Genomic DNA, 959,600 nt, shown 5'->3' with positions numbered 1-959,600 from the left:
CCGGCATGAAAGAGAATCTTGAGCACTGTCCAGGACCTGTTCTGTCCTGCCTTTCCTTGCAGCTGAACCTATTGATGAAGGCGATCCAGCTTCCCAAACCATGTCCAGGACTCAGCCCTTGGGAGATGGTGAGGGTAGGTCAAGGCCTTTCCCCATGGGAAAGCTGCCAGCTCAGAACCTTAAAGCTTGTCCAGCTGGCAGCGATGAGAGAAGCTTCTGTGGCTGTTGAGTTACAGGTGTGTCTGCAGGGAGGACTCTCCCAGCTCCTTTGCTGATTACTGCCCGCAAGCCCAGCTCCCATCACAGGGGTGAGTGGTGTGTCCCTGCTGATTCCACAGGCTGAGCACTGCTTTTCTGGGATCCATTCCTGGGAAATGGATCTACTTCCTGTCATGGTCCTCTGAGGAGGAGGAACAAAGCTACAGGAGTTATGAAACCCCATGAGCCATCCAAACCCATGAGGCAAATGCTGAAGGAAATGCTGCAGGGAGCGCAAAGTGGGTCCATGTCCCTCAGCCTTCTCCTGAGACTCAGCAGCCGGGAGCTTTCTCTGCACATCTGGACATGCAGTGCCCAACACAGCAGGAAGGGATCCATGGCAGCCTCGCTGCCCTGCTGCTGCTTTCACACACTGCAGGGCTGTTTCCCAGCCTGGCCTGGCTGCAGCTTCTCCCCAGCCTCTGCAGGAAGGCATTTGGCATCAGCTGACAGGGTTCCCAAACTCCACCACTGGCCATGCCCATCCTGAGATCTTCTGCACTTTCCCAGTCTCAGGGTGGACCAGAAATGGTGTTTGTTTGGAGAAAGGAGGGCCCTGGCCAATCCCAAAAGTTTATATGATTTCCTTTGATAAGCATTGCCTCCTGAAGATGCCACCTCCCCAATGGGGAACATTTCCATCTGATTCAGGTGTACAATTTATTTTTTTTCAGAGAAGGACCAAAGGGCTGTGCTGAAGGTGGCGTTTCCCAGAGGAAGCAGTGGCTCATGGGCAGCCTCTGCTGCAGGAAGGGAGGCCATGCCAGGCACAGTCCCAGGAGGTAATTGCTGTGCCTCTGGGCCTGAGCCCTGCTGAGGCTTGAGCTGCCATCTCTGCTGCTTGGCAGTGCAGGCACAGCCCGGACAAGACCAGCACAGCCCAGTGGAATTATCCCCAGCATGCTCAGGGCACTCGGCTACTGAACAGTCCTGCTGGGGTCCCTCCATGGGAGACAGGTCCCAAAACCTGGCAGCAGCTGCACAGGGGTGCCCATGCTGGAGAATAGGCAGAGTGGGAGGGCAAGGCTCCACTGTATCCTGAAAGAGCCTGGCTCTGTCCCTATGGGATGGGAGAGCTGTCCCAGCAGAACGTGGGCAGGAGGGAGGGAGGGCCTGAGGGACAGTTGTGGCACTGCCTGCTGTAGCTCTTCCCCATTGCTTTTACAATTATTTCAGCTGTGGCAGAGAGAGGGCCCCAGTGAGGCCTGGGCTGCTCCAGCCACCTCTCCCAGGGATGCTGCACAGGGCCTGCAAAGAGGGTGGAGAGTGACCAGGAGCCAGCCCAGAGCCCCCAGGCCCCTCTGCAGCTGTGGCCATGTCCACTGACATCTGGCACCCACAGCCTTAGCGCGACTCCCTTGCACTGCCCCGTTCCCTAAGGTAGAAGGGGATCTCGGAACACCATGGAAACAGTTCTGATCTGTGCTCCCTTCTAGATTTGGAACACAACCTCAATTATTTGGAAGTGCTACTGAATGATACTTTGAATATCTTGGAGAATGCTGGAGGCAAGTTCTTCTATTCCCTTTACTGACAGAACAGGCAACGACAAGGCGGCAAGAGCTCACTCATGTGCCATATCTCTTAACATAATCTCAGGCTTGATGGGTTCTGGAAACCTCACCCTGCTCCCTTCTAGAGCCCTGAGAGATCCCACAGGTCACTGCCAGTGGGAGGAAAAAGAATTTAGCTGTCAGTCTTCTTCCCGTGTGCAATGCCAGTGTCTCCTTCCCTGTGTGCTCTGTGCAGCCATAGAGAAGAGCAGAGAGGGAAGGGGCCAGGCCCAGGGCTGTGTCCCGGGGCTGTGCCTTGTGTGGCTCCTTTGCTGGCCCCAGGGAGCCTGAGGATCTCCTACAGATCCACAGGAGCTCTTCTGCCCTGCCTTTCTTTGCAGCCAAACCTCTTGGTGAAGGTGATCTGGCTTCCCAACCCACACCCAGGACTGAGGCTCTGGAAGATGGTGAGGGTAGGTCAAGGCCTTTCCCCCTGGGAGAGCTGCCAGCTCAGAGCCCAAGGCTCGGCCAGGGCGGCATCGCTGCAGGTGCCAGGACAGAGCTGTGCACGTGTGTGACCTCATCCTACACAATCCCCTCACCGCTCCTGCAGCTCAGTGCTGCCTGTGCAGATCAGCAGAGATGAGAGAAGCTTCTGTGGCTGTTGAGTTACAGGTGTGTCTGCAGCAAGGACTTTCCCAGCTCCTGGGTTGGTTACTGCACACAAGCTCGACTCCCATCGCAGGGGTGAGTGGTGTGTCCCTCCTGACCCCACAGGCTGAGCATTGCTTTTCTGGGATCCATTCCTGGGAAATGGATCTATTTTCCTCTAAGGTCCTCCAAGAGGAAATACCAAAGCTACAGGAGTTACGAAACCCCATGAGCCATCCAAACCCATGAGGCAAATGCTGAAGAAAATTCTGCAGGGAGGACAAGGTGGGTCCATGTCCCTCAGCCTTCTCCTGAGACTCAGCAGCCCGGGGCTTTCTCTGCACATCTGGACATGCAATGCCCAACACAGCAGGGCTGTTTCCCAGCCTGGCCTGGCTGCAGCTTCTCCCCAGCCTCTGCAGGAAGGCATTTGGCATCAGCTGACAGGGTTCCCAAACTGCACCATGGGCTGTGCCCACAATGAGATCTTGTAGGATTCCCTGGTTTCTGGGTAGATCAGAAATGGCAGCTGTTTGGAGAAGGAGGATTCTGGCCAATCCCAAAAGTTTATATGATATCCTGGTCCTTAACCAAGTCTTTGACAAGCATTGCCTCCTGAAGATGCCACCTCGCCCAGTGGGGAATGCTGCCATCTGATCCAGCTGTCCCTTTCTGCAGAAGTGGATGGAGAGGCTGTGCTGAAGGCAGCGTTTCCTGGAGGAAGCAGTGGCTCATGGGCAGCCTCTGCTGCAGGAAGGGAGGCCATGCCAGGCACAGTCCCAGGAGGTAATTGCTGTGCCTCTGGGCCTGAGCCCTGCTGAGGCTTGAGCTGCCATCTCTGCTGCTGGGGAGTGCCCACCCTTCAGGGATGTTGCACAGGGCATGGAAAGAGTGTTGAGAGTGACCAGGAGCCAGCCCAGAGCATTGCAGGCCCCTCTACAGCTTTCTCCATGTCCACTGACATCTGGCTCCCATGGCCTTACCCAACCCCCTTGCAGTGCCCAGTTCCCTAAGGCAGAAGGCGATCCCAGCACACCCTGAAAAAGGTTCTCATCTGTGCTCCCTTCCAGATGAGGTTCCTGGGATGGCTTCTCCATTAGATTGGCTGCATAAAGTTTTGAAGCCCTTGGAGCCTCCTGCAGGTATGTTCTCAGTGTCCCAACAAAAAATAATCATTGACAACCTGGTGGGAACCAGGTGACAGAAGCTTCTGTGGCTGTTGAGTTACAGGTGTGTCTGCAGGGAGGACTTTCCCAGCTCCTTTGCTGATTACTGCCCGCAAGCCCAGCTCCCATCACAGGGGTGAGTGGTGTGTCCCTGCCGTACCCACAGGCTGAGCATTGCTTTTGTGGGATCCATTCCTGGGAAATGGAACTATTTTTTGTTAAGGTCCTCCAAGAGGGAAGAACAGAGCCACAGGACAGAAAGAATCACTTGAGTCACACCATATCCTGAAAGAAATAGAGAAGGAACTGCTCAAAGGGCATGGTGGGTGCATTTCCCTCAGCCTTTCCTGAGACTCAGCAGCCGGGGGCTTTCTCTGGACATGCCATGCCCTGCACCATGGGAAGGGATCCATGGCAGCCTTGCTGCCCTGCTGCTGCTTTCAAGCCCTGCAGGGCTGTTTCCCAGCCTGGCCTGGATGCAATTTCTCCCCAGCCTCTGCAGGAAGGCATTTGGCATCAGCTGACAGGCTGCCCAAACTGCACCATGGGCCATGCACACCTTGAGATCCTCTGTAACTTCCTGGTCTCTGAGCAGATCAGGAGAGGTGGTGGTTTGGATAAGAGAGAGCCTGGGCCTTTTCCTGGTCCTCTTCCATGTCTTTGACAAGCACTGCCTCCTGAAGAGGCCACTTCCCTGCTATGTAATGGTTCCATCTGATCCAGCTGTGCCTCTTCCTTTCTCAAGGGGTGGACAGAGAGGCTCTATGGAAGGGGGCATTTCCTGAAGGAAGGGAGGCAATTGCAGGCACGGGCCCAGGCACAGGAGGTAATTGCTGTCCTGGGCTCAGCCCTCGGTGGGGCTGTGTGCCAGCAGCTCTTCCCACAGGGCCTCTCCTTGCATGGCCCAGCAGCGTCCAAAGCTGGAGGCGCCTCAGCTTCCAGGCCTCTGGAGCTCATTCCCAGCCCCTGGGAAATGGGACTCGTGCACCAATGTCCATCCCACTGCAGCTGCTCCCAGAGCTGGCTCTGAGCATCCAGAGGCCCAAGACTCAGGAGCAGCCCCGAGCAGGAGCCCTGCCACGATCCCAGGGCCACAGCCAGCCCTGGCTCCCAACTGGGCAGGGGCTGCACTGGCCCCTGACAGGGCCTGGCTCTGTCCCCTTGGGCTGGGGGAGCTGTCACGGAGCAGGGAGAGTCAGGGGTGGCAGTGGCTGCTCAGGGATGGGTTTGGCCCATGTCCCTGGAAGGAGCCACTGCCCAAGCAGCTGCGCTGATTCCGGGTTCTCCTCTCAGCTTTCTGGGTGGCACAGCCTGTGCCAAGGGCTGGCAAAGTGCCTGCAGGCCCCAGCTCTGAGGGAAACAGGGAATATCCTGGAGGTACCCACCATGCTGCCAGCTCAGCAGCAGAGTGCAGTACGTGCTCACGCTGCCCATTGCTCCTGCAGATGCAGCCGGCACCACACACGGTCCCGATTCCCAGAACGGCATTGGAAGAGGTTTCTGTCAAGGAATAACACACTGTTGGCAAGAATTAATGGCAGGCCTTCTTTTTTCGGTGCTTTATTTCATTTTATGCTGTGTTGGAATCTGGTATGTCTGGAAGACAAAACGGTGAGTATTTCATTCATCTTTCCCTCAAACATCTTCTTTTGAAAGTCTATTGTAGAATAGAAACATTCCCAGTGAGGCTGCTGTGGACTTGTGGGTTGTCCTTGGTTGTCCAAATAACTCTGCCGAGAGTTCTGCTGCTGCCCAGGCCTTTCATTGGCCTCTTAATTGCTGGGCCTTGTCCTGGGGAGCCCGCTGGGGCTGCAGCCAGTGCTGGCTGCCACTGAGGCTGCCTGGCCAAGAGCAGCCCCAGGAGCAGCGGGCAGAGGCAAAGCAAGGTGGGCAGGAGAAAGAGCGGGGACGAGATTGTCCTTGACAGGCAGAGGTGCTCTGGAACCCACTCCTGGCCAGGGACCCTGCCCAGAGCCATCCCCTGCTCTCCAGGGCCTTGAGGGGCAGCTGTCCAGCTGGGCCAAGCTGTGCCAGCAGCTCCAGCCGTGCTGGGGAGCCTTGGCAGCTCTGGGCCCTGCTGTGCTGGAGGGTCCCTGTGTGCCAGCGGCAGCTGGGGGCCTCAGCCACCTCCTCTCTCAACAGGAGTGCCTCTGCAGCTTCAGAAGACTGGCCAAAGGCTTCAATCAGGGAGAACTACACCTGTCTTCCTCCATCTCCAAGCCAGTGTCCGTTGTCCCCACCACAGCTGTATTATCAGCTTATTGCTGTGCCTCCACCACCCAGAACAGAACCCTCTGTCCCTGAAGGTGCTGGCCCTGGTGCCTGGCCAGGCCTGAATGTGGGCCCCTCCTGCCAGGGAAGGGCTTGAACAAAACCTTTGGGCTTCTGCTCTGGGGTCTGGCTGGTACCACCAGCACTGGCACAGCTGCTTGGCTGGCCACAGCCTTGGATGGGCAGGCAGCAGCCAGGCATGGGGCACCAAGTTTTCTTATTTTTTCATTTTTAGAAATTAGAAATTATTAGAAATATGTTTTTTGGGGCTTTTTTGGTAGAAAGAAGTCCCCAAATGTTTCTTCTCTTTTTTTAAAGACTATGTTTAGAGATTATGTTTTTCAAAGTAGTTTTAGAATTCTGAAACATTTTTTCCATTTCTTCAATAAAATATGAAATTTCGTTTAATTGGTAATGTTTACGCAAGGAAGAACTAAGACACCCCAAGACACCCAGCATACTGGGGAGGCTCTTTTCCCACTGGAGATTTGGACCTAATCAAAGAAAAATTACATAAAATATTTTTCCAGATTTTTTCTGGGATTTCCGACAAGCTCACTGCTTAGTCTTCAGAGAAAAACATTGAGCACCCTGGAAATCTCTTCAATTCACCCTCTTGGCTTCTGGAAGAACTCCCTCAGTTCTAGAGCAGGGGCTTCTTCCTACTGCCCTCAGGCTCTCCTCTCGGCCTTCTGGGCTTTGTTGGGTGGCACAGCCTGTGCCAAGGGGCAGCAAGGTACCTGCAGGCTCCAGACCTGGGGGAAACAGGGAATATCCTGGCCATATCCACCGTGCTGCCAGCTCAGCAGTGGAGCACAGCACAGACTCACACTGCCCATGGCTCCCACAGATGCAGCTGGCACCACAACACGTGTTCCCAATTCCCAGAAAGGCATTGGAGAGGTTTCTGCCATGGAACACGCTGCTGGCTAGAGTTAATGGCACACCTGGCTTTTCTATGGCATGCAGGTGATGGGGGACCCCTGTAAGGCTGCCAGATGATTGGGGTCCATCGTGAGGCACGGACAGGGTGTTGTGTTTTCCAGTAAGACAGGCACGGGTTTGGGTCTTCTGTAAGTGGTGCATGTGGCTGAGGTTTCCTCTTGAAATTCTTAGGGGAATTGGGGTCACTTCTATGGCTACAGGTGACTGGAGAAGCCTGTAAGACTGGCAGGGGGCTTGAGTTCTCATGATTTACGTGACCATTTAGTGGTTGCCATCAAGGCCTGTAGAGGAGCCGAGTCCTTCCTAAAGTGGGCCAGGGGCCGGATTCTTTTGTGAGGCACATGAGGTTATTCTGGGGTCTCTGAAAAGGTGTGCACAGATTCCCTGTGAGGAACAAGGGATATTTTGGGGTCCCTGCCAAGGTTTGCAGAGATCCTTCATGAGGCACAAATGAATATGGTCTCTCCTAAGATTTGCAGAGATCCCTCATGAGGTGTGCAGTGGGGTTAAACTAGAGGGGTTTGTTTGTCTTCTCAGCACAGCAAAGGGACACTCTCGGTGGAGGTTGTGCAAAGCTGGCAGGAAGCTTCCTGCAGAGCCTCGGGCCTCGCCTGTGGGCTGTGCAGGCAGACAGAGCCCATCCCTTGGGGACCGGGGCCAGGCCGGGCCTCTGGACCCACCGCGCCCTTGTCGGGCCCTGCTCCATGGCTGGGCCGGGCCAGGTCAGTCCCCAACAGGGAAGGGCTGAGGGCCCGGGTCCGATGGGGCTGCCGAGCAGTGCCCGAGGCACAACAAGGGCCTCGCTAAGCCCTGGCTCTGTGCTGCAGACAAACACACATTTACAGGCACAGCCGCTCCCTGAGCCACAGGAGGCACCCGGGGTTACATCTCAGGCAGTGGCTTCTCTGCCACTGAGGACCTCCTTGCACTGCCTCGTTCCCTAAACAGGATGGGGAGCCCAGCACACCATGAAAACGCTTCTGATCTGTGCTCCTGTCCAGACTGGCATTGAGATATGGATTGACGTGCAGTCCTGGTCAATCACATTGTGAAGATCATGGTGCATGCTGGTGACAACTTCTCAATGTCCCTTTGCTGACAGAATAAGCAGTGATTATTAATCATGGCCAAGAGCAGTCCCAGGAGCTCCAGGCAGAGGCAAAGCAAGGTGGGCAGGAGAAAGAGTGGTGATAAGATTGCCCTTGAAAGACAGACAGCAGGGACCCTGCCCAGAACCATCCCCTGCTCTCCAGGGCCTTGAGGGGCAGCTGTCCAGCTGGGCCAAGCTGTGCCAGCAGCTCCAGCCGTGCTGGGGAGCCTTGGCAGCTCTGGGCCCTGCTGTGCAGGAGGGTCCCTGAGTGCCAGCGGCAGCTGGGGACCTCTTCTCTCCAGAGGAGTGGCTCTGCAGCTTCACAGGACAGGCCAAAGGCTTCAATCAGGGAGAACTACACCTGTCTTCCTGAATCTCCCAGTCAGTGTCTGTTGTCCCCACCAAAGCTGCATTATCAGCTTCTTGCTCTGCCAGCAGCAGCCAGGCATGGAGCACCATGTTATCTTTGTTTTTCATTTTTAGAAATAAGAAGTTTTTAGAAATATTTAGAATTTTTTTTTTTTGTAGAAAGTAGTCCACAAATGTTTCTTCTCAATTTCCATAGTAGTTCAGGATTTTTCAAAGGTGTTTTTGAATTTCTCACCTGTCACTTGAGACGGACACATGACACACACTTGTGCAGAGACTACAATGGCTTCTTCTTCATTACGAAGTGTGGTCAACTTTTATTCCCTAAACAAAGCATGATCTTAAGTCATGAGTTACATCAAAACAGCTCATTATATTCATTGGGCAAAGCAATGGCTTAATGTATTTTATTGGTACAAAGCAATTAACATCAACAATAAATTGGCAAGAGTTTACAAAAGATTATTAAGGCACATATGCTGCCTCCAAGGCATGTATTACATAACTGCAAATACCCCTTATGTCCCTTTTTATTGGTTTCCATGCTTACGGCCTTGCTTTCTTCCTTGCTATGGATAAACTTGTATTTTCTCAATTTCTTCTTTTGCTAACTCAATTCTTTGGCTAGCAGATCAGCTGCTAAACCCATCCACATTCACCTCTTAATCTTCAGAGGGAAACTTTGAGCACAGTGAGAATCTCCCAGTGTGCAAGAGGGTCCCTGTGTGCCAGCTGCAGCTGGGGCCTCAGTCATCTCCTCTCTCAACAGGTTCCCCTCTGCAGCTTCACAGGAAAGGCCAAACACCTCCCTCAGGGACACCTGCACCACACATTTCACATCTCCATGCCCATACGTGATGTCCCTGTCACAGCTGCATTCCCAGCTTGCTGCTGTGCAGATGCTGCCACCACCCAAAGCAAGGCCCTGTGTCCCTGAAGGGACCCGCCCTGCTCTGTGGCCTGGACTGAAGGTGGGTCCCTCCTGCCAGGGCAGGGCCCAGCACAGCTCTTCTGTTCCAATAAAGAGATGGAGCTCTCACCCCAGTGTCTGGCTGGTACCACCAGCAAAGCCCACACAGCACCAGCCCTGGCTGAGCTCCATGTCCAGGAGCAGGCAGGGCTGACCATGGTGTGGGCAGGCAGGAGCCAGGCAGGGGCTGCTGTGACCAGCGGCAGGGCACTGAGGGGCTGGGGGAGTCTGTGTTGAGCATCCCTGGGATGAGGGCACATTTCCTTCAGTGGCATCACCTGGGCCTGGACCTCCTCCAGTGCCATGCCCAGGAAAAGAGGCAACCATCAAGAGCATCTCCTGGGACACTGCCTGACCAGCAATGTCAGCAGGCAAAACCAAGGTTTTGTTTAGCAATGACCCTTTGATGAAGTCAAAGATTTACATTAAGGCCAGACCAGTAGGACAGATGGGAGTACTTCCCTCTGGGAAGGGGCTCCTGTCACTTCACAGTCTCCATCCCCCACCAGGAACTGCAGAACTCCAGTCAGCCCCACTCTCCCTGTGGCCTTGTCCGACCTGGGGAGGAGGAGGATGAACCAGAGCCCTGTTACCTCTTCAAAAGCCAGAAACCAAAGAGAAAGAGAAATTCCCGGGCTTAAGTTTTAAAGGGTGATGTTCACAGGTTGATATCACTTTTCAATGGTCAAAACTACTGCCAGTTCTCGGAAATGACCAGTTATCGGCCAGGAGAAAAAACTTCCATCAGCCTCCAGCAACCTTAACTTCTTTAGCTTTTTATCTTTTTCACTTAAATGTCAATCTATCACACACCGCAGCAGTGACACCCCCAGTGTTCCCCACTCTGTGACACCACATCAGTGAAAGCCTTGTTATTATGGGGTTAAATGTTTCTGAAAATGTTTCTTAAAACCATGAAGAAGTAGGCCGCAAGAATGTCTGGTATTAGGGATGGTGTAGCAAGCTGAAATGTTCACGGTAACGGGAACTGGTGCTTGGGAATTCCAGGATACCCATCCAGAGATAGGATTCGTACATGTTCATACAAGGATGAGCTAACTCTCATGAAGCAATATTGATAAAGCTAATCAAGCAATATTAATGAAGCAATATTGATAAGGTTGTTACAGTGATTACTGCTACAGCTGAAATTGTAGAAATATGTGCACTTTGGACAAAGACGATGGAGCTAGATTTGGGTTGCTGATACCCCTAATTCCCGCGCGCTTCAATCAAGCACCTGCATATAATCAATCTGTGATTATGTGTGTTCCTGAACACTGACATCAGCATCTCCCTGCACCCAAGGCAGCTCCCACCAGAGACCCTCCCCTGATTTAATTCCCAGTCCAGGAGCTACAACAAGCATGGGTGAAGTTCTGGGGGCTGGCAGGGAAATGTCACTGTAAGATCTTGCTGCACTTGGCTCTCGGCCCCTTCTCAAGAGCTTTGCCTTCAAGGGCAGGAACATCTTTTCCTTGCTGGGAACTGGAATTCCAGACTCTTGGAGTGTGTGCCATGCAGGTCCACACAGACTGGGATCCATGGGCTGGGATTGCACAGACTGGGATTGCACAGACTGGGACCGTATGGATCAGCACCAGAGATTGGGATCACATGGACCGGGACCACATGGACCGGGATGGCTGTACTGGAATGATGCAAACTGAGGCAGTCCCGCCCCACCGAAGGCTCTCTCCCAGTTCCCTCCCAGTTTCCTCCCAGTTCCCTCCCAGTTCTCTCCCAGTCCCTCCCAGCCCTTCCCAGTCTCACCCGTAAGCATGGCCAAAACTGCCCAGAGTGAACGCGGTGGTCCCGGAGCGATCCCAGAGCTGATTCCGGTCCCGGTGTTGATCTCTGTCCCGGAGCTGTGGTGCTCCCAGTGTCGGTCCCAGAGCGCTCCCAGTCCCAGTCTTTGTCTCCATCTCACTCTCAGTCCCGGTCTCGGTCCCGGAGTGGTGCCAGTCTCAGTGCCGGTGCCAGTGCTGGTTTCAGTCCTGGTCTCAGTCTTGGCCTCGGAGCAGTTCCTGTCCCAGTGTCAGTGCTGGTCCTGGAGCGATCCCAGTGCTGACCCCAGTGCTGCTCCAGGAGTGATCCCAGTGCTGATCCCAGTGCTGGTCCTGGAGTGATCCCAGTGCTGATCCCAGTGCTGGTCCTGGAGTGATCCTGGTGCTGATCCCGGTTCTGGTCTCAGTCTCGGTCTCAGAGCGCTCCTGGTGTTGATCCCAGTCCCTGTGCTGGCCTCGGTCTCAGTCTCAGAGCAGTCCCGGGGCACTCCTGGAGCCGATTCCGGTCCCGGTGTCGATCTCAATCCCAGAGCGGTGCCGGTCCCGGTCTCAGTCCCAGTCCCGGTCTCAGTCCCGGTCCCGGAGCGGTGCCGGTCTCGGTGCCGGTGCCGGATTCAGTCCCAGTCTCAGGCCCGCTCTCGGTCTCAGTCTCAGTCTCAGTCTCGATCTCGGTCTCGCTCCCAGTCCCGGTGCCGCTCGAACCGAGCCCTTTTCGGGTGATTTCAGGTCCCTTTTGGCCGTTTCAGGCCACGTTGGGGGATGTTGGGGCCCTTTGGGTGATTTGAGGCAAAACCAGCGACTTTCAGGGTGGATCTTGCACCCATTTGGGAGATTCAAGGGTGATTTTAGGCCATTTGGAGTGGATTTGACACCAGTTTGGGCATTTTTATGCCCTTTTGGTTGCACTTTGGACCCCTTGGGATGATTTTAACCCCATTTGGCTGATGTTAGGCCAAATCACGTAGATTTAGTGTGGAGTTCAGGACACTTTGGAAGGTTTTGTTTTTCACTTTTGTTTACCAAAATTTTAGCAGATTTTCCCCTTTTATTTTGCTGTCTTTTTCATCAAAATCTTCGTAAAAATTGCCCCAAATGCTCTCAAAATCCTACAAAATTCCAGAAAAAATCCACAAAATTCGACAAAAAATCTCACAAAACTCCTTAAATCTTCTTAAAACCCGAACAAATTCCAGAAACATCCCACAAAATCCTCCACAAAATTCCACAAAATCTAAGAAAAATCCCCAAAAATTCTTCAAGTCTCCACAAATCCCACGAAATGCAAGAAAAATCCCACAAAATTGCAGAAATCTTTTCAAAACCCCACCAAATTCCAGAAACATCCCATAAAATCTCCACAAATTTCCACAAAATCTAAGAAAAATCCGACAGAATTCAAGTCTCCTCAATATCACAAAAAAATAAAAAAAATGCCACAAAATTTTTCAAATCTTATCAAATCGACTTTACCAAATTCCAGAAACATCACACATGATCTACTCAAATTTCCACAACATTAAAAAAAAATCCCACAAAATTCCAGAAACATACCTCAAAATTCCAGAAAAATCCTACAAAATTAAAAAAAAATCCTACGAAATTGGAGGAAAATCCCATAATATCCTCAAAAAAAACCCCAAAAATCCAGAAAAATCCCATATAATTCCAGAAAAATACCAGAAAATAAAAAAAAATCCCACAAAATCCCAGGAACATCACAAAAATTCCTTTAAATTGTCTGAAAATCTAACAAAATTCCAGAAAACTCCCATGAAATTGCAGAAAAATCCCCAAATATACCCTAAACCTTTTCATATCCCCATAAATTTCCACAAAATTTAAGAAAAATCCCACAAAATTATCATGTCTACTCAAAACCTCTCAAAATTCCACAAAACCCCACAAAATTCCAGAAACATTGCACAAAACTCCAGAAAAATTCCACAAAATTTCCTAAATGGTCTAAAAACCCCACCAAATTCCAGAGACATCCCAAAAATCTCTATAAAATCCCACAAAATCTAAGAAAAATTACTCAAAATTCTTCAAGTCTTTTCAAAATTCCCTCAAGATTCCAAAAAAAAATCCCAGAAAATTATTTAAACTTTTGCAAAATCCCACACAATTGCAAAAAAATCCCACGAAATTGCAAAAAATTTTAAAAAATCCATAAATCTTCCCAAAACCCTACCAAATTCCAAAAACATCTCACAAAATCTCCAAAAAATACCACAAAATCTAAGAAAATACCTCCAAATTCTTTATGTCTCCTCAAATCCCTCAAAATTCCACAAATCTCTAACAAAATCTCCTCAATATCATACAAAATTCAAGAAAAAACCCCACAAATTTGCAGAAAAATCTGACACAATTCCCTAAATGTTCTTAAAACCCCACCAAATTACAGGAACATCCCACCAAATCGCCACAAATTTCCACAAAATCTACGAAAAATCCCACAAAATTTTCCATGTCTCCTCAAAATCCCAAAAAAACCCAGAAAATTCCACACCATTACAAAAAAAAAAAATCCCACTAAATTCCAGAAACATCACACAAAATCTCCTGAATATCCCACAAAAATCAAGAAAAATGCCACAAAATTCAAGAAAAATCCCACATAAGTGCAAAAAATTTTAAAAAATCCCACAAAACCTTCTCAAAATCCTACCAAATTCCAGAAACATCCCAGAACATGTTCACAAAATTCCAAAAAAATCTAAGAAAATACCCCCTAATTCTTCATGTTTCCTGAAAATCCCTCAAAATTCCAGAAAACTCCCACAAAATCTCCTCAATATCCTACAAAATTCACGACAAATCCCACAAAATTGCAGAAATCTTCTCAAAACCCTACCAAATTCCAGAAACATCTCACAAAATCTCCTCAATATCCCACAAAAATCAAGAAAAATCCCACAAAATTATTTCAATTTTCTGAAAATTCCAGAAAATTCCAGCGAAATCACACAAAACCTTCACAGAATTCCACAAAATCTAAGAAAAATCCCTCACCAAATTCTTCTTGTCTCCTCCAAAGCCCTCAAAATTCCAGAAAGATTTCACATCATCTCCTCAATATCCCACAAATATCAAGATCCCACAAAATTCCAGAAAAAAATACCACAAAATTGCCTAAATCTTTTCAAAACCCCATCTAATTCCAGAAACGTCTCAAAATCTCCACCAATTTCCACAAAATCTAAGAAAAATCCAGGAAAATCTAAGAAAAATCTTACAAAATTGCAGAAAAATCCCACACAATTCCCTAAATGTTCTGAAAACCCCACCAAATTCCAGAGACATCCCACAAAATCTCTACAAAATCACACAAAATCGAAGAAAAATCCCTCAAAACTTTTCATGTCTCCTCAAAATCCCACCAAGTACCAGAAAATTCCACAACAGTACAAAAAGATCCCACAAAATTCCAGAAACATCCCACCAAATCGCCACAAATTTTCACAAAAATTTCAGAAAAATCCCACAAAATTCTTCAAGTTTCCACAAAATCTTTGAAGATTCCAGAAAAAACTCCAACAAAATTGCAGAAAACTTCTCAAAACCCAACCAAATTTCAAAAACATCCCACCAAATCTCCACAAAATTCCAAAGAAGCTCTGAAAAATCCTTCACAATTCTTCAACTCTCCACAAGATCCCACAAAATTGCAGAAATCTTCTCAAAAGCCCAACAAATTCCAGAAACATCCCAGAATATCTAAACAAATTTCCACAAAATCTAAGAACATCCCTCAAAATACTTCATGTCTCCTCAAAATCCCTCAAAATTCCACAAAACTTCCACAAAATCTCCCCAATATCCTGAAAAATTCAAGAAAAATCCCACAAAATTGCAGAAAAATCCCACACAATTCATCAAATGTTCTGAAAACCCCAGCAAATTCCAGAAACATCCCACCAAATCTCCACTAATTTCCACAAAATCTGAGAAAATACCTCAAAATTCTTCATGTCTTCTCAAATTCCCTCAAAATTCCATAAAACTACCACAAAATCTCCTCAATATCCTAAAAAATTCAAGAAAAATCCCACCAAATTGCAGAAAAATCCCACACAATTGATTAAATGTTCTCAAAACCCCAGCAAATTCCAGAAACATACCACTAAATCCCCACAAATTTCTACAAAATCAAAGAAAATAACTAAAAATTTTTCATGTCTCCTCAAAATCCCTCAAAATTCCACAAAACTTCCACAAAATCTCCTCAATATTTTACAAAATAGCTGAAATCCCACAAAATTGCAGAAAAATCCCAAATAGTTCCGTAAATATTCTGAAAACACTACCAAATTCCAGAAACATCCCACAAAACCTCCACAAATTTCCACAAAATCTAAGAAAAATCACTTATAATTCTTCAAGTCTCCTCAAAATCACAAAAAAATTCCAAAAAAAATCCTACAAAATTGCAGAAAACTTCTCAAAACCCTACCATATCCCAGAAACACCTCACAAAATTTTCTCAATATCCTACAAAATTCAAGAAAAAACCAAGAAAATTGCAGAGAAATCCCACACAATTCCATAAATGTTCTGAAAACACAGACAAATTCCAGAAACATCCGACAAAATCTCCACAAATTTCCACAAAATCTAAGAAAAATCCCACAAAATCCTTCATGTCTCCTCAAAATCCATCAAAATTCCACAAAACTCCCACAAAATCTCCCCTATATCCAACAAAATTCAAGAAAAATCCCACAAAATTGCAGAAAAATCCCACACAATTCCATAAATGTTCTGAAAACACAAACAAATTCCAGAAACATCCCACAAAATCGCCACAGATTTCCAAAAAATCTAAAAAAAAATCCCTCAAAATTTTTGAAGTCTCCACAAAATCCCACAAAATTCAAGAAAAATCCCACAAAATTACAGAAATGTTCTCAAAACCCCACCAAATTCCAGTAACATCCCACAAAATCCCCACTCATTTCCACAAAATCTAAGAAAATAACTCAAAATTCCTCATGTCTTCTCAAATTCCCTCAAAATTCCACAGAACTCCCACAAAATCTCCCCAATATCCTACAAAATGCAGGAAAAATCCCACCAAATTCTAGGAAAATCCCACACAATTCATTAAATGTTCTGAAAACCCCAGCAAATTCCAGAAACATCCCACAAAAACTCCACAAAATTCTAAAGAATCTAAGAAAAATCCGTCACAATTCTTCAAGTCTCAACAAGATCCCACAAAATTCAAGAAAACTCCCACAAAATTGCAGAAATCTTCTCAAAACCCCAACAATTTCCAGAAACATCCCAGAAAATCTAAACAAATTTCCACAAAATCTTAGAAAATACCTGAAAATTCTTCAAGTCTCCACAAAATCCCACCAAATTCAAGGAAAATCCTACAAAATCTCTTTAATATCCTACAAAATCCAAGAAAAATCCCACTAAATTGTAGAAAAATCCCACACAATTCATTAAATGTTCTCAAAACTTTACCAAATTCCAGAAACATCCAACCAAATCGCCAAAAAATTCCACAAAATCTAAGAAAATTCCCTCACAATTTGACAAGTTTCATCAAAATCCCACAAAATACCAGAAAATTCCACAACAGAACAAAAAAATCCCACAAAATTCCAGAAACATCCCACAAAATCCCCATTAATTTCCACAAAATCTGAGAAAATACCTCAAAATTCCGCATGTTTCCTCAAAATCCCTCAAAATTCTACAAAACTCCCACCAACTCTTCCCAATATCCTACAAAATTCAAGAAAAATCCCACTAAATTGCAGAAAAAATCCCACACAATTAATTAAATGTTCTGACAACCCTACCAAATTCCAGAAACATCCCACCAAATCGCCACAAAATTCCACAATATATAAGAAAAATCCAACAAAATTCTTCAAGTCTTCTCAAAATCCCACAAAATACCAGAAAATTCCACAACAGTACAAAAATATCCCACAAAATTCCAGAAACATCCCACAAAATCCCCACTAATTTCCACAAAATCTAAGAAAAATCCCACAAAATTCTTCAAGTCTCCATCAAATCCCACAAAATTGCAGAAATCTTCTCAAAACCCTACCAAATTCCATGAACATCCCAGAAAATCTAAACAAATTCCTAAAAAATCTAAAAAATACCTCAAAATTCCTCATGTCTCCTCAAAATCCCTCAAAATTCCACAAAACTCCCACAAAATCTCCTCAATATCCTACAAAGTCCAAGAAAAATCCTACCAAATTGCAGAAAAATCCCACACAATTCCCTAAATGGTCTGAAAAACCCCACCAAATTCCAGAAACATCCCAGCAAATCTCCACAAAATACCACAAAATCTAAGAAAAATCCCTCACAATTCTTCAAGTCTTCTCAAAATCCTTCTAGATTCCTGAAAATCCAACAAAATTATTTAAACTTTTGCAAGATCCCATAAAACTCAAAAAACATCCCAAAAAATTGAAAAAACAAAACCAAAAATCTCTAAATCTTCCCAAAACCCTAACAAATTCCAGTAACATCTTACAAAATCTCTTGAATATCCCACAAGAATCAATAAAAATCCCACAAAATTCAAGAAAAATCCCACAAAATTGCAGAAATCTTCTCAAAACCCCAGCAAATTCCAGGAACATCCCACCAAATCCCCACAAATTTTCACAAAATTTAAGAAAATACCGCAAAATTCTTCATGTCTCCACAAAATCCCAGAAAGTTGCAGAAAAATCACACACAACTCCCTAAATGTTCTGAAAACCCTAGCAAATTCCAGAATCATCCCACCAAATCTCCACAAAATTCCACAAAATCAAGAAAAATCCCTCTAAATTCCTCCTGTCTCCTCAAAATAGTTTACAATTTCATAAAAATAACACAAAATTATGTAAACTTTTGCAAAATCCCACCAAATTGGGATAAATTACTACAAAATTGCAAAAAATTAAAAAAAAAAATCCGTAAATATTCCCAAACCCTACCAAATTCCAGAAACATTCCACCAAATCTCTAGAATATCCCACAAAAATCAAGAAAAATCCCACAAAATAAGAAAAAATGACCCTTCTTACACACTAAGTTCACCAAGTCATTCCCTGCATTTCTCCTTTTCACTGTCTTTCTCTCATCCACTGAGAGCTCCAGCTTATCATGTTCTGGTGCTTATCATCAACTGATTGTGCTCTTGATTTCTACCACTGCAAGACATGTAGAATCATCTAAACTGAACACAGAAACAAACTCCCTCTGTCAGCCCATCTTCACGTACCAGATCACTTTCAAGATGTCCATGGGGCATTTGGAATGATGAGCTCTCCACTGCTGGCTGCAGGCTCTGGAGATTCTTTCTCCACATTCAGCCAGGCTTGTATTCCCCAACAATTCCTGGCAGCCCATCATGTTTTCTTCGGGTAGAAGAGGAACAATGAAAATCTTACCAATGGCACAACTCCCCAGTGCACAAGGAAAAGAAAGAACAAGTTGTCAAGTTCTTCAAATATTTGTCCTGCTTTGCTGCAAGAGTTGTGCTGCATTCACAGTGTGGGAAGCCAAGAGAAGCTGCAGCTGGGGGCACATCTTGTGACAGGAGCTGCGCCTTGTTCTCCAGGACAGGTTTTTGGAAAGGACAGGCCTGGGGAGGAGATTCTGGGAAAATTGAAACAACTTTTTTAAGAAATGAAAATAAAATCCAAAGAAACAACCAATATGTTTTTTTCTATTTTTCTCTATTTATTTTTATGTTTCCCTTTTCCATCTTGCACTGTTTCTCCATCCCATTCATTCCAAATGGATCTCACCTCTAAGATCTGAGACTTGGCAAGTTTTAGACACTGTAAAATACCATGAGCTACACCCAGTTTGCCTTCCCCTGTTTTACTTGGAAAGCAATGCTGGAGACACAAGTGCAGTGCTTGGCTCAGGTACAAATTCTGCGTTCAGGGAATGTGCTCAGACAGTGTCTGACCCTCAGCAGGGACAAGGCACAGCAGCAGCCAAGGGCATTGCTGTGCCCCTGTGCAGGAGTCAAGACTCTGGCTCTTGGCTCACCAGGGCAAAGTTCCCGTGTTTGGCCAGGCTCAGGGGCTGCCCGGGGAGCGCGGGGCTCGGGGCGGGGCCGAGCGGGCAACGGACAAACGGACACGGGGACAAACGGTCCCGGTGCTTCAGTTGCAGCGGCAGCAGCGGCAGCAGCAGCAGCAGCGGCAGCAGCGGCAGCAGCGGCAGCAGCAGTGGAAGCAGCAGCTTTAGAAACTTCTTTGATTCTTCTCCTCCTCTCCCTCTCCCTCTCTCGGTCTCCCTTCCCCTGCGTCCCCTCATCTCCTAGTCGAATTCTTCGACTCCCTTGAGTCCCTTGTCCCTCTCCCGTGGTCCCGCACCCTATCCCTGTCTCCCTTTCCCGGTGTCCCCCTCCTCTTCCAGTTTCCCTCTCCCCGTGCCCACCCGGGCCATGCCCCCGGTCCGCCCCCGGCACCGAGCAGGGCTGTCCCGTCCCCGTCCCCGTCCCCGGCACCGAGCATCCCTCCGCGGTCTCGCCTCCGCCCAGCTCTGGCTGTGCTGGCGCTGGCGCTGCTGGGCGGGCATCATTGCCTGGGGCTGGGGCAGCATCACTGCCCTTTGGCTCCGCCTGGCCCGGCCCCGGCCCCGGCCCCGGCCCCGGCTCCGGCTCCGGCTCCGGCTCCGACCCCGGCCCCGGCCCCGGCCCCGGCCCCGGCCCCGGCCCCGGCCCCGGCTCCTCCCGGGGCCCGCGGAGGACACAGGCGGCGCGGCCGCTGCCGCCGCCTCCGCTGCGGCTTCCCCGGCCCGAGCTCCGCCGCTCAGCAGCGCGGCCGCCGGCCCCGAGCCGCCGCTGTCGCGTTCCAAAGAGCGAACGCCTGCGGATGCCCGGCCCGGGGAGGTCGGGGAGCGCTCGGGGGCCGTTCCTGGCCCCGGGCCGAGCACTGACGGCCGCGTCTCTTCCCCAGGGAAGGCGCAGGAGGCCCTGCAGCAGCGCTACCGAGTGGGTTCACTGCTGGGACGCGGCGGCTTTGGCAGAGTTTTCGCAGCCACTCGGCTCTCGGACGGACTCCCGGTGAGCGGTGGGGCCAGCGGCGGGCGGAGGAGGAGGAGAGGGCGGAGGGGCGGATGATGAGGAGGGGGCGGAGGAGTAGGATGGGGCTGGACACGGCAGGCGCTGAGCTGAATCCGCTGTTCCCTTTGGCTTACAGGTGGCCATCAAAAAGGTGCCACGGAACCGCGTCCGGCACTGGGGCGAGCTGGTGAGTGAGCGGGGCCAGCGGCAGAAGCCGGGGCGTGCCGGGCGGGGATGAGCCGGGACCCGGCAGGGTGGGAGCTGCCAGGACACCTGGAGGGAGAGCGGGCATGGGGCCAGCGGAGGGCACAGAGCATCCCGGGCTGGCTGAGGGCTTCCCGAGCCCTGGCACGGCCTCAGCCCCACTGACGGCACCGTGCTCCTCCCGCAGCCCGACGGCACCAGCGCACCACTGGAGATAGTGCTGCTGGACAAGGTGTCCACAGGCTTCCCCGGCGTGGTGCAGCTGCTGGAGTGGCTTGAGCTCCCCAGCTACATTGTTATGGTGCTGGAGCGCCCAGAGCGGTGTCAGGACCTGCGGCACTTCATTCGGGCACGGAGGTTCCTGTCCGAGGAAGAGGCGCGGGAGTTGTTCCGGCAGGTCCTGGCAGCCGTGCGGCACTGCACCAGCTGCGGGGTCCTGCACCGAGATATAAAACCAGAGAACATCTTGGTAGACCTGGACACCGGCGAGGCAAAACTGATAGACTTCGGCTGTGGCACCTACCTTCAGGAGACAGCCTACACGAAATTTGCAGGTGAGCCCACACAGGGGTAGGCTTCTGGTCCCGGCATCTCCTGGCCCAACATCTCCTGGCGCAACAAGGGTGTGGCAGGAGGGATTCTCCCAGGACTGGGGCTGGGGCAGCCAGCCTGACAAAATCCTCCATGGGTAGGGGTGGCAGAGAGGGGGAGGCAGAACCTGTGCACCAGCTGGTTTCGTGTGCAGTTGAGAATGGGCTTGGACTGCTGTGCTTCCCTGGTTTACTTTGGTTCAAAATATGTTTTGGGCAATGCCAGCAGGGAGGATGTGGGTATGGTTTTTCCCCAGCACTGAGTGGGTATTTCCCTTTGTGTGTCATGGTCGGGCCTTGCCAGGGTTTCTACTGCCCTCTTCCAGCACCAGTGACTTCGTTTCCAGCCACAGATTTGTACCCAAGTCCCAGGTGCTGGCGAGAGGGCAGCAGGTCACCCCATGGGCCACTGGGGAAGCCCCCACATGCCCAGGGATGCTGGGGTCAGGCTCTGGGAGCAGCAGCATCCCCCTGATGAGCTCCATCCATATTCCATAGGAACACCATCATACAGCCCCCCGGAATGGAACGACTTTGGGTGGTACCATGGCGAGGCAGCGACCGTCTGGACCCTGGGCATCCTGCTGCACGAGATGGTCTGCGGGGAGCACCCTTTCAGGAGGGGCAGGAACATCAGATGGGGCCAGCTCCCGCTGCCACAACGGCTCTCCCAAGGTGAATCCTCATCTCTGGGCACAGGGGGAGCACCAGTGTTAGGAGACAGCAGCGGGCTTGTGAGCATCCCGCTCTGGCAGCTGCTGAGGAGGTGGCACATGTCCTGCTCTACTGCTCTCCTCCAAAACAAAAAAATTAATGGGAAACTTTAGGCCCAGCTCTGAGCACATCCAGCATGGCCTGGGCACGGGAATAGTGGGACAAAGCAGACAGGAGCCTTCTCCAACTGACCAGTGGTTTGTGGTTTCTCTCCCCAGATTGCCAGCTTCTGATCAGGTGGTGTTTATCCCTGAACTCCTTGGACAGGCCCTCATTAGAAGACCTGTTCCATGATCCCTGGATGCAGGATATTCATCAGCCCTAGAAGAAGGGAGAGAGCCACAGGCACAGTGATGCAGGGACCTGGTAAGTTACAGCTCCACACATGCCCTGGCAATCAGCAGCAAAGAAACCCAGACTTTTTTGTCCTGCCTGTGTCACTGCACTGGGCTCATCAAATGGGAACACACAGCCCTTGTGCTGGAGCTGAGCTGCTCTGCCCAGCACTGGTGGGCACCATCTGAGCTGGTTTTGCTTGTCCTGGTTCACTGACAGCCGGGCCCTGGGCAGAACCCTGACAGCCTGGTGTCACCCCAGGGAAGAAGGAGCCCCTGGAGAAGCTGGACCAGGTGGGGCTGCTGCTGCTGCTGGAGACATGGAGGACAACAGCAAGGATGACATCCTCTTCCTCCACCTGGCCAGCGGCAGCTGGCGATGATGGACTTTGATTCTGGCACCTTCTTCAAAGCCAGGCTCCACAGTGAATTTTCAGGTCAGTCCAGACCCAGGGGGATGCTCCCAGATTTGAGCATTGGCCGGGAACCAAAGGTTTCCCCTTCACTGGGGCAGATGCAACTGATTCCTCAGTGGCTGCCCAGCTGGTTTTTGGCAGGGCTGGGGACATGGGCTGGGGTGGTTACGAAATGGGAGTGGGATCCTGGCCCTGCCAACAGCCCCCACCACCCACCGTGCCCCGGGCTGGGGCTGGGGCAGCCAGCCCGACACAAACAAACCCCCATGGCAGGAGCACAGGTGGGACTCCAGAACCTGAGCACGGCTGCTTTGCTGTGCAGGCAAGGAAGGGCTTGGGCTGCTCCACTCCCCTGCTTTGCTTTGGGATCACCGTGATTTTGGGGGACAGTGCAGGGGGAAAGGGAGCAAGCATGGGCTTCCCTCACCCATGGGTGGGTTTTTCCCCACAATGTAGGGGTTGGGCCTTGCTCAAGTTTCTGACAGAGATAAGATTTTTTACCATTTTTCTTGTTTCCCCTTTTTGTCTGTAACCTATTTTCATTAATTTGTTGTTTGTTTTTCTAAAGGAAGCGTTCTAGGTGGGGTCCAGTCTGGATCAGGAAGTGCTTGGGACCAGCTGTGGCGTGGATGGGCCGTGCCCTTGGAGAAGACTGAGGACATCATTTGGGACCAGCTTTTCTTCTGGCAGCGGATGGTGTGAGGTGGGTCCTCATCTCCTTGGCATGGGTGGGACAAGAGCTTTTGGGAGATGGCAGCGGGCACAGGAGCATCCCGCTCTGGGCAGCTGCTGAGGGGCTGGATCTGCCGTGGCTGGCTGCAGGCTGGGCACATGTCCTGCCCTCCTGCTCTGCTCCCAAAGGCAGCAGTGATGGGCAGCTTTGGGCCCAGCTCTGAGCACGGCCAGCATGGCCTGGGCACCGCGGCTGGCTGGGACAAGGGGACAGGAGCCTTCAGCTGACGGGCGCTTTCTGCTTTCTCTCCTTGCAGCCGGGCTCTGCGGATGCTGAGGCTGCTCTGGGCTCTGCCAGGGCTCTGCTGGGCTCAGCACCAGGCCGGGATCAGCCAAAGAAGAAACGGTGTGACCTGCAGCAGAGACTGGAGCATTTTGGCAATGCAGCTCAAGTCTGCAGAGTGTCCACCTCCAAGGGAAAACATGACACCCCCCAAAAATTAATCTTGTTCAATAACTTCTGGAATGAAATCCATCTGGGATGACCCCAAATGACATTTTTCATCTTGCTCAAGCTGTAGCTCAGAACAGTTCTATTCTCTGAAGGAGTTCTGTCCCCCACCTGCCTTTTACTTCACAACTGCTCCCTCCTTTCCCCCAGTGAGTTCCCAGCCCATCACAGTCTCCATCACACTGTAGCCTTCCTTGATTCCCCTCACCACACGGAAGGCCAAGCCCCAGTCTCAGGGACTCATCCTGTCACTGGCTGAAGAACAGCAATGTTTCAGAAGTCTGGTGGGATTTTGCTATCATTCAGAGCTACTCTCCAGCCCTCAGCTCTCCTCACTGCTGAGTTCCCACTCCCTTTTCCTCGTCCATCAGGATGAGCTCCCTGAATCCCCTTGTGATAAATGGAAATGATTCATGTTAACTAAATTGTAACTGTTTGTAAATTATTATTTGAAATTAGTTATTATTAGAAGCAATCAAGGGAATTAGTGTTACAAAGCAGATGTATGTTACATGTTAAAATTAAGGTACAGGATATAGTTCTGAGTTAAGTAATGTCCCAAGAGAAAACTGACCATGAGATGGATAAAGTTGGAACGGCTTTAGGCATAGGGCCTGAAAATTATCAAGTGTAATGCTAATTAGTGGAGCACAATGCTCACTTACATAACACAACACTTAGTACACACGCAGAGCCTGTAAGGTTATCCAGAGAACAACGAGGATGAGTGTAAGCCTTCATCCAAAATAGCACTGAAAGAAGACTGAAGACCCCCTAGCAACAAGTGAAACATGCGCCATGAAGAACAGTGATGTAAAATTAAAGAATCATAAATTGGAGGAGACTTACTGGAAACATGAACAAATATGTATAAGCATATAAGTTTAGTTTGAATTGCTTTGTTTTGTACGTGAGGCAGGGTGAGAAGCCCTCCCCATACCCTGGTCAGTCTTGCTTATGCTTTAATCATACTTAATTACTGGCAAGCTACATTCATATATATGTATATATGTATATATATTTTTTCATATATATATGTATATACATATATTAATATATTCACTAAATTGTACTTTTTACTAAATTGTATTCCTTCTATATCAAATTGCTATTAAATCCACTAAATTGTATTCTTTTATTAAATTGTTTTCTTGTATTCAATTCACTAAATTGTATCATTTTTTTTCTTGTTATTAAACTGCTGTTTACTCAATATCCCTAGTCATCCAAATTTCAATTTCATTTATGACACTGCCCTTGGGTGAGTCACAGCCACAGCAAGAGGGAGGAGGAGATGATGCCACCCATGGCTGCTGCTGGGTCCAGACATTTGCTGAGATAAAGCTGAGCCAGAGCTTCAGCATCTCTCCCAAAATCACAGAATCACAGAATGCCTTGGCATGGAAGAGACTTTAAACCTTAAGTGAACCTTATCATTCCATCAACTGCCATGGGCAGGGACACCTTCCACTATCCCAGGCTGTTCCAATCTCTGTCCAGCCTGGCCTTGGACACTTCCAGGGATCCAGGGGCAGCCACAGCTTCTCTGGGCAAGCTCTGATCTCTGCCCAGGTGAGCAGGGACAGGAGCCGAGGGAACGGCTGGAGCTGGGCCAGGGCAGGGCTGGGCTGGAGATCAGCAAAAGCTTCTTCCCCCACAGGGGGCTGGGGCACTGCCCAGGCTCCCCAGGGAATGGGCACGGCCCCGAGGCTGCCGCAGCTCCAGGAGCCTTTGGCCAGCGCTGCCAGGGATGCACAGGCTGCGATTGTTGGGGTGTCTGTGCAGGGCCGGGGGCTGGACTCCATGATCCCAATGGGTCCCAGATCCCAGCTGAGCCCCTTGTGCAACTCTCACCCTTTGGCTCAGCCTTTGTGTCCCCTGGAGGCGCTGGCAGAGCTGATGGGGTGGGGCAGGAGCGGGGCAGCCCCAGCGTTCCCCTGGCAGTGACACCACAGCCGGGGCAGCAGCCCCAGCGTTCCCCTGGCAGTGACACCACAGCCGGGGCAGCCCCAGCGTTCCCCTGGCAGTGACACCACAGCCGGGGCAGCCCCAGCGTTCCCCTGGCAGTGACACCACAGCTGGGGCAGCCCCAGCGTTCCCTCCCTGGAGATGCTCCAAGGGAAGCGTCCAGAGCCGCGTCCAGTCAGCGGAACTGAGCGGCCACTGAGCACCCCAGGCCTGGGCTGCTGTGGATTCCTCTGCAGACAGCTCGGGGAAGGTCCCCTTGGCCACCCCCACAGTGCCACAGACAAGTGTCACACACAGTTACAGAGCTCTGCCCAGAGCTGACAGGGGGATAATTATAAAAAAAAAACAACAAAAAAATCACCACGAAAAAGAGAGCTCCTACCTGGCAGAGCTGTTCTACCCTTCAGTTGAGAAACCTGCATGCACACAAGACCTGGGGATGCAAAAAATGAGGCTTCATAGGCACATTTGCAGGAAAAACGGGTTTAGGACAGGCTATCAGCAGAACTGTTTTCAGCTGGGTGAAAAAGGCCCCTTTGGTAGCTGCAGGGCCATTGAAAATGCAGACCCTCAGGCCATGGAGGAGAAAAGGGCTCTGAATTCCCCTCCCCTGACACACAAACCCTGCTCCCAGGCTGCTCCCCAAACAGGATTCTACTGGAGGACTGTGCAAAGCTGAGAGTTGGCTCTGGCTTCTCTATGTTCCATGTCCTAAAGCTGCCTGGGAGAAGAAATTTAGGGTCAACTCCACTGGCACAATCCCTCCTGGCGCAGGGCACAGCCCCAGGAAGGTCTTTGCTCCTCCCTCAGCCCTCCCTGAGGAGGCTGGCAGGGCTTGCAGGTTTCTGGCATTTGTCCTTGCTGCCCCTCACATCCCACTGCCCCACAAAGAGCCCCGAGCCACCCGTGAGGGACAGGCCCTGCTGTGCCAGGCCTGGGCTCAGGGATTGGCCTTTCTGCTTCCTCCAACCCAGCCAGGGCTGGCTCAGCATTGCAGTTCCCTGTGCTGTGCCCCAAGCTCGCTCGGGCCCTGCTGGAAAGGGACCTGAGGTACCTCGATCCCCTCGGGCAGTGCATGGGAGAAAACAACAAACTTCTCAGGAGGATGGGAAACAAACTTTTACTTGCAAACTTTAGAGAATGAGGCACTTAAGAAATCTTAAAGAAAGATGGAATTACAGTGAATCACTTCACAAAACACTGACTGAACAAACACTAACCCATCAAAATTGTCCAGATTTGGAGAAGAGGAAGTCAGGAGAAGAGAGAGAGGGACAGAGATCCACAGTCAGCCTTGGATCCAGTGCCATCTCAGCTGCTGTGAGCTCCAGGGCCGTGGCACATGTCAGTGTCACACCCGTGTCACAGCCTCACCTGCTCTGCTCCCTCTCCCAGCTGGGGTTTTTGGGGTGCCAGGGGCTTGGCAGCCACTTTGGGGCTGGAGCAGAGGCTGCAGTGGCTGGGCTGGGGCAGTGACTGCCCCACCTAGGCAGAACTTGCTCTGCCCCCCAAACACACCCTGGAGATGTCTGGGGCTGTTCATCATTTCTCTGCTCTCCAGCACCGAGGCAACGCACTCTGGCTACAGCTCTGAGCTCGTGCCCATGGCAACCAGCCCTGGCAATGGGGCTCCATGGAGCTGCTCTCAGGAACACCCCAAGAGCTGGGGAGTGCCCCAAAACCACCTCAGAAATGTGAGATACCCAAAATCTCTTCAGGAATGTGGAATATCCAAAACCTCACTCAGTAATGGACACACCCTCCCTTCATCATCCCCAAAATTTGGCTGTCTCATTGCACACCCAACCCCATATCCCCAGTCTCAACCCATCCCATCACTGCTGGACATCAGGACCCCCTTCCCAAGCCCTATTTCCCCCATTTCACACCTCCCAAACTCCATCCCAACCATCCTGCCCCACCCAATGCCCATCTCACCCCTCCTGATTTACATCCCACTTCACCCAGTCCCCTTCCAACCCCATTCCACCTGATGCCTTCAGAAGGCTGACCTAGAACAGAGCCCAGACAGAGTTAAGAATAAAGTTTATTAAAAGGCCTTCAAGGACAGACCTTGGGCAGTACAAGAGCCTGGAAAGGGCTACACCCAAAATGGAGCAAAAAATAGTCAAAAAAACCACCAAAACCAACTCATCACGAGGTCTCACATTTTTAGAAGTTCAGGTCCATCTGCATATTTGGGTTCATTGTCCAGTTACAGCTTCAGATGATGAAGTCCCATCCTTCTTGTTTTCTCTCTTCAGTCCAACCCTTGTTTAAACTTTTGGGCCTGAAACTTGTGATAATTGTCCTTGGTATCAAGCTAGAAAAGGAATTGTTTTGTCTACCTACTCTGTGAAGAGAGCTCACAAACACTTAACAGGAAGTTCAAAAATAAAAACCTAGGCAGCACAGAATATGAAAGATATGAAAGCTAAAACTTGAGGCATCACACTCTGAGGGGCTGTGGACTCCAATAGTTTTGAGTGTGACTGTGCAGTTTTCAGTGGCATTGAGTGGTTTTGAGATCACAGTTCAAACTCTCGTTGCTTTGAGTGCCAAAAAATGGAGAAAACTCCACCAAATAGCTCCACAACACCCAAGCATTTCCATGAATACCAGATAACCTTGAAGCACTAGTAAAATGTGAGGCTCTAGATGCCTTTGATGAATTTGTAGACTTTTACCTAAATTTTCTCTGTTTTAAAGGGATGAAGATGAATCAAAAGATAATCAGAACAAAATAAAATGACCACCAGCTCAGTGTGTTCCCAATGCAGATCACTGGGAACGTGGGTCATCAGGGCTCCGCGCAGGACCGCGTGGGTCCTCTGATGGGGGATGGAGCTGGAGCAGTGCACAAAGCTCTTCCTGCACTTGGGGCACTCGCAGGGCTTCCCTTACCGGTGCCTCCGTTGGTGTCGGGTCAAGGTAGAGCTCTGGGTGAAGCTCTTCCCACACTGGGGACACTCGTAGGGCCTCTCCCCAGTGTGGATGCGCCGGTGCCTGATGAGGTTGGAGTTTTGCTTGAAGCCCTTCCTGCAGTCAGGGCAGCGGAAGGGCCTCTCATCCGTGTGAAACCGCTGGTGCTGGAGGAGATGGGAGCTGGTCTGAAACCTCTTTCCACACTTGGGACACTCATAGGGCCTCTCCCCAGTGTGAATCATCTGGTGGATGGTCAGTTTTGATCTCTGGTTGAAGGTCATCCCACATTCCCCACATTCATAGGGCCGTTGCCCAGTGTGAGTCCTCTGGTGGAAGATCAGGCTGGAGCTCCAGGTGAAGCTCTTCCCACATTCCCCACACTCGTAGGGCCTCTCCCCAGTGTGGATGCGCCGGTGGGTGATGAGGGTGGAGTTGTACTTGAAGCCCTCTCCACAGTCAGGGCAGCGGAAGGGCCTCTCATCCGTGTGAATCCGCTGGTGCACGAGGAGATGGGAGCTGATCCGAAACCTCTTCCCACACTCAGGACACTCGTAGGGCCTCTCCCCAGTGTGGATGCGCCGGTGGACGATTAGTTCAGAGCTGAAGCTGAAGCCCTTCCCACATTCCCCACACTCGTAGGGCCATTCCCCAGTGTGGATCATCTGGTGGCAGATCAGTTTGGTGCTCTGGCTGAAGCTCTTCCCACACTCCAAGCACTTGTAGGGCTTCTCCCCATCCTGAAGCTGCTCATGGACCACCAGCTCAGAGCCCTGGCTGGATCTCTGGCCGCCTTCCCAGCACAGGGTGGGTCTTTCCTCCTCAGAGCACCCTGGGATGGGTGAGGAACTGCTCCTCCTGTGGGATCTCTGAAGCTTTTCCTTACTGTTGGATTCCTGCACTGTAGAGCCGCTCAAAACGGCCTCTTCCACGAGGTTCTGATGTGGGGATTTGTCCTCCCTGGTCTCCATCCTCAGCTCCTTGTCTGGGGGAGGAAGGACAAGGAGAGGATGGGATTTGCCTCCGTGCCAGAGGGAAGGGGAAGGAGATCCCCCCAGTGCGTCCCCGTCAGGACGGCGTCGGCAGCGGGGTTGTCCTGCAGCCGGGGGCCAGGCTGGGCTGGGAGATGGAGCAGGAGAGAGGGGGAAAGGGACACTGACTTCCTCCTCACCTGCCTGGGTGTCCTGGGGTATCTTCCTCTTCCTCACAGCCTTCCTCTCCATCTGGACAAGGTTTGGGAATGGGAAATCCTGGTTTGGGGAAAAATACAATTCATGAGCACATTGGATTAGGGGGTTCCTCCTGCCCACGTCCATCTCTAGAAATTCCAAGCTATCCATAAAAACCTCCCAAACACCAAGATTCAGCCGTGAAAATTCCTCCCAGGAGTTCCCCATCTCTGGTCTCTCCCCTTTGGTGTTCAGGGGTTCCCCCCTGTCCCAGCTGCTGGGGGTCACGCTTGTATTGGTGTTCCTCTGTCTACTCAATCCCTGTCCTCCCCAGGCTGCTGGGAGTGCCAGGAATCTGAAAAGTTCCCCTCATTTCCATCTCCCCACTTAGGAATGCTGGGACCCCCCAGTGTCGCCCCAAGGGGCATTTTCTGCTCAGCTTTGCAGTCCTTAATTCTTAAATATCCCCCCCAAAAAAATCCAACCCAGGGACCCCCCAGGAGATCTGGGCTGAGCTCCCCCTCTCGGGGCACCTGTGGGATGGGGGGTGATGATCCCACAGGTGGGGGACTGTGAATTCAGGGAGTTCTTGACCTCTTGGTTCCTTCTCCTTTCCCTGATCCTCCTTTGTCCCTCCTCTTCCTGTTGAAGTGCATTTAAAAAATTATGGTATGTCCCAGGGGAAGAACTCACCCTTGGTGTTGTATAAGGTCAGTCCCTACCTAACCTCCCTTTTCTTTTCCCTATCCCATTGGCTGTAACCCCCCCTGTATCCCCTGGCCACCCCCTCCCCCAAGTTAAAGAGAGCACCCGAGGAATCTCAGCCTCTTTCTTGTCCCAGGCGATCCACATACAATGAACCCAGGACCACGTCTTGTAAGTCTGAGCCTTCTTTGTCTAAAATACCTTAGGTCCATGTTGGATATATTTTGAGACCCCTTCCCGCCCGTGTTCTGTGAAGGGCGAACACATCCCCATGGGGGACAAGAATGAAGGGGTTTGTGGAGTATTTACAACATCTTCCTCCCTCTCCTCCCCTTCCACCCCTCCTCCTCCTCCTCCCTAACGCCAGCGCCTTCTACTACTTCCATCCCTTCACTCTCCTTCATCCCTCCTCTTCCATCCCTCCTCCTCCTCCCCCAGGAGCAGTGACACCCTCGGTGCCCCGTTCCCAAACCCCTCACAGCCCACGGCAGGAGCGGGGATGGAGCCGGGACAGGTCGGGATGGGCAGCGCGGGGCTCTCCGCTGCTCCCACCCGCTGGGGACGGGGGGAACCCGGCCCGGGGAAAAGGAGAGGGAAACTGGGAAAATTGGGGGCTGCAGATCCAACCTGGGGCTGGCTGGGGACCCTGGCTGGGGACTGCCAGCCCTTGGGGCTCCTCTGGGGAGATGCGGGAGGGGGGAACACAGAGAGGGCTGGGGGATCCCAGGAGTGGCAGCACTGGCAGGGACTGGTTTGTACTGGGATCATACTGGCAGTGGCTGAGATTCTACTGAGGGTGTACTGACATCATACTGGGATCATACTGGGATGATACTGGCAGTGAGTAGGAGCCTGCAGGGGGCAACTGAGACCACGTTGTGAGGAACTGGGAATATGCCCTGCGCTCCCCAGAACCCCGGGATCGCCCCCCATAGGTCCCATAAGTCTCCTCCAAACCCTCCAGGATCCCCGAGTGCCCCCTCAGCGCCCGTTCGGGACCCCCCAAAGTGTCCCTGGATCCCTGAATGCTCCCGACCCCACAGATTCCCCTTCCAGCCACTGCTGGGAATTCATCTCCCATCATCCCTCAACACAGTTCCGCGCCCAAACCTCCTGCCGTGCCCCGCGCCCTAAAGATCCCGGTTACAGCTCCCCAGGTTCCCCCCAAGTGCTCCCGAGCCGTATACATTCGCCCCCAGCACCTGCAGCACGGCTCGGACACAAAAGTGTTCTCCAAGCACTTCCCCGCACCGCCAAACGCGCCTTCCGAGCCACTTCCGGGACTACAGCTCCCATCATGCTCCGCGGCGCCCATAGAGCGCTATTCCAGCCGGGACTCCATCTCCCGTCATGCCCCGCGCCTCACCGGAATCCATTGAGCTGCGCCTACAACTCCCGTGATGCTCCGCGGCCCCGTTAAACCGTATTATACCGGCGCCTACAACTCCCATCATCCCCCACGGCCCATAGATTCCCTGTTACAGCCCCCCAAGTGCCCGCCCGGACCCCGAAGGGCCCCCAGATTCCCCTCCCTGACCTCCAAGCACCCCCCTGGACCCCCAAGTGCTCCCCTGGGCCCCGAATTGTCCCACAGAATCTCTAAGTGCCCCTCCAAGTGCGCACCCGACTCCCCAAGTGTCCTCCAGTCCCCCAAGTTCTTTCTAAATTCCCGCCCAGACCCAAAACTGCCCCAAATGTTCCCCAGAAAAGTCTCCATGGACCCCAAAGTGGTCCCTTTTACCCTGTCTGAGAAAATGATAAAAATGATGATCAAAGGACTAAAAATGTGTGTAATTATCATAAAGAGGGAGAAATAGTGACCAATTAATTAATGAAGGGAATTGTGGTACTTTGAACCGAGGACCAATAATGTTTTTAGTTGCTAAAAATGTATCAATTCTTTCATATAAATATAAAAAATTAGGTTATAAAAATACAGAATAATATTATTATTATTAAAAATATTTTTATTAATTAATTAGATTTTAATTATAAAGAAAAATTATAAAGAGAAATGTTTTCATTGTTTTGGGATGTCAGTCCCAGGTGGGCGATGTCAGACATGCTGAGGCTCGGGGTGAGGAGCAGGTTGTCCAAACAGGGGCAGCCCACAAGGGGCTCATTCTTCTCTGTGACCAGACCTCCTCAGGAGACATTCAGCATCAGGATTGTAAAGAGTAAATCGTGACCTCCTGATCAGTACACAAAGATGTTTTACAGTTTGAACAGTAGAATGTTGTCACCGTAAGGGGCCTTCTTTGTTAATATACCTCATGTTGTGTCATGTTTGTTAAATACCAATGTTGTTGTACCAGCCTTCCTTGTTAAAATATTGGTATAAATGAAATTAGAATTTTGACAACTAGGTCCCTTGGCTTAATGGCAGTTTAATTAAAAATGAATACAATTTACTAAATTGAATACTAATGTAGTATAAAAGAATACAGTTTAGTAAAATAATACAGTTTAATAAAAAATGAAATTTATATCTATAATCTGCTAGAAATTAAGTATGATTAAAGCATAAGCAAAACCAACCAGGGTACAGAGGTTTTCCACCCTGCCTCACGTTCAAAACAAAGCACTTCAAGCTAAACTCATATACTGTATGCTTATACATATTCATTAATGTTTCCTGTAAGTTTCCTCCTATTTCCGATTTTTCTGACTTTACGTCACTTTTCTTCACGGCGCACGCCTCACTTGTTGTTAGGAGGTCTTCAGTCTTCTTCTGGTGGTCTTTTGGCAAAGGCTTCTCCTCTTCCTCATCGTCCTTTGGATAACCTTACAGGTTTGCGTGTGTGTACTAATCCTTGTGTTATGTTAGTCTACTAATTAGCCTTATGTTTACTAATCCTTAGGCCCAATGCCTAAATTTGTTCTAATTTTGGCCATTTTGGTCTTGAGACGCCATTTATCTTCTAAACTACATCCTGTACATTAATTTTGACATGTAACATCTGCAAAGGGGTACATCTGCTTTGTAACACTGATTCTTCATTGTTTCTAATTATAACAACTTTAATAACAGTTACAATTTAGTTAGCAAGAACCAATTCCATTTATTACAAATGCAAATACCCCTCATGTCCCTTTTTATTGGTTTCCATGCTAACAGCCTTGCTTTCTTCATTGCTATGGATAAACTTGTATTTTCTCAATTTCTTCTTTTGCTAACTCAATTGTTTGGCCTGCAGCCCAGTTGCTAAACCCATCCACATTCACCACTTAGTCTTCAGAGGGAAACTTGGAGCACAGTGAGAATCTCCCAGTGTGCCAGAGGGTCCCTGTGTGCCAGCTGCAGCTGGGGCCTCAGCCATCTCCTCTCTCAACAGGTTCCCCTCTGCAGCTTCACAGGAAAGGCCAAACACCTCCCTCAGGGACACGTGTATCACACATTTCACATCTCCATGCCCATACGTGATGTCCCTGTCACAGCTGCATTACCAGCTTGCTGCTGTGCAGATGCTGCCACCAGCCAAAGCAAGGCCCTGTGTCCCTGAAGGGACCCGCCCTGCTCTGTGGCCTGGACTGAAGGTGGGTCCCTCCTGCCAGGGCAGGGCCCAGCACAGCTCTTCTGTTCCAATAAAGAGATGGAGCTCTCACCCCAGTGTCTGGCTGGTACCACCAGCAAAGCCCACACAGCACCAGCCCTGGCTGAGCTCCATGTCCAGGAGCAGGCAGGGCTGACCATGGTGTGGGCAGGCAGGAGCCAGGCAGGGGCTGCTGTGACCAGCGGCAGGGCACTGAGGGGCTGGGGGAGTCTGTGTTGAGCATCCCTGGGATGAGGGCACATTTCCTTCAGTGGCATCACCTGGGCCTGAACCTCCTCCAGTGCCATGCCCAGGAAAAGAGGCAACCATCAAGAGCATCTCCTGGGACACCGCCTGACCAGCAATGTCAGCAGGCAAAACCAAGGTTTTGTTTAGCAATGACCCTTTGATGAAGTCAAAGATTTACATTAAGGCCAGACCAGTAGGACAGATGGGAGTACTTCCCTCTGGGAAGGGGCTCCTGTCACTTCACAGTCTCCATCCCCCACCAGGAACTGCAGAACTCCGGCCAGCCCCACTCTCCCTGTGGCCTTGTCCGACCTGGCGGGGAGGAGGATGAACCAGAGCCCTGTTACCTCTTCAAAAGCCAGAAGCCAAAGAAAAAGAGAAATTCCCGGGCTTAAGATTCAAAGGGTGATGTTCACAGGTTGATATCACTTTTCGATGATCAAAACTACTGTCAGTTCTCAGAAATGACCAGTTATAGGCCAGGAGAAAAAACTTCCATCAGCCTCCAGCAACCTTAACTTCTTTAGCTGTTTATCTTTTTTACTTAAATGTCAATCTATCACACACAACAGCAGTGACAGCCCCAGTGCTCCCCTCTCTGTGACACACCAGCACTGACAGCCTTGTTACTATAACGTTAAATGTTTCTGAAAATGTTTCTTAAAACCATGAAGAATGTCTGGTATTGGGGATGGTCTAGCAAGCTGAAATGTTCATGGTAACGGGAACTGGTGCTTGGGAATTCCAGAATACCCACCCAGAGATAAGATTTGTACATGTTCGTACGAGGATGAGCTAACTCTCATGAAGCAATATTGATAAAGCTAATCAAGCAATATTAATGAAGCAATATTGATAAGGTTGTTATAGTGATTACTGCTACAGCTGAAATTGTATAAATATGTGCACTTTGGACAAAGACGATGGAGCTAGATTTGGGTTGCTGATACCCCTAGTTCCCATGTGCTTCAATCAAGCACCTGCATATAATCAATCTGTGATTATGTGTGTTCCTGAACACTGACATCAGCGTCTCCCTGCACCCAGGGCAGCTCCCACCAGAGACCCTCCCCTCATTTAATTCCCAGTCCAGGAGCTACAACAGGCATGGGTGAAGTTCTGGGGGCTGGCAGGGAAATGTCACTGTAAGATCTTGCTGCACTTGGCTCTCGGCCCCTTCTCAAGAGCTTTGCCTTCAAGGGCAGGAACAGCTTTTCCTTGCTGGCAACTGGAATTCCAGACTCTTGGAGTGTGTGCCATGCAGGTCCACACAGACTGGGATCCATGGGCTGGGATTGCACAGACTGGGATTGCACAGACCGGGACCGTATGGATCAGCACCAGAGATTGGGATCACATGGACCGGGACCACATGGACTGGGATGGCTGCACCGGAACGATGCGAACCGAGGTGGTCCCATCCCGCCCAGGGCTCCCTCCCAGTTCCCTCCCAGTTCCCTCCCAGTTCTTTCCTAGTCCCTCCCTGCCTTTCCCAGTCTCGCCTGGGGGCATGGCCAAAACTGCCCGGAGTGAACGCGGTGGTCCCGGAGCGATCCCAGAGCTGATTCCGGTCCCGGTGTCGATCTCTGTCCCGGAGCTGTGGTGGTCCCAGTGTCAGTCCCAGAGCGCTCCCAGTCCCAGTCTTTGTCTCCATCTCACTCTCAGTCCCGGTCTCGGTCTCGGTCCCGGAGCGGTGCCAGTCTCAGTGCCGGTGCCAGGGCTGGTTTCAGTCCTGGTCTCAGTCTTGGCCTTGGAGCAGTTCCTGTCCCAGTGTCAGTGCTGGTCCTGGAGTGATCCTGGTGCTGACCCCAGTGCTGGCCCAGGAGTGATCCCGGTGCTGATCCCAGTGCTGGTCCTGGAGTGATCCCAGTGCTGATCCCAGTGCTGGTCCTGGAGTGATCCCGGTGCTGATCCCAGTGCTGGTCCTGGAGTGATCCCGGTGCTGATCCCAGTGCTGGTCCTGGAGTGATCCCGGTGCTGATCCCAGTGCTGCTCCAGGAGTGATCCCGGTGCTGATCCTGGTTCTGGTCTCAGTCTCGGTCTCGGAGCGCTCCTGGTGTTGATCCCAGTCCCTGTGCTGGCCTCGGTCTCAGTCTCAGAGCAGTCCCGGGGCGCTCCCGGAGCCGATTCCGGTCCCGGTGTCGATCTCAATCCCAGAGCGGTGCCGGTCCCGGTCTCAGTCCCAGTCCCGGTCTCAGTCCCGGTCCCGGAGCGGTGCCGGTCTCGGTGCCGGTGCCGGATTCAGTCCCAGTCTCAGGCCCGCTCTCGGTCTCAGTCTCAGTCTCAGTCTCGATCTCGGTCTCGCTCCCAGTCCCGGTGCCGCTCGAACCGAGCCCTTTTTGGGTGATTTTAGGTCCCTTTTGGGCGTTTCAGGCCAGGTTGGGGGATGTTGGGGCCCTTTGGGTGATTTGAGGCAAAACCAGCGTCTTTCAGGGTGGATCTTGCACCATTTGGGAGATTCAAGGGTGATTTTAGGCCATTTGGAGTGGGTTTTACACCAGTTTGGGCATTTTTATGCCCTTCTGGTTGCACTTTGGACAGCTTGGGATGATTTTAACCCCATTTGGCTGATATTGGGCCAAACCATGCGGATTTATCGCGGAGTTCAGGTAACTTTGGATGGTTTTGCTTTTCAACTTTGTTTACCGAAATTTCAGCAGATTCACTCCTTTTATTTTCCTGTTTTTTTCAACAAACTCTTCATAAAAAATGCCCCAAATGCTCTCAAAATCCTACAAAGTTCCAGAAAAAATCCACAAAATTCAACAAAAAACCCACAAAACTCCCTAAATCTTCTCAAAACCATACCAAATTCCAGAAACATCCCAGAAAATCCCCACAAATTTACACAAAATCTAAGAAAATACCTCAAAATTCTACATGTCTACTCAAAATCCCTCAGAATTCTACAAAAATTCCAACAAAATCTCCTCAATATTTTAAATAATTCAAAAAAATCCCACAAAATAGCAAAAGAATCCCACACAATTCCCTACATGTTCTGAAACCCCTGCCAAATTCCAGAGACATCCCACAAAATCTCCACAAATTTCCACAAAATTTAAGAAAAGTCCCTCATAATTCTTTGTCTCCTCAAAATCCCACAAAATTCAAAAAAATCCCACAAAATTGCAGAACTATTCTCAAAAGACCAACAAATTCCAGAAACATCCCACCAAATCTCCAGAACGTCCCACAAAATTCCAGAAAAATCCAACAAAATCCAGAAAAATCCAACGAAATTGCAGAAATCTTCTCAAAACCCTTACAACTTCAATAAACATCTCACAGAACCCTCACAAATTTCCACAAAATCAAAGAAAATACCTCAAAATCCTTCATGTCTCCTCAAAATGCCTCAAAATTCCACAAAACTCACACAAAATCTCCCCAATATCCTACAAAATTCAAAAAAAATCACACACAGTTCAGTAAATGTTCTGAATACCCCAGCAAATTCCAGAAAAATCCCACAAAATCTCCACAAATTTCCACAATATGTAAGAAAAATCCCACAAAATTCTTCAACTCTCCTCAAAATCCCACAAAATACCAGAAAATTCCACAACAGTATTAAAAAATCCCACAAAATTCCAGAAACATCCCACCAAATTGACACAAATTTCCACAAAATCTAAAAAAAATCCCTCATAATTCTTCAAGTCTCCACAAAATCCCACAAAATTCCAGAAAGATCCCACAAAATTACAGAAATCTTCACAAAAGGACACAAAATTCCAGAAACATCCCTGAAAATCTAAATAAATTTCCACAAAATCTAAGAAAAATCCCTCAAAATTCTTCATTTCTCATCAAAATCCCTCAAAATTCCACAAAACTCCCACAAAACCTCCTCAATATCCTACAAAATTCAAGAAAAATCCCACCAATTTGCAGAAAAATCCCACACAATTCATTAAATGTTCTGAAAACCCCAGCAAATTCCAGAAACATCCCATCAAATCTCCACAAAATTCCACAAAATCTAAGAAAAATCCCTCACAATTCTTCACGTCTCCACAAAAAAATCACAAAATTCATGAAAAATTCCACAAAATTGCAAAAATCTTCTCAAAAGCCCAACAAATTCCGGAAACATCCCAGAAAATCCCACCAAATTACCACAAAATTTTAAAGATACCTCAAAATTCTACTTGTCTTGTCAAAAATCCCTCAAAATTCCACAAAACTCCCACAAAATCTCCCCAATATCCTGCAAAATTCAAGAAAAAACCCACAAAATTGCAGAAAAATTCCACACGATTCATTAAATGTTCTGAACAGTCCAGCAAATTCCAGAAACATCTCACAAAATCTCCACAAAATACCACAAAAACTAAGAAAAATCCCTCAAACTTCTTCAACTCTCCTCAATAACCAACAAAATTCAAGAAAAATATCACCGACTTGCAGAAAAATCCCATGCTATTCCCTAAATCTTCTCAAAACACCACTAAATTCAAGGAAAAGCCCACCAAAACACCACAAAATCTAAGAAAAATCCCACAAAATTCTTCAAGTCTCCACAAAATCCCACAAAATTCAAGAAACATCCCACAAAATTGCAGAAATCTTCTCAAAAGCGCAACAAATTCCAGAAACATCCCAGAAAATACCCACAAATCTCCACAAAATCTAAGAAAATACCTCAAAATTCCTCATGTCTCCTCAAATTCCCTCAAAATTCCACAAAACACCCACAAAATCTCCCCAATATCCTATAAAATCCAAGAAAAATCCCACACAATTCATTAAATGTTCTGAAAACCCCAGGAAATTCCAGGAACATCCTACCAAATCTCCACAAAATTCCACAAAATCTAAGAAAATACCCTCATAATTCTTGAAGTCTCCACAAAATCCCACCAAATTCAAGGAAAATCCCAAAAAATTGCAGAAAAATCTCATACAATTCCCTTAAAGTTCTCAAAACCCTCCCAATTTCCAGAAGCATCCCACCAAATCTGAAAAAAAATTTCTACAAAATTCCAGAAAAATCCCTCATAATTCTTCAAGTCTCCACAAAATTCAAGAAAAATCCCACAAAATTGCAGAAATCTTCTCAAAAGTGCAACCAATTCCAGAAACATCCCAGAAAATCCCCACAAATTTCCACAAAATCTAAGGAAATACCTCAAAATTCCTCATGTCTCCTCAAATTCCCACAAAATTCCACAAAACACCCACAAAATCTCCACAATATCCTACAAAATCCAAGAAAAATCCCACAAACTTGCAGAAAAATCCCATACAATTACATTAATGTTCTGAAAAATCCCACAAAATACCAGAAACATCCCACAAAATCTCAGAAAAAACCCCCAAAAAATCTAAGAAAAATCCCTCAAAATTCTTCATGTCTCCACAAAATTTTACAAGATTCCATAAAAAACTCCAACAAAATTGCAGAAAGCTTCTCAAAACCCTTCCCAATTCCAGAAACATCACAGAAAATCTAAACAAATTTCCACAGAATTTGAGAAAATAGGTCAAAATCCTTCATGTCTCCTAAAAATCCCTCAAAATTCCAGAAAACTACCACAAAATCCCATCAATGTCCTTCAAAATTCAAGAAAAATCCCAAAAATTGCAGAAAAATCCCATACAATTCCATAAATGTTCTCAAAACCCCAGAAAAATCCAGAAACATCCTACCAAATCACCACAAATATACCACAAAATCTAAGAAAAATCCCTCATAATTCTTCAAGTCTCCACAAAATCCCACAAAATTGCAGAAAAAGTCCAACAAAATTGCAGAAAGCTTCTCAAAACCTCACCAAATTCCAATCACATCCCACCAAATCCCCAGAAATTTCCACAAAACCTAAGAAAATATCGCAAAATCCTTTTTGTCTGCTCAAAATCCCTCAAAATTCTACAAAACTCCCTCAAAATCTCCCCAGTATCCGGCAATATTCAAGAAAAATCCCACACATTTCATTAAATGTTCTGAAAACCCCAGCAAATTCCAGAAACATCCCACAAAATCCCCACAAATTTCCACAAAATCTAAGAGAAATCCCTCACAATTCTTCATGTCTCCTCAAAATCCCACAAAATACCAGAAAATTCCAACAACAGTACAAAAAAATCCCACCAAATTCCAGAAATATCCCAACAAATGGCCACAAATTTCCACAAAATATCAGAAAAATCCCTCACAATTCTTCAAGTCTCCTCAAAATCCCTCAACATTCCAGGAAAAAATCTCACAAAATTCACTAAATCTTCCCAAAACCCTACCAAATTCCAGAAACATCCCACCAAAGCTCCACAAAATTCCAAAGAAGCTAAGAAAAATCCCTCCCAATTTTTCAAGTCTCCACAAAATCCCGCAGAATTGCAGAAAAATCCCACAAAATTGCAGAAATCCTCTCAAAACCCCAAGAAATTCCAGTCACATCGCACAAAACCCCCACAAATTTCCACAAAACCCAAGAAACTACCTCAAAATGCTTCAATTCTCCTCAAAATCCCTCAAAATTCCCACAAAATCTCCTCAATATCCTGCAAAATTCAAGAAAAATCCCCAAAAATTGCAGAAAAATCCCACACGTTTCCCTAAATGTTTTGAAATCACTACCAAATTCCAGAAACATCCCACAAATTCTCCACAAATTTCCAAAACAGCTAAGAAAAATCCTTCTCAATTTTTCAAGTCTCCACAAAATCCCGGAGAATTGCAGAAAAATCCCACAAAATTGCAGAAATCTTCCCAAAACCCTACCAAATTCCAGAAACATCCCACCAAATCGCCACGAATTTCCAAAAAATCTAAGATAAATCCCACAAAATTCTTCAAGTGTCCTCAAAATCCCACAACATTCCAGAAAAAAATCCCACACAATTGCCTAAATTTTCTGAAAACCCTACCAAATTCCAGAAACATCTCCAAAAATCCCCTGAATATCCTACAAAAATCAAGAAAAATCACACAACATTCCACAAAATCCAACAAAATTGCAGAAAGCTTCTCAAAACCCCAACAAATTCCAGTAACATCCCACCAAATCCCCGCTAATTTCCACAAAATCTAAGAAAATACCTCAAAATTCTTCATGCTGCCTCAAAATCCTACAAAATTCCACAAAACTCCCACAAAATCTTCTCAATATCATACAAAATTCAAGAAAAATCCCAACAAATTGCAGAAAAATCCCACACAGTTCATTAAATGTTTTGAAAACCCCAGCAAATTCCAGAAGCATCCAACCTAATCTCCACAAAATACCACAAAATCTAAGAAAAATCTCTCAAAATTCTTCAAGTCCCCACAAAATCCCACATAATTCAAGAAAAATCCCACGAAATTGCAGAAAAATCCCATACACTTCCCTAAATGTTCTCAAAACCCTTCCAAATTCCAAAAACATCCCACAAAACCCCACTAATTTGCACAAAATCTAAGAAAATACCTCAAAATCCTTCATGTCCCCTCAAAATCCCTCAAAATTCCACGAAACTCCCACAAAATCTCCCTAATATCCTGCAAAATTCAAGAAAAATCCAACGCAATTCATTAAATGTTTTCAAAACCCTATCAAATTCCAGAAACATCCCACAATATCTCCACAAAATACCACAAAATCTAAGAATAATCCCTCATAATTCTTCAAGTCTCCACAAAAACCCTCAAAATTTCAGAAGAAACTACAACAAAATTGCAGAAAGCTTCTCAAAACCCCACCAAATTCCAGTCACATCCCACAAAACCCCCACAAATTTCCACAAAACCTAAGAAACTACCTCAAAATGCTTCATGTCTCCTCAAAATCCCTCAAAACTCCCACAAAATCTCCTCAATATCCTCCAAAATTCAAGAAAAATCCCCAAAAATTGCAGAAAAATCCCACACGATCCCCTAAATGTCTTGAAATCACTACCAAATTCCAGAAACATCCCACCAAATCGCCACAAATTTCCAAAACAGCTAAGAAAAATCCTTCTCAATTTTTCAAGTCTCCACAAAATCCCGCAGAATTGCAGAAAAGTCCCATAAAATTGCAGAAATCTTCTCAAAACCTCACCAAATTCCAGTAACATCCCACCAAATCGCCACAAATTTCCAAAAAATCTAAGATAAATCCCACAAAATTCTTCAAGTGTCCTCAAAATCCCACAACATTCCAGAAAAAAATCCCACACAATTGCCTAAATTTTCTGAAAACCCTACCAAATTCCAGAAACATCTCCAAAAATCCCCTGAATATCCTACAAAAATCAAGAAAAATCACACAACATTCCACAAAATCCAACAAAATTGCAGAAAGCTTCTCAAAACCCCAACAAATTCCAGTAACATCCCACCAAATTCCTGCTAATTTCCACAAAATCTAAGAAAATACCTCTAAATCCTTCATGTCCCCTCAAAATCCCACAAAATTCGACAAAACTCCCACAAAATCTTCTCAATATCCTACAAAATTCAAGAAAAATCCCAACAAATTGCAGAAAAATCCCACACAGTTCATTAAATGTTTTGAAAACCCCAGCAAATTCCAGAAGCATCCAACCTAATCTCCACAAAATACCACAAAATCTAAGAAAAATCTCTCAAAATTCTTCAAGTCCCCACAAAATCCCACATAATTCAAGAAAAATCCCACGAAATTGCAGAAAAATCCCATACACTTCCCTAAACGTTCTCAAAACCCTACCAAATTCCAGAAACATCCCACAAAACCCCCACTAATTTGCACAAAATCTAAGAAAATACCTCAAAATCTTTCAAGTCCCCTCAAAATTCCACAAAACTCCCACAAAATCTCCCCAATATCCTGCAAAATTCAAGAAAAATCCAACACAATTCATTAAATGTTTTCAAAACCCTATCAAATTCCAGAAACATCCCACCAAATCTCCAGAAAATTACACAAAATGTGAGAAAAATCCCACAAAGTTCTTCAAGTCTCCTCAAAATTCCTCAAGATTCCAGGAAAAAAATCTCACAAAATTCTCTAAACCTTCTCAAAACCCGACCAAATTCCAGAAACATCCCACCAAATCTCCAAAAAATTCCACAAAATCAAGAAAAATCCCTCAAAATTGCAGAAAAATGCCACAAAATTGCAGAAATCTTCCCCAAACCGTACCATATTCCAGAAACATCCCAAAAAATCCCCACTAATTTCCACAAGATCTAAGCAAATCCCCCACAATTCTTCATGTCTGCTCAAAATCCTTCAGATTTCCACAAAACACCCATAAAATCTCCTCAATATCCTACAAAATTCAAGAAAAATCCCCAAAAATTGCAGAAAAATCCCACACGATTCCCTAAATGTTCTGAAATCACTACCAAATTCCAGAAACATCCCACCAAATTGCCACAAATTTCCACAAAATATCAGAAAAATCCCTCACAATTCTTCAAGTCTCCTCAAAATCCCTAAACATTCCAGGAAAAAATCTCACAAAATTCCCTAAATCTTCCCAAAACCCTAACAAATTCCAGAAACATCCCATCAAATCGCCACAAAATTCCAAAGAAGCTAAGAAAAATCCCTCACAATTCTTGAAGTCTCTTCAAAATCCCACAAAATATGAGAACATTCCACACCTGTACAATAAAATGCCACAAAATTCCAGAAACATCCCACCAAATCTCCACAAAATACCACAAAATCTAAGAAAAATCCCTCATAATTCTTCAAGTCTCCACAAAATCCCTCAAAATTTCAGAAAAATACCATATAATTCATTAAATGCTTGGAAAACTCCAGCAAATTCCAGAAACATCCCACCAAATCTCCACAAAATACCACAAAATCTAAGAAAAATCCCTCAACATGCTTCAAGTCTCCACAAAATCCCACCAAATTCCAGAAAAAACTCCAACAAAATTGCAGAAAGCTTCTCAAAACCCCACCAAATTCCAGTCACATTCCACAAAACCCCCACAAATTTCCACAAAACCCAAGAAACTACCTCAAAATGCTTCATGTCTCCCCAAAATCCCTCAAAATTCCCACAAAATCTCCTCAATATCCCACAAAATTCAAGAAAAATCCCACAAAATTGCAGAAAAATCCCATACAATTCCCTAAATGTCCTCAAAACCCCACAAAATTCCAGTCACATCCCACAAAACCCCCACAAATTTCCACAAAACCTAAGAAAATACCTCAAAATGCTTCATGTCTGCTCAAAATCCCTCAAAATTCCACAAAACTCCCACAAAATCTCCCCAATATCCTGCAAAATTCAAGAAAAATCCAACACAATTCATTAAATGTTTTCAAAACCCTATCAAATTCCAGAAACATCCCACCAAATCTCCAGAAAATTACACAAAATGTGAGAAAAATCCCACAAAGTTCTTCAAGTCTCCTCAAAATTCCTCAAGATTCCAGGAAAAAAATCTCACAAAATTCTCTAAACCTTCTCAAAACCCGACCAAATTCCAGAAACATCCCACCAAATCTCCAAAAAATTCCACAAAATCAAGAAAAATCCCTCAAAATTGCAGAAAAATGCCACAAAATTGCAGAAATCTTCCCCAAACCGTACCATATTCCAGAAACATCCCAAAAAATCCCCACTAATTTCCACAAGATCTAAGCAAATCCCCCACAATTCTTCATGTCTGCTCAAAATCCTTCAGATTTCCACAAAACACCCATAAAATCTCCTCAATATCCTACAAAATTCAAGAAAAATCCCCAAAAATTGCAGAAAAATCCCACACGATTCCCTAAATGTTCTGAAATCACTACCAAATTCCAGAAACATCCCACCAAATTGCCACAAATTTCCACAAAATATCAGAAAAATCCCTCACAATTCTTCAAGTCTCCTCAAAATCCCTAAACATTCCAGGAAAAAATCTCACAAAATTCCCTAAATCTTCCCAAAACCCTAACAAATTCCAGAAACATCCCATCAAATCGCCACAAAATTCCAAAGAAGCTAAGAAAAATCCCTCACAATTCTTGAAGTCTCTTCAAAATCCCACAAAATATGAGAACATTCCACACCTGTACAATAAAATGCCACAAAATTCCAGAAACATCCCACCAAATCTCCACAAAATACCACAAAATCTAAGAAAAATCCCTCATAATTCTTCAAGTCTCCACAAAATCCCTCAAAATTTCAGAAAAATACCATATAATTCATTAAATGCTTGGAAAACTCCAGCAAATTCCAGAAACATCCCACCAAATCTCCACAAAATACCACAAAATCTAAGAAAAATCCCTCAACATGCTTCAAGTCTCCACAAAATCCCACCAAATTCCAGAAAAAACTCCAACAAAATTGCAGAAAGCTTCTCAAAACCCCACCAAATTCCAGTCACATTCCACAAAACCCCCACAAATTTCCACAAAACCCAAGAAACTACCTCAAAATGCTTCATGTCTCCCCAAAATCCCTCAAAATTCCCACAAAATCTCCTCAATATCCCACAAAATTCAAGAAAAATCCCACAAAATTGCAGAAAAATCCCATACAATTCCCTAAATGTCCTCAAAACCCCACAAAATTCCAGTCACATCCCACAAAACCCCCACAAATTTCCACAAAACCTAAGAAAATACCTCAAAATGCTTCATGTCTGCTCAAAATCCCTCAAAATTCCACAAAACTCCCACAAAATCTCCTCAATATCCTCCAAAATTCAAGAAAATGACACAAAATGTAAGAAAAATCCCACAAAGTTCTTCAAGTCTCCTCAAAATTCCTCAAGATTCCAGGAAAAAAATCTCACAAAATTCTCTAAACCTTCCCCAAACCCGACCAAATTCCAGAAACATCCCACCAAATCTCCAAAAAATTCCACAAAATCAAGAAAAATCCCTCAAAATTGCAGAAAAATGCCACAAAATTGCAGAAATCTTCCCCAAACCGTACCATATTCCAGAAACATCCCAAAAAATCCCCACTAATTTCCACAAGATCTACGCAAATCCCTCACAATTCTTCATCTCTCCTCAAAATCATTCAGAATTCCACAAAACACCCATAAAATCTCCTCAATATCCTACAAAATTCAAGAAAAATCCCACAAAATTGCAGAAAAATCCCACACGATTCCCTAAATGTTCTGAAATCACTACCAAATTCCAGAAACATCCCACCAAATTGCCACAAATTTCCACAAAATAGCAGAAAAATTCCTCACAATTCTTCCAGTCTCCTCAAAATCCCTAAACATTCCAGGAAAAAATCTCACAAAATTCCCTAAATCTTCCCAAAACCCTACCAAATTCCAGAAACATCCCATCAAATCTCCACAAAATACCACAAAATCTAAGAAAAATCCCTCAACATGCTTCAAGTCTCCACAAAATCCCACCAAATTCCAGAAAAAACTCCAACAAAATTGCAGAAAGCTTCTCAAAACCCCACCAAATTCCAGTCACATTCCACAAAACCCCCACAAATTTCCACAAAACCCAAGAAACTACCTCAAAATGCTTCATGTCTCCCCAAAATCCCACAAAATTCCCACAAAATCTCCTCAATATCCCACAAAATTCAAGAAAAATCCCACAAAATTGCAGAAAAATCCCATACAATTCCCTAAATGTTCTCAAAAGCCCACCAAATTCCAGTCACATCCCACAAAACCCCCACAAATTTCCACAAAACCCAAGAAAATACCTCCAAATCCTTCATGTCTGCTCAAAATCCTTCAAAACTCCCACAAAATCTCCTCAATAGCCTCCAAAATTCAAGAAAAATCCCGCAGAATTGCAGAAAAATCCCACACGATTCCCTAAATGTTTTGAAATCTCTACCAAATTCCAGAAACATCCCACAAAATCTCCACAAATTTCCAAAACAGCTAAGAAAAATCCCTCTCAATTTTTCCAGTCTCCACAAAATCCCGCAGAATTGCAGAAAAGTCCCACAAAATCGCAGAAATCTTCTCAAAACCTCACCAAATTCCAGTAACACCCCACCAAATCCCTACAAATTTCCACGAAATCTAAGAAAATATCTCAAAATTCTTCAAGTCTCCACAAAATCCCTGAAAATTGCAAAACAATCCCACACAGTTCCCTAAATGTTCTGAAAACCCTACCAAATTCCAGAATCACCCAACCAAATCTCCACAAAATACCCCAAAATCAAGAAAAATTCCTCAAAATCCTTCAGCTCTACTCAAAATCCTTCAAGATTTCATGAAAATCACACAAAATATTTAAACTTTTGCAAAATCCCACAAAATTGAAAAAACATCCAATGAAATTTCAAAAAATTTAAAAAAAATCCATAAAAATTCTCCAAACTGTATCAAATTCCAGAAACATTCCATCAAATCTCCTGAATATCCCACAAAAATAAAGAAAAATCCCACAAAATAAGAAAAAATTACCCTTCTTACACACAAAGTTCACCAAGTCATTCCCTGCATTTCTCCTTTTCACATTCTTTCTCTCATCCACTGAGAGCTCCAGCTTATCATGTTCTGGTGCTTATCATCAACTGATTGTGCTCTTGATTTCTACCACTGCAAGACATGTAGAATCATCTAAACTGAACACAGAAACAAACTCCCTCTGTCAGCCCATCTTCACATTCCAGATCACTTTCAAGATGTCCATGGGGCTATTGGAATGATGAGCTCTCCACTGCTGGCTGCAGGCTCTGGAGATTCTTTCTCCACATTCAGCCAGGCTTGTATTCCCCAACAATTCCTGGTAGCCCATCATGTTTTCTTTGGCTAGAAGAGGAACAATGAAAACCTTACCAATGGCACAACTCCCCAGTGCACAAGGAAAAGAAAGAACAAGTTGTCAAGTTCTTCAAATATTTGTCCTGCTTTGCTGCAAGAGTTGTGCTGCATTCACAGTGTGGGAAGCCAAGAGAAGCTGCAGCTGGGGGCACATCTTGTGACAGGAGCTGTGCCTTGTTCTCCAGGACAGGTTGTTGGAAAGGACAGGACTGGGGAGGAGATTCTGGGAAAATTGAAACAACTTTTTTAAGAAATGAAAATAAAATCCAAAGAAACAACCAATATGTTTTTTTCTATTTTTCTCTATTGATTTTTATGTTTCCCTTTTCCATCTTGCACTGTTTCTCCATCCCATTCATTCCAAATGGATCTCACCTCTAAGATCTGAGACTTGGCAAGTTTTAGACACTGTAAAATACCATGAGCTACACCCAGTTTGACTCCCCCTGTTTTACTTGGAAAGCAATGCTGGAGACACAAGTGCAGTGCTTGGCTCAGGTACAAATTCTGCATTCAGGGAATGTGCCCAGACAGTGTCTGACCCTCAGCAGGGACAAGGCACAGCAGCAGCCAAGGGCATTGCTGTGCCCCTGTGCAGGAGTCAAGACTCTGGCTCTTGGCTCACCAGGGCAAAGTTCCCGTGTTTGGCCAGGCTCAGGGGCTGCCCGGGGAGCGCGGGGCTCGGGGCGGGGCCGAGCGGGCAACGGACAAACAGACACGGGGACAAACGGTCCCGGTGCTTCAGTTGCAGCGGCAGCAGCGGCAGCAGTGGCAGCAGCAGCAGCAGCAGTGGAAGCAGCAGCTTTAGAGACTTCTTCGATTCTCCTCCTCCTCTCCCTCTCCCTCTCTGGGTCTCCCTTCCCCTGCGTCCCCTCATCTCCTAGTCGAATTCTTCGACTCCCTTGAGTCCCTTGTCCCTTTCCCGTGGTCCCGCACCCCATCCCTGTCTCCCTTTCCCGGTGTCCCCCTCCTCTCCAAGTTTCCCTCTCCCCGTGCCCACCCGGGCCATGCCCCCGGTCCGCCCCCGGCCCCGGGCGGGGCTGCCCCGTCCCCGTCCCCGGCCCCGAGCATCCCTCCGCGGTCTCGCCTCCGCCCAGCTCTGGCTGTGCTGGCGCTGGCGCTGCTGGGCGGGCATCATTGCCTGGGGCTGGGGCGGCATCGCCGCCCTTTGGCTCCGCCTGGCCCGGCCCCGGCCCCGGCCCCGGCCCCAGCCCCGGCCCCGGCCCCGGCCCCTCCCATGGCCCGCGGAGGACACAGGCGGCGCGGCCGCTGCCGCCGCCTCCGCTGCGGCTTCCCCGGCCCGAGCTCCGCCGCTCAGCAGCGCGGCCGCCGGCCCCGAGCCGCCGCTGTCGCGTTCCAAAGAGCGAACGCCTGCGGATGCCCGGCCCGGGGAGGTCGGGGAGCGCTCGGGGGCCGTTCCTGGCCCCGGGCCGAGCACTGACGGCCGCGTCTCTTCCCCAGGGAAGGCGCAGGAGGCCCTGCAGCAGCGCTACCGAGTGGGTTCACTGCTGGGACGCGGCGGCTTTGGCAGAGTTTTCGCAGCCACTCGGCTCTCGGACGGACTCCCGGTGAGCGGTGGGGCCAGCGGCGGGCGGAGGAGGAGGAGCGGGCGGAGGGGGCGGAGGAGGAGAAGGGGGCGGAGGAGTAGGATGGGGCTGGACACGGCAGGCACTGAGCTGAATCCGCTGTTCCCTTTGGCTTACAGGTGGCCATCAAAAAGGTGCCACGGAACCGCGTCCGGCACTGGGGCGAGCTGGTGAGTGAGCGGGGCCAGCGGCAGAAGCCGGGGCGTGCCGGGCGGGGATGAGCCGGGACCCGGCAGGGTGGGAGCTGCCAGGACACCTGGAGGGAGAGCGGGCATGGGGCCAGCGGAGGGCACAGAGCATCCCGAGCTGGCTGAGGGCTTCCCGAGCCCTGGCACGGCCTCAGCCCCACTGACAGCACCGTGCTCCTCCCGCAGCCCGACGGCACCAGCGCACCACTGGAGATAGTGCTGCTGGACAAGGTGTCCACAGGCTTCCCCGGCGTGGTGCAGCTGCTGGAGTGGCTTGAGCTCCCCAGCTACATTGTTATGGTGCTGGAGCGCCCGGAGCGGTGTCAGGACCTGCGGCACTTCATTCGGGCACGGAAGTTCCTGTCCGAGGAAGAGGCGCGGGAGCTGTTCCGGCAGGTCCTGGCAGCCGTGCGGCACTGCACCAGCTGCGGGGTCCTGCACCGAGATATAAAACCAGAGAATATCCTGGTAGACCTGGACACCGGCGAGGCAAAACTGATAGACTTCGGCTGTGGCACGTACCTTCAGGAGACAGCCTACACTCAATTTGCAGGTGAGCCCACACAGGGGTAGGCTTCTGGTCCCAGCATCTCCTGGCCCAACCAGGGTGTTGCAGCAGGGATTCTCCCAGGACTGGGGCTGGGGCAGGCAGTCTGACAAAATCCTCCATGGGTAGGGGTGGCAGAGAGGGGGAGGCAGAACCTGTGCACCAGCTGGTTTCGTGTGCAGTTGAGAATGGGCTTGGACTGCTCTGCTCACCTGGTTTGCTTTGGTTCAAAATATGTTTTGGGCAATGCCAGCAGGGAGGATGTGGGTATGGTTTTTCCCCAGCACTGAGTGGGTATTTCCCTTTGTGTGTCATGGTCGGGCCTTGCCAGGGTTTCTGCTGCCCTCTTCCAGCACCAGTGACTTCGTTTCCAGCCACGGATTTGTACCCAAGTCCCAGGTGCTGGCGAGAGGGCAGCAGGTCACCCCATGGGCCACTGGGGAAGCCCCCACATGCCCAGGGATGCTGGGGTCAGGCTCTGGGAGCAGCAGCATCCCCCTGATGAGCTCCATCCATATTCCATAGGAACACCATCATACAGCCCCCCAGAATGGAACGACTTTGGGTGGTACCATGGCGAGGCAGCGACCGTCTGGACCCTGGGCATCCTGCTGCACGAGATGGTCTGCGGGGAGCACCCTTTCAGGAGGGGCAGGAACATCAGATGGGGCCAGCTCCCGCTGCCACAACGGCTCTCCCAAGGTGAATCCTCATCTCTGGGCTCAGGGGGAACACCAGTGTTGGGAGACAGCAGCGGGCTCGTGAGCATCCCACTCTGGCAGCTGCTGAGGAGGTGGCACATGTCCTGCTCTGCTGCTCTCCTCCAAAACAAAAAAATTAATGGGAAACTTTAGGCCCAGCTCTGAGCACATCCAGCATGGCCTGGGCACGGGAATAGTGGGACAAAGCAGACAGGAGCCTTCTCCAACTGACCAGTGGTTTGTGGTTTCTCTCCCCAGATTGCCAGCTTCTGATCAGGTGGTGTTTATCCCTGAACTCCTTGGACAGGCCCTCATTAGAAGACCTGTTCCATGATCCCTGGATGCAGGATATTCATCAGCCCTAGAAGAAGGGAGAGAGCCACAGGCACAGTGATGCAGGGACCTGGTAAGTTACAGCTCCACACATGCCCTGGCAATCAGCAGCAAAGAAACCCAGACTTTTTTGTCCTGCCTGTGTCACTGCACTGGGCTCATCAAATGGGAACACACAGCCCTTGTGCTGGAGCTGAGCTGCTCTGCCCAGCACTGGTGGGCACCATCTGAGCTGGTTTTGCTTGTCCTGGTTCACTGACAGCCGGGCCCTGGGCAGAACCCTGACAGCCTGGTGTCACCCCAGGGAAGAAGGAGCCCCTGGAGAAGCTGGACCAGGTGGGGCTGCTGCTGCTGCTGGAGACATGGAGGACAACAGCAAGGATGACAACCTCTTCCTCCACCTGGCAGCGGCAGCTGGCGATGATGGACTTTGATTCTGGCACCTTCTTCAAAGCCAGGCTCCACAGTGAATTTTCAGGTCAGTCCAGACCCAGGGGGATGCTCCCAGATTTGAGCATTGGCCGGGAACCAAAGGTTTCCCCTTCACTGGGGCAGATGCAACTGATTCCTCAGTGGCTGCCCAGCTGGTTTTTGGCAGGGCTGGGGACATGGGCTGGGGTGGTTACGAAATGGGAGTGGGATCCTGGCCCTGCCAACAGCCCCCACCACCCACCGTGCCCCGGGCTGGGGCTGGGGCAGCCAGCCCGACACAAACAAACCCCCATGGCAGGAGCACAGGTGGGACTCCAGAACCTGAGCACGGCTGCTTTGCTGGGCAGGCAAGGAAGGGCTTGGGCTGCTCCACTCCCCTGCTTTGCTTTGGGATCACCATGGTTTTGGGGGACAGTGCAGAGGAAAAGGAGAAAGCATGGGCTTCCCTCACCCATGGGTGGGTTTTTCCCCAGAATGTAGGGGTTGGGCCTTGCTCAAGTTTCTGACAGAGATAAGATTTTTTACCATTTTTGTTGTTTCCCCTTTTTGTCTGTAATCTATTTTCATTAATTTGTTGTTTGTTTTTCTAAAGGAAGCGTTCTAGGTGGGATCCAGTCTGGATCGGGAAGTGCTTGGGACCAGCTGTGGCGTGGATGGGCCGTGCCCTTGGAGAAGACTGAGGACATCGTTTGGGACCAGCTTTTCTTCTGGCAGCAGATGGTGTGAGGTGGGTCCTCATCTCCCTGGCATGGGTGGGACAAGAGCTTTTGGGAGATGGCAGCGGGCACAGGAGCATCCCGCTCTGGGCAGCTGCTGAGGGGCTGGATCTGCCGTGGCTGGCTGCAGGCTGGGCACATGTCCTGCCCTCCTGCTCTGCTCCCAAAGGCAGCAGTGATGGGCAGCTTTGGGCCCAGCTCTGAGCACGGCCAGCATGGCCTGGGCACCGCGGCTGGCTGGGACAAGGGGACAGGAGCCTTCAGCTGACGGGCGGTTTCTGCTTTCTCTCCTTGCAGCCGGGCTCTGCGGATGCTGAGGCTGCTCTGGGCTCTGCCAGGGCTCTGCTGGGCTCAGCACCGCGCCGGGATCAGCCAAAGAAGAAACGGTGTGACCTGCAGCAGAGACTTGAGCATTTTGGCAATGCAGCTCAAGTCTGCAGAGTGTCCACCTCCAAGGGAAAATATGACACCTCCCAAAAATTAAACTTGTTCCATAACTTCTGAAATGAAATCAATCTGGGATGACCCCAAATGACATTTTTCAGCTTGCTCAAGCTGTAGCTCAGCCCTTCTCTGAACAGTTCTCTCCCTACACCTGCCTTTTACTTCACAACTGCTCTCTCCTTTCCCCCAGTGAGTTCCCAGCCCATCACAGTCTCCATCACACTGCAGCCTTCCTTGATGCCCCTCAAAATGAAGAAGGCCAAGCCCCAGTCTTAGGGACTCATCCTGTCACTGGCTGAAGAGCAGCAATGTCTGTCTGTGCCTGGGGCTCTTGGATGTCTCTGTATCCATGGACAGAAGGGTCTGTCTGTGCCAGGGGCTCTTGGATGTCTCTGTATCCATGGACAGAAGGGTCTGTCTGTGCCAGGGGCTCTTGGATGTCTCTGTATCCATGGACAGAAGGGTCTGTCTGTGCCAGGGGCTCTTGGATGTCTCTATCCATGGACAGAAGGTCTGTCCTTGCAAATGTTTCCATAATATCTTTGTACCCATGAGTATGGAATGAACACAGAGAGTGAAAGTGTCAGTCACGTTGTTTGCACACTCCTTCCTTTCCATACAAGACACATCCATGCACACCCCCACGTACAGATATATTAAAAGGATAAGGACAGATAGAGATTTCCCACAGAGCTCTAACTTTGGCATAACTCACCTTGTAAGCCATGGCCAGGGCATTTTTTTTCCAGCTCTATGTCAGTAGGTGTCCAAGAGCTGAAGGGAACAGCATTTAGAAGCAGTTTCAGGATTTCTAGGCAGGAAAGAGAGCTGACAACCATCCACGTAACTCACCATATTTGTCGGGATGGGCTGCTGGTTCTTTAGGAATATGGCACAATGGAGACATGAGACTTGGGATAATCCCAGCTCTCTGTGGATCTGTGCAAAGGTGGAGCAGCAGAAACACCTTGTGTCTTCTTTGGGGACACAAGGTCCAAGGAGCTGGGGTGGCAGAGCGTGACCTGGGCTGGTGGCAGGTGAAGTCCCATTTCATGACATCCCGGAGTGACACAGGACAAAGCTCCAAGCACCCACAGCCCCACTGAGGAAGTCCTTGGAATGCTGCACATCCCATAGGAAAAGCTGCATTCACTCAGTCCATTGGGATTTATCACTTCCATTTGCAACACTTTAGGTCCAAGTTTCAAACTGCAAAATTTTTACACTCAAGACACAGTCATGAAGAACATGTATTTCAATTTCCTATTCCTTTAACTGCAGTGTAAAATATCTTAATATTGGAAAACATCCATAAAATCTGTTAAGGAAGGCAGCTAATGGATCCTTTCCACTAGCACGTGTACAAACTAAGTAACTAAAATCAAAGCTGAGTTCTCTTTTTCAAAAGATCAGTCATCTCTTTCTTACTCCAGAGTTATAGAAGATTTTTCACTACACATTTGGGGGTAATTTTTATCTTTCATATTTTTTCATGTTTTCTTTTTTGTTTTGTTTTTTTGGTTTTTTTTTTACAGAAAACATGTCCTAGAAAAGGCATGTCCTTTGCTCCTGGTTCCCGGGTGGAGCAGCTCCCTTCCCGCTGGCTGAGCTGCTCAGGCAGAGCCCGGCAGCTCCTGGCCCTGCAGGGCTGAGGCTTTTCCCCGTTGCTGGGCACAGACTGATGGAGCAGCACTGCTGAACACGGGCACACGCAGAGGGAGCAGAGCAGCTGCCTTTGCCCACCTGAAGCTCCAAGGCCAAACTCTGAGCAGGCACGGCTGGAAGAGACTCGCAGGCTCCCTGTTGGCTCTGCTGCCCCACTTGTGCCCGGCCCAGCTCTGCGTGAGGCAGAGGGAGAACAAGGGGCAGCTCCCTCCCAGCCCCAGCCCAGGGACCCCTCCAGCCCCGGGCCTTGGGGCACTGTCAGCACCCGCTGCTCCAGCCACCGCTTCTGCTGGCACTGACAGCAACAACCAAACTGGGGCTGGTCCCCAGGGAGCAGCAGCAGTGCCTGGATATGATCCCTCAGCCTGGGGCAGCCCCTGGGGGAACAGAGGGCACAGCAAGAGGGACAAAACCAGTCAGGGTCAGAGACTGGGAAAAGCCAGAGCTGGGAGCAGGAACAGCTGCTTCATTGCACTCCTGGAGAAAGCTCTGGGCTGGGTCAAAGCACTGAAAGGTGTGAAAGGCACAGAGGAGGCCACACCAAAGAATGCTCCTGTTTTCACACCCTCCTGTAATAAATGGAAATGATTTGTGCTAACTAAATTGTAACTATTTGGAAAGTTATTATTAGAAGCAATCAAGGGAATTGGTGTTACAAGACAGATGTAGCCCCCCTACAGATGTTACATGTTAAAATTAAGGTACAGGATGTAGTTTTGAGATAAGAAATGTCCTAAGACAAAATCGACCTTGAGATGGATAAAGTTGGAATGAATTTAGGCATAGGGCCTGAAAATTATAAAACATAAGACTAATTAGTGGAGCACAATGCTTACTTACATAACACAAAGCTTAGGACGCATGCACAGCCTGTAAGGTTATCCAGAGAACAATGAGGATGAGTGTAAGCCTTCATCCAAAATACCACCAAAAGATGACAGAAGACCCCCTAGCAACAAGTGAAGCATGCACCATGAAGAATAGTGATGAAAAATTAAGGAATCAGAAATTGGAGGAGACTTACTGGAAACATGAATGAATATGTGTAAGTATACAGTATATAAGTTTAGTTTGAATTGCTTCGTTTTGTACATGAGGCTGGGTGAGAAGCCCTCTACATACCCCAAGCAGTTTTGCTTATGCTTTAATCATACTTAATTACTGGCAAGCTATATTCATATATATATATATATATATATGTGTGTGTGTGTATGTATGTATATGTATATATATGTATATGTGTATACATACATATGTATATATATATATGAATATATTCACTAAATTGTACTATTTTATTAAATTGTATTCCTTCTATATCAAAATGCTATTCAATCCACTAAATTATATTCTTTTATTAAATTGGATTCTTTTATTCAATTCACTAAATTGTATCATTTTTTTTTTTGTTATTAAACTGCTGTTAACTCAATAGTCCTAGTTGTCCAAATTTCAATTTCATTTATGACACTGCCCTTGGGTGAGTTACAACCACAGCGAGAGGGAGGAGGAGATGATCCCACCCATGGCTGCTGCTGGGTCCAGACATTCGCTGAGATAAAGGTGAGCCAGAGCTTCAGCATCTCCCCCAAAATCACGGAATCACAGAATGCCTTGGGGTGGAAGAGACCTTAAACCTTAAGTGAACCTTATCATTCCATCAACTGCCATGGCAGGGACACCTTCCACTATCCCAGGCTGTTCCAAGCCCCTTCCAACCTGGCCTTGGACACTTCCAGGGATCCAGGGGCAGCCACAGCTTCTCTGGGCAAGCTCTGATCTCTGCCCAGGTGAGCAGGGACAGGAGCCGAGGGAACGGCTGGAGCTGGGCCAGGGCAGGGCTGGGCTGGGCTGGAGATCAGCAAAAGCTTCTTCCCCCACAGGGGGCTGGGGCACTGCCCAGGCTCCCCAGGGAATGGGCACGGCCCCGAGGCTGCCGCAGCTCCAGGAGCCTTTGGCCAGCGCTGCCAGGGATGCACAGGCTGCGATTGTTGGGGTGTCTGTGCAGGGCCGGGGGCTGGACTCCATGATCCCAATGGGTCCCAGATCCCAGCTCAGCCCCTTGTGCAACTCTCACCCTTTGGCTCAGCCTTTGTGTCCCCTCGAGGCGCTGGCAGAGCTGATGGGGTGGGGCAGGAGCGGGGCAGCCCCAGCGTTCCCCTGGCAGTGACACCACAGCCGGGCCAGCAGCCCCAGCGTTCCCCTGGCAGTGACACCACAGCCGGGGCAGCCCCAGCGTTCCCCTGGCAGTGACACCACAGCCAGGGCAGCCCCAGCGTTCCCCTGGCAGTGACACCACAGCTGGGGCAGCCCCAGCGTTCCCCTGGCAGTGACACCACAGCTGGGGCAGCCCCAGCGTTCCCTCCCTGGAGATGCTCCAAGGGAAGCGTCCAGAGCCGCGTCCAGTCAGCGGAACTGAGCGGCCACTGAGCACCCCCGGCCTGGGCTGCTGTGGATTCCTCTGCAGACAGCTCGGGGAAGGTCCCCTTGGCCACCCCCACAGTGCCACAGACGAGTGTCACACACAGTTACAGAGCTCTGCCCAGAGCTGACGGGGAGTTAATTTAAAAAAACAAACAAGCACAGCACTGGGAAGGTCTTTGTGCACCGAGGCTTTGCTGCAGCCAAGGAAAGCTCCTGGTTCAGGGTCGCCTTTCCTGCTCAGCAGAGCCCCGAGTGCCCAGCAAGCAGCAGCAGAGAATGGCAGCATTGCCACGGGCTGGCTCAGGAAGGGGAGATTTCCCCCTCGAGAGAGGCTCCTCTGCCAGGTTTTGCATTCAGGCAGCTGCAGATCCCTCAGCTCTGGTTGCACAGCAGCTGGAAATGCAAGTGCAGGAGCTCTGTTCATGGCCAGCCACAGCGGGTGACAGCAAGGACAGGGCCCTGGCAGTGTGACATTTGCAGGGAGCGGCTGCAGCAAGCGCTGGGGGCTGGAAGTGTGTGCAGAAAACAGCCCGGGGGTCTCCGGCCCGAGGCAAAAGGAACAAAGTTTCAGTTCTGGCCTCCCCATGGAGCACCAAAATCGTTCCTTGGCACTGCGAGGTTCCACTGGCGGGTGTTGTAGGGCCCCCAGAGGAGAGCCCAGGGTGTTCAAAGTGCCTCGGCTGGAGCAGCTTTCTGTCCTGCTCCAGGGGCATTCCCGCGGGCTTGGGATCCCTGGGAAGGCGCAGGAGGAGAGGCTGGAAGCGGTCGGTTTGTGGGTTTGGGGTTTGGATTTTTTTTTTGTGGGGGGGTGATGGCCGGTTGTGATTTTGGTGTTTTTGTGGGGCTGGGGGAATGTTTTTTTGTGAGCTGTGCCCAGCGGTTTGCAGCCCCGCGGGTGCGGGGAGCGCTGGCGCAGCCCCGGCCCGGGCGGGGCGGCCCCGGGCGGGCTGTGGGAGCCGGGAGCGGCCGGGCGGGCCCGGAGCCGCCGCCTCGGGCCGGGAGCCCCCCGGGCAGAGCTCTGTGCTCGGGGCCGAGGCCCGGGCAGCGCTGGGCGGCCCGTGGGCCCCCAGCACAGGCGGGTCCGTGTGGCCGGGCCGGCTCCGTGTCCGCAGCGGGCTCCGAGGGGAACGGCCCGGGCCGGCCGTGGCCGTGCGGGGCCTGGCGGGGCTCGGGGGGCCGGGCCGGGCGGGGCAGAGGCTGAGGGAGAGCGGGGCAAGCGCTGGCACAGCGGCCCCGGGCTCGCCGTGCCCCCCTGGCCACGCAGCCGGGCTCGGGGGCCGCCTGGCTCAGAGGCAGCCCCGGCTGCGGGGGTCCCCGGGGGTCTCTGGGGAGGGGGCGGCAATGGGGGCTGCCGGAGCTCTGTGCCCGGGGCTGGGCGCGGCTGCCGAGGGAGCGGAGCATGCAGGCTCCCCCCGTGCTGGGGCTTGCTCTGCCCGCCTCAGGGGCTGCATTGTCAGCCCGGAGCCACATGGGGATCGCCCGGACCAGCAGGGCTGGCAGGGAAAGCGGCAATGGGGGCAGCAGAAACGGGCAATGCCAGAGCTGGGGGTGCTCCCGAAGCCTGCAGATGTTGGGAGCATGAACAAGGGGGCCCATGGATACCCCAGGAGCCTGAAACAGGGAGCCCAGACAGTGCTGACCACCAAAGTGGTGAGGCCAGAGAAGGGGAACCTCCTGGCTTGCCAGGAGCCCCAGCAGACGGAGAGGGGGAACACCAATACAAACTTGACCCACAACAATCCAGACAGGGGCGGCTTCCAGGACCCCACAGTGAAGAGACCAGAGTGGGGAAATTCATGCTTGGGTGTTTTTGCTGAATCTTGGCCATTTGTATATTTTTGGAGACTGAGTCATGCTGTTTTGGTGGTTTATATGGGCACCAGATGCCCAGTGACTTCTTGAGATAGCTTTTGAGAGAAAGAAACATCTAACCTAATGTCCTCATCCCTTGTATTTCCCCAAAGCAGGATTTCCCATTCCCAAACCTTGGCCAGATGGAGAGGAAGGCTGTGAGGAAGAGGAAGATGCCCCGGGACACCCAGGCAGGTGAGGAGGAAGTCAGTGCCCCTTTCCCCCTCTCTCCTGCTCCATCTCCCAGCCCAGCCTGGCCCCCGGCTGCAGGACAACCCCGCTGCCGACGCCGTCCTGCCGGGGACGCACTGGGGGGATCTCCTTCCCCTTCCCTCTGGCACGGAGACAAATCCCATCCTCTCCTTGTCCTTCCTCCCCCAGACAAGGAGCTGAGGATGGAGACCAGGGAGGACAAATCCGCACGGCAGAACCTCGTGGAAGAGGCCGTTTTGAGCAGCTCCACAGTGCAGGAATCCAATGGGGAGAAAAATCCCCGGAGATCCCGCAGGAGGAGGGGCTCCAAACCCATCCCAGGGTGCTCTGAGGAGGAAAGACCCACCCTGTGCCGGGAAGGCGGCCGGAGATCCAGCCAGGGCTCTGAGCTGGTGGTCCATGAGCAGCTTCAGGATGGGGAGAAGCCCTACAAGTGCTTGGAGTGTGGGAAGAGCTTCAGCCAGAGCACCAAACTGATCTGCCACCAGATGATCCACACTGGGGAATGGGCCTACAAGTGTGGGCAATGTGGGAAGGGCTTCAGCTGCAGCTCCCACCTCATCACGCATCAGCGCATCCACACTGGGGAGAGGCCCTACGAGTGTGGTGAGTGTGGGAAGAGGTTTCAGACCAGCTCCCATCTCCTCGTGCACCAGCGGATTCACACGGATGAGAGGCCCTTCCGCTGCCCTGACTGTGGGGAGGGATTCAAGCGAAACTCCAACCTCATCACCCACCGGCGCATCCACACTGGGGAGAGGCCCTACGAGTGTGGGGAATGTGGGAAGAGCTTCTACCACAGGTCCAACTTCAATACTCACAAACGTATCCACACTGGGGAGAGGCCCTACGAGTGTCCCCAGTGTGGGAAGAGCTTCTCAGTCAGCTCTAACTTGACCAGACACCAACGGAGCCACTGGTAAGGGAAGCCCTGTTAGCGCCCCAAGTGCAGGAAGAGCTTTGTGCACTGCTCCAGCTTCATCCCCCCCTTGGAGAATCCACATTGGGAAGAGACCTGGTGATCCATGTTCCCTGTGATCCATGCTGGGAACACACCTGTACCTTTTCCTGCCCGTGGCAATGTCATGATGTGGGATTAAAGAACATGAGAGTCTGGCCATGGCCCTGTCATTATATTCAATCCCATATCAGGTTCTTGCCAGGGGCAGAAAAAGGACTCACTGTCTCTCACCAGAGAAGGGTGTCCCTTCTTGGCCGGAGGAGATACGTGGCCTGGAAGAGCCAGTCTGTGGTGGTTTATTTTTCCCTGTAATGGTTTTTCTTATCTATTCTGTTATCAAAATTATTTCTGTGTCTGTTTGTTCCTTATCTCATTGCTGTTCTCAATAAATTGTTCTTATCCCAGCCTGGGATCTTTGCCTTTTCTGCTTTCCATGGGAGGTGGGAGGGAAGAGAGCAGCGATACAGTTTTAGCAGGAGCAGGAAATTGGGGAATGCCATTCCTGAAGCCCAGCCCATGGAAACCGAGCATCCCAGCTGGTGCCAGGCCTGGTTGCCACGGCAGCAGCCTTGGGAGCGGGTCCCTGGCTGGGGACTGTGGGAACCTCTTCCCTCTGGTGCCCAGGGACAGGAGTGGAGGGAGCGGCTGGAGCTGAGGCGGGCAGGTTTAGGCTGGATGTGAGGAAAAGGTTTTTCCTGTGAGGCTGCTGGGGCACTGAACAGGCTCCCCAGGGAAGGCTCCCAGCTCCAGGGCTGGCTGAGCTCCAGCAGCGTTTGGCCAGCGCTGCCAGGCCCAGGCTGGGATTGTTGGGGTGTCCTGTGCAGGGCCAGCAGTTGGACTGGAAGATCCCCATGGCTCCCTCCCAACTCAGCCAATTCTGTGGCTCTGTGATCCCATGAGCCTGGGGATGGGACTGCAAATGGTTGCCATGGCAACGGGCTCTGGCTCCAGGCCTGAGCTGGTGACCATGGCAACCACCCCTGGCATGGGGTCTCCATGGAGCTGCCAAGGGACTGACCATAGCAACAGGGGGCTGGTGATGGTTGCCATGGAAACAGATCATAGCAACAGGTCCTGGTGATGGTTGCCTGCCAAGAATCAGATTTGTTACAGGCTCTCCGAGGGGCTCTATGGGGACATTTCAAGAATCTCCAGGCTGTTCAAGAGCCAGAATGTCACAGGCATTGACAGGGGTTCCATGGAGACCTCCCAGGGGTTTCTGGGGATGCTGAAGAGCCGTGTGGTCAGACGCAGTCCCAGCAATTCCATGGTGACATCCCAGGGGACCTTGGGCTGCAAAGGCACCGCTCTGTCACAGGCACTCCCGGGGAATCCACGGTGACATCCCAGGAGTCCTCAGGCTGCCAAAGAGCCGGGATGTCACAGACACTCCCAGGGCTTCCTATCGTGGGCAGAGTGGGAGCTTCAGGCTAAAGCTTTATTTCTTTATTGGAGAAACACCTGCTGAGTCATGAGGTGGAGAAATGACACCCAACAGCCACCATGGATCCTCAAACCCTTCCAGGTCACCTAGACTTTTAAATTCTTTCTAAGAGAGAAGACTGAAAGCAGCTGGATTCAATCCCAGCCCCAGACTTTGTCAAAGGTTTATGTGTAAAGATTGGACAGCTGGATCTGAACCGTAATGCAATTTGTCTCACAGGATTAACAGCGGAATACCAGATATATTTATACTAATACAACTGTGACTGATTCTGAAGATGATTAGACAGATTTATTTACACCACAGAGTAAATAAAGAAAAAGAGTTATTTACTCAACAGTAAAGGAGCTATAACAATTATTAGACTATAGTGCTCTAGGAAGCAATTTTGAAGTAAACAGGGCCTTGCTGGAGTTGTTTGAGCCCATTCCAGGCACGGCCTCCTGCTCCAGCAGGAACTGCCTTTCCTGTGCCATGGCCAGGGCAGATCCCGCTGCAGGAAAAGCCCCAGGCCAGCCCCAAGCCAGGGAAGGGCTCGGGCACAAGTGCAGAGTGCCGTGCTGGGAGCTGTGCCAGGGACAGCCTGAGGCACCAAAGGCACCTTGGCAGCAGCAGCTGCTTCCAGGCCATGGCCAGAAGGCTCCCTTGGCACCCCGGCCTGGTGGCCAGCACTGCAGAGCTGCTGCTTCAGGGCTCATTTCTGGCTGGGCTCTGAAAAGCCACTGCTGCTCCAGGAGCCTGACTGGGAAGCAACTGGCCCCAGCACCCTGGGGACAAAATAATAATGAAACAACTCTTCATGGCAGCAGAGACAAGGCAGGGGCAGAGGAAAGAGGAGAGTCAGGCCCTGGGGACATGGCTTCAATGGTGATGGCTGTGAGGTCAGTGCCACTGCAGCAGCCTGGCTGGCCCTCAGCAGACATTCTGGCCTGGAGCGCTGTGAGGTCACCCAGCACATCAGAGAACCCACACAACAGGAATTCCATCCTTGGGGAGGGGAGGGGCTTTCACTGTGTCAGGTTGCACAGAGATGCTGCTCTTGGAGCAATCCTGGTATGAGGCATACATTTGTCTGCAAAAGCAGTTGCAGTTTTGTGCCACTCTGATTGTACAATATTTCCTCCTTCTAAAAACAACCAAATCCACTCTAGTTCACTTTAAAGATATTGATCCTTGTTCTGTCACTGCAAGATTTGGGAGAAAATAACTTTGACCAGTGTTTCCATTTTCACAGACCATGGAGAGGACCCAAAAATCTCTCAGGATCAGGTTTGGAGGCCTCATCACATAAGCAGTAGGTAGAGGCTGAGGGCTCAGGGCTGTGCAGCTGAAAGGCCCTGCCAGAGGCAACTTGTGCAGCCCTTGGGCCATGGCTGCTGGCCCTGGGCCTGAGGCCAGCAGGGGACAAGTGACCCTGGCAGCCCTGGGGCCTCATTGCCTCCTTGTCCCTGCTCAGCAGCCTGGCAGGGGCCGCCCCATGGTGCTGCCCTTGGCATTGCACATCCCCACATGCCAGTGGCCCGGGAAGAGCCCTGAGCAATGAGGGAGGGACAGCATCTGCCTTGCCAGGGGCTGGGGCTCAGCCCTTGGCCCTTGGCATTCCTGAAACACATCCAGCTTTGCTCAGCACCACAGACACCTTTCCCTTGCTTGTCCCCAGCTGGCATCAGGGCCTCCAGTCTTCTGCTCTACCTGGAACCTGGGCACGCTTTCTCACTCGTGTCTCTCATTTCAACTACAAGAAATTTCAGTGTTTCCATCTGACTTGGAGTTCTTGAGAAGTTTCTGGAGCACACTCTGAGGGACTGAGTGTGATGCCAAGAGCCCCAAAGGCCCGAGAGGGTGATGAAAGTGCTGGTGCTGTGTCTGTGCTGCTGAGCTGGGCCGGGCTCTTGGCCCAGAGGCAGCTCCTGGCAAGGGCAGCGCTGCAGAGAGACAGCTCTGGCCAGGAGCAGCTCCTGAGCACAGCCCAGCAGGGCTGGGGCCCTGCCAGGGCAGCTCAGGGACACCAGCAGGCCCAGACAGAGCTCCCAGGGGCTCAGCACTGGCAGGGGCTGTGGGATGTGCCAGAGGGGGCTGTGTCACAGCAGCACCTCTGTGGCTGTGTCCTGGAGCCCCAGAGCAGCTGTGATGTCAGAAAGGGGCTGTGTGACAGCTCAGAGTGGGTTGTGTGAGGTCACAGATGGGGCTGTGACATCACAGAGTTTGTTGTGTGAGGTCACTGAGCAGCTATGGCATCATAGAGGGGACTGTGTGACATCAGACAGCAGGGTGTGGCATCACAGTGTGGGATGGCTGATATCACTTCGTGGGCTGTGACATCACAGAGAGGACTATGACATCAGAGGTTGAATGCATGACATCACAGAGTGGGTTGTGACATCACAGAGTTTCTGTATGACATCACAGAGCCACCACAGGGTGGGCTGTGACATTACTGAGTGGGCTGTGAGGTCACAGAGCAGACACCACAATCCCAGAGGGCAGCTCTGTGACATCAGACAGCAGATTGACATCACAGAGCAGCTGTGTGACAGCAGAGAGAAGAGTGTGTGATGTCAGAGAGAAGGCTGTGACATCAGAGAGTGGGTTCTGCCATCTCAGAGGGGCTGGGACATCACAGTCCAGACTGGGACATCACAGAATGGCTGTGGGACATCCCAAGTTCTGTGGGGCATGGGACAGGGGGACAGGGAACCCCCGGCAGCATCCCCATATCCCCCAGGGCCAGAGCCTGGGCCAGGGCTCCTTCACCCTGTCACCAACGAGGGCTTGAGAGCGCTTAAAAAATCCCCAGCAAGGGAGCAGAAAAAAACAGATTTAATATTAAGCACCAGCAGCACAAAGTTCCTTGGCAAGAGTCACTCTGCTCCTGACTGGACACTTCAGGCACAGCAAGGAAACAAAGCAACAACAAAAACAAACAAAATCCAGGCAATCCAGATCCAACCAGAAATGAACCCAGAGCCGTCCATGTGTGTGTGTGTGTGTGTGTTTGAGCTTAACAGAGCTCAGACTTACCAGGACTTCACTTATATCTTCATTTATACCTCAAACATCACAATTTAGCAAAAGCACTTAGGAGTATTTAAGCTAACTTATAACTAATGACTTCAGGATTTAAGAGTGGAATAACACTTAACAATATTCAACTTAGCTTATTGTTGGAGTCAGAGGCACTGAGAGTGTGCCCTTATCTCTGATACCTGGCTCTGACATCCAAGAAAACACTGAATTTCATATAACACCGTGAAAACAACTGTTAAATAGAAAAACCAGGAGTGTAAGTGTGTAGATTAAAGAGATTTCTTATGTCACTGCGTGAAAAAGTTAAAGTTTGGAGTTTAAACTCATTTAGAAAATAGAGGACAAGATGGAGGATTCAGGGTGTTGTCTCTTGTCCTTCTTTCTTCTTCATCTTCTTCTTCTAGAGGTTTTTGGGTAGTAGTAGGTGATTGGATAGAGAATGCTGCAGTGCAGCACACAAGTGTTGGGTCATTGGGTCACTAAGAAAAAATATCTCCTTGGCATTTGTTAATTGGGTAAATGAACATATAAAAAACCTTGAAGAAGATCTTTGTTAGTAATTTTGCACCTTTCTATCTTAGTGCACATAGCTGCTTGTGGCTCCTTGTACCCTGTATACATGTAATGGAGATAAAAGAAGAATAAACAACCAAGTCCAAACAAGAGAAAACTGCCTCTCTCTCGTCAATCTTCAGTCCAAGGGGGAAAAAGAACCCAACCACAAGTGTCCCATCAGGACACCAGGGCCACACTGCACCACTGCAGACGGGAGCAAACCCTTGTGGACTGCGTGCCTTACAAATCTGCTAAACCCATGTCACACACATCCCTGAATTTAGACATTTAAAATATGTACATTTATCCATAGATACCTTTTCATCAGCAATATGTGCTATAAAACACACAAGAGAAAAGGGTCGGGATGCCATTGCACACTGGCAGTCAGCCTTTGCTGTTTTGAGCATCCCTCATAGCATCAAAACAACACACATCTCACAGAAAACAAAACATTTCCTGCAGCCCTGGAGTGTAACACACCACACTGGCGTTCCTCAAATAACAATAAAACAGGCCATTGTGGGAAGAGCACATGGCACTTTAACAGGAATTACTGAAAAACAAAAGGGAGGAATGTGTGGTGGGACCCCAGAAAGCAAAGTAGCTAAGGCTGTTCATTCAATAAATCATTCAGCAGTATCAGAAGATCCCCAAACCCAGGCTCGCTTGAACTCTGCAATTCTAACACAAGTGAAAGACTTAGCAATGTGAGCTCTAACAAAAATTACCAACTTGTCAGTGCCAACCCAAAGCTATTCAAGTAGAAGACAAAACCCCCATGAGCTATATATGCAGTGAAGCAAGGGGTCAATTAATGCTACAACTGGCACGAGATAATGCAAACCAAGACTGTAGAAAAATTATAGCTGCATTACCTCAAGGGAATCCATCCCTGGAGGAGATGATTACAGCATGTGCTAAGGTTGGGAGTGGATCTCATCACATGGATATGCTAGCCAATTCTATTACAGCTGCTGTTAAACTCACACCCCATTGCTACAAGTGTGGACAACAAGGCCACGGGAAAATAAACTGTCCACACCAGCCCATTCCACAGGGGACAGCTCAGGGACAAAGAAGTGATAATGCAAGCTGCAACCGATGTGAAAGAGTTGAACATACAGCCAAAGGACACAAACAACACCCTCCTGACAGTACCTCTACGGATGTGATGGAGGAGATTGAAGAAGAGTAACCAGAACAACTTATTCACCATGAAAATCAGACTCTTGAAAAGACAGTTCATTTAAAAACTGTTTGTTTACAAATTGTTTTTCTGCTAAGTTGGGTTTTTCTCACGGTTCTAAACATTGAATGTTTTTTGTTTCTTGTTTAAAGAGTTCAGGATAATCTCAGTTCTAAATACTTTCTTGTTTTTTAATGTTAAGTTGTAACTTTTAACTATAAGTAGTTAACCTGTGGTTTGTTAGCTTGAAGGATTGTGATCCTGTCTGCCAGCTCCTGGAAGGGAGTGTTGCAAACTCAATTTAGTACACAAAGCATATTGCTTGCTGAAGAGAATTAAGTGTGTCAAGTTAACTAGAAACTTCTTTCAAATTAAACCCATGCTGTCCCTGTTATCATGTCTGCAAAGGGCCCTTGCATATAGGATAACAGAGAGCATTTTCTATTTTTTAATTTAACCAAAAAGGGTAAATAGTCACAGTATGGTCATAGTACAGTTGGTCAGGACTGGACAAAGTAAATCTAGACATAACACAAATCTAATTTAGCAGTAAATCTACTTTAGCCATAACACAAATCTAATTTAGCCAGCCTAATTCATGTCTGAACCACTGCACACCACTGGCCAGGATGCAGGGCACGGAGGGAAGTATCAGCCAATGGCTGTCTAGCCTGGGAAATTTGAATTTGGTATTCAAGTGAGTTCTGAATAATAAATGAGGCTGTTTTGTCTGATGAGCACCTGGAGCACGAGTCGTGGATTTTGTCTCTCCACTCACGACCAGCACGTTACAGATACACCTTGGGCAGTACAAGAGCCTGTCCAGGGCTACACCCAAGATGGAGCAAAAGTGGTCACAAAAATGGACAACTCATCACAAAGTCCCACATTTTTAGAAGTTTAGGTTAATCTGCATATTGGGGTTCATTGTCCAATTACAGCTTCAGATGATGAAGTCCCATCCTTCTTGTTTTCTCTCTTCAGTCCACCCTTGTTTATGCTTTCGGGCCTGGAACTTGTAACAACTGTCCTTGGTATCAAGCTAGAAAAGGAATTGTTTTGTCTACCTACTCTGTGAAGAGAGCTCACTAATACTTAATATGGAGTTCAAAACTACAAAGGTAGGCAGCACAGAATATGAAAAATATGAAAGCTAAAACTTAAGGCAACACACCCTGAAGGGCTGTGAAACTAAATAATTTTGGAGAGGGACTGAGTAGGATTCAGTGGCATAGAGTGGTTTTGAGGAGACAGATAGAAGCCTCTCGTCTCTTTGAGTGCCAAGAAATGGAGACAATTACACCAAATAACCCCACAACCCCCAAATCCTCCCAAGTATCTCCCAGATTCCCTTGAAGCACTAGTAAAATGTGAGGCTCTAGATGCCTTTGATGAATTTGTTGATTTTTACCACTCTGTTATTTCTCTGTTTTAAATAGATGAAGATGAAGCAAAAGATAATTGAAACCAAAATAAAATGATCTCCAGCCCAGTGTGTTCCCAACACAGATCACTGGGAACGTGGGTCATCAGGGCTCTGCCCAACGTGGGTCCTCTGATGGGGGATCGAGCTGGGGCAGCACACGAAGCTCTTCCTGCACTTGGGGCACTCACAGGGCTTCCCTTACCGGTGCCTCTGTTGGTGTTGGGTCAAGTGAGAGCTCACAGAGAAGCTCTTCCCACACTGGGGACACTCGTAGGGCCTCTCCCCAGTGTGGATGCGCCGGTGCCTCATGAGGTGGGAGTTTCGCTTGAAGCCCTTCCTGCAGTCAGGGCAGCGGAAGGGCCTCTCATCCGTGTGAATCCGCTCGTGTCTGAGGAGATTGGAGCTCCTGTGAAACCTCTTCCCACACTCGGGACACTCGTAGGGCCTCTCCCCAGCGTGGATGCGCTGGTGACGGATGAGTTCGGAGTTGCAGCTGAAGCCCTTCCCACATTCCCCACACTGATAGGCCCATTCCCCAGTGTGGATCATCTGGTGGCAGATCAGGCTGTTGCTCTGGCTGAAGCTCTTCCCACACTCCAAGCACTTGTAGGGCTTCTCCCCATCCTGAAGCTGCTCATGGACCACCAGCTCAGAGCCCCGGCTGGATCTCCGGCCGCCTTCCCGGCACAGGGTGGGTCTTTCCTCCTCAGAGCACCCTGGGATGGGTTTGGAGCCCCTCCTCCGGCGGGATCTCTGGGACTTTTCCTCCCCATTGTATTCCTGCACTGTGGTACCACTGAAAACGGCCTCTTCCATGAGGTTCTGCTGTGGGGATTTGTCCTCCCTGGTCTCCATCCTCAGCTCCTTGTCTGGGGGAGGAAGGACAAGGAGAGGATGGGATTTGCCTCCGTGCCAGAGGGAAGGGGAAGGAGATCCCCCCAGTGTGTCCCCGGCAGGACGGCGTCGGCAGCGGGGTTGTCCTGCAGCCGGGGGCCATGCTGGGCTGGGAGATGGAGCAGGAGAGAGGGGGAAAGGGGCACTGACTTCCTCCTCACCTGCCTGGGTGTCCTGGGGCATCTTCCTCTTCCTCACAGCCTCCTTCTCCATCTGGCCAAGGTCTGGGATTGGGAAATCCTGGTTTGGAGAGAAATACAATTCATGAGCACATTGGATTAGGGGGTTCCTCCTGCCCAAGTCCATCTCTAGAAATCCCAAGCTATCCATAAAAACCTCCCAAACACCAAGATTCAGCCCTGAAAATGCCTCCCAGGAGTTCCCCATCTCTGGTCTCTCCCCTTTTGGTGTTCAGGGGTTCCCCCCTGTCCCAGCTGCTGGGGGTCACACGTGTACTGGGGGTCCTTTGTCTGCTCGGTCCCTGTCCTCCCCAGGCTGCTGGGAGTGCCAGGAATCTGAAAAGTTCCCCTCATTTCCATCTCCCCACTTAGGAATGCTGGAACCCCCAATGTCTTCACAAGGGGTAGTTTCTGCTCAGCTTCGCAGTCCTTAATTCTTAAATATCGCCCCTCCCCCCAAAAACCCAACCCAGGGACCCCCCAGAAGATCTGGGCTGAGCTCCCCCTCTCGGGGCACCTGTGAGATGGGGGGTGATGATCCCACAGGTGGGGGACTGTGAATTCAGGGAGTTCTTGACCTCTTGGTTCCTTCTCCTTTCCCTGATCCTCCTTTGTCCCTCCTCTTCCTGTTGAAGTTCATTTAAAAAATAATGGTCTGTCCCAAGGGAAGAACTCACCCTTGGTGTTCTATAAGGTTAGTCCCTACCTAACCTCCCTTTTCTTTTCCCTATCCCATTGGCTGTAACCCCCCTGTATCCCCTGGCCACCCCCTCCCCCAAGTTTAAGAGAGCACCCGAGGAATCTCAGCCTCTTTCTTACCCTGGGAGATCCACATACAATGAACCCAGGACCACGTCTCAGAAATCTGAGCCTTCTCTGTCTAAAATACCTTAGGTCCATGTTGGATATATTTTGAGACCCCTTCCCGCCCGTGTTCTGAGAAGGGCGGACACATCCCCATGGGGAACAAGACTGAAGGGGTTTGTGGAGTATTTACAACATCTTCCTCCCTCTCCTCCCCTTCCATCCCTCCTCCTTCTCCTCCCTAACGCCAGCGCCTTCTCCTACTTCCATCCCTTCTCTCTCTCCTTCTTCATCCCTCCTCTTCCATCCCTCCTCCTCCTCCCCCAGGAGCAGTGACACCCTCGGTGCCCCGTTCCCAAACCCCTCACAGCCCATGGCAGGAGCGGGGATGGAGCCGGGACAGGTCGGGATGGGCAGCGCGGGGCTCTCCGCTGCTCCCACCCGCTGGGGACGGGGGGAACCCGGCCCGGGGAAAAGGAGAGGGAAACTGGGAAAATTGGGGGCTGCAGATCCAACCTGGGGCTGGCTGGGGACCCTGGCTGGGGACTGCCAGCCCTTGGGGCTGCTCTGGGGAGATGCGGGAGGGGGAAACACAGAGAGGGCTGGGGGATCCCAGGAGTGGCAGCACTGGCAGGGACTGGTTTGTACTGGGATCATCCTGGCAGTGGCTGAGATGGCGCTGGCTGTGTACTGACATCATACTGGGATCATACTGGGATCATACTGGCAGTGAGTAGGAGCCTGCAGGGGGCAACTGAGACCAGGTTGTGAGGAACTGGGAATATGCCCTGCGCTCCCCAGAACCCCGGGATCGCCCCCCATAGGTCCCATAAGTCTCCCCCAAACCCTTCAGGATCCCTGAGTGCCCCCTCAGCGCCCGTTCGAAGCCCCCCAAAGCGTCCCTGGATCCCTGAATGCTCCTGACCCCACAGATTCCCCTTCCAGCCACTCCTGGGAATTCCTCTCCCATCATCCCACAACACAGTTCCGCGCCCAAACCTCCTGCCGTGCCCCGCGCCCTAAAGATCCCGGTTACAGCTCCCCAGGTTCCCCCCAAGTGCTCCCGAGCCGTATACATTCGCCCCGAGCACCTGCAGCACGGCTCGGACGCAAAAGTTTTCTCCAAGCGCTTCCCCACACCGCCGAACACTCCTTCCGAGTCACTTCCGGGACTACAGCTCCCATCATGCTCCGCGGCGCCCATAGAGCGCTATTCCAGCCGGGACTGCATCTCCCGTCATGCCCCGCGCCTCACCGGAACCCATTGGAGCTGCGCCTACAACTCCCGTGATGCTCTGCGGCCCCATTAAACCGTATTATACCGGCGCCTACAACTCCCATCATCCCCCGCGGCCCAGAGATTCCCTGTTACAGCTTCCCGAGTGCCCGCCCGGACCCCGAAGGGCCCCCAGATTCCCCTCCCTGACCTCCAAGTGCCCCCCTGGACCCCCAAGTGCTCCCCTGGACCCCGAATTGTCCCACAGAATCCCTAAGTGCCCCTCCAAGTGCCCACCCGGCTCCCCCAAGTGTCCTCCAGACCCCCAGGTTCTCTCTAAAGTCCCTCCCCAGACCCAAAACTGCCCCAAATGTTCCCCAGAAAAGTCTTCATGGAACCCAAAGTGGTTCCTTTTACCCTGTCTGAGAAAAATTTAAAAATTATGACCAAAGGACTAAAAATAATAATTAGCATAAAGAGGGAGAAATAGTGGTCAATTAATTAATGAAGGAAATTGTGATACTTTGAACCAAGGATCGATAATATTTTTAGTCGCTAAAAATTTATCAGTTCTGTTATAGAGATATAAAAATTAGGTTATAAAAATACAGAATTATTATAAAAAGTAAAATTTTATTTTTATTAATTGATTAGATTTTAATGATAAAGAAAAATTGATAAATGTTCTCAATATTTTGGGATGTCAGTCCCAGGTGGGCGATGTCAGACATGCTGAGGCTCGGGGTGAGGAGCAGGTTGTCCAAACAGGGGCAGCCCACAAGGGGCTCATTCTTCTCCGTGACCAGACCTCCTAAGGAGACATTCAGCATCAGGATCACTTGGGGAATGCTTCTGTCACCTCTTCTCTCAACTAAAAAATAAAAAAAAATATCTCCTTGATTGTAAAAAAAAAAAAAAAAGTGGTGGATTTTCAAATCTTCCTCCTTAACAGAACTCCAAACTGACTCCAAGCAGCTGCACAAGCCTTGGACTTGAAGACAGTGGAAGGAAGAGAAAGAGCCCCCGAGGCTTTCTGTATTTTAATGAACCCCAGGCTGGATTTGGGGCTGAGTCCAGGACCCTCAGGCACTGAGAGAAGGTTGAAGGAGCTGCTCAAGGAGTCAGAAGCAAAACTCCAAGTCCCTTGGAGCATCCCTGGGCCCCACTGACTGCCGGCTCCTGGCACACTCAGCCATGGCATGGTCCAGTCTCACGCTGGGACACCTCCTGCACCAAAATTCTACCCTGGCAGGGACTTTTCTTTCTCCTCCCCTCCAGGCTGAACCTGCCAAGCTGCACTTTGGGGAGGTTTCCTTCTCTTGCCACTGCCCAGGAAAGCTGTGTCTCCTGCTGCTCACAAACAGATAAGGGCTGCTGGGGGATGTGGGGGTTGGAGGCTGCCTGGGGTACAGTGACCATGAAATCATCGAGTTTTGAAATATTCTGTGAAAGAAGGAGGGGCATCAACAAAACTCCTACACTGGACTTAGGAAGAGCAGACTTCAGCCGATTAAGGATGCAGATTTGGGGAGTACCAAATCAGATACTGAGTTTTTTAAGGGAAACAGCTTTTTAAAACAAAAGATTCCAGGAAGGATGGACACACTTCAAGAAAGAAATCTTGAAGGAGCAGGAGCAGCCTGTCCCTCTGTGACAAAAAATGAGCTGGTGAGGAAAATGACCAACCTGGGTGGGCAGGGAGCTTTTGGAGGAACTCAGTGAAAAGATGAGGGTGCATCACCTTTGGACAGAGGGGCAGGCAACTCAGGAAATGTTTAAGGATGTCATTAGGTCATGCAGAATGAAAAGTAGAGAGGTGAAAGCTCAGTTAGACCTTAATCTGGCTGCTTCTGTGAAGGATAATAAAAATGCTTTTATAAGCATTTAAAAATAATAAATAAATAATAAATAATAAATAAATAATAAATCATAATAAAAATGCTTTTATTGCATGAATGGCAAAAGGAAGGCTATGGACAACCTCCATTCCTTACTGGGGGGGATATGGTTACCAAAGATGAGGAAAAGGCTGAGGTACTCAACACCTCCTTTGCCTCAATTTTCAGCATTAAGACAGGTCTGCTGGAGGGCAGGACAAGGAGACACAGCCTTAAGCTGCACCAGGGCAGGTTTAGGCTGGACAATAGGAAGGAGTTCTTCCCCGAAAGGCTGATTGGGAATTGGAATGGGCTGGCCAGGGGGGAGGTGGCAGTGTCACTGTCCCTCTCCAGTGACACTTAGTGGCATGGTCTGGGTGACAGGGTGGTATGAGGGCATTGCTTGGGCTTGATGATCTCAAAGGTCTTTTCCAACCAATTGGATTTTGCCATTCCGTGATGATTGGGACACTCTGGGGAAGCAAAGGACCCTTGTGACACTGCAGGGCCTCACGGAACTGAGAGGCCCACAGTGACCCTGTGCAGAACCAGGGGTCCATTGTGGTGCTGTGGGGCCAAATGGAACCAAGGGGCCTTTGTGATACCGGGGCCTCATGGAACCAAGGGCCCATTGTGACACTGCAGGACCTGGTGTGACCAGGGGTCCATAGTGACACTGCACAACCAAGGAGAACATTGTGGCACTCTGCACCACACAGTGGCCTCATGCAGCCAAGGGGCCACGGTGACACTACAGGGCCTCAAGGAATCCAGAAGAGGCTGTGACACTGTGTGAGCTGGCTCTCAGCCAGAAACCAGTGGGTGGGACAGACCTTGCTGCTGAAGGGCTTCACATTGCCAAAGCCGAAGTGTGGAGTATCAAGGAACTACCTGAGGTTAAGGAAGTTCCAATGCCCACGTTCCATCCCCTCATTTCAAGCTGAATGCGGAGCTCCACTTGTGACTCTGCTTTTTAATAATGAATGTAAATATTCAACAAAATTCCCTTAGAAAGACCCCACGAAGCTTCACATTGTGAGAGCTCATTCAAGGCAGCCTCAACTCCTGTCCTGGTTCAGTCCCTGTCAAGCCCACTGTGCTTTCCAGCTGCTTTGCTCCAGCTCCCCCCAAATCACCATGAATTCCACTGAACTGAAACAAATCCAAGTCCTCTTGGGTCACGACAAGGGCAGGGAGAAGTCCCTCAGGGATCACCATCACAGGCACAACAGCCCACCATGGGAAAATGAATTGAAGTTAGGACTGAGCAAATCAGAACGGGAGAATGAGAATTAAAATCAATCTTGAGAAACACCTCCTTCTGCTCCTGAACTTTTCTGTCCGGGCCGCTGCTCGCGGGACACAGAGAGGGGCCCGGCCGTGTCCCTCGAAACCTCCCTGGGAATCACCCCAGAGCCCTCAGCCTTCCTTGTGCCCATGCCTGGGGCCTCTTGTCCCTCCCAGGGGCTCCCGTGGCTCTCCCAGTTCGTCCCAATCTCTCCCAGTCCATCCCAGTCACTCCCAGCACCCCTGCCTGTCCAGCTCGACCCCTGCGTGGATTTGACGCCCACCAGCCAATCAGATCGCGGCTCACGGATGACTCATCAGTTGCCAGGCAGATCCACAGAGCTGAGTGCCCGCGCTGGACTCGGCCTCCCAGTGCCGCGCGCTTCATTCCCAGTCCCTCCCAGTGCCACCACAGCCCCTCCCAATGCCACCAGAGTCCCTCCCAGTGCCACCAGAGTCCCTCCCAGTGCCACCACAGCCCCTCCCAGTGCCACCAAAGTCCCTCCCAGTGCCACCACAGCCCCTCCCAGTGTCACCACAGCCCCTCCCAGTGCCACCAGAGTCCCGCCCAGTGCCACCGCAGTCCCGCCCAGAGGCCCCAGAGTCCCTCCCACTCCTTCTTAGCCCATTCCCTTTCCACTTCCAGTCTACTCCCAGGTCATTTTCACTTCAGTCCCAGACCTCCACCCTCTTATCCAGTGGCCCCCCATCCACTCCCATCTCTCTCAGCGCCACCCCAGTCCCTGCCAGTCCATTCCCACTCCCCGCCAGTCCATTCCCAGTCCCTCTCAATACCAAACCACTCCTCTCCTCTCTCTCCCAGTTCTCCCCCAGCTGATCCCAGTGTGTCCCCGCTCTCTCCCAGTGCCCCCAGCGTTTCCATCTCCCTGGTGCCCTTTAACTCCCAGCCCGGCCCCGGCCGCCTCCTCTGCTCCCTGATGGATTTCTACCCCGCACAGATCCAGCTGAGCTGGTCCCAGGGCCAGCAGGAGCTCTCGGGCCACGTGCTGGCCACTGCCGTGCTCCCCAGCGGGGACTGGAGCCAGCAGCTCCTGGTGCTGCTGGAAACCGCCCCCGGCAATGCGGGCTCAGCTCCAGCTGCCAGGTGGAGCACGTCAGCCTGGAGCACCCCCTGAGCCGGCACTGGGGCACGGCCCGGCCCCCACAGCGCCGGGGGCAGCGGGGGAGGCACCGGGGGGACTGGGAGGGGGATTTGGCAGTGCTGGGATTAACTGTGAATTTGAGAGAGACTGGTTTAAACTGGGAGAGGGAGTCAGGTGCCTGGGATGGCTGAGAAGGGGTTTGAAGGATGTTGGGGAGGGTGGGATGGAGTTCCAGGGATCCTGGTGGAAACTGGGAGGGATTTTGGGGCTGCTGGATGTAACTGGGAGGGATCTGAGTGAGCCTGGAGGGGCTGGAAGGAGACTAGGGCTGGAAAAGCAAGGGTTCAGATGAGGTTCTTTGTGCTTGGAAGAGTCTGGGAGGGGTCTTGGTGAGTCCCGGTGGGACTGGGAAGCGACTGGGAGAGGGTTTGGGGGTCCTGGGGCAGTGGGGGGCAACTGGGAGGGGGCTGTGGGATCCTGAGAGGAACAGGAGGGATTTTTGGTGGATCCTGAGGAGGCTGGGAAAGGATTGAGAGGAGGTTACAGGGATCCTGGGTGGGTTGGGGCAACTGGGAGGGTGCTTGAAGTGTCTCTGAGGGGTTTGGGGGGGTTCCTGACCCCTGCAGACCCCCCTAGAGCCCTCTAAACCCGCCAAAGCCGCCCCCCGAGCCCCATTGTGTTGTGGAAGTCCCCAGTGGTGAACTTGGTGAAGCCCTGCGCCACCAGCTCCTCCTTGCTCCGTGCTGACACCTCCTTAAATTTGGGGGGGCATCGGGGGGCTCGGGGGGCATCCCAAGGGCTCTGGGGAGGGGGTTTGAAGGCACCAGGAGGGAACCAGAGGATGGTGGGGACAGCGCAGGGGGGCTCGGGGGCAACTTCTGGGTGGATTGGCGGGGGGACTCAGGGGGGTTTGGGGGGGGGGGGTTCTCAAGGTGTTTTGGAGGCTGGGGCTTTTGGGGGAGGTCTCCGGGTAGTTTGGGAGGGGGGGATCTCTAGGGATTTTAGGGAGTCTCTGGGAGTTTTGGGTCTCTCAGAGTGTTTTTGGGTCCCTGGGGTTATTTTTGGGGTCCCTAGGGTTTTTCTGCAAGTCTCTGGAAGTATTTTGGGGGGTCTCTGGGAGTTTTTGGGGGGGTCTCCAGGGCTGTTTTTGGGACATCTCTAGGGGTGTTTCTTCGGGGTCCCTGGGGCTGTTTCTGGGGGTCCCTGGGGGTCCGTACCGCTGCAGCTCTTGCCTGTCCCCCAGCAGTGCCTCCAGGTGCGGTAGAAGCAGTTCCCATCCAGCCGCTTCTTGCGGATGTAGAATATTTCTGCAGCAGATCCTGGGGGTGGCAGGGTCCGTGGGGACACCGGGGGGGCACGGGGACAGCCCCAGGACAACCCCAGTACAGCCCCAGGACAGCCCAGCTACAGCCAACCCTGGCCTGGTGTCCCAGTGCCTCCCAGTCCGATACTGGTGCTGTTCCCAGCATCTCCCAGTATCCCTGGGCTGTGTCCATCCCCGTCCCAGGTTCCAAAGCAGCTCCCAGTCCCAGCCCGGTGCTGTTCCCAGTATGTCCCAGTGCCACCACCAGTTCCATACTGTGTGTCCCAGCTCCTCCCAGGCCCATCCCAGTGTCCCAGAGCAGTTCCGAATCTGACCCCAGCACTGTTCCCAGTATGTCCCAGTGCTTCCCAGTATCTCCCAGTGTGTCCCAGTGCCAAGCCCAGCCCCATCCCAGTGTCCCAGAGCAGCTCTCAGTCCCCTACTGCTATCCCAGTGTCCCCCCAGTATGTTCCGGTGCCCCCCAGTGCCGCACCTTGATCTTCTCCTGGTACACGTGGTCATCCTCGGCGTACTCCCTGTAGAGCTCGGACAGCTCCAGGCGCTCCGAGACCAGCGGGTTCTGCACCGCGATCTGGGGTGGAGGGGGAAACCAGGGGGGGGTCACGGCCTCGGGGGGCTCCGGGACCCCCGCGGGGCGCGGCCGGAGGGGCTCCAGGGGAGGATTTGGGGCGGGGGTTTCCCACCTCCGGCTGGATCCAATCCTGCTGCACCATGATGGCTCGTCGTAGGCCAGGCAGTTCACTCCTGGGGGGACACCGGGGGGTTCGCGGGGGCGTCCCGAGCGGCTCCCCGGCCCACCGGGGTCCCCCTGAGAGGGTCCTGAGAGGGGAGGGCTGGGAAGGCGCGGAGGGATCGGGCGGTTTTGGGGGATTTCGGCGGTGGGTCCGGGGATCTGGGGTCGGTCCAGGGGCTGCCGGGATGATCGAGGCCCTCCCGGGAGGAGCGAGGCCGCGGCGCGTGGGAGAAGCGGGGGATCGCATCCCGAGGGTGGCGGGATGGGGATGTGTGAGGGGGCTCTGTCGGTACCTTCCAGCCGAGCAGCTCCGGCTGCGGCTGCTGAGGCTCCTCCGCCGCCATCCCCGCGCCGCTGCCGGGAGCGGGACCTGGCCCGCCCACAATGGGCGTGGTTACCGACACTGGCCCCGCCCTCCCCTCATGGCGGCGCCTCCCTCAGGGAGCGATGGCGACCCCAGTGAGGGCGGCGGGCACGGCCCGGGAGCTCCGCGATCCCCGGCGGGGTCCCTGCCAGGGCCGGTGCCTCTATCAGCCCTCCCGGCCCCACGCCTTTGTGTTCTCTGACGCGGAAATTAAGGGAAATGGTGTTTTCCCGTTAATCGGAGAAGTAATGAAAAAGGCGTGATTGAAGCTCTGAGAATCGCCCGTGAAGGGGGTTCCTCCTCCATTTAAAAAGGCACTTATGGAAGGAAGGTTTCTGCCTGGGTTCAAACTCTTTCTCCTCTCACTGCCCGCTCTTTTTGCCGGCGTCACAAGGATATATCGGGGAGGCACTTGGGAAGAACCGGGATGGAACTGAGGGTACCGGGCACATGAAATTGGGTAGAAAAGGATCGCATCCACTCTGCTTCAGCACAAGGCTTTGCTCCCTCAGCGCCTCCTTCAGCAGCGCCGCGTGCCCAGGAGCCTCCGGGAGCCTCCAGGTGCCTCCAGGTGCTCCCCCAGCTCCCACCCAGCCCCTCCTCTCCTCCAGGAGACATCCGCGCAGGTGTGCCGAGGTAACACCTCCCAAAGCGACCCCCGGCAGGACCCGCCGCCTCCTCATCCTCGCTGGTCGCACCAGGGGTAGCCGAGACTCCCAAAATCCCGAATTTTCCCCAATTCTCCCAGGCTTCCGCTGTCCCGTTTGAAACTTCCCGCGCTGCCGGGGTGAGGGGCGGGGTTATGCAGATTTATCGAGTCACAGTGCGCGAAAGGCACGCTGGGAGAATGTTTTCTGGGGGGTTTCGGGGTTCAGTGGGGTCGGATCGGGCGGGACGCGAGCGGGAAATGCGGGAGGGGGCGCGGAAAGAGGCCGGGAACGGCCCGGAGCAGCTGCGGGGGCGGCGCGGGGGTGGCCGTGAGGTGCTAAAAGGCAGATCCGGGTGGGATCGGTGCGGGGTGGGAACTCCCGCATCGCTTTTCGGCCTTTTGGCTAAGATCAAGTGTAGTATCTGTTCTTATCAGTTTAATATCTGATACGTCCTCGATGAGAGGATTTTTGTATTAAACGAATTTTTGGATTCGGGAGTTGGACCCGGAGCTTGCTTCTTCCACTCCGCGCATCGTCGCGGTATTACAGTGCTTCCGGGAGCTGGTGCACCCCGATCGGGGTCACCTTATGGGTTAAAGATAGACTGGGCTTTTCTTTGAGCCGCGCCGCCTGGCCGCTATCGCGATATCCGCTGCCGCCAGCGCTGCCCCCCTATCGGCCCCGTCGCGCTCACAAAGGGGCTCTGCCTTCGCCACTCAGCCTCGCTCCTGCATTCTCCTGCCGAACAAGAACTTTGCTCTCTTACTTAACTTCTCTTTACTTCTTAACCTCTTAGGCTCTCTTACCCCCTCTTGCCCCTCTCTCTCTACCCCTTTAATTACCTTCTGCCCTCATGCTCTCAGCCTCCCCTTTCCGCTCTCTCCGTCCCTCTTTGAATGCATTTATGCTGTGGCTGGCAGCGTAAATGGATCTCTTCCACCCTCTACCTAAATAATAAACTGCTTATCCCAAGCGCAGCCTGGCTCACCGCAAGCCCGTTTTCACTCCTACACCTGGGGCTGCATTTCTGGGCACACCTGAGCTCGTGGACATCTGGATACCCATTTTGGGGTACACCTGAGCTGCTGGCTATCTGTGTCCCTACTGTTTGGGCTGTATTGGGTTTGCACAGCCTGCTTTTGATAGCTGGGCTTTCTACAGGGCTGGGTTCTGAGAGAAGGTTCTGGAAGTTTCCTCTGTGTTCAGCAGATCCAATCCCTGGATGGATCCAAAGATGGAGGTACCAGATGCAGAGGTCCACGAGGATGCAGAGATCCACCCGTGGCCCCTGGAGAAGCCCATGCCGGAGCAGGGCAATGCCTGAGATGAGGCTGTGGCCCCGGGGGACACCTGTGGACAGAGGGGCCCTTGCTGGAGCCGCCTGTCCTGGAAGGACTGACCCCGTGGCAGAGTGACCCACGCTGCAGCACTGTGAGGGGGCTGTTCCCCATGGGATGGACCCAGCTTGGAGAAGTTCCTGGAGAAGTCTCCGGTGGGAGAGAGCCCAGGGTCCAGCAGGGGAACGACTCCTGTCCCTGAGCAGGGGGAAAAGCCCCGGGGGATGGAGTGACCATGGCCCCATTCCCTGTGTCCCTGCACTGCCGGGGGAGGAGGCACAGCTGGGAGGAGGGAGGGGTGGGGGGAGCTGGTTTTAAGGGTCTTCCTTTACTTCTCATGATCCTGCTCTGAGTTTTTGGAGTTTTCTGCCAGAAATCTCTCTCCTCCCCCACTCATCCACAGGGATTTGGGGCAGTTTTCCCTTTTAGGGGGAAATCCGAGCGATGCCCTGATGCCTCCTAATTAGCGCTGCTGAGAAGTGAGGCTCCAGGTCTTCTCGCTGAGCTGGAGCCACCGAACACCCAGGGCTGGGAAAGGCGGGCCGGGAGCTGCGGAGAACTTTGTTTGTGTTGGGAGCTCAATGGCGGCTCGGGCCGGGCCCGTTCCAGGGCTGTTCCTCATCTCCGCCCTTCCCCTCACACAGCCCGGGGGGCCCTGAGGGCGCGGGGCGGGGCTGTGCCGTGTGCAGAGCCCGCCGCTGGCTGCGATTGGCTGCTTCTGCCGTCACTCGTGGTTCTGGCGTGCTCTGATTGGGCAGAGCGGGGACAAGCCCGGCCCCGCTGGCGCCCCCAGGGCGGCCGTGGGGCAGGAGAGCCGCCATTGCTGGAGCGTCTGTGCGGGCCCGGCAGCGGCGGCAGCGGCCGGAGCCCGGTGAGGCGGCGGCGGAGCTCGGAGGCGGCCCCGGCCATCGCAGGTGGGAGCCGCGCTCGGTTCTGCGGGGCTCGGGGCTCGCTGCGGGCCCGGGAGGGGGTGGCAGGGGGCTGTGGCGGGTGGGTTGTGCCGTGGCCGGCCCGTGTTGGCCCTGGCGTGAGGGCGCTGCGGGAGCGGCTGCCCGCGGTCTCCTTCCCGCTGCGGCCTCGGCAGGAGCCGGTGCCGGAGCAGCGCTGGCTCGTCCCGGTTCGTGTCGGTAGCCCGGAGGTGGCTGCGCTGTGCCCGGGGCTGGGCGGGAAAATTCCCGGCGCCAGAGGTTTGTGTGGCCAAAGGAGCCAGAGGAGTGGTGTGCAAGTGACTTTATTGCTGCCCAAAGGGAGAGGCCATGGGGCATTTGCCGTGCGTTCTCTCCAGTTGCTGGAGGACGCGGCCTCGTTTTTGTCCTGATTTTCCCGGCCGCGTGTCCCTGTCCCTTTCCCCACTGGCGGAGGTGCTTGGAAGGTTCAGACTTCCCGATCTGCCTCCTGCATGTCCCGGTTAATATGTACCCACCACTTTTGTAGAACATCCGATATTGATGGCTCTGTTAAGTCTTTGTTGTTCTGGAAGTTCAGGAATTTAGCAGGACTTTGTCTGAGCAGTGGTCCTTGTCAATTAGTAACATTTTCTGAAACTGATGCTTTCTCCCATTGCTTCCTTATGTGCAAGTCCCTGGCCCTATCTCCAAGCAGATTCACTCACTGACTCTGTTTTTTCTTCCTGGCTGTTCTTTGTTTTTGGGATTGCTCTCAGTGCCCTCATTCTCTGTCCTTTTGTAGCCGTTTGTGGCTCAGGAGGCCTGGCTGCCCCCTGCATCCCCTTGCTCAGCTGCTGAATGAGCTGCACTCAGCAAGGTGTCCTGCATGGTGAAAAGATGAGAGTTGCTGTAGAACATAAGAGGAGAAAGTACATTCGTTTAACCCATGGTCTGCCAGGGAACCACAAAAAAAGTTGCCCATTTCCATGTTTGGACCAGTATATGAGCTGCTTTCTTATATCTTTTGTTATCTGTTTCTCCACTTTTCCTTTGTGTTCTGTTTGCCAACAGCAGTTTGAGTCATTTAACTTTCCACAAACTCTGCCTCTTTTTTCTGCTAAAAGACAATCTGATCCCATCCCATGGTGAAATGTTGTGTTCCTCATCTGGGTGGATTGGTTGGGAAGAAAGTCAGGAACTGGAGCTGTCTGGTTGGGTATTATTTTGAGGACATCCTGTAATCTAATTATGCCATGGAAATGATAAATGGTTTCTCTGGCTCCTGATATGAATTTGTCAGGGTTCCCAGGGCCTGGTCCATGGTGTTGCAGGATTTGTTCTGGTGGCCGTTCATCTTTTCCCCATTTTTGGGTGCTCCCTCCAGCCAGGGCTCCATCAATTTTTGGCTTTTCTCTAATTAAATCAGCACATACTTGGATTCCCAACTGATTTCCCTTAACTTGTGGTACCAAAAAAACCCCAATGCTCTAATTCACCCTAGATAACATAGAAAGTGAGAGCACAAGTTGAGGTGGGGAGTGGGATAATACCCCCATTTTTTATAGTGAAGTTTTCACAACAATCTCCATTTGCTGTTTTCCTTTTCAGCTTAACCAATTTCTGCTGCAGAGTCAGATATCTTCACCATGGGCTCTGCCTTTAGCTGTGCAAATTCCATCTGTGCCCCCAGGCAGAGCTTGGGGTGAGGGGCAGAGGAATTCAGCCCAATTCCTCCCCCAGGCAGGAAGACCCTGGTACATTGTCCAGGCTTTGGCCCAGGGGTGTTAATTTGCATTTCTGAAGCTCCTCTGCTGGCTGCCTGGAATGAATCTTCTCTTCCTGGGCAGCCAGGGGATGGCTCACATGGAGCATCCCTCACCCCCCCATTTTGTTTTCAAAATGCAGCTTAAAGGTGAACATGGAAAAACCCATACCATAATTTTGCCATCGCTAAGAACCACGCACAAACATAAAAACGAAAATTAGAAAGCAATCAAGTATTTTCTTCTCTGACTAAAAACTGATTCTCACACCACTGGCCCAAAGAGAACTGACAATAGTAAAGTAGAATTATTACAAAAAATTCTTCTAATGGTGTAATCCTTTCACTGCAACTGTTAAAAGCAAAAACTCTCCAACAGTGTCTTTAGAGAAATAAAGCATTACTTGATTCTGAACAGAATCATTTCAGCCACACATAGTCTGCATGTGCAGAGAAAATCATTCCATGACATGTGAGTTTTACTAGATGTTTCCTAAACTTTATACAGTCTGAACCCATAGAAATCCATGGGTTTAGTGTTCATTGTTTCCATGTTGTGGAGTTCTTAGTGTTTGGTTTCCTGTTGCACCCGGATTTCTGTGTCTCTGATGTGAATTAGGTCTGCACTCCTGCATTTCCTGCTCAGCCTTTTCCAGACCAGGTGTCTCCAGCTGTGCCAGGGCAGTGTCTGGGGTAGGTGTTGGTTGATGTTTGCTGCTGGGCCTTGATGTTTTGTTGATGGTCGTTTTCTTTGTGGGAATCTTTTGGGCTACTCCCAGTCTATTGAGATGTTAAGCTCATCTCTGCTGAGTGGTGGAACATCCCTTAAAAGAAAAACCTTTTAAAATTCCTTTCCCCAAGGCAAATGCAAACCAAGCCTGACTGGAGAAATCAAATAAAAAATAATTTTACACTTGGTCTATTTTCTAATACTCTAATCCCAGCCAGCCCAGAGTGTAATTGAGAGCCAGAGTGGAATTCTCCCGGTGCCTTCCCCAGCAGCTGTGGCGAGGGCAGGCACAGAAAGCCCTGAAGCTCCAGCAGTGCCAGCCAGGATTGTCCCGCAGGGGCTGGAGATGCGAAAGGAGGGTGCCCAGGCCGAGGATTTCAGCAGAGGATCTGTGGGCAGGCCCAGGGGCTTCCCCCACTGGGGAGCCCTGGCTGCTGCTGCCTTGCCTTCAGTGCAGGCTCAGGGGCGGCCTCCCATCCTCCTGCTGCAGCCGGGAAATCCAAATCTCCGGGGCTTCAGAGCCCTTGAGCCGAGGCTGAGGGGTCCCCCCGTGTTCAGCTGTGCTGGGGCTGTTTCTGTGCTCAGGGACACTTGGAATGGGCCGTGCCACTTGGCCACCAGAGCTGCTTCTTTCCTCTGCTTCGGCAGGACCCGATGTCCTGGTTGGGTGTGTCGTAGTAGAGATGGACAATGACACCTGTTTCTTCTTCCATCACAGCCAAAGCTTTATTGCACACAGCTTATATTTACATGGTTATCAGAAGGCACCGTGCTTAATTCCAGTTGGTTGGGAACTCAGTTCACTGGTTGGTAATGGTGAGTGTTCACGTCAATTCAAACTTTTCTCTCTAACAATGTTTACATACTTTTTCTACTGATTCCCATGGGACAGATCCCTTGTTACTACAGGTGCACTTGTTTTTCTCCCAAAGATTAGTTTTTTATGCTAAAAAACTTTTCATTCTCAAGATGTTTTTGCATGGGAACTTATCAGGCCAGCTGCTAGCTACACTAAGCCCAAGTAACAAATCCTAAACCATGATTTTCCAAGTCCTTTCTTTTGTAAGGTTTTACCTTTATGTGACAGGGTGTTGTGAACAGCAAAGTCCAAAGGTGGGTGTGTCTCAAATCTCTCCCAGCCCGGGTCTGGATCTCTCTCAATTCAATGCAGGCATGGGTTTCTTCCCAGCCCCCTCTCCAGGCTGTTCAAACAGGAGGCTGGGTTAAACCCTTCCCCTGTCCTCAATTCTAAATCCTCCTGTGCTGGTGAACAAGTTTCATACTGCAGTCACCGAGCTCTGCTCATCCATTTAGAGGCTCTGTTGGGGTACGTGGGAGAAGGTGAGGAGGGGTCCCCGGGGGTCGTGTCTCCCCCTGGGAGCACCTGTGACTCCCCCATGTCCCCCCCATGCCGGGCTCACCCCCTTTTGTCTCTGCCAGAGCTCCTGACCCAGCTCCTGCTGTGCCCTAAGAGGGGCTTTGGGGAGCCCCCCTGGGACCCCCTTGGATCCCCATTCCTGGGCCCTGGGACCCCCCCGCATCTCCTTCCCCAGCTCCGGGACCCCCTGCACCCCCTTCTCCTGCACCAACAGCGCCCTGCACCCCCTTTCCCGGGGATCCTCCCCTGCCAGCCCCTGGATCCCCCGGTTCCGTCAGCCCGGGGACCCCCGGAGCCCCATTCCCGGCCATCCCGGGGCACCGCACCCCCAGGCCTCCCTTTCCAGGGAAAGCCGAGCTGGGCACGGGGCTCTCCAGCCGCTCTGGGATTTCTGATCACCCAAAGGAGAGGGAGAGAGCAGCAGAGAGAGCAAGAAGGAGATTGGGAATCGGGGCTCGGGCTCCCAGCGCCCGCTCCTGCTCCGCCGGGGCTGGGGAGCCGCAGCCGCAGGAAAAATGGGATCCGCGGATCCCGGGGCTTCCCCCGCTTTGGGCCGAAGCCGGCGGGTTCCAGGCAGAGTTTGAGCGCAGGGCCCGGGAGTTCAGCCCAGTTTGTCCCGGGGGTCCCGCAGTGCGCGGCCGAGGAGGGTCCCGGGGGATCCCGGGAGGGGATCCCGGGGAATTCCCTGGAATTGCCCCGTCCCCTCCCCCCGCGCTCCCTCGGGCACTTTCGCTTCCGCCTTGGCCGCCCTGCGCCGCCGGGATCTGCCCGGCGACCGGTGACGTCACTGCAGCCTCGGGCTGCCACTGGCGGGCAGCAAAGAGCGGCGCCAATGGCGGGGCCGGAGGCGGCTCTGGGGGCGGGGCCGGGGCTGTGGGCGGGGCCGCAGCGGAGCAGCGCGATGGCTCCAGCGCTGGGGCCGGGGGCGCTCCCGGGGGGCGGCGAGAGGTGAGGGGGACCCCCGGCACCGGGACTCTTTGATCGCCCATTCTGGAGCGCCGAGGGGCCCCTAAACCCCCATTCCTGGGCGCCGCCATCCCACCGAACCCCCATTCCCGGCCGTGGGTCCCACCCTGCACCCCCTTATCCGGCACCAGGAACGCCTGCACCCCTTTCCCGGCCATCCCGCCTCCCGCAGCCCCCAGAGCCCCCCAGAGCCCTCTTCTGCTTGACCCTTTTACCCCCTGGACCCCTATTCCTGCCTCTCCCAGCAGCCAGCCCCTCCTTTCCTCAGCACTGAGGACACCCGGGACCCCTATTCCCAGCCATCCCGGCTTTCCCTGCCCTCTCCTGGCAATGGGGACACCGGGGACCTTTGGAGCTCCCTTTCCTGGGTACAGGAACGCCCTGAACTCCAGCCATGCCACATCTAGCCAGCCCCAGCCTCCCCTCTTGTCAGTCCTGGCATCCCCAAATGCCCTTCCTGGCTCTTCCCGTTCCCCCTTTCCTTCAGCCGTGACCCCCCCGATCCCAAATCTCCAAATGTCCCCCCAGTTCTCCTCTCCCTGCGTTCCCTGCACGCGGCGCTGTCGGAGCCCGGCCCGGGCTTCCCGCAGTCCATGTCCATGGGGTCCCTGGCTGGGATCCCCTTCCAGCGCCGCCGCAGCGAGCGGGGCCGGGCGGAGCCGCAGCCGCCGGGGATGGCGGCCGGAGCTGAGCCGGGATCTTGGGATAGCCAGAGCTGGGATATTGGGATAGCCAGGGCTGGGATATTGGGATAGCCAGAGCTGGGATATTGGGATAACCAGAGCTGGGATATTGGGATAGCCAGGGCTGGGATATTGGGATAGCCAGGGCTGGGATATTGGGATAGCCAGGGCTGGGATATTGGGATAGCCAGGGCTGGCACAAGGAGCGGCACCGGCACGGGGCCAGCGGGGAGCTGCAGATGCTGCAGCAGCGGCACAGCCAGAGCGGGGCTGAGCGGGGGGAGCCGGGGCTGGGGGATCTGTGGGGCTGCGATGGCAACTGTGGCACCGCCACGGGGATCCCTGAGATCCAGGCTGAGGGATTAACAAATTCCCTGGCTCACAGCTGCAGGGAATGTCTCCAGAAATATGTCAGATATGGGCGGGAGGTGCTGGAGTGTAAAGGTGGGGAGGGCAGAATTCCCATGGGAATATGGGAATGGGAATGTGGGATTTGGGAGGGCAAATCCATGGGTGGGAAATCCATGGAAATTCCATGGATGGATCTCAGACATCCCATTCCCACGGGACGTCCAAGGATGGATCCCACTGCTGTCCCACTCCCATGGGAATTCTGTAGATGGATCTCACTGCCATGCCATTCCCATGGAATTCCATGGGCAGATCTCCCCATCCCGCAGGCATGGGAGCTCCAATCCGGTTCTCCCCCAAACCCATCCTGGGGGTCGTCCTGTTCTTTGCCCGCCCCACCCCCCACAAAACTCCTGGGGGTCCCCCCATGACACAACCAGCCCCCCCAAACTCTTCCTGGTTCCCTCTCATCCCCCACAACGGGAATTCTTGAAAGTCCTCCCGTGTCCCCGCACCCAGGACTTTGGGGGTCCCACCCGACCTGTCCAGGCACCCCCAGATTTCTTCCACAGCCTCCCTGTGATGGTGGAGGGTGGGGGCCGAGTGCTGGTGCCCCCCTGCCTGCAGCAGATCCAGCGGTGAGGGCAGTTCAGGGGGTCCCTCAGCATTTGGGGTCCCTGGGATTTGGGGTGACCCCCCTGGGCCCCCCAGGATCTCCCTGAACACGCTGACGCTGCCCGTGCACAGTGAGAAGGTTCAAACCCGGCACGGGGTCCCCAGCACTGCCACCCGCATTGCCCAGGTACCCCCAAACCTGCCGAGAACCCCCAAACCCCCCGGGACATCCCAGCCTCACCGGGATCCCAAACACATCCCTGGATGCTCCAAAAACTCCCCAAGACTGCAAAACCCCATACAGACATTGAGAAGGTTCATACCTGGCATGGGGTCCCCATCTCCATCACCAGCAGGTTCCCCAAAACCACCCACCCCTAAAAATGTCACTTAAAGCCGTCATGATCCCCCCTAAGAAGGGGTTTGTGGAGCTGTGGCCGCACAAACAGCCTAAAATGGGGAGGAAAAAACCCCTCTAGTGGTGGGATCCCCCCAAAAAACCTGAAAAAGAGAAAAACTCCTCTTGAGAGGGGCCTGAAGACCCTGAAAGGCCCTGGAAGAGGGACAAGATCCCCTCCTCTGCTGGGGCCTCCCCGAGCCGGGAACTCTCCCGTTCCTGCACTCGGGGGAGCCCCGAACGACGGCGGCTCCTGGGCTGAGCCCCCCTCAGCCGGGGCTGCGGGGGGAACTGGGGGGGCTGGGACGGGGCTTGGGGGTCCTGGGGTGAACTGGGGGACCCTCAGTGCTCCCACCTGCCCCTGTTCCCCTGTCCCGCCCCGTTCCCATTGTTCCCCCAAACCTCCGCTGCCCCCAGCTCGGTTTGGGGGGGACCCAGCCCTTTCCCATCGTGTCCCGGCCCGGCCCCGCTCACCCGAGGGCTCCGAACCACGCACAGGGACAGAGGAGGGACAGAGGAGGAGGAAGAGGAGGAGCAGGAGGAGGAAGAGCTGGAGCAGGCAGAGGAGGCTCCACGTGCGCTCCCCGCTCTCTGGATCTGCAGCTCCTTCGGGACCATCGCCCCCCATCCCGCAGGTGCCCGGGGAGGGGGAGCTCGCCCCAAATACCCCGGGGGTCCCTGGGTTTGGGGTTTTTGGGGGGGATGTTTGGGGATGGCAGGGCTCCAGAGCCGAGCCGCAGATGCTCCTCGGGGGGACCCCGGGGGTCCCCGGGAGGTGTTTTTGGGGGGGTCCCGGTGGCGGCAGAGCCCCGGTAAAGGGGCCGGGGGGATGCGGGTCCCCCCGCGGTGGGGTTTGGGCTTCCCGGGCCGGGCCCCCCGAGCTCTGCCGGGGCCGCGGGGGCGGGGGGACCCCGGTTTTGGGGAGCCCCGGGAGAGCCGCGGCTTCCCTGAGCGGGGACCCCGAGAGGGGGGGACCCCTGGGATTGCCGGGACCCCGGCGGGGGGTGCTGAGGCTGGAGGGGCGGCACGGCCGGGAAAGGGGTTCGGGGCTCCCGGTGCCGGCGGTGGGAGCCCAGTTGCTCCCCCCGTGTGGTTCCAGTGTCCTCGGCACCGCAGGACGAGCCAAATCACTCCCAGTCATTCACTATTAGGGTACAATTTGTCTCCATTTTCCCCAAATGTTGTCTCAATTATTTCCCCCACTTTTGTTTAATTTTCCCCCAATGTATTCCCATTTTTGCACAGTTTTATTTAATTTTTCCCCAATTTCCCCCCATTTTTATTTCATTTTTTCCTTATTTTTTCTCTATTTTTCCTCATTTTTATCCCATTCTCATATAATTTTTCCCCATTTTTATCCTATTTTTTTTTATTTTTCCCTGTTTTTCCCCATTTTTCTCCTTTTTTCCTCCATTTCCCCCTTTTTTAATCTCATTTTTTCCTCTATTTTTCCCTATTTTTTTCCCCATTTTTCCTCCACTTTCCCTTAACTTTTTCCTCATGTTTTCTCATTTTTTCACAGTTTTTTTCCCCATATTTAATCTACTTTTTCTCAATTTCCCCATTTTACACCACTTTTGCTCCGTTTTCCCCCAATTTTTTCCTTATGTTCTCTCCTATTTTCTCCATTTTCTGCCACTTTTCTCCCATTTTTCCTTCACTTTTACCATTTTTATTCCCATTTTCCTCCATTTCTCTCCCAGTTTCCCCCTTTTTTTTCCCATTTTTATCCCAGTTTATTCTCATTTTTCCCCATTTTTCCCAATTTTTTTCCATTGTTTTCTCCATTATTTTCCCAATTTTTCCTCCATTTCTCTCCCATTTCCAGCATTTTTTTCCTATTTTTATAGCATTTTCCCCATTTTTCTCTCATTTTTGCTCCATTTTTCCTCCATTTTTCTCTCTTTTTTCCCATTTTTTCCAGCTTTTTCAAGATTATATTTTCCTTTCTTTTCCTCACTTAATCCCTGATTTTTTTCCATTTTTTCCAATATTTTCCCCATTTTTTTTCCTCCCTTTTTTCCCATTTTTCCTGATTTTTCCCTATTTTTTTCCCAAATTTTTCCTGGTTTTTTCCATTTTTTTTTTCCTGTTCCTTTTCCTGATTTTTCCCTCATTTTTCTCAATTTTTTTCAAATTTTTTCCCATTTTTTTCCTGATTTTTGCCTCTGATTTGTCCCAAATTTTCCCCATTTTTTCCTGATTTTTGCCTGTTCTTTACCTAAATATTTCCTGGCTTTTTCCCATTTCTTTTCCACTTTCCCAGGGTTTTTTTCCCCGCCATCTTTTCCTCATTTTTTCCCTGATTTCTTCCTGGATTTTTTCCCAAATTTTTCCTGGTCTTCTTCCTCTTTCATTTCCTGATTTTCCCCTCTTTTTTCCCAATTTTTTCCCCCATTTTTTTCCAGATTTTCCCCCATGTTTTTCTGATTTTTCCCTGTTCTTTTCCCAGTTTTTTCCAGGTTATTCCCTAATTTTTTTCTAAATTTTCCCCTGATTTTTCCCTGTATTTCCTAATTTTTTTTCCTGATTTTTCCTGATTTTTTTCCAAGTCTCTTTCCTCTCTATTTTCTTGATTTTTCCCATTTTTTCCCAATTTTTTTCCTGATTTTCCCCATTTTTTCCTGATTTTTCTTGATTTCTTTTCCTGATTTTTCCTCTTTCTTTTTCTGATTTTTTTCCCAATTTTTTCTTAAATTTTCCTTGATTTTTTGCGGTTTTGTTCCCATTTTTTTGCCTAGATTTTTCCATTTTCCTTTCCCAAATTTTTCTGGTTTTCCCCAATTTTTTCCTGATTTTTCTTCATTATTTTTTTCTGATTTTTCCAGGTTTTTTATCCTTTTCCTGATTTTTTTCCCTGATTTTCCTTTTTCTTTACAATTTTTTTCTGATTTTTTTCCCAATTCTTTTTCTGATTTTTATGCAGTTTTTCCCCAAATATTTCTGGCTTTCCCTTGATTTTTTCAATTTTTTTCCAAATTTTTCCCTGATTTTTTTCCCAGGGTCTTTTTGTCTTTCTTTTCCTGATATTGTCCCTGATTTTTCCCAAATTTTTTCATGCTTTTCCCATTTTTTCTCTTCTTCTCCCAAATTTTTCTAGTTTTTTTTCAGTTTCTTCTCAAATTTTCCTGGTTTTTCTCATTTTTTTTCCCATTTTACCAGATTTTATTCCTCTTTCTTTTCCTGATTTTCCTCGATTTTTCCCAGTTCTTTCCCATTTTTTTTCCTGATTTTCCCATTTTCCCCAAATTTTTCCTGTTTTTTCTTGATTTTTTCCTTCTTTTCTTTTTCTTTCCTGATTTTTCCTCATGTTTTCTGATTTTTCCTGATTTTCCCATTTTTTTTCTGCTTTCTTTCCTGATTTTTTTCCCTGAGTTTTCCTTGAGATTTCTCCTTTTTTTTTTTTTCCCCAAATTTTTCCTGGTTTTGCCAATTTTTTGTCAAATTTTTCCCTGTTTTTCCTAAATTTTTCCCATTTTTTCCCTGCTTTTTCCCCGATTTTTTTTTCATTTCTCCCTGAGGTTTTTTTTCTGTTTTTGCCCTGATATTTCCTCTTTATTTTCCTTGAATTTACCCTGGTTTTTTTCCCATTATTTCCCCATTTTTCTAGTTTCCTTTGCACTCCCAGTCTAATCCCAGTCACTCCCAGTATGAGGCCAGTGGCCCCCAGTTGCTACCTGTCAGTTCCAGTATGACCCCAGTAGCCTCCAGTGTGATCCCTGGGACTCCCTGTCTCTCCCAGTATATCCCAGTCAGCTCCAGCACGCTCCCAGTCATTCCCAGCTCCTCCCAGTTCCTCTCAGCATGATTCCAGTTGCTCCCAGCCACTCCCAGTCAATCCCAGTATGATTCCACTCACCCTCAGTGGGATCCCAGTCTCAGCCAGCATGGACCCAGCTGCTCCCACTGTGATCCCAGTATGATCCCAGTTGAGTATGATCCCAGAATAGTTGCAATTCTTCCCAGTTCCTACCAGTATGATCCCAGTTGTCCCTGGAATAGTCCCAGTCCATCTCAGCATGGTCCCACTCACTCCCAGTTTCTCCCACTGTGGTTCCAACTGTTCCCAGTATGGTCACTGTCACTCCCAGTATATCCCAGCTGCCCTCAGCATGCTTGTCCTCATTCCCAGTCATTCCCAGTTACCCCAGTAAGGTTCCAGTTACCCCAGTACAAACCAGTCCCTGCCAGTGCTGCCACTCCTGGGATCCCCCAGCTCTCTCTGTGTTCCCCCCTCCCGCATCTCCCCAGAGCAGCCCCAGGGGCTGGCAGTCCCCAGCCAGGGTCCCCAGCCAGCCCCAGGTTGGATCTGCAGCCCCCAGTTTTCCCAGTTTCCCTCTCCTTTTCCCCGGGCCGGGTTCCCCCCGTCCCCAGCGGGTGGGAGCAGCGGAGAGCCCCGCGCTGCCCATCCCGACCTGTCCCGGCTCCATCCCCGCTCCTGCCGTGGGCTGTGAGGGGTTTGGGAACGGGGCACCGAGGGTGTCACTGCTCCTGGGGGAGGAGGAGGAGGGATGGAAGAGGAGGGATGAAGAAGGAGAGAGAGAAGGGATGGAAGTAGGAGAAGGAGGTGGGGTTAGGGAGGAAGAGGAGGAGGAAGGATGGAAGGGTGGGAGGAGAGGGAGGAAGAGGAGGGACAAATGAGGATCAGGGAAAGGAGAAGGAACCACGAGGTCAAGCACTCCCCGAATTCATAGCCCCTCACCCCCCCATCCCACAGGTGACCGAGGAGGGGTATCCTGGGTGGTCCCTGGGTTGGATTTTTTCAGGGGGGATATTTAAGAATTAAGGACTCCAAGGCTGAGCGGAAAATCCTACTTGGGGGGACATTGGGGGGTCCCAGCATCCCTAAGTGGGGAGATGGAAACAGGGGGAACTTTTCAGATTCCTGGCACTCCCAGCAGCCTGGGGAGGGCAGGGACTGGGTAGGTGGGGAACCCTCAGTACAAGCAGGACCCTCAGCAGCTGGGACAGGGGGGAAGCCCAGAACACCAAAGGGGAGACACCAAAGATGGGGAACTCCTGGGAGGCATTTTCAGGGCTGAATCTTGGTGTTTGGGAGGTTTTTATGGGCCAGTTCTCCGGGTGAAGCTGGTGACTTCTAGAGATGGACTTGGGTTGAGGAACCTTCAAACTGAAGATACTCTTCCCCTGTTTTACCCAAACCAGGATTTTGCATTCCCAAATCTTGGCCCGATGGAAAAAGAGGCTGCGAGGAAGAGGAAGATGCCCCAGGAAACCCAGGCAGGTGAGGAGGAAGTCAGTGCCCCTTTCCCCCTCTCTCCTGCTCCATCTCCCAGCCCAGCATGGCCCCCGGCTGCAGGACAACCCCGCTGCCGACGCCGTCCTGCCGGGGACGCACTGGGGGGATCTCCTTCCCCTTCCCTCTGGCACGGAGGCAAATCCCATCCTCTCCTTGTCCTTCCTCCCCCAGACAAGGAGCTGAGGATGGAGACCAGGGAGGACAAATCCCCACAGCAGAACCTCATGGAAGAGGCCGTTTTGAGCAGCTCCACAGTGCAGGAAACCAATGGGGAGGAAAAGCCCCAGAGATCCCGCAGGAGGAGGGGCTTCAAACCCATTCTGGGGTGCTCTGAGGAGGAAAGACCCACCCTGTGCCGGGAAGGCGGCCGGAGATCCAGCCAGGGCTCTGAGCTGGTGGTCCATGAGCAGCTTCAGGATGGGGAGAAGCCCTACAAGTGCTTGGAGTGTGGGAAGAGCTTCAGCCAGAGCACCAAACTGATCTGCCACCAGATGATCCACACTGGGGAATGGGCCTACGAGTGTGGGGAATGTGGGAAGGGCTTCAGCTTCAGCTCCCAGCTCATCATCCACCAGCGCATCCACACTGGGGAGAGGCCCTACGAGTGTCCTGAGTGTGGGAAGAGGTTTCAGAGGAGCTCCCATCTGCTCGTGCACCAGCGGATTCACACGGATGAGAGGCCCTTCCGCTGCCCTGACTGTGGGGAGGGCTTCAAGCAAAACTCTCACCTCATCACCCACCGGCGCATCCACACTGGGGCGAGGCCCTACGAGTGTCCCCAGTGTGGGAAGAGCTTCAGAAACAGCTCTAATTTGACCATTCACCAGAGGACCCACACTGGGGAACATCCCTATGAGTGTGGGGAATGTGGGATGACCTTCAGATGGAGGTCCCTGCTGACCATCCACCACATGATCCACACTGGGGAGAGGCCCTACGAGTGTCCTGAGTGTGGGAAGAGGTTTCAGAGCAGCTCCACTCTCCTCAGGCACCAGCGGATTCACACGGATGAGAGGCCCTTCCGCTGCCCTGAGTGCAGGAAGGGCTTCAAGCGAAACTCCCACCTCATCACCCACCAGCACATCCACACTGGGGAGAGGCCCTACAAGTGTGGGAAATGTGGGAAGAGGTTTCAGACCAGGTCCAGTCTCCTCCAGCACCAGCGGATTCACACGGATGAGAGGCCCTTCCACTGCCCTGAGTGCAGGAAGGGCTTCAAGGACAACTCCACCCTCATCAGGCACCGGCGCATCCACACTGGGGAGAGGCCCTACGAGTGTCCCCAGTGTGGGAAGAGCTTCATCCAGAAATCTCACTTGACCCAACACCAACAGAGGCACCAGTAAGGGAAGCCCTGTGAATGCCCAAAGTGCAGGAAGAGTTTCGTGCGCTGCCCCAGCTCCATCCCCCATCAGAGGACCTTTGTTGGGCAGGACCTGATGACCCACGTTCCCAGTGATCTGTGGTGGGCAGACACTGAGCTGGTGGTCTTTATATTTTGGTTTCAATTATCTTTTGATTAATCTTCATCCCTTTAAAACCAACAAATAGTGGTAAAAATCAAGAAATTCATCAAAGGCATCTAAAACCTCACATGTTACTAGTGCTACAATGGAATCTGGGAGATACATGGGAGTATTTGGGGGTATTTGGTGTAGTTGTTTCCATTTCTGGGCACTCAAAGAGACGAGAGGGTTTGATCTGTCACCTCAAAACCACTCAATGCCACTGAATCCTACTCAGTCCCTCTCCAAAATTATTCAACTCAACAGCCCCTCTGGGTGTGATGCCTTAAGTTTTATATTTTTCGTATTCTGCGCTGCCTAGGTTTGTAGCTTTGAACTTCATATTAATTGTTAGTGAGCTCTCTTCAGAGAGTAGGTAGACAAAACAATTCCTTTTCTAGCTTGATAGCAAGGACAATTGTTAGAAGTTTCAGGTCCAAAAGTATAAACAAGGGTGGACTGAAGAGAGAAAACAAGAAGTACAGGACTTCATCATCTGAAGCTGTAATTGGACAGTGAACAGATTGCAATATCCAGATGGACCTAAACTTCTAAAAATGTGAGACCTTGTGATCAGTTGTCCATTTTTGTGACCATTTCTTGTTCATCCTGGGTGTAGCCCTGGCCAGGTTCTTGTACTGCCCAAGGTCTGTCCTTTAAGGCCTTTTAATAAACTTTATTCTTAACTCTGTCCAGCCTCTGTTCTAGGTCAGCCTTCTGAAGGCATCAGGTGGAATGGGGTTGGAAGGGGACTGGGTGAAGTGGGATGCAAATCAGGGGAGGGGTGAAATGAGAATTGGGTGGGGCAGGATGGGTGTGATAGAGTTTGGGAGGTGTGAAATGGGGGAAATAGGGCTTGGGAAGGGGGTCTTGATGTCCAGCAGGGATGGGATGGGTTGAGGTTGGGACTGGGGAGGTGGGGTGGGGTCTGCAATGAGACAGCCAAAGTTTGGGGATGATGAAGGGAGGGGGAGCCCATTACCGAGTGAGTTTTTGTGTGAGGTGCCCCTGCCCAGGGAGGCAAAGATTTAGTTTCAAATGAACATTGTTAAAGTGAGAGGTGTGGGCAAGAGGGAATTCCATCCCTCTGCCTCGGAGGATGGGCCCTGAGAGCCCAGGAAGGAACTCCACCCTGGACCCCTCGTGGGGAGGCAGCCCAGGGATTTCTGATTGGGTTTGGGCCCCTGGGGTTTCTCCCTTGCTGTGTTCCCAGTGGTCCCTGACCTTGAACTCCACCCTGGTTCTCAAACCCCATCTCCCTGCCTCTGTTTGGGGCTGTCTCTGGATCTGAGTTTGTTCCTGAGCTGAATAAATGGGTTCCTGAGCAGAATCCCATCTTGTTGGTGTCCCATGCCTGTTCCTGGTAACTGTGGCCTCCCTGGACATGATCCTGTGGCCCCGGAATGCAAGACCCCACAAAATTGAGACCTGCCCCCAGACCCGCCCAAAAATCCCAGAATTCCCTAAAATTCACCCAAATCCCTCAAAATTCCCTTAATTTCCCTAAAATGCCCTTTTTGTCTCCCTCTAGGACCAGGTGCCTCCACTGGATCTCAGGGACACCCCCCAGGAATTTGGAGGGGATATTTCCTCCCCTGCCGCCCACAAATACCCATTACTTTTGGGAAAAAAATTTTCCCAAAAATTCCTTGGATTCAAGGGGGAGGTCCCCCATTTTTGACACATTTTTGGGGGATTCTCCCCCAAATCTTTCATGGTTTTTTTGCCTTTTTTTGCTATTTTTGATGGTTTTGGCATGTGAGGTTTTTTTGGAGGGGGTTCCCCCAATTTTTTGAAGGGTCCCTCATTTTTTTTGGGGGGGGCGGGATCACCCTCTCCCTCAATTTTTCCTCCATCCCCCTTCCCCAAAATTTGGTTGGGGGGGGGTGGTTCTTTTTTTTTATTTTTACCTTTTTTCCTCCCTATTTTTTTTCCCTCTTTTTATTTATGTGCACTTAATTTGGGGGGCTGAGGCACAGGAATTTTGGGGAGGGGTCGCGTGGGGAGTGTTGGAAAAGTTGGGGACAACCCCCTCCCCAAAAAATGGGAAAAATCCCCGGAATTCTGGGGTTCCCCCCCCCCCAAAGTGTGAATAATGTGAAATAAAAAATTCACGTTCTCAGCTTTTTTGGTGATTTTTGGGGAGGGAGTTGCAATCTTGGGGGGCTTCTTGGGAGGGGTCACTGGTTTTTTGGGTGGGATCTCCTGAGTTTTGGGGTGGAATTTGGGAATTTGTGGGAAATTTGGGGGTTTGGGGGAAATTTGGGGTTTTGGGGAGAACTCCGGGGTTTTAAGGGGGAGGATTCAGGGTTTTGGGGAAAAAAAACTGGGTTTGGGGGGGAAAATTTGGGGGTTTTGGGGGGGAATTTGGAGTCCAGAGGGGAATTTTGGCGAGAGGGGATTTGGTTGTTTAGAAGCACCCCTTGTATTTTTGGGGAGAAATTTGGTAGTCTTGGGGGGGAGAATTTTGGCAATTTGGGGTGTAATTTGAGGGTCTTGAGGGGGATTTGGGATTTTGAGAGGATTTGGTGGTTTTGGGGGGAAATTTGTGGAGTGGGGAGAATTTTGGGGGTTTTGGGGAAAAATTTGGGATTTTTGGGGGGAAATTTGGAGTTTTGTGGGGGGATTTTGAGTCTTGGGAGGATTTGGGACTTTTCGGGGGTATGGAGGTTTTGGGGTTTTTAGGGGGATTAGGGAGAAATTTTGGGATTTTGAGAAAGAAATTTGGTGGTTTTGGGGGGAAATTCTGGGGTCTCAGGGGTGTTCTGATTGTAAGAAGGGGATTTGGGGAGGATTTTTTGGGTTTTGGGGGAATTTCCATTGATGGGGAGGGGCATTTTGGGGAGGCATCCTGAATTTGGGGAGGGGTCTCAGGGGGGATTCCCGATTTTAGGGCGGGGTTTGGGGTGGATTTGGGGGGATTTTCCAGCGATGGGGAGACATCTCAGGGGTGGGATTTGAGGAGAGGTCTCATCAGAGCCCCATCCTGAGGTGGAAGTGGGGGGGATGTTGGGAGTGGAATCTGGGGAGGATCTGGGGGGAGATTTTCCAGCCATGGGGAAGGGTCCCGATCCTGGGGCAGTTCCTGAATTTTGGGAGCAGTCTGGAATTTGGGGGGTCTCATTGGGGCAGCAGGAGGGGCTGGAAGCGGGGCACGATGTTGGCGAAGCCGCTCTCCAGGGGGGCCGTGGGCAGCTCCTCGGGGGGTGCCGGGGGTCGCGGCCGCAGGCGCTGCAGCAGCGAGGTCAGGAACAGGAACAGCTCTGCCCGCGCCAGCGCCTCCCCCAGGCACAGCCACTGCCCTGTGGGGAGGGGGCGTCAGCACCGCCCCACCCCAAAGGGTCGGGGGTCCCAAAGGGGCTGGGGGTCTCTAAACGGTCAGGGGTCCCAAAAGAGATGGGAGTCTCTAGAGGGGGTGGGGTCCCAAAAGGGGCTGGGGGTTTCAGGGGTCGGGGATTCCAAAAGGGCCGAGGGGATTCCAAAGGGTCTGGGGACTTTGGGGGCTACCAAAAGGGTCTGGGGTCCCAAAAGGGTCTGGGGTGTCCCTAAAGGGTTTGGGGGGTCCCTAAAGGGTCTGGGAGCTTTGGGATTGGGGTCTAAAAATGGTCTGGGGGTTTCAGGGGTGGGGGTCCCAAATGGGTCTGGGGTCCCCACCCCGAGGAATTTTGGGATTCCAAAAAAATGTAGGGCCCCACCGAAAAGGAATTTGGGGATTTTGGGGATTCCAGAAGGATTTAGGACCCCACCACAAGGATTTATGGGATTTTTGGGGTGCCCACTGGCCGAGAAGGGCACAAAGGCCTCGTTGCACTGGAACTGACCCTGCTCGTCCATGAAGTTCCCAGGGTCAAATTTTGGGGGTTTTTGAAGGATTTGGGGTTGTTTAGGACGAGCTCAACAGGGGGTAAATGTCTGTGCCCTGTCGGGTCAGGTGTGGGGTCATTGGGGTCATTTGGGGTCAGGTGAGGGGTCAGAGGGGTCCTTTAGAGTAATTTGGGGTTATTTGTCGTAATTTGGGGTCATTGGTGTCATTTGGGGTTACTAGGGTGTAAGAGACAGTCCAAAGTTTCCCTCATCTGCCTCACAATCATTGCAAGAACAGAGACCGAGACCCTGAAGACTCCAAGGGACTTTGTGCAGGGGTTCTGGCCTGGTTGAGGTGGAAGCTTGCCAGGTGATGGTTTGCAGGTGTGCTTGTTGTGCTCTCAAGGTACACTGCCTTCATTCCTGCTGCTGAGCAGGGACTTGTAAGGAGCGGCCTGTTCTGTACCTTACACCTGCTTCCCAGAGCAAGGGGGCTCATCACAACAGCCGAGGAATTTCCCCATCTCTTGGCCAGCTGCCCCTTGCTTTGAAACAGACTGTAAAAATGACTTTTCCAAGTTACTTTCTTCAAGAGAGATCTCCCCATGGAAGAACACACTGGCGACCCTGTCTCATCCGTTGGTAGCTATAACCCCCCTTATTTTCTTTTTGCATTTTGCCTCTTTATCCCTCTCTCCCTCTCTCTCTCCCTCTCCTCTATCACATAACCCTTGTTGCTGGCAATAAAATAAAGATGCATTAGTGCTGTTGTGATTTAAACTGAAATCCCCTGGTGTCCTTTTTGCATTCTGAGATCAAACGAACCTCTCACAACTCCCACTTGTGTTAGGGGATTGTGACACTCGGGAGCGGGGTGACCCAAGGTGTGGCTTAGAGCAAATGCTCCACGGCACAAGGATATTGGTAGGCGCACGGTGGAGACAAGGATGAGGAGGAGATCTCCAGTATGGGTTCCAAAGGCTTTTACTCGGCAAAAATATATACTCTGCTCAGTTTTGGGTGCTTGTCTTACAGCAGCTAGAGAAACTTGCTTTAAGCAAAAAGGTGAGGAAAGAACTAGAATGGACTCCTTTCAAAACCCAGTTGAAATTTTGCAAAAACAATTAGATGAAGAAAGGAATGAGATCCATCTGTAGCCAGTGGCCTGAAGAGAGGAATGGGTTAAAAATTCAAAGAATGCTTATTCACCAAAGAAACAGTGGAGAGAGAAACCCTTCTCATTAATCAAATTTACCCTCAAAAAGAACTAACTGATGAAAAATTGTGGGGAGCACTGCTGTTCTAGCTTGAAACCTTTAATTAAGACAGACTATAATCATATCAATGATGAAGATCTTGATTTGCATACAACCACTAAAGAAATCCCGTACACTTCTGCTGAATTGGCTGAGCTGAAAAAGGAGTACGGGTGTCTCCCTCACGAGTCAGAGACAGAACACATACTGCATCTCTCACCGGAGGAGATCAGATTTGACTGACAGAACAAGAAGCCAGTGGGTACTGGGGACATGGGGTCTTCTCAACAGCAGGAGACAGATGTAACCCGTGGTCCCTAACTCAGCACGCAGCTCATTGGGCAGCAGGGCTTAATCCATTGGAAAGGGGAGACCCTGTAGCTATAGTTGGTACTCCTGACCAACTACTGCAAGACATGCACAAAGCTGCCTGCTTGCAAATGATACATGACAGAAAATTAACTACTGGCTATGAATCACCAATGCAATTACCTGTGAAATGATGATCCCTTTAATTCGAGCCCTTCCAGAATCACATAAACCTACAGCAATTTTCCTTCAAAAAACCATAGCAGCTAGAACTCCTGTTGTTGGCACTAAAATAAAAGTGCACTATTGCTGTGATTTAAGCTGAAATCCCTTTGTGTCCTTTTGCACTGGGAGATCAAACGAATATCTCATGATTTCCGCCGGTGTTAGCGGATCATGACAGAGCCCTCAGCAATCCAGGCAGCAACACAGGCAGCAGGACACAGAGGGCACTTCCTGGCTGGGACAGGGCTTGTGGCTTCAGCAGAACCACCAAAGGCCAAGGGGCTTCTGGCCATTTTCCCTGCACCACTGCATGCCTGGGCAGCTTGCAGAGCACAAGCCCCCTTTTCCCACTCTTCCCCTATGCCCCACACACCCTGGGCAGCAAAAGAAAGCTCCTGGGAGTCTGTCTATTATAACATATCCTATATTATTTACATACTAAAGCAAAACAAAAAAGAAAAGAACAATCTTTGAAGGAAACAAAGTCCCTGCTGGCTGCTCAGGTGGCCCCAGCAGACACAGCCTTCCAGATCAGCTCTCTGCAGAGCTCCAGCAGCGCAGCCAGCTGGGGCCCGACAGACGAGGCCGTGACCTCCATGCCCTGCGGAGCTGATCTCGCAGCCTCTGGAAGGTGGAGATAGGAGCGTGGTCTCCTGCCCTGAGAAGGCACAATGTCTGAAGTGCCAGGCTTCCAACCTCCAGGCTGCTGTCACATGCTGTGTCTTCAAGGGCTGGAAGAGAGACGAACAGAGCCACGGTCAGATCCCAGACCTGCGGGGGCCCACGGAGAGCCCCCTGCCAGGGCCATCCCAGCCGGCTCTTGCCATGGCCAGCAGGGAGCAGGGACCGAGGGGATCAGCCCGAAGCTGCGGCCACGAATGCCCCACGTGCCCCTGAAATCTCGGTGTGCTCTGCCCACACTGCCCCTCATGCACACAGGGAGCAGAGCCCTCCACAGCCAGGCCAGGGCTTGCAGCTCCCCCCGACAGCCCCGCTGACAGCCCGCTGCCCTCACTCACCCTCACAAATGAGCAGCATCTCTTTCTTCTTCTCCCTCAGGTGCTGCCCGGCCATCCCTGGGAACACAGAGCCTGTCAGGGCCCCGGCGGCACAGCTCCTTGCCAGCGGCGCTGCCAGCCCTGTGGCCACACGCCCTCCCGCCCCGGCAGGGCTCAGCCCGGGCCCTTGCCGCATCCTGACTCAGCCCAAGGGCACGGCTGCCAGAGGCCGGCAGCAGCCCCGAGGGCAGCCGGGGCTCCAGGGCGCCGGGCCCGGGTGCCGCTGCCGGGGCAGCAGCCGGGGCCGGGGCCGAGCTGCGGCGGGGCGGGGAGGGAGCCCGGGTTCGTGGCTCACCGATGAACCTGATGGCCGCCTCTCGCAGGGGCTCCTGTGGGCTCTGCAGGTACGGCAGGGCCCGGCGCAGCTGCTCGGCCGCTCGGTTCCTGTCCTGTGCCAGCTGGAGAGAGCGGCAGGAGGGAAGGGTTGGTGCGGGCTCTGCCCCTCGGCCGGGCACTGCCTGCGGCCAGCCCCGGCCTCCCGTGCCCGCTCAGCCCTGAGGCCCGGCCAGCAGCCGCTGGCGCCGGGCTCTGGAGGGGGCAGAGGGCCGGCTGCTGCCCGGGGAGCCGCGGTGCCGCCCTGCCCGACAGGCCAGCTGGGCCGGGGCTCCATGGGCACACGGCTCGGGGCCACAGGGGGCTGGAGTAGAGCCCGCGGGGCCCAGGGAAGGGAGCAGCGTGTGGGGCACAGGCTGGCGCCTCTGGGTGCGGCACTGGGCAGGGCACAGCTGCCAGCCACACACACTGAGCTTCTCCAGCCTGGGGCTGGGGCTTCCAGCCCGCCCTTACCAGGCCCTCGCTGAACCTCCAGCTCTGATCCACCCGCAGCATCTGCTGGAGATCCTTCCTCTTCAGGAATCGGGCGGAACAGAGCAGCGTTTCCCGGGAGGCCTGGAGAGCAGCAGAGACCCAGAGATGGCACCACAGCCCAGGGCGCAGGACCCACGTCCCTGGACCAAGACCAGGAGGGAGCTGCAGCCTGCGAGGCAGCAGAGCAGGAGGCACTGAGCACCCTGCCAGGGAGCCACAGCAGCTGCCGAGTCCTCACATCAACCACGTGCTGGTTCTCGTCATGGCAGTGCAAGGAGAGTGGGAGCAGACTCTGCTGCACGTGGGACTTCAGGGCCTTTTTTCCCTCCTTTGGCAATAAATCCATCATCTCTCGGAAGATGAACATGGAGCACAGCTGCACCTGGCTATCATCCTGTAGGAAAGGAAGAAATAAAGACCTCAGCATCAGCTGCTTCAGGCCCACCTGGGCACAGCCTGAAAATGCACAGGGCACAGTGCCTAGGCAGCAGCCAGCGGCCATGGCTGGAGACACAGAGCCTTACATTGTCGAAGAGCGGCAGGAGCGCCTCAGCCAGCTGCAGGCCGAGGGGGATGGTTATCGGGCCAGCGTTGTACAGGAACAAACGGCTGAGGAGAGCGATGCTCATCCCAAGCACATCGCTGTCATTTTCCCACAGGAGCTCCACGAGCCTTTCATGCAGGCTCCACATTCTTTTAGCCTGTGTGGAACACAAGTGTGTGAAATGCCACCCTGCTGCCACAGGGCCCAGAGGCCAAAGGCCTGTGCCAAAGCCCTGGGGCAGGAGGCAAGAGGCAGGAGGCAGGAGAGCTGGCAGCAGCTGCCTCAGTGCCCAAAGGCCAGCCAAGCGCAAGCCACTGCCTTCCCCAGCCCCACGCCGGCAGCCGCTGCCCCCTTCTCACCATGGAGGAATTCTTGCCGAGCACCACAAGGCCTCTGAGTGCCAAGCGACGCCTCTCCCTGCACTCGCTCTGCAGTTTGTTTGATGTGATCTCCAGGACGCTGTCACGGTATTCACTCGAGTCCAGGCACTCCAACATCTGAAGAGCACAGGCCGGTGATGGGGCAGCACCGCACAGGGCTGGGCCCAGGCAGCAGCACAGGGCGTGGGCACCGTCCCGGGCGGCTGCGGCACCGAGAGGGCAGAGAGCTGGGAGACAGCTCAGCGAGGCAGCGCTGGCCTTCAGGCTCACCTCCACAAGGAATGCCATGGCGGCCAAATCCCCGTGTGCCATGTCTTTGCTGAGCAGCCCGAGCAGGTAGAATGCAATCGCAGAACACAAGGGTAGGGACACGTGACGCATTCCTCTGACGGGAGGAAAAAGGAACCAAGACCCTGAGCCAGCGGGACAAACCTCTCCATGGACTGACTCACAGGAGGAGCTTGGCCCTTCTCCACCACCCTGCAAGGGGACCCAGGCCCTTTGGGAGGCAGCTGCTCTTGGGCACCCTCCTCTCCCAGGCTTTTGCAGAGTCCTTGGCCATCCCTTGGTGACAAGGCCCTCTGGCCCATGACCACGGGGACTGTGTGGGGCACCCCAGGCACAGGGCACAAACGCTGTTTGGGGGCAGCTCACCTGGCCAGCACACCCACGGCACAGTGGTGTGTGCCAGCACAGAGCAGCGTGTCCCAGCCACACTCGTCTTCCACTGCCGCCACCACATCCTCATAGTGCAGTCGGCAGAGCAGGGCCTTCAGGGTCTGCACTGCAAACCTGTGTGCACAGCAAAGCCCAGGTGATGCTGGGAGCACGGGCTCCTGCCCTGGGGACATGGCAGGGACAGGAGGACTGGCATGGAGCACCTGTTGGGGCTGATGGCAAGGCCGTGTTGCTCCTGGCATCTCTTCCAGAAGGTATCGACCTCCTCTGGCATATCCAGTGTGCTGAAGAGCACTTGCAAGAGCAGATGCACCAAGAGGCGGGGGAAATACACTGCCACTGCATGTGGGACACAGGGCAGCTGCAGCATCTTCCACATCACCACAGTTGCCTGCGAAGGACAGAGCAGCCCGAGTCAGCGCTCAGTGCCCAGGTGTCCATGTGGCAGGGCCTGAGCGTGGGAGGGAGAGGCCAGTGGAGATGTAGGGACAGCAGCCAGCCTGGTGGCCCTGGAGCTGCTCCTAGGCCAGGTTTGAGCCCAGTGCCTGATGCAGGGAGATGCCATGGGAGGAGGGAGGATGGAGACCTGAGGGAGAGGTGACCTTGGGGTGAGCAAAGGTCAGTTGCAGAAACTCACAGCCAGGGCAGGGACAGCCGTGTGGTCCCCATCGGAGGTGCACATGCTGTGCTCTGGCCAGTTGCCCAGCACATCCAGGAGTATCAGCATGGCCGGCTCTGCAGCCCTGCACGAGCACATGATGCTCTTCCACATGGTGGTAGCAGCTCTGTGGGGTCAGAGTTCTGTGTCAGGGGGGTCTGGGACACATCACCGTGGCGTGGGCAGCAGCAGGGAGCTGAACTGGCTGCCAGCCCTGCCTCTGCCCCCTGCCCCTCAGTGGCAGCCCAGCCCTGTAGGGACTGGCCCCTGAGGGCAGCAGGCTCGGGGGCTGCTGTGCCAGGGCTGACAAAGGGAGGAGCCACAGGGCCCTGGAATCCTCTGTTTGTCAGACACCTGGGCCAGGCTGTGCAGGGTGATGCCCTGAGCCCTCTGGGCACGTGGGCCCTGTACCTGTCACACGATGGGGCCACACACAGGAGAGCCATCACCACGTCAGCAGGCTGTGCCTCTGTCAGATCCAGAAGGGGCCTGCACAGATTGTACTCAGGAAACTCATTAGCCTCGAGCCACTGGTGGATGTACCTCACCATGCTGGGCACCTGGAGAAGGCACAGGGAAACTTGGAAAGCTGCCAGCGGGAGTAATGTGCCCAGCTTCCCAGAGAAGTGCTTCCCTTCCCACCACACTGCCACGGCCTCAAAGGCTCACAGTGAGCAGCTGGCGTGGCCAAGCAATTCCTGGGAGGATGGAAGCCAGGCCACAGGCTGCTTACTTGCTTTGGACTGGAAGGACCCTCCTCCACAAGCATGTCCAGCAGGGCAGCACAGGTCTTGGTTTTGAAGATGGGAGAGTATGCTCTGACCACAGTGCCCATGGCACTGGTCTCTTCCTCCCGAATTCTCTTCATGAATTTGCAAATCATCTGCAGCAGAAGGGCAAGAAATGAGGGACATTGCATGGAGTGCTCCAAGCGTGGTGCTGGGCTGAGCAGGGACAGCAGGCCCAGCCCAGCTGGGGATGGCTGCAGGTACCTGCGCTGTTGTGCGGAACAGGCCACGGCTGCGTCCCTGCTCTCGAGTGCGCTCCATGGCTGCTCCTGGCAAAGAGCGAGCGCAGCCAGAGCTGAGGGGCTGCGGGAGAGGCCGGAGAACACAGCCCAGCCCTGCACTCCCCAGGCAGGGACAGCCCCGGGATGCCCCAGGGCACAGAGTACAGCTCCAGGGTGTCTGCCCCAGCCCCACTTCTGTCCTGTCCATGGGCGTGTCCCCAGGGGATGGGATGGGATGGGATGGGATGGGATGGGATGGGATGGGATGGGATGGGATGGGATGGGATGGGGCGAGGCCAAGCTGGCTGCAGGCACCAGCCCTGTGGCCCAGGTCTGCCGCTCACCCTCCTGCGGTGGCTGGAATTGCTCCAGCTCTCCAGGCTGCTGTGCTGGGGCAGTCCCAGGGCCTTCTTTCTCCTCCTTCACCCCGGTCACCTTGGGGACACTTGGAGGTCTCTGCTCAACAGCACTGCCTGGATTCATGGCTACTTGCAGCAGAGGTGGCTCGGAAAAGGTCGGAGTTGGCAAGTCCTGCAGCCGTGCCTGGAAGGCACCTGCAGGAGTGAAGCCTTGGCAAGGCTGCAGGACAGCAAGTCCTGCACTCAGGTCTCAGGGGCTCGTGCCACAAGGACAGGAGACTCCTCGTCAAGGACCGCGGTGAGGAAATGCCACGGTCTGGCCGCGAGCACACCTGAGAAGTGTGGTGCTTCACCTCACCAGAAGTGAAGCCTCGGGAAGGCTGCAGGTCACCGAGTGCTGTGGTCTGGCCTCGAGGTGACCTGCAGGAGTAACGCCTCGGAAAGGCTGTGGGTCAGCAAGGAATGAGTGCGCCGTGCGGGGGCTCCTCACAGCACCACTCTGTCCCGTCCTGCCCTGTCACGTGCACCAAGCACTGTGGCGTGGCTGTGTCACTGCCAACACTAATGTCACCCCATGTCACAAAGGGCCCTTGGACACCCTGTCCCGTTCCATTCCACGGTTACCATGCTGCACCGTGTCACCAAGGGCCGTTGCACACGCTGCCCCCTGCCCTGGGGCTCCACCCAGCCCAGCCAAAGTGGCCCAGCTTGGAAGCAATGCCTTGGCCCAAGTGTCTCAGACAGCCCAACAGGATCTTTAGGAACAGCTCAAACCATCAGCAAAGGCTGCCCTGCTCCGTGGGCTCAGGGCAGCAGAAGGAGCCCCTGGGCTGCCGATGCTAAATTTGCTGATTTCCAAAAAATTCTTCATTCACATACCCTTTTCCAAAGTAACTAATTCTTTCTGCATCCAGCTTTTTGCATAGCTGAAGCATTATCTCACTGCCTCGGCACCAGCGTGCCTGGTGTCCAGCCTAGTGTCAAACTAGGACACTCCAATAAAATGGAACAAGCCAGTGTTGGTACCTCCAACACTAGAGTGGCAGTAGAAAACAGGGCTGTTGTTATCCCAAGCCAACCATTTGTGTGTATCCACTGGAGTGACAGAAGCACCTGAGCATTTCTGCAGCTCATTTAGGATACAACTGGGAGGCTCCAACCAAAGTAGCAGGGCTGCAGTTGATTTGTGCCCTGCTCTAGGAACATCTGAAGCCACGGATGGCTGCTGAGGAGATGGGGCTGTGATGCTCGCGTGCAGCCAGGAGAGCAAGAGCAGCACCTTTGCAGGGTGTGAAAGGGCTACAGAGAAGTGGGAGAGTGACTCTTTGTCAGGAACTGTAGTGACAGGACAAGGGGAAATGGGTTCCAATGGAGAACAGGAGTGGATTTGATGTTAGGAAAATATTCTTTGGTGTGAGGGGGGTGAGGCCCTGGCCAGGCTGTGCAGAGAGGCATTAAAGGACAGGCTGAACAGGGCCCTGAGCAACCTGCTGAGGTGGGAGGTTGCTCAGGGCTGAACAAGAGGACCTTTAGGGTCCCGCCCAAGCCAAACCATTCCAGGATTCCATCATTCCAGGCCCTAATGGAAGTGGTCCCAGGACTCCTGTAACATCACTGCCCCCAGAGTTGTGATGTCTCAGCCCGTGTTCCAGCAGCAGAAACGCAAGCAGGGCAGGATCCCCTTGCTTGGCTTTTGTCCCTTGAACAATCTGAGCACGGGGCAATGCAAAGCAGAGGAGGGCCAGAGCTTTTGGGAGCTCCAAGCCCTTGATATCAGCCCCTGCAGCTGCAAAAGCTGCTCCCCAGATGCTGGCTCCAGCAATTCCCAAGGCCATAAAGGCCTTCAGAGCCTGAATGTGGATTTTGCATCCCTGCAGCTTGATGCCAGCTCTCAGCCCAGGAGTCCCTGTGGCTGCAGCAGGAAGGGTGGCAGAAGGTTTCCTGCCTGCTTTGCATTGCTGCAGGGGCTGCTCCTGTCAGAGCCCCCTCTCTGCTGGTGACAGCTTTGCTCTTGGGGACAGCGCTCTGCAGCAGCCCAGGAACACGAGCGGTGCCCAGTGCTGGGAGCGCCGCCAGTGGTTCCCTCCTGTGCTCGGGGACCCAGCCCCAGGGTGGCTGTGCCAGCACCCCCAGGGACCTCCAGCCTCAGGAACCCAGGGCAAGGGGAAACCACAACTGTGCAAATGCTGCCTGTGCCCAAAGCAAATGCAAAGACAGACAGCCTGTGACAAACAAAGACGATTTATTTACACAACAGCACCACCACCACCACCACCAACAAACTACAGAATGTATTTACTTTATAAGAACCTTCATAGCAACAATCTATAAAATGTATTTACAAATTAAAGGACCTCTATAACAGTTGCAATCTAAGAAATGTATTTACAGAAGAATCTAACTATGGCCTATAGAACATACATACTGAAGGGACTGTGTCCATCATCTCTGTTATTCCTGCAAGAGAAGGAGGCATCCTGGCCACTCCAGCCCAGCCCTGAGGGCTGTTCCTGTGCACGCTCTGCTGCTGTTTCTGCGCTGTCCAGAGCCGCTTCAGCAGCAGCGACTCAGCAGCGCTGCTCGAGGAGACATCACCACCCTCCCCATGGAGGCAGAAGCTGTGCAGACACAGAGCTCTGTGCCAGGGGAGCCTCGGTCTCAGCACCGTGGCCTGGGCAGGCGCGGGGGCCTGGGCTGGCCGCCAGCCCTGCCTCTGCCCACTGCCCCTTATCGCAGGCACCCAGTGGCCGTGACCTGGCAGGGCCTCCTTGCCCTCCTTGTCCCCAGCCAGCCCAGCCTGGGCACCTCGGGGCTGCTGAGGCCCAGCCTCGAGGGCTTCTGCCGCAGGCATGGCAGTCTCTCAGGGGAAGCACCAGAGCAGCGGGTGGCAGGAACAAGGCGACTGCCTGGGGGCTGCTTGTGGCCTCTGACACCCAATTCCTCAGGGCTTTGTCTTGGTTCTAGAAGACAGGTGTCTGCTAGGGAGAGCAGGAGCCTCCCTTGGGATGAAAGAATGTAGACCCCCTCCCTCCAAATTATTATAAATTTGAAATCAAGGGGCTTTCAGGCAGAGATCTGGGGATAGGAATAACAGTTCTTTACTAGTATAACCAGGCAAACAAACAAACAATAACTACAGCAAAAACAAGAACACAGAACCAGGGACCCCGTGACAGCTTTCTCGGCTGAGATGGGATGGAGGAGAGGTTTTGTTTTCACAAACCCCCTCGAGCAGTCAGTCCCGGTGCTCCTGCAGGGCTCTGAGGAACACTCAGCTGGAACAGCAGGGACGAGCTGAGATCCTGGGCTGGTGGATGAGGTGGATCAGCAGCTCCACGGCGATGCCTGGCAGGACAGGGGGTGCGAGGCCACCAACAAAGAGGGGAGAAGGAGAAGAAGCAGCTCCGCGACCCAGTGCACGAACGTGCTTCCCCAAAGCCGAGGAAAAAAAGCCAGCTAAAAACTGTCCCCACCCTCCTTTTTCTGCCCCCTCCCCCCCCACCCTGGGCCCGGCCACTCTTTGTCCTTTGTGAGCACCCCTAAGTACCGGTAGTTAGGTTGTCCCAGCACATAATGGGTAAAAATTCCCTGGGCAGGCCAGAACACAAAATAAAACAAAAAAAAGAACACCTAACCCTCAACACTATCCACCCCAAATTTTTTCCCATACCAAAATGTTACATCAAATATTAAACCTTTAAATTATACACGAACACATACTACTTTAACTATATACATATGTACATACAGATACAGATACAAGCACAGTGTCATGGGTAGTTCACCCTAAAACCAGGTCCCCTTGGGGTATGCATCGGGTCTCTCCATCTTTTTGCATCACCCACCAAGTGCAACCCGGTCCCTGAGCAAAAACAACCCCATGGATTGGATTGTCTTTGCTGGAGGCAGAATTAACCCAAACAGTTTTTCCCAGCATACCTCTCATATGTACCACTGGAACCTTATCTCCATCTGTCGTTCTAAAGGGCTCAGATTGGGCAGGGCCTGCTCGGTTAGTGGAACCTCGGGTGTTCACCAACCATGTGGCTTTTGCTAAATTAATCCCCCAGTTCTTGAAAGTTCCCCCACCCAGTGCCTTCAAGCTGGTTTTCAGCAGGCCATTGCACTGTTCAACTTTTCCAGCAGCGGGTGCATGGTAGGGGATATGGTACACCCACTCAATGCCATGTTCCCTAGCCCAGCTGTTTATAAGGCTGTTCTTGAAATGAGTCCCATTGTCTGACTCAATCCTCTCAGGGGTGCCGTGCCTCCAAAGGACCTGCTTTTCAAGTCCCAGGATGGTGTTACGGGCTGTAGCATGAGGCACAGGGTAGGTTTCCAGCCATCCAGTGGTGGCTTCTACCATGGTGAGCACGTAGCGCTTGCCTTGGCGGGTTTGGGGCAGTGTGATGTAGTCAATCTGCCAGGCCTCCCCATACTTGTATCTGGACCAGCGCCCACCGTACCAGAGGGGCTTCAACCGCTTGGCCTGCTTGATCGTGGCACACGTCTCACAGTCATGGATAACTTGGGAAATACTGTCCATGGTTAGATCCACCCCTCGGTCTCGTGCCCACTTATAGGTGGCATCTCTACCCTGATGACCTGAGGCGTCATGGGCCCATCGAGCTAGGAACAACTCTCCCTTGTGTTGCCAATCTAAGTCTGTCTTTGACACTTCTATCTTTGCAGCCTGATCCACCTGCTCATTGTTTCGGTGCTCTTCATTAGCCCTACTCTTGGGGACATGGGCATCTACATGACGGACCCTCACAGACAGTTTCTCTACCCTGGTGGCGATGTCTTTCCACTCATCAGCAGCCCAGATTGGCTTTCCTCTGTGTTGCCAGTTGGCCCTTTTCCACCTTTCCAGCCATCCCCACAGAGCATTGGCTACCATCCATGAATCCGTGTAGAGGTAGAGCTTTGGCCACTTCTCTCTTTCAGCAATGTCCAGGGCCAGTTGAACAGCTTTGAGTTCAGCAAGTTGGCTTGATCCACCTTCTCCTTCAGTGGCCTCTGCGACCTGTCGTGTGGGGCTCCATACGGCTGCTTTCCACTTCCGGTTCATCCCTACGATGCGACAGGAACCATCAGTGAACAGAGCGTAGCGTGTTTCTTCTGCTGGCAGTTGGTTATACGGTGGAGCTTCTTCAGCCCGTGTCACTTGTTCCTGCTCCTCTTCATCCGTGAGACCAAAGTTTTCACCTTTCCAGCCAGTTTGTAATTATCTCCAAAATCCCAGGGCGATTTGGGTTTCCAATACGGGCGCGCTGCGTGATGAGGGCGATCCACTTGCTCCATGTAGCGTTGGTGGCGTGGTGGGTAGAGGGAACCTTTCCTTTAAACATCCACCCCAGCACTCTCAGTCGGGGTGCCAGGAGGAGTTGTGCTTCTGTGCCAATCACTTCTGAGGCGGCTTGGACTCCTTCATAGGCAGCTAAGATTTCCTTCTCTGTGGGAGTGTAGTTGGCTTCGGACCCTCTGTAGCTTCGGCTCCAGAATCCCAGTGGTCGGCCTCGAGTCTCCCCAGGCACTTTCTGCCAAAGGCTCCAGGACAAACCATTGTTCCCAGCTGCAGAGTAGAGCACGTTCTTCACGTCTGGTCCTGTCCTGACTGGGCCAAGGGCTACTGCATGAGCAATCTCCTGTTTGATCTGAGCAAAAGCTTGCTGCTGTTCAGGGCCCCAGTGGAAATCATTCTTTTTTTGGGTAACCAGGTAGAGAGGGCTCACGATCTGGCTGTACTCAGGAATGTGCATCCTCCAGAAACCTATGGCACCTAGGAAAGCTTGTGTTTCCTTTTTGTTGGCTGGTGGAGACATTGCTGTGATCTTATTGACGACCTCAGTGGGAATCTGACGCCGTCCATCTTGCCACTTTACTCCCAGGAACTGGATCTCTCGAGCAGGTCCTTTGACTTTGTTCTTCTTGATGGCAAAGCCGGCTTCTAGCAGAATCTGGATGATCTTTTCTCCTTTCTCAAATACTTCTACTGCTGTGTTCCCCCACACAATGATGTCATCAATGTACTGCAGATGTTCTGGAGCCTCACCCTTTTCCAGGGCAGCCTGGATCAGTCCATGGCAGATGGTGGGGCTGTGCTTCCACCCCTGGGGCAGTCGGTTCCAGGTGTACTGCACTCCCCTCCACGTGAAGGCAAACTGAGGCCTGCATTCTGCTGCCAGGGGAATGGAGAAAAATGCATTAGCAATGTCGATAGTGGCGTACCACTTCACTGCCTTGGACTCCAGCTCGTACTGGAGCTCCAGCATGTCTGGCACGGCAGCGCTCAGCGGTGGAGTCACTTCATTCAATGCACGATAGTCCACAGTCAATCTCCATTCTCTGTCAGATTTACGCACAGGCCAGATGGGGCTGTTGAAGGGTGAGTGGGTTTTGCTGAGCACCCCTTGGCTCTCCAGTTCTCGGATCATCTTGTGGATGGGGATCACAGCATCTCGATTTGTTCTATATTGTCGGCGGTGCACCGTCAAGGTGGCAATTGGTACTCGCTGTTCTTCCGCTTTTAGGAGTCCTACTGCAGATGGGTTCTCTGACAGTCCAGGCAAGGTGTTCAATTGCTTGATGCCCCCTGTCTCTACAGCTGCTATCCCAAATGCCCACCTAAGCCCCTTTGGGTCCTTAAAATACCCACTTCGGAGGTAGTCTATGCCTAAAATGCATGGGGCCTCTGGGCCAGTCACAATGGGGTGTTTCTTCCACTCATTTCCAGTCAGGCTCACATCTGCTTCCACTAAAGTAAAGTCCTGTGATCCCCCTGTCACACCAGCAATAGAAACAGATTCTGCCCCTACAGTATCTAGCAGCGTGCGATAAGCATACGCTAGGGCCCAGCTTATTGCACTGAGATTTTTCTTCTTAAAATCATCACAGCAATTCTCTTCCAGATATTTCCCTACTTCATCTGGGTTCTGAATTTGTTCATGTGAAAATTCCCAGGCTGGGGGATCACAGGACTTTTCTGGGGGATCAGAAAATTCCTTCAGAGTTCGGCCAATTCTCTCCCATTCTCTACACCACTCAGGATTTCTCACACCTGAGTCTACTTCTGGGGCAGGGGTTTCATTGGCTCTTCTGGATATCTCAGCCCTCATTCTAGAGAAGTTGCAGACTATATAGAGGAAGCTTAACAGCTGAACTACCAGGAAAGTGACCAGGAATGTGGTATCCTTAACACTCAGGGGAAACTGGATATTCTCAAAGAGGGACATAACAGATTCAAAGGAGAAGAAGGAAAGAAAAGGCTGAAAAGCCTCATCCCCTGCTCTTCCTCTAACAAACTGGGTACAATTACCAATAAACTCCTAAAATGTGCTACTGGGACTGGGAGGCAGGGTCGGGCGAAGAAACCATAAGCCAAACATACCTGACAGAAACTTCAGTCGTTCTATGAACTTCCTATAAATAATTATCACCAAGCCCAGCACAATAACCATTCTAATCTGTGCCCCTCTACTGTGAAAGAGGGAAAAGACAGGTATTAAAACGTCAAAAAATTCTAGGGACCAGACCGACATGAAGGCCTCCACCCTGAGAGATATTATGTATCTAAACAACATGGCTACTGACTGCTTTATCCCAATACAGAATAAATACAACCAACAATCAGTACAGGTTTTTCCACTTTCTCTTGCCCCGCACTGGGCGCCAAAAATGTATTTGTCCTAGTTTAGGGCAGATTAGGAAGGAAAACTCCAAATGGGGATTTCCCCAGGGAAATGACCCTCCTCACTTTCTAGTCCGGGAAAAGAAAAAAAAAATTCTTTGGAGAGAAGTGGAAAAAGCTGTTTATTTAACAGCAATTGAGTAATATTAAATAATAAAACCTCTCGGTGTTCGATGGGATGGCAAGTCTAGGAAGAAAAGTCCTTTTCATGTGGTGTAGCTCGGCTTGCTCAGTTTCTTATCAGTCCCTCCGGCGCTGGAAAGTGCCGAGGCCCAGGCCCCGGTGGGCCACAGGCGTGAGCTCCCGGGGTTTGGCTGGGTGTTCAGTCCAGAGCAGGCTTGCACAGATCCAGGAAAAAAGGGAAAAAACAAAGGTCCAGGGAACTCCTCTGCCTCAGCTAGCTAAAACTAACTAAAAGCCAGAGAGAAGCTCTGTCCCGCTGTCTGTCCGTGCTGCAGACACCACAGTCTAGGAGCGAGATGTGTGGGAGTGATGTTTTTCTTTAACACAAACTGCGGCTTCTTCTTCCCCCTCTCTTGCTCTCAGATCCAGTCTTAAAGGTGCAGAACTTAATATATAACATAAACCAGACGATTGGGGATACCAGTATCATAAAGTCACCCCAGGACACAGAGAAACTACTAAAATAGATACATAAGGAATATTTGCAGTTCAGGGATACGTGATCAGCATACGTGCCTTAATAATCTCTTGTAAACTCTTGCCAATTAATTATTGACATTAATTGCTTTGTACCAATAAAATACAATGAGCCATTGCTTTGTCCAATGAATATAATGAGCTCTTTTGATATAACTAATGACTTAAATCATGCTTTCTTAAGGGAATAAAAGTTGAGAACACCTTGTAATACAGAAGAAGCCATTGTAGTCTCTGCACAAGTCAGTGTGTGTGTGTGTAGCGTGTCCATCTCAACAGTGACAGGTCAGAAATCCTGGAATATATCTGGGTAAAGCTTTTATATTGGTTGTTGAGACTAGGTACAAATCTCCAGTGGGAAAAAATCCTCTTTAGTAGGCTGGGTGCCTTGGGTTGTCTTAGCTCTTCCCAGAGTAAAGATTTCCAATTGAATGCAGTTTCAGTTTTGATTCTAAAAGTATAAAGTATTCCAAGTTTTTCGGAAGTCTAAAACTACATTGATAACTCTGAAAGTACCATGGAAATGAGGAAGAAGTGTTTGTGGATTTCTTTCTATAAAAAATATTTCTAAATATTTCTAGAAACTTTTAATTCCTAAAAATAAGAAAAAAAAAAATGGGGTCACCTTTGCCGAATTCTAAAATTCCTTTGAGAAATCCTAAACTAATATGGAAATTGGGAAGAAACATCTGGGGATTACTCTCTACCGAAAATTATTCTAAATAGCACTAAAAATTTCTAAAAATGAAAAACAAAGATAACATGTTGCCCCATGCCCAGATGCCAGTGGCAGAGCAATAAGCTGATAATGCAACTTTGGCAGGGACAACAGAAACTGGCTTGGAGATGCAGAAAGACAGGTGTAGTTCTCCCAGATTGAAGCCAGTCTTGTGAAGTTACAGAGGCGTTCCTGTGGAGAGAGGAGGTGGCTGAGGCCCCCAGCTGCCGCTGGCACTCAGGGACCCTCCTGCACAGCAGGGCCCAGAGCTGCCAAGGCTCCCCAGCACGGCTGGAGCTGCTGGCACAGCTTGGCCCAGCTGGACAGCTGCCCCTCAAGGCCCTGGAGAGCAGGGGATGGCTCTGGGCAGGGTCCCTGCTGTCTGCTTTTCAAGGGCAATCTTATCACCACTCTTTCTCCTGCCCACCTTGCTTTGCCTCTGCCTGGAGCTCCTGGGACTGCTCCTGGCCATGATTAATAATCACTGCTTATTCTGTCAGCAAAGGGACATTGAGAAGTTGTCTCCAGCATGCACCATGATCTTCACAATGTGATTGACCGGGACTGCACGTCAATCCATATCTCAATGCCAGTCTGTACAGGAGCACAGATCAGAAGCGTTTTCATGGTGTGCTGGGCTCCCCATCCTGTTTAGGGAACGAGGCCCTGCAAGGAGGTCTTCAGTGGCAGAGAAGCCACTGCCTGAGATGTAACCCCGGGTGCCTCCTGTGGCTCAGGGAGCGGCTGTGCCTGTAAATGTGTATTTGTCTGCAGCACAGAGCCAGGGCTTAGCGAGGCCATTGTTGTGCCTCGGGCACTGCTCGGCAGCCCCATCGGACCCGGGCCCTCAGCCCTTCCCTGTTGGGGACTGACCTGGCCCAGCCCAGCCATGGAGCAGGGCCCGACAAGGGCGCGGTGGGTCCAGAGGCCCGGCCTGGCCCCGGTCCCCAAGGGATGGGCTCTGTCTGCCTGCACAGCCCACAGGCGAGGCCCGAGGCTCTGCAGGAAGCTTCCTGCCAGCTTTGCACAACCTCCACCGAGAGTGTCCCTTTGCTGTGCTGAGAAGACTAACAAACCCCTCTAGTTTAACCCTACTGCACACCTCATGAGGGATCTCTGCAAATCTCAGGAGAGACCATATTCATTTGTGCCTCATGAGGGATCTCTGCAAACCTTGGCAGGGACCCCAAAATATCCCTTGTTCCTCACAGGAAATCTGTGCACACCTTTTGAGAGACCCCAAAATAATCTCATGTGCCTCACAAAAGAATCCGGCCCCCGGCCCACTTTAGGAAGGACTCGGCTCCTCTCCAGGCCTTGATGGCAACCACTAAACCACCACGTAAATCACGAGGAACTCAAGCCCCCTGCCAGTCTTACAGGGTTCTCCAGTCACCTGTTGCCATAGAAGTGATCCCAATTCCCCTAAGAATTTCAAGAGGAAACCTCAGCCACATGCACCACTTACAAAAGACCCAAACGCGTGCCTGTCTTACTGGAAAACACAACACCCTGCCCGTGCCTCACGATGGACCCCAATCATCTGGCAGCCTTACAGGGGTCCCCCATCACCTGCATGCCATAGAAAAGCCAGGTGTGCCATTAACTCTAGCCAGCAGTGTTCCATGACAGAAACCTCTCCAATGCCTTTCTGGGAATTGGGAACACGTGCTGTGGTGCCAGCTGCATCTGTGGGAGCCATGGGCAGCGTGAGTCCGTGCTGTGCTCCACTGCTGAGCTGGCAGAACGGTGGATACTGACAGGATATTCCCTGTTTCCCCCAGATCTGGGGCCTGCAGGCACCTTGCCACCCCTTGGCACAGGCTGTGCCACCCAACAAAGCCCAGAAGGCCGGGAGCAGAGCCCAGGGTCAGCACAGCTGCTTGGGCAGTGGCTCCTTCCAGGGACATGGGCCAAAGCCATCCCTGAGCAGCCACTGCCACCCCTGACCCTCCCTGCTCTGTGACAGCTCCCCCAGCCCAAGGGGACAGAGCCAGGCCCTGTCAGGACACACTGGAGCTTTGGCCTCCCCCTCTGCCCATTCCCCACCATGGGCACCCCTTTGCAGCTGCTGCCAGGTTTCAGGAAGTGTCTCCCATGGAGGGACCCCAGCAGGATTGCTCAGTAGCCGAGTGCCCTGAGCCTGCTGGGGATAATTCCTCTGCGCTGGGCCGGCTTTGTCCTGGTGGTGCAACAGTAAGCATTAAGAATTAAATGCAATTTTATTTTTTATTGCAGAAATGTAAAAATATTCTACTCTTATCAGATTTATAAAACTACAATGAAAATTCCTAAACTGACATGGAAATAGGGAAGAAATATTTGTGGATTTATTCTACAAAAAAAAAAAAAATCTAAATATTTCTAAAAATTTCTAATTTTGCGAAACAAAAAAGAAAGGTAGTATGGTGTTTCAGGAGCCATGTGCCCGGCTGCTGCCTGCCCAGTCTGGGCTGTGCCCAACCAAGCAGCTCTGCCACTGCTGGTAGTACCAGCCAGATACCAGACCTGAAGCCCAAAGGTGCTGCTGGACTCAAGCCCTGCCTTGGCAGGAGACCCTTGCCTTCTGTCCTGTCTGGAGACCAAGGCCAAACCCTTTGTGGACAGAGACTTCTGTTCTGTGTGTTGGTGGCAGCATGGGCATAGCAATGAGTTGATAATGCAGCTGTGGCAGGGACAACGGACACTGGCTTGAAGATGCAGGATGACAGGTGCAGGTCTCCCAAACTGAGGTGTTTGACAGGACTTGTGAAGCTGCAGAGGTGCTCCTGTGGAGAGAGGAGGTGGCTGAGGCCCCCAGCTGCCGCTGGCACTCAGGGACCCTCCTGCACAGCAGGGCCCAGAGCTGCCAAGGCTCCCCAGCACAGCTGGAGCTGCAGGCACAGCTTGGCCCAGCTGGACAGCTGCCCCTCAAGGCCCTGGAGAGCAGGGGATGGCTCTGGGCAGGGTCCCTGGCCAGGAGCAGGCCCCAGAGCACCTCTGCCTTTCAAGGGCAATCTCGTCCCCGCTCTTTCTCCTGCCCACCTTGCTTTGCCTCTGCCCGCTGCTCCTGGGGCTGCTCTTGGCCAGGCAGCCTCAGTGGCAGCCAGCACTGGCTGCAGCCCCAGCGGGCTCCCCAGGACAAGGCCCAGCAATTAAGAGGCCAATGAAAGGCCTGGGCAGCAGCAGAACTCTCAGCAGAGTTATTTGGGCAACCAAGAACTTAAGCCACAAGTCCACAGCAGCCTCACTGGGAATGTTTCCTGACTATGAGCAGCCTTTCAAGAAACTGATTGAGGCAGAGATCAGCAAAACACTCACCGTTTTCTCTTCCAGCAATACCAGATTCCAGCACAGCACATCATCAGGAAAACTGCTCCACCAGCCACAATGGCCATTAACTTAATCAAACCATGTGTTCCCTGGTAGAAAACTCTTCTCATGCTTTCCCAGATATTCTGAGCATGTGTTGTGGTGCCAGCTGCATCTGTGGGAGCAATGGGCAGCGTGAGCCGTGCTGTGCTCCACTGCTGAGCTGGCAGCACGCTGGATACAGCCAGGACGTTCTCTGTTTCCCCCAGAGCTGGGGCCTGCAGGCACCTTGCCACCCCTTGGCACAAGACTGCTCAACCCCCTGAGCTTGAATGGCACAATTTCTCTGTGCTGTGCTGGTCTTCTCCAGGCAATACTTGTCAAAGACATGGATAAGGATCAGGAAAATGCCCAGGGTTTTGGAAATGCTCCTGGGCCACCCCTCTTCCAAACAGACCCTAAATGTGAACTAGCCCGAGACCGGAAATTTTCAGGTGTGCATGGCCTGTGCTGTAGTTTGGGCTCCCTGTCAGCTGATGCCAAATGCCTTCCTGCAGAGGCTGGGGAGAAGCTGCAGCCAGGCCAGGCTGGGAAACAGCCCTGCAGGGCATGAAAGCAGCAGCGGGGCAGCGAGGCTGCCATGGATCTGCTTCCTGCTGTGCCACGCACGGTGTGTCCAGATGTGCAGAGAAAGCCCCCGGCTGCTGAGTCTCAGGAGAAGGCTGAGGGACATGGACCCACCACGGCGTCCCTCCAGATCATTCAGGATTATGTCCAGATATTTGAGTTCCCCCATTGCTACATTACTATCTCCTATAGGTTTGTTCTTCTTTCTCCGGGGACCATAATATAAAGTATTTCCACTTCCCAGGAATGGATCCCACACAACCAGTGCTCAGCCTGTGGGGTCAGCAGGGATGCACCACACACCCCAGTGAAGGGAGCTGGGTTTGCTTGCAGAATTTAGCTCAGGAGCTGGGAAAGTCCTTGCTGCAGACACACCTGTAACTCAACAGCCACAGAAGCTTCTCTCATCTCTGCTGCACAGGCAGCACTGAGCCACAGGAGCAGTGAGGGGATCACACAGAGTGAGGGCACACACGTGCACGGCTCTGTCCTGGCACCTGCAGCGATGCCGCCCTGGCCGAGCTTTGGGCTCTGAGCTGGCAGCTCTCCCAGGGGGAAAGGCCTTCACCTACCCTCAGAATATTCCTCATCATCAGGCTCAGTAATTGATATGGATCGGGAATCCAGATCATCCTCATAATCAAGTTCATCTGCAACGAAAGGCAGGACAGAACAGCTCCTGTGACACTGCTGAAGATTCTTCTTCAGGCTGGAGTGGCAGTGAGTGCACCTGGGGGACTGCTGCCCTCCAAGGCACTCCCTCATCTCTGCCTTCCACTCAGGAGCAGGGGCAGGGGGACCACATGCCTGCAGTGGCCCCACAATGGGATGGAAGGAGCCCCTTGCATGGCAGTCAGGAGAGAAAGGACTCCCTGGAGCTGCCAGCAGCTCTGAACTGAGCCCCAGGCAGGGCCAGGGCTTGGCAGTGGCAGCCAGAACAGCTCAGGCTCCGTGCGGCCGGCAAATGAGCCACACAAGGCACAGCCCCGGGGCACAGCCCAGGGCCCGGCCCCTTCCTCTCTGCTCTTCTCCGTGGCTGCACAGAGCACATTGAACTTCTTCATGAACAATGAACATTGGCATTGCACACGGGAAGAAGACTGACAGCTAAATGCTCCTTCCTCCCACTGACAGCGATGCTGTGGGATCACTCAGGGCTCCAGAAGGGAGCAGGGCGAGGTTTCCAGAATCCATCAACCTTCAGACTCTCAAGGGAAATGGCACATGAGTGAGCTCTTGCCACCTTGACACTGATTATTCTGTGTAGAAAGGGACATTGAAAACTTGCCTCCAGCATCTGGCAAGGTCTTCAAACCACCATCTACCAGCACTTGCAGATGCTCCATGTCACGATCCCAGTCTAGAAGGGAGCACAGATCAGAACCATTCCATGGTGTGCTGGGATCCCTTTCTGCCTTAGGGAACTGGGCACTGCAAGGGGGTCAGGTAAGGCCATGGGAGCCAGATGTCAATGGACATGGCCAAAGCTGCAGAGGGGCCTGAGGAAAGCTCTGGACTGGCTCTGGTCACTCTCAACACCTTTTCCATGCTCTGTGCAAAATCCCTGAAAGGCAGGCACTGCCATGCAGCAGAGATATACAGCTCAAGCCTCAGCAGGGCTCAGGCCCAGAGGCACAGCAATTACCTCCAGGGACTGTGCCTGGCATGGCCTCCCTTCCTGCAGCAGAGGCTGCCCATGAGCCACTGCTTCCTCCAGGAAACGCTGCCTTCAACACAGCCTTTGGGTTCATCTCTGGAGAAAGGAAGAGCCACAGCTGGATCAGATGGAACCATTCCCCATTGAGGAGGTGGCATGTTCAAGAGGCAATATTTGTCAAAGTCATGGATACGGATCAGGAGAAAAGCCAGGTTATTTGGGCTAGCCAGGGCCCTCCCTCCTCCAAACAGCCCCTACACCTCATCTAGCCCAAGACTGAGAAATTGCAGGGGATCTCTGGGTGTGCATGTTTGGGCTCCCTGACAGCTGATGCCAAATGCCTTCCTGCAGAGGCTGGGGAGAAGCTGCAGCCAGGCCAGGCTGGGAAACAGCCCTGCAGGCCATGAAAGCAGCAGTGGGGCAGCGAGGCTGACATGTATCCCTTCCTGCTGTGCTGGGCACGGTGTGTCCAGATGTGCAGAGAAAGCCCCCGGCTGCTGAGTCTCAGGAGAAGGCTGAGGGATATGGACCCACCATGGCGTCTATCCAGTTCACTCAGCATCTTGTCTCCCGTAGGTTTGTTCCTCCCTCTAGGAGAAACTTAACAGAAAGTATTTCCATTTCAGATGAATGGATCCCACAGAACCAGGGCTCAGCCTGTGGGATCAGCAGGGACACACAACTCACCCCTGTGATGGGAGCTGGGCTTGCGTGCAGCAACCAGCAAAGGAGCTTGAAATGTCCTTGCTGCAGACACACCTGTAACTCAACAGCCACAGCAGCTTCTGTCACCTGGTTCGTGACAGGTTGTCAATGATTATTCCTTGTTGGGACAGTGAGAACATACCTGCATGGGGCTCCAGAGGCAGAAAATCTTCATGAAGCCAAGCTGCTGGAGAAGCCTTCCTACCACGCTTGTCTAGAAAGGAGCACAGATCAGAACCATTCCATGGTGTGCTGGGATCCCCTTCTGCCTCAGGGAACTGGGCACTGCAAGGGGGTCAGGTAAGGCTGTGGGAGCCAATGGTCAATAAAAATGGCCAAAACTGCAGAGGGGCTTGGGGAACTCTGGGTTGGCTCCTGGTCACTCTCCACCCTCTTTGCAGGCCCTGTGCAAAACCCTGGTGGGGCATTGGGACTCTCATTGGGCTCTCCCTGCCACAGAGGAAACCTTTAAGCCCTGGGCCAAGCCGCAGCATTCAGTGCCACCGATATCCCAACCTCCCTCCTGCCCTCTCTCCTGCCCTCCGTCCTTCAGCTGGGACAGCTCCCCCAGCCCAAGGGGACAGAGCCAGGCCCTCTCAGAGCACACTGGAGCTTTACCCTCCCCCTCAACCCTTTCCCCACCATGGGCACTCCTTGCAGCAGCTGCCAGGTTTTTGGACGTGTCTCCCATGGAGGGATCCCAGCAGGACTGCTCAGTAGCCAAGTGCCCTGAGCCTGCTCAGGATAATTCCTCTGCACTGTGCTCACACAGCCAAGCAGCAGCGATGGCAGCTCAGGCCCCAGCAGGGCTCAGGCCCAGAGGCACAGCAATTACCTCCAGGGACTGTGACTGTGCCTGGCATGGCCTCCCTTCCTGCAGCAGAGGCTGCCCATGAGCCACTGCTTCCTCCGGGAAACACCGCCTTCAGCACAGCCTTTGGGTTCAACTCTGGAGAAAGGAAGAGCCACAGCTGGATCAGGTGGGGCTGTTCCCCAACAGGAAGGTGGCATCTTCAAAAGGCAATCCTTGTCAAAGTCATGGATAAGGTTGAGGAAGCCATCAAAACTTTGGAGCCAGGCCAGGGCCCTCCCTCCTCCAAAGAGCTGCCATTCCACATCTGCCCCAAGACTGGAAAATTGCAGGGGATCTCTGGGTGTGCATGGACCATGGTGCAGTTTGGGCTCCCTGTCAGCTGATGCCAAATGCCTTCCTGCAGAGGCTGGGGAGAAGCTGCAGCCAGGCCAGGCTGGGAAACAGCCCTGCAGTGTGTGAAAGCAGCAGTGGGGCAGCGAGGCTGACATGGATCCCTTCCTGCTGTGCTAGGCACAGATCAGAACCATTACATGATGTGCTGGGACCCCCTTCTGCTTCAGGGAACTGGGCACTGCAAGGGGTTTGGGTAAGGCTGTGGGAGCCAGATGTCAATGGACATGGCCAAAGCTGCAGAGAGGCCTGGGGAGCTCTGGGCTGGCTCTGGTCACTCTCCACCCTCTTTTCAGCCCCTGTGCAACATCTCTGGAGGGGCAGTGGGACCAGCCCAGGGCCCCTGAAGCCTCTGTCCCTCCCACAGAGGAAACCCCCCCTAAAGCCCTGAGGAAAACCATCCCCAAAGCATCACAGGGAGAAGGGAGTGCTGTCCCAGGAAAGGGAAGCCAGGCCGCCGGCTCACCTGCTCGCCCTGCTCGCCACGGAGCAGCCTGGGCAGCCCTGTCAGGCAGGGCCACTGCCAGGAGGAGCAGGAGGAGGAGGCGCAGAGCAAAGGCCATGGTGCCTTGCCCACTGCCAGTCCTGCAGCTCTTGCTGCCACCACTGTCCTGACACCGCTGTCCCAATGTCAGCACCGCTGCTGCCGCCGCCGCTGCTGCCACAACAGTCGTGGTCAAGGACTGACTGCTCGGTCCTTGTGGTGCTGTGCAACCACGGGGCTCTGGGACCTCTGTGACCTCAGAGCCTGCTGTCACCTCAGCCTGCTGTCACCCCAGAGACTGCTGTGACCTCATGGCCTTGGCTGTACCCCCCAGGTGTACTCCCATCTGCACTCCAATCTGTACTGGACTGATTGTAAATTTTTGACTTCATCAAAGGGTCATTGATAAACAAAACCTTGGTTTTGCCTGCTGACATTGCTGGTTAGGCGGTGTCCCAGGAGATGCTCTTGATGGTTCTTGATGCCTCTTTTCCTGGGCATGGCACTGGAGGAGGTCCAGGCCCAGGTGATGCCACTGAAGGAAATGTGCCCTCATCCCAGGGATGCTCAACACAGACTCCCCCAGCCCCTCAGTGCCCTGCCGCTGGTCACAGTAGCCCCTGCCTGGCTCCTGCCTGCCCACACCATGGTCAGCCCTGCCTGCTCCTGGACATGGAGCTCAGCCAGGGCTGGTGCTGTGTGGGCTTTGCTGGTGGTACCAGGCAGACACTGGGGTGAGAGCTCCATCTCTTTATTGGAACAGAAGAGCTGTGCTGGGCCCTGCCCTGGCAGGAGGGACCCACCTTCAGTCCAGGCCACAGAGCAGGGCGGGTCCCTTCAGGGACACAGGGCCTTGCTTTGGCTGGTGGCAGCATCTGCACAGCAGCAAGCTGGTAATGCAGCTGTGACAGGGACATCACGTATGGGCATGGAGATGTGAAATGTGTGGTGCAGGTGTCCCTGAGGGAGGTGTTTGGCTGGACTTGTGAAGCTGCAGAGGGGAACCTGTTGAGAGAGGAGATGGCTGAGGCCCCAGCTGCAGCTGGCACACAGGGACCCTCTTGCACACTGGGAGATTCTCACTGTGCTCAAAGTTTCCCTCTGAAGACTAAGAGGTGAATGTGGATGGGCTTAGCAGCTGATCTGCAGGCCAAACAATTGAGTTAGCAAAAGGAGAAATTGAGAAAATACAAGTTTATCCATAGCAAGGAAGAAAGCAAGGCCGTTAGCATGGAAACCAATAAAAAGGGACATAAGGGGTATTTGCAGTTATGTAATACGTGCTTTAGAGGCAGCACACGTGCCTTAATAATCTTTTGTAAACTCTTGCCAATTTATTATTGATGTTAATTTCTTTGTACCAATAAAATACATTAAGCCATTGGTTTGCCCAATGAATATAATGAGCTGTTTTGATGTAACTCATGACTTAAGATCATGCTTTGTTAAGGGAATAAATGTTGACAATACTTTGTAATGAAGAAGAAGAAGCCATTGTAGTCTCTGCACAAGAGTGTGTCGTGTGTCCGTCTCAAGTGACAGGTGAGAAATTCAAAAACGCCTTTGAAAAATCCTAAACTAATATGGAAATTGAGAAGAAACATTTGTGGACTACTTTCTAAAAAAAAATTCTAAATATTTCTAAAAACTTCTTACTTCTAAAAATAAAAAACAAAGATAACATGGTGCTCCATGCCTGGCTGCTGCTGGCAGAGCAAGAAGCTGATAATGCAGCTTTGGTGGGGACAACAGACACTGACTGGGAGATGCAGGAAGACAGGTGTAGTTCTCCCTGATTGAAGCCTTTGGCCTGTCTTGTGAAGCTGCAGAGCCACTCCTCTGGAGAGAAGAGGTCCCCAGCTGCCTGTGGCTCAGGGAGCAGCTATGGCTGTAAATGTGTGTTTGTCTGCAGCACAGAGCCAGGGCTTAGCGAGGCCCTTGTTGTGCCTCGGGCACTGCTCTACAGCCCCATCGGACCCGGGCCCTCAGCCCTTCCCTGTTGGGGACTGACCTGGCCCGGCCCAGCCATGGGGCAGGGCCCGACAAGGGCGCGGTGGGTCCAGAGGCCCGGCCTGGCCCCGGTCCCCAAGGGATGGGCTCTGTCTGCCTGCACAGCCCACAGGCGAGACCCGAGGCTCTGCAGGAAGCTTCCTGCCAGCTTTGCACAACCTCCACCGAGAGTGTCCCTTTGCTGTGCTGAGAAGACTAACAAACCCCTCTAGTTTAACCCCACTGCACACCTCATGAGGGATCTCTGCAAATCTTAGGAGAGACCATATTCATTTGTGCCTCATGAAGGATCTCTGCAAACCTTGGCAGGGACCCCAAAATATCCCTTGTTCCTCACAGGAAATCTGTGCACACCTTTTGAGAGACCCAAAATAACCTCATGTGCCTCACAAAAGAATCCGGCCCCCGGCCCACTTTAGGAAGGACTCGGCTCCTCTCCAGGCCTTGATGGCAACCACTAAATGGTCACGTAAATCATGAGGAACTCAAGCCCCCTGCCAGTCTTACAGGGTTCTCCAGTCACCTGTAGCCATAGAAGTGATCCCAATTCCCCTAAGAATTTCAAGAGGAAACCTCAGCCACATGCACCACTTACAAAAGACCCAAACACGTGCCTGTCTTACTGGAAAACACAACACCCTGTCCGTGCCTCACGATGGACCCCAATCATCTGGCAGCCTTACAGGGGTCCCCCATCACCTGCATGCCATAGAAAAGCCAGGTGTGCCATTAACTCTAGCCAGCAGTGTGTTCCATGACAGAAACCTCTCCAATGCCTTTCTGGGAATTGGGAACACGTGTTGTGGTGCCAGCTGCATCTGTGGGAGCCATGGGCAGCGTGAGTCCGTGCTGTGCTCCACTGCTGAGCTGGCAGAACGGTGGATACAGCCAGGATATTCTGTTTCCCACAGGTCTGGAGCCTGCAGGCACCTTGCTGTCCCCAGGCACGGGCTGTGCTGCCCAACAAAGCCCAGAAAGCCGGGAGCAGAGCCCAGGGTCAGCACAGCTGCTTGGGCAGTGGCTCCTTCCAGGGACAGGGGCCAAACCCATCCCTGAGCAGCCACTGCCACCCCTGACCCTCCCTGCTCTGTGACAGCTCCCCCAGCCCAAGGGGACAGAGCCAGGCCCTGTCAGGACACACTGGAGCTTTGGCCTCCCCCTCTGCCCATTCCCCACCATGGGCACCCCTTTGCAGTTGCTGCCAGGTTTCAGGAAGTGTCTCCCACGGAGGGACCCCAGCAGGATTGCTCAGTAGTCGAATGGCTGAGCCTGCTGGGGATAATTCCTCTGCGCTGGGCCGGCTTTGTCCTGGTGGCGTAACAGTAAGCATTAAGAATTAAATGCAATTTTATTTTTTATTGCAGAAATGTAAAAATATTCTACTCTTATCAGATTTATAAAACTACAATGAAAATTCCTAAACTGACATGGAAATAGGGAAGAAATATTTGTGGATTTATTCTACAAAAAAAAAAAATCTAAATATTTCTAAAAATTTCTAATTTTGCGAAACAAAAAAGAAAGGTAGTATGGTGTTTCAGGAGCCATGTGCCTGGCTGCTGCCTGCCCAGTCTGGGCTGTGCCCAACCAAGCAGCTCTGCCACTGCTGGTAGTACCAGCCAGATACCAGACCTGAAGCCCAAAGGTGCTGCTGGACTCAAGCCCTGCCTTGGCAGGAGACCCTTGCCTTCTGTCCTGTCTGGAGACCAAGGCCAAACCCTTTGTGGACAGAGACTTCTGTTCTGTGTGTTGGTGGCAGCATGGGCATAGCAATGAGTTGATAATGCAGCTGTGGCAGGGACAACGGACACTGGCTTGAAGATGCAGGATGACAGGTGCAGGTCTCCCAAACTGAGGTGTTTGGCAGGACTTGTGAAGCTGCAGAGGCGCTCCTGTGGAGAGAAGAGGTGGCTGAGGCCCCCAGCTGCCGCTGGCACACAGGGACCCTCCTGTACAGCAGGGCCCAGAGCTGCCAAGGCTCCCCAGCACGGCTGGAGCTGCTGGCACAGCTTGGCCCAGCTGGACAGCTGCCCCTCAAGGCCCTGGAGAGCAGGGGATGGCTCTGGGCAGGGTCCCTGGCCAGGAGCACCTCTGCCTGTCAAGGACAGTCTCGTCCCCGCTCTTTCTCCTGCCCACCTTGCTTTGTCTCTGCCCGCTGCTCCTGGGGCTGCTCTTGGCCAGGCAGCCTCAGTGGCAGCCAGCACTGGCTGCAGCCCCAGCGGGCTCCCCAGGACAAGGCCCAGCAATTAAGAGGCCAATGAAAGGCCTGGGCAGCAGCAGAACTCTCGGCAGAGTTATTTGGGCAACCAAGAACTTAAGCCACAAGTCCACAGCAGCCTCACTGGGAATGTTTCCTGACTATGAGCAGCCTTTCAAGAAACTGATTGAGGCAGAGATCAGCAAAACACTCACCGTTTTCTCTTCCAGCAATACCAGATTCCAGCACAGCACATCATCAGGAAAAGTGCTCCACCAGCCACAATGGCCATTAACTTAATCAAACCATGTGTTCCCTGGTAGAAAACTCTTCTCATGCTTTCCCAGATATTCTGAGCATGTGTTGTGGTGCCAGCTGCATCTGTGGGAGCAATGGGCAGCGTGAGCCTGTGCTGTGCTCCACTGCTGAGCTGGCAGCACGCTGGATACAGCCAGGACGTTCTCTGTTTCCCCCAGAGCTGGGGCCTGCAGGCGCCTTGCCACCCCTTGGCACAAGACTGCTCAACCCCCTGAGCTTGAATGGCACAATTTCTCTGTGCTGTGCTGGTCTTCTCCAGGCAATACTTGTCAAAGACATGGATAAGGATGAGGGAAATGCCCAGGGTTTTGGAGCTGCTCCAGGGCCCTCCCTCTTCTAAACAGCCCCTACACCTGATCTACCCTGAGACCAGGAAATTTTCAGGGGATCTCAGAGACCCGTGCTGCAGTTTGGGCTCCCTGACAGCTGATGCCAGATGCCTTCCTGTAGAGGCTGGGGAGAATCTGCAGCCAGGCCAGGCTGGGAAACAGCCCTGCAGGGCATGAAAGCAGCAGTGGGGCAGTGAGGCTGACATGGATCCCTTCCTGCCATGCTGGGCACAGTGTGTCCAGATGTGCAGAGAAAGCCCCCGGCTGCTGAGTCTCAGGAGAAGGCTGAGGGACATGGACCCACCACGGCATCCCTCCAGATCATTCAGGATTATGTCCAGATATTTGAGTTCCCCCATTACTACATTGCTATCTCCTATAGGTTTGGTCTTCTTTCTCCGGGGACCATAATATAAAGTATTTCCATTTTCCAGGAATGGATCCCACAGAACCAGTGCTCAGCCTGTGGGGTCAGCAGGGATGCACCACACACCCCTGTGATGGGAGCTGGGTTTGCTTGCAGAATTTAGCTCAGCAGCTGGGAAAGTCCTTGCTGCAGACACACCTGTAACTCAACAGCCACAGAAGCTTCTCTCATCTCTGCTGCACAGGCAGCACTGAGCCACAGGAGCAGTGAGAGGATCACGCAGAGCGAGGGCACACACGTGCACGGCTCTGTCCTGGCACCTGCAGTGATGCCGCCCTGGCCGAGCCTTGGGCTCTGAGCTGGCAGCTCTCCCAGGGGGAAAGGCCTTCACCTACCCTCAGAATATTCCTCATCATCAGGCTCAGTAATTGATATGGATCGGGAATCCAGATCATCCTCATAATCAGGTTCATCTGCAACGAAAGGCAGGACAGAACAGCTCCTGTGACACTGCTGAAGGTTCTTCTACAGGCCAGAGTGGCAGTGAGTGCACCTGGGTGACTGCTGCCCTCCAAGGCACTCCCTCATCTCTGCCTTCCACTCAGGAGCAGGAGCAGCGGGACCACGTGCCTGCAGTGGCCCCACAATGGGATGGAAGGAGCCCCTTGCATGGCAGTCAGGGGAGAAAGGACTCCCTGGATCTGCCAGCAGCTCTGAACTGAGCCCCAGGCAGGGCCAGGGCTTGGCAGTGGCAGCCAGAACAGCTCAGGCTCTGTGCAGCTGGCAAAAGAGGCATGCAAGGCACAGCCCCAGGGCACAGCCCTGGGCCCGGCCCCTTCCTCTCTGCTCTTCTCCGTGGCTTCACAGAGCACATTGAACTTCTTCATGAACAATGAACATTGGCATTGCACATGGGAAGAAGATTGACAGCTAAATGCTCCTTCCTCCCACTGACAGCCATGCTATGGAATCACTCAGGGCTCCAGAAGAGAGCAGGGCGAGGTTTCCAGAATCCATCAACCTTCAGACTCTCAAGGGAAATGGCACGTGAGTGAGCTCTTGCCACCTTGACACTGATTATTCTGTGCAGAAAGGGACATTGAGAACTTGCCTCCAGCATCTGGCAAGGTCTTCAAACCGCCATCTACCAGCACTTGCAGATGCTCCATGTCACGATCCCAGTCTAGAAGAGAGCACAGATCAGAACCATTCCATGGTGTGCTGGGATCCCCTTCTGCCTTAGGGAACTGGGCACTGCAAGGGGGTCAGGTAAGGCCATGGGAGCCAGATGTCAATGGACATGGCCAAAGCTGCAGAGGGGCCTGAGGAGAGCTCTGGACTGGCTCTGGACATTCTCAACACCTTTTCCATGCTCTGTGCAAAATCCCTGAAAGGCAGGCACTGCCATGCAGCAGAGATGTACAGCTCAAGCCTCAGCAGGGCTCAGGCCCAGAGGCACAGCAATTACCTCCTGGGACTGTGCCTGGCATGGCCTCCCTTCCTGCAGCAGAGGCTGCCCATGAGCCACTGCTTCCTCTGGGAAACGCTGCCTTCAGCACAGCCTTTGGGTTCATCTCTGGAGAAAGGAAGAGCCACAGCTGGATCAGATAGAACCATTCCCCATTGGGGAGGTGGCATGTTCAAGAGGCAATATTTGTCAAAGTCATGGATATGGATCAGGAGAAAAGCCAGGTTATTGGGGCTGGCCAGGGCCCTCCCTCCTCCAAACAAATTTCCAGAGACTGGGAAATTGCAATGGAGCTCTGGGTGTGCATGGCCTGAGCTGCAGTTTGGGCTCCCTGTCAGCTGATGCCAAATGTCTTCCTGCAGAGGCTGGGAGACAGCCCTGCAGGCCATGAAAGCAGCAGCGGGGCAGCGAGGCTGCCATGGATCCCTTCCTGCTCTGCCAGCCATGGCGTGTCCAGATGTGCAGAGAAAGCCCCCGGCTGCTGAGTCTCAGGAGAAGGCTGAGGGACATGGACCCACCACGGCGTCTCTCCAGTTCACTCAACATCTTGTCTCCTGTAGGTTTGTTCCTCCCTCTAGGAGAACCTTAACAGAAAGTATTTCCATTTCAGATGAATGGATCCCACAGAACCAGGGCTCAGCCTGTGGGATCAGCAGGGACACATCACTCACCCCTGTGATGGGAGCTGGGCTTGCGTGCAGGAACCAGAAAAGGAGCTTGAAATGTCCTTGCTGCAGACACACCTGTAACTCAACAGCCACAGAATCTTCTGTCACCTGGTTTGTGACAGGTTGTCAATGATTATTCCTTGTTGGGACAGTGAGAACATACCTGCATGGGGCTCCAGAGGCAGAAAATCATCATGAAGCCAAGCTGCTGAAGAAGCCTTCCTACCGTCCTTGTCTATAAAGGAGCACAGATCAGAATCATTCCATAGTGTTCTGGGACCCCCTTCTGCTTTAGGGAATTGGGCACTGCAAGGGGGTCAGGTAAGGCCATGGCCAAAGCTGCAGAGTGGCCTGGGGAGCTCTAGGCTGGCTCTGGTCACTCTCCATCTTATTTGCAGGCCCTGTGAAACATCTCTGGAGGGGCAGCAGGACCAGCCCAGGGTCCCTGAGGCCTCTGTCCCTCCCACAAAGGAAACCCTCCCTAAAGCCCTGGGGAAAACCATCCCCAATGCTTCCCAGGGAGAAGGGAGCGCTGTCCCTGGAAAGGGGACCGAGGCCGCCGGCTCACCTGCTCGCCCTGCTCGCCACGGAGCAGCCTGGGCAGCCCTGTCAGGCAGGGCCACTGCCAGGAGGAGCAGGAGGAGGAGGCGCAGAACAAAGGCCATGGTGCCTTGCCCACTGCCAGTCCTGCAGCTCTTGCTGCCACCACTGTCCTGACACCGCTGTCCCAATGTCAGCACCGCTGCTGCCGCCGCCGCTGCTGCCACAACAGTCGTGGTCAAGGACTGACTGCTCGGTCCTTGTGGTGCTGTGCAACCATGGGGCTCTGGGACCTCTGTGACCTCAGAGCCTGCTGTCACCTCAGCCTGCTGTCACCCCACAGGCTGCTGTGACCTCATGGCCTTAGGTGTCTGCCCCAAGTGTACGCCCATCTGTACTAGAGGACTGCCCCGATGTAAATCTTTGAGTTCATCAAAGGGTCATTGCTAAACAAAACCTTGGTTTTGCCTGCTGACATTGCTGGACAGGCGGTGTCCCAGGAGATGCTCTTGATGGTTGCCTCTTTTCCTGGGCATGGCACTGGAGGAGGTCCAGGTCCAGGTGATGCCACTGAAGGAAATGTGCCCTCATCCCAGGGATGCTCAACACAGACTCCCCCAGCCCCTCAGTGCCCCACCGCTGGTCACAGCAGCCCCTGCCTGGCTCCTGCCTGCCCACACCATGGTCAGCCCTGCCTGCTCCTGGACATGGAGCTCAGCCAGGGCTGGTGCTGTGTGGGCTTTGCTGGTGGTACCAGCCAGACACTGGGGTGAGAGCTCCATCTCTTTATTGGAACAGAAGAGCTGTGCTGGGCCCTGCCCTGGCAGGAGGGACCCACCTTCAGTCCAGGCCACAGAGCAGGGCGGGTCCCTTCAGGGACACAGGGCCTTGCTTTGGCTGGTGGCAGCATCTGCACAGCAGCAAGCTGGTAATGCAGCTGTGACAGGGACATCACGTATGGGAATGGAGATGTGAAATGTGTGGTGCAGGTGTCCCTGAGGGAGGTGTTTGGCTGGACTTGTGAAGCTGCAGAGGGGAACCTGTTGAGAGAGGAGATGGCTGAGGCCCCAGCTGCAGCTGGCACACAGGGACCCTCTTGCACACTGGGAGATTCTCACTGTGCTCAAAGTTTCCCTCTGAAGACTAAGAGGTGAATGTGGATGGGCTCAGCAGCTGATCTGCAGGCCAAACATTTGAGTTAGCAAAAGAAGAAATTGAGAAAATACAAGTTTATCCATAGCAAGGAGGAAAGCAAGGCCATTAGCATGGAAACCAATAAAAAGGTGCATAAGGGGTATTTGCAGTTGTAATAAATGGAATTGGTTCGTGCTAACTAAATTGTAATTGTTATTAAAGTTATTATTAGAAACAATCAAGAACCAGTGTTACAAAGCAGATGTACCCCTTTGCAGATGTTACATGTCAAAATTAAGGTACAGGATGTAGTTTAGAAGATAAATGGTGTCTCAAGGCCAAAATGGCCTTGAGATGGACCAAAATTAGAACAAATTTAGGCATTGGACCTAAAGATTAGTAAACATAAGGCTAATTAGTAGACTTACAGAACACAAGGATTAGTACACACACGCAAACCTGTAAGGTTATCCAAAGGATAATGAGGAAGAGGAGAAGCCTTCGCCAAAAGACAACCAGAAGAAGACTGAAGACCCCCTAACAATAAGTGAGGCATGCGCTGTGAAGAAAAGTGATGTAAAGTCAGAAAAATTGGAAATAGGAGGAAACTTACAGGAAACATTAATGAATATGTATAAGCATACAGTATATAAGTTTAGCTTGAAGTGCTTTGTTTTGGACGTGAGGCAGGGTGGGAAGCCTCCATACCCTGGTCGGTTTTGCTTATGCTTTAATAATACTTAATTTCTAGCAGATTATATGAATAAATTTTATTTTTTTATTAAACTGTATTATTTCACTAAACTATATTCTTTTATACTACATTAGTATTCAATTTCGTAAATTGTATTCATTTTTAATTAAACTGCCATTAAGCCAAGGGACCTAGTTGTCAAAATTCTAATTTCATTTTTAACAATATTTTAACAAGGAAGGCGGTACAACAACATTGGTATTTACCAAACATGACAAAACATGAGGTATTTTAACAAAGAAGGCCCCTTATGGTGACAACATTCCACTGTTCAAACTGTAAAACATCTTTGTGTACTGATCAGGAGGTCACGATTTCCTCTTTACAATCCTGATGCTGAATGTCTCCTGAGGAGGTCTGGTCACAGAGAAGAATGAGCCCCTTGTGGGCTGCCCCTGTTTGGACAACCTGCTCCTCACCCCGAGCCTCAGCATGTCTGACATCGCCCACCTGGGACTGACATCCCAAAGAATTGAGAACATTTATAAATTTTTCTTTATCATTAAAATCTAATTAATTAATAAAAATAAATTTTTAATTTTTACAATAATATTATTCTGTAATTTTATAACCTAATTTTTCTATTTATATAAAAGAATTGATACACTTTTAGCAACTAAAACGTTATCAGTCCTTGGTTCAAAGTACTACAATTCCCTTCATTAATTGGTCACTATTTCTCCCTCTTTATCTTAATTACACCTATTTTTAGTCTTTTGATCATATTTTTTAATAATTTTCTCAGGCAGGGTAAAAGGGGCCACATTGGGGTCCATGGAGACTTTTCTGGGGAACATTTGGGGCAGTTTTGGGTCTGGGGAGGGAATTTAGAGAGAACTTGGGGGTCTGGAGGACACTTGGGGAGACGGGTGGGCACTTGGAGGGGCACTTAGGGATTCTGTGGGACAATTTGGGGTCCGGGGGAGCACTTGGGGGTCCAGGGGGGCACTTGGAGGTCAGGGAGGGGAATCTGGGGGCCCCTCGGGGTCCGGGCGGGCACTTGGGGAGCTGTAACATGAATCTATGGGGCGCGGGGGATGATGGGAGTTGTAGGCGCCGGTATAATACGGTTTAATGGGGCCGGGGAGCATCACGGGAGTTGTAGACGCAGCTCCAATGGATTCCGGTGAGGCGCGGGGCATGACGGGAGATGCAGTCCCGGCTGGAATAGCGCTCTATGGGCGCCGCGGAGCATGATGGGAGCTGTAGTTCCGGAAGTGGCTCGGAAGGCGCGTTTGGCGGTGTGGGGAAGCGCTTGGAGAAAACTTTTGCGTCCGAGCCGTGGCTGCAGGTGCTGGGGGCGAATGTATACAGCTCGGGAGCACTTGGGGGGAACCTGGGGAGCTGTAACCGGGCTCTTTAGGGCGCGGGGCACGGCAGGAGGTTTGGGCGTGGAACTGTGTTGAGGGATGATGGGAGATGAATTCCCAGCAGTGGCTGGAAGGGGAATCTGTGGGGTCGGGAGCATTCAGGGATCCAGGGACGCTTTGGGGGGCCTCGAACGGGCGCTGAGGGGGCACTCGGGGATCCTGGAAAGTTTGGGGGAGACTTATGGGACATATGGGGGGCGATCCCGGGGTTCTGGGGAGCGCAGGGCATATTCCCAGTTCCTCACAACGTGGTCTCAGTTGCCCCCTGCAGGCTCCTGCTCACTGCCAGTATCATCCCAGTATGATCCCAGTATGATGTCAGTACACAGCCAGTGCAATCCCAGCCACTGCCAGGATGATCCCAGTCCAAACCAGTCCCTGCCAGTGCTGCCACTCCTGGGATCCCCCAGCCCTCTCTGTGTTCCCCCCTCCCGCATCTCCCCAGAGGAGCCCCAAGGGCTGGCAGTCCCCAGCCAGGGTCCCCAGCCAGCCCCAGGTTGGATCTGCAGCCCCCAGTTTTCCCAGTTTCCCTCTCCTTTTCCCCGGGCCGGGTTCCCCCCGTCCCCAGCGGGTGGGAGCAGCGGAGAGCCCCGCGCTGCCCATCCCGACCTGTCCCGGCTCCATCCCCGCTCCTGCCGTGGGCTGTGAGGGGTTTGGGAACGGGGCACCGAGGGTGTCACTGCTCCTGGGGGAGGAGGAGGAGGGGTGGAAGAGGAGGGATGAAGAAGGAGAGAGAGAAGGGATGGAAGTAGGAGAACAAGCTGATGTTAGGGAGGAGGAAGAGGAGAAGCCAGAGGAAGAAGAAGAGGAGGGACAAAGGAGGATCATGGAAAGGAGGAGGAAACACGAGGTCGAGCACTCCTGAATTCACAGCCCCTCACCCATGGGATCCCACCCGTGGGATCATCACCCCCCATCCCAGCAATGACCAGGGAGGGGGAGCTTGACCCAGATATCCTGGGGGGTACTTGGGTTGGGTTTTTCTGGGGGAATGTTTGGAGAATGAAGAACTCCAAAGCTGACTGGAAAATGCCCCTTGGGGGGACATTGGGGGGTCCTGGTGGTGGCTGCTGTCAGAGGCTGCCTGGAGGAGCAGAGCCCTGTGTCCCCCAGGACCCCAAAGTGGGGAGCCCAGAGAGGGGGAGCGCCACAATTCACGGGACCCTCAACAGCCTGGAGAGGGGCAGGGGGGACTCCTTGGACCCCCTGCAACCCAAAGCAGAGAGTAAGGGGAGAAGGGACCATAGGAATCCAAAAAGCCCCATCATCCCTAAATGAGGAGATGGAAATGGGGGGGACTTTTTGGATTTCTGGCACTCCCAGCAACCTGGGGTGGGCAGGGACTGAGTAGACAGAGGAGCCCCAGTGCAAGCATGACCCCCAGCAGCTGGGACAGGGGGGAACCCCTGAACAGCAAAAGGGAGAGACCAGAGATGGGAAACTCCTGGGAGGCATTTTCAGGGGTGAATCTTGGCGTTTGGGAGGTTTTTATGGACCCCAGATACCCGGTAACTTCTAGAGATGGATTTGGGCTAGAGGAGCACCCTAACCCAATGTGCTCATGCATTATATTTTTCCCCAAACCAGGATCTCTCATTCCCAAACCTTGGCCGGATGGAGAAGCAGGCTGTGAGGAAGAGGAAGATGCCCCAGAACACCCAGGCAGGTGAGGAGGAAGTCAGTGCCCCTTTCCCCCTCTCTCCTGCTCCATCTCCCAGCCCAGCCTGGCCCCCGGCTGCAGGACAACCCCGCTGCCGACGCCGTCCTGCCGGGGACGCACTGGGGGGATCTCCTTCCCCTTCCCTCTGGCACGGAGGCAAATCCCATCCTCTCCTTGTCCTTCCTCCCCCAGACAAGGAGCTGAGGATGGAGACCAGGGAGGACAAAACTCTGCAGCAGAACCTCATGGAAGAGGCCGTTTTGAGCAGCTCCACAGTGCAGGAATCCAACAGGGAGGAAAGTCCCCAGAGATCCCGCAGGAGGAGGGGCTCCAAACGCAGCCCAGGGTGCTCTGAGGAAGAAATACCCACCCTGTGCCGGGAAGGCGGCCGGAGATCCAGCCGGGGCTCTGAGCTGGTGGTCCATGAGCAGCTTCAGGATGGGGAGAAGCCCTACAAGTGCTTGGAGTGTGGGAAGAGCTTCAGGTGGAGCAACAGCCTGATCTGCCACCAGATGATCCACACTGGGGAATGGGCCTATGAGTGTGGGGAATGCGGGAAGGGCTTCAGCTGCAGCTCCAACCTCATCCGTCACCGGCGCATCCACACTGGGGAGAGGCCCTACAAGTGTGGGGAATGTGGGAAGAGCTTCAGCCACAACTCCAGCCTCATCTGCCACCAGAGGATCCACACTGGGGAACGTCCCTATGAGTGTGGGGAGTGTGGGATGACCTTCAGCCGGAGGTCCCAGCTGACCATCCACCAGCGCATCCACACTGGAGAGAGGCCCTACGAGTGTCCTGAGTGTGGGAAGAGGTTTCAGACCAGCTCCACTCTCCTCGTGCACCAGCGGATTCACACGGATGAGAGGCCCTTCTGCTGCCCGGACTGTGGGAAGGGCTTCAAGCACAACTCCCACCTCATCACCCACCGGTGCATCCACACTGGGGAGAGGCCCAACGAGTGTCCCCAGTGTGGGAAGAGCTTCTCCAGGAGCTCTCACTTGACCAGACACCAACAGAGGCACCGGTAAGGGAAGCCCTGCGAGTGCCCCAAGTGCAGGAAGAGCTTCATGTTCTGCTCCAGCTCCATCCTCCATCAGAGGACCCACGTTGGGCAGAGCCCTGATGACCCACGTTCCCAGTGATCTGTGTTGGGAACACACTGGGCTGGAGGCCATTTTATTTTGGTTCTATCTTTTGATTAATCTTCATCCCTTTAAAACAGACAAAATTAGGGTAAAAGTCTACAAATTCGTCAAAGGCATCTAAAGCCTCACTTTTCACTAGTGCTTTAAGGGAATCTGGGATTCAAGGAGATACTTGGGAGGACTTGGGGATTGTGGGGGTATCTGTTGTAGTTTTCTCCATCTCTTGGCACTCAAAAAGATGAGAGGGTTCAATCTGTCTTCTCAAAACCACTCAATGCCACTGAAAAGTACTCATTCCCACCCAGAATTCCTGGATTCCACAGCCCCTCAGGGTGTGATGCCTTAAGTTTTAGCTTTCACATCTTTCATATACTGCACTGCCTTGGTTTGTAGCTTTGAACTTCCTATTAAGTGTTAGTGAGCTCTCTTCACAGAGTAGGTAGACAAAACAATTCCTTTTCTAGCTTGATACCAAGGACAGTTGTTAGAAGTTTCAGGCCCAAAAGCGTAAACAAGGGTGGACTGACGAGAGAAAACAAGAAGGGTGGGACTTCATCATCTGAAGCTGTAATTGGACAATGAACCCAAATATGCAGATGGACCTAAACTTCTAAAAATGTGGGACTTTGTGATCAGTTGTCCATTTTTATGACCATTTTTGGTCCATCTTGGGTGTAGCCCTGGCCTGGCTCTTGTACTGCCCATGGTGTATTTAAATTCTTCTAATAAACTTTATTCTTAACTCTGTCCGGCCTCTGTTCTAGGTCAGCCTTCTGAAGGCATCAGGTGGAATGGGGTTGGAAGGGGACTGGGTGAAGTGGGATGCAAATCAGGAGGGGTGAGATGGGCATTGGGTGGGGCAGGATGGGTGGGATGGAGTTTGGGAGGTGTGAAATGGGGGAAATAGGGCTTGGGAAGGGGGTCTTGATGTCCAGCAGGGATGGGATGGGATGGGTTGGGATTTGGGATGTGGGGTGGGGTCTGCAATGAGACAGCCAAAGTTTGGGGATGATGAATGGAGCGGGAGGCCATTACTGAGTTTTTGTGTGAGATTCTCCCACCCAGGGAGGCAAGGATTGAGTTTCAAATGAACATTGTTAAAGTGAGAGGTGTGGGCAAGAGGGAATTCCATCCCTCTGCCTCAGAGGTTGGGCCCTGCGAGCCCAGGGAGAAACTCCACCCTGGACCCCTCGTGGGGAGGCAGCCCAGGGATTTCTGATTGGGTTTGGGCCCCTGGGGTTTCTCCCTTGCTGTGTTCCCAGTGGTCCCTGACCTTGAACTCCACCCTGGTTCTCAAACCCCATCTCCCTGCCTCTGTTTGGGGCTGTCTCTGGATCTGAGTTTGTTCCTGAGCTGAATAAATGTTTTCCTGAGCAGAATCCCATCTCGTTGGTGTCCCATGCCTGTTCCTGGTAACTGTGGCCTCCCTGGACATGATCCTGCAGCCCCGAAATGCAAGACCCTGCAAAATCAAGCCCCCCAGACCCCCCAAATATCAAAAAATTCCCATAAATTTGCCCAAATTCCCCAAAATTCCCTTAATTTTTCCTAAATTATTCTTTTTGTCCCACTCCAAGACCAGGTGCCTCCACTGGATCTCGGGGACACCCCCAGGAATTTGGAGGGGGTCTCTCCTCCCCTGCCACCTCCAAAAGCCCACTGCTTTTGGGAAAAAAAAACCCAAACAAAATCACTTGGATTCAAGGGGGAGTTCCCCAATTTTTAATGTATTTTTTGGGTGTTCCCCCCAAATTTTTCAGGTTTTTTCTTCATTTTTTTGCCATTTTTTTTTGGTTTTGGCATTTTTCAAAATGAACTTTTTTGGGGGGGGTTCCCCCAATTTTTGGGGGGGGGGGTCCCTCAATTTTTTTCTGGGAATTCAACCCCTCCCTTGATATATCCTTTGTCCCCCTCCCCCCAAATTGGGTTGAGGGGATTTTTTTTTTTTCTGTTATTCTTTATTTTTACCATTCCCCCCCCCCCTTTTTTTTTCTTTTTTCCTCTTTTAAATTATTTGTACTTAATTTGGGGGGCTGAGGGGCAGGAATTTTGGGGAGGGGTTGCCTGGGGGGGCTAGAAAATTTGGGGAGACGCCCATCCCCCCAAAAACAGGAAAAATCACAGGAATTCTGGGGTTTTCCCCCCATCCCAAGGTGTGAAAAATATGAAATAAAAAATTTACGTTCTCAACTTTTCTGGTGATTTTTGGGGAGGGAGTTGCGATTTTGGGGGGTTGGGTTGGGGAGGAGTTGCTGGTTTTTTGTAGGGGAGTCTCCTAGGTTTTGGGGTGGAATTTGGGGGGAATTTGGAGGTTTGGGGGGAAATTTGGGGTGTTGGGGAGAAACTTTGAGGGTCCTGGGGGAATTTCAAGGTTTTAGGGCAGAAATTTTAAGATTTTTTTTGCAACATTTGGGTGTAGGTGGAGGAAATTTGGGGTTTTAGGGAGAACTTTGGGTTTCTTAGGGGGAGGATTTGGGGTTTTGGGAAAGAAATTGGGGTTTGGGGGGGAAATTTGGTGGTTTTGGGGGAAATTTGCGGGGGTGGGGAAATTTTGGAGGTTTTGATAAATTCTGGGGCTTTGAGGGGAAATTTGGGGTTGGGAGGAAATTTGGAGTTTTGGGGTGGGATTTTGAGTCTTGGGTGGATTTGGGACTTTGGGGGGAGTATGGGGATTTTGGGGTTTTTGGGGTGATTTGTGAAGAATTTTGGTATTTTTGGGGAAGCATTTGGTGGTTTTGGGGGGAAATTCAGGGGTCTTGGGGGGGTTCTGATTTTTGGGAAAGGGATTTGGGGACAATTTTTTGGGTTTTGGGGGAATTTCCATTGATGGAGAGGGGTCCTGATCCCATTGAGAAGGGGCATTTTGGGGAGGCCTGAATTTGGGGGGGGTCTCAAGGAGGATTCCCCATTTTGGGGCAGGGTTTGGGGTGGATTTAAGGAGATTTTCCAGCGATGGGGAGGCATCTTGGGGGTGGGATTTGGGGAGGGGTCTCAACAGAGCCCAGTCCTGAGCTGGAAGCGAGGGGGATGTTGGGAGTGGAATCTGGGGAGGATCTGGGGGGAGATTTTCCATCCATGGGGAAGGGTCCCGATCCTGGGGCAGTTCCTGAATTTGGGGAGCAGTCTGGAATTTGGGGGGTCTCATTGGGGCAGCAGGAGGGGCTGGAAGCGGGGCACGATGTTGGCGAAGCCGCTCTCCAGGGGGGCCGTGGGCAGCTCCTCGGGGGGTGCCGGGGGTCGCGGCCGCAGGCGCTGCAGCAGCGAGGTCAGGAACAGGAACAGCTCTGCCCGCGCCAGCGCCTCCCCCAGGCACAGCCACTGCCCTGTGGGGAGGGGGCGTCAGCACCGCCCCACCCCAAAGGGTCGGGGGTCCCAAAAGGGTCTGGGGGTCTCAAGAGGGGCTGGGAGTCCCAAAAGGGGCTGGGGGTCCCAAAAGGGGCTGGGGGTTTCAGGGGTTGGGGATCCCAAAAGGGCCGAGGGGATTCCAAAGGGTCTGGGGACTCTGGGGGCTACGGGATCCCAAAAGGGTCTGAGGTCCCAAAAGGGTCTGGGCTACCCCAGAAAGGGTCTGGGGGGTCCCTAAAGGGTCTGGGAGCTTTGGGATTGGGGTCCAAAAATGGTCTGGAGGTTTCAGGGGTGGGGGTCCCAAATGGGTCTGGGGTCCTCACCCCGAGGAATTTTGGGATTCCAAAAGAATGTAGGGCCCCACCCCAAAGGAATTTGGGGATTTTTTGGGATTCCAGAAGGATTTAGGACCCCACCCCAAGGATTTATGGGATTTTTGGGGTGCCCACTGGCCGAGAAGGGCACAAAGGCCTCGTTGCGCTGGAACTGACCCTGCTCATCCAGGAAGTTCCAAGGGTCAAATTTTGGGGATTTTTGAAGGATTTGGGGTTGTTTAGGACCGAGCTCAGCAGGGGGTAAATGTCTGTGCCCTGTGGGGTCAGGTGTGGGGTCATTGGGGTCATTTGGAGTCAGGTGTGGGGTCAGAGGGGTCCTTTAGAGTAATTTGGGGTTATTTGTGGTAATTTGGGGTCATTGGTGTCATTTGGGGTTACTAGGGTGTAAGAGACAGTCTGAAGATTCCCTCATTTGCCTCACAAACATTGCAAAAACAGAGACCGAGACCCTGAAGACCCTGAGGGAATTTGTGCAGGGGCTCTGGCCTGGTTGAGGTGGAAGCTTGCCAGGTGATGGTTTGCAGGTGTGCTTGTTGTGCTGTCAAGGTACACTGCCTTCATTCCTGCTGCTGAGCAGGGACTTGTAAGGAGCGGCCTGTTCTGTACCTTACACCTGCTTCCCAGAGCAAGGGGTCTCATCACAACAGCCGAGGAATTTCCCCACCTCTTGGCCAGCTGCCCCTTGCTTTGAAACAGACTATAAAAATGACTTTTCCAAGTTACTTTCTTCAAGAGAGACCTCCCCATGGAAGAAGACACCAGCGACCCTGCCTTGTCCATTGGTAGCTATAACCCCCCCCTTTTTTTTCTCTTTGCATTTTGCCTCTTTAGCCCTGTCTCCATCTCTCCCTCCCTCTCCCTCTCTCTCTCCCCCTCTCATCTATCACATAACCCTTGTTGCTGGCACTAAAATAAAGGTGCATTAGTGCTGTTGTGATTTAAACTGAAATCCCTTGGTGTCCTTTTTGCACTCTGAGATCAAACGAACCTCTCACAACTTCCACTTGTGTTAGGGGATTGTGACACTCGGGAGCGGGGTGACCCAAGGTGTGGCTTAGAGCAAATGCTCCACGGCACAAGGATATTGGTAGGCACATGGTGGAGACAAGGATGAGGAGGAGACCTCCAGTATGGGTTCCAAAGGCTTTTACTCGGCAAAAATGTATACTCTGCTCAGTTTTGGGAGCTTGTCTTACAGCAGCTAGAGAAACTTGCTTTAAGCAAAAAGGTGAGGAAAGAACTAGAATGGACTCCTTTCAAAACCTAGTTGAAATTTTGCAAAAACAATCAGATGAAGAAAGGAATGAGATCCATCTGTTGCCAGTGGCCCAAAGAGAGGAATGGGTTAAAGAATGCTTATTCACCAAAGAAACAGTGGAGAGGGAAACCCTTCTCATTAATCAAATTTACCCTCAGAAAGAACTAACTGATGAAAAATTGTGGGGAGCACTGCTGTCCTAGCTTGAAACCTTTAATTAAAACAGAATATAATCAAATCAATGATGAAGATCTTGATTCGCATACAACCACTAAAGAAATCCCGTACACTGCTGCTGAATTGGCTGAGCTGAAAAAGGAGCACGGGCGTCTCCCTCACGAGTCAGAGACAGAACACATACTGCATCTCTCACCGGAGGAGATCAGATTTGACTGACAGAACAAGAAGCCAGTGGGTACTGGGGACATGGGGTCTTCTCAACAGCAGGAGACAGATGTAACCCGTGGTCCCTAACTCAGCACGCAGCTCATTGGGCAGCAGGGCTTAATCCATTGGAAAGGGGAGACCCTGTAGCTATAGTTGGTACTCCTGACCAACTACTGCAAGACATGCACAAAGCTGCCTGCTTGCAAATGATACATGACAGAAAATTAACTACTGGCTATGAATCACCAATGCAATTACCTGTGAAATGATGACCCCTTTAATTCGAGCCCTTCCAGAATCACATAAAGCTACACCAATTTTCCTTCAAAAAACCATAGCAGCTAGAACTCCTGTTGTTGGCACTAAAATAAAAGTGCACTATTGCTGTGATTTAAACTGAAATCCCTTTGTGTCCTTTTGCACTGGGAGATCAAACGAATCTCTCATGATTCCCACCGGTGTTAGCGGATCATGACAGAGCCCTCAGCAATCCAGGCAGCAACACAGGCAGCAGGACACAGAGGGCACTTCCTGGCTGGGACAGGGCTTGTGGCTTCAGCAGAACCACCAAAGGCCAAGGGGCTTCTGGCCATTTTCCCTGCACCACTGCATGCCTGGGCAGCTTGCAGAGCACAAGCCCCCTTTTTCCCTCTCTTCCCCTATGCCCCACACACCCTGAGCAGCAAAAGAAAGGTCTTGGGAGTCTGACTATTATAACATATCCTATATTATTTACATACTAAAGAAAAACAAAAAAGAAAAGAACAATCTTTGAAGGAAAAAACGTCCCTGCTGGCTGCTCAGGTGGCCCCAGCAGACACAGCCTTCCAGATCAGCTCTCTGCAGAGCTCCAGCAGCGCAGCCAGCTGAGGCCCGACAGACGAGGCCGTGACCTCCATGCCCTGCGGAGCTGATCTCGCAGCCTCTGGAAGGTGGAGATAGGAGCGTGGTCTCCTGCCCTGAGAAGGCACAAAGTCTGAAGTGCCAGGCTTCCAACCTCCAGGCTGCTGTCACATGCTGTGTCTTCAAGGGCTGGAAGAGAGACGAACAGAGCCACGGTCAGATCCCAGACCTGCGGGGGCCCACGGAGAGCCCCCTGCCAGGGCCATCCCAGCCGGCTCTTGCCATGGCCAGCAGGGAGCAGGGACCGAGGGGATCAGCCCGAAGCTGCGGCCACGAATGCCCCACGTGCCCCTGAAATCTCGGTGTGCTCTGCCCACACCGCCCCTCATCCACACAGGGAGCAGAGCCCTCCACAGCCAGGCCAGGGCTTGCAGCTCCCCCCAACAGCCCCGCTGACAGCCCGCTGCCCTCACTCACCCTCACAAATGAGCAGCATCTCTTTCTTCTGCCCCCTCAGGTGCTGCCCGGCCATCCCTGGGAACACAGAGCCTGTCAGGGCCCCGGCGGCACAGCTCCCTGCCAGCGGCGCTGCCAGCCCTGTGGCCACACGCCCTCCCGCCCCGGCAGGGCTCAGCCCGGGCCCTTGCCGCATCCTGACTCAGCCCAAGGGCACGGCTGCCAGAGGCCGGCAGCAGCCCCGAGGGCAGCCGGGGCTCCAGGGCGCCGGGCCCGGGTGCCGCTGCCGGGGCAGCAGCCGGGGCCGGGGCCGAGCTGCGGCGGGGCGGGGAGGGAGCCCGGGTTCGTGGCTCACCGATGAACCTGATGGCCGCCTCTCGCAGGGGCTCCTGTGGGCTCTGCAGGTACGGCAGGGCCCGGCGCAGCTGCTCGGCCGCTCGGCTCCTGTCCTGTGCCAGCTGGAGAGAGCGGCAGGAGGGAAGGGTTGGTGCGGGCTCTGCCCCTCGGCCGGGCACTGCCTGCGGCCAGCCCCGGCCTCCCGTGCCCGCCCAGCCCTGAGGCCCGGGCAGCAGCCGCTGGCGCCGGGCTCTGGAGGGGGCAGAGGGCCGGCTGCTGCCCGGGGAGCCGCGGTGCCGCCCCGGCCCGCAGCCCCAGTGGGCCAGGGCTCCATCGGCACCCGGCTCGGGGCCACAGGAGCCTGGAGAAGAAGCCGTGCTGCTCCCGGGTGCAGCACCGGGCAGGGGCGCAGCTGCCAGCCCCACACACTGGGCACCGGGGACAGGGAGCTTCTCCAGGCTGAGGCTGGGCCGTCCAGGCCGTCCTTACCAGGCCTTCGCTGAACTTCCAGAGTTTCTTATCCAGCTGCAGCATCTGTTCAATATCTCTCCTCTTCAGGAATCTGGCTGAAGAATGCAGCGTTTCCTGGGACACCTGGAGAGCAGCAGAGACTGGAGATGGCCCCACAAGCCCAGGCACAGGACCCACATTCGAGTGCCAAGGCCTGGAGGTGCCAGGGCAGGAGGCAGCCGAGCCCTCTCCCAGGGTGCCACCGGCAGCTCAGGTGTCCTCACCTCTGCCACATGCTGGTTCTGCTCATGGCAGTGGAAGAAGAGTGGGAGCAGGCTCTGGCACACGTATGACTTCAGGGCCTTTCTTCCCTCTTCCTTTAATAAATCTATCATCTTTTTAAATACAGACATGGAGCACAGCTGCACCTGGCTATCATCCTGTATGAAAGGAAGGAAAAAAGACTTCAGCACTGGGTGCTTCGGGCCCCCTTTGGTCTGGCCTGTGAATACACAGGGCACAAAGTGTCTGGGCAGCACCCAGTGGCCGTGGCTGAGGGCACAGAACCTTACATTGTCAAACAGTGGCAGGAGCACCTCAGCCAGCTGCCGGGCTATGGGGATGGCTATCGGGGCACTATTATACAGGAACAAATATTTGAGAAGAACCATGGTCATCCTGACCACATCACGATCATTTTCCTGCAGGAGCTCCAGCAGGTTTTCAGTCAGGCTCCACATTTTCTTGGCCTGTGGGGAAGAGAAGTCTGTGAAACCCCACCCTGCTGCTGCAGGGCCCAGAGGCCAAAGGCTGGTCCTAAAGCACTCGGGCAGCTGAGCCGGGAGGCAGGAGAGCTGGGAGCAGCTGCCTCAGTGTCTGAAGCTCAGCTAAGCCCAGGGACTGCGTTCCCCGTCCCTACGCTGCCCGCATGGCTTCAGCCATTGTCCCCTTCTCACCATCAGGGGATTCTTGCCAAGCACTAGGAGGCCTCTGAGTGCCAAGCGTTGCCTCTCCCTGCACTCGCTCTGCAGATGGTTTGACAGGATGTCCAGGATGCTGTCACTGCATTCAGTCAAGTCCAGGCACTCCAGGACCTGAAAGGCACAGGGCAGTGACAGGGGAGCTGGCTGGCAGGAGGCTGGAACCACACAGAGCTGGGCCCTGGCAGCAGCACAGAGCACGGGCAGTGAAATCCCAGGCAGCTGCAGCTGTGAGAGGGCAGAGAGCTGGAAAGCAGCTGGTCTTCAGGCTCACCTCTACAAGGAATGCCAGGGCAGCAAAATCCCAGAATGGCATCTCTTTGCTGAGCAGGCTGAGCAGGTAGAATGCTACCCCGGAACACAAGTGTTCGGATGAAGAGCACATTTCTCTGAATGGAGGAAAAAGGAAGCAAAACTCTGAGCCAGCAGCAGTAAAGCTGTCCCAGGAATGACTCACAGAGGGCTGATCTTTCTCCACCAGCCTGCAAGGGGACGTGGGCCCTTGGGGAGGTGGCAGCTCCTGGGCACCCTCCTCTCCCAGCCTTTTGAAGTCTCCTTGGTTGTTCCTTGGTGCCCACAACCACTGGGATAGTGTGGGTCACCTGGACACACAGGGCACAAATGCCAGAGGCAGTGGGGAGAAGGGGGTCTCACCTGGCCAGCAGACCCACGGCATAGTGGTGGGTGTCAGCACAGAGCAGCGTGTCCCAGCCACACTTGCGTTCCACTTCCAGAACCACGTGCTCACACCGGAGAAGGCAGAGCAGGGCCTTCAGGGTCTGCACTGCAAACCTGTGTGCACAGCAAGGCCCACGTCACGCTGGGAGCACGGGCTCCTGCCATGGGGACATGGCAGGGACAGGAGGACTGGGATGGAGCACCTGCTGGGGCTGGTGGCAAGGCCGTGTTGCTCCTGGCATCTCTTCCAGAAGGTATCAACTTCCTCTGGCATATCCAGTGTGCTGAAGAACACTTGGAAGAGCAGATGCACCAAGAGGTGGGGGAAATACACATTCACTACACGTGGGACACAGGGCACCTGAAGGAACTTCCACATCACCACAGTTGCCTGCAGAGGACAAAGCACCCTGAGACAGCGCTCAGTGCCGAGGTGTCTCTGTGGCAGGGCCTGAGCGTGGCAGGGAGAGGCTGGGGGAGACACAGGGGGAGCATCGGGCCTGGTGCCCCTGAAGCTGCCCCTAGTCCAGGTTTGAGCCCAGTGCCTGAGGCAGGGAGTTGCAGTGGGGGAAGGAGGAAACAGAGCTGCTGAAGACACGGCTGGCCATGGGGTGAGCAAAGGTCAGTTGCAGAAACTCACAGCCAGGGCAAAGACACCCGTGTTGTCCCCATCGGAGGTGCACGTGCTGTGCTCTGGCCAGTTCCCCAGCACATCCAGGAGTATCTGCACCACTGGCTCCACAGTCCTGCTCGAGCACATGACCGTCTTCCACATCATCATAGCAGCTCTGTGGGGTGACAGCTCTGTCTCACGGGGGTCTCAGACACATCCCCGTGGCCTGGGCAGCAGTGGGGGGGGGAGCTGGCTGCCAGCTCTGCCTCTGCCCGCTGCCCCTCACCAGCAGCAGCACCCAGGCAGCCCAGCCCTGTGGGGACAGGGCCCTGAGGGGGCATGGCATGGCAGCAGGCTCAGGGGCCGATGTAGCAGGGCTGGGAAAGGGAGCAGCCAGAGGGCCCTGGAACTCTCTGTTGGTCAGACACCTGGGCCAGGCTGTGCAGGCTGATGGGCTGGGGAGCCCTGAGCCCTCTGGGCACGTGGGCCCCGTACCTGTCACACGATGAGGCCACACGGAGGAGAGCAATGACCACATCAGCGGGCTGTGCCTCAGTCAGATCCAGCAGTGTCCTGCCCAGCCTGTGCTCAGCAGACTCATTGGCCATGAGCCACTGGTGGATGTACCTCACCATGGCAGGCACCTGGAGAAGACACAGGGAGACTTGGAAAGCTGCCACAGGGAGTCAGGAATGTCCCCAGCTTCCCCAGAGAAGTGCTTCCCTTGTCACCACTCTGCAATGGCCTCAAAGGCTTACAGTGATGAGCAGGCATGGCTTGGGAGGCCAAGCGATCCCTGGAGGATCAAAGCCTGGCCACAGGCTGCTTACTTGCTCTGGAATGGAAACACCCTCCTCCAAAATCAATTCCAGCATGGCAGCACTGGTGTCGGTGGTGTAGACATCACCGTTTTCCATGGACCCAGTGCCCATGGCACTGGTCTCTTCCTGCCAAATGCACTTGATGAATTTGCAAGTCAGGCAGAAGAAGGAAGGGTGGGAAGAGAGGGATATTGCATGGAGAGCTCCAAGCATGGTGCTGGGCTGAGCAGTGCCAGCAGGCCCAGCCCAGGTAGGGATGGCTGCAGGTACCTGCGCTGTTCTGCGGAAGAGGCCACCGGCAAGGTCCTGCTCTTGTGTCTGGTCCATGGCTGCATCTGTCAAAGAGCAGCCAGAGCTGAGGGGCTGCGGGAGAGGCCGGAGAACGCAGCCCAGCCCTGAACTCCCCAGGCAGGGACAGCCCTGGGATGCCCCAGGGGATGGAGTGTGGCCACTGCTGGGGGGGTAGCCCCAGGCTTTCTTCCATCCTTTCTGTGGGCACATCCCCAGGGGATGGGAAGGGGTGGGAGGGGACGGAAAGGGACAAGACATGATGGGATGGGATGTGGCCAAGCTGGCCACAGGCTGAGCCCTGATGCCCAGTTCTGCCACTCACCCTCCTGCAGTGGCTGGAACTCCTGCACCTCTTCAGTCTCCTGTGCTGGGGCAGCTCCAGGGCCTTCTTCTTCTTCCTCCTCCACCCAGGCCAACTTGGGCACTCTTGGGGGTCGCTGCTCCATGGCAGGGACTGGATTTATGGTACTTGCAGGAGAGATGGCTCGGAAAAGCTCCAAGTCACCAAGTCCTGCAGTCGTGCCTGGAAGGCGCCTGCAAGACTGAAGTCCTGGCAAGACTGCAGGACAGCAAGTCCTGCACTCGGGTCTTGAGGGCTCCGTCCACAAGGACAGGAGGCTCCTCGTCAAGGATGGTGCTCTGGTCTCAAGGGCAGCGACTGCAGGGATGGGCGATGCCTCGGAAAAGCTCCGGGTCACCAAGTCCCATAGTCTGCCCTCGAGGGCACCTGCAGAAGAGAAACCTCAGCAAGGCCACGGGTCAGCAAGTCCTGTGGTCTGGCCTCGAGGTCACCTGCAGGAATGATGGCTCAGAAAAGCTCCGGGTCAGACACAAACGAGTGCGCTGTGTGGGGGCTCCTCACAGCACCGCTCTGGCACGTCCTGTCCCGTCGCGTGCACCGAGCACTGTGGTGTGGTCCTGTCACCGCCAGCTCCTATGTCACCACATGTCACAAAGGGCCCTTTGACACCCTGTCCATTTCCATCCCATGGTGACCATATGTCACAAAGGGCCCTTGCACACACTGCCACCCGCCCTGGTTCCACCCCCATCCCCCCCTGAGTGGCCCAGGTTGGAAGGAATCCCTTGCCCAAAGTGTCTAAGACAGCCTGACAGGATCTTTAGGAACAGCTCAAACCATCAGCAAACGCTGCCCTGCTCTGCAGGCTCAGGGCAGCAGAAGGAGCCCCCAGGGCTGCCGACGCAGCCGCAGCAGGAAGGGAACGGGGCCTTGCACAGAAGCTGGCACGGCCTCCTTGGGACACATCCCGGCTGGTGGCCATTCTAAACCCACACAGGGTGTGACACAGACAAGGAACATCTGGGCCAAGGCACGAACAGTCCACTAGAATGTATTTTAGCACATTAGAAAGACTTGGGAGGAATCCCAGAGGGTCATTTTTTGAAGCAAAGTGATCTGATTAAATACTGTAACCAACGGTAGGCTTGGTAAAAATTAGAAGGTGGTGAAAATGGACTGCCTAATGGAACTTTAAATGATCATCCACTGTTACAGTTGATGTTATTTTTAAGAAAAGAAGACAAATGAGACCAAGTGATATGTGCAGACACTTTTTTTTACCCTGAAGAATAAACCTGAGTGGCACCAAGAATATGGCTTTGATTTGGACCCCCAGGAGACTTTGGTCCTTCCTTTGGAAAGAGGTAACAAGTGGAAAATAAAGAGATGTTGTTCAGCGTGTAGTTTAGGGCAGAGATGTTTGAAATTGGCAAAAAAGCGCGAGGAAGACGCTGTTATAGATGTCCAAGACTCACAGCCGAGTTATTCCAGGCCAGCTCTACCTTCCCCCTCAAGCAACCACTCCTCTCCCTCAATTAAATGAAAGTGAGAATGAGATGAATAATCCTGGTGAGGGGACAAGTTTGGGGATGCCAGTGACAACATGTACAAGGAATAAAACCAAGAAAGCTTTGCCTTTAGTCACCCCCTTAAGGCAAGAAGTGGGTCCCACAGGAGAAGCTGTGTGGGTGAAGATCCCCTTTTCTACTGGTGACCTGAATAACTGGCAGGAAGAAGTTCATAATTATAGAGAAAACCCTAGCAAAGTGGCAAAAAGATTGGAGTTAATAGTCAAGAACTGAGACCCAGACTGAGATGATTTCATTATGACAGTGCTAAGGAAAACAGATAAAGAGTTGGTGATGAAGATGGTCAGAGCACATGTGCAGGGAGAAATTGCTAGTGGAGCCTTACAAGGTACAGTGGACCAGTTGTTTCCTATTGTAAACCCTTTGTTGGACCCAAATGATGCAAAGAACTATGAGATGTTAACTAGATACTGGGAACTGTGGGGGCTGAGGAAGCAGCCAATACTGTAGCCACTCTCCCCTGGAGGAAGAGCCCATAGGAGGCTTTCACTTACCACTCTCCCCCAGAGGCTAAAGGCCTCAATGGGGAGCTTTTATTTTTACAGCCACATGTTAAGTGGTTCCCAACATGTTTTCCCCCTGTATGCATATTATTTTTACCCTGTTGGCCCTTTCCCCTTGTTCCACCCCTGAATCCTCTGACCATTGTCCCTGTTGCTCCACCCCACCCCCTGCTTTTCCTATATAATCCCTGCTCTCACTGAGCCCAGGCCAGTTGTTGTCTCTGGGACCCTTCGGGAGAGAAGAATAAAGACCTCCTTGGAACCCCACACGGTGCCTCCCGTCTCTTTTCTTCGGCAGCACCCGAGGAACAGCGGCCATTCCAAAAGCCCTTTGAAGGGCTCGCAGCTGAATCACGGGGGCAAGGCAAGCGTGCCTGTGTGCCCAGGGGAAGTGCCACAGGAGACGCTTCCCTGGGAAGGTCACGGCACCCTGACCACCTCCGCTCACTGCGACAAGTGGTGCCCCAACAGGGAGCTCTGCCAGCGGTTCCCTGGTTCCCTGGTTCCCGGGAGAAGCGTCTCCTGCAGCACCAGCTGCAGAAAGCAAGTCACTCTCGGGTCTGTCACTTCCCTGAGGAAACCCCCTCGCGTTTTAGCAAGGGCTATCCAAGGGGACACCGGGACCCTCCTAGGACCATCCAGGGAGCGAGGAGATTTCCTCAAGGACCAGACGGTGGGTGACATCGTGCCCAGCAGTCTGTTCACCCAGTGGAGGTGGAAAAAGCTGCTAAAATTGGGATTTGGCCTTTGTGGGTGGGTTTTGGAACCAGTTTTGTTCCCATGGGGAACAAAATCCTTCCTGGTTTTAACCAATCCCTTTGGAATGCTGCACATGGCTCACCTGGGCTGGGAAAAAATGGGAAAAAAATCTGGGAAAATCATAGATTTCCCACTTAACAGCTCAATCCCTTTGGAATGCTGCACATGGCTCACCTGGGCTGGGAAAAAATGGGAAGAAATCTGGGAAAATCATAGATTTCCCACTTAACAGCTCCATCCCTTTGGAATGCTGCACATGGCTCACCTGGGCTGGGAAAACCTAGAAAAATCCTGGAACACACACTTGAGGGAGGTGTTTGTTAATCCTGGCTCATCCCAGGAACTTCCATTCCTCAATCCGGAAAGGATGCGTTAGGGAGTCCTCCAGTCTGGGAGTGCCTATGACACCTCCTAAAAAAACATTTCCTTGCTTTTCCAATTCCAGGAATGAAATTCCTGGATTATTTTCCATCAGAAAATGGGGTTAATTAAAGTGCAGCTTTTTCCACCAGCATTTCAGTCCTTGTCATTCTGGCAGTTCCACTAATCCTTATCCCAGGTGTGATTCAGAGAGTTGGGATTTCCTGGCTCTGAGCAACATCTGCAGTTTTACAGGAAACTCACAGCTCATGAGAACAAACTTTCTGTGTGACTTCAGAGGCCACGACAACCCTGAGTGGTTTCCCTCCCATTCCCCAGCCCTTCCTGGCCCCAGGGGCTGATGGCATTTGTGTTCCCTCAGGTTCATCTCCCCACAGCAGCACCATGGGGGTGCTGACGCCTGCTCTGGGCAGTGCAAACAGGGGCTCCTGAGCCAGTGCTGCCGTGTCTGTGCCTGCAAGGATGCGGCACCTCTCTGAGCTGGGGGAGAGGCCAGGGCTGCACAGGGGGGATGTTGTTGGCAGCTCCATGAGGACGCTCTGGGACACTGCCCTGGGGTGTCCAGCACAGTGGGGATGAATCAGCCCCTGCTCTGCTGCTCCTTCCCATCTCCCCCAGGGACCTTGCAGAGCCCCAGCCATGCTGTTTGCCCCCAGCCTGCCCACAGCCACCTTGGGGCTGCTCACGGGGGTTTTCTGTGCTGAGCTTTGGCCTGGGCGTGTTCTTGAGAGAGCCTGGGCAAGGAGCCTGGAGCCCCCAGGCCCTGCCCTGAGGTGTCAGCGCTGCCCCAGCAGTGCCCATGGCCTGTCCCTGCTGCAGCCCCGGCACTGCCACCCCCAGGGCTGTGCCCGGCCCCGAGAGCACTCAGGCCCTGCAGCAACACCAGGGCCAGGAGGGCAGCGGGGCAGTGGCACGGGAGCAGCACTGGCAACACCAAGTGCTGCTGCTCCTGGGCACAGCTGCTGTGCCAGCACTGATCTGCTCCAGCTCTGCACACAGACACTGCTGCTGCAGCTCCAGAGAAGGGAACAAAAGGGGGATCTCTGGAGAAAACTTTGCTGGGAGATCCTTTAGTTCCTTTAAAGCCACCAAGACCTCAGCTCCATATTGACACAGTCTGTGGCCACAGGGAGGGTGAAGAGAAACAAAATGAGAAATGGCACCAACAATGACATTTCTTTCTAGACAATATTGAAAAGTAAAACAAAGAAAAAGAACCTCCAAAATGAAACTAAAAATAAGTAGCAAAGATTACTTTTATTACAAGTAGTTTGCAGAAATGTGCCAGGAGTTTAATGTTTCTGAAATGATCCAGTCATCAGTGTCCACACTGCAGCCTTGAGCTCCTGGTTCCTCAGGCTGTAGATGAAGGGGTTCAGGGCTGGAGGCACCACTGAGTACAGAACTGACACCGCCAGATCCAGGGATGGGGAGGAGATAGAGAGAGGTTTCAGGTGGGCACACATGATAGTGCTGATGAACAGAGAGACCACAGCCATGTGAGGGAGGCAGGTGGAAAAGGCTTTGTGCCGTCCCTGCTCAGAGGGGATCCTCAGCACAGCCCTGAAGATCTGCACATAGGAGAAAACAATGAACACAAAACAGCCAAGTAGCAAACAGGCACTGACTGCAATGAGCCCAAATTCTCTAGTGTAGGAATTTGAGCAGGAGAGCTTGAGGATCTGTGGGATTTCACAGAAGAAATGGCCCAGGGCATTGCCCTGGCACAGGGGCAGGGAAAATGTATTGGCTGTGTGCAGCAGTGAATAGAGAAAGCCACTGGCCCAGGCAGCTGCTGCCATGTGGGCACAAGCTCTGCTGCCCAGGAGGGTCTCATAGTGCAGGGGTTTGCAGATGGACACGTAGCGGTCGTAGCACATGATGGTCAGGAGGAAATACTCTGTTGCAGCACAGAAAACAAAAAAAAATATTTGTGCAGCACATCCTGTGTAGGAGATGTCTCTGGTGCCCCAGAGGGAATTGTGCATGGCTTTGGGCACAGTGGTGCAGATGGAGCCCAGGTCAGTGAGGGCCAGGTTGAGCAGGAAGAAGAACATGGGGCTGTGCAGGTGGTGGCTGCAGGCTACGGCGCTGATGATGAGGCCGTTGCCCAGGAGGGCAGCCAGAGAGATGCCCAGGAAGAGGCAGAAGTGCAGGAGCTGCAGCTGCTGCGTGTCTGCCAATGCCAGCAGGAGGAAGTGGCTGATGGAGCTGCTGTTGGACATTTCTTCACTCTGGCCATGGAGTTCTGTTGAAGGAGGAGACAGTGACAAGTCAGGGGAGACTTTACTGAGCAATGACCAAGTCCCTTCTCCCAGCCCTCCTCCTGCTGCTCTGTGCCACCCAATTTTCCTTTTCTCAGAGCCCTTCCTTCAGCCCTGTGCCTGGAGCTCTGCTGGGATCTGGTCCCGTTGCCGTGATGAGAAGGGGCTCTGCCCATGGACATTGAGGAGTCAGCTCCGCTCTGCAGCAGTGGAGTCATGGGAATGGGGTTAGGGGCCAGTCCTGGGGTTGGACTGCATCATCCCAAACTGCTCCTGAGGCAGAGGAGCCTAGCAGCATCTCCTGTCCCAGGGCTCAGGAATGGTGATGGCCAAAGACAGTTTGAGAGGGTTTCCTGCTGTGCCCAGAGAGATCAGAGAGAACTGTGCAGTGCAGGAGCATTGTCTGTAACTCAGTGGAGGGTGAGGGGAGCTGCTCTGTTGCTCCATCTGTCCCCAGCTGCCCTGAGATCGAGGGCAGGCACTGTGTTTCCCTGGAAATCAGCCTGACACAGCTGAGAGCAGAGGAACCCACAGCAGAGCAAACTGGTTCAGCATTTCTCAGAGTCTCAGCCCCACTCCTGGCCAAGGACACTCCTGTCCCCAGTGTCCCCTGGAGACAGCTCACAGCTTGGGTGGCATCCCAAGGACACACCAAGGGTCCTGTCCATGGCACTGCTGGAGGAGAGTTGGGTCATTCCCAGCCTCCCAGCCTGCCCTGCCCAGAGCTCCCCAGGGCAGAGGGAGCTGGGACATCCCATTGTTGTGCCCAGCCTGCACAGGAGGAGCCCAAGGGCTGGGCCTGACCCTGCACCTGGGGCTGCCATTCCCAGAGAGCTGTCAGCAATGCCAGGAGCACCTGGGCAAGGCAAGGAGAAAGAGCCAGACCCTGAGGAAAAGCCTTTCCTTGCCCAGCCCTGCCCAGCCCCTGCCAGGCAGCACCAGTGCAGGACAATCACCCTCAGGCATTTGCATTGAGACATTTGCTGTGTCTTGGCATGGGGATCTGTATAAAAGTAATCATGGAATAGTTAGGTTGGGAAAAGACTTTAAACATCCCAGCACAGCTTTATGGCACTTTCCCCCCACTGCCTGCCCAGGGCTCTGCTGCCTGGAGCTGTCCCTGCCAGCAGCTGCTGCCCTGTGCCCAGGGCTGGTCCCTGCCAGCACTGCCCCAGCCCAGCCCTGGGGGCTCAGCTCTGCCCTGCAGAGCCCTCCCAGCTCAGGGCACTGCCCAGGGGCAGCTCTGGCTCTGCAGGCTCTGATGGGAATGTCAGAGCAACCTTGAGGAGGCTGGAAAAGAGACACCGATGCTGCCTGGAAGGGGCCCTGTGCTGATTTCTGTCACTGCCTGGTTAAGATCTGAGAATTTACTTTTTTTAATTTATCACAACCTGTCATCAGAGGTTGAATAGAGAAATGAAATGAGAGATGAATATCTATGTGCAATTTCCCATCCAGGAAACCGAAAGCACTAGATTAAAAAAGCACAAACTTTCCTTTTATGCAGCCCGACTTGCTGTGCTCCCTGTATAATTTACTTGGTGCAGTCCATTGGCAGAGTGGCTGAAAACACATTAGGAATCTCCTGTAAACCTACTGATCACTGAAAATAACAGTTCAGATACCTCAGGCATTGATAAAATTCACAATACCTTTAATATTAATCCCTTCTCCCTACCAATCTCCAATAGCAGGAAACTGAATACAAAGTCTTAAGAAATGTCCTCATTTTTATCAAAATCCTTGTCTTGGAAATATTCCGTGACTGATCAGAAACCCTCAGCATGTCAGAGCTTCATGAGCATTCACCTCCCCTCCACCAGAAATACTCAGAGCTGTACTCACAGAGTCTGTAGGCACTGGGATGTTCCAGCTTGAGGAGATGCCTCCAGGAGCTGCAGCTGCATTGTCCTGCAGCCAGAGGCTTCCTGTGTCAAGGGCTGGCAGTGATTCTGCCCCAGCCACTTCTCAGCACCTTCCCAGCCCTGACTGATTGAAGCTCTCTGTGCCTCTGGGCTGTGCCCAGGGTGGCTGCAGGCAGTGCCCCAGCCCTGCTGGGCTGGCAGAAGAGCTGCTCAGCAAGAGAAATGTGCTTTTGAAGCTCTTCTTGGTTTCCAGGAGCTGCCTCTGTGCCAGGAGCCCGGCCCAGCTCAGCAGCACAGACACAGCAGCAGGACTTTAATGAGCCTCTTGGGGCTTTGTGCTGAGGCCCTGAACATCAGTCCCTGAGAGGGAGGGGAAGAAACCTCTCAAGAACTCCAAGTCAGAATCCAACTCCAAAGTTTCTTTTCCTTTTAATGGGTCCCAATGAGGGACGTGACTGAGAAAGTGTCCCCAGTCCCCAGGCAGAGCAGAGAACTGGAGGCACTGATGACAGCTGGGGACAAAGAGAAGCCAAGTCTTGGTGCCCTGGGCCACAGCAGCCAATGCTGTGCCAGCAAGGGCTGTGAGGAGACACCTTGTCCTGAGGCCCTGGGGCCTCCTGGCACAGCCCCAGCAAGGCTGGCCACTGTCACCCCCTTGGCCTGCCCTCAGCATCCCCCCTAGCCCACATGCCAGTGGCCTCAGGGATCTGCTGGAAGGAGTCCCTGGGGAGCCTTGCTCAGGAATGGCCCTGGGGGGCTCCTTCATGCTCCCAGGGACTGCAGCTTTTTCAAAGGACTTTGGCTTTTGCCTTGGAGTCTCTGAGAGCTTTGTGCAATCCTGGCCTCCAATTATCTGCTGTAATTAGTCCCTTGAGAGGCTCTGTCAGTAACAACACTCAGTGGGGCTCATTAATGCTTCAAGGTACTTCAGGTTCTTAAGGTACTTTCCTTTTTCCTTCCCACACTGAGTCTCTGAGAAGTTTGTGCAATCATGGCCCCAATTATCTGCTTTAACGAGTCCCTTGGGAGCTTTGCATTGACACTCAGTGGGGCTCATCAATACTTTGAGATACTCAGGGTTTTTTCAGCTACTTTGGATTTTCCATCCCACACTGAGTCTCTGAGAGGTTTTTGTGCAATCCTGGCCTCCAGTTCTCTCCTCCAAGGAGTCCATGAGGAGCCTGTGTTGGGGATGGACCTCAGTGGGAACCATTAATGCGTCAAGAAACTTTGGGTTTTTCCTCTGACTTTGACTCCAGGAAAAGTTTCTGCAATCTCCTCTCAGGCCCTGAGGTTCAAGGGCTCAGCTCCAAATGCACCACGGGGCTCATTAAGATCAAAGAAATCCTAACAATCCATGTCTGTGCCTTGATTTCCCTCTGGTCTGGTGCAGTTCTTAGGAAAGTTTCTTACAATAGTTCTGTATAAATAGTTCAAAGAACTTCTAAGAAATATGTGTTCCTATTTTAAAGGTGTCTTTTATTCCTGTTCTCTTTAGAGCAGAGATGATTGCAGCATTCATTGGATATTGATCCAGGGTCTCTCCTAAGGAGGTCTGGCCAGGTCAGAGAAGCTGTGCCTTGAGGTCTGACCCAGTGGGGACAACCTTGCTCCACATTCCCCAGCCCCATCCTGTCTCTCCTCACTCCCCTGGGACCTGCTTTGATCACAGAACTGGCTGCACTCAGGCAAAGAGGGGTTTTCCTTCTTTGATTTCAGCAATCTAAAACTGCTGAGTTTCCCCATGGAAAACAGACACCCTCCTCAAGTGTGTGCCAAGCCCAAGGTGCCACCAAGGAGGTTCCCCTTCCCCAAGGCAGAACCACACAAGGAATGTTTCAGACACACAGGAGTTCTACAATAAACACAACCCCAGAGTTGGCTGAAGGCAGAATTAGAGCAGCTGCTGAAGGACAGAGAAGCTTTGAACTCCTTGCAGCTGAAAGCACCCAAGTGGGTTGTTGGGAGGTGTGTGAGTGAGGCAAGAGTGAGGGAAGGGAAATGCAGAGAGCCCTGGAAGTGTTTCTGTGCAGACAGGCTGCTGCACAAGCAGCGTTGGACTTCTCTGGGGGGAAACTGTGAGGGGGGTTTGGTGGAGAGTGACTTCCCCAGTGACCTCGAGATGTCACACAGCCACCTGTGATGTCACAGCCCACTCAGTGTTGTCACACAACCTGCCCCGGGATATCACACCACCTTTCTGTGATGTCACATCTCTTCCTATATGCCACAAAACTATCTCGTGATGTCACATAGCCTCCTGTGATGTCACACAGCAATATTTGATGTCATTGTTCACTCTATGATGTCACAGTCAGCACTGTGATGTCATACAACCTGTCCTGAGATGTCACATGGCTCTTCTATGATGTCATTGCCCACTCTAGGATTTCATATCACAACCATGTGGTGTCACGGTCTGCTCAGCGATGTCACAACCCTCTCTGTGATGCTGCACAACTAACCTCTAATGTCACAGTGCTCTCTGACATCACAACCCACAAAGTGATATCACCCAGCCCACACTGTGATGTCATAAAGCCACACTGTGATGCCACACCCTGCTTTCTGATGTCACAGAATCCCCTTTATGATGCTGTATCTGCTCAGTGACCTCACACAACAAACTCTGTCATGTCACAGCCCCATCTGTGACCTCACACAACCCACTCGGAGCTGTCGCACAGCCCCTTTCTGACATCCCAGCTGCTCTGGGGCTCCAGGACACAGCCACAGAGGTGCTGCTGTGACACAGCCCCCTCTGGGACATCCCACAGCCCCTGCCAGTGCTGAGCCCCTGGGAGCTCTGTCTGGGCCTGCTCGTGTCCCTGAGCTGCCCTGGCAGGGCCCCAGCCCTGCTGGGCTGTGCTCAGGAGCTGCTCCTGGCCAGAGCTGTCTCTCTGCAGCGCTGCCCTTGCCAGGAGCTGCCTCTGGGCCAGAAGCCCGGCCCAGCTCAGCAGCACAGACACAGCACCAGCACTTTCATCACCCTCTCGGGCCTCTGGGGCTCTTTGCATCACACTCAGTCCCTCAGAGTGTGCTCCACAAACTTCTCAAGAGCTCCAAGTCAGATGGAAACACTGAAGTTTCTTGTAGTTGAAATGAGAGACACGAGTGAGAAAGCGTCCCCAGGTTCCAGGTAGAGCAGAAGACTGGAGGCCCTGATGGCAGCTGGGGACAAGCAAGGGAAAGGTGTCTGTGGTGCTGAGCAAAGCTGGATGTGTTTCAGGAATGCCAAGGGCCAAGGGCTGAGCCCCAGCCCCTGGCAAGGCAGATGCTGTCCCTCCCTCATTGCTCAGGGCTCTTCTGGGGCACTGGCATGTGGGGATGTGCAATGCCAAGGGCAGCACCATGGGGCAGCCCCTGCCAGGCTGCTGAGCAGGGACAAGGAGGCAATGAGGCCCCAGGGCTGCCAGGGTCACTTGTCCCCTGCTGGCCTCAGGCCCAGGGCCAGCAGCCATGGCCAAAGGGCTGCACAAGTTGCCTCTGGCAGGGCCTTGCAGCTGCACAGCCCAGGGCACTCAGCCTCCACCTGCTGCTTATGTGATGAGGCCTCCAAACCCCATCCTGGGTGATTTTTGGGTCCTCTCCATGGTTTGTAAAAATAGAAATGCTGATCAAAGTTATTTTCTCACAAATCTTGCAGTGACAGAACAAGGATCAATAGCTTTAAACTGAAGAAGAGTGGATTTAGATTTGTTAGAAGGAGAAAATATTTTACAATGAGAGTGGCACAAAACTGCAACTGCTTTTCCAGACAAGTTGATGCCCCATCCCAGGACTGCTCCCAGAGCAGAAGCTCTGTGCAACCTGACACAGTGAAAGCCCCTCCCATCCCCAAGGATGGAATTCCTGTTGTGTGGGTTCTCTGATGTCCTGGGTGCCCTCACAACGCTCCTGGCCAGAATGTCTGCTGAGGGCCAGCCAGGCTGCTGCAGTGGCACTGACCTCACAGCCATCACCACTGCAGCCATGTCCCCTGGGCCTGGCTCTCCTCTTTCCTCTGCCCCTGCCTTGTCTCTGCTGCCATGAAGAGCTGTTTCATTATTATCTTGTCCCCAGGGTGCTGGGGCCAATTGCTTCCCAGTCAGGCTCCTGGAGCAGCAGTGGCTTTTCAGAGCCCAGCCAGAAATGAGCCCTGAAGCAGCAGCTCTGCAGTGCTGGCCACCAGGCCGGGGTGCCAAGGGAGCCTTCTGGCCATGGCCTGGAAGCAGCTGCTGCTGCCAAGGTGCCTTTGGTGCCTCAGGCTGTCCCTGGCACAGCTCCCAGCACGGCACTCTGCACTTGTGCCCGAGCCCTTCCCTGGGTTGGGGCTGGCCTGGGGCTTTTCCTGCAGCAGGATCTGCCCTGGCCATGGCACAGGAAAGGCAGTTCCTGCTGGAGCAGGAGGCCGTGCCTGGAATGGGCTCAAACAACTCCAGCAAGGCCCTGTTTACTTCAAAATTGCTTCCTAGAGCACTATAGTCTAATAATTGTTATAGCTCCTCTACTCTGGAGTAAATAACTCTATTTTATGTTTGCTCTGTAGAGTAAATAAATCCTCCTGTCTAATCATGATCAGAATTAATCACAGCTGTATTTATAGAAATACATCTGGTGTTCTATCGTTAATCCTGTTGGACAAACTGCATTATGGTTCTATTCCACCTGCCCAATGATTTATACATAAACATTTGACAACATCTGGGGCTGGGATTGGATCCTCCGGCTCCCAGTCTCCTGCCTAAGAAGGAATTTAAAAACCTAGGCATCCCGGGGAGGTTGGACAATCCATGGTGGTTGTTGAGTGTCATTTCTCCACCTCAAGTCATAGCAGGAGTTTCTCGAATAAAGCAATAAAGCTTTTGCCTGAAGCTCCCACTCTGCCCATGACAGGAAGCCCTGGGAGTGTCTGTGACATCCCAGCTCTTTGGCAGCCTGGGGACTCCTGGGATGTCACCGTGGAATTGCTGTGACTGCATCTGACCACACGGCTCTTCAGCATCCCCAGAAAACCCTGTGAGGTCTCTCTGGAGCCCCTGTCTCTTCCTGTGACATTCCAGCTCTTGAACAGCCTGGAGACTCTTGGAATGTCCCCATGGAGCTCCTCTGAGGGCCTGTAACAAATCTGATCCTTGATAGGCAACCATCACGATGACCTTTTGCTATGGTCTGTTTCCATGACAACCATCACTAGCCCCCTGTTGCTATGGTCAGTCCCTTGGCAGCTCCATGGAGACCCCATGCCAGGGGTGGTTGCCATGGATACCAGCTCAGGCCTGGAGCCAGAGCCCGTTGCCATGGCAACCATTTGCAGTCCCATCCCCAGGCTCCTGGGATCACAGAGCCACAGAATTGGCTGAGTTGGGAGGGACCCATGGGGATCCTCCAGTCCAACTGCTGGCCCTGCACAGGACACCCCAACAATCCCAGCCTGGGCCTGGCAGCGCTGGCCAAACGCTGCTGGAGCTCAGCCAGCCCTGGAGCTGGGAGCCTTCCCTGGGGAGCCTGTTCAGTGCCCCAGCAGCCTCACGGGAAAAACCTTTTCCTCACATCCAGCCTAAACCTGCCCGGCTCAGCTCCAGCCGCTCCCTCCACTCCTGTCCCTGGGCACCAGAGGGAAGAGGTTCCTGCTGCCCCCAGCCAGGGACCCGCTCCCAAGGCTGCTGCCATGGCAACCAGGCCTGGCACCAGGTGGGATGCTCGGTTTCCACAGGCTGGGCTTCAGGAATGGCATTCCCCGATTTCCTGCTCCTGCTAAAACCGCTCTGCCGCTCACTTCCCTCCCACCTCCCATGGAAAGCAGAAAAGGCAAAGATCCCAGGCTGGGATAAGAACAATTTATTGAGAACAGCAATGAGATAAGGAACAAACAGGTACAGAAACAATTTAGATAACAGAAGGGATAAGACAAACTATTCACAGGGAAAACTAAAATGCCACCGACTGGCTCTTCCTGGCCACATAGTTCCACCTGCCAGGAAAGGACTGGTGAGACAGAGGGAGTCCTTTTCCTGCCCCTGCCAATGACCTGAGATGGGATTGAGTATAATGACAGGGACATGGTCAGACTCTCATGTTCTTTGATCTCACGTCATGTCATTTCCATGGGCAGGAAAAGCTACAGGTGTATTCCCAGCATGGATCTCAGGGAACATGGATCACCAGGTCTCCTCCTAACCTTGGTCCTCCAAGCGCAGATGAAACTGGAGCAGTGCACAAAGCTCTTCCTGCACTTGGGACACTCGCAGGGCTTCCCTTACTGGTGCCTCCATTGGTGTCTGGTCAAGTTAGATTTGACTGAGAAGCTCTTCCCACACTGGGGACACTCGTAGGGCCTCTCCCCAGTGTGGATGCGTCGGTGGTTGATGAGGGTGGAGTTGAGCTTGAAGCCCTCCCCACAGTCAGGGCAGCGAAAGGGCCTCTCATCTGTGTGAATCCGCTGGTGCAGGAGGAGAGTGGAGCTGCTGTGAAACCTCTTCCCACACTCACCACACTCGTAGGGCCTCTCCCCAGTGTGGCTACGCTGGTGGATGATGAGTTGAGAGCTCCAGCTGAAGCCCTTCCCACATTCCCCACACTCGTAGGGCTTCTCCCCAGTGTGGATCATCCGGTGGCAGATCAGGCTGTTGCTCTGGCTGAAGCTCTTCCCACACTCCAAGCACTTGTAGGGCTTCTCCCCATCCTGAAGCTGCTCATGGACCACCAGCTCAGAGCCCTGGCTGGATCTCCGGCCACCTTCCCGGCACAGGGTGGGTCTTTCCTCCTCAGAGCACCCGAGGATGGGAGAGGAACCGCTCCTACTGTGGGATCTCTGAAGATTTTTTTTCCTCCTTGACTCCTGTGCTGTGGAGCTGCTCAAGGCGTCCACTTCCATGAGGTTCTGCTGTGGGGATTTGTCCTCCCTGGTCTCCATCCTCAGCTCCTTGTCTGGGGGAGGAAGGACAAGGAGAGGATGGGATTTGCCTCCGTGCCAGAGGGAAGGGGAAGAAGATCCCCCCAGTGTGTCCCCGGCAGGACGGCGTCGGCAGCGGGGTTGTCCTGCAGCCGGGGGCCAGGCTGGGCTGGGAGATGGAGCAGGAGAGAGGGGGAAAGGGGCACTGACTTCCTCCTCACCTGCCTGGGTGTCCTGGGGCATCTTCCTCTTCCTCACAGCCTCCTTCTCTATCCAGCCAAGGTTTGGGAATGGGAAATCCTGGTTTGGGAAAAAACAAGGAATGAGCACGTTGTATTTGAAGGTCTCTCTGTCCAAGTCTTTCTCTAGAAGTCACTGAGGATCTGGGGTGTCTTAGTTTGATAGGAAAGGTATTTGCTAAGGAAAGCAGAAACCTCCATTGAATTTGATAAAAATGTAACTAACAACCCCCTCTGAATAATTACAATCTTGATTATCAAATTGCTCTCAGACAGAGATATAGGAACAGGAATAATATTTCTTTACTAAAGAAAGAAAAATGAAAATGCAGCAGTCAAGAAAAAAAAAAAAAAAGACAGCAAAAAAAAACCCCACCAACAGAATCAGAATACAACTTTATACCCTGTTGGTCAGGGTGTTGGTAGCTGTCTGATTAAATGGTGGCTGCAGTCCTCCTGGGGTGACTGATGTGGTTCTGTTGAAGCAATGATCCCACAGAATTGTATATATTACCTCTCAAGTTCCGGTGCTGTAGATGGGTCTGGTCTCTCCTCTGGGAATCCAGTGGAGAAAGGCTGCCTGTGGTGTTCTGATGCTCAGATTATATCCATGTAGGAATGCTTGGCTCCTCCCCCTGGGTGGAGCAGCTCACAATGGAATGATGTCATTTTATCAGTCCTGCAGTGAGACTCAATGGACCATTAACAGAAGATATCCCCCTGGAGGGAGGATGGGTGATGGAAGAGATAAAGAACACTGCCCCACCTGGTTTTAACAGCTGGCCCATTAACAGAAGACATCCCCCAGTTATGAGGGATGGGTCATGAAAGAGATAAAGAAAACTGCTTTACCAGGTTTTAACAGATGGTGATAGAATACACACTTTTGGTTACATTTTGCATTGCAACCCAAGACATGGGGTCCATAAAAACCTCCCAAACACCAAGATTCAGCCCTGAAAATGCCTCCCAGGACTTCCCCATGTCTGGTCTCTCCCCTTTGGTGTTCAGGGGTTCCTCTTTGTCCCAGATGCTGGGGGTCACGCATGTACTGTGGGTCCCCTGTCTATTCAGTCCCTGACCTCTTCTGGCTGCTGGGAGTGCCAGGAATCCAAAAATTTTCCCCTTTTTCCATCACCCCACTTAGGGATGCTGGGACCCACAGTGTCCCCCCAAAGGGCATTTTCCACTCAGCTTTGGAGTTCTTCATTTTTCAGACATCCCCACCAAAAAACCCAACCCAGGGACCCCCCGGAATATCTGGGCTGAGCTCCTTCTGTCCGGTCACTTGTGGGATTGGGGGTGATGATCCCAATGACGGGAGGCTGTGAATTCAGGGGGTGCTCGACCTGGTGGTTGTTTCTTTCTTTCCCTGATCCTCCTTTGTCCCTCCTTCAGGCTGAAGAAGCTGCTCAAGGAGTCAGAAACAAAACTTCAAGTCCCTTGGAGCTTCAATCGTTCCCTCTGAGGGCAGGGACTGCCAAAGGCTCCCCAGGGAATGGTGAGAGCAGATCCTGGAGGCCAGAACTGCCGGGAGCCAAAGGCTCTGAGCAGGGAACTGCAATGCTGAGCAAGCCCTGGCTGGGTTGGAGGAAGCAGAAAGGCCAAGCCCTGAGCCCAGGCCTGGCACAGCAGGGCCTGTCCCTCACGGGTGGCTCGGGGCTCTTTGTGGGGCAGTGGGATGTGAGGGGCAGCAAGGACAAATGCCATAAACCTGTGTGACACTCCAGATCCTTATGGAACCAAGGGGCCAGAGTGACACCATGGGAAGTTGTGGAACCACAGGGATCATTGTGGCACTCTTGGGCCCATGGAACCAAGGGGACAGTGGGAAACTGTTAGGCCTCATGGAAACAAGAGGTCACTGTGAGCCTGCAGGGCTGTAACACCTCAGAACACTTCAATGCTGGCGTTAGCCAAAGGTTCCTGTACTTGAATTTGGTTCACAGGAGAAACACCCACCAGATCTTCTCAACATGGACAGATGCAAAGAATATTCTTGGTAGGAAGGGACCCACAAGGACCATCAAGTCCAACTCTTAAGTGAATGGCCACACAAGGATTGAACCCACAGCCTTGGTCATACTGGCACCATGATCTGACCAACTGAGCTAAGAGGTCAAAATGACACAAAATTTAACTGGCAAAATATAGACAATCAAGGAACTATGGCAAAGGGTTTAATACAACATCCAACTGAACATAAAATACTTACCATAGCATTAACTTTGCAAGCTTAGCTCCTTTAACCGAAAAGTGTTAACCTTAAGATTTTGGGAAACATTAAGATATCCAAAAATGTTCCAGGAACGTAAGATAAGAAGGAGAATAAAAGGAGACCAGAAAGACAGAAGATCTACAGAAAAATACTTCCCAGATGATCCCAGTCACTCTCACTGCAATTGCAGTCATTCCCATGAATGAGCTGTTGCACCCAGTCACCCCCAGTATGGTTCCAGTCACTCCCAGATTCTCCCAGCATGATTCCAGTCATGGCCAGAGTGACTCTCTGTCACTCCCAGGATGGGCCCAGTTGCTCCCAGTCACCTGCAGTATGGTTCCAGTCACAGCCAGCACCTTTCCATTCACTCCCAGTATGATCCCAGCTAATTCCACTAGGATCCTTGTATGTCCCCAGCATGGGCACAGCTGTTCCCAGGATTATCCAGTGTGGTTCCAGTTGCTCCCATTTACCTGCACTGTTGTTTCAGTCTCTCCCAGTCTATCCCAGTTGCTCCTAGTCACTCCTCAGGTGCTTCCAGGCTGATCCCAGTTGCTCCCAGCCACTCCCAGTCACCCTGAGTGCAGTACCAGTTGCTGCCAGTATGGTCTCAGTCCTTCCACACATGGCCCACCTGCTCCCACTGTGCTCCCAGTAGGATGCCAGTTGCCCTCAGCGTGGTTCCAGTCACTCCCTGTTCCTCTCAGTGTGATTCCAGTTGCACCCAGTTGCCCCCAGTATAGTCCCAGTCCCTCCACAGATTATCCCAGCTGCTCCCAGCACAGTCCCAGTCATGCCCAGTTGCTCCCAGTGCAGACCCAGTCACTCCCAGTTGTTCCCAGTTGTCCCCAGCATGGTTCCCATTGTTCCCAGTGTGTTCCCAGTCATCCCCAGTATGGTCACAGACACTCCCAATATGTCCCAGTTGCCCTCAGCATGTCCATAGCCATTCCCAGACACTCCCAGTAATCCCAGTCAGGTGCTTGTTATCCCAGTATGATCTCACGCCCAGTATATCCCAGGGGAGCTGGGATTCACTGCCTGAATTTACAGCCCCCCATCCGTGGGATCATTACCCCCCATCCCACAGGTGACCAGGGAGGAGGATCTTGGCCCAGATATCCTGGGGGGGGTCTCTGGGTTGGGTTTTTGAGCGTGATGATTGGAGAATGAAGAACTTCCAAAGCTGAGTGGAAAATGCCCTTTGGGGGACATTTGAGGTTCCCAGTGGCAGCTCCTGGCAGAGGCAGCCTGGAGGAGCAGAGCCCTGTGTCCCCCAGGACACCAAAATTGGGAGCCCAGAGAGGGGGAGCACCACAATTCGCGGGAGCCTCAATTGCCTGGAGAGAGGCAGGGGGCCCTCAATGGACCCCCTGCAACCCCAAGAAGGGAATAAGGGGAGCAGGGACCCTGGGACCCCAATATCTTTCAGCATCCCTAAGTGGGGAGATGGAAATGGGGGAACTGTTTAGATTCCTGGCACTCCCAGCAGCCTGGGCAGGGCAGGGACCGAGTAGATGGGGGACCCCCAGTACAAGCGTGACTCCCAGGAGCTGGGACAGGGGGGAAACCCTGAACACCAAAAGGGAGAGAACAGAGATAGGGAAATCCTGCGTGGCCTTTTTAGGGCTGAATTTTGGTGGTGTAAAAGTTTTATGGACCCCATGTCTTAGGTTGCAATGCAAGGTGTAACCAAAAGTATGTATTGTATCACCATCTGTTAAAACCTGGTAGAGCAGTTTTCTTTATCTATTTCATGACCCATCCCTGGGGGATATCTTCTGTTAATGGGCCAGCTGTTAAAACCAAGTGGGGCAGTGTTCTTTATCTCTTCCACCACCCATCCTCCCTCCAGGGGGATATCTTCTGTTAATGGGCCATTGAGTCTCACTGCAGGACTGATAAAATGACATCATCCCATTGTGAGATGCTCCACCCAGGGGGTGGTGCCAAGCATTCCTGCATGGATATAATCTGAGCATCAGAGCACCACAGGCAGTCTTTCTCTGCTGGATTCCCAGAGTAGAGACTGGACCCATCTACAGCACCGTAACTTCAGAGGTAAACTACAATCTTCTATGGGATCATTGCTTCATCAGAACCACATCTGTCACTCCAGGAGAACTGCAGCCACTTTTTAATCAGACTACTTCCAAAACCCTGACTAACAGGGTGTTAGGTTGTATTCTGACTCTGTCAGCAAGTTGTTTTTTTGTTGTTTTTTTTCTTTTGTACCACTGCATTTTCATTTTCCTTCCTTTATTAAAAAACTATTATTCCCAGTCTTGTATCTTTATCTGAGAGAACTTTGATTTCAAGATTATAATAATTTGGAGGGGGTTGTTGCTTACATTTTTATCAATTTCAATGGAGGCTTCTGCCGTCCTTAGCAAACATCTTTCCTTTCAAACCAAGACACACCAGAGGCACTGGTGACTTATAGAGAGGGACTTGGACAGAGAGACCTACAAACTCAATGTGCTCATTCCTTGTTTTCTCCTAAACCAGGATTTCTGAATCCCAGACCTTGGCTGGATGGAGAAGGGGGCTGTGAGGAAGAGGAAGATGCACCAGGACACCCAGGCAGGTGAGGAGGAAGTCAGTGCCCCTTTCCCCCTCTCTCCTGCTCCATCTCCCAGCCCAGCATGGCCCCGGCTGCAGGACAACCCCGCTGCCGATGCCGTCCTGCCGGGGACGCACTGGGGGGATCTCCTTCCCCTTCCCTCTGGCACGGAGGCAAATCCCATCCTCTCCTTGTCCTTCCTCCCCCAGACAAGGAGCTGAGGGTGGAGACGAGGGAGGACAAATCCTCACTGCAGAACCTCATGGAAGAGGCCATTTTGAGCAGCTCCACAGTGCAGAAATCCAATGGGGAGGAAAAGCTTCAGCGATCCCGCAGGAGGAGGGGCTCCAAACCCATTCCGGGGTGCTCTGAGGAGGAAAGACCCACCCTGTGCCGGGAAGGCGGCTGGAGATCCAGCCAGGGCTCTGAGCTGGTGGTCCATGAGCAGCTTCAGGATGGGGAGAAGCCCTACAAGTGCTTGGAGTGTGGGAAGAGCTTCAGCCAGAGCAACAGCCTGATCTGCCACCGGATGATCCACACTGGGGAATGGGCCTATCAGTGTGGGGAATGTGGGAAGGGCTTCAGCTGCAGCTCCGAACTCATCCGTCACCAGCGCATCCACGCTGGGGTGCGGCCCTACGAGTGTTCTGAGTGTGGGAAGAGGTTTCACAGCAGCTCCTCTCTCCTCCTGCACCAGCGGATTCACACGGATGAGAGGCCCTTCCGCTGCCCTGACTGTGGGGAGGGCTTCAAGCGAAACTCCAACCTTATCAGGCACCGGCGCATCCACACTGGGGAGAGGCCCTACGAGTGTCCCCAGTGTGGGAAGAGCTTCTCAGTCAGCTCTAACTTGACCAGACACCAACGGAGCCACTGGTAAGGGAAGCCCTGTTTGCGCCCCAAGTGCAGGAAGAGCTTTCTACACAGCTCCAGCTTCATCCCCCCTTGGAGAATCCACATTGGGAAGAGACCTGGTGATCCATGTTCCCTGTGATCCATGCTGGGAAGACACCTGTACCTTTTCCTGCCCGTGGCAATGTCATGATGTGGGATTAAAGAACATGAGAGTCTGGCCATGGCCCTGTCATTATATTCAATCCCATCTCAGGTCATTGCCAGGGGCAGTAAAAGGACTCACTGTCTCTCACCAGAGGAGAAGGGTGTCCTTTCTTGGCAGGAGGAGATACGTGGCCTGGAAGAGCCAGTCTGTGGTGGTTTATTTTTCCCTGTAATGGTTTTTCTTATCTATTCTGTTATCAAAATTATTTCTATGTCTGTTTGTTCCTTATCCTGTTGCTGTTCTCAATAAATTGTTCTTATCCCAGCCTGGGATCTTTGCCTTTTCTGCTTTCCATGGGAGGTGGGAGGGAAGAGAGCAGCGATGCAGTTTTAGCTGAAGCAGGAAATTGGGGAATGCCATTCCTGAAGCCCAGCCCATGGAAACCAAGCATCCCAGCTGGTGCCAGGCCTGGTTGCCATGGCAGCAGCCTTGGGAGCGGGTCCCTGGCTGGGGGCTGTGGGAACCTCTTCCCTCTGGTGCCCAGGGACAGGAGTGGAGGGAGCGGCTGGAGCTGAGGCGGGCAGGTTTAGGCTGGATGTGAGGAAAAGGTTTTTCCCGCGCGGCTGCTGGGGCACTGAACAGGCTCCCCAGGGAAGGCTCCCAGCTCCAGGGCTGGCTGAGCTCCAGCAGCGTTTGGCCAGCGCTGCCAGGCCCAGGCTGGGATTGTTGGGGTGTCCTGTGCAGGGCCAGCAGTTGGACTGGAGGATCCCCATGGGTCCCTCCCAACTCAGCCAATTCTGTGGCTCTGTGATCCCATGAGCCTGGGGATGGGACTGCAAATGGTTGCCATGGCAATGGGCTCTGGCTCCAGGCCTGAGACAGGCACAGACAGGGGCTCCATGGAGACCTCCCAGGGGTTTCTGGGGATGCTGAAGAGCCGTGTGCTCAGACACTGTCCCAGCAATTCCATGGTGACATCCCAGGGGACCCTGGGCTGCAAAGGCACCGCTCTGTCACAGGCACTCCCGGGGAATCCACGGTGACATCCCAGGAGTCCTCAGGCTGCCAAAGAGCCGGGATGTCACAGACACTCCCAGGGCTTCCTATCATGGGCAGAGTGGGAGCTTCAGGCTAAAGCTTTATTTCTTTATTGGAGAAACACCTGCTGAGTCATGAGGTGGAGAAATGACACCCAACAGCCACCATGGATCCTCAAACCCTTCCAGGTCACCTAGACTTTTAAATTCTTTCTAAGAGAGAAGACTGAAAGCAGCTGGATTCAATCCCAGCCCCAGACTTTGTCAAATGTTTATGTGTAAAGATTGGACAGCTGGATCTGAACCGTAATGCAATTTGTCTCACAGGATTAACAGCGGAATACCAGATATATTTATACTAATACAACTGTGACTGATTCTGAAGATGATTAGACAGATTTATTTACAGCACAGAGTAAATAAAGAAAAAGAGTTATTTACTCAACAGTAAAGGAGCTATAACAATTATTAGACTATAGTGCTCTAGGAAGCAATTTTGAAGTAAACAGGGCCTTGCTGGAGTTGTTTGAGCCCATTCCAGGCACGGCCTCCTGCTCCAGCAGGAACTGCCTTTCCTGTGCCATGGCCAGGGCAGATCCTGCTGCAGGAAAAGCCCCAGGCCAGCCCCAACCCAGGGAAGGGCTCGGGCACAAGTGCAGAGTGCCGTGCTGGGAGCTGTGCCAGGGACAGCCTGAGGCACCAAAGGCACCTTGGCAGCAGCAGCTGCTTCCAGGCCATGGCCAGAAGGCTCCCTTGGCAACCCGGCCTGGTGGCCAGCACTGCAGAGCTGCTGCTTCAGGGCTCATTTCTGGCTGGGCTCTGAAAAGCCACTGCTGCTCCAGGAGCCTGACTGGGAAGCAATTGGCCCCAGCACCCTGGGGATAAGATAATAATGAAACAACTCTTCATGCCAGCAGAGACAAGGCAGGGGCAGAGGAAAGGGGAGAGCCAGGCCCAGGGGACATGGCTGCAGTGGTGATGGCTGTGAGGTCAGTGCCACTGCAGCAGCCTGGCTGGCCCTCAGCAGACATTCTGGCCAGGAGTGTTGTGAGGGCACCCAGGACATCAGAGAACCCACACAACAGGAATTCCATCCTTGGGGAGGGGAGGGGCTTTCACTGTGTCAGGTTGCACAGAGATCCTGCTCTTGGAGCAATCCTGGTATGACGCATACATTTGTCTGCAAAAGCAGTTGCAGTTTTGTGCTACTGATTGTACAATATTTCCTCCTTCTAAAAACAACCAAATCCACTCTAGTTCACTTTAAAGATAACCATCCTTGTTCTGTCACTGCAAGATTTGGGAGAAAATAACTTTGACCAGTGTTTCCATTTTCACAGACCATGGAGAGGACCCAAAAATCTCTCAGGATCAGGTTTGGAGGCCTCATTACATAAGCAGCAGGTAGAGGCTGAGGGGCCTGGGCTGTGCAGCTGAAAGGCCCTGCCAGAGGCAACTTGTGCAGCCCTTTGGCCATGGCTGCTGGCCCTGGGCCTGAGGCCAGCAGGGGACAAGTGACCCTGGCAGCCCTGGGGCCTCATTGCCTCCTTGTCCCTGCTCAGCAGCCTGGCAGGGCCGCCCCATGGTGCTGCCCTTGGCATTGCACATCCCCACATGCCAGTGCCCCGGGAAGAGCCCTGAGCAATGAGGGAGGGACAGCATCTGCCTTGCCAGGGGCTGGGGCTCAGCCCTTGGCCCTTGGCATTCCTGAAACACATCCAGCTTTGCTCAGCACCACAGACACCTTTCCCTTGCTTGTCCCCAGCTGCCATCAGGGCCTCCAGTCTTCTGCTCTACCTGGAACCTGGGGACGCTTTCTCACTCGTGTCTCTCATTTCAACTACAAGAAATTTCAGTGTTTCCATCTGACTTGGAGTTCTTGAGAAGTTTCTGGAGCACACTCTGAGGGACTGAGTGTGATGCCAAGAGCCCCAAAGGCCCGAGAGGGTGATGAAAGTGCTGGTGCTGTGTCTGTGCTGCTGAGCTGGGCCAGGCTCCTGGCCCAAAGGCAGCTCCTGGCAAGGGCAGCGCTGCAGAGAGACAGCTCTGGCCAGGAGCAGCTCCTGAGCACAGCCCAGCAGGGCTGGGGCCCTGCCAGGGCAGCTCAGGGACACCAGCAGGCCCAGACAGAGCTCCCAGGGGCTCAGCACTGGCAGGGGCTGTGGGATGTGCCAGAGGGGGCTGTGTCACAGCAGCACCTCTGTGGCTGTGTCCTGGAGCCCCAGAGCAGCTGTGATGTCAGAAAGGGGCTGTGTGACAGCTCCGAGTGGGTTGTGTGAGGTCACAGATGGGGCTGTGACATCACAGAGTTTGTTGTGTGAGGTCACTGAGCAGCTATGGCATCATAGAGGGGACTGTGTGACATCAGACAGCAGGGTGTGGCATCACAGTGTGGGATGGCTGATATCACTTCGTGGGCTGTGACATCACAGAGAGGACTATGACATCAGAGGTTGAATGCATGACATCACAGAGTGGGTTGTGACATCACAGAGTTTCTGTATGACATCACAGAGCCACCACAGGGTGGGCTGTGACATTACTGAGTGGGCTGTGAGGTCACAGAGCAGACACCACAATCCCAGAGGGCGGCTCTGTGACATCAGACAGCAGATTGTGACATCACAGAGCAGCTGTGTGACATCAGAGAGAAGAGTGTGTGATGTCAGAGAGAAGGCTGTGACATCAGAGAGTAGGTTCTGTTATCTCAGAGGGGCTGGGACATCACAGTCCAGACTGGGACATCACAGAATGGCTGTGGGACATCCCAAGGTCTGTGGGGCATGGGACAGGGGGACAGGGAACCCCTGGCAGCATCCCCATATCCCCCAGGGCCAGAGCCTGGGCCAGGGCTCCTTCACCCTGTCACCAACGAGGGCTTGAGAGCGCTTAAAAAATCCCCAGCAAGGGAGCAGCAAAAACCAGATTTAATATTAAGCACCAGCAGGACAAAGTTCCTTGGCAAGAGTCACTCTGCTCCTGACTGGACACTTCAGGCATAGCAAGGAAACAAAGCAACAACAAAACCAAACAAAATCCAGGCAATCCAAATCCAACCAGAAATGAACCCAGAACTGTCCGTATGTGTGTGTGTCTGTGACAAAAGGACAGTGAGGTCAAGGATAAAAGGAATATGGCCTAAGAACTTAACAGAGGTCAAACTTAACAGGACTTCACTTATACCTTAACCATTAATTGATACCTTCAACTTCACAGTTTAGCAAAAGAACAGCAGTTATACAGTATTTAATCTAATTTTTAACCTATGACTTTTTGATTTAACAGAGGAATTACACTTAGAAATATTCAAATTAGCTTCTAATTTATATTAAAAGTGACAGTTTATGTTGGGGAAGATGAAGCAGGGAAACCTTGCGAATATGATTGTTTAACAAAAGATTCTGAAGGCATGAAGCCTAGAATTGAAATAGAAATGAAAGCTTGCTTTGAGTCATAAGATACTGGGTACTAGTTACTATATGACCAAAGAACAATAGCCTAGCCAGCTAAAGGAGAATCCCTGATTGGTAAAACAATGTCCTTCTGCTGATAGAAAGTCCAAAGGTCAAGAAGCAAGGAAAGAACTTGTAAAGCTTTTTAGAGTTTAAAATGCAACACTCTATGTTAATATGGGGAAGTGTGGGTACGGAGGAGCCCGCTGGGCCCGAGATACTGGCTCTCCCCTGGAGAGGAGATACTTCTCTGTAAGAGCGACACAATGTCGCTCCCAGGGGTCTTTGAGTTAGTTATGTTAAACTGTTGTGTTTCATTGGTGTTCCCCCCTGCTGTCCCACCCCGATACAGGTATCTCGGGCTTCCCCCCGCCCCTCTCCTTCCCCATAAATATCCCGGGTTTTCCTCTGTTCGGGAGATTCGCTGTTACCGGCACCCTTTGCCGAAGCTTTGCCTGAATAAAGGCTTGTGCCTCGGTGGAACGCTGGACCAGCTGTCTCGTCCCTGCTTCCTGTGTTGCCTGCCGCCGCCGCTGCCGAGCTGAGCTGAGCTGAGCTGGAATCACTATACTATTACTGAGCTGAGCTGAAATCACTATACTATTACTGAGCTGAGCTGGAATCACTATACTATTACTGAGCTGAGCTGGAATCACTATACTATTACTGAGCTGAGCTGGAATCACTATACTATTACTGAGCTGAGCTGGAATCACTATACTATTACTGAGCTGAGCTGGAATCACTCGACTGCTCGAAGCTGCTCACACGCGCTTCGGGCCAGCCTTTCTCAAGGCTGCTTCTGGAGAAGTCGCGGTGCTCCAGGCTTTCCGCCACCACGGCAGGGAAGCTCATAGGCTGTATGTAAATTCTTTAGTCAGTGTATCTCGTAGTGATTGGTTACTAAGAATTAGAATGTTCACTATAGGAAAGCATATAATGGATTGTAACAAGACCCTCGCTCTCTTATTCCCTCCCTCCCCTTTTCCAGCCTCTCCTCTCCTGCTCTCCCCGCTCTCTCTCTCCTCCCCTGGGACCACATGAATGCCGAGGCTGGTGGCGGACACAGGTCTCTCCCTCTCTTTACCCTTATAATAAATTGCTTATACCTGAACAGCTTGACCCTGGAGAAGTCTCTCACCGCGAGCGAGCATTTTAGACACCAATAAGTTTAGAAAAAGAACACTTAGCACCATTTAACTTAGCCTGTACCTCATGGTTCATTGTGACATTGAGGGGTCTCCTGTAATCAGTGGTCCATTGTGACACTGTGGAGCCAAAGGAGACCTTTGTGACACTGCAAACCACCAAGGTCCATTGTGACATTTCAGGCCTCATGGAACAGAGGAGTCACATGACATTGAGGGGTCTGTAGGACCACAGAGGCCATTGTGACACTGCAAGGCCACACGGAATCGCTGGGACCATTGTGACACTGCAGGGCCTGATGGATCCTGAAGCCATTGTGACACTGTGATACTCCATGGAATCAAGAGTCCACTGTGACACTGCAGGTCTTCTTATAATCAGTGCTCCATTATGACACTGCAGGGCCCCATGGAAGTAAGGGTCCATTGTGACTCTATGGGGCCCCATAAAATCAAGGGAACACAGAACAGGTCTGGCTGGTTTGGCCTCCCAGGGGCCTCCTGACTGGTCCAACCGACCTTGACATGTTGAGGGTCTCTTCTCATCTGCTACTGAAACACTGGGGAAGGCACTGTGAGTTCCTTCCTACGGGAAAGAACTGTCCTGCTTCTCCAGGCATCCATGGCCAAAATTTGGATTCCACCTCCAACATTCCCTTGATCCAAAGACTGCTCCCAGACAAAATCTGCCATTACTGACAAGTCAGGCTGGCCTTGGCCTCCTGATGTCCAGCTCTGACCTGCTTTCCAAACCCTGGGGCTCTGTGCTTTGCTTCCTATGGAAAAGAATTGTCCATCTCAGCCAGGTGCCCATGACCAAAATTGGAATTCCTCCTCCAGCTTTGCCTGTTGTGAGACACTGGAGGAGATTGTTGGCTGGAAACATTTTGTGTTTCAAAGGGGAGGAAGGGTCAGGTCCAGCCTTGTCCTGGCCTGTAACCCCAGCACTGCACTGCCCTGGAACCCAAATCCCCCCAGAGCCTCTATCCCAGCCCAGCAGTGTCTGCCAGTCCCTGGCACACCAAAGGCAATGCTCCACACCCACCTCTGGAACCCTCAGCCCAGCTCCTGAGTGACCAAATGATCGGAAATTCCACCTGGAGAAAGTGCCCAGGGAGAAAAAGGGGTATTTAAGGCTGACCACAAGGCAAACACATGTCTTGACCCGACCTCCTCTTGAATTTTTATCTGAATGCTGCTGGAATCCAGGATTTGGTAGCTCTGTGTGTGCTTCTCTGTATCTCCTTTGTCTCTCTTTCTATGCCTTCTTCTTCTATTTCTGTCCTCTCGCAAATTTTGATTCACTTAAAATTGAACAGGTTTATAGTTTGTGAAGTTGAATGGGCCAAGTTAATGTTTTGAGATTTTTTTTTGTTGATTGAATGTCGTATTAAACCATTTGTCAAACTTTCTCTGATTTACCAGTAAAGACTGTTTTCTGGTTTTGACCTCTTTAACATCTCTTATCAGTATTTCTCCGGTGCATCCAACACAGAGGACACAAACAGTTGTAATTCCTTTTAAATGTCTCCTTGTGAAAGTTGTTTGGGGGATGGAGGTCAGGGCTTGTCTGTCCTGCTTGGCACAGCCCAGGCAGGGCTTTCACAGCCCCATTCCACACTCCATTTCCCACCTGGAGCCGCTGGTGCCTCTGAGTTCTGCTTCCCCAGCCCCAGGGATGCTCTCCTTGTCTGCCCATTCCCCCAGGGTCTCGGGGCAGGGATGGCCTCAGTGGGGGCTGCTGACATCCTCAGCAACTTGGAGGCTGCTGCTGCTGCTGCTGAGTTTTACTTCTCCAGAGGCTTGTTCAGCCTTCAGCTCTTCAGGTCAGGAATTCAGTGCCCCAGGGCTCACTCACATTCAGAGCACCTTAACAAGCCAAACCTCTGGGAATAATTTGATTTAAGTTTTCAGATCTGATGACGGCTGCCATGGCACCCAAACCCAGCAGTGGGGTCAGTGCAGTGTCCACGACAACAGCCCCTTGCAATGGCCCAGTGCAGGTTGGGATGATAATCCACCCTCACAGCTGGCCCAGGGCAGCTCTGCAGTGCCCTTCCCCACAGCCTGTCTGCACAGAAACACTTCCAGGGCTCTCTGCATTTCCCTTCCCTCACTCTTGCCTCACTCACACACCTCCCAACAACCCACTTGGTGCTTTCAGCTGCAAGGAGTTCAAAGCTTCTCTGTCCTTCAGCAGCTGCTCTAATTCTGCCTTCAGCCAACTCTGGGGTTGTGTTTATTGTAGAACTCCCTGTGTGTCTGAAACATTCCTTGTGTGGTTCTGCCTTGGGGAAGGGGAACCTCCTTGGTGGCACCTTGGGCTTGGCACACACTTGAGGAGGGTGTCTGTTTTCCATGGGGAAACTCAGCAGTTTTAGATTGCTAAAATCAAAGAAGGAAAACCCCTCTTTGCCTGAGTGCAACCAGTTCTGTGAGCAAAGCAGGTCCCAGGTGAGTGAGGAGAGACAGGATGGGGCTGGGGAATGTGGAGCAAGGTTGTCCCCACTGGGTCAGACCTCAAGGCACAGCTTCTCTGACCTGGCCGCACCTCCTTAGGAGAGACCCTGGATCAATATCCATCATTGAATGCTGCAATCATCTCTGCTCTAAAGAGAACAGGAATAAAAGACACCTTTAAAATAGGAACAGATATTTCTTAGAAGTTCTTTGAACTATTTCTCCAAAACTATTGTAGGAAACTTTCCTAAGAACTGCACCAGACCAGAGGGAAATCAAGGCACAGCCATGATTTGTTAGGATTTGTTTGATCTTAATGAGCCCCGTGGTGCATTTGGAGCTGAGCCCTGGAACCTCAGGGCCTGAAAGGAGATTGCACAAATCTTTCCATGAGTCAAAGTCAGAGGAAACACCCAAAGTGTCTCCAGGCATTAATGGGTGCCACTGAGGTCCATCCCCAACACAGGCTCCTCATGGACTCCTTGGAGGACAGAACTGGAGGCCAGAATTGCACAAAAACCTCCCAGAGACTCAGTGTGGGATGGAAAATCCAAAGTAGCTGAAAAACCCTGAATATCTCAAAGTATTGATGAGCCCCACTAAGTGTCAATGCAAAGCTCCCAAGGGACTCGTTAAAGCAGATAATTGGGACCATGATTGCACAAACTTCTCTTAGAGTCTGTATCAAAAGGAGATAGCAAGTATCTTAAAATCATTGAAGTACCTTGAAGAATTAATGAGCCCCACTGAGTGTTGTTACTGACAAAGCCTCTCAAGGGACTAATTACAGCAGATAATTGGAGGCCAGGATTGCACAAAGCTCTCAAAGGCTCCAAGGCAAAAGCCAAAGTCCTTTGAAAAAGCTGCAGTCCCTGGGAGCATGAAGGAGCCCCCCAGGGCCATTCCTGAGCAAGGCTCCCCAGGGACTCCTTCCAGCAGATCCCTGAGGCCACTGGCATGTGGGCTAGGGGGGATGCTGAGGGCAGGCCAAGGGGGTGACAGTGGCCAGCCTTGCTGGGGCTGTGCCAGGAGGCCCCAGGGCCTCAGGACAAGGTGTCTCCTCACAGCCCTTGCTGGCACAGCATTGGCTGCTGTGGCCCAGGGCACCAAGACTTGGCTTCTCTTTGTCCCCAGCTGTCATCAGTGCCTCCAGTTCTCTGCTCTGCCTGGGGCCTGGGGACACTTTCTCAGTCACGTCCCTCAGTGGGACCCATTAAAAGTGAAAGAAACTTTGAAATTGGATTCTGACTTGAAGTTCTTGAGTAGTTTCTTCCCCTCCCTCTCAGGGACTGATGTTCAGGGCCTCAGCACAAAGCCCCAAGAGGCTCATTAAAGTCCTGCTGCTGTGTCTGTGCTGCTGAGCTGGGCCAGGCTCCTGGCACAGAGGCAGCTCCTGGAAACCAAGAAGAGCTTCAAAAGCACATTTCTCTTGCTGAGCAGCTCTTCTGCCAGCCCAGCAGGGCTGGGGCACTGCCTGCAGCCACCCTGGGCACAGCCCAGAGGCACAGAGAGCTTCAATCAGTCAGGGCTGGGAAGGTGCTGAGAAGTGCCTGGGGCAGAATCACTGCCAGCCCTTGACACAGGAAGCCTCTGGCTGCAGGACAATGCAGCTGCAGCTCCTGGAGGCATCTCCTCAAGCTGGAACATGCCAGTGCCTACAGACTCTGTGAGTACATTCTCTGCCTGTCCCTTGTGTAGAGCAGCCAGGGGTGCCCAGGGCTGTCCTGCAGAGCAGGGTCCTGCAGCCCAGGGCGCTGTGCTGGGGCAGGGACTCTGCTGCCTGCCAGGGACAGCTCTCAGCCGGCCCGGGGAGCTGCTCCCAGCGCTGGGAGAAGCTGTGGGGGGAAGGAGCCACCCTGAGCAGGGCAGGTGCTGCTGCTGAGAGGGGCTGTGTGGGGCAGGGCTGCTCCCAGCTCCAGACCTGCCTGGACACAGCTCCAGAGGACACTGCCCAAAAGAAGATGAGCCAGGGATTGCTGTCAAGATCAGGAGCTTTCCTGAGACTGTTTTCAATTTCTTGCTTTAAGCAGGGTGGGAAAGTTGAGAAGATGACAAAAAGATTTTTGCTTTTTATATATGTTTAATGTATTTTTAGATCTGTAAACTATTGTAAAATAGTTATAAAATTATAATCCTTAATTAACTCTATTAAACTACTATTATATACTTATATAACTATTATCCTTAATTAACTCTAGTATGTTTCCTAACCTTTCTCTTAGATTTTAGAACAATAAACTGCCCTTCTAAATACATTTCTGAAATACTGCATAGTTTTATCATCAGAAAGAGCAGCTACAAGAAGAATATATTCTTCTTTTACCCGAATGTGAGCAGTCATAATAAAGAGTGGGGAAAAGAAACCCTTGGACCTATTTCAATGGGTTGACTCAGAGGTGTGTAACTGGGGCAGCTGAATCTCTAATTGAATGTTTCTGTTAAATATCCTAATTAATCAACATTAATAAATTGTTGAAGTAAGGGGCCGGGTGTGCCATATCCCCACTGTGACACCTGGAAGTTTCCAATAAAGGTCTGGTTTTTACTTTACTGTTCTAACACTGTTGCAAAAAGGTTTGTTTTGTTTTTTTTTTTCTCTCTTTTGATTATAGACAGAAAGGGGATGAGAGAAGCAGAAGAGGAATTGTAATCCCAGAATCACAGAACATTCTGAGTTGAAAGAGGCACACCAGGATCAGCAAAGTAATGTTGGAACATTTACAAAGATGCCAGAATTGTAAGTTTGGGTGCTCAGTCTCTCTGCTGGGAGCCTCCTAAACAGCCTAAATGCACTGCTCTGATACTGTCATTGGTATCTGGGGCTCTCAGGGAGCCTCTGGCATCTGCAGCAGCTGAGTCAGGCCCTGCCCTTGGGATTGCTGCCAGGCAGGTGTGTCCATGGGAATGGGGTGTCCCAGCTTCCCTGAGACCTGTGGGGCTGTGGGCAAAGCAGTCCATGGGAAAGGGGAATGAGCTGAGCCCCCTCCCTGAGATCCCATTATGGGCACACTGGGGATCTCCTTGCTGTGTCCTTCCAAGCTCTGAGCTGCCCTCCTGGCTGCAAATCTGTGCCAGAGCCTCTCAGAGTTCCCTGAATGTCCCACGGGGAAGGGCAGAGATGCCACAGGTGAGGAAATGCTGTTGGCTCTGCCAAGGGAGCCGTGAGTGTCCTTGGCAGAGGGGGGTGCTGAGCCCTTGCCCAGAGACCTTTAGAGAGGGTGAGACATTCAGGGATCCCTCTGCTCTGGGCAGGCTCTGGTTTATGCCAGGGTGACACAGGAGTGTGATTGTGCTCTGATTCCAGCCAAAGGTGCAAACCCAGGGCAGTTGGGAACAAGCCCATCCAGCCCCTCACCTTCCCTAAGGCACAGGGAATCCTTTGCCTCTCACATCTCTCGGTGGCAAACTCTGAGTGCAGCAGAAATGCTGGGGATTTCTGACCTCAGAGAACCAGGAATGATTTGTGGGTAAGAAGACAATTCCTAAAACCAACTCCTGCCATATTTTAGAAGTGTGTGTGCGGATGGCAACAAACCTTTCTGCATTAGGAGTGAATCCTCTGACAAATCCTGAATTTACAGCCTTGTCCCTCTCCTGCGTGGCCACAAACCCAGGGCAGCAGGGCAGGGATGGCTCCTGGAGAGCCCCCAGGCACAGGCCTGGCTGCTCCTGGCACACTCAGACAGCAGAGCTGGAGCTCAGTCAGGGACCTGGGTGAAGATTTTCCCAGCACAGGAACAAAAGTGGGTGAGTCCCAGTCTCTCCTGATTTGTCACTGCTCTTTTTCTTCATGAGCAGGTCCCCATGTTCAACCACAGCAAATGTCCAACAGCAGCTCCATCAGCCACTTCCTCCTGCTGGCATTGGCAGACACGCGGCAGCTGCAGCTCCTGCACTTCTGCCTCTTCCTGGGCATCTCCCTGGCTGCCCTCCTGGGCAACGGCCTCATCATCAGCGCCGTAGCCTGCAGCCACCACCTGCACAGCCCCATGTTCTTCTTTCTGCTCAACCTGGCCCTCACTGACCTGGGCTCCATCTGCACCACTGTGCCCAAAGCCATGCACAATTCCCTCTGGGACACCAGAGACATCTCCTACACAGGATGTGCTGTACAGGTTTTTCTGCTTATCTTCTTCCTTGGAGCAGAGCTTGCCCTGCTGACCATCATGTGCTACGACCGCTACGTGTCCATCTGCAAACCCCTGCACTACGGGACCCTCCTGGGCAGCAGAGCTTGTGCCCACATGGCAGCAGCTGCCTGGGCCAGTGCCTTTCTCTATTCACTGCTGCACACAGCCAATACATTTTCCCTGCCCCTGTGCCAGGGCAATGCCCTGGGCCAGTTCTTCTGTGAAATCCCACAGATCCTCAAGCTCTCCTGCTCACACTCAAACCTCAGGGAACTTGGGCTTCTTGCTGTTAGTGCCTTTTTAGCACTTGGCTGTTTTGTGTTCATTGTTTTCTCCTATGTGCAGATCTTCAGGGCTGTGCTGAGGATCCCCTCTGAGCAGGGACGGCACAAAGCCTTTTCCACCTGCCTCCCTCACCTGGCTGTGGTTTCCCTGTTTATCAGCACTGGCACATTTGCCTACTTGAAGCCCCCCTCCATCTCCTCCCCATCCCTGGATCTGGCAGTTTCAGTTCTGTACTCGGTGGTGCCTCCAGCCCTGAACCCCCTCATCTACAGCCTGAGGAACCAGGAGCTCAAGGCTGCAGTGTGGAGAATGATCACTGGATGGTTTCAGAAACATTAAACTGCTGGCCAGTTTCTGCAAGTCACTTGTAATAAAATTAATGTTTGATACTTCTTGTTGGTCTCATTTTGGATGTTTTGTTTGTTTTAATTTATAGATCTTGTCCAAAATAAAATATCATTGTTTGTGCCATTTCTCATTTTGTTTCTCTCCACCTTCCCTGTGGCCACAGACTGTGTTCATGAGGGGCTGTGCTCTTAGTGCTTTTAAATGAAGTAAAGGATCTCCCAGCAAAGTTTTCTCCAGAGATCCCCCTTTTGTTCCCTTCTCTGGAGCTGCAGCAGCAGTGTCTGTGTGCAGAGCTGGGGGCAGATCAGTGCTGGCACAGCAGCTGTGCCCAGGAGCAGCAGCACTTGGTGTTGCCAGTGCTGCTCCCGTGCCACTGCCCCGCTGCCCTCCTGGCCCTGGTGTTGCTGCAGGGCCTGAGTGCTCTCGGGGCCGGGCACAGCCCTGGGGGTGGCAGTGCCGGGGCTGCAGCAGGGACAGGCCATGGGCACTGCTGGGGCAGCGCTGACGCCTCAGGGCACGGCCTGGGGGCTCCAGGCTCCTTGCCCAGGCTCTCTCAAGAACACGCCCAGGCCAAAGCTCAGCACAGAAAACCCCCGTGAGCAGCCCCAGGGTGGCCGTGGGCAGGCTGGGGGCAAACAGCATGGCTGGGGCTCTGCAAGGTCCCTGGGGGAGATGGGAAGGAGCAGCAGAGCAGGGGCTGATCCATCCCCACTGTGCTGGACACCCCAGGGCAGCGTCCCAGAGCATCCTCATGGAGCTGCCAACAACATCCCCCCTGTGCAGCCCTGGCCTCTCCCCCAGCTCAGAGAGGTGCCGCATCCTTGCAGGCACAGACACGGCAGCACTGGCTCAGGCGCCCCTGTTTGCACTGCCCAGAGCAGGCGTCAGCACCCCCATGGTGCTGCTGTGGGGAGATGAACCTGAGGGAGCACAAATGCCATCAGCCCCTGGGGCCAGGAAGGGCTGGGGGATGGGAGGGAAACCACTCAGGGTTGTTGTGGCCTCTGAAGTCACACAGAAAGTTTGTTCTCATGAGCTGTGAGTTTCCTGTGCCACTGCAGATGTTGGTGCTCAGGACCAGGAAATCCCAACCCTCTGAATCGCACCTGGGATAGGGATTGGTGGAACTGCCAGAATGACGAGGACTGAAATGCTGGTGGAAAAATCTGCACTTTAATTAACCCCATTTTCTGATGGAAAATAATCCAGGAATTTCATTCCTGGAATTGGAAAAGCAAGGAAATAGATTTTTAGGATGTGTCATAGGCACTCCCAGACTGGGGGACTCCCTAACCCATCCCTTCTGGATTGAGGAATGGAAGTTCCTGGGATGAGCCAGGATTAACAAACACCTCCCTCAGGTGTGTGTTCCAGGATTTTTCTAGGTTTTCCCAGCCCAGGTGAGCCATGTGCAGCATTCCAAAGGGATTGAGCTGTTAAGTGGGAAATCTATGATTTTCCCAGATTTTTTTCCCATTTTTTCCCAACCCAGGTGAGCCATGTGCAGCATTCCAAAGGGATTGGTTAAAACCAGGAAGGATTTTGTTCCCCATGGGAACAAAACTGGTTCCAAAACCCACCCACAAAGGCCAAATCCCAATTTTAGCAGCTTTTTCCACCTCCACTGGGTGAACAGACTGCTGGGCACGATGTCACCCACCGTCTGGTCCTTGAGGAAATCTCCTCGCTCCCCGGATGGTCCTAGGAGGGTCCTGGTGTCCCCTTGGATAGCCCTTGCTATAACGCGAGGGGGTTTCCTCAGGGAAGTGACAGACCCAAGAGTGACTTGCTTTCTGCAGCTGGTGCTGCAGGAGACACTTCTCCCGGGATCCAGGGAACCAGGGAACCGCTGGCAGAGCTCCCTGTTGGGGCACCACTTGTCGCAGTGAGCGGAGGTGGTCAGGGTGCCGCGACCTTCCCAGGGAAGCGTCTCCTGTGGCACTTCCCCTGGGCGCACAGGCACGCTTGCCTTGCCCCCGTGATTCAGCTGCGAGCCCTTCAAAGGGCTTTTGGAATGGCCGCTGTTCCTCGGGTGCTGCCAAAGAAAAGAGACGGGAGGCACCGTGTGGGGTTCCAAGGAGGTCTTTATTCTTCTCTCCAGAAGGGTCCCAGAGACAACAACTGGCCTGGGCTCAGTGAGAGCAGGGATTATATAGGAAAAGCAGGGGGTGGGGTGGAGCAACAGGGACAATGGTCAGAGGATTCAGGGGTGGAACAAGGGGGAAGGGCCAACAGGGTAAAAATAATATGCATACAGGGGGAAAGACATGTTGGGAACCACTTAACACGTGGCTGTAAAAATAAAAGCTCCCCATCGAGGCCTTTAGCCTCTGGGGGAGAGTGGTAAGTGAAAGCCTCCTATGGGCTCTTCCTCCAGGGGAGAGTGGCTACAGTATTGGCTGCTTCCTCAGCCCCCACAGTTCCCAGTATCCAGTTAACATCTCATAGTTCTTTGCATCATTTGGGTCCAACAAAGGGTTTACAATAGGAAACAACTGGTCCACTGTATCTTGTAAGGCTCCACTAGCAATTTCTCCCTGCACATGTGCTCTGACCATCTTCATCACCAACTCTTTATCTGTTTTCCTTAGCACTGTCATAATGAAATCATCTCAGTCTGGGTCTCAGTTCTTGACTATTAACTCCAATCTTTTTGCCACTTTGCTAGGGTTTTCTCTATAATTATGAACTTCTTCCTGCCAGTTATTCAGGTCACCAGTAGAAAAGGGGATCTTCACCCACACAGCTTCTCCTGTGGGACCCACTTCTTGCCTTAAGGGGGTGACTAAAGGCAAAGCTTTCTTGGTTTTATTCCTTGTACATGTTGTCACTGGCATCCCCAAACTTGTCCCCTCACCAGGATTATTCATCTCATTCTCACTTTCATTTAATTGAGGGAGAGGAGTGGTTGCTTGAGGGGGAAGGTAGAGCTGGCCTGGAATAACTCGGCTGTGAGTCTTGGACATCTATAACAGCGTCTTCCTCGCGCTTTTTTGCCAATTTCAAACATCTCTGCCCTAAACTACACGCTGAACAACATCTCTTTATTTTCCACCTGTTATCTCTTTCCAAAGGAAGGACCAAAGTCTCCTGGGGGTCCAAATCAAAGCCATATTCTTGGTGCCACTCAGGTTTATTCTTCAGGGTAAAAAAAAGTGTCTGCACATATCACTTCGTCTCATTTGTCTTCTTTTTTTAAAAAATAACATCAACTGTAACAGTGGATGATCATTTAAAGTTCCATTAGGCAGTCCATTTTCACCACTTTCTAATTTTTACCAAGCCTACCGTTGGTTACAGTATTTAATCAGATCACTTTGCTTCAAAAAATGACCCTCTGGGATTCCTCCCAAGTCTTTTTAATGTGCTAAAATACATTCTAGTGGACTCTTCGTGCCTTGGACCAGATGTTCCTTGTCTGTGTCACACCTGTGGGTTTAGAATGGCCACCAGCCAGGCCGTGTCCTAAGGAGGCCGTGCCAGCTTCTGTGCAAGGCCCCGTTCCCTTCCTGCTGCGGCTGCGTTGGCAGCCCTGGGGGCTCCTTCTGCTGCCCTGAGCCTGCAGAGCAGGGCAGCGTTTGCTGATGGTTTGAGCTGTTCCTAAAGATCCTGTCAGGCTTTCTTAGACACTTTGGGCAAGGGATTCCTTCCAACCTGGGCCACTCAGGGGGGGATGGGGGTGGAACCAGGGCGGGTGGCAGTGTGTGCAAGGGCCCTTTGTGACACATGGTCACCATGGGATGGAAATGGACAGGGTGTCAAAGGGCCCTTTGTGACACATGGTGACATAGGAGCTGGCGGTGACAGGGCCACACCACAGTGCTCGGTGCACGCGACGGGACAGGACGCGCCAGAGCGGTGCTGTGAGGAGCCCCCGCACAGCGCACTCGTTTGTGTCTGACCCGGAGCTTTTCTGAGCCATCATTCCTGCAGGTGACCTCGAGGCCAGACCACAGGAATTGCTGACCTGTGGCCTTGCTGAGGTTTCTCTTCTGCAGGTGCTCTTGAGGGCAGACCGTGGGACTTGGTGACCCGGAGCTTTTCCGAGGCATCGCCCATCCCTGCAGTCACTGCCCTTGAGACCAGAGCACCATCCTTGACGAGGAGCCTCCTGTCCTTGTGGCAGGAGCCCTCTAGACCCGAGTGCAGGACTTGCTGTCCTGCAGTCTTGCCAGGACTTCAGTCTTGCAGGCGCCTTCCAGGCACGACTGCAGGACTTGGTGACTTGGAGCTTTTCCGAGCCATCCCTCCTGCAAGTACCATAAATCCAGTCCCTGCAATGGAGCAGCGACCCCCAAGAGTGCCCAAGTTGGCCTGGGTGGAGGAGGAGGAAGAAGAAGGCCCTGGAGATGCCCCAGCACAGGAGACTGAAGAGGTGCAGGAGTTCCAGCCACTGCAGGAGGGTGAGTGGCAGAGCTGGGCCAGCTTGGCCACATCCCATCCCATCATGTCCTGTCCCTTTCCGTTCCCTCCCGCCCCTTCCTGTCCTCTGGGGACGTGCCCACAGAAAGGATGGAAGAAAGCCTGGGGCTACCCCCCCAGCAGTGGCCACACTCCATCCCCTGGGGCATCCCAGGGCTGTCCCTGCCTGGGGAGTGCAGGGCTGGGCTGTGTTCTCCGGCCTCTCCCGCAGCCCCTCAGCTCTGGCTGCTCTTTGACAGATGCAGCCATGGACCAGACACAAGAGCAGGACCTTGCCGGTGGCCTCTTCCGCAGAACAGCGCAGGTACCTGCAGCCATCCCCACCTGGGCTGGGCCTGCTGGCACTGCTCAGCCTCCCAGCACCATGCTTGGAGCTCTCCATGCAATATCCCTCTCTTCCCACACTTCCTTCTCCTGCCTGACTTTCAAATTCATCAAGTGCATTTGGCAGGAAGAGACCAGTGCCATGGGCACGGGGTCCATGGAAAACGGTGATGTCTACACCACCGACACCAGTGCTGCCATGCTGGAATTGATTTTGGAGGAGGGTGTTTCCATTCCAGAGCAAGTAAGCAGCCTGTGGCCAGGCTTTGATCCTCCAGGGATGGCTTGGCCTCCCAAGCCATGCCTGCTGATCACTGTAAGCCTTTGAGGTCATTGCAGCGTGGTGAGAAGGGAAGCACTTCTCTGGGGAAGCTGGGGACATTCCTGACTCCCTGTGGCAGCTTTCCAAGTTTCCCTGTGTCTTCTCCAGGTGCCTGCCATGGTGAGGTACATCCACCAGTGGCTCATGGCCAATGAGTCTGCTGAGCACAGGCTGGGCAGGACACTGCTGGATCTGACTGAGGCACAGCCTGCTGATGTGGTCATTGCTCTCCTGCGTGTGGCCCCAACGTGTGACAGGTACGGGGCCCACATGCCAAGAGGGCTCAGGGCTCCCCAGCCCATCAGCCTGCACAGCCTGGCCCAGGTGTCTGACCAACAGAGACTTCCAGGGCCCTCTGGCTGCTCCCTTTCCCAGCCCTGCTACATCGGCCCCTGAGCCTGCTGCCATGCCATGCCCCCTCAGGGCCCTGTCCCCGCAGGGCTGGGCTGCCTGGGTGCTGCTGCTGGTGAGGGGCAGTGGGCAGAGGCAGAGCTGGCAGCCAGCTCAGCTCCCCACTGCTGCCCAGGCCACGGGGATGTGTCTGAGACCCCCGTGAGACAGAGCTGTCACCCCACAGAGCTGCCATGACCATGTGGAAGACGGTCATGTGCTCGAGCAGGACTGTGGAGCCAGTGGTGCAGATACTCCTGGATGTGCTGGGGAACTGGCCAGAGCACAGCACGTGCACCTCCGATGGGGACAACACGGGTGTCTTTGCCCTGGCTGTGAGTTTCTGCAACTGACCTTTGCTCACCCCATGGCCAGCCGTGTCTTCAGCAGCTCTGTTTCCTCCTTCCCCCACTGCATCTCCCTGCCTCAGGCACTGGGCTCAAACCTGGCCTAGGGGCAGCTTCAGGGGCACCAGGCCCGATGCTCCCCCTGTGTCTCCCCCAGCCTCTCCCTGCCACGCTCAGGCCCTGCCACAGAGACACCTCGGCACTGAGCTCTGTCTCAGGGTGCTTTGTCCTCTGCAGGCAACTGTGGTGATGTGGAAGTTCCTTCAGGTGCCCTGTGTCCCACGTGTAGTGAATGGGTATTTCCCCCACCTCTTTGTGCATCTGCTCTTCCAAGTGTTCTTCAGCACTTTGGATATGCCAGAGGAAGTTGATACCTTCTGGAAGAGATGCCAGAAGCAACACGGCCTTGCCACCAGCCCCAGCAGGTGCTCCATCCCAGTCCTCCTGTCTCTGCCATGTCCCCATGGCAGGAGCCAGTGCTCCCAGTGTGATGTGGGCCTTGCTGTGCACACAGGTTTGCAGTGCAGACCCTGAAGTCCCTGCTCTGCCTTCTCCGGTGTGACCATGTGGTTCTGGAAGTGGAACGCAAGTGTGGCTGGGACACGCTGCTCTGTGCTGACACCCACCACTATGCCGTGGGTCTGCTGGCCAGGTGAGACCCCCTTCTCCCCACTGCCTCTGGCATTTGTGCCCTGTGTGTCCAGGTGACCCACACCATCCCAGTGGTTGTGGGCACCAAGGAACAACCAAGGAGACTTCAAAAGGCTGGGAGAGGAGGGTGCCCAGGAGCAGCCACCTCCCCAAGGGCCCATGTCCCCTTGGAAGCTGGTGGGGAAAGATCAGCCCTCTGTGAGTCATTCCTGGGAGAGCTTTACTGCTGCTGGCTCAGAGTTTTGCTTCCTTTTTCCTCCATTCAGAGAAATGTGCTCTTCATCCGTACACTTGTGTTCTGGGGTAGCATTCTACCTGCTCAGCCTGCTCAGCAAAGAGATGCCATTCTGGGATTTTGCTGCCCTGGCATTCCTTGTAGAGGTGAGCCTGAAGACCAGCTGCTTTCCAGCTCTCTGCCTTCTCACAGCTGCAGCTGCCTGGGATTTGGCTGCCCGTGCTCTGTGCTGCTGCCAGGGCCCACCTCTGTGTGGTTCCAGCCTCCTGCCAGCCAGCTCCCCTGTCACTGCCCTGTGCCTTTCAGGTCCTGGAGTGCCTGGACTTGACTGAATGCAGTGACAGCATCCTGGACATCCTGTCAAACCATCTGCAGAGCGAGTGCAGGGAGAGGCAACGCTTGGCACTCAGAGGCCTCCTAGTGCTTGGCAAGAATCCCCTGATGGTGAGAAGGGGGCAGTGGCTGAAGCCATGCGGGCAGTGTAGGGATGGGGAACGCAGTCCCTGGGCTTAGCTGAGCTTCAGACACTGATGCAGCTGCTCCCAGCTCTCCTGCCTCCCGGCTCAGCTGCCCGAGTGCTTTAGGACCAGCCTTTGGCCTCTGGGCCCTGCAGCAGCAGGGTGGGGTTTCACAGACTTCTCCTCCCCACAGGCCAAGAAAATGTGGAGCCTGACTGAAAACCTGCTGGAGCTCCTGCAGGAAAATGATAGTGACATGGTCAGGATGACCATGGTTCTTCTCAAATATTTATTCCTGTATAATAGTGCCCCGATAGCCATCCCCATCGCTCGGCAGCTGGCTGAGGTGCTCCTGCCACTGTTTGACAATGTAAGGTTTTGTGCCCTCAGCCACGGCCACTGGGTGCTGCCCAGACACTTTGTGCCCTGTGTATTCACAGGCCAGACAAAAGGGGGCCCGAAGCACCCAGTGCTGAAGTCTTTTTTCCTTCCTTTCATACAGGATGATAGCCAGGTGCAGCTGTGCTCCATGTTTGTATTTAACAAGATGATAGATTTATTAATGGAAGAGGGAAGAAAGGCCCTGAAGTCATACGTGTGCCAGAGCCTGCTCCCACTCTTCTTCCACTGCCATGAGCAGAACCAGCATGTGGCAGAGGTGAGGACACCTGGGCTGCCGGTGGCACCCTGGGAGAGGGCTCGGCTGCCTCCTGCCCTGGCACCTCCAGGCCTTGGCACACGAATGCGGGTCCTGTGCCTGGGTTTGTGGGGCCATCTCCAGTCTCTGCTGCCCTCCAGGTGTCCCAGGAAACGCTGCATTCTTCAGCCAGATTCCTGAAGAGGAGAGATATTGAACAGATGCTGCAGCTAGATAAGAAACTCTGGAAGTTCAGCGAAGGCCTGGTAAGGACGGCCTGGACGGCCCAGCCTCAGCCTGGAGAAGCTCCCTGTCCCCGGTGCCCAGTGTGTGGGGCTGGCAGCTGCGCCCCTGCCCGGTGCTGCACCCAGGGGCACCAACCTGCGCCCCACACGCCGCTCCCTTCCCTGGGCCACATGGCTTCTTCTCCAGGCTCCTCTGGCCCCGAGTGGGGATGCGGGGAGGGGTGACACCGCGGCTCCCCGGGCAGCAGCCGGCCCTCTGCCCCCTCCAGAGCCCGGCGCCAGCGGCTGCTGGCCGGGCCTCAGGGCTGGGCGGGCACGGGAGGCCGGGGCTGGCCGCAGGCAGCGCCCGGCCGAGGGGCAGAGCCCGCACCAACCCTTCCCTCCTGCCGCTCTCTCCAGCTGGCACAGGACAGGAAGCGAGCGGCCGAGCAGCTGCGCCGGGCCCTGCCGTACCTGCAGAGCCCACAGGAGCCCCTGCGAGAGGCGGCCATCAGGTTCATCGGTGAGCCACGAACCCGGGCTCCCTCCCCGCCCCGCCGCAGCTCGGCCCCGGCCCCGGCTGCTGCCCCGGCAGCGGCACCCGGGCCCGGCGCCCTGGAGCCCCGGCTGCCCTCGGGGCTGCTGCCGGCCTCTGGCAGCCGTGCCCTTGGGCTGAGTCAGGATGCGGCAAGGGCCCGGGCTGAGCCCTGCCGGGGCGGGAGGCCGTGTGGCCACAGGGCTGGCAGCGCCGCTGGCAGGGAGCTGTGCCGCCGGGGCCCTGACAGGCTCTGTGTTCCCAGGGATGGCCGGGCAGCACCTGAGGGAGAAGAAGAAAGAGCTGCTGCTCATTTGTGAGGGTGAGTGAGGGCAGCGGGCTGTCAGCGGGGCTGTCGGGGGGAGCTGCAAGCCCTGGCCTGGCTGTGGAGGGCTCTGCTCCCTGTGTGGATGAGGGGCGGCGTGGGCAGAGCACACCGAGATTTCAGGGGCACGTGGGGCATTCGTGGCCGCAGCTTCGGGCTGATCCCCTCGGTCCCTGCTCCCTGCTGGCCATGGCAAGAGCCGGCTGGGATGGCCCTGGCAGGGGGCTCTCCGTGGGCCCCCGCAGGTCTGGGATCTGACCGTGGCTCTGTCCGTCTCTCTTCCAGCCCTTGAAGACACAGCATGTGACAGCAGCCTGGAGGTTGGAAGCCTGGCACTTCAGACATTGTGCCTTCTCAGGGCAGGAGACCACGCTCCGATCTCCACCTTCCAGAGGCTGCGAGATCAGCTCCGCAGGGCATGGAGGTCACGGCCTCGTCTGTCGGGCCTCAGCTGGCTGCGCTGCTGGAGCTCTGCAGAGAGCTGATCTGGGAGGCTGTGTCTGCTGGGGCCACATGAGCAGCCAGCAGGGACTTTGTTTCCTTCAAAGATTGTTCTTTTCTTTTTTGTTTTTCTTTAGTATGTAAATAATATAGGATATGTTATAATAGTCAGACTCCCAGGAGCTTTCTTTTGCTGCCCAGGGTGTGTGGGGCATAGGGGAAGAGGGGGAAAAGGGGGCTTGTGCTCTGCCAGCTGCCCAGGTGTGCAGTGGTGCAGAGAAAATGGCCAGAAGCCCCTTGGCCTTTGGTGGTTCTGCTGAAGCCACAAGCCCTGTCCCAGCCAGGAAGTGCCCTCTGTGTCCTGCTGCCTGTGTTGCTGCCTGGATTGCTGAGGGCTCTGTCATGATCTGCTAACACAGGCAGGAGTCATGAGAGATTCGTTTGATCTCCCAGTGCAAAAGGACACAAAGGGATTTCAGCTTAAATCACAGCAATAGTGCACTTTTATTTTAGTGCCAACAACAGGAGTTCTAGCTGCTATGGTTTTTTGAAGGAGAATTTCTGTAGGTTTATGTGATTCTGGAAGGGCTCGAATTAAAGGGGTCATCATTTCACAGGTAATTGCATTGGTGATTCATAGCCTGTAGTTAATTTTCTGTCATGTATCATTTGCAAGCAGGCAGCTTTGTGCATGTCTTCCAGTAGTTGGTCAGGAGTACCAACTATAGCTACAGGGTCTCCCCTTTCCAATGGATTAAGCCCTGCTGCCCAATGAGCTGCGTGCTGAGTTAGGGACCACGGGTTACATCTGTCTCCTGCTGTTGAGAAGACCCCATGTCCCCAGTACCCACTGGCTTCTTGTTCTGTCAGTCAAATCTGATCTCCTCCGGTGAGAGATGCAGTATGTGTTCTGTCTCTGACTCGTGAGGGAGACGCCCGTACTCCTTTTCCAGCTCAGCCAATTCAGCAGCAGTGTACGGGATTTTTTTAGTGGTTGTATGCGAATCAAGATCTTCATCATTGATTTGATTATATTCTGTTTTAATTAAAGGTTTCAAGCTAGGACAGCAGTGCTCCCCGCAATTTTTCATCAGTTAGTTCTTTTTGAGGGTAAATTTGATTAATGAGAAGGGTTTCCCTCTCCACTGTTTCTTTGGTGAATAAGCATTCTTTGAATTTTTAACCCATTCGTCTCTTTGGGCCACTGGCAACAGATGGATCTCATTCCTTTCTTCATCTAATTGTTTTTGCAAAATTTCAACTAGGTTTTGAAAGGAGTCCATTCTAGTTCTTTCCTCACCTTTTTGCTTAAAGCAAGTTTCTCTAGCTGCTGTAAGACAAGCGCCCAAAACTGAGCAGAGTATACATTTTTGCCGAGTAAAAGCCTTTGGAACCCATACTGGAGGTCTCCTCCTCATCCTTGTCTCCATCATGTGCCTACCAATATCCTTGTGCCGTGGAGCATTTGCTCTAAGCCACACCTTGGGTCACCCCGCTGCCGAGTGTCACAATCCCCTAACACAAGTGGGAGTTGTGAGAGGTTTGTTTGATCTCAGAGTGCAAAAAGGACACCAAGGGATTTCAGTTTAAATCACAACAGCACTAATGCACCTTTATTTTAGTGCCAGCAACAAGGGTTATGCGATAGAGTAGAGAGAGAGAGAGATGGAGAGAGGGATAAAGAGGCAAAATGCAAAAAGAAAAAAAGGGGGGTTATAGCTACCAATGGATGAGACAGGGTCGCTGGTGTCTTCTTCCATGGGGAGATCTCTCTTGAAGAAAGAAACTTGGAAAAGTCATTTTTATAGTCTGTTTCAAAGCAAGGGGCAGCTGGCCAAGAGGTGGGGAAATTCCTCGGCTGTTGTGATGAGACCCCTTGCTCTGGGAAGCAGGTGTAAGGCACAGAACAGGCCACTCCTTACAAGTCCCTGCTCAGCAGCAGGAATGAAGGCAGTGTACCTTGAGAGCACAACAAGCACACCTGCAAACCATCACCTGGCAAGCTTCCACCTCAACCAGGCCAGAACCCCTGCACAAATTCCCTTGGGGTCTTCAGGGTCTCGGTCTCTGTTCTTGCAATGGTTGTGAGGCAGATGAGGGAAACTTCAGACTGTCTCTTACACCCTAGTAACCTCAAATGACACCAATGACCCCAAATCACCACAAATAACCCCAAATTACTCTAAAGGACCCCTCTGACCCCACACCTGACTCCAAATGACCCTTCTGGCCCCACACCTGACCCCACAGGGCACAGACATTTACCCCCTGCTGAGCTCGGTCCTATACAACCCCAAATCCTTCAAAAATCCCCAAAATTTGACCCTGGGAACTTCCTGGATGAGCAGGGTCAGTTCCAGTGCAACGAGGCCTGTGTGCCCTTCTTGGCCAGTGGGCACCCCAAAAATCCCATAAATCCTTGGGGTGGGGTCCTAAATCCTTCTGGAATCCCAAAAATCCCCAAATTCCATTGGGGTGGGGCCCTACATTCTTTTGGGATCCCCTAAATCCCATAAATCCTCGGGGTGGGGACCCCAGACCCATTTGGGACCCCCACCCCTGAAACCCCCAGACCATTTTTGGACCCCAATCCCAAAGCTCCCAGACCCTTTCGGGACCCCCCAGACTTTTTTTGGGGTAGCCCAGACCCTTTTGGGACCCCAGACCCTTTTGGGATCCCGTAGCCCCCAGAGTCCCCAGACCCTTTGGAATCCCCTTGGCCCTTTTGGAATCCCCAACCCCTGAAACCCCCAGCCCCTTTTGGGACCCCTGACCCTTTAGAGATTCCCACCTCCTTTGGGACCCCAGCCCCTCTAGAGACCCCCAGACCCTTTTGGGACCCCCGACCCTTTGGGGTGGGGCGGTGCTGACGCCCCCTCCCCACAGGGCAGTGGCTGTGCCTGGGGGAGGCGCTGGCGCGGGCAGAGCTGTTCCTGTTCCTGACCTCGCTGCTGCAGCGCCTGCGGCCGCGACCCCCGGCACCCCCCGAGGAGCTGCCCACGGCCCCCCTGGAGAGCGGCTTCGCCAACATCGTGCCCCGCTTCCAGCCCCTCCTGCTGCCCCAATGAGACCCCCCCAAATTCCAGACTGCTCCCCAAATTCAGGAACTGCCCCAGGATCAGGAACCTTCCCCATGGATGGAAAATCTCCCCCCAGATCCTCCCCAGATTCCACTCCCAACATCCCCCCCGCTTCCAGCTCAGGATGGGGCTCTGATGAGACCCCTCCCCAAATCCCACCCCCAAGATGCCTCCCCATCGCTGGAAAATCCCCTTAAATCCACCCCAAACCCTGCCCCAAAATGGGGAATCCCCCCTGAGACCCCGACCCCCCCCAAATTCAGGCCTCCCCAAAATGCCCCTTCTCAATGGGATCAGAACCCCTCTCCATCAATGGAAATTCCCCCAAAACCCAAAAAATTCTCCCCAAATCCCTTTTCCAAAAATCAGAACCCCCCCAAAACTCCTGAATTTCCCTCCAAAACCACCAAATGCCTCCCCAAAAATACCAAAATTATTCACAAATCACCCCAAAAACCCCAAAACCCCCATACTCCCCCCAAAGTCCCAAATCCACCCAAGACTCAAAATCCCACCCCAAAACTCCAAATTTCCTACCAACCCAAACTTCCCCTCAAAACCCCAGAATTCATCAAAACCCCCAAAATTTCCCACCCCCCCAAATTTCCCCCAAAAGCACCAAATTTTCCCCCCAAACCCTAATTTCTTTCCCAAAACCCCAAATCCTCCCCCTAAGAAACCCAAAGTTCTCCCTAAAACCCCAAATTTCCTCCACCTACACCCAAATGTTGCAAAAAAATCCTAAAATTTCTGCCCTAAAACCTTGAAATTCCCCCAGGACCCTCAAAGTTTCTCCCCAACACCCTAAATTTCTCCCCAAACCTCCAAATTCCCCCCAAATTCCCAAATTCCACCCCAAAACCTAGGAGACTTCCCTACAAAAAACCAGCAACTCCTCCCCAACCCAACCACCCAAAATCACAACTCCCTCCCCAAAAATCACCAGAAAAGTTGAGAGCGTAAATTTTTTATTTCATATTTTTCACACCTTGGGATGGGGGGAAAACACCAGAATTCCTGTGATTTTTCCTGTTTTTTGGGGGGATGGGCGTCTCCCCAAATTTTCTAGCCCCCCCCAGGCGACCCCTCCCCAAAATTCCTGCCCCTCAGCCCCCCAAATTAAGTACAAATAAATTAAAAGAGGAAAAAAGAAAAAAAAGGGGGGGGGGGAAGGTAAAAATAAAGAAAAACAGAAAAAAAAAATACCCTCAACCCATTTTGGGGGGAGGGAGACAAAGGATATATCGAGGGAGGGGTTGAATTCCCAGAAAAAAATTGAGGGACCCCCCCAAAAAAAATTGGGGGAACCCCCCCCCAAAAAGTTCATTTTGAAAAATGCCAAAACCAAAAAAAACTGGCAAAAAAATGAAAAAAAACCTGAAAAATTTGGGGGGAACACCCAAAAAATACATTAAAAATTGGGGAACTCCCCCTTGAATCCAAGGGATTTTGTTTGGGTTTTTTTTCCCAAAAGCGGTGGGCTTTTGGAGGTGGCAGGGGAGGAGAGACCCCCTCCAAATTCCTGGGGGTGTCCCCAAGATCCAGTGGAGGCACCTGGTCTTGGAGTGGGACAAAAAGAATAATTTAGGAAAAATTAAGGGAATTTTGGGGAATTTGGGCAAATTTATGGGAATTTTTTGATATTTGGGGGGTCTGGGGGGTGGGGGGCTTGATTTTGCGGGTTCTTGCATTTCGGGGCTGCAGGATCATGTCCAAGGAGGCCACAGTTACCAGGAACAGGCATGGGACACCAACGAGATGGGATTCTGCTCAGGAAAACATTTATTCAGCACAGGAAGAAACTCAGATCCAGAGACAGCCCCAAACAGAGGCAGGGAGATGGGGTTTGAGAACCAGGGTGGAGTTCAAGGTCAGGGACCACTGGGAACACAGCAAGGGAGAAACTCCCGGGGCCCAAAGCCAATCAGAAATCTCTGGGCTGCCACCCCACGAGGGGTCCAGGGTGGAGTTTCTTCCTGGGCTCTCAGGGCCCAGCCTCTGAGGCAGAGGGATGGAATTCCCTCTTGCCCACACCTCTCATTTTAACAATATTAATTTGAAACTAAATCTTTGCCTCCCTGGGCAGGGGCACCTCACACAAAAACTCACTCAGTAATGGGCTCCCCCTCCATTCATCTTCCCCAAGCTTTGGCTGTTTCATTGCACACCCCACCCCACATCCCCAGTCCCAACCCCAACCCATCCCATCCCTGCTGGATATCAAGACCCCCTTCCCAAGCCCTATTTCCCCCATTTCACACCCCCCAAACTCCATCCCACCCATCCTGCCCCACCCAATGCCCATCTCACCCCACCCTGATTTGCATCCCACTTCACCCAGTCCCCTTCCAACCCCATTCCACCTGATGCCTTCAGAAGGCTGACCTAGAACAGAGGCTGGACAGAGTTAAGAATAAAGTTTATTAAATGGCCTTAAAGGACACACCTTGGGCAGTACAAGAACCTGGCCAGGGTTACACCCAATATGGAGCAAAAAATGGTAAAAAAAAAAACCAAAAACCAACAAAACAACTCATCACGATTTCTCACATTTTTAGACGTTTAGGTCCATCTGCAGATTTGGGTTCATTGTCCAATTACAGCTTCAGTTGAAAAAGTCCTGTCCTTCTTGTTTTCTCTCTTCAGTCCACCCTTGTTTATGCTTTTGGGCATGAAACTTGTAACGGCTGTCCTTGGTATCAAGCTAGAAAAGGAATGGTTTTGTCTACCTACTCTGTGAAGAGAGCTCACTAACACTTAATAGGAAGTTCAAAACTACAAACCTAAACAGTGCAAAACATGAAAGATATTAAAGCTAAAACTTGAGGCATCACACCCGGAGGAGTTGTGGAATCCAATAGTTTTGAGTGGGACTGTGCAGTTTTCAGTGGCATTGAGTGGTTTTGAGGTGACAGATCAAACTCTCATTGCTTTGAGTGCCAAAAAATGGAGAAAGCTCCACCAAATAGCTCCACAACCCCTAAGTATTTCCCTGAATACCAGATTACCTTGAAGCACTAGTAAAATGTGAGGCTGTAGATGCCTTTGATGACTTGGTAGACTTTTACCCCAATTTTGTCTGTTTTAAAGGGATGAAGATGAATCAAAAGATAATCAGAACAAAAGAAAATTACAACCAACCCAGTGTCCTCAAAACGCAGATCACTGGGAACGTGGGTCATCAGGGCTCTGCCCAATGTGGGGCCTCTGATGGAGGATGGAGCTGGGGCAGCACATGAAGCTCCTCCTGCACTTGGGGCACTCGCAGGGCTTCCATTACCGGTGCATCCGTTGGTGTCTGGTCAAGTGAGAGCTCCTGGAGAAGCTCTTCCCACACTGGGGACACTCGTAGGGCCTCTCCCCAGTGTGGATGCGCCGGTGCCTGATGAGGTGGGAGTTGTGCTTGAAGCCCTTTCTGCAGTCAGGGCAGCGGAAGGGCCTCTCATCCATGTGAATGCGCTGGTGCACAAGAAGAGTGGAGCTGGTCGGAAACATCTTCCCACATTCCCCACACTCGTAGGGCCTCTCCCCAGTGTGGATGCGCTGGTGGATGATGAGGTGGGAGCTGCAGCTGAAGCCCTTCCCACATTCCCCACACTTGTAGGGCCATTCCCCAGTGTGGATCATCTGGTGGCAGATCAGGCTGTTGCTCTGTCTGAAGCTCTTCCCACACTCCAAGCACTTGTAGGGCTTCTCCCTATCCTGAAGCTGCTCATGGACCACCAGCTCAGAGCCCTGGCTGGATCTCCGGCCGCCTTCCCGGCACAGGGTGGGTCTTTCCTCCTCAGAGCACCCTGGGATGGGTTTGGAGCCCCTCCTCTTGCAGGATCTCTGAAGCTTTTCCTCCCAGCTTGACTCCTGTGCTGTGGAGCTGCTCAAAACGGCCTCTTCCACGAGGTTCTGCTGTGGGGATTTTTCCTCCCTGGTCTCCATCCTCAGCTCCTTGTCTGGGGGAGGAAGGACAAGGAGAGGATGGGATTTGCCTCCGTGCCAGAGGGAAGGGGAAGGAAATCCCCCCAGTGCGTCCCCGGCAGGACGGCGTCGGCAGCGGGGTTGTCCTGCAGCCGGGGGCCATGCTGGGCTGGGAGATGGAGCAGGAGAGAGGGGGAAAGGGGCACTGACTTCCTCCTCACCTGCCTGGGTGTCCTGGGGCATCTTCCTCTTTCTCACAGCCTTCCTCTCCATCTGGCCAAGCTTTGGGATTGGGAAATCCTGGTTTGGGAGAAAACAAGGAATGAGCACATTGAGTTTGAAGGTCTTTCTGTTCAAGTCCCTCTCTAGAAATCACCAGGGCATCTGGGGTGTCTTGGTTTGAAAGGAGAGGTGTTTGCTAAGGAAAGCAGAAGCCTCCATTGAAATGGATAAAAATGTAAACATCCCATCCCTTCCGAATTATTATAATCTTGAAATCAAAGTGCTCTCAGGTAACGATATGGGAAAAGGAATATAAGTTCTTTAATAATGAAGGAAAATGAAAATGCAGCAGTACAAAAAAAAAAAAAAACCAAAAAAAAAAAAAAACAAAAAACAACTCACCAACAGGATCAGAATGCAGAATGCAACCTTACACACTGTTGGTCAGGGTTTTGGAAGTAATTTGATTAAATGGTGTCTGCAGTCCTCCTGGAGTGACAGATGTGGTTCTGTTGAAGCAATGATCTCGTAGAAGGGTGTATCTTACCTCTGAAGTTCTGCTGCTGTAGATGGGTCTGGTCTCTTCTCTGGGAATCCAGTGGAGAAAGACTCCCTGTGGTGCTCTGATTCCCAGATTATATCCAGTCAGGAATGCTTGGCTCCTCCCCCTGGGTGGAGCATCTCACAATGGGATGATGTCATTTTATCAGTCCTGCAGTGAGACTCAATGGCCCATTACCAGAAGATATCCCCCTGAAGGGAGGATGGGTAGTGGAAGAGATAAAGAACACTGCCCCACCTGGTTTTAACAGCTGGCCCATTAACAGAAGACATCCCCCAGTTATGAGGGATGGGTCATAAAAGAGATAAAGAAAACTGCTCTACCAGGTTTTAACAGATGGTGAGAGAATATATACTTTTGGTTACATCTTGCATTTCAGCCCAAGACATTGGGTCCATAAAAATTTTACACCACCAAAATTCGGCCCTGAAAATGCCTTCCAGGAATTCCCATTTCTCTTCTCTCCCTTTTGGTGTTCAGAGGTATCCCCCCTCTCTTAGCTCCTGAGGGTCACGTGTGTATGGGAGTCTCCTGTCTACTCGGTCCTTGCCCTGCCCAGGCTGCTGGGAGTGCCAGGAATCTAAAAAGTTCCCCCAATTCCATCTTCCCACTTAGGGATGCTGGGAGCCCCCAGCGTCCCCCCCAGGGGGCATTTTCCACTCAGCTTTGGAGTTCTTCATTCTCCAAACATTTCCCCAAATAAACCTAACCCTTCAGGATATCTGGGCCAAGCTCCCCCTCCCCGGTCACCTGTGAGATGGGGGGTGATGATCCCACAGGTGGGGGGCTGTGAATTCAGGGAATGCTTGACCTCGTGCTTCCTTCTCCTTTCTCTGATCCTCCTTTGTCCCTCCTTCAGGCTCAAGAAGCTGCTCAAGGAATCAGAAGCAAAACTCCAAGTCCCTTGGAGCTTCAATCGGCCCCACTGAGGGCAGGGACTGCCAAAGGCTCCCCAGAGACTGGTGAGAGCAGATCCTGGAGGCCAGGATTGCCGGGAGCCAAAGGCTCTGAGCAGGGAACTGCAATGCTGAGCAAGCCCTGGCTGGGTTGGAGGAAGCAGAAAGGCCAAGCCCTGAGCCCAGGCCTGGCACAGCAGGGCCTGTCCCTCACGGGTGGCTCGGGGCTCTTTGTGGGGCAGTGGGATGTGAGGGGCAGCAAGGACAAATGCCATAAACCTGTGTGACACTCCAGATCCTTATGGAACCAAGGGGCCAGTGTGACACCATGGGAAGTTGTGGAACCAAGGGGATCATTGTGGCACTCTTGGGCCCATGGAACCAAGGAACCAGTGGGACACTGTGGGGCTTCATGGAAACAAGTGGTCACTGTGAGCCTGCAGGGCTGTAACACCCCAGAACACTTCAATGCTGGTGGTAACCAAAGGTTCCTGTGCTTGAATTTGGTTCACAGGAGAAACACCCACCAGATCTTCTCAACATGGACAGATGTAATAAATATTCTTGGTAGGAAGGGACCCACAAGGACCATCAAGTCCAACTCTTAAGTGAATGGCCACACAAGGATTGAACCCACAACTTCGGTGATACTGGCACCATGCTCTAGCAACTGAGCTAAGAGATCGAAATTTACCTGGCAAAATACAGACAATCAAGGAATGTTGGCAAAGGTTTTAATACAACATCCAATTGAACATAAAACTCTTACCATAGCATTAACTTTGCTAACTTAGCTCATTTAACCTAAAAAGTGTTAACCCTTAAGATTTTGGGTAACATTAAGATACCCAAAAAAAGTTCCAGTTACGTAGGATAAGAAGGAGAAGAAAAAGTGACCAAAAAGACAGAAGATCTACAGAAAAACACTTCCAGGATGATCCCAGTCACTCCCACTACAATCACAGTCACTCCCAGTATGATCTCTTGCACCCAGTCACCCCCACTATGGTTCCAGTCACTCCCAGATCCTCCCAGCATGATTCCAGTCATGGCCAGAGTGACTCCCTGTCACTCCCAGGGTGGGCCCAGTTGCTCTCAGTCACCTCCAGCATGGTTCCAGTCACAGCCAGCCCCTTTCCAATCACTCCCAGTATTTTACCAGTTAGTTCTACTTGGACCCCAGTATGACCCCAGCATGGGCAGAGCTGCTCCTAGGATTATCCAGTGTGGTTCCAGTTGCTCCCATTTACCAGCACTGTGGTTTCACTCTCTTCCCAGTCTACCCCAGTTGCTCCTAGTCACTCCTCAGGTGCTTCCAGGATGATTCCAGCTGCTCCCAGCCACTCCCAGTCACCTTGAGTGCAGTCCCAGTTGCTGCCAATATGGTCTCAGTCTTGCCCAGCATGGCCCAGCTGCTCCCACTGTGATCCCAGTAGGATGCCAGTTGTCCCCAGCATGGTTCCAGTTGCTCCCTGTTCCTCCCAGTGTGAACCCAGTTGCACCCAGTTGCCCCCAGTATAGTCCCAGTCCCTCTCCAGATGATCCCAGACCTTGTCAGCATGGTCCCAGTCATGCCCAATTGCCCCCAGTGCAGACCCAGTCACTCCCAGTTGTCACCAACACAGTTCTCATTGTTCTCAGTGTGTTCCCAGTCTTCCCCAGGATGGTCACAGACACTCCCAGTATATCCCAGTTTCCCTCAGCATGTCCATAGCCATTCCCAGACACTCCCAGTAATCCCAGTCAAGTGCTTGTTATCCCAGTATGATCTCATGCCCAGTATATCCCAGTTGAGCAATCCCTGAATTCACAGCCCCCCCATCTGTGGGATCATCACCCCCCATCCCACAGGTGACCAGGGAGGGGGAGCTCGGCCCAGATATCCTGGGGGGGTCCCTGGGTTGGGTTTTTGGCGGTGATGATTGGAGAATGAAGAAGTACAATGCTGAGTGGAAAATGCCCTTTGGGGGACATTTGAGATTCCCAGTGGCAGCTGCTGGCAGAGGCAGCCTGGAGGAGCAGAGCCCTGTGACCCCCAGGACCCCAAAGTGGGGAGCCCAGAAAGGGGAAGCGCCGCGATTTGCGGGAGCCTCAACTGCCTGGAGAGGGGCAGGGGGGTCTCCATGGGCCCACTGTACCCCCAAGAAGAGAATAAGGGGAGCAGGGACCCTGGGACCCCAAAAACCTCCATCATCCCTATGTGTGGGGATGGAAACAGGAGAAACATTTTAGATTCCTTGTACTCCCAGCAGCCTGGGCTGGGAAGGGACCGAGTAGATAGGGGACCCCCATACACACGTGACCCTCAGGAGCTGGGACAGGGGGGAAGCCCTGAACACCAAAAGGGAGAGAACAGAGATAGGGAACTCCTGGGAGGCATTTTCAGGGCCGAATTTTGGTGGTGTAAAATTTTTATGGACCCCATGTCCTGGGTTGCAATGCAAGATGTAACCAAAAGTATGTATTCTATCACCATCTGTTAAAACCTGGTAGAGCAGTTTTCTTTATCTCTTTCATCACCCATTCCCTCATATCTGCGGGATGTCTTCTGTTAATGGGCCAGCTGTTAAAACCAGGTGGGGCAGTGTTCTTTATCTCTTCCACTACCCATCCTCCCTCCAGGACGATATCTTCTGTTAATGGGCCATTGAGTCTCACTGCAGGACTGATAAAATGACATCATCCCATTGTGAGATGCTCCACCCAGGGGGAGGAGCCAAGCATTCCTGACTGGATATAATCAGAGCATCAGAACACCACAGGCAGTCTTTCTCCACTGGATTCCCAGAGGAGAGACTGGACCCATCTACAGCAGCAGAACTTCAGAGGTAAGCTACAATCTTCTATGGGATCATTGCTTCATCAGAACCACATCTGTCACTCCAGGAGAACTGCAGCCACCATTTAATCAGACTGCTACCAACACCCTGAACAACAGGGTGTCAGGTTGTATTCTGACTCTCTCAGAGTGTTGTTTTTTTGTTGTTTTTCTTTTTTACTGCTGAATTTTCATTTTCCTTTCTTTAGTAAAGAATTGTTATTCCTATATATTTATCTGAGAGGGCTTTCATATCAAGATTCTAATAATTTGGAGGGGGTTGTTGCTTACATTTTTATCAATTTCAATGGAGGCTTCTGCCTTCCTTAGCAAACACCTTTCCTTTCAAACCAAGACACACCAGATGCCCTGGGACTGGGACAGAGGGACCTTCAAACTCAATGTGCTCATTCCTTGTTTTCTCCCAAACCAGGATTTCCCAATCCCAGACCTGGAGGCTGGATGGAGAAGGAGGCTGTGAGGAAGAGGACGATGCTCCAGGACGCCCAGGCAGGTGAGGAGGAAGTCAGTGCCCCTTTCCCCCTCTCTCCTGCTCCATCTCCCAGCCCAGCATGGCCCCCGGCTGCAGGACAACCCCGCTGCCAACACCGTCCTGCCAGGGACGCACTGGGGGGATCTCCTTCCCCTTCCCTCTGGCACGGAGGCAAATCCCATCCTCTCCTTGTCCTTCCTCCCCCAGACAAGGAGCTGAGGATGGAGACCAGGGAGGACAAATCCTCACAGCAGAACCTCGTGGAAGAGGCTGTTCTGAGCAGCTCCACAGTGCAGGAATCCAATGAGGAGGAAAATCCCCAGAGATCCCGCAGGAGGAGGGGCTCCCAACCCAGCCCAGGGTGCTCTGAGGAGGAAAGACCCACCCTGTGCCAGGAAGGCGGCCAGAGATCCAGCCGGGGCTCTGAGCTGGTGGTCCATGAGCAGCTTCAAGATGGGGAGAAGCCCTACAAGTGCTTGGAGTGTGGGAAGAGCTTCAGCCAGAGGAAAACTCTGATCCGCCACCATCTCATCCACACTGGGGAGAGGCCCTACGAGTGTCCTGAGTGTGGGAAGAGGTTTCACAGGAGCTCCACTCTCCTCAGGCACCAGCGGATTCACACAGATGAGAGGCCCTTCCGCTGCCCTGACTGCGGGAAGGGCTTCAAGCGAAACTCCGACCTCATCACCCACCGGCGCATCCACACTGGGGAGAGGCCCTACGAGTGTCCCCAGTGTGGGAAGAGCTTCACCCAGAGCTCTAACTTGACCCAACACCAACGGAGGCACCAGTAAGGGAAGCCCTGCGAGTGCCCCAAGTGCAGGAAGAGCTTCGTGCGCTGCTCCAGCTCCATCCCCCATTAGAGGCCCCACATTGGGCAGAGCCCTGATGACCCACGTTCCCAGTGATCTGCGTTTTGAGGACACTGGGTTGGTTGTCATTTTCTTTTGTTCCAATTATCTTTTGATTCATCTTCATCCCTTTAAAACAGAGAAAATTGGGGTAAAAGTCTACAAAGTCATCAAAGGCATCTAGAGCCTCACATTTTACTAGTGCTTCAAGGTAATCTGGTATTCAGGGAAATACTTAGGGGTTGTGGAGCTATTTGGTGGAGTTTTCTCCATTTTTTGGCACTCAAAGCAATGTGAGTTTGATCTGTCACCTCAAAACCACTCAATGCCACTGAAAACTGCGCAGTCCCACTCAAAACTATTGGATTCCACAACTCCTCCGGGTGTGATGCCTCAAGTTTTAGCTTTCATAAATTTCATAAATTTCATGTTTTGCACTGTCTAGGTTTGTAGTTTTGAACTTCCTATTAAGTGTTAGTGAGCTCTCTTCACAGAGTAGGTAGACAAAACAATTCCTTTTCTAGCTTGATACCAAGGACAGCCGTTACAAGTTTCAGGCCCAAAAGCATAAACAAGGGTGGACTGAAGAGAGAAAACAAGAAGGACAGGACTTTATCAACTTAAGCTGTAATTGGACAATGAACCCAAATCTGCAGATGGACCTAAACTTCTAAAAATGTGAGAAATCGTGATGAGTTGTTTTGTTGGTTTTTTGTTTTTTTTGACCATTTTTTGCTCCATTTTGGGTGTAACCCTGGCCAGGTTCTTGTACTGCCCAAGGCGTGTCCTTTAAGGCCATTTAATAAACTTTATTCTTAACTCGGTCCAGCCTCTGTTCTAGGTCAGCCTTCTGAAGGCATCAGGTGGAATGGGGTTGGAAGGGGATTGGGTGAAGTGGGATGCAAATCAGGGTGGGGTGAGATGGGCATTGGGTGGGGCAGGAGGGATGGGATGGAGTTTGGGGGGTGTGAAATGGGGGAAATAGGGCTTGGGAAGGGGTCTTGATGTCCAGCAGGGATTGGATGGGATGGGGTTGGGACTGGGGAGGTGGGGTGGGGTCTGGAATTAGACAGCCAAAGTTTGGGGGTGATGAAGGGAGGGGGAGCCCATTACTGAGTGAGTTTTGTGTGAGGTGCCCCTGCCCAGGGAGGCAAAGATTTAGTTTCAAATGAACATTGTTAAAGTGAGAGGTGTGGGCAAGAGGGAATTCCATCCCTCTGCCTCAGAGGTTGGGCCCTGCAAGCCCAGGGAGAAACTCCACCCTGGACCCCTCGTGGGGAGGTAGCCCAGGGATTTCTGATTGGGTTTGGGCCCCTGGGGTTTCTCCCTTGCTGTGTTCCCAGTGGTCCCTGACCTTGAACTCCACCCTGGTTCTCAAACCCCATCTCCCTGCCTCTGTTTGGGGCTGTCTCTGGATCTGAGTTTGTTCCTGAGCTGAATAAATGTTTTCCTGAGCAGAATCCCATCTCGTTGGGTTCCCATGCTGGTTCCTGGTAACTGTGGCCTCCCTGGACATGATCCTGCAGCCCTGAAATGCAAGAACCCGCAAAATCAAGCCCCCCACTCCCCCAGACCCCCCAAATATCAAACAATTCCCATAAATTTGCCCAAATTCCCCAAAATTCCCTTAATTTTTCCTAAATTATTCTTTTTGTCCCACTCCAAGACCAGGTGCCTCCACTGGATCTCGAGGACACCCCCAGGAATTTGGAGGGGGTCTCTCCTCCCCTGCCACTTCCAAAAGCCCACCGCTTTTGGGAAAAAAAACCCAAACAAAATCCCTTGGATTCAAGGGGGAGTTCCCAATTTTTAATGTATTTTTTGGGTGTTCCCCCCAAGTTTTTCAGATTTTTTTCATTTTTTTGCCTTTTTTTTTTTGGTTTTGGCATTTTTCAAAATGAACTTTTTTGTGGGGGTTCCCCCAATTTTTTTGGGGGGGTCCCTCAATTTTTTTCTGGGAATTCAACCCCTCCCTCGATATATCCTTTGTCCTCCTCCCCCCAAATTGGGTTGAGGGGATTTTTTTTTTCTGTTTTTCTTTATTTTTACCTTTTTCCCCCCCTTTTTTTTCTTTTTTCCTCTTTTAATTTATTTGTACTTAATTTGGAGGGCTGAGGGGCAGGAATTTTGGGGAGGGGTCGCCTGGGGGGGTTTAGAAAATTTGGGGAGACGCCCATCCCCCCAAAAAACAGGAAAAATCACAGAAATTCTGGTGTTTTCCCCCCATCCCAAGGTGTGAAAAATATGAAATAAAAAATTTATGTTCTCAACTTTTCTAGTGATTTTTGGGGAGGGAGTTGCGATTTTGGGTGGTTGGGTTGGGGAGGAGTTGCTAGTTTTTTGTAGGGGAGTCTCCTAGGTTTTGGGGTGGAATTTGGGAATTTGGGGGGAATTTGGAGGTTTGGGGGGAAATTTGGGGTGTTGGGGAGAAACTTTGAGGGTCCTGGGGGAATTTCAAGGTTTTAGGGCAGAAATTTTAGGATTTTTTTTGCAACATTTGGGTGTAGGTGGAGGAAATTTGGGGTTTTAGGGAGAACGTTGGGTTTCTTAGGGGGAGGATTTGGGGTTTTGGGAAAGAAATTGGGGGTTGGGGGGGAAATTCGGTGGTTTTGGGAGAAATTTGGGGGGGTGGGGAAATCTTCGGGGTTTTGATGAATTCTGGGGTTTTGAGGGGAAGTTTGGGTTGGGAGGAAATTTTGAGTTTCGGGGTGGGATTTTGAGTCTTCGGTGGATTTGGGACTTTGGGGGGAGTATGGGGGTTGTGGGGTTTTTGGGGCGATTTGTGAGGAATTTTGGTATTTTGGGGGAGAAATTTGGTGGTTTTGGGGGGAAATTCAGAGGTCGTGGAGGGGTTCTGATTTTTGGGAAAGGGATTTGGGGAGAATTTTTTGGGTTTTGGGGGAATTTCCATTGATGGGGAGGGGTCCTGATCCCATTGAGAAGGGGCATTTTGGGGAGGCATCCTGAATTTGGGGGGGGGGGGTGTCTCAGGGGGGATTTCCGATTTTAGGGCGGGGTTTGAGGTGAATCTGGGGGGATTTTCCAGCGATGGGGAGGCATCTTGGGGGTGGGATGTGAGGAGAGGTCTCAACAGAGCCCAATCCTGAGCTGGAAGCGGGGGGGATGTTGGGAGTGGAATCTGGGGAGGATCTGGGGGGAGATTTTCCAGCCATGGGGAAGGGTCCCGATCCTGGGGCAGTTCCTGAATTTGGGGAGCAGTCTGGAATTTGGGGGGGTCTCATTGGGGCAGCAGGAGGGGCTGGAAGCGGGGCACGATGTTGGCAAAGCCGCTCTCCAGGGGGGCCGTGGGCAGCTCCTCGGGGGGTGCCAGGGGTCGCGGCCGCAGGCGCTGCAGCAGCGAGGTCAGGAACAGGAACAGCTCTGCCCGCGCCAGCGCCTCCCCCAGGCACAGCCACTGCCCTGTGGGGAGGGGGCGTCAGCACCGCCCCACCCCAAAGGGTCGGGGGTCCCAAAAGGGGCTGGGGGTCTCAGGAGGGGCTGGGAGTCCCAAAAGGGGCTGGGAGTTTCAGGGATTGGGGATTCCAAAAGGGCCGAGGGGATTCCAAAGGGTCTGGGGACTCTGGGGGCTACAGGATCCCAAAAGGGTCTGGGGTCCCAAAAGGGTCTGGGCTACCCCAAAAAGGGTCTGGGGGGTCTCTGAAGGGTCTGGGAGCTTTGGGATTGGGGTCCAAAAATGGTCTGGGGGTTTCAGGGGTGGGGGTCCCAAATGGGTCTGGGGTCCCCACCCCGAGGAATTTTGGGATCCCAAAAGGATGTAGGGCCCCACCGCAAAGGAATTTGGGCATTTTTGGGATTCCAGAAGGATTTAGGACCCCACCCCAAGGATTTATGGGATTTTTGGGGTGCCCACTGGCCGAGAAGGGCACAAAGGCTTCGTTGCCCAGGAACTGACCCTGCTCATCCAGGAAGTTCCCAGGGCCAAATTTTGGGGATTTTTGAAGGATTTGGGGTTGTATAGGATTGAGCTCAGCAGGGGGTAAATGTCGGTGTCCTGTGGGGTCAAGTGTGGGTCCAGAAGGGTCATTTGGGGTCAGGTGTGGGGTCAGAGGGGTCCTTTAGAGTAATTTGGGGTTATTTGTGGTGATTTGGGGTCATTGGTGTCATTTGGGGTTACTAGGGTGTAAGAGACAGTCTGAAGTTACCCTCATCTGCCTCACAACCATTGCAAGAACAGAGACCGAGACCCTGAAGACCCTGAGGGAATTTGTGCAGGGGTTCTGGCCTGGTTGAGGTGGAAGCTTGCCAGGTGATGGTTTGCAGGTGTGCTTGTGCTCTCAAGGTACACTGCCTTCATTCCTGCTGCTGAGCAGGGACTTGTAAGGAGCGGCCTGTTCTGTACCTTACACCTGCTTCCCAGAGCAAGGGGGCTCATCACAACAGCCGAGGAATTTCCCCACCTCTTGGCCAGCTGCCCCTCGCTTTGAAACAGATTATAAAAGTGACTTTTCTAAGTTATTTTCTTCAAGAGAGATCTCCCCATGGAAGAAGACACCGGCGACCCTGCCTTGTCCATTGGTAGCTATAACCCCCCCCCTTTTTTTCTCTTTGCATTTTGCCTCTTTAGCCCTGTCTCCATCTCCCTCCCTCTCATCTATCGCATAACCCTTGTTGCTGGCACTAAAATAAAGGTGCATTATTGCTGTTGTGATTTAAACTGAAATCCCCTGGTGTCCTTTTTGCACTCTGAGATCAAACGAACCTCTCACAACTCCCACTTGTGTTAGGGGATTGTGACACTCGGGAGCGGGGTGACCCAAGGTGTGGCTTAGAGCAAATGCTCCACGGCACAAGGATATTGGTAGGCACACGGTGGAGACAAGGATGAGGAGGAGACCTCCAGTATGGGTTCCAAAGGCTTTTACTCCACTGGAGGGTCCAGGGACTGAAGACCAAGAACACAACTTTGTGGGGGGTTTTTATATGGGGGAGGCCAGAGGGAGGGTACAAAATTTTAACCAACAGGAAGAAGCTATGGGAGGAGTGGAAGGTTCCATTCAACAATACAATAGGGGAAACAAGGGGAGCAGAGTGGGTCACATGGGCCAATGGGGAATTGGAGATCCGGGGATTTCCAAAGGGATGACTCAGGTAGGAGGCTGGCCTAAGGGAAGACTGACAAATGGGTGTAATGACAGATGGGGAACATGAGAAAACAAGGGGTAGGCTTGAGGCAGGATTTGATAGGTGGGTAGAAGGATACAAACTAGGCGCAAACCAATGACTTAGGGGAGAAACCACTCAAACAAAATACACCACAACAACAGAACTGTTAACCATTACAGGAGGTGGCATCTTCAAGAGGCAATGGCATGTGAGTGAGTTCTTGCCACATTGACACTGATTGTTCTGTGTGGAAAGGGACATTGAGAACTTGCCTCCAGCATTCTCCATGGATCTCAAACTGTCATGTGCCAGAGCTTCCAGATAATCCATGTTCTGATCTCAATCTAGAAGGGAGCACAGATCAGAACCCTTTCCATGGTGCCCCCAGCGGAGCTGCGTCCGCCTTTGTCTGTCAGGAAAAGGGATGCGGGAAAAGCGGGCAGGTGCCACCCTGCTCCATTTGTGTGCCAGGCCTGAGCCTCAAATGTTTCAGGTTTCTTAGCTAATTTGTACCTGGCTCATCTTTAACACGAGCAAGAGAATAGCATCACACAATCCAGTTTGGCAAATAAGGCTTGTGAACAGCTGAGTGCTTCCACTAAATTAAAAACCCAATGTGCTAGAAAGCTGACCTGTTTGCTCAGGCCTCCTCACCTCTGTAAATGAGGTGACTTTATACTGCTGGTATGTGGGTTTTAGGAGTATGTGTGTTTTTATCTGTGATAGAGATGAGGAAGTGTTGAATTCGTTCCAATGAGCTGCCAAAAGCAGTGACTTTAGTGTCTCTTTGGCTGGGGAGTAGCAACCGGCCTTGTTGAACGCCGGCAGCAGCACGAGCAGGGCTCCTCCAGCAGCAGGGACACGCCACGAGCCAGGAGGGGACCATGGCACCAGAGGGGACCGTGGCACCAGAGGGGACCATGGCACCAGAGAAGACCCTGGCACCAGCCATGCCCAAGGTCTGAACAGGGTGGCAAAGTCAGGTGGTGCTACCTGGCTGCATGAACAGCCCAGGCAAGGCCTGGTGAGGAGCCAGGTCTGGGGGCCATCCAAGGAGTCCTATCAAGAGCAAATTGTTCTAATATTCTCTCTGGGACAAAAAAAGAGCTATCTTCAGAGTGAACCCATGCTAATAAATATTTGCTCACATATGGTGGGGTTTCTCTGCAAATGGGCTTTGATGGGAAATTTCTGACCACATTTAGTTTTACTCTTTAAGTCGAGCACCTGAGTATCTTTGTTGAGGAATAGAGAATTGTTTGTAGCTCAGTATTTTCTCAGGAGGAGCCTTACATTTTAGCACAGGAGGAAGGTAAGGCAAAGTTTAAAAGCTTTCCCCTCCTGAAGTGACACACTTTCCGAGGAGGCTGTGAGGAGAATTCCCCTCAGCCACTGCCAGGGCTGTTTGCCTCCTCTGCAGGCTCAGGATTCTGGGAACTCCACGAGCCTCAGCTCCCACAGTATTTTCCTCTGAATATTTCTTGTTGTGCAGTACACAGGGAGAATATTTTGTGCTAGATTCTCCTCTGGGTTTTGAGGTGAATCTCAGTAATTCTGTTGATTTTCATGTCCAGATGAACTGTTGGTAGACAGGAAGGAAAAGGGAAGAGGTACCATGGAAAATCAATTGCTCAAAATTTGAGAGGCCCAAGCACAGTAAAAATGAAGTCTAAACTGAAGAATTTTTTTAATTTTTCTTTTTTTCCCTTGGTAGGTGGGGTAAAACATGAAGTGTCAATAAAGTTCTTTGAAAAGATTCAGCAAGCACCTAGCTATATGAGAATCAAAAGAGTGAAGGATGAGACAGGGCATGGGAAGAATCTTCAGCCCTTCCCTGTTGAAGGTAAAAGAGTAGGAAAACTGCCTCTGGCTGTTAACCACAGGTAACGTGTTATTTGTAGCCAAGAGCAGATGCCCAAGCCCTGCCGTGACTGGCCCACTTTCAGTCCTAACTGGACCAGGGTGGCCGGCTCGGGAGGGGAGGAGGTGGGGGGATCTCAGGGGGCTTCTGCTTCACAGCCGGGCTGGGGGGCCGTGGAGGAGGCACGGAGTGCTGGTGTTCTGCTTTCCGGAACGATTCCTCCTTCTGAGGCCATGTCTGAGAGCTGTCAAACCGAACAGTCTTTGGGCTCCCTGGGGGCAAGGGAGAGTTGCGCCTTCTTGGCCTGGAAGGTGGAGCTGCAGCAGGGAGACTGTGGAGAGAGGAGGTGGCTGAGGCCCCCAGCTGCCGCTGGCACACAGGGACCCTCCTGCACGGCAGGGCCCAGAGCTGCCAAGGCTCCCCAGCACGGCTGGAGCTGCTGGCACAGCTTGGCCCAGCTGGACAGCTGCCCCTCAAGGCCCTGGAGAGCAGGGGATGGCTCTGGGCAGGGTCCCTGGCCAGGAGTGGGCCCCAGAGCACCTCTGCCTGTCAAGGACAATCTCATCCCCACTCTTTCTCCTGCCCACCTTGCTTTGCCTCTGCCTGCTGCTCCTGGGGCTGCTCTTGGCCAGGCAGCCTCAGTGGAGCCAGCACTGGCTGCAGCCCCAGCGGGCTCCCCAGGACAAGGCCCAGCAATTAAGAGGCCAATGAAAGGCCTGGGCAGCTGCAGAACTCTCAGCAGAGTTATTTGGGCAACCAAGGACTAGCCACAAGTCCACAGCAGCCTCACTGAGAATGTTTCCTGGCTTTGAAGAGCCTTTCAAGAAGCTGGAGGGTGGGGATGAACAACAACTTACCGTTTCTTGTCCTTCCACCTCCGGAATCCAACATAGCAGAGAACCATGGAAAGTGGTACTGTGAACAGTATCACTACTGTGCCTATCATGCAGGACTTGCGCACATCCTGCAGGCAGAACACTCTTGGGGTGCTCGGTGGATTCTCAGCATTTATATTTGACTTGCCAAGTGCTTCTGTGGGAGCAATGGGCAGCGTGAGCCTGTGCTGTGCTCCACTGCTGAGCTGGCAGCACACTGGATATGGCCAGGACATTCTCTGTTTTCCCCAGAGCTGGTGCCTGCAGGCACCTTGCTGTCCCTTGGCACAGGCTGTGCCACCCAACAAAGCCCAGAAAGCCGGGAGCAGAGCCCAGGGACAGCGCAGCTGCTTGGGCAGTGGCTCCTTCCAGGGACGTGGGCCAAACCCATCCCTGAGCAGCCACTGCCACCCCTGACCCTCCCTGCTCCGTGACAGCTCCCCCAGCCCAAGGGGACAGAGCCAGGCCCTGTCAGGGGCCAGTGCAGCCCCTGCCCAGTTGGGAGCCAGGGCTGGCTGTGGCCCTGGGATCGTGGCAGGGCTCCTGCTCGGGGCTGCTGCTGTGCCTTGGGCCTCTGGATGCTCAGAGGCAGCTCTGGGAGCAGCTGCAGTGGGATGGATATTGGTGCACGAGTCCTGTTTCCCAGGGGCTGGGAATGAGCTCCAGAGGCCTGGAAGCCGCGGCACCTCCAGCTTTGGCTTCTGACGGGCCATGCAAGGGCAGGCCCCAAGGGAAGAGCGGCTGGCGCACAGCCCCGCCAAGGGCAGAGCCCAGCACAGCAATTACCTCCTGTGCCTGGGCCTGGCATCTCCTCCTTTCCTGCATCAGGAGCTGGCACAGAGCCATTGCTTCCTCTAGCCATCGTCTGCACAGACATTTGCTCCAGCACTTGAGAAAGGAAAGGGATAGCTGGATAAGATAGAACTGTTCGCCATTAGGTGAGGTGGTATCTTCAGGAGGCAATACTTGTCAAATCATGGATAAGGACAAGGAAAACACCCAGGTTACTGGGGCTGGGCCACGGCCCTCCCTCCACCAAACAGCCCCTACACCCGATCTAGCCCAAGAGTGGGAAATTGCAGGGGATCTCAGGTTATTTATGACCCTTGCTGCAGTTTGGGCTCCCTGTCAGCTGATGCCAAATGCCTTCCTGCAGAGGCTGGGGAGAAGCTGCAGCCAGGCCAGACTGGGAAACAGCCCTGCAGGGCCTGAAAGCAGCAGCGGGGCAGAGAGGCTGACATGGATCCCTTCCTGCTGTGCCAGGCACAGCATGTCCTGATATGCAGAGAAAGCTCGCGGCTGCTGAGTGTCAGGAGAAGGCTGAGGGACATGAACCCACCATGGTGTCTCTCCAGATCACTCAGCATCTTATCCAGAAGTTGGGATGCCTCCAGGGATTTCTTGTCTTCTGTGTCTTGGTTCTTCCATCTAGGAGGACCTTAATGGAAAGTAGTTCCATTTCTCCTTCAGTCCAGAGTGGCAGTGAATGCACCTGGGTGACTGGTGCCCTCCAAGGCACTCCCTCATCTCTGCCTTCCACTCAGGAGCAGGAGCAGGGGGACCACGTGCCTGCAGTGGCCCCACGCTGGGATGGAAGGAGCCCCTTGCATGGCAGTCAGGGGAGAAAGGACTCCCTGGAGCTGCCAGCAGCTCTGAACTGAGCCCCAGGCAGGGCCAGGGCTTGGCAGTGGCAGCCAGAACAGCTCAGGCTCCCTGGGGCCAGAAAGGAGCCACACAAGGCACAGCCCTGGGGCACAGCCCTGGGCCCGGCCCCTCCCTCTCTGCTCTTCTCCGTGGCTGTACAGAGCACACAGAAGGAGACACTGGCATTGCACATGGGAAGAAGATTGACAGCTAAATGCTCCTTCCTCCCACTGACAGCGATGCTGTGGGATCACTCAGGGCTCCAGAAGGGAGCAGAGCGAGGTTTCCAGAATCCATCAGCCTTCAGACTCTTAAGGGAAATGGCACATGAGTGAGCTCTTGCCACCTTGACACTGATTGTTCTGTGCAGAAAGGGACATTGAAAACTTGCCTCCAACATTCTCCATGGATCTGAAACCATTATGTGCCAGGGCTTCCAGATGCTCCATGTCACGATCCCAATCTAGAAGGGAGCACAGATCAGAACCATTCCATGGTGTGCTGGGATCCCATTCTGCCTCAGGGAACTGGACACTGCAAGGGGGTCAGGTAAGGCTGTGGGAGCCAGATGTCAATGGACATGGCCAAAGCAGCAGAGGGGCCTGAGGAGCTCTGGGCTGGCTCTGGACACTCTCCAACATCTTTGCAGGCCCCGTGCAACATCCCTGGATGGGTGGCAGGACCTGCCCCGGGCCCCTGAGGATTCTCTCCCTCCCACAGAGGAAACCCTCCCTTCAGTCCTGGGGAAAACCATCCCCAATGCTTCCCAGGGAGAAGGGAGCGCTGTCCCTGGAAAGGGGACCGAGGCCACCAGCTCACCTGCTCGCCCTGCTCGCCACGGAGCAGCCTGGGCAGCCCTGTCAGGCAGGGCCACTGCCAGGAGGAGCAGGAGGAGGAGGCGCAGAGCAAAGGCCATGGTGCCTTGCCCTCTGCCAGTCCTGCAGCTCTTGCTGCCACCACTGTCCTGACACCGCTGTCCCAATGTCAGCACCGCTGCTGCCGCCGCCGCTGCTGCCACAACAGTCGTGGTCAAGGACTGACTGCTCGGTCCTTGTGGTGCTGTGCAACCACGGGGCTCTGGGACCTCTGTGACCTCAGAGCCTGCTGTCACCTCAGCCTGCTGTCACCCCAGAGCCTTCTGTGACCTCATGGCCAGGGTGGAATTGTGTGGGGAGTGGGATCTGCCTTCTTCACTAGGGAGCTCATCCTGCCCTGCAGCTCTGTCCAAGGGCTATGACAGGGTCCCAGCCCAGCTGATCTCACAGGCTGGGGGATGAAGGGATGGAGAGCAGCCCTGCTGAGAAGGACTTGTGGCTGCTGCAAGGTGAGAGGCTGAACATGAGCCAGCCATGTGCCTCCAAAGGAGGGTGCCCAGCAGCTTGAAGGAGGTGATTCCACCACCCCTCTGCTCTGGTGTGAGCCCACCTGGAGTACTGCATCCACCTCTGGGTGCCCAGCACAGGAAGGACATGGTCCTGTTGGAGCTGGTCCAGAGGAGGGACAAAATGCTCTGAGGGCTGGAGCCCCTCTGCTTTGGAGACAGGCTGGGATAGCTGGGGGTGTTCAGCCTGGAAGAGAGAAGGCTCCACAGAGACCTGATTGCTACTTTTCAGTACTTTAAGGGGGCTTGTAAAAAAGACAGGACAGAATTTTTAGTAGGGCCTGTTGTGACAAGACTGAGGGGGAATGTTATCAATCTAAAAGACAATAGCCTCAGACTAGATATAAGAAAGAAACTCACATTTTTTACACTGGGGGTTTTGAAACCCTGATACAGGTTGCCCAGAGAGGTGGGCATCCATCCCTGCTGACATTCAAGCTCATGCTCTGAGCAACCTGATCTAAAGTTGTCCATGCTCACTGCACTAGATGGCCTTTAAATGTCCCTTCCAAGCCAAGCCATTCTGTGCTGCTGTGCACCAGCAAAGCAGTGCTGGAATAATGCTGGGGTGATGATGCTGGCACCTGTGTTTTGGTAGTTGTGCCATTTAGCTGTTGGCCAAGAGAGGATTGATGGGCTGCACAGTGAAGTCTGCAAAGAACAGTGTGCTCAAGGAGAAACAGGAGAGGAACATGGCTTCCAGTTCAGATAAATGCCAGCATTTTGCTGCCCATTCCTTGTCAAGAAATAAAGGAATGTCCTGAAGATCCCTTCAATGTGGGTGCACTATTGGCTGTATCAGTACTTGTGTTCTGTAAAACAGGTGAGTTGTTACAGTTTCTTGCCCCATTTATCACTGGAGAAAACCCAAATACTGCATTGCTCCATGTCTACTTTCTTCCAAGTAAAGGCAGATTTTGTTCATTCTTGAGTGGGACGTATTCATCTGTTGACAAGCAAATTCTTCTTGCCATTCACACAATGTTGATTTGCTCTAATTGGATTGTAATTAAGACCTACCTCTCACTTTAATTAAGGTTGATGGATTGTGAGGCAAAGTGTTGCATAATTTTCCCTGAAGAGAGTTTTTCTCTAATTCAATGACATATGAAGACAGGTGTAGCCTACCATACTTGTGGCATTAGTCTCCCACTCTGTCCTTTCCTCTCACCCAAGGGGAGGATCGAGGTCTGCAGGTCTCATCTGTGCACAGAAAGAGTTAATATCTCACCCAGACCTGTGGATGCTCATGATGGTTTCTGCCGGGCAGTGGCTGAAGCAGTCACAGTGATGGATTTCAGGCCATGCTGGGGCTGTGCCAAGATCTCAGGGGTCCAGCCAGAACAGTCGTGGCTGTTCTGCCCACATGGCTGGTCCCAGGCCCCTGCTCCCTTCAATTCCAGCTGCGGGCCGATGGCTTCCCCTCCCTGTGCCCGGCAGCCGCTGGGGCCGCGCGGGCCGTGGTGAAGGGGCCTGGCCCAGCCCAGAGCCGCTCCCGGGGCCTGGCGGAGCCCGGCTCGGTGCAGGCCAGGCTGGAGCAGGGCCGGCCTGACCAGCACCCAGTTAACTCTTCACAGCTGGAAACAACAGAGAGCTTGCCTGGGCTTGCCTGTCTTTAAAATGGGGATTTCACACAGGAGGATACAGCTTCTAAATGGTTTCATAGGTTGTCAGTTCTCAGAGCCAGCCAGCTGTTGGTTTTGCTAAGCACAGAGGAAGCTCTTAGCAGTGCCCTCCTAGAAGTATCATTTGCATGGGTGGCTTCTTCCCTCCTCACCAAATATCAACTAATATAAAACCAGTACAGACACTCAGGGTGTAACAGGAAGCAATTTTGAAGCAATTGTTTTAAAGCAAAATCAGTTATTAAGCACAGATTGATGTCACTCCCGCACTCCACTGGAGAGGGACAGTGACTCTGTCACCTCCCCCCTGGCCAGCCCATTCCAATTCCCAATCAGCCTTTCTGGGAAGAACTCCTTCCTATTGTCCAGCCTAAACCTGCCCTGGTGCAGCTTAAGGCCGTGTCTCCTTGTCCTGCCCTCCAGCAGATCCCCACTCGCAGCCAGCTTGGTGTCATCTGCAATTTGTGAGTGCTGGACTCGACCCCCTCAGCCAGACCCTGAGTGAAGATATTAACCAGGACTGGGCCCAGCACAGATCCCTGGGGACACCACCAGGGACTGGACACCAGTTGGATGCAGCACCATCCCCACCACTCTCTGGGCCCGGCCTCCAGCCAGTTCTGCAGCCAGCAAAGAGTGCTCCTGTCCAAGCCGTGGGCTGCAGCTTTTCCAGGGAATGCTGTGGCTCTCCGTGCCCAAGGCCTTGCTGAAGTCCAGCTCGACACATCCAGAGCCTTTCCCGCACCCACCAGGCGGCTCAGCTGGTTATAAAAGGAGATCAGGTTGGTCAGGCAGGACCTGCCCCTCCTAAAGCCACGCTGGCTGGGTCTGAGCCCTGGGCCATCCTGGAGGTGCCGTGGGATGGCACTCAAGGGGATCTGTTCCAAAACCTCACCAGGCACCGAGCTCAGGCTGACAGGCCTGCAGTTCCCCAGAGCCTCCTGCCAGCCCTTCTTGGGGATGGGCTCACACTGGCACCTCCAGTCCTCTGGGACCTCCCCAGTGAGCCAGGACTGATGAGGAGAAATGATGGAGAGCAGCTTGGGGAGCTCATCCACCAGCTCCCTCATCCCCCTAGCATGGATCCCATCTGATCCCATCCACCTGTGAGCATCTGAGTGGCTCAGCAGGTCTCTGACTGCTTCCTCCTGGATTACAGGGGGCTCTTCTGCTCCCTGTCCCCATCTACCAGCTCAGGAGAACACTTGTCCTGAGGAAAACCTGTCTTGATGTTGAAAACTGGGGCAAAGAAGGTGTTGAGTACCTCAGCCTTTTCCTCATCTTTGGTAACCATATCCCCCCAATAAGGAATGGAGGTTGTCTGTAGCCTTCCTTTTGCCATTAATGTATTTATAAAAATATATTTATTATCCTTCACAGAAGCAGCCAGGTTAAGCTCTAATTGAACTTTCACCTTTCTGCTTTTCATTCTGTATGATCTAATGACATCCTTAAACATTTCCTGAGTTGCCTGTCCCTCTGTCCAAAGGTGATACACCCTCATCTTTTCCCTGAGTTCCTCCAAAAGCTCCCTGCCCAGCCAGGCCGATCATTTTCCTCACCAGCTCAATTTTTGTCACAGAGGGACAGGCTGTTCCTGCTCCTTCAAGATTTCTTTCTTCAAGTGTGTCCATCCTTCCTGGAATCCTTTGTTTTAAAAAGCTGTTTCCCTTAAAAAAATCAGTACCTGATTTGGTACTCCCCAAATCTGCATCCTTAATCGGCTGAAGTCTGCTCTTCGTAAGTCCAGTGTAGGAGTTTTGTTGATGCCCCTCCTTCTTTCATAGAATATTTCAAAACTCGATGATTTCATGGCCACTGTACCCCAGGCAGCCTCCAACCACCACATCCCCCAGCAGCCCTTCTCTGTTTGTGAGCAGCAGGAGACACAGCTTTCCTGGGCAGTGGCAAGAGAAGGAAACCTCCCCAAAGTGCAGCTTGGCAGGTTCAGCCTGGAGGGGAGGAGAAAGAAAAGTCCCTGCCAGGGTAGAATTTTGGTGCAGGAGGTGTCCCAGCGTGAGACTGGACCATGCCATGGCTGAGTGTGCCAGGAGCCGGCAGTCAGTGGGGCCCAGGGATGCTCCAAGGGACTTGGAGTTTTGCTTCTGACTCCTTGAGCAGCTTCTTCAACCTTCTCTCAGTGCCTGAGGGTGCTGGACTCAGCCCCAAATCCAGCCTGGGGTTCATTAAAATACAGAAAGCCTTGGGGTCTCTTTCTCTTCCTTCCATTGTCTTCAAGTCCAAGGCTTGTGCAGCTGCTTGGAGTCAGTTTGGAGTTCTGTTGAGGAGGAAGATTTGAAAATCTACCCTGTTTCATTTTTTTTAGATCAAGGGCGTATTTTTTTATTTTCTAGTTGAGAGAAGAGGTGACAGAAGCATTCCCCAAGTGATCTTGATGCTGAAAATCTCCTTGGGAGGTCTGGTCACAGAGAAGAATGAGCCCCTAGCGGGCTGCCCCTGTTTGGACAACCTGCTCCTCACCCCGAGCCTCAGCATGTCTGACATTGCCCACCTGGGACTGACATCCCAAAACATTGAAAACATTTATCTTTATAATTTTTCTTTATCGTTAAAATCTAATTAATTTATAAAAATAAATATTTTATTTTTATAATAATATTGTTCTGTATTTTTATAACCTAACTTTTATATTTATATGAAAGAATTGATCCATTTTTAGCAACTAAAACCATTATTGGTCCTTGGTTCAAAGTAACACAATTCCTTTCATTAATTAATTGATCACAATTTCTCCCTCTTTATGCTAATTACTCCTATTTTTAGTCCTTTGATCATCTTTTTTAATAATTTTCTCAGACAGGGTAAAAGGGACCACTTTGGGGTCCACGGGGACTTTTCTGGGGAACATTTGGGGCAGTTTTGCGTCTGGGGAGGGAATTTAGAGAGAACCTGGGGGTCTGGAGGACACTTGGGGGAGCTGGGTGGGCACTTGGAGGGGGACTTAGGGATTCTGTGGGACAATTCGGGGTCCGGGGGAGCACTTGGGGGTCCAGGGGGGCACTTGGAGGTCAGGGAGGGGAATCTGGGGGCCCTTCGGCGTCCGGGCGGGCACTTGGGGAGCTGTAACAGGGAATCTATGGGCCGCGGGGGATGATGGGAGTTGTAGGCGCCGGTATAATACGGTTTAATGGAGCCGCGGAGCATCACGGGAGTTGTAGGCGCAGCTCCAATGGGTTCCGGTGAGGCGCGGGGCATGACGGGAGATGCAGTCCCGGCTGGAATAGCGCTCTATGGGCGCCGCGGAGCATGATGGGAGCTGTAGTCCCGGAAGTGGCTCGGAAGGCGCGTTCGGCGGTGTGGGGAAGCGCTTGGAGAAAACTTTTGCGTCCGAGCCGTGGCTGCAGGTGCTCGGGGCGAATGTATACGGCTCGGGAGCACTTGGGGGGAACCTGGGGAGCTGTAACCGGGCTCTTTAGGGCGGGGGGCATGGCAGGAGGTTTGGGCGCGGAACTGTGTTCTGGGATGATGGGAGATGAATTCCCAGCAGTGGCTGGAAGGGGAATCTGTGGGGTCGGGAGCATTCAGGGGTCCAGGGACGCTTTGGGGGGTCCCGAACGGGCGCTGAGGGGGCACTCAGGGATCCTGGAGGGTTCAGGGAACACTTATGGGACATATGGGGGGCGATCCCGGGGTTCTGGGGAGCGCAGGGCATATTCCCAGTCCTTCCCAATTCCTTCCAGCATGATCCCATTTGCTCTCAACCACTCCCAGTCAGCGTCAGCATGATCCCATTCACTCCCAGTATATCACATTTGCCCCCAACCTGGTCTCAGTTGCCCCCTGAAGGCTCCTACTCACTGCCAGTATCATCCCAGTCTGATCCCAGTATGATCCCAGTTTCCCTCAGTGTGATCGCAGTCTCTCCTGGCATGGGCCCAGCTGCTCCAAGTATGATCCCAGTATGATGTCAGTACACAGCCAGTGCAATCCCAGCCACTGCCAGGATGATCCCAGTACAAACCAGTCCCTACCAGTGCTGCCACTCCTGGGATCCCCCAGCCCTCTCTGTGTTCCCCCCTCCCGCATCTCCCCAGAGCAGCCCCAAGGGCTGGCAGTCCCCAGCCAGGGTCCCCAGCCAGCCCCAGGTTGGATCTGCACCCCCCAATTTTCCCAGTTTCCCTCTCCTTTTCCCCGGGCCGGGTTCCCCCCGTCCCCAGCGGGTGGGAGCAGCAGAGAGCCCCGCGCTGCCCATCCCGACCTGTCCCGGCTCCATCCCCGCTCCTGCCGTGGGCTGTGAGGGGTTCGGGAACGGGGCACCGAGGGTGTCACTGCTCCTGGGGGAGGAGGAGGAGGGATGGAAGAGGAGGGATGAAGAAGGAGAGAGAGAAGGAATGGATGTAGGAGAAGAAGCTGGTGTTAGGGAGGAGGACGAGGAGGAGCCAGAGGAAGAAGAAGAGGAGGGACAAAGGAGGATCATGGAAAGGAGGAGGAAACACGAGGTCGAGCACTCCTGAATTCACAGCCCCTCACCTATGGGATCCCACCCGTGGGATCATCACCCCCCATCCCAGCAATGACCAGGGTGGGGGAGCTTGACCCAGATATCCTGGGGGGTACCTGGGTTGGGTTTTTCTGGGGGAATGTTTGGAGAATGAAGAACTCCAAAGCTGAGCAGAAAATGCCCCTTGGGGGGACATTGGGGGGTCCTGGTGGTGGCTGCTGTCAGAGGCAGCCTGGAGGAGCAGAGCCCTGTGTCCCCCAGACCCCAAAGTGGGGAGCCCAGAGAGGGGGAGTGCCACAATTCACGGGACCCTCAATAGCCTGGAGAGGGGCAGGGGGGACTCCTTGGACCTTCTGCACCCCAAAGCAGAGAATCACGGGACAAGGGATCATAGGTATCCAAAAAGCCCCATCATCCCTAAATGAGGAGATGGAAATGGGGGGAACTTTTTGGATTTCTGGCACTCCCAGCAACCTGGGGTGGGCAGGGAGCAAGCCGACAGGGGGCCCCCAGTGCAAGCATGACCCCCAGGAGCTGGGACAGGGGGGAATCCCTGAACTGCAAAGGGGAGAGAACAGAGATGGGGAACTCCTGGGAGGCATTTTCAGGGCTGAATCTTGGTGTTTGGGAGGTTTTTATGGGCCCCAGATGCCCGGTAACTTCTAGAGATGAACTTGGTCAGGAGGAACACCCTAACCCAATGTGCTCATGCATTGCATATTTCGGCAAACAAGGATTTCTCATTCCCAAACCTTGGCCAGATGGAGAAGGAGGCTGCGAGGAAGAGGAAGATGCCCCAGGACACCCAGGCAGGTGAGGAGGAAGTCAGTGCCCCTTTCCCCCTCTCTCCTGCTCCATCTCCCAGGCCAGCATGGTCCCCAGCTGCAGGACAACCCCGCTGCCAACGCCGTCCTGCCGGGGACGCACTGGGGGGATCTCCTTCCCCTTCCCTCTGGCACGGAGGCAAATCCCATCCTCTCCTTGTCCTTCCTCCCCCAGACAAGGAGCTGAGGATGGAGACCAGGGAGGACAAATCCCCACATCAGAACCTCATGGAAGAGGCCGTTTTGAGCGGCTCCACAGTGCAGGAATTTAACGGGGAGGAAAATCCCCAGACATCCTGCGGGAGGAGGGGCTCCAAACCCATCCCAGGGTGCTCTGAGGAGGAAAGACCCACCCTGTGCTGGGAAGGCGGCCAGAGATCCAGCCAGGGCTCTGAGCTGGTGGTCCATGAGCAGCTTCAGGATGGGGAGAAGCCCTACAAGTGCTTGGAGTGTGGGAAGAGCTTCAGCAAGAGCAACAGCCTGATCTGTCACCAGATGATCCACACTGGGGAATGGCCCTACGAGTGTGGGGAATGTGGGAAGGGCTTCAGATGGAGCTCCGAACTCATCCGTCACCAGCGCATCCACACTGGGGAGAGGCCCTACGAGTGTGGTGAGTGTGGGAAGATGTTTCAGACCAGCTCCACTCTCCTCAGGCACCAGCGGATTCACACGGATGAGAGGCCCTTCCGCTGCCCCGCCTGTGGGGAGGGCTTCAAGCAAAACTCCCACCTCATCACCCACCAGCGCATCCACACTGGGGAGAGGCCCTACAAGTGTGGGGAATGTGGGAAGAGCTTCAGCCAGAGCTTTAGCCTGATCATCCACCAGAGGACCCACACCGGGGAATGTCCCTATGAGTGTGGGGAGTGTGGGATGACCTTCAGCCGGAGGTCCCAGCTGACCATCCACCAGATGATCCACACTGGGGAATGGCCCTATGAGTGTGGGGAATGTGGGAAGGGCTTCAGCTGCAGCTCCCACCTCATCATCCACCAGCGCATCCACACTGGGGAGAGGCCCTTCCGCTGCCCTGAGTGTGGGAAGAGGTTTCACAGCAGCTCCAATCTCCTCCTGCACCAGCGGATTCACACGGATGAGAGGCCCTTCCGCTGCCCCGACTGCAGGAAGGGCTTCAAGCACAACTTCACCCTCATCACCCACCGGCGCATCCACACTGGGGAGAGGCCCTATAAGTGTCCCCAGTGTGGGAAGAGCTTCACCTGGAAATCTAGCTTGACCCAACACCAACGGAGGCACCGGTAAGGGAAGCCCTACAAGTTCCCCAAGTTCAGGAAGAGCTTTGTGCACTGCTCCATCTTCATCCTGCCTTGGAGGACCGAGGTCTGGAAGAGACCTGGTGATCCATGTTCCCTGTGATCCATGCTGGGAAGACACCTGTCCCTTTTCCTGCCCATGGCAATGTCATGATGTGAGATCAAAGAATGTGAGAGTCTTACCATGTCCTTGTCATTATATTCAATCCCATATCAGGTCATTGCCAGGGGCAGGAAAAGGACTCCCTCTCTCTCACCAGAGGAGAAGGGTGTCCTTTCCAGGCAGGAGGAGATACGTGGCCAGGAAAAGCCAGTCTGTGGTGGTTTAGTTTTCCCTGTAATGGTTTTTCTTATCTATTCTGTTACAAAGATTATTTCTGTGTCTGTTTTTTCCTTATCCTCTTGCTGTTCTCCATAAATTGTTCTTATCCCAGCATGGGATCTTTGCCTTGTCTGCTTTCCATGGGAGGTTGGAGGGAAGCGAGCGGCAGAGCTGTATTAGCAGGAGTAGGAAATTGGGGAATGCCATTCCTGAAGCCCAGCCCGTGGAAACCGAGCATCCCAGCTGGTGCCAGGCCTGGTTGCCATGGCAGCAGCCTTGGGAGCGGGTCCCTGGCTGGGGGCTGTGGGAACCTCTTCCCTCTGGTGCCCAGGGACAGGAGTGGAGGGAGCGGCTGGAGCTGAGGCGGGCAGGTTTAGGCTGGATGTGAGGAAAAGGTTTTTCCCGCGAGGCTGCTGGGGCACTGAACAGGCTCCCCAGGGAAGGCTCCCAGCTCCAGGGCTGGCTGAGCTCCAGCAGCGTTTGGCCAGCGCTGCCAGGCCCAGGCTGGGATTGTTGGGGTGTCCTGTGCAGGGCCAGCAGTTGGACTGGAGGATCCCCATGGGTCCCTCCCAACTCAGCCAATTCTGTGGCTCTGTGATCCCATGAGCCTGGGGATGGGACTGCAAATGGTTGCCATGGCAACGGGCTCTGGCTCCAGGTCTGAGCTGGTGTCCATGGCAACCACCCCTGGCATGGGGTCTCCATGGAGCTTCCAAGGGATTGACCATAGCAACAGGGGGCTGGTGATGGTTGCCTACCAAGGATCAGATTTGTTACAGGCCCTCAGAGGGGCTCCATGGGGACATTCCAAGAGTCTCCAGACTGTTCAAGAGCTGGAATGTCACAGTCACTCCTGGGGGCTCCACGGTGACATCCCAGGAGTCCCCAGGCTGCCAAAGAGCCGGGATGTCACAGACACTCCCAGGGCTTCCTGTCATGGGCAGTGTGGGAGCTTCAGGCAAAAGCTTTATTTCTTTATTAGAGAAATTCCTGCTGCGTCATGAAGTGAAGAAATGACACTCAACAGCCACCATGGATCATCCAACCACTCCAGGATGCCAAGACTTTTAAATTCCTTCTAAGAGAGGAGACTGGGTGGGCAGGATCCAATCCCAGCACCCAGACTTTGTCAAAGGTTTATATGTAAAGATTGGACAGGTGGAATTGAAACATAGTGCAATTTGTCCCACAGGATTAACAATGGAATACCATCCATCTTTTCTGATGCCCATGGCCAAAACTGGTACTCCACCTAAAAAATTTCCTCTATGCAAGGGTATCTTCCAGAAAAAACCTGCCAGTTCTGGCTGTCCTTAGCCTCTGGTGGTCCCGTCGCATCTGCCCCTGAAACAGTGGGGCTCTGTTCCTTCCTCCCTGTGGAAAAGAACCGGACTTCTTGCCAAAGGACCATTTAGAATTTGGCCTCCCAAATATATGTATCCAAAAATTGCTCCCAGACAAGAGCAGCCATGGCAGAGAGGTCAGGTTGGACCTCTACTCTTGTGAGTTTTAGACTATGAGCAGAATCTTTTCATTTGAAAAACCTTGGAGAGTGCCCGGAGATCTCCCAAGGTGGGGTTTTGAGGCCTCAGGCACATGACCACTCTATAGGGACAAAGGAGCTCTGTGCTCCGTGGGGTGGAGACTGAGGACAGTGGAGGAGAGCCATGAGAGTGTTTAAAGAGTGGTTTCAGAGATGGTGGATCCTTTTGACATAGTGGAAAAGAGCCAGAGAAAGAAAGAATTGATGCCAAGTGCAGCTGGGGAGGCCCAGAGTGAACACCAGGAGGAAGGAATTTGTGTCCCAGGACAGGGCTGTGGTGCAACACATCCCCCAGAATGAGTCTGGAGCAGCCCAAGGCTTTGTGTGGCCAGGCAGAGGCAGGCAGGACACAGAGCTGTCAGCAAAGGAAGGGGCCAGCGAGGTGGGGCAGCTGGGGATGACGACAGCCTGCAGGGACAGAGGCGCAGGGCATGGACACCACAGGGCAGCCTGGGCTGGAGAGGACACAGGGATGGGCAGCAGCTGCAAGGCCCTGCCAGAGGCAACTTGTGCAGCCCTTTGGCCATGGCTGCTGGCCCTGGGCCTGAGGCCAGCAGGGGACAAGTGACCCTGGCAGCCCTGGGGCCTCATTGCCTCCTTGTCCCTGCTCAGCAGCCTGGCAGGGGCCGCCCCATGGTGCTGCCCTTGGCATTGCACATCCCCACATGCCAGTGCCCCGGGAAGAGCCCTGAGCAATGAGGGAGGGACAGCATCTGCCTTGCCAGGGGCTGGGGCTCAGCCCTTGGCCCTTGGCATTCCTGAAACACATCCAGCTTTGCTCAGCACCACAGACACCTTTCCCTTGCTTGTCCCCAGCTGGCATCAGGGCCTCCAGTCTTCTGCTCTCCCTGGAACCTGGGGATGCTTTCTCACTCGTGTCTCTCATTTCAACTACAAGAAACTTCAGTGTTTCTGCCTGTGTTTGAGTTCTTGAGAAGTTTCTGGAGCACACTCTGAGGGACTGAGTGTGATGCAAAGAGCCCCAAAGGCCCGAGAGGGTGATGAAAGTGCTGGTGCTGTGTCTGTGCTGCTGAGCTGGGCCGGGCTCCTGGCCCAGAGGCAGCTCCTGGCAAGGGCAGCGCTGCGGAGAGACAGCTCTGGCCAGGAGCAGCTCCTGAGCACAGCCCAGCAGGGCTGGGGCCCTGCCAGGGCAGCTCAGGGACACGAGCAGGCCCAGACAGAGCTGCCAGGGGCTCAGCACTGGCAGGGGCTGTGGGATGTCCCAGAGGGGGCTGTGTCACAGCAGCACCTCTGTGGCTGTGTCCTGGAGCCCCAGAGCAGCTGTGATGTCAGAAAGGGGCTGTGTGACAGCTCCGAGTGGGTTGTGTGAGGTCACAGATGGGGCTGTGACATGACAGAGTTTGTTGTGTGAGGTCACTGAGCAGCTACGGCATCATAGAGGGGATTCTGTGACATCAGAGAGCAGGGTGTGACATCACAGTGTGGCTGTATGACATCACAGTGTGGTCTGGCTGATATCACTTAGTGGGTTGTGACATCACAGAGAGGACTGTGACACCAGAGGTTAGATGTACAACAACACAGAGAGGGTTGTGACATCACTGAGCAGACTGTGACACCACATGGTTGTGATAGGAAATCCTAGAGTGGGCAGTGACATCATAGAAGAGCCATGTGACATCTCAGGACATTGTATGACATCACAGTGCTGACTGTGATATCATAGAGTGAACTATGACATCAAATGTTGCTGTGTGACATCACAGAATGCTATGTGACATCATGAGGTGGTTTTGTGGCATTTAGGAAGAGATGTGTCATCACAGAAAGGTGGTGTGATATCCCGGGACAGGTTGTGTGACGTCACTGAGTGGGCTGTGACATCCCTGATGGCTTTGTGACATCTCGAGGTCACTGGGGAGGTCATTCTGTCCTGACCTCCCCTCACAGTTTCCCCCAGAGAAGTCCAACGCTGCCCTTGCAGCAGCCTGTCTGCACAGAAACACTTCCAGGGCTCTCTGCATTTCCCTTCCCTCACTCTTGCCTCACTCACTCACCTCCCAACAACCCACTTGGTGCTTTCAGCTGCAAGGAGTTCAAAGCTTGTCTGTCCTTCAGCAGCTGCTCTAATTCTGCCTTCAGCCAACTCTGGGGTTGTGTTTATTGTAGAACTTCCTGTGTGTCTGAAACATTCCTTGTGTGGTTCTGCCTTGGGGAAGGGGAACCTCCTTGGTGGCACCTTGGGCTTGGCACACACTTGAGGAGGGTGTCTGTTTTCCATGGGGAAACTCAGCAGTTTTAGATTGCAAAAATAAAAGAAGGAAAACCCCTCTTTGCCTGAGTGCAGCCAGTTCTGTGAGCAAAGCAGGTCCCAGGAGAGAGGAGAGACAGGATGGGGCTGGGGAATGTGGAGCAGGGTTGTCCCCACTGGGTCAGACCTCAAGGCACAGCTTCTCTGACCTGGCCAGACCTCCTTAGGAGAGACCCTGGATCAATATCCATCACTGAATGCTGCAATCATCTCTGCTCTAAAGAGAACAGGAATAAAAGACACCCTTTAAAATAGGAATTCATAGTTCTTAGAAGTTCTTTGAACTATTTCTCCATAATTATTGGAGGAAACTTTCCTAAAACTGCACCAGACCAAAGGGAAATCAAGACACAGCCATGGTTTCTCAGAACTTGCTTGATCCTAATGAGCCCCGTGGTGCATTTGGAGCTGAGCCCTTGAACCTCAGGGCCTGAGAGGAGATTGCACAAACCTTTCCAAGAGTCCAAGTCAGTGGAAAAGCCCAAAGTTTCTCGAAGCAGTAATGGGTGCCACTGAGGTCCATCCCCAACACAGGCTCCTCATGGACTCCTTGGAGGAGAGAACTGGAGGCCAGGATTGCACAAAAACCTCTCAGAGACTCAGTGTAGAAAGGAAAATCCAAAGTAGCTGAAAAACCCCTGAGTATCTCAAAGTATTGATGAGCCCCACTGAGTGTCAATGCAAAGCTCCCAAGGGACTCATTAAAGCAGATAATTGGGGCCTTGATTGCACAAACTTTTCAGAGACTCAGTGTGGGAAGGAAAAAGGAAAGTGCCTTAAGAACCTGAAGTACCTTGAAGCATTAATGAGCTCCACTGAGTGTTGTTACTGACAAAGCCTCTCAAGGGACTAATTACAGCAGATAATTGGAGGCCAGGATTGCACAAAGCTCTCAGAGACTCCAAGGCAAAAGCCAAAGTCCTTTGGAAAAGCTGCAGTCCCTGGGAGCATGAAGGAGCCCCCCAGGGCCATTCCTGAGCAAGGCTCCCCAGGGACTCCTTCCAGCAGATCCCTGAGGCCACTGGCATGTGGGCTAGGGGGGATGCTGAGGGCAGGCCAAGGGGGTGGCAGTGGCCAGCCTTGCTGGGGCTGTGCCAGGAGGCCCCAGGGCCTCAGGACAAGGTGTCTCCTCACAGCCCTTGCTGGCACAGCATTGGCTGCTGTGGCCCAGGGCACCAAGACTTGGCTTCTCTTTGTCCCCAGCTGTCATCAGTGCCTCCAGTTCTCTGCTCTGCCTGGGGCCTGGGGACACTTTCTCAGTCACGTCCCTCAGTGGGACCCATTAAAAGTGAAAGAAACTTTGGAGTTGGATTCTGACTTGGAGTTCTTGAGAGCTTTCTTCCCCTCCCTCTCAGGGACTGATGTTCAGGGCCTCAGCACAAAGCCCCAAGAGGCTCATTAAAGTCCTGCTGCTGTGTCTGTGCTGCTGAGCTGGGCCAGGCTCCTGGCACAGAGGCAGCTGCTGGAAACCAAGAAGAGCTTCAAAAGCACATTTCTCTTGCTGAGCAGCTCTTCTGCCAGCCCAGCAGGGCTGGGGCACTGCCTGCAGCCACCCTGGGCACAGCCCAGAGGCACAGAGAGCTTCAATCAGTCAGGGCTGGGAAGGTGCTGAGAAGTGGCTGGGACAGAATCACTGCCAGCCCTTGACACAGGAAGCCTCTGGCTGCAGGACAATGCAGCTGCAGCTCCTGGAGGCATCTCCTCAAGCTGGAACATCCCAGTGCCTACAGACTCTGTGAGTACAGCTCTGAGTATTTCTGGTGGAGGGGAGGTGAATGCTCATGAAACTCTGACATGCTGAGGGTTTCTGATCCATCATAGAATATTTCCAAGACAATGATTTTGATAAAAAGAGGACACTTCTTAAGACTTTGTATTCAGTTTCCTACTATTGCAGAATGGCAGGGAAGCAGGGAAATAAATATTACAGGTATTATAAATTTTGAAAAGTACCTGAGACATCTCAACAGTTACTTTTAGTGATCAAGAGGTTCACAGGAGATCCCTTATGTGCAATTCTACCCATGGATTGCACCAAGTAAATTACACAGGGAGCATGGCAAGTCAGGGGCTGCATAAAAGGGAAGATCCTGCTTTTTTAATCTAGTGCTTTGGGTTGCCTGGATGGGAAATTGCACATAGATAGTCACCTCTCATTTAATTTCTCTATTCAACCTCTAATGATAGGTTGAGATAAATAAAAGAAAATCTCTCAGATCTTAATAAAGCAGGCAGTGACAGAAATCAGCACAGGGCTTCTTACAGGCTGCATCAGTGTTGCTTTTCCAGCCTCCTCAGGTTTGCTCTGCCATTGTCATCACAGCCTGCAGAGCCAGAGCTGCCCCTGGGCAGTGCCCTGAGCTGGGAGGGCTCTGCAGGGCAGAGCTGAGCCCCCAGGGCTGGGCTGGGGCAGCACTGGCAGGGCCCAGCCCTGGGCACAGGGCAGCAGCTGCTGGCAGGGACAGCTCCAGGCAGCAGAGCCCTGGGCAGGCAGTGGGGGGAAAGTGCCATAAAGCTGTGCTGGGATGTTGAAAGTCTTTTCCCAACCTAACTATTCCATGATTACTTTTTTACAGATCCCCATGCCAAGACACAGCAAATGTCTCAATGCAAATGCCTGAGGGTGACTGTCCTGCACTGGTGCTGCCTGGCAGGGGCTGGACAGGGCTGGGCAAGGAAAGGCTTTTCCTCAGGGCCTGGCTCTTTCTCTCCTTGCCTTGCCCAAGAGCTCCTGGCATTGCTGACAGCTCTCTGGGAATGGCAGCTCCATCTGCAGGGTCAGGCCCAGCCCTTGGGCTCCTCCTGTGCAGGCTGGGCACAGCAATGGGATGTCCCAGCTCCCTCTGCCCTGGGGAGCTCTGGGCAGGGCAGCCTGGGAGGCTGGGAATGACCCAACTCTCCTCCAGCAGTGCCATGGACAGGACCCTTGGTGTGTCCTCGGGATGCCACCCAAGCTGTGAGCTGTCTCCAGGGGACACTGGGGACAGGAGTGTCCTTGGCCAGGAGTGGGGCTGAGACTCTGAGAAATGCTGAACCAGTTTGCTCTGCTGTGGGTCCCTCTGCACTCAGCTGTGCCAGGCTGATTTCCAGGGAAACACAGTGCCTGCCCTCAATCTCAGAAAGGGCAGCTGGGGACAGATGGAGCAACAGAGCAGCTCCCCTCACCCTCCACTGAGTTACAGACAATGCTCCTGCACTGCACAGTTCTCTCTGATCTCTCTGGGCACAGCAGGAAACCCTCTCAAACTGTCTTTGGCCATCACCATTCCTGAGCCCTGGGACAGGAGATGCTGCCAGGCTCCTCTGCCTCAGGAGCAGTTTGGGATGATGCAGTCCAAACCCAGGACCGGCCCCTAACCCCGTTCCCATGACCCCACTGCTGCAGAGCAGAGCTCACTCCTCAATGTCCATGGGCAGAGCCCCTTCTCATCATGGCAACAGGGCCAGATCCCAGCAGAGCTCCAGGCACGGGACTGAAGGAAGGGCTCTGAGAAAAGGAAAATTGGGTGGCACAGAGCAGCAGGAGCTGGGCTGGGAGAAGGGACTTGGACATTGCTCAGTAAAGTTTCCCCTGACTTGTCACTGTCTCCTCCTTCAACAGAACTCCATGGCCAGAGTGAAGAAATGTCCAACAGCAGCTCCATCAGCCACTTCCTCCTGCTGGCATTGGCAGACACGCGGCAGCTGCAGCTCCTGCACTTCTGCCTCTTCCTGGGCATCTCCCTGGCTGCCCTCCTGGGCAACGGCCTCATCATCAGCGCCGTAGCCTGCAGCCACCACCTGCACAGCCCCATGTTCTTCTTCCTGCTCAACCTGGCCCTCACTGACCTGGGCTCCATCTGCACCACTGTGCCCAAAGCCATGCACAATTCCCTCTGGGGCACCAGACACATCTCCTACACAGGATGTGCTGCACAAATATTTTTTTTTGTTTTCTGTGCTGCAACAGAGTATTTCCTCCTGACCATCATGTGCTACGACCGCTACGTGTCCATCTGCAAACCCCTGCACTATGGGACCCTCCTGGGCAGCAGAGCTTGTGCCCACATGGCAGCAGCTGCCTGGGCCAGTGGCTTTCTCTATTCACTGCTGCACACAGCCAATACATTTTCCCTGCCCCTGTGCCAGGGCAATGCCCTGGGCCAGTTCTTCTGTGAAATCCCACAGATCCTCAAGCTCTCCTGCTCCAATTCCTACACTAGAGAATTTGGGCTCATTGCAGTCAGTGCCTGTCTGCTGCTTGGCTGTTTTGTGTTCATTGTTTTCTCCTATGTGCAGATCTTCAGGGCTGTGCTGAGGATCCCCTCTAAGCAGGGACGGCACAAAGCCTTTTCCACCTGCCTCCCTCACATGGCTGTGGTCTCTCTGTTCATCAGCACTATCATGTGTGCCCACCTGAAACCTCCCTCTATCTCCTCCCCATCCCTGGATCTGGCGGTGTCAGTTCTGTATTCAGTGGTGCCTCCAGCCCTGAACCCCCTCATCTACAGCCTGAGGAACCAGGAGCTCAAGGCTGCAGTGTGGACACTGATGACTGGATCATTTCAGAAACATTAAACTGCTGGCCAATTTCTGCAAACTACTTGTAATAAAAGTAATCTTTGCTACTTATTTTTGGTTTCATTTTGGAGGTTCTTTTTCTTTGTTTTACCTTTCAATATTGTCCAGAAAGAAATGTCATTGTTTGTGCCATTTCTCATTTTGTTTCTCTTCACCCTCCCTGTGGCCACAGACTGTGTCAATATGGAGCTGAGGTCTTGGTGGCTTTAAAGGAACTAAAGGATCTCCCAGCAAAGTTTTCTCCAGAGATCCCCCTTTTGTTCCCTTCTCTGGAGCTGCAGCAGCAGTGTCTGTGTGCAGAGCTGGGGGCAGATCAGTGCTGGCACAGCAGCTGTGCCCAGGAGCAGCAGCACTTGGTGTTGCCAGTGCTGCTCCCGTGCCACTGCCCCGCTGCCCTCCTGGCCCTGGTGTTGCTGCAGGGCCTGAGTGCTCTCGGGGCCGGGCACAGCCCTGGGGGTGGCAGTGCCGGGGCTGCAGCAGGGACAGGCCATGGGCACTGCTGGGGCAGCGCTGACGCCTCAGGGCAGGGCCTGGGGGCTCCAGGCTCCTTGCCCAGGCTCTCTCAAGAACACGCCCAGGCCAGAGCTCAGCACAGAAAACCCCCGTGAGCAGCCCCAGGGTGGCCGTGGGCAGGCTGGGGGCAAACAGCATGGCTGGGGCTCTGCAAGGTCCCTGGGGGAGATGGGAAGGAGCAGCAGAGCAGGGGCTGATCCATCCCCACTGTGCTGGACACCCCAGGGCAGCGTCCCAGAGCATCCTCATGGAGCTGCCAACAACATCCCCCCTGTGCAGCCCTGGCCTCTCCCCCAGCTCAGAGAGGTGCTACATCCTTGCAGGCACAGACACGGCAGCACTGGCTCAGGAGCCCCTGTTTGCACTGCCCAGAGCAGGCGTCAGCACCCCCATGGTGCTGCTGTGGGGAGATGAACCTGAGGGAGCACAAATGCCATCAGCCCCTGGGGCCAGGAAGGGCTGGGGGGCGGGAGGGAAACCACTCAGGGTTGTCGTGGCCTCTGAAGTCACACAGAAAGTTTGTTCCCATGAGCTGTGAGTTTCCTGTGCAACTGCAGACGTTGTTGCTCAGAACCAGAAAATCCCAACCCTCTGAATCGCACCTGGGATAGGGATTAGTGGAACTGCCGGAATGACGAGGACTGAAATGCTGGTGGAAAAAGCCTGCACTTTAATTAACCCAATTTCCTGATGGAAAATAATCCAGGAATTTCATTCCTGGAATTGGAAAAGCAAGGAAATGTTTTTTTAGGCAGTGTCATAGGCAGTCCCAGACTGGGGGACTCTGTAATCCATCAATTCCAAATTGAGGAATGGAAGTTTCTGGGATGAGCCAGGATTAACAAACACCTCCCTCAGGTGTGTGTTCCAGAATTTTTCTAGGTTTTCCCAGCCCAGGTGAGCCATGTGCAGCATTCCAAAGGGATTGGTTAAAACCAGGAAGGATTTTGTTCCCCATGGGAATAAAACTGGTTCCAAAACCCTCCCAGAAAGGCCAAATCCCGATTTTTGCAGCTTTTTCCACCTCCACTGGGTGAACAAAAACTGCTGGGTGCAGTGTCACCCACCGACTGGTCCTTGGGGAAATCTTCTCCTCGCTCCCTGGATGGTCCTAGGAGGGTCCTGGTGTCCCCTTGGATAGCCCTTGCTATAACGCGAGGGGGTTTCCTCAGGGAAGTGACAGACCTGAGAGCGACTTGCTTTCTGCAGCTGGTGCTGCAGGAGACGCTTCTCCCGGGATCCAGGGAACCAGGGAACCGCTGGCAGAGCTCCCTGTTGGGGCACCACTTGTCGCAGCGAGCGGAGGTGGTCAGGGTGCCGCGACCTTCCCAGGGAAGCGTCTCCTGTGGCACTTCCCCTGGGCGCACAGGCACGCTTGCCTTGCCCCCGTGATTCAGCTGCGAGCCCTTCAAAGGGCTTTTGGAATGGCCGCTGTTCCTCGGGTGCTGCCAAAGAAAAGAGACGGGAGGCACCGTGTGGGGTTCCAAGGAGGTCTTTATTCTTCTCTCCCGAAGGGTCCCAGAGACAACAACTGGCCTGGGCTCAGTGAGAGCAGGGATTATATAGGAAAAGCAGGGGGTGGGGTGGAGCAACAGGGACAATGGTCAGAGGATTCAGGGGCGGAACAAGGGGGAAGGGCCAACAGGGTAAAAATAATATGCATACAGGGGGAAAGACATGTTGGGAACCACTTAACATGTGGCTGTAAAAATAAAAGCTCCCCATCGAGGCCTTTAGCCTCTGGGGGAGAGTGGTAAGTGAAAGCCTCCTATGGGCTCTTCCTCCAGGGGAGAGTGGCTACAGTATTGGCTGCTTCCTTGGCCCCCACAGTTCCCAGTATCCAGTTAACATCTCATAGTTCTTTGCATCATTTGGGTCCAACAAAGGGTTTACAATAGGAAACAACTGGTCCACTGTACCTTGTAAGGCTCCACTAGCAATTTCTCCCTGCACATGTGCTCTGACCATCTTCATCACCAACTCTTTATCTGTTTTCCTTAGCGCTGTCATCATGAAATCACCTCAGTCTGGGTCTCGGTTCTTGACTATTAACTCCAATCTTTTTGCCACTTTGCTAGGGTTTTCTCTATAATTATGAACTTCTTCCTGCCAGTTATTCAGGTCACCAGTAGAAAAGGGGATCTTCACCCACACAGCTTCTCCTGTGGTACCCACTACTTGCCTTAAGGGGGTGTCGTGGTTTTGAACCAGTAATTAACAAAAAGGGGAAAAAAAGAATTATTTATTTCTTTCTGTGAGATATGGATTAAAATAAGAGCAAACCAGGCATAAAACTTAAAAGGAATAAAGAAAGTTTATTGACAAACTACAACAATAAGAACACCAGAATAAACTTTTAGAAAAACCTTTTCATTTCTCACTGCCCATCATTCTTTTGTTCACATGGTAACAGAGACAAAAACTTTAGAATTTTGATGGTTTAAACAATCTCAATTCTTTCTACAGTCTTTTCATCAGTTTCTGTAAAGAAACAGAAGTTCCTTTCTGTTAATTTATGGAGTTTCTCACAAGAAAACTATTTTTGTTATAGTTTTCTGTTTCCTTGATATCAGCTACCCAGAGCTGCTGTTATCAAAGTTCACTCCTCCCATTCCACATCACTCTGAAATGTGTTATGGGTCATGATGTTTAGGGATAGTATTTTTAAGGATAAGTTAGTCAAAGGTAAAAAGTATTCTTCATCTGTTTCTGTGAGCTTCACTAGAAAACAGTTTTCTCATTGCCTCTCAAGGCTTCAAATCTCCCAGCACTTCACTATACCACAATTAGTCTACTTTTTACTCAAATTTACACTTTGAACACTCTATTCCTCCCCATACTCCGTCATGAATTAAAGGAGTTTTTTTCAGGACTTCATTGTCCATCCCCATAGTTTTAACAGAAAGATATTTCAGCTTAATTAAAGCATCTTCTTAATTCTCTACCTTTCTTGAAGTTTCTTTTCTTTCTTGCCACTAGTAGTTTATAAAGTCTCTTTTCATGTTGATCACTCTCCTTTTCTCTCTCTGGATAAAAAGATTAATCCACAAGTCTCATCTGGATAAGAAAGAGTTAAAATCTTGCCCAAGCTTTTGTAGATGGTTTGGTGATCTCTGCTGAACAGGAGCTGGAGCTGTCTGCGATGGAAAGTTCCTCATAGCTGCTCTGGAGAGCATGGTCACTGTCTCTGCTTACAGCAGGCTTAGAGCTCTTCTCCTTCTTTACTCGGCAGTTTCTGGTAAATTCCATCACAGCAAAACCTGCAGCCAAGCCAGGAACCGGCCTGGCCCGGCTTGGCTCGGGGCAAGCCCCCGCAGGCCCCATCTCCCGGCCAGGAGAACGGCAGGCCCAGCCCGGCCCCCGCCCGGCCGCATGGCCAGGCAGAGACCGAGAGGCCGAAGCTCTGCTACCTTTGACAGCCAGAAAACAAAGAGAGCCACAGACTTCTGGTTGTGCACTTTAAGGTGGGGTTCACAAGTTGATTCTACTTTTCAATGGCTAAAACTGCTGTCAATTCTCAGCAATGACCGATAATTGGTCAGGAGAGAAGACTCCCGGCAGCCCCCAGCAACTTTAACTTTCTTAAAGGTAAAGTAACCCCATGACAGGGGGTGACTAAAGGCAAAGCTTTCCTGGTTTTATTCCTTGTACGTGTTGTCACTGGCATCCCCGCACTTGTCCCCTCACCAGGATTATTCATCTCATTCTCACTTTCATTTAATTGAGGGAGAGGAGTGGTTGCTTGAGGGGGAAGGTAGAGCTGGCCTGGAATAACTCAGCTGTGAGTCTTGGACATCTATAACAGTGTCTTCCTCGTGCTTTTTTGCCAATTTCAAACATCTCTGCCCTAAACTACACGCTGAACAACATCTCTTTATTTTCCACCTGTTACCTCTTTCCAAAGGAAGGACCAAAGTCTCCTGGGGGTCCAAATCAAAGCCATATTCTTGGTGCCACTCAGGTTTATTCTTCAGGGTAAAAAAATGTGTCTGCACATATCACTTGGTCTCATTTGTCTTCTTTTCTTAAAAATAACATCAACTGTAACAGTGGATGATCATTTAAAGTTCCATTAGGCAGTCCATTTTCACCACTTTCTAATTTTTACCAAGCCTACCGTTGGTTACAGTATTTAATCAGATCACTTTGCTTCAAAAAATGACCCTCTGGGATTCCTCCCAAGTCTTTCTAATGTGCTAAAATACATTCTAGTGGACTCTTCATGCCTTGGACCAGATGTTCCTTGTCTGTGTCACACGTGTGGGTTTAGAATGGCCACCAGCCAGGATGTGCCCTAAGGAGGCCGTGCCAGCTTCTGTGCAAGGCCCCGTTCCCTTCCTGCTGCGGCTGCGTCGGCAGCCCTGGGGGCTCCTTCTGCTGCCCTGAGCCTGCAGAGCAGGGCAGCGTTTGCTGATGGTTTGAGCTGTTCCTAAAGATCCTGTCAGGCTGTCTTAGACACTTTGGGCAAGGGATTCCTTCCAACCTGGGCCACTTAGGGGGGATGGGGGTGGAACCAGGGCGGGTGGCAGTGTGTGCAAGGGCCCTTTGTGACACATGGTCACCATGGGATGGAAATGGACAGGGTGTCAAAGGGCCCTTTGTGACATGTGGTGACATAGGAGCTGGCGGTGACAGGGCCACACCACAGTGCTCGGTGCACGCGACGGGACAGGACGCGCCAGAGCGGTGCTGTGAGGAGCCCCCGCACAGCGCTCTCGTTTGTGTCTGACCCGGAGCTTTTCTGAGCCGTCATTCCTGCAAGTACCATAAATCCAGTCCCTGCCATGGAGCAGCGACCCCCAAGAGTGCCCAAGTTGGCCTGGGTGGAGGAGGAGGAAGAAGGCGGCCCTGGAGCTGCCCCAGCACAGGAGACTGAAGAGGTGCAGCACTTCCAGCCACTGCAGGAGGGTGAGTGGCAGAGCTGGGCCAGTTTGGCCACATCCCATCCCATCACGTCCTGTCCCTTTCTGTTCCCTCCCGCCCCTTCCCATCCCCTGGGGATGTGCCCACAGAAAGGATGGAAGAAAGCCTGGGGCTACCCCCCCAGCAGTGGCCACACTCCATCCCCTGGGGCATCCCAGGGCTGTCCCTGCCTGGGGAGTGCAGGGCTGGGCTGTGTTCTCCGGCCTCTCCCGCAGCCCCTCAGCTCTGGCTGCTCTTTGACAGATGCAGCCATGGACCAGACACAAGAGCAGGACCTTGCCGGTGGCCTCTTCCACAGAACAGCGCAGGTACCTGCAGCCATCCCCACCTGGGCTGGGCCTGCTGGCACTGCTCAGCTCAGCACCATGCTTGGAGCTCTCCATGCAATATCCCTCTCTTCCCACCCTTCCTTCTCCTGCCTAACTTGCAAATTCATCAAGTGCATTTGGCAGGAAGAGACCAGTGCCATGGGCACTGGGTCCATGGAAAACGGTGATGTCTACACCACCGACACCAGTGCTGCCATGCTGGAATTGATTTTGGAGGAGGGTGTTTCCATTCCAGAGCAAGTAAGCAGCCTGTGGCCAGGCTTTGATCCTCCAGGGATCGCTTGGCCTCCCAAGCCATGCCTGCTCATCACGGTAAGCCTTTGAGGTCATTGCAGCGTGGTGAAAAGGGAAGCACTTCTCTGGGGAAGCTGGGGACATTCCAGACTCCCTGTGGCAGCTTTCCAAGTCTCCCTGTGCCTTCTCCAGGTGCCTGCCATGGTGAGGTACATCCACCAGTGGCTCATGGCCAATGAGTCTGCTGAGCACAGGCTGGGCAGGACACTGCTGGATCTGACTGAGGCACAGCCTGCTGATGTGGTCATTGCTCTCCTGCGTGTGGCCCCAGCGTGTGACAGGTACGGGGCCCACGTGCCCAGAGGGCTCAGGGCTCCTCAGCCCATCAGCCTGCACAGCCTGGCCCAGGTGTCTGACCAACAGAGAGTTCCAGGGCCCTCTGGCTGCTCCCTTTCCCAGCCCTGCTACATCGGCCCCTGAGCCTGCTGCCATGCCATGGCCCTCAGGGCCCTGTCCCCACAGGGCTGGGCTGCCTGGGTGCTGCTGCTGGTGAGGGGCAGCGGGCAGAGGCAGAGCTGGCAGCCAGTTCCCCCCCCCCACTGCTGCCCAGGCCACGGGGATGTGTCTGAGACCCCCGTGAGACAGAGCTGTCACCCCACAGAGCTGCCATGACCATGTGGAAGACGATCTTGTGCTCGAGCAGGACTGTGGAGCCAGTGGTGCAGATACTCCTGGATGTGCTGGGGAACTGGCCAGAGCACAGCACGTGCACCTCCGATGGGGACAACACGGGTGTCTTTGCCCTGGCTGTGAGTTTCTGCAACTGGCCTTTGCTCACCCCATGGCCAGCCGTGTCTTCAGCAGCTCTGTTTCCTCCTTCCCCCACCGCATCTCCCTGCCTCAGGCACTGGGCTGAAACCTGGCCTAGGGGCAGCTTCAGGGGCACCAGGCCCGATGCTCCCCCTGTGTCTCCCCCAGCCTCTTCCTGCCACGCTCAGGCCCTGCCACAGAGACACCTCGGCACTGAGCGCTGTCTCAGGGTGCTTTGTCCTCTGCAGGCAACTGTGGTGATGTGGAAGTTCCTTCAGGTGCCCTGTGTCCCACGTGTAGTGAATGGGTATTTCCCCTGCCTCTTTGTGCATCTGCTCTTCCAAGTGTTCTTCAGCACTTTGGATATGCCAGAGGAAATTGATACCTTCTGGAAGAGATGCCAAGAGCAGCACGGCCTTGCCACCAGCCCCAGCAGGTGCTCCATCCCAGTCCTCCTGTCCCTGCCATGTCCCCATGGCAGTAGCCCGTGCTCCCAGCGTGACGTGGGCCTTGCTGTGCACACAGGTTTGCAGTGCAGACCCTGAAGTCCCTGCTCTGCCTTCTCCGGTGTGAGCACGTGGTTCTGGAAGTGGAACGCAAGTGTGGCTGGGACACGCTGCTCTGTGCTGACACCCACCACTATGCCGTGGGTCTGCTGGCCAGGTGAGACCCCCTTCTCCCCACTGCCTCTGGCATTTGTGCCCTGTGAGTCCAGGTGCCCCACACCATCCCAGTGGTTGTGGGCCAAGGGCCTCGTCACCAAGGAACAACCAAGGAGACTTCAAAAGGCTGGGAGAGGAGGGTGCCCAGGAGCTGCCACCTCCCCAAGGGCCCACATCCCCTTGCAGGCTGGTGGGGAAAGATCAGCCCTCTGTGAGTCATTCCTGGGAGAGCTTTACTGCTGCTGGCTCAGAGTTTTGCTTCCTTTTTCCTCCATTCAGAGAAATGTGCTCTTCATCCGTACACTTGTGTTCTGGGGTAGCATTCTACCTGCTCAGCCTGCTCAGCAAAGAGATGCCATTCTGGGATTTTGCTGCCCTGGCATTCCTTGTAGAGGTGAGCCTGAAGACCAGCTGCTTTCCAGCTCTCTGCCCTCTCACAGCTGCAGCTGCCTGGGATTTCGCTGCCCGTGCTCTGTGCTGCTGCCAGGGCCCAGCTCTGTGTGGTTCTGGCCTCCTGCCAGCCAGCTCCCCTGTCACTGCCCTGTGCCTTTCAGGTCCTGGAGTGCCTGGACTTGACTGAATGCACTGACAGCATCCTGGACATCCTGTCAAACCATCTGCAGAGCGAGTGCAGGGAGAGGCAACGCTTGGCACTCAGAGGCCTCCTAGTGCTTGGCAAGAATCCCCTGATGGTGAGAAGGGGGCAGCGGCTGAAGTCGTGCAGGCAGCGTAGGGATGGGGAACGCAGTCCCTGGGCTTAGCTGAGCTTCAGACACTGAGGCAGCTGCTCCCAGCTCTCCTGCCTCCTGGCTCAGCTGCCCGAGTGCTTTAGGACCAGCCTTTGGCCTCTGGACCCTGCAGCAGCAGGGTGGGGTTTCACAGACTTCTCCTCCCCACAGGCCAAGAAAATGTGGAGCCTGACTGAAAACCTGCTGGAGCTCCTGCAGGAAAATGACAGTGACGTGGTCAGGATGACCATGGTTCTACTCAAATATTTATTCCTGTATAATAGTGCCCCGATAGCCATCCTCATCGCCCGGCAGCTGGCTGAGGTGCTCCTGCCACTGTTTGACAATGTAAGGTTCTGTGCCCTCAGCCACGGCCACTGGGTGCTGCCCAGACACTTTGTGCCCTGTGTATTCGCAGGCCAGACCAAAGGGGGCCCGAAGCACCCAGTGCTGAAGTCTTTTTTCCTTCCTTTCATACAGGATGATAGCCAGGTGCAGCTGTGCTCCATGTTTGTATTTAAAAAGATGATAGATTTATTAATGGAAGAGGGAAGAAAGGCCCTGAAGTCACACGTGCGCCAGAGCCTGCTCCCACTCTTCTTCCACTGCCATGAGCAGAACCAGCATGTGGCAGAGGTGAGGACACCTGGGCTGCCGGTGGCACCCTGGGAGAGGGCTCGGCTGCCTCCTGCCCTGGCACCTCCAGGCCTTGGCACACGAATGCGGGTCCTGTGCCTGGGCTTGTGGGGCCATCTCCAGTCTCTGCTGCTCTCCAGGTGTCCCAGGAAACGCTGCACTCTTCAGCCAGATTCCTGAAGAGGAGGGATATTGAACAGATGCTGCGGCTGGATAAGAAACTCTGGAAGTTCAGCGAAGGCCTGGTAAGGACGGCCTGGACGGCCCAGCCTCAGCCTGGAGAAGCTCCCTGTCCCCGGTGCCCAGTGTGTGGGGCTGGCAGCTGCGCCCCTGCCCGGTGCTGCACCCGGGAGCAGCACGGCTTCTTCTCCAGGCTCCTGTGGCCCCGAGCCGTGTGCCCATGGAGCCCCGGCCCAGCTGGCCTGTCGGGCAGGGCGGCACCGCGGCTCCCCGGGCAGCAGCCGGCCCTCTGCCCCCTCCAGAGCCCGGCGCCAGCGGCTGCTGGCCGGGCCTCAGGGCTGGGCGGGCACGGGAGGCCGGGGCTGGCCGCAGGCAGTGCCCGGCCGAGGGGCAGAGCCCGCACCAACCCTTCCCTCCTGCCGCTCTCTGCAGCTGGCACAGGACAGGAACCGAGCGGCCGAGCAGCTGCGCCGGGCCCTGCCGTACCTGCAGAGCCCACAGGAGCCCCTGCGAGAGGCGGCCATCAGGTTCATCGGTGAGCCACGAACCCGGGCTCCCTCCCCGCCCCGCCGCAGCTCGGCCCCGGCCCCGGCTGCTGCCCCGGCAGCGGCACCCGGGCCCGGCGCCCTGGAGCCCCGGCTGCCCTCGGGGCTGCTGCCGGCCTCTGGCAGCCGTGCCCTTGGGCTGAGTCAGGATGCGGCAAGGGCCCGGGCTGAGCCCTGCCGGGGCGGGAGGGCGTGTGGCCACAGGGCTGGCAGCGCCGCTGGCAGGGAGCTGTGCCGCCGGGGCCCTGACAGGCTCTGTGTTCCCAGGGATGGCCGGGGAGCACCTGAGGGAGAAGAAGAAAGAGATGCTGCTCATTTGTGAGGGTGAGTGAGGGCAGCGGGCTGTCAGCGGGGCTGTCGGGGGGAGCTGCAAGCCCTGGCCTGGCTGTGGAGGGCTCTGCTCCCTGTGTGGATGAGGGGTGGCGTGGGCAGAGCACACCGAGATTTCAGGGGCACGTGGGGCATTCGTGGCCACAGCTTCGGGCTGATCCCCTCGGTCCCTGCTCCCTGCTGGCCATGGCAAAAGCCGGCTGGGATGGCCCTGGCAGGGGGCTCTCCGTGGGCCCCCGCAGGTCTGGGATCTGACCGTGGCTCTGTCCGTCTCTCTTCCAGCCCTTGAAGACACAGCATGTGACAGCAGCCTGGAGGTTGGAAGCCTGGCACTTCAGACTTTGTGCCTTCTCAGGGCAGGAGACCACGCTCCTATCTCCACCTTCCAGAGGCTGCGAGATCAGCTCCGCAGGGCATGGAGGTCACGGCTTCGTCTGTCGGGCCTCAGCTGGCTGCGCTGCTGGAGCTCTGCAGAGAGCTGATCTGGGAGGCTGTGTCTGCTGGGGCCACATCAGCAGCCAGCAGGGACTTTGTTTCCTTCAAGATTGTTCTTTTTTGTTTTGCTTTAGTATGTAAATAATATAGGATATGTTATAATAGTCAGACTCCCAGGACCTTTCTTTTGCTGCCCAGGGTGTGTGGGGCATAGGGGAAGAGGGGGAAAAGGGGGCTTGTGCTCTGCAAGCTGCCCAGGTGTGCAGTGGTGCAGGGAAAATGGCCAGAAGCCCCTTGGCCTTTGGTGGTTCTGCTGAAGCCACAAGCCCTGTCCCAGCCAGGAAGTGCCCTCTGTGTCCTCCTGCCTGTGTTGCTGCCTGGATCGCTGAGGGCTCTGTCATGATCCGCTAACACAGGCAGGAGTCATGAGAGATTCATTTGATCTCACATTGCAAAAGGAAATAAAGGGATTTCAGTTTAAATCACAGCAATAGTGCACTTTTATTTTATTGCCAACAACAGGAGTTATAGCTGCTATGGTTTTTTGAAGGAAAATTGGTGTAGCTTTATGTGATTCTGGAAGGGCTCGAATTAAAGGGGTCATCATTTCACAGGTAATTGCATTGGTGATTCATAGCCAGTAGTTAATTTTCTGTCATGTATCATTTGCAAGCAGGCAGCTTTGTGCATGTCTTCCAGTAGTTGGTCAGGAGTACCAACTATAGCTACAGGGTCTCCCCTTTCCAATGGATTAAGCCCTGCTGCCCAATGAGCTGTGTGCTGAGTTAGGGACCACGGGTTACATCTGTCTCCTGCTGTTGAGAAGACCCCATGTCCCCAGTACCCACTGGCTTCTTGTTCTGTCAGTCAAATCTGATCTCCTCCGGTGAGAGATGCAGTATGTGTTCTGTCTCTGACTCGTGAGGGAGACGCCCGTGCTCCTTTTTCAGCTCAGCCAATTCAGCAGCAGTGTACGGGATTTCTTTAGTGGTTGTGTGCGAATCAAGATCTTCATCATTGTTATGATTATATTCTGTTTGAATTAAAGGTTTCAAGCTAGGACAGCAGTGCTCTCCACAATTTTTCATCAGTTAGTTCTTTTTGAGGGTAAATTTGATTAATGAGAGGGGTTTCCCTCTCCACTGTTTCTTTGGTGAGTAAGCATTCTTTGAATTTTTAACCCATTCCTCTCTTCAGGCCACTGGCAACAGATGGATCTCATTCCTTTCTTCATCTAATTGTTTTTGCAAAATTTCAACTAGGTTTTGAAAGGAGTCCATTCTAGTTCTTTCCTCACCTTTTTGCTTAAAGCAAGTTTCTCTAGCTGCTGTAAGACAAGCTCCCAAAACTGAGCAGAGTATATATTTTTGCCGAGTAAAAGCCTTTGGAACCCATACTGGAGGTCTCCTCCTCATCCTTGTCTCCACCATGTGCCTACCAATATCCTTGTGCCGTGGAGCATTTGCTCTAAGCCACACCTTGGGTCACCCCGCTGCCGAGTGTCACAATCCCCTAACACAAGTGGGAGTTGTGAGAGGTTCATTTGATCTCAGAGTGCAAAAAGGACACCAGGGGATTTCAGTTTAAATCACAACAGCACTAATGCACCTTTATTTTAATGCCAGCAACAAGAGTTATGTGATAGAGGAGAGAGAGAGAGAGATGGAGAGAGGGATAAAGAGGCAAAATGCAAAGAGAATAAAAGGGGGGGGGTTATAGCTACCAATGGACAAGACAGGGTCGCTGGTGTCTTCTTCCATGGGGAGATCTCTCTTGAAGAAAGTAACTTGGAAAAGTCATTTTTACAGTCTGTTTCAAAGCAAGGGGCAGCTGGCCAAGAGGTGGGGAAATTCCTCGGCTATTGTGATGAGCCCCCTTGCTCTGGGAAGCAGGTGTAAGGTACAGAACAGGCCGCTCCTTACAAGTCCCTGCTCAGCAGCAGGAATGAAGGCAGTGTACCTTGACAGCACAACAAGCACACCTGCAAACCATCACCTGGCAAGCTTCCACCTCAACCAGGCCAGAACCCCTGCACAAATTCCCTCAGGGTCTTCAGGGTCTTGGTCTCTGTTCTTGCGATGGTTGTGAGGCAGATGAGGGAATCTTCAGACTGTCTCTAACACCCTAGTAACCCCAAATGACACCAATGAACCCAAATCACCACAAATAACCCCAAATTACTCTAAAGGACCCCTCTGACCCCACACCTGACCCCAAATGACCCTTCTGGCCCCACACCTGACCCCACAGGACACAGACATTTACCCCCTGCTGAGCTCAGTCCTATACAACCCCAAATCCTTCAAAAATCCCCAAAATTTGACCCTGGGAACTTCCTGGATGAGCAGGGTCAGTTCCAGCACAACGAGGCCTTTGTGCCCTTCTTGGCCAGTGGGCACCCCAAAAATCCCATAAATCCTTGGGGTGGGGTCCTAAATCCTTCTGGAATCCCAAAAATCCCCAAATTCCTTTGCGGTGGGGCCCTACATTTTTTTGGAAACCCAAAATTCCTCGGGGTGGGGACCCCAGACCCATTTGGGACCCCCACCCCTGAAACCCCCAGACCATTTTTGGACCCCAATCCCAAAGCTCCCAGACCCTTTAGGGACCCCCCAGACCCTTTTTGGGGTAGCCCAGACCCTTTTGGGACCCCAGACCCTTTGGGGTGGGGCGGTGCTGACGCCCCCTCCCCACAGGGCAGTGGCTGTGCCTGGGGGAGGCGCTGGCGCGGGCAGAGCTGTTCCTGTTCCTGACCTCGCTGCTGCAGCGCCTGCGGCCGCGACCCCCGGCACCCCCCGAGGAGCTGCCCACGGCCCCCCTGGAGAGCGGCTTCGCCAACATCGTGCCCCGCTTCCAGCCCCTCCTGCTGCCCCAATGAGACCCCCCCAAATTCCAGACTGCTCCCCAAATTCAGGAACTGCCCCAGGATCGGGACCCTTCCCCATGGCTGGAAAATCTCCCCCCAGATCCTCCCCAGATTCCACTCCCAACATTCCCCTCGCTTCCAGCTCAGGATGGGGCTCTCATGAGACCTCTCCTCAAATCCCACCCCTGAGATGTCTCCCCATCACTGGAAAATCCCCCCAAATCCACCCCAAACCCCGCCCTAAAATCGGGAATCCCCCCTCAGACCCCTCCCCAAATTCAGGATGCCTCCCCAAAATGCCCCTCCGCATCAATGGATATTCCCCAAAAACCCAAAAAATTCTCCCCAAATCCCCTTCCCACAATCAGAACACCCCTGGGACCCCAGAATTTCCCCCCAAAACCACCAAATTCCTCCCCAAAAATCCCAAAATTCCTCACAAATCCCCCCAAAAAACCAGAAAACCCCCATACTCCCCCCAAAGTCCCAAATCATCCCAAGACTCAAAATCTCCTCACAAAGCTCCAAATTTCCCCCCAAAAATCCCAAATTTTTCCCCCAAACCCCCAAATTTCTCAAAACCCCCAAAATTCTCCCCACTCCACAAATTTTCCCCCAAAACCACCAAATCCTCCCAAAATCCCAAATCCCACCCCCCCAAGACTCTCAAATTACACCCCAAATCGCCAAAATTCCCCCCCCAAGACTCCCAAATTTCTCCCCAAAAATACAGGGAGTGCTTCTAAACAACCAAATCCCTTCTCCCCAAAATTCCCCTCTGGACTCCAAATTTCCCCTAAAACTCCCAAATTTCCCCCCCCAAACCCAGTTTTTTTTCCCTAAAACCCCGAATCCTCCCCCTAAAAAACCCAGAGTTCTCCCCAAAACCCCAAATTTCTCCCCCAAGCACCCAAATGTTACAAAAAAATCCTAAAATTCCTGCCCTAAAACCCCAGAATTCCTCCCAGGACCCCTGAAGTTTCCCCCCAAACCCCCAAATTTCCCTCCAAACCCCCAAATTCCTCCCAAATTCCCCCCAAAAACTGGGAGAACCTCCCAAAAAAATACCAACGCCTCTTCAAAACCCCCCCCAAAATCACAACTCCCTCCCCAAGAATAAACAAAAAAGCTGAGAATGTATATCTTTTTATTTCACATTTTTCACACCTTGGGCAGGGGTATAGGGGGGGAAATCCCAGAAATCTCAGAATTTTTCACATTCTTTTGGAGAGAGGGGGTCTTCCCAACTTTTCCAGCACCCCCCAGGCAACCGCTCCCCAAAATTCCTGCCCCTCAGCCCCCCCAAATTAAGTGCACATAAATAAAAAAAGAAGAAAAAAAGAAAAAAAAAACGGAAAAAGGTAAAAAAGAACAGAAAAAAAAGACACCCTCACCCCAATTTGGGGGGAGGGGGACGAAGGTAAAATTGCGGGAGGGGTCGAACCCCCAGAAAAAAAATTGAGGGACCGCTAAACAAAATCGGGGGAACTACCACAAAAAAGCTCATTTTGAAAAATGCTAAAACCATTAAATAAATGGCAAAGAGGCAAAAAACCTGAAAAATTTGGGGAAGAACCCCCCCAAAAATGTGTCAAAAATGGGGAACTCCCCTTTGAATCCAAGGGATTTGGGGGAATTTTTTTTCCCAAAAGCTGTGGGTTTTTGAGGGTGGCAGGGGAGGAGAGACCCCCTCCAAATTCCTGGGGGTGTCTTCGAGATCTAGCGAAGGCACCTGGTCCTGGAGGAGGACAAAAAGGCCATTTTAGAAAAATTAAGGGAATTTGCGGGGATTTGGGCAAATTTTAGGGAATTTTGGGATTTTTTGAGGTCTCGGGGGGTCTTGATTTTGTGGGGTCTTGCGTTCCGGGGCCACATGATCATGTCCAGGGAGGCCACAGTTACCAGGAACAGGCATGGGACACCAACGAGATGGGATTCTGCTCAGGAAAACATTTATTCAGCTCAGGAACAAACTCAGACCCAGAGACAGCCCCAAACAGAGGCAGGGAGATGGGGTTTGAGAACCAGGGTGGAGTTCAAGGTCAGGGACCACTGGGAACACAGCAAGGGAGAAACCCCAGGGGCTCAAACCCAATCAGAAATCCCTGGGCTGCCTCCCCACGAGGGGTCCAGGGTGGAGTTTCTCCCTGGGCTCACAGAGCCCAACCTCAGAGGCAGAGGGATGGAATTCCATTTTGCCCATGCCACTCACTTAAACAATGTTAATTTGAAACTCAGTCCTTGCCTCCCTGGGCAGGGGCACCTCACACAAAACCTCACTCAGTAATGGGCTCCCCCTCCCTTCATCTTCCCCAAAATTTGGCTGTTTCATTGCAGACCCCACCTCACCTCCCCAGTCCCAGCCTCAACCCATCCCACTCCTGCTGGACATCAAGACCCCTTCCCAAGCTCTATTTCCCCCATTTCACACCTCCCAAACTCCATCCCAACCATCCTGCCCCACCCAATGCCCATCTCACCCTTCCTGATCTGCATCCCACTTCACCCAATCCCCTTCCAACCCCATTCCACCTGATGCCTTCAGAAGGCTGACCTAGAACAGAGGCTGGACAGAGTTAAGAATAAAGTTTATTAAAACGCCTTAAAGGATACACCTTGGGCAGTACAAGAGCCTGGCCAGGGCTACACCCAGGACTGACCAAAAATGGTCACAAAAATGGATAACTCATCACGAGGTCTCACATTTTTAGAAGTTTAGGTCCATCTGGATATTGCAATCTATTCATTGTCCAATGACAACTTCAGATGATGAAGTCCCACCCTTCTTGTTTTCTCTCTTCAGTCCACCCTTGTTTATGCTTTTCGGCCTGAAACTTGTAACGACTGTCCTTGGTATCAAGCTAGAAAAGGAATTGTTTTGTCTACCTACTCTGTGAAGAGAGCTCACCAACACTTAATAGGAAGTTCAAAACTACAAACCCAGAGAGTGCAGAATATGAAAAATATGAAAACTAAAACTTAAGGCAACACACCCGGAGGGGCTGTGGAGTTGAATAATTTTGGAGAGGGACTGAGTAGGTTTCAGTGGCATAGAGTGGTTTTGAGGTGACAGATCGAACCTCTCATCTCTTTGAGTGCCAAGAAATGGAGACAACTCCACCAAATAACTCCACAACCCCAAATACTCCAAAGTATCTCCTAGATTCCCTTGAAGCACTAGTAAAATGTGAGGTTTTAGATGCCTTTGGTGAATTTGTTGATTTTTACCACTATTTCTCTGTTCTAAATAGATGAAGATGAATCAAAAGATAATTGAAACCAAAATAAAATGACCACCAGCCCAGTGTCTTCCCAACACAGATCACTGGGAACGTGGGTCATCAGGTCCTGCCCAGCGTGAGTCCTCTGATGAGGGATGGAGCTGGAGCAGCGCATGGACACCTTCCTGCACTTGGGGCACTCGCAGGGGTTCCCTTACCGATGCCTCCGTTGGTGTCGGGTCAAGGTAGAGCTCCTGGAGAAGCTCTTCCCACACTGGGGACACTCATAGGGCCTCTCCCCAGTGTGGATGCGCCGGTGGATGATGAGGTGGGAGTTTTGCTTGAAGCCCTTCCTGCAGTCAGGGCAGCGGAAGGGCCTCTCATCTGTGTGAATCCGCTGGTGCAGGAGGAGATCAGAGCTGGTCTGAAACCTCTTCCCACACTGAGGACACTCATAAAGCCTCTCCCCAGTGTGGACCATCTGGTGGATGGTCAGATGGGACCTCTGGCTGAAGCTCTTCCCACATTCCCCACACTCATAGGGCCGTTCCCCAGTGTGGGTCCTCTGGTGGATGGTCAGGGAGGAGCGGTAGCGGAAGCTCTTCCCACATTCCCCACACTCGTAGGGCCTCTCCCCAGTGTGGATGCGCCGGTGGGTGATGAGGGTGGAGTTGTGCTTGAAGCCCTCCCCACAGTCGGGGCAGCGGAAGGGCCTCTCATCCGTGTGAATCCGCTGGTGCAGGAGGAGAGTGGAGCTCCTCTGAAACCTCTTCCCACACTTGGGACACTCATAGGGCCTCTCCCCAGTGTGGATGCGCTGGTGACGGATGAGTTGAGAGCTCCAGCTGAAGCCCTTCCCACATTCCCCACACTGATAGGCCCATTCCCCAGTGTGGATCATCTGGTGGCAGATCAGGCTGTTGCTCTGGCTGAAGCTCTTCCCACACTCCAAGCACTTGTAGGGCTTCTCCCCATCCTGAAGCTGCTCATGGACCACCAGCTCAGAGCCCTGGCTGGATCTCCGGCCGCCTTCCCGGCACAGGGTGGGTCTTTCCTCCTCAGAGCACCCTGGGATGGGTTTGGAGCCCCTCCTCCTGCAGGATCTCTGGGGATTTTCCTCCCCATTGGATTCCTGCACTGTGGAGCTGCTCAAAACGGCCTCTTCCATGAGGTTCTGCTGTGGGGATTTGTCCTCCCTGGTCTCCATCCTCAGCTCCTTGTCTGGGGGAGGAAGGACAAGGAGAGGATGGGATTTGCCTCCGTGCCAGAGGGAAGGGGAAGGAGATCCCCCCAGTGTGTCCCCGGCAGGACGGCGTCGGCAGCGGGGTTGTCCTGCAGCCGGGGGCCATGCTGGGCTGGGAGATGGAGCAGGAGAGAGGGGGAAAGGGGCACTGACTTCCTCCTCACCTGCCTGGGTGTCCTGGGGCATCTTCCTCTTCCTCACAGCCTCTTCCTCCATTGGGTTAATGGTCTGGGAATGAGAAATCCTGGTTTGGGGAGAAATACAATACATGAGCACATTGGATTAGGGGGTTCCTGCCCAAGTCCATCTCTAGAAATTACAAGCCTTCCATAAAAACCTCCCAAACACCAAGATTCAGCCCTGAAAATGCCTCCCAAGAGTTCCCCATCTCTGGTCTCTCCCCTTTGGTGGTCAGGGGTTCCTCCCTGTCCCAGCTGCTGGGGGTCACACTTGTACCGGGGGTCCTTTGTCTGCTCAGTCCCTGCCCTCCCCAGGCTGCTGGGAGTGCCAGGAATCCAAAAAGTTCCCCCCATTTCCATCTCCCCACTTAGGGATGCTGGGACCCCCAGTGTCTCTACAAGGGGCATTTTCCACTCAGCTTTGCAGTTTTTAATTCTTAAATATCCCCCCCAAAAAAACCCAACCCAGGGACCCCTCAGGATATCTGGGCAGAGCTCCCTGTCCCAGGGCACCTGTGGGATGGGGGATGATGATCCCATGCGTGAGGGGCTGTTACCGCTGAAGATGAATAGATTACACGGACACAGGTCGAGGTGTGGTAAAAAGAGCATAGTTTATTTTCCTCCCAGGATTTATAGGTTTTTGACCATGGCCAGGGATTGGATGGTCAGGATAACACTTTCTCACTGCACTGGCCATGAGAGATGCCCATCACAAGATGTGTAACAGAAAGAATGTACACATATCTATGTTTACAGTTACTGTCCTGGGAAAGTTTTTAGAATACCATGTCAGCAAGCTCAGAAGCTGAGTTTTCAGGGTGACAAGGGGCTGTGAATTCAGGGAGTGCTTGACTTCGTGGTTCCTTCTCCCTTCCCTGATACTCCTTTGTCCCTCCTCTTCCTCCCTCTCCTCCCCTTCCATCCTTTCTACTCCTCTTCCTCCCTAATCCCACCTCCTTTTCCTACTTCCATCCCTTCTCTCTCTCCTTCTTCATCCCTCCTCTTCCATCCCTCCTCCTCCTCCCCCAGAAGCAGTGACACCCTCGGTGCCCCGTTCCCGAACCCCTCACAGCCCACGGCAGGAGCGGGGATGGAGCCGGGACAGGTCGGGATGGGCAGCGCGGGGCTCTCCGCTGCTCCCACCCGCTGGGGACGGGGGGAACCCGGCCCGGGGAAAAGGAGAGGGAAACTGGGAAAATTGGGGGGTGCAGATCCAACCTGGGGCTGGCTGGGGACCCTGGCTGGGGACTGCCAGCCCTTGGGGCTGCTCTGGGGAGATGCGGGAGGGGGGAACACAGAGAGGGCTGGGGGATCCCAGGAGTGGCAGCACTGGCAGGGACTGGTTTGTACTGGAGTAACTGGAACCTTACTGGGGTAACTGGGAATGACTGGGAATGAGCACAAGCATGCTCTGGGCAGCTGGGATATACTGGGAGTGACTGTGACCATAACTGGGAACAGCTGGAATCACAGTGGGAGAAACTGGGAGTGATTTGGACCATGCTGAGATGGACTGGGACTATTTCAGGGACAACTGGGATCATACTGGTAGGAACTGGGAAGAATTACAACTATTCTGGGATCATACTCAACTGGGATCATACTGGGATCACAGTGGGAGCAGCTGGGTCCATGCTGGCTGAGACTGGGATCCCACTGAGGGTGACTGGAATCATACTGGGATTGACTGGGAGTGGCTGTGAGCAACTGGAATCATGCTGAGAGCAACTGGGAGGAGCTGGGAATGACTGGGAGCGTGCTGGGGCTGACTGGGATATACTGGGAGAGACAGGGAGTCCCAGGGATCACACTGGAGGCTGCTGGGGTCATACTGGAACTGACAGGGAGCAACTGGGGGCCACTGGCCTCATACTGGGAGTGACCAGGATCAGACTGGGAGTGTGAAGGAAACTGGAAAACTGGGGAAAAAAATGAAAAAAAAAAAAAAAACCAGGATAAATTCAAGGAAAATGGAAGGGAAAATTCAGGGAAAAAACAGAAAAATATCAGGGTGAAATAAAAAAAATTGGGGAAAAACTAGGAAAAAATTGGGAAAAATTTGAGAAAAACAGGGGAAAATTTGAAAAAAAAATGAGGAAAACCAGGAAAAATTTGGGGAAAAAAAGAGAAAACTCAAGGAAAAAATGGGAAAATTTGGGGGAAAATGTCAGGAAAAGAAAGTGGAAAAAATCTGGGAAAAATCTGGAAAAATCAGAAAAAATGGGGAAAAAATCAGGAAAAAATAGGAAAAGAAGGAAAAATCATGAAAAAACAGGGAAAACTAGAAAGAATATTTGGGAAATCAGAAAAAAACCTGGGAAAGAACTTGGAAAAATCGGGGAAAATCCAGAAAATAAAGAGGAATAAAATCTGGAAAGAAATAGGAAAAATCCCAGGAAAAATCAGGTAAAAATTAGGGAAATTTGAAAAGAAATTGGGAAAAAGCTAGAAAAAATTTGGGAAAGGAAGAGAGAAGCATCAGGAAAAAATGGGAAATACATGAAAAAAATTGTGAAAATTTGTGAGAAATCAGGGAAAATATCAGGAAATAAAGCCGAAAAGACCCTGGGAAAAATCAGGAGAAATCAGGAAAAAATTGGGAAAAATATTGGAAAAATGAAGGAAAAAACAGAAATATTTGAGAAAAAATTGCAAAAAAATATGGAAAATAATTTGGAAAACATCAGAGAAAAAATGTGGAGAAAAAGGAAAATCATGGGAAAATCAGGGAAACAAACCAGAAAAGGATAAAAATCTGGAAAAATCAGAAAAAAAAAAATGAAAAAAATCAGGAAAGAATTGAGGAAAACCAGAAAAATTAGGGAAAGGAAAAGGGAAAAATCAGGAAAAAAAATGGGGAAAAAAGGAAAAACCACAAAAATCAAGGAAAAGTTTGAGAAAAAAAATGGGAAAAATTGGAAAAAAATCAAGAAAATAAAAAAATCATGAAAAATATTATGAAAAAAAATCAGGAAAAATCAGGAAAAAAAGGGGAAAATCAGGAAAAATATTGAGAAAAAAATTGGGTAAAATCAAGAAAAGTGAGGGAAGAAACCTGGAAAAAAAAAGGAAAAATCAGTAAAAAAAATTAGGAAATACAGGGAAAAATCAGGGACAAATTGTGGAAAAAAAAATGGGGAACAACCAGGAATAAATTGCGAAAAGAAGAGGGAAAAGTCAGGAAAAAGTGGGGGGAAAATGAAGAAAAAAATTTAGGAAAAAAATTGGGAAAAAATAGGGAAAAATCAGGAAAAGGAAGAGGAAGAAGACTGGGAAAAAATTGGGAAAAATCAAGGAAAAAATAAAAAAAAAGGAGGACAAGAAAGTAGGGAAAAAAACTTTGGAAAATTGGGAAAAAAATTGGGAAAAAACTAGGAAATATCAAGGAAACAAATGGGAAAAAATCAGGAAAAATTAGGAAAAAAAGGGGAAATATTTGGACAAATCCGAGGGAAAAATCAGGAAAAAAAATTTGAAAAATATGTGAAAAAAATTGTGAAAAACGAGGAAAAAATCAGAAAAAGGGAATAAAACCTGGAAAAAATCACGGAAAAAAAATCAGAAAAAAAAAAAAGAAAAAAATTGGGGGAAAATCAGGGAAAAAAATGGGAAAAACAGGGGAAAAAATTGCTAAAAAATGGGAAAAACCAGAAAAATTATGGAAAAATTTGAGAAAAAGTTGGGGAAAAGACAAAAAATTTTCGGAAAAGAAGAGGGAAAAATCAGGAAAAACAAAAAAAATCAGGAAAAAAATGGGGAAAAAACTGGGAAAAATTCAGGGAAAAATGAGGGAAAAATCAGAAAAATTAATAAAAATAAAAAAAAGAGAGAAAAAAATTGGGGAAAATAATGGGGAAAATCACGAAAAAAACAGGATGAAATCCCCCTACCCCATTTTTCCATGGAATTTCGGAAATTGCTTACCTGCGAGGTCGTAGAAGAATTTCCAGATCTGGGATACAGGGAGTGGGGAAAGGTGGAATTGCAGATGAGCTGCTCCAGATTTTTGGGAAGGTAGATGGCCTGGTCCTATTCCAGCTTCCAGAATGTTCGGATGAATCCCACTCCTCCTTCCAGCTAGAAATCATGGGGAAATCATGGAAAAATCATGGGAAAGCTGTGATTCAAATTCATGGAGTTTTGCCCCCAAAGCACAGTTTTTTCCCACCAAAATAATAATTTTTTGGAATAATTAAATGGGGAAGATTAGGGGGAAATAGGGAAAAAATAGGATGGAAATGGAGCAAAAATGGGGGAAATTTGAGCCAAAATGGGAAAATAATAGGGAAAAAATGGGATAAAAATAAGGAAAAATGAGATGGCAATGGAGGAAAAAATGGGAAAAATGGGAGAAAGGAATGGAAGAAGATGGGGATAAAACGATGGAAAAATGAGATAAAACCAGGATAAAAATGGGGAAAAAAATGAGGGAAACTGGGAGAAAAATGAAGGGAAAATGGGAATAAAAATGGTAAAAATGAAGCGAAAGTGGGAGAAAAATGGAAGAAAATGGGGAAAACAGGAGAGAACATGGGGAACAAACTGGGGAAAAATGGAGCAAAAAGAGGGTAAAATGGGGAAATGGGGAAAAAATAGATTAAAAAATGGGAAAAAAATTGGGAAAAATTAGGACAACATGGAGAAAAAAATGAGTAAAAATGCAGGAAAAAATAGGAAAAAAATCACAAAAATTAAGAAAAAATTGAGGAAAAATGAGTTAAAAAGGGGGGAAATGGAGGAAAAAGGTGAAAAATGGGTGAAAACTAGGGGAAAATAAAAAAATAGGATAATAATGGGGGGAAAATATATGAAAACGGGATAAAATGAGGAAAAATGGAAAAAAATAAGAAAAACCAGGATAAAAACGGGAAAAATTTGGGATAAATAGGATAAAAATGTGGGAAAATGGGGATAACATTTGGGAAAAATGGAGACAAGATGTACCCTAATAGGGAACGACTGGGAGTGATTTGGCTCAGCCTGGTGCTGAGGAAACTGGAGCCACACTCGGGGAGCAACTGGGCAATGCTGGGAGCAGCCACTGCCGGCACCGGGAGCCCCGAACCCCTTTCCCGGCCGTGCCGCCCCTCCAGCCCCAGCACCCCCCGCCGGGGTCCCGGCAATCCCAGGGGTCCCCCCCTCTCGGGGTCCCCGCTTTGCGGCTCTGGGGCTCTCCTCTCTCTGGGGTCCCGCTCAGCGAAGCCGCGGCTCTCCCGGGGCTCCCCAAAACCGGGGTCCCCCCGCCCCCGCGGCCCCGGCAGAGCTCGGGGGGCCCGGCCCGGGAAGCCCAACCCCCACCGCGGGGGGACCCGCATCCCCCCGGCCCCTTTGCCGGGGCTCTGCCGCCACCGGGACCCCCCAAAAACACCTCCCGGGGACCCCCGGGGTCCCCCCGAGGAGCATCTGCGGCTCGGCTCTGGAGCCCTGACATCCCCAAACATCCCCCCCAAAAACCCCAAACCCAGGGAGCCCCGGGGTATTTGGGGCGAGCTCCCCCTCCCCGGGCACCTGCGGGATGGGGGGCGATGGTCCCGAAGGAGCTGCAGATCCAGAGAGCGGGGAGCGCACGTGGAGCCTCCTCTGCCTGCTCCAGCTCTTCCTCCTCCTGCTCCTCCTCTTCCTCCTCCTCTGTCCCTCCTCTTCCTCCTCCTGTGTCCCTCCTCTGTCCCTGGGCGTGGTTCGGAGCCCTCGGGTGAGCGGGGCCGGGCCGGGACACGATGGGAAAGGGCTGGGTCCCCCCCAAACCCAGCTGGGGGCAGCGGAGGTTTGGGGGAACAATGGGAACGGGGCGGGACAGGGGGACAGGGGGAGGTGGGAGCACTGAGGGTCCCCCAGTTCACCCCAGGACCCCCAAGCCCCGTCCCAGCCCCCCCAGTTCCCCCCGCAGCCCCGGCTGAGGGGGGCTCAGCCCAGGAGCCGCCGTCGTTCGGGGCTCCCCCGAGTGCAGGAACGGGAGAGTTCCCGGCTCGGGGAGGCCCCAGCAGAGGAGGGGATCTTGTCCCTCTTCCAGGGCCTTTCAGGGTCTTCAGGCCCCTCTCAAGAGGAGTTTTTCTCTTTTTCAGGTTTTTTGGGGGGGATCCCACCACTACAGGGGTGTTTTTTCCTCCCCATTTTAAGGTGTTTGAGCAGCCACAGCCCCACAAGCCTCTTTTGAGGGGGGATCATGACGGCTTTAAGTGACATTTTAAGGGGTGTCCCCACCCCAAGCCCCTGTAGGAGATGTTTTGTCCCCCAGGGTGGATTTTGGGGGTTCTCTCTACCATGGCTGCTTTAAGGACCCCGGTATTTTTGGGTACCACTGTAAAGGGCAACAGCACTCCTGGTGATTCTGGCAGTGGAGCCCCGGGAGGGGTTGGGGGTCCCGGGAGGGGTTGGAGAGATGCGAATGGGAGATCTCCACCTGGGAGATGCCAATGATGGCCATGGGGATCCCGTGCTGGGTATAAACCTTGGTGAGGGGTTCCTGGGGGGTTTGGGAAGTTCTGGCTGTTTTTGGGGCCACGGTGGTTTTTTTGGAGTTTCCAAGGGGGTTTACAAGAATCCCGATGAGGGAATTTGGTTGATCCTGGGGGTGGAATTGGGGGTCCCAAGGCTGTTTTGGGGAACCTGCTGGTGATGGAGATGGGGACCCCATGCCAGGTATGAACGTTCTCAATGTCTGTATGGAGTTTTGCGGTTTTGGGGAGTTTTTGGAGCATCCAGGGCTGTGTTTGGGATCAGGGGAGGTTGGGGTGTCCTGGGGGGTTTGGGGGTTCTCGGCAGGTTTGGGGGTACCTGGGCAATGCGGGTGGCAGTGCTGGGGACCCCGTGCCGGGTTTGAACCTTCTCACTGTGCACGGGCAGCGTCAGCGTGTTCAGGGAGATCCTGGGGGGCCCGGGGGGTCACCCCAAATCCCAGGGACCCCAAATGCTGAGGGACCCCCCGAACTGCCCTCACCACTGGATCTGCTGCAGGCAGGGGGGCACCAGCACTCGGCCCCCACCCTCCACCATCACCGGGGGGCTGTGGAAGGAATCTGGGGGTGCACGGACAGGTCGGGTGGGACCCCCAAAGTCCTGGGGGCAGGGACACAGGGGGACTTTCAAGAATTCCCGTTGTGGGGGATGAGAGGGAACCAGGAAGAGTTTGGGGGGGCTGGTTGTGTCATGGGGGGACCCCAAGGAGTCTTGTGGGGGGTGGGGCGGGCAAAGAACAGGACGACCCCCAGGATGGGTTTGGGGGAGAACCGGATTGGAGCTCCCATGGCTGCGGGATGGGGAGATCTGCCCATGGAATTCCATGGGAATGGCATGGCAGTGAGATCCATCTACAGAATTCCCATGGGAATGGGACAGCAGTAGAATTCATCCTTGGAGGTCTCACGGGAATGGGATGTCTGAGATCCATCCATGGAATTTCCATGGATTTCTCACCCATGGATTTGCCCTCCCAAATCCTACATTCCCGTTCCCATATTCCCTGGGAATTCTGCCCTCCCCACCTTTACACTCCAGCACCTCCCGCCCATATCTGACATATATCCAGAGACATTCCCTGCAGCTGTGAGCCAGGGAATTTGTTAATCCCTCAGCCTGGATCTCAGGGATCCCCATGGCGGTGCCACAGTTGCCATCACAGCCCCACAGATCCCCCAGCCCCGGCTCCCCCCGCTCAGCCCCGCTCTGGCTGTGCCACTGCTGCAGCATCTGCAGCTCCCCGCTGGCCCCGTGCCGGTGCCGCTCCTTGTGCCGGCTCTGGCTATCCCAATATCCCAGCCCTGGCTATCCCAATATCCCAGCCCTGGCTATCCCAATATCCCAGCTCTGGCTATCCCAATATCCCGGCTCTGGCTATCCCAATATCCCAGCCCTGGCTATCCCAATATCCCAGCCCTGGCTATCCCAGTATCCCAGCTCTGGCTATCCCAATATCCCAGCTCTGGCTATCCCAATATCCCAGCTCTGGCTATCCCAATATCCCAGCCCTGGCTATCCCAATATCCTAGCCCTGGCTATCCCAATATCCCAGCCCTGGCTATCCCAATATCCCAGCCCTGGCTATCCCAATATCCCAGCCCTGGCTATCCCAATATCCCAGCTCTGGCTATCCCAATATCCCAGCCCTGGCTATCCCAATATCCCAGCCCTGGCTATCCCAATATCCCAGCCCTAGCTATCCCAAGATCCCAGCCCTGGCTATCCCAATATCCCAGCTCTGGCTATCCCAATATCCCAGCCCTGGCTATCCCAATATCCCAGCTCTGGCTATCCCAATATCCCAGCCCTGGCTATCCCAATATCCCAGCCCTGGCTATCCCAATATCCCAGCTCTGGCTATCCCAATATCCCAGCCCTGGCTATCCCAATATCCCGGCTCTGGCTATCCCAATATCCCAGCCCTGGTTATCCCAATATCCCAGCCCTGGCTATCCCAAGATCCCGGCCCTGGCTATCCCAAGATCCCGGCTCGGTTCCGGCCGCCATCCCCGGGGCTGCGGCTCCGCCCGGCCCCGCTCGCTGCGGCGGCGCTGGAAGGGGATCCCAGCCAGGGACCCCATGGACATGGACTGCGGGAAGCCCGGGCCGGGCTCCGACAGCGCCGCGTGCAGGGAACGCAGGGAGAGGAGAACTGGGGGGACATTTGGAGATTTGGGATCGGGGGGGTCACGGCTGAAGGAAAGGGGGAACGGGGAGAGCCGGGAAGGGCATTTGGGGATGCCAGGACTGACAAGAGGGGAGGCTGGGGCTGGCTAGATGTGGCATGGCTGGAGTTCAGGGCGTTCCTGTACCCAGGAAAGGGAGCTCCAAGGGTCCCCGGTGTCCCCATTGCCAGGACAGGGCAGGGAAAGCCGGGATGGCTGGGAATAGGGGTCCCGGGTGTCCTCAGTGCTGAGGAAAGGAGGGGCTGGCTGCTGGGAGAGGCAGGAATAGGGGTCCAGGGGGTAAAAGGGTCAAGCAGAAGAGGGCTCTGGGGGGCTCTGGGGGCTGCGGGAGGCGGGATGGCCGGGAAAGGGGTGCAGGCGTTCCTGGTGCCGGATAAGGGGGTGCAGGGTGGGACCCACGGCCGGGAATGGGGGTTCGGTGGGATGGCGGCGCCCAGGAATGGGGGTTTAGGGGTCCCTCGGCGCTCCGGAATGGGCGATCAAAGAGTCCCGGTGCCGGGGGTCCCCCTCACCTCTCGCCGCCCCCCGGGAGCGCCCCCGGCCCCAGCGCTGGAGCCATCGCGCTGCTCCGCTGCGGCCCCGCCCACAGCCCCGGCCCCGCCCCCAGAGCCGCCTCCGGCCCCGCCATTGGCGCCGCTCTTTGCGGCACCAATGTCATACGTGGTGCAATGATGTCATACAGCCATGCCATGATGTCACAGCCTTCTCTGTGATGTCACACAGTCCCCTCTATGATGCCATAGCTGCACAGTGACGTCACACAACAAACTCTGTGATGTCACAGCCCCTTTCTGACATCACAGCTGCTCTGGGGCTCCAGGACACAGCCACAGAGGTGCTGCTGTGACACAGCCCCCTCTGGGACATCCCACAGCCCCTGCCAGTGCTGAGCCCCTGGGAGCTCTGTCTGGGCCTGCTCGTGTCCCTGAGCTGCCCTGGCAGGGCCCCAGCCCTGCTGGGCTGTGCTCAGGAGCTGCTCCTGGCCAGAGCTGTCTCCCTGCTGTGGTCTGTTTCCATGACAACCATCACAGCCCCTGTTGCTATGGCCCCATGCCAGGGGTGGTTGCCATGGACACCAGCTCAGGCGTGGAGCCAGAGTCCATTGCCATGGCAACCATTTGCAGTCCCATCCCCAGGCTCATGGGATCACAGAGCCACAGAATTGGCTGAGTTGGGAGGGACCCATGGGGATCCTCCAGTCCAACTGCTGGCCCTGCACAGGACACCCCAACAATCCCAGCCTGGGCCTGGCAGCGCTGGCCAAACGCTGCTGGAGCTCAGCCAGCCCTGGAGCTGGGAGCCTTCCCTGGGGAGCCTGTTCAGTGCCCCAGCAGCCTCGCGGGAAAAACCTTTTCCTCACATCCAGCCTAAACCTGCCCGCCTCAGCTCCAGCCGCTCCTCCACTCCTGTCCCTGGGCACCAGAGGGAAGAGGTTCCCACAGCCCCCAGCCAGGGACCCGCTCCCAAGGCTGCTGCCCATGGCAACCAGGCCTGGCACCAGCTGGGATGCTCGGTTTCCATGGGCTGGGCTTCAGGAATGGCATTCCCCAATTTCCTGTTCCTGCTAATACGGCTCTGCCGCTCGCTTCTCTCCCACCTCCCATGGAAAGCAGAAAAGGCAAAGATCCCAGGCTGGGATAAGAACAATTTATTGAGAACAGCAATGGCATAAGGAACAAATAGGTACAGAAACAATTTGGATAACAGAAGGGATAAGACAATCTATTTACAGGGAAAACTAAAATGTCATCGACCGGCTCTTCCTGGCCACGTATTTCCTCCTGCCAGGAAAGGACACCCTTCTCCTCTGGTGAGAGACAGGGAGTCCTTTTCCTGCCCCTGGCAGTGACCTGAGGTGGGACTGAATATAATGGGCCATGATCACACTCTCACATTCTTTGATCCCAAATCATGTCATTGCCATGGGCAAGAAAAGGGTCAGGTGTCTTCCCATCATGGATCACAGGGAACATGGATCACCAGGTCTCTGCCCTATGTTGGTCCTCCAAGGGGGGATGAGGCTGGAGCTGTGGAGAAAGCTCATCCTGCACTTTGGGGCATTTGCAGAGCTTCCCTTACCGGTGCCTCCGTTGGTGTTTGCTCAAGTGACAGCTCTCACTGAAGCTCTTCCCACATTGGGGACACTCGTAGGGCCTCTCCCCAGTGTGGATGCGCCGGTGGGTGATGAGGTTGGAGTTTCTCTTGAAGCCCTCCCCACAGTCAGGGCAGCGGAAGGGCCTCTCATCCGTGTGAATGCGCTGGTGCCGGAGGAGAGTGGAGCTGGTCTGAAACCTTTTCCCACACTGAGGACACTCGTAGGGCCTCTCTCCAGTGTGGATGCGCTGGTGGATGATGAGTTCGGAGTTGAAGCTGAAGCCCTTCCAACATTCCCCACACTTGTAGGCCCATTCCCCAGTGTGGATCATCCGGTGGCGGATCAGGAATGAGCTCTGGCTGAAGCTCTTCCCACACTCCAAGCACTTGTAGGGCTTCTCCCCATCCTGAATCTGCTCATGGACCACCAGCTCAGAGCCCCGGCTGGATCTCCGGCCGCCTTCCCGGCACAGGGTGGGTCTTTCCTCCTCAGAGCACCCTGGGATGGGTTTGGAGCCCCTCCTCCTGCGGGATCTTTGCAGATTTTCCTCCCCATTACATTCCTCAGCCATGGAGCTGCTCACAATGGCCTCTTCCACGAGGTTCTGCTGTGGGGATTTGTCCTCCCTGGTCTCCATCCTCAGCTCCTTGTCTGGGGGAGGAAGGACAAGGAGAGGATGGGATTTGCCTCCGTGCCAGAGGGAAGGGGAAGGAGATCCCCCCAGTGCATCCCCGGCAGGACGGCGTCGGCAGCGGGGTTGTCCTGCAGCCGGAGGCCAGGCTGGGCTGGGAGATGGAGCAGGAGAGAGGGGAAAAGGATCACTGACTTCCTCCTCACCTGCCTGGGGCATCTTCCTCTTCCTCGCAGCCTCCTTCTCCATCTGGCCAAGGTTTGGGAATGGGAAATCCTGGTTTGGGGCGAACAGGGGATGAGCACATTGAGTTTGAAGGTCCCTCTACCCAAGTCCATCTCCAGAAGTCACCGGGCATCTGGAGTCCATAAAAACCTCACAAACACCAAGATTCAGCCCTGAAAATGTCTCCCAGGAGTTCCCTGTCTCTGATCTCTCCACTTTGGTGTTCAGGGGTTCCTCCCTGTCCCAGCTGCTGGGGGTCACTCTTGCACTGGGGGTCCTCTGTCTACTCGGTCCCTGCCCTCCCCAGGCTGCTGGGAGTGCCAAGAATCCAAAAAGTTCCCCCGGTTTCCAGCTCCCCACTTAAGGATGCCAGGACCCCCCAATTTACCCCCAAGGGGCATTTTCTGCTCAGGTTTGGATTTCTTCATTCTCCAAACGTCCCCTCAAGCAGCCCAAAATAGGGAGCACCTAAAATATCTGGGCTGAGGTCCCCCTCCCCGGTCACCTGTGGGATGGGGTGTGATGATCCCATAGGTAGGCGGCTGTGAATTGAGGGAGTGCTGGACCTCGTGGTTCCTTCTCCTTTCCCTGATCCTCCTTTGTCCTTCCTCTTCCTCTTGCTCCCCCTCTTCCTCTCTCCTCCACTTCTTCCCTAACCCCATCTCCCGCTCAATCCCTCGTGCTATTTGAGCCATTCGGAACACAGTTCCACGCCCAAACCTCCTGCCGTGCCCCGCGCCCTAAAGAGCCCGGTTACAGCTCCCCAGGTTCCCCCCAAGTGCTCCCGAGCCGTATACATTCGCCCCGAGCACCTGCAGCACGGCTCGGACACAAAAGTGTTCTCCAAGTGTCTTTCCCGCACCGCCAAACGTGCCTTCCGAGCCACTTCCGGGACTACAGCTCCCATCATGCTCCGCGGCGCCCATAGAGCGCTATTCCAGCCGGGACTCCATCTCCCGTCATGCCCCGCGCCTCACCGGAACCCATTGGAGCTGCGCCTACAACTCCCGTGATGCTCCGCGGCCCCGTTAAACCGTATTATACCGGCGCCTACAACTCCCATCATCCCCCGCGGCCCATAGATTCCCTGTTACAGCCCCCCAAGTGCCCGCCCGGACCCCGAAGGGCCCCCAGATTCTCCTCCCTGACCTCCAAGCGCCCCCCTGGACCCCCAAGTGCTCCCCCGGACCCCAAATTGTCCCACAGAATCCCTAAATGCCCCTCCAAGTGCCCACCCGGCTCCCCCAAGTGTCCTCCAGACCCCCAGGTGCCCTCTAAATCCCTTCCCAGACCTGAAACTGCCCCAAATGTTCCCCAGAAAAGTTTCCATGGACCCCAAAGTGGTTCCTTTTACCCTGTCTGAGAATAATTTCAAAATTATGAGTAACGGGCTAAAAATAGCAGTAATTAGCATAAAGAGGGAGAAATAGTGGTCAGTTAATTAATGAAGGGAATTGTGGTACTTAGAGCCAGAGAACAATAATGTTTTGTTCCTGAAAATGTATCAATTCTTTTATATAAATGCAAAAACAAGGTTATAAGAATACAGAATAATATTATTATAAAAAGTAAAATTTTATTTTTATAAATTAATTAGATTTTAATGATAAAGAAAAATTGATAAATGTTCTCAATGTTTTGGGATGTCAGTCCCAGGTGGGCGATGTCAGACATGCTGAGGCTCGGGGATGAGGAGCAGGTTGTCCAAACAGGGGCAGCCCACAAGGGGCTCATTCTTCTCTGTGACCAGACCTCCTCAGGAGACATTCAGCATCAGGATTGTAAAGAGTAAATCGTGACCTCCTGATCAGTACACAAAGATGTTTTACAGTTTGAACAGTAGAGTGTTTTCACCGTAAGGGGCCTTCTTTGTTAATGTACCTCATGTTGTGTCATGTTTGGTAAATACCAATGTTGTTGTACCAGGCTTGTTAATGCCACCTGGCCTTGTCTATTGCCTCTGCTGCTCCCGGCACCCCCCAATGGCACCGATGACAGCACCCAGTGTGTAGATGAGCCCAACTCCCATGGGGGGTAGCACCCAGAGGGAGTGGGATTAACATCCAAAGACCCCTAGAATCAGCGAGCTGTGGCACGAAACAGACTCCAAACTACACTGAGGAGCAAGGGAGAACATTGAGCAACTGACTGATGTTCCGGACTTTATCACCATAACTACACAACATTTGCTCTCCATGACTACCCAAGATTTACAGTAAACCAGAGTTTTTCTAGACGCTCTCCTGAAGACAGAATCCCCAGCTCTGCCCTGTGGCAAAGCTGAACATCTCCTCCTCTGGGTCATCCATCGGGAGCAGCATTGAGCTCCCCCACCTAGAGGTGCCCTCAATAAAGGCATTAAAAAGGAGCTGCTCTCCTTGCCTGCTCTTTTCAGGAGGACTGAGCCCGTGGCAGAGTGACCCACGCTGCAGCACTGTGAGGGGGCTGTTCCCCATGGGATGGACCCAGCTTGGAGAAGTTCCTGGAGAAGTCTCCGGTGGCAGAGAGCCCAGGGTGCAGCAGGGGAACGACTCCTGTCCCTGAGCAGGGGGAAAAGCCCCGGGGGATGGAGTGACCATGGCCCCATTCCCTGTGTCCCTGCACTGCCAGGGAGCAGGCACAGCTGGGAGGAGGGAGGGGTGGGGGGAAGCTGGTTTTAAGGGTCTTCCTTTACTTCTCATGATCCTGCTCTGAGTTTTTGGAGTTTTCTGACAGAAATCTCTCTCCTCCCCCACTCATCCACAGGGGTTTGGGGCAGTTTTCCCTTTTAGGGGGAAATCCGAGTGATGCCCTGATGCTCCTAATTAGAGGTGGGAGAAGTGAGGCTCCAGGGCTTCCCCCTGAGCCGGAGCCACCGAACACCCAGGGCAGGGAAAGGCGGGCCGGGAGCTGCGGAGAACTTTGTTTGTGTTGGGAGCTCAATGGCGGCTCGGGCCGGGCCCGTTCCAGGGCTGTTCCTCATCTCCGCCCTTCCCCTCACACAGCCCGGGGGGCCCTGAGGGCGCGGGGCGGGGCTGTGCCGTGTGCAGAGCCCGCAGCTGGCTGCGATTGGCTGCTGCTGCCGTCACTCGTGGTTCTGGCGCGCGCTGATTGGGCAGAGCGGGGACAAGCCCGGCCCCGCTGGCGCCCCCAGGGCGGCCGTGGGGCAGGAGAGCCGCCATTGCCGGAGCGTCTGTGCGGGCCCGGCAGCGGCGGCAGCGGCCGGAGCCCGGTGAGGCGGCGGCGGAGCTCGGAGGCGGCCCCGGCCATCGCAGGTGGGAGCCGCGCTCGATTCTGCGGGGGCTCGGGGCTCGCTGCGGGCCCGGGAGGGGGCGGCAGGGGGCTGTGGCGGGTGGGTTGTGCCGTGGCCGGCCCGTGTTGGCCCTGGGCTGAGGGCGCTGCGGGAGCGGCTGCCCGCGGTCTCCTTCCCGCTGGGGCCTCGGCAGGAGCCGGTGCCGGAGCAGCGCTGGCTCGTCCCGGTTCGTGTCGGTAGCCCGGAGGTGGCTGCGCTGTGCCCGGGGCTGGGCGGGAAAATTCCCGGCGCCAGAGGTTTGTGTGGCCAAAGGAGCCAGAGGAGTGGTGTGAAAGTGACTTTATTGCTGCCCAAAGGGAGAGGCCATGGGGCATTTGCCGTGCGCTCTCTCCAGTTGCTGGAGGACGCGGCCTCGTTTTTGTCCTCATTTCCCGGCCACATGTTCCTCTTTCATTCGTTTAACCCATGGTGTACCAGGGAATCACAAAAAAGTTGCCCATGCCCATCCTTCCCACATTTGGACCGGTATATGAGCTCTTTTCTTATATCCTTTGTTATCTGTTTCTCCACTTTTCCTTTGTGATCTGTTTGCCAACAGTAGTTTGAGTAATTTAATTTTTCACAAACTCTGCTTCCTTTTCCTGCTAAAAGATAATCTGACTCCATCCCATGGTGAAATGTTGTGTTCCTCATCTGAGTGGATTGGTTGGGAAGAAAGTCAGGAGCTGGAGCTGTCTGGTTGGGTATTATTTTGAGGACATCCTGTAGTCTAATTATGCCATGGAAATGATAAATGGGTTCTCTGGCTCCTGATATGAATTTGTTAGGGTTCCCAGGGCCTGGTCCATGGTGTTGCAGGATTTGTTCTGGTGGCCGTTCATCTTTTCCCCATTTTTGGGTGCTCCCTCCAGCCAGGGCTGCATCAATTTTGGGCTTTTCTCTAATTAAATCAGCACATACTTGGATTCCCAACTGATTTCCCTTGGGGTAACAAAAACCCCATTGCTCTAATTCACCCTATATAACACAGAAAGTGAGAGCACAAGTTAAGGTGGGGACTGGGATGATTCCTGCCCATTTTTTATAGTGAAGTTTTCACAACATTGTCCATTTGCAGTTTTCCTTTTCAGCTTAACCAATTTCTGCTGCAGAGTCAGATATCCTCACTATGGGCTCTGCCTTTAGCTGTGCAAATTCCATCTGTGCCAGCAGGCAGAGCTTGGGGTGAGGGGCAGAGGAATTCAGCCCAATTCCTCCCCCAGGCAGGAAGATCCTGGTACATTGTCCAGGCTTTTCCCCAGAGGTGTTAATTTGCATTTCTAAAGCTCCTCTGCTGGCTGCCTGGAATGAGGCTTCTCTTCCTGGGGAGCCATGGGATGACTCACATGAAGGGCTCCCTCCCCCATCTGCTGTTTTTTGTTGTTTTATTTTAAACAATTTTCTATTAACTGTTTCCATTTTAATGGGCCACCTTTCAAACTCTTCTGGTTTTCAAAATACAGCTTAAAGGTGAACATGGAAAAACCCATCCCATAATTTTGCCATCACTAAGAGCCATGCACAAACGTAAAGACAAAAATTAGAAAGCAATCAAGTATTTTCTTTTACTTCTCCTTGGACTAAAAACTGATTCTCACACCCCTGGCCCAAAGAGAACTGACAATAGAAAAGTAGAATTATTACAAAAAATTCTTCTCATGGTGTAATCCTTTCACTTCAACTGTGAAAAGCAAAAACTCTCCAACAATGTCTTTAGAGAAATAAAGCATTACTTGATTCTGAACAGAATCATTTCAGCCACACATAGTCTGCATGTGCAGAGAAAATCATTCCATGACATGTGAGTTTTATTAGATGTTTCCTAAACTTTACATAGTCTGAACCCATAGAAATCCATGGGTTTAGTGTTCATTGTTTCCATGTTGTGGAGTCCTTAGTGTTTGGTTTCCTGTTGCACCCGGATTTCTGTGTCTCTGATGTGAATTAGGTCTGCACTCCTGGATTTCCTGCTCAGCCTTTTCCAGACCAGGTGTCTCCAGCTGTGCCAGGGCAGTGTCTGGGGTAGGTGTTGGTTGATGTTTGCTGCTGGGCCTTGATGTTTTGTTGATGGTTGTTGTCTTTGTGGGAATCTTTTGGGCTATTCCCAGTCTGTTGAGATGTTAAGCTCATCTCTGCTGAGTGGTGGAACATCCCTTAAAAAAACCTTTAAAATTCCTTTCCCCAAGGTAAATGCAAACAAAGCCTGACTGGAGAAATCAAATAAAAAATAATTTTACACTTGGTATATTTTCCAATACTCTAATCCCAGCCAGCCCAGAGTGTAATTGAGATCCAGAGTGTAATTCTCATGGTGCCTTCCCCAGCAGCTGTGGCGAGGGCAGGCACAGAAAGCCCTGAAGCTCCAGCAGTGCCAGCCAGGATTGTCCCGCAGAGGCTGGAGATGCCAAAGGAGGGTGCCCAGGCCGAGGATTTCAGCAGAGGATCTGTGGGCAGGCCCAGGGGCTTCCCCCACTGGGGAGCCCTGGCTGCTGCTGCCTTGCCTTCAGTGCAGGCTCAGAGGTGGCCTCCCATCCTCCTGCTGCAGCCGGGAAATCCAAATCTCCGGGGCTTCAGAGCCCTTGAGCCGAGGCTGAGGGGTCCCCCCGTGTTCAGCTGTGCTGGGGCTGTTTCTGTGCTCAGGGACACTTGGAATGGGCTGTGCCACTTGGCCACCAGAGCTGCTTCTTTCCACTCCTTCGGCAGGACCCGATGTCCTGGTTGGGTGTGTCGTAGTAGAGATGGACAATGACACCTGTTTCTTCTTCCATCACAGCCAAAGCTTTATTGCACACAGCTTATATTTACATGGTTATCAGAAGGCACCGTGCTTAATTCCAGTTGGTTGGGAACTCAGTTCACTGGTTGGTAATGGTGAGTGTACACATCAATCCAAACTTTTCTCTCTAACAATGTTTACATACTTTTTCTACTGATTCCCATGGGACAGATCCCTTGTTACTACAGGTGCACTTGTTTTTCTCCCCAGGAATAGTTTTTTATGCTAAAAAACTTTTCATTCTCAAGATGTTTTTGCATGGGAACTTATCAGGCTAGCTGCTAGCTACACTTAGCTGAAGTAACAAATCCTAAACCATGATTTTACAAGTCCTTTCTTTTGTAAGGTTTTACCTTAATGTGACAGGGTGTTGTGAACAGCAAAGTCCAAAGGTGGGTGTGTCTCAAATCTCTCCCAGCCCCGGTCGGGATCTCTCTCAATTCAATGCAGGCATGGGTTTCTTCCCAGCCCCCTCTCCAGGCTGTTCAAACAGGAGGCTGGGTTAAACCCTTCCCCTGTCCTCAATTCTAAATCCTCCTGTGCTGCTGAACAAGTTTCATACTGCAGTCACCGAGCTCTGCTCATCCATTTAGAGGCTCTGTTGGGGTACGTGGGAGAAGGTGAGGAGGGGTCCCCGGGGGTCGTGTCCCCCCTCGGGAGCACCTGTGACTCCCCCATGTCCCCCCCATGCCGGGCTCACCCCCTTTTGTCTCTGCCAGAGCTCCTGACCCAGCTCCTGCTGTGTCCTGGGAGGGGCTTTGGGGAGCCCCCCTGGGACCCCTTGGATCCCCATTCCTGGGCCCTGGGACCCCCCCGCATCTCCTTCCCCAGCTCCGGGACCCCCTGCACCCCCTTCTCCTGCACCAACAGCGCCCTGCAACCCCTTTCCCGGGGATCCTCCCCTGCCAGCCCCTGGATCCCCCGGTTCCGTCAGCCCGGGGACCCCCGGAGCCCCATTCCCGGCCATCCCGGGGCACCGCACCCCCAGGCCTCCCTTTCCAGGGAAAGCCGAGCTGGGCACGGGGCTCTCCAGCCGCTCTGGGATTTCTGATCACCCAAAGGAGAGGCAGAGAGCAGCAGAGAGAGGGAGAAGGAGATTGGGAATCGGGGCTCGGGCTCCCAGCGCCCGCTCCTGCTCCGCCGGGGCTGGGGAGCCGCAGCCGCAGGAAAAATGGGATCCGCGGATCCCGGGGCTTCCCCCGCTTTGGGCCGAAGCCGGCGGGTTCCAGGCAGAGTTTGAGCGCAGGGCCCGGGAGTTCAGCCCAGTTTGTCCCGGGGGTCCCGCAGTGCGCGGCCGAGGAGGGTCCCGGGGGATCCCGGGAGGGGATCCCGGGGAATTCCCTGGAATTGCCCCGTCCTCTCCCCCCGCGCTCCCTCGGGCACTTTCGCTTCCGCCTTGGCCGCCCTGCGCCGCCGGGATCTGCCCGGCGACCGGTGACGTCACTGCAGCCTCGGGCTGCCACTGGCGGGCAGCAAAGAGCGGCGCCAATGGCGGGGCCGGAGGCGGCTCTGGGGGCGGGGCCGGGGCTGTGGGCGGGGCCGCAGCGGAGCAGCGCGATGGCTCCAGCGCTGGGGCCGGGGGCGCTCCCGGGACGCGGCGAGAGGTGAGGGGGACCCCCGGCACCGGGACTCTTTGATCGCCCATTCCGGAGCGCCGAGGGGCCCCTAAACCCCCATTCCTGGGCGCCGCCATCCCACCGAACCCCCATTCCCGGCCGTGGGTCCCACCCTGCACCCCCTTATCCGGCACCAGGAACGCCTGCACCCCTTTCCCGGCCATCCCGCCTCCCGCAGCCCCCAGAGCCCCCTTCTCCTTGACCCATTTACCCCCTGGACCCCTATTCCTGCCTCTCCCAGCACCCAGCCCCTCCTTTCCTCAGCACTGAGGACACCCGGGACCCCTATTCCCAGCCATCCCGGCTTTCCCTGGCCTCTCCTGGCAATGGGGACACCCGGGACCCTTGGAGCTCCCTTTCCTGGGTACAGGAACGCCCTGAACTCCAGCCATGCCACATCTAGCCAGCCCCAGCCTCCCCTCTTGTCAGTCCTGGCATCCCCAAATGCCCTTCCCGGCTCTCCCCGTTCCCCCTTTCCTTCAGCCATGACCCCCCCGATCCCAAATCTCCAAATGTCCCCCCAGTTCTCCTCTCCCTGCGTTCCCTGCACGCGGCGCTGTCGGAGCCCGGCCCGGGCTTCCCGCAGTCCATGTCCATGGGGTCCCTGGCTGGGATCCCCTTCCAGCGCCGCCGCAGCGAGCGGGGCCGGGCGGAGCCGCAGCCCCGGGGATGGCGGCCGGAACCGAGCCCGGATCTTGGGATAGCCAGGGCTGGGATATTGGGATAGCCAGAGCTGGGATATTGGGATAGCCTAGGCTGGGATATTGGGATAGCCAGGGCTAGGATATTGGGATAGCCAGGGCTGGGATATTGGGATAGCCAGAGCTGGGATATTGGGATAGCCAGGGCTGGGATATTGGGATAGCCAGGGCTGGGATCTTGGGATAGCCAGGGCTGGGATATTGGGATAGCCAGAGCTGGGATCCTGGGATAGCCCAGGGCTGGGATATTGGGATAGCCAGGGCTGGGATATTGGGATAGCCAGAGCTGGGATATTGGGATAGCCAGGGTTGGGATATTGGGATAGCCAGGGCTGGGATATTGGGATAGCCAGAGCCGGGATATTGGGATAGCCAGGGCCGGGATATTGGGATAGCCAGAGCTGGGATATTGGGATAGCCAGAGCTGGGATACTGGGATAGCCAGGGCTGGGATATTGGGATAGCCAGAGCTGGGATATTGGGATAGCCAGGGCTGGGATACTGGGATAGCCAGGGCTGGGATATTGGGATAGCCAGGGCTGGGATATTGGGATAGCCAGGGCCGGCACAAGGAGCGGCACCGGCACGGGGCCAGCGGGGAGCTGCAGATGCTGCAGCAGCGGCACAGCCAGAGCGGGGCTGAGCGGGGGGAGCCGGGGCTGGGGGATCTGTGGGGCTGCGATGGCAACTGTGGCACCGCCATGGGGATCCCTGAGATCCAGGCTGAGGGATTAACAAATTCCCTGGCTCACAGCTGCAGGGAATGTCTCCGGAAATATGTCAGATATGAGCGGGAGGTGCTGGAGTGTAAAGGTGGGGAGGGCAGAATTCCCATGGGAATATGGGAATGAGAATGTGGGATCAGGGAGGGCAAAATTTGGGAACATTTGAATTCCCATGGAAATTCCATGGATGGATCTCAGACATCATCCCATTCCCACGGGACCTCCACGGATGGATCCCGCTGCTGTCCCATTCTGTAGATGGATCTCACTGCTATGCCATTCCCATGGAATTCCATGGGCAGATCTTCCTATCCCACTGCCTTGGGAGCTCCAATCCGGTTCCCCCCAAACCCATCCTGAGGGACCCCCCATGACCCACCCATCCATCCCAAACTCTTCCTGGGTCCCCCCTCATCCCCCACAACGGGAATTCCTGGGAGTCCCCCCATATCCCCTCCCCCAGGACTTTGGGGGTCCCACCCGACCTGTCCGTGCACCCCCAGATTCCTTCCACAGCCCCCCTGTGATGGTGGAGGGTGGGGGCCGAGTGCTGGTGCCCCCTTGCCTGCAGCAGATCCAGCGGTGAGGGCAGTTCGGGGGGTCTCTCAGCATTTGGGGTCCCTGGGATTTGGGGTGACCCCCCGGGTCCCCCAGGATCTCCCTGAACACGCTGACGCTGCCCGTGCGCAGTGAGAAGGTTCAAACCCGGCACGGGGTCCCCAGCACTGCCACCCGCATTGCCCAGGTACCCCCAAACCTGCCGAGAACCCCCAAACCCCCCAGGACACCCCAACCTCCCTGGGATCCCAAACACAGCCCTGGATGCTCCAAAAACTCCTCAAAACTGCAAAACCCCATACAGACATTAAGAAGGTTCATACCTGGCATGGGGTCCCTATCTGCATCACCAGCAGGTTCCCCAAAATAGCCTTGGGACCCCCAATTCCACCCCCAGGATCACCCAAATTCCCCCATCAGGATTCCTGTAAACCCCCTTGGGAACTCCAAAAAAACCACCATGGCCACAAAAACACCCAGAACTTCCGAAAAACCCCAGGAACCCCTCACAAAGGTTTATACCCAGCATGGGGACCCCATCACCTTCATCGGCATCTCCCAGGTACCCCCAAACCCCTCCCGGGGCTCCACTGCTGGAACCAATGGGAGTGGTGTTGCCCTTTTAAGAGGAGTTACAGTGGGACCCGACAATAGCGGGGGCCCTTAAAGCGGCCATGGTAGAGAGAACCCCCAAAAATCCACCCTGGGGGGACAAAACATCCCCTACAGGGGCTTGGGGTGGGGGCACCCCTAAAAATGTCACTTAAAGCCGTCATGATCCCCCCTCAAAAGGGGTTTGTGGGGGTGAGGCCGCACAAAAACCTTAAAATGTGGAGGAAAAAACACCCCTGTAGTGGTGGGATCCCCCCCGAAATACCTGAAAAAGAGAAAAACTCCTCTTGAGAGGGGCCTGAAGACCCTGAAAGGCCCTGGAAGAGGGACAAGATCCCCTCCTCTGCTGGGGCCTCCCCGAGCCGGGAACTCTCCCGTTCCTGCACTCGGGGGAGCCCCGAACGACGGCGGCTCCTGGGCTGAGCCCCCCTCAGCCGGGGCTGCGGGTGGAACTGGGGGGGCTGGGACGGGGCTTGGGGGTCCTGGGGTGAACTGGGGGACCCTCAGTGCTCCCACCTCCCCCTGTTCCCCTGTCCCGCCCCGTTCCCATTGTTCCCCCAAACCTCCGCTGCCCCCAGCTCGGTTTGGGGGGGACCCAGCCCTTTCCCATCGTGTCCCGGCCCGGCCCCGCTCACCCGAGGGCTCCGAACCACGCCCAGGGACAGAGGAGGGACAGAGGAGGAGGAAGAGGAGGGACAGAGGAGGAGGAAGAGGAGGAGCAGGAGGAGGAAGAGCTGGAGCAGGCAGAGGAGGCTCCACGTGCGCTCCCCGCTCTCTGGATCTGCAGCTCCTTCGGGACCATCGCCCCCCATCCCGCAGGTGCCCGGGGAGGGGGAGCTCGCCCCAAATACCCCGGGGCTCCCTGGGTTTGGGGTTTTTGGGGGGGATGTTTGGGGATGTCAGGGCTCCAGAGCCGAGCCGCAGATGCCCCTCGGGGGGACCCCGGGGGTCCCCGGGAGGTGTTTTTGGGGTGTCCCGGTGGCGGCAGAGCCCCGGCAAAGGGGCCGGGGGGATGCGGGTCCGGCACGGCCGGGAAAGGGGTTCGGGGCTCCCGGTGCCGGCAGTGGCTGCTCCCAGAATGAGCCCAGTTGCTCCCCCCGTGTGGTTTCAGTTTCCTCGGCAGCAGGATGAGCCAAATCACTTCCAGTACAATTTGTCTCCATTTTCCCCAAATGTTATCTCCATTTTTCCCCTCATTTTTACTCTATTTTCCCACAGTTTTATCCCATTTTCCGTCATTTTTATCTAGTTTATCCCAAATTTTCCTTATTTTTATCCCAATTTATTCCTTATTTTTGCTCTATTTTTCATTTATCTTATTTTCATATAGTTTTCCTCCATTTTTCTCATTTTTCCTGCATTTTCCCCTTTCTTATCTCATTTTTCCTCATTTTTTTACCAGTTTTTCTGAATTTTTTTCTTATTTCTCCTCCATTTTTCCTCAAATTTCCCCCATGTTTTCCTATATTTCCTCAATTTTTTTCCCCATTATTAATCTATTTTTATGCATTTCCCCATTTTACCCTCTTTTTGCTCCATTTTTCCCCAGTTTTTTTGCCATGTTCTCTCCTGTTTTACCCATTTTCTTCTGTTTTTCTCCCACTTTCTCTTCATTTTTACCATTTTTATTCCCATTTTCCCCCCATTTTTCTCCCAGTTTCCCCCATTTTTCCCCCCATTTTTATCCTGGTTTTATCTCATTTTTCCATCTTTTTATCTTTATTTTCGTCCATTTTTTCTCTCCCATTTTTCCCAATTTTTCCTCAATTTCCATCCCATTTTTCCCTATTTTTATCCCACTTTTTCCGTATTTTTTTTTACCATTTTCACTGCATATTCCCCCATTTTTCTCCCAATTTTCCTCCCATTTTTCTCTTTTCCTGCATTTTTTTCTAGTTTTCCCCAACTTTTTGCCATTTTTCCTCCATTTCCATCCTACTTTTCCCTATTTCCCCCTAATCTTCCCCATTTAATTATCCCAAAAATTAATATTTTGGGGGGGAAAAATAGAAATATTGTCGGGAAAAAAGGGTGCTTTGGGGGAAAAACTCCATGAATTTGAATCACAGCTTTCCCATGATTTTTCCATGATTTTTCCATGATTTCCAGCCAGAAGGAGGCGTGGGATTCATCCAAACATTCTGGAAGCTGGAAGAGGACCAGGCCATCTACCTTCCCAAAAATCTGGAGCAGCTCATCCGCAATTCCACCTTTCCCCACTCCCTGGATTCCCAGGTCTGGAAATTCTTCTACGACCTCCCAGGTAGGCAATTCCTAAAATTCCATTTAAAAATGAGATAGGGGGATTTCATCCTGTTATTTTCCTGATTTTTTGCATTATTTTCCCCAATTTTTGTCTCTATTTTTTTTTTCTTATTTTTTCCTGATTTTTTCCTCATTTTTCCCTGAAATTTTCCCAGTTTTTTCCCAGTTTTTTCCTGATGTTTTTGTTTTTCCTGGTTTTTCCCTCTTCTTTTCCCAAAATTTTCTGTCTTTTCACCAACTTTTTCTCAAATGTTTCCGTAATTTTCCTGGTTTTCCCCATTTTTTTCCCAATTTTTTCCCCTGTTTTTCCCATTTTTTTCCTGATTTTTCCCCAATATTTTTAATTTTTTTTTTCTGCTTTTTTTCCCTGATTTCTTCCAGGTTTTATTCCATTTTTCTTTTCCTGATTTTTTTTCCTCATTTCTCACAATTTTTTTCACATATTTTTCAAATTTTTTTCCTGATTTTTCTCTCTGATTTGTCCCAGTATATCCCCTTTTTTTCCTAATTTTTCCTGATTTTTTCCTGTTTGTTTCCTAGATAGTTCCTGGCGTTTTCCCAATTTTTTCCCCATTTTTCCAAAAATTTTTTCCCCGCTTCCTTTTACTCATTTTTTCCTTGACTTTTTTCCTTGTTTTTTCCCACTTTTTTCCCGGTCTTCATCCTCTTTCTTTTCCTGATTTTTCCCTGTTTTTTCCCAATTTTTTCCCTAAATTTTTTTCTTGATTTTCCCCCACTTTTTCTGGATTTTTCCCTCTTCTTTTCACCATTTCTTCCTGGTTATTCCCCATTTTTTTTCACAATTTGTCCCTGATTTTTTCGTGTATTTCCTAAATTTTTACTGATTTTTCCTGATTTTTCCCAGGTTTCTTCCCTCTCTTTTCTCAATTTTACCCAATTTTTTCTCAATCTTTTTCCTGATAGTCCCGATTTTTTCTTGATTTTTCCCGATTTTTTTTCATTATTTTTTTTATTTTTGTGGGGGTTTTTTTCAAAATTTTTTCATTTTTTTTCTCAAACTTTTCCTTGATTTTTGTGTTTTTTCCTGTTTTTAATCCCATTTTTTCCCCTGATTTTTCCCTTTTCCTTTCCCTAATTTTTCTGGTTTTCCCCATTTTTTCCTGATTTTTTTCATTGTTTTTTTCAGATTTTTCCAGATTTTTTTATCCTTTTCCTGTTTTTTCCCTGGTTTTCCCCTGATTTTTCCTTTTTTTCCACATTTTTTTTCTGATTTTTTCCCAATTATTTTCCTGATTTTTTTGCAATTTTTTCTCAAATATTTCTGGTTTTTCCTTCATTTTTCAAATATTTTTCCCAATTTTTTCCTGATTTTTCCTGATTTTCCCAGGGTCTTTTTGGCTTTCTTGTCCTGATATTTTCCCTCATTTCTCACAATTTTTTACAATTTTTTTCATGTATTTCCCATTTTATCCTGATTCTTCTCTCTTACTTTCCCAAATTTTTTCTAGCTTTTTCCCAATTTCTTCTCAAATTTCCCAAGTTTATCCCTGATTTTTCCTGGGTTTTATCCTATTTCTTTCCAGATTTTATTCCTCTTTCTTTTCTGGATTTTCCCTGATTTTTCCAAGTTCTTTCCTGATTTTCCCAGGTTTTTTTCCTGATTTCCCCAATATTTTTTCCAAATTTCCCTGGTTTTTCATGATTTTTCTTCTTTTCCTATTTTTTCCTGATTTTTTCCCCATTTTCTCCTGATTTTTCCCGATTTTTCCCAGATTTTTTCCACTGTCTTTTCCTGATTTTTCCCCAATTTTTTCCCATTTTTTTCCTTGAGTTCTCTCTTTTTTTCCCCCAAATTTTTCCTGGTTTTCTCCAATTTTTTATCAAATTTTCCCCTGTTTTTCCCAAATTTTTCCCAATTTTTTCCTGATTTTTCCCTGATGTTTTTGAATTTCATCCTGATATTTTTTCTGTTTTTTCCCTGAATTTTCCCTTCCATTTTCCTTGAATTTATCCTGGTTTTTTTCCCATTTTTCCCCAATTTTCCAGCTTTCTACACACTCCCAGCATGATCGCAGTAACTCCCAGTCTGATCCCAGTCACTCCCAGTATGAGGCCAGTGGCCCCCAGTTGCTCCCTGTCAGTTCCAGTATGACCCCAGTAGCCTCCAGTGTGATCCCTGGGACTCCCTGTCTCTCCCAGTGTATCCCAGTCAGCCCCAGCACGCTCCCAGTCATTCCCAGCTCCTCCCAGTTCCTCTCAGCATGATTCCAGTTGTTCCCAGCCACTCCCAGTCCATCCCAGTATGATTCCAGTCACACTCAGTGGGATCCCAGTCTCAGCCAGTAGGAACCCAGCTGCTCCCACTGTGATCCCAGTATGATCCCAGTTGAGTATGATCCCAGAATAGTTGTAATTCTTCCCAGTTCCTACCAGTATGATCCCAGTTGTCCCTGGAATAATCCCAGTCCATCTCAGCATGGTCCCTCTCACTCCCAGTTTCTCCCACTGTGGTTCCAGCTGTTCCCAGTATGGTCACAGACACTCCCAGTATCGTCACTGTCACCCCCAGTATATCCCCGCTGCCCTCAGCATGCTTGTGCTCATTCCCAGTCATTCCCAGTTACCCCAGTAAGTTTCCAGTTACCCCAGTACAAACCAGTCCCTGCCAGTGCTGCCACCCCTGGGATCCCCCAGCCCTCTCTGTGTTCCCCCCTCCCGCATCTCCCCAGAGCAGCCCCAAGGGCTGGCAGTCCCCAGCCAGGGTCCCCAGCCAGCCCCAGGTTGGATCTGCAGCCCCCAATTTTCCCAGTTTCCCTCTCCTTTTCCCCGGGCCGGGTTCCCCCCGTCCCCAGCGGGTGGGAGCAGCGGAGAGCCCCGCGCTGCCCATCCCGACCTGTCCCGGCTCCATCCCCGCTCCTGCCGTGGGCTGTGAGGGGTTTGGGAACGGGGCACCGAGGGTGTCACTGCTCCTGGGGGAGGAGGAGGAGGGGTGGAAGAGGAGGAGCAGTAGGAAGAGGAGGGACAAAGGAAGATAAGGGAAAGGAGAAGGAACCACAAGGTCCAGCACTCCCTGAATTCACAGCCCACACCCGTGGGATCATCATTCCCCATTCCACAGGTGACCATGGAGGGGGAGCTCAGCCCAGATATCCTGGGGGATCCCTGGGTTGGATTTTTTGGGGGGATGTTTGGAGAATGAAGAACTCCAAACCTGAGCAGCAAATGCCCCTTGGGGGGACTGTGGGGAGTCCCAGCATCCCTTATTGAGGAGACGGAACCAGGGGGGAGCTTTTCAGATTCCTTGCACTCCCAGCAGCCTCAGGAGGGCAGGGATCGAGTAGACAGGGGACCCCCAGTGCAAGCGTGACCCCCAGGAGCTGGGACAGGGAGGAACCCCTGAAGACCAAAGGGGAGAGACCAGAGATGGGGAACTCCTGGGAGGCATTTTCAGGGCTGAATCTTGGTGTTTGGGAGGTTTTTATGGATGGCTGGTGACTTCTAGAGATGGACTTGGGCAGAACAAACCCCCTAACCCAATTTGCTTGTGAATTGTATTTTTCCCAAACCAGGATTTCCCATTCCCAAACCTTGGCAGGATAAAGGAGGCTGTGAGGAAGAGGAAGATGCCCCAGGACACCCAGGCAGGTGAGGAGGAAGTCAGTGCCCCTTTCCCCCTCTCTCCTGCTCCATCTCCCAGCCCAGCCTGGCCCCCGGCTGCAGGACAACCCCGCTGCCGACGCCGTCCTGCCGGGGACGCACTGGGGGGATCTCCTTCCCCTTCCCTCTGGCACGGAGGCAAATCCCATCCTCTCCTTGTCCTTCCTCCCCCAGACAAGGAGCTGAGGATGGAGACCAGGGAGGACAAATCCCCACGGCAGAACCTCGTGGAAGAGGCCGTTTTGAGCAGCTCCACAGCACAGGAATCCAACGGGGAGGAAAAGCTTCAGAGATCCCGCAGGAGGAGGGGCTCCAAACCCATCCCAGGGTGCTCTGAGGGGGAAAGACCCACCCTGTGCCGGGAAGGCGGCCAGAGATCCAGCCAGGGCTCTGAGCTGGTGGTCCATGAGCAGCTTCAGGATGGGGAGAAGCCCTACAAGTGCTTGGAGTGTGGGAAGAGCTTCAGCAAGAGCACCAAACTGATCTGCCACCAGATGATCCACACTGGGGAATGGCCCTACGAGTGTGGGGAATGTGGGAAGGGCTTCAGCTGCAACTCCCAACTCATCATCCACCAGCGCATCCACACTGGGGAGAGGCCCTACGAGTGTTCTGAATGTGGGAAGAGGTTTCAGACCAGCTCCAGTCTCCTCCAGCACCAGCAGATTCACACGGATGAGAGGCCCTTCCGCTGCCCTGACTGTGGGGAGGGCTTCAAGCGAAACTCCACCCTCATCACCCACCGGCGCATCCACACTGGGGAGAGGCCCTACGAGTGTCTCCAGTGTGGGAAGAGGTTTAAGACCAGCTCCAGTCTCCTCCAGCACCAGCGCATTCACACAGATGAGAGGCCCTTCCGCTGCCCCGACTGCAGGAAGGGCTTCAAGCAAAACTCCCACCTCATCACCCACCAGCGCATCCACTCTGGGGAGAGGCCCTACGAGTGTCCCCAGTGTGGGAAGAGCTTCACCCGGAGCTCTAGCTTGACCCAACACCAACAAAAGCACCACTAAGGGAAGCCCTGCGAGTGCCCCAAGTGCAGGAAGAGCTTTGTGCACTGCTCCAGCTCCATCCTTCATCAGAGGCCCCACATTGGGCGGAGCCCTGATGTCCCACGTTCCCAGTGATCTGCGTTTTGAGGACACTGGGTTGGTTGTCATTTTCTTTTGTTCTGATTATCTTTTGATTCATCTTCATCCCTTTAAAACAGAGAAAATTGGGGTAAAAGTCTACAAAGTCATCAAAGGCATCTAGAGCCTCACATTTTACTAGTGCTTCAAGGTAATCTGGTATTCAGGGAAATACTTAGGGGTTGTGGAGCTATTTGGTGGAGTTTTCTCCATTTTTCTGGCACTCAAAGCAATGAGAGTTTGTTCTGTTACCTCAAAACCACTCAATGCCACTGAAAACTGCACAGTCCCACTCAAAACTATTGGATTCCACAACTCCTCCGGGTGTGATGCCTCAAGTTTTAGCTTTCATAAATTTCATCAATTTCATGTTTTGCACTGTCTAGGTTTGTAGTTTTGAACTTCCTATTAAGTGTTAGTGAGCTCTCTTCACAGAGTAGGTAGACAAAACCATCCCTTTTCTAGCTTGATACCAAGGACAGCCGTTACAAGTTTCAGGCCCAAAAGCATAAACAAGGGTGGACTGAAGAGAGAAAACAAGAAGGACAGGACTTTGTCAACTGAAGCTGTAATTGGACAATGAACCTCAATATGCAGATGGACCTAAACTTCTAAAAATGTGAGAAATCGTGATGAGTTGTTTTATTGGTGGTTTTTTTTTTTTTTGACTATTTTTTGCTCCATTTTGGGTGTAGCCCTGGCCAGGCTCTTGTACTGCCCAAGGTGTGTCCTTTAAGGCCATTTAATAAACTTTATTCTTAACTCTGTCCGGCCTCTGTTCTAGGTCAGCCTTCTGAAGGCATCAGGTGGAATGGGGTTGGAAGGGGACTGGGTGAAGTGGGATGCAGATCAGGAGGGGTGAGATGGGCATTGGGTGGGGCAGAATGGATGGGATGGAGTTTGGGAGGTGTGAAATGGGGGAAATCGGGCTTGGGAAGGGGGTCTTGATGTCCAGAAGTGATGGGATGGGTTGGGACTGGGACTGGGGATATGGGGTTGGGTCTGCAATGAGACAGCCAAATTTTGGGGGTGATGAAGGGAGGGTGTGTCCATTACTGAGTGAGGTTTTGGATATTCCATGTTCCCAACGAGATTTTAAGGTATCTCACATTTCTGAGGTGGTTTTGGGGCACTCCCCAGCTCTTGGGGTGTTCCTGAGAGCAGCTCCATGGAGCCCCATTGCCAGGGCTGGTTGCCATGGGCACGAGCTCAGAGCTGTAGCCAGAGTGCGTTGCCTCGGTGCTGGAGAGCAGAGAAATGATGAATGGCCCCAGACATCTCCAGGGTGTGTTTGGGGGCAGAGCAAGTTCTGCCTAGGTGGGGCGGTCACTGCCCCAGCCCAGCCACTGCAGCCTCTGCTCCAGCCCCAAAGTGGCTGCCAAGCCCCTGGCACCCCAAAAACCCCAGCTGGGAGAGGGAGCAGAGCAGGTGAGGCTGTGACACGGGTGTGACACTGACAAGTGCCACGGCCCTGGAGCTCACAGCAGCTGAGATGGCGCTGGATCCAAGGCTGACTGTGGATCTCTGTCCCTCTCTCTCTTCTTCTGACTTCCTCTTCTCCAAATCTGGACAATTTTGATGGGTTAGTGTTTGTTCAGTCAGTGTTTTGTGAAGTGATTCACTGTAATTCCATCTTTCTTTAAGATTTCTTAAGTGCCTCATTCTCTAAAGTTTGCAAGTAAAAGTTTGTTTCCCATCCTCCTGAGAAGTTTGTTGTTTTCTCCCATGCACTGCCCGAGGGGCTCGAGGTACCTCAGGTCCCTTTCCAGCAGGGCCCGAGCGAGCTTGGGGCACAGCACAGGGAACTGCAATGCTGAGCCAGCCCTGGCTGGGTTGGAGGAAGCAGAAAGGCCAAGCCCTGAGCCCAGGCCTGGCACAGCAGGGCCTGTCCCTCACGGGTGGCTCGGGGCTCTTTGTGGGGCAGTGGGATGTGAGGGGCAGCAAGGACAAATGCCATAAACCTGCAAGCCCTGCCAGCCTCCTCAGGGAGGGCTGAGGGAGGAGCAAAGACCTTCCTGGGGCTGTGCCCTGCGCCAGGAGGGATTGTGCCAGTAGAGTTGACCCTAAATTTCTTCTCCCAGGCAACTTTAGGACATGGAACGTGGAGAAGCCAGAGCCAACTCTCAGCTTTCCACAGTCCTCCAGTAGAATCCTGTGTGGGGAGCAGCCTGGGAGCAGGGTTTGTGTGTCAGGGGAGGGGAATTCAGAGCCCTTTTCTCCCCCATAGCCTGAGGGTCTGCATTTTAAATGGCCCTGCAGCTGCCAAAGGGGCCTTTTTCACCCAGCTGAGAAGAGTTCTGCTGATAGCCTGTCCTAAACCTGTTTTTCCTGCAAATGTGCCTATGAAGCCTCATTTTTTGCATCCCCAGGTCTTGTGTGCATGCAGGTTTCTCAACTGAAGCGTAGAACAGCTCTGCCAGGTAGGAGCTCTCTTTTTCGTGGTGATTTTTTTGTTGTTTTTTTTTTATAATTATCCCTCTGTCAGCTCTGGGCAGAGCTCTGTAACTGTGTGTGACACTTGTCTGTGGCACTGTGGGGATGGCCAAGGGGACCTTCCCCGAGCTGTCTGCAGAGGAATCCACAGCAGCCCAGGCTGGGGGTGCTCAGTGGCCGCTCAGTTCCGCTGACTGGACGCGGCTCTGGACGCTTCCCTTGGAGCATCTCCAGGGAGGGAACGCTGGGGCTGCCCCGGCTGTGGTGTCACTGCCAGGGGAACGCTGGGGCTGCCCCGGCTGTGGTGTCACTGCCAGGGGAACGCTGGGGCTGCCCCGGCTGTGGTGTCACTGCCAGGGGAACGCTGGGGCTGCCCCGGCTGTGGTGTCACTGCCAGGGGAACGCTGGGGCTGCCCCGCTCCTGCCCCACCCCATCAGCTCTGCCAGCGCCTCCAGGGGACACAAAGGCTGAGCCAAAGGGTGAGAGTTGCACAAGGGGCTCAGCTGGGATCTGGGACCCATTGGGATCATGGAGTCCAGCCCCCGGCCCTGCACAGACACCCCAACAATCGCAGCCTGTGCATCCCTGGCAGCGCTGGCCAAAGGCTCCTGGAGCTGCGGCAGCCTCGGGGCCGTGCCCATTCCCTGGGGAGCCTGGGCAGTGCCCCAGCCCCCTGTGGGGGAAGAAGCTTTTGCTGATCTCCAGCCCAGCCCTGCCCTGGCCCAGCTCCAGCCGTTCCCTCGGCTCCTGTCCCTGCTCACCTGGGCAGAGATCAGAGCTTGCCCAGAGAAGCTGTGGCTGCCCCTGGATCCCTGGAAGTGTCCAAGGCCAGGTTGGAAAGGGCTTGGAACAGCCTGGGATAGTGGAAGGTGTCCCTGCCATGGCAGTTGATGGAATGATAAGGTTCACTTAAGATTTAAGGTGTCTTCCACCCCAAGGCATTCTGTGATTCTGTGATTTTGGGAGAGATGCTGAAGCTCTGGCTCAGCTTTATCTCAGCGAATGTCTGGACCCAGCAGCAGCCATGGGTGGGATCATCTCCTCCCTCTCGCTGTGGCTGTAACTCACCCAAGGGCAGTGTCATAAATTAAATTTGGACAACTAGGTCTATTGAGTTTACAGCAGTTTAATAACAAGAAAAAAAATGATACAATTTAGTGAATTGAATACAAGAATCCAATTTAATAAAAGAATACAATTTAGTGGATTGAATAGCAATTTGATATAGAAGGAATACAATTTAATAAAATAGTACAATTTAGTGAATATTGTTATAAATACACTCGAGAGAGTGTTAAAGTTTAATAAAGGGAAGTTTTATTAATTATAGCAAGCAAGCAATAAGCAAAAGACAGCGCTGGACAGCCGGGAAGCGATCCCGCTTCACCGCGGCCGTGCTTCCGTTTTCCGTGTGTCTCCTTTTAATCAGTCCGGCTCTCCGGGCTCTTCTGTGACGTGTCTTTCCTCGAGTATCTCTGCACATGCGCCTTCATCGGTCTAGGGGTTCGGTCGTTTGGTCTTTACTTTATCTTCCTTTAACCTTTCTTCACTGTTCTCTGTAAAGGCTTAGCTCAGTAATTTTTTGGAATGCAAGGAATCTTAGCAAGGACATGATAAACGTCAGTAGCTATACAAGCATCAGTTACTATGCATACGTAAGTAACTATCGTAAGTAAGTAAGGGGTAAGTAACAATCTTGATTTTACAGAATATAACATTACAGGATATCATATCTGCATGTTTAGTCGAACAAAAGGGTCTCTGTTTATCACAATCCCCCCTTTTTCTATTCCCTACTTTTGTTCGCTAAATCTTTGCAATTCTTTTTTACTTAGTTCTAAATAATCTTCGGTTTCTGCCTCATTTAAGGTGAGCTGCTTCTAACTTGCTTTTTACAATGTTAATAACTTTATTAAGAATGCAAGGGCTAAAAGTAAGTCTTAAGATTAGTAAAATTAGTGGTCCTGCTATAGTAGATAGTAAAGTTGTTTGCTAGGGAGAATAATTAAACTAGGATTCGTACCAACTCTGTTGCATTTGTTCTTTCTTTCTCTTTTCCTGTTCTTTCTGTGTTTTGGCCATGGTTTCTCTTACTATCCCGCTTTTATTTACATATACACAACACTCTTCTTTAAGTGTAGTACACGGGCCCCCTTGTAAAAATAATAAGTTTAATCCTCTTCTATTTTGCAAGACTACTTCAACCAGTGAGTCTAAGGAGTCTGTGAGGTCTTTTATGGATTCATCAATTCTTCTTAAATTTTCATCTACTGAAATTTTAAGCTCTTTAAGCCCCTGGTATTGATTAACTAAGGATGCTACACCTGTTCCTAATCCAGCTCCTTTTATGGTTAGTAATACGGCTATTGTTAATACTGTGAGGGGTTCTCGTTTCACCAAATGGTGTTCTGAGTTTTGGTATTGTGTATACATATATTCTTCAGGATGATAAATAATTCGGGGAACTATTATAACTTGTATACAAAATTCATAGGTTTCATTAAAGACTGTTACAGAGACACATGGGGTTACTCTTAAAGTGTTACAAACCCATTTAGTATTAGGTGCTGGAATCAGCTACTGAGCTGGCTTGCGAGGGTCATTAATCTGTATTTTTGTCTGACATAAGTGTTTCTTATCTGGGGGCACATTTCCCACACATTTCCCTTTTCCAGTGACTCTAGATAATGTTATTCCTGGAGTGTCTTCCCTTCCCGATTTCCATAAGCAGGCAGCAGGATTAGTGCCGTTTACTCTTTTTGGTTCTGCTATGGAGCCTATGGCCTCATAAAAGGGTGGGTTAATGTTATAGCATAACTAACATTCTCTAGTTAAATTTGGGTGTGTATCATTTAATACTTTAAAGGTAGCTTGCAATATTTTCCAAAGAACTTCATTTCCATATTCTTGGGGTGTTTCTACTGTAGTTGTTACTTGTGTGCTATTTTCTAAATTTTCTGAATAGTTACTCTGATCTCTTACTTTGGGATCTATTACTCCCCACACCACTGGATTTGGTCCAACAGATCCCGAATCATGTGGAACCATTTCTTTCTTTATAAGAATGTGCACTCCCCGATCTTTTCCGGGTTCCCATACCCTGAGACCCCAGGTTCGTCCCAGTAACCACCCAGGGTCTTGGGACTGTGTAATATTGATGTAATGAAATTTACAAGTTCCAGTATATGTTACTTCCCCTGAGGGGCCTATCCAGGGCTTTATACATCCATGTGGACCCTGTTCAACCTTTAGATACTTATCTGGGTTCTGTACTTTCCACCCCATGGAAATTGTTTCACAGCCCCAATATCTACAGTAAAATTCCCCAGGATAATTACAATATCCTCTGCCTGGATTAGAAGCTGGGCACATATATAGTACTCGCCGGAGCGGGATATTACTAGTACTCTTCCATTTAATAAGAGAATCTAGTGTAACTTGAAAGCTAGGGTTTCCAGAGGCGATCTGTGATTGGATAATAGCCTGGTCTTCCCATCGAATTATAGACCAATTAAAGGGTTCGTGAGTCTTACCTATACAAATGTCAAATGTGCTAATTAAGATTGTAAATGTTATTAACTTCTTTAATGAGCATTAGCTTCCCCTGCTATAATAGAGGCTTTTCTTTTGTATAGTGTTAGTTTTGATTTTCTAAAAATTATTTCGCTGGGTTGTATCATTTCCATTCTTGTGCCATTTCCAGGTCTATGACCTTTTGGTCCCATGTATATTGGAGTGTTTCCCTCCACAGTTTATTACTCCTCTGCCTCTCCCATCGTCGACCCGGTTGCCACGGGACACGGGGTGTACCATCTTCTCGGCAGCAAGAGTATTCTTCGGGAGGGAAATTACTCCTTCTCTTATTAATTCTTTGTATGTATTTTTTTCAACTTTTATGCTTTACTAAAGGGGTATTACACCTCAATTCCTGGAGACACTGTCTGCACAACCCAGCTACTATATTTACTATAAAAGGTGCAGGTTCGTTTGGATGGTAATAATACAAGGGGTTAACTCCTCTGGCATAAATAGTCCACCACTCCTCTGATTTTGTCTCAAATTTTTTTTTTCGCTCGTATTCTAGTTATTAAGGGCCAATCCGTGAGTTTTTTCTGGGCAGTGTAGCAGGATCTACACACCCCTCTTAGTGGGTAGCCTCTATGACAGTGGGTCCACTAATGTTCTTTACATATTATACATTTAAAACAAACAAAAAGATAACAATTCTGACATAAAGTACAGCCTATTCTAACACTTCTATTATATATTTCTTTACTACTAGATGGGGGTATTTTATATTCTATATAAAAATCTTTATGAAACTTTACTATTTATAAGTTTTTAAGCCGGTTAATAGTCCTTGGATGTTACTTTGTTCGGGATATCTTAAGTCTCAGGTTCCCAGCCGGGCTAACCACTTCTCAGTTATTAGTCTTTTGTGGGTTCACAGGTCTCTTTATACGACTGGCATGTGTCCACTCCTTTTCAGCTGTTCGAACTACAGAGTCAGTTGTTAATAACACTTGGTACGGCTTTTTTCACTTCGGTGTTAGGGATTTTCTTTCTAGTTTCTTATCAGCGCTTACTCTCCGGGTTGTACTTGAGAGTGTAGGGCAGTTGAAGATAACTCCATTCTCGGTCACTATTAAAAACTCAGAAATCTCAGTTAGAATAAAACAGTATCTCTTGTCACTTGAGGGACGAAGAGGGTTGAAACCAGAAATAGATAGATTGTTAAATAAGGGACTGTTAGAACCATGTATGTCACTTTTTAACACACCTATACTGCCAGTAAAGAAGCCAGATGGGACTTATCGTTTGGTACAAGATTTAAGAGAAATTAATAAGAATTTAATAAACGTACAGTAGCACGGTTCCCTGTAATAGCAAATTCGTATACATCATTAAGCAAATTGGGACCTGACAGTCTATGGTACAGTGTTATAGATTTAAAGGATACATTTTGGGCCTTGGTCTCATCTCTTGATGAGACTAGTCGAAATTATTTTACATTTGAATGGGAAGATCCAGACACAGAGAGGAGACAACAATTGAGATGGACACTATTGCCCCAGGGATTTACAGAACCTCTCAACTTGCCTGGACAAGCACTAGAACAGATTCTACAGGATTATCAGACAGACCCAGGAGTGACTCTGATACAATACGTGGATGATTTGCTTTTAGCTGGAAAGAGGAGGAAGATGTAAGGAGAGAGAGTATTAAATCGTTAAATTTCCTGGGTTTAAAAGGATTGCAAGTATCTAAGGCAAAGCTCCAATTTGTGGAAAAGAAGTAAAATATTTAGGCCATTACTTTAGAAAAGGGGGAAAAAAATAGACTCTGAAAAAAATACAAGGAATTTTGTCACTACTAATTCCTAAAAATAAAAGACAGATACGTCAAATCTTGGGATTAACAGGGTATCGTAGACAGTGGATTGAAAACTATAGTAGTAAAGTATAATTTTTATATCAAAAATTGACACAGGAGGGAGTAATAAAATGGAGTTTAGAAGATACAGAAAAATTCCGGGAACTACAAGAAAGTTTAATTCATGCTCCTGTCTTGAGTCTCTCAGATTTAAAGAGACCCTTTTACTTGTTTGTAAATGTAGAAAATAGGGTCGCCTCTGGAGTCCTAACTCAGGAGTGGGCAGGGAGGAAGAAGCTAATAGGGTATTTATCAAAGATCTTAGACCTTGTGAGTAAAGGCTGGCCAGCCTGTTTACAAGTAGTAGCAGGATGTACCTTACTGGTAGAAGAAGCTAGCAAAATCACCTTTAATAGCAATTTGAAGATAATGTCCCCTCATAACATTCGGGGTGTGCTACAACAAAAAGCGGAAAAATGGATTTCAGATGGTAGACTTTTAAAACATGAAGGAATTCCAACTGAAGCCCTAAACTTAATATTAAAAACCACAACTGTACAAAACCCGGCTGCCTTTTGTATGGAGAACCTGAAAGTAAATCTTTGACACATGACTGTATAACTACAATTGAGGAACAAACCAAAATTAGACTTGATCTGGAAGAAGAGGAATTAGAAAGCGGAGAAAAGCTGTTTGTGGATGGGTCCTCCAGAGTGATAGAAGGAAAGAGGAAAATAGGCTATGCTATAATAAGAGGACCTGATATTCAAGTTCTAGAATCAGGTCCATTAGACAAATCTTGGTCAGCCCAAGCCTGTGAATTGTATGCAGCATTAAGGGCATTGAAATCACTAGAAGGAAAGGAGGGGACAATATATACAGATTCCAGATATAGTTATGGGGTGGTGCATATGTTTGGTAAACTGTGGGAAGAAAGAGGTTTAATAAACTCTCAAGGGAAAGATTTGGTTCATCAAAAACTTATAATTGCAGTATTAAAGGCCCTGAGAAGGCCCAAGAGGTTAGCAGTGTTTTATTTGAAAGGACACCAGAAGGGAATAGACTTGAGGAGTAGAGGAAATAATGCTGCTGATTAGGAGGCAAAACAGGCGGCATTACAAACAATGGTCATAAAAGAAAAAAAAAGGGAGGGACAGGAAGAAACTTTAGAACATAAGAATAGTGACTTAAGAAGTAGATTTACTGAGGAAGAAAGGCCAAAACTCCCAGAGACAGGAGCAATAGAAAACTCAGAGGGGAGATAGCCTCTCCCAGATGGCCGGGAAGTACTACCAAAAGCCATAGCTCAAAGAATATTAGAAAAATACATCAAAGAACACATTGGGGAGCACAAGGGTTAATAGATTATTTTGCAGCAAAGTATATGAGCACAGGTATTTGAAACTTAGCTAAGCAAATTACTAGAAGCTGCCTGCCATGTTTAAAAACAAATAGGAAAAATCTCTGAAAATTACCTTATGGAGGGAGACCCTTAGCAAAAGACCCTTTGCAAATATTCAAATTGACTTCACAGAACTACCAAAGGTAGGAAGATTTAAATACTTCTTGGTCCTAGTGGATCTTAGTAGATCAAAATCCTAGTGGATTTTCTACTCAGGTCTTTGCATAAGCACTTTCCTCTGGGTTAAAGGGGATCCTTTGTTCCCAGGAATTTAATTTTTGTTTAACCCACTCTTCGGTTGATCCAAATATAGGCCAAAATACATTCTTTGAAATTTCTTTCCCTCTCTATATTACTACACAATAATTACTACACAAAATCATTTCTGCCCTATCTTTATTTTCTGTCCCCGGGAAATGTTTCCAATTATCTAGTATAAAACTCAACGGACTATCTTTAGGTATCGGTGAGAGTTTAACAGGTACAGGAGGCTTGCTCTTCCCCTGTCCCATTCTTCCGGAGTGCCTTCAATCACACAATTCCTTTCGCTTCCCCTCGTTCGTACCGCTCTTGCTCGGGGAATCCAGCTGCCGGTTCCCTTCTCAGACACACACACACTCACCACACTCCGGGATCCCGACCCCGCCCAGACGGATCCCCGTTATACTCACGCGTCCCACGTCCCGCGTCTTCGTCCGGACTCTGTGCACAGAATTTAAGGGGTCGACCGGTCCCCCTTTTGCTTATTGCCTTAATTTTAGGTTCGTCGGTGCAATTGAGGCAGGAACCGGCCCCCCCGGGCCGCTAAACCTTAGAGCGGGGCGCCCCCCGGAAGTGCCGATCCGTCCTACAGATTGCATCCGAGTCACGGGCACCAAATTGTTATAAATTCACTCGAGAGAGTGTTAAAGTTTAATAAAGGGAAGTTTTATTAATTATAGCAAGCAAGCAATAAGCAAAAGACAGCGCTGGACAGCCGGGAAGCAATCCCGCTTTGCCGCGGCCGTGCTTCCGTTTTTCGTGTGTCTCCTTTTAATCAGTCCGGCTCTCCGGGCTCTCCTGTGACGTGTCCTTCCTCGGGTCTTTCTGCGCATGCGCCTTCATCGGTCTAGGGGTCCGATCGTTTGCTCTTTACCTTATCTTCCTTTAACTTTTCTTCACTGTTCTCTGTAAAGGCTTAGCTCAGTAATTTTTTGGAATGCAAGGAATCTTAGCAAGGACATGATAAACGTCAGTAGCTATACAAGCATCAGTTACTATGCATACGTAAGTAACTATCGTAAGTAAGTAAGGGGTAAGTAACAATCTTGATTTTACAGAACATAACATTACAGGATATCATATCTGCATGTTTAGTCGAACAAAAGGGTCTCTGTTTATCACATTTAGGGCGCGGGGCACGGCAGGAGGTTTGGGCGTGGAACTGTGTTCCGAATGGCTCAAATAGCACGAGGGATTGAGCGGGAGATGGGGTTAGGGAAGAAGTGGAGGAGGGAGGAAGAGGGGAAGCAAGAGGAAGAGGAGGGACAAAGGAGGATCAGGGAAAGGAGAAGGAACCACGAGGTCCAGCACTCCCTCAATTCACAGCCGCCTACCTATGGGATCATCACACCCCATCCCACAGGTGACCGGGGAGGGGGACCTCAGCCAAGATATTTTAGGTGCTCCCTATTTTGGGCTGCTTGAGGGGACGTTTGGAGAATGAAGAAATCCAAACCTGAGCAGAAAATGCCCCTTGGGGGTAAATTGGGGGTCCTGGCATCCCTAAGTGGGGAGCTGGTAACCGGGGGAACTTTTTGGATTCTTGGCACTCCCAGCAGCCTGGGGAGGGCAGGGACTGAGTAGACAGAGGACACCCAGTGCAAGAGTGACCCCCAGCAGCTGGGACAGAGAGGAACCCCTGAACACCAAAGTGGAGAGACCAGAGACGGGGAACTCCTGGGAGACATTTTCAGGGCTGAATCTTGGTGTTTGGGAGGTTTTTATGGACTCCAGATGCCCGGTGACTTCTGGAGATGGACTTGGGTAGAGGGACCTTCAAACTCAATGTGCTCATCCCCTCTTCGCCCCAAACCAGGATTTCCCATTCCCAAATCTTGTCTGGATGGAGAAGGAGGCTGCGAGGAAGAGGAAGATGCCCCAGGACACCAAGGCAGGTGAGGAGGAAGTCAGTGCCCCTTTCCCCCTCTCTCCTGCTCCATCTCCCAGCCCAGCATGGCCCCCGGCTGCAGGACAACCCCGCTGCCGACGCCGTCCTGCCAGGGACCCACTGGGGGGATCTCCTTCCCCTTCCCTCTGGCACGGAGGCAAATCCCATCCTCTCCTTGTCCTTCCTCCCCCAGACAAGGAGCTGAGGATGGAGACCAGGGAGGAAAGATCCCCACAGCAGAACCTCGTGGAAGAGGCCATTGTGAGCAGCTCCATGGCTGAGGAATGTAATGGGGAGGAAAATCTGCAAAGATCCCGCAGGAGGAGGGGCTCCAAACCCATCCCAGGGTGCTCTGAGGAGGAAAGACCCACCCTGTGCCAGGAAGGCGGCCAGAGATCCAGCCGGGGCTCTGAGCTGGTGGTCCATGAGCAGGTTCAGGATGGGGAGAAGCCCTACAAGTGCTTGGAGTGTGGGAAGAGCTTCAGCCAGAGCAACAGCCTGATCTGCCACCAGATGATCCACACTGGGGGAATGGCCCTACGAGTGTGGGAAATGTGGGAAGGGCTTCAGCTTCAACTCCGAACTCATCATCCACCAGCGCATCCACACTGGGGAGAGGCCCTACGAGTGTCCTGAGTGTGGGAAGAGGTTTCACAGCAGCTCCAATCTCCTCCAGCACCAGCAGATTCACACGGATGAGAGGCCCTTCCGCTGCCCCGACTGTGGGGAGGGCTTCAAGCGAAACTCCAACCTCATCAAGCACCAGCGCATTCACACTGGGGAGAGGCCCTATGAGTGTGGGGAATGTGGGAAGAGCTCCAGCCAGAGAGGTCCCACCTCACCATCCATCAGAGGATCCACACCAGGGAACGGCCCTATGAGTGTGGGGAATGTGGGATGACCTTCAGCCGGAGGTCCCAGCTGACCATCCACCAGATGATCCACACTGGGGAGAGGCCCTACGAGTGTCCCCAGTGTGGGAAAATGTTTCAGACCAGCTCCAATCTCCTACAGCATCAGCGGATTCACACGGATGAGAGGCCCTTCCGCTGCCCTGACTGCAGGAGGGGCTTCAAGAACAACTCCCACCTCATCAGGCACCGGCGCATCCACACTGGGGAGAGGCCCTACGAGTGTCCCCAGTGTGGGAAGAGCTTCAGTGAGAGCTGTCACTTGAGCAAACACCAACGGAGGCACTGGTAAGGGAAGCTCTGCAAATGCCCCAAAGTGCAGGATAAGCTTTCTCCACAGCTCCAGCCTCATCCCCCCTTGGAGGACCAACATAGGGCAGAGACCTGGTGATCCATGTTCCCTGTGATCCATGATGGGAAGACACCTGTCCCTTTTCTTGCCCGTGGCAATGACATGATTTGGGATCAAAGAATGTGAGAGTGTGATCATGGCCCATTGTATTCAGTCCCACCTCAGGTCACTGCCAGGGGCAGGAAAAGGACTCCCTGTCTCTCACCAGAGGAGAAGGGTGTCCTTTCCTGGCAGGAGGAAATACGTGGCCAGGAAGAGCCGGTCGATGACATTTTAGTTTTCCCAGTAAATAGATTGTCTTATCCCTTCTGTTATCCAAATTGTTTCTGTACCTATTTGTTCCTTATCCCATTGCTGTTGTCAATAAATTGTTCTTATCCCAGCCTGGGATCTTTGCCTTTTCTGCTTTCCATGGGAGGTGGGAGAGAAGCGAGCGGCAGAGCCGTATTAGCAGGAGCAGGAAATTGGGGAATGCCATTCCTGAAGCCCAGCCCGTGAAAACCGAGCATCCCAGCTGGTGCCAGGCCTGGTTGCCATGGCAGCAGCCTTGGGAGCGGGTCCCTGGCTGGGGGCTGTGGGAACCTCTTCCCTCTGGTGCCCAGGGACAGGAGTGGAGGGAGCGGCTGGAGCTGAGGCGGGCAGGTTTAGGCTGGATGTGAGGAAAAGGTTTTTCCCGCGAGGCTGCTGGGGCACTGAACAGGCTCCCCAGGGAAGGCTCCCAGCTCCAGGGCTGGCTGAGCTCCAGCAGCGTTTGGCCAGCGCTGCCAGGCCCAGGCTGGGATTGTTGGGGTGTCCTGTGCAGGGCCAGCAGTTGGACTGGAGGATCCCCATGGGTCCCTCCCAACTCAGCCAATTCTGTGGCTCTGTGATCCCATGAGCCTGGGGATGGGACTGCAAATGGTTGCCATGGCAATGGGCTCTGGCTCCAGGCCTGAGCTGGTGTCCATGGCAACCACCCCTGGCATGGGGCCATAGCAACAGGGGCTGTGATGGTTGTCATGGAAACAGACCACAGCAGAGAGACAGCTCTGGCCAGGAGCAGCTCCTGAGCACAGCCCAGCAGGGCTGGGGCCCTGCCAGGGCAGCTCAGGGACACGAGCAGGCTCAGACAGAGCTCCCAGGGGCTCAGCACTGGCAGGGGCTGTGGGATGTCCCAGAGGGGGCTGTGTCACAGTGGCACCTCTGTGGCTGTGTCCTGGAGCCCCAGAGCAGCTGTGATGTCAGAAATAGGCTGTGTGACAGCTCAGAGTTTGTTGTGTGACGTCACTGTGCAGCTATGGCATCATAGAGGGGACTGTGTGACATCACAGAGAAGGCTGTGACATCATGACATGGCTGTATGACATCATAGCGCCATGTATGACATTGGCGGGCAGCAAAGAGCGGCGCCAATGGCGGGGCCGGAGGCGGCTCTGGGGGCGGGGCCGGGGCTGTGGGCGGGGCCGCAGCGGAGCAGCGCGATGGCTCCAGCGCTGGGGCCGGGGGCGCTCCCGGGGGGCGGCGAGAGGTGAGGGGGACCCCCGGCACCGGGACTCTTTGATCGCCCATTCTGGAGCGCCGAGGGGCCCCTAAACCCCCATTCCTGGGCGCCGCCATCCCACCGAACCCCCATTCCCGGCCATGGGTCCCACCCTGCACCCCCTTATCCGACACCAGGAACGCCTGCACCCCTTTCCCGGCCATCCCGCCTCTCGCAGCCCCAGAGCCCCCTTCTCCTTGACCCATTTACCCCCTGGACCCCTATTCCTGCCTCTCCCTGCAGCCAGCCCCTCCTTTCCTCAGCACTGAGGACACCCGGGACCCCTATTCCCAGCCATCCCGGCTTTCCCTGCCCTCTCCTGGCAATGGGGACACCGGGGACCCTTGGAGCTCCCTTTCCTGGGTACAGGAACGCCCTGAACTCCAGCCATGCCACATCTAGCCAGCCCCAGCCTCCCCTCTTGTCAGTCCTGGCATCCCCAAATGCCCTTCCCGGCTCTCCCCGTTTCCCCTTTCCTTCAGCCGTGACCCCCCCGATCCCAAATCTCCAAATGTCCCCCCAGTTCTCCTCTCCCTGCGTTCCCTGCACGCGGCGCTGTCGGAGCCCGGCCCGGGCTTCCCGCAGTCCATGTCCATGGGGTCCCTGGCTGGGATCCCCTTCCAGCGCCGCCGCAGCGAGCGGGGCCGGGCGGAGCCGCAGCCCCGGGGATGGCGGCCGGAGCCGAGCCGGGATCTTGGGATAGCCAGGGCTGGGATATTGGGATAGCCAGGGCTGGGATCTTGGGATAGCCAGAGCTGGGATATTGGGATAGCCAGGGCTGGGATACTGGGATAGCCAGGGCTGGGATATTGGGATAGCCAGGGCTGGGATATTGGGATAGCCAGGGCTGGGATATTGGGATAGCCAGAGCTGGGATATTGGGATAGCCAGGGCTGGGATACTGGGATAGCCAGGGCTGGGATATTGGGATAGCCAGAGCTGGGATATTGGGATAGCCAGAGCCGGCACAAGGAGCGGCACCGGCACGGGGCCAGCGGGGAGCTGCAGATGCTGCAGCAGCGGCACAGCCAGAGCGGGGCTGAGCGGGGGGAGCCGGGGCTGGGGGATCTGTGGGGCTGCGATGGCAACTGTGGCACCGCCATGGGGATCCCTGAGATCCAGGCTGAGGGATTAACAAATTCCCTGGCTCACAGCTGCAGGGAATGTCTCCAGAAATATGTCAGATATGGGCGGGAGGTGCTGGAGTGTAAAGGTGGGGAGGGCAGAATTCCCATGGGAATATGGGAATGGGAATGTGGGATTTGGGAGGGCAAATCCATGGGTGGGAAATCCATGGAAATTCCATGGATGGATCTCAGACATCCCATTCCCGTGAGACCTCCAAGGATGAATTCTACTTCTGTCCCATTCCCATGGGAATTCTGTAGATGGATCTCACGGCCATGCCATTCCCATAGAATTCCATGGGCAGATCTCCCCATCCCGCAGCCATGGGAGTTCCAGTCCGTTTCCCCCCCAAACCCATCCTGGGGATCGTCCTGTTCTTTGCCCGCCCCACCCCTCACAAGACTCTTTGGGGTCCCCCCATGACACAACCAGCCCCCACAAACTCTTCCTGGTTCCCTCTCATCTCCCCACAACGGGAATTCTTGAAAGTCCCCCCATGTCTCTGCCCCCAGGACTTTGGGGGTCCCACCTGATCTGTCCGTGCACCCCCAGATTTCTTCCACAGCCCCCCTGTGATGGTGGAGGGTGGGGGCCAAGTGCTGGTGCCCCCCTGCCTGCAGCAGATCCAGTGGTGAGGGCAGTTCAGGGGGTCCCTCAGCATTTGGGGTCCCTGGGATTTGGGGTGACCCCCCTGGGCCCCCCAGGATCTCCCTGAACACGCTGACGCTGCCCGTGCACAGTGAGAAGGTTCAAACCCGGCACGGGTTCCCCAGCACTGCCACCCACATTGCCCAGGTAACCCCAAACCTGCCGAGAACCCCCAAACCCCCCGGGACACCCCAACCTCCCCTGATCCCAAACACATCCCTGGATGCTCCAAAAACTCCCCAAAACTGCAAAACCCCATACAGACATTGAGATGGTTCATACCTGGCATGGGGTCCCCATCTCCATCACCAGCAGGTTCCCCAAAACAGCCTTGAGACCCCCAATTCCACCCCCAGGATCACCCGCATTCCCCCATCTGGACCCCTGTAAACCCCCTTGAGAACCCCAAAAAACAACCGTGGCCCCAAAACCACCCAGAACTTCTGAAAACCCTCAGGAACCCCTCACAAAGGTTTATACCCAGCATGGGGACCCCATCACCTTCATTGGCATCACCCAGGTACCCCCAAACCCCTCCCGGGACCCCCAACCCCTCCCGGGGCTCCACTGCTGGAACCAACGGGAGTGGTGTTGCCCTTTTAAGAGGAGTTACAGTGGGACCCGACAATACCGGGGGCCCTTAAAGCGGCCATGGTAGAGAGAACCCCCAAAATCCACCCTGGGGGACAAAACATCCCCTACAGGGGCTTGGGGTGGGGACACCCCTAAAAATGTCACTTAAAGCCATCATGATCCCCCCCTCAAAAGGGGTTTGTGGAGCTGCAGCTGCACAAACACCCCAAAATGGGGAAGAAAAAACACCCTGTAGTGGTGGGATCCCCCCAGAAAACCTGAAAAAGAGAAAAACTCCTCTTGAGAGGGGCCTGAAGACCCTGAAAGGCCCTGGAAGAGGGACAAGATCCCCTCCTCTGCTGGGGCCTCCCCGAGCCGGGAACTCTCCCGTTCCTGCACTCGGGGGAGCCCCGAACGACGGCGGCTCCTGGGCTGAGCCCCCCTCAGCCGGGGCTGCGGGGGGAACTGGGGGGGCTGGGACGGGGCTTGGGGGTCCTGGGGTGAACTGGGGGACCCTCAGTGCTCCCACCTCCCCCTGTTCCCCTGTCCCGCCCCGTTCCCATTGTTCCCCCAAACCTCCGCTGCCCCCAGCTCGGTTTGGGGGGGACCCAGCCCTTTCCCATCGTGTCCCGGCCCGGCCCCGCTCACCCGAGGGCTCCGAACCACGCCCAGGGACAGAGGAGGGACAGAGGAGGAGGAAGAGGAGGGACAGAGGAGGAGGAAAAGGAGGAGCAGGAGGAGGAAGAGCTGGAGCAGGCAGAGGAGGCTCCACGTGCGCTCCCCGCTCTCTGGATCTGCAGCTCCTTCGGGACCATCGCCCCCCATCCCGCAGGTGCCCGGGGAGGGGGAGCTCGCCCCAAATACCCCGGGGCTCCCTGGGTTTGGGGTTTTTGGGGGGGATGTTTGGGGATGGCAGGGCTCCAGAGCCGAGCCGCAGATGCCCCTCGGGGGGACCCCGGGGGTCCCCGGGAGGTGTTTTCGGGGGGTCCCGGTGGCGGCAGAGCCCCGGCAAAGGGGCCGGGGGGATGCGGGTCGGCATGGCCGGGAAAGGGGTTCGGGGCTCCCGGTGCCAGCAGTGGCTGCTCCCAGCATGAGCCCAGTTGCTCCCCCCGTGTGGTTTCAGTTTCCTCGGCAGCAGGATGAGCCAAATCACTCCCAATCATTCCCTATTAGGGTACAGCTTGTCTCCATTTTTCCCAAATGTTATCCCCATTTTCCCACAATTTTATCCCATTTATCTCAAATTTTCCCCGTTTTTATCCCGTTTTTATCCCATTTTTTCCATTTTTCCTCATTTTATCCCGTTTTCATATATTTTTTCCCCATTATTATCCTATTTTTTTTATTTTTTCCTAATTTTCACACATTTTTCTCTTTTTTACCTCTATTTACTCCCTTTTAAACTCATTTTCCTTAATTTTTTTCTTAATTTTTCTGATTTTTTTCTTATTTTTTCTTGCATTTTTACTCAATTTTTTCTCCATGTTGTCCTAATTTTTCCCAATTTTTTTCCCATTTTTAATCTATTTTTTCCCCATTTCCCCATTTTACCCTCTTTTTGCTCTATTTTTCCCTGGTTTGTTCCCCATGTTCTCTCCTGTTTTCCCCATTTTCTTCCATTTTTCTCCCACTTTCACTTCATTTTTACCATTTTTATTCCCATTTTCCCTTCATTTTTCTCCCAGTTTCCCTCATTTTTTCCCCCCATTTTTATCCTGGTTTTATCTCATTTTTCCATCATTTTATCCCCATCTTCCATTCCTTTCTCCCATTTTTCTCAATTTTTACTCCATTTCCATCCCATTTGTCCTTATTTTTATCCCATTTTTTCTCTATTTTTTCCCATTTTGGCTCCAATTTCCCCCATTTTTGCTCCATTTCCATCCTATTTTTCCCTATTTCCCCCTAATCTTCCCCATTTAATTATTCCAAAAAATTAATATTTTGGGGGGGAAAAATAGAAATTTTGGCGGGAAAACAGGGTGCTTTGGGGGCAAAACTCCATGAATTTGAATCACAGCTTTCCCATGATTTTTCCATGGTTTTTCCATGATTTCTAGCCGGAAGGAGGAGTGGGATTCATCCAAACATGGTGGAAGCTGGAATAGGACCAGGCCATCTACCTTCCCAAAAATCTTGACCAGCTCATCTGCAATTCCACCTTTCCCCACTCCCTGTATCCCAGGCCTGGAAATTCTTCTACGACCTCCCAGGTAGGCAATTCCCAAAATTCCACGGAAAAATGGGATGAGGGAATTTCATCCTGTTTTTTTCCTGATTTTCCCCATTATTTTCCCCAAATTTTTTCTCTTTTTCTTTTTTTTTTTTTCTTAATTTTCCTGATTTTTCCCTCATTTTTTCCCTGATTTTTTCCCTGTTTTTCCCCCATTTTTTTCCTGATTTTTTTTCCTGATTTTTCCCTCTTCTTTTCCCAAAATTTTTTGTCTTTTCCCCAACTTTTTCTCAAATTTTTCCATAATTTTTCTGTTTTTTCCCATTTTTTCCTGATTTTTTCTGATTTTTTTTCCTGATTTTCCCCCATTTTTTTTTCAGGTTTTTTTCTGATTTTTTTTCCCTGATTTCTTCCAGGTTTTATTCCCTTTTTCTTATTTTTTTCTTCATTTTTCACATTTTTTTTCACATATTTTTCAAATTTTTTTTCCTGATTTTTCCCTCTGATTTGTCCAAATACTTCCCTTTTTTTCCTATTTTTTCCTGATTTTTTTCCTGTTTGTTTCCTTGATATTTCCTAGTTTTTTCCCAATTTTTTTCCCAATTTTCCAAAGTTTTTCCCCACTTTCTTTTCCTCATTTTTTTTTCTTTTTTTCCTTGATTTTTCCCATTTTTTTCCTAGTCTTCTTCCTCTTTCTTTTCCTGATTTTTCCCTGTTTTTTCCCAATTTTTTTCCTAAATTTTTTTCTTGCTTTTCCCCCACTTTTTCCTGATTTTTCCCTCTTCTTTTCACAATTTCTTCCTGGTTATTCCCCATATTTTTTTCACAATTTGTCCCTGATTTTTCCCTGTATTTCCTAATTTCTTTACTGATTTTTCCTGATTTTTTCCAGGTTTCTTCCCTCTCTTTTCTCGATTTTACCCAATTTTTTCTCAATATTTTTCCAGATTTTCCCCATTATTTCCTGATTTTTATTGATTTTTTTTTATGATTTTTTAATGATTTTTTTCATTATTTTTTTATTTTTCTGATTTTTTTTTTTTTTTTAATTTTTCCCATTATTTTCTTAAACTTTTCCTTGATTTTTGTGCTTTTTCCTGTTTTAATCCCATTTTTTTTCCTGATTTTTCCCTTTTCCTTTCCCTAATCTTTCTGGTTTTCCCCAATTCTTTCCTGATTTTTTTCATTATTTTTTTCTGATTTTTCCAGATTTTTTTATCGTTTTCCTGTTTGTTTCCCTGATTTTCTTTTTTTTCCACATTTTATCTCTGATTTTTTCCAAATTATTTTCCTTATTTTTTTGCAATTTTTTCTCAAATATTTCTGGTTTTTCCTTCATTTTTCCAATATTTTTCCAATATTTTTTCCTGATTTTTCCCAGGGTCTTTTTGGCTTCTTTTTCCTGATATTTTCCCTGATTTCTCACAATTTTTTTCATGTATTTCCCATTTTTTCCTGATTCTTCTCTCTTCCTATCCCAAATTTTTTCTAGCTTTTTCCCAATTTCTTCTCAAATTTCCCTAGTTTTTACCTGATTTTTCCTGTTTTTTTTCCTATTACTTTCCAGATTTTATTCCTCTTTCTTTTCTGGATTTTCCCGAATTTTTCCAAGTTCTTTCCCAGTTTTTTTCCTGATTTGCCCAATATTCTTTCCAATTTTCCCTGGTGTTTCATGATTTTTCCTTCTTTTCCTATTTTTTCCTGATTTTTTCCCCATTTTTTCTGATTTTCCCCAATTTTTTTCAAATTTTCCCATTTTTCCCAAATTTTTCCCAATTTTTTCCTGATTTTTCCCAAATTTTTTTGGATTGTACCCTGATATTTTTGTGGTTTTTTCCTGAATTTTCCCTTCCATTTTCCTTGAATTTATCCTGGGGTTTTTTTCCATTTTTTCCCCAATTTTCCAGTTTCCTTCACACTCCCAGTCTCATCCCAGTCACAATCTAATCCCAGTAACTCCCAGTCTGATCCTAGTCGCTTACAGTCTAATTCCAGTCACTCCCAGTATGAGGCCAGTGGCCCCCAGTTGCTCCCTGTCAGTTCCAGTATGACCCCAGTAACCTCCAGTGTGATCCCTGGGACTCCCTGTCTCTCCCAGTATATCCCACTCAGCCCCAGCACGCTCCCAGTCATTCCCAGCTCCTCCCAGTTGCTTTCAACATGATTCCAGTTGCTCACAGCCACTCCCAGTCAATCCCAGTATGACTCCAGTCACCCTCTGTGGGATCCCAGTCTCAGCCAGCATGGACCCAGCTGCTCCCACTGTGATCCCAGTATGATGTCAGTACACAGCCAGTGCAATCTCAGCCACTGTCAGGATGATCCCAGTACAAACCAGTCCCTGCCAGTGCTGCCACTCCTGGGATCCCCCAGCCCTCTCTGTGTTCCCCCCTCCCGCATCTCCCCAGAGGAGTCCCAAGGGCTGGCAGTCCCCAGCCAGGGTCCCCAGCCAGCCCCAGGTTGGATCTGCAGCCCCCAATTTTCCCAGTTTCCCTCTCCTTTTCCCCGGGCCGGGTTCCCCCCGTCCCCAGCGGGTGGGAGCAGCGGAGAGCCCCGCGCTGCCCATCCCGACCTGTCCCGGCTCCATCCCCGCTCCTGCCGTGGGCTGTGAGGGGTTTGGGAACGGGGCACCGAGGGTGTCACTGCTCCTGGGGGAGGAGGAGGAGGAGGGATGGAAGAGGAGAGATGAAGAAGGGGAGAGAGAAGGGACAGGAGTAGGAGAAGGAGGTGGGGTTAGGGAGGAAGAGGAGGAGGAAGGATGGAAGGGAAGGAGAGGGAGGAAGAGGAGGGACAAATGAGGATCAGGGAAGGGAGAAGGAACCACGAGGTCAAGCACTCCCTGAATTCACAGCCCCTCACTCGTGTGGGATCATCATCCCCCATCCCACACGTGCCTGGGGAGGGGGAGCTCAGCCCAGATATCCTCGTGCATCCCTGGGTTGGGTTTTTTTGGGGGGGATGTTTGGAGAATGAAGAACTCCAAACCTGAGCAGCAAATGCCCTTTGGGGGGACCGTGGGGAGTCCCAGCATCCCTTATTGAGGAGATGGAAAAGGGGAGAACTTTTCAGATTCCTGGCACTCCCAGCAGCCTGAGGAGGCCAGAGATCGAGTAGCCAGGGGACCCCCCGTACAAGTGTGACCGTGAGCAGCTGGAACAGGGGGGAACCCCTGAACAGCAAAGAGGAGAGAGCAGAGATGGGGAACTCCTGGGAGACATTTTCATGGCTGAATCTTGGTGTTTGGGAGGTTTTTATGGATGGCTGGTGACTTCTAGAGATGGACTTGGGCAAAACAAACCCCCTAACCCAATGTGCTTGTGAATTGTATTTTTCCCCAAACCAGGATTTCCCATTCCCAAAGCTTGGCCAGATGGAGAAGGTGGCTGCAAGGAAGAGGAAGATGCCCCAGGACACCCAGGCAGGTGAGGAGGAAGTCAGTGCCCCTTTCCCCCTCTCTCCTGCTCCATCTCCCAGCCCAGTCTGGCCCCCGGCTGCAGGACAACCCCGCTGCCGACGCCGTCCTGCCGGGGACGCACTGGGGGGATCTCCTTCCCCTTCCCTCTGGCATGGAGGCAAATCCCATCCTCTCCTTGTCCTTCCTCCCCCAGACAAGGAGCTGAGGATGGAGACCAGGGAGGACAAATCCCCACAGCAGAACCTCATGGAAGAGGCCATTTTGAGCGGCTCCACGGTGCAGGAACCCAATGGGGAGGAAAATCCCCAGAGATCCCGCAGGAGGAGGGGCTCCAAACCCATCCCAGGCTGCTCTGAGGAGGAAAAACCCACCCTGTGCCAGGAAGGCGGACGGAGATCCAGCCAGGGCTCTGAGCTGGTGGTCCATGAGCGGCTTCAGGATGGGGAGAAGCCCTACAAGTGCTTGGAGTGTGGGAAGAGCTTCAGCTGGAGGAAAACCCTGATCTGCCACCAGATGATCCACACTGGGGAATGGCCCTACGAGTGTGGGGAATGTGGGAAGGGCTTCAGCTGCAGCTCTCAACTCATCATCCACCAGCGCATCCACACTGGGGAGAGGCCCTACGAGTGTCCTGAGTGTGGGAAGAGGTTTCAGACCAGCTCCCATCTCCTCCTGCACCAGCGGATTCACACGGATGAGAGGCCCTTCCGCTGCCCTGACTGTGGGGAGGGCTTCAAGCGAAACTCCAACCTCATCACCCACCGGCGCATCCACACTGGGGAGAGGCCCTACGAGTGTGGGGAATGTGGGAAGAGCTTCACTGAGAGCTCCAGCCTGATCCTCCACCAGAGGATCCACACCGGGGAACGTCCCTACGAGTGTGGGGAATGTGGGAAGAGCTTCAGCCAGAGGTCCCAGCTGACCATCCACCAGATGATCCACACTGGGGAGAGGCCCTACGAGTGTCCCGAGTGTGGGAAGAGGTTTCAGAGGAGCTCCACTCTCCTCCTGCACCAGCGGATTCACACGGATGAGAGGCCCTTCCGCTGCCCTGAGTGCAGAAAGGGCTTCAAGGACAACTCCAACCTCATCACCCACCGGCGCATCCACACTGGGGAGAGGCCTTACAAATGTGGGGAATGTGGGAAGAGCTTCATCCAGAAATCTCACTTGACCCAACACCAACAAAAGCACCACTAAGGGGAGCCCTGTGAGTGCCCCAAGTGCAGGAAGAGCTTTGTGTGCTGCCCCAGCTCCATCCTTCATCAGAGGACCCACGTTGGGCAGAGCCCTGATGACCCACGTTCCCAGTGATCTGTGTTGGGAACACACTGGGCTGGTGGTCATTCTGGTTTGGTTCTATCTTTTGATTCATCTTCATCCCTTTAAAACACACAAAATTGGAATAAAAGTCTAGAAATTCATGAAAGGCATCTAAAACTTCAAATTTACTAATGCTTCAAGGGAATCTGGGAGATACTTGGGAGTATTTGGGGGTTGTGGGGTTTTTTGGTGGAATTGTCTCCATTTCTTGGCACTCAAGGAGACGAGAGTTCAATCTGTCACCTCAAAACCACTCAGTGCCAATGAAAACTACTCAATCCCACCAAAATTACTGCATTCCACAGCCCCTCAGGGTGTGATGCCTCAAGTTTTAGCTTTCATATCTTTCATATTCTGCACTGCCTAGGTTTGTGGTTTTGAACTTCACATTAAGTGTTAGTGAGCTCTCTTCACAGAGTAGGTAGACAAAACAATTCCTTTTCTAGCTTGATACCAAGGACAGTTGTTAGAAGTTTCAAGCCCAAAAACATAAACAAGGGTGGACTGAAGAGAGAAAACAAGAAGGATGGGACTTCATCATCTGAAGCTGTAACTGGACAATGAACCCAAATATGCAGATGGACCTAAACTAAAAATGTGAGACCTTGTGATCACTTGTCCATTTTTGTGACCATTTCTGGTCTATCTTGGGTGTAGCCCTGGCCTGGCTCTTGTACTGCCCATGGTGTATTTAAATTCTTCTAATAAACTTTATTCTTAACTCTGTCTGGACTCTGTTCTAGGTCAGCCTTCTGAAGGCATCAGGTGGAATGGGGTTGGAAGGGGATTGGGTGAAGTGGGATGCAAATTAGGAGGGGTGAGATGGGCATTGGGTGGGGCAGGATGGGTGGGATGGATTTTGGGAGGTGTGAAATGGGGGAAATAGGGATTGGGAAGGGGTCTTGATGTCCAGCAGGGATGGGTTGGGGTTGGGACTGGGGAGGTGGGGTGGGGTCTGCAATGAGACAGCCAAAGTTTGGGGATGATGAAGGGAGGGGGAGCCCATTACTGAGTGAGTTTTGTGTGAGGTGCCCCTGCCCAGGGAGGCAAAGATTTAGTTTCAAATGAATATTGTTAAAGTGAGAGGTGTGGGCAAGAGGGAATTCCATCCCTCTGCCTCAGAGGTTGGGCCCTGCGAGCCCAGGAAGAAACTCCACCCTGGACCCCTCGTGGGGTGGCAGCCCAGGGATTTCTGATTGGGTTTGGGCCCCTGGGGTTTCTCCCTTGCTGTGTTCCCAGTGGTCCCTGACCTTGAACTCCACCCTGGTTCTCAAACCCCATCTCCCTGCCTCTGTTCGGGGCTGTCTCTGGATCTGAGTTTGTTCCTGAGCTGAATAAATGTTTTCCTGAGCAGAATCCCATCTCGTTGGTGTCCCATGCCTGTTCCTGGTAACTGTGGCCTCCCTGGATATGATCCTGCGGCCCCGGAACGCAAGACTCCACAAAATTGAGACCTGCCCCCAGACCCCCCCAAAAATCCCAAAATTCCCTAAAATTCACCCAAATCCCTCAAAATTCCCTTAATTTCCCTAAAATGCCCTTTTTGTCCCCCTCTAGGACCAGGTGCCTCCACTGGATCTCAGGGACACCCCCAGGAATTTGGAGGGGATCTTTCCTCCCCTGCCACCCTCAAAAACCCGTTACTTTTGGGAAAAAAATTTTCCCAAAAATTCCTTGGATTCAAGGGGGAGGTCCCCCTTTTTTGACACATTTTTGGGGGGGTTCTCCCCCAAATCTTTCATGGTTTTTTTGCCTTTTTTTTGCTATTTTTTGATGGTTTTGGCATGTGAGGTTTTTTTGGAGGAGGTTCCCCCAATTTTTTGAGGGGTCCCTCAATTTTTTTAGGGGGGAATCATCCCCTCCCTCAATTTTTCCTCTGTCCCCCTTCTCCCAGATTTGGGTTGGGGGGGGTCTTTTTTTTATTTTTACCTTTTTTCCTCCCTATTTTTTTTCCCTCTTTTTATTTATGTGCACTTAATTTGGGGGGCTGAGGCACAGGAATTTTGGGGAGGGGTCGCCTGGGGGGTGTTGGAAAAGTTGGGGACAACCCCCTCCCCAAAAAACGGGAAAAATCATGGGAATTCTGGGGTTTCCCCCCCCCAAAGTATGAAAAATGTGAAATAAAAAATTCACGTTCTCAGCTTTTTTGGTGATTTTTGGGGAGGGAGTTGCAATCTTGGGGGGCTTCTTGGGAGGGGTCACTGGTTTTTTGGGTGGGATCTCCTGAGTTTTGGGGTGGAATTTGGGAATTTGGGGGGAATTTGGGGGTTTGGGGGAAATTTGGGGTTTTGGGGAGAACTCCGGGGTTTTTAGGGGGAGGATTCAGGGTTTTGGGGAAAAAAACCTGGGTTTGGGGGGGAAAATTTGGGGGTTTTGGGGGGGAATTTGGAGTCCAGAGGGGAATTTTGGCGAGAGGGGATTTGGTTGTTTAGAAGCACCCCTTGTATTTTTGGGGAGAAATTTGGTAGTCTTGGGGGGGAGAATTTTGGCAATTTGGGGTGTAATTTGAGGGTCTTGAGGGGGATTTGGGATTTTGAGAGGATTTGGTGGTTTTGGGGGGAAATTTGTGGAGTGGGGAGAATTTTGGGGGTTTTGGGGAAAAATTTGGGATATTTGGGGGGAAATTTGGAGTTTTGTGGGGGGATTTTGAGTCTTGGGAGGATTTGGGACTTTTGGGGGGGGTATGGGGGTTTTGGGGTTTTTAGTGGGATTAGGGAGAAATTTTGGGATTTTGGGGGAGAAATTTGGTGGTTTTGGGGGGAAATTCTGGGGTCCCAGCGGGGTTCTTATTTTGGGAAGGGGATTTGGGGAGGATTTTTTGGGTTTTGGGGGAATTTCCATTGATGGGGAGGGGCATTTTGGGGAGGCGTCCTGAATTTGGGGAGGGGTCTGAGGGGGTATTCCCGATTTTAGGGCAGGGTTTGGGGTGGATCTGGGGGGATTTTCCAGCAATGGGGAGGCATCTCAGGGGTGGGATCTGGGGAGGGGTCTCATCAGGGCACCATCCTGAGCTGGAAGCGGGGGGGATGTTGGGAGTGGAATCTGGGGAGGATCTGGGGGGAGATTTTCCAGCCATGGGGAAGGGTCCCAATCCTGGGGCAGTTCCTGAATTTGGGGAGCAGTCTGGAATTTGGGGGGATCTCATTGGGGCAGCAGGTGGAGCTGGAAGCGGGGCACGATGTTGGCGAAGCCGCTCTCCAGGGGGGCCGTGGGCAGCTCCTCGGGGGGTGCCGGGGGTCGCGGCCGCAGGCGCTGCAGCAGCGAGGTCAGGAACAGGAACAGCTCTGCCCGCGCCAGCGCCTCCCCCAGGCACAGCCACTGCCCTGTGGGGAGGGGGCGTCAGCACCGCCCCACCCCAAAGGGTCGGGGGTCCCAAAAGGGTCTGGGAGTCTCAAAAGGGGCTGGGGGTCCCAAAAGGGGCTGGGGGTTTCAGGGGTTGGGGATCCCAAAAGGGCCGAGGGGATTCCAAAGGGTCTGGGGACCTTGGGGGCTACGGGATCCCAAAAGGGTCTGAGCTCCCAAAAGGGTCTGGGCTACCCCAAAAAGGGTCTGGGGGGTCCCTAAAGGGTCTGGGAGCTTTGGGATTGGGGTCCAAAAATGGTCTGGGGGTTTCAGGGGTGGGGGTCCCAAATGGGTCTGGGGTTCCACAGCCCGAGGAATTTTGGGATTCCAAAAGAATGGAGGGCCCCACCCCAATGGAATTTTGGGATTTTTGGGATTCCAGAAGGATTTAGAGCCCCACCCCAAGGATTTATGGGATTTTTGGGGTGCCCACTGGCCGAGAAGGTCACAAAGGCCTTGTTGTGCTGGAACTGACCCTGCTCATCCAGGAACTTCCCAGGGTCAAATTTTGAGGATTTTTGAAGGATTTGGGGTTGTTTAGGACCGAGCTCAGCAGGGGGTAAATGTCTGTGTCCTGTGGGGTCAGGTGTGGGGCCAGAAGGGTCATTTGGGGTCAGGTGTGGGGTCAGAGGAGTCCTTTAGAGTAATTTGGGGTTATTTGTGGTAATTTGGGGTCATTGGTGTCATTTGGGGTTACTAGGGTGTAAGAGACAGTCTGAAGTTACCCTTATCTGCCTCACAAACATTGCAAGAACAGAGACCGAGACCCTGAAGACCCTGAGGGAATTTGTGCAGGGGTTCTGGCCTGGTTGAGGTGGAAGCTTGCCAGGTGATGGTTTGCAGGTGTGCTTGTTGTGCTCTCAAGGTACACTGCCTTCATTCCTGCTGCTGAGCAGGGACTTGTAAGGAGCGGCCTGTTCTGTACCTTACACCTGCTTCCCAGAGCAAGGGGTCTCATCACAACAGCCGAGGAATTTCCCCACCTCTTGGCCAGCTGCCCCTTGCTTTGAAACAGACTGTAAAAATGACTTTTCCAAGTTACTTTCTTCAAGAGAGATCTCCCCATGGAAGAAGACACCAGCGACCCTGTCTTGTCCATTGGTAGCTATAACCCGCCCCTTTTTTCTCTTTGCATTTTGCCTCTTTATCCCTCTCTCCCTCTCTCTCTCCCTCTCTTCTATTGCATAACCCTTGTTGCTGGCACTAAAATAAAGGTGCATTAGTGCTGTTGTGATTTAAACTGAAATCCCCTGGTGTCCTTTTTGCACTCTGAGATCAAACGAACCTCTCACAACTCTTACTTGTGTTAGGGGATTGTGACACTCGGCAGTGGGGTAACCCAAGGTGTGGCTCACAGCAAATGCTCCACGGCACAAGGATATTGGTAGGCACATGGTGGAGACAAGGATGAGGAGGAGACCTCCAGTATGGGTTCCAAAGGCTTTTACTCGGCAAAAATATATACTCTGCTCAGTTTTGGGAGCTTGTCTTACAGCAGCTAGAGAAACTTGCTTTAAGCAAAAAGGTGAGGAAAGAACTAGAATGGACTCCTTTCAAAACCCAGTTGAAATTTTGCAAAAACAATTAGATGAAGAAAGGAATGAGATCCATCTGTTGCCAGTGGCCCAAAGAGAGGAATGGGTTAAAAATTCAAAGAATGCTTATTCACCAAAGAAACAGTGGAGAGGGAAACCCTTCTCATTAATCAAATTTACCCTCAAAAAGAACTAACTGATGAAAAATTGTGGGGAGCACTGCTGTCCTAGCTTGAAACCTTTAATTAAAACAGAATATAATCATATCAATGATGAAGATCTTGATTCGCATACAACCACTAAAGAAATCCTGTACACTGCTGCTGAATTGGCTGAGCTGAAAAAGGAGTACGGGCGTCTCCCTCACGAGTCAGAGACAGAACACATACTGCATCTCTCACCGGAGGAGATCAGATTTGACTGACAGAACAAGAAGCCAGTGGGTACTGGGGACATGGGGTCTTCTCAACAGCAGGAGACAGATGTAACCCGTGGTCCCTAACTCAGCACGCAGCTCATTGGGCAGCAGGGCTTCATCCATTGGAAAGGGGAGACCCTGTAGCTATAGTTGGTACTCCTGACCAACTACTGGAAGACATGCACAAAGCTGCCTGCTTGCAAATGATACATGACAGAAAATTAACTACTGGCTATGAATCACCAATGCAATTACCTGTGAAATGATGACCCCTTTAATTCGAGGCCTTCCAGAATCACATAAACCTACAGAAATTCTCCTTCAAAAACCATAGCAGCTAGAACTCCTGTTGTTGGCACTAAAATAAAAGTGCACTATTGCTGTGATTTAAGCTGAAATCCCTTTGTGTCCTTTTGCACTGTGAGATCAAACGAATCTCTCATGATTCCTGCTGGTGTTAGCGGATCATGACAGAGCCCTCAGCAATCCAGGCAGCAACACAGGCAGCAGGACACAGAGGGCACTTCCTGGCTGGGACAGGGCTTGTGGCTTCAGCAGAACCACCAAAGGCCAAGGGGCTTCTGGCCATTTTCCCTGCACCACTGCATGCCTGGGCAGCTTGCAGAGCACAAGCCCCCTTTTCCCTCTCTTCCCCTATGCCCCACACACCCTGGGCAGCAAAAGAAAGGTCCTGGGAGTCTGTCTATTATAACATATCCTATATTATTTACATACTAAAGCAAAACAAAAAAGAATAGAACAATATTTGAAGGAAAAAAGTCCCTGCTGGCTGCTGTTGTGGCCCCAGCAGACACAGCCTCCCAGATCAGCTCTCTGCAGAGCTCCAGCAGCGCAGCCAGCTGAGGCCCGACAGACGAGGCCGTGACCTCCATGCCCTGCGGAGCTGATCTCGCAGCCTCTGGAAGGTGGAGATAGGAGCGTGGTCTCCTGCCCTGAGAAGGCACAATGTCTGAAGTGCCAGGCTTCCAACCTCCAGGCTGCTGTCACATGCTGTGTCTTCAAGGGCTGGAAGAGAGACGAACAGAGCCACGGTCAGATCCCAGACCTGCGGGGGCCCACGGAGAGCCCCTGCCAGGGCCATCCCAGCCGGCTCTTGCCATGGCCAGCAGGGAGCAGGGACCGAGGGGATCAGCCCGAAGCTGCGGCCACGAATGCCCCACGTGCCCCTGAAATCTCGGTGTGCTCTGCCCACACCGCCCCTCATCCACACAGGGAGCAGAGCCCTCCACAGCCAGGCCAGGGCTTGCAGCTCCCCCCGCCAGCCCCGCTGACAGCCCGCTGCCCTCACTCACCCTCACAAATGAGCAGCATCTCTTTCTTCTGCCCCCTCAGGTGCTGCCCGGCCATCCCTGGGAACACAGAGCCTGTCAGGGCCCCGGCGGCACAGCTCCCTGCCAGCGGCGCTGCCAGCCCTGTGGCCACACGCCCTCCCGCCCCGGCAGGGCTCAGCCCGGGCCCTTGCCGCATCCTGACTCAGCCCAAGGGCACGGCTGCCAGAGGCCGGCAGCAGCCCCGAGGGCAGCCGGGGCTCCAGGGCGCCGGGCCCGGGTGCCGCTGCCGGGGCAGCAGCCGGGGCCGGGGCCGAGCTGCGGCGGGGCGGGGAGGGAGCCCGGGTTCGTGGCTCACCGATGAACCTGATGGCCGCCTCTCGCAGGGGCTCCTGTGGGCTCTGCAGGTACGGCAGGGCCCGGCGCAGCTGCTCGGCCGCTCGGTTCCTGTCCTGTGCCAGCTGGAGAGATCGGCAGGAGGGAAGGGTTGGTGCGGGCTCTGCCCCTCGGCCGGGCACTGCCTGCGGCCAGCCCCGGCCTCCCGTGCCCGCCCAGCCCTGAGGCCCGGCCAGCAGCCGCTGGCGCCGGGCTCTGGAGGGGGCAGAGGGCCGGCTGCTGCCCGGGGAGCCGCGGTGCCGCCCTGCCCCGCAGCCCCAGTGGGCCAGGGCTCCATCGGCACCCAGCTCGGGGCCACAGGAGCCTGGAGAAGAAGCCGTGCTGCTCCCGGGTGCAGCACCGGGCAGGGGCGCAGCTGCCAGCCCCACACACTGGGCACCGGGGACAGGGAGCTTCTCCAGGCTGAGGCTGGGCCGTCCAGGCCGTCCTTACCAGGCCTTCGCTGAACTTCCAGAGTTTCTTATCCAGCTGCAGCATCTGTTCAATATCTCTCCTCTTCAGGAATCTGGCTGAAGAATGCAGCGTTTCCTGGGACACCTGGAGAGCAGCAGAGACTGGAGATGGCCCCACAAGCCCAGGCACAGGACCCGCATTTGTGTGCCAAGGCCTGGAGGTGCCAGGGCAGGAGGCAGCCGAGCCCTCCCAGGGTGCCACCGGCAGCCCAGGTGTCCTCACCTCTGCCACATGCTGGTTCTGCTCATGGCAGTGGAAGAAGAGTGGGAGCAGGCTCTGGCGCACGTATGACTTCAGGGCCTTTCTTCCCTCTTCCATTAATAAATCTATCATCTTTTTAAATACAAACATGGAGCACAGCTGCACCTGGCTATCATCCTGTATGAAAGGAAGGAAAAAAGACTTCAGCACTGGGTGCTTCGGGCCCCCTCCAGTCTGGCCTGCAAATACACAGGGCACAAAGTGTCTGGGCAGCACCCAGTGGCTGTGGCTGAGGGCACAGAACCTTACATTGTCAAACAGTGGCAGGAGCACCTCAGCCAGCTGCCGGGCTATGGGGATGGCTATCGGGGCACTATTATACAGGAACAAATATTTGAGTAGAACCATGGTCATCCTGACCACGTCACTATCATTTTCCTGCAGGAGCTCCAGCAGGTTTTCAATCAGGCTCCACATTTTCTTGGCCTGTGGGGAAGAGAAGTCTGTGAAACCCCACCCTGCTGCTGCAGGGCCCAGAGGCCAAAGGCTGGTCCTAAAGCACTCGGGCAGCTGAGCCGGGAGGCAGGAGAGCTGGGAGCAGCTGCCTCAGTGTCTGAAGCTCAGCTAAGCCCAGGGACTGCGTTCCCCATCCCTACGCTGCCCGCATGGCTTCAGCCACTGCCCCCTTCTCACCATCAGAGGATTCTTGCCAAGCACTAGGAGGCCTCTGAGTGCCAAGCGTTGCCTCTCCCTGCACTCGCTCTGCAGATGGTTTGACAGGATGTCCAGGATGCTGTCACTGCATTCAGTCAAGTCCAGGCACTCCAGGACCTGAAAGGCACAGGGCAGTGACAGGGGAGCTGGCTGGCAGGAGGCCAGAACCACACAGAGCTGGGCCCTGGCAGCAGCACAGAGCACGGGTAGTGAAATCCCAGGCAGCTGCAGCTGTGAGAGGGCAGAGAGCTGGAAAGCAGTTGGCCTTCAGGCTCACCTCTACAAGGAATGCCAGGGCAGCAAAATCCCAGAATGGCATCTCTTTGCTGAGCAGGCTGAGCAGGTAGAATGCTACCCCAGAGCACAGGTGTATGGATGAAGAGCACATTTCTCTGAATGGAGGAAAAAGGAAGCAAAACTCTGAGCCAGCAGCAGTAAAGCTCTCCCAGGAATGACTCACAGAGGGCTGATCTTTCCCCACCAGCTTCCAAGGGGACATGGGCCCTTGGGGAGGTGGCTGCTCCTGGGCACCCTCCTCTCCCAGCCTTTTGAAGTCTCCTTGGTTGTTCCTTGGTGCCCACAACCACTGGGATGGTGTGGGTCACCTGGACACACAGGGCACAAATGCCAGAGGCAGTGGGGAGAAGGGGGTCTCACCTGGCCAGCAGACCCACGGCATAGTGGTGGGTGTCAGCACAGAGCAGCGTGTCCCAGCCACACTTGCGTTCCACTTCCAGAACCACATGCTCACACCGGAGAAGGCAGAGCAGGGACTTCAGGGTCTGCACTGCAAACCTGTGTGCACAGCAAGGCCCACGTCACGCTGGGAGCACTGGCTCCTGCCCTGGGGACATGGCAGGGACAGGAGGACTGGGATGGAGCACCTGTTGGGGCTGGTGGCAAGGCCGTGTTGCTCCTGGCATCTCTTCCAGAAGGTATCAACTTCCTCTGGCATATCCAAAGTGCTGAAGAACACTTGGAAGAGCAGATGCACAAAGAGGTGGGGGAAATACCCATTCACTACACGTGGGACACAGGGCACCTGAAGGAACTTCCACATCACCACAGTTGCCTGCAGAGGACAAAGCACCCTGAGACAGAGCTCAGTGCCGAGGTGTCTCTGTGGCAGGGCCTGAGCGTGGCAGGGAGAGGCTGGGGGAGACACAGGGGGAGCATCGGGCCTGGTGCCCCTGAAGCTGCCCCTAGGCCATGTTTCAGCCAGGTGCCTGAGGCAGGGAGATGCAGTGGGGGAAGGAGGAAACAGAGCTGCTGAAGACACGGCTGGCCATGGGGTGAGCAAAGGTCAGTTGCAGAAACTCACAGCCAGGGCAAAGACACCCGTGTTGTCCCCATCGGAGGTGCACGTGCTGTGCTCTGGCCAGTTCCCCAGCACATCGAGGAGTATCTGCACCACTGGCTCCACAGTCCTGCTCGAGCACATGACCGTCTTCCACATGGTCATGGCAGCTCTGTGGGGTGACAGCTCTGTCTCACGGGGGTCTCAGACACATCCCCGTGGCCTGGGCAGCAGTGGGGAGCTGAGCTGGCTGCCAGCTCTGCCTCTGCCCACTGCCCCTCACCAGCAGCAGCACCCAGGCAGCCCAGCCCTGTGGGGACAGGGCCCTGAGGGGGCATGGCATGGCAGCAGGCTCAAGGGCTGATGTAGCAGGGCTGGGAAAGGGAGCAGCCAGAGGGCCCTGGAACTCTCTGTTGGTCAGACACCTGGGCCAGGCTGTGCAGGCTGATGGGCTGAGGAGCCCTGAGCCCTCTGGGCACGTGGGCCCCGTACCTGTCACACGATGGGGCCACACGCAGGAGAGCAATGACCACATCAGCAGGCTGTGCCTCAGTCAGATCCAACAGGGCCTTGTCCAGCTTGTGCTCAGCAGACTCATTGGCCATGAGCCTCTCATGGATGTACCTCACCATGGCAGGCACCTGGAGAAGGCACAGGGAGACTTGGAAAGCTGCCACAGGGAGTCAGGAATGTCCCCAGCTTCCCCAGAGAAGTGCTTCCCTTCTCACCACGCTGCAATGGCCTCAAAGGCTTAGAGTGATCAGCAGGTGTGGCTTGGGAGGCCAAGCGATCCCTGGAGGATCAAACCCTGGCCACAGGCTGCTTACTTGCTCTGGAATGGAAACACCCTCCTCCAAAATCAATTCCAGCATGGCAGCACTGGTGTCGGTGGTGTAGACGTCACCGTTTTCCATGGACCCAGTGCCCATGGCACTGGTCTCTTCCTGCCAAATGCACTTGATGAATTTGAAAGTCAGGCAGGAGAAGGAAGGGTGGGAAGAGAGGGATATTGCATGGAGAGCTCCAAGCGTGGTGCTGGGCTGAGCAGTGCCAGCAGGCCCAGCCCAGGTGGGGATGGCTGCAGGTACCTGCGCTGTTCTGCGGAAGAGGCCACAGGCAGGGTCCTGCTCTTGTGTCCCGTCCATGGCTGCATCTGTCAAAGAGCAGCCAGAGCTGAGGGGCTGCGGGAGAGGCCGGAGAACACAGCCCAGCCCTGCACTCCCCAGGCAGGGACAGCCCTGGGATGCCCCAGGGGATGGAGTGTGGCCATTGCTGGGGGGGTAGCCCCAGGCTTTCTTCCATCCTTTCTGTGGGCACATCCCCAGGGGATGGGAAGGGGTGGGAGGGGACGGAAAGGGACAAGACATGATGGGATGGGATGTGGCCAAGCTGGCCACGGGCTGAGCCCTGATGCTCAGTTCTGCCACTCACCCTCCTGCAGTGGCTGGAACTGCTGCACCTCTTCAGTGTCCTGTGCTGGGGTAGCTCCAGGGCCTTCTTCTTCCTCCTCCTCCACCCAGGCCAACTTGGGCACTCTTGGGGGTCGCTGCTCCATTGCAGGGACTGGATTTATGGTACTTGCAGGAGGGATGGCTCGGAAAAGCTTCGAGTCTGCAAGTCCTGCAGTCGTGCCTGGAAGGCACCTGCAAGACTGAAGTCCTGGCAAGACTGCAGGACAGCAAGTCCTGCACTTGGGTCTTGAGGGCTCCTGCCACAAGGACAGGAGGCTCCTCGTCAAGGATGGTGCTCTGGTCTCAAGGGCAGTGACTGCAGGGATGGGCGATGCCTCGGAAAAGCTCCGGGTCACCAAGTCCTACGGTCTGCCCTCAAGAGCACCTGCAGAAGAGAAACCTCAGCACGGCCACGGGTCAGCAATTCCTGTGGTCTGGCCTTGAGGTCACCTGCAGGAATGACGGCTCAGAAAAGCTCCGGGTCAGACACAAACGAGAGCGCTGTGTGGGGGCTCCTCACAGCACCGCTCTGGCGCGTCCTGTCCCGTCGCGTGCACCGAGCACTGTGGCGTGGTCCTGTCACCGCCAGCTCCTATGTCACCACGTGTCACAAAGGGCCCTTTGACACCCTGTCCATTTCCATCCCATGGTGACCATATGTCACAAAGGGTCCTTGCACACACTGCCACCCGCCCTGGTTCCACCCCCATCCCCCCCCTGAGTGGCCCAGGTTGGAAGGAATCCCTTGCCCAAAGTGTCTAAGAAAGCCTGACAGGATCTTTAGGAACAGCTCAAACCATCAGCAAACGCTGCCCTGCTCTGCAGGCTCAGGGCAGCAGAAGGAGCCCCCAGGGCTGCCGACGCAGCCGCAGCAGGAAGGGAACGGGGCCTTGCACAGAAGCTGGCACGGCCTCCTTGGGACACATCCTGGCTGGTGGCCATTCTAAACCCACACGTGTGACACAGACAAGGGACATCTGGGCCAAGGCACGAAGAGGCCACTAGAATGTATTTTAGCACATTAGAAAGACTTGGGAGGAATCCCAGAGGGTCATTTTTTGAAGCAAAGTGATCTGATTAAATACTGTAACCAACGGTAGGCTTGGTAAAAATTAGAAAGTGGTGAAAATTGACTGCCTAATGGAACTTTAAATGATCATCCACTGTTACAGTTGATGTTATTTTTAAGAAAAAAAGACAAATGAGACCAAGTGATATGTGCAGACACATTTTTTTACCCTGAAGAATAAACCTGAGTGGCACCAAGAATATGGCTTTGATTTGGACCCCCAGGAGACTTTGGTCCTTCCTTTGGAAAGAGATAACAGGTGGAAAATAAAGAGATGTTGTTCAGCGTGTAGTTTCGGGCAGAGATGTTTGAAATTGGCAAAAAAGGACGAGGAAGACACTGTTATAGATGTCCAAGACTCACAGCCGAGTTATTCCAGGCCAGCTCTACCTTCCCCCTCAAGCAACCACTCCTCTCCCTTAATTAAATGAAAGTGAGAATGAGATGAATAATCCTGGTGAGGGGACAAGTGCGGGGATGCCAGTGACAACATGTACAAGGAATAAAACCAAGAAAGTTTTGCCTTTAGTCACCCCCTTAAGGCAAGAAGTGGGTCCCACAGGAGAAGCTGTGTGGGTGAAGATCCCCTTTTCTACTGGTGACCTGAATAACTGGCAGGAAGAAGTTCATAATTATAGAGAAAACCCTAGCAAAGTGGCAAAAAGATTTGAGTTAATAGTCAAGAACCGAGACCCAGACTGAGGTGATTTCATGATGACAGCGCTAAGGAAAACAGATAAAGAGTTGGTGATGAAGATGGTCAGAGCACATGTGCAGGGAGAAATTGCTAGTGGAGCCTTACAAGGTACAGTGGACCAGTTGTTTCCTATTGTAAACCCTTTGTTGGACCCAAATGATGCAAACAACTATGCGATGTTAACTGGATACTGGGAACTGTGGGGGCCAAGGAAGCAGCCAATACTTACTGTAGCCACTCTCCCCTGGAGGAAGAGCCCATAGGAGGCTTTCACTTACCACTCTCCCCCAGAGGCTAAAGGCCTCGATGGGGAGCTTTTATTTTTACAGCCACGTGTTAAGTGGTTCCCAACATGTCTTTCCCCCTGTATGCATATTATTTTTACCCTGTTGGCCCTTCCCCCTTGTTCCACCCCTGAATCCTCAGACCATTGTCCCTGTTGCTCCACCCCACCCCCTGCTTTTCCTATATAATCCCTGCTCTCACTGAGCCCAGGCCAGTTGTTGTCTCTGGGACCCTTCGGGAGAGAAGAATAAAGACCTCCTTGGAACCCCACACGGTGCCTCCCGTCTCTTTTCTTCGGCAGCACCCGAGGAACAGCGGCCATTCCAAAAGCCCTTTGAAGGGCTCGCAGCTGAATCACGGGGGCAAGGCAAGCGTGCCTGTGTGCCCAGGGGAAGTGCCACAGGAGACGCTTCCCTGGGAAGGTCACGGCACCCTGACCACCTCCGCTCTCCGCGACAAGTGGTGCCCCAACAGGGAGCTCTGCCAGCGGTTCCCTGGTTCCCTGGATCCCGGGAGAAGTGTCTCCTGCAGCACCAGCTGCAGAAAGCAAGTCGCCCTCGGGTCTGTCACTTCCCTGAGGAAACCCCCTCGCGTTTTAGCAAGGGCGATCCAAGGGGACACCGGGACCCCCCTAGGACCATCCGGGGAGCGAGGAGAAGATCTCCCGAAGGACCAGTTGGTGGGTGACACCGTGCCCAGCAGTTTTTGTTTACCCAGTGGAGGTGGAAAAAGCTGCAAAAATCGGGATTTGGCCTTTCTGGGAGGGTTTTGGAGCCAGTTTTATTCCCACGGGGAACAAAATCCTTTCGAGTTTTAACCAATCCCTTTGGAATGCTGCACATGGCTCACCTGGGCTGGGAAAACCTAGAAAAATCCTGGAACACACACCTGAGGGAGGGGTTTGTTAATCCTGGCTCATCCCAGGAACTTCCATTCCTCAGTCTGGAAAGGATGGGTTAGGGAGTCCCCCAGTCTGGGAGTGCCTATGACACCGCCTAAAAAAATATTTCCTTCCTTTTCCAATTCCAGGAATGAAATTCCTGGATTATTTTCCATCAGGAAATTGGGTTAATTAAAGTGCAGGCTTTTCCACCAGCATTTCAGTCCTCGTCATTCCGGCAGTTCCACTAATCCTTATCCCAGGTGTGATTCAGAGGGTTGGGATTTCCTGGCTCTGAGCACCAACATCTGCAGTTGCACAGGAAACTCACAGCTCATGAGAACAAACTTTCTGTGTGACTTCAGAGGCCACGACAAACCTGAGTGGTTTCCCTCCCATCCCCCAGCCCTTCCTGGCCCCAGGGGCTGATGGCATTTGTGCTCCCTCAGGTTCATCTCCCCACAGCAGCACCATGGGGGTGCTGACGCCTGCTCTGGGCAGTGCAAACAGGGGCTCCTGAGCCAGTGCTGCCGTGTCTGTGCCTGCAAGGATGCAGCACCTCTCTGAGCTGGGGGAGAGGCCAGGGCTGCACAGGGGGGATGTTGTTGGCAGCTCCATGAGGATGCTCTGGGACGCTGCCCTGGGGTGTCCAGCACAGTGGGGATGGATCAGCCCCTGCTCTGCTGCTCCTTCCCATCTCCCCCAGGGACCTTGCAGAGCCCCAGCCATGCTGTTTGCCCCCAGCCTGCCCACAGCCACCCTGGGGCTGCTCACGGGGGTTTTCTGTGCTGAGCTCTGGCCTGGGTGTGTTCTTGAGAGAGCCTGGGCAAGGAGCCTGGAGCCCCCAGGCCCTGCCCTGAGGCGTCAGCGCTGCCCCAGCAGTGCCCATGGCCTGTCCCTGCTGCAGCCCTGGCACTGCCACCCCCAGGGCTGTGCCCGGCCCCGAGAGCACTCAGGCCCTGCAGCAACACCAGGGCCAGGAGGGCAGCGGGGCAGTGGCACGGGAGCAGCACTGGCAACACCAAGTGCTGCTGCTCCTGGGCACAGCTGCTGTGCCAGCACTGATCTGCCCCAGCTCTGCACACAGACACTGCTGCTGCAGCTCCAGAGAAGGGAACAAAAGGGGGATCTCTGGAGAAAACTTTGCTGGGAGATCCTTTAGTTCATTTAAAAGCACTAAGAGCACAGCCCCTCATGAACACAGTCTGTGGCCACAGGGAAGGTGGAGAGAAACAAAATGAGAAATGGCACAAACAATGATATTTTATTTTGGACAAGATCTATAAATTTAAACAAAGAAAACATCCAAAATGAGACGAACAAGAAGTATCAAACATTACTTTTATTACAAGTGACTTGCAGAAACTGGCCAGGAGTTTAATGTTTCTGAAATGATCCAGTGATCATTCTCCACACTGCAGCCTTGAGCTCCTGGTTCCTCAGGCTGTAGATGAGGGGGTTCAGGGCAGGAGGCACCACTGAGTACAGAACTGACACTGCCAGATCCAGGGATGGGGAGGAGATGGAGGGGGGCTTCAGGTAGGCAAATGTGCCAGTGCTGATAAACAGGGAGACCACAGCCAGGTGAGGGAGGCAGGTGGAAAAGGCTTTGTGCTGTCCCTGCTCAGAGGGGATCCTCAGCACAGCCCTGAAGATCTGCACATAGGAGAAAACAATGAACACAAAACAGCCAAGTAGCAAACAGGCACTGACTGCAATGAGCCCAAGTTCTCTAGTGTAGGAATTTGAGCAGGAGAGCTTGAGGATCTGTGGGATTTCACAGAAGAACTGCCCCAGGGCATTGCCCTGGCACAGGGGCAGGGAAAATGTATTGGCTGTGTGCAGCAGTGAATAGAGAAAGCCACTGGCCCAGGCAGCTGCTGCCATGTGAGCACAAGCTCTGCTGCCCAGGAGGGTCTCGTAGTGCAGGGGTTTGCAGATGGACACGTAGCGGTCGTAGCACATGATGGTCAGGAGAAAATACTCTGTTGCAGCACAGAAAACAAAAAAAAATACTTGTGCCACACATCCTGTGTAGGAGATGTCTCTGGTGTCCCAGAGGGAGTTGTGCATGTCTTTGGGCACAGTGGTGCAGATGGAGCCCAGGTCAGTGAGGGCCAGGTTGAGCAGGAAGAAGAACATGGGGCTGTGCAGGTGGTGGCTGCAGGCTACGGCGCTGATGATGAGGCCGTTGCCCAGGAGGGCAGCCAGGGAGATGCCCAGGAAGAGGCAGAAGTGCAGGAGCTGCAGCTGCCGCGTGTCTGCCAATGCCAGCAGGAGGAAGTGGCTGATGGAGCTGCTGTTGGACATTTACTGTGGTTGAACATGGAGACCTGCTCATGGACAAAGGACAGTGGCAAGTCAGGAGAGGCTGCTTTGAGTCAAACTTGGGCCATTCCCTGTAGACTGTCCTGCTGGGACTCACCCACCTTTGTTCCTGCTCTGGGGAAACTTCACCCAGGTCCCTGCCTGAGCTCCAGCTCTGCTGTCTGAGTGTGCCAGGAGCAGCCAGGCCTGTGCCTGGGGGCTCTCCAGGAGCCATCCCTGCCCTGCTGCCCTGGGTTTGTAGCCATGCTGGAGAGGGACATGGCTGGAAATTCAGGATATGTCGGGGCATTACTCCTAATGCAGATGGGCCTCTTGCCATCTGCACACACACTTCTCAAGTATAGCAGGAGTTGGTTTTACAAATTGTTTTCCTACCCACAAATCATTCCTGGTTCTCTGAGGTTAGAAATCCCCAGCATTTCTGCTGCACTCAGAGTTTCCCACTGAGAGATGTGAGAGGCAAAGGATTCCCTGTGGCTTAGGGAAGGTGAGGGGCTGGATGGGCTTGTTCCCAACTGCCCTGGATTTGCACCTTTGGCTGGAATCAGAGCACAATCACACTCCTGTGTCACCCTGGCATAAACCAGAGCCTGCCCAGAGCAGAGGGATCCCTGAATGTCTCACCCTCTCTAAAGGTCTCTGGGCAAGGGCTCAGCACCCCCCTCTGCCAAGGACACTCACAACTCCCTTGGCAGAGCCAACAGCATTTCCTCAGCTGTGGCATCTCTGCCCTTCCCTGTGGGACATTCAGGGAACTCTGAGAGGCTCTGGCACAGATTTGCAGCCAGGAGGGCAGCTCAGAGCTTGGAAGGACACAGCAAGGAGATCCCCAGGTGTGCCATGATGGGATCTCAGGGAGGGAGGCTCAGCTCATTCCCCTTTCCCATGGACTGCTTTGCCCACAGCCCCACAGGTCACAGGGAAGCTGGGACACCCCATTCCCATGGACACACCTGCCTGGCAGCAATCCCAAGGGCAGGGCCTGACTCAGCTGCTGCAGATGCCAGAGCCTCCCTGAGAGCCCCAGATAACAATGACAATATCAGAGCAGTGCATTTAGGCTGTTTAGGAGGCTCCCAGCAGAGAGACTGAGCACCTAAACTTACAATTCTGGCAAATCTGTAAATGTTCAGATATTACTTTGATAATCCTGGCGTATCTCTTTCAACTCAGAATGTTCTGTGATTCTGGGATTACAATTTCTCTTCTGCTTATCCCTTGTTATATAAAATAAAAAGAGAAAAAAACTCCTTGCAACAGTGTTAGAACAGTAAAGTAAGAAACAGACTTTTATTGAAAGCTTCCAGGTGTCCAAGTGGAGATGTGGGACACCCGGCCCCTTATTTCAACAATTAATTAAGGTTGATTAATTAGGATAGTTAACAGAAACATTCAATTAGATATTCAGCTGCCCCAGTTACACACCCCTGGGTCAACCCATTGGAGTAGGTCGAAGGGTTTCTTTGCCCCACACTCTGTTATGACTTTTCATAATCTGGTTAAAAAACAAAATGTTCTTCTTCTAGCTCCTCTTTCTGACAATAAGACCATATAGAATTTCAGAAATGTATTTAGAAGATGAGATTATTGTTCTAAAATCTAAGAGAAAGGTTAGGAAACATACTAGAGTTAATAAAGGATAATAGTTATATAAGTATGTAACAGCAGTTTAATAGAGTTAATTAAGGATTATATTTTATAATTATATAATAGTAGTTTACAGATCTAAAAAGATATTAAAAATGTATAAAAAGCAAAAATATTTTTCTCGTCATCTCAACTTTCCCACCCTGCTTAAAGAAAGAAATTGAAAACAGTCTCAGGAAAGCTCCTGATCTTGACAGCAATCCCAGTCTCACCTTCTTTTGGGAAGTGTCCTCCGGAGCTGTGCCCAGGCAGGTCTGGAGCTGGGAGCAGCCCTGCCCCACACAGCCCCTCTCAGCAGCAGCACCTGCCCTGCTCAGGGTGGCTCCTTCCCCCCACAGCTTCTCCCCAGCGCTGGGAGCAGCTCCCCGGGCCGGCTGAGAGCTGTCCCTGGCAGGCAGCAGAGTCCCTGCCCCAGCACAGCGCCCTGGGCTGCAGGACCCTGCTCTGCAGGACAGCCCTGGGCACCCCTGGCTGCTCTACACAAGGGACAGGCACAGAATGTACTCACAGAGTCTGTAGGCACTGGCATGTTCCAGCTTTAGGAGATGCCTCCAGGAGCTGCAGCTGCATTGTCCTGCAGCCAGAGGCTTCCTGTGTCAAGGGCTGGCAGTGATTCTGCCCCAGGCACTTCTCAGCACCTTCCCAGCCCTGACTGATTGAAGCTCTCTGGGCCTCTGGGCTGTGCCCAGGGTGGCTGCAGGCAGTGCCCCAGCCCTGCTGGGCTGGCAGAAGAGCTGCTCAGCAAGAGAAATGTGCTTTTGAAGCTCTTCTTGGTTTCCAGGAGCTGCCTCTGTGCCAGGAGCCCGGCCCAGCTCAGCAGCACAGACACAGCAGCAGGACTTTAATGAGCCTCTTGGGGCTTTGTGCTGAGGCCCTGAACATCAGTCCCTGAGAGGGAGGGGAAGAAAGCTCTCAAGAACTCCAAGTCAGAATCCAACTCCAAAGTTTATTTCACTTTAAATGGGTCCCACTGAGGGATGACTGAGAAAGTGTCCCCAGGCCCCAGGCAGAGCAGAGAACTGGAGGCACTGATGACAGCTGGGGACAAAGAGAAGCCAAGTCTTGGTGCCCTGGGCCACAGCAGCCAGTGCTGTGCCAGCAAGGGCTGTGAGGAGACACCTTGTCCTGAGGCCCTGGGGCCTCCTGGCACAGCCCCAGCAAGGCTGGCCACTGTCACCCCCTTGGCCTGCCCTCAGCATCCCCCCTAGCCCACATGCCAGTGGCCTCAGGGATCTGCTGGAAGGAGTCCCTGGGGAGCATTGCTCAGGAATGGCCCTGGGGGGCTCCTTCATGCTCCCAGGGACTGCAGCTTTTTCAAAGGACTTTGGCTTTTGCCTTGGAGTCTTTGAGAGTTTTGTGCAATCCTGGCCTCCAATTATCTGCTGTAATTAGTCCCTTGAGAGGCTTTGTCAGTAACAACACTCAGTGGGCTCATTAATGCTTCAAGGTACTTCAGGTTCTTAAGGTACTTTCCTTTTTCCTTCCCACCCTGAGTCTCTGAGAAGTTTGTGCAATCAAGGCCCCAATTATCTGCTTTAATGAGTCCCTTGGGAGCTTTGCATTGACACTCAGTGGGGCTCATCAATACTTTGAGATACTCAGGGTTTTTCAGCTACTTTGGATTTTCCTTCCCACACTGAGTCTCTGAGAGGTTTTTGTGCAATCCTGGCCTCCAGTTTTGTCCTCCAAGGAGTCCATGAGGAGCCTGTGTTGGGGATGGACCTCAGTGGGACCCATTAATGCCTCAAGCAACTTTGACTGTTTCCTCTGACTTGGACTCCTGGAAAGGTTTGTGCAATCTCCTCTCAGGCCCTGAAGTTCAAGGGCTCAGCTCCAAATGCACCACGGGGCTCATTAGGATCAGGCAAGTTCTGAGAAACCATGGCTGTGCCTTGATTTCCCTCTGGTCTGGTGCAGTTCTTAGGAAAGTTTCCTACAATAATTATGGAGAAATAGTTCAAAGAGCTTCTAAGAAATATGTATTCCTATTTTAAAGGGTGTCTTTTATTCCTGTTCTCTTTAGAGCAGAGATGATTGCAGCATTCAGTGATGGATATTGATCCAGGGTCCCTCCTAAGGAGGTCTGGCCAGGTCAGAGAAGCTGTGCCTTGAGGTCTGACCCAGTGGGGACAACCTTGCTCCACATTCCCCAGCCCCATCCTGTCTCTCCTCACTCCCCTGGGACCTGTTTTGCTCACAGAACTGGCTGCACTCAGGCAAAGAGGGGTTTTCCTTCTTTGATTTTAGCAATCTAAAACTGCTGAGTTTCCCCATGGAAAACAGACACCCTCCTCAAGTGTGTGCCAAGCCCAAGGTGCCACCAAGTAGGTTCCCCTTCCCCAAGGCAGAACCACACAAGGAATGTTTCAGACACACAGGGAGTTCTACAATAAACACAAATGCAGAGTTGGCTGAAGGCAGAATTAGAGCAGCTGCTGAAGGACAGAGAAGCTTTGAACTCCTTGCAGCTGAAAGCACCACGTGTGTTGTTGGGAGGTGAGTGAGTGAGGCAAGAGTGAGGGAAGGGAAATGCAGAGAGCCCTGGAAGTGTTTCTGTGCAGCCAGGCTGTGGGGAAGGGCACTGCAGAGCTGCCCTGGGCCAGCTGTGAGGGTGGATTATCATCCCAACCTGCCCTGGGCCATTGCAAGGGGCTGTTGCCATGGACACTGCACTGACCCCACTGCTGGGTTTGGGTGCCACGGCAGCCCTCATCGGATTTGAAAACATAAATCAAGTTATTTCCAGAGGCTTGGCTTGTTAAAGTGTTCTGAATTTGAGTGAGCCCTGGGGCACTGAATTCCTGAGCTGAAGAGCTGAAGGCTGAACAAGCCTCTGGAGAAGTAAAACTCAGCAGCAGCAGCAGCAGCCTCCAAGTTGCTGAGGATGTCAGCAGCCCCCACTGAGGCCATCCCTGCCCCGAGACCCTGGGGGAATGGGCAGACAAGGAGAGCGTCCCTGGGGCTGGGGAAGCAGAACTCAGAGGCACCAGCGGCTCCAGGTGGGAAATGGAGTGTGGAATGGGGCTGTGAAAGCTCTGCCTGGGCTGTGCCAAGCAGGACAGACAAGCCCTGACCCCATCCCCCAAACAATTCTCTCAAGGAGACATTTAAAAGGAATTACAATTGTTTGTGTCCTCTGAGTTGCATGCACTGGAGAAATACTGATAAGAGATGTTAAAGAGGTCAAAACCAGAAAGCAGTCTTTACTTGTAAATCAGAGAAAGTTTGACAAATGGTTTAATACGACATTCAATCAACAAAAAACATTTCTCAAAGCATTAACTTGGCCCATTCAACTTCACAAACTATAAACCCATTTCAATTTTAAGTTAATCAAAATTTGCAAGAGGACAGAAATAGAAGAAGACACAGAAAGAGAGAAAGACAAAGAAGATACAGAGAAGCACACACACAGCTACCAACTCCTGGATTCCAGCAATGTTGAGGTAGAAATTCCAAGAGGAGGTGGGGTCAAGATGTGTGCTTGCCTTGTGGTCAGCCTTAAATACCCCTTTTTCGCCCTGGGCACTTTCTCCAGGTGGAATTTCCGATCATTTGGTCACTCAGGAGCTGGGCTGGGGGTTCCAGAGGTGGGTGTGGAGCATTGCCTTTGGTGTGCCAGGGACTGGCAGACACTGCTGGGCTGGGATAGAGGCTCTGGGGGGATTGGGGTTCCAGGGCAGTGCAGTGCTGGGGTTACAGGACAGGGCAAGGCTGGACCTGACCCTGCCTCCCCCCCACATAAAATGTTTCCAGCCAAAATCTCCTCCAGTCTCTCACAACAGGCAATGTTGGAGGTGGAATTCCAATTTTGGTCATGGGCACCTGGCTGAGATGGACAATTCTTTTCCATAGGAAGGAAAGCACAGAGGCCCACTGTTTGGAAAGCAGGTGTGAGCTGTACATCAGGAGGCCAAGGCCAGCCAGACTTGTCAGTAATGGCAGATTTTGTCTGGGAGCAGTCTTTGGATGTAGGGAATGTTGGAGGTGGAATCCAAATTTTGGCCATGGATACCTGGCTAAGAAGGTCAGTTCTTTAAAATAGGAAGGAAAGAGGCCCAGTGTTTGGAAAGCAGGATAGAGCTGTGCATCAGGAAGCCAAGGCCAGCCAGACTTGTCAGTAATGGAAGATTTTGTCTGGGAGCAGTCTTTGGATGTAGGGAATGTTGGAGGTGGAATCCAAATTTTGGCCATGGATGCCTGGAGAAGCAGGACAGTTTTTTCCCATAGGAAGGAATTCACAGTGCCTTAGTGAATTTAGTGTTTTACTAACAGATGAGAAGAGACCCTCAACATGTCAAGGTCAGTTGGACCAGTCAGGAGGCCCCTGGGAGGCCAAACCAGCCAGACCTGTTCTGTGTTCCCTTGATTTTATGGGGCCCCATAGAGTCACAATGGGCCCTTACTTCCATGGGGCCCTTCAGTGTCATAAGGGTGCTGTGATTCCATGGGATCCTGCAGTGTCATAGTGGAGTCCTGATTATAAGAAGACCTGCAGTGTCACAGTGGACTCTTGATTCCATGGAGTACCACAGTGTCACAATGGCCTCAGGATCCATCAGGCCCTGCAGTGTCACAATGGTCCCAGAGATTCCATGTGGCCTTGCAGTGTCACAATGGCCTCTGTGGTTCCACAGACCCCTCAATGTCACGTGACTCCTCTGTTCCATGAGGCCTGAAATGGCTCAATGGACCTTGGTAGTTTGCAGTGTCAGAAAGTTCTGCTTTGGCTCCACAGTGTCACAATGGACCACTGATAACAGGAGGCCCCTCAATGTCACAATGGACCTTTGGTTCCATGCAGCCCTGCAGTGTCACAAAGGTCTCTTGGTTTCATGAGGCCCCACAGTATCCCAATGGTCCTCTTGGTTCTGTGGGAACCACAATGGTCTCACTGGTTCCATGAGGCTTCACAGTGTCACAATGCTTTGTTTATTTCATGGTGCCCCCCAGTGTCACAACTGCCCCTTGGTCCCATGGGGCCCTGTGCTGGTGCATTCCCCCCTCCCCTTCTCAGGCCGCCCTGCCAGCTGAGAAATGCTCCTTGGGCCTGGGCCTTGGCCAACAGCCCCTGGGCTCAGCTCCTCTGCAGCTCATCAGAAACACTGTCTGCTCCCAGGCACTGCTGCTGCCCAAGCAGCTCCTGCTTGCTTCAGGAGCAGCCCTGGGAACTGTTTCTGTTCCCTGTGTGGCACAACATCCCTGTTCTCAGCCTTGCAAAGAAAGCTGTTGATGCCAAGTGCGGCCAGGATGAAACATTGCTGTGCCTGAAGCCCCTCTCTTGGGGCCCTACAAACAGCGCTCCAAAAGGAGCCCCTTGCAGCTCTCCTGGGCCAGCCACCTCCCTCTGAGTGGGGCCTCTGTGAGCCGGGAACTCTCCCGTTTGCTGCACTCGGGGCATCCCCGAACAAGGACGGAGCCTGGGCCAATCCCCCCACTCCTCCAGGCTCAGACCTTTGCCCGCTGGGGAGATGCCAAAGCATCCGCAGGGAGCATTTCCCTGCCCTGCAGGGGAATTTCTCACAGCTGCCTTGCACTGCCCCTTTGTGTCTATGTGCACACACCAGTGCTGTGCCCTGGCAAATATGGCAGAAATGCTGCTCTCAGAGGGGCTGGAGTGCCTTGGAGATCTCAGTCAGTCAGGCCTGTGAGTGAGGGTAAGTCATGAGGTATAAGCTAAGTTAAATGCTGCCTAGTGTTCTTCTCTTGCTCCATTGTTATGTTTAATATAAATTATAAGCTAATTTAAATACTGTTTAGTATTATTCCTCTGCTAATTTGCTAAGTCATAGGTTGTGAGTTAGTTAAATACAGTAAATGCTGTTGTTTTGCTAAATTGTGACATTTGAGGTTTCAGTTAAGGTTAAGGTATAACTGAAGTCCTGTTAAGTTTGTGCTCTGTTTACTGAGCCAACTCTGGGATGTTATCATGTGTTGTCATACAGCTGTACTGTGATGTCACAGAAGACTATGATGTCAAAAATTCAACCTGTGATGTCACAGTCTGGTCTGTGATGTCACATCCTGGTCTGTGATGTCACAGAGCCACCCTCTATGATGGCAGTGTCTGCTCTATGGCCTCACACCATCATTCATGATGACACAGTGAGCTCCGTGATATCATAACCCAATCAGTGATGTAACATAATGCTCTCTGTGATGTCATACAGATACCCTATAATGTCACAGCACGTACTTTGACCTCACAACCAGGTCTATGATGTCATACAGCCATGCCATGATGTCACAGCCTTCTCTGTGATGTCACACAGTCCCCTCTATGATGCCATAGCTGCCCAGTGACCTCACACAACAAACTCTGTGATGTCACAGCCCCATCTGTGACCTCACACAACCCACTCGGAGCTGTCACACAGCCCCTTTCTGACATCACAGCTGCTCTGGGGCTCCAGGACACAGCCACAGAGGTGCTGCTGGGACACAGCCCCCTCTGGCACATCCCACAGCCCCTGCCAGTGCTGAGCCCCTGGGAGCTCTGTCTGGGCCTGCTCGTGTCCCTGAGCTGCCCTGGCAGGGCCCCAGCCCTGCTGGGCTGTGCTCAGGAGCTGCTCCTGGCCAGAGCTGGCTCTCTGCAGCGCTGCCCTTGCCAGGAGCTGCCTCTGGGCCAGGAGCCCGGCCCAGCTCAGCAGCACAGACACAGCACCAGCACTTTCATCACCCTCTCGGGCCTTTGGGGCTCTTTGCATCACACTCAGTCCCTCAGAGTGTGCTCCAGAAACTTCTCAAGAGCTCCAAGTCAGATGGAAACACTGAAGTTTCTTGTAGTTGAAATGAGAGACACGAGTGAGAAAGCGTCCCCAGGTTCCAGGTAGAGCAGAGCACTGGAGGCCCTGATGCCAGCTGGGGACAAGCAAGGGAAAGGTGTCTGTGGTGCTGAGCAAAGCTGGATGTGTTTCAGGAATGCCAAGGGCCAAGGGCTGAGCCCCAGCCCCTGGCAAGGCAGATGCTGTCCCTCCCTCATTGCTCAGGGCTCTTCCCGGGGCACTGGCATGTGGGGATGTGCAATGCCAAGGGCAGCACCATGGGGCGGCCCCTGCCAGGCTGCTGAGCAGGGACAAGGAGGCAATGAGGCCCCAGGGCTGCCAGGGTCACTTGTCCCCTGCTGGCCTCAGGCCCAGGGCCAGCAGCCATGGCCAAAGGGCTGCACAAGTTGCCTCTGGAAGGGCCTTTCAGCTATACAGCCCAGAGCCTTCAGCCTCTACCTGCTGCTAATGTGATGAGGCCTCCAGACCCCATCCTGGGAGACTTTTTAGTCTTCTCCATGGTCTGTAAAAATGGAAACACTGGTCAAAGTTATTTTCTACCAAGTCTTGCAATGACAGGGATCAATATCATTAGGCTGAACAAGAATGGATTTAGATTTGTTAGAAGGAGGAAATATTTTACAATCAGAGTGGCACAAAACTGCAACTGCTTTTCCAGAGAAATGGATGCCCCATCCCAGGACTGCTCCCAGAGTAGGAGCTCTGTGCAACCTGACACAGTGAAAGCCCCTTCCCCTCCCCAAGGATGGAATTGCTGTTGTGTGGGTTCTCTCATGTGCTGGGTGCACAACACTCCTGGCCAGAATGTCTGCTGAGGGCCAGCCAGGCTGCTGCAGTGGCAGTGACCTCACAGCCATCACCACTGCAACCATGTCCCCTGGGCCTGGCTCTCCCCTTTCCTCTGCCCCTGCCTTGTCTCTGCTGGCATGAAGAGTTGTTTCATTATTATCTTGTCCCCAGGGTGTTGGGGCCAATTGTTTCCCAGTCAGGCTCCTGGAGCAGCAGTGGCTTTTCAGAGCCCAGCCAGAAATGAGCCCTGAAGCAGCAGCTCTGCAGTGCTGGCCACCAGGCCGGGGTGCCAAGGGAGCCTTCTGGCCATGGCCTGGAAGCAGCTGCTGCTGCCAAGGTGCCTTTGGTGCCTCAAGCTGTCCCTGGCACAGCTCCCAGCATGGCACTCTGCACTTGTGCCCGAGCCCTTCCCTGGGTTGGGGCTGGCCTGGGGCTTTTCCTGCAGCAGGATTTGCCCTGGCCATGGCACAGGAAAGGCAGTTCCTGCTGGAGCAGGAGGCTGTGCCTGGAATGGGCTCAAACAACTCCAGCAAGGCCCTGTTTACTTCAAAATTGCTTCCTAGAGCACTATAGTCTAATAATTGTTATAGCTCCTATACTGTGGAGTAAATAACTCTTTTTCTTTATTTACTCTGTGGTGTAAATAAATCTGTCTAATCATCTTCAGAATCAGTCACAGTGGTATTTATATAAATATATCTGATATTCCATTGTTAATCGTGTGGGACAAATTACATTACGGTTCAATTCTACATGTCCAATATTTACACATAAACCTCTGACAAACTCGGGCTGGGATTGAATCCAGCTGCTCCCAGTCTCCTCTCTTAGAAGGAATTTAAAAGTCTAGGTGACTTGGAGGAGTTTGAGGATCCATGGTGGCTGTTGGGTGTCATTTCTCCACCTCATGACTCAGCAGGTGTTTCTCCAATAAAGAAACAAAGCTTTCGCCTGAAGCTCCCACTCTGCCTATGACAGGAAGCCCTGGGAGTGTCTGTGACATCCCGGCTCTTTGGCAGCCTGGGGACTCCTGGGATGTCACCGTGGAGCCCCCGGGAGTGCCTGTGACAGAGCGGTGCCTTTGCAGCCCAAGGTCCCCTGGGATGTCACCATGGAATTGCTGGGACTGCGTCTGACCACACGGCTCTTCAGCATCCCCAGAAACCCCTGGGAGGTCTCTGTGGAACTCCTGTCTGTGCCTGTGACATTCCGGCTCTTGAATAGCCTGGAGACTCTTGGAATATCCCCACGGAGCCCCAATGAGGGTAACAAATCTGATCCTTGGTAGGCAACCATCACCAAGACCTTTCGCGATGGTCTGTTTCCATGGCAACCACAGCCCCCTGTTGCTATGGTCTGTTTCCATGGCAACCATCACCAGCCCCCTGTTGCTATGGTCTGTTTCCATGGCAACCATCACAACCCCTGCTGCTATGGTCAGTCCCTTGGCAGCTCCATGGAGACCCCATGCCAGGGGTGGTTGCCATGGACACCAGCTCAGGCCTGGAGCCAGAGCCCGTTGCCATGGCAACCATTTGCAGTCCCATCCCCAGGCTCATGGGATCACAGAGCCACAGAATTGGCTGAGTTGGGAGGGAGCCATGGGGATCCTCCAGTCCAACTGCTGGCCCTGCACAGGACACCCCAACAATCCCAGCCTGGGCCTGGCAGCGCTGGCCAAACGCTGCTGGAGCTCAGCCAGCCCTGGAGCTGGGAGCCTTCCCTGGGGAGCCTGTTCAGTGCCCCAGCAGCCTCGCGGGAAAAACCTTTTCCTCACATCCAGCCTAAACCTGCCCGCCTCAGCTCCAGCCGCTCCCTCCACTCCTGTCCCTGGGCACCAGAGGGAAGAGGTTCCCACAGCCCCCAGCCAGGGACCCGCTCCCAAGGCTGCTGCCATGGCAACCAGGCCTGGCACCAGCTGGGATGCTCGGTTTCCATGGGCTGGGCTTCAGGAATGGCATTCCCCAATTTCCTGCTCCCGCTAAAACTGCACCGCCGCTCTCTTCCCTCCAACCTCCCATGGAAAGCACAAAAGGCAAAGATCCCAGGCTGGGATAAGAACAATTTACTGCGAACAGCAACGGGATAAGGAACAAACAGGAACAGAAACAATTTGGATAACAGAAGGGATAAGACAATCTATTCACAGAGAAAACTAAAATGCCACCGACTGCCTCTTCCTGGCCATATATTTCCTCCTACCTGGAAAGGACACTCTTCTCCTCTGGTGAGAGAGAAGGAGTCCTTTTCCTGCCCCTGGCAATGACCTGAGATGGGACTGAATATGACAGGGACATGGTCAGACTCTCATGTTCTTTGATCTCACATCATGTCATTGCCATGGGCAGGAAAAGCTACAGGTGTCTTCCCAGCATGGATCACAGGGAACATGGATCACCAGGTCTCTTCCCAATGTGGATTCTCCAAGGGGGGATGAAGCTGGAGCTGTGTAGAAAGCTCTTCGTGCACGTTGGGTCATTTACAGGGCTTCCCTTACTGGTGCCTCCGTTGGTGTCGGGTCAAGTTAGAGCTCTGGGTGAAGCTCCTCCCACACTGGGGACACTCGTAGGGCCTCTCCCCAGTGTGGATGCGCCGGTGGATGATGAGGGTGGAGTTGTGCTGGAAGCCCTCCCCACACTCGGAGCAGCGGAAGGGCCTCTCATCCGTGTGAATCCGCTGGTGCACAAGGAGAGTGGAGCTGACCCGAAACCTCTTCCCACACTCGGGACACTCGTAGGGCCTCTCTCCAGTGTGGATGCGCTGGTGGATGATGAGCTGGGAGTTGAAGCTGAAGCCCTTCCCACATTCCCCACACTTGTAGGGCCATTCCCCAGTGTGGATCATCTGGTGGCAGATCAGGGTTTTCCTCTGGCTGAAGCTCTTCCCACACTCCAAGCACTTGTAGGCCTTCTCCCCATCCTGAAGCTGCTCATGGACCACCAGCTCAGAGCGCCAGCTGGATCTCTGGCCGCCTTCCCGGCACAGGGTGGGTCTTTCCTCCTCAGAGCACCCTGGGATGGGTTTGGAGCCCCTCCTCCTGCGGGATCTCCGGGGATTTTCCTCCGCATTGGATTCCTCTGCCGTGGAGCTGCTCAAAACAGCTTCTTCCATGAGGTTCTGCCACAGGGATTTGTCCTCCCTGGTCTCCATCCTCAGCTCCTTCTCTGGGGGAGGAAGGACAAGGAGAGGATGCGATTTGCCTCCGTGACAGAGGGAAGGGGAAGGAGATCCCCCCAGTGTGTCCCCGGCAGGACGGCGTCGGCAGCGGGGTTGTCCTGCAGCCAAGGGCCAGGCTGGGCTGGGAGATGGAGCAGGAGAGAGGGGGAAAGGGGCACTGACTTCCTCCTCACCTGCCTGGGTGTCCCAGGGCATCTTCCTCTTCCTCACAGCCTTCCTCTCCATCTGGCCATGGTTTGGGAATGGGAAATCCTGGTTTGGGGAAATACAAGGGATGAGGACATTGGGTTAGATGTTTCTTTCTCTCAAAAGCTATCTCAAGAAGTCACTGGGCATCTGGTGCCTATATAAACCACCAAAACAGCAAGATTCAGTCTCCAAAAATACACAAATAGCCAAGATTCAGCAAAAACACCCAAACATGCATTTACACTCTCTGATCTCTCCACAGTGGGGTCCTGGGAGCCGCCCCTGTCTGGACTGTTGTGGGTCAAGTTTGAATTGGTGTTCCCCCTCTCCGTCTGCTGGGGCTCCTGGCAAGCCAGGAGGTTCCCCTTCTCTGGCCTCACCACTTTGGCATCCCAGGAGTCCTGGATGGGCAGCACTGTCTGGGCTCCCTGTTTCAGGTTCCTGGGGTATCCCTGGGCCCCCTTGTTCATGCTCCCAACATCTGCAGGCTTCGGGAGAACCCCTAGCTCTGGCACTGCCCGTTTCTGCTGCCCCCATTGCCGCTTTCCCTGCCAGCCGTGCTGGTCCGGGCGATCCCCATGTGGCTCCGGGCTGACAATGCAGCCCCTGAGGCGGGCAGAGCAAGCCCCAGCACGGGGGGAGCCTGCATGCTCCGCTCCCTCGGCAGCCGCGCCCAGCCCCGTGCACAGAGCTCCGGCAGCCCCCATTGCCGCCCCCTCCCCAGAGACCCCCGGGGACCCCCGCAGCCGGGGCTGCCTCTGAGCCAGGCGGCCCCCGAGCCCGGCTGCGTGGCCAGGGGGGCACGGCGAGCCCGGGGCCGCTGTGCCAGCGCTTGTCCCGCTCTCCCTCAGCCTCTGCCCGGACCGGCCCGGCCCCCCGAGCCCCGCCAGGCCCCGCACGGCCACGGCCGGCCCGGGCCGCTCCCCTCGGAGCCCGCTGCGGACACGGAGCCGGCCCGGCCACACGGACCCGCCTGTGCTGGGGGCCCACGGGCCGCCCAGCGCTGCCCGGGCCTCGGCCCCGAGCACAGAGCTCTGCCCGGGGGGCTCCCGGCCCGAGGCGGCGGCTCCGGGCCCGCCCGGCCGCTCCCGGCTCCCACAGCCCGCCCGGGGCCGCCCCGCCCGGGCCGGGGCTGCGCCAGCGCTCCCCGCACCCGCGGGGCTGCAAACCGCTGGGCACAGCTCACAAAAAAACATTCCCCCAGCCCCACAAAACACCAAAATCACAACCGGCCATCACCCCCCCACAAAAAAAAAAAAATCCAAACCCACAAACCGACCGCTTCCAGCCTCTCCTCCTGCGCCTTCCCAGGGATCCCAAGCCCGCGGGAATGCCCCTGGAGCAGGACAGAAAGCTGCTCCAGCCGAGGCACTTTGAACACCCTGGGCTCTCCTCTGGGGGCCCTACAACACCCGCCAGTGGAACCTCGCCGTGCAAAGGAACGATTCTGGTGCTCCCTGGGGAGGCCAGAACTGAAACTTTGTTCCTTTTGCCTCGGGCCGGAGACCCCCGGGCTGTTTTCTGCACACACTTCCAGCCCCCAGCGCTTGCTGCAGCCGCTCCCTGCAAATGTCACACTGCCAGGGCCCTGTCCTTGCTGTCACCCGCTGTGGCTGGCCATGAACAGAGCTCCTGCACTTGCATTTCCAGCTGCTGTGCAACCAGAGCTGAGGGATCTGCAGCTGCCTGAATGCAAAACCTGGCAGAGGAGCCTCTCTCGAGGGGGAAATCTCCCCTTCCTGAGCCAGCCCGTGGCAATGCTGCCATTCTCTGCTGCTGCTGCTGCTGCTGGGGCACTCGGGGCTCTGGCTGAGCAGGAAAGGTGACCCTGAACCAGGAGCTTTCCTTGGCTGCATCAAAGCCTCGGTGCACAAAGACCTTCCCAGGGCTGTGCTTGTTTGTTTTTTTAAATTAACTCCCCCTGTCAGCTCTGGGCAGAGCTCTGTAACTGTGTGTGACACTCGTCTGTGACACTGTGGGGGTGGCCAAGGGGACCTTCCCCGAGCTGTCTGCAGAGGAATCCACAGCAGCCCAGGCCGGGGGTGCTCAGTGGCCGCTCAGTTCCGCTGACTGGACGCGGCTCTGGACGCTTCCCTTGGAGCATCTCCAGGGAGGGAACGCTGGGGCTGCCCCGGCTGTGGTGTCACTGCCAGGGGAACGCTGGGGCTGCCCCGGCTGTGGTGTCACTGCCAGGGGAACGCTGGGGCTGCCCCGGCTGTGGTGTCACTGCCAGGGGAACGCTGGGGCTGCCCCGGCTGTGGTGTCACTGCCAGGGGAACGCTGGGGCTGCCCCGGCTGTGGTGTCACTGCCAGGGGAACGCTGGGGCTGCCCCGCTCCTGCCCCACCCCATCAGCTCTGCCAGCGCCTCCAGGGGACACAAAGGCTCAGCCAAAGGGTGAGAGTTGCACAAGGGGCTGAGCTGGGATCTGGGACCCATTGGGATCATGGAGTCCAGCCCCCGGCCCTGCACAGACACCCCAACAATCGCAGCCCGTGCATCCCTGGCAGCGCTGGCCAAAGGCTCCTGGAGCTGCGGCAGCCTCGGGGCCGTGCCCATTCCCTGGGGAGCCTGGGCAGTGCCCCAGCCCCCTGTGGGGGAAGAAGCTTTTGCTGATCTCCAGCCCAGCCCTGCCCTGGCCCAGCTCCAGCCGTTCCCTCGGCTCCTGTCCCTGCTCACCTGGGCAGAGATCAGAGCTTGCCCAGAGAAGCTGTGGCTGCCCCTGGATCCCTGGAAGTGTCCAAGGCCAGGTTGGAAAGGGCTTGGAACAGCCTGGGATAGTGGAAGGTGTCCCTGCCATGGCAGTTGATGGAATGATAAGGTTCACTTAAGATTTAAGGTGTCTTCCACCCCAAGGCATTCTGTGATTCTGTGATTTTGGGAGAGATGCTGAAGCTCTGGCTCAGCTTTATCTCAGCGAATGTCTGGACCCAGCAGCAGCCATGGGTGGGATCATCTCCTCCCTCTCGCTGTGGCTGTAACTCACCCAAGGGCAGTGTCATAAATTAAATTTGGACAACTAGGTCTATTGAGTTTACAGCAGTTTAATAACAAGAAAAAAAATGATACAATTTAGTGAATTGAATACAAGAATCCAATTTAATAAAAGAATACAATTTAGTGGATTGAATAGCAATTTGATATAGAAGGAATACAATTTAATAAAATAGTACAATTTAGTGAATATTGTTATAAATACACTCGAGAGAGTGTTAAAGTTTAATAAAGGGAAGTTTTATTAATTATAGCAAGCAAGCAATAAGCAAAAGACAGCGCTGGACAGCCGGGAAGCGATCCCGCTTCACCGCGGCCGTGCTTCCGTTTTCCGTGTGTCTCCTTTTAATCAGTCCGGCTCTCCGGGCTCTCCTGTGACGTGTCTTTCCTCGAGTATTTCTGCACATGCGCCTTCATCGGTCTAGGGGTTCGGTCGTTTGGTCTTTACTTTATCTTCCTTTAACCTTTCTTCACTGTTCTCTGTAAAGGCTTAGCTCAGTAATTTTTTGGAATGCAAGGAATCTTAGCAAGGACATGATAAACGTCAGTAGCTATACAAGCATCAGTTACTATGCATACGTAAGTAACTATCGTAAGTAAGTAAGGGGTAAGTAACAATCTTGATTTTACAGAATATAACATTACAGGATATCATATCTGCATGTTTAGTCGAACAAAAGGGTCTCTGTTTATCACAATCCCCCCTTTTTCTATTCCCTACTTTTGTTCGCTAAATCTTTGCAATTCTTTTTTACTTAGTTCTAAATAATCTTCGGTTTCTGCCTCATTTAAGGTGAGCTGCTTCTAACTTGCTTTTTACAATGTTAATAACTTTATTAAGAATGCAAGGGCTAAAAGTAAGTCTTAAGATTAGTAAAATTAGTGGTCCTGCTATAGTAGATAGTAAAGTTGTTTGCTAGGGAGAATAATTAAACTAGGATTCGTACCAACTCTGTTGCATTTGTTCTTTCTTTCTCTTTTCCTGTTCTTTCTGTGATTTGGCCATGGTTTCTCTTACTATCCCGCTTTTATTTACATATACACAACACTCTTCTTTAAGTGTAGTACACGGGCCCCCTTGTTGTAAAAATAATAAGTTTAATCCTCTTCTATTTTGCAAGACTACTTCAACCAGTGAGTCTAAGGAGTCTGTGAGGTCTTTTATGGATTCATCAATTCTTCTTAAATTTTCATCTACTGAAATTTTAAGCTCTTTAAGCTCCTGGTATTGATTAACTAAGGATGCTACACCTGTTCCTAATCCAGCTCCTTTTATGGTTAGTAATACGGCTATTGTTAATACTGTGAGGGGTTCTCGTTTCACCAAATGGTGTTCTGAGTTTTGGTATTGTGTACACATATATTCTTCAGGATGATAAATAATTCGGGGAACTATTATAACTTGTATACAAAATTCATAGGTTTCATTAAAGACTGTTACAGAGACACATGGGGTTACTCTTAAAGTGTTACAAACCCATTTAGTATTAGGTGCTGGAATCAGCTACTGAGCTGGCTTGCGAGGGTCATCAATCTGTATTTTTATTTGACATAAGTGTTTCTTATCTGGGGGCACATTTCCCACACATTTCCCTTTTCCAGTGACTCTAGGTAATGTTATTCCTGGAGTGTCTTCCCTTCCCAATTTCCATAAACAGGCAGCAGGATTAGTGCCATTTACTCTTTTTGGTTCTGCTATGGAGCCTATGGCCTCATAAAAGGGTGGGTTAATGTTATAGCATAACCAACATTCTCTGGTTAAATTTGGGTGTGAATCATTTAATACTTTAAAGGTAGCTTGCAATATTTTCCAAAGAACTTCATTTCCATATTCTTGGGGTGTCTCTACTGTGGTTGTTACTTGTGTGCTATTTTCTAATTTTTCTGAATGGTTATTCTGATCTCTTACTTTGGGGTCTTCTGCTCCCCACACCACTGGATTTGGTCCAACAGATCCCGAATCATGTGGAACCATCTCTTTCTTTATAAGAATGTGCACTCCCCGATCTTTTCTGGGTTCCCATACCCTGAGACCCCAGGTTCGTCCTAATAACCACCCAGGGTCTTGGGACTGTGTAATATTGATGTAATGAAATTTGCAAGTTTCAGTATATGTTACTTCCCTTGAGGGGCTTATCCAGGGCTTTATACATCTATGTGGACTCTGTTCAACCTTTAAATACTTATCTGGGTTCTGTACTTTTTACTCTATGGAAATTGTTTCACAGCCTCAATATTTATAGTAAAATTCCCCAGGGTAATTACAATATTCTCTGCCTGGATTAGAAGCTGGGCACATATATAGTACTTTACGTCTGGGCAGGATACGATTAATATTCTTTTACTTAATAAGAAAATCTAGTGTAACTTGAAAACTAGGGGCCCCAAAGGTGATCTGTGATTGAATAATAGCCTGGTCTTCCTATTGGATTAAAGACTAATTAAAAGGGTTCGTGAGTTTTACTTATACAAATGTTAAATGTGCTAATTAAGATTGTAAATGTTATTAACTTCTTTAATGAGCATTAGCTTCCCCTGCTATAATAGAGGCTTTTCTTTTGTATAGTGTTAGTTTTGATTTTCCAAAAATTATTTTGCTGGGTTGTATCATTTCCATTCTTGTGCCATTTCCTGGTCCATGACCTCTTGGTCCCATGTATATTGGAGTGTTTCCTTCCACAGTTTATTACTCCTCTGCCTCTCCCATCGTCGACCCGGTTGCCACGGGACACGGGGTGTACCATCTTCTCGGCAGCAAGAGTATTCTTCGGGAGGGAAATTACTCCTTCTCTTATTAATTCTTTGTATGTATTTTTTTCAACTTTTATGCTTTACTAAAGGGGTATTACACCTCAATTCCTGGAGACACTGTCTGCACAACCCAGCTACTATATTTACTATAAAAGGTGCAGGTTCGTTTGGATGGTAATAATACAAGGGGTTAACTCCTCTGGCATAAATAGTCTACCACTCCTCTGATTCTGTCTCAAATTTTCTTGCTCATATTCTAGTTATTAAGGGCCAATCCGTGAGTTTTTTCTGGGCAGCGTAGCAAGATCTACACACCCCTCTTAGTGGGTAGCCTCTATGACAGTGGGTCCACTAATGTTCTTTACATATTATACATTTAAAACAAACAAAAAGATAACAATTCTGACATAAAGTACAGCTTATTTTAACACTTCTATTATATATTTCTTTACTACTAGATGGGGGTATTTTATATTCTATATAAAAAATCTTTATGAAATTTACTATTTATAAGTTTTTAAGCCGGTTAATAGTCCTTGGATGTTACTTTGTTCGGGATATCTTAAGTCTCAGGTTCCCAGCCGGGCTAACCACTTCTCAGTTATTAGTCTTTTGTGGCTTCACAGGTCTCTTTATACGACTGGCATGTGTCCACTCCTTTTCAGCTGTTCGAACTACAGAGTCAGTTGTTAATAACACTTGGTACGGCCTTTTTCACTTCGGTGTTAGGGATTTTCTTTCTAGTTTCTTATCAGCGCTTACTCTCCGGGTTGTACCTGAGAGTGTAGGGCAGTTGAAGATAACTCCATTCTCGGTCACTATTAAAAACTCAGAAATCTCAGTTAGAATAAAACAGTATCTTTTGTCACTTGAGGGACGAAGAGGGTTGAAACCAGAAATTGATAGATTGTTAAATAAGGGACTATTAGAACCATGTATGTCACTTTTTAACACACCCATACTGCCAATAAAGAAGCCAGATGGGACTTATCGTTTGGTACAAGATTTAAGAGAAATTAATAAGAATTTAATAAACGTACAGTGGCACGGTTCCCTGAAATAGCAAATTCGTATACATCATTAAGCAAATTGGGACCTGACAGTCTATAGTACAGTGTTACAGATTTAAAGGATACATTTTGGGCCTTGGTCTCATCTCTTGATGAGACTAGTCGAAATTATTTTACATTTGAATGGGAAGATCCAGACACAGAGAGGAGACAACAATTGAGATGGACACTATTGCCCCAGGGATTTACAGAACCTCTCAACTTGCCTGGACAAGCACTAGAACAGATTCTACAGGATTATCAGACAGACCCAGGAGTGACTCTGATACAATACGTGGATGATTTGCTTTTAGCTGGAAAGAGGAGGAAGATGTAAGGAGAGAGAGTATTAAATCGTTAAATTTCCTGGGTTTAAAAGGATTGCAAGTATCTAAGGCAAAGCTCCAATTTGTGGAAAAGAAGTAAAATATTTAGGCCATTACTTTAGAAAAGGGGAAAAAAAATAGACTCTGAAAAAAATACAAGGAATTTTGTCACTACTAATTCCTAAAAATAAAAGACAGATACGTCAAATCTTGGGATTAACAGGGTATCGTAGACAGTGGATTGAAAACTATAGTAGTAAAGTATAATTTTTATATCAAAAATTGACACAGGAGGGAGTAATAAAATGGAGTTTAGAAGATACAGAAAAATTCCGGGAACGACAAGAAAGTTTAATTCATGCTCCTGTCTTGAGTCTCTCAGATTTAAAGAGACCCTTTTACTTGTTTGTAAATGTAGAAAATAGGGTCGCCTCTGGAGTCCTAACTCAGGAGTGGGCAGGGAGGAAGAAGCTAATAGGGTATTTATCAAAGATCTTAGACCTTGTGAGTAAAGGCTGGCCAGCCTGTTTACAAGTAGTAGCAGGATGTACCTTACTGGTAGAAGAAGCTAGCAAAATCACCTTTAATAGCAATTTGAAGATAATGTCCCCTCATAACATTCGGGGTGTGCTACAACAAAAAGCGGAAAAATGGATTTCAGATGCTAGACTTTTAAAACATGAAGGAATTCCAACTGAAGCCCTAAACTTAATATTAAAAACCACAACTGTACAAAACCCGGCTGCCTTTTGTATGGAGAACCTGAAAGTAAATCTTTGACACATGACTGTATAACTACAATTGAGGAACAAACCAAAATTAGACTTGATCTGGAAGAAGAGGAATTAGAAAGCGGAGAAAAGCTGTTTGTGGATGGGTCCTCCAGAGTGATAGAAGGAAAGAGGAAAATAGGCTATGCTATAATAAGAGGACCTGATATGCAAGTTCTAGAATCAGGTCCATTAGACAAATCTTGGTCAGCCCAAGCCTGTGAATTGTATGCAGCATTAAGGGCATTGAAATCACTAGAAGGAAAGGAGGGGACAATATATACAGATTCCAGATATAGTTATGGGGTGGTGCATATGTTTGGTAAACTGTGGGAAGAAAGAGGTTTAATAAACTCTCAAGGGAAAGATTTGGTTCATCAAAAACTTATAATTACAGTATTAAAGGCCCTGAGAAGGCCCAAGAGGTTAGCAGTGTTTTATTTGAAAGGACACCAGAAGGGAATAGACTTGAGGAGTAGAGGAAATAATGCTGCTGATTAGGAGGCAAAACAGGCGGCATTACAAACAATGGTCATAAAAGAAAAAAAAAGGGAGGGACAGGAAGAAACTTTAGAACATAAGAATAGTGACTTAAGAAGTAGATTTATTGAGGAAGAAAGGCCAAAACTCCCAGAGACAGGAGCAATAGAAAACTCAGAGGGGAGATAGCCTCTCCCAGATGGCCGGGAAGTACTACCAAAAGCCATAGCTCAAAGAATATTAGAAAAATACATCAAAGAACACATTGGGGAGCACAAGGGTTAATAGATTATTTTGCAGCAAAGTATATGAGCACAGGTATTCGAAACTTAGCTAAGCAAATTACTAGAAGCTGCCTCCCATGTTTAAAAACAAATAGGAAAAATCTCTGAAAATTACCTTATGGAGGGAGACCCTTAGCAAAAGACCCTTTGCAAATATTCAAATTGACTTCACAGAACTACCAAAGGTAGGAAGATTTAAATACTTCTTGGTCCTAGTGGATCTTAGTAGATCAAAATCCTAGTGGATTTTCTACTCAGGTCTTTGCATAAGCACTTTCCTCTGGGTTAAAGGGGATCCTTTGTTCCCAGGAATTTAATTTTTGTTTAACCCACTCTTCGGTTGATCCAAATATAGGCCAAAATACATTCTTTGAAATTTCTTTCCCTCTCTATATTACTACACAATAATTACTACACAAAATCATTTTTGCCCTATCTTTATTTTCTGTCCCTGGGAAATGTTTCCAATTATCTAGTATAAAACTCAACGGACTATCTTTAGGTATCGGTGGGAGTTTAACAGGTACAGGAGGCTTGCTCTTCCCCTGTCCCATTCTTCCGGAGTGCCTTCAATCACACAATTCCTTTCGCTTCCCCTTGTTCGTACCGCTCTTGCTCGGGGAATCCGGCTGCCGGTTCCCTTCTCAGACACACACACTCACCACACTCCGGGATCCCGACCCCGCCCAGACGGATCCCCGTTATACTCACGCGTCCCACGTCCCGCGTCTTCGTCCGGACTCTGTGCACAGAATTTAAGGGGTCGACCGGTCTCCCTTTTGCTTATTGCCTTAATTTTAGGTTCGTCGGTGCAATCGAGGCAGGAACCGGCCCCCCCGGGCCGCTAAACCTTAGAGCGGGGCGCCCCCCGGAAGTGCCGATCCGTCCTACAGATTGCATCCGAGTCACGGGCACCAAATTGTTATAAATTCACTCGAGAGAGTGTTAAAGTTTAATAAAGGGAAGTTTTATTAATTATAGCAAGCAAGCAATAAGCAAAAGACAGAGCTGGACAGCCGGGAAGCAATCCCGCTTTGCCGCGGCCATGCTTCCGTTTTTCGTGTGTCTCCTTTTAATCAGTCCGGCTCTCCGGGCTCTCCGGTGACGTGTCCTTCCTCGGGTCTTTCTGCGCATGCGCCTTCATCGGTCTAGGGGTCCGATCGTTCGGTCTTTACCTTATCTTCCTTTAACTTTTCTTCACTGTTCTCTGTAAAGGCTTAGCTCAGTAATTTTTTGGAATGCAAGGAATCTTAGCAAGGACATGATAAACGTCAGTAGCTATACAAGCATCAGTTACTATGCATACGTAAGTAACTATCGTAAGTAAGTAAGGGGTAAGTAACAATCTTGATTTTACAGAACATAACATTACAGGATATCATATCTGCATGTTTAGTCGAACAAAAGGGTCTCTGTTTATCACATTTAGGGCGCGGGGCACGGCAGGAGGTTTGGGTGTGGAACTGTGTTCCGAATGGCTCAAATAGCACGAGGGATTGAGCGGGAGATGGGGTTAGGGAAGAAGTGGAGGAGGGAGGAAGAGGGGGAGCAAGAGGAAGAGGAGGGACAAAGGAGGATCAGGGAAAGGAGAAGGAACCACGAGGTCCAGCACTCCCTCAATTCACAGCCGCCTACCTATGGGATCATCACACCCCATCCCACAGGTGACCGGGGAGGGGGACCTCAGCCAAGATATTTTAGGTGCTCCCTATTTTGGGCTGCTTGAGGGGACGTTTGGAGAATGAAGAAATCCAAACCTGAGCAGAAAATGCCCCTTGGGGGTAAATTGGGGGTGCTGGCATCCCTAAGTGGGGAGCTGGTAACCGGGGGAACTTTTTGGATTCTTGGCACTCCCAGCAGCCTGGGGAGGGCAGGGACTGAGTAGACAGAGGACCCCCAGTGCAAGAGTGACCCCCAGCAGCTGGGACAGAGAGGAACCCCTGAACACCAAAGTGGAGAGACCAGAGACAGGGAACTCCTGGGAGACATTTTCAGGGCTGAATCTTGGTGTTTGGGAGGTTTTTATGGACTCCAGATGCCCGGTGACTTCTGGAGATGGACTTGGGTAGAGGGACCTTCAAACTCAATGTGCTCATCCCCTGTTCGCCCCAAACCAGGATTTCCCATTCCCAAATCTTGTCTGGATGGAGAAGGAGGCTGCGAGGAAGAGGAAGATGCCCCAGGACACCCAGGCAGGTGAGGAGGAAGTCAGTGCCCCTTTCCCCCTCTCTCCTGCTCCATCTCCCAGCCCAGCCTGGCCCCTGGCTGCAGGACAACCCCGCTGCCGATGCTGTCCTGCCGGGGACGCACTGGGGGGGATCTCCTTCCCCTTCCCTCTGGCACGGAGGCAAATCCCATCCTCTCCTTGTCCTTCCTCCCCCAGACAAGGAGCTGAGGATGGAGACCAGGGAGGAAAGATCCCCACAGCAGAACCTCATGGAAGAGGCCATTGTGAGCAGCTCCATGGCTGAGGAATGTAATGGGGAGGAAAATCTGCAAAGATCCCGCAGGAGGAGGGGCTCCAAACCCATCCCAGGGTGCTCTGAGGAGGAAAGACCCACCCTGTGCCGGGAAGGCGGCCGGAGATCTAGCCAGGGCTCTGAGCTGGTGGTCCATGAGCAGCTTCAGGATGAGGAGAAGCCCTACAAGCGCTTGGAGTGTGGGAAGAGCTTCAGCCAGAGCAACAGCCTGATCTGCCACCAGAGGATCCACACTGGGGAATGGACCTATGAGTGTGGGGAATGCGGGAAGGGCTTCAGCTTCAACTCCCAGCTCATCATCCACCAGCGCATCCACACAGGGGAGAGGCCCTACGAGTGTCCTGAGTGTGGGAAGAGGTTTCACAGGAGCTCCACTCTCCTCAGGCACCAGCGGATTCACACGGATGAGAGGCCCTTCCGCTGCCCTGACTGTGGGGAGGGCTTCAAGCGAAACTCCAACCTCATCAGGCACCAGCGCATCCAGACTGGGGAGAGGCCCTATGAGTGTCCCCAGTGTGGGAAGAGCTTCAGCCAGAGAGGTCCCACCTCACCATCCATCAGAGGATCCACACCAGGGAACGGCCCTATGAGTGTGGGGAATGTGGGATGACCTTCAGCCGGAGGTCCCAGCTGACCATCCACCAGATGATCCACACTGGGGAGAGGCCCTACGAGTGTCCCCAGTGTGGGAAAAGGTTTCAGACCAGCTCCACTCTCCTACAGCATCAGCCGATTCACACGGATGAGAGGCCCTTCCACTACCCCGACTGCAGGAGGGGCTTCAAGAACAACTCCCACCTCATCAGGCACCGGCGCATCCACACTGGGGAGAGGCCCTACGAGTGTCCCCAGTGTGGGAAGAGCTTCAGCCAGAGCTGTCACTTGACCAAACACCAACGGAGGCACCGGTAAGGGAAGCTCTGCAAATGCCCCAAAGTGCAGGATGAGCTTTCTCCACAGCTCCAGCCTCATCCCCCCTTGGAGGACCAACATAGGGCAGAGACCTGGTGATCCATGTTCCCTGTGATCCATGATGGGAAGACACCTGTCCCTTTTCTTGCCCGTGGCAATGACATGATTTGGGATCAAAGAATGTGAGAGTGTGATCATGGCCCATTATATTCAGTCCCACCTCAGGTCACTGCCAGGGGCAGGAAAAGGACTCCCTGTCTCTCACCAGAGGAGAAGGGTGTCCTTTCCCGGCAGGAGGAAATACGTGGCCAGGAAGAGCCGGTCGATGACATTTTAGTTTTCCCAGTAAATAGATTGTCTTATCCCTTCTGTTATCCAAATTGTTTCTGTACCTATTTGTTCCTTATCCCATTGTTGTTGTCAATAAATTGTTCTTATCCCAGCCTGGGATCTTTGCCTTTTCTGCTTTCCATGGGAGGTGGGAGAGAAGCGAGCGGCAGAGCCGTATTAGCAGGAGCAGGAAATTGGGGAATGCCATTCCTGAAACCCAGCCCATGGAAACCGAGCATCCCAGCTGGTGCCAGGCCTGGTTGCCATGGGCAGCAGCCTTGGGAGCGGGTCCCTGGCTGGGGGCTGTGGGAACCTCTTCCCTCTGGTGTCCAGGGCCAGGAGTGGAGGGAGCGGCTGGAGCTGAGGCGGGCAGGTTTAGGCTGGATGTGAGGAAAAGGTTTTTCCCGCGAGGCTGCTGGGGCACTGAACAGGCTCCCCAGGGAAGGCTCCCAGCTCCAGGGCTGGCTGAGCTCCAGCAGCGTTTGGGCAGCGCTGCCAGGCCCAGGCTGGGATTGTTGGGGTGTCCTGTGCAGGGCCAGCAGTTGGACTGGAGGATCCCTATGGGTCCCTCCCAACTCAGCCAATTCTGTGGCTCTGTGATCCCAGGAGCCTGGGGATGGGACTGCAAATGGTTGCCGTGGCAACGGGCTCTGGCTCCAGGCCTGAGCTGGTGTCCATGGCAACCACCCCTGGCATGGGGTCTCCATGGAGCTGCCAAGGGACTGACCATAGCAACAGGGGGCTGTGATGGTTGCCATGGAAACAGATCATAACAATGGTGCAGATGTTGCCATGGGAACAGACCACAGCAGAGAGACAGCTCTGGCCAGGAGCAGCTCCTGAGCACAGCCCAGCAGGGCTGGGGCCCTGCCAGGGCAGCTCAGGGACACGAGCAGGCCCAGACAGAGCTCCCAGGGGCTCAGCACTGGCAGGGGCTGTGGGATGTGCCAGAGGGGGCTGTGTCACAGCAGCACCTCTGTGGCTGTGTCCTGGAGCCCCAGAGGAGCTGTGATGTGAGAAAGGGGCTGTGTGTCAGCACCCAGTGGGCTGTGTGAGGTCACAGCTGGGGCTGTGACATGACAGAGTTTGTTGTGTGACGTCACTGAGCAGCTATGTCATCATAGAGGGGACTGTGTGACATCACAGAGAAGGCTGTGACATCATGGCATGGCTGTATGACATCATAGCGCCATGGATGACATTGGCGGGCAGCAAAGAGCGGCGCCAATGGTGGGGCCGGAGGCGGCTCTGGGGGCGGGGCCGGGGCTGTGGGCGGGGCCGCAGCGGAGCAGCGCGATGGCTCCAGCGCTGGGGCCGGGGGCGCTCCCGGGGGACGGCGAGAGGTGAGGGGGACCCCCGGCACCGGGACTCTTTGATCGCCCATTCCAAAGCGCCAAGGGGCCCCTAAACCCCCATTCCTGGGCGCCGCCATCCCACCGAACCCCCATTCCCGGCCGTGGGTCCCACCCTGCACCCCCTTATCCGGCATTAGGAACGCCTGCACCCCTTTCCCGGCCATCCCGCCTCTCGCAGCCCCCAGAGCCCCCTTCTCCTTGATCCATTTACCCCCTGGACCCCCATTCCTGCCTCTCCCAGCAGCCAGCCCCTCCTTTCCTCAGCACTGAAGACACCCGGGACCCCTATTCCCAGCCATCCCGGCTTTCGCTGCCCTGTCCTGGCAATGGGGACACCGGGGACCCTTGGAGCTCCCTTTCCTGGGTACAGGAACGCCCTGAACTCCAGCCATGCCACACCTAGCCAGCCCCAGCCTCCCCTCCGGTCAGTCCTGGCATCCCCAAATGCCCTTCCCGGCTCTCCCCGTTCCCCCTTTCCTTCAGCCGTGACCCCCCCGATCCCAAATCTCCAAATGTCCCCCCAGTTCTCCTCTCCCTGCGTTCCCTGCACACGGCGCTGTCGGAGCCCGGCCCGGGCTTCCCGCAGTCCATGTCCATGGGGTCCCTGGCTGGGATCCCCTTCCAGCGCCGCCGCAGCGAGCGGGGCCGGGCGGAGCCGCAGCCACCGGGGATGGCGGCCGGAGCCGAGCCGGGATCTTGGGATAGCCAGGGCTGGGATATTGGGATATCCAGGGCTGGGATATTGGGATAGCCAGGGCTGGGATATTGGGATAGCCAGGGCTGGGATATTGGGATAGCCAGGGCTGGGATATTGGGATAGCCAGGGCTGGGATATTGGGATAGCCAGAGCTGGGATATTGGGATAGCCAGAGCTGGGATATTGGGATAGCCAGGGCTGGGATATTGGGATAGCCAGAGCTGGGATATTGGGATAGCCAGAGCTGGGATATTGGGATAGCCAGGGCTGGGATATTGGGATAGCCAGGGCTGGGATATTGGGATAGCCAGGGCCGGCACAAGGAGCGGCACCGGCACGGGGCCAGCGGGGAGCTGCAGATGCTGCAGCAGCGGCACAGCCAGAGCGGGGCTGAGCGGGGGGAGCCGGGGCTGGGGGATCTGTGGGGCTGCGATGGCAACTGTGGCACCGCCATGGGGATCCCTGAGATCCAGGCTGAGGGATTAACAAATTCCCTGGCTCACAGCTGCAGGGAATGTCTCCGGAAATATGTCAGATATGGGCGGGAGGCGCTGGAGTGTAAAGGTGGGGAAAGCAGAATTCTCAGGGAATATGGGAATTGAGAATACAGGATTTGGGAGGGTAAAATGTGGGAATGTGGGAATTCCCACGGAAATTCCATGGATGGATCTGACATCCCATTCCTGTGGGACCTCCAAGGATGGATTCTACTGCTGTCCAATTCCCATGTGAACTCTGTGGATGGACCTCACTGCCATGCCATTCCCATGGAATTCCATGGGCAGATCTCCCCATCCCACTGCCATGGGAGTTCCAATCCGGTTCCCCCCCAAACCCATCCTGGGGGTCGCTTTGTTTTTTGCCATCCCCACCCCCTATAAGACTCCTGGGGGTCCCCCCATGACCCACCCAGCCCCCCCCAAAACTCTTCCTGGGTCCCCCCTCATCCCCCTATAACAGGAATTCCTGGGAGTCCCCCCCGTGTCCCCTCCCCCAGGACTTTGGGGGTCCCATCCGGCCTGTCCGTGCACCCCCAGATTTCTTCCACAGCCCCCCTGTGATGGTGGAGGGTGGGGGCCGAGTGCTGGTGCCCCCCTGCCTGCAGCAGATCCAGCGGTGAGGGCAGTTCGGGGGGTCCCTCAGCATTTGGGGTCCCTGGGATTTGGGGTGACCCCCCGAGCCCCCCAGGATCTCTCTGAACACGCTGACGCTGCCCGTGCGCAGTGAGAAGGTTCAAACCCGGCACGGGGTCCCCAGCACTGCCACCCGCATCGCCCAGGTACCCCCAAACCTGCCGAGAACCCCCAAACCCCCCGGGACACCCCAACCTCCCGGGATCCCAAACACAGCCCTGGATGCTCCAAAAACTCCCAAAAACTGCAAAACCCCATACAGACATTGAGAAGGTTCATACCTGGCATGGGGTCCCTATCTGCATCACCAGCAGGTTCCCCAAAACAACCTACCTCTAAAAATGTCACTTAAAGCCGTCATGAACCCCCCTCAAAAGGGGCTTGTGGGGCTGCGGCCGCACCAACACCCTAAAATGGGGAGGAAAACACCCCTGTAGTGGTGGGATCCCCCCCAATAAACCTGAAAAAGAGAAAAACTCCTCTTCAGAGGGGCCTGAAGACCCTGAAAGGCCCTGGAAGAGGGACAAGATCCCCTCCTCTGCTGGGGCCTCCCCGAGCCGGGAACTCTCCCGTTCCTGCACTCGGGGGAGCCCCGAACGACGGCGGCTCCTGGGCTGAGCCCCCCTCAGCCGGGGCTGCGGGGGGAACTGGGGGGGCTGGGACGGGGCTTGGGGGTCCTGGGGTGAACTGGGGGACCCTCAGTGCTCCCACCTCCCCCTGTTCCCCTGTCCCGCCCCGTTCCCATTGTTCCCCCAAACCTCCGCTGCCCCCAGCTCGGTTTGGGGGGGACCCAGCCCTTTCCCATCGTGTCCCGGCCCGGCCCCGCTCACCCGAGGGCTCCGAACCACGCACAGGGACAGAGGAGGGACACAGGAGGAGGAAGAGGAGGGACAGAGGAGGAGGAAGAGGAGGAGCAGCAGGAGGAAGAGCTGGAGCAGGCAGAGGAGGCTCCACGTGCGCTCCCCGCTCTCTGGATCTGCAGCTCCTTCGGGACCATCGCCCCCCATCCCGCAGGTGCCCGGGGAGGGGGAGCTCGCCCCAAATACCCCGGGGGTCCCTGGGTTTGGGGTTTTTGGGGGGGATGTTTGGGGATGGCAGGGCTCCAGAGCCGAGCCGCAGATGCCCCTCGGGAGGACCCCGGGGGTCCCCGGGAGGTGTTTTTGGGGGGTCCCAGTGGCGGCAGAGCCCCGGCAAAGGGGCCGGGGGAATGCGGGTCCCCCCGCGGTGGGGGTTGGGCTTCCCGGGCCGGGCCCCCCAAACTCTGCCGGGGCCGCGGGGGCGGGGGGACCCCGGTTTTGGGGAAACCCGGGAGAGCCGCGGCTTCCCTGAGCGGGGACCCCGAGAGGGGGGGACCCCTGGGATTGTCGGGACCCCGGGGGGTGCTGGGGCTGGAGGGGCGGCACGGCCGGGAAAGGGGTTCGGGGCTCCCGGTGCCGGCAGTGGGAGCCCAGTTGCTCCCCCCGTGTGGTTCCAGTGTCCTCGGCACCGCAGGACGAGCCAAATCACTCCCAGTCATTCACTATTAGGGTACAATTTGTCTCCATTTTCCCCAAATGTTGTCTCAATTATTTCCCCCACTTTTGCTCCATTTTCCCCCAATTTATTCCCATTTTTGCACAGTTTTATTTATTTTTCTCCAATTTTCTCCCATTTTTATTTCATTTTTTCCCTATTTTTTCTCCATTTTTCCTCATTTTTATCCCATTTTCATATAATTTTTCCCCATTTTTATCCTATTTTTTCCCCCGTTTTTCCCCGTTTTTCTCCTTTTTTCCTCCATTTTCCCCTTTTTTATCTCATTTTTTTCTCTATTTTTCCCTATTTTTTTCCCCATTTTTCCTCCACTTTCCCTTAACTTTTTCCTCATGTTTTCTCATTTTTTCAGTTTTTTTCCCCCATATTTAATCTACTTTTTCTCAATTTCCCCATTTTACACCACTTTTGCTCCATTTTTCCCCAGTTTTTTCCCTATGTTCTCTCCTATTTTCTCCATTTTCTGCCATTTTTCTCCCATTTTTCCTTCACTTTTACCATTTTTATTCCCAATTTCCTCCATTTCTCTCCCAGTTTCCTCCTTTTTTTTTCCCATTTTTATCCCAGTTTATTCTCATTTTTCCCCATTTTTCCCAATTTTCTTCCATTTTTTTCTCCATTTTTTCCCCAATTTTTCCTCCATTTCTCTCCCATTTCCAGCATTTTTTTCCTATTTTTATAGCATTTTCTCCATTTTTCTCTCATTTTTGCTCCATTTTTCCTCAATTTTTTTCTCTTTTTTCCCATTTTTTCCAGCTTTTTCCAGATTATTTTTTTCTTTCTTTTCCTCACTTAATCCCTGATTTTTTTCCATTTTTCCCAATATTTTCCCCATTTTTTTTCCTCCCTTTTTTCCTATTTTTCCTGATTTTTCCCTATTTTTTTCCCAAATTTTTCCTGTTTTTTCCTGTTTTTTTTTTCCTATTTCTTTTCCTGATTTTTCCCTCATTTTTCACATATTTTTTCAAATTTTTTCCTCATTTTTTTCCTGATTTTTGCCTCTGATTTGTCCCAAATTTTCCCCATTTTTTCCTGATTTTTGCCTGTTCTTTACCTAAATATTTCCTGGCTTTTTCCCAATTTTTTTCCATTTTCCAAGGGTTTTTTTCCCCGCCTTCTTTTCCTCATTTTTTCCCTGATTTCTTCCTGGATTTTTTCCCAAATTTTTCCTGGTCTTCTTCCTCTTTGATTTCCTGATTTTTCCCCTGTTTTTTCCCAATTTTTTCCCCTGTTTTTTCCCAGATTTTCCCCCATTTTTTCCTGATTTTTCCCTGTTCCTTTCCCAGTTTTTTCCATGTTATTCCCTATTTTTTTCCTAAATTTTCCCCTGATTTTTCCCTGTATTTCCTCTTTTTTTTTCCTGATTTTTCCTGATTTTTTTCCAAGTCTCTTTCCTCTCTCTTTTCTTGATTTTCCCCATTTTTTCCTGATTTTTCTTGATTTCTTTTCCTGATTTTTCCTCTTTCTTTTTCTGATTTTTTCCCAATATTTTCCCAATTTTTTCAAAAATTTTCCTTGATTTTTTTGTGGTTTTGTTCCCATTTTTTTCCCTAGATTTTTCCATTTTCCTTTCCCAAATTTTTCTGGTTTTCCCCAAATTTTTCCTGATTTTTCTTCATTATTTTTTTTTTATTTTTCCAGGTTTTTTTATCCTTTTCCTGATTTTTTTCCCCCTGATTTTCCTTTTTCTTTACAATTTTTTCTGATTTTTTTCCCAATTCTTTTTCTGATTTTTATGCAGTTTTTCCCCAAATATTTCTGGCTTTCCGTTGATTTTTTCAATTTTTTTCCAAATTTTTCCCTGATTTTTTTCCCAGGGTCTTTTTGTCCTTCTTTTCCTGATATTGTACCTGATTTTTTCCCAATTTTTTTCATGCTTTTCCCATTTTTTCCTGATTTTTTCCTCTTCTTCTCCCAAATTTTTCTATTTTTTTCTCAGTTTCTTCTCAAATTTTCCTGGTTTTTCCCATTTTTTTTCCCATTTTACCAGATTTTATTCCTCTTTCTTTTCCTGATTTTTCCCGATTTTTCCCAGTTCTTTCCCCGTTTTTTTTCCTGATTTTCCCATTTTCCCCAAATTTTTCCTGTTTTTTCTTGATTTTTTCCTTCTTTTCCTATTTTTCCTGATTTTTCCTCATGTTTTCTGATTTTTCCTGATTTTCCCAGTTTTTTTCTGCTTTCTTTCCTGATTTTTTTCCCTGAGTTTTCCTTGAGGTTTCTCCTTTTTTTTTTCCCCCAAATTTTTCCTGGTTTTGCCAACTTTTTGTCAATTTTTTCCCTGTTTTTCCCAAATTTTTCCCATTTTTTCCCTGCTTTTTCCCCAAATTTTTTTGATTTTGCCTTGGGATTTTTTTTCTGTTTTTTCCCTGATATTTCCCCTTTATTTTCCTTGAATTTACCCTGTTTTTTTTCCCATTATTTCCCCATTTTTCTAGTTTCCTTTGCACTCCCAGTCTGATCCCAGTCACTCCCAGTATGAGGCCAGTGGCCCCCAGTTGCTCCCTGTCAGTGCCAGTATGACCCCAGTAGCCTCCAGTGTGATCCCTGGGACTCCCTGTCTCTCCCAGTATATCCCAGTCAGCCCCAGCACACTCCCAGTCATTCCCAGCTCCTCCCAGTTCCTCTCAGCATGATTCCAGTTGCTCACAGCCACTCCCAGTCAATCCCAGTATGATTCCAGTCACCCTCAGTGGGATCCCAGTCTCAGCCAGCAGGGACCCAGCTGCTCCCACTGTGATCCCAGTATGATCCCAGTTGATTATGATCCCAGAATAGTTTTAATTCTTCCCAGTTCCTACCAGTATGATCCCAGTTGTCCCTGAAATAGTCCCAGTCCATCTCAGCATGGTCCTACTCCCAGTTTCTCCCACTGTGATTCCAGCTGTTCCCAGTTATGGTCACAGTCACTCCCAGTATATCCCAGCTGCCCTCAGCATGCTTGTGCTCATTCCCAGTCATTCCCAGTTACCCCAGTAGGGTTCCAGTTACCCCAGTACAAACCAGTCCCTGCCAGTGCTGCCACTCCTGGGATCCCCCAGCCCTCTCTGTGTTCCCCCTCCCACATCTCCCCAGAGCAGCCCCAAGGGCTGGCAGTCCCCAGCCAGGGTCCCCAGCCAGCCCCAGGTTGGATCTGCAGCCCCCAATTTTCCCAGTTTCCCTCTCCTTTTCCCCGGGCCGGGTTCCCCCCGTCCCCAGCGGGTGGGAGCAGCGGAGAGCCCCACGCTGCCCATCCCGACCTGTCCCGGCTCCATCCCCGCTCCTGCCGTGGGCTGTGAGGGGTTCGGGAACGGGGCACCGAGGGTGTCACTGCTCCTGGGGGAGGAGGAGGAGGGATGGAAGAGGAGGGATGAAGAAGGAGAGAGAGAAGGGATGGAAGTGGCAGAAGAAGGTGGAGTTAGGGAGGACAAGCAGGAGGAAGAGGAGGGACAAATGAAGATCAGGGAAAGTAGAAGGAACCACTATATCGAGCACTCCCCGAATTCACAGTCCCCCACCCATGGGATCATCATCCCCCATCCCATAGGTGGCCGGGGAGGGGGAGCTTGGCCCAGATATCCTGGGGGGTCCCTGGGTTGGGTTGTTTAGGGGGTATATTTGGGGAATGAAGAACTCCAAAGCTGAGTGGAAAATGCCCCTTGGGAGCCCTGGTGGCAGCTGCTGGCAGAGGCAGCCTGGAGGAGCAGAGCCCTGTGACCCCCAGGACCCCAAAGTGGGGAGCCCAGAGAGCAGGAGTGCCGTGGTTCACGGGACCCTCAACCGCCTGGAGAGGGGAAGGGGGGACTCCTTGTACTGCCTGCGCCCCGAAGCAGAGAATAAGGGGAGAAGTGACACTGGAACTCCAAAAACTCCCCACCATCTCTACATGTTGAAGTGAAAATGGGGGGAACTCTTCAGATTCCTGGCACTCCCAGCAGCCTGGGAAGGGCAGGGACTGAGTAGGTGGGGAACCCTCAGTACAAGCGTGACCCCCTGCAGCTGGGACAGGGGGGAACCCCTGAACACCAAAGGGGAGAGACCAGAGATGGGGAACTCCTGGGAGGCATTTTCAGGGCTGAATCTTGGTGTTTGGGAGGTTTTTATGGGCCAATTCTCCGGGTGAAGCTGGTGACTTCTAGAGATGGACTTGGGTCGAGGGACCTTCAAACTGAAGATACTCTTCCCCTGTTTTACCCAAACCAGGATTTCGCATTCCCAAATCTTGGCCCGATGCAAAAAGAGGCTGCGAGGAAGAGGAAGATGCCCCAGGACACCCAGGCAGGTGAGGAGGAAGTCAGTGCCCCTTTCCCCCTCTCTCCTGCTCTATCTCCCAGCCCAGCCTGGCCCCCGGCTGCAGGACAACCCCGCTGCCGACGCCGTCCTGCCGGGGACGCACTGGGGGGATCTCCTTCCCCTTCCCTCTGGCACGGAGGCAAATCCCATCCTCTCCTTGTCCTTCCTCCCCCAGACAAGGAGCTGAGGATGGAGACCAGGGAGGACAAATCCCCACAGCAGAACCTCGTGGAAGAGACCATTTTGAGCAGCTCCACAGTGCAGGAATCCAACGGGGAGGAAAAGCTGCAGAGATCACGCAGGAGGAGGGGCTCCAAACCCATCCCAGGGTGCTCTGAGGAGGAAAGACCCACCCTGTGCCGGGAAGGCGGCCGGAGATCCAGCCAGGGCTCTGAGCTGGTGGTCCATGAGCGGCTTCAGGATGGGGAGAAGCTCTACAAGTGCTTGGAGTGTGGGAAGAGCTTCAGCCAGAGGAAAACCCTGATCCGCCACCGGATGATCCACACTGGGGAATGGCCCTACGAGTGTGGGGAATGTGGGAAGGGCTTCAGCTGCAGCTCCCACCTCATCATTCACCAGCGCATCCACACTGGGGAGAGGCCCTACGAGTGTCCTGAGTGTGGGAAGAGGTTTCAGAGCAGCTCCGCTCTTCTCCTGCACCAGCGGATTCACACGGGTGAGAGGCCCTTCCGCTGCCCTGACTGTGGGGAGGGCTTCAAGCAAAACTCTCACCTCATCACCCATCAGCACAGCCACACTGGGGAGAGGCCCTACGAGTGTCCCCAGTGTGGGAAGAGCTTCAGCCACAGCTCCAGCCTGATCTGCCACCAGAGGACCCACACTGGGGAACGTCCCTATGAGTGTGGGGAATGTGGGATGACCTTCAGCCGGAGGTCCCAACTGACCATCCACCAGATAATGCACACTGGGGAGAGGCCCTACGAGTGTCCTGAGTGTGGGAAGAGGTTTCCAACCAGCTCCACTCTCCTCAGGCACCAGCGGATTCACACGGATGAGAGGCCCTTCCGCTGCCCCGACTGCAGAAAGGGCTTCAAGCAAAACTCCCACCTCATCACCCACCGGCGCATCCACACTGGGGAAGGCCCTACGAGTGTCCCCAGTGTGGAAAGAGCTTCACCCAGAGATCTCACTTGACCAAACACCAACGGAGGCACCAGTAAGGGAAGCCCTGCGAGTGCCCCAAGTGCAGGAAGAGCTTCGTGCGCTGCTCCAGCTCCATCCCCCATCAGAGGCCCCACATTGGGCAGAGCCCTGATGACCCACGTTCCCAGTGATCTGCGTTTTGAGGACACTGGGTTGGTTGTCATTTTCTTTTGTTCCGATTATCTTTTGATTCATCTTCATCCCTTTAAAACAGACAAAATTGGGGTAAAAGTCTACAAAGTCATCAAAGGCATCTAGAGCCTCACATTTTACTAGTGCTTCAAGGTAATCTGGTATTCAGGGAAATACTTAGGGGTTGTGGAGCTATTTGGTGGAGCTTTCTCCATTTTTTGGCACTCAAAGCAATGAGAGTTTGATCTGTCACCTCAAAACCACTCAATGCCACTGAAAACTGCACAGTCCCACTCAAAACTATTGGATCCCACAACTCCTCCGGGTGTGATGCCTCAAGTTTTAGCTTTAATATCTTTCATGTTTTGCACTGTCTAGGTTTGTAGTTTTGAACTTCCTATTAAGTGTTAGTGAGCTCTCTTCACAGAGTAGATAGACAGAACCATTCCTTTTCTAGCTTGATACCAAGGACAGCCGTTACAAGTTTCAGGCCCAAAAGCATAAACAAGGGTGGACTGAAGAGAGAAAACAAGAAGGACAGGACTTTGTCAACTGAAGCTGTAACTGGACAATGAACCCCAATCTGCAGATGGACCTAAACTTCTAAAAATGTGAGAAATCGTGATGAGTTGTTTTATTGGTTTGTGTTTTTTTTGACTATTTTTTGCTCCATTTTGTGTGTAGCCCTGGCCAGGCTCTTGTACTGCCCAAGGTGTGTCCTTTAAGGCCATTTAATAAACTTTATTCTTAACTCTGTCCAGCCTCTGTTCTATGTCAGCCTTCTGAAGGCATCAGGTGGAATGGGGTTGGAAGGGGACTGGGTGAAGTGGGATGTAAATCAGGAGGGGTGAGATGGGCATTGGGTGGGGCAGAATGGATGGGATGGAGTTTGGGAGGTGTGAAATGGGGGAAATCGGGCTTGGGAAGGGGTCTTGATATCCAGCAGGGATGGGATGGGTTGGGACTGGGTCTGGGGATATGGGCTTGGGTCTGCAATGAGACAGCCAAATTTTGGGGATGATGAAGGGAGGGTGTGTCCATTACTGAGTGAGGTTTTGGATATTCCACATTCCTGAAGAGATTTTGGGTATCTCACGTTTCTGAGGCAGTTTTGGGACACTCCCCAGCTCTTGGGGGGTTCCTGAGAGCAGCTCCATGGAGCCCCATTGCCAGGGCTGGTTGCCATGGGCACGAGCTCAGAGCTGTAGCCAGAGTGCGTTGCCTCGGTGCTGGAGAGCAGAGAAATGATGAACGGCCCCAGACATCTCCAGAGTGTGTTTGGGGGCAGAGCAAGTTCTGTCTAGGTGGGGCGGTCACTGCCCCAGCCCAGCCACTGCAGCCTCTGCTCCAGCCCCAAAGTGGCTGCCAAGCCCCTGGCACCCTGAAAACCCCAGCTGGGAGAGGGAGCAGAGCAGGTGAGGCTGTGACACGGGAGTGATACTGACACGTGCCATGGCCCTGGAGCTCACAGCAGCTGAGATGGCGCTGGATCCAAGGCTGACTGTGGATCTCTGTCCCTGTCTCTCCTCCCCTTACTTCCAGTTTTCAAAATCTGGATGGCTTGAAGATGGATGGGTTGGACGAGTTGGCTCAGTCAGTGCTTAGTGAAGTGATTTCCTCTAATTGCATGCAGATTTATGATTTCCCGAGTACTTCATTCTCTAAAGTTTGCAGCTGAAAGTTTGTTCCCCATCCTCCTGAGAAGTTTGTTGTTTTCTCCCATGCACTGCCCGAGGGGATCGAGGTACCTCAGGTCCCTTTCCAGCAGGGCCCGAGCGAGCTTGGGGCACAGCACAGGGAACTGCAATGCTGAGCCAGCCCTGGCTGGGTTGGAGGAAGCAGAAAGGCCAAGCCCTGAGCCCAGGCCTGGCACAGCAGGGCCTGTCCCTCACGGGTGGCTCGGGGCTCTTTGTGGGGCAGTGGGATGTGAGGGGCAGCAAGGACAAATGCCATAAACCTGCAAGCCCTGCCAGCCTCCTCAGGGAGGGCCGAGGGAGGAGCAAAGACCTTCCTGGGGCTGTGCCCTGCGCCAGGAGGGATTGTGCCAGTGGAGTTGACCCTAAATTTCTTCTCCCAGGCAGCTTTAGGACATGGAACATGGAGAAGCCAGAGCCAACTCTCAGCTTTCCACAGTCCTCCAGTAGAATCCTGTGTGGGGAGCAGCCTGGGAGCAGGGTTTGTGTGTCAGGGGAGGGGAATTCAGAGCCCTTTTCTCCCCCATGGCCTGAGGGTCTGCATTTTCAATGGCCCTGCAGCTGCCAAAGGGGCCTTTTTCACCCAGCTGAGAACAGTTCTGCTGATGGCCTGTCCTAAACCCGTTTTTCCTGCAAATGTGCCTATGAAACCTCATTTTTTGCATCCCCAGATCTTGTGTGCATGCAGGTTTCTCAACTGAAGGGTAGAACAGCTCTGCTATGTAGGAGCTCTCTTTTTCGTGGTGATTTTTTTTTTTGTTTTTTTTTTTTAAATTATCTCCCCTGTCAGCTCTGGGCAGAGCTCTGTAACTGTGTGTGACACTTGTCTGTGGCACTGTGGGGGTGGCCAAGGGGACCTTCCCCGAGCTGTCTGCAGAGGAATCCACAGCAGCCCAGGCCGGGGGTGCTCAGTGGCCGCTCAGTTCCGCTGACTGGACGCGGCTCTGGACGCTTCCCTTGGAGCATCTCCAGGGAGGGAACGCTGGGGCTGCCCCAGCTGTGGTGTCACTGCCAGGGGAACGCTGGGGCTGCCCCGGCTGTGGTGTCACTGCCAGGGGAACGCTGGGGCTGCCCCGGCTGTGGTGTCACTGCCAGGGGAACGCTGGGGCTGCCCCGGCTGTGGTGTCACTGCCAGGGGAACGCTGGGGCTGCCCCGCTCCTGCCCCACCCCATCAGCTCTGCCAGCGCCTCCAGGGGACACAAAGGCTCAGCCAAAGGGTGAGAGTTGCACAAGGGGCTGAGCTGGGATCTGGGACCCATTGGGATCATGGAGTCCAGCCCCCGGCCCTGCACAGACACCCCAACAATCGCAGCCTGTGCATCCCTGGCAGCGCTGGCCAAAGGCTCCTGGAGCTGCGGCAGCCTCGGGGCTGTGCCCATTCCCTGGGGAGCCTGGGCAGTGCCCCAGCCCCCTGTGGGGGAAGAAGCTTTTGCTGATCTCCAGCCCAGCCCTGCCCTGGCCCAGCTCCAGCCGTTCACTCAGCTCCTGTCCCTGCTCACCTGGGCAGAGATCAGAGCTTGCCCAGAGAAGCTGTGGCTGCCCCTGGATCCCTGGAAGTGTCCAAGGCCAGGTTGGACGGGGCTTGGAACAGCCTGGGATAGTGGAAGGTGTCCCTGCCATGGCAGTGGGTGAAACGAGATTAACTTTAAGGTTCCAAGCCAAGGCATTCTGTGATTCTGTGATTTTGGGAGAGATGCTGAAGCTCTGGCTCAGCTTTGTAATAAATGGAATTGATTTGCGCTAACTAAATAGTAACTGTTATTAAAGTTAGTATTAGAAGCAATCAAAAGAATCAGTGTTACAAGGCAGATGCATCCCTTTGCAGATGTTACATGTTAAAATTGAGGTACAGGATGTAGTTTGGAAGATAAGGGATGTACCAAGACAAAAACGGCCTTGAGATGGACAAAATTAGAATGACTTTAGGCATTGAGCCTGAAAATCAGTACATATCAGACTAATTAGTAGACTTACATAACACAACGCTTAGTACGCACGCACAGTTGCTTACATGGTTGTCAGCTCCATTTCCTGCCTAGAAATCCTGAAACTGCTTCTAAATGCTGCTCCCTTTAGCTCTTGGACACCTACCCACACAGAGCTGGAAAAAAAATGCCCTGGCCATGGCTTACAAGGTGAGTTATGCCAAAGTTAGAGCTCTGAGGGAAATCTCTATCCATCCCTATCCTTTTAATCTATTTGTACGTGGGGGTGTGCATGGATGTGTCTTGTATGGAAAGGAAGGAGTGTGCAAACAATGTGACTGACACTTTCACTCTCTGTGTTCATTCCATACTCATGGGTACAAAGATATTATGGAAACCTTTGCAAGGACAGACCTTCGGTCCATGGACACAGAGACATCCAAGAGCCCCTGGCACAGACAGACCCTTCTGTCCATGGATAGAGACATCCAAGAGCCCCTGGCACAGACAGACCCTTCTGTCCATGGATACAGAGACATCCAAGAGCCCCTGGCACAGACAGACCCTTCTGTCCATGGATACAGAGACATCCAAGAGCCCCTGGCACAAACAGACCCTTCTGTCCATGGATACAGAGACATCCAAGAGCCCCTGGCACAGACAGACATTGCTGTTCTTCAGCCACGGACAGGATGCGTCCCTGAGACTGGGGCTTGGCCTTCCTCATGGTGAGGGGCATCAAGGAAGGCTGCAGTGTGATGGAGACTGTGATGGGCTGGGAACTCACTGGGGGAAAGGAGGGAGCAGTTGTGAAGTAAAAGGCAGGTGGGGGACAGAACTCCTTCAGAGAATAGAACTGTTCTGAGCTACAGCTTGAGCAAGATGAAAAATGTCATTTGGGGTCATCCCAGATTGATTTCATTTCAGAAGTTACGGAACAAGTTTAATTTTTGGGAGGTGTCATGTTTTCCCTTGGAGGTGGACACTCTGCAGACTTGAGCTGCATTGCCAAAATGCTCCAGTCTCTGCTGCAGGTCACACCGTTTCTTCTTTGGCTGATCCCGGCGCGGTGCTGAGCCCAGCAGAGCCCTGGCAGAGCCCAGAGCAGCCTCAGCATCCGCAGAGCCCGGCTGCAAGGAGAGAAAGCAGAAACCGCCCGTCAGCTGAAGGCTCCTGTCCCCTTGTCCCAGCCAGCCGCGGTGCCCAGGCCATGCTGGCCGTGCTCAGAGCTGGGCCCAAAGCTGCCCATCACTGCTGCCTTTGGGAGCAGAGCAGGAGGGCAGGACATGTGCCCAGCCTGCAGCCAGCCACGGCAGATCCAGCCCCTCAGCAGCTGCCCAGAGCGGGATGCTCCTGTGCCCGCTGCCATCTCCCAAAAGCTCTTGTCCCACCCATGCCAAGGAGATGAGGACCCACCTCACACCATCCGCTGCCAGAAGAAAAGCTGGTCCCAAACGATGTCCTCAGTCTTCTCCAAGGGCACGGCCCATCCACGCCACAGCTGGTCCCAAGCACTTCCCGATCCAGACTGGATCCCACCTAGAACGCTTCCTTTAGAAAAACAAACAACAAATTAATGAAAATAGGTTACAGACAAAAAGGGGAAACAAGAAAAATGGTAAAAAAATCTTATCTCTGTCAGAAGCTAGACAAAGGCCCAACCCCTACATTCTGGGGAAAAACCTACCCATGGGTGAGGGAAGCCCATGCTTACTCCCTTTCCCCCTGCACTGTCCCCAAAATCACGGTGATCCCAAAGCAAAGCAGGGGAGTGGAGCAGCCCAAGCCCTTCCTTGCCTGCACAGCAAAGCAGCCGTGCTCAGGTTCTGGAGTCCCACCTGTGCTCCTGCCATGGGGGTTTGTTTGTGTCGGGCTGGCTGCCCCAGCCCCAGCCCGGGGCACGGTGGGTGGTGGGGGCTGTTGGCAGGGCCAGGATCCCACTCCCATTTCGTAACCACCCCAGCCCATGTCCCCAGCCCTGCCAAAAACCAGCTGGGCAGCCACTGAGGAATCAGTTGCATCTGCCCCAGCAAAGGGGAAACCTTTGGTTGCCGGCCAATGCTCAAATCTGGGAGCATCCCCCTGGGTCTGGACTGACCTGAAAATTCACTGTGGAGCCTGGCTTTGAAGAAGGTGCCAGAATCAAAGTCCATCATCGCCAGCTGCCGCTGGCCAGGTGGAGGAAGAGGATGTCATCCTTGCTGTTTTCCTCCATGTCTCCAGCAGCAGCAGCAGCCCCACCTGGTCCAGCTTCTCCAGGGGCTCCTTCTTCCCTGGGGGGACACCAGGCTGTCAGGGTTCTGCCAGGGCCCAGCTGTCAGTGAACCAGGACAAGCAAAACCAGCTCAGATGGTGCCCACCAGTGCTGGGCAGAGCAGCTCAGCTCCAGCACAAGGGCTGTGTGTTCCCATTTGATGAGCCCAGTGCAGTGACACAGGCAGGACAAAAAAGTCTGGGTTTCTTTGCTGCTGATTGCCAGGGCATGTGTGGAGCTGTAACTTACCAGGTCCCTGCATCACTGTGCCTGTGGCTCTCTCCCTTCTTCTAGGGCTGATGAATATCCTGCATCCAGGGATCATGGAACAGGTCTTCTAATGAGGGCCTGTCCAAGAAGTGCAGGGATAAACACCACCTGATCAGAGCTTGGCAGTCTGGGGAGAGAAACCACAAACCACTGGTCAGTTGGAGAAGGCTCCAGTCTGCTTTACCCCACTATTCCTGTGCACAGGCCATGCTGGATGTGCTCAGAGCTGGGCCTAAACTTTCCCATTAATTTTTTTGTTTTGGAGGAGAGCAGCAGAGCAGGACATGTGCCACCTCCTCAGCAGCTGCCAGAGCAGGATGCTCACGAGCCCGCTGCTGTCTCCCAACACTGGTGTTCCCCCTGTGCCCAGAGATGAGGATTCACCTTGGGAGAGCCGTTGTGGCAGTGGGAGCTGGCCCCATCTGATGTTCCTGCCCCTCCTGAAAGGGTGCTCCCCGCAGACCATCTCGTGCAGCAGGATGCCCAGGGTCCAGACGGTCGCTGCCTCGCCATGGTACCACCCAAAGTCGTTCCATTCCGGGGGGCTGTATGATGGTGTTCCTATGGAATATGGATGGAGCTCATCAGGGGGATGCTGCTGCTCCCAGAGCCTGACCCCAGCATCCCTGGGCATGTGGGGGCTTCCCCAGTGGCCCACGGGGTGACCTGCTGCCCTCTCGCCAGCACCTGGGACTTGGGTACAAACCCAGGGTTGGAAAAGAAGCCACTGGTGCTGGAAGAGGGCAGCAGAAACCCTGGCAAGGCCCGACCATGACACACAAAGGGAAATACCCACTCAGTGCTGGGGAAAAACCATACCCACATCCTCCCTGCTGGCATTGCCCAAAACATATTTTGAACCAAAGCAAACCAGGTGAGCAGAGCAGTCCAAGCCCATTCTCAACTGCACACCAAACCAGCTGGTGCACAGGTCCTGGCTCCCCCTCTCTGCTACCCCCACCCATGGGGGATTTTATCAGGCTGCCTGCCCCAGCCCCAGTCCTGGGCAGAGTGGCAGGCAAAGGCTGCCAGCAGGGCTGGAAGATGGGTCCCCACCCAGCTCTGCTCAAAAGCAACTTGGCTGAAGACACAGATTTGTGACTGGCAGCAAAAGGGAGAATCCCTCCTGCCACACCCAGGTTGGGCCAGGAGATGTTGGGCCAGGAGATGCCAGGACTGGGAGCCTGCCCCTGAGTGGGCTCACCTGCAAATTGAGTGTAGGCTGTGTCCTGCAGGTAGGTGCCACAGCCGAAGTCTATCAGCTTTGCCTCGCCGGTGTCCAGGTCTACCAAGATGTTCTCCGGTTTTATATCTCGGTGCAGGACCCCGCAGCTGGTGCAGTGCTGCACGGCTGCCAGGACCTGCCGGAACAGCTCCCGCGCCTCTTCCTCGGACAGGAACCTCCGTGTCCGAATGAAGTGCCGCAGGTCCTGACACCGCTCTGGGCGCTCCAGCACCATAACAATGTAGCTGGGGAGCTCAAGCCACTCCAGCAGCTGCACCACACCGGGGAAGCCTGTGGACACCTTGTCCAGCAGCACTATCTCCAGTGGTGCGCTGGTGCCGTCGGGCTGCGGGAGGAGCACGGTGCTGTCAGTGGGGCTGAGGCCGTGCCAGGGCTCGGGAAGCCCTCAGCCAGCCCGGGATGCTCTGTGCCCTCCGCTGGCCCCATGCCCGCTCTCCCTCCAGGTGTCCTGGCAGCTCCCACCCTGCCGGGCCCCGGCTCATCCCCGCCCGGCACGCCCCGGCTTCTGCCGCTGGCCCCGCTCACTCACCAGCTCGCCCCAGTGCCGGACGCGGTTCCGTGGCACCTTTTTGATGGCCACCTGTAAGCCAAAGGGAACAGCGGATTCAGCTCAGCGCCTGCCGTGTCCAGCCCCATCCTACTCCTCCGCCCCCTTCTCCTCCTCCGCCCCCTCCGCCCGCTCCTCCTCCTCCGCCCGCCGCTGGCCCCACCGCTCACCGGGAGTCCGTCCGAGAGCCGAGTGGCTGCGAAAACTCTGCCAAAGCCGCCGCGTCCCAGCAGTGAACCCACTCGGTACCGCTGCTGCAGAGCCTCCTGCGCCTTCCCTGGGGAAGAGACGCGGCCGTCAGTGCTCGGCCCGGGGCCAGGAACGGCCCCCGAGCGCTCCCCGACCTCCCCGGGCCGGGCATCCGCAGGCGTTCGCTCTTTGGAACGCGACAGCGGCGGCTCGGGGCCGGCGGCCGCGCTGCTGAGCGGCGGAGCTCGGGCCGGGGAAGCCGCAGCGGAGGCGGCGGCAGCGGCCGCGCCGCCTGTGTCCTCCGCGGGCCCCGGGAGGAGTCGGGGCCGGGGCCGGGGCCGGGGCCGGGGCCGGGGCCGGCGGAGCCAAAGGGCAGCGATGCCGCCCCAGCCCCAGGCAATGATGCCCGCCCAGCAGCGCCAGCGCCAGCACAGCCAGAGCTGGGCGGAGGCGAGACCGCGGAGGGATGCTCGGGGCCGGGGCCGGGGACGGGGACGGGGCCGGGGCCGGGGCCGGAGCCGGGGCCGCGGCAGCCCCGCCCGGGGCCGGGGGCGGACCGGGGGCATGGCCCGGGTGGGCACGGGGAGAGGGAAACTGGAAGGGAATGAGACACAGGAAAAGGGAGACCGGGATGGGGTGCGGGACAGTGGGAGAGGGAGAAGAGAGACAGGGAATTGATAAATTCGCTGCTTTTGCTGCTTTCTCTGCTGCCGCTGCTGCCGCTGCCGCTGCTGCCGCTGCAACTGAAGCACCGGGACCGTTTGTCCCCGTGTCCGTTTGTCTGTTGCCCGCTCGGCCCCGCCCCGAGCCCCGCGCTCCCCGGGCAGCCCCTGAGCCTGGCCAAACACGGGAACTTTGCCCTGGTGAGCCAAGAGCCAGAGTCTTGACTCCTGCACAGGGGCACAGCAATGCCCTTGGCTGCTGCTGTGCCTTGTCCCTGCTGAGGGTCAGACACTGTCTGAGCACATTCCCTGAATGCAGAATTTGTACCTGAGCCAAGCACTGCACTTGTGTCTCCAGCATTGCTTTCCAAGTAAAACAGGGGAAGGCAAACTGGGTATAGCTCATGGTATTTTACAGTGTCTAAAACTTGCCAAGTCTCAGATCTTAGAGGTGAGATCCATTTGGAATGAATGGGATGGAGAAACAGTGCAAGATGGAAAAGGGAAACATAAAAATCAATAGAGAAAAATAGAAAAAAACATATTGGTTGTTTCTTTGGATTTTATTTTCATTTCTTAAAAAAGTTGTTTCAATTTTCCCAGAATCTCCTCCCCAGTCCTGTCCTTTCCAACAACCTGTCCTGGAGAACAAGGCACAGCTCATGTCACAAGATGTGCCCCCAGCCGCAGCTTCTCTTGGCTTCCCACACTGTGAATGCAGCACAACTCTTGCAGCAAAGCAGGACAAATATCTGAAGAACTTGACAACTTGTTCTTTCTTTTCCTTGTGCACTGGGGAGTTGTGCCATTGGTAAGGTTTTCATTGTTCCTCTTCTAGCCAAAGAAAACATGATGGGCTACCAGGAATTGTTGGGGAATGCAAGCCTGGCTGAATGTGGAGAAAGAATCTCCAGAGCCTGCAGCCAGCAGTGGAGAGCTAATCATTCCAAATGCCCCATGGACATCTTGAAAGTGATCTGGAATGTGAAGATGGGCTGACAGAGGGAGTTTGTTTCTGTGTTCAGTTTAGATGATTCTACATGTCCTGCAGTGGTAGAAATCAAGAGCACAATCAGTTGATGATAAGCACCAGAACACGATAAGCTGGAGCTCTCAGTGGATGAAAGACAGTGAAAAGGAGAAATGCAGGGAATGACTTGGTGAAGTTTGTGTGTAAGAAAAGTCATTTTTTCTTATTTTGTGGGATTTTTCTTGATTTTTGTGGGATATTCTAGAGATTTGGTGGAATGTTTCTGGAATTTGGTAGGGTTTGGGAATATTTACGGATTTTTTTTTTTTAATTTTTTGCAATTTTGTAGTAATTTATCCCAATTTGGTGGGATTTTGCAAAAGTTTACATAATTTTGTGTTATTTTTATGAAATTGTAAACTATTTTGAGGAGACAGGAGGAATTTAGAGGGATTTTTCTTGATTTTGTGGAATTTTGTGGAGATTTGGTGGGATGATTCTGGAATTTGCTAGGGTTTTCAGAACATTTAGGGAGTTGTGTGTGATTTTTCTGCAACTTTCTGGGATTTTGTGGAGACATGAAGAATTTTGCGGTATTTTCTTAAATTTTGTGAAAATTTGTGGGGATTTGGTGGGATGTTCCTGGAATTTGCTGGGTTTTTGAGAAGATTTCTGCAATTTTGTGGGATTTTTCTTGAATTTTGTGGGATTTTTAATTGATTCTTGTGGGATGTTCAAGAGATTTTGTAAGATGTTACTGGAATTTGTTAGGGTTTTGGGAAGATTTAGAGATTTTTGTATTTGTTTTTTCAATTTTTTGGGATGTTTTTTGAGTTTTATGGGATCTTGCAAAAGTTTAAATAATTTTGTTGGATTTTCAGGAATCTAGAAGGATTTTGAGAAGACTTGAAGAATTGTGAGGGATTTTTCTTAGATTTTGTGGTATTTTGTGGAGATTTGCTGGGATGTTTCTGGAATTTGGTGGGGTTTTTCAGAACATTTAGGGAATTGTGTGGGATTTTTCTGCAATTTGGTAGGATTTTTCTTGGATTTTGTAGGATATTGAGGAGATTTTGTGGGAGTTTTGTGGAATTTTGAGGGATTTTGAGGAGACATGAGGAATTTTGAGGTATTTTTTAGATTTTTTAGGAATTTGTTTAGATTTTCTGGGATGTTCATGGAATTTGGTAGGGTTTTGAGAAGATTTCTGCAATTTTGTGGGATTTTATGGAGACTTGAAGAATTTTGTGGGATTTTTCTTAGATTTTGTGGAAACTAGTGGGGATTTTGTGGGATGTTTCTGGAATTTTGTGGGATATTTTTGTACTGTTGTGGAAATTTCTGGTACTTTGTGGGATTTTGAGAAGACTTGAAGAATTTTGTTGGATTTTTCTTATATATTGTGGAATTTTGTGGCGATTTGGTGGGATGTTTCTGGAATTTGGTAGGGTTTTCAGAACATTTAATTAATTGTGTGGGATTTTTTCTGCAATTTAGTGGGATTTTTCTTGAATTTTGTAGGATATTGGGAAGAGTTGGTGGGAGTTTTGTAGAATTTTGAGGGATTTTGAGGAAACATGCGGAATTTTGAGGTATTTTCTCAGATTTTGTGGAAATTAGTGGGGATTTTGTGGGATGTTACTGGAATTTGTTGGGCTTTTGAGAAGATTTCTGCAATTTTGTGGGATTTTTCTGAAATTTTGTGGAAATTTGTGGCGATTTGGTGGGATGTTTTTGGAATTTTGTGGGATTTTTTTGTACTGTTGTGGAATTTTCTGGTATTTTGTGGGATTTTGAGGAAACTTGTCAAATTGTGAGGGAATTTTCTTAGATTTTGTGGAATTTTTTGGCGATTTGGTGGGATGTTTCTGGAATTTGGTAAAGTTTTGAGAACATTTAATGAATTGTGTGGGATTTTTCTACAATTTAGTGGGATTTTTCTTGGATTTTGTAGGATATTGAAGAGATTTTGTAGGATTTTCCTTGAATTTGGTGGGATTTTGTGGAGACTTGAAGAATTTTCAGGTATTTTCTAAGATTTTGTGGAAATTTGTTTAGATTTTCTGGGATGTTTCTGGAAATTGTTGGGGTTTTGAGAAGATTTCTACAATTTTGTGGGAGTTTTCTTGAATTTTGTGGGATCTTGTCGAGACTTGAAGAATTGTGATGGATTTTTCTTAGATTCTTTAGAATTTTGTGGAGTTTTTGTGGGATGTTTCTGGAATTTGCTGGGGTTTTCAGAACATTGAATGAATTGTGTGGGATTTTTCTGGAATTTGGTGGGATTTTTCCTGCATTTTGTAGGATATTGGGGAGATTTTGTGGGAGTTTTGTGGAATTTTGATGGATTTTGCGGAGACATGAAGGATTTTGTGGGATTTTTCTTAGATTTTGTGGAAATTTGTGGAGATTTTGTCGGATGTTTCTGGAATTTGTTTGTGTTTTCAGAACATTTATGGAATTGTGTGGGTTTTCTCTGCAATTTTCTTGGTTTTTTTCTTGAATTTTGTAGGATATTGAGAAAATTTTGTGAGGTGTTTCTGGGATATGGTAGGGTTTTGAGAAGTTTTCTGCAATTTTGTAGGATTTTTTTTTGGAATTTTTTTGTGATTTTGAGGAGACTTGAAGAATTATAAGTGATTTTTCTTAGATTTTGTGGAAATTCGTGGAGGTTTTGTGGGATGTTTCTGGAATTTGGTAGTGTTTTCAGAATATTTACGGAACTATTTGGGATTTTTCTGCAATTTTGTGGGATTTCAGCTATTTTGTAAAATATTGAGGAGATTTTGTGGAAGTTTTGTGGAATTTTGAGGGATTTTGAGGAGACATGAAAAATTTTTTAGTTATTTTCTTTGATTTGGTAGAAATTTGTGGGGATTTAGTGGTATGTTTCTGGAATTTGCTGGGGTTTTGAGAACATTTAATCAATTGTGTGGGATTTTTCTGCAATTTGGTGGGATTTTTCTTGAATTTTTTAGGATATTGAGGAGATTTTGTGGTAGTTTTATGGAATTTTGAGGGAATTTGAGAAGACATGAAGAATTTTGAGGTATTTTCTCAGATTTTGTGGAAATTAGTGGAGATTTGGTGGGATGTTTCTGGAATTTGCTGGGGTTTTGAGAACATTTGATGAATTGTGTGGGATTTTTCTGCAATTTTGTGGGATTTTTCTTGAATTTTTCAGGATATTGGGGAGATTTTGTGGAAGTTTTGTTGAATTTTGAGGGATTTTGAGGAGACATGAAGTATTTTGAGGGATGTTCTTAGATTTTGTGGAAATTTGTTTAGATATTCTGGGATGTTTCTGGAATTTGTTGGGCTTTTGAGAAGTTTTCTGCAATTTTGTGGGATCTTGTGGAGAGTTGAAGAATTGTGATGGATTTTTCAGAGCTTCTTTGGAATTTTGTGGAGATTTGGTGGGATGTTTCTGAAATTTGGTTGGGTTTTGAGAAGTTTTCTGCAATTTTGTTGGAGTTTTTTCTGGAATCTTCAAAGATTTTGTGGAAACTTGAAGAATTTTGTGGGATTTTTCTGAAATTTTTGTGGAAATTTGTGGCGATTTGGTGGGATGTTTCTGGAATTTTGTGGGATCTTTTTGTACTGTTGTGGAATTTTCTGGTACTTGGTGGGATTTTGAGGAGACATGAAAAGTTTTGAGGGATTTTTCTTCGATTTTGTGTGATTTTGTAGAGATTTTGTGGGATGTCTCTGGAATTTGGTGGGGTTTTCAGAACATTTAGGGAATTGTGTGGGATTTTTCTGCAATTTTGTAAGATTTTTCTTAGATTTTCCTGGATTTTTCTTAGATTTTGTGGAAATTGGTGGAGATTTTGAGACGTTTCTGGAATTAGATGGGGTTTTGAAAATATTTAGGCAATTTTGTGGTATTTTTTTCTGGAATTTTGTGGGATCTTGATATTTGTGGGATATTGAGGAGATGATGTGAAATCTTTCTGGAATTTTGAGGGCTTTGGAGGAGACAAGAAGAATTTGGTGAGGGATTTTTCTTAGATTTTGTGGAATTCTGTGAAGGTTTTGTGCGATTTCGCTGGAATTTTCTGAAATTTTCAGAAAATTGAAATAATTTTGTGGGATTTTTCTTGATTTTTGTGGGATATTGAGGAGATTTTGTGAGATGTTTCTGGAATTTGGTAGGGTTTTGAGAAGATTTCTGCAATTTTGTGGGATTTGTCGTGAATTTTGTAGGATATTGAGAAGATTTTGTGGGAGTTTTCTGGAATTTTGAGGGATTTTTAGGAAACATGAAGAATTAGGGGGTATTTTCTTATATTTTGTGGAAATTAGTGGGGATTTTGTGGGATGTTTCTGGAATTTTGTGGGATATTTTTGTACTGTTGTGGAATTTTCTGGTATTTTGTGGGATTTTGAGAAGACTTGAAGAATTTTGTTGGATTTTTCTTATATATTGTGGAATTTTGTGGCGATTTGGTGGGATGTTTCTGGAATTTGGTAGGGTTTTCAGAACATTTAATTAATTGTGTGGGATTTTTTCTGCAATTTAGTGGGATTTTTCTTGAATTTTGTAGGATATTGGGAAGAGTTGGTGGGAGTTTTGTAGAATTTTGAGGGATTTTGAGGAAACATGCGGAATTTTGAGGTATTTTCTCAGATTTTGTGGAAATTAGTGGGGATTTTGTGGGATGTTACTGGAATTTGTTGGGCTTTTGAGAAGATTTCTGCAATTTTGTGGGATTTTTCTGAAATTTTGTGGAAATTTGTGGCGATTTGGTGGGATGTTTTTGGAATTTTGTGGGATTTTTTTGTACTGTTGTGGAATTTTCTGGTATTTTGTGGGATTTTGAGGAAACTTGTCAAATTGTGAGGGAATTTTCTTAGATTTTGTGGAATTTTTTGGCGATTTGGTGGGATGTTTCTGGAATTTGGTAAAGTTTTGAGAACATTTAATGAATTGTGTGGGATTTTTCTACAATTTAGTGGGATTTTTCTTGGATTTTGTAGGATATTGAAGAGATTTTGTAGGATTTTCCTTGAATTTGGTGGGATTTTGTGGAGACTTGAAGAATTTTCAGGTATTTTCTAAGATTTTGTGGAAATTTGTTTAGATTTTCTGGGATGTTTCTGGAAATTGTTGGGGTTTTGAGAAGATTTCTGCAATTTTGTGGGAGTTTTCTTGAATTTTGTGGGATCTTGTCGAGACTTGAAGAATTGTGATGGATTTTTCTTAGATTCTTTAGAATTTTGTGGAGTTTTTGTGGGATGTTTCTGGAATTTGCTGGGGTTTTCAGAACATTGAATGAATTGTGTGGGATTTTTCTGGAATTTGGTGGGATTTTTCCTGCATTTTGTAGGATATTGGGGAGATTTTGTGGGAGTTCTGTGGAATTTTGAGGGAATTTGAGAAGACATGAGGAATTTTGAGTTATTTTCTTAGATTTTGTGGAAATGAGTGGGGATTTTGTGGGATGTTACTGGAATTTGGTGGGGTTTTGAGAACATTTCTGTAATTTTGTGGGATTTTTCTTGAATTTTGTGGGATTTTGTGGAGACTTCAAAAATTTTGAGGGATTTTTTCTTAGATTTTTTGGAAATCTGTGGCGATTTTGTGGGATGTTTCTGGAATTTGTTTGTGTTTTCAGAACATTTATGGAATTGTGTGGGATTTTTCTGCAATTTTGTGGGATTTTTCTTGAATTTTGTCGGATATAGGGGAGATTTTGTGGGAGTTTTGTGGAATTTTGATGGATTTTGCGGAGACATGAAGGATTTTGTGGGATTTTTCTTAGATTTTGTGGAAATTTGTGGAGATTTTGTCGGATGTTTCTGGAATTTGTGTTTTCAGAACATTTATGGAATTGTGTGGGATTTCTCTGCAATTTTCTTGGTTTTTTTCTTCAATTTTGTAGGATATTGAGAAAATTTTGTGAGGTGTTTCTGGGATATGGTAGGGTTTTGAGAAGTTTTCTGCAATTTTGTAGGATTTTTTTTTGGAATTTTTTTGTGATTTTGAGGAGACTTGAAGAATTATAAGTGATTTTTCTTAGATTTTGTGGAAATTCGTGGAGGTTTTGTGGGATGTTTCTGGAATTTGGTAGTGTTTTCAGAATATTTACGGAACTATTTGGGATTTTTCTGCAATTTTGTGGGATTTCAGCTATTTTGTAAAATATTGAGGAGATTTTGTGGAAGTTTTGTGGAATTTTGAGGGATTTTGAGGAGACATGAAAAATTTTTTAGTTATTTTCTTTGATTTGGTAGAAATTTGTGGGGATTTAGTGGTATGTTTCTGGAATTTGCTGGGGTTTTGAGAACATTTAATCAATTGTGCGGGATTTTTCTGCAATTTGGTGGGATTTTTCTTGAATTTTTTAGGATATTGAGGAGATTTTGTGGTAGTTTTATGGAATTTGAGGGGATTTGAGAAGACATGAAGAATTTTGAGGTATTTTCTCAGATTTTGTGGAAATTAGTGGAGATTTGGTGGGATGTTTCTGGAATTTGCTGGGGTTTTCAGAACATTTGATGAATTGTGTGGGATTTTTCTGCAATTTTGTGGGATTTTTCTTGAATTTTTCAGGATATTGGGGAGATTTTGTGGAAGTTTTGTTGAATTTTGAGGGATTTTGAGGAGACATGAAGTATTTTGAGGGATGTTCTTAGATTTTGTGGAAATTTGTTTAGATATTCTGGGATGTTTCTGAAATTTGGTTGGGTTTTGAGAAGTTTTCTGCAATTTTGTTGGAGTTTTTTCTGGAATCTTCAAAGATTTTGTGGAAACTTGAAGAATTTTGTGGGATTTTTCTGAAATTTTTGTGGAAATTTGTGGCGATTTGGTGGGATGTTTCTGGAATTTTGTGGGATCTTTTTGTACTGTTGTGGAATTTTCTGGTACTTGGTGGGATTTTGAGGAGACATGAAAAGTTTTGAGGGATTTTTCTTCGATTTTGTGTGATTTTGTAGATATTTTGTGGGATGTCTCTGGAATTTGGTGGCGTTTTCAGAACATTTAGGGAATTGTGTGGGATTTTTCTGCAATTTTGTAAGATTTTTCTTAGATTTTCCTGGATTTTTCTTAGATTTTGTGGAAATTGGTGGAGATTTTGAGACGTTTCTGGAATTAGATGGGGTTTTGAAAATATTTAGGCAATTTTGTGGTATTTTTTTCTGGAATTTTGTGGGATCTTGATATTTGTGGGATATTGAGGAGATGATGTGAAATCTTTCTGGAATTTTGAGGGCTTTGGAGGAGACAAGAAGAATTTGGTGAGGGATTTTTCTTAGATTTTGTGGAATTCTGTGAAGGTTTTGTGCGATTTCGCTGGAATTTTCTGAAATTTTCAGAAAATTGAAATAATTTTGTGGGATTTTTCTTGATTTTTGTGGGATATTGAGGAGATTTTGTGAGATGTTTCTGGAATTTGGTAGGGTTTTGAGAAGATTTCTGCAATTTTGTGGGATTTGTCGTGAATTTTGTAGGATATTGAGAAGATTTTGTGGGAGTTTTCTGGAATTTTGAGGGATTTTCAGGAAACATGAAGAATTAGGGGGTATTTTCTTATATTTTGTGGAAATTAGTGGGGATTTTGTGGGATGTTTCTGGAATTTGGTGGGCTTTTGAGAAGATTTAGGGAAATTTTGTGGGATTTTTCTTGAACTTTGTGGGATTTTGTGGAGACTTGATGAATTATGCGGTATTTTTCTTAGATTTTTTTTGGAATTTTGTGAACATGTTCTGGGATGTTTCTGGAATTTGGTAGGATTTTGAGAAGGTTTTGTGGGATTTTTAAAATTTTTTGCACTTATGTGGGATTTTTTGGGAATTTTGTGGCATTTTTCTTGATTTTTGTGGGATATTCAGGAGATTTGGTGAGATGTTTCTGGAATTTGGTAGGGTTTTGGAAAGATTTATGCCTTTTTTTTAGTTTCAATTTCATGGGATTTTTTTGCAATTTTGTGGGATTTTGCAAAAGTTTAAATATTTTTGTGGGATTTTTTTCTGGAATCTTGAGGCATTTTGAGGAGACTTGGAAAATTTGGTGGGTTTTTTCTTAGATTTTTTGGAAATTTGTGGCGATTTGGTGGGATGTTTCTGGAATTTGGTGGGGTTTTCAGAACATTTAGGGAATTGTGTGGGATTTTTTCTGCAATTTGGTGGGGTTTTTTCTTGAATTTTGTAGGATATTGAGGAGATTTTGTGGGAGCTTTGTGGAATTTTGAGGAATTTGAAGAGACACGAAGAATTTTGAGGTATTTTGTTAGATTTTGTGGAAATTTGTGGGGATTTTTTGGGATGACACTGGAATTTGGTGGCATTTTGAGAAGATCTCTGCAATTTTGTGGGATGTTTCTGGAATTTTTGGGGATTTTTCTTGATTTTTCTAGGATATTCAAGAGATTTTGTGAGATGTTTCTGAGATTTGGTAAGGTTTTGGGAAGATTTAGGGATTTTTGTTTTTGTTTTTTCAATTTTGTGCGTTTTTTTGAGTTTTGTGGGATTTTGCATAAGTTTCAATAATTTTGTGCGATTTTTGTGGAATTTTGAGGGATTTTGAGGAGACATGAAGAATTTTGTAAGATTTTTCTGGAATTTTATCGAAATTTCTAGGGATTTTGTGGGATGTTTCTAAAATTTCGTGGGGTTTTGAGAAGATTTCTGCAATTTTGTGGGATTTTTCTTGGATTTTTTGTGATTTTGTGGAGACTTGAAGAATTTTGTGGGATTTTTATTGGACTTTGTGGAGATTTGGTGAGATGTTTCTGGAATTAGGTAGGGTTTTGAAAATATTTAGGGAATTTATGGAAGTTATGGAACAAGTTTAATTTTTGGGGGGTGTCATGTTTTCCCTTGGAGGTGGACACTCTGCAGACTTGAGCTGCATTGCCAAAATGCTCCAGTCTCTGCTGCAGGTCACACCGTTTCTTCTTTGGCTGATCCCGGCCCGGTGCTGAGCCCAGCAGAGCCCTGGCAGAGCCCAGAGCAGCCTCAGCATCCGCAGAGCCCGGCTGCAAGGAGAGAAAGCAGAAACCGCCCGTCAGCTGAAGGCTCCTGTCCCCTTGTCCCAGCCAGCCGCGGTGCCCAGGCCATGCTGGCCGTGCTCAGAGCTGGGCCCAAAGCTGCCCATCACTGCTGCCTTTGGGAGCAGAGCAGGAGGGCAGGACATGTGCCCAGCCTGCAGCCAGCCACGGCAGATCCAGCCCCTCAGCAGCTGCCCAGAGCGGGATGCTCCTGTGCCCGCTGCCATCTCCCAAAAGCTCTTGTCCCACCCATGCCAAGGAGATGAGGACCCACCTCACACCATCCGCTGCCAGAAGAAAAGCTGGTCCCAAACGATGTCCTCAGTCTTCTCCAAGGGCACGGCCCATCCACGCCACAGCTGGTCCCGAGCACTTCCCGATCCAGACTGGATCCCACCTAGAACGCTTCCTTTAGAAAAATAAACAACAAATTAATGAAAATAGATTACAGACAAAAAGGGGAAACCAGAAAAATGGTAAAAAATCTTATCTCTGTCAGAAACTTGAGCAAGGCCCAACCCCTACATTCTGGGGAAAAACCCACCCATGGGTGAGGGAAGCCCATGCTTGCTCCCTTTCCCCCTGCACTGTCCCCCAAAATCACGGTGATCCCAAAGCAAAGCAGGGGAGTGGAGCAGCCCAAGCCCTTCCTTGCCTGCACAGCAAAGCAGCCGTGCTCAGGTTCTGGAGTCCCACCTGTGCTCCTGCCATGGGGGTTTGTTTGTGTCGGGCTGGCTGCCCCAGCCCCAGCCCGGGGCACGGTGGGTGGTGGGGGCTGTTGGCAGGGCCAGGATCCCACTCCCATTTCGGAACCACCCCAGCCCATGTCCCCAGCCCTGCCAAAAACCAGCTGGGCAGCCACTGAGGAATCAGTTGCATCTGTCCCAGCAAAGGGGAAACCTTTGGTTGCCGGCCAATGCTCAAATCTGGGAGCATCCCCCTGGGTCTGGACTGACCTGAAAATTCACTGTGGGGCCTGGAATTGAAGAAGGTGCCAGAATCAAAGTCCATCATCGCCAGCTCCCGCTGGCCAGGTGGAGGAAGAGGTTGTCATCCTTGCTGTTTTCCTCCATGTCTCCAGCAGCAGCAGCAGCCCCACCTGGTCCAGCTTCTCCAGGGGCTCCTTCTTCCCTGGGGTGACACCAGGCTGTCAGGGTTCTGCCCAGGGCCCGGCTGTCAGTGAACCAGGACAAGCAAAACCAGCTCAGATGGTGCCCACCAGTGCTGGGCAGAGCAGCTCAGCTCCAGCACAAGGGCTGTGTGTTCCCATTTGATGAGCCCAGTGCAGTGACACAGGCAGGACAAAAAAGTCTGGGTTTCTTTGCTGCTGATTGCCAGGGCATGTGTGGAGCTGTAACTTACCAGGTCCCAGCATCACTGTGCCTGTGGCTCTCTCCCTTCTTCTAGGGCTGATGAATATCCTGCATCCAGGGATCATGGAACAGGTCTTCCAATGAGGGCCTGTCCATGGAGTTCAGAGATAAACACCACCTGATCAGAGCTTGGCAGTCTGGGGAGAGAAACCACAAACCACTGGTCAGTTGGAGAAGGCTCCTGTCTGCTTTGCCCCACTATTCTCATGCCCAGGCCATGCTGGATGTGCTCAGAGCTGGGCCTAAACTTTCCCATTAATTTTTTTGTTTTGGAGGAGAGCAGGAGAGCAGGACATGTGCCACCTCCTCAGCAGCTGCCAGAGTGGGATGCTCACGAGCCCGCTGCTGTCTCCCAACACTGGTGTTCCCCCTGTGCCCAGAGATGAGGATTCACCTTGGGAGAGCCGTTGTGGCAGCGGGAGCTGGCCCCATCTGATGTTCCTGCCCCTCCTGAAAGGGTGCTCCCCGCAGACCATCTCGTGCAGCAGGATGCCCAGGGTCCAGACGGTCGCTGCCTCGCCATGGTACCACCCAAAGTCGTTCCATTCCGGGGGGCTGTATGATGGTGTTCCTATGGAATATGGATGGAGCTCATCAGGGGGATGCTGCTGCTCCCAGAGCCTGACCCCAGCATCCCTGGGCATGTGGGGGCTTCCCCAGTGGCCCACGGGGTGACCTGCTGCCCTCTCGCCAGCACCTGGGACTTGGGTACAAACCCAGGGCTGGAAAAGAAGCCACTGGTGCTGGAAGAGGGCAGCAGAAACCCTGGCAAGGCCCGACCATGACACACAAAGGGAAATACCCACTCAGTGCTGGGGACAAACCATACCCACATCCTCCCTGCTGGCATTGCCCAAAAAATATTATGAACCAAGGCAAACCAGGTGAGCAGAGCAGTCCAAGCCCATTCTCACCTGCACACGAAACCAGCTGGTGCACAGGTTCTGGCTTCCCCTCTTTGCTAGCCCCACCCACCTGGGATTTTATCCGGCTGGCTGCCCCAGCCCCAGTCCTGGGCAGAGTGGCAGGCAAAGGCTGCCAGCAGGGCTGGAAGATGGGTCCCCACCCAGCTCTGCTCAAAAGCAACTTGGCTGAAGACTCAGTCCTGTGACTGGCAGCAAAAGGGAGAATCCCTCCTGCCACACCCAGGCTGGGCCAGGAGATGTTGGGCCAGGAGATGCCAGGACCGGGAGCCTGCCCCTGAGTGGGCTCACCTGCAAATTGAGTGTAGGCTGTCTCCTGAAGGTAGGTGCCACAGCCGAAGTCTATCAGCTTTGCCTCGCCGGTGTCCAGGTCAACCAAGATGTTCTCTGGTTTTATATCTCGGTGCAGGACCCCGCAGCTGGTGCAGTGGCGCACGGCTGCCAGGACCTGCCGGAACAGCTCCCGTGCCTCTTCCTCGGACAGGAACCTCCGTGCCCGAATGAAGTGCCGCAGGTCCTGACACCGCTCCGGGCGCTCCAGCACCATAACAATGTAGTTGGGGAGCTCAAGCCACTCAAGCAGCTGCGCCACACCGGGGAAGCCTGTGGACACCTTGTCCAGCAGCACTATCTCCAGTGGTGCGCTGGTGCCGTCGGGCTGCGGGAGGAGCACGGTGCCGTCAGTGGGGCTGAGGCCGTGCCAGGGCTCGGGAAGCCCTCAGCCAGCCCGGGATGCTCTGTGCCCTCCGCTGGCCCCATGCCCGCTCTCCCTCCAGGTGTCCTGGCAGCTCCCACCCTGCCGGGTCCCGGCTCATCCCCGCCCGGCACGCCCCGGCTTCTGCCGCTGGCCCCGCTCACTCACCAGCTCGCCCCAGTGCCGGACGCGGTTCCGTGGCACCTTTTTGATGGCCACCTGTAAGCCAAAGGGAACAGCGGATTCAGCTCAGCGCCTGCCGTGTCCAGCCCCATCCTACTCCTCCACCCCCTCCTCATCCTCCGCCCCCTCCGCCCGCTCCTCCTCCTCCGCCCGCCGCTGGCCCCACCGCTCACCGGGAGTCCGTCCGAGAGCCGAGTGGCTGCGAAAACTCTGCCAAAGCCGCCGCGTCCCAGCAGTGAACCCACTCGGTAGCGCTGCTGCAGGGCCTCCTGCGCCTTCCCTGGGGAAGAGACGCGGCCGTCAGTGCTCGGCCCGGGGCCAGGAACGGCCCCCGAGCGCTCCCCGACCTCCCCGGGCCGGGCATCCGCAGGCGTTCGCTCTTTGGAACGCGACAGCGGCGGCTCGGGGCCGGCGGCCGCGCTGCTGAGCGGCGGAGCTCGGGCCGGGGAAGCCGCAGCGGAGGCGGCGGCAGCGGCCGCGCCGCCTGTGTCCTCCGCGGGCCCCGGGAGGAGCCGGGGCCGGGGCCGGGGCCGGGGTCGGGCCAGGCGGAGCCAAAGGGCAGCGATGCCGCCCCAGCCCCAGGCAATGATGCCCGCCCAGCAGCGCCAGCGCCAGCACAGCCAGAGCTGGGCGGAGGCGGGACCGCGGGGGGATGCTCGGGGACGGGGACGGGGCCGGGGCCGGGGCCGGGGCAGCCCCGCCCGGGGCCGGGGGCGGATCGGGGGCATGGCCCGGGTGGGCACGGGGAGAGGGAAACTGGACGAGAAGGGGACACAGGAAAAGGGAGACCGGGAGAGGATGTGGGACAGTGGGAGAGGGAGAGGAGACACAGAAATTGTGAAGTTCTCTGCTTTCGCTGCTTTCTCTGCTGCCGCTGCTGCCGCCGCTGCCGCTGCTGCTGCTGCTGCCGCTGCTGCCGCTGCAACTGAAGCACCGGGACCGTTTGTCCCCGTGTCCGTTTGTCCGTTGCCCGCTCGGCCCCGCCCCGAGCCCCGCGCTCCCCGGGCAGCCCCTGAGCCTGGCCAAACACGGGAACTTTGCCCTGGTGAGCCAAGAGCCAGAGTCTTGACTCCTGCACAGGGGCACAGCAATGCCCTTGGCTGCTGCTGTGCCTTGTCCCTGCTGAGGGTCAGACACTGTCTGAGCACATTCCCTGAATGCAGAATTTGTACCTGAGCCAAGCACTGCACTTGTGTCTCCAGCATTGCTTTCCAAGTAAAACAGGGGGAGTAAAACTGGGTGTAGCTCATGGTATTTTACAGTGTCTAAAACTTGCCAAGTCTCAGATCTTAGAGGTGAGATCCATTTGGAATGAATGGGATGGAGAAACAGTGCAAGATGGAAAAGGAGAGCATAAAAATAAATAGAGAATATTTTACAGTGTCTAAAACTTGCCAAGTCATGGGTCTTAGAGGTGAGATCCATTTGGAATGAATGGGATGGACAAACAGTGCAAGATGGAGAAGGGAAACATAAAAATAAATAGAGAAAAATGGAGAAAAACATATTGGTTGTTTCTTTGGATTTTATTTTCATTTCTTAAAAAAGTTGTTTCAATTTTCCCAGAATCTCCTCCACAGTCCTGTCCTTTCCAAAAACCTGTCCTGGAGAACAAGGCGCAGCTCCTGTCACAAGATGTGCCCCCAGCTGCAGCTTCTCTTGGCTTCCCACACTGTGAATGCAGCACAACTCTTGCAGCAAAGCAGGACAAATATTTGAAGAACTTGACAACTTGTTCTTTCTTTTCCTTGTGCACTGGGGAGTTGTGCCATTGGTGAGGTTTTCACTGTTCCTCTTCTAGCCAAAGAAAACATGATGGGCTACCAGGAATTGTTGGGGAATACAAGCCTGGCTGAATGTGGAGAAAGAATCTCCAGAGCCTGCAGCCAGCAGTGGAGAGCTCATCATTCCAAATGCCCCATGGACATCTTGAAAGTGATCTGGAACATGAAGATGGGCTGACAGAGGGAGTTTGTTTCTGTGTTCAGTTTAGATGATTCTACATGTCTTGTAGTGGTAGAAATCAAGAGCACAATCAGTTGATGATAAGCACCAGATCATGATAAGCTGGACCTCTGAGTGGATGAGAGAAAGAATGTGAAAAGGAGAAATGCAGGGAATGACTTGGTGAAGTTTGTGTGTAAGAAGGGTCATTTTTTCCTAATAATTCCCAATTCATTCCCTTTGCTTTTATCCTTTTAAGAAGGCCAACTGCATCTCGGATTCCCCATGAAATGAGAACCCTGAGCTTGTGGAACTGCCTGAAAGGTGCCCTGTTCCTTTTTCTTCTGCTGCTCAGAAGAAACAATGAAGCGAGTTGGGAAGTTCTGGTATTTCTTTTCCCTGGTGGATTTTTTCATTTTATTTGCCACTGCAGAGGCAATTTCTGTGATGGCCTCTGTCAATTGATTCTATTTCAGCAGCAGTAGCAGCAACAGGGCTGTGTTTGAGCACTGCAAATGTGACCTGTGTGGCTTTAATTCTCCTTGACTTAGTGCTCAGGGAGTTGGGAGCATTTTGATCTCTACTGATCGTGATGCCTGAAACAAAAATCCTGAGTTCCCTGTGACAAAAGCACAGTGGGTAGCACTGTTTGGAAGAGGCAATTTTAGTTGTACTGCTAAAATTTATGTGGCAAGCAGAAGAGGGGCAAGAGCAGCCGAGATCTACAACTGCCAAGACAAATGTAGATGAAATGATTTTGTGGGACTTTTCTGGAATTTTGTGGGATTTTGAAAAAATTTTAAAAAATTCGTGGGATTTTTCTGGAATTTTGTGCTATTTTTCTTGAATTCAATGGAATTTTTGTGGAATTTAGTGGAAATTTGGGGTGATTTTGTGGGATGTTTCTAGAATTTGGTGGGGTTTTGAGAAGATGTAGGGAAATTTTTGGGATTTTTCTGCAATTTTGTGGGATTTTTCTTAGATTTTCTGGGATTTTTCTTAGATTTTGTGGAAATTTGTGGAGATTTTAAGAGACATTTCTGGAATTAGATGGGGTTTTGAGAAGATTTAGGCAATTTTGGGAATTTTTTCTGCAATTTTGAGGTGTTTTGAGGAGACAAGAAGAATTTGGTGACGGATTTTTCTTATATTTTGTGGAATTCTGTGGAGGTTTTGTTCGATTTTGCTGGAATTTTCTGGAATTTTGAGAAAATGGAAAGAATTTTGTGGGATTTTTCTGGAATTTTGTGGGATTTAGAAGAGACAAAGAATGATGTGGTATTTTCTTAGATTTTGTGGTATTTTGTGGAGATTTGGTGGGATGTTTCTGGAATTTGCTAGGGTATTGGGAAGGTTTAGGGAATTTTGAGGGATTTTTTTCTGGTATCTTGTGGGATTTTGACGAGACTTGAAGAATTTTGTGTGATTTTTTTTTTATTTGGTGGAAATTTGTAGAGAATTGGTGGGATGTTTCTGGAATTTGGTAGGGTTTTTTCTTGAATTTTATTGGATATTGAGAAGATTTTGTGGGAGTTTTCTGGAATTTTCAGGGATATTGAGGAAACATGAAGTATTTTGAAGTATTTTCTTAGATTTTGTGGAAATTTGTGTAGATTTTGTGAGATGTTTCTGGGATTTGGTAAGGTTTTGGGAAGATTTAGGGATTTTTGGTTTTGTTTTTTCAATTTTGTGCAATTTTTTTTTAATTTTGTGGGATTTTGCATTAATTTAAATAATTTTATGCAATTTTTATGGAATTTTGAGGGATTTTTAGGAGACATGAAGGATTTTGTAGTATTTTTGTGGAATTTTATAAAAATTTCTAAGGATTTTGTGGGATGTTTGTGGAATTTGGTGGGGTTTGGAGAAGATATCTGCAATTTTGTGGGATTTTTCTTGGATTTTGTGGGATTTTGTGGAGAATTAAGAATTGTGAGGGATTTTTCTTGGGTTTTGTGGGATTATGTGGAGATTTGGTGGGATGTTTCTGGAATTAGGTAGGCTTTTGGGAAGATTTAGGGAATTTTTTGGGATTTTTTTCTGGTATTTTGTGGTATTTTGTGGAGATTTGAAGAATTTTGTGTGATTTTTCTTTGATTTTGTGGAAATTTGTGCAGAATTTATGGGATGTTTCTTGAATTTGGTAGGGTTTTCAGAATATTTATGGAATTTTGTGGGATTTTTCTGGAATTTTTGGGGATTTTTCTTGATTTTTGTAGGATATTGAGGAGATTTTGTGAGATGTTTCTGGAATTTGGTAGGGTTTTGGGAAGATTTGTGCAATTTTGTGGGAGTTTTCTGGAATTTTGTAGGATATTGAGGAGATTTTGTGGGAGTTTTTTGGAATTTTGAGGGATTTTTAGGAAACATGAAGAATTATGGGGTATTTTCTTAAATTTTGTGGAAATTCATGGAGATTTTGTGGGATGTTTCTGGAATTTAGTGAGGTTTTGAGAAGATTTCTGAAATTTTGTGGGATTTTTCTTGAACTTTGTGGGATTTTGTGGAGACCTGATGAATTATGAGGTATTTTTCTTAGATTTTTTTGAATTTTGTGAAGATTTTGTGGGATGTTTCTGGAATTTTGTAGGATTTTGGGAAGATTTAGGGAATTTTGTGGGATTTTTTTCTGGAATCTTGATGGATTTTGACAAGACTTGAAGAATTTTATGGTATTTTTCTTAGATTTTGTGGAAATATGTGGAGATTTTGTGAGATGTTTCTGGAATTTGGTGGGGTATTCTGAACGCTTAGAGAATTGTGTGGGATTTTTCTGCAGTTTTGTAAGATTTTTCTTCAATTTTGTCAGATATTCAGGAGATATTGTGGGAGTTTTGTGGAAATTTTGAGGGAGTTTGAGGAGACATGAAGGATTTTGAGGTATTTTCTTAGATTTTATGGAAACTTGTGGGGATTTGGTGAAATGTTACTGGAATTTGGTGGGCTTTTGAGAAGATTTCTGCAATTCTGTGGGATTTTTTTCTGGAATTTTGTGGGATTTTTCTTGAATTTTGCGGGATCTTGTGGAGATTTGAAGAATTTTGTGGGATTTTTTTTAGATTTTGTAGAAATTTGTGGGGATTTTGTGGGATGTTTATGGAATTTGGTGGACTTTTGAGAAGATTTCTGCAATTGTGGGATTTTTTTCTGGAATTTTGTGGGATTTTACTTGATTTTTGTGGCATATTCAAGAGATTTTTTGAGATGTTTCTGGGATTTGGTAGAGTTTTGGGAAGATTTAGGGATTTTTGTTTTTGTTTTTTCAATTTCGTGCAATTTTTTTGTTGGTTTTGTGGGATTTTGCATAAGTTTAAATAATTTTGTGCGATTTTTGTGGAATTTTGAGGGATTTTGAGGAGACATGAATAATTTTGAGGTATTTTCTTAAATTGTGTGGAAATTTGTGGGGGTTTTGTGAGATGTTTCTGGAATTTGGTAGGCTTTTGAGAAGATTTCTGCAATTCTGTGGGATTTTTTTCTGGAATTTTGTGGGATTTTGTGGAGACTTGAAGAATTTTGTGTGATTTTTCTTAGATTTTGTGGGATTATGTGGAGATTTGGTGGGATGTTTCTGGAATTTGGTAGGGTATTAGGAAGGTTTAGGGAATTTTGTGGGATTTTTTTCTGGTACCTTGTGGGATTTTGACGAGACTTGAAATATTTTGTGGGATTTTTTTTTAGATTTTGTGGAAATTTGTAGAGATTTTGTGGGATGTTTCTGGAATTTGGTAGGGTTTTTTCTTGAATTTTGTAGGATATTGAGAATATTTTTTGGGAGCTTTGTGGAATTTTCAAAGATTCTGAAAAAACATGGAGTATCTTGAGGTATTTTCTTAGATTTTGTGGAAATTTGTGAAGATTTTGTGAGATGTTTCTGCAATTTGGTAGGGCTTTGGAAAGATTTAGGGGATTTTTAGTTTCTCTCAATTTCGTGGGATTTTTTTGCAATTTTGTAGGATTTTGCAAAAGTTTAAATATTTTTGTGGGATTTTTTTCTGGAATCTTGAGAGATTTTGAGAAGACTTGAAAAATTTTGAGGGATTTTTTTTCGATTTTGTGGGATTTTGTAGAGATTTTGTGGGATGTCTCTTAAATTTGGTGGGGTTTTCAGAACATTTAGGGAATTGTGTGGGATTTTTCTGCAATTTTGTAAGATTTTTCTTAGATTTTCCTGGATTTTCCTTAGATTTTGTGGAAATTGGTGGAGATTTTGAGAGGTTTCTGGAATTAGGTGGGTTTTGAAAAGATTTAGGCAATTTTGTGGTATATTTTTCTGGAATTTTGTGGGATCTTGATTTTTGTGGGATATTGAGGAGATGATGTGAAATATTTCTGGAATTCTGAGGGCTTTGGAGGAGACAAGAAGAATTTGGTGAGGGATTTTTCTTAGATTTTGTGGAATTCTGTGGAGGTTTTGTGCGATTTTGCTGGAATTTTCTGGAATTTTGAGAAAATGAAAAGAATTTTGTGGGATTTTTCTTGATTTTTGTGGGATACTGAGGAGATTTTGTGAAATGTTTCTGGAATTTGGTAGGGTTTTGAGAAGATTTCTGCAATTTTGTGGGATTTGTCTTGAATTTTATTGGATATTGAGAAGATTTTGTGGGAGTTTTCTGGAATTTTGAGGGATTTTTAGGAAACATGAAGAATTAGGGGGTATTTTCTTAGATTTTGTGGAAATTTGTGGCGATTTGGTGGGATGTTTCTGGAATTTTGTGGGGTTTTCAGAACATTTAGGGAGTTGTGTCAGATTTTACCGCAAATTTGTGGGTTTTTTCTTGAATTTTGTAGGATATTGAGGAGATTTTGTGGGAGTGTTGTGGAATTTTGAGGAATTTGAGGAGACATGAAGAATTTTGAGGTATTTTGTTAGATTTTGTGGTATTTTGTGGAGATGTTGTGGGATGTTACTGGGATTTGGTGGCATTTTGAGAAGATTTGTGCAATTTTGTGGGATGTTTCTGGAATTTGGTGGGATTTTTCTTGATTTTTCTAAGATATTCAATAGATTTTATGTGATGTTTCTGAGATTTGGTAGGGTTTTAGGAAGATTTAGAGATTTTTTTTGTTTTTTCAATTTTGTGCGATTTTTTTTGAGTTTTGTGGGATTTTGCAAAAGTTTAAATAATTTTGTGCAATTTTTGTGGGATTTTGAGGGATTTTGAGGAGACATGAGGAATTTTGTGGGATTTTTCTGGAATTTTATTGAAATTTGTAGGGATTTGGTGGGATGTTTCTGGAATTTGGTGGGGTTTTGAGAAGATTTCTGCAATTTTGTGGGATTTTTCACGGTTTTTGTGGAAATTTGTGGAGATTTGGTGGGATGTTAATGGAATGTTAATGGAATTGGTGTTTTCAGAACATTTAGGGAATTGTGTGGGATTTTTCTGCAAGTTTGTGGGATTTTCCTTGAATTTTGTCGGATATTGAGAAGATTTTGTGGGAGTTTTGTGGAATTTTGAGGGATTTTGAGGAGACAGGAAGAATTTTGAGGTATTTTCTTAGATTTTGTGGAACTTTGTGTAGATTTTGTGGGATGTTTCTGGAATTTGGTGGGCTTTTGTGAATAGTTTTCTGGAAGTTTGTAGGATTTTTCTTGAATTTTGTGAGATTTTGTGGGGACTTGAAAAATTTTGTGGGATTTTTCTTAGATTTTGTGGAAATTTGTGTAGATTTAGTGGGATGTTACTGGAATTGTGTGGGGTTTTGAAAAGATTTCTGCAATTTTTTGGGATTTTGTGGAATTTTGTGGGATTTTTCTTGATTTTTGTGGGATATTGAGGAGATTTTGTGGGAGTTTTGTGGAATTTTGAGGGATTTTGAGGAGACTTGAGGAATTCTGTGGGATTTTTCTTAGATTTTGTGGAAATTTGTGGAGATTTGGTGAGATGTTTCTGGAAGTTTGTGGGATTGTTTTTGAAATGTTGTGGAATTTTCTGGTGTTTTGTGGGATTTGAGAAGATGTGAAAAATTTTGTGGGATTTCTCTTCTATTTTGTGGAAATTTTTGGAGATTTTGTCGGATGTTTCTGGAATTTGCTAGGTTTTTCAGAACATTTAGGGAATTTTGTGGGATTTTCTTTGAATTTTGTGGGAATTTGTGGAGATTTTGTGGGATGTTTCTGGAATTTGGTAGGGTTTTGAGAAAATTTCTGCAATTCTGTGGGATTTTTCTTGATTTTTGTGGGATATTCAGGAGATTTTTTGAGATGTTTCTGGAATTTGCTAGGTTTTTGGGAAGTTTTAGGGATGTTTTGTTTTTGTTTTTGCAATTTCGTGCAATTTTTTTTTATTTTTATGGGACTTTGCAAAAGTTCAAATAATTTTGTGGGATTTTTCTGAAATCTTGAGGGATTTTGAGGAGACTTGAAGAATTTTGAAGGACTTTTATTAGATTTTGTGGTATTTCGTGGATATATGTTGGTGTGTTTCCGGAATTTGTTCGGGTTTTCAGAACATTTATGGAATTGTGTGGGATTTTTCTGCAATTTTGTAGGATATTGAGGAGATTTTGTGGGAGTTTCGTGGAATTTTGAAGGATTTTGCAAAAGTTTTAATAATTTTGTGGGATTTTTCTGGAATCTTGTGGGCTTTTGAGGAGACTTGAAAAATTTTGTGGGATTTTTCTTACATTTTGTGGAAATTTGTGGTGATTTGGTGGGATGTTTCTGGAATTTGGTAGGGTTTTGATAAATTTAGGGAATTTTAAGGGATTTTGATGAGATACTGTGGGATGTTTGTGGAATTTTCTGGGTTTTTTGCGGATTTTTGAGGGGTTTTGAGGAGACTTGAAAAATTTTGACAGCGTTTTGTGAGATTATGTTGAAGTTTGTGGAGATTTTTCTGGATATTTCTGGACTTTGGTGGGGATTTAATAAGATTTAGAGAGTTTCTTGGGATTGTTTTGGAATTTTGTGGGATTTTGAAAATTTTAAATAATTTGTGGTTTTTTTCCGGAATGTGTGGGATTTTTCTGTAAATTTGTGGGGGCTTTTTTGAATGCTGTGCATTTGCTGGAATTTTGTGAGATTTTGAGAAGACTTGTGGAATTTGGAGGGATTTATCTTAGATTGTGTGGAAGTTTGTGGAGATTTTGTGGGATGTTTCTGGAATTTGGTAAAGTTTTGAGAAGATTTAGGGAATTTGTTGGTATTTTTGTACAATTTTGTGGGGATTTTTCTATAATTTTATGGGATTTTGAGAAAATTTACATAATTTTCTGGGGTTTTTTCTTGAATTTTCGAGATTTCTTTGGAGTTTTCTGGAATTTTTCTTGAATTTTGTGGGATTTTTCTTGAATTTTGTGGGACTTTGAGAAGACTTGAAGGATTTCGTGGGATTTTTCTTAGAATTTGTGGAAATTTGTGGGGATTTTGTGGGATGTTTCTGGAATTTGCTAGGGTTTTGAGAAGATTTAGGGAATTTTGTGGGATTTTTTTTTAATACTGTGAATGTTTTCTGGAATTTTGTAGGATTTTGAGAACATTTGGGGCAATTTTTATGAAGATTTTGATGAATAAAATAGAAAAAAATTGAGTAAAACTGCTGAAATTATGGTAAACAAAGGTGAAAAGCAAAACCATCCCAAGGGACCTGAACTCTGTGCTAAATCCACATGGTTTGGCCTAACATCAGCCAAATAAGGTTAAAATCGTCCCAAGGTGTCCAAAGTGTAACCAAAAGGGCATAAAAATGCCCAAACTGGTGTAAAACCCACTCCAAATGGCCTAAAATCACCCTTGAATCTCCCAAATGGTGCAAGATCCACCCTGAAAGTCGCTGGTTTTGCCTCAAATCACCCAAAGGGCCCCAACATCCCCCAACCTGGCCTGAAACGGCCAAAAGGGACCTGAAATCACCCGAAAAGGGCTCGGTTCGAGCGGCACCGGGACTGGGAGCGAGACCGAGACCGAGACTGAGACCGAGACTGAGACCGAGAGCGAGCCTGAGACTGGGACTGAATCCGGCACCGGCACCGAGACCGGCACCGCTCCGGGACCGGGACTGAGACCGGGACCGGGACTGAGACCGGGACCGGCACCGCTCTGGGATTGAGATCGACACCGGGACCGGAATCGGCTCCGGGAGTGCCCCGGGACTGCTCTGAGACTGAGACCGAGGCCAGCACAGGGACTGGGATCAACACCAGGAGCGCTCCGAGACCGAGACTGAGACCAGAACCGGGATCAGCACTGGGATCACTCCAGGACCGGCACCAGGATCAGCACCGGGATCACTCCTGGAGCAGCACTGGGGTCAGCACCAGGATCACTCCTGGAGCAGCACTGGGATCAGCACCACGATCACTCCTGGAGCAGCACTGGGGTCAGTACCAGGATCGCTCCTGGAGCAGCACTGGGATCAGCACTGGGATCGCTCCAGGACCAGCACTGGGATCAGCACTGGGATCGCTCCAGGACCAGCACTGGGATCAGCACCGGGATCGCTCCAGGACCAGCACTGACATTGGGACAGGAACTGCTCCGAGGCCAAGACTGAGACCAGGACTGAAACCAGCCCTGGCACCGGCACTGAGACTGGCACCGCTCCGGGACCGAGACCAAGACTGAGAGTGAGATGGAGACAAAGACTGGGACTGGGAATGCTCTGGGACCGACACTGGGACCACCACAGCTCCGGGACAGAGATCGACACCGGGACCGGAATCAGCTCTGGGATCGCTCCGGGACCACCACGTTCACTCCGGGCAGTTTTGGCCATGCCCCCGGGCGAGACTGGGAAAGGCTGGGAGGGACTGGGAAAGAACTGGGAGGGAACTGGGAGGGAACTGGGAGGGAGCCCTGGGTGCGGCGGGACCACCTTGGTTCGCATCGTTCTGGTGCAGCCATCCCGGTCCATGTGATCCCAATCTCTGGTGCTGATCCATACGGTCCCGGTCTGTGCAATCCCAGTCTGTGCAATCCCAGCCCATGGATCCCAGTCTGTGTGGTCCTGTATGGCACACACTCCAAGAGTCTGGAATTCCAGTTCCCAGCAAGGAAAAGATGTTCCTGCCCTTGAAGGCAAAGCTCTTGAGAAGGGGCCGAGAGCCAAGTGCAGCAAGATCTTACAGTGACATTTCCCTGCCAGCCCCCAGAACTTCACCCATGCTTGTTGTAGCTCCTGGACTGGGAATTAAATCAGGGGAGGGTCTCTGGTGGGAGCTGCCCTGGGTGCAGGGAGACGCTGATGTCAGCGTTCAGGAACACACATAATCACAGATTGATTATATGCAGCTGCTTGATTGAAGCGCACGGGAACTAGGGGTATCAGCAACCCAAATCTAGCTCCATCGTCTTTGTCCAAAGTGCACATATTTCTACAATTTCAGCTGTAGCAGTAATCACTATAACAACCTTATCAATCTTGCTTCATTAATATTGCTTGATTAGCTTTATCAATATTGCTTCATGAGAGTTGGCTCATCCTTGTACGAACATGTACGAATCTTATCTCTGGGTGGGTATTCTGGAATTCCCAAGTACCAATTCCTGTTACCGTGAACATTTCAGCTTGCTAGACCATCCCCAATACCAGACATTCTTGCGGCCTACTTCTTCATGGTTTTAAGAAACATTTTCAGAAATATTTAACCCCATAATAACAAGGCTTTCACTGCTGTGGTGTCACAGAGAGTGGAACACAGGGGCTGTCAGTGCTGTGGTGTCACAGAGAGGAGAACACTGGGGCTGTCACTGCTGTTGTGTGTGATAGATTGACATTTAAGTAAAAAAGATAAACAGCTAAAGAAGTTAAGGTTGCTGGAGGCTGATGGGAGTTTTTTCTCCTGGCCTATAACTGGTCATTTGCGAGAACTGACAGTAGTTTTGACCATTGAAAAGTGATATCAACCTGTGAACACCACCCTTTAAATCTTAAGCCTGGGAATTTCTCTTTCTCTTTGGTTTCTGGCTTTTGAAGAGGTAACAGGGCTCTGGTTCATCCTCCTCCCCCCCAGGTCGGACAAGGCCACAGGGGAAGTGGGGCTGGCCAAAGTTCTGCGGTTCCTGGTGGGGGATGGAGACTGTGAAGTGACAGGAGCCCCTTCCCAGAGGGAAGTACTCCCATCTGTCCTACTGGTCTGGCCTTAATGTAAATCTTTGACTTCATCAAAGGGTCATTGCTAAACAAAACCTTGGTTTTGCCTGCTGACATTGCTGGTCAGGCAGTGTCCCAGGAGATGCTCTTGATGGTTGCCTCTTTTCCTGGGCATGGCACTGGAGGAGGTTCAGGCCCAGGTGATGCCACTGAAGGAAATGTGCCCTCATCCCAGGGATGCTCAACACAGACTCCCCCAGCCCCTCAGTGCCCTGCCGCTGGTCACAGCAGCCCCTGCCTGGCTCCTGCCTGCCCACACCATGGTCAGCCCTGCCTGCTCCTGGACATGGAGCTCAGCCAGGGCTGGTGCTGTGTGGGCTTTGCTGGTGGTACCAGCCAGACACTGGGGTGAGAGCTCCATCTCTTTATTGGAACAGAAGAGCTGTGCTGGGCCCTGCCCTGGCAGGAGGGACCCACCTTCAGTCCAGGCCACAGAGCAGGGCGGGTCCCTTCAGGGACACAGGGCCTTGCTTTGGGTGGTGGCAGCATCTGCACAGCAGCAAGCTGGTAATGCAGCTGTGACAGGGACATCACGTATGGGCATGGAGATGTGAAATGTGTGGTGCAGGTGTCCCTGAGGGAGGTGTTTGGCCTTTCCTGTGAAGCTGCAGAGGGGAACCTGTTGAGAGAGGAGATGGCTGAGGCCCCAGCTGCAGCTGGCACACAGGGACCCTCTTGCACAGCGGGAGATTCTCACTGTGCTCAAAGTTTCCCTCTAAAGACTAAGAAGTGAATGTGGGTGGGCTTAGCAGCTGATCTGCAGGCCAAACAATTGAGTTAGCAAAAGAAGAAATTGAGAAAATACAAGTTTATCCATAGCAAGGAAGAAATCAAGGCTGTTAGCATGGAAACCAATAAAAAGGTTCATAAGGGGTATTTGCAGTTATGTAATACGTGCCTTAGAGGCAGCATACTTACCTTAATACTCTCTTGAAAACTCTTGCCAATTTATTGTTGATGTTAATTGCTTTGTACCAATAAAATATATTAAGCCATTGCTTTGCCCAATGAATATAATGAGCTGTTTTGACGTAACTAATGACTATAGATCATGCTTTGTTAAGAGAATAGAAGTTGACAACACTTTGTAATGAAGAAGAAGCCACTGTAGTCTCTGCACAAGTGTGTGTCGTGTGTCTGTCTCAAGTGACAGGTCAGAAATTCCAAAACGGATTTGAAAAATCCTAAACTACTATGGAAATTGAGAAGAAACATTTGTGGATTACTTTCTACAAAAAAAAACAAAAAAAAAACAACAAAAAAAATAAATCTAAATGTTCTTAAGAACTTCTTACTTCTAAAAATGAAAATCAAAGATAACATGGTGCTCCATGCCTGGCTGCTGCTGGCGGAGGAAGAAGCTTGTAATGCAGCTTTGGTGGGGACAACAGACACTGACTGGGAGATGCAGGAAGACAGGTGTAGTTCTCCCTGATTGAAGCCTTTGGCCGGTCTTGTGAAGCTGCAGAGCCACTCCTCTGGAGAGAAGAGGTCCCCAGCTGCTGCTGGCACTCAGGGACCCTCCTGCACAGCAGGGCCCAGAGCTGCCAAGGCTCCCCAGCACGGCTGGAGCTGCTGGCACAGCTTGGCCCAGGTGGACAGCTGCCCCTCAAGGCCCTGGAGAGCAGGGGATGGCTCTGGGCAGGGTCCCTGCTGTCTGTCTTTCAAGGTCAATCTTATCACCACTCTTCCTCCTGTCCATCTTCCTTTGCCTCTGCCTGGAGCTCCTGGGACTGCTCCTGGCCATGATTAATAATCACAGCTTATTCTGTCAGCAAAGGGACATTGAGAAGTTGTCACCAGCATGCACCATGATCTTCACAATGTGATTGACCAGGTGTCATGGGGTAGCTTTACCTTTAAGACAGCTTTGAGAGTTAAGGAAGTTGAATCTGCTGGTGGCTGATGGGAGTTTTTCCTCCTGACCAATTATCAGTCATTTCTAAGAATTGACAGCAGTTCTGACCATTAAAAAGTGAATTCAACTTGTAAACACCCCCTTAAGATGTACAGTCAGAGGTCTCTTGTCCTCTTTAGTTTCTGGCTTCTGAGAAGGTAACGAGGCTCTGTGGTAGCCTCCTCCACTCCCCCCCCCCCTCTCAGCCGAAGAAGGCCGCAGAGGATGAGAGGGAAGGGGAGGGGAAGGAAAGGAAAGCAGAGCTGGCAGCCTGGTTTGGTTTTCAGTTTCTGCTGCTGGACTGAAACCTGACACTATGAACTCTTGCAGCTTTTCTAAAGCTTTTAATTCTTTTACTACCTGGATAAACGAACAGATTACTCCTTTTTCCCAGAAAAGACAGAGAACGAGAGAGACAATCAACATAAAAAAGACATCACAGAGCCACCAAAAACAGTGAAGAAAAGAGTTAAGTTTTAAATAAGAGAGAGAGAATAGGGAGATGCTTACAGCTGAAATATCTTTCTGTTAAAGCTATGGAGATGGACAATAGTAGTTTAAAAAGACTCCTTCAATTCATGACTAGAGTATGGGAGGAATAGAGTGTTCAAAGTGTGAACTTTTGAAAAAAAGAGAGAGTGGTTGTGATACTGTGGGTTGCTGGAAATGGGTAGAGTGAAGATTTTTAAGCCTTGGTGGGGCAAGGGGAAAGCTGTTTTCCAGGAAGGCTCACAGAGACAGATGAAGAGGACTTCTGCCTTTGAATAACTCATCCTTAAAATAGCATCCCTAGACTCATTGACCCATACACACCTCAGAGTGATGTGGAATGGGAGGACTGAACTGATGACAGGATTTCCAGGCACCTGGCATCAGAGAAATAGAAAACTATAACAAAAATAGTTTTCTCATGAGAAACTCCATAGATTAGCAGAAGTAGCCTTCTGTTTCTCTAGAAAGGCTGATGAAAAGACTCTAGCAGGAATTGGGACTGTTTTAAACACCAAAGTTCCAAAGTTTTTTCTCTCTATGTTGTCACACGTACAAGGGAATAGTTGGGTAGTGGGGAATAAAAGGGTTTTCTGGAAGTTTATTCTGGTGTTCTTATTTTTGTAGTTATGTTAATAAACTTTCTTTATTCCTTTTAAGTTTTAAGCCTGTTTTGCTCTTGCTCTAATCCATATCTCACAGCAAGAAATAAGTAATTTTTTTGTTACTGGTTTAAAACCACGACAAACCAAAAGTATGTATTCTCTCACCATCTGTTAAAACCTGGTAAAGCAGTTTTCTTTATCTCTTTCATCACCCATCCCTCATAACTGGGGGATGACTTCTGTTAATGGGCCAGCTGTTAAAACCAGGTGGGGCAGTGTTCTTTATCTCTTCCACCACCCATCCTCCCTTCAGGGGGATATCTTCTGTTAATGGGCCATTGAGTCTCACTGCAGGACTGATAAAATGACATCATCCCATTGTGAGATGCTCCACCCAGGGGGAGGAGCCAAGCATTCCTGACTGGATATAATCTGAGAATCTAAACACCACAGGCAGTCTTTCTCCACTGGATTCCCAGAGGAGAGACCGAACCCATCTACAGCACCAGAAATTCAGAGGTAAGCTACAATCTTCTATGAGATCATTGCTTCAACAGAACCACATCTGTAACTCCAGGAGGACTGCAGCCACCATTTAATCAGACTGCTACCAACACCCTGACCAACAGGCTGTCAGGTTGTATTCTGACACTGTTGCTGGGATGTTTTTTTGTTGTTTTTTTTTGTTGTTTTTTTTTACTGCTGCATTTTCATTTTCCTATGTTTAGAAATGAACTATTATTCCTCTTCCCATATCTTTATTTGAGATCACTTTGATATCAAGATTATAATAATTCGAAGGGGGTTGTTGGTTACATTTTTATCCATTTTAATGGAGGTTTCTGCTTTCCTTAGAAAACACCTTACCTTTCAAACTAAGACAACCCAGATGCTCAGTGACTTCTAGAGAAGGACTTGGACAGAGGGACCTTCAAAGTCAGTGTGCTCATTCATTGTTTTCTCCCAAACCAGGATTTCCCAATCCAAAACCTTGGCCAGATCGATGAGAAAGCTGTGATGAAGAGGAAGATGCCCCAGAACACCCAGGCAGGTGAGGAGGAAGTCAGTGCCCCTTTCCCCCTCTCTCCTGCTCCATCTCTCAGCCCAGCATGGCCCTCGGCTGCAGGACAACCCCGCTGCCGACGCCGTCCTGCCGGGGACGCACTGGGGGGATCTCCTTCCCCTTCCCTCTGGCACGGAGGCAAATCCCATCCTCTCCTTGTCCTTCCTCCCCCAGACAAGGAGCTGAGGATGGAGACCAGGGAGGACAAATCCCCACGGCAGAACCTCGTGGAAGAGGCCATTTTGAGCAGCTTCACAGTGCAGGAATCCAACAGGGAGAAAAAGATTCAGAGATCCCGCAGGAGGAGGGGCTCCAAACCCATCCCAGGGTGCTCTGAGGAGGAAAGACCCACCCTGTGCCGGGAAGGCGGCCAGAGATCCAGCCAGGGCTCTGAGCTGATGGTCCATGAGCAACTTCAGGATGCGGAGAAGCCCTACAAGTGCTTGGAGTGTGGGAAGAGCTTCAGCAAGAGCAACAGCCTGATCTTCCACCAGATGATCCACACTGGGGAATGGCCCTACGAGTGTGGGGAATGTGGGAAGGGCTTCAGCTTCAGCTCCCAACTCATCCGTCACCAGCGCATCCACACTGGGGAGAGGCCCTACGAGTGTGGGGAATGTGGGAAGAGCTTCAGCCAGAGATCCCACCTGATCATCCACCAGAGGACCCACACTGGGGAACGTCCCTATGAGTGTGGGGAGTGTGGGATGACCTTCAGCCAGAGGTCCCAGCTGACCATCCACCATCTCATCCACACTGGGGAGAGGCCCTACGAGTGTCCTGAGTGTGGGAAGAGGTTTCAGAGCAGCTCCACTCTCCTCAGGCACGAGCGGATTCACACGGATGAGAGGCCCTTCCACTGCCCCGACTGTGGGGAGGGCTTCAAGCAAAACTCCAACCTCATCACCCACCGGCGCATTCACACTGGGGAGAGGCCCTACAAGTGTAGCAAATGTGGGAAGAGCTTTAGCTGCAGCTCCAGCCTCATTACCCACAAACGCATCCACACTGGGGAAAGGCCCTACGAGTGTCCCATGTGCAGGAAGAGCTTCTCAGACAGGTCTAACTTGGCCCAACACCAACGGAGGCACAACTCAGGGAAGCCCTGCGAGTGCCCCAAGTGCAGGAAGAGCTTTCTCCACAGCTCCAGCTTCATCCCCCCTTGGAGGATCCACATTGGGAAGAGACCTGGTGATCCATGTTCCCTGGGATCCATGCTGGGAAGACACCTGTACCTTTTCCTGCCCATGGCAATGACATGATGTGAGATCAAAGACCATGAGAGTCTGACCATGTCCTTGTCATTATATTCAGTTCAATCTGAAGTCATTGCCAGGGGTAGGAAAAGGACTCCCTCTCTCTCACCAGAGGAGAAGAGTGTCCTTTCCTGGCACGGGGAAATATGTGGCCAGGAAGAGCCAGTCGGTGGCATTTTAGTTTTCCCTGTAAATAGTTTGTCCTATCCCTTCTGTTATCCAATTTTTTTCTGTTACTGTTTGTTCCTTATCCCGTTGCTCTTCTCAATAAATTGTTCTTATCCCAGCCAGGGATCTTTGCCTATTGTGCTTTCCATTAGAATCGGGAGGGAAGCGAGCAGCAGCGCGGTTTTAGCAGGAGCAGAAAATTGAGGAATGCCATTCCTGAAGCCCAGCCCATGGAAACCGAGCATCCCAGCTGGTGCCAGGCCTGGTTGCCATGGCAGCAGCCTTGGGAGCGGGTCCCTGGCTGGGGGCTGTGGGAACCTCTTCCCTCTGGTGCCCAGGGACAGGAGTGGAGGGAGCGGCTGGAGCTGAGGCGGGCAGGTTTAGGCTGGATGTGAGGAAAAGGTTTTTCCCGCGAGGCTGCTGGGGCACTGAACAGGCTCCCCAGGGAAGGCTCCCAGCTCCAGGGCTGGCTGAGCTCCAGCAGCGTTTGGCCAGCGCTGCCAAGCCCAGGCTGGGGTTGTTGGGGTGTCCTGTGCAGGGCCAGCAGTTGGACTGGAGGATCCCCATGGGTCCCTCCCAACTCAGCCAATTCTGTGGCTCTGGGATCCCATGAGCCTGGGGATGGGACTGCAAATGGTTGCCATGGCAATGGGCCCTGGCTCCAGGCCTGAGCTGGTGTCCATGGCAACCACCCCTGGCATGGGGTCTCCATGGAGCTGCCAAGGGACTGACCATTGCAACAGGGGCTGTGATGGTTGCCATGGAAACAGACCACAGCAGGGAGACAGCTCTGGCCAGGAGCAGCTCCTGAGCACAGCCCAGCAGGGCTGGGGCCCTGCCAGGGCAGCTCAGGGACACCAGCAGGCCCAGACAGAGCTCCCAGGGGCTCAGCACTGGCAGGGGCTGTGGGATGTGCCAGAGGGGGCTGTGTCCCAGCAGCACCTCTGTGGCTGTGTCCTGGAGCCCCAGAGCAGCTGTGATGTCAGAAAGGGGCTGTGTGACAGCTCAGAGTGGGTTGTGTGAGGTCACAGATGGGGCTGTGACATCACAGAGATTGTTGTGTGAGGTCACTGAGCAGCTACAGCATCACAGAGGGGATTCTGTGACATCAGAAAGCAGGGTGTGACATCGCAGTGTGGCTGTATGACATCACAGTGTGGGCTGGGTGATATCACTTAGTGGGTTGTGATGTCACAGAGAGGACTGTGACACCAGAGGTTAGATGTACAACAACACAGAGAGGGTTGTGACATCACTGAGCAGACTGTGGCACCACATGGTTGTGATATGAAATCCTAGAGTGGGCAGTGACATCATAGAAGAGCCATGTGACATCTCAGGACATTGTATGACATCACAGTGCCGACTGTGATATCATAGAGTGAACTATGACATCAAATGTTGCTGTGTGACATCACAGAACGCTATGTGACATCACGAGGTGGTTTTGTGGCATGTAGGAAGATATGTGACATCACAGAAAGGTGGTGTGATTTCCCGGGGCAGGTTGTGCGACACCACTGAGTGGGCTGTGACATCCCAGGTGGCTCTGTGACATCTTGAGGTCACTGGGCAGGTCACTCTGTCCTGACCTCCCCTCACAGTTTCCCCCAGAGAAGGCCAACGCTGCCTTTGCAGCAGCCTGTCTGCTCAGAAACACTTCCAGGGCTCTCTGCATTTCCCTTCCCTCACTCTTGCCTCACTCACTCACCTCCCAACAACCCACTTGGTGCTTTCAGCTGCAAGGAGTTCAAAGTTTCTCTGTCCTTCAGCAGCTGCTCTAATTCTGCCTTCAGCCAACTCTGGGGTTGTGTTTATTGTAGAACTCCTGTGTGTCTGAAACATTCCTTGTGTGGTCCTGCTTTGGGGAAGGGGAACCTCCTTGGTGGCACCTTGTGCTTGGCACACACTTGAGGAGGGTGTCTGTTTTCCATGGGGAAACTCAGCAGTTTAAGACTGCTAAAATAAAAGAAGGAAAACCCCTCTTTGAGTGCAGCCAGTTCTGTGAGCAAAGCAGGTCCCAGGTGAGGGAGGAGAGACAGGATGGGGCTGGGGAATTTGGAGCAAGGTTGTCCACACTGGGTCAGTCCTCAAGGCACAGCTTCTCTGACCTGGCCAGACCTCCTTAGGAGAGACTCTGGATCAATATCCATCACTGAATGCTGCAATCATCTCTGCTCTAAAGAGAACAGGAATAAAAGACACCTTTAAAATAGGAATACATATTTCTTAGAAGCTCTTTGAACTATTTCTCCATAACTATTGTAGGAAGCTTTCCTAAGAACTGCACCAGACCAGAGGGAAATCAAGGCACAGCCATGGTTTGTTAAGACTTGCTTGATCCTAATGAGCCCTGTGGTGCATTTGGAGCTGAGCCCTTGAACCTCAGGGCCGGAGAGGAGATTGCACAAACCTTTCCAGGAGTCCAAGTCAGAGGAAACACCCAAAGTGTCTCCAAGCATTAATGGGTGCCACTGAGGTCCATCCCCAACACATGCTCCTCATGGACTCCTTGGAGGAGAGAACTGGAGGCCAGGATTGCACAAAAACCTCCCAGAGACTCAGTGTGGGAAGGAAAATCCAAAGTAGCTGAAAAACCCCTGAGTATCTCAAAGTATTGATGAGCCCCACTGAGTGTCAATGCAAAGCTCCCAAGGGACTCGTTAAAGCAGATAATTGGGGCCATGATTGCACAAACTTAGAGACTCAGTGTGGGAAGGAAAAAGGAAAGTACCTTAAGAACCTGAAGTACCTTGAAGCATTAATGAGCCCCACTGAGTGTTGTTACTGACAAAGCCTCTCAAGGGACTAATTACAGCAGATAATTGGAGGCCAGGATGGCACAAAGCTCTCAGAGACTCCAAGGCAAAAGCCAAAGTCCTTTGAAAAAGCTGCAGTCCCTGGGAGCATGCAGGAGCCCCCCAGGGCCATTCCTGAGCAAGGCTCCCCAGGGACTCCTTCCAGCAGATCCCTGAGGCCACTGGCATGTGGGCTAGGGGGGATGCTGAGGGCAGGCCAAGGGGGTGACAGTGGCCAGTCTTGCTGGGGCTGTGCCAGGAGGCCCCAGGGCCTCAGGACAAGGTGTCTCCTCACAGCACTTGCTGGCACAGCATTGGCTGCTGTGGCCCAGGGCACCAAGCCTTGGCTTCTCTTTGTCCCCAGCTGTCATCAGTGCCTCCAGTTCTCTGCTCTGCCTGGGGCCTGGGGACACTTTCTCAGTCATGTCCCTCAGTGGGACCCATTAAAAGGAATAGAAACTTTGGAGTTCCATTCTGACTTGAAGTTCTTGAGAGCTTTCTTCCCCTCCCTCTCAGGGACTCATGTTCAGGGCCTCAGCACAAAGCCCCAAGAGGCTCATTAAAATCCTGCTGCTGTGTCTGTGCTGCTGAGCTGGGCCGGGCTCCTGGCACAGAGGCAGCTCCTGGAAACCAAGAAGAGCTTCAAAAGCACATTTCTCTTGCTGAGCAGCTCTTCTGCCAGCCCAGCAGGGCTGGGGCACTGCCTGCAGCCACCCTGGGCACAGCCCAGAGGCACAGAGAGCTTCAATCAGTCAGGGCTGGGAAGGTGCTGAGAAGTGCCTGGGGCAGAATCACTGCCAGCCCTTGACACAGGAAGCCTCTGGCTGCAGGACAATGCAGCTGCAGCTCCTGGAGGCATCTCCTCAAGCTGGAACATGCCAGTGCCTACAGACTCTGTGAGTACATTCTGTGCCTGTCCCTTGTGTAGAGCAGCCAGGGGTGCCCAGGGCTGTCCTGCAGAGCAGGGTCCTGCAGCCCAGGGCGCTGTGCTGGGGCAGGGACTCTGCTGCCTGCCAGGGACAGCTCTCAGCCGGCCCGGGGAGCTGCTCCCAGCGCTGGGGAGAAGCTGTGGGGGGAAGGAGCCACCCTGAGCAGGGCAGGTGCTGCTGCTGAGAGGGGCTGTGTGGGGCAGGGCTGCTCCCAGCTCCAGTCCAGCCTGGGCACAGCTCCAGAGGACACTGCCCAAAAGAAGGTGAGCACTGGGATTGCTGTCAAGATCAGGAGCTTTCCTGAGACTGTTTTCAATTTCTTGCTTTAAGCAGGGTGGGAAAGCTGGGATGATGACAAAAATATTTTTGCTTTTTATACATTTTTAATACATATTTATATCCATAAACTATTATTATATAGTTATAAAATTATAATCCTTAATTAACTCTATTAAACTACTATTATATACTTATATAACTATTATCCTTAATTAACTCTAGTATGTTTCCTAACCTTTCTCTTAGATTTTAGAACAATAATCTCATCTTCTAAATACATTTCTGAAATACTAAATAGTCTTATCATCAGGGAGAAGTGCTACAAGAAGAACATATTGTTTTTTAACCAGAATATGAACAGTCATAACAGAAAGTGGGGCAAAGTAGCCCTTGGACCTGCTCCAGTGGGTTGACCCTGGGGTGTGTAACTGGGGTAACTGAATCTTCTATTGAATGTTTCTGTTAAATATCATAATTAGTCAACCTTAATAAATTGTTGAAATAAGGGGCCGGGTGTCCCACATCTCCACTGGGATACCTGGAAGCTTCCAATAAAAGTCTGTTTCTTACTTTACTGTTCTAACACTGTTGCAAGGAGTTTTTTTCTCTTTTTATTTTAGATAACAAGGGGATGAGAGAAGCAGAAGAGGAATTGTAATCCCAGAATCACAGAACATTCTGAGTTGAAAGGGACCACCAGGATCTGCAAAGTAATGTTGGAACATTTACAGAGATGCCAGAATTGTAAGTTTGGGTGCTCAGTCTCTCTGCTGGGAGCCTCCTAAACAGCCTAAATGCACTGCTCTGATATTGTCATTGTTATCTGGGGCTCTCAGGGAGCCTCTGGCATCTGCAGCAGCTGAGTCAGGCCCTGCCCTTGGGATTGCTGCCAGGCAGGTGTGTCCATGGGAATGGGGTGTCCCAGCTTCCCTGTGACCTGTGGAGCTGTGGGCAAAGCAGTCCATGGGAAAGGGGAAGGAGCTGAGTCCCCTCCCTGAGATCCCATCATGGGCACACCTGGGGATCTCCTTGCTGTGTCCTTCCAAGCTCTGAGCTGCCCTCCTGGCTGCAAATCTGTGCCAGAGCCTCTCAGAGTTCCCTGAATGTCCCACGGGGAAGGGCAGAGATGCCACAGCTGAGGAAATGCTGTTGGCTCTGCCAAGGGAGCCGTGAGTGTCCTTGACAGAGGGGGGTGCTGAGACCTTGCCCAGAGACCTTTAGAGAGGGTGAGACATTCAGGGATCCCTCTGCTCTGGGCAGGGTCTGGTTTATGCCAGGGTGACACAGGAGTGGGATTGTGCTCTGATTCCAGCCAAAGGTGCAAACCCAGGGCAGTTGGGAACAAGCCCATCCAGCCCCTCACCTTCCCTAAGCCACAGGGAATCCTTTGCCTCTCATGTGTCTCAGTGGGAAATTCTGAATGCAGCAGAAATGCTGGGGATTTCTGACCTCAGAGAACCAGGAATGGTTTGTGGGCAGGGAAAGAATGTCTAAAATTTCTTCCTGCTCTCAATGTCTTTTAGAAGTGGCAGTAAAGATGGCAATAAGCCCTTCTGCATTGAGTGATTCCCCTCACAAATCCTGAATATCAAGCCTTGTCCCTCTGCCGCATGGCCACAAAGCCAGGGCAGCAGGGCAGGGATGGCTCCTGGAGAGCCCCCAGGCACAGGCCTGGCTGCTCCTGGCACACTCAGCACAGCTGGAGCTCAGGCAGAGACCTGGGTGAAGTTTTCCCAGAGCAGGAACAAGGGTGGGTGAGTTCCAGTGGGACAGTCTACAGGGAATGGCCCAGGTTTGGATCAAAGCAGCCTCTCCTGACTTGTCACTGTCCTTTGTCCATGAACAGGTCCCCATGTGCAGCCACAGCAAATGTCCAACAGCAGCTCCATCAGCCACTTCCTCCTGCTGGCATTGGCAGACACGCGGCAGCTGCAGCTCCTGCACTTCTGCCTCTTCCTGGGCATCTCCCTGGCTGCCCTCCTGGGCAACGGCCTCATCATCAGCGCCGTAGCCTGCAGCCACCACCTGCACAGCCCCATGTTCTTCTTCCTGCTCAACCTGGCCCTCACTGACCTGGGCTCCATCTGCACCACTGTGCCCAAAGCCATGCACAATTCCCTCTGGGACACCAGACACATCTCCTACACAGGATGTGCTGCACAGCTCTTTCTGATTACCTTCTTTCTTGGATCAGAGTTTTATCTCCTGACCATCATGTGCTATGACCGCTACGTGTCCATCTGCAAACCCCTGCACTATGAGACCCTCCTGGGCAGCAGAGCTTGTGCCCACATGGCAGCAGCTGCCTGGGCCAGTGGCTTTCTCAATGCTCTGCTGCACACAGCCAATACATTTTCCCTGCCCCTGTGCCATGGCAATGCCCTGGGCCAGTTCTTCTGTGAAATCCCACAGATACTCAAGCTCTCCTGCTCCAAATCCTACCTCAGGGAACTTGGATTTCTTGTGATTACTGCCAGTTTATCATTTTGTTGTTTTGTGTTCATTGTTTTCTCCTATGTGCAGATCTTCAGGGCTGTGCTGAGGATCCCCTCTGAGCAGGGACGGCACAAAGCCTTTTCCACCTGCCTCCCTCACCTGGCTGTGGTCTCCCTGTTCCTCAGCACTATCATGTTTGCTCACCTGAAGCCTCCCTCCATCTCCTCCCCATCCCTGGATCTGGCAGTGTCAGTTCTGTACTCGGTGGTGCCTCCAGCCCTGAACCCCCTCATCTACAGCTTGAGGAACCAGGAGCTCAAGGCTGCAGTGTGGACACTGATGACTGGATGGTTTCGGAAACATTAAACTGCTGGCCAGTTTCTGCAAGTCACTTGTAATAAAAATAATGTTTGATACTTCTTGTTCGTCTCATTTTGGATGTTTCCTTTGTTTTAATTTATAGATCTTGTCCAAAATAAAATACCATTGTTTGTGCCATTTCTCATTTTGTTTCTCTCCACCATCCCTGTGGCCACAGACTGTGTTCATGAGGGGCTGTGCTCTTAGTGCTTTTAAATGAAGTAAAGGATCTCCCAGCAAAGTTTTCTGCAGAGATCCCCCTTTTGTTCCCTTCTCTGGAGCTGCAGCAGCAGTGTCTGTGTGCAGAGCTGGGGGCAGATCAGTGCTGGCACAGCAGCTGTGCCCAGGAGCAGCAGCACTTGGTGCTGCCAGTGCTGCTCCCGTGCCACTGCCCCGCTGCCCTCCTGGCCCTGGTGTTGCTGCAGGGCCTGAGTGCTCTCGGGGCCAGGCACAGCCCTGGGGGTGGCAGTGCCGGGGCTGCAGCAGGGACAGGCCATGGGCACTGCTGGGGCAGCGCTGACGCCTCAGGCCAGGGCCTGGGGGCTCCAGGCTCCTTGCCCAGGCTCTCTCAAGAACACACCCAGGCCAAAGCTCAGCACAGAAAACCCCCGTGAGCAGCCCCAGGGTGGCCGTGGGCAGGCTGGGGGCAAACAGCATGGCTGGGGCTCTGCAAGGTCCCTGGGGGAGATGGGAAGGAGCAGCAGAGCAGGGGCTGATCCATCCCCACTGTGCTGGACACCCCAGGGCAGCGTCCCAGAGCGTCCTCATGGAGCTGCCAACAACATCCCCCCTGTGCAGCCCTGGGCTCTCCCCCAGCTCAGAGAGGTGCCACATCCTTGCAGGCACAGACACGGCAGCACTGGCTCAGGAGCCCCTGTTTGCACTGCCCAGAGCAGGTGTCAGCACCCCCATGGTGCTGCTGTGGGGAGATGAACCTGAGGGAGCACAAATGCCATCAGCCCCTGGGGCCAGGAAAGGCTGAGGGATGGGAGGGAAACCACTCAGGGTTGTTGTGGCCTCTGAAGTCACACAGAAAGTTTGTTCCCATGAGCTGTGAGTTTCCTGTAAAACTGCAGATGTTGCTCAGAGCCAGCAAATCCCAACCCTCTGAATCGCACCTGGGATAAGGATTAGTGGAACTGCCGGAATGACGAGGACTGGAATGCTGGTGGAAAAGCCTGCACTTTAATTAACCCCATTTCCTGATGGAAAATAATCCAGGAATTTAGGAATTTTAGGGGACTCCCTAACCCATCCTTTCTGGATTGAGGAATAGAAGTTCCTGGGATGAGCCAGGATTAACAAATCCCTCCCTCAGGTGTGTGTTCCAGGATTTTTCTAGGTTTTCCCAGCCCAGGTGAGCCATGTGCAGCATTCCAAAGGGATGGAGCTGTTACGTGGGAAGTCTACGATTTTCCCAGATTTTTTTCCCAGCCCAGGTGAGCCATGTGCAGCATTCCAAAGGGATTGGTTAAAACTCGAAAGGATTTTGTTCCCCGTGGGAATAAAACTGGCTCCAAAACCCTCCCAGAAAGGCCAAATCCTGATTTTAGCAGCTTTTTCTACCTCCACTGGGTGAACAAAAACTGCTGGGCACGGTGTCACCCACCGGCTGGTCCTTGGGGAAATCTTCTCCTCTCTCCCCAGATGGTCCTAGGAGGGTCCTGGTGTCCCCTTGGATAGCCCTTGCTAAAACGCGAGGGGGTTTCCTCAGGGAAGTGACAGACCCGAGAGTGACTTGCTTTCTGCAGCTGGTGCTGCAGGAGACACTTCTCCCGGGAACCAGGGAGCCAGGGAACCGCTGGCAGAGCTCCCTGTTGGGGCACCACTTGTCGCAGTGAGCGGAGGTGGTCAGGGTGCCGCGACCTTCCCAGGGAAGCGTCTCCTGTGGCACTTCCCCTGGGCGCACAGGCACGCTTGCCTTGCCCCCGTGATTCAGCTGCGAGCCCTTCAAAGGGCTTTTGGAATGGCCGCTGTTCCTCGGGTGCTGCCGAAGAAAAGAGACGGGAGGCACCGTGTGGGGTTCCAAGGAGGTCTTTATTCTTCTCTCCTGAAGGGTCCCAGAGACAACAACTGGCCTGGGCTCAGTGAGAGCAGGGATTATATAGGAAAAGCAGGGGGTGGGGTGGAGCAACAGGGACAATGGTCAGAGGATTCAGGGGTGGAACAAGGGGGAAGGGCCAACAGGGTAAAAATAATATGCATACAGGGGGAAAGACATGTTGGGAACCACTTAACATGTGGCTGTAAAAATAAAAGCTCCCCATTGAGGCCTTTAGCCTCTGGGGGAGAGTGGTAAGTGAAAGCCTCCTATGGGCTCTTCCTCCAGGGGAGAGTGGCTACAGTATTGGCTTCCTTGGCCCCCACAGTTCCCAGTATCTAGTTAACATCTCATAGTTCTTTGCATCATTTGGGCCCAACAAAGGGTTTACAATAGGAAACAACTGGTCCACTGTACCTTGTAAGGCTCCACTAGCAATTTCTCCCTGCACATGTGCTCTGACCATCTTCATCACCAACTCTTTATCTGTTTTCCTTAGCGCTGTCATCATGAAATCACCTCAGTCTGGGTCTCGGTTCTTGACTATTAACTCCAATCTTTTTGCCACTTTGCTAGGGTTTTCTCTATAATTATGAACTTCTTCCTGCCAGTTATTCAGGTCACCAGTAGAAAAGGGGATCTTCACCCACACAGCTTCTCCTGTGGGACCCACTTCTTGCCTTAAGGGGGTGACTAAAGGCAAAGCTTTCTTGGTTTTATTCCTTGTACATGTTGTCACTGGCATCCCCACACTTGTCCCCTCACCAGGATTATTCATCTCATTCTCACTTTCATTTAATTGAGGGAGAGGAGTGGTTGCTTGAGGGGGAAGGTAGAGCTGGCCTGGAATAACTTGGCTGTGAGTCTTGCACATCTATAACAACGTCTTCCTCGCGCTTTTTTGCCAATTTCAAACATCTCTGCCCTAAACTACACGCTGAACAACATCTCTTTATTTTCCACTTGTTACCTCTTTCCAAAGGAAGGACCAAAGTCTCCTGGGGGTCCAAATCAAAGCCATATTCTTGGTGCCACTCAGGTTTATTCTTCAGGGTAAAAAAAAGTGTCTGCACATATCACTTGGTCTCATTTGTCTTTTTTTCTTAAAAATAACATCAACTGTAACAGTGGATGATCATTTAAAGTTCCTTTAGGCAGTCCATTTTCACCACTTTCTAATTTTTACCAAGCCTACCGTTGGTTATAGTATTTAATCAGATCACTTTGCTTCAAAAAATGACCCTCTGGGATTCCTCCCAAGTCTTTCTAATGTGCTAAAATACATTCTAGTGGACTCTTCGTGCCTTGGACCAGATGTTCCTTGTCTGTGTCACACCCTGTGCGGGTTTGGAATGGCCACCAGCCGGGACGTGTCCTAAGGAGGCCGTGCCAGCTTCTGTGCAAGGCCCCGTTCCCTTCCTGCTGCGGCTGCGTCGGCAGCCCTGGGGGCTCCTTCTGCTGCCCTGAGCCTGCAGAGCAGGGCAGCGTTTGCTGATGGTTTGAGCTGTTCCTAAAGACCCTGTTGGGCTGTCTTAGACACTTTGGGCAAGGGATTCCTTCCAACCTGGGCCACTCAGGGGGGGATGGGGGTGGCCCCAGGGCTGGTGGCAGTGTGTGCAAGGGCCCTTTGTGACATATGGTCACCATGGGATGGAAATGGACAGGGTGTCAAAGGGCCCTTTGTGACATGTGGTGACATAGGAGCTGCCGGTGACAGGGCCACACCACAGTGCTCGGTGCACGCGACGGGACAGGACGTGCCAGAGCGGTGCTGTGAGGAGCCCCCGCACAGCGCACTCGTTTGTGTCTGACCCGGAGCTTTTCTGAGCCATCATTCCTGCAGGTGACCTCGAGGCCAGACCACAGGAATTGCTGACCCGTGGCCTTGCTGAGGTTTCTCTTCTGCAGGTGCCCTTGAGGGCAGACTGTGGGACTTGGTGACCCGGAGCTTTTCCGAGGCATCGCCCATCCCTGCAGTCACTGCCCTTGAGACCAGAGCACCATCCTTGACGAGGAGCCTCCTGTCCTTGTGGCAGGAGCCCTCAAGACCCGAGTGCAGGACTTGCTGTCCTGCAGTCTTGCCAGGACTTCAGTCTTGCAGGCGCCTTCCAGGCACGACTGCAGGACTTGCAGACTCTGAGCTTTTCCGAGCCATCCCTCCTGCAAGTACCATAAATCCAGTCACTGCCATGGAGCAGCGACCCCCAAGAGTGCCCAAGTTGGCCTGGGTGGAGGAGGAGGAAGAAGAAGGCCCTGGAGCTGCCCCAGCACAGGAGACTGAAGAGGTGCAGCACTTCCAGCCACTGCAGGAGGGTGAGTGGCAGAGCTGGGCCAGCTTGGCCACATCCCATCCCATCACGTCCTGTCCCTTTCCGTTCCCTCCCGCCCCTTCCCATCTCCTGGGGATGTGCCCACAGAAAGGATGGAAGAAAGCCTGGGGCTACCCCCCCAGCAGTGGCCACACTCCATCCCCTGGGGCATCCCAGGGCTGTCCCTGCCTGGGGAGTGCAGGGCTGGGCTGTGTTCTCCGGCCTCTCCCGCAGCCCCTCAGCTCTGGCTGCTCTTTGACAGATGCAGCCATGGACCAGACACAAGAGCAGGACCTTGCCGGTGGCCTCTTCCGCAGAACAGCGCAGGTACCTGCAGCCATCCCCACCTGGGCTGGGCCTGCTGGCACTGCTCAGCCCCCCAGCACCATGCTTGGAGCTCTCCATGCAATATCCCTCTCTTCCCACCCTTCCTTCTCCTGCCTGACTTTCAAATTCATCAAGTGCATTTGGCAGGAAGAGACCAGTGCCATGGGCACTGGGTCCATGGAAAATGGTGACGTCTACACTACCGACACCAGTGCTGCCATGCTGGAATTGATTTTGGAGGAGGGTGTTTCCATTCCAGAGCAAGTAAGCAGCCTGTGGCCAGGGTTTGATCCTCCAGGGATGGCTTGGCCTCCCAAGCCACACCTGCTGATCACTCTAAGCCTTTGAGGCCATTGCAGCGTGGCGAGAAGGGAAGCACTTCTCTGGGGAAGCTGGGGACATTCCTGACTCCCTGTGGCAGCTTTCCAGGTCTCCCCTTGTGCCTTCTCCAGGTGCCTGCCATGGTGAGGTACATCCACCAGCAGCTCATGGCCAATGAGTCTGCTGAGCACAGGCTGGGCAGGACACTGCTGGATCTGACTGAGGCACAGCCTGCTGATGTGGTCATTGCTCTCCTGCGTGTGGCCCCAACGTGTGACAGGTACGGGGCCCACGTGCCCAGAGGGCTCAGGGCTCCCCAGCCCATCAGCCTGCACAGCCTGGCCCAGGCATCTGTCCAACAGAGACTTCCAGGGTCCTGCAGGGTCCTGTGTACCTGGGACCTTTCCCAGCCCTGCTACATCAGCCCTTGAGCCTGCTGCCATGCCATGCCCCCTCAGGGCCCTGTCCCCACAGGGCTGGGCTGCCTGGGTGCTGCTGCTGGTGAGGGGCAGCGGGCAGAGGCAGAGCTGGCAGCCAGCTCAGTTCCCCCCCACTGCTGCCCAGGCCATGGGGATGTGTCTGAGACCCCCGTGAGACAGAGCTGTCACCCCACAGAGCTGCCATGACCATGTGGAAGACAATCTTGTGCTCGAGCAGGACTGTGGAGCCAGTGGTGCAGATACTCCTGGATGTGCTGGGGAACTGGCCAGAGCACAGCACGTGCACCTCCGATGGGGACAACACGGGTGTCTTTGCCCTGGCTGTGAGTTTCTGCAACTGGCCTTTGCTCACCCCATGGCCAGCCGTGTCTTCAGCAGCTGTTTCCTCCTTCCCCCACTGCATCTCCCTGCCTCAGGCACTGGGCTCAAACCTGGCCTAGGGGCAGCTTCAGGGACACCAGGCCCGATGTTCCCCCTGTGTCTCCCCCAGCCTCTCCCTGCCACGCTCAGGCCCTGCCACAGAGACACCTCGGCACTGAGCGCTGTCTCAGGGTGCTTTGTCCTCTGCAGGCAACTGTGGTGATGTGGAAGTTCCTTCAGGTGCCCTGTGTCCCACGTGTAGTGAATGGGTATTTCCCCTGCCTCTTTGTGCATCTGCTCTTCCAAGTGTTCTTCAGCACTTTGGATATGCCAGAGGAGGTCGATACCTTCTGGAAGGGATGCCAGGAGCAACACGGCCTTGCCACCAGCCCCAGCAGGTGCTCCATCCCACTCCTCCTGTCCCTGCCATGTCCCCATGGCAGGAGCCCGTGCTCCCAGCGTGACGTGGGCCTTGCTGTGCACACAGGTTTGCAGTGCAGACCCTGAAGTCCCTGCTCTGCCTTCTCCGGTGTGAGCACGTGGTTCTGGAAGTGGAACGCAAGTGTGGCTGGGACACGCTGCTCTGTGCTGACACCCACCACTATGCCGTGGGTCTGCTGGCCAGGTGAGACCCCCTTCTCCCCACTGCCTCTGGCATTTGTGCCCTGTGTGTCCAGGTGCCCCACACCATCCCAGTGGTTGTGGGCACCAAGGAACAACCAAGGAGACTTCAAAAGGCTGGGAGAGGAGGGTGCCCAGGAGCAGCCACCTCCCCAAGGGCCCATGTCCCCTTGGAAGCTGGTGGGGAAAGATCAGCCCTCTGTGAGTCATTCCTGGGAGAGCTTTGCTGCCACTGGCTCAGAGTTTTGCTTCCTTTTTCCTCCATTCAGAGAAATGTGCTCTTCATCCGTACACTTGTGTTCTGGGGTAGCATTCTACCTGCTCAGCCTGCTCAGCAAAGAGATGCCATTCTGGGATTTTGCTGCCCTGGCATTCCTTGTAGAGGTGAGCCTGAAGGCCAGCTGCTTTCCAGCTCTCTGCCCTCTCACAGCTGCAGCTGCCTGGGATTTCACTGCCCGTGCTCTGTGCTGCTGCCAGGGCCCAGCTCTGTGTGGTTCTGGCCTCCTGCCAGCCAGCTCCCCTGTCACTGCCCTGTGCCTTTCAGGTCCTGGAGTGCCTGGACTTGACTGAATGCAGTGACAGCATCCTGGACATCCTGTCAAACCATCTGCAGAGCGAGTGCAGGGAGAGGCAACGCTTGGCACTCAGAGGCCTCCTAGTGCTTGGCAAGAATCCCCTGATGGTGAGAAGGGGGCAGTGGCTGAAGCCATGCGGGCAGCGTAGGGATGGGGAACGCAGTCCCTGGGCTTAGCTGAGCTTCAGACATTGAGGCAGCTGCTCCCAGCTTTCCTGCCTCCTGGCTCAGCTGCCTGAGTGCTTTAGGACCAGCCTTTGGCCTCTGGGCCCTGCAGCAGCAGGGTGGGGTTTCACAGACTTCTCTTCCCCACAGGCCAAGAAAATGTGGAGCCTGACTGAAAACCTGCTGGAGCTCCTGCAGGAAAATGATAGTGACGTGGTCAGGATGACCATGGTTCTACTCAAATATTTGTTCCTGTATAATAGTGCCCCGATAGCCATCCCCATAGCCCGGCAGCTGGCTGAGGTGCTCCTGCCACTGTTTGACAATGTAAGGTTCTGTGCCCTCAGCCACGGCCACTGGGTGCTGCCCAGACACTTTGTGCCCTGTGTATTCACAGGCCAGACTGGAGGGGGCCCGAAGCACCCAGTGCTGAAGTCTTTTTTCCTTCCTTTCATACAGGATGATAGCCAGGTGCAGCTGTGCTCCATGTTTGTATTTAAAAATATGATAGATTTATTAATGGAAGAGGGAAGAAAGGCCCTGAAGTCATACGTGTGCCAGAGCCTGCTCCCACTCTTCTTCCACTGCCATGAGCAGAACCAGCATGTGGCAGAGGTGAGGACACCTGGGCTGCCGGTGGCACCCTGGGAGAGGGCTCGGCTGCCTCCTGCCCTGGCACCTCCAGGCCTTGGCACACGAATGCGGGTCCTGTGCCTGGGCTTGTGGGGCCATCTCCAGTCTCTGCTGCTCCCAGGTGTCCCAGGAAACGCTGCATTCTTCAGCCAGATTCCTGAAGAGGAGAGATATTGAACAGATGCTGCAGCTGGATAAGAAACTCTGGAAGTTCAGCGAAGGCCTGGTAAGGACGGCCTGGACGGCCCAGCCTCAGCCTGGAGAAGCTCCCTGTCCCCGGTGCCCAGTGTGTGGGGCTGGCAGCTGCGCCCCTGCCCGGTGCTGCACCCGGGAGCAGCACGGCTTCTTCTCCAGGCTCCTGTGGCCCCGAGCCGGGTGCCCATGGAGCCCCGGCCCAGCTGGCCTGTCGGGCAGGGCGGCACCGCGGCTCCCCGGGCAGCAGCCGGCCCTCTGCCCCCTCCAGAGCCTAACGCCAGCGGCTGCTGGCCGGGCCTCAGGGCTGGGCGGGCACGGGAGGCCGGGGCTGGCCGCAGGCAGTGCCCGGCCGAGGGGCAGAGCCCACACCAACCCTTCCCTCCTGCCGCTCTCTGCAGCTGGCACAGGACAGGAAGCGAGCGGCCGAGCAGCTGCGCCGGGCCCTGCCGTACCTGCAGAGCCCACAGGAGCCCCTGCGAGAGGCGGCCATCAGGTTCATCGGTGAGCCACGAACCCGGGCTCCCTCCCCGCCCCGCCGCAGCTCGGCCCCGGCCCCGGCTGCTGCCCCGGCAGCGGCACCCGGGCCCGGCGCCCTGGAGCCCCGGCTGCCCTCGGGGCTGCTGCCGGCCTCTGGCAGCCGTGCCCTTGGGCTGAGTCAGGATGCGGCAAGGGCCCGGGCTGAGCCCTGCCGGGGCGGGAGGGCGTGTGGCCACAGGGCTGGCAGCGCCGCTGGCAGGGAGCTGTGCCGCCGGGGCCCTGACAGGCTCTGTGTTCCCAGGGATGGCCGGGGAGCACCTGAGGGGGCAGAAGAAAGAGATGCTGCTCATTTGTGAGGGTGAGTGAGGGCAGCGGGCTGTCAGCGGGGCTGTCGGGGGGAGCTGCAAGCCCTGGCCTGGCTGTGGAGGGCTCTGCTCCCTGTGTGGATGAGGGGCGGTGTGGGCAGAGCACACCGAGATTTCAGGGACACGTGGGGCATTCGTGGCCGCAGCTTCGGGCTGATCCCCTCGGTCCCTGCTCCCTGCTGGCCATGGCAAGAGCCGGCTGGGATGGCCCTGGCAGGGGGCTCTCCGTGAGCCCCCGCAGGTCTGGGATCTGACCGTGGCTCTGTTCGTCTCTCTTCCAGCCCTTGAAGACACAGCATGTGACAGCAGCCTGGAGGTTGGAAGCCTGGCACTTCAGACTTTGTGCCTTCTCAGGGCAGGAGACCACGCTCCGATCTCCACCTTCCAGAGGCTGCGAGATCAGCTCCGCAGGGCATGGAGGTCACGGCCTCGTCTGTCGGGCCTCAGCTGGCTGCGCTGCTGGAGCTCTGCAGAGAGCTGATCTGGGAGGCTGTGTCTGCTGGGGCCACATGAGCAGACAGCAGGGACTTTTTTTCCTTCAAGATTGTTCTTTTCTTTTTTGTTTTGCTTTAGTATGTAAATAATATAGGATATGTTATAATAGACAGACTCCCAGGAGCTTTCTTTTGCTGCCCAGGGTGTGTGGGGCATAGGGGAAGAGGGGGAAAAGGGGGCTTGTGTCCTGCAAGCTGCCCAGGCATGCAGTGGTGCAGGGAAAATGGCCAGAAGCCCCTTGGCCTTTGGTGGTTCTGCTGAAGCCACAAGCCCTGTCCCAGCCAGGAAGTGCCCTCTGTGTCCTGCTGCCTGTGTTGCTGCCTGGATTGCTGAGGGCTCTGTCATGATCCGCTAACACAGGCAGGAGTCATGAGAAATTCGTTTGATCTCACAGTGCAAAAGGACACAAAGGGATTTCAGCTTAAATCACAGCAATAGTGCACTTTTATTTTAGTGCCAACAACAGGAGTTATAGCTGCTATGGTTTTTTGAAGGAGAATTGCTGTAGGTTTATGTGATTCTGGAAGGGCTCAAATTAAAGGGGTCATCATTTCACAGGTAATTGCATTGGTGATTCATAGCCAGTAGTTAATTTTATGTCATGTATCATTTGCAAGCAGGCAGCTTTGTGCATGTCTTGCAGTAGTTGGTCAGGAGTACCAACTATAGCTCCAGGGTCTCCCCTTTCCAATGGATTAAGCCCTGCTGCCCAATGAGCTGCGTGCTGAGTTAGGGACCACGGGTTACATCTGTCTCCTGCTGTTGAGAAGACCCCATGTCCCCAGTACCCACTGGCTTCTTGTTCTGTCAGTCAAATCTGATCTCCTCCGGTGAGAGATGCAGTATGTGTTCTGTCTCTGACTCGTGAGGGAGACGCCCGTGCTCCTTTTTCAGCTCAGCCAATTCAGCAGCAGTGTACGGGATTTTTTTAGTGGTTGTATGCAAATCAAGATCTTCATCATTGTTATGATTATATTCTGTTTTAATTAAAGGTTTCAAGCTAGGACAGCAGTGCTCGCCACAATTTTTCATCAGTTAGTTCTTTTTGAGGGTAAATTTGATTAATGAGAAGGGTTTCCCTCTCCACTGTTTCTTTGGTGAATAAGCATTCTTTGAATTTTTAACCCATTCCTCTCTTTGGGCCACTGGCAAGAGATGGATCTCATTCCTTTCTTCATCTAATTGTTTTTGCAAAATTTCAACTGGGTTTTGAAAGGAGTCCATTCTAGTTTTCCTCACCTTTTTGCTTAAAGCAAGTTTCTCTAGCTGCTGTAAGACAAGCTCCCAAAACTGAGCAGAGTATGTATTTTTGCCGAGTAAAAGCCTTTGGAACCCATACTGGAGGTCTCCTCCTCATCCTTGTCTCCACCATGTGCCTACCAATATCCTTGTGCTGTGGAGCATTTGCTCTAAGCCACACCTTGGGTCACCCCGCTCCTGAGTGTCACAATCCCCTAACACAAGTGGAAGTTGTGAGAGGTTCGTTTGATCTCAGAGTGCAAAAAGGACACCAGGGGATTTCAGTTTAAATCACAACAGCACTAATGCATCTTTATTTTAGTGCCAGCAACAGGGGTTATGTGATAGATGAGAGAGAGAGAGAGAGATGGAGAGAGGGATAAAGAGGCAAAATGCAAAAAGAAAAAAGGGGGGGTTATAGCTACCAATGGACAAGGCAGGGTCGCCAGTGTCTTCTTCCATGGGGAGATCTCTCTTGAAGAAAGTAACTTGGAAAAGTCATTTTTACAGTCAGTTTCAAAGCAAGGGGCAGCTGGCCAAGAGGTGGGGAAATTCCTCGGCTATTGTGATGAGCCCCCTTGCTCTGGGAAGCAGGTGTAAGGTACAGAACAGGCCGCTCCTTACAAGTCCCTGCTCAGCAGCAGGAATGAAGGCAGTGTACCTTGACAGCACAACAAGCACACCTGCAAACCATCACCTGGAAAGCTTCCACCTCAACCAGGCCAGAACCCCTGCACAAAGTCCCTTGGGGTCTTCAGGGTCTCGGTCTCTGTTCTTGCAATGGTTGTGAGGCAGATGAGGGTAACTTCAGACTGTCTCTTACACCCTAGTAACCCCAAATGACTCAAATGACCCCAAATTACCACAAATAACCTCAAATTACTCTAAAGGACAACTCTGACCCCTCACCTGACCCCAAATGACCCTTCTGGCCCCACACCTGACCCCACAGGACACAGACATTTACCCCCTGCTGAGCCCAGTCCTATACAACCCCAAATCCTTCAAAAATCCCCAAAATTTGACCCTGGGAACTTCCTGGACGAGCAGGGTCAGTTCCAGCGCAACGAATCCTTTGTGCCCTTCTCGGCCAGTGGGCACCCCAAAAATCCCATAAATCCTTGGGGTGGGGCCCTAAATCCTTCTGGAATCCCAAAAATCCCCAAATTCCTTTGGGGTGGGGCCCTAAATTCTTTTGGAATCTCAAAATTCCTCGGGGTGGGGACCCCAGACCCATTTGGGACCCCCACCCCTGAAATCCCCAGACCATTTTTGGACCCCAATCCCAAAGCTCCCAGACCCTTCAGGGACCCCCCAGTCTGTTTTTGGGGTAGTCCAGACCCTTTTGGGACCCCAGACCCTTTTGGGATCCCGTAGCCCCCAGAGTCCCCAGACTTTTTAGAATCCCCCAGGCCCTTTTGGGATCCCCAACCCCTTAAACCCCCAGCCCCTTTTGGGACCCCTGACCCTTTTGGGACCCCAGCCCCTCTAGAGACCCCAGCCCTTTTGGGACCCCCGACCCTTTGGGGTGGGGCGGTGCTGACGCCCCCTCCCCACAGGGCAGTGGCTGTGCCTGGGGGAGGCGCTGGCGCGGGCAGAGCTGTTCCTGTTCCTGACCTCGCTGCTGCAGCGCCTGCGGCCGCGACCCCCGGCACCCCCCGAGGAGCTGCCCACGGCCCCCCTGGAGAGCGGCTTTGCCAACATCGTGCCCCGCTTCCAGCCCCTCCTGCTGCCCCAATGAGACCCCCCCAAATTCCAGACTGCTCCCCAAATTCAGGAACTGCCCCAGGATCGGGACCCTTCCCCATGGCTGGAAAATCTCCCCCGAGATCCTCCCCAGATTCCACTCCCAACATCCCCCCCCGCTTCCAGCTCAGGATGGTGCCCTGATGAGACCCCTCCCCAAATCCCACCCCTGAGATGCCTCCCCATCGCTGGAAAATCCCCCCAAATCCACTCCAAACCCTCCCCTAAAATCGGGAATCCCCCCTGAGACCCCTCCCCAAATTCAGGATGCCTCCCCAAAATGCCCCTTCTCAATGGGATCAGGACCCATCCCCATCAATGGAAATTCCCCCAAAACCCAAAAAATTCTCCCCAAATCCCCTTCCCACAATCAGAACACCCTCTGGGACCCCAGAATTTCCCCCCAAAACCACCAAATTCCTCCCCAAAAATCCCAAAATTCCTCACAAATCCCCCCAAAAAAACAGAAAACCCCCATACTCCCCCCAAAGTCCCAAATCATCCCAAGACTCAAAATCTCCTCACAAAGCTCCAAATTTCCCCCCAAAAATCCCAAATTTTTCCCCCAAAAATCCCAAATTTTTCCCCAAAACCCCCAAATTTCTCAAAACCCCCAAAATTCTCCCCACTCCACAGATTTTTGCCCAAAACCACCAAATCCTCCCAAAATCCCAAATCCCCCCCCCCAAGACCCTCAAATTACACCCCTATTTGCCAAAATTCCTCCCCCAAGACTACCAAATTCCTCCCCAAAAATACAGGGGGTGCTTCTAAACAACCAAATCCCCTCTCCCCAAAATTCCCCTCTGGACTCCAAATTCCCCCCCCAAAACCCCCAAATTTCCCCCCCCCAAACCCAGTTTTTTTTCCCCAAAACCCCGAATCCTCCCCCTAAAAAACCCAGAGTTCTCCCCAAAACCCCAAATTTCTCCCCCAAGCACCCAAATGTTACAAAAAAATCCTAAAATTCCTGCCCTAAAACCCCAAAATTCCTCCCAGGACCCCCCAAGTTTACCCCCAAAACCCCAAATTTCCCTCCAAACCCCCAAATTCCTCCCAAATTCCCCCCAAAAACTGGGAGAACCTCCCAAAAAAATACCAACCCCTCTTCAAACCCCCCCCCAAAATCACAACTCCCTCCCCAAGAATAAACAAAAAAGCTGAGAATGTATATTTTTTTATTTCACATTTTTCACACCTTGGGCAGGGGTGTAGGGGGGGAAATCCCAGAAATCTCAGAATTTTTCACATTCTTTTGGAGAGAGGGGGTCTTCCCAACTTTTCCAGCAGCCCCCAGGCAACAGCTCCTCAAAATTCCTGCCCCTCAGCCCCCCCAAATTAAGTGCACATAAATAAAAAAGAGGAAAAAAGAAAAAAAAAAAAAGGGAAAAAGGTAAAAAAGAAAAAGAACAGAAAAAAAAAAGACACCCTCACCCCAATTTGGGGGGAGGGGAATGAAGGTAAAATTGCGGGAGGGGTCGAACCCTCAGAAAAAAATTGAGGGACCGCTAAAAATATTGGGGGAACCACCACAAAAAAGCTCATTTTGAAAAATGCTAAAACCATTAAATAAATGGCAAAAAGGCAAAAAACCTGAAAAATTTGGGGAGGAACCCCCAAAAAATGTGTCAAAAATGGGGAATTCCCCCTTGAATCCAAGGGATTTGGGGAAATTTTTTTTCCCAAAAGCTGTGGGTTTTTGAGGGTGGCAGGGGAGGAGAGACCCCCTCCAAATTCCTGGGGGTGTCCTCGAGATCCAGCGAAGGCACCTGGTCCTGGAGGGGGACAGAAGGGCCATTTTAGAAAAATTAAGGGAATTTGGGGGGATTTGGGCAAAATTATGGGAATTTTGGGATTTTTTGAGGTCTGGGGTGGGGTCTTGATTTTGCGGGGTCTTGCGTTCTGGGGCCGCAGGATCATGTCCAGGGAGGCCACAGTTACCAGGAACAGGCATGGGACACCAACGAGATGGGATTCTGCTCAGGAAAACATTTATTCAGCTCAGGAACAAACTCAGATCCAGAGACAGCCCCAAACAGAGGCAGGGAGATGGGGTTTGAGAACCAGGGTGGAGTTCAAGCTCAGGGACCACTGGGAACACAGCAAGGGAGAAACCCCAGGGGCCCAAACCCAATCAGAAATCCCTGGGCCGCCTCCCCACGAGGGGTCCAGGGTGGAGTTTCTTCCTGGGCTCTCAGGGCCCAACCTCTGAGGCAGAGGGATGGAATTCCCTCTTGCCCACATCTCTCACTTTAACAATGTTCATTTGAAACTAAATCTTTGCCTCCCTGGGCAGGGGCACCTCACACAAAAACTCACTCAGTAATGGGCTCTCCATCCATTCATCATCCCCAAAGTTCGGCTGTCTCATTCCAGACCCCACCCCACCTCCCCAATCCCAAGGCCAACCCATCCCATCCCTGCTGAACATCAAGACCCCTTCCCAAGCCCTATTTCCCCCATTTCACACCTCCCAAACTCTATCACACCCATCCTGCCCCACCCAATTCTCATTTCACCCCTCCCCTGATTTGCATCCCACTTTACCCAGTCCCCTTCCAACCCCATTCCACCTGATGCCTTCAGAAGGCTGACCTAGAACAGAGGCTGGACAGAGTTAAAAATAAAGTTTATTAAAAGGCCTTAAAGGATACACCTTGGGCAGTACAAGAACCTGGCCAGGGCTACACCCAGGATGAACAAGAAATGGTCACAAAAATGGACAAGTGATCACAAGGTCTCACATTTTTAGAAGTTTAGGTTCATCTGCATATTTGGGTTCATTGTCCAGTTACAGCTTCAGATGATCAAGTCCCATTCTTCTTGTTTTCTCTCTTCAGTCCACCCTTGTTTATGCTTTTGGGCTTGAAACTTCTAACAACTGTCCTTGGTATCAAGCTAGAAAAGGAATTGTTTTGTCTACCTACTCTGTGAAGAGAGCTCACTAACACTTAATAGGAAGTTCAAAGCTACAAACCTAGGCAGTGCAGAATATGAAAGATGTGAAAGCTAAAACTTGAGGCATCACACCCTGAGGAGCTGTGGAATCCAGGAATTCTGGGTGGGAATGAGTACTTTCCAGTGGCATTGAGTGGTTTTGAGGATACAGATTGAACCCTCTCATCTCTTTGAGTGCCAAGAGATGGAGAAAACTACAACAGATACCCCCACAATCCCCAAGTCCTCCCAAGTATCTCCTTGAATCCCAGATTCCCTTAAAGCACTAGTGAAAAGTGAGGCTTTAGATGCCTTTGACGAATTTGTAGACTTTTACCCCAATTTTGTCTGTTTTAAAGGGATGAAGATTAATCAAAAGATAGAACCAAAATAAAATGACCACCAGCCCAGTGTGTTCCCAATGCAGATCACTGGGAACGTGGGTCATCAGGGCTCCGCGCAGGACCGCGTGGGTCCTCTGATGGGGGATGGAGCTGGAGCAGTGCACAAAGCTCTTCCTGCACTTGGGGCACTCACAGGGCTTCCCTTACCGGTGCCTCCGTTGGTGTCGGGTCAAGGTAGAGCTCTGGGTGAAGCTCTTCCCACACTGGGGACACTCGTAGGGCCTCTCCCCAGTGTGGATGCGCCGGTGCCTGATGAGGGTGGAGTTGTGCTTGAAGCCCTTCCTGCAGTCAGGGCAGCGGAAGGGCCTCTCATCCGTGTGAAACCGCTGGTGCTGGAGGAGATGGGAGCTGGTCTGAAACCTCTTCCCACACTTGGGACACTCATAGGGCCTCTCCCCTGTGTGAATCATCTGGTGGATGGTCAGTTTTGATCTCTGGTTGAAGGTCATCCCACATTCCCCACATTCATAGGGCCGTTGCCCAGTGTGAGTCCTCTGGTGGAAGATCAGGCTGGAGCTCCAGGTGAAGCTCTTCCCACATTCCCCACACTCGTAGGGCCTCTCCCCAGTGTGGATGCGCCGGTGGGTGATGAGGGTGGAGTTGTACTTGAAGCCCTCTCCACAGTCAGGGCAGCGGAAGGGTCTCTCATCCGTGTGAATCCGCTGGTGCACGAGGAGATGGGAGCTGATCCGAAACCTCTTCCCACACTCAGGACACTCGTAGGGCCTCTCCCCAGTGTGGATGCGCCGGTGGACGATGAGTTCAGAGCTGAAGCTGAAGCCCTTCCCACATTCCCCACACTCGTAGGGCCATTCCCCAGTGTGGATCATCTGGTGGCAGATCAGTTTGGTGCTCTGGCTGAAGCTCTTCCCACACTCCAAGCACTTGTAGGGCTTCTCCCCATCCTGAAGCTGCTCATGGACCACCAGCTCAGAGCCCCGGCTGGATCTCTGGCCGCCTTCCCGGCACAGGGTGGGTCTTTCCTCCTCAGAGCACCCTGGGATGGGTGAGGAACTGCTCCTCCTGTGGGATCTCTGAAGCTTTTCCTTCCTGTTGGATTCCTGCACTGTAGAGCCGCTCAAAACGGCCTCTTCCACGAGGTTCTGATGTGGGGATTTGTCCTCCCTGGTCTCCATCCTCAGCTCCTTGTCTGGGGGAGGAAGGACAAGGAGAGGATGGGATTTGCCTCCATGCCAGAGGGAAGGGGAAGGAGATCCCCCCAGTGCGTCCCCGGCAGGACGGCGTCGGCAGCGGGGTTGTCCTGCAGCCGGGGGCCAGGCTGGGCTGGGAGATGGAGCAGGAGAGAGGGGGAAAGGGGCACTGACTTCCTCCTCACCTGCCTGGGTGTCCTGGGGTATCTTCCTCTTCCTCACAGCCTTCCTCTCCATCTGGACAAGGTTTGGGAATGGGAAATCCTGGTTTGGGGAAAAATACAATTCATGAGCACATTGGATTAGGGGGTTCCTCCTGCCCACGTCCATCTCTAGAAATTCCAAGCTATCCATAAAAACCTCCCAAACACCAAGATTCAGCCGTGAAAATTCCTCCCAGGAGTTCCCCATCTCTGGTCTCTCCCCTTTGGTGTTCAGGGGTTCCCCCCTGTCCCAGCTGCTGGGGGTCACGCTTGTATTGGTGTTCCTCTGTCTACTCAATCCCTGTCCTCCCCAGGCTGCTGGGAGTGCCAGGAATCTGAAAAGTTCCCCTCATTTCCATCTCCCCACTTAGGAATGCTGGGACCCCCCAGTGTCGCCCCAAGGGGCATTTTCTGCTCAGCTTTGCAGTCCTTAATTCTTAAATATCCCCCCCAAAAAAATCCAACCCAGGGACCCCCCAGGAGATCTGGGCTGAGCTCCCCCTCTCGGGGCACCTGTGGGATGGGGGGTGATGATCCCACAGGTGGGGGACTGTGAATTCAGGGAGTTCTTGACCTCTTGGTTCCTTCTCCTTTCCCTGATCCTCCTTTGTCCCTCCTCTTCCTGTTGAAGTGCATTTAAAAAATTATGGTATGTCCCAGGGGAAGAACTCACCCTTGGTGTTGTATAAGGTCAGTCCCTACCTAACCTCCCTTTTCTTTTCCCTATCCCATTGGCTGTAACCCCCCTGTATCCCCTGGCCACCCCCTCCCCCAAGTTTAAGAGAGCACCCGAGGAATCTCAGCCTCTTTCTTGTCCCAGGCGATCCACATACAATAAACCCAGGACCACGTCTCGTAAGTCTGAGCCTTCTTTGTCTAAAATACCTTAGGTCCATGTTGGATATATTTTGAGACCCCTTCCCGCCCGTGTTCTGAGAAGGGCCGACACATCCCCATGGGGGACAAGAATGAAGGGGTTTGTGGAGTATTTACAACATCTTCCTCCCTCTCCTCCCCTTCCATCCTTCCTCCTTCTCCTCCCTAACGCCAGCGCCTTCTCCTACTTCCATCCCTTCTCACTCTCCTTCTTCATCCCTCCTCTTCCATCCCTCCTCCTCCTCCCCCAGGAGCAGTGACACCCTCGGTGCCCCGTTCCCGAACCCCTCACAGCCCACGGCAGGAGCGGGGATGGAGCCGGGACAGGTCGGGATGGGCAGCGCGGGGCTCTCCGCTGCTCCCACCCGCTGGGGACGGGGGGAACCCGGCCCGGGGAAAAGGAGAGGGAAACTGGGAAAATTGGGGGCTGCAGATCCAACCTGGGGCTGGCTGGGGACCCTGGCTGGGGACTGCCAGCCCTTGGGGCTCCTCTGGGGAGATGCGGGAGGGGGAAACACAGAGAGGGCTGGGGGATCCCAGGAGTGGCAGCACTGGCAGGGACTGGTTTGTACTGGGATCATCCTGGCAGTGGCTGAGATTCTACTGAGGGTGTACTGACATCATACTGGGATCATACTGGGATCATACTGGGAGCAGCTGGGCCCATGCCAGGAGAGATTGCAATCACACTGAGGGAGACTGGAATCATACTGGGATCAGACTGGGATGATACTGGCAGTGAGTAGGAGCCTCCAGGGGGCAACTGAGACCAGGTTGCGGGCAAATGTGATATACTGGGAGTGAATGGGATCATGCTGACGCTGACGGGAGTGGCTGAGAGCAAATGGGATCATGCTGGAAGGAATTGGGAAGGACTGGGAATATGCCCTGCGCTCCCCAGAACCCCGGCATCACCCCCCCTAGGTCCCATGTGTCCCCCAGACCCTCCAGGATCCCCGAGTGCCCCCTCAGCGCCCGTTCGGGACTCCCCAAAGCGTCTCTGGACCCCCGAATGCTCCCAACCCCACAGATTCCCCTTCCAGCCACTCCTGGGAATTCATCTCCCATCATCCCACAACACAGTTCCGCGCCCAAACCTCCTGCCGTACCCCGCGCCCTAAAGAGCCCGGTTACAGCTCCCCAGGTTCCCCCCAAGTGCTCCCGAGCCGTATACATTCGCCCCAGGACCTGCAGCACGGCTCGGACGCAAAAGTTTTCTCCAAGCGCTTCCCCACACCGCCGAACGCGCCTTCCGAGCCACTTCCGGGACTACAGCTCCCATCATGCTCCGCGGCGCCCATAGAGCGCTATTCCAGCCGGGACTGCATCTCCCGTCATGCCCCGCGCCTCACCGGAACCCATTGGAGCTGCGCCTTCAACTCCCGTGATGCTCCGCGGCTCCATTAAACCGTATTATACCGGCGCCTACAACTCCCATCACCCCTCGCGGCCCATAGATTCCCTGTTACAGCTCCCCAAGTGCCCGCCCGGACCCCGAAGGGCCCCCAGATTCCCCTCCCTGACCTCCAAGTGCCCCCCTGGACCCCCAAGTGCTTCCCCGGCTCCCGAATTGTCCCACAGAATCCCTAAGTGCCCCTCCAAGTGCCCACCCGGCTCCCCAAGTGTCCTCCAGACCCCCAAATTCTCTCTAAATTCCCTCCCCAGACCCAAAACTGCCCCAGATGTTCCCCAGAAAAGTCCCCGTGGACCCCAAAGTGGTCCCTTTTACCCTGTCTGAGAAAATTATTAAAAAAGATGATCAAAGGACTAAAAATAGGAGTAATTAGCATAAAGAGGGAGAAATTTTGATCAATTAATTAATGAAGGGAATTGTGTTATTTTGAACCAAGGACCAATAATGGTTTTAGTTGCTAAAAATGGATCAATTCTTTCATATAAATATAAAAGTTAGGTTATAAAAATACAGAACAATATTATTATAAAAATCAAATATTTATTTTTATAAATTAATTAGATTTTAATGATAAAGAAAAATCATAAAGATAAATGTTTTCAATGTTTTGGGATGTCAGTCCCAGGTGGGCAATGTCAGACATGCTGAGGCTCGGGGTGAGGAGCAGGTTGTCCAAACAGGGGCAGCCCACAAGGGGCTCATTCTTCTCTGTGACCAGACCTCCTCAGGAGACATTCAGCATCAAGATCACTTGGGGAATGCTTCTGTCACCTCTTCTCTCAACTAGAAAATAAAAAATATACAGCCTTGATTTAAATGAAAAAAAAAAGTGGTGGATTTTCAAATCTTCCTCTTTAACAGAACTCCAAACTGACTCCAAGCAGCTGCACAAGCCTTGGACTTGAAGACAATGGAAGGAAGAGAAAGAGCCCCCGAGGCTTTCTGTATTTTAATGAACCCCAGGCTGGATGTGGGGCTGAGTCCAGGACCCTCAGGCATTGAGAGAAGGTTGAAGAAGCTGCTCAAGGAGTCAGAAGCAAAACTCCAAGTCCCTTGGAGCATCCCTGGGCCCCACTGACTGCCGGCTCCTGGCACACTCAGCCATGGCATGGTCCAGTCTCACGCTGGGACACCTCCTGCACCAAAATTCTACCCTGGCAGGGACTTTTCTTTCTCCTCCCCTCCAGGCTGAACCTGCCAAGCTGCACTTTGGGGAGGTTTCCTTCTCTTGCCACTGCCCAGGAAAGCTGTGTCTCCTGCTGCTCACAAACAGATAAGGGCTGCTGGGGGATGTGGGGGTTGGAGGCTGCCTGGGGTACAGTGACCATGAAATCATCGAGTTTTGAAATATTCTGTGAAAGAAGGAGCGGCATCAACCAAACTCCTACACTGGACTTAGGAAGGGCAGACTTCAGCTGATTAAGGATACAGATTTGGGGAGTACCAAATCAGATACTGAGTTTTTTAAGGGCAACAGCCTTTTAAATCAAAGCATTCTGGGAAGGATGGACACACTTCAAGAAAGAAATCTTGAAGGAGCAGGAGCAGCCTGAACTTCTCTGATGAAAAATGAGCTAGTGAGGAAAATGATTGGCCTGAGTGGGCAGGGAGCTTTTGGAGGAACTCAAGGAAAATATGAGGATGAATCACCTTTGGACAGAGGGGCAGGGAAATCAGGAAATGTTTAAGGATGTCATTAGGTCATGCAGAAAGAAAAGCAGAGAGGTGAAAGCTCAATTAGAACTTAACCTGGATCCCTCTATGAAGGATAATAAAAATGTTTTTAGAAATGCATTAATGGCGAAAGGAAGGCTATGGACAACCTCCATTCCTTAGGGGAGATATGGTTACCAAAGATGAGGAAAAGGCTGAGGTACTCAACACGTTCTTTGCCTCAATATTTAATAAAACATAAACATAAAATTTTAAATATTTAATAAACATTAAATAAATAAAACCACCTTTTCAACATTAAGACAGGTTTTCCTCAGGACAAGTGTTCTCCTGAGCTGGTAGATGGGGACAGGGAGCAGAAGAGCCCCCTGTAATCCAGGAGGAAGCAGTCAGAGACCTGCTGAGCCACTCAGATGCTCACAGGTGGATGGGATCAGATGGGATCCATGCTAGGGGGATGAGGGAGCTGGTGGATGAGCTCCCCAAGCTGCTCTCCATCATTTCTCCTCATCAGTCCTGGCTCACTGGGGAGGTCCCAGAGGACTGGAGGTGCCAGTGTGAGCCCATCCCCAAGAAGGGCTGGCAGGAGGCTCTGGGGAACTGCAGGCCTGTCAGCCTGAGCTCGGTGCCTGGTGAGGTTTTGGAACAGATCCCCTTGAGTGCCATCACACGGCACCTCCAGGATGGCCCAGGGCTCAGACCCAGCCAGCGCGGCTTTAGGAGGGGCAGGTCCTGCCTGACCAACCTGATCTCCTTTTATAACCAGCTGACCGGCCTGGTGGGTGCGGGAAAGGCTCTGGATGTGTCGAGCTGGACTTCAGCAAGGCCTTGGACACGGAGAGCCACAGCATTCCCTGGAAAAGCTGCAGCCCACGGCTTGGACAGGAGCACTCTTTGCTGGCTGCAGAACTGGCTGGAGGCCGGGCCCAGAGAGTGGTGGGGATGGTGCTGCATCCAGCTGGTGTCCAGTCCCTGGTGGTGTCCCCAGGGATCTGTGCTGGGCCCAGTCCTGGTTAATATCTTCACTGAGGGTCTGGCTGAGGGGGTCGAGTCCAGCACTCACAAATTGCAGATGACACCAAGCTGGCTGTGAGTGGGGATCTGCTGGAGGGCAGGACAAGGAGACACAGCCTTAAGCTGCACCAGGGCAGGTTTAGGCTGGACAATAGGAAGGAGTTCTTCCCAGAAAGGCTGATTGGGAATTGGAATGGGCTGGCCAGGGGGGAGGTGACAGAGTCACTATCCCTCTCCAGTGGTCTGGGTGAGTGACATCAATCTCTGTGCTTAATAACAGATTTTGCTTTAAAACAATTGCTTCAGAATTGCTTCCTGTTTCAGCCTGAATGTCTGTGGTGGTTTTGTATTAGTTGATATTTGGTGAGGAGTGAAGAAGCCACCCATGCAAATGATTTTTCTAGGAGGGGGCTTCTAAGAGCTTCCTCTGTGCTTAGCAAAACCAATAGCTGGCTGGCTCTGAGAATTGACAACCTATGAAACCATTTAGAAGCTGGATCCTCCTGTGTGAAATCCCCATTTTAAAGACAGGCAAGGCCAGGAAAGCTCTCTGTTGTTTCCAGCTGTGAAGAGTTAACTGGGTGCTGGTCAGGCCGGCCCTGCTCCAGCCTGGCCTGCACCGAGCCGGGCTCCGCCAGGCCCCGGGAGCGGCTCTGGGCTGGGCCAGGCCCCTTCACCACGGCCCGCGCGGCCCCAGCGGCTGCCGGGCACAGGGAGGGGAAGCCATCGGCCCGCAGCTGGAATTGAAGGGAGCAGGGGCCTGGGACCAGCCATGAGGGCAGAACAGCCACGACTGTTCTGGCTGGGCTCCCTGAGATCTTGGCACAGCCCCAGCACGGTCTGAAATCCATCACTGTGACTGCTTCGGCCACTGCCCAGCAGAAACTGTCATGAGCATCTGCAGGTGTGGGTGAGATATTAACTCTTTCTGTGCACAGATGAGACCTGCAGACCTCGATCCTCCCCTTGGGTGAGAGAAAAGGACAGAGTGGGAGACTAATGCCACAAGTATGGTAGGCTACACCTGTCTTCATATGTCATTGAATTAGAGAAAAACTCTCTTCAGGGAAAATTATGCAACACTTTGCCTCACAATCCATCAACCTTAATTAAAGTGAGAGGTAGGTCTTAATTACAATCCAATTAGAGCAAATCAACATTGTGTGAATGGCAAGAAGAATTTGCTTGTCAACAGATGAATATGTCCCACTCAAGAATGAACAAAATCTGCCTTTACTTGGAAGAAAGTAGACATGGAGCAATGCAGTATTTGGGTTTTCTCCAGTGATAAATGGGGCAAGAAGCTGTAACAACTCACCTGTTTTACAGAACACAAGTACTGATACAGCCAATAGTGCACCACCACTGAAGGGATCTTCAGAACATTCCTTTATTTCTTGACAAGGAATGGGCAGCAAAATGCTGGCATTTATCTGAACTGGAAGCCATGTTCCACTCCTGTTTCTCCTTGAGCACACTGTTCTTTGCAGACTTCACTGTGCAGCCCATCAATCCTCTCTTGGCCAACAGCTAAATGGCACAACTACCAAAACACAGGTGCCAGCATCATCACCCCAGCATTATTCCAGCACTGCTTTGCTGGTGCACAGGAGCACAGAATGGCTTGGCTTGGAAGGGACATTTAAAGGCCATCTAGTGCAGTGACCTGCAGAGAGCAGGGACAACTTTAGATCAGGTTGCTCAGAGCATGAGCTTGAATGTCAGCAGGGATGGATGCCCACCTCTCTGGGCAACCTGTGCCAGGGTTTCAAAACCCACAGTATAAAAAAGATCTTTCATATGTCTAGTCTGTATCTACCATCTTTTAGATTGAGAACATTCCCCCTCAGTCTTCTCACAACAGGCCTTACTAAAAATTCTGTCTTGTCTTTTTTACAAGCCCCCTTAAAGTACTGAAAGGGAGCAATCAGGTCTCTGTGGAGCCTTCTCTCTTCCAGGCTGAACACCCCCAGCTATCCCAGCCTGTCTCCAAAGCAGAGGGGCTCCAGCCCTCAGAGCATTTTGTCCCTCCTCTGGACCAGCTCCAACAGGACCATGTCCTTCCTGTGCTGGGCACCCAGAGGTGGATGCAGTACTCCAGGTGGGCTCACACCAGAGCAGAGGGGTGGTGGAATCACCTCCTTCAAGCTGCTGGGCACCCTCCTTTGGAGGCACATGGCTGGCTCATGTCCAGCCTCTCACCTTGCAGCAGCCACAAGTCCTTCTCAGCAGGGCTGCTCTCCATCCCTTCATCCCCCAGCCTGTGAGATCAGCTGGGCTGGGACCCTGTCATAGGCCTTGGACAGAGCTGCAGGGCAGGATGAGCTCCCTAGTGAAGAAGGCAGATCCCACTCCCCACACAATTCCACCCTGGCCATGAGGTCACAGCAGCCTGTGGGGTGACAGCAGGCTGAGGTGACAGCAGGCTCTGAGGTCACAGAGGTCCCAGAGCCCCGTGGTTGCACAGCACCACAAGGACCGAGCAGTCAGTCCTTGACCACGACTGTTGCGGCAGCAGCAGTGGCGGCAGCAGCGGTGCTGACATTGGGACAGCGGTGTCAGGACAGTGGTGGCAGCAAGAGCTGCAGGACTGGCAGTGGGCAAGGCACCATGGCCTTTGCTCTGCGCCTCCTCCTCCTGCTCCTCCTGGCAGTGGCCCTGCCTGACAGGGCTGCCCAGGCTGCTGCATGGCGAGCAGGGCGAGCAGGTGAGCTGGTGGCCTCAGTCCCCTTTCCAGGGACAGTGCTCCCTTCTCCCTGGGAAGGGTTGGGGATGGTTTTCCCCAGGACTGAAGGGAGGGTTTCCTCTGTGGGAGGGAGAGAGGCCTCAGGGGCCCTGGGCTGGTCCTGCTGCCCCTCCAGAGATGTTGCACGGGGCCTGCAAAGAGGGTGGAGAGTGAACCAGAGCCAGCCCAGACCTCCCCAGGCCCCTCTGCAGCTTTGGCCATGTCCATTGACATCTGGCTCCCACAGCCTTACCCAATCACCTTGCAGTGCCCAGTTCCCTAAGGCAGAAGGGGGTCCCAGCACACCATGGAATGGTTCTTATCTGTGCTCCCTTCCAGATGAGGGTGGTAGGAAGGCTTCTCAGGCAGCTTGGCTTCATGATGATTTTCTGCCTCTGGAGCCCCATGCAGGTATGTTCTCACTGTCCCAACAAGGAATAATCATTGACAACCTGGCAGGAACCAGGTGACAGAAGCTTCTGTGGCTGTTGAGTTACAGGTGTGTCTGCAGCGAGGATGTTTCAAGCTCCTTTGCTGGTTGCTGCACACAAGCCCAGCTCCCATCACAGGGGTGAGTGGTGTGTCCCTGCTGATCCCACAGGCTGAGCCCTGGTTCTGCGGGATCCATTCATCTGAAATGGAAATACTTTCTGTTAAGGTTCCCCTAGAGGGAGGAACAAACCTACAGAAGACAAGATGCTGAGTGAACTGGAGAGACGCCATGGTGGGTCCATGTCCCTCAGCCTTCTCCTGACACTCAGCAGCCGGGGGCTTTCTCTGCACATCTGGACACGCCGTGCCCAGCATGGCAGGAAGGGATCCATGTCAGCCTCACTGCCCCACTGCTGCTTTCATGCCCTGCAGGGCTGTTTCCCAGCCTGGCCTGGCTGCAGCTTCTCCCCAGCCTCTGCAGGAAGGCATTTGGCATCAGCTGACAGGGAGCCCAAACTGCAGCACAGGCCATGCACACCCTGAGATCCCCTGCAATTTCCCAGTCTTGGGGTAGATGTGGAATGGCAGCTCTTTGGAGGAGGGAGGGCCCTGGCCTGGCTCCAAAGTTTTGATGGCTTCCTGAACCTTATCCATGACTTTGACAAGTATTGCCTCTTGAACATGCCACCTTCCTGTTGGGGAACAGCCCCACCTGATCCAGCTGTGGCTCTTCCTTTCTCCAGAGATGAACCCAAAGGCTGTGCTGAAGGCAGCGTTTCCCGGAGGAAGCAGTGGCTCATGGGCAGCCTCTGCTGCAGGAAGGGAGGCCATGCCAGGCACAGTCACAGTCCCAGGAGGTAATTGCTGTGCCTCTGGGCCTGAGCCCTGCTGAGGCTTGAGCTGCCATCTCTGCTGCTTGGCAGTGTGAGCACAGTGCAGAGGAATTATCCTGAGCAGGCTCAGGGCACTTGGCTACTGAGCAGTCCTGCTGGGATCCCTCCATGGGAGACACGTCCCAAAACCTGGCAGCTGCTGCAAGGGGTGCCCATGGTGGGGAAAGGGCTGAGGGGGAGGGTAAAGCTCCAGTGTGCCCTGACAGGGCCTGGCTCTGTCCCCTTGGGCTGGGGGAGCTCTCCCAGCTGAAGGAGAGAGGGCAGGAGAGAGGGCAGGAGGGAGGTTTCGTTACCTGTGGCACTGAATGCTGCGGTTTGGCCCAAGGCCTTGGGGTTTCCTCTGTGGGAGGGAGAGCCCATGGGCCCTGGGCTGGTCCCACTGCCCCACCAGGGATGTTGCACAGGGGCTGCAAAGAGGGTGTTGAGAGTGACCAAAGCCAGCCCAGAGCTCCCCAAGCCCCTCTGCAGCTTTGGCCATGTCCATTGACATCTGTCTCCCAAGGCCTTACCCAAACCCTTTGCAGTGTCCAGTTCCCTAAAGCAGAAGGGGATCCCAGCACAACATGGAATGGTTCTGATCTGTGCTCCTTTCTAGACAAGCGTGGTAGGAAGATTTCTCCAGCAGCTTGGCTTCATGATGATTTTCTGCCTCTGGAGCCCCATGCAGGTATGTTCTCACTGTCCCAACAAGGAATAATCATTGACAACCTGGCAGGAACCATGTGACAGAAGCTTCTGTTGCTGTTGAGTTACAGGTGTGTCTGCAGCAAGGACATTTCAAGCTCCTTTGCTGGTTGCTGCACACAAGCCCAGCTCCCATCACAGGGGTGAGTTGTGTGTCCCTGCTGATCCCACAGGCTGAGCCCTGGTTCTGTGGGATCCATTCATCTGCAATGGAAATACTTTCTGTTAAGATTCTCCTAGAGGGAGGAACAAACCTACAGAAGACAAGATGCTGAGTGAACTGGAGAGACGCCATGGTGGGTCCATGTCCCTCAGCCTTCTCCTGAGACTCAGCAGCCAGGGGATTTCTCTGCACATCTGGACACACCATGCCCAGCACAGCAGGAAGGGATCCATATCAGCCTCACTGCCCCACTGCTGCTTTCATGCCCTGCAGGGCTGTTTTCCAGCCTGGCCTGGCTGCAGCTTCTCCCCAGCCTCTGCAGGAAGGCATTTGGCATCAGCTGACAGGGGGCCCAAACTGCAGCACAGGCCATGCACACCCTGAGATCCCTTGCAATTTTTCAGTCTCAGGGTCGATCTGGTGTAGGGGCTTTTTGAAGGAGGGAGGGCCCTGGCCAGCCCAAATAACCTGGCCATTCTCCTGATCCTTATCCATGACTTTGACAAATATTGCCTCTTGAACATGCCACCTCCCCAATGGGGAATGGTTCTGTCTGATCCAGCTGTGGCTCTTCCTTCAGAGATGAACCCAAAGGCTGTGCTGAAGGCAGCGTTTCCCGGAGGAAGCAGTGGCTCATGGGCAGCCTCTGCTGCAGGAAGGGAGGCCATGCCAGGCACAGTCCCAGGAGGTAATTGCTGTGCCTCTGGGCCTGAGCCCTGCTGAGGCTTGAGCTGCCATCTCTGCTACTTGGCAGTGCCTGCCTTTCAGGGATTTTGCACAGAGCATGGAAAAGGTGTTGAGAATGTCCAGAGCCAGTCCAGAGCTTTCCTCAGGCCCCTCTGCAGCTTTGGCCATGTCCATTGACATCTGGCTCCCATGGCCTTACCTGACCCCCTTGCAGTGCCCAGTTCCCTAAGGCAGAAGGGGATCCCAGCACACCATGGAATGTTTCTGATCTGTGCTCCCTTCTAGATTGGGATCGTGACATGGAGCATCTGGAATTGCTGGTAAATGGCGGTTTGAAGACCTTGCCAGATGCTGGAGGCAAGTTTTCAATGTCCCTTTCTGCACAGAATAATCAGTGTCAAGGTGGCAAGAGCTCACTCATGTGCCATTTCCCTCAAGAGTCTGAAGGTTGATGGGTTCTGGAAACCTCGCCCCATTCCCTTCTGGAGCCCTGAGTGATTCCACAGCATGGCTGTCAGTGGGAGGAAGGAGCATTTAGCTGTCAATCTTCTTCCCGTGTGCAATGCCAGTGTCTCCTTCTGTGTGCTCTGTACAGCCACAGAGAAGAGCAGAGAGGGAATGGACCAGGCCCAGGGCTGTGCCCCAGGGCTGTGCCTTGTGTGGCTCCTTTCTGGCCCCAGGGAGCCTGAGATGCTCCTGCTCCAGCTGCCAAGCCTTGGCCCTGCCTGGGGCTCAGTTCAGAGCTGCTGGCAGCTCCAGGGAGTCCTTTCTCTCCTGACTGCCATGCAAGGGGCTCCTTCCATCCCATTGTGGGGCCACTGCAGGCACGTGGTCCCCTGCTCCTGCTCCTGAGTGGAAGGCAGAGATGAGGGAGTGCCTTGGAGGGCACCAGTCACCCAGGTGCACTCACTGCCGCTCTGGACTGAAGAATAATCTTCAGCAGTGTCATGGGAGCTTTTCTGTTCTGCATTTCTTTGCAGATGAACCTGATGATGAAGATGATCTGGATTCCCCGTCCATATCAGTTGCTGAGCCTGGTGATGAGGAAGATTATGAGGGTAGGTGAAGGCCTTTCCCCCTGGGAGAGCTGCCAGCTCAGAGCCCAAGGCTCGGCCAGGGCAGCATCGCTGCAGGTGCCAGGACAGAGCCGTGCACGTGTGTGCCCTCGCTCTGCGTGATCCTCTCACTGCTCCTGTGGCTCAGTGCTGCCTGTGCAGCAGAGATGAGAGAAGCTTCTGTGGCTGTTGAGTTACAGGTGTGTCTGCAGCAAGGACTTTCCCAGCTGCTGAGCTAAATTCTGCAAGCAAACCCAGCTCCCATCACTGGGGTGTGTGGTGCATCCCTGCTGACCCCACAGGCTGAGCACTGGTTGTGTGGGATCCATTCCTGGGAAATGGAAATACTTTATATTATAGTCCCCTGAGAAAGAAGAACAAACCTATAGGAGATAGTAATGTAGCAATGGGGGAACTCAAATATCTGGACATAATCCTGAATGATCTGGAGGGATGCCGTGGTGGGTCCATGTCCCACAGCCTTCTCCTGAGACTCAGCAGCCGGGGCCTTTCTCTGCACATCTGGACACAGTGTACCCAGCACAGCAGGAAGGGATCCATGTCAGCCTCGCTGTCCCGCTGCTGCTTTCATGCCCTGCAGGGCTGTTTCCCAGCCTGGCCTGGCTTTTCTCCCCAGCCTCTGCAGGAAGGCATTTGGCATCAGCTGACAGAGAGCCCAAACTGCAGCATGGGACGTGAACACCCTGAGATGGCCTGAAATTTTCCAGTCTCGGGGTAGATCAGGTGTAGGGGCTGTTTAGAAGAGGGAGGGCCCTGGAGCATTTCCAAAACCCTGGGCATTTCCCTCATCCTTATCCATGTCCTTGACAAGTATTGCCTGGAGAAGACCAGCACAGCACAGAGAAATTGTGCCATTCAAGCTCAGGGGGTTGAGCAGTCTTGTGCCAAGGGGTGGCAAGGTGCCTGCAGGCCCCAGCTCTGGGGGAAACAGAGAACGTCCTGGCTGTATCCAGCGTGCTGCCAGCTCAGCAGTGGAGCACAGCACAGGCTCACGCTGCCCATTGCTCCCACAGATGCAGCTGGCACCACAACACATGCTCAGAATATCTGGGAAATCATGAGAAGAGTTTTCTACCAGGGAACAGATGGTTTGATTAAGTTAATGGCCATTGTGGCTGGTGGAGCACTTTTCCTGATGATGTGCTGTGCCGGAATCTGGTATTGCCGGAAGAGAAAACGGTGAGTGTTTTGCTGATCTCTGCCTCAAACAGTTTCTTGAAAGGCTGCTCATAGTCAGGAAACATTCCCAGTGAAGCTGCTGTGGACTTGTGGCTTAAGTTCTTGGTTGCCCAAATAACTCTGCTGAGAGTTCTGCTGCTGCCCAGGCCTTTCATTGGCCTCTTAATTGCTGGGCCTTGTCCTGGGGAGCCCGCTGGGGCTGCAGCCAGTGCTGGCTGCCACTGAGGCTGCCTGGCCAAGAGCAGCCCCAGGAGCAGCGGGCAGAGGCAAAGCAAGGTGGGCAGGAAGAAAGAGTGGGGACGAGATTGCCCTTGAAAGGCAGAGGGACCCTGCCCAGAGCCATCCCCTGCTCTCCAGGGCCTTGAGGGGCAGCTGTCCAGCTGGGCCAAGCTGTGCCAGCAGCTCCAGCCGTGCTGGGGAGCCTTGGCAGCTCTGGGCCCTGCTGTGCAGGAGGGTCCCTGAGTGCCAGCAGCAGCTGGGGGCCTCAGCCACCTCTTCTCTCAACAGGAGCGCCTCTGCAGCTTCAGAAGAGGAGCCAAAGATTTTAGTCTAAGAGAAGCTGACCTGTTATCCTCGCTCTTCACATCTCTCCCCATCTGCTGTGCTGTGGCTGCATCCCCATCTTGATGGCATCCCAAGACCCACACCTTTCAAGCGAGACCCTCTGCCCCTGAGTCCCCTGGCCCTGGTCCCTGGCCAGGACTGAAATTGGGCAGCCCCTGTGCACCAGAGCAGGGGTTGGCCCATGTTTTTTGTTCTAATAAAGAGATGGAGCTGTCACCCCAGTGTCCGGCTGGTACCACCAGCAGAGCCCACACGGCACCAGCCCTGGCTGAGCTCCATGTCCAGGAGCAGCCGGGGGTGCCCACGGTGTGGGCAGGCAGGAGCCAGGCAGGGGCTGCCGTGACCAGTGTTGGGGCACTGAGGGGCTGGGGGAGCCCATGCTGAGCGTCCCTGGGCTGTGAGGGCACATTTCCTTCAGTGGCATCACCTGGGCCTGCACCTCATGAGGCACACAGGGAAAATTTGGGCTCTCTCCTAAGGTGTGCAGGGATCCCCCGTGAGGAGTGCAGTGGGGTTAAATTGAGAGGGTTTTTTACTCTTCTCAGCACAGTAAAGGGGACACTCTTGGCCGAGTTTTGCAAAGCTGGGAGGAAGCCTCTTGTGAGCCCTTGGGCCTGGCCTGTGGGCACAGCGGGCAGGTGGAGCCCATCCCTTGAGGCCAGTCCGGGCTGCTCGGGCCGGGCTGGGCTGGGCCAGGTGAGCCGGGCCATTCTCTGGGGCACAGGAGGCACCCGGGGCTGTAACTGAGGCCGTGGCTTCTCAGCCTGAAGGGAGGCTGGCTCTGTTGGTTCGGAGGGCACAGCTCAGATCCCAGTTCCCTTTGTAAAGCTGCTGGGGAAGTGTTGAGGGCAGAGAGTTCCAACCCTTCTCACTGGGAAGCTGGGCTGATGCTGTGGGTTTTTTTTAATATTTTGCCTTCTAAATTTGTGTCCTGGCAGAAAGTTAAGTTTGCTTGCTCTCAGTCAGCCCCTTTTCTGTATGGTGCTATTATAAATGAAATTAAAATAAGACAACAAGAGCTATTAGGTTAACAGCAATTTAATAACAAGGGAAAAAAAAGATACAATTTAGTGAATTGAATAGAAGGATACAATTTAATAAAAGAATACTATTTAGTGGCCTGAATAGCAATTTGGTATAAAAGGAAAACAATTTAGTAAAAGAGTACAATTTAGTGAATAACTTCATATACATAGATATTGTCTTGGTTCTAGAAGACAGGTGTCTGCTAGGGAGAGCAGGAGCCTCCCTTGGGATGAAAGAATGTAGACCCCCTCCCTCCAAATTATTATAAATTTGAAATCAAGGGGCTTTCAGGCAGAGATCTGGGGATAGGAATAACAGTTCTTTACTAGTATAACCAGGTAAACAAACAAACAATAACTACAGCAATAACAAGAACACAGAACCAGGGACCCCGGGACAGCTTTCTCGGCTGAGATGGGATGGAGGAGAGGTTTTGTTTTCACAAACCCCCTCGAGCAGTCAGTCCCGGTGCTCCTGCAGGGCTCTGAGGAACAGTCAGCTGGAACAGCAGGGACGAGCTGAGATCCTGGGCTGGTGGCTGAGGTGTATCAGCAGCTCCACGGCGATGCCTGGCAGGACAGGGGGTGCGAGGCCACCAACAAAGAGGGGAGAAGGAGAAGAAGCAGCTTAGCGACCCAGCGCACGAACGTCCTTCCCCAAAGCCGAGGAAAAAAAGCCAGCTAAAAACTGTCCCCACCCTCCTTTTTCTGCCCCCTCCCCCCCCACCCTGGGCTTGGCCACTCTTTGTCCTTTGTGAGCACCCTTAAGTACCGGTAGTTAGGTTGTCCCAGCACATAATGGGTAAAAATTCCCTGGGCAGGCCAGAACACAAAATAAAACAAAAAAAAGAACACCTAACCCTCAACACTATCCACCCCGAATTTTTTCCCATACCAAAATGTTACATCAAATATTAAACCTTTAAATTATACACAAACACATACTACTTTAACTATATACATATTGTGGGGGTTCAAGCAAGGCTGATACCCTGACTGGAACCAGCACGGGCGGCTATCCTCAGCCGCGCGGTCCACATCCCACTGCATCAATGTGATGGATGGCAAATATGGCGATTTATTGCAGGGAAACTTAACATTTTATAGCCTGGGGGTCACTGTGTTACTCCCATCTGCATACGTCACACCTGGGTGCTATTGGCTAATTGCAGGGGGGCCCTGCTATCCTAACAGAGAGGGGTGGGTTTCTAACTTTCTCGTTACATCCCGAGTTCTTCCGCAGCGCAAGGCCTTAACTACAACATATCCCCTCTCTCCATGAATAACTAGTTTGCTAAAATATAAAAGTATTGAAAATGGATAATATAAATTGAGTCCAAAGATTAACACAAGTAAAATCATTACAACTGGTCTAATTAGGGTAGACACCAGGGTGGTTAGCCATGAAGACTGATCGAACCAGGATTGGAACCAGCTTTGCTGGGCTTCTCTCTCTGCTTTTCGTTGAGACAGCCTGTCTCGTAGCTCTGCCATGGTGTCTCTCACTATTCTGGTGTGGTCAGCGTAGAAGCAGCACTCCTCTTTCAGGGCAATGCAGAGGCCTCCTTGCTGCATGAATTGAAGGTCGAGACCTCGCCTGTTCTGTAAAACAACTTCAGAGAGTGAGGAGACTGATTTTTCTAGAAAGGATATGGATTTCTCAATTTTCTGTAGATCTTCATCTACAGTCATCTGTAGCTAAAACAGTCTCTGTTGTTGGGTCATGATGGCAGAGACACCTGTGGCAGCACCTGTTGCTCTCAGGTTAAGCAGCATCGCTATGGTTACACCTGTTACCACTTCTCTTTTCTGAAGCCGGGTGAGTCTCTCCACTTGCAGGCTCAACTCTTCATCCAGGTGGTACAGAACTCTGGGGATGATAACAGCTAATACACACAAAAGTCAGCAGAGGAGTTAAAGCTTTGGGTATAAATGCAAGGGCTTGACTATTAGATCATGGGTTCTCAGCCTATACCATAAGGTTGGGGCTCACTGCTTCAGGTGTTATAACTATAAACAGTACAATTACTATAAGCAGTTTATCATGTAAATGACACCATGCTTGCAAACTCACAGTTAAAACTTTAACGTTAAATGAACCTTCAAAGATACTTATACTACCTCTTAAAGGAAAATACTTATATTTTATACTAACATAACAATTACTATACAGACTAAACACTTTACCTTAAACTATTATCTAACTACTTTTAACATACGTGTTCTGGTATATATGTAGTCTAAGCGTGAAAACAATTTGCTAAAAGGATAAACACACAATTATAATTTGCTTTGTATATAGTTAAATGGAGTCTCTACACCTCCCAAATCTTCTACAGAATTTCTCTAACACGATTCAGTCCTGGAATGTTCACTGCTCCTGTGATGTCAGCTGGCAGCTGATCGGTGACTGAGGGCTTTGATGTTCAAGTTGTTCTTCAAACCTCTTTAAATCTTAAAACAAAGGATAACTGAAAAATCATAATAACACATATAATCATCATAATAACAGTATAAAATTTCTGTTGGCAGCTGTCTGTATAGTGTTCAGACACAACTGTGTCCTGACAGCTCCACTTCTGATCCAAGTCTGGAGTACCAAGGCTGTGTGGTGACTTCTCTGTTCACTGGATCTCGTGTGTTCAGAGGCAGACAGTCTGGTCAGATGAACAGGTGACCTTTCTGAATCTGTCAACAAAACACAGGCACTTCTCTCCTTGAAGTTAATGAATTACACTAATCAAATTGCTTTTAGGGTATCAATTTCCCCCGTTTTCTAAAAAATAAAAATGAAATGTATTTCTGTTCAACATTAACATAAAACCTTATATACAATTAGTAAGAACCTATAACAGTTAAAAATCAATTAATATAAAAATACTGTTAATTATTAAAACACTGCACCAGCATCCCATAGTTAATAAACAAACAAAACCAAAAATCATCAGTGAAGGAATGGATCATCATCTCCGGAAATGATTCTCCAAGCTCACTTCAAAACTGATCCAGCTGTTATATTAATAGGGTCAAATTGCAAAGTCAAAAAGTGACTCAAATACTGATTTGGGACAGAAAACATCTGGATCTGTTGATAAACATTCTGTCCAGGTAAAGTTAAGGCTTGGCCAGGGCCTGGCTTTAAACTGGAAAGATGCCTCTTAACTCATTTTTAAAACAAGGTTTTCAATAGCAACAGCTATGAGATGCTTACAGTACAGCAAACTGTTAAAATGCATTTGTACAAAGTAAATAATTAAAAACCTTAGATACCAGACTAATTAAATCATTCAGCAGTTGGTTTAATTTGAGGCTTCTTCAATGGCAGCTAATCCTTAGCAATGGTACATCTTTTTAAAATTCTGAAAACACTGAAAAATAAAAAGTTATAGCAAACAAAACTGCAAAAATTACAACAACTAAATAGAACTCCCAATGAAGTGTAGGGTGTCACAGTCTGCATTCATTTCTGTCCACAAGCAGATGTTCATCAGTGGTTTATCACAGTTGCTTCAGTTGTAGCTGTCTTCATATTTTTAGGAAAATAACTATACTTTGCAATTTAAACAAGTGTTTCTAATAAAACATAAAACAATTCAAATGAAACAAAATTTAAACTTAACAATAATTATTTATAACAAAAGGAAATAGCAAAACCTAACTTTAAAAAAATATCTAAGTTATACAGCTTAACTTAAAAACATTTAAGTCAACAGTAACATGGATTCACTATAAAATTATAAAAATTTAACAAATACATCACAATTCCATGTCATCTAGCTTTGAGAATAACCCATAATAACTGCAAATGTTACTAAAAACACTCATTCACAATAAGAATTTGCCTAGTATATGCTCAAATTAGCTAAGACTCCAAAGTGCAGCCTTTCCAAAGAAAAAGCCACAATACAGGATTGGGCAAGTTGTCATTTAGCTTTTGTAGCACTTCTCAAAAATATCAAGTCCAATTTCTAAACTAAAATCCAAAATCCAAATTAATATATGCAGTTATATGTGTTTTATATAACAAAAATATTCACATTAAAATTTCCTTATTAAAATTGTCAAAAACTCAGCAAATGGGTAATATATGATTAACATAACTTTGAAATTACTGAAACAAAACAAGAATCTTTTAAGTTTCTTGGGATGCAAAAATACAACATTTAAACTTTTTAATCTATTTTTAAAGGCACTTAATTCAATAGAAACTTATTTTTAAATCTCAATTTTAATTACAACAATTTGCTAATTTATAAACAATACAGTTTACAAAGCTTCTAAATTTTAAATTGTCTAATTAAAAGTCTCTCTTTTTCTTATCCTTCTCAAAAATGTCCAGCTTTCTGTTGTTCTTCTTTTGTTTTGTAGTTTTACTTTCCGCGGTTCCATTGAAGTCGCTGTTACTTGTTTCACTGGTGGTTGCCATGGCAACAGCGTACTGCCGTGTGTTTTCCTGAACTGGGCCGTGCCGGGCTACTTTTTAAATCTGAGAAAAACTCTGAAAACTCCAACTGCATAAACTCATAATTACTTAAAACACAAAATTAACTCCAAAAGGGTACATAAACACTTTTTAAAAACTCAGTAAATTATGACTTTGTAACAAACTCGGTATTGTCCTGCCGCTTCTCAGAGAGGGAGTCGGGGGGGGGGGGGGGGGGTGTGTGTATGCGAACCGCTCGTATCTCAGTCAAAGTCAAAACTGGTCGGTTACTTCCTGTTTGCCGTGCCTTTTCTCGGGCCCCGGCCTCGCTACCACCCCCGTGGGCAGGCTGTTCCCTCCCCCCTGGTTCCACTCCGCCTCCATCCCACCTTTCCCTCCGCCCCTGGTTCCACTCCGTTCTGGCTCCTGCCCTCCCCCCTTTCTTGCATTCCAATCTCTGTGCAGAGGTGCCCATCCTCCCGCGTCTTATCTCTTTCACATTCCTTATCTTTCTTCTTCACATTCTTTTTCTTTCCCATCCCCCCGACCACGTTCCTCTTTCTTTGTTAGAGATATATTTTTCCCGCGCTACAACTTCTTTCTCTGTGCCATCTTTATGTCTTTGGAGGGATGTTTTCTTCTTATTTTTTCTGCCACACCTCTGGCTATTTCTGTTAACTTTTTCCAAAAATCTTCTGCTCTTCGCTGTTTCTCTGAGAGCAGATAAGAATTTAGGGACTGAGGGGACTCCCGGCCCCTCTCCCGGCTCAGTTGAGCTTCTCCCGTCTGGGGGCTGTAAAGGTCTAACCCTAAATTTCAGGGTAGCCAGCATACAGTTCCTTGTTGTTCCCCAGATCTCTTTGGCAAGCGTTTTAGTACATCTGTCCCACACCTTAGGGTGGATAAACCTTACAAGCCGATTTACGACTTCAACAACCCAAAGCCTTGTAATAACAAGCGAATTAGGTTTACAACTTAATTAATTTACAACTTACAATCTAACCTTTTTCGATGATTTCATCATCCTTCTGGGCCCAGGCTCTCCCGTCAAGAATAGACTCACTATCTTGACCGCTGTTCCTTGACTCAGGGTATCCTTGCTTTCTTCTTGTCCCACTTTTCTTCCTCCCGGGTTTCTGGCACCATATGTGGGGGTTCAAGCAAGGCTGATACCCTGACTGGAACCAGCACGGGCGGCTATCCTCAGCCGCGCGGTCCACATCCCACTGCATCAATGTGATGGATGGCAAATATGGCGATTTATTGCAGGGAAACTTAACATTTTATAGCCTGGGGGTCACTGTGTTACTCCCATCTGCATACGTCACACCTGGGTGCTATTGGCTAATTGCAGGGGGGCCCTGTTATCCTAACAGAGAGGGGTGGGTTTCTAACTTTCTCGTTACATCCCGAGTTCTTCCGCAGCGCAAGGCCTTAACTACAACAACATATGTACATACAGATACAGATACAAGCACAGTGTCATGGGTAGTTCACCCTAAAACCAGGTCCCCTTGGGGTATGCACCAGGTCTCTCCATCTTTTTGCATGACCCACCAAGTGCAACCCGGTCCCTGAGCAAAGACAACCCCACGGATTGGATTGTCTTTGCTGGAGGCAGAATTAACCCAAACAGTTTTTCTCAGCATACCTCTCATATGTACCACTGGAACCTTATCTCCATCTGTCATTCTAGAGGGCTCAGATTGGGCTGGGCCTGCTCGGTTAGTGGAACTTCGGGTGTTCACCAACCATGTGGCTTTTGCTAAATTAATCTCCCAGTTCTTGAAGGTTCCCCCACCCAGTGCCTTCAAGCTGGTTTTAAGCAGGCCATTGCATCGTTCAACTTTTCCAGCAGCGGGTGCATGGTAGGGGATATGATACACCCACTCAATGCCATGTTCCCTAGCCCAGCTGTTTATGAGGCTGTTCTTGAAATGAGTCCCATTGTCTGACTCAATCCTCTCAGGGGTGCCATGCCTCCAAAGGACCTGCTTTTCAAGTCCCAGGATGGTGTTACGGGCTGTAGCATGAGGCACAGGGTAGGTTTCCAACCATCCAGTGGTGGCTTCTACCATGGTGAGCACGTAGCGCTTTCCTTGGCGGGTTTGGGGCAGTGTGATGTAGTCGATCTGCCAGGCCTCCCCATACTTGTATCTGGACCACCGCCCACCGTACCAGAGGGGCTTCAACTGCTTGGCCTGCTTGATCGTGGCACACGTCTCACAGTCATGGGTAACCTGAGAAATACTGTCCATGGTTAGATCCACCCCTCGGTCTCGTGCCCACTTATAGGTGGCATCTCTACCCTGATGACCTGAGGCGTCATGGGCCCATCGAGTTAGGAACAACTCTCCCTTGTGTTGCCAATCTAAGTCTATCTTTGACACCTCTATCTTTGCAGCCTGATCCACCTGCTCATTGTTTCGGTGCTCTTCATTAGCCCTACTCTTGGGGACATGGGCATCTACATGACGGACCCTCACAGACAGTTTCTCTACCCTGGTGGCGATGTCTTTCCACTCATCAGCAGCCCAGATTGGCTTTCCTCTGCGTTGCCAGTTGGCTTTTTTCCACCTTTCCAGCTATCCCCACAGAGCATTGGCTACCATCCATGAATCAGTGTAGAGATAGAGTTTTGGCCACTTCTCTCTTTCAGCAATGTCCAGGGCCAGTTGAACAGCTTTGAGTTCAGCAAGTTGGCTTGATCCACCTTCTCCTTCAGTGGCCTCTGCGACCTGTCGTGTGGGGCTCCATACGGCTGCTTTCCACTTCCGGTTCATCCCTACGATGCGACAGGAACTATCAGTGAACAGAGCGTAGCGTGTTTCTTCTGCTGGAAGTTGGTTATATGGTGGAGCTTCTTCAGCCCGTGTCACTTGTTCCTGCTCCTCTTCATCAGTGAGACCAAAGTTTTCACCTTCAGGCCAGTTTGTAATTATCTCCAAAATCCCAGGGCGATTTGGGTTTCCAATACGGGCGCGCTGCGTGATGAGGGCGATCCACTTGCTCCATGTAGCGTCGGTGGCGTGGTGGGTAGAGGGAACCTTTCCTTTGAACATCCACCCCAGCACTGGCAGTCGGGGTGCCAGGAGGAGTTGTGCTTCTGTGCCAATCACTTCTGAGGCGGCTTGGACTCCTTCATAGGCAGCTAAGATTTCCTTCTCTGTGGGAGTGTAGTTGGCTTTGGACCCTCTGTAGCTTCGGCTCCAGAATCCCAGTGGTCGGCCTCGAGTCTCCCCAGGCACTTTCTGCCAAAGGCTCCAGGACAGACCATTGTTCCCAGCTGCAGAGTAGAGCACGTTCTTCACGTCTGGTCCTGTCCTGACTGGGCCAAGGGCTACTGCATGAGCGATCTCCTGTTTGATCTGAGCAAAAGCTTGCTGCTGTTCAGGGCCCCAGTGGAAATCATTCTTTTTTTGGGTAACCAGGTAGAGAGGGCTCACGATCTGGCTGTACTCAGGAATGTGCATCCTCCAGAAACCTATGGCACCTAGGAAAGCTTGTGTTTCCTTTTTGTTGGCTGGTGGAGACATTGCTGTGATCTTATTGACGACCTCAGTGGGAATCTGACGCCGTCCATCTTGCCACTTTACTCCCAGGAACTGGATCTCTCGAGCAGGTCCTTTGACTTTGTTCTTCTTGATGGCAAAGCCGGCTTCTAGCAGAATCTGGATGATCTTTTCTCCTTTCTCAAATACTTCTACTGCTGTGTTCCCCCACACAATGATGTCATCAATGTACTGCAGATGTTCTGGAGCCTCACCCTTTTCCAGGGCAGCCTGGATCAGTCCATGGCAGATGGTGGGGCTGTGCTTCCACCCCTGGGGCAGTCGGTTCCAGGTGTACTGCACTCCCCTCCACGTGAAGGCAAACTGAGGCCTGCATTCTGCTGCCAGGGGAATGGAGAAAAATGCATTAGCAATGTCGATAGTGGCGTACCACTTCACTGCCTTGGACTCCAGCTCGTACTGGAGCTCCAGCATGTCTGGCACGGCAGCGCTCAGCGGTGGAGTCACTTCATTCAATGCACGATAGTCCACAGTCAATCTCCATTCTCTGTCAGATTTACGCACAGGCCAGATGGGGCTGTTGAAGGGTGAGTGGGTTTTGCTGAGCACCCCTTGGCTCTCCAGCTCTCGGATCATCTTGTGGATGGGGATCACAGCATCTCGATTTGTTCTATATTGTCGGTGGTGCACCGTCAAGGTGGCAATTGGTACTCGCTGTTCTTCCGCTTTTAGGAGTCCTACTGCAGATGGGTTCTCTGACAGTCCAGGCAAGGTGTTCAATTGCTTGATGCCCCCTGTCCCTACAGCTGCTATCCCAAATGCCCACCTAAGCCCCTTTGGGTCCTTAAAATACCCACTTCGGAGGTAGTCTATGCCTAAAATGCATGGGGCCTCTGGGCCAGTCACAATGGGGTGTTTCTTCCACTCATTTCCAGTCAGGCTCACATCTGCTTCCACTAAAGTAAAGTCCTGTGATCCCCCTGTCACACCAGCAATAGAAACAGATTCTGCCCCTACAGTATCTAGCAGCGTGCGATAAGCATACGCTAGGGCCCAGCTTATTGCACTGAGATTTTTCTTCTTAAAATCATCACAGCAATTCTCTTCCAGATATTTCCCTACTTCATCTGGGTTCTGAATTTGTTCATGTGAAAATTCCCAGGCTGGGGGATCACAGGACTTTTCTGGGGGATCAGAAAATTCCTTCAGAGTTCGGCCAATTCTCTCCCATTCTCTACACCACTCAGGATTTCTCACACCTGAGTCTACTTCTGGGGCAGGGGTTTCATTGGCTCTTCTGGATATCTCAGCCCTCATTCTAGAGAAGTTGCAGACTATATAGAGGAAGCTTAACAGCTGAACTACCAGGAAAGTGACCGGGAATGTGGTATCCTTAACACTCAGGGGAAACTGGATATTCTCAAAGAGGGACATAACAGATTCAAAGGAGAAGAAGGAAAGAAAAGGCTGAAAAGCCTCATCCCCTGCTCTTCCTCTAACAAACTGGGTACAATTACCAATAAACTCCTAAAATGTGCTACTGGGACTGGGAGGCAGGGTCGGGCGAAGAAACCATAAGCCAAACATACCTGACAGAAACTTCAGTCGTTCTATGAACTTCCTATAAATAATTATCACCAAGCCCAGCACAATAACCATTCTAATCTGTGCCCCTCTACTGTGAAAGAGGGAAAAGACAGGTATTAAAACGTCAAAAAATTCTAGGGACCAGATCGACATGAAGGCCTCCACCCTGAGAGATATTATGTATCTAAACAACATGGCTACTGACTGCTTTATCCCAATACAGAATAAATACAACCAACAATCAGTACAGGTTTTTCCACTTTCTCTTGCCCCGCACTGGGCGCCAAAAATGTATTTGTCCTAGTTTAGGGCAGATTAGGAAGGAAAACTCCAAATGGGGATTTCCCCAGGGAAATGACCCTCCTCACTTTCTAGTCCGGGAAAAGAAAAAAAAATTCTTTGGAGAGAAGTGGAAAAAGCTGTTTATTTAACAGCAATTGAGTAATATTAAATAATAAAACCTCTCGGTGTTCGATGGGATGGCAAGTCTAGGAAGAAAAGTCCTTTTCATGTGGTGTAGCTCGGCTTGCTCAGTTTCTTATCAGTCCCTCCGGCGCTGGAAAGTGCCGAGGCCCAGGCCCCGGTGGGCCACAGGCGTGAGCTCCCGGGGTTTGGCTGGGTGTTCAGTCCAGAGCAGGCTTGCACAGATCCAGGAAAAAAGGGAAAAAACAAAGGTCCAGGGAACTCCTCTGCCTCAGCTAGCTAAAACTAACTAAAAGCCAGAGAGAAGCTCTGTCCCGCTGTCTGTCCGTGCTGCAGACACCACAGTCTAGGAGCGAGATGTGTGGGAGTGATGTTTTTCTTTAACACAAACTGCGGCTTCTTCTTCCCCCTCTCTTGCTCTCAGATCCAGTCTTAAAGGTGCAGAACTTAATATATAACATAAACCAGACGATTGGGGATACCAGTATCATAAAGTCACCCCAGGACACAGAGAAACTACTAAAATAGATACATAAGGAATATTTGCAGTTCAGGGATACGTGATCAGCATACGTGCCTTAATAATCTCTTGTAAACTCTTGCCAATTAATTATTGACATTAATTGCTTTGTACCAATAAAATACAATGAGCCATTGCTTTGTCCAATGAATATAATGAGCTCTTTTGATATAACTAATGACTTAAATCATGCTTTCTTAAGGGAATAAAAGTTGAGAACACCTTGTAATACAGAAGAAGCCATTGTAGTCTCTGCACAAGTCAGTGTGTGTGTGTGTAGCGTGTCCATCTCAACAGTGACAGGTCAGAAATCCTGGAATATATCTGGGTAAAGCTTTTATATTGGTTGTTGAGACTAGGTACAAATCTCCAGTGGGAAAAAATCCTCTTTAGTAGGCTGGGTGCCTTGGGTTGTCTTAGCTCTTCCCAGAGTAAAGATTTCCAATTGAATGCAGTTTCAGTTTTGATTCTAAAAGTATAAAGTATTCCAAGTTTTTCGGAAGTCTAAAACTACATTGATAACTCTGAAAGTACCATGGAAATGAGGAAGAAGTGTTTGTGGATTTCTTTCTATAAAAAATATTTCTAAATATTTCTAGAAACTTTTAATTCCTAAAAATAAGAAAAAAAAAAATGGGGTCACCTTTGCCGAATTCTAAAATTCCTTTGAGAAATCCTAAACTAATATGGAAATTGGGAAGAAACATCTGGGGATTACTCTCTACCGAAAATTATTCTAAATAGCACTAAAAATTTCTAAAAATGAAAAACAAAGATAACATGTTGCCCCATGCCCAGATGCCAGTGGCAGAGCAATAAGCTGATAATGCAACTTTGGCAGGGACAACAGAAACTGGCTTGGAGATGCAGAAAGACAGGTGTAGTTCTCCCAGATTGAAGCCAGTCTTGTGAAGTTACAGAGGCGTTCCTGTGGAGAGAGGAGGTGGCTGAGGCCCCCAGCTGCCGCTGGCACTCAGGGACCCTCCTGCACAGCAGGGCCCAGAGCTGCCAAGGCTCCCCAGCACGGCTGGAGCTGCTGGCACAGCTTGGCCCAGCTGGACAGCTGCCCCTCAAGGCCCTGGAGAGCAGGGGATGGCTCTGGGCAGGGTCCCTGCTGTCTGCTTTTCAAGGGCAATCTTATCACCACTCTTTCTCCTGCCCACCTTGCTTTGCCTCTGCCTGGAGCTCCTGGGACTGCTCCTGGCCATGATTAATAATCACTGCTTATTCTGTCAGCAAAGGGACATTGAGAAGTTGTCTCCAGCATGCACCATGATCTTCACAATGTGATTGACCGGGACTGCACGTCAATCCATATCTCAATGCCAGTCTGTACGGGAGCACAGATCAGAAGCGTTTTCATGGTGTGCTGGGCTCCCCATCCTGTTTAGGGAACGAGGCCCTGCAAGGAGGTCTTCAGTGGCAGAGAAGCCACTGCCTGAGATGTAACCCCAGGTGCCTCCTGTGGCTCAGGGAGCGGCTGTGGCTGTAAATGTGTGTTTGTCTGCAGCACAGGGCCAGGGCTTAGCAAGGCCCTTGTTGTGCCTCGGGCACTGCTCGGCAGCCCCATCGGACCCGGGGCCTCAGCCCTTCCCTGTTGGGGACTGACCTGGCCCAGCCCAGCCATGGAGCAGGGCCCGACAAGGGCGCAGTGGGTCCAGAGGCCCGGCCTGGCCCCGGTCCCCAAGGGATGGGCTCTGTCTGCCTGCACAGCCCACAGGCGAGGCCCGAGGCTCTGCAGGAAGCTTCCTGCCAGCTTTGCACAACCTCCACGGAGAGTGTCCCTTTGCTGTGCTGAGAAGAATAACAAATCCCTCTAGTTTAACCTCGCTGCACACGTCATGAGGGATCTCTGCAAATCTTAGGAGAGACCATATTCATTTGTGCCTCATGAGGGATCTCTGCAAACCTTGGCAGGGACTCCAAAATATCCCTTGTTCCTCACAGGGAATCTGTGCACACCTTTTCAGAGACCCCAAAATAACCTCATGTGCCTCACAAAAGAATCCGACCCCTGGCCCACTTTAGGAAGGACTCGGCTCCTCTCCAGGCCTTGATGGCAACCACTAAATGGTCACGTAAATCATGAGAACTCAAGCCCCTTGCCAGTCTTACAGGCTTCTCCAGTCACCTGTAGCCATAGAAGTGACCCCAAATCCCCTAAGAATTTCAAGAGGAAACCTCAGCCACATGCACCACTTACAAAAGACCCAAACCCGTGCCTGTCTTACTGGAAAACACAACACCCTGCCCGTGCCTCACGATGGACCCCAATCATCTGGCAGCCTTACAGGGGTCCCCCATCACCTGCATGCCATAGAAAAGCCAGGTGTGCCATTAACTCTAGCCAGCAGTGTGTTCCATGGCAGAAACCTCTCCAATGCCTTTCTGGGAATTGAGAACACGTGTTGTGGTGCCAGCTGCATCTGTGGGAGCCATGGGCAGTGTGAGTCTGTGCTGTGCTCCACTGCTGAGCTGGCAGCACCGTGGATATGGCCAGGATATTCCGTTTCCCACAGGTCTGGAGCCTGCAGGTACCTTGCTGACCCCTTGGCACAGGCTGTGCCACCCAACAAAGCTCAGAAGCCTGAGAGGAGAGCCTGAGGGCAGCAGGAAGAAGCCCCTGCTCTAGAACTGAGGGAGTTCTTCCAGAAGCCAAGATGGTGAATTGAAGAGGTTTCCAGGGTGCTCAGTGTTTTTCTCTGAAGACTAAGCAGTGAGCTTGTCGGAAATCCCAGAAAAAATCTGGAAAAATATTTCATGTAATTTTTCTTTGATTAGGTCCAAATCTCCAGTGGGAAAAGAGCCTCCCCAGTATGCTGGGTGTCTTGGGGTGTCTTAGTTCTTCCTAGAGTAAACATTACCAATTAAACAAAATTTAATATTTTATTGGAGAAATGGAAAAAATGTTTCAGAATTCTTAAACTACTTTCAAAAACAATCGCTAAACATAGTCTCTAAAAAAAGAGAAGAAACATTTGGGGACTTCTTTCTACCAAAAAAAAACCAACAAAAACCATATTTCTAATAATTTCTAATTTCTAAAAATGAAAAAATAAGAAAACTTGGTGCCCCATGCCTGGCTGCTGCCTGCCCAGCCAAGGCTGTGGCCAGCCAAGCAGCTGTGCCAGTGCTGGTGGTACCAGCCAGACCCCAGAGCAGAAGCCCAAAGGTTTTGTTCAAGCCCTTCCCTGGCAGCAGGGGCCCACATTCAGGCCTGGCCAGGCACCAGGGCCAGAACCTTCAGGGACAGAGGGTCCTGTTCTGGGTGGTGGCGGCACAGCAATAAACTGATAATGCAGCTGTGGTGGGGACAACGAACACTGGCTTGGAGATGGAGGAAGACAGGTGTAGTTCTCCCTGATTGAAGCCTTTGGCCAGTCTTTTGAAGCTGCAGAGGTGCTCCTGTGGAGAGAAGAGGTGGCTGAGGCCCCCAGCTGCCGCTGGCACTCAGGGACCCTCCTGCACAGCAGGGCCCAGAGCTGCCAAGGCTCCCCAGCACGGCTGGAGCTGCTGGCACAGCTTGGCCCAGCTGGACAGCTGCCCCTCAAGGCCCTGGAGAGCAGGGGATGGCTCTGGGCAGGGTCCCTGGCCAGGAACGGGCCCCAGAGCACCTCTGCCTTTCAAGGACAATCTCGTCCCCGCTCTTTCTCCTGCCCACCTTGCTTTGCCTCTGCCCACTGCTCCTGGGGCTGCTCTTGGCCAGGCAGCCTCAGTGGCAGCCAGCACTGGCTGCAGCCCCAGCGGGCTCCCCAGGACAAGGCCCAGTAATTAAGAGGCCAATGAAAGGCCTGGGCAGCAGCAGAATTCTCAGCAGAGTTATTTGGGCAACCAAGGACTAGCCACAAGTCCACAGCAGCCTCACTGGGAATGTTTCTATTCTACAACAGACTTTCAAAAGAAGATGTTTGAAGGAAAGATGAATGAAATACTCACCGTTTTGTCTTCCAGACATACCAGATTCCAACACAGCATAAAATGAAGACAAGTACCAAACAAAACAGGCCTGACATTAATTCTAGCCAACAGCGTGTTCCCTGACAGAAACCTCTTCCGATGCCCTTCTGGGAACTGGGAACACGTGTTGTGCTGGCTGCATCTGTGGGAGAATTGGACAGCGTGAGCCCGTGCTGTGCTGCGCTGCTGAGCTGGCAGCACGGTGGGTATGTCCAGGATATTCCCTGTTGCCCACAGAGCTGGGGCCTGCAGGCACCTTACCGGCCCTTGGCACAGGCTGTGCCACCCAATAAAACCCAGAAGGCTGAGAGGAGAACCCGGGGACAGTGCAGCTGCTTGGGCAGTGGCTCCTTCCAGGGACAGGGGCCAAACCCATCCCTGAGCAGCCACTGCCACCCCTGACCCTCCCTGCTCCGTGACAGCTCCCCCAGCCCAAGGGGACAGAGCCAGGCACTGTCAGGGGCCAGTGCAGCCCGTGCCCAGTTGGGAGCCAGGGCTGGCTGTGGCTCTGGGATCGTGGCAGGGCTCCTGCTCGGGGCTGCTCCTGAGTCTTGGGCCTCTGGATGCTTAGGGCCAGCTCTGGGAGCAGCTGCAGTGGGATGGACATTGGTGCACGAGTCCCGTTTCCCAGGGGCTGGGAATGAGCTCCAAAGGCCTGGAAGCTGAGGCGCCTCCAGCTTTGGCTGCTGCTGGGCCGTGCAAGGAGAGGCCCTGTGGGAAGAGCTGCTGGCACACAGCCCCACTGAGAGCTGAGCCCAGCACAGCAATTACCTCCTGTGCCTGGGCCCATGCCTGCAATTGCCTCCCTTCCTTCAGGAAATGCCCCCTTCCATAGAGCCTCTCTGTCCATCCCTTGAGAAAGGAAGAGGCACAGCTGGATCAGATGGAACCATTACATAGCAGGGAAGTGGCCTCTTCAGGAGGCAGTGCTTGTCAAAGACATGGAAGAGGACCAGGAAAAGGCCCAGGCTCTCTCTTGTCCAAACCACCACCTCTCCTGATCTGCTCAGAGACCAGGAAGTTACAGAGGATCTCAAGGTGTGCATGGCCCATGGTGCAGTTTGGGCAGCCTGCCTGCTGATGCCAAATGCCTTCCTGCAGAGGCTGGGGAGAAACTGCATCCAGGCCAGGCTGGGAAACAGCCCTGCACAGCATGAAAGCAGCAGCAGGGCAGCGAGGCTGCCATGGATCCCTTCCCATGGTGCCAGGCATGGCATGTCCAGAGAAAGCCCCCGGCTGCTGCATCTCAGGAAAGGCTGAGGGAAATGCACCCACCATGCCCTTTGAGCAGTTCCTTCTCTATTTCTTTCAGGATATGGTGTGACTCAAGTGATTCTTTCTGCCCCGAGGCTCTGTTCTTCCCTCTTGGAGGACCTTAACAAAAAATAGTTCCATTTCCCAGGAATGGGTCCCACAAATGCAATGCTCAGCCTGTAGGTACGGCAGGGACACACCACTCACCCCTGCGATGGGAGCTGGGCTTGCGGGCAGTAATCAGCAAAGGAGCTGGGGAAGTCCTCCCTGCAGACACACCTGTAACTCAACAGCCACAGAAGCTTCTGTCACCTGGTTCCCACCAGGTTGTCAATGATTATTCCTTGTTGGGACACTGAGAACATACCTGCAGGAGGCTCCAAGGGCTTCAAAACTTTATGCAGCCAATCTAATGGAGAAGCCATCCCAGGAAACTCATCTGGAAGGGAGCACAGATGAGAACCTTTTTCAGGGTGTGCTGGGATCACCTTCTGCCTTAGGGAACTGGGCACTGCAAGGGGATTGGGTAAGGCCATGGGAACCAGATGTCAGTGGACATGGAGAAAGCTGTAGAGGAGCCTGGGGAGCTCTGAGCTGGCTCCTGGTCACTCTCAACACTCTTTCCATGCCCTGTGATCATCCCTGAAGGGTGGGCACTCCCCAGCAGCAGCGATGGCAGCTCAAGCCTCAGCAGGGCTCAGGCCCAGAGGCACAGCAATTACCTCCTGGGACTGTGCCTGGCATGGCCTCCCTTCCTGCAGCAGAGGCTGCCCATGAGCCACTGCTTCCTCTGGGAAACGCTGCCTTCAGCACAGCCTCTCCATCCACTTCTGCAGAAAGGGACAGCTGGATTAGATGGCAGCATTCCCCACTGGGCAAGGTGGCATCTTCAGGAGGCAATGCTTGTCAAAGACTTGGTTAAGGACCAGGATATCATATAAACTTTTGGGGTTGGCCAGAATCCTCCTTTCTCCAAACAGCTGCCATTTTTGATCTACCCAGAGACTGGGGAATCCTACAAGATCTCAGTGTGGGCATGGCCTGTGCTGCAGTTTGGGCTCCCTGTCAGCTGATGCCAAATGTCTTCCTGCAGAGGCTGGGGAGAAGCTGCAGCCAGGCCAGGCTGGGAAACAGCCCTGCAGGGCATGAAAGCAGCAGCAGGGCAGTGAGGCTGCCATGCATCCCTTCCTGCTGTGTTGGGCACTGCATGTCCAGAGGTGCAGAGAAAGCTCCCGGCTGCTGAGTCTCAGGAGAAGGCTAAGGGACATGCACCCACCTTGTCCTCTCTGCAGAATTTTCTTCAGCATTTGTCTCATGGGTTTGGATGGCTCATGTGGTATCATAACTCCTGTAGCTTTGGTATTTCCTCTTGGAGGACCTTAGAGGAAAATAATTCCATTTCACAGGAATGGATCCCAGAAAAGCAATGCTCAGCCTGTGGGGTCAGGAGGGACACACCACTCACCCCTGCGATGGGAGTCGAGCTTGTGTGCAGTAACCAACCCAGGAGCTGGGAGAGTCCTTCCTGCAGACACACCTGTAACTCAACAGCCACAGAAGCTTCTCTCATCTCTGCTGCACAGGCAGCACTGAGCTGCAGGAGCAGTGAGGGGATCGCGCAGGGCGAGGGCACACACGTGCACAGCTCTGTCCTGGCACCTGCAGCGATGCTGCTCTGACCGAGCTTTGGGCTGTGAGCTGGCAGCTCTCCCAGGGGGAAAGGCCTTCACCTACCCTCACCATCTTCCAGAGCCTCAGTCCTGGATGTGGGTTGGGAAGCCAGATCCCTTTCAGCAAGAGGCTTGGCTGCAAGGAAAGGCAGGACAGATCACTGTAAGAGATCCTCAGGCTCCCTGGGGCTGGCAAAAGAGCCACACAAGGCACAGCCCCAGGACACAGCCTTGGGCCCATCCCCTTCCCTCTCCGCTCTTCTCTGTGGCTGCACAGAGCACACAGGGAAGGAGACACTGGCATTGCACACAAAAAGAAGACTGACAGCTAAATGCTTTTTCCTCCCACTGGCAGTGACCTGTGGGATCCCTCAGGGCTCCAGAAGGGAGCAGGGCAAGGTTTCCAGAACCCATCAAGCCTGAGAATATGTTAAGAGATATGGCACATGAGTGAGCTCTTGCCGCCTTGTCGTTGCCTGTTCTGTCAGTAAAGGGAATAGAAGAACTTGCCTCCAGCATTCTCCAAGATATTCAAAATATCATTCAGTAGCACTTCCAAATAATTGAGATTGTGTTCCAAATCTAGAAGGGAGCACAGATCAGAACTGTTTCCATGGTGTGCTGAGATCCCCTTCTACCTTAGGGAACGGGGCAGTGCAAGGGAGTCGCGCTAAGGCTGTGGGTGCCAGATGTCAGTGGACATGGCCACAGCTGCAGAGGGGCCTGGGGGCTCTGGGCTGGCTCCTGGTCACTCTCCACCCTCTTTGCAGGCCCTGTGCAGCATCCCTGGGAGAGGTGGCTGGAGCAGCCCAGGCCCCACTGGAGCCCTCTCTCTGCCACAGCTGAAAGAATTGTAAAAGCAATGGGGAAGAGCTACAGCAGGCAGTGCCACAACTGTCCCTCAGGCCCTCCCTCCCTCCTGCCCATGTTCTGCTGGGACAGCTCTCCTATCCCATAGGGACAGAGCCAGGCTCTTTCAGGTCACAGTGGAGCCTTGCCCTCCCACTCTGCCTATTCTTCATCATGGGCACCCCTGTGCAGCTGCTGCCAGGTTTTGGGACCTGTCGCCCATGGAGGGACCCCAGCAGGACTGTTCAGTAGCCGAGTGCCCTGAGCCTGCTGAGGACAATTCCACTGGGCTGTGCTGGTCTTGTCTGGGCTGTGCCTGCACTCCCCAGCAGCAGAGATGGCAGCTCAAGCCTCAGCAGGGCTCAGGCCCAGAGGCACAGCTATTACCTCCTGGGACTGTGACTGTGCCTGGCATGGCCTCCCTTCCTGCAGCAGAGGCTGCCCATGAGCCACTGCTTCCTCTGGGAAACACTGCCTTCAGCACAGCCCTTTGGTCCTTCTCTGAAAAAAAATAAATTGTACACCTGAATCAGATGGAATTTTCCCCATTGGGGAGGTGGCATCTTCAGGAGGCAATGCTTATCAAAGGAAATCATATAAACTTTTGGGATTGGCCAGGGCCCTCCTTTCTCCAAACAAACACCATTTCTGGTCCACCCTGAGACTGGGAAAGTGCAGAAGATCTCAGGGTGGGCATGGCCAGTGGTGGAGCTTGGGCTCCTTGTCAGCTGATGCAAAATGCCTTCCTGCAGAGGCTGGAAGGAAGTTGCAGCCAGGCCAGGCTGGGAAAGAGCCCTGCAGGGCATGAAAGCAGCAGCGGGGCAGCGAGGCTGCCATGGATCCCTTCCTGCTGTGTTGGGCACTGCATGTCCAGATGTGCAGAGAAAGTCTCCAGCTGCTGAGTCTCAGGAGAATGCTGAGGGACATGGACCCACTTTGCGCTCCCTGCAGCATTTCCTTCAGCATTTGCCTCATGGGTTTGGATGGCTCATGGGGTTTCATAACTCCTGTAGCTTTGTTCCTCCTCCTCAGAGGACCATGACAGGAAATAGATCCATTTCCCAGGAATGGACCCCAGAAAACCAGTCCTCAGCCTGTGGGATCAGCAGGGACACACCACTCACCCCTGTGATGGGAGCTGGGCTTGTGTGCAGTGACCAACCCAGGAGCTGGGAGAGTCCTCCCTGCAGACACACCTGTAACTCAACAGCCACAGAAGCTTCTCTCATCGCTGCCAGCTGGACAAGCTTTAAGGTTCTGAGCTGGCAGCTTTCCCAGGGGGAAAGGCTTTGACCTACCCTCACCATCTCCCAAGGGCTGAGTCCTGGACATGGGTTGGGAAGCTGGATCGCCTTCATCAGTAGATTCAGCTGCAAGGAAAGGCAGGACAGAACAGGTCCTGGACAGTGCTCAAGATTCTCTTTCAGGCTGGAGTGACAGTGAGTGCACCTGGCTGATTGCTGCCCTCCAAGGCACTCCCTCATCTCTGCCTTCCACCCAGGAGCAGGGGCAGGGAGACCACGTGCCTGCAGTTGCCCCACACCAGGATAGAAGAAGCTTCTTGAATGGCAGTCAGGGGAGAAAGGACAGCCTGGAACTGCCATCAGCTCTGAACTGAGCCCCAGGCAGGGCCAGGGCTTGGCAGCGGCAGCTCAGGCTCCCTGGGGTCAGCAAATGAGCCACACAAGGCACAGCCCTGGGGCACAGCCTTGGGCCCGGACCCTCCCTCTCTGCTCTTCTCTGTGGCCGCACAGAGCACACGGAAGGTGACACTGGCATTGCACATGGGAAGAAGATTGACAGCTAAATGCTCCTTCCTCCCACTGACAGCAATGTTATGCACTCACTCAGGGCTCCAGAAGAGAGCAGGGCAAGGTTTCCAGAATCCGTCAAGCCTGAGATTATGTTAAGAGATATGGCACACGAGGGAGCTCTTGCCACACTGACACCCATTATTCTCTCAGGAAAGGCACATTGAGAACTTGCCTCCAGCAATCTCCAAGCGTTTCAAGCCTTTATCCAAGAGGGCATCCAGATAATGCAAGTTACGATCCCAATCTAGAAGGGAGCACAGATCAGGACCATTACCAGGGTGAGCTGGGATCCCCTTCTGTTTTAGGGAACTGGGAACTGCAAGGGGATTGGGTAAGGCTGTGGGAGCCAGATGTCAATGGACATGGCCAAAGCTGCAGAGTGGCCTGGAGAGCACTGGGCTGGCTCTGGTCACTCTCCATCCTCTTTGCAGGCCCCGTGCAACATCCCTGGATGGGCAGTGGGACCATCCCTTGGCCCCTGGGGCCTCTCTCCCTCCCACAGAGGAAACCCTCCCTAAAGCCCTGGGGAAAACCATCCCCAAAGCTTCCCAGGGAGAAGGGAGCGCTGTCCTGGGAAAGGGGACCGAGGCTGCCGGCTCACCTGCTCGCCCTGCTCGCCATGGAGCAGCCTGGGCAGCCCTGTCAGGCAGGGCCACTGCCAGGAGGAGCAGGAGGAGGAGGTGCAGAGCAAAGGCCATGGTGCCTTGCCCACTGCCAGTCCTGCAGCTCTTGCTGCCACCACTGTCCTGACACCGCTGTCCCAATGTCAGCACCGCTGCTGCCGCCGCCGCTGCTGCCACAACAGTCGTGGTCAAGGACTGACTGCTCGGTCCTTGTGGTGCTGTGCAACCACGGGGCTCTGGGACCTCTGTGACCTCAGAGCCTGCTGTCACCTCAGCCTGCTGTCACCCCACAGGCTGCTGTGACCTCATGGCCTTGGCTGTACCCCCTGAGTTACTCCCATCTGTACTCCAATCTGTACTGGACTGATTGTAAATTTTTGACTTCATCAAAGGGTCATTAATAAACAAAACCTTGGTTTTGCCTGCTGACATTGCTGATCAGGCAGTGTCCCAGGAGATGCTCTTGATGGTTGCCTCTTTTCCTGGGCATGGCACTGGAGGAGGTTCAGGCCCAGGTGATGCCGCTGAAGGAAATGTGCCCTCATCCCAGGGATGCTCAACACGGACTCCCCCAGCCCCTCAGTGCCCTGCCACTGGTCACAGCAGCCCCTGCCTGGCTCCTGCCTGCCCACACCATGGTCAGCCCTGCCTGCTCCTGGACATGGAGCTCAGCCAGGGCTGGTGCTGTGTGGGCTTTGCTGGTGGTACCAGCCAGACACTGGGGTGAGAGCTCCATCTCTTTATTGGAACAGAAGAGCTGTGCTGGGCCCTGCCCTGGCAGGAGGGACCCACCTTCAGTCCAGGCCACAGAGCAGGGCGGGTCCCTTCAGGGACACAGGGCCTTGCTTTGGCTGGTGGCAGCATCTGCACAGCAGCAAGCTGGTAATGCAGCTGTGACAGGGACATCACGTATGGGCATGGAGATGTGAAATGTGTGGTGCAGGTGTCCCTGAGGGAGGTGTTTGGCTGGACTTGTGAAGCTGCAGAGGGGAACCTGTTGAGAGAGGAGATGGCTGAGGCCCCAGCTGCAGCTGGCACACAGGGACCCTCCTGCACACTGGGAGATTCTCACTGTGCTCAAAGTTTCCCTCTGAAGACTAAGAGGTGAATGTGGATGGGCTCAGCAGCTGATCTGCAGGCCAAACAATTGAGTTAGCAAAAGAAGAAATTGAGAAAATACAAGTTTATCCATAGCAAGGAAGAAAGCAAGGCCGTTAGCATGGAAACCAATAAAAAGGCACCTAAGGGGTATTTGCAGTTGTAATAAATGGAATTGGTTAGTGCTAACTAAATTGTAATTGTTATTAAAGTTCTTATTAGAAACAATCATGAATCAGTGTTATAAAGCAGATGTACCCCTTTGCAGATGTTACATGTCAAAATTAAGGTACAGGATGTAGTTTAGAAGATAAATGGTGTCTCAAGACCAAAATGGCCTTGAGATGGACCAAAATTAGAACAAATTTAGGCATTGGGCCTAAAGATTAGTAAACATAAGGCTAATTAGTAGACTAACATAACACAAGGCTTAGTACACACACGTAAACCTGTAAGGTTATCCAAAGGACAATGAGGAAGAGGAGAAGCCTTTGCCAAAAGACCACCAGAAGAAGACTGAAGACCCCCTAACAACAATTGAGGCATGCGCCGTGAAGTAAAGTGATGTAAAGTCAGAAAAATCGGAAATATGAGGAAACTTACAGGAAACATTAATGAATATGTAAAAGCATACAGTATATAAGTTTAGCTTAAAGTGCTTTTTTTTGAATGTGAGGCAGCGTGGGAAGCCTCCGTACCCTGGTTGGTTTTGCTTATGCTTTAATCATACTTAATTACTAGCAGATTATATATAAAAATTTTAATTTTTTATTAAACTGTATTATTTTACTAAACTATATTCTTTTATACCACATTACTATTCAATTTAGTAAATTGTATTCATTTTTAATTAAACTGCCATTAACCAAAGGGACCTAGTTGTCAAAATTCTAATTTCATTTATAACAATATTTTAACAAAGAAGGCTGTTACAACAAGACTGGTATTTAACAAACATGACACAACATGAGGTATATTAACAAAGAAGGCCCCTTACGGTGACAACATTCTACTGTTCAAACTGTAAAACATCTTTGTGTACTGATCAGGAGGTCAGGATTTACTCTTTACAATCCTGATGCTGAATGTCTCCTGAGGACATCTGGTCACAGAAAAGAATGAGCCCCTTGTGGGCTGCCCCTGTTTGGACAACCTGCTCCTCACCCCGAGCCTCAGCATGTCTGACATCGCCCACCTCGGACTGACATCCCAAAGAATTGAGAACATTTATAAATTTTTCTTTATAATTAATATCTAATAAATTAATTAAAATAAAAATTTAATTTTTACAATAATATTATTCTGCATTTTTATAACTTAATTTTTATATTTATATGAAAGAATTGATACAATTTTAGCAACTAAAAACATTATCGGTCCTTGGTTCAAAGTACTACAATTCCCTTCATTAATTGATCACTATTTCTCCCTCTTTATCCTAATTACACCTATTTTTAGTCCTTTGATCATATATTTTAATAATTTTCTCAGACAGGATAAAAGGGACCACTTTGGGATCCATGGGGACTTTTCTGGGGAACATTTGGGGCAGTTTTGGGTCTGGGGAGGGAATTTAGAGAGAACTTGGGGGTCTGGAGGACACTTGGGGGAGCCGGGTGGGCACTTGGAGGGGCACTTAGGGATTCTGTGAGACAATTCGGGGTCCGGGGGAGCACTTGGGGGTCCAGGGGGGCGCTTGGAGGTCAGGGAGGGCAATCTGGGGGCCCTTCGGGGTCCGGGCGGGCACTCGGGAAGCTGTAACAGGGAATCTATGGGCCGCGGGGGATGATGGGAGTTGTAGGCGCCGGTATAATACGGTTTAAAGGGGCCGCGGAGCATCACGGGAGTTGTAGGCGCAGCTCCAATGGGTTCCGGTGAGGCGCGGGGCATGACGGGAGATGCAGTCCCGGCTGGAATAGCGCTCTATGGGCGCCGCGGAGCATGATGGGAGCTGTAGTCCCGGAAGTGGCTCAGAAGGCGCGTTTGGCGGTGTGGGGAAGCGCTTGGAGAAAACTTTTGCGTCCGAGCCGTGTCTGCAGGTCGGTGCTCGGGGCGAATGTATACGGCTCGGGAGCACTTGGGGGGAACCTGGGGAGCTGTAACCGGGCTCTTTAGGGCGCGGGGCACGGCAGGAGGTTTGGGCGCGGAACTGTGTTGTGGGATGATGGGAGATGAATTCCCAGGAGTGGCTGGAAGGGGAATCTGTGGGGTCGGGAGCATTCAAGGATCCAGGGACGCTTTGGGGGGTCCCGAACGGGCGCTGAGGGGGCACTCGGGGATCCTGAAGGGTTTGGAGGAGACTTATGGGACATATTGGGGGCCGATCTCAAGGTTCTGGGGAGCGCAGGGCATATTCCCAGTTCCTCACAACCTGGTCTCAGTTGCACCCTGCAGGCTCCTGCTCACTGCCAGTATCATCCCAGTCTGATGTCAGTACACAGCCAGTGCAATCTCAGCCACTGCCAGGATGATCCCAGTACAAACCAGTCCCAGCCAGTGCTGCCACTCGTGGGATCCCCCAGCCCTCTCTGTGTTCCCCCTCCCGCATCTCCCCAGAGGAGCCCCAAGGGCTGGCAGTCCCCAGCCAGGGTCCCCAGCCAGCCCCAGGTTGGATCTGCAGCCCCCAATTTTCCCAGTTTCCCTCTCCTTTTCCCCGGGCCGGGTTCCCCCCGTCCCCAGCGGGTGGGAGCAGCGGAGAGCCCCGCGCTGCCCATCCCGACCTGTCCCGGCTCCATCCCCGCTCCTGCCGTGGGCTGTGAGGGGTTTGGGAACGGAGCACCGAGGGTGTCACTGCTCCTGGGGGAGGAGGAGGAGGGATGGAAGAGGAGGGATGAAGAAGGAGAGAGAGAAGGGATGGAAGTAGGAGAAGGAGGTGGGGTTAGGGAGGAAGAGGAGGAGGAGGGATGGAAGGGGAGGAGAGGGAGGAAGAGGAGGGACAAATGAGGATCAGGTAAAGGAGAAGGAACCACGAGGTCAAGCACTCCCTGAATTCACAGTCCCCTCACCCATGGGATCATCATCCCCCATCCCACAGGTGCCCCGAGAGGGGGAGCTCAGCCCAGATATCCTGGGGAATCCCTGGGTTGGATTTTTGCGGGGGGGGATATTTAAGAATTAAGGACTCCAAAGCTGAGCGGAAAATGTCCCTTGGGTGGACACTGGGGTTTCCAGCATCTGTTAGTGAGAAGATGGAAAAGGGGAACTTTTTACATTCTTGGCACTCCCAGCAGCCTGGGGGGGGCAGGGACTGAGCAAACGGGGGACCCTTAGTGCAAGCATGACCCCCCGCAGCTGGGACGGGGGGGAACCCCTGAACAGCAAAGGGGAGAGAGCAGAGATGGGGAACTCCTGGGAGGAATTTTCAGGGCTGAATCTTGGTGTTTGGGAGGTTTATATGGGCACCAGATGCCTGGTAAGTTCTAGAGATGGACGTGGGCAGGAGGAACCCCCCAACCCAATGTACTCATGAATTGCATTTTCCCCAAACCAGGATCTCTCATTCCCAGACCTTGACTGGATGGAGAAGGAGGCTGTGAGGAAGAGGAAGATGCCCCAGGACACCTGGGCAGGTGAGGAGGAAGTCAGTGCCCCTTTCCCCCTCTCTCCTGCTCCATCTCCCAGCCCAGCATGGCCCCCGGCTGCAGGACAACCCCGCTGCCGACGCCGTCCTGCCGGGGACGCACTGGGGGGATCTCCTTCCCCTTCCCTCTGGCACGGAGGCAAATCCCATCCTCTCCTTGTCCTTCCTCCCCCAGACAAGGAGCTGAGGATGGAGACCAGGGAGGACAAATCCCCACGGCAGAACCTCGTGGAAGAGGCCGTTTTGAGCAGCTCCACAGTGCAGAAATCCATCAGGGACGAAAAGCCCTGGACATCCTGGAGGAGGAGGGGCTCCAAACCCATCCCAGGGTGCTCTGAGGAGGAAAGACCCACCCTGTGCCGGGAAGGCGGCCGGAGATCCAGCCGTGGCTCTGAGCTGGTGGTCCATGAGCAGGTTCAGGATGGGGAGAAGCCCTACAAGTGCTTGGAGTGTGGGAAGAGCTTCAGCCAGAGCAACAGCCTGATCTGCCACCAGATGATCCACACTGGGGAATGGCCCTACGAGTGTGGGCAATGTGGGAAGGGCTTCAGCTGCAAATCCAACCTCATCATCCACCAGCGCATCCACACTGGGGAGAGGCCCTACGAGTGTCCCAAGTGTGGGAAGAGGTTTCGGATCAGCTCCAATCTCCTCCAGCACCAGCGGATTCACATGGATGAGAGGCCCTTCCGCTGCCCTGACTGTGGGGAGGGCTTCAAGAGAAACTCCTCCCTCATCACCCACCGGCGCATCCACACTGGGGAGAGGCCCTACGAGTGTGGGGAATGTGGGAAGAGCTTCAGAAACAGCTCTAACTTGACCATCCACCAGAGGACCCACACTGGGAAACGGCCCTATGAGTGTGAGAAATGTGGGATGACCTTCAGATGGAGGTCCCAACTGACCATCCACCAAATGATCCACACTGGGGAGAGGCCCTACGAGTGTCCTGAGTGTGGGAAGAGGTTTCAGACCAGCTCAGATCTCCTCGTGCACCAGCGGATTCACACGGATGAGAGGCTTTTCCGCTGCCCCGAGTGCAGGAAGGGCTTCAAGCAAAACTCTCACCTCATCACCCACCGGAGCATCCACACTGGGGAGAGGCCCTACGAGTGTCCTGAGTGTGGGAAGAGGTTTCAGAGGAGCTCTAATCTCCTGCAGCACCAGCGGATTCACACGGATGAGAGGCCCTTCCGCTGCCCCGAGTGCAGGAAGGGCTTCAAGCAAAACTCCCACCTCATCACCCACCGGCGCATCCACACTGGGGAGAGGCCCTATGAGTGTCCCCAGTGTGGGAAGAGCTTCTCCAGGAGCTCTAACTTGACCCAACACCAACAAAAGCACCACTAAGGGAAGCCCTGTGAGTGCCCCAAGTGCAGGAAGAGTTTCGTGCGCTGCCCCAGCTCCATCCCCCATCAGAGGACCCACGTTGGGCAGAGCCCTGATGACCCACGTTCCCAGTGATCTGTGTTGGGAACACACTGGGCTGGTGGTCATCTTGATTTGGCCCTAATTTTCTTTTCATTCATCTTCATCCCTTTAAAACAGACAAAATTGAGGTAAAAGTCAACAGATTCGTCAAAGGCATCTAAAACCTCACTTTTACTAGTGCTTGAAGGGAATCTGGTATTCAGGGAGGTAAATGGGGAGGGTTTTTGTGTTATTTGGTATATTTGTCTCCATCTCTTGGCACTCAAGGAGATGAGCGAGTTCTATCTGTCACCTCAAAACCACTCAGTGCCATTGAAATCAACTCAATCCCACCCAAATTCCTGGATTCCACAGCCCCTCAGGGTGTGATGCCTCATGTTTTAGCTTTCATATCTTTCATATTCTGCGCTGCCTAGGTTTGTAGTTTTGAACTTCACGTTAAGTGTTAGTGAGCTCTCTTCACAGAGTAGGTAGACAAAACAATTCCTTTTCTAGCTTGATACGAAGGACAGTTGTTACAAGTTCCAGGCCCAGAAGCATAAACAAGGGTGGACTGAAGAGAGAAAACAAGAAGGATGGGACTTGATCATCTGAAGCTGTAACTGGACAGTGAACCCAAATATGCAGATGAACCTAAACTTACAAAAATGTGAGACCTCATGATCAGTTGTCCATTTCTGTGACCATTTCTCGTCCATCTTGGGTGTAGCCCTGGCCAGGCTCTTGTACTGCCCAAGGTCTATCCTTTAAGGCCTTTTAATAAACTTTATTCTTAACTCTGTCTGGGCTCTGTTCTAGGTCAGCCTTCTGAAGGCATCAGGTGGAATGGGGTTGGAAGGGGACTGGGTGAAGTGGGATGCAAATCAGGAGGGGTGAGATGGGCATTGGGTGAGGCAGGATGGGTGGGATGGAGTTTGGGAGGTGTGAAATGGGGGAAATAGGGATTGGGAAGGGGGTCTTGATGTCCAGCAGGGATGGGATGGGATGGGGTTGGGACTGGGGATGTGGGGTGGGGTCTGCAATGAGACAGCCAAAGTTTGGGGATGATGAAGGGAGGGGGAGCCCTGGGTGAGTTTTGTGTGAGGTGCCCCTGCCCAGGGAGGCAAAGATTTAGTTTCAAATGAACATTGTTAAATTGAGAGGCATGGGCAAGAGGGAATTCCATCCCTCTGCCTCAGAGGTTGGGCCCTGCAAGCCCAGGAAGAAACTCCACCCTGGACCCCTCGTGGGGAGGCAGCCCAGGGATTTCTGATTGGGTTTGGGCCCCTGGGGTTTCTCCCTTGCTGTGTTCCCAGTGGTCCCTGACCTTGAACTCCACCCTGGTTCTCAAACCCCATCTCCCTGCCTCTGTTTGGGGCTGTCTCTGCATCTGAGTTTGTTCCTGAGCTGAATAAATGTTTTCCTGAGCAGAATCCCATCTCGTTGGTGTCCCATGCCTGTTCCTGGTAACTGTGGTATCCCTGGACATGATCCTGCGGCCCCGGAACGCAAGACCCCGCAAAATTGAGATCCACCCCCCAGACATCCAATAATCCCAAAATTCCCTACTATTCACCCAAATCCCCCCAGATTCCCTTAATTTCCCTAAAAAGCCCTTTTTGTCCCACTCCACTGCCTCCGCAGACCGTGTCTTTGGGACACCTCCAGGAATTTGGAGGGGGTCTCTCCTCCCCTGCAACCCTGAAAAACCTGCTGCTTTTGGGAAAAAAATTCCCCCAAATCCCTTGGATTCAAGGGGGAGTTCCCCATTTTTGATGCATTTTTTGAGGGTTCCTGTCATGCTATTGGGAACGATGAGAAGCACGACACAGACTCTCTTATGAGTTGAAAAGGAAAGCGAGTTTAATTACCTCAGATCATCTTTTATAGACCAATATGTGAAAGTACAGAAAGGTAAAACTCTTATTTGTTAGTAAACTAACATATCACCATCATCGGTCAGTGGGGTGCACCACCCCTCGACCTTCTCTTGCAAGAAAAAAAGAAACTGACAAACAGCACCTGCAAGGCTGTCTTCTATCTCTGAGGATTGTTTTAATTCCTCCTTTTGATTTCCCAGGACACTTTCTCAGGTGAAACTGAGAAAGATACGCAGCCTGATTTTCCACAGGCACTGTGCTCCCTGCTTTGCTCACAGCAGGTGTCACTGAGAGGAGAAAATGGAGGCTGTCACTGCTGTGGTGTCACGGAGAGGGGAACAAAGGGGCTGTGACTGCTGTGTTGTCAGAGAGAGAAGGAGATTAGGGCTCTCACTTCTGTGGTGTCACAGAGAAAAGGAAATTAGGAGCTCTCATTGCTGTGGTGTCACAACTTGGGGAACACTGGGGCTGTGATTGCTGTAGTGTCACAGAGAGAAGATTTGGGCTGTCACTGCTGTGGTGTCACAGAGAGGGGAACAGTGGGGCTGTCACTGCTGTGGTGTGTGATAGATTGACATTTAAGATAAAAAGAGAAACAGCTAAGGAAGTTAAGGTTGCTGGAGGCTGATGGGAGTTTTTTGTCCGGGACAATACCTGGTCATTTCTGAGAACTGACAGTAGTTTTGCCCATTGAAAAGTGATATCAACCTGTGAACACCACCCCATAAAACTTAAGCCCGGGAATTTCTCTTTCTCTTTGGTTTCTGGCTTTTGAAGAGGTAACAGGGCTCTGGTTCAGCCTCCCCCCCGCCCCCCCAGGCCAGACAAGGCTGTGGTGGGGAGCGGGGCTGGCCGGAGTTCTGCGGTTCCTGGCGGGGGATGGAGACTGTGAAGTGACTGGAGCCCCTTCCCAGAGGGGCTGAAGCCCTCGCAGGGCTCACTGAGCCTTGTGCAGCGGGGCTGCCAGGCCAGGCTGGTTCCTGGCTGGGCTTCAGTTTCTGATGCTGCTGGCTTTCACCAGAGACTGCCGAGGAAGGGGAGGGAAAGCTCTTGAGCTGTGGCGTGCTGAGACAGTGGCCACACTCCTCCAGAGCAGCTACCAAAAATCTTCCATGAGAAGCAGCTCCAGCCGCTGCCTCGGCAGAGATCAAGGCCTGGGCAAGAGTTTAACCCTTTCACTAGCCAGATGAGACTTGCAGATTAATCCTTTTTCCAGAGAGAGGGGAAGACAGAGGGATCAACACATAAAGAGACAGCATCAGCTATCAAAGCAAGCGAGGGAAGGAATTCAACCTCAGATGGGAAGAGAATAAGGAGATGCCTGATTAAGCTGAAATTTTCTTTTGTTCAAGCTATGGAGAGGGACAATCATGTCCTGAAAAAACTCCTTGAATTCATGAAACAGTATTTTGGGGGGATGGAGTATTTCAAAGTGTAGATGTGAGCAAAAGTAATTCATTGATGAAGCTGAGTAAAGGGTGAAGTCGTTGTAATCCTAGGAGATGCTGGAAGAGGAAAGGAGAAGTGAGAGTTGTTGAAGATTTGTGGCTCTTAACAGACAAAGCAAAAATTTCTGTTTCCAGAGATGATCACAGAGACAAATGAAGAGAACTTTTGCCTTTGAAGATCTCATCCTTCAAATGACACCCCTTGAATCATGGCCCAAGAACACACCTCAGAGTGCTGTGAAATGGAAGGAAAGGACTGATGGCAGAGTTTTTGGGGCAACTGGCGTCAGAGCAATGGGAAGCCATGAGAAAATGGTTTTCATGTGAAAAATCCATAGATTGCCAAAAGAGAACTTCTTTTTCTCGACAAAAACTGGTGAAAAGACTATAGCAAAGTTACTACCGTCTTAACCACCAGGTATTTTTTTGTCCTCTATGTTGTCAGTTCCCAAAGATAGGAAGCACAGGGTGGTGGGGAAAAAGGGTTTCTGGAAGTTTTATTCTGGTTTCTTATCCTTGTAGTTTGGTTAATAAAATTACTCTATTCCTTTTAAGTTTTAAGCTTCTTTTGCCCTTCTCATAATCCACATCTCACAGGAAAAAATGACTAAGTTTTCCAGCGATTTTTAAACTAATGCTTTAAAACCACAACAGGTGTCAGAGAGAGGAGGAAATTTGGGCTGTCACTGCTGTGGTGTCACAGAGAGGGGAACACTGGGGCTGTCACTGCTGTGGTGTCACAGAGAGGGGAACACTGGGGCTGTCACTGCTGTGGTGTCACAGAGAGGGGAACAGTGGGGCTGTCACTTGTGCTGGTGTGTGATCGACATTTAAGAAAAAATGAGAAACAGCTAAGGAAGTTAAGGTGGCTGGAGGCTGATGGGAGTTTTTTCTCCTAGCCAATACCTGGCCATGTCTGAGAACTGACAGTAGTTTTGCCCATTGAAAAGTGATATCAACCTGTGAACACCACCCCATAAAACTTAAGCCCGGGAATTTCTCTTTCTCTTTGGTTTCTGGCTTTTGAAGAGGTAACAGGGCTCTGGTTCAGCCTCCTCCCCCCCAGGCCAGACAAGGCCACGGTGGGGAGCAGGGCTGGTTGGAGTTCTGCGATTCCCGGTGGGTGGGTGGAGACTGTGGAGTTGATAGTAAAAGGTTATAAAATTTTAGAAAATTCGGGGACTTAGAAAGAAAGTTCGGCTTGGCAAGCCCTGGGAAAAGTAGACCGTGGGAAATGTTAGGCCTTGTGCTTGCTATAGATCATGTCAAACTGCACCTGTGTAGTGAGTATATGATAAATAATACAATTGCTAGATGTGATTAGATATAATTATTGTTTAAAGAACATGAGGAACAATGTTAGGGGGCTGGGGGGGGATCACGAGAAATCCATGCTTGGGTAAAAACAATGTTTACAATAGAACAATGTAAGTTTAATAATTAATATGTAAGTTATATGTAAGGATAGAGTATAAAAACATGTCCAACTCAAAACCAAGAAGGGTCAGATTTGGGTATGTGTACCCCTGACACCCAGAGCTCTTAATAAAGCACCTTTACATAATCATTCTGTGATTATGTGTGTTCCTGAACGCTAACATCTTGGCGACCCCTGATAAGACCTTGTGAGTGCTGCTGAGCGAGCTCGCGACCCGATCCTGCTCCAGCCGACACCGAGGGATTCTCAGCGACCCCATCAGCCGTGACCATCTCCGTGCTCACAACATCCCCAGGAGAGAAAGTGTCCTGGGTTGATTATGATGTTAAATTGTATCCCCATTCGTCCACCTAACCCAGACACAGGTTTTGTATTCTTAAAATTCCATCTGAGAGTAAAAGTGAGTGGAAAAGAAGCACCAAGTCTGTTATCAGAGGCTGTACTTGCTCCCCCACATCAGGAGTTTTGACTACAGCACAGACAGACAACAAGAGACAGATCGCCTTGACTTTCCAACTAGCCAGAGCAGAGGGGTCTTCCTGGACTGTTTTCTTTCCCTTTTTCTGAAACGAATCGAACCTGCTTTGGACTGGGGACTCGGGGGAGCACCGGGAGCTTGCACCCGTGGACTACCGGGAGCCCAGCCTGGGCAGCGGCATTTTCCAGCGCCAGAGGGACTGATAACAGAGTGAACACCCACAGGAAGGAGACCCTCTGAAGTTTGTCATCTTTTCTGAACGGCGAGAGGTTTTGTAACTTGATATCATTCATTTATGTGCTGGGTAGTGCTGTACCTGTGAAATAAACAGGTTTTTTCCACTTCTCTCAGAGAAATCTCTTCCCGAACTGGTTGGGGGGTGGGAAAAAAGGGCCACGTGGGTTTGCTTCCCGGGGGGAGCCCCACTGGAGGTTTTCTCCCAAATTTGCCCTAAACCAGGACAAATACACTGGGCCTCTGGTGGTCCCGACACAACGGCCCCTGATACTGTGGGGCTCTGTTCCTTCCTCCCCATGGAAAAGAACTGGTATTCTTGTCCAGGGACCATTTTTAATTTGGCTTCCCAAATTTCATATATCCAAGGATTGCTCCCTAAGAAAAGCTGCTGAGACAGAGAGGTCGGGTTGGCTCTGTCCTCTGGTGATGTTCTTACACTATGAGAAGATGGTTTTAATTCGGAAACACCTTGCAGAAATCTCAGAGATCTGCCAAAGAGGGGTCTGGAGGCCTCGGGCACATGACTATATAGGGACAAACGAGCTGTATAATCTGTGGGGTGGAGACTGAGGACAGTGGAGGAGAGCCATGAGATGTTTAAAGAGTGGTTTCAGAGATGGTGGATCCTTCTGACATACGCAGAGCTGTCAGCAAAGGAAGGGGCCAGCGAGGTGGGGCAGCCGGGGGATGACGACAGCCTGCAGGGACAGAGGCGCAGGGCATGGACACCACAGGGCAGCCAGGGCTGGAGAGGGCACAGGGATGGGCAGCAGCTGCAAGGCCCTGCCAGAGGCAACTTGTGCAGCCCTTGGGCCATGGCTGCTGGCCCTGGGCCTGAGGCCAGCAGGGGACAAGTGACCCTGGCAGCCCTGGGGCCTCATTGCCTCCTTGTCCCTGCTCAGCAGCCTGGCAGGGGCCGCCCCATGGTGCTGCCCTTGGCATTGCACATCCCCACATGCCAGTGCCCCGGGAAGAGCCCTGAGCAATGAGGGAGGGACAGCATCTGCCTTGCCAGGGGCTGGGGCTCAGCCCTTGGCCCTTGGCATTCCTGAAACACATCCAGCTTTGCTCAGCACCACAGACACCTTTCCCTTGCTTGTCCCCAGCTGGCATCAGGGCCTCCAGTCTTCTGCTCTCCCTGGAACCTGGGGACGCTTTCTCACTCGTGTCTCTCATTTCAACTACAAGAAACTTCAGTGTTTCTGTCTGCGTTTGAGTTCTTGAGAAGTTTTTGGAGCACACTCTGAGGGACTGAGTGTGATGCCAAGAGCCCCAAAGGCCCGAGAGGGTGATGAAAGTGCTGGTGCTGTGTCTGTGCTGCTGAGCTGGGCCGGGCTCCTGGCCCAGAGGCAGCTCCTGGCAAGGGCAGCGCTGCAGAGAGACAGCTCTGGCCAGGAGCAGCTCCTGAGCACAGCCCAGCAGGGCTGGGGCCCTGCCAGGGCAGCTCAGGGACACCAGCAGGCCCAGACAGAGCTCCCAGGGGCTCAGCACTGGCAGGGGCTGTGGGATGTCCCAGAGGGGGCTGTGTCCCAGCGGCACCTCTGTGGCTGTGTCCTGGAGCCCCAGAGCAGCTGTGATGTCAGAAAGGGGCTGTGTGACAGCTCCGAGTGGGTTGTGTGAGGTCACAGATGGGGCTGTGACATGACAGAGTTTGTTGTGTGAGGTCACTGAGCAGCTATGGCATCATAGAGGGGATTCTGTGACATCAGAAATCAGGGTGTGGCATCACAGTGGGGGCTGGGTGATATCACTTAGTGGGCTGTGACATCACAGAGAGGACTATGACATCAGAGGTTGAATGCATGACATCACAGAGTGGGTTGTGACATCACAGAGTTTCTGTATGACATCACAGAGCCACCACAGGGTGGGCTGTGACATCACTGGGTGGGCTGTGAGGTCACAGAGCAGACACCACAATCCCAGAGGGCGGCTCTGTGACATCAGACAGCAGATTGTGACATCACAGAGCAGCTGTGTGACAGCAGAGAGAAGAGTGTGTGATGTCAGAGAGAAGGCTGTGACATCAGAGAGTAGGTTCTGTTATCTCAGAGGGGCTGGGACATCACAGACCAGGCTGGGACATCACAGAATGGCTCTGGGACATCCCAAGGTCTGTGGGGCATGGGACAGGGGGACAGGGAACCCCTGGCAGCATCCCTGTGTCCCCCAGGGCCAGAGCCTGGGCCAGGGCTCCTTCACCCTGTCACCAACGAGGGCTTGAGAGCACTTAAAAAATCCCCAGCAAGGGAGCAGCAAAAACCAGATTTAATATTAAGCACCAGCAGCACAAAGTTCCTTGGCAAGAGTCACTCTGCTCCTGACTGGACACTTCAGGCACAGCAAGGAAACAAAGCAACAACAAAAACAAACAAAATCCAGGCAATCCAACCAGAAATTAACCCAGAACCGTCCATCCGTGTGTGTGTGTGTGTGTGTGTGTGTGTGTGTGTGTGTGTTTGAGCTTAACAGAGGTCAAACTTAACAGGACTTCACTTATACCTTCATTTATACCTCAAACATCACAATTTAGCAAAAGAACTTAACAGCACTTAAGCTGACTTATATGACTTCAGGATTTAACAGTGGAGTAACACTTAACAATATTCAACTTCGTTTACTGTTGTAATCACAGGCACTGAGAGTGTGCCCTTATCTCTGATGCCTGGCTCTGACATCCAAGAAAACTCTGAATTTCATATAACACTGTGAAAACAACTGTTAAATAGAAAAACCAGGAGTGTAAGTGTGTAGATTAAAGAGATTTCTTATGTCACTGCATGAAAAAGTTAAAGTTTGGAGTTTAAACTAGTTCAGAAAATAGAGGACAAGATGGAGGATTCAGGGTGTTGTCTCTTGTCCTTCTTTCTTCTTCATCTTCTTCCTCTAGAGGTTTTTGGGTAGTAGTAGGTGATTGGATAGAGAATGCTGCAGTGCAGCACACAAGTGTTGGGTCATTGGGTCACTAAGAAAAAATATCTCCTTGGCATTTGTTAATTGGGTAAATGAACATATAAAAATCCTTGAAGAAGATCTTTGTTAGTCATTTTGCACCTTTCTATCTTAGTGCCCATAGCTGCTTGTGGCTCCTTGTACCCTGTATACATGTAATGGAGATAAAAGAAGAATAAACAACCAAGTCCAAACAAGAGAAAACTGCCTCTCTCTCATCAATCTTCAGCCCAAGGGGGAAAAAGAACCCAACCACAAGTGTCCCATCAGGACACCAGGGCCACACTGCACCACTGCAGACGGGAGCAAACCCTCATGGACTGCGTGCCTTACAAATCTGGCAGACCCATGTCACACACATCCCTGAATTCAGACATTTAAAATATGTACATTTATCCACAGATACCTTTTCATCAGCAATATGTGCTATAAAACACACAAGAGAAAAGGGTTGGGATGCCATTGCACACTGGCAGTCAGCCTTTGCTGTTTTGAGCATCCCTCATAGCATCAAAACAACACACATCTCACAGAAAACAAAACATTTCCTGCAGCCCTGGAGTGTAACACACCACACTGGCGTTCCTCAAATAACAATAAAACAGATCATTGTGGGAAGAGCACATGGCACTTTAACAGGAATTACTGAAAAACAAAAGGGAGGAATGTGTGGTGGGACCCCAGAAAGCAAAGTAGCTAAGGCTGTTCATACAATAAATCATTCAGCAGTATCAGATCCCCAAACCCAGGCTCGCTTGAACTCTGCAATTCTAACACAAGTGAAAGACTTAGCAATGTGAGCTCTAACAAAAATTACCAACTTGTCAGTGCCAACCCAAAGCTATTCAAGTAGAAGATAAAACCCCAATGAGCTATATATGCAGTGAAGCAAGGGGTCAATTAATGCTACAATTGGCACGAGATAATGCAAACCAAGACTGTAGAAAAATTATAGCTGCATTACCTCAAGAGAATCCATCTCTGGAGGAGATGATTACAGCATGTGCTAAGGTTGGGACTGGATCTCATCACATGGATATGCTAGCCAATTCTATTACAGCTGCTGTTAAACTCACACCCCGTTGCTACAAGTGTGGACAACAAGGCTACGGGAAAATAAACTGTCCACACAAGCCCATTCCACAGGGGACAGCTCAGGGACAAAGAAGTGATAATGCAAGCTGCAACCGATGTGAAAGAGTGAAACATACAGCCAAAGACCACAAACAACACCCTCCTGACAGCACCTCTACGGATGTGACGGAGCAGATTAAAGAAGAGCAACCAGAACAACTTATTCACCATGAAAATCAGACTCTTGAAAAGACAGTTCATTTAAAAACTGTTTGTTTACAAATTGTTTTTCTGCTAAGTTGGGTTTTTCTCACGGTTCTAAACATTGAATGTTTTTTGTTTCTTGTTTAAAGAGTTCAGGATAATCTCAGTTCTAAATAATTTCTTGTATTTTAATGTTAAGTTGTAACTTTTAACTATAAGTAGTTAACCTGTGGCTTGTTAGCTTAAAGGATTGTGATCCTGTCTGCCAGCTCCTGGAAGGGAGTGTTGCAAACTCAATTTAGTACACAAAGCATATTGCTTGCTGAAGAGAATTAAGTTTGTCAAGTTAACTAGAAAACTTCATTCAAATTAAACCCATGGTGTCCCTGTTATCATGTCTGCAAAGGGCCCTTGCAGATAGGGTAACAGAGAGCATTTTATATTTTTTAATTTAACCAAAAAGGGTAAATAGTCACAGTATGGTCACAGTACAGCTGGTCAGGACTGGACAAGGTAAATCTAGACATAACACAAATCTAATTTAGCAGTAAATTCTCTTTAGCCATAGATTTTAGCACAAATTTAATTTAGTGAGCCTAATTCATGTCTGAACCACTGCACACCACTGGCCAAGATGCTGGGCAGGGAGAGAAGTATCAGCCAATGGCTGTCTAGCCTGGGAAATTTGAATTTGGTATTCAAGTGAGTTCTGAATAATAAACGAGGCTGTTTTGTCTGATGAGCAACTGGAGCATGAATCGTGGATTTTGTCTCCTCACTGACGACCGGCACGTTACAGATACACCTTGGGCAGTACAAGAGCCTGGCCAGGGCTACACCCAAGATGGACCAAAAATGGTCATAAAAATGGACAACTCATCACGAGGTCCCATATTTTTAGAAGTTTAGGTTCATCTGCATATTTGGGTTCATTGTCCAGTTACAGCTTCAGATGATGAAATCCCACCCTTCTTGTTTTCTCTCTTCAGTCCACCCTTGTTTATGCTTTTGGGCCTGGAACTTGTAACAATTGTCCTTGGTATCAAGCTAGAAAAGGAATTGTTTTGTCTACCTACTCTGTGAAGAGAGCTCACTAACACTTAATGTGAAGTTCAAAACTACAAACCTAGGCAGTGCAGAATATGAAAGATATGAAAGCTAAAACATGAGGCATCACACCCTGAGGGGCTGTGGAACTGAATAATTTTGGAGAGGGATTGAGAAGGTTTCAGTGGCATTAAGTGGTTTTGAGGTGACAGATCGATCCCTCTCACCTCTTTGAGTGCCAAGAAATGGAGACAACTCCACCAAATAACCCCACAACCCTCAAATACTCACAAGTATCTCCAAGATTGCCTTGAAGCACTAGTAAAATGTGAGGTTTTAGATGCCTTTGATGAATTTGTTGATTTTTACCACCATTTGTTGGATTTAAAGGGATGAGAATGAATCAAAAGATAACTGAAACCAAAATAAAATGACCTCCAGCCCAGTGTGTTCCCAACACAGATCACTGGGAACGTGGGTCATCAGGGCTCTGCCCAACGTGGGTCCTCCCATGGGGGATGGAGCTGGAGCAGTGCACAAAGCTCTTCCTGCACTTGGGGCACTCACAGGGCTTCCCTTACCGGTGCCTCTGTTGGTGTCTGGTCAAGTGAGAGCTCTGGGTGAAGCTCTTCCCACAGTGGGGACACTCGTAGGGCCTCTCCCCAGTGTGGATGCGCTGGTGACTGATGAGATTGGAGTTTTGCTTGAAGCCCTCCCCACAGTCAGGGCAGCAGAAGGGCCTCTCATCCGTGTGAATCCGCTGGTGCCTGAGGAGATCTGAGCTGGTCTGAAACCTCTTCCCACACTCACCACACTCGTAGGGCCTCTCCCCAGTGTGGATGAGATGGTGGATGGTCAGCTGGGACCTCTGGCTGAAAGTCATCCCACACTCCCCACACTCATAGGGACGTTCCCCAGTGTGGGTCCTCTGGTGGATGATCAGGTGGGATCTCTGGCTGAAGCTCTTCCCACATTCCCCACACTCGTAGGGCCTCTCCCCAGTGTGGATGCGCCGGTGGGTGATGAGGGTGGAGTTTTGCTTGAAGCCCTCCCCACAGTCAGGGCAGCGGAACGGCCTCTCATCCGTGTGAATCCGCTGGTGCTGGAGGAGATTGGAGCTGATCCGAAACCTCTTCTGACACTCAGGACACTCGTAGGGCCTCTCCCCAGTGTGGATGCGCTGGTGACGGATGAGCTCAGAGCTGAAGCTGAAGCCCTTCCCACATTGCCCACACTCGTAGGGCCATTCCCCAGTGTGGATCATCTGGTGGCGGATCAGGAATGAGCTCTGGCTGAAGCTCTTCCCACACTCCAAGCACTTGTAGGGCTTCTCCCCATCCTGAACCTGCTCATGGACCACCAGCTCAGAGCCCCGGCTGGATCTCTGGCCACCTTCCCGGCACAGGGTGGGTCTTTCCTCCTCAGAGTACCCTGGGATGGGTTTGGAGCCCCTCCTCCTGCGGGATCTCTGAAGCTTTTCCTCCCCATTGGATTCCTGCACTGTGGAGCTGCTCAAAACGGCCTCTTCCATGAGGTTCTGCCGTGGGGATTTGTCCTCCCTGGTCTCCATCCTCAGCTCCTTGTCTGGGGGAGGAAGGACAAGGAGAGGATGGGATTTGCCTCCGTGACAGAGGGAAGGGGAAGGAGATCCCCCCAGTGTGTCCCCGGCAGGACGGCGTCGGCAGCGGGGTTGTCCTGCAGCCGGGGGCCAGGCTGGGCTGGGAGATGGAGCAGGAGAGAGGGGGAAAGGGGCACTGACTTCCTCCTCACCTGCCTGGGTGTCCTGGGGTATCTTCCTCTTCCTCACAGCCTTCCTCTCCATCTGGACAAGGTTTGGGAATGGGAAATCCTGGTTTGGGGAAAAATACAATTCATGAGCACATTGGATTAGGGGGTTCCTCCTGCCCACGTCCATCTCTAGAAATTCCAAGCTATCCATAAAAACCTCCCAGACACCAAGATTCAGCCCTGAAAATTCCTCCCAGGAGTTCCCCATCTCTGGTCCCTCCCCTTTGGTGTTCAGGGGTTCCCCCCTGTCCCAGCTGCTGGGGGTCACGCTTGTATTGGTGTTCCCCTGTCTACTCAATTCCTGTCCTCCCCAGGCTGCTGGGAGTGCCAGGAATCTGAAAAGTTCCCCTCATTTCCATCTCCCCACTTAGGAATGCTGGGACCACCCAGTGTCGCCCCAAGGGGCATTTTCCGCTCAGCTTTGCAGTCCTTAATTCTTAAATATCCCCCCCAAAAAAACCCAACCCAGGGACCCCCCAGGAGATCTGGGCTGAGCTCCCCCTCTCGGGGTACCTGTGGGATGGGGGGTGATGATCCCACAGGTGGGGGACTGTAAATTCAGAGAGTTCTTGACCTCTTGGTTCCTTCTCCTTTCCCTGATTCTCCTTTGTCCCTCCTCTTCCTGTTCAAGTGCATTTAAAAAATTATGGTCTGTCCCAAGGGAAGAACTCACCCTTGGTGTTGTATAAGGTCAGTCCCTACCTAACCTCCCTTTTCTTTTCCCTATCCCATTGGCTGTAACCCCCCTGTATCCCCTGGCCACCCCCTCCCCCAAGTTTAAGAGAGCACCCGAGGAATCTCAGCCTCTTTCTTGTCCCAGGCGATCCACATACAATAAACCCAGGACCACGTCTCGTAAGTCTGAGCCTTCTTTGTCTAAAATACCTTAGGTCCATGTTGGATATATTTTGAGACCCCTTCCCGCCCGTGTTCTGAGAAGGGCGGACACATCCCCATGGGGGACAAGAATGAAGGGGTTTGTGGAGTATTTACAACATCTTCCTCCCTCTCCTCCCCTTCCATCCTTCCTCCTTCTCCTCCCTAACGCCAGCGCCTTCTCCTACTTCCATCCCTTCTCTCTCTCCTTCTTCATCCCTCCTCTTCCATCCCTCCTCCTCCTCCCCCAGGAGCAGTGACACCCTCGGTGCCCCGTTCCCAAACCCCTCACAGCCCACGGCAGGAGCGGGGATGGAGCCGGGACAGGTCGGGATGGGCAGCGCGGGGCTCTCCGCTGCTCCCACCCGCTGGGGACGGGGGGAACCCGGCCCGGGGAAAAGGAGAGGGAAACTGGGAAAATTGGGGGCTGCAGATCCAACCTGGGGCTGGCTGGGGACCCTGGCTGGGGACTGCCAGCCCTTGGGGCTGCTCAGGGGAGATGCGGGAGGGGGAACACAGAGAGGGCTGGGGGATCCCAGGAGTGGCAGCACTGGCAGGGACTGGTTTGTACTGGGATCATCCTGGCAGTGGCTGAGATTGCACTGGCTGTGTACTGACATCATACTGGGATCATACTGGGAGCAGCTGGGACCATGCCAGGAGAGATTGCGATCACACTGAGGGAGACTGGAATCATACTGGGATCAGACTGGGATGATACTGGCAGTGAGTAGGAGCCTCCAGGGGGCAATTGAGACCAGGTTGGGGGCAAATGTGGTATACTGGGAGTGAATGGGATCATGCTGACGCTGACTGGGAGTGGTTGAGAGCAAATGGGATCATGCTGGAAGGAATTCGGAAGGACTGGGAATATGCCCTGCGCTCCCCAGAACCCCGGGATCGCCCCCCATAGGTCCCATAAGTGTTCCCCAAACCCTCCAGGATCCCCGAGTGCCCCCTCAGCGCCCGTTCGGGACTCCCCAAAGCGTCTCTGGACCCCCGAATGCTCCCAACCCCACAGATTCCCCTTCCAGCCACTGCTGGGAATTCATCTCCCATCATCCCACAACACAGTTCCGCGCCCAAACCTCCTGCCGTGCCCCTCGCCCTAAAGAGCCCGGTTACAGCTCCCCAGGTTCCCCCAAGTGCTCCCGAGCCGTATACATTCACCCCCAGGACCTGCAGACACGGCTCGGACGCAAAAGTTTTCTCCAAGCGCTTCCCCACACCGCCAAACGCGCCTTCCGAGCCACTTCCGGGACTACAGCTCCAATCATGCTCCGCGGCGCCCATAGAGCGCTATTCCAGCCGGGACTCCATCTCCCGTCATGCCCCGCGCCTCACCGGAACCCATTGGAGCTGCGCCTACAACTCCCGTGATGCTCCGCGGCCCCATTAAACCGTATTATACCGGCGCATACAACTCCCATCATCCCCCGCGGCCCATAGATTCCCTGTTACAGCTTCCCGAGTGCCCGCCCGGACCCCGAAGGGCCCCCAGATTCCCCTCCCTGACCTCCAAGTGCCCCCCTGGACCCCGAATTGTCTCACAGAATCCCTAAGTGCCCCTCCAAGTGCCCTCCCGGCTCCCCCAAGTGTTCTCCAGACCCCCAGGTTCTCTCTAAATTCCATCCCCAGACCCAAAACTGCCCCAAATGTTGCCCAGAAAAGTCTCCATGGATCCCAAAGTGGTCCCTTTTACCCTGTCTGAGAATAATTTAAAAATGATGATCAAAGGACTAAAAATAGGACAAATTAGCATAAAGAGTGAGAAATAGTTGTCAGTTAATTAATGAAGGCACATGTGGTACTTAGAGCCCGAGAACAATAATGTTTTTTGCTTCTGAAAATGTATCAATTCTTTTATATAAATTCAAAAACAAGATTATACGAATACAGAATAATATTATTATAAAAAGTAATTTTTTTAAAATAAATTATTTAGATTTTAATGATAAACAAAAATTGATAAATGTTCTCAATGCTTTGGGACGTCAGTCCCAAGTGGGCGATGTCAGACATGCTGAGGCTCGGGGTGAGGAGCAGGTTGTCCAAACAGGGGCAGCCCACAAGGGGCTCATTCTTCTCTGTGACCAGACCTCCTAAGAAGACATTCAGCATCAGGATCACTTGGGGAATGCTTCTGTCACCTCTTCTCTCAACTAGAAAATAAAAAATATACAGCCTTGATTTAAATGAAAAAAAAAAAAAAGTGGTGGATTTTCAAATCTTCCTCCTTAACCGAACTCCAAACTGACTCCAAGCAGCTGCACAAGCCTTGGACTTGAAGACAATGGAAGGAAGAGAAAGAGCCCCCGAGGCTTTCTGTATTTTAATGAACCCCAGGCTGGATTTGGGGCTGAGTCCAGGACCCTCAGGCACTGAGAGAAGGTTGAAGGAGCTGCTCAAGGAGTCAGAAGCAAAACTCCAAGTCCCTTGGAGCATCCCTGGGCCCCACTGACTGCCGGCTCCTGGCACACTCAGCCATGGCATGGTCCAGTCTCACGCTGGGACACCTCCTGCACCAAAATTCTACCCTGGCAGGGACTTTTCTTTCTCCTCCCCTCCAGGCTGAACCTGCCAAGCTGCACTTTGGGGAGGTTTCCTTCTCTTGCCACTGCCAAGGAAAGCTGTGTCTCCTGCTGCTCACAAACAGAGAAAGGCTGCTGGGGGATGTGGGGGTTGGAGGCTGCCTGGGGTACAGTGACCATGAAATCATTGAGTTTTGAAATATTCTGTGAAAGAAGGAGGGGCATCAACAAAACTCCTACACTGGATTTACAAAGAGCAGACTTCAGCTGATTAATGATGCAGATTTGGGGAGTACCAAATCAGGTACTGAGTTTTTTTTAAGGGAAACAGCCTTTCAAATCAAAGCATTCGGGAAGGATAGACACACTTCAAGAAAGAAAGCTTGAAGGAGCAGGAACAGCCTGAACTTCTCTGATGAAAAATGAGCTAGTGAGGAAAATGATCGGCCTGAGTGGGCAGGGAGCTTTTGGAGGAACTCAAGGAAAATATGAGGATGAATCACCTTTGGACAGAGGGGCAGGGAAATCAGGAAATGCTTAAGGATGTCATTAGGTCATGCAGAAAGAAAAGTAGAGAGGTGAAAGCTCAATTAGAACTTAACCTGGATCCCTCTATGAAGGATAATAAAAATGTCTTTATAAATACATTAATGGCAAAAGGAATGCTATGGACAACCTCCATTCCTTAGGGGGGATATGGTTACCAAAGACGAGGAAAAGGCTGAGGTACTTAACCCCTTCTTTGCCTCAATATTTAATAGAACATAAACATAAAATTTTAAATATTTAATAAACATTAAATAAATAAAACCACCTTTTCAACATTAAGACAGGTTTTCCTCAGGACAAGTGTTCTCCTGAGCTGGTAGATGGGGACAGGGAGCAGAAGAGCCCCCTGTAATCCAGGAGGAAGCAGTCAGAGACCTGCTGAGCCACTCTGATGCTCACAGGTGGATGGGATGGGATGGGATCCATGCTAGGGGGATGAGTGAGCTGGTGGATGAGCTCCCCAAGCTGCTCTCCATCATTTCTCCTCATCAGTCCTGGCTCACTGGGGAGGTCCCAGAGGACTGGAGGTGCCAGTGTGAGCCCATCCCCAAGAAGGGCTGGCAGGAGGCTCTGGGGAACTGCAGGCCTGTCAGCCTGAGCTCGGTGCCTGGTGAGGTTTTGGAACAGATCCCCTTGAGTGCCATCAAGGGCACCTCCAGGATGGCCCAGGGCTCAGACCCAGCCAGCGTGGCTTTAGGAGGGGCAGGTCCTGCCTGACCAACCTGATCTCCTTTTATAACCAGCTGAGCCGCCTGGTGGGTGCGGGAAAGGCTCTGGATGTGTCGAGCTGGACTTCGGCAAGGCCTTGGACACGGAGAGCCACAGCATTCCCTGGAAAAGCTGCAGCCCACGGCTTGGACAGGAGCACTCTTTGCTGGCTGCAGAACTGGCTGGAGGCCGGGCCCAGAGAGTGTTGGGGATGGTGCTGCATCCAGCTGGTGTCCAGTCCCTGGTGGTGTCCCCAGGGATCTGTGCTGGGCCCAGTCCTGGTTAATATCTTCACTGAGGGTCTGGCTGAGGGGGTCGAGTCCAGCACTCACAAATTGCAGATGACACCAAGCTGGCTGCGAGTGGCGATCTGCTGGAGGGCAGGACAAGGAGACACAGCCTTAAGCTGCACCAGGGCAGGTTTAGGCTGGACAATAGGAAGGAGTTCTTCCCAGAAAGGCTGATTGGGAATTGGAATGGGCTGGCCAGGGGGGAGGTGGCAGAGTCACTGTCCCTCTCCAGTGGAGTGCGGGAGTGACATCAATCTGTGCTTAATAACTGATTTTGCTTTAAAACAATTGCTTCAAAATTGCTTTCTATTACACCCTGAGTGTCTGTGCTTGTTTTATATTAGTTGATACTTGGTGAGGAGGGAAGAAGCCACCCATGCAAATGTTTATTCTAGGGGGGGGCTGCTAAGAGCTTCCTCTGTGCTTAGCAAAACCAACAGCTGTCTGGCTCTGAGAATTGACAACCTATGAAACCATTTAGAAGCTGGATCCTCCTGTGTGAAATCCCCATTTTAAAGACAGGCAAGCCCAGGAAAGCTCTCTGTTGTTTCCAGCTGTGAAGAGTTAACTGGGTGCTGGTCAGGCCGGCCCTGCTCCAGCCTGGCCTGCACCGAGCCGGGCTCCGCCAGGCCCCGGGAGCGGCTCTGGGCTGGGCCAGGCCCCTTCACCACGGCCCGCGCGGCCCCAGCGGCTGCCGGGCACAGGGAGGGGAAGCCATCGGCCCGCAGCTGGAATTGAAGGGAGCAGGGGCCTGGGACCAGCCATGTGGGCAGAACAGCCACGACTGTTCTGGCCGGGCCCCCTGAGATCTTGGCACAGCCCCAGCGCTGCCTGAAATCCATCACCGTGACTGCTTCGGCCACTGCCCGGCAGAAACCATCATGAGCATCTGCAGGTCTGGGTGAGATATTAACTCTTTCTGTGCACAGATGAGACCTGCAGACCTCAATCCTCCCCTTGGGTGAGAGGAAAGGACAGAGTGGGAGACTAATGCCACAAGTATGGTAGGCTACACCTGTCTTCATATGTCATTGAATTAGAGAAAAACTCTCTCCAGGGAAAATTATGCAACACTTTGCCTCACAATCCATCAGTCTTAATTACAATGAGAGGTAGATCCTAATTACAATCCAATTAGAGCAAATCAACATTGTGTGAATGTCAAGAAGAATTTGCTTGTCAACAGATGAATATGTGCCACTCAAGAATGAACAAAATCTGCCTTTACTTGGAAGAAAGTAGACATGGAGCAATGCAGTATTTGGGTTTTCTCCAGTGATAAATGGGGCAAGAAGCTGTAACAACTCACCTGTTTTACAGAACACAAGTACTGATACAGCCAATAGTGCACCCACACTGAAGGGATCTTCAGAACATTTCTTTATTTCTTAACAAGGAATGGGCAGCAAAATGCTGGCATTTATCTGAACTGGAAGCCATGTTCCTCTCCTGTTTCTCCTTGAGCACACTGTTCTTTGCAGACTTCACTGTGCAACCCATCAATCCTCTCTTGGCCAACAGCTAAATGGCACAACTACCAAAACACAGGTGCCAGCATCATCACCCCAGCATTATTCCAGCACTGCCTTGCTGGTGCACAGGAGCACAGAATGGGTTGGCTTGGAAGGGACATTTAAAGGCCATCTAGTCCAGTGCCCTGCAGTGAGCACGGACACCTTTAGATCAGGTTGCTCAGAGCAGGAGCTTGAATGTCAGCAGGGATGGATGCCCACCTCTCTGGGCAACCTGTGCCAGGGTTTCAAAACCCAGTGTAAAAAATATCTTTCTTATGTCTAGTCTGAATCTACTGTCCTTTAGATTGAGAACATTCCCTCTCAGTCTTGTCACAACAGACCCTACTAAAAATTCTGTCCTGTCTTTTTTACAAGCCCCCTTAAAGTACTGAAAGGGAGCAATCAGGTCTCTGTGGAGCCTTCTCTCTTCCAGGCTGAACACACCCAGCTATCCCAGCCTGTCTCCAAAGCAGAGGGCCTCCAGCCCTCAGAGCATTTTGTCCCTCCTCTGGACCAGCTCCAACAGGACCATGTCCTTCCTGTGCTGGGCACCCAGAGGTGGATGCAGTACTCCAGGTGGGCTCGCACCAGAGCAGAGGGGTGGTGGAATCACCTCCTTCAAGCTGCTGGGCACCCTCCTTTGGAGGCACATGGCTGGCTCATGTCCAGCCTCTCACCTTGCAGCAGCCACAAGTCCTTCTCAGCAGGGCTGCTCTCCATCCCTTCATCCCCCAGCCTGTGAGATCAGCTGGGCTGGGACCCTGTCATAGCCCTTGGACAGAGCTGCAGGGCAGGATGAGCTCCCTAGTGAAGAAGGCAGATCCCACTCCCCACACAATTCCACCCTGGCCATGAGGTCACAGCAGCCTGTGGGGTGACAGCAGGCTGAGGTGACAGCAGGCTCTGAGGTCACAGAGGTCCCAGAGCCCTGTGGTTGCACAGCACCACAAGGACCGAGCAGTCAGTCCTTGACCACGACTGTTGCGGCAGCAGCAGTGGCGGCAGCAGCGGTGCTGACATTGGGACAGCGGTGTCAGGACAGTGGTGGCAGCAAGAGCTGCAGGACTGGCAGTGGGCAAGGCACCATGGCCTTTGCTCTGCGCTTCCTCCTCCTGCTCCTCCTGGCAGTGGCCCTGCCTGACAGGGCTGCCCAGGCTGCTCCGTGGCGAGCACGGCGAGCAGGTGAGCCGGCGGCCGCGGTCCCCTTTCCCGGGACAGTGCTCCCTTCTCCCTGGGAAGCGTTGGGGATGGTTTTCCCCAGGGCTTTAGGGAGGGTTTCCTCTGTGGGAGGGAGAGAGGCCTCAGGGGCCCTGGGCTGGTCCTGCCGCCCATCCAGAGATGTTGCACGAGGCCTGCAAAGAGGGTGGAGAGTGACCAGAGCCAGCCCAGAGCTCCCCAGGCCCCTCTGCCGCTTTGGCCATGTCCATTGACATCTGGCTCCCACAGCCTTACCTGACCCCCTTGCAGTGCCCAGTTCCCTAAGGCAGAAGGGGATCCAGCACACCATGAAATGGTTCTGATCTGTGCTCCCTTCTAGATTGGGATCGTGACATAGAGTATCTGAAAGCCTTGGCACATAATGGTTTGAGATCCATGGAGAATGTTGGAGGCAAGTTTTCAATGTCCCTTTCTGCACAGAACAATCAGCGTCAAGGTGGCAAGAATTCACTCACGTGCCATTTCCCTCAAGAGTCTGAAGGTTGATGGATTCTGGAAACCTCGCCCTGCTCCCTTCTGGAGCCCTGAGTGATCCCACAGCATTGCTGTCAGTGGGAGGAAGGAGCATTTAGCTGTCAATCTTCTTCCCATGTTTAATGCCAGTGTCTCCTTCCGTGTGCTCTGTACAGCCACAGAGAAGAGCAGAGAGGAAGGGGCTGGGCCCAGGGTTGTGCCCCAGGGCTGTGCCTTGTGTGGCTCCTTTGCCAGCCCCAGGGAGCCTGAGATGCTCCCGTTGCTGCTGCCAAGCCCTGGCCCTGCCTGGGGCTCAGTTCAGAGCTGCTGGCAGCTCCAGGGAGTCCTTTCTCCCCTGACTGCCATGCAAGGGGCTCCTTACATCCCATTGTGGGGCCACTGCAGGCACGTGGTCCCCCTGCTCCTGCTCCTGAGTGGAAGGCAGAGATGAGGGAGTGCCTTGGAGGGCAGCAGTCACCCAGGTGCACTCACTGCCACTCTGGACTGAAGGAGAAATGGAACTACTTTCCATTAAGGTCCTCCTAGATGGAAGAACCAAGACATAGAAGACAAGAAATCCCTGGAGGCATCCCAACTTCTGGATAAGATTCTGAGTGATCTGGAGAGACGCCATGGTGGGTTCATGTCCCTTACCCTTCTCCTGAGACTCAGCAGCCCGGGGCTTTCTCTGCACATCTGGACACGCCATGCCCGGCACAGCAGGAAGAGATCCATGTCAGCCTCGCTGCCCCGCTGCTGCTTTCATGCCCTACAGGGCTGTTACCCAGCCTGGCCTGGCTGCAGCTTCCCCCCTGCCTCTGCAGGAAGGCATTTGGTATCAGCTGACAGGGAGCCCAAACTGCAGCAGGGGTCATAAATAACCTGAGATCCCCTGCAATTTCCCGGTCTTGGGCTAGATTGGGTGCAGGGGCTGTTTGGAGGAGGGAGGGCCCTGGCCCAGCCTCAGGAACCTGGGTGTTTTCCTTGTCCTTATCCATGATTTGACAAGTACTGCCTCCTGAAGATACCACCTCACCTAATGGTGAACAGTTCTATCTTATCCAGCTGTCCCTTTTCCTTTCTCAAGTGCTGGAGCAAATGTCTGTGCAGACGATGGCTAGAGGAAGCAATGTCTCTGTGCCAGCTCCTGATGCAGGAAAGGAGGAGATGCCAGGCCCAGGCACAGGAGGTAATTGCTGTGCTGGGCTCAGCCCTCAGTGGGGCTGTGTGCCAGCAACTCTTCCCACAGGGCCTCTCCTTGCATGGCCCAGCAGCAGCCAAAGCTGGAGGCGCCTCAGCTTCCAGGCCTCTGGAGCTCGTTCCCAGCCCCTGGGAAACGGGACTCGTGCACCAACATCCATCCCACTGCAGCTGCTCCCAGAGCTGGCCCTAAGCATCCAGAGGCCCAAGGCACAGGAGCAGCCCCGAGCAGGAGCCCTGCCACGAGCCCAGGGCCACAGCCAGCCCTGGCTCCCAACTGGGCAGGGGCTGCACTGGCCCCTGACAGGGCCTGGCTCTGTCCCCTTGGGCTGGGGGAGCTGTCACGGAGCAGGGAGGGTCAGGGGTGGCAGTGGCTGCTCAGGGATGGGTTTGGCCCGTGTCCCTGGAAGGAGCCACTGCCCAAGCAGCTGCGCTGTCCCTGGGCTCTGCTCCCGGCTTTCTGGGCTTTGTTTGGTGGCACAGCCTGTGCCAAGGGACAGCAAGGTGCCTGCAGGCACCAGCTCTGGGGAAAACAGAGAATGTCCTGGCCATATCCAGTGTGCTGCCAGCTCAGCAGTGGAGCACAGCACAGGCTCACGCTGCCCATTGCTCCCACAGAAGCACTTGGCAAGTCAAATATAAATGCTGAGAATCCACCGAGCACCCCAAGAGTGTTCTGCCCGCAGGATGTGCGCAAGTCCTGCATGATAGGCACAGTAGTGATACTGTTCACAGTGCCACTCTCCATGGTCCTCTGCTATGTTGGATTCCGGAGGTGGAAGGACAAGAAACGGTAAGTTGTTGTTCATCCCCACCCTCCAGCTTCTTGAAAGGCTGCTCACAGCCAGGAAACATTCTCAGTGAGGCTGCTGTGGACTTGTGGATAGTCCTTCGTTGCCCAAATAACTCTGTTGAGAGTTCTGCTGCTGCCCAGGCCTTTCATTGGCCTCTTAATTGCTGGGCCTTGTCCTGGGGAGCCCGCTGGGGCTGCAGCCAGTGCTGGCTGCCACTGAGGCTGCCTGGCCAAGAGCAGCCCCAGGAGCAGCGGGCAGAGGGAAAGCAAGGTGAGCAGGAGAAAGAGCGGGGACGAGATTGCCCTTGAAAAGCAGACACACTCTGGGGCCCGCTCCTGGCCAGGGACCCTGCCCAGAGCCATCCCCTGCTCTCCAGGGCCTTGAGGGGCAGCTGTCCAGCTGGGCCAAGCTGTGCCAGCAGCTCCAGCTGTGCTGGGGAGCCTTGGCAGCTCTGGGCCCTGCTGTGCAGGAGGGTCCCTGTGTGCCAGCGGCAGCTGGGGGCCTCAGCCACCTCCTCTCTCCACAGTCTCCCTGCTGCAGCTCCAGCTTCCCGGCCAAGAAGGCGCAACTCTCCCTTGCCCCCAGGGAGCCCAAAGACTGTTCGGTTTGACAGCTCTCAGACATGGCCTCAGAAGGAGGAATCGTTCCAGAAAGCAGAACACCAGCACTCCATGCCTCCTCCACGGCCCCCCAGCCCGGCTGTGAAGCAGAAGCCCCCTGAGATCCCCCCACCTCCTCCCCTCCCGAGCCAGCCACCCTGGTCCAGTTAGGACTGAAAGTGGGCCAGCCACGGCAGGGCTTGGACATCTGCTGTTGGCTACAAATAACAGGTTACCTGTGGGTAACAGCCAGAGGCAGTTTTCCTACTCTTTTACCTTCAGCAGGGAAGGGCTGAAGATTCTTCCCATGCCCTGTCTCATCCTTCACTCTTTTGATTCTCATATAGCTAGGTGCTTGCTGAATCTTTTCAAAGAACTTTATTAACACTTCATGTTTTACCCCACCTACCAAGGGAAAAAAAGAAAAATTTAAAAAATTCTTCAGTTTAGACTTCATTTTTACTGTGCTTGGGCCTCTCAAATTTTGAGCAATTGATTTTCCATGGTACCTCTTCCCTTTTCCTTCCTATCTCCCAAAAGTTCATCTGGACATGAAAATCAACAGAATTACTGAGATTCACCTCAAAACCCAGAGGAGAATCTAGCACAAAATATTCTCCCTGCACAACAAGAAATATACAGAGGAAAATACTGTGGGAGCTGAGGCTCGTGGAACTCCCAGAATCCTGAGCCTGCAGAGGAGGCAAACAGCCCTGGCAGTGGCTGAGGGGAATTCTCCTCACAGCCTCCTCGGAAAGTGTGTCACTTCAGGAGGGGAAAGCTTTTAAACTTTGCCTTACCTTCCTCCTGTGCTAAAATGTAAGGCTCCTCCTGAGAAAATACTGAGCTACAAACAATTCTCTGTTCCTCAACAAAGATACTCAGGTGCTCGACTTAAAGAGTAAAACTAAATGTGGTCAGAAATTTCCCATCAAAGCCCATTTGCAGAGAAACCCCACCATATGTGAGCAAATATTTATTAGCACCAGTTCACTCTAAAGATTGCTCCTTTTTCATCCCAGAGAGAATATTAGAACCATTTGCTCTTGATAGGACTCCTTGGATGGCCCCCAGACCTGGCTTCTCACCACGCCTTGCCTGGGCTGTTCACGCAGCCGGGTAGCACCACCTGACTTTGCCACCCTGTTCAGACCTTGGGCATGGCTGGTGCCAGGGTCTTCTCTGGTGCCATGGTCCCCTCTGGTGCCACGGTCCCCTCTGGTGCCATGGTCCCCTCCTGGCTCGTGGCGTGTCCCTGCTGCTGGAGGAGCCCTGCTTGTGCTGCTGCCTGTGTTCAACAAGGCCGGTGCTACTCCCCAGACAAAGAGAGACTAAAGTCACTGCTTTTGGCAGCTCATTGGAACAAGTTCAACACTTCCTCATCTCTATCACAGATGAAAACCCACATACTCCTAAAATCCACATATCAGCAGTATAAAGTCACCTCTTCTACAGAGGTGAGGAGGCCTGAGCAAACAGGTCAGCTTTCAAGCACATTGGGTTTTTAATTTAGTGGAAGCACTCAGCTGTTCACAAGCCTTATTTGCCAAACTGGACTGTGCGATGCTATTCTCTTGCTCATGTTAAAGAGGAGCCAGGGAGAAATTAGCTGAGAAACCAGAAACATTTGAGGCTCAGGCCTGGCACACAAATGGAGCAGGGTGGCACCTGCCCGCTTTTCCCACATCCCTTTTTCTTCCAGACAAAGGCGGACATGGTTCCACTGGGGGCACCATGGAAAGGGTTCTGATCTGTGCTCCCATCTAGATTGAGATCAGAACATGGATTATCTGGAAGCCCTGGCACATGACAGTTTGAGATCCATAGAGAATGCTGGAGGCAAGTTCTCAATGTCCCTTTCCACATAGAACAATCAGTGTCAATGTGGCAAGAACTCACATTCCATTGCCTCTTGAAGATGCCACCTCCTGTACTGGTTAACAGTTCTATTGTTGTGGTGTGTTTTGTTTGAGTGGTTTCTCCCACTATTCCCCTAAGTCATTGGTTTGCTCCTAGTTTGTATCCTTCTAACCACCTATCAAATTCTGCCTCAAGCCTACCCCTTGTTTTCGAATGTTCCCCATCTGTCATTACACCCATTTGTCAGTCTTCCCTTAGGCCAGCCTCCTACCTGAGTCACCCCTTTGGAAATCCCCTGATCTCCAATTCCCCATTGGCCCATGTGACCCACTCTGCTCCCCTTGTTTCCCCTATTGTATTGTTGAATGGAACCTTCCACTCCTCCCATAGCTTCTTCCTATTGGTTAAAATTTTGTACCTTCCATCTGGACTCCCCTATACAAAAACCCCCCACAAAGTTGTGTTCTTGGTCTTCAGTCCCTGGACCCTCCAGTGGAGTAAAAGCCTTTGGAACCCATACTGGAGGTCTCCTCCTCATCCTTGTCTCCACCATGTGCCTACCAATATCCTTGTGCCGTGGAGCATTTGCTCTAAGCCACACCTTGGGTCACCCTGCTCCCAAGTGTCACAATCCCCGAACACAAGTGGGAGTCGTGAGAGGTTTGTTTGATCTCAGAGTGCAAAAAGGACACCAGGGGATTTCAGTTTAAATCACAACAGCACTAATGCATCTTTATTTTAGTGCCAGCAACAAGGGTTATGTGATAGATGAGAGGGGGAGAGAGAGAGGGAGAGGGAGGGAGAGATGGAGACAGGGCTAAAGAGGCAAAATGCAAAGAGAAAAAAAGGGGGGGGGTTATAGCTACCAATGGACAAGGCAGGGTCGCTGGTGTCTTCTTCCATGGGGAGATCTCTCTTGAAGAAAATAACTTAGAAAAGTCACTTTTATAATCTGTTTCAAAGCGAGGGGCAGCTGGCCAAGAGGTGGGGAAATTCCTCGGCTGTTGTGATGAGCCCCCTTGCTCTGGGAAGCAGGTGTAAGGTACAGAACAGGCCGCTCCTTACAAGTCCCTGCTCAGCAGCAGGAATGAAGGCAGTGTACCTTGAGAGCACAACAAGCACACCTGCAAACCATCACCTGGCAAGCTTCCACCTCAACCAGGCCAGAACCCCTGCTCAAATTCCCTCAGGGTCTTCAGGGTCTCAGTCTCTGTTCTTGCGATGGTTGTGGGGCAGATGAGGGAAACTTCAGACTGTCTCTTACACCCTAGTAACCTCAAATGACACCAATGACCCCAAATCACCACAAATAACCCCAAATTACTCTAAAGGACTCCTCTGACCCCACACCTGACCCCAAATGACCCTTCTGGCCCCACACCTGACCCCACAGGACACAGACACTTACTTCCTGCTGAGCTCAGTCCTATACAACCCCAAATCCTTCAAAAACTCCCAAAATTTGACCCTGGGAACTTCCTGGACGAGCAGGGTTAGTTCCAGCACAACAAGGCTTTTGTGCCCTTCTCGGCCAGTGGGCACCCCAAAAATCCCATAAATCCTTGGGGTGGGGTCCTAAATCCTTCTGGAATCCCCAAAATCCCCAAATTCCTTTGCGGTGGGGCCCTACATCCCTTTGGGATCCCAAAAGTCCTCGGGGTGGGGACCCCAGACCCATTTGGGACCCCCACCCCTGAAACCCCCAGACCATTTTTGGACCCCAATCCCAAAGCTCCCAGACCCTTTTGGGACCCCCGACCCTTTGGGGTGGGGCGGTGCTGACGCCCCCTCCCCACAGGGCAGTGGCTGTGCCTGGGGGAGGCGCTGGCGCGGGCAGAGCTGTTCCTGTTCCTGACCTCGCTGCTGCAGCGCCTGCGGCCGCGACCCCCGGCACCCCCCGAGGAGCTGCCCACGGCCCCCCTGGAGAGCGGCTTCGCCAACATCGTGCCCCGCTTCCAGCCCCTCCTGCTGCCCCAATGAGACCCCCCCCAAATTCCAGACCGCTCCCCAAATTCAGGAACTGCCCCAGGATCGGGACCCTTCCCCATGGCTGGAAAATCTCCCCCCAGATCCTCCCCAGATTCCACTCCCAACATCCCCCCCACTTCCAGCTCAGGATGGGGCTCTGATGAGACCCCTCCCCAAATCCCACCCCCAAGATGCCTCCCCATTGCTGGAAAATCCCCCCAAGTTCACCTCAAACCCCGCCCTAAAATCGGGAATCCCCCCTGAGACCCCCCCCCCCCCCCCCCCCAAATTCAGGCCTCCCCAAAATGCCCCTTCTCAATGGGATTAGGACCTCTCCCCATCAATGGAAATTCCCCCAAAACCCAAAAAATTCTCCCCAAATCCCCTTCCCAAAATCAGAACCCCCCCCAAGACCCCTGAATTTCCCCCCAAAACCACCAAATGCCTCCCCAAAAATACCAAAATTCTTCACAAATCACCCCAAAAACCCCAAAACCCCTATACTCCCCCCAAAGTCCCAAATCCACCCAAGACTCAAAATCCCACCCCAAAACTCCAAATTTCCTCCCAACCCCAAATTTCCCCTCAAAACCCCAGAATTTATCAAAACCTCCAAAATTTCCCCACCCCCCCCAAATTTCCCCCAAAACCACCAAATTTCCCCCCCAAACCCCATTTTCTTTCCCAAAACCCCAAATCCTCCCCCTAAGAAACCGAAAGTTCTCCCTAAAACCCCAAGTTTCCTCCACCTACACCCAAATGTTGCAAAAAAAATCCTAAAATTTCTGCCCTAAAACCTTGAAATTCCCCCAGGACCCTCAAAGTTTCTCCCCAACACCCCAAATTTCCCCCCAAACCTCCAAATTCCCCCCAAATTCCCAAATTCCACCCCAAAACCTAGGAGACTCCCCTACAAAAAACTAGCAACTCCTCCCCAACCCAACCCCCCAAAATCGCAACTCCCTCCCCAAAAATCACTAGAAAAGTTGAGAACATAAATTTTTTATTTCATATTTTTCACACCTTGGGATGGGGGGAAAACACCAGAATTTCTGTGATTTTTCCTGTTTTTTGGGGGGATGGGCGTCTCCCCAAATTTTCTAGCCCCCCCCAGGCGACCCCTCCCCAAAATTCCTGCCCCTCAGCCCTCCAAATTAAGTACAAATAAATTAAAAGAGGAAAAAAGAAAAAAAAGGGGGGGAAAAAGGTAAAAATAAAGAAAAACAGAAAAAAAAAATCCCCTCAACCCAATTTGGGGGGAGGAGGACAAAGGATATATCGAGGGAGGAGTTGAATTCCCAGAAAAAAATTGAGGGACCCCCCCAAAAAAATTGGGGGAACCCCCACAAAAAAGTTCATTTTGAAAAATGCCAAAACCAAAAAAAACTGGCAAAAAAATGAAAAAAAATCTGAAAAACTTGGGGGGAACACCCAAAAAATACATTAAAAATTGGGAACTCCCCCTTGAATCCAAGGGATTTTGTTTGGGTTTTTTTTTCCCAAAAGCAGTGGGCTTTTGGAAGTGGCAGGGGAGGAGAGACCCCCTCCAAATTCCTGGGGGTGTCCTCGAGATCCAGTGGAGGCACCTGGTCTTGGAGTGGGACAAAAAGAATAATTTAGGAAAAATTAAGGGAATTTTGGGGAATTTGGGCAAATTTATGGGAATTGTTTGATATTTGGGGGGTCTGGGGGGGTGGGGGGCTTGATTTTGCAGGGTCTTGCATTTCGGGGCTGCAGGATCATGTCCAGGGAGGCCACAGTTACCAGGAACAGGCATGGGACACCAACGAGATGGGATTCTGCTCAGGAAAACATTCAGCTCAGGAACAAACTCAGATCCAGAGACAGCCCCAAACAGAGGCAGGGAGATGGGGTTTGAGAACCAGGGTGGAGTTCAAGGTCAGGGACCACTGGGAACACAGCAAGGGAGAAACCCCAGGGGCCCAAACCCAATCCGAAATCCCTGGGCTGCCACCCCACGAGGGATCCAGGGTGGAGTTTCTTCCTGGGCTCTCAGGGCCCATCCTCCGAGGCAGAGGGATGGAATTCCCTCTTGCCCACACCTCTCACTTTAACAATATTAATTTGAAACTAAATCTTTGCCTCCCTGGGCAGGGGCACCTCACACAAAAACTCACTCAGTAATGGGCTCTCCCTCCATTCATCATCCCCAAACTTTGGCTGTCTCATTGCAGACCCCACCCCACCTCCCCAATCCAAACCCCAACCCATCCCATCCCTGCTGGACATCAAGACCCCTTCCCAAGCCCTATTTCCCCCATTTCACACCTCCCAAACTCCATCCCACCCATCCTGCCCCCCCCAATGCCCATCTCACCTCTCCTGATTTGCATCCCACTTCACCCAATCCCCTTCCAACCCCATTCCACCTGATGCCTTCAGAAGGCTGACCTAGAACAGAGGCCGGACAGAGTTAAGAATAACGTTTATTAGAAGAATTTAAATACACCATGGGAAGTACAAGAGCCTGGCCAGGGCTACACCCAAGATAGACCAGAAATGGTCACAAAAATGGACAAGTGATCACAAGGTCTCACATTTTTAGAAGTTTAGGTCCATCTGCATATTTGGGTTCACTGTCCAGTTACAGCTTCAGATGATGAAGTCCCATCCTTCTTGTTTTCTCTCTTCAGTCCACCCTTGTTTATGCTTTTGGGCCTGGAACTTGTAACAATTGTCCTTGGTATCAAGCTAGAAAAGGAATTGTTTTGTCTACCTACTCTGTGAAGAGAGCTCACTAACGCTTAACAGGAAGTTCAAAAATACAAACCTAGGCAGTGCAGAATATGAAAAATATGAAAGCTAAAACTTAAGGCATCACACCCTCAGGGGCTGTGGAACTGAATAATTTTGGACAGGGACTGAGTAGCTTTCAGTAGCACTGCGTGGTTCTGAGGTGACAAATCGAACCCTCTCATCTCTTTGAGTGACAAGAAATGTAGAAAACTACAACAGATACGCCCACAATCCCCAAGTCCTCCCAAGTATCTCCTTGAATCCCAGATTCCCTTAAAGCACTAGTGAAAAGTGAGGCTTTAGATGCCTTTGACGAATTTGTAGACTTTTACCCCAATTTTGTCTGTTTTAAAGGGATGAAGATGAATCAAAAGATAGAACCAAAATAAAATGACCACCAGCCCAGTGTGTTCCCAATGCAGATCACTGGGAACGTGGGTCATCAGGGCTCTGCCCAACGTGGGTCCTCTGATGGAGGATGGAGCTGGGGCAGCACACGAAGCTCTTCCTGCACTTGGGGCATTCGCAGGGCTTCCCTTACTGGTGCCTCCATTGGTGTTGGGACAAGTGAGATCTCTGTGTGAAGCTCTTCCCACACTGGGGACACTCACAGGGCCTCTCCCCAGTGTGGATGCGCTGGTGCCGGATGAGGGTGGAGTTCCGCTTGAAGCCCCTCCTGCAGTCAGAGCAGCGGAAGGGCCTCTCATCCGTGTGAATCCTCTGGTGCACAAGGAGATCTGAGCTGGTCTGAAACCTCTTCCCACACTCAGGACACTCGTAGGGCCTCTCCCCAGTGTGCATCATCTGGTGGATGGTCAGCTGAGACCTCCGGCTGAAGGTCATCCCACACTCCCCACACTCATAGGGCCGTTCCCCAGTGTGGGTCCTCTGGTGTCTGGTCAAGTTAGAGCTGTTTCTGAAGCTCTTCCCACACTCGGGACACTCGTAGGGCCTCTCCCCAGTGTGGATGCGCCGGTGGGTGATGAGGTGAGAGTTTTGCTTGAAGCCCTCCCCACAGTCAGGGCAGCGGAAGGGCCTCTCATCCGTGTGAATCCGCTGGTGCAGGAGGAGATCTGAGCTGCTCTGAAACCTCTTCCCACACTCGGGACACTCGTAGGGCCTCTCCCCAGTGTGGATGCGCTGGTGACGGATGAGGTTGGATTTGCAGCTGAAGCCCTTCCCACATTCCCCACACTTGTAGGGCCATTCCCCAGTGTGGATCATCTGGTGGCAGATCAGGGTTTTCCTCTTGCTGAAGCTCTTCCCACACTCCAAGCACTTGTAGGGCTTCTCCCCATCCTGAAGCTGCTCATGGACCACCAGCTCAGAGCCCTGGCTGGATCTCCGGCCGCCTTCCCGGCACAGGGTGGGTCTTTCCTCCTCAGAGCACCCTGGGATGGGTTTGGAGCCCCTCCTCCTGCGGGAGCTCCGGGTATCTTCCTCCCCATTGGATTCCTGCACTGTGGAGCTGCTCAAAACGGCCTCTTCCATGAGGTTCTGCCGTGGGGATTTGTCCTCCCTGGTCTCCATCCTCAGCTCCTTGTCTGGGGGAGGAAGGACAAGGAGAGGATGGGATTTGCCTCCGTGCCAGAGGGAAGGGGAAGGAGATCCCCCCAGTGAGTCCCCGGGAGGACGGCGTCGGCAGCGGGGTTGTCCTGCAGCCGGGGGCCAGGCTGGGCCGGGAGATGGAGCAGGAGAGAGGGGAAAGGGGCACTGACTTCCTCCTCACCTGCCTGGGTGTCTTGGGGAATCTTCCTCTTCCTCACAGCTGCCTCCTCCATCCAGCCAAGGTTTGGGAATGGGAAATCCTGGTTTAGGGAAAAGTACAGTTCATGAGCACATTGGATTAGGGGGTTCCTCCTGCTCACGTCCATCTCTAGAAATCACAAACCTTCCATAAAAACCTAAACACCAAGATTCAGCCCTGAAAATGCCTCCCAAGAGTTCCCCATCTCTGGTCTCTCCCCTTTGTTGTTCAGGGGCTCCCCCCCCATCCCAGCTGCTGGGACTCACACTTGTACTGGAGGTCCCCTGTCTGCTCAGTCCCTGCCCTCCCCAGGCTGCTGGGAGTGCCAGGAATCAGAAAAGTTTCCCCCATTTCCATCTCCCCACTCCGGGATGCTGGGACCCCAGTGTCTCCACAAGGGGCATTTTCCACTCAGCTTTGCAGTTTTTAATTCTTAAATATCCCCCCCAAAAAAACCCAACCCAGGGACCCCGCAGGATATCTGGGCCAAGCTCCCTGTCCTGGGGCACCTGTGGGATGGGGGATGATGATCCCATGGGTGAGGGGCTGTGAATTCAGGGAGTGCTTGACCTCGTGGTTCCTTCTCCTTTCCATGATCCTCCTCTGTCCCTCCTCTTCCTCCCTCTCCTCCCCTTCCATCCATCCTCCTCCTCCTCCCTAATCCCACCTCCTTCTCCTACTCCCATCCCCTCTATCTCTCTCCTTCTTCATCCCTCCTCTTCCATTCCTCCTCCTCCTCCCCCAGGAGCAGTGACACCCTCGGTGCCCCGTTCCCGAACCCCTCACAGCCCACGGCAGGAGCGGGGATGGAGCCGGGACAGGTCGGGATGGGCAGCGCGGGGCTCTCCCCTGCTCCCACCCGCTGGGGACGGGGGGAACCCGGCCCGGGGAAAAGGAGAGGGAAACTGGGAAAATTGGGGGCTGCAAATCCAACCTGGGGCTGGCTGGGGACCCTGGCTGGGGACTGCCAGCCCTTGGGGCTCCTCTGGGGAGATGTGGGAGGGGGGAACACAGAGAGGGCTGGGGGATCCCAGGAGCGGCAGCACTGGCAGGGACTGGTTTGTACTGGGGTAACTGGAACCTTACTGGGGTAACTGGGAATGATTGGGAATGAGCACAAGCATGCTGAGGGCAGCTGGGATATAGTGGGAGTGACTGTGACCATATGGGGAAATTGAAATCACACTGGGAACAACGGGAACCATGCTGGGGACAACTGGGAGCGAGTGGGAGTGACTGGGTCTGCACTGGAGGCAACTGGGCATGACTGGAACCATGGTGGGAGGGGCTGGGATCATCTGGGGAGGGACTGGGACTATACTGGGGGCAACTGGGTGCAACTGGGATCACACTGGGAGGAACAGGGAGTGACTGGAATCATGCTGAGCAAGACTGGGACCATACTGGCAGCAACTGGGACTGCACTCAGGGTGACTGGGAGTGGCTTGGAACAACTGGGATCAGGCTGGAAGCACCTGAGGAGTGACTAGGAACAACTGGGATAGACTGGGAGAGACTGAAACCACAGTGCAGGTAAATGGGAGCAACTGGAACCACACTGGATAATCCTGGGAGCAGCTGTGCCCATGCTGGGGTCATACTGGGATCCTACTGGAACTAGCTGGGATCATACTGGGAGTGACTGAAAAGGGGCTGGCTGTGACTGGAACCATGCTGGAGGTGACTGGGAGCAACTGGACTCACCCTGGGAGTGACAGGGAGTCACTCTGACCATGTCTGGAATCATGCTGGGAGGATCTGGGAGGGATTAGAACCATACTGGGGGTGACTGGATGCAACAGCTCATACTGGGAGTGACTGGGATCATCCTGGAAGTGATTGGAACCATACTGGGAGTGACTGTGGCTCCTACAGGGATAGCACTGGGAACCACTGGGATTACAGTGGGAGCAAATGGAACCTGACTGGGGGTTACTGGGAGCTACTGGGCCCATGTTGGGAGGAAAATGTGGACACATTGGGAGCAATTGGGATCAACTGGAAGTGAGTGGAACCATGCTGAGGGGATTGAGGCCACAACTGGGATCATACTGGGAGCAACTGGGAGTAACTGGGCAAGAATGGGATCATTCTGAGGTAACTAAAACCTTACTGGGGCAACTGGGATATACTGGGAGTGTCTGTGACCATACTGGGAACAGCTGGAACCACACTGGGGGAAACTGGGAGTGAGTGGGACCATGGTGAGATGGACTGGGACTATTCTAGGGACAACTGGGATCATACTGGTAGGAACTGGGAAGAATTACAACTATTCTGGGATCATGCTCAACTGGGATCATACTGGGATCACAGTGGGAGCAGCTGGGTCCATGCTGGCTGAGACTGGGATCCCACTGAGGGTGACTGGAATCATACTGGTATTGACAGGGAGCAACTGGGGGCCACTGGCCTCATACTGGGAGTGACTGGGATTAGACTGGGAGTGTGAAGGAAACTGGAAAATTGGGGAAAAAAATGGAAAAAAGCACAGGATAAATTCAAGGAAAATGGAAGGGAAAATTCAAGGGAAAACCAGAAAAATATCAGGGTGAAATCCAAAAAAATCAGGGAAAAATCAGGAAAAAATTGGGAAAAATATGGGAAAAACAGGGGAAAATCTGACAAAAAATTGGGGAAAGCCAGGAAAAATTTTGGGGAAAAAAAAGAGAAAACTCAAGGAAAAAAATGTGAAAAAATTGGGGAAAAATCAGGAAAAGACAGTGGAAAAAATCTGGGAAAAATCAGGAAAAGTCAGAAAAAATGGGGAGAAAATCAGGAAAAAATAGGAAAAGGAAACATCGTGAAAAACCAGGGAAAATTGAAAAGAATATTTGCGAAATCAGGAAAAAAACTGGGAAAGAACTTGGAAAAAATGGGGGAAATCCAGAAAAGAAAGAGGAATAAAATCTGGAAAGTAATAGGAAAAAACCCAGGAAAAATCAGGTAAAAACTAGGGAAATTTGAGAAGAAATTGGGAAAAAGCTAGAATAAATTTGGGAAAGGAAGAGAGAAGAATCAGGAAAAAATGGGAAATACATGAAAAAAATTGTGAAAAATTGTGAGAAATCAGGGAAAATATCAGGAAAAGAAAGCCGAAAAGACCCTGGGAAAAATCATGAAAAAATTGGGAAAAATATTGGAAAAATGAAGGAAAAAACAGAAATATTTGAGAAAAAATTGCAAAAAAATAAGGAAAATAATTTGGAAAAAATCAGAGGAAAAATGTGGAAAAAAAAGAGAATCAGTGGAAAATCAGGGAAACAAACAGGAAAAGGATAAAAAAATCTGGAAAAATCTGAAAAAAATAATGAAAAAAATCAGGAAAGAATTGGGAAAAAACAGAAAGATTAGGGAAAGGAAAAGGGAAAAATCAGGGAAAAAAATGGGATTAAAACAGGAAAAAGCACAAAAATCAAGGAAAACTTTAAGAAAAAAAATGGGAAAAATTTGAAAATACATCAGAAAAATAAAAAAATAATGAAAAAAAAATCAGGAAAAAAATCAGGAAAAATCAGGAAATAATGGGGAATATCTGGAAAAATATTGAGCAAATATTAGGTAAAATCAAGAAAAGAGAGGGAAGAAACCTGGAAAAAAACAGGAAAAATCAGTAAAGAAATTAGGAAATACATGAAAAAATCAGGGACAAATTGTGAAAAAAAATGGGGAATAACCAGGAATAAATTGCGAAAAGAAGAGGGAAAAATCAGGAAAAACTAAGTGAAAATCAAGAAAAAAAATTAGGAAAAAAATTGGGAAAAAAACAGGGAAAAATCAGGAAAAGAAAGAGGAAGAAGACTGGGAAAAAATTGGGAAAAATCAAGGGAAAAAAAATGAGTACAAGAAAGTGGGGAAAAACTTTGTAAAATTGGGAAAAAACTAGGAAATATCAAGGAAACAAACAGGAAAAAAATCAGGAAAAATTAGGAAAAAAAGGGAAGTATTTGGACAAATCAGAGGGAAAAATCAGAAAAAAAATTGAAAAATATGTGAAAAAAATTCTGAAAAAAATTGTGAAAAATCAGGAAAAAAATAAGAAAAAGGGAATAAAACCTGGAAAAAGTCAGGGAAAAAAATCAGAAAAAAAAAATGAAAAAATTGGGGGAAAATCAGGAAAAAAAATGGGAAAAACAAGGGAAAAAATTGGGAAAAAATGGGAAAAACCAGAAAAATTATGGAAAAATTTGATAAAAAGTTGGGGAAAAGACAAAAAAAATTTGGGAAGAGGGAAAAATCAGGAAAAACAAAAAAATCAGGGAAAAAAATGGTGAAAAAACTGGGAAAAATCCAGGGAAAATCAGGAAAATTAATTAAAAAAAAAAAAAAGAGAGAAAAGAATTGGGGAAAATAATGGGGAAAATCAGGAAAAAAACAGGATGAAATCCCCCTATCCCATTTTTCCATGGAATTTTGGGAATTGCGTACCTGGGAGGTCATAGAAGAATTTCCAGACCTGGGAATCCAGGGAGTGGGGAAAGGTGGAATTGCAGATGAGCTGGTCCAGATTTTTGGGAAGGTAGATGGCCTGGTCCTATTCCAGCTTCCAGAATGTTCAGATGAATCCCACTCCTCCTTCTGGCTAGAAATCATGGAAAAATCATGGAAAAATAATGGGAAAGCTGTGATTCAAATTCATGGAGTTTTGCCCCCAAAACACCCTTTTTTCCCACCAAAACCTCTATTTTTCCCCCCCAAAATATTAATTTTTTGGAATAATTAAATGGGGAAGATTAGGGGGAAATAGGGAAAAATAGGATGGAAATGGAGCAAAAATGGGGGAAATTTGAGCCAAAATGGGAAAATAATAGGGAAAAAATGGGATAAAAATAGGGGAAAATGGGATGGAAATGGAGGAAAAATTGGGGAAAATGGGAGAAAGGAATGGAAGAAGATGGGGATAAAATGATGGAAAAATGAGATAAAACCAGGATAAAAATGGGGAAAAAAATGAGAGCAACTGGGAGAAAAATGAAGGGAAAATGGGAATAAAAACGGTAAAAATGAAGTGAAAGTGGGAGAAAAATTGAAGAAAATGGGGAAAACAGGAGAGAAGATGGGGAACAAACTGGGGGAAAATAGAGCAAAAAGAGGATAAAATGGGGAAATGGGGAATAAATAGATTAAAAATGGGGGAAAATTGGGAAAAATTAGGACAACATGAAGAAAAAATTGAGTAAAAATGCAGGAAAAAATAGAAAAAAAACCCAGAAAAATTAAGAAAAAATTGAGGAAAATGAGATTAAAAAGGGGGAAATGGAGGAAAAAAATGGGGAAAGTTTTGGGGAAAAAATAAAAAATAGAATAAAAATGGGGGAAAATGATATGAAAATGGGATAAAAATGAGAAAATACAGCAAACATGGGAAAAAATGGGATAAAAATGGGGAAAAATGGGATAAAAATGGGGGAAAATGGGATAAAAATGTGGAAAAATGGGATAAAATGGAGACAAATTGTACTCTCATAGGGAATGACTGGGAGTGATTTGGCTTACCGTGGGGCACAGAGGAAACTGAAACCACACGGGGGGAGCAACTGGGCAATGCTGGGAGCAGCCACTGCCGGCACCGGGAGCCCCGAACCCCTTTCCCGGCCGTGCCGGACCCGCATCCCCCCGGCCCCTTTGCCGGGGCTCTGCTGCCACCGGGACCCCCCAAAAACACCTCCCGGGGACCCCCGGGGTCCCCCCGAGGGGCATCTGCGGCTCGGCTCTGGAGCCCTGCCATCCCCAAACATCCCCCCCAAAAACCCCAAACCCAGGGACCCCCGGGGTATTTGGGGCGAGCTCCCCCTCCCCGGGCACCTGCGGGATGGGGGGCGATGGTCCCGAAGGAGCTGCAGATCCAGAGAGCGGGGAGCGCACGTGGAGCCTCCTCTGCCTGCTCCAGCTCTTCCTCCTCCTGCTCCTCCTCTTCCTCCTCCTCTGTCCCTCCTCTTCCTCCTCCTCTGTCCCTCCTCTGTCCCTGGGCGTGGTTCGGAGCCCTCGGGTGAGCGGGGCCGGGCCGGGACACGATGGGAAAGGGCTGGGTCCCCCCCAAACCGAGCTGGGGGCAGCGGAGGTTTGGGGGAACAATGGGAACGGGGCGGGACAGGGGAACAGGGGGAGGTGGGAGCACTGAGGGTCCCCCAGTTCACCCCAGGACCCCCAAGCCCCGTCCCAGCCCCCCCAGTTCCCCCCGCAGCCCCGGCTGAGGGGGGCTCAGCCCAGGAGCCGCCGTCGTTCGGGGCTCCCCCGAGTGCAGGAACGGGAGAGTTCCCGGCTCGGGGAGGCCCCAGCAGAGGAGGGGATCTTGTCCCTCTTCCAGGGCCTTTCAGGGTCTTCAGGCCCCTCTCAAGAGGAGTTTTTCTCTTTTTCAGGTTTTTTGGGGGGGATCCCACCACTACAGGGTGTTTTTTCCTCCCCATTTTAAGGTGTTTGTGCGGCCACAGCCCCACAAACCCCTTTTGAGGGGGGATCATGACAGCTTTAAGTGACATTTTTAGGGGTGTCCCCACCCCAAGCCCCTGTAGGGGATGTTTTGTCCCCCCAGGGTGGATTTTGGGGGTTCTCTCTACCATGGCCGCTTTAAGAGCCCCCGGTATTGTCGGGTCCCACTGTAACTCCTCTTAAAAGGGCAACACCACTCCCGTTGGTTCCGGCAGTGGAGCCCCGGGAGGGGTTGGGGGTATCTGGAAGGGTTTGGGCGTCCCTCGGTGATTCCGATGAAGGTGATGGGGTCCCCATGCTGAGTATAGAACTTCGTGAGGGGTTCCTGAGGGTTTTTGTAAGTTCTGGGTGTTTTTGGGGCCACGGTGGTTTTTTTGGAGTTCCCAAGGGGGTTTACAGGAGTCCCAATGAGGGAATTTGGTTGATCCTGGGGGTGGAATTGGGGGTCCCAAGGCTGTTTTGGGGAACCTGCTGGTGATGGAGATGGGGACCCCATGCCAGGTATGAACCTTATCAATGTCTGTATGGGGTTTTGCGGTTTTGTGGAGTTTTCGGAGCATCCAGGGATGTGTTTGGGATCCCGGGGAGGTTGGGGTGTCCCGGGGGGTTTGGGGGTTCTCGGCAGGTTTGGGGGTACCTGGGCAATGCGGGTGGCAGTGCTGGGGACCCCGTGCTGGGTTTGAACCTTCTCACTGCGCACGGGCAGCGTCAGCGTGTTCAGGGAGATCCTGGGGGGCCCGGGGGGTCACCCCAAATCCCAGGGACCCCAAATGCTGAGGGACCCCCCGAACTGCCCTCACCGCTGGATCTGCTGCAGGCAGGGGGGCACCAGCACTCGGCCCCCACCCTCCACCATCACAGGGGGGCTGTGGAAGGAATCTGGGGGTGCACGGACAGGTCGGGTGGGACCCCCAAAGTCCTGGGGGAGGGGACACGGGGGGACTTCCAGGAATTCCCGTTGTGGGGGGATGAGGGGGGACCCAGGAAGAGCTTGGGGGGGCTGGGTGGGTCATGGTGGGACCCCCAAGAGTCTTGTGGGGGGTGGGGATGGCAAAAAACAGGGCAATCCATACGATGGGGTTAGGGGGGAAACCGGATTGGAGCTCCCATGGCAGTGGGATGGGAAGATCTGCCCATGGAATTCTATGGGAATGGCATGGCAGTGAGATACATCTACAGAATTCCCATGGGAATGGAACACCAGTAGAATGCATCCATGGAGGTCCCGTGGGAATGGGATGTCTGAGATCCATCCATGGAATTTCCGTGGGCATTCCCAGGTTCCAAAATTATACCCTCCCAAATCCCGCATTCCCATTCCCATATTCCCATGGGAATTCTGCCCTCCCCACCTTTACACTCCAGCGCCTCCCGCCCATATCTGACATATTTCCGGAGACATTCCCTGCAGCTGTGAGCCAGGGAATTTGTTAATCCCTCAGCCTGGATCTCAGGGATCCCCATGGCGGTGCCACAGTTGCCGTCGCAGCCCCACAGATCCCCCAGCCCCGGCTCCCCCCGCTCAGCCCCGCTCTGGCTGTGCCGCTGCTGCAGCATCTGCAGCTCCCCGCTGGCCCCGTGCCGGTGCCGCTCCTTGGGCCGGCTCTGGTTATCCCAATATCCCAGCTCTGGCTATCCCAATATCCCAGCCCTGGCTATCCCAGTATCCCGGCTCTGGCTATCCCAATATCCCAGCCCTGGCTATCCCAATATCCCAGCTCTGGCTATCCCAGTATCCCAGCTCTGGCTATCCCAATATCCCAGCTCTGGCTATCCCAATATCCCAGCTCTGGCTATCCCAATATCCCAGTCCTGGCTATCCCAAGATCCCAGCTCTGGCTATCCCAATATCCCAGCCCTGGCTATCCCAAGATCCCAGCTCTGGCTATCCCAATATCCCAGCCCTGGCTATCCCAATATCCCGGCCCTGGCTATCCCAATATCCCAGCTCTGGCTATCCCAATATCCCAGCCCTGGCTATCCCAATATCCCATCCCTGGCTATCCCAATATCCCAGCCCTGGCTATCCCAAGATCCGGGCTCGGTTCCGGCCGCCATCCCCGGCGGCTGCGGCTCCGCCCAGCCCCGCTCGCTGCGGCGGCGCTGGAAGGGGATCCCAGCCAGGGACCCCATGGACATGGACTGCGGGAAGCCCGGGCCGGGCTCCGACAGCGCCGCGTGCAGGGAACGCAGGGAGAGGAGAACTGGGGGGACATTTGGAGATTTGGGATCGGGGGGGTCACGGCTGAAGGAAAGGGGGAACGGGGAGAGCCGGGAAGGGCATTTGGGGATGCCAGGACTGACAAGAGGGGAGGCTGGGGCTGGCTAGATGTGGCATGGCTGGAGTTCAGGGCGTTCCTGTACCCAGGAAAGGGAGCTCCAAGGGTCCCCGGTGTCCCCATTGCCAGGACAGGGCAGGGAAAGCCGGGATGGCTGGGAATAGGGGTCCCGGGTGTCCTCAGTGCTGAGGAAAGGAGGGGCTGGGTGCTGGGAGAGGCAGGAATAGGGGTCCAGGGGGTAAATGGGTCAAGGAGAAGGGGGCTCTGGGGGCTGCGAGAGGCGGGAGGGTCGGGAAAGGGGTGCAGGCGTTCCTGGTGCCGGATAAGGGGGTGCAGGGTGGGACCCACGGCCGGGAATGGGGGTTCGGTGGGACGGCGGCGCCCAGGAATGGGGGTTTAGGGGTCCCTCGGCGCTCCGGAATGGGCGATCAAAGAGTCCCGGTGCCGGGGGTCCCCCTCACCTCTCGCCGCCCCCCGGGAGCGCCCCCGGCCCCAGCGCTGGAGCCATCGCGCTGCTCCGCTGCGGCCCCGCCCACAGCCCCGGCCCCGCCCCCAGAGCCGCCTCCGGCCCCGCCATTGGCGCCGCTCTTTGCTGCCCGCCAGTGGCAGCCCGAGGCTGCAGTGACGTCACCGGTCGCCGGGCAGATCCCGGCGGCGCAGGGCGGCCAAGGCGGAAGCGAAAGTGCCCGAGGGAGCGCGGGGGGAGGGGACGGGGCAATTCCAGGGAATTCCCCGGGATCCCCTCCCGGGATCCCCCGGGACCCTCCTCGGCCGCGCACTGCGGGACCCCCGGGACAAACTGGGCTGAACTCCCGGGCCCTGCGCTCAAACTCTGCCTGGAACCCGCCGGCTTCGGCCCAAAGCGGGGGAAGCCCCGGGATCCGTGGATCCCATTTTTCCTGCGGCTGCGGCTCCCCAGCCCCGGCGGAGCAGGAGCGGGCGCTGGGAGGCCGAGCCCCGATTCCCAATCTCCTTCTCTCTCTCTGCTGCTCTCTGCCTCTCCTTTGGGTGATCAGAAATCCCAGAGCGGCTGGAGAGCCCCGTGCCCAGCTCGGCTTTCCCTGGAAAGGGAGGCCTGGGGGTGCGGTGCCCCGGGATGGCCGGGAATGGGGCTCCGGGGGTCCCCGGGCTGACGGAACCGGGGGATCCAGGGGCTGGCAGGGGAGGATCCCCGGGAAAGGGGGTGCAGGGCGCTGTTGGTGCAGGAGAAGGGGGTGCAGGGGGTCCCAGAGCTGGGGAAGGAGATGCGGGGGGGTCCCAGGGCCCAGGAATGGGGATCCAAGGGGGTCCCAGGGGGGCTCCCCAAAGCCCCTCCCAGGGCACAGCAGGAGCTGGGTCAGGAGCTCTGGCAGAGACAAAAGGGGGTGAGCCCGGCATGGGGGGGACATGGGGGAGTCACAGGTGCTCCCGAGGGGGGACGCGACCCCCGAGGACCCCTCCTCACCTTCTCCCACGTACCCCAACAGAGCCTCTAAATGGATGAGCAGAGCTCGGTGACTGCAGTATGAAACTTGTTCAGTGGCACAGGAGGATTTAGAACTGAGGACAGGGGAAGGGTTTAACCCAGCCTCCTGTTTGAACAGCCTGGAGAGGGGGCTGGGAAGAAACCCATGCCTGCACTGAATTGAGAGAGATCCCGACCGGGGCTGGGAGAGATTTGAGGCACACCCACCTTTGGACTTTGCTGTTCACAACACCCTGTCACATAAAGGTAAAACCTTACAAAAGAAAGGACTTGGAAAATCATGTTTTAGGATTTGTTACGTGGGCTTAGTGCAGCTAGCAGCTAGCCTGATAAGTTCCCATGCAAAAACATCTTGAGAATGAAAAGTTTGTTAACATAACAAACTATTCTTGGGGAGAAGAACAAGTGCACCTGTAGTAACAAGGGATCTGTACCATAAGAATCAGTAGAAAAAGTATGTAAACATTGTTAGAGAGAAAAGTTTGGATTGACATGAACACTCACCATTACCAAGTAGTGAACTGAGTTCCCAACCAACTGGAATTAAGCACGGTGCCTTCTGATAACCATGTAAATATAAGCTGTGTGCAATAAAGCTTTGGCTGTGATGGAAGAAGAAACAGGTGTCATTGTCCATCTCTACTACGACACACCCAACCAGGACATCGGGTCCTGCCGAAGCAGAGGAAAGAAGCAGCTCTGGTGGCCAAGTGGCACGGCCCATTCCAAGTGTCCCTGAGCACAGAAACAGCCCCAGCACAGCTGAACACGGGGGGACCCCTTTCAGAATCAAGTAATGCTTTATTTCTTTAATGACACTGTTGGAGAGTTTTTGCTTTTCACAGTCTCAGTGAAAGGATTACACCATTAGAAGAATTTTTCAAAATAATTCTACTTCTGTATTGGCAGTTCTGTTTGGGCCAGAGGTGTGAGAATCAGTTTTTAGTCAGAGGAGAAGAAGAAGAAAACACTTGATTGCTTTCTAATTTTTGTTTTTATGTTTGTGCGTGACTCTTAGTGATAGCAAAATTATGGTATGGGTTTTTCCATGTTCACCATTAAGCTGCATTTTGAAAACTAGAAGAGTTTGAAAGGAGGCCCTTTAAAATGGAAAGAGTTAATAGAAAATCGTTAAAATAAAAAAAAAAAAAGCAGATGGGGGAGGGGGCCCTCCATGTGAGTCATCCCAGGGCTGCCCTGGAAGAGAAGCCTCATTCCAGGCAGCCAGGAGAGGAGCTTTAGAAATGGAAATTAACACCTCTGGGGAAAAGCCTGGACAATGTACCAGGGTCTTCCTGCCTGGGGGAGGAATTGTCCTGAATTCCTCTGCCCCTCACCCCAAGCTCTGCCTGCTGGCACAGATGGAATTTGCACAGCTAAAGGCAGAGCCAATAGTGAGGATATCTGACTCTGCAGCAGAAATTGGTTAAGCTGAAAAGGAAAACGGCAAATGGAGATTGCTGTGAAAGCTCACTATAAAAAAATGGGCAGATCATCCCACTCCCCACCTCAATTTGTGCTCTCACTTTCTATGTTATTCAGGGTGAATTAGAGCAATGGGGTTTTTTTGGCACCCCAAGTTAAGGGAAATCAGTTGGGAATCCAAGTATGTGCTGATTTAATTAGAGAAAAGCCCAAAATTGATGCAGCCCTGGCTGGAGGGAGCACCCAAAAATGGGGAAAAGATGAACGGCCACCAGAACAAATCCTGCAACACCATGGACCAGGCCCAGGGAACCCTAACAAATTCATATCAGGAGCCAGAGAACCCATTTATCATTTCCATGGCATAATTAGATTACAGGATGTCCTCAAAATAATACCCAACCAGACAGCTCCAGTTCCTGACTTTCTTCCCAACCAATCCACTCAAATGAGGAACACAACATTTCACCATGGGATGGGATCAGATTATCTTTTAACAGGAAAAGGAGTTTGTGGAAAATTAAATGACTCAAACTGCTGAGTCATTTAGATCACAAAGGAAAAGTGGAGAAACAGATAACAAAGGGTATAAGAAAAGAGCTCATGTACTGGTCCAAACGTGGAAAGGATGGGAATGGGCAACTTTTTTGTGGTTCCCTGGCAGACCATGGATTAAACGAATGCAGTTTCTCCTCTTACGTTCTTTTCACCATGCAGGACACCTTGCTGAGTGCAGCTCATTCAGCAGCTGAGCAAGGGGATGCAGGGGGCAGCCAGGCCTCCTGAGCCACAAATGGCTACAAAAGGACAGCAAATGAGGGCACTGAGAGCAATCCCAAAATCAAAGACCCAGGAAGAAAAAACAGGGTCAGTGAGTGAATCTGCTTGCAGATAGAGCCAGGAAGCAATGGGAGAAAGCATCAGTTTCAGAAAATGTTACTAATTGACAAGGACCGCTGCTCTGACAAAGTCCCACTAAATTCCTGAACTTCCAGAAGAACAAAGACTTAACAGAGCCATCAATATCGGATGTTATACAAAAGTGGTGGGTACATATTAACCGGGACATGCAGGAGGCAGATGGGGAAGTCTGAACCTTCCAAGCACCTCCGCCAGTGGGGAAAGGGACAGGGACACGCGGCCGGGAAAATCAGGACAAAAACGAGGCCGCGTCCTCCAGCAACTGGAGAGAGCGCACGGCAAATGGCCCATGGCCTCTCCCTTTGGGCAGCAATAAAGTCACTTTCACACCACTCCTCTGGCTCCTTTGGCCACACAAACCTCTGGCGCCGGGAATTTTCCCGCCCAGCCCCGGGCACAGCGCAGCCACCTCCGGGCTACCGACACGATCCGGGACGAGCCAGCGCTGCTCCGGCACCGGCTCCTGCCGAGGCCCCAGCGGGAAGGAGACCGCGGGCAGCCGCTCCCGCAGCGCCCTCACGCCAGGGCCAACACGGGCCGTCCACGGCACAACCCACCCGCTACAGCCCCCTGCCGCCCCCTCCCGGGCCCGCAGCGAGCCCCGAGCCCCCGCAGAACCGAGCGCGGCTCCCACCTGCGATGGCCGGGGCTGCCTCCGAGCTCCGCCGCCGCCTCACCGGGCTCCGGCCGCTGCCGCCGCTCCCGGGCCCGCACAGACGCTCCGGCAATGGCGGCTCTCCTGCCCCACGGCCGCCCTGGGGGCGCCAGCGGGGCCGGGCTTGTCCCCGCTCTGCCCAATCAGCGCGCGCCAGAACCACGAGTGACGGCAGAAGCAGCCAATCGCAGCCAGCGGCGGGCTCTGCACACGGCACAGCCCCGCCCCGCGCCCTCAGGGCCCCCCGGGCTGTGTGAGGGGAAGGGCGGAGATGAGGAACAGCCCTGGAACGGGCCCGGCCCGAGCCGCCATTGAGCTCCCAACACAAACAAAGTTCTCCGCAGCTCCCGGCCCGCCTTTCCCAGCCCTGGGTGTTCGGTGGCTCCGGCTCAGCGGGAAGACCTGGAGACTCACTTCTCCCAGCGCTAATTAGGAGGCATCAGTGCATAGCTCGTATTTCCCCCTAAAAAGGAAAACTGCCCCAAATCCCTGTGGATGAGTGGGGGAGCAGAGAGATTTCTGTCAGAAAACTGCTGCACCCTGGGCTCTCTCCCACCGGAGACTTCTCCAGGAACTTCTCCAAGCTGGGTCCATCCCATGGGGAACAGCCCCCTCACAGTGCTGCAGCGTGGGTCACTCTGCCACGGGCTCAGTCCTCCTGAAAAGAGCAGGCAAGGAGAGCAGCTCCTTTTTAATGCCTTTATTGAGGGCAGCTCTAGGTGGGGGAAGCTCAACCACTGCTGCTCCCAATGGACAACCCAGAAAAAGAGATGTTCAGCTTTGCCACAGGGCAGAGCTGGAGATTCTGTCTTCAGTAGAGTCTCTAGAAGGACTCTGGTTTACTGTAAATCTTGGGTAGTCGTGGAGAGCAAATGTTGTTTAGTTATGGTGATAAAGTCCGGAACATCAGTCAGTTGCTCAATGTTCTCCCTTGCTCCTCAGTGTAGTTTGGAGTCCGGTTTGTGCCATGGCTCGCTGATTCTAGAGGTCTTTGGATGTTAATCCCACTTCTCCTGGGTGCTACCCCCCATGGGAGTTGGGCTCATCTACACACTGGGTGCTGCCATCGGTGCCATTGGGGGTGCCGGGAGCAGCAGAGGCAATAGACGAGGCCAGGTGGCATTAACAAGGCTGGTACAACAACATTGGTATTTACCAAACATGACGCAACATGAGGTACATTAACAAAGAAGGCCCCTTACGGTGACAACACTCTACTGTTCAAACTGTAAAACATCTTTGTGTACTGATCAGGAGGTCACGATTTACTCTTTACAATCCTGATGCTGAATGTCTCCTGAGGAGGTCTGGTCACAGAGAAGAATGAGCCCCTTGTGGGCTGCCCCTGTTTGGACAACCTGCTCCTCATCCCGAGCCTCAGCATGTCTGACATTGCCCACCTGGGACTGACATCCCAAAACATTGAGAACATTTATCAATTTTTATCATTAAAATCTAATTAATTTATAAAATTTTACTTTTTATAATAATATTATTCTGTATTCTTATAACCTTGTTTTTGCATTTATATAAAAGAATTGATACATTTTCAGGAACAAAACATTATTGTTCTCTGGCTCTAAGTACCACAATTCCCTTCATTAATTAACTGACCACTATTTCTCCCTCTTTATGCTAATTACTCCTATTTTTAGCCCGTTATTCATAATTTTGAAATTATTCTCAGACAGGGTAAAAGGGGCCACTTTGGGGTCCATGGAAACTTTTCTGGGGAACATCTGGGGCAATTTTGGGTCTGGGGAGGGAATTTAGAGAGAACTTGGGGGTCTGGAGGACACTTGGGGGAGCCGGGTGAGCACTTGGAGGGGCACTTAGCGATTCTGTGGGACAATTCGGGGTCTGGGGGAGCACTTGGGGGTTTAGGGGGGCACTTGGAGGTCAGGGAGGGGAATCTGGGGGCCCTTCGGGGTCCGGGCGGGCACTTGGGGAGCTGTAACAGGGAATCTATGGGCCGCGGGGGATGATGGGAGTTGTAGGCGCCGGTATAATATGGTTTAATGGTGCCGCGGAGCATCACGGGAGTTGTAGGCGCAGCTCCAATGGATTCCGGTGAGGCGCGGGGCATGACGGGAGATGGAGTCCCGGCTGGAATAGCGCTCTATGGGCGCCGCGGAGCATGATGGGAGCTGTAGTCCCGGAAGTGGCTCGGAAGGCGCGTTTGGCGGTGTGGGGAAGCGCTTGGAGAAAACTTCTGCGTCCGAGCCGTGGCTGCAGGTGCTTGGGGCGAATGTATACGGCTCGGGAGCACTTGGGGGGAACCTGGGGAGCTGTAACCGGGCTCTTTAGGGCGCGGGGCACGGCAGGAGGTTTGGGTGCGGAACTGTGTTCCGAATGGCTCAAATAGCACGAGGGATGGAGCGGGAGATGGGGTTAGGGAAGAAGTGGAGGAGGGAGGAAGAGGGGGAGCAAGAGGAAGAGGAGGGACAAAGGAGGATCAGGGAAAGGAGAAGAAACCACGAGGTCCAGCACTCCCTCAATTCACAGCCGCCTACCTATGGGATCATCACACCCCATCCCACAGGTGACCGGGGAGGAAGACTTCAGCCAAGATATTTTAGGTGCTCCCTATTTTGGGCTGCTTGAGGGGACGTTTGGAGAATGAAGAACTCCAAACCTGAGCAGAAAATGCCCCTTGAGGGTAAACTGGGGGGTCCTGGCATCCTTAAGTGGGGAGCTGGTAACCGGGGGAACTTTTTGGATTCTTGGCACTCCCAGCAGCCTGGGGAGGGCAGGGACCGTGTGGACAGAGGACCCCCAGTGCAAGAGTGACCCCCAGCAGCTGGGACAGGGAGGAAACCCTGAACACCAAAGTGGAGAGACCAGAAACAGGGAACTCCTGGGAGACATTTTCAGGGCTGAATCTTGGTGTTTGTGAGGTTTTTATGGACTCCAGATGCCCGGTGACTTCTGGAGATGGACTTGGGTAGAGGGACCTTCAAACTCAATGTGCTCATCCTTTGTTCTCCCCAAACCAGGATTTCCCATTCCCAAACCTTGGCTGGATGGAGAAGGAGGCTGCGAGGAAGAGGAAGATGCCCCAGGCAGGTGAGGAGGAAGTCAGTGATCCTTTTCCCCTGCTCCTGCTCCATCTCCCAGCCCAGCATGGTCCCCGGCTGCAGGACAACCCCGCTGCCGACGCCGTCCTGCCGGGGACGCACTGGGGGGATCTCCTTCCCCTTCCCTCTGGCACGGAGGCAAATCCCATCCTCTCCTTGTCCTTTCTCCCCCAGACATGGAGCTGAGGATGGAGACCAGGGAGGAAAGATCCCCACAGCAGAACCTCATGGAAGAGGCCATTGTGAGCAGCTCCATGGCTGAGGAATGTAATGGGGAGGAAAATCTGCAAAGATCCCGCAGGAGGAGGGGCTCCAAACCCATCCCAGGGTGCTCTGAGGAGGAAAGACCCACCCTGTGCCGGGAAGGTGGCCAGAGATCCAGCCAGGGCTCTGAGCTGGTGGTCCATGAGCAGCTTCAGGATAGGGAGAAGCCCTACAAGTGCTTGGAGTGTGGGAAGAGCTTCAGCCAGAGCTCATTCTTGATCCGCCACCAGATGATCCACACTGGGGAATGGGCCTACGAGTGTGGGGAATGTGGGAAGGGCTTCAGCTTCAGCTCCCAACTCATCATCCACCAGCGCATCCACACTGGGGAGAGGCCCTGCGAGTGTCCTGAGTGTGGGAAGAGGTTTCAGAGGAGCTCCACTCTTCTCAGGGACCAGCGGATTCACACGGATGAGAGGCCCTTCCGCTGCCCCGACTGTGGGGAGGGCTTCAAGCGAAACTCCAACCTCATCAGGCACCAGCGCATTCACACTGGGGAGAGGCCCTATGAGTGTGGGGAATGTGGGAAGAGCTTCAGCCAGAGAGGTCCCACCTCACCATCCATCAGAGGATCCACAGTGGGGAACGGCCCTATGAGTGTGGGGAATGTGGGATGACCTTCAGCCGGAGGTCCCAGCTGACCATCCACCGGATGATCCACACTGGGGAGAGGCCCTACAAGTGTCTTCAGTGTGGGAAAAGGTTTCAGACCAGCTCCACTCTCCTACAGCATCAGCCGATTCACACGGATGAGAGACCCTTCCGCTGCCCTGACTGTAGGAAGGGCTTCAAGGACAACTCCCACCTCATCAGGCATCGGCGCATCCACACTGGGGAGAGGCCCTACGAGTGTCCCCAATGTGGGAAGAGCTTCAGCGAGAGCTGTCAGTTGAGCAAACACCAACGGAGGCACCGGTAAGGGAAGCTCTGCAAATGCCCCAAAGTGCAGGATAAGCTTTCTCCACAGCTCCAGCCACATCCCCCCTTGGAGGACCAACATAGGGCAGAGACCTGGTGATCCATGTTCCCTGTGATCCATGATGGGAAGACACCTGACCCTTTTCTTGCCCGTGGCAATGACATGATTTGGGATCAAAGAGTGTGATCATGGCCCATTATATTCAGTCCCACCTCAGGTCATTGCCAGGGGCAGGAAAAGGACTCCCTGTCTCTCACCAGAGGAGAAGGGTGTCCTTTCCTGGCAGGAGGAAATACGTGGCCAGGAAGAGCCGGTCGATGGCATTTTAGTTTTCCCTGTAAATAGATTGTCTTATCTTTTCTGTTATCCAAATTGTTTCTGCACCTATTTGTTCTGTATCCCATTGCTGTTCTCAATAAATTGTTCTTATCCCAGCATGGGATCTTTGCCTTTTCTGCTTTCCATGGGAGGTGGGAGAGAAGCGAGCGGCAGAGCCGTATTAGCAGGAGCAGGAAATTGGGGAATGCCATTCCTGAAGCCTAGCCCATGAAAACCGAGCATCCCAGCTGGTGCCAGGCCTGGTTGCCATGGCAGCAGCCTTGGGAGCGGGTCCCTGGCTGGGGGCTGTGGGAACCTCTTCCCTCTGGTGCCCAGGGACAGGAGTGGAGGGAGCGGCTGGAGCTGAGGCGGGCAGGTTTAGGCTGGATGTGAGGAAAAGGTTTTTCCCGCGAGGCTGCTGGGGCACTGAACAGGCTCCCCAGGGAAGGCTCCCAGCTCCAGGGCTGGCTGAGCTCCAGCAGCGTTTGGCCAGTGCTGCCAGGCCCAGGCTGGGATTGTTGGGGTGTCCTGTGCAGGGCCAGCAGTTGGACTGGAGGATCCCCATGGGTCCCTCCCAACTCAGCCAATTCTGTGGCTCTGTGATCCCATGAGCCTGGGAATGGGCCTGAAAATGGTTGCCATGGCAACAGACTCTGGCTCCAGGCCTGAGCTGGTGTCCATTGCAACCACCCCTGGCATGGGGTCTCCATGGAGCTGCCAAGGGACTGACCATAGCAACAGGGGCTGTGATGGTTGCCATGGGAACAGACCACAGCAGGGAGACAGCTCTGGCCAGGAGCAGCTCCTGAGCACAGCCCAGCAGGGCTGGGGCCCTGCCAGGGCAGCTCAGGGACACGAGCAGGCCCAGACAGAGCTCCCAGGGGCTCAGCACTGGCAGGGGCTGTGGGATGTCGCAGAGGGGGCTGTGTCACAGTGGCACCTCTGTGGCTGTGTCCTGGAGCCCCAGAGCAGCTGTGATGTCAGAAAGGGGCTGTGTGACAGCTCCGAGTGGGTTGTGTGAGGTCACAGATGGGGCTGTGACATCACAGAGTTTGTTGTGTGACGTCACTGTGCAGCTATAGCATCATAGAGGTGACTGTGTGACATCACAGAGAAGGCTGTGACATCATGACATGGCTGTATGACATCATAGCGCCATGGATGACATTGGCGGGCAGCAAAGAGCGGCGCCAATGGCGGGGCCGGAGGCGGCTCTGGGGGCGGGGCCGGGGCTGTGGGCGGGGCCGCAGCGGAGCAGCGCGATGGCTCCAGCGCTGGGGCCGGGGACGCTGCCAGGGGGCGGCGAGAGGTGAGGGGGACCCCCGGCACCGGGACTCTTTGATCGCCCATTCCGGAGCGCCGAGGGACCCCTAAACCCCCATTCCTGGGCGCCGCCATCCCACCGAACCCCCATTCCCGGCCGTGGGTCCCACCCTGCACCCCCTTATCCGGCACCAGGAACGCCTGCACCCCTTTCCCGGCCATCCCGCCTCTCGCAGCCCCAGAGCCCCCTTCTCCTTGACCCATTTACCACCTGGACCCCTATTCCTGCCTGTCTCAGCACCCAGCCCCTCCTGTCCTCAGCACTGAGGACACCCGGGACCCCTATTCCCAGCCATCCCGGCTTTCCCTGCCCTGTCCTGGCAATGGGGACACCGGGGACCCTTGGAGCTCCCTTTCCTGGGTACAGGAACGCCCTGAACTCCAGCCATGCCACATCCAGCCAGCCCCAGCCTCCCCTCTTGTCAGTCCTGGCATCCCCAAATGCCCTTCCCGGCTCTCCCCGTTCCCCCTTTCCTTCAGCCGTGACCCCCCCGATCCCAAATCTCCAAATGTCCCCCCAGTTCTCCTCTCCCTGCGTTCCCTGCACGCGGCGCTGTCGGAGCCCGGCCCGGGCTTCCCGCAGTCCATGTCCATGGGGTCCCTGGCTGGGATCCCCTTCCAGCGCCGCCGCAGCGAGCGGGGCCGGGCGGAGCCGCAGCCGCCGGGGATGGCGGCCGGAGCCGAGCCGGGATCTTGGGATAGCCAGGGCTGGGATATTGGGATAGCCAGGTCCGGGATATTGGGATAGCCAGAGCTGGGATATTGGGATAGCCAGGGCTGGGATATTGGGATAGCCAGGTCCGGGATATTGGGATAGCCAGAGCTGGGATATTGGGATAGCCAGGGCTGGGATATTGGGATAGCCAGGGCTGGGATATTGGGATAGCCAGGGCTGGGATATTGGGATAGCCAGGGCTGGGATATTAGGATAGTCAGGGCTGGGATATTGGGATAGCCAGGGCTGGGATATTGGGATAGCCATGAAGCCATAAAATAGATAGCCTTCGAGAAATAATGGGTTAAAACATAGAATATGAAGGGAACATCTGGAAGTAATAAACACAACGACAGGAGGGAAAGAGAAGGATAAAAAAATCACCGGACTAAGCGTAATTTAAGCCGAAGCTAAAGCATGCCTAATGTCAATATGATAAGTTGGCCCTAGGAGGTTGGGAACTCGGCCAACTACACCGGGAAAGGACCAAATTTGGAAAGAAGTTCAAAAGTTTAAGGAGGAAGACTCCTCGGAGACCCTCGCCCACGATGAAGGCCGACCGGAACGACCCCCGAAAAGATCCTCAAAATAGAAGTTTCCGCCCACGCCCCGCCTACGGCACGCCCCATATGAATATGCATTGATATGATGTAATTCCAAACCTAAACTGTATAAAAGGCATGCTTTTGTTGTAAGACTTTGGAAAACTCCCTTTAGAGATTTCCCCAACGTGCACGTTGCTAATAAAATACCTCCTGTCTATCTGACTTAAACTGCGTCTCTTAGACAGTTATTCATCGCCTTTTGGGGCAAAATTCGGCATCAGTTCTGGCGACCCAGATGGGACGAAACAGGAGACTCAGACTTTGAGGGGTTCCCTCCGAAGAGCCGGTCCGGGGCCGGGACCCTCTGGGGCCCCTGACGGATTTTTGTCAGAAGAGACTCCCCTCCCGGACCAGCGCTCTTCGGCAGAGGAAGGATTCCCTGCATCTCCTGCTCCAATTAAGAGGTATTTTTAATTGTTTATTGGTTTTGGTTTAAAGCGCTTTATTGGGACACGGGGGTCAGACGTGACCACCGAAGGGTAAACCAGGGGACGCCCTGGTAAAAATCCCTAATTGGTACCATTTGTGTTCGATATCTCGGACATCATAGGTTTTGGTACTATTGGTGTTTGTCCCTAATTGGTACCATTTGTGTTCGATATCTCGGACATCATAGGTTTTGGTACTATTGGTGTTTGTCCCTAATTGGTACCATTTGTGTTCGATATCTCGGACATCATAGGTTTTGGTACCATTGGTGTTTGTATGTGTTTTGTGTCATAGGTTTTGGTACCATTGGTGTTTGTATGTGTTTTGTGTCATAGGTTTTGGTACCATTGGTGTTTGTATGTGTTTTGTGTCATAGGTTTTGGTACCATTGGTGTTTGTATGTGTTTTGTGTGTTCGTTTTATGTGTTTGTTGCAAAGTTTTATAGGAGACATCTTGTCACTCTTTATGTAATAGACTGAAACGCGCATTGTGCTGTCTACGTGCCTTGAATTTGGGAAGCCGGTACTTCACAGTTTGAGGGCGACTTTTTTTGTGACAAAACCTGGTAAAACAATTTTATTTTATAAGTGTGTGTTGTATGTGAGGGTGAGTGAGACGCAGCGTAGCTGCGAAGCGAGAGGGAGTCCTGCTCCGCATTTCCTGTTCTTCGCGAGAAGCCAGGTCGGAAACGGACGAAGCGATTGAGACTGTGTGCATGAAGTGTTAAAATATATCAGCATATCGTGGTTGCGAGAGAGGGACTGTTTCGGTTAACAGAAAACGCAGATACAGGGGATAGTCATGGGAGGTCAACAGAGTAAGGACGTAAATATGAAAACCCCCTTAGGGTGCATCCTAAAGCATTGGAAGGACCTGGGAGGGAGTCCGGGGTTGGAAGGAGGGCAGCCCATTAAAATCAGAGATTGACGGGAGAAAAAACAACCCTCAGGGACTAGATAGTCCACAGGGGTCAGGGAGCTACATGAATGCTGACAGCCCACCCACACTGGAGGTTGAGGGGGAGGAAGGCAGTGGGTCAGAAGCAGAGAGCCGAAGGGAGGCACGTAGCATACCCGAGCTCAGTCCATATGGAGATAGCAACACCTCCAGAAATGGAGGCGTCTGTAGAATGGAAACCAGTGCACCAAGGACTGGGGATAAAAGCAATTCACCGGGAGGCGACGTCCCTAAATTGAGATACAGCAAGAAGAATGATAATGAGGCATGCGAAAGGGAGGCAGAGAGTAACTCACAGAAACTGAACATAGTAATTCAGATAGAGGATAAGAGAAGTGGAGGGGGAGCAGAGGATGAGAGGAACCGCAGCCCGGGACAGGATAAGAGCTGGCAGATACAAAAGAGGCGACAGACGCAGGATGAGAATCGGATGGATTGTGTGATAGAGATAGGAGAGGAAAATGAAGAGCAAGAAGGGGGAAAGAAGAAAGAGAAGAGAAAGAATAGGGAAAGCATTGAGGCACAGGAAGAAAATCCCGGGGAGGGGACCAGTCACTCGTATTACACCAGATCTGTGGCACGGGGGGAAGCAAAGCAAGGGGAGAAAGGGAATCGCACGATAGCTCCTCTCCGACAAGTTATGCCAATGGTAGGGGAAAAGACTAGAGTAAAGGTGCCATTCTCGACGAGTGATTTGAACAATTGGAGGGATGAGGCAAGGAACTTCAGGAGGAATCCAGAGGGAGTAGCAAAGAGGTTTGAACTAATGGCAAAGAACTTAGATATTGATTGGGAGGATATAGAAGTGATGTTGTCAGAGTTGACAGATACGGAAAGGGAACTCGTATTGGAAACGGGGAGGCGACATGCCCAACTATTATCGGGGAGACTAGAAGATAATTTTCCCAGCAGTAAACCAGAGTGGGACCCGGGCAACGCGGAACACTATCAACGGCTAGTGCAGTATAGAGCTAGGGGAGGGTAAAAAGGAATTAGACTTTTTGATTGATACGGGAGCAACCTTTTCGGTTTTAAATCAAGAATTTGTACCTAAAAGTGATGAATTTGTGCAAGTTGTGGGAGCAACAGGCCAACCAGAAAAGGCTTACTTTTGAAACCCATTAAATACAAAATTGGGAAGCAAATGGGAATTCATCAGTTCCTGTATTTACCAAATTCACCAAAACCCCTACTAGGGAGAGACTTATTGGAGAACTTGGGGGCCGTAATAAAGTTTAACAAAGACCAATTGGAGTTTCAAGTAAATGAAGAACAACTGATTACAGCTCTAAGCCTAACGATCAGTTGTGTGGAGCCTAAACCTGAAAGCCACAATTTCGAGCAAATCCTGAGCAAGATGTACCCATTGGTGTGGGCTACTGATATACCTGGAAAATCAAAACAAGCAGCACCGATTGTCGTTGAACTTAAAGCTGGGACAAAACCGGTGAGAAAGAAACAATACCCTCTGAGGATAGAAGATAGGAAAGGGATTGAGCCCACAATCAGAAGGTTTATGGAACTGGGGTTATTGGTAGAATGCGAATCAGATTTTAATACACCAATCCTGCCAGTCAAGAAACCTAATGGAACCTATAGGTTAGTCCAGGATCTGAGAGCAGTAAATGAAATAACTAAGGCATTGCATCCGGTAGTTGCTAACCCATACACGCTTTTGACCAGACTGAAGGAGAATTTGGCCTAGTTCACCGTATTAGATTTAAAAGACGCGTTCTTTTGCCTCCCCTTAGCTCTCGAGAGTCAAAAGATTTTTGCCTTTGAGTGGGAATCTGTAGATAGTGGAAGAAAGACCCAACTCACCTGGACAGTGTTGCCCCAAGGGTGGTGCAATTCCCCTACGATTTTTGGGAATCAGTTAGCCAAGGAACTAGAACAGTGGGAAAAGCCGCTGGGAGATGGCACCCTTCTGCAGTACGTAGACGACCTCCTAATAGCAACAGCGACAGAGGAAGAATGCATTGAATGGACCATTTCCTTGCTGAATTTCCTGGGTTTAAATGGATATCGAGTCTCTCGACAGAAAGCACAGCTGGTACAGACACAAGTGGTGTACCTGGGATACGAAGTCTCCAGAGGACAGCGATCCCTGGGAGCAGCTAGGAAAGAGGCCATCTGCCAGATGCCCAAACCAGAGACGGTGAGAGATCTGCGCGCCTTTTTGGGGATGACAGGTTAGTGTCGGTTATGGATCTACCAGTACGGGATACTCGCTAAACCACTGTATGATTTGTTGAAGGAGGCTAAGAGCATCCTAGTTTGGACTCCCGAGGCAGAAGAAGCCTTCAAGAAGTTGAAGATGGAACTAATGAGAGCACCAGCCTTAGGTCTCCCAGACGTATCAAAACCATTCTGGCTGTTCTCCCACGAACGACAAGGGATGGCCTTAGGAGTCCTAGCACAGCAGCTGGGACCGCACAAGAGAGCTGTGGCCTACTTCTCTAAGCGATTGGATGAAGTAAGCAAAGGATGGCCAGGCTGTCTGAGGGCAGTGGCCGCAGTGATAATTAACATAGAAGAGGCCAGGAAGCTCATGCTGGGCCAAAAGGTGACTGTACTAGTATCCCACACCGTGTCAGCTGTGCTGGAACAGAAAGGCAACCATTGGTTGTCGCCTTCCAGATTCCTAAAATACCAGGCCGTTCTGGCTGAATCAGATGACGTAACCATTCAGGTAACTAACATTGTGAACCCAGCTTCATTTCTAGAAGGAAGAGCCCCGGCAGAACCCATCGAACACGACTACCTGGAGACAATTGAAGCTGTCTATTCCAGTCGCCCGGACCTCAAAGAAGAGCCGTTCGAAGATGCGGACAACTGGTTCTCAGATGGCAGCAGCTTCGTGAAGCAAGGAGTAAGAATGGCTGGTTATGCGGTCACTACTACAGAAAGGGTAATTGAGTCGAACCCCTTACCCACAGGAACTTCAGCCCAGAAGGCAGAACTGATAGCTCTGACTCGAGCTCTGGAATTGGCAGAGAATATGCAAATCAATATATGGACAGACTCTAAATATGCCTTTTCTGTTGTACATGCTCATGGGGCCATCTGGAAAGAAAGAGGACTGTTGACTACACAAGGAAAAACAGTCAAACATGCAGAAGAGGTTCTGCGATTGCTAGAGGCGGTCCAACTCCCAGCTCAAGTGGCCATAATGCATTGTAAGGGACATCTGAAAGGCAATACTATTCCAGAAATAGGAAATAGAAAGGCAGATACAGAGGCCAAATTGGCTGCCACAAAGTCTAGGGAAGTGGGAATAATGGCCCTAATACCAGGAGACCTGGATATCAGTATCAAGCCAGATTACCAGGAATCAGACCATAAATGGATTCAAAGAAATAAGGGCAAAATATTAGAAAATGGTTAGGGTCAATTGGAAACAGGACAGTTAGTAGTACCAGGAAATGTGATGTGGCAGTTTGTAAAAGCAGAACATGAGAAGGCCCATTGGGGTTTGGATCCGCTTTACCAATATTTGCAAACCAGGATAGCAGGACCGAAATTATTTACTACTATAAAGCACGTAACATCCCAGTGCGAACGGTGCCTGAGAAATAACCCGAATACGAGAACCAAGATACACCAAGGAGCCATAAGTCGAGGTAAATTCCCAGGTGAAGTATGGCAAATTGATTTTTCTGAGCTCCCAAGAAAAGGGGGGCTCCGATATTTGTTGGTATTAACTGATACATTTTCTGGGTGGCCTGAAGCATTCCCTTGCAGGACAAACAAGGAAAGAGAAGTGACCGAAATACTGTTGAATGAAATCATTCCGCGGTTTGGGGTACCGAAGAGTATTTCCTCGGATAGGGGTACACACTTCTGTGCGAAAGTGGTGAGAGCAATAAGCAAAGCATTATGGTATCAAGCCTTGCCTATTGCTCTGCTGAGGCTGAGAGTCAAACCAAGGTCAAAAGAGAAGCTAAGCCCATTCGAAATCCTGTATGGTAGACCTTATGCTATGCAAGTTGTAAACGGGGATGCCATAGGCCAAATCGGTAACCAGTACATTTATGATTATGTAATTACAGTGGGGAAACAATTGGATAAGAATGCTACCGTGGTAATAGAGCACCAACCTAAACAACCTGATTGTAAATTGCATCCGTTTAACCCCGGTGATTGGGTGTATGTTAAGAATCTTTTAGGAAAACCCCTACAAGAGAAGTGGGAAGGACCTTTCCAAGTGCTGCTGACTACCTTCACCGCGGTCCGGATCAAGGAGCGACCTACGTGGATTCATTACTCGCGGGTCAAGAAAGCTCCAGAGAGTAAACAAGAGGAACGGACATCATGACCTTGACTTCACCTCAAGCCCTTTCAACCCTGATCATTGGACTCTCGATAAGTATAGTTCTTCCCCGAGACTCTGACCCGATAGATCCATGGTCTCACGCACACCAGTGTATCCACCCGGAATGGGGAGCGAAGGGACCCTATTTCGAGGTATATGCCCTACGTAACAATCAGCCATACGCAAGTAAATTATGGCATCAATCTTCCATGGTAGCATACAAGGGAGACCAAATCCAAATTGGGTGTCGAGAGCTTGACTCAGTGGAAGGAAGAACAAAGCAGCTAGTATTGACAATTCGATCCTTGGGGAAGTCAGCATCCGAACATAACTTAATTACCTTTAGTCCGGTAAAAATGGGTAAGCCCACTATTTGGAGGCAGCAAAAGGGCCCAATTTCATGTCGGTGGAGTGATTTCCGGGAAGATCCAACCGGATCACAGCCCCAAAGACTTGCCCCAAGAAACCACTCCACCAGCGGAATGCAAACAATGTTTGGGCCAGTTATGATTATATCAAAAATAAGTGGCAATCGGTTAGCACAGAAGCATGTATTCCTAGAGGACAGCTAGGTTATGTTTGCGAAAACGCTGTAGTAGAGGCAGAAGATTTATGCTTAGATGCTGAGAATAGAGTGTGCACCTTTGAAGTGCTTTTGCGTAATCGAACACAGTCACAAGTTTACTATATAGGGAATGGGTGTGCTTGCGTATGGACAGCCTGTGACAATGTCACTATAGATAATTGCCAAGAGGAAACTAACAATACTAACTTTTGTGTATGCAACTTTACCAAAATAGTGGGTTGCGATTTTCATTATACTGTCCCAATAACTACTCAACAGCTAATTAACACAGATTTTAACCTGTATCGAGAAATACCAGAATTGCAAATAGGGATGGATGTCAAAATTCTCAAAGCAATGCTCGCACACCCTAAAGTAAAGGAATTGGTGCAAAGAGTGAATCAAACAACTACACGGATGGTATGGCAGGTAGAACATGATTCAGAAAGAATAAAGAATGTCCTCACCGAAGTAGAACAAGTAGGCCAGCATCATTGGTGGGATATCTTCACAGGATTTTCCCCAACAGCCACACAGGTTTTCAATTACCTGGTGCCCCCAATGATATTGGTAGTTGGAGCCTTGTTGGTTTTAACTTTTACAAATATTTTTATGTGGTGGAAGCTAAAGATCATAATGAAAAGGACCCAAATGGTTTGGGCTATGGTACGAGCGCATCAGCGCTCTTAGGATTAGACATCAGCACTCTTAGGATCAGACCTTGACGAAAGAATTCGTAAGTCATAAGAAAAGGGGGGAATGAAGCCATAAAATAGATAGCCTTCGAGAAATAATGGGTTAAAACATAGAATATGAAGGGAACATCTGGAAGTAATAAACACAACGACAGGAGGGAAAGAGAAGGATAAAAAAATCACCGGACTAAGCGTAATTTAAGCCGAAGCTAAAGCATGCCTAATGTCAATATGATAAGTTGGCCCTAGGAGGTTGGGAACTCGGCCAACTACACCGGGAAAGGACCAAATTTGGAAAGAAGTTCAAAAGTTTAAGGAGGAAGACTCCTCGGAGACCCTCGCCCACGATGAAGGCCGACCGGAACGACCCCCGAAAAGATCCTCAAAATAGAAGTTTCCGCCCACGCCCCGCCTACGGCACGCCCCATATGAATATGCATTGATATGATGTAATTCCAAACCTAAACTGTATAAAAGGCATGCTTTTGTTGTAAGACTTTGGAAAACTCCCTTTAGAGATTTCCCCAACGTGCACGTTGCTAATAAAATACCTCCTGTCTATCTGACTTAAACTGCGTCTCTTAGACAGTTATTTATCGCCTTTTGGGGCAAAATTCGGCATCAGCCAGAGCTGGGATATTGGGATAGCCATGGCTGGGATATTGGGATAGCCAGAGCCGGCACAAGGAGCAGCACCGGCACGGGGCCAGCGAGGAGCTGCAGATGCTGCAGCAGCGGCACAGCCAGAGCGGGGCTGAGCGGGGGGAGCCGGGGCTGGGGGATCTGTGGGGCTGCGACGGCAACTGTGGCACCGCCATGGGGATCCCTGAGATCCAGGCTGAGGGATTAACAAATTCCCTGGCTCACAGCTGCAGGGAATGTCTCCGGAAATATGTCAGATATGGGTGGGATGCGCTGGAGTGTAAAGGTGGGGAGAGCAGAATTCCCATGGGAATATGGGAATGGGAATGTGGGATTTGGGAGGGCAAAATTTGGGAACATGGGAATTCCCACGGAAATTCCATGGATGGATCTCAGACATCCCATTCGCGTGAGATCTCCGCGAATGGATCCCGCTGCTGTCCAATTCCCATGTGAACTCTGTAGATGGATCTCACTGCCATGCCATTCCCATGGAATTCCATGGGCAGATCTCCCCATCTCACTGCCATGAGAGCTCAAATCCAGTTCCCCTCCCCCAACCCCATCCTGGGTATCTCCCTGTTTTTTGCCACCCCCAACCCGTACCAGACTCCTGGGGTTCCCCTCATGACCCACCCAGCCCCCCCAAACTCTTCCTGGGTCCCCCCTCATACCCTCACAACGGGAATTCCTGGGAGTCCCTCTGTATCCCCTCCACCAGGACTTTGGGGGTCCCACCCGACCTGTCCATGCACCCCCAGATTTCTTCCACAGCTCCCCTGTGATGGTGGAGGGTCGGGGCCGAGTGCTGGTGCCCCCCTGCCTGCAGCAGATCCAGTGGTGAGGGCAGTTCGGGGGGTCCCTCAGCATTTGGGGTCCCTGGGATTTGGGGTGACCCCCTGGGCCCCCCAGGATCTCCCTGAACACGCTGACGCTGCCCATGCACAGTGAGAAGGTTCAAACCCGGCACGGGGTCCCCAGCACTGCCACCCGCATTGCCCAAGTACCCCCAAACCTGCCGAGAACCCCCAAATCCCCCGGGACACCCCAACCTCCCTGGGATCCCAAACACATCCCTGGATGCTCCGAAAACTCCACAAAACCGCAAAACCCCATACAGACACTGAGAAGGTTCATACCTGGCATGGGGTCCCTATGTCCATCACCAGCAGGTTCCCCAAAACAACCTTGGGACCCCCAATTCCACCCCCAGGATCACCCAAATTCACCCATCAGGATTCCTGTAAACCCCCTTGAGAACCCCAAAAAACAACCGTGGCCCCAAAACCACCCAGAACTTCTGAAAACCCTCAGGAACCCCTCACAAAGATTTATACCCAGCATGGGGACCCCATCACCTTCATTGGCATCACCCAGGTACCCCCAAACCCCTCCCGGGACCCCCAACCCCTCCCGGGGCTCCACTGCCGGAATCACCGGGAGTGGTGTTGCCCTTTTAAGAGTTACAGTGGTACCCAAAAATACCGGGGTCCTTAAAGCGGCCATGGTAGAGAGAACCCCCAAAATCCACCCTGGGGGACAAAACATCCCCTACAGGGGCTTGGGGTGGGGACAGCCCTAAAAATGTCACTTAAAGCCGTCATGATCCCCACTCAAAAGGGGCTTGTGGACCTGCGGCCGCACAAACACCCTAAAATGGGGAGGAAAAAACACCCCTGTAGTGGTGGGATCCCCCCAAAAAACCTGAATAAGAGAAAAACTCCTCTTGAGAGGGGCCTGAAGACCCTGAAAGGCCCTGGAAGAGGGACAAGATCCCCTCCTCTGCTGGGGCCTCCCCGAGCCGGGAACTCTCCCGTTCCTGCACTCGGGGGAGCCCCGAACGACGGCGGCTCCTGGGCTGAGCCCCCCCTCAGCCGGGGCTGCGGGGGGAACTGGGGGGGCTGGGACGGGGCTTGGGGGTCCTGGGGTGAACTGGGGGACCCTCAGTGCTCCCACCTCCCCCTGTTCCCCTGTCCCGCCCCGTTCCCATTGTTCCCCCAAACCTCCGCTGCCCCCAGCTGGGTTTGGGGGGGACCCAGCCCTTTCCCATCGTGTCCCGGCCCGGCCCCGCTCACCCGAGGGCTCCGAACCACGCCCAGGGACAGAGGAGGGACAGAGGAGGAGGAAGAGGAGGGACAGAGGAGGAGGAAGAGGAGGAGCAGGAGGAGGAAGAGCTGGAGCAGGCAGAGGAGGCTCCACGTGCGCTCCCCGCTCTCTGGATCTGCAGCTCCTTCGGGACCATCGCCCCCCATCCCGCAGGTGCCCGGGGAGGGGGAGCTCGCCCCAAATACCCCGGGGCTCCCTGGGTTTGGGGTTTTTGGGGGGGATGTTTGGGGATGGCAGGGCTCCAGAGCCGAGCCGCAGATGCTCCTCGGGGGGACACCGGGGGACCCCGGGAGGTGTTTTTGGGGGGTCCCGGTGGCGGCAGAGCCCCGGTAAAGGGGCCGGGGGGATGCGGGTCCCCCCGCGGTGGGGGTTGGGCTTCCCGGGCCGGGCCCCCCGAGCTCTGCCGGGGCCGCGGGGGCGGGGGGACCCCGGTTTTGGGGAGCCCCGGGAGAGCCGCGGCTTCCCTGAGCGGGGACCCCGAGAGGGGGGGACCCCTGGGATTGCCGGGACCCCGGCGGGGGGTGCTGGGGCTGGAGGGGCGGCACGGCCGGGAAAGGGGTTCGGGGCTCCCGGTGCCGGCAGTGGGAGCCCAGTTGCTCCCCCCGTGTGGTTCCAGTGTCCTCGGCACCGCAGGACGAGCCAAATCACTCCCAGTCATTCACTATTAGGGTACAATTTGTCTCCATTTTCCCCAAATGTTGTCTCAATTATTTCCCCCCTTTTGCTCCGTTTTCCCCCAATTTATTCCCATTTTTGCACAGTTTTATTTAATTTTCCCCCAATTTTCCCCCATTTTTATTTCATTTTTTCCCTATTTTTTCTCCATTTTTCCTCATTTTTATCCCATTTTCATATAATTTTCCCCCATTTTATCCTATTTTTTTATTTTTCCCCAAGATTTTCCCCATTTTTCTCCTTTTTTCCTCCATTTCCCCCATTTTACACCACTTTTGCTCCATTTTTCCCCAATTTTTTCCTTATGTTCTCTCCTATTTTCTCCGTTTTCTGCCATTTTTCTCCCATTTTTCCTTCACTTTTACCATTTTTATTCCCTTTTTCTTCCATTTCTCTCCCAGTTTCCTCCTTTTTTTCCCCATTTTTATCCCAATTTATTCTCATTTTTCCCCATTTCTCCCAATTTTCTTCCATTTTTTCTCCATTTTTTCCCCAATTTTTCCTCCATTTCTCTCCCATTTCCAGCATTTTTTCCTATTTTTATAGCATTTTCCCCATTTTTCTCTCATTTTTGCTCTATTTTTCCTTCATTTTTCTCTTTTTTCCCATTTTTTCCAGCTTTTTCCAGATTATTTTTTTCTTTCTTTTCCTCACTTAATCCTGGATTTTTTCCCATTTTTCCCAATATTTTCCCCAATTTTTTTCCTCCCTTTTTTCCCATTTTTCCTGATTTTTCCCTATTTTTTTCCGAAATTTTTCCTGGTTTTTTCCTGGTTTTTTTTCCTATTTCTTTTCCTGATTTTTCCCTCATTTTTCACATTTTTTTTCAAATTTTTTTCCCATTTTTTTCCTGATTTTTGCCTCTGATTTGTCCCAATTTTCCCCCATTTTTTCCTGATTTTTGCCTGTTCTTTACCTAAATATTTCCTGGCTTTTTCCCAATTCTTTTCCATTTTCCAAGGGTTTTTTTCCCCGCCTTCTTTTCCTCATTTTTTCCCTGATTTCTTCCTGGATTTTTTTCCAAATTTTTCCTGGTCTTCTTCCTCTTTGATTTCCTGATTTTTCCCCTGTTTTTTCCCAATTTTTTCCCCCATTTTTTTCCAGATTTTCCCCCATTTTTTCCTGATTTTTCCCTGTTCCTTTCCCAGTTTTTTCCAGGTTATTCCCTAATTTTTTTCTAATTTTTCCCCTGATTTTTCCCTGTATTTCCTAATTTTTTTCCCTGATTTTTCCTGATTTTTTTCCAAGTCTCTTTCCTCTCTCTTTTCTTGATTTTCCCCATTTTTTCCCAATTTTTCTTGATTTCTTTTCCTGATTTTTCCTCTTTCTTTTTCTGATTTTTTCCCAATATTTTCCCAATTTTTTCAAAAATTTTCCTTGATTTTTTTGTGGTTTTGTTCCCATTTTTTCCCTAGATTTTTCCATTTTCCTTTCCCAAATTTTTCTGGTTTTCCCCAAATTTTTCCTGATTTTTCTTCATTATTTTTTTTTTATTTTTCCAGGTTTTTTTATCCGTTTCCTGATTTTTTTCCCCTGATTTTCCTTTTTCTTTACAATTTTTTCTGATTTTTTTCCCAATTCTTTTTCTGATTTTTATGCAGTTTTTCCCCAAATATTTCTGTCTTTCCGTTGATTTTTTCAATTTTTTTCCAAATTTTTCCCTGATTTTTTTCCCAGGGTCTTTTTGTCTTTCTTTTCCTGATATTGTACCTGATTTTTTCCCAATTTTTTTCATGCTTTTCCCATTTTTTCCTGATTTTTTCCTCTTCTTCTCCCAAATTTTTCTAGTTTTTTCTCAGTTTCTTCTCAAATTTTCCTGGTTTTTCCCATTTTTTTTTCCCATTTTACCAGATTTTATTCCTCTTTCTTTTCCTGCTTTTCCCCGATTTTTCCCAGTTCTTTCCCAGTTTTTTTTCCTGATTTTCCCATTTTCCCCAAATTTTTCCTGTTTTTTCTTGATTTTTTCCTTCTTTTCCTATTTTTCCTGATTTTTCCTCATGTTTTCTGATTTTTCCTGATTTTCCCATTTTTTTTCTGCTTTCTTTCCTGATTTTTTTCCCTGAGTTTTCCTTGAGGTTTCTCCTTTTTTTTTTTCCCCCAAATTTTTCCTGGTTTTGCCAACTTTTTGTCAAATTTTTCCCTGTTTTTCCCAAATTTTTCCCATTTTTTCCCTGCTTTTTCCCCAATTTTTTTTGATTTCTCCCTGAGGTTTTTTTTCTGTTTTTTCCCTGATATTTCCCCTTTATTTTCCTTGAATTTACCCTGGTTTTATTCCCATTATTTCCCCATTTTTCTAATTTCCTTTGCACTCCCAGTCTGATCCCAGTCACTCCCAGTATGAGGCCAGTGGCCCCCAGTTGCTCCCTGTCAGTTCCAGTATGACCCCAGTAGCCTCCAGTGTGATCCCTGGGACTCCCTGTCTCTCCCAGTATATCCCAGTCAGCCCCAGCACACTCCCAGTCATTCCCAGCTCCTCCCAGTTGCTTTCAGCATGATTCCAGTTGTTCCCAGCCACTCCCAGTCAATCCCAGTATGATTCCAGTCACCCTCAGTGGGATCCCAGTCTCAGCCAGCATGGACCCAGCTGCTCCCACTGTGATCCCAGTATGATCCCAGTTGAGTATGATCCCAGAATAGTTGTAATTCTTCCCAGTTCCTACCAGTATGATCCCAGTTGTCCCTGGAATAGTCCCAGTCCATCTCAGCATGGTCCCACTCACTCCCAGTTTCTCCCACTGTGGTTCCAGCTGTTCCCAGTATGGTCACTGTCACTCCCAGTATATCCCAGCTGCCCAGAGCATGCTTGTGCTCATTCCCAGTCATTCCCAGTTACCCCAGTAAGTTTCCAGTTACCCCAGTACAAACCAGTCCCTGCCAGTGCTGCCACTCCTGGGATCCCCCAGCCCTCTCTGTGTTCCCCCCTCCCGCATCTCCCCAGAGCAGCCCCAAGGGCTGGCAGTCCCCAGCCAGGGTCCCCAGCCAGCCCCAGGTTGGATCTGCAGCCCCCAATTTTCCCAGTTTCCCTCTCCTTTTCCCCGGGCCGGGTTCCCCCCGTCCCCAGCGGGTGGGAGCAGCGGAGAGCCCCGCGCTGCCCATCCCGACCTGTCCCGGCTCCATCCCCGCTCCTGCCGTGGGCTGTGAGGGGTTTGGGAACGGGGCACCGAGGGTGTCACTGCTCCTGGGGGAGGAGGAGGAGGGATGGAAGAGGAGGGATGAAGAAGGAGAGAGAGAAGGGATGGAAGTAGGAGAAGGAGGTGGAGTTAGGGAGGAGGAGCAGGAGGAAGAGGAGGGACAAATGAAGATCAGGGAAAGTAGAAGGAACCATGAGGTCGAGCACTCCCAGAGTTCACAGCCCCCCACCCATGGGATCATCATCCCCCATCCCACAGGTGACCGAGGAGGGGGAGCTCAGCCCAGATATCCTGGGGGGTTCCTGGGTTGGGGTTTTTTGGGGGGGGATGTTTGGAGAATGAAAAACTCCAAAGCTGAGCAGCAAATGCTCTTTGAGGGGACCGTGGGGAGTCCCAGCATCCCTTATTGAGGAGATGGAAAAGGGGAGAACTTTTCAGATTCCTGGCACTCCCAGCAGCCTGAGGAGGCCAGAGATCAAGTAGCCAGGGGATCCCCTGTACAAGTGTGACCGTGAGCAGCTGGAACAGGGTGGAACCCCTGAACAGCAAAGGGGAGAGACCAGAGATGGGGAACTCCTGGGAGGCATTTTCATGGCTGAATCTTGGTGTTTGGGAGGTTTTTATGGATGGCTGGTGACTTCTAGAGATGGACTTAAGCAGAACAAACCCCCTAACCCAATGTGCTTGTGAATTGTATTTTTCCCCAAACCAGGATTTCTCATTCCCAAATCTTGGCCAGATGGAGAAGGAGGCTGTGAGGAAGAGGAAGATGCCCCAGGACACCCAGGCAGGTGAGGAGGAAGTCAGTGCCCCTTTCCCCCTCTCTCCTGCTCCATCTCCCAGCCCAGCATGGCCCCGGCTGCAGGACAGCCCCGCTGCCGACGCCGTCCTGCCGGGGACGCACTGGGGGGATCTCCTTCCCCTTCCCTCTGGCACCGGAGGCAAATCCCATCCTCTCCTTGTCCTTCCTCCCCCAGACAAGGAGCTGAGGATGGAGACCAGGGAGGACAAATCCCCACAGCAGAACCTCATGGAAGAGGCCGTTTTGAGCGGCTCCACGGTGCAGGAACCCAATGGGGAGGAAAATACCCGGAGCTCCCGCAGGAGGAGGGGCTCCAAACCCATCCCAGGGTGCTCTGAGGAGGAAAGACCCACCCTGTGCCGGGAAGGCGGCCGGAGATCCAGCCAGGGCTCTGAGCTGGTGGTCCATGAGCAGCTTCAGGATGGGGAGAAGCCCTACAAGTGCTTGGAGTGCGGGAAGAGCTTCAGCCAGAGCAACCGCCTGATCTGCCACCAGATGATCCACACTGGGGAATGGGCCTACGAGTGTGGGCAATGTGGGAAGGGCTTCAGCTGCAAATCCAACCTCATCATCCACCAGCGTAGCCACACTGGGGAGAGGCCCTACGAGTGTCCTGAGTGTGGGAAGAGGTTTCAGAGGAGCTCCACTCTCCTCAGGCACCAGCAGATTCACACGGATGAGAGGCCCTTCCTCTGCCCCGACTGTGGGGAGGGCTTCAAGCAAAACTCCCACCTCATCACCCACCGGCGCATCCACACTGGGGAGAGGCCCTACGAGTGTGGGGAATGTGGAAAGAGCTTCACTCAGAGCTCCAGCCTTATCCTCCACCAGAGGATCCACACCGGGGAACGTCCCTACAAGTGTGAGGAATGTGGGATGACCTTCAGCCAGAGGTGCCAATTTACCATCCACCAGATGATCCACACTGGGGAGAGGCCCTACGAGTGTCCCAAGTGTGGGAAGAGGTTTCAGAGGAGCTCCACTCTCCTCCTGCACCAGCGGATTCACACGGATGAGAGGCCCTTCCGCTGTCCTGACTGTGGGGAGGGCTTCAAGCGAAACTCCACCCTCATCACCCACCGGCGCATCCACACTGGGGAGAGGCCCTATGAGTGTGGGGAATGTGGGAAGAGCTTCATCCAGAAATCTCACCTGACCCAACACCAACAAAAGCACCACTAAGGGGAGCCCTGTGAGTGCCCCAAGTGCAGGAAGAGCTTCGTGTGCTGCCCCAGCTCCATCCCCCATCAGAGGACCCACGTTGGGCAGAGCCCTGATGACCCACGTTCCCAGTGATCTGCATTGGGAACACACTGGGCTGGTGGTCATTCTGCTTTGGTTCTATCTTTTGATTCATCTTCATCCCTTTAAAACAGACAAAATTGGAATAAAAGTCTAGAAATTCATGAAAGGCATCTAAAACTTCAAATTTACTAATGCTTCAAGGGAATCTGGGAGATACTTGGGAGTATTTGGGGGTTGTGGGGTTTTTTGGTGGAATTGTCTCCATTTCTTGTCTCTCAAAGAGACGAGAGAGTTCAATCTGTCACCTCAAAACCACTCAGTGCCATTGATAACTACTCAATCCCACCAAAATTACTGCATTCCACAGCCCCTCAGGGTGTGATGCCTCAAGTTTTAGCTTTCATATCTTTCATATTCTGCACTGCCTAGGTTTGTAGTTCTGAACTTCTCATTAGGTGTTAGTGAGCTCTCTTCACAGAGTAGGTAGACAAAACAATTCCTTTTCTAGCTTGATACCAAGGACAGTTGTTACAAGTTCCAGGCCCAAAAGCATAAACAAGGGTGGACTGAAGAGAGAAAACAAGAAGGGTGGGACTTCATCATCTGAAGCTGTAACTGGACAATGAACCCAAATATGCAGATGGACCTAAACTAAAAATGTGAGACCTTGTGATCACTTGTCCATTTTTGTGACCATTTCTGGTCTATCTTGGGTGTAGCCCTTGCCAGGCTCTTGTACTGCCCATGGTGTATTTAAATTCTTCTAATAAACTTTATACTTAACTCTGTCCAGCCTCTGTTCTAGGTCAGCCTTCTGAAGGCATCAGGTGGAATGGGGTTGGAAGGGGATTGGGTGAAGTGGGATGCAAATCAGGAGGGGTGAGATGGGCATTGGGTGGGGCAGGATGGGTGGGATGGAGTTTGGGAGATATGAAATGAGAGAAAGAAGGCTTGGGAATGTGTCTTGATGTCCAGCAGGGATGGGATGGGTTGGGATTTGGGATGTGGGGTGGGGTCTGCAATGAGACAGCCAAACTTTGGGGATGATGAATGGAGCGGGAGGCCATTACTGAGTTTTTGTGTGAGATTCCCCCACCCAGGGAGGCAAAGATTTAGTTTCAAATGAACATTGTTAAAGTGAGAGGTGTGGGCAAGAGGGAATTCCATCCCTCTGCCTCGGAGGATGGGCCCTGTGAGCCCAGGAAGAAACTTCACCCTGGACCCCTCGTGGGGAGGCAGCCCAGGGATTTCTGATTGGGTTTGGGCCCCTGGGGTTTCTCCCTTGCTGTGTTCCCAGTGGTCCCTGACCTTGAACTCCACCCTGGTTCTCAAACCCCATCTCCCTGCCTCTGTTTGGGGCTGTCTCTGGATCTGAGTTTGTTCCTGAGCTGAATAAATGTTTTCCTGAGCAGAATCCCATCCCGTTGGTGTCCCATGCCTGTTCCTGGTAACTGTGGCCTCCCTGGCCATGATCCTGCAGCCCCGGAATGCAAGACCCCGCAAAATCAAGACCCCCCCCCAGACCTCAAAAAATCCCAAAATTCCCTAAAATTTGCCCAAATCCCCCCAAATTCCCTTAATTTTTCTAAAATGGCCTTTTTGTCCCCCTCCAGGACCAGGTGCCTTCGCTGGATCTCGAGGACACCCCCAGGAATTTGGAGGGGGTCTCTCCTCCCCTGCCACCCTCAAAAACCCACAGCTTTTGGGAAAAAAAATTTCCCCAAATCCCTTGGATTCAAGGGGGAGTTCCCCATTTTTGACACATTTTTTGGGGGTTCCTCCCAAAATTTTTCAGTTTTTTTGCCTCTTTGCTATTTATTTAATGGTTTTAGCATTTTTCAAAATGAGATTTTTTGTGGTGGTTCCCCCAATCTTTTTTAGCGGTCCCTCAATTTTTTTCTGGGGATTCGACCCCTTCCGCAATTTTACCTTCGTCCCCCTCCCGCTAAATTGGGGTGAGGGTGTCTTTTTTTTCTGTTATTTTTCTTTTTTCCCTTTTTCCCTTTTTTTTTTTTTTATTTTTTCCTCTTTTTTATTTATGTGCACTTAATTTGGGGGGGCTGAGGGGCAGGAATTTTGGGGAGCGGTTGTCGGGGGGACTGCTGGAAAAGTTGGGAAGACCCCCTCTCTCCAAAAGAATGTGAAAAATCCTGAGAATTCTGGGATTTCCCCCCCTACACCCCTGCCCAAGGTGTGAAAAATGTGAAATAAAAAAATTTACATTCTCAGCTTTTTTGTTTATTCTTGGGGAGGGATTTGTGATTTTGGGGGGGTTTTGAAAAGAGGTTGGTATTTTTTTGGGAGGTTCTCCCAGTTTTTGGGGGGAATTTGGGGGTTTGGAGGGAAATTTTGGTTTTTGGGGGAAACTTCGGGGGTCCTGGGAGGAATTTTGGGGTTTTAGGGCAGGAATTTTAGGATTGTTTTGTAACATTTGGGTGCTTGGGGGAGAAATTTGGGGTTTTGGGGAGAACTCTGGGTTTTTGGGGGGAGGATTCGGGGTTTTGGGGAAAAAAACCTGGGTTTGGGGGGGAAAATTTGGGGGTTTTGGGGGGGAATTTGGAGTCCAGAGGGGAATTTTGGGGAGAGGGGATTTGGTTGTTTAGAAGCACCCCCTGTATTTTTGGGGAGGAATTTGGGAGTCTTGGTGGGGGGAATTTTGGTGATTTGGGGTGTAATTTGAGGGTCTTGGGGGGGGATTTGGGATTTTGGGAGGATTTGGTGGTTTTGGGCAAGAATTTGTGGAGTGGGGAGAATTTTGGGGGTTTTGAGAAATTTGGGGGTTTTGGAGAAAAATTTGGGATTTTTGGGGGGAAATTTGGAGTTTTGTGAGGAGATTTTTTAGTCTTGGGATGATTTGGGACTTTTGGGGTTGTATGGGGGTTTTCTGGTTTTTTGGGGGGATTTGTGAGGAATTTTGGTATTTTTGGGGAGGAATTTGGTGGTTTTGGGGGGAAATTCAGGGGTCCTGGGGGGGGTTCTGATTTTAGGAAGGGGATTTGGGGAGAATTTTTTGGGTTTTGGGGGAATTTCCATTGATGGGGAGGGGTCCTGATCCCATTGAGAAGGGGCATTTTGGGGAGGCCTGAATTTGGGGGGGGGGGGAGTTTCAGGGGGGGATTCCCGATTTTAGGGCGGGGTTTGAGGTGAACTTAAGGAGATTTTCCAGCAATGGGGAGGCATCTCAGGGGTGGGATTTGGGGAAGGGTCTCATCGGGGCACCATCCTGAGCTGGAAGTGGGGGGGATGTTGGGAGTGGAATCTGGGGAGGATCTGGGGGGAGATTTTCCAGCCATGAGGAAGGGTCCCGATCCTGGGGCAGTTCCTGAATTTGGGGAGCAGTCTGGAATTTGGGGGGGTCTCATTGGGGCAGCAGGAGGGGCTGGAAGCGGGGCACGATGTTGGCGAAGCCGCTCTCCAGGGGGGCCGTGGGCAGCTCCTCGGGGGGTGCCGGGGGTCGCGGCCGCAGGCGCTGCAGCAGCGAGGTCAGGAACAGGAACAGCTCTGCCCGCGCCAGCGCCTCCCCCAGGCACAGCCACTGCCCTGTGGGGAGGGGGCGTCAGCACCGCCCCACCCCAAAGGGTCGGGGGTCCCAAAAGGGTCTGGGGATCTCTAAAGGGTCAGGGGTCCCAAAAGGGGCTGGGGGTTTCAGGGGTTGGGGATCCCAAAAGGGCCGAGGGGATTCCAAAGGGTCTGGGGACTCTGGGGGCTATGGGATCCCAAAAGGGTCTGAGGTCCCAAAAGGGTCTGGGCTACCCCAAAAATGGTCTGGGGGGTCCCTAAAGGGTCTGGGAGCTTTGGAATTGGGGTCCAAAAATGGTCTGGGGGTTTCAGGGGTGGGGGTCCCAAATGGGTCTGGGGTCCCCACCCCGAGGAATTTTGGGATTCCAAAAGGATGTAGGGCCCCACCGCAAAGGAATTTGGGGATTTTTGGGATTCCAGAAGGATTTAGGACCCCACCCCAAGGATTTATGGGATTTTTGGGGTGCCCACTGGCCGAGAAGGGCACAAAGGCCTCGTTGCACTGGAACTGACCCTGCTCGTCCAGGAAGTTCCCAGGGTAAAATTTTCGGGATTTTTGAAGGATTTGGGGTTGTATAGTACTGAGTTCAGCAGGAGGTAAATGTCTGTGTCCTGTGGGGTCAGGTGTGGGGCCACAAGAGTCATTTGGGGTCAGGTGAGGGGTCAGAGGGGTCCTTTAGAGTAATTTGGGGTTATTTGTGGTGATTTGGGGTCATTGGTGTCATTTGGGGTTACTAGGGTGTAAGAGACAGTCTGAAGTTACCCTCATCTGCCTCACAACCATTGCAAGAACAGAGACCGAGACCCTGAAGACCCCAAGGGAATTTGTGCAGGGGTTCTGGCCTGGTTGAGGTGGAAGCTTGCCAGCTGATGGTTTGCAGGTGTGCTTGTTGTGCTGTCAAGGTACACTGCCTTCATTCCTGCTGCTGAGCAGGGACTTGTAAGGAGCAGCCTGTTCTGTACCTTACACCTGCTTCCCAGAGCAAGGGGGCTCATCACAATAGCCGAGGAATTTCCCCACCTCTTGGCCAGCTGCCCCTTGCTTTGAAACAGACTATAAAAATGACTTTTCCAAGTTACTTTCTTCAAGAGAGATCTCCCCATGGAAGAAGACACCATCAACCCCGTCTCATCTGTTGGTAGCTATAACCCCCTCTTTTCTCTCTTTACATTGGCTCTTTACCCCTCTCTCTCCCTCTCTCCATCTCTCCCTCCCTCTCATCTATCACATAACCCTTGTTGCTGGCACTAAAATAAAGGTGCATTAGTGCTGTTGCGATTTAAACTGAAATCCCCTGGTGTCCTTTTTGCACTCTGAGCTCAAACCAACCTCTCACAACTTCCACTTGTGTTAGGGGATTGTGACACTCGGCAGCGGGGTGACCCAAGGTGTGGCTTAGAGCAAATGCTCCACGGCACAAGGATATTGGTAGGCGCACGGTGGAGACAAGGATGAGGAGGAGACCTCCAGTATGGGTTCCAAAGGCTTTTACTCGGCAAAAATATATACTCTGCTCAGTTTTGGGCGCTTGTCTTACAGCAGCTAGAGAAACTTGCTTTAAGCAAAAAGGTGAGGAAAGAACTAGAATGGACTCCTTTCAAAACCTAGTTGAAATTTTGCAAAAACAATTAGATGAAGAAAGGAATGAGATCCATCTGTTGCCAGTGGCCCAAAGAGAGGAATGGGTTAAAAATTCAAAGAATGCTTATTCACCAAAGAAACAGTGGAGAGGGAAACCCTTCTCATTAATCAAATTTACCCTCAAAAAGAACTAACTGATGAAAAATTGTGGGGAGCACTGCTGTCCTAGCTTGAAACCTTTAATTCAAACAGAATATAATCATATCAATGATGAAGATCTTGATTCGCATACAACCACTAAAGAAATCCCGTACACTGCTGCTGAATTGGCTGAGCTGAAAAAGGAGCACGGGCGTCTCCCTCACGAGTCAGAGACAGAACACATACTGCATCTCTCACCGGAGGAGATCAGATTTGACTGACAGAACAAGAAGCCAGTGGGTACTGGGGACATGGGGTCTTCTCAACAGCAGGAGACAGATGTAACCCGTGGTCCCTAACTCAGCACGCAGCTCATTGGGCAGCAGGGCTTCATCCATTGGAAAGGGGAGACCCTGGAGCTATAGTTGGTACTCCTGACCAACTACTGCAAGACATGCACAAAGCTGCCTGCTTGCAAATGATACATGACAGAAAATTAACTACTGGCTATGAATCACCAATGCAATTACCTGTGAAATGATGATCCCTTTAATTCGAGCCCTTCCAGAATCACATAAACCTACAGCAATTTTCCTTCAAAAAACCATAGCAGCTAGAACTCCTGTTGTTGGCACTAAAATAAAAGTGCACTATTGCTGTGATTTAAGCTGAAATCCCTTTGTGTCCTTTTGCACTGTGAGATCAAACGAATCTCTCATGATTCCCGCCGGTGTTAGCGGATCATGACAGAGCCCTCAGCAATCCAGGCAGCACCACAGGCAGGAGGACACAGAGGGCACTTCCTGGCTGGGACAGGGCTTGTGGCTTCAGCAGAACCACCAAAGGCCAAGGGGCTTCTGGCCATTTTCCCTGCACCACTGCATGCCTGGGCAGCTTGCAGAGCACAAGCCCCCTTTTCCCCCTCTTCCCCTGTGCCCCACACACCCTGAGCAGCAAAAGAAAGCTCCTGGGAGTCTGACTATTATAACATACCCTATATTTTTTACATACTAAAGCAAAACAAAAAAGAATAGAACAATCTTGAACAAAAAACGTCCCTGCTGGCTGCTGATGTGGCCCCAGCAGACACAGCCTCCCAGATCAGCTCTCTGCAGAGCTCCAGCAGCGCAGCCAGCTGAGGCCCGACAGACGAGGCCGTGACCTCCATGCCCTGCGGAGCTGATCTCGCAGCCTCTGGAAGGTGGAGATCGGAGCGTGGTCTCCTGCTCTGAGAAGGCACAAAGTCTGAAGTGCCAGGCTTCCAACCTCCAGGCTGCTGTCACATGCTGTGTCTTCAAGGGCTAGAAGAGAGATGGACAGAGCCACGGTCAGATCCCAGACCTGCGGGGGCCCACGGAGAGCCCCCTGCCAGGGCCATCCCAGCCGGCTCTTGCCATGGCCAGTAGGGAGCAGGGACCGAGGGGATCAGCCCGAAGCTGCGGCCACGAATGCCCCACGTGCCCCTGAAATCTCGGTGTGCTCTGCCCACACCGCCCCTCATCCACACAGGGAGCAGAGCCCTCCACAGCCAGGCCAGGGCTTGCAGCTCCCCCCGACAGCCCCGCTGACAGCCCGCTGCCCTCACTCACCCTCACAAATGAGCAGCATCTCTTCTTCTCCCTCAGGTGCTGCCCGGCCATCCCTGGGAACACAGAGCCTGTCAGGGCCCCGGCGGCACAGCTCCCTGCCAGCGGCGCTGCCAGCCCTGTGGCCACACGGCCTCCCGCCCCGGCAGGGCTCAGCCCGGGCCCTTGCCGCATCCTGACTCAGCCCAAGGGCACGGCTGCCAGAGGCCGGCAGCAGCCCCGAGGGCAGCCGGGGCTCCAGGGCGCCGGGCCCGGGTGCCGCTGCCGGGGCAGCAGCCGGGGCCGGGGCCGAGCTGCGGCGGGGCGGGGAGGGAGCCCGGGTTCGTGGCTCACCGATGAACCTGATGGCCGCCTCTCGCAGGGGCTCCTGTGGGCTCTGCAGGTACGGCAGGGCCCGGCGCAGCTGCTCGGCCGCTCGGTTCCTGTCCTGTGCCAGCTGGAGAGAGCGGCAGGAGGGAAGGGTTGGTGCGGGCTCTGCCCCTCGGCCGGGCACTGCCTGCGGCCAGCCCCGGCCTCCCGTGCCCGCCCAGCCCTGAGGCCCGGCCAGCAGCCGCTGGCGCCGGGCTCTGGAGGGGGCAGAGGGCCGGCTGCTGCCCGGGGAGCCGCGGTGCCGCCCTGCCCGACAGGCCAGCTGGGCCGGGGCTCCATGGGCACACGGCTCGGGGCCACAGGGGGCTGGAGTAGAGCCCGCGGGGCCCAGGGAAGGGAGCAGCGTGTGGGGCACAGGCTGGCGCCCCTGGGTGCGGCACTGGGCAGGGCACAGCTGCCAGCCACACACACTGAGCTTCTCCAGCCTGGGGCTGGGGCTTCCAGCCCGCCCTTACCAGGCCCTCGCCGAACCTCCAGCTCTGATCCACCCGCAGCATCTGCTGGAGATCCTTCCTCTTCAGGAATCGGGCGGAACAGAGCAGCGTTTCCCGGGAGGCCTGGAGAGCAGCAGAGACCCAGAGATGGCACCACAGCCCAGGGCGCAGGACCCATGTCCCTGGACCAAGACCAGGAGGGAGCTGCAGCCTGCGAGGCAGCAGAGCAGGAGGCACTGAGCGCCCTGCCAGGGAGCCACAGCAGCTGCCGAGTCCTCACATCAACCACGCTCTGGTTCTCGTCATGTCAGTGCAAAGAGAGTGGGAGCAGACTCTGCTGCACGTGGGACTTCAGGGCCTTTTTTCCCTCCTTTGGTAATAAATCCATCATCTCTCGGAAGATGAACATGGAGCACAGCTGCACCTGGCTATCATCCTGTAGGAAAGGAAGAAATAAAGACCTCAGCATCAGCTGCTTCAGGCCCACCTGGGCACAGCCTGAAAATGCACAGGGCACAGTGCCTAGGCAGCAGCCAGCAGCCATGGCTGGAGACACAGAGCCTTACATTGTCGAAGAGCGGCAGGAGCGCCTCAGCCAGCTGCAGGCCGAGGGGGATGGTTATCGGGCCAGCGTTGTACAGGAACAAACGGCTGAGGAGAGCGATGCTCATCCCAAGCACATCGCTGTCATCTTCCCACAGGAGCTCCACGAGCCTTTCATGCAGGCTCCACATTCTTTTGGCCTGTGTGGAACACAAGTGTGTGAAATCCCACCCTGCTGCCACAGGGCCCAGAGGCCAAAGGCCTGTGCCAAAGCCCTGGGGCAGAAGGCAAGAGGCAGGAGGCAGGAGAGCTGGCAGCAGCTGCCTCAGTGCCCAAAGGCCAGCCAAGCGCAAGCCACTGCCTTCCCCAGCCCCACGCCGGCAGCCGCTGCCCCCTTCTCACCATGGAGGAATTCTTGCCGAGCACCACAAGGCCTCTGAGTGCCAAGCGACGCCTCTCCCTGCACTCGCTCTGCAGTTTGTTTGATGTGATCTCCAGGACACTGTCACGGTATTCACTCGAGTCCAGGCACTCCAACATCTGAAGAGCACAGGCCGGTGATGGGGCAGCACCGCACAGGGCTGGGCCCAGGCAGCAGCACAGGGCGTGGGCACCGTCCCGGGCGGCTGCGGCACCGAGAGGGCAGAGAGCTGGGAGACAGCTCAGCGAGGCAGCGCTGGCCTTCAGGCTCACCTCCACAAGGAACGCCATGGCGGCCAAATCCCCGTGTGCCAGGTCTTTGCTGAGCAGCCCGAGCAGGTAGAATGCAATCGCAGAACACAAGGGTAGGGACACGTGACGCATTGCTCTGACGGGAGGAAAAAGGAACCAAGACCCTGAGCCAGTGGGACAAACCTCTCCATGGACTGACTCACAGGAGGAGCTTGGCCCTTCTCCACCACCCTGCAAGGGGACCCAGGCCCTTTGGGAGGCAGCTGCTCTTGGGCACCCTCCTCTCCCAGGCTTTTGCAGTGTCCTTGGCCATCCCTTGGTGACAAGGCCCTCTGGCCCATGACCACGGGGACTGTGTGGGGCACCCCAGGCACAGGGCACAAACGCTGTTTGGGAGCAGCTCACCTGGCCAGCACACCCACGGCACAGTGGTGCGTGCCAGCACAGAGCAGCGTGTCCCAGCCACACTCGTCTTCCACTGCCGCCACCACATCCTCATAGTGCAGTCGGCAGAGCAGGGCCTTCAGGGTCTGCACTGCAAACCTGTGTGCACAGCAAAGCCCAGGTGATGCTGGGAGCACGGGCTCCTGCCCTGGGGACATGGCAGGGACAGGAGGACTGGCATGGAGCACCTGTTGGGGCTGATGGCAAGGCCGTGTTGCTCCTGGCATCTTTTCCAGAAGGTATCGACCTCCTCTGGCATATCCAGTGTGCTGAAGAGCACTTGCAAGAGCAGATGCACCAAGAGGCGGGGGAAATACACTGTCACTGCATGTGGGACACAGGGCAGCTGCAGCATCTTCCACATCACCACAGTTGCCTGCGAAGGACAGAGCAGCCCGAGTCAGCGCTCAGTGCCCAGGTGTCCATGTGGCAGGGCCTGAGCGTGGGAGGGAGAGGCCAGTGGAGATGTAGGGACAGCAGCCAGCCTGGTGGCCCTGGAGCTGCTCCTAGGCCAGGTTTGAGCCCAGTGCCTGATGCAGGGAGATGCCATGGGAGGAGGGAGGATGGAGACCTGAGGGAGAGGTGACCTTGGGGTGAGCAAAGGTCAGTTGCAGAAACTCACAGCCAGGGCAGGGACAGCCGTGTGGTCCCCATCGGAGGTGCACATGCTGTGCTCTGGCCAGTTGCCCAGCACATCCAGGAGTATCAGCATGGCCGGCTCTGCAGCCCTGCACGAGCACATGATGCTCTTCCACATGGTGGTAGCAGCTCTGTGGGGTCAGAGTTCTGTGTCAGGGGGGTCTGGGACACATCACCGTGGCCTGGGCAGCAGCAGGGAGCTGAACTGGCTGCCAGCCCTGCCTCTGCCCCCTGCCCCTCAGTGGCAGCCCAGCCCTGTGGGGACTGGCCCCTGAGGGCAGCAGGCTCCGGGGCTGCTGTGCCAGGGCTGACAAAGGGAGGAGCCACAGGGCCCTGGAATCCTCTGTTTGTCAGACACGGGCCAGGCTGTGCAGGGTGATGCCCTGAGCCCTCTGGGCACGTGGGCCCTGTACCTGTTACCTCTGTCTCTCTTTTCTTTGCCTCCTTTGGGCTCTGTTCTCTGTGGATATATCTTTTCTTTAGTTTCTCAGCCTTCTCTGGGCTCAATTCTCTGTGAATACAGCTTTCTATAGTTCCCCAGCCTTCTCTGGGCTGAATTCTCTGTGAATACAGTTCTTCTCTAATTCCCCAGCCTCCTCTGGGCTGAATTCTCTCGGGATCCTCCCTCGTGGGGAGTTCCACTTATCTCAGTTCTCATGATCTGAAGTAAACTCTCAAGCTCGTTAGAATCTTGTTTCTCGTGTTTATTGAAGGATCCTCACAAAAGTTAACAGGTCTCTCCAGGCTGGTTACAAGGTTAATCTTTGCGATTTGGTACATTTCTTTCTTCTGATGGTACAAACAAGGCCTTGTGGCACACTTCATGTCTGATACACAAAATGGCCCCGAATTACGCAGTTCTTTTATCTTTATACTTATTTTTATCCAATTAACAATAGACACATATATTATTTTTCTTAATGACCCAATGACCCATCACCTCTGTGATGCACTGCGGCATTTTCTATCCAATTACTAACTATTACCCAAAAACCTCCAGGAGAAGAACATGAAGAAGAAAGAAGAAGGACAAGGGACAACACCCTAAATCCTCCATCTTGTCTCCTGTTCTCTAAACTACTTTTTCACCCAGTGATTTAAGAAACCTTCTAATTTACACACCTACCTTTCTTATCTAACTTTATCATTTGTTTTCATGTATTACTATGAAAACATGCTCATGAATTTCATGTTATATGAAATTCAGTGTTTTCTTGAATCTCAGAACTAAACACTAAGAACAAGGGCACACAGTCTGTATTTCAGACTCCAACAAATGACATGATGTGAGATCAAAGAACATGAGAGTCTGACCATGTCCTTGTCATTATATTCAATCCCATATCAGGTCATTGCCAGGGGCACGAAAAGGACTCCCTCTCTCTCACCAGAGGAGAAGGGTGTCCTTTCCAGGCAGGAGGAGATACATGGCCAGGAAGAGCCAGTCTGTGGTGGTTTATTTTTCCCTGTAAATAGTTTTTCTTATCTATTCTGTTACCACAGTTGTTTCTGTTCCTGTTTGTTCCTTATCCTGTTGCTGTTCTCAATAAATTGTTCTTATTCCAGCCTGGGATCTTTGCCTTTTCTGCTTTCCATGGGAGGTGGGAGGGAAGTGAGCGGCAGTGGGGTTCCAGCCAGAGTAGGAAATTGGGGAATTCCATTCCTGAAGCCCAGCCCGCGGAAACCGAGCATCCCAGCTGGTGCCAGGCCTGGTTGCCATGGCAGCAGCCTTGGGAGCAGGTCCCTGGCTTGGGGCTGTGGGAACCTCTTCCCTCTGGTGCCCAGGGACAGGAGTGGAGGAGCGGCTGGAGCTGAGGCGGGCAGGTTTAGGCTGGATGTGAGGAAAAGGTTTTTCCCGCGAGGCTGCTGGGGCACTGAACAGGCTCCCCAGGGAAGGCTCCCAGCTCCAGGGCTGGCTGAGCTCCAGCAGCGTTTGGCCAGCGCTGCCAGGCCCAGGCTGGGATTGTTGGGGTGTCCTGTGCAGGGCCAGCAGTTGGACTGGAGGATCCCCATGGGTCCCTCCCAACTCAGCCAATTCTGTGGCTCTGTGATCCCATGAGCCTGGGGATGGGACTGCAAATGGTTGCCATGGCAACGGGCGCTGGCTCCAGGCCTGAGCTGGTGTCCATGGCAACCACCCCTGGCATGGGGTCTCCATGGAGCTGCCAAGGGACTGACCATAGCAACAGGGGCTGTGATGGTTGTCATGGAAACAGCATAGCAACAGGGGCTAGTGATGGTTGCCATGGTGTTGAGGGTTAGGTGGGAATTTTTACCCATTATGTGCTGGGACAACCTAACTACCGGTACTTAGGGGTGCTCACAAAGGACAAAGAGTGGCCGGGCCCAGGGTGGCGGGGAAGGGGGCAGAAAAGGAGGGTGGGGACAGTTTTTAGCTGGCTTTTCCTCGGCTTCGGGGAAGGACGTTTGTGTGCTGGGTCGCGGAGCTGCTGCAGTGGAGAGAAGGGAATTTCGCCATCACCCAGACGGAGCTGCTGCTTCTTCTCCTTCTCCCCTCTTTGTTGGTGGCCTCGCACCCCCTGTCCTGCTGGGACGTGTGGCAGTGCCAGGCACCACCGCGGAGCTGCTGATACACCTCATCCACCAGCCCAGGATCTCAGCTCATCCCTGCTGTTTCCAGCCGACTGTTCCTCAGAGCCCTGCAGGAGCACCGGGACTGACTGCCCGAGGGGTTTGTGAAAACAAAACCTCTCCTCCATCCCATCTCAGCCGAGAAAGCTGTAACGGGGTCCCTGGTTCTGTGTTCTTGTTATTGCTGTAGTTATTGTTTGTTTGTTTACCTGGCTATACTAGTAAAGAACTGTTATTCCTATCCCCAGATCTCTGCCTGAAAGCCCCTTGATTTCAAATTTATAATAATTCGGAGAGAGGGGGTCTACATTCTTTCATCCCAAGGGAGGCTCCTGCTCTCCCTAGCAGACACCTGTCTTCTAGAACCAAGACAAAGCCCTGAGGAATTGGGTGTCAGAGGCCACAAGCAGCCCCCAGGCAGTCGCCTTGTTCCTGCCACCCGCTGCTCTGGTGCTTCCCCTGAGAGACTGCCATGCCTGCGGCAGAAGCCCTCGAGGCTGGGCCTCAGCAGCCCCGAGGTGCCCAGGCTGGGCTGGCTGGGGACAAGGAGGGCAAGGAGGCCCTGCCAGGCCACGGCCACTGGGTGCCTGCGATAAGGGGCAGTGGGCAGAGGCAGGGCTGGCGGCCAGCCCAGGCCCCCGCGCCTGCCCAGGCCACGGTGCTGAGACCGAGGCTCCCCTGACACAGAGCTCTGTGTCTGCACAGCTTCTGCCTCCATGGGGAGGGTGGTGATGTCTCCTCGAGCAGCGCTGCTGAGTCGCTGCTGCTGAAGCGGCTCTGGACAGCGCAGAAACAGCACCAGAGTGTGCACAGGAACAGCCCTCAGGGCTGGGCTGGAGTGGCCAGGATGCCTCCTTCTCTTGCAGGAATAACAGAGATGATGGACACAGTCCCTTCAGTATGTATGTTCTATAGGCCGTAGTTAGATTCTTCTGTAAATACATTTCTTAGATTGCAATTGTTATAGAGGTCCTTTAATTTGTAAATACATTTTATAGATTGTTGCTATGAAGGTTCTTATAAAGTAAATACATTCTGTAGTTTGTTGGTGGTGGTGGTGCTGTTGTGTAAATAAATTGTCCTTGTTTGTCACAGGCTGTCTGTCTTTGCATTTGCTTTGGGCACAGGCAGCATTTGCACAGTTGTGGTTTCCCCTTGCCCTGGGTTCCTGAGGCTGGAGGTCCCTGGGGGTGCTGGCACAGCCACCCTGGGGCTGGGTCCCCGAGCACAGGAGGGAACCACTGGCGGCGCTCCCAGCACTGGGCACCGCTCGTGTTCCTGGGCTGCTGCAGAGCGCTATCCCCAAGAGCAAAGCTGTCACCAGCAGAGAGGGGGCTCTGACAGGAGCAGCCCCTGCAGCAATGCAAAGCAGGCAGGAAACCTTCTGCCACCCTTCCTGCTGCAGCCACAGGGACTCCTGGGCTGAGAGCTGGCATCAAGCTACAGGGATGCAAAATCCACATTCAGGCTCTGAAGGCCTTTATGGCCTTGGGAATTGCTGGAGCCGGCATCTGGGGAGCAGCTTTTGCAGCTGCAGGGGCTGATATTAAGGGCTTGGAGCCCCCAAAAGCTCTGGCCCTCCTCTGCTTTGCATTGCCCCGTGCTCAGATTGTTCAAGGGACAAAAGCCAAGCGAGGGGATCCTGCCCTGCTTGCGTTTCTGCTGCTGGAACACGGGCTAAGACATCACAACTCTGGGGGCAGTGATGTTACAGGAGTCCTGGGACCACTTCCATTAGGGCCTGGAATGATGGAATCCTGGAATGGTTTGGCTTGGGCGGGACCCTAAAGGTCCTCTTGTTCAGCCCTGAGCAACCTCCCACCTCACCAGGTTGCTCAGGGCCCTGTTCAGCCTGTCCTTTAATGCCTCTCTGCACAGCCTGGCCAGGGCCTCACCCCCCTCACACCAAAGAATATTTTCCTAACATCAAATCCACTCCTGTTCTCCATTGGAACCCATTTCCCCTTGTCCTGTCACTACAGTTCCTGACAAAGAGTCACTCTCCCACTTCTCTGTAGCCCTTTCACACCCTGCAAAGGTGCTGCTCTTGCTCTCCTGGCTGCACGCGAGCATCACAGCCCCATCTCCTCAGCAGCCATCCGTGGCTTCAGATGTTCCTAGAGCAGGGCACAAATCAACTGCAGCCCTGCTACTTTGGTTGGAGCCTCCCAGTTGTATCCTAAATGAGCTGCAGAAATGCTCAGGTGCTTCTGTGACTCCAGTGGATACACACAAATGGTTGGCTTGGGATAACAACAGCCCTGTTTTCTACTGCCACTCTTGTGTTGGAGGTACCAACACTGGCTTGTTCCATTTTATTGGAGTGTCCTAGTTTGACACTAGGCTGGACACCAGGCACGCTGGTGCCGAGGCAGTGAGATAATGCTTCAGCTATGCAAAAAGCTGGATGCAGAAAGAATTAGTTACTTTGGAAAAGGGTATGTGAATGAAGAATTTTTTGGAAATCAGCAAATTTAGCATCGGCAGCCCAGGGGCTCCTTCTGCTGCCCTGAGCCCACAGAGCAGGGCAGCCTTTGCTGATGGTTTGAGCTGTTCCTAAAGATCCTGTTGGGCTGTCTGAGACACTTGGGCCAAGGCATTGCTTCCAACCTGGGCCACTTTGGCTGGGCTGGGTGGAGCCCCAGGGCAGGGGGCAGCGTGTGCAACGGCCCTTGGTGACACGGTGCAGCATGGTAACCGTGGAATGGAACGGGACAGGGTGTCCAAGGGCCCTTTGTGACATGGGGTGACATTAGTGTTGGCAGTGACACAGCCACGCCACAGTGCTTGGTGCACGTGACAGGGCAGGACGGGACAGAGTGGTGCTGTGAGGAGCCCCCGCACGGCGCACTCATTCCTTGCTGACCCACGGCCTTTCCGAGGCGTTACTCCTGCAGGTCACCTCGAGGCCAGACCACAGCACTCGGTGACCTGCAGCCTTCCCGAGGCTTCACTTCTGGTGAGGTGAAGCACCACACTTCTCAGGTGTGCTCGAGGCCAGACCGTGGCATTTCCTCACCGCGGTCCTTGACGAGGAGTCTCCTGTCCTTGTGGCACGAGCCCCTGAGACCTGAGTGCAGGACTTGCTGTCCTGCAGCCTTGCCAAGACTTCACTCCTGCAGGTGCCTTCCAGGCACGGCTGCAGGACTTGCCAACTCCGACCTTTTCTGAGCCACCTCTGCTGCAAGTAGCCATGAATCCAGGCAGTGCTGTTGAGCAGAGACCTCCAAGTGTCCCCAAGGTGACCGGGGTGAAGGAGGAGAAAGAAGGCCCTGGGACTGCCCCAGCACAGCAGCCTGGAGAGCTGGAGCAATTCCAGCCACCGCAGGAGGGTGAGCGGCAGACCTGGGCCACAGGGCTGGTGCCTGCAGCCAGCTTGGCCTCGCCCCATCCCATCCCATCCCATCCCATCCCATCCCATCCCATCCCATCCCATCCCATCCCATCCCCTGGGGACACGCCCATGGACAGGACAGAAGTGGGGCTGGGGCAGCCACCCTGGAGCTGTACTCTGTGCCCTGGGGCATCCCGGGGCTGTCCCTGCCTGGGGAGTGCAGGGCTGGGCTGTGTTCTCCGGCCTCTCCCGCAGCCCCTCAGCTCTGGCTGCGCTTGCTCTTTGCCAGGAGCAGCCATGGAGCGCACTCGAGAGCAGGGACGCAGCCGTGGCCTGTTCCGCACAACAGCGCAGGTACCTGCAGCCATCCCCAGCTGGGCTGGGCCTGCTGTCCCTGCTCAGCCCAGCACCACGCTTGGAGCACTCCATGCAATGTCCCTCATTTCTTGCCCTTCTGCTGCAGATGATTTGCAAATTCATGAAGAGAATTCGGGAGGAAGAGACCAGTGCCATGGGCACTGTGGTCAGAGCATACTCTCCCATCTTCAAAACCAAGACCTGTGCTGCCCTGCTGGACATGCTTGTGGAGGAGGGTCCTTCCAGTCCAAAGCAAGTAAGCAGCCTGTGGCCTGGCTTCCATCCTCCCAGGAATTGCTTGGCCACGCCAGCTGCTCACTGTGAGCCTTTGAGGCCGTGGCAGTGTGGTGGGAAGGGAAGCACTTCTCTGGGAAGCTGGGCACATTACTCCTGCTGGCAGCTTTCCAAGTTTCCCTGTGCCTTCTCCAGGTGCCCAGCATGGTGAGGTACATCCACCAGTGGCTCGAGGCTAATGAGTTTCCTGAGTACAATCTGTGCAGGCCCCTTCTGGATCTGACAGAGGCACAGCCTGCTGACGTGGTGATGGCTCTCCTGCGCGTGGCCCCATCGTGTGACAGGTACAGGGCCCACGTGCCCAGAGGGCTCAGGGCATCACCCTGCACAGCCTGGCCCAGGTGTCTGACAAACAGAGGATTCCAGGGCCCTGTGGCTCCTCCCTTTGTCAGCCCTGGCACAGCAGCCCCCGAGCCTGCTGCCCTCAGGGGCCTGTCCCCACAGGGCTGGGCTGCCACTGAGGGGCAGGGGGCAGAGGCAGGGCTGGCAGCCAGTTCAGCTCCCTGCTGCTGCCCAGGCCACGGTGATGTGTCCCAGACCCCCCTGACACAGAACTCTGACCCCACAGAGCTGCTACCACCATGTGGAAGAGCATCATGTGCTCGTGCAGGGCTGCAGAGCCGGCCATGCTGATACTCCTGGATGTGCTGGGCAACTGGCCAGAGCACAGCATGTGCACCTCCGATGGGGACCACACGGCTGTCCCTGCCCTGGCTGTGAGTTTCTGCAACTGGCCTTTGCTCACCCCAAGGTCACCTCTCCCTCAGGTCTCCATCCTCCCTCCTCCCATGGCATCTCCCTGCATCAGGCACTGGGCTCAAACCTGGCCTAGGAGCAGCTCCAGGGCCACCAGGCTGGCTGCTGTCCCTACATCTCCACTGGCCTCTCCCTCCCACGCTCAGGCCCTGCCACATGGACACCTGGGCACTGAGCGCTGACTCGGGCTGCTCTGTCCTTCGCAGGCAACTGTGGTGATGTGGAAGATGCTGCAGCTGCCCTGTGTCCCACATGCAGTGGCAGTGTATTTCCCCCGCCTCTTGGTGCATCTGCTCTTGCAAGTGCTCTTCAGCACACTGGATATGCCAGAGGAGGTCGATACCTTCTGGAAGAGATGCCAGGAGCAACATGGCCTTGCCATCAGCCCCAACAGGTGCTCCATGCCAGTCCTCCTGTCCCTGCCATGTCCCCAGGGCAGGAGCCCGTGCTCCCAGCATCACCTGGGCTTTGCTGTGCACACAGGTTTGCAGTGCAGACCCTGAAGGCCCTGCTCTGCCGACTGCACTATGAGGATGTGGTGGCGGCAGTGGAAGACGAGTGTGGCTGGGACACGCTGCTCTGTGCTGGCACGCACCACTGTGCCGTGGCTGTGCTGGCCAGGTGAGCTGCCCCCAAACAGCGTTTGTGCCCTGTGCCTGGGGTGCCCCACACAGTCCCCGTGGTCATGGGCCAGAGGGCCTTGTCACCAAGGGATGGCCAAGGACACTGCAAAAGCCTGGGAGAGGAGGGTGCCCAAGAGCAGCTGCCTCCCAAAGGGCCTGGGTCCCCTTGCAGGGTGGTGGAGAAGGGCCAAGCTCCTCCTGTGAGTCAGTCCATGGAGAGGTTTGTCCCGCTGGCTCAGGGTCTTGGTTCCTTTTTCCTCCCGTCAGAGCAATGCGTCACGTGTCCCTACCCTTGTGTTCTGCGATTGCATTCTACCTGCTGGGGCTGCTCAGCAAAGACATGGCACACGGGGATTTGGCTGCCATGGCGTTCCTTGTGGAGGTGAGCCTGAAGGCCAGCGCTGCCTCGCTGAGCTGTCTCCCAGCTCTCTGCCCTCTCGGTGCCGCAGCCGCCCGGGACGGTGCCCACGCCCTGTGCTGCTGCCTGGGCCCAGCCCTGTGCGGTGCTGCCCCATCACCGGCCTGTGCTCTTCAGATGTTGGAGTGCCTGGACTCGAGTGAATACCGTGACAGCGTCCTGGAGATCACATCAAACAAACTGCAGAGCGAGTGCAGGGAGAGGCGTCGCTTGGCACTCAGAGGCCTTGTGGTGCTCGGCAAGAATTCCTCCATGGTGAGAAGGGGGCAGTGGCTGCCGGCGTGGGGCTGGGGAAGGCAGTGGCTTGCGCTTGGCTGGCCTTTGGGCACTGAGGCAGCTGCTGCCAGCTCTCCTGCCTCCTGCCTCTTGCCTTCTGCCCCAGGGCTTTGGCACAGGCCTTTGGCCTCTGGGCCCTGTGGCAGCAGGGTGGGATTTCACACACTTGTGTTCCACACAGGCCAAAAGAATGTGGAGCCTGCATGAAAGGCTCGTGGAGCTCCTGTGGGAAGATGACAGCGATGTGCTTGGGATGAGCATCGCTCTCCTCAGCCGTTTGTTCCTGTACAACGCTGGCCCGATAACCATCCCCCTCGGCCTGCAGCTGGCTGAGGCGCTCCTGCCGCTCTTCGACAATGTAAGGCTCTGTGTCTCCAGCCATGGCTGCTGGCTGCTGCCTAGGCACTGTGCCCTGTGCATTTTCAGGCTGTGCCCAGGTGGGCCTGAAGCAGCTGATGCTGAGGTCTTTATTTCTTCCTTTCCTACAGGATGATAGCCAGGTGCAGCTGTGCTCCATGTTCATCTTTCAAGAGATGATGGATTTATTGCCAAAGGAGGGAAAAAAGGCCCTGAAGTCCCACGTGCAGCAGAGTCTGCTCCCACTCTCCTTGCACTGCCATGACGAGAACCAGCGCGTGGTTGATGTGAGGACTCGGCAGCTGCCGTGGCTCCCTGGCAGGGCGCTCAGTGCCTCCTGCTCTGCTGCCTCGCAGGCTGCAGCTCCCTCCTGGTCTTGGTCCGGGGACATGGGTCCTGCGCCCTGGGCTGTGGTGCCATCTCTGGGTCTCTGCTGCTCTCCAGGCCTCCCGGGAAACGCTGCTCTGTTCCGCCCGATTCCTGAAGAGGAAGGATCTCCAGCAGATGCTGCGGGTGGATCAGAGCTGGAGGTTCGGCGAGGGCCTGGTAAGGGCGGGCTGGAAGCCCCAGCCCCAGGCTGGAGAAGCTCAGTGTGTGTGGCTGGCAGCTGTGCCCTGCCCAGTGCCGCACCCAGGGGCGCCAGCCTGTGCCCCACACGCTGCTCCCTTCCCTGGGCCCCGCGGGCTCTACTCCAGCCCCCTGTGGCCCCGAGCCGTGTGCCCATGGAGCCCCGGCCCAGCTGGCCTGTCGGGCAGGGCGGCACCGCGGCTCCCCGGGCAGCAGCCGGCCCTCTGCCCCCTCCAGAGCCCGGCGCCAGCGGCTGCTGGCCGGGCCTCAGGGCTGGGCGGGCACGGGAGGCCGGGGCTGGCCGCAGGCAGTGCCCGGCCGAGGGGCAGAGCCCGCACCAACCCTTCCCTCCTGCCGCTCTCTGCAGCTGGCACAGGACAGGAAGCGAGCGGCCGAGCAGCTGCGCCGGGCCCTGCCGTACCTGCAGAGCCCACAGGAGCCCCTGCGAGAGGCGGCCATCAGGTTCATCGGTGAGCCACGAACCCGGGCTCCCTCCCCGCCCCGCCGCAGCTCGGCCCCGGCCCCGGCTGCTGCCCCGGCAGCGGCACCCGGGCCCGGCGCCCTGGAGCCCCGGCTGCCCTCGGGGCTGCTGCCGGCCTCTGGCAGCCGTGCCCTTGGGCTGAGTCAGGATGCGGCAAGGGCCCGGGCTGAGCCCTGCCGGGGCGGGAGGCCGTGTGGCCACAGGGCTGGCAGCGCCGCTGGCAGGGAGCTGTGCCGCCGGGGCCCTGACAGGCTCTGTGTTCCCAGGGATGGCCGGGCAGCACCTGAGGGGGCAGAAGAAAGAGATGCTGCTCATTTGTGAGGGTGAGTGAGGGCAGCGGGCTGTCAGCGGGGCTGTCGGGGGGAGCTGCAAGCCCTGGCCTGGCTGTGGAGGGCTCTGCTCCCTGTGTGGATGAGGGGCGGTGTGGGCAGAGCACACCGAGATTTCAGGGGCACGTGGGGCATTCGTGGCCGCAGCTTCGGGCTGATCCCCTCGGTCCCTGCTCCCTGCTGGCCATGGCAAGAGCCGGCTGGGATGGCCCTGGCAGGGGGCTCTCTGTGGGCCCCCGCAGGTCTGGGATCTGACCGTGGCTCTGTTTGTCTCTCTTCCAGCCCTTGAAGACACAGCATGTGACAGCAGCCTGGAGGTTGGAAGCCTGGCACTTCAGACTTTGTGCCTTCTCAGGGCAGGAGACCACGCTCCTATCTCCACCTTCCAGAGGCTGCGAGATCAGCTCCGCAGGGCATGGAGGTCACGGCCTCGTCTGTCGGGCCTCAGCTGGCTGCGCTGCTGGAGCTCTGCAGAGAGCTGATCTGGGAGGCTGTGTCTGCTGGGGCCACATGAGCAGCCAGCAGGGATGTTTTTTTCCTTCAAGATTGTTCTTTTCTTTTTTGTTTTGCTTTAGGATGTAAATAATATAGGATATGTTATAATAGTCAGACTCCCAGGAGCTTTCTTTTGCTGCCCAGGGTGTGTGGGGCATAGGGGAAGAGGGGGAAAAGGGAGCTTGTGCTCTGCAAGCTGCCCAGGCATGCAGTGGTGCAGGGAAAATGGCCAGAAGCCCCTTGGCCTTTGGTGGTTCTGCTGAAGCCACAAGCCCTGTCCCAGCCAGGAAATGCCCTCTGTGTCCTGCTGCCTGTGTTGCTGCCTGGATTGCTGAGGGCTCTGTCATGATCACTAACACCGGCGGGAATCATGAGAGATTCGTTTGATCTCACAGTGCAAAAGGACACAGAGGGATTTCAGTTTAAATCACAGCAATAGTGCACTTTTATTTTAGTGCCAACAACAGGAGTTCTAGCTGCTATGGTTTTTTGAAGGAAAATTGCTGTAGGTTTATGTGATTCTGGAAGGGCTCGAATTAAAGGGATCATCATTTCACAGGTAATTGCATTGGTGATTCATAGCCAGTAGTTAATTTTCTGTCATGTATCATTTGCAAGCAGGCAGCTTTGTGCATGTCTTCCAGTAGTTGGTCAGGAGTACCAACTATAGCTACAGGCTCTCCCCTTTCCAATGGATTAAGCCCTGCTGCCCAATGAGCTGCGTGCTGAGTTAGGGACCACGGGTTACATCTGTCTCCTGCTGTTGAGAAGACCCCATGTCCCCAGTACCCACTGGCTTCTTGTTCTGTCAGTCAAATCTGATCTCCTCCGGTGAGAGATGCAGTATGTGTTCTGTCTCTGACTCGTGAGGGAGACGCCCGTACTCCTTTTTCAGCTCAGCCAATTCAGCAGCAGTGTACAGGATTTCTTTAGTGGTTGTATGCAAATCAAGATCTTCATCATTGTTATGATTATATTCTGTTTTAATTAAAGGTTTCAAGCTAGGACAGCAGTGCTCCCCACAATTTTTCATCAGTTAGTTCTTTTTGAGGGTAAATTTGATTAATGAGAAGGGTTTCCCTCTCCACTGTTTCTTTGGTAAGCATTCTTTGAATTTTTAACCCATTCCTCTCTTTGGGCCACTGGCAAGAGATGGATCTCATTCCTTTCTTCATCTGATTGTTTTTGCAAAATTTCAACTGGGTTTTGAAAGGAGTCCATTCTAGTTCTTTCCTCACCTTTTTGCTTAAAGCAAGTTTCTCTAGCTGCTGTAAGACAAGCTCCCAAAACTGAGCAGAGTATATATTTTTGCCGAGTAAAAGCCTTTGGAACCCATACTGGAGGTCTCCTCCTCATCCTTGCCTCCATCATGTGCCTACCAATATCCTTGTGCCGTGGAGCATTTGCTCTAAGCCACACCTTGGGTCACCCCGCTGCCGAGTGTCACGATCCCCTAACACAAGTGGGAGTTGTGAGAGGTTCGTTTGATCTCAGAGTGCAAAAAGGACACCAGGGGATTTCAGTTTAAATCACAACAGCACTAATGCACCTTTATTTTAGTGCCAGCAACAAGGGTTATGTGATAGATGAGAGGGAGAGAGAGAGGGAGAGAGGGAGAGAGAGGGATAAAGAGCCAATGTAAAGAGAGAAAAGAGGGGGTTATAGCTACCAACAGACGAGACAAGGTCGCTGGTGTCTTCTTCTGTGGGGAGATCTCTCTTGAAGAAAGTAACTTGGAAAAGTCATTTTTACAGTCTGTTTCAAAGCAAGCGGCAGCTGGCCAAGAGGTGGGGAAATTCCTCGGCTATTGTGATGAGCCCCCTTGCTCTGGGAAGCAGGTGTAAGGTACAGAACAGGCCGCTCCTTACAAGTCCCTGCTCAGCAGCAGGAATGAAGGCAGTGTACCTTGAGAGCACAACAAGCACACCTGCAAACCATCACCTGGCAAGCTTCCACCTCAACCAGGCCAGAACCCCTGCACAAATTCCCTCAGGGTCTTCAGGGTCTCGGTCTCTGTTCTTGCAATGGTTGTGAGGCAGATGAGGGTAACTTCAGACTGTCTCTTACACCCTAGTAACCCCAAATGACTCAAATGTCCCCAAATTACCAGAAATAACCCCAAATTACTCTAAAGGACAACTCTGAACCCTCACCTGACCCCAAATGACCCTTCTGGCCCCACACCTGACCCCACAGGACACAGACATTTACCCCCTGCTGAGCTCAGTCCTATACAACCCCAAATCCTTCAAAAACCCCCAAAATTTGACCCTGGGAACTTCCTGGATGAGCAGGGTCAGTTCCAGCACAACGAGGCCTGTGTGCCCTTCTCGGCCAGTGGGCACCCCAAAAATCCCATAAATCCTTGGTGTGGGGTCCGAAATCCTTCTGGAATCCCAAAAATCCCCAAATTCCTTTGCGGTGGGGTTCTACATTCTTTTGGAATCCCAAAATTCCTCGGGGTGGGGACCCCAGACCCATTTGGGACCCCCACCCCTGAAACCCCCAGACCATTTTCGGACCACAATCCCAAAGCTCCCAGACCCTTCAGGGACCCCCCAGACCCTTTTTGTGGTAGCCCAGACCCTTTTGGGACCCCAGACCCTTTTGGGATCCCGTAGCCCCCAAAGTCCCCAGACCCTTTGGAATCCCCTCGGCCCTTTTGGAATCCCCAATCCCTGAAACCCCCATCCCCTTTTGGGACCCGCAGTCACTCTAGAGATCCCCAGACCCTTTTGAGACCCCCGACCCTTTGGGGTGGGGCGGTGCTGACGCCCCCTCCCCACAGGGCAGTGGCTGTGCCTGGGGGAGGCGCTGGCGCGGGCAGAGCTGTTCCTGTTCCTGACCTCGCTGCTGCAGCGCCTGCGGCCGCGACCCCCGGCACCCCCCGAGGAGCTGCCCACGGCCCCCCTGGAGAGCGGCTTCGCCAACATCGTGCCCCGCTTCCAGCCCCTCCTGCTGCCCCAATGAGACCCCCCCAAATTCCAGACTGCTCCCAAAATTCAGGAACTGCCCGAGGATCGGGACCCTTCCCCATGGCTGGAAAATCTCCCCCCAGATCCTCCCCAGATTCCACTCCCAACATCCCCCCCGCTTCCAGCTCAGGATGGTGCCCTGATGAGACCCCTCCCCAAATCCCACCCCCAAGATGCCTCCCCATTGCTGGAAAATCCCCCCAGATCAACCCCAAACCCTGCCCTAAAATCGGGAATCCCCCCTGAGACCCCTCCTCAAATTCAGGATGCCTCCCCAAAATGCCCCTCCCCATCAATGGAAATTCCCCCAAAACCCAAAATATCATCCCCAAATCCCCTTCCCAAAATCAGAATACCCCTGGGACCCCAGAATTTCCCCCCAAAACCACCAAATTTCTCCCCCAAAATTTCTCCCAAATCCCCCTAAAAACCCCAAAACCCCCATACCCCCCCAAAAGTCCCAAATCCTCCCAAGACTCAAAATCCCCCCACAAAACTCCAAATTTCCCCCCAAAAATCCCAAATTTTTCCCCAAAACCCCCAAATTTCTCAAAACCCCCAAAATTCTCCCCACCTCCCAAATTTTCCCCCCAAAACCACCAAATGCTCCCAAAATCCCAAATCCCCCCTCAAGATTCTCAAATTACACCTCAAATCACCAAAATTTTCTCCCCCAAGAATCCCATTTACCTCCCCAAAAATATGGGGCGGTGCCCCTAATCAACCAAATCCCTTCTCCCCAAAATTACCCCTGGACCCCGAATTCCCCCCAAAACCCCCAAATTTTCTCCCCCAAACCCATTTTTTTTTTCCAAAATCCCAAATCCTCCCCTAAAAGACCCAAAATTCTCCCCAAAATCCAAAATTTCCCCCAAACCCCCAAATTCCCCCCAAATTCCCAAATTCCACCCCAAAACTCAGGAGATCCTGCCCAAAAAACTGGTGACCCCTCCCGAGAAGCCCCCCAAAATTGCAACTCCCTCCCCAAAACTCACCAAAAAACCTGAGAAGGTGAATTTTTTATTTCACATCTTTCATACTTTGGGTGCGGGGGAACCCCCAGAATTCCTGGGATTTTTCCCATTTTTTGGGGAGGAGGTTGTCCCCAACTTTTCCAACACCCCCCAGGCGACCCCTTCCCAAAATTCCTGTGCCTCAGCCCCCCAAATTAAGTGCACATAAATAAAAAGAGGGAAAAAAATAGGGAGGAAAAAAGGAAAAAATAAAAAAAAAGAACTCCCCCCAACCGAAATCTGGGAGAACGGGGACAGAGGAAAAATTGAGGGAGGGGATGATTCCCCCCTAAAAAAATTGAGGGACCCCTCAAAAAATTGGGGGAACCTCCTCCAAAAAAACCTCACATGCCAAAACCATCAAAAATAGCAAAAAAAAGGCAAAAAAACCATGAAAGATTTGGGGGAGAACCCCCCCCAAAAATGTGTCAAAAATGGGGGACCTCCCCCTTGAATCCAAGGAATTTTTGGGAAAATTTTTTTCCCAAAAGTAATGGGTTTTTGAGGGTGGCAGGGGAGGAAAGATCCCCTCCAAATTCCTGGGGGTGTCCCTGAGATCCAGTGGAGGCACCTGGTCCTAGAGGGAGACAAAAAGGGCATTTTAGGGAAATTAAGGGAATTTTGAGGGATTTGGGTGAATTTTAGGGAATTTTGGGATTTTTGGGGGGGTCTGGGTGCAGGTCTCAATTTTGCGGGGTCTTGCGTTCCGGGGCCGCAGGATCATGTCCAGGGAGGCCACAGCTACCAGGAACAGGCATGGGACACCAACGAGATGGGATTCTGCTCAGGAAAACATTTATTCAGCTCAGGAACAAACTCAGACCCAGAGACAGCCCCAAACAGAGGCAGGGAGATGGGGTTTGAGAACCAGGGTGGAGTTCAAGGTCAGGGACCACTGGGAACACAGCAAGGGAGAAACCCCAGGGGCCTAAACCCAATCAGAAATCCCTGGGCTGCCACCCCACGAGGGGTCCAGGGTGAAGTTTCTTCCTGGGCTCACAGGGCCCAACCTCTGAGGCAGAGGGATGGAATTCCCTCTTGCCCACACCTCTCATTTTAACAGTGTTCATTTGAAACTAAATCTTTGCCTCCCTGGGCAGGGGCACCTCACACAAAAACTCACTCAGTAATGGGCTCCCCCTCCCTTCATCTTCCCCAAACTTTGGCTGTCTCATTCCAGACCCCACCCCACCTCCCCAGTCCCAACCCATCCCATCCCTGCTGGATATCAAGACCCCCTTCCCAATCCCTATTTCCCCCATTTCACACCTCCCAAACTCCATCCCAACCATCCTGCACCACCCAATGCCCATCTCACCCCTCCTGATTTGCATCCCACTTCACCCAATCCCCTTCCAACCCCATTCCACCTGATGCCTTCAGAAGGCTGACCTAGAACAGAGGCTGGACAGAGTTAAGAATAAAGTTTATTAAATGGCCTTAAAGGACAGACCTTGGGCAGTACAAGAACCTGGCCATGGTTACATCCAAAATGGAGCAAAAAATGGTCAAAAAAAAAAAACCAACAAAACAACTCATCACGATTTCTCACATTTTTAGAAGTTTAGGTCCATCTGCAGATTGGGGTTCATTGTCCAATTACAGCTTCAGTTGACAAAGTCCTGTCCTTCTTGTTTTCTCTCTTCAGTCCACCCTTGTTTATGCTTTTGGGCCTGAAACTTGTAACGGCAGTCCTTGGTATCAAGCTAGAAAAGGAATGGTTTTGTCTACCTACTCTGTGAAGAGAGCTCACTAACACTTAATAGGAAGTTCAAAACTACAAACCTAGACAGTGCAAAACATGGAAGTTATTAAAGCTAAAACTTGAGGCATCACACCCGGAGGAGTTGTGGAATCCAATAGTTTTGAGTGGGACTGTGCGGTTTTCAGTGGCATTGAGTGGTTTTGAGGTGACAGATCAAACTCTCATTGCTTTGAGTGCCAAAAAATGGAGAAAACTCCACCAAATAGCTCCACAACCCCTAAGTATTTCCCTGAATACCAGATTACCTTGAAGCACTAGTAAAATGTGAGGCTCTAGATGCCTTTGATGACTTTGTAGACTTTTACCCCAATTTTCTCTGTTTTAAAGGGATGAAGATGAATCAAAAGATAATCAGAACAAAAGAAAATGACAACCAACCCAGTGTCCTCAAAACACAGATCACTGGGAACATGGGTCATCAGGGCTCTGCCCAATGTGGGGCCTCTGATGGGGGATGGAGCTGGAGCAGTGCACGAAGCTCTTCCTGCACTTGGGGCACTCGCAGGGCTTCCCTTACTGGTGCCTCCGTTGGTGTTTGGTCAAGTGAGATCTCTGGGTGAAGCTCTTTCCACACTGGGGACACTCATAGGGCCTCTCCCCAGTGTGGATGCGCCGGTGCCTGATGAGGTTGGAGTTGTGCTTGAAGCCCTTTCTGCAGTCGGGGCAGCGGAAGGGCCTCTCATCCGTGTGAATCCGCTGGTGCACGAGGAGAGTGGAGCTGGTCGGAAACATCTTCCCACACTCAGGACACTCGTAGGGCCTCTCCCCAGTGTGGATGCGCTGGTGGATGATGAGTTGGGAGCTGCAGCTGAAGCCCTTCCCACATTCCCCACACTCGTAGGCCCATTCCCCAGTGTGGATCATCTGGTGGTGGATCAGGGTTTTCCTCTGGCTGAAGCTCTTCCCACACTCCAAGCACTTGTAGGGCTTCTCCCCATCCTGAAGCTGCTCATGGACCACCAGCTCAGAGCCCTGGCTGGATCTCCGGCCGCCTTCCCGGCACAGGGTGGGTCTTTCCTCCTCAGAGCACCCTGGGATGGGTTTGGAGCCCCTCCTCCTGCGGGATCTCTGAATCCTTTCCTCCCTGTTGGATTCCTGCACTGTGGAGCTGCTCAAAACGGCCTCTTCCACGAGGTTCTGCTGTGGGGATTTGTCCTCCCTGGTCTCCATCCTCAGCTCCTTGTCTGGGGGAGGAAGGACAAGGAGAGGATGGGATTTGCCTCCGTGCCAGAGGGAAGGGGAAGGAGATCCCCCCAGTGCGTCCCCGGCAGGACGGCGTCGGCAGCGGGGTTGTCCTGCAGCCGGGGGCCAGGCTGGGCTGGGAGATGGAGCAGGAGAGAGGGGGAAAGGGGCACTGACTTCCTCCTCACCTGCCTGGGTGTCCTGGAGCATCTTCCTCTTCCTCACAGCCTTCTTCTCCATCCAGCCAAGGTTTGGGAATGAGAAATCCTGGTTTGGGAGAAAACAAGGAATGAGCAACATTCAGTTTGAAGGTCCATTTTTCCAAGTCCATCTCTAGAAGTCACCGGATATCTGGGGTGGCTTGGTTTGAAAGGAAAGGTGTTTGCTAAGGAAGGCAGAAATCTCCATTGAAACTGATAAAAATTTAAACAACCCACCCCCTCCGAATTATTATAATCTTGATATCAAAGTGCTCTCAAATAAAGATATAGGAATAGAAATAATAGTTCTTTATTAAAGAAAGGAAAATGAAAATGCAGCAGGACAAAAAACAAGAACAACAACAACAACAAAAAAAACACACAGTAACAACCCCCTGACAGAGTCAGAATACAACTTTACATCCCATTGGTCAGGGTTTTGGAAGCACTCTGATTAAAAACTGGCTGCCTCCTGGAGTGGCTGATGTGGTTCTGTTTAAGCAATGATCCCATAGAAGATTGTAGCTTACCTCTGAAGTTCCAGTGCTGTAGATGGGTCCGGTCTCTCCTCTGGGAATCCAGTGGAGAAAGACTGCCTGTAGTGCTCTGACTCTCAGATTATATCCAGTCAGGAATGCTTGGCTCCTCCGCCTGGGTGGAGCATCTCACAATGGGATGATGTCATTTTATCAGTCCTGCAGTGAGACTCAATGGCCCATTAACAGAAGATATCCCCCTGGAGGGAGGATGGGTGATGGAAGTGATAAAGAACACTGCCCCACCCGGTTTTAATGGCTGGCCTATTAAGAGAAATATCCCCCAGTTCTGAGGGATGGGTGATGGAGGAGATAAGGAAAACTGCTCTACCAGGTTTTAACAGATGGTGATAGAATACATACTTTTGGTTACATCTTACATTGCAACCCAAGACATAGGGTCCATACAAACTTCCCAAATGCCAAGATTCAGCCCTGAAAATGCCTCCCAGGAGTTCCCCATCTCTGTTCTCTCCCTTTTGGTGTTCAGGGGTTCCTCCCTGTTCCGACTGCTGGGGGCCACACTTGTACTGGGGTGGTTTCCTCTCTACTCGGTCCCTGACCTCTTCAGGCTGCTGGGAGTGCCCAGAATCCAGAAAGTTTCACCTGTTTCTATCTCCCCACATAGGGATGCTGGGGATTTTTCGTCTCCCAGGGTCCCTTCTCCCCTTATTCCCTTCTTGGGGGTGCAGGGGGTCCAAGGAGTTCCCCCTGCCCCTCTCTAGGCTGTTGAGGGTCCCATGAATTGTGGTGTTCCCCCTCTCTGGCCTCCCCACTTTGGCGTACTGGGGGACACAGGGCTCTGCTCCTCCAGGCTGCCTCTGTCAGCAGTTGCCACTGGGACCCCCGATATCCACCCAAAGGCATTTTCCACTCATTTTTGCAGTTCTTCATTCTCCAAACATCCCCCCCCCCAATAAAACCCAACCCAGGGACCCCCCAGGATATCTGGGCTGAGTTTCCCTTCCCCGATCACCTGTGGGATGGGGGAGTGATGATCCCACGGGTGGGGGGCTGTGAATTCAGGGAATGCTCAACTGGGATATACTGAGCCTGAGATCATACTGGGATAACGAGCACTTGACTGGGATTACTGGGAGTGTCTGGGAATGGCTATGGACATGCTGAGGGCAATTGGGATACACTGGGAGTGTCTGTGACCATACTGGGGATGACTGGGAACACACTGGGAACAATGGGAACCGTGCTGGGGACAACTGGGACCCCATGCAGGGGATAACTGGGAACAACTGGGAGTGACTGGGTCTGCACTGGGGGCAACTGGCCATGACTGGTACCATGCTAGGAGCAGCTGGGATCATCTGGGGAGTGACAAGGACTATACTGGGGGCAACAGGGTGCAACTGGGATCACACTGGGAGGAACAGGGAGCAACTGGAACCATCCTGATGGCAACTGGCATCCTACTGGGATCACAGTGGGAGCAGCTGGGCCATGCTGGGCAAGACTGGGACCATACTGGCAACAACTGGGACTGCACTCAGAGTGACTGGGAGTGGCTGGGAGCAACTGGGATCAGGCTGGAAGCACCTGAGGAATGACTAGAAGCAACTGGGATAGACTGGGAGAGACTGAAACCACAGTGCAGGTAAATGGGAGCAACTGGAACCACACTGGATAATCCTGGGAACAGCTGTGCCCATGCTGGGCTTATACTGGGATCTTAGTGGAACTAGCTGAGATCATACTGAGAGTGATTGGAAAGGTGCTGTCTGGGACTGGAACCATGCTGGAGGTGACTGGGAGCAACTGGGCCCATCCTGGGAGTGACATGAACTCTGTCATGGGTACTCTGGCCATGACTGGAAGTATACTGGGAGGATCTGGGAATTACTGGAACCATACTGGGGGTGACTGAGTGCAACAGCTCATACTGGGAGTGACTGAGATTGTAGTGGGAGTGACTGGGATCATCCTGAAAGTGTTTTTCTGTAGATTTTCTGTCTTTCTGGTCTCTTTTTCTTCTCCTTCTTATCCTATGTACCTGGAACATTTTTGGATACCTTAATGTTACCAAAAACCTTAAGGGTTAACACTTTTTAGGTTAAATTAACTAAGTTTGCAAAGTTAATGCTAGGGTAAGAGTTTTATGTTCAATTGGATGTTGTATTAAACCCTTTGCCAAAATTCCTTGATTGTCTATATTTTGCCAGTTAAATTTTGTGTCATTTTGACCTCTTAGCTCAGTTGTTAGAGAATGGTGCCAGTATCACCGAGGCTGTGGGTTCAATCCTTTCAGGACTGAAATCCTGTCAGGCCATTCACTTAAGAGCTTGACTTGATGATCCTTGTGGGTCCCTTCCTACCAAGAATATTCTTTACATCTGTCCATCTTGAGAAGATCTGGTTGTTGTTTCTCCTGTGCACCAAACTCAAGCAGAGGAACCTTTGGTTACCACCAGCATTGAAGTATTCTGGGGTGTTACAGCCCTGCAGACTCACAGTGACCTCTTGTTTCCATAAGGCCCCAGAGTGTCCCACTGGTCCCTTGGTTCCATGGGCCCAAGAGTGCCACAGTGATCCCCTTGGATCCACAACTTCCCATGGTGTCACTCTGGCCCCTTGGTTCCATAAGGATCTGGAGTGTCACACAGGTTTATGGCATTTGTCCTTGCTGCCCCTCACATCCCACTGCCCCACAAAGAGCCCCGAGCCACCCGTGAGGGACAGGCCCTGCTGTGCCAGACCTGGGCTCAGGGCTTGGCCTTTCTGCTTCCTCCAACCCAGCCAGGGCTGGCTCAGCATTGCAGTTCCCTGCTCAGAGCCTTTGGCTCCCGGCAATCCTGGCCTCCAGGATCTGCTCTCACCAGTCTCTGGGGAGCCTTTGGCAGTCCCTGCCCTCAGTGGGGCTGATTGAAGCTCCAAGGGACTTGGAGTTTTGCCTCTGACTCCTTGAACAGCTTCTTCAGCCTGAAGGAGGGACAAAGGAGGATCAGAGAAAGGAGAAGGTAGTACGAGGTCAAGCACTCCCTGAATTCACAGGCCCCCACCTGTGGGATCATCACCCCCATCCCACAGGTGACCAGGGAGGGGGAGCTTGGCCCAGATATCCCGGGGGGTCCTTCTTGGGTTGTGTTTTTTGGGGGGGATGTTTGGAGAATGAAGAACTCCAAAGCTGAGTGGAAAATGCCCCTTGGAGGGATAGTGGAGGGTCCCAGCATCCCTAAGTGGGGTGATAGAAACACGGGAAGTTTCCAGATTCGTGGCACTCCCAGCAGTCAGAAGAGGTCAGGGACCGAGTAGACAGGAGACCCACAGTACATGCATGACCCCCAGCAGCTGGGACAGGGAGGAACCCCTGAACACCAAAGGAGGGAGACCAGAGATGGGGAAGTCCTGGGCAGCAATTTTCAGGGCTGAATCTTGGTGTTTGGGAGGTTTTTATGGACCCCATCTCTTGGGTTGCAGTGCAAAATGTAAACAAAAGTATGTATTCTTTCACCATCTGTTAAAACCTGGTAGAGCAGTTTTCCTTGTCTCTTTCATGACCCATCCCTTGTAACTGGGGGATGTCTTCTGTTAATGGGCCAGCTGTTAAAACCAGGTGGGGCAGTGTTCTTTATCTCTTCCACCACCCATCCTCTCTCCAGGAGGATATCTTCTGTTAATGGGCCATTGAGTCTCACTGCAGGACTGATAAAATGACATCATCCCATTGTGAGATGCTCCAGCCAGGGGGAGGAGCCAAGCATTCCTGACTGGATATAATCAGAGAATCAGAACACCACAGGCAGCCTTTCTCCACTGGATTCCCAGAGGAGAGACCAGACCCATCTACAGCACCGGAACTTCAGAGGTAAGCTACACCCTTCTACGGGATCACTGATAAAACAGAACCATATCTGTCACTCCAGGAGGACTGCAGCCACCATTTAATCGGACTGCTACCAGCGTCCTGACCTACAGGGTCTCCAGTTGTATACTGACTCTCTCAGAGTGTTGTTTTTTTGTTGTTTTTTTTCTTTGTAGTGCTGCATTTTCAATTTCCTTTCTAGAAAACAACTATTATTCCTATTCCTATATCTTTATCTGAGAGGGCTTTGATATCAAGATTATAATAATTAGGAGGGGGTTGTTGCTTTACATTTTTATCAATTTCAATGGAGGTTCTGCTTTTATTAGCAAACACCTTTCCTTACAAACCAAGACACCCCAGACGCCCGCGTGACTTCTTGAGAGGGACTTGAACAGAGGGACCTCCAAACTAATTTTGCTCATTCCTTGTTTTCTGCCAAACCAGGATTTCTCATTCCCAAACCTTGGCCCTATGGATGAGAAGGCTGCAAGGAAGAGGAAGATGCCCCAGGACACCCAGGCAGGTGAGGAGGAAGTCAGTGCCCCTTTCCCCCTCTCTCCTGCTCCATCTCCCAGCCCAGCCTGGCCCCTGGCTGCAGGACAACCCCGCTGCCGATGCCGTCCTGCCGGGGATGCACTGGGGGGATCTCCTTCCCCTTCCCTCTGGCACGGAGGCAAATCCCATCCTCTCCTTGTCCTTCCTCCCCCAGACAAGGAGCTGAGGATGGAGACCAGGGAGGACAAATTCCCACGGCAGAACCTCATGGGAGAGGCCATTTTGAGCAGCTCCACAGTGCAGGAATCCAATGGGGAGGAAAAGCCCCAGAGATCCTGCAGGAGGAGGGGCTCCAAACCCATCCCAGGGTGCTCTGTGGAGGAAAGACCCACCCTGTGCCGGGAAGGCGGCCGGAGATCCAGCCAGGGCTCTGAGCTGGTGGTCCATGAGCAGCTTCAGGATGGGGAGAAGCCCTACAAGTGCTTGGAGTGTGGGAAGAGCTTCAGCCAGAGGAAAACCCTGATCCACCACCAGATGATCCACACTGGGGAATGGGCCTACGAGTGTGGGGAATGTGGGAAGGGCTTCAGCTGCAGCTCCCAACTCATCACCCATCAGCGCATCCACACTGGGGAGAGGCCCTACGAGTGTCCTGAGTGTGGGAAGAGGTTTCACAGCAGCTCCAATCTCCTCGTGCACCAGCAGATTCACACGGATGAGAGGCCCTTCCGCTGCCCTGACTGTGGGGAGGGATTCAAGCAAAACTCCACCCTTGTCACCCACCGGCGCATCCACACTGGGGAGAGGCCCTATGAGTGTGGGGAATGTGGGAAGAGCTTCAGCTGCAGCTCCCACCTCAATACCCACAAACGCGTCCACACTGGGGAGAGGCCCTACGAGTGTCCCCAGTGTGGGAAGAGCTTCTCAGACAAATCTAACTTGAACAGACACCAACGGACGCACCAGTAAGGGAAGCCCTGCGAGTGCTCCAAGTGCAGGAAGAGCTTTGTGCACTGCTCCAGCTTCATTCCCCCTTGGAGGATCCACGTTGGGAAGAGACCTGGTGATCCATGTTCCCTGTGATCCATCCTGGGAAGACCTCTACCTTTTCCTGCCCATGGTAATGACATGATGTGAGTTCAAAGAACATGAGGCTCTGACCATGTCCCTGTCATTATATTCAATCCCATCTCAGGTCATTGCCTGGGGCAGGAAAAGGACTCCCTCTGTCTCACCAGAGGAGAAGAGTGTCCTTTCCAGGCAGGAGGAAATATGTGGCCTGGAAGAGCCAGTTGGTGGCATTTTAGTCTTCCCTGTGAATCAATTTTGCTATCCCTTCTGTTATCCAAATTTTTTCTGTTCCTGTTTGTTCCTTATCCCATTGCTGTTCTCAATAAATTGTTCTTATCCCAGCATGGGATCTTTGCCTTTTCTGCTTTCCATGGGAGGTGGGAGGGAAGAGAGCGGCAGCATGGTTTTAGCAGGACCAGGAAATTGGGGAATGCCATTCCTGAAGCCCAGCCCATGGAAACCGAGCATCCCAGCTGGTGCCAGGCCTGGTTGCCATGGCAGCAGCCTTGGGAGCGGGTCCCTGGCTGGGGGCTGTGGGAACCTCTTCCCTCTGGTGCCCAGGGACAGGAGTGGAGGGAGCGGCTGGAGCTGAGGCGGGCAGGTTTAGGCTGGATGTGAGGAAAAGGTTTTTCCCGCGAGGCTGCTGGGGCACTGAACAGGCTCCCCAGGGAAGGCTCCCAGCTCCAGGGCTGGCTGAGCTCCAGCAGCGTTTGGCCAGCGCTGCCAGGCCCAGGCTGGGATTGTTGGGGTGTCCTGTGCAGGGCCAGCAGTTGGACTGGAGGATCCCCATGGCTCCCTCCCAACTCAGCCAATTCTGTGGCTCTGTGATCCCATGAGCCTGGGGATGGGACTGCAAATGGTTGCCATGGCAACGGGCTCTGGCTCCAGGCCTGAGCTGGTGTCCATGGCAACCACCCCTGGCATGGGGTCTCCATGGAGCTGCCAAGGGACTGACCATAGCAACAGGGGCTGTGATGGTTGCCATGGAAACAGCATAGCAACAGGTCCTGGTGATGGTTGCCTGCCAAGGATCAGATTTGTTACAGGCCCTCAGAGGGGATCCATGGGGACATTCCAAGAGTCTCCAGGCTGTTCAAGAGCTGGAATGTCACAGGCACAGACAGGGGCTCCACAGAGACCTCCCAGGGGTTTCTGGGGATGCTGAAGAGCCGTGTGCTCAGACACAGTCACAGCAATTCCATGGTGACATCCCAGAGGACCTTGGGCTGCAAAGGCACCGCTCTGTCACAGGCACTCCCGAGGGCTCCACGGTGACATCCCAGGAGTCCCCAGGCTGCCAAAGAGCCGGGATGTCACAGACACTTCCAGGGCTTCCTGTCATGGGCAGAGTGGGAGCTTCAGGCTAAAGCTTTATTTCTTCATTAGAGAAACTCCTGCTGAGTCATGAGGTGGAGAAATGACACCCAACAGCCACCAGGGATCCTCAAACTGCTCTAGGTCACCTACACTTTTAAATTCCTTCTAAGAGAGGAGACTGGGAGCAGCTGGATTCAATCCCAGCCCAAGTTTGTCAAAACTTTATGTGTAAATATTGGACAGGTGGAATTGAACCTTAATGCAATTTGTCCCACACGATTAACAATGGAATATCAGATATATTTATACAAATACAACTGTGACTGATTCTGAACATGATTTATTTACACCACAGAGTAAATAAAGAAAAAGAGTTATTTACTCAACAGTATAGGAACTATAACAATTATTAGACTATAGTGCTCTAGGAAGCAATTTTGAAGTCAACAGGGCCTTGCTGGAGTTGTTTGAGCCCATTCCAGGCACAGCCTCCTGCTCCAGCAGGAACTGCCTTTCCTGTGCCATGGCCAGCGCAGATCCTGCTGCAGGAAAAGCCCCAGGCCAGCCCCAACCCAGGGAAGGGCTCGGGCACAAGTGCAGAGTGCCGTGCTGGGAGCTGTGCCAGGGACAGCCTGAGGCACCAAAGGCACCTTGGCAGCAGCAGCTGCTTCCAGGCCATGGCCAGAAGGCTCCCTTGGCACCCCGGCCTGGTGGCCAGCACTGCAGAGCTGCTGCTTCAGGGCTCATTTCTGGCTGGGCTCTGAAAAGCCACTGCTGCTCCAGGAGCCTGACTGGGAAGCAATTGGCCCCAGCACCCTGGGGACAAGATAATAATGAAACAGCTCTTCATGGCAGCAGAGACAAGGCAGGGGAAGAGGAAAGGGGAGAGCCAGGCCCAGGGGACATGGCTGCAATGGTGATGGCTGTGAGGTCAGTGTCACTGCAGCAGCCTGGCTGGCCCTCAGCAGACATTCTGGCCTGGAGGGTTGTGTGGGCAGCCAGCACATCAGAGAACCCACACAACAGGAATTCCATCCTTGGGGAGGGGAGGGGCTTTCACTGTGTCAGGTGGAACAGAGATGCTGCTGCTCTTGGAGCAATCCTGGTATGAGGCATACATTTGTCTGCAAAAGCAGTTGCAGTTTTGTGCCACTCTGATTGTACAATATTTCCTCCTTCTAAAAACAACCAAATCTACTCTGGTTCACTTTAAAGATATTCATCCTTGTTCTGTCACTGCAACATTTGGGAGAAAATCACTTTGACCAGTGTTTACATTTTCACAGACCATGCAGAGAACCCAAAAAAGCTCTCAGGATCAGGTTTGGAGGCCTCATCACATAAGCAGCAGGTAGAGGCTGAGGGCCCTGAGCCTGAGGCCAGCAGGGGACAAGTGACCCTGGCAGCCCTGGGGCCTCATTGCCTCCTTGTCCCTGCTCAGCAGCCTGGCAGGGGCCGCCCCATGGTGCTGCCCTTGGCATTGCACATCCCCACATGCCAGTGCCCCGGGAAGAGCCCTGAGCAATGAGGGAGGGACAGCATCTGCCTTGCCAGGGGCTGGGGCTCAGCCCTTGGCCCTTGGCATTCCTGAAACACATCCAGCTTTGCTCAGCACCACAGACACCTTTCCCTTGCTTGTCCCCAGCTGCCATCAGGGCCTCCAGTCTTCTGCTCTACCTGGAACCTGGGGACGCTTTCTCACTCGTGTCTCTCATTTCAACTACAAGAAACTTCAGTGTTTCCATCTGACTTGGAGCTCTTGAGAAGTTTCTGGAGCACACTCTGAGGGACTGAGTGTGATGCAAAGAGCCCCAAAGGCCCAAGAGGGTGATGAAAGTGCTGGTGCTGTGTCTGTGCTGCTGAGCTGGGCCGGGCTCCTGGCCCAGAGGCAGCTCCTGGCAAGGGCAGCGCTGCAGAGAGACAGCTCTGGCCAGGAGCAGCTCCTGAGCACAGCCCAGCAGGGCTGGGGCCCTGCCAGGGCAGCTCAGGGACACGAGCAGGCCCAGACAGAGCTCCCAGGGGCTCAGCACTGGCAGGGGCTGTGGGATGTCCCAGAGGGGGCTGTGTCACAGCAGCACCTCTGTGGCTGTGTCCTGGAGCCCCAGAGCAGCTGTGATGTCAGAAAGGGGCTGTGTGACAGCTCCGAGTGGGTTGTGTGAGGTCACAGATGGGGCTGTGACATCACAGGGTTTGTTGTGTGAGGTCACTGAGCAGCTATGGCATCATAGAGGGGATTCTGTGACATCAGAAAGCAGGGTGTGATGTCACAGTGTGGGCTGGGTGATATCACTTAGTGGGCTGTGACATCACAGAGAGGACTATGACATCAGAGGTTGAATGCATGACATCACAGAGTGGGTTGTGACATCACAGAGTTTCTGTATGACATCGCAGAGCCACCACAGGGTGGGCTGTGACATTACTGAGTGGGCTGTGAGGTCACAGAGCAGACACCACAATCCCAGAGGGCGGCTCTGTGACATCAGACAGATTGTGACATCACAGAGCAGCTGTGTGACAGCAGAGAGAAGAGTGTGTGATGTCAGAGAGAAGGCTGTGACATCAGAGAGTAGGTTCTGTTATCTCAGAGGGGCTGGGACATCACAGTCCAGACTGGGACATCACAGAATGGCTGTGGGACATCCCAAGGTCTGTGGGGCATGGGACAGGGGGACAGGGAACCCCCGGCAGCATCCCTGTGTCCCCCAGGGCCAGAGCCTGGGCCAGGATTCCTTCACCCTGTCACCAACGAGGGCTTGAGAGCACTTAAAAAATCCCCAGCAAGGGAGCAGCAAAAACCAGATTTAATATTAAGCACCAGCAGCACAAAGTTCCTTGGCAAGAGTCACTCTGCTCCTGACTGGGCACTTCAGGCACAGCAAGGAAACAAAGCAACAACAAAACCAAACAAAATCCAGGCAACTAAACCAGAAATGAACCCAGAACCGTCCCTCTGTGTGTGTGTGTGTGTGTTTGAGCTTAACAGAGCTCAAACTTAACAGGACTTCACTTATGCCTTAATTTATACCTCAAACATCACAATTTAGCAAAAGCACTTAACAGTATTTAAGCTAACTTATAACTAATGACTTCAGGATTTAACAGTGGAATAACACTTAACAATATTCAACTTAGCTTATTGTTGGAGTCAGAGGCACTGAGAGTGTGCCCTTATCTCTGATGCCTGGCTCTGACATCCAAAAAAACACTGAATTTCATATAACACCGTGAAAACAACTGTTAAATAGAAAAACCAGGAGGGTAAGTGTGTAGATTAGAGAGCTTTCTTATGTCACTGCATGAAAAAGTTAAAGTTTGGAGTTTAAACTAGTTCAGAAAATAGAGGACAAGATGGAGGATTCAGGGTGTTGTCTCTTGTCCTTCTTTCTTCTTCATCTTCTTCTTCTAGAGGTTTTTGGGTAGTAGTAGGTGATTGGATAGAGAATGCTGCAGTGCAGCACACAAGTGTTGGGTCATTGGGTCACTAAGAAAAAATATCTCCTTGGCATTTGTTAATTGGGTAAATGAACATATAAAAAACCTTGAAGAAGATCTTTGTTAGTCATTTTGCACCTTTCTATCTTAGTGCACATAGCTGCTTGTGGCTCCTTGTACCCTGTATACATGTAATGGAGATAAAAGAAGAATAAACAACCAAGTCCAAACAAGAGAAAACTGCCTCTATCTCATTAATCTTCAGTCCAAGGGGGAAAAAGAACCCAACCACAAGTGTCCCATCAGGACACCAGGGCCACACTGCACCACTGCAGATGGGAGCAAACCCTCATGGACTGTGTGCCTTACAAATCTGCTAAACCCATGTCACACACATCCCTGAATTCAGACATTTAAAATATGTACATTTATCCATAGATACCTTTTCATCAGCAATATGTGCTATAAAACACACAAGAGAAAAGGGTCGGGATGCCATTGCACACTGGCAGTCAGCCTTTGCTGTTTTGAGAATCCCTCATAGCATCAAAACAACACACATCTCACAGAAAACAAAACATTTCATACAGCCCTGGAGTGTAACACACCACACTGGCGTTCCTCAAATAACAATAAAACAGGCCATTGTGGGAAGAGCACATGGCACTTTAACAGGAATTACTGAAAAACAAAAGGGAGGAATGTGTGGTGGGACCCCAGAAAGCAAAGTAGCTAAGGCTGTTCATGCAATAAATCATTCAGCAGTATCAGAAGATCCCCAAACCCAGGCTCGCTTGAACTCTGCAATTCTAACACAAGTGAAAGACTTAGCAATGTGAGCGCTAACAAGAATTACCAACTTGTCAGTGCCAACCCAAAGCTATTCAAGTAGAAGACAAAACCCCAATGAGCTATATATGCAGTGAAGCAAGGGGTCAATTAACGCTACAACTGGCATGAGATAATGCAAACCAAGACTGTAGAAAAATTATAGCTGCATTACCTCAAGAGAATCCATCTCTGGAGGAGATGATTACAGCATGTGCTAAGGTTGGGACTGGATCTCATCACATGGATATGCTAGCCAATTCTATTACAGCTGCTGTTAAACTCACACCCCATTGCTACAAGTGTGGACAACAAGGCCACGGGAAAATAAACTGTCCACACCAGCCCATTCCACAGGGGACAGCTCAGGGACAAAGAAGTGATAATGCAAGCTGCAACCAACGTGAAAGAGTTGAACATACAGCCAAAGGGCACAAACAACACCCTCCTGACAGTACCTCTACGGATGTGATGGAGGAGATTAAAGAAGAGCAACCAGAACAACTTATTCACCATGAAAATCAGACTCTTGAAAAGACAGTTCATTTAAAAACTGTTTGCTTACAAATTGTTTTTCTGCTAAGTTGGGTTTTTCTCACGGTTCTAAATGTTGAATGTTTTTTGTTTCTTGTTTAAAGAGTTCAGGATAATCTCAGTTCTAAATACTTTCTTGTTTTTTAATGTTAAGTTGTAACTTTTAACTATAAGTAGTTAACCTGTGGCTTGTTACCTGAAAGGATTGTGATCCTGTCTGCCAGCTCCTGGAAGTGAGTGTTGCAAACTCAATTTAGTACACAAAGCATATTGCTTGCTGAAGAGAATTAATTGTGTCAAGTTAACTAGAAAACTTCATTCAAATTAAACCCATGCTGTCCCTGTTATCATGTCTGCAAAGGGCCCTTGCAGATAGGGTAACAGAGAGCATTTTCTATTTTTTAATTTAACCAAAAAGGGTGAATTGTCACAGTATGGTCACAGTAGAGCTGGTCAGGACTGGACAAGGTAAATTTAGACATAACACAAATCTAATTTAGCAGTAAATTCTCTTTAGCCATAGATTTTAGCACAAATTTAATTTAGGGAGCCTAATTCATGTCTGAACCACTGCACACCACTGGCCAGGATGCAGAGCAGGGAGGGAAGTATCAGCCAATGGCTGTCTAGCCTGGGAAATTTGAATTTGGTATTCAAGTGAGTTCTGAATAATAAACGAGGCTGTTTTGTCTAATGAGCAACTGGAGCACGAGTCGTGGATTTTGTCTCCTCACTCATGACCAGCATGTTACAGATACACCTTGGGCAGTACAAGAGCCTGGCCAGGGCTACACCCAAGATGGACCAAAAATGGTCATAAAAATGGACAACTCATCACAAGGTCCCACATTTTTAGAAGTTTAGGTTCATCTGCATATTTGGGTTCATTGTCCAATTACAGCCTCAGATGATGAAGTCCCATCCTTCTTGTTTTCTCTCTTCAGACCACCCTTGCTTATGCTTTTGGGCCTGGAACTTGTAACAACTGTCCTTGGTATTAAGATAGAAAAGGATTTGTTTTGTCTACCGACTCTGTGAAGAGAGCTCACTAACACTTAATGTGAAGTTCAAAACTACAAACGTAGGCAGCACAGAATATGAAAAATATGAAAGCTAAAACTTAAGGCAACACACCCTGAAGGGTTGTGAAACTAAATAATTTTGGAGAGGGACTGAGTAGATTCAGTGGCATAGAGTGGTATTGAGGAGACAGATAGAAGCTCTCGTCTCTTTGAGTGCCAAGAAATGGAGACAATTACACCAAATAACCCCACAACCCCCAAATCCTCCGAAGAATCTCCCAGATTCCCTTGAAACACTAGTAAAATGTGAGGTTTTAGATGCCTTTGATGAATTTGTTGATTTATACCACTCTGTTATTTCTCTGTTTTAAATAGATGAAGATGAAGCAAAACATAATTGAAACCAAAATAAAATGACCTCCAGCACAGTGTGTTCCCAACAGAGATCACTGGGAACGTGGGTCATCAGGGCTCGGCCCAATGTGGGGCCTCTGATGGGGGATGGAGCTGGAGCAGTGCACCAAGCTCTTCCTGCACCTGGGGCACTCGCAGGGCTTCCCTTACCGGTGCCTCCGTTGGTGTCTGGTGAAGGGAGAGTTCCTGGAGAAGCTCTTCCCACACTGGGGACACTCGTAGGGCCTCTCCCCAGTGTGAATCATCTGGTGGATGGTCAGATGGGACCTCTGGCTGAAGGTCATCCCACACTCCCAACACTCATAGGGCCGTTCCCCAGTGTGGATCCTCTGGTGGCAGATCAGGCTAAAGCTCTGGCTGAAGCTCTTCCCACACTGGGGACACTCATAGGGCCTCTCCCCAGTGTGGATGCGCCAGTGGGTGATGAGGGTGGAGTTGTACTTGAAGCCCTCCCCACAGTCAGGGCAGCGGAAGGGCCTCTCATCCGTGTGAATCCGCTGGTGCTGGAGGAGAGTGGAGCTGGTGTGAAACCTCTTCCCACACTCAGGACACTCGTAGGGCCTCTCCCCAGTGTGGATGCGCTGGTGGATGATGAGTTGGGAGCTGCAGCTGAAGCCCTTCCCACATTCCCCACACTCGTAGGGCCATTCCCCAGTGTGGATCATCTGGTGGCGGATCAGGCTGTTGCTGTGGCCAAAGCTCTTCCCACACTCCAAGCACTTGTAGGGCTTCTCCCCATCCTGAAGCTGCTCATGGACCACCAGCTCAGAGCCCTGGCTGGATCTCCGGCCGCCTTCCTGGCACAGCGTGGGTCTTTCCTCCTCAAAGCACCCTGGGATGGGTTTGGAGCCCCTCCTCCTGCAGGATCTCTGAATCTTTTCCTCCCCATTGGATTCCTGCACCGTGGAGCTGCTCAAAACGGCCTCTTCCACAAGGTTCTTCCATGGGGATTTGTCCTCCCTGGTCTCCATCCTCAGCTCCTTGTCTGGGGGAGGAAGGACAAGGAGAGGATGGGATTTGCCTCCGTGCCAGAGGGAAGGGGAAGGAGATCCCCCCAGTGCGTCCCCGGCAGGACGGCGTCGGCAGCGGGGTTGTCCTGCAGCCGGGGGCCAGGCTGGGCTGGGAGATGGAGCAGGAGAGAGGGGGAAAGGGGCACTGACTTCCTCCTCACCTGCCTGGGGCATCTTCCTCTTCCTCGCAGCCTCTTTCTCCATCCGGCCAAGGTCTGGGATTGGGAAATCCTGGTTTGGGGAGAAATACAATTCACAAGCACATTGGATTAGGGGGTTCCTCCTGCCCAAGTCCATCTCTAGAAATCCCAAGCTCTCCATAAAAACCTCCCAAACACCAAGATTCAGCCCTGAAAATGCCTCCCAGGAGTTCCCCATCTCTGGTCTCTCCCCTTTTCATGTTCAGTGGTTCCTCCCATCCCAGCTGCTGGGGGTCACACTCTTTCTGGGGGTCCCCTGTCTGCTCGGTCCCTGCCCTCCCCAGGCTGCTGGGAGTGCCAGGAATCAGAAAAGTTCCCCCTGTTTCCATCTCCCCACTCTGGGATGCTGTGATCCCCAATGTCTTCACAAGGGGCATTTTCTGCTCAGCTTTGCAGTCCTTAATTCTTAAATATCCCCCCCCCCCCAAAAAAAATTCAACCCAGGGACCCCTCAGGATATCTGGGCTGAGCTCCCCCTCTCGGGGTACCTGTGGGATGGGGGGTGATGATCCCACAGGTGGGGGACTGTGAATTCAGGGAGTTCTTGACCTCTTGGTTCCTTCTGTTTTCCCTGATCCTCCTTTGTCCCTCCTATTCCCGTTGAAGTTCATTTAAAAAATTATGGTATGTCCCAAGGGAAGAACTCACCCTTGCTGTTGTATAAGGTTAGTCCCTACCTAACCTCCCTTTTCTTTTCCCTATCCCATTGGCTGTAACCCCCCCTGTATCCCCTGGACACCCCCTCCCCCAAGTTTAAGAGAGCACCTGAGGAATCTCAGCCTCTTTCTTGTCCCAGGCGATCCACATACAATAAACCCAGGACCACGTCTCGTAAGTCTGAGCCTTCTCTGTCTAAAATACCGTAGGTCCATGTTGGATAAATTTTGAGACCCCTTCCCACCCGTGTTCTGAGAAGGGCGGACACATCCCCATGGGGGACAAGAATGAAGGGGTTTGTGGAGTATTTACAACATCTTCCTCCCTCTCCTCCCCTTCCATCCCTCCTCCTTCTCCTCCCTAACGCCAGCTCCATCTCCTACTTCCATCCCTTCTCTCTCTCCTTCTTCATCCCTCCTCTTCCATCCCTCCTCCTCCTCCCCCAGGAGCAGTGACACCCTCGGTGCCCCGTTCCCAAACCCCTCACAGCCCACGGCAGGAGCGGGGATGGAGCCGGGACAGGTCGGGATGGGCAGCGCGGGGCTCTCCGCTGCTCCCACCCGCTGGGGACGGGGGGAACCCGGCCCGGGGAAAAGGAGAGGGAAACTGGGAAAATTGGGGGCTGCAGATCCAACCTGGGGCTGGCTGGGGACCCTGGCTGGGGACTGCCAGCCCTTGGGGCTCCTCTGGGGAGATGCGGGAGGGGGGAACACAGAGAGGGCTGGGGGATCCCAGGGGTGGCAGCACTGGCAGGGACTGGTTTGGACTGGGATCATCCTGGCAGTGGCTGAGATTGCACTGGCTGTTTACTGACATCATACTGGGATCATACTGGGATCATACTGGGATGATACTGGCAGTGAGTAGGAGCCTCCAGGGGGCAACGGAGACCAGGTTGTGAGGAACTGGGAATATGCCCTGCGCTCCCCAGAACCTTGAGATCGCCCCCCCATATGTCCCATAAGTCTCCCCCAGACACTTCAGGATCCCCGAGTGCCCCCTCAGCACCCGTTCGAGGCCCCCCAAAGCGTCCCAGGATCCCTGAATGCTCCTGACCCCACAGATTCCCCTTCCAGCCACTGCTGGGAATTCATCTCCCATCATCCCACAACACAGTTCCGCGCCCAAACCTCCTGCCGTGCCCCGCGCCCTAAAGAGCCCGGTTAGAGCTCCCCAGGTTCCCCCCAAGTGCTCCCGAGCCGTATACATTCGCCCCCAGCACCTGCAGCCATGGCTCGGATGCAAAAGTTTTCTCCAAGTGTTTCCCCACACCACCAAACGCGCCTTCCGAGCCACTTCCGGGACTACAGCTCCCATCATGCTCCGCGGCGCCCATAGAGCGCTATTCCAGCCGGGACTCCATCTCCCGTCATGTCCCGCGCCTCACCGGAACCCATTGGAGCTGCGCCTACAACTCCCGTGATGCTCCGCGGCACCATTAAACCGTATTATACCGGTGCCTACAACTCCCATCATCCCCCGCGCCCCATAGATTCCCTGTTACAGCCCGCCAAGTGCCCGCCCGGACCCCGAAGGGCCCCCAGATTCCCCTCCCTGACCTCCAAGTGCCCCCCTGGACCCCCAAGTGCTCCCCCGAATCCCGAATTGTCCCACAGAATCCCTAAGTGCCCCTCCAAGTGCCCACCCGGCTCCCCCAAGTGTCCTCCAGACCCCCAAGTTCTCTCTAAATTCCCTCCCCAGACCCAAAACTTCCCCAAATGTTCCCCAGAAAAGTCTCCATGTACCCCAAAGTGGCCCCTTTTACCCTGTCTGAGAAAATTATAAAAAAATATGCTCAAAAGACTAAAAATAGGTGTAATTAGGATAAAGAGGGAGAAATAGTGATCAATTAATGAAGGGAATTGTAGTACTTTGAACCAAGGACCGATAATGTTTTTAGTTGCTAAAATTGTATCAATTCTTTCATATAAATATAAAAATTAAGTTATAAAAATGCAGAATAATATTATTGTAAAAATTAAAATTTTATTTTTAATTATTTATTAGATTTTAATTATAAAGAAAAATTGGTAAATGTTCTCAATTCTTTGGGATGTCAGTCCCAGGTGGGCGATGTCAGACATGCTGAGGCTCGGCGTGAGGAGCAGGTTGTCCAAACAGGGGCAGCCCACAAGGGGCTCATTCTTCTCTGTGACCAGACCTCCTCAGGAGACATTCAGCATCAGGAGTGTAAAGAGTAAATCGTGACCTCCTGATCAGTACACAAAGATGTTTTACAGTTTGAACAGTAGAATGTTGTCACCGTAAGGGGCCTTCTTTGTTAATATACCTCATGTTGTGTCATGTTTAGTAAATACCAATGTTGTTGTACCAGCCTTCTTTGTTAAAATATTGGTATAAATGAAATTAGAATTTTCACAACTAGGTCCCTTGGCTTAATGGCAGTTTAATTAAAAATCAATGCAATTTACTAAATTGAATAGTAATGTGGTATAAAAGAATACAGTTTAGTAAAATAATGCAGTTTAATAAAAAATAAAAATTTATATATAATCTGCTAGAAATTAAGTATGATTAAAGCATAAGCAAAACTGACCAGGCTATGGAGGCTTCCCACGCTGCCTCACGTTCAAAGCAAAGCACTTCAGGCTAAACTTACATACTGTATGCTTATACATATTCATTAATGTTTCCTGTAAGTTTCCTCCTATTTCCGATTTTTCTGACTTTACATCACTTTTGTTCACGGCGCACGCCTCACTTGTTGTTATGAGGTCTTCAGTCTTCTTTTGGTGGTTTTTTGGCAAAGGCTTCACCTCTTCCTCATCGTTATTTGGATAACCTTACAGGTTTGTGTGTGTGTACTAAGCGCTGTGTTATGTTAGTCTACTAATTAGCCTTATGTTTACTAATCTTTAGGCCCAGTGCCTAAATTTGTTCTAATTTTGGCCATTTTGGTCTTGAGACACCATTTATCTTCTAAACTACATCCTGTACATTAATTTTGACATGTAACATCTGCAAAGGGGTACATCTGCTTTGTAACACTGATTCTTGATTGTTTCTAATAATAACAACTTTAATAACAGTACAATTTAGTTAGCAAGAACCATTTCCATTTATTAAAACTGCAAATACCCCTCATGTCCCTTTTTATTGGTTTCCATGCTAACGGCCTTGCTTTCTTCCTTGCGATGGATAAACTTGTATTTTCTCAATTTCTCCTTTTGCTAACTCAATTCTTTGGCCTGCAGATCAGCTGCTGAGCCCATCCACATTCACCTCTTAGTCTTCAGAGGGAAACTTTGAGCACAGTGAGAATCTCCCAGTGTGCAAGAGGGTCCCTGTGTGCCAGCTGCAGCTGGGGCCTCAGCCATCTCCTCTCTCAACAGGTTCCCCTCTGCAGCTTCACAAGTCCAGCCAAACACCTCCCTCAGGGACACCTGCACCACACATTTCACATCTCCATGCCCATTCGTGATGTCCCTGTCACAGCTGCATTACCAGCTTGCTGCTGTGCAGATGCTGCCACCACCCAAAGCAAGGCCCTGTGTCCCTGAAGGGACCCGCCCTGCTCTGTGGCCTGGACTGAAGGTGGGTCCCTCCTGCCAGGGCAGGGCCCAGCACAGCTCTTCTGTTCCAATAAAGAGATGGAGCTCTCACCCCAGTGTCTGGCTGGTACCACCAGCAAAGCCCACACAGCACCAGCCCTGGCTGAGCTCCATGTCCAGGAGCAGGCAGGGCTGACCATGGTGTGGGCAGGCAGGAGCCAGGCAGGGGCTGCTGTGACCAGCGGCAGGGCACTGAGGGGCTGGGGGAGTCCGTGTTGAGCATCCCTGGGATGAGGGCACATTTCCTTCAGTGGCATCACCTGGGCCTGAACCTCCTCCAGTGCCATGCCCAGGAAGAGAGGCAACCATCAAGAGCATCTCCTGGGACACCGCCTGACCAGTAATATCAGCAGGCAAAACCAAGGTTTTGTTTAGCAATGACCCTTTGATGAAGTCAAAGATTTACAATCAGTCCAGTACAGATTGGAGTACAGATGGGAGTAACTCAGGGGATACAGCCAAGGCCATGAGGTCACAGCAGCCTGTGGGGTGACAGCAGGCTGAGGTGACAGCAGGCTCTGAGGTCACAGAGGTCCCAGAGCCCCGTGGTTGCACAGCACCACAAGGACCGAGCAATCAGTCCTTGACCACGACTGTTGTGGCAGCAGCGGCGGCGGCAGCAGCGGTGCTGACATTGGGACAGCGGTGTCAGGACAGTGGTGGCAGCAAGAGCTGCAGGACTGGCAGTGGGCAAGGCACCATGGCCTTTGCTCTGCGCCTCCTCCTCCTGCTCCTCCTGGCAGTGGCCCTGCCTGACAGGGCTGCCCAGGCTGCTCCGTGGTGAGCAGGGCGAGCAGGTGAGCCGGTGGCCTCGGTCCCTTTTCCCAGGACAGCGCTCCCTTCTCCCTGGGAAGCTTTGGGGATGGTTTTCCCCAGGGCTTTAGGGAGGGTTTCCTCTGTGGGAGGGAGAGAGGCCCCAGGGGCCAAGGGATGGTCCCACTGCCCCTCCAGAGATGTTGCACAGGGTCTGCAAAGAGGATGGAGAGTGACCAGAGCCAGCCCAGTGCTCTCCAGGCCACTCTGCAGCTTTGGCCATGTCCATTGACATCTGGCTCCCACAGCCTTACCCAAACCCCTTGCAGTTCCCAGTTCCCTAAAACAGAAGGGGATCCCAGCTCACCCTGGTAATGGTCCTGAACTGTGCTCCCTTCTAGATTGGGATCGTAACTTGCATTATCTGGATGCCCTCTTGGATAAAGGCTTGAAACGCTTGGAGAATGCTGGAGGCAAGTTCTCAATGTGCCTTTCCTGAGAGAATAATGGGTGTCAGTGTGGCAAGAGCTTCCTCATGTGCCATTATCTCTTAACATAATCTCAGGCTTGACGGATTCTGGAAACCTTGCCCTGCTCTCTTCTGGAGCCCTGAGTGAGTGCATAACATTGCTGTCAGTGGGAGGAAGGAGCATTTAGCTATCAATCCTCTTCCCGTGTGCAATGCCAGTGTCACCTTCTGTGTGCTCTGTGCAGCCACAGAGAAGAGCAGAGAGGGAGGGTCCGGGCCCAAGGCTGTGCCCTGGGACTGTGCCTTGTGTGGCTCCTTTGCTGGCCCCAGGGAGCCTGAGCTGCTGCTGCCAAGCCCTGGCCCTGCCTGGGGCTCAGTTCAGAGCTGCTGGCAGCTCCAGGGTGTCCTTTCTCCCCTGACTGCCATTCAAGAAGCTTCTTCTATCCTGGTGTGGGGCAACTGCAGGCACGTGGTCTCCCTGCCCCTGCTCCTGGGTGGAAGGCAGAGATGAGGGAGTGCCTTGGAGGGCAGCAATCAGCCAGGTGCACTCACTGTCACTCCAGCCTGAAAGAGAATCATGAGCACTGTCCAGGACCTGTTCTGTCCTGCCTTTCCTTGCAGCTGAATCTACTGATGAAGGCGATCCAGCTTCCCAACCCATGTCCAGGACTCAGCCCTTGGGAGATGGTGAGGGTAGGTCAAAGCCTTTCCCCCTGGGAAAGCTGCCAGCTCAGAACCTTAAAGCTTGTCCAGCTGGCAGCGATGAGAGAAGCTTCTGTGGCTGTTGAGTTACAGGTGTGTCTGCAGGGAGGACTCTCCCAGCTCCCCGGTTGGTCACTGCACACAAGCCCATCTCCCATCACAGGGGTGAGTGGTGTGTCCCTGCTGATCCCACAGGCTGAGGACTGGTTTTCTGGGGTCCATTCCTGGGAAATGGATCTATTTCCTGTCATGGTCCTCTGAGGAGGAGGAACAAAGCTACAGGAGTTATGAAACCCCATGAGCCATCCAAACCCATGAGGCAAATGCTGAAGGAAATGCTGCAGGGAGCGCAAAGTGGGTCCATGTCCCTCAGCATTCTCCTGAGACTCAGCAGCCGGGAGCTTTCTCTGCACCTCTGGACATGCAGTGCCCAACACAGCAGGAAGGGATCCATGTCAGCCTCACTGCCCTGCTGCTGCTTTCACACAGTGCAGGGCTGCTTCCCAGCTTGGCCTGGCTGCAGCTTCTCCCCAGCCTCTGCAGGAAGGCATTTGGCATCAGCTGACAGGGAGCCCAAACTCCACCACTGGCCATGCCCACCCTGAGATCTTCTGCACTTTCCCAGTCTCAGGGTGGACCAGAAATGGTGTTTGTTTGGAGAAAGGAGGGCCCTGGCCAATCCCAAAAGTTTATATGATTTCCTTTGATAAGCATTGCCTCCTGAAGATGCCACCTCCCCAATGGGGAAAATTCCATCTGATTCAGGTGTACAGTTTATTTTTTTTCAGAGAAGGACCAAAGGGCTGTGCTGAAGGCAGTGTTTCCCAGAGGAAGCAGTGGCTCATGGGCAGCCTCTGCTGCAGGAAGGGAGGCCATGCCAGGCACAGTCACAGTCCCAGGAGGTAATTGCTGTGCCTCTGGGCCTGAGCCCTGCTGAGGCTTGAGCTGCCATCTCTGCTGCTTGGCAGTGCAGGCACAGCCCGGACAAGACCAGCACAGCCCAGTGGAATTATCCCCAGCAGGCTCAGGGCACTCGGCTACTGAGCAGTCCTGCTGGGGTCCCTCCATGGGAGACAGGTCCCAAATCCTGGCAGCAGCTGCAAAAGAGCACCCATGCTGGAGAATAGGCAGAGTGGGAGGGCAAGGCTCCACTGTATCCTGAAAGAGCCTGGCCCAGTCCCTATGGGATGGGAGAGCTGTCCCAGCAGAACGTGGGCAGGAGGGAGGGAGGGCCTGAGGGACAGTTGTGGCACTGCCTGCTGTAGCTCTTCCCCATTGCTTTTACAATTCTTTCAGCTGTGGCAGAGAGAGGGCCCCAGTGGGGCCTGGGCTGCTCCAGCCACCTCTCCCAGGGATGCTGCACAGGGCCTGCAAAGAGGGTGGAGAGTGACCAGGAGCCAGCCCAGAGCCCTCAGGCCCCTCTGCAGCTGTGGCCATGTCCATTGACATCTGGCACCCACAGCCTTAGCGCGACTCCCTTGCACTGCCCCGTTCCCTAAGGTAGAAAGGGATCTCAGCACACCATGGGAACAGTTCTGCTCTGTGCTCCCTTCTAGATTTGGAACACAACCTCAATTATTTGGAAGTGCTACTGAATGATACTTTGAATATCTTGGAGAATGCTGGAGGCAAGTTCTTCTATTCCCTTTACTGACAGAACACACAATGACAAGGTGGCAAGAGCTCACTCATGTGCCATATCTCTTAACATAATCTCAGGCTTGATGGGTTCTGGAAACCTTTGCCCTGCTCCCTTCTGGAGCCCTGAGAGATCCCACAGGTCACTGCCAGTGGGAGGAAGGAGCATTTAGCTTTCAATCTTCTTCCTGTGTGCAATGCCAGTGTCTCCTTCCCTGTGTGCTTTGTGCAGCCACAGAGAAGAGCGGAGAGGGAAGGGGCCAGGCCGAGGGCTGTGCCCCAGGGCTGTGCCTTGTGTGGCTCCTTTGCCAGCCCCAAGGAGCCTGAGGATCTCCTACAGTGCCACGGGAGCTGATCTGTCCTGCCTTTCCTTGCAGCCAAGCCTCTTGCTGAAAGTGATCTGGCTTCCCAACCCACATCCAGGACTGAGGCTCTGGAAGATGGTGAGGGTAGGTGAAGGCCTTTCCCACTGGGAGAGCTGCCAGCTCACAGCCCAAAGCTCGGCCAGGGCAGCATCGCTGCAGGTGCCAGGACAGAGCTGTGCACGTGTGTGCCCTCTCCCTGCGTGATCCTCTCACCGCTCCTATGGCTCAGTGCTGCCTGTGCAGCAGAGATGAGAGAAGCTTCTGTGGCTGTTGAGTTACAGGTGTGTCTGCAGGAAGGACTCTCCCAGCTCCTGGGTTGGTTACTGCACACAAGCTCGACTCCCATTACAGGGGTGAGTGGTGTGTCCCTCCTGACCCCACAGGCTGAGCACTGCTTTTCTGGGATCCATTCCTGTGAAATGGAATTATTTTGCTCTAAGGTCCTCCAAGAGGAAATACCAAAGCTACAGGAGTTATGAAACCCTATGAGCCATCCAAACCCATGAGGCAAATGCTGAAGAAAATTCTGCAGAGAGGACAAGGTGGGTGCATGTCCCTTAGCCTTCTCCTGAGACTCAGCAGCCCGGGGCTTTCTCTGCACATCTGGACATGCAATGCCCAACACAGCAGGGCTGTTTCCCAGCCTGGCCTGGCTGCAGCTTCTCCCCAGCCTCTGCAGGAAGGCATTTGGCATCAGCTGACAGGGTTCCCAAACTGCACCATGGGCTGTGCCCACAATGAGATCTTGTAGGATTCCCTGGTTTCTGGGTAGATCAGAAATGGCAGCTGTTTGGAGAAGGGAGGGCTCTGGCCAATCCCAAAAGTTTATATGATATCCTGGTCCTTAACCAAGTCTTTGACAAGCATTGCCTCCTGAAGATGCCACCTCGCCCAGTGGGGAATGCTGCCATCTGATCCAGCTGTCCCTTTCTGCAGAAGTGGATGGAGAGGCTGTGCTGAAGGCAGCGTTTCCCGGAGGAAGCAGTGGCTCATGGGCAGCCTCTGCTGCAGGAAGGGAGGCCATGCCAGGCACAGTCCCAGGAGGTAATTGCTAGCAGTGCCTCTGGGCCTGAGCCCTGCTGAGGCTTGAGCTGCCATCTCTGCTGCTGGGGAGTGCCCACCCTTCAGGGATGTTGCACAGGGCATGGAAAGAGTGTTGAGAGTGACCAGGAGCCAGCCCAGAGCTCCCCAGGCCCCTCTACAGCTTTCTCCATGTCCACTGACATCTGGCTCCCATGGCCTTACCCAACCCCCTTGCAGTGCCCAGTTCCCTAAGGCAGAAGGGGATCCCAGCACACCCTGAAAAAGGTTCTCATCTGTGCTCCCTTCCAGATGAGGTTCCTGGGATGGCTTCTCCATTAGATTGGCTGCATAAAGTTTTGAAGCCCTTGGAACCTCCTGCAGGTATGTTTTCAGTGTTCCATCAAGGAATAATCATTGACAACCTGGTAGGAACTAGGTGACAGAAGCTTCTGTGGCTGTTGAGTTACAGGTGTGTCTGCAGGGAGGACTTTACCAGCTCCTTTGCTGATTACTGCCCGCAAGCCCGGCTCCCATCACAGGGGTGAGTGGTGTGTCCCTGCCGTACCCACAGTCTGAGCATTGCTTTTGTGGGATCCATTCCTGGGAAATGGAACTATTTTTTGTTAAGGTTTTCCAAGAGGGAAGAACAAAGCCACAGGACAGAAAGAATCACTTGGGTCACACCATATCCTGAAAGAAATAGAGAAGAAACTGCTCAAAGAGCATGGTGGGTGCATTTCCCTCAGCCTTTCCTGAGATGCAGCAGCCGGGGGCTTTCTCTGGACATGCCATGCCTGGCACCATGGGAAGGGATCCATTGCAGCCTTGTTGCCCTGATGCTGCTTTCAAGCCCTGCAGGGCTGTTTCCCAGCCTGGCCTGGATGCAATTTCTCCCCAGCCTCTGCAGGAAGGCATTTGGCATCAGCAGACAGGCTGCCCAAACTGCAGCATGGGCCATGCACACCTTGAGATCCTCTGTAACTTCCTGGTTTCTGAGCAGATCAGGAGAGGTGGTGGTTTGGACAAGAGAGAGCCTGGGCCTTTTCCTGATCCTCTTCCATGTCTTTGACAAGCACTGCCTCCTGAAGAGGCCACTTCCCTGCTATGTAATGGTTCCATCTGATCCAGCTGTGCCTCTTCCTTTCTCAAGGGATGGGCAGAGAGGCTCTATGGAAGGGGGCATTTCCTGAAGGAAGGGAGGCAATTGCAGGCACAAGCCCAGGCACAGGAGGCAATTGCTGTGCTGGGCTCAGCTCTCAGTGGGGCTGTGTGCCAGCAGCTCTTCCCACAGGGCCTCTCCTTGCATGGCCCAGCAGCAGCCAAAGCTGGAGGCACCTCAGCTTCCAGGCCTTTGGAGCTCATTCCCAGCCCCTGGGAAATGGGACTCGTGCACCAATGTCCATCCCACTGCAGCTGCTCCCAGAGCTGGCCCTAAGCATCCAGAGGCCCAAGACTCAGGAGCAGCCCCGAGCAGGAGCCCTGCCACGATCCCAGGGCCACAGCCAGCCCTGGCTCCCAACTGGGCAGGGGCTGCACTGGCCCCTGACAGGGCCTGGCTCTGTCCCCTTGGGCTGGGGGAGCTGTCACGGAGCAGGGAGGGTCAGGGGTGGCAGTGGCTGCTCAGGGATGGGTTTGGCCCGTGTCCCTGGAAGGAGCCACTGCCCAAGCAGCTGCGCTGCCCCTGGGCTCTGCTCCCGGCTTTCTGGGCTTTGTTGGGTGGCACAGCCTGTGCCAAGTGGTGGCAAGGTGCTGCAGGCCCCAGCTTTGGGGGAAACAGAACATCCTGAACATACCCACCATGCTGCCAGCTCAGCAGTGCAGCACAGCACGGGTTCTCACTGCCCAATTCTCCTGCAGATGCAGCTGGCACCACAACACGTGTTCCCAATTCCCAGAAGGGCATCGGAAGAGCTTTCTGTCAGGGAACACGCTGTTGGCTAGAATTAATGGCAGGCCTGCTTTGTTTGGTGCATTTCTTCGTTTTATGTGGTGTTGGAATCTGGTATGGATGGAAGACAAAACGGTGAGTATTTTGTTCATCTTTCCTTCAAACAGCTTCTTTTGAAAGTCTATTGTAGAATAGAAACATTCCCAGTGAGGCTGCTGTGGACTTGTGGGTTGTCCTTGGTTGCCCAAATAACTCTGCTGAGAGTTCTGCTGCTGCCCAGGCCTTTCATTGGCCTCTTAATTGCTGGGCCTTGTCCTGGGGAGCCCGCTGGGGCTGCAGCCAGTGCTGGCTGCCACTGAGGCTGCCTGGCCAAGAGCAGCCCCAGGAGCAGCGGGCAGAGGCAAAGCAAGGTGGGCAGGAGAAAGAGCGGGGACGAGATTGCTCTTGAAAAGCAGAGGTGCTCTGGGGCCCCACTCCTGGCCAGGGACCCTGCCCAGAGCCATCCCCTGCTCTCCAGGGCCTTGAGGGGCAGCTGTCCAGCTGGGCCAAGCTGTGCCAGCAGCTCCAGCCGTGCTGGGGAGCCTTGGCAGCTCTGGGCCCTGCTGTGCAGGAGGGTCCCTGTGTGCCAGCGGCAGCTGGGGGCCTCAGCCACCTCCTCTCTCCACAGGAGCGCCTCTGCAGCTTCAGAAGACTGGCCAAAGGCTTCAATCAGGGAGAACTACACCTGTCTTCCTCCATCTCCAAGCCAGTGTCTGCTGTCCCCACCACAGCTGTATTATCAGCTTATTGCTGTGCCGCCACCACCCAGAACAGGACCCTCTGTCCCTGAAGGTTCTGGCCCTGGTGCCTGGCCAGGCCTGAATGTGGGCCCCTGCTGCCAGGGAAGGGCTTGAACAAAACCTTTGGGCCTCTGCTCTGGGGTCTGCTGGTACCACCAGCACTGGCACAGCTGCTTGGCTGGCCACAGCCTTGGATGGGCAGGCAGCAGCCAGGCATGGGGCACCAAGTTTTCTTATTTTTTCATTTTTAGAAATTAGAAATTATTAGAAATATGTTTTTTGGGGCTTTTTTGGTAGAAAGAAGTCCCCAAATGTTTCTTCTCTTTTTTTAAAGACTATGTTTAGAGATTATGTTTTTCAAAGTAGTTTTAGAATTCTGAAACATTTTTTCCATTTCTTCAATAAAATATGAAATTTCGTTTAATTGGTAATGTTTACGCTAGGAAGAACTAAGACACCCCAAGACACCCAGCATACTGGGGAGGCTCTTTTCCCACTGGAGATTTGGACCTAATAAAAGAAAAATTACATGAAATATTTTTCCAGATTTTTTCTGGGATTTCCGACAAGCTCACTGCTTAATCTTTAGAGAAAAACTTTCAGCACCCTGGAAATCTCTTCAATTCACCATCTTGGCTTCTGGAAGAACTCCCTCAGTTCTAGAGCAGGGGCTTCTTCCTGCTGCCCTCAGGCTCTCCTCTCGGCCTTCTGGGCTTTGTTGGGCAGCACAGCCTGTGCCAAGGGGTCAGCAAGGTACCTGCAGGCCCCAGACCTGTGGGAAACGGAATATCCTGGCCATATCCACCGTGCTGCCAGCTCAGCAGTGGAGCACAGCACAGACTCACACTGCACATGGCTCCCACAGATGCAGCTGGCACCACAACACGTGTTCCCAATTCCCAGAAAGGCATTGGAGAGGTTTCTGTCATGGAACACACTGCTGGCTAGAGTTAATGGCACACCTGGCTTTTCTATGGCATGCAGGTGATGGGGGACTCCTGTAAGGCTGCCAGATGATTGGAGTTCATCGTGAGGCACGGACAGGGTGTTGTGTTTTCCAGTAAGACAGGCACGGGTTTGGGTCTTTTGTAAGTGGTGCATGTGGCTGAGGTTTCCTCTTGAAATTCTTAGGGGAATTGGGGTCACTTCTATGGCTACAGGTGACTGGAGAAGCCTGTAAGACTGGCAGGGGGCTTGAATTCCTCGTGATTTACGTGACCATTTAGTGGTTGCCATCAAGGCCTGGAGAGGAGCTGAGTCCTTCCTAAAGTGGGCCAGGGGCCAGATTCTTTTGTGAGGCACATGAGGTTATTCTGGGGTCTCTGAAAAGGTGTGCAGAGATTTCCTGTGAGGAACAAGGGATATTTTGGGGTCCCTGCCAAGGTTTGCAGAGATCCTTCATGAGGCACAAATGAATATGGTCTCTCCTAAGATTTGCAGAGATCCCTCATGAGGTGTGCAGTGGGGTTAAACTAGAGGGGTTTGTTAGTCTTCTCAGCACAGCAAAGGGACACTCTCGGTGGAGGTTGTGCAGAGCTGGCAGGAAGCTTCCTGCAGAGCCTCGTGCCTCGCCTGTGGGCTGTGCAGGCAGACAGAGCCCATCCCTTGGGGACCGGGGCCAGGCCGGGCCTCTGGACCCACCGCGCCCTTGTCGGGCCCTGCCCCATGGCTGGGCCGGGCCAGGTCAGTCCCCAACAGGGAAGGGCTGAGGCCCCGGGTCCGATGGGGCTGCCGAGCAGTGCCCGAGGCACAACAAGGGCCTTGCTAAGCCCTGGCTCTGTGCTGCAGACAAACACACATTTACAGCCACAGCCGCTCCCTGAGCCACAGGCAGCTGGGGACCTCTTCTCTCCAGAGGAGTGGCTCTGCAGCTTCAGAAGACAGGCCAAAGGCTTCAATCAGGGAGAACTACACCTGTCTTCCTCCATCTCCCAGTCAGTGTCTGTTGTCCCCATCAAAGCTGTATTATGAGGTTCTTGCTCTGCCAGCAGCAGCCAGGCATGGAGCACCATGTTATCTTTGTTTTTCATTTTTAGAAGTAAGAAGTTCTTAGGAACATTTAGAATTTTGGCGGTTTTTTTTTTTATTTTAGAAAGTAATCCACAAATGTTTCTTCTCAATTTCCATAGTAGTTTAGGATTTTTCAAAGGCGTTTTGGAATTTCTGACCTGTCAATTGAGACGAACACACGACACACACTTGTGCAGAGACTACAATGGCTTCTTCTTCATTACAAAGTGTTGTCAACTTTTATTCCCTTAACCAAGCATGATCTTAAGTCATTAGTTACATAAAAACAGCTCATTATATTCACTGGACAAAGAAATGGCTCATTGTATTTTATTGGTAGAAAGCAATTAACATCAACAATAAATTGGCAAGAGTTTACAAATTATTATTAAGGCACGTATGCTGCCTCTAAGGCAGCTATTAGTTAGCAGCAAATACCCCTTAGGTGCCTTTTTATTGGTTTCCATGCTAATGGCCTTGCTTTCCTCCTTGCTATGGATAAACTTGTATTTTCTCAATTTCTTCTTTTGCTAACTCAATTGTTTGGCCTGCAGATCAGCTGCTAAGCCCATCCACATTCACCTCTTAGTCTTCAGAGGGAAACTTTGAGCACAATGAGAATCTCCCAGTGTGCAAGAGGGTCCCTGTGTGCCAGCTGCAGCTGGGGCCTCAGCCATCTCCTCTCTCAACAGGTTCCCCTCTGCAGCTTCACAAGTCCAGCCAAACACCTCCCTCAGGGACACCTGCACCACACATTTCACATCTCCATGCCCATACGTGATGTCCCTGTCACAGCTGCATTACCAGCTTGCTGCTGTGCAGATGCTGCCACCACCCAAAGCAAGGCCCTGTGTCCCTGAAGGGACCCGCCCTGCTCTGTGGCCTGGACTGAAGGTGGGTCCCTCCTGCCAGGGCAGGGCCCAGCACAGCTCTTCTGTTCCAATAAAGAGATGGAGCTCTCACCCCAGTGTCTGGCTGGTACCACCAGCAAAGCCCACACAGCACCAGCCCTGGCTGAGCTCCATGTCCAGGAGCAGGCAGGGCTGACCATGGTGTGGGCAGGCAGGAGCCAGGCAGGGGCTGCTGTGACCAGCGGTGGGGCACTGAGGGGCTGGGGGAGTCTGTGTTGAGCATCCCTGGGATGAGGGCACATTTCCTTCAGTGGCATCACCTGGGCCTGGACCTCCTCCAGTGCCATGCCCAGGAAAAGAGGCAACCATCAAGAGCATCTCCTGGGACACTGCCTGACCAGCAATGTCAGCAGGCAAAACCAAGGTTTTGTTTAGCAATGACCCTTTGATGAAGTCAAAGATTTACATTAAGGCCAGACCAGTAGGACAGATGGGAGTACTTCCCTCTGGGAAGGGGCTCCTGTCACTTCACAGTCTCCATCCCCTGCCAGGAACTGCAGAACTCTGGCCAGCCCCACACCCCCCAGGGCCTTGTCTGGGCTGGAGGTGAGGAGGATGAACCAGAGCCCTGTTACCTCTTCAAAAGCCAGAAACCAAAGAGAAAGATAAATTCCTGGGATTAAGATTTAAAGGGTGGTGTTCACAGGTTGATATCAATTTTCAATGGTCAAAACTACTGTCAGTTTTCAAAAATGGCCACTTATCGGCCAGGAGAAAAAACTCCCATCAGCCTCCAGCAACCTCAACTTCTTTAGCTGTTTATCTTTTTTACTTAAATGTCAATATATCACACACCACAGCAGTGACACCCCCAGTGTTCCCCTCTCTGTGACACCACAGCACTGACAGCCTCAGTGTTCTCCTCTCTGTGACACCACAGCCGTGACAGCCCCAGTGTTCCACTGTCTGTGACACCACAGCAGTGAAAGCCTTGTTACTATGGGATTAAATGTTTCTGAAAATGTTTCTTAAACCATGAAGTAGGCTGCAAGAATGTCTGGTATTGGGGATGGTCTAGCAAGCTGAAATGTTTAGGGTAATGGGAACTGGTACTTGGGGATTCCAAGATATCCACCCAGAGATAGGATTTGTACATGTTTGTACAAGGATGAGCTAAGTCGCATGAAGCAATATTGATAAAGCTAATCAAGCAATATTAATGAGGCAATATTGATAAGGCTGTTACAGTGATTACTGCTACAGCTGAAATTGTAGAAATATGTGCACTTTGGACAAAGACGATGGAGCTAGATTTGGGTTGCTGATACCCCTAGTTCCCATGTGCTTCAATCAAGCACCTGCATATAATCAATCTGTGATTATGTGTGTTCCTGAACGCTGACATCAGCGTCTCCCTGCACCCAGGGCAGCTCCCACCAGAGACCCTCCCCTGATTTAATTCCCAGTCCAGGAGCTACAACAAGCATGGGTGAAGTTCTGGGGGCTGGCAGGGAAATGTCACTGTAAGATCTTGCTGCACTTGGCTCTCAGCCCCTTCTCAAGAGCTTTGCCTTCAAGGGCAGGAACATCTTTTCCTTGCTGGCAACTGGAATTCCAGACTCTTGGAGTGTGTGCCATGCAGGACCACACAGACTGGGATCCATGGGCTGGGATTGCACAGACTGGGATTGCACAGACCGGGATTGCACAGACCGGGACCGTATGGATCAGCACCAGAGATTGGGATCACATGGACCGGGACCACATGGACTGGGATGGCTGCACCAGAACGATGCAAACCGAGGTGGTCCCGCCCTGCCCAGGGCTCCCTCCCAGTTTTATCCCAGTTCCCTCCCAGTTCCTTCCCAGTCTCGCCCGGGGGCACGGCCAAAACTGCCCGGAGTGAACGCAGTGGTCCTGGAGCAATCCCAGAGCTGATTCCGGTCCCGGTGTCGATCTCTGTCCCGGAGCTGTGGTGGTCCCAGGGTCGGTCCCAGCGCGCTCCCAGTCCCAGTCTTTGTCTCCATCTCACTCTCAGTCCTGGTCTCGGTCCCGGAGCGGTGCCAGTCTCAGTGCCGGTGCCAGTGCTGGTTTCAGTCCTGGTCTCAGTCTTGGCCTCGGAGCTGTTCCTGTCCCAGTGTCAGTGCTGGTCCTGGAGTGATCCTGGTGCTGATCCCAGTGCTGCTCCAGGAGTGATCCCAGTGCTGCTCCAGGAGTGATCCCGGTGCTGATCCCAGTGCTGGTCCTGGAGTGATCCCGGTGCTGATCCCAGTGCTGCTCCAGGAGTGATCCTGGTGCTGATCCCGGTTCTGGTCTCAGTCTCGGTCTCAGAGCGCTCCTGGTGTTGATCCCAGTCCCTGTGCTGGCCTCGGTCTCAGTCTCGGAGCAGTCCTGGGGCACTCCCGGAGCCGATTCCGGTCCCGGTGTCGATCTCAATCCCAGAGCGGTGCCGGTCCCGGTCTCAGTCCCGGTCCCGGTCTCAGTCCCGGTCCCGGAGCGGTGCCGGTCTCGGTGCTGGTGCCGGATTCAGTCCCAGTCTCAGGCCCGTTCTTGGTCTCAGTCTCCGTCTCAGTCTCGATCTCGGTCTCGCTCCCAGTCCCGGTGCCGGTCGAACCGAGCCCTTTTCGGGTGATTTCAGGTCCCTTTTGGCCGTTTCAGGCCAGGTTGGGGGATGTTGGGGCCCTTTGGGTGATTTGAGGCAAAACCAGCGACTTTCAGGATGGATCTTGCACCCATTTGGGAGATTCAAGGGTGATTTTAGGCCATTTGGAGTGGGTTTTACACCAGTTTGGGCATTTTTATGCCCTTTTGGTTGCATTTTGGACCCCTTGGGATGATTTTAACCCCATTTGGCTGATGTTAGGCCATACCATGCGGATTTATCGTGGAGTTCAGGTAACTTTGGATGGTTTTGCTTTTCACCTTTGTTTACCAAAATTTCAGCAGATTCACTCCTTTTATTTTCCTGTTTTTTTCAACAAACTCTTCATGAAAAATGCCCCAAATGCTCTCAAAATCCTACAAAGTTCCAGAAAAAATCCACAAATTTCAACAAAAAACCCACAAAACTCCCTAATCTTCTCAAAACCTTACCAAATTCCAGAAACATCCCAGAAAATCCCCACAAATTTCCACAAAATCTAAGAAAATACCTCAAAATTCTACATATCTACTCAAAATCCCTCAAAATTCTAAAAAAATTCCAACAAAATCTCCTCAATATTTTAAATAATTCAAAAAAATCCCACAAAATAGCAAAAGAATCCCACACAGTTCCCTACATGTTCTGAAACCCCTGACAAATTCTAGAGACATCCCACAAAATCTCCACAAATTTCCACAAAATTTAAGAAAAGTCCCTCATAATTCTTTGTCTCCTCAAAATCCCACAAAATTCAAAAAAATCCCACAAAATTGCAGAACTATTCTTAAAAGACCAACAAATTCCAAAAACATCCCACCAAATCTACAGAACATCCCACAAAATTCCAGAAAAATCCAACAAAATCCAGAAGAATCCAACGAAATTGCAGAAATCTTCTCAAAACCCTTACAACTTCAATACACATCCCACAAAACCCTCACAAATTTCCACAAAATCTAAGAAAATACCTCAAAATCCTTCATGTCTCCTCAAAATCCCTCAAAATTCCACAAAACTCCCACAAAATCTCCCCAATATCCTACAAAATTTTTAAAAAATCACACACAGTTCAGTAAATGTTCTGAATACCCCAGCAAATTCCAGAAAAATCTTACAAAATCTCCACAAATTTCCACAATATGTAAGAAAAATCCCACAAAATTCTTCAACTCTCCTCAAAATCCCTCAAAATACCAGAAAATTCCACAACAGTATTAAAAAATCCCACAAAATTCAAGAAACATCCCACAAATTGCCACAAATTTCCACAAAATCTAAAAAAAATACCTCATAATTCTTCATGTCTCCACAAAATCCCACAAAATTCAAGAAAAATCCCACAAAATTACAGAAATCTTCACAAAAGGACAAAAAATTCCAGAAACATCCCTGAAAATCTAAATAAATTTCCACAAAATCTAAGAAAAATCCCTCAAAATTCTTCATGTCTCCTCAAAATCCCTCAAAATTCCACAAAACTCCCACAAAATCTCCCCAATATCCTGCAAAATTCAAGAAAAATCCCAAAAAATTGCAGAAAAATCCCACACAATTCATTAAATGTTCTGAAAACCCCAGCAAATTCCAGAAACATCCCATCAAATCTCCACAAAATTCCACAAAATCTAAGAAAAATCCCTCACAGTTCTTCACGTCTCCACAAAAAATCACAAAATTCATGAAAAATCCCACAAAATTGCAAAAATCTTCTCAAAAGCCCAACAAATTCCAGAAACATCCCAGAAAATCCCACCAAATTACCACAAAATTTTAAAAATACCTCAAAATTCTACTTGTCTTGTCAAAAATTCCTCAAAATTCCACAAAACTCCCACAAAATCTCCCCAGTATCCTGCAAAATTCAAGAAAAAACCCACAAAATTGCAGAAAAATTCCACACGATTCATTAAATGTTCTGAACAGTCCAGCAAATTCCAGAAACATCTCACAAAATCTCCACAAAATACCACAAAAACTAAGAAAAATCCCTCAAACTTCTTCAACTCTCCTAAATAACCAACAAAATTCAAGAAAAATATCACCGAATTGCAGAAAAATCCCATGCTATTCCCTAAATCTTCTCAAAACACCACTAAATTCAAGGAAAAGCCCACCAAAACACCACAAAATCTAAGAAAAATCCCACAAAATTCTTCAAGTCTCCACAAAATCCCACAAAATTCAAGAAACATCCCACAAAATTGCAGAAATCTTCTCAAAAGCGCAACAAATTCCAGAAACATCCCAGAAAATACCCACAAATCTCCACAAAATCTAAGAAAATACCTCAAAATTCCTCATGTCTCCTCAAAATCCCTCAAAATTCCACAAAACACCCACAAAATCTCCCCAATATCCTATAAAATCCAAGAAAAATCCCACACAATTCATTAAATGTTCAGAAAACCCCAGCAAATTCCAGGAACATCCTACCAAATCTCCACAAAATTCCACAAAATCTAAGAAAATACCCTCATAATTCTTGAAGTCTCCACAAAATCCCACCAAATTCAAGGAAAATCCAAAAAAATTGCAGAAAAATCTCATACAATTCCCTTAAAGTTCTCAAAACCCTCCCAAATTCCAGAAACATCCCACCAAATCTGAAAAAAAATTTCTACAAAATTCCAGAAAAATCCCTCATAATTCTTCAAGTCTCCACAAAATTCAAGAAAAATCCCACAAAATTGCAGAAATCTTCTCAAAAGTGCAACCAATTCCAGAAACAACCCAGAAAATCCCCACAAATTTCCACAAAATCTAAGGAAATACCTCAAAATTCCTCATGTCTCCTCAAATTCCCACAAAATTACACAAAACACCCACAAAATCTCCACAATATCCTACAAAATCCAAGAAAAATCCCACAAACTTGCAGAAAAATCCCATACAATTACATTAATGTTCTGAAAAATCCCACAAAATACCAGAAACATCCCACAAAATCTCAAAGAAAACCCCCCAAAAATCTAAGAAAAATCCCTCAAAATTCTTCGTCTCCACAAAATTTTACAAGATTCCATAAAAAACTCCAACAAAATTGAAGAAAGCTTCTCAAAACCCTTCCCAATTCCAGAAACATCACAGAAAATCTAAACAAATTTCCACAGAATTTCAGAAAATAGGTCAAAATCCTTCATGTCTCCTAAAAATCCCTCAAAATTCCAGAAAACTACCACAAAATCCCATCAATGTCCTTCAAAATTCAAGAAAAATCCCAAAAATTGCAGAAAAATCCCATACAATTCCATAAATGTTCTCAAAACCCCAGAAAAATCTAGAAACATCCTACCAAATCACCACAAATATACTACAAAATCTAAGAAAAATCCCTCATAATTCTTCAAGTCTCCACAAAATTCCAGAAAAAGTCCAACAAAATTGCAGAAAGCTTCTCAAAACCTCACCAAATTCCAATCACATCCCACCAAATCCCCAGAAATTTCCACAAAACCTAAGAAAATATCGCAAAATCCTTTTTGTCTGCTCAAAATCCCTCAAAATTCTACAAAACTCCCTCAAAATCTCCCCAGTATCCGGCAATATTCAAGAAAAATCCCACACATTTCATTAAATGTTCTGAAAACCCCAGCAAATTCCAGAAACATCCCACCAAATCCCCACAAATTTCCACAAAATCTAAGAGAAATCCCTCACAATTCTTCATGTCTCCTCAAAATCCCACAAAATACCAGAAAATTCCAACAACAGTACAAAAAAATCCCACCAAATTCCAGAAATATCCCAACAAATGGTCACAAATTTCCACAAAATATCAGAAAAATCCCTCACAATTCTTCAAGTCTCCTAAAAATCCCTCAACATCCCAGGAAAAAATCTCACAAAATTCACTAAATCTTCCCAAAACCCTACCAAATTCCAGAAACATCCCACCAAAGCTCCACAAAATTCCAAAGAAGCTAAGAAAAATCCCTCCCAATTTTTCAAGTCTCCACAAAATCCCGCAGAATTGCAGAAAAATCCCACAAAATTGCAGAAATCCTCTCAAAACCCCAAGAAATTCCAGTCACATTCCACAAAACCCCCACAAATTTCCACAAAACCCAAGAAACTACCTCAAAATGCTTCAATTCTCCTCAAAATCCCTCAAAATTCCCACAAAATCTCCTCAATATCCTGCAAAATTCAAGAAAAATCCCAAAAATTGCAGAAAAATCTCATACAATTCCCTAAATGTTCTCAAAACCCCACAAAATTCCAGTCACATCCCACAAAACCCCCACGAATTTCCACAAAACCCAAGAAAATACCTCAAAATGCTTCATGTCTGCTCAAAATCCCTCAAAATTCCCACAAAACTCCCACAAAATCTCCTCAATAGCCTCCAAAATTCAAGAAAAAATCCCGCAGAATTGCAGAAAAATCCCACACGATTCCCTAAATGTTTTGAAATCTCTACCAAATTCCAGAAATATCCCACAAAATCTCCACAAATTTCCAAAACAGCTAAGAAAAATCCCTCTCAATTTTTCCAGTCTCCACAAAATCCCGCAGAATTGCAGAAAAGTCCCACAAAATTGCAGAAATCTTCTCAAAACCTCACCAAATTCCAGTAACATCCCACCAAATTGCCACAAATTTCCAAAAAATCTAAGATAAATCCCACAAAATTCTTCAAGTCTCCTCAAAATCCCACAACATTCAAGAAAAAAATCCCACACAATTGCCTAAATTTTCTGAAAACCCTACCAAATTCCAGAAACATCTCCAAAAATCCCCTGAATATCCTACAAAAATCAAGAAAAATCACACAAGATTCCACAAAATCCAACAAAATTGCAGAAATCTTCTCAAAACCCCAACAAATTCCAGTAACATCCCACCAAATCCCTGCTAATTTCCACAAAATCTAAGAAAATACCTCAAAATCCTTCATGCCGCCTCAAAATCCCACAAAATTCCACAAAACTCCCACAAAATCTTCTCAATATCCTACAAAATTCAAGAAAAATCCCAACAAATTGCAGAAAAATCCCACACAGTTCATTAAATGTTTTGAAAACCCCAGCAAATTCCAGAAGCATCCAACCTAATCTCCACAAAATACCACAAAATCTAAGAAAAATCTCTCACAATTCTTCAAGTCCCCACAAAATCCCACAACATTCCAGAAAAAAATCCCACACAATTGCCTAAATTTTCTGAAAACCCTACCAAATTCCAGAAACATCTCCAAAAATCCCCTGAATATCCTACAAAAATCAAGAAAAATCACACAAGATTCCACAAAATCCAACAAAATTGCAGAAATCTTCTCAAAACCCCAACAAATTCCAGTAACATCCCACCAAATCCCTGCTAATTTCCACAAAATCTAAGAAAATACCTCAAAATCCTTCATGCCGCCTCAAAATCCCACAAAATTCCACAAAACTCCCACAAAATCTTCTCAATATCCTACAAAATTCAAGAAAAATCCCAACAAATTGCAGAATAATCCCACACAGTTCATTAAATGTTTTGAAAACCCCTGCAAATTCCAGAAGCATCCAACCTAATCTCCACAAAATACCACAAAATCTAAGAAAAATCTCTCAAAATTCTTCAAGTCCCCACAAAATCCCACATAATTCAAGAAAAATCCCACAAAATTGCAGAAAAATCCCATACAATTCCCTAAATGTTCTCAAAACCCCACCAAATTCCAGAAACATCCCACAAAACCCCCACTAATTTGCACAAAATCTAAGAAAATACCTCAAAATCTTTCAAGTCCCCTCAAAATTCCACAAAACTCCCACAAAATCTCCCCAATATCCTGCAAAATTCAAGAAAAATCCAACACAATTCATTAAATGTTTTCAAAACCCTATCGAATTCCAGAAACATCCCACCAAATCTCCAGAAAATGACACAAAATGTGAGAAAAATCCCACAAAGTTCTTCAAGTCTCCTCAAAATTCCTCAAGATTCCAGGAAAAAAATCTCACCAAATTCTCTAAACCTTCCCAAAACCCGACCAAATTCCAGAAACAACCCACCAAATCTCCAAAAAATTCCACAAAATCAAGAAAAATCCCTCAAAATTGCAGAAAAATGCCACAAAATTGCAGAAATCTTCCCCAAACCGTACCATATTCCAGAAACATCCCAAAAATTCCCCACTCATTTCCACAAGATCTAAGCAAATCCCTCACAATTCTTCATGTCTGCTCAAAATCCTTCAGATTTCCACAAAACACCCATAAAATCTCCTCAATATCCTACAAAATTCAAGAAAAATCCCCAAAAATTGCAGAAAAATCCCACACGATTCCCTAAATGTTCTGAAATCACTACCAAATTCCAGAAACATCCCACCAAATTGCCACAAATTTCCACAAAATAGCAGAAAAATCCCTCACAATTCTTCAAGTCTCCTCAAAATCCCTCAACATTCCAGGAAAAAATCTCACAAAATTCCCTAAATCTTCCCAAAACCCTACCAAATTCCAGAAACATCCCACCAAATCTCCACTAAATTCCAAAGAAGCTAAGAAAAATCCCTCACAATTCTTCAAGTCTCTTCAAAATCCCACAAAATATGAGAACATTCCACACCTGTACAATAAAATGCCACAAAATTCCAGAAACATCCCACCAAATCTCCACAAAATACCACAAAATCTAAGAAAAATCCCTCAACATGCTTCAAGTCTCCACAAAATCCCACCAAATTCCAGAAAAAACTCCAACAAAATTGCAGAAAGCTTCTCAAAACCTCACCAAATTCCAGTCACATTCCACAAAACCCCCACAAATTTCCACAAAACCCAAGAAACTACCTCAAAATGCTTCATGTCTCCCCAAAATCCTTCAAAATTCCCACAAAATCTCCTCAATATCCCACAAAATTCAAGAAAAATCCCACAAAATTGCAGAAAAATCCCATACAATTCCCTAAATGTTCTCAAAACCCCACAAAATTCCAGTCACATCCCACAAAACCCCCACCAATTTCCACAAAACCTAAGAAAATACCTCAAAATCCTTCATGTCTGCTCAAAATCCCTTAAAATTCCACAAAACTCCCACAAAATCTCCTCAATATCCTCCAAAATTCAAGAAAAATCCCCAAAAATTGCAGAAAAATCCCACACGATTCCCTAAATGTTTTGAAATCACTACCAAATTCCAGAAACATCCCACCAAATCTCCACTAAATTCCAAAGAAGCTAAGAAAAATCCCTCACAATTCTTCAAGTCTCTTCAAAATCCCACAAAATATGAGAACATTCCACAGCTGTACAATAAAATGTCACAAAATTCCAGAAACATCCCACCAAATCTCCACAAAATACCACAAAATCCAAGAAAAATCCCTCATAATTCTTCAAGTCTCCACAAAATTCCCCAAAATTTCAGAAAAATACCATACAATTCATTAAATGTTCGGAAAACCCCAGCAAATTCCAGAAACATCCCACCAAATCTCCACAAAATACCACAAAATCTAAGAAAAATCCCTCAACATGCTTCAAGTCTCCACAAAATCCCACCAAATTCCAGAAAAAACTCCAACAAAATTGCAGAAAGCTTCTCAAAACCCCACCAAATTCCAGTCACATTCCACAAAACCCCCACAAATTTCCACAAAACCCAAGAAACTACCTCAAAATGCTTCATGTCTCCCCAAAATCCTTCAAAATTCCCACAAAATCTCCTCAATATCCCACAAAATTCAAGAAAAATCCCACAAAATTGCAGAAAAATCCCATACAATTCCCTAAATGTTCTCAAAACCCCACCAAATTCCAGTCACATCCCACAAAACCCCCACAAATTTCCACAAAACCTAACAAAATACCTCAAAATGCTTCATGTCTGCTCAAAATCCCTCAAAATTTTACAAAACTCCCACAAAATCTCCTCAATATCCTCCAAAATTCAAGAAAAATCCCGCAGAATTGCAGAAAAATCCCACACGATTCCCTAAATGTTTTGAAATCTCTACCAAATTCCAGAAATATCCCACAAAATCTCCACAAATTTCCAAAACAGCTAAGAAAAATCCCTCTCAATTTTTCCAGTCTCCACAAAATCCCGCAGAATTGCAGAAAAGTCCCACAAAATTGCAGAAATCTTCTCAAAACCTCACCAAATTCCAGTAACATCCCACCAAATTGCCACAAATTTCCAAAAAATCTAAGATAAATCCCACAAAATTCTTCAAGTGTCCTCAAAATCCCACAACATTCAAGAAAAAAATCCCACACAATTGCCTACATTTTCTGAAAACCCTACCAAATTCCAGAAACATCTCCAAAAATCCCCTGAATATCCTACAAAAATCAAGAAAAATCACACAACATTCCACAAAATCCAACAAAATTGCAGAAAGCTTCTCAAAACCCCAACAAATTCCAGTAACATCCCACCAAATCCCTGCTAATTTCCACAAAATCTAAGAAAATACCTCAAAATCCTTCATGCCGCCTCAAAATCCCAAAAAATTCCACAAAACTCCCACAAAATCTTCTCAATATCCTACAAAATTCAAGAAAAATCCCAACAAATTGCAGAAAAATCCCACACAGTTCATTAAATGTTTTGAAAACCCCTGCAAATTCCAGAAGCATCCAACCTAATCTCCACAAAATACCACAAAATCTAAGAAAAATCTCTCAAAATTCTTCAAGTCCCCACAAAATCCCACATAATTCAAGAAAAATCCCACAAAATCGCAGAAAAATCCCATACAGTTCCCTAAATGTTCTCAAAACCCCACCAAATTCCAGAAACATCCCACAAAACCCCCACTAATTTGCACAAAATCTAAGAAAATACCTCAAAATCTTTCAAGTCCCCTCAAAATTCCACAAAACTCCCACAAAATCTCCCCAATATCCTGCAAAATTCAAGAAAAATCCAACACAATTCATTAAATGTTTTCAAAACCCTATCAAATTCCAGAAACATCCCACCAAATCTCCAGAAAATTACACAAAATGTGAGAAAAATCCCACAAAGTTCTTCAAGTCTCCTCAAAATTCCTCAAGATTCCAGGAAAAAAATCTCACCAAATTCTCTAAACCTTCTCAAAACCCGACCAAATTCCAGAAACATCCCACCAAATCTCAAAAAAATTCCACAAAATCAAGAAAAATCCCTCAAAATTGCAGAAAAATGCCACAAAATTGCAGAAATCTTCCCCAAACCGTACCATATTCCAGAAACATCCCAAAAAATCCCCACTCATTTCCACAAGATCTAAGCAAATCCCTCACAATTCTTCATGTCTGCTCAAAATCCTTCAGATTTCCACAAAACACCCATAAAATCTCCTCAATATCCTACAAAATTCAAGAAAAATCCCCAAAAATTGCAGAAAAATCCCACACGATTCCCTAAATGTTCTGAAATCACTACCAAATTCCAGAAACATCCCACCAAATTGCCACAAATTTCCACAAAATAGCAGAAAAATCCCTCACAATTCTTCAAGTCTCCTCAAAATCCCTCAACATTCCAGGAAAAAATCTCACAAAATTCCCTAAATCTTCCCAAAACCCTACCAAATTCCAGAAACATCCCACCAAATTGCCACAAATTTCCACAAAATATCAGAAAAATCCCTCACAATTCTTCAAGTCTCTTCAAAATCCCACAAAATATGAGAACATTCCACACCTGTACAATAAAATGCCACAAAATTCCAGAAACATCCCACCAAATCTCCACAAAATACCACAAAATCTAAGAAAAATCCCTCATAATTCTTCAAGTCTCCACAAAATTCCTCAAAATTTCAGAAAAATACCATACAATTCATTAAATGTTCGGAAAACCCCAGCAAATTCCAGAAACATCCCACCAAATCTCCACAAAATACCACAAAATCTAAGAAAAATCCCTCAACATGCTTCAAGTCTCCACAAAATCCCACCAAATTCCAGAAAAAACTCCAACAAAATTACAGAAAGCTTCTCAAAACCCCACCAAATTCCAGTCACATTCCACAAAACCCCCACAAATTTCCACATAACCCAAGAAACTACCTCAAAATGCTTCATGTCTCCCCAAAATCCTTCAAAATTCCCACAAAATCTCCTCAATATCCCACAAAATTCAAGAAAAATCCCAAAAAATTGCAGAAAAATCCCATACAATTCCCTAAATGTTCTCAAAACCCCACAAAATTCCAGTCACATCCCACAAAACCCCCACCAATTTCCACAAAACCTAAGAAAATACCTCAAAATCCTTCATGTCTGCTCAAAATCCTTCAAAACTCCCACAAAATCTCCTCAATATCCTCCAAAATTCAAGAAAAATCCCGCAGAATTGCAGAAAAATCCCACACGATTCCCTAAATGTTTTGAAATCACTACCAAATTCCAGAAACATCCCACAAAATCTCCACAAATTTCCAAAACAGCTAAGAAAAATCCCTCTCAATTTTTCCAGTCTCCACAAAATCCCGCAGAATTGCAGAAAAGTCCCACAAAATTGCAGCAATCTTCTCAAAACCTCACCAAATTCCAGTAACATCCCACCAAATCGCCACAAATTTCCAAAAAATCTAAGATAAATCCCACAAAATTCTTCAAGTCTCCTCAAAATCCCACATTCCAGAAAAAAATCCCACACAATTGCCTACATTTTCTGAAAACCCTACCAAATTCCAGAAACATCTCCAAAAATCCCCTGAATATCCTACAAAAATCAAGAAAAATCACACAACATTCCACAAAATCCAACAAAATTGCAGAAAGCTTCTCAAAACCCCAACAAATTCCAGTAACATCCCACCAAATCCCTGCTAATTTCCACAAAATCTAAGAAAATACCTCAAAATCCTTCATGCCGCCTCAAAATCCCACAAAATTCCACAAAACTCCCACAAAATCTTCTCAATATCCTACAAAATTCAAGAAAAATCCCAACAAATTGCAGAAAAATCCCACACAGTTCATTAAATGTTTTGAAAACCCCTGCAAATTCCAGAAGCATCCAACCTAATCTCCACAAAATACCACAAAATCTAAGAAAAATCTCTCACAATTCTTCAAGTCCCCACAAAATCCCACAACATTCCAGAAAAAAATCCCACACAATTGCCTAAATTTTCTGAAAACCCTACCAAATTCCAGAAACATCTCCAAAAATCCCCTGAATATCCTACAAAAATCAAGAAAAATCACACAACATTCCACAAAATCCAACAAAATTGCAGAAAGCTTCTCAAAACCCCAACAAATTCCAGTAACATCCCACCAAATCCCTGCTAATTTCCACAAAATCTAAGAAAATACCTCAAAATCCTTCATGCCGCCTCAAAATCCCACAAAATTCCACAAAACTCCCACAAAATCTTCTCAATATCCTACAAAATTCAAGAAAAATCCCAACAAATTGCAGAAAAATCCCACACAGTTCATTAAATGTTTTGAAAACCCCAGCAAATTCCAGAAGCATCCAACCTAATCTCCACAAAATACCACAAAATCTAAGAAAAATCTCTCACAATTCTTCAAGTCCCCACAAAATCCCACAACATTCCAGAAAAAAATCCCACACAATTGCCTAAATTTTCTGAAAACCCTACCAAATTCCAGAAACATCTCCAAAAATCCCCTGAATATCCTACAAAAATCAAGAAAAATCACACAACATTCCACAAAATCCAACAAAATTGCAGAAATCTTCTCAAAACCCCAACAAATTCCAGTAACATCCCACCAAATCCCTGCTAATTTCCACAAAATCTAAGAAAATACCTCAAAATCCTTCATGCCGCCTCAAAATCCCACAAAATTCCACAAAACTCCCACAAAATCTTCTCAATATCCTACAAAATTCAAGAAAAATCCCAACAAATTGCAGAATAATCCCACACAGTTCATTAAATGTTTTGAAAACCCCTGCAAATTCCAGAAGCATCCAACCTAACCTCCACAAAATACCACAAAATCTAAGAAAAATCTCTCAAAATTCTTCAAGTCCCCACAAAATCCCACATAATTCAAGAAAAATCCCACAAAATTGCAGAAAAATCCCATACAATTCCCTAAATGTTCTCAAAACCCCACCAAATTCCAGAAACATCCCACAAAACCCCCACTAATTTGCACAAAATCTAAGAAAATACCTCAAAATCTTTCAAGTCCCCTCAAAATTCCACAAAACTCCCACAAAATCTCCCCAATATCCTGCAAAATTCAAGAAAAATCCAACACAATTCATTAAATGTTTTCAAAACCCTATCGAATTCCAGAAACATCCCACCAAATCTCCAGAAAATGACACAAAATGTGAGAAAAATCCCACAAAGTTCTTCAAGTCTCCTCAAAATTCCTCAAGATTCCAGGAAAAAAATCTCACAAAATTCTCTAAACCTTCCCAAAACCCGACCAAATTCCAGAAACAACCCACCAAATCTCCAAAAAATTCCACAAAATCAAGAAAAATCCCTCAAAATTGCAGAAAAATGCCACAAAATTGCAGAAATCTTCCCCAAACCGTACCATATTCCAGAAACATCCCAAAAATTCCCCACTCATTTCCACAAGATCTAAGCAAATCCCTCACAATTCTTCATGTCTGCTCAAAATCCTTCAGATTTCCACAAAACACCCATAAAATCTCCTCAATATCCTACAAAATTCAAGAAAAATCCCCAAAAATTGCAGAAAAATCCCACACGATTCCCTAAATGTTCTGAAATCACTACCAAATTCCAGAAACATCCCACCAAATTGCCACAAATTTCCACAAAATAGCAGAAAAATCCCTCACAATTCTTCAAGTCTCCTCAAAATCCCTCAACATTCCAGGAAAAAATCTCACAAAATTCCCTAAATCTTCCCAAAACCCTACCAAATTCCAGAAACATCCCACCAAATCTCCACTAAATTCCAAAGAAGCTAAGAAAAATCCCTCACAATTCTTCAAGTCTCTTCAAAATCCCACAAAATATGAGAACATTCCACACCTGTACAATAAAATGCCACAAAATTCCAGAAACATCCCACCAAATCTCCACAAAATACCACAAAATCTAAGAAAAATCCCTCAACATGCTTCAAGTCTCCACAAAATCCCACCAAATTCCAGAAAAAACTCCAACAAAATTGCAGAAAGCTTCTCAAAACCTCACCAAATTCCAGTCACATTCCACAAAACCCCCACAAATTTCCACAAAACCCAAGAAACTACCTCAAAATGCTTCATGTCTCCCCAAAATCCTTCAAAATTCCCACAAAATCTCCTCAATATCCCACAAAATTCAAGAAAAATCCCACAAAATTGCAGAAAAATCCCATACAATTCCCTAAATGTTCTCAAAACCCCACAAAATTCCAGTCACATCCCACAAAACCCCCACCAATTTCCACAAAACCTAAGAAAATACCTCAAAATCCTTCATGTCTGCTCAAAATCCCTTAAAATTCCACAAAACTCCCACAAAATCTCCTCAATATCCTCCAAAATTCAAGAAAAATCCCCAAAAATTGCAGAAAAATCCCACACGATTCCCTAAATGTTTTGAAATCACTACCAAATTCCAGAAACATCCCACCAAATCTCCACTAAATTCCAAAGAAGCTAAGAAAAATCCCTCACAATTCTTCAAGTCTCTTCAAAATCCCACAAAATATGAGAACATTCCACAGCTGTACAATAAAATGCCACAAAATTCCAGAAACATCCCACCAAATCTCCACAAAATACCACAAAATCCAAGAAAAATCCCTCATAATTCTTCAAGTCTCCACAAAATCCCACCAAATTCCAGAAAAAACTCCAACAAAATTGCAGAAAGCTTCTCAAAACCCCACCAAATTCCAGTCACATTCCACAAAACCCCCACAAATTTCCACAAAACCCAAGAAACTACCTCAAAATGCTTCATGTCTCCCCAAAATCCTTCAAAATTCCCACAAAATCTCCTCAATATCCCACAAAATTCAAGAAAAATCCCACAAAATTGCAGAAAAATCCCATACAATTCCCTAAATGTTCTCAAAACCCCACCAAATTCCAGTCACATCCCACAAAACCCCCACAAATTTCCACAAAACCTAACAAAATACCTCAAAATGCTTCATGTCTGCTCAAAATCCCTCAAAATTTTACAAAACTCCCACAAAATCTCCTCAATATCCTCCAAAATTCAAGAAAAATCCCGCAGAATTGCAGAAAAATCCCACACGATTCCCTAAATGTTTTGAAATCTCTACCAAATTCCAGAAATATCCCACAAAATCTCCACAAATTTCCAAAACAGCTAAGAAAAATCCCTCTCAATTTTTCCAGTCTCCACAAAATCCCGCAGAATTGCAGAAAAGTCCCACAAAATTGCAGAAATCTTCTCAAAACCTCACCAAATTCCAGTAACATCCCACCAAATTGCCACAAATTTCCAAAAAATCTAAGATAAATCCCACAAAATTCTTCAAGTGTCCTCAAAATCCCACAACATTCAAGAAAAAAATCCCACACAATTGCCTACATTTTCTGAAAACCCTACCAAATTCCAGAAACATCTCCAAAAATCCCCTGAATATCCTACAAAAATCAAGAAAAATCACACAACATTCCACAAAATCCAACAAAATTGCAGAAAGCTTCTCAAAACCCCAACAAATTCCAGTAACATCCCACCAAATCCCTGCTAATTTCCACAAAATCTAAGAAAATACCTCAAAATCCTTCATGCCGCCTCAAAATCCCAAAAAATTCCACAAAACTCCCACAAAATCTTCTCAATATCCTACAAAATTCAAGAAAAATCCCAACAAATTGCAGAAAAATCCCACACAGTTCATTAAATGTTTTGAAAACCCCAGCAAATTCCAGAAGCATCCAACCTAATCTCCACAAAATACCACAAAATCTAAGAAAAATCTCTCACAATTCTTCAAGTCCCCACAAAATCCCACATAATTCAAGAAAAATCCCACAAAATCGCAGAAAAATCCCATACAGTTCCCTAAATGTTCTCAAAACCCCACCAAATTCCAGAAACATCCCACAAAACCCCCACTAATTTGCACAAAATCTAAGAAAATACCTCAAAATCTTTCAAGTCCCCTCAAAATTCCACAAAACTCCCACAAAATCTCCCCAATATCCTGCAAAATTCAAGAAAAATCCAACACAATTCATTAAATGTTTTCAAAACCCTATCGAATTCCAGAAACATCCCACCAAATCTCCAGAAAATGACACAAAATGTGAGAAAAATCCCACAAAGTTCTTCAAGTCTCCTCAAAATTCCTCAAGATTCCAGGAAAAAAATCTCACCAAATTCTCTAAACCTTCTCAAAACCCGACCAAATTCCAGAAACATCCCACCAAATCTCAAAAAAATTCCACAAAATCAAGAAAAATCCCTCAAAATTGCAGAAAAATGCCACAAAATTGCAGAAATCTTCCCCAAACCGTACCATATTCCAGAAACATCCCAAAAAATCCCCACTCATTTCCACAAGATCTAAGCAAATCCCTCACAATTCTTCATGTCTGCTCAAAATCCTTCAGATTTCCACAAAACACCCATAAAATCTCCTCAATATCCTACAAAATTCAAGAAAAATCCCCAAAAATTGCAGAAAAATCCCACACGATTCCCTAAATGTTCTGAAATCACTACCAAATTCCAGAAACATCCCACCAAATTGCCACAAATTTCCACAAAATAGCAGAAAAATCCCTCACAATTCTTCAAGTCTCCTCAAAATCCCTCAACATTCCAGGAAAAAATCTCACAAAATTCCCTAAATCTTCCCAAAACCCTACCAAATTCCAGAAACATCCCACCAAATTGCCACAAATTTCCACAAAATATCAGAAAAATCCCTCACAATTCTTCAAGTCTCTTCAAAATCCCACAAAATATGAGAACATTCCACACCTGTACAATAAAATGCCACAAAATTCCAGAAACATCCCACCAAATCTCCACAAAATACCACAAAATCTAAGAAAAATCCCTCATAATTCTTCAAGTCTCCACAAAATTCCTCAAAATTTCAGAAAAATACCATACAATTCATTAAATGTTCGGAAAACCCCAGCAAATTCCAGAAACATCCCACCAAATCTCCACAAAATACCACAAAATCTAAGAAAAATCCCTCAACATGCTTCAAGTCTCCACAAAATCCCACCAAATTCCAGAAAAAACTCCAACAAAATTACAGAAAGCTTCTCAAAACCCCACCAAATTCCAGTCACATTCCACAAAACCCCCACAAATTTCCACATAACCCAAGAAACTACCTCAAAATGCTTCATGTCTCCCCAAAATCCTTCAAAATTCCCACAAAATCTCCTCAATATCCCACAAAATTCAAGAAAAATCCCAAAAAATTGCAGAAAAATCCCATACAATTCCCTAAATGTTCTCAAAACCCCACAAAATTCCAGTCACATCCCACAAAACCCCCACCAATTTCCACAAAACCTAAGAAAATACCTCAAAATCCTTCATGTCTGCTCAAAATCCTTCAAAACTCCCACAAAATCTCCTCAATATCCTCCAAAATTCAAGAAAAATCCCGCAGAATTGCAGAAAAATCCCACACGATTCCCTAAATGTTTTGAAATCACTACCAAATTCCAGAAACATCCCACAAAATCTCCACAAATTTCCAAAACAGCTAAGAAAAATCCCTCTCAATTTTTCCAGTCTCCACAAAATCCCGCAGAATTGCAGAAAAGTCCCACAAAATTGCAGCAATCTTCTCAAAACCTCACCAAATTCCAGTAACATCCCACCAAATCGCCACAAATTTCCAAAAAATCTAAGATAAATCCCACAAAATTCTTCAAGTCTCCTCAAAATCCCACATTCCAGAAAAAAATCCCACACAATTGCCTACATTTTCTGAAAACCCTACCAAATTCCAGAAACATCTCCAAAAATCCCCTGAATATCCTACAAAAATCAAGAAAAATCACACAACATTCCACAAAATCCAACAAAATTGCAGAAAGCTTCTCAAAACCCCAACAAATTCCAGTAACATCCCACCAAATCCCTGCTAATTTCCACAAAATCTAAGAAAATACCTCAAAATCCTTCATGCCGCCTCAAAATCCCACAAAATTCCACAAAACTCCCACAAAATCTTCTCAATATCCTACAAAATTCAAGAAAAATCCCAACAAATTGCAGAAAAATCCCACACAGTTCATTAAATGTTTTGAAAACCCCAGCAAATTCCAGAAGCATCCAACCTGATCTCCACAAAATACCACAAAATCTGAGAAAAATCTCTCAAAATTCTTCAAGTCCCCACAAAATCCCACATAATTCAAGAAAAATCCCACAAAATTGCAGAAAAATCCCATACAGTTCCCTACATGTTCTCAAAACCCCACCAAATTCCAGAAACATCCCACAAAACCCCACTAATTTCCACAAAATCTAAGAAAATACCTCAAAATCCTTCATGTCCCCTCAAAATCCCTCAAAATTTCACAAAACTCCCACAAAATCTCCCCAATATCCTGCAAAATTCAAGAAAAATCCAACGCAATTCATTAAATGTTTTCAAAACCCTATCAAATTCCAGAAACATCCCACCAAATCGCCAGAAAATTACACAAAATGTAAGAAAAATCCCACAAAGTTCTTCAAGTCTCCTCAAAATTCCTCAAGATTCCAGGAAAAATATCTCACAAAATTCTCTAAATCTTCACAAAACCCTACCAAATTCCAGAAACAACCCACCAAATCTCCAAAAAATTCCACAAAATCAAGAAAAATCCCTCAAAATTGCAGAAAAATGCCACAAAATTGCAGAAATCTTCCCCAAACCCTACCATATTCCAGAAACATCCCAAAAATTCCCCACTCATTTCCACAAGATCTACGCAAATCCCTCACAATTCTTCATGTCTCCTCAAAATCATTCAGAATTCCACAAAACACCCATAAAATCTCCTCAATATCCTACAAAATTCAAGAAAAATCCCCCAAAATTGCAGAAAAATCCCACACGATTCCCTAAATGTTCTGAAATCACTACCAAATTCCAGAAACATCCCATCAATTCGCCACAAAATTCCAAAGAAGCTAACAAAAATCCCTCACAATTCTTGAAGTCTCTTCAAAATTCCACAAAATATGAGAACATTCCACACCTGTACAATAAAATGTCACAAAATTCCAGAAATATCCCACCAAATCTCCACAAAATAAAACAAAATCTAAGAAAAATCCCTCATAATTCTTCAAGTCTCCACAAAATCCCAACAAATTCCAGAAAAATCTCCAACAAAATTGCAGAAAGCTTCTCAAAACCCCACCAAATTCCAGTCACATCGCACAAAACCCCCACAAATTTCCACAAAACCCAAGAAACTACCTCAAAATGCTTCAAGTCTCCTCAAAATCCCTCAAAATTCCCACAAAATCTCCTCAATATCCCATAAAATTCAAGAAAAATCCCACAAAATTGCAGAAAAATCCCATACAATTCCCTAAATGTTCTCAAAACCCCACCAAATTCCAGTCACATCCCACAAAACCCCCACAAATTTCCACAAAACCTAAGAAAATACCTCAAAATCCTTCATGTCTGCTCAAAATCCCTCAAAACTCCCACAAAATCTCCTCAATATCCTCCAAAATTCAAGAAAAATCCCCAAAAATTGCAGAAAAATCCCACACGATTCCCTAAATGTTTTGAAATCACTACCAAATTCCAGAAACATCCCACAAAATCTCCACAAATTTCCAAAACAGCTAAGAAAAATCCCTCTCAATTTTTCAAGTCTCCACAAAATCCCGCAGAATTGCAGAAAAGTCCCACAAAATTGCAGCAATCTTCTCAAAACCTCACCAAATTCCAGTAACATCCCACCAAATCGCCACAAATTTCCAAAAAATCTAAGATAAATCCCACAAAATTCTTCAAGTCTCCTCAAAATCCCACCACATTCCAGAAAAAAATCCCACACAATTGCCTACATTTTCTGAAAACCCTACCAAATTCCAGAAACATCTCCAAAAATCCCCTGAATATCCTACAAAAATCAAGAAAAATCACACAAGATTCCACAAAATCCAACAAAATTGCAGAAAGCTTCTCAAAACCCCAACAAATTCCAGTAACATCCCACCAAATCCCTGCTAATTTCCACAAAATCTAAGAAAATACCTCAAAATCCTTCATGCCGCCTCAAAATCCCACAAAATTCCACAAAACTCCCACAAAATCTTCTCAATATCCTACAAAATTCAAGAAAAATCCCAACAAATTGCAGAAAAATCCCACACAGTTCATTAAATGTTTTGAAAACCCCAGCAAATTCCAGAAGCATCCAACCTGATCTCCACAAAATACCACAAAATCTAAGAAAAATCTCTCAAAATTCTTCAAGTCCCCACAAAATCCCACATAATTCAAGAAAAATCCCACAAAATTGCAGAAAAATCCCATACAATTCCCTAAATGTTCTCAAAACCCCACCAAATTCCAGAAACATCCCACAAAACCCCCACTAATTTGCACAAAATCTAAGAAAATACCTCAAAATCCTTCAAGTCCCCTCAAAATTCCACAAAATTCCACAAAACTCCCACAAAATCTCCCCAATATCCTGCAAAATTCAAGAAAAATCCAACACAATTCATTAAATGTTTTCAAAACCCTATCAAATTCCAGAAACATCCCACCAAATCTCCAGAAAATTACACAAAATGTAAGAAAAATCCCACAAAGTTCTTCAAGTCTCCTCAAAATTCCTCAAGATTCCAGGAAAAATATCTCACAAAATTCTCTAAATCTTCACAAAACCCTACCAAATTCCAGAAACAACCCACCAAATCTCCAAAAAATTCCACAAAATCAAGAAAAATCCCTCAAAATTGCAGAAAAATGCCACAAAATTGCAGAAATCTTCCCCAAACCTTACCATATTCCAGAAACATCCCAAAAATTCCCCACTCATTTCCACAAGATCTACGCAAATCCCTCACAATTCTTCATGTCTGCTCAAAATCATTCAGAATTCCACAAAACACCCATAAAATCTCCTCAATATCCTACAAAATTCAAGAAAAATCCCCCAAAATTGCAGAAAAATCCCACACGATTCCCTAAATGTTCTGAAATCACTACCAAATTCCAGAAACATCCCATCAATTCGCCACAAAATTCCAAAGAAGCTAACAAAAATTGTTGCTATATTTTATATATTAGTAAAGGCCTGTATGCACAAACCAGCCTTTGAACTAAGTCGTGATATTAAGGGCTAAAGTCCTTGAAACCTTCATGCAGAAGAGAGAGTAAAGCAAAACAATATCCCTGTGTGTAAGAGAAAAAATGTAAACTGTGTGTGTTAGCCAATAGTAGCTTGTTCTGCTCGCAAACCCTGTAGAACCCTATAAAAGTGTGCTAAAGATAGAAATAAACTGGCATTCACGATTACTTCTGTGAAGAGTGGTGAAGAGCTGGCGGTCTCTCAACATTTGGCGCCCGAACAGGGACACCCTGCGGGCAGGGGGGCTTCAGTGGATCCACACACAGTGGGACGGAGCCTTGGACCGAGGTTGGTGGAGCGGATCTGAGTGCAGACAGACGCTGCCTTGGATCGGTACCAGATAGGCGGCTCACGAATCAACGGGGGTGAGTCGCTGGGGGAGTCCGAAGGCAGGGGCGTGGTAGAAGGGTCGCACCCTTCCCCCCTGCCGCCGAGCTGCTAACATGGATGTGGAATTTGTAGCGGCAGAAAAACTGCTTCTCAGCATCCTCGTTAAACGAGGCGAAGCAGCCCAGGAAAGGGACCTGGATATGCTCATTATATGGGCTAATTGTCTTGAGCATTTGCAGTGCTCACTGCTTCTTGCGGTGCAAGAACGGACTGATATCTTGGCTCTGATATGGGAAACGGCAATTACGGAAAAGAGCAAGGACACTGTGTTTCTCGGTCGAACTTGGCAGATTGTAATTAATACCTTAAAAAACAGAAAAGCGAGATATGCTGAGGATGTGAGCCCTGTAATTCTACCTGCGTCACAGCGGCAGATGCCTTTACCTCCCACTGCTGGGCAAGCTCTCCTATCTATACTGCCCATGGAGAGAGGGAGGGAGAGTTAGGGAAAAAAAAAAATAATGAGAAAAAAGTTCCACAGGGAACGCTGAAACAACGAACAGAATCTGTTCAGTTATGGCAGGATGTGATACATCCAGAACTATTTGCTTCATTTTTGGAGTCACTTTTAGCACTACAACCTTATTTAAGTTCCATCTTTACCACCCTGGAAGAAAAGAAGCCAAATTTAAATTGGTTTCCACCCGAACCAGGAAGATATGAGGGAGCGAGGTGAGCGCAGGGAACAAAGGCACCCTGGGGGTAGAAGCAGCGCAAGAAAAGTTCCAAGGCCTCTGATCGCCGTTGTTAGCACCTGGCCGTGAGAGACTTTTCGTGTAAAATCGCCTGCTTTTGCAAAATCATGCCTTTCTTCCTCTATCAGCAAACAACAAGAGAAATTGAGAGAAAAAACTGCATTTGTTAAAGTTAACTTTGTGAGGCTTTTTTTTTCTTTCTCTCCGTTTTTCCTCGCTGCGAGAGTATGTGGAGAATGTGAAGAAAGATAAGAGCAGAGCTGCAGCAGCAGTAGAGTGGGCAGCTCACCCCCCCCACTCCCTCTCTGGGGGGGGGCACTGAGATGGTGCCTGGTTTGTTGTTGCGGGGTCGTGATTTATTGGGTTTTCGGAGTGTTTTTGTATACCCTTTTGGAGTTAATTTTGTGTTTTAAGTAATTATGAGTTTATGCAATTGCAGTTTTTAGAGTTTTACTAGAGAAATTATTGTGGTTCTTTGAAGGTTTAAAAAAGAAAAAAAAAAAAAAAAAAAAAGGGAAAAAAGTGCTTAACAGAAGTTGCCTTGCAATAATTGGTTTTAGAACCCAAGGTTAAAATATGGTGTGATTTACAGCTTTTAGGAAAACCTTCTTCCAATTAATGTTATCTACAGAAGAGATTTGTGGTTTAAAAAATAATTAGTTAAGAGAACTTTACTGTACAAGACAAAGTTAAGTTAAAGTATATATTATCTATTTGCTTGTTTTTTCCACAATTTTAATAAGGTAATTTTAATGGGAGTCCTTTTGTTATATAAAACACATATAACTGCATATATACCAATTTGGATTTTGCGTTTTAGTTTAAAAATTGGACTTGATGCTTCTGAAAAGTGCTATAAAAGCTGGATGGCAACCTGCTAAATCCCATGTTGTTGTGGTGGTTTTTCTCTAGAAGAACTACACTTTAAAATCCTAACCAATTAAGCATATACTAGGCAAATTCCTGTTATGAATAAGTATTTTTAGTAACATTTGCAGTTATTGTGGGTTATTCTCAAAGCTAGATGGCATAGAATTGTGATGTATTTGTTACATTTTTATAATCTTTATAGTGAATCCATGTTATTGTTATATTGTGTTTAAAAGGTATATATCAAACTTTTAGTTGCTTTTTTGTAGTAACAGAATAAGATTAAGTTAAGTTTTTATTTAATATAGATTAAGTGTTAACAGAATTAAGGACAGTCAAGTTTTATAATGTTTAGGCTTGAATGTTTTTAAGTTTTCTAACTTAGATATTCTTTTAAGGTTAAGTTTGTTATTTCCTTTTGTCATATATAATTATTGTTGGGTTTAGATATTGTTTGATTGAAATTGTTTTATGTTTTCTTGGAGACACTTGTTTAAACTGCAAAGTATAGTTGTTTTCCTAGAGTGAAGAGGACGGCCACAGCTGAGACAGCTGTGATGGAACACTGATGAACACCTGCTTGTGGATAGAAGTGAATGCAGTCTGTGACACCCTTGACTTCATTGGGAGTTCTATTGGTTGTTGCAATCTCTGCAGTTTTGTTTGTCATAGCTTTCTTATTTTTCAGTGTTTCCAGAATTTTAAGAAGATGTACCATTGCTGAGGATCAGCTGCCATAGGGGAGGCTTCAGATTAAACCAACTGCTGCATGGTTTAATTGGTCTGGTACCTGAGGCTCCTGATCATTTGCTTTGTACAAATGCATTTTAACAGTTTGCTGTGCTGTAAGCATCTCATAGCTGCTACTATTGAGAACCTTGTTTTAGAAATGAGTTAAGAGGCATCTTTCCAGTTTAAAGCCAGGCCCTGGCCAAGCCTTGACTTTACCTGGACAGAATGTTTGCCAACAGATCCAGATGTTTTCTGTACCAAATCAGTATTTGAGTCACTTTTTGACTCAGCAATTTGACCCTATTAATATGACAGCTGGATCAATTTTGAAGTGGGCTTGGAGAATCATTTCCGGAGTTGATTACCCAATCCTTCACTGATTGTTTTGTTTCTGTTTGTTTGCTAACTATGGGATGCTAGTGCAGTGTTTTAATGATTAATAGTAGTTTTATATTATATACCCTATTAATAATGTTTAAGATTTAATTGATTTTTAACTAGTATAAGTTCTTATTAATTGTGTATATGGTTTTGTGTTGCTGTTGATGTTTATAACAGAAGTACATCTCATTTTATTTTTTTTAAGAAAAACGGGGGAAATGGATGCCCTAAAAGGATTTAATTAGTGTAATTCATTAACTTCAAGGAGAGAAGTGTCTGTGTTTTGTTGGCAGGTTCAGAAAGGTCACCTGTTCATCTGACCAGACTGTGTGCCTCTGAACACACGAGATGCAGTGAACAGAGAAATCATCACACAGCCTTGGTACTCCAGACATGGATCAGAAGTGGACCTGTCAGGACACAGTTGTGTCTGAACACTATATAGACAGTTGCCAACAGAACTTTTATGTTGATACTATGATGTTGTGTCTCTACCAATTTTTCAGGTATCCTTTGTTTTAAGATTTAGAAGGATCTGAAGAACAACTTGAACATCTATGGAGGCTAGCTTTGGAGCAAGCTGCAGGCCCCATGGCCTGCCAACCCTGCCTGAGAAGCTAGCCTGGGAAATTCATGGGAGGATTCAAAACAATCCTCAAAGACAGAAAACAGCCTGCAGGTGCTGTTTGTCTGTTCCCGTGTTTTCCTTGCAGGAGAGGGTCAGGGGGGTGGTGAACCCCACTGACCAACGATGGTAATGTAGCACTTTACTAACCAATAAGTTTCCTTTCTGTACTTTCCACGAACTAGTCTATATAACATGACTGTAGCAATAAACTAGAGATTCTCTCCTGTTCTGACTCCCTTGAAAGTCTGTGTCGTTCCCAATTAGAACGACAAACATCAAAGCCCTCAGTCACTGATCAGCTGCCAGCTGACATCACGGGAGCAGTGAATGTTCCAGGACTGAATCGTGCTGGAGAAATTCTGTAGAAGACCTAAGAAAAGTGTAGAGACTCCATCTAATTGTATATAAAGCAAAGTGTAGTTGTGTTTACCCTTTCAGCAAATTGCTTTAACGCTTAGACTACATATATACCAAAGCACGTGTGTTAAAAGTGGTTAGATAATAGTTTAGGATAAAGAGTTTAGTTTGTGTAGTAATTGCTATGTTAGTATAAAGTATAAGTATTCCCCCTTCAAGAGGTAGTGTAAGCATCTTTGAAAGTTCATTTAACGATTGAAGTTCTAGCTGTGAGTTTGCAAGTATGGTGTCATTTACATGGTAAAATGCTTATGGTAATTGTGTTGTGTATAGTCATGACCAACTGTCTGCTAACTAACATCCAAAAGTGACAGAACATATGGGTCACTCTGGCACATTGAACTGGCCAAAAATCAGTGTGTCTGAGCCTAGCCACACCTGGAGATCCTTTTGCACCTGTCTCATAGGAGTCCCTGAATGGGATCCTCCAGCATTTAAAGGTTTAATTAGTAATGAGACTCAACTGAATCGATTGGCAATGTTGCAAGAGTGCAGTCGCACTGTTGGCTTCACATTAAGACAACTTGAAGCCTGTTGGCAAGCAAAAATTACCAAAGTTCTCAATGTTACCATAGAACCCTCAGAAGAATTAGATTTGTTAAGTTCCACCAATACCTCAGGTGGATGGATAATGTTTGAACCCCCGACAAAAAGTCATTCTAACAAAGTAATGCGGCACTGGGCTGCAGTCAACCCTATAGCTGATCTCATTACTACCATTGAAAGTAAAGCCTTTATTCGTGGTGCAATCTCACAGGACAATTACCAAAGTGATTACCTAGTTCCGTATTCCTAATCTGTGGAGATAGAGCATGGAATTAGATTCCTGCTAGTCCACAGAGGACCCTGTTATCTTGAGAACCTTGCTTTATTCCACCCAAGCTTACATCAATTGTTGAATATAGCTAGCAAAATGAAGAACATCAAACAGTCAAAGCGAAGCCTGAATGAATTAAGGCCTAACAACTCTAAAAAGGCTCGCTTGCTAGACTAAGGAAGGATTGAACTTAACATCCACAATGTTAAGTGAGCTTTCAGCCGATGTGAGTAGTGTGTATCATGCAGTACTATGAAATCAAGTTGCAATTGACTTTTTGCTCTTAGCACAAAGACATGGTTGTGGGGAGTTTAAAGGCATGTGCTGCTTAGATCTTACTGATCATTCAGCTTCCATCCATGAGCAACTACAGCAGCTACAGGATGGGTTGCATGCCCTGAAGGAAGATAGTGATCCCATCGGAGGTTGGTTCGCCAGCTGGGGCATCACTGGATGGTTGAGGTCTCTTGTGCTAGAAGGGGGACGGACTTTACTTATAGTGTTAATTGAGATGACAGTCTAAGTTGTATGTTATCTTATCCAAAGCCTGGTTTGTGCAAAAAGAGAAAGGGGGAATTGTTGCTATATTTTATATATTAGTAAAGGCCTGTATGCACAAACCAGCCTTTGAAATAAGTCGTAATATTAAGGGCTAAAGACTTTGAAACCTTCATGCAGAAGAGAGAGTAAAGCAAAACAATATCCTTGCGTGTAAGAGAAAAAATGTAAACTGTGTGTGTTAGCCAATAGTAGCTTGCTCTGCCTGCAGACCCTGTAGAACCCTATAAAAGGTGTGCTAAAGATAGAAATAAACGGCATTCACAATTACTTCTGTGAAGACTGGTGAAGAGCTGGCGGTCTCTCAATAGGGAGCCTGTTCAGTGCCCCAGCAGCCTCACGGGAAAAACCTTTTCCTCACATCCAGCCTAAACCTGCCCGCCTCAGCTCCAGCCGCTCCCTCCACTCCTGTCCCTGGGCACCAGAGGGAAGAGGTTCCCGCAGCCCCCAGCCAGGGACCCGCTCCCAAGGCTCCTGCCATGGCAACCAGGCCTGGCACCAGCTGGGATGCTCGGTTTCCACGGGCTGGGCTTCAGGAATGGCATTCCCCAATTTCCTGCTTCCGCTAAAACCACGCTGCCGCTCTCTTCCTTCCCACCTCCCATGGAAAGCACAAAAGGCAAAGATCCTTGGCTGGGATAAGAACAATTTACTGGGAACATCAATGAGATAAGAAACGAACAGCAACAGAAACAATCTGTATAACAGAAGGGATAAGATAAATTATTTACAGGGAAAACTACAACACCACCTACTGGATCTTCCTGGCCATGCAGTTTCTCCAGCCTGGAAAGGACACCTTTCTCCTCTGGTGAGAGAGAGGAACTCTTTTTCCTTGTCCCTGGCAACAACCAGATATGGGACTGAATATGATGACAGGGCCATGGTCAGACCGTCATGTCCTTCAATCCCACATCATGACATTGCCATGGGCAGGAAAAGGGACAGGTGTGTTCCCAGCATGGATCCCAGGGAACATGGATCACCAGGTCTCTTCCCAACATGGATTCTGCATGGGCACATGAAGCTGGAGTAGTGAACAAAGCTCTTCCTGCACTTTGGGGCAATCACAGGGTGTCCCTTACCGGTGCCTCCGTTGGTGTTGGGTCAAGGTAGAGCTCTGGGTGAAGCACTTCCCACACTGGGGACACTCGTAGGGCCTCTCCCCAGTGTGGATGCGTTTGTGGGCACTGAGGTTGGATCTGTGGCTGAAGCTCTTGCCACATTTTCCACACTCATAGGGCCTCTCCCCAGTGTGGATGCGCCGATGCCTGATGAGGGTGGAGTTTTGCTTGAAGCCCTCCCCACAATCAGAGCAGTGGAAGGGCCTCTCATCCGTGTGAATCTGCTGGTGCCTTAGCAGAGTGGAGCTGGCCTGAAACCTCTTCCCACATTCCCCACACTCGTAGGGCCTCTCCCCAGTGTGGATGCGCCGGTGAATGGTGAGGGTGGAGTTGTACTTGAAGCCCTCCCCACAGTCAGGGCAGCGGAAGGGCCTCTCATCCGTGTGAATCCGCTGGTGCACAAGGAGAGTGGAGCTGGTCTGAAACCTCTTTCCACACTTGGGACACTCGTAGGGCCTCTCCCCAGTGTGGATGCGCTGGTGGATGATAAGTTGGGAGCTGCAGCTGAAGCCCTTCCCACATTCCCCACACTTGTAGGGCCAGTCCCCAGTGTGGATCATCTTGTGCTGGATCAGGCTGTTGCTCTGGCTGAAGCTCTTCCCACACTCCAAGCATTTGTAGGGCTTCTCCCCATCCTGAACCTGCTCATGGACCACCAGCTCAGAGCCCTGGCTGGATCTCCGGCCGCCTTCCCGGCACAGGGTGGGTCTTTCCTCCTCAGAGCACCCTGGGATGGGTTTGGAGCCCCTCCTCCTGCAGGATCTCCGGGGATTTTCCTCTGCATTGCGTTCCTCTGCTGTGGAGCTGCTCAAAACAGCTTCTTCCATGAGGCTGTGCCACAGGGATTTGTCCTCCCTGGTCTCCATCCTCAGCTCCTTGTCTGGGGGAGGAAGGACAAGGAGAGGATGGGATTTGCCTCCGTGCCAGAGGGAAGGGGAAGGAGATCCCCCCAGTGCGTCCCCGGCAGGACGGCGTCAGCAGCGGGGTTGTCCTGCAGCCAGGGGCCATGCTGGGCTGGGAGATGGAGCAGGAGAGAGGAGGAAAGGGACACTGAATTCCTCCTCACCTGCCTGGGTGTCCTGGGGCATCTTCCTCTTCCTTGCAGCCTTCTTTTCCATGCAGATGAGGTTTGGAAATGAGAAATCCTGGTTTAGGAGGAAACAAGGGATGAGCATATTGAGTTGGTAGGTCTGTCTGTTCAAGTCCCTCTCTAGAAGTCACCCGGGCACCTGGCTTGTCGTGGATTGAAAGAAAAGGTGTTTGCTAAGGAAGGCAGAAACCTACACTGAAATATATAAAAATGTAAATAATCACCCCCTCTGAATTATTATGATCTTGATATCAAAGTGCTCTCAGATAAAGATCGAGGAATAGGAATAATAATTCCTTTCTAAAGAAAGGAAAATGAAAATGCAGCAGTACCTAAGATAAAAAACAACAAAAAAACAACTCGCTGAGAGAGTCAGTATACAACCTGACACCCTGTTGGTCAGGGTGTTGGTAGCAGTCTGATTAAATGGTGGCTGCAGTCCTCCTGGAGTGACTGATGTGGTTCTGTTGAAGCAATGATCCCATAGAATTGTGTACATTACCTCTGAAGTTCCGGTGCTGTAGATGGGTCCAGTCTCTCCTCTGGGAATCCAGTGGAGAAAGACTGCCTGTGGTGTTCTGATGCTCTGATTATATCCAGTCTGGAATGCTTGGCTCCTCCCCCTGGGTGGAGCATCTCACAATGGGATGATGTCATTTTATCAGTCCTGCAGTGAGACTCAATGGCCCATTAAGAGAAGATATCCCCCTGAAGGGAGGATGGGTGGTGGAAGAGATAAAAAACACTGCCCCACCTGGTTTTAACAGCTGGCCCATTAACAGAAGATATCCCCCAGTTATGAAGGATGGGTCAAGAAAGAGATAAAGAAAACTGCTCTACCAGGTTTTAACAGATGGTGAGAGAATACATACTTTTGGTTACATCTTGCATTGCAACCCAAGACATGGGGTCCATAAAAACCTCCCAAACACCAAGACTTAGCCCTGAAAATGCCTCCCAGGAGTTCCCCATTTCTGTTCTCTCCCTTTTAGTGTTCAGGGTTTCACCCCTGTCCCAGCATCTGAGGGTAACATGTATATGGGGGTCCCCCGTCTACTCGGTCCCTGCCCTGCCCAGGCTTCTGGGAGTGCCAGGAATCTGAAGTTTCCCCCGTTTCTATCTCCCCACTTAGGGATGCTGGAATTTTTTGGGGTCCCGGGGTCCCTGGTCCCCTTATTCTCTTCTTCGGGGTGCAGGGCGTCCATGGAGACTCCCCTGCCCCTCACCAGGCAATTGAGGGTCCCATGAATTGTGGTGCTCCCCCTCTCTGGGCTCCCCACTTTGGGGTCCTCGGGGACACAGGGCTCTGCTCCTCCAGGCTGCCTCTGCCAGGAGCTGCCACCAGGACATCCCAATGTCCCCCCAAAGGGCATTTTCCACTCAGCTTTGGAAGTTCTTCATTCTCCAATCATCACCCTCAAAAACCCAACCCAGGAATCCCCCAGGATATCTGGGCCGAGCTCCCCCTCTCTGGTCACCTGTGAGATGGGGGGTGATGATCCCACAGATGGGGGGGCTGTGAATTCAGGGAGTGAATCCCAGCTTGACTTGGATATTCTGGGCCTGATATCATACTGGGATAACAAGCACTTGAGTGGGATTACTGGGAGTGTCTGGGAATGGCTATGGACATGCTGAGGGCAACTGGGATATACTGGGAGTGTCTGTGACCATACTGGGGATGACTGGGAACACACTGGGAACAGCAGGAACTGTGCTGGGGACAACTGGGAGCCCATGCTGGAGACAACTGGGAACAACTGGGAGTGACTGGGTCTGCACTAGGGGCAACTGGGAATGACTGGGACCATGCTGAGAAGGTCTGGGATCATCTGGGGAGGGACTGCGACTATACTAGGGGAAACTGGGTGCAACTGGGATCACACTGGGAGCAACAGGGAGCAACTGGATCCATGCTAAGGGCAACTGGCATCCTACTGGGATCACAGTGGGAGCAGCTGGGCCATGCTGGGCAAGACTGGGACCACACTGGCAGCAACTGGGACTGCACTCAGGGTGACTGAGAGTGGCTGGGAGCAACTGGGATCAGGCTGGAAGCACCTGAGGAGTGACAAGGAACAACTGGGATAGACTGGGAGAGACTGAAACCACAGTGCAGGTAAATGGGAGCAACTGGAAGCACAACTGGATAATCCTGGGAGCAGCTGTGCCCATGCTGGGGTCATACTGGGATCCTAGTGGAACTAGCTGGTATCGTACTGGGAGTGACTGCAAAGGGGCTGGCTGTGACTGGAACCATACTGGAGGTGACTGGGAGCAACTGGGCCCATCCTGGGAGTGACAGGGAGTCACTCTGGCCATGACTGGAATCATACTGGGAGGACCTGGGATTGACTGAAACCGCACTGTGGGTGATTGGGTGCCATAGCTCAAACTGGGAGTGACTGGAATTGTAGTGGGAGTGACTGGGATCATCCTGGAAGTGTTTTTCTGTAGATCTTCTGTCTGTCTGGTCTCTTTTTCTTCTCCTTCTTATCCTACGTACCTGGAACATTATTGAATATCTTAATGTTACCCAAAATCTTAAATGTTCAAGGTTTTTAGGTTAAATGAACTAAGCTAGTGAAGTTAATGCTATGGTGACAATTTTATGTTCAATTGGATGTTGTATTTAACCCTTTGCCAAAGATCCTTGATTGTCTATATTTTGCCAGTAAAATTTTGTGTCATTTTGACCTCTTAGCTCAGTAGTCAGAGCATGGTGCCAGTATCACCGAGGCTGTGGGATCAATCCTTGTGGGGCCATTCGCTTAAGAGCTGGACTTGATGGTCCTTGTGGGTCCCTTCCTACCAAGAATATTCTTTGCATCTGTCCATGTTGAGAAGATCTGGTTGGTGTTTCTCCTGTGCATCAAACACAAGCACAGGAACCTTTGGTTACCACCAGCATTGAAGTGTTCTGGGGTGTTACAGCCCTGCAGGCTCACAGTGGCCTCTTGTTTCCATGAAGCCCCACAGTGTCCCACTGGCCCCTTGTTTCCATGGGCCCAAGAGTGCCACAATGATCCCCTTGGATCCACAACTTCCCATGGTGTCACATTGGCCCCTTGGTTCCATAAGGATCTGGAGTGTCACACAGGTTTATGGCATTTGTCCTTGCTGCCCCTCACATCCCACTGCCCCACAAAGAGCCCCGAGCCACCCGTGAGGGACAGGCCCTGCTGTGCCAGGCCTGGGCTCAGGGCTTGGCCTTTCTGCTTCCTCCAACCCAGCCAGGGCTTGCTCAGCATTGCAGTTCCCTGCTCAGAGCCTTTGGCTCCCGGCAATCCTGGCCTCCAGGATCTGCTCTCACCAGTCCCTGGGGAGCCTTTGGCAGTCCCTGCCCTCAGTGGGGTCCATTGAAGCTCCAAGGGACTTGGAGTTTTGTTTCTGACACCTGTAGCAGCTTCCTCAGCCTGAAGGAGGGACAAAGGAGGATCAGGGAAAGGAGAAGGTAGCACGAGGTCAAGCACTCCCTGAATTCACAGCCTCCACCCATGGGATCATCACCCCCCATCCCACAGGTGACCAGGGAGGGGGAACTTGGCCCAGATATCCTGGGGTGTACCTGGATTGGCTTTTTTGGAGGGGATGTTTGGACAATGAAGAACTCCAAAGCTGAGTGGAAAATGCCCCTTGTGGGTACACTGTGGGGTCCCAGCATTCCTAAGTGGAGAGATGGAACCAGGGAAACTTTTTGGATTCCTGGCACTCCCAGCAGCCTGGAACTGAGTAGACAGGCGACCCCCAGTACAAGTCTGACCCCCAGCAGCTGGGACAGGGAGGAACCCCTGAACACCAAAGGGGAGAGACCAGAAATGGGGAAGTCCTGGGAGGCATTTTCAGGGCTGAATCTTGGTGTTTGGGAGGTTTTTATGGACCCCATGTCTTGGGCTGAAATGCAAGATGTAACCAAAAGTGTGTATTCTTCACCATCTGTTAAAACCTGGTAGAGCAGTTTTCTTTATCTCTTTCATGCCCCATCCCTCATAACTGGGGGATATCTTCTGTTAATGGGCCAGCTGTTAAAACCAGGTGGGGCAGTGTTTTTTATCTCTTCCACCACCCATCCTCCCTCCAGGGGGATATCTTCTGTTAATGGGCCATTGAGTCTCACTGCAGGACTGATAAAATGACATCATCCCATTGTGAGATGCTCCACCCAGGGGGAGGAGCCAAGCATTCCTGACTGGATATAATCAGAGCATCAGAGCACCACAGGCAGTCTTTTTCCACTGGATTCCCAGAGGAGAGACCGGACCCATCTACAGCACCAGAACTTGAGAGATAATATATACAATTCTGTGGGATCATTGCTTCAAGAGAACCACATCAGTCACTCCAGGAGGACAGTAGCCACCATTTAATCAGACTGCTACCAACGCCCTGACCAACACGTATAAGGTTGTATTCTGACTCTGTTGGTGGGTTGTTTTTTGCTGTGGTTTTTTTTTTTTTTTCTTGACGGCTGCATTTTCATTTTTCTTTCTTAAGTAAAGAACTATTATTCCTATTCCTATATCTTTATCTGAGATCACTTTGATATCAAGAGTATAATAATTCGGAGGGGGTTGTTGCTTACATTTTTATCAATTTTAATGGAGGTTTCTGCTTTCCTTAGAAAACACCTTACCTTTCAAACTAAGACAACCCAGATGCTCAGTGACTTCTAGAGAGGGACTTGGACAGAGGGACCCTCAAAGTCCGTGTGCTCATTCATTGTTTTCTCCCAAACCAGGATTTCCCAATCCCAAAGCTTGGCCAGATGGATGAGAAAGCTGCAATGAAGAGGAAGATGCCCCAGGACGCCCAGGAAGGTGAGGAGGAAGTCAGTGCCCCTTTCCCCCTCTCTCCTGCTCCATCTCCCAGCCCAGCATGGCCCCCGGCTGCAGGACAACCCCGCTGCCGACACCGTCCTCCCGGGGACTCACTGGGGGGATCTCCTTCCCCTTCCCTCTGGCACGGAGGCAAATCCCATCCTCTCCTTGTCCTTCCTCCCCCAGACAAGGAGCTGAGGATGGAAACCAGGGAGGAAAAATCCCCACGGCAGAACCTCATAGAAGAGGCCGTTTTGAGCAGCTCCACAGCACAGGAATCCAACAGGAAGGAAAAGCTTCAGAGATCCCGCAGGAGGAGGGGCTCCAAACCCAACCCAGGGTGCTCTGAGGAGGAAAGACCCACCCTGTGCCGGGAAGGCGGCCGGAGATCCAGCCAGGGCTCTGAGCTGTTGGTCCATGAGCAGGTTCAGGATGGGGAGAAGCCCTACAAGTGCTTGGAGTGTGGGAAGAGCTTCATGTTGAGCAACAAACTGATCTGCCACCAGATGATCCACACTGGGGAATGGGCCTATGAGTGTGGGGAATGTGGGAAGGGCTTCAGCTGCAGCTCCCACCTCATCATCCACCAGCGCATCCACACTGGGGAGAGGCCCTACAAGTGTCCTGAGTGTGGGAAGAGGTTTCACAGCAACTCTACTCTCCTCAGACACGAGCGGATTCACACGGATGAGAGGCCCTTCCGCTGCCCTGACTGTGGGGAGGGCTTCCAGCAGAACTCCAACCTCATCACCCACCGGCGCATTCACACTGGGGAGAGGCCATATGAGTGTGGGGAATGTGGGAAGAGCTTCAGCTGCAGCTCCAGCCTCATTACCCACAAACGCATCCACACTGGGGAAAAACCCTACTAGTGTCCCAAGTGCAGGAAGAGCTTCTCAGACAGGTCTAACTTGACCAGACACCAACGGAGGCACAGGTAACGGAAGCCCTGTTAGTGCCCCAAGCACAGGAAGAGCTTTGTGCACTGCTCCAGTCTCCTCCCCCCTTGGAGGATCCACATTGGGAAGAGACCTGTTGATCCATGTTCCCTGGGATCCATGCTGGGAAGACACCTGTACCTTTTCCTGCCCATGGCAATGACATGATGTGAGATCAAAGACCATGAGAGTCTGACCATGTCCTTGTCATTATATTCAATTCAATCTCAAGACATTGCGAGGGGCACGAAAAGGACTGCCTCTCTCTCTCTCCAGAGGAGAAAAGTGTCCTTTCCAGACAGGAGGAGATACATGGCCAGGAAGAGCCAGTCGGTGGCATTTTATTTTTCCCTGTGAATAGATTGTCTTATCCCTTCTGTTATCCAATTTTTTTCTGTTCCTGTTTGTTCCTTATCCCATTGCTCTTCTCAATAAATTGTTCTTATCCCAGCATGGGTTCTTTGCCTTTTGTCCTTTCCATTAGAGGCGGGAGGGAAGTGAGCAGCAGTGCGGTTTTAGCAGGAGCAGAAAATTGGGGAATGCCATTCCTGAAGCCCAGCCCGTGGAAACTGAGCATCCCAGCTGGTGCCAGGCCTGGTTGCCTGTGGGTACGGAGGAGCCCGCTGGGCCCGAGATACTGGCCCTCCCCTGGAGAGGAGATACTTCTCTGTAAGAGCGACACAATGTCGCTCCCAGGGGTCTTTGAGTTAGTTATGTTAAACTGTTGTGTTTCATTGGTGTTCCCCCCTGCTGTCCCACCCCGATACAGGTATCTCGGGCTTCCCCCCGCCCCTCTCCTTCCCCATAAATATCCCGGGTTTTCCTCTGTTCGGGAGATTCGCTGTTACCGGCACCCTTTGCTGAAGCTTTGCCTGAATAAAGGCTTGTGCCTCGGTGGAACGCTGGACCAGCTGTCTCGTCCCTGCTTCCTGTGTTGCCTGCCGCCGCCGCTGCCGAGCTGAGCTGAGCTGAGCTGAAATCACTATACTATTACTGAGCTGAGCTGGAATCACTATACTATTACTGAGCTGAACTGAAATCACTATACTATTACTGAGCTGAGCTGGAATCACTATACTATTACTGAGCTGAGCTGAAATCACTATACTATTACTGAGCTGAGCTGAAATCACTATACTATTACTGAGCTGAACTGGAATCACTCGACTGCTCGAAGCTGCTCACACGCGCTTCGGGCCAGCCTTTCTCAAGGCTGCTTCTGGAGAAGTCGTGGTGCTCCGGGCTTTCCGCCGCCGCGCCAAGAAAACCCTATCAGATTTCTACGACATCCCACAAAATCTCCACAAATTTCCACAAAATCTAAGAAAAATCCAACAAAATTCTCCAAGTTTCCACAAAATCCCACATAATTTAAGAAAGATACCACAAAATTCCAGAAAAATACCACAACATTGCAGTAATCTCCTCAAAACCCTACCAAATTCCAGAAACATCTCACAAAATCTCCTCAATATCCTACAAAAATCAAGAAAAAACCCTATCTAATTCCAGAAACATCCCACAAAATCTCCATAAATTTCCACAAAATCTAAGAAAAATCCCACAAAATTCTTCAAGCCTACACAAAATACCACAAAATTCCACAAAAATCTCACAAAATTATTTAAACTTATGCAAAATCCCACAAAACTCAAAAAAAATTGCACAAAATTGAAAAAACAAAAAACAAAAACCCCTTAATCTTCCCAAAACCCTACCAAATCCCAGAAACATCTGACAAAATCTCTTGAATATCCTAGAAAAATCAAGAAAAATCCCACAAAATTCCACAAAATCCCACAAAATTGCAGAAATCTTCACAAATACCCACCAAATTCAAGAAACATCCCACAAAATCCCCACGAATTTCCACAAAATCAAACAAAATACCTCAAATTTCTTCACGTCTCCTCAAATTCCCTCAAAATTCCACAAAACTCCCACAAAATCTCATCAATATCCTACAAAATTCAAGAAAAAACCTACCAAATTGCAGAAAAAATCTGACACAACTCCCTAAATGTTCTGAAAACCCCACCAAATTCCAGAAACATCCCACCAAATCGCCACAAATTTCCACAAAATCTAAGAAAAATCCCACCAAATTTTCCAAGTCTCCTCAAAATTTCTCAAGATTCCAGAAAAAAATCCCACAAAAATATTTAAACTTTTGCAAAATCCCACAAAATTGCAAAAAAATCCCACAATATTGAGAGAAACTAAAAAAAAGGCCTAAATCTTCCCAAAACCCTCCCAAATTCCAGAAACATCTCACAAAATCTCCTGAATATCCCACAAAAATCAAGAAAAATGCCACAAAATTCCCAAAAAATCCCACATAAGTGCAAAAAATTTAAAAAAATCCCACAAAATCTTCCCAAAATCCTATCAAATTCCAGAAACATCCCAGAACATGTTCACAAAATTCCAAAAAAATCTAAGAAAAATACCTCATAATTCATCAAGTCTCCACAAAATCCCACAAAGTTCAAGAAAAATCCCACAAAATTTCCCTAAATCTTCTCAAAAGCCCACCAAATTCCAGAAACATCCCACAAAATCCCCACAAATTTCCACCAAATCGAAGAAAATACCCCCTAATTCTTCATGTTTCCTAAAAATCCCTCAAAATTCCAGAAAACTCCCACAAAATCTTCTCAATATCTTACAAAATTCAAGACAAATCCCACAAAATTGCAGAAATCTTCTCAAAACCCTACCAAATTCCAGAAACATCTCACAAAATCTCCTCAATATCCCACAAAAATCAAGAAAAATCCCACAAAATTTTTTCCATTTTCTCAAAATGCCAGAAAATCCCAGCAAAATCACACAAAACCTTCAGAATTCCACAAAATCTAAGAAAAATCCCTCACCAAATTCTTCTTGTCTCCTCCAAAGCCCTCAAAAATTCCAGAAATATTTCACAACATCTCCTCAATATCCCACAGAAATCAAGATCCCACAAAATTCCAGAAAAAAATACCACAAAATGGCCTAAATCTTTTCAAAACCCCACGAAATTCCAGAAACAGTCCACAAAATTCCAGAAGCATCCCACAAAATTGCAGAAATCTTCTCAAAACCCCACCAAATTCCACCAACATCTCACAAAATCTTTACATATTTCCACACAATTTAGGAACAATACCACAAAATTCTTCAAGTATCATCCATATCCCACAAAATTCCAGAAAAATCCCTCAAAATTCCACAAACATCCCACACAATTCCCTAAATCTTCTCAAAACCCTACCAAATTCCAGAAACGTCCCACAAAATCTCCTCCAATTTGCACACAATTAAAAAAAAATCTTTCAAAATTCTTCAAGTCTCATCAAAATCCCTCAAAATTCCATAAACATGCCACAAAATTCCAGAAAAACCCCACAAAATTCCAGAAACATAGCAACAAACTCCCTAAATCTTCTCAAAATCCTAGCAAATTCCAGAAACATCCCACAAAATTCCACAAACATCCCACCAAATCCTCTAAATTTTCTCAAAACCCTACCAAATTCCAGAAACATCCCATAAAATTTTTACAAATTACCACACAATCTAAGAAAAATACCTCAAAATTTTTCATGTCTCCACAAAGTCCTTCAAAATTCCAGAAACATGCCACAAATTTCCACAAAAATTGCACAAAATTCCAGAAAAATCCCTCAAAATTCCACAAACATCCACAAAATTAAACAAACACCCCACACATTTCCCTAAATCTTCTCAAAACCTCACCAAATTCCAAAAACATCCCACAAAATCTTCTCCAATTTGCAGACAATCTCAGAAAAATACCCCAAAATTTTTCAAGTCTTGTCAAAATCCCTCAATATTCCAAAAAACATCCCACAAAATTCCAGAAAAATCCACAAAATTCCACAAACAAACCAACAAATCCTCTAAATCATCTCAAAACCCTACCAAATTCCTGAAACATCCCACAAAATCTTTAAAAATTTCCACACAATCTAGGAAAAACTACTCAAAATTCTTCAAGTCTTCTCAAAGTCTCACCAAGTCCCAGAAAATTCCACAACATTCCAAAAAAATTGCACAAAATTCTAGAAAAATCCCTCAAAATTCCACAAAAATCCCACGAAATTCCAGAAACGGTCCACAAAATACCAGAAGCATCCCACAAAATTGCAGAAATCTTCTCAAAACCCCACCAAATTCCAGCAACATCCCACAAAATCTTTATTTATTTCCACACAATTTAGGAACAATACCTCAAAATTCTTCAAGTTTCATCCATATCCCACAAAATTCCAGAAAAGTACCACAAAATTCCACAAACATCCCACACAATTCCCTAAATCTTCTCAAAACCCCACCAAATTCCAGAAATTTCCCACAAAATCTCCTTTAATTTCCACACAATCTAGGAAAAATCCCTCGAAATTCTTCAACCCTCCTCAATATGCCAGAAAATTCCACAAAAATCCACAAAATTCCACAAACATCGCAACAAACTCCCTAAATCTTCTAAAAACCCTACTAAATTCCAGAAACATTTTACAAAATCTTTACAAATTTCCACACAATCTAAGAAAAATACCTCCAAATTCTTCAAGTCTCCTCAAAATCCCAGAAAATTCCACAAAAATCCACAACATTCAAGAAAAAAACCCTCAAAATTCCCTAAATCTTCTCAAAACCCAACAAATTCCAGAAACTTCCCACAAAATCTTTACAAATTGCCACACAATCTGAGTAAATTACCTCAAAATTCTTCAAGTCTCCTCAAAATCTTACCATATTCCAGAAAAGTCCACAACATTCCAAAAAAATTGAATAAAATTCCAGAAAAATCCCTCAAAATTCCACAAAAATCCCACGAAATTCCAAAAACAGCCCACAAAATTTTAGAAACATCACACAAAATTGCAGAAATCTTCCCAAAACCCCACCAAATTTTAGAAACATCCCACAAAATCTTTACAAATTGCCACACAATCTAGGAAAAATACCTCAAAATTCTTCAAGTTTCATCCATATCCCACAAAATTCTACAAACGTCCCACAAAATTCCACACACATCCCACCAAATCCTCTAAATCTTCTCAAAACTCTACCAAATTCCAGAAAGATCCCATAAAATCTTTACCAGTTTCCACTCAATCTAGGAAAACTCCTCAAAATTCTTCAAGTCTCCTCAAAATCTAACCAAATTCCAGAAAATTCCACAACATTCCAAAAAAATTGCACAAAATTCCAGAAAAATCCCTCAAAATTCCACAAAATTCCAGAAACAGCCCACAAAATTCCACAAACATCCCACAGAATTGCAGAAATCTTCTCAAAACCCCAACAAATTCCAGAAACATCCCACACAATCTTTACAAATTACCACACAATCTAAGAAAAATCCCTCCAAATTCTTCAAGTCTCCTCCAAATCCCTCAATATTCCAAAAAACATCCCACAAAATTCCAGAAAAATCCCACAAAGTTCCACAAACATCCCACCAAATCCTCTAAATCTTCCCAAAACCCCACCAAATACCAGAAACATCCCACAAAATCTTTACAAATTACCACACAATCTAGGAAAAACTCCTCAAAATTCTTGAAGTCTCCTCAAAATGTCACCAAATTCCAGAAAATTCCACAACATTCCACAAAAATTCCACTAAATTGCACAAAAATCCCTCAAAATTCCACAAAAGTCTACAAAATTCCGGAAACATTCCACAAAATTGCAGAAATCTTCTCAAAACCCCACCAAATTCCAAAAACATCCCACAAAATCTTTACAAATTTCCACACAATCTAGGAAAAATCCATCAAAATTCTTCAAGTCTCCTCAATATCCTAGAAAATTCTTCAAAAATCCACGAAATTCAAGAAAAAAACCCTCAAAACCCTACCAAATTTTGGAAACATCCCACAGAAATTCCCTCCAATTTCCACACAATTTAAGAAACATCCTTCAAACTTCTTCAAGTCTCGTCAAAATCCCTCAAAATTCCACAAACATCCCACAGAATTCCACAAACATCCCACAAAATTCCACAAACATCCCACAAAATTCCACAAACATCCCACCAAATACTCTAAATCTTATAAAAACCCTACCACATTCCAGAAACATCCCACAAAATCTTTACAAATTGCAACACAATCTAAGAAAAATCCCTCCAAATTCTTCATGTCTCCTCAAAGTGTTTCAAAATTCCGGAAATATCCCACAAAATCTCCTCCAATTTGCACACAGTCTCAGAAAAATACCTCAAAATTCTTCAAGTCTCGTTAAAATCCCTCAATATTTCCAAAAAACATCCCACAAAATTCCAGAAAAATCCCTTAAATTCCACAAAACTCCACCAAATTCCAGAAACATCCCACAAAATCTTTTCAAATTACTACAGCATGTAAGAAAAATCCCTCAAAATTCTTCATGTCTCCTCAAAGTCTTTCAAAATTCCGGAAACATTCCACAAAATTTCACCAAACTCCCACAAAGTTCCACAAACATCCCACACAATTCCCTAAATCTTCTCAAAACCCCACCAAATTCCAGAAACATCCCACAAAATCTTTACAAATTTCCATACAATCTAGGAAAAATCCCTCAAAATTCTTCAAGTGTCATCCATACACCACAGAATTCCAGAAAAATCCCTCAAAATACCACAAACATCCCATACAATTCCCTAAATCTTCTCAAAATCCTTCCAAATTGCAGAAACATCCCACAAAAATCTCCTCCAATTTCCACACAATTTAAGAAAAATTTTTCAAAATTCTTCAAGTCTCGTCAAAATACCTCAAAATTACAGAAACATGCCACAAAATTCCAGAAAAATCCCACAAAACTCCGCAAACATCCCAACAAACACCCTAAATCTTCTCAAAACCCTACCAAATTCCAGAAACATCTTACAAAATTCCACAATCATCCCACCAAATCCTCTAAATCTTCTCAAAACCCTACCAAATTCCAAAAACATCCCATAAAATCTTTACAAATTTCCACACAATCTAGGAAAAATCCCTCAAAATTCTTCAAGTCTCCTCAAAATCCCAGAAAACTCCACAAAAATCAACAACATTCAAGAAAAAAACCCTCAAAATTCCCTAAATCTTCTCAAAACCCAACAAATTCCAGAAACTTCCCACAAAATCTTTACAAATTGCCACACAATCTGAGTAAAATACCTCAAAATTCTTCAAGTCTCCTCAAAATCTTACCATATTCCAGAAAAGTCCACAACATTCCAAAAAAATTGAATAAAATTCCAGAAAAATCCCTCAAAATTCCACAAAAATCCCACGAAATTCCAAAAACAGCCCACAAAATTTTAGAAACATCACACAAAATTGCAGAAATCTTCTCAAAACCCCACCAAATTTTAGAAACATCCCACAAAATCTTTACAAATTGCCACAAAATCTAGGAAAAATACCTCAAAATTCTTCAAGTTTCATCCATATCCCACAAAATTCTACAAACGTCCCACAAAATTCCACACACATCCCACCAAATCCTCTAAATCTTCTCAAAACTCTACCAAATTCCAGAAAGATCCCATAAAATCTTTACCAATTTCCACGCAATCTAGGAAAACTCCTCAAAATTCTTCAAGTCTCCTCAAAATCTAACCAAATTCCAGAAAATTCCACAACATTCAAAAAAAATTGCACAAAATTCCAGAAAAATCCCTCAAAATTCCACAAAATTCCACAAACATCCCACAGAATTGCAGAAATCTTCTCAAAACCATAACAAATTCCAGAAACATCCCATAAAATCTTTACAAATTTCCACACAATCTAGGAAAAATCCCTCAAAATTCTTCAAGTTTCATCCATATCCCACAAAATTCCACAAAAATCCACAAAATTCAAGAAAAAATCCCTCAAAATTCCCTAAATCTTCTCAAAACCCTACCAAATTCTGGAAACATCCCATAAAATCTTTACAAATTTCCACACAATCTGAGTAAAACTCCTCAAAATTCTTCAAGTCTCCTCAAAATCTCACCAAATCCCAGAAAAGTCCACAACATTCCAGAAAAATTGCACAGAATTCCAGAAAAATCCCTTAAAATTCCACAAAAATCCCACGAAATTCCAGAAAAATCCCACAAAATTCCAGAAACATCCAACAAAATCTTTACAAATTTCCACACAATCTAGCAAAAATCCCTTAAAATTCTTCATGTCTCCTCAAAGTCCTACAAAATTTTGGAAACATCCCACAAAATTCCACAAAAATTCAACAAAATTCCAGAAAAATACCACATAGTTTCTCAAACATCTTACAAAATTCCCTAAATCTTTTCAAAACCCTACGAAGCTCCAGAATCATTCTACAAAATCTCCAATTTGCACACAATCTAGGAAAAATCTCTAAATTTTTCAAGTCTCCACAATATCCCATAAAATTCCACAAAAATCCACAAAATTCATTAAAAAATACCGCAAAATTCCCCAACTCTTCTCAAAACCACATCAAATTCCAGAAACATCCCAAAAAATCTCCACAAATCTCCACACAATCTAAGAAAAATCTTTCAAAAATACTCAAGTCTGCTCAGAATCCCACAAAATCCCAGAAAAATTCCACAACATTCCAAAAAAATCCTACAAAATTCTAGAAAAATCACACAAAATTATTTCGATTTTCTCAAAATGCCACAGAGTTCCAGAAAAATCCCACCAAATTCTAGAAATGTCCAAGAAAATTTCCACAAAATCCCACAAAATTCAATAAACATCCCACATAATTCCACAAAAATCCCATGAGATTCCAGAAACACCCCAACAAATTCCCAAAATCTTCTCAAAATTCTACCAAATTGCAGAAACATCCCACAAAATCTCCACAAATTTCTACAAAATCTAAGAAAAATCCCTCAAAATTCTTCAAGTGTCCCAAATATCTCACAAAATTACAGAAAAATCCCACAAAATTCTTGAAAAGCATCACAAAATAGTGAAAAAATCCAACAAAATTCCCTGAATCTTCTAAAAACCCTACCAAATTCCAGAAACATCCCACAAAATCCCAACAAATTTCCACACAATCTAAGAAAAATCTTTCAAAAATTACTCAAGCCTTCTCAAAATTCTACAAATCCCAGAAAATTTCACAACATTCCAAGAAAATCCTAAAAAATTCCAGAAAAATCCCACAAAATCTCCACAAATTTCCACAAAATCCCAGAAAAATCAAGAAAAATTTTTCACATCTCTTCAAAACACCCCACAAAATTCCACAAAATTCCAGAACATTCCTAAAACATCCACAAAATTCCAGAAACATCCCACAAAATTCTTTAATTTTTCTCAGTATCCCACAAAATTCAATAAAAATCCCTCAAAATTTAAGATAGTCCCACAAAATTCAAGAAAAATCCCACAAAATTATTTAAATTTTCTCAAAATCTCATTAAATTCCAACAAAATCCAATGAAATTGCTGAAGAATTAAAAAAAACCCCTAAATCTTCTCAAAACCCTATCAAATTCTAAAAACATCTTACAAAATGTCAAAAAATCCCCACAAAATGTAAGAAAAATCCCTCAAAATTCTTCAAATCACCTCAAAATCCCACAAAATTCCATAAACATCCCACAAAATCTCTTCAATGTCCCACAAAATTCCACAAAAATTCCACAAAATTCCACAAGTATTTCACAAAATTCCAGTAAAATCTGATGAAATTGTTAGCATTCAGGAACACACATAATCACAAATGATTATATGCAGGTGCTTTATTAAGAGATCTGGGTGTCAGGGGCACACAGACCCAAATCTGACCCATCTTGGTTTGGAACTGAACATGTTTTATACTCTATCATTATGTAACTCACATATTAATTATTAAACTTACATTGTTCTAATATATGCATTGTTTTTACCCAAGCATGGATTTCTCGTGATCCCCCCCAGCCCCCTAACATTGTTCCTCATGTTCTTTAAACAATAATTATATCCAATCATATCTAACAATTGTATAATTTATCATCTACTGATTACACAGGTGCAGTTTGACCTGGTCTTTAGTAAGCACAAGGCCTAACATTTCCCAGGGCCTACTTTTCCAAGGCCTTTCCAAACCTAACTTTCATTCTAAGTCCCCGAATTTTCTAAGATTTTGAGACCTTTTACTATCACTTACAGGACTTGTGCTCCAGACCCCTCACCACCCTTGTTGCCCTTCTCTGGACACGCTCCAGCCCCTCCATGTCCTTCCTAAATTGGGGGCCCAGAACTGGACACAGCACTCGAGGTGCTGCCCAACCAGTGCTGAGCACAGGGGAAGAATCCCTGCCCTGCTCCTGCTGGCCACACTGTTCCTGATCCAGGCCAGGAGCCATTGGCCTCCTTGGCCACCTGGGCACACTGCTGGCTCATGCCCAGCCTGCTGTCCATCAGTGCCCCAGCTCCCTTTCTGCCTGGCTGCTGTCCAGCCACTCTGTCCCCAGCCTGGAGCACTGCAGGGGTTGTTGGGGCCAAAGTGCAGGACCTGGAACTTGGACTTGTTAAACCTCACCTTGTTGGGTTTGGGCCCTGGATCCAGCCTGTCCAGGTCCCTGTGCAGAGCCCTCCTACCCTGCAGCACATCAACACTCCCAGCCAACCTGGTGTCACCACGGTTCCATGGGGCCCTTGAGTGTCACAATGGTCTCCAGGATTCCATGAAGCCTCCCAGCAATCCAATTCTGGATCATACTGGGAGTGACTGGACTCATACTGGGAGTATCTGAGGGTGACTGGGAACACACCATGCACATCATCCCCCATACTGGGGGTGACTGGGAGCAACTGGGAGCATGCTGGGAGCAAATGGCATTGTACTGGGACTGACTGGGTTGATCTAGCCAGAGGCAACTGGGACCATCCTGGGAGTGCTGCCATGTGAAAAGGATCATACTGGAGCTTACTGGGCTCATATTGGTGTTGAAAGGGAAAAACTGGGATCTCTGAACACCAAAGGTTCCTTTCCTGCTCACTGAAGAAGGAGCTTCCCAGTGTCCATGTGTGAGGGGACCTTCACCTGAACCAGATGCTGTTAGGAGAAAAAGCTGCCTGTGCTGGAAAATCCCACACAACAAGTCAATGCCAAGAGAGAGCATTTTGCTTTCACAACTTCCCTCCTGGAGCCACAGTCCTTTTGGATCACACAGCAAGCAAGAGAACAGCACAAAATACAAGGCTGTGTCCAGTTTTTGGCTGGGTGAGCAAACGGAGGGAATGCCAGGGTTCACTGCCACAGACTCTCCTCTTGAGGAACAGAACCTCCCCAGGCTACATTCCAAATGCTGTGCACACCCTGCTGGCTAAAAACAACCCTTTTTTAAAGAAGTTGTTGGCAGGGGCTCTCCCAAATAATTGGAATCTTAATGGAAATATTCTTTCAAAATCAACTCCATTCCAAATGAAGAACAATGAGCCCACAGCAATCCCAAAGGCACATATGGTGCACCTGGGGAAATCTTCGACTTAGGGGCCCAGTGGGTTAAAAAATACCCATAAGAAGCCACAGAGTCCAGAGTGCAAACTGCAGCAACCACTTGCTGGATCATTTTGGCTGTGCTGCACACATCTGCAGACTGTCTGTCCCCCTGCCAGGACAGAAGGACACCTGTCAGGGGCTGGGCTGGCTGCTGAGAATGCCTCAGGCAGGAGGATCCTCAGGCAATGAGCAGGTGCCCAGAGCCGCTCTGACACTGAGGCCTCTGTGCCCCACAGCAACGGGAACACCACAAGGACACAGCAACGTTCCTGTGACATCACAGCAGCAGCAGCTCACCCAAAAACTGCCTGGAAGGTTCTCCTGGGTCACCAAGGAGCACAAAGGATCCTCAGAGGGCACAACCTATTGCTCAAGGGATCCAAGAGGAACTCAGAAAATGCAGCAAATGAGGACACGCCACAGCCCAGCCTGAACACTGAGAAGGAACAAAGATGTGAGCAAACCAAAGGAAATAGAAATTTTGGTCACTGATGCTGCTGACTAAAACAAGCAAGGTTTGATCCATCTGGGATCTTTGTTCTAGTTCTAGAAACAAGCAAGGTTCTCTACTGTAAATGTACATAAAGCTGGAACTTGGGGGAAAGAAGGCTGAGAGTGCCAAAGCCTTGTGTGACTTCTTGGACATCTTGTGGCTGAGGGTGTCCAAGGCAATGGACTCACAAGCGGGGTCCCTGCCCTCCCCACTGACAGCTGCCATCTCTCCTTCAGCCCCACACGTGTCTCCAACAACCTCCTGTCAAGGGCCTCCATCCACACATTTCATCACCAGCCACAGATCCTCATCCACGAGGTCACCCAGCATCCCTGAGGCAGGGAGTGCTCCTGGCATCTGGTAGAGCACTGTGGCTTTCCTGGGATCCTTCTGGTGCCTGTGGCTGAGAGGAGTGGGGTGGATGGAACCAGGACGGGTCACAGATCAGCAGCCCCACTGCAAGCAGTGCTTTCTCCTGCTGTGTGGGGACCGTGGGGTGACTGATATTGGGACTCCTCTGGCTTTGGCTCCTGCAGACCACACAGTGGGTCAGACACTGGCCTGAGGGAAGGGGTCCCATGGAAACCCAGCACAGGCATTTCTCTTTGGAGAGGGGGTTCTGCAGGGAGAACGGAGAAGAAGAGACTTTCCTGTCTGCTGAGATTCGCCCTCCTCCTTCAGCAGCCATTCCACAGTCCATCAGTACCAGAGTTCATAGGATCACTTCCATGCCAGGGAGCACAAGGCACTCAAAACTGAGCCCTGCCTGCCCATTTGGAGGGTGTGGGGGAATGGAATTTCAGCAGGAGTTGACCCACAATGATACTTTGCCACTTGTGGGTTTCTCACAGCCTTAGAAGGAGTTTGAGATCTCCGTCCCCAACACCTGCTCACCCTTCAAGTGCACACACGTGCCTGGGGGCAATTCAGGTTCCCTGGAGTGGTGGCTGCTTCCCTTTGAAACAGGAGCTGTTGTCTTTTCCAGTGTGATTAACTCCCTTCTACCTATTAGAAAGTGGGTGAGTAAAGGAAATGACCCTGGAGAAAGGGGACCAGAGCCTTTGAAAAAGATGAAACAAGTCTGAATTACAAATAAAATCTCTTTCATTTATTTCTTTAGGACTAATCTATTACTGCTAACAAAAACATGTTTCTGAGCTGATTGTTGGTATTCGAGGCCTTATTTCTGGTTCTTGTTGTTATTATTATTTATTAGTATTACTTTTCACTGTCAAGACCTTTAAATCTTAGACATGAATAACAATGGCTGGATGTCTCTCACTGGGAAAATTCTCTTGCTTTTCCCACCAGAATTAAACTGTACACTCAACTCCAAGTTGCCAGTGGATTCTAAAGATGGAAAATCCTGTTAACTGTGGATTTGGTGTGGTTTGGAGCTGGGGAAGGGTCTCATCCCCTCCCAGAGGTGCCCCAAGCCCGCTCTGCTGCCACGTCTGTACTCACAGCCCCTCACGGCTGCCCTGCCCTGGGGACATGGTGGGGACCCCTCCTGCCAGGGCTGAGGCTCCTCATGGCCCCTCGCAGCCCCTCATGGCCCCACAGAAACTCGCATGGCCCCATAGAACCTCTCATGGACCCACAGAACCTCTCATGGACCCTCACAGCCCCTCACAGCCCCTCACAGCCCCAGGGGCTCCTCCCAAAGGAGAAGGGGTCAGGCCCTGCTTGTTCTCCTTTTATTTTGGTCCCTTCACAGCCCAGAGTAAAGGCTGAATGGAGCCTTTCCCCAGCGTTTCCCTCAGGGTTCATTGCGGGCTGAAGCTCTGTGCTGGCGCTGGCCCCAGCACCACCATCCCTGCAGCCCCCAAGGCCTTTGCTGTCCCCCCGTGTCCATTCCCTGTCCCCGAGTCCCGCCCGGCTCTGGCAGCAGCAGCAGCCGCAGCGCAGCGGGCGCCGGCCCGGCCCGGCCGGGGCTCCCGGCCAGGAGCAGCAGCAGCGCCGGCCCTTCCCACCTGCTCCTGCCTCGGCTTCCCAGGGCTTTTTCCAGGGCAATTCTGGACTACAGCAACAATCCCCCACAAACAGCCCTGATTCCTCAGGGCCCGGCTCTGCTGCCCTCAGCCAGCCCTCAGAGGAAGAAAGGATCGGGTTCCAGCGCTGTTTTCAGCCCTGTTTTACTCACCCTGAGGTGACAGCAGGAGGCTGTTGGTGCCTTGGCCCTGGCAATTGTAGATCCTGGCTGCTCTTGCCCCTCTTCTGCTTGCCACTTGAATTTTAGCAGTACAACTGCAATTGCCTCTTTCAATCAGTGCTACCCACTGTGCGTTTCTGACGGAGAACTCAGGATTTTTGTTTCAGGCATCATGATCAGTAGAGATCAAAATGCTCCCAAGTTCCTGAGCACTAAGTCAAGGAGAATTAAAGCCACACAGGTCACATTTGCAGTGCTCAAACACAGCCCTGTTGCTGCTGCTGCTGAAATAGAATCAACTGACAGAGGCCATCACAGAAATTGCCTCTGCAGTGGCAAATAAAATGAAAAAATCCACCAGGAGAAAGAAAAAACCAGAACTTCCCAACTCGCTTCATTGTTTCTTCTGAGCAGCAGAAGAAAAAGGAACAGGGCACCTTTCAGGCAGTTCCACAAGCTCAGGGTTCTCATTCATGGGGAATCTGAGATGCAATTGGCCTTGTTAAAAGGATAAAAGCAAAGGGAATGAATTGGGAATTAGTAAAAATGACCCTTCTTACACACAAAGTTCACCAAGTCATTCCCTGCGTTTCTCCTTTTCACATTCTTTCTCTCATCCACTGAGAGGTCCAGCTTATCATGTTCTGGTGCTTATCATCAACTGATTGTGCTCTTGATTTCTACCACTGCAAGACATGTAGAATCATCTAAACTGAACACAGAAACAAACTCCCTCTGTCAGCCCATCTTCACGTTCCAGATCACTTTCAAGATGTCCATGGGGCTGTTGGAATGATGAGCTCTCCACTGCTGGCTGCAGGCTCTGGAGATTCTTTCTCCACATTCAGCCAGGCTTGTATTCCCCAACAATTCCTGGTAGCCCATCATGTTTTCTTTGGCTAGAAGAGGAACAATGAAAACCTTACCAATGGCACAACTCCCCAGTGCACAAGGAAAAGAAAGAACAAGTTGTCAAGTTCTTCAGATATTTGTCCTGCTTTGCTGCAAGAGTTGTGCTGCATTCACAGTGTGGGAAGCCAAGAGAAGCTGCAGCTGGGGGCACATCTTGTGACAGGAGCTGTGCCTTGTTCTCCAGGACAGGTTGTTGGAAAGGACAGGACTGGGGAGGAGATTCTGGGAAAATTGAAACAACTTTTTTAAGAAATGAAAATAAAATCCAAAGAAACAACCAATATGTTTTTTTCTATTTTTCTCTATTGATTTTTATGTTTCCCTTTTCCATCTTGCACTGTTTCTCCATCCCATTCATTCCAAATGGATCTCACCTCTAAGATCTGAGACTTGGCAAGTTTTAGACACTGTAAAATACCATGAGCTACACCCAGTTTGACTCCCCCTGTTTTACTTGGAAAGCAATGCTGGAGACACAAGTGCAGTGCTTGGCTCAGGTACAAATTCTGCATTCAGGGAATGTGCTCAGACAGTGTCTGACCCTCAGCAGGGACAAGGCACAGCAGCAGCCAAGGGCATTGCTGTGCCCCTGTGCAGGAGTCAAGACTCTGGCTCTTGGCTCACCAGGGCAAAGTTCCCGTGTTTGGCCAGGCTCAGGGGCTGCCCGGGGAGCGCGGGGCTCGGGGCGGGGCCGAGCGGGCAACGGACAAACGGACACGGGGACAAACGGTCCCGGTGCTTCAGTTGCAGCGGCAGCACCAGCAGCAGCGGCGGCAGCAGAGAAAGCAGCAGCAGAAGACAAAAAGCGAATTACTCGACTCCGTAGATTCTCCTCTCCCTCTCCCATTGTCCCGCACCCCATCCCCGTCTCCCTTTTCCTGTGTCCCCTCCTCTTCCAGTTTCCCTCTCCCCGTGCCCACCCGGGCCATGCCCCCGGTCCGCCCCCGGCCCCGGGCGGGGCTGCCCCGGCCCCGGCCCCGAGCATCCCTCCGCGGTCTCGCCTCCGCCCAGCTCTGGCTGTGCTGGCGCTGGCGCTGCTGGGCGGGCATCATTGCCTGGGGCTGGGGCGGCATCGCTGCCCTTTGGCTCCGCCAGGCCTGGCCCCGGCCCCGGCCCCGGCCCCGGCTCCTCCCGGGGCCCGCGGAGGACACAGGCAGCGCGGCCGCTGCCGCCGCCTCCGCTGCGGCTTCCCCGGCCCGAGCTCCGCCGCTCAGCAGCGCAGCCGCCGGCCCCGAGCCGCCGCTGTCGCGTTCCAAAGAGCGAACGCCTGCGGATGCCCGGCCCGGGGAGGTCGGGGAGCGCTCGGGGGCCGTTCCTGGCCCCGGGCCGAGCACTGACGGCCGCGTCTCTTCCCCAGGGAAGGCGCAGGAGGCCCTGCAGCAGCGGTACCGAGTGGGTTCACTGCTGGGACGCGGCGGCTTTGGCAGAGTTTTTGCAGCCACTCGGCTCTCGGACGGACTCCCGGTGAGCGGTGGGGCCAGCGGCGGGCGGAGGAGGAGGAGCGGGCGGAGGGGGCGGAGGAGGAGAAGGGGGCGGAGGAGTAGGATGGGGCTGGACACGGCAGGCGCTGAGCTGAATCCGCTGTTCCCTTTGGCTTACAGGTGGCCATCAAAAAGGTGCCACGGAACCGCGTCCGGCACTGGGGCGAGCTGGTGAGTGAGCGGGGCCAGCGGCAGAAGCCGGGGCGTGCCGGGCGGGGATGAGCCGGGACCTGGCAGGGTGGGAGCTGCCAGGACACCTGGAGGGAGAGCGGGCATGGGGCCAGCGGAGGGCACAGAGCATCCCGGGCTGGCTGAGGGCTTCCCGAGCCCTGGCACGGCCTCAGCCCCACTGACAGCACCGTGCTCCTCCCGCAGACCGACGGCACCAGTGCACCACTGGAGATAGTGCTGCTGGACAAGGTGTCCACAGGCTTCCCCGGTGTGGTGCAGCTGCTGGAGTGGCTTGAGCTCCCCAGCTACATTGTTATGGTGCTGGAGCGCCCAGAGCGGTGTCAGGACCTGCGGCACTTCATTCGGGCACGGAAGTTCCTGTCCGAGGAAGAGGCGCGGGAGCTGTTCCGGCAGGTCCTGGCAGCCGTGCGGCACTGCACCAGCTGCGGGGTCCTGCACCGAGATATAAAACCAGAGAATATCCTGGTAGACCTGGACACCGGCGAGGCAAAACTGATAGACTTCGGCTGTGGCACCTACCTGCAGGAGACAGCCTACACTCAATTTGCAGGTGAGCCCACACAGGGGTAGGCTTCTGGTCCCAGCATCTCCTGGCCCAACATCTCCTGGCGCAACAAGGGTGTGGCAGGAGGGATTCTCCCAGGACTGGGGCTGGGGCAGCCAGCCTGACAAAATCCTCCATGGGTAGGGGTGGCAGAGAGGGGGAGGCAGAACCTGTGCACCAGCTGGTTTCGTGTGCAGGTGAGAATGGGCTTGGACTGCTGTGCTTCCCTGGTTTGCTTTGGTTCAAAATATGTTTTGGGCAATGCCAGCAGGCAGGATGTGGGTATGGTTTTTCCCCAGCACTGAGTGGGTATTTCCCTTTGTGTGTCATGGTCGGGCCTTGCCAGGGTTTCTGCTGCCCTCTTCCAGCACCAGTGACTTCGTTTCCAGCCACGGATTTGTACCCAAGTCCCAGGTGCTGGCGAGAGGGCAGCAGGTCACCCCATGGGCCACTGGGGAAGCCCCCACATGCCCAGGGATGCTGGGGTCAGGCTCTGGGAGCAGCAGCATCCCCCTGATGAGCTCCATCCATATTCCATAGGAACACCATCATACAGCCCCCCGGAATGGAACGACTTTGGGTGGTACCATGGCGAGGCAGCGACCGTCTGGACCCTGGGCATCCTGCTGCACGAGATGGTCTGCGGGGAGCACCCTTTCAGGAGGGGCAGGAACATCAGATGGGGCCAGCTCCCGCTGCCACAACGGCTCTCCCAAGGTGAATCCTCATCTCTGGGCACAGGGGGAACACCAGTGTTGGGAGACAGCAGCGGGCTCGTGAGCATCCCGCTCTGGCAGCTGCTGAGGAGGTGGCACATGTCCTGCTCTCCTGCTCTCCTCCAAAACAAAAAAATTAATGGGAAACTTTAGGCCCAGCTCTGAGCACATCCAGCGTGGCCTGGGCACGGGAATAGTGGGACAAAGCAGACAGGAGCCTTCTCCAACTGACCAGTGGTTTGTGGTTTCTCTCCCCAGATTGCCAGCTTCTGATCAGGTGGTGTTTATCCCTGAACTCCTTGGACAGGCCCTCATTAGAAGACCTGTTCCATGATCCCTGGATGCAGGATATTCATCAGCCCTAGAAGAAGGGAGAGAGCCACAGGCACAGTGATGCAGGGACCTGGTAAGTTACAGCTCCACACATGCCCTGGCAATCAGCAGCAAAGAAACCCAGACTTTTTTGTCCTGCCTGTGTCACTGCACTGGGCTCATCAAATGGGAACACACAGCCCTTGTGCTGGAGCTGAGCTGCTCTGCCCAGCACTGGTGGGCACCATCTGAGCTGGTTTTGCCTGTCCTGGTTCACTGACAGCCGGGCCCTGGGCAGAACCCTGACAGCCTGGTGTCACCCCAGGGAAGAAGGAGCCCCTGGAGAAGCTGGACCAGGTGGGGCTGCTGCTGCTGCTGGAGACATGGAGGACAACAGCAAGGATGACAACCTCTTCCTCCACCTGGCCAGCAGCAGCTGGCGATGATGGACTTTGATTCTGGCACCTTCTTCAAAGCCAGGCCCCACAGTGAATTTTCAGGTCAGTCCAGACCCAGGGGGATGCTCCCAGATTTGGGCATTGGCCGGCAACCAAAGGTTTCCCCTTTGCTGGGGCAGATGCAACTGATTCCTCAGTGGCTGCCCAGCTGGTTTTTGGCAGGGCTGGGGACATGGGCTGGGGTGGTTACGAAATGGGAGTGGGATCCTGGCCCTGCCAACAGCCCCCACCACCCACCGTGCCCCGGGCTGGGGCTGGGGCAGCCAGCCCGACACAAACAAACCCCCATGGCAGGAGCACAGGTGGGACTCCAGAACCTGAGCACGGCTGCTTTGCTGTGCAGGCAAGGAAGGGCTTGGGCTGCTCCACTCCCCTGCTTTGCTTTGGGATCACCGTGATTTTGGGGGACAGTGCAGGGGGAAAGGGAGCAAGCATGGGCTTCCCTCACCCATGGGTGGGTTTTTCCCCACAATGTAGGGGTTGGGCCTTCCTCAACCTCCTGACAGAGATAAGATTTTTTACCATTTTTCTTGTTTCCCCTTTTTGTCTGTAACCTATTTTCATTAATTTGTTGTTTGTTTTTCTAAAGGAAGCGTTCTAGGTGGGGTCCAGTCTGGATCAGGAAGTGCTTGGGACCAGCTGTGGCGTGGATGGGCCGTGCCCTTGGAGAAGACTGAGGACATCGTTTGGGACCAGCTTTTCTTCTGGCAGCGGATGGTGTGAGGTGGGTCCTCATCTCCTTGGCATGGGTGGGACAAGAGCTTTTGGGAGATGGCAGCGGGCACAGGAGCATCCCGCTCTGGGCAGCTGCTGAGGGGCTGGATCTGCCGTGGCTGGCTGCAGGCTGGGCACATGTCCTGCCCTCCTGCTCTGCTCCCAAAGGCAGCAGTGATGGGCAGCTTTGGGCCCAGCTCTGAGCACGGCCAGCATGGCCTGGGCACCGCGGCTGGCTGGGACAAGGGGACAGGAGCCTTCAGCTGACGGGCGGTTTCTGCTTTCTCTCCTTGCAGCCGGGCTCTGCGGATGCTGAGGCTGCTCTGGGCTCTGCCAGGGCTCTGCTGGGCTCAGCACCGGGCCAGGATCAGCCAAAGAAGAAACGGTGTGACCTGCAGCAGAGACTGGAGCATTTTGGCAATGCAGCTCAAGTCTGCAGAGTGTCCACCTCCAAGGGAAAACATGACACCCCCCAAAAATTAAACTTGTTCCATAACTTCCATAAATTCCCTAAATATTTTCAAAACCCTACCTAATTCCAGAAACATCTCACCAAATCTCCACAAAGTCCAATAAAAATCCCACAAAATTCTTCAAGTCTCCACAAAATCCCAAAAAATCCAAGAAAAATCCCACAAAATTGCAGAAATCTTCTGAAAACCCCACGAAATTTTAGAAACATCCCACAAAATCCCTAGAAATTTCGATAAAATTCCAGAAAAATCTTACAAAATTCTTCATGTCTCCTCAAAATCCCTCAAAATTCCACAAAAATTGCACAAAATTATTGAAACTTATGCAAAATCCCACAAAACTCAAAAAACCGCACGAAATTGAAAAAACAAAAACAAAAATCCCTAAATCTTCCCAAAACCTTACCAAATCTCAGAAACATCTCACAAAATCTCTTGAATATCCCAGAAAAATCAAGAAAAATCCCCAAAAATTCCAGAAACATCCCACAAAATTGCAGAGATCTTCTCAAAATGCCACCAAATTCCAGTGTCATCCCAAAAAATCCCCACAAATTTCCACAAAATCTAACAAAATACCTCAAAATTCTTCATGTCTCTTCAAATTCCTCAAAATTCCACAAAGCTCCCACAAAATCTCCTCAATATCCTACAAAATTCAAGAAAAAACCCCACCAAATTGCAGAAAAAATCCCACACAATTCCCTAAATGTTCTGAAAACCCCACCAAATTCCAGAAACCTCCCACCAAATCGCCACAAATTTCCACAAAATCTAAGAAAAATCCCACCAAATTTTCCAAGTCTTCTCAAAATGCCTCAAGATTCCAGAAAAAAATCCCACAAAAATATTTAAACTTTTGCAAAATCCCACAAAATTGCAAAAAAATCCCATGAAATTGAGAGAAACTAAAAAAAAGGCCTAAATCTTCCCAAAACCCTACCAAATTCCAGAAACATCTCACAAAATCTCCTGAATATCCCACAAAAATCAAGAAAAATGACACAAAATTCCCAAAAAATCCCACATAAGTGCAAAAAATTTTAAAAAATCCCACAAAACCTTCTCAAAATCCTACCAAATTCCAGAAACATCCCAGAACATGTTCACAAAATTCCAAAAAAATCTAAGAAAAATACCTCATAATTCATCAAGTCTCCACAAAATCCCACAAAGTTCAAGAAAAATCCCACAAAATTTCCCTAAATCTTCTCAAAAGCCCACCAAATTCCAGAAACATCCCACAAAATCCCCACAAATTTCCACAAAATATAAGAAAATACCCCTAATTCTTCATGTTTCCTAAAAATCCCTAAAAATTCCAGAAAACTCCCACAAAATCTTCTCAATATCCTACAAAATTCACGACAAATCCCACAAAATTGCAGAAATCTTCTCAAAACCCTACCAAATTCCAGAAACATCTCACAAAATCTCCTCAATATCCCACAAAAATCAAGAAAAATCCCACAAAATTATTTCAATTTTCTGAAAATTCCAGAAAATTCCAGCGAAATCACACAAAACCTTCACAGAATTCCACAAAATCTAATAAAAATCCCTCACCAAATTCTTCTTGTCTCCTCCAAAGCCCTCAAAATTCCAGAAATATTTCACATCATCTCCTCAATATCCCACAAATATCAAGATCCCACAAAATTCCAGAAAAAAATACCACAAAATTGCCTCAATATTTTCAAAACCCCATCTAATTCCAGAAACGTCTCAAAATCTCCACCAATTTCCACAAAATCTAAGAAAAATTCAGGAAAATCTAAGAAAAATCTTACAAAATTGCAGAAAAATCCCACACAATTCCCTAAATGCTCTGAAAACCCCACCAAATTCCAGAGACATCCCACAAAATCTCTACAAAATCACACAAAATCGAAGAAAAATCCCTCAAAACTTTTCATGTCTCCTCAAAATCCCACCAAGTACCAGAAAATTCCACAACAGTACAAAAAAATCCCACAAAATCCCAGAAACATCCCACCAAATCGCCACAAATTTCCACAAAATTTCAGAAAAATCCCACAAAATTCTTCAAGTCTCCACAAAATCTTTGAAGATTCCAGAAAAAACTCCAACAAAATTGCAGAAAACTTCTCAAAACCCAACCAAATTTCAGAAACATCACACCAAATCTCCACAAAATTCCAAAGAAGCTCTGAAAAATCCCTCACAATTCTTCAACTCTCCACAAGATCCCACAAAATTGCAGAAATCTTCTCAAAAGCCCAACAAATTCCAGAAACATCCCAGAATATCTAAACAAATTTCCACAAAATCTAAGAACATCCCTCAAAATAATTCATGTCTCCTCAAAATCCCTCAAAATTCCACAAAACTCCCACAAAATCTCCCCAATATCCTGAAAAATTCAAGAAAAATCCCACAAAATTGCAGAAAAATCCCACACAATTCATCAAATGTTCTGAAAACCCCAGCAAATTCCAGAAACATCCCACCAAATCTCCACTAATTTCCACAAAATCTGAGAAAATACCTCAAAATTCTTCATGTCTTCTCAAATTCCCTCAAAATTCCATAAAACTACCACAAAATCTCCTCAATATTTTACAAAATAGCTGAAATCCCACAAAATTGCAGAAAAATCCCAAATAGTTCCGTAAATATTCTGAAAACACTACCAAATTCCAGAAACATCCCACAAAACCTCCACAAATTTCCACAAAATCTAAGAAAAATCACTTATAATTCTTCAAGTCTCCTCAAAATCACAAAAAAATTCCAAAAAAAATCCTACAAAATTGCAGAAAACTTCTCAAAACCCTACCATATCCCAGAAACACCTCACAAAATTTTCTCAATATCCTACAAAATTCAAGAAAAAACCAAGAAAATTGCAGAGAAATCCCACACAATTCCATAAATGTTCTGAAAACACAGACAAATTCCAGAAACATCCGACAAAATCTCCACAAATTTCCACAAAATCTAAGAAAAATCGCACAAAATCCTTCATGTCTCCTCAAAATCCATCAAAATTCCACAAAACTCCCACAAAATCTCCCCTATATCCAACAAAATTCAAGAAAAATCCCACAAAATTGCAGAAAAATCCCACACAATTCCATAAATGTTCTGAAAACACAAACAAATTCCAGAAACATCCCACAAAATCGCCACAGATTTCCAAAAAATCTAAAAAAAAATCCCTCAAAATTTTTGAAGTCTCCACAAAATCCCACAAAATTCAAGAAAAATCCCACAAAATTACAGAAATGTTCTCAAAACCCCACCAAATTCCAGTAACATCCCACAAAATCCCCACTCATTTCCACAAAATCTAAGAAAATAACTCAAAATTCCTCATGTCTTCTCAAATTCCCTCAAAATTCCACAGAACTCCCACAAAATCTCCCCAATATCCTACAAAATGCAGGAAAAATCCCACCAAATTCCAGAAAAATCCCACACAATTCATTAAATGTTCTGAAAACCCCAGCAAATTCCAGAAACATCCCACAAAAACTCCACAAAATTCTAAAGAATCTAAGAAAAATCCGTCACAATTCTTCAAGTCTCGACAAGATCCCACAAAATTCAAGAAAACTCCCACAAAATTGAAGAAATCTTCTCAAAACCCCAACAATTTCCAGAAACATCCCAGAAAATCTAAACAAATTTCCACAAAATCTTAGAAAATACCTGAAAATTCTTCAAGTCTCCACAAAATCCCACCAAATTCAAGGAAAATCCTACAAAATCTCTTCAATATGTTACAAAATCCAAGAAAAATCCCACTAAATTGTAGAAAAATCCCACACAATTCATTAAATGTTCTCAAAACATTACCAAATTCCAGAAACATCCCACCAAATCGCCAAAAAATTCCACAAAATCTAAGAAAATTCCCTCACATTTTGACAAGTTTCCTCAAAATCCCACCAAATACCAGAAAATTCCACAACAGTACAAAAAAATCCCACAAAATTGCAGAAACATCCCACCAAATCGCCACAAATTTCCACAAAATTTCAGAAAAATCCCACAAAATTGCAGAAATTTTCTCAAAACCCCAACAAATTCCAGTAACATCCCACAAAATCCCCACTAATTTCCACAAAATCTGAGAAAATACCTCAAAATTCCGCATGTTTCCTCAAAATCCCTCAAAATTCTACAAAACTCCCACCAACTCTTCCCAATATCCTACAAAATTCAAGAAAAATCCCACTAAATAGCAGAAAAAATCCCACACAATTAATTAAATGTTCTAAAAACCCTACCAAATTCCAGAAACATCCCACCTAATCGCCACAAAATCTTACAATATATAAGAAAAATCCAACAAAATTCTTCAAGTCTTCTTAAAATCCCACAAAATTCCAGAAAAAACTCCAACAAAATTGCAGAAAGCTTCTCAAAACCCCACCAAATTCCAGTCACATTCCACAAAACCCCCACAAATTTCCACAAAACCCAAGAAACTACCTCAAAACTCTACATGTCTCACCAAAATCCCTCAAAATTTCCACAAAATCTCCTCAATATCCCACAAAATTCAAGAAAAATCCCACAAAATTGCAGAAAAATCCCATACAATTCCCTAAATGTTCTCAAAACCCCACCAAATTCCAGTCACATCCCACAAAACCCCCACAAATTTCCACAAAATTTAAGAAAATACCTCAAAATCCTTCATGTCTGATCAAAATCCCTTAAAACTCCGCAAAACTCCCACAAAATCTCCTCAATATCCTCCAAAATTCAAAAAAAATCCCAAAAAATTGCAGAAAAATCCCACATGATTCCCTAAATGTTTTGAAATCACTACCAAATTCCAGAAACATCCCACCAAATCTCCACAAATTTCCACAAAATTTCAAAAAAATCCCACAAAATTCTTCACGTCTCCTCAAAATCCCTCAACATTCCAGAGAAAAATCCTCACAAAATTCCCTGAATCTTCCCAAAATCCTAACCAATTCCAGAAACATCCCACCTAATCTCCACAGAATTCCAAAGAAGCTAAGAAAAATCCCTCATAATTCTTCACGTCTCCTCAAAATCCCACAAAATTCCAAAAAACTCCCACAAAATCTCCTCAATATTTTACAAAATCCAGGAAAAATCCCACAAAATTGCAGAAAAATATCACACAATTCATTAAATGTTCTCAAAACCCCACTAAAGTCCAGAAACATACCAGAAAATCTAAATAAAATTCGACGAAATCTAAGAAAAATTCCTCATAATTCTTCATGTCTCCTCAAAATACCACAAATTTCAAAAAAACTCCCACAAAATCTCCCCAATATCCTGTAAAATTCAAGAAAAATCCCACAAAATTGCAGAAATCTTCTCAAAAGCGCAATACCAGAAACATCCCAGAATAGCTAAACAAATTTCCACCAAATCTAAGAAAAATCCCTCAAAATTCTTCATGTCTACTCAAAATTTCTCAAAATTCCACAAAACTCCCACAAAATCTCCTCAATATCCTAAAAAATTCAAGGAAAATCCCACAAAATTGCAGAAAAATCCCATACAATTCCCTAAATGTTCTCAAAACCCCACCAAATTCCAGTAACATCCCAATAAATCCCCAAAAATTCCCACAAAATGTAAGAAAATCCCTCATAATTCCACAAAAGGCTCCACAAAACCCCACAAAATTGCAGAAAAAACTCCAACAAAATTGCAGAAATCTTCTCAAAACCCCACCAAATTCCAATCACATCCCACCAAATCCGCAGAAATTTCCACAAAATCTAAGAAAATATCTCAAAATCCTCTTTGTCTGCTCAAAATCCCTCAAAATTCTAAAAAACACCCTCAAAATCTCCCCAATATCCTGCAAAATTCAAGAAAAATCCCAACAAATTGCAGAAAAATCCCACACGATTCCCTAAATGTTCTGAAATCTCTACCAAATTCCAGAAACATCCCACCAAATCGCCACAAAATTCCAAAGAAGCCAAGAAAAATCCCTCACAATTCTTGAAGTCTTTTCAAAATCCCACAAAATATGAGAACATTCCACAGCTGTACAATAAAATGCCACAAAATTCCAGAAACATCCCACCAAATCTCCACAAAATACCACAAAATCTAAGAAAAATCCCTCAACATGCTTCAAGTCTCCACAAAATCCCACCAAATTCCAGAAAAAACTCCAACAAAATTGCAGAAAGCTTCTCAAAACCCCACCAAATTCCAGTCACATCCCACAAAACCCCCACAAATTTCCACAAAACCCAAGAAACTACCTCAAAATTCTACATGTCTGCTCAAAATCCCTCAAATTTCCACAAAACTCCCACAAAATCTCTTCAATATCGTCCAAAATTGCAGAAAAATCCCCAAAAATTGCAGAAAAATCCCACACGATTCCCTAAATGTTTTGAAAGCACTACCACATTCCAGAAACATCCCACAAAATCTCCACAAATTTCCAAAACAGCTAAGAAAAATCCCTCTCAATTTTTCAAGTCTCCACAAAATCCCGCAGAATTGCAAAAAAGTCCCACAAAATTGCACAAATCTTCTCAAAACCTCACCAAATTCCAGTAACATCCCACCAAATCCCTGCTAATTTCCACAAAATCTAAGATAAATCCCACAAAATTCTTCAAGTGTCCTCAAGATCCCACAACATTCAAGAAAAAAATCCCACACAATTGCCTAAATTTTCTGAAAACCCTACCAAATTCCAGAAACATCTCAAAAAATCCCCTGAATATCCTACAAAAATCAAGAAAAATCACACAACATTCCACAAAATCCAACAAAATTGCAGAAATCTTCTCAAAACCCCAACAAATTCCAGTAACATCCCACCAAATCCCCGCTAATTTCCACAAAATCTAAGAAAATACTTCAAAATCCTTCATGCTGCCTCAAAATCCCACAAAATTCCACAAAACTCCCACAAAATCTTCTCAATATCCTACAAAATTCAAGAAAAATCCCAACAAATTGCAGAAAAATCCCACACAGATCCCTAAATGTTCTCAAAACCCTACCAAATTCCAGAAACATCCAACAAAACCCCCACTAATTTGCACAAAATCTAAGAAAATACCTCAAAATCCTTCATGTCCCCTCAAAATCCCTCCAAATTCCACAAAACTCCCACAAAATCTCCCCAATATCCTGCAAAATTCAAGAAAAATCCAACACAATTCATTAAATGTTTTCAAAACCCTATCAAATTCCAGAAACATCCCACCAAATCTCCAGAAAATTACACAAAATGTAAGAAAAATCCCACAAAGTTCTTCAAGTCTCCTCAAAATTCCTCAAGATTCCAGGAAAAAAATCTCACAAAATTCTCTAAACCTTCCCCAAACCCGACCAAATTCCAGAAACATCCCACCAAATCTCCAAAAAATTCCACAAAATCAAGAAAAAATACCTCAAAATTGCAGAAAAATGCCACAAAATTGCAGAAATCTTCCCCAAACCTTACCATATTCCAGAAACATCCCAAAAAATCCCCACTAATTTCCACAAGATCTAAGCAAATCCCTCACAATTCTTCATCTCTCCTCAAAATCATTCAGAATTCCACAAAACACCCATAAAATCTCAATATCCTACAAAATTCAAGAAAAATCCCAACAAATTGCAGAAAAATCCCACACGATTCCCTAAATGTTCTGAAATCACTACCAAATTCCAGAAACATCCCACCAAATCGCCACAAAATTCCAAAGAAGCTAACAAAAATCCCTCACAATTCTTGAAGTCTCTTCAAAATTCCACAAAATATGAGAACATTCCACAGCTGTACAATAAAATGTCACAAAATTCCAGAAACATCCCACCAAATCTCCACAAAATACCAAAAAATCTAAGAAAAATCCCACATAATTCTTCAAGTCTCCACAAAATCCCACCAAATTCCAGAAAAATCTCCAACAAAATTGCAGAAAGCTTCTCAAAAGCCCACCAAATTCCAGTCACATCCCACAAAACCCCCACAAATTTCCACAAAACCCAAGAAACTACCTCAAAGTGCTTCATGTCTCCTCAAAATCCTTCAAAATTCCCACAAAATCTCCTCAATATCCCACAAAATTCAAGAAAAATCCCACCAAATTGCAGAAAAATCCCATACAATTCCCTAAATGTTCTCAAAACCCCACCAAATTCCAGTCACATCCCACAAAACCCCCACAAATTTCCACAAAACCCAAGAAAATACCTCCAAATCCTTCATGTCTGCTCAAAATCCCTCAAAATTCCCACAAAACTCCCACAAAATCTCCTCAATATCCTCCAAAATTCAAGAAAAATCCCAAAAAATTGCAGAAAAATCCCACACGATTCCCTAAATGTTTTGAAATCACTACCAAATTCCAGAAACATCCCACAAAATCTCCACAAATTTCCAAAACAGCTAAGAAAAATCCCTCACACTTTTTCAAGTCTTCACAAAATCCCGCAGAATTGCTAAAAAGTCCCACAAAATTGCACAAATCTTCTCAAAACCTCACCAAATTCCAGTAACACCCCACCAAATCCCAACAAATTTCCACGAAATCTAAGAAAATACCTCAAAATTCTTCAAGTCTCTACAAAATCCCTGAAAATTGCAGAAAAATCCCACACAATTGCCTAAATGTTCTGAAAACCCTACCAAATTCCAGAATCATCCAACCAAATCTCCACAAAATACCCCAAAATCAAGAAACATTCCTCAAAATCCTTCAGCTCTACTCAAAATCCTTCAAGATTTCATAAAAATCACACAAAATATTTAAACTTTTGCAAAATCCCATAAAATTGGAAAAACATCCAACGAAATTGCAAAAAATTAAAAAAAAAAAATCCCTAAATATTCCCAAAACCCTATCAAATTCCAGAAACATTCCACCAAATCTCTAGAATATCCCACAAAAATCAAGAAAAATCCCACAAAATAAGAAAAAATGACCCTTCTTACACACAAAGTTCACCAAGTCATTCCCTGCATTTCTCCTTTTCACATTCTTTCTCTCATCCACTGAGAGGTCCAGCTTATCATGTTCTGGTGCTTATCATCAACTGATTGTGCTCTTGATTTCTACCACTGCAAGACATGTAGAATCATCTAAACTGAACACAGAAACAAACTCCCTCTGTCAGCCCATCTTCACATTCCAGATCACTTTCAAGATGTCCATGGGGCATTTGGAATGATGAGCTCTCCACTGCTGGCTGCAGGCTCTGGAGATTCTTTCTCCACATTCAGCCAGGCTTGTATTCCCCAACAATTCCTGGCAGCCCATCATGTTTTCTTTGGCTAGAAGAGGAACAATGAAAACCTTACCAATGGCACAACTCCCCAGTGCACAAGGAAAAGAAAGAACAAGTTGTCAAGTTCTTCAGATATTTGTCCTGCTTTGCTGCAAGAGTTGTGCTGCATTCACAGTGTGGGAAGCCAAGAGAAGCTGCAGCTGGGGGCACATCTTGTGACAGGAGCTGCGCCTTGTTCTCCAGGACAGGTTGTTGGAAAGGACAGGACTGGGGAGGAGATTCTGGGAAAACTGAAACAACTTTTTTAAGAAATGAAAATAAAATCCAAAGAAACAACCAATATATTTTTTTCTATTTTTCTCTATTGATTTTTATGTTTCCCTTTTCCATCTTGCACTGTTTCTCCATCCCATTCATTCCAAATGGATCTCACCTCTAAGATCTGAGACTTGGCAAGTTTTAGACACTGTAAAATACCATGAGCTATACCCAGTTTGACTCCCCCTGTTTTACTTGGAAAGCAATGCTGGAGACACAAGTGCAGTGCTTGGCTCAGGTACAAATTCTGCATTCAGGGAATGTGCTCAGACAGTGTCTGACCCTCAGCAGGGACAAGGCACAGCAGCAGCCAAGGGCATTGCTGTGCCCCTGTGCAGGAGTCAAGACTCTGGCTCTTGGCTCACCAGGGCAAAGTTCCCGTGTTTGGCCAGGCTCAGGGGCTGCCCGGGGAGCGCGGGGCTCGGGGCGGGGCCGAGCGGGCAACGGACAAACGGACACGGGGACAAACGGTCCCGGTGCTTCAGTTGCAGCGGCAGCAGCGGCAGCAGCAGCAGCAGCGGCAGCAGAGAAAGCAGCGAAAGCAGAGAATTTATCAATTCCTGTCACTCTTCTCCCTCTCCCACTGTCCCGCACCCCATCCCGGTCTCCCTTTTCCTGTGTCTCATTCCCTTCCAGTTTCCCTCTCCCCGTGCCCACCCGGGCCATGCCCCCGGTCCGCCCCCGGCCCCGGCCGCGTCCCCGGCCCAGGCCCCGGCCCTGGCCCCGAGCATCCCCCCGCGGTCTCGCCTCCGCCCAGCTCTGGCTGTGCTGGCGCTGGCGCTGCTGGGCGGGCATCATTGCCTGGGGCTGGGGCGGCATCGCTGCCCTTTGGCTCCACCTGGCCTGGCCCCGGCCCCGGCCCCGGCCCCGGCCCCAGCTCCTCCCAGGGCCCGCGAAGGACACAGGCGGCGCGGCCGATGCCGCCGCCTCCGCTGCGGCTTCCCCGGCCCGAGCTCCGCCGCTCAGCAGCGCGGCCGCCGGCCCCGAGCCGCCGCTGTCGCGTTCCAAAGAGCGAACGCCTGCGGATGCCCGGCCCGGGGAGGTCGGGGAGCGCTCGGGGGCCGTTCCTGGCCCCGGGCCGAGCACTGACGGCCGCGTCTCTTCCCCAGGGAAGGCGCAGGAGGCCCTGCAGCAGCGGTACCGAGTGGGTTCACTGCTGGGACGCGGCGGCTTTGGCAGAGTTTTCGCAGCCACTCGGCTCTCGGATGGACTCCCGGTGAGCGGTGGGGCCAGCGGCGGGCGGAGGAGGAGGAGCGGGCGGAGGGGGCGGAGGAGGAGAAGGGGGCGGAGGAGTAGGATGGGGCTGGACACGGCAGGCGCTGAGCTGAATCCGCTGTTCCCTTTGGCTTACAGGTGGCCATCAAAAAGGTGCCACGGAACCGCGTCCGGCACTGGGGCGAGCTGGTGAGTGAGCGGGGCCAGCGGCAGAAGCCGGGGCGTGCCGGGCGGGGATGAGCCGGGGCCCGGCAGGGTGGGAGCTGCCAGGACACCTGGAGGGAGAGCGGGCATGGGGCCAGCGGAGGGCACAGAGCATCCCGGGCTGGCTGAGGGCTTCCCGAGCCCTGGCACGGCCTCAGCCCCACTGACAGCACCGTGCTCCTCCCGCAGCCCGACGGCACCAGCGCACCACTGGAGATAGTGCTGCTGGACAAGGTGTCCACAGGCTTCCCCGGTGTGGTGCAGCTGCTGGAGTGGCTTGAGCTCCCCAGCTACATTGTTATGGTGCTGGAGCGCCCAGAGCGGTGTCAGGACCTGCGGCACTTCATTCGGGCACGGAAGTTCCTGTCCGAGGAAGAGGCGCGGGAGCTGTTCCGGCAGGTCCTGGCAGCCGTGCGGCACTGCACCAGCTGCGGGGTCCTGCACCGAGATATAAAACCAGAGAATATCCTGGTAGACCTGGACACCGGCGAGGCAAAACTGATAGACTTCGGCTGTGGCACCTACCTTCAGGAGACAGCCTACACTCAATTTGCAGGTGAGCCCACACAGGGGTAGGCTTCTGGTCCCAGCATCTCCTGGCCCAACATCTCCTGGCGCAACAAGGGTGTGGCAGGAGGGATTCTCCCAGGACTGGGGCTGGGGCAGCCAGCCTGACAAAATCCTCCATGGGTAGGGGTGGCAGAGAGGGGGAGGCAGAACCTGTGCACCAGCTGGTTTCGTGTGCAGTTGAGAATGGGCTTGGACTGCTGTGCTTCCCTGGTTTGCTTTGGTTCAAAATATGTTTTGGGCAATGCCAGCAGGGAGGATGTGGGTATGGTTTTTCCCCAGCACTGAGTGGGTATTTCCCTTTGTGTGTCATGGTCGGGCCTTGCCAGGGTTTCTGCTGCCCTCTTCCAGCACCAGTGACTTCTTTTCCAGCCACGGATTTGTACCCAAGTCCCAGGTGCTGGCGAGAGGGCAGCAGGTCACCCCATGGGCCACTGGGGAAGCCCCCACATGCCCAGGGATGCTGGGGTCAGGCTCTGGGAGCAGCAGCATCCCCCTGATGAGCTCCATCCATATTCCATAGGAACACCATCATACAGCCCCCCGGAATGGAACGACTTTGGGTGGTACCATGGCGAGGCAGCGACCGTCTGGACCCTGGGCATCCTGCTGCACGAGATGGTCTGCGGGGAGCACCCTTTCAGGAGGGGCAGGAACATCAGATGGGGCCAGCTCCCGCTGCCACAACGGCTCTCCCAAGGTGAATCCTCATCTCTGGGCACAGGGGGAACACCAGTGTTGGGAGACAGCAGCGGGCTCGTGAGCATCCCGCTCTGGCAGCTGCTGAGGAAGTGGCACATGTCCTGCTCTGCTGCTCTCCTCCAAAACAAAAAAATTAATGGGAAAGTTTAGGCCCAGCTCTGAGCACATCCAGCGTGGCCTGGGCACGGGAATAGTGGGACAAAGCAGACAGGAGCCTTCTCCAACTGACCAGTGGTTTGTGGTTTCTCTCCCCAGATTGCCAGCTTCTGATCAGGTGGTGTTTATCCCTGAACTCCTTGGACAGGCCCTCATTAGAAGACCTGTTCCATGATCCCTGGATGCAGGATATTCATCAGCCCTAGAAGAAGGGAGAGAGCCACAGGCACAGTGATGCAGGGACCTGGTAAGTTACAGCTCCACACATGCCCTGGCAATCAGCAGCAAAGAAACCCAGACTTTTTTGTCCTGCCTGTGTCACTGCACTGGGCTCATCAAATGGGAACACACAGCCCTTGTGCTGGAGCTGAGCTGCTCTGCCCAGCACTGGTGGGCACCATCTGAGCTGGTTTTGCTTGTCCTGGTTCACTGACAGCCGGGCCCTGGGCAGAACCCTGACAGCCTGGTGTCACCCCAGGGAAGGAGCCCCTGGAGAAGCTGGACCAGGTGGGGCTGCTGCTGCTGCTGGAGACATGGAGGACAACAGCAAGGATGACAACCTCTTCCTCCACCTGGCCAGCAGCAGCTGGCGATGATGGACTTTGATTCTGGCACCTTCTTCAAAGCCAGGCCCCACAGTGAATTTTCAGGTCAGTCCAGACCCAGGGGGATGCTCCCAGATTTGAGCATTGGCCGGGAACCAAAGGTTTCCCCTTCACTGGGGCAGATGCAACTGATTCCTCAGTGGCTGCCCAGCTGGTTTTTGGCAGGGCTGGGGACATGGGCTGGGGTGGTTACGAAATGGGAGTGGGATCCTGGCCCTGCCAACAGCCCCCACCACCCACCGTGCCCCGGGCTGGGGCTGGGGCAGCCAGCCCGACACAAACAAACCCCCATGGCAGGAGCACAGGTGGGACTCCAGAACCTGAGCACGGCTGCTTTGCTGTGCAGGCAAGGAAGGGCTTGGGCTGCTCCACTCCCCTGCTTTGCTTTGGGATCACCGTGATTTTGGGGGACAGTGCAGGGGGAAAGGGAGAAAGCATGGGCTTCCCTCACCCATGGGTGGGTTTTTCCCCAGAATGTAGGGGTTGGGCCTTGCTCAAGTTTCTGACAGAGATAAGATTTTTTACCATTTTTCTTGTTTCCCCTTTTTGTCTGTAACCTATTTTCATTAATTTATTGTTTGTTTTTCTAAAGGAAGCGTTCTAGGTGGGGTCCAGTCTGGATCAGGAAGTGCTTGGGACCAGCTGTGGCGTGGATGGGCCGTGCCCTTGGAGAAGACTGAGGACATCGTTTGGGACCAGCTTTTCTTCTGGCAGCGGATGGTGTGAGGTGGGTCCTCATCTCCCTGGCATGGGTGGGACAAGAGCTTTTGGGAGATGGCAGCGGGCACAGGAGCATCCCGCTCTGGGCAGCTGCTGAGGGGCTGGATCTGCCGTGGCTGGCTGCAGGCTGGGCACATGTCCTGCCCTCCTGCTCTGCTCCCAAAGGCAGCAGTGATGGGCAGCTTTGGGCCCAGCTCTGAGCACGGCCAGCATGGCCTGGGCACCGCGGCTGGCTGGGACAAGGGGACAGGAGCCTTCAGCTGACGGGCGGTTTCTGCTTTCTCTCCTTGCAGCCGGGCTCTGCGGATGCTGAGGCTGCTCTGGGCTCTGCCAGGGCTCTGCTGGGCTCAGCACCGCGCTGGGATCAGCCAAAGAAGAAACGGTGTGACCTGCAGCAGAGACTGGAGCATTTTGGCAATGCAGCTCAAGTCTGCAGAGTGTCCACCTCCAAGGGAAAACATGACACCTCCCAAAAATTAAACTTGTTCCATAAATTCCATAAATTCCCTAAATCTTTTCAAAACCCTACCTAATTCCAGAAACATCTCACCAAATCTCCACAAAATCCAATAAAAATCCCACAAAATTCTTCAAGTCTCCACAAAATCCCACAAAATCCAAGAAAAATCCCACAAAATTGCAGAAATCTTCCCAAAACCCCACGAAATTTTAGAAACATCCCACAAAATCCCTAGAAATTTCGATAAAATTCCAGAAAAATCCTACAAAATTCTTCATGTCTCCTCAAAATCCCTCAAAATTCCACAAAAATTGCACAAAATTATTGAAACTTATGCAAAATCCCACAAAACTCAAAGAAATCGCACAAAATTGAAAAAACAAAAACAAAAATCCCTAAATCTTCCCAAAACCTTACCAAATCTCGGAACCATCTCACAAAATCTCTTGAATATCCTAGAAAAATCAAGAAAAATCCCCAAAAATTCCAGAAACATCCCACAAAATTGCAGAGATCTTCTCAAAATGCCACCAAATTCCAGTGTCATCCCACAACATCTCCACAAAATACCACAAAATCTAAGAAAATACCTCAAAATTCTTCATGTCTCCTCAAATTCCTCAAAATTTAACAAAACTCCCACAAAATCTTTTCAATATCCTACAAAATTCAAGAAAAAACCCACCAAACTGCAGAAAAAATCCCACACAATTCCCTAAATGTTCTGAAAACCTCACCAAATTCCAGAAACATCCCACAAAATCGCCACAAATTTCCAAAAATCTAAGAAAAATCCCACAAAATTTTTCAAGTCTCCAGAAAATCCTTCAAGATTCCAGAAAAATCCCACAAAATTATTTAAACTTTTGCAAAATCCCACAAAAGTGCAAAAAAATCCTACAAAATTGCAAAGAAATAAAAAAAATCCCTAAATCTTCCCAAAACACTACCAAATTCCTGAAACATGGCACAAAATCTCTTGAATATCCTAGAGAAATCTAAGAAAAATACCACATAATTCCACAAAATCTTACAAAATTGTAGAAATCTTCTCAAAATACCACCAAATTCCAGAAACATATCACAACATCTCCACAAAATACCACAAAATCTAAGAAAATACCTCAAAATTCTTCATGTCTCCTCAAAATGCCAAAAAATTCCACAAAACTCCCACAAAATCTCCTCAATATCCTACAAAATTCAAGAAAAATCCCACAAATTTGCGGTAAAATCTGACACAACTCCCTACATGTTTTGAAAACCCCACCAAATTCCAGAAACTTCCCACCAAATCGCCACAAATTTCCACAAAATCTAAGAAAAATCCCACCAAATTTTCCAACTCTCCTCAAAATCCCTCAAGATTCCAGAAAAAAATCCCACAAAAATATTTAAACTTTTGCAAAATCCCACAAAATTGCAAAAAAATTTCATGAAATTGAGAGAAACTAAAAAAAAAGGCCTAAATCTTCCCAAAACCCTCCCAAATTCCAGAAACATCTCACCAAATCTCCTGAATATCCCACAAAAATCAAGAAAAATGCCACAAAATTCCCAAAAAATCCCACATAAGTGCAAAAAATTTAAAAAAATCCCACAAAATCTTCCCAAAATCCTACTAAATTCCAGAAATATCCCAGAACATGTTCACAAAATTCCAAAAAAATCTAAGAAAAATACCTCATAATTCATCAAGTCTCCACAAAATCCCACAAAGTTCAAGAAAAATCCCACAAAATTTCCCTAAATCTTCTCAAAAGCCCACCAAATTCCAGAAACATCCCACAAAATCCCCACAAATTTCCACAAAATCTAGGAAAATACCCCCTAATTCTTCATGTTTCCTAAAAATCCCTCAAAATTCCAGAAAACTCCCACAAAATCTTCTCAATATCCTACAAAATTCAAGACAAATCCCACAAAATTGCAGAAATCTTCTCAAAACCCTACCAAATTCCAGAAACATCTCACAAAATCTCCTCAATATCCCACAAAAATCAAGAAAAATCCCACAAAATTTTTTCCATTTTCTCAAAATGCCAGAAAATCCCAGCAAAATCACACAAAACCTTCAGAATTCCACAAAATCTAAGAAAAATCCCTCACCAAATTCTTCTTGTCTCCTCCAAAGCCCTCAAAAATTCCAGAAATATTTCACAACATCTCCTCAATATCCCACAAAAATCAAGATCCCACAAAATTCCAGAAAAAAATACCACAAAATGGCCTAAATCTTTTCAAAACCCCACGAAATTCCAGAAACAGTCCACAAAATTCCAGAAGCATCCCACAAAATTGCAGAAATCTTCTCAAAACCCCACCAAATTCCACCAACATCTCACAAAATCTTTACATATTTCCACACAATTTAGGAACAATACCACAAAATTCTTCAAGTATCATCCATATCCCACAAAATTCCAGAAAAATCCCTCAAAATTCCACAAACATCCCACACAATTCCCTAAATCTTCTCAAAACCCTACCAAATTCCAGAAACGTCCCACAAAATCTCCTCCAATTTGCACACAATTAAAAAAAAATCTTTCAAAATTCTTCAAGTCTCATCAAAATCCCTCAAAATTCCAGAAACATGCCACAAAATTCCAGAAAAATCCCACAAAATTCCAGAAACATCCCAACAAACTCCCTAAATCTTCTCAAAATCCTAGCAAATTCCAGAAACATCCCACAAAATTTTTACAAATTACCACACAATCTAAGAAAAATACCTCAAAATTTTTCATGTCTCCACAAAGTCCTTCAAAATTCCAGAAACATGCCACAAATTTCCACAAAAATTGCACAAAATTCCAGAAAAATCCCTCAAAATTCCACAAACAACCCACACATTTCCCTAAATCTTCTCAAAACCTCACCAAATTCCAAAAACATCCCACAAAATCTCCAATTTGCAGACAATCTCAGAAAAATACCTCAAAATTCTTCAAGTCTTGTCAAAATCCCTCAATATTCCAAAAAAATCCCACAAAATTCCAGAAAAATCCACAAAATTCCACAAACAAACCAACAAATCCTCTAAATCATCTCAAAACCCCACCAAATACCAGAAACATCCCACAAAATCTTTACAAATTACCATACAATCTAGGAAAAACTACTCAAAATTCTTCAAGTCTTCTCAAAATCCCAGAAAATTCCAGAATATTCCACAACATTCCAAAAAAATTGCACAAAATTCTAGAAAAATCCCTCAAAATTCCACAAAAATCCCACGAAATTCCAGAAACGGTCCACAAAATACCAGAAGCATCCCACGAAATTGCAGAAATCTTCTCAAAACCCCACCAAATTCCACCAACATCCCACAAAACCTTTATATATTTCCACACAATTTAGGAACAATACCTCAAAATTCTTCAAGTTTCATCCATATCCCACAAAATTCCAGAAAAATCCCACAAAATTCCCCAAACATCCCACACAATTCCCTAAATCTTCTCAAAACCCCATCAAATTCCAGAAATTTCCCACAAAATCTCCTTTAATTTCCACACAATCTCAGAAAAATCCCTCGAAATTCTTCAACTCTCCTCAATATCTCAGAAAATTCCACAAAAATCCACAAAATTCCACAAACATCGCAACAAACTCCCTAAATCTTCTAAAAACCCTACCAAATTCCAGAAACATCTTACAAAATCTTTACAAATTTCCACACAATCTAAGAAAAATACCTCCAAATTCTTCAAGTCTCCTCAAAATCCCAGAAAATTCCACAAAAATCCACAACATTCAAGAAAAAAACCTCAAAATCCCGTAAATCTTCTCAAAACCCTACCAAATTCCAGAAACTTCCCACAAAATCTTTACAAATTGCCACACAATCTGAGTAAAATACCTCAAAATTCTTCAAGTCTCCTCAAAATCCTACCATATTCCAGAAAAGTCCACAACATTCCAAAAAAATTGAATAAAATTCCAAAAAATTCCCTCAAAATTCCACAAAAATCCCACAAAATTCCAAAAACAGCCCATAAAATTTTATAAACACCACACAAAATTGCAGAAATCTTCCCAAAACCCTACCAAATTTTAGAAACATCCCACAAAATCTTTACAAATTTCCACAAAATCTAGGAAAAATACCTCAAAATTCTTCAAGTTTCATCCATATCCCACAAAATTCTACAAACGTCCCACAATATGCCACAAACATCCCACCAAATCCTCTAAATCTTCTCAAAACCATACCAAATACCAGAAACATCCCACACAATCTTTACAAATTACCACACAATCTAAGAAAAATCCCTCAAAATTCTTCAAGTCTCCTCATTATCCCAGAAAATTCCATAAAAATCCACAAAATTCAAGAAAAAATCCCTCAAAATTCCGTACATCTTCTCAAAACCCCACCAAATTCCAGAAACATCCCCAAAAATCCCCTCCAATTTCCACAAAATTTAAGAAAATTTTTTCAAAATTCTTCAAGTCTCGTCAAAATCCCACAAAATTCCAGAAACAGCCCATAAAATGCCACAAACATCCCACAAAATTGCAGAAATCTTCTCAAAACCCCACCAAATTCCAAAAACATCCCACAAAATCTTTACAAATTTCCACACAATCTAAGAAAAATCCCACAAAATTCTTCATGTCTCCTCAAAGTGCTTCAAAATTCCGGAAATATCCCACAAAATCTCCTCCAATTTGCACACAATCTCAGAAAAATACCTCAAAATTCTTCAAGTCTCCTCCAAATCCCTCAATATTCCAAAAACCATCCCACAAAATTCCAGAAAAATCCTAAAAAATTCCACAAACATCCCAACAAATCCTCTAAATCTTCTCAAAACTCTACCAAATTCCAGAAACATCCCACAAAATCTTTACAAATTACCACACAATCTAGGAAAAACTACTCAAAATTCTTAAAGTCTCCTCAAAATCTCACCAAATTCCAGAAAATTCCACAACACTAAAAAAAAATTGCACAAAATTGCACAAAAATCCCTCAAAATTCCACAAAAGTCTACAAAATTCCGGAAACATTCCACAAAATTGCAGAAATCTTCTCAAAACCCTACCAAATTCCAGAAACATTTCACAAAATCTTTACAAATTACCACACAATCTAGGAAAAATCCATCAAAATTCTTCAAGTCTCCTCAATATCCTTGAAAATTCCTCAAAAATTCACAAAATTCAAGAAAAAAACCCTCAAAACCCCACCAAATTTTGGAAACATCCCACAAAAATCCCCTCCAATTTCAACACAATTTAAGAAACATCTTTCAAACTTCTTCAAGTCTCGCCAAAATCCCTCAAAATTCCACAAACATCCCACAAAATTCCACAAACATCCCACAAAATTCCACAGACATCCCACCAAATCCTCTAAATCTCATCAAAACCCCACAAAATTCCAGAAACATCCCACAAAATCTTTACAAATTACCACACAATCTAAGTAAAACTCCTCAAAATTCTTCAAGTCTCCTCAATATCCCAGAAAATTCCAGAATATTCCACAACATTCCAAAAAAATTGCACAAAATTCCAGAATAATCCCTCAAAGTTCCACAAAAATCCCACGAAATTCCAGAAACAGCCAACCAAATTCCAGAAACATCCCTCAAAATCTTTACAAATTTCCACACAAACTAAAAAAAAAATCCCTCAAAATTCTTCAAGTTTCATCCATATCCCACAACATTCCACAAACATCTCACAAAATTCCACAAACATCCCACCAAATCCTCTAAATCTTATCAAAACCCTACCAAATTCCAGAAACATCCCACAAAATCTTTACAAACTACCACGCAATCTAAGAAAAATACCTCAAAATTCTTCATGTCTCCTCAAAGTCTTTCAAAATTCCGAAAACATGCCACAAAATTTCACAAAACTCCCACAAAGTTCCACAAACATCCCACCCAATTCCCTAAATCTTCTCAAAACCCCACCAAATTCCAGAAACATCCCACAAAATCTTTACCAATTTCCACGCAATCTAGGAAAAATCCCTCAAAATTCTTCAAGTCTCCTCAAAATCCCAGAAAACTCCACAAAAATCAACAACATTCAAGAAAAAAACCCTCAAAATTCCCTAAATCTTCTCAAAACCCTACCAAATTCCAGAAACTTTCCACAAAATCTTTACAAATTGCCACACAATCTGAGTAAAATACCTCGAAATTCTTCAAGTCTCCTCAAAATCCTACCATATTCCAGAAAAGTCCACAACATTCCAAAAAATTTGAATAAAATTCCAGAAAAATCCCTCAAAATTCCAGAAAAATCCCACGGAATTCCAAAAACAGCCCACAAAATTTTAGAAACATCACACAAAATTGCAGAAATCTTCCCAAAACCCCACCAAATTTTAGAAACATCCCACAAAATCTTTACAAATTGCCACACAATCTAGGAAAAATACCTCAAAATTCTTCAAGTTTCATCCACATCCCACAAAATTCTACAAACGTCCCACAAAATTCCACACACATCCCACCAAATCCTCTAAATCTTCTCAAAACTCTACCAAATTCCAGAAACATCCCACAAAATCTTTACCAATTTCCACTCAATCTAGGAAAACTCCTCAAAATTCTTCAAGTCTCCTCAAAATCTAACCAAATTCCAGAAAATTCCACAACATTCAAAAAAAATTGCACAAAATTCCAGAAAAATCCCTCAAAATTCCACAAAATTCCAGAAACAGCCCACAAAATTCCAGAAACATCCCACAAAATTCCACAAAAATTCAACAAAATTCCAGAAAAATACCACAAAGTTCCACAAACATCTTACAAAATTCCCTACATCTTTTCAAAACCCTACAAAGCTCCAGAAACATTCTACAAAATCTCCTCCAATTTGCACACAATCTAGGAAAAATCTCAAAATTTTTCAAGTCTCCACAATATCCCACAAAATTCCACAAAAATCCACAAAATTCATTAAAAAATACCGCAAAATTCCCCAACTCTTCTCAAAACCATATCAAATTCCAGGAACATCCCAAAAAATCTCCACAAATGTCCACACAATCTAAGAAAAATCTTTCAAAAATACTCAAGTCTGCTCAGAATCCCACAAAATCCCAGAAAAATTCCACAACATTCCAAAAAAATCCTACAAAATTCTAGAAAAATCCCACCAAATTATTTAGATTTTCTCAAAATGCCACAGAGTTCCAGAAAAATCCCACAAAATTCTAGAAATGTTCAAGAAAATTTCCACAAAATTCAAGAAACATCCCACATAATTCCACAAAAATCCCATGAGATTCCAGAAACACCCCAACAAATTCCAAAAATCTTCTCAAAATTCTACCAGATTCCAGAAACATCCCACAAAATCTCCACAAATTTCTACAAAATCTAAGAAAAATCCCTCAAAATTCTTCAAGTGTCCCCAATATCTCACAAAATTACAGAAAAATCCCACAAAATTCTTGAAAAGCATCACAAAATAGTGAAAAAATCCAACAAAATTCCCTAAATCTTCTAAAAACCCTACCAAATTCCAGAAACATCCCACAAAATCCCACCAAATTTCCACACAATCTAAGAAAAATCTTTCAAAAATTACTCAAGCCTTCTCAAAATCCTACAAATCCCAGAAAATTTCACAACATTCCAAAAAAATCCTAAAAAAATCCAGAAAAATCCCACATAATCTCCACAAATTTCCACAAAATCCCAGAAAAATCAAGAAAAATTTTTCACGTCTCTTCAAAACACCCCACAAAATTCCACAACATTCCTACAACATCCACAAAATTCCAGAAACATCCCACAAAATTCTTTAATTTTTCTCAATATCCCACAAAATTCAATAAAAATCCCTCAAAATTTAAGATAATCCCACAAAATTCCAGAAAAATCCCACAAAATTATTTAAATTTTCTCAAAATCTCATTAAATTCCAACAAAATCCCATGAAATTGCTGAAAAATTAAAAAAAAACCTACATCTTCTCAAAACCCTATCAAATTCTAAAAACATCCCACAAAATGTCAAAAAATCCCCACAAAATGTAAGAAAAATCCCTCAAAATTCTTCAAATCACCTCAAAATCCCACAAAATTCCAGAAACATCCCACAAAATCTCCTCAATGTCCCACAAAATTCCACAAAAATTCCACAAAATTCCACAAGTATTTCACAAAATTCCAGTAAAATCTGATGAAATTGTTAGCATTCAGGAACACACATAATCACAAATGATTATATGCAGGTGCTTTATTAAGAGATCTGGGTGTCAGGGGTACACAGACCCAAATCTGACCCATCTTGGTTTGGAACTGAACATGTTTTATACTCTATCATTATGTAACTCACATATTAATTATTAGACTTACATTGTTCTAATATATGCATTGTTTTTACCCAAGCATGGATTTCTCGTGATCCCCTCAGCCCCCTAACATTGTTCCTCGTGTTCTTTAAACAATAATTATATCCAATCATATCTAACAATTGTATCATTTATCATCTACTGATTACACAGGTGCAGTTTGACCTGATCTTTAGCAAATACAAGGCCTAACATTTCCCAGGGCCTACTTTTCCAAGGCCTTTCCAAACCTAACTTTCTTTCTAAGTCCCTGAATTTTCTAAGATTTTGAGACCTTTTACTATCACTTACAGGACTTGTGCTCCAGACCCCTCACCACCCTTGTTGCCCTTCTCTGGACACGCTCCAGCCCATCCATGTCCTTCCTAAATTGGGGGCCCAGAACTGGACACAGCACTCGAGGTGCTGCCCAACCAGTGCAGAGCACAGGGGAGGAATCCCTGCCCTGCTCCTGCTGGCCACACTGTTCCTGATCCAGGCCAGGAACCATTGGCCTTCTTGGCCACCTGGGCACACTGCTGGCTCATGCCCAGCCTGCTGCCCATCAGTGCCCCAGGTCCCTTTCTGCCTGGCTGCTGTCCAGCCACTCTGTCCCCAGCCTGGAGCACTGCAGGGGTTGTTGGGGCCAAAGTGCAGGACCTGGAACTTGGACTTGTTAAACCTCACCTTGTTGGGTTTGGGCCCTGGATCCAGCCTGTCCAGGTCCCTGTGCAGAGCCCTCCTACCCTGCAGCACATCAACACTCCCAGCCAACCTGGTGTCACCACGGTTCCATGGGGCCCTAGAGTGTCACAGTGGTCTCCAGGATTCCATGAAGCCTCCCAGCAATCCAATTTTGGATCATACTGGGAGTGAGTGGACTCATACTGGGAGTATCTGAGGGTGACTGGGAACACACCATGCACATCATCCCCCATCCTGGGGGTGACTGGGAGCAACTGGGAGCATGCTGAGAGCAAATGGCATTGTACTGGGACTGACTGGGTTGATCTAGTCAGAGGAAACTGGGACCATCCTGGGAGTACTGGCATGTGACAAGGATCATACTGGAGCTTACTGGGCTCATGATGGTGTTGAAAGGGAACAACTGGGATCTCTGAACACCAAAGGTTCCTTTCCTGCTCACTGAAGAAGGAGCTTCTCAGTGTCCATGTGTGAGGGGACCTTCACCTGAACCAGATGCTGTTAGGAGAAAAAGCTACCCATGCTGGAAAATCCCACATAACAAGTCAAGGCCAAAAGAGAGCATTTTGCTTTCACAACTTCCCTCCTGGAGCCACAGTCCTTTTGGATCACACAGCAAGCAAGAGAAATACAAAAAATATTTGGCAGTGTCCAGTTTTTGGCTGGATCAGCAAATCGAGGGAGTGCCAGGGTCCGCTGCCACAGACTCTCCTCTTGGGGAACAGAACCCCCCCAGGCTACATTCCAAATGCTGTGCACACCCTGCTGACTACAGACAACCCCTTTTTTAAGATGCTGCTGCCTGGACCTGTCCCAAATAAATGGCATCTTAATGGCAATTTTCTTTCAAAATCAACTCTGTTCCAAAGGAAGAACAAAAAGCCCACAGCAATCCCAAAGGCACATATGGTGCACCTGGGGAAATCCTCGACTTAGGGGCCCAGTGGGTTAAAAAATACCCATAAGAAGCCACAGAGTCCAGAGTGCAAACTGCAGCAACCACTTGCTGGATCATTTTGGCTGTGCTGCACACATCTGCAGACTGTCTGTCCCCCTGCAAGGACAGAAGGACACCCGTCAGGGGCTGGGCTGGCTGCTGAGAATGCCTCGGGCAGGAGGATCCTCAGGCAATGAGCAGGCACCCAGAGCCGCTCTGACACTGAGGCCTCTGTGCCCCACAGCAACGGGAACACCACAAGGACACGGCAATGTTCCTGTGACATCACAGCAGCAGCTCACCCAAAAACTGCCTGGAAGGTTCTCCTGGGTCACCAAAGAGCACAAAGGATCTTCAGAGGGCACAACCTATTGCTCAAGGGATCCAAGAGGAACTCAGAAAATGCAGCAAATGAGGACACGCCACAGCCCAGCCTGAACACTGAGAAGGAACAAAGATGTGAGCAAACCAAAGGAAATAGAAATTTTGGTCACTGATGCTGCTGACTAAAACAAGCAAGGTTTGATCCATCTGGGATCTTTGTTCTAGTTCTAGAAACAAGCAAGGTTCTCTACTGTAAATGTACATAAAGCTGGAACTTGGGGGAAAGAAGGCTGAGAGTGCCAAAGCCTTGTGTGACTTCTTGGACATCTTGTGGCTGAGGGTGTCCAAGGCAATGGACTCACAAGCAGGGTCCCTGCCCTCCCCACTGACAGCTGCCATCTCTCCTTCAGCCCCACGCGTGTCTCCAACAACCTCCTGTCAAGGGCCTCCATCCACACATTTCATCACCAGCCACAGATCCTCATCCACGAGGTCACCCAGCATCCCTGAGGCCACAGCAGGGAGTGCTCCTGGCATCTGGTAGAGCACTGTGGCTTTCCTGGGATCCTTCTGGTGCCTGTGGCTGAGAGGAGTGGGGTGGATGGAACCAGGACGGGTCACAGATCAGCAACCCCACTGCAAGCAGTGCTTTCTCCTGCTGTGTGGGGACCGTGGGGTGACTGATGTTGGGACTCCTCTGGCTTTGGCTCCTGCAGACCACACAGTGGGTCAGACACTGGCCTGAGGGAAGGGGTCCCATGGAAACCCAGCACAGGCATTTCTCTTTGGAGAGGGGGTTCTGCAGGGAGAACGGAGAAGAAGAGACTTTCCTGTCTGCTGAGATTCCCCCTCCTCCTTCAGCAGCCATTCCACAATCCATCAGTACCAGAGTTCATAGCATCACTTCCATGCCAGGGAGCACAAGGCACTCAAAACTGAACCCTGCCAGAACCCAGCCCTGCCTGTCCATTTGGAGGGTGTGGGGGAATGGAATTTCAGCTGGAGTTGACCCACAATGATACTTTGCCACTTGTGGGTTTCTCACAGCCTTAGAAGGAGTTTGAGATCTCCGTCCCCAACACCCGCTCACTCTTCAAGTGCACACACGTGCCTGGGGGCAATTCAGGTTCCCTGGAGTGGTGGCTGCTTCCCTTTGAAACAGGAGCTGTTGTCTTTTCCAGTGTGATTAACTCCCTTCTACCTATTAGAAAGTGGGTGAGTAAAGGAAATGACCCTGGAGAAAGGGGACCAGAGCCTTTGAAAAAGATGAAACAAGTCTGAATTACAAATAAAGTCTCTTTCATTTATTTCTTTAGGACTAATCTATTACTGCTAACAAAAACATGTTTCTGAGCTGACTGTTGGTATTCGAGGCCTTATTTCTGGTTCTTGTTGTTATTATTATTTATTAGTATTACTTTTCACTGTCAAGACCTTTAAATCTTAGACATGAATAACAATGGCTGGATGTCTCTCACTGGGAAAATTCTCTTGCTTTTCCCACCAGAATTAAACTGTACACTCAACTCCAAGTTGCCAGTGGATTCTAAAGATGGAAAATCCTGTTAACTGTGGATTTGGTGTGGTTTGGAGCTGGGGAAGGGTCTCATCCCCTCCCAGAGGTGCCCCAAGCCCGCTCTGCTGCCACGTCTGCACTCACAGCCCCTCACGGCTGCCCTGCCCTGGGGACATGGTGGGGACCCCTCCTGCCAGGGCTGAGGCTCCTCATGGCCCCTCGCAGCCCCTCATGGCCCCACAGAAACTCGCATGGCCCCATAGAACCTCTCATGGACCCACAGAACCTCTCATGGACCCTCACATCCCCTCACAGCCCCTCACAGCACCAGGGGCTCCTCCCAAAGGAGAAGGGGTCGGGCCCTGCTCGTTCTCCTTTTATTTCGGTCCCTTCACAGCGCCGAGTAAAGGCTGAATGGAGCCTTTCCCCAGCGTTTCCCTCAGGGTTCATTGCGGGCTGAAGCTCTGTGCTGGCGCTGGCCCCAGCACCACCATCCCTGCAGCCCCCAAGGCCTTTGCTGTCCCCCCGTGTCCATTCCCTGTCCCCGAGTCCCGCCCGGCTCTGGCAGCAGCAGCAGCCGCAGCGCAGCGGGCGCCGGCCCGGCCCGGCCGGGGCTCCCGGCCAGGAGCAGCAGCATCACCAGCCCATCCCACCTGCTCCTGCCTCGGCTTCCCAGGGCTTTTTCCAGGGCAATTCTGGACTACAGCAACAATCCCCCACAAACAGCCCTGATTCCTCAGGGCCCGGCTCTGCTGCCCTCAGCCAGCCCTCAGAGGAAGAAAGGATCGGGTTCCAGCGCTGTTTTCAGCCCTGTTTTACTCACCCTGAGGTGACAGCAGGAGGCTGTTGGTGACTTTGCCTTGGCAATTGTAGATCCTGGCTGCTCTTGCCCCTCTCCTGCTTGACACTTGAATTTTAGAAATACAACTGCAATTGTCTCCTTCAATCAGTGCTACCCACTGTGCTTTTGTCACAGGGAACTCAGGATTTTTGTTTCAGTCATCATGATCAGTAGAGATGAAAGTGCTCCTAAATCTCTGAGCGCAAAATCAAGGAGAATTAAAGCCACACAGGCCACATTTGCAGTGCTCAAACACAGCCCTGTTGCTGCTGCTGCTGAAATAGAATCAACTGACAGAGGCCATCACAGAAATTGCCTCTGCAGTGGCAAATAAAATGAAAAAATCCACCAGGAGAAATAAAAAAACAGAACTGCCCAATTCGCTTCATCGTTTCTTCTGAGCAGCAGAAGAAAAAGGAACAGGGCACCTTTCAGGCAGTTCCACAAGCTCAGGGTTCTCATTTCATGGGGAATCTGAGATGCAATTGGCCTTGTTAAAAGGATAAAAGCAAAGGGAATGAATTGGGAATTATTAGGAAAAAATGACCCTTCTTACACACAAACTTCACCAAGTCATTCCCTGCATTTCTCCTTTTCACATTCTTTCTCTCATCCACTGAGAGGTCCAGCTTATCATGTTCTGGTGCTTATCATCAACTGATTGTGCTCTTGATTTCTACCACTGCAAGAGATATAGAACCATCTAAACTGAACACAGAAACAAACTCCCTCTGTCAGCCCATCTTCACATTCCAGATCACTTTCAAGATGTCCATGGGGCATTTGGAATGATGAGCTCTCCACTGCTGGCTGCAGGCTCTGGAGATTCTTTCTCCACATTCAGCCAGGCTTGTATTCCCCAACAATTCCTGGTAGCCCATCATGTTTTCTTTGGGTAGAAGAGGAACAATGAAAACCTTACCAATGGCACAACTCCCCAGTGCACAAGGAAAAGAAAGAACAAGTTGTCAAGTTCTTCAAATATTTGTCCTGCTTTGCTGCAAGAGTTGTGCTGCATTCACAGTGTGGGAAGCCAAGAGAAGCTGCAGCTGGGGGCACATCTTGTGACAGGAGCTGTGCCTTGTTCTCCAGGACAGGTTGTTGGAAAGAACAGACAGGACTGGGGAGAAGATTCCGGGAAAATTGAAACACCTTTTTTAAGAAATGAAAATAAAATCCAAAGGAACAACCAATATGTTTTTTTCTATTTTTCTCTATTGATTTTTATGTTTCCCTTCTCCATCTTGCACTGTTTCTCCATCCCATTCATTCCAAATGGATCTCACCTCTAAGATCTGAGACTTGGCAAGTTTTAGACACTGTAAAATACCATGAGCTACACCCAGTTTTACTCCCCCTGTTTTACTTGGAAAGCAATGCTGGAGACACAAGTGCAGTGCTTGGCTCAGGTACAAATTCTGCATTCAGGGAATGTGCTCAGACAGTGTCTGACCCTCAGCAGGGACAAGGCACAGCAGCAGCCAAGGGCATTGCTGTGCCCCTGTGCAGGAGTCAAGACTCTGGCTCTTGGCTCACCAGGGCAAAGTTCCCGTGTTTGGCCAGGCTCAGGGGCTGCCCGGGGAGCGCGGGGCTCGGGGCGGGGCCGAGCGGGCAACGGACAAACGGACACGGGGACAAACGGTCCCGGTGCTTCAGTTGCAGCGGCAGCAGCGGCAGCAGCAGCAGAAGACAAAAAGCGAATTACTCGACTCCGTAGATTCTCCTCTCCCTCTCCCACTGTCCCGCACCCCATACCCGTCTCACTTTTCCTGTGTCCCCTCCTCTTCCAGTTTCCCTCTCCCCGTGCCCACCCGGGCCATGTCCCCGGTCCGCCCCCGGCCCCGGGCGGGGCTGCCCCGGCCCCGGCTCCGAGAATCCCCCCGCGGTCTCGCCTCCGCCCAGCTCTGGCTGTGCTGGCGCTGGCGCTGCCGGGCGGGCATCATTGCCTGGGGCTGGGGCGGCATCGCTGCCCTTTGGCTCCGCCTGGCCTGGCCCCGGCCCCGGCCCCGGCCCCGACCCCGGCCCCGGCCCCGGCCCCGGCCCCGGCCCCGGCCCCAGCTTCTCCCAGGGCCCGTGGAGGACACAGGTGGCGCGGCCGCTGCCGCCGCCTCCGCTGCGGCTTCCCCGGCCCGAGCTCCGCCGCTCAGCAGCGCGGCCGCCGGCCCCGAGCCGCCGCTGTCGCGTTCCAAAGAGCGAACGCCTGCGGATGCCCGGCCCGGGGAGGTCGGGGAGCGCTCGGGGGCCGTTCCTGGCCCCGGGCCGAGCACTGACGGCCGCGTCTCTTCCCCAGGGAAGGCGCAGGAGGCCCTGCAGCAGCGGTACCGAGTGGGTTCACTGCTGGGACGCGGCGGCTTTGGCAGAGTTTTCGCAGCCACTCGGCTCTCGGACGGACTCCCGGTGAGCGGTGGGGCCAGCGGCGGGCGGAGGAGGAGGAGCGGGCGGAGGGGGCGGAGGAGGAGAAGGGGGCGGAGGAGTAGGATGGGGCTGGACACGGCAGGCGCTGAGCTGAATCCGCTGTTCACTTTGGCTTACAGGTGGCCATCAAAAAGGTGCCACGGAACCGCGTCCGGCACTGGGGCGAGCTGGTGAGTGAGCGGGGCCAGCGGCAGAAGCCGGGGCGTGCCGGGCGGGGATGAGCCGGGACCCGGCAGGGTGGGAGCTGCCAGGACACCTGGAGGGAGAGCGGGCATGGGGCCAGCGGAGGGCACAGAGCATCCCGGGCTGGCTGAGGGCTTCCCGAGCCCTGGCACGGCCTCAGCCCCACTGACGGCACCGTGCTCCTCCCGCAGCCCGACGGCACCAGCGCACCACTGGAGATAGTGCTGCTGGACAAGGTGTCCACAGGCTTCCCCGGTGTGGTGCAGCTGCTGGAGTGGCTTGAGCTCCCCAGCTACATTGTTATGGTGCTGGAGCGCCCGGAGCGGTGTCAGGACCTGCGGCACTTTATTCGGGCACGGAAGTTCCTGTCCGAGGAAGAGGCGCGGGAGCTGTTCCGGCAGGTCCTGGCAGCCGTGCGGCACTGCACCAGCTGCGGGGTCCTGCACCGAGATATAAAACCAGAGAACATCTTGGTAGACCTGGACACCGGCGAGGCAAAACTGATAGACTTCGGCTGTGGCACCTACCTTCAGGAGACAGCCTACACTCAATTTGCAGGTGAGCCCACACAGGGGTAGGCTCCTGGTCCCAGCATCTCCTGGCCCAACATCTCCTGGCGCAACAAGGGTGTGGCAGGAGGGATTCTCCCAGGACTGGGGCTGGGGCAGCCAGCCTGACAAAATCCTCCATGGGTAGGGGTGGCAGAGAGGGGGAGGCAGAACCTGTGCACCAGCTGGTTTGGTGTGCAGTTGAGAATGGGCTTGGACTGCTGTGCTTCCCTGGTTTGCTTTGGTTCAAAATATGTTTTGGGCAATGCCAGCAGGGAGGATGTGGGTATGGTTTCTCCCCAGCACTGAGTGGGTATTTCCCTTTGTGTGTCATGGTCGGGCCTTGCCAGGGTTTCTGCTGCCCTCTTCCAGCACCAGTGACTTCGTTTCCAGCCACGGATTTGTACCCAAGTCCCAGGTGCTGGCGGGAGGGCAGCAGGTCACCCCATGGGCCACTGGGGAAGCCCCCACATGCCCAGGGATGCTGGGGTCAGGCTCTGGGAGCAGCAGCATCCCCCTGATGAGCTCCATCCATATTCCATAGGAACACCATCATACAGCCCCCCGGAATGGAACGACTTTGGGTGGTACCATGGCGAGGCAGCGACCGTCTGGACCCTGGGCATCCTGCTGCACGAGATGGTCTGCGGGGAGCACCCTTTCAGGAGGGGCAGGAACATCAGATGGGGCCAGCTCCCGCTGCCACAACGGCTCTCCCAAGGTGAATCCTCATCTCTGGGCACAGGGGGAACACCAGTGTTGGGAGACAGCAGCGGGCTCGTGAGCATCCCGCTCTGGCAGCTGCTGAGGAGGTGGCACATGTCCTGCTCTCCTGCTCTCCTCCAAAACAAAGAATTGATGGGAAAGTTTAGGCCCAGCTCTGAGCACATCCAGCGTGGCCTGGGCATGGGAATAGTGGGACAAAGCAGACAGGAGCCTTCTCCAACTGACCAGTGCTTTGTGGTTTCTCTCCCCAGATTGCCAACTTCTGATCAGGTGGTGTTTATCCCTGAACTCCTTGGACAGGCCCTCATTAGAAGACCTGTCCTGTGATCCCTGGATGCAGGATATTCATCAGCCCTAGAAGAAGGGAGAGAGCCACAGGCACAGTGATGCAGGGACCTGGTAAGTTACAGCTCCACACATGCCCTGGCAATCAGCAGCAAAGAAACCCAGACTTTTTTGTCCTGCCTGTGTCACTGCACTGGGCTCATCAAATGGGAACACACAGCCCTTGTGCTGGAGCTGAGCTGCTCTGCCCAACACTGGTGGGCACCATCTGAGCTGGTTTTGCTTGTCCTGGTTCACTGACAGCCGGGCCCTGGGCAGAACCCTGACAGCCTGGTGTCCCCCCAGGGAAGAAGGAGCCCCTGGACAAACTGGACCAGGTGGGGCTGCTGCTGCTGCTGGAGACATGGAGGAAAACAGCAAGGATGACAACCTCTTCCTCCACCTGGCCAGCGGCAGCTGGCGATGATGGACTTTGATTCTGGCACCTTCTTCAAAGCCAGGCTCCACAGTGAATTTTCAGGTCAGTCCAGTCCCAGGGGGATGCTCCCAGGTTTGTGCATTGGCCGGGAACCAAAGGTTTCCCCTTTGCTGGGGCAGATGCAACTGATTCCTCAGTGGCTGCCCAGCTGGTTTTTGGCAGGGCTGGGGACATGGGCTGGGGTGGTTACGAAATGGGAGTGGGATCCTGGCCCTGCCAACAGCCCCCAGCACCCACCGTGCCCCGGGCTGGGGCTGGGGCAGCCAGCCCGACACAAACAAACCCCCATGGCAGAAGCACAGGTGGGACTCCAGAACCTGAGCACGGCTGCTTTGCTGGGCAGGCAAGGAAGGGCTTGGGCTGCTCCACTCCCCTGCTTTGCTTTGGGATCATCGTGATTTTGGGGGACAGTGCAGGGGGAAAGGGAGCAAGCATGGGCTTCCCTCACCCATGGGTGGGTTTTTCCCCAGAATGTAGGGGTTGGGCCTTGCTCAAGTTTCTGACAGAGATAAGATTTTTTACCATTTTTCTTGTTTCCCCTTTTTGCCTGTAACCTATTTTCATTAATTTGTTGTTTGTTTTTCTAAAGGAAGCGTTCTAGGTGGGGTCCAGTCTGGATCAGGAAGTGCTTGGGACCAGCTGTGGCGTGGATGGGCCGTGCCCTTGGAGAAGACTGAGGACATCGTTTGGGACCAGCTTTTCTTCTGGCAGCGGATGGTGTGAGGTGGGTCCTCATCTCCTTGGCATGGGTGGGACAAGAGCTTTTGGGAGATGGCAGCGGGCACAGGAGCATCCCGCTCTGGGCAGCTGCTGAGGGGCTGGATCTGCCGTGGCTGGCTGCAGGCTGGGCACATGTCCTGCCCTCCTGCTCTGCTCCCAAAGGCAGCAGTGATGGGCAGCTTTGGGCCCAGCTCTGAGCACGGCCAGCATGGCCTGGGCACCGCGGCTGGCTGGGACAAGGGGACAGGAGCCTTCAGCTGACGGGCGGTTTCTGCTTTCTCTCCTTGCAGCCGGGCTCTGCGGATGCTGAGGCTGCTCTGGGCTCTGCCAGGGCTCTGCTGAGCTCAGCACCGGGCCGGGATCAGCCAAAGAAGAAACGGTGTGACCTGCAGCAGAGACTGGAGCATTTTGGCAATGCAGCTCAAGTCTGCAGAGTGTCCACCTCCAAGGGAAAACATGACACCCCTCAAAAATTGAACTTGTTCCATAACTTCTGAAATGAATTCCATCTGGGATGACCCCAAATTACATTTTTCATCTTGCTCAAGCTGTAGCTCAGCCCTTCTCTGAACAGTTCTGTCCCCACAGCTGCCTTTTACTCCACAAGTGCTCTTCCTTTCCCCCAGTGAGTTCCCAGCCCATCACAGTCTCCATCACACTGCAGCCTTCCTTGATGCCCCTCACCATGAGGAAGGCCAAGCCCCAGTCTCAGGGACTCATCCTGTCAGTGGCTGAAGAGCAGCAATGTCTGTCTGTGCCAGGGGCTCTTGGATGTCTCTGTATCCATGGACAGAAGGGTCTGTCTGTGCCAGGGGCTCTTGGATGTCTCTGTATCCATGGACAGAAGGGTCTGTCTGTGCCAGGGGCTCTTGGATGTCTCTGTATCCATGGACAGAAGGGTCTGTCCTTGCAAAGGTTTCCATAATATCTTTGTACCCATGAGTATGGAATGAACACAGAGAGTGAAAGTGTCAGTCACGTAGTTTGCACACTCCTTCCTTTCCATACAAGACACATCCATGCACACCCCCACGTACAGATATATTAAAAGGATAGGGATGGATAGAGATTTCCCACAGAGCTCTAACTTTGGCATAACTCACCTTGTAAGCCATGGCCAGGGCATTTTTTTTCCCAGCTCTGTGGGAGTAGGTGTCCAAGAGCTGTAGGGAACAGCATTTAGAAGCAGTTTCAGGATTTCTAGGCAGGAAAGGGAGCAGACAACCATCCATGTAACTCACCATATTCATAGGGATGGGCTGCTGGTTCTTTAGGAATATGGCACAATGGAGACACGAGACTTGGGATAATCCCAGCTCTCTGTGGATCTGTGCAAAGGTGGAGCAGCAGAAACACCTTGTGTCTTCTTTGGGGACACAAGGTCCAAGGAGCTGGGGTGGCAGAGCGTGACCTGGGCTGGTGGCAGGTGAAGTCCCATTTCATGACATCCCGGAGTGGCACAGGACAAAGCTCCAAGCACCCACAGCCCCACTGAGGAAGTCCTTGGAGTGCTGCACATCCCATAGGAAAAGCTGCATTCACTCAGTCCATTGGGATTTATCACTTCCATTTGCAACACTTTAGGTCCAAGTTTCAAACTGCAAAATTTTTACGCTCAGGACACAGTCATGAAGAACATGTATTTCAATTTCCTATTCCTTTAACTGCAGTGTAAAATATCTTAATATTGGAAAACATCCATCAAATCTGTAAAGAAAGGCAGCTAATGGATCCTTTCCACTAGCACGTGTACAAACTAAGGAACTAAAATCAAAGCTGAGTTCTCTTTTTCAAAAGATCGGTTACCTCTTTCTTACTCCAGAGTTATAGATAATTTTTCACTACACATTTGGGGGTAATTTTTATCTTTCATATTTTTTCATGTTTTCTTTTTTGTTTTGTTTTTTTGTTTTGTTTATTTGGGGTTTTTTTTTACAGAAAACATGTCCTAGAAAAGGCACATCCTTTGCTCCTGGTTCCCGTGTGGAGCAGCTCCCTTCCCGCTGGCTGAGCTGCTCAGGCAGAGCCCGGCAGCTCCTGGCCCTGCAGGGCTGAGGCTTTTCCCCGTTGCTGGGCACAGACTGATGGAGCAGCACTGCTGAACACGGGCACACGCAGAGGGAGCAGAGCAGCTGCCTTTGCCCACCTGAAGCTCCAAGGCCAAACTCTGAGCAGGCACGGCTGGAAGAGACTCACAGGCTCCCTGTTGGCTCTGCTGCCCCACTTGTGCCCGGCCCAGCTCTGCGTGAGGCAGAGGGAGAACAAGGGGCAGCTCCCTCCCAGCCCCAGCCCAGGGACCCCTCCAGCCCCGGGCCTTGGGGCACTGTCAGCACCCGCTGCTCCAGCCACCGCTTCTGCTGGCACTGACAGCAACAACCAAACTGGGGCTGGTCCCCAGGGAGCAGCAGCAGTGCCTGGATCTGATCCCTCAGCCTGGGGCAGCTCCCTAGGGGAACAGAGGGCACAGCAAGAGGGACAAAACCAGTCAGGGTCAGAGACTGGAAAAAGCCAGAGCTGGGAGCAGGAACAGCTGCTTCATTGCACTCCTGGAGAAAGCTCTGGGCTGGGTCAAAGCACTGAAAGGTGTGAAAGGCAGAGAGGAGGCCACACCAAACAATGCTCCTGTTTTCACATCCTCCTGTAATAAATGGAAATGATTAGTGCTAACTAAATTGTAACTATTTGGAAAGTTATTATTAGAAGCAATCAAGGGAATTAGTGTTACAAGGCAGATGTACCCCCTGTACAGATGTTACATGTTAAAATTAAGGTACAGGATGTAGTTTTGAGATAAGAAATGTCCTAAGACAAAATCGACCTTGAGATGGATAAAGTTGGAATGAATTTAGGCATAGGGCCTGAAAATTATAAAACATAAGACTAATTAGTGGAGCACAATGCTCACTTACATAACACAAAGCTTAGGACGCACACACAGCCCGTAAGGTTATCCAGAGAACAACGAGGATGAGTGTAAGCCTTCATCCAAAATACCACCAAAAGAAGACAGAAGACCCCCTAGCAACAAGTGAAGCATGCACCATGAAGAATAGTGATGAAAAATTAAGGAATCAGAAATAAGATGAGACTTACTGTAAACATGAATGAATAAGTATACAGTATATAAGTTCAGTTTGAATTGCTTTATTTCATATGTAAGGGGGTTGAGAAGCCCCCTCTGTACCCCGGTCAGTTTTGCTTATGCTTTAATCATAATTACTGGCAAGCTATATTCATATATATATTCATAGATATATATACATATGTATATATATATATGAATATATTCACTAAATTGTACTCTTTTACTAAATTGTATTCCTTCTATATCAAATTGCTATTCAATCCACTAAATTGTATTCTTTTATTAAATTGGATTCTTGTATTCAATTCACTAAATTGTATCATTTTTTTTCTTGTTATTAAACTGCTGTAAACTCAATAGACCTAGTTGTCCAAATTTAATTTATGACACTGCCCTTGGGTGAGTTACAGCCACAGCGAGAGGGAGGAGATGATCCCACCCATGGCTGCTGCTGGGTCCAGACATTTGCTGAGATAAAGCTGAGCCAGAGCTTCAGCATCTCTCCCAAAATCACAGAATCACAGAATGCCTTGGGGTGGAAGACACCTTAAACCTTAAGTGAACCTTATCATTCCATCAACTGCCATGGCAGGGACACCTTCCACTATCCCAGGCTGTTCCAAGCCCTTTCCAACCTGGCCTTGGACACTTCCAGGGATCCAGGGGCAGCCACAGCTTCTCTGGGCAAGCTCTGATCTCTGCCCAGGTGAGCAGGGACAGGAGCCGAGGGAACGGCTGGAGCTGGGCCAGGGCAGGGCTGGGCTGGAGATCAGCAAAAGCTTCTTCCCCCACAGGGGGCTGGGGCACTGCCCAGGCTCCCCAGGGAATGGGCACGGCCCCGAGGCTGCCGCAGCTCCAGGAGCCTTTGGCCAGCGCTGCCAGGGATGCACAGGCTGCGATTGTTGGGGTGTCTGTGCAGGGCCGGGGGCTGGACTCCATGATCCCAATGGGTCCCAGATCCCAGCTCAGCCCCTTGTGCAACTCTCACCCTTTGGCTCAGCCTTTGTGTCCCCTGGAGGCGCTGGCAGAGCTGATGGGGTGGGGCAGGAGCGGGGCAGCCCCAGCGTTCCCCTGGCAGTGACACCACAGCCGGGGCAGCCCCAGCGTTCCCCTGGCAGTGACACCACAGCCGGGGCAGCCCCAGCGTTCCCCTGGCAGTGACACCACAGCCGGGGCAGCCCCAGCGTTCCCTCCCTGGAGATGCTCCAAGGGAAGCGTCCAGAGCCGCGTCCAGTCAGCGGAACTGAGCGGCCACTGAGCACCCCCGGCCTGGGCTGCTGTGGATTCCTCTGCAGACAGCTCGGGGAAGGTCCCCTTGGCCACCCCCACAGTGCCACAGACAAGTGTCACACACAGTTACAGAGCTCTGCCCAGAGCTGACAGGGGGAGATAATTAAAAAAAAAAAACTAACAAAAAAATCACCACGAAAAAGAGAGCTCCTACCTGGCAGAGCTGTTCTACCCTTCAGTTGAGAAACCTGCATGCACACAAGACCTGGGGATGCAAAAAATGAGGCTTCATAGGCACATTTGCAGGAAAAACGGGTTTAGGACAGGCTATCAGCAGAACTGTTCTCAGCTGGGTGAAAAAGGCCCCTTTGGCAGCTGCAGGGCTCTGAATTCCCCTCCTCTGACACACTAACCCTGCTCCCAGGCTGCTCCCCACACAGGATTCTACTGGAGGACTGTGGAAAGCTGAGAGTTGGCTCTGGCTTCTCTATGTTCCATGTCCTAAAGCTGCCTGGGAGAAGAAATTTAGGGTCAACTCTACTGGCACAATCCCTCCTGGCGCAGGGCACAGCACCAGGAAGGTCTTTGCTCCTCCCTCGGCCCTCCCTGAGGAGGCTGGCAGGGCTTGCAGGTTTATGGCATTTGTCCTTGCTGCCCCTCACATCCCACTGCCCCACAAAGAGCCCCGAGCCACCCGTGAGGGACAGGCCCTGCTGTGCCAGGCCTGGGCTCAGGGCTTGGCCTTTCTGCTTCCTCCAACCCAGCCAGGGCTGGCTCAGCATTGCAGTTCCCTGTGCTGTGCCCCAAGCTCGCTCGGGCCCTGCTGGAAAGGGACCTGAGGTACCTCGATCCCCTCGGGCAGTGCATGGGAGAAAACAACAAACTTCTCAGGAGGATGGGAAACAAACTTTTACTTGCAAACTTTAGAGAATGAGGCACTTAAGAAATCTTAAAGAAAGATGGAATTACAGTGAATCACTTCACAAAACACTGACTGAACAAACACTAACCCATCAAAATTGTCCAGATTTGGAGAAGAGGAAGTCAGGAGAAGAGAGAGAGGGACAGAGATCCACAGTCAGCCTTGGATTCAGCACCATCTCAGCTGCTGTGAGCTCCAGGGCCGTGGCACATGTCAGTGTCACACCCATGTCACAGCCTCACCTGCTCTGCTCCCTCTCCCAGCTGGGGTTTTTGGGGTGCCAGGGGCTTGGCAGCCACTCTGGGGCTGGAGCAGAGGCTGCAGTGGCTGGGCTTGGGCAGTGACTGCCCCACCTAGGCAGAACTTGCTCTGCCCCCAAACACACCCTGGAGATGTCTGGGGCCATTCATCATTTCTCTGCTCTCCAACACCGAGGCAACGCACTCTGGCTACAGCTCTGAGCTCGTGCCCATGGCAACCAGCCCTGGCAATGGGGCTCCATGGAGCTGCTCTCAGGAACCCCCCAAGAGCTGGGGAGTGCCCCAAAACCTCCTGAGAAATGTGAGATACCTTAAAAATCTCGTTGGGAACATGGAATATCCAAAACTCACTAACGGGTTTCCCCTCCATTCATCATCCCCAAACTTTGGCTGTCTCATTCCAGACCCCACCCCACCTCCCCAATCCAAACCCCATCCCATCCCATTCCTGCTGGACATCAAGACCCCCTTCCCAAGACCGATTTCCCCCATTTCACACCTCCCAAACTCCATCCCATCCATCCTGCCCCACCCAATGCCCATCTCACCCCTCCTGATTTACATCCCACTTCACCCAATCCCCTTCCACGCCCATTCCACCTGATGCCTTCAGAAGGCTGACCTAGAACAGAGCCCAGACAGAGTTAAGAATAAAGTTTATTAAAAGGCCTTCAAGGACAGACCTTGGGCAGTACAAGAGCCTGGAAAGGGCTACACCCAAAATGGAGCAAAAAATAGTCAAAAAAAAAAACCAAAACCAACTCATCACGAGGTCTCACATTTTTAGAAGTTCAGGTCCATCTGCATATTTGGGTTCATTGTCCAGTTACAGCTTCAGATGATGAAGTCCTGTCCTTCTTGTTTTCTCTCTTCAGTCCACCCTTGTTTAAACTTTTGGGCCTGAAACTTGTGATAATTGTCCTTGGTATCAAGCTAGAAAAGGAATGGTTTTGTCTACCTACTCTGTGAAGAGAGCTCACAAACACTTAACAGGAAGTTCAAAAATAAAAACCTAGGCAGCACAGAATATGAAAGATATGAAAGCTAAAACTTGAGGCATCACACCCTGAGGGGCTGTGGAATCCAATAGTTTTGAGTGTGACTGTGCAGTTTTCAGTGGCATTGAGTGGTTTTGAGATCACAGTTCAAACTCTCGTTGCTTTGAGTGCCAAAAAATGGAAAAAACTACACCAAATAGCTCCACAACACCCAAGCATTTCCATGAATACCAGATAACCTTGAAGCACTAGTAAAATGTGAGGCTCTAGATGCCTTTGATGAATTTGTAGACTTTTACCTAAATTTTGTCTGTTTTAAAGGGATGAAGATGAATCAAAAGATAATCAGAACAAAATAAAATGACCACCAGCTCAGTGTGTTCCCAATGCAGATCACTGGGAATGTGGGTCATCAGGGCTCCGCACAACGTGGGTCCTCTGATGGAGGATGGAGCTGGAGCAGTGCACAAAGCTCTTCCTGCAATTGGGGCACTTGCAGGGCTTCCATTACCGGTGCCTCTGTTGGTGTTTGGCCAGGTGAGAGCTCCTGGAGAAGCTCTTCCCACACTGGGGACACTTGTAGGGCCTCTCCCCAGTGTGGATGCGCCGGTGGGTGATGAGGTGAGAGTTGTGCTTGAAGCCCTTCCTGCAGTCAGGGCAGCGGAAGGGCCTCTCATCTGTGTGAATCCGCTGGTGCTCAAGGAGAGTGGAGCTGGTCTGAAACCTCTTTCCACACTTGGGACACTCATAGGGCCTCTCCCCTGTGTGAATCATCTGGTGGATGGTCAGATGGGACCTCTGGCTGAAGGTCATCCCACATTCCCCACATTCATAGGGCCGTTGCCCAGTGTGAGTCCTCTGGTGCACGGTCAGGCTGGAGCTCCGGCTGAAGCTCTTCCCACATTCCCCACACTCGTAGGGCCTCTCCCCAGTGTGGATGCGCCGGTGGGTGACGAGGTTGGAGTTTTGCTTGAAGCCCTCTCCACAGTCAGGGCAGTGGAAGGGCCTCTCATCCGTGTGAATCCGCTGGTGCAGGAGGAGATGGGAGCTGGTCTGAAACCTCTTTCCACACTCGGGACACTCGTAGGGCCTCTCCCCACTGTGGATGCGCTGGTGGGTGATGAGTTGGGAGCTGCAGCTGAAGCCCTTCCCACATTCCCCACACTCGTAGGGCCATTCCCCAGTGTGGATCATCCGGTGGCGGATCAGGGTTTTCCTCTGGCTGAAGCTCTTCCCACACTCCAAGCACTTGTAGGGCTTCTCCCCATCCTGAAGCTGCTCATGGACCACCAGCTCAGAGCCCTGGCTGGATCTCCGGCCGCCTTCCTGGCACAGGGTGTGTCTTTCCTCCTCAGAGCACCCTGGGATGGGTTTGGAGCCCCTCCTCCTGCGGGATCTTCGCAGATTTTCCTCCCCATTGGATTCCTGCACTGTGGAGCTGCTCAAAATGGCCTCTTCCATGAGGTTCTGCTGTGGGGATTTGTCCTCCCTGGTCTCCATCCTCAGCTCCTTGTCTGGGGGAGGAAGGACAAGGAGAGGATGGGATTTGCCTCCGTGCCAGAGGGAAGAGGAAGGAGATCCCCCCAGTGCGTCCCCGGCAGGACGGCGTCGGCAGCGGGGTTGTCCTGCAGCCGGGGGCCAGGCTGGGCTGGGAGATGGAGCAGGAGAGAGGGGGAAAGGGGCACTGACTTCCTCCTCACCTGCCTGCGTGTCCTGGGGCATCTTCCTCTTCCTTGCAGCCGCCTCCTCCATCCAGCCAAGATTTGGGAATGAGAAATCCTGGATTGGGGAAAAATACAGTGTATGAGCACATTGGATTAGGGGGTTTGTTCAGCCCAGGTCCATCTCTAGAAGTCACCAGCCATCCATAAAAACCTCCCAAACACCAAGATTTAACCCTGAAAATACCTCCCAGAAGTTCCCCATCTCTGGTCTCTCCCTTTGGTCTTCAGGGGTTCCCCCCTGTCCCAGCTGCTGGGGGTCACGCTTGTACTGGGGGTCCTCTGTCTACTCGATCCCTGCCCCCCTGAGGCTGCTGGGAGTGCTGGGAATCCAAAAAGTTCCCCCCATTTCAATCTCATCAATAAGGGATGCTGGGACTCCCCACGGTCCCCACAAGGGGCATTTTCCACTCAGCTTTCGAGTTCTTCATTCTCCAAACATCCCCCGGAAAAATCCAACCCAGGGACCCCCCAGGATATCTGGGCCGAACTCGCCCTCCCCGGTCACCTGTGGGATGGGGGATGATGATCCCACAGGTGGGGGCTGTGAATTCAGGGAGCGTTCGACCTTGTGGTTCCTTCACCTTTCCCTTATCTTCCTTTTTCCCTCCTCTTCCTACTGCTCCTCCTCTTCCATCCCTCCTCCTCCTCCTCCCCCAGGAGCAGTGACACCCTCGGTGCCCCGTTCCCGAACCCCTCACAGCCCACGGCAGGAGCGGGGATGGAGCCGGGACAGGTCGGGATGGGCAGCGCGGGGCTCTCCGCTGCTCCCACCCGCTGGGGACGGGGGGAACCCGGCCCGGGGAAAAGGAGAGGGAAACTGGGAAAATTGGGGGCTGCAGATCCAACCTGGGGCTGGCTGGGGACCCTGGCTGGGGACTGCCAGCCCTTGGGGCTCCTCTGGGGAGATGCGGGAGGGGGGAACACAGAGAGGGCTGGCGGATCCCAGGAGTGGCAGCACTGGCAGGGACTGGTTTGTACTGGGGTAACTGGAACCTTACTGGGGTAACTGGGAATGACTGGGAATGAGCACAAGCATGCTGAGGGCAGCTGGGATATACTGGGAGTGACAGTGACCACACTGGGAACAACTGGAACCACACTGGGGGAACTGGGAGTGATTTGGACCATGCTGAGATGGACTGGGACTATTCCAGGGACAACTGGGATCATACTGGTAGGAACTGGGAAGAATTGCAACTATTCTGGGATCATACTCAACTGGGATCATACTGGGATCACAGTGGGAGCAGCTGGGTCCATGCTGGCTGAGACTGGGATCCCACTGAGGGTGACTGGGATCATACTGGGATTGACTGGGAGTGGCTGTGAGCAACTGGAATCACGCTGAGAGCAACTGGGAGGAGCTGGGAATGACTGGGAGTGTGCTGGGGCTGACTGGGATATACTGGGAGAGACAGGGAGTCCCAGGGATCACACTGGAGGCTACTGGGGTCATACTGGAACTGACAGGGAGCAACTGGGGGCCACTGGCCTCATACTGGGAGTGACCGGGATCAGACTGGGAGTGTGAAGGAAACTGGAAAACTGGGGAAAAAAATGAAAAAAAAAAAAAAACCAGGATAAATTCAAGGAAAATGGAAGGGAAAATTCAGGGAAAAAACAGAAAAATATCAGGGTGAAATAAAAAAAATTGGGGAAAAACTAGGAAAAAATTGGGAAAAATTTGAGAAAAACAGGGGAAAATTTGAAAAAAAATGAGGAAAACCAGGAAAAATTTGGGGAAAAAAAGAGAAAACTCAAGGAAAAAATGGGAAAATTTGGGGGAAAATGTCAGGAAAAGAAAGTGGAAAAAATCTGGGAAAAATCTGGAAAAATCAGAAAAAATGGGGAAAAAATCAGGAAAAAATAGGAAAAGAAGGAAAAATCATGAAAAAACAGGGAAAACTAGAAAGAATATTTGGGAAATCAGAAAAAAAAACTGGGCAAAAACTTGGAAAAACTGGAGAAAATCCAGAAAATAAAGAGGAATAAAATCTGGAAAGAAATAGGAAAAATCCCAGGAAAAATCAGGTAAAAATTAGGGAAATTTGAAAAGAAATTGGGAAAAAGCTAGAAAAAATTTGGGAAAGGAAGAGAGAAGAATCAGGAAAAAATGGGAAATACATGAAAAAAATTGTGAAAAATTGTGAGAAATCAGGGAAAATATCAGGAAATAAAGCCGAAAAGACCCTGGGAAAAATCAGGAGAAATCAGGAAAAAATTGGGAAAAATATTGGAAAAATGAAGGAAAAAACAGAAATATTTGAGAAAAAATTGCAAAAAAATATGGAAAATAATTTGGAAAACATCAGAGAAAAAATGTGGAGAAAAAGGAAAATCATGGGAAAATCAGGAAAACAAACCAGAAAAGGATAAAAATCTGGAAAAATCAGAAAAAAAATAATGAAAAAAATCAGGAAAGAATTGAGGAAAACCAGAAAAATTAGGGAAAGGAAAAGGGAAAAATCAGGAAAAAAAATGGGGAAAAAAGGAAAAACCACAAAAATCAAGGAAAAGTTTGAGAAAAAAAATGGGAAAAATTGGAAAAAAAATCAAGAAAATAAAAAAATCATGAAAAATATTATGAAAAAAAATCAGGAAAAATCAGGAAAAAAAAGGGGAAAATCAGGAAAAATATTGAGAAAAAAATTGGGTAAAATCAAGAAAAGTGAGGGAAGAAACCTGGAAAAAAAAAGGAAACATCAGTAAAAAAAATTAGGAAATACAGGGAAAAATCAGGGACAAATTGTGGAAAAAAAAATGGGGAACAACCAGGAATAAACTGCGAAAAGAAGAGGGAAAAGTCAGGAAAAAGTGGGGGGAAAATGAAGAAAAAAATTTAGGAAAAAAATTGGGAAAAAATAGGGAAAAATCAGGAAAAGGAAGAGGAAGAGGAAGAAGACTGGGAAAAAAGTGGGAAAAATCAAGGAAAAAATAAAAAAAAAGGAGGACAAGAAAGTGGGGAAAAAACTTTGGAAAATTGGGAAAAAAATTGGGAAAAAAATAGGAAATATCAAGGAAACAAATGGGAAAAAGTCAGGAAAAAAAGGGGAAATATTTGGACAAATCCGAGGGAAAAATCAGGAAAAAAAAATTGAAAAATATGTGAAAAATTGTGAAAAATGAGGAAAAAAATTAGAAAAAGGGAATAAAACCTGGAAAAAATCATGGAAAAAAAATCAGAAAAAAAAAAAAAAGAAAAAAATTGGGGGAAAATCAGGAAAAAAAATGGGAAAAGCAGGGGAAAAATTGCTAAAAAATGGGAAAAACCAGAAAAATTATGGAAAAATTTGAGAAAAAGTTGGGGAAAAGACAAAAAATTTTTGGAAAAGAAGAGGGAAAAATCAGGAAAAACAAAAAAAATCAGGAAAAAAATGGGGAAAAAACTGGGAAAAATTCAGGGAAAAATGAGGGAAAAATCAGAAAAATTAATAAAAATAAAAAAAAAGAGAGAAAAAAATTGGGGAAAATAATGGGGAAATTCAGGAAAAAAACAGGATGAAATCCCCCTATCCCATTTTTCCATGGAATTTCGGGAATTGCTTACCTGCGAGGTCGTAGAAGAATTTCCAGACCTGGGATACAGGGAGTGGGGATAGGTGGAATTGCAGATGAGCTGCTCCAGATTTTTGGGAAGGTAGATGGCCTGGTCCTATTCCAGCTTCCAGAATGTTCGGCTGAATCCCATTCCTCCTTCCAGCTAGAAATCATGGGGAAATCATGGAAAAATCATGGGAAAGCTGTGATTCAAATTCATGGAGTTTTGCCCCCAAAGCACAGTTTTTTCCCACCAAAATATTAATTTTTTGGAATAATTAAATGGGGAAGATTAGGGGGAAATGAGGAAAAAATAGGATGGAAATGGAGCAAAAATGGGGGAAATTTGAGCCAAAATGGGAAAATAATAGGTAAAAAATGGGATAAAAATAAGGAAAAATGAGATGGCAATGGAGGAAAAAATGGGAAAAATGGGAGAAAGGAATGGAAGAAGATGGGGATAAAATGATGGAAAAATGAGATAAAACCAGGATAAAAATGGGGAAAAAAATGAGGGAAACTGGGAGAAAAATGAAGGGAAAATGGGAATAAAAATGGTAAAAATGAAGTGAAAGTGGGAGAAAAATGGAAGAAAATGGGGAAAACAGGAGAGAACATGGGGAACAAACTGGGGAAAAATGGAGCAAAAAGAGGGTAAAATGGGGAAATGGGGAAAAAATAGATTAAAAAATGGGAAAAAAATTGGGAAAAATTAGGACAACATGGAGAAAAAATTGAGTAAAAATGCAGGAAAAAATAGGAAAAAAAATCAGAAAAATTAAGAAAAAATTGAGGAAAAATGAGATTAAAAAGGGGAAAATGAAGGAAAAAAAATGAGTAAAATTGTGGGGAAAAAATAAAAAATAGGATAAAAATGTGGAAAAATTATATGAAAATGGGATAAAAATGAGAAAATACAGCAAACCTGGGAAAAAATAGGATAAAAATGGGGAAAAATTGGATAAAAATGGGGAAAAAATGGGATAAAATGGAGACAAACTGTACTCTAATAGGGAATGACTGGGAGTGATTTGGCTTATCCTGGGGCGCAGAGGAAACTGGAGCCATACGGGGGGAGCAACTGGGCAATGCTGGGAGCAGCCACTGCCGGCACCGGGAGCCCCGAACCCCTTTCCCGGCCATGCCGGACCCGCATCCCCCCGGCCCCTTTGCCGGGGCTCTGCCGCCACCGGGACCCCCCAAAAACACCTCCCGGGGACCCCCGGGGTCCCCCCGAGGGGCATCTGCGGCTCGGCTCTGGAGCCCTGCCATCCCCAAACATCCCCCCCAAAAACCCCAAACCCAGGGGGCCCCGGGGTATTTGGGGCGAGCTCCCCCTCCCCGGGCACCTGCGGGATGGGGGGCGATGGTCCCGAAGGAGCTGCAGATCCAGAGAGCGGGGAGCGCACGTGGAGCCTCCTCTGCCTGCTCCAGCTCTTCCTCTGCCTGCTCCTCCTCCTCCTCCTCCTCCTCTGTCCCTCCTCTTCCTCCTCCTCTGTCCCTCCTCTGTCCCTGGGCGTGGTTCGGAGCCCTCGGGTGAGCGGGGCCGGGCCGGGACACGATGGGAAAGGGCTGGGTCCCCCCAAACCCAGCTGGGGGCAGCGGAGGTTTGGGGGGAACAATGGGAACGGGGCGGGACAGGGGAACAGGGGGAGGTGGGAGCACTGAGGGTCCCCCAGTTCACCCCAGGACCCCCAAGCCCCGTCCCAGCCCCCCCAGTTCCCCCCGCAGCCCCGGCTGAGGGGGGCTCAGCCCAGGAGCCGCCGTCGTTCGGGGCTCCCCCGAGTGCAGGAACGGGAGAGTTCCCGGCTCGGGGAGGCCCCAGCAGAGGAGGGGATCTTGTCCCTCTTCCAGGGCCTTTCAGGGTCTTCAGGCCCCTCTGAAGAGTTTTTTTAATTTTTCAGGTTCTTTGCGGGGGATCCCACCACTACAGGGGTGTTTTTCCCCCCCCCCCATTTTAGGGTGTTTGTGCAGTCACAGCCCCACAAACCCCTTTTGAGGGGGGATCATGACGGCTTTAAGTGACATTTTTAGGGGTGTCCCCACCCCAAGCCCCTGTAGGAGATGTTTTGTCCCCCAGGGTGGATTTTGGGGGTTCTCTCTACCATGGCCGCTTTAAGAGCCCCTGGTATTGTCGGGTCCCACTGTAACTCCTCTTAAAAGGGCAACACCACTCCCGTTGGTTCCGGCAGTGGAGCCCCGGGAGGGGTTGGGGGTACCTGGGTGATGCCGATGGTGTCCATGGGGATTCCGTGCTGGGTATAAACCTTTGTGAGGGGTTCCTGAGGGTTTTCGCAAGTCCTGGGTGTTTTTGAGGCCACGGTGGTTTTTTTGGGGTTCCCAAGGGGGTTTACAGGAATCCTGATGGGGGAATTTGGGCGATCCCAGGGGTGGAATTGGGGGTCCCAAGGCTGTTTTGGGGAACCTGCTGGTGATGGAGATGGGGACCCCATGCCAGGTATGAACCTTCTCAATGTCTGTATGGGGTTTTGCGGTCTTGGGGAGTTTTTGGAACATCCAGGGCTGGGTTTGGGATCAGGGGAGGTTGCGGTGCCCTGGGGGGTTTGGGGGTTCTCGGCAGGTTTGGGGGTACCTGGGCAATGCGGGTGGCAGTGCTGGGGACCCCGTGCTGGGTTTGAACCTTCTCACTGTGCACGGGCAGCGTCAGCGTGTTCAGGGAGATCCTGGGGGGCCCGGGGGGTCACCCCAAATCCCAGGGACCCCAAATGCTGAGGGACCCCCCGAACTGCCCTCACCGCTGGATCTGCTGCAGGCAGGGGGGCACCAGCACTCGGCCCCCACCCTCCACCATCACAGGGGGGCTGTGGAAGAAATCTGGGGGTGCACAGACAGGTCGGGTGGGACCCCCAAAGTCCTGGGGGAGGGGATACGGGGGGACTCCCAGGAATTCCCATTGTGGGGGGAAGAGGGGGGACCCAGGAAGAGTTTGGTGGGCTGGTTTTGTCATGAAGGGAACCCCTGGGAGTCCTGTGAGGGGTGGGGAGGGCAAGGAACAGGGCGATCCCAAGGATGGGCTTGGGGGGGAACCGGATTTGAGCTCCCATGGCTGCGGGATGGGAAGATCTGCCCATAGAATTCCATGGGAATGGCATGGCAGTGAGATCCATCTACAGAGTTCACATGGGAATGGAACAGCAGTGGGATCCATCCACGGAGGTCCCGTGGGAATGAGATGTCTGAGATCCATCCATGGAATTTCCATGGGCATTCCCAGGTTCCCAAATTTTGCCCTCCTAAATCCCACATTCCCATTCCCATATTCCCATGGGAATTCTGCCCTCCCCACCTTTACACTCCAGCGCCTCCCGCCCATATCTGACATATTTCCGGAGACATTCCCTGCAGCTGTGAGCCAGGGAATTTGTTAATCCCTCAGCCTGGATCTCAGGGATCCCCATGGCGGTGCCACAGTTGCCATCGCAGCCCCACAGATCCCCCAGGCCCGGCTCCCCCCGCTCAGCCCCGCTCTGGCTGTGCCGCTGCTGCAGCATCTGCAGCTCCCCGCTGGCCCCGTGCCGGTGCCGCTCCTTGTGCCAGCCCTGGCTATCCCAATATCCCAGCTCTGGCTATCCCAATATCCCAGCCCTGGCTATCCCAAGATCCCAGCCCTGGCTATCCCAATATCCCAGCCCTGGCTATCCCAATATCCCAGCCCTGGCTATCCCAAGATCCCAGCCCTGGCTATCTCAAGATCCCAGCCCTGGCTATCCCAATATCCCAGCTCTGGCTATCCCAATATCCCAGCCCTGGCTATCCCAGTATTCCAGCTCTGGCTATCCCAATATCCCAGCCCTGGCTATCCCAATATCCCAGCCCTGGCTATCCCAAGATCCCAGCCCTGGCTATCCCAAGATCCCAGCCCTGGCTATCCCAAGATCCCAGCCCCGGCTATCCCAAGATCCCACCTCTGGCTATCCCAAGATCCCAGCCCTGGCTATCCCAAGATCCCAGCCCCGGCTATCCCAAGATCCCAGCCCCAGCTATCCCAAGATCCCACCTCTGGCTATCCCAATATCCCAGCCCTGGCTATCCCAATATCCCAGCTCTGCCTATTCCAATATCCCAGCTCTGCCTATCCCAATATCCCAGCTCTGGCTATCCCAAGATCCCAGCCCTGGCTATCCCAAGATCCCAGCCCTGGCTATCCCAAGATCCCAGCTCGGCTCCGGCCGCCATCCCCGGGGCTGCGGCTCCGCCCGGCCCCGCTCGCTGCGGCGGCGCTGGAAGGGGATCCCAGCCAGGGACCCCATGGACATGGACTGCGGGAAGCCCGGGCCGGGCTCCGACAGCGCCGCGTGCAGGGAACGGAGGGAGAGGAGAACTGGGGGGACATTTGGAGATTTGGGATCGGGTGGGTCATGGCTGAAGGAAAGGGGGAACGGGGAGAACCGGGAAGGGCATTTGGGGATGCCAGGAGTGAGAAGAGGGGAGGCTGGGGCTGGCTAGATGTGGCATGGCTGGAGTTCAGGGTGTTCCTGTATCCAGGAAAGGGAGCTCCAAGGGTCCCCGGTGTCCCCATTGCCAGGAGAGGGCAGGGAAAGCCGGGATAGCTGGGAATAGGGGTCCCGGGTGTCCTCAGTGCTGAGGAAAGGAGGGGCCGGCAGCTAGGAGAGGCAGGAATAGGGGTCCAGGTGGTAAATGGGTCAAGGAGAAGGGGGCTCTGGGGGCTGCGAGAGGCGGGATGGCCGGGAAAGGGGTGGAGGCGTTCCTGGTGCCGGATAAGGGGGTGCAGGGTGGGACCCACGGCCGGGAATGGGGGTTCGGTGGGATGGCGGCGCCCAGGAATGGGGGTTTAGGGGCCCCTCGGCGCTCCGGAATGGGCGGTCAAAGAGTCCCGGTGCCGGGGGTCCCCCTCACCTCTCGCCGCCCCCCGGGAGCGCCCCCGGCCCCAGCGCTGGAGCCATCGCGCTGCTCCGCTGCGGCCCCGCCCACAGCCCCGGCCCCGCCCCCAGAGCCGCCTCCGGCCCCGCCATTGGCGCCGCTCTTTGCTGCCCGCCAGTGGCAGCCCGAGGCTGCAGTGACGTCACCGGTCGCCGGGCAGATCCCGGCGGCGCAGGGCGGCCAAGGCGGAAGCGAAAGTGCCCGAGGGAGCGCGGGGGGAGGGGACGGGGCAATTCCAGGGAATTCCCCGGGATCCCCTCCCGGGATCCCCCGGGACCCTCCTCGGCCGCGCACTGCGGGACCCCCGGGACAAACTGGGCTGAACTCCCGGGCCCTGCGCTCAAACTCTGCCTGGAACCCGCCGGCTTCGGCCCAAAGCGGGGGAAGCCCCGGGATCCGCGGATCCCATTTTTCCTGCGGCTGCGGCTCCCCAGCCCCGGCGGAGCAGGAGCGGGCGCTGGGAGCCCGAGCCCCGATTCCCAATCTCCTTCTCTCTCTCTCTGCTGCTCTCTCCCTCTCCTTTGAGTGATCAGAAATCCCAGAGCGGCTGGAGAGCCCCGTGCCCAGCTCGGCTTTCCCTGGAAAGGGAGGCCTGGGGGTGCGGTGCCCCGGGATGGCCGGGAATGGGGCTCCGGGGGTCCCCGGGCTGACGGAACCGGGGGATCCAGGGGCTGGCAGGGGAGGATCCCCGGGAAAGGGGGTGCAGGGCGCTGTTGGTGCAGGAGAAGGGGGTGCAGGGGGTCCCGGAGCTGGGGAAGGAGATGCGGGGGGGTCCCAGGGCCCAGGAATGGGGATCCAAGGGGGTCCCAGGGGGGCTCCCCAGAGCCCCTCCCAGGGCACAGCAGGAGCTGGGTCAGGAGCTCTGGCAGAGACAAAAGGGGGTGAGCCCAGCATGGGGGGGACATGGGGGAGTCACAGGCGCTCAAGGGGGGACACGACCCCCGGGGACCCCTCCTCACCTTCTCCCACGCACCCCAACAGAGCCTCTAAATGGATGAGCAGAGCTCGGTGACTGCAGTATGAAACTTGTTCAGTGGCACAGGAGGATTTAGAATTGAGGACGGGAAGGGTTTAACCCAGCCTCCTGTTTGAACAGCCTGGAGAGGGGGCTGGGAAGAAACCCATGCCTGCATTGAATTGAGAGAGATCCAGACCCGGGCTGGGAGAGATTTGAGACACATCCACTTTTGGACTTTGCTGTCCACAACACCCTGTCACATAAAGGTAAAACCTTACAAAAGAAAGGACTTGGAAAATCATGGTTTAGGATTTGTTACGTAGGCTAAGTGTAGCTAGCAGCTGGCCTGATAAGTACCCAGTCAAAAACATCTTGAGAATGAAAGGTTTGTTAACATAAACTAATCTTGGGGAGAAAAACAAGTGCACCTGTAGTAACAAGGGATCTGTACCATAAGAATCAGTAGAAAAAGTATGTAAACATTGTTTACACTGAGAAAAGTTTGGATTGACGTGTACACTCACCATTACCAACCAGTGAACTGAGTTCCCAACCAACTGGAATTAAGCACGGTGCCTTCTGATAACCATGTAAATATAAGCTGTGTGCAATAAAGCTTTGGCTGTGATGGAAGAAGAAACAGGTGTCATTGTCCATCTCTACTACGACACACCCAACCAGGACATCGGGTCCTGCCGAAGCAGAGGAAAGAAGCAGCTCTGGTGGCCAAGTGGCACGGCCCATTCCAAGTGTCCCTGAGCACAGAAACAGCCCCAGCACAGCTGAACACGGGGGGACCCCTCAGCCTCGGCTCAAGGGCTCTGAAGCCCTGGAGATTTGGATTTCCCGGCTGCAGCAGGAGGATGGGAGGTCACCCCTGAGCCTGCACTGAAGGCAAGGCAGCAGCAGCCAGGGCTCCCCAGCGGGGGAAGCCCCTGGGCCTGCCCACAGATCCTCTGCTCAAATCCTCGGCCTGGGCACCCTCCTTTGGCATCTCCAGCCCCTGCGGGACAATCCTGGCTGGCACTGCTGGAGCTTCAGGGCTTTCTGTGCCTGCCCTCGCCACAGCTGCTGGGGAAGGCACCGTGAGAATTCCACTCTGGCTCTCAATTACACTCACACTCTGGGCTGGCTGGGATTAGAGTATTGGAAAATAGACCAAGTGTAAAATTATTTTTTATTTGATTTCTCCAGTCAGGCTTCATTTGCATTTGCCTTGGGGAAAGGAATTTTAAAGGTTTTTTTTAAGGGATGTTCCACCACTCAGCAGAGATGAGCTTAACATCTCAACAGACTGGGAATAGCCCAAAAGATTCCCACAAAGACAACGACTATCAACAAAACATCAAGGCCCAGCAGCAAACATCAACCAACACCTACCCCAGACACTGCCCTGGCACAGCTGGAGACACCTGGTCTGGAAAAGGCTGAGCAGGAAATGCAGGAGTGCAGACCTAATTCACATCAGAGGCACAGAAATCCAGGTGCAACAGGAAACCAAACACTAAGAACTCCACAACTTGGAAACAATGAATATTAAACCCATGGATTTCTATGGGTTCAGACTGTATAAAGTTTAGGAAACATCTAGTAAAACTCACATGTCATGGAATTATTTTCTCTGCACGTGCAGACTATGTGTGGTTGAAATGATTCTGTTCAGAATCAAGTAATGCTTTATTTCTCTAAAGACATTGTTGGAGAGTTTTTGCTTTTCACAGTTTCAGTGAAAGGATTACACCATTAGAAGAATTTTTCATAATAATTCTACTTTTCTATTGTCAGTTTTGTTTGGGCCAGGGGTGTGAGAATCAGTTTTTAGTCCAAGGAGAAGTAAAAGAAAATACTTGATTGCTTTCTGATTTTTGTTTTGACGTTTGTGCATGGCTCTTAGTGATGGCAAAATTATGGGATGGGTTTTTCCATGTTCACCTTTAAGCTGCATTTTGAAAACCAGAAGAGTTTGAAAGGAGGCCCTTTAAAATGGAAACAGTTAATAGAAAATTGTTTAAAATAAAACAACAAAAAACAGCAGATGGGGGAGGGAGCCCTTCATGTGAGTCATCCCATGGCTCCCCAGGAAGAGAAGCCTCATTCCAGGCAGCCAGCAGAGGAGCTTTAGAATTGCAAATTAACACCTCTGGGGAAAAGCCTGGACAATGTACCAGGGTCTTCCTGCCTGGGGGAGGAATTGGGCTGAATTCCTCTGCCCCTCACCCCAAGCTCTGCCTGGGGGCACAGACAGAATTTGCACAGCTGAAGGCAGAGCCCATAGTGAGGATATCTGACTCTGCAGCAGAAATTGGTTAAGCTGAAAAGGAAAACTGCAAATGGACAATGGAAAACTTCACTATAAAAAATGGGCAGGAATCATCCCAGTCCCCACCTTAACTTGTGCTCTCACTTTCTGTGTTATATAGGGTGAATTAGAGCACTGGGTTTATTTTGCTATCCCAAGTAAACAGAAATCAGTTGGGAATCCAAGTATGTGCTGATTTAATTAGAGAAAAGCCAAAAATTGATGCAGCCCTGGCTGGAGGGAGCACCCAAAACTGGGGAAAAGATGAACGGCCACCAGAACAAATCCTTCAACACCATGGACCAGGCCCTGGGAACCCTAACAAATTCATATCAGGAGCCAGAGAAACCATTTATCATTTCCATGGCATAATTAGATTACAGGATGTCCTCAAAATAATACCCAACCAGACAGCTCCAGTTCCTGACTTTCTTCCCAGATGAGGGACACAACATTTCACCATGGGATGGGATCAGATTATCTTTTAGCAGGAAAAGGAGGCAGAGTTTGTGGAAAATTAAATGACTCAAACTGCTGTTGGCAAATAGATCACAGAGCAAAAATGGTGAAACAGATAACAAGGAAATAAGAAAGCAGCTCGTGTCCTGGTCCAAACATGGAACAGATGGGAACAGAACACATCTCCATGTTTCCCTGGCAGACCATGGGTTAAACGAATGCTGTTTCTCCTCTTATGTTCTACAGCAACTCTCATCTTTTCACCATGCAGGACACCTTGCTGAGTGCAGCTCATTCAGCAGCTGAGCAAGGGGATGCAGGGGGCAGCCAGGCCGCCTGAGCCACAAACGGCTACAAAAGGACAGCGAATGAGGGCACTGAGAGCAATCCCAAAACCAAAGAACACCCAGGAAGAAAAAAAAGAGTCAGTGAGTGAATCTGCTTGCAGATATGGATTTGTACATAAGGAAGCAATGGGAGAAAGCATCAGTTTCAGAAAATGTTACTAATTGACAAGGATTGCTGCTCTGACAAAGTCCCGCTAAATTCCTGAATTCAAGAAGAACAAAGACTTAACAGAGCCATCAATATCGCATGTTCTACAAAAGTGGGGGGTACATATTAACCGGGACATGCAGGAGGCAGATGGGGAAGTCTGAACCTTCCAAGCACCTCCGCCAGTGGGGAAAGGGACAGGGACACGCGGCCGGGAAATGAGGACAAAAACGAGGCCGCGTCCTCCAGCAGCTGGAGAGAGCGCACGGCAAATGCCCCATGGCCTCTCCCTTTGGGCAGCAATAAAGTCACTTTCACACCACTCCTCTGGCTCCTTTGGCCACACAAACCTCTGGCGCCGGGAATTTTCCCGCCCAGCCCCGGGCACAGCGCAGCCACCTCCGGGCTACCGACACGAAGCGGGACGAGCCAGCGCTGCTCCGGCACCGGCTCCTGCCGAGGCCGCAGCGGGAAGGAGACCGCGGGCAGCCGCTCCCGCAGCGCCCTCACGCCAGGGCCAACACGGGCCGTCCACGGCACAACCCACCCGCCACAGCCCCCTGCCGCCCCCTCCCGGGCCCGCAGCGAGCCCCGAGCCCCCGCAGAACCGAGCGCGGCTCCCACCTGCGATGGCCGGGGCCGCCTCCGAGCTCCGCCGCCGCCTCACCGGGCTCCGGCCGCTGCCGCCGCTCCCGGGCCCGCACAGACGCTCCGGCAATGGCGGCTCTCCTGCCCCACGGCCGCCCTGGGGGCGCCAGCGGGGCCGGGCTTGTCCCCGCTCTGCCCAATCAGCGCGCGTCAGGACCACGAGTGACGGCAGCAGCAGCCAATCGCAGCCAGCGGCGGGCTCTGCACACGGCACAGCCCCGCCCCGCGCCCTCAGGGCCCCCCGGGCTGTGTGAGGGGAAGGGCGGAGATGAGGAACAGCCCTGGAACGGGCCCGGCCCGAGCCGCCATTGAGCTCTGGATACAAACAAAGTTCTCCGCAGCTCCCGGCCCGCCTTTCCCTGCCCTGGGTGTTCGGTGGCTCCAGCTCAGCGGGAAGATCTGGAGCCTCACTTCTTCCACCTCTAATTAGGAGCATCAGGGCATCACTCGGATTTCCTCCAACAAGGGAAAACTGCCCCAAACCCCTGTGGATGAGTGGGGGAGGAGAGAGATTTCTGTCAGAAAACTCCAAAAACTCAGAGCAGGATCATGAGAAGTAAAGGAAGATCCTTAAAACCAGCTTCCCCCACCCCTCCCTCCTCCCCTGGCAGTGCAGGGACACAGGGAATGGGGCCATGGTCACTCCATCCCCCGGGGCTTTTCCCCCTGTTATGAATGGGGGAAAAATGGGCCAGGAGACCGGCTCATTTTAGAAAGGCCTTTATTAAACAAAACAGCTCTGGGGTGGGGGCCCGAGGGGTCACGCACACCGCCACTGCTCCCAGAACACCGCAGAAGAGGAGGATCCGTGCAGCTTTGTCACTGGGACAGAGCTGGGCCTTCCGTTCTCACAGGAGTCCCTAGGAAAATTGCTTTCACCGGCTCGTAGTCCAGGGGGTCAGTCCTTTCTAGTTCTTTCGGTCATGGTGACCACTTCTAAGCATGTTCAGGTGGTGTAGAAAGATGGTCCTCCTTCTTACTACATCAGGATATGTTCTCTTGGTCCTTTATTTTCCTTTTGGCTCGTTGTTGTTTGGGGTTTTTGTTTCCCGGCAGCACTCAGTCCAGCCCCATTTGCGTGCAGCCTCAGGCGCCATTTTGGGGAGCAGTGGTGTCACTACCCAAGGGAAGGGGATACAATGTGAGGGAGAAATAACCACGGGTGAAGCACGGAGAAAACAACCAGGGGTAAAGGCACTAAAAACTCCAACAATTGATCAATCAAATATTAACAACAACCAACTCCTAATTTAACAACTAATAACCTCAGAACTCCATTTCCCACAAGATGTTTCTGGAATTTAGTAGAGTTTTGAGGACATTTCTGCAATTTTGTGGGATTTTTCTGGAATTTTGTGGGATCTTTCTTAAATTATGTGGGATTTTGTGAGGCCTTGAAGAATTTTGTGCGATTTTTCTTAGATTTTGTGGAAATTTGTGGAGATTTGGTGGGATGTTGTGGAAATTTGATAGGGTTTTCTCAACAATCAGGAAATTCTGTGGGATTTTTCTGGAATTTTGTGGAATTTTCTGGAATTTTGTAGGATATTGAAAAGATTTTGTGGGATTTTTGTGGAATTTTTTCAGGGATTTAGAGGAGACATGAAGAATTTTCAGGTATTTTCTAAGATTTTGTGGAAATTTGTAGAGATTTGGTGGGATGTTTCTGGAATTTGGTGGGCTTTTGAGAAGATTTCTGCAATTTTGTGGGATTTTATGGGATTTTTCTTGATTTTTGTGGGATATTGAGGAGATTTTGTGAGATGTTTCTGGAATTTGGTAGGGTTTTGAGAAGATTTCTGCAATTTTGTGGGATTTGTCTTGAATTTTGTAGGATATTGAGAAGATTCTGTGGGAGTTTTCTGGAATTTTGAGGGATTTTTAGGAAACATGAAGAATTAGGGGGTATTTTCCTAGATTTTGTGGAAATCTGTGGGGATTTTGTGGGATGTTTCTGGAATTTGGTGGGCTTTTGAGAAGATTTAGGGAAATTTTGTGGGATTTTTCTTGAACTTTGTGGGATTTTGTGGAGACTTGATGAATTATGAGGTATTTTTCTTAGATTTTTTTGGAATTTTGTGAAAATGTTCTGGGTGGTTTCTGGAATTTGGTAGGATTTTGAGAAGGTTTTGTGGGATTTTTTAAAATTTTTTGCACTTATGTGGGATTTTTTGGGAATTTTGTGGCATTTTTCTTGATTTTTGTGGGATATTCAAGAGATTTTGTGAGATGTTTCTGGAATTTGGGAGGGTTTTGGGAAGATTTAGGCCTTTTTTTTTAGTTTCTCTCAATTTCATGAAATTTTTTTTCAATTTTGTGGGATTTTGCAAAAGTTTAAATATTTTTGTGGGATTTTTTTCTGGAATCTTGAGGCATTTTGAGGAGAGTTGGAAAATTTGGTGGGATTTTTCTTAGATTTTGTGGAAATTTGTGGCGATTTGTTGGGATGTTTCTGGAATTTGGTGGGGTTTTCAGAACATTTAGGGAGTTGTGTCAGATTTTACCGCAAATTTGTGGGATTTTTCTTGAATTTTGTAGGATATTGAGGAGATTTTGTGGGAGTTTTGTGGAATTTTTTGGCATTTTGAGGAGACATGAAGAATTTTGAGGTATTTTCTTAGATTTTGTGGTATTTTGTGGAGATGTTGTGATATGTTTCTGGAATTTGGTGGTATTTTGAGAAGATTTCTACAATTTTGTTGGATTTTGTGGAATTATGTGGTATTTTTCTTAGATTTCTCTAGGATATTCAAGAGATTTTGTGCCATGTTTCAGGAATTTGGTAGTGTTTTGGGAAGATTTAGGGATTTTTTTTATTTCTTTGCAATTTTGTAGGATTTTTTTGCACTTTTGTGGGATTTTGCAAAAGTTTAAATAATTATGTGGGATTTTTCTGGAATCTTGAAGGATTTTCTGGAGACTTGAAAAATTTTGTGGGATTTTTCTTAGATTTTGTGGAAATTTGTGGCGATTTGTTGGGATGTTTCTGGAATTTGGTGAGGTTTTCAGAACATTTAGGGAATTGTGTGGGATTTTTTCTGCAGTTTGGTGGGTTTTTTCTTGAATTTTGTAGGATATTGAAAAGATTTTGTGGGAGTTCTGTTAAATTTTGAGGAAGTTGAGGAGACATGAAGAATTTTGAGGTATTTTGTTAAGATTTTGTGGAAATTTGTGGGGATTTTTTGGGATGACACTGGAATTTGGTGGCATTTTGAGAAGATCTCTGCAATTTTGTGGGATGTTTCTGGAATTTTTGGGGATTTTTCTTGATTTTTCTAGGATATTCAAGAGATTTTGTGAGATGGTTCCGAGATTTGGTAAGGTTTTGGGAAGATTTAGGGATTTTTGTTTTTGTTTTTTCAATTTTGTGCGATTTTTTTGAGTTTTGTGGGATTTTGCATAAGTTTCAATAATTTTGTGTGATTTTTGTGGAATTTTGAGGGATTTTGAGGAGACATGAAGAATTTTGTAGGATTTTTCTGGAATTTTATCGAAATTTCTAGGGATTTTGTGGGATGTTTCTAAAATTTCGTGGGGTTTTGGGAAGATTTCTGCAATTTTGTGGGATTTTTCTTGGATTTTGTGGGATTTTGTGGAGACTTGAAGAATTTTGTGGGATTTTTATTGGATTTTGTGGAGATTTGGTGAGATGTTTCTGGAATTAGGTAGGGTTTTGAAAAGATTTAGGGAATTTATGGAATTTATGGAACAAGTTTAATTTTTGGGAGGTGTCATGTTTTCCCTTGGAGGTGGACACTCTGCAGACTTGAGCTGCATTGCCAAAATGCTCCAGTCTCTGCTGCAGGTCACACCGTTTCTTCTTTGGCTGATCCCAGCGCGGTGCTGAGCCCAGCAGAGCCCTGGCAGAGCCCAGAGCAGCCTCAGCATCCGCAGAGCCCGGCTGCAAGGAGAGAAAGCAGAAACCGCCCGTCAGCTGAAGGCTCCTGTCCCCTTGTCCCAGCCAGCCGCGGTGCCCAGGCCATGCTGGCCGTGCTCAGAGCTGGGCCCAAAGCTGCCCATCACTGCTGCCTTTGGGAGCAGAGCAGGAGGGCAGGACATGTGCCCAGCCTGCAGCCAGCCACGGCAGATCCAGCCCCTCAGCAGCTGCCCAGAGCGGGATGCTCCTGTGCCCGCTGCCATCTCCCAAAAGCTCTTGTCCCACCCATGCCAGGGAGATGAGGACCCACCTCACACCATCCGCTGCCAGAAGAAAAGCTGGTCCCAAACGATGTCCTCAGTCTTCTCCAAGGGCACGGCCCATCCACGCCACAGCTGGTCCCAAGCACTTCCTGATCCAGACTGGACCCCACCTAGAACGCTTCCTTTAGAAAAACAAACAACAAATTAATGAAAATAGGTTACAGACAAAAAGGGGAAACAAGAAAAATGGTAAAAAATCTTATCTCTGTCAGAAACTTGAGCAAGGCCCAACCCCTACATTCTGGGGAAAAACCCACCCATGGGTGAGGGAAGCCCATGCTTTCTCCCTTTCCCCCTGCACTGTCCCCCAAAATCACGGTGATCCCAAAGCAAAGCAGGGGAGTGGAGCAGGCCAAGCCCTTCCTTGCCTGCACAGCAAAGCAGCCGTGCTCAGGTTCTGGAGTCCCACCTGTGCTCCTGCCATGGGGGTTTGTTTGTGTCGGGCTGGCTGCCCCAGCCCCAGCCCGGGGCACGGTGGGTGGTGGGGGCTGTTGGCAGGGCCAGGATCCCACTCCCATTTCGTAACCACCCCAGCCCATGTCCCCAGCCCTGCCAAAAACCAGCTGGGCAGCCACTGAGGAATCAGTTGCATCTGTCCCAGCAAAGGGGAAACCTTTGGTTCCTGGCCAATGCTCAAATCTGGGAGCATCCCCCTGGGTCTGGACTTACCTGAAAATTCACTGTGGGGCCTGGCTTTGAAGAAGGTGCCAGAATCAAAGTCCATCATCGCCAGCTCCCGCTGGCCAGGTGGAGGAAGAGGATGTCATCCTTGCTGTTTTCCTCCATGTCTCCAGCAGCAGCAACAGCCCCACCTGGTCCAGTTTCTCCAGGGGCTCCTTCTTCCCTGGGGTGACACCAGGCTGTCAGGGTTCTGCCCAGGGCCCGGCTGTCAGTGAACCAGGACAAGCAAAACCAGCTCAGATGGTGCCCACCAGTGCTGGGCAGAGCAGCTCAGCTCCAGCACAAGGGCTGTGTGTTCCCATTTGATGAGCCCAGTGCAGTGACACAGGCAGGACAAAAAAGTCTGGGTTTCTTTGCTGCTGATTGCCAGGGCATGTGTGGAGCTGTAACTTACCAGGTCCCTGCATCACTGTGCCTGTGGCTCTCTCCCTTCTTCTAGGGCTGATGAATATCCTGCATCCAGGGATCATAGAACAGGTCTTCTAATGAGGGCCTGTCCAAGAAGTGCAGGGATAAACACCACCTGATCAGGGCTTGGCAGTCTGGGGAGAGAAACCACAAACCACTGGTCAGTTGGAGAAGGCTCCTGTCTGCTTTGCCCTATTCTCATGCCCAGGCCATGCTGGATGTGCTCAGAGCTGGGCCTAAACTTTCCCATCAATTTTTTGTTTTGGAGGAGAGCAGCAGAGCAGGACATGTGCCACCTCCTCAGCAGCTGCCAGAGCGGGATGCTCACGAGCCCGCTGCTGTCTCCCAACACTGGTGTTCCCCCCGTGCCCAGAGATGAGGATTCACCTTGGGAGAGCCGTTGTGGCAGCGGGAGCTGGCCCCATCTGATGTTCCTGCCCCTCCTGAAAGGGTGCTCCCCGCAGACCATCTCGTGCAGCAGGATGCCCAGGGTCCAGACGGTCGCTGCCTCGCCATGGTACCACCCAAAGTCGTTCCATTCCGGGGGGCTGTATGATGGTGTTCCTATGGAATATGGATGGAGCTCATCAGGGGGATGCTGCTGCTCCCAGAGCTTGACCCCAGCATCCCTGGGCATGTGGGGGCTTCCCCAGTGGCCCATGGGGTGACCTGCTGCCCTCTCACCAGCACCTGGGACTTGGGTACAAACCCAGGGCTGGAAAAGAAGCCACTGGTGCTGGAAGAGGGCAGCAGAAACCCTGGCAAGGCCCGACCATGACACACAAAGGGAAATACCCACTCAGTGCTGGGGACAAACCATACCCACATCCTCCCTGCTGGCATTGCCCAAAAAATATTATGAACCAAGGCAAAGCAGGTGAGCAGAGCAGTCCAAGCCCATTCTCACCTGCACACGAAACCAGCTGGTGCACAGGTCCTGGCTCCCCCTCTCTGCTAGCCCCACCCACCTGGGATTTTATCCGGCTGGCTGCCCCAGCCCCAGTCCTGGGCAGAGTGGCAGGCAAAGGCTGCCAGCAGGGCTGGAAGATGGGTCCCCACCCAGCTCTGCTCAAAAGCAACTTGGCTGAAGACTCAGTCCTGTGACTGGCAGCAAAAGGGAGAATCCCTCCTGCCACACCCAGGCTGGGCCAGGAGATGTTGGGCCAGGAGATGCCAGGACCGGGAGCCTGCCCCTGAGTGGGCTCACCTGCAAATTGAGTGTAGGCTGTCTCCTGAAGGTAGGTGCCACAGCCGAAGTCTATCAGCTTTGCCTCGCCGGTGTCCAGGTCAACCAAGATGTTTTCCGGTTTTATGTCTCGGTGCAGGACCCCGCAGCTGGTGCAGTGCCGCACGGCTGCCAGGACCTGCCGGAACAGCTCCCGCGCCTCTTCCTCGGACAGGAACCTCCGTGCCCGAATGAAGTGCCGCAGGTCCTGACACCGCTCCGGGCGCTCCAGCACCATAACAATGTAGTTGGGGAGCTCAAGCCACTCAAGCAGCTGCACCACACCGGGGAAGCCTGTGGACACCTTGTCCAGCAGCACTATCTCCAGTGGTGCGCTGGTGCCGTCGGGCTGCGGGAGGAGCACGGTGCCGTCAGTGGGGCTGAGGCCGTGCCAGGGCTCGGGAAGCCCTCAGCCAGCCCGGGATGCTCTGTGCCCTCCGCTGGCCCCATGCCCGCTCTCCCTCCAGGTGTCCTGGCAGCTCCCACCCTGCCGGGTCCCGGCTCATCCCCGCCCGGCACGCCCCGGCTTCTGCCGCTGGCCCCGCTCATTCACCAGCTCGCCCCAGTGCCGGACGCGGTTCCGTGGCACCTTTTTGATGGCCACCTGTAAGCCAAAGGGAACAGCGGATTCAGCTCAGCGCCTGCCGTGTCCAGCCCCATCCTACTCCTCCGCCCCCTTCTCCTCCTCCGCCCCCTCCGCCCGCTCCTCCTCCTCCGCCCGCCGCTGGCCCCACCGCTCACCGGGAGTCCGTCCGAGAGCCGAGTGGCTGCGAAAACTCTGCCAAAGCCGCCGCGCCCCAGCAGTGAACCCACTCGGTAGCGCTGCTGCAGGGCCTCCTGCGCCTTCCCTGGGGAAGAGACGCGGCCGTCAGTGCTCGGCCCGGGGCCAGGAACGGCCCCCGAGCGCTCCCCGACCTCCCCGGGCCGGGCATCCGCAGGCGTTCGCTCTTTGGAACGCGACAGCAGCGGCTCGGGGCCGGCGGCCGCGCTGCTGAGCGGCGGAGCTCGGGCCGGGGAAGCCGCAGCGGAGGCGGCGGCAGCGGCCGCGCCGCCTGTGTCCTCCGCGGGCCCCGGGAGGAGCCGGGGCCGGGGCCGGGGCCGGGGCCGGGCCAGGCGGAGCCAAAGGGCAGCGATGCCGCCCCAGCCCCAGGCAATGATGCCCGCCCAGCAGCGCCAGCGCCAGCACAGCCAGAGCTGGGCGGAGGCGAGACCGCGGAGGGATGCTCGGGGCCGGGGACGGGGCAGCCCCGCCCGGGGCCGGGGGCGGACCGGGGGCATGGCCCGGGTGGGCACGGGGAGAGGGAAACTGGAAGGGAATGAGACACAGGAAAAGGGAGAGCGGGATGGGGTGCGGGACAGTGGGAGAGGGAGAAGAGAGACAGGGAATTGATAAATTCGCTGCTTTTGCTGCTTTCGCTGCTGCTGCTGCTGCCGCTGCTGCCGCTGCTGCCGCTGCAACTGAAGCACCGGGACCGTTTGTCCCCGTGTCCGTTTGTCCGTTGCCCGCTCGGCCCCGCCCCGAGCCCCGCGCTCCCCGGGCAGCCCCTGAGCCTGGCCAAACACGGGAACTTTGCCCTGGTGAGCCAAGAGCCAGAGTCTTGACTCCTGCACAGGGGCACAGCAATGCCCTTGGCTGCTGCTGTGCCTTGTCCCTGCTGAGGGTCACACACTGTCTGAGCACATTCCCTGAATGCAGAATTTGCACCTGAGCCAAGCACTGCACTTGTGTCTCCAGCATTGCTTTCCAAGTAAAACAGGGGGAGTCAAACTGGGTATAGCTCATGGTATTTTACAGTGCCTAAAACTTGCCAAGTCTCAGATCTTAGAGGTGAGATCCATTTGGAATGAATGGGATGGAGAAACAGTGCAAGATGGAAAAGGGAAACATAAAAATCAATAGAGAAAAATAGAGAAAAACATATTGGTTGTTTCTTTGGATTTTATTTTCATTTCTTAAAAAAGTTGTTTCAATTTTCCCAGAATCTCCTCCCCAGTCCTGTCCTTTCCAAAAACCTGTCCTGGAGAACAAGGCGCAGCTCCTGTCACAAGATGTGCCCCCAGCTGCAGCTTCTCTTGGCTTCCCATGCTGTGAATGCAGCACAACTCTTGCAGCAAAGCAGGACAAATATTTGAAGAACTTGACAACTTGTTCTTTCTTTTCCTTGTGCACTGGGGAGTTGTGCCATTGGTAAGGTTTTCATTGTTCCTCTTCTACCCAAAGAAAACATGATGGGCTACCAGGAATTGTTGGGGAATACAAGCCTGGCTGAATGTGGAGAAAGAATCTCCAGAGCCTGCAGCCAGCAGTGGGGAGCTCATCATTCCAATAGCCCCATGGACATCTTGAAAGTGATCTGGAACGTGAAGATGGGCTGACAGAGGGAGTTTGTTTCTGTGTTCAGTTTAGATGATTCTACATGTCTTGCAGTGGTAGAAATCAAGAGCACAATCAGTTGATGATAAGCACCAGAACATGATAAGCTGGACCTCTCAGTGGATGAAAGACAGTGAAAAGGAGAAATGCAGGGAATGACTTGGTGAACTTTGTGTGTAAGAAGGGTCATTTTTTCTTATTTTGTGGGATTTTTCTTGATTTTTGTGGGATATTCTAGAGATTTGGTGGAATGTTTCTGGAATTTGGTAGGGTTTGGGAATATTTACGGATTTTTTTTTTTAATTTTTTGCAATTTTGTAGTAATTTATCCCAATTTGGTGGGATTTTGCAAAAGTTTACATAATTTTGTGTTATTTTTATGAAATTGTAAACTATTTTGAGGAGACAGGAGGAATTTTGAGGGATTTTTCTTGATTTTGTGGAATTTTGTGGAGATTTGGTGAGATGATTCTGGAATTTGCTAGGGTTTTCAGAACATTTAGGGAGTTGTGTGTGATTTTTCTGCAACTTTCTGGGATTTTGTGGAGACATGAAGAATTCTGCGGTATTTTCTTAAATTTTGTGAAAATTTGTGGGGATTTGGTGGGATGTTCCTGGAATTTGCTGGGGTTTTGAGAAGATTTCTGCAATTTTGTGGGATTTTTCTTGAATTTTGTGGGATTTTTATTGATTCTTGTGGGATTTCTATTGGTTCTTGTGGGATATTCAAGAGATTTTGTAAGATGTTACTGGAATTTGGTAGGGTTTTGGGAAGATTTAGAGATTTTTGTTTTTGTTTTTTCAATTTTGTGGGATATTTTTTTGAGTTTTATGGGATCTTGCAAAAGTTTAAATAATTTTGTTGGATTTTCAGGAATCTAGAAGGATTTTGAGGAGACTTGAAGAATTGTGAGGGATTTTTCTTAGATTTTGTGGTATTTTGTGGAGATTTGCTGGGATATTTCTGGAATTTGGTGGGGTTTTTCAGAACATTTAGGGAATTGTGTGGGATTTTTCTGCATTTTGGTAGGATTTTTCTTGGATTTTGTAGGATATTGAGGATATTTTTTGGGAGTTTTGTGGAATTTTGAGGGAATTTGAGGAGACATGAAGAATTTTGAGGTATTTTTTAGATTTTTTAGGAATTTGTTTAGATTTTCTGGGATGTTCATGGAATTTGGTAGGGTTTTGAGAAGATTTCTGCAATTTTGTGGGATTTTATGGAGACTTGAAGAATTTTGTGGGATTTTTCTTAGATTTTGTGGAAATTAGTGGGGATTTGGTGGGATGTTTCTGGAATTTTGTGGGATATTTTTGTACTGTTGTGGAAATTTCTGGTATTTTGTGGGATTTTGAGAAGACTTGAAGAATTTTGTTGGATTTTTCTTATATATTGAGGAATTTTGTGGCAATTTGGTGGGATGTTTCTGGAATTTGGTAGGGTTTTCAGAACATTTAATTAATTGTGTGGGATTTTTTCTGCAATTTAGTGGGATTTTTCTTGAATTTTGTAGGATATTGGGAAGAGTTGGTGGGAGTTTTGTAAAATTTTGAGGGATTTTGAGGAAACATGCGGAATTTTGCGGTATTTTCTCAGATTTTGTGGAAATTAGTGGGGATTTTGTGGGATGTTACTGGAATTTGTTGGGCTTTTGAGAAGATTTCTGCAATTTTGTGGGATTTTTCTGAAATTTTGTGGAAATTTGTGGCGATTTGGTGGGATGTTTCTGGAATTTTGTGGGATTTTTTTGTACTGTTGTGGAATTTTCTGGTACTTTGTAGGATTTTGAGGAAACTTGTCAAATTCTGAGGGAATTTTCTTAGATTTTGTGGAATTTTTTGGCGATTTGGTGGGATGTTTCTGGAATTTGGTAAAGTTTTGAGAACATTTAATGAATTGTGTGGGATTTTTCTACAATTTAGTGGGATTTTTCTTGGATTTTGTAGGATATTGAAGAGATTTTGTAGGATTTTCCTTGAATTTGGTGGGATTTTGTGGAGACTTGAAGAATTTTGAGGTATTTTCTAAGATTTTGTGGAAATTTGTTTAGATTTTATGGGATGTTTCTGGAAATTGTTGGGGTTTTGAGAAGATTTCTGCAATTTTGTGGGAGTTTTCTTGAATTTTGTGGGATCTTGTCGAGACTTGAAGAATTGTGACGGATTTTTCTTAGATTCTTTAGAATTTTGTGGAGTTTTTGTGGGATGTTTCTGGAATTTGCTGGGGTTTTCAGAACATTTAATGAATTGTGTGGGATTTTTCTGGAATTTGGTGGGATTTTTCCTGCATTTTGTAGGATATTGGGGAGATTTTGTGGGAGTTCTGTGGAATTTTGAGGGAATTTGAGAAGACATGAGGAATTTTGAGTTATTTTCTTAGATTTTGTGGAAATTAGTGGGGATTTTGTGGGATGTTACTGGAATTTGGTGGGGTTTTGAGAACATTTCTGCAATTTTGTGGGATTTTTCTTGAATTTTGTCGGATATAGGGGAGATTTTGTGGGAGTTTTGTGGAATTTTGATTGATTTTGAGGAGACATGAAGGATTTTGTGGGATTTTTCTTAGATTTTGAGGAAATTTGTGGAGATTTTGTCGGATGTTTCTGGAATTTGTGTTTTCAGAACATTTATGGAATTGTGTGGGATTTCTCTGCAATTTTCTTGGTTTTTTCTTGCATTTTTTAGGGTATTGAGAAAATTTTGTGAGGTGTTTCTGGGATATGGTAGGGTTTTGAGAAGTTTTCTGCAATTTTGTAGGATTTTCTTTTGGAATTTTTTTGTGATTTTGAGGAGACTTGAAGAATTATAAGTGATTTTTCTTAGATTTTGTGGAAATTTGTGGAGGCTTTGTGGGATGTTTCTGGAATTTGGTAGTGTTTTCAGAATATTTACGGAACTATTTGGGATTTTTCTGCAATTTTGGTAGCTTTTTCTGCAATTTTGTGGGATTTCAGCTATTTTGTAAAATATTGAGGAGATTTTGTGGAAGTTTTGTGGAATTTTGAGGGATTTTGAGGAGACATGAAGTATTTTGAGGGATTTTCTTAGATTTTGTGGAAATTTGTTTAGATATTCTGGGATGTTTCTGGAATTTGTTGGGCTTTTGAGAAGATTTCTGCAATTTTGTGGGATCTTGTGGAGAGTTGAAGAATTGTGAAGGATTTTTCAGAGCTTCTTTGGAATTTTGTGGAGATTTGGTGGGATGTTTCTGAAATTTGGTTGGGTTTTGAGAGGTTTTCTGCAATTTTGTTGGAGTTTTTTCTGGAATCTTGAAAGATTTTGTGGAGACTTGAAGAATTTTGTGGGATTTTTCTGAAATTTTGTGGAAATTTGTGGCGATTTGGTGGGATGTTTCTGGAATTTTGTGGGATTTTTTTGTACTGTTGTGGAATTTTCTGGTACTTGGTGGGATTTTGAGGAGACATGAAGAATTTTGAGAGATTTTTCTTAGATTTTGTGGTATTTTGTGGAGATTTGGTGGGATGTTCCTGCAATTCGCTGGGGTTTTCAGAACATTTGATCAATTGTGTGGGATTTTTCTGCAATTTTGTGGGATTTTTCTTGAATTTTTCAGGATATTGGGGAGATTTTGTGGGAGTTTTGTGGAATTTTGAGGGATTTTGAGGAGACATGAAGAATTTTGAGGGATTTTCTTAGATTTTGTGGAAATTTGTTTAGATTTTCTGGGAAGTTACTGGAATTTGGTAGGATTTTGGTAACATTTAATGAATTGTGTGATATTTTTCTGCAATTTTGTGGGATTTTTCTTGAATTTGGTGGGATTTTGTGAAGACTTGAAGAATTGTGTGGGATTTCTCTTAGATTTTTTGTAATTTTGTGGGATTTGGTGGGATGTTTCTGGAATTTGGTGGGCTTTTGAGAAGATTTAGGGAATTTTGTTCAATTTTTGTTTGGAAACTTGGTGGATTTTGAGGAGTCTTGAAGAATTTTGTGGGATATTTCTTAGATTTTGTGGAAATTTGTGGAGATTTTGTTGGATGTTTCTGGAATTTGGTGGGGTTTTGAGAAGATTTCTGCAATTTTTTGGGATTTTTCTTTAATTTTGTCGGATATTGAGGAGATTTTGTGGAAGTTTTGTGGAATTTTGAGGGATTTTGAGGAGACATGAATGATTTTGAGTTATTTTCTTAGATTTTGTAGAAATTTGTGAGGATTTAGTGGGATGTTTCTGGAATTTGGTAGGATTTAGAGAACATTTATGGAATTGTATGGGATTTTTCTGCAATTTTGTGGGATTTTGTAGAGACTTGAAGAATTATGAGGGATTTTTCTTAGATTTTGTGGTATTTTGTGGAGATTTTGTGGGATGTCTCTGGAATTTGGTGGGGTTTTGAAAACATTTAGGGAATTATGTGGCATTTTTCTGCCATTTGGTAGGATTTTTCTTGGATTTTGAAGGATATTGGGGAGATTTTGTGGGAGTTTTGTGGAATTTTGAGGGTTTTGAGGGGACATGAAGAATTTTGAGGGATTTTTCCTAGATTTTCTATAATTTTGTGGAGATTTTGTGGGATTTTTCTGGAATTTTGTGGGGTTTTGAGAAGATTTCTGCAATTTTGTGGGATCTTGTGGAGAGCTGAAGAATTGTGAGCGATTTTTCATAGCTTCTTTGGAATTTTGTGGCGATTTGGTGGGATGTTTCTGGAATTTGGTTGGGTTTGGGGAAGGTTTAGGGGATTTTGTGAGATTTTTTCTGGAATCTTGAGGGATTTTGAGGAGACTTGAAGATTTTTGTGGGATTTTTCTTAGATTTTGTGGAAATTAGTGGAGATTTGGTGGGATGTTCCTGCAATTTGCTGGGGTTTCCAGAACATTTAATGAATTGTGTGGGATTTTTCTGCAATTTTGTGAGATTTTTCTTGAATTTTTCAGGATATTGGGGAGATTTTGTGGGAGTTTTGTGGAATTTTGAGGGATTTTGAGGAGACATGAAGAATTTTGAGGGATTTTCTTAGATTTTGTGGAAATTTGTTTAGATTTTCTGGGAAGTTACTGGAATTTGGTAGGATTTTGGTAACATTTAATGAATTGTGTGATATTTTTCTGCAATTTTGTGGGATTTTTCTTGAATTTGGTGGGATTTTGTGAAGACTTGAAGAATTGTGTGGGATTTTTCTTAGATTTTTTGTAATTTTGTGGGATTTGGTGGGATGTTTCTGGAATTTGGTGGGCTTTTGAGAAGATTTAGGGAATTTTGTTCAATTTTTGTTTGGAAACTTGGTGGATTTTGAGGAGTCTTGAAGAATTTTGTGGGATTTTTCTTAGATTTTGTGGAAATTTGTGGAGATTTTGTTGGATGTTTCTGGAATTTGGTGGGCTTTTGAAAAGATTTCTGCAATTTTTTGGGATTTTTCTTTAGTTTTGTCGGATATTGAGGAGATTTTGTTAGAGTTTTGTGGAATTTTGAGGGATTTTGAGGAGACATGAATGATTTTGAGTTATTTTCTTAGATTTTGTAGAAATTTGTGAGGATTTAGTGGGATGTTTCTGGAATTTGGTAGGATTTAGAGAACATTTATGGAATTGTATGGGATTTTTCTGCAATTTTGTGGGATTTTGTAGAGACTTGAAGAATTTTGAGGGTTTTTTTCTTAGATTTTGTAGAATTTTGTGGAGATTTTGTGGGATGTTTCTGGAGTTTGCTGGGGTTTTTCAGAACATTTAATGAATTGTGTGAGATTTTTCTGCCATTTGGTAGGATTTTTCTTGGATTTTGAAGGATATTGGGGAGATTTTGTGGGAGTTTTGTGGAATTTTAAGGGATTTTGAGGAGACATGAGGAATTTTGAGGTATTTTCTTAGATTTTGTGGAAATTAGTGGGGATTTTGTGGGATGTTACTGGAATTTGCTGGGGTTTTGAGAACATTTAGGGAATTGTGTGGAATTTTTCTGCAATTTTGTGGGATTTTTCTTGAATTTTGTGGGATTTTGTGGGGACTCGAAGAATTTTGAGGGATTTTTTCTTAGCTGCTTTGGAATTTTGTGGCGATTTGGTGGGATGTTTCTGGAATTTGTAGGGTTTTGGGAAGATTTAGGGAATTTTGTGAGATTATTTTCTGGAATCTTGAGGGATTTTGAGGAGACTTGAAGAATTTTGTGGGATTTTTCTGAAATTTTTGTGGAAATTTGTGGCGATTTGGTGGGATGTTTCTGGAATTTTGTGGGATTTTTTTGTACTGTTGTGGAATTTTCTGGTACTTGGTGGGATTTTGAGGAGACATGAAGAATTTTGAGGGATTTTTCTTAGATTTTGTGGTATTTTGTGGAGATTGGGTGGGATGTTCCTGAAATTTGCGGGGGTTTCCAGAACATTTAATGAATTGTGTGGGATTTTTCTGCAATTTTGTGGGATTTTTCTTGAATTTTTCAGGATATTGGGGAGATTTTGTGGGAGTTTTGTTGAATTTTGAGGGATTTTGAGGAGACATGAAGTATTTTGAGGGATTTTCTTAGATTTTGTGGAAATTTGTTTAGATATTCTGGGATGTTTCTGGAATTTGTTGGGCTTTTGAGAAGATTTCTGCAATTTTGTGGGATCTTGTGGAGAGTTGAAGAATTGTGAAGGATTTTTCAGAGCTTCTTTGGAATTTTGTGGAGATTTGGTGGGATGTTTCTGAAATTTGGTTGGGTTTTGAGAAGTTTTCTGCAATTTTGTTGGAGTTTTTTCTGGAATCTTCAAAGATTTTGTGGAGACTTGAAGAATTTTGTGGGATTTTTCTGAAATTTTGTGGAAATTTGTGGCGATTTGGTGGGATGTTTCTGGAATTTTGTGGGATTTTTTTGTACTGTTGTGGAATTTTCTGGGATTACTTGGTGGGATTTTGAGGAGACATGAAGAATTTTGAGGGATTTTTCTTCGATTTTGTGTGATTTTGTAGAGATTTTGTGGGATGTCTCTGGAATTTTGTGGGGTTTTCAGAACATTTAGGGAATTGTGTGGGATTTTTCTGCAATTTTGTAAGATTTTTCTTAGATTTTCCTGGATTTTTCTTAGATTTTGTGGAAATTGGTGGAGATTTTGAGACATTTCTGGAATTAGATGGGGTTTTGAAAAGATTTAGGCAATTTTGTGGTATTTTTTTCTGGAATTTTGTGGGATCTTGATTTTTGTGGGATATTGAGGAGATGTTGTGAAATCTTTCTGGAATTTTGAGGGCTTTGGAGGAGACAAGAAGAATTTGGTGAGGGATTTTTCTTAGATTTTGTGGAATTCTGTGAAGGTTTTGTGTGATTTCGCTGGAATTTTCTGGAATTTTCAGAAAACTGAAATAATTTTGTGGGATTTTTCTTGATTTTTGTGGGATATTGAGGTGATTTTGTGAGATGTTTCTGGAATTTGGTAGGGTTTTGAGAAGATTTCTGCAATTTTGTGGGATTTGTCGTGAATTTTGTAGGATATTGAGAAGATTTTGTGGGAGTTTTCTGGAATTTTGAGGGATTTTCAGGAAACATGAAGAATTAGGATGTATTTTCTTATATTTTGTGGAAATTTGTGGGGATTTTGTGGGATGTTTCTGGAATTTGGTGGGCTTTTGAGAAGATTTAGCGAAATTTTGTGGGATTTTTCTTGAACTTTGTGGGATTTTGTGGAGACTTGATGAATTATGAGGTATTTTTCTTAGATTTTTTTGGAATTTTGTGAACATGTTCTGGGATGTTTCTGGAATTTGGTAGGATTTTGAGAAGGTTTTGTGGGATTTTTTAAAATTTTTTGCACTTATGTGGGATTTTTTGGGAATTTTGTGTCATTTTTCTTGATTTTTGTGGGATATTCAGGAGATTTGGTGAGATGTTTCTGGAATTTGGTAGGGTTTTGGGAAGATTTAGGCCTTTTTTTTAGTTTCAATTTCATGAGATTTTTTTGCAATTTTGTGGGATTTTGCAAAAGTTTAAATATTTCTGTGGGATTTTTTTCTGGAATCTTGAGGCATTTTGAGGAGACTTGGAAAATTTGGTGGGATTTTTCTTAGATTTTGTGGAAATTTGTGGCGATTTGGTGGGAGGTTTCTGGAATTTGGTGGGGTTTTCAGAACATTTAGGGAATTGTGTGGGATTTTTTCTGCAATTTGGTGGGGTTTTTCTTGAATTTTGTAGGATATTGAGGAGATTTTGCGGGAGCTTTGTGGAATTTTGAGGAATTTGAAGAGACATGAAGAATTTTGAGATATTTTGTTAGATTTTTTGGAAATTTGTGGGGATTTTTTGGGATGACACTGGAATTTGGTGGCATTTTGAGAAGATCTCTGTAATTTTGTGGGGTGTTTCTGGAATTTTTGGGGATTTTTCTTGATTTTTCTAGGATATTCAAGAGATTTTGTGAGATGTTTCTGAGATTTGGTAAGGTTTTGGGAAGATTTAGGGATTTTTGTTTTTGTTTTTTCAATTTCGTGCGTTTTTTTGAGTTTTGTGGGATTTTGCATAAGTTTCAATAATTTTGTGTGATTTTTGTGGAATTTTGAGGGATTTTGAGGAGACATGAAGAATTTTGTAAGATTTTTCTGGAATTTTATCGAAATTTCTAGGGATTTTGTGGGATGTTTCTAAAATTTCGTGGGGTTTTGGGAAGATTTCTGCAATTTTGTGGGATTTTTCTTGGATTTTTTGGGATTTTGTGGAGACTTGAAGAATTTTGTGGGATTTTTATTGGACTTTGTGGAGATTTGGTGAGATGTTTCTGGAATTAGGTAGGGTTTTGAAAAGATTTAGGGAATTTATGGATGTTATTGAACAAGTTTAATTTTTGGGGGGTGTCATGTTTTCCCTTGGAGGTGGACACTCTGCAGACTTGAGCTGCATTGCCAAAATGCTCCAGTCTCTGCTGCAGGTCACACCGTTTCTTCTTTGGCTGATCCCAGCGCGGTGCTGAGCCCAGCAGAGCCCTGGCAGAGCCCAGAGCAGCCTCAGCATCCGCAGAGCCCGGCTGCAAGGAGAGAAAGCAGAAACCGCCCGTCAGCTGAAGGCTCCTGTCCCCTTGTCCCAGCCAGCCGCGGTGCCCAGGCCATGCTGGCCGTGCTCAGAGCTGGGCCCAAAGCTGCCCATCACTGCTGCCTTTGGGAGCAGAGCAGGAGGGCAGGACATGTGCCCAGCCTGCAGCCAGCCACGGCAGATCCAGCCCCTCAGCAGCTGCCCAGAGCGGGATGCTCCTGTGCCCGCTGCCATCTCCCAAAAGCTCTTGTCCCACCCATGCCAAGGAGATGAGGACCCACCTCACACCATCCGCTGCCAGAAGAAAAGCTGGTCCCAAACGATGTCCTCAGTCTTCTCCAAGGGCACGGCCCATCCACGCCACAGCTGGTCCCAAGCACTTCCCGATCCAGACTGGACCCCACCTAGAACACTTCCTTTAGAAAAACAAACAACAAATTAATGAAAATAGATTACAGACAAAAAGGGGAAACAAGAAAAATGGTAAAAAATCTTATCTCTGTCAGAAACTTGAGCAAGGCCCAACCCCTACATTCTGGGGAAAAACCCACCCATGGGTGAGGGAAGCCCATGCTTTCTCCCTTTCCCCCTGCACTGTCCCCCAAAATCACGGTGATCCCAAAGCAAAGCAGGGGAGTGGAGCAGGCCAAGCCCTTCCTTGCCTGCACAGCAAAGCAGCCGTGCTCAGGTTCTGGAGTCCCACCTGTGCTCCTGCCATGGGGGTTTGTTTGTGTCGGGCTGGCTGCCCCAGCCCCAGCCCGGGGCACGGTGGGTGGTGGGGGCTGTTGGCAGGGCCAGGATCCCACTCCCATTTCGTAACCACCCCAGCCCATGTCCCCAGCCCTGCCAAAAACCAGCTTGGCAGCCACTGAGGAATCAGTTGCATCTGCCCCAGCAAAGGGAAACCTTTGGTTGCCGGGCAATGCTCAAATCTGGGAGCATCCCCCTGGGAATGGACTTACCTGAAAATTCACTGTGGAGCCTGGCTTTGAAGAAGGTGCCAGAATCAAAGTCCACCATCGCCAGCTGCCGCTGACCAGGTGGAGGAAGAGGATGTCATCCTTGCTGTTGTCCTCCATGTCTCCAGCAGCAGCAGCAGCCCCACCTGGTCCAGCTTCTCCAGGGGCTCCTTCTTCCCTGGGGTGACACCAGGCTGTCAGGGTTCTGCCCAGGACCTGGCTGTCAGTGAACCAGGACAAGCAAAACCAGCTCAGATGGTGCCCACCAGTGCTGGGCAGAGCAGCTCAGCTCCAGCACAAGGGCTGTGTGTTCCCATTTGATGAGCCCAGTGCAGTGACACAGGCAGGACAAAAAAGTCTGGGTTTCTTTGCTGCTGATTGCCAGGGCATGTGTGGAGCTGTAACTTACCAGGTCCCTGCATCACTGTGCCTGTGGCTCTCTCCCTTCTTCTAGGGCTGATGAATATCCTGCATCCAGGGATCATAGAACAGGTCTTCTAATGAGGGCCTGTCCAAGAAGTGCAGGGATAAACACCACCTGATCAGGGCTTGGCAGTCTGGGGAGAGAAACCACAAACCACTGGTCAGTTGGAGAAGGCTCCTGTCTGCTTTGCCCTATTCTCATGCCCAGGCCATGCTGGATGTGCTCAGAGCTGGGCCTAAACTTTCCCATCAATTTTTTGTTTTGGAGGAGAGCAGCAGAGCAGGACATGTGCCACCTCCTCAGCAGCTGCCAGAGCGGGATGCTCACGAGCCCGCTGCTGTCTCCCAACACTGGTGTTCCCCCTGTTCCCAGAGATGAGGATTCACCTTGGGAGAGCCGTTGTGGCAGCAGGAGCTGGCCCCATCTGATGTTCCTGCCCCTCCTGAAAGGGTGCTCCCCGCAGACCATCTCGTGCAGCAGGATGCCCAGGGTCCAGACGGTCGCTGCCTCGCCATGGTACCACCCAAAGTCGTTCCATTCTGGGGGGCTGTATGATGGTGTTCCTATGGAATATGGATGGAGCTCATCAGGGGGATGCTGCTGCTCCCAGAGCCTGACCCCAGCATCCCTGGGCATGTGGGGGCTTCCCCAGTGGCCCATGGGGTGACCTGCTGCCCTCTCGCCAGCACCTGGGACTTGGGTACAAACCCAGGGTTGGAAAAGAAGCCACTGGTGCTGGAAGAGGGCAGCAGAAACCCTGGCAAGGCCCGACCATGACACACAAAGGGGAATACCTACTCAGTGCTGGGGAAAAACCATACCCACATCCTCCCTGCTGGCATTGCCCAAAAATCATTATGAACCAAGGCAAACCAGGGAAGCAGAGCAGTCCAAGCCCATTCTCACCTGCACACGAAACCAGCTGGTGCACAGGTTCTGGCTCCCCCTCTCTGCTACCTCAACCATGGGGGTTTTGTCAGGCTGCCTGCCCCAGCCCCAGTCCCAGTCCTGGGAGAATCCCTGCTGCCACACCCTGGTTGAGACATGAGATGTCGGGACCAGGAGCCTACCCCTGTGTGGGCTCACCTGCAAATTGAGTGTAGGCTGTCTCCTGAAGGTAGGTGCCACAGCCGAAGTCTATCAGTTTTGCCTCGCCGGTGTCCAGGTCTACCAGGATATTCTCTGGTTTTATATCTCGGTGCAGGACCCCGCAGCTGGTGCAGTGCCGCACGGCTGCCAGGACCTGCCGGAACAGCTCCCGCGCCTCTTCCTCGGACAGGAACCTCCGTGCCCGAATGAAGTGCCGCAGGTCCTGACACCGCTCCGGGCGCTCCAGCACCATAACAATGTAGCTGGGGAGCTCAAGCCACTCCAGCAGCTGCACCACGCCGGGGAAGCCTGTGGACACCTTGTCCAGCAGCACTATCTCCAGTGGTGCGCTGGTGCCGTCGGGCTGCGGGAGGAGCACGGTGCTGTCGGTGGGGCTGAGGCCGTGCCAGGGCTCGGGAAGCCCTCAGCCAGCCTGGGATGCTCTGTGCCCTCCGCTGGCCCCATGCCCGCTCTCCCTCCAGGTGTCCTGGCAGCTCCCACCCTGCCGGGTCCCGGCTCATCCCCGCCCGGCACGCCCCGGCTTCTGCCGCTGGCCCCGCTCACTCACCAGCTCGCCCCAGTGCCGGACGCGGTTCCGTGGCACCTTTTTGATGGCCACCTATAAGCCAAAGGGAAGAGCGAATTCAGCTCAGCGCCTGCCGTGTCCAGCCCCATCCTACTCCTCCGCCCCCTTCTCCTCCTCCGCCCCCTCCACCCGCTCCTCCTCCTCCGCCCGCCGCTGGCCCCACCGCTCACCGGGAGTCCGTCCGAGAGCCGAGTGGCTGCGAAAACTCTGCCAAAGCCGCCGCGTCCCAGCAGAGAACCCACTCGGTACCGCTGCTGCAGGGCCTCCTGCGCCTTCCCTGGGGAAGAGACGCGGCCGTCAGTGCTCGGCCCGGGGCCAGGAACGGCCCCCGAGCGCTCCCCGACCTCCCCGGGCCGGGCATCCGCAGGCGTTCGCTCTTTGGAACGCGACAGCGGCGGCTCGGGGCCGGCGGCCACGCTGCTGAGCGGCGGAGCTTGGGCCGGGGAAGCCGCAGCGGAGGCGGCGGCAGCGGCCGCGCCGCCTGTGTCCTCCGCGGGCCCCGGGAGGAGCCGGGGCCGGGGCCGGGGCCGGGGCCGGAGCCGGGGCCAGGCCTGGCGGAGCCAAAGGGCAGCGATGCCGCCCCAGCCCCAGGCAATGATGCCCGGCCAGCAGCGCCAGCGCCAGCACAGCCAGAGCTGGGCGGAGGCGAGACCGCGGAGGGATGCTCGGGGCCGGGGACGGGGCCGGGGATGGGGCCGGGGCCGGGGACGTGGCCGGGGCAGCCCCGCCCGGGGCCGGGGGCGGACCGGGGGCATGGCCCGGGTGGGCACGGGGAGAGGGAAACTGGAAGAGGAGGGGGACACCGGGAAAGGGAGACGGGGATGGGGTGCGGGACAGTGGGAGAGGGACAAGGGACTCAAGGGAGTCGAAGAATTCGACTCGGAGATGAGGGGACGCAGGGGAAGGGAGACCGAGAGAGGGAGAGGGAGAGGAGGAGGAGAATCGGAGAAGTCTCTAAAGCTGCTGCTTCCACTGCTGCTGCTGCTGCTGCCGCTGCTGCCGCTGCAACTGAAGCACCGGGACCGTTTGTCCCCGTGTCCGTTTGTCCGTTGCCCGCTCGGCCCCGCCCCGAGCCCCGCGCTCCCCGGGCAGCCCCTGAGCCTGGCCAAACACGGGAACTTTGCCCTGGTGAGCCAAGAGCCAGAGTCTTGACTCCTGCACAGGGGCACAGCAATGCCCTTGGCTGCTGCTGTGCCTGGTCCCTGCTGAGGGTCAGACACTGTCTGAGCACATTCCCTGAATGCAGAATTTGTACCTGAGCCAAGCACTGCACTTGTGTCTCCAGCATTGCTTTCCAAGTAAAACAGGGGAAGGCAAACTGGGTGTAGCTCATGGTATTTTACAGTGTCTAAAACTTGCCGAGTCTCAGATCTTAGAGGTGAGATCCATTTGGAATGAATGGGATGGAGAAACAGTGCAAGATGGAAAAGGAGAGCATAAAAATAAATAGAGAAAAATAGAAAAAAACATATTGGTTGTTTCTTTGGATTTTATTTTCATTTCTTAAAAAAGTTGTTTCAATTTTCCCAGAATCTCCTCCCCAGTCCTGTCTGTTCTTTCCAAAAACCTGTCCTGGAGAACAAGGCACAGCTCCTGTCACAAGATGTGCCCCCAGCTGCAGCTTCTCTTGGCTTCCCACACTGTGAATGCAGCACAACTCTTGCAGCAAAGCAGGACAAATATCTGAAGAACTTGACAACTTGTTCTTTCTTTTCCTTGTGCACTGGGGAGTTGTGCCATTGGTAAGGTTTTCATTGTTCCTCTTCTACCCAAAGAAAACATGATGGGCTACCAGGAATTGTTGGGGAATACAAGCCTGGCTGAATGTGGAGAAAGAATCTCCAGAGCCTGCAGCCAGCAGTGGGGAGCTCATCATTCCAAATGCCCCATGGACATCTTGAAAGTGATCTGGAATGTGAAGATGGGCTGACAGAGGGAGTTTGTTTCTGTGTTCAGTTTAGATGATTCTACATGTCTTGCAGTGGTAGAAATCAAGAGCACAATCAGTTGATGATAAGCACCAGAACATGATAAGCTGGAGCTCTCAGTGGATGAGAGAAAGACAGTGAAAAGGAGAAATGCAGGGAATGACTTGGTGAACTTAGTGTGTAAGAAGGGTCATTTTTTCTTATTTTGTGGGATTTTTCTTGATTTTTGTGGGATATTCTAGAGATTTGGTGGAATGTTTCTGGAATTTGATAGGGTTTTGGGAATATTTAGGGATTTTTTTTTTAAAATCTTTTGCAATTTCGTTGGATGTTTTTCCAATTTTGTGGGATTTTGCAAAAGTTTAAATATTTTGTGTGATTTTTATGAGATCTTGAAGGATTTTGAGTAGAGCTGAAGGATTTTGAGGAATTTTTCTTGATTTTGGGTTATTTTGTGGAGATTTGGTGGGATGATTCTGGAATTTGGTAGGGTTTTCAGAACATTTAGGCAATTGTGTGGGATTTTTCTGCAATTTTCAGGGATTTTGTAGAGACTTGAAGAATTTTGAGGTATTTTCTTAGATTTCGTGGAAATTTGTAGGGATTTGGTGGGGTGTTACTGGAATTTGGTGAGGTTTTGAGAAGATTTCTGCAATTTTGTGGAACTTTTCTGCAATTATGCAGGATTTTGTGAAGACTTGAAAAAGTATGAGGGATTTTTCTTAGCTGTTTTGGAAATTTGTGGAGATTTTGTGGGATGTTTCTGGAATTTGGTAGTGATTTCAAAACATTTAGGGAATCGTGTGGGATTTTTCTGCAATTTTTTGGGGATTTTTCTTGAATTTTGCAGGATATTGAGGAGATTTTGTGGGAGTTTTGTGGGAATTTTGAAGGATTTTGGGGAGACATGAAGGATTTTGAGGTATTTTCTTGGGTTTTGTGGAAATTTGTGGGGGTTTTGTGCGATGTGACTGGAATTTGGTGGGGTTTTGAGAAGCTTTCTGCAATTTTGTTGGAGTTTTTTCTGTAATTTTGTGGGATTTTGTGGAGACTTGAAGAATTATGAGGGATTTTTCTTAGATTTTGTGGTATTTTGTGGAGATTTGGTGGGTTGTTTCTGGAATTTGGTAGTGATTTCAGAACATTTAGGGAATCGTGTGGGATTTTTCTGCAATTTTTTGGGATTTTTCTAGAATTTTGCAGGATATTGGGGAGATTTTGAGGGAGTTTTGTAGAATTTTGAGGGATTTTGAGCAGACAAAGAGGATTTTGGGATATTTTCTTAGATTTTGTGGAAATTTCTGGGGATTTGGTGGGATGTGATTGGAATTTGGTGGAGTTTTGAGAAGATTTCTGCAATTTTGTTGGAGTTTTTTCTGCAATTTTGTGGGTTTTTTGGAGCCTTTTGTGGAATTATGAGGGATTTTCTTACATTTTGTGGGAATTTTTGGGGATTTGGAGGGATGTTACTGGAATTTGATAGGGTTTTGAGAACATTTAGGGAATTGTATGGGATTTTTCTGCAATTTTGTGGGATTTTCCTTGAATTTTTTAGGATATTGAGGAGATTTTGTGGGAGTTTTTTGGAATTTTGAGGGATTTTGAGTAGACATGAAGAATTTTGAGGGATTTTTCTTAGATTTTGTTGAAATTTGTTTAGCTATTCTGGGATGTTTCTGGTATTTGTTGCGCTTTTGAGAAGATTTCTGCAGTTTTGTGGGATTTTTCTTGAATTTTGTAGGATATTGGGGAGATTTTGTGGGAGTTTTTTGGAAATTTGTGGTATTTTGAGGAGACATGAAGAATTATGAGGAATTTTTCTTAGATTTAGTGGAATTTTATTTAGATTTTCTGGGATGTTTCTGGACATTAGTGGGGTTTTGAGAACATTTAATGTATTGTGTGATATTTTTCTGTAATTTTGTGGGATTTTTCCTGGATTTTGTAAAATATTGAGGAGATTTTGTGGGAGTTTTTTGGAATTTTGTGAGATTTTGAGGTCACATGAAGAATTATGAGTGATTTTTCTTAGCTTCTTTGGAATTCTGTGGAGATTTGGTGGGATGTTTCTGGAATTGGTTAGGATTTTGGGAAGATTCAGGGAATTTTGTGAGATTTTTTCTCTGGAATCTTGAGGGATTTTGAGGAGACTTGAAGAACTTTGTGGGATTTTTCTGAAATTTTGTGGAAATTTGTGGTGATTTGGTGGGGTATTTCTGGAATTTAGTGGGGTTTTCAGACCATTTAATGAATTCTGTAATATTTTTCTGTAATTTGGTGGGATTTTTCTTGCATTTTGTAGGATATTGGGGAGATTTGTCGGAGTATTGTGGAATTTTGAGGGATTTTGAGGAGACTTGAAGAATTTTGTGGGATTTTCTTAGATTTTGTGGAAATTTGTTTAGATTTTGTGGGATATTTCTGTAATTTAGTGGGGTTTTCAGACCATTTATTGAATTGTGTGGGATTTTTCTGCAATTTTGTGGGATTCTTCTTGAATTTTGGAGGATATTGAGGAGATTTTGTGGGAGTTTTGTAGAATCTTGAGGGATTTTGAGAAGAATTGAGGAATTTTATGGGATTTTTCTGAAATTTTGGGGGAAATTGTGGTGATTTGGTGCAATGTTTCAGGAATTTTGTGGGATTTTTTTGTACTGTTGTGGAATTGTCTGGCATTTTGTGGGATTTTGAGGAGAGTTGAAGAACGGTGAAGGATTTTTCTTAGATTTTTCTTGGATTTTGTGGAGATTTGGTGGGATGTTTCTGAAATTTGCTGGGGTTTTCAGAACATTTAGGGAATTGTATGGGATTTTTGTGCAATTGTGTGGGATTTTCCTTGAATTTTGTAGGATATTGATGAGATTTTGTGGGAGTTTTTTGGCATTTTGAGGGATTTTGACGAGACATGAGGAATTTTGAGGTATTTTGTTAGATTTTGTGGAAATTTGTTTAGGTATTCTGGGTTGTTTCTGGAATTTGCTGGGGTTTTGAGATGCTTTCTGCAATTTTGTAGGATCTTGTGGAGACTTGAAGAATTGTGAGGGATTTTTCTTATCTTCTTTCTTGATTTTGTGGAGTTTTGGTGGGATGTTTCTGGAATTTGGTAGGGTTTTGGGAAGATTCAGGGAATTTTGTGAGATTTTTCTCTGGAATCTTGAGGGATTTTGAGGAGACTTGAAGAATTTTGTGGGAGTTTTCTGAAATTTTGTGGAATTTTGCGGAGATTTGTTGGGATGTTCCTGGAATTTTGTGTGATTTTTTTGTACTGTTGTGGAATTTTGTGGAATTTTGTGGGATTTTGAGGAGACTTGAAGAATTGTGAGGGATTTTTCTTAGATTTTGTAGAAATTTGTTTAAATTTTGTGGGATTTTTCAGTAATTTTGTGGGATTTTCCTTGAATTTTGTAGGATATTGATGAGATTTTATGGGAGTTTTATAGAATTTTGAGCAATTTTGCGGAGACATGAAGAATTTTGTTGGATTTTCTTAGGTTTTGTTGAAATTTGTTTACATATTCTGGGATTTTTCTGGAATTTGTTGGGCTTTTGAGAAGATTTATTCAAATTTTTTGGGATTTCTTGAATTTTGTGGGATTTGGTGAAGAGTTGAGGAATTGTGAGGGAGTTTTCTTAGATTTTGTGGAAATTTGTGGCGATTTGGTGGGATGTTTCTGGAATTTTTTGGGATTTTTTTGTACTGTTGTGGAATTTTTTGGTATTTTGTGGTATTTTGAGGAGACTTGAATAATTGTGAGGGATTTTTCTTAGATTTTGTGGTATATTTGTGGTGATTTGGTAGGATGCTTCTGGATTTTTCTGGGGTTTTGAGAACATTTATGGAATTGTGTGGGATTTTTCTGCAATTTTGGGGATTTTTCTTGAATTTTGAAGGATATTGATGGGATTTTGTGGTAGTTTTCTGGACTTTTGAGGGTTTTTTAGGAGACATGAAAGATTTTGACCTATTTTCTCAAATTTTGTGGAAATTTGTTTAGATTTTCTGTGATGTTTCTGGAATTTGGTGGGGTTTTGAGAAGCTTTCTGCAATTTTGTTGGAGTTTTTTATGGAATCTTGTAAAATTTTGTGGAGACATGAAGAATTTTGAGGGATTTTTCTTAGATTTTTTTGTATTTTTTTTTTGAGATTTTGTGGGATGTTTCTAGTATTTTGTGGGATTTTTCAGAACATTAATGTAATTGTGTGGGATTTTTCTGCAAGTTTGTGGGATTTTTCTTGGATTTTGTAGGATATTGTGGAGATTTTGTGGGTGTTTTGTGGAATTTTGAAAGAATTTGAGGAGACATGAGTAATTTTAAGGTATTTTCTTAGATTTTGTGGATATTTGTGGGTATTTTCTGTGATGTTTCTGGAATTTGTTGTGCTTTTGAGAAGATTTCTGCAATTTTGTGGGATTTTTCTTCGATTTTGTGGAGACGAAGAATTATGAGAGATTTTTCTGGAATTTTGTTGAAATTTTTTTGAGATTTGGTGGGATGTTTCTGGAATTTGGGAAGGTTTTGAGAACTTTTAGGGAATTGTATGAGATTTTTCTGCAATTTTTTGGGATTTTCCTTGAATTTGGTGGGATTTTGTGGAGACTTCAAGAATTATGAGGGTATTTTCTTAGATTTTGTGGAATTTTGTGGCGATTTGGTAGGATGTTCCTGGAATTTGCTGGGGTTTTCAGAACATTTAATGAATTGTGTGGGATTTTTCTGCAATTTGTTGGGATTTGTCTTGGATTTTATAGGATATTGGGGAGATTTTGTGGGTATTTCGTTGAATTTTGAGAGAATTTGAGGAGACATGAGGAATTTTGAGGTATTTTCTTAGATTTTGTGGATATTTGTGGGTATTTTCTGGGATGTTTGTGGAATTTGTTGCGCTTTTGAGAAGATTTCTGCAATTTTGTGGGATGTTTCTTGAATTTTGTGGGATTTTGTGGAGACTTGCAGAATTTTGTGGCATTTTTCTTAGATTTTGTGGTGTTTTGGTGGGCTTTTCCTTGAATTTGGTGGTGTTTTGAGAAGATTTAGGGAATAGTATGGGATTTTTCTGCAATTCGGTGATATTTTTCTTGAATTTTGTTCGTTATTGAGGAGAGTTGAAGAATTTTGAGGGATTTTTCTTAGATTTTGTGGTATTTTGTGGAGATTTTGTGAGATGTTTCAGGAATTTGCTGGAGTGTTCAGAACATTTAATGAATTGTGTGATATTTTTCTGCAATTTTGTGGGATTTTTCTTGAATTTTGCAGGATTTTGGGGAAATTTTTGGGAGTTTTGTGGAATTTTGAGGGATTTTTGACAAGACAAGTAGAATTTTGAGGTATTTTTAAAATTTTGTGGTAATTTGGTGGGATTTTCTGGGATGTTTCTGGAATTTGTTGGGCTTTTGAGAAGATTTCTGCAATTTTGTGGGATTTTTCATGAATTTTGTGATTTTTTGTGGAGACGTGAAGAATTGTGAGGGATTTTTCTTAGATTTTGTGGTATTTTGTGGAGATTAGGTTGGATGTTTCTGGAATTAGCTGGGGTTTTCAGAACATTTAATGAATTGTGTGAGATTTTTCTGCAGTTTTTTGGGATTTTTCTTGAATTTTGTAGGATATTGGGGAGATTTTGTGGGAGTTTTGTGGAATTTTAAGGGATTTTGAGCAGACATGAAAAATTTTGAGGGATTTTTCTTAGATTTTGTGGAAATTTATTTAGATTTTCAGGGATGTTTCTGGAATTTTTTGTCCTTTTGTGAAGATTTCTGTAATTTTGTGGGATCTTTCTGGAATTTTGTGGGATTTTGTGGAGACTTGAAGAATTATGAGGTATTTTTTTTAAATTTTGTAGAAATTTGTGGCAATTTGGTGGGATGTTTCTGGAATTTTGTGGGATTTTTTAATACTGTTGTGGAATTTTCTGGTATTTTGTGGGATTTTGAGGAGAGTTGAAGAATTTTGTGGGATTTTTCTTACATATTGTGGAAATTTGTGGAGATTTTGTAAGATTTTTCTGGAATTTGCTGGGGTATTCAGAACATTTACTGAATTGTGTGTGATTTTTTTTTAATTTTGTAGGATATTGGGGAGATTTTGTGGGAGTTTTCTGGAATTTTGAGGGATTTTGAGGAGACATGAAGGATTTTGAGGTATTTTCTTAGATTTTGTGGAAATTTGTGAGGGTTTTGTGGGATATGTATTGAAGTTGTAAGAGTTTTGAGAAGATTTCTGCAATTTCGTTGGATTTTTCTGGATTTTGTTGGATTTTTCTGGAATTTTGTGGGATGTTCTGGAGATTTGGTGGGATGTTTCTGGAATTTGTTGGTCTTTTGAGAATAGTTCTGCAATTTTGTGGGATTTTTTTGAATTTTGTGGGATTTTGAGGAGACAAAGAATTGAGGGACTTTTCTTAAATTTTGTGGAAATTTGTGGAGATTTTGTGGGATGTCTCTGGAATTTGTCAGGGGTTTCAGAACATGTAGGGAATTGTGTGGGATTCTTTTGCTATTTTGTGGGATTTTTTTGAATTATTTAAAATATTGAGGAGATTTTGTTGGAATTTTTGTAGAATTTTGAGGGATTTTGAGTAGATATGTAGAATTTTGAGGTATTTTCTTAGATTCTGTGGAAATTTGTGGGGATTTTCTGGGATGTTTCTGGAATTTGGTAAGGTTTTGAGAAGATTTAGGGAGTTTTCTGGGTTTTTTGTTGAATTTTGTGGATTTTTTCTGGAACCTTGTAGGATTTTGAGAGCATTTGGGGCATTTTTATGAAGAGTTTGTTGAAAAAACCAGGAAAATAAAAGGATTGAATCTGCTGAAATTTCGGTAAACAAAGCTGAAAAGCAAAACCATGCAAAGTTACCTGAACTCCGCGATAAATGCGCACGCTTTGGCCTAACATCAGCCAAATGGGATTAAAATCATCCCAAGATGTCCAAAATGCAACCAAAAGGGCATAAAAATGCCCAAACTGGTGTAAAACCCACTCCAAATGGCCTAAAATCACCCTTGAATCTCCCAAATGGTGCAAGATCCACCCTGAAAGTCACTGGTTTTGCCTCAAATCACCCAAAGGGCCCCAACATCCCCCAACCTGGCCTGAAACGCCCAAAAGGGACCTGAAATCACCCGAAAAGGGCTCGGTTCGAGCGGCACCGGGACTGGGAGCGAGACCGAGATCGAGACTGAGACTGAGACTGAGACCGAGAGCGGGCCTGAGACTGGGACTGAATCCGGCACCGGCACCGAGACCGGCACCGCTCCGGGACCGGGACTGAGACCGGGACCGGGACTGAGACCGGGACCGGCACCGCTCCTCCATTGAGATCGACACCGGGACCGGAATCGGCTCCGGGAGTGCCCCGGGACTGCTCTGAGACTGAGACCGAGGCCAGCACAGGGACTGGGATCAACACCAGGAGCGCTCTGAGACCGAGACTGAGACCAGAACCGGGATCAGCACCAGGATCACTCCTGGAGCAGCACTGGGATCAGCACCGGGATCACTCCAGGACCAGCACTGGGATCAGCACCGGGATCACTCCAGGACCAGCACTGGGATCAGCACCGGGATCACTCCTGGAGCAGCACTGGGGTCAGCACCAGGATCACTCCAGGACCAGCACTGACATTGGGACAGGAACTGCTCCGAGGCCAAGACTGAGACCAGGACTGAAACCAGCCCTGGCACCGGCACTGAGACTGGCACCGCTCCGGGACCGAGACCGGGACTGAGAGTGAGATGGAGACAAAGACTGGGACTGGGAGCGCTCTGGGACCGACACTGGGACCACCACAGCTCCGGGACAGAGATCAACACCGGGACCGGAATCAGCTCTGGGATCACTCCGGGACCACCGCGTTCACTCCGAGCAGTTTTGGCCATGCCCCCGGGCGAGACTGGGAAAGGCAGGGAGGGACTGGGAAGGAACTGGGAGGGAACTGGGAGGGAACTGGGAGGGAGCCCTGGGTGCGGCGGGACCGCCTCGGTTTGCATCGTTCCGGTGCAGCCATCCCAGTCCATGTGGTCCCGGTCCATGTGATCCCAATCTCTGGTGCTGATCCATACGGTCCTGGTCTGTGCAATCCCAGTCTGTGCAATCGCAGCCCATGGATCCCAGTCTGTGTGGTCCTGCATGGCACACACTCCAAGAGTCTGGAATTCCAGTTGCCAGCAAGGAAAAGATGTTCCTGCCCTTGAAGGCAAAGCTCTTGAGAAGGGGCTGAGAGCCAAGTGCAGCAAGATCTTACAGTGACATTTCCCTGCCAGCCCCCAGAACTTCACCCATGCCTGTTGTAGCTCCTGGATTGGGAATTAAATCAGGGGAGGGTCTCTGGTGGGAGCTGCCCTGGGTGCAGGGAGACGCTGATGTCAGTGTTCAGGAACACACATAATCACAGATTGATTATATGCAGCTGCTTGATTGAAGCACACGGGAACTAGGGGTATCAGCAACCCAAATCTAGCTCCATCGTCTTTGTCCAAAGTGCACATATTCATACAATTTCAGCTGTAGCAGTAATCACTATAACAACCTTATCAATCTTGCTTCATTAATATTGCTTGATTAGCTTTATCAATATTGCTTCATGAGACTTAGCTCATCCTTGTACGAACATGTACAAATCTTATCTCTGGGTGGGTATTCTGGAATTCCCAAGTACCAGTTCTTGTTACCGTAAACATTTCAGCTTGCTATACCATCCCCAATACCAGACATTCTTGCGGCCTAATTCTTCATGGTTTTCAGAAACACTTTCAGAAACATTTAACCCCATAGTGACAAGGCTTTCACGGCTGTGGTGTCACAGAGAGGAGAGCAGTGCAGCTGTCACTGCTGTGGTGTCACAGTGGGGAGGAAATTAGGGCTGTCACTGCTGTGGTGTGTGATAGATTGATATTTAAGTAAAAAAGACAAACAGCTAAGGATGTTAAGGTTGCTGGAGGATGATGGGAGTTTTTTCTCCTGGCTGATAAGTGGTCATTTCTGAGAACTGACAGTAGTTTTGACCATTGAAAAGTGATATCAACCTGTGAACATCACCCTTTAAAATTTAATCCTGGGAATTTCTCTTTCTCTTTGGTTTCTGGCTTTTGAAGAGCTAACAGGGCTCTGGTTCAGCCTCCTCTCCCCCAGGCCAGACAAGGCCACAGGGGGAGCGGGGCTGGCCGGAGTTCTGCGGTTCCTGGTGGGGGATGGAGACTGTGAAGTGACAGGAGCCCCATCCCAGAGGGAAGTACTCCCATCTGTCCTACTGGTCTGGCCTTAATGTAAATCTTTGAGTTCATCAAAGGGTCATTGCTAAACAAAACCTTGGTTTTGCCTGCTGACATTGCTGGTCAGGCAGTGTCCCAGGAGATGCTCTTGATGGTTCTTGATGCCTCTTTTCCTGGGCATGGCACTGGAGGAGGTCCAGGCCCAGGTGATGCCACTGAAGGAAATGTGCCCTCATCCCAGGGATGCTCAACACAGACTCCCCCAGCCCCTCAGTGCCCCACCGCTGGTCACAGTAGCCCCTGCCTGGCTCCTGCCAGCCCACACCATGGTCAGCCCTGCCTGCTCCTGGACATGGAGCTCAGCCAGGGCTGGTGCTGTGTGGGCTTTGCTGGTGGTACCAGGCAGACACTGGGGTGAGAGCTCCATCTCTTTATTGGAACAGAAGAGCTGTGCTGGGCCCTGCCCTGGCAGGAGGGACCCACCTTCAGTCCAGGCCACAGAGCAGGGCGGGTCCCTTCAGGGACACAGGGCCTTGCTTTGGGTGGTGGCAGCATCTGCACAGCAGCAAGCTGGTAATGCAGCTGTGACAGGGACATCACGTATGGGCATGGAGATGTGAAATGTGTGGTGCAGGTGTCCCTGAGGGAGGTGTTTGGCTGGACTTGTGAAGCTGCAGAGGGGAACCTGTTGAGAGAGGAGATGGCTGAGGCCCCAGCTGCAGCTGGCACACAGGGACCCTCTTGCACACTGGGAGATTCTCACTGTGCTCAAAGTTTCCCTCTGAAGACTAAGAGGTGAATGTGGATGGGCTCAGCAGCTGATCTGCAGGCCAAACAATTGAGTTAGCAAAAGAAGAAATTGAGAAAATACAAGTTTATGCATAGCAAGGAAGAAATCAAGGCCGTTAGCATGGAAACCAATAAAAAGGTTCATAAGGGGTATTTGCAGTTATGTAATACATGCCTTGGAGGCAGCATACTTACCTTAATAATCTTTTGTAAACTCTTGTCAATTTATTGTTGATGTTAATTGCTTTGTACCAATAAAATATATTAAGCCATTGCTTTGTCCAATGAATATAATGAGCTGTTTTGATGTAACTAACGACTTAAGATCATGCTTTGTTAAGGGAATAAAAGTTGACAACACTTTGTAACGAAGAAGAAGCCACTGTAGTCTCTGCACAAGTGTGTGTCGTGTGTCCGTCTCAAGTGACAGGTCAGACATTCCAAAATGCCTTTGAAAAATCCTAAACTACTATGGAAATTGAGAAGAAACATTTGTGGATTACTTTCTAAAAATAAAATTCTAAATATTTCTAAAAACTTCTTACTTCTAAAAATGAAAAACAAAGATAACATGGTGCTCCATGCCTGGCTGCTGCTGGCAGAGCAAGAAGCTGATAATGTAGCTTTGGTGGGGACAACAGACACTGACTGGGAGATGCAGGAAGACAGGTGTAGTTCTCCCTGACTGAAGCCTTTGGCCTGTCTTGTGAAGCTGCAGAGCCACTCCTCTGGAGAGAAGAGGTCCCCAGCTGCCCCTGGCACTCAGGGACCCTCCTGCACAGCAGGGCCCAGAGCTGCCAAGGCTCCCCAGCACGGCTGGAGCTGCTGGCACAGCTTGGCCCAGCTGGACAGCTGCCCCTCAAGGCCCTGGAGAGCAGGGGATGGCTCTGGGCAGGGTCCCTGCTGTCTGCCTTTCAAGGGCAATCTTATCACCACTCTTTCTCCTGCCCACCTTGCTTTGCCTCTGCCTGGAGTTCCTGGGACTGCTCCTGGCCATGATTAATAATCACAGCTTATTCTGTCAGCAAAGGGACATTGAGAAGTTGTCTCCAGCATGCACCATGATCTTCACAATGTGATTGACCGGGACTGCACATCAATCCATATCTCAATGCCAGTCTGGATGGGAGCACAGATCAGAAGCGTTTTCATGGTGTGCTGGGCTCCCCATCCTGTTTAGGGAATGAGGCAGTGCAAGGAGGTCCTCAGTGGCAGAGAAGCCACTGCCTGAGATGTAACCCCGGGTGCCTCCTGTGGCTCAGGGAGCGGCTGTGCCTGTAAATGTGTGTTTGTCTGCAGCACAGAGCCAGGGCTTAGCGAGGCCCTTGTTGTGCCTCGGGCACTGCTCGGCAGCCCCATCGGACCCGGGCCCTCAGCCCTTCCCTGTTGGGGACTGACCTGGCCCGGCCCAGCCATGGGGCAGGGCCCGACAAGGGCGCGGTGGGTCCAGAGGCCCGGCCTGGCCCCGGTCCCCAAGGGATGGGCTCTCTCTGCCTGCACAGCCCACAGGCGAGGCCCGAGGCTCTGCAGGAAGCTTCCTGCCAGCTTTGCACAACCTCCACCGAGAGTGTCCCTTTGCTGTGCTGAGAAGACTAACAAACCCCTCTAGTTTAACCCCACTGCACACCTCACGAGGGATCTCTGCAAATCTTAAGAGAGACCATATTCATTTGTGCCTCATGAGGGATCTCCACATACCTTGGCAGGGACCCCAAAATATCCCTTGTTCTTCACAGGAAATCTGTGTACACCTTTTCAGAGACCCCAAAATAACCTCATGTGCCTCACAAAAGAATCTGGCCCCCGACCCACTTTAGGAAGGACTCAGCTCCTCTCCAGGCTTTGATGGCAACCACTAAACCACCACCTAAATCACGAGGAACTCAAGCCCCCTGCCAGTCTTACAGGCTTCTCCAGTCACCTGTAGCCATAGAAGTGATCCCAATTCCCCTAAGAATATCAAGAGGAAACCTCAGCCACATGCACCACTTACAAAAGACCCAAACCCATGCCTGTCTTACTGGAAAACACAACACCCTGTCCGTGCCTCACGATGGACCCCAGTCATCTGGCAGCCTTACAGGGGTCCCCCATCACCTGCATGCCATAGAAAAGCCAGGTGTGCCATTAACTCTAGCCAGCAGTGTGTTCCATGACAGAAACCTCTCCAATGCCTTTCTGGGAATTGGGAACACGTGTTGTGGTGCCAGCTGCATCTGTGGGAGCCATGGGCAGCGTGAGTCTGTGCTGTGCTCCACTGCTGAGCTGGCAGCATGGTGGATATGGCCAGGATATTCCGTTTCCCACAGGTCTGGAGCCTGCAGGAACCTTGCCACCCTTTGGCACAGGCTGTGCTGCCCAACAAAGCCCAGAAGGCTGAGAGGAGAGCCTGAGGGCAGCAGGAAGAAGCCCCTGCTCTAGAACTGAGGGAGTTCTTCCAGAAGCCAAGATGGTGAATTTAAGTGATTTCCACTGTGCTCAAAGTTTGCCTCTGAAGACTAAGAAGTGAGCTTGTCAGTAATCCCAGAAAATATCTGGAAAAATATTTTATGCAATTTTTTTTTACTAGATCCAAATCTCCAGTGGGAAAAGAGCCTCCCCAGTATGCTGGGTGTCTTGGGGTGTCTCAGTTCTTCCGAGAGTAAACATTACCAATTAAACGAAATTCCATGTTTTATTGAATAAATGGAAAAAATGTTCCAGAATTCTAAAACTACTTTGAAAAACATTTTACTACTCTCTAAAAAAAGAAAAGAAACATTTGAGGACTTCTTTCTGCCAAGAAAAAATTTTAAATATTTCTAATAATTTCTAATTTCTTAAAATGAAAAACAAAGATATGCCCCATGCCCGGCTGTTGCCTGCCCAGCCAAGGCTGTGGCCAGCCAAGCAGCTGTGCCAGTGCTGGTGGTACCAGCCAGACCCCAGAGCAGAAGCCCAAAGGTTTTGTTCAAGCCCTTCCCTGGCAGGAGGGGCCCACATTTGGGTCTGACCAGGTACCAGGGCCAGCACCTTCAGGGACAGAGGGTCCTGTTCTGGGTGGTGGAGGCACAGCAATAAGCTGATAATACAGCTGTGGTGGGGACAATGGACACTGGCTTGGAGATGGAGGAAGACAGGTGTAGTTCTCCCTGATTGAAGCCTTTGGCCAGTCTTCTGAAGCTGCAGAGGCGCTCCTGTGGAGAGAGGAGGTGGCTGAGGCCCCCAGCTGCCCCTGGCACGCAGGGACCCTCCTGCACAGCAGGGCCCAGAGCTGCCAAGGCTCCCCAGCACGGCTGGAGCTGCTGGCACAGCTTGGCCCAGCTGGACAGCTGCCCCTCAAGGCCCTGGAGAGCAGGGGATGGCTCTGGACAGGGTCCCTGGCCAGGAGCGGGGCCCAGAGCGTGTCTGCTTTTCAAGGGCAATCTCATCCCCGCTCTTTCTCCTGCCCACCTTGCTTTGCCTCTGCCCGCTGCTCCTGGAGCTGCTCTTGGCCAGGCAGCCTCAGTGGCAGCCAGCACTGGCTGCAGCCCCAGCGGGCTCCCCAGGACAAGGCCCAGCAATTAAGAGGCCAATGAAAGGCCTGGGCAGCTGCAGAACTCTCGGCAGAGTTATTTGGGCAACCAAGAACTTAAGCCACAAGTCCACAGCAGCCTCACTGGGAATGTTTCCTGACTATGAGCAGCCTTTCAAGAAACTGATTGAGGCCGAGATCACAAAACACTCACCGTTTTCTCTTCCAGCAATACCAGATTCCAGCACAGCACATCATCAGGAAAAGTGCTCCACCAGCCACAACGGCCATCAAGTTAATCAAACCATGTGTTCCCTGGTAGAAAACTCTTCTCATGATTTCCCAGATATTCTGAGCATGTGTTGTGGTGCCAGCTGCATCTGTGGGAGCAATGGGCAGCGTGAGCCTGTGCTGTGCTCCACTGCTGAGCTGGCAGCACGCTGGATACAGCCAGGACGTTCTCTGTTTCCCCCAGAGCTGGGGCCTGCAGGCACCTTGCCACCCCTTGGCACAAGACTGCTCAACCCCCTGAGCTTGAATGGCACAATTTCTCTGTGCTGTGCTGGTCTTCTCCAGGCAATACTTGTCAAGGACATGGATAAGGGTCAGGAAAATGCCCAGGGTTTTGGAAATGCTCCAGGGCCCTCCCTCTTCTAAACAGCCCCTACACCTGATCTACCCCGAGACTGGGAAATTTCAGGCCATCTCAGGGTGTTCACGTCCCATGCTGCAGTTTGGGCTCCCTGTCAGCTGATGCCAAATGCCTTCCTGCAGAGGCTGGGGAGAAGCTGCAGCCAGGCCAGGCTGGGAAACAGCCCTGCAGGCCATGAAAGCAGCAGCGGGACAGCGAGGCTGACATGGATCCCTTCCTGCTGTGCTGGGCACGGTGTCCAGATGTGCAGAGAAAGGCCCCGGCTGCTGAGTGTCAGGAGAAGGCTGAGGGACATGGACCCACCACGGCGTCCCTCCAGATCATTCAGGATTATGTCCAGATATTTGAGTTCCCCCATTGCTACATTACTATCTCCTATAGGTTTGTTCTTCTTTCTCAGGGGACTATAATATAAAGTATTTCCATTTCCCAGGAATGGATCCCACAGAACCAGTGCTCAGCCTGTGGGGTCAGCAGGGACGCACCACACACCCCAGTGATGGGAGCTGGGCTTGCTTGCAGAATTTAGCTCAGGAGCTGGGAAAGTCCTTGCTGCAGACACACCTGTAACTCAACAGCCACAGAAGCTTCTCTCATCTCTGCTGCACAGGCAGCACTGAGCCACAGGAGCAGTGAGAGGATAACGCAGAGCGAGGGCACACACGTGCACGGCTCTGTCCTGGCACCTGCAGTGATGCCGCCCTGGCCGAGCCTTGGGCTCTGAGCTGGCAGCTCTCCCAGGGGGAAAGGCCTTCACCTACCCTCAGAATCTTCCTCATTATCAGGCTCAGTAACTGATATGGACAGGGAATCCAGATCATCTTCATCAGCAGGTTCATCTGCAAAGAAAGGCAGAACAGAACAGCTCCCGTGACACTGCTGAAGATTCTTCTTCAGGCTGGAGTGGCAGTGAGTGCACCTGGGTGACTGCTGCCCTCCAAGGCACTCCCTCATCTCTGCCTTCCACTCAGGAGCAGGAGCAGGGGGACCACGTGCCTGCAGTGGCCCCACAATGGGATGGAAGGAGCCCCTTGCATGGCAGTCAGGGGAGAAAGGACTCCCTGGAGCTGCCAGCAGCTCTGAACTGAGCCCCAGGCAGGGCCAGGGCTTGGCAGCTGGAGCATCTCAGGTTCCCTGGGGCCAGAAAGGAGCCACACAAGGCACAGCCCCAGGGCACAGCCCAGGGCCCGGCCCCTTCCTCTCTGCTCTTCTCCGTGGCTTCACAGAGCACATTGAACTTTTTCATGAACAATGAACATTGGCATTGCACACGGGAAGAAGACTGACAGCTAAATGCTCCTTCCTCCCACTGACAGCGATGCTGTGGAATCACTCAGGGCTCCAGAAGGGAGCAGGGCAAGGTTTCCAGAATCCATCAACCTTCAGACTCTCAAGGGAAATGGCACATGAGTGAGCTCTTGCCACCTTGACACTGATTATTCTGTGCAGAAAGGGACATTGAGAACTTGCCTCCAGCATCTGGCAAGGTCTTCAAACCGCCATTTACCAGCACTTGCAGATGCTCCATGTCACGATCCCAGTCTAGAAGGGAGCACAGATCAGAACCATTCCATGGTGTGCTGGGATCCCTTTCTGCCTTAGGGAACTGGGCACTGCAAGGGGGTCAGGTAAGGCCGTGGGAGCCAGATGTCAATGGACATGGCCAAAGCTGCAGAGGGGCCTGAGGAAAGCTCTGGACTGGCTCTGGACATTCTCAACACCTTTTCCATGCTCTGTGCAAAATCCCTGAAAGGCAGGCACTGCCAAGTAGCAGAGATGGCAGCTCAAGCCTCAGCAGGGCTCAGGCCCAGAGGCACAGCAATTACCTCCTGGGACTGTGCCTGGCATGGCCTCCCTTCCTGCAGCAGAGGCTGCCCATGAGCCACTGCTTCCTCCGGGAAACGCTGCCTTCAGCACAGCCTTTGGGTTCATCTCTGGAGAAAGGAAGAGCCACAGCTGGATCAGACAGAACCATTCCCCATTGGGGAGGTGGCATGTTCAAGAGGCAATATTTGTCAAAGTCATGGATAAGGATCAGGAGAAAGGCCAGGTTATTGGGGCTGGCCAGGGCCCTCCCTCCTCCAAACAAATTTCCAGAGACTGGGAAATTGCAATGGAGCTCTGGGTGTGCATGGCCTGAGCTGCAGTTTGGGCTCCCTGTCAGCTGATGCCAAATGCCTTCCTGCAGAGGCTGGGGAGAAGCTGCAGCCAGGCCAGGCTGGAAAACAGCCCTGCAGGGCATGAAAGCAGCAGCAGGGCAGCGAGGCTGACATGGATCCCTTCCTGCTGTGCCAGCCATGGCGTGTCCAGATGTGCAGAGAAAGCCCCCGGCTGCTGAGTCTCAGGAGAAGGCTGAGGGACATGGACCCACCATGGCGTCTATCCAGATCACTCAGCATCTTGTCTTCTGTAGGTTTGTTCCTCCCTTTAAGAGAACCTTAACAGAAAGTATTTCCATTTCAGATGAATGGATCCCACAGAACCAGGGCTCAAGCCTGTGGGATCAGCAGGGACACACCACTCACCCCTGTGATGGGAGCTGGGCTTGCTTGCAGCAACCAGCAAAGGAGCTTGAAACGTCCTTGCTGCAGACACACCTGTAACTCAACAGCCACAGAAGCTTCTGTCACCTGGTTCCTGCCAGGTTGTCAATGATTATTCCTTGTTGGGACAGTGAGAACATACCTGCATGGGGCTCCAGAGGCAGAAAATCTTCATGAAGCCAAGCTGCTGGAGATATCTTCCTACCACGCTTGTCTACAAAGGAGCACAGATCAGAATCATTCCATGATGTGCTGGGATCCCCTTCTGCTTTAGGGAACTGGACACTGCAAAGGGTTTGGGTAAGGCCTTGGGAGACACATGTCAATAGACATGGCCAAAGCTGCAGAGGGGCTTGGGGAGCTCTGGGCTGGCTTTGGTCACTCTCAACACCCTCTTTGCAGCCCCTGTACAACATCCCTGGTGGGGCAGTGGGACCAGCCCAGGGCCCAGGGGCTCTCCCTCCCACAGAGGAAACCCCAAGGCCTTGGGCCAAACCGCAGCATTCAGTGCCACAGGTAACGGAACCTCCCTCCTGCCCTCTCTCCTGCCCTCTCTCCTTCAGCTGGGACAGCTCCCCCAGCCCAAGGGGACAGAGCCAGGCCCTCTCAGAGCACACTGGAGCTTTACCCTCCCCCTCAACCCTTTCCCCACCATGGGCACCCCTTGCAGCAGCTGCCAGGTTTTGGGACGTGTCTCCCATGGAGGGATCCCAGCAGGACTGCTCAGTAGCCAAGTGCCCTGAGCCTGCTCAGGATAATTCCTCTGCACTGTGCTCACACAGCCAAGCAGCAGAGATGGCAGCTCAAGCCTCAGCAGGGCTCAGGCCCAGAGGCACAGCAATTACCTCCTGGGACTGTGCCTGGCATGGCCTCCCTTCCTGCAGCAGAGGCTGCCCAGGAGCCAGTGCTTCCTCCGGGAAACGCCGCCTTCAGCACAGCCTTTGGGTTCATCTCTGGAGAAAGGAAGCTGGATCAGGTGGGGCTGTTCCCCAACAGGAAGGTGGCATGTTCAAGAGGCAATACTTGTCAAAGTCATGGATAAGGTTCAGGAAGCCATCAAAACTTTGGAGCCAGGCCAGGGCCCTCCCTCCTCCAAAGAGCTGCCATTCCACATCTACCCCAAGACTGGGAAATTGCAGGGGATCTCAGGGTGTGCATGGCCTGTGCTGCAGTTTGGGCTCCCTGTCAGCTGATGCCAAATGCCTTCCTGCAGAGGCTGGGGAGAAGCTGCAGCCAGGCCAGGCTGGAAAACAGCCCTGCAGGGCATGAAAGCAGCAGCAGGGCAGCGAGGCTGACATGGATCCCTTCCTGCCATGCTGGGCACGGCGTGTCCAGATGTGCAGGGAAAGCCTCCGGCTGCTGAGTCTCAGGAGAAAGCTGAGGGACATGGACCCACCATGGCGTCTATCCAGTTCACTCAGCATCTTGTCTCCTGTAGGTTTGTTCCTCCCTCTAGGAGAACCTTAACAGAAAGTATTTCCATTTCAGATGAATGGATCCCACAGAACCAGGGCTCAAGCCTGTGGGATCAGCAGGGACACACCACTCACCCCTGTGATTGGAGCTGGGCTTGCGTGCAGCAACCAGCAAAGGAGCTTGAAATGTCCTTGCTGCAGACACACCTGTAACTCAACAGCCACAGAAGCTTCTGTCACCTGGTTCCTGCCAGGTTGTCAATGATTATTCCTTGTTGGGACAGTGAGAACATACCTGCATGGGGCTCCAGAGGCAGAAAATCATCATGAAGCCAAGCTGCCTGAGAAGCCTTCCTACCACCCTCATCTGGAAGGGAACACAGATCAGAATCATTCCATGGTGTGCTGGGACCCCCTTCTGCCTTAGGGAACTGGGCACTGCAAGGGGTTTGGGTAAGGCTGTGGGAGCCAGATGTCAATGGACATGGCCAAAGCTGCAGAGGGGCCTGGGGAGCTCTGGTCTGGCTCTGGTCACTCTCCACCCTCTTTGCAGGCCCCGTGCAACAACCCTGGAGGGGCAGCAAGACCAGCCCAGGGCCCCTGAGGCCTCTCTCCCTCCCACAGAGGAAACCCTCCCTTCAGTCCTGGGGAAAACCATCCCCAATGCTTCCCAGGGAGAAGGGAGCACTGTCCCGGGAAAGGGAAACCAGGCTGCCGGCTCACCGGCTCGCCCTGCTCGCCACGGAGCAGCCTGGGCAGCCCTGTCAGGCAGGGCCACTGCCAGGAGGAGCAGGAGGAGGAGGCGCAGAGCAAAGGCCATGGTGCCTTGCCCACTGCCAGTCCTGCAGCTCTTGCTGCCACCACTGTCCTGACACCGCTGTCCCAATGTCAGCACCGCTGCTGCCGCCGCCGCTGCTGCCACAACAGTTGTGGTCAAGGACTGACTGCTCGGTCCTTGTGGTGCTGTGCAACCACGGGGCTCTGGGACCTCTGTGACCTCAGAGCCTGCTGTCACCTCAGCCTGCTGTCACCCCACAGGCTGCTGTGACCTCATGGCCAGGGTGGAATTGTGTGGGATCTGCCTTCTTCACTAGGGAGATCATCCTGCCCAGCAGCTCTGTCCAAGGGCTATGACAGGGTCCCAGCCCAGCTGATCTCACAGGCTGGGGGATGAAGGGATGGAGAGCAGCCCTGCTGAGAAGGACTTGTGGCTGCTGCAAGGTGAGAGGCTGAACATGAGCCAGCCATGTGCCTCCAAAGGAGGGTGCCCAGCAGCTTGAAGGAGGTGATTCCACCACTCCTCTGCTCTGGTGCGAGCCCACCTGGAGTACTGCATCCACCTCTGGGTGCCCAGCACAGGAAGGACATGGTCCTGATGGAGCTGGTCCAGAGGAGGGACAAAATGCTCTGAGGGCTGGAGCCCCTCTGCTTTGGAGACAGGCTGGGATAGCTGGGGGTGTTCAGCCTGGAAGGGAGAAGGCTCCACTGAGACCTGATTGCTCCCTTTCAGTACTTTAAGGGGGCTTGTAAAAAAGATGGGACAGAATTTTTAGTAGGGCCTGTTGTGACAAGACTGAGGGGGAATGTTATCAATCTAAAAGACAATAGCCTCAGACTAGATATAAGAAAGAAACTCACATTTTTTACACTGGGGGTTTTGAAACCCTGATACAGGTTGCCCAGAGAGGTGGGCATCCATCCCTGCTGACATTCAAGCTCATGCTCTGAGCAACCTGATCTAAAGGTGTCCCTGCTCTCTGCAGGGCACTGGACTAGATGGCCTTTAAATGTCCCTTCCAAGCTAAGCCATTCTGTGCTGCTGTGCACCAGCAGAGCAGTGCTGGAATAATGCTGGGGTGATGATGCTGGCACCTGTGTTTTGGTAGTTGTGCCATTTAGCTATTGGCCAAGAGAGGATTGATGGGCTGCACAGTGAAATCTGCAGAGAACAGTGTGCTCAAGGAGAAACAGGAGAGGAACATGGCTTCCAGTTCAGATAAATGCCAGCATTTTGCTGCTCATTCCTTGCTAAGAAATAAAGGAATGTCTTCAAGACCCCTTCAATGTGGGGGTGCACTATTGGCTGTATCAGTACTTGTGTTCTGTAAAACAGGTGAGTTGTTACAGCTTCTTGCCCCATTTATCACTGGATAAAACCCAAATACTTCATTGCTCCATGTCTACTTTCTTCCAAGTAAAGGCAGATTTTGTTCATTCTTGAGTGGGACATATTCATCTGTTGACAAGCAAATTCTTCTTGCCATTCACACAATGTTGATTTTCTCTAATTGGATTGTAATTAAGATCTACCTCTCATTGTAATTAAAACTGATGGATTGTGAGGTGAAGTGTTGCATAATTTGCCCTGGAGAGAGTTTTTCTCTAATTCAATGACATATGAAGACAGGTGTAGCCTACCATACTTGTGGCATTAGTCTCCCACTCTGTCCTTTCCTCTCACCCAAGGGGAGGATCGAGGTCTGCAGGGCTCATCTGTGCACTGAAAGAGTTAATATCTCACCCAGACCTGCAGATGGTCATGAGAGTTTCTGCTGGGCTGTTGTGGTTTTAAACCAGTAATTAACAAAAGGGGAAAAAAAAATTTACTTATTTCTTGCTGTGAGATATGGATTAAAACAAGAGCAAATCAGGCATAAAATTTAAAAGGAATAAAGAAAGTTTATTGAGAAACTACAATAATAAGAACACCAGAATAAACTTCCAGAAAAAACTTTTTCATTTCTTACTGCTTACCATTCCTTTGTTCACATGACAACAGAGACAAAAACTTTAGAATTTTGATGGTTTAAACAGTCTCAATTCCTTTTACAGTCTTTTCACCAGTCTCTGTAGAGAAACAGAAGTTTCTTTCTGTTAATTTATGGAGTTTCTCACAAGAAAATTATTTTTGTTATAGTTTTCCGTTTCCCTGATATCAGCTGCCTAGAGCTGCTGTTATCAGAGCCCACTCCTCCCAGCTCACATCACCTTGAGGTGTGTTATGGGTCATGAGTTTAAGGATAGTATTTTTAAGGAAAAGTTATTCAAAGGCAAAAAGTCTTCTTCATCTGTTTCTGTGAGCTTCACTAGAAAACAGTTTTCTCATTGCCTCTCAAGGCTTCAAATCTCTCAGCATTTTACTATACCATAATTACTTTACTTTTTACTCAAATTTACATTTTGAACACTCTATCCTTCCCCATACTCCATCATTAATTAAAGGAGTTCTTTTCAGGACTTCATTGTCCATCCCCATAGTTTTAACAGAAAGATATTTCAGCTTAATTAAAGCATCTTCTTAATTCTTTACCTTTCTTGAAGTTTCTTTTCTTTCTTGCCACTAGTAGTTTATAAAGTCTCTTTTCATGTTGATCACTCTCCTTTTCTCTCTCTGGATAAAAAGATTAACCCGCAAGTCTCATCTGGATAAGAAAGAGTTAAAATCCTGCTCAAGCTTTTGTAGATGGTTCAGTGATCTCTGCTGAACAGGAGCTGGAGCTGTCTGCGATGGAAAGTTCTTCATAGCTTCTCTGGAGAGTGTGGTCAGTGTCTCTGCTTGCTGCAGGCCCAGAGCTCTTCTCCTTCTTTACTCGGCAGTTTCTGGTAAATTCCATCACAGCAAAACCTGCAGCCAAGCCAGGAACCGGCCTGGCCCAGCTTGGCTCGGGGCAAGCCCCCGCAGGCCCCATCTCCCGGCCGGGAGAACGGCAGGCCCAGCCCGGCCCCCGCCCGGCCACGTGGCCAGGCAGAGACCCAGAGGCCAAAGCTCTGCTACCTTTCACAGCCAAGCAACAAAGAGAACAACAGAGTTCTGGTTGTACACTTAAGGTGGGGTTCACAAGTTGATTCCACTTTTCAATGGCTAAAACTGCTGTCAATTCTCAGCAATGACCGATAATTGGTCAGGAGAAAAGACTCCCGGCAGTCCCCAGCAACTTTAACTTTCTTAAAGGTAAAGTAACCCCATGACAACCACTCTGTTATTTCTCTGTTTTAAATAGATGAAGATGAAGCAAAAGATAATTGAAACCAAAATAAAATGACCTCCAGCCCAGTGTGTTCCCAACGCAGATCACTGGGAACGTGGGTCATCAGGGCTCGGCCCAACGTGGGTCCTCTGATGGGAGATGGAGCTGGAGCAGTGCACAAAGCTCTTCCTGCACTTGGGGCACTCACAGGGCTTCCCTTACTGGTGCCTCCATTGGTGTTTGGTCAAGTTAGAGCTCTGGGTGAAGCTCTTCCCACACTGGGGACACTCGTAGGGCCTCTCCCCAGTGTGGATGTGCTGGTGGGTGATGAGGTGGGAGTTTTGCTTGAAGCCCTTCCTGCACTCAGGGCAGCGGAAGGGCCTCTCATCCGTGTGAATCCGCTGGTGCCTGAGGAGAGTGGAGCTGGTCTGAAACCTCTTCCCACACTCAGGACACTCATAGGGCCTCTCCCCAGTGTGGATCATCTGGTGGATGATCAGTTGGGACCTCTGGCTGAAGGTCATCCCACACTCCCGACACTCATAGGGCCGTTCCCTGGTGTGGATCCTCTGGTGGCAGATCAGGCTGGAGTTGTGGCTGAAGCTCTTCCCACACTGGGGACACTCATAGGGCCTCTCCCCAGTGTGGATGCGCTGGTGGATGATGAGGTGGGAGCTGCAGCTGAAGCCCTTCCCACATTTCCCACACTCGTAGGGCCATTCCCCAGTGTGGATCATCTGGTGGCAGATCAGGGTATTCCTCTGGCTGAAGCTCTTCCCACACTCCAAGCACTTGTAGGGCTTCTCCCCATCCTGAAGCTGCTCATGGACCACCAGCTCAGAGCCCTGGCTGGATCTCTAGCCACCTTCCCGGCACAGGGTGGGTATTTCTTCCTCAGAGCACCCTGGGATGGGTTTGGAGCCCCTCCTCCTGCAGGATCTCCAGGGCTTTTCCTCCCCATTGGATTCCTGCACTGTGGAGCTGCTCAAAACGGCCTCTTCCACAAGGTTCTGCTGTGGGGATTTGTCCTCCCTGGTCTCCATCCTCAGCTCCTTGTCTGGGGGAGGAAGGACAAGGAGAGGATGGGATTTGCCTCCGTGCCAGAGGGAAGGGGAAGGAGATCCCCCCAGTGCGTCCCCGGCAGGACGGCGTCGGCAGCGGGGTTGTCCTGCAGCTGGGGGCCAGGCTGGGCTGGGAGATGGAGCAGGAGAGAGGGGGAAAGGGGCACTGACTTCCTCCTCACCTGCCTGAGTGTCCTGGGGCATCTTCCTCTTCCTCGCAGCCCCTTTCTCCATCCAGCCAAGGTCTGGGATTGGGAAATCCTGGTTTGGAGAGATATACAATTCACAAGCACATTGGATTAGGGGGTTCCTCCTGCCCAAGTCCATCTCTAGAAATCCCAAGCTATCCATAAAAACCTCCCAAACACCAAGATTCAGCCCTGAAAATGCCTCCCAGGAGTTCCCCATCTCTGGTCTCTCCCCTTTTCGTGTTCAGTGGTTCCCCCCTGTCCCAGCTGCTGGGGGTCACACTTGTACTGGGGTTCCTTTGTCTGCTTTGTCCCTGCCCTCCCCAGGCTGCTGGGAGTGCCAGGAATCAGAAAAGTTCCCCCTGTTTCCATCTCCCTACTCCGGGATGCTGGGACCCCCAATGTCTTCACAAGGGGCATTTTCTGCTCAGCTTTGCAGTCCTTAATTCTTAAATATCCCCCCCCCCAAAAAAAAATTCAACCCAGGGACCCCCCAGGATATCTGGGCTGAGCTCCCCCTCTCGGGGCACCTGTGGGATGGGGGGTGATGATCCCACAGGTGGGGGACTGTAAATTCAGGGAGTTCTTGACCTCTTGGTTCCTTCTCCTTTCCCTGATCCTCCTTTGTCCCTCCTCTTCCTGTTGAAGTGCATTTAAAAAATTATGGTCTGTCCCAAGGGAAGAACTCACCCTTGGTGTTGTATAAGGTCAGTCCCTACCTAACCTCCCTTTTCTTTTCCCTTTCCCATTGGCTGTAACCCCCCTGTATCCCCTGGCCACCCCCTCTCCCAAGTTTAAGAGAGCACCCGAGGAATCTCAGCCTCTTCCTTGACCTGGGACCACGTCTCGTAAGTCTGAGCCTTCTTTGTCTAAAATACCTTAGGTCCATGTTGGATATATTTTGAGACCCCTTCCCGCCCGTGTTCTGAGAAGGGCGGACACATCCCCATGGGGGACAAGAATGAAGGGGTTTGTGGAGTATTTACAACATCTTCCTCCCTCTCCTCCCCTTCCACCCCTCCTCCTCCTCCTCCCTAACGCCAGCTCCATCTCCTACTTCCATCCCTTCACTCTCCTTCATCCCTCCTCTTCCATCCCTCCTCCTCCTCCTCCCCCAGGAGCAGTGACACCCTCGGTGCCCCGTTCCCAAACCCCTCACAGCCCACGGCAGGAGCGGGGATGGAGCCGGGACAGGTCGGGATGGGCAGCGCGGGGCTCTCCCCTGCTCCCACCCGCTGGGGACGGGGGGAACCCGGCCCGGGGAAAAGGAGAGGGAAACTGGGAAAATTGGGGGCTGCAGATCCAACCTGGGGCTGGCTGGGGACCCTGGCTGGGGACTGCCAGGCCTTGGGGCTGCTCTGGGGAGATGCGGGAGGGGGGAACACAGAGAGGGCTGGGGGATCCCAGGAGTGGCAGCACTGGCAGGGACTGGTTTGTACTGGGATCATCCTGGCAGTGGCTGAGATTGCACTGGCTGTGTACTGACATCATACTGGGATCATACTGGGATCATACTGGGATCATACTGGGAGCAGCTGGGCCAATGCCACGAGAGACTGCGATCACACTGAGGGAGACTGGAATCATACTGGGATCAGACTGGGATGATACTGGCAGTGAGTAGGATCCTCCAGGGGGCAACTGAGACCAGGTTGAGGGCAAATGGGATATACTGGGAGTGAATGGGATCATGCTGACGCTGACTGGGAGTGGTTGAGAGCAAATGGGATCATGCTGGAAGGAATTGGGAAGGACTGGGAATATGCCCTGCGCTCCCCAGAACCCCGGGATCGCCCCCCATAGGTCCCATAAGTGTTCCCCAAACCCTCCAGGATCCCCGAGTGCCCCCTCACCGCCCGCTCGGGACCCCCCAAAGCCTCCCTGGACCCCCGAATGCTCCTGACCCCACAGATTCCCCTTCCAGCCACTGCTGGGAATTCATCTCCCATCATCCCACAACACAGTTTCATGCCCAAACCTCCTGCCGTGCCCCGCGCCCTAAAGAGCCCGGTTACAGCTCGCCAGGTTCCCCCCAAGTGCTCCCGAGCCGTATACATTCGCCCCGAGCACCTGCAGCCACGGCTCGGACGCAAAAGTTTTCTCCAAGCGCTTCCCCACACCGCCAAACGCGCCTTCCGAGCCACTTCCGGGACTACAGCTCCCATCATGCTCCGCGGCGCCCATAGAGCGCTATTCCAGCCGGGACTTCATCTCCCGTCATGCCCCGCGCCTCACCGGAACCCATTGGAGCTGCGCCTACAACTCCCGTGATGCTCCGCGGCCCCATTAAACCGTATTATACCGGCGCCTACAACTCCCATCATCCCCCGCGGCCCATAGATTCCCTGTTACAGCCCCCCAAGTGCCCGCCCGGACCCCGAAGGGCCCCCAGATTCCCCTCCCTGACCTCCAAGTGCCCCCCTGGACCCCCAAGTGCTCCCCCGAATCCCGAATTGTCCCACAGAATCCGTAAGTGCCCCTCCAAGTGCCCACCCGGCTCCCCCAAGTGTCTTCCAGACCCCCAAGTTCTCTCTAAATTCCCTCCCCAGACCCAAAACTGCCCGAAATGTTCCCCAGAAAAGTCTCCATGGACCCCAAAGTGGCCCCTTTTACCCTGTCTGAGAAAATTATAAAAAACTATGCTCAAAAGACTAAAAATAGGTGTAATTAGGATAAAGAGGGAGAAATAGTGATCAATTAATGAAGGGAATTGTAGTACTTTGAACCAAGGACCAATAATGTTTTTAGTTGCTAAAATTGTATCAATTCTTTCATATAAATATAAAAATTAAGTTATAAAAATGCAGAATAATATTATTGTAAAAATTAAAATTTTATTTTTAATTATTTATTAGATTTTAATGATAAAGAAAAATTGATAAATGTTCTCAATTCTTTGGGATGTCAGTCCCAGGTGGGCGATGTCAGACATGCTGAGGCTCGGCGTGAGGAGCAGGTTGTCCAAACAGGGGCAGCCCACAAGGGGCTCATTCTTCTCTGTGACCAGACCTCCTCAGGAGACATTCAGCATCAGGATTGTAAAGAGTAAATCGTGACCTCCTGATCAGTACACAAAGATGTTTTACAGTTTGAACAGTAGAATGTTGTCACCGTAAGGGGCCTTCTTTGTTAATATACCTCATGTTGTGTCATGTTTAGTAAATACCAATGTTGTTGTACCAGCCTTCTTTGTTAAAATATTGGTATAAATGAAATTAGAATTTTCACAACTAGGTCCCTTGGCTTAATGGCAGTTTAATTAAAAATCAATGCAATTTACTAAATTGAATAGTAATGTGGTATAAAATAATACAGTTTAGTAAAATAATGCAGTTTAATAAAAAATTAAAATTTATATATAATCTGCTAGAAATTAAGTATGATTAAAGCATAAGCAAAACTGACCAGGCTATGGAGGCTTCCCACGCTGCCTCACGTTCAAAGCAAAGCACTTCAGGCTAAACTTATATACTGTATGCTTATACATATTCATTAATGTTTCCTGTAAGTTTCCTCCTATTTCCGATCTTTCTGACTTTATGTCACTTTTGTTCACGGCGCACGCCTCACTTGTTGTTATGAGGTCTTCAGTCTTCTTTTGGTGGTTTTTTGGCAAAGGCTTCACCTCTTCCTCATCATTATTTGGATAACCTTACAGGTTTGTGTGTGTGTACTAAGCGTTGTGTTATGTTAGTCTACTAATTAGCCTTATGTTTACTAATCTTTAGGCCCAGTGCCTAAATTTGTTCTAATTTTGGCCATTTTGGTCTTGAGACGCCATTTATCTTCTAAACTACATCCTGTACATTAATTTTGACATGTAACATCTGCAAAGGGGTACATCTGCTTTGTAACACTGATTCATGATTGTTTCTAATTATAACAACTTTAATAACAGTTACAATTTAGTTAGCAGGAAACAATTCCATTTATAACAACTGCAAATACCCCTTTATATCCCTTTTTATTGGTTTCCATGCTAACGGCCTTGCTTTCTTCATTGCGATGGATAAACTTGTATTTTCTCAATTTCTCCTTTTGCTAACTCAATTCTTTGGCCTGCAGCCCAGTTGCTAAGCCCATCCACATTCACCTCTTAGTCTTCAGAGGGAAACTTTGAGCACAGTGAGAATCTCCCAGTGTGCAGGAGGGTCCCTGAGTGCCAGCTGCAGCTGGGGCCTCAGCCAACTCCTCTCTCAACAGGTTCCCCTCTGCAGCTTCACAGGAAAGGCCAAACACCTCCCTCAGGGACACCTGTACCACACATTTCACATCTCCATGCCCATACGTGATGTCCCTGTCACAGCTGCATTCCCAGCTTGCTGCTGTGCAGATGCTGCCACCACCCAAAGCAAGGCCCTGTGTCCCTGAAGGGACCCGCCCTGCTCTGTGGCCTGGACTGAAGGTGGGTCCCTCCTGCCAGGGCAGGGCCCAGCACAGCTCTTCTGTTCCAATAAAGAGATGGAGCTCTCACCCCAGTGTCTGGCTGGTACCACCAGCAAAGCCCACACAGCACCAGCCCTGGCTGAGCTCCATGTCCAGGAGCAGGCAGGGCTGACCATGGTGTGGGCAGGCAGGAGCCAGGCAGGGGCTGCTGTGACCAGCGGCAGGGCACTGAGGGGCTGGGGGAGTCTGTGTTGAGCATCCCTGGGATGAGGGCACATTTCCTTCAGTGGCATCACCTGGGCCTGAACCTCCTCCAGTGCCATGCCCAGGAAGAGAGGCAACCATCAAGAGCATCTCCTGGGACACTGCCTGACCAGCAACGTCAGCAGGCAAAACCAAGGTTTTGTTTATCAATGACCCTTTGATGAAGTCAAAAATTTACAATCAGTCCAGTACAGATTGGAGTACAGATGGGAGTAACTCAGGGGATACAGCCAAGGCCATGAGGTCACAGCAGTCTCTGGGGTGACAGCAGGCTGAGGTGACAGCAGGCTCTGAGGTCACAGAGGTCCCAGAGCCCCGTGGTTGCACAGCACCACAAGGACCGAGCAGTCAGTCCTTGACCACGACTGTTGTGGCAGCAGCGGCGGCGGCAGCAGCGGTGCTGACATTGGGACAGCGGTGTCAGGACAGTGGTGGCAGCAAGAGCTGCAGGACTGGCAGTGGGCAAGGCACCATGGCCTTTGCTTTGCGCCTCCTCCTCCTGCTCCTCCTGGCAGTGGCCCTGCCTGACAGGGCTGCCCAGGCTGCTCCGTGGCGAGCAGGGCGAGCAGGTGAGCCGGTGGCCTCGGTCCCCTTTCCCGGGACAGCACTCCCTTCTCCCTGGGAAGCTTTGGGGATGGTTTTCCCCAGGGCTTTAGGGAGGGTTTCCTCTGTGGGAGGGAGAGAGGCCCCAGGGGCCAAGGGATGGTCCCAGTGCCCCTCCAGAGATGTTGCACAGGGCCTGCAAAGAGGATGGAGAGTGACCAGAGCCAGCCCAGTGCTCTCCAGGCCACTCTGCAGCTTTGGCCATGTCCATTGACATCTGGCTCCCACAGCCTTACCCAAACCCCTTGCAGTGCCCAGTTCCCTAAAACAGAAGGGGATCCCAGCTCACCCTGGTAATGGTCCTGATCTGTGCTCCCTTCTAGATTGGGATCGTAACTTGCATTATCTGGATGCCCTCTTGGATAAAGGCTTGAAACGCTTGGAGAATGCTGGAGGCAAGTTCTCAATGTGCCTTTCCTGAGAGAATAATGGGTGTCAGTGTGGCAAGAGCTTCCTCGTGTGCCATTATCTCTTAACATAATCTCAGGCTTGATGGATTCTGGAAAAGTTGCCCTGCTCCCTTCTGGAGCCCTGAGTGATCCCACAGCATTGCTGTCAGTGGGAGGAAGGAGCATTTAGCTGTCAATCTTCTTCCCATGTGCAATGCCAGTGTCACCTTCCGTGTGCTCTGTTCAGCCATGGAGAAGAACAGAGAGGGAGGGTCCGGGCCCAGGGCTGTGCCCCAGGACTGTGCCTTGCACGGCTCCTTTGCCAGCCCCAGGGAGCCTGAGCTGCCGCTGCCAAGCCCTGGCCCTGCCTGGGACTCAGTTCAGAGCTGCTGGCAGCTCCAGGGTGTCCTTTCTCCCCTGACTGCCATTCAAGAAGTTTCTTCTATCCTGGTATGGGGCAACTACAGGCACGTGGTCTCCCTGCCCCTGCTCCTGGGTGGAAGGCAGAGATGAGGGAGTGCCTTGAAGGGCAGCAATAAGCCAGGTGCACTCACTGCCACTCCAGCCTGAAGGAGAATCTTGAGCACTGTCCAGGACCTGTTCTGTCCTGCCTTTCCTTGCAGCTGAATCTACTGATGAAGACGATCCAGCTTCCCAACCCATGTCCAGGACTCAGCCCTTGGGAGATGGTGAGGGTAGGTCAAGGCCTTTCCCCCTGGGAAAGCTGCCAGCTCAAAACCTTAAAGTTGTCCAGCTGGCAGTGATGAGAGAAGCTTCTGTGGCTGTTGAGTTACAGGTGTGTCTGCAGGGAGGACTCTCCCAGCTCCTGGGTTGGTTACTGCACACAAGCCCAGCTCCCCTCACAGGGGTGAGTGGTGTGTCCCTGCTGACCCCACAGGCTGAGGACTGGTTTTCTGGGGTCCATTCCTGGGAAATGGATCTATTTCCTGTCATGGTCCTCTGAGGGGGAGGAACAAAGCTACAGGAGTTATGAAACCCCATGAGCCATCCAAACCCATGAGGCAAATGCTGAAGGAAATGCTGCAGGGAGCGCAAAGTGGGTCCATGTCGCTCAGCCTTCTCCTGAGACTCAGCAGCCGGGAGCTTTCTCTGCACATCTGGACATGCAGTGCCCAACACAGCAGGAAGGGATCCATGTCAGCCTCACTGCCCCACTGCTTCTTTCATGCCCTGCAGGGCTGTTTCCCAGCCTGGCCTGGCTGCAGCTTCTCCCCAGCCTCTGCAGGAAGGCATTTGGCATCAGCTGACAGGGTTCCCAAACTCCACCACTGGCCATGCCCACCCTGAGATCTTCTGCACTTTCCCAGTCTCAGGGTGGACCAGAAATGGTGTTTGTTTGGAGAAAGGAGGGAGCTGGCCAATCCCAAAAGTTTATATGATTTCCTTTGATAAGCATTGCCTCCTGAAGATGCCACCTCCCCAATGGGGAAAATTCCATCTGATTCAGGTGTACAATTTATTTTTTTTCAGAGAAGGACCAAAGGGCTGTGCTGAAGGCAGTGTTTCCCGGAGGAAGCAGTGGCTCATGGGCAGCCTCTGCTGCAGGAAGGGAGGCCATGCCAGGCACAGTCACAGTCCCAGGAGGTAATTGCTGTGCCTCTGGGCCTGAGCCCTGCTGAGGCTTGAGCTCCCATCGCTGCTGCTTGGCAGTGCAGGCACAGCCCGGACAAGACCAGCACAGCCCAGTGGAATTATCCCCAGCAGCCTCAGGGCACTCGGCTACTGAACAGTCCTGCTGGGGTCCCTCCATGGGAGACAAGTCCCAAATCCTGGCAGCAGCTGCAAAAGAGCACCCATGCTGGAGAATAGGCAGAGTGGGAGGGCAAGGCTCCAGTGTGACCTGAAAGAGCCTGGCTCTGTCCCTATGGGATGGGAGAGCTGTCCCAGCAGAACGTGGGCAGGAGGGAGGGATGGCCTGAGGGACAGTTGTGGCACTGCCTGCTGTAGTTCTTCCCCATTGTTTTTACAATTCTTTCAGCTGTGGCAGAGAGAGGGCCCCAGTGAGGCCTGGGCTGCTCCAGCCACCTCTCCCAGGGATGCTGCACAGGGCCTGCAAAGAGGGTGGAGAGTGACCAGGAGCCAGCCCAGAGCCCCCAGGCCCCTCTGCAGCTGTGGCCATGTCCACTGACATCTGGCACCCACAGCCTTAGCGCGACTCCCTTGCACTGCCCCGTTCCCTAAGGTAGAAGGGGATCTCGGAACACCATGGAAACAGTTCTGATCTGTGCTCCCTTCTAGATTTGGAACACAACCTCAATTATTTGGAAGTGCTACTGAATGATACTTTGAATATCTTGGAGAATGCTGGAGGCAAGTACTTCTATTCCCTTTACTGACAGAACACACAATGACAAGGTGGCAAGAGCTCACTCATGTGCCATATCTCTTAACATAATCTCAGGCTTGATGGGTTCTGGAAACCTTCTGGAGCCCTGAGAGATCCCACAGGTCACTGCCAGTGGGAGGAAGGAGCATTTAGCTTTCAATCTTCTTCCTGTGTGCAATGCCAGTGTCTCCTTCCCTGTGTGCTTTGTGCAGCCACAGAGAAGAGCGGAGAGGGAAGGGGCCAGGCCGAGGGCTGTGCCCCAGGGCTGAGCCTTGTGTGGCTCCTTTGCCAGCCCCAAGGAGCCTGAGGATCTCTTACAGTGCCACGGGAGCTGATCTGTCCTGCCTTTCCTTGCAGCCAAGCCTCTTGCTGAAAGTGATCTGGCTTCCCAACCCACATCCAGGACTGAGGCTCTGGAAGATGGTGAGGGTAGGTGAAGGCCTTTCCCCCTGGGAGAGCTGCCAGCTCAGAGCCCAAAGCTCGGCAAGGGCGGCATCACTGCAGGTGCCAGGACAGAGCTGTGCACGTGTGTGCCCTCTCCCTGCGCTATCCCCTCACTGCTCCTGCAGCTCAGTGCTGCCTGTGCAGATCAGCAGCGATGAGAGAAGCTTCTGTGGCTGTTGAGTTACAGGTGTGTCTGCAGGGAGGACTCTCCCAGCTCCTGGGTTGGTTACTGCACACAAGCTCGGCTCCCATCACAGGGGTGAGTGGTGTGTCCCTGCTGACCCCACAGGCTGAGCACTGCTTTTCTGGGATCCATTCCTGTGAAATGGAATTATTTTGCTCTAAGGTCCTCCAAGAGGAAATACCAAAGCTACAGGAGTTATGATACCACATGAGCCATCCAAACCCATGAGACAAATGCTGAAGAAAATTCTGCAGAGAGGACAAGGTGGGTGCATGTCCCTTAGCCTTCTCCTGAGACTCAGCAGCCGACAGCTTTCTCTGCACCTATGGACATGCAGTGCCCAACACAGCAGGAAGGGATCCATGGCAACCTCACTGCCCTGCTGCTGCTTTCATGCCCTGCAGGGCTGTTTCCCAGCCTGGCCTGGCTGCAGCTTCTCCCCAGCCTCTGCAGGAAGGCATTTGACATCAGCTGACAGGGAGCCCAAACTGCAGCACAGGCCATGCCCACACTGAGATCTTGTAGGATTCCCCAGTCTCTGGGTAGATCAAAAATGGCAGCTGTTTGGAGAAAGGAGGATTCTGGCCAACCCCAAAAGTTTATATGATATCCTGGTCCTTAACCAAGTCTTTGACAAGCATTGCCTCCTGAAGATGCCACCTTGCCCAGTGGGGAATGCTGCCATCTGATCCAGCTGTCCCTTTCTGCAGAAGTGGACGGAGAGCCTGTGCTGAAGGCAGCGTTTCCCAGAGGAAGCAGTGGCTCATGGGCAGCCTCTGCTGCAGGAAGGGAGGCCATGCCAGGCACAGTCCCAGGAGGTAATTGCTGTGCCTCTGGGCCTGAGCCCTGCTGAGGCTTGAGCTGCCATCTCTGCTGCTGGGGAGTGCCCACCCTTCAGGGATGTTGCACAGGGCATGGAAAGAGTGTTGAGAGTGACCAGGAGCCAGCCCAGAGCTCCCCAGGCCCCTCTACAGCTTTCTCCATGTCCACTGACATCTAGCTCCCATGGCCTTACCCAACCCCCTTGCAGTGCCCAGTTCCCTAAGGCAGAAGGGGATCCCAGCACACCCTGAAAAAGGTTCTCATCTGTGCTCCCTTCCAGATGAGTTTCCTGGGATGGCTTCTCCATTAGATTGGCTGCATAAAGTTTTGAAGCCCTTGGAGCCTCCTGCAGGTATGTTTTCAGTGTTCCATCAAGGAATAATCATTGACAACCTGGTAGGAACCAGGTGACAGAAGCTTCTGTGGCTGTTGAGTTACAGGTGTGTCTGCAGGGAGGACTTTACCAGCTCCTTTACTGATTACTGCCCGCAAGCCCAGCTCCCATCGCAGGGGTGAGTGGTGTGTTCCTGCCGTATCCACAGGCTGAGCATTGCTTTTCCGGGATCCATTCCTGGGAAATGGAACTATTTTTTGTTAAGGTTTTCCAAGAGGGAAGAACAAAGCCACAGGACAGAAAGAATCACTTGGGTCACACCACATCCTGAAAGAAATAGAGAAGAAACTGCTCAAAGAGCATGGTGGGTGCATTTCCATCAGCCTTTCCTGAGATGCAGCAGCCGGTGGCTTTCTCTGGACATGCCATGCCCTGCATCATGGGAAGGGATCCATTGCAGCCTCGCTGCCCTGCTGCTGCTTTCAAGCCCTGCAGGGCTGTTTCCCAGCCTGGCCTTGATGCAGTTTGTCCCCATCCTCTGCAGGAAGGCATTTGGCATCAGCAGGCAGGCTGCCCAAACTGCACCATGGGCCATGCACACCTTGAGATCCCCTGCAACTTCCTGGTCTCTGAGCAGATCAGGAGAGGTGGTGGTTTGGACAAGAGAGAGCCTGAGCCTTTTCCTGATCCTCTTCCATGTCTTTGACAAGCACTGCCTCCTGAAGAGGCCACTTCCCTGCTATGTAATGGCTCCATCTGATCCAGCTGTGCCTCTTCCTTTCTCAAGGGATGGACAGAGAGACTCTATGGAAGGCGGCATTTCCTGAAGGAAGGGAGGCAATTGCAGGCACGGGCCCAGGCACAGGAGGTAATTGCTGTGCTGGGCTCAGCTCTCAGTGGGGCTGTGTGCCAGCAGCTCTTCCCACAGGGCCTCTCCTTGCATGGCCCAGCAGCAGCCAAAGCTGGAGGCGCCTCGGATTCCAGGCCTCTGGAGCTCATTCCCAGCCCCTGGGAAATGGGACTCGTGCACCAATGTCCATCCCACTGCAGCTGCTCCCAGAGCTGGCTCTGAGCATCCAGAGGCCCAAGGCACAGCAGCAGCCCCGAGCAGGAGCCCTGCCACGAGCCCAGGGCCACAGCCAGCCCTGGCTCCCAACTGGGCAGGGGCTGCACTGGCCCCTGACAGGGCCTGGCTCTGTCCCCTTGGGCTGGGGGAGCTGTCACGGAGCAGGGAGGGTCAGGGGTGGCAGTGGCTGCTCAGGGATGGGTTTGGCCCATGTCCCTGGAAGGAGCCACTGCCCAAGCAGCTGCGCTGCCCCTGGGCTCTGCTCCCGGCTTTCTGGGCTTTGTTGGGTGGCACAGCCTGTGCCAAGGGACAGCAAGGTGCCTGCAGGCCCCAGCTCTGGGGGAAACAGGGAATATCCTGAACATACCCACCATGCTGCCAGCTCAGCAGCACAGCACAGCACGGGCTCACGCTGCCCAATTCTCCCACAGATGAAGCCAGCACAACACGTGTTCCCAATTCCCAGAAGGGCATCAGAAGAGGTTTCTGTCAAGGAACACGCTGTTGGCTAGAATTAATGTCAGGCCTGCTTTGTTTGGTGCTTGTCTTCATTTTATGCAGTGTTGGAATCTGGTATGTCTGGAAGACAAAACGGTGAGTATTTCATTCATCTTTCCTTCAAACATCTTCTTTTGAAAGTCTGTTGTAGAATAGAAACATTCCCAGTGAGGCTGCTGTGGACTTGTGGCTTAAGTTCTTGGTTGCCCAAATAACTCTGCCAAGAGTTCTGCTGCTGCCCAGGCCTTTCATTGGCCTCTTAATTGCTGGGCCTTGTCCTGGGGAGCCCGCTGGGGCTGCAGCCAGTGCTGGCTGCCACTGAGGCTGCCTGGCCAAGAGCAGCCCCAGGAGCAGCGGGCAGAGGCAAAGCAAGGTGGGCAGGAGAAAGAGCGGGGACGAGATTGCCCTTGAAAAGCAGACACGCTCTGGGTCCCGCTCCTGGCCAGGGACCCTGCCCAGAGCCATCCCCTGCTCTCCAGGGCCTTGAGGGGCAGCTGTCCAGCTGGGCCAAGCTGTGCCAGCAGCTCCAGCTGTGCTGGGGAGCCTTGGCAGCTCTGGGCCCTGCTCTGCAGGAGGGTCCCTGAGTGCCAGTGGCAGCTGGGGGCCTCAGCCACCTCTTCTCTCAACAGGAGCGCCTCTGCAGCTTCAGAAGACTGGCCAAAGGCTTCAATCAGGGAGAACTACACCTGTCTTCCTCCATCTCCAAGCCAGTGTCCATTGTCCCCTCCACAGCTCTATTATCAGTTTATTGCTGTGCCGCCACCACCCAGAACAGGACCCTCTGTCCCTGAAGGTGCTGGCCCTGGTGCCTGGCCAGGCCTGAATGTGGGCCCCTCCTGGCAGGGAATGGCTTGAACAAAACCTTTGGGCCTCTGCTCTGGGGTCTGCTGGTACCACCAGCACTGGCACAGCTGCTTGGCTGGCCACAGCCTTGGCTGGGCAGGCAGCAGCCGGGCATGGGGCATATCTTTGTTTTCCATTTTTAGAAATTAGAAATTATTAGAAATATGTAAATTTTTTTTTTTTTTGGTAGAAAGAAGTCCTCAAATGTTTCTTTTCTTTTTTAAGAGAGTAGTAAAATGTTTTTCAAAGTAGTTTTAGAATTCTGGAACATTTTTTCCATTTCTTCAATAAAACATGGAATTTCGTTTAATTGGTAATGTTTACTCTAGGAAGAACTGAGACATCCCAAGACACCCAGCATACTGGGGAGGCTCTTTTCCCACTGGAGATTTGGATCTAGTAAAAAAAAAAAAATTAGCATAAAATATTTTTCCAGATATTTTCTGGGATTACTGACAAGCTCACCTGTTAGTCTTCAGAGGCAAACTTTGAGTACAGTGGAAATCGCTTAAATTCACTATCTTGGGTTCTGGAAGAACTCTCTCAGTTCTAGAGCAGGGGCTTCTTCCTGCTGCCCTCAGGCTCTCCTCTCGGCCTTCTGAGCTTTGTTGGGCAGCACAGCCTGTGCCAAGGGGCAGCAAGGTTCCTGCAGGCTCCAGACCTGGGGAAATAGGGAATATCCTGGCCATATCCACCGTGCTGCCAGCTCAGCAGTGGAGCACAGCACAGACTCACACTGCCCATGGCTCCCACAGATGCAGCTGGCACCACAACACGTGTTCCCAATTCCCAGAAAGGCATTGGAGAGGTTTCTGTCATGGAACACACTGCTGGCTAGAGTTAATGGCACACCTGGCTTTTCTATGGCATGCAGGTGATGGGGGACCCCTGTAAGGCTGCCAGATGATTGGGGTCCATCGTGAGGCACGGGCAGGGTGTTGTGTTTTCCAGTAAGACAGGCACGGGTTTGAGTCTTTTGTAAGTGGTGCATGTGGCTGAGGTTTCCTCTTGATATTCTTAGGCGAATTGGGATCACTTCTATGGCTACAGGTGACTGGAGAACTCTGTAAGACTGGCAGAGGGCTTGAGTTCCTCGTGATTTACGTGACCATTTAGTGGTTGCCGTCAAGGCCTGGAGAGGAGCCGAGTCCTTCCTAAAGTGGGCCGGGGGCTGGATTCTTTTGTGAGGCACATGAGGTTATTTTGGGGTCTCTGAAAAGGTGTGCACAGATTTCCTGTGAGGAACAAGGGATATTTTTGGGGTCCCTGCCAAGGTTTGCAGAGATCCCTCATGAGACACAAATGAATATGGTCTCTCCTAAGATTTGCAGAGATCCCTCATGAGGTGTGCAGTGGGGTTAAACTAGAGGGGTTTGTTATTCTTCTCAGCACAGCAAAGGGACACTCTCGGTGGAGGCTGTGCAAAGCTGGCAGGAAGCTTCCTGCAGAGCCTCGGGCCTCGCCTGTGGGCTGTGCAGGCAGACAGAGCCCATCCCTTGGGGACCGGGGCCAGGCCGGGCCTCTGGACCCACCGCGCCCTTGTCGGGTCCTGCCCCATGGCTGGGCCGGGCCAGGTCAGTCCCCAACAGGGAAGGGCTGAGGCCCCGGGTCCGATGGGGCTGCCGAGCAGTGCCCGAGGCACAACAAGGGTCTCGCTAAGCCCTGGCTCTGTGCTGCAGACAAACACACATTTACAGGCACAGCCACTCCCTGAGCCACAGGCAGCTGGGGACCTCTTCTCTCCAGAGGAGTGGCTCTGCAGCTTCAGAAGACAGGCCAAAGGTTTAATCAGGGAGAACTACACCTGTCTTCCTGCATCTCCCAGTCAGTGTCTGTTGTCCCCACCAAAGCTGCATTATCAGCTTCTTGCTCTGCCTGCAGCAGCCAGGCATGGAGCACCATGGTATCTTTGTTTTTCATTTTTAGAAGTAAGAAGTTCTTAGGAACATGTAGAATTTTTTTTTTTTTTTTTTTTTTTTTTTTTTTTTTTTTGTAGAAAGTAATCCACAAATGTTTCTTCTCAATTTCCATAGTAGTTTAGGATTTTTCAAAGGCATTTTGGAATTTCTGACCTGTCAATTGAGACGAACACACGACACACACTTGTGCAGAGACTACAATGGCTTCTTCTTCATTACAAAGTGTTGTCAACTTTTATTCCCTTAACCAAGCATGATCTTAAGTCATTAGTTACACCAAAACAGCTCATTAAATTCATTGGACAAAGAAATGGCTCATTGTATTTTATTGGTACAAAACAATTAACATCAACAATAAATTGGCAAGAGTTTACAAATTATTATTTAGGCACATATGCTGTCTCTAAAGCACGTATTACATAACTGCAAATACCCCTTAGGTCCCTTTTTATTGGTTTCCATGCTAACGGCCTTGCTTTCTTCATTGCTATGGATAAACTTATATTTTCTCAATTTCTTCTTTTGCTAACTCAATTCTTTGGCCTGCAGATCAGCTGCTAAGCCCATCCACATTCACCTCTTAATCTTCAGAGGGAAACTTTGAGCACAGTGAGAATCTCCCAGTGTGCAAGATGGTCCCTGTGTGCCAGCTGCAGCTGGGGCCTCAGCCATCTCCTCTCTCAACAGGTTCCCCTCTGCAGCTTCACAAGAAAGGCCAAACACCTCCCTCAGGGACACCTGTACCACACATTTCACATCTCCATGCCCATACGTGATGTCCCTGTCACAGCTGCATTACCAGCTTGCTGCTGTGCAGATGCTGCCACCACCCAAAGCAAGGCCCTGTGTCCCTGAAGGGACCCGCCCTGCTCTGTGGCCTGGACTGAAGGTGGGTCCCTCCTGCCAGGGCAGGGCCCAGCACAGCTCTTCTGTTCCAATAAAGAGATGGAGCTCTCACCCCAGTGTCTGGCTGGTACCACCAGCAAAGCCCACACAGCACCAGCCCTGGCTGAGCTCCATGTCCAGGAGCAGGCAGGGCTGACCATGGTGTGGGCAGGCAGGAGCCAGGCAGGGGCTGCTGTGACCAGCGGCAGGGCACTGAGGGGCTGGGGGAGTCTGTGTTGAGCATCCCTGGGATGAGGGCACATTTCCTTCAGCGGCATCACCTGGGCCTGAACCTCCTCCAGTGCCATGCCCAGGAAAAGGGGCAACCATCAAGAGCATCTCCAAAGACAGGGCCTGAGGAGCAATTTCAGGAGGCAAAACCAAGGTTTTGTTTAGCACTGACCCTTTGATGAACTCAAAGATTTACAGTCAGGGCAGTTCACTAGTACAGATGGGAGTACTTGCCTCTGGGAAGGGGCTCCTCTCACTTCACAGTCTCCACCCCCCTGGGAATCGCAGAACTCAGGCCAGTCCCGCTCACCCCACAGCCTTGTCCTGTCTGGGGGGGAGGAGGCTGAACCACAGCCCTGTTATCTCTTCAAAAGCCAGAAACCAAAGAGAAATTCCCAGGCTTAAGATTTAAAGAGTGGTTTTCCCAGGTTGATGTCACATTTCAATGGTCAAAACTACTGTCAGTTCTCAGACATGGCCAGTTACTGGCCAGGAGAAAAAACTCCCATCAGCCTCCAGCAACCTTAACTTCTTTAGATGTTTCTCATTTTTTCTAAAATGTCAATCTATCACACACCACAGCTGTGACATCCCCAGTGTTCTCCTCTCTGTGACACCACAGCAGTGACTGTCCAAATTTCCTCCTCTCTGTGACACCACAGCAGTGACAGCCCCAGTGTTGTCGTCTGTGACACCACAGCAGTGACAGCCCCAATTTCCTCCTCATTGTGACATGACAGCAGTGACAACTACAGTGTTCCTCTCTTTGTGACACCACAGCAGTGACAGCCCCAGTGTTCCCCTCTCTGTGACACCACAGCAGTTACAGCCCCAATTTCCTCCTCTCTCTGGCACCTGTTGTGGTTTTAAAGCATTAGTTAAGAAAATCACTGCAAAACTGATTCATTTCTTGCTGTGAGATGTGGATTATGAGAAGGGCAAAAGAAGCTTAAGGCTGAAAAGGGATATAGTAAGTTTATTAACCAAACTACAAGGATAAGAAACCAGAAGAAAACTTCCAGAAACCCTTTTTCCCCACCACCCAAACATTCCTGTCTTTAATTGACAACATAGAGAAGAAAATACCTGGAGGTTAAAACAGTCCTAACTTTGCCATAGTCTTTTTCACCAGTCTTTGTCAAGAAAAATAAATTCTCTTTTGGTAATCTAGGGAGTATTTCACAAGGAAATCATCTTCTCATAGTTCCCTATTTCTCTGATGCCAGCAGCCCGGAAAACTCTGCCATCAGTCCTTTCCAGCCATTTCATACCACTCTGAGGTGTGTTCTTGGGCCATGATTCAAGGGGTGTCTTTTGAAGGATGAGATCTTCAAAGGCAAAAGTTCTCTTCATTTGTCTCTGTGACCATCTCTGGATACAGAAATTTTTGCTTTGTCTGTTAAGAGCTACAAATCTTCAACAACTCTCACTTCTCCTTTTCTCTTCCAGCATCTCCTAGGATTACAACAACTTCACCATTTACTCAGCTTTTTCAATGAATTACTTTTGCTCACATCTACACTTTGAAATGCTCCATTCCCCCCAAAATACTGTTTCAGGAATGAAAGGAGTATTTCAGGACAAGATTGTCCCTCTCCATAGCTTGAACAAAAGAAAACTTCAGCTTATTCAGGCAGCTCCGTATTTTCTTCCCATCTGAGGGTTTAATTCCTTCCCTCGCTGCCTTTGATAGCTGATGCTGTCTCTTTATGTGTTGATCCCTCTCTCTTCCCCTTTCTCTGGAAAAATGATTAATCTGCAAGTCTCATCTGGCTAGTGAAAGGGTTAAACTCTTGCCCAGGCCTTGGGGATGGTCCCAGGGGCAGCGACTGGAGCTGTTTGCCATGGAAGATTTTTGGTAGCTGCTCTGGAGGAGTGTGGCCACTGTCTCAGCACGCCGCAGCTCAAGAGCTTTCCTTCCCCTTCCTTGGCAGTCTCTGCTGAAAGCCAGCAGCATCAGAAACTGAAGCCAGGAACCAGCCTGGCCTGGCAGCCCCCCTGCACAAGGCTCAGTGAGCCCTGCGAGGGCTTCAGCCCCTCTGGGAAGGGGCTCCATCCCCCACAGTCTCCATCCCACACCAGGAACCGCAGAACTCCAGCCAGCCCCGCTCCCCGCATGGCCTTGTCTGGCCTGGGAGGGAGAAGGCAGAACTGGAGCCCTGTTACCTCTTCAAAAGCCAGAAACCAAAGATAAAGAGACATTCCCGGACTTAAGTTTTAAAGGGTGGTGTTCACAGGTTGATGTCAATTTTCAATGGTCAAAACTACTGTCAATTCTCAGAAATGGCCAACGATTTGCCAGGAGAAACAACTCCCATCAGCCTCCAGCAACCTTAACTTCCTTAGCTGTTTCTCTTTTTATCTTAAATGTCAGTCTTTCACACGCCACAGCAGTGACAGCCCCAATCTCCTTCTCTCTGTGACACCACAGCAGTGACAGCCCCAATCTCCTTCTCTCTGTGACACCACAGCAGTGACAGCCCCAATCTCCTCTCTGTGACACCACAGCAGTGACAGCCCCAATCTCCTTCTCTCTGTGACACTACAGCAATCACAGCCCCAGTGTTCCCCAAGTTGTGACACCACAGCAATGAGAGCTCCTAATTTCCTTTTCTCTGTGACACCACAGAAGTGAGAGCCCTAATCTCCTTCTCTCTCTGACAACACAGCAGTCACAGCCCCTTTGTTCCCCTCTCCGTGACACCACAGCAGTGACAGCCTCCATTTTCTCCTCTCAGTGACACCCGCTGTGAGCAAAGCAGGGAGCACAGTGCCTGTGGAAAATCAGGCTGCATATCTTTCTCAGTTTCACCTGAGAAAGTGTCCTGGGAAATCAAAAGGAGGAATTAAAACAATCCTCAGAGATAGAAGACAGCCTTGCAGGTGCTGTTTGTCAGTTTCTTTTTTTCTTGCAAGAGAAGGTCGAGGGGTGGTGCACCCCACTGACCGATGATGGTGATATGTTAGTTTACTAACAAATAAGAGTTTTACCTTTCTGTACTTTCACATATTGGTCTATAAAAGATGATCTGAGGTAATTAAACTCGCTTTCCTTTTCAACTCATAAGAGAGTCTGTGTCGTGCTTCTCATCGTTCCCAATAGCATGACAGGAACCCTCAAAAAATGCATCAAAAATGGGGAACTCCCCCTTGAATCCAAGGGATTTTTGGGAATTTTTTTCCCAAAAGCAGCAGGTTTTTCAGGGTTGCAGGGGAGGAGAGACCCCCTCCAAATTCCTGGAGGTGTCCCAAAGACACCGTCTGCGGAGGCAGTGGAGTGGGACAAAAAGGGCATTTTAGGGAAATTAAGGGAATCTGGGGGGATTTGGGTGAATAGTAGGGAATTTTGGGATTATTGGATGTCTGGGGGGTGGATCTCAATTTTGCGGGGTCTTGCGTTCCGGGGCCGCAGGATCATGTCCAGGGCAGCCACAGTTACCAGGAACAGGCATGGGACACCAACGAGATGGGATTCTGCTCAGGAAAACATTTATTCAGCTCAGGAACAAACTCAGATGCAGAGACAGCCCCAAACAGAGGCAGGGAGATGGGGTTTGAGAACCAGGGTGGAGTTCAAGGTCAGGGACCACTGGGAACACAGCAAGGGAGAAACCCCAGGGGCCCAAACCCAATCAGAAATCCCTGGGCTGCCTCCCAACGAGGGGTCCAGGGTGGAGTTTCTTCCTGGGCTCTCAGGGCCCAACCTCTGAGGCAGAGGGATGGAATTCCCTCTTGCCCATGCCTCTCAATTTAACAATATTAATTTGAAACTAAATCCTTGCCTCCCTGGGCAGGGACACCTCACACAAAACTCACTCAGTAATGGGCTCCCCCTCCCTTCATCATCCCCAAACTTTGGCTGTCTCATTGCAGACCCCACCCCACCTCCCCAGTCCCAACCCCAACCCATCCCTGCTGGACATCAAGACCCCCTTCCCAAGCCCAGTTTCCCCCATTTCACACCTCCCAAACTCCATCCCACCCATCCTGCCTCACCCAATGCCCATCTCACCCATCCTGATTTGCATCCCACTTCACCCAATCCCCTTCCAACCCCATTCCACCTGATGCCTTCAGAAGGCTGACCTAGAACAGGAGCTGGACAGAGTTAAGAATAAAGTTTATTAAAAGGCCTTAAAGGATACACCTTGGGCAGTACAAGAGCCTGGCCAGGGTTACACCCAAGATGGACCAAAAATGGTCACAAAAATGGACAAGTGATCACAAGGTCTCACATTTTTAGAAGTTCAGGTACATCTGCATATTGCAGATGTTCATTGTCCAGTGACAGCTTCAGATGATGAAGTCTCATCCTTCTTTTCTCTCTTCAGTCCACCCTTGTTTATGCTTTTGGGCTGAAACTTCTAACAACTGTCCTTGGTATCAAGCTAGAAAAGGATTTGCTTTGTCTACCTACTCTGTGAAGAGAGCTCACTAACACTTAATAGGAAGTTCAAAACTACAAACCTAGGCAGTGTAGAATATGAAAAATATGAAAGCTAAAACTTAAGGCAACACACCCTGAGGGGCTGTGGAATTGAATAATTTTGGAGAGGTACTGAGTTGGATTCAGTGACACTGAGTGGTTTTGAGGTGAAAGATCGAACCCTCTTGTCTCTTTGAGTGCCAAGAAATGGAGACAACTACACCAAATAACCCCACAACCCCCAAATACTCCCAAGTATCTCCCAGATTCCTTTGAAGCACTAGTAAAATGTGAGGTTTTAGATACCTTTGATGAATTTATTGATTTTTACCACTATTTCTCTGTTCTAAATAGATAAAGATGAATCAAAAGATAATTGAAACCAAAATAAAATGGCCTCCAGCCCAGTGTGTTCCCAACGCAGATCACTGGGAACGTGGATCATCAGGTCCTGCCCAACGTGGGTCCTCTGATGGGAGATGGAGCTGGAGCAGTGCATGAAGCTCTTCCTGCACTTGGGGCACTCACAGGGCTTCCCTTACCGGTGCCTCTGTTGGTGTTGGGTCAAGGTAGATCTCTGGCTGAAGCTCTTCCCACACTGGGGACACTCATAGGGCCTCTCCCCAGTGTGGATGCGCCGGTGGTTGATGAGGGTGGAGTTGTGCTTGAAGCCCTCCCCACAGTCAGGGCAGCGGAAGGGCCTCTCATCCGTGTGAATCCGCTGGTGCCTGAGGAGAGTGGAGCTGGTCTGAAACCTCTTCCCACACTCAGGACACTCGTAGGGCCTCTCCCCAGTGTGGATCATCTGGTGGATGGTCAGTTGGGACCTCCATCTGAAAGTCATCCCACACTCCCCACACTCATAGGGTCTCTCCCCAGTGTGGGTCCTCTGATGGAAGATCAGGTTCTTGCTGTGGCTAAAGCTCTTCCCACATTCCCCACACTCGTAGGGCCTCTCCCCAGTGTGGATGCGCCGGTGGGTGATGAGGGTGGAGTTGTGCTTGAAGCCCTTCCCACAGTCGGGGCAGCGGAAGGGCCTCTCATCCGTGTGAATCCGCTGGTGCTCGAGGAGATGGGAGCTGATCCGAAACCTCTTCCCACACTCAGGACACTCGTAGGGCCTCTCCCCAGTGTGGATGCGCTGGTGACGGACGAGTTCAGAGCTGCAGCTGAAGCCCTTCCTACATTCCCTACACTGATAGGCCCATTCCCCAGTGTGGATCATCCGGTGGCGGAGCAGTTTGGTGCTCCGGCTGAAGCTCTTCCCACACTCCAAGCACTTGTAGGGCTTCTCCCCATCCTGAAGCTGCTCATGGACCACCAGCTCAGAGCCCTGGCTGGATCTCTGGCCGCCTTCCCGGCACAGGGTGGGTCTTTCCTCCTCAGAGCACCCTGGGATGGGTTTGGAGCCCCTCCTCCTGCGGGATCTCCATGGCTTTTCTTCCCTGTTGGATTCCTGCACTGTGGAGCAGCTCAAATCAGCCTCTTCCATGAGGTTCTGCTGTGTGGATTTTTCCTCCCTGGTCTCCATCCTCAGCTCCTTGTCTGGGGGAGGAAGGACAAGGAGAGGATGGGATTTGCCTCCGTGCCAGAGGGAAGGGGAAGGAGATCCCCCCAGTGCGTCCCCGGCAGGACGGCGTCGGCAGCGGGGTTGTCCTGCAGCCGGGGGCCAGGCTGGGCTGGGAGATGGAGCAGGAGAGAGGGGGAAAGGGGCACTGACTTCCTCCTCACCTGCCTGGGTGTCCTGGGAGATCTTCCTCTTCCTCGCAGCCTCCTTCTCCATCCGGCCAAGGTTTGGGAATGAAAAATCCTGGTTTGGGGAAAAATATAATGCACGAGCACATTGGGTTAGGGTGTTCCTCCTGACCAAGTTCATCTCTAGAAGTTACCGGCTATCTGGGGCCCATAAAAACCTCCCAAACACCAAAATTCAGCCCTGAAAATGCCTCCCAAGAGTTTCCCATCTCTGGTCTCTCCCTTGTGGTGTTCAGGGGTTCCCCGCTGTCCCAGCTGCTGGGGGTCGTGCTTGCACTGGGGTTGCTTTGTCTGCTCAGTCCCTGCTTACCCCAGGTTGCTGGGAGTGCCAGAAATCCAAAAAGTCCCCCCCATTTCCATCTCCTCATTTAGGGATGATGGGGCTTTTTGGATTCCTATGGTCCCTTGTCCCGTGATTCTCTGCTTTGGGGTGCAGAACGTCCAAGGAGTCCCCCCTGCTCCATTCCAGGCTGTTCAGGATCCCATGAATTGTGGCACTCCCCCTCTCTGGGCTCCCCACTTTGGGGTCCTGAGGAAAACACGGCTCTGCTCCTCCAGGCTGCCTCTGACAGCAGCCACCACCAGGACCCCCCAATGCCCCCCAAGGGGCATTTTCTGCTCAGCTTTGGAGTTCTTCATTCTCCAAACATCCCCCCCATAAAACCCAACCCAGGGATCCCCCAGGATATCTGGGCCGAGCTCCCCCACCCTGGTCACCTGTGGGATGGGGGGGGTGATGATCCCACAGGTGGAGGGCTGTGTATTCAGGGAGTGCTCGACCTCGTGGTCCCTTCTACCTCCCCTGATCTTCATTTGTCCCTCTTCTTCCTCCTCTTCATCCTCCCTAACTCCACCTTCTTCTACTTCCATCCCTTCCCTCTCTCCTTCTTCATCCCTCCTCTTCCATCCCTCCTCCTCCTCCCCCAGGAGCAGTGACACCCTCGGTGCCCCGTTCCCAAACCCCTCACAGCCCACGGCAGGAGCGGGGATGGAGCCGGGACAGGTCGGGATGGGCAGCGCGGGGCTCTCCCCTGCTCCCACCCGCTGGGGACGGGGGGAACCCGGCCCGGGGAAAAGGAGAGGGAAACTGGGAAAATTGGGGGCTGCAGATCCAACCTGGGGCTGGCTGGGGACCCTGGCTGGGGACTGCCAGCCCTTGGGGCTGCTCTGGGGAGATGTGGGAGGGGGGAACACAGAGAGGGCTGGGGGATCCCAGGAGTGGCAGCACTGGCAGGGACTGGTTTGTACTGGGATCATACTGGCAGTGGCTGAGATTGCACTGGCTGTGTACTGACATCATACTGGGATCATACTGGGATCATACTGGGATCATACTGGCAGTGAGTAGGAGCCTGCAGCGGGCAACTGAGACCAGGTTGTGAGGAACTGGGAATATGCCCTGCGCTCCCCAGAACCCCGGGATCGCCCCCCATATGTCCCATAAGTCTCCTCCAAACCCTCCAGGATCCCCGAGTGCCCCCTCAGCGCCCGTTCGGGACCCCCTAAAGCGTCCCTGGACCCCCGAATGCTCCCAACCCCACAGATTCCCCTTCCAGCCACTCCTGGAAATTCATCTCCCATCATCCCACAACACAGTTCCGCGCCCAAACCTCCTGCCGTACCCGCGCCCTAAAGAGCCCGGTTACAGCTCCCCAGGTTCCCCCCAAGTGCTCCCGAGCCGTATACATTCGCCCCCAGGACCTGCAGACACGGCTCGGACGCAAAAGTTTTCTCCAAGCGCTTCCCCGCACCGCCAAACGCGCCTTCCGAGCCACTTCCGGGACTACAGCTCCCATCATGCTCCGCGGCACCCATAGAGCGCTATTCCAACCGGGACTGCATCTCCCGTCATGCCCCGCGCCTCACCGGAACCCATTGGAGCTGCGCCTACAACTCCCGTGATGCTCCGCGGCACCATTAAACCGTATTATACCGGCGCCTACAACTCCCATCAACCCCCACGGCCCATAGATTCCCAGTGACAGCCCCCCAAGTGCCCGCCCGGACCCCGAAGGGCCCCCAGATTCCCCTCCCTGACCTCCAAGTGCCCCCCTGGACCCCCAAGTGCTCCCCCGGACCCCGAATTGTCCCACAGAATCCCCAAGTGCCCCTCCAAGTGCTCACCCGGTTCCCCCAAGTGTCTTCCAGACCCCCAAGTTCTTTCTAAATTCCCGCCCTAGACCCAAAACTGCCCCAAATGTTGCCCCGAAAAGTCTCCATGGATCCCAAAGTGGTCCCTTTTACCCTGTCTGAGAAAATTATTAAAAAATGATGATCAAAGGACTAAAAATATGTGTAATTATCATAAAAAGGGAGAAAAAGTGACCAATTAATTAATGAAGGGAATTGTGGTACTTTGAACCAAGGACCGATAATGTTTTTAGTTGCTAAAAATGTATCAATTCTTTTATATAAATATAAAAAATAGGTTATAAAAATACAGAATAATAGTAAAAAAATAAAATTTAATTTTTATTAATTTATTAGATTTTAATTATAAAGAAAAAATATAAAGAGAAATGTTCTTAATGCTTTGGGATGTCAGTCCCAGGTGGGCGATGTCAGACATGCTGAGGCTCGGGGTGAGGAGCAGGTTGTCCAAACAGGGGCAGCCCACAAGGGGCTCATTCTTCTCTGTGACCAGACCTCCTAAGGAGACATTCAGCATCAGGATTGTAAAGAGGAAATCGTGACCTCCTGATCAGTACAGAAGGATGTTTTACAGTTTGAACAGTAGAATGTTGTCACCGTAAGGGGCCTTCTTTGTTAATATACCTCATGTTGTGTCATGTTTGGTAAATACCAATGTTGTTGTACCAGCCTTCTTTGTTAAAATATTGTTATAAATGAAATTAGAATTTTGACAACTAGGTCCCTTTGGTTAATGGCAGTTTAATTAAAAATGAATACAATTTACTAAACTGAAGAGTAATGTGGTATAAAAGAATACAGTTTAGTAAAATAATACTGTTTAATAAAAATTAAAATTTATATATATAATCTGCTAGAAATTAAGTATGATTAAAGCATAAGCAAAACCGACCAGGGTACGGAGGCTTCCCACCCTGCCTCACATTCAAAACAAAGCACTTCAAGCTAAACTTATATACTGTATGCTTTTACATATTCTTTCATGTTTCCTGTAAGTTTCCTCCTATTTCCAATTTTTCTGACTTTACATCACTTTTCTTCACGGCGCATGCCTCACTTGTTGTTAGGAGGTCTTCAGTCTTCTTTAGGTGGTCTTTTGCCAAAGGCTTCTCCTCTTCCTCATTGTCCTTTGGATAACCTTACAGGTTTGCGTGTGTGTACTAATCCTTGTGTTATGTTAGTCTACTAATTAGCCTTATGTTTCCTAATCTTTAGGCCCAATGCCTAAATTTGTTCTAATTTTGGTCCATCTCAGGGCCATTTTGGTCTTGAGACATCATTTATCTTCTAAACTACATCCTGTACCTTAATTTTGACATGTAACATCTGCAAAGGGGTACATCTGCTTTATAACACTGATTCATGATTGTTTCTAATTATAACAACTTTAATAACAGTTACAATTTAGTTAGCTGGAAACAATTCCATTTATTACATAACTGCAAATACCCCTTTATATCCCTTTTTATTGGTTTCCATGCTAATGGCCTTGCTTTCCTCCTTGCTATGGATAAATTTGTATTTTCTCAATTTCTCCTTTTGCTAACTCTATTGTTTGGCCTGCCGATCAGCTGCTGAGCCCATCCACATTCACCTCTTAGTCTTCAGAGGGAAACTTTGAGCACAGTGAGAATCTCCCAGTGTGCAAGAGGGTCCCTGTGTGCCAGCTGCAGCTGGGGCCTCAGCCATCTCCTCTCTCAACAGGTTCCTCTCTGCAGCTTCACAAGTCCAGCCAAACACCTCCCTCAGGGACACCTGCAGCACACATTTCACATCTCCATGCCCATACGTGATGTCCCTGTCACAGCTGCATTACCAGCTTGCTGCTGTGCAGATGCTGCCACCACCCAAAGCAAGGCCCTGTGTCCCTGAAGGGACCCGCCCTGCTCTGTGGCCTGGACGGAAGGTGGGTCCCTCCTGCCAGGGCAGGGCCCAGCACAGCTCTTCTGTTCCAATAAAGAGATGGAGCTCTCACCCCAGTGTCTGGCTGGTACCACCAGCAAAGCCCACACAGCACCAGCCCTGGCTGAGCTCCATGTCCAGGAGCAGGCAGGGCTGACCATGGTGTGGGCAGGCAGGAGCCAGGCAGGGGCTGCTGTGACCAGCGGCAGGGCACTGAGGGGCTGGGGGAGTCTGTGTTGAGCATCCCTGGGATGAGGGCACATTTCCTTCAGTGGCATCACCTGGGCCTGAACCTCCTCCAGTGCCATGCCCAGGAAAAGAGGCAACCATCAAGAGCATCTCCTGGGACACCGCCTGACCAGCAATGTCAGCAGGCAAAACCAAGGTTTTGTTTAGCAATGACCCTTTGATGAAGTCAAAAATTTACAATCAGTCCAGTACAGATTGGAGTGCAGATGGGAGTAACTCAGGGGGTACAGCCAAGGCCATGAGGTCACAGCAGCCTGTGGGGTGAAAGCAGGCTGAGGTGACAGCAGGCTCTGAGGTCACAGAGGTCCCAGAGCCCCGTGGTTGCACAGCACCACAAGGACCGAGCAGTCAGTCCTTGACCACGACTGTTGCGGCAGCAGCGGCGGCGGCAGCAGCGGTGCTGACATTGGGACAGCGGTGTCAGGACAGTGGTGGCAGCAAGAGCTGCAGGACTGGCAGTGGGCAAGGCACCATGGCCTTTGCTCTGCGCCTCCTCCTCCTGCTCCTCCTGGCAGTGGCCCTGCCTGACAGGGCTGCCCAGGCTGCTCCGTGGCGAGCACGGCGAGCAGGTGAGCCGGCAGCCTGGTTTCCCTTTCCTGGGACAGTGCTCCCTTCTCCCTGGGAAGCTTTGGGGATGGTTTTCCCCAGGGCTGAAGGGAGGGTTTCCTCTGTGGGAGGGACAGAGGCTTCAGGGGCCCTGGGCTGGTCCCACTGCCCCTCCAGAGATGTTGCACAGGGCCTGCAAAGAGGGTGGAGAGTGACCAGAGCCAGCCCAGAGCTCCCCAGGCCTCTCTGCAGCTTTGGCCATGTCCCTTGACATCTGGCTCCCACAGCCTTCCTTACCCAATCACCTTGCAGTGCCCAGTTCCCTAAGGCAGAAGGGGGTCCCAGCACACCATGGAATGGTTCTGATCTGTGCCTAGCACAGCAGGAAGGGATCCATGTCAGCCTCGCTGCCCCACTGCTGCTTTCACACACTGCAGGGCTGTTTCCCAGCCTGGCCTGGCTGCAGCTTCTCCCCAGCCTCTGCAGGAAGGCATTTGGCATCAGCTGACAGGGAGCCCAAACTGCAGCACAGGCCATGCATACCCAGAGATCCCCTGCAATTTCCCAGTCTTGGGGCAGATGTGGAATGGCAGCTCTTTGGAGGAGGGAGGGCCCTGGCCTGGCTCCAAAGTTTTGATGGCTTCCTCAACCTTATCCATGACTTTGACAAGGATTGCCTTTTGAAGATGCCACCTTCCTGTTGGGGAACAGCCCCACCTGATCCAGCTGTGGCTCTTCCTTTCTCCAGAGATGAACCCAAAGGCTGTGCTGAAGGCAGCGTTTCCCGGAGGAAGCAGTGGCTCATGGGCAGCCTCTGCTGCAGGAAGGGAGGCCATGCCAGGCACAGTCCCAGGAGGTAATTGCTGTGCCTCTGGGCCTGAGTCCTGCTGAGGCTTGAGCTTCCATTTCTGCTGCTTGGCTGTGTGAGCACAGTGCAGAGGAATTATCCTGAGCAGGCTCAGGGCACTTGGCTACTGAGCAGTCCTGCTGGGATCCCTCCATGGGAGACACGTCCCAAAACCTGTCAGCTGCTGCAAGGGATGCCCACGGTGGGGAAAGGGTTGAGGGGGAGGGTAAAGCTCCAGTGTGCTCTGAGAGGGCCTGGCTCTGTCCCCTTGGGCTGGGGGAGCTGTCCCAGCTGAAGGAGAGAGGGCAGGAGGGAGGTTCCGTTACCTGTGGCACTGAATGCTGCGGTTTGGCCCAAGGCCTTGGGGTTTCCTCTGTGGGAGGGAGAGCCCATGGGCCCTGGGCTGGTCCCACTGCCCCACCAGGGATGTTGCACAGGGGCTGCAAAGAGGGTGTTGAGAGTGACCAAAGCCAGCCCAAAGCTCCCCAAGCCCCTCTGCAGCTTTGGCCATGTCCATTGACATCTGTCTCCCAAGGCCTTACCCAAACCCTTTGCAGTGTCCAGTTCCCTAAAGCAGAAGGGGGTCCCAGCACACCATGGAATGTTTCTGATCTGTGCTCCCTTCTAGATTGGGATCGTGACATGGAGCATCTGGAATTGCTGGTAAATGGTGGTTTGAAGACCTTGCCAGATGCTGGAGGCAAGTTCTCAATGTCCCTTTCTGCACAGAATAATCAGTGTCAAGGTGGCAAGAGCTCACTCATGTGCCATTTCCCTCAAGAGTCTGAAGGTTGATGGATTCTGGAAACCTCGCCCCATTCCCTTCTGGAGCCCTGAGTGGTCCCACAGCATGGCTGTCAGTGGGAGGAAGGAGCATTTAGCTGTCAATCTTCTTCCCATGTGCAATGCCAGTGTCTCCTTCTGTGTGCTCTGTACAGCCACGGAGAAGAGCAGAGAGGGAAGGGGCCGGGCCCAGGGCTGTGCCCTGGGGCTGTGCCTTGTGTGGCTCCTTTCTGGCCCCAGGGAACCTGAGATGCTCCTGCTCCAGCTGCCAAGCCCTGGCCCTGCCTGGGGCTCAGTTCAGAGCTGGTGGCAGCTCCGGGGAGTCCTTTCTCCCCTGACTGCCATGCAAGGGGCTCCTTCCATCCCATTGTGGGGCCACTGCAGGCACGTGGTCCCCTGCTCCTGCTCCTGAGTGGAAGGCAGAGATGAGGGAGTGCCTTGGAGGGCACCAGTCACCCAGGTGCACTCACTACCGCTCTGGCCTGAAGAAGAATCTTCAGCAGTGTCACGGGAGCTGTTCTGTTCTGCCTTTCTTTGCAGATGAACCTGATGATGAAGATGATCTGGATTCCCAATCCATATCAGTTACTGAGCCTGATAATGAGGAAGATTCTGAGGGTAGGTGAAGGCCTTTCCCCCTGGGAGAGTTGCCAGCTCAGAGCCCAAAGCTCGGCCAGGGCAGCATCGCTGCAGGTGCCAGGACAGAGCCATGCACGTGTGTGCCCTCGCTCTGCGTGATCCCCTCACTGCTCCTGTGGCTCAGTGCTGCCTGTGCAGCAGAGATGAGAGAAGCTTCTGTGGCTGTTGAGTTACAGGTGTGTCTGCAGCAAGGACTTTCCCAGCTGCTGAGCTGGATTCTGCAAGCCAGCCCAGCTCACATCACTGGGGTATATGGTGCATCCCTGCTGACCCCACAGGCTGAGCACTGGTTCTGTGGGATCCATTCCTGGAAAATGGAAATACTTTATATTATAGTCCCCTGAGAAAGAAGACCAAACCTATAGGAGATAGTAATGTAGCAATAGAGGAACTCAAATATCTGGACATAATCCTGAATGATCTGGATAGACGCCGTGGTGGGTCCATGTCCCTCAGCCTCCTCCTGAGACTCAGCAGCCAGGGGATTTCTCTGCACATCTGGACACAGTGTGCCCAGCACAGCAGGAAAGGATCCATGGCAGCCTCACTGCCCCACTGCTGCTTTCATGCCCTGCAGGGCTGTTTCCCAGCCTGGCCTGGCTGCATCTTCTCCCCAGCCTCTGCAGGAAGGCATTTGGCATCAGCTGTCAGGGAGCCCAAACTGCAGCACGGGACTCTGAGATCCCCTGAAAATTTCCTGGTCTCAGGGTAGATCAGGTGTAGGGGCTGTTTAGAAGAGGGAGGGCCCTGGAGTATTTCCAAAACCCCGGGCATTTCCCTGATCCTTATCCATGTATTTGACAAGTATTGCCTGGAGAAGACCAGCACAGCACAGAGAAATTGTGCCATTCAAGCTCAGGGGGTTGAGCAGCCTTGTGCCAAGGGGTGGCAAGGTGCCTGCAGGCCCCAGCTCTGGGGGAAACAGAGAACGTCCTGGCTGTATCCAGCGTGCTGCCAGCTCAGCAGTGGAGCACAGCCCGGCTCACGCTGCCCATTGCTCCCACAGATGCAGCTGGCACCACAACACATGCTCAGAATATCTGGGAAAGCATGAGAAGAGTTTTCTACCAGGGAACACATGGTTTGATTAAGTTGATGGCCATTGTGGCTGGTGGAGCACTTTTCCTGATGATGTGCTGTGCTGGAATCTGGTATTGGTGGAAGAGAAAACGGTGAGTGTTTTGCTGATGTCTGCCTCAAACAGTTTCTTGAAAGGCTGCTCATAGTCAGGAAACATTCCCAGTGAAGCTGCTGTGGACTTGTGGCTTAAGTTCTTGGTTGCCCAAATAACTCTGCCGAGAGTTCTGCAGCTGCCCAGGCCTTTCATTGGCCTCTTAATTGCTGGGCCTTGTCCTGGGGAGCCCGCTGGGGCTGCAGCCAGTGCTGGCTGCCACTGAGGCTGCCTGGCCAAGAGCAGCCCCAGGAGCAGCGGGCAGAGGCAAAGCAAGGTGGGCAGGAGAAAGAGCGGGGACGAGATTATCCTTGAAAGGCAGAGGGACCCTGCCCAGAGCCATCCCCTGCTCTCCAGGGCCTTGAGGGGCAGCTGTCCAGCTGGGCCAAGCTGTGCCAGCAGCTCCAGCCGTGCTGGGGAGCCTTGGCAGCTCTGGGCCCTGCTGTGCAGGAGGGTCCCTGAGTGCCAGCGGCAGCTGGGGGCCTCAGCCACCTCTTCTCTCCACAGGAGTGCCTCTGCAGCTTCAGAAGAGCAGCCAAAGATTTTAGTCTAAGAGAAGCTGACCTGTTATCCTCGCTCTTCACATCTCTCCCCATCTGCTGTGCTGCAGCTGCATCCCCATCTTGATGGCATCCCAAGACCCACACCTTTCAAGCGAGACCCTCTGCCCCTGAGCCCCCTGGCCCTGGTCCCTGGCCAGGACTGAAATTGGGCAGCCCCTGTGCACCAGAGCAGGGGTTGGCCCATGTTTTTTGTTCTAATAAAGAGATGGAGCTCTCACCCCAGTGTCTGGCTGGTACCACCAGCAAAGCCCACACGGCACCAGCCCTGGCTGAGCTCCATGTCCAGGAGCAGCCGGGGGTGCCCACGGTGTGGGTAGGCAGGAGCCAGGCAGGGGCTGCCGTGACCAGTGTTGGGGCACTGAGGGGCTGGGGGAGCCCATGCTGAGCGTCCCTGGGCTGTGAGGGCACATTTCCTTCAGTGGCATCACCTGGGCCTGCACCTCATGAGGCACACAGGGAAAATTTGGGCTCTCTCCTAAGGTGTGCAGGGATCCCCCATGAGGAGTGCAGTGGGGTTAAATTGAGAGGGTTTTTTACTCTTCTCAGCACAGTAAAGGGGACACTCTTGGCCGAGTTTTGCAAAGCTGGGAGGAAGCCTCTTGTGAGCCCTTGGGCCTGGCCTGTGGGCACAGCGGGCAGGTGGAGCCCATCCCTTGAGGCCAGTCCGGGCTGCTCGGGCTGGGCTGGGCTGGGCCAGGTGAGCCGGGCCATTCTCTGGGGCACAGGAGGCACCTGGGGCTGTAACTGAGGCTGTGGCTTCTCACCCTGAAGGGAGGCTGGCTCTGCTGGTTCAGAGGGCACAGCTCAGATCCCAATTACCTTTGTAAAGCTGCTGGGGAAGTGTTGAGGGGCAGAGAGTTCCAACCCTTCTCACTGGGAAGCTGGGCTGATGCTGTGGGTTTTTTAAATTTTTTGCCCTCTAAATTTGTGTCCTGGCAGAAAGTTAAGTTTGCTTGCTCTCAGTCAGCCCCTTTTCTGCTTGGTGCTATTATAAATGAAATTAAAATAAGACAACAAGAGCTATTAGGTTAACAGCAATTTAATAACAAGGGAAAAAAAAGATACAATTTAGTGAATTGAATAGAAGGATACAATTTAATAAAAAAATACTATTTAGTGGCCTGAATAGCAATTTGGTATAAAAGGAAAACAATTTAGTAAAAGAGTACAATTTAGTGAATAACTTCAGATACATAGATATATGTTTGTGAATATAATTTGCCAGTAATTATGATTAAAGCATAAGCAAAACTGACCAGGGTACAGGGAGGGCTTCTCACCCTGCCTCACATACCAAAACAAAGTAATTCAAACTAAAATTATATACTGTATGCTTATACCTATTCATTAATGTTTCCCATAAGTCTCCTCTTATTTCCAATTCATTGATTTAATATCACTATTCTTCATGGCGCATGCTTCACTTGTTGCTAGGGGGTCTTCTGTCTTGTTTTGGTGGTTTTTTGGATGAAGGCTTACACTCATCCTCGTTGTCCTCTGGATAACCTTACAGGCTGTGTGTGCGTACTAAGCGTTGTGTTATGTAAGTAAGCATTGTGCTCCACTAATTAGTCTTATATTTTATAATTTTCAGGCCCTATGCCTAAAGTTGTTCCAACTTCATCCATCTCAAGGTCAATTTTGTCTTAGGGCATTTCTTATCTCAAAACTACATCCTGTACCTTAATTTTAACATGTAACATCTGTAGAGGGCTACATCTGCCTTGTAACACCAATTCCCTTGATTGCTTCTAATAATAACTTTCCAAATAGTTACAATTTAGTTAGCACAAATCATTTCCATTTATTACAGGAGGGTGTGAAAACAGGAGCATTGTTTGGTGTGGCCTCCTCTCTGCCTTTCACACCTTTCAGTGCTTTGACCCAGCCCAGAGCTTTCTCCAAGAGTGCAATGAAGCAGCTGTTCCTGCTCCCAGCTCTGGCTTTTTCCAGTCTCTGACCCTGACTGGTTTTGTCCCTTTTGCTGTGCCCTCTGTTCCCCCAGGGGGCTGCCCCAGGCTGAGGGATCAGATCCAGGCACTGCTGCTGCTCCCTGGGGACCAGCCCCAGTTTGGTTGTTGCTGTCAGTGCCAGCAGCAGCGGTGGCTGGAGCAGCGGGTGCTGACAGTGCCCCAAGGCCCGGGGCTGGAGGGGTCCCTGGGCTGGGGCTGGGAGGGAGCTGCCCCTTGTTCTCCCTCTGCCTCACGCAGAGCTGGGCCGGGCACAAGTGGGGCAGCAGAGCCAACAGGGAGCCTGCGAGTCTCTTCCAGCCGTGCCTGCTCAGAGTTTGGCCTTGGAGCTTCAGGTGGGCAAAGGCAGCTGCTCTGCTCCCTCTGCGTGTGCCCGTGTTCAGCAGTGCTGCTCCATCAGTCTGTGCCCAGCAACGGGGAAAAGCCTCAGCCCTGCAGGGCCAGGAGCTGCCGGGCTCTGCCTGAGCAGCTCAGCCAGCGGGAAGGGAGCTGCTCCACACGGGAACCAGGAGCAAAGGACATGCCTTTTCTAGGACATGTTTTCTGAAAAAAAAACCACAAAACAACAAAAACAAACAAACAAACAAAAAAAAAAAAAAAAAAAAAAAGAAAGATAAAAATTACCCCCAAATGTGTAGTGAAAAATCTTCTATAACTCTGGAGTAAGAAAGAGGTGACTGATCTTTTGAAAAAGAGAACTCAGCTTTGATTTTAGTTACTTAGTTTGTACACGTGCTAGTGGAAAGGATCCATTAGCTGCCTTCCTTTACAGATTTGGTGGATGTTTTCCAATATCAAGATATTTTACACTGCAGTTAAAGGAATAGGAAGTTGAAATACATGTTCTTCATGACTGTGTCTTGAGTGTAAAAATTTTGCCATTTGAAACTTGGCCCTAAAGTGTTGCAAAGGGAAGTGATAAATCCCAATGGACTGAGTGAATGCAGCTTTTCCTATGGGATGTGCAGCACTCCAAGGACTTCCTCAGTGGGGCTGTGGGTGCTTGGAGCTTTGTCCTGTGCCACTCTGGGATGTCATGAAATGGGACTTCACCTGCCACCAGCCCAGGTCACGCTCTGCCACCCCAGCTCCTTGGACCTTGTGTCCCCAAAGAAGACACAAGGTGTTTCTGCTGCTCCACCTTTGCACAGATCCACAGAGAGCTGGGATTATCCCAAGTCTCGTGTCTCCATTGTGCCATATTCCTAAAGAACCAGCAGCCCATCCCGACGAATGTGGTGAGTTACGTGGATGGTTGTCTGCTCCCTTTCCTGCCTAGAAATGCTGAAACTGCTTCTAAATGCTGTTCCCTTCAGCTCTTGGACACCTACTCACACAGAGCTGGGAAAAATAATACCCTGGCCATGGCTTACAAGGTGAGTTATGCCAAAGTTAGAGCTCTGTGGGAAATCTCTATCTGTCCTTATCCTTTTAATATATCTGTACGTGGGGGTGTGCATGGATGTGTCTTGTATGGAAAGGAAGGAGTGTGCAAACAACGTGACTGACACTTTCACTCTCTGTGTTCATTCCATACTCATGGGTACAAGGATATTATGGAAACCTTTGCAAGGACAGACCTTCTGTCCATGGATACAGAGACATCCAAGAGCCCCTGGCACAGACAGACCCTTCTGTCCATGGATACAGAGACATCCAAGAGCCCCTGGCACAGACAGACCCTTCTGTCCATGGATACAGAGACATCCAAGAGCCCCTGGCACAGACAGACATTGCTGCTCTTCAGCCAGTGACAGGATGAGTCCCTGAGACTGGGGCTTGGCCTTCCTCGTGGTGAGGGGCACCAAGGAAGGCTGCAGTGTGATGGAGACTGTGATGGGCTGGGAACTCACTGGGGGAAAGGAAGGGCACTTGTGCAGTAAAAGGCAGGTGTGGGGACAGAACTGTTCAGAGAAGGGCTGAGCTACAGCTTGAGCAAGATGAAAAATGTCATTTGGGGTCATCCCAGATGGATTTCATTTCAGAAGTTATGGAACAAGTTTAATTTTTGAGGGGTGTCATGTTTTCCCTTGGAGGTGGACACTCTGCAGACTTGAGCTGCATTGCCAAAATGCTCAAGTCTCTGCTGCAGGTCACACCGTTTATTCTTTGGCTGATCCCGGCGCGGTGCTGAGCCCAGCAGAGCCCTGGCAGAGCCCAGAGCAGCCTCAGCATCCGCAGAGCCCGGCTGCAAGGAGAGAAAGCAGAAACCGCCCGTCAGCTGAAGGCTCCTGTCCCCTTGTCCCAGCCAGCCGCGGTGCCCAGGCCATGCTGGCCGTGCTCAGAGCTGGGCCCAAAGCTGCCCATCACTGCTGCCTTTGGGAGCAGAGCAGGAGGGCAGGACATGTGCCCAGCCTGCAGCCAGCCACGGCAGATCCAGCCCCTCAGCAGCTGCCCAGAGCGGGATGCTCCTGTGCCCGCTGCCATCTCCCAAAAGCTCTTGTCCCACCCATGCCAAGGAGATGAGGACCCACCTCACACCATCCGCTGCCAGAAGAAAAGCTGGTCCCAAACGATGTCCTCAGTCTTCTCCAAGGGCACGGCCCATCCACGCCACAGCTGGTCCCAAGCACTTCCCGATCCAGACTGGACCCCACCTAGAACGCTTCCTTTAGAAAAACAAACAACAAATTAATGAAAATAGATTACAGACAAAAAGGGGAAACAAGAAAAATGGTAAAAAATCTTATCTCTGTCAGAAACTTGAGCAAGGCCCAACCCCTACATTCTGGGGAAAAACCCACCCATGGGTGAGGGAAGCCCATGCTTGCTCCCTTTCCCCCTGCACTGTCCCCCAAAATCACGGTGATCCCAAAGCAAAGCAGGGGAGTGGAGCAGCCCAAGCCCTTCCTTGCCTGCACAGCAAAGCAGCCGTGCTCAGGTTCTGGAGTCCCACCTGTGCTCCTGCCATGGGGGTTTGTTTGTGTCAGGCTGGCTGCCCCAGCCCCAGCCCGGGGCACGGTGGGTGGTGGGGGCTGTTGGCAGGGCCAGGATCCCACTCCCATTTCGTAACCACCCCAGCCCATGTCCCCAGCCCTGCCAAAAACCAGCTGGGCAGCCACTGAGGAATCAGTTGCATCTGCCCCAGCAAAGGGGAAACCTTTGGTTCCCGGCCAATGCTCAAATCTGGGAGCATCCCCCTGGGTCTGGACTGACCTGAAAATTCACTGTGGAGCCTGGCTTTGAAGAAGGTGCCAGAATCAAAGTCCATCATCGCCAGCTGCCGCTGGCCAGGTGGAGGACGAGGTTGTCATCCTTGCTGTTTTCCTCCATGTCTCCAGCAGCAGCAGCAGCCCCACCTGGTCCAGCTTCTCCAGGGGCTCCTTCTTCCCTGAGGTGACACCAGGCTGTCAGGGTTCTGCCCAGGACCCGGCTGTCAGTGAACCAGGACAAGCAAAACCAGCTCAGATGGTGCCCACCAGTGCTGGGCAGAGCAGCTCAGCTCCAGCACAAGGGCTGTGTGTTCCCATTTGATGAGCCCAGTGCAGTGACACAGGCAGGACAAAAAAGTCTGGGTTTCTTTGCTGCTGATTGCCAGGGCATGTGTGGAGCTGTAACTTACCAGGTCCCTGCATCACTGTGCCTGTGGCTCTCTCCCTTCTTCTAGGGCTGATGAATATCCTGCATCCAGGGATCATAGAACAGGTCTTCTAGTGAAGGCCTGTCCAAGAAGTGCAGGGATAAACACCACCTGATCAGAGCTTGGCAGTCTGGGGAGAGAAACCACAAACCACTTGTCAGTTGGAGAAGGCTCCTGTCTGCTTTGTCCCACTATTCCCGTGCCCAGGCCACACTGGATGTGCTCAGAGCTGGGCCTAAACTTTCCCATTAATTTTTTTGTTTTGGAGGAGAGCAGGAGAGCAGGACATGTGCCACCTCCTCAGCAGCTGCCAGAGCGGGATGCTCACGAGCCCGCTGCTGTCTCCCAACACTGGTGTTCCCCCTGTGCCCAGAGATGAGGATTCACCTTGGGAGAGCCGTTGTGGCAGCGGGAGCTGGCCCCATCTGATGTTCCTGCCCCTCCTGAAAGGGTGCTCCCCGCAGACCATCTCGTGCAGCAGGATGCCCAGGGTCCAGACGGTCGCTGCCTCGCCATGGTACCACCCAAAGTCGTTCCATTCTGGGGGGCTGTATGATGGTGTTCCTATGGAATATGGATGGAGCTCATCAGGGGGATGCTGCTGCTCCCAGAGCCTGACCCCAGCATCCCTGGGCATGTGGGGGCTTCCCCAGTGGCCCATGGGGTGACCTGCTGCCCTCTCGCCAGCACCTGGGACTTGGGTACAAATCCGTGGCTGGAAACGAAGTCACTGGTGCTGGAAGAGGGCAGCAGAAACCCTGGCAAGGCCCGACCATGACACACAAAGGGAAATACCCACTCAGTGCTGGGGACAAACCATACCCACATCCTCCCTGCTGGCATTGCCCAAAAAACATTATGAACCAAGGCAAAGCAGGTGAGCAGAGGAGTCCACGTCCATCCTCACCTGCACACCAAACCAGCTGGTGCACAGGTTCTGGCTCCCCCTCTCTGCTACCTCAACCATGGGGGTTTTGTCAGGCTGGCTGCCCCAGCCCCAGCCCCAGTCCTGGAAGAATCCCTGCTGCCACACCCTGGTTGGGCCAGGAGATGTCAGGACCAGGAGCCTGCCCCTGTGTGGGCTCACCTGCAAATTGAGTGTAGGCTGTCTCCTGAAGGTAGGTGCCACAGCCGAAGTCTATCAGTTTTGCCTCGCCGGTGTCCAGGTCTACCAGGATATTCTCTGGTTTTATATCTCTGTGCAGGACCCCGCAGCTGGTGCAGTGCCGCACGGCTGCCAGGACCTGCCAGAACAGCTCCCGCGCCTCTTCCTCGGACAGGAACCTCCGTGCCCGAATGAAGTGCCGCAGGTCCTGACACCGCTCTGGGCGCTCCAGCACCATAACAATGTAGCTGGGGAGCTCAAGCCACTCCAGCAGCTGCACCACGCCGGGGAAGCCTGTGGACACCTTGTCCAGCAGCACTATCTCCAGTGGTGCGCTGGTGCCGTCGGGCTGCGGGAGGAGCACGGTGCGGTCAGTGGGGCTGAGGCCGTGCCAGGGCTCGGGAAGCCCTCAGCCAGCCCGGGATGCTCTGTGCCCTCCGCTGGCCCCATGCCCGCTCTCCGTCCAGGTGTCCTGGCAGCTCCCACCCTGCCGGGTCCCGGCTCATCCCCGCCCGGCACGCCCCGGCTTCTGCCGCTGGCCCCGCTCACTCACCAGCTCGCCCCAGTGCCGGACGCGGTTCCGTGGCACCTTTTTGATGGCCACCTGTAAGCCAAAGGGAACAGCGGATTCAGCTCAGCGCCTGCCGTGTCCAGCCCCATCCTACTCCTCCGCCCCCTTCTCCTCCTCCTCCGCCCCCTCCGCCCGCTCCTCCTCCTCCGCCCGCCGCTGGCCCCACCGCTCACCGGGAGTCCGTCCGAGAGCCGAGTGGCTGCGAAAACTCTGCCAAAGCCGCCACGTCCCAGCAGTGAACCCACTCGGTAGCGCTGCTGCAGGGCCTCCTGCGCCTTCCCTGGGGAAGAGACGCGGCCGTCAGTGCTCGGCCCGGGGCCAGGAACGGCCCCCGAGCGCTCCCCGACCTCCCCGGGCCGGGCATCCGCAGGCGTTCGCTCTTTGGAACGCGACAGCGGCGGCTCGGGGCCGGCGGCCGCGCTGCTGAGCGGCGGAGCTCGGGCCGGGGAAGCCGCAGCGGAGGAGGCGGCAGCGGCCGCGCCACCTGTGTCCTCCGCGGGCCCCGGGAGGAGACGGGGCCGGGGCCGGGGCCGGGCCAGGCGGAGCCAAAGGGCAGCGATGCCGCCCCAGCCCCAGGCAATGATGCCCGCCCAGCAGCGCCAGCGCCAGCACAGCCAGAGCTGGGCGGAGGCGAGACCGCGGAGGGATGCTCGGGGCCGGGGCCGGGGACGGGGATGGGGCCGGGGCCGGGGCAGCCCCGCCCGGGGCCGGGGGTGGACTGGGGGCATGGCCCGGGTGGGCACGGGGAGAGGGAAACTGGAAGAGGAGGGGACACAGGAAAAGGGAGACGGGGATGGGGTGCGGGACAGTGGGAGAGGGAGAGGAGAATCTACGGAGTCGAGTAATTCGCTTTTTGTCTTCTGCTGCTGCTGCTGCTGCTGCTGCTGCTTTCGCTGCTGCCGCTGCAACTGAAGCACCGGGACCGTTTGTCCCCGTGTCCGTTTGTCCGTTGCCCGCTCGGCCCCGCCCCGAGCCCCGCGCTCCCCGGGCAGCCCCTGAGCCTGGCCAAACACGGGAACTTTGCCCTGGTGAGCCAAGAGCCAGAGTCTTGACTCCTGCACAGGGGCACAGCAATGCCCTTGGCTGCTGCTGTGCCTTGTCCCTGCTGAGGGTCAGACACTGTCTGAGCACATTCCCTGAATGCAGAATTTGTACCTGAGCCAAGCACTGCACTTGTGTCTCCAGCATTGCTTTCCAAGTAAAACAGGGGGAGTCAAACTGGGTATCGCTCATGGTATTTTACAGTGTCTAAAACTTGCCAAGTCTCAGATCTTAGAGGTGAGATCCATTTGGAATGAATGGGATGGACAAACAGTGCAAGATGGAGAAGGGAAACATAAAAATCAATAGAGAAAAATAGAAAAAAAACATATTGGTTGTTTCTTTGGATTTTATTTTCATTTCTTAAAAAAGCTGTTTCAATTTTCCCAGAATCTCCTCCCCAGTCCTGTCCTTTCCAACAACCTGTCCTGGAGAACAAGGCACAGCTCCTGTCACAAGATGTGCCCCCAGCTGCAGCTTCTCTTGGCTTCCCACACTGTGAATGCAGCACAACTCTTGCAGCAAAGCAGGACAAACATTTGAAGAACTTGACAACTTGTTCTTTCTTTTCCTTGTGGACAGGGGAGTTGTGCCATTGGTAAGGTTTTCATTGTTCCTCTTCTAGCCAAAGAAAACATGATGGGCTACCAGGAATTGTTGGGGAATACAAGCCTGGCTGAATGTGGAGAAAGAATCTCCAGAGCCTGCAGCCAGCAGTGGAGAGCTCATCATTCCAAATGCCCCATGGACATCTTGAAAGTGATCTGGAACGTGAAGATGGGCTGACAGAGGGAGTTTGTTTCTGTGTTCAGTTTAGATGATTCTACATGTCTTGCAGTGGTAGAAATCAAGAGCACAATCAGTTGATGATAAGCACCAGAACATGATAAGCTGGACCTCTCAGTGGATGAGAGAAAGACAGTGAAAAGGAGAAATGCAGGGAATGACTTGGTGAACTTAGTGTGTAAGAAGGGTCATTTTTTCTTATTTTGTGGGATTTTTCTTGATTTTTGTGGGATATTCTAGAGATTTGGTGGAATGTTTCTGGAATTTGGTAGGGTTTGGGAATATTTACGGATTTTTTTTTTTAATTTTTTGCAATTTTGTAGTAATTTATCCCAATTTGGTGGGATTTTGCAAAAGTTTACATAATTTTGTGTTATTTTTATGAAATTGTAAACTATTTTGAGGAGACAGGAGGAATTTTGAGGGATTTTTCTTGATTTTGTGGAATTTTGTGGAGATTTGGTGAGATGATTCTGGAATTTGCTAGGGTTTTCAGAACATTTAGGGAGTTGTGTGTGATTTTTCTGCAACTTTCTGGGATTTTGTGGAGACATGAAGAATTCTGCGGTATTTTCTTAAATTTTGTGAAAATTTGTGGGGATTTGGTGGGATGTTCCTGGAATTTGCTGGGGTTTTGAGAAGATTTCTGCAATTTTGTGGGATTTTTCTGAAATTTTGTGGAAATTTGTGGCGATTTGGTGGGATGTTTCTGGAATTTTGTGGGATTTTTTTGTACTGTTGTGGAATTTTCTGGTATTTTGTGGGATTTTGAGGAAACTTGTCAAATTCTGAGGGAATTTTCTTAGATTTTGTGGAATTTTTTGGCGATTTGGTGGGATGTTTCTGGAATTTGGTAAAGTTTTGAGAACATTTAATGAATTGTGTGGGATTTTTCTACAATTTAGTGGGATTTTTCTTGGATTTTGTAGGATATTGAAGAGATTTTGTAGGATTTTCCTTGAATTTGGTGGGATTTTGTGGAGACTTGAAGAATTTTCAGGTATTTTCTAAGATTTTGTGGAAATTTGTTTAGATTTTCTGGGATGTTTCTGGAAATTGTTGGGGTTTTGAGAAGATTTCTGCAATTTTGTGGGAGTTTTCTTGAATTTTGTGGGATCTTGTCGAGACTTGAAGAATTGTGATGGATTTTTCTTAGATTCTTTAGAATTTTGTGGAGTTTTTGTGGGATGTTTCTGGAATTTGCTGGGGTTTTCAGAACATTTAATGAATTGTGTGGGATTTTTCTGGAATTTGGTGGGATTTTTCCTGCATTTTGTAGGATATTGGGGAGATTTTGTGGGAGTTCTGTGGAATTTTGAGGGAATTTGAGAAGACATGAGGAATTTTGAGTTATTTTCTTAGATTTTGTGGAAATGAGTGGGGATTTTGTGGGATGTTACTGGAATTTGGTGGGGTTTTGAGAACATTTCTGTAATTTTGTGGGATTTTTCTTGAATTTTGTGGGATTTTGTGGAGACTTCAAAAATTTTGAGGGATTTTTTCTTAGATTTTTTGGAAATCTGTGGCGATTTTGTGGGATGTTTCTGGAATTTGTTTGTGTTTTCAGAACATTTATGGAATTGTGTGGGATTTTTCTGCAATTTTGTGGGATTTTTCTTGAATTTTGTTGGATATAGGGGAGATTTTGTGGGAGTTTTGTGGAATTTTGATGGATTTTGAGGAGACATGAAGGATTTTGTGGGATTTTTCTTAGATTTTGTGGAAATTTGTGGAGATTTTGTCGGATGTTTCTGGAATTTGTCTGTGTTTTCAGAACATTTATGGAATTGTGTGGGATTTCTCTGCAATTTTCTTGGTTTTTTCTTGAATTTTGTAGGATATTGAGAAAATTTTGTGAGGTGTTTCTGGGATATGGTAGGGTTTTGAGAAGTTTTCTGCAATTTTGTAGGATTTTTTTTGGAATTTTTTTGTGATTTTGAGGAGACTTGAAGAATTATAAGTGATTTTTCTTAGATTTTGTGGAAATTTGTGGAGGTTTTGTGGGATGTTTCTGGAATTTGGTAGTGTTTTCAGAATATTTACGGAACTATTTGGGATTTTTCTGCAATTTTGTGGGATTTCAGCTATTTTGTAAAATATTGAGGAGATTTTGTGGAAGTTTTGTGGAATTTTGAGGGATTTTGAGGAGACATGAAAAATTTTTAGTTATTTTCTTTGATTTTGTAGAAATTTGTGGGGATTTAGTGGTATGTTTCTGGAATTTGCTGGGGTTTTGAGAACATTTAATCAATTGTGTGGGATTTTTCTGCAATTTGGTGGGATTTTTCTTGAATTTTTTAGGATATTGAGGAGATTTTGTGGTAGTTTTATGGAATTTTGAGGGAATTTGAGAAGACATGAAGAATTTTGAGGTATTTTCTCAGATTTTGTGGAAATTAGTGGAGATTTGGTGGTATGTTTCTGGAATTTACTGGGGTTTTCAGAACATTTGATGAATTGTGTGGGATTTTTCTGCAATTTTGTGGGATTTTTCTTGAATTTTTCAGGATATTGGGGAGATTTTGTGGAAGTTTTGTGGAATTTTGAGGGATTTTGAGGAGACATGAAGTATTTTGAGGGATGTTCTTAGATTTTGTGGAAATTTGTTTAGATATTCTGGGATGTTTCTGGAATTTGTTGGGCTTTTGAGAAGATTTCTGCAATTTTGTGGGATCTTGTGGAGAGTTGAAGAATTGTGAAGGATTTTTCAGAGCTTCTTTGGAATTTTGTGGAGATTTGGTGGGATGTTTCTGAAATTTGGTTGGGTTTTGAGAAGTTTTCTGCAATTTTGTTGGAGTTTTTTCTGGAATCTTCAAAGATTTTGTGGAAACTTGAAGAATTTTGTGGGATTTTTCTGAAATTTTTGTGGAAATTGGTGGCGATTTGGTGGGATGTTTCTGGAATTTTGTGGGATCTTTTTGTACTGTTGTGGAATTTTCTGGTACTTGGTGGGATTTTGAGGAGACATGAAAAGTTTTGAGGGATTTTTCTTCGATTTTGTGTGATTTTGTAGAGATTTTGTGGGATGTCTCTGGAATTTGGTGGGGTTTTCAGAACATTTAGGGAATTGTGTGGGATTTTTCTGCAATTTTGTAAGATTTTTCTTAGATTTTCCTGGATTTTTCTTAGATTTTGTGGAAATTGGTGGAGATTTTGAGACGTTTCTGGAATTAGATGGGGTTTTGAAAATATTGAGGCAATTTTGTGGTATTTTTTTCTGGAATTTTGTGGGATCTTGATATTTGTGGGATATTGAGGAGATGATGTGAAATCTTTCTGGAATTTTGAGGGCTTTGGAGGAGACAAGAAGAATTTGGTGAGGGATTTTTCTTAGATTTTGTGGAATTCTGTGAAGGTTTTGTGCGATTTCGCTGGAATTTTCTGGAATTTTCAGAAAATTGAAATAATTTTGTGGGATTTTTCTTGATTTTTGTGGGATATTGAGGAGATTTTGTGAGATGTTTCTGGAATTTGGTAGGGTTTTGAGAAGATTTCTGCAATTTTGTGGGATTTGTCGTGAATTTTGTAGGATATTGAGAAGATTTTGTGGGAGTTTTCTGGAATTTTGAGGGATTTTCAGGAAACATGAAGAATTAGGGGGTATTTTCTTATATTTTGTGGAAATTTGTGGGGATTTTGTGGGATGTTTCTGGAATTTGGTGGGCTTTTGAGAAGATTTAGGGAAATTTTGTGGGATTTTTCTTGAACTTTGTGGGATTTTGTGGAGACTTGATGAATTATGAGGTATTTTTCTTAAATTTTTTTGGAATTTTGTGAACATGTTCTGGGATATTTCTGGAATTTGGTAATATTTTGAGAAGGTTTTGTGGGATTTTTTAAAATTTTTTGCACTTATGTGGGATTTTTTGGGAATTTTGTGGCATTTTTCTTGATTTTTGTGGGATATTCAGGAGATTTGGTGAGATGTTTCTGGAATTTGGTAGGGTTTTGGGAAGATTTAGGCCTTTTTTTTAGTTTCAATTTCATGGGATTTTTTTGCAATTTTGTGGGATTTTGCAAAAGTTTAAATATTTTTGTGGGATTTTTTTCTGGAATCTTGAGGCATTTTGAGGAGACTTGGAAAATTTGGTGGGATTTTTCTTAGATTTTGTGGAAATTTGTGGCGATTTGGTGGGATGTTTCTGAAATTTGGTTGGGTTTTGAGAAGTTTTCTGCAATTTTGTTGGAGTTTTTTCTGGAATCTTCAAAGATTTTGTGGAAACTTGAAGAATTTTGTGGGATTTTTCTGAAATTTTTGTGGAAATTGGTGGCGATTTGGTGGGATGTTTCTGGAATTTTGTGGGATCTTTTTGTACTGTTGTGGAATTTTCTGGTACTTGGTGGGATTTTGAGGAGACATGAAAAGTTTTGAGGGATTTTTCTTCGATTTTGTGTGATTTTGTAGAGATTTTGTGGGATGTCTCTGGAATTTGGTGGGGTTTTCAGAACATTTAGGGAATTGTGTGGGATTTTTCTGCAATTTTGTAAGATTTTTCTTAGATTTTCCTGGATTTTTCTTAGATTTTGTGGAAATTGGTGGAGATTTTGAGACGTTTCTGGAATTAGATGGGGTTTTGAAAATATTGAGGCAATTTTGTGGTATTTTTTTCTGGAATTTTGTGGGATCTTGATATTTGTGGGATATTGAGGAGATGATGTGAAATCTTTCTGGAATTTTGAGGGCTTTGGAGGAGACAAGAAGAATTTGGTGAGGGATTTTTCTTAGATTTTGTGGAATTCTGTGAAGGTTTTGTGCGATTTCGCTGGAATTTTCTGGAATTTTCAGAAAATTGAAATAATTTTGTGGGATTTTTCTTGATTTTTGTGGGATATTGAGGAGATTTTGTGAGATGTTTCTGGAATTTGGTAGGGTTTTGAGAAGATTTCTGCAATTTTGTGGGATTTGTCGTGAATTTTGTAGGATATTGAGAAGATTTTGTGGGAGTTTTCTGGAATTTTGAGGGATTTTCAGGAAACATGAAGAATTAGGGGGTATTTTCTTATATTTTGTGGAAATTTGTGGGGATTTTGTGGGATGTTTCTGGAATTTGGTGGGCTTTTGAGAAGATTTAGGGAAATTTTGTGGGATTTTTCTTGAACTTTGTGGGATTTTGTGGAGACTTGATGAATTATGAGGTATTTTTCTTAAATTTTTTTGGAATTTTGTGAACATGTTCTGGGATATTTCTGGAATTTGGTAATATTTTGAGAAGGTTTTGTGGGATTTTTTAAAATTTTTTGCACTTATGTGGGATTTTTTGGGAATTTTGTGGCATTTTTCTTGATTTTTGTGGGATATTCAGGAGATTTGGTGAGATGTTTCTGGAATTTGGTAGGGTTTTGGGAAGATTTAGGCCTTTTTTTTAGTTTCAATTTCATGGGATTTTTTTGCAATTTTGTGGGATTTTGCAAAAGTTTAAATATTTTTGTGGGATTTTTTTCTGGAATCTTGAGGCATTTTGAGGAGACTTGGAAAATTTGGTGGGATTTTTCTTAGATTTTGTGGAAATTTGTGGCGATTTGGTGGGAGGTTTCTGGAATTTGGTGGGGTTTTCAGAACATTTAGGGAATTGTGTGGGATTTTTTCTGCAATTTGGTGGGGTTTTTTCTTGAATTTTGTAGGATATTGAGGAGATTTTGTGGGAGTTTTGTGGAATTTTGAGGAATTTGAAGAGACATGAAGAATTTTGAGGTATTTTGTTAGATTTTGTGGAAATTTGTGGGGATTTTTTGGGATGACACTGGAATTTGGTGGCATTTTGAGAAGATCTCTGCAATTTTGTGGGATGTTTCTGGAATTTTTGGGGATTTTTCTTGATTTTTCTAGGATATTCAAGAGATTTTGTGAGATGTTTCTGAGATTTGGTAAGGTTTTGGGAAGATTTAGGGATTTTTGTTTTTGTTTTTTCAATTTCGTGTGTTTTTTTGAGTTTTGTGGGATTTTGCATAAGTTTCAATAATTTTTTGCGATTTTTGTGGAATTTTGAGGGATTTTGAGGAGACATGAAGAATTTTGTAAGATTTTTCTGGAATTTTATCGAAATTTCTAGGGATTTTGTGGGATGTTTCTAAAATTTCGTGGGGTTTTGAGAAGATTTCTGCAATTTTGTGGGATTTTTCTTGGATTTTTTGGGATTTTGTGGAGACTTGAAGAATTTTGTGGGATTTTTATTGGACTTTGTGGAGATTTGGTGAGATGTTTCTGGAATTAGGTAGGGTTTTGAAAATATTTAGGGAATTTATGGAATTTATGGAACAAGTTTAATTTTTGGGGGGTGTCATGTTTTCCCTTGGAGGTGGACACTCTGCAGACTTGAGCTGCATTGCCAAAATGCTCCAGTCTCTGCTGCAGGTCACACCGTTTCTTCTTTGGCTGATCCCGGCCCGGTGCTGAGCCCAGCAGAGCCCTGGCAGAGCCCAGAGCAGCCTCAGCATCCGCAGAGCCCGGCTGCAAGGAGAGAAAGCAGAAACCGCCCGTCAGCTGAAGGCTCCTGTCCCCTTGTCCCAGCCAGCCGCGGTGCCCAGGCCATGCTGGCCGTGCTCAGAGCTGGGCCCAAAGCTGCCCATCACTGCTGCCTTTGGGAGCAGAGCAGGAGGGCAGGACATGTGCCCAGCCTGCAGCCAGCCACGGCAGATCCAGCCCCTCAGCAGCTGCCCAGAGCGGGATGCTCCTGTGCCCGCTGCCATCTCCCAAAAGCTCTTGTCCCACCCATGCCAAGGAGATGAGGACCCACCTCACACCATCCGCTGCCAGAAGAAAAGCTGGTCCCAAACGATGTCCTCAGTCTTCTCCAAGGGCACGGCCCATCCACGCCACAGCTGGTCCCAAGCACTTCCTGATCCAGACTGGACCCCACCTAGAACGCTTCCTTTAGAAAAACAAACAACAAATTAATGAAAATAGATTACAGACAAAAAGGGGAAACAAGAAAAATGGTAAAAAATCTTATCTCTGTCAGGAGGTTGAGCAAGGCCCAACCCCTACATTCTGGGGAAAAACCCACCCATGGGTGAGGGAAGCCCATGCTTGCTCCCTTTCCCCCTGTACTGTCCCCCAAAATCACGGTGATCCCAAAGCAAAGCAGGGGAGTGGAGCAGCCCAAGCCCTTCCTTGCCTGCACAGCAAAGCAGCCGTGCTCAGGTTCTGGAGTCCCACCTGTGCTCCTGCCATGGGGGTTTGTTTGTGTCGGGCTGGCTGCCCCAGCCCCAGCCCGGGGCACGGTGGGTGGTGGGGGCTGTTGGTAGGGCCAGGATCCCACTCCCATTTCGTAACCACCCCAGCCCATGTCCCCAGCCCTGCCAAAAACCAGCTGGGCAGCCACTGAGGAACCAGTTGCATCTGCCCCAGCAAAGGGAAACCTTTGGTTGCCGGCCAATGCTCAAATCTGGGAGCATCCCCCTGGGACTGGACTTAGCTGAAAATTCACTGTGGGGCCTGGATTTGAAGACGGTGCCAGAATCAAAGTCCATCATCGCCAGCTCCCGCTGGCCAGGTGGAGGAAGAGGATGTCATCCTTGCTGTTGTCCTCCATGTCTCCAGCAGCAGCAGCAGCCCCACCTGGTCCAGCTTCTCCAGGGGCTCCTTCTTCCCTGGGGTGACACCAGGCTGTCAGGGTTCTGCCCAGGACCTGGCTGTCAGTGAACCAGGACAAGCAAAATGTGGAGACTTTTGTGGCAAAATGGTTAGGCAAGAAAGGCCATGACTGTACAAACTTGCTAGAGATAAAGCATAACTAGTGCAGAGATAGTCTCAAGGCCGGATTGCCCTTGAGATGTGGGGAGGAGAACAAGAATGTGGTAAACAGAACGAAAAAGAAGGAACAGGGACGGTCTGGTAATCGCAAGAATGCAAAGGCAGATAGCTATGTTTTGTAGTGACGTAAATAGCAGAATAACCAATGATGAGCTATACTTTTGCAATATGTATGAGCTAATTAAATCATGTATTTAAACACGAGTATAAGGATCAATAAACGAGATTTGCTTGACGACCACCTGGTGTCTGCGTCTCCCTTCTCCGACAAATGGTGACCCCGACGTCGACCCCCTGCTGAAAAGAAAGCGGGGGAGAGAACGCGCCACGGTCGGTGAAGTAGTGTTGGGGCCCGATGCACCCGGGTCGGTGCTAAACGACGAAGGGAAAGCACCCTCAAGGATCACATCGGTGGTCTTGAGCCATATGTGCTGCCGAAGCCGGAAAGGTGCAACAGCGCTGACGACAAAAATGGACAGGCAAGCAGCATATAATTTATTTTTGGGGTTATTAGATAAGCTAGGGGTTAGAGACATAAATCCTAGAAAAGACGTACCGGGATTGCTAACATGGGGTCACGCGAAGGGTTGTTTTTCCAACCCGCACACAGTACATGAATTGAGTGAGTGGCGTAAGTTAAGAGATGTGTTGTGTAAAGCAGTTTTAGAAAAAGATAAAACAGCAACAAAGTTAAGAAAAATTTGGCGAGTTGTGCATAATACTCTATTGAAACATCAGGCAGAAAAAAGAGCGGCTCAGCAAGCAGTAGAAGCCTATAAAAGAAATGCACGGTATGGAGATCATGAACCTTTAGCGCCAAGTGTCTCTCAAGTAATTATACCTGCTTCTAGCAGTTTGGGCACAGATGATTGTGCTTGGCCCTCGGCGCCCCCTCTCACTGAGTCCACAGAGGACGCTGAAGTGCCTGTCGTAGCCACCTCCGATATTAAGGACCCTTCAGCCCAATCTGTTAAGCCTGGAATGCGTAGTTCACAATCTCCGCCAGAGCCAGATCCTGTCCCTGGGGCAGAGAGTGACCTGTGGGAGGAAATGGCTAGACAGAGGAGAGAAGCATGGAACGCATTGGCTAAGCATGGGCTAGAGAGTGGGGATGAAGTCACCGTGGAGGCGGCAAGGACGTGGGCTCTGCCTGTAGTTTACACCCCGGGGGTAAACCAACAAGGACAAGCTATTCAGTTAGGGACCTATACACCTTTTAATTGGAAGTTATTAGCTCAGCTGCGACAGACAGTGAGTCAATTTGGATTTAAGAGTGAACCAGCTAAACAAATGATAGATTATATATTTGATACGCATTTGCTAACTGTCAATGACTGTAGAAGCATTGTGAAACTGATGTTTATTCAACATTAGCAGCTGCTGTTTAACGCACATTGGCAAGCTTTAGTTCAAGAGTCAGTTGCAGTTCAAAGAGGACCAGGTGATCCATTACAGAGAATTATAGGAAAAGAAAATAATGAGAAAAAAGTTCCACAGGGAACGCTGAAACAACGAACAGAATCTGTTCAGTTATGGCAGGATGTGATACATCCAGAACTATTTGCTTCATTTTTGGAGTCACTTTTAGCACTACAATCTTATTTAAGTTCCATCTTTATCACCCTGGAAGAAAAGAAGCCAGATTTAGACTGGTTTCCACCCAAACCAGGAAGATATGAGGGAGCGAGGTGAGCGCAAAGAACAAAGGCATCCTGGGGGTAAAAGCAGCACAAGAAAAGTTCCAAGGCCTCTGATCGCCGTTGTTAGCACCTGGCCGTGAGAGACTTTTCGTGTAAAATCGCCTGCTTTTGCATAATCATGCCTTTTCCTCTATCAGCAAACAACAAGAGAGATTGAGAGAAAAAACTGCATTTGTTAAAGTTAACTTTGTGAGGCTTTTTTTTTTTCTTGCTCTCCGTTTTTCCTCGCTGCGAGAGTATGTGGAGAATGTGAAGAAAGATAAGAGCAGAGCTGCAGCAGCAGTAGAGTGGGCAGTCCACCCCCCCGCTCCCTCTCTCGAGGGGGGGCACTGGGATGGTGCCTGGTTTGTTGCCGGTCGTGATTTATTGGGTTTTTGGAATGTTTTTATATACCATTGTAGAGTTAATTTTGTGTTTTAAGTAATTATGAGTTTATGCAATTGCAGTTTTTAGAGTTTTACTAGAGAAATTATTGTGGTTCTTTGAAGGTTTGAAAAAAAAAAAAAAAAAAAAGAGAAAAAAAAAAAAAAAAAAAAGTGTTTAAGGTGAATACTAACAGAAGTTGCCTTGCAATAATTGGTTTTAGAATCCAAGGTTAAAATATGGTGTGATTTATAGCTTTTAGGAAAACCTTCTTTCAATTAGTGTTATCTACAGAAGAGATTTGTGGTTTAAAAAATAATTAGTCAAGAGAATTTTACTGTATAAGACAAAGTTAAGTTAAGGTATATATTATCTATTTGCTTGTTTTTTCCACAATTTTAATAAGGGAATTTTAATGTAAGTTTTTTTGCTATATAAAACGCATATAACTGCATATATACCAATTTGGATTTTAGATTTTAGATTAAAAATTGGACTTAATGTTTTTGAAAAGTGCTACAAAAGCTGGATGGCAACTTGCCAAATCCTGTGTTGTTGTGGTGGTTTTTCTTCAGAAAAACTACACTTTAAAATCCTAACCAATTTAAGTATATACTGGGCAAATTTCTATTATGAATAAGTATTTTTAGTAACATTTGCAGTTATTGTGGGTTATTTTCAAAGCTAGATGACATAGAATTGTGATGTGTTTGTTACATCTTTATAATTTTTATAGTGAATTTATGTTATTGTTATATTGTGTTTAAAAGGTATATATTAAACTTTTAGTTACTTTTTGTAATAATAGAATAAGATTAAGTTATGTTTTTATTTAATATAGATTAAGTGCTAATAAAATTAAGGATAGTCAAGTTTTATAATGTTTAAGCTTGAATGTTTTTAAGTTAAGTTTTTTAACTTAGATATTTTTTCAAAGTTAAGTTTGTTATTTTTTTTTGTCATATATAATTATTGTAGAGTTTAAAACAATTTGCTATGCTGTAAGCATCTCATAGCTGCTACTATTGAGAACCTTGTTTTAGAAATGAGTTAAGAGACATCTTTCCAGTTTAAAGCCAGGCCCTGGCCAAGCCTTGACTTTACCTGGACAGAATGTTTGCCAACAGATCCAGATATTTTCTGTCCCAAATCAGTATTTGAGTCACTTTTTGACTCAGCAATTTGACCCTATTAATATGACAGCTGGATCAATTTTGAGGTGGGCTTGGAGAGTCATTTTCCGGAGGTGATGATCCAATCCTTCACTGATTTTTGTTTCTGTTTGTTTGCTAACTATGGGATGCTAGTGCAGTGTTTTAGTAATTAATAGCAGTTTTATATTATATATGTTATTAATAATGTTTAAGATTTAATTGATTTTTAACTAGTATAAGTTCTTATTAATTGTGTATATAGTTTTGTGTTAATGTTGTTGTTTATAACAAAAGTACATCTCATTTTTATTTTTTTTTAAGAAAAACGGGGGAAAATGGATGCCCCACAAGCATTTAATTAGTATAATTTATTAACTTCAAGGAGAGAAGTGTCTGTGTTTTATTGGCAGGTTCAGAAAGGTCACCTGTTCATCTGACCAGACTGTGTGCCTCTGAACATGTGAGATCCAGTGAACAGAGAAGTCACCACACAGCCTTGGTACTCCAGACATGGATCAGAAGTGGACCTGCGAGGACACAGTTGTGTTTGAACACTATATAGACAGTTGCCAACAGAAATTCTATGTTGTTGTTATGATGTTGTGTCTCTACCAATTTGCAGGTATCCTTTGTTTTAAGATTTAGAAGGATCTGAAGAACAACTTGAACATCAAAGCCCTCAGTCACCAATCAACTGCCAGCTGATATCACGGGAGCAGTGAACATTCCAGGACTGAATCGTGCTGGAGAAATTCTGTAGAAGATCTAAAAAGTGTAGAGACTCCATTTAACTGTATATAAAGCAAATTGTAGTTGTGTGTTTACCCTTTCAGCAAATTGCTTTCACGCTTAGACTACATATATACCAAAGCACGTGTGTTAAAAGTAGTTAGATAATAGTTTAAGATAAAGTGTTTAGCCTGTGTAGTAATTGCTATGTTAGTATAGACTTTTTGCTCTTAGCACAAGGACATGGTTGTGAGGAGTTTGAAGGCATGTGCTGCTTGGATCTTACTGATCATTCAGCTTCCATCCATGAGCAACTACAACAGCTACAGGATGGGTTACATGCCCTGAAGGAAGATAGTGATCCCATCGGAGGTTGGCTCGCCAGCTGGGGCATCACTGGATGGTTGAGGTCTCTTGTGCTAGAAGGGGGATGGACTTTACTTATAATGTTAATTGGGATGACAGTTTAAATTGTATGTTATCTTATCCAAAGCCTGGTTTGTGCAAAAAAAGAAAGGGGGAATTGTTGCTATATTTTATATATTAGTAAAGGCCTGTATGCACAAACCAGCCTTTGAAATAAGTCGTGATATTAAGGGCTAAAGTCCTTGAAACCTTCCTGCAGAAGAGAGAGTAAAGCAAAACAATATCCCTGTGTGTAAGAGAAAAATGTAAACTGTGTGTGTTAGCCAATAGTAGCTTGTTCTGCCTGCAGACCCTGTAGAACCCTATAAAGTGTGCTAAAGATAGAAATAAATCGGCATTCACAATTACTTCTGTGAAGACTTGTTGCAGTCAGCAACCTCAGGATCTCGTCCAGAGAAGCAGCAGGGTTCTGGGGACCAGCATGAAACACCAACGAGACGGGCTCCCGTTCATGAAACCATTTATTCAGCATGAGAACAAACTCAGGTCCAGAACAGAGAGCCCTGAACAGAGGCACAGCAGGGGTTTTTGAGGGACAGAACCCCCGAGGGTTTACACCTTTGAGGGTGGAGTTCAGGGTCAGGGACCATTAGAAACACAGCAAGGGAGAACCCCCCAGGGACTCAAACCCAATCAGAACTCCTGGGCCGCCTTTCACAAGGGGTTTGGGGTGGGACAATGTAACACTTTGTCTCCCTGAGGCCGCTGCAACATCTGCTCCTTTTTTATTTATTTTTTTTTTTTTTTTCAAATTTTAATTAGGAGCTTAAAATGTTTCCAAACATACACCTTAAAATCTCACCTCTTCCACAGAGCACCCACTTTGCTTTGTGGGACACCAATAGCTCAATAACAAAACACATTAAGCAAACAGAAAAAACAAAATTGAAAACAAACACTTAAATCTCGGACTACGCCGGGCAAATTAAACGGTGATGGTACTTAATGCAAACATAATTTTTTTTTTTTTGTTCAGTCTCTTCCACTTTAGGATTCTCTCTTTGGAAGGGTGCAGCTCTTAGATCTCCTCTTACGAGGGGCAGAATTCTTCGATCTCCAGCTTCGGCTCCGGCTCCCATGTGGGCGTCGCCCTTTAGATGATCTCGGTGTAACACTGGCTTTGGAAGCTCGGTTACAGTTTCGATTTCCCCGGAGGAGGTGTTGCCCACGATGGAACAGGCACAGCCCCCAGGGGTGGAGCACCAAACAAAGGGCTGGGACCGAAGCAGGAGTTACTGGGAGGTTCGGGAAGGGAAGGTTTGGGACCGGAAAAGAAGAAGCAAGGCGGGAAACAAGGGATCCCAGACCGTGTGGCCGGCGCCATCTTGGGAAGGGGGGGGGGGGGGAGGCCGGGATGGACTTTCCCGGACAGGGAACGGGGAATATGGAAAGACAGGGGGTGAAGGAGGACACGGAACGGCGGGCAGACGGCAGCAACCCCGAGCCATCTTGGCTTTTTTCACCCTTTGTCCTGCCCTTAGGAACAGAGGAAAGGGGAAGGTACAGGGAGGTATACACCAAAAAAAGAACTCCACAGAAGACAAAAACAGTCCACTGGAAGAGCCATACCGTCCATAATCGTCCATAATGTTAATCGTCCATAATGTTGATATCGTCCATAGTGTTGATATCGTCCATAATACGTCTCGTTGGGTGATGTTAGATGCTTGTCCCAGCGTCTGGTCTCGGCTCCCCCATCTCCGTAATCCCTTTTCTTCCCCCATGCCCGAGGCACTCTCAACCCAGTCTCCCTGCCAGGTACTCTCGAGTCCTCCTTTCCAAGGCGGGGGTCTCACCGGCTCTCAAGCCATCAGCCGCGGACTTACGAGGTGTCCATGGAGCCGGGTCCTGCTGTTCTCCTGGTGCTTCACTGGATGCCACGCATTCTCTCACCATTTGTTGCAGTCTGCAACCTCAGGATCTCGTCCAGGGAAGCAGCAGGGTTCTGGGGACCAGCATGAAACACCAACAAGACGGGCTCCCGGTTCACGAAACCATTTATTCAGCATGAGAACAAACCCAGGTCCAGAACAGAGAGCTCCGAACAGAGGCACAGCAGGGGTTTTTGAGGGACAGAACCCCCGAGGGTTTCCACCTTTGAGGGTGGAGTTCAGGGTCAGGGACCATTAGAAACACACCAAGGGAGAACCCCCCAGGGACTCAAACCCAATCAGAACTCCTGGGCTGCCTTTCACAAGGGGTTTGGGGTGGGACAATGTAACACTTTGTCTCTCTGAGGCCGCTGCCACACAGTAGCACAAGGATCTGCACAGTGATTCTCCCACAGGCCTGAGGAAACAGCCCGCTCCCACTGGGCCACGGCTTTTTACCCTACATCAAAACTTCATGCTTCAGATTGTGGTGCTGAATCCCCCCAGCCTTGTCAGGCCACACTGTGATGACCTAAGAAACGCTGGTTAGTCCTTGGCCTTGCTGAACAGCCCCTGGGCTCAGCTCCTCTTGAGCTTATCAGAAACACTGAGCGCCGCCAGGAACTTGTGCTGTCTAACGAGCTCCTGGGGTTTTCTATGAACAGCCTTGGAAATTACTTTTCTTGCCTGAATGGCATAACATCCTTCTTCTCACACTTTCAAAGGCCGGCTGCTGACCCAAAGTGCGGCCACGATGAAGCATTTTATGACTGAGGCCCACTCTCTTGTGGCCCATGAACAGTGGTCCAAAGGAGGCCCTTGGAGCTCTCCTGGACCACAGTGGCTGCCAGCAGCAACCGCCCTCGGAGTGGGGCCTCTCAGAGCCAGCGAGCTCTGACGCTTGCTGCACTCGCAGGATCGCCCATCAACAATGGATCCTGGGCCGATACCCCCACTCCTGGAGGCTCCAGTTTAACTACTGTTAAGCTTGAGTGCTGTTAAGCTTTTAGGCCATGTTCCTTTTTATCCTTGTCCTTTATGTTCCTTTGTCAAACACACCTAAACACATACACACACACACACACACAGACACACACAGATAGTTCTTGGTTCATTTCTGCTTTCATTGACTGCATTTTGTTTGTTGCTTTTTTCCTTGTTTTCCTTACCTTAACTGATTCATAAGTAAGAGTGTGAATGTTGCCAATGAATTTTGTTGAGCTATTGTTTCATATTCAATCTGGTTTTTACCAATAACCTTGCTGGAAAACTTTTAAGCAATCTCAAACACTTGTTTGTAACAAGCTGTGGGAGCATTAGGTACAACCTCGGTTGACACTGAAAAGCAGGAGAGTCATTCTAGAGTGACAAGTTTAATTGCCCATTTTATTACTCTTCTATTTCTTTGATTCTAGTAAGTGAGGCCAAGCTTTTCTTGGAGGCAGAATGTGTGTGAGATGCACTTTGGGATTATCCCATTGCTCTGGGCTGAATGGCACCCAGGAGTACAGACAGATTTGAGGAACCCTCATCACTGGTTGTTGGCCTCACATCCACTCATCCTTCTGCAAACAAGTAGCAAACAACACTGTTGAACTGCTGTCCTGGATAAATATCCATTCAGATACTTTTCCAAAGCAGTGCATCTTTTCCCACGTGCTCTTCTTACCTATGAAATTGTGACTGAAGACACCTCTGAGCCAGATCGGTGTGAGATTGCAAAGGAGCAAAGCTTTGGGATTTGGGCACACTTCTCTTTGTTTCTTTGCTCAGGCCTTTTGTGAGCACAGAATACATGTAGGTCGAAAACTTTTGACTATACAGGATCTTTTGGGTCTATTGTCCCCTGTCTTAGTTTAGGGTAGATTTGGGAGAAAAGCTCCAAATGGGGGTTTCCCCAGGGAAAAAAATTCAAATGACCACTCCCCTCAACTGGTCCGGAAAAAATAATTTCCTTGGAGAGAAGTGGAAAAAGCTGTTTATTTAACAGAAATTGAGCAATATTGAACAATAAAACCTCTTGCTGTTCGATGGGATGGCGAATCTAGGAAGAAAAGTTCTTTTCAGGTGGTGTAGTTGGGATTGCTCAGGTTCTTCTCAGTCCTTTTGGCGCTGGATAGTGCTGAGGCCCAGGCCCCGGTGGGCCAAGGGCTTGAGCTCCCAGGGTTTGTCTGGGTGTTTTTCAGTCCAAAGCAGGTTTGCACAGATCCAGGAAAAAAAGAAAAAAAAGGTCCAGGGAACTCCTCTGCCTCAGCTAGCTAAAACTAACTAAAAGCCAAAGAGAAGCTCTGTCCCGCTGTCTGTCCGTGCTGCAGAGAGCACAATCCAGGAGCAGGATGCACGGGGGGTGAGTTTTCTTTCAACACAAGCTGCGCGCTTCTTCTACCCCCCTTTGCTCTCAGAGCCAGTCTCAAAGGTGAGAGGCCCAGCGAGGAAAGAATGTGGTGAGTCACTGGGACATCAAGTGAGCTGTACTCCCATAACCTCAGCACATCTCCTCTAGCCTAGCAGGTCCTAGTCTCACATTCTCTGCTTGTTTTTTTTAAAAATTTAACTTACATAACATTAAAAAAAAACACTCTATCTAAAATAATATATATAAAGAATTAAAATATGTGATCACAATTTAAAAAATACAATCAAAATGTATCCTCAAATGTACATTAAAATATCAGAACACTTCATCCCTACTATACTATATCCCTATACTGTACTACTATCCCTATACTATATCCTGCATAACTAACTCTAAAGCCTAAGGCATTAAACCTATTCTTCAACCAGTCTTCGGAGAGGCAGAAGCTTCTTCCTCAGCTCCGAGGAAAGAGGGCTCTTCTGGATGGGAGGCAAGGACTTTGTGGGTAGGAGCACACATGAAGCATGGAGAGAAAAATTCTTCGTAAGAGAGGAGCCTGTCAGGTCTGCAAAATGGAAACACAAAGTGTAACAGAGAATGCCGTGCAAACCTAAAGCATCTGGAGCTCCATATTTCATGGGAGAGACTTTCTGCAAACTACTAAACAGCTGCACAGGGAAACATGCTCCTGCCTGCAGCCACTTGAGGCAGGCCAGGGGACACCCTGCCCCACTTGCACAGAGCTACCACAGGAACAGCCTGGCCTCTGGGCTGGCCTGGGACAGCAGGGAGCCCAGAGCCCTGGGCTGTGCAGCCATGGCTCAGCTGCACATGCAGCCTCCTGCTCCTGGCCCTGCCCCACAGCTGAGCAGCCCTACAGCTACACGGGGCACTGGCAGCAGCACAGCTCATTGCAGGGGGCACATGCAGGGCAGAACTGTTCCCTGGGGATGAGCACAGGCTCTCTAGGCTGGCACAAGACCCTTCCTGCTGCCAGAGAGCGGCCCAGCCCCACCCCTCACCTGTGTGTGAGGCTGAGCCCTGCTCAGCCTTCATCTTGTCCTCATTAGGAGTTGCTTCAGGCCCCCCATGCCTTGACTAGGAAGGGCAGTGGAGAGAGTGGGGGCGGATGCAAACCCTTCCTCAGGATTTTGTCGTTGTTGGCACAGCAAAAAAGTCACGTCCGGAGGTGTCCAACTCAGCTCTTTGTCAGCTTCCTGGAGAGCATCAGTTCCTCACCAGCCCAAGATGCTGGAGAGGTTTTCCCGCACATGTGGAGGCTGGCTGGCAGTACACTTCCTTAGCTTGGTGCCCATCACCTTGTAGAGGGCAGAGGCAAGCTTGGTGACCACAGTGCGGACATTGGCGCTTCGCACAGGCAGCGCCTTGTTCCCCAGGAAGGACCAGAGCACGGGCAGGGCGTAGCGCTGGACGACTTCAGGGCTCCTGGGATAAACCCATTCCACAAGCACTGCCGGGAGAGAGACACAAGCTTCTTAACCACCAACCTTAATGCAGACAAGGATCTATTTCTAAGTTTTGCCTCTTGGAAGCCTCTCTGGCTAAGATCAGAGAAAGAGCACACAGACTCCCATGAGCCAGAAATGGGCAAAGCAGCTGATCCTCCCAGAAACAGAACCACCAACTCCCCAGGATTAATTTCTCCAAACAGGGCCTTGTAGCTGTGGCAGACTTTCTACTTCTACTAAACTATTTTATGATCTGTTTCTGCAGGGACAATGCCTGAATATGACAAATTGTCTTTTATTTCCATTAAGAACTTGTCTAAACCCACACTGAAAATCTGGACATGCACTGTAGAGAAGCAAATGTGGGATTCCTAGTAAAAAGGATGATTCCATTTTTGTGACCTTTGATGTCAAGTGCCAAAAGTCTAATCTGGCTCTTCCCTTTGCTCAGTGGCACACAGCAAAGGGCAGTATTAGACCACACTTCAAAACTTCAGCCCACCAGAGGTGGGTGCTGCTTGACACTTGGAGTAGAAACATCAGTGACTGGCTGGTGTCATTGGCAGAATGCTTTTGTGGCTTCCAACAAACAGCTGTTCCAAACCCCAGGGTGTCTTAGATAATGACCCAGACCCCATTGCCATGGCATCTGAGCATCTCCAGATTTTAATGGCATTTCCCCTCCCAAAGTTAGTGGCATTTTTCCTTACAATGTGCCCTGAAATAGAGGAAGAGAGAGAGAAAACTGTTACCCAGGGGACTGCAATTTAACCAAAACATGAGTGTTTTCTGACATTGTGTCTGAAGCATCCTCTCTGCTCGTTTTCTGAACTGAGCTATATCAAACACAGGCAAAAATTGACTACCAACAGGTATCTTGCATGGAAGATATGTCTGAGAGATCAAAAGCTGAAACGGTCTGGAGACCATTCTCATTTTCTAAACAGGCAAAATGTTGTGTAGGAGCCATTTATTATACTGTGGTGGAAGAGACTTCATTTTCTCTATGTTGTTAATTCACCAGTAGTCATCAGCATTTCAACAGCTCCTGGAAGTACCCAAAACCAATGCTTCTAAGTGGGAAAAGGGTTATGGTATCCATTTAAAAACGGGGGTTCACTTGAGTTTAAATGCAATTAAAGACATTGGTCAGTATGGAAGTTGAGAAGAGAAAGAGCTGTGTGTTCCTGCTAAAACTCAGAGAGCGCATCTGCTCTTTCAAAAGTAGCCCTAATTTATGTTTAATTCCTTCATTTGAAAAAGAGATCAAAATAAATGCAAAACTAAACTCCCTATTCCTGGAGATCTACTTTATTCAACTGCTCTTTAACACGTCTTTGACATTCCCAATCGCTGAACATGCCCGTTTGAGATTCACAATGAAGACACAAAGTGTATTAAACCTTGCATTTAAAGATGCTGGCAGAATTAGTGGTGGATTTAGTCCCAGTTAAAGCAAGGCCATAAATCATCTTCTCTACTATATATTGAGATGATCATGTTTCCATTCCTTGGCTGTTGCTGCCATAGCAAGCTCCTCTGAGGAATCAATTAGCAGCTGCATTTGTAGCATTTTGGACAGCGCTGACATAGGAAGACACTGTTTGCACTCCCTGAAATGCTCAGCCCAAGGCCAGTTTGACAGCACAGGCAGGGAGCCTCAGCACTCTGCTTCTGCCCCTCTGCCCACAAAGGCTACCCTTGCACTAAATCTGTGCCTCTAATATGTGTGTTGAGTTTTGAGCTAAGCTGAGAGCCTCAGGCCCTGCAGGGGTCAGCCTCAAAACCTTCTAAGAGCAAACCAAGGATTCTGTGAGCACAAAACACACTGATCCCCTGAAACAGCATTTGCCACCACTTTCCCTCGAGGGTCACAGATGCCCATGAACTTCCAAGAGAGGAGCCAGCTAGGGTATTTTTAGCCCTTCTCTTTCCTGAAGGGGGCTTCTGAGATGCCCCAGTGAGAGCTCAGCCACGAGGCCCAGCACTGCCCCCGTCTCAGATGCTGCACACCACGGCAGCAGCCAGGAAAACCTGCCCAATACACCTGCCATGGGTGTTGGGCAGGAGGGACAAGCTCAGCAGGTCCTGATTTGGAGGAGCTACTCTACTGTCTATTCACAGGCATTCCCTGTACATTCTCCCTTGGAAGACCTCTTGGCTTAGAAGGGTTGGCCATACCTGTGATACGCTCTGTGACATCCAGCAGAGCTTGGCCACTCAGTTGACTCCATCTGTGGCCAAACTCTTTCATCAGTGATACTTTATCTACAAGAGAAACACACGTTTCTGCTCACTCTTCGGAGGTCATAAGAGAAAGGACAGTGAGGTGGGAAAGGGCAGGGGCAAGCCCTTATTTTATAAAATAAAGTCAATTTCTGCTGATTTTTGAATGCATTTCTTCTTTCCTTCCAGCCTCCTAGGGATGGTTTTTAATTCCAAGAAAAAAGCTCTCCTTGCACAACTGTAGATCCAAACTTGTCTGCTCTACCAGGAGCTACGTTAAACATTTCACATCAGGGACCTCAAGAGTTCAATCACATGTACGCTGTGAAAAGGGTTTGCATCCCAGAGCATAAATGAATAACCCCATACTTGGAACACAGAAAGGCACTGAGTCAGGCAGTTCATGAGCTCACAGAGCAGCTGAGGTGGAGAAAGTGGAAACTGCCCTGGAAGACCTGCCTTTTTAACACTTCTAATTCCTCTTCTTCCAGATCAAGTCTAATTTTGGTTTGTTCCTTCTTTTTAACACTTCATTTCTCCTGCATATTCCCCAGTGCGGCATTTTCAGAGCTGACATAAATCTGTGTGGCAAAGGAATTTGCAGCAGCCCTTGCCTAGGTTTTTGCTTGCAGTATGCAAAACAACATGTGGAACAAGGCATCATTGACACCTGGATTTCTACCTGTTTGTTATAAGGAAATGAACTTGGTGAATCAAAAGTTCTCCTTTGAAAAAAGAAGCCAAAGAAGAAAGGTGGGAAATGGGCAGCTAATGCCTATAATGCAGAGCCTTCCAGGAGGCTGTTCTGCCATAGCTCTGATGGGCCTGTGCCCCTCCATGCCAACAGCAAAGCTATTCATTTGGGAAGTCAAATGGGGCCCAAGCAAACTCCAAAATCCCCTTGGTCCTGAATTCTAGCAAAGCTGTAGTCCAGGACTTCCTCTTCAGACAAGCAGCACAGAGCCAAGGGCTCCTGGGACCTTTGGGAAATGCTGATGCACATTCAAGCCTGTTGGGGGACTGGTGTGTAAGGACTGCAGCTCCACAGCTTCTGGTGGATGTCAGCTGCAGCGTTCCACAGACAACAAGAGCTATCAAGGCTCTCAGCATTCTCTTGTGTGGGAGAGGCAGAGACACAGCTGAGGAGAGTCCATGTCAGGAGTCAGCCTTACCTAAATGAGAAATGGCTTCTTCCAGCGCTTTCACAGCTGCAGAATGAACCCCGGGATCCTTTGAGTTCAAGTTGTTTGTAATTCCTTCCACCAAATGGATGATCACTGGGCTCAAGGCATCTTCCAGGATGCCAATGATTTCTGCCAGCACGTCCAGTGCTTTCTGCTTCACTTTCTTATGGCTGTCAGATATTCTCAGGACAGTAATAATGTTCATATGGACTCAGAGGAAGGTGTAGAGGTTGTCCACGGCTTGTTGCACTCTTTGAAACACTTGCCTCCTTTCTGTGGCTTGTTCATGCAGATTCAGAGGAAGGTGTGGAGGCTGCTCGGTATTTGTCACACTCCATGAACCCCTTGCCTTCTTCCTCTGTATTGTTTCAGACTCAGAGGATGGTGTAGAGGCTTCCCAGGGCTTTTCCCTGGGTTTAACCCATCTTTTAGGATGCCTATGATCTCAGGCCAACAGGTCCGGTGCCTTCTGCTTCACTTTCTTATGAGTATCACCAAATCTCAGGACAAAAATAATGTTGATATGGACTTGGGGAAGCTGTGGAGGCTGTCCAGGAGCAGTGGCACACCCTGAAGCCCTTATCATCTTTCTCTGGGTTGTTGATGCTGTGTCAGATGAAGCTGTAGAGCGTGCACAGAGCATGTCACACTCAATGAACTCCTTGCCTTCTTCTGAGTTATTGACAGGTATTCAGGAGATACAGATCAGGTAAAAGGGACAAAGTGAGTGGGGTAAATGCACACCTTGACAATCAACCCATCTACTGGGTGAGGCATTCAACACCACAGAGCAGCCCAGCTCCTGCCTCACTTCTTTGTGAGGCTGAGCCGTGCTTGGCCTTCACCTTGTCCTCTTTCCTGTCAGTGACCCTGGGGACAGCACTGCTCAGCCGCCTCTGCCAGGGCTCCTGGGCCAAGGCCCCTGAGCAGACCGGGAACGGAGTCTCCATTGGCAAGGCCGGGCTTCCACACATCAGCCTTGCAGCCAGGCAGGGAGAGAAGCTGCCTGGATGGGGAGGCTGCACAAGTCCCTCCCTACACAAGGTCTTGCACTTTTTCATCTGGGTTAGTGTTGTACGCTCAGAAGATGCTGTGGAGGCTGCTCAGGGTTTGTTGCACTTCGTGAACCCCTTGCATTCTTCATCTTGGTTGTTGATATGGACTTTGAAGCTCATGATGTGTTGCAGCATCTCAAAGCATGGTGTATAGCTGAAATGTTTTTCATAGACATAATTAAAGTTGCTTTCAAAATTAAATCTTTATGCTCATTACCTCACAGAATAATATTTGAGGAAGAAAGTTTGGTGCTTCAGAAATTCCTTGAATCAGACAGTTTGACAGTAGGGCAACACAGATTTAGCATATGTAATCTTACATGTATTAGTAGTGCAGAAAAATAGAGGAACACTTCTTGTGAGCTGTGTATCTAAGTGACCTTGCCTCCAAGAACTTAGAAAAATGGGGAGAGATGGAATCAGTAGCAAGAGATCTGCACAGTGATTCGCCCGCAGGCCTGAGGTCTCTGTTTTGATTTACTGGGTGCTAATGATCCTAAGAAGCTGGGAATTCCAGAGGATTCATTTCCATTTGATGACACCAGCAGGTTTTCTGCACATCCAGGGCTCCCCCAGGCTGCAGGCATATTGCTTTGCTGTGGTCATTCCAGCTGCAGGGGTTTCATTGCAAGTGAGAAAGGGGTACATAGCTTTACTTTTGGTGTTTTCCGTATCACTTAGCTGGCCTCCATTAGGTTCTGTGTGCTGAATTTAGGCAGCTAAGCCTTTAGGCACCATGAGGGGAGGTTCCATAAGTAATGCCCTTCCTGGTGCCACTGTACAACAGGCTAGTTTGGAGGTAGAACTGCCTGGGAGAGGAAAAAACTGGAGGCATGTGGAAGCTGGCTTTGTGTTACAGGTAAGCCAGTGGCAGAGGCAGCTACAGGATGCACTAATTTCTGGTATTTAACTTTCACTTGGTCATTTTTAAGTCCTTAGGCAAGAGGGCATGGTCCTCCTCATGTAGGAGATGAACTTAACCAGCCAAGAATTGCCATTGAGATATTTCCTAGCTATTGTTCCTATGAAGTATGACCTGATTCCGTACTTTCTGTATGAGTCCCACGGTGTGGCAGTGTGCCTCAGGGGAAAGTGTTACATTGTCCCACCTCAAACCCCTTGTGAAGGGAGGCACAGGTGCTCTGACTGGGTTTGAGTCCTTGGGGGGTTCTCCCTTGGTGTGTTTCTAGTGGTCCCTGACCCTGAACTCCACCCTCAAAGGTGGAGACCCTCATGGGTTCTGTCCCTCAAAAACCCCTGCTGTGCCTCTGTTCAGAGTTCTCTGTTCTGGACCTGAGTTTGTTCCCACGTTGAATAAATGGTTTCATGAACCGGGATCCAGTCTCGTTGGTGTTTCATGCTGGTCCCCAGAATCCTGCTGCTTCCCTGGACGAGATCCTGAGGTTGCGGACTGCAACACCACTGGCAATGGGTCCCACAGGGAGCTCTGGCTGGAACACAGGAGAACGGGAGAGTTTATCGTCTTTGGAGAAAGGGGCAGGCAACTCGGGAGGACTCTAAGGATGTTGCGAGGATTTGCAGGGACAACAAAATTCGAAGGGACAAAGCCCAAGTTTAATCTGGCTACAGCAGTGAAATCATAGAATCCCAGGATGATTTAGTTTGGAAAGGACATGAAAGATTGTCGACTTCCAAACCCCTGGATGTGGGCAGGGGCACCTTCCACTAGGCCAGGTTGCTCAGGACTGCATCCAAACTGTCCTTGAATGCTTCCGAGCTTGGGGCATCCACAGCTTCTCTGGGTAACCTGTTCTCAGTGCCTCACCAGCCTCACAGGAAAGAATTTCTTCCTAGAAACTTGCAACTTAGAGTAAGACTATTTCTGCATCAGCAACAAAAGGAGGGCTAAGGAGAGTTTCTGTCTTCTGTTGGATGTGGAGGGAAACATAGAACAAAGGATGAGGAAAAGACTGAAGTACTTAATGCACTCTTTCCTGGGTAAAAACGGTCAGTATGGGCAGGCCCAGGGAGTGGTGGAATTCAATGGAATTAAATCCAGCTGGTGCCTGGTCACAAGTGGTATTCTCCAGGGCTCAGCACTGGGGCCAGTTGTGTTCATATCTTTATCGGTGATGTGGAGGAGAGGATCAAGGGCACCTCAGGCAGTTTGCAGACGACACCAAGCTGGGTAGGGTTGTTGATCTGCTGGAGTGTAGGAAGTCTCTGCAGAGAGATCTGGACAGGCTGGATCATGGGCTGAGGCCACTTGTTTGAGGTTCAACAAGGTGAAGTGCCCCGTCCTGATTTTGGGCCACAACAACCCCGTGGAAGGCTACAGTCTGTGCAGCTGCATGGCTGGAAAGCCGCCCAGCAGACAAGGACCTGGGGGTGCTGGTTGGCAGTGGCTGAGGGTGAGCCTGTGTGTGCCCAGGTGGCCAAGAAGGCCAATAGCATCCCTTCCTGGGATATGCTGCAGTGGTGGCCTTGGCAGGGTTAGTGGTCTCAGGTTATTGGGGGGAGACTCATTATGATCTTACAAGTCTTTCCCAGTGGAAGCAGTTCTGCAATTCTAAACCTCCACTTCTTGTTTTTTTTTCAGGATGCAGTCCCAAATAGACCCACATTTGTGTTTTTAAGGAATTTAGCATCCACCTTTCCTTGAAAGTAATAGGAACCAGACTTTAAATGCTCTTGAAGCACCTTTATTCCTTGATCTAAAGCTGTGTATTTGAATTGAGGTGCTTTTGTATAGAAAGGTAGGACCATGGGATAAACACAGGCCATTTAGCTTCAATGGCACTTTTTTCATCTGCTTTTCTGCTTCCTTTCCTCATGGGGGGCAGGTTTGGGAGTATTTGGCTTGTGCTTTGAGTTCTGGCACAGGCTTGCTCGTTAAAGTTCTGTAAAATTTATCTACATGTTTGTACGTAAAAAATCTTGCAGACTGGTGGGACTTGCTAGAGACAAGGCTTACAAACCAGTCCCCAATATGATCAGCCCAATGTCCCTGCTAAAGTCCAGTTATGCTTGTATTAAGAAGGAGTAAACTTTTCTAACTCCCCTGACCCCTCCCCCCCCTTTTTTTTTTTTTGTTTTTTTTTATGTAGCTCTTGGGGCAAGTCCTGTGTGCCATTCCAACTCCCTGTTATCAAATGTGTGAAGTGATGTTGCTGCTGTAGCAGCAGCCTGAGTTGAGCGGGAGCAACTCCAAAGCAGTGGGCACGGTGAGAGACTTGCCTCTGCTGCCGTGGCCATCCAGCCGTGGGGAGAGCAGCTGCTGGGGCTTCCCCCATTCTGCCAAGAGCAGTCTGCCTCCACCATGTGCACTGTATGGCCATGATTTTGTCAGAATGTGGAAAAGGCATCGTTTGAATGTATTTTGATGTTGGCCACCATCACCTGACTGGAGCAGTTTGGTAGGCAGGATGCCCTGTGGGCAGGGCCACGGCCAGGATGGGTGGCTGTCACTTGCACTGGCAGTGTTACTTTTCCAGGCAGGCTCCTGATACAGCTGTGGGGGAAGGCACCAGCAGCTGTTTCAGGCCCAGCGAGCAGCAGCACATGGAGGAGACCCTCATCTGCCAAGAGTCCTCCACCCCTTTACTCCCCCCATGGCAGCGCAAGGTGATTCTGCCGCAGGTGAAGGGCTGCAGCAGACAGGAGACTCCTTCAGCCAGGACTTGTTGCAATCTCGTTCCTGCAGCTGTGCCTGGAGGATGTTGGCCCACAGAGGCAGTGCAGATGCCCAGGAATGCTGCTCGGCTGAGGGAGGCAGAGTGTGTACAAAAGCCGCATTCAAAGCGCTGATGGCGAGCCCCTGGTGCTGCTGGCATGTGCAGCAGCTCTTCTTCATCCCATGCAGGTGAGAGCCCAGCCTTGGAGCCTGTCCCTGGGGACAGGCCAAGAACTGTATTTGTCCTGTTTTAGGGCAAAATTGGGAGAGAACCTCCAAATGGGGTTCCCCTAGAAAAGCAAATTCAAACAGCCCCTCCCCCCAACTGGTTCAGGAAAAGACATTTCCTTGGAGAGAAGTGGAAAAAACTGTTTATTTAACAGAAATGGAATAATACTAAACAAAAAAACCTCTCGCTGTTTGATGAGATGGCAAATCCAGGAAAACAAGTCCTTTTCATGTGGTGTAGCTCAGCTTGCTCAGGTTCTTCTCAGTCTCTCCAGCACTGGAAAATGTCAAGGCCCAGGCCCCGGTGGGCCAAGGGCGTGAGCTCCCGGGGTTTGGCTGGGTTTTTTTCAGTCTACAGCATGTTTGAACAGATCCAAGAATAAAGGAAAAAATAAAAAAATGCTCTTAGTATAGCTTTGAATTTTCAGGGACAGTCAAAGTGCGAATTGTTTTGAGGCCGGTTTTGTAATGTTTGGTTTGGGTGTGTCTGCAGGAAAGAAAGCAGGAATAAAGCGCAGCCACAATGAAGGAGAACTTTGCATGGCCAATTTATACCCTACAGATACAATGATCATATTGGCCAACTGAATACTGGGGGCATCTAATGCAGACTGCAAAGCTTCTTTGAACATATTGGAGACATGAGACTTGAAGAAATAATTCTGCTGATGGAGAAAAAGGGATGAGACCCACTGGACCCTTGGCTCTGGCTTAATTCTGCCAAATCAAGCATGATTAGTTTTAATTGCTCTGTGAGAGAGTATTTCAGAATGACCTGCCCCATGATATTTCCATTAGGGAGATTTTGAATTGTCAGGAACTGCCAAGATCAGAAAAGTTTTGAGGCAGATCATATTTTTGTTGGGTTTGGGTGTCTCTGCAATATGGAAAGCAGAGAATAAACCCCTGGAATAGTGAAGCAGAGCAAAAGTGGAACATTTGGGTGGTGATATTCCTCCCTCCAGATATTGGCCACTTGAATTCTGGGCTCATCTGCTGGGGAGTGCAAAGTTTCTTTTACTTGCAACTCCTGGTGCCACTGTTTGTGTCCCAGCACTTTGTTTGACGTGAAGAGAAATAAACAAAATCCCACACCAGCAAGCTGCAACCCAGAACTGCGTGGGAATTACAGAAATAAAGGCCTTGGAAAGTAGCTTAGGAAAGCATTTACTTCCTAGACAGTGTGAAGCCCTCCAGCCTGGCCTGGCTGGGCCCAGGGAAGGGAAGGGAAAGGGATGGGGTTGGGGTGGGGGTTTTGTAGCCATGGAAACAGAACCGTGGGCGAGCGCATCACAAAGGGGCAGCCACGAGCTGGGGTTGTGACGGTTGTGGTTGACACGGACACAGCGGCAGGAGACGCGTCTGGCTCTGCCTCTCTGTGCCGACTGCTGGCGATTGGAGTCACGAGACCTTGCTCTACGGCTGGGTACCAAGCTCCATTCGCTGTCTACTCGGAGACCGTTCTCAAATTCAAACCCAGATACTTCTGCGAGGCAGAAGCACGGGTTCCAACATGAACTTCACTGGAAAAGGAAAGAGCATGGAAGGAAAAGGTGAGGACAGAAAGGAGCTGAAAGGTCTGAGTGAAATGGGAAAATGTTCCACCAGATTTCAGGGAAAACTAGTCCATGGTGGTCAGTTCTGGCTCTGTGTCAGTGTAGGTGGCTGACAGCTACAGATGATCACGCAAGGATGCCAATGGCATCACAAAATTCTATCATTAGTTTACTATGCTTTCTGCTTTTTGACAGTAGCCAAATTATTCATCCTGCCAGCCAGGACAGGGACAGTGGCCACAGCTGACCACAAATTGGACATGGCCATGAGATGCAAGTCCTGTTTCATTCTTTGCCATCAATGTCGGGTCTCACTACAGATCAATTTCCTGTCCTTGCTCTGCTTGCTGATTGGGTCTAACCCTGAGGATGCTATTACTGTGTTGTAACAACACCAGCAAGGGCTCATGCGGAGAAGTTTTGTGGTTTGCAGAAACTGCAGACACAGTTGTGTAGGGCTTTAATGGGTACTCGCAGAAGGCCAAACCTCAAGAAGGGATCTTTTTCACCTCTCATTTTTGTACCCTTCCACATTTCCCATCTGACTTGATAAGTCAATAATACTCAGAATTACATGCAGGTTAGTTACATGAGAAATAAAACATTGAAGACAATTTCTCAATAGTTAAAAAAATCTCTCTAGCATCTCATCAAAGAAATATGTTGATGATAATGGTGGGAGTTCACCTAACTCACTTCTTCAAAGACTTTTGAGCATTCCTGAGCCTCACACAAAAAATGAGGTGGGAGCTGGGCTGCTCTCTGTCAGGAGGAAGGGTCTTGTGCCAGCCTAGAGAGCCTGTGCTCATCCCCAGGGAACAGTTCTGCCCTGCATGTGCCCCCTGCAATGAGCTGTGCTGCTGCCAGTGCCCCGTGTAGCTGTAGGGCTGCTCAGCTGTGGGGCAGGGCCAGGAGCAGGAGGCTGCATGTGCAGCTGAGCCATGGCTGCACAGCCCAGGGCTCTGGGCTCCCTGCTGTCCCAGGCCAGCCCAGAGGCCAGGCTGTTCCTGTGGTAGCTGTGTGCAAGTGGGGCAGGGTGTCCCCTGGCCTGCCTCAAGTGACTGCAGTCAGGAGCACGTTTTCCTGTGCAGCTTTCCAGGAGTTTTCAGGAAGTCTGTCCCATGAAATATGGAGCTCCAGATGCATTAGGTTTTCATTGCAACCTGTGTTATATTTTGTGTCTCCACTTTGCAGGCCTGACTGGCTACCCTCTTGCCAAGAGGATTTCTTTGGCAAATCCCTCTATGCTCCTTCCATCCAAGCCAATGCCCCTCATCCCAAAGAGCTCTTCCAAGCAAATCAAGAGCTGCAGCGGAGAGCAGGGGACTGGGAAAAGTGGCACCGGCAACGACAATTACACAAGAAAAGAACAGGAGTCACGTTCAGAGGGAAAAGGACGTAAGGTAAGGAGACCAAGCTAAGTCATGTGTGGGAGATCTTCAGTTTCTGTGCTGTAGACAGAGCTCAGAGAGCTTTGCCTGTGATGTGATCCCAGGGAAGCTGCTGAGCCAAGGAAGAGCTCAGCTGGACACTGCAGGTCAGCATGTCTTTGCAATGGGTGTGTGGTGCAGACTTCATGTCCTCAGCGTCTCTCAAGAGCAGGAGAGGCCTTTGAATGGTTTCTGGGCTATGCCGTGGTTCCTCCTTTGTCTTGTGGCTGAGAGAACACCCAGAAGCAGTCAGAGCATGTAAAGTTGTCCACTCTGGTCAAGCAATCCTTCTAAAGCAATTCCTTTAGTAACCTAGGGGTATCTGTGAAGCATCTCTATGTCTGGGTGATGTTTTCTCTCAGCTGTGTCTGGTTTGGATGTTTGCTGGAACAGGCAGTCCTGCACAGTCAGTTCCAGGTTGTCTCAGCTTTTGAGTTGTACAGCCATGGCCTTCTGCACAGTTGTCTCTGATGTTGTTTCTAGACTTCATCAGCTTCTGGGCAGCTGTGTGCTCTGGCATGGCTTTGTCCATAGGGAAGGGGTGGGAGGTGGCCATGGGGAGAGCAGCCCAGAGCCCAGCCACACCATTAGCTTTGCAGCAGGGCCAGGAGCTGCAGTTGTTTTGGGTTTGCCATGGGGTGCAGGAGGAGGCAGATGGACAACAGCTTTGGCAGACTGAATGTCCAGTCAAAGGCTTGGGTACTTGGTCTCAGCCTTGCTGAGAAAGGGCCCCGTGTATCCCTGACAGGAACTGATGTTTTTACTGAATTCTGAACAGGTCCTGATTTGGCTTTTTAGCTGTGCCAGAAATGATGGGATACTAAGGAAGAGTGTGCATCTGTCCCTGCTTCCTCCACCCCCCTTCCTGGTCATGGCATGGGAGCCCTGGAGCAACTTGGGCAGGCAGAGACCTTCCAAAGAGCCGCAGATCAGGGAGCTCTGCTGAATTTCCTAAATGCCAGTGAGCCTGAGATGCTGGATGTGTGGGAGCTGGAGAGCTCTGAGCATCTTGAGAGCTCAGCAGCATCTGGCCTCAAAGGCTGCTGGGGAGCTGTAGGAGGGAAGGGCAGCAGCAGAAGGAATGATGGGCTTGAGAAAAGCAGGTTTTGCCAACCTGTAGAATGACTTTGTGGGGACGTGGCTGGAAATCAGCAGTGGTTGTTAGGTGCTTTAGGGGCAGGGATAGAACAGGGATCTAAACAACTTCCCGTACATCCAAATGGCCAGTGGTGAAGTGCCACCTGAGCACATCTTGATGTCAAACATGTGGATGCCAGCTGGGAATGGAGTCACACTTGTACAGAAGTGAGCATGAGGGGAGAGGTGGTAAATGTGTGACACGATCTCTCCCTCACCACCTGCCTGTCCTAGGGCACGATTCTCCATCTTGGGCCAAGCTGCTCCATCAGTCTGCCTTTTCCTGCCAGGTGCAATTGAAGAATTTGGCTAACTATATTGAGGCATGAGGGGTACAAGGCTGGATGCTTGATGTGAGCACTGTGTTTTGCTCTTTGCAGGCTTCCTTGCTGTATCCCACTGAAGGGGATAAGAAGAAGGGGTCACTGGGACTGCCTTTGATCCCCCCGATACGCAATGCAGGAAGTCCCGCTGTTAGCAGTGCTGCAGGATCTCTGCAAAGCTCTCTGCAGCTGGATGTCCAAGAGTCCCAGGAGATGAGGTAAGCCAAGGTGTCTGCTGCTCCAGTGTGCTGTTCACCTCACTCTTCCCATCTCGTGAGGTTATTTTGCACAGTCATCTCTCCCATGTATTTAAGCAAACCTCTGTGTATTCAGCATTTGGCCCCATCTGTGGTGATCCAGCCCAAGTCAAACCCACCACCATATGGCCCAAGAGCAGAGGTGGTGGTGGGGAAGGGGAGGCAGAACTGAAAAGCTCCTCAAGACAGGCCCTCTTTTGGACTTGGCTATTGATTCCCTCTGTAATGTTTGTGGTGTCATTTGGGAACTGTATTGCATGGGTCTGGATGCTGCAGATCATTGAATACTGTGATCCTTGACTGTCAACTTCTGCAGCCACATTAACATATTTGCAAAAATATTGGCTACTTTAGAGGTGTCTGCAAATTTGGGAATTATTTCTGTAAATGTCAGATGTAACTTCTCTGTGCCCGGGCCTCCACTGTTAAATGAGATCGCAGAGAAATTTTTGGGGGTGTGTGTGTAATCTGATCGACATTTAATATTTCGGCGATGGCCTAAGATCAAAGAAGGCAAGGCGCTAGATAAGAGGTATAGGACTGTACCTGATAGAAAGATATTAGCTTGGAGAAGTGTGAGAAAATGTAGCTGTCAAGCTTGTCTGAGTGATAACAATAAAGGAATCACAGAAGTATCACTCACATTGAAAATCTTCTGTAGGGCTTTTAAAGTGCAGTCTGATTATCCTTCTATAGTAGCTGTGTGTGAAAAAGCCTTTTTCCTCTTGAAGGAGCCAGGAGGTGTAATATCATTCTCAGCAGACAGCAGTGCTCTGACCACATGGAGCACGAGACTGTCACCAGTGTAAGGCACAAGCAGGCAAAGTCAAGCTTCGGCAGCAGTACAAAAGGAGCTGCCCTCCATAGAGTCTCGTGTCCCAGCTCAGCAGCTCTTGCTGCTTCAGAGAGGCTGTAGGAGCCACTTGGCTCTAAAAGGAGAGACAGCAGAATTGGGGGCTTATGATGCAAGTTGAAGAATGACTGCTGTGTTTCAGCCGGAGCTTGGCCAGCTCTGTCTGACTCCAGCAACTGAGAGCTTAAGGACAATGAATCAGCTTTGCATCTTGTTTAGTTTCTGTGTTGCATTTCCTCCTTCATCAGAGTGACCATGCTAAGAAGGGTTGCCTCCTTTCATGCTACATACATTCCCTCCTTTCTCTTTCTTCCTCCTCATATGGTCTTTTGTCTTCCATTTTCTGAAGGCCCAGATCCAGCAGCAGAAGCAAGGACTTGAAATATCAACATACCGGTAGGTACAGGGCATGTCTGTCCTCAAATGACCATTGGAATTTTGACACAGAAGTGACATTTTGAATGCTTGTTTTAAAAATAATTATTTTCACAAATTCTTCAAATTGATTTCAATTCCTTGAAAGGTTCACTGGACTCTTCAAGACCCCAGTCATTGAGAGTGTGCTCTTGTGGTGCAGTGAAATATCCTCCAGTGTGAAGTGTTGTGTGGCTGGAGCTGGAGTGGTACCTTTGGGCCCTGGAAATGCAGTGCAGGAAAAGGAAAAGGAAACATTCTGCTCCATCTAGCTCTTGCCTTTTATCTCCCTGCAGCATTTCCAGTGTCACAATTAGTAGAGAATAAGCAGGCATTGAGCATGAAATGGGAAATGTTCCCAGTCCTTCGTCCTGCGCTTGAAGGAGAAAACCTTTCCTTGGGGCACTTTCTGAGCTGAACCTTTTGAGATCTGAAGGAGATTCATGGACATTTCCTGGTTCTGCACTGGGAGAAAAAAGGAAACCTTCTCCGAGGGAAAGTCCTTGTGAAATTTCCAATTAAGGAGAAGGAGGTTTCCAAATGGATGCAGCCTATGCAGGGTCTAAGTTTGTCATCCTCTGAGAGCACAAGCCCAAAGCCACCTATGGCAGGTTCACCATGACAAATCTCTTCCCCGACTCTCTCTGCCTGGGTCAGTGCTGCAGGCTGAGGCTGCAGGAGGAGATGCCTTCTGCCTTGGCCCTCCCTGCCTGCCTTGCCTGATCCCTGACAAGAAGAATTGTGCCAGACAAAATGCAGTCTCTGGTGCATCTGTGTCAGCCAATGCTTTCCAGTTGAAAGCCTCAATGAAAGTCTGTTTTTGTTCCTTTGCCATCTCTGGGCATTTACTGATAGGAGTGATGAGACTTGAAGACATAATTTTGCTGCTGCAGGAAAAGGGATCAGATGTCCTGGTCCCTTTGCTCAGGGTTTGTTCTGCCAAATCCTGGCTACAGCCCCTTTGGAAAGACTCCTTAATTGCTGATATGCAGCTGGGATGCTGAATGCAGTTGGGCAGAATTACTGCTCAGAATTGATCAGGTGACATTTTTGCTGGATTAATTCTGGCCTAGGAATTACCTATCTCATCAAAGGTTGTCAGATGCTCTTTTGTAAATGATATCATCATTGTACTGGGATAAAGAAACACAGATTTAAGCAGAGTCTTGTTTTTATGCTCTACACTCTGCTGTTTCCATTTAGGAAATTCTTAATGGTTTTTAACTGCCATGATCAGAAATGTTTTGTTGCAGGTGATCTTTGTGTTGGTATTTGGTGTCTCTGTAAGGAAAACAAGCAGGGAATAAACCCCAGGGGCAGGGAATCTGAGCAAATTGCAATGTTGGAAAACCATTTTTTCCCTTACATATTTGGGCTCCTTGAACACTGAGGACATGTGAAGGGGAGTACAAAGCTCCATTCACTTCTAACATGGGATGCCACTGTTCATGTGCCAGCACTTCCTTTGCTGTGTAGAGAAATAAAAGCAACCAACAAATCCCCCCCCTAAACAGAGTGGGAGTTATAGAAACAAAAGCCATAAAAACTAGGTTTGGAAAGCAATTACTTCCGAGGTGAAATTGTCAAATTCTGGAGACCACTGTGTCTGGCAACTCTTTAGAGGAAGGAAAGAGATCCCAAAGTAGTGGATGGGCAATGAGCAACACATAAGCAAAGTAGTAGAAGCTGTGTCTCCTGGCTTGCCAGCTCCATACAGTTCAGAGGAATTCTAGTGAAGCTAGTTTCATGAAAAATAACAACCAAATCGATCTTCTGAATAATTCAAAAGCCTCCTGGCTGGCTCATGCATTAGATAGATTGATTGCAAAGGTGGGAGTTCACCTAACTCACTTCTTCCCTTTTGAGCATGCCTCAGCCATGAGGTAAGGTGGGAGCTGGGCCGCTCTCTGTCAGGAGGAAGGGTCTTGTGCCAGCCTAGAGAGCCTGTGCTCATCCCCAGGGAACAGTTCTGCCCTGCATGTGCCCCCTGCAATGAGCTGTGCTGCTGCCAGTGCCCCGTGTAGCTGTAGGGCTGCTCAGCTGTGGGGCAGGGCCAGGAGCAGGAGGCTGCATGTGCAGCTGAGCCATGGCTGCACAGCCCAGGGCTCTGGGCTCCCTGCTGTCCCAGGCCAGCCCAGAGGCCAGGCTGTTCCTGTGGTAGCTCTGTGCAAGTGGGGCAGGGTGTCCCCTGGCCTGCCTCAAGTGGCTGCAGTCAGGAGCACGTTTTCCTGTGCAGCTTTCCAGGAGTTTTCAGGAAGTCTGTCCCATGAAATATGGAGCTCCAGATGCATTAGGTTTTCATTGCAACCTGTGTTATATTTTGTGTCTCCACTTTGCAGGCCTGACTGGCTACCCTCTTGCCAAGAGATTTTCTTTGGCAAATCCTTCTGTGCTCCTTCCATCCAAGCCAATGCCCCTCATCCCAAAGAGCTCTTCCAAGCAAATCAAGAGCTGCAGCGGAGAGCAGGGGACTGGGAAAAGTGGCACTGGCAACGACAATGACACAAGAAAAGAACAGGAGTCACGTTCAGAGGGAAAAGGACGTAAGGTAAGGAGACCAAGCTAAGTCATGTGTGGGAGATTTTCAGTTTCTGTGCTGTAGACAGAGCTCAGAGAGCTTTGCCTGTGGTGTGATCCCAGGGAAGCTGCTGAGCCAAGGAAGAGCTCAGCTGGACACTGCAGGTCAGCATGTCTTTGCAATGGGTGTGTGGTGCAGACTTCATGTCCTCAGCATCTGTCAAGAGCAGGAGAGGCCTTTGAATGGTTTCTGGGCTATGCCGTGGTTCCTCCTCTGTCTTGTGGCTGAGAGAACACCCAGAAGCAGTCAGAGCATGTAAAGTTGTCCACTCTGGTCAAGCAATCCTTCTAAAGCAATTCCTTTAGTAACCTAGGGGTATCTGTGAAGCATCTCTATGTCTGGGTGATGTTTTCTCTCAGCTGTGTCTGGTTTGGATGTTTGCTGGAACAGGCAGTCCTGCACAGTCAGTTCCAGGTTGTCTCAGCTTTTGAGTTGTACAGCCATGGCCTTCTACACAGTTGTCTCTGATGTTGTTTCTAGACTTCATCAGCTTCTGGGCAGCTGTGTGCTCTGGCATGGCTTTGTCCATAGGGAAGGGGTGGGAGGTGGCCATGGGGAGAACAGCCCAGAGCCCAGCCACACCATTAGCTTTGCAGCAGGGCCAGGAGCTGCAGTTGTTTTGGGTTTGCCATGGGGTGCAGGAGGAGGCAGATGGACAACAGCTTTGGCAGACTGAATGTCCAGTCAAAGGCTTGGGTACTTGGTCTCAGCCTTGCTGAGAAAGGGCCCCGTGTATCCCTGACAGGAACTGATGTTTTTACTGAATTCTGAACAGGTCCTGATTTGGCTTTTTAGCTGTGCCAGAAATGACGGGATTCTAAGGAAGGGTGTGCATCTGTCCCTGCTTCCTCCCCCCCTCCCCTTCTTGATCATGGCATGGGAGCCCTGGAGCAACTTGGGCAGGCCAAGACCTTCCAGAGAGCCGCAGATCAGGGAGCTCTGCTGAACTTCCTAAATGCCAGTGAACCAGAGATGCTGGATGTGTGGGAGCTGGAGAGCTCTGAGCATCCTGAGAGCTCAGCAGCATCTGGGCTCCAAGGCTGCTGGGGAGCTGTAGGAAGGAAGGGCAGCAGCAGAAGGAATGAGGGGCTTGAGAAAAGCAGGTTTTGCCATCCTGCAGAATGGCTTTGTGGGGTCGTGGCTGGAGATCAGCGGTGGCTGTTAGGTGCTTTAGGGGCAGGGAGTTTATAGGGATATAAACTCCTTCCCGTACATCCAAAAGTCCAGTGGAGGCACTGTTTTTGGAGCATATCTTGATGTCAAACATGTGGATGCCAGCTGGGAATGTAGCCAGACTTGTACATTTGTGAGCATGAGGGGAGAGGTGGTAAATGTGTGACATGATCTCTCCCTCACCACCTCCCGTTCCTACGAAACCATTCCCCATCCTGGGCCAAGCTGCTCCATCAGTCTGACTTTCCTTTTCATGCGAGGTCCCAGTGAAAAATGAGACTAAATGTCTTGAGGCATGTCCTGAGGGGAACAAGACTGGATACTTGATGCGAGCACTGTGTTCTACTCTTTGCAGGCTTCCTTGCTGTATCACACTGAAGGGGATATGAAGAAGGGGTCACTGGGACTGCCTTTGATCCCCCCGATACGCAGGGCAGTAAGTCCCGATGTTGGCAGTGCTGCAGGATCTCTGAAAAGCTCTCTGCAGCTGGATGTCCAAGAGTCCCAGGAGATGAGGTAAGCCAAGGTGTCTGCTGCTCCAGTGTGCTGTTCACCTCACTCTTCCTATCTCGTGAGGTTATTTTGCACAATCAGCTCTCATGTATTTAAGCAAACCTCTGTGTATTCAGCATTTGACCCTATCTCTGGTGATCCAGCCCAATGTCAAACCCTCCACCATGTTGCCCCAAGAGCAGAGGTGGTAGTGGGGAAGAGGGGGCAGGACTTAAAAGCACCTCAAGACATTTCCTCTTCTGGACCTGGCTGTTGATTCCCTCTGTAATGTTTGTGGTGTCATTTGGGAACTGTATTGCATGGGTCTGGATCCTGCAGATCATTGAATACTGTGATCCTTCACTGTCAACTTCTGCAGCCACCAGAATATGATTGGACAAATATTGGCAAATATTAAGGTGTCTGCAAATTCCAGTGCTCATTCCTTTAAAGTCAGGTGCCATAGTTCATGTGCCAGCATTTATAAAACAATAAAATTCTTTTTTTGCAAATATACTGACAAACCCAAACACAGAACTGAGTAAGAGTCACAGAAACAAGGGCCATGAAAAATAGCTTTGGGAAGCAATTACTTGCTAGATTAATTGTCAAATTCTGGAGATCATTGTGTGTTGCCAACTGTTTGGAAGAAAAGAGATCCCAAAGTAAACCTAAGGTGCAATTTCTCTGTGCCTGGACCATCGCTATGAAATGAGATCCCAGAAATGTTATGGAGTATAGATGTATAATCTGATCGACATTCAATATTTCGATGAGGGCTTAAGATCAAAGAGGGAAAATTGCTAGAGAAGAGTAATAGGACTGTACTTGATGGAAAGATATTGCCTTGGAGAAGTGTGAGAAAATGTAGCTGTCAAGCTTGTCTGAGCGATAACAATGAAGAAGGAGTCACAGGACTATCAATCACATTGAAAATCTTCTGTAGGGCTTTTAAAGTGCAATCTGAATATCCTTCTATAACATCAGTGTGTGAAAAAGTCTTTTACTTCTTGAAAGAGCAAGGAGGTGTAATATCATTCTCAGGAGACAGCAGTGCTCTGACCACATGGAGCACGAGACTGTCACCAGTGTAAGGCACAAGCAGGCAAAGTCAAGCTTCGGCAGCAGTACAAAAGGAGCTGCCCTCCATAGAGACTCGTGTCTCAGCTCAGCAGCTCTTGCTGCTTCAGAGAGGCTGTAGGAGCCACTTGGCTCCAAAAGGAGAGACGGCAGAACTGGGGGGTTATGATGCAAGTTGAAGAATGACTGCTGTGTTTCAGCCGGAGCTTGGACAGCTTTGTCTGACTCCAGCAACTGAGAGCTTAAGGACAATGAATCAGCTTTGCATCTTGTTTAGTTTCTGTGTTGCATTTCCTCCTTCATCAGAGTGACCATGCTAAGAAGGGTTGCCTCCTTTCATGCTACATACATTCCCTCCTTTCTCTTTCTTCCTCCTCATATGGTCTTTTGTCTTCCATTTTCTCAAGGCCCAGATCCAGCAGGAGAAGTGAAGAGGACGACTCTGAACAAGCAGGTAGATACAGGACATGTCTCTCCTCAAATGACCATTGGAATTTTGACTCAGAGGTGACATTTTGAAAGCTTGGTTGAAAATAATTAATTTTAAAATTTATTTGATTTCATTTCAATACCTTGATGGGCTCAGTGGGCTCCTGAAGAGCCCAGTCACTGGGAGTGTGCTGTGGTGGTGCAGTGAAATATCCTCCAGTGTGAAGTGTTGTGTGGCTGGAGCTGGAGTGGTACCTTTGGGCCCTGGAAATGCAGTGCAGGAAAAGGAAACATTCTGCTCCATCTAGCACTTGCCCTTTATCTCCCTGAAGCGTTTCTAGTGTCACAATTACTAGAGAATAAGCAGGCATTGAACATGAAATGGGAAATGTGCCCAGTCCTTCGTCCTGCGCTTGAAGGAGAAAACCTTTCCTTGGGGCACTTTCTGAGCTGAACTGTTTGAGGTCTGAAGGAGATTCATGGACATTTCCTGGTTCTGCACTGGGAGAAAAAAGGAAACCTCCTCTGAGGGAAAGTCCTTGTGAAATTTCCAATTAAAAAAAAGGAGGTTTCCAAATGGATGCAGCCTATGCAGGGTCTAAGTTTGTCATCCTCTGATGGCACAAGCCCAAAGCCACCTATGGCAGGTTCACCATGACAAATCTCTTCCCGGACTCTCTCTGCCTGGGTTAGTGCTGCAGGCTGAGGCTGCAGGAGGAGATGCCTTCTGCCTTGGCCCTCCCTGCCTGCCTTGCCTGATCCCTGACAAGAAGAATTGTGCCAGACAAAATGCACTCTCTCGTGCATCTGTGTCAGCCAATGCTTTCAAGTTGAAAGCCTCAATGAAAGTCAGTTGCTGTTTCTTTTTCATCTCTGGGCATTTACTGATAGGAGAGATGAGACTTGAAGACGTAATTTTGCTGCTGCAGGAAAAGGGATCAGAGGATCTGGTCCCTTTGCTTAGGGTTTGTTCTGCCAAATCCTGGCTACAGCCCCTTTGGAAAGACTCCTTAATTGCTGATATGCAGCTGGGATGCTGAATGCAGTTGGGGAGAATTACTGCTCAGAATTGATCAGGTGACATTTTTGCTGGATTAATTCTGGCCTAGGAATTACCTATCTCATCAAAGGTTGTCAGATGCTCTTTTGTAAATGACGTCACCATTGTACTGGGATAAAGAAACACAGATTTAAGCAGAGTCTTGTTTTTATGCTCTACACTCTGCTGTTTCCATTTAGGAAATTCTTAATGGTTTTTAACTGCCATGATCAGAAATGTTTTGTTGCAGGTGATCTTTGTGTTGGTATTTGGTGTCTCTGTAAGGAAAACAAGCAGGGAATAAACCCCAGGGGCAGGGAATCTGAGCAAATTGCAATGTTGGAAAACCAATTTGTTCCCTACACATTTGGGCTCCTTGAATACTGAGGACATGTGAAGGGGAGTACAAAGCTCCATTCACTTCTAACATGGGATGCCACTGTTCATGTGCCAACTCTTCCTTTGCTGTGTAGAGAAATAAAAGCAGCCAACAAAACCCCACCCTGAACTGAGTGGGAGTTACAGAAACAAAAGTCATAAAACTAGGTTTGGAAAGCAATTACTTCCGAGGTGAAATTGTCAAATTCTGGAGACCACTGTGTCTGGCAACTCTTTGGAGGAAGGAAAGAGGTCCCAAAGTAGTGGATGGGCAATGAGCAACACATAAGCAAAGTAGTAGAAGCTGTGTCTCCTGGCTTGCCAGCTCCATACAGTTCAGAGGAATTCTAGTGATGCTAGTTTTATGAAGAATACAAAACAAATCGATCTTCTGAATAATTCAAAAACCTCCTGGATGGCTCATGCATTAGATAGATTGATTGTAAAGGTGGGAGTTCACCTAACTCACTTCTTCCCTTTTGTGCATGCCTCAGCCATGAGGTAAGGTGGGAGCTGGGCCGCTCTCTGTCAGGAGGAAGGGTCTTGTGCCAGCCTAGAGAGCCTGTGCACATCCCCAGGGAACAGTTCTGCCCTGCATGTGCCCCCTGCAATGAGCTGTGCTGCTGCCAGTGCCCCGTGTAGCTGTAGGGCTGCTCAGCTGTGGGGCAGGGCCAGGAGCAGGAGGCTGCATGTGCAGCTGAGCCATGGCTGCACAGCCCAGGGCTCTGGGCTCCCTGCTGTCCCAGGCCAGCCCAGAGGCCAGGCTGTTCCTGTGGTAGCTCTGTACAAGCGGGGCAGGGCTTTTCCTCTGGAGTGCTTCAAGTGTCTTCATGCCTGGAAATGTCAACTTGTGCAGCTATTTAGGAGTTTTTCGGGAGTCTCTCCCACAAAATATGGAGCTTCTGATGCTTTAGGTTTGCTTTGCCACCTCAGTAACTTTTGGGTTTTTTTTCTTCTTTGCAGGCCTGACTAGGTTCATTTTTTCCAAATCTTTCCGGCGATCTCCTTCTATGCTCCTTCCCTCCGCTCTGTTTCCTCCCAGCTGGAAAAACTCTCAGTCTTCCAAGAGAAGAGAAATGTGCAACGTTGAGAAGGTGAGTGGGAAAAAATGGCTCTAGCTACTATGCTCACACTAGAAAAAGAGAGGAGCTGAGGTCAGAAGGAAAAAGGTGTAAGGTAAGGAGACCAATCTATGTCCTGTGTGGGAGATTTTCAGTCGATGTGCTGCCAGCAGAGCTTGGAGAGATTGCCCTGTGAAGTGAGCTCAGGGAAGCAGCTGAGCCAAGGAAGAGCTCAGCTGGACACTGCGCTTCAGGATGTCTTTGCAATGGGTGTGTGGTGCAGACTTCACATTTTCAGTGTGTAACAATAGCAGGAGAGGACTTTGAAGGGTTTCTGGGTTCTCCCTCAGCACTTCCCTTTCCATTCCCAGTCCTGGGCCAAGCTTCTCCATCTGTCTGACTTGGCTTTTCCTGCAAGGCCACAGTGAAGAATGAGGCTAAATGTCTTGAGGCATGTCTTGAGGGGGACAAGACTGGATACTTGATGTGAGCACTATGCTCTACTCTTTGCAGGCTTCCTTGCTGTATCCCACTGAAGGGGATATGAAGAAGGAATCCTTGGGACTGCCTTTGATCCCCCCGATACGCAGGGCAGTAAGTCCCGATGTTGGCAGTGCTGCAGGGTCTCTGCAAAGCTCTCTGCAGCTGGATGTCCAAGAGTCCCAGGAGATGAGGTAAGCCAAGGTGTCTGCTGCTCCAGTGTGCTGTTCACCTCACTCTTCCCATCTTGTGAGGTTATTTTGCACAGTCAGCTCTCCCATGTATTTAGGCAAACCTCTGTGTATTCAGCATTTGGCCCTATCTCTGGTGATCCAGCCCAGTGTCAAACCCACCACCATATGGCCCAAGAGCAGAGGTGGTGGTGTTGAAGACGTGGCAGGACTGAAAAGCTCCTCAAGACTCATTCTCTTCTGGACCTGGCTGTTGATTCCCTCTGTAGTGTTTGTGGTGTCATTTGGGAACTGTATTGCATGGGTCTGGATCCTGCAGATCTTTGAATACTCTGATCCTTGACTGTCAACTTCTGCAGCAACAAGAATATGATTGGACAAACATTGGCAAATATGGAGGTGTATGCAAATTCCTGTTCTGATTCTTTTACTTTTATAATCGGGTGCTGAAGTTTATTTGCCAGCACTTATAGTTTGAGAAGAAAAATATACTGACAATACACAACGCAGAACTGAGTGGGTGTTACAGAAACAAGGGAGATGAAAACTAGCTTTGGGAAGCAATTACTTCCTAGATGTAACTGTCAGTTTCGGGAGATCATTGTGTGTTACCAATTGTTTGGAAGAAAAGGGATCCCAAAGTAAACATAAGGAACAATTTCCCTCCCAGTGCATGAGCCTCCACTGTGAAAAGAGTTTCCAGAGATGTTATGAGGTATAGCTGCATAACCCAATTGATGTTTAATATTTCAATCTGGGCTTAAGATCAAAAAGAGCAAGGTGCTGGAGAAGAGGTATATGTCTGTACTTGATGGAAAGATATTAGCTTGGAAGAAGTGTGAGAAAATGTAGCTGTCAAGCTTATCTGAGTGATAACAATAATGAAGGAAATTCACAGAACTATCATTCACATGGAAAATCTTCTGTACTTTTAAAGTGCAATCTGAATATCCTTCCATAGCAGCTGTGTGTGAAAAAGCCTTTTTCTTCTTGAAAGAGCAAGGAGGTGTTATATCATTCTCAGGAGACAGCAGTGCTCTGACCACATGGAGCATGAGACTGTCACCAGTGTAAGGCACAAGCAGGCAAAGTCAAGCTTCGGCAGCAGTACAAAAGGAACTGCCCTCCATAGAGACTCATGTCCCAGCTCAGCAGCTCTTGCTGCTTCAGAGAGGCTGTAGGAGCCACTTGGCTCCAAAAGGAGAGACAGCAGAATTGGGGGCTTATGATGCAAGTTGAAGAATGACTGCTGTGTTTCAGCTGGAGCTTGGCCAGCTCTGTCTGACTCCAGCAACTGAGAGCTTAAGGACAATGAATCAGCTTTGCATCTTGTTTAGTTTCTGTGTTGCATTTCCTCCTTCATCGCAGTGACCATTCTGTTAAGGGTTGCTTCCTTTCATTCTACACACATTCCCTCTTTTCTCTTTCTTCCTCCTCATATGGTCTTTTGTCTTCCATTTTCTCAAGGTCCACATCCAGCAGCAGAAGCGAAGAGGACGACTCTGAAGAAGGAGGTTGGTACAGGACGTCTGTCCACAAATGACCTTGGAATTTTGACACAGAATTTGTATTTTGGAAGCTTGGTTAAAAATAATTCTTTTCAAAATTTCTTCAAATTGATTTTAATTCCTTGATGGGCTCAGTGGACTCCTGAAGAGCCCAGTCACTGGGAGTGTGCACTGGTGGTGCAGTGAAAATTCCTCCAGCATTAAGAGATGAGTGGCTGAAGCTGGAGTGGTACCTTTGGGCCCTGGAAATGCAGCACTGAAAAAGGAAACATTCTACTCCATCTAGTACTTGCCCTTTATCTCCCTGCAGCCTTTCCAGTGTCACGATTAGTAGAGAATAAGCAGGCATTGAGCATGAAATGGGAAATGTTCCCAGTCCTTCGTCCTGCCTTTGAAGGAGAAAATCATTCCTTGGGGCACTTTCTGAGCTGAACATTTTGAGATCTGAAGGAGATTCATGGACATTGCCTGGTTCTGCACTGGGAGAAATAGGAAAACCTCCTCTGAGGGAAAGTCCTTGTGAAATTTCCAGTTAAGGAAAAGGAGGCTTCCGAATGCAGCCTATGCAGGGTCTGAGTTTGTCATCCTCTGACAGCACAAGCCCAAAGCCACCTATGGCAGGTTCACCATGACAAATCTCTTCCCCGACTCTCTCTGCCTGGGTCAGTGCTGCAGGCTGAGGCTGCAGGAGGAGATGCCTTCTGCCTTGGCCCTCCCTGCCTGCCTTGCCTGATCCCTGACAAGAAGAATTGTGACAGACAAAATGCACTCTCTCGTGCATCTGTGTCAGCCAGGGCTTTCAAGTTGAAAGCCTCAATGAAAGTCTGTTTTTGTTCCGTTGCCATCTCTGGGCATTTACTGATAGGAGTGATGAGACTTGAAGACGTAATTTTGCTGCTGCAGGAAAAGGGATCAGAGGATCTGGTCCCTTTGCTTAGGGTTTGTTCTGCCAAATCCTGGCTACAGCCCCTTTGGAAAGACTCCTTAATTGCTGATATGCAGCTGGGATGCTGAATGCAGTTGGGAAGAATTACTGCTCAGAATTGATCAGGTGACATTTTTGCTGGATTAATTCTGGCCTAGGAATTACCTATCTCATCAAAGGTTGTCAGATGCTCTTTTGTAAATGATGTCACCATTGTACTGGGATAAAGAAACAGATTTAAGCAGAGTCTTGTTTTTATGCTCTACACTCTGCTGTTTCCATTTAGGAAATTCTTAATGGTTTTTACTGCCATGATCAGAAATGTTTTGTTGCAGGTGATCTTTGTGTTGGTATTTGGTATCTCTGCAGGAAAACAAGCAGGGAATAAACCCCAGGGGCAGGGAATCATAGCAAATTGCCATGTTGGAAAACCAGTTTGTTCCCTACACATTTGGGCTCCTTGAACACTGAGGACATGTGAAGGGGAGTACAAAGCTCCATTCACTTCTAACACTGGGTGCCATTTTTCATGTGCCAGCACTTCCTTTGCTGTGTAGAGAAATAAAAACAACCAACAAATCCCCCCCCTAAACAGAGTGGGAATTACAGAAACAAAAGCCATGAAAACTAAGTTTGGAAAGCAATTACTTCCTTGGTGTTGTTGTCAAATTCTGGAGACCACTGTGTCTGGCAACTCTTTGGAGGAAGGAAAGAGATCCCAAAGTAGTGGATGGGCAATGAGCAACACATAAGCAAAGTAGTAGAAGCTGTGTCTCCTGGCTTGCCAGCTCCATACAGTTCAGAGGAATTCTAGTGATGCTAGTTTCATGAAAAACACAAAACAAATCGATCTTCGGAATAATTCAAAAACCTCCTGGCTGGCTCATGCATTAGATAGATTGATTGCAAAGGTGGGAGTTCACCTAACTCACTTCTTCCCTTTTGAGCATGCCTCAGCCATGAGGTAAGGTGGGAGCTGGGCCGCTCTCTGTCAGGAGGAAGGGTCTTGTGCCAGCCTAGAGAGCCTGTGCTCATCCCCAGGGAACAGTTCTGCCCTGCATGTGCCCCCTGCAATGAGCTGTGCTGCTGCCAGTGCCCCGTGTAGCTGTAGGGCTGCTCAGCTGTGGGGCAGGGCCAGGAGCAGGAGGCTGCATGTGCAGCTGAGCCATGGCTGCAAAGCCCAGGGCTCTGGGCTCCCTGCTGTCCCAGGCCAGCCCAGAGGCCAGGCTGTTCCTGTGGTAGCTCTGTGCAAGTGGGGCAGGGCTTTTCCTCTGGAGTGCTTCAAGTGTCTTCATGCCTGGAAATGTCAACTTGTGCAGCTATTTAGAAGTTTTCAGGAAGTCTCTCCCACAAAATATGGAGCTTCTGATGCTTTAGGTTTGCTTTGCCATCTTACTTAAAATTTTTGTTTTTTCTTTACAGGCCTTACTAGGTTCATTTTTTCCGAATCTTTCCGGCTATCTCCTTCTATGCTCCTTCCCTCCGAGCCGTTGCCACCCATCCGGAAAAACTCTCAGTCTTCCAAGAGAAGAGAACAGGGCAGAGTTGAGAAGGTGAGTTGGAAAAATGGCTCTGGCTACGATGATGACACTAGAAAAAGAGAGGAGCTGAAGTCCAAGGGAAAAAGGTGTAAGGTAAGGGGACCAAGCTAAGTCATTTGTGGGAGATTTTCAGTCGATGTGCTGCCGGCAGAGCTTGGAGACCTTTCCCTGTGAAGTGAGCTCAGGGAAGCAGCTGAGCCAAGGAAGAGCTCAGCTGGACACTGCGCTTCAGAATGTCTTTGCAATGGGTGTGTGGTGCAGACTTCACATTTTCAGTGTGTAACAATAGCAGGAGAGGACTTTGAAGGGTTTCTGGGTTCTCCCTCAGCATTTCCCTTTATATTCTCCATCCTGGGCCAAGCTGCTTCATCAGTCTGACTGGCATTTTCCTGCCAGTGAAGAACGTGGCTAAATGTCTTGAGGCATGTCTTGAGGGGGACAAGACTGGATGTTTGATGTGAGCATTGTGCTCTACTCTATGCAGGCTTCCTTGCTGTATCCCACTGTAGTGGATGAGAAGAAGGGGTCACTGGGACTGCCTTTGATCCCCCCGATACACAAGGCAACAAGTCCTGCTGTTAGCAGTGCTGCAGGGTCTCTGAAAAGCTCTCTGCAGCTGGATGTCCAAGAGTCCCAGGAGATGAGGTAAGCCAAGGTGTCTGCTGCTCCAGAGTGCTGTTCACCTCACTCTTCCCATCTTGTGAGGTTATTTTGCACAGTCAGCTCTCCCATGTATTTAGGCAAACCTCTGTGTATTCAAACTTTGGCCCCATCTGTGGTGATCCAGCCCAATGTCAAACCCACCACCATATGGCCCAAGAGCAGAGGTGGTGGTGGGGAAGAGGAGGCAGGACTTAAAAGCACCTCAAGTCAGGCCCTCTTCTGGACCTGGCTATTGATTTCGCTCTTTAATGTTTGTGGTGTCATTTGGGAACTGTATTGCATGGGTCTGGATGCTACAGATCTTTGAATATTGTAATCCTTCACTGTCAATTTCTGCAGCCACCAGAATATGATTGGACAAATATTGGCAAATGTTAAGGTGTCTGCAAATTCCAGTGCTCATTCTTTTAAAGTCAGGTGCCATAGTTCATGTGCCAGCATTTATAAAACAACATTTTTTTTTTAAAAATATACTGACAAACCCAAACACAGAACTGAGTGAGAGTTACAGAAACAAGGGCCATGAAAAATAGCTTTGGGAAGCAATTACTTCCTAGATGTAACTGTCAAATTCTGGTGACCACTGTGTGTTGCCAACTGTTTGGAAGAAAAGGGATCCCAAAGTAAACATAAGGAACAACTTCCCTGTGCATGGGTCTCCACTTAGAAATTAGATCCCTGATATGTTATGAGGTACAGCTGCATAACCCAACTGATGTTTAATATTTCAATCTGGGCTTAAGATCAAAAAGAGCAAGGTGCTGGAGAAGAGGTATAGGACTGTACTTGATATAAAGATATTGGCTTGGAGAAGTGTGAGAAAATGTAGCTGTCAAGCTTGTCTGAGTGATAACAATAACGAAGGAAAAATCACAGAACTAGCAATCCCATTGAAAATCTTCTGTAGGGCTTTTAAAGTGCAATCTGAATATCCTTCCATAGCAGCTGAATGTGCAAAAGCCTTTTTCTTCTTGAAAGAGCAAGGAGGTGTTATATCATTCTCAGGAGACAGCAGTGCTCTGACCACACGGAGCACGAGACTGTCACCAGTGTAAGGCACAAGCAGGCAAAGTCAAGCTTCGGCAGCAGTACAAAAGGAGCTGCCCTCCATAGAGACTCGTGTCTCAGCTCAGCAGCTCTTGCTGCTTCAGAGAGGTTGTAGGTGCCACTTGGCTCCAAAAGGAGAGACAGCAGAATTGGGGGGTTATGATGCAAGTTGAAGAATGACTGCTGTGTTCCAGCCGGAGCTTGGCCAGCTTTGTCTGACTCCAGCAACTGAGAGCTTAAGGACAATGAATCAGCTTTGCATCTTGTTTAGTTTCTGTGTTGCATTTCCTCCTTCATCAGAGTGACCATGCTAAGAAGGGTTGCCTCCTTTCATTCTACACACATTCCCTCTTTTCTCTTTCTTCCTCCTCATATGTTCTTTTGTCTTCCATTTTCTCAAGGTCCACATCTAGCAGCAGAAGCGAAGAGGACGACTCTGAAGCAGGAGGTAGGTACAAGACATGTCTGTCCTCAAATGACCATTGGAATTTTGGCACAGAATTTGTATTTTGGAAGCTTGGTTAAAAATAATTCTTTTCAAAATTTCTTCAAATTGATTTCACTTCTTTATTTGGCTCAGTGGACACTGGCATAGCCCAGTCACTGGGAGAGTGTTGCAGTGAGAATTCCTCCAGCACGGAGAGTTGAGTGGCTGGAGCTGGAGAGGTACCTTTGGAAATGCAGTGCAGGAAAAGGAAAAGGAAATACTCCTCTCCATCTAGCACTTGCCCTTTATCTCCCTGAAGCATTTCCAGTGTCACAGTTAGTAGAGAAAAAGCAGGCATTGAGCATGAAATGGGAAATGTTCCCAGTCCTTCGTCCTGTCCTTGAAGGAGAAAACCTTTCCTTGGGGCACTTTCTGAGCTGAACCCTTTGAGATCTGACAGAGATTCATGGACATTGCCTGTTTCTGCACTGGGAGAAATAGGGAAACCTCCTCTGAGGGAAAGTCCTTGTGAAATTTCCAATCAAGGAGAAGCAGGCTTCCGAATGGATGCAGCCTATGCAGGGTTTGAGTTTGTCATCCTCTGGAAGCACAAGCCCAAAGCCACCTATGGCAGGTTCACCATGACAAATCTCTTCCGTGACTCTCTCTGCTTGTGCCAGTAGCCCATTGGGAGGATGTCTAGGCATACGTGCCTTGCTGGTCTCATACACAATCACTATTTCTTATGAGAGCTCTGCAATCTGGAATCTTTCTTGCCTGTTCCCCAGCATGGTGTTTTTGAGGGATTGAAGTCTGCCAGAGATTTACACCAACCTTTCCTTCCATTCCCAGGCCTCCCACTGAGCCAAGCCAAGGGGACAGATCATCCCACCAGTCCTGGTGTTATGAGTGACGAAGACCTGAGGGACAGCTCTGGAAAGGTAAAGGTTAAAGACAGGGATGAGCAGATTTCCTTTCCTTATTGCTTGGCCCAAAATGTCACTGATAATCATAATCGTCCATTCCTGAGGGTCGGAGATTCTTGGAATATATTTTCTTGTTAAAGAGCAATTGCATGGCTTTTACTAGTGGTGAAAAGGTCAGTGATTTGGAGATGGTGCTAAAGTCACGCCAGAAGCATTCTTTAGGTGCCAAGGTCATTTTAGAGAAGTTCTGAATGGCAGAGCAAGCTGCAGACCAGTGAATGTGTGCAAATTGCACCCTCGGAAGCAGAGAAGCAAAGATTGTAATGTTAAGCGTAAGCAAGGCTGAAAAATAAAATGAGAGTTTGATTTTTCGTGGTAACCTTTCTGGTTGTATCTCACAGCCCTCTCTTTCTCAGTTTTTCTGCTCATTAATATCAATATTTCGGCAAATTGTTTTCACATGAGTCCTTTGCTTGAGGTCCTTCAGAGACCTTCAGAGCTGAGCTCTTCAGAAGCCAGGAAGTGAGAAACAGCTGCCATTCCTGGCCATGAATGTTAAGCAAGAGCTAATTACCCCTCCTTCCTGCGTATTGCACATGATTTTTATTCTGCTGCCATGGCCTGTAGGAACTGAACTGCCTGCTCACTGGTCATGTGAGCTCTTCATCTGTCCTGGAGCACTCGTATGACTTCGGTGCTTCAAGCAGGGCTTCCTGTCATAGGTTGCAGCTGGAGCAGTGTAAGGTTGTGGCCCTAAAGTCTTCCACCTCCCTGTGTGTAATTGGCAAGATGAGGGTAGAAGACATTCTTCTGAAACACTTGGAATGAATATGAATATGCATTAAAGACTGTGTCACTCTATGGACCCTGTACTCCTGATGAGATGTTGTGTCTGGTTTGGGTGTCTCTGCTTACATCTGTGATGTCTTTCCATTGCACCTAGGTCCGTCCTGCATTGTGCAAGTTGGCTCAGAAGAGCTTAGAGCGGAAGAAAATGGAGCTGTTGGAGAAGGAGCTCAAGAGAAGGAGGCAAACAGAAACATCCTTGCAGCTGCCTCCACAGACAGTTGACACTGGGGATGCAGAAGAAGCAAGTAAGTGCAGACTACACCTGTGGTCCTTTTTGACCACTTGCTTGCCCTTTGCGCGTTGCTGCAGTCAGGCTGTTCTGCTTGCATCTGAGTGGAAACTTGAAGAAGAGTTCTTTCCTTTCCCCCACAAAAAATACAGAGGCATGTATGGCCTCACTGAGTCAATAACAGAATATCAGCTTCCCACCATCATCTCCAAAGTCTTTCAGAGTAGAAAATTTTGTCTTGTAAAGTTGACTGGGGCTTCAGACTCTCTCCTGGAGAGCAGCCTCCAGGGAAGGGGAGTCCAGAAGAATGCTTCTCAGCCATGGTGGAATTGAGAAGAAACAAAATTCAACTGCTTCTAATGAAAACACCGGAGATCCTTCTCCTGCCACAGCCTGCTGAGGAGCTGGCACTGTAGAGCTGTGCTGAAGCCCTGAGCCAGTGCTTCTGTTGTAGCCCCAGGAAGCAAGCAGCATTCCTGACTGAATCCTGGCTGAGGGGCTCTGACTGCAGTGCTGTGTGTGCTGCCCCCAGGGTGGCAACAGGGACCTTAGGAGGCAGCACTCAGCCCAAGGGCATCACTCAAGGCTATCTGCACTTTCATTTGGTAACTTCCCCAGCCAGACACTGAAACAGGAAAACAAAAGCAAAGCAATACTGGGTTTTCCTTCTTTCTTCGCGGAATCATCACTGCAATTTGGTTTTAAACTAGAAGAGGGCAGATTCAGGTTAGATTCTAGGGGGAATGTTTTTATAATGAAGGGATGAAGTACTGGAAGGGTTTGCTCAGAGAAGCTGCTTGAAGGCATTCAAATCCAATTTACATGGGGCTCTGAGCAATCTCATCTAGATGAAGATGTCCCTGCTCACAGGGGTTGGACTAGATGCTGCTCAGAGGTGCCTTCCAAGCCAAACTCTTCTAGGATTCTGTGATTCTGTGATCACTGTGCCATGTTAGCATGCCACTGTTGTACTTGAAGTTCTTTGGGATAACAAAGAGATGTTACCCAAGTCCAGCAAGTTTTCTGGCCCTTTCCATCGTCACCCTGTGCAGCAGCCTCCACTTACAAGCTCCTCTTTGGTCTTCCCACAGGCTTTAGCCTACCGCCTGTCAATGGCACAGATTCCAGTGTGCAGAGAAAACACCCTGGTAGTGCCTTGAAGAAGAAGGTCTTGAGGAAGCAGGACAACGTGCCCTCACTGCCCAATATGCCCACCATCCATGGGGATGGCAGCTTCCCACGCAACTCCTCAGGTAAGCCTGCTCTGAGGCAGCTTTTTCTTACATGGGTTTTTCCTTGCCCAAGGAGCACAAACTGCCACCTGCCTCACCCAGCACACCTGGAATCTTGAATCCATAGCCTGTCCTGAGAATGAACAGCAAATGTACTTCTGAGTTAGTCCAGCTCTGCAGTAGTGGAGCAGTTGGTTCTTAGAGATCCATTGGAAAGTGGAGCTGAATAAAGTCGTGGTAAAGGCCTAAGCTCTGGCTTTTGCCCCTCCTGATAATCCAAACCACAGCACTGGTGCAGGAGGCAGCTGTAACTGCAGGGATGAGCTGTGGGGCAGTGTGCCAGGGTGTGCTCACTGGGCACCTACGAGTACCACCACGATCAGTTGTCCACTCACCATCTCATCCCTCTGCCTGTGCTGCTGTCCGGCTCTGCAGACAGCTTTCCTGCTATCCCAGCAAGGGCTGTCTCTGCATGGCAGTCAGCAGCTTGGTGCAGTCGTGCTGCTGCTCCCAGAAGTGCCCAGTGGCTCCTCACTGCTGCCATCCCACGGCCTGCAATGCCAAGAGGGAACAAGCAGTGCCTCCTGTGTCAACCCAGCCAAATACAGTGGCCGTATGTAGCAGGTGACAGCCAGGAGGGGCTGCCTGGTGCTCCCAGGCTGTTTGCTGCCTGCAGTAAATACCCAGCAGATAGTCCCTAGTGGCTCTTGTCTCTCCCTTGTGGGTAGAGTGCCTGTGCTAGCATTCCAGGTAGGATGAGATAAGAAGAAAGGAGCTAGGAATGTTACTTGGAATGCTCCTTTCTAGAGGTGCTACTTCCATGTTGAGAATTGACCAGAACTAGCCTGATGTGGCTCTCCATTCATAGTGAACCTAGATGTGTATGTCTACACACTTCTGCAGTGACATCACTGATGTCAGTGTCTGGGGTACATCAGTGACATCCACATTAGCCCCTGTCTGAATATTTTTGATGTTATGGTATACTTTGTGAGAACATGCAAGGTAGCACAGAAACCCTACAGAGTCTAGAGGAGTTCATCTGGGTTCTGTGCATTGTTTATAGTCCATCATTGTAGACAGCTCTGATGTTTTCACCTACACTTTAGGAAATGAGCTATTGAGTGCATGACATGAAATTTTGGATGCACAGTGCTTTTGATGACGAATGGGTTTCATAAGAAACGCATTTATCATCTGATTTTTCTCATACCTTGTACATTTTTTTCTGTGCCACAAAATTCAATTAAGGCAAAGCCAGGACACCTGATTATCAAGAGCATGTGTGTGGCAACAATTTGCAGCTGTATTTGCATATTTTTGTCCTCAGTTTGCATTTGGAAGGCTTTTATATCAACTGTCTAGACTGGAAATGGCATTTTTCCACAAGTGTAGGCTTAGGCACTGCTGAGTTCACAAACACATCCATTTGATGACAGACAAATTTCACCTTAGCATCGTTGAAATACAGCGTGTGTGTACCTCTGAAAGAGCAAAGACTCATGATGCTTGGAAAGGACAAAATCCATAAAGTACTCCCTGGCCAACAGTAGGCTACAATGTATGTGCAGTCAGGTGCCTGCTGTCTAGAAGATTTGAAGGCAATGGGAAGAGAGGCGCTGTCAGGAGTGAAGGGTCAGCTATCGCTGCTCCCTGGTAGCTGCTCCGTGGGGATTCATCCGGGCCCAGCAGGGCTGGGTTGTTCAGGCTTGGCTTGGGGCTGTGGCGAGGCAGCTGCAGGTCTTTCCTCACGGAGTTGCAGAGTGCCTCTGTCGTCGGGGCTGGGGGAAATCAGGGCGCTGAGACAAGAGAGGCAGCTGAGGGGTTCCCTCCTGGGGTAGCAAGTCCTGCTGGTGGGCGCTGTCTGGCAGGCAGTGGGAGCTCTGCGGCCTCAGGAAGCTGCCGCTGCCTGTGGTAGCTGTGGCACTTGGGAGCTGGCGCTGTGTGGGCAGCTGTCAGCTTTAGCCTGGAGCTGTGCCCAGCTGGGGGGGCTGGGAGAAAGCAAGCAGCCCAAGGAGCCAGGCAGCAGGGAAGTGTCTGACCCAGTGCCACTTTGTCCCACATGGAAGCCTGGCTGGGAGATGGGGCTGCAGGCCGCTCCATGGCGGGGTGCCTTGCCCGGGGCTGCAGCGCTCATGGCTGACCCTCTCCTCACAGTGACCTCGCAGACGGCCTCTGGTGCCAAGCGTCGAGAGGAGCCGCTGAGTGGGAACAGGCAGAAGGACACAGCCTCTTGTGACCCACAGCAGGCCTTGCTCAAGGCACTCTCCTTGCTGGGCAGCGATGACTGGTAAGAAAGGCCCTGTTCACTCTGTCTCCCTCTCAGCGTTAAGGTTTTGCCAGAGTTTTAGCTGTTCTTGCCCAGGTGTGGAATCTTCTGGGACATCCTGCTGCTTTTTTGGGCAATGTGGAGGAGGAGTGGAGTGGGTGAGAGACAGGCCTGGATTGCAGAATAGAAAGTCAGCTCCAGAGTGCCAGTGCAGTCTCTTACTGCTGAACTGCCTGCTGGGGCTGGTAAAGAAGCAAAAAGCCCCAGAAACAGCCCCATGGGACTGTGTCTCAGGGACAGGTACAGGGAGGTGACAGGAAACAGCTGCCTGGTCCGGTCTCACAGCTTCTAAGAAGCAGTGAAACACGGACTTCATGGGCCAGAGGTTTCAGAAAGGCTGTCTTGTAAAACGACCACAAATGAAGACTCTGAAACCCCTCTCTTTGCCTCTTGGATTTGTGTATGCTTTTGACAGCCACAGCATCCTGTGGCCATGAGTTCCACAATTTCCTGAAAAGCAGCAAAAAATCTCCATGAAAAGCACCTCCCACTGAGGTCCCACTGCGCTGCCAGCCTGGTCATTTCAGAGGGTGCTGCCTAGTTCTTGGGTGGGGAGAGAAAAACCAATCTTTTTGGGACTTGCCTTTCAGGGAGCTGAAGGAGAAGGCGCTCTCCAGCATTGGACAGCTGGCTGGGTCCCATTCAGAAGTCGTCCTTTGTAGACTTCGTGACGTTTGCCTGGCAGTCACCAGCGAGGTGAGAACATTCTTCTGAATTGTCCCCCGTAACCTCATACATGGTGTGTAGAGTAGATATGTGCATGTTCATGTTCATATGTGCTCAGGGATTGCCTTCATTTCTGTTTCTAGACCTTGTATTTCTAATGTCTGTCAGCTAGGATCTGTGTGTGCATGTAGCTGTATTTCCTGGTCGTTTGGCTGTCTGACACTCATCTTTGAGTGAGGTGTCATTGTAATGCAAGGTGCAAATGCACAAACTGAGACATTAATTACGTTATTTTTCAGAGTCCTAATCTCTGCCTGAGCTGTAATTCAACACTGCCAATTAGTCTGTAGACTTGAGTCTGTGCTTTCCGAATAAACGGGCCTAAAATCAAAGGGGTGGACATGATAGAAGAGTTAATTGAAATGATTTGGTTTTAGCCCTGCTATCAGCAGGTCTGAGGCCAGAAACTGGTGCCAGACTAAGTGCCTTTGTGTGCCTATGCTCTCCTGCTCTTATTGTGCTTTCATCTTCCCCTGGACACAGAGGGACTTGTCACTTCCTGGGACTGTTGTCTAAGGCCACTAGTTTTCTTTTCAAGGTGATTCTTACGTTTCTCTCATCACTTCCCCAGGTGAGCAACCTCCGCTCCAAGGTGTCCTATGCTGCAATCGTCACTCTTGGAGAGCTCTTTGCAGCCTTGAAGAAGGACATGGACTCCGAGGTGGATGAGATTGCTCAGGTCCTGCTCCCGATGGTTTGGAATTCCCCAGAGTTTCTTGAGAAAGCAGCCAATCAGACCCTGGGGATCATGGTGGAGAACGTGACTCCTGCACGAGCACTGGCTACTCTCATGGACAAAGGAGCCAAGTAGGTTCTTCTTCTTTTAGTGATCTCCTTCACCTTCTGATGTGTGCATGGGGGAAGGGATGAGAGACAGAATGGGAATGGTGGGAGGGAAGGCTCCTGCATCCTGCATCTTCTGTGAAGTCAGTGACTTCCTTCTCCTATGAACCTCACTTCCTTCCTCTTGTCACCTGTTTCTGCCCTCCTACAGCCTATTAGTTCACAGAATCACAGAGCTGTAGAATATGGGGAGTTGGAAGGGGCCCATCAGGAGCATCGAGGTCAGCTCCTGGCCTTGCACAGAACACGCCAAGGATCACACCAAGTGCCTGACATTGTTGTTAAAATGCTTCTTCAACTCTGTCAGGCTTGGTGCTATGACCACTGCCCTGGGGAGCCTGTTCCAGTGCTCAACCACCCTCTGGGTGAAAAACCTTTTCCTGATATCCAACCTAAACCTCCTCTGACTCAGCTTCCTGCTGCTTCCTGGAATTCTCCCAGCCTGTCAGAGCTTCCCAGAACTGGTGAATGGTGGGGAAGTGAAAGTGCCTGCAAAGGCTACAGATAGAGCCTCATGCTTTTGTGGGAAGAGGGACAATTGAAGTTGTAGCTGTGAGCGCTCTTTGATATTTCACTGTGCTAAGCACAGAGGCCCTGGGACAAACCATGCATCCTCATTATGCCATTAGCTTGAGAAAGAAGGAGAGGACTTGTTGGGGCATGGAGCACATGGGAGAGAATGTGCTGGGTGGGGCACAGACAGCACAGCAGGTGCGGTTCCTGCCAAAAGGAGTCTTGTAGGACTGTCCTGGCCTTAGAGCTTTACTTTCTGTTCAAACTGATGTTTCATGTTAGCTTGGAGATGATCACTTTACAGGCGCCTTCACAGGCTGACTGCCATGGGACAGCTGAAGCAAATGCTGCTTAAGTGTTGGTGCTGGGCCTGATAGTTCCCAAGAGACAGTCTCTAGAACAGAACAACCTGGCTGAACTGCCTGCCACTCCTTCCTCAGCTTTGGAATAGGGTAAAACATTCAGATGTATCCCTTGCCAAGCCTCACAGAAGGAACAGGCAGCATTGCTGGATATTCTGCAACCTCACACCCCACAGCATGGGGCATTTTCCCTGCATTTGTTTTTCTCAAGAGGTCTCTAGAATTGGGGATAAATGGGAGGAAACAGCCTCAGTCTTGCTGCTGCTGCTTTGTGTAGTGGGTGTCTCTGATGGGTCAGCATGAGTTGTCATTAATTTCTAAATTATTCATATGTAATCTCTTTTTTAATCTTTCTCAGAGTAAATTTTGGGAAAGAAATTGAGCATCAGATAATGCAGGGAGACTGAATTCCTTCCTCTTCCTTGCAGGCAGTCCTTCTGTACAATGCTAACTTTGTGTTTATCTGAGGACAGAACCTCCTACAGGTGTCTAAAGTTGCAGGGAGAACCCAGGCCTCCTTTGCCCAGCAAGGACAGGGAGCATTCTGTGGCCAAGGCCTGTGCTGCTGTGCCTCCTTCTCCCTGTGTCCCAGTGTTTGCTCTCTTCTTCCCAGGAGCCGCTACGTTGAGGTGCGGAAGTGTGCGGCCAAACTCCTCCTGTCCTTGATGGGGAAAATTGGAGTCACGAAGCTCGCAGGCACACCCAGGGCTGAGAGCCTGGCGCAGGTGGTGGGGAAGCTTGCTCAGGACTGTCACAAGGACACAAGGTAATGATCTTCATTTCACCTCCTAAAACAGGAAATCTGTTTGGTGTCTGGCTTTAAAAGGGAAACCCACAAAATTGTAGAAACTACAGGAAATAATATGATACCTCTCCATGTGGATAAGGGGCATAGAAACACGGAATACGCTGAGTTGGAAGGGACTCATCAGGGTCATCAGGTCCAGCTCCTGGCCATGTGCAGGACACCCCAAGAGACACTCCATGTGCCCAAGAGGATTGTCCAAACCCTTCTTGAGCTCTGTCAGCCTTGGTCTTGTGACCAGTGCTCTGGGTTCCCCGGGGAAATGACTGTACTGGGTAACCTGAGGTTGTTCAGCATGAAGGAGCATTGCCAGCTTCCTCTGACTTGAAGAATTCTTGGCTGAGATCAGAAAAGCTCAGATTAGCCAGACTAACCGTTTTGTTTGGCCTTAGGTGCACCACACAAAGCCAAAGTGTTGTCCACTTTTCATCACTGAAGGATCCCAAATGTATATTTCTCATTAACTTAAGATTATCCTAGAAATACTTCAGGGGTCTTTAGCCAATGTATTCAGTCTTTCTAAACCTATTCTGAAGAAATCTATAATGTTGTTATCTGTGGCTGAATGGCCTCCAAATTTGTTCTTGAAGAGCACTGTGGTTTCCTAGTGGCAAAATCAACCCAAGCCACCAAAATCCCCTTACTTTGATAATTGAATTCTTTTGCATTGATGATTAAATTCCCATTAATAGCTGCCAAGAACACAGGAGCAACTAGCTGCCCCTGTCCATACATATGGTATAGAATAATCAATAGGAAGCAAGAGGTGTTTTGTCCTGCCTTCCCTGCCTGTCAAAGGAAGGCAAATTATTGTGCAGTGCAAGGAAGACACTGCTAATAGGCTCTGACATCAAAGCAGATGTGTTTTGCTTGTTCCCTGGGATCCATTGATCCCACGGAAGCACTCACACAGTTTCAGAATGAAATGGTATTTTCTGTTGCCCCACGTTCTCCTCTTGCCTCTTGTGTTCAGCTGACAGCACTGTGCAGCAACAAGTGGAGGTAAATGTCTCTCCTTGCTGAGTAGGTAATGCCTTCTTCTGCAAGGATTGCACCTGATGGGTTTAAGGTATCAGCCTCTTCTGTTAACACTCTTCCTATGTTTGTTCACTTTTCTTTCTTTCTTTCCCTTCCTTTGTTCCTTAGGCACTATGGACAGGAGATGGTGAAGATGATGCTAAGTCATCCAAAATTTAAAAGGCTTTTGGAGCAATCTGTTTCTACCCGTGACCTGGAAGATATTGTGACAAGAATTAAGAAGAAAGTAAGTGCTTGGCAGGAGAAATGACTCCTTTGTGCAAGGATTGCCACAGCTAATATGAGATCAAACATACCTAATTGGTCTTTATCTCATTCTTCTGAATCACTTTGCTCCTGGGAATGAGCTGTTAATCCTCAGCTAGTTCATCTGCAGACTACAAAGGGACTGATATTCTTAAGGAAAAAGTGGGGTTTTGAATATTTTGAATATCACAAAGGGGAAAGGGGAAGAGGAGAAAAAGGGTTTTCATTTAAGTGTAACCCCTCACCATGCTCTTCCTACTGTGCCCCCAGTAAAGGAATTAAGTAAGAGTAGTGCTTCTGAAGATAACAGAGTCTATGCAAAAGACACTGGACGTAGTAGTGCCTTGAAAATTTCCAAATATACAAGAAAATTTCCAAATATGCAAAAAATGTACATCAATCCCAATTACTACAATTACTGTCTGTCTGCTGGGAATACTGTCCTGCTCTCAAGCTCTTTGGAGCTGGAATTCAGCAGCGTCCAGTGGAAAACCATCTGTTTGTTTGTGGGGTTTTTTTATTTTCTTATCTACATTATAGAAGAGAGCGTGATGTTGTGGAGGAACAGGGAGAGCGAGTGTTGAATCAACTTCCAACACAATGGGCCAGCCCCCAGAGAGTCCAAAGTTTTCTGCTGCTTCCTTTAAGAACACTCATTGCCTACCAGTTTGCATTATTCCCATTTCTGCTCAAGCCTAATGAAATTGGGATTTTAGAGTGCTGCTCAGTATGGCAGCACCCATAACCTGCCTTGGGCTGTTGAGAACAAAGAGTCGACATCACTGAGTCTCTGGTCTGTTGCCTTCTGTAAGCTAGGAAATGTCTCCCTAAGCCTTGGTAGCCGTGATCCTGAGGTTCTAACTTGTGTTTTAAACAGGGAGTTTCCTATTGAATTTCCTAAAGAGTCATGGGGTTTCTTTATGTCTTTGTAGGAGATGGAAAACCAGAAGGGTGAAGGCCCATCTGTCAAGAAGCCGGTGAAGAAGAGCAGCGATTCCTCAAAGAAGCCCCAGGCCACATTGCCTTCTAGTAAACGGTACTGAGCACTTTTGTTAGATGGGACAAAGCACGTGACAAGCTTTACATGTCCTTCCGCAGGAAACTCTTTCTGTGAAAGATGACCTGTGCCAGATATTGTTTCCATTCCCTACAAATGCTCTATGATAAAAATTGGCTACTTCTGCATTACACTGAACACAGCTTCTCTGGAGAGGTTTCCACAGGAATTGGGCAACAAAAAGACACCCATTGGTTGTGGCTCAGACGATGCAGTGCACTGGCAAGGGCAGTGTTGTGGAGGCATGGAGAGGGCTGTGTCTCTGCTGCCTGACTTGGGACAAGTAAATTCAATCAGGGTTGGTTTTTTTCATCAGAGAGGAGTCTTTTTCAGATTGGTGTCTTGATGAGAAGTCCCAGTCACAAAACAAGATGCCATTCCCCAAACAAGCAGCTCCCATGCAAGTGGTTTGGCCTGGCTGATTCATGGCTTTCTTACTCTCAAACAGTACCAAGTTTGAGTAGAAAGTATCAAGGCAATTCCTAAGCGACATTGGTCAACAGGTATCTCAATGTGGATGTTTTGTTATGATATTCCTGTCCTTCACACTGTTTGCTTGATGGACAGCATGTTTGGTTTATTTCCCCTTGTACTGCAGTCCAAATTTAAGACAGCAATTTGGTCCTTGCTGTCCTTTCTGCCAGGGGCAGAGCTACTTGTACCTGTTCTCCTGTGATAACAGAGGAGAGTTATTTAGCTCTGTCATGCTCAATGGTGGCAGAAGAGTGACCACATGCCTCAGTAGCATAGCTAAGATCTTGGAATGCTCATGGAAGAGACAGGTTGATGCAGGAGAATTGTTCCCTGTGGGTTTGTTAAGCTGTGGATCTAGTCTCTGGGGAAGCAAACATAAAGTTAGCATAGTGCTGGGATGTCTGGCTTCTCTTTTTACCTCTGTTACTGATTTCCTGGCTCCTTCAGATATGACCCTGTTCATCTGTCCAGAGGCATCTGAGCTACTGTTACAGATTGTCATGCCTGGTGTAGTGGTACTTCTCCAGAGTGATGAGTTTCCTTACTATAAGACACACATGTCCCATATGAGGAGGCATTTAAACTTGCAAGTTTAAATTCTCTTTCCCCACAAAGCAATGAGACCTGTGTGCCTGGGAAGCCATCTGAAGGTAGATCAGATACATCTCATCCTTGGTTTTCCTGAGTGAGCACTGTCGAGAATGTTACTCGCAGATTGTCTCCTGTAATGATTGTCATGAGGTCCACGTTGTTTTTCAGAGCCTCATGATTTTCTAGCTGGAAATCACATCATTAGGGATGCTCCTCAAGATGTTTTGCTCTCCATTAACTGAAGGTCTTACCACCACCAAGTTCTAATTTGGTTTTATTTTCCAGGGTGAAGTCTACCTCTGAGGGACGCCTCCTACACCGTGCAAAAGCCCAGGTCACGTTACCTCCAGCTGTGGAAGAAACGGAGCCGCTCCAGAAGCTTTACGATCTCCTGGAAGCCAAGGGGTTTCAGACACGGCTGGAAGGAGTGGCATTCCTTCTCGAGCTGTGCAAAACCCGCCCCCAGCTCATCTCCACTAACATTGTCCAAGTATGTAGGGTATCTTCATTGTTCCTTTCCTTTAGCTCCTTTCCCAAGCCTGGAGCAGTGAAGTTCATTCCGTGTGTCTTAGCACTACATCCTGGCAGTTTGGGCCAGACTGGTCCCTCTTACACAGACAAATTTCATTCAGGTCCAGGCTTCAGAACAAGTTCTTTCAGTCCAGCTGTGTTTATTGGGCAGGTGCCTATTGATGCTGTTCATCAGATGATGACAGAGTTTGCTGCTGCTGTAGCTTCAGTTGTCTCCTACTCCCAGCTGGGTTAAGTGAAGGGAATAGCGGCACTGAAAGCATGGCAATTATTCCTTAAATAAAACATGGCTTTGGATGAAGAAGAGAAGTATCAGGCTGGGTTGGATTAAACCCAGATGGTTTTAAAGGATACTTCTGTAAACTTCATCTTGTCTTGCACAGGCACACGTCTGGCTACTCATTTCCATTCCCTATTCCTCTTGGGAAAGACGGTGCTCAACCTTATTGGAGGGTCCTTTTCTTCTCTCTGGAAAAGGAGGAAAATTAATAAGAACAGATCTGTGCCTTCTCCTCCCAGAAGCTGCTTTTTCCCTTTCTCCAGAAATTGGTGCCTGATAATGTGGCTATCAAGGGACAGAACCTGCTCTAGTAAGAGCTGTACAGCACATTAAATTTCAGAAGCCTACGTGTTAGTTAGACAAATGGTGTGGTTCCTGGAAGACTTGATCAGAGCCCTGCACTTCTCCAGACACAGAGATAGAGACAGGGAAAAGAGAACATAGATCTCCTCCAGCCATAGTTTTGGCAATATCAAAATTGCCCTCAGTACCTGAGGCAAGTGTACAGAAAAATGAGCACTGTAAATATCTGGTTCCATACTTCTAAAGCAAAGGTCATCTTTTTGAATTAATAAATTAATTTATTTATTTAATTTAATGATTTACAGGTGGAGGGAAACACCATAGGAATTATTCTGTCCCCACCCAAACCTCAGCAAAATAGATGAAAATCTTTCAGCCAGCATGAGGTTGTGCAACCACTCCAGTGAGTGGTCCCCAGGAAAACAGTGAAATTGTGCAAGCGAGTGCTGACCTGTCCAAAAGGATCACATCCATCTTTTACATTGCTGAGTGCACATGTCCACATCCCCTCTTCAAACAAGGACATTGTAATCCAGCTGTCATTTTGTTTGTTCTCTCCACAGATTTTTGATTATTTTGTCCTGAGAATATCTGACAGCCACAAGAGGGTGAAGCAGAAAGCACTGGACGTGCTGGCAGAAATCATTGGCATCCTGGAAGATAACTTGAGCCCGGTGATCATCCATTTGGTGGAAGGAATTACAAACAACTTGAACTCAAAGGATCCCGGGGTTCATTCTGCAGCTGTGAAAGCGCTGGAAGAAGCCATTTCTCATTTAGGTAAGGCTGACCCCTGACATGGACTCTCCTTAGCTGTGTCTCTGCCTCTCCCACACAAGAGAATGCTGAGAGCCTTGATAGCTCTTGTTGTCTGTGGAACGTTGCAGCTGACATCCACCAGAAGCTGTGGAGCTGCAGTCCTTACACACCAGTCCCCCAACAGGCTTGAATGTGCATCAGCATTTCCCAAAGGTCCCAGGAGCCCTTGGCTCTGTGCTGCTTGTCTGAAGAGGAAGTCCTGGACTACAGCTTTGCTAGAATTCAGGACCAAGGGGGTTTTGGAGTTTGCTTGGGCCCCATTTGACTTCCCAAGTGAATAGCTTTGCTGTTGGCATGGAGGGGCACAGGCCCATCAGAGCTATGGCAGAACAGCCTCCTGGAAGGCTCTGCATTATAGGCATTAGCTGCCCATTTCCCACCTTTCTTCTTTGGCTTCTTTTTTCAAAGGAGAACTTTTGATTCACCAAGTTCATTTCCTTATAACAAACAGGTAGAAATCCAGGTGTCAATGATGCCTTGTTCCACATGTTGTTTTGCATGGTGCAAGATGGCTGTAGCAAAGCGCTACCTAGGCAAGGGCTGCTGCAAATTCCTTTGCCACACAGATTTATGTCAGCTCTGAAAATGCTGCACTGGGGAATATGCGTGAGAAATGAAGTGTTAAAAAGGCAGGTCTTCCAGGGCAGTTTCCACTTTCTCCACCTCAGCTGCTCTGTGAGCTCATGAACTGCCTGACTCAGTGCCTTTCTGTGTTCCAAGTATGGGGTTATTCATTTATGCTCTGGGATGCAAACCCTTTTCCCACTTTACACGTGATTGAACTCTTGAGGTCCCTGATGTGAAATGTTTAACGTAGCTCCTGGTAGAGCAGGCAACTTTGGATCTACAGTTGTGCAAGGAGAGCTTTTTTCTTGGAATTAAAAACCCTCCCTAGGAGGCTGGAAGGAAAGAAGAAATGCATTCAAAAATCAGCAGAAATTGACTTTATTCTATAAAATGGGCTTGCCCCTGCCCTTTCCCACCTCACTGTCCTTTCTCCTATGACCTCCGAAGAGTGAGCAGAAACGTGTGTTTCTCTTGTAGATAAAGTATCACTGATGAAAGAGTTTGGCCACAGATGGAGTCAACTGAGTGGCCAAGCTCTGCTGGATGTCACAGAGCGTATCACAGGTATGGCCAACCCTTCTAAGCCAAGAGGTCTTCCAAGGAAGAATGTACAGGGAATGCCTGTGAATAGACAGTAGAGTAGCTCCTCCAAATCAGGACCTGCTGAGCTTGTCCCTCCTGCCCAACACCCATGGCAGGTGTATTGGGCAGGTTTTCCTGGCTGCTGCCGTGGTGTGCAGCATCTGAGACGGGGGCAGTGCTGGGCCTCGTGGCTGAGCTCTCACTGGGGCATCTCAGAAGCCCCCTTCAGGAAAGAGAAGGGCTAAAAATACCCTAGCTGGCTCCTCTCTTGGAAGTTCATGGGCATCTGTGACCCTCGAGGGAAAGTGGTGGCAAATGCTGTTTCAGGGGTTCAGCTGGTTTTGTGCTCACAGAATTCTTGGTTTGCTCTTAGAAGGTTTTGAGGCTGAACCCTGCAGGGCCTGGGGCTCTCAGCTTAGCTCAAAACTCAACACACATATTAGAGGCACAGATTTAGTGCAAGGGTAGCCTTTGTGGGCAGAGGGGCAGAAGCAGAGTGCTGAGGCTCCCTGCCTGTGCTGTCAAAGTGGCCTTGGGCTGAGCATTTCAGGGAGTGCAAACAGTGTCTTCCTATGTCAGCGCTGTCCAAAATGCCACAAATTCAGCTGCTAATTGATTCCTCAGAGGAGCTTGCTATGGCAGCAACAGACAAGGAATGGAAACATGATCATCTCAATATATAGTAGAGAAGATGATTTATGGCCTTGCTTTAACTGGGACTAAATCCACCACTAATTCTGCCAGCATCTTTAAATGCAAGGTTTAATACACTTTGTGTCTTCATTGTGGATCTCAAACGGGCATGTTCAGCGATTGGGAATGTCAAAGACGTGTTAAAGAGCAGTTGAATAAAGTAGATCTCCAGGAATAGGGAGTTTAGTTTTGCAGTTAGTTTGATCTCTTTTTCAAATGAAGGAATTAAACATAAATTAGGGCTACTTTAGAAAGAGCAGATGCGCTCTCTGAGTTTTAGCAGGAACACAGCTCTTTCTCTTCTCAACTTCCGTACTGACCAATGTCTTTAATTGCATTTAAACTCAAGTGAACCCCCGTTTTTAAATGGATACCATAACCCTTTTCCCACTTAGAAGCATTGGTTTTGGGTACTTCCAAGAGCTGTTGAAATGCTGATGACTACTGGTGAATTAACAACATAGAGAAAATGAAGTCTCTTCCACCACAGTATAATAAATGGCTCCTACACAACATTTTGCCTGTTTAGAAAATGAGAATGGTCTCCAGACCGTTTCAGTTTTTGATCTCTCAGACATATCTTCCATGCAAGATACCTGTTGGTAGTCAATTTTTGCCTGTGTTTGATATAGCTCAGTTCAGAAAACGAGCAGAGAGGATGCTTCAGACACAATGTGAGAAAACACTCATGTTTTGGTTAAATTGCAGTCCCCTGGGTAACAGTTTTCTCTCTCTCTTCCTCTATTTCAGGGCACATTGTAAGAAAAAATGCCATTAACTTTGGGAGGGGAAATGCCATTAAAATCTGGAGATGCTCAGATGCCATGGCAATGGGGTCTGGGTCATTATCTAAGACACCCTGGGGTTTGGAACAGCTGTTTGTTGGAAGCCGCAAAAGCATTCTGCCAATGACACCAGCCAGTCACTGATGTTTCTACTCCAAGTGTCAAGCAGCACCCACCTCTGGTGGGCTGGAGTTTTGAAGTGTGTTCTAATACTGCCCTTTGCTGTGTGCCACTGAGCAAAGGGAAGAGCCAGATTAGACTTTTGGCACTTGACATTAGAGGTCACAAAAATGGAATCATCCTTTTTACTAGGAATCCCACATTTGCTTCTCTACGGTGCATGTCCAGATTTTCAGTGTGGGTTTAGATAAGTTCTTAATGGAAATAAAAGGCAATTTGTCATATTCAGGCATTATCCCTGCAGAAACAGATCATAAAGTAGTTTAGTAGAAGTAGAAAGTCTGCCACAGCTACAAGGCCCTGCTTGGAGAAATTAATCCTGGGGAGTTGGTGATTCTGTTTCTGGGAGGCTCAGCTGCTTTGCCCATTTCTGGCTCATGGGAGTCTGTGTGCTCTTTCTCTGATCTTAGCCAGAGAGGCTTCCAAGAGGCAAAACTTAGAAATAGATCCTTGTTTGCATTAAGGTTGGTGGTTAAGAAGCTTGTGTCTCTCTCCCGGCAGTGCTTGTGGAATGGGTTTATCCCAGGAGCCCTGAAGTCGTCCAGCGCTACGCCCTGCCCGTGCTCTGGTCCTTCCTGGGGAACAAGGCGCTGCCTGTGCGAAGCGCCAATGTCCGCACTGTGGTCACCAAGCTTGCCTCTGCCCTCTACAAGGTGATGGGCACCAAGCTAAGGAAGTGTGCTGCCAGCCAGCCTCCACATGTGCGGGAAAACCTCTCCAGCATCTTGGGCTGGTGAGGAACTGATGCTCTCCAGGAAGCTGACGAAGAGCTGAGTTGGACACCTCCGGACGTGACTTTTTTGCTGTGCCAACAACGACAAAATCCTGAGGAAGGGTTTGCATCCGCCCCCACTCTCTCCACTGCCCTTCCTAGTCAAGGCATGGGGGGCCTGAAGCAACTAACTGAGGACAAGATGAAGGCTGAGCAGGGCTCAGCCTCACACACAGGTGAGGGGTGGGGCTGGGCCGCTCTCTGGCAGGAGGAAGGGTCTTGTGCCAGCCTAGAGAGCCTGTGCTCATCCCCAGGGAATAGTTCTGCACTGCATGTGCCCCCTGCAATGAGCTGTGCTGCTGCCAGTGCCCCGTGTAGCTGTAGGGCTGCTCAGCTGTGGGGCAGGGCCAGGAGCAGGAGGCTGCATGTGCAGCTGAGCCATGGCTGCAAAGCCCAGGGCTCTGGGCTCCCTGCTGTCCCAGGCCAGCCCAGAGGCCAGGCTGTTCCTGTGGTAGCTCTGTGCAAGTGGGGCAGGGTGTCCCCTGGCCTGCCTCAAGTGGCTGCAGGCAGGAGCATGTTTCCCTGTGCAGCTATTTAGAAGTTTGCAGAAAGTCTCTCCCATGAAATATGGAGCTCCAGATGCTTTAGGTTTGCACGGCATTCTCTGTTACACTTTGTGTTTCCATTTTGCAGACCTGACAGGCTCCTCTCTTACGAAGAATTTTTCTCTCCATGCTTCATGTGTGCTCCTACCCACAAAGTCCTTGCCTCCCATCCAGAAGAGCCCTCTTTCCTCGGAGCTGAGGAAGAAGCTTCTGCCTCTCCGAAGACTGGTTGAAGAATAGGTTTAATGCCTTAGGCTTTAGAGTTAGTTATGTAGGATATAGTATAGAGATAGTAGTATAGTATAGGGATATAGTATAGTAGGGATGAAGTGTTCTGATATTTTAATGTACATTTGAGGATACATTTTGATTGTATTTTTTAAATTGTGATCACATATTTTAATTCTTTATATATATTTTTGTAGATACAGTGTTTTTTTTTAATGTTATGTAAGTTAAATTTTTAAAAAAACAAGCAGAGAATGTGAGACTAGGACCTGCTAGGCTAGAGGAGATGTGCTGAGGTTATGGGAGTACAGCTCACTTGATGTCCCAGTGACTCACCACATTCTTTCCTCGCTGGGCCTCTCACCTTTGAGACTGGCTCTGAGAGCAAAGGGGGGTAGAAGAAGCGCGCAGCTTGTGTTGAAAGAAAACTCACCCCCCGTGCATCCTGCTCCTGGATTGTGCTCTCTGCAGCACGGACAGACAGCGGGACAGAGCTTCTCTTTGGCTTTTACTTAGTTTTAGCTAGCTGAGGCAGAGGAGTTCCCTGGACCTTTTTTTTCTTTTTTTCCTGGATCTGTGCAAACCTGCTTTGGACTGAAAAACACCCAGACAAACCCCAGGAGCTCAAGCCCTTGGCCCACCGGGGCCTGGGCCTCAGCACTATCCAGCGCCAAAAGGACTGAGAAGAACCTGAGCAATCCCAACTACACCACATGAAAAGGACTTTTCTTCCTAGATTCGCCATCCCATCGAACAGCAAGAGGTTTTATTGTTCAATATTACTCAATTTCTGTTAAATAAACAGCTTTTTCCACTTCTCTCCAAGGAAATTATTTTTCCCGGACCAGTTGAGGGGAGGGGTCATTTGAATTTTTTTCCCTGGGGAAACCCCCATTTGGAGCTTTTCTCCCAAATTTGCCCTAAACTAAGACAGGGGACAATAGACCCAAAAGATCCTGTATAGTCAAAAGTTTTCGACCTACATGTATTCTGTGCTCACAAAAGGCCTGAGCAAAGAAACAAAGAGAAGTGTGCCCAAATCCCAAAGCTTTGCTCCTTTGCAATCTCACACCAATCTGGCTCAGAGGTGTCTTCAGTCACAATTTCATAGGTAAGAAGAGCACGTGGGAAAAGATGCACTGCTTTGGAAAAGTATCTGAATGGATATTTATCCAGGACAGCAGTTCAACAGTGTTGTTTGCTACTTGTTTGCAGAAGGATGAGTGGAAGTGAGGCCAACAACCAGTGATGAGGGTTCCTCAAATCTGTCTGTACTCCTGGGTGCCATTCAGCCCAGAGCTATGGGATAATCCCAAAGTGCATCTCACACACATTCTGCCTCCAAGAAAAGCTTGGCCTCACTTACTAGAGTCAAAGAAATAGAAGAGTAATAAAATGGGCAATTAAACTTGTCACTCTAGAATGACTCTCCCGCTTTTCAGTGTCAACCGAGGTTGTACCTAATGCTCCCACAGCTTGTTACAAACAAGTGTTTGAGATTGCTTAAAAGTTTTCCAGCAAGGTTATTGGTAAAAACCAGATGGAATATGAAACAATAGCTCAACAAAATTCATTGGCAACATTCACACTCTTACTTACGAATCAGTTAAGGTAAGGAAAACAAGGAAAAAAACAACAAACAAAATGCAGTCAATGAAAGCAGAAATGAACCAAGAACTATCTTTGTGTGTGTGTGTGTGTGTGTATGTGTTTAGGTGTGTTTAGGTGTGTTTGACAAAGGAACATAAAGGACAAGGATAAAAAGGAACATGGCCTAAAAGCTTAACAGCACTCAAGCTTAACAGTAGTTAAACTGGAGCCTCCAGGAGTGGGGGTATCGGCCCAGGATCCATTGTTGATGGGCGATCCTGCGAGTGCAGCAAGCGTCAGAGCTCGCTGGCTCTGAGAGGCCCCACTCCGAGGGCGGTTGCTGCTGGCAGCCACTGTGGTCCAGGAGAGCTCCAAGAGCCTCCTTTGGACCGCTGTTCATGGGCCACAAGAGAGTGGGCCTCAGTCATAAAATGCTTCATCGTGGCCGCACTTTGGGTCAGCAGCCGGCCTTTGAAAGTGTGAGAAGAAGGATGTTATGCCATTCAGGCAAGAAAAGTAATTTCCAAGGCTGTTCATAGAAAACCCCAGGAGCTCGTTAGACAGCACAAGTTCCTGGCGGCGCTCAGTGTTTCTGATAAGCTCAAGAGGAGCTGAGCCCAGGGGCTGTTCAGCAAGGCCAAGGACTAACCAGCGTTTCTCAGGTCATCACAGTGTGGCCTGACAAGGCTGGGGGGATTCAGCACCACAATCTGAAGCATGAAGTTTTGATGTAGGGTAAAAAGCCGTGGCCCAGTGGGAGTGGGCTGTTTCCTCAGGCCTGTGGGAGAATCACTGTGCAGATCCTTGTGCTACTGATTCCATCTCTCCCCACTTTTCCAAGTTCTTGGAGGCAAGGTGTTATAAATGCAATGGCAAAATAAGGTCAATAAAAAGCAATTTATTATAAAACAATTTAAGCACCTGCAACGAAAGAGAAAAACCACAATAAATAGGTCAGCGCAGCGCTGGGTGGACAGGGGTCTATACCCAAGGTATAGGTGTTCCCAAATCCACACCGTATGGGCTGCAGTCGGGGGTTCTTATAGGGGTTTTGTGCCCTGAGGCCAAAACTCCGAGCAGTTACTGTTCAACAAAGTGTCTTGATGGTTGGTTGAATGGATTTCCTGGAACCAGCGAACTGAATCAATAGACAGTGGGGCAGAGTCTCCTCATATGTAAAAAGGTTTTGGATGTTCCTCGATTTTTGGGCCATCAGGACGGAGTGGTTGGCTCCGGGGTTGGGGCCAATGAATATCTCGACTGGGCTTCTTTCTTTGTCTAGTTTGATTGCTCCCCACCTGTAGCTTGTCAGGTGGGGTGTTCAGGTCCGGTGATGAGTATCTCGTCGGGGCTTGTTTTTTTTGTCCAGCCTGATGGCCTGTGTCCTGCTTATTCTTTTAGGCTGATGGGTGCTGGCTAGGATCATTATCCCGATGCCGGTAGAATTGTTCTCTCTAAAATGGATGTTTGTAGCTGGATCTAGGGAGGAATCCCTAGCCACACTATGTTTTTTATTTTCTCATGTTATTATACTACAGATATATTTATTTAGGTCTTTATGAATTTTTATTCATAACTATATTTATTACAAAGGTCACTTAGGTTAGACACACAGATCACAAGAAGTGCTCTTCTGTGGTTCTGCACAATGAATTAAAGTCAGATTACATATCCCAAATCTGTTTTCTCTTACTGGCAAATAGACTGATTTGAGGAATTTCTGGAGCAGCAAACTTGTTTTCTCAAGTACTTACTCTGTGAGGCATGGAGCATGATTTTCTGCTAGGAGAGCCCTGCATACTGTTCCACACACCTTTCATAAAGGCCCAAACCAATTCCAAACACTCTGCCTATAGTAAGTTTTCACATAGGGCTGCAGAAATCCAGGACAACGGCAAGTGAGTGTTGGAAGGGTTTTGTCCTGTTCATGTCATAAGAATTCTTAATGACCTAAAGCAATTCCGTTCAGATGTAACATGGAATCTGAGTTTTTTCTATTAAACTCTTTCATGATGAGTAACAAACCTTGGGAGCATGAGGTGCAAGGCTGACATACGAAGCATGAGCATTTCCTCCACAGTGAGCAGTTTAATTGTCCATTTTATTACTCTAATATTTGTTCCACACTAAGAAGCAAACCCAAGCTTTTCTTGGAGGCAAAACGTGCATGGTATACACTACAGTCCCTCGCAGGATCACCAGGGCGGGCAGGGACAAAGCAGGCAATCTGCTTCATTGTGAACCACTACAGAGCTACATCCCAATGTGTGTTTAAGTAGCACAGTATTATTAAGAGCTCCTTAAATACTAGCAGAAGCAGCTGGGCATGCCAGGTGGGGCTAAGGTGAGGCCCAGAGGGTGGGAGGTCTGAGCATCAGCCTTCCAGCCAGGCAGGGGAGGGAGGCCACCTGGATGGAGAGGCTGCAAAGGGCTGCTCTTTATGGGAGGTGTCCACCCACTTCTTCCTTGACATTGTGTCTCTAGAAGAAGCTGTAGATAAGATACAAGGGAAGAAATGAGTTAGCTGAACTCCCACCTTAAAAATCAATGCATCCAAAAAGTGAGGCATTCAAGGGTTTTTGAATTATTCAGAAGATCACTTTCTATTTATTTTTCAAGAAATTATAATCACTAGAATTTCTCTGAACTGTATGGAGCTGGCAAGCCAGGAGACAGAGCTTCTACTGCTTTGCTTATGTGCTGTTTGTTGTCCACCGACTACTTTGAAATCCCTTTCCTTCCAAACAGTTAGCAACCCACAGTGGTCTCCAGAATTGGACAATTAAACCTACACAGCAATTGCTTTTAAAAGCTAGTTTTCACGGTCTTCATTTCTGTAACTCCCACCCAGTTCTAGGTTTGGTTTTTTTTGGTTGTTTATATTTTCCTTCATAAAGAAGGAAATCCTGTGACACAAACAATGGCTTCATGTATCAGAGGTAAAAGAAGCTTTGCACTCCCCATTGGATGTCCCCTGTATTCAGCGAGCCTACTTCAGTAGGCAACAAATTGGCCATCCAAATGTTCCACTTTTCTACTTCATTGTTACAGAGGTTTACTTCCTGCATTCATTCCTGCAGACACACCCAAAACAAATACAAACATGACCTTGCCTCAAAACACTACTGATCATCGCAGTTCCAGACAATTCAAAAAAAGGAAATAGAGACGGGCAGGTCATTTTTAAACACTCTTAAAAAGAACTGTTAGAACTCTGAAAACTAATCATTCTTTACATGGCATCACAGAGGAAAAAATCAAGTGGAAGCCAGACAATAAAAAAAGGACATATTTCTTAAATCTGAACTATTTTTTCCTGAAGAATGATACGGTCAGTAATAAAAGCGAAACAGGTAAGGTTTAATAAAATAGCTCATTTTCCACAAGTAATCCAGCAAAAATGCCACCTGAGCAGTACTGAGCAGTAATTCTCCCCAACTGCATTCAGCATCCCAGCTGCATATCAGCAATTAAGGAGTCTTTCCAAAGGGGCTGTAGCCAGGATTTGGCAGAACAAACCCTAAGCAAAGGGACCAGATCCTCTGATCCCTTTTCCTGCAGCAGCAAAATTATGTCTTCAAGTCTCATCTCTCCTATCAGTAAATGCCCAGAGATGAAAAAGAAACAGCAAGTGACTTTCATTGAGGCTTTCAACTTGAAAGCATTGGCTGACACAGATGCACCAGAGACTGCATTTTGTCTGGCACAATTCTTCTTGTCAGGGATCAGGCAAGGCAGGCAGGGAGGGCCAAGGCAGAAGGCATCTCCTCCTGCAGCCTCAGCCTGCAGCACTGACCCAGGCAGAGAGAGTCGGGGAAGAGATTTGTCATGGTGAACCTGCCATAGGTGGCTTTGGGCTTGTGCCATCAGAGGATGACAAACTCAGACCTTGCATAGGCTGCATCCATTTGGAAACATTCTTCTCCTTAATTGGAAATTTCACAAGGACTTTCCCTCACAGGAGGTTTCCCTGTGTCTCCCAGTGCAGAACCAGGCAATGTCCATGAATCTCCTTCAGATCTCAAAGGGTTCAGCTCAGAAAGTGCCCCAAGGAAAGGTTTTCTCCTTTAAGGGCAGGACAAAGGACTGGGAACATTTCTCATTTCATGCCCAGTGCCTGCTTTTTCTCTACTAATTGTGACACTAGAAAGGCTTCAGGGAGATGAAGGGCAAGTGCTGGACGGAGAGGAATGTTTCCTTTTCCTGCGCTGCATTTCCAGGGCCCCAAGGTACCACTCCAGCTCCAGCCACTCAGCACTTCACACTGGAGGAATTTTCACTGCACCACCACAGCACACTCCCAGTGATTGGGCTTTTCAAAGAGTCCACTGAGCCCATCAAGGAATTTAAAACAATTGAAAGAAATCTTGAAAATAATGGTTTTTATCCAAGCTTTCAAAAAGTCACCTCTGAGTCAAAATTCCAATAGTCATTTTCGGACAGACATGCCCTGTACCAACCTGCTTGTTCAGAGTTCTCCTCTTTGGATGTGCTGGTGATCTTGGCCTTATGAAAATGGAGGAAAAAAGAACATATTAAGAGGAAGAAAGAGAAAGGAGGGAATGCGTGTAGCATGAAAGGAGGAAAACCTTCTCAGCTTGGTCACTCTGATGAAGGAGGAAATGCAACACAGAAACTAAACAAGATGCAAAGCTGATTGATTGTCCTTAAGCTCTCAGTTGCTGGAGTCAGACAGAGCTGGCCAAGCTCCGGCTGAAACACAGCAGTCATTCTTCAACTTGCATCATAACCCCCCAATTCTGCTGTCTCTCCTTTTGGAGCCAAGTGGCTCCTACAACCTCTCTGAAGCAGCAAGAGCTGCTGAGCTGGGACACGAGACTCTATGGAGGGCAGCTCCTTTTGTACTGCTGCCGAAGCTTGACTTTGCCTGCTTGTGCCTTACACTGGAGACAGTCTCGTGCTCCATGTGGTCAGAGCACTGCTGTCTCCTGAGAATGATATTACACCTCCTTGATCTTTCAAGAACAAAAAGGCTTTTTCACACACAGCTGTTAGAGAAGGATATTCAGATTGCATTTTAAAAGCCCTACAGAAGATTTTCAATGTGAGTGATACTTCTGTGACTCCTTTATTGTTATCACTCAGATAAGCTTGACAGCTACATTTTCTCACACTTCTCCAAGCCAATATCTTTCCTTCAGGTACAGTGCTATAACTCTTTGTCGTGGTTTTAAACCCGTAACTAAAAAAAAAACAACGTATTTCTTGCTGTGAGATATGGATTAGAACAAGAGCAAAACAGGCTTAAAACTTAAAAGGAATCAAGACAGTTTATTAACAAAACTACAGGAATAAAAATAAATAAACTTCAGAATAAACTTCCAGAAAACCCTTTTATCCCCCACTACTTGACCAGTCTTTTGTACACGTGACAACATAGAGACAAAAAACTTTAGAACTTTGGTGTTTAAAACAGTCCCAATTCTTGCTACAGTCTTTTCATCAGTCTTTTTAGAGAAACAGAAGTTTCCTTCTGCTAATCTATGGAGTTTCTCACAAGAAAGCTATTTCTGTTATAGCTTTCTATTGCCCTGATGTCAGCTGCCCAGAAGTGCTGTCATCAGAGCTCACTCCTCCCATTTCACATCACTCTGAAGTGTGTATGGGTCAATGAGTCTAGGGATGTCATTTTAAGGATGAGTTATTACTCAAAGGCAAAAGTCTTCTTCATCTGTCTCTGTGAGCTCCACTAGAAAACAGTTTTCTCATTGCCTCCCAAGGCTTCAAATCTTCGCTTCACTCTTTTCTAGTACTTCACTGTATCGCAATTACTCTACTTTTTGCTCAAAATCCACACTTTGAACACTCCATTCCTCCCTATATACTCTATTATGAATTAAAGGAGTTTTTTCAGGACCTTATTGTCCATTTCCATAGCTTTAACAGAAAAATATTTCAGCTTATAAAGCATCTCCTTATTCTCTACCTTTTTCCTCTCTCTGGATAAAAGGATTAATCCGCAAGTCTTATCTAGGTAATGAAAGAGTTAAAATCTTGCCCAGGCTTTTGTGGATGGTTCTGTTAATTCTGCCGGAGCAGCAGCTGGAGCTGTCTGCGATAGAAGATTCTTCATGGCTGCTCTGGAGAGTGTGGTCGTTGTCTCAGCCTGCCGCAGGTCCAGAGCTTTTTTTCCTTACTTTACTCGGCAGTCTCTGGTGAATTCCGTCACAGCAAAAAAACTGCAGCCGAGCCAGGGGCCAGCCTGGCCTGGCCAGAGCCCGGGGCAAAGCCCCGCAGGCCCCATCTCCCGGCTGGGAGCCGCTGGGCCCAGCCCAGCCCCTGCTCGGGCCGCATGGCCAGGCAGGGAACAGGAGGCCAGCCAGAGCTCTGTTACCTTTCACAGCCAGGAAACAAAGAGAACAAGAGAGCTCTGGCTTTACATCTTAAGGAGGGGTTCACAAGTTGATCTCCCTTTTCAATGGTTAAAACTGCTGTCAATTCTTAGAAATGACTGATAACTGGTCAGGAGAAAAGACTCCAATCAGCCACCAGCAACTTCAACTTCCTTAGCTCCCAAAACTACCTTAAAGGTAAAGTCACCCCATGACACTCTTCTCTAGCAGCTCACCTTCTCTGATCTTAAGCTTTGACCTTAATATTAGACATTGATCGGATTATACATCTATACCCCAGAATTTATCTGGGATCCCACTTCACAGTGGAGGCCCAGGCACAGAGAAGTTACATCTGACATTTACAGAAACAACACTCAAATTTGCAAACACCTCTAAAGTAGCCAATATTTGCCCAAACATGTTCTCCTGGCTGAAAAAATTGACAGTCAAGGATCAGAGTATTCAAAGATCTGCAGCATCCAGACCCATGCAATACAGTTCCCAAATGACACCACAAACATTACAGAGGGAATCAATAGCCAAGTCCAAAAGAGGACCTGTCTTGAGGAGCTTTTCAGTCCTGCCTCCTCTTCCCCACCACCACCTCTACTCTTGGGCCATATGGTGGTGGGTTTGACATTGGGCTGGATCACCAGAGATGGGGCCAAATGCTGAATACACAGAGGTTTGCCTAAAGACATGGGAGAGCTGACTGTGCAAAATAACCTCACGAGATGGGAAGAGCGAGGTGAACAGCACACTGGAGCAGCAGACACCTTGGCTTACCTCATCTCCTGGGACTCTTGGACATCCAGCTGCAGAGAGCTTTTCAGAGATCCTGCAGCACTGTCAACATCGGGACTTACTGCCCTGCGTATCGGGGGGATCAGAGGGAGACCCAATGACTCCTTTTTCACATCCCCTTCAGTGAGATTCAGCGAGGAAGCCTGAAAAGAATAGAATATTATTAATATATATTTCTATATACATTATTATAATATTTTTGTTTATGTATTAATTCTAATATATTATTTTAATAGTATTCAGCTTAAACATCCAACTCTCCCCCTTTGATGCCTCATGACATTTAGCCATGCTCTTAGCTAGAACTTGGCTGGAAAAGAATTGTCAAGCTGATGCTGCAGCTTGGTCTAGGACAGGGAATGGAAAGAGAAGTGGTGAGGGAGACACCATGTTGCACTTTTGCCACCTCTCCCCACGCGCTCACTTCTGTACAAGTCTGGCTACATTCCCAGTTGGCATCCACATACTTGACATCAAGATGTTCTCAGGTGACAGTGCTTCCACTGGACTTTTGGATGTATAGGAAGCTGTTTAGATCCCTATAAACTCCCTGCCCCTAAAGCACCTAACAGACACTACTGATTCTCCAGTCAAGTCCCCACAAATCCATTCTGAAGGATGGCAAAACCTGCTTTTCTCAAGTCCCTCATTCCTTCTGCTGCTGCCCTTCCCTCCTACAGCTCCCCAGCAGCCTTTGAGCCCAGATGCTGCTGAGCTCTCAGGATGCTCAGAGCTCTCCAGCTCCCACACATCCAGCATCTCTGGCTCACTGGCATTTAGGAAGTTCAGCAGAGCTCCCTGATCTGCGGCTCTTTGGAAGGTCTCTGCCTGCCCAAGTTGCTCCAGGGCTCCCATGCCATGTTCAAGAAGGGGGGTGGAGGAAGCAGGGACAGATGCACACCCTTCCTTAGTATCCCATCATTTCTGGCACAGCTCAAAAGCCAAATCAGGACCTGTTCAAACTTCAGTAAAAGCATCAGTTCCTGTCAGGGATACACGGGGCCCTTTCTCAGCAAGGCTGAGACCAAGTACCCAAGCCTTTGACTGGACATTCAGTCTGCCAAAGCTGTTGTTCATTTGCCTCCTCCTGCACCCCATGGCAAACCTGGGCTCTGGGCTGTTCTCCCCATGGCCACCCTTCCCTCTGGTAACAGCCTGAAGTGCAGTGTCCAGCTGAGCTCTTCCTTGGCTCAGCAGCTTCCCTGGGCTCACTCCACAGGGAAAGCTCTCCGAGCTCTGTCTACAGCACATAAACTAAAAATCTACCACACAGTAAATCCTGTGGACTTAGCTTGGTCTCCTTGCCTTATGCCCTTTTCCCTCTGAACTCAGCTCCTGGTTTTTCCTACTGTCATTATCATAGCAGTTGGCCTTTTTCCCATTCTCCTGCTCTCTCTTCCATGTGGAGCTCTGAGGAAGGAGAGCTCCTCTGGATGGGAGGCAAAGTTTTTGTAAGTGCATATAAGAAGCGCAGCCTCCAAATATTGTGAACATCACAGGATTTCTCCCAGAATAAATGTTCTAGTATCTAGGACTCTGGGTGCTCTTGAAGCCCCAGACACCACCTCTGACCTGACCTCGAGACACTGGATGGCTGAATTTTGTTTCCTGTAGAAAAGTTTGTGAGGAGGCACATCCCCACCTTGAGATGCCCGGGGTGGGAAGAAGAGCTGGCCCCGGATTATGTCCTCATTGTTGTGGAAAGGAAGGTGCCCGCAGACCAGGTCGTAGAGCAGGATACCCAGGGACCAGATGGTGGCTGGCTGGCCACGGTAGCAGCCGAAGAGGATCCATTCTGGCGGGCTGTATTCTGGTGTTCCTATGGGACAGGGGCGCAGCTCATCAGGCTGATGCTGCTCCCTCCCTCCCAGCCAGTTCCCATTCCACAACAGCCAGCCCCTGCCCCAGCGAAAAGTAACTTGGCTACAGCCGGCTGAAGAAGGACTCCCCCGTTCCTCCCTCTTCCCCCTCTGCCAGCAAAGGGGAATATTGAAAAACCGCTCAGGCTACTCACGAGTCTCCACAGAAGTATAGTGAGCGCCGTTTATTTCTACCTGTAGCACACTTTTATAGGGTCTGACAGGGTCCGTCGGCGAGCCGGGTCCCGGAATAAACGCTGCCGCAGCCGCCGCTCCCCAGCAGCGAGCCCTGCCGGTAGAGCTGCTCCAGCGGAGGCTTCTCCGCCCGTCCGGGCGGCACCGCGCTCTCGGCATTCTGCCCGGAGCACCCGACCGCCCCGGGCACTGCTGCTTCCCGAGCCGCTCCGGGCTCCGGCGACTCGGGGCCGGCGGCCCAGCTGACGAGCGGCCGGGCTCGGCTCGGGGACGCTGCCGGCGACGGGGCGGGAGCCGGGCGGCAGCGGGGCGGCTCTGGCAGGGGCCTCGTTCGGGGCTGGGCCAGGGCCCGCACCAGGCGGAGCCAAAAGACGGTGCCGCTCCCCCACCACCAGAGGGAGGAACTCTTCCAGAAACTCTTCCAGAGGCGCCACAAGCAGTGCGGAGAGAACCTGGCGGAGGTGGGACCGAGGCGGGCCCGACAGGGGCGGGCCGGGGGCCGACTCGCCCACGGGCGCCTTGCGGGACGCGGCATAAGCCGGGCTGGGAGAGGCTGAGAGGGACGGCACGGCACGTCACGGGACGGCAGTAGAGTGAGTGTGAGAGGGAGAAGGGAACGGAGAGCGAGCGGAAAGTCGAGCGGAAAACCGATCGAGAGAGGCGCTGCCGCTGCCGCTGCCGCTGCCGAGCCGCGGGAGCGCGCGGCCGTTCGTCCGTTTCCTCAGCGAGCCCAACGGAGGAGCCGCCGCGCGCTCCGCGGAACGAAAGAAACAAGCGGAGAAATAAATACCTATGAAAGAAATAACCAAATAAATCAATACAGAAATGCATAAAAATGTTGGCTTGTAGGTTTCTTCTTCCTTGGGTGAGATGAAGCATTTCTGTGGTGAAACAGGGAAATTAAGAATTAGGAATCAAGCATAAAAAAGTGCTTTGACTAAAAGAGGGGAGGCTGACAAAACCGTATGAAATCCTTACTGCTCCCATAAGAGCAGGAGGAGAGCAGGACTACAAGATAAGATAAAGAACTAGAATGTGCAAATAGGATACAAGGACAAAGGCACCACAGGATAAGGGGGTTCTTTGGACCCCTAAGCTGGGAGAAATGGTATCAAAGTCCGAAGGATGGTCAAAGGACTAAAAGGAGCATGCATAAGGAGACAAGGTGATAAGTTCAACTGAGAGGAAAATTGCTGACTTCATCCCAAAGACCCCCAGACAACCACCAGAGTGACCAACAAGGAGCAGTGGGCAATCGCAAAGAGGTGTGGAGCTAATTTTAATATGAAGTGGGGACAGGCAGGGTTAGGAAATGAATGTGTATTAGGCGTATTGTGTAGCCCAAGTTTGTAGAGAATAAAAAGAGAGGGGCAAGTCTCTAGGGTGTGCATGTCTTTGGAGGAGATATCTCCATGCTGAATAAATACATACCTAATCTTATAACTTACTCTGTGGGTTATAGAGTTTTCTTTCCACATATCACTGGGGAGAATTCCCTGTCCTGATGGTTATGTGAGAGTGGACAAGAGTGGAGCCTTTAATTTTCAAGTAGAAAGGATAAATTGTGTCAGTAATGGCATCTCTTTTCATCCTCTGTTGAGACAGTTGCAGGCTGCCAAAGGACCGAGTCTGCAATGTGGAACTTGCTCTCAAGTTTCTCTTTCTGACAGAGACTGAGGAGGGGAGGTATCCCAGAATCATGAAGTCATGGCATGGTTTGGCTTGGAAGGCACCTGAAAAATCACATCGTTGCAACCCCCTGCTGTGGCTGGGGACCCCTTGCACTAGACCAACTTGTCTAGAGCTCCATCCAGCCTGGCCTTGAACACTGTCAGGGATGAGGCATCCACACCTTCTCTGGGAAACCTTTTCCAAGAGAGTATTTTTTTCTGAATCCCTCATCTAAACCTACTCTCTTTCAGCTTGGATCCATTCTCCCTTGTCCTTGTCTCTGTCTGCCTTTGCACAAAGTCCCTGTCCAGCTTTCTTGTAGGTTGCTATCACGTACTGGTAGGCCACAGTTCAGTCAAGCCTATGCCTAAGTCTCTTTTTCAGGCTAAAGAAGCCCATCTCAGGCTTTCCTTGCAGGAGAGGCATTGGGGTCAGAGATACAGAAAATAGGCCCTTATTTGTGGTGCTTGGCTCTGACACCCAAGAGAGCACTGAGTTTAGCACAACACCATGGAGACAGCTTTCAAAGTTAAGTGGAGAAACTGGAAATGTGAGTGTGTAGACTAGGTAGAGTTTTCTTAAGTCACTGAGTGAGAAAGTTAAGAGTTTAGGGTTTAAGCTATATTAGAAAACAAAAGACAATATAGAAGATTTAGGGTGTTGTCCCTTTCTTCTTCCTTCTTCATCTTCTTCTTCTAAGAGTTTTTAGGTAATAGTGGTTGGATAAAGAAATCTGCAGTGCAGAACACAGGTGTTGGGTCATTGGGTCACTAAGAAAAATAACCTACTTGGCATTTGATTATTGGATAAATTGACACATAAAAGACCTTGGAAAGATTCTTCACTCTCTGTTTTGCACCTTTCTATCTTAGTGTATGTAGCTCCTTGTACTCTGTATATACGTAATATAGATAAGGAAAGAATAAACAACTAAGCCCGAACATGAGAAAGCAGCCTCTTTCTTGTCAGTCTCGGTCCTGGGGAACCCAGGGGAACCCAGCCATCAATGTCAACTCCAACAAGAGGTGCTCCAGCTCTCACATCACCTCAGTGTCCCTCCTCGGCACCTGCTCCAGCTCGTCTGTGTCCTTGCCGTCCATGCTGCAGAGCCCGGCAGAGCTGGATTCAGCCCTGCAGGTGCAGTGTCAGTGGCATGGAGAAGACATGGCCCTGCCAGTGGCTCTGGGAGCCAGAAACTCATGCTTGGTCTCCTGCTTCCCAGCGATCTGGGGCCTTTCTGTCTGCCCTTCTCCCCGTGCCTTTCTCTGCTGCTCACCCGCTCACTTGCCCTTGGCTGTCACCTTTGGTGCTCACCCAAAGGCCATGGAAAAGCAGATAAAAACACACACCCAGAAAGTGCTCTATGATTCCAAGGACAATGTTTTGGCTACAGCATCCGTTTGCTTTCAGAGTCTTGAGAGGAAAGCTAATGTTTTTACAACTAATTTGATGCCTGAAAGTATTTGTGTTAATATCTTTTAAACTGGTTTTAAGGTCTCTACTAACTTAGGGCAGCAAGTTGTTACTAAGCCCAGACATCTTGGCTTGTGAAACACAGAAGTGAGTCTGCACAAGCCTGAACTTCTGAACTTTTGGGTAAAATGACAGGTTCAAGGGGAGACATGTGGTAGGCAGTTCGGGAAGGCTGCACCTTCCTAGTTCAGCCAAGTTTAGTTTGCACCCACCTTAGCCAATGATTGAAGCAAGAGGGCAACATGCAGCTGAGAGTTTAGGATAAAAGGAGGCTGCCCCCTCTGAAGCCTTGCAAGAGAAACCACTGTTGGCATGTGTCCTGGTGGACTCTCTCTGTTTATTTGCATAAAGGACTCCTCTGTCTCCTTTTTGGATGTAAACTTCCGGCATTTGTGGATTTTCCTATAAACTGGGATCTCATCCATGATCCTTCCACCATCTGGGTCCAGCATGTGGCAAGAGAAGCTGGAGGCAGCCAGTTTTGGTGGCCAGCTGCCTTTGGTGCTGGCCAGCACCAGGCGATTGGTTGGGTTCCCAAGACTGTCTAGGAAACAGATGAGAGGTGGAACAGGGAGGGTCCCTGTAGAATCAGCAGGATATAGACACCCAGAGAGGATGGTAAGGGAAAGTCAAGAAGGGTCTTGGCAAATCTCACTGGGGAGTACAATTTCAGGGAGTAAAGCATGGCATGATTCCCAGGGTGGGCAACAAAAAAGTTGAAAAAAGGTTTCGACTATAGGGATGATGATCCCAAAATACCTCCAAAGGGTCCTTTGGGAGAATGCTGAGATGGTTTGCACATTCTTCTGAAGGTAGTTAAGGACATGGAAGCCCAGAGGGTCAACAAGAGGTGCTGAGAAAGGGTCTCAAGAACCCATACCCAGAGGGGCCAATATGGTGTTAGTTTGGGAAAGAGTTGATTGGAGTGTGGAGAAATATGGTTAAGGCAGACAGCAGCAGGAGTCTATGTGATAAGGAAAGAACAGTAAGGACTGGGAAGTTCTCTGCTTTATCTTCAAAATCCGCAGTATCGTACAGGGCCAGCTGCAAGTCTTTTGTATTCCTTGTTTCCAAGAGAGGGAAAACAGGGAGGTATTGTTCTTGAGCCCCCACCCCTCCTCAGGATGTTATAGAGCCAGGGTGGAGGATTTGGGTTTGTCTGCTTGCTACTCAGGACTTAATTGGGTTTCTCTGTGGTGAGGAGTATGGATTCTCCAGGTGTGGAAGTGCAGGTCCGGCAGCATGGGCTGTGGACCAGTGCAGGAGGTGCAGGACCAAGCTGAGGCTGTGGGGCAGCTGGCACACAGTGCTGGGGAGTGTCTGACCCCACCACCCCTGTGGGCGGGGGCTGCTCCCCAGCCCCATGAAGTTGCAGGATGCCCCAGCCACCTGCCCGTCCCTGTGCACTCCCAGCTGTGCCTGCCTGCTGAACTGGGCCAGCAGCTGGTTCTGTACAGAGCTTGTGGTGCTGGAAGAGCAGCCTGGGGGCATGGACAGGTGTGCTGCAATGGGGCGTCAAGACACTGTGGCTGGGTGGGGGAACAGATGGCAGAGCGGGGCCTTGCAGGAGTTGGATAGACATACGGACTATGAAAGATATGAAAGGAGGGATGAGGAAAAGGTAAAGGTACAGGCAAGAAAAATGGCACTCAGACCCCAAGTGGGAATGAGTTAAGGAAGTGTTAAAGGTGACAATATAGTATTGGCTTTTGCATTTATGTATTAGCTTTTTCCTATTATTAATCACAAAGATTTTGATATGGTACAATTTATATTTCCTTTTAACTGCTTTTTAGTATAGTATAATCTGTCAATTTATGTATGCACCGTATAGTGTATATAAACAGTAGTGTAGCGAATATATGATATTGTACGCCTTAACTAAACACTGCGTGTTAAAATACCTCTACATAACAAAAATAAGTGGTGTAAAGCAATCATGTTAACACCCCTTCTCCACTGACTGAATTCTCCAAGTGATAAGATAACCATGACACAAACCAGAGCACTGGAGGACAATTAGAAAAAGTACCATGTTAAGTTTAAGGAGGACATTATAAATCCTTATCAGAGGATGCAGACCCACAGGATGGAGACACAAGAAGGAATAAAATATATTAACTTGACACACAGGATGTCATGCAGATAAACCAGAGTATGAAGAAACCAAACAGAAGAATTCCCATAACTTCAAACAGTTGGCAAGAATGTGTGAATAATGTATGGACATTATGAATACGCATGTATCTCAATAATGTCAGACTATAAAGATAACACTATTGGTGACTATTGGCGTGTTCTTTGGCTGCTTGCCAGCAGCACCCCAGTGCTGGACTTCTGTCTCTTATTTTATTTCCTATTAAACTTTTTAAAAATCCTGAAGAGTTACTCTGTTTCTCACAAAAGTTTTATTGAGAACGATAAGAAAATTCACAAAGTAAAAGGGACAGCACTGGGAATGTGGCTGACTGCCAGAGGCTCATCCACAAGATGGTGGCTCCTCCTTTTATACCCCTGGTGTTACATCAGCTTGATGCATATTCATTTTGATTTTACATGGTCTTGGTCCATGGCACTCTCCTCAGCGCTGACACAGTTTTGTCACTGTGGTCCTCAGGGCCATCATTGGATGAAGTTCTGCTCCTTTTAAGGTCATGTCCCAAAGGCTTGGCCAACAACAGTCTGTCCAATGTAATCCCACACCACAACACACAAAACTATCCCCGTGAAAACCAACCTTGCAACCAGGCCACCGCAACAACATCAACCACTCCACAACACATATCCCAACACTATCACAATATTTAATCAACAATATAATCAATAATGTAATATCAATTCATATAATACCCAGCAAAAGTCAACTTCCATTAGCTTGTTTCTCACAGCACAGGTTTTACTACTCTTGATAGAAAAAGTGCAGAGAGCCCCAGGACAAAAGGGAGGGGTCAGCCATCATGACAGCCATTGGGAAGGAATCAATGTGGTGTTTGTAAAAAATAATATTAGAAATGGATTGTTAAGGGCATCAGGATGTCACCAAAACTACGAGAAAAACAAAACCCCTCTGTTATAGATACATAGCATAATTTTGGCTTTTTGCAAGTATTAAGGTGAATGCTATATGTATAATGTTAAAATGGCTTTGCTGTGATAGTCGATAGAGTACGTTTGAACTGTCTGCTTAGTTAGGATAAAATTCAACGAACAGATGATGGGGACCCTGCTGATTATCAACACTCACTGTCTGTGGAAAGAAGGTACTAAGACCCAAATTAAAAGGTGATAAGAAGAGGATTGAAACCACAAACCAAGAAACACACATGCTCTAAAAAACATGGACCCAAGGAGTGGCCATGCTAAAAAGTTCCTGGAAAATGTAAACTAGTTAATAGAAAAGTTTGAATGTGCATAAAGTCTATGAATATGCATCAAGTTGATGCAATAGAAATGGTATATAAAGGGTGTTTCCAAAACCACCAGGTGTGCTCTTGACAGAGTGCCAAGCACCTGGCCATTTTAACCCTTGGCTCTATTGTCTTTGTCTCCTATTGCCTTTTTTTTATTAAACCTTTTAAAATTTACCAGAACAGTGAACGTCATTTTTCACACACTCCAACAATATTTTTAGTGTTAGAGAATCGAGGCATTACTTTATTGTGGCCAGGATATTGTTCTAGCTAGGATGCACAACAGAAATCACTTCATCCACACATAGCCCCAGTGTGCAGAGAAAATCATTCCATGACACATGAATGTTACCAGATTTTTTACAAACTTTATACAGTCAAAACCCATAGAAATTCATTGGTTCAATGTTCATTGGTTCTAAGTTAAGTAGTTCTTAGTATTTGGTTTCCTATTGGTTACAGATCTCTTTGCCTCTGATGCTGATTAGGTCCTCATCTCCTTTTCCAGACCAGGTATCTCCAATGCTGCCAGGGCTGTTGTTTGGAGCTGATGGTCAGTTGATGGCCCTTGATGGCTGTTATTTTTTGTGTCTTCTTTGCTACTCACAAAGTTGAGATGTTAAACACATCGGGTCTCACCTGGTGGAACAATGCACTGGAAAGGAACTTCAGTTCCCTCACCCCCAGCGTGTAGGTTGGGCTTCATGATCTCAAAGTTTTTTTCCAGACTAGTTCATTCTGTGGTTCTGGGAAAACTGACTAAAGTTATAAAAAAAATTTAAACTTGGTATATTTTCCAACACTGGGAATGAACTGTTAGTCCTCAGCCTGTTCATCTGCAGACCACAAAGTGGGGAAAAAGTGGGGTTTTGAATATTTTGAATGTCAGTCACAAACAGGAAAGGGAAAGTGGAGAAAATGGGTTTATATTTAGGTGTAACCCCCACACTGCGTTATCCCTACTGTGCCCCCAGTGAAGCAATTAAGTGAGCATAGTGCTTCTGAAGATAACAGAGTCTTTGCAAAAGACACTGGAAGTAGTACCACCAAGAAAATTTTCAAATATACAGAAGATCAATCCTGACTACTACAACTGCTTTCTGTCTTCTGAGAATACTGCCCTGCTGTCAAGCCCTGTGGAGCTGGACGAAGCTTGGTGAATTCAGCAGCATCCAGTAGAAAATCATCTGTTTGTTTTGGGGGTTTTTCAGTTCCTTTTCATCTTCATTCTAGAAAGGAATGTACCTTTGTGCAGGAACAGGGAAGAGTGAGTGTTGAACCAAATCAACTTCCAATAAATTGGGCCAATCTCCAAATAGTCCAAACTTTTCATCTTTTACATTGCAGAGTGCTGATTTCTACAACCTGTCTTAAAATTAACACATTTTAATCCAGCTTTCTTATTGTTTTATTTATAGATTTTTGATTCTTTTGTCCCTTGAAGTTGTGACACACACAAGAAAGTGAAGCAGCAGGTGCTGGAGGTGCTGACTTAAATGATAGCCATGTTCATGACACACAAACTTTGAAGAATTCAAGATTTTAGACAAGCTAAGGTCTTAATTAAAAATAAGCCTTGCTAAAGCTAATTAAAAGAAATAGATGGGCCTTGCTAAAATTAAAGGTAGATAAAGAGGCCTTGCTAAAATTAGAGGTTAATCACTGGCTAATAACAAATTGTCAACTTTATGCTTGTTCAGCTGGGCTTATAATGAGAAACAAAGAACCTGGTAGGGAACTTCAAGAACATAAGACAATTGCAAATCAGAAACCCACTGAAGACATGAAACTAGGAGCCCAGCCAAGGGTCCATTTGTCACTTTGCATTGAAAAGGTAGAAAGGTCAGAACGAGGAAGAGCCATATCCCTTCCTCCCTTTTGTGACCCCTACTCATAAAAAGAACACCGACCCATTTCAAGGAACAAACAAGCATGTTTAATTGCTTTTTCCTAATTAGCATAGGAAGCAGAGAGTGGGTGGCAACCGAGTTATGAATATGTATTTGCATTCAATACTTTTGTAAATAAAAAGCCTGTATTCACCTGTATTCGGGATCATGTGTATTAAGGGGTGACCCAACACATTGGCCCAGCACTGCTAATAAACATACACTCTGTAACCCTGAAACGGTTAAAGAGTCTTTGTCCATCTCAGCTGGATACTGATACTAGATCATATCCATATTTTGGTAAATCGTTCAGAGATGGCTTAAAAGCAGTGCTGATCTGTGTGGTAGAAGAAGTGACCAACAAGCTGCACTCAAAGCACTCAGTGATTTCTGCTGCAGCTGTGAAAGCACTGGAAGTGTTGAAAATTGTAAAAAGTTGTGGTTTTTTTGGTTTTTTTTTTTGTTTTTTTTTTTTAATTTTAGTCAGTTTTGTTTACTTATGCGCCAGGGGAAGAGAATTGAAGTTTCTTGTCAGGGGACTGGTCTACCAGGCAAGCTCTGATGAACTTAACATCTCAGCAGAATGGGAGTAGCACAGAAGATACACAAAAGATGACAACCATTCACAACCATGAACGAACATCAGCTCCAGACATCACCCCTTGCATAGTCAGAGACACCTGGTCTGGGAAAAGGGAGATAAGAACAAGAACCCTATTAACAGCTGAGACAAAAAAATCCTTATTCAACAGGAAACAAAACACTTAGAACTGCACAACTTGGGACCAACGAACATTGAACCAAAAAATTTCTACAGGTTTTGACTGTATAAAATATATAATATATATTTTATATATAATATATATAATGTATAATATATATAATGAAATATAATACATTCCTGTATAATATATATAATGAAAAATCCAGTAAAGAATTACGGGCATGGGATGATTTTCTCTGCACAACCCAAGCATTGTGTGGATGAAATGATTTCTGTTACACATCCTGGCCAGAACAACATCCTGGCCAGAGAAACATAATGCCTTAATTCCCTAACCCTAAAAATGTTGTTGAAGAGGTTTTTCTTCGTTTTGTTTTCCTGTCAGTTTTGGTTACAGAAATATCCATTGCTCACTTCAGTACGGCTGACCCTTGACATGGAATCTCCTCAGCTGCGTCTCTGCCTCTCCCACACAAGAGAATGCTGAGAGCCTTGATAGCTCTTGTTGTCTGTGGAACGCTGCAGCTGACATCCACCAGAAGCTGTGGAGCTGCAGTCCTTACACACCAGTCCCCCAACAGGCTTGAATGTGCATCAGCATTTCCCAAAGGTCCCAGGAGCCCTTGGCTCTGTGCTGCTTGTCTGAAGAGGAAGTCCTGGACTACGGCTTTGCTAGAATTCAGAGCCAAGGGGGTTTTGGAGTTTGCTTGGGCCCCATTTGACTTCCCAGGTGAATAGCTTTGCTGTTGGCATGGAGGGACACAGGCCCATCAGAGCTTCTGCAGGGCAGCCTCCTGGAAGGCTCTACATTATAGGCATTAGCTTCATTAGGATAGCAGGATCAGTTCTTTAGTGCATGCTTGCATGAAGATCATTTGGCACGTTCTTTTTGTATCTCCTGCAGGAAAGGAGCTCTTGATAATATCGTGCTACTTAAACCCACATTGGGATGTAGCTCTGTTGTCGTTCACAATGACACAGATTGCCTGCTTTATCCCTGCCTGCCCTGGTGACCCTGCGAGGGACTGTAGTGTATACCATGCACGTTTTGGCTCCAAGAAAAGCTTGGATTTGCTTCTTAGAGTGGAATAAATACGAGAGTAATGAAATGGACAATTAAACTGCTCACTGTGGAGGACATGCTCATGCTTTTGTATGTCAGCCCTGTACCTCATGCTCCCAAGGCTTGTTACTCATCATGAAACATTTTAATAGAAAAAACTCAGATCTCATATTACTTCTGAATAAAATTGCATCAGATTATCAAGAATTCTGCTGGCAGGAACCAGGCAAAAGCCTTCCGACACTCACTTGCAGTTGTCCTGGATTTCTGCAGCCCTTTGTGAAAAGTTGCTATAGGCAGAGTGTTTGGAGTTGGTTTTATCAGGAAAATCAATCCACAAACACCAGTTTTATGTCCAAAAAGCAGACAGAGGAGTCCTTTTACTTTATTCAAATAAAGGGAGAGGCCATGGGACATTCCCCTGGGGTCTTTCAAATTTCTGGAGTACGCAGCCGCCTTTTCATCCTAATTTCCCGTCTGCATTTCCCTCTCTCTTTCCCCATTGGCTGAGGTACTGGAGAGGTACAGACTACCCAGAATGCCTGATACCTAAGATTTCCCTCTAATGTATAACCCTCCCTTTTAATTTTTAATTCTTATGGAATTTGTGTTTTTCCCCCATTGTTTCTTTCATCTTTCACTATACAATTTCATTTATCAGCAAACCTAAAGTTTGTTTGAAAAGGAAAATATCTTTTTCTCCATTCATCAATCAGTGGAATCCGTCTCATTGTTTCTTTTATCTCTCAGTGCCAGTTTTATCTACCAGCAGATCCAAAACAAACAAGACTTGTTTGTAAAGACAAATCTGTTGTTCCTCTCAGTTTTATGGCCTGTATGAAAGATGTGAGGAAAAGTATGCAGGGCTCTCCTAGCAGAAAATGCCTGGCCAGCAATCATATTTTAGGAGTCCCCTGCGATGGCTTCACACAGCAACGCGAAAGCTGCTGAGAGGAAGGCCCAGAGGAAGACAGCCCTCATATTTCTGAGGGAATATCTTTGACAACAATCCAACTTGTCAACCAGCTGTGAGAAATACTCACTCACTGGTAAAGCTGAAAGAGGAGAAAGCCATCTAAGCAAAACTCTTTATGAATATAAACGAGTCAGCTGAGCCAGGTGCATTCTGCTGACAAGGCACACCTCCCCTCAAATGCACAAACCTTTATGCACTTCCCGGGCCCGCAGGGGGTGCCTGTCCCCTTTCCCCCTGGCTGCTACTCAGGAACTTCCCTTCTTTCCGACCGCCTACCAGGCTTAATCCCTGAGATGGCGTCTCCTATAACAAAGGCATTACAAGATGGCAGATTCCTCTTTTTCTCCTGAGGAGCGGTCTGAGGACTCTTGGCTAGCCCTCACCCCAGAACCTCACTCATCAGGGGCCCACTGCTTTGCAAACCAGAATCTTTATTACTAAGAGCTAGCAATAAAAAAAAAGGGCTAGTTGAATTAAAACTAATATATCGCAAACAGACGATAGACACTAAACATTACCCAAACCAAAACTAGTTTTAAAACAAAAGCAACCTGTACAGCAAACCACCAACTGCTAAAAAAAGAATTCTATTTGAATTAAAACCAGTATCTTAAACAGACGATAGACATGAGATGCTACTTAGACCAAAACTAGTTTTGAATCAAAAGCAACCAGTAACACAAAAACCCGACACCACGCAAGTAACCATAAATCCCTATGATGATATGTTGTCTTCCCCCCCACCCCCCCCCCCCCCCCCCGTCCTAATGATTGAGAGGGCCCTCCCACAACAAGCAGCTTCCCTTTCCCCTACAAACCCCTCCAGCACCTTTTAAGCCCTCTGGGTTTCTGACTCAAGGCCCCACAAGTCACTGGTTTGTGAGGTATTCCGCCCTATGACCTCCTTTGGCACCTTTTAAGCCCCTGAGTTCCCAGCTCAGGGGGTCTCCCACTAGCCAGGGGTCCCCAGGGCTGCACTCACTCAGCTGTCCACACTTGCTTCGGGGGTCTGCACTGACAGTCCCCGTCTCATTCACACACACTCGCTTTGTACCGCCTTTTACCTTTAACCCCGCTCAAGACTTACCCTGAACACCTTGAGCCCCGCTCCCTCTCGGAGGCTCCGTACACTGCAGGCTGCTATACCCTCTGTGCTTCTTCAGGCGTAGCCGGCACCTCCTTCCTCGGTCGAGAAGGAATTCAAGCCCAGGCAGCCAAAAAGAAAAACAGCTGGGTGTACACTTCCACGGGCTCTTCTTACCACGGGACCGCCTCTGGGCATGGCTGTCCCAGACTAGTGCCCAGAATTCTGGTAAATGAGGCTCAGATGTTCTTCAGAAGTCAACTCGTTTATTTAAAAACGAGCAACCACTGAGGGCTGAGGACGAGATAAGCCCGACCCCAAATAGCAGTCTGGATCAAGAGCTACAGCCGCACGACAGGCTGGGTGCTTCCTCCAGAAACAGAGTTCCTCAGGAAGAGCCGGTGCTGGGCACCCCAGAGAGGTTTTAAAGTCTCTCGCAATGTCGGATTGGTGCGTTTTTCAATCCGCAGTTTGATTGGTCTAAATACAGTCCTTTGATTGGTCTTTAAGATCACGCAACCTCCACCAATCATTTCCAAAACTCGACGCTCCATTGGTCCGTTCCTTCAGCCAATGAGGATGCACACGTCATCTGGGGTTGAGACTTCATTTTCCTAGAAGGTTCCATTCTGCTCTGCCTTCGTTAACCTCAAACCCCCCCTTCTATTGTTCAAACCCGGCTACCTCATGTTTCCATACACCCGTACAATCATACGCAACAAACAAACATCGGTATAACTTTAACTTTCTTAACCAGCTAGGGAGTTGCATTATTTATAACGTCTGAGACCAGGGACATCATGCTGGCACAAACCACGCTGCTCTCAGCCCAAGAGTCTGTGAGCTGAGCCGTGCCAGGGAGAAAAGACACCGAGGGGCTCCAGCCCAGCTGCTTCACCTGCTGTGACTGTTCCGCAGAGCTCTGCCATTGGGAGAAACTCGATGCCAGAGGAGCCACGGAGCTTTCATCTGCCCCTTGAACAGCTCTGTGATAGCTCCTGTTTTTCCTGAGAGAGAACCTGGCTCCGCTTTGTAATGCGTATCATGGGGGGATTTTCCTTTGGCATTTTGGGTCTTTGTTCCAGTGGGGGGACGATGAGGTCTGACAGTTTGATATCTAAAAGTTACTCACATTTTTCCTTGCTTTGTTGGCATTCTGTTTGTTAGTAAACTGTTGGGTTTTTTCCACTTCCATCTCTTAGTATTCATTTCTTATTGCTGGAAAGGGATGGTTGGAACACTTTCAAGGAAATGACTTATTCCAGAGTCTGCTGTTTTCAGAGGTCTCAAACTGCGTGAGACAGGTGGCTTCACACAGGAACATCCCCAAGGCTGCTGAGAAGAAGGCACAGAGGAAGACAAACCCAGTATTTCTGAGGGAAATTCCTTGACCTGACGTTTCCGGCCATGGGCCAAAGGGGAAAGCTTTCAGTGTGTTTGGGCAAGGCCGGGTTATGCTCAAGGCAAAGGTGTGTCTGTCAGTGCACTTGGCTCCTTCTCTCCTCCTTGTGTCTGGCACACTCCGGAGCCCACAGCTCCTGCAGAAACCATCACAGCACTCAGCGGGAGCAACCTTGTGTCCAGTCCTCACACAGAGCTGTGGTGTCCAGCACTCCACCTCATTGGAATGAGGAACTGTTGCAGCCCCTTTAGAAGGAGCTGAGGAGGTTTGGCCTTCAGATCAGCTCCTTCCCACCTCTTGATTTGCTGCCCTGGCCAAGCTGCTGCTTGTGGCAGCACTTGTTTCACAGCTGAGAGCCCTGCTCTGCTGGCGTGCAGCCATTGCAGGAGCTTTTGCTGGGGACATTGAGCCTTTCAGATCCTCCTAGGGAAAGCTCGGGGCAGAATTTGTCAAAAGATCATTGCATGGGCGATGCTTTTGCCATTAAATCCTTTCTCTGTGCTCCATGCCTTGCACAGTTAATATTTGAGGAAACAAGTTTGCTGCTCCAGAAATTCCTCAGATCAGTCAGTTTGCCCATACAAGTACACAATTTTGGATGTGCAATTGTGGACAGGGCCCACAGTGGGTTGGGGGTCAGACTAAGGAGTTGACAGAAAGAGGAAGCCAGCAAGATTCCTGTGTGTCCATGAGAAGAAGAGAGTGAAGATAAAGGTAGAAGGAAACAAAGAACATCTATGCTGCAAAGAACACCATGGAAAAACAGGATTTATCTGTAGTTTTGATTTTTGGGGATGCTTTCTCAAAACAGTGGTTAGACCAATGGACTTGAGGGGTGGTGTGATGATGGCCAATGAGATGGGATGCATTATGAGGTCAGAAGGCTATAAAAATGCTATGTATGAGCACAATTAAAAAATTTGGAAGAAGTTTCTTTCTGTCGTGTCTGCTCCGACAACGACACGTAATCTCACTTTAATTCATTGTGCAGAAAAACAGAAGAGCGCTTCTTGTGATCTGTGTGTCTAGCCTAAGTGACCTTGCCTCCAAGAACTTGGAAAAGTGGGGAGAGATGGAATCAGTAGATTTGTTGCAGTCTGCAACCTCAGGATCTCGTCCAGGGAAGCAGCAGAGTTCTGGGGACCAGCATGAAACACCAACGAGACGGGCTCCCGGTTCACGAAACCATTTATTCAGCATGAGAACAAACCCAGGTCCAGAACAGAGAGCTCTGAACAGAGGCACAGCAGGGGTTTTGAGGGACAGAACCCCCGAGGGTTTCCACCTTTGAGGATGGAGTTCAGGGTCAGGGACCATTAGAAACACACCAAGGGAGAACCCCCCAGGGACTCAAACCCAATCAGAACTCCTGGGCCGCCTTTCACAAGGGGTTTGGGGTGGGACAATGTAACTCTTTGTCTCTCTGAGGCCGCTGCCACACAGTAGCACAAGGATCTGCACAGTGATTCTCCCACAGGCCTGAGGAAACAGCCCACTCCCACTGGGCCACGGCTTTTTACCCTACATCAAAACTTCATGCTTCAGATTGTGGTGCTGAATCCCCCCAGCCTTGTCAGGCCACACTGTGATGACCTAAGAAACGCTGGTTAGTCCTTGGCCTTGCTGAACAGCCCCTGGGCTCAGCTCCTCTTGAGCTTATCAGAAACACTGAGCGCCACCAGGAACTTGTGCTGTCTAACGAGCTCCTGGGGTTTTCTATGAACAGCCTTGGAAATTACTTTTCTTGCCTGAATGGCATAACATCCTTCTTCTCACACTTTCAAAGGCCGGCTGCTGACCCAAAGTGCGGCCACGATGAAGCATTTTATGACTGAGGCCCACTCTCTTGTGGCCCATGAACAGCGGTCCAAAGGAGGCCCTTGGAGCTCTCCTGGACCACAGTGGCTGCCAGCAGCAACCGCCCTCGGAGTGGGGCCTCTCAGAGCCAGCGAGCTCTGACGCTTGCTGCACTCGCAGGATCGCCCATCAACAATGGATCCTGGGCCGATACCCCCACTCCTGGAGGCTCCAGTTTAACTACTGTTAAGCTTGAGTGCTGTTAAGCTTTTAGGCCATGTTCCTTTTTATCCTTGTCCTTTATGTTCCTTTGTCAAACACACCTAAACACACCTAAACACATACACACACACACACACACACAAAGATAGTTCTTGGTTCATTTCTGCTTTCATTGACTGCATTTTGTTTGTTGCTTTTTTCCTTGTTGTGCCTTAACTCATTCGTAAGTAAGAGTGTGAATGTTGCCAATGAATTTTGTTGAGCTATTGTTTCATATTCCATCTGGTTTTTACCAATAACCTTGCTGGAAAACTTTTAAGCAATCTCAAACACTTGTTTGTAACAAGCTGTGGGAGCATTAGGTACAACCTCGGTTGACACTGAAAAGCAGGAGAGTCATTCTAGAGTGACAAGTTTAATTGCCCATTTTATTACTCTTCTATTTCTTTGACTCTAGTAAGTGAGGCCAAGCTTTTCTTGGAGGCAGAATGTGTGTGAGATGCACTTTGGGATTATCCCATTGCTCTGGGCTGAATGGCACCCAGGAGTACAGACAGATTTGAGGAACCCTCATCACTGGTTGTTGGCCTCACATCCACTCATCCTTCTGCAAACAAGTAGCAAACAAGACTGTTGAACTGCTGTCCTGGATAAATATCCATTCAGATACTTTTCCAAAGCAGTGCATCTTTTCCCATGTGCTCTTCTTACCTATGAAATTGTGACTGAAGACACCTCTGAGCCAGATCGGTGTGAGATTGCAAAGGAGCAAAGCTTTGGGATTTGGGCACACTTCTCTTTGTTTCTTTGCTCAGGCCTTTTGTGAGCACAGAATACATGTAGGTCGAAAACTTTTGACTATACAGGATCTTTTGGGTCTATTGTCCCCTGTCTTAGTTTAGGGTAGATTTGGGAGAAAAGCTCCAAATGGGGGTTTCCCCAGGGAAAAAAATTCAAATGACCACTCCCCTCAACTGGTCCGGGAAAAATAATTTCCTTGGAGAGAAGTGGAAAAAGCTGTTTATTTAACAGAAATTGAGTAATATTGAACAATAAAACCTCTTGCTGTTCGATGGGATGGCGAATCTAGGAAGAAAAGTCCTTTTCATGTGGTGTAGTTGGGATTGCTCAGGTTCTTCTCAGTCCTTTTGGCGCTGGATAGTGCTGAGGCCCAGGCCCCGGTGGGCCAAGGGCTTGAGCTCCCAGGGTTTGTCTGGGTGTTTTTCAGTCCAAAGCAGGTTTGCACAGATCCAGGAAAAAAAGAAAAAAAAGGTCCAGGGAACTCCTCTGCCTCAGCTAGCTAAAACTAACTAAAAGCCAAAGAGAAGCTCTGTCCCGCTGTCTGTCCGTGCTGCAGAGAGCACAATCCAGGAGCAGGATGCACGGGGGGTGAGTTTTCTTTCAACACAAGCTGCGCGCTTCTTCTACCCCCCTTTGCTCTCAGAGCCAGTCTCAAAGGTGAGAGGCCCAGCGAGGAAAGAATGTGGTGAGTCACTGGGACATCAAGTGAGCTGTACTCCCATAACCTCAGCACATCTCCTCTAGCCTAGCAGGTCCTAGTCTCACATTCTCTGCTTATTTTTTTAAAAATTTAACTTATATAACATAAAAAACCCCACTCTATCTAAAATAATATATATAAAGAATTAAAATATGTGTTCACAATTTAAAAAATACAATCAAAATGTATCCTCAAATGTACATTAAAATATCAGAACACTTCATCCCTACTCTACTATATCCCTATACTATACTACTATCTCTATACTATATCCTACATAACTAACTCTAAAGCCTAAGGCATTAATTAATGGGACACATTTCCTGCAAACTACTAAACAGCTGCACAGGGAAACATGCTCCTGCCTGCAGCCACTTGAGGCAGGCCAGGGGACACCCTGCCCCACTTGCACACAGCTACCACAGGAACAGCCTGGCCTCTGGGCTGGCCTGGGACAGCAGGGAGCCCAGAGCCCTGGGCTGTGCAGCCATGGCTCAGCTGCACATGCAGCCTCCTGCTCCTGGCCCTGCCCCACAGCTGAGCAGCCCTACAGCTACATGGGGCACTGGCAGCAGCACAGCTCATTGCAGGGGGCACATGCAGGGCAGAACTGTTCCCTGGGGATGAGCACAGGCTCTCTAGGCTGGCACAAGACCCTTCCTCCTGACAGAGAGCGGCCCAGCCCCACCCCTCACCTGTGTGTGAGGCTGAGCCCTGCTCAGCCTTCATCTTGTCCTCAGTTAGGAGTTGCTTCAGGCCCCCCATGCCTTGACTAGGAAGGGCAGTGGAGAGAGTGGGGGCGGATGCAAACCCTTCCTCAGGATTTCATTGTTTTTGCACAGCCAAGAACTCACATCTGGAGGTGTCCAACTCAGCTCTTCGTCAGCTTCCTGGAGAGCATCAGTTCCTCACCAGCCCAAGATGCTGGAGAGGTTTTCCCGCACATGTGGAGGCTGGCTGGCAGCACACTTCCTTAGCTTGGTGCCCATCACCTTGTAGAGGGCAGAGGCAAGCTTGTTGACCACAGTGCGGACATTGGCGCTTCGCACAGGCAGCGCCTTGTTCCCCAGGAAGGACCAGAGCACGGGCAGGGCGTAGCGCTGGACGACTTCAGGGCTCCTGGGATAAACCCATTCCACAAGCGCTGCCGGGAGAGAGACACAAGCTTCTTAAACACCAACCTTAATGCAGACAAGGATCTATTTCTAAGTTTTGCCTCTTGGAAGCCTCTCTGGCTAAGATCAGAGAAAGAGCACACAGACTCCCATGAGCCAGAAATGGGCAAAGCAGCTGATCCTCCCAGAAACAGAATCACCAACTCCCCAGGATTAATTTCTCCAAACAGGGCCTTGTAGCTGTGGCAGACTTTCTACTTCTACTAAACTATTTTATGATCTGTTTCTGCAGGGACAATGCCTGAATATGACAAATTGTCTTTTATTTCCATTAAGATGTTGTCTAAACCCACACTGAAAATCTGGACATGCACTGTAGAGAAGCAAATGTGGGATTCCTAGTAAAAAGGATGATTCCATTTTTGTGACCTTTGATGTCAAGTGCCAAAAGTCTAATCTGGCTCTTCCCTTTGCTCAGTGGCACACAGCAAAGGGCAGTATTAGACCACACTTCAAAACTCCAGCACACCAGAGGTGGGTGCTGCTTGACACTTGGAGTAGAAACATCAGTGACTGGCTGGTGTCATTGGCAGAATGCTTTTGTGGCTTCCAACAAACAGCTGTTCCAAACCCCAGGGTGTCTTAGATAATGACCCAGACCCCATTGCCATGGCATCTGAGCATCTCCACATTTTAATGGCATTTCCCCTCCTGAATGTGAATGGCATTTTTCCTTACAATGTGCCCTGAAATAGAGGAAGAGAGAGAGAAAACTGTTACCCAGGGGACTACAATTTAACCAAAACATGAGTGTTTTCTGACATTGTGTTTGAGGCATCCTCTCTGCTCGTTTTCTGAACTGAGCTATATCAAACACAGGCAAAAATTGACTACCAACAGGTATCTTGCATGGAAGATATGTCTGAGAGATCAAAAGCTGAAATGGTCTGGAGACCATTCTCATTTTCTAAACAGGCAAAATGTTGTGGAGGAGGCATTTACTATACTGTGGTGGAAGAGACTTCATTTTCTCTATGGTGTTAATTCACCAGCAATCATCAACATTTCAACAGCTCTTGGAAGTACCCAAAACCAATGCTTCTAAGTGGGAAAAGGCTTATGGTATCTATTTAAAATGGGGATTCACTTGAGTTTAAATGAAATTAAAGACCTTGGTCAGTATGGAAGTTGAGAAGAGAAAGAGCTGTGTGTTCCTACTAAATCTCAGAGAGCGCATCTGCTCTTTCTAAAGTAGCCCTAATTTATGTTTAATTCCTTCATTTGAAAAAGAGATCAAACTAACTGCAAAACTAAACTCCCTATTCCTGGAGATCTACTTTATTCAACTGCTCTTTAACACGCCTTTGACATTCCCAATCGCTGAACATGCCCGTTTGAGATTCACAATGAAGACACAAAGTGTATTAAACCTTGCATTTAAAGATGCTGGCAGAATTAGTGGTGGATTTAGCCCCAGTTAAAGCAAGGCCATAAATCATCTTCTCTACTATATATTGAGATGATCATGTTTCCATTCCTTGTCTGTTGCTGCCATAGCAAGCTCCTCTGAGGAATCAATTAGCAGCTGCATTTGTAGCATTTTGGACAGCGCTGACATAGGAAGACACTGTTTGCACTCCCTGAAATGCTCAGCCCAAGGCCACTTTGACAGCACAGGCAGGGAGCCTCAGCACTCTGCTTCTGCCCCTCTGCCCACAAAGGCTACCCTTGCACTAAATCTGTGCCTCTAATATGTGTGTTGAGTTTTGAGCTAAGCTGAGAGCCCCAGGCCCTGCAGGGTTCAGCCTCAAAACCTTCCAAAAGCAAACCAAGGATTCTGTGAGCACAAAACAAGCTGAACCCCTGAAACAGCATTTGCCACCACTTTCCCTCGAGGGTCACAGATGCCCATGAACTTCCAAGAGAGGAGCCAGCTAGGGTATTTTTAGCCCTTCTCTTTCCTGAAGGGGGCTTCTGAGATGCCCCAGTGAGAGCTCAGCCACGAGGCCCAGCACTGCCCCCGTCTCAGATGCTGCACACCACGGCAGCAGCCAGGAAAACCTGCCCAATACACCTGCCATGGGTGTTGGGCAGGAGGGACAAGCTCAGCAGGTCCTGATTTGGAGGAGCTACTCTACTGTCTATTCACAGGCATTCCCTGTACATTCTTCCTTGGAAGACCTCTTGGCTTAGAAGGGTTGGCCATACCTGTGATACGCTCTGTGACATCCAGCAGAGCTTGGCCACTCAGTTGACTCCTTCTGTGGCCAAACTCTTTCATCAGTGATACTTTATCTACAAGAGAAACACACGTTTCTGCTCACTCTTCGGAGGTCATAAGAGAAAGGACATTGGGGTGGGAAAGGGCAGGGGCAAGCCCTTATTTTATAAAATAAAGTCAATTTCTGCTGATTTTTGAATGCATTTCTTCTTTCCTTCCAGCCTCCTAGGGAGGGTTTTTAATCCCCCAAAAAAAAGCTCTCCTTGCACAACTGTAGATCCAAAGTTGTCTGCTCTACCAGGAGCTATGTTAAACATTTCACATCAGAGACCTCAAGAGTTCAATCACGTGTAAAGTGGGAAAAGGGTTTGCATCCCAGAGCATAAATGTGCTCCCCATACTTGGAACACAGAAAGGCACTGAGTCAGGCAGTTCATGAGCTCACAGAGCAGCTGAGGTGGAGAAAGTGGAAACTGCCCTGGAAGACCTGCCTTTTTAACACTTCATTTCTCACGCATATTCCCCAGTGCGGCGTTTTCAGAGCTGACATAAATCTGTGTGGCAAAGGAATTTGCAGCAGCCCTTGCCTAGGTAGCTATTTGCTACAGCCATCTTGCACCATGCAAAACAACATGTGGAACAGGGCATCATTGACACCTGGATGTCTACCTGTTTGTTATAAGGAAATGAACTTGGTGAATCAAAAGTTCTCCTTTGAAAAAAGAAGCCAAAGAAGAAAGGTGGGAAATGGGCAGCTAATGCCTATAATGCAGAGCCTTCCAGGAGGCTGTTCTGCCATAGCTCTGATGGGCCTGTGCCCCTCCATGCCAACAGCAAAGCTATTCATTTGGGAAGTCAAATGGGGCCCAAGCAAACTCCAAAACCCCCTTGGTCCTGAATTCTAGCAAAGCTGTAGTCCAGGACTTCCTCTTCAGACAAGCAGCACAGAGCCAAGGGCTCCTGGGACCTTTGGGAAATGCTGATGCACATTCAAGCCTGTTGGGGGACTGGTGTGTAAGGATTGCAGCTCCACAGCTTCTGGTGGATGTCAGCTGCAGCGTTCCACAGACAACAAGAGCTATCAAGGCTCTCAGCATTCTCTTGTGTGGGAGAGGCAGAGACACAGCTAAGGAGAGTCCATGTCAGGAGTCAGCCTTACCTAAATGAGAAATGGCTTCTTCCAGCGCTTTCACAGCTGCAGAATGAACCCCGGGATCCTTTGAGTTCAAGTTGTTTGTAATTCCTTCCACCAAATGGATGATCACTGGGCTCAAGGTATCTTCCAGGATGCCTATTATTTCTGCCAGCACATCCAGTGCCTTCTGCTTCACCCTCTTGTGGCTGTCAGATATTCTCAGGACAAAATAATCAAAAATCTGTGGAGAGAACAAACAAAATGACAGCTGGATTACAATGTCCTTGTTTGAAGAGGGGATGTGGACATGCGCACTCAGCAATGTAAAAGATGGATGTGATCCTTTTGGACAGGTCAGCACTCGCTTGCACAATTTCACTGTTTTCCTGGGGACCACTCACTGGAGTGGTTGCACAACCTCATGCTGGTTGAAAGATTTTCATCTATTTTGAAGCGGTTTGGGTGGGGACAGAATAATTCCTATGGTGTTTCCCTCCGCCTGTAAATCATTAAATTAATTCCATTTATTAATTCAAAAAGATGACCTTTGCTTTAGAAGTATGGAACCAGATATTTACAGTGCTCATTTTTCTGTACACTTGCCTCAAGTACTGAGGGTAATTTTGATATTGCCAAAACTATGGCTGGGGGAGGTCTATGTTTTCTTTTCCCTTTCTCTATCTCTGTGTCTGGAGATGTGCAGGGCTCTGATCAACTCTTCCAGGAACCACACCATTTGTCTAACTAACACGTAGGCTTCAGAAATTTAATGTGCTGTACAGTTCTCATTACAGTAGGTTCAGTACCTTGACAGCCACATTATCAGGCACCAATTTCTGGAGAAAGGGAAATAAAACAACCCAGAGTTGTCCTTGTGCAAGACAAGGTGAAGTTTACAGAACTATCCTTTAAAAAAAGATGGGTTTAAACCAACCCAGCCTGATTCTACTCTTCCTCATGATAAACCATTTTTTATCAAGAGAATAATTGCCATGCTTTCAGTGCCGCTATTCCCTTCACTTAACCCAGCTGGGAGTAGGAGACAACTGAAGCTACAGCAGCAGCAAACTCTGTCATCATCTGATGAACAGCATCAATAGGCACCTGCCCAATAAACACAGCTGGACTGAAAGAACTTGTTCTGAAGCCTGGACCCGAATGAAATTTGTCTGTGTAAGAGGGACCAGTCTGGCCCAAACTGCCAGGATGTAGTGCTAAGACACACGGAATGAACTTCACTGCTCCAGGCTTGGGAAAGGAGCTAAAGGAAAGGAACAATGAAGATACCCTACATACTTGGACAATGTTAGTGGAGATGAGCTGGGGGCGGGTTTTGCACAGCTCGAGAAGGAATGCCACTCCTTCCAGCCGTGTCTGAAACCCCTTGGCTTCCAGGAGATCGTAAAGCTTCTGGAGCGGCTCCGTTTCTTCCACAGTTGGAGGTAACGTGACCTGGGCTTTTGCACGGTGTAGGAGGCGTCCCTCAGAGGTAGACTTCACCCTGGAAAATAAAACCAAATTAGAACTTGGTGGTGATAATACCATCAGTTAATGGAGAGCAAAACATCTCGAGGAGCATCCCTAATGATGTGATTTCCAGCTAGAAAATCATGAGGCTCTGAAAAACAACGTGGACCTCATGACAATCATTACAGGAGACAATCTGCGAGTAACATTCTCGACAGTGCTCACTCAGGAAAACCAAGGATGAGATGTATCTGATCTACCTTCAGATGGCTTCCCAGGCACACAGGTCTCATTGCTTTGTGGGGAAAGGGACACTACTTCCAAGTTTAAATGCCTCTTCATACAGGACATGTGTGTCTTATAAGAAGGAAATTTATCACTCTGGAGAAGTGCCACTACACCAGGCATGACAATCTGCAATAGCAGCTCAGATGCATCTGAACAGATGAACAGGGTCATATCTGAAGGAGCCAGGAAATCAGTAACAGAGATAAAACAGAAGGCAGACATCCCAGCACTATGCTAACTTTATGTTTGCTTCCCCAGAGACTAGATCCACAGCTTAACAAACCCACAGGGAACAATTCTCCTGCATCAACCTGTCTCTTCCATGAGCATTCCAAGATCCTAGCTATGCTACTGAGGCATGTGGTCACTCTTCTGCCACCATTGAGCATGACAGAGCTAAATAACTCTCCTCTGTTATCACAGGAGAACAGGTACAAGTAGCTCTGCCCCTGGCAGAAAGGACAGCAAGGACCAAATTGCTGTCTTAAATTTGGACTGCAGTACAAGGGGAAATAAACCAAACATGCTGTCTATCAAGCAAACAGTGTGAAGGACAGGAATATCATAACAAAACATCCACATTGAGACACCTGTTGACCAATGTCGCTTAGGAATTGCCTTGATACTTTCTACTCAAACTTGGTACTGTTTGAGAGTAAGAAAGCCGTGAATCAGCCAGGCCAAACCACTTGCATGGGAGCTGCTTGTTTGGGGAATGGCATCTTGTTTTGTGACTGGGACTTCTCATCAAGACACCAATCTGAAAAAGACTCCTCTCTGATGAAAAAAACCAACCCTGATTGAATTTACTTGTCCCAAGTCAGGCAGCAGAGACACAGCCCTCTCCATGCCTCCACAACACTGCCCTTGCCAGTGCACTGCATCGTCTGAGCCACAACCAATGGGTGTCTTTTTGTTGCCCAATTCCTGTGGAAACCTCTCCAGAGAAGCTGTGTTCAGTGTAATGCAGAAGTAGCCAATTTTTATCATAGAGCATTTGTAGGGAATGGAAACAATCTCTGGCACAGGTCATCTTTCACAGAAAGAGTTTCCTGAGGAAGGACATGTAAAGCTTGTCACGTGCTTTGTCCCATCTAACAAAAGTGCTCAGTACCGTTTACTAGAAGGCAATGTGGCCTGGGGCTTCTTTGAGGAATCGCTGCTCTTCTTCACCGGCATCTTGACAGATGGGCCTTCACCCTTCTGGTTTTCCATCTCCTACAAAGACATAAAGAAACCCCATGACTCTTTAGAAAATTCAATAGGAAACTCCCTGTTTAAAACACAAGTTAGAACCTCAGGATCACGGCTACCAAGGCTTAGGGAGACATTTCCTAGCTTACAGAAGGCAACAGACCAGAGACTCAGTGATGTCGACTCTTTGTTCTCAATAGCCCAAGGCAGGTTATGGGTGCTGCCATACTGAGCAGCACTCTAAAATCCCAATTTCATTAGGCTTGAGCAGAAATGGGAATAATGCAAACTGGTAGGCAATGAGTGTTCTTAAAGGAAGCAGCAGAAAAATTTGGACTCTCTGGGGGCTGGCCCATCGTGTTGGAAGTTGATTCAACACTCACTCTCCCTGTTCCAGCACAATGTCACGCTCTCTTCTATAATGTAGATAAGAAGAATAAAAAAACCCCACAAACAAACAGATGGTTTTCCACTGGACGCTGCTGAATTCACCAATCTTCCTCCAGCTCCACAGGGTTCGGCAGTAGGGCAGTATTCCCAGCAGACAGACAGTAATTGCAGTAATCAGGATTGACATGTACATCTTTTGCATATTTGGAAGTTTTCCTGGCACTACTACATCCAGCATATTTTGCAAAGGCTCTGTCATCTTCAGAAGCACAATTCTCACTTCATTCCTTTACTGGGGGCACAGCAGGGAGAGCACGGGGACAGGTTACGCTTAAATGAAAACCCTTTTTCTCCGCTTCCCCTTTCCCCTTTGTGATATTCAAAATATTCAAAACCCCACTTTTTCCCTAAGAATATCTGTCCCTTTGTAGTCTGCAGATGAACTAGCTGAGGATTAACAGCTCATTCCCAGGAGCAAAGTGATTCAGAAGAATGAGATAAAGACTGATTAGGTATGTTTGATCTCATATTAGCAGTGGCAATCCTTGCACAAAGGAGACATTTCTCCTGCCAAGCACTTACTTTCTTCTTAATTCTTGTCACAATATCTTCCAGGTCACGGGTAGAAACAGATTGCTCCAAAAGCCTTTTAAATTTTGGATGACTTAGCATCATCTTCACCATCTCCTGTCCATAGTGCCTAAGGAACAAAGGAAGGGAAAGAAAGAAAGAAAAGTGAACAAACATAGGAAGAGTGTTAACAGAAGAGGCTGATACCTTAAACCCATCAGGTGCAATCCTTGCAGAAGAAGGCATTACCGACTCAGCAAGGAGAGACATTTACCTCCACTTGTCGCTGCACAGTGCTGTCAGCTGAACACAAGAGGCAAGAGGAGAACGTGGGGCAACAGAAAATACCATTTCATTCTGAAACTGTGTGAGTGCTTCTGTGGGATCAATGGATCCCAGGGAACAAGGAAATCTGCTTGTTTTTTTGTTCAGGGAACAAACATCTGCTTGGTTGTCAGAGCGTATTAGAAGTGTCTTGCTACTATTGCACAATAATTTGCCTTCCTTTGGCAGGCAGGGAAGGCAGGACAAAACACCTCTTGCTTCCTATTGATTATTCTATACCATATGTATGGACAGGGGCAGCTAGTTGCTCCTGTGTTCTTGGCAGCTATTAATGGGAATTTAATCATCATTGCAAAAGAATTCAATTATCAAAGTAAGGGGATTTTGGTGGTTTGGGTTGATTTTGCCACTAGGAAACCACAGTGCTCTTCGAGAACAAATTTGGAGGTCATTTAGCCACAGATAACAGCATTATAGATTTCTTTAGAATAGGTTTAGAAAGACTGAATACATTGGCTAAAGACCCCTGAAGTATTTCTAGGAAAATCTCAAGTTAATGAGAAATGTATATTTGGGATCCTTCAGTGATGAAAAGTAGACAACGCTTTGGCTTTGTGTGGTGCACCTAAGGCCAAACAAAACGGTTAGTCTGGCTAATCTGAGCTCTTCTGATCTCCGTCAAGAATTCTTCAAGTCACAAAAAGTTGGCAATGCTCCTTCATGCTGAACAACCTCAGGTTACCCAGTACAATCATTTCCCCGGGGAACCCAGAGCACTGGTCACAAGACCAAGGCTGACAGAGCTCAAGAAGGGTTTGGACAATGCTCTTGGGCACATGGAGTGTCTCTTGGGGTGTCCTGCACATGGCCAGGAGCTGGACCTGATGACCCTGATGAGGCCCTTCCAACTCAGCCTATTCCGAGATTCTACGCCCCTTATCCACATGGAGAGGTAACATATTATTTCCTGTAGTTTCTACAATTTTGTGGGTTTCCCTTTTAAAGCTAGACACCAAACACATTTCTCCTGCCAGTCATCTAACTTCTCTTGCTTTCTTCTGATATCAGTCCAAGCCTTACTTACAAATTGAACTTGCACTAACACTTGGCCTTCTGGACTTTCCGGGTCCACGCTAGAAGGAAGTTGGAAATGTCTTTTTAACCTCTCAGCCAAGTACTAGGGGACTCATCTTTCTCTTGCTGGCTGTCAAACGCTAGCTTAGCGTGGTTGGCTCTCGGTAACGCCTCCCTTATTCCTCTTATTATCAATGTCCTATTGTCATGGAGTTACTTTACCTTTAAGGAAAGTTGGAGTTGCTGGGGACTGCCTGGAGTCTTTATCCTGACCAATTATCGGTCATTGCTGAGAATTGACAGCAGTTTTAGCCATTGAAAAGTGGAATCAACTTGTGAACCCCACCTTAAAGTGTACTACCAGAAGTCTGTTGTTCTCTTTGTTGCTTGGCTGTGAAAGGTAGCAGAGCTCCGGCTGGCCCCCGGTTCCCTGCCCAGGCCATGCGGCCGGGGGGGGGCCGGGCTGGGCCTGCCGTTCTCCCGGCCGGGAGATGGGGCCTGCGGGGGCTTGCCCCGAGCCAAGCCGGGCCAGGCCGGTTCCTGGCTTGGCTGCAGGTTTTGCTGTGATGGAATTTACCAGAAACTGCCGAGTAAAGAAAGAGAGGGGCTCTAGGCCTGCCCCATCTCCCGGCCGGGAGATGGGGCCTGCGGGGGGGGGCTTGTCCCGGGCCAGGTCGGGCCGGGCCGGGCCCGGCCCAATCTCTGGCTCGGCTGCAGGTTTTGCTGTAACTACATTCACTAGGAAACTGCTGAATGAAGAAAGAAAGAGTCTCGGGGCCTGCTGCAAGCAGAGACGGTGACCACACTCTTCAGAACAGCTATGAGGAACTTTTCATCACAGACAGCTCCAGCTCCTGTTCAGCAGAGATCACCGAACCATCTACAAAAGCTTGGGCAAGATTTTAACTCTTTCTTATCCAGATGAGACTTGCGGATTAATCTTTTTATCCAGAGAGAGAAAAAGAGAGTGATCAACATGAAAAGAGACTTTATAAACTACTAGTGGCAAGAAAGAAACTTCAAGAAAGGTAGAGAATTAAGAAGATGCTTTAATTAAGCTGAAATATCTTTCTGTTAAAACTATGGGGATGGACAATGAAGTCCTGAAAAGAACTCCTTTAATTCATGATAGAGTATGGGGAGGAATAGAGTGTTCAAAGTGTAAATTTGAGTAAAAAGTAGAGTAATTGTGGTATAGTGAAGTGCCGGGAGATTTGAAGCCTTGAGAGGCAATGAGAAAACTGTTTTCTAGTGAAGCTCACAGAAACAGATGAAGAATACTTTTTGCCTTTGAATAACTTATCCTTAAAAGTGCTATCCTCAAACTCACGACCTATAACACATTTCAGAGTGATGTGGAATAGGAAGGGTGGGCTCTGATAACAGCAGCTCTGGGCAGCTGATATCAGAGAAATGGGAAACTATAACAAAAATAGTTTTCTTGTGAGAAACTCCATAAATTAACAGAAAGGAACTTCTGTTTCTCTACAAAGACTGATGAAAAGACTATAGAAGGAATTAGGAATTGTTTAAACCATCAAAAATTCTAAAGTTTTTGTCTCTGTTTTCATGTGAACAAAAGAATGGTGGGCAGTGAGAAATGAAAAGGTTTTTTCTAAAAGTTTATTCTGGTGTTCTTCTTCTTGTAGTTTGTCAATAAACTTTCTTTATTCCTTTTAAGTTTTATGCCTGGTTTGCTCTTCTTTTAATCCATATCTCACAGCAAGAAATAAGTAATTCTTTTTTCCCCTTTTTATTAATTACTGGTTCAAAACCACGACACCTATCATCTCTCATGTTCCATCTTTTGGACTCATTTGGGTCCCCATTTGGCTGGACGAGCGGTACCTTTTCTTCTCCCCTTGGGCCTGCCCGATTTTCCCGTTCCCAGATTCTCACGGCAGCCTCAAATCAACCGTGTCTCTTCTGAACAGAAGAGCACGCCTAGTATCGAATTTAATTCTTCCCAAGTGAATATACTTGGGCCTAAAAATTGATCTAATTGATTTGATATTCCAGTTGGGTCCTCCAATAAATTTTTGATTTTCTTCCTAAAATTTCTTACCTCGGAGGCAGTTAATGGAGCATTAACAAAACCTATTCCCCCTTGAGCACCTCCCATCAGTATTTCCTTCAAGGGAAATAGTTTTTCAGCTCTCTCCTTTTCATTCTGACTCTTCTTGGCCTGGAACCTAGTGTTGTAACTGTGATATCTTGAGCCTTCATCTGGCCTCCCCTGCTCTGTTTCTATTTGATTTTCACAACACCAAGCTTTATCTGCTTTGTGCGTCCTTGCTATACACGCACTTTCCTTTTTACTACCTGTACTCAGGTTAGCTTCCTCTCCAGGGAGCTGGGACGTGGGGGAAAAATGAAGAGGGACATTTTGAAAGGTGCTTGGGGCAAGAATGGGTGTACAGTGAATCCCTGGGGTGTTACGTAGAGATCTGAGGGACTAAGCTGTGTTATGGGAGGCCCTGAAGGAGTGGGTACAGGGGTGACTGGTGAACTTTGGAGGCCTGAAGGGGCACTTAAGGGGGAAAGATGTGGTAGGAGGGAGGTTGGGGGCAAAGCGAGGTTCACGGAAGGGGTAGAAAGGGTAGGGATTGTAATGGTGAAAGAGTGAGAGATAGAGTGGGCTATGCTGGTAAAGGAATAGGTTGAATAGGTTGGGTTGAGGGAGGGGGTGGTGGAGAAGGAAGATGGGACTCGGGTGGAGTTGGATGAGGGGGGTGGTGGAAGATGGTCAAGGGGGTCCCATTTTTTCTCGGGTGGCTCAACCTCACTCTTCTCCTTTTCCTGCTCTTTGGATACCTTATACACTTTTGTCTTTACCCTTTGCTCTATTTCTTAACCAGCACGCTGCATACCTTATTTCCTCCTCATTTTGGATCTCCTTTAAATTAACATACCTGTTCAAAGCCGTACGTGACCACTTTTCTTTGGACCCGTACCATGGCAAATATACAGGGCCCTTGGCTACGCTTTCTTTAGGCCATACTTCTATGGAATACTTTATCATTTTGATTTTATCTCGGTCCTTTGAAGTTTCCTCGTTTTCCCACTTCTCAAGCATCTTCCCCAAAGGACTGGTAGGGGAAATATCTTTGAGCAAAGCCTTCTCTTTCTTTGACCTATGAGCCCTATGGGCATTCTTTCCAGCACACTGCCCCATGGTCAAGCCACTCAAATATTAATTTGACACTTTCAATATTAATTCAAACTATTTGTATAATATTGCCCTATAAATTTTAATAAAATAGGCTAGGGAGCAGAAATTGAGAAGAAAAGAGGATGTTTCTATGTGAAATAATGTTATTTAATCTACAGGGGTTTGAGGGCTATAAAGGTGACTATTGGTGTGGGGGAATGAAAGAAAGACGGCGGAATTTATGAAATAAAATGGCAGATCCTAAATAAAAATGGTGTGGGAAACAAAAGAAAGGTGGCAGAATCTTAAATAAAGGTGGCGTGGGAAATGAGATAAAGATGGTGGCTACAGAATATAATAATTGTGGGAAGTGAAACAAAATTGCAGAAGCTAAGAAGCAGAATGAAATAAAATGGCTGGGTTTTAACTGAAATAATCGTGGGAGGACACACCCCTCCCCTAAGGAGATCCAGCCTCCTGCAAAATGGCCACTGCTCTTCACCGTCTAAGCTTCCCTTCTTAATCCCTGAGATGGCGTCTCCTATAACAAAGGCATTACAAGATGGCAGATTCCTCTTTTTCTCCTGAGGAGCGGTCTGAGGACTCTTGGCTAGCCCTCGCCCCAGAACCTCACCCATCAGGGGCCCACTGCTCTGCAAACCAGAATCTTTATTGCTAAGAGCTAGCAATAAAAAGAAAGGGCTAGTTGAATTAAAACTAATATATGGCAAACAGACGATAGACACAAAACATTACCCAAACCAAAACTAGTTTTAAAACAAAAGCAACCTGTACAGCAAACCACCAACTGCTAAAAAAAGAATTCTATTTGAATTAAAACCAGTATCTTAAACAGACGATAGACATGAGATGCTACTTAGACCAAAACTAGTTTTGAAACAAAAGCAACCAGTAACACAAAAACCCGACACCACGCAAGTAACCATAAATCCCTATGATGATATGTTCTCTTCCCCCCCACCCCCCCCCGTCCTAATGATTGAGAGGGCCCTCCCACAACAAGCAGCTTCCCTTTCCCCTACAAACCCCTCCAGCACCTTTTAAGCCCTCTGGGTTTCTGACTCAAGGCCCCACAAGTCACTGGTTTGTGAGGTATTCCGCCCTATGACCTCCTTTGGCACCTTTTAAGCCCCTGAGTTCCCAGCTCAGGGGGTCTCCCACTAGCCAGGGGTCCCCAGGGCTGCACTCACTCAGCTGTCCACACTTGCTTCGGGGGTCTGCACTGACAGTCCCCGTCTCATTCACACACACTCGCTTTGTACCGCCTTTTACCTTTAACCCCGCTCAAGACTTACCCTGAACACCTTGAGCCCCGCTCCCTCTCGGAGGCTCCGTACACTGCAGGCTGCTATACCCTCTGTGCTTCTTCAGGCGTAGCCGGCACCTCCTTCCTCGGTCGAGAAGGAATTCAAGCCCAGGCAGCCAAAAAGAAAAACAGCTGGGTGTACACTTCCACGGGCTCTTCTTACCACGGGACCGCCTCTGGGCATGGCTGTCCCAGACTAGTGCCCAGAATTCTGGTAAATGAGGCTCAGATGTTCTTCAGAAGTCAACTCGTTTATTTAAAAACGAGCAACCACTGAGGGCTGAGGACGAGATAAGCCCGACCCCAAATAGCAGTCTGGATCAAGAGCTACAGCCGCACGACAGGCTGGGTGCTTCCTCCAGAAACAGAGTTCCTCAGGAAGAGCCGGTGCTGGGCACCCCAGAGAGGTTTTAAAGTCTCTCGCAATGTCGGATTGGTGCGTTTTTCAATCCGCAGTTTGATTGGTCTAAATACAGTCCTTTGATTGGTCTTTAAGATCACGCAACCTCCACCAATCATTTCCAAAACTCGACGCTCCATTGGTCCGTTCCTTCAGCCAATGAGGATGCACACGTCATCTGGGGTTGAGACTTCATTTTCCTAGAAGGTTCCATTCTGCTCTGCCTTCGTTAACCTCAAACCCCCCCTTCTATTGTTCAAACCCGGCTACCTCATGTTTCCATACACCCGTACAATCATACGCAACAAACAAACATCGGTATAACTTTAACTTTCTTAACCAGCTAGGGAGTTGCATTATTTATAACGTCCGAGACCAGGGACATCATGCTGGCACAAACCACGCTGCTCTCAGCCCAAGAGTCTGTGAGCTGAGCCGTGCCAGGGAGAAAAGACACCGAGGGGCTCCAGCCCAGCTGCTTCACCTGCTGTGACTGTTCCGCAGAGCTCTGCCATTGGGAGAAACTCGATGCCAGAGGAGCCACGGAGCTTTCATCTGCCCCTTGAACAGCTCTGTGATAGCTCCTGTTTTTCCTGAGAGAGAACCTGGCTCCGCTTTGTAATGCGTATCATGGGGGGATTTTCCTTTGGCATTTTGGGTCTTTGTTCCAGTGGGGGGACGATGAGGTCTGACAGTTTGATATCTAAAAGTTACTCACATTTTTCCTTGCTTTGTTGGCATTCTGTTTGTTAGTAAACTGTTGGGTTTTTTCCACTTCCATCTCTTAGTATTCATTTCTTATTGCTGGAAAGGGATGGTTGGAACACTTTCAAGGAAATGACTTATTCCAGAGTCTGCTGTTTTCAGAGGTCTCAAACTGCGTGAGACAGGTGGCTTCACACAGGAACATCCCCAAGGCTGCTGAGAAGAAGGCACAGAGGAAGACAAACCCAGTATTTCTGAGGGAAATTCCTTGACACCAAACCAACCTGAGTTGTCAAACAGCTGACCTGACGTTTCCGGCCATGGGCCAAAGGGGAAAGCTTTCAGTGTGTTTGGGCAAGGCCGGGTTATGCTCAAGGCAAAGGTGTGTCTGTCAGTGCACTTGGCTCCTTCTCTCCTCCTTGTGTCTGGCACACTCCGGAGCCCACAGCTCCTGCAGAAACCATCACAGCACTCAGCGGGAGCAACCTTGTGTCCAGTCCTCACACAGAGCTGTGGTGTCCAGCACTCCACCTCATTGGAATGAGGAACTGTTGCAGCCCCTTTAGAAGGAGCTGAGGAGGTTTGGCCTTCAGATCAGCTCCTTCCCACCTCTTGATTTGCTGCCCTGGCCAAGCTGCTGCTTGTGGCAGCACTTGTTTCACAGCTGAGAGCCCTGCTCTGCTGGCGTGCAGCCATTGCAGGAGCTTTTGCTGGGGACATTGAGCCTTTCAGATCCTCCTAGGGAAAGCTCGGGGCAGAATTTGTCAAAAGATCATTGCATGGGCGATGCTTTTGCCATTAAATCCTTTCTCTGTGCTCCATGCCTTGCACAGTTAATATTTGAGGAAACAAGTTTGCTGCTCCAGAAATTCCTCAGATCAGTCAGTTTGCCCATACAAGTACACAATTTTGGATGTGCAATTGTGGACAGGGCCCACAGTGGGCTGGGGGTCAGACTAAGGAGTTGACAGAAAGAGGAAGCCAGCAAGATTCCTGTGTGTCCATGAGAAGAAGAGAGTGAAGATAAAGGTAGAAGGAAACAAAGAACATCTATGCTGCAAAGAACACCATGGAAAAACAGGATTTATCTGTAGTTTTGATTTTTGGGGATGCTTTCTCAAAACAGTGGTTAGACCAATGGACTTGAGGGGTGGTGTGATGATGGCCAATGAGATGGGATGCATTATGAGGTCAGAAGGCTATAAAAATGCTATGTATGAGCACAATTAAAAAATTTGGAAGAAGTTTCTTTCTGTCGTGTCTGCTCCGACAACGACACGTAATCTCACTTTAATTCATTGTGCAGAAAAACAGAAGAGCGCTTCTTGTGATCTGTGTGTCTAGCCTAAGTGACCTTGCCTCCAAGAACTTGGAAAAGTGGGGAGAGATGGAATCAGTAGCACAAGGATCTGCACAGTGATTCTCCCACAGGCCTGAGGAAACAGCCCACTCCCACTGGGCCACGGCTTTTTACCCTACATCAAAACTTCATGCTTCAGATTGTGGTGCTGAATCCCCCCAGCCTTGTCAGGCCACACTGTGATGACCTAAGAAACGCTGGTTAGTCCTTGGCCTTGCTGAACAGCCCCTGGGCTCAGCTCCTCTTGAGCTTATCAGAAACACTGAGCGCCACCAGGAACTTGTGCTGTCTAACGAGCTCCTGGGGTTTTCTATGAACAGCCTTGGAAATTACTTTTCTTGCCTGAATGGCATAACATCCTTCTTCTCACACTTTCAAAGGCCGGCTGCTGACCCAAAGTGCGGCCACGATGAAGCATTTTATGACTGAGGCCCACTCTCTTGTGGCCCATGAACAGCGGTCCAAAGGAGGCCCTTGGAGCTCTCCTGGACCACAGTGGCTGCCAGCAGCAACCGCCCTCGGAGTGGGGCCTCTCAGAGCCAGCGAGCTCTGACGCTTGCTGCACTCGCAGGATCGCCCATCAACAATGGATCCTGGGCCGATACCCCCACTCCTGGAGGCTCCAGTTTAACTACTGTTAAGCTTGAGTGCTGTTAAGCTTTTAGGCCATGTTCCTTTTTATCCTTGTCCTTTATGTTCCTTTGTCAAACACACCTAAACACATACACACACACACACACACACACACACAGATAGTTCTTGGTTCATTTCTGCTTTCATTGACTGCATTTTGTTTGTTGCTTTTTTCCTTGTTTTCCTTACCTTAACTGATTCGTAAGTAAGAGTGTGAATGTTGCCAATGAATTTTGTTGAGCTATTGTTTCATATTCAATCTGGTTTTTACCAATAACCTTGCTGGAAAACTTTTAAGCAATCTCAAACACTTGTTTGTAACAAGCTGTGGGAGCATTAGGTACAACCTCGGTTGACACTGAAAAGCAGGAGAGTCATTCTAGAGTGACAAGTTTAATTGCCCATTTTATTACTCTTCTATTTCTTTGACTCTAGTAAGTGAGGCCAAGCTTTTCTTGGAGGCAGAATGTGTGTGAGATGCACTTTGGGATTATCCCATTGCTCTGGGCTGAATGGCACCCAGGAGTACAGACAGATTTGAGGAACCCTCATCACTGGTTGTTGGCCTCACATCCACTCATCCTTCTGCAAACAAGTAGCAAACAAGACTGTTGAACTGCTGTCCTGGATAAATATCCATTCAGATACTTTTCCAAAGCAGTGCATCTTTTCCCATGTGCTCTTCTTACCTATGAAATTGTGACTGAAGACACCTCTGAGCCAGATCGGTGTGAGATTGCAAAGGAGCAAAGCTTTGGGATTTGGGCACACTTCTCTTTGTTTCTTTGCTCAGGCCTTTTGTGAGCACAGAATACATGTAGGTCGAAAACTTTTGACTATACAGGATCTTTTGGGTCTATTGTCCCCTGTCTTAGTTTAGGGTAGATTTGGGAGAAAAACTCCAAATGGGGGTTTCCCCAGGGAAAAAAATTCAAATGACCACTCCCCTCAACTGGTCCGGGAAAAATAATTTCCTTGGAGAGAAGTGGAAAAAGCTGTTTATTTAACAGAAATTGAGCAATATTGAACAATAAAACCTCTTGCTGTTCGATGGGATGGCGAATCTAGGAAGAAAAGTCCTTTTCAGGTGGTGTAGTTGGGATTGCTCAGGTTCTTCTCAGTCCTTTTGGCGCTGGATAGTGCTGAGGCCCAGGCCCCGGTGGGCCAAGGGCTTGAGCTCCCAGGGTTTGTCTGGGTGTTTTTCAGTCCAAAGCAGGTTTGCACAGATCCAGGAAAAAAAGAAAAAAAAGGTCCAGGGAACTCCTCTGCCTCAGCTAGCTAAAACTAACTAAAAGCCAAAGAGAAGCTCTGTCCCGCTGTCTGTCCGTGCTGCAGAGAGCACAATCCAGGAGCAGGATGCACGGGGGGTGAGTTTTCTTTCAACACAAGCTGCGCGCTTCTTCTACCCCCCTTTGCTCTCAGAGCCAGTCTCAAAGGTGAGAGGCCCAGCGAGGAAAGAATGTGGTGAGTCACTGGGACATCAAGTGAGCTGTACTCCCATAACCTCAGCACATCTCCTCTAGCCTAGCAGGTCCTAGTCTCATATTCTCTGCTTGTTTTTTTTAAAAATTTAACTTACATAACATTAAAAAAAAACACTCTATCTAAAATAATATATATAAAGAATTAAAATATGTGATCACAATTTAAAAAATACAATCAAAATGTATCCTCAAATGTACATTAAAATATCAGAACACTTCATCCCTACTATACTATATCCCTATACTGTACTACTATCCCTATACTATATCCTGCATAACTAACTCTAAAGCCTAAGGCATTAAACCTATTCTTCAACCAGTCTTCAGAGAGGCAGAAGCTTCTTCCTCAGCTCCGAGGAAAGAGGGCTCTTCTGGATGGGAGGCAAGGACTTTGTGGGTAGGAGCACACATGAAGCATGGAGAGAAAAATTCTTCGTAAGAGAGGAGCCTGTCAGGTCTGCAAAATGGAAACACAAAGTGTAACAGAGAATGCCGTGCAAACCTAAAGCATCTGGAGCTCCATATTTCATGGGAGAGACTTTCTGCAAACTACTAAATAGCTGCACAGGGAAACATGCTCCTGCCTGCAGCCACTTGAGGCAGGCCAGGGGACACCCTGCCCCACTTGCACAGAGCTACCACAGGAACAGCCTGGCCTCTGGGCTGGCCTGGGACAGCAGGGAGCCCAGAGCCCTGGGCTGTGCAGCCATGGCTCAGCTGCACATGCAGCCTCCTGCTCCTGGCCCTGCCCCACGGCTGAGCAGCCCTACAGCTACACGGGGCACTGGCAGCAGCACAGCTCATTGCAGGGGGCACATGCAGGGCAGAACTGTTCCCTGGGGATGAGCACAGGCTCTCTAGCCTGGCACAAGACCCTTCCTCCTGCCAGAGAGCGGCCCAGCCCCACCCCTCACCTGTGTGTGAGGCTGAGCCCTGCTCAGCCTTCATCTTGTCCTCAGTTAGGAGTTGCTTCAGGCCCCCCATGCCTTGACTAGGAAGGGCAGTGGAGAGAGTGGGGGCGGATGCAAACCCTTCCTCAGGATTTTGTCGTTGTTGGCACAGCAAAAAAGTCACGTCCGGAGGTGTCCAACTCAGCTCTTTGTCAGCTTCCTGGAGAGCATCAGTTCCTCACCAGCCCAAGATGCTGGAGAGGTTTTCCCGCACATGTGGAGGCTGGCTGGCAGCACACTTCCTTAGCTTGGTGCCCATCACCTTGTAGAGGGCAGAGGCAAGCTTGGTGACCACAGTGCGGACATTGGCGCTTCGCACAGGCAGCGCCTTGTTCCCCAGGAAGGACCAGAGCACGGGCAGGGCGTAGCGCTGGACGACTTCAGGGCTCCTGGGATAAACCCATTCCACAAGCACTGCCGGGAGAGAGACACAAGCTTCTTAAACACCAACCTTAATGCAGACAAGGATCTATTTCTAAGTTTTGCCTCTTGGAAGCCTCTCTGGCTAAGATCAGAGAAAGAGCACACAGACTCCCATGAGCCAGAAATGGGCAAAGCAGCTGATCCTCCCAGAAACAGAATCACCAACTCCCCAGGATTAATTTCTCCAAACAGGGCCTTGTAGCTGTGGCAGACTTTCTACTTCTACTAAACTATTTTATGATCTGTTTCTGCAGGGACAATGCCTGAATATGACAAATTGTCTTTTATTTCCATTAAGATGTTGTCTAAACCCACACTGAAAATCTGGACATGCACTGTAGAGAAGCAAATGTGGGATTCCTAGTAAAAAGGATGATTCCATTTTTGTGACCTTTGATGTCAAGTGCCAAAAGTCTAATCTGGCTCTTCCCTTTGCTCAGTGGCACACAGCAAAGGGCAGTATTAGAACACACTTCAAAACTCCAGCCCACCAGAGGTGGGTGCTGCTTGACACTTGGAGTAGAAACATCAGTGACTGGCTGGTGTCATTGGCAGAATGCTTTTGTGGCTTCCAACAAACAGCTGTTCCAAACCCCAGGGTGTCTTAGATAATGACCCAGACCCCATTGCCATGGCATCTGAGCATCTCCACATTTTAATAGCATTTCCCCTCCCAATGTTAATGGCATTTTTCCTTACAATGTGCACTGAAATAGAGGAAGAGAGAGAGAAAACTGTTACCCAGGGGACTACAATTTAACCAAAACATGAGTGTTTTCTGACATTGTGTTTGAGGCATCCTCTCTGCTCGTTTTCTGAACTGAGCTATATCAAACACAGGCAAAAATTGACTACCAACAGGTATCTTGCATGGAAGATATGTCTGAGAGATCAAAAGCTGAAATGGTCTGGAGACCATTCTCATTTTCTAAACAGGCAAAATGTTGTGGAGGAGGCATTTACTATACTGTGGTGGAAGAGACTTCATTTTCTCTATGTTGTTAATTCACCAGCAATCATCAACATTTCAACAGCTCTTGGAAGTACCCAAAACCAATGCTTCTAAGTGGGAAAAGGCTTATGGTATCTATTTAAAATGGGGATTCATTTGAGTTTAAATGCAATTAAAGACCTTGGTCAGTATGGAAGTTGAGAAGAGAAAGAGCTGTGTGTTCCTACTAAATCTCAGAGAGCGCATCTGCTCTTTCTAAAGTAGCCCTAATTTATGTTTAATTCCTTCATTTGAAAAAGAGATCAAACTAACTGCAAAACTAAACTCCCTATTCCTGGAGATCTACTTTATTCAACTGCTCTTTAACACGCCTTTGACATTCCCAATTGCTGAACATGCCCGTTTGAGATCCACAATGAAGACACAAAGTGTATTAAACCTTGCATTTAAAGATGCTGGCAGAATTAGTGGTGGATTTAGTCCCAGTTTAAGCAAGGCCATAAATCATCTTCTCTACTATATATTGAGATGATCATGTTTCCATTCCTTGGCTGTTGCTGCCATAGCAAGCTCCTCTGAGGAATCAATTAGCAGCTGCATTTGTAGCATTTTGGACAGCGCTGACATAGGAAGACACTGTTTGCACTCCCTGAAATGCTCAGCCCAAGGCCACTTTGACAGCACAGGCAGGGAGCCTCAGCACTCTGCTTCTGCCCCTCTGCCCACAAAGGCTACCCTTGCACTAAATCTGTGCCTCTAATATGTGTGTTGAGTTTTGAGCTAAGCTGAGAGCCTCAGGCCCTGCAGGGTTCAGCCTCAAAACCTTCCAAGAGCAAACCAAGAATTCTGTGAGCACAAAACAAGCTGAACCCCTGAAACAGCATTTGCCACCACTTTCCCTCGAGGGTCACAGATGCCCATGAACTTCCAAGAGAGGAGCCAGCTAGGGTATTTTTAGCCCTTCTCTTTCCTGAAGGGGGCTTCTGAGATGCCCCAGTGAGAGCTCAGCCACGAGGCCCAGCACTGCCCCCGTCTCAGATGCTGCACACCACGGCAGCAGCCAGGAAAACCTGCCCAATACACCTGCCATGGGTGTTGGGCAGGAGGGACAAGCTCAGCAGGTCCTGATTTGGAGGAGCTACTCTACTGTCTATTCACAGGCATTCCCTGTACATTCTCCCTTGGAAGACCTCTTGGCTTAGAAGGGTTGGCCATACCTGTGATACGCTCTGTGACATCCAGCAGAGCTTGGCCACTCAGTTGACTCCATCTGTGGCCAAACTCTTTCATCAGTGATACTTTATCTACAAGAGAAACACACGTTTCTGCTCACTCTTCGGAGGTCATAGGAGAAAGGACATTGGGGTGGGAAAGGGCAGGGGCAAGCCCTTATTTTATAAAATAAAGTCAATTTCTGCTGATTCTTGAATCCTTTTCTTCTTTCCTTCCAGTCTCCTAGGGAGGGTTTTTAATCCCCCAAAGAAAAGCTCTCCTTGCACAACTGTAGATCCAAAGTTGTCTGCTCTACCAGGAGCTATGTTAAACATTTCACATCAGAGACCTCAAGAGTTCAATCACGTGTAAAGTGGGAAAAGGGTTTGCATCCCAGAGCAAAAAGGAAGAACCCCATACTTGTAACACAGAAAGGCACTGAGTCAGGCAGTTCATGAGCTCACAGAGCAGCTGAGGTGGAGAAAGTGGAAACTGCCCTGGAAGACCTGCCTTTTTAACACTTCATTTCTCATGCATATTCCCCAGTGCAGCATTTTCAGAGCTGACATAAATCTGTGTGGCAAAGGAATTTGCAGCAGCCCTTGCCTAGGTAGCTATTTGCTACAGCCATCTTGCACCATGCAAAACAACATGTGGAACAAGGCATCATTGACACCTGGATGTCTACCTGTTTGTTATAAGGAAATGAACTTGGTGAATCAAAAGTTCTCCTTTGAAAAAAGAAGCCAAAGAAGAAAGGTGGGAAATGGGCAGCTAATGCCTATAATGCAGAGCCTCCCAGGAGGCTGTTCTGCCATAGCTCTGATGGGCCTGTGCCCCTCCATGCCAACAGCAAAGCTATTCATTTGGGAAGTCTAATGGGGCCCAAGCAAACTCCAAAACCCCCTTGGTCCTGAATTCTAGCAAAGCTGTAGTCCAGGACTTCCTCTTCAGACAAGCAGCACAGAGCCAAGGGCTCCTGGGACCTTTGGGAAATGCTGATGCACATTCAAGCCTGTTGGGGGACTGGTGTGTGAGGACTGCAGCTCCACAGCTTCTGGTGGATGTCAGCTGCAGCGTTCCACAGACAACAAGAGCTATCAAGGCTCTCAGCATTCTCTTGTGTGGGAGAGGCAGAGACACAGCTGAGGAGAGTCCATGTCAGGGGTCAGCCTTACCTAAATGAGAAATGGCTTCTTCCAGCGCTTTCACAGCTGCAGAATGAACCCCGGGATCCTTTGAGTTCAAGTTGTTTGTAATTCCTTCCACCAAATGGATGATCACCGGGCTCAAGGCATCTCCCAGGATGCCAATGATTTCTGCCAGCGCGTCCAGCGCCTTCTGCTTCACCCTCTTGTGGCTGTCAGATATTCTCAGGACAAAATAATCAAAAATCTGTGGAGAGAACAAACAAAATGACAGCTGGATTACAATGTCCTTGTTTGAAGAGGGGATGTGGACATGCGCACTCAGCAATGTAAAAGATGGATGTGATCCTTTTGGACAGGTCAGCACTCGCTTGCACAATTTCACTGTTTTCCTGGGGACCACTCACTGGAGTGGTTGCACAACCTCATGCTGGTTGAAAGATTTTCATCTATTTTGCTGAGGTTTGGGTGGGGAAAGAATAATTCCTATGGTGTTTCCCTCCGCCTGTAAATAATTTAATTAAATAAATTAATTCATTTATTAATTCAAAAAGATGACCTTTGCTTTAGAAGTATGGAACCAGATATTTACAATGCTCATTTTTCTGTACACTTGCCTCAAGTACTGAGGGCAATTTTGATATTGCCAAAACTATGGCTGGGGGAGATCTATGTTTTCTTTAGCCTGTCTCTGTGTCTGGAGAAGTGCAGGGCTCTGATCAACTCTTCCAGGAACCACTCCATTTGTCTAACTTAACACGTAGCCTTCTGAAATTTAATGTGCTGTACAGCTCTTATTGGAGCAGCTTCAGTCACTTGACAGCCACATTATCAGGCACCATTTTCTGGAGAAAGGGAAAAAGCAGCTTCTGGGAGGAGAAGGCATAGATATATTCTTATTAATTTACCTCCTTTTCCAGAGAGAAGAAAAGGACCCCACAAGAAGGTTGAGCACCATCTTCCCCAAGAGGAATAGGGACAAGGATGGAAATGAGTAGCCAGACATGAGCATGTGCAAGACAAGGTGAAGTTAAGAGAAGAGAAGTGGTTTAAACCAAACCAGCCTGATATTTCTCTTCTTTATGCTAACCCATTTTTTATTTAGAGAATAATTGCCATGCTTTCAGTGCCGCTATTCCCTTCACTTAACCCAGCTGGGAGTAGGAGACAGCTGAAGCTACAGCAGCAGCAAACTCTGTCATCATCTGATGAACAGCATCAATAGGCACCTGCCCAATAAACACAGCTGGACTGAAAGAACTTGTTCTGAAGCCTGGACCCGAATGAAATTTGTCTGTGTAAGAGGGACCAGTCTGGCCCAAACTGCCAGGATGTAGTGCTAAGACACACGGAATGAACTTCACTGCTCCAGGCTTGGGAAAGGAGCTAAAGGAAAGGAACAATGAAGATACCCTACATACTTGGACAATGTTAGTGGAGATGAGCTGGGGGCGGGTTTTGCACAGCTCGAGAAGGAATGCCACTCCTTCCAGCCGTGTCTGAAACCCCTTGGCTTCCAGGAGATCGTAAAGCTTCTGGAGCGGCTCCGTTTCTTCCACAGCTGGAGGTAATGTGACCTGGGCTTTTGCACGGTGTAGGAGGCGTCCCTCAGAGGTAGACTTCACCCTGGAAAATAAAACCAAATTAGAACATGGCGGTGATAATACCTTCAGTTAATGGAGAGCAAAACATCTCGAGGAGCATCCCTAATGATATGATTTCCAGCTAGAAAATCATGAGGCTCTGAAAAACAACGTGGACCTCATGACAATCATTACAGGAGACAATCTGCGAGTAACATTCTTGACAGTGCTCACTCAGGAAAACCAAGGATGAGATGTATCTGATCGACCTTCAGATGGCTTCCCAGGCACACAGGTCTCATTGCTTTGTGGGGAAAGAGATTTTAAACTTGTAAGTTTAAATGCTTCCTGATATGGGACATGTGTGTCTTATAGTAAGGAAAGTCATCACTCTGGAGAAGTGCCACTACACCAGGCATGACAATCTGTAACAGTAGCTCAGATGCCTCTGGACAGATGAACAGGGTCATATCTGAAGGATCCAGGAAATCAGTAACAGAGATAAAAACGGAAGCCAGACATCCCAGCACTATGCTAACTTTATGTTTGCTTCCCCAGAGACTAGATCCACAGCTTAACAAACCCACAGGGAACAATTCTCCTGGATCAACCTGTCTCTTCCATGAGCATTCCAAGATCCTAGCTATGCTAATGAGGCATGTGGTCACTCTTCTGCCACCACTGAGCATCACAGAGCTAAATAACTCTCCTCTGTTATCACAGGAGAACAGGTACAAGTAGCTCTGCCTCTGGCAGAAAGGACAGCAAGGACCAATTTCCACTGAAGCCATGAATCAGCCAGGCCAAACCACTTGCATGGGAGCTGCTTGTTTGGGGAATGGCATCTTGTTTCGTGACTGGGACTTCTCATCAAAGAACCAGTCTGAAAAAGACTCCTCTCTGATGAAAAAAACCAACCCTGATTGAATTTACTTGTCCCAAGTCAGGCAGCAGAGACACAGCCCTCTCCATGCCTCCACAACACTGCCCTTGCCAGTGCACTGCATCGTCTGAGCCACAACCAATGGGTGTCTTTTTGTTGCCCAATTCCTGTGGAAACCTCTCCAGAGAAGCTGTGTTCAGTGTAATGCAGAAGTAGCCAATTTTTATCATAGAGCATTTGTAGGGAATGGAAACAATCTCTGGCACAGGTCATCTTTCACAGAAAGAGTTTCCTGAGGAAGGACATGTAAAGCTTGTCACGTGCTTTGTCCCATCTAACAAAAGTGCTCAGTACCGTTTACTAGAAGGCAATGTGGCCTGGGGCTTCTTTGAGGAATCGCTGCTCTTCTTCACCGGCATCTTGACAGATGGGCCTTCACCCTTCTGGTTTTTCATCTCCTACAAAGACATAAAGAAACCCCATGACTCTTTAGGAAATTCAATAGGAAACTCCCTGTTTAAAACACAAGTTAGAACCTCAGGATCACGGCTACCAAGGCTTAGGGAGACATTTCCTAGCTTACAGAAGGCAACAGACCAGAGACTCAGTGATGTCGACTCTTTGTTCTCAATAGCCCAAGGCAGGTTATGGGTGCTGCCATACTGAGCAGCACTCTAAAATCCCAATTTCATTAGGCTTGAGCAGAAATGGGAATAATGCAAACTGGTAGGCAATGAGTGTTCTTAAAGGAAGCAGCAGAAAAATTTGGACTCTCTGGGGGCTGGCCCATCGTGTTGGAAGTTGATTCAACACTCACTCTCCCTGTTCCAGCACAATGTCACGCTCTCTTCTATAATGTAGATAAGAAGAATAAAAAAACCCCACAAACAAACAGATGGTTTTCCACTGGACGCTGCTGAATTCACCAATCTTCCTCCAGCTCCACAGGGTTCGGCAGTAGGGCAGTATTCCCAGCAGACAGACAGTAATTGCAGTAATCAGGATTGACATGTACATCTTTTGCATATTTGGAAGTTTTCCTGGCACTACTACGTCCAGCATATTTTGCAAAGGCTCTGTCATCTTCAGAAGCACAATTCTCACTTCATTCCTTTACTGGGGGCACAGCAGGGAGAGCACGGGGACAGGTTACGCTTAAATGAAAACCCTTTTTCTCCGCTTCCCCTTTCGCCTTTGTGATATTCAAAATATTCAAAACCCCACTTTTTCCCTAAGAATATCAGTCCCTTTGTAGTCTGCAGATGAACTAGCTGAGGATTAACAGCTCATTCCCAGGAGCAAAGAGAATCAGAAGAATGAGATAAAGACCGATTAGGTATGTTTGATCTCATATTAGCAGTGGCAATCCTTGCACAAAGGAGACATTTCTCCTGCCAAGCACTTACTTTCTTCTTAATTCTTGTCACAATATCTTCCAGGTCACGGGTAGAAACAGATTGCTCCAAAAGCCTTTTAAATTTTGGATGACTTAGCATCATCTTCACCATCTCCTGTCCATAGTGCCTAAGGAACAAAGGAAGGGAAAGAAAGAAAAGTGAACAAACATAGGAAGAGTGTTAACAGAAGAGGCTGATACCTTAAACCCATCAGGTGCAATCCTTGCAGAAGAAGGCATTACCGACTCAGCAAGGAGAGACATTTACCTCCACTTGTCGCTGCACAGTGCTGTCAGCTGAACACAAGAGGCAAGAGGAGAACGTGGGGCAACAGAAAATACCATTTCATTCTGAAACTGTGTGTGTGCTTCCGTGGGATCAATGGATCCCAGGGAACAAGCAAAACACATCTGCTTTGTTGTCAGAGCCTATTAGCAGTGTCTTGCTTGCACTGCACAATAATTTGCCTTCCTTTAACAGGCAGGGAAGCCAGGACAAAACACCTCTTGCTTCCTATTGATTATTCTATACCATATGTATGGACAGGGGCAGCTAGTTGCTCCTGTGTTCTTGGCAGCTATTAATGGGAATTTAACCATCAAAGTAAGGGGATTTTGGTGGTTTGGGTTGATTTTGCCACTAGGAAACCACAGTGCTCTTCAAGGACAAATTTGGAGGTCATTTAGCCACAGATAACAGCATTATAGATTTCTTTAGAATAGGTTTAGAAAGACTGAATACATTGGCTAAAGACCCCTGAAGTATTTCTAGGAAAATCTTAAGTTAATGAGAAATATATATTTGGGATCCTTCAGTGATGAAAAGTGGACAACACTTTGGCTTTGTGTGGTGCACCTAAGGCCAAACAAAACTGACTAGCTAATCTGAGCTCTTCTGATTTCAGTCAAGAGTCCTTCAAGTCAGAGGAAGCTGGCAATGCTCTTTCATGCTGGAGAACCTCAGGTTACCCAGTACAGTCATTTCCCTGGGGAACCCAGAGCACTGGTCACAAGACCAAGGCTGACAGAGCTCAAGAAGGGTTTGGACAATCCTCTTGGGCACATGGAGTGTCTCTTGGGGTGTCCTGCACATGGCCAGGAGCTGGACCTGATGACCCTGATGAGTCTCTTCCATGATTCTATTCTGTGATTCTATGCCCCTTATCCACATGGAGAGGTATCATATTATTTCCTGTAGTTTCTACAATTTTTTGGGTTTCCCTTTTAAAGCCAGACACCAAACAGATTTCCTGTTTTAGGAGGTGAAATGAAGATCATTACCTTGTGTCCTTGTGACAGTCCTGAGCAAGCTTCCCCACCACCTGCGCCAGGCTCTCAGCCCTGGGTGTGCCTGCGAGCTTCGTGACTCCAATTTTCCCCATCAAGGACAGGAGGAGTTTGGCCGCACACTTCCGCACCTCAACGTAGCGGCTCCTGGGAAGAAGAGAGCAAACACTGGGACACAGGGAGAAGGAGGCACAGCAGCACAGGCCTTGGCCACAGAATGCTCCCTGTCCTTGCTGGGCAAAGGAGGCCTGGGTTCTCCCTGCAACTTTAGACACCTGTAGGAGGTTCTGTCCTCAGATAAACACAAAGTTAGCATTGTACAGAAGGACTGCCTGCAAGGAAGAGGAAGGAATTCAGTCTCCCTGCATTATCTTATACTCAATTTCTTTCCCAAAATTTACTCTGAGAAAGATTAAAAAATAGATTACATATGAATAATTTAGAAATTAATGACAACTCATGCTGACCCATCAGAGGCACCCACTAGACAAACCAGCAGCAGCAGCAGGACTGAGGCTCTTTCCTCCCATTTATCCCCAATTCTAGAGACCTCTTGAGAAAAACAAATGCAGGGAAAATGCCCCATGCTGTGGGGTGTGAGGTTGCAGAATATCCAGCAATGCTGCCTGTTCCTTCTGTGAGGCTTGGCAAGGGATACATCTGAATGTTTTACCCTATTCCAAAGCTGAGGAAGGAGTGGCAGGCAGTTCAGCCAGGTTGTTCTGTTCTAGAGACTGTCTCTTGGGAACTGTCAGGCCCAGCACCAACACTTAAGCAGCATTTGCTTCAGCTGTCCCATGGCAGTCAGCCTGTGAAGGTACCTGTAAAGTGATCATCTCCAAGCTAACATGAAACATCAGTTTGAATAGAAAGTAGAGTTCTAAGGCCAGGACAGTCCTACAAGACTCCTTGTGGCAGGAGCTGCACCTGCTGTGCTGTCTGTGCCCCACCCAGCACATTCTCTTCCATGTGCTCCATGCCCCAACAAGTCCTCTCCTTCTTTCTCAAGCTAATGGCATAATGAGGATGCATGGTTTGTCCCAGGGCCTCTGTGCTTAGCACAGTGAAATATCAAAGAGCGCTCACAGCTACAACTTCAATTGTCCCTCTTCCCACAAAAGCATGAGGCTCTATCTGTAGCCTTTGCAGGCACTATCCTTTTCCCACAGTTCACCAGTTCTGGGAAGCTCTGACAGGCTGGGAGAATTCCAGGAAGCAGCAGGAAGCTGAGTCAGACGAGGTTTAGGTTGGATATCAGGAAAAGGTTTTTCACCCAGAGGGTGGTTGAGCACTGGAACAGGCTCCCCAGGGCAGTGGTCATAGCACCAAGCCTGACAGAGTTGAAGAAGCATTTTAACAACAATGTCAGGCACTTGGTGTGATCCTTGGCGTGTTCTGTGCAAGGCCAGGAGCTGACCTCGATGCTCCTGATGGGCCCCTTCCAACTCCCCATATTCTACAGCTCTGTGATTCTGTGAACTAATAGGCTGTAGGAGGGCAGAAACAGGTGACAAGAGGAAGGAAGTGAGGTTGATGGGAGAATGAAGTCACTGACTTCACAGAAGATGCAGGATGCAGGAGCCTTCCCTCTCACCATTCCCATTCTGTCTCTCATCCCTTCCCCCATGCACACATCAGAAGGTGAAGGAGATCACTAAAAGAAGAAGAACCTACTTGGCTCCTCTGTCCATGAGAGCAGCCAGTGCTCGTGCAGGAGTCACGTTCTCCACCATGATCCCCAGGGTCTGATTGGCTGCTTTCTCAAGAAACTCTGGGGAATTCCAAACCATCGGGAGCAGGACCTGAGCAACCTCATTCACCTCGGAGTCCATGTCCTTCTTCAAGGCTGCAAAGAGCTCTCCAAGAGTGACGATTGCAGCGTAGGACACCTTGGAGCGGAGGTTGCTCACCTGGGGAAGTGATGAGAGAGACATAAGAATCACCTTGAAAAGAAAACCAGTGGCCTTAGACAACAGTCCCAGGAAGTGACAAGTCCCTCTGTGTCCAGGGGAAGATGAAAGCACAATAAGAGCAGGAGAGCATAGGCACACAAAGGCACTTAGTCTGGCACCAGTTTCTGGCCTCAGACCTGCTGATAGCAGGGCTAAAACCAAATCATTTCAATTAACTCTTCTATCATGTCCACCCCTTTGATTTTAGGCCCGTTTATTCGGAAAGCACAGACTCAAGTCTACAGACTAATTGGCAGTGTTGAATTACAGCTCAGGCAGAGATTAGGACTCTGGAAAATAACGTAATTAATGTCTCAGTTTGTGCATTTGCACCTTGCATTACAATGACACCTCACTCAAAGATGAGTGTCAGACAGCCAAACGACCAGGAAATACAGCTACATGCACACACAGATCCTAGCTGACAGACATTAGAAATACAAGGTCTAGAAACAGAAATGAAGGCAATCCCTGAGCACACATGAACATGAACATGCACATATCTACTCTACACACCATGTATGAGGTTACGGGGGACAATTCAGAAGAATGTTCTCACCTCGCTGGTGACTGCCAGGCAAATTTCACGAAGTCTACAAAGCACGACTTCTGAATGGGACCCAGCCAGCTGTCCAATGCTGGAGAGCGCCTTCTCCTTCAGCTCCCTGAAAGGCAAGTCCCAAAAAGATTGGTTTTTCTCTCCACCCAAGAACTAGGCAGCACCCTCTGAAATGACCAGGCTGGCAGCGCAGTGGGACCTCAGTGGGAGGTGCTTTTCATGGAGATTTTTTGCTGCTTTTCAGGAAATTGTGGAACTCATGGCCACAGGATGCTGTGGCTGTCAAAAGCATACACAAATCTAAGAGGCAAAGAGAGGGGTTTCAGAGTCTTCATTTGTGGTCGTTTTACAAGACAGCCTTTCTGAAACCTCTGGCCCATGAAGTCCGTGTTTCACTGCTTCTTAGAAGCTGTGAGACCGGACCAGGCAGCTGTTTCCTGTCACCTCCCTGTCCCTGTCCCTGAGACACAGTCCCATGGGGCTGTTTCTGGGGCTTTTTGCTTCTTTACCAGCCCCAGCAGGCAGTTCAGCAGTAAGAGACTGCACTGGCACTCTGGAGCTGACTTTCCACTCTGCAATCCAGGCCTGTCTCTCACCCACTCCACTCCTCCTCCACATTGCCCAAAAAAGCAGCAGGATGTCCCAGAAGATTCCACACCTGGGCAAGAACAGCTAAAACTCTGGCAAAACCTTAACGCTGAGAGGGAGACAGAGTGAACGGGGCCTTTCTTACCAGTCATCGCTGCCCAGCAAGGAGAGTGCCTTGAGCAAGGCCTGCTGTGGGTCACAAGAGGCTGTGTCCTTCTGCCTGTTCCCACTCAGCGGCTCCTCTCGACGCTTGGCACCAGAGGCCGTCTGCGAGGTCACTGTGAGGAGAGGGTCAGCCATGAGCGCTGCAGCCCCGGGCAAGGCACCCCGCCATGGAGCGGCCTGCAGCCCCATCTCCCAGCCAGGCTTCCATGTGGGACAAAGTGGCACTGGGTCAGACACTTCCCTGCTGCCTGGCTCCTTGGGCTGCTTGCTTTCTCCCAGCCCCCCCAGCTGGGCACAGCTCCAGGCTAAAGCTGACAGCTGCCCACACAGCGCCAGCTCCCAAGTGCCACAGCTACCACAGGCAGCGGCAGCTTCCTGAGGCCGCAGAGCTCCCACTGCCTGCCAGACAGCGCCCACCAGCAGGACTTGCTACCCCAGGAGGGAACCCCTCAGCTGCCTCTCTTGTCTCAGCGCCCTGATTTCCCCCAGCCCCGACGACAGAGGCACTCTGCAACTCCCTGAGGAAAGACCTGCAGCTGCCTCGCCACAGCACCAAGCCAAGCCTGAACAACCCAGCCCTGCTGGGCCCGGCTGAATCCCCACGGAGCAGCTACCAGGGAGCAGCGATAGCTGACCCTTCACTCCTGACAGCGCCTCTCTTCCCATTGCCTTCAAATCTTCTAGACAGCAGGCACCTGACTGCACATACATTGTAGCCTACTGTTGGCCAGGGAGTACTTTATGGATTTTGTCCTTTCCAAGCATCATGAGTCTTTGCTCTTTCAGAGGTACACACACGCTGTATTTCAACGATGCTAAGGTGAAATTTGTCTGTCATCAAATGGATGTGTTTGTGAACTCAGCAGTGCCTAAGCCTACACTTGTGGAAAAATGCCATTTCCAGTCTAGACAGTTGATATAAAAGCCTTCCAAATGCAAACTGAGGACAAAAATATGCAAATACAGCTGCAAATTGTTGCCACACACATGCTCTTGATAATCAGGTGTCCTGGCTTTGCCTTAATTGAATTTTGTGGCACAGAAAAAAATGTACAAGGTATGAGAAAAATCAGATGATAAATGCGTTTCTTATGAAACCCATTCGTCATCAAAAGCACTGTGCATCCAAAATTTCATGTCATGCACTCAATAGCTCATTTCCTAAAGTGTAGGTGAAAACATCAGAGCTGTCTACAATGATGGACTATAAACAATGCACAGAACCCAGATGAACTCCTCTAGACTCTGTAGGGTTTCTGTGCTACCTTGCATGTTCTCACAAAGTATACCATAACATCAAAAATATTCAGACAGGGGCTAATGTGGATGTCACTGATGTACCCCAGACACTGACATCAGTGATGTCACTGCAGAAGTGTGTAGACATACACATCTAGGTTCACTATGAATGGAGAGCCACATCAGGCTAGTTCTGGTCAATTCTCAACATGGAAGTAGCACCTCTAGAAAGGAGCATTCCAAGTAACATTCCTAGCTCCTTTCTTCTTATCTCATCCTACCTGGAATGCTAGCACAGGCACTCTACCCACAAGGGAGAGACAAGAGCCACTAGGGACTATCTGCTGGGTATTTACTGCAGGCAGCAAACAGCCTGGGAGCACCAGGCAGCCCCTCCTGGCTGTCACCTGCTACATACGGCCACTGTATTTGGCTGGGTTGACACAGGAGGCACTGCTTGTTCCCTCTTGGCATTGCAGGCCGTGGGATGGCAGCAGTGAGGAGCCACTGGGCACTTCTGGGAGCAGCAGCACGACTGCACCAAGCTGCTGACTGCCATGCAGAGACAGCCCTTGCTGGGATAGCAGGAAAGCTGTCTGCAGAGCCGGACAGCAGCACAGGCAGAGGGATGAGATGGTGAGTGGACAACTGATCGTGGTGGTACTCGTAGGTGCCCAGTGAGCACACCCTGGCACACTGCCCCACAGCTCATCCCTGCAGTTACAGCTGCCTCCTGCACCAGTGCTGTGGTTTGGATTATCAGGAGGGGCAAAAGCCAGAGCTTAGGCCTTTACCACGACTTTATTCAGCTCCACTTTCCAATGGATCTCTAAGAACCAACTGCTCCACTACTGCAGAGCTGGACTAACTCAGAAGTACATTTGCTGTTCATTCTCAGGACAGGCTATGGATTCAAGATTCCAGGTGTGCTGGGTGAGGCAGGTGGCAGTTTGTGCTCCTTGGGCAAGGAAAAACCCATGTAAGAAAAAGCTGCCTCAGAGCAGGCTTACCTGAGGAGTTGCGTGGGAAGCTGCCATCCCCATGGATGGTGGGCATATTGGGCAGTGAGGGCACGTTGTCCTGCTTCCTCAAGACCTTCTTCTTCAAGGCACTACCAGGGTGTTTTCTCTGCACACTGGAATCTGTGCCATTGACAGGCGGTAGGCTAAAGCCTGTGGGAAGACCAAAGAGGAGCTTGTAAGTGGAGGCTGCTGCACAGGGTGACGATGGAAAGGGCCAGAAAACTTGCTGGACTTGGGTAACATCTCTTTGTTATCCCAAAGAACTTCAAGTATAACACTGGCATGCTAACGTGGGACAGTGATCACAGAATCACAGAATCCTAGAAGAGTTTGGCTTGGAAGGCACCTCTGAGCAGCATCTAGTCCAACCCCTGTGAGCAGGGACATCTTCATCTAGATGAGATTGCTCAGAGCCCCATGTAAATTGGATTTGAACACCTTCAAGCAGCTTCTCTGAGCAAACCCTTCCAGTACTTCATCCCTTCATTATAAAAACATTCCCCCTAGAATCTAACCTGAATCTGCCCTCTTCTAGTTTAAAACCAAATTGCAGTGATGATTCCCCGAAGAAAGAAGGAAAACCCAGTATTGCTTTGCTTTTGTTTTCCTGTTTCAGTGTCTGGCTGGGGAAGTTACCAAATGAAAGTGCAGATAGCCTTGAGTGATGCCCTTGGGCTGAGTGCTGCCTCCTAAGGTCCCTGCTGCCACCCTGGGGGCAGCACACACAGCACTGCAGTCAGAGCCCCTCAGCCAGGATTCAGTCAGGAATGCTGCTTGCTTCCTGGGGCTACAACAGAAGCACTGGCTCAGGGCTTCAGCACAGCTCTACAGTGCCAGCTCCTCAGCAGGCTGTGGCAGGAGAAGGATCTCCGGTGTTTTCATTAGAAGCAGTTGAATTTTGTTTCTTCTCAATTCCACCATGGCTGAGAAGCATTCTTCTGGACTCCCCTTCCCTGGAGGCTGCTCTCCAGGAGAGAGTCTGAAGCCCCAGTCAACTTTACAAGACAAAATTTTCTACTCTGAAAGACTTTGGAGATGATGGTGGGAAGCTGATATTCTGTTATTGACTCAGTGAGGCCATACATGCCTCTGTATTTTTTGTGGGGGAAAGGAAAGAACTCTTCTTCAAGTTTCCACTCAGATGCAAGCAGAACAGCCTGACTGCAGCAACGCGCAAAGGGCAAGCAAGTGGTCAAAAAGGACCACAGGTGTAGTCTGCACTTACTTGCTTCTTCTGCATCCCCAGTGTCAACTGTCTGTGGAGGCAGCTGCAAGGATGTTTCTGTTTGCCTCCTTCTCTTGAGCTCCTTCTCCAACAGCTCCATTTTCTTCCGCTCTAAGCTCTTCTGAGCCAACTTGCACAATGCAGGACGGACCTAGGTGCAATGGAAAGACATCACAGATGTAAGCAGAGACACCCAAACCAGACACAACATCTCATCAGGAGTACAGGGTCCATAGAGTGCCACAGTCTTTAATGCAGCTCCATATTCATTCCAAGTGTTTCAGAAGAATGTCTTCTACCCTCATCTTGCCAATTACACACAGGGAGGTGGAAGACTTTAGGGCCACAACCTTACACTGCTCCAGCTGCAACCTATGACAGGAAGCCCTGCTTGAAGCACCGAAGTCATACGAGTGCTCCAGGACAGATGAAGAACTCACATGACCAGTGAGCAGGCAGTTCAGTTCCTACAGGCCATGGCAGCAGAATAAAAATCATGTGCAATACGCAGCAAGAAGGGGTAATTAGCTCTTGCTTAACATTCATGGCCAGGAATGGCAGCTCTTTCTCACTTCCTGGCTTCTGAAGAGCTCAGCTCTGAAGGTCTCTGAAGGACCTCAAGCAAAGGACTCATGTGAAAACAATTTGCCGAAATATTGATATTAATGAGCAGAAAAACTGAGAAAGAGAGGGCTGTGAGATACAACCAGAAAGGTTACCACGAAAAATCAAACTCTCATTTTATTTTTCAGCCTTGCTTACGCTTAACATTACAATCTTTGCTTCTCTGCTTCCGAGGGTGCAATTTGCACACATTCACTGGTCTGCAGCTTGCTCTGCCATTCAGAACTTCTCTAAAATGACCTTGGCACCTAAAGAATGCTTCTGGCGTGACCTTAGCACCATCTCCAAATCACTGACCTTTTCACCACTAGTAAAAGCCATGCAATTGCTCTTTAACAAGAAAATATATTCCAAGAATCTCCGACCCTCAGGAATGGACGATTATGATTATCAGTGACATTTTGGGCCAAGCAATAAGGAAAGGAAATCTGCTCATCCCTGTCTTTAACCTTTACCTTTCCAGAGCTGTCCCTCAGGTCTTCGTCACTCATAACACCAGGACTGGTGGGATGATCTGTCCCCTTGGCTTGGCTCAGTGGGAGGCCTGGGAATGGAAGGAAAGGTTGGTGTAAATCTCTGGCAGACTTCAATCCCTCAAAAACACCATGCTGGGGAACAGGCAAGACAGGTTCCAGATTGCAGAGCTCTCATAAGAAATAGCGATTGTGTATGAGACCAGCAAGGCACGTATGCCTAGACATCCTCCCAATGGGCTACTGGCACAAGCAGAGAGAGTCACGGAAGAGATTTGTCATGGTGAACCTGCCATAGGTGGCTTTGGGCTTGTGCTTCCAGAGGATGACAAACTCAGGCCCTGCATAGGCTGCATCCATTCGGAAGCCTGCTTCTCCTTGATTGGAAATTTCATAAGGACTTTCCATCAGAGGAGGTTTCCCTATTTCTCCCAGTGCAGAAACAGGCAATGTCCATGAATCTCTGTCAGATCTCAAAGGGTTCAGCTCAGAAAGTGCCCCAAGGAAAGGTTTTCTCCTTCAAGGACAGGACGAAGGACTGGGAACATTTCCCATTTCATGCTCAATGCCTGCTTTTTCTCTACTAACTGTGACACTGGAAATGCTTCAGGGAGATAAAGGGCAAGTGCTAGATGGAGAGGAGTATTTCCTTTTCCTTTTCCTGCACTGCATTTCCAAAGGTACCTCTCCAGCTCCAGCCACTCAACTCTCCGCGCTGGAGGAATTCTCACTGCAACACTCTCCCAGTGACTGGGCTATGCCAGTGTCCACTGAGCCAAATAAAGAAGTGAAATCAATTTGAAGAAATTTTGAAAAGAATTATTTTTAACCAAGCTTCCAAAATACAAATTCTGTGCCAAAATTCCAATGGTCATTTGAGGACAGACATGTCTTGTACCTACCTCCTGCTTCAGAGTCGTCCTCTTCGCTTCTGCTGCTAGATGTGGACCTTGAGAAAATGGAAGACAAAAGAACATATGAGGAGGAAGAAAGAGAAAAGAGGGAATGTGTGTAGAATGAAAGGAGGCAACCCTTCTTAGCATGGTCACTCTGATGAAGGAGGAAATGCAACACAGAAACTAAACAAGATGCAAAGCTGATTCATTGTCCTTAAGCTCTCAGTTGCTGGAGTCAGACAAAGCTGGCCAAGCTCCGGCTGGAACACAGCAGTCATTCTTCAACTTGCATCATAAGCCCCCAATTCTGCTGTCTCTCCTTTTGGAGCCAAGTGGCTCCTACAACCTCTCTGAAGCAGCAAGAGCTGCTGAGCTGAGACACGAGTCTCTATGGAGGGCAGCTCCTTTTGTACTGCTGCCGAAGCTTGACTTTGCCTGCTTGTGCCTTACACTGGTGACAGTCTCGTGCTCCGTGTGGTCAGAGCACTGCTGTCTCCTGAGAATGATATAACACCTCCTTGCTCTTTCAAGAAGAAAAAGGCTTTTGCACATTCAGCTGCTATGGAAGGATATTCAGATTGCACTTTAAAAGCCCTACAGAAGATTTTCAATGGGATTGCTAGTTCTGTGATTTTTCCTTCGTTATTGTTATCACTCAGACAAGCTTGACAGCTACATTTTCTCACACTTCTCCAAGCCAATATCTTTATATCAAGTACAGTCATATACCTCTTCTCCAGCACCTTGCTCTTTTTGATCTTAAGCCCAGATTGAAATATTAAACATCAGTTGGGTTATGCAGCTGTACCTCATAACATATCAGGGATCTAATTTCTAAGTGGAGACCCATGCACAGGGAAGTTGTTCCTTATGTTTACTTTGGGATCCCTTTTCTTCCAAACAGTTGGCAACACACAGTGGTCTCCAGAATTTGACAGTTACATCTAGGAAGTAATTGCTTCCCAAAGCTATTTTTCATGGCCCTTGTTTCTGTAACTCTCACTCAGTTCTGTGTTTGGGTTTGTCAGTATATTTTTTAAAAAAAAATGTTGTTTTATAAATGCTGGCACATGAACTATGGCACCTGACTTTAAAAGAATGAGCACTGGAATTTGCAGACACCTTAACATTTGCCAATATTTGTCCAATCATATTCTGGTGGCTGCAGAAATTGACAGTGAAGGATTACGATATTCAAAGATCTGTAGCATCCAGACCCATGCAATACAGTTCCCAAATGACACCACAAACATTAAAGAGCGAAATCAATAGCCAGGTCCAGAAGAGGGCCTGACTTGAGGCGCTTTTCATTCCTGCCTCCTCTTCAACACCACCACCTCTGCTCTTGGGCCATATGGTGGTGGGTTTGACATTGGGCTGGATCACCACAGATGGGGCCAAATGCTGAATACACAGAGGTTTGCCTAAATACATGGGAGAGCTGACTGTGCAAAATAACCTCACAAGATGGGAAGAGTGAGGTGAACAGCACACTGGAGCAGCAGACACCTTGGCTTACCTCATCTCCTGGGACTCTTGGACATCCAGCTGCAGAGAGCTTTTCAGAGACCCTGCAGCACTACTAACAGCAGGACTTGTTGCCTTGTGTATCGGGGGGATCAAAGGCAGTCCCAGTGACCCCTTCTTCTCATCCACTACAGTGGGATACAGCAAGGAAGCCTGCATAGAGTAGAGCACAATGCTCACATCAAACATCCAGTCTTGTCCCCCTCAAGACATGCCTCAAGACATTTAGCCACGTTCTTCACTGGCAGGAAAATGCCAGTCAGACTGATGAAGCAGCTTGGCCCAGGATGGAGAATATAAAGGGAAGTGCTGAGGGAGAACCCAGAAACCCTTCAAAGTCCTCTCCTGCTATTGTTACACACTGAAAATGTGAAGTCTGCACCACACACCCATTGCAAAGACATTCTGAAGCGCAGTGTCCAGCTGAGCTCTTCCTTGGCTCAGCTGCTTCCCTGAGCTCACTTCACAGGGAAAGGTCTCCAAGCTCTGCCGGCAGCACATCGACTGAAAATCTCCCACAAATGACTTAGCTTGGTCCCCTTACCTTACACCTTTTTCCCTTGGACTTCAGCTCCTCTCTTTTTCTAGTGTCATCATCGTAGCCAGAGCCATTTTTCCAACTCACCTTCTCAACTCTGCCCTGTTCTCTTCTCTTGGAAGACTGAGAGTTTTTCCGGATGGGTGGCAACGGCTCGGAGGGAAGGAGCATAGAAGGAGATAGCCGGAAAGATTCGGAAAAAATGAACCTAGTAAGGCCTGTAAAGAAAAAACAAAAATTTTAAGTAAGATGGCAAAGCAAACCTAAAGCATCAGAAGCTCCATATTTTGTGGGAGAGACTTCCTGAAAACTTCTAAATAGCTGCACAAGTTGACATTTCCAGGCATGAAGACCCTTGAAGCACTCCAGAGGAAAAGCCCTGCCCCACTTGCACAGAGCTACCACAGGAACAGCCTGGCCTCTGGGCTGGCCTGGGACAGCAGGGAGCCCAGAGCCCTGGGCTGTGCAGCCATGGCTCAGCTGCACATGCAGCCTCCTGCTCCTGGCCCTGCCCCACAGCTGAGCAGCCCTACAGCTACACGGGGCACTGGCAGCAGCACAGCTCATTGCAGGGGGCACATGCAGGGCAGAACTGTTCCCTGGGGATGTGCACAGGCTCTCTAGGCTGGCACAAGACCCTTCCTCCTGCCAGAAAGCAGCCCAGCTCCCACCTTACCTCATGGCTGAGGCATGCTCAAAAGGGAAGAAGTGAGTTAGGTGAACACCCACCTTTATAATCAATCTATCTAATGCATGAGCCAGCCAGGAGGTTTTTGAATTATTCCGAAGATCGATTTGTTTTGTGTTTTTCATGAAACTAGCATCACTAGAATTCCTCTGAACTGTATGGAGCTGGCAAGCCAGGAGACACAGCTTCTACTACTTTGCTTATGTGTTGCTCATTGCCCATCCACTACTTTGGGATCTCTTTCCTTCCTCCAAAGAGTTGCCAGACACAGTGGTCTCCAGAATTTGACAACAACACCTAGGAAGTAATTGCTTTCCAAACTTAGTTTTCATGGCTTTTGTTTCTGTAATTCCCACTCTGTTTAGGGGGGGGATTTGTTGGTTGCTTTTATTTCTCTACACAGCAAAGGAAGTGCTGGCACATGAAAAATGGCACCCAGTGTTAGAAGTGAATGGAGCTTTGTACTCCCCTTCACATGTCCTCAGTGTTCAAGGAGCCCAAATGTGTAGGGAACAAACTGGTTTTCCAACATGGCAATTTGCTATGATTCCCTGCCCCTGGGGTTTATTCCCTGCTTGTTTTCCTGCAGAGATACCAAATACCAACACAAAGATCACCTGCAACAAAACATTTCTGATCATGGCAGTAAAAACCATTAAGAATTTCCTAAATGGAAACAGCAGAGTGTAGAGCATAAAAACAAGACTCTGCTTAAATCTGTTTCTTTATCCCAGTACAATGGTGACGTCATTTACAAAAGAGCATCTGACAACCTTTGATGAGATAGGTAATTCCTAGGCCAGAATTAATCCAGCAAAAATGTCACCTGATCAATTCTGAGCCATAATTCTTCCCAACTGCATTCAGCATCCCAGCTGCATATCAGCAATTAAGGAGTCTTTCCAAAGGGGCTGTACCCAGGATTTAGCAGAACAAACCCTAAGCAAAGGGACCAGATCCTCTGATCCCTTTTCCTGCAGCAGCAAAATTACGTCTTCAAGTCTCATCTCTCCTATCAGTAAATGCCCAGAGATGAAAAAGGAACAGCAACTGACTTTCATTGAGGCTTTCAACTTGAAAGCATTGGCTGACACAGATGCACCAGAGACTGCATTTTGTCTGGCACAATTCTTCTTGTCAGGGATCAGGCAAGGCAGGCAGGGACGGCCAAGGCAGAAGGCATCTCCTCCTGCAGCCTCAGCCTGCAGCACTGACCCAGGCAGAGAGAGTCCGGGAAGAGATTTGTTATGGTGAACCTGCCATAGGTGGCTTTGGGCTTGTGCTGTCAGAGGATGACAAACTCAGACCCTGCATAGGCTGCATTCGGAAGCCTCCTTTTCCTTAACTGGAAATTTCACAAGGACTTTCCCTCGGAGAAGGTTTCCTTTTTTCTCCCAGTGCAGAACCAGGAAATGTCCATGAATCTCCTTCAGATCTCAAAATGTTCAGCTCAGAAAGTGCCCCAAGGAATGATTTTCTCCTTCAAAGGCAGGACGAAGGACTGGGAACATTTCCCATTTCATGCTCAATGCCTGCTTATTCTCTACTAATCGTGACACTGGAAAGGCTGCAGGGAGATAAAGGGCAAGTACTAGATGGAGTAGAATGTTTCCTTTTTCAGTGCTGCATTTCCAGGGCCCAAAGGTACCACTCCAGCTTCAGCCACTCATCTCTTAATGCTGGAGGAATTTTCACTGCGCCACCAGTGCACACTCCCAGTGACTGGGCTCTTCAGGAGTCCACTGAGCCCATCAAGGAATTAAAATCAATTTGAAGAAATTTTGAAAAGAATTATTTTTAACCAAGCTTCCAAAATACAAATTCTGTGTCAAAATTCCAAGGTCATTTGTGGACAGACGTCCTGTACCAACCTCCTTCTTCAGAGTCGTCCTCTTCGCTTCTGCTGCTGGATGTGGACCTTGAGAAAATGGAAGACAAAAGACCATATGAGGAGGAAGAAAGAGAAAAGAGGGAATGTGTGTAGAATGAAAGGAGGCAACCCTTCTTAGCATGGTCACTCTGATGAAGGAGGAAATGCAACACAGAAACTAAACAAGTTGCAAAGCTGATTCATTGTCCTTAAGCTCTCAGTTGCTGGAGTCAGACAGAGCTGGCCAAGCTCCAGCTGAAACACAGCAGTCATTCTTCAACTTGCATCATAAGCCCCCAATTCTGCTGTCTCTCCTTTTGGAGCCAAGTGGCTCCTACAGCCTCTCTGAAGCAGCAAGAGCTGCTGAGCTGGGACACGAGACTCTATGGAGGGCAGCTCCTTTTGTACTGCTGCCGAAGCTTGACTTTGCCTGCTTGTGCCTTACACTGGTGACAGTCTCGTGCTCCATGTGGTCAGAGCACTGCTGTCTCCTGAGAATGATATTACACCTCCTTGATCTTTCAAGAAGAAAAAGGCTTTTTCACACGCAGCTGCTATGGAAGGATATTCAGATTGCACTTTAAAAGTACAGAAGATTTTCCATGTGAATGATAGTTCTGTGAATTTCCTTCATTATTGTTATCACTCAGATAAGCTTGACAGCTACATTTTCTCACACTTCTTCCAAGCTAATATCTTTCCATCAAGTACAGTCATATACCTCTTCTCCAGCACCTTGCTCTTTTTGATCTTAAGCCCAGATTGAAATATTAAACATCAATTGGGTTATGCAGCTATACCTCATAACATCTCTGGAAACTCTTTTCACAGTGGAGGCTCATGCACTGGGAGGGAAATTGTTCCTTATGTTTACTTTGGCATCCCTTTTCTTCCAAACAGTTGGTAACACACAATGATCTCCAGAAACTGACAGTTACATCTAGGAAGTAATTGCTTCCCAAAGCTAGTTTTCATCTCCCTTGTTTCTGTAACACCCACTCAGTTCTGCGTTGTGTATTGTCAGTATATTTTTCTTCTCAAACTATAAGTGCTGGCAAATAAACTACAGCACCCGACTATAAAAGTAAAAGAATCAGAACAGGAATTTGCATACACCTCCATATTTGCCAATGTTTGTCCAATCATATTCTTGTTGCTGCAGAAGTTGACAGTAAAGGATCACAGTATTCAAAGATCTGCAGGATCCAGACCCATGCAATACAGTTCCCAAATGACACCACAAACATTACAGAGGGAATCAATAGCCAGGTCCAGAAGAGAATGAGTCTTGAGGAGCTTTTCAGTCCTGCCACGTCTTCAACACCACCACCTCTGCTCTTGGGCCATATGGTGGTGGGTTTGACATTGGGCTGGATCACCACAGATAGGGCCAAATGCTGAATACACAGAGGTTTGCCTAAATACATGGGAGAGCTGACTGTGCAAAATAACCTCACGAGATGGGAAGAGTGAGGTGAACAGCACACTGGAGCAGCAGACACCTTGGCTTACCTCATCTCCTGGGACTCTTGCACATCCAGCTGCAGAGAGCTTTGCGAAGATCCTGCAGCACTGCCAACATCGGGACTTACTGCCCTGCGTATCGGGGGGATCAAAGGCAGTCCCAAGGATTCCTTCTTCACATCCCCTTCAGTGGGATACAGCAAGGAAGCCTGCAAAGACTAGAGCATAGTGCTCACATCAAGTATCCAGTCTTGTCCCCCTCAAGACATGCCTCAAGACATTTAGTCATTTTCTTCACTGTGGCCTTGCAAGAAAAGCCAAGTCAGACAGATGGAGAAGCAGCTTGGCCCAGGACTGGGAATGGAAAGGGAAGTGCTGAGGGAGAACCCAGAAACCCTTCAAAGTCCTCTCCTGCTATTGTTACACACTAAAAATGTGAAGTCTGCACCACACACCCATTGCAAAGACATTCTGAAGCGCAGTGTCCAGCTGAGCTCTTCCTTGGCTCAGCTGCTTCCCTGAGCGCACTTGACAGAGAAAGGTCTCCAAGCTCTGCCGGCAGCACATCGACTGAAAATCTCCCACAAATGACTTAGCTTGGTCTCCTTACCTTACACATTTTTCCTTCTGACCTCAGCTCCTCTCTTTCTCTAGTGTCATCATCATAGCCGGTGCCATTTTTCCCACTCTCCGTCTCAACGTTGCACATTTCTCTTCTGTTGGAAGACTGAGAGTTTTTCCGGATGGGAGGCAACGGCTCGGAGGGAAGGAGCATAGAAGGAGATCGCCGGAAAGACTTGGAAAAAATGAACCTAGTCAGCCCTGCAAAGAAGAAAAAAAACCCAAAAGTTACTGAGGTGGCAAAGCAAACCTAAAGCATCAGAAGCTCCATATTTTGTGGGAGAGACTCCCGGAAAACTCCTAAATAGCTGCACAAGTTGACATTTCCAGGCATGAAGACACTTGAAGCACTCCAGAGGAAAAGCCCTGCCCCACTTGCACAGAGCTACCACAGGAACAGCCTGGCCTCTGGGCTGGCCTGGGACAGCAGGGAGCCCAGAGCCCTGGGCTTTGCAGCCATGGCTCAGCTGCACATGCAGCCTCCTGCTCCTGGCCCTGCCCCACAGCTGAGCAGCCCTACAGCTACACGGGGCACTGGCAGCAGCACAGCTCATTGCAGGGGGCACATGCAGGGCAGAACTGTTCCCTGGGGATGAGCACAGGCTCTCTAGGCTGGCACAAGACCCTTCCTCCTGCCAGAGAGCGGCCCAGCTCCCACCTTACCTCATGGCTGAGGCATGCTCAAAAGGGAAGAAGTGAGTTAGGTGAACTCCCACCTTTACAATCAATCCATCTAATGCATGAGCCATCCAGGAGGTTTTTGAATTATTCAGAAGATCGATTTGTTTTGTATTCTTCATAAAACTAGCATCACTAGAATTCCTCTGAACTGTATGGAGCTGGCAAGCCAGGAGACACAGCTTCTACTACTTTGCTTATGTGTTGCTCATTGCCCATCCACTACTTTGGGATCTCTTTCCTTCCTCCAAAGAGTTGCCAGACACAGTGGTCTCCAGAATTTGACAATTTCACCTAGGAAGTAATTGCTTTCCAAACCTAGTTTTCATGGCTTTTGTTTCTGTAATTCCCACTCTGTTTAGGGGGGGGATTTGTTGGTTGCTTTTATTTCTCTACACAGCAAAGGAAGTGCTGGCACATGAAAAATGGCACCCAGTGTTAGAAGTGAATGGAGCTTTGTACTCCCCTTCACATGTCCTCAGTGTTCAAGGAGCCCAAATGTGTAGGAAACAAACTGGTTTTCCAACATTGCAATTTGCTCTGATTCCCTGCCCCTGGGGTTTATTCCCTGCTTGCTTTCCTGCAGAGACACCAAATACTAACACAAAGATCACCTGCAACAAAACATTTCTGATCATGGCAGTTAAAAACCATTAAGAATTTCCTAAATGGAAACAGCAGAGTGTAGAGCATAAAAACAAGACTCTGCTTAAATCTGTGTTTCTTTATCCCAGTACAATGGTGACGTCATTTACAAAAGAGCATCTGACAACCTTTGATGAGATAGGTAATTCCTAGGCCAGAATTAATCCAGCAAAAATGTCACCTGATCAATTCTGAGCAGTAATTCTCCCCAACTGCATTCAGCATCCCAGCTGCATATCAGCAATTAAGGAGTCTTTCCAAAGGGGCTGTACCCAGGATTTGGCAGAACAAACCCTGAGCAAAGGGACCAGGACATCTGATCCCTTTTCCTGCAGCAGCAAAATTATGTCTTCAAGTCTCATCTCTCCTATCAGTAAATGCCCAGTGATGAAAAAGGAACAGCAACTGACTTTCATTGAGGCTTTCAACTTGAAAGCATTGGCTGACACAGATGCACCAGAGACTGCATTTTGTCAGGCACAATTCTTCTTGTCAGGGATCAGGCAAGGCAGGCAGGGAGGGCCAAGGCAGAAGGCATCTCCTCCTGCAGCTTCAGCCTGCAGCACTGACCCAGGCAGAGAGAGTCGGGGAAGAGATTTGTCATGGTGAACCTGCCATAGGTGGCTTTGGGCTTGTGCTTCCAGAGGATGACAAACTCAGGCCCTGCATAGGCTGCATCCATTTGGAAACATCCTTCTCCTTAATTGGAAATTTCACAAGGACTTTCCCTCAGAGGAGGTTTCCTTTTTTCTCCCAGTGCAGAACCAGGAAATGTCCATGAATCTCCTTCAGATCTCAAACAGTTCAGCTCAGAAAGTGCCCCAAGGAAAGGTTTTCTCCTTCAAGCGCAGGACGAAGGACTGGGAACATTTCCCATTTCATGTTCAATGCCTGCTTATTCTCTAGTAATTGTGACACTAGAAATGCTTCAGGGAGATAAAGGGCAAGTGCTAGATGGAGCAGAATGTTTCCTTTTCCTGCACTGCATTTCCAGGGCCCAAAGGTACCACTCCAGCTCCAGCCACACAACACTTCACACTGGAGGAATTTTCACTGCACCACCACAGCACACTCCCAGTGACTGGGCTCTTCAGGAGCCCACTGAGCCCATCAAGGTATTGAAATGAAATCAAATAAATTTTAAAATTAATTATTTTCAATTAAGCTTTCAAAATGTCACCACTGAGTCAAAATTCCAATGGTCATTTGAGGAGAGACATGTCCTGTATCTACCTGCTTGTTCAGAGTCGTCCTCTTCACTTCTCCTGCTGGATCTGGGCCTTGAGAAAATGGAAGACAAAAGACCATATGAGGAGGAAGAAAGAGAAAGGAGGGAATGTATGTAGCATGAAAGGAGGCAACCCTTCTTAGCATGGTCACTCTGATGAAGGAGGAAATGCAACACAGAAACTAAACAAGATGCAAAGCTGATTCATTGTCCTTAAGCTCTCAGTTGCTGGAGTCAGACAGAGCTGGCCAAGCTCCGGCTGAAACACAGCAGTCATTCTTCAACTTGCATCATAAGCCCCCAATTCTGCTGTCTCTCCTTTTGGAGCCAAGTGGCTCCTACAGCCTCTCTGAAGCAGCAAGAGCTGCTGAGCTGAGACACGAGACTCTATGGAGGGCAGCTCCTTTTGTACTGCTGCCGAAGCTTGACTTTGCCTGCTTGTGCCTTACACTGGTGACAGTCTCGTGCTCCATGTGGTCAGAGCACTGCTGTCTCCTGAGAATGATATAACACCTCCTTGCTCTTTCAAGAGGAATAAGGCTTTTTCACACACAGCTACTATAGAAGGATAATCAGACTGCACTTTAAAAGCCCTACAGAAGATTTTCAATGTGAATGATACTTCTGTGGCTCCTTCTTTATTGTTATCACTCAGACAAGCTTGACAGCTACATTTTCTCACACTTCTTCAAGGCAATATTTTGCCATGAGGTACAGTCCTATACCTCTTCTCCAGCACCTTGCTCTTTTTGATCTTAAACCCAGATCAAAATACTAAACGTCGATCAGATTATATATCTATACACCAAAACACCACTGGAATCTCATTTCATATTGGGGTCCAGGCACAGAGAAATTGCACCTTATGTTTACTTTGGGATCCCTTTTCTTCCAAACAGTTGGTAACACACAGTGGTCTCCAGAATTTGACAATTAATCTAGCAAGTAATTGCTTCCCAAAGCTATTTTTCATGGCCCTTGTTTCTGTGACTCTTACTCAGTTCTGTGTTTGGGTTTGTCAGTATATTTGCAAAAAAAAGAATTTTATTGTTTTATAAATGCTGGCACATGAACTATGGCACCTGACTTTAAAAGAATGAGCACTGGAATTTGCAGACACCTTAACATTTGCCAATATTTGTCCAATCATATTCTGGTGGCTGCAGAAATTGACAGTGAAGGATTACGATATTCAAAGATCTGTAGCATCCAGACCCATGCAATACAGTTCCCAAATGACACCACAAACATTACACAGGGAATCAACAGCCACATCCAGAAGAGGAAATGTCTTGAGGCGCTTTTCATTCCTGCCTCCTCTTCAACACCACCACCTCTGCTCTTGGGCCATATGGTGGTGGGTTTGACATTGGGCTGGATCACCAGAGATAGGGCCAAATGCTGAATACACAGAGGTTTGCCTAAAGACATGGGAGAGCTGACTGTGCAAAATAACCTCACAAGATGGGAAGAGTGAGGTGAACAGCACACTGGAGCAGCAGACACCTTGGCTTACCTCATCTCCTGGGACTCTTGCACATCCAGCTGCAGAGAGCTTTGCAGAGACCCTGCAGCACTGCCAACATAGGGACTTACTGCCCTGCGTATCGGGGGGATCAAAGGCAGTCCCAAGGATTCCTTCTTCATATCCCCTGCAGTGGGATACAGCAAGGAAGCCTGCAAAGAGTAGAACATAGTGCTCACATCAAGTATCCAGTCTTGTCCCCCTCAAGACATGCCTCAAGACATTTAGCCTCATTCTTCACTGTGGCCTTGCAGGAAAAGCCAAGTCAGACAGATGGAGAAGCTTGGCCCAGGACTGGGAATGGAAAGGGAAGTGCTGAGGGAGAACCCAGAAACCCTTCAAAGTCCTCTCCTGCTATTGTTACACACTGAAAATGTGAAGTCTGCACCACACACCCATTGCAAAGACATCCTGAAGCGCAGTGTCCAGCTGAGCTCTTCCTTGGCTCAGCTGCTTCCCTGAGCTCACTTCACAGGGCAATCTCTCCAAGCTCTGCTGGCAGCACATCGACTGAAAATCTCCCACACAGGACATAGATTGGTCTCCTTACCTTACACCTTTTTCCTTCTGACCTCAGCTCCTCTCTTTTTCTAGTGTGAGCATAGTAGCTAGAGCCATTTTTTCCCACTCACCTTCTCAACGTTGCACATTTCTCTTCTCTTGGAAGACTGAGAGTTTTTCCAGCTGGGAGGAAACAGAGCGGAGGGAAGGAGCATAGAAGGAGATCGCCGGAAAGATTTGGAAAAAATGAACCTAGTCAGGCCTGCAAAGAAGAAAAAAAAAATATAACTGAGGTGGCAAAGCAAACCTAAAGCATCAGAAGCTCCATATTTTGTGGGAGAGACTCCCGAAAAACTCCTAAATAGCTGCACAAGTTGACATTTCCAGGCATGAAGACACTTGAAGCACTCCAGAGGAAAAGCCCTGCCCCACTTGCACAGAGCTACCACAGGAACAGCCTGGCCTCTGGGCTGGCCTGGGACAGCAGGGAGCCCAGAGCCCTGGGCTGTGCAGCCATGGCTCAGCTGCACATGCAGCCTCCTGCTCCTGGCCCTGCCCCACAGCTGAGCAGCCCTACAGCTACACGGGGCACTGGCAGCAGCACAGCTCATTGCAGGGGGCACATGCAGGGCAGAACTGTTCCCTGGGGATGAGCACAGGCTCTCTAGGCTGGCACAAGACCCTTCCTCCTGACAGAGAGCGGCCCAGCTCCCACCTTACCTCATGGCTGAGGCATGCACAAAAGGGAAGAAGTGAGTTAGGTGAACTCCCACCTTTACAATCAATCTATCTAATGCATGAGCCATCCAGGAGGTTTTTGAATTATTCAGAAGATCGATTTGTTTTGTATTCTTCATAAAACTAGCATCACTAGAATTCCTCTGAACTGTATGGAGCTGGCAAGCCAGGAGACACAGCTTCTACTACTTTGCTTATGTGTTGCTCATTGCCCATCCACTACTTTGGGACCTCTTTCCTTCCTCCAAAGAGTTGCCAGACACAGTGGTCTCCAGAATTTGACAATTTCACCTCGGAAGTAATTGCTTTCCAAACCTAGTTTTATGACTTTTGTTTCTGTAACTCCCACTCAGTTCAGGGTGGGGTTTTGTTGGCTGCTTTTATTTCTCTACACAGCAAAGGAAGAGTTGGCACATGAACAGTGGCATCCCAAGTTAGAAGTGAATGGAGCTTTGTACTCCCCTTCACATGTCCTCAGTATTCAAGGAGCCCAAATGTGTAGGAAACAAACTGGTTTTCCAACATTGCAATTTGCTCTGATTCCCTGCCCCTGGGGTTTATTCCCTGCTTGTTTTCCTTACAGAGACACCAAATACCAACACAAAGATCACCTGCAACAAAACATTTCTGATCATGGCAGTTAAAAACCATTAAGAATTTCCTAAATAGAAACAGCAGAGTGTAGAGCATAAAAACAAGACTCTGCTTAAATCTGTGTTTCTTTATCCCAGTACAATGGTGACGTCATTTACAAAAGAGCATCTGACAACCTTTGATGAGATAGGTAATTCCTAGGCCAGAATTAATCCAGCAAAAATGTCACCTGATCAATTCAGAGCAGTAATTCTCCCCAACTGCATTCAGCATCCCAGCTGCATATCAGCAATTAAGGAGTCTTTCCAAAGGGGCTGTACCCAGGATTTGGCAGAACAAACCCTAAGCAAAGGGACCAGATCCTCTGATCCCTTTTCCTGCAGCAGCAAAATTACGTCTTCAAGTCTCATCTCTCCTATCAGTAAATGCCCAGAGATGAAAAAGAAACAGCAACTGACTTTCATTGAGGCTTTCAACTTGAAAGCATTGGCTGACACAGATGCACCAGAGACTGCATTTTGTCTGGCACAATTCTTCTTGTCAGGGATCAGACAAGGCAGGCAGGGAGGGCCAAGGCAGAAGGCATCTCCTCCTGCAGCCTCAGCCTGCAGCACTGACCCAGGCAGAGAGAGTCCGGGAAGAGATTTGTCATGGTGAACCTGCCATAGGTGGCTTTGGGCTTGTGCCATCAGAGGATGACAAACTTAGACCCTGCATAGGCTGCATCCATTTGGAAACCTCCTTTTTTTTAATTGGAAATTTCACAAGGACTTTCCCTCAGAGGAGGTTTCCTTTTTTCTCCCAGTGCAGAACCAGGAAATGTCCATGAATCTCCTTCAGACCTCAAACAGTTCAGCTCAGAAAGTGCCCCAAGGAAAGGTTTTCTCCTTCAAGCGCAGGACGAAGGACTGGGCACATTTCCCATTTCATGTTCAATGCCTGCTTATTCTCTAGTAATTGTGACACTAGAAACGCTTCAGGGAGATAAAGGGCAAGTGCTAGATGGAGCAGAATGTTTCCTTTTCCTGCACTGCATTTCCAGGGCCCAAAGGTACCACTCCAGCTCCAGCCACACAACACTTCACACTGGAGGATATTTCACTGCACCACCACAGCACACTCCCAGTGACTGGGCTCTTCAGGAGCCCACTGAGCCCATCAAGGTATTGAAATGAAATCAAATAAATTTTAAAATTAATTATTTTCAACCAAGCTTTCAAAATGTCACCACTGAGTCAAAATTCCAATGGTCATTTGAGGAGAGACATGTCCTGTATCTACCTGCTTGTTCAGAGTCGTCCTCTTCACTTCTCCTGCTGGATCTGGGCCTTGAGAAAATGGAAGACAAAAGACCATATGAGGAGGAAGAAAGAGAAAGGAGGGAATGTATGTAGCATGAAAGGAGGCAACCCTTCTTAGCATGGTCACTCTGATGAAGGAGGAAATGCAACACAGAAACTAAACAAGATGCAAAGCTGATTCATTGTCCTTAAGCTCTCAGTTGCTGGAGTCAGACAGAGCTGGCCAAGCTCCGGCTGAAACACAGCAGTCATTCTTCAACTTGCATCATAAGCCCCCAATTCTGCTGTCTCTCCTTTTGGAGCCAAGTGGCTCCTACAGCCTCTCTGAAGCAGCAAGAGCTGCTGAGCTGAGACATGAGTCTCTATGGAGGGCAGCTCCTTTTGTACTGCTGCCGAAGCTTGACTTTGCCTGCTTGTGCCTTACACTGGTGACAGTCTCGTGCTCCATGTGGTCAGAGCACTGCTGTCTCCTGAGAATGATATTACACCTCCTTGCTCTTTCAAGAGGTAAAAGACTTTTTCACACACTGATGTTATAGAAGGATATTCAGATTGCACTTTAAAAGCCCTACAGAAGATTTTCAATGTGATTGATAGTCCTGTGACTCCTTCTTCATTGTTATCGCTCAGACAAGCTTGACAGCTACATTTTCTCACACTTCTCCAAGGCAATATCTTTCCATCAAGTACAGTCCTATTACTCTTCTCTAGCAATTTTCCCTCTTTGATCTTAAGCCCTCATCGAAATATTAAATGTCGATCAGATTATACATCTATACTCCATAACATTTCTGGGATCTCATTTCATAGCGATGGTCCAGGCACAGAGAAATTGCACCTTAGGTTTACTTTGGGATCTCTTTTCTTCCAAACAGTTGGCAACACACAATGATCTCCAGAATTTGACAATTAATCTAGCAAGTAATTGCTTCCCAAAGCTATTTTTCATGGCCCTTGTTTCTGTGACTCTTACTCAGTTCTGTGTTTGGGTTTGTCAGTATATTTGCAAAAAAAGAATTTTATTGTTTTATAAATGCTGGCACATGAACTATGGCACCTGACTTTAAAGGAATGAGCACTGGAATTTGCAGACACCTTAATATTTGCCAATATTTGTCCAATCATATTCTGGTGGCTGCAGAAGTTGACAGTGAAGGATCACAGTATTCAATGATCTGCAGGATCCAGACCCATGCAATACAGTTCCCAAATGACACCACAAACATTACAGAGGGAATCAACAGCCAGGTCCAGAAGAGGAAATGTCTTGAGGTGCTTTTAAGTCCTGCCCCCTCTTCCCCACTACCACCTCTGCTCTTGGGGCAACATGGTGGAGGGTTTGACATTGGGCTGGATCACCAGAGATAGGGTCAAATGCTGAATACACAGAGGTTTGCTTAAATACATGAGAGCTGATTGTGCAAAATAACCTCACGAGATAGGAAGAGTGAGGTGAACAGCACACTGGAGCAGCAGACACCTTGGCTTACCTCATCTCCTGGGACTCTTGGACATCCAGCTGCAGAGAGCTTTTCAGAGATCCTGCAGCACTGCCAACATCGGGACTTACTGCCCTGCGTATCGGGGGGATCAAAGGCAGTCCCAGTGACCCCTTCTTCATATCCCCTTCAGTGTGATACAGCAAGGAAGCCTGCAAAGAGTAGAACACAGTGCTCGCATCAAGTATCCAGTCTTGTTCCCCTCAGGACATGCCTCAAGACATTTAGTCTCATTTTTCACTGGGACCTCGCATGAAAAGGAAAGTCAGACTGATGGAGCAGCTTGGCCCAGGATGGGGAATGGTTTCGTAGGAAAGGGAGGTGGTGAGGGAGAGATCATGTCACACATTTACCACCTCTCCCCTCATACTCACAAATGTACAAGTCTGGCTACATTCCCAGCTGGCATCCACATGTTTGACATCAAGATGTGCTCCAAAAACAGTGCCTCCACTGGACTTTTGGATGTACGGGAAGGTGTTTATATCCCTATAAACTCCCTGCCCCTAAAGCACCTAACAGCCACCGCTGATCTCCAGCCACGACCCCACAAAGCCATTCTGCAGGATGGCAAAACCTGCTTTTCTCAAGCCCCTCATTCCTTCTGCTGCTGCCCTTCCCTCCTACAGCTCCCCAGCAGCCTTGGAGCCCAGATGCTGCTGAGCTCTCAGGATGCTCAGAGCTCTCCAGCTCCCACACATCCAGCATCTCTGGCTCACTGGCATTTAGGAAGTTCAGCAGAGCTCCCTGATCTGCGGCTCTCTGGAAGGTCTTGGCCTGCCCAAGTTGCTCCAGGGCTCCCATGCCATGATCAAGAAGGGGAGGGGGGGAGGAAGCAGGGACAGATGCACACCCTTCCTTAGAATCCCGTCATTTCTGGCACAGCTAAAAAGCCAAATCAGGACCTGTTCAGAATTCAGTAAAAACATCAGTTCCTGTCAGGGATACACGGGGCCCTTTCTCAGCAAGGCTGAGACCAAGTACCCAAGCCTTTGACTGGACATTCAGTCTGCCAAAGCTGTTGTCCATCTGCCTCCTCCTGCACCCCATGGCAAACCCAAAACAACTGCAGCTCCTGGCCCTGCTGCAAAGCTAATGGTGTGGCTGGGCTCTGGGCTGTTCTCCCCATGGCCACCTCCCACCCCTTCCCTATGGACAAAGCCACGCCAGAGCACACAGCTGCCCAGAAGCTGATGAAGTCTAGAAACAACATCAGAGACAACTGTGCAGAAGGCCATGGCTGTACAACTCAAAAGCTGAGACAACCTGGAACTGACTGTGCAGGACTGCCTGTTCCAGCAAACATCCAAACCAGACACAGCTGAGAGAAAACATCACCCAGACATAGAGATGCTTCACAGATACCCCTAGGTTACTAAAGGAATTGCTTTAGAAGGATTGCTTGACCAGAGTGGACAACTTTACATGCTCTGACTGCTTCTGGGTGTTCTCTCAGCCACAAGACAAAGGAGGAACCACGGCATAGCCCAGAAACCATTCAAAGGCCTCTCCTGCTCTTGAGAGACGCTGAGGACATGAAGTCTGCACCACACACCCATTGCAAAGACATGCTGACCTGCAGTGTCCAGCTGAGCTCTTCCTTGGCTCAGCAGCTTCCCTGGGATCACACCACAGGCAAAGCTCTCCGAGCTCTGTCTACAGCACAGAAACTGAAGATCTCCCACACATGACTTAGCTTGGTCTCCTTACCTTACGTCCTTTTCCCTCTGAACGTGACTCCTGTTCTTTTCTTGTGTCATTGTCGTTACCAGTGCCACTTTTCCCAGTCCCCTGCTCTCCGCTGCAGCTCTTGATTTGCTTGGAAGAGCTCTTTGGGATGAGGGGCATTGGCTTGGATGGAAGGAGCACAGAAGGATTTGCCAAAGAAAATCTCTTGGCAAGAGGGTAGCCAGTCAGGCCTGCAAAGTGGAGACACAAAATATAACACAGGTTGCAATGAAAACCTAATGCATCTGGAGCTCCATATTTCATGGGACAGACTTCCTGAAAACTCCTGGAAAGCTGCACAGGAAAACGTGCTCCTGACTGCAGCCACTTGAGGCAGGCCAGGGGACACCCTGCCCCACTTGCACAGAGCTACCACAGGAACAGCCTGGCCTCTGGGCTGGCCTGGGACAGCAGGGAGCCCAGAGCCCTGGGCTTTGCAGCCATGGCTCAGCTGCACATGCAGCCTCCTGCTCCTGGCCCTGCCCCACAGCTGAGCAGCCCTACAGCTACACGGGGCACTGGCAGCAGCACAGCTCATTGCAGGGGGCACATGCAGGGCAGAACTGTTCCCTGGGGATGAGCACAGGCTCTCTAGGCTGGCACAAGACCCTTCCTCCTGCCAGAGAGCGGCCCAGCTCCCACCTTACCTCATGGCTGAGGCATGCTCAAAAGGGAAGAAGTGAGTTAGGTGAACTCCCACCTTTGCAATCAATCTATCTAATGCATGAGCCAGCCAGGAGGCTTTTGAATTATTCCGAAGATCGATTTGGTTGTTATTTTTCATGAAACTAGCTTCACTAGAATTCCTCTGAACTGTATGGAGCTGGCAAGCCAGGAGACACAGCTTCTACTACTTTGCTTATGTGTTGCTCATTGCCCATCCACTACTTTGGGATCTCTTTCCTTCCTCTAAAGAGTTGCCAGACACAGTGGTCTCCAGAATTTGACAATTTCACCTCGGAAGTAATTGCTTTCCAAACCTAGTTTTTATGGCTTTTGTTTCTATAACTCCCACTCTGTTTAGGGGGGGGATTTGTTGGTTGCTTTTATTTCTCTACACAGCAAAGGAAGTGCTGGCACATGAACAGTGGCATCCCATGTTAGAAGTGAATGGAGCTTTGTACTCCCCTTCACATGTCCTCAGTGTTCAAGGAGCCCAAATATGTAAGGGAAAAAATGGTTTTCCAACATTGCAATTTGCTCTGATTCCCTGCCCCTGGGGTTTATTCCCTGCTTGTTTTCCTTACAGAGACACCAAATACCAACACAAAGATCACCTGCAACAAAACATTTCTGATCATGGCAGTTAAAAACCATTAAGAATTTCCTAAATGGAAACAGCAGAGTGTAGAGCATAAAAACAAGACTCTGCTTAAATCTGTGTTTCTTTATCCCAGTACAATGATGATATCATTTACAAAAGAGCATCTGACAACCTTTGATGAGATAGGTAATTCCTAGGCCAGAATTAATCCAGCAAAAATGTCACCTGATCAATTCTGAGCAGTAATTCTGCCCAACTGCATTCAGCATCCCAGCTGCATATCAGCAATTAAGGAGTCTTTCCAAAGGGGCTGTAGCCAGGATTTGGCAGAACAAACCCTGAGCAAAGGGACCAGGACATCTGATCCCTTTTCCTGCAGCAGCAAAATTATGTCTTCAAGTCTCATCACTCCTATCAGTAAATGCCCAGAGATGGCAAAGGAACAAAAACAGACTTTCATTGAGGCTTTCAACTGGAAAGCATTGGCTGACACAGATGCACCAGAGAGTGCATTTTGTCTGGCACAATTCTTCTTGTCAGGGATCAGGCAAGGCAAGCAGGGAGGGCCAAGGCAGAAGGCATCTCCTCCTGCAGCCTCAGCCTGCAGCACTGACCCAGGCAGAGAGAGTCGGGGAAGAGATTTGTCATGGTGAACCTGCCATAGGTGGCTTTGGGCTTGTGCTCTCAGAGGATGACAAACTTAGACCCTGCATAGGCTGCATCCATTTGGAAACCTCCTTCTCCTTAATTGGAAATTTCACAAGGACTTTCCCTCGGAGAAGGTTTCCTTTTTTCTCCCAGTGCAGAACCAGGAAATGTCCATGAATCTCCTTCAGATCTCAAAAGGTTCAGCTCAGAAAGTGCCCCAAGGAAAGGTTTTCTCCTTCAAGCGCAGGATGAAGGACTGGGAACATTTCCCATTTCATGCTCAATGTCTGCTTATTCTCTACTAATTGTGACACTGGAAATGCTGCAGGGAGATAAAAGGCAAGAGCTAGATGGAGCAGAATGTTTCCTTTTCCTTTTCCTGCACTGCATTTCCAGGGCCCAAAGGTACCACTCCAGCTCCAGCCACACAACACTTCACACTGGAGGATATTTCACTGCACCACAAGAGCACACTCTCAATGACTGGGGTCTTGAAGAGTCCAGTGAACCCTTCAAGGAATTGAAATCAATTTGAAGAATTTGTGAAAATAATTATTTTTAAAACAAGCATTCAAAATGTCACTTCTGTGTCAAAATTCCAATGGTCATTTGAGGACAGACATGCCCTGTACCTACCGGTATGTTGATATTTCAAGTCCTTGCTTCTGCTGCTGGATCTGGGCCTTGAGAAAATGGAAGACAAAAGACCATATGAGGAGGAAGAAAGAGAAAGGAGGGAATGTATGTAGCATGAAAGGAGGCAACCCTTCTTAGCATGGTCACTCTGATGAAGGAGGAAATGCAACACAGAAACTAAACAAGATGCAAAGCTGATTCATTGTCCTTAAGCTCTCAGTTGCTGGAGTCAGACAGAGCTGGCCAAGCTCCGGCTGAAACACAGCAGTCATTCTTCAACTTGCATCATAAGCCCCCAATTCTGCTGTCTCTCCTTTTGGAGCCAAGTGGCTCCTACAGCCTCTCTGAAGCAGCAAGAGCTGCTGAGCTGAGACATGAGTCTCTATGGAGGGCAGCTCCTTTTGTACTGCTGCCGAAGCTTGACTTTGCCTGCTTGTGCCTTACACTGGTGACAGTCTCGTGCTCCATGTGGTCAGAGCACTGCTGTCTGCTGAGAATGATATTACACCTCCTGGCTCCTTCAAGAGGAAAAAGGCTTTTTCACACACAGCTACTATAGAAGGATAATCAGACTGCACTTTAAAAGCCCTACAGAAGATTTTCAATGTGAGTGATACTTCTGTGATTCCTTTATTGTTATCACTCAGACAAGCTTGACAGCTACATTTTCTCACACTTCTCCAAGCTAATATCTTTCTATCAGGTACAGTCCTATACCTCTTATCTAGCGCCTTGCCTTCTTTGATCTTAGGCCATCGCCGAAATATTAAATGTCGATCAGATTACACACACACCCCCCCAAAATTTCTCTGCGATCTCATTTAACAGTGGAGGCCCGGGCACAGAGAAGTTACATCTGACATTTACAGAAATAATTCCCAAGTTTGCAGACACCTCTAAAGTAGCCAATATTTTTGCAAATATGTTAATGTGGCTGCAGAAGTTGACAGTCAAGGATCACAGTATTCAATGATCTGCAGCATCCAGACCCATGCAATACAGTTCCCAAATGACACCACAAACATTACAGAGGGAATCAACAGCCAGGTCCAGAAGAGGGCCTGTCTTGAGGAGCTTTTCAGTCCTGCCTCCCCTTCCCCACCACCACCTCTGCTCTTGGGCCATATGGTGGTGGGTTTGACTTGGGCTGGATCACCACAGATGGGGCCAAATGCTGAATACACAGAGGTTTGCTTAAATACATGGGAGAGATGACTGTGCAAAATAACCTCACGAGATGGGAAGAGTGAGGTGAACAGCACACTGGAGCAGCAGACACCTTGGCTTACCTCATCTCCTGGGACTCTTGCACATCCAGCTGCAGAGAGCTTTGCAGAGATCCTGCAGCACTGCTAACAGCGGGACTTCCTGCATTGCGTAACGGGGGGATCAAAGGCAGTCCCAGTGACCCCTTCTTCTTATCCCCTTCAGTGGGATACAGCAAGGAAGCCTGCAAAGAGCAAAACACAGTGCTCACATCAAGCATCCAGCCTTGTACCCCTCATGCCTCAATATAGTTAGCCAAATTCTTCAATTGCACCTGGCAGGAAAAGGCAGACTGATGGAGCAGCTTGGCCCAAGATGGAGAATCGTGCCCTAGGACAGGCAGGTGGTGAGGGAGAGATCGTGTCACACATTTACCACCTCTCCCCTCATGCTCACTTCTGTACAAGTGTGACTCCATTCCCAGCTGGCATCCACATGTTTGACATCAAGATGTGCTCAGGTGGCACTTCACCACTGGCCATTTGGATGTACGGGAAGTTGTTTAGATCCCTGTTCTATCCCTGCCCCTAAAGCACCTAACAACCACTGCTGATTTCCAGCCACGTCCCCACAAAGCCATTCTACAGGTTGGCAAAACCTGCTTTTCTCAAGCCCATCATTCCTTCTGCTGCTGCCCTTCCCTCCTACAGCTCCCCAGCAGCCTTTGAGGCCAGATGCTGCTGAGCTCTCAAGATGCTCAGAGCTCTCCAGCTCCCACACATCCAGCATCTCAGGCTCACTGGCATTTAGGAAGTTCAGCAGAGCTCCCTGATCTGCGGCTCTTTGGAAGGTCTCTGCCTGCCCAAGTTGCTCCAGAGTGCCCATGCCATGACCAGGAAGGGGGGTGGAGGAAGCAGGGACAGATGGATACTCTTCCTTAGTATCCCATCATTTCTGGCACAGCTAAAAAGCCAAATCAGGACCTGTTCAGAATTCAGTGAAAGCATCAGTTCCTGTCAGGGATACACGGGGACCTTCCTCAGCAAGGCTGAGACCAAGTACCCAAGCCTTTGACTGGACATTCAGTCTGCCAAAGCTGTTGTCCATCTGCCTCCTCCTGCACCCCATGGCAAACCCAAAACAACTGCAGCTCCTGGCCCTGCTGCAAAGCTAATGGTGTGGCTGGGCTCTGGGCTGTTCTCCCCATGGCCACCTCCCACCCCTTCCCTATGGACAAAGCCACGCCAGAGCACACAGCTGCCCAGAAGCTGATGAAGTCTAGAAACAACATCAGAGACAACTGTGCAGAAGGCCATGGCTGTGCAACTCAAAAGCTGAGACAACCTGGAACTGACTGTGCAGGACTGCCTGTTCCAGCAAACATCCAAACCAGACACAGCTGAGAGAAAACATCACCCAGACATAGAGATGCTTCACAGATACCCCTAGGTTACTAAAGGAATTGCTTTAGAAGGATTGCTTGACCAGAGTGGACAACTTTACATGCTCTGACTGCTTCTGGGTGTTCTCTCAGCCACAAGACAAAGGAGGAACCACGGCATAGCCCAGAAACCATTCAAAGGCCTCTCCTGCTCTTGAGAGACGCTGAGGACATGAAGTCTGCACCACACACCCATTGCAAAGACATGCTGACCTGCAGTGTCCAGCTGAGCTCTTCCTTGGCTCAGCAGCTTCCCTGGGATCACACCACAGGCAAAGCTCTCCGAGCTCTGTCTACAGCACAGAAACTGAAGATCTCCCACACATGACTTAGCTTGGTCTCCTTACCTTACGTCCTTTTCCCTCTGAACGTGACTCCTGTTCTTTTCTTGTGTCATTGTCGTTGCCGGTGCCACTTTTCCCAGTCCCCTGCTCTCCGCTGCAGCTCTTGATTTGCTTGGAAGAGCTCTTTGGGATGAGGGGCATTGGCTTGGATGGAAGGAGCATAGAGGGATTTGCCAAAGAAATCCTCTTGGCAAGAGGGTAGCCAGTCAGGCCTGCAAAGTGGAGACACAAAATATAACACAGGTTGCAATGAAAACCTAATGCATCTGGAGCTCCATATTTCATGGGACAGACTTCCTGAAAACTCCTGGAAAGCTGCACAGGAAAACGTGCTCCTGACTGCAGTCACTTGAGGCAGGCCAGGGGACACCCTGCCCCACTTGCACACAGCTACCACAGGAACAGCCTGGCCTCTGGGCTGGCCTGGGACAGCAGGGAGCCCAGAGCCCTGGGCTGTGCAGCCATGGCTCAGCTGCACATGCAGCCTCCTGCTCCTGGCCCTGCCCCACAGCTGAGCAGCCCTACAGCTACACGGGGCACTGGCAGCAGCACAGCTCATTGCAGGGGGCACATGCAGGGCAGAACTGTTCCCTGGGGATGAGCACAGGCTCTCTAGGCTGGCACAAGACCCTTCCTCCTGACAGAGAGCAGCCCAGCTCCCACCTCATTTTTTGTGTGAGGCTCAGGAATGCTCAAAAGTCTTTGAAGAAGTGAGTTAGGTGAACTCCCACCATTATCATCAACATATTTCTTTGATGAGATGCTAGAGAGATTTTTTTAACTATTGAGAAATTGTCTTCAATGTTTTATTTCTCATGTAACTAACCTGCATGTAATTCTGAGTATTATTGACTTATCAAGTCAGATGGGAAATGTGGAAGGGTACAAAAATGAGAGGTGAAAAAGATCCCTTCTTGAGGTTTGGCCTTCTGCGAGTACCCATTAAAGCCCTACACAACTGTGTCTGCAGTTTCTGCAAACCACAAAACTTCTCCGCATGAGCCCTTGCTGGTGTTGTTACAACACAGTAATAGCATCCTCAGGGTTAGACCCAATCAGCAAGCAGAGCAAGGACAGGAAATTGATCTGTAGTGAGACCCGACATTGATGGCAAAGAATGAAACAGGACTTGCATCTCATGGCCATGTCCAATTTGTGGTCAGCTGTGGCCACTGTCCCTGTCCTGGCTGGCAGGATGAATAATTTGGCTACTGTCAAAAAGCAGAAAGCATAGTAAACTAATGATAGAATTTTGTGATGCCATTGGCATCCTTGCGTGATCATCTGTAGCTGTCAGCCACCTACACTGACACAGAGCCAGAACTGACCACCATGGACTAGTTTTCCCTGAAATCTGGTGGAACATTTTCCCATTTCACTCAGACCTTTCAGCTCCTTTCTGTCCTCACCTTTTCCTTCCATGCTCTTTCCTTTTCCAGTGAAGTTCATGTTGGAACCCGTGCTTCTGCCTCGCAGAAGTATCTGGGTTTGAATTTGAGAACGGTCTCCGAGTAGACAGCGAATGGAGCTTGGTACCCAGCCGTAGAGCAAGGTCTCGTGACTCCAATCGCCAGCAGTCGGCACAGAGAGGCAGAGCCAGACGCGTCTCCTGCCGCTGTGTCCGTGTCAACCACAACCGTCACAACCCCAGCTCGTGGCTGCCCCTTTGTGATGCGCTCGCCCACGGTTCTGTTTCCATGGCTACAAAACCCCCACCCCAACCCCATCCCTTTCCCTTCCCAAGGACAGCCAGCCAGATGAGGGTCTCCTCCATGTGCTGCTGCTCGCTGGGCCTGAAACAGCTGCTGGTGCCTTCCCCCACAGCTGTATCAGGAGCCTGCCTGGAAAAGTAACACTGCCAGTGCAAGTGACAGCCACCCATCCTGGCCGTGGCCCTGCCCACAGGGCATCCTGCCTACCAAACTGCTCCAGTCAGGTGATGGTGGCCAACATCAAAATATGTTCAAACGATGCCTTTTCCACATTCTGACAAAATCATGGCCATACAGTGCACATGGTGGAGGCAGACTGCTCTTGGCAGAATGGAGGAAGCCGTACATGTAGATAAATTTTACAGAACTTTAACGAGCAAGCCTGTGCCAGAACTCAAAGCACAAGACAGATACTCCCAAATCTGCCCCCCATGAGGAAAGGAAGCAGAAAAGCAGATGAAAAAAGCGCCATTGAAGCTAAATGGCCTGTGTTTATCCCATGGTCCTACCTTTCTACACAAAAGTACCTCAATTCAAACACACAGCTTTAGATCAAGGAATAAAGGTGTTTCAAGAGCATTTAAAGCCTGGTTCCTATTACTTTCAAGGAAAGGTGGATGCTAAATTCCTTAAAAACACAAATGTGGGTCTATTTGGGACTGCATCCTTCAAAACAAGGAGTGGAGATTTACAATTGCAGAACTGCTTCCACTGGAAAAGACTTGTAAGATCATAATGAGTCTCCCCCCAATAACCTGAGACCGCTAACCCTGCCAAGGCCACCACTGCAGCATATCCCAGGAAGGGATGCTATTGGCCTTCTTGGCCACCTGGGCATGCACAGGCTCACCTTCAGCCACTGCCAACCAGCACCCCCAGGTTCTTGTCTACTGGGTGCCTTTCCAGCCACGCTGCCCCCAGCCTCTAGTCTTCCATGGGGTTGTTGTGGCCCAAAATCAGGACAGACCACTTCACCTTGTTGAACCTCAAACAAGTGGCCTCAGCCCATGATCCAGCCTGTCCAGATCTCTCTGCAGAAACTTCCTACACTCCAGCAGATCAACAACCCTACCCAGCTTGGTGTCGTCTACAAACTGCCTGAGGTGCCCTTGATCCTCTCCTCCACATCACCGATAAAGATATGAACACAACTGGCCCCAGTGCTGAGCCCTGGAGAATACCACTTGTGACCAGGCACCAGCTGGATTTAATTCCATTGAATTCCACCACTCCCTGGGCCTGCCCATACTGACCGTTTTTACCCAGGAAAGAGTGCATTAAGTACTTCAGTCTTTTCCTCATCCTTTATTCTGTTTCCCCCCTCATCCAACAGAAGACAGAAATTCTCCTTAGCCCTCCTTTTGTTGCTGATGCAGAAATAGTTTTACTCTAAGTTGCAAGTTTCTAGGAAGAAATTCTTTCCTGTGAGGCTGGTGAGGCACTGAGAACAGGTTACCCAGAGAAGCTGTGGATGCCCCAAGCTCGGAAGCATTCAAGGACAGTTTGGATGCAGTCCTGAGCAACCTGACCTAGTGGAAGGTGCCCCTGCCCACATCCAGGGGTTTGGAAGTCGACAATCTTTCAGGTCCTTTCCAAACTAAATCATCCTGGGATTCTATGATTTCACTGCTGTAGCCAGATTAAACTTGGGCTTTGTCCCTTCGAATTTTGTTGTCCCTGCAAAACCTCACAACATCCTTAGAGTCCTCCTGAGTTGCCTGCCCCTTTCTCCAAAGACGATAAACTCTCCCGTTCTCCTGTGTTCCAGCCAGAGCTCTCTGTGGAACCCATTGCCAGTGGGACTCGTACAGAAAGCACGGAGTCAGGTCTGTCCTCCTAGGTCTCATTTCATAGGAACAATAGCTAGGAAATATCTCAATGGCAATTCTTGCCTGGTTAAGTTCATCTCCTACATGAGGAGGACCATGCCCTCTTGCCTAAGGTATTAAAAACGACCAAGTGAAAGTTAAATACCAGAAATTAGTGCATCCTGTAGCTGCCTCTGCCACTGGCTTACCTGTAACACAAAGCCAGGTTCCACATGCCTCCAGTTTTTTCCTCTCCCAGGCAGTTCTAGCTCCAAACTAGCCTGTTGTACAGTGGCACCAGGAAGGGCATTACTTATGGAACCTCCCCTCATGGTGCCTAAAGGCTTAGCTGCCTAAATTCAGCACACAGAACCTAATGGAGGCCAGCTAAGTGATACGGAAAACACCAAAAGTAAAGCTATGTACCCCTTTCTCACTTGCAATGAAACCCCTGCAGCTGGAATGACCACAGCAAAGCAATATGCCTGCAGCCTGGGGGAGCCCTGGATGTGCAGAAAACCTGCTGGTGTCATCAAATGGAAATGAATCCTCTGGAATTCCCAGCTTCTTAGGATCATTAGCACCCAGTAAATCAAAACAGAGACCTCAGGCCTGCGGGCGAATCACTGTGCAGATCCTCTTGCTACTGATTCCATCTCTCCCCATTTTTCTAAGTTCTTGGAGGTAAGGTCACTTAGGTTAGCTACACAGCCTACAAGAAGTGTTCCTCTATTTTTCTGCACTACTAATACATGTAAGATTACATATGCTAAATCTGTGTTGCCCTACTGTCAAACTGTCTGATTCAAGGAATTTCTGAAGCACCAAACTTTTTTCCTCAAATATTACACTGTGAGGCAATGAGCATAAAGATTTAATGTTGAAAGCAACTTTAATTATGTCTATGAAAAACATTTCAACTATACACCATGCTTTGGGATGCTGCAACACATCATAAGCCTAAAAGTCAGGAAAGAAAAACAAAGTGCAGGAAGAATCCATTTCTCATTGAGGTAAGGCTGACCCCTGACATGGACTCTCCTCACCTGTATCTCTGCCTCTCCCACACAAGAGAATGCTGAGAGCTTTGATAGCTCTTGTTGTCTGTAGAACACTGCAGCTGACATCCACCAGAAGCTGTGGAGCTGCAGTCCTTACACACCAGTCCCCCAACAGGCTTGAATGTGCATCAGCATTTCCCAAAGGTCCCAGGAGCCCTTGGCTCTGTGCTGCTTGTGAGGAAGTCCTGGACTACAGCTTTGCTAGAATTCAGAGCCAAGGGGGTTTTGGAGTTTGCTTGGGCCCCATTTGACTTCCCAAATGAATAGCTTTGCTGTTGGCATGGAGGGACACAGGCCCATCAGAGCTTCTGCAGATCAGTCTCCTGGAAGGCTCTACATTATAGACATTATAGGCTCTTCGTGTAGGTTCTTCATTAGGATGGCAGGATCAGTTCTTTAGTGCATGCTTGCAGGAAGATCATTTGGTACCTTCTGTTTGTATCTCCTGCAGGAAAGGAATTCTTGATAATATCGTGCTACTTAAACCCACATTGGGATGTAGCTCTGTTGTCGTTCACAATGACACAGATTGCCTGCTTTATCCCTGCCTGCCCTGGTGATCCTGCGAGGGACTGTAGTGTATACCATGCACGTTTTGGCTCCAAGAAAAGCTTGGGTTTGCTTCTTAGTGTGGAATAAATATTAGAGTAATAAAATGGACAATTAAACTGCTCACTGTGGAGTACATACTCATGCTTTCGTATGTCAGCCTTGCATCTCATGCTTCCACGGTTTGTTACTCATCATGAAACAGTTTAATAGAAAAAACTCAGATCCCATATTATTTCTGAATATAACTGCATCAGATCATTGAGAATTCTGCTGGCAGGAACAAGGCAAAAGTCTTCTGACACTCACTTGCAGTTGTCCTGGATTTTGGCAGCCCTTTGTGAAAAGTTGCTGTAGGTAGAGTGTTTGGAGTTGGTTTTATGGTGTTTATGAAAGATGTGTGGAACAGTATGCAGGGCTCTCCTAGCAGAAAATGCCTGGCCAGCAATCATATTTTAGGAGTCCCCTGCAATGGCTTCACACAGCAACACCAAAGCTGCTGAGAGGAAGGCCCAGAGGAAGACAGCCCTCATATTTCTGAGGGAATATCTTTGACAACAATCCAACTTGTCAACCAGCTGTGAGAAATACTCACTCACTGGTAAAGCTGAAAGAGGAGAAAGCCATCTAAGCAAAACTCTTTATGAATATAAACGAGTCAGCTGAGCCGGGTGCATTCTGCTGACAAGGCACACCTCCCCTCAAATGCACAAACCTTTATGCACTTCCCGGGCCCGCAGGGGTACCTGTCCCCTTTCCCCCTGGCTGCTACTCAGGAACTTCCCTTCTTTCTGACCAGGCTCCAACCAGCACCTCCTTTCCCCTCCCCTTTCTCCGCCCCGTAACAAGCCTGGCTTCACTGCCCTTTTCCTCCTGCCCACACTCACCAGGCCCGGCCTGCTGCTCCTCACGTTTTTGCCTGCCTGACATGAGCTCTGCTTCCTATGGCTACCTACCATGGCCGAAGGAAAACATTTTTTATCCCTCACACATCTGACCTGACATTTCCAGCCATGGGCCAAAGGGGAAAGCTTTCAGTGTGTTTGGGCAAGGCCGGGTTATGCTCAAGGCAAAGGTGTGTCTGTCAGTGCACTTGGCTCCTTCTCTCCTCCTTGTGTCTGGCACACTCCGGAGCCCACAGCTCCTGCAGAAACCATCACAGCACTCAGCGGGAGCAACCTTGTGTCCAGTCCTCACACAGAGCTGTGGTGTCCAGCACTCCACCTCATTGGAATGAGGAACTGTTGCAGCCCCTTTAGAAGGAGCTGAGGAGGTTTGGCCTTCAGATCAGCTCCTTCCCACCTCTTGATTTGCTGCCCTGGCCAAGCTGCTGCTTGTGGCAGCACTTGTTTCACAGCTGAGAGCCCTGCTCTGCTGGCGTGCAGCCATTGCAGGAGCTTTTGCTAGGGACATTGAGCCTTTCAGATCCTCCTAGAGAAAGCTCGGGGCAGAATTTGTCAAAAGATCATTGCATGGGAGATGCTTTTGCCATTAAATCCTTTCTCTGTGCTCCATGCCTCACATAGTTAATATTTGAGGAAACAAGTTTGCTGCTCCAGAAATTCCTCAGATCAGTCAGTTCACCTGTAAGAGAACACATATTTGGGATGTGTAATCTCACTTTGATTTATTGTGCAGATAACTACAGGAGGACTTCCTGTGATCTAAGTGAGCTTGCCATCTAGAACTTAGAAAAGTGGGGAGAGATGGAATCAGTGGCACAAGGATCTGCTCAGTGATTCTCCCACAGGCCTGAGGGATCTGCTGTGTTCCATTAGGCTTTTTAACCCTACATCAAAACATCATGCTTCAGATTGTCAGGAAAATTAATCCACAAACACCAGAGGTTTATGTCCAAAAAGAAGACAGAGAAGTCCTTTTACTTTATTCAAATAAAAGGAGAAGCCATGGGCCATTCCCCTGGGGTCTCTCAAATTTTTGGAGGGCACAGCCTCCTTTTTCTCCGAATTTCCCGGCCCTATGTCCCTCTCTCCTTCCCCATAGGCTGAGGTACTTGGGAGGTGCAGACTTCCCGGAATGCCTAATACCTAGGATACCACCCCCCAATGCATAATCCCCTTCTTAATTCTTAACTCTTGTGGAATTTGTGGTGTTTCCTCAGTGTCTCTTTAATCCTTCAGTGGAATCCATCCCATTGTTTCTTGATATCTGTCAGTGATACTTTCATCTTATCAGCAGACCCACAGCTTGTTTGTAAAGACAAACCTGCCATTCGTTTCAAGATACATGATGTCTAAGCTGAAATTTTAGGGGTCAGAAAAGCCTTAAAGAACTCTCTTCACTCCAGTTTATCTACCCAACAAGTCTTGGACTGGTGATAAACTGCATTTGACCTCCACAGCAGCTCCAATCCTGATGAGTTCTGTAGCATGGTTGGGATCACTGTGTTTCATATAACATTACTGTATGATTGCTGCACTGGGAAGACATGAGATAAACAACTTGTTAGTTGGGCAGGAAAATCAGGGTAGCATTAAATAGACTGTGTTTGGTTTACTGGGTGCTAATGATCATAAGAAGCTGGAAATTCCAGAGGATTCATTTCCCTTTGATGAAACCAGCAGAAGAATGACATGGAGTTCAGTTCTTGTCTACTGAAACATCTCCAGGGCCTGGAGCTGTTTAAGTGCAGCTGTGTTTGGTTTTCCCTCTTCAGAAAGTCATTTTGAAGCACCTTTTTTCATTCAGCAGTGAATGACTGCCACTGGCCTCCTCTGTACCAAGAACAGCCCCAGCCCATTTTCCATGCTCCGACCTGTAGCAATGGACCTGAACAACTTAGGCCATAGTGTGCTCCAGCCAAACCATCTGTAGAATTTCTTATCAGACCCTCTAGAAATTGTCAAAGTTGCTAAGACATAAATCATTTGAAAATAAGAAAGAAGAAGCTGAGAAACAGAAAAACAAGACTACAAGAACCAGATAGCAGGGGTCAGTTAAACACCTAGACTGTAACAAATCATGTATCCTAAGAAGTGCATGCAGAACGTGTAACCAAGAGAGGCACCAATCAAGTAATGCATGATCATGTGAACAGTAGTTTTAGAAACTATAAATAAGTGCATAATGTAAACAATAAACAGCTTCTATGTATTCATATTAGCTCCTTGTTCAGAAGTCCTGAGCTTCCACACTGACCAGCACAGGCAGAAGGTGAATCCTGCACATCCAGGGCTCCCCCAGGCTGCAGGCATATTGCTTTGCTGTGATCATTCCAGCTGCAGGGGTTTCATTGTAAGTGAGAAAGGAGTACCTAGCTTTACTTTTGGTGTTTTCCATAACACTTAGCTGGGCTCCATTAGGTTCTGTGTGCTGAATTTAGGCAGCTAAGCCTTTAGGCACCATGAGAAGAGCTCAGTTGGACACTGCAGATCAGCATGTCTTTGCAATGGGTGTGTGGTGCAGACTTCATGTCCTCAGCGTCTATCAAGAGCAGGAGAGGCCTTTGAATGGTTTCTGGGCTATGCCGTGGTTCCTCCTCTGTCTTACGGCTGAGAGAACACCCAGAAGCAGTCAGAGCATGTAAAGTTGTCCACTCTGGCCAAGCAATCCTTCTACATTTAGTAATGTAGGGGTATCTGTGAAACATCTCTATGTCTGGGTGATGTTTTCTCTCAGCTGTGTCTGGTTTGGATGTTTGCTGGAACAGGCAGTCCTGCACAGTCAGTTCCAGGTTGTCTCAGCTTTTGAGTTGTACAGCCATGGCCTTCTGCACAGTTGTCTCTGATGTTGTTTCTAGACTTCATCAACTTCTGGGCAGCTGTGTGCTCTGGCGTGGCTTTGTCCATAGGGAAGGGGTGGGAGGTGGCCATGGGGAGAACAGCCCAGAGCCCAGCCACACCATTAGCTTTGCAGCAGGGCCAGGAGCTGCAGTTGTTTTGGGTTTGCCATGGGGTGCAGGAGGAGGCAGATGGACAACAGCTTTGGCAGACTGAATGTCCAGTCAAAGGCTTGGGTACTTGGTCTCAGCCTTGCTGAGGAAGGTCCCCGTGTATCCCTGACAGGAACTGATGCTTTCACTGAAGTGTGAACAGGTCCTGATTTGGCTTTTTAGCTGTGCCAGAAATGATGGGATACTAAGGAAGAGTGTGCATCTGTCCCTGCTTCCTCCACCCCCCTTCCTGGTCATGGCATGGGAGCCCTGGAGCAACTTGGGCAGGCAGAGACCTTCCAAAGAGCCGCAGATCAGGGAGCTCTGCTGAACTTCCTAAATGCCAGTGAGCCTGAGATGCTGGATGTGTGGGAGCTGGAGAGCTCTGAGCATCCTGAGAGCTCAGCAGCATCAGGGCTCAAAGGCTGCTGGGGAACTGTAGGAGGGAAGGGCAGCAGCAGAAGGAATGATGGGCTTGAGAAAAGCAGGTTTTGCCATCCTGCAGAATGGCTTTGTGGGGACTTGACTGGAGATCAGCAGTGGCTGTTAGATGCTTTAGGGGCAAGGAGAGAATTTGGATCTAAGCACTTACCCATACATCCAAAAGTCCAGTGGAGGCACTGTCACCAGAGCACATCTTGATGTCAAACATGTGGATGCCAACTGGGAATGTAGCCAGACTTGTACATATGTGAGCATGAGGGGAGAGGTGGTAAATGTGTGACATGATCTCTCCCTCACCACCTCCCTTTCCTACGAAACCATTCTCCATCCTGGGCCAAGCTGCTCCATCAGTCTGACTTGTCTTTTCCTGCCAGGTCCCAGTGAAGAATGAGGCTAAATGTCTTGAGGCATGTCCTGAGGGGAGACAAGGCTGGATGCTTGATGTGAGCACTCTGTTCTATACTCTGCAGACTTCTTTGCTGTATCCCACTGTAGGGGATAAGAAGAAGGGGTCACTGGGACTGTCTTTGATCCCCCCGATACACAAGGCAGGAAGTCCCTATGTTGGCAGTGCTGCAGGGTCTCTGCAAAGCTCTCTGCAGCTGGATGTCCAAGAGTCCCAGGAGATGAGGTAAGCCAAGGTGTCTGCTGCTCCAGTGTGCTGTTCACCTCGCCCTTCCCATCTTGTGAGGTTATTTTGCACAGTCAGCTCTCCCATGTATTTAGGCAAACCTCTGTGTATTCAGCATTTGGCCTTATCTGTGGTGATCCAGCCCAATGTCAAACCCACCACCATATGGCCCAAGAGTAGAGGTGGTGGTGGGGAAGAGGAGGCAGGACTGAAAAGCTCCTCAAGACAGGTCCTCTTCTGGACCTGGCTATTCATTCCCTCTGTAATGTTTGTGGTGTCATTTGGGAACTGTATTGCATGGGTCTGGATGCTGCCGATCTTTGAACACTCTGATCCTTGACTGTCAACTTCTGCAGCCACATTAACATGTTTGGGCAAATAATGGCTACTTTAGAGGGGTCTGCAAATTTGGGAATTGTTTCTGTAAATGTCAGATGTAACTTCTCTGTGCGCAGGCCTCCACTGTTAAATGAGATCCCAGATATGTTTTGGGGTGTATATGTATAATCCAATTGACATTTAATATTTATATGCAGGCTTTGTTACCTCTGTCTCTCTTTTCTTTGCCTCCTTTGGGCTCTGTTCTCTGTGGATATAACTTTCTATATTCTCCCAGCCTCCTCTGGGCTGAATTCTCTGTTGATACAGCTCTCTATAGTCCCCCAGCCTCCTCTGGGCTGAATTCTCTTTAAGATACAATTTTCTCTTACTCCCCAGCCTCCTCTGGGCTGACTTCTCTGTAGATACAGTCTCTCTTTAATTCCCCAGCCTCCTCTGGGCTGAATTCTCCTGGGATCCTTCCTCGTGGGGAGTTCCACTTATCTCCGTCTTCGTCACTCGAAGAAATCTCCCGGACTCATTAGGTTCTGATTTCTCGGGTTTATTAAAGGATTTTTACAGAACTTGGCAGGTCCATCCAGACTAACTGCACAAGCTTAAATCGCCACGGCCTGGCTCATCTTGTTCTAATGATACAAAATGGCCCCGAAACACACGGCCTTTTCACTCTTATACTAACTTTTATCCTATTAACTACTGACACGTATATTGTTATCATACCTTAACAAATAAGTTTTCTATATTTACTATCATAATTAAAAGTGCGACTAACTCTAAACCAATTACATTCTGTGCTTTTATAAACTGCAGAAGCATGGAGAAGAAGGAAGAAGAAGGACTAAAAACTACACCCTTTTTCCTCCATCTTTACTCCACGTGTGGAACCCTCTTAAAACTTATACTTTCACCTCTGTGTCAAAAAACCTATTTTTCTACTTCTTATATAATTTCCTACAAGCTCTGGCTTATTCAGGGATATTTAGAAGCCTTTTTATCAGTATTATATACAATTGATGTATTTTCCAGAGAATTTCACAAGCAGAGAAATTTTCCTGCATTTCTAGACTCCTACATCTCCCCCTTCTCTTTGCAAAAGCTTTCTCTAATCTTTTAAAACGGCTTCTCTATCCATGAATTAGCTGAGCAAACAATGTCTTCAGACATTTTCACTTAACTAAATCACGAGCAAATTTGTATTGATTAATGCAATTAATAAAAAGATAAGGCACAAATGAAATAATTAACTGATCTTATTCTAAAGCCTTATCTCCCTTCAAAGGTTCTTAAACTTCTATAATAAAGAATTCTCTTTTAAATTTCTCAGTCCACTTATTTCCTGCGTTATTGATTCTTCAGCAATTGAGATGTTGTCTTCACTCAAGATCACGTTTGTGTGCTGGCTTCTTGGCTTTTGGAGTCTACTTTCTCTCTTGCTTGTTTCTCGGTCCAGTATGGTTTCACACATTTCGTGGGGACCCACTTTGGTCCTGCATCTGTGGAGACACAAGCATATCCTTTTCCCCAGGTTATTAGTTGAAATGGACCTTCTGTTTGTTTTGACTCTAAGTTTCTAATCAAGACTAAAGGTTTCTCTTTTAGTTTTGCCTGGGTACTGTTAGAGAAATGCCTAATAATCGGTGGAATTGGTTCTGCAAAGGAGCCATTTAGAAAATTCAAGACATACAATGCCTTATTCAATCTCATCTGAGGTGTAGCTTCTGCCTCTCCTCTTTTCTGTCTGTCTAAGATAGATTTTAAAGTACGATGTGTTCTCTCAATAATTGTTTGACTTGTCGATGAATGGGGAATGCCAGCAGTGTGATAAACACCCCATTTTTTCAAGAACTCTTCAAGAGTACGATTTTTATATGTTGGACCATTGTCAGTTTTGATCTCTTTAGGTACACCTAATGATGCGAACGCTTGTAAAAAATGTTTACATGCATGTTTCGCTGTTTCTCCTGTGTGTAGAGAGGCAAAAACTGCACCTGAAAAAGTATCTACTGATACATGAATGTTCTTAAATCTCCCAAAAGATGGATATTTAGTAACATCTGCTTGCCATAATTGCAAACTCTCCAATCCTCTTGGATTTACTGCTCCTGTGGACATAGGAGGCTGTGCCAACTGGCAATCTGGGCAAGCATTTATGATGGCTTTTGCTTGCTCTTTTGAAATATGGAATGTGCGCATTAATGCTTGTGCATTCTGATGAAAGAATGCATGACTCAATTTTGCTTGTTCAAAAATATTAGGTAAAGTGTTTGAAATTATTAAAGTCAGTTTATCTGCTCGGGCATTTCCTTCTGCTAGAAAACCTGGGAGAGAAGAGTGTGCTCTAATATGTGAAACAAAATATGGATTTTCTCTTTGTTCTATTAGTTGTTGCATACTGATGAGATAACAGTACAGATTTTCATTATCTACTTCTTTCAGAAGAGATCCTTCTATTCTTTTAACAATATTTGTTACATAAGCCGAATCTGTTATCAAATTGAAGGGTTCTTGAAATAACTGAAATGCTCGAACTACAGCAGCTAATTCTGTGATTTGGGGTGAGCCTTGTACAATTTGAATATCTGATTCCCACCTTTTTGTAGTGGTATTTTGCCATGTTACAACTGCTTTGTGGGTTTTTCCCGAACCATCAGTAAATAGAGTTACTGCATTTAACGGTACTTCACTCAGCTTTGGTTTTTCTTTATAACTTAATTTGGACTGTAACAGTTTATGACTGGGAAAATGACTTGAGCAAACTCCTGTAAAATTTAGCAACGCAATCTGCAAGTCATCGTACTTTTGCAATGCCCAATCTAAATAATCTTTCTTCAGAGACAGGTAAATGATAGTAAAATCTTTACCTGTCATTGTTAACAATCTTGTTCTGGCCCTGATAATTATCTGGGCTGCCATTTCTAATGCAGTATAAATTGTTTTGGGGAACCTTTAGGGCAAGAATACCCATTCTATTATCAACAAAGGATCTCTTTCTGAACTGTCCCACTGGAATATAAGACCGTACAACTGAATACCCTCCCCTAATACTCCCAGAAAAAAGGGGAGAGTTCTTGAAACTCGATGAGCTTGTCTTTTCTGGAGAGCTTCAGTGATATTTTCGAGAGCTCTTTGAGCTTCGGGTGTGAGAGTTCTGGGAGATCTAAGATCAGTGTCCCCTTTAAGCAAATTAAAAAGCGGTGAGAGTTCATCATTTGTGATTCCCAAAGTTGTTCTGACCCAGTTGATTTCTCCAAGGAGTCGCTGTAGCTCTTGTAGGTTATTGACTCGAGTTCTTACTTGTATTTTCTGTGGTTTTATTTCTTGTGCTGTGATCTTCCAACCTAGATAGCTCCATGGTGAAACTTCTTGAATTTTAGAAGTCGAAATTTCTAGTCCTGCTTTCTGAATTTCTATAAACATGCTGTCACGAGTTTTTTCCAGTTCTTGCTCTGTTGCTGCTGCAATGAGCAGATCATCCATATAATGAATGATCAATGCCTTTGGATGTTTTTCTCTCACTGGAGACAGGGTTCATGCCACGAACCATTGGCAAATTGTTGGAGAATTACGGAGACCTTGTGGTAATACCACCCAATGATACCTCTGTAGAGGTCTCATTCTATTAATACTTGAAACTGAAAAAGCGAACCTTGGAGCATCTTTCGGATGAAGCGGAATGTTGAAAAAACAATCCTTGAGGTCGAAGATCATGATTGGCCAGTGTCTCGGAATCATTGAAAGCGATGGAAGTCCAAGTTGAAGGGGTCCCATTTCCTCAATGACCTCATTAATTCTTCTGAGATCATGAATCAATCTCCACGAACCTGAAGACTTTTTACGAATTACAAAAACTGGAGAGTTCCAGGGACTAGTAGTTGGTGTAATGTGACCTTTCTGCAACTGTTCTTGGACTAATTCTTCTAGAGCACTCAGTTTCTCCTTTTCTAGGGGCCACTGGTCCACCCAAATAGGGTCGTCTGTTTTCCAAGTTAATTTCAAGGTGGTGAGTGCCTCAGTGGCCCCTATCAAAAATCCATTTCAATTCTCATCCCCCACTGGGATAGAATGTCTCTTCCCCACACTGTGAAGGGTCTCTGTACAACAAAAGGACACACAATAGCTGTCTTTTCTTTTGGCCCTGTAATGATGATGGGGTGTTCACTCTGCAGGCACACGGTGTTCCCTCCAATCCCTGAGAGGGCACTCAGAGGAGTTTTTAAACTCCACTCTCCAGGCCAGAGAAGATGTGAAATGACTGTGACATCCGCGCCTGTATCCACTGTCCCTTGTATTAAAACTGTATTTTTATCATATGTCAGCTTGCAAGTGATTACAGGTCGATCACGGCTAATTTGTTTCACCCAGGTAGCATGAACTTCTAGGTATTCATTGACAGATGCAATCCGCTCTCTGGTCTTTATCTTGATTGGAGTATTTGCATGTGGAGGCAGGGCAATAGCTTTAGCTATCAGTGTGTTCGCTGGAACGGTCAATGGAGGACGTAGAGCTTTAGCTAGTACTGTTAATTCTTCATTATAATTTGCAGAGACAACACATGGATATATAATAAGTCCCAGAATAGTACATCTGTCCCTGCCTATTATCAAAAAATCCTGTCTCTTTCTTGATGCTCCGGTTGCTCCTGTATGAATTACTGCATGATCTTCATTAAAAAAACACACCATTTTTGAGGTCCTTAATTCACATTGTGCACCTGGTGGTAATAAATCTGGATCACTGGGGAATTGACAAATAGTCTTGCTAAGTGAGTCAGTTTGTTGTTCCCCAATAATCGCTTTCTGATTAGAAGAATTCAGTAAAATTGATGTTGAGGATTTTCCCTTACCACCACTTGTGTCATCGCGCGGTGGCTTGGCGTGCTCTTTTTGAAGTTTCCCGGCATTGCCAGAGGTTTTCCATCTACATCTGTCTTGGAAAAACATTGACTAGGATGATGTTTTCCTCTTCTGCATCTAGGGCAGAGAGTTTGTGCTTTTTTCTGTGACGTACAATTCTTCTTTATGTGTCCCTGTTTTCCACATTGATAACATATTCCTTTGTGCTGCTTCCACCACGTCTGTACAATTAAGTTGTTGAAATCCTGATTCCATGCTCTTGAATATTTTCTGAAATCCCTCTCGTTGTTCTGCAAGTAACTTTTGAAATTCTTCTGCAGAAATGCTGGCAACTTGTGAAATGCGCATCTTACTGCAGGCCTCTATCATTTCTTCAACTGTTGGATACCCTGGCAAGGTACTGATAATACGTCGACACTCTGCATTAGCATTCGCAAAAGCAAGACCCTGAAGCAAATGTGGCTTCACATTTTCATCTATCACCTGTCGGTCAATTGCTTGTGTGAGACGATCCACAAAACTGGTGAAAGGCTCTGAAGGACCCTGCCTTATTTCAGTGTAAATACCTTCTGAGGATCCAGAGGGTTGAATCTGCAGCAGTGTCTTTTCAGCTGCTTCTATGATATCTCGGAGCACCTCTGGAGGCAAATCTGCCATTTGGATTTCTGGTTTATGATATGGGATATCTCCTGCCATCTGGGCTACTGTAATGTGTGCATATGGTCCTCTTGCATATTTATCTCTCAATTCTTGGAGGGCTTTTCTCCATTTCTTATTCCATAACATATATTGTGACTCTGTAAATATTGTTGTTGCTATATATTTGCAATCATAAGGTAGCATTTCATGACTGCGAAAGAGGCCTCTCAATAATTGTTTAAAATACAGAGAGCCAAGTCCTCTCTTTTCTACTGCATCCAGTAGGTCTTTTAAAAGTGAGCCATCTATTGGCTCCCATCTTGGGGCATCCTCCCTTCTTCCAAGTCTCACTGGTAGTACAGCAATATCCTCAATATTTCCAGGAGCATCCATTCCTCCCCCTTCTCTTTGAGGAAGGGTCCATATTGATTTTTGTTTTTGTTTTATTCTAATTTGCGGTATCATAGGGAAATTTTGTGATTGTGAGAATTGAGTAAAATTAGGATCAATTAGATCCTGGAAATCTAACGAATGATGTAATCTTTTTGAAGAGGAGGGATATTTTTTTGAAAACAAATCCAATTTTGAATCTATATTTTGAAAAGCTGATTTGTCAGCTTGAAGGAAAAAGTCTTGTGCTTTAAATGATGACAGTGGAATTCCTTCACTAGCAGTAATAGTTAAAATACTGTCATCCTCCACATGCTTTGCGCTTGTAATTTCAGATGATAATGAGGGCTGGTGTAATGCTGTTTGCCCATATGATGCTGTTGTTTCAGCAATCGGCTGTAACTCCTTTGTTACTGTTGAATCATTAGTACTTGTTCTTATAATTTCTAAGAAATATGAGAAAAATTCTAAAAATGCAGAATCAAGGGGATAATTCTCTTTAAGAGATAAATCCCTTTCAGTACTAATGATGCTTATAGTAGAGAATTCTTTCTTTGTTGCTAGATCGTCTTCATGTTTAAGTTGCGCAGGCTCGGAAGCTATGCCGGACTGCGCATGCGCGGCTTGGCAGGGGGCTTCCCCAATCTCCGCCTTGATGGATTGGAGCCTCCGCGTCATAGACCGCGTCACGGGTCTCCCTTCGGGGCGTGCCTTTATGGCTTTGGCCGGCCCCCTTGCTTTTCCTGCCTTTTTAAGGCGGCGCTTTGGTATTGCTCCTAATTTCTCCCCATTATATCCGGGTCTGCGTGCGGCGCGGCCAATCTGCCGTTTCCCGCCGCTCTTTGTGGCTCCTCCTCTTGGGCAGCCTCTGATTCCGCCTGCTGGGCGGGTATATCTGAGCTAGCCTCCTGGGCATGCTCTGTTTCATTATTTTTTTCCGATATCATCTCCGGGCTATTAGCTTTGTCAGAGGGCGGGGAGAAATCCCTCCCTCGCTCTGGCTCCTCTGACAGAGGCGGGTAAGGGGGTTGTTCTATAGGCGTGGCTTTAGAAATATCATGAATACTTTCTAGTACTTTCTCCACCCCCCCCCGCTACTTTTTCTGATTCTATTAATTCCATAAAGACTTTATGCCATTCTTCATATGTTCGCGCGTGACTTTTCTCTCTGCAATATTGCAGCAAACTGCTCACTTTGCTTTCTGGAGTTTCAGTGGGACCTGTTTGGCGCTCCGCCGCCTCCCGCAGTCCTCCCTCCTCCCGCACAATATCCGAAGGGGTGGGGTTAAGGGTAACCATGCCGCTGAGGCTTTTTGGAGCTTCCCGCTGCTCCAGAAAGGGCAGTTCAATATCTCTCCCCTCCCCACTTTTCAGGGTAGGTAATTTCGGAAAATGATACTGATACATTACATCAAAAAGAATATCACATCTCTCCATCATTTTTTCTGGTACCCATGTCTCTGGGATTTTTGATTCTTGTAATCTCATTTTTATAGTTGCCCATATACACGGCTGAAATATATGCTCTTCAGATACCCTAGGGTAATTTTCTTTTATCCACAATAACAATAATTCTAATTCATTCCTAGGAATTTTAAAATGATACAGCTCAATAACAGTCTCTAATTTTTCTAAGATTGCCTGTTCTCCTCTAGAGATATTTGATACCATCTCGTAAGGTTGGAACGAGCTTACCGGTTCAGATGGCTATCTACGAGGATTACCGACCAGCAGAATCCAGCGTCCGGAGTTCAGGGCCCTTGGAACTCCGGAGTTTGATAGCAGATGGATGGTCCGAGATCCGGAGTTGTGATCCAAACAGGCCTTGATAAAGATTTTCGTGAGCTATATATAGCACTCACACGGGGCACCACTTGTTACCTCTGTCTCTCTTTTCTTTGCCTCCTCTGGGCTGAATTCTCTGTGAATACAGTTCTCTATAGTCTCCCAGCCTCCTCTGGGCTGAATTCTCTTTTAAGATACAATTTTCTCTTACTCTCCAGCCTCCTCTGGGCTGCCCTCCATCTTTACTCCATGTGTGGAACCCTCTTAAAACTTATACTTTCACCTCTGTGTCAGAAAAACTATTTTTCTACTTCTTATTTAATTTCCTACAAGCTCTGGCTTATTCAGGGATATTTAGAAGCCTTTTTATCAGTATTATATACAATTGATGTATTTTCCAGAGAATTTCACAAGCAGAGAAATTTTCCTGCATTTCTAGACTCCTACAGCTGGAAGAGGCAGGAATAGGGGTCCGGGGGGTAAATGGGTCAAGGAGAAGGGGGCTCTGGGGGCTGCGAGAGGCGGGATGGCCGGGAAAGGGGTGCAGGCGTTCCTGGTGCCGGATAAGGGGGTGCAGGGTGGGACCCAGGGCCGGGAATGGGGGTTCGGTGGGATGGCGGCGCCCAGGAATGGGGGTTTAGGGGCCCCTCGGCGCTCCGGAATGGGCGATCAAAGAGTCCCGGTGCCGGGGGTCCCCCTCACCTCTCGCCGCCCCCCGGGAGCGCCCCCGGCCCCAGCGCTGGAGCCATCGCGCTGCTCCGCTGCGGCCCCACCCACAGCCCCGGCCCCGCCCCCAGAGCCGCCTCCGGCCCCGCCATTGGCACCGCTCTTTGCAGCACCAATGTCATACATGGCGCTATGATGTCATACAGCCATGTCATGATGTCACAGCCTTCTCTGTGATGTCACACAGTCCCCTCTATGATGCCATAGCTGCTCAGTGACATCACACAACAAACTCTGAGCTGTCACACAGCCCCTTTCTGACATCACAGCTGCTCTGGGGCTCCAGGACACAACCACAGAGGTGCTGCTGTGACACAGCCCCCTCTGGCACATCCCACAGCCCCTGCCAGTGCTGAGCCCCTGGGAGCTCTGTCTGGGCCTGCTGGTGTCCCTGAGCTGCCCTGGCAGGGCCCCAGCCCTGCTGGGCTGTGCTCAGGAGCTGCTCCTGGCCAGAGCTGTCTCCCTGCTGTGGTCTGTTTCCGTGACAACCATCACAGCCCGTGTTGCTATGATCAGTCCCTTGGCAGCTCCATGGAGACCCCATGCCAGGGGTGGTTGCCATGGACACCAGCTCAGGCCTGGAGCCAGAGCCTGTTGCCATGGCAACCATTTGCAGTCCCATCCCCAGGCTCCTGGGATCACAGAGCCACAGAATTGGCTGAGTTGGGAGGGACCCATGGGGATCCTCCAGTCCAACTGCTGGCCCTGCACAGGACACCCCAACAATCCCAGCCTGGGCCTGGCAGCGCTGGCCAAACGCTGCTGGAGCTCAGCCAGCCCTGGAGCTGGGAGCCTTCCCTGGGGAGCCTGTTCAGTGCCCCAGCAGCCTCGCAGGAAAAACCTTTTCCTCACATCCAGCCTAAACCTGCCCACCTCAGCTCCAGCCGCTCCCTCCACTCCTGGCCCTGGGCACCAGAGGGAAGAGGTTCCCACAGCCCCCAGCCAGGGACCCGCTCCCAAGGCTGCTGCCATGGCAACCAGGCCTGGCACCAGCTGGGATGCTCGGTTTCCATGGGCTGGGCTTCAGGAATGGCATTCCCCATTTTCCTGCTCCTGCTAATGCAGCTCTGCCGCTCGCTTCTCTCCCACCTCCCATGGAAAGCAGAAAAGGCAAAGATCCCGGGCTGGGATAAGAACAATTTATTGACAACAGCAATGGGATAAGGAACAAATAGGTACAGAAACAATTTGGATAACAGAAGGGATAAGACAATCTATTTACTGGGAAAACTAAAATGTCATTGACCGGCTCTTCCTGGCCACGTATTTCCTCCTGCCAGGAAAGGACACCCATCTCCTCTGGTGAGAGACAGGGAGTCCTTTTCCTGCCCCTGGCAGTGACCTGAGGTGGGACTGAATATAATGGGCCATGATCACACTCTCACATTCTTTGATCCCAAATCATGTCATTGCCACGGGCAAGAAAAGGGACAGGTGTCTTCCCATCATGGATCACAGGGAACATGGATCACCAGGTCTCTGCCCTATGTTGGTCCTCCAAGGGGGGATGAGGCTGGAGCTGTGGAGAAAGCTCATCCTGCACTTTGGGGCATTTGCAGAGCTTCCCTTACCGGTGCCTCCGTTGGTGTTTGCTCAAGTGACATCTCTCACTGAAGCTCTTCCCACATTGGGGACACTCGTAGGGCCTCTCCCCAGTGTGGATACGCTGGTGCCTGATGAGGTTGGAGTTTCGCTTGAAGCCCTCCCCACAGTCGGGGCAGCGGAAGGGCCTCTCATCCGTGTGAATCCGCTGCTGCCTGAGGAGAGTGGAGCTGCTGTGAAACCTCTTCCCACACTCAGGACACTCGTAGGGCCTCTCCCCAGTGTGGATGCGCTGGTGGATGATGAGCTGGGAGTTGAAGCTGAAGCCCTTCCCACATTTCCCACACTCATAGGCCCATTCCCCAGTGTGGATCATCTGGTGGCAGATCAGGCGGTTGCTACACCTGAAGCTCTTCCCACACTCCAAGCACTTGTAGGGCTTCTCCCCATCCTGAAGCTGCTCATGGACCACCAGCTCAGAGCCCTGGCTGGATCTCCGGCCGCCTTCCCGGCACAGGGTGGGTCTTTCCTCCTCAGAGCACCCTGGGATGGGTTTGGAGCCCCTCCTCCTGCGGGATCTCTGGGGATTTTCCTCCGCATTGGATTCCTCTGCCGTGGAGCTGCTCAAAACAGCTTCTTCCATGAGGCTCTGCCACAGGGATTTGTCCTCCCTGGTCTCCATCCTCAGCTCCTTGTCTGGGGGAGGAAGGACAAGGAGAGGATGGGATTTGCCTCCGTGCCAGAGGGAAGGGGAAGGAGATCCCCCCAGTGCGTCCCTGGCACGACGGCGTTGGCAGCAGGGTTGTCCTGCAGCCGGGGGCCATGCTGGGCTGGGAGATGGAGCAGGAGAGAGGGGGGAAGGGGCACTGACTTCCTCCTCACCTGCCTGGGCATCCTGGGGCATCTTCCTCTTCCTTGCAGCCTTCTCCATCCAGCCAAGATTTGGGAATGGGAAATCCTGGTTTGGGGAGGTTTGAGTTTGAAGGTCCCTCTACCCAAGTCCATCTCCAGAAGTCACCGGGCATCTGGAGTCCATAAAAACCTCCCAAACACCAAGATTCAGCCCTGAAAATGCCTCCCAGGAGTTCCCCATCTCTGGTCTCTCCACTTTGGTGTTCAGGGGTTCCTCTCTGTCCCAGCTGCTGGGGGTCACTCTTGCACTGGGGGTCCTCTGTCTACTCAGTCCCTGCCCTCCCCAGGCTGCTGGGAGTGCCAAGAATCCAAAAAGTTCCCCTGGTTACCAGCTCCCCACTTAGGGATGCCAGGACCCCCAATTTACCCCCAAGGGGCATTTTCTGCTCAGGTTTGGATTTCTTCATTCTCCAAACGTCCCCTCAAGCAGCCCAAAATAGGAAGCACCTAAAATATCTTGGCTGAGGTCCCCCTCCCCGGTCACCTGTGGGATGGGGTGTGATGATCCCATAGGTAGGCGGCTGTGAATTGAGGGAGTGCTGGACCTCGTGGTTCCTTCTCCTTTCCCTGATCCTCCTTTGTCCCTCCTCTTCCTCTTGCTCCCCCTCTTCCTCCCTCCTCCACTTCTTCCCTAACCCCATCTCCCGCTCCATCCCTCGTGCTATTTGAGCCATTCGGAACACAGTTCCGCACCCAAACCTCCTGCCGTGCCCCGCGCCCTAAAGAGCCTGGTTAGAGCTCCCCAGGCTCCCCCCAAGTGCTCCCGAGCCGTATACATTCGCCCCCAGCACCTGCAGCCACGGCTCGGACACAAAAGTTTTCTCCAAGCGCTTCCCCACACCACCAAACGCGCCTTCCGAGCCACTTCCGGGACTACAGCTCCCATCATGCTCCGCGGCGCCCATAGAGCGCTATTCCAGCCGGGACTCCATCTCCCGTCATGCCCCGCGCCTCACCGGAACCCATTGGAGCTGCGCCTACAACTCCCGTGATGCTCTGCGGCTACATTAAACCGTATTATACCGGCGCCTACAACTCCCATCATCCCCCGCGGCCCATAGATTCCCTGTTACGGCCCCCCAAGTGCCCGCCCGGACCCCGAAGGGCCCCCAGATTCCCCTCCCTGACCTCCAAGTGCCTCCCTGGACCCCCAAGTGCTCCCCCGGACCCCGAATTGTCCCACAGAATCCCTAAGTGCCCCTCCAAGTGCTCACCCGGCTCCCCCAAGTGTCCTCCAGACCCCCAAATTCTCTCTAAATTCCCTCCCCAGACCCAAAACTGCCCGAAATGTTGCCCAGAAAAGTTTCCATGGACCCCAAAGTGGCCCCTTTTACCCTGTCTGAGAATAATTTCAAAATTATGAATAACGGGCTAAAAATAGGAGTAATTAGCATAAAGAGGGAGAAATAGTGGTCAGTTAATTAATGAAGGGAATTGTGGTACTTAGAGCCAGAGAACAATAATGTTTTGTTCCTGAAAATGTATCAATTCTTTTATATAAATGGAAAAACAAGGTTATAAGAATACAGAATAATATTATTATAAGAAGTAAAATTTTATTTTTATAAATTAATTAGATTTTAATGATAAAGAAAAATCTATAAATGTTCTCAATGTTTTGGGATGTCAGTCCCAGGTGGGCGATGTCAGACATGCCGAGGCTCGGGGTGAGGAGCAGGTTGTCCAAACAGGGGCAGCCCAAAAGGGGCTCATTCTTCTCCATGACCAGACCTGCTAAGGAGACATTCAGCATCAGGATTGTAAAGAGTAAATCGTGACCTCCTGATCAGTACACAAAGATGTTTTACAGTTTGAACAGTAGAATGTTGTCACTGTAAGGGGCCTTCTTTGTTAATGTACCTCATGTTGTGTCATGTTTGGTAAATACCAATGTTGTTGTACCAGGCTTGTTAATGTCACCTGGCCTTGTCTATTGCCTCTGCTGCTCCCGGCACCCCCCAATGGCACCGATGACAGCACCCAGTGTGTAGATGAGCCCAACTCCCATGGGGGGTAGCACGCAGGAGAAGTGGGATTAACATCCAAAGACCCCTAGAATCAGCAAGCTGTGGCACGAAACAGACTCCAAACTACACTGAGGAGCAAGGGAGAACATTGAGCAACTGACTGATGTTCCGGACTTTATCACCATAACTAAACAACATTTGCTCTCCATGACTACCCAAGATTTACAGTAAACCAGAGTTTTTCTAGACGCTTTCCTGAAGACAGAATCCCCAGCTCTGCCCTGTGGCAAAGCTGAACATCTCCTCCTCTGGGTCATCCATCGGGAGCAGCATTGAGCTCCCCCACCTAGAGGTGCCCTCAATAAAGGCATTAAAAAGGAGCTGCTCTCCTTGCCTGCTCGTTTCAGAAGGACTGAGCCTGTGGCAGAGTGACCCACGCTGCAGCACTGTGAGGGGGCTGTTCCCCATGGGATGGACCCAGCTTGGAGAAGTTCCTGGAGAAGTCTCCGGTGGCAGAGAGCCCAGGGTGCAGCAGGGGAACGACTCCTGTCCCTGAGCAGGGGGAAAAGCCCCGGGGGATGGAGTGACCATGGCCCCATTCCCTGTGTCCCTGCACTGCCGGGGGAGGAGGCACAGCTGGGAGGAGGGAGGGGTGGAGGGAAGCTGGTTTTAAGGGTCTTCCTTTACTCCTCATGATCCTGCTCTGAGTTTTTGGAGTTTTCTGACAGAAATCTCTCTCCTCCCCCAGTCATCCACAGGGATTTGTGGCAGTTTTCCCTTTTAGGGGGAAATCCGAGTGATGCCCTGATGCTCCTAATTAGAGGTGGGAGAAGTGAGGCTCCAGGGCTTCCCCCTGAGCCGGAGACACCGAACACCCAGAGCAGGGAAAGGCGGGCCGGGAGCTGCGGAGAACTTTGTTTGTGTTGGGAGCTCAATGGCGGCTCAGGCCGGGCCCGTTCCAGGGCTGTTCCTCATCTCCGCCCTTCCCCTCACACAGCCCGGGGGGCCCTGAGGGCGCGGGGCGGGGCTGTGCCGTGTGCAGAGCCCGCCGCTGGCTGCGATTGGCTGCTGCTGACGTCACTCGTGGTTATGGCGCGCTCTGATTGGGCAGAGCGGGGACAAGCCCGGCCCCGCTTGCGCCCCCAGGGCGGCCGTGGGGCAGGAGAGCCGCCATTGCCGGAGCGTCTGTGCGGGCCCGGGAGTGGCGGCAGCGGCCGGAGCCCGGTGAGGCGGCGGCGGAGCTCGGAGGCGGCCCCGGCCATCGCAGGTGGGAGCCGCGCTCGGTTCTGCGGGGGCTCGGGGCTCGCTGCGGGCCCGGGAGGGGGCGGCAGGGGGCTGTGGCGGGTGGGTTGTGCCGTGGACGGCCCGTGTTGGCCCTGGCGTGAGGGCGCTGCGGGAGCGGCTGCCCGCGGTCTCCTTCCCGCTGCGGCCTCGGCAGGAGCCGGTGCCGGAGCAGCGCTGGCTCGTCCCGGTTCGTGTCGGTAGCCCGGAGGTGGCTGCGCTGTGCCCGGGGCTGGGCGGGAAAATTCCCGGCGCCAGAGGTTTGTGTGGCCATTGGAGCCAGAGGAGTGGTGTGAAAGTGACTTTATTGCTGCCCAAAGGGAGAGGCCATGGGGCATTTGCCGTGCGCTCTCTCCAGTTGCTGGAGGACGCGGCCTCGTTTTTGTCCTGATTTTCCCGGCCGCGTGTCCCTGTCCCTTTCCCCACTGGCGGAGGTGCTTGGAAGGTTCAGACTTCCCCATCTGCCTCCTGCATGTCCCGGTTAGTATGTACCCACCACTTTTGTAGAACATCCGATATTGATGGCTCTGTTAAGTCTTTGTTCTTCTGGAAGTTCAGGAATTTAGCGGGACTTTGTCAGAGCAGCGGTCCTTGTCAATTAGTAACATTTTCTGAAACTGATGCTTTCTCCCATTGCTTCCTTATGTACAAATCCATATCTGCAAGCAGATTCACTCACTGATTCTGTTTTTTCTTCCTGGCTGTTCTTTGGTTTTGGGATTGCTCTCAGTGCCCTCATTCGCTGTCCTTTTGTAGCCGTTTGTGGCTCAGGAGGCCTGGCTGCCCCCTGCATCCCCTTGCTCAGCTGCTGAATGAGCTGCACTCAGCAAGGTGTCCTGCATGGTGAAAAGATGAGAGTTGCTGTAGAACATAAGAGGAGAAAGTGCATTCGTTTAACCCATGGTCTGCCAGGGAAACATGGAGATGTGTTCTATTCCCATCTGTTCCATGTTTGGACCAGGACACGAGCTGCTTTCTTATTTCCTTGTTATCTGTTTCACCATTTTTGCTCTGTGATCTATTTGCCAACAGCAGTTTGAGTCATTTAATTTTCCACAAACTCTGCCTCCTTTTCCTGCTAAAAGATAATCTGATCCCATCCCATGGTGAAATGTTGTGTTCTTCATCTGAGTGGATTGGTTGGGAAGAAAGTCAGGAACTGGAGCTGTCTGGTTGGGTATTAGTTTGAGGACATCCTGTAATCTAAATATGCCATGGAAATGATAAATGGGTTCTCTGGCTCCTGATATGAATTTGTCAGGGTTCCCAGGGGCTGGTCCGTGGTGTTGCAGGATTTGTTCTGGTGGCCGTTCATCTTTTCCCCAGTTTTGGGTGCTCCCTCCAGCCAGGGCTCCATCAATTTTTGGCTTTTCTCTAATTAAATCAGCTCATACTTGGATTCCCAACTGATTTCCCTTGGGGTAACAAAACCCCCAGTGCTCTAATTCACCCTATATAACACAGAAAGTGAGAGCACAAATTAAGGTGGGGACTGGGATGATTCCCGCCCATTTTTTATAGTGAAGTTTTCACAACAATCTCCATTTGCTGTTTTCCTTTGCAGCTTAACCAATTTCTGTGTCAGTCAGATATCCTCACCATGGGCTCTGCCTTTAGCTGTGCAAATTCCATCTGTGCCAGCAGGCAGAGCTTGGGGTGAGGGGCAGAGGAATTCAGGCCAATTCCTCCCCCAGGCAGGAAGACCCTGGTACATTGTCCAGGCTTTGCCCCAGAGGTGTTAATTTGCATTTCTAAAGCTCCTCTCCTGGCTGCCTGGAATGAATCTTCTTTTCCTGGGGAGCCATGGGATGACTCACATGAAGGGCTCCCTCCCCCATCTGCTTTTTTTTTTTTTTTTTTTTTTTTAACAATTTTCTATTAACTCTTTCCATTTTAAAGGGCTACCTTTCAAACTCTTCTAGTTTTCAAAATGCAGGTTAAAGGTGAACATGGAAAAACCCATACCATAATTTTGCTATCACTAAGAGCCACGCACAAACATAAAAGCAAAAATTAGAAAGCAATCAAGTATTTTCTTTTACTTCTCCTCTGACTAAAAACTGATTCTCACACCCCTGGCCCAAACAGAACTTACAATATAAAAGTAGAATTATTACGAAAAATTCTTCTAATGGTGTAATCCTTTCACTGAAACTGTGAAAAGCAAAAACTCTCCAACAGTGTCTTTAGAGAAATAAAGCATGACTTGATTCTGAACAGAATCATTTCAACCACGCATAGTCTGCATGTGCAGAGAAAATCATTCCATGACATGTGAGTTTTACCAGATGTTTCCTAAACTTTATACAGTCTGAACCTATAGAAATCCATGGGTTTAATATTCATTGCTTTCAAGTTGTGGAGCCCTTAGTGTTTGGTTTCCTGTTGCACCCGATTTCTGTGCCTCTGATGTGAATTAGGTCTGCATTCCTGGATTTCCTGCTCAGCCTTTTCCAGACCAGGTGTCTCCAGCTGTGCCAGGGCAGTGTCTGGGGTAGGTGTTGGTTGATGTTTGCTGCTGGGCCTTGATGTTTTGTTGATGGTCGTTGTCTTTGTGGGAATCTTTTGGGCTATTCCCAGTCTATTGAGATGTTAAGCTCATCTCTGCTGAGTGGTGGAACATCCCTTAAAAGAAAAACCCTTTAAAATTCCTTTCCCCAAGGCAAATGCAAATGAAGCCTGACTGGAGAAATCAAATAAAAAATAATTTTACACTTGGTCTATTTTCTAATACTCTAATCCCAGCCAGCCCAGAGTGTAATTGAGAGCCAGAGTGGAATTCTCACGGTGCCTTCCCCAGCAGCTGTGGCGAGGGCAGGCACAGAAAGCCCTGAAGCTCCAGCAGTGCCAGCCAGGATTGTCCCGCAGTGGCTGGAGATGCCAAAGGAGGGTGCCCAGGCCGAGGATTTCAGCAGAGGATCTGTGGGCAGGCCCAGGGGCTTCCCCCACTGGGGAGCCCTGGCTGCTGCTGCCTTGCCTTCAGTGCAGGCTCAGGGGCGGCCTCCCATCCTCCTGCTGCAGCCGGGAAATCCAAATCTCCGGGGCTTCAGAGCCCTTGAGCCGAGGCTGAGGGGTCTCCCCGTGTTCAGCTGTGCTGGGGCTGTTTCTGTGCTCAGGGACACTTGGAATGGGCCGTGTCACTTGGCCACCAGAGCTGCTTCTTTCCTCTGCTTCGGCAAGACCCGATGTCCTGGTTGGGTGTGTCGTAGTAGAGATGGACAATGACACCTGTTTCTTCTTCCATCACAGCCAAAGCTTTATTGCACACAGCTTATATTTACATGGTTATCAGAAGGCACCGTGCTTAATTCCAGTTGGTTGGGAACTCAGTTCACTGGTTGGTAATGGTGAGTGTACACGTCAATCCAAACTTTTCTCAATGTAAACAATGTTTACATACTTTTTCTACTGATTCCCATGGGACAGATCCCTTGTTACTACAGGTGCACTTGTTCTTCTCCCCAAGAATAGTTTTTTATGCTAAAAAACTTTTCATTCTCAAGATGTTTTTGTATGGGAACTTATCAGGCCAGCTGCTAGCTACACTTAGCTGAAGTAACAAATCCTAAACCATGATTTTCCAAGTCCTTTCTTTTGTAAGGTTTTACCTTTATGTGACAGGGTGTTGTGGACAGCAAAGTCCAAAGGTGGGTGTGTCTCAAATCTCTCCCAGCCCCGGTCGGGATCTCTCTCAATTCAATGCAGGCATGGGTTTCTTCCCAGCCCCCTCTCTTGGCTGTTCAAACAGGAGGCTGGGTTAAACCCTTCCCCTGTCCTCAATTCTAAATCCTCCTGTGCCACTGAACAAGTTTCATACTGCAGTCACCGAGCTCGGCTCATCCATTTAGGGGCTCTGTTGGGGTGCATGGGAGAAGGTGAGGAGGGGTCCCCGGGGGTCGTGTCCCCCCCCTGGGAGCGCCTGTGACTCCCCCATGTTCCCCCCATGCCGGGCTCACCCCCTTTTGTCTCTGCCAGAGCTCCTGACCCAGCTCCTGCTGTGCCCTGGGAGGGGCTTTGGGGAGCCCCCCTGGGACCCCCTTGGATCCCCATTCCTGGGCCCTGGGACCCCCCCGCATCTCCTTCCCCAGCTCCGGGACCCCCTGCACCCCCTTCTCCTGCACCAACAGCGCCCTGCACCCCCTTTCCCGGGGATCCTCCCCTGCCAGCCCCTGGATCCCCCGGTTCGGTCAGCCCGGGGACCCCCGGAGCCCCATTCCCGGCCATCCCGGGGCACCGCACCCCCAGGCCTCCCTTTCCAGGGAAAGCCGAGCTGGGCACGGGGCTCTCCAGCCGCTCTGGGATTTCTGATCACCCAAAGGAGAGGCAGAGAGCAGCAGAGAGAGGGAGAAGGAGATTGGGAATCGGGGCTCGGGCTCCCAGCGCCCGCTCCTGCTCCGCCGGGGCTGGGGAGCCGCAGCCGCAGGAAAAATGGGATCCGCGGATCCCGGGGCTTCCCCCGCTTTGGGCCGAAGCCGGCGGGTTCCAGGCAGAGTTTGAGCGCAGGGCCCGGGAGCTCAGCCCAGTTTGTCCCGGGGGTCCCGCAGTGCGCGGCCGAGGAGGGTCCCGGGGGATCCCGGGAAGGGATCCCGGGGAATTCCCTGGAATTGCCCCGTCCCCTCCCCCCGCGCTCCCTCGGCACTTTCGCTTCCGCCTTGGCCGCCCTGCGCCGCCGGGATCTGCCCGGCGACCGGTGACGTCACTGCAGCTTCGGGCTGCCACTGGCGGGCAGCAAAGAGCGGCGCCAATGGCGGGGCCGGAGGCGGCTCTGGGGGCGGGGCCGGGGCTGTGGGCGGGGCCGCAGCGGAGCAGCGCGATGGCGCCAGCGCTGGGGCCGGGGGCGCTCCCGGGGGGCGGCGAGAGGTGAGGGGGACCCCCGGCACCGGGACTCTTTGATCGCCCATTCCGGAGCGCCGAGGGGCCCCTAAACCCCCATTCCTGGGCGCCGCCATCCCACCGAACCCCCATTCCCGGCCCTGGGTCCCACCCTGCACCCCCTTATCCGGCACCAGGAACGCCTGCACCCCTTTCCCGGCCATCCCGCCTCCCGCAGCCCCCAGAGCCACCTTCTCCTTGACCCATTTACCCCCCG

At 50.2% G+C, this 959,600-nt stretch overlaps 5 protein-coding genes, 1 long non-coding RNA gene, 1 other non-coding gene and 5 pseudogenes across 7 annotated transcripts; 9 read left to right on the top strand and 3 right to left on the bottom strand.

Moving 5' to 3' along the window:
* Positions 1 to 28,222: 28,222 nt before the first annotated feature.
* On the bottom strand, positions 28,223 to 34,821 carry LOC131586338 (zinc finger protein 239-like). Its single transcript, XM_058853161.1, has 2 exons — positions 34,801 to 34,821; positions 28,223 to 29,172 (listed from the first exon to the last, which is right to left on the bottom strand). Exons 1-2 carry the CDS (start codon positions 34,819 to 34,821, stop codon positions 28,366 to 28,368), a joined length of 828 nt encoding a protein of 275 aa, XP_058709144.1. The 3' UTR covers positions 28,223 to 28,365.
* A 14,893-nt stretch (positions 34,822 to 49,714) lies between these two features.
* On the top strand, positions 49,715 to 50,689 carry LOC131586419 (serine/threonine-protein kinase pim-1-like; the record flags this gene model as incomplete). The annotated part of the gene is made up of 2 exons (XM_058853248.1): positions 49,715 to 50,057; positions 50,577 to 50,689. Coding segments are annotated over 2 exons (456 nt in total), but the record flags the coding sequence as incomplete, so codon positions are not given.
* A 4,514-nt stretch (positions 50,690 to 55,203) lies between these two features.
* On the top strand, positions 55,204 to 135,538 carry LOC131586337 (zinc finger protein 271-like; annotated as a pseudogene).
* LOC131586447 (U2 spliceosomal RNA) lies at positions 78,246 to 78,438 on the top strand. Its single transcript, XR_009279149.1, has one exon. It is a non-coding gene; the product is annotated as a U2 spliceosomal RNA (small nuclear RNA).
* Positions 135,539 to 151,438: 15,900 nt separating the features above from the next.
* Positions 151,439 to 152,320, bottom strand: LOC131586336 (olfactory receptor 14J1-like; the record flags this gene model as incomplete). Its single annotated transcript, XM_058853160.1, has 1 exon — positions 151,439 to 152,320. A coding segment is annotated over one exon (882 nt), but the record flags the coding sequence as incomplete, so codon positions are not given.
* A 26,770-nt stretch (positions 152,321 to 179,090) lies between these two features.
* On the top strand, positions 179,091 to 180,023 carry LOC131586405 (olfactory receptor 14J1-like). Its single transcript, XM_058853233.1, has one exon. It carries the CDS (start codon positions 179,091 to 179,093, stop codon positions 180,021 to 180,023), a length of 933 nt encoding a protein of 310 aa, XP_058709216.1.
* Positions 180,024 to 185,684: 5,661 nt separating this feature from the next.
* LOC131586335 (zinc finger protein 345-like) lies at positions 185,685 to 221,327 on the top strand (annotated as a pseudogene).
* Positions 221,328 to 229,007: 7,680 nt separating this feature from the next.
* Positions 229,008 to 229,944, top strand: LOC131586334 (olfactory receptor 14J1-like). The gene has a single exon (XM_058853158.1). The coding sequence runs from the start codon at positions 229,012 to 229,014 to the stop codon at positions 229,942 to 229,944; it is 933 nt and encodes a 310-aa protein (XP_058709141.1). The 5' UTR covers positions 229,008 to 229,011.
* A 15,771-nt stretch (positions 229,945 to 245,715) lies between these two features.
* LOC131586333 (uncharacterized) lies at positions 245,716 to 951,033 on the bottom strand (annotated as a pseudogene).
* LOC131586229 (zinc finger protein 271-like) lies at positions 268,993 to 300,013 on the top strand (annotated as a pseudogene).
* Positions 340,108 to 410,347, top strand: LOC131586228 (zinc finger protein 345-like; annotated as a pseudogene).
* Positions 508,345 to 513,659, top strand: LOC131586422 (uncharacterized). Its single transcript, XR_009279130.1, has 3 exons — positions 508,345 to 508,433; positions 508,934 to 509,024; positions 513,576 to 513,659. It is a non-coding gene; the product is annotated as an uncharacterized LOC131586422 (long non-coding RNA).
* Positions 951,034 to 959,600: the final 8,567 nt, after the last annotated feature.

Source organism: Poecile atricapillus, chromosome 19 (genome assembly GCF_030490865.1).
Source record: "Poecile atricapillus isolate bPoeAtr1 chromosome 19, bPoeAtr1.hap1, whole genome shotgun sequence".
NCBI lineage: Eukaryota > Metazoa > Chordata > Aves > Passeriformes > Paridae > Poecile > Poecile atricapillus.
The sequence above is the reverse complement of the archived record's forward strand: the minus strand, read 5'-3'. Positions and strand labels throughout refer to the sequence as shown.

Coding starts and splice junctions, on each gene's coding strand:
- LOC131586405 (XM_058853233.1), top strand. CDS start 179,091: ATGTCCAACAGCAGCTCCATCAGCCACTTCCTCCTGCTGGCATTGGCA.
- LOC131586334 (XM_058853158.1), top strand. CDS start 229,012: ATGTCCAACAGCAGCTCCATCAGCCACTTCCTCCTGCTGGCATTGGCA.
- LOC131586338 (XM_058853161.1), bottom strand. CDS start 34,821: ATGTACAAATCTTATCTCTGG. Junction 29,173..34,800: donor TGTACAAATCTTATCTCTGG/GTGGGTATTCTG, acceptor GAAGGCGGCCAG/AGATCCAGCCAGGGCTCTGA.